The 955923-nt window shown below is 41.8% G+C and overlaps 2 protein-coding genes across 5 annotated transcripts; both read left to right on the plus strand.

Moving 5' to 3' along the window:
• Nucleotides 1–53792: 53792 nt before the first annotated feature.
• Nucleotides 53793–592350, plus strand: cntln (centlein, centrosomal protein). 4 transcript variants are annotated; one of them, XM_063048919.1, is made up of 28 exons: nt 53793–54003; nt 56455–56547; nt 77058–77146; nt 116053–116137; nt 143231–143365; nt 144130–144300; nt 161009–161142; nt 163362–163397; nt 175887–176049; nt 185864–186049; nt 223510–223671; nt 261637–261762; nt 263798–263919; nt 272100–272213; nt 284734–284834; nt 303013–303101; nt 327266–327807; nt 328525–328612; nt 359542–359632; nt 378074–378297; nt 427690–427893; nt 434703–434800; nt 486528–486654; nt 488144–488281; nt 492832–493017; nt 539493–539681; nt 545811–545888; nt 591463–592350. In XM_063048919.1, exons 2-28 carry the CDS (start codon nt 56467–56469, stop codon nt 591562–591564), a joined length of 3861 nt encoding a protein of 1286 aa, XP_062904989.1. In that variant the 5' UTR covers nt 53793–54003; nt 56455–56466; the 3' UTR covers nt 591565–592350. The 4 variants fall into 4 exon arrangements, with proteins under 4 accessions (XP_062904989.1, XP_062904991.1, XP_062904990.1 ...); XM_063048920.1 differs by having other exon boundaries at nt 53922–53965; XM_063048921.1 differs by lacking the exon at nt 163362–163397 and having other exon boundaries at nt 161009–161146; nt 175891–176049.
• An 89406-nt stretch (nt 592351–681756) lies between these two features.
• Nucleotides 681757–869674, plus strand: LOC134346289 (endophilin-A1-like). Its single transcript, XM_063047638.1, has 9 exons — nt 681757–682081; nt 818521–818589; nt 829030–829102; nt 834906–835049; nt 844422–844555; nt 853181–853339; nt 857252–857355; nt 868104–868225; nt 868918–869674. The coding sequence occupies exons 1-9, from the start codon at nt 682037–682039 to the stop codon at nt 869115–869117; spliced, it is 1050 nt and encodes a 349-aa protein (XP_062903708.1). The 5' UTR covers nt 681757–682036; the 3' UTR covers nt 869118–869674.
• The last annotated feature ends 86249 nt before the right edge of the window (nt 869675–955923 follow it).

Raw genomic sequence — 955923 nt, forward strand, 5'->3', positions numbered from 1 at the left:
TGGTTACTTTAACACAGATGGTATAACGATCCGGACAGGCCTTGCAAAACTTGGGTGTGGCATTTTCACTTAACACTAGTTTACCCTTAATATGTTTAAGTTTACCAATGCCATCCTTGAACACTCTTGTGGCATTATTCAATACATTTCTTAATTCTTTTTTAGTTGACTCTATTACAGGTGACATGGCAAACAAATGGTAGATGGATCTCCAATCAAGTTGTAGTTATCGGAGTCAGTCATGCCTCCACAATGTTGGCCCACCTTTTATTACCACATACAAGCCCAATATGGTTTGTTGGCTGTTGTATTTCAGGGTTATGAATGTCATACCCACAGGAGATAGCTTTTCTCCCATGTGAGTTCTTAATTGGATATCTGCAGGCTTCGGTTCAATATCTTTGAACTACCATTCAAACTCATTTTGTGGAATGACTGAAAGACCCAAGCCAGTGTCAAATTCCATTTTAATTAATTTGCCATTCACTTCTGGTGTAAGCCATATTGCCTGTCTGTTGATAGTTTTCACATTGTAATTCTCAAGGCTACCAAGTCCTGTGTCACTCGCATCATTTTCAGATTGTCCAGTGAAGCTTGCCTGCAATGGTTCGCCTTATGGTATAAGTGCAGTCATGTCACACGTTATGAGTGATGGAAGTGAATGTCCCTCTGCATCACAGTCCATTACACACAGATTGAGAGAGAGGCCTTGAGTCTGGTTTGGGTTGTAAAACAGTTCAACCGGTACATGTACAGGAGAGAGTTTACCCTTGTTACTGATCATCAACCCCTAGTATCCATTTCCAATGCACAGAAGGGTGTTCCACTAACAGCAGCAGCTCTGCTTCTTGGAGGACAAAATTACAAGATTGAATTCAAGATTACAGCTAACCTTGGAAATGCTGATGGAGCACCTTGGAGAAAGGAAAAGAAAGGTGTCCAGAGCTGGCAGAACCACTTCCTTGCAGTCGCAGCATCGACTTCTACAACCACCATGGAAGAGGCCCCAGAATGTGAGATTGCTTAATAACCATAAGTCTCATCTACCAAGCAGAATGATCCCCCTTGTCAGGAAAAATGTTATCTCACAAGAGTAAGAAAACCTCCAACCCTCCCCAGTGATTAAATCATTAGACTGAAATGGGACAATTTCAAATTTACTTTGCTTTAGATGTTTATAACATGGTTATATTATATAGTATAGTATAATATACAAGTTCAGATGCATTCGATATTGAACGGAGTTTATTGCTACACAGGGGCAGTGTTGTGTTTTTAATGTTTCAGTAATATTGGAGTAATATAAATATGGTTTGATTAAGCATTCTTTTTCATTTTGGGTTATAAGTAAAGGTATGTGAATGGCATACGTTATCATGTCACCATGTCATATGCGCATGCCTCAAAGGTAAAAACGAACTAAGTCACGTTTTCCTGGACTCCCATCTTCTTCTTACAATTAGTTTTATGTTTGGGAGTTACAAAACATAACAATAGGTCTTTGATTAGTAAGGGCATCAGAAGTCATTAGGGCGAAGGTAGGAGAATGGGAGTTGAGAGGGAAAATGAGCAATAAACCATGATCGAATGGTGCAGCAGACTCAATGGGCAAAATTGCCAAATGCAGTTCCAATGCCTTATGGTCTAATGGTCATATTACTCCTATGGAAGTGTTCTTAAATGTATTGCTTTTTGAAAACACCATATAAATGCAAGTTGTTATTTAAGCTATGCAGTAGGAATAGGGTGATTACCACAATACTTAATGTTTACAAGGATGACAGCTGTTTCATTGATATAAATGATTTTCTGAAGAAAGTGATTCCCCTAGCTGGAGACTGCGGACATGAAATTGCAGCCAAGGTTTGGCTATTGAGGGCCAATGCACATAATTAACATCGGCCACCAAAAGTTCAATAGCAAACATGGCTCTCTATCTTTTACCAAACTTCCCTTCTCTTACTCTCTACTCCTTTTGCAACACCTCTCAGATTTGACAGCATAGTCTACAGTTTAAGGACACTAATAGCAATTGCTTCAGAATCCAATCAGAAAGTACAGATACCACTACCCAGGTACAATATCTTTTATTGCTGCTCCGTATGTCCGAGCTTTACTCATTTATGTTACACCTCAAAAAATCCCCCTTCCTTCATGATATTTAACAGCACCAACATTTTCTACTCCTAACCATCACACAGCTCAAAGTCTGGTGAAACAAGCATCCACCAGATGTTCCATTCCTTCCTTGTTACAGGGTTTTACAAGGCTGCTGTTAGCCATTGCAAGTGCTTTATCTTTATAAGTGTGGCAAGGTGATGTACTGCTACTGTGTTGCATAGTACAGAAATGTGGTGGACCATTGAAGATAGTGCATTGATGCAGGATGATGTACTGTTGCAATCTGGTGAAATACAGTGTAATGCAGCAGTGTGGAGTTACTACATTGTGATGTACTACTGCAGTATGTTGTAAAATTGCAGTATTGTGTACTCTGGGTGCATTACTGCCATCAGTGTACTAACGCACTTTGGCTCAGTGTTGCAGGGTGATTTTTTTTGCAAATGGAGTGTACTATGTAATACAATGGGTTTTGCTACAATATGATAAGTTATTGCACTGTGGTAATTGGTACACTAGTGCAGTTGGTTGCATTAACACGTGGCAAGTACTATTGTAGGGTGGTGTCCTAATACAATGATGCTTGCAACTAGTGTGTTGAACTACTGCAGATTGGTTAGCTACTACAGTACAGTGTACTGCTGCACTGTCCTGTATACTGCAGAGTGCCACACAACTATAGTACCATTCACTCCTTCAATGCATCGTAATACGACAGTGTTGGTATATTCCTGCATCTGATTTTCTTAACAGAACAGAAAACAAAATTGAAAAATTAAACACAGCAACTCAACAGGCTTCTAAATTTGGGTAAAGTATGGCAGAAAAATACTTCATATGTGGTTGTTCAATAAGTAGAGTGTTCTGAGTACAGTATGTTTAAGAGAAGGTGAAGATGCACATGAACGTTAAAGAAGAGATGGATATTTCAGTCGTGTGAGATGAGAGGGTGGGAGAAGGTTTATATGGAGAATAAACATTAGCATGAACAAGCTGAGCTGAATGGCCTCTTTCAGTGCTGTAAAATTTCAAGTAATCCAAATAAATTTTGGTCCTGATGAAGGGTCTCGGCCTGAAACATCGAGTGTTTATTCATTTCCAGAGATACTGAGTTCCTCCAGCATTTTGTGCATGTTGCTCCCGATTTCCAGCCAGCTGCAGAATCACTTGAGTTTTTGGCATAAATCTGACATGGTAGAGCCAGCAGATGACTAGTTGATAGACACATTATTGCAATATTCACATAAAACAAGAATACCCAAGGGAGCCAACACAGGTACACAGTTAGCCACATTCTAACACAATGAAAATGCATTTTGAGTTGAATGTCTGTGCCTGTTTTCAGGTCAATTCCTGCATGACAGAAATTAGACTTCTGTTGAGTGCCCAGTTCTGTGGTTGGATTCAATGTGTGTTGACTTGCACGAATGGAACCATGCAAGACCATGGCTGAACTTTCCAGTTAAATGTTGTGCTTTGGCTGGGTTATCAGATGATAAATTGGTCAGGAAACCCCAATGATAGGAAGACACTATCAGCACACAATACTGTACCAAGATTGAAAAGGGATTATATGAATACACCCATTTCCCTTTCCAATCACGTTACAGCCAGCAAAGTACTTTTTGAAGTGCAGACATTGTGGAAATGTTGGAAATATGGCAGCCAATATGCACATAGCAAGCTTCCATAATTAGGAAGGTCTAATAATAGACAATACATTGGCACAGCTGGTAAAGCTGCTGCCTCACAGTCCCAGTCAGATTTTAATTTTGTGGGATCGGAAATGATCATGTGGGCTCCCTCTACGTGCTCTACTTTCCTTCCATGTTCTAAATATGTGCAGGTTAGCAGGCTAATTGGCCGTGTGCCTTGTCCATAGATGAGTGATCTGGCTGGTTGGTAGGGGGAGAGATGGATTGCGAATGTGAGAAGAATAAAATGGAATTAGCATTGGTCAGTGGCTGGTCCAAGGACCTGCTTCTCCTTGACTATATCTCTAATCTGCTTTGTAATGTTAATAGAGAGATACACACTTGTAACAAGATCCTGGGATAGCCCTCCTGCTCTAATTTGAAGCAGTGTTCCGTCCTCCTAGGAGAGGAAATCTGCACTCAGTGTCAATTTTATTAGGTACACCTGTACATCTGCTTGTTAATGCAAATAACTAATCAGCCAATCATGTGGCAACAACTTAAAGCATAAAAGCATCCAGATATGGTCAAGAGGTTCAGTTACTGTTCAGACCAAACATCAGAATGGGGAAGGAATGTTATCAAAGTGACTTCGACCATGGAATGATTAATGGTGTCAGATGCGGTGGATTGAGTTTATCAGAAACTGCCAATCTCCTGGGATTTTCATGCATAACAGACTTTACTGTTTACAGAGAATGATGCATAAAGCAATTTAAAAAAACATTCAGTGGGCGAAAGCACCTTGTTAATGAGAAAGTTCAGAGAAGAATGGCCAGACCAGTTCAAACCAACAGGAAGGTGGCAAATAACCATACATTACAACAGTGACATGTGGAAGCACATCTCTGAATGCACAGCACAATGAATCCTGAAGCAGATGGGCTATAGCAGCAGAAGACCACAAACATACACTCAGTGGCCACTAAGTGTATAATTTTTTGAGCTTTTAGTGTGCATGGCAGCATTTTTAGCAATAGAGCCCACCTTTAGTGTAGATTAGAATATAAACTAAGTAAGATCACATATTTTGGGTATATACCTCAAGAATGGTTGAAAAGAGATAAATATTTAATGAACGTACTGCTGGTGGCTGGTAAAAAGACCCTTACCAGGAAATGGTTATCACAGGAGAGCCCAACTTTTAAATGTATAGATGGAAATTACAATGGACATTTACAAAATGGAGAAGATAACAGCATCTGTTAATCATAAGTTGGAACAATTTTATTTACACTGGAAAAAAATGGTTTAACTACATAACACCGCATAGGCCTGATTTTATTCTCACAAGTCAAAGAATACATTGTAAAAAAAAGATCACTCCCTACTCTGTACATAGTTTTCTTCTTTCGATTGTTCTTTTTTTCCTCTCCTTTCTGTAAGTGTATATCTTAGATAAACATTATGTGATTTGTGACAAATATGATTATATGATATATATGTACAGTATCTGAAATACATCTTATGGAAATGTTTGTTTGATGATGAAATTCAATAAAAAAATAAATTTAAAAAAAGAATATAAGAGATTTGCATTCAAGTATCTCAAGTGATACTTAAACCTAAAACCCTTTGATTTAGTTACAAAGAATGCAAACTAGTAAGGCACATCTGATGCAAGGGGAGGGGGGAATTCTACTTCAAGAGCAGGGAGGTTTATTGCTCATCACAGTTTTTTAACAGGTTCAGTCTTCGATGGGGTAAAGCTTTTCTGATTGTGATAGTATGCCCCATTGAAATAATGGTGCAATGGCAGAAATTCATTGTTGCAAACACTCATATTTTGCCATGAGAATGAGGAGGGTAAAGCTGAATCCAGCAGTGGGACTCGAATTTGACAGCAATGTTGGAATGGACCTGTAGTTGATCTGAAATATTTGGAAAAGCCTAACATAAAAAATACAATCTTCACTTTTAAAACAAATGCCTAACACAACATAATTTATATTTCTCTTTAGTTCATACGATTTAAATAAAAGTTTTTAATTACAATAAATACAAGAGCACCATCACTGTATACATATGGGTATAACAAGCTGTTAATCACAGGGCAAAAACTTTCTCTAACAATCATTTTTTTTGAAAGGGCATTATTTTGGTGATGTTTCAAAAACGAAACCTGCCTATTGCTGGTGTGATTTACCAGTGACACAGTAACATAACTATACACCTTGATTTCTAGGCATGCCTACCAGTGACAACATACTGTAAATAAGTGAGCTGACAAAAAAAAATCCACTTGCTTCTGCCAATTCAACAAGCTGAAACTGTTGACATGGCCTAGTTTCTACTTGTAAAACTGGAAGAAAGGAAGAAATCTGTTGAATATATTATATCTTGTAGAGTGCACAGCAGCACTTGTGCTGGCAATTTTTCACTGTGTTTTAAAATGGTTCATTTATAGAAAATAAAGACATTAAAACTCAAGCAACAGCTGTGAAACAGGAAATGTATTACTTACAGAACTAAGAAATACAGCAGCTCTGCAGATTGACACATATTTCTGTCCACACGCTCTTAGTTGTGTAAGAGTGTGTGGATATAAATGGGCAATAAAACTACCCCAGCGCTAGGTATTTCTCTGTGTACTGTTTCAGGCATATGGCATTAAAAAAGTAATGGAATGAATTCCAGAAAAGTAATTCATTTGCTGAGGTACATATGCAGACTGCTGTTAGCTTCTTCCTGCACAATTTTGTGAACATCACTTATTTTATAAATACTTCACTGGTCCTCCCGTCAGAACAGCCCATGCAAGTTACCATCAATGAACACATTTCAACTGGAAAAGAAACTACTGCAAAACCAAGGGCTTCGATAACACTGCATCATCAGATTTCACTAGGAATGACGAAATATTCAGCTGCACCGACTGTATCGGCAAGGGGCACTAGTCTTCAGTGTTTGCAGAATAAATAAATGGACCGGCAAAGCAATTTGTTAACCCTAATCCGCAATCCTGGAGTAATACATAATGACAATGGAATTTTCCTCATTCAGTCACTCCATCCACTGGGCCAGTCTAATAATAACGATTCCACGTGTAGGGCACAAAATCACACTTTCATTAAGGCACTTCCCTTCAAGACTGTGTCAAAAGAAGGCAGTGAGTGCTGTTAGGCCAGAAAGGCAATCACCAAAATGTTCCAACCCCAATCTGGTCATGGTGAACACCTTGAAATATGTTTGGAGTTGGGGATACGGTATTACAAATAGAAGAGTAGAGCACAGGAACAAACCCTTTGGCCCATAACGTCTGTGCCGAACATGATGCCAAATTAAACCAAGTCTCCCCATTCCCTGCATAAACTTCTAGTCATAGCTGTTTTCAAACATCTATTGAATAAAATCAACATTATGGTCCAGTAGGTCGCGCAGTTTGTAAGTGTACTGAGCCCATGGGGCACACATTGTACCTCACTTTGTCCAACGCTAAAGCTCTTTCAGCAAAGGGATTTTTTTTTTAAACAGCTAATGTTTTTACCATATTACTTAGGTAAAGATAGCTCAAACGTTCAGGTGACAAACAAGATGTGGGAATCTGGAGCAACACAAAAAGGGATGGAGGAACACAATGAGTTGGGCAGCAGCTGTGGAGGGAAATTTAAAGTTGACATTTCAAGTCACAGGCCTTCATCTGGACCCGGATGTGTAGACAGATAAGAACCGAAATGTTGACCCTCTGAATCATTTGAATGTGCTGGTACGTACTGCATTTAACCCTTTACCATTGGTTGGTTCAGTTTCATGTAGGATTTGTTTCTCCATGTTGATCTTTGAAGTTTGCCTTCCATGATGCCGGGCCTTTTGTTGTTTGTCATCTATTTCAATGATCTGGGTGATAATGTAGTTAACTGGATCAACAAATTTGCAAATGGCACCAAGATAGGGGGTGTAGTGGACAGTGAGGAAGGCTACCATGACTTGCAGAGGGATTTGCATCAGCTGGGAAAATGGACTGAAAAACGGCAGATGGAATTTAATGCAGACAAGTACGAGGTTTTGCACTTCAGTAGTATCAACCAGAATAGGTCTTATAGAGTGAACAGTAGGGCACTGAGGAGTGTGGTAGAACAAAGGGAATACAGGTCCATAATTTATTGAAAGTGGCCTCACAGCTAGATAGGGTCGTGAAGTAAGCTTTTGGCGCATTGACCTTCATAAATCAATGTACTGAGTACAGGAGATGAGATGTTACGTTGAAATTGTATAAGATGTTGGTGAGGCCTAATTTGGAGTATTGTGTGCAGTTTTGGTCACTTACCTGCAGGAAAGATAAAAAACCAGGTTGAAAGAGTACAGAGAAAATTTACAAGGATATTGTTGGTTCTGGAGGACCTGAGTTATAAGGAAAGACTGAATAGATTAGGACTATATTCTTTAAAACTTAGAAGATTGAGCAGGGATTTGATAGGTGCATACAAATCTATTTATTTATTTATTGAGCCCTTCGAGTCACACATCTAGCAACTCACATATATAACCCTAGCCTAATCAGGGGACAATTTACAATGACCAACTAACCTGTCAACCAGCACATCTTTGCACTGTGGGAGGAAACCAGAACACCTGGAGGAAACCCATGCAGTCACAGGGAAAACGTACAACCTCCTTACAGGCAGTGGCAGGAATTGAACCTGGGCCACTGGTATTGTTAAGGGTGAAAGGTGAGAAGTTTAAGGGGAAACCTCTCCACTCAGATGGTCGTGAGAGTATGGAATGAGCAGCCAGCATAAGCAGGCATTGCAGGCTCGATTAGTTTGGATAGGTACATGGATAGTAGGGTTATGGAGGTTGATGGGATTAGGCAGTTTAAATAGTTTTGGCATGGACCAGATGGGCCAAAGGGCCTGTTTCTGTGCTGTACTTCTCTATGATTTCTCGTATTGAAAATTATTTAAAATGTCTTTTCTGCACTTGTACAGAACTCCAGTTTGCTTGAGTAGCATATACATTAAATCTTTCTGTCCTTCATATCAATGATCATCAAAAATTTGAGCAAGCAAATTAAACCATCCATAAGCAACATGAAATGATCCAAAGTAAATACTGTCTACAACTAAACAGAAAAATCTAACCAAATCAAAACTACGATCATAGAATACAAAAGGCTCAACACACTTTGCCTTTAAATGCATGAATACTTTCTTTCTAAATCATGAAACGTGGGTTCTGATGCCCAAAGTCATCATAATTTGTGTTTCAGTCACCTTTGATTTAAGGATGAGATTATTATAGAGCATTGACTTGCTTTATTTGTTCCTTAAGCTCAATGACAAAATGTATATTCTTCAGAATTGCAGACTGTAGACTTTTCCAAACAGGAAAAGTTTAATGATATGTAGTATTATGCAAAATTGTTCCTTACTTTTCTAATTTATTTGACATATGGCCTATCAGTTTTATGACACAGTATATCAATCCCGTTCCTTTTAAAATCACAGATATGATGCTGACAATCAACACTGGTGCACCTCTGGGATGTGTGCTCAGCTCACATTTCTGCTCTCTCCACACCCATGACTGTGTGGCTAGGTATAGCTGAAATGCCATCTATAAACTTGCTGATGATACAACCATTGTTGGCAGAATCTCAGGTGGAAATGAGAGAACGTACAGGAGCGAGACATGCCAGTTAGTTGAATGTTTTCGCAGCAACAACCTTACACTCAATGTCAGTAAGACCAAAGAGCTGATTGTGGACTTCAGAAAGGGTAAGCTGAGGGAACATGAACCTATCCTCATTGAGGGAAGGAAGTGGAGAGAGTGAGCAATTTCAAGATCCTGGGTGTTAGTACCTCTGAGGATCTAACCTGGTCCCAACATATTGATGCAACCAACGAGACAGAAAGTAAGATAGCGGCTATATTTCATTGGAGGCGGAGAAGATTTGGTGCGTTACCTAAAACACTCACAAATTTCTACAGATGAACCATGGAGAACATTCTAACTGGTTACTTCGCAGAACAGTATGGGGGAAGGAGCCACTACACAGGACAGGTGTAAGCTGCAGGGAGTTGTAAAATTAGTCATTTACATCATGGTACTAGCCTCCATAGTTTGGAATGGAAATAAGTGCTGAGAAAACCAAGCTCATGGCAAATGCCAACGGTGCCATCACAACAGACATCTCAGTCCATGGTCAGAAACTTGAGACAGTGTAGCAGTTCATATACCTGGGGGCAATCATCAGTGATTAAGGAACAAGACCAGAAGTCCTGGCAAGAACCATACAGACAATGACTGCACTATCCAAACTCAAGACAATATGGAGGGATAGCAACATCATCATGAAGTACAAGATCAGACTCCTGCCTGCATTGGTATTCTCCATCCTCCTGTATGCATGTGAGACATGGACCCTCACAGCAGAGATACAGAGGATGATACAGGCATTGGAAATGAGATGCTATCGCAACAGCTTGGGCATCTCATACTTGGACCACATCACAAACGAGCAGGTCTACAAGACCATCCAGCACCACAATGGCCCCCATGAAGACCTTCTCACAATGGTGAAGAAAAGAAAGCTGAGATGGTATGGCCACGTAACAAGATCCAGTGGCTTTGCAAGGACCGTTCTAAAAGGCACTAAAAGAAGGAGAGGTAGACAGAGGAAAAGATGGACAGACAACATTATCTCCCATCCACTACATAATGTACTGGGTGGGCACAGGAGTACATTCAGCCAGAGACTCATTCCACTGAGATGCAACACAGAGCGTCATAGGAAGTCATTTCTGCCTGTGGCCATCAAACTTTACAACTCCTCCCTTGGAGGGTCAGACACCCTGAGCCAATAGGCTGGTCCTGGACTTATTTCATAATTTACTGGCATAATTTACATATTACTACTTAACTATTTATAGTTCTATTACTATTTATTATTTATGGAGCAACTGTAACGAAAACCAATTTCCCCCGGAATTAATAAAGTATGACTATGACTACTATGACTACACCAATGGACAGGGAAAACATTGGTGGTGACCCAGGCTCTGGCACACATCCGCGACAGGTGGAACAGACTGGTGCAAAGCTTGTCATGACAGCGCCCCAACGACTCCACCAGGAGTTAAGGGCGCAAAGAAGGAAGGAAGGAAGGACACGCCTCCATAGTGTCCGAGACATGTTCAAGGAATGGTGCCTCAGAAAGGCGGCATCCATCATTAAGGACCCCCCATCACTCACAAGCCCCTTCTCATTGTTCCCACCAGGAAGGAGGTACAGAAGCCTGAAGGTGCACATTTAGCAATTCAGGAACAGCTTCTTTCCCTCTGCCATCCAATTTCTGAATGGACAATGAACCCATGAAAACTACCTCACTACTTTTTCGAAATTTCTGTTTTTGCACTAATTTAATTTAACTATTTATATGAAACTTATTGTAATTCACAGTTCTTTTCTATGTTTTCATGTATTGCATTGTACTGCTGCCACGAAGTTAACAAATTTCATGACATGTGCGGGTGATAGTAAACCTGATTCTGAATCTGGTTGATACATACCTTGCTATTGCAAGTGCTATAATAAAACTGTAAAGCAGTGGATTCTGGTTAACTGGGACACATCAGGACCAGTACATTTTGGCCCCATTAAGCGGCTGCCCCAATTTGCCAAAGTTTCATTGAAATTGTTAAAGAGACATAAAAGAGACAAACTGAGTTACAAATTATTAATTTAAATGAAATACAGAATAAATTAGAATACTACCAATACTACTACATTATATAACTGTGTATTAGTTCCTAATACTATCGACATGAGAATTCATCCGTGTCGCATTCTTTTGACTGGAAAAGAATAAAATCAGCGCACACACCTAGTGCAAATAATAAACTGCCGCCATAATACAATGCTGTCAATCATTGCACCTTCCAAATATTCAATTTGATTGCAACATTCACCATGATTATCGATACTTTGAAGTTCTTCTGAGTTCCTAACTTGCTGAAGTAGTGAACTTGTTTCATTTTTATTCCCGTCCGTTTCTGGCATCTCCAAGCCTGAATGTTTAAAATTACAGTGAGCAAAACAATTCTGAAATGTCTTACTGCTTATTTCTTGCCAACTATAAGTGACAAAAAAATCATTGCTTTTTTGAAGACAAACACACTCAACTGAGGCTATTAAAAACTGTTCACTCTAAGGACTGTGTAATGTCTAATGGCCACACAAGTGCATGCAACTGACGCTATTCAGAAACTGTTCAGCAACAGTGTCCTGTTCCAATTACACGATATAGTGTCCCAAATAAATGAAGAGAATCCTTGTCATTTTCTTATTCGTATTAATTCTATAACAATTGTCCAAAAATAAGTGGCTGCCCTGATTAACCGATGGCCCAATTAACTGGAATCCACGGTATTTACCAATCTAGTTGTTATAAATCAAATGTATCATGGAAACTACATGGGAGAAGTGATAGCCTCTTCAAATTTAGGATTAACATAAAAATGTAATTGATTTTAAAAACAGCTTTTTAAGGCTTTGAATTCTCTGCTCCTGCAGTACTGATTAACTTAATTGTTGCATGTGTATCGAAATATACAGTGGAATGTGCAACTTCCACATCAACAACCAAAACAGCCCAAGGATTGTGCTGGGCAGTCCCCAAGTTTCACCATGGTTCTGGCACCAACATAGCATGTCCACAACTCAGCAACCCTAAACATATGTCTTTGGAATGTAGGAGGAAACAGAAGCACCCAGGGGAAACCCAAACGGTCATGGAGAGAACACACAAATCCTTATAGGCATTAGCAAGTATAACCCGTGATCGGCGATTGCTGGTGCCGTGAAGCATTGTACTTTACTACTGCGCTGCTCTTAACACAACTGGTGTCTTCCGACAAGAAAAACAATTTCCACAGGGGTCTGCAAAACTGTGTCTGCATGCAGTATGATATACTGTATGAATTTCACTTAGTATTTTAAATTAGTTTACCATTGCATAGTAATACACATATCCGTATATGGTGCACATTTTAAAGAAGTATACAAATTGAACTAGGCCTATATACCCACAGGTTCAATATTTTCAGAAATGCAACCAATTTCACAGAACCATCTGCACTATGCTATTTTATAAAACTTACACAAGTTTGTTTTCATTGTCTTTGTTATATTCCTGGCACTAACAATAATTTCTATTATTGTTGCAGAATGAAGTGTCTACTGATCAGGAATCTCAGGCATCAAGATTTGAAATAAATAGTAACACATGTTTCCAATTCTGTAAATCCTTGCACATTAATAAAATGTTTTTAACTTTTATGCAACTACTTATATAAAATATATCTTCCTAATTTAAACCACAAATATATGGAAATACAGTACTTGAGCTAAAATGGTCTTTTAGCTAAAATACAAGTATTAATTTAAAGAAACATTCTGCCTGGGGTGTTACGAAATCTTGGAAATAAATTACTGATAGAAGTTCAACAGCACCATCATATTAATATTTCTCATGTTTACCACCCATAATTTTGGACATAGCAAAGACATTTCTATTTATATTTATTGAGATACAGCATGGAATTGGCCCTTCTAGCCCCTATGAGCCACAAATCCCATGATTTAATCCTTGTCTAATCACAGAGCAATTTACAATGGCCAATTAACCTACCAACCGGTATGTCTTTGGACTGAGGGAGGAAACTGAAGCATCCGGAGGAAACCCTTACAGTCACGGGGAGAACGTACAAACTCCTTACAGGCACCAGTGGGAATTGAACCCAGGTGACCTGTACTGTAAAGCATTGTGCTAAATCACTATGCTACTGCACTGCCCTGTGGCTTCAGGATCTGATTTATAGCAAATCTGGGATTCCTTTTTTCGCTGCACTAATGGAGATATGGAGTGAAATTATAAGTGCATGAATTATTTTGAGTGAGGATCAGTTTTACTTTCCTGGTGTGAATGTTGTTTTGTGTCAGGTTTTTTTAATAGCCCATAAAAATATCCTCATCACCAGTTACTTTTCCTCCCTCAGTCCTTTCTCAAGCATCAGTTTCATGTTGCTCACCTTCAGACAATTCTTCTAAAACCAGTCATTCTCCTTGACTCTAAATATCTTTGGGACATTGTAGATGGACTTTGTTTTAGTATTGACATGTCTGGTAATTTTGCTACAGTTAGAGCACAGAAAATATTACAAAGTAAGATTTGCAGCAGAATAAATAATTCCACATCTGTGTGTCCGTGGTCCGAAACCAGAGTTGAACTATTGTTCCTCTGTGGTCATGGACACTAATCCAGTATCTCTGAGCAAAGAAAAGCATAATACTCACTCCTAACAAAGGCAGGAGTGAAGCTTCAGCAATTATTCCTCTCTTTTACGTACCACTGGAAGAAAACAACAAATGAATTTGCTGTTAAGTCCGACTGAGAAAATAAATAATGCGAAAGAGTCCTATCAATGTGGTGAATTGCGCAAACCTGTTTTCTGTTAACTTAAACCCTCATGGGATGTTAGACATTACTATCCATGAATTTATTGAACGACTCAAGCCCTCCTCCCTCCCTCTGTCTCTCACTCTCCTTTCTGCTCGTCTGAACTTCTATGAATCATATCCTACTGCTCACAAATCAACAGAGACTGGCTGCAATGTGAAATTGAGTTTCTTTTGTATAAAGCAGCCCAAGTTCTTAAAGATGTCAACACAACGCACTCATGAAACTTCAAAACGAAAATGGACGGTTTGTATTGTTGTCAAAGCTGTACAGTTAAAATGTAGTCAAACTGTACAGGCGCAACGCAAACTGGAATTCTCAGCTACATCATTGAGATTGTTCTGGTGCATAAACCACACAATAAAAACAAAATGACACAAGACTCCAATGCATCATGAACTCAAAAGGCACCTGGAGCAAATGAACAGTGATTAATAAACACCTTACTGCTGTCCTGCTCTGGACTTCTGTCATTGGCAATGAAAAGTAATCTCTCCTTTCCAAGAAGAGGTTAGAATCACACTAAGTGCTCATTAAAGCTTATAAACCGTAAGGCAGGGAGAGAAAAAGGGACCTATGAATGCAAGTCACACTCCTCAGATGCTGGACTTGACAATCAGAGGTCTCCCACACTTCAATAGTGTCTTTGATCACTGACATGGACATGCCACATTAACAAAATAGGAGAAAAATCAGCCTGACCTTGCAAATCCAATCAATGTACCTCCTGTTTAATGCACATTATACACCTCATAACTCTCAGAGCAAAGGGAGTCAAGGAAAAACCAACAAACCAAGTCCAGGAAGTTTTGGGGGAGGGGTTGGGGGGGGGGGTTGATGTTGACTTCTCTCTCTCTCTCTCTCTGTCACTCGCACACGGAGAGAGACACACATACACACACTGCCACTCACAGAGTTACACCGTGCACACGCGTGGCAAGATATTCATGCACTCAGTCTGTTGCACACAAACATAAACAGAGATGCAAACACCGAAATGGGTAAAAACGCTCAGTCACAGACAGTTTCTCACACACCTGGACAAATATCACATCTTTTACAATCTTGTTTTCGAACCCAAATATATTACAGACTGAAGTTAGCGAAAGTAAAATTAGAGATGGTGTTGGGATCCCGGTCTCCACAATGCCCGGCACTGAATAAACTGCCTCGACTAAATGAGGGAAGGCGGTGGGGGAAGGAACGCAACTTTTAGCAAACTTTTCATGACACATGACTAACAACTCTCAGGTCAGTATCTTCAGCGGAATACATAAATCAATCGATAACTCAAAGTGAAATATTTACCATTTCTGCATGGTATCCGTTTCTTTGGTCTTAGTGGGCTTGTTTCGATCCGCAGAGAGGCGATTTCAGAAAAGGAATTTTAAAGTTTGTTTTCAATCTGGTTCGTGAGCACGGGTCTGGCTTTAAATCCTTGACTCCAGACTTTGGGTGTAAAGGGGGAGAATGGATTAGAGAGACGGATTTTCAGTCGGCCAGACTTGCTGCTCCAGGCTGGTGACCGAGCGCGGCTCCGAATCGTTACCGCGTCTGAGAGTTACCCCTACTCCGGTCTGTGTCTGGGCTCCGGATCGGTAGCAGCTCCGCCCGCGGACACTCGGGGTGCCGATCACTCGGTCTCCCGGGGCGACGTTGCTCCCTTCGCCAGGACCTTTTCAATGTTGCTGTTTGGAATTAAAGTGAAGTGGCTCAAAGTGGGGAGGGCGGTTACTTCTCATCTCCGTCTGTCTGTCTGTCTGGCTCGCCCCTGTCACCGCGTTCACTCACACCCTCTCACACACGTCCCCACACCGACACACACAAACAAATACATACAATTTTACTCAGACACTCACACGGTCGTGTGCTCATATGGAGTCTCGTTACAGCTCTGCACAGATATACCACTCGAACACGCACCCGAACTACATACAGTACACAGTTTATCATTCACATAATGTTCACACTCAGTTAACATCACTCTGACACCATCCATTCATATCAGCAACTCTACCCACATACACTCACACACTGCCCCCACTGATACATAAAGTCCTTCACCAAAATTCACTGATACAGAAAGTGGACAAGCATACATTGCCATCTGTGCACACGTTTGCAAACAACTTTTTGCACAGATTGACACCGTACTCAGCAACGTCAATCCGCAGTCAGAAATTTCACCACACGTCACAACCTACCCTCAAAGACTAATGCGAAAATATATGCCATCTCCAGCAGTTATTTATGCAATGTACACAACCATTTACATACTCGCACAAAGGCATTATTTGTAACAAAAACATAGATATACTCTCATATACACGGGATTTAACAAATCTCATTATCAAGAACCACACACGCGCAAAGTGCACACCGGAATGACTTTGCTCACAGGTACATGCACAAACTCTAACCCCATTTCTTCTATTGATTCACAGTCATAAGTAAATAACAATACATAAATACACAAACAGAATATTAAATTCATGCACACATAGCCCATGTTAACATATACCCATTCATGAAAGAGTCTTTCCTTAGGCTTACAAGATCCTGCCTTGGGATTCAGGATGAGGTAATAAATTAGATTCAACATTGGCTGCCAGGAGAAGACAGGGAGTGGTTGTAGATGGTTGTAGTGGTAGTAGACTAGTGGAGTGCTACAGGGATTGGTGCTGGGTCCATTGTTCTTTGTCATCTGTATCAATGATGGAGATGATAAGGTGGTTAACTGCATCAGCAAACTTGCAGATGGCACTGAGATTGGGGGTGTAGTGGACAGAGAGGATGGCTATCAAAGTTTGCAGTGGGATTAAGACCACCTGGAAAAATGGGCTGAAAAATGACAGAATGGAATTTAATGCAGACAAGTGTGAGGTGTTGCACTTTGAGAGGACAAACAAGGTAGGACTTACACTGTGAACAGTAGGGCATTGAGGAATGTGGGAGAACAGAGGGATCTGGGAACACGTCCGTAATTCATTGCAAGTGGTGTCACAGATAAATAGGGTCGTAAAGAGAGCTGTTACACATTGGCCCTCATAAATCAAAGTATTGAGTACTGGAGTTGGGACGTTGTGTTGAATTTGTAATAGACGTTGGTGAGGCCTAGTTTGGAGTATTATACTGCATACCGTTTTGGTCACTGACCTACAGGAAAGATGTCAATAAGACTGAAAGTGTGCAGAGAAGATTTACAAGGATGTTGCCAGGACTTGAGGACTTGAGTTACAGGGAAAGGTTGAATAGATTAGGACTTTACTCCCTGGAGCGTAGGAGAATGATGGGGATTTGAGAGAGGTATACAGAATTATGAAGGAGATAGATAGGGTAAATGCAAGCAGGCTTTCTCCACTGACGCTGGATGACAGTAGAACTAGAGGTCATAGGTTAAATATGAAAAGTGAAATATTTAAGAGAAATCAGAGGGGAATACCTTCACAAAGTGGTGAGATTGTGGAATGAGCTGCCAGTGGAAATGATGGCCGCGGATTTGATTGCAGCATGTAAGAGAAGTTTGGATAGGTACATGGATGGGAGGGGCATGGGGGGCTATAGTCCTGGTGCAGTTTAATGGATTAGGCAAAATAACAGTTCAGCACAGAGTGAATGGGCTGAAGGGTCTGTTTCTCTGATGTAATGCTCTACGACACTGATCAAGAACAACCTAAGAAATCAGTGGGTCAGGAGATGGACATCAACATAACAATTAGCATATTCTGAGTGAAATACCTTTGTGCATATCAATCTACTGATACTTTACTGATTTGAAGTTCTTCAAGGGGAGCCACAGGGCTGTGAGAGGTAGTCAACAGTAGAAGATCTGAAGGGTTGGGGAGGGTCTGATGTAGTTATGAATTCCTGAAATCTATGGCTGCAATTTTGATCCCCAAATTCAGCCTTATTTAATGCCAATTCTTTGTCTGCTGTGTCAAGAAGTCACTAAAGAATCAAAAAAACATATGTACAGTGGAAAGGAAGAGGGTGAAAAAAGTCAAGATTGTCCCCAAGTGGTCAGATACACAGAGACATAAGACATAGGAGCAGAATTAGGCCATCTGGCCCATAAGTGTATCAGGCCTTTTTTGAGAACATGAGAGTGAGATTCAAGCCATCAGGCTAGCTACTGCAAACAGGAGCAGGTAATTTACCCAAGAATAAAGAACACTGAGCATTTTCACAGAGGGCCAGACAATTGGCACCATCCACTCAGGGGAATTGAACTGATCACATTACATTTCTTCTGAATCATTGAAAATGCTCTTAATTAATTATCTTTTGTCATTTGGTAGAGATGTACTCAAGCTGAGACCCCATCCAAACACACCTGATAAGAATAGGAAATAGTCCTGATTTCCTAGCCAAAGTCCTTCTGTGTCAATATTGGAAAATTTCCCACTTGGGATCAGTAAAGTACTTATTATTATGATTGGAATCTTTTCCTCATTTAGCCTTTGTGTGACCTTATTATATATAAATGCTGTTTTCGCATCAGTGAGAATAAAGACCACTTCAAATGTGATTGCCTGGTTGGGAAACGCTCTGGGATATGTCTGTTTCTTTGCTATCATTCTTTTTGATCATTCAGTTTTGGTACGTGACCAACTCTGGCAGGGCCAAACTTTTACTACCTATCCATCGTTGCCTTGAAATAGCCATGGGGGGGACCTTTCCAATGAAGTCCACTCACTGGTGTACAGGACTGGAGCCACTGCAAGATACAGAACAGAAAAGATGATAACTCTCCTTTTTACATTACTAAACCATTTGGATTTTTACAACCATTGTCACCACCATCATTCAGAGTGTTTTTCTTTCATTTTTTAGATTTAAATTTTAATTTGCAACAAGACATGCTGCAACTTGGACTAACATTTTCTGAATTATTAATTTGGTCCTCAGGATTACAAGACCAATAAAATAATCAATAGCACGTTTGCAATACGCTTTAAATGTAACAAGCTCAGACAATCATACACCTCCACCAATATTTTAATGTATATTTACAACAGGCAGAGAGGAGAGAATACTAACACTACACCAGTAGTGTACCAGGGTAACAAATTACAGCACATGTTGTCCCTGTTAAGTCAGAGCAATAATCATCCCCTAGTATATTATGGAAATGAATTAGCAGTAACCTTTTTGGTCTTGTAAAGGCATAGTGAAAAAAAACAAAATGGCAAGAGTCAAGAAAATTGTGTAAATGGAAATGGAGAAAATAATTTGAAAGTAAGTGCATCACTGAGACGCTACCAAAACACACAAAGAAGATGTGATGTGTTAAGGAAGATAAGAGGCAATTAAATAAGAAGCAACTGCAGTGTAGAGTTTTTTGCTTTTCAAGATTCTAGTTTGCTTACTGTCATTCTCAGTACATGAGTGTGTAAAGGAGAACAAAGTGATTGTTATTCCAGATCGGATGCAGCATAAAAAAATTAAATAAGCATAAAAACACAATAAATATGACTATAAAAGCAATCTTATAAAGTACGAAGTACAAATGATTGTTGAATGCAGTCGTATATACATAGACTGATTGTATGTATATATAGTGATGCTACGTGCAGGAGTATCTGAACATAAGGTAGCTCTGACAGGAAATGATAAAGTGACAAAGTGACTCTTGGCACGAAGAACTTTTCTAGGTAGCAGCAGGCCATATGAGAACCTAGTAAAACAGTGACTGTGTCAGTGTAGGTATGAAGTGTGGAGTGTAAGTGTAAAATGACAGTGCATAATTCATCAGATTTGCATTCAGGAGAGACTAATTGTTAGAGATCCCAGAGTTTAGTGAAGAATCACAAATCTATAAAGAATCTGCTTCACATGTTCTCCATTTAAGATGGATATGCCCCCATATCTGAGAAGCCTCTGAGGCCACGGTCTTAATTGTCTGAATTTACTCTGTTATAAACTCCCAGTAAACTCAAGGTGAAGCACTTTAAGTGAAACATAAAGCAAACTCACTCAAAAACTGTTAAATATTTGGGAAGTAGAGAAAGAAGAACAGAGGTAGGAATAAACTGTACAAAAACATAGCAATGTAATTTCCTGAGGGTCCAGAACAGAATCATTGGAGTGAGGGAAAAATGGGAAAGGGAGCATGGGAAAGGGAATTGGAAATAATTTAGATTAAGAAATAGAAATTAATATCAAACATATTGAGTGGAAATGAAAGGAAACAAATAAGCCCAATAAATGAAGCTATAGAGTAACCACATTAATGATAAACCAGAACAGAACTTCCCAAAAGGCACAAAGTTTAACTCAAACAACAGGAATTCTGCAGATGCTGGAAATTCAAGCAACATACATCAAAGTTGCTGGTGAACACAGCAGGCCAGGCAGCATCTCTAGGAAGAGGTGCAGTCGACGTTTCAGGCCGAGACCCTTCGTCAGGACTCTAAAAAAGGAGACAATGGCCTGGTGCTCCTTAGTGGGGTCACGATTGAGGGGTAAATAAGAGGAGGTATCCGCGAGTTGTCGCTGTGCCTCGGCAAGGTAGAGGTCAGTACGCCAAACTACAACACCACCCCCCTTATTGGCGGGTTTAATAATAAGGTTAAGATTAGTGTGGAGGGAGTGGAGAGCAGAGCGTTCCGAAGGAGTGAGGTTGGAATGGGGACAAGGTGCGGTGAAGTCGAGACGGTTGATGTCCCGTCGGCAGTTAGTGATAAAGAGATCCAGAGCAGGCAGAAGACCAGAGCGGGGTGTCCACGAAGAAGAGGAGGGTTGAAGACGGGAGAAGGGGTCATCAGTGGGGGTGGAAGAGTCCTTGCCGAAGAAGTAGGCTCGGAGACGGAGACGGCGGAAGAAGAGTTCCGCATCATGGCGAATGCGGAACTCGCTGAGGTGTGGGCGAAGGGGGACAAAGGTGAGGCCCTTACTGAGGACAGAGCGTTCTGCCTCCAACAGTTGAAGGTCGGAGGGGATGGTCCTGACGAAGGGTCTCGGCCTGAAACGTCGCCTGCACCTCTTCCTAGAGATGCTGCCTGGCCTGCTGCGTTCACCAGCAACTTTGAAGTTTAACTCAAGTTCATTCCCATTTACTGTAACTATATACATGTATATCATCAAACAAGATAGCATTTCTCCACACAAGAGTGGAAAGCACTGTAGTACACATGATACACGTATAACATACAATAACACAGGAAAGTAAGAATTAAATCTACAAATGAATTACGCATATATATACAAATTAAATGCACAAATTAAATATTATAAGGTACAGAACAAATTAACTGGTAACACTTCGAATGCAATGCGGCAGGGAGCCTGAAGGAAGAGGCTGTTTTTCCATCCTGACTGTTCTTGTCTTTATGCATTGGAGTCTCTTGCCTGATGGTAGACGGATGGATGGGCGGGATCCTTGATAAAACTAGGGGCTCAGCATATGCAGTGTTCCTGATAAATGTGTCCGATGGATGGTTGGGAGACCCCTGTGATCCTCTCAGCGGTTCTCACAGTCCTTTGCAGGGACTTCCGGTCCAATGCTCTGCTGCTCCCACACCAGATGAAAATGCAGCTTGTCAGGGCGCTCTCAATGGTGCTCCTATAAAGTTCAGTTAGACGGTGGGGGTGGAGAGCCACATTTACTTCAATCTCCTCAGGAAGTGGAGGCTTCCTGAGGCACCATCTGAAACTGAAGAAACACTCTCCAGTTCCCCAGATGACTACATTTCCATTCACACTCAAAACATTAAGGACAAAAAGTTTGATTAATTGACATCTATTACACCACAAAAAGTATTCATTCCATTCACCACCGCCACACAGTAGCTATAGCATGTGCCACCTAAATTGGCAAATTGATTTATTATTGTCACATATACTGAGATACTATGATAAGCTTGACTTGCATACCATCCATACAGAGCAATTCATTATAACAGTGCATTGAGGAAGTACACGGTAAAACAATAACCGAGTGCAGAATAAAGTGTTACAGCGACGGAAAAAATGAAGGTAAGGGAGATAGTAAAGTGCAATGTCATAAGGTAAATTGTGAGGTCAAAAATCCATCTGAACTTACCAGGGAACTGTTCAATGGTCCCATAACAGTGATACGGAAGCTGGCTTATGCCCGGTTGAATGAGTTTTCAGGCTTTTGCATCTTCTGCTCGATGGGAGAGGGGTGAAGAGAGGATGTCTGGGGTGCCCGGGGGGGGGGGGTGCAGTGGGATGCAGCAAGAAGAGCAGGCACAGTCTGTGGAAAGTGGGTTGGTTTGCATGTTGTGCTGAGTTGTGTCCATAACGCTACCGTTTCTTACCACCATAGCAAGCTGCAATCCTTCCAGATTGGTTGCTTTGTGTATACTTCGATAAAAATTGCTGAGGGTCAAAGGGGTCATCCCAAATTTCTTTAGTCTTCTGAAGGAGTAGAGGTGCTGGTGACCTTTCTTGGCTGTGGCATCATTGTGGTTAGACCAGGACAGGATATTGGTGATGTTCAGTCCAAGGAACCAGAAACTCTCAACCCTCTCAACCTCAGCACTTCTGATATAAACTGGAGCATGTACACTGCCTCAGTTCCAGAAGTCAATGACCAAATCCTTCGTTTTGCTGGCACTGAGAGAGAAAGGTTGCCATCATGGCACCCTGTTACCAGGCTCTCTGTTTTTACTTCCTGCACTCTGACTCATCATTATTTGAGATACGGCCATACAGTGGTATCATCTGCAAACTTGTAGATGGAGTTAGGGTACAATCTGCCCATGCAGTCATGAGTGTACAGGGAACAGGTCAGAGAACTGAGGGCACAGCCTTGTGGGGCACTAGTGTAGTCATGGCAAAGGTGTCACTATGTATCCTTATTGATCGTCTTCTGCTGGTAAGGAAGTCAAGGAGCTAGTTACAAACAGAGGTGTTCAATTCCCGGTTAGGAGTTTGGAAATTAACTTGCTTAAACTATTGTATTAAAGGCGTAGCCATAGTCAATAAACAATAATCTAACATGGGTGTTTTTGCAGTCCAGATGCTCCGGAGGTGAGTATACAGCTGGGAAGATGAGGTCCACCATAGACTGGTTTCAGCTTTAGGTGACTTGCAGTAAGTTGAGGTTGTCTTGTAAGCTGCAGTTAATGCACGCCATGACCAGTCTCTCAAAACACTTCATGATTGTGGATGTTAGAGCCAACAGGCAATATTTACTGAGGCACGTTACCTTGTTTTCCTTAGCTAGCAGCAAGACAGTGGTCTTCTTTAAGCAGGTGGAAACCTTGGATTAAAGCAGGGAAAGTTAAAAATGTCTGCAAATACCCTTGCCAACTGATTTGTGCAGGATCTAAGGACATGGCAAGGGACGCCATCTGGGCCATTTGCTTTCTGTGGATTCACTTTCCAAAAGACTGATCCACAATGAATTCTGTCTGTGAGGATGGTGACATTACAACTCTCTGCTGTTCAAAATATGCCTACAATGCCTTAAGCTCTTTGGGAAAGGAGGTGCTGTTGTTGGTGATGCTGCTTCTTTTCATTGTGCAACCCATTATAGCATGTAAGTTCTGCCACAAGCAAAGCTGGTCTGTAATTCTATTACAGACTGGTATTGTCTCTTGGCGTCCCTGATAGCTTTATGGAGGTTGTGTCTCAATTTCTTGTATAGGTCAGGGTCACCTGAATAGAATGCTGCAGAATACAAGATGTGGTAAAGTTACTTGCCTAAATTACGCTGATGAGCTCCCCTAAATGTACAAGGACTGCAGATACAAAGAAACAACACCACCTGTAGGTTACCCTCCAACATGCAGTCTATCCTGACTGGGAAATATACATCACTATTACTTCATCATTGCTGGGCCCATATCCTGGAACTCTTTGCTGAACAAGATAGTGGGAATACCTTCTCCAGAAGGGCACAGCAAGAGCACAGGAACAGGCCAGCAGGCCCCACGAAACTACCCCACCATTCAATGCGAACATGATTGATCACTGCTGGCCTTAACTTCTCTGCTAGTCCCCCATTACCTTCAAATACTTAATCATTCAAATATTTATCAAACTCCTCTTAAATATATCTAACGAACTGGCCTCACCACCCTTGGGGGAGGGAAAAAAGTCTACATACTTACTGCAAGTTTTAAATGACTGTCCTTTTATTTTGTAGCTATACTCCCTAGTGGCATCAGCATCAGACTTTGGGACGAAAGGTCCCGAGTTTGAATCCAGCCGGCTCACCTGCACGCTTTCCATCTGTGCTGGGTTACGAGCTGGTGATCTCTTTGGAAACTCACCCGGCAGAAGGCAATGGCAAACCACCACTGTAACTTGCCTCGTACGCAGTTCCCCACTACGTCAGAGAGGCGTGGAGGGAAATCGTCCGCTAACCGGAGAAACTCCGGATGCAACATACCTTTCCTTTCCCTTTATTCACTCATTCATGAACTTTGAGCTTTGACCAATCGGGGAGATCAGAAGCTTGCGAGGACGCAATTCACTCAGCTTCGCTGATCACCTAATAAAGGCAGCAACTCACAGCAGTTTTTTGGAGCTTTGAGCAGCAACCATTCAGCATTTGGGATTAATTAGCAAGAACAAGTTAAAGTAAGGCAGGGGCAAGCAAGCGGTCATGGTTGGAGTGACAGAGTCAGAGTGGAGATTTTGAGGATTCAGCAAGCAGATTCAGTCAGAGAAAGCAAAGAAAAAGCTGCAGGGTTCCGCCCACCCCTTCCTTACATTTGCTCAATTAGGACAGTCGAGATGCCAGGCAGGATAGTGGAATGCTCCTCTTGCGGGATGTGGGAAGGCAGGAAGACCCCCAGTGTCCCTGACGTTTCCAGCTGCGAGAAGTGCATCCAGCTGCAGCTTCTAACAATCCGCGTTAAAGAGTTGGAGCTGGAAATGTATGAACTCCGGATCATTCGGGGGGCTGAAGGGGTGATAGGTAAGACATATAGATATAGGTAGTTACACCCAATGTGCAGGACACAGGAAACTGGGTGACAGTCAGGAAAGGGAGAGGGGTTAAGGAGCCAGTGCAGAGTACCCTGTGGCCATTCCCTCCACAACCGATATACCACTTTGGATACTGATGGCGGGGGGTGGGGGGAATGACTGAGCAGAGGAAAATCACAGTGGTCTGGTCTCTGGCACTGAGTCTGGTTCTGTGACTCACAAGGGAAGTAGGGAAGAAGAGGCAAATTGTGGTGATAGGGGATTCGTTAGTTATAGGAACAGAAGGGAGGTTTTGTTGGCGAGAACAAGATTCCCGGATGATCTATTGCCTCCCGGGTGCCAGGGTCTGGGACATCTTAGATCGAGTCCTCAGCATTCTTAAGTGGAAGGGTGAACAGCCAGAGGTCGTGATCTATGAAGGTACCAATAACAAAGGCAGGATGAGTGAAGGGGTTCTGCAACGGAAGCTCAGCGAGTCAGGTGCTAAGTTTTAAAGTTCAGGACCTCCAGGGTTGTGATCTCAAGATTGCTACCTGTGCCACAAGCTAGTGAGGCCAGAAATAGGAAGATTATGCAGTTTACCCTGTGGCTAAGGAGTTGCTGAGGGAGGGAAGGCATAAGATTTTTGGATTATTGAACTCTCTTCCAGGGAAGGTTGGACCTGAATAGAAGAGATGGTTTATGCCTGAACTGGAAAGGGAATAACAGCCTTGTGGAGAGGTTTCCTAATGCTGCATAGTGGGGTTTAAACTAGAGTTGCAGGAGGATGGGAACCAGAGTGCCAAAACAGATAGTGGAGAAGTTGTGGAGACAAATGCTGGCAAGACCTCAGCCAAAGTCAGGAATCAAAAGGTGCAAATAATGTCCTGAGCTGCATATCTTTCAATGCAAGAAGTATGGTGGGAAAGGCAGATGAGCTCCAGGCACAGATCTGGAATTATGATACTGTAACCATAAGTGAGTCTTGGCTGTTGGAGTGGCAGGACTGCCAGTTCAATATTCTGGGGTTCTATTGTTTTAGATGTAACAGAGAGGGAGGGATTAAAGGAGGAGGGGTGGCAGTGCTCCATCAGGACAAACTGAAGAACTTGTTTAGTGAGGTGTTATGGGTGGAACTGAGAAATAAGAAAGGTATGACCACATTAATTGGGTATATCAGGGGTCCCCAATCTATTTGCACTGTGGACTGGTTTATTATTGACAATATTCTTGCGGACCGGCCGACTCAGTGGGGGGGTGGGTAGGGTTGCCAACAGACAAGAGTAGCTGTCAAATATGTTGTGTTTACCCCGAGAAGACTACGATTACCATGAAGCCTTGTGCGGGCACCTGTGTGCGCATGCATGTACGTGCCGATTTTTTTTTCTACAAATTGTTTTTGGCGATTCTGTTTGGGGGCGGTGGTGTATAGAAGATCAGTCAACTATAAGTCACTTATTAGTGGCTAATACACTCAATTTCGTTTCTAAAAGGGTTTATCTAACGAATTTAACATTAAACACACAACGCATATTTTCCTCGCATGAATATAGTGATAAGTTAATTACTGTATAAGTCACTTATAAGTCAATAGCATCATAACATTTTAAGTAACATTTGGATATTAAACACACAGCACATATTTTCCCCGTATGGACATATAAAATCATTGCAACACACGAATATCGCTGAATCAATGGGCGCCCTGGGCTTGTTTTCCTGCAACAAGACGGTGCTATCGAGGGGTGATGGGAGACAGCGATACTCGAAGGGGGTTCCTTATATCCAGCCTATCCCGCAGTTTAGTTTTCATTGCATTCATTGCAGAGATAGGTTGGAAATGAAAGCAACGTTTTCAGTGCTTTCGTGGCTATCTCAGGATATTTAGCCTTGACTTTGATCCAGAATGCCGGCAGAGATGTTATGTCAAACATACTTTCCAGCCCACCATCATTTGCAAGCTCGAGGAGTTGATCTCCTTCCCGCGCTGACATGGATGACGCGTGGGTAATGACCTCGCTTGCGTTCAAGCTCAACAGTGGCCGTGACAGGGAATGAGGAAAGGTGCAGCTGACTCATATCGCCAAATCATATCGTTTCCTCACGGCCCGGTAGCACATGCTTTGCGGGCTGGGGGTTGGGGACCGCTGGGGTATAGTACAGACCCCCCCCAACAGTCCGAGGGATTTAGAGGAACGAATTTGTAGAGAGATCGCAGACCGTTGCCGGAAACATAAGGTTGTCATAGGACGTGATTTTAACTTTCCACATATTGACTGGGACATGTGTATAGTAAAAGGACTTGTTGGGATAGAGTTTGTCAAATGTTTTCAGCAAAATTTCCTTAATCAGTACATAGATGTCCCAGTGAAAGAGCGTGTGAATCTGGATCTGCTATGAGGGGAATGGGACAGTGCAGGTGACAGAAGTTTATGTAAGGGAACACTTTGCACCTAGTGACCACAATGCCACTAGGTTTAAAGTAAATATGCAAAAATAGGTCTGGTCTGCAGGTTGAGTTTATAAACTGGAGAAAGACCAATTTTGATGGTGTTAGGAATGATCTGGCAAGTGTGAATTTGGACAGGCTGCTTTCTGGCAAAGGTGTACTTGGTTACAAACCTTATGTGTGCCTTTCAGAATAAAAGGTAAAGATAATAAGTGTAGGGAACCTTGGTTTTCAAGAGATATTGAGGCTCTGGTTAAGAGAAAAAGGGAGGTTCATAGCAGGTATAGGCAGGTAGGAATGAAAGAGATGCTAATGGAGTATAAGAAATGCAAGAGAAATCTTAAGAAAGAAATCAGGAGAGCTAAGGTAAGGCATGAAGTTGCTCTAGCAGACAAAGTGAAGGAGAATCCTATGGGATCCTATGATATTTTAAGAACAGAAAGGTTGCAAGGGAAAAAATTGGTCCTCTGGAAGAACAGAATGGTAAAACCATGTGTGGAGCCAAAATAGATGAGGAAGATGAGGAAGTTGTATAAGATGTCGGTGAGGCCTAATTTGGAGTATTGTGTGCAATTTTGGTCACTTATCTACAGGAAAGGGTACAGAGAAAATTTACAAGGATTTTGTCACAACTGGTGGACCTGATAAGGAAAGATTGTATAGGTTAGGATTTTATTCCTTAGAGCGTAGAAGATTGAGAGGAGATTTGATAGAGGTATACAAAATTATGAGGGGTATAGATAGGGTAAATGCAAGAAGTCATTTTCCCCTGCGGTTGGGTGGGACTACAACCAGAGGTCATGGGTTAAGGGTGAAAGGTGAAAAGTTTTAGGGGAACATGAGGGTGAACTTCTTCACTCAAAGCGTTGTGAGGATGTGGAACGAGCTGCCAGCACAAATAGTGCATGTGAGCTCAATTTCAACATTAAAGTGAAGTTTGAATAGGTACATGGATAGTAGAGGTATGAAGGGCTATAATCCCAGTTGTGCTCAATTGGAGTGGGCAATTTAAATGTTTTCGGCATGAACTAGATGGGCTGAGGGGCTTGTTTCTGTGCTGTACTTCTCTATGACCCTACGAACCTCCTGGTAGTGAAAGTAATTCAAAACCTACATTGTCAAGCTCAAAGTAATAGTCAAAGTCAAAACTGAGTTTATTCTCATCTGCACAAGTGTATGTATGCACAGATGCAACAAAAAACTCAGTTGCAGAAGCATCACAGGCACATAACAATTGGTATTCTCCTTCACTTCTCATTCTCCTAAACTCCAATGAAACATGGCTCAAATTGTCAGGCTCTCTTGATGGAGCAACTGTCTCAACCCAGAAATCAGCTTGGAAAATTGTGTCTGGAATGCAACCAATGCAACTTTATCCTTTTAGAGGTAAGGGAACCAAATCTGTGTTCAAGTTCAAGTTTATTGTCAAGGGCATACATACCCAGGGTATGTTGCCATGAAAATTAGCTGTTTGCAATAGCAGCACAGCACATTACAAACATGAGAAACATAAATTAACATGAACTTAAATTAACATGAATTATACATAACTTGCGTGACAAAATTAACAAACTGAACATAAGGATATGAATGCAAGTTAAGGGAACAAGATCAGAAAAATAGTCCAAAGTAGTACTGGAGATTTTCAGGATAGTTCAAGTAACCTGACGGGAGTATCTATTGTTAAATCTTGACATGTGGGTTTTCATTCTTTTGTACCTCCTGCCTGATGGCAGCAATGAGGAGAAAGCATGGCCTTGATGGTGGGAGTCCTTAATGATGGATATTGCCTTCCTGAGACATCACCGCTTAGAGATGTCCTCAAGAAACTGACAGAGGCCACTACTCTGTGTAGCCTCTTGCATATATGTGCAGTGAAGTTTCCATACCAGGTCATAGTGCAACCAGTCAGAATGCTTTCCCTTACACAATGGTAGAAATTTGTCAGTCTTAGAGTATCCTTAAATTTCAAAGTAGAGATATTGGTTTGCCTTTTTCATGGTTGCATCTATGAACAAAGCCCAGGATAGATCCTCCAAGATGTTAACACCCAGGAACTTGAACTGCTCGCTTTTTCACCACAGTCCTTCAACGAGGATTTGTGTTTGCTTATCTTATTTCCTCTTCCTAAAGTCTGCAAGCAATTCCTCAGTTTTGTTCATATTGAGTAAAAAATTGTTTTGAGACAGCACTCAACCAGCTGACTGGTCTCACTCCAGGACATCTTCTCATCACCATTCAAGTTTCTGCCAACAATTGTGGTGTCAGCAGCAAACTTAAAGATGATGTTGGAGCTATACTTAGCCACATAGTCATAAAGAGAAGAAAGCATGGGACTAAGTACACAGCTCTGAGATGCACCTGCATTGATGGATCGTGAGGAGGAGATGAGGTTTCTGATCTGTATTGATAATGGTCTCTGAGCGAGGAGGTAGAGGATCCAACTGCAAAAGGAATGTACAGAGGTCCAGGTCTTGGAGCATGATGAAAAGTTCTGTGGTGATGATGATGTTGAACACCAAGTAGACCTTGAGCAGACTGATAGATAGATAGATAGATATACTTTATTGATCCTGAGGGATATTGGGTTTCGTTACAGCCGCACCAACCAAGAATAGAGCGTTGGGACTCCTTTATTGGAGTGTAGGTTGATGAAGGTGATCTTACAGAGGCAAATTGAAGCAAGTCCAGGTCCTGACAGGATGAGTTGATTTGAACCATAACCAACCTCTCAAAGCACTTCGATCCAATGGATGTATGTGCTACTGGATGGAAGTCTCTGGGGTAGGCCTCCTTACTCTTCTTGGGCACCAATACTAGTGATGCCGTTATTCCAGGTGTGGCCACACCAATACCCTGTATAAACTGCGACATAACCCTCCTTATTCTTAAATCATATCCCTTTTGCAATAAGGGCCAACATGCCATTCTCTTCTTAACAATTTGCAGGACCTGTCTGATTCATGCACTAAAGTGCCAAGATTCCTCTGATCTTCATTTACAATCACTCTCCATTTATATAATAACTTGCACTTTGGTTCCTCTTAATAAAGTGCATGGTTTTACATTTCTCCACATTAACTCTGCTTGCCAGGTTTTCATTCAATCATTCAATCTATGTATAACACATTGTGGAATCACAATCTTTTCATCACAGTATGCCACTCCACCTATCATCAGCAAACTTGGAAATCTTAAATTTCATTCCCTCCTCCAAGTCATCACATATGCAGTAAACAACTTGAAGCCTGGGTTCTCCATTGGCTACAAGCCTCCAAACTGAATAAGACTAGTTTACTCAAATCCTTTGCTGGAACAATTTTGCAGTTCAAAGGTCACCCCCACCTTTGTTGAGCACTTAAATATAGGTAGTAAATGCTGGTCTTTATTAGAGAAGACGAGACTAGAAAAAAATGAATATATAAAATGAAAAGGTAAAATATAATTAATTTAAGAAAAGCATTAAGGTGAATAAATCCCCAGGGTCTAATGGCACATTTCCCAGTAGCAAGGGAGGAGATTGCTGGGGCTTTGCCAAAGATCTTAGAGTCTTCACTAGCAACAGCTGAGGTGCCAGATGACTGTAAAGTAGCAAAGGTTATGTTTTTGTTCAAGAAGGGGAATAGGGATAATCTTGAAAATTATGAGTCAGTGAGCCCTGAATCAATGGAGAGTATACTGAGCTATAGGATTCACACACATTGGGAAAACATGGCCTGCTTAGGGACAGTCAACATGGTTTTATGTAGGATAAGTCATGCCTTACAAACCTGACTGAGTTTTTGAGGAGGATAAGGATGTTATCTACATGGACTTTAGTCAGGCACTTGGTAAGAACACTCTTAGTAAGTAAGTTGATTCAGAAAGTAAAGATGCATGGGCAAATTGCAAGATCCAGATTCAAGATTCAAATTTATTTATCAAGCTTACATCAAAATATACAGTGAAATACCTCGGTTGTGTTAACAATGCTTGGCAGAACAACACAGAATATAACAAAAACAGAGCAAAACAAATAACAAAGCAACAACAGTAAAAACAAACCCCATTGCTCTCTCCCACTCACGCACATACACAGCCCTCCAACCCCTGGGACAGACTGTCTTCTGCCTCCAGCCTCCAGCATACTACGACTCAGAGAGATCGGGTTGTGTCTTCTCTAGTGGATTCACAGACTTGGAATCTAGCCAACAGACCTCACCTTCTGGACTTCTGATTCGACACTCGGGCCTCAATCCTTGGCATCAACCCCAGGATCCACTGATCATGAAGCACTAGGCCTCAAACTCTCCATCTGCTGATGATGGGACTCTGTACACTGGGCTTTGAACTCTGGTCTCACTGATCCATGAACCCCGGAGATCATCAGACCTCATTCCTACTGCCTGCATGGAACTCCGACTCTGGAGCCTGCAGACAATTCGCTAACCCTGAGTGCTACTGACACTCGTACGTGCCAGTCTGCTGGCCCGACCCCAGGTGTCCTACATCTTTGTCACTGGCCTTCAAATGCGCAGCAGATTCCTTGTTTCTGGCCTGAACTCAAAATCTACATATCGTGTCCTTATAACCTAAGGTGACCCCTAACACTCCCCCCTCCCCAAAACCATCCTTATAAACCCTAAAACAACTATAAAACTGCTAAGTATGAGCCGCAGCCTCAAAGAAAGACTGCAGCTTGACACCATCTTGGAAAGAAAGTTTGGATTCAGAAAAGGCGTGCCATAGAAGATGGAAAGTAGGGGTGGAAGACTGCTATTCTGGCTGGAGGTCCTTGACCAGTGGTATTCTGTAAGGATCAGCGTTGGGGCCTCTTTTGTTTGCAATATATATTAATGATTTGAATGAAAATCTAGATGGCTGGATTGCCAAGTTAGTGGATGACACCACAGTTGGTGGAGTTGTAAAAAACTATCAAAATTCTTCACAACTGAGTAATGTGACAACCAATGAACAGAGAGGGAGCGCGTAAAAAAGAGCTACCTTCCCAACCAGGTCCGCGATCAAGGTTTGAAAGGCAGAACTTCGCGGCAGTTTCTCTGGGGTGAGCGGCAGCCAATCAACAGAGAGGGATTCATTAGAAAGGGAGAATAAACGTAGCACAATTGCAAGCAGAGCAGCCATTCTTTCAGCGGTCATTTTTTTTGAGTGTGGAGGGAAGGGTAAGCAGGGAGGAGTGTGGCTTTGGCGAGATCAGGCTTGAGTGAGATAAAGTATCTGACAGTTTACTCCTTTTGTTCTTATTTCTTCATTCCTCATCTATTAGTGCATAGTAGTGAAGTGAGAATGGCTCCAGGGCAGTGCATACCAAAAGGCAATGTTACAACAGTCACGGGAGATTTCAATGTGCAGGTAGTTTGGGAAAATCAGGTTGGCGATGGATCCCAAAAGGGGAAATTCCTAGAATGCCTATTAGGGACCAGCTATTCTGGATTGGGTGTTGTGCAATGCACTGGAAATGATTAGAGAGCTTAAGGTAAAAGAACCCCGAGAGAGGCAAGTGATCATAATGTGACCGAACAACAGGAATTCTGCAGATGCTGGAAATTCAAGCAACATACATTAAAGTTGCTGGTGAACGCAGCAGGCCAGGCAGCATCTGTAGGAAGAGGTGCAGTCAACGTTTCAGGCCGAGACCCTTCGTCAGGACATGAATTATAATGTGATCGAATTCACTTTGGAATTTGAGAAGGAGAAGCTGAAGTCAAATGTATCAGTACTACAGAGGAGTAAAGGGAATTACAGTGGCATGAGAAAGGAGGTGGCTGAGATTGATTGGTGAAGAACACTGGCAGGGATAACAGCAGAGCAGCAAAGGCTGAAATTTCTGGAAGCAATTTGGAAGGCACAGGATATATACATGCCAAAAAGGAAGAAGTATTTTAAAGGCAAGATGACACACAAGAGAAGTCAAAACCAACATAAAATCCAAAGAGAAGGCATATAATAGAGCAAAAACTAATGGGAAGTTAGGGGATTGGGAAGCTTTTAAATACCAACAGAAGGCACCTAAAGAAGTAATTAAGAAGGAAAAGATGGAATACGAAAGTAAGCATGGCAATAATATTAAAGAGGATACCAAAGGTTTCTCTGGGTATAGAAAATGTAAAAGAGAGGTGAGGGTGGATATTGGACCACTGCAAAATGATGCTGGAGAGGTAGTAGAGTCATGGAGAAGAACAGCACAGAAGCAGCCCATCTAATATATGCTGAAACCATTTAAACTGCTTATTTCCATTGATCTGTACTGCAATCATAGCCCTACCATCCATGTAGCCATCCAAACTTCTCTTATATGTTGAAATCGAGCTTGCATACCCCACTTGTGCTAAATAGCTCCTGCCACACTCTCATGACCCTCTAAGTGATGAAGTTTCCCCCCACGTTTTCCCTTGAACTTATCACCTTTCACCCTTCACCCATAACCTCTGGTTGTAGCCCCACTCAACATCAATTGAAGAAGCCACATTGAACAGCCGATGAGAGCAAAGTTAATTGTTAGAGAAGAAAGCTGGCAAAGCTGTCAAATCCACTTCCTGTAGTCCCAGATTCAACTCCTACAACCACCACAGAGGAGGCCCTAGATCCTGAGATTGTTTTTACAGTCACAAGTTTTACATGCCAAGCAGAGTAACCCCCCCTTGTCAGGAAAGACATTAATCCACAAGAGTAAGAAATCCTCCACAGTGATTAAATCTTCAGGCCTAAACGGGACAATTTAAAATTTACGATGTTGTGGATGTCTGTATATAGTAGTTGTATTACATAATATACTGTGTATATAGTTGATGCATTCTCCATTGAGTTGGTTTATAGCTAAGCAGGGAGGAGTGTTGTATATTTAATATTTCAATAATATTTGAGTAATCTTGTATATATATTGGTTGATTGAGTATTCTTGGTCGTTTAAGTAATTCATTACGAATTATATATATAAATACGTGAATTGCATACATCATCACACTATCACATGATATGCACGCACCTGACTTAAAGTAACCACTAAGTTAAACCTGCATTTCAGACTCTCATGTCTTCTTTTGAATTAGTTTAATGTTTTGACGTTACAAAACAACACCAGGTCCATAGTTCATTGAAAGTGGCTACAGAGTGGACAAGTTTGCAAAGAAGGCATATGGCATGCTCCCCTTTATGGGTAGTGGTGATGAGTATAAGAGTAAGGAAGCCATTCTCAGCTACAGTATATAAAACTTCAGTCAGAGCGCACTCCGGGTATTGTGTGCAGTTCTGGTTGCCCCATTGTAAGGAGGATGTGGAGACTGTAGACTGGATGTAAAATAAGTTTACCAGGATGCCATCCGCATCTGGATTAGAGAGTATGACGACAAGGAAAAGTTGGATAAACTGGAGTTGTTCTCTCTGGAGTGCTGAAGGCTAAGGGGCGACCTGATGGAGATTTTGAAATGATGAAAGGCAGAGATAGGCTAGACTGTCAGAATCCACTCCCCAGTGTAGAAATGTCAAACACTAGAGGACATGCTTTTAAGGTTAGAGGGGCGAAGTTTAAAGGCGGCGTGAGGGGCAAGATTCGAATGCGGAAGTGGTATGTGCCTAGAATACGTTATCAGGGGTAGTAGTGGAAGCAGGGAGTTTGGTGGAGTTTAAAAAGCTTTTAGATGGACACTTGAATATGAAGGAATAGACAGATATGGACAATACACAGGAGGAAGATACTTGGAAGTGTCACGGTCCGGTCCGTTGACTCCTCATTTCAGTTAATTTCCTTTTCCCCGTGTTCTACGGGTCTCCTTGATTAGGGCACCTGATTTTCATCCGAACCAGCAGCATAAAGACTCCGGCTTACGTCTATTCAGTGCAGGTCTGTCTCCTGAGCTGTGCGGCAATGCTCGTTCCGGGCTGCCGAGAATAGTGGACTCTAAGTTGCTTAGGTGCCTGGGGTTGCTTTGTGAATCCTGTCGTTTTCGTGTCCAGCTGAGTTTAGTCGGCCATTTGCCACTACTCAGAGTCAAAATGCAAATTCTGTCGTTTTCGTGGGCAGCTGAGAATTGCTGGCTGTTTGCTGCTACTTCGAGTCAAGATATGAATTGTCTGTCGTTGTTTGGTTTTGTCGTCTGGTGTCCAGCTGAGTGTTGCAGGCTGTTTGCCGCTACTCCGAGTCAAGATACGAATTGTCTGTCGTTGTTTGGTTTTGTTCTCTCGTGTCCAGCTGAGTGTTGCAGGCCGTTTGCCGCTACTCCAAACCAAGATATGAATTGTCTGTCGTCGTTCAGTTTTGTCGTCCTGAGTCCAAGTCCAAGTCCAAGTCCAGGTTCCGTGTCCAAGTCCAAATCCAGGCTCCTCTGGTTCGTTGTCCAACGTTCACATCCACGTAAGCACCTAATCCTTTCTCTCTGGCCTCCCGGCAACTATTAATAAACACACTTCTGTTAATGCTACCCCCGTGTCTGTGTCCTGCACTTGGGTCCGCTCCCTACGTGCATGTAATAGGAAGATATTTAGTGTAAATTGGCATCTATTTCAGAACAATATCATGGGCTGAATTGCCTGTCTAGTGTTGTTCTGTTCTACATTCTAATTCTAAAACAAAATAAATTACACCTAAATAAAAGAAACTGATAAAACACATCATTTTGTAAAATTTGAGGAAGTATATTAATTTGTTTGTGAAAGAGAAAGATCTCATCATTGAAATTAAGATAATGCATTCAATCAGAATATTAATGCAGGAGTACAAATAGATGGCTCCCTGAAAGTAGCTTCACAGGTAGACAGCTAATGAAGAAAGCTGTTGGCAACCTGGCATTCATCAGTCAGGTCACTGAGTACAGAAATAAGGATGTTATGTTGCACTTGATAAAGATGTTTGTAAGGCCTCATTTGGAATATTGTGTTCAGTTTTGGTCACCCTGCTTTTGCAAAGATGCAAATAGGCTGCAAAGAATGCAGCAAAGATTCACAAGGATGTTGCCAGGACTCTAGGATAGAATTACAGAGAGAGGCTGAGGAGGGGGGATTTTTTAAAATTGGAGCACAGAAGGTCAAGAGCTGATTAAAAGAGGTGAATAAGATCATCAGTTGCATAGATAGGGGGTTATTGCACTCAGTCTTTTTCACAAGGGAAACAAGAACTAGTGGGCACAGGTTTAAGGTGAGAGGGAAGAAATCTAATAGGAACCTGAAGGCCAATATTTTCATTCAGAGGGTTGTCATTTCTGTATTTGCAGTAAGTTGCCAGAGTCAAGTCATGTCAAGTTTATTGTCATTTGTATACCATCAAATGAGACATTTCTCTAGACTAGGGTGCGAAGCACTGTAGTACGCATAACACACAATAACTTAGGGAAAGTATGAATTACACATAGATAAACAAAGTAAAGTGCATAAATTAAATAAATGAAATAAAGTGCAGAGTATAGTACAAATTATCGAACGCAATATGGCAGAGAGTTCAGAAGTCTAATGGTCTGAGGGAAGAAGCTGTTTCCCATCCTGACCGTTCTTGTCTTTATGGATCGGAATCTCCTGCCTGATGGTAGAACGTAAAAAAGATGCTGGATGAATGGGTGAGTGTACACAGCACTCCAAATAAATGTCCTTTGTAGGGACCTCCGGTCTGATGCTCTGCTGCTCCCATACCAGATTTTACAGGATGCTCCTGTAAAATTCAGTTAATGGGGGTAGAGCATTGCTTGCCTTGATTTTCTCAGGAAGTAGAGGTGCTGCTTCTTATCCAGGGAGGTGATATTGAGGGACCAGGCGAGGACCTCCGTGATATGAACTCCCAGGAACGCGGTTCACTTAATCCTCTCTACGAAGGAGCCATGTCTACTTGGAGGCAGTGTGTTCATCTGCACCTTCCTAAAGTCTACAATCATTTCCTTGGTCTTCTCCATGTTAAGACTTAGGTCGCTGATCTCACACCAGTCCACCAGCCACTCCACTTCCTCTCTGTACACATTATTGTGTTTGATGAAGCAGTGTGAACAGCAGCAGGCTAAGCACACAGCCCTTGGGAGCACCAGTGCTCAGCGTAATGGGACCAGAGACAGTGCTGCCCGCACGGACAGACAACAGCCTTTCTGTTAAGAAGTCCAGGATCCAGTATCAGAGGAGGCATTGAGACCCAGCGAGGATAATTTCCCCACCGGTTTCTGGGGCATGATGATGTTAAATGCCTTAATGAAGCCGATGAATAGCAATCTGGCATTTCACCTATTTTCCAGGTGGGTTAGAACAGAGTGGTGGGCAGAGGCTATGGTATCGTCAGTGGATCCATTGAAGCAATAAGCGAACTAGAAAGGGTCCAATGTAGCCAGGAGATAGGCTTTAATGGCTCCAAGAACATTCAGTCAAAGCATTTCATAATGATTGATGCTAATGCCACAGGACGATAGTCACTTAAGCAAGTTACTGTCAGCTTCCTTGGCACTGCAATGGTGGTTGTTGCTTTGAAAACTAGAGGAAGTAGTTGAGGCAGGTACATTACAACATTCAAAAGTTACTTAGGCAGGTACGTGGATAGGAAAGGCTTAGAGAGCAAACAGGACTAGTTTAGATTGGAATTTGGTAGGCATGGAGCAATTGTACCAAACGGCCTGTTTCCAAGATGTATGATTCTATGACTCTGTAAGTGGTGGGACAAATCCAAAACAGACAGCCTGATCTGCACTCTGTTCAAACAGAAATTTATTGCTGGCCAGAAAAAAAAATTACTTCAAGGGCCCCTTGAAAAGGAGATGTTCTAATCACATTTTGTTAATGCTGGTAATTATGCAAGCCAAAGAAAGAGCATCCAGGAAGGCAAGGTCCACCTCATATCTCTCCAATGAAAATGCAAAGGACTGATCTAAGTGAAAGAAGGACTTCAGAACATCAAAACAATCTAACTGAGTCATCAATAAACATCCTGCCCTACCTGCAGCTGAGTCTGTGGATTGGCATAGAGTTCTACAGCCACAGAACCAGAGTGGAAGTAAGTCATCCTTGAACTTGACTGATTATCTGGGAAGAAAAAGATGAAGTGAGAATAACCAAGAAGGATTCATGCCAATTTATTAAACTATCACACCATCAATTAGAAAATTATACTTAAAAGGGAATAGTTAAAACCACCAAGTACAAAAAATCTGTGTGACAGATCAAGTAACAAACTTTGAAAAACTAATGGTAAGCTTCCCATTAGAAAGACAGTAATTAACATCATGTTGATAGGTTGCAATAATTTTTTCAAAAATTTAAAACTTTGCATCTTGAATTAGACAATTTCTCCAGTTCGTGTTTTTATAAAGGGGGGGGGGGTGGGGAGGGAGGGAGGGAGGGAGAGAGAGAGAGAGAGAGAGAGGGAGAATGAAAGTACAGGAAATTTTAAAGATTTGATGCAAGGCTCTCTGAGTCTGAAATTCATGACTGAATTTCAGAACTTATCTATTCAAAATCACAAAATAATTGAGTGACCGAAGAAATTACTTTGCAATAATTGTGAGTCTTATTGAGAATTTCATGCACCAACATAGACAGCAAAAGACTTGTTGCTTTGTTGGGAATAGTGAACTGAAATGCACATATAGAGTTCACCTTGGGAAAGTTGAAAGCTGTTCAACATCCAACTAAGTAAATGAACGTATCTGTATTTAGTCATCAGATTTTGCCCAGGTTAGTTTCTATTCAGCATGGTCATTCTGATTTAAGAAGTAAGCAATGTGCCTCAGACAAATGAACTGGTATTTGCAGGACTGAGATGTGAGTGGTATTTTCCATTCTGTTTGGAATTAATTATTCGTTGATTTTATCAGAAATGTTTTGATGGACTCTGGGGGTCCTGTTCTGGTATCAGCTACATGGGGAGTTGTCTGTGTATGCACTCCCATTCTCCCAGTTGGAGTACCTCCACAGGCAAAACCTAGGTGGTTGGATATCAAACAAAATTCCTGTTGCTGGAAGCATCTAAACTGAACCAGCAAAAGCACAAAGAGCCCCAACTCTCTAGTTCTTCTCTATAATCATTATTAGAGTGCTTTAAATTTCTTGAAACGTACTTTGGTGCATCTGTACCTTACACTCTCAACACAGTTGGAGATATTTATTATACCACAAGTTGCAGATGAATTATTGAGGGAAGTAATTTCAATATTACCTATTAACTGGTCTTTGCAAAGCCCCTGCAAAGTCAATTAAAAGAAACGTTGGTTAAAACATGAAAAAAATTCCTATATTGCAACGGGGATGACACTCCAAAACATATTCCATTGGGTGCTAAGAGCTTTGGTTATCATGAAACGGTAAAGCTGCAATATATGTGAAATTCTAAAGCTTTTCTCTTGCCCCCTCTCTTTCAAAATCCATTGAGGAATGATGATGATCATAATTACTATTTTAGTCTTTGAAGTTTGTGAATGCTCTTTAGTTGCCCACATACAGCTGCATTTCTGATCAAAGCTATACAAATAATCGAAGATCTGTTTAGAGAATTTAACTCAGTTGTTCAACAAAAAGATACGCTTTGGTAATTCGGAAATTAATTCCTATTTCAAAATATTTATCAAAAAATAAGAATTAGTTAAAATAGACATTTTCATTTTTGATAGACCCAAGGTGGGGGGAACCTTGGATAACTTGAGAGGCCCTAAATTTATCAGGAAGCAACAGGAAGAACACGTAAGTTTTAGGAAGCTAAAATTAGACTGGGCCCTTGTGGAATATAAAGATAGAAGGAAACCGATCAAGCAATCAACTAGGAAGACCGAAAGAGGCCATGTGATGTGCTGGGTGAGCCGGTCAAGGGTATTCTACATTAAGAATAAATCCTGTGGTGTTACAGGAAAGATACTGGCATGGATAGAGGAATGACTGACAGGCAAGAGGCAGTGAGTGGGAATAAAAGGGGCCTTTTCTAGTTGGCTGCCAGTAACTAGTGGTGTTCTTCAGGGAGCACTGCTTTTCACATGGTTGTCAATGATTTGGATAATGGAATTGATGGCTTTGTGGCAAAGTTTGCAAATGATACAAAGGTAGGTGGAGGGGCAGGTAGTGCTGAGGAAGCAATGCGATTGTAGTAGGACATAAACAAATTGGAAGAATGGACAAAAAAGTGACAGATGCAATACAGTGTTGGGAAATGTATGATAATGCATTCTGGTAAAAGGAACAATAGTGCGGACTATTATCTAAATGGGGAGAAGGTTCAAACATCAGAGGTGCAGAGGGACTTAGGAGTACTCATGTGGGACACCCAGAAGGTTAAATTACAGGTTGAATCTGTGGGAAAGAAGGCAAATGCAATGTTGGCATTTATTTCAAAGGAAATAGAATATAAAAGCAAGGAGATAATGCTGAGCCTTTATAAGACACTAGTCAGGCCATACTTGGAGTGTTGTCAACAGTTTTGGGCCCCATATCTCAGAAAGGATGTGTTGTCATTGGAGAGAGTCCAGAGGAGGTCCATGAGGATGGTTCTGGAAATGAAGGGGTTAACATATGAGGAGCGTTTGGCAGCTTTGGGCCTATACTCTCTGGAATTTAGAAGAACATGGGGGGGTTCTCATTAAAACCTACTGAATGTTGAAATGACTAGATAGGGTGGATGTGGAGAGGATGTTTCTTATGGCAGGGGTATCTAGAACTAGAGGGCACAGCCTCAAAACTGAGGGGTGACTTTTTAGAACAGAGGTAAGGAGGAATTTTTTTAGCCAGAGAATAGTAAATCTATGGAATGCTCTGCCACAGACTGTGGGTACATTTAAGGTGGAAGTTCATTGGTCAGGGCATCAAAGGGCATGGCAAGAAGGCAGGTGCATGGGATTGAGTGGGATCCGGGACCAGCCATCTTGGAATGGTGGAGCAGACTCGATGGGCTGAATGGCCTAATTCTGCTCCTATGTCTTATGGTCTTAAGAAAAAGAGGATAAAGAGGATCCACTCAAGGATAAAGGAGTCAGATCAAGTGGATGAGGTACTAAATAAGTTGCTATTTACTGAGGAGAAGAAATTGGAGGACAGTGAAAACAAAGTGTGATATGATAGTATGCTGGACATTTCGAGATTAAGGAAGAAGTAGTGCTGGGTCATCTGAAAAAAAACATTTAGGTGGATAAAACCGGAGGGCCTGATAGCATACATTCACAATATTGAACAAAATGAGCGAACAGATTGCTAGGACTTTGAAAAAATCTTTGATTCCTCACTTGCAACGTGCAAGGTTCTGGAGGACTACAGGACAGTAAATGTTATGTCTTTGTTCAAGAAGAAAAATAGGGAAAATCCAGGTGATTACAAGCCAGTGAGCCGCATGTCAGTGATAGGGAAGCTACTGGAGAAGATACCAAAGGATAGAATTTATGCACAGTTGAAGGAACACAGCCTGCTTAGGGACAGTTAGCATGGCTTTGTGTGGAGAACATGCCTTAGAAACTTGATTGAGTTTTTTGAGGAGGTGACATAGGTGCTTGATGAGGGTAAGGCAGCGGATGTTATCTACATGGACATCAGTAAGGCATTTGATAAAGTCCCTCATGATAGGTTGATTCAGAAGATAATGGGATCAATTAGTTGTAAGTTTGGATTCGGAACTACTCAGTGAAGTCAGGGAATGGAGTGGAAGGTTATTACTCTGAAACAACTGAAAAGCAAAAAGAAAAACTGGTAGAAATCTAACATGAAAACAGAAAATGGCAGAGATACTCAACAGATTGGGCAGTATCAATGTGAGAAAAATGTCTTTGGATTTTCAGAAAGGGGAGTGTTAATGGAAACAATGACTAAGCCATAGTTAGCAGATAATACAGTTGCTTTCAGTCACATCCTAAAGGGAAAAGACTACTAGTTAGCTAAAGCTAATCCAACTGTCAGACTGCAAAGCTGAGTAATGCCAGAGAGAGAAAGTTAATGGATCTGTGATCCAGAACACAATAATTACCGAAAATATGATCAGTAGTGAGGTAATCTGTTTTATGCATTTAATTATGGTTAAATATTTATGCTGGACACTAGGGAGTGCTCTTTTACCCATCTTCAAAACAGCTGCACAGGACACTTCTGTCATCCCCAGGTTTTCCACTCATATTCCACTAACTTTTCCACTAACAGAATGTTCGTTTGCTCCAACTGAATTACCCCTTCATGAGCAGGATATTCTTTTCATCGAATCAGTACAATTGGAATCTGTAGCTTCCTCCCAATAAAACAGAAACTTTCAAGTCACGAAGCATATGTTACCATGCCTTTCATTTGTTTCCAGTGCTATGAGACGACCTCATTGTACTTCTAAAGACCACTGTGGTCTACTACTACCTTATGGGATGGATATAAACCAGGTTCAAAATTTACCGTTCTTCTGTATCCCCCTTGTACATCTAATGGGATCTTGTGAGAACAAGATGGGCAAGGCCTTTGACTTACAGGCATAGCTTGAATGTACAACAGTGCTCATACTGTGTTAGAGTGTACAAGTAACTTACTTTTTATTGAAAGATTTGAAAATCATAACATTAAGATGACATTGGAAGTGGCTTGGTTAGCTATCGCGTGATGGTACTGGAGAGTGGTTTCAGCCAGCTCCCAAGGGAACAAGGAAACATTCCCGTTCTCACCTTTTAAAGTGAGAGCTGCAGCTGCAATTACTGCACGAACGAACAATGTTTTAAGTCCTTTGAATACATCAGTGAATTTATAGTCACCAGAGAGACCTGGCAAACTTGGTAAAACAGACCACCCAGGAGGCACACACAGCACCTGAATCTGATGGGGAGGCCTCCATTGTTCCAGAAGACGTGGCTTTCAGTGAGGATTTCAGGTGAGACTAAGACATTAGGCCTTGAGACCACCCTCCCTTCACCCCCCCCGCCCCCCCCGGCCAACATCCACACCCCATTCCCCTCCTGGGTGATGTCTATTCATTAGAAAACCAGAAGACCTGTGAATTTCTACATCAGACAGATATGAAGACTTCTGTGCACTCTGCTTTACAGAGACTTGCCACACCCCCCAGTTCTCTGGACATGACATAGGGCTTCACTATCCACCGCTTGGATTGGGCAGCACACAGGTAAAGGTAGAAGTGGGATTGTTTACTTTTGATTAACCCATTGTGTGCTTGGTGATGGTGTTTTTGTCTCAGTCCTGCTCCTCCAAACTGGAACATCTGGTGGTCAAGTGCCGTCTGTGCTATCTACCAAGTGAGTTCCCTGGTTGCAGTATACATCCCTCCCCAGGCAAACATCAAGCTGGCACTGGAGGAACTGACAGGCACGAAACAGCAAGCCTCAATGCCTGCCCCATCATTGTGGGAGACTCAAACAGGCTAGCTTAGAACATGGAACATGGAACAAAACAGGAACTGGCCCTTCAGCTCATGATGTTATGCTGAACTGGTTAAGGGAATGACATGTAATTGGACTAATCCCTTCACCCTACACATGGTCTATATTCCTCCACTGTTTGCACATGCATGTACCTATCTAAGAGCCTCTTAAACATTCATTTGTATCTGTCTCTAATATCCATAGTGACAGCGCATGCCGGGTATCCACAACTCCTTTGCACTTTCTTCCTCTCACTTAAATGTATGCCCTCTAGTATTAAGCATTTCAACCCTGAGAGAAAGATACCAGTGATCTATTCAATCTATGCCTCTCATAACTTTATAAAGTTATGTCAGGTCTCTTTTCAGCCTTCATTGCTTCAGAGAATACAACCCAAATTTGTTCAGCCTCTCATAGCACATACCCTCTAATCCAGATAGCATTCTAGTAAAGCTCTTCTGCACCCTCTCCAAAGCCTTGCTATGAAGAGGTGATAAGAAATGAATGCAGTACACCAGATGCAGCTTAACTGGAGTTTTATAAAACTGCAGCATAACTTCCCAACTCTTGAACTCACTGCCTCGACGAATTAAGACAAGCCTGCCATACATCTTCTGTACCACCCTATCAAACTGTGCCGCCATTACCACAGAGTAAGGGAATTGGACTTCAAAATCGCATTCAACATCAACACTCTTTTGGGTCCTGCTATTAACTGTATGCTTTCCATTTACATTTGATTTCACAAAGTGAAATACCTCACACTAAGCTGGATTAAACACCATCTACCATTTTTCAAGCTGATCAGAATCAGGTTTAATATCATTGGCATTTGATGTGAAATTTGTGTTTAGCAGCAGCAGTACATTGCAATACATAATAATAATTTTTTAAAAACTATAAATTACGATAAGAACTATATAAAATAAATTAAATAAGTAGTACAAAATGAAAGCAAATCATGGATTTATTTTCCATTCATAAATCTGATGGCGGAGGGAAAGCTGTTCCTGAAATATTGAGTGTGTGTCTTCAGGCTCCTCTACCTCCTCCTTGAGGGTAGCAATGAGAAGAGGGCACGTCCTGACTGATGGGGGTCCTTAATGATGGATGCCACCTTTTTGAGACGTTGCCTTTTGAAGGTGTCCTTGATGCTAGAGAATCTAGTGCTGATGATAGAGCTGGCGAAGTTTACAACTTTCTGCAGCTTTTTCTGATCCTGGGCAGTGGCCCTTCCACACCAGATGGTAATGCAATCAGATAAAATGCTCTCCATGGTAGATCTGTAGAAATTTGAAATTGGTGACATGCTAAGTTTTCTCAAACTCCGAATGAAATATAGCCACTTTTGTGCCTTCTTTGTAATTGCATCAATATGTTGGGCTTAGGAGAGAGCTTTAGAAATGTTGAGACCCAGGAACTTGAAACTGCTCATCCTTTCCACTGCTAATTCCTCGATGAGGAATTGTATGTGCTCCCTCAACTTCCCCTTCCTGAAGTCTACATTCAATTCCTTGTCTTATTGATGCTGAGTGCAAGGTTGTTGTCATTGCAACACCACTTAAGCAGCTAATCCGTCTTGTTCCTGTACGTCTCCTCATCACCATCTGAAATTCTGTCAACAATAGTTCTGTCATCGGCAAATTTATGGATGGCATTTGAGTCATGGGTGGCCAGCTGGTGGCATAGTGGCATCAGCGCCGGACTTTGGAGTGAAGGCTCCCGAGTTCGAATCCAGCCGGTTCCCTTGCACGCTTTCCATCTGTGCTGGGTTGAGCGTCGAGCTAGGAACTGTGCCTCGTAAAAATAAGAAAGCCTGCTAAAAAAACACTGTCGTGACGGCGTCCCGATGACTCCACTTGGAGTTAAGGGCTTTCTTCTTCTTCTTCTTGAATCATGGGTGCAGAGAGAGTAGAGCTGAGGGCTAAGCACACATCCCTGAGGTTTGCCAATGCTGATAGTCAGCAAGGAGATGTTATTTCCGATCTGCACTGACAGTGGTCTCCTGGTAAGGATGTCAAGGATCCAGCTTAGAGGGAGGTAGAGAGTCCCAGGATTTGGAGATTGTTGATTAGAACTGAGGGTAACATTGAGTTGAACGCTGAGCTGTCATCAATAAGCTGCAGCTAGATGTAGGTATTACTATTGTCCGGGTGATCCAGGGCTAAGTGGAGAGCCAGTGAGATCTCATCCACCGTAGATGTTTTGTGGTGATAGGCAAATTACAGTGGGTGCAGATCCTTACTAGAGAGGAGTTGATTCTGGACATCATCAACATCTCAAAGCACTTCATCACAATAGATGTGAGTGCCACCGGGCGAAGGACGTTACGGTAGCTTACCCTGCTCTTTTTGGGCTCTGGTATGATTGTCACCTTCTTGAAGCAGGTGGGAGCCTCTGACTGCAGCAGTGAGAGGTTGAAGATGTCCTTGAACAGTCCTGCCAGTTGGTTGGCACAGGTTTTTAGTGCTCCTATCAGCACCTGATGCCTTCTGAGGACTCACACTCTTGAATGATGTTCTGATGACGGCCTCCAAGACAGAGACCACAAGGTCACCAGATGCTGCAGGGATTCCCACAGGTGTAATTTTATTCTCCTTTTCAAAGTGTACATAAAAGGTGTTGAGCTCATCTGGGTGCGAAGCATCACAGTCATTCATGATGTTAAGTTTTGCTTTGTAGGAAGTAATGACCCGCAAACCCTGCAGAGCTGATGGGCATCCGATTCCGTCTCTCCTATCGGAATTGTTTTTTTGCTCTTAAAATAGCCTTCATTTGATCGTGCCCGGACTTCTTGTATAGTTCTGGATCACTGGTCTTGAATGCCACAGATTTAGCCCACGGAAGGCTACAAATCTTCTGGTTATCCACAGCTTTTGGTTTGTGTATGTCCAGTCTATTCTCAAAAGCACATACTCATCCACACAGGTCTTGAAGTCAGTGACAACTGTGGCATATTCATTCAGATTTTTGGCAGTTGGTCTGTGCAGTCAAGTCAATCAAGATTTGAATAGCTCAGACTCAGCAGAAATCAGCTGATTGGGCAATTGAGGTCAGGTGACCGAGCATTTTGAAAAGCTCAAACAGATAAATAGAGGGACAGCTCAAGCGAAGCAGCCTGGGAGTGAGTGGGCCAGTGAAGGAGTGGAGCTTTGAGGCTTTAACGAGAAGAGGCGGAGGACAAGCTTGCTCGCAGTTAGTCTTTACAATCTCTCCTGAGACGGTGATGTGCCTCTCATGTGAGATGTGGCAGTCTTGGGGGAACGCCCCTCTCCCGCAGAGTCACATCTGCCAGAAGTGCATACGGCTGGGCGATCTGGAAGACTGTGTAAGGAATCTGGAGCAGCACCTGGATGACCTTCGACTCATAAGGGAGAATGAGGCAGTCATAGATGAGAGCTACAGGGAGGTAGTCACACCTAGGCTGTTGGAAGCAGGTTGTTGGGTGACAGTCAGAGGGGGGAAAGCGAAGGTGAGCAGACAGGTAGTGCAGAGCACCCCTGTAGCCATTCCCCTGAATAATAAGTTTACCATCATGGATACTGTTGGCGGCGCTGACTGACCAGGTATGAGCCATGGTGTCAGGGCTTCCGGCACTGAATCTGACCCGGTGGTGCAGAAGCATGGGACGGAGAAGAGGAGAGCTGTTGTCATTGGAGACTCTATAGTCAGGGGAGCAGACAGGAGATTTTGTGGACGTGAGAAGCACACCCACAAGGTTTGTTGCTTCCCGAGTGCCAGAGTCCGGGATGTCTCTGACCCGGTGCACAACATTCTGGTACGAGAGGGAAAGCAACCAGAAGTCGTGATACATGTTGGGACCAACGACATAGGCAGGAAGAGGGATGAGGTCCTGAAGTGTGAGTTTTGGGAACGAGGCAGAAGGCTGAAGATCAGGACCTCAAGGGTGGTGTTCTCAGGATTGTTGCCAGTGCTACGTGACAGTGATGGTAAGAATTGGAGGAGATGGCAGTTGAATGCATGGCTGATGAGTTGGTGCAGGGAGCAGGGTTTTGGATTTTTGGATCATTGGGATCTCTTCTGGGGAAGGTGGGACCTGTACAGATTGGATGGGTTGCACCTGAACTCGAGGGGGAGCAATATCCTTGTAGGTAGGTTCACTGGCATGGTTCAGGAGGGTTTAAACTAATTTGAAAGGGGGATGGGACCCAGAGTGATAGAGCAGTAAAAGAAATGCATGGAGTAAAGCCAGATCTAACATATAGAGAGGCTTTGAGGAAAGAGAAGCAGAATAAACGGTGTAAAGACAGTAAGGTAGAAGGGCTGAAATGTGTGTACCTCAGTGCACGAAGCATCAGGAACAAAGGTGATGAACTGTGAGCTTGGATACATACATGGAATTATGATGTAGTGGCCATTACAGAGACTTGGCTGGCACCAGGGCAGGAATGGATTCTCAATATTCCTGGATTTTAGTGCTTTAAAAGGGATATAGAGGGCAGAAAAAGGGGAGGAGGGGTGGCATTACTGGTCAGGGATACTATTACAGCTACAGAAAGGGTGGGTAATGTAGCAGGATCCTCTTTTGAGTCAGTATGGGTGGAAGTCAGGAACAGGAAGGGAGCAGTTACTCTATTGGGGGTAATCTATAGGCCCCCTGGTAGCAGCAGAGATACAGAGGAGCTGATTGGGAGGCAGATTTTGGAAAGGTGCAAAAACAACAGGGTTGTTATCATGGGTGACTTGAACTTCCTTAATATTGATTGGCACCTGATTAGTTCCAAGGGTTTAGATGGGGCGGAGTTTGTTAAGTGTGTCCAGGACGGATTCCTGTTACAGTATGTGACAGGCCGACTAGGGGGAATGCCATACTAGATCTAGTACTAGGTAATGAACCGGGTCAGGTCACAGATCTCTCAGTGGGTGAGCATCTGGGGGACAGTGACCACCGCTCCCTGGCCTTTATAATTATCATGGAAAAGAATAGAATCAAAGAGGACAGGAAAATTTTTAATTGGGGAAAGGCAACTTATGAGGCTATAAGGCTAGAACTTGCGGGTGTGAATTGGGATGATGTTTTTGCAGGGAAATGTACTATGGACATGTGGTCAATGTTTAGAGATCTCTTGCGGGATGTAAGGGATAAATTTGTCCTGGCGAGGAAGATAAAGAATGGTAGGGTGAAGCAACCATGGGTGACAAGTGAGGTGGAAAATCTAGTCAGGTGGAAGAAGGCAGCATACATGAGGTTTAGGAAGCAGGGATCAGATGGGTCTATTGAGGAATATAGGGTAGCAAGAAAGAAGCTTAAGAAGCGGCTGAGAAAAGCAAGAAGGGGGCATGAGAAGGCCTTGGCGAGTAGGGTAAAGGAAAACCGCAAGGCATTCTTCAATTATGTGAAGAAAAAAAGGTGACAGGAATGAAGGTAGGACCGATTAGAGATAAAGGTGGGAAGATGTGGCTGGAGGCTGTGGAAGTGAGTGAGGTCCTCAATGAATACTTCTCTTCGGTATTCACCAATGAGAGGGAACTTGATGATGGTGAGGACAATATGAGTGAGGTTGATGTTCTGGAGCATGTTGATATCAAGGGAGAGGAGGTGTTGGAGTTGTTAAAATACATTAGGACGGATAAGTCCCCAGGGCCTGACGGAATATTCCCCAGGCTGCTCCATGAGGCGAGGGAAGAGATTGCTGAGCCTCTGGCTAGGATCTTTATGTCCTCGTTGTCCACAGGAATGGTACCGTTGGACTGGAGGGAGGCGAATGTTGTCCCCTTATTCAAAAAAGGTAGTAGGGATAGTCCGGGTAATTATAGACCAGTGAGCCTTACGTCTGTGGCGGGAAATCTGTTGGAAAAGATTCTTAGAGATAGGATCTCTGGGCATTTAGAGAATCATGGTCTGATTAGGGACAGTCAGCATGGCTTTGTGAAGGGCAGATCATGTCTAACAAGCCTGATGGAGTTATTTGAGGAGGTGACCAGGCATATAGACGAGGGTAGTACAGTGGATATGATCTATATGGATTTTAGTAAGGCATTTGACAAGGTTCCACACGGTAGGCTTATTCAGAAAGTCAGAAGGCATGGGATCCAGGGAAGTTTGGCCAGGTGGATTCAGAATTGGCTTGCCTGCAGAACGCAGAGGGTCTTGGTGGAGGGAGTACATTCAGATTGGAGGATTGTGACTAGTGGTGTCCCACAAGGAACTGTTCTGGGACCTTTACTTTTCGTGATTTTTATTAACGACCTGGATGTGGGGGTAGAAGGGTGGGTTGGCAAGTTTGCAGACGACACAAAGGTTGGTGGTGTTGTAGATAGTGTAGAGGATTGTCAAAGGTTGCAGAGAGACATTGATAGGATGCAGAAGTGGGCTGAGAAGTGGCAGATGGAGTTCAACCCAGAGAAGTGTGAGGTGGTACACTTTGGAAGGACAAACTCCAAGGCAGTGTACAAAGTAAATGGCAGGATACTTGGTAGTGTGGAGGAGCAGAGGGATCTGGGGGTACATGTCCACAGATCCCTGAAAGTTGCCTCACAGGTGGATAGGGTAGATAAGAAAGCTTATGGGGTGTTAGCTTTTATAAGTCGAGGGATAGAGTTTAAGAGTCGCGATGTAATGATGCAGCTCTATAAAACTCTGGTTAGGCCACACTTGGAGTACTGCGTCCAGTTCTGGTCACCTCACTATAGGAAGGCTGTGGAAGCATTGGAAAGGGTACAGAGGAGATTTACCAGGATGCTGCCTGGTTTAGAGAGTATGGATTATAATCAGAAATTAAGGGAGCTAGGGCTTTACTCTTTGGAGAGAAGGAAGATGAGAGGAGACATGATAGAGTTGTACAAGATAATAAGAGGAATAGATAGAGTGGATAGCCAGCACCTCTTCCCCAGTGTACCACTGCTCAATACAAGAGGACATGGCTTTACGGTAAGGGGATGGGAAGTTCAAGGGGGATATTAGAGGAAGGTTTTTTACTCAGAGAGTGGTTGGTGCGTGGAATACACTGCCTGAGTCAATGGTGGAGGCAGATACACTAGTGAAGTTTAAGAGACTACTAGACAGGTAAATGGAGGAATTTAAGGTGGGGGCTTATATGGGAGGCAGGGTTTGAGGGTCGGCACAACATTGTGGGCCGAAGGGCCTGTACTGTGCTGTACTATTCTATGTTCTATGATGGAACTGGCTGAATCTGCAACTTTCTGCAGCTTTTTCCGATCCCGTTCAGAGGTGCTGCATACTAGCAGGTGATGCAACCAGTCAGAATGCTTTCTACTGGTACATCTGTAGAAATTTGCCAGAGTCATCAATGACATGCCAAATTTTCTCTTTTTTTTTCCTTCTTCCAATATTTTTATTAAATTTATTAAATTTCATATACATAAATACAGAATTCAATAGGATACTTATTATAAATCAAAATAAGGTAGTACATAATGCATTATATATAAATCACAATGATACAATCACGGTATCCCATATTCATGATCAAATAAAATAAATTGAATTATGAAATACAATAATATGGTTAATTATATCATTAAAAAAATCTACACCCACTACCAAGACAAAGCTGATCAGTAAAAAATTAAAAAAAGAGTACTTTACCATATAGTGTTTTGAAATAATAGCCCAGATCTATATTTTAATAACAATAACAATTCAAAGTTTTCAAAATAGTTCAGAAAGGGTCCCCATAACGTTTGAAAATCTTGATTAGAATCAGAAATTGAACAACGAGTCTTCTCTAAATTTAAACATGACATAACATCGCATAACCATTGAGCATATGTGGAGGGGGGGCAACCTCCTTCCATTAAGCAAGATCGCCCTCCTAGCCATAAGAGAAATAAAAGCCAGTACCCGCAAATGAGAAGGCTCCAAAATTAAAGTTCTTTCCTCAACAATACCAAATAAGGCAGTCAAAGGATTGGGCTTAAAATTAACTTCAAAAAGTACAGAAAAAGTTTGGAATACATCTTTCCAATATTTTTCAAGGCTCGAACATGACCAAAACATATGAATTAATGAAGCCTCTCCATTATTACATCTGTCACAATAAGGAGATATATCTGCAAAAGAACGAGAGAGCTTGTCTTTAGACATATGAGCCCTATGTACCACTTTAAATTGTAGGAGGAAATGACGTGCACATAATGATGAAGAATTAACCATTTTGAAATTAGCCCTCCAGGTCTCATCAGATAATGAAGTCTGTAAATCCTTTTCCCAATCTTTTTTAATTTTGTCTAAAGGAGCCATTCTCAGTCCCAACAACAGACCATAAATGTAAGATATTGAGCCATTATCAAAAGGTTTCAAATTGAAAATTACATCTATTATATTCTTTTCCGGGCTGGTAGGAAATATATGTAGTTTAGATCTTAAAAAATCTCTAATCTGTAGATATCGAAAAAGTGGACATTTTATAAGTTATATTTCACTGAGAGCTGCTCAAAAGAAGAAAGGTCCCTCCAACAAACAGATCCTGAAATTGTTTAATGCCTAATCTATCCCATTCTCTAAAAAACTGATCAGTCGTAGATGGTTTAAAAATAATTAGAAAAAATAGGAATAGAAAGAGAAAATCTCAATAAACCCCGAAATGTTTTCCAAACTGTAGCCAGATCCTCAAAGTGTGTTTACTCACCAAACTGTCAGTTAATTTATTTAAAGATAAAGGAACAGAGGATCCAAGAAGAGAAATAATAGAAAATTTCGTAACAGAGTTGGCTTCCAAAAAGACCCATATTGGACAATCCTCCCGATTAATATAACCAGAACGTGAGATTTCGTACGTTAATTGCCCAATAATATAACCTAAAATTGGGTAGAGCAGGGTCTCCATTCTTTCTAATTTTTTGAAGGTGGGCTTTATTTAATCAGGGTTTTCTGTTCTTCCATTTACAGTATAGGAAGAAAGAATCGAACCTAAGGAATCAAAAAAAGACTTAGAAATAAAAACAGGTACCGCTTGAAAAAGGTATATAAATTTAGGTAAAATATTCATTTTAATAGAATTAATTTGACCAATCAATGATAAAGAGAGAGGTGACCAATTAGAAAGTGTCTTTTTCACATAATTCATTAAGGTTAGAAAATTTTCTTTGAATAGATCTTTATAATTCTTAGTGATTGTTACACCCAAATATGTAAATTGTTTTCTTACAATTTTAAAAGGAAGGTTAATATCGGATGGTATCAAATCACACCATACAGGCCAAGCCCTCTTGTTGCTGCCATTGGGCAGGAGGTACAGACCCACATCTCAAGACTTAACAGTAGCTTCTTCCCCACTGTCATTAGGTTCTTTTGAGCTGAACAGCCCTAATGCTGCCCCAGTCTTTATTCCCCTCTTCTTCAGCTTCACTGATGTTGAAATGTGTTTTTTTTGTTTACCTTGTTGTACGTTATGTATAATTTATGTTAATTTAAGTTTATGTTAATTTATACTTGTCATGTTTGTAATGTCCTGAGCAGCTGCTGGTGCAAAACCCCCCCACTAATTTTGATGGCATTTATACCATCAAAAAACCATCATAAGAAAATGAATGTCAGCGTTGTATATGGTGACATGTATGTACTTTGATAATAAATTTACTTTGAACTCTAGTTATGTATCCCCATGACAATAATCTTGAACCTGATATATTATGCATCTTATTAATTTTCAGAATGTATTCAGTTGAAATAAGTCTGCATAATAACACGACTGAAATTTGCAAGCATTTGATAAATAGTTTAAAAAGTTTATTGGTTTTTTGGTTAAAAACTAAATCAAATGTCACCTTCCAATTTACAAACTTATCATACAAAATAAATATATAACCTTCCCATCGTAGCTTTCTCGCAGAAGCTGAAAATGATTGTTGTATCTTCACTTCGGTTAACGATGATTCTTTCAGCAACGTTACACAGTCAGGCACGTTATTCCCGAATCTGGGTGAAGCATTGCTGCGAACGCCACGGGTCGGTCTATGGGCGGAGCCAATGTATCCAGCGGAGTGGGCGGGGCCAGGGAGTCCGCTGGAGTGGGCGGGGCACTCCGCTGTTGCAAAGTGTCGCGCAGGGCTGCATCTCCGGTTTACGGGTGATGGTGGCGGGCGGGCAGTTTGAACGGTGGGAATTGAGAGAGTGAAGGCGGGAGCGTTTGGCCGGTGAGCCTGTGTGGTCGTTAGGGACTCTTGTGTTTTGGTGTGGGTTTGTTCGTCGTCTCTTGCCACTGGCCGAAATACCCAAGCAAACGTTGGCCGACCCGCAGTAGGAGTGGTCCTCACGCTACCGGTTAAGTCCGGCCGTATGCCATTTGTCACCCCCCCTCAGTCTTTCCCGAGCATCGTTCTCTCATCGTTAACCCGTTTGGGCCCACTGTCCCCAACTCCCTCCCTGTTCGATTCCTTCCTTACCCGGATCTCTTCCCCCGCCCCCCAGCCATTCATCGGCTCTGCTGCCTTCCTCTTATCCCCATCCTTCGGGCCTCTGCACCCCAACCCCGAGGTCTTCTCCATCGTCAGAGCTGTCTTCCCTCATCTTTATTCCTCCCCCTCTTCTTGTTTTCCTCCTCCTCGGCCCTCGCCCTCCTTTCCTCGGGATCTGAAAGGTTCTTCTAGCAACACACATAAAAGTTGCTGGTGAACGCAGCAGGCCAGGCAACATCTGTAGGAAGAGGTGCAGTCGACGTTTCAGGCCGAGACCCTTCGTCAGGACTAACTGAAGGAAGAGTGAGTAAGGGATTTGAAAGTTGGAGGGGGAGGGGGAGATCCAAAATGATAGGAGAAGACAGGAGGGGGAGGGATGGAGCCCAGAGCTGGACAGGTGATATGAGAGGATCATGGGACAGGAAGTCCGGGAAGAAAGACAGGTGGGGGGGGACCCAGAGGATGGGCAAGGGGTATATTCAGAGGGACAGAGGGAGAAAAAGGAGAGTGAGAGAAAGAATGTGTGTATAAAAATAAGTAACAGATGGGGTACGAGGGCGAGGTGGGGCATTAGTGGAAGTCGATGTTCATGCCATCAGGTTGGAGGCTACCCAGATGGAATAAGGTGTTGTTCCTCCAACCTGAGTGTGGCTTCATCTTTACAGTAGAGGAGGCACCCCTTGCCCATCCTCTGGGTCCCCCCCCCTTGTCTTTCTTCCTGGACCTCCTGTCCCATGATCCTCATATCCCTTTTGCCTATCACCTGTCCAGCTCTTGGCTCCATCCCTCCCCCTCCTGTCTTCTATCATTTTGGATCTCCCCCTACCCCTCCAACTTTCAAATCCCTTACTCACTCTTCCTTCAGTTAGTCCTAACGAAGGGTCTCGGCCTGAAACGTTGACTGCACCTCTTCCTAGAGATGCTGCCTGGCCTGTGGCGTTCACCAGCAACTTTTATGTGTGTTGCTTGAATTTCCAGCATCTGCAGAATTCCTGTTGAAGGGTTCTTCTGTTGTGGCAGGAGTGTGGTTTGCATCGACATCACTGTAATTTGAATTTTTAATAGGGCAATTTTTTATTAAAAATCAACTGGGGGAGTGTTAAGTAGACACCCACTTTTTTTCTTCCTATTGTACAAACCTACCCACGCAATATTAGTTAGTAAGTATGTATTTAGCTAGTTATGAAAACTTGCAAATTGTGCCTTTCTAAATCTGAGATGAAGTGCTTTGGAATGAGAGTAATTACAAAGTGTGATATCTTTTCATAATAGACAATTTAATTCCTCATGCCTATCTTGATATCCAGTTAAATCATGACTGATCTGTAACATACATTTTCTGACTCTTGGTTACTGAAATCTTAACGTATTATTAAAACTATATCAGACTGGAAATTATCATTTGACTTCAAATTATTTTATTTCTTCAGGGATACAGTGTGGAATAGGTACTTTGAGCCCTGCCACCGACAAATAAACCCACTAATTTAGCTAAATCACAGGGCAATTTACAATGACCAGTTAACCTACAAACCAGTATGTCTTTGGACCCAGAGGAAACCCACACATTCACAGGGAGAACAGATAAACTCCTTACAGATGGCATTGAAATTGAACTCTGAATTCCACCCTGAGCAAAAAAAGCATGCTAATCGCCATGCTAATGTGGTGCCAAGTAGCTTTACTCTTATTGGAAAGGGTCTAGATTTTCAATTTCTCTTTGAAGGAGTTTATGCTTGCATTTATGGCATGTGGACAGTGGTAATTGTTGCCCATCCCTAAATGGTATTATGAAGGCTACAGTTAGGAAACCTGTTGAGCTGCTGTAATTTTCCAGTGAAGCTCTTCTTTCTCTCTCCCCCCCGCCCCCCAAACAGCAGGGGGCTGTTGGATGGGGAATTCCAGAGTTTGGATGGAGTGGAGGGATGTTAAGGGTCAGGGTCCATCCAAGAGCAAATGGTTGTGATTTGGAGAGGAACCTGGAAACATTGAAGGGTGTAACTAAATTTGTTTCCTTTTCTGGACTCTCAAATGTATTCCCCCACACCCCCATGGTTTTTAATCCTTTAAAAGCATAAGATATAGGAGCAGAATTAAGCTATTTGGCCCATTGAGTCTGTTTTGCCATTCAAAATCTTGAATGTCAAAATTTTAGTAAGGATTTTAACTTATTTTCTCTTTCTAAAACAGTGCTCCACTAAAATGGATTCAAAGCAGCATGACCCTGTTGCTCTGCTGGAGGAGCAAGTCCGGAAACTGTCAGAAGAACTTGCTCAGTGTCAGGTGGGTTCTGTTCACATGAGATTGAAGTTGTCACTCTTGTATTTGACTCCTATAGCTCATTGGCTATTAAGACCTTACAAGTCAGGTGGAGAATTATGGCAACAGAATGGACTAATTCTGGATTATAATTCAACAGAAAAAATGATGTGCAAATGATAAATGATACCTGTAATTAAAAAAAAATTCAATTTTTCTGTAGATATTAATTGAAAACGATGCTCACCATTTAACCCAAAGTGCATGAGATACAATCTAAAACATTAAAGTATATTTTAACATTTCTTTTAAATCTAAACATGATCAGAATTGTAAATTCTTCTTCTTGGGCCCTTTGCTCCCTGTGGAGCATAAGCCATTGATGACCTCCAGTCTCCATTGTTCAAAGTCGATGGCATGGTTGGAGTCCATCAATGTTTCTGTAATCCAGTGTACAGGGGATTGGTCTATACAGCTTCACCAGAGCCCTGTTGGCCAGCCTTGCCTGTTTCTGCCTCTCACTACCGGGCATAGGGTTGGACTATGAGAGGGAGGATTGTAACTTACTGGATATTTGCTATGAATTAAGTGTGCTTTGTTTAGAGTTAAATATGCAAGTTTAGCATGAGATCTGCTGATTTTGTGCTGTAGTCATGTTGGTAGTTGAACGGAAAATACTGGATACATATAGCAGGTTCAATTGCATCTATCATTGATCTGAAATGTTAAATCTGTCTCTGTTTCTACAGATGCTGCCTAACTTGCTGAATTTTCCAGTGTGTTATCTTTATATAGAAGATATAACACGTGTCCATGAAACATATTTTCAGCATCCATCAAATAATGGACCAGGGCCTGCAATCATGAGTTGGACACTTGGCAGTGTAGATGACTTAGTTTTCCATCTTCACAGGCAGCATGCCTTAAAGTGCAGTGAAGACATTGGGAATGGCTAGAATTATCTCCTTGCTGTTGTGACCCTTAACTATTTGATAGTGGCAGTGGAATCATTGTTTTACAAGTATTTTAAACAAGGAATTCTTCTGCACACTGTATTCTTCACCTTATTCATCCATTTGAGTCTTGATCTTTTGTAGTTATTTCTCCTCCAGATACTATGGCTGAAACAGTGTTGAAAAGAAATCCGAGTGCATGTAGGGGACAAATTTTTGAAGGAAATTTAGACTTTGCTTTGTAATCCCCAAGAAAGCCGCTGGAGCCTGGCTGCTGTTCTTTGATCTATAGATGGCACATGTGAAGCGTTGTCTCAGGTGTTGATATAGTTGCACTATTTCTTTGTATGTAGTAGCATAGCTTTACAGAGTTGTTGGTCAAATCTGACGCAGAACTGGAGGTGAAGATACAAGAGCAAATGCCTTTTGAGAACAAAATAGGGGTAGGTTTGAAGGCCCTGCAACTGAAGATGGTTGTGCATTTGAATTGGGTGATGTTAAAGAGGTTGTGTTGGAAGGGCAAAAGCTCTTGTCGGGTTGAAGGAATGGTAAGGCCATCCAGGAAACAAGAATGTGAATTTAAGAGTGATAGGTAACTTGTCATAGATCAAAGTATGTGACCAAGCATAAGGGTCTTGACAGGATTTGTGATATGAGCAACAGAGTTTTAGGTGACCATATTTATGGGGATTGGAAGAGGAAAGCCGGACAGAAGAGTTTTGGAGTAGTATGTGGGGTAACATTGACTTTGCCCTTTGTTAGCAGATATGCTGAAGTACATATGGTTGCGCAGTAGAGTAAAATAGAGTGGTCTTAATGATATGTCACTTCTAGCTTGCCTTAACCTTGCAAGCTGTCTGATTCAGTTTTGGTTGGTTTTTATTTTTGCTTTTTGCAATTGACCAGAAAAGTTCTGCACATCCTTGTGTCAGACTAACAACCTGATCTGAGGCCTCCGTTGGTCAGGGTCGACCATTTTGTATTCCAGATGTCTAGATATACAAGCCAGGGCAATAAAATACGCAGAGCAAGCTGTTGCCCATGTAGCAGACTTCCCCTCTCCACGCATCTGATGAACTAAAAGAAATGGCACAGACCGACACAGTCTAGCACCAGCAGTATCGCAGGAGTTGCCAGTCAGCATTGACTCAACGTAGGGCTGTCTTAGGGACTCCAGCTGCAGGGTTTACTCCCGAAGCCTTCCCCAGGAGCGGATATAGCCGCAAGGCAGCGGAGGTTTGATATTCTTTTTCTAGATGAGCTGTCAACCATGGCTTTCAAGCCCCATCCGCCTGAAGTGACTGGTTTTAAGGTGGTAGTAACCCAACTTTGCCCTTTCTCCTGTCTGTAGAAATGATTCTGCTGGGCTTAGTAGCTAGGCAACACGTGAAGACCAGGAGCTGAATTTGGTTGTCAGAGACTATTTGAGTCGCACACCATTGGGAAGATTTAATAGGTAGTGGGAGCTTGTCCCAACTACCACTCCCAGCTGCAGTAACCGAAGGGAACCTGATAAATGAGAGAAAAGTGAAGCAATTGAGTAAAGTGGTGTTCTTCACTGTATGTGCTTAGAAACTGATGGTATATCTATGTTGCTGAGGAAAGTTGAGAATAGAAGGGAGTGAGTGATATGACTATGGGAGAAAGCAGTGAGTCTTGGGAAGAGATGATTCTGATAAGTGAGACAAGTGTGGTGCAGGCCATTTGAGTTTGAGAGAATGAGATTCATACAGATTCATGGAAACATGCCCTTCAAATCAACTGGTCCATACCTACCAAGATTCCCATCTTAACTAGTCTCATTTGTCTATATTTAGAACATAAGATATAGGAGCAGAATTTGGCCATTTGGCACAGTGCGTCTGCTGAGCCATTTCATCATGGCTGATCCAATTTTTCCCTCAGCCCCAGCCTTCTGCCTTCTTCCCGTATCCCTTCGTGCACTGATCAATCAAAAATCTATCAACTTCACCCTAAAATATCAAAGGTTCAAAGATCAAGTTTAATGTCAGAGGAATGTATACAATATACATCCTGAAATGCTTTTATTCTCAAGACATCCATGAAAACAGAAGTGCCCCAAAGAATGTGCTCCCCCCACACATAATCAGCAGCGAGCAACGATCCTCCCTCCCCCCACCAACAAAAATAAACGTGCATCAGTACAGTCACTGAGCCCAAGTGTGTGCTAAGCGATAGCAAAGACACAGATCTTGCAGTTACCCCAAGAGCTTTGAATTCGACAACCCACAGGTTCTCTCTCTCCCTGGCAAGGGAGAGGGAGGTGTCCCCCATTTTCACAGCGGGCAGGAGACATAACAACAACCTGCTGGTTTACGATCTTAAAAGTCCGTTTCATTGCTTTTTTTGAGCTCTGTGTCCAAAGATCGCAAAGACCTCGGGTCTTTGGGCGCACAGCAAAAGATTTTCTGGCCTCCCCGACAACACACAAGTCTCCGGCCATGACGCCGACCCTCGATCTGCCTGTCTCCAGAGCCTCGAGATCTTAGTCTTCTGAACACGATTGAGATTCTCAGGCCAAACCCTTGGCATGTCAAATAGCGGCTAGTCATGGAACCCTGAGAATGGGTCCCACTCCCGCAAAGAACTGAAGCTTTCGTGTAACTCCAGGTCAAGGTCTTCAAAAGGACCCTGAAAGGGAAAAATATGGATATTAAAGGTAGAAATAGAGCTGTTTCCGAAGATGCAAGCGAAGGAGTCGCCGTTAAGTGTCATCATCCTCCTAAGCTCCATTGCAAAAGGATGCCCCTCTATTCTAAGGCTGTGTCCTCTGGTCTTAGACTCCCCCACCACAGGAAACATCCAGTCCATCAAGGCCTTTCACCATGCGATAGGTTTCAATGAGGTCACCACCCATTCTTCTGAATTCTAGTGAATATAGGCCCAGAACCATCAAACGCTCTTCATATGACAAGCAGTTCAATCCTGGAGTCATTTTCATGAACCTCCTTTGAATCCCCTCCAGTTTCAGTGCATCCTTTCCAAGATAAAGGGCCACAGTACTCCAGGTGAGGCCTCACCAATGCCTTATAAGGAATCAACATTACATCCTTGCTTTTATATTCTAGTCCTCTTGAAATAAATGCTAACATTGCATTTGCCTTCCTCACCACAGACTCAACATGCAAATTAACTTTTAGGGAATCCTGCACAAGGACTCCCAAGTCCCTTTACACCTCAGTTTTTTGCATTTTCTCTCCATTTAGAAAATAGTCAACCCTTTCATTTCTTCTACCAAAGTGCATGACCATACACTTCCGGACACTGTATTCTATCAGCCATTTCTTTGCTCATTCTGCTAATCTAAATCCTTCTGTAGCTTCTCTACTTCCTCAAAGCTACCTGCCCTTCTACCTATCTTCCTATCGTCCGTAAACTTTGCAAAAAAGCCATCAATTCTATCATTTAAATCAAATAATGTAAAAAGAAACAATCACAACACAGACCCCTGTGGAACACCACTCGTCACTGCCAGCCAATCAGCAAAGGCTCCCTTCATTTCCTCTCTTTGCCTCCTACCAATCAGTCACTGCTTTATCCATGCTAGAATCTTTCCTTTAATACCACGGGCTTGTAGCTTGTTAAGCAGCCTCATGTGTGGCACCTTGTCAAAGGCCTTCTGAAAATCCAAGTACACAACATCAAACGATTCTCCTTTGTCTATCCTGCTTGTTATTTCTTCAAAGAATTCAAACAGATTTGTCAGGCAAGATTTTCCCTTGAGGAAAACATGAGTGACAACGGCCTGTTTTATATGCCTGCAAGTACCCTGAGACTTCATTCTTAATAATCGACTCCAGTACCTTCCCAACCACTGAGGTCAGACTAACTGGCCTGTAGTTTTCTTTCTTCTGCCTCTCTCCCTTCTTAGTAGGGTGACATTTGCAATTTTCCAGTCGTCTGGAACCATTCTGGAGTCATGATTCTTAAAAGATGAGTTAATGCCTCCACAATCTCTTCAGCTACCTCTTTCAGAACTCTGGGGTGTACACCATCTGGTTCAGGTGACTTCAGACCTTTCAGTTTCCTAAGTACCTTCTCTGTAGTTGTGATAACTTCACACACTTCATGCTCCCTGCCACCTGGAACTTCCACCATGTGAAAACATGCAAAATACTTATTCAGTTTATCTGCTATTTCATTGTTCCTCATTACTACCTCTCCAGCCTCATTTACCAGATATCCACTCTCACCTCTCTTTTACACTTTATGCATCTGAAGAAAGTTTTGGTATCCTTTTTAATGTTACTACTTTCTTATTCCATCTTCACCTTAATGACTGATTTAGTTGTCTTCAGTTGGTTTTTAAAAGTTTCCCAATCCTCTAACTTCCCATTAATTTTTCCTCTATTATATGCTCTATCTTTAGTATTTATGTTGGCTTTGACTTCTCTTGGTAGCTACGGTTTTATCATCTTTCCTTTAGAATGCTTTTTCCTCTTTGGGATGTATATATCTTGCGTCTGACGGATTGCTTCCAGAAATTCTGGTGTTTGCTGCTCTGCCATATTACTTTTCCAACCAGTTCTGGTGAACTCCTCTCTCATGTCTCTGTAATTCCCTTTACTGTAATACTGATACACCTGACTTTAGCTTCTCAAATTTCAGGGTGAATTCAATCATATTATGATCACTTGCTCCTCAGGGTACTTTTACCTTAAGCTCTCTAATCAATTCTGCTTCATTGCAGGACACCCAATCCCTCTTGTGGGCTCAACAGTGAGCTGCTCTTAAAAAGTCATCTCATAGGCACTGTAGAAATTACCTCTCCTGGAATACAGCACCAACCTGATTTTCCCAATCTACCTGCATATTGAAGCCCCCTGTGTCTATTGTAATATTGCAGTTTTGGCATGCATTTTCTGTCTCTTGTTGTAATTTGTAGGCCACATCCTATTACTGTTTGGGGTTTGCATATAATTCCCATCTGGGTCTTTTTACCCTTGATGGGAATTAGCTCTATCCGCATTGATTCAACACCTAATGATTTGATTTCCTCTTTTTTTTTACCGACAGAGCAACGCCACCCCCCCTGCCTTCCTGCCTATCCTTTTGATACAATGTGTATCCTTGGACATTAAGCTCCCAGTTATAATCTTCAGCCATGATTCAGTGATGCCTACAAAATACCTGTCAATCTATAGCTGTTCTGCAAATTCATCTACCTTATTCCGTGTACTGCGCGCATTCAGATACAACACCTTCAGTCCTGTATTCACCCTTTTTGATTTTGTCGCACCATGCTCAACCTTTTGATTCCTGCCTTTGAGGTCTTACCAACATCTACCTCTGCAACCTCTCCACTGACTGTTCTGGCACTAGTTCCCAACCTCCTGCATCTCCAGTTTAAACCCCACTGTGCAGCATTAACAAGCCTTCCCATTAGGATATTTGTTCCCCTCCAGTTTAGGAGCAAACCATCCCTTCTGTATAAGCCCCACCTTGCCACATATTAAACTGTACTATCTTCCTAGTCCTAGCCTCACTAGCACACGGCATGGGTAGCAATCATGAGCTCACAACCCTGGAGGTCCTGCCCTTTAAATTAACACCCAACTCCCTGAACTCTCTATACAGAAACTTGTCACCTGTCCTACCCATGTCATTGGTACGAACATGGAACACAATCTCTGGCTGTTCACCCTCCCCCTTCAGAATGCTGGGGACTTGATCTGAGATATCCCAGACCCTAGCACCTGAGAGGCAACATACCATCCAGGAATCTTGATCTCGACCACAGAATCTCCTGTCTGTTCCCCTAACTAATGAATCCCCTATCACCACAGCATGTGTCTTCTTCCCCCCCTCGCTTCTGAGTCACAGAGGCACCCTCAGTGCCAGAGATCTGACAGTATCCAAAGTGATATACCTGTTGTTGGCCACAGGGGTACTCTGCACTGGCTCCTTAACCCCTCTCCCCTCACTGACTGTCACCCAGTTTCCTGTGTTCTGCTTGCACCTTGGGTGTAACTACCTCTATCTGTCTTAATTATCACCCCTCGAGCCTCCCAAATGATCTGGAGCTCATCTAGTTCCAGTTCCAAATTTTTAACGCGGTTTGTTAAAAGCTGCAACTGGATGCACTTCTCGCAGTTGTAGTGGTTAGGGATACTGGAGGTCTCCCTGCCTTTCCACATCCTGCAAGAGGAGCATTGCACTGTCTGCCTGTCATCCCTACTGTCCTAGTTGAGCAGATGTATAGAAGGGGGGAAAAAAACTTGAGCTTTTTTTCTTTTGCTTTCTCTGCGTGAAGCCTCTCTTCACTGAAGCTGTGAAGAGCTGAAGTTTTAACATCCGCACTCTGTGTCCACTCAGACGATGGCTGCTGTGTTTGACCCTGCCTTCCTTTAGTTTGTTCTTACTGATCCATCCCAAACGCCAATTGGCCACTAGTCAAAGCTCTAAAACACTACCGTGAACCGCTGCTGCCTTTTATCCTCAGGCAGTGGACCTATATGCATTTGGCCCATATCCTTTTAAATTTTTTCCTATCCATGTACATGTTGAAGTACATTTTAAATGTTGTTACTGTACCTGCCTCAACCACTTTCTCTGGCAGCTTGTTCCATGTACTGACCACCCTCTAGGTGAAAAAATTGCTCCTCAGATTCCCATTGAATCCTTCCTCTCTCACTTTAAGCCCATATCCTCTAATTCTTGATTTCCCAAACATGGGAAAATGACTGTGCATTAACCTTTTTTATGTATCTCATTCCCTACTACTCTAATCAAAAAAATGCTCATATGCTCATGTCCCAGTTCCCCAAGTCTTGGCTGCATCCTCATAAATCTTTTCTGCACTCTTTCTACCTTAACACCATCTTTCCTATTGAAGGGCGATGAAAGCTGAACACAATATTTCAGATGTGGCTTCACCAACATCTTGTACAGCTGCAACATATCATCCCAACTTCCGTGTTCGATGCCTTAAATTAGTGAGTGTGGTAATCAGTTATGCTCATAATGATTGCACAAATATTAATGCATGTACATTGAGTAGAAAGTTGTCAGATGATATTTACACATAATGTTGTCTTTGAACTTGATTTAACTAGAACCTGATTCAAACGTTTTTAATCTTGGGATGATGTCAACTTTTCAGTCTGTAGTTCAATTTTTGACTTGCTTTTTTCAGTTTTGAATTTGGGTCACTTGGACTTCATCTCTTGTTCAGGACCAAGTGGGTAGAAAAGTATCATCATAAAGTATAAAAGACTAGTCTAGAAAACTTGTAGATATTGGTCTTTTATTATTTCTTTTGAAGAACACATTTTTATAAGTAACTTGCAGTTTCCTACTTTTTGAATATTAAATTATTATTTAGTATTTTGGCTGCATATTTCATTTCAACCTAAGTGTTCCAATTGCTATTCATCGTTTCATCTTGTGGTAGTAAACAGTGGCTCAGTGTGTTCTGTGTAATTAAAGGGAAATTATTAGCTTTGTCAAGCTATCCCTTTCACAGTATATTTTCACTTCCCATTCATTAATTAATTGGCTTGCTTATGGAAATTATTTTGCTGTAGGTATAACTATAATATGTTTGGGGAAATTGTAAAAATTGTATGATGTAATGATATGAGGATGAAGATGCAGAGAATGGATCAGTGAATTAATTGAAAGTGGTTTTGATACTAGGCATATTGTAATACTGTGTATACTGCAGAAACAATTTATATGAAAGCAAATGATTTTGGTCACTGACTATGTAATTGCAGTTTTATTGCCAACACTATAATGTGACATTGTGTTGGTTTAGCTTCAAAGGTTTTCAGAAATGGTGCTTGAAGCGTGGTTGTGGTTTAATTTCATCTTCAGCTTTTCAATTGGGAGCATTGATGCTTGATTTTTAACTGCTTTATTAGTGTATTAACTTCTGAAGTTCTTTTGAGATGTATTCTCAAAATAGTAACAGCTGTATAAAATTGCTAAAACTAATTGCTCTGAAGGTAATGTAACATCTTAAACTTGAAAAGCATTTTTTGGGTAATGTTTGTAGTTGCAATCTTTAAATGAGTGCACAATCTAATTTAAGGTCTTTTAACAGCTTAGCAAATTAATTTGCCACTCTTGGTGACTCTTCCCGTCAGATATTTTGTCACAGGTGATGTAGCATGCTGGAGTATCGCTTTTGCAGCAGCACTAATTGGCTTCATATTTGGAATCTCTTACTTCTTCTGGCAGCAATGCCAAATTAAGTATTAATCTTTGGCATCGGTGTTGTGTAACTAATATTAAAATTTTATTATGGATTACCAACCTTACAATAGGGCCATTGATAGACTACCTTAATGGTGTTAATTGTTTAAAAGTTGAAATCACAATTGTTTGTAGTGTTTATAATGTACTCAACAAAGTTTGAAAGCAATGAACACTTTGCAAATATCATTTAACTGAGATAGATTATTTTACTTTGTGTGGAGATTTGACTCTTTCTCACTTGTCAGATCCCAGTGAGAATGTGTTGTGTAATGCAGAACCTGTACCCTCAATCAATGACATTCTTTTTTTAAATGGAGTATGCTTTAGGAAGATAGTGTGCAGAATTTAGGACTGAAATTAATTAAATGTTTGTGCCTTATTAAAGCCATTTTTCGCAAACTCACGTCTTTATTACTCCTGCTAAAAGGTGTGTATTTTGTTGCCTTGAGTAATGCACCTTTCTTTTTAATAGAAAATCAGATCAATTGAAGATTGGATTTTATATGAAATCTGTTTCTGGGGAATTTTTTTAACCAGCAAAGGATGAAATAAAAAGGTAGAGTAAGAATAAATTAGCAAGTATAAAAAGATAGTAAGTTTTACAAGTATGTAAAAAGGAAGAGAATAACCAAAGTAAACATTGGTTCCATTGGCACTAGACAATTAATAATGGGAAATAGTACAATCTAGATACGTAATTATTTTGCATGGGTCTTCATGGTAGATAGACACGTAAAGACATTCCATTAATAACAGGGCTTTAGAGTGGAAGGGACCTGAATTGTTTTATTATTGCATATAATGAAGTACACTGAAAACTTGTCTTGCATACTGTTCATACATATAAATTCACTGTGTTTTGAGGTAGGACAAGGTAAAACAATAACAGAATACAGGTAAACAGTAAGATGCAATGTGGTAGATTGTTTGAGACTATCCTATCATGCTAGGGAACAATTCAATTGTCTTATAACACCAAAGCAGAAGCTGTTCTTGAGCCGGAAGGTGCCTGCATTTAGGCTTTTGTAAGCCTAATAGGATGGGGAGAAGAGAGAATGGGGTGGGTGGATTCTTAGATTTTGCTGGCTGTTTTACCGAGGCAGCAACAAGAATAGACTGTTCATGGAGAGGAGTCTGGTTTCCCTGATGTGCTGATTAGTGTCACAGCTCTCTGCAGTGTTTGCTTTTGTAGCCACTGGCAGAACAATTGCCATGCCAAGTCATAATGCATCTGGGTAGGATACTTTTTGTGGTATTTTCATAAAAGTTGATGTGGCTCAAAAGTGGCACCTCAAATCTCTTTAGCCATCTGAGGAAATTGAGGTACTGGTGAGCTTTCTTGGCCATGGTATCTATGTCATTGGACAAAGACTGACTTTCGGTGATGTTCAGTCCCAGGAACCTGAAGCTCTCAACCTTACCACCATTGGTATAGGCAGGAGCATGTTTACTGCTCCCCTCCCTGAAATCAATGGCCAGCTCTTTGCTGACAGTCAGGGAAAGGTTATTGTCATGACACCATGTTGCAAAGTGCTATCGCATTCCTGTACTCGGACTCATCATTATTTGAGATATGGCCCACCAGGGTGGTATTACCTGCAAATATATAGATGGAGTTTGAGCAGAATTTGACCACACAGTATAAGTTTACAGGGAGCAGAATAAGGGGCTGAGGACGCAGCTTTGTGGAGCACCAGTGTTTAGGATAATCGTGACGGAGGTGTTGCTGCTTATTTTACTGATTGTGGCCGGTTGATCCAGTTGCAGAGGGAGGCGTTGACTCCCAGGTCTTGGAATTTGGTGAAGTGTTTGTTTGGAATTACAGTATTGAAGGCGGTGTTGTGGTTCATAAGCAATAGTCAAGTGTAGATGCATTTATTGTTGAGGTTCTTCAGAGATGTATAGAGCCAGGGAGATGGCGTTCTGTTGGAGAACTCATTATAGTGAGTTGGGGTTGTCTGGGAGACTGGAGTTGATGTGTGCTGTGGCCAGCCTATCAAAGCACTTCAAGATGGTAGATGTCAGCCAACGGGCAGTAGTCATTAAAGCATGTTATCTTGTTTCTCTTTGATAGCAGATGCTAGTGGACTTAAAGCAGGTGGAACCTCAAACTGAAGTGGCAAGAGGTATCCATAATTCTGATGTGGACTAACAGTTGGAAGGGGGCAGGGAGAGTGGAATCGTGGTTGGGAAAAGGGGAAAGGAGAGGGGAGGGAGGGGGAAGCACAAGAGAGACATCCTGTAATGACCAATAAACCAATTGTTTAGAATCAAGTGACCTTGGCTGGTGTCTCAGGGCTGGATGTGTCTGCACCCATGCCAACCCCTGTCCCTGGCATTCCTTCTCTGCCACATGTCTCATACTCCTCGCTGTTCCCAATATCCTATGTTCCCGCCAGATTTACAAACTCGCTAAACGTTTTATGTTGACAAATTCAGTACTGTGCAAGATTCCTAGGCAGCCTTGCTATCTATATGTGCCTTAGACTTTTGCACGTACTGTAGCCAAAGATATCATCTTGGCCAGATGCTTTCAGTGAGTTCACTCAAAAGATTGATCTTGACTAGGGCATGGTCTTCCAGTTTATTTATTGTTTCTGGTTTGGTAACACCCAGATTGTCCTCTTTAAATTAATTGCTCACTGGGGGGAGGGGGGAAGTAATCAGGCAAATTATTGGGGCCAAAAGAATAGATGATGGATCTCTTAGCCTCTTCAAGGAAACAACTGTAAAATTGGAAGTAATCTTCCAGTTTTTTTTTCCAGAGCAGCCCCAGAAATTGCAAAACTGCAAATGTAACTTTTTTGGCCATAATATCAATCATTGAAAAAAATGCTGATATCCAAACAAGAGAACATTGCAGAAAATTGTATGATAATTAGGTAGAGTCATCATTTTTGTGAAATGATATAATCTTGAGACATTTGTTTGTGTTCCGAGGATTTAACAGAGGGCGGATGAAGGAAAACTAGTAATCATGGTGTATTTGGATTCTAGAAGGCAATCAACAAAAGTGCCATAAATGATCACTGAACAAGGTGAAAAGATGCAGGTGATTGAGAGTGATATAGCATAACAAATTTGAGATAAATGTTGGATCTGGATCTTTTCTCCCCTACATGTTTGACCAGGGACTCTGCAACTTACTGGCTCCTGTTACTCAGGCCCATGGGCCTGCGTAGTTTATCCACTTTGTGCAGGCGGTTTATCCATCTTTAGCACCTACCACCAACCCCAGCCCCTCAACCCCTTCCCCTCAGAATCCCAGCAACACCTGGTGTTGCAGAGAAATTGCAGAGCAGGCAGACAATAGGCTGTATTGATGTGAATTGTGTGGTTGAGAGTCGATTTTGTATAATCCCAATTTTTGTTTTGGTTCTTGCACCTTATCTGCATTGCATTTTTTGCGACCAACACTGAAATCTGCATTTTGTTACTAATGTTACCTTGTAGTATGTCAATGTACGGATGTGATGAAATGATTTGTATGGACGACATGCAAAACAAAGATTTTCACTATACTTAATTGCATTTAGAATATTGTGCCCACTTCTGGTTGCCTTATTATTGGAATATGTGGATTATTTGGAGAGGATGCACAGGAAGTTTACCAAGGTGTTGCCTCGTTTGGAGGATGTGCTTTTACAAGCTGGGACATTTCTTTCTAGACTGGCAGAGGGAAGATTTGGTTGAAGTTTATAAAATTATGTGAGACATTTTTCCCAGGGCTGAAATGTTTACTACTAGAGGGTATGTATTTCAGGTGAGGGGTAAAAGTACAAAATAAATGTTTAAGGCAAGATTTTTACAGAATGCTGAGGGCTCTGCCAGCAAATCGCACAGGAGCATTTAAGAGATTCTGAGATTGGCACATTAATATGTAGAGAAGGGACGGATATGGTACATGTGTAGGGAAGAGGGATTAAATTAATTAGATATATTGCTTTAATTAGATTGGTACAACATTGTGGGTTGAAGGGCTAGTCCTGTGCTATAGAGTTTTATGTTCTAAATGGGTTATTTTCAAATCAACATTTAATAATTAGTGGGATTCAAGAGGAATTATTGCTGGAACCTCAATTATTAATGAAATATATTAATGATGGGAGGGGACTGGGTGTTTGTAGCCAGTAGGTTGTGAGGAGGACACAGCATGGATAGGGATATGGGTAAGCTAAGTGAGTGGGCCTGAAGTTGACAGCTGGAGAATAATGTAGGAAAGCGCAAGGTTGTCCTCTTTGGGGGTGGGGGGGGGGGAGAATGAAAAAGCAAATGATTATTTAAACTGTGACTAAATATTGTGGTGCAAATGGATTTGGGATCCTAGTACATAGAAAGGAGTCAGCATGCTGGTGAGGCTAATGGAATATTACCTGTGGTAAGAGTGGGTTCCTCACCTGTGCCCCTCTGACCCTCAACACAGGTGCCCCTCAGGGCTGTGTATTAAGCCCCCTCCTTTACTCTCTGTGTACCCATGACTGTCGCCACCAACAGCTCCAATCTGCTAAATAAATTTACTGACGACACAACACTGATTGGCCTCATCTCAAATAATAATGAGGTAGCCTATTAGAGAGGAAGTCATCACCCTGACACAGTGGTGTCAAGAAAACAACCTCTCCCTCAAGGTTGCAAAAACAAAAGAGCTGGTTGTGGGCCACAGGAGGAATAGAGACATCAATAGATCTGGGGTTGAGAGGGTGAACAGCTTTTAAGTTTCTTGGCATAGACATTACAGAGGATGTCACGTGGTCTGTACGTACCGACTTTGTGGTGAAAAAGGCACAACTGTGCCTCTCACCTCAAACAGTTGAAGTTTGGTATGCTCCCCCCCCCCCGACCGAATTCCAAGAACTTTCTATAGGGACACAATTGAGAGCATCCTGACTACATCACTGCCTGGTATGGGAACTGTACTTCCCTCAATCACAGGACTCTGCAGAGAGTGGTGCGGACAGCCCAACACATCTATAGATATGAACTTCCCACTATTCAGGACATTTACAAAGACAGGTGTATAAAACGGATCATTGGAGACCTGAATCAACCCAACCACAAACTGTTCTAGCTGATACCATCTGGGAAATGGTACCGCAGCATAAAAGCCAGGACGAGCAGGCTCCAGGACAGCTTCTTCCACCAGACCATCAGACTGTTTAACTCATGCTGATGCAACTGTATTTCTATTGTCACGAACCCCGTGACGGGAATAAAGAACCAGCAGAAATGGGAAATAGATTGGAGTCCAGTATTGCTATAAACTAATAATATTTATTAGTAACTACGCAATACAGTAATATAAATGTAGATAAATCAAACAGGTTAGCAATGATTACATAAAAGTAAATGTGGAATATATATGTATGAAAAGCCAAACTTCTTTAAGTCTAGGGGTAAAAAGATACAGTCCTACGATGAGTAAAGTTCAGTTCAGTTTGGTTAGTGGTATTGAGTTGAGTAGTGATGGAGAGAGAGAGGGAGAGATTTGAGTCTTCAGGTGAGCTGACGCTGTCGATCTACTCATTGTCCTTCGAAATCCTTTAAAAATCACCGAATGTGACTTTAACAAAGGGGACCAGTTTTCTGTGTTGGAGCTATCCCCCAGGCGAGGGTGCACACATGGACAACTCCCCACCAGTCCACCCCGTTTCCTCCTTCCACTGCAAGAGCGACGGATCGATCCTTCAAAACCCACTTTTCCTGCGGGCACAACGATGCTCATTCAGTGTCCAGAACATGTGTCTGAGGTCTCTCACCTGACCTCCTATTTTTTCTTCCTGTGCTGAGCATCAACTATCATTCAAATAATTCCTCCTTCCTCTCTCTGTGAAAGAAATGCAAGCAGGCAAAAGTCGTTGAAGAAGTATCAACAACCTGCCGAAACTCATAACATCAATTGTCCATTTAATAACCCCCTTAGTCACCATAGCAACTTACGAGCTGCTCGGTGCTATGTCCACTTCAGCAGACATCCAACAGTTAACCAGTTCTTTCTCTTTCCTTAAAGTGATAGTTCAACAGTTAGTCTCCGTCCGTCCGTCTCTCTCTTTCAAAACAATATGTCGGTGCTAAATCTCTCTCTATCTCTCTCTCTATCTCTCTCTCTATCTCTCTCTCTATCTCTCTCTCTATCTCTCTCTCTATCTCTCTCTCTATCTCTCTCTCTATCTCTCTCTCTATCTCTCTCTCTATCTCTCTCTCTATCTCTCTCTCTATCTCTCTCTCTCTCTCTATCTCTCTCTCTATCTCTCTCTCTCTCTATCTCTCTATCTATCTATCTATCTATCTCTCTCTCTATCTCTCTATCTATCTCTCTATCTATCTCTCTCTCTATCTCTCTATCTCTCTCTCTCTCTATCTCTCTCTCTATCTCTCTCTCTATCTCTCTCTCTCTCTATCTCTCTCTCTATCTCTCTCTCTATCTCTCTCTCTATCTCTCTCTCTATCTCTCTCTCTATCTCTCTCTATCTCTCTATCTCAATAGGGGTAATTCAGGACCCCGTCACACTATATTACATTGACTGTCCTGTTGTACATAATATTTATTATAAATTACGATAATTGCACATTGTACAATTGAACGGAGACGTAACATTAAGAGTTTTACTCATGTATATGAAGGATGTAAGTAATAAAGTCAATTCAATTCAATATTGACCTTCACTGCACATGGTAAAGTGTACAAAATTAAGGAAGTTTGATGTAACTTCGCATGCTAGTGAGACTGCATCTGAAGTACTCATTAACTCACTGCATTTAAGGAAGGATGTATTTGCATTAGAGAGTGCAAAAGGTTTCTACAGATGTTGGGGTGAAGAGATGGATGCATGACAAGGTTAAGAACAGACTCATTCAAGTACAGAAGAAAGAGGTATGCTTATTGAAACATTTTGGAAGGAATACCAAGCGATATTTCCTTTAGTGAGGGCATCTGAAGCTAGGGACCACAGTTTGAGAGAAAGGTCTTTATTTCACGTGAAGGTGAGGAGGAATTTCTTTTGAGTATTATAAATCTGTGGAATACACTAAAAGCTGTGGACTGATTAGGTCTCAATGCTCTAATGGTCTACATCCCAGAGCTTTGAAAGTGATAGAGATAATGGACCTCTGATTTCTCTTGTTACTATATTCCCAAACTCTGTAGGTTCAGGATTTGCTCCTGTTAAACTGAAATCTGCTACTTGCTATCTTGGCACTTGAATCAAAAGCTGCAGGTTTTCCTTGCTGCATCTTGTGGAATTTATGGTATTTTTAAAAAGATGCAGTTTGCATAATTTCTATGTCTTTTAATTGGGGTGCAGCAAATATGGCCATATTTCTTTTGATGGAGAGAGAAAATATATGCGGGACCTACAGATCTGTTGGTCTAATGCTAGTGATAGGGAAGATGCTAGTCCATAGTGAAAGAACACTTAAGAGAATCAGCATGAATTTCAAGTGTTTTTCATTAAACTGAATTTCTTTGAGGACATGATTAGGCAATTATGTACATAATGTGCAAATGACATTCTGCATGTGGACAAGAAAGTAAGTGGTTTACAATGTTCTTACAGGATTTGATTATACGACCAAGGATAACTTCTATATGCAAGGGTGCTAATCTGTGGGATTCTCATGAATCTGCATCTGGACTATTGTGGGTAGTTTTTGTTTCAATTCCTAAGAAAGGATATGTGTATTTGTCAAAGGGTCTGATCCAATATTGGCCTCAGAATAAGAGCATTATTGTGCTCTTTCCAAATATCCTGACCTTGCCTCCCCCTTGTGACTTGAATGACTGTCAGTCTCCACCTTGATCAGATCAAGTGGAGACTTCCTTGTTGTGTTCACTTGAAGGCTTTCTGGACATTACGGGGAATTGAGATATATGGTGACAGTGCAGGAAATTGGTGTTGAGTCAAGTTGAGTTTATTGTCATATGCACAAGTACACGTATGCACAGGTGCAATTAAAAACTTACTTGCGGCAACATCACAGGCACATTGTATTAAGTAAGCAGCATGAATTATATGCAGATCACTTGAAGACAATTCTTACAAGAGAGAATGTAATTACAACAAGAATAGACAGAAGTGCACTTCAGTGCAAAATTGTCACATTGTTGCGAAACTGTAGTCTTTAGTGTTGACTGGTTGCTTGTTCAAGTACTGAATGGTTTAAGGGAAGTAGCTGTTCTTGAACCTGGTAGTGTGGGACTTCAGTCTTCTGTACCCCTGACTTGATGGTAGCCATGAAAAGATGGCATAGCCCGGATGGTGAGGGTGTTGGATAATGTTGTGTTGAGGCAGCATCTCCTGTAGATACTACCAAAGGTGTGAAGAAATATGCCCATGATGTATTGAGAAGAGTCCACTAGTTTTTGCAGCTTCTTATATTCCAGTGTATTTGATTAGAAGACCAGTTGTGATAATTAGTCTTAAAGGGTCAGATAGCTGCCGCTGTTTCAGTTTCTTATATTCTGTTATTATGTGGAGATTGACAAATATTTAAGCTGCAAGCAGGGCAGAAGTTTCGGGGAGAGAACAAAAAAGTATGAATTAATTGAGATCTTATTTGAATTATAGAGCAAGCTTTGTTCTTCATGTCATTTCAAACTTTCGATCTGAAATATTTTGTCTCTTATTCAGTTACATGACATTCTTTCCTATACATTGTAGACATAGCTTTTATTGTGAGCAAGAATAAAGATTGTTTTTTTCTTTTTTATTGATTTAAAAAGAGCATATATTCAAACAAGGAGAATTATCTCAAATATATATATCAATAACAATACATAAAGAAGGTGAAATAAACATGATCAAAATCACGCATAGTGTTAACCTGATATAGAAAGTACAATAAGGAAAAAGATAATTAATTCTCCTCTTATCCATTCATGAAGGGAAAAAAAGACTTTTTGAAATTTTTATGTGAAAAAGCCCCTGCTGTTCTATGCAAACAAAAACAAAAAAGAGAAAAAAAAGGTCTGGGCAGTCCATCCTGAGAGTAAAACCAAGAAAAGAAAGACTTTCTGATCAAATCCAAAACTTCGAAAAAATAACTGGAAGAGAGTCAGTACAAAAACTAATAAATCAAATCATATGAAAATATTGAATAAAAGGTCGCCAGATTTCTTCAGACTTAAAGGATGTATCAAATGTCCGACTTCTTATTTTCTCTAAACTTAAACAGGACATAATGGAGGAAAGCCAATAAAAAACAGTAGGTGGATTAGAATCCTTCCATTTAAGTAAAATAGCTCTCCTAGCCAATAAAGTTGAAAAGGCTATCATCCGCTGAGCGGAAACAGCAATATCTCCTGCTTCTGATGGAATAATCCCAAAAATTGCTGTAAGTAAATTTGGTTTTAAGTCCAGATTCAAGACTTCTGATAAAGTTTTAAAGACGTCTTTCCAAAAATTATCCACCTTTATGCAAGACCAAAACATAGGAGTTAAAGTGGCCACCTCAATATTACATCCATCGCAAATAGAATTGATATTGGGAAAAATACGGGCTAATTTATCCTCTGATGTATGTGCCCGATGCACTACCTTGAACTGTATCAACGAATGACGGGCACAAATAGATGAAGTATTTACCAAATGAAAAATTTTTCTCCATTGATTATCTGAAAGTAACTCTTGAAATTTCAATTCCCAAGCACTTTTAATTTTATCGTTGGTTGTTTGTTGCTGGTGGTTCATAGTTGTACTTCACATTTGTACTCCTGTATATGTGCAGTCAAACGTGGAAGAGTCTGTTGTACTCATGATTGGTGCATCTTATCTCATTATCTCATGGATTCATTATAGAGTTCGGTGGCGGAGTACTCGTTTACTGACGAGAGAACTGCCAGCATAGATCTGCAAATCCATTGATTTGATTGGAACTGCCAGCTTGATGGGGAAAGTGTTTGTTTTGTTTTACTTCAAAATGAGAGCAAATGATTTAAAATATTGAAATGATGCTGATATAATCTTCATTTACTACTTTCTTTTGCAATTATTTATATTAATTTGACAATCAGTTTAAATGTCCCTAGTAATCTGAAACAGTTAAAATGGTTTTAAAGGCTTTTGACAAGGTGTTCTGCAGAGAGCATCAGGATCCAAGACATTTTACAGTTTAGAGTGCACTTTACCTTGTGGGCATCCATTGGAAATAAAGGGGCAATACCAGTGGCTGACTGTTTCTGGATCTGCTACCGTTGAAAATGAGAGTGTGAAAATAAAGTGTGAATAGCTCAAAACGCAATCTTTTAAAAAAAAAAATGACATACTCATTCTGGGTATGGTGAGAAATACATTATTCACCATGCTTGTACTCTACTACTTAGATGAATTTTATTAGTATCCTCCTGATGTGTACAAGGTATAATTTCTTTCAAAAGATACATTAAGTAGTGTCTGTGACATAACTGTAAATGGTCACTCTTAATCATTGTAATTGACAGCTTCCACTCATCATGACCATAGCTGAATTTGTCCATGTTCTTGCATGATTTCCATAATCCCTTGATCAATTTCATTTTCAAAATATTAATTGATCTGACCTTCAAATGTACCAGATCACCAGGTGTTCCAAAGATTAACAATGTAATTTTATGAGGTATGATGGCTTAATTCTTAACTCTGCATCTGGAGGAAAATGTTGACATCCACCTTTTCAGGCCACATCTTTTTACAACTAATAGATTTAGTGTTAGTTCTCATATTACCTTACAACATGGGAGATCATTCAGCCCACCAAGTCTGTGCTGATGCTCAGAGCAATCTCATCAATGCTGTTCTGCCCACAAATTTCCATTTTAAACTATTCTCTCATACATGTTCATTGACATCCTGCTGATTCTCCTACCACCAACCTACACCAGGAATAATTTACAGTAGCCAATTAATCTACTGATCACTTGGACTCTAAGGGGAAATTGGAGTATTCGATAGAATCCCACAAACAATGCACTATCATCAGAGGTCAGCATCAACTACCATTTACCACTTGCTGCACTAAGCCTCTTAACCTCTGTTCAGTCTTCCCTTGTAAGTTAGTTCCTTCAATTTAGTATCTATCCAGTGAACAGACCTTTAGAGTAAGCATCCATTTTCACTCCATCTTCAAAGTTGGTCAGGAAGTAGCAGGAGTTTGAAATGTCATACTCCCTCTGAGTATCTCCCACACACACTCTGGATGTTTGATTGTAGCTAATCTTATTTATTTTTTTCTGGCTTCCCAGTTCATTTTATCTGTTATTGACAAGGTCTCGAATCTTCTATGAGGTATACAATTTGAACCTTATGAGGCAGTTGTATATTTTGTAACTGAAGATGACATTTGTATCTGCTTCTGACTTTGCTAACTCTTATATTTTTTGTGCAGGCTGACAAAGAATTTGTGTGGTCTTTGTGGAAACGTCTGCAGGTGGCAAACCCTGACCTCTCGCAGGCTATCAGCTTGGTTCTGGAAAGGTGTGTGAAGTATAATTTTGGCTCTGAGATTTGTTATACAAGAAACTGCAAGGTCAATCAAAATATGTAATTTTGTCTTTCAAGTATAATTGCTCGTATAAGGTTTATGCATCTTTTAGTTTGTAAAGCAGATAGGTTTATTCAACAACTTTATTATGCATAATCACCTTCAAAAAAAAAGATAGTCCTTAAGGCAAATACCTTAACAGCATGAATTTGTAAGAAAACATCAGTTATATCCAATGCCTCTGGCCTTGGATCCTCATACTAATCCATGTTAAGACTTGTTCTTATGACATTGACGCATGCATGTTTTAGTTGTTGACACTGCATGTCAATGTAACAGTTACAACTTTCACTGATTTGACTGATTTACAAATGATGACACTCTTATGGGTTATTTGTGCTATCTGTCAATTCACTTTGGTGCAAATTGTATTGGGTATAAATATTGTAGGTTCAGATTCCCTTCCAAAGCTGTGTACAAGGGTGGCTGCATTGCCTGATGTTTTTTTTTATTAGATAAAGCTAAAATGAGGCCCATCAGTTTGGATACAAATAAGTTCCTTTGCACTATGCACAGCCTCCACTGTACAATCCTTTCACAAGTTAAATGCAGATAAAACTATTGTAAAACTGTTAAAACTTTTATTGAACTGGGATCATTGACAATTTGCTTTTAGGCTTCTGTTACTTTTAGTACTGGGATTGGGAGTTAGTTCTACGCTTTGATGTCCTGTCTGTAGTTCCAGATGCTTTGTCAGATTGGTGTAGCTGCCACTTGCAGTGTGGACCAAGCTGACCACCTATAACAAGCTACAGCTTTCTGTTCATGTCAGCAGAGGGTGACTACAGTTAGAGGTTTATGACGCATTGGAAGGCCATTTTTTTGGGTGCCCTGGTGTTCTGTTAGGCAGAGGTTTATTCTTACGGCTTGTTCCCTCAAGTCTTTGAGTTGGTGTGCTTGATTCGTTGTTGTCAAGGTCACCTTCTTACCCATCTTCTTTGACTCGGAGTCCTTGTGGCACCACTGAGAAAGTTTTGCCAACTTGCAAACCTTTCCTAAATTGTGATAACTAATATAGATACAGTAGTCTAAGTATTGGTATATTATTGTCACATGTACAATGAAAAGCTTATCTTGCATACTGTTTATATAGATCCAATCATTACACAGTTCATTGTGGTAGGATAAGGTAGAACAATAACCATACCCAATAAAGTGTAAAAGCTACTGAAAAAATGCAGTTTGGGTAAATGTTAACATGCAAGATCTTAACATGGTAAATCATGACACCAAGAGTCTCTTATTGTATATGAGGTGCGTTGAAGAGTCTGATATCGGTTGGATAGAAGCTACCCTTGAGCCTGGTAGTATGCTTTTGTATCTTCTGCCTGACGGGAGAGGGCAGAAGAGAAAATGTCCATGGTGAGTTGGGTCTTTGATAATGCTGCAGCTTTACTGAGACAGCGAAGTACATACACAGTCCATTTTGGAGAGACCATTTCTTGTAATGTGCTGTGCTGTGTCCACAACTCTGCAATTTTTTGTGGTCACATTGCCATACCAAGCTGTTGTGTAGACGGAATGCTACCTATAGTACATCAATAAAATCGGTAAGAATTGACGGGGACATGCTAAATTTATTTAGCCACCTGAAGAAGTAGACGTGTTGCTGAGCTTGTCTGTAATGGCAGCATGATTGGATCACGACAGGCTGTTAGTGATGTTTACACCCAGAAATATGAAGCTCTCAACCCTCAAAGATTTATACACCTGTAATATGGCTTCCTGACTTTTGTAGTCATACCCCAACGGATGAAGACAAGTATGTTTTACTACGCAATTAATTTGAGTTGCCACTTTGGTGAACTATGGACTTACATCCCTCTGTACGCCAATGCTCCTAAGGGTCCTGCCACCTGCCGTATGCTTTCCCCTTGCATTTCACCAGTCAAATGCGCCATCTCACACTTTTCTTGATTAAATTCTGTTTGCTGTTGTTCTGCCCAAATTTCTAATATCCTTTGACAACCATCCTTACTACCGATCTGGCATGTTTTGGATCCAGTATTTCAAATCTGTAATAATTGACTTATTATAACCAAGATCTAAAACTAAGATACATACTAATCTTTGCCTTATTAACCCACCAGTGTAACTTTGGCAATCTCAGTTTACAGGCAATCACAGACAAACTGAGTTAATTGTTTTCAGGAACAGAACATCACGTAACCTGTGGACAGTTTTGTATCAAACAAAAAAGTAGTTCTACTCAGGAGGATGATTGGGCAATTTCTGTAGTCCGAAATTTTCTGCTATCTGGTACTTGTCTGATCCCAAGGGTGTATGACTGGAGAGTTTCAACCTATATTCACAATTCCACCAGTTTTCGTGTCAGCTGGAATCTTATTAATCAGCACACCACTTCCATTTTCAGAAACAGCGATCCCATCACTGATTCTCACAAATATCATTGGTTAAAGACCTCTAGACATAAAAACACTACTCTACCCAATCCTCTGACTTCTATGATTATGTGGCTTTTGGAACTTCTGAACCAGCCTACTATAAGGGATTTTCAGATGTTTTACTAATGTCCAAGTAAACAACAACCATTCCCCTACTGTGCAGATGAATTCAGATGGACATCTGTTTGAGCAAGTTAATTAGCATATGGAAAATGTACTCTGCTGCCAGTCTGGATGTGCACAGATTCTTGGTATGCATAGACCAGGTTCTCAAAGGATTGCATGGTAAATTTTACATCTTACTGAGGTACCTACAGAAAGGGCCAGGTGCAGAAAATGCTACCTCAGAATGTGAGCAATAGAAGGTAAAATGTCATGTGATTACCTAAGGCTGCCAAATGACAATAGATCGAATTCCCCGATCCCATGAGTATTAAAACATGGAAGATGATTCAGAACCATGAAAGTTTCTCCTGGACCTTCTTGTAGGTCTGAAACACATCTGCAGTAAACTCTGAGGAGCATTAAGGCTTAACTCTGGAATCTTTGCTGATATCATGTGCATTAAAATGTCAAATTCTGTCCTGGAGTGTGGCTGAGCAGATTGTAGTTTTCATCCTGAGGAATATTAGATGTTGATAATCGGGTATAATTTAAGGTTTTGGATGGTACTTCCAGCTTGTTTTTCATTTGGCAACAAAGCTGAAGTATCAGTTGTTCCTTAACTGATTTCTATGTTGCAGTGTTATGACAATTAATTTGACTTGATTTTTGTTCTTCTATATGATATTCCTGAGAGGTATTAGAATATTATGGAGCAAAACTTACTATTCCTGGTATTTTCTTATAATTTTATTTGTGTTTGTGATGGGCAGTTTTCCTATTTCTTAAAGAAAATTTCACAAGCTAACATGCATCAGAATTACACTGTGTACATCACCAGTTGAGACTTGAAATAACTTAAATACACAACTCTGCAAAAATCTTAGGCACGTGTAAAACAAAAAAAATTTCTGTAAAGTGAAGCTTTCAAAAATAATGAAATAAGTTTCTAAATATCAAAAAAATTACTATAAAGAGCAGTAAACAGTTTAAAAAAACTAAGTCAAATTAATATTTGGTGTGATCACCTTTGCCTTTAAAGCTGCATCAATTCTCTTTGGTATGCTGTCATACAGTTTTATAAGAAAATCGGCTGGTAGTTCCAAACATCTTGGAGAACTTGTCACAGTTCTTCTGCAAGCATTGGCTGTCTTGCTTTCTTCTGTCTCTCCAGATAATCCCAGACAGCCTCGATGATGTTGAGATATGGGTTCAATGGAGGCTGTACCATCTGTTGCAGAACTCCTTGTTCTTCTTTTTGCTGAAGATAGTTCTTTATGACCTTGGCCATGTTTTTGGGGTCATTGTTCTGCTGCAGAATGAAGTTAATGTTGATCAGTTGCCTCTCTGATGGGATTGCGTGATGGATGAGAATATACTTGTACTTACCAGCATAGAGGATTTCATTAATTCTGATCAGATCACCAACTCCATTTTCAGAAATGCAGCCCAAAACCTGCAGGGCATCTCCACCATGATTCACTTTTGACTGCAGATACTCCTCCATGTTGTGCCCTCCAGCTCTTCTACTGACAGACTCTCTGCTGTTTGAGCCAAAAATTTGACTTGTCAGTCTGGAGCAATTGCTGCTATTGTTCAGCACCCAAGTCTTTGTGTTTTTGTGTGTGGGTGAGTCTCTTGACTTTGTTTACACTTTAGAGAAATGGCTTTATGGCAGTAACTTCATGAAGACCATTTATGACAATTCTTCTCCAGACTGTAAAGGGGTGTACTTCCAATGGTTTCTGTGAGTTCGAAGCTGATGACAGTGCTGGATGACTTCTGATTTAAGAAGGGACGTCATTTTGATGTATCTCTTGTCTCCTGCACTCAGTTTCCGTGGCCAACCACAGTATTTCTTGTCCTCAACCTTGCGTGTTTCTTTGTGATTCTTCAGAAGAGCTTGGACAGCACATCTTGAAATTCCTGTTTGCCACAAATTTTCTGCTTGGGAGAGACCTTGCTGATGCAGGATAGCTACCCTGTGTCTTGTTATACTTACTATTGCCATGATGTAATAGTTAATTTGAATGTTAAACTGTCACATCTACCACACCCTCAGCATTTAGTTTGGTTGTCCTTTGTTCAGTTTGATTCCTTCTACACCTGTTATCTGTTTAAGTTAGTCAGTTCAGTTCATTTAACTCATTATATCATTGGTCATTTGTATCCTGTTTGCTATCTTTATTTAATCAAGCATTGGGCTATGTACTAACAAAGTAATCAAGTTTTTATTTGAAAAGTGGTCTGTAACTTAATATGTTGCTTTCTTCAATAAAATACAAAAATTCTCTAACATTTAACTTTTTTGGAAAATGAGTGTTTGGAAATTTAAAATTTGCTCTTTTCTCATGATGTATTAATGCAGAAGACAAAAATAAACATCTAAAACAAAATTTATATGCCAAATTTCAGTGGCTAAGACTTTTGCACAGCACCGTATTTAATTTCTGTAATTTGAGATTCGGGTGTATATAAGCTTAATTTACTTTTACTATTCTCCTTGAGACTGAGTCAGCCTGGTCTTTATTTGCATAGCTGCAGTAGCCTTGCTTGCCTGATCATATGTGAATTCTTTCTACATGGACTCAAAAGTATCAACGTGTTGTTTTAACCATGTGGAGAGGATTTTCCATTATGTGGCAAACAAAAGAGAAAACTTTAGGATTCTAATTTACCTGAGGGATATAAACTGATTGTCTGAAGATATAGACTGAAGAAACTTAATTTAAAAAAAGAATGGGAGAAGGTATGTCTACCTAATGGGTACCACAACCATTCCCAAAAACTAAATGCACCCAACATACTAGAGGTTACTCATTTCCTTACCCCTACTTGATCATTGAAGGCTATAAGTCTATAATTTTTATTTTGGGCTAGGACATGATTGGCTGTGATTCCAACACAATTCATTCACCTCGGTGCATGTGCTCTGTGTCCTGGTACTTGTGATGTGGGTAGTGAGTTTATTAATAGTCACCATTAAAATGGGAGTAGCTCTGACCATAGCTGATGTTAGATCCACATTTTTGGTGATCCAAAGGTTCTTAGGAAGCCAAGAATGAGGCAGATAACGTAAGACTTTAATAATCTTTGGATGCACAATGGAGGATATCCTAACTGGTTGCTACATGGCCTGATATAGAAACACCAATGCCCAGGAGCGGTAAAGTTTACAAACTGTGCTGGACACAGCCCATTACATAACGAGTAAAGCCCTTCCCTCCACTGAGCACATTTGAAAGGAGGACTGTCACAAGAAAGCAGCATCCATTATCAAACACCCCCACCATCCAGGCCATGCTCTCTTCTCATTACTACCGTTGGGCAGGAGATGTAGAAGTATTAGGTTCAGGAACACCACAACGTCTAGGAGCATTTATTACCCGAGAACAATCAGGCTTCTGAACCAGCGTGGTGAATTTCACTCACCTCAACTCTGAACTGACTCCATAATCTATAGACTCACTTTCAAGGACCATACAATTCATGTCAATATTATTTACTTTTTTTTATTGTTAATTTCATGATTTGTCTTTTGCACATTAGTTGTTTGCCAGTCTTTATTTTCCTATAAATGCCTGTAAGGACTTAAATCTCAACATAGTATGCAGTATGGTGACATGCACGAACTTTGATAATTTTACTTTGATTAAAATCTATTGCTTAAGATAATTTTAGAAACCTAGAAAACCTGCAGCACAATACAGGCCCTTCGACCCACAAAGCTGTGCCGAGCATGTCCTTACCTTAGGAATTACCTAGGGTACCCATAGCCCTCTATTTTTCTAAGCTCCATCTACCTATCCAAGAGTCTCTTAAAAGACCCTATCGTATCTGCCTCCACCACCGTCGCTGGCAGCCCATTTCAGGCACTCATCGCTCTCTGTGTTTAAAAAAAACTTATCCCTGACATCTCCTCTGTACCTATGTGTTGCCCTTAAGGCATTTATTTGACTTTGTTGAGTCTATGCTTTAAATGATTTGTTTGTAACTATTTTCTAGTTAAAGTTAAAGGTTGATAATTATGTTACAGTTTAACAAAGGTAAGTTCATTGTCTGCAGTATATCGCGGCATGTGATGACGTCGCCTCCGGTTTTGCGGCGTCTTGTGTGTAACTCCGGTTCGGGAAGGGGTGAAGGTGGGTGCCATGCGTGCGGTATGATTGTGAAGAGCTCCGTTTCTACCCACAAAGAAACATTGTAGAAACAATGCCGTAAGTTCATAAGAATGTATTTGAAGTAAAAATATTAATGCGGTTTCTGTTAAGGAAGCGGCGGTTGGGGTGGCACGTGTGCCGGCTTTACAATTTCGAACATGGGGTGGGCTCGAGCCTGGCGGCGGTTTGATGCGACCCCCCCCCCCCGCCTGCTACTCGGGGCGGCTGGAGACACTCGCTAAAAGAAGAGAGCACACATGGTCTCCAGAATGAAACAGACACTGTATATGTTTGTATTTTTTTTATCAACAGTTTTCACCATACGATGCTAATGTGGAAGAGTGAACAGTAAATGGTTAACCTTACTACGACTCTGTCTTCATTGACTCCGGTTTAACTTGGTGTTTAGTCAGAGTTTCAACACGCTGCACGAGAACACTACAACCTACTTCCAAGCACCTTAAAACTGTCCCCTCTTGCGCTAGCCATTTCAGCCCTGGGAAAAAGCCTCTGACTATCCACATGATCAATGCCTCTCATCATCTTAGACAACTCAATCAGGTCACTTCTCATCCTCCATCGCTCCAAGGAGAAAAGGCCAAGTTCACTCAACCTATTTTCATAAGGCATGCTCCCCAATCCAGACAACAGCCTTGTAAATCTCCTCTGCACCCTTTCTATGGTTTCCACGTGCTTCCTGTAGTGAGGTGACCAGAACTGAGCACAGTGCTCCAAGTGGGCTCTGACCAGGGTTCTACATAGCTGCAATATTACCTCACGACTCCTAAACTCAATCCCATTGTAGAATGCCTTGGGGTTTTCCGTAATCCTATCCCCCAAGGCCGTGTTATGGCCCCTTCTGGCTCTCCTAATTTCATTCTTAAGCTCCTTCCTGCTAGCCTTATAATCTTCTAGATCTCTTATCATTACCTAGTTATTTGAACCTTGCGTAGGCTTTTCTTCTTGACTAGATTTACAACAGCCTTTGTACACCACGGTTCCTATACCTTACCATCCTTTCCCTGTCTCATTGGAACGTAGCTATACAGAATTAACAATCAATTTTAACAATCCACTGAACATTTGCCACATTTCTGCCATACATTTCCTTGAGAACATCTGTTCCCAATTTTATGCTTCCAAGTCCCTGCCTGATAGCCCATATTTCCCCTTACTCCAATTAAACGCTCTCCTAATTTGTCTCTTCCTATCCCTCTTCAATGCTATGGTAAAGGAGACAGAATTGTGATCACTATCTCCAAAATGCTCTCCCACTGAGAAGTCTGACACCTGACCAGGTTCATTTCCCAATACCAGACCAAACACAGCTTCTCCTCTTGTAGACTTATCTACATATTGTGTCAAGAAACCTTCCTGAACACACCTGACAAACTCCACCCCATTTAAATCCCTCGCTCAAGGGAGATGCCAATCCATATTTGGGAAATTAAAATCTCCCACCAAGACAACCATGTTATTTTTACACCTTTCCAGAATCTCTCTCCCTATCTGCTCCTCGATGTCCCTGTTAATATTGGGTGGTCTATAAAGAAACACCCAGTAGAGTTATTGACCCCATCCTGTTCCGAACTTCCACTCACAGAGACTCAGTAGACAATCCCTCCATGACTTCCTCCTTTTCTGCAGCCATGACACTATCTCTGATCAACAGTACCACGCCCCCACCTCTTGCCTCCCTCCCTGTCCTTTCTGAAACATCTAAAGCCTGGCACTCGAAGTAACCATTCCTGTCCCTGAGCCATCCAAGTCTCTGTAATGGCCAGAACATCATAGCTCGAAGTACTGATCCACACTCTGAGCTCATCTGCTTTGTTCATAATACTCCTTGCATTAAAATAGACACATCTCAACCCATCGGTCTGAGCGTGTCCCTTCTCTATCACCTGCCTATCCTCTCTCTTGCACTGTCTCCAAGCTTTATCTATTTGTGAACCAACCACCTCTTTTTTCCTCCATCTCTTCAGTTCAGTTCAGTTCCCACCCCCCAGCAATTCTAGTTTAGACTCTTTTCAATAGCCTTAGCAAACTTCCCCACCAGGATATTGGTTCTCCTGCTATGCAAGTGCAACCCGTCCTTTTTGTACAGGTCACACCTGCCCAAAAACAGGTCCCAATGATCCAGAAATCTGAATCCCTACCCCCTGCTCCAATCCCTCAGCCACGTATTTATCCTCCATCTCATTCTATTCCTATGCTCACTGTCACGTGGTACAGGCAGTAATCCTGAGATTACTACCTTTGAGGTCCTGCTTCTCAACTTCCTTCTTAACTCCTTGTAGTCTGCTTTCAGGACCTCCTCCCTTTTCTTACCTACGCTGTTGGTACCAATATGTACCACAACCTCTGGCTGTTCTCCTTCCCACTTCAGGATATCTTGGACACGATCAGAAACATCCCAGATCCTGGCACCTGGGAGGCAAACTACCATCCGTGTTTCTGTCCTGCGTCCACAGCATCACCTGTCTGACCCCCTAACTATAGACACCCCTATCACTGCTGCCATATTCTTCTTTTCCCTACCCTTCTGAGCCACAGGGCCATACTCTGTGCCAGAGGTGTGACCACAGTTGCTTCCCCCAGGTAGGCTGTTTCTCCCCCCCCCATCCCCCCAATGGTACTGAAACAGGAGTACTTATTGTTAAGGGGGACAGCTGCAAGGGTACTCTCTTGCATCTGACTCTTGCTCTTCCCTCTCCTGACTGTTACCCACTTATTTTTCTCCCGAAGTTCTGGTGTGATTACCTGCCTATAGCTCCTATCTATCACCTCCTCACTCCCCCCGATCAGACGAAGTCTTTGAGCTGCATCTCCGGTTCCCTAACGCGATCCCTAAGGAGCTGCAGCTCGACGCACCTGGCACAGATATGGCCGTTCGGGAGGCTGGGAGTCTCCAGGACTTCCCACATCTGACACTGAACACCGGCCTCACACACATACTTGCTTTCTGTATTCTACACAGGTAACCTACCACACCTCGAACCATTATCGCCTAAGCCCTGTTGAGCCAAAGCCCTCCTACTCTGTCTCCCTCTGTCCTTATTAAGTGTTACAAGGGCAGAAAATGAACAAGAAGAGCAGAGAACAAAACAAATACAAAGGAAAAAAACACACATGATTGTATCACACTCAGACTAGACATAACAAAAATTCTAGTGATAACAATTAGCATACTATATAAAATAACCAGATTCAAGTGGCATGATACCTGTTGCTGAAAATGAAATTTCTAGAATAATACAGAAGTAGCTGTATGTGTTGGCTGGATGTACATAGGTGATTACATAAAAATACAGCAAGTGTAGGAAAGTTAAACTACAAGAAAAATAGCTATTCTACACCCTAGTCCAACACTGGTGAAATATGCAAGATAGGCGAAAGAGACAAAATCCCTATAAGTGTCATTAATATCAGTGTGACATTGGACTCCTATAGTATCAGGGAGGCCAGTTAAATAAAATGGAGGAATTCAAAAGCAAATTTTCCCCTGGCAGTAGTATCAGCAACAAAGGAAGATTTTTTTTATGGAACATCAAAAATCTGCACATATTTGCTATCTGAAAATCAAAATTAGCATCTGTGGGGAGAGCAAATTATCTAAGACCATCTTAACGAGAGTGAACCTTAATCTTAAACAGAATAACCATAAGAAGTAGGAGCAGAAAGTAGGCACAGAGTCTTTTTAGCTTGTTTAACCATTCCACAAAATTATGGACACTTCCATCCTTTTAATTCAGTGTGCTGGAAATATGAAATAAACAAGAAAAAGATATAAATCTTCAGGTCACACAGCATCAGTGGAGAAAGAATATAGACATTTTAAGGTCGTGACATTTTATCAGAATTGGAGAAAAGCTTAAAAAATAAAATGACTTGAATCTCTTCTAATCAAAAGAACTATTTTGGCCATATCTCTTGCACAGTAGTGAACTGCAGGGATTCGCACATCTCTTGGAGAAAAAATTCCTTCCTGTTTCTGTCTTAAATAAGTATTCCTTTATACTGAATTTCTACCCTGGGTTCTAGATGCTATCACTAGGGAAAACTTTTACACACATTTTTCTCAACTGCGGGGAGCTTAGCCTGGATTAATCCAGTGGATCTATTCTGTACTCTTTCCAAGGTAAAAATATCTTTTAAATAAGAGGAGGTGTAGTTTTATTTATTTTAGAGGATTTTTAAAAAGAACTCGAGGCCTCTTGGGAATTTTCATGAGCACTCGCTGGTAGGAGAGAGAGTGCAAGGTTTGAAGAGTGCAGGGCTTTTCTGGACTTTTCAGCAGGCTGCAATCATCGTGAGCACTCACTGAGGGACAGACAGCATGAGGTTTAAAAAGAGCTCAGTGCCTTTTGAGACTTTTCGGTGGGCTGCAAGCATAATGATCTTGGCAAATTAGAAGTGAGGTGTAAGTGGAGCGACCATTGTGTTTTGAGGGCCAGTGTTAGTGGCCAGGCTTTGGCTCAAGAGGCAAAGGCTCTTAAGGAAATTTCGAGTAAGTTTTTTTGCTTACTTTGTCCAATAGTACATAGGTCAAAAATTCATTTTATGATCAAAGTATGTATGCAGAATACAACTCTGAGGCTTGTCTTCTCCAGACAGTGATAAAATACCGAAAACCATAGAAGTAGTTGAATGAATGAGATCAATCCTTTCCCCACACAAAAAAAACACAAAAACTTGCAACCCCCCCCCCCCAACTCCTTCCTCACAGATCACCCAAACCTTCAGCCTTCCAATCAGCAACAAGAAAGAATGGGCTGGAACACGAAAAAACCTTAGAACTGAAAGAGGCCAATATGAACTATAGTCCAATCCATAAATCTCAGAATGAGCTCAAGTGAGAATGGATTCAGGTTTAGTGGCATGTTCTTTATGTGAGATATGGGTGTTCTAGGAAACGTCCAGTCTCCCTGATAACAACATCTGCACCAAGTGCATCAAGCTTCAGCTCCATCGAGACCAGGTTAAGAAGTAGGTGCTGAGGCTTTATGATGCTCAGCTCACATGGGAGAATGAGGAGGTGATAGGAACTCCAGGGAGGTAGTCACCCTCAAGTTGCAGGAGGCAGGTAGCTGGGCAACTGTTAGGAGATGGAAAGGGAATAGGCACCCTTGTGGCCTTTCCCTCAGTAATAAGTATACATCTTTGGATTCTGTGAGGGGTGAGGGGCGCGGGGAAATGACCTACCAGGTGGAAACCACAGCGACCTCTTCGATACTGAGCAGATCTGTGGGAAGTGGGGTGAAGAGGAGTGCAGTTGTGGTGGGGGATTCCATAGTTAGAAGAACAGACAGGAAATTGTGTACTTGGAAGAGATACCCCGATGGTAATGTATTGTATGCTGCCTCCTAGGTACCAGGGTCAGGGATGCGTTAGATCAGGTCCACAGCATTCTAAAGGTTGGGGGGGGGGGGTGAAAGTTCAAAGTAATCATTATCAAAATGCATATACGTCACCATATATACCCCTGAGATTCGTTTTCTTATGGGCATACTCAATAAACCCATGATAGAATAACAACCATAATAGAATCAATGTAAGATAGCATGAACTTGGGCACTTAACCAGTGTGCAAAGAACAACAAACTGCAAATACAAAAATAAATAATAAATAAATAAATAAGCAATAAATATTGAGTACACGAGATGAGTGCTTGAAAGTAAGTCCATAGGTTGTGGGAACAATTCGATGATAGAACAAGAGAAATTATCTCCTTTGGTTCAAGAGCCTGATGGTTGAGGGGCAATAAATGTTGCTGGACCTGGCACCGAGAGTCCTGAAGCTCCTGTACCACCCACCATCCTGATGGCAGCAGCGAAAAGAGAGCATGTCCTGGGTTGTGTGGGTCACTGATGATGGATGCTGCTTTCCTGTGACAATGTTTTGTGTAGATATGCTCAATCATGAACTGGGCTGTCTCCACTACTTTTTGTAGGGTTTTCTGTTCAAGGGCATTGGTGTTTCCATAACAGGCTGCGATGCAACTACACGTCTGTGGAAGTTTGTCAAAGTTTTAGATTTCATGCTGAATCTTTGCATACTCCTAAGGAAGAAGAGGCTCTGCCGTGCTTTCTTTGTCATTAATTGCTAGGCTCAGGACAGGTCGTCTGAAATAATAACAGGAATTTAAAGTTGCTGACCCTCTTCACCTCTGATTTTCTGATGAAGACTGGCTCATGGACCTTTGGTTTCCTTCTCCTGAAGTCAATAATCAGCTCCTTGGTCTTGCTGACATTGAGTTGAACATAGAACAGTAGAGGACAGGAGTAGGCCATTCAGCCCATAATGTTGTGTCGAGCTGGCTAAAAAGCAAATCAAAAACACCCAAACACTAATCCCTTCTACTTACACAATGTCCCTATCCCTCCATCTTCCTTGCATCCATGTGCCTATCTAAACGTCTCTTAAAAGCCTCTTGTGTATTTGCCTCTACCAGCTTATCAGGTAGCACATTCCAGGCCTCCATTACTCTGTGAGTAAAAAAAACTTAACTCTCACATTTCTCTTGAACCTGCTCTCGCTCACCTTCACTCTCTCTGGTATTAGACATTTCAACCCTAGGAAACAGATACTTCCTGTCTACTCTATCTGTGCCTCTCATAATCTTATAAACCTTTATTAGATTTTTCCTCAACCTCTGATGCTCCAGAGAAAACAGCCCAAGTTATCCAGCTTCTCACGATAGCACATGCCCTCTAAACCAGGTAGCATCCTGCACCCTCTCCAACGCCTCAACATCCTTCCTATAGTGGGGTGACCAGAATTGTATGCAATGCTCCAGATATGGCCTAACCAGAGTTTTATAAAGTTGCAACATAATCTCTTGACTTTTGAATTCAGTGCCTTGACTAATAAAAGCAAGTATTCCATAAGCTTTCTTAACCTGTGTAGCCACTTTTAAGGAGCTATGAACTTGAATCCCAAGATCCCTCTGCTCAGCAACATTGTTAAGGATCTTGCCCTTAACAGTATACTGTCTCCTTGCATTTGCCCTACCAAGTTGCAACACCTCACATTTATCTCCCATCTACCATTCCTCTGCTCATATCTGCAACTGATCTGTATCACACTGTATTCTTTGCTAGTCTTCTACGCTATCCACAACTCCACCAATCTTGGTATCAGAATCAGGTTTAATATCACTGGTATGTGTTATGAAATTTGTTAACTTAGCAGCAGCAGTACAATGCCTATTACAGTACATAAAAGAAAAATAAATCAATTACAGTAAGTACATATGTATGTTAAATAGATTCAAATCATGCAAAAACAGAAGTAATATTTATTTAAAAAAAAGTGAGGTAGTGTCCATGGATTCAATGTCCATTTAGGGATCATGTGGCAGAAAGGAAGAAGCTGTTCCTGTGTCGCTGAGTGTGTACCTTCAGGCTTTTGTACCTCCTTCCTGATGGTAACAATGAGAAGAGGGCATACCGTGGTGATGGGGATCTTTAATAATAGACGTCACCTTTCTGAGGCACCGCTCCTTGAAAATGTCTTGGTAACTGTGGGGGCTAGTACCAGGATGGAGCGGATGAATTTTACAACTTTCTGTAGCTTCTTTCAGTCCTGTGCAGTACCCCCCACCCACTCTAACTCCCCATACCAGACAGTGATGCAACCTGTCAGAATGCTCACCATGGTACATCTGTAGAATTTTCAAGTAAATTTTCATCTGCAAACTTACTACGTTTTCAACCAGGTCATTTATATACATCACACACAACAGAGGTCCCAGCACAGATCCCTGTGGAACACCACTAATTACAGACCTCCAGCTTGAATAAGTCCCTTCAACCACTACCTTCTGTCTTTCTGTCTTCTATGCACAGCCAGTTCTGAATCCAAAAAGCCAATTCCCCTCAGATTCCATGCATCTTAATCTTCTGGATTAGCCTCCCATGAGGGACATAATCTAACGCCTTACAAAGATCCATGTAGACCACATCCACTGCCCCATCCTCATCAAAGTCTTTCACATCTTGTCAAAAAAATCAAGTTGGGAGGAACGACCTGCCACACACAAAGCCATGCCGGCTTTCCCTAATTAAGCTATGGGTTTCCAAGTGTTCATATATCCCATCCCTAAGAATTTTCTCCACCTACTTCCATACAATTGACATGAGACTCTCTGGAGATTGGTTATGACTCGACTGAGCTCCTTCCTCAGCAAGGACCTGGACCCATTGCAATTTGCCTATCGCCACAATAGGTCAATGGTAGATGCAATCTTAATGGCTCTCCACACGGCTTTAGACCAGCTAGACAACACAAACACCTACGTCAGGATGCTGTTTATCGACTATAGCTCTGCATTTAATATCATCATTCCCACAATCCTGATTGAGAAGTTGCAGAACCTGGGCCTCTGTACCTCCCTCTGCAATTGGATCCTTGACTTCCTCACCGGAAGACCACAGTCTGTGCGGATTGGTCATAACATATCCTCCTCGCAGATGATCAACACTGGCGCACCTCAGGTGTGTATGCTTAGCCTACTGCTGTACTCTCTGTATACACATGACCTTATGGCTAGGCATAGCTCAAATACCATCTATAAATTTGCTGATGATACAACCATTGCTGGTAGAATTTCAGGTGGTGATGAGAGGGCGTATTGGAGTGAGATATGCCAACTAGTGAAGTGGTGCCGCAGCAACAACCTGGCACTCAACGTCAGTAAGGTGAATGAGCTGATTGTGGACTTCAGGAAGGGTAAGACGAAGGAACACATACCAATCCTCTCAGAGGGATTTAAGTGGAGAGAGTGAGCAGCTTCAAGTTCCTGGGTGTCTTAAAGAAGGCAAGACAGCGACTATATGAGGAGTTTGAAGGGATTTGGCATGTCAACAAATACACTCAATAACTTCTATAGTTCTATACCGTGGTGAGCATTCTGACAGGCTGCATCACTGTCTGGTATGGAGGGGCTACTGCACGGGACCGAAACAAACTGCAGAAGGTTGTAAATCTAGTCAGCTCCATCTTGGGCAATAGCTTACAAAGTACCCAGGAGATCTTTAGGGAGCGGTGTCTCAGAAAGGCAGCATCCATTATTAAGGACCTCCAGCATCTTGGGCATGCCCTTTTCTCAGTGTTACCATCAGGTAGGAGATACAGAAGCCTGAAGGCACCCACTCAATGATTCAGAAACAGCTTTGTCCCCTCTGCCATCTGATTCCTAAATGGACATTGAAGCTTTGGACACTACCTCACTTTTTTAGTATATAGTATTTCTATTTTTGCACATTTTAAAAAATCTAGTCAATATGTGTAATTGATTTACTTGTTTATTTATAATGTTTTATGTTTTCTCTCTCTGCTAGATTATGTGTTGCATTGAACTGCTGCTGCTAGGTTAACAAATTTCATGTTATATGCTGGTGATAATAAACCTGATTCTGATTCTATAGTTCCCAGAATTTTCTTTTATTCCCTTAAATAGGGCTACAACAGGCCAGTCCTCCAGGACCTTGCCTGTGGCTAGAGGACATGCAGATAGTGGTCAAGGCTCCAACGGTCTTGCTCTTGCCTCCTTCAATAACCTGTGGTAAATCCGATCAGACCCTGGGGGCTTATCTACTTTAATACTCAATAGGAAGCCTAACACTTCCTCCTCTTTGACCTCTAAGTGCCCTAACGTAGTTATACACTCAACATTGAACTCCTGGTCCTCCATATCCTTTTTCTAGGTAAATACTGAAGCAGAGTGCTCATTACCTATCTCACTCACATTCCCTGCATCCAAGTAAATGTTTCCCCTTTAGGTCTTGAGCAGTCCCACCCTTTCCCTAGTTATTCTCATGTGTCCAGTTCTGATCGCCTCACTATAGGAAGGATGTGGAAGCATTGGAAAGGGTACAGAGGAGATTTACCAAGATGCTGCCTGGTTTAGAGAGTATGCATTATGATCAGAGATTAAGGGAGCTGGGGCTTTACTCTTTGGAGAGAAGGAAGATGAGAGGAGACATGATAGAGGTATACAAGATATTAAGAGGTATAGATAGAGTGGATAGCCAGCGCCTCTTCCTCAGGGCACCACTGCTCAATACAAGAAGGCATGGCTTTAAGGTAAAGGGTGGGAAGTTCAAGGGGGATATTAGAGGGTTTTTTTTTACTCAGAGTGGTTGGTGCACTGCCTGAGTCAGTGGTGGAGGCAGATACACTAGTGAAATTTAAGAGACTACTGGACACAGTGGAGGAATTTAAGGTGGGGGGGTTATATGGGAGGCAGGGTTTGAGGGTTGGCACAACATTGTGGGCCGAAGGGCCTGTACTGTGCTGTACTATTCTTTGTTCTATGTTTTAAGTTCTTTAGTTCTTTTCTGCTGCCTTTATACTCCTCGTGCTTCATTTGATCCTAACTTCCAAAGCTTTACATACTTTTCTGTTTTTCTTCTTGACTAAATTCATTATCTCTGAACATCCAAAGTTCTCTTATTTTTCCATCCCTGTTCTTCCTCCTATCAGGAAAGGTGACTGAAGAAAGATAATAGTTTGAAGCTTAACATCCAAGGAGACACTCATCCATGCAGCACTCTCCAGCTCTTTTTAAAAATTATTGAGATACAGTGCCGAATTGGCCCTTCCGGCCTTTTGATCTGTGCTGCTCAGCAACCCTTGATTTAGCCTAGCTTAATCATTGGACAATTTACAATGACCAGTTAACTTATCAACTGGTATGTCTTTGGACTGTGGGAGGAAACCAGAACACCTGGAGGAAACCTATACAGTCACAGGGAGAATGTTCCAGCTCATTACAGACAGTGGAATTGAACTGTATCTGGTATGGTAAAGCATTGTGCTAACCACTATACTACTGTACTTCTGTACTTCTTTGGACAAACTGCTTCCTGCTTGAGCCAAATTTTTCAGATCTTGACTCGTTAGTTCAGAGCACTTGCTGCCATTGTTCATTTCTCCAGTCCTTGTGATTTTGTGTGTAAGTGAATCTTTTGGTTTTGTTTCCACTTTGGAGGAATGGCTTTTGGCAGCAACTCTTCCATGAAGACCACTTCTGACAAGACTTTTCTGGACCGTAGAGGGGTGTTCTTGGTTCCAGTGAGTTCTATGAGTTCAGAGCTGATAGTAGTGATAGACTTGCAGTTTAGAAGGGATGCTCGTTTGATGTTTCTTTCCTCTGCTGCACTCAGTACCTGTGGTGTTCCACTGTGTTTCTGGTCTTCAACACCTTGAAACTCCTGCCTTTTGCAAAATATAAACAAAATTTATTTAAAAAATCTTGGGTGTCGAAGACTTCTGCACAGTACTGTAGATAAGTTACTTGGACCAGTTGGACTATACTGTATGGTTCTGAAAGGGGTTGCGGAAGAGATTGTGGAGGTATTAGTAATGATCTTTTATGAATCACTAGATTCCAGAATGGTTCTGGAGGACTGGACTATTACAGGTATCAGTCCACTCTTTAAGAAGAGAGAGATGCAGAAGAAAGGAAATTATAGGCAACTTAGCCTAACTTCACAGGTTGGATTGTCCTCTTTGAGATTGCTTACAGAGAAAGCTATGTTGCCGTGTGAGAGGCCTTTAATCGTTTGATGGCAAGAATTCAAAGCCAGCTATGGGTATAGATGTAACTATAGGTCAAGTCATTTGGTATATTTAAAGTGGAAGTCGATGGGTTCTTGCTTGGTAATGGTGTCGAAGATTATATAGAACCCTTGCTCTCTTAAGCTATCCTGATGAGACATCCTCTGTGATGGGGGGAGCACCTTGGTAAATCTCCTTTGCACTTTTCAACAATTCCACATTCTTTCTATAATGAGGCAACCAGAACTGAACACAATGCTCCAAGTGTGGTCTAATCAGAGTTTAATAGAGCTACAACAGTACTTTGTGGCTCTTGAACTTAATCCTTCAGCTAATGAAGTTTAACACACCATATGCTGCCTTTGAGATCTTATTAAATTGCACTGCAACCTTGAGGTATCTATGAACATGGATCCCAAGATCCCTCTGTTCCTCCACATTGGTAAGAAATTTGCCATTAACGTTCCAAAGTAAACCACTCCACACATTTCTGAATTGAACTCCATTTTCCACTTCTAAGCCAAGCTTTGCATCCTATCAATGTCCTGTTATAACGTGTGACAACCTTCTACACTATCCACAGCACCACCAACCTTTGCTATGGGGAGAAGGCAGAAGAATGGGTTTGAGAGGGAAAGTAAATCAGCCCTGATCCAATGGCAGAGCAGACTCAATAGGTCGAATGGCCTAATTCTGGTCCTGTGTGTTATGGTCTTGTACATAAACCTAACTCGGTTTGGGGCTGAATTTTCTGCATTTGACAGAACAAAAGGAAGATTGCAATCCAATCCTTGGCATTTCTTGTTTTTATTGAAATCATCAATTGCAAAGCTATACAGTTTGTACTATAAGAGACTAAATTTAATTTTGTTAATGTCTTTTTGCTGTATGCTCAGATTGTGATAGTATACTTCCGATTTCCCAAATATAGTTATAGTATGTGATGATCTTAAATTAAAAGAAGGCACAGTTGTGTGTTCTTATCAGATATAGTAAATAGTAGCTTACGTAAAGTAGCCAATACCCAAATTTCAAGTATGATTGCTACTTGTTGATTTTTTTTTGGAAGTAACTGTCAGACAAAGTTGTACACTACAGATCTAATAGTTTTGAGAATTTCTATGAATTTCCTGAAAATGTCAGTGCGATAACTACTTTATCCTATCTGTACGTGTGTATTCATAGCAGATGAATATATTTGTAATTTCATAAGTATTAACCCTGGCAAAATTGCACATTTGTCATGATTTATTAGATTCTTGTAAATATATTCTAGTTGAAATTTGACCTTACTGATGGCAGCTAATAAATCACCAAAAGTCGACATGAATTTTTAACCTTAAAGTGGAAACCATATTTGTGCAGCACTGAAGTTTTAGAATTAATCATACAAGTTAGAAATCTTACGTGACTGTTGGAAGCCTGTCTGCATTGCTTGGGGAAATGGTGTAATGGCTTTTTTTGGCCCTTTTGTCGGAACAATCACTGTTTTTTTTCATTGCAGGATTGTGAGTGGTGTAAAAAAAAGTAATGACTATAGTGAGGAAACATCTGCTCCTTAACAAACAGCATGTGCACTGTACCAGTACATTCCTGACACCACCTGTGTACCCTAAATGGTGAAATTGTTTATTCTGATCTGTTGAGGGCACTTCATTTCCACATTATTTTTCACAAGTGGTAACTATTTCATTGGGTAGAAATTACATGGTTGGCTGCATTGTGGATTTCTCCTCGCAGCCACTTATTTAAGTAAAAGGAAATTGCCCTTCATTTTCATACTGATGTCTGGTGCATTGCCAGTCTGAAGTTGGTCGTTTTGAATGGTCCAGAAAAAGTAAGAGAAAGCTACCATTGAATGAGCAAAAATTCTTTGAAGTTGTGAATTAAAACAAGCTGGTATTGTATACTTGACAGTAGATCAACCTTGAGCACTAGCATTTTTATTGGTCCAAAAATCTCTAAAGCTTATTAGTTTCCCAGAAGTTCAGACTCTATATATTTACATGTCTTTTGCTAGACAAGAGTCCATTTAACATCGTATCTATAGTGAAAACTTCTTCCTGAAGCAGTCTAACACTGACCAATTTCCACATTAGAAACTCTAAGTGGCATTTAAACTCTAAGCTGCCAGGACTCTGGCCCACCGTATTGTGACATTATTTGATCCCTGGTGTAATTAGTAGAGTCTGTGGGGCATTGACCCAATGTGAAAAGCTTAAAATAAAGTTAATGTAAATGGGTGCTGGCGGTCAGTATGTACTAGGTGGCATAAAGGTCCATTTTTGCATAATAACTGACTCTCTGGCGATCTTGATTCAAACCTTGATGAAAAAGCTGAATTTCATAAGTGATCTGAGAGGGAGTGCCCTTGAAATCATGGCAGCATTTGATCAAGGTAATTAAAGAATCTGTGGCAAAACAAGAGTCAAGGAGAATACACTTCTTGCTCAAAGGTGGTGGTCGTGGTTGGGGGTCAATCATTTGAGCCCCAGGACAATATTCAAGAGTTTCTGAGGGTACTGTCCTAGTTACATTATCAATGAATTTCTTTCTGTTATTGTTGGAAGTGGAGTCATCAATGAACAATGCTCAGTTTTATTCAACTGAAGCACACAGAGGAAAGCACATAGGATGGTGTTTGCACATCATGCAGATAGCATAGGAGATCAGGATCAAATGCACTTTACTGCTACTGTGAGGCAGCAGCTCTATTGTCTGTGCCACTATTTTTTGCAATGACTTGCTTTTTGACATTCCAAAGCAGTTTACTACCTATGAGATACAAGTAGTGTCATGGAATATTATCCATCTGCCTGAGTGATGCAACTCCAGATCTCAAGAAATTTGGCATCAAATAGCCCATCTACGTTTGTTGCACAGTGACTGCAATGTGTATCATTTACAAAGTGTATTGCATTTTTGTTTGCCTTGGACACATGACTACTCCCAAATTCTAATCCCATTCTCCCATGAGGGACAAAAGAGTGCATGCATGCGAACACCTGCCACTTTTGAGTTCAATCATTCTGACTTGGAAGAACATAGCTGTTATTTCATGGCTGGGTCTAAATCTTAGACTTACTTCCAACAGGACCAAGGAAGTATATTCACCAGGAGTACTGTTGTGATACATGGAGGTTGCTCACCACCACCATCTCAAAGGGAATTAAAATTAGTGAAAATAAGTGCTGAATTTGGTAGTGACACCTACAGACAGAAAACAGAATTTTAAATAAATGGCATGGCTCTAAATTTTGGAAGGTCCTTTCCAGTTCCACAACTACCTGACTGCCTAACCAGTTTCTTCTAATCTTACGGAGTAATTTCTTAGGCACTTCAATCAAATCAATATTTCCATCTGCCTTGGTGTCTAACAATATGTGGAAGTGGTGGAGTATGTTGAACTTGGGATAATACATGGCCAAGCTCCTCAAATTCTGTTTGGTCATGCTTACTCTTCGAAATTCAGAGGGCTGATGAAATTAATGCTCTATACACTACTGGTCGAGGGGGGATTGGGCCTCCATTATTGTTCTTTGAGGCCTGTCCCTGGAAAGCTCTAATAGTAGCCGACATCTCATCAAGGGCAACAAAAATGTTTTTTAATGTCATTAATAGATTTAAAAGCTATTCGAGAGGATTTATATAATTAGTAAGTAATTAAAAATGAAGTGAAGGTGCATGAGAAAATAACGTGTATTTAAAGCATTACCTGTTTTAGTCATTTTAAAATGTATACCTGAATCAGGGCCAATCGTTGAAGGAGCTAAAAGTGAATGATCTATATTCACCCTGTTGAAGTGGTCACTACTCCCAGTGACATAGCAGAGGGGTAAATGTATCAGCATTAGAGCTCCACGTTTAACATAGAAGTCTAAGACTTCCTGTGGTGTAAACAGTCAGCAGGTTTCAACATTCATTTGCTTAATTGCTCTAGATTTCTAACAAGCAGAGAATATTAGCTACTTAAGTTTATCATCATCCTATGATATACTTGGTGGCAAACTGTTGATATAAACCTCCAAAGAAATGCATTATATCCATTTACTTCAGCTTAGCAGGTTTTGAGTAAGATTGGTGTAGGTGTGATCTGGCAGGATTAGGTGGGAAGCAGCTAGGAGATAAATAACATCTGATAATTGGGAAACACGAGGAAATCTGCAGATGCTGGAATTTCAAGCATCACACATAAAAGTTGCTGGTGAACGCAGCAGACCGGGCAGCATCTCTAGGAAGAGGTACAGTCGACGTTTTGGGCTGAGACCCTTCGTCAGGACTAACTGAAAGAAGAGCTAGTAAGAGATTTGAAAGTGGGAGGGGGAGGGGGAGATCCAAAATGATAGGTGAAGATAGGAGGGGGAGGGATGGAGCCAAGAGCTGGACAGTTGATTGGCAAAAGGGATATGAGAGGATCATGGGTCAGGAGGCCTAGGGAGAAAGACGAGGGGGGGGGAACCCAGAGGATGGGCAAGGGGTATAGTCAGAGGGACAGAGGGAGAAAAAGGAGAGAGAAATAAATAACAGATGGGGTACGAGGGGGAGGTGGGGCATTAGCGGAAGTTAGAGAAGTCAATGTTCATGCCATCAGGTTGGAGGCTACCCAGACGGAATATAAGGTGTTGTTCCTCCAACCTGAGTGTGGCTTCATCTTGACAGCAGAGGAAGTTGTGGATAGGCAGATCAGAATGGGAATGGGACATGGAATTAAAATGTGTGGCCACTGGGAGATCCTGCTTTCTCTGGCGGACAGAGCCTGATAGCATGAAGATTGACTTCTCAAACTTCCGCTAATGCCCCACCTCCCCCTCGTATCCCATCCGTTATTTATTTGTATACACACATTCTTTTTCTCTCTCCTTTTTCTCCCTCTGTCCCTCTTACTATACCCCTCGCCCATCCTCTGGGCTCCCCCCCCCTTTTCTTTCTCCCTAGGCCTCCTGTCCCATGATCTTCTCATATCCCTTTTGCCAATCAACTGTCCAACTCTTGGCTCCATCCCTCCCCCTCCTGTCTTCACCTATCATTTCGGATCTCCCCCTCCCCCTCCCCCTCCCACTTCCAAATCCCTTACTAGCTCTTCTTTCAGTTAGTCCTGATGAAGGGTCTCGGCCTGAAACATCGACTGTATCTCTTCCTGGAGATGCTGCCTGGTCTGCTAATTGGGAACACAAAATAATCTGCAGATGCAGTTGTCAAAGGAACACTCACAATGCGCTGGAGGAACTCAGCAGGTCAATCAGCATCAGTTGAAAAGATTAGTTGACGTTTCGGGCCGAAACCCTTCGTCAGGACTGAAGGAAGAACTTTGGGGAGGGTTTGAAGAATGCTGGTAGTTGAAAAAAAACAGTAATTTTAAAGACAAAGGGGTGGGGGAGGGGAAGCATAGAGGTGATTGGCAGGAGAACAATGCAAAGTAGTAGAAGGAGGTGGAACTATGAGGGAGGTGACGTAAAATAGGGATAGAGGAAGGGAGGGGGAGGGAATTACCCGAAGTTGGAGAATTCTATGTTCATACCAAGGGGCTGGAGACTACCTCGATGGTATATGAGGTGTTGCTCCTCCAACCTGAGTTTAGCCTCATCATGGCAGTAGAGGAGGCCATGTATGGACATATCTGAATGGGAATGGGAAGCAGAGTTGAAGTGGGTGGCTACCGGGAGATCCTGTCTGTTGTGGCGGACAGAGTGGAGGTGCTCGACGAAGTGGTCCCCCAAGCTGCGTCGGGTTTCACCGATGTAGAGGAGGCCGCACTAGGAGCACCGGATGCAATCGATGACCCCAACAGATTCGCAAGTGAAGTGTTGCCTCACCTGGAAGGACTAATAATAATTGGGAGATGTTTGCAGTGAGAGACTAAGAATTAAGTGTTGACATGTCCCTGTAAGGGTAGGATGCAAAGATGGTGTAGTTTGGAATCCATGGTTAACAGAGCATATTCAAGGTTCATGATGTTTTGCCAACCTTTTTACCTACTCCAGATCATAACATTTTCCTCTCACGTAGCCTTCCCCCTCCCATTTTAAAAAAAATATGTGCCTATTCTAAGATATCTGAAATGTCTCTAATTTTCCTGCCTCTGCCACTGCCTCTGGTAGCACATTCCACACACCTACCTCTCTTTATGTAAAATAAAAAGAGACATCTTTCTTTCTATGACATCCCTTCGATGCTTTTCTCTAATCACCTTAAAATGATGCCATCTTGTATTAGCTATTTCTGCCCTGAGATAAAGTTGCTGCTGTCCACTTTATCTATGCCCCTTATCATCTTATACATTTCTATCAAGTCACCTCTCATCCTTCTTCACTCCAAAGAGATCAGTCCTAGCTCACTTAACCTATCCTCATAAGACATGCTTTCTAATCCAGGCAACATACTGGTAAACAACAGGAATTCTGCAGATGCTGGAAATTCAAGCAACACACATCAAAGTACTGACGAAGGGTCTCGGCCTGAAACGTCGACTGTACCTCTTCCTAGAGATGCTGCCTGGCCTGCTGTGTTCACCAGCAACTTTGATGTGTGTTGCTTGAACATACTGGTAAATCTCTTCTGCACCCTCTCTTAAGCTTTCACATCCTACTTATAATGAAGTGACTAGACCGAACTTTGGTCCTGCCAGAGTTTTATACAGCTGCAACATTACCCACAGTTCTTGAACTCTCTTCCCTGACTGTGTAAGGCCTAAACACTATGCACCTTCTTAATAAACTTATCAACTCGTGCAGCAATTTTGAGGAATCTATGGATGTGGACCCCAAGATCCCTCTGTTCCTCTACACTGCTAAGAATCCTGCATTGACCTTATATTCTGCCTTCAAATTCAGTCTTCCAAACTATCATTTCACATTTTTCCAGATTGAACTTCATCTGCCACTTCTCAGCCCAGCTCTGCATCCTATCAATGTCCTGTTGTAATCTACGACCATCCACACCACCACCAACCTTCGTGTTCTCTGTAAACTTACCAACCTAAACTTAATTTCCCTCATCCAAGTCATTTATATACTATAAATCACAAAAAGCAGGTGTCCCTGAACAGATCTCTACGGAACACCATTGATCACCGACCTCCAGGTGCTCCACCTACTACTACCCTCTAACTTCTGTGGGAAAGCCAATTTTGAATACACATAGCAAAGTTTCCTTGGATTTCATGCCTCCTGACTTTCTGAATGAGGACCTGATGAAAGATCTTGGCCCAAAGCATCAACTGCTTATTCCCCTCCATGGACGCTGCTTGAGCTGCTGAGTTCCTTTAACATTGTGTGAGTTGCTCTGGATTTCCAGTTTCTGCAGAGTCTTTTGGGTTATTGATTAGACCACACCTGGAAGTTCTGGTTGCCATACACAAGAAAGTTGTTACAGCAAGAGACAATGCTGAAGAGATTCACTCAGTTGGTGCCTGGAATGGAGGGATGTAGTAATGAGAGATTGTGCAGGCTGTATTTATTCTCACAGGAATGGGGGAGGCTAAGTGCTGACCTTAAAGAGTTTTATATAATTTAAGGGCGTAAATAGGATAAATAATCTGTCTTTTTCTCACAGTGGGAGAGTCCAGAATCAGGGAGCATAGGCTTAGGCAGGGAGGGAAGAAAATGGACTACAAAGTGAAATCTGGCAGAGTTGCTGCTGACGATCAACACTGGTGCACCTCAGGGGTGTGTGCTTAGCCCCCTACTCTGCTCTCTCTATACCCATGACTGTGTGGCTTGGCATAGCTCAAATGTCATCTATAAATTTGCTCATGATACAACCATTGTTGATAGAATCTCAGATGGAAATGAGTTGCTGTACAGGAGCGAGATATGCCAACTAGTGGAGTGGTGTCGCAGCAACAACCTTGCACTCAATATCAGTAAGACAAAAGAGCTTATTGTGGAGTTCAGGAAGGGTAAGACGAAGGAACACATACCAATCCTCATAGAGGGATCAGAAGTGGAGAGAGTGATCAGTTTCAAGTTCTTGGGTATTAAGATCTCTGAGGGCCTAACCTGGCCCCAACATACTGATGCAGCTACAGAGAAGTCAAGACAGTGTCTATACTTCATTAGGAGTTTGAAGAGATTTAGTATGTCAACAAAAAACTCAAAAACTTCTGTAGATGTACCGTGGAGAACATTCTGACAGGCTGCATCACTGGTATTGAGGGGCTACTGCACAGGACTGAAAGAAGCTGCAAAAGGTTGTAAATCTAGTCGGCTCCATCTTGGGTACTAGCCTACAAAGTACCCATGACATCTTCAAGGCGCGGCGTCTCAGAAAAGCAGCATCCATTATTAAGGACCCCCAGCACCCAGAGCATGCTCTTTTCTCACTGTTACCATCAGGTAGGAGGTACAGAAGCCTGAAGGCACACACTCAGTGATTCAGGAACAGCTTCTTCCCCTCTTCCATCCAACTCCTAAATAGACATTGATCCCGTGAGCACTTCCTCACTTTTTTAATATATATTATTTCTGTTTTTGCACAACTTTTAATCTATTTGTTATACGTATACTATAATTGATTTATTTATTTTAGTTATTTTTTTCATTGCATTGAACTTATGCTGCTAGTTAACAAATTTCATGACACATGCCGGTGATAATAAACCTGATTCTGATTCTAGAATAGTACATTCCTTCCTGATGAGCTTAAACACACTTTATGAGCTTAAACATATTCTGTGCACGTTTTGAACAGAAAGGGTTGGAATTTTACCCCCATGGCAGCCTCCAGTGCACTTGAAACCACAGTCACTGTTGCGGTCTTAAAAACAGTCTTATGAGGAGTGAACCAGAGGAAAGCATCCGGCTGGGTTATTTTTCCTGATTGTGTCCATTGTGATTCTGTGCAGTGGGGGTATTTGCAGACATTTTTAATCTCTCCCTGTTTCAATCTTTCTACCTGCTTTAAGAAGGCCACTATCATCCCAGTACTTAAGAAAAACGAGGTCTTTAATGACAACTGCTCGGTGACTCTGACATCCACTATCTTAAAGTGCTTCAAGAGGCTGGTCGTAGCATGCAATAATTCAGAAGGATGGAGTAACCTCAACCCACTGCAATTCATGTGTCACTGAAGCTGGTCTATGGCAAATACTAACTTCCTAGTCCACTTATCGCTGGAGCATCTGAACGGTAAAGAGACCTACATTACACTACTGCTAATTAACTACAGCTCAGCCTTGAATATCATAACAACAAGCAAACTCAGTCAGCTCCAAGCTCCCAGACCTGACAATCAATACTTCGCTTTGCAACTGTGTCCTCCTGAACAACAGACTGCAATTAGTAAGGATAGATGCCATATCTCTGCCATGATTATTCTCAATACTGGTGCCTCACAAAGCTGTGCCCTCAGCCCACTTCTCTACTCTCTGTACACTCACAACTGTGTGGCCAGATTCTGCCCGAGCTTCATCTGTAAGATTACAGATTATACCACTGTAATGGGTCGTATCTCAAATGATGAGGTCAGCAAAACAAACAAGCTGGCCATTGACTTCAGAAGGTGGGATGGCGCACTTGTTTCTGTTTACAGTGCATCAGTGATACTGAGGTCAAGAGGATTAAGAGTTTCAAGATTTTTGGAGTGAACATTACCAATAGCTTGATCTTGTCCAATTACGTGATGCCAAGGCCAAGAAAGCCTACCAGCGCCTTTAATTCCTTAAGAGGCTAAAGAAATTTGGTTCCCTTTGATTCTCACCAAATTTTATCAATGCACCCTAAAAAGCATCCTATCTGCTACACCTTGGAGTGGCTGCTGTGCTGCTCATGACCACAAAAAACTGCAGGGAGTTGTAGACTTAACTCATCACCTCACGGAAACCTTCATCTCCTCTGTGGACTCTGTCTACACTTCTTGCTGCCTCAGTCAGGCAGCCAACATAAGCAAAGCTCACAGCTACCCTGGACATTCTCTGTTCTCCTCTCTCCCATCAGGTAGAATATACAAAACCTTTAAAGCATGTGCCACCAGGCTCAAGGACAGCTTCAAATCCCACTGTTACAAAACAATTGAATGGTTCCCTAGTAAGATAAGATGGACCCTTTACCTCACAATCGACTTCATTATGATCTTGCATCTTGTCTACTGCACTGCACTTTCTCTGTAATACCCCAAATAATGCACCATACCTCAGCAAGCAGTAGCCAGACTAGCCCATGGGGAGCCAAGTGTAGACTTGGGAGCTGCAAGCCCAGTACGTGACATTCAATGTGGGAAATGAACCTGTCCCAAAACAGCATATTCCCATCATAGTAGTGCCACTCTTCTCTGTACCATTAAGCATATTCGTGTGACATTCTGGTATAAGTTGAGATCACTATTGCCACTGTGGTGAAGAGCAGCAGCAATGTTGTGGTCATTTCTACAATGTTGGGAAGCAGACTATCACGCCTTTTTAGTTAATTGTTGGGTGTTCAGACACACCATTCTCTGTTCTCCTGAAAGCAAAACTCATCACATATTGTGAGGCTCCCTGCGCCACAATCTTCACCCCCCCCCCCCCCCCCGGTGGCCTGGTTGGTTGTTGTACCCATTCCTTCCCCGACTCCTCTTCTAATTTCTCCTCCTCTACTTTTGAGGAATCAGGTATTGCCAGATGTCAGGATATTGGGGGCTATTCCTGACCTGCAGGTCTGGAGTTCCAAGTTTATTACGGAGCAGCTTCAGTCATTCCTGAAGATGAATAGAATAAGACATATTACATCTGCACCCAGCTGCAAATGGTTTGGCAGATAGTTTTGTCCTGAGTTTAAAGAACACACTGTGAGCAGTGTCAGCAGAACACACTGCACTTAACACTGAATCAGAAGCTCGCCAATTTCCTCCTTGTATATTACAATGCAGCACACTCCGCAATGAACAACACAGTGGCTGTGCTGTTCCTGGGTCGTTTCTTGCACTTGCGGTTTGATCTCAAACCCATTCTCAGAAGGAGTTGGCTGGAGAAACAGCTGAGACAAATTGGGGGCTCCTTAAACAAGGAATTTTGATGTTTTACTCCGTGACAAACATTCTTGGCGAGGGAGAACAGAAGTGATCAAAAGTGGGTACTTGGAAAGATTAAGGACAGAACTGGACCACTCTCCTACACAGTGGAGATTGCATCTGATGTTATTTGAAGATGACACATTGATCAATTGATGACAGTGGAGTTAACCGTTAGAAATGAAAGGTGGCAGAGCTTCAAAACCACTTCCTGCAGTCCTGGATTCAACTCCTACAACCACCATGGAGGAGGTCCCAGAACCTGAGATTGTTTCACAGCCATGTCTTACATGCCAAGCAGAGTAACTCCCCTTGTCAGGAAAGACGTTATTCCACAAGAGTAAGATATCTTCCACATCAATTAAATCTTTAGGCCTGAATGGGGCAATTTAAAATTTACCATGCTATGGATGTCTATACAGAAGTTGTATCATATAGTATACTGTGTTTGTGTATGTGTATGTATATATATATATATATATAAACTATATACAAATATGTGTATAAAGATTAAGAGAGCAATGTGATATGTATTTATGTTGAGATACATTGTATATTGAGTTGGAGTTTATAGCTAAGCAGGAAGGAGTGTAGTGATTTAATATTTCAGTAATAAATGAGTAACATTGTAAATATATTTGATTAAGCATTCTTTGTTTACATAGTTCATTATGGGGTTATATATAAGAATACGTGAATGGCGTATGTCATTACACTACCAAGTCATATGTGAATGCCTCATTAAAGTAAAATGCCAGGACTCTTGGCAGTGTGGAGGATCAGAGCGATCTTGGGGTCTGAGTCCATAGGACACTTAAAGCTGCTACGCAGGTTAACTCTGTGGTTAAGAAGACATATGGTGCATTGGCCTTCATCAATCGTGGGATTGAGTTTAAGAGCCGAGAGGTAATGTTGTAGCTATATAAGACCCTGGTCAGACCCCACTTGGAGTACTGTGCTCAATTCTGGTCACCTCATTATAGGAAGGACGTGGAAACCATTGAAAGGATGCAGAGCAGATTTACAAGGATGTTGTCTGGAGTAGGGAGCATGACTTATGAGAGTAGGTTGAGTGAAGTCGGCCTTTTCTTCTTGGAGCGACGGAAGATGAGAGGTGACCTGATAGGGGTGTACAAGGTAATGAGAGGCATTGATTGTGTGGATAGTCAGAGGCTTTTTCCCAGAGCTGAAATGGCTAGCACGAAAGGGCATAGTTTTAAGGTGCTTGGAAGTAGGTACAGAGGAGATTTCAGGGGTAAGATTTTTTTTATGCAGAGAGTAGTGAGTGTGTGGAATGGGCTGCCAGCAGTGGTGGTAGAAGTGGAAACGATAGGGTCGTTTAAGAGACGTCACATGCCAGTGATGATAAGCCTGATTCTGATTCTGGATACATGGAGCTTAGAAAAATAGAGGGCCATGGGTAAGCCTAGGTAGTTCTAAGGTAAGGACATGTTCGGCACAGCTTTGTGGGCCGAAGGGCCTGTATTGTACTGTAGGTTTTCTATGTTTCTATGAAGTAGACAGGTTTTTCCAGGCTCTCATGTTTTTTTCAATTAATTTTTGTAATTAAAAAACATATCACCTGGTACTGATTCTTGTGCCGTCACTGTAATTATGACTTACCATTTTGAAAATTACCCATTTATCCCAATTTTCTGTTTTCTGTAAAGTATCCCAGACTGGATTAAGTATCTGGGAGGGATATGGAAGACTATAGGTGTGAGTGGAAAGGTGCTAGGTAGAATAACCACAGCACAGAAACAAGCTCTACTTTGGCATGGACTAGATAAGCTGAAGGGCCTGTTTCTGTGCTGTAGTGCTCTATGAATCTCCATTGTTGTAGTACCCAAATTACTGTGACCTCATGCAATAACCTTTGTGTGGCATATTATGAAATGCGCTTTTGAAGATCCAAGTACCATGCAACACAAGAGGTTCTGCTGATGCTGCAAATCCAAAGTACAAACGTTTGTAAAACACGCACAAAATGCCGGAGGACTTCCACTGATTGAGAATCAGAACAACTGCAGATGCTGGAGTAAAAACAGAAAATATTGAAAATATTGAATAGGTCAGACATAATTATGGAAAAAGAATCAGTGAACACTTTAGGTCAAAGACTTTTAATCAGAACTGGAAAAAATAGAAAATTGATTAGAAGTAGGATTAAGAATTGAAATGATGTTTCTGTGATGTTTTTTACCCTGAAGCATGACTTCCCTCAACCATAGATGACAATGCATTTAAATGTGCCTATCCTATTTCTTGCACTTCTCCTTTCCACTCCTCTAACTTGAAGTAAGAACGAAGATTTGCGTTCTTCACTTTCCATCCACTAGCCTGTAAATTTAACAGATCATCCTCTTCAAATTCCATCACATTTAATAAGATTCCACCAGTACACATCTTCTCTCCTTTCCTTTCGGCATTCTGAAGGAACCATTCTCTCCACAGCTCCAACATGTAGCTCTTACTCTGATTTTATTTCCCTGCAGATGCCACTTAAATCAGTTGATATTTTCAGTATTCTCTTGTTTCAGATTTCCACCAGCTGCTATGTTCACTGTTCTGATGTTTTACTTGCCTTATTTGTCTCCCTTATGCTCCTCTTGACAGATCTGCTATGGTTAGAAATGATTCATGACTCTCTCTCAGATGCCTCCAGAAGGATTTATGTCACCTGGATCATCTTGATCACCATATCACAGATGTTCTTGTTTTTTTCTCCATTCTACCTCTCTCTGGAATTTTAAGCAAATTTGTTTTTTTTAAATTTTTCTAATTTTGATGAAGGGTCATTGACCTGATACATTAATTCGGTTGCTTCTCTACAGATGGTGCTTGATTTGCAGAGCATCTGCAGAATTTTCTGTTTCTGTTTACCCAATGACATTTGTGAAGATAGTTGGTCAATAGGTTCCTGCTTTATGTCTCCTTTCTTGCATATGCTGGGACTGCCAGAATCTGGGGAATTTTGGAAGATTATAACTTGTGTCTATTTTATGCTGAGACTTCAGAATATTGGCCGTTAGTGCAAAGTGTGATGTAGTACAGAAGCAAACACTTTGGTTTAAGGAGTCTGCCCTCATCATCAAGCACTCATTTTATATTAATCCTATGCTAATCATTTTATTCTCTGCACAATCCCATCCACTCCCCTCCAGGTTGTACTGCTCATTTACATACCATAGGCAATTTACAGTGGCTAATTAACCTACTAATCTGCACATTTGGGTATGTGGGAGGAAATCCACAATGTCAAAGAGAGAACACGTCAACACTATACAGTGAACACAGGCAGCAGGATTGAACCCAAGTTGCTGGAACTGTGAGGGAGCAGTTTTACCAGCTGCACTGCTGTTCCATTATTTTAGGGATCTGCCAGCTCCTTTATTTAGCCAAATTCATCTTCTTTAATCGTTTAAATTTCTTCCTCTTCACTTGGATTTTCTACTATTATTGGTGTTTAATGCCGTAGAGACATTAAAATATTGGTTTAAAGTTTCCTTCCATTCTTTCCCAATCTCATTCTCTGAGGGATTAATGTTTATATTATCAATCTGTTACTTTCTACACATCTGTATAAGATTTTCGGTATCTGAGTCATGAGATCACAGGATGATTACAGAATTAATGGCCATTGAAATCTGTACTGGCTGAATGCAAGAACAAAATGGATGGTCATTGCACTAGCCTCTTCACATACCCTGCACATATTTTCCTTTCAGATATTTATCCAGTTCCCTTGTGAATGACACAATTAAAAATTCGCTATCCCTAAACCTGGTGGTGCCTTCTGAGTGTGAACAACTTGCAGTATAATCAGTTTTTCTCGTTTTGGTACTTCTATGGATTCCCTTCATTCTACAGTCCCTAATTCTTTGTCAGTGGGAACAATTTCCCTCTTCCGTCTCTACCACTGGAAAATATGAAATACCTCTAAAAGATTCTATTTATATCATTCAAGCAGAATAACCCCAGATTTTCTATTTTGTCTACAAAACTAAAATCCTTCATTTCTGGAAACATTTTGGGAAACCTCTTCTGTACCCTGTCCATAAAGTTGAGAACTTTCCCATACTGTGGCACTTAGACAGGGATATCTTTGCAACCAAATCAGTGATTATTGTGGTTTACCTTTTGCTTCTATATAGCTCAGAATATTATATGTGTTATTTAAAATATTACTTCAATCTATTCTGCTACTTTCAACATAACTGAGCAGGTATACCTCCAAATATGTTTTCACTTTTTTCCCCCCAGAATTGTGCTTTTTACTTTAAATTGTTTGTTCTCATCTTCCTTATATATTCTCAAATGCAAAATATCAGATTAGTTAGCATTAAATTTTATCTGAGTTCTTCGCACACAATGCCTGAATCAGTTGTTGAACAACAACAAACAATGGCAGGCTTTCAGTCTCCACCTATGATGCCATGATTTCATTAAAAGGTTACAGTACACTGTATGTTACCTTTTTTAGGTTTTTTGTAAGGTATAAAAACAGCACTGTTTCTCCTCGGGGTTCACTATGATTCCAAAATTTTCATCATCCTTTAAATATAGAATTATGCCCTGTGCACCCAAGTCCAACTCACTAATATATAAATGAATACAAATACATATATACACACACACTCACATTCACACTCACTCTATCTTTCTCTTTTATTCAGTGGTTTGGAAGGTCAAATAGGGGTAGGTAAGCTTGATTTCATGGATTGAGGCATAGGATATAAGTGCTGGGATGCTATGTTACAGTTTTGCAAAGCATTGATAGCATTGGGTATTGTTGGCTGTTTTGGTTGAAATACTATAGAAGCATGTGATTGCATTGAAGATAAAAGTGAAGTGGAGATTCACCAAGATATGCCTGCACTGAAGGACTTCAGTTATGGGTGAGGATTAGATAGGTAGGATTGTTTTCCATGGAGTGGAAGCTGAATGGTGCCTGGTGGAAGAATGTAAGATTTTGAGAGACACAGGGTAGAGTGTCAATTTTTTTTTTGCGTGGAAGGGATATCAAAAATGAGACGGCATAGTTTTGAAGTAAGAAGTGGAAGCTTTAAAGGGCTGTAGTTTTTTATACACAGAGGACGGTTGAAATTTGCAGCACAATGTCATTGGAGGTGATGGAGTTATAGAGTTACAGCAGGGAAATTGGCCCTTCAAACTAGCCAGTCTGATTGGCCATCAGTCATTAACTTGTACTAATCATACGTTAATCTCAAGCAGAAAACAAGCTGCTGAAGGAACTCAGTGGAAGTGGAGGCATGGTGAATGTATTGGGTGGACATTCTGCATGACTGAGATTGTAAAGGGGAGATGGCCAGTGTAAAATTGTGAGGAGGATGGATGCGGCTGGAACTGGCAAGCAATAGCTAGATCTCGGTAATTAGGTGTTGATAGATAGATGGAGCCAAGTCAGGAAGGGAGGGGATAGCAATATAGGTTAGGAGGTGACAGTGAAGACAATAAACAGTTGGAAATTGTAATCTGATAAGCAGGGAATGTGATGAGGGGTATCAGATAAGGAAGAGATGTCAAGCAAATGGAAGAAGAACAGAGTGGAAGGATAGGGACCGAAAGGGTAGAGTAAGTAACAGGTAGATGGAACCAGGTTGGGAGGGAAAAGAAACTAGGAAACAAGGGAGCAGATGACTGTGTTGGGATTTAGAAGAAGGGAGTGTGCAGGAGGACTAGAGTGGATAAGAAAGAGAGAGAAAGAAGTAGAAGGTGCAGGTTAGCTGAAATTAGAGAACTCCCTACTTGCGCCATGGGGTTATAGGCTGTCCAGGTGGAATATGAAGTTCTGTTCCTCTGGTTTGTGTGTGGCCTCATGGCAATGGAGCAGATATGGCATTGTGGGAATGAGGAGGGGAGTTGAAATGGCTTGCAGCCAGGAATTTAAGATTGTGACAGAGCTCAGTTAATCAATCACGTAGTCTGCACTTGGCCTCATTCGTGCAGAGGAGGCCACATCGAAAGCACAAAATTCAATAAACAAGATTAGACAGGGTGCACGTAAACCTTTGCCTCACCTGCTAGTGCATTTATGACCCTGGAAGATGCCTGGGGAGAGGGTGGGATCTATGGTGAAAGATGAGTGAATGTGCGAGTTTTGGACAGTTGTCCCTGCAGAAAGTAAAGGATGGTGGGAGGGAAAAGATGTGATTGGTTAGACTTGATTTAACGAATTCAGGCATATTTTCTTTCCCTCTCTTTGTTCCGTTATTCAAAGGTTTCAAAGGTACATTTAATGTCATAGAAATGTATACAATACGCATCCTGAAATACACATTCTTTTTCTTTGCAACCATCCACAAAAACAGAGGAATGTCCCAAAGAATGAATGACAGTTAAATGTTAGAACCCTAAAGCCCCCACACCAGCAAAAAAGGTACTGGCATCCCCCACCAAGCACTCAAGTGTGCAGCAAAGCATCAATAAAGACACAGACTTGCAGTACCCTAAAGACTACTCATTCACCTGGTAATTCAACATTCTCTCTCCCTAGTAAGGGAAAAAGAAATGTCCCCATTTCACAGCAAGAGGGGAGACATAACAAACAATTCGCTGATTTACAATATTAAAAGTTTGTTGCATTGCTTTTTCCGAGCTCTGTGCCCAAAGAACCTGGGTCTCTGGGTACAACGCCAGCAGCCAGCTTGCTGCTTACAATTTTCCATTTCCCACGACACATCAGATGGTGGCACCGACCTTGAGTCTATCCACCTCCAGAGCCACGAAATCCCGAAACTCGGAAGGCGCACTAGTCTTCTAGGCTGTGTCCTTGGTATATCGAATAGCGGCCAGTCATGGGACCCTGAGAGCAGGTCCCATTCCCACAAAGAACCGAAGTCAGCATCTTCAAAAGAACCCTGAAAGGGAAAAATAGAGATATTAAAGATAGAAATATCTTTGTTCTTTTCTGGCTTTCAAAATTCTCCAGTTGTTTTGGCTTACTACAGGTTGAGCATCCCTTCTCCAAAAATCAAAAATCTGAAAACCTCTGAAATCTGAATTTTATTTATGAATGCTAACATGACGCTACAAATGGATAATTCCACAAGGCATTGGGAAGGTTCTCAGGTGATGCACATATCTCTGCTCACCACAGACAGTTCTAAGAAATGACCTCACATACCCGGAGTAAGATCCTGTTACTGCAAGTATGTTTTCCATAGTCATCATAGCCAGACCTTTGTGCGTTACTCACAGTGACTACCATGTGTTTTGTGCTTGTTCTCTGCTCTGTGCTGTGAAAGTCTTTTTGAAAATGTCAAATAAGCCTGCAGTTACTCCTATGAGTATTCGTGAAAAGAAAAAGAGGAAGCATTTATGTTTATCTATAACACAAAGTTAAGTTGTTGAAAAACTTGACAGCGGTGTAAGTGGAAGCATCTGACAGAGGAGTATGGGTTGGAGCAACAATCATCTACGACCTGAAGAAACACCAAGGACAAACTGTTGAAGTTCTATGCTGAACAGAAGTTAATGAAAAATAGAAAAACACTGCAAAAAGTGAAAAATGAAGATCTTGATGTGTATTAAAAGAGTGGATTTGTCATCGTTGCAATGAAGAAATGCTGCTTAATGGTATGCTGATCATGAAACAAGCAAAGATCTATTATGATAAACTGAAAATTGAAGGTAATTATGAATATTCAGCAGGCTGGTTGCAGAAATTTAAGAAAAGGCATGGCATTACATTTTTAAGATTTGTCGTGATAAAGTGTCTGCTGATCAGAGAAATTGAAGAGCTAGAGCAGTGTGCATTCATAACAGAATGAAAAATTATTTCAGTTCTTAAAATCAAAGATTGCTATGATAAGAAACATGTGTTAATGAGACAACATTAGAAGAAAGATTAAAAAAAAAGTCATCCAGCACAGTGCCTCCTCATCCCGAGAGTATCTACTTCCAGGTCCCTCAACCACTTCTGATGTTCTTCCTCACAGTGATGTCAATGTTGGTGTACCTTCTCCCTCAAGTTTCTCAGACTTGTTGTCGTTATAATGTTTGGTGCTGCTATTACCTATTATCTTTTGTAAGTGAAGATGATCACATTTTGGTAATTACAAAACATTTTTGCATGAAATCTGAATTTCATGTTCACCTAAAATCCAATGTTTGAGTGTAGCATGACCATCATAATTCCGTTAAAAATAAAATGTTAACCTTTATCAGTTTTCATTATATTTAACCTGTGATTAAATTCAGTCTTTTGTTTTTATACCTTTAAATAAAACTGAAGAAAATGGTAAAATACAAATACAGTGTACTGTAACCTTTCAATCAAAATTCAGCATCGTAGGTGGAGGCCGAAAGCCTGCTGTTGTTTGTTGTTGAACAGTTGATTCGGGTATTCTTCCGATGCTGCTGTGCTGCTGTGCTGCTTCTGTTACACTGCACACATATTTTCATTATATTAATGGTATGTAATAATATTTATTGTTAAGTACATATGTGTGATGAGCAAGTGTAAGACAAAGACTGCTTACCGGAACACACAAGTTCAGAGTCAGGCATGATGGCAATGCCAAACAGCCACTGACTGTCCACCTGGTCTGCTAAGGTAGTGACAGCTCAGTTCAATGCAGACATTATTGTTTCATGCACAAAATTTTTTAAATATATAAAACTTCAGTGTATATAAGCTGTATATGTAATGTAAGTGGAACTTGTGTTTAGACTTGTGTCCCATTCCCAAGCTATCTCATTATTTCGATGTAAGTATACCAAAGCCAAAAAAATCCAAAATCCAAAACACTTCTGGCCCCAAGCATTTCTGATAAAAGGTGGTTAACCTGTACTAATATTAACACTATTAACTAATATTAATTTATTTTCTTTTGATTTGATAACCTGCTATAATGCCACTCTTAGTAACAGTAACCATGTGACTGCTGGATTATTTAGTTAGGGAATAATATAAGAATATTTCTAAATGCATGTCCAGACCCATCAATATACTTGACATTTAACTTTCTCAGTACAAGAAGAAATAAAGCTGATGAAAACAATTTCCCATGAATGGAGAAATATAAAACAAAATGTTGTTAGCCATAGATGGTTCATTCTTAATTCCTTGATGAAATATACTTTTGTTGAGAGTACTGAAACATTTCCTTAAATATCTGCCACTGCTTAACTATAGCCTTAACTTTTGATCAGTTCACCAGTCAACTAAGTTAACTCTCTTTTCATAACTTTTGCAATTGCTTCTAAGTTTAGCATGTTAACTTTAGACCCAAGTTTCCCATTCTGAAACTAATGTGAGATTCTATGTATTATGCTCATTTTCTCTTGGTAGATTTTTATGATGAGATCATTAATTAATACTTCATAACATATGGCCATATTTAAAAGAGCATTTTCTGTAGTTCAATTGTTAATTTCTTGTTCTAAGAAGCTGTCCTGAATATACTCCATCATGAATCCCTTCCCCCCTTTTATCCTTGTCGGTTTGATTTGTACACTCTATGTGAAGATTCACTTCCAAATGTTGTTCTAGTCATTGCAAAGTTGACAGTTTAGTTGTAATAGATTAGACATTGCGTGATGCAGCTAATACGTACAGTAAGATATTCACTATTTGCTGACTTGTCTCTTGTCTTAAGGGAAAAACAGAAAACTGAAGCCAAGGACAGGAAGGTTTTAGACATTCTTCAAGTTAAGGATGACAAGATTTTAGAACTTGAGGAGGTAAGGACATTGAAATATTTGTTTCTCTTCTGAAATACTGAAATAACTGCTGGACATGGAAAGAATTACTTGTATTCTTTTCAAATGCTTTAAAAAGGGATAGGTAATAGTAATTGGACATTAAATGGTTGATTTTCCTGTGTATTTTGCAAAAGGAAACCTAAACATTGACGACTAGAGTATTGCTAGGGCTTCTGCAGGTCTCTTGTACTTTCAATGGCATTATTTATGTAAAATTTCTATAATTGGATTTCATGACATTGAATACAGAAGTAGATTAAACTAGACAACCGGGTGACCCGTTGGGGCACCCTTTGAGAGAAAGGTAGTGCAGTCTGATGTGATGTGCTTTGGAAATTAGAGAAACAGTTTATTAAAGAAGAAAGATGCATAGCAAGACAAATATAGCTCCTCCTCGTTTAACAAAGGACACTTTTGATAACAACATTTCCGGTTCATCTGACACCCTTCAAGAATACGCTAACGTTTTCATTTCTTTTTCCCCGGCTTAAAGCCACATACAGCTGACCATGCTGGAATACCGGTTTCTCCAAATAAACCAACACATTCTCCATGGTTTGGCCTTGCACCTTATGTATAGTCATAGCAAAGCATGACTGTATCGGGAACTGGCTCCGCTGAAGAGGGACATTTTCCCCTTCTGATAAATTGAGAGTAATTCTTGGGATCATGATAATGTCATTTTTGAACGCACCAATGCTTATCTTTGCTACGATGAGATTGTCGTGCAGTTCTTCCACCATCATTCACGTTCCATTGCAAAGCCTTGGTGGATCCAAGTTCCTCACTGAAATGATGGGAGATCCCCTCTTCAATTCCAGTTGATGTGGCAATCCAGAGAGTTCGACCGAATCAAAGAATTCTGTTGGAAAATGAGTGGCGTTAGCTCCTTCACTTACGGCATTGAACGAACAGTATTCTTTCGTGATTCCAGGGAAGCTTGTAATGCATGTGAAGTTTATTTTTTTGCAAGATTTCATTGAGAGGAACCAAGATAGAATTCCTTGAGAACAGTTCTGCAGGATTGTTGAATGTCAGATAGATGAAATTAGTGCAGTCTTCCATAGCTTTTGCTGGCAGAATCATATCTTCAGGTAATTTGATTTCATCGTTTTCATTTTTCTCAGTCTTGTCTTCTCCACCATCCAATAAGAACTCAGAATATCGTCCTTCTCCCTCACTCAATCGCATGTTTCTCTTCAATTGAAACTTGATGAAGCTTCTCCATAAGTAGGATTTTTTAATGCACGAATTCTCCACATCAGCATCATTTCCGTGTTTCAAAACTGCCAGAAGCTGACGGAAATTGCCACAGCAAATGGTTAAAATACCCCCGAAGGCCTCATTCTTGCCGAAAGCATCATGGAGAGTCCGGTTCACGTCTTCGAAGCTCTCCCTCCTAATCATGGGGCACTCATCCCAGACAATAAGCCTCGCATTTTGGAGTAACTTTGCAGTATTGGTGTTTTTATTGATGTTACAAAGGGCATCTTCATTGACTTTGAGGGGTATTTTGAATCTTGAATGCGCCGTCCTACCACCAAGCATCAATGTTGCTGCAGTACCTGACGATGCTACAGCAATAGCAACACCTCCATCTCCCCTAACTTTAGTGAGGATCAAGTTGATGATAAATGTCTTGCCCGTTCCTCCTGGTGCATCAATGAAAATCATTGAAGAGAGATTCCTTTCCAAGCAGTCGCGCACATATTCATATACTTCTCTTTACTCATTATTCAATAGAGTACTCTTTGCCGCATATTCTCCAGTTGATCTTTCCTTTTCTCCTCTGTTCCTCTCTCCTCCTCTTCCTCTGCCTGTTTTTGTCATTCTGGAGACACGCAGCCCTTTCATCCTTCGTCTCTTCATCTCTTCTACCATTTATTCTTTCTGTCTGATCCTGGAGTTGTGCAGCTCTGGCCTGATCCGATTCTTGTTCTCTCCTCCTCCTGTGCCTATTGTTGTCATTTTGGAGATGTGCATGCCTCTCCTCCTCTGTCTCTTCTTCTCTCATCTTTTTTTGTCCTAACTCTTTGATCTTGGAGTCGGCGGCACTGGCCTCATCCGATTGTTGTTCTCTCCCTCTCCTTGCCGCTTCCCGATGACGTTTGGCGTCACCTCTTGACCATAATGTTTCCCTTCTCTTTCCACAGGGCATAATTAGGCTGACCATTTTTTTTTAACCTTAATGCTAGATAGAAGATATGAAGCAGTAACACCAAAGCCTCCAGGATGCTGATTTTTTCTTGATGAGGTGGTTGGCGCTCTCCTAAATGGTCGTGATAGCCCTGCCCTATTGCTGCAGTTGGTGTCGCTGCTGTGAGCATCGTGAGGCGCTGCTGAGGCTGGCCTTGCACATGCGTTGTGGTGGGTCGCGTCGCAATTTCCATGGAAGGTGGAATTGGCTCTGTGAGCATCATGAGGTGCTGCTGAGGCTAGCCATGTGCATGCGTCGTGGTGTCATGTCGTGGTTTCCATCAGCTGGAGTCGACTCGGGTTGTGGAAAGCGGGGCCTGTTGATTGACGAGTGAGCAACTTTATACGAATATATAACCCTGAACTTTGCATGCATTCTGTAAGTTAGTGCATTTGAAGTCGATTTAGTCACAAAAAATGCCACTGTAATGCACCGTTTGGACTAATCAGAGGTCACAAACAGAGCATGAGAATTTTAGTAGTATATAGATAGATGGGGTGAATATCCCTGAAATATGGCATGCATTTTTAAATCCCAGATCACAGATGTCAGCAAATTAACTTTTTACAGTGAATTGCAATGTTTCTTAAATGCAATGCGCTGGTGCAAAGCATTACCGAAACTGTTATGTAAACTAAGGTTATCAAAATATTGACATTGCATGGCTGAATTGCTAAGTTGTTATTACTGATGTTGCACTGGACTTCCTGTTGCCCATGCTAATGCCTTTATAAAGCTCTGTGCCCAAGAATATAGGTTTATTGATCTTGAAGAAATTGTAACCATACTGAAGTTCCAAATTTAATCTCATGACTGGTGATTTGAATTAGTGTTTCTTGTGTAGTAATTTGTCTCTGATGCAGTCCTTGTGAATCTCAACTATTTTAATTCCCATGGTATTTTCACTTCCTAGTCTTCCTACAGTTTTGCTCAGTTGCCCTAATCCATCTCATCATCTTTATCCATATTTTATTTGAAACCTTTCAGCTCTTTTAATTTCTTTTGTCTTCAATATCTGAAAGTTCTCTATGGGTGAATCTGTTCTGCATGCCCTCTAGCATGACTTCCTTCCTGTAGTGTGGTGACCTAAACTGGGACCTTGGCCATCTCCACCTCCAGCGAGACCTTTCTCACTGCCACTATGTCCCATGGATCTCCTTCTCCCACAACTACTCCCCACCAACCTTGTGTGTCTCAGGTTCTCCTCCACCCCTTATCTGCTCTGCATCCCTGTGAACCCCATCTTCCTCCCACCCTACTTTTCCTGAATACCTCAAACCTCCTCTCTCCTCTAACTCCTCCATCTCTCTGCATTTACATGTATTAGGAAATTGCTCTGGTGTGTGGTATAACATGCAACAATAAAACAACATTGTTCAACAATTTTGAAGAATTATATAAAAAATGTAAGGGGTTTCTTCTTTTATGTTACTGCTAAGGCTAATAAAAATGGCTTCTTTGTTATGTTAACTGCTGAGAAAGTGCTTCTGTATAGCAGCTTGTTTGGGTTATAATTACTGATAGAGAGAATTGTATTCATTTGCTAACCAATTGGGATAGATGTTATTCTTGTGTGTCTGTAAGCTATTGTTTTCGTGGGCTTTGGGGCAGAAGGCGTGATGGGGACAGAGAGAGGAGATGCGATGCTGTAAGCTGGGAGATGGAACAGACCCCGAGCAGGAGTCTGAGGCCCAGGGTCTTCAGCGAGGAGAGGAGACAAGGACAGACTCGTGTGGAGCGTCTGGTTGACCACCGTGGTTGGTCCCAGGCAGCGGGTCGAGGAGGTTGGAGGGGATTGAATGGTGGAAAGAAGACTCTGTTAATTGAGCTCCAACTGTTGTGCATGAAGTGGTTGAACTTTGATAAGTTTGGTGCCTTTTACTTTCCCTTTTATATTGTATCTCTATTAATTACATAGTTCCCGTAAGATTTATAAAGTGTAATCATTTAATCACCTATGATGTACTGTCTGTTAATTGGCGGGGTGGGATACATCACACAGCATCTGCACAAACTTGATTACCCAGGGGGCTACAAAAATAAAGTGAGAGGTAAAAGTATGGATCTGGAATAAAATGTGCATAAATACATAAATATCAGCATATCCAGGTCGACCTTCACGACCTGTATTCCGGTTCCTTCGATAATCCGGCACTGATTATGTTTAATGTGATCCTTCTGTAATTCGGCATTTTCACTGATCTGGCCCTCCGCAGGTCCCAATGGTACCGGATTAGTGAAGGTCGACCTGTATTTACAGTGTGAACAGCATTATAAGAAGTGGTTTGAAGTATTCAGTCATACTTTATTGATCCCGGGGGAAATTGGTTTTCGTTACAGTTGCACCCTAAATAATTAAATAGTAATAAAACCATAAATAGTTAAATAGTAAATGTAAATTATGCCAGGAAATAAGTCCAGGACCAGCCTATTGGCTCAGGGTGTCTGACCCTCCAAGGGAGGAGTTGTAAAGTTTGATGGCCATAGGCAGGAATGACTTCCTAAGACGCTCTGTGTTGCATCTTGGTGGAATGAGTCTCTGGCTGAATGTACTCCTGTGCCCAACCAGAACATTATGTAGTGGATGGGAGACATTGTCCAAGATGGCCTGCAACTTGGACAGCATCCTCTTTTCAGACACCACTGTCAGAGAGTGCAGTGATTGAGGTGATGATGGGCATGTGTGGGGGGTTGTCTGATTAGAATGGTTATTCAGATTAACTCTGAGGAAGAAATTTAAAATTGTGTGAAAATATATTAAAATACAGAGTGTAGCAAATCTAAATTCAAAACAGGGAGGGTGACGGTATCCTGCAAAGTGAGTTCAAGGAGTTAGATGGTATGTTAAAAGACAGGACCTCCAGAATTGTGATCTCAGGATTGCTACCAGTGCCATGTGCTATTGAGGCCAGAAATAGGAAGATCATACAGTTTAACACTTGGCTAAGGAGATGGTGCAGGAGGGAGGGCTTCAGATTTTTGGATCACTGGGCTTCCTTCCAGGGAAGGTGGGGCCTGTACAGAAGGGATGGTTTGTACCTGAATTGGAGGGAACCTATATCCTTGTGGAAAGGTTTGCTAGTGGGGGCTTAAATTAGAGTTGCAGGGGGATGGGAAGCAGAGTAACAGAGCAGACAGTGGAGCAGTTCTGGGAAAAGACATGGTTAGACCTACATCCAAAGTCAGAAATCAAATGGTTAAGCTGGGGGGAGTAATGTCCTGAGTTGTGTATATTTCAATACAAGGTGTATTGTAGAAAAGGTAGGTGAGCTTAAGGATTGAATCAGCATTATGTAGAATTATGACTTTGTAGCCATCAGTGAGACTTGGTTGCAGGAGGGACAGGACTGTCAGCTCAATGTCCCAGGATTTCGTTGTCTTAGATGTGATAGAGCGGCAGGGATTAAAGGGAGTTGGATGGCATTATTTGTCAGGGAAAATGTCACAGCACTGCTCAGACCGGACAGACTGGAGAGCTTGTCCACTAAGACTATATGAATGGAATTGAGGAACAACAAAGGGATGACCACGTTAATGGGATTATGTTGTAGAGCACCCAATAGTCAGCATGATTTGGATGAGCAGATTTGTGGAGATTGCAGACTGTTGTAAGAAACATAGATTGTGATAGTAGTTTATTTTACCTTTCCACATATTGACTGGGTCTTCCAAAATGCAAAAGGGCTGATGAGATAGAGTTTGGAAAGTTTGTTTTGGAAAGTTTCCTTAAACAGTACACAGAAGTCTCAATTAGAGAGAATGTGATATTTGATCTCCTATTAGGGAATAAGGCAGCAGAGGTGACAGAAGTTTATTTGGGGGAACACTTTGCATCAAATGGTCATAATGCTATTAGTATCAAGATAATTATGGAGAAGGATAGGTCTGGTCCTCAGCTTGAGATTCTAAATTTTGATGGTATCTAAATGCATCTGGCAAGTGTGGATTAGGACAGGTTGTTTTCTGGCAAAGGTGTTCTTGGTAAGTGGGAGGCCTTCAAAAGTGCAATTTCGAGAGCCCAGAGGGAGGGAGGAGAAGATGGCGGTGTGACACAGCACGTGCAGCCGTTCCGAATGAATATCGACATGTGTAACTAGGGGACCGTGCATCAATCCGGATTTGATGGGGACAGCCGTGAAAGCACAGAGGAACATCTGGAGCAACTTCTGAAATGCCTGCTTCGCTGCCGCTGCTGCTGTGTGATCGAGAATCTTCGGAGACGCAGGCCCCAAATCCTCGGGTTTGCGTATCGCCTGTTGCCGGGGCCGGGGTCGAAACGCTCGGCGGAGATGGTGCTCGGTGTCGAATAGGTGGTCGGAGGCTTGGAGTTTTTCGGATGGACTCAGAGTCGGACTGTGATCGGATGCTTCCGGGATGCTACATTGGCAAGTTGGCGGCGCTGGGGGTTTACCGTCTGCATGAGATGATGGGACTTGAGACTCTGAGACTTTTACTGTGCCATGGTGTGTTCTTATCAAATTACAGTATTGCTTTGCACTGTTGTAACTATGTGTTATAATTATGTGGTTTTTGTTAGTTTTTAAGTCGGTTTGTCATGTGTTTTCGTGATATCATTCTGGAAAAACATTTTTATCATTTCTTAATGCATGCATTACTAAATGACAATGAAAGGGGACTGCGTGTCCTCATAATCATAATAAGCCCCTGTCAGAATAAAAGGCAAGGATAACAGGTTTAAAGAACCTTGGTTTTTGAGAGATATTGAGGGCCAAGTTAAGAAAAAGAAGGATGTGCATAGCATGTATAGGCAGGAAGGAGCAAATGAGGTACTGGGGTATAAGAACTGCAAGAGAACTCTTTAAGAAAGAAATCAGAAGGTCTAAAAGAAGATGAGGTTGCTCTAGCAGACAAGCTGTAGGAGAATCCTAAGGGCTTGTATAGATTTATTAAGAGTGAAAGGATAGCAAGGGATGTTGTTGTCCTCTGGAAGATCAGAGTGGCCATGTATTCATGGAAAGAGAAGTGGGAGATCTTAAATGACTTTTTTCAAACTGTATTTATTTGGGCGATAGACATAGTCTATAGAAGTGAGGCAAAGCAGCAGTGAGGTCACAGACCCAAGAAAGATTACAGAGGGGGAGGTTGTTTTGAGGCAAATTAGGGTAGATAAATCACCAGGGTCTGACAGATGTTCCCTCGGACCCTGTGGGAGGTAAGTGCAGAAATTGCAGGGGTCCTAAATATGTTAGAAATATTTAAAACGTCCTAAGCCTCAGGTGAGGTGCCAGAGGATAGGAGGATAGCCATTGTTATTCTGTTTTCTGAGAATAAGCCAGGAAATTATAAACCAGTGAGTCTGACGTCAGTAGTGGTTAAGTTGTTGGAAGGTATTGGAGTTGCGAGATGATGCTGGTGATCATCAGCAACGTTCAGTGGGCTACAGAAAATTGTTCCAAGATCTCTTTTAACTATACCTCTTTTGAATAACTTTCACTGCAGTCTGCAGCATGTAACTTCCCTGTAAGCAATGGACTTTTAAATTAACTCAATGATCTTCATGTCTCATGATTGACTGAAAGACTAAGCAGATGAGACAGGCATGATGCCTTTATGAAGTTGAAAGTTAATCGCTGTGGTTGAAAGTGAGGCAATTCAGATTGGCAACAACAACTCTTCCGTGATCTCCATCAGCATAGGAGGACCTGGGGGCAAGACTGCTGCATCTGCGACAATTGAGAGACTGCTCTATTGTATTCTTGATTGAAGTGTGGTTTTCTCCGGGCACGCCAGATATGGTGAACAAGCCTGAAGGCTTCTTGATTTACAGAATGGACTGAACTGCTGAAGGCAAAAGGAGGAGATGTCTTTTATGATAAACTCTCAATGGTTCTCCAACCTGGTGGTTTTGTCGAATTCATGTTCTCCCAACTTAGAACACCTAACAGTCAAATGCTGTCCATTCTATTTACCTAGGAAGTTCTGCTCTGTAATCCTGATTGCAATTTACATATCACCAGCGGCTGAGTGTAACCAAGTGCTCAAAATACTGCATGATCCTGTCTCCAAACAAGAAACAGTTCATCCAGAATTATTTCAAATCATGGTCAGAGATTTCAACTAGGCTTGTTTGAAGAAAACCTTGCTTAGTTACCATCAGCATAAACTTGCAGCCCCGGAGTTCCCAACATATTAGACTGCTACACTTAAATCCACAAAGATGAAGCGTTTTGAGAGGTTGGTGATGAAACATATCAACAACCTCTCATTCAATATCAGCAAGACCAAGGAACTGATTACAGACTTCAGGAGAAAGAAAGCAGAGGTCCATGAGCCAGTCCTGACTGGAGGATCAGAAGTGGAGAGGGTTAGCAACTTTAAATTCCTAGGTGTTGCTATTTCAGAGGACTTATCCTTGGCCCAGTAATTATGAAGAAAGCATGGCAGCATCACTATTTCCTGAGGAGTTTGTGGAGATTTGGCATGACATCTAAAACTTTGATAAATTTCTATAGATGTGTAATGGAGAGTATATTGCATCACAGCATGGTATGGAAACACCAATGCCCTTGAGTGGAAAATTCTACAAAAAGTAGTGGATTTGGCCCAGTTCATCACGGGTAAAGCTCTTCCAACCATTGAGCACATCTACATGAAACACTACTGTAGGAAAGCAGCATCCATCATCCGGGATCCCCATCACCCAGTGCTTGCTCTTTTCACTGCTGCCATCAGGAAGAAGGTACAAGAGCCTCAGCACTCGCACCACCAGTTTCTGGAACAGTTACTAACCCTCAGCCATCAGGCTCTTGAACCAAAGGGCATAACTTCACTCAACTTTACTTGCTCGATCATTGAAGTGTTCCCACAACTAATGAACTCACTTTCTTTCTTTCTTTTTAAATCTTTTTATTGAGTAAGTATACAAAAAAGGTAAGCCATATAAACATTAATACAATGTTAAAGTATAATAAAATTCCAAAAGATAACAATACCAAAAAGAAAATACTACAAACAATGTAATTTAAGCATAAGAAACCAAGATAACATAATAGTATACTAGATTTTATATATATCAATGGAAAAAAAAGAAAAAAAAACCCCAAAAAAAAAACCCACCGTGCAACTAACTAAAAGCAAAGCAAAGCAATGGGCTAACTTGAAACCAAACAGAGTTAAACTTAAAATCACGTCCTCAATCCCGACCTCCATTAAAACAGTGAAAAAAAAACAAGAAGGGTAAATATTACATTAAATGAAAATATCGAATGAAAGGTCCCCAAATCTGTTCAAATTTAAATGAAGAATCATAAAGGTTACTTCTAATTTTCTCCAGATTCAAACATAAAATCGTCTGAGAAAACCAAAAAAAGGTAGTTGGAGCATTAAGCTCTTTCCAATGTTGTAAAATACATCTTTTCGCCATTAAAGTAAGAAATGCAATCATTCTACGGGCTGAAGGGGAAAGATTACTAGAAATTTTAGGTAGTCCAAAGATAGCAGTAATAGGGTGAGGAGAGATATCTATATTTAATACCTTAGAAATAATATTGAAAATATCTCTCCAAAAAGTTTCCAAAGTAGGGCAAGACCAAAACATATGAGTTAAAGAGGCTATCTGCCCCGAACATCTATCACAGAAAGGATTAATATGTGAGTAAAAACGCGCTAACTTATCTTTGGACATATGTGCTCTATGCACCACTTTAAATTGAATTAGGGAATGTTTAGCACAAATAGAAGAAGTATTAACTAATTGTAAAATCTGCCCCCAATCATCCACAGAAATGGTAAGCCCTAATTCCTGTTCCCAATCTACCCTAATCTTATCAAATGGAGCTTTCCTAAGTTTCATAATAATATTATAAATCATAGCCGATGCACCTTTCTGACATGGATTAAGGTTAATTATCGAATCTAAAATATATATAGGAGGAAGCATTGGAAAGGAAGAAAGTATAGTACTTAGGAAATTTCTAACTTGTAAATATCTAAAAAAATGTATTCTTGATAAGTTATATTTATTAGATAATTGTTCAAAAGACATAAGGGAACCATCTAAAAATAAATCCAAAAACCGTAAAATACCCTTAGTCTTCCAAGTTTGAAAAGCGCGATCCGTAAAAGAGGGAGGAAAAAATATGTTACCTAAAATAGGAATCGCTAACCCGAATTGATTAAGATCAAAAAATTTTCTGAATTGAAACCAAATACGCAAAGCATATTTAACGATCGGGTTAGAGATCTGCTTAAGGCGTTTCGAATCAAAAGGAAGAGATGAACCTAAAATAGAACCAAGTGTATAACCCTGAACAGATTGTAATTCCAATGCTACCCATTTAGGAATAGATAGTATATCCCGGTCAAGTAACCAAAATTTCATATGTCGAATATTAATAGCCCAATAATAAAATCTAAAGTTAGGTAATGCTAAACCTCCATCTCTCTTAGCTTTCTGTAAATGTATTTTACCCAGTCTCGGATTCTTATTCTGCCAAATAAATGAAGAAATTTTAGAGTCGACTTTATCAAAAAAAGATTTAGGAACGAAAATTGGTAATGCCTGAAACACATATAAAAATTTTGGCAAAAAAAACATCTTAACTGCATTAATACGACCAATCAAAGTTAAATATAAGGGAAACCATTTAGATGAAAGTTGAGTAATATGGTCTATTAATGGTAAAAAGTTAGTCTTAAATAAATCTTTATGTTTACAAGTAATTTTAATCCCAAGATATGAAAGGTAATTATTAATCAATTTAAATGGAAATTTATAATATAAGGGAAGATGTTTATTAATCGGAAAAAGTTCACTCTTACTAAGATTTAATTTATAACCTGAGAAAAGACCAAATTGTGCTAATAACTCTAAAACAGCAGGAATAGATCTCTCAGGATTAGAAATATATAAAAGTAAATCATCAGCATAGAGTGATAATTTATGGGACTTTAATCCCCGAGTTATCCCAGTAATATTTGAAGATTCTCGAATAGCAATTGCAAGAGGTTCTAATGCAATATCAAATAATAGGGGACTAAGAGGACAGCCTTGTCGAGTACCACGAAAGAGAGGAAAAAAAGGTGAATTTAAAGAGTTAGTACGAACCGAGGCTAGAGGGGAGTGATATAACAGTTTAATCCAGGATATAAATTTCAAGCTAAAATTAAACATTTCAAGCACCTTAAATAAATAAGGCCATTCTACTCTATCAAAAGCTTTCTCGGCATCTAAAGAAATAACACACTCAGGAACATTTTGTGAGGGAGTATAAACGATATTTAACAATGTACGAATATTATAAAAAGAGTAACGACCTTTAATAAAACCCGTTTGGTCTTCCGAAATAATAGAAGGAAGTACTTTTTCTAGTCTATTTGCTAATAACTTAGAAAAAACTTTAGAATCAACATTTAATAAAGATATTGGTCTATAAGATGCACATTGAGCAGGGTCTTTATCCTTCTTTAGTATTAAAGAAATTGATGCTCTATTAAAAGATTCCGGAAGTTTACCAAGTTTCAAAGAAGCCTCAAAAACCTTATAGAGCCAAGGAATCAATAAAGAAGCAAAACATTTGTAAAATTCAACAGTAAACCCATCAGGGCCAGGAGCTTTCCCCAGATTCATAGAAAAAATAACATTCTTAATCTCATCCATTGTAATGGAAGTATCTAATAAAGAAGACATATCCTGTGAAATCTGAGGAAAGTCTAACTTATCTAAAAAATCATTCATATATTTAGAATCTCGAGGAGACTCTGATTGATATAAAGAAGAATAAAAATCACAAAAGGTTTGATTAATCCCCACATGATCCAATATCAATCGATCATTTTGGTTATAAATCTGATTGATTTGAGATTTAACATAATTAGATTTCAATTGATTAGCCAGCAGCTTGCCAATTTTATCACTGTGAACATAAAAATCACTTCTTGTTTTCTTTAATTGGTTTACAATCGAGGACGAGAGTAGTAAACTGTGTTCCATTTGAAGTTCAGTTCTTTGTTTGTATAGCTCCTCAGAAGGAGCCATAACATATTTCTTATCAATTTCTTTAATCTTGTCCACAATTGCCATCTCCTCCTGCTTCTGTTTCTTCCTCAAAGCAACGGAATACGAAATAATCTGACCCCGAATATAGGCTTTAAAAGTGTCCCAAAGAGTGTTAACCGAAATATCTTCTGTATGGTTAATTGTAAAAAAAAGCTCAATCTGTTCATTCATAAAATTAACAAAGTCCGAGTCCTGAAGCAACAGCGAATTAAAACGCCATTGTCTATTGTTCGGTATATTGGCCATAATTTTAATAGAAAGCTTAAGTGGAGCATGATCCGAAATGGTTATAGAATCATAATCACATTTAATCACTGAAGGAATGAGACGAGAATCAATAAAAAAATAATCAATTCTTGAATAGGAATGATGAACATGTGAAAAAAAGGAAAAATCTTTTTCCTGAGGATGCAGAAAACGCCAAATGTCCGTCGACCCAGAATCAGAAAGGAAAAAATTAATCAAATTTGCAGATTTATTAGGTAAAGTCCGTAAAGGAGCCGAACGGTCCAAAGCTGGAGATAAACAGGTATTAAGATCTCCGCCCCAAATCAATGAAAACTCGTTCAAATTCGGAAACTGATCAAACAATGATTTATAAAATTCCGGACAATCCATATTAGGAGCATAAACATTAACCAAAACTACTTTTTTATTAAATAGTAAACCACTAACCAATAAAAATCTACCATTCGGATCAGAGATAATATCCTGTTGTATAAAAGTAACTGAGGAATCTATAAAAATAGAGACGCCTCGAATCTTAGCATTGGAGTTCGAATGAAATTGTTGTCCCTTCCAGAATTTGAAAAAACGTAGTCTGTCCCCCCTCCGTACATGGGTCTCTTGTAAAAATAAAATTTGTGCTTTAAGTCTCCGGAACACTTTAAAAACTTTTTTTCTTTTAATAGGATGATTAAGACCATTAGTATTCCAGGAGACAAAATTAATAATAGACTCCATAAATCCTAAAGTCAACCCACAACAAGGAGGATTGACAATAGGCGCGACCCACAAACCCGGAGAGGAAACAGAACATACAAAAGATACCGGGGAAAAGGACGCAGCCAGTACTTCAATAATGTATATAGCCCAAAGAAAAACAAACTAAAACATGAAGCCCCTCCCGCCACCCCCCAGCCCAAGACCCCAAGGCAAAATCTAAAGCAGACCCGCCAGAAAGAAGCAAGCGCTAAAACTACCCCCATGACTTCCGGTATACGCTCCCTAAAAAAAAGGTATAAATATGAAAAGGATCAGCTAATTGTAAAACAGTAAAAAAATAAGTAAAAAAAAGTTAGCTCAATTAGAATACACACAGAACAGAACAAAAGCCGGAAAATATATATTAAAAAAAACCCACAATAAACCTCAAACTCATGAATAGACACAGCAACAAAAAAAAAATAGGATTATTAACATAAAGTGATTATAAAAAGCAAAACAGAATAAAATTAAAAAAAAACTACAAAATTTAAGGCCGCACAGGAAATACGTAAGATGACAAAAGGGAAGTAACCACCCAGAATCCCCTGGGAAAAGAAAGAAATGACGCAGTTAAAAAGAAAGTTTAGCAGCCATATTAAGAAATCGAAAGTAAACTTTTCTGCCCAAATAGGGCACAGAAAAGTTAAAACCAACCAATTCACAGCCTCCGATCAACGGAGAAAATTAAAAAGAAGGCAATTAAGATGTTGGAGATGAAAGTTGATCCAGATAACTCTGGGCATCCGATGGAGAATCAAAAAAACGAAGGGCTCCATCTAACATGCGAATCCTTAGACGTGCAGGGTACAGCAGCGCTGGTCTTAAATCCATCTCATAGAATTCCAACATCACGGATCTGTAACGGACCCGTTGGTCCCAGATTGGTTTACTGAAATCTTCCACGAATCGGAACTTAAGATCCGAAAAATCAATGAAACCTTTAGATCGAGCGAATCGAAACGGTCTCTCCTTGTCTTGAAAGTAATGAAAACGTAAGATAACATGCCTAGGTCTATCTGACCTAGACGAGTATGATGGGATTCTGTGAACACGATCCAGTAGCGGTGGTTGGTCAGGAAATACAGTAGGGAATGCATCTTTTAAAAGTTGGGAGAAATATTTCATGGGGTTGTTAGCTTCAACGGCTTCCCTGACGCCAATCATTCGTAAATTCTGCCGTCGCATTCTAGATTCCAAGTCAGAGTTTTTAAAAGTCAAAAAGTCAAGTTTCTTCTTCATTACATTAATTGTTTCTTCGATTTTCCCCATCTTAAGCTCACTTTGTTGCGCGGATTTTTGAAGATCAGATATAGCCGACTGATGTTCCGCAATACATGTTTGCATCTTATCAATTAAATCGGCAATTTTCTGGAAATTAGTTGAGATTTCCGTATGAATCAGGTCTTTAACAAAGCCCGCAATTTCCGTACGAATCATCTCCCTAACAGAGGTTGAAATTTCCCTCTGAATTAACTCCGATATCGCTTTCAAAGTCACCGGTGATTCAGTCGGAGGGAGATCCGTAGCTTTCGGTTTAACCGGAGGTTTACCATCCTTGCCGTCTTTCCCGTTCTTAGACATAGCAGATCTCAGTATCATCCAATTGTCAGAGAATTCAGTTTAATTCAAAGTATTGTAAAAATTGATGCCTTAATAGTTAATTAAAGTATAGCTGACCATAGAGAAAAAAACTCAGAGGTAATGGAGCGAGTCAAGAACGCGACTTCACTCCATGAGCGCTACCGGAAGTCTCCCATGAACTCACTTTCAAGAACTCTTCATGTCATGTGAAACATTGTATTATTTCTTAATGCATGCATTATTAAATGACAATAAAAGAGGACTGCGTGTCCTCATAATCTAATGTTCTCTATATTTATTGGTAATTTATTGATATTTGCATTTGCATATTTTCTTGTCTTCTGTACTCTGGTTGAATGCCCTTGTGGGCTGTCTTTCATTGATTATGTTATAGTTACTATTTATAGATTTGTTGAGTATACCCACCAGAAAATGAATCTCAGGATTGTATATGATGACATATACTGTATGCAATTTGATAATATAATTTGCTTAGAATTTTATTTGAAGTGTCCAGGTAAATAAGTATTTGGTAGACAGGGACTGATCAGGGATACTCAACATGGCTTTGTGAGTGGTAGGTCATGTCAAACCAATCTTAAAGAGTTTTTCAAGGAAGTTACCAGGAAAATTGATGAAGGCAAGGCAGTGGATGTTGTCTACATGGGCTTCAGCATAGCTTTTGACAATGTTCCTTATGGGAGGTTGGCAGGAAGGTGCAGTCACTTGGCTGAGGAAGGAAATTCAATTAGACATTGGCTTCACGGGAGAAGCCAGACAGAGTGTAGATGGTTGCCTCACTGACTGGAGGCCTGTGACTAGTGGTGTACCACAGGGATCAATGCTGGGTCAGTTTTTGTTTGTCGTCTTTATCGACGGTCTGGATGATAATGTGATAAACTGGATCAGCATATTTGCAGATGACACTAAGATTGGGGGTGTAGTGGACAGCAAGGATGACTATCAATGCTTGCAGTGGGATCTGAATCAGTTGGAACAATGAGCTGAAAAATGACAGATGAATCTTAATGCAGACAAGTATGAAGTGTGATTTGGGAAGGCAAACCAGGGTAGGACTTGCACAGTGAGTGGTAAGGCACTGAGTGCGGTAGTACAGGGATTTGGGAATACAGATCCAAAATTCCTTGAAATTGGTGTCATGGAAACATAGGGTTTGTAAAGAAAACTTTGGGTATATTGGCCTTCATAAATCAAAGTATTGATTGCAGGAATTGGGATATTATGTTGAAGTTGTATAATTTGGAGTATTGTGTGCAGTCTTGGCCATCTACCTACAGGAAAAATGTCAATAATATCGAAAGACTGCAGAGAAAATTGCCAGGATTTGAGTACCTGAGTTATAGGGAAAAGTTGAATAGGTTAGTACTTTATACTCTAGAGTGTAGAAGAATGAGGGGAGATTTGAAAGAGGTCAACAAAATTATGAAAGAGGTCAACAAAATTATGAGGGGTATAATAGGGTAAAGGCAAGCAGTCTTTTTCTACTGAAGTTGGATGAGACTAGAACTGGAGCTCATGGGTTAAGGGTGAAAGCTGAAATGTTGATAGTGAACATGAGAGGGGATGTCTTCACTCAGAGGGTGAGAGTGTGGAATGAGATCCAGTGGAAGTGGTAGATGTGGTTTGATTTCAACATTTATGAGAAACTTGGATAGGGACATGGATGGGAGGAGTATAGAGGACTACAATCTAGGTGCAGATCAATGGGACTTGGCAGATTAATAATTTGGCATGCACCAGACAGGCTGAAATGCCTGTTTCTGTATTACAGGTTCTATGACTTCATGGCAAGAATCTTCAAATTGATGCCATGTCTTCTTCACAGGCAATTCTTTGAGACGAGCTTCCACTCTAGTTCTGCGAGTTCTAGGGTGACTGATGAGGGCACAGTAGGACCTGTGGACACTGGGAGAGGTAAAAGTAGTTTGGGACATGAGGCATTCCTTCCATTGGTTGCACTGAACTTCTGTATATTCTTGATGAGAAAGATGACATTGGAGAGTGGCTCTGAAGGAAATCATCAAATATCCCTGTTCAGACTACTACATCTGAAACCTGCAGCTACAGACACTGCAGTAAGCAACATTTTTCAAGTCATTTGAGAAGAACTATGTTCAATATTGGCAGTCTCAGGACTGGAGACCACCCAATGAGCCAGTGCAGCAGCTGGACGCTTAGGGAATGTCTCCAATATCTTAGCTAATGTGACTGCCAGGTAGGGCTGCACGTTAAACTGAAATGTAAGGCCATAAGGCACCCCTCCACCATCCTCCTAGCTAATGTACAGTGTCTGGAATATAAAGTTGAAGACCCCAGGACAAGATTGCAGTACTGTGACTGCTGTGTTCTCTGATTTGGAGAGATATGGCTCAGCACCCCACCTCTTCCTTTACTCCACTCTGAGGGCTTCACCTTCCACTGCATGGATCGGACAGCAGTGCCTAGTATAGGCAGAGGTGGTGGCTTTTGAACATAAGAGATAGCTGCTGAATTAGTCTATTTGGCCATTAGTTTTGCTCTGTTATTGCTAATTTATGATTCCTCTCAACCCCATTCTCCTGCCTTCAAAGATTCAAGATTCAAAGTACATTATCAAAGTATGTGTGCAATATTGCATAATACTTTGATAATGTACTTTGATTCATCCTCCCAAAGAAAATCATAGAACCCATTTAAAGAAAAACATCAAACCCCACCCCAACATGCAAAAAAAACAAATTACGCGACTGCAAGAAAATGAGTGAAATACACGATATAAAAAACAAAATCGAAAGAGTCTAGGCCTATTCAATTCATCTCAGTTTTTGTTCAGTTCAGCATTTTGTCATTCGTTTTAGAACATAGAATAGTACAGCACATTACAGGCCTTTCGGCCCACAATATTTTGCCGACCCTCAAACCCTGCCTCCCATATAACCCCCACCTTAAATTCCTCCATATACCTGTCTAGTAGTCTCTTAAACTTCACGAGTGTATCTGCCTCCACCACTGACTCAGGCAGTGCATTTCACGCACCAATCACTCTCTGAGTAAAAAACCTTCCTCTAATATCCCCCTTGAACTTCCCACCCCTTACCTTAAAGCCATGTCCTCTTGTATTGAGCAGTGGTACCCTGGGGAAGAGGCGCTGGCTATCCACTCTATCTATTCCTCTTATTATCTTGTACACCTCTAACATGTCTCCTCTCATCCTCCTTCTCTCCAAAGAGTAAAGCCCTAGCTCCCTTAATCTCTGATCATAATGCATACTCTCTAAATCAGGCAGCATCCTGGTAAATCTCCTCTGTACCCTTTCCAATGCTTCCACATCCTTCCTATAGTGAGGCGACCAGAACTGGACACAGTACTCCAAGTGTGGCCTAACCTGAGTTTTATAGAGCTGCATCATTACATCCCAATTAAAATTCCCAAAATAGCAACAAGAAGAAAGAAGGAACAGCCAGGAACTAGAAACGTATTATTATGTAAACTGCAGAGCCCAATCCAAGTTGATTAAACGTTGCCCAGGACCTAGGACTGCAGCAGCCTCCTCTGATGGCATTGAGGGGGAGAGAAACCATTCAAATGCAGGGACCTTCCTCTGGGAGCAGCAAGTGAGAGGGATAGAGAGACCATCACATGCAGACACCTTCCTGCAGCATCAGTGAGTGGGAGACTGGTAAACAGTGATTTCAATCTTCCTCAATGCTTATATCAGCAGGAAATGGAGTTGATCATGGGCTCCAGACTTTTTGAGACTGCACACTGGGCTTAAAGCCTCACAGAACACCCTCTGAGACAGCAAAGCACCAGATTGCTCAATCGGCCCGAAAACACACCATCAAAATGTAGATCAGAGGCTCCGACAATAACAAAACCACATTTGAAAGATAAAGAAGATTTAAAAGAAGTGAAAGAAGTAGTTTTGTGAACCGTCTGGAGTCCTTGGCCACATTGTTCGCTGGTGCCGTCTTCTTTGCGTTCTATTTAATCTCTGACGCCTTCACTAATCAAGAACCTATCAAACTCTGCTTTGAATATGCCCAATGACTTGGCCTCCACAGCTTTCTGTGGCAATGGGTTCCACAGATTCACTACCCTCTGGCTAAAGAAATTTTTCCTCATCTCTGTTCCAAAGGGACGTCCTTGTATCGTGAGACTCTGCGCTCTGGTCCCACTATAGGAAACACCCTCTCCATATCCACTGTATCTATGCCTTTCAATATTTGATAGGTTTCAATGAGCAATACTCTTCCCCCCCCCCACCCCATTCTTCTAAACTCCAGTGAGTACAGGCCCAGAGCCATCAAATGCTCCTCATACAGTACATTAACGTTTTCATTCTGGGATCATTCTTGTGAACCCCCTCTAGACCCTCTCCAAAGCTAGTGTATCCTTTCTTAGATAAGTGCCTAAAACTACTTACAGTGCACCAAATGTGGTCTGAACAATGCATTATGAAGCCTCAGGATTACATCCTTGCTTTTACTTTCTAGTCATCTCAAAAGGAATGCAATTGGAATCAGGTTTATTCTCACTGGCATATGTTGTGAAATATGTTGTTTTGCAGCAACAGTATATTGCAATATATATATTTAAAAAACCTATAAATCGCAATAAACATAGTGGGCCCCTCAGCCCACAATGTTGCGCCAAACTGCCTGCTAAAAAGTAAATCAAAAAACTCCAAAAACTAATCCCTCCTACTGATACAATGTCCATATCCCTCCATCTGCCTTTCATCCATGTGCCTGTCCAAACGTCTCTTAAAAGCCTCTAATGTATTTGCCTTTACCACCATACCAGGCAGCGCATTCCAGGCATCCACCACTCTCTGAATAAAAAATTTACCCCTCTCCCCTTCAATGCAGCCCTGTGGTATTAAACATTTCTACCATAGGAAAAAGATGTTTGCTGTCTATTTTATCAATCCCTCTCATAATATTATATAGCTCCATCAGATCTCCCCTGAGCCTCCACTGCTGCAGAGAAAACAACCCATGTTATCCAGCTTCGTGTGATAATATGTGCCCTCTAAACTAGACAGCATCCTGGTAAACCTCATCTGCACTCGCCCCAAAGCCTGAACATCATTCCTATGGAGGGGTGACCAGAACTGTAGTGCAAAAAGAGAGCAAAAAGATTGGAAACAAAATAGTGAGGTAGTGTACATAGGTTCATTGTCCATTCAGAAATCTAATGGCAGTTGGGAAGAAGCTGTTCCTAAAACATTGTGTGTGTCTTCAGGCTCCCGTGCCGCCTTCTTGATGATAGCAATGAGACCTGGGTATGTCCTGAGTGATGGGGCCCCTTGATGAAGGATGCCAACTTTTTGAGGCATTGCCTTTTAAAGGGGTTCTCGATGTTGGGGAGGATGATGTGCATGATGGAGCTGGCTGAGTTTGCAACTTTCTGCAGCTTTTTCTTGAGTGGGAATTTCTAGAGTGCCTATGAAATAAATGGCTTTTTAAAGCGGCTCCTGGTTGAGCCCACTAGGGAATCAGCTATTCTGGATTGGGTATTGTGCAATGAACCAGAGTTGATTAGAGAGCTGAAGGTAAATGAACCCTTTGTGGAAAGTGATTATAATATGATCGAATTCACCCTGAAATTTGAGAAGGAGAAGCTAAAGTCAGATGTATGAGTATTACAGTAGAGTAAAGGCAATTACAGAGGTGTGAGAGAGGAGCTGGCCAAAACTGATTGGAAAGGTATCAAGGAAGATGGCAGAGCAGCAATGGCTGCAATTTCTGGAAACAATTCAGAAGGCACATGATGTATACATCCCAAAGAGGAAGAAGTATTCTAAAGGAAAGATGACAAAACTGTGGCTAACAAGAGAAGTCAAAGCCAAAGAGAGGGCTTATAATAGAGCAAAAATTAATGGGAAGTTAGAGAATTGGGAAGCTTTTAAAAAACAATGGAAGGCAACTAAAAAGGTTATTAAGAAGGCAAAGATGGAAATGAAAGTAAGCTAGCCAATAATAATATTTCTTCAGATATATAAAGTGTAAAAGTGTGAGAGTGGATATCGGACTGCTGAAAAATGATGCTGGAGAGGTTGTAATAGGGAACAAGAAAATGGCGAATGAACTTTGCATCAGTCTTCAGAGTGGAAGACACTAGCAGTATGATCAAAGTTCCAGGTGGCAGGGGGCATGAAGTGTGTGAAGTTACCATAACTATAGAGAAGGTACTTGGGAAACTGAAAGGTCTGAAGGTAGATAAGTCACCTGGAGCAGATGGTGTACACCCCAGGGATCTGCAAGAGGTGGCTGAAGAGATCATGGAGGCATTAGTAATGATCTTTCAAGAATCACTAGATTCTGGAATGGTTCCGGAAGACTGGAAAATTGTAAATGTCATTCCATTTTTAAAGAAGAGGAAAGGAAACTATAGGCCAGTTAGTCTGACCTCAGTGGTTGGGAAGATGTTGGAGTCAATTGTTAAGGTTAAGGTCTCAGGGTATTTGTAGGCACATGATAAAATAGGCTGTTGTCAGCATGGTTTCCTCAAGGGAAAATCTTGCCTGACAAATCTGTTGGAATTCTTTGAAGAAATAACAAGCAGGAGTGACAAAGGAGAATCAGTTGATGTTGTGTACCTGAATTTTCAGAAGGCCTTTGACAAGGTGCCACACATGAGGCTGCTTAACAAGCTACAAGCCCATGGTATTACAGGAAAGATTCTGGCATGGATAAAGCAGTGGCTGATTGGCAGGAGGCAAGGAGTGGGAATAAAGGGAGTCTTTTCTGGTTGACTAGTGGTGTTCCACTGAGGTCTGTATTGGGACCAATTCTTTTTACGTGATATATCAATGATATGGATAATGGCACTGATGGCTTTGTTGCAAAGTTTGCAGATGGTACGAAGATTGGTAGAGGGGCAGGTAGTTTTGAGGAAGTAGAGAGGCCACGGAAGGACTCGGACAGATTAGGAGAACGAACAAAGAAGTGGCAGATAGAATAGTGTTGGGAAGTGTATCGTCATGCACTTTGGGAGAAGAAATGAAAGGTTTGAATATTTTATAAATGGGGAGAAAAACTGAGGTGCAAAGGGACTTGGGAGTCCTTGTGCTTGATTCCCAAAGGTTAAATTGCAGGTTGAGTCTGTGGTGAGGAATGCAAATCCGATGTTAGCATAAATTTCAAGAGGACTGGAATATAAAAACAAGGATGTAATGTTGATACTTCTTAAAGCACCAGTGAGGTCTCATTGGAGTGTTGTGAGCAGTTTTGGACTCCTTATGTTAGAAAGGATCTGATAAAACTGGAGAGAGTTCAAAGGAGGTTCACAAAAATGATTCCAGGCTTGAATGGCTTGTCATATGAAGAATGTTTGATGGCTCTGGGCCTGTATTCACTAGAATTTAGAAGAATGAAGGGTGACCTCATAGAAAAGTCTTGATAGAGTGGATGTGGAGAGGATGTTTCTTATAACAGGAGAGTTTAAGACCAGAGAAGACAACCTCAAAATAGAGGGGTGCTCTTTTAGAATAGAGGTGAGGAGGAATTTCTTTAGCCAAAGCTTGTGGAGTTCTTTGTCATAGGCAGCTGTGGAGTCCAAGTCTTTACGTATATTTAAGGCAGAAGTTGATACATTCTTGATTGGTCAGTGTATGAAGCGTTACAGGGAGAAGGCAGGAGATTGGAGCTGAGAGAAAAATTGGATCAGCCATGATGAAATAGCGGAGCAGTCTCAATAGGCCACATGGCCCAAATCTGCTCCTGTATCTTGTGGTCTTATGGTCTTAAAGACCCTCACCAATGAGGACATGCTATCATCATTTCTACTATCAGGGAGGACAGACAGGAGCTTGAAGTTGCATACTCAACTTTTTGGGAACAGATTCTTCTCTGCCAGAAGATGAACTGATGAACACTACCTCACTATTCCTCTTTACACAATTTAGCATTGAACAGAATGTTTCATAAATCTGTTTCCAAGTATGCACATGACACACAGCATATTGAGGTGACTGAGACCAATTTGGGCCTAGGTGCTGAAGATGTTGGTCTTGGAGGGAATGCTGATGTTCATTTGCTGCTTCTGTCAGTAGATTTAGAGGATTTTGTGCAGGAAGCATTGATGGTCCCTCTCCAGTGGTGCCAGAGATGCTAGTCAGTTCAATTCTTGGATGAATATGATTCTGAGGAATTAAACGTGCATCAGATGCAGAGCAGAGGGTCAGAAGAAAGAGAAGGTGGTGGCTCATAAAGTGCAGTTAAGTAAGGAAGGTGAGGGTTCATGAATGGCAAATTGCAAGAGAGAGAAAGTGGCTGAAGTAGATGGAGGGTGAGAAGATGTATTGCCAGTTGTACTCATTTGATGGTCTTAAATAAGCAACTATAAGTAAGAATTATTAGGTGCAAAGGTTCTAACAGATATGCTTTCAAATTCTCCTTCGTCAGAAATACAATTAATGTTGAAATTGGGTTGCATGAATCAGTGGCATTTTAAATGGTTCAGCATATTTTTTTCAGAGACATCTTTAGCTATTTAAAATCACGCAATTCACTGGTAGTAGGCTTGACACATTAAAAATATTTTACTCTTTGTGGAAGAACCCATTTTCAGCTTTTAATACAACTGGACATTCACTTCTAAACCTTTCAAGAGATTTTTAAAAAATTACAAGTGAAAATGATAAGCAAATGTTTTAAAATAATGTATAATTCTGATGGTGCTTTGAATGCTTTATATTTGTATATCTACAATGAAGTTTGAGCTGAAACTTGAATTTTAACTTGAGAAACCTGTGCATTTTCATGCACCATTTTCTCTTAAATTTGGGTAAATATAACAATGTGGACAGATTGGAGAATGTGTTTAATTAGCAAGGACACCTAATTGGCCAAGCTGATTGCCTCTCCATGTTTCTTTTCCCTATTGTACCTTCCTGATGCTTACTGGCATCAAATAGAGCATGTGGGCTTGAAATCCTAACTTAACTCTGAGTAACTTGGTGTGTCAGTGCTTGCAAACTGTGACATACCCAGGGTTTTTATTTTCAGCATCTATGTATGGCTTGCGAAGTATTTTTGTTCTTTTTCTGAGCCTGGGTGCAGCTTCCAGATTGCTATCAATGGGGACAGCATGGTCATAAATTTTATGCTGCCTTTATGATTTAATTGCATCCAAGTTAGTTTTATTCATCACTTAGTGTATCATTTGTTGTTTTAAAACAATATTTTTGGGTTAGATTTTATGTGAAGCACTAAAGTTTATCCACATAAATTTCTGATTATGGAAATACATACTCACCAAAGGCAAATTATTTGTCATGCCTTAATTTTCTAATTGAATTTTTATTCAAAATTTGATTTATGTAAATAGCCTAATTTATAGATTTGTAGTGCAAGGTATCAGTTGTATTCTGACAATATTCTTCCCTTTTCACCCAAGAATCTTTAATTAGCAATGTGTTGATGTGCTCACTAACTTTGAAATACTAAGCTTTTTTCTCCCCTAAATCTCTTAACTTTTTAATCCTTATCATCCAAGAAAAGTCCTCTGGGTTTGTAAAATATCACTTGTCTACCTCATTATCTACATTTCAAAATCTTTGACTCACATTGTCAATCGGTATTCAACTCCCACTAGATTACCTTGCAAAATTTGATCCAAAGACGGATAAAACTAGCATTTTCAAAATCTTTTAAATAATTCTTCTCCATGGCAATTAATGATGTTCATAAATGGCAACTTTATATCCTTTACAGGTGTTCTAAAAATGTCAAAAATATTGTGTTTTCCAAGTTAACAGATCAAAATCAAATATAAATCATTATTTGAAATGCATAACCTTTAACCCTCTCTGGATTGAGTATACTGCACTTTGATATTTATTCAATTCTGAGTCCAAGAATGGAGTAAATTACATGAAATGTATAGAATTGATATACTGTAAGTTGAATAGTACAAAGTGGCACAGTCATCATATTTGTATTCAGTGCTTTTGGTTGATTCTAATCTTTAAATTTATACTGCTAGAATCTGTGTAAGCAAGTTATCATATGTAATATAGCCCACTGAGTTGCTTAATCTAATGGTGATTGTAGTTTTTGTGTGAAACAAAAAAGGAAAAATAATTTCATGACCAATCTGTTGTCAAGTAACAACATTTTGAATATATTGAAAAAATAATGAATTTGGTACTTGAAATCTGAATTTGGTAATTGAGTGCCATGTGAAATTAATGTGCATTATTGTATTCTTTCACTTCTGCTTTTTTTCTCTTTGGTCAGTATCAATCCAACAAACCTCACCTATTTCTGATCAGTCCAGATCAGTCCATATTCACTTGTTGTGGTAGAACATAATTTCTGTTTATGGTCACTTGGCCTGTGAGCTCGGAATGATGACTTGCATCCTTGATCGAGCTTCAAGTTGGAAATAGGAGGAAGAATCACCTAAGAGTGCTTTTAGGTAGCTTCTGGTATCTGGTAGATCTGGGCTGACGAGCAGGTTATCAGAAAATGGTTTTGGCTGAAGATTTTGGAGTTCAAGGAGAAAGGAGAATAAAGGAGAGGCATTGGAGAAGGGGAGGCTTGTTGTAGGCCACAAACTGAACATATGAAAAAACCTATTGTGTTAATAACCTTAGCCAATGTGTTGTGTTTGGTGGATTAGGAAGTAATCAGAATTGAACCGTGCTTGTCCTCTACACATATTTGGTTTTGTAAAGCAACAATTTGTATTTGATGCAAACAGTCGAAAGCCTAAAAGAATCCAGATACCTGGTTAGAATTTGTGTAAATTGTTAATGAGTTTTAATTTGATATGGATTAAAAGAAAGCTCTGGGATGTTATTTTTATTGTATCTTAATACATAAGTGATACTGTAATGAATTGGAATCTCCTTTATTGCATGACTTTGTTTTAAGGCTCCTCCTATGGTACACTATTCTATTAATGTCATAATGGCACACTCCCCTTTAAAGTGCCATTATGACATTAACAGAATAGTGTACCATAGGTTGCTGTATCATTATATTCTTTTAAATGTAATTGCAATGTGGGGTTAAATGCTTCTGTGGGTAAGAAAAATACACATAGTCATGGGATCATAACAGAGTCATATGGAAATAGTTTCCTAGGATCTTTTACATTCCTCTGGGAGGACAGAGAACGCTTCGGTTTAACGTCTCATCAGAAAAGCAGTGTTGTAATCCCTCAGTATTGTTCTATAAGTCCATATTTTTGGACTGGGAATTGAGCCTGAATTTTCAGACTCTGGCTTGAGCCATTGCTGATGTATTAAAATAAAATTGTAAAAGATATTTTAAAATGATTTGCAACTATTTTATGTTGTACTTTTTTCCATACTATACTGAAGGCATTAATTCTTTGCTGGAATCCAGTTTCATTGGGAACTGAAAACAGACATTGCGAGAGCGAGTAGACTCTGTGGAAAGCAAATAGAATTAAAATGTTTTGAGTTGGTAACTCTTCAACTACTGATGGTGCTTGTGCCAGTTCAAGTGACCAGTGTTTGCATTTGAGGATCACCATTGATAATTAAGCTGTAATGGTGTATAGCTAGCACCATTCTTCTCTCTGTGCACAGTAGGGATTTTGCTGGTGACAAAAATTTCAAATACTGGTTGTTTTTTGTGTTCTTTGACCCAATCTGCCAGCTATATTTAAATTGAGCAATTGCTAGTTTTAAAACAAACTCAGGAGTACCTAACCTAGGCTTATCCTGTACTAAAGTGATAAATGTTTATGCATTTCTTTAAGATCTGCATTTGGAGTCTTGGATAAGACAAATACATGAAAATTTTCAACTGGAAGAGCAAAATGGTCTTTTATGAATGTGAGATATTTTGATGTATCTTTTTGTAGAATGTAAGGGAAATATTGAAACATGTCAGATGCAGATGAAATTCATCTTTATTGAAATGGTTACATATATGATTACTTTTTTATGTCTTAGGCATACTTAATTGATAAACATGCTTTTTTCAATGATGTACTTACTCATTTTAGCTCTGCTGTTGACTAGTATTTATCATATCAGTTTGGTACAGATTTTGCTTGCAGGATAAAGTCATTTCCTTAAAAGTGCAATTTTAAGTTTCTATTTATGCAGGTCTTATAACTTCAGTTCTCTGCTTTGACAATTTGCATATAAATGTATCAACAAAGCATCGTGCCAATATACCCTGGGCAAACCTGATTTGAGAAGGCTTATTGGATTATTAATTTTTGAGTAATATCATGACTGTCATTGAAGTCTGATTTCATTTGGAAACACTAATATTTTCGTTTTAATGTCATCAAACAGCAGGTTAGATGCCAACAGAAGGAAATCAGCAACTTAATCCAGCGGAAAATTGCTGTAGATGACAATGTTGTAGCCATGCAGAAGGAAGTGACTGATTTAAAAGAAAAACTAAAGAATAAGAAACAGTATTATAAGGTACATTAGTTAATATATCAAACCACAATATTGCAGGTTTCAGAGTTTTATTAAACTCCTGCAATTAACATCGTCCAATGTTATTTACGTCAACAGCAATGAACAATGTCGCAGCATATCCCCAAAGTGTTTGTAATACAATTTATTCTTGATTAATTTGCATCTTAAAAAAAGACCTGAGAACAGTTTCTATTACAGATTTGTCTAGACTTCATTTGGGTATGTAGTGCCGCTTACTGAAGCTGTAGCTGCTTTGTGACATTCAAAATGACATGCTTACAGAGAAAGTGCCTAAGGTCTTGAGGCACTTTAAAGCGTTGTGGTTTTATATGGAGTGCAAAACTCTGAGAAAGCATTTAAAAGCTCAGAATCTTACCCTTAAAACTTTCCAGATGAATAGTTAATGATGGAAATGGAGCAATGAAGTAAGAGTGTGAAGATGTGGCTTCTCTTAATTAGATTCTGATGGGACTTACATTATTAATTGATAACACCAATGCCTGCAAAATTGTGTCTTTGTGGCTCTCAAAAATAGCTGGGGACAACATCAAAGGCAGTTTGATCAATTAATGGGCTTTTGTAAATGTGTTCTCATCAATGCTGTCTTTTTATTAAAATTATGACCTGTCTACCTGCAGGAAAAGAGAGCCAACAGGTGATTTGAAATGTCAATTACCTTGGGTTACTGGGTGTGCAAAACCAGAAAAAAAATTAACCTGTTAATTCTTGTGCTGTTAGTTGACCTGTTTTGTGCACTTGTACAGGATGCTAAGGAACGTGTTCAGAAGAATGAGGAGAAAAGTAGCCTGTTACTAAAAAATCTCGAGGAGGAAAAGCAGGAATTAAGCATACGCTGTTCTAACCTGCTTAATGACCTGCAGAAGCAAGCAGCCCAGTGGAAGGAAGAGAAGTCTGACATTGATTCCAAAGTAAAGGTAGGAGAAGGGGCTTTTGGCTAGGATTTCACAGAATGCTTTCATCTGCATTGATTTCATGGAATTTTCTTTAATAACAAGTCACATAGTGGAATGTACCCCATGGGCCTTGTGTTCATTTAAATTCATTCACTTAAAACCCATAGCTTTTAAAAAATTAATACTGTAAAGTGGAAAACCAACTGAAAATATTATATTAGAAATCTCACATGTCTCATTGTTAATATAACATGGTCCCATTATCATTTCATCTCTGTACAATATTATTACTATTAAGGCAATAGAGACCTTTTCAAGCTACTGGAATATGCAGCTCTGTAACTTTTCGTCTTTCCATATGATTGAACTCCACAATTCACATGCACAAAGCTTAATCTTAAAGGAGTAGTAGATCAAATGTTTAAAAGATGGTAATCTCTGTAGTTTTCCAACATTTATGAAGAGCACTAAATAATATACTCCGTTGTTATGAAGAAACAAAGCTGCTTTTGCATTATTTCCTCATCCTGAATAGCACTTCAGGAGAACTTGCACCACTCACACTGCTCTCGACATTGGTGGCACAGTAGGAAAACGGAGCTGTTTCAAACTCCTGGGGGTGCACATCTCTCGTGGTCCCAGAATACATCCTCCACTGTCTGGAAAGCTCACCAACACCTCTACTTTCTGAGGAGGTTGAAGCAATCTGAGCTATTCAATCAATACTCACAACGTTCTGCAGATGTACAGTGTACATCCTAACATGCTGCATTACTGTGTAGTACAAAACTGCACTGAGATGGATAGGAGTGTAATGGGTAGTAAAAACTATATAAAGCATCACTGACACCAGCCGACTCCTATCAGAGACATATATACTGTAATTTACTGGAAAAAGGCCAGCAATATCATGAAAGATCCCACCCACCCAGCTTATGGACTGTTTATCCCATTCCCATAAGGAAAGAGGCTATGCAGCATCCACACCAGAACAGCTGGACTCAAAAACAGTAACTTTCCCCTGGCCATCAGGCTGATGAACACCTCTGCCCATTAACCCACCACCTATTCCCCAACACCATTACATCCACAACCCCTAACGTCACTTTATGTGCAGTACATACAATCAGTCTGTATATTGTATTGAACATTGTATTTTACAGAATTGCTTTTATGTTTACTGTATATTTATTGGGTTGTTTTACTGTGTTCTTCATGCTACATCAGATTTGGAGTAACAATCATTTTGTTCTCCTTTACACACTCATGTACTGAAGAATGACAGTAAACAATCTTGAATTCTGGACAGGATGACCAAGATGGAAGGAATACAGGAGGGTCAGAGTTATTTCAAAGCTACATATAGTATTCTTTAGGTCCTATTTAGAATACTGTGTTTAATTGTGGGCACGACACAGGATTAACATAGGAAAGAATGATATGCAGATTTACCTGAATTAAAGGGTTCAACTGTGAGTTTAAATTGCATTGAATAGATTTATATTCCTTTGGCTATTGTAATTCAGGCATTAAATATCATTTAAGGATTTGGTAGAGTCTGATGAAACTTAATAATTTCCTCTGCGGTATGGAATCTTGAATAAAGAGACATAAAATTTGAACTATACAGTGCATGGATAAAGTCAGGAAGCATTTCACATAAAAGAGAACTGAAAGTATGAGTAATAGAACTAAGTTAGGTGAATGTAAATGACATGCAAGTCAAACAGAATTGAATAGATTAAAAATACCAAGCTTGAATTTTCTCTTTGTTTCTATATTTCTTTGACATGCATGTACCTTGCATGGTTACACACTGGGCCATGCAATTAAAGCAAAGTTGAATTTGTGGAGCAATAATGTGAATACACTAGGAATTTTTTTTTTTCTCTCTTGGAGTGAGTTACTCATTATAGCACTGAAGGTGGCCATTTCACCCACTGGGTCAACGCCAGCTTGCAGTAGAGAAATCCTATCAGTCCCATTCCATCCTTAATTCTCTGTAGCCCTGCAGCTTTATTTTATTTGTTTTGATCCCCCATATATACCCGTATAATTACTTTGCACTTAGCTATGCATACAATTAACACATGAGTATATCTCTGGGAGATGGCATATAGTTCTCCATTTTAGTGAAGAACGAGTGCTGGTCCAGCATCAGCAGAGAATTAGTTTTCCTGAATTAGATGTATTTCTTCATTTGTATTCTCTTATATGAGCAGATATTATTGCATGATTACTGACTGTCTTCCTAATCTTTGCAAGAAAGGCTATAGGAGTGAGAGGTTCTCCTTGAGATAATGAAATTAAGGTTCGAATGTCAAGTGCAACAGTAGCTTATGTCCTAAAATGAAATGTATAACCTTGGATTCATGATTGCCAATTTTTTTCCTGCTGCAATTTTAATTTAGCTTTATTTTTCCATAGCTACCCAGTTTTTGCTTTGTATGTTAGGGCAAGTCACATTCTTGTTCAAAATACATTTCTGATATTCACATGTGGTTTTAATTAACTTAGTTATCTTTATTTTGACTTTTGTTCCTTTTATTCTTAGTAACCCCAAAATACAGTTTTATAATTTTCAATACAGTTTCATTATTTTGTTCTTATAGTCAAAAGACAGCTGTTGTTCAAATGTAATAGAACAGAAAGAGAAATATTTAAAAAATACTACACGTATTATTTTTTCCCAAAATTGAAAGCCACAGTTTATTTTTTTTTCCCACTGGTGATTATTTTCCACCTTGGACTATCTTCCTTGTTGTCTTCGTTTAACATTCCCAGTGTTTTTGTTACTATCTTTTTTTTTAATTTGAAGATTAAATGGTGAATTTTCAACTTCACACTGGGATATAAAATAGCTGAATAAAAGAAGAAATGTGCAAATACTCAGAAGATAATGCAGCAGTTAAGATGAGAGGCAGTGTTAGATTTGTTCATGTGCTCTTTGTTTAGATGCTATCTGGTCGACTGGGTCGTTACAGAAATTCATGCCCTAATTTTCATTTAGCTCACGAGCTTTTATAAAGCTAGTCAAAGGATCGGCAGACAATTATAGTCTCTTCAAGAAGTAGTTTAGATGTCTGTTCTTCAATGTTGATGTATAGGAACTTAGGCTGAACTTTTTTTTGATTTATGGAAAGGGGATTTAAAATAGATCAGTGGACAGACCAATTAATGAATCTCAGATATATTTCTCACTGTTTTCAGAACCCTTTTGGCCTTTGGGTATGGATACTTTCTTGCTTTATTATATTATATTATGGTTCAAGAGAGGCATTAAGAGAGCCTCTGTTTACATCCTTCTGTGTATGCCAGGGGTTCCCAACCTGGGATCCATAGATCCCTTGGTTAATGGTGGGGGTCCATGGCATAGAAAAGGTTGATAACTCCTAGTGTATATCAACTCTCTTGCTGATGAGATTACTATATTGTAGTTTTATTTTATTGTTCATAATAGTTGCATTCTTGGCCTGTTGATATTTCACACGTGATGGAGGGTGTGCAAAATATAAATCATAAACAAATATAAATTGCCAGCAGTAGTTGGTTGCGTATCTTTTATTTTTGTTTGAATACTACTTCAAAGCAGGAAAATGTAACTTGATCATTGAAACAAATTGTGCTGAAGGAGGCTATTTAGCCATGTTGTCTTCACTGATCACATGAGAAGTTGTTCAATTTGATGAGTATCACACTAATTATTTTATTCATGTAATCATTTTGACAAAAAGTTGAGAAATACAATTCAGTAATTATTATTTTCCCTTTGTACTTTCCCCCCTCTGTTTTAATGTCATATTCCTAAAGGTATTTAGTAATTAACCAACATACATAAAATGCTGGAGGAACTCAGCAGGTTGGGCAGCATCTATGGAGGGAAATGAACATTTGATGTTTTGAGCAGAGACCCTTCTCCAGGACTCTGTATTGCTGAAGATTTCTATCATCTGCATAAAATGTTGTGTTTCCATATTTAATGTTTATAGCGCTTATAAAAACTATTCACCGCCTTTGAAGTTTTCAAATTTTATTGTTTTACAACATTGAATCACAGTGAGTTTAATTTGGCTTTTTTTGACGCTGATCAACAGAAAAAGACTCTTCCATGTCAAAGTGAAAACAGATCTCTACAAAATGACCTAAATTAATTACAAATATAAAACACTAAATAATTGATTACATAAGTATTTAACTCCTTTAATATGACACACCCAGTCATCACTGGTGCAGCCAATTGGTTTTAGAAGTCACAGACTTAGTTAATGGAGATCACCTGTGTGCAGTCAAGGTGTTTCAGTTGATTGTACATCTGTATCTGGAAGGTCCAACTGCTGGTGAGTCAGAATCCCGGCAAAAACTACACCGTGAAGACAAAAGAAACTCCAAGCATCTTCACGAAAAGGTTATTGAAAAAGCACAAGTCAGATAGATACAAGAAAATTTCCAAGTCACTGAATATCCCTTGGAGTACAGTTAAGTCAATCATCAACAAATGGAAAGAATACGGCATAGCTGTAAATCTGCCTCGAGCAGGACATTCTCAAAAACGGACTGACTGTGCAGGAAGGGGACTAGTGGGAGGAGGCCACCAGAAGACCTATGACAACTCTCGAGGAGTTACAAGCTTCAGTGGCTGAGATGGGAGAGACTGTGCATACAAAAACTTGCCTGGGTGCTTCACCAGTTGCAGCGTTATGTGAGGGTGGCAATGAGAAAGCTCAAACATGAGGAAATCTGCAGATGCTGGAAATTCAAGCAACGCACAAAATGCTGGTGGAACGCAGCAGGCTAGACCGCATCCATAGGAAGAAGCACAGTCAACGTTTTGGGCCGAGACCCTTCATCAGGACTAACTGAAAGAAGAGAGACTAAGAGATTTGAGAGGGGGAGAGGGAGATCCAAAATGATAGAAGACAGGAGGGGGAGGGATAGAGCCAAGAGCTGGAAAGTTGATTGGCAAAAGGGATACAAGGCTGGATAAGGGAGAGGATCATGGGACGGGAGGCCTAGGGAGAAAGAAGGGGGAGGAAGATGGAGAGCAGGCGAGGAGTTATTATGAGAGGGACAGAGAGAGAGAGAAAAAAAGGAAAAAATAATAAATAAATAAATAAGGGATGGGGTAAGAAGGGGAGGAGGGGCATTAACGGAAGTTAGAAGTCAATGTTCATGCCATCAGGTTAGAGGCTACCCAGTCGGAATATGTGTTATTCCTCTAACCTGAGTGTGGCTTCATCTTGACAGTAGAGGAGGTCAGAGATAGACATATCAGAATGGGAATGGGATGTGGAATTAAAATGTGTGGCCACTGGGAGATCCTGCTTTCTTTGGCGGACAGAGTGTAGGTGTTCAGTGAAACGGTCTCCCAGTCTGTGTCGGGTTTCACCAATATCTAGAAGGCCGCACTAGGTGCATCAGATGCAGTATATCACACCACTGAGAAAGCCACTGTTGGAAAAAAAACTCATGAAATCTCGGCTAGAGTTTGCCAGATGGTATGTGGGAGACTCTGAAGTCAGCTGAAAGAAGGTTCTATGGTCTGATGAAACCAAAATTGACCTTTTTGGCCATCAGACTAAACGCTATGTTTGGCACTGCATCAGGTCCTGCAAGGCTTGTGAAGGTAGAGGGTAAAATGAATGCCGCAAAATACAAGGAAATCCTGGAGGAAAACTTGATGCAGTCCGTAAGAAAACTGTGACTTGGGAGAAGATTTGTTTTCCAGCAAGACAATGAGCCCAAGCATAAACCAAAGCAACGCAGGAATGGCTTAAAAACAGTAAAGTTAATGTCCTGGAGTGGCCAAGTCAGAGTCCAGACGTCAGTCCAATTGAGAATTTGTGGCTGGATTTGAAAAGGGCTGTCCACTCACGATCCCCATGCAATCTAACAAATCTTCAGCAGTGTTGTAAAAAACAATGGGGAAAAATTGCAGTGTACAGATGTGCAAAGCTGACAGAGACCTATCACAACAGACTCAAGGCTGTAATTGCTGCCAAAGGTGTATCTAGTAAATACTGACTTAGGGGGTGAGTAATTGTGTAATCAATTATTTTGTGTTTAATAATTGTAATAAATTTAGACCAATTTGTAGAAATTTGTTTTCATCTTGCCACAAAAGAGTCTTTTCTGTTGAGCGGTGTCAAACTCCAAATTAAATCTATTGCGATTCAATGTTGTAAAACAATAAAACATGAAAACTTCCAGTGGGATGGGGCAGGTGAATTCTTTTTTATAGGCACTGTAATTTTTTTCTCTCTCTCCTCTCTCTATCCATTGCTCCTTCTTCATCACTCTCTGTGATGGTACATGGACCCTGTCACAACATATACTTAGGAATCTTTTTATCATATGTAATAATTCAAATACATTGTGCATTCATAGTAATTCCAATCCATTGTGCACTACTGCCCTGAGTGGATGAGACTAAGCACAATTTAAAGAAGAGTAGTCTGCAATTCAATAACATGGATATTGAATTCTGCTATTTCATATATCTGATAAGATAGCGATGCGCTTGGTCACAGCACCCTCTCTGGGTTCAAAGAAGAGTGTAATTGTTTGTCCTTTACATCTTTTTTATGATCATAAGACACCGTTGGATATCAAGAGCATTATGTACTGCAGGTCTACCCCATCAGCAAGTGTCATGATAGTGGTGGACTGGACTTATTGTGCACCATGTTGCTGACTGTTGCAGCCAACCAAGGAGGAAGTTGTCAGAGGTGGTGTGTGGTCCAACAAATGATGCAACTGATTGGCTTGAATGTTTTTCTTGTGATTGCAAGACCCTGTTGGACATTGGTAATGTAGAATACTGCATGTCTGATTCACTGGTTTATCGGTGAGACCGACAGGTAAGAAAGTGGCAAATGAAATAGTGTTGGAAAGTGCAGTAGATCTGAATGTACGGACTATTTTTTAAATGGGGAGAAAGTCCAAAATCTGAGATGCAAAGATACTTGGGAGTCCTTGTGCAGAACATCCTAAAAGTTAACTTGCAGGTTAAGTCGGTGGTGAGGAAAGCAAATATAATGTTAGCATTCATTTCAAGAGGTCTTGAATACAGGAGCAGGAATGTGATGCTGAGCTTTATAAGGCACTGGTGAGGCCTCACCTTGAGTATTGTGAACAGACCACAACCATCAAGTGTTTCTTGTATGATAACCCTTTCATTCCCAGAATCATCCTTGTGAACCGCCTCTGAACCCTCTCCAATGCCAGCACATCTTTTCTTAGATGAGGAGCCTAGACTGTCCACAGTACTCAAGGTGAGGCCTCACCAGTGCCTTATAAAGCCTCAGCATCATCTCAGACAGATGAGGGGGATCTCATTGAAACCTTTTGAATGTTGAAAGGCTTAGACTGAGTAGATGTGGAAAGATGTTTCCCATGGTGGAAGAGTCTTGGACAAGAGGGCACAGCCTCAGGTGTCCATTTAAAACAAATGCAGAAAATTTTCTTTGTTCAGAGGGTGATGAATTTCTGGAATTTGTTACCACAGGCAGCTGTGGAGGCCAGGTCGTTGGATGTATTTAAGGCAGAGATTTATAGGTTCTTGATTGGACACAAAATCAAAGGGTATAGGGGGAAGGCTGGGGAATGGGGTTGAGGAGGGGAAAAAAGGATCAGCCATAAAATAGCAGAGCAGACTCGATGGGCCAGAGGGCTTAATTCTGCTCCTGTGTCTTATGGTCTTGTATATGACAGATCACCATGCTGGTTTAGTGGCATTTATGAAAAAAGAAATTCCAAGTCTGTTAGAAATCCATTGTGTAACTCATAGTGAGCATATCGCAGCCAGAAACCTCAGCCAGTGCCTTTTTTCAAGCATGACTCTTCTAATATCTGCTATCAACCAAGTTAAAGTTGATCCATTAAATAGCAGAATATTTGCCAGTTATGTGAAGATAATGATGAAGAGTTTGAACGCTTGCTTCTTCACACTGAATTGTGTTGGCTGTCAAAAGGCTGCTGCTTAAAGTGTTTCTTTGATGTTTTTGACACTGGTTGAATTCTTGCTCAAAGCCAACAAGAGCTTGGGAAACAAAATTGAACTTCTATATGGAGATGTGGCATACCTTGCCAATTTTTATGACAAAATGAACATTCTAATCATGAAACTGCAGGGTGAGAATTTCATTTTAATCCAGGGAAAAGTACAGTGTTCACTTTTATCAGGAAATTAGAGGTATATAAGCAAAACATGGGAAGAAGAATGTTCTCACAGATTCCCTGCATGGAAAGTATGGCACTGTCTTTCACAGATGGTGATTTGTAAACGTACTGCTTACACCTGCAGTCAGTCAAGAAAGATTTTCAGAATTAATTCAAGGATCTGAATGATCTGAAAATTCTAGACTGGGTAATTAACCTATTTCTTTGCAAACTGGAAGAACAGGAAGAGAACTTGTAAGAAGAAATTATTGAGATTCAGAATGATGATAAAGCATTAATTCTAGCCATGACCAGAAGTATTCATCACAGTAGATGTGAGTGTTATTGGAAGATAGTCATTCAGACAGCTCATCTTGCTCTTAGAGTAGAGTCATTGAACACTACAGCACAGAAGCAGGCCCTTCAGTCCATCTAGTCAGTGCTGAACCATTAATCTGCCAACTCCCATTGATCTGCACCGGACTATAGCCTCCATACCCCTCCCATCCATATACCCTTCCAAATTTCTCAAGTGTTGAAATCAAACCTGCATCCACCACTTGAGCTGGCAGATTGTCTCACCACTCTCTGAGTGAAGAATTTCCCCTTCATGCTCCCCTTAAGCATTTCACTTTTCACCCTTAACCCATGTACTCCCATCCAACCTCAGTCGGGAAAAAAACCTGCTTGCGTTTATCTTATCGATAAACCTCATTATTTTGTATACCTCTATTAAATCTCCTCTCTATCTTCTATGTTTCAAGGAATGAAGTCCTAACCTATTCATTCTTTCCTTATAACTCAGTCCCTCCAGTCCTGGCAACATGCTTGTAAATTTTCTCTGTACTATTTCAACCTCATTTACATCTTTCCTGCAGGTAGGCGATCAAAACTGCACATGATTCTCCAAATTGGCTCTATCAGCGTTATATACACCTTCAATGAAACATCCCATCTCCTGTACTCAAGATATTAAGTTATGAAGGCCAATATGCCAAAAGCTTTCTTTATGACTCTATCTACCTGTGGCACCACTTTCAATGAATTATGGACCTGAATTCCCAGATCCCTTTGTTCTACTGCTCTCCTTATTGCCCTGCTGTTCACTGTGTGAGACCTATCCTGGAAGGTCCTACCAAAGTGTAACACATCGCACTCGTCTGCACTAAATTCTATCAGCCCTTTTCCCAGCTGGTCCAAATCCCACTGCAAGCTCTGATAGTCTTCCTCGCTGTCAACTGCACCCCCCATTATTAGTATCATCTGTAAATTTGCTGATCCAGTTTACCATTATCAAAGTTTGCCATTATCAAAGGACCCAGTGTTGATCCCTATGGCACACCACTAGTCACAGGCCTCCAGTCACAATGGGAGCCACCTAAAGCCATTCTCTGGCTTCATCCATGAAGTCAATGTTTAATCTAATTTACGACTCCAGCCTGAATGCCAAGCGGTTGAACTTTCTTGACCAACCTCCCATGCGAGACCTTGTCAAAGACTTTGCTGAAGTCCATGTAGATACCATCCACTGTCTGGCCTTCATCAACTTTCCTGGTAACTTCCTCAAATACTCTGTAAGATTGGTTAGACATGATCTGTCATGCACAAAGCCATGTTGACTATCCCTAATCAGTCCCTGTATATCCAAATACTTGTATATACAGTCCCTTAGAACACCTCCCAATAACTTTCCCACTGCTGATGTCAGGTTTACTGGCCTGTAATTTCCTGGTTTATTTTTAGAGCCTTTCTTAAACAGGGGAACAACATTAGCTGTTCACCAGTCCTCCAGCACCTCACCCTCTGCTAGAGACCCTACAATTTCTGCACTAGCTTTCGACAAGTTCCAAGGGGACATGTTGTCAGGCCCTGGGGATTCATCTACCCTAATTTACCTCAAGACAGCAAGCACCACCTGCTCCATAACCTGTTTAGGTTCCATGATCTCAATGCTGCATTGCCTTGTATCTATAGACTCCGTCCACCTCCCTGGTACATACAAAAATACTTTTAACATCTTCCCCAACTCTTTTGGCTCCGTGTGTTAAACTGCTAATCTAATCTTACAGAAAACCAATTTTCTCCTTGAGAACCAATTTTTTTCCTATCCTTTTGCTCTTAATATATCTGTAGAAGTCCTTAGGATTCTCTTTCAACTTGTATGATCGAGCAACCTCACATCTTCTCTCGGCTTCCTGATTTCCTCCTCAAGTGTTGTCTTATATTTTGTTATGCTCCTTAAGTATCTCATTTGCTCCTTCCTGCCTATATGTGCTATGCACATCTTGTCCAGAAAACAACTTGTCCCAATCCACACTTTCCATTTCCTTTCTGATGTTATCAGAATTGGCCTTTCTCCAAATTAGAATCTCAACCCAAGGACCAGACCTATCCTTTTTGATAATTACCTTGAAACTAATGGCATTATAATCCAAAGTGTTCCCCTACACAAACTTCTGTCACCTGCTCTGTCTCATTCTTAATAGGAGATCTAGTATTGCACTCTGTAGTTGGGACTTTTATGTACTGATTAAGGAAACTTTCCTGAACATGTTTGAGAAAGTCTATCCGATCTAGCCGTTTTACAGTGTGGGAGTCCTAGTCAATATGTGGAAAGTTAAAATCATCTATTATCATAACCTTATGTTTCTTGTAGCAGTCTGCAATCTCTCCACAGATTTGCTGCTGTAAATCCTGCATATTGTTGGGTAGTCTAGAATATCCCATTAATGTGGTCATTCCTTTCTTATTCCTCGGCTCTACATTAGTTGAGCTCTCCAGTCTGATCTGACTGAGCACTGTTGTGGCAGGTTCCCTGACTGGTAATCCATCCCGTTAATCCATTCCACATCTAAGACAATGGAATCCTGGAACACTGAGCTGCCAGTCCTGCCCTTCCTGTAACCAAGTCTCACTAATGGCTACAATGTCACAATTCCATGCGCTGATCTATTGTTTAAGGTCATCCACTTTTCTTACAGTACTTTCACTGAAATGTATGCAGCTCAGAATATCAGTTCCACTGTGCTCGGCCTTTTTATTCCTGACTTTGTATGCAGATTTGACAACATCTTTCTCTGCAACCACTCCACTATCTGTCCAGGCAGTCTGATTCCCATACCTTTCCTTGGGCACAGTTATGATTGAACTTTTGAAGCACCTGAGAATTCCTGACTGTTGTTGTGAGAGATTGAAGATGTCCTTGAACACTCCAGCCAGTTGGTAGCAAAGGTTTTCAGTCCCCTACCTGCTACACCATCTGGGTCTGACACCTTGCAAGGATTCACCTGTTGAAAGATGTTCTGTTGTTAGATAGTAGCACTGACAGGAAGGGGAGCTCCCAACCTACTGATTCCAGTAGATTTCAGTGGATCGGGAAGGCATCAGAGTGTGCTGTCTGGTGTCTGCTCATCATTGTGCCCATCTCCTCCAGTGCCAGCCTGATGTCTGCCAGGGGTAGAATATACTCTGCATCTCAGGTGATGGTGGAAAAATCCTTCGGCAGATAGAATAGCGGCCATTTGACTGCCAGATATTCCAGGTTGGGGGAGCAGGACTGATCAGGTTGCCTGTGAGTTAATCATGAAGCAAATGCCACCTCTTCTGTCTTTTATCTTATGTCGCTCTCTAGTCCATGTGGTGGAAGGTGAAAGCCTCAGGCTGAAGTGCTGTGCCTGCAGTGCTAGGGCTGTACAAGTCTCTGTGAAGCACCTTGCACAGCAATCCTTGATGTCTCTCTTGTACTGCAATCCTGCAATGAGGTCTTCAATTTTATTTTCCAGAAAGTGTACTTCAGACAGGGGGATGGTAGGGAGTGGGAGCCTTCGGGCCCTGTGTTTCAGTTTTAGCTGCAATCTGGAGTAAATCGATAGATTTTAAAACATTTTCATAGCCATTACAGCCTAATTCTGTTTTGGTCTATTTTATTTTGCAATAACACAGTAAGTGTTGTCATGACTTTAAGTGATAACATCAAATGGAAAACAAAGAACTCCACTAGCCACAAAAAGGTTTTCTGAAAAGTTGTTGTAACTTTACTTGCTGGGAAGTAATTCATGCTTTATTCTTCCCTCTTCACTAAGGCCCTCAAATTTGAGCTTTGTACTTACTTTGTGTAGAATGTGCAATATTGAGCAACAATGCTGTTGATCAGCATATGGATCTGGATGTTGCTTTGAGTTGTCTGCATTAGGAAAATTCAATGCCAATAAATAATGCATATCTTAATTAAGCTCTGTATTAGTTAGACATATTTAGTGTTGTGTATGCAAGGAAACACTTTAATTTTATTTGTGGTTATTTCACTAGCATTCCTGGAATTTGCATTTCATTTGTTCTCTTCACCAGCACAGTTCTCTTGTATGCATTAAATTTTATCTCTTGTTCTGTTCATTTACAAATATAATCCAATCCAATTCATTTCATTTCTGAGCTTCCTTTTCCAATTGATTGTTCCCTGCCAGTTGGTATGATCTGCAGTTTGAGTTGCTGTACTATGAACATTGATGTAAGCAAGAAACTGTTGTGATCCAGGCATCAAGCCCTGAGGCACCCCATCCCACTCTGGCATAACTTCTCTTATGTGTGCATGCTGTTCCTGTCCTTCAACTTTTTTTTTATCCATTCCGAGGTTTCACCCTGAATCCACGCAGTTTTGAGTTTAATTAATAGCCTTGTGCATGGAGCTTTGATAACAGCCTTTTGTAAGTTAACACTTTTTGTGCAGGCTTTTCAATTTGAGCATAATATTTATTTTATAAATGATCGCACAGATCTGCTTAAGTGATCTGATTAGCATACAACAGAATTCTATAATTATCAGAAGATGATGGCACAGGCTTGCATACATTAAGGATTGCATGTAATAGGAATTATTTTACTGATGCTAAACAAGCAATTGATATTAGAGCAATAGAATATAGAAAGATACAGCACAGGAACAAGCCCTTTGTCTCACAATGTTATGCTAAACCAAATAAATTAGTAATCAAATGGCCAACGAAATTAATCCCTTCTGCTTACACAATATCCATGTCCTTCTATTTTCTTTCCATTCATGTGCTTATCAAAATGTCTTTTCAAGGTCTCTAATGTATTTGCTTCTACTACCACCACCCCAGGCACCCCACCACTCAGTGTAAAAAAAAACTTACCCCTCACATCTCCTTTGAAATGACCCCCTCTCGCCTTCAATACCTGCCTTCTGGTTTTAGACATTTAAATCCTGGGAAAAAGATACTGTCTGTCTGCTCTATCTATGCCTCTCATAATTTGATAAACCATCATTAGATCTCCCCTCAGCCTCTGCCACTCCAGAGAAAACAACCCAAGTTTAATCAGCCTCATAATAGAACACGCCCTTTAGTCCAGGCAACATCCTGGTAAATCTCTTCTGCACCCATTCCACTGCCTAAGCCAGAACTGTATGCAATACTCCAGATGCAGCCTAACTAGAGTTTTATAAAGCTGCAACAGAGCTTGCTTCCTGAGTTTTGAACTCGATGTCTCGACAAATAAAGGCAGGCATACTAAATTCCTTTTTAACCACCTTATCAACCTGTAACCACTTTCAGGGAGCTATGAACTTGCACCCTAAGGACCCCCTCCTCCTCAGCATTGTCAAAGTTCTTGCCCTTAACGGTGTACTGTCTCTTTACATTTGACCTACCAAGGTGCAACACTTCACATTTGATTGCGTTAAATTTCATTTGCCCTTTCTCTGCCCACATCTGCAACTGATCTATATCCTGTTATGTCCTTTGCCAGTCTTCTACACTAACCATGACACCAACAACCTTTGGCAAACTTGCAAACTTACTAACCCACCCATGCACATTATCATCCAGATAATTTTTATATAATATAATATATATATATATATACACACACACACACACACACACACACACACACACACACACACACACACATATATATATATTAAAAAAAAACAAAGAGCAGAGGTCTCTGTACAGATCTTTGTGGAATACCACTAATCACATTTTTCCAGCTAGAATAAGTCACTTCGACCACTACTTTCTGTCTTCCACGGGCAAGCCAGTTCTGAATTCAAGCAGCCAAGTCACCATTGCTCCTGTGCATCTTAATCTTCTGGATGAGCCTCCCATGATGGACATTGTCAAACACCTTACTAAAATCTATGTAGACAATGCCCGACTGTTGTTACTTTACTAAGATATAACTTGCTCGCACAAAGCAATGCTGGCTTGTGTTAGTTTGGCCTTGGTTTTACAAATCCTTATAAATCCTATCCCTTAGAATTCTGTACAATAACTTCCCTAACACTGACGTGAGACTCACTGGTCTATAGTCTCCAGGATTATCTCTGGTTCCCTTCTTGAGTAATGGAGCAACGTTAGCTACTTGTCAGTCCTCTGGTCCCTCACCTGTGGCTAGAGAGGACACATGGATATTGGTCAAGGCTTCAGCAATGTCTTCACTTGCCTCTCTTAATAACCTGGGTTGTACCCCATCAGGCCCTGGAGACTTATCCACCTGAATGGTCTTTAAGAGACCTAGTGCTACCTCCTGTTTTATTTTGAAATTCCCTAGCATATCAATACACTGATCTCCTGATCCTCCTTGTCCTCCTTTTTAAATACTGAAATATAGTACTCATTAAAGACCTCACCCACAACCTCTGAATGTAAACAAATGTTCCCCCATTTATCCTTAAGTGGTCTTACATCTTCTTTTGTCCCCTTCTGGCTTTCCTAATTTCTTCTTGAGTTCTCTCTTGCTCCTGATGTATTCTCTTAATCCTACTTGCCAAGGTCTTTCCATGGCCCCCTCCTGGCTTTCCTAATTCCTTTCTTGAGTTCTTTTATGGCTTTTTTAATAATGCTCAAGACCTCCGATTGATTCTAGCTTCCTGAGATTTATATACTTCTTGCTTTTCTTCTTGACTAAATTTATCATCACTCTTGACATTCTAGGTTCTCTTACTTTGCCATCCTTGTCTTTCCTTCTGACAAGAACATACCTGTCCTGTACTTAGTGCATTTGGTTTTTAAATACCCTCCACATGTTGGATGTGGACTTGCCCAGAAACAGCTGTTCCGATTAACTCTCCCTAGTTCCTGCCTAATGCTCTTGTAATTTGCCCTGCTCCAATTTAATACTCTTGGAGAAGGTCCAAACCCATCCTTATCTATAGCTACCTCAAGACTTAAGGAGTTTTGGTCACTGTTCCCTAACTGGTCACTCACTGAAAGGTCGCTTACCTGGGCAGACTCATTACCCAACACTAGATCCAGTGCAGCCCTTCCTCTTGTTGGGCTATCTACATAATAATTTCAGATACCTTCCTGGATGTACCTAACAAATTCTGCCCCATCTCATCGTCTTGTATTAAGAAGGTCCCAGATTATATTAGGGAAGTTAAACATATTAATGTTGTAACTGCAGTCTTCAGGGTAGGAAACAATCCTGAATCTTGTATGTTGGAAGACCCAATGTAGATGGGGGGAGTTCTTCGTCGAACACCTTTGCTCCTCCCACCACAAAAGGTGGGATTTTCTAGTGGCCACCCATTTCCATCTTAATTCGCATTTCCATTTCAACATGCCACCTGTGCCCTCCTGTGCTGCCATGTTGAAGGGGCATTCGGATTGTCTCCAACTTGATAGTATGAAGACCGATTTCCCTAACTTGTAATCCGCCTCCCTACTTTCACCCTTCTCTCTTTTTCCCATTCCATTTTGGCTCCCCTCTTACCCCTTCTCCTCTTCTCACCTGCCCATCACCACCCCTGTTGCCATTCTTTCCCTTTCTCCCATGGTCAACTGTTCCTCTCCTATCAGGTTTCTCCTCCAGCCTTGCAGTTTTTTCACCTATCACCTCCCAGGTTCTCACTTCAATTACCCCCCCATCCATCTTCCCTTCCCCCCATCACCTATCACCTGCTAGTTTGAACTCCTTCCCCTTCCCCCACCACCTTATTATGGCTTCTTCCTCCTTTCTTTCTAGTTCTGATGAAGGGTCTCGGCCTGAAAGGTCAACTGTTTATTCCTCTCGGTAAATGCTGCCCAGCATGCTAAGTACCTACAGCATTTTGTGCTTGTTGTTCTTTGAAATAATAGCCAAAGCACACGTAATTCAAATAAGAATATGGTAATTGTCAGCATTTGTTAAAGTCTAACCTTTGATTGGACCTTAAAAAAATAGTACGCACTTAACTCTAGTTGACTGGATAATAAGTCACAGCTAGAAAGTCTGGCAGTATTGCTTTGAGCTAACTCCAAGAGTTGCAGGGGTGGAATTTTTGAAATACCTGATTTATTTTCCTCTTCTTTGTGAGGGGATGTCTGATCTCCTCTTAACACCTTTTCTGAAGAGTGCAGTTGCAACTAGAAGTTCGAGCTTGTGTTTGCCAATGTGCCAGTTTTACAGGTTGGGGCAGCAGTGTGTTACAACACATTTGATTAAATGTAACCGCTATCAAATATTGAGTAAATGAATGCAGTTATTGTATTCATCCACATGTCTTAAATTGTGCTTTCTTTTTTTAAACCAATTCTGCTTTCATTGTTCTGGCTATTGGTGATAATAGGTATTGGAGGATGACTTGCAAGAGGCCAGGAATCAAGTGGAAGAGATGCACAATAGATGTAATGACCTGTCATCTCACCTTGGGGATCAACAGACAGAACTAACACTGAAGGACTCTGAAGTCACTAAACTTAGGCAAGTGGTTTTGTTAAATATAATGAATTTTACAAGTCAGTTGAATGTACCAAATAGTGTAATAATGGGTAAACTTTCTGTTTTACATTAACAGAAAGGTATAAAATGTAAGAAGAATGTGCTTTAATTATAGATTGAGAGCACAGGCTTCCTAACAATAGAAATTATTTAGAAGTGCATATATTTCAGAGATCAAATATACAGTATACGATTCAAAATACTCAAAATATTAAGATTGTGTTACATTTTAATTAATGTTGAATTTGACAGAACAGCAGGAACACACAAAAGCCTAGGTTAAAGGTTCAACATGCCCAGACTTTAGTTTTATGCTTGTAAATCTTTCCTGCATTAAAGCTATAGGATTAGTACTGCATATTTGAAAAGCTGCTGAGAAATGGAAAACTCAAAAGGGAAAGCCATAATAAGTAGGCTCTTTCATTCATTAACGTTTTGTCAGATTGGGTGGGTGCATTAATTTGTATGAAAAAGCTAACATTTCCTGAGAAGTAGCATTATGTAAATGCTAAACCTGTATTCAGATGCAGTGAGATATTTGATCAATTTTATCTGTAGACTTCTATTGCAGTCAAACCATAACTAAAGAATCTTGCTAGGTTTCGTTGCATGTTTTCTATAAGAAGGTAATGACAGATTCAGAGAATACAACTTGAATAGTGGATTGCTAAACGAGGGCATACACCTGTTGATAGTTGGAGCATGCAGACAATTATAATTCTCATTGGACATGGAATATAGCTTTATATGGAACCAACTTTGCCATCCTTTAATGTTGGATCTATTCCAGACATTGAAACAGAAATGGAGTTTCACTGATGCTATTAACGTTCACTTGAAAAACGATATCCTTGACATTTTGCCCCACCTCCACAAGATTACTAGTATTGTTAACCTGGGGAAATAGGTGTGTCTACTACTTACTTGAATGATTTGTGTCAAATTATTGAGGCATGTTAACAGTGTAGTTCCAATAGTATTTTCAATTAGGCATCAAGTTCAGACCTTCAAGGTTCTTCACATTTCCAAATGCTTATTGAAATTGGATTCTGACAGCTTTTAATCTTATTAACATAGTTTTACAGGATAATGGCTTTACTGTTACAAAAATTTTGCCTTAAATTGTATTAAAACAATCATGCTGACAAATAGGTGGTTTTACATCATACTACAACATGAATCAGGTCACCAGGTTTTTCTATTAATTCTCATGTAAGCAAGGCGTGAGTCATGTCATACTGGTATAATTTTGTTTTGCAGCGGATTAGCATTGTGAAGTAGTGAAATTAAAAAATATGCTGAAATAGGCTAGCTATGAAATTACTGAAAACTGTTCTGAATGAACTTGGGCTGCTGGAGAAGTGCTCAGTTGTGGAGAAAAATTTCCATCAGTTTTAATGTCGCCTCTCTGTTTCTACATCTTAATGTGCTTAAGACAGATTGAATAAATTGGAGCAAGAAAGAGATTCCCTGGGATATGTTGCATCTCCAAATTATTTTAAATATTTAAATTAGATTAGAAAACTTGGTAATAAATATGGCAGTGTTATGCAATGAGTTTTTGCAACATAAAAATAATAAGTTCTTTATGGAAAGATAATCAACCAATATGTTGGCAGTCTACCTATACGACATCTGGTTTCACTTGACCATGATAATGTTTTACTGGACTTGATCCAGGGAATCCTGTTTTAATGGGAAAGAATTTTGGGAGTATGTTTCCTTCAAATAAAAACTGTGTCATAGTTGAAGACTGTAATTTCAGTGGTCTGGTTGAAGCATAATTGTATCATTTATCAAGTTCTTCCATGTAAACAAAAGCAATATACAAGGATTTAATTTATCCCTTTCTCCCCATAGAGGAATGCCCTCATTAATCACTTCTTCACCCACTGTCATCTGCACCCAGTTCAGAGAAGATTAGACATAATTTACTTTGGATTAAACATGTTAGTTTTGCCCTGGTGTTCTTTATCTTAACGAATATTCCTAAAATTGGTTGTGTAAATATTGTGGTTTTAGAAAGAATACTGTGTTCAAAATCGCTGCAACGTTGACTGAATATTACAACAATGACTGTACCTGAGGAAAAGAATACTTCATTTTATGTGAATCAATCTGACTTCCTTATGTCATATAAGGTACTAAGGTACTGCAATGCAAGTTCATTTTCCTTTTCTTCTCTAAATGAACTTTTGCAGGTTGATCAAACCAAATATTGGACAATCTTCTAACAGGTATATTTTATTAAGGCTATTTGAAATGTGTGTGTATATATGAAAATTTAAAAGATTGTTCAGTGTGAATGCAGAGAGGATTCATACAACTGCAGCAGAATGTAAAACTTTAATTGTACTGCCATCTACAGAAAGTAAGTTGGCTCCAAGCTGATGAATGATGTATATTAACTGTAAGTTGCTTACTTTCACATGACTCATAAACTATGCAGAATATAATTGAGTGTGTGAAATGTTGTGAATAAGGAGATAATTATTATTAATTAGACTGTTTAAATGTCAGATTTGTGTTGTATTCCTACTTGGTTATTACTTCAGTAAAATCTTAAATTTGCAGTATTTTGTTTTAATTTTTTTTCGGGCAATAAACTACAATGATCTTTTGCCTCAGACATGAAATCTTCTGAAGTTTATGCACTCAATATTGATAATAGCATTGCTGGACCATATGGAAGATTTATTTTTTTATCTTGTTTCAAAGTATTTTTCTAAATAGCATTTGTGTTTTCTTTTCTTCACACTAATTAGTGATGTCAGTTTAAATATTAGCACTTAAAATTTTATGTTTATTTGGTATTTCTGTGTTGTGTATTCATATTGGAGGACATGAAATCTGCATGTTCTTTTAAAAACTTGCTTTAGAGAGATGCATATATTTTATAGAAATTACTATTGATTTTGAGCTGTGTGGCACTACAGCAGTAATATTGACCAATATACAGTTCTTGAGTCTTTATTGAATTAAGACATTTTCTTATACTTTTGAATGTCCATATTCTATGAGCTTTTATTAAAATAAAATAAATTAAAAATTGGAGAATTTGTATTCTAACCTAATTATACACCTCTTGGTTTTGAACAAGGAGAGTAATTTCTGATGATTAATTGTCTCCTGTGGAAATTTAAAGATGGGAGTGGTGTGGTCATTTTTGAAATACTTAATATACCAAAGCAACAGGGCTCATGAGATACAATCTTTATCTTGGTTACTGGCAGATTCATTGCTTTATGTAAAGATTTTAAATACACTGTCCAACTTGCATTGTTCATTTTTTTTGGGTTAAACCTCACACCTGGAGCTTAAGACAGATGAATAGAGTACTTCAGGTGAGACTAACTGGTACCATGTACAAATCCCATTAAATTTAAATTCTAAACCACCACCTCCTACTCCTTGTTCCCAGTTGTGCATTTACCACATGAATTTGGCTAATTCTTTGCTATCTAGAGAATGGTATTTGTTATATCTGGAAACTACTTTTGTGGTATAGTTGTGTGTAAGTAAGTCTTGTAAATATTTAATGTTATGACATTATCACAAAAGCAAATGTTAACAGGTGGTTAGTCTGCAATAATGTAGTTATCCTTGTGAAGCTTCTGATGTCATCCAGACATTAATATAGTTTGGATGTACTGTATGAGGACTCCGAGACTGGTTCACACACCATGACGGTGTTCTGCATGTGCTCCACTGTGTTTATTGCTCTTAAGAGGTGGACTGGTAGCGTAGCGGTTAGTATAACACATTTACAGTGCCAGTGACACGGGTTCAATTCCTGCCACTCCCTGTAAGGAGTTTATATGTTCTTCCTATGACCATGTGAGTTTCCTCTTGGGTGTTCTGGTTTCTTCCTCATCCCAGTGATGTGGCCTGGTAGGTTAATTAGTCAAGTGGGTGTAATTGGGCAGTGTGGGTTTATTAGGCTGGAAGAGCTATATTTCCACAGAGATGTGAATTCACTTCTGTTACTGTCTCATTTGTAGGGAGACTGTAGATTTTCCTAATATGAAAAATTTAGTAAGTGTGCTACTGTTCCTATTGAGAGTTTCTTTCTCTGGCCTGTTACATATTTGCACACTTAATAAATTCTACATAATTGTTTTTAGCTTCTTCATAACTTATTTGCACCAGACAAAAGAGCTTGGTGGTATAAAGCCACGAACTGCTGTTGCTGATGGTAAATTTAATAATTTTAAGGACATTAATTGATACTGGAAGATGACTTTGATTTTTCAATCATCTGCAGTTTAACAGTAAGATGTAAATGCTCCTTAAATTTGATCCAGTGGTTTCAAATTTAAGATTACAAGAAGAAAGTCATGTTAAAGGGAAGCCTGCTTGCTGCTATCTTTGACTTTGCCCCATCATTTTTTAATTTGGAAAAGATGTGAGATTAAGATGAAAGAATGTCTGAATAAGATTTGGGCGGAAAGAGTGGCCAAGAGCCATGTTGGAATCTTTCCAGTCATGTTCATTGTGTTGACTAGCAATCGGTGTAGTCACAAGGAAAGAACGTGTGACAACTAGCTCGGAATACTTTTATCAGCTACTCATTTAATGTACTCAGCAGCAGTGGTGATAAACTGCTGTAATATAGCCACGTTTAATGTGTTCTGCTCAGCTTTTAAAACTTTCAGTTAGATTCCAGCATGCACTTTAAAGTTTCATGCCCTGGTCATATTTCCTTCCTTGTTTAAACAGTTTTGTTCTTGTTTTTTTCAGCTTTATGATGGTCAGAAGCAAGTTTGAACAGAAAAGTGTTCTTTGCTATCTGCAGACTTCAGCAGTTGTTTAGAATTGTTTTGATCATGAAGAATTGTTTATTTTTGTAATGATTTTAAATTTCTTGTTTCCATTCCTTATGCTTTAATACTGACATTAAATTTTGACATTTCCTCCTTAAGCCAAATAATTTTCTATGTGTGTTAGTGTTCGCTGCCTCACATGTCTCCATTTTGCTAATCCTCTGTGGTTGTGTTTGTGTATGTGCGAGAGAGAGAGAGAGTGAGTGCTTGGGAGGAAGAAAAGGGGCTTGTTTCGCTGTTGGTGTTTTGTTGTTGTGTTGCTCTGCTGAACAATGTAGCCATGCTATGTTGGCCTGGAATGTGTGGCAACATTTACAGGCTGCCCCCAAAACATCCTTGGTTGTATCGGTTGTTAACACAATCAACACATTACACTGTATGTTTCGATGTACATGTGATAAGTATGTGATCTGAATTTGCTTGGAGGGGTTGGCGATAGAACAAAGTGATTCTTGATGCAAAATGCTAACTGCATTCTCTAATGGTTGTTATTGTATGATGCCTATCACCAGCTTTTAGATTTTTTTCAGTTATGTTTGGCATTTGCTTTATCATCTGGATACTGTCTATGGTTGTTTTCCCATGCTGTTGCTCACAGACAAAGAAGAGTTGTGTGTCTTTGTATCTCAAGAGAGTGTAGAGGCTGTAGTTCATGCATGTGATCATGTTTATGTTTTCCACTGGAGATTTAAATGTTCTTACTTACTTCCTAAGTAAAATAGCCAGCATAATGGCGACACGATGCAGCTCGCAGCAGCCACTCCGGTGGTGATGTCTGTTATTTGTCAAATAGGGTGCCGTGCACAATCCTGATTTGATGGAGACGGACGTGAGAGCACGGTGGAACATCTGGTGAAACTTCTGAAATGCCTGCTTCGCTGCTGCTGTTACTGTGTGGTCCAGAATCTCCGGAGGAGAAGGCCTTGAGTCCTCGGCTTTGCATGTTGCTCGGTGGCCGGGGCGGGGTCGAAGTGCTCGGCAGAGGATGGTGCTCGGAGAGGCTGTGTCAGAGGGGCTGGTTGGAGGCTCGAAGTTTTCGGACAGACTCAGAGTCCGCTGCGTTCGGGTGCTTCTAGTGGTGCTGCATCGGTGAGTTGGCGGCACTTGGAGGTTCATGGCGGAGAGAGTTCCTCCCTTCTGCAGCCTGTGTGAGATGATGAGTCTATCAGAACTTTGAGACTTTTTTTTATTGTGCCCATGGTCTGCTGTTTATCAAATTATGGTTTTGCTTTGCATTGTTGTAACTATATGTTATAATTATGTGGTTTTGTCAGTTTTAGTCTTGGTTTGTCCTGTTTTTTTGTGAGATCATTCTGGAGGAACGTTGTATCATCTTTTAATGCATGCATTTCTAAATGACAATAAACGAAAACTGAACTGAACTGATAATCAAAGATCCCATCCACCACGGAAGTACTCTCTTCTCCCTTCCAATCGGGCAGAAGATTATGAAGTTTGAAAGCATATATCATTAGTCTTAAGGACAGCCTCTATCTTTGCCAGTGTTATCAGACCCTTGAATGGACTTCGTACAATAAGGTGGAATCTTGACCTCTCAATCTCCCTCGTTATGATCCTCCACTTTATAGTTAACCTGCGTTTGACCTTTTTGGTAGTTTTTACACTTTTTTGCATTGTTATTGTTTTACATTATTGTACATCATTGCACTGTGTAATGATTTGGTCTGTATGAACAGTATGCAAGGCAGACTTTTCACTGTATCTTGGGAGATGTGATAATAAAACAATACCAGTACTTGATGGGAGACCAGGCACTCTTAAGATCTATAGTCTGGCTTTGGATGGATTCTTAAAATACAAACACCCAGATCATCCAATCAATTGGATGGTGTTTGCCATTATTTATGGGTAAATGGTACAAGAAGCATATGTATTGTTAAATGCATAGTTGTGGCATCTTTCTATCTTTGCTCTGACTATTGAAGGACATAAAATTCACTTACTTTTTTTTGGTAGTTCTCAACTAAGCTTGATAAAATTTTAAATGTTGTTCACTTAAGTCTAAGAATCCTTCTGATGAGCATTGATTACTGTCAATCAAATTTTCTGGCATTGAGAATTTAATGTAGTGATTGAGGAATTTCATCCCTTCAGATTTTGAAGATTGTTGAAGATTTACATGGTTACATTAAAAGTCTCAAATTTAAATTAATAATACTTTATAGAAGCAAAAAATGCTAGACACGCTCAGCAGGTTGGTCTCAACTGTCTGGGTGACACAAATGATGCAGCTAGTTGAGTCATTAAAGTAGGGTGCCAGAGACCTGGGTCAATCCTGCGTTCAGGTACTGCTTGTGTGGAGTCTGCATGTTCTATTTGTGCCCTCAACAGATTTTCTCTGGATATTCTGGTTTCTTCCCTCCTTCCAAAAACACATAGATTAATAGGTTAACTGGCTATAGTAAATTGTCGTCTTATGTAGGTGAGTGGTAGAATTGGGGGAGAGAGGTGGGAGGAAGTTGAAGAGGATGTGGGAAGAATAAAGAGGGAATTAATGTAGGATTACTGTAAAATGGGTGATTTATAGCTGATGTGGGCCTTGTGGTCAGGTGGACCTGTCCAAAGAGAAGCAGTTGTAAGATGCAGGCAAAAGGAGGAGGAGAGTAAAGAACAAAGAAAAGGTCTTTAACAAATGGAGGCACTGGGAGAGAGTGGTTGACTCAAGTGGTGGTAATAACATTAATTCAAAGAGGGTGATAAAGAGAAGTAAATAACAGAAGGCATATATTTTTTGCAGATATGAACAGAAGAGATAGATATGAATCTATGAGGAGACAACTATAGTTTGAAAATATGAGAAACAAAGTAGCTGATCATCAGAAATTCAATTCTGACTCTGGAAGGATATAATGTGGCTAACTGCAAGGATTTTCCTTAAAAATTGCATTGAGCTTGGCTGGAATAACATAGGAAGCCAAAAATAGCAGGCCTAAGTGAGAGTGGAATGAAAAATTAAAATGACTGTACACTTGAATCTTTAGCTTCAGATTTAACTTTTCAGCATGCATATTGAAACATCAAAACATACCAAGAAATGTGTCGTTTGCATCAATGACTAACACAGTCTAAGGATCCCTCTGGGGGCATTCCACAAGTGATGCCATGCTTCCAGCACCAACACAGCCTGCTCACAATTTACTAATCTTAACAAGATGTCTTTGGAATGTGAGAGGAAGTCAGAGTGGCTGGAGGAAACCCACATGATCATGGGGCGATTGTATGAAATCCTACAGATAACAGCGAGAATTAAACCTCGCAATCACTGGTGCTCGAAAGCATTATGCTACCATGCCACTTTTATAAAATGTACAGGGTATTGTAGCAAATTGAAAGGAAAGGAAGGATGTAGTCACCCAGTGCATCAGTTTCTATAGTGCGTATATCACAGGGTACAAAGTGCTGAAGGTCTCTGCCCACCTAAGCCGCCCCAGTGCCGAAGAGGGGATCAAATGCATGCCTCCTCATGCACCTAAATTTGTTCATCAAGGAAAGAGAGGATCAGGTGGCCTAGATCATCAGTCAATGTATCTTGGAAGCAGTTCGTTGATGACCGGGATTGCATCTTGGAAGTTACATTGGCAGGACCCGTCTAGAGGAAAACTGACTCCCTCACAGCCTTTGTGTTCACCTTTGCAAAAGAGCAATTCAGTCCAATGGAGGGGATCTTAAACCATCATGGCAACCAAACAGGAGGGAAAGGGAGATTCGCCACCTGAGAAGCAAGATAAAGCCCCTGAACAATTCAAAAACAGTTCACCTGACAAAAAAGGTGTCAAAGATCTAACCAGCAAACTGCAGGTACAGCTGCACAAGCTCAGGAGGGTGGAGCAGCTGCGAAAGCAAAGAAGAGAGAAAGAGAAGGAGAGTGCAGTTTCTTTAAAAGCTCATTCACATTCACCAGGGGTCTTCTCAGCCAGTGAAAATTCTGCATTCCAACCAGTTCAAAGCAGGAGGTGGGAGAATTTCTGCGGGTATCACACAGCGATCCCCATAGAAATCGGACTAGACTTTAATCCAAAAGTCCCCCAAACAAGAATCCCAGCAATTGAGCTGAACATGGCAGAATGCAAGTGGCAGGAGGTCCAGGTTATCATCAAAAGAGCAAAGTCATCTGCTGCCCCAGGTCCAAGTGGTATACCCTCCAAGGGTATAAGATATGCCCCGAACTCCTACTAAGTTGTGGAAGATAATAAAGATTTGGACCAAAAGCTCTCTCCCATCAAGCTGGAAAAAGACTGAAGGGTGCTTCATTCCCAAGGAAGAAGATTCCTCTGCATCACCGAGTTTAGGACAATCTCCCTCCTTAGCATGGAGTGCAAGATATTCTTCTTGTTGCTTGCGAGAAGGCTGAACTCTTAATTAATGGAGAACCACTATATCAACACATCCATCCTGAAAAGTGGCATCCTGGGTTTTTCTGGGTGCCTTGAACACACCTCAATAATCAGCCAATTTATCAGCGAGGCCAGGCAAAAGAAAGGCGACCCATCAGTTGCTTGGTTAGACCTAGCCAATGTCTACTGATCAATTCCACACATCCTCATCCAAGTTGGCCTGGACCACTACCATATCCTACCAGTAATACGAGACACGATCACCAGCTACCTAGGAGGATTCAAGCTATGCTTCACTTCAGCCCACTTTACAACCAGGTGGGAAGACCTCCAAAAAGGGATGACCTCCAAAAACCATCTCCCCCATATTATTTGTCATGGGTATGAACCTCTTCATATCAGCAGCAGAAGTAACCCGAGGCCTGGTCTTGGAGTCCAGCATCCAACAACTTGCAATATTGGGTGGGGGTGTTCATGGACGACATCACAGTTACCATTGTAACCCATGTCTGAGCCAGATGGGTATCAGAAACCCTGGACAACTTAGCTATCTTAGCTATCAAGGCAAGGATGTCTAGATGCATGGTGATCAAAAAGGGCAAGATTACTAGTAAGTTCAGTCTTCAAGTCATTCCATCCATACAGGACAACCCAGTAAAGTGTCTTGGAAAGTGCTTTAAGGCAACAACAATGGACAGTGCCAGCATCACCGACACTGTAAAGCAGTCTGAAGAGTGGCTGAAGATCGACAAAACTTGACTCCCTGGTAAATTTAAGACACGGCTCTTCCGATATGGTCTTCTATCAAAACTTCTCTGGCTCTTTATGGTGTACGATTTCCCAATGACCACTGTAGAAGTCAACATGCACCTGTGGAGGTGGCTGGGGATCCCTCGAAGTTTTTTCTTCAGCGGGGCTCTACATAAGATCAGGCCAGCTACAGCTGCTATTGTCATCGGTAGTGGAGGAATTCAAGGTGGCAAAGTGCAGAGTCCTGTTGACGCTGAGGAGCTCTGATGACAAGCTAATAAACCAAGCAGGAGTCAAAACAAAATCAGGCTGAAAGTGGGCCACCAGCGTGGCCATAGACCATGCAGTGAGCTCCCTGCATTTGAGAGACATCATTGGCAACCCATGTCTGGGATGGCAATGCCTCAGCTCAGCACACTTCCGGTGACGGTGTGCAAGTGCAAGTGTGACATGGTCTAGGCAGAAGTACGTAACCGCGAGGCTGAAAGGCGGGCTTCGAAGCCAGTGGAGTTGGGGTTACAGGGCACCCGGATCTTCCCAAGCACAAGATTATTTGGGCAGGGCTTTGGAGATGCAAGCCCTTTTGCATTTCTTTCCTCCAGTGGTCCAAGTATGACACTTTCCGTACACCACCACAGCTGCAGACATGAGGGCTGAGAGAGGACCCTAACTGCAAGCTTTGTTGTCAGTGGGGTTCTCTGGCACACATACTGTCAGGATGCAAAACAGCTTTAACACAAAGACAGTATAGGCGTCACCACGTCAAGGTCCTGCTGTCCCTTGCTGACACACTGGAGCGGAAAGATGTAAAGAGACCAGCTGGCATAGAGGCAAATAAGCCAGTCATTTTCATCAAAGAGGGCCACACCAGTCATATCAAAGAAACTAAAATCCAATCTGCTGCAAACTGCCAAATCATGGGAGATGAGGGTTGATGTGGGGAGGAAGCTGCAGCTCCCAGAGGTAGTGCAAACCACACTTCGACCACACTTCCACCGAAGACAAGAAAATCAGTCTGGTGCAGCTGGCAGTATAATGGGAGGAAGAATGCGAGGAGGCTCATAAGAGAAAGCGCTGAAGTACCAGTCTTTCATCCAGGAGTTTAGGGACAAAGGATGGCAGACGTGGCTGTTCCCCGTGGAGACTGGCTGTGAAGGGTTCCTGACAAGGTCGGCATGGAGGTTGCTGTCTGCACTGGGCCTTGTTGAAAAGAGCAAGAACCAAGTGGCTCACAGGCTGGGGGAGGAAGCAGAAAGAGCTTCTTGCTGGAAATGGAGCTGGCGAGAGGAGTTGAGCTGGAAGTCAGGGGCAGATGGACAGTGACTAGGCCACCACTGTTGACTCCCCAACTGGAGAGTGTAGTGGTTAAGGGTTGAAACACTATGGAGGTTGGGCACCATCTGACGACAACTACACCTGGCCAAAGGCTACGTTACCTCATCAGGTATCTGTAGAGGGCACCCCAGTGTATGATGCAAGTGAGAAGTATAGATGAATTGCTGTTTCACCTGGAAGGAGTGTTTGGTTCCTTGAAGCATTGGGGAGGGAGGAGGAAGAAGAGCAAGAGTTCAGCTCCTGTGGGTACATTGAGAGGGAACATGGGTATTGGTGGAGATGAAATAGAATCAGTATTGGTTGGAATGTGTCCTCTGAAAAATTGGGAATATGAAATTGGTGATATAAATCCTATTGGAGGTGTAAGGTGTTACTGGGGATGATCCAAAGGATGTGGAGACAGGTGGGATGGAAAGTGATGGTAGGAGAACCCTAAACCTTCTCTGAATGGGGAGGAGAGGGATTGGGGGGAGCTGTGGAAAAAGGAACAGACATAGATTTGAAGTTTGAGCAACACACACAAAATACTGGAGAAACTTTCAAGTTAGACAGCATCTATGGGAAAAAAGTACAGTCGATGTTTCGGGCCGAAACCCTTTGGCAGGACTGGAGAAAAAAAAGCTGAGGAGTAGATTTGAAAGGCGGGGTGGGAGGGGAGAGTGCCCTCCCCCCACCTTTCAAGGATAAGTATCAGGAGAGAGATCAGTGGGGAGGGACGAATGGACAAGGGAGTCACATAGGGAGCGATCCCTGCGGAAAACAGAAAATGGGGTGCGGGGGGAGGGAAAGATGTATTTGGTGGTAGGATCCAGTTGGAGGTGGCGGGAAGTTTCGGAGAATTATGTGCCGGACGCGGAGGCTGGTGCGCTGGTAGGTGAGGACAATAGGAACGCTATCCCTGGTACCGTGGTGGAAGGATGGGGTAAGAGCAGACGTGTGTGAAATGGAAGAGATGCAGTTAGGGCAGCGTTAATGGTGGAGGAAGGGATGCCTCTTAATTTATAAAAGGAGGACATCTCCTCTTTTTTAGAATGAAAAGCCTCATCCTGAGAGCAGATGCGGCAGAAATGGAGGAATTGAGAGAAGGGGATGCATTTTTACATATAGCAGGGTTCTTTCCCTATGCCCCCCCCAACACTTTCTGCTTTCCACAGGGATCTGCGACTCCCTTGTCCATTCATCCCTCCCCACTGATCTCCCTCCTGGCACTTATCCTTGCAAGTGGAATGTGTGCTTCACTTGCCCCTGCACCACCTCCCTCACTATCATTCAGGGTCCCAAACATTCCTACCAGGTGAGGTGATACTTCACCTGTGAGTCTGTTGGGGTAATATACTGCGTTCGGTTCTCCTGTGTGGCCTCTTGTATATCGGTGAGACCTGACATACTCTCTCCCTAGTCATCCTTTTACTCTTAATGTAGCTATAGAATCCCTTGAGATTTTCCTTAACCTCCCCAGCCAGGTCCATCTCTCCTGATATCCCTATTAAGAGTATTCATTTTTTACAGTCATCCTCTCAACATCCTAAAATCAATAAATGCTTCCTTATTTTTCATGACTAGCTCATTAGTCAAGGTACCCAAACTCGCCAGGTTTACCCTTCACCCCAACAAAACTTGCTGCTCCTGGATTCTTGATATCACACTTTTAACAATCTTCCACTGTCACTTTCCCTTCAAACAGGTTCACCCAACTAACCTCTGCTAAATCTTTTTTAATTCTCCCTAAATTAGCCTTGCTCTGGTTGAGTACCCTAACCTGGGCACCTGTCCTACCCTTTTCCTTTGTTCTCTTAAAACTAATAAAATTATTGTTGCTGCCTCATTCTCCAAGAGTCGGTCCAGTATCCTCCCAAATATGGCCCTCTATATTATTGATTCAGAAAACTCTGCTGAGCAGATTTTACAAATTTTTACTGTACACACCCTTAACACTTATGTGGCCTAATGAATGCCACTTATTCTCACACTTATACAATCCTATTATTCCTACGACTATGTGCAATTTCTCTACATACCTCCAACTCAAGTTCTTACTGACTGTTGGAGTGTTTATAATATAGCTCCGCTATCGACTCCCTCCCCGTTTTTGAAGTTGTACAAATATGGCTTCACTGGACAATCCCCCAAGTATGTAATTTCCAAGTTTTGCTGTTGTATTCTCCCTTATCAAAAAGCACTACCACTCCTTGGTTATCCGTATTTCCATCAAACTTGTAGCATCCTGGAATATTGAGCAGCATGTCCTGCCCTTCTCTCAACCATGTTTCTGTTGTGGCAATAACATCATAGTCCTCAGAATGAATCCACGCTCAACCTTGTCTGCCTTGCCTGTTAAAACGTAAACTTTGAAATAAATGCAGTTTAACTGAATATTCCTTTCCCTGCTTTTACTATGTACCTTGACTTGCTCTTAATGAATGCTGCTTTGTCCCAGGACTTGCTCTTGCTCAGAGTCCCACTGTGTGTCAATCTAGTTTACAACCCCTCATGTAAAACCAATGAACTTCCCTGCAAGGATATTGGTCCCCCTCTGGTTCAAGTGCAATCCATCTCTCCTACTTTACTTTTTCTCCCCTCTTTCTTTCCAATCCCTTTTTACCCCCATTCTTTCAGAATCTGCATCTGATTGAAATCAACTCATTGGATTCTGGTTGGCTATAAAGAAATTGATTTGCATTCCCTGTTAACTCGGATCCATGATACCTATTTTTTTTCACTACAATGTTACCAGCTCTCTCTTTTAGCAAGATCCTGTACAAAGGAATTTAAAAGTCTAAAGTTTAATGTCAGACCGATCTAGACAAAATCTGGATCAGTATGACAAATTCTCAGCAAAAAGATTGGAACTCCAACTATAAAACAGAAATTACTGCAGTCAACCTTCACTAATCTGACCACCTGTAATCCGGTTCCTTCGATAATCCGGCACTGATTATGCTTAATGTGATCCTTCTGTAATTAGGCATTTTCACTAATCCGGCACTCCTCAGGTCCCAGTGCCGGATCAGTGAAGGTCGACCTGTAGTTTGTACCCTGAGTGTTAATTTCTGAAAAGGCAAGTTGTTGCTGAATTTTTGAAGATGGTATTTCAAAGGTAACAATTATATTTTAATTATTGTCAATTTTTGTCAACAACTATTGTCGTTTGTTAAAATTACCTACTAATGTTCAAAGTTTATTTTGATTAAAATTAGTAGGATCCTAAAAGGAACAATTCCAATCCTAGTAAAAGCTAAAGTTTCTGAGCATGTAATAATGAATTTCCTGTTCAGCCAATGAAATGAATTGTGAGCAATTGCTTTGAAGTTTATGGAAAAAAGAAGTTTTGCCCTCCCATCTGGGTGATGTGACATCAAAACATGTAATAGAGTTCTCAATTAGCCATCAGCAATTTTAGCAATTTTTCTTCTACAGATGCCAGTAAAATTATTTATATATAATTCATAAATTTATCACACAGGAAGGAATTACTGGACTTGCAGGGCTTGTACAAAGAAAGCATTGACCATGCAGCCCAACAAGCTGAACTCATCCAGCAGCTGCAGACATTCAACTTGGAAACGCAGAAGATGCTAAGGAATCAGGAGGATGCTCATGCTTTAGAGATTAAGACTTACCAAAAGGTCAGTGGTAAAGTTCCTGCAAGAAAAAGCAATTTGTATATAAAAAAAAAATTTTACTTTTGGAAACCAGGTGGCATTTTCATGTTTGCCTTTCGATGGTATCTTTGTAGATAGATCACTTGCTAACTTTTGATGGCATTGTTAACCTTCAGCAATATTATTTGCCTGTTGTACTATAGTTTGCCTGGAGAACATTGCCTGCTTGGTGTACAGCTTATTTAAATCTTCATAAGTTGATAAGTTTATAAGTTTATGAATTAATATAATAAAGATTGTTGAACTGATATCTTTTTCAGAAGTAGTTTAACAATAAAGTGTATAGCTAAATAGTAAATTACAAAATTTGGTTTTTAAATCATGAAGTCATAGAGTTAAACAACATAGTAAAAGGCCCTTTGACCCAATTCACCATGTCGTCAAAGTTGCCTACCAAAGCTAACTGCATTTGACCATATCATTCTAAAGTTTTCCTATCAATGCAAGTGTTAATAATGCCTTTTAAAACATTGTAATTGTACCTGTCTCCACCACTTCCACTGACAGCTCATTCCATGTACCCTGGACTCCAGCTTCAGACTTCTCTACCTTAATAAAATGACTGAGACTATCTACAGTTTCCATTTGATCTTCATTATTTTAAAAACCATATATCATCACCATCAGTTTTATTCACACGAGGGAAAATAGTTCCAGTCTATCCAGGCTCTCCTTCTAACTCAAGCCCTTCAGTCCCAGCAACAAACTTGAGTCTTTTCTGCACACTCTGGCTCAGTCACCTTGTTCTTGTACTATGATGAGCAGGACGTCCCATAATACTGCAACTGTCTCATCAATATTTACGGTTTTAATGTGACATCACAGTTAACTGATGCAAGATTGTGGTGCACTTGGTTGCAAAAGCCTCTGTGGGTCCAACAAATGGTGGAAATATTTGTCTTAATCATTCTTCTGGTGGACATTGGTAATACAAAATACTGCAAGTGTCAATAATTAAGGGATTTGACTTGTCATTTTCCAAAGTAAACTTGCGAAGTGGCCTTCTGCTACAAACAGGGCAATGCTCACAATACGCTGGAGGAACTCAGCAGGTCGGGCAGCATCCGTGGAAACGATCAGTCAACATTTTGGGCCGCAACGTTGACTGATCATTTCCACGGATGCTGCCCAACCTGCTGAGTTCCTCCAGCGTATTGTGAGTGTTGCTTTGACCCCAGCATCTGCAGAGTATTTTGTGTTTGCTCCGAACAGGGAACTGCTTTCTAAAAGACATCTGTTCTGTGTGAAGAGGTCACATGTAAGCATTTTTAAAGATAATTCATCTTTTGAGTTAATTCGCTGCAGCATCAATACCTAACTCCTGAAGATGTTTGCAGTTCTGTAACAAGCTTCACTTTCTTAAAGAATGTTTTAAAATTTATGGTAGAATTGAGCTAATGTCAGATTTCCATAAGTCTGGTCTCACTTAACCTGAAGAGCCACTGTAGTTCCCTTTAAGTGTATAATAGAAGTACAAGGGACAATGGCTGCTGGAATTTGGAGTAACAATCTATGAGTCCACACCACCAGGTTTAGGAACAGTTACTACCTCTCAACCATCAGGCTGTTGAACTATAGGGGATAACTTTACTTGCCCCATCATTGAAATGTTCTCACAACTAATGGACTCACTTTCAGGGACTCTCCATCTCATGTTCTCAATATTTATTGCTTGCTTATTTATTATCATTATTATTATTTCTTTCTTTTTGTATTTGCACAGTTTGTTGTCTTCTGCACTCTGGTTGAATGTCCTGGTTGGGCATTCTTTCATTAATTCTGTTATAGTTACAATTCTATAGATTTATTGAGTATACCCACGAGAAGCTGAATCTCAGGGTTGTATATGATGACATGTGTACTTTGATAATAACATTTGCTTTGAGTTCTTCCAGCAGATTGTTTGTTGCTTCTTCAACTGTATGGTTGGTTTACTTGATAGTGGGAGAGAGAGATTATTGTATGCTCCTCTCTAATTTTTAAAAATTGTGTTAACCAAAACTTTGAAATCATGCCTGTCAGATTGGAATATCATCTAGTTAGGGGTTCCTAGCCTTTTTTTATGCCACGGACCCCTACCATTAATCAAAGGGTCCATGGACCCCAGTTTGGATTCCCTTGAATTCAAGGAAAAGGGCTGTGTTCTGACACGTTTCTGGGAAATACCTCATTCTGAAATACTCTGAAATCATAATGTGAACCATGTGGTGCAAAGTAGAGATTTCTAGTGCATATCGCCAGTCTCCTAGTTCTTCCATTCCTTCGTAAGGATTTCTGTTCAAGGTTCAAGATTGTTTAATGTCATTTCCAGTACCCAAGTGTAAAGGTTCTGTAACCTTTCATTTGGGATTTGTGCTTCACAGAGGAAGGAAAGACATGAACTACAGTACCTGCATTACCATAATCACGTATCCAACGCAGACTCTGAAGCTCAGAGGGGATATTGGCAGAGAAGAGGAGTTGAGGCTAGAATATATCAATCATTATCATATTGAATGGCAGGGCAAGCTTGAGGAGTTCTTAGGAGAAAATATTCCTGCTATTTTCTCGTATTTGAACTTCAATGCAACAGGACTACAAGTAGCATTAAACATTGCATTCACTTTAACATAAACTATTCACAGGAGTGTAATCACATAGTGTTTCATATCAAGTTGGGCTGAAGTGTGTTTCTGTACTGTTTCGCTGTAACTCTATGACAAATAATGACAAGAGATATTTGAACAGGCCACAGCTTGGTCAAGGTTGGTAGGTTTTAAGGTAAGTTTTAAACATAGGGATAAAGATAGAATTTGGGAAATTTCAGATCTTTGGGCCTGTTTAGTTGTAGGTAAGGCTGATGAGGTTGTAAAGGACAAGTTGCAGAAGCATAATACAAGCTACACATAAAGTTTGTTTATAGGAACAAACTTTGATTTATTATCCAGGTCAGCCAGTGGTAGCATGATAATGTATTGCCAAATAACTCATGTTTGCCTGGTCTGAGGAGATGGATCGTACCAACGTGATCTTATGGATTCCACGCTGTCAGTCTTCCAACGGGTGTATATATGTTGAGAGGTTAGCATCATTTGGACCTACTAATGGTGTATCAAGGATGAAGAGTTTGATATATCAGTATTTTCTCTCTGGAACTACTATGAATTCTGGTTAATTGGGACACATCGGGACCAGTACATTTCGGTCCAATTACGTGACGTCTCAACTTGCTGGAGTTTCATGGAAATAGTTTAAAAAAAAAAGTACAGGTTTTCCCCGCCATCTGAAGGTAGAGCGTTCCTATGAAACGGTTCGTAAGCTGAAATGTCGTAAAACAAAGAAGCAATTACCATTTATTTATATGGGAAAATTTTGTGAGCCTTCGCAGACCCAAAAATAACCTACCAAGTCATGCCAAATAACACATAAAACCTAAAATAACAGTAACATATAGTAAAAGCAGGAATGATATGATAAATACACAGCCTATATAAAGTAGAAATACTTCTCTACAACGATTGCCTGCACAGATCTCCATAGTGAAAATCTCACGCAAGCGCTCTCGGCAGAAAATCTCACGCAAGCGCTGTTGGCATAAACGTGCTCTCCAGTAACCTTTAAACTATGAAGCTGCCAAATCTACCAAATAACACGTAAAAATACACAGCCTATATAAAGTAGAAATAATGTATGTACAGTGTAGTATCACTTACTGGAATTGGGAAAACAGCGCCGAGCACACTGATGATGGTGTGTTAGACTGAGTCGTCGCAGGCTGGGTGGTGCAGTGGCCCCCACCCTCCGGGCCGCCGACCTGATACATTGCCGTGAAGAACGCAGCGGTAGCCGGGAGGCACCCAGCACATCTTAAGAAAAAAGCTGAAATAAACATGCTAATTAATTAGGTGCTGCCCGACATGTAAATGTCGGCGCAGATCAGAGGCAATTGACGATTGCATCGCCTCTGATCTGTGCCGACAATTATGTGCTAGGCGGCACCTAATTAATTAGCATGTTTATTTCGGCTTTTTTCTTAAAGATATGCTGTGTGCCTCCCAGCTACCGCTGCGTTCTTCGCGAATCGGTATGGTATCTGTCCGGGGCCCGGGTGGTGGGACACGGGGGTGTCATCTCATCGTCGATCAGGGCAGGCAGCTCATCTTCTCCTATGACTGCCTGCCTCGATGTCGAAGGTCGAGGTTCGTCATCTGCTGTGGCTGATGTGGAAGGCTTGCTTGACTGCTGATCCTCGCGCATTTTTCTATCATACAGTTGTTTCTAAGCACTCAAACCATCCTGCATATATCCCCTAAACCTACGTACCTTTTCAAAATTAAAGTCGTACTTTATCATTGCAGCGAAAATCTCATGCAGTTGCTTCACTTTCTGCATTCGGTTTCGATTGTTATTCTTTCCTCTTCCAATTGCATCAGCTCTTCATCTATCAGTTCTTGGTCATGGGATGCCAAAACCTCTTCAACATCATCTTCGTCAACTTCTACAAGCCAAATTCACTTTGTCCTTGCTTCGTTCACCACGATCGAAATGCTTAATTATGTCTTGTTTTACGCTAAGTGCAACACCCTTACTCTTTCAGGCTTTTCCGACACCTTGGAACTCATCTTGCTAACGGCTGCTCAATGCAACGTGTTAAAGCAATACCGTTCCGAATCCGGGGGAGAGCGGCTGCTCGGGGCGCACTCTGCCTTTTATCGCGCGCTAATTATTTTGCGCGCTGATTTTTTAACCGTGCGCTGCCTTTCTTCGTAACAGTGAAAACACCTTCTGAAAGCAAAAACAGGGTACTAATGTAGGTCTTTTGTAACAGTGAGGTTTCATAAAGCGAACATTCGAAAAGCGGGGAACACTTGTATGAGAAAGGCAAACTGAGTAACAACTTGTGAATTTAAATGAAATGCCCAACAAATTAGGACACCAATGTCTTTCTGGCTCTCCAACCCATAAGATGATGATGGTTCCTTTCAGTCAGTTAGTGGGGGTTGATATGTGCGTCCTGGAGTGGCTGTCCAGGCCGATCCTTGACAGGCACTGCTTGCCACGTACTTGGCAGGTGAGGGGCAGCAGGGGCAGAAGCTCTGTTGTGGTCCTTCCTGTGCCTTTCCTCTGTTGCCTTGTTGAGCTTGTTCTCAGCAGCGTCCACACCTTTTCTGAAGGTGTCCCTCCACTGTGAGCGATCTTGAGCCAGATCCTCCCATGTTGATGGGACAATGTCAGCTTTCTTGAGGCTCCTGTGCAGAACATCCTTGTACCGTAGTCGCTGGCCTCCTCGTTTTCGGGTACCACTGGACAGTTGGCCGTACAAGATGTCCTTGGGCAGTCTTCTGTCAGGCATTCTAATATGTCCTGCCTAGCACAGTTGGGCTGACATCACCAAGGTTGAAACTGCTGGCATTCCGGCTCCAGAGGACCTTGGTATTAGAGACTTGGTCTCGCCAGGTGATCTTCATCAGAGAACGTAGGTGACGCTGCTGCAGTTGGTCAAGCTGGCGTAAGTGTCTCTGATATGGGCACCATGTCTCACATCCGTATAACAAGGTTGATATGACAATGGCCCTGTATACCTTGAAGTTGGTGGCCAACCTGATGTTCTGTGACCAAACTCGATCTTTCAGCTGACCAAAGGCAAAGCAGGCTTTTCTGGTTCTTGACTTAATCTCTACATCCAGAGAAGCTGAGGATGTTATTATGCTGCCCACGTAGTAAAACTTGTTGACAGCATTGCGATGAGTGTCATCAATGAGGACAGTTGGTTCTTCGTAGCTTGAGCCAGGAACCGGTTGGTACAAAACTTGCGTCTTTTTCAGGCTGATTGTCAGTCGGAAGCTTTTGGTTGCACTGGCAAAGCGACTGGTGATTTCCTGTAAGTCTTCGAGAGAGTGGGCAACCAGTGCACAGTCATCAACAAACTGTAGCTCATGCGCCACAATGTCCCTGACTTTTGTTTTTGCTCTCAATCTTGCGGGTTAAGGAGCCTGCCATCAGCCCTTGTTTGTAGGAAGACTCCTAACTTCAGGTCTGATGTGGCACCCTGAAGAACAGCAGCAAAGAATAACTCACCACACATGTTGATGCAGCCTTCCATGCCTTCGTGGAACTGCGATGGATGTTGTTGGTTAGGCGTGGGGGGCAGCCGAATTTTGGTAGGAGCTTCTACAGGCCATCTCTACCAATAGAGTCAAACACTTTGGTTAGATCAACAAATGTGACATAGAAACTTCTCTGCTGCTCAACACATTTCTCTTGGAGCTGCCTCAGTGAAAAGATCATGTCCACTGTATTACGGCCTGTTCGAAAACCACATTGGCTTTCTGGAAGGATGTTGTCACTGATGTTGGACACCAAGCATCTAAGGATGATCTTTGCGAGTCATTTTCCCGCAACTGACAGACGAGCGATGCCATGGTAATTGTTGCAGTCTCTCTTGTCTCCCTTGTTCTTGTAGATGGTCATTATTGATGCGTCTTCGAAGTCTTGAGGTAGTTCTGCAGCTCCCCACAACTTTTGAACAGCTAGTGCAGGCATGATGTCAGTGTGTGACCACTATACCAGTAGATCTCAGCTGCGATACCGTCAGGCCCTGGTGCTTTGTTTAGCTGTTTGATGGCTTTGATGACCTTGTGAAGGGGAGCATCTAGCTCAAACAGTATGGGTCGAGTGTGTACTGTGCCCAGTGCTTCATTGGTGATGGTTCCTGGTCTGTTCAGCAGCTCGTGGAAGTGTTCTTGCCATCTTTTCATGTGCTCTGACTTCTCAGTGAAGATGGATGTACTGTCCTTGCTCAGGAGTTGTGAGGTGCGTTGTTTTGATGGACCATACGCAACCTTGATTGCTTCATAGAAGCTTCTTGTGTCATTACAGTCAGCGAAGGCTTGTAGCTCCTTGGCCTTGTTTGCCCACCACTGGTCTTTCATAGCTCTGACCTGCCTCTGCAAAGTTGATTTTGCACTCAAAAAGGCATGTTTTTTGGAACTTGAGTCTGGGTGTCGAAGAAGAGCCTGGTGTGCAGCTGCCTGAGCTCCTAGAAGGTCTTGCACAGATTGGTTGCTCTCATCAAACCAGAGCTGATGCTTGCGCTTGACTTTCCCTGTGGTTGCCTGGGCAGTGCTGTAGACCGTTTCTTTGAAGGCTTTCCAGTACTCAGTAATATTGTCTGGTGGATTCTCAACCAGTCTGCTTAGAGCAGTTTCCATAGAGGATTTCAGGGCATCAGCACACTCACGATGTTTCAGTTTGGTGGTGTTCAGCTTTTTGAGTGGTTTGGCAGCATTCAGTCTGCGTGGAGGTTTGATTGATGGACATAGATCGAACACACCATTTGATGATCAGTTGAACACTCAGCTCCATGCTTAACTCTGGTGATACAAACGTCAGAGATGTCTCGTTGTCGAGTCAATGAGATGCCAACTTTTAGATCGTGGATGCGTCCATGTGCATTTGAGCTTGTCTGGCAATCTGAACAGTGTGTTAGTCCTGACGAAGGGTCTCGGCCTGAAACGTCGACTGCGCCTCTTCCTATAGATGCTGTCTGGCCTGCTGCGTTCACCAGCAACTTTGATGTGTGTTGCTTGAATTTCCAGCATCTGCAGAATTCCTGTTGAGTGTGTTAGTGATGCACAGTTTGAATTCTGTGCACATCGAGAGGAGCAGTAGATCATTAAAGTCTCCCAGCAACAGCAGGTTATTGGAAGTTGCCACGCTACTGACGGTGTTTTTCAGCTCACTGTAGAGTGCCTCCTTGACTTCACTGGGATTAGTCAGAGTTGGGGCGTATACGTTGATTATGATGAGGTGGCGTTTTCCTTGCAAAGGTGTACGCAAGGTCTGGATTTGGTCATTTACAGCAACAGGCAGGGTTGATAGCTTTGCTGCGAGACAGTTCTTGATAGCCAAGCACACACCAGATTCTCTTCGTTCTTTGGGCCTGCCAGGCCAGAAGAATGTGTACTCTCCTTTCTCTTCACAAAGCGCACCCTCTTCAGCGAGTCCACTCTGTAGTCCTTGAGTACACGAGCAACAAGTGCAGTATGTCTTTCTGGGCGATCTGAGTCAGCATTGTCCAACAGAGTTTGAATGTTCCATGAGGCGACGATCAGATTCTGCTTGTGATTCTTACAGCTAGAGTTGGACGACCCACCAGCTACGGCAGACTGGCCAGGTTGGTGTGAGCAGGCTTTGTTTGAGCCACCTTTTCTAGGCCCTTCCCTAATTATAGGGTGACCAGTGCCTCCCTAAACAGGGCTGCTCAAACGCAGAGGGTGCTGCCTCACCGGATCTCCGCTCTGTAATCCATGTGCGACCACTCTCCCCCTGCTGCCTGCAAGCAGACTTGTGACTATGGCTCCCAGCTGGTCAAGCCTACTGCTTCGCCACTTGTCTGTCACTAGAGGACTTGGGTGTGTTGAGGATATCTCACTCCTCAGAAAGGAACAACATGTGCGTGAATGAATTTTAGGTGAGTAGGAGGTTGCACAGGTCCTGACCCACCCTCTCGACATCCCCTCCCAATCCAGTGGCATGGTGAGTCCAAGATGGCTGGGGGAAGTTCTGTTGCGGTGAATGGCCAGACCAAGCTTTGATGCAAGGGATGCCCTTTCCGCGCTTCACGGCACGTGTTTGCTGTTGGCCGTTGACCCTACGAGAGGGTTCATCCGCCCTTTGACAGGTCTTGTTTTTCATCCTGCAGGGTGTCTTGCCACCCGACCATGTGACAGGTAGTACCGGGTTACATGGTACCAGTAGCACTCAGCCAAGTGACCTGACATCAATAATACTACTATGGTACAATAAAACTGTTCATTAGGTCCTAATAGTTGTTGACGTAGGAATACATTGGTATCGTATTCTTTTGACTGTAAACAAACAAAATCAGTGCAGACACCTCGTGCAGATAATGGACTGCCTTCATACAATGCTGTCAATGATTGCATCCTCCAAATCTTAATTTTAATTATAACATTTAAAATGACTGTTGATACCTTCAAATACTTCACATTTACTAGTTTGTTTAAGTAATGAAATTGTTTGACTTTTACTCCCAGCTGATTTGCTGCTTTTGAACACAAACACACACAACTGATGCTATTTAAAAACTCTTCACTTGAAGCAAGGTGCCATGTCTAAGTCATGCAAATGCGTGTGACTGATGTGAGTTAGAAACTATTCGGCAAGTCTCCTGTCCAAATTAAGTGGCATAGTGTCACAAGTAAATGTAGGGAATTCCAGCTATTTTCTTGAATAGTTTTTGTTCTTTAAGAGTTGTCCCAAATAAATGGCTGTCCTGGTTAACCGACAGCCTATTTAATCTTTTCCACTCTATTTTATGAAGTGTACAACAGTGTCTGTACTCTCTCGCGGTGGTGTCTGAAAAGAGGATGCTGTCTAAGTTGCATGCCATCTTGATCAACGTCTCCCATCCACTACATAATGTACTGGGTGGGCACAGGAGTACATTCAGCCAGAGACTCATTCCACTGAGATGCAGCACAGAGCGTCATAGGAAGTCATTCCTGCCTGTGGCCATCAAACTTTACAACTCCTCTCTTGGAGGGTCAGACACCCTGAACCAATAGGCTGGTCCTGGACTTATTTCATAATTTACTGGCATAATTTACATATTACTATTTAACTATTTATGGTTCTATTACTATTTATTATCTATGGTGCAACTGTAACGAAAACCAATTTCCCCCGGGATCAATAAAGTATGACTATGACAATGACTATGTATGTGTCCTACCTGTGTCATTTCTACACTGATGAAATATATCTTTTGTATTAGAATTACAGTGACTTGAACAATACATTGAAAACTAGGGAGGCCCAACATCAGCAAAAGCACTTTTCCGTAACAGCTCAATTACATCAAAAGGAGCAGCAAATAAGACAACTTCTGGAAAAACTCCAAGAGGCTTTAGATTCCAAACAGACTGCATTGTGTATGACTACTGCTCAAGGTGTGGAGCAGGTAAGGTACTACATTGTAGTCACTTCCCCATCTGCCAGAGCGTTCCTCATCTAATCTACCTATTGCTTGCCAGCTTTTCTCCCTTCCCTTCTCTCACACCTTTTTTTTTTGGCTACTTCTCCCTACTTTTTCAATCCAAATGAAGGGTCTTGACCCAAATCACTTAATGTCCATTTCCATTCACAAATGCTGCCTGATCTGCCGAGTTCCTCCAGCAGTTTTCTTTTTGTTCATTGGGTTGTAATACTGATTCATTGTAGTGTACAGAGATTACACAAAAACTTGATGGGGTGAAAAAATTTGTTTGGAAATGATGGAGGCTAAATGTGAGTAGGGGTAGGAATTAGGAAGTTAACCTACAATGTTGCAGTCATCTTTTAAAGAAAAGTGAGATAAGAAATATTACCAAGAATGAGCTGTTCGAATCCTTTGCTGTGATTCTAAACACCAGATTTAGAAATTCTTTCCTACAGTTATCGGTATAGAACCCTGGTCAGACCCCACTTGGTATACTGTACTCAGTTCTGGTCACCTCACTGCAGGAACGATGTAGAAACTATAGAAAGGGTGCAGAGGAGATTTACAAGGATGTTGCCTGGATTGGAGAGCATGCCTTATGAGAATAGGTTGAGTGAATTTGGCCTTTTCTCCTTGGAGTGATTTAGGGTGAGAGGTGATCTGATAGAGGTGTATAAGATGATGAGAGGCATTGATTGTGTGGATAGTCAGAGGCTTTTTCCTAGTGCTGAAATGGCTAACATGAAAGGGTACAGGTTTAACATGCTTGGAAGTAGGTACAGAGGAGATGTCGGGTAAATTTTTTTATTCAGAGAGTGGTGAGTGTGTGGAATGGCTGCTGGCGACAGTGGTGAAGGCGGAACGATAGGGTCTTTTAAGAGACTCCTGGATAGGTACATGGAGCTTAGAAAAGTAGAGGGCTATGGGTAACCCTAGGTAATTTCTAACGTAAGTACATGTTTGGCACAGCATTGTGGGCCAAAGGGCCTGCATTGTGCTGTAGGTTTTCGATGTTTCTATGTTTCAATTCGAAATAGAAATAGTGTTGCACAGTTGAAAATAGGCTTAACCAATTTTGTGCATATTTTGCATTGGACATCCTTTTGCTCAAATGTGAAATTCAACACTTGGGTTTTTATTCAGGTTTTTATTTGTGAAGGCACATTTCTTTTCTGGCATGTATCTCCCAAATAGTGCATTATCAGCCCCACTGATGTGAAAACTGATAATGAATGTGCCATTGACCCAGAGAAGATTCGACATTCGGGGGCACCATGGTAGCATAGCGGGTAGAGTGAGATTATTTCAGCTTGGGGAATTCGGGAGCTCAGAGTTCAATTCCAGCACCATACTGTAAGGAGTGTCTACTCTGTACTTCCCCATGGAATATGTGGTTTTTCCTCCAGGTTCTCCGGTTTCCTCCTACAGTCCAAAGATGTACCGGGGAGGTTAATTGGTCATCGTAAATTGACCCCTGGTTAGAATTAGAATTAGAATTTTATTTCTTACCTCCATTTTACAACATGAGGGAGTAAAAAATCTTTATGTTACGTCTCCACCACTGAGTATAAACACTAAGGAAGGGAAATATGGAAGGATATTGCCCAAACATTAAGATTGTACACGTAATTGTTTTGCATACATGTATGCAAAGATGGATATCCAATCAGATCAATGTGTATTGATCGATCTGATTGAAGATGTTCTGGAGCCTGTTGGTCCTAGCCTTAAGGCTGATTTATACTTCTGCGTCAAATTGGCGCTGTAGGTACAGTGTTGCTGCGAACCCTACACAGAGCCTACACGGATCCCTACGCTGTAGCCTGACACGCACCTCTCCCAAAATGTAACTACATGTCGCGCCAACGCAGACTGCAACAACTGTGATTGGTCCATTTGGTAGCATCACATTTCCTCCTACGCTGCAATAGCTTCCCATTGGGTGACTGAAGGGCAGGGAAGGAACGCTGGCTGCAATGCTTTCCATAAGGGTTTACAGACCTCCGAAATTTTGGAGGACACACTTCGCTTTTATGAAAAAAGACTCTCGCTTTAAACTTGTTTACCCCAAGAAAGGCTACCATGATCATGAATTCTTGCACAGGCAGGTGTGTGCACATGTGTGACGTGCCCGAATTGCAGAGCGACACAGGCACACCAACGCACAAATATAAATGCTCACAACGCACGTAGGCCACTTGCCTAGGTTACGGTGTTCATTTGACGCAGAAGTATAAATCAGCCTTCAGTGCCATGGTATTGTTTGCCAGATGGTAGCACCTGAAGCAGTTTGTGGTTGGGTGGCTGGAGTCTCTGATGATCCTCCAGACCCTCTTTATGCACCTGCTACTGTAATTGTCCTGAATAGAGGGCAGTTCACATCCACAGATGTGCTGGGCTGTCTACAGCACTCTACAGTGCCCTGTGATTGAGGGTAGAACAGTTTGCGTACCAGGCAGTGACACAGCCAGTCAGGATGCTCTCGATAGTGCCCCTGTAGAAAGTCCTGAGGATGTGGGGACTCATGCCAAACTTCTTCAGCTGTCTGAGGAGAAAGAGGCCTAGTTGTGCTTTTTTCACCACACAGCCAGTATGTACGGTCCAGGTGAGATCTTCGGTGATGTGTATACCAAGGAACTTGAAATTACTCACCCTCTCAATACAGTCCCATTGATGTCAATAGGGGTTACCCTGTCTCCGTTCCTCCTGTAATCCTGTACTCATTTGTTTTTTCGACATTGAGGGAAAGGTTGCTTTCTTGGCACCACTGTGTCAGGGCGTTGACTTCTCCTCTAGGCTGTCGCCTCATTGTTGGAAATAAGGCCTATCAACGTCGTGTCATCTGCAAACTTGATCAGATTGAAGCTGTGTGTAGCAACACAGTCGTTGGTGTATAGAGAGTAGAGGAAGGGTCTCAGGACACAGCTCTGGGGAGCTCTTGTGTTGAGGGTCAGAGGAGCAGAGATGAAGATGCCCATCCTTACCACCTGCAGGTGATCCACAATAAGTCCAGGATCCAGCTGCGCAAAACAAGGTGTAGGCCAAGATCTATGAGCTTCTTGTCAATCCTGGGGGGGATTTCTGGTGTTGAATGTTGAACTATAATCCATCTGTTGATCAGTTGTGTCAGTAGGTGAATTGTAGGGGGTTCAGTGTGGGTGGTAGCATGCTGCAGATGTAGTCCTTGATCAGCTTTTCAAAGCATTTTCTTATGATTGAGGTGAGTACAACAGGACACCAGTGGCTCAGACATGCTACCTTGGTTTTCTTTGGTACAGGGACAATGGTGGATGTTTTGAAGCAGGAGGGCACTACAGACTGGGAGAGGGAAAGATTAAAAATGTCTGTGAACACACTAGCCAGCTGTGCCATGCACGCTTTGAGTACTCGCCGTGAGATGCCGTCTGGGATGCCTTGCGGCTGTTGACTTATTGGAATGATTACATACCACAGGCTTGGAGATGACCAAGGTGCAGGTTGCGTCAGCGGCTCTCCTTGGGGTTCAGTGTTATCGATTTTGAAGCGAGCGTAAACAAGATTTGGCTGGTGCCAGGAAGAACTTTAATTAAACATGTTTCCCATGAAACATTTGCTGCTGCAAAGGTGTGATTCCAGGATTGGCTTGAAAGGGTCTTGTCTTAGTGTGGTAATTTTGACAAGAACAACAGATGAGAATCATGATGTAAAATGATTTTAGTTTTCTATCCTGATATATATTTTGATTTATTTATGGGGAGTGAATTGAACTGGATTATTTTTTAAGATTAAGTTTTGAAGAAAAATCTGTGGTTGAATGAATATCCCCAATCTTTTTCTGAAACACAGCCTTGGCTGAAACTTTTGGAAATACTTTTTCTCAGCTGTAGTGTAAGGAAAGGATACAGGAGCTGCTTTTTTGCTATTGTATGGTTATAAAATGTTCTTACTTTCAATTAGTATGCGTTCCTGATATTTGAGTTAGAGCAGTTGGAGCATTAATAGTACATGTGATAAGGGAAATTATGACATTAAAAGTTAGTATTTGATTATCATCCTGTTAGTCTGTACATTGTAGAGCCAAACTATGCCTTGTGTGGAACTCCTGTTCTGCATTCCAAATCGATTTTTACCTCTGGCACTAAGGTAATAAAAAAATATAGGAAAGAGATGATGAGGTGCTCAGTTGGCTACTAAACAACTTGCTGTGGGGTGCTGAATTTAGGATTTATTGGGGTAAAACATAATGCCTGTGGTCTCTGAAGTTTCTGTTGTTTGCTTGACCTGCCTGATATCAATGTTTCACAAGTTGCTTGATTCTATGAATACAACTATTTAAGGGTTCAATCTCATGTCTAACTCTCAGATGTTTTCCTTTTCCTTTAGCTCTCCTCTGCTTCATCTTATCCCTTCTCTGACAATCTGTTGCCACCTACTTGAGATATTTTTGTTCCTTTTTTATTATTGTTTATCTAAATCTTTGCATTTGTCTAGTTGCTGTAACCACCTTTATAATTACTGCCCAGTTTTTTTTTCCCAGTCTTTGGAGAATCTTGTGTCCTGGATGAACTACATGCCTATGTATGTGTGATTGACTATGCAATTTATGCCAACCTTCACTCTGTGATACTGATCTAACAATGGCATCAGTGCAATCCTGCAGAAAAGATGCTTGTTTCACTTTTTAGAAATAAAAAGTGGATTCTTCACATGGCTTTGGATTTGTGGGTTTCGATAACTAGACCTTCATCACACAGCTCCCAGAAGGTGGCAATACAAGTGGATAGTAGTAAAGAAGGTGTATGAAGTCTTGCCTTCCTCATCCGTGGCATGGAGTATGAACGCTGGGAAGTCATGTTACAGCTGTATAGAACTTTATGAGACCATATTTGAGAAATTGTGTGCAGTTCTAATCACCACATGACAGGAAGGATGTAGAGGCTTTTGAGAGTGTGCCGAGAAAGTTGCTGGGATGTTGCCTGGATTAGAGCATATTGGGTATAGTGACAGTTGGACAAGCTTAGGCTGTTTTCTCTGCAACATCTGAGGCTGAAGGACAAACCTAGTGGAAGTATATAAACTTAAAGAGAGGTATTAAAAAGATAGTCGTCTTCCCATGATGGGAATGTCAAATACTAGAGCACATAGATTTAAGGTGAGAGGGGAACGTTTAAAGGAGATGTGCAAGGTAAATTATTTTACACAGAGACTGGTATGTGCCAAGAGTGCTCTCCTAGTGGAGGTGATAGAACAGATATGACAGCATTTAAGAGACATGTAGACACACATGAGCATGTAGGGAATAAAAACTATGAGCAGGCACATAGGATTAGTTTAAATTGGCATGCTGTGGTGTACTATTATTTATTTACCCCCACTTAATGTTTGTTCTTTGTGATGTCATTGGGCATAATAGCCAATTCCGAAGGAGTCACAAGGAGGAGAAAAAACTGGGTGAACGTTCGTGATCCCATCTGAAGCACTGAAAGACATCTGAGACTTTGACGCAGAATTATTTCTCCCTTTATGTTAAGCAGGGCAAGATTAGGTCCTTGTAGCATGCATTTGCAATCATTTATTCCAAACCAAACTTTCTAGCTTACTGATCAAACCCCTTTTTGAACTGAGAGAACTAACATTCTTCTTAAGTACTTTTCAATTGCTAGTATGTTTAGAGTGCTCTGACTAAATTCTTGTGCAGATCGACAGATGAAAACCCTTATGGCACCTCAGCCTTGCCATGTAGATTTAATGTGGTAGCTATAATTTCCATACCGATACTTGTACATGATTCTACAGAATTTAAAAAGAAAAATACAATGGAGGATTTTGAATAAGGGGGACACAGTATCATGTTTGATAAATATTTAATTGTATTTACAGAAGTTATTCAATGACGGTTTGAATGGCACCTTATGCTCGCTGTTTTGTTTTCCTTTAACCTGCTTACATCAAAGGTGATATCAATATGTAGTGTTTTCTTTAGCTGCACTATTGTACAATACACATCTAATTACTAATTCATAGTGTCTGACAGTGAGTGTATTCTGATCTAATTTAAAATTCTATTTCAACTTGACAGTACACTAATAATTTTAAATATGTTGGTTGTTAGAACTGTTTCTTGTGGTTAAGTCTCAGTAGAGGTCAACATTTTCACCTGTCAGCTGTTCATGTGAGAGATATAAAAGTCTTAAGCTGGGAAGCAAGCTTGAATGAGAAGTGGTACTGATTGGAAATGCAGTTCCTGCCAGATGACGTGTGGAATAGCTAAACACTGACTCCATTTATGAAGGAGCATATTTGAAGTACTGGAGGGATATTACCGAGAATCAAACAAAACAATTGTTACAAATAGAAGCAACATGTGTGCAATACTGTAATTTTTTATCTTGTGTTTCCCTGGGTTTAATTTCTCCACCATTAGCAATTGTCTTCAACTGCTAATATCGTAAGGTTTGGAATTCTCCCCCCCCCCCACCCCATTACATCTTCTGCTCTTTTAAGGTGGAACCGAAAATATACTTGCATAACTGTACTAAAGGGATATGACCCAATATCTCCTTATGTGGTTCAGTGAAAGTGTTACTTTGCTGATACTCCTGTAAAGTATCATGAGATGTTTTGTTAAATGCTGAAAGGAGGATTGCTTTAGGTTTCTAGACAAAGTGGTATCAATGTAGGATGATTACATTGCCTTTCAGTAGCCTGAGACCAATATATGTGTAGGTAAATTTGCTGTTGTTGTTCAGGAGGACTTAAGTTGTTTTGCTAGAATGATGGGAATCTGACAGCACCATTGGGATGGAACATTTGGATGTGGAGAGTGGGAGTTTTGTTCGGAAGGTAGAGGAAACCAAGGAATCAAAATACCCCAGTTTTCAATTATATCAGCTTAATAAACATAATGTAAAATTGAAGTGAAGAGCACAAATGCATCTCCTATGATATCATGGCCATGGGTGAAGCATAGCCTAAAGATTGGCAAAAATATTTGCTCAGTAACCTTATACTCATTGTTTTCAGGGAGGGTAGATGGAAGGGATTAAAAAAGAGACTCCAGAAATATTGGTGAAAAAATTATAGCTATTGGAAGAGATGATTTGTAAGAAAAATCAATAAATGTGGCCTAAATTAATATACTGCAGATCTTGAAAATATGAAATAAAATTGAAAATCCTGTAAGTAGGTCTAACAGCATCTGATAATTAGAGACATTTAAACAGTTCATTTGATTTTGATAATTTTAAAAAACCCTTAAAAGTTACTGAAAGCCATTAAGTAAGTGCTGGAGATTCACTAAAACATAAAGGTAAAATTAAATGGAAATAAATATGCTAACTACCTACTCTTCTCTTGTCAGTCAAGATCAGCAATGCTGTCCTTAGTGTAAAGCTAATGGACTTTATATGAAGTGCATCTGGTCTCTGCTTAATTCATTTGTGCTTGTCACTGAGCTTGATGGTGAGCCTGGCCATGGAGCAGTAGATCACAAGCACCAGCACGTGACCATTTCTGATTTCTGTACTGTTATGTGCAGGAACAGAAGCCAGAGCTAAGCTGTTGACAAGGAGGATGTTGCCAAGCAATTATGCAGTAATTTCAAGCCAAATAATGTACTGTTAGATATTAAACCTTCCTCAAATCATTGTTCTCCCTGTTTCTTAAAATCCACATGTAAGGCTTTCACCTGATCTTTTCCTTCTGCAACATTGATTTACTCTTCAAAGTTCAATTGGTCCACAGTGTTATTGCATCCTTCACCTCAACCACTACTTTGTGCTTCTTTTGGGTATCACAGATTGGAAACTTCAAATTAAGCCATTTGTATTGAGTCTTCTCTCACTGGGAGACAGAAGAACAAATGTTCCATTTTCTATACTTAGAAGCAGTGGAAGGGAAAATGTTTTCTCGTATGAATATTCTACTGTAAGTATTCTAAGGAGTGCAAAAATAATGAGGTAATATAGGAGAGGATTTTAACTACCCTGACATTAACTTTGATGGCAGTGGTGTAAGAAATATTTATTTATTTAGTTTAGCAATATAGCCCTTCTGGCCCTTCGAGCCATGCCACCCCAGCAACCCCCAATAACCCCGATTAACCCTAACCTTATCACAGGACCTTTGTAGAAGGAAACTGGAGCACTCAGGGAAAACCCATGCATTCCACTGTGAGGATGTACAGAGACCCCTTACAGACGACATTGTGATTAAACTCTGAACTCTGATGCCCCGAACTGTAATAGCACTGTGGTGTAAAAGAAGTAAACTGAAAATGCATTCAAGTGAATGTTTTTTTTTAAATAAAAAGAATTAAATAATGAAACATGTCCCTTGTAAGGTTGGGCTTAGTTTTGGACAATGAACCTCTGAGCCTATGGTGGAAGAACATTTTGGAGGTAGTGATCATACTGCGGTTGTACTTAGCGTAGTTATGGAAAAAATCTAAAGATAGATCTTGAGTAATGATTCGGAATTGGCTTAAAGCTAACGGTTTTAAATTAAGCTGAGAAAGAATTTGCATTGGAAATAGCTACTTAAAGTACGAGTTCATGGAGAGGTTTTCAAGGTTCATTTAAAAAAAAAGGGTGGAACTTCCAAATTTACACATCACATGAATATCGAGGAGTAGGATAAGACAGTTACTGTGGGTTTAACGTTGTAGAAAACCTAGAGAAATATGGATGTGCAGGGTGAAATTAAAAAGGAAATTAGGAAGACAAAGATTAAATAAAGAAATAATAGTGGTAAAAATGGGGGATTGTCAGTTGGGTATGGTGGGTGATGATACCAATACTGATTAAAAAGTGGAAGAATGTGAAGTATTTGAAATAATAAACACAGGGAGGCCTTACTAAGCGATCAAACATCTTTAATGCAAGCTGTTAGATAAAATGTCAGAGAAATAAGAGAGTAAGTGGTATGTCTCTATTATTTACCAACTCTGTTTAGCCACTAAAGTTGTATTGGAGAACTGGCTGACTAGTAATGTGGTCCCATCCTTGAAACATGAGAACTAATAAACTTTTAAGACCAACTAGCCTAATATTGGCATTTGATGAATTATTGGAATAAATTTTCATGGCAATTCTTATCAGCATTTAGAGAGACATATTAATTTAGGATAATCAACATGTATTTATTAAGCCTTAGTTGTGGGTCCCATATGCCTTAAACATCTGGACCAGCTTATCATGTGGAACCTTGTTAAGTATCCATACCGACCATAAATCCTGCTGTACCTTATCAATCAATTTGGTTACCTCAAAAAAAAGTCAGAATCAGATTTACTGTCATTGACATGACATGAAATTTGTTGTTTATGGCAGCAGTGTGGTGCAAAGACACAAGAATCATGTAATTTATAATTATAAAATTAAGGTTCAAAGGTCCAATTTAATGTCGGAAAAATGTATACAGTATACATCCTGAAATGCCTTTTCATCGCAAACATCCACGAAAACAGAAGTGCCCCAAAGAATGAATGACAGTTAAACGTGAGAAACCCAAAGTCCCCCCTCTTGCATGTAAGCGGCAGCAAGCAATGATCCCCCCTCCCCCCACCAGCAAAAAAAGGCGCATCGGTACAGTCACCGAGCCCAAGCGTGTGCTAAGCAATAGCGAAGACACAGACCAAAGTTACCCCAAAGGCTTCGCATTTCATCCAACATTCAACAAACCACAGGTTCTCTCTCTCCCTGGCAAGGGAGAGGGCGGTGTCCCCCATTTTCACAGCAAGCGGGAGACAGAACAACAACCCGCTGGTTTATGATGTTAAAAGTCCGTTTTCATCGCTTTTCACGAGCTCTGTGCCCGAAGATCGCAAAGACCTCGAGTTTTTGGGTTCACAGCAAAAGATTTTCTGGCCTCCCCGACGACACACAAGTCTCCTGCCATGACACCGACCCTCGATCTGCCCATCTCCAGAGCCTCGAGATCTTAGGCTTCCAAACACGAGCGAGACTCTCAGGCCAAACTCTTGGCCTGTCGTGGAACCCCGACAACAGGTCCCATTCCCGCAAAGAACTGAAGCTTGCATGTAACTCCCGGTCAAGGTCTTCAAAAGAACCCTGAAAAGGAAAAATAAAGGTACTAACAGTGGAAATAGAGCTGTTTCCGAAGATGCAAGCAAAGGAGTTGCCGGTAGGTGCCATTAACCCTCCAAAGTACAAAAAAATAAATAAGCTAGACTTCATGGGTTTGTGAACCATTCAGAAATCTAATGGCAGAAAGGAAGAAGCTGCTTCTGAATAATTGAATGTGGGTTTTTAAACATCCTTCCTTCCTGATGGTAGTAACGGCAATAGGGCATGTCCCGGATAATGAGGATCCTTACTGATAGATACCTTCTTGAGATACCACTTCTTGCAGATGCTGTTGACAGTGGGGAGGGTTGGGTTAATGATGGAGCTGGCTGAGTCTATAATCCTGTGCAACCTCTTTCGATCCTAAGCATTGGAGCCTCCATACCAGGCTGTGATGTAACCAGTCAGAATGCTGTCCAGCACATATTTATGAAAATCTCTAAGGCTGTTTGATGACATGCTGATGCCCTCAAGCTTCTAATGAAGTAGAGCTATTGATGTGCCTTCTTCATAATTGCATTAAAGTGTTGGGCCCATCACAGACTCTCTGAGATGTTGATGCCCAGAGAAGCTGCTCACCTTTTCCACTGTAAATTCTCTATGAGGACCTTTGTGTGTTCTCTTGACTTTCCCTTCCTGACTTCCAGAATGAGTTCCTTAGTCCTGCTGACTTCTGCCTTGCTGAAGCCGGTCAGCAATTTCCACAGTGTTCTCTCAGATTCAAGATTGTTCGTCATTCATCAATTCACAAGTGTAAAGGAGAAGGAAATGATGTCACTCCAGATCCGATGCAGCTTTTAAAAAAAACACAATAAATATAAATACATAAGATTAGCTTACATAATAGAATGTCTGTACATAAAGTGACACTAGCTACAGGCGTACCTGTACTTAAGGTGACTGACAGGAAATGATCAAGTAATGGTGGTAGGATGGGTTAATGGCTGAAGGTGTTGATCAACCTGACGTTTGGGGGAAGAAACTGTTTTTGAGTCTGGTAGTCCTGGCTTGGATACTGTGTAGCTTCTTCCTTGATGGGAGTGGGACCAGCAGTCCTTCATATTCTACTTTTTCAATGAATGGGTTTCCCTTCCTCTACCATTGATGCTGCTGTCACCTGGATCACCTCCATTTCCTGGACATCCACACTCATCTCCCACTGTCATAACAGGCATAGAGTTGCTCTCGTCTTTACCTACCACCGCACGTGCCTCCACATTCAGCAAGCATTCTCCATGACTTCCGCCATCTTCAAAAGGATCCTGTGACTATACACACTTTTCCCTCCCTTCTACTCTCCTCTTTCCACAAGGATTGCTCTCTTAGCAACTCCCCTGTCCATTTGTTGCCCCCCCCCCATTGACCTCCCTCCTGGCACTTCAAAGTTCAAAGTAATTTTATTATCAAAGTACATGTGTGCCACCATACACACCCTGAGATTTATTTTCTTGCGGGTATACATAGTAAATCCAAGAAACGCAATAGAATCAATGAAAGTCCACATCCAACAGGATGGACAAACAACCAATGTGCAAAAGACAACAGAAAGTGCAAACACAACATAAATAAGTAAACAATAAATATTAAGAACATGAGATGAAGAATCAGAATTAGATTTAATGCCAGCTTATGTCATGAAATTTGTTAACTTTGTGGAAGCAGTACAATGCAATACGTGATAAATACTGAAAAAAACTTGTTAATTACATCAAGCATATACAGTATGTATATTAAATAGTTAAATAAGTAGTGCAAAAACAGAACTAAAAAAGTAGTGAGGCAGTGCTCATGGGATCAATGTCCATTTAGAAATTGGATAGCAAAAAGGAAGAAACTGTTTGTTCCGGAATTGCTGAGTGTGTGCCTTTAGGCTTCTGTACTTACTGGTGGTAACAATGAGAAGAGGGCATGTCCTGGGTGAAGGTGGGGAGGGCTGTCCTTGATGATGGAAGACGCTTTTCTGAGGCACCACTCCTTGAAGATATCTTGGATACTGCAGAGGCTTGTACCCATGATGGAGCTGACTAATTTTACAACTCTCAGCAGCTTATTTTGATTCTGTGCTGTAACATCCCCCCTCCCCCACCCAAACCAGACGGTGATGCAGCCAGTCAGAATGCTTTCCACGGTGCATCAGTAGAAATTGAGTGTCTTTGATGACATACCAAATCTCAAACTCCTAATAAAATATAGCCACTGTCTTGCCACTTTTATAGCTGCTAACATACGTTGTGACCAGGTTAGGTCCTCAGATATTAGCCCCCAGGATCTTGCAATTTCTCACTCTCTTCACCTCTGATCCCTCAATGAGGACTAGTGTGCGTTTCTTTGTCCTACCTTTCTGAAGTCCACAATCACCTCTTTGGTCTAACTGTAAAGTTGTTGCTGCTACAACATTCAACTAGCTTGGTATATCTTGCCTCTATACGCTCTGTCATCACCACCTGAGATTCTGACAACAATGGTATCATCAGCAAATTTATAGATGGCATTTCAGCTGTACCTAGCCTCACAGTCATTGGTGCAGAGAAAGTAGAGCGGTGGGCTAAGCACACAACCCTGAGGTGTGCCAGTGTTGATTGTCAGTGAGGTGGAGATGTTATTACCAATTCACACAGATTGTGGTCTTCTGGTTAGGAAATTGAGGATCTAATTGTAGAGGGAGGTACAGAGACCCAGGTTCTCTAGCTTTCTGACGGGAATGACAATGTTAAATGCTGAGCTATAGTCAATAAATGGCATCCTGACATGGGTACTTGTATTGTCCAGGTGATCCAAGACCACGTGGGGAGCAATTGAGATGGTGTCCACCGTGGACCTATTGTGGCGATAGGCAAATTGCATTGGGTCCAGGTTCTTGCTGAGACAGGAGTTGTTTCTACCCATGATCAACCTCTCAAAGCACATCACCACCGTAGGTGTGAGTGCTTCTGGACGATAGTCATAAAGGCAGCTCACATTGCTCTTCTTGGGCACTGGTATAATTGTTGCCCTTTTGAAACAGATGGGAACTTCTGACTGTAGCAGTGAGAGATTAAAAATGTCTTTGAATACCCCCCCCTTCAGTTTTTAGAGCCTTACCAGTTACTCCATCAGGGCCTGCTGCCTTGCGGGAGTTTACCCCCCTGAGACTGGCTGACATCGGCCTCCGAGACAGATCACAGGATACTTGGGTGCAGCAGGGATCCTCACTGCTGTGGTTTTATCCTTCCTTTTAAAGCGAGCATAAAAGGCATTGAGCGCATCAGGTCATGAAACATTGCTGCCATTCATGATGGGTTTTTCTTTATGAGAAGTAATGGCCTGCAAACCCTGCCGGAGTTGATGTGCATCCGATGTCACCTCCAAACTTGCTTGTAATTGTTTCTAAGCTTTTGAAGTAACGATGTGCAGTTTATAACTGGTTTTGCTGTATAGAACTGAGTTGCCAGACTTAAATGCAACAGATCAAGCCCTCAGAAGACTACGAACCTTCAGGTTCATCCACGGCTTTTGATGTGGGAAATGATGGTAAATCTCGTTGGCGCACACTCATCACCACAGGTTTTAAATGAAGTTGGTAATAACTGTGGCAGTCTCTTCCAAACTTGAAAATGAATCCCTGAATACAGTTGAGTCCACTGATTCCAAGCAGTCCTTGAAAGTGAGTCCGTATTTTCTGAGAAGAGTTCTGTGATGGGATGAGTGAAGTCATGCCCTCTAGTTCAAGAGCCAAATGATTGAGGGGTAATGACTGTTCCTGAACCCGGTGGTGTGGATTCTGAGGCTCCTGTTCCTTCCTGATGGTAGCAGGTAGAAGAGAACATGGCCTATGTGGTGGGGGTCCTTGATGATGGATGCTGTTTTCCTGTGACAGTGCTCTGTGTGCATGTTCTCAATGTTAGGGAGGGATTTACTTGTGATGAACTAGACTTTCTCCACGACTTTTTGGAAGATTTTCCATTCAAGAGCATTGGTGTTTTCATACCAAGCTGTGATGTAACCAGTCAATATACTCTACACCACATATCTATAGAAGTTTGTCAAAGTTTTAGATGTCATGCAGCATCTTCACAAACTTCTAAGGAAGTAGAGGTGCTGCCATGCTTTCTTTGTAATGGCATGAGTGTGTTTGACCCAGGACAGGTCTTCTGAAATAATAACACCAAGGAATTTAGAGTTGCTGACCATTTCCACCTCTGCTCTCTGATGAAGACTGGCTCATGGACCTCCAGTTTCCTTCTCCTGAATTCAATAATCATCTCCTTGGTATTGCAGACATTGACTGAGAGGTGGTTGTTGTGGCACCACTCAGCCAGATTTTCACTCTCCTTTCTATATGCTAATTCAACACTACCTTTGATATGGCCAACGGCAGGGATGTTGTCAGCAATTTAAATATGGCGTTGGAGCTGTGCTAAGTCTCGCAGTCATAGGTATAAAGTGAGTAGAGCGGGGGAAATTGTTGACTTACCCCTGTAAGTGGGTCAAGTGCTTAACCTGCCACTACACGTCTTCTCTCACTCACAATCAGGGTTCTAAACAGACCTTCCAAGTGAAGCGACACTTCCCCTGGGAGTCTGTCGAGGTCATGTTCTGTATCTGGTGCATGTGATGTGGCCTCCTCTGCACTGGTGGAAGCTAACATAGATTGGGGGACTGCTTTATTGAGCACCTTTGTTCCATCTGGCACAATAAGGGAGCTTTGTCAATGGCCATCCATTTTAATCCTACTTCCATTACGACATTTTGGTCCATGGCCTCCTCTCCTGATGCGATAAGGCCACTCTCACGTTGGGGGAGCAACTCCTCATATTGTGACTAAGTTCTACAACCAAACAGCATGAACACTGATTTCTTGAACTTCCAGTAAATTCTTCCCCTCCTCCCTTCCCTTTCTAATGCCCATTCTGGCATCTCTCTTGCCCTTTCTCTTCTTTTCACCTGCTCATCATCTCCTGGTGCCCCTCCTCCTCCTCTTTCTCCCATGGTCCACTCTCTTCTCTTCTTCAGCCTTTTACCTCCTCCATCTATCATCTCTCAGCTTCTCACTTTATCTCTGCTCCTCCACACACCTTCCTTTTCCCTAGCAGGTTTCACCTATCACTTGCGAGCTTGTTCTCCTTTCCTCCCCTCCCCTTTCCTTCCTATTCTAGCTTCTGACCCTTCCTTGCCAGTCCTGAAAGATCTGGGCCTGAACTGTTGACTGTTTATTGCTCTCCATAGATACTGCCTAACCTGCTGTGTTCTTCCTATGTCTGTGTGTGTTGCCATGGATTTCCAGCATCTGCAAGAATTGTGTTGCTGATATTGAGTGCAAGGTGGTTGTTGCAATCTCACTCAACCAGCTGACCTATCTCATTTAGTGGTAGATAAGTATTTGAGACAGAATTTCCCCTGCATAAAGCCATCCTGACTATTCATAACCAGTTCCTACCTTTATAAGGGTACATAAATGCTGTCTCTTGGAATTTTCTTTAATAATTTCCCTACTATTGGCAATATGTTCACTGGACTATAGTCAAATGGCTTATCCCTGCTGCCCTTCTTAAATAAAGGAATAATATTAGCATTTCTCCAGTTTTTGGTACTTCAGTTGCAGCTAATGAAGATGCAAAGATACAAGTGCTACACATGCCCTTACACTTCCTCCCTTACCACCATTCAGGACCCCAAACAGTCCTTCCAGGTGACGCAACACTTCTCCTGTGAGTCAGCTGGGGTGATATACTGCGTCCGGTGCTCCCGATGTGGCCTTTTATATATTGGCGAGACCCGACGCAGACTGGGAGACCGCTTTGCTGAACACCTACACTCTGTCCGCCAGAGAAAGCAGGATCTCCCAGTGGCCACACATTTTAATTCCACATCCCATTCCCATTCTGACATGTCTATCCACGGCCTCCTCTACTGTAAAGATGAAGCCACACTCAGGTTGGAGGAACAACATCTTATATGCCGTCTGGGTAGCCTCCAACCTGATGGCATGAACATCGACTTCTCTAACTTCCGCTAATGCCCCATCTCCCCCTCGTACCCCATCTGTTACTTATTTTTATACACACATTCTTTCTCTCACTCTCCTTTTTCTCCCTCTGTCCCTCTGAATATACCCCTTGCCCATCCTCTGGGTCCCCCCCCCACCCCCCTTGTCTTTCTTCCTGGACCTCCTGTCCCATGATCCTCTCGTATCCCTTTTGTCTATCACCTGTCCAGGTCTTGGCTCCATCCCTCCCCCTCCTGTCTTCTCCTATCATTTTGGATCTCCCCCTCCCCCTGCAACTTTCAAATCCCTTACTCACTCTTGCTTCAGTTAGTCCTGACGAAGGGTCTCGGCTTGAATCATCGACTGCACCTCTTCCTAGAGATGCTGCCTGACCTGCTGCGTTCACCAGCAACTTTGATGTGTGTTGCTTGAATTTCCAGCATCTGAACAATTCCTGTTGTATGCAAAGATCTCTGGTAGGACCCGAGCTATCTCTCCCCCTTGTGACATAATGCCAAATCACATTGCTCTTTATTGAGGCCTTGCCTTATGCAAACAAACAACTCATTTATTATATCAGAATCAGTGATTGTGTTTCAGAAGAATTTCATGTGCTGTCAAATACTGTGAAGCATTCTGGAGTTGAGAAAGGGGCTATAAGATTCATCGGTCTTCAAAAATGAAAGTGGAGATTGGGAAGAATGTATTTTAGACAAGCAGGTCTTGTATTTGCAAATATATCATCATCCATTTAAAAACACACTGAATACATATTGGAATATTGAATATAGTTTTGAGCAACACATTTTAAATTCTGAAAGTTTTTTTCGAGTAATTGTTGAATTGATAAAAAGAGGCATGAAGTTGATTTTCAGATTTGAAGGAAGTGTCATCAAAGGGATCATTAGAATGTGAACTGCATTATCAGAAGTGACTATTTAAAATTATTTAATAGTAGATTAGATAAGCACTTTCTTAGGGAGAAGGTGCAGTCCTATGGGAGGAAGGAAGAGAAGGGTTTCTCAAATGTAAGTGTTTACACAGACTGGTGCAGTGTCGGTGCTATATTTCCATTTTTATAGAAATGAAGCAGCTAAAATACCATTATTAAGTTGATGGAAGAAGAAAAAAATAAATATGACAGTTTCAATTCTTTCATTACTTATTATTGTGTATAATCTTAAAATATTCTTGTTTTTAAACTTTATAAATGACCTTCAAGCTCCTTGCATGTATGTTGCTCCTTAATCTTAATATTCAGTAACTAGCTGTGATAGATACTGGTTTCTGTTGACTGGAGAATTAGAATTTTATGATCTTTTATAAAAATATGTATGACATTGATGCAACATATACAGTATATTGCTGCACATCAGGCAAATAGGTGCTGAATTTTATATTGAAATGTAAAACTGAGCTATCAAGTTGTAAGCCATAACTGTTTGTTTTGTAGTATACACGTGAAATCAGTTTGAAAGCCAAATTCCCATTGCCTGCTGAGCTTCTAACTCTAACGTGCTGCTGGTTTCCCAGCTTTATTCTGCTGCTGTTTAGGTCTTGAATAGAAATTATTTTTTCCCCCTGGCCTGAACTATTTCTCAGTGCTTCTGGATCAAAGAGACCTCCAATACCACCACACTTTCATACTGAGTCTGTACTCTGTGCTGGTCTTCAGTCTAGGCTCTGGACTGCTGCTGCGTGATCAGTTTCTAGTCCTCCATTGAGATTTTTTTTGTAGTACACTGATATATCTCTGATCAATTCCTGGTAGTTGTTTCTACTGTGGATTCTGCCCCATTGTTGCCAACCTGTTTGTTATTTTCCTCATATTACTGATGGTGTACATTCACGTGGTGGGATATAAAATTAATTTTCATGCACAGTTAACCAACAAAGTTGGGATTGTAAATCAACCTCTGTTCATCTGTATTTGATTCTCCCACATTGCCTGGAAAGTACTGCTTTTTTTTTGTACATTGATTTGCTGCACTTCCTGTTCCAGATATGGAGACTAGTTCATTGATATACTGGCTGTCTCCACTCTATCATGTATTTTAACTTAGGACTCTGTTATTACCTCTGTTTTATTCTGTATTTTATCCTGGCAGAAACTGCTCTGTGCTAAATTACATATGTATTCTGACAATCACTTAAAATGCTCAGTCACATTACCTGCTTTCTTGCAACAGCGCTTCATGTAGATGTGCTCTTCCAGGAAAGTAGCATCCATCCACTACCAACCAGGCCAAGCTCTCTTCTCACTTCAGGTAGAAGATACAGGAGCCTCAGAACCCTCACCACCATGGGCTCATTTTCAAGGACTCTTCATCTCATGTTCTTGTGCACATTGGTTGTTTGTCCTTGTTGCTGGGTGCAGTCTTTCATTGATTATATCATGTTTCTTGGATTTACTGTGTATGCCTGCAAGAAAATGAATCTCGTGATTTAATATGGTCGTAATGATCATTCCAAGATGAAGACGATGGCGCCAGCAAACAATGCTACCACAGGCAACATTCTCCAGATGGTTCACAAAACTGTTTCTTTCACTTCTTTTAAGTCTTTTTCTTTTAAATATGGTTCTGATAGTGTTGGGAGCCTGTGATCTACAGTGTGGTGTGTTTTCGGGCCAATTGAGTAATTTCAAGCTTTGTTGTCTCTGAGAATGTTCCAGTAGGCGAGTGGCCTCGAGGTCAGAAAGCCTATGATTGACTCCATTTCTTGCTGATCTTGCTAATTAAAGCATTGAGAAAGATTGAAATTATTGAGGCAAGTGCAGAAGATGAGGGGTGGTTCAGTGGCATCTACCAGCCTCTTGCTGCTGCAGAGGAAAGTGTCTGTGTGTGACGGTTTCTCTCTCCCTCTTGCTTGTTGCTCCTAATGGAAGGCCCCTGTGTTTGAATGACCTCTCTCTCCTTGATGCTGTCGGAGGATGGTACCGGAGCAAGGTTTGATCGACGTGGTTGTGGATTGGACTTTGAATCAGAACCAGGTTTATTATCACCAGCATGTGACGTGAAATTTGTTCACTTAGCAGCAGCAGTTCAATGCAATACATAATCTAGCAGAGAAAAAAGATGATAATGATAATAAATAAAATTAAAAAAAATAAATGAACAAGTAAATCAATTGCGCATATTGAATAGATTTTTAAAAATGTACAAAAACAGAAATACTGTATATTTAAAAAAAAAAGTGAAGTAGTGTCCAAAGATTCAATGTCCATTTAGGAATCGGTTGGCAGGGGGGAAAAGTTGTTCCTGAATCACTGAGTGTGTGCCTTCAGGCTTCTGTACCTCCTACCTGATGGTAACAGTGAGAAAAGGGCATGCCCCGGGTGCTGGAGGTCTTTAATAATGGACGCTACCTTTCTGGACTTCGCCCCCTGAAGATGTCCTGGGTACTTTGTAGGCTAGTACTCAAGAGGGAGCTGACTAGATTTACAGTCTTCTGCAGCTTCTTTCGGTCCTGTGCAGTAGCCCCTCCATACCAGGCAGTGATGCAGCCTGTCAGAATACTCTCCACGGTACAACTAGAAGTTTTTGAGTGTATTTGTTGATATGCCAAATCTCTTCAAACTCCTAATAAAAAAGCCACTGTCTTGCCTTCTTTATAATTACATCGATATGTTGAGAACAGGTTAGATCCTCACATATCTTGACACCCAGGAACTTGAAGCTGCTCACTCTCTCCATTTCTGATCCCTGTATGAGGATTGGTATGTGTTCCTTCATCTTACCCTTCCTGAAGTCCACAATTAGCTCTTTCATCTTACTGATGTTAAGTGGCAGGTTGTTGCTGCGGCAGCACTCCACAAGCTGGCATATCTCACTCCTGTACGCCCTCTCGTCACCACAAGAGATTCTACCATCAATGGTTGTATCGTCAGCAAAGTTATAGATAGTATTTGAGCTATGCCTAACCACCCAGTCATGTGTATATAGAGAGTAGAGCAGTGGACTAAGGACACACCCCTTAGGTGCGCCAGTGTTGATCGTCAGGGAGGAGGATATGTTATCACCAATCCGCACAGACTGTGGTCTTCCGGTTAGGAAGTCGAGGATCCACTTGCAGAGTGAGGTACAGAGGACCAGGTTCTGCAATTTCTCAATCAGCATTGTGGGAATGATGGTATTAAATTCTGAGCTATAGTCGATGAACTTTGTAGTTTGCGTTACGATGTGTTTTTTGTGTTTTTTTTGTTTTATGGTTGATCTTTTTTTTTGTTGCTATTTTTGGGTGACTTTGAATCAGGGTGACCTGCAGGTAATGAACATTGAGCTGTACTGAATATGGATTCTTTAATTTTGTGTTTTATCTTCTGTTTTTTGCTCAATCATTCTTGTTATCATTTGCGCAATTTGTTTTATGAGCATGGGGGGGTGATGTTCTTGTTGCCATTTGCGCTATTTTTTTATGAGCATGGGGGGGTGACGTTCTTGTTGCCATTTGTGCAATTTGTTTTTTTTTGTGTAAGGAGGTTGGTGTTTTTTGGGTTCCATGGTTTTATTTGTTTCGTAGCTGTCTGTGGAGAAGGCAAACCTTGGTTGTATACTGCATACATACTTTGATAATAAATGAACTTTCAATCTTTTGAATATGGTGATATATACACACTTTGATAATACATTTACTTTAAGCTTTGACCTTTTTATTTTGTGCCCAACCACTCTTTGCCCTAGCCTAGCCCTTCCCCATTCACTGGAACTTCTACCTTGTTTGTGGCTGCTGGGGAAAAGAGCACTCACCAAAGGTATTTGCAAAAGGACTTCCAAATGTCCACATGTTAAATATTTGGGCCTCAATTTCCTAATATTTTTGCAATAAATTATTAATCTCTTCCATTCTTGCAACTGCAAGTAATTCCCACCAAACCTCCTCTTTAAATTAGAGGGCATAGTGTGGATATTTAACTGTTCATTGCCTTGTTCTAAAGCTCTGGGACTTGGTTCTCCTCTGCCCAAACTGTTCTCTCAAGATTCATCTTAGTTTGTAAGGATAAATTCTGGCTAATCTTTAAAGATTAAATGTAAGCCTTTTTAAATTCAGCTTTCTTTTTCTTTCTTGATGAAGATGTACACCAATTACAGGATGAATGTTTTTGCCTTGAATATTGGAAGCCTCCTTTTAGCTGCAGCTACAATTCTAACTGTCCCCTTGTTGTCCAAACCACAACCTCTTCTCTCCCCTCTCCAGCCTAGCCTTCGGAGCTATGCATTTACAGTAGGTGTTTAGAGTTTATGCTTGGTATTGGTTTTTTGGTGTCACACTTAGCAAGATACAGGGAAAAGCTTGTCTTGCATGCATTTACAGTAGGTGTTTAGAGTTTATGCTTGGTATTGGTTTTTTGGTGTCACACTTAGCAAGATACAGGGAAAAGCTTGTCTTGCATGCCATTTATGCAGATCAGTTATTACATAGTGCATTGAGCTGGAATAAGTTAAAAGATATCAATGTAAGCTAAAGTGTAAGATTACCAAAAGAGTGCAGTGAGTCAAAGTTGGCTGGAAAACTGAATATGTGTCATGACCGGCCTCTTGAAACACTTCATGCTGGTAGATGTTGGAGCTACTGGATGGTAGTAATTAAAGCACGATATCTTGTTTTTCTTGGATACCAGGATGAAAGTGGTCTTCTTAAAGCTGGAGAGAACCACAATTTGAAGCAGGGAAAAGTTAAATATGTCTGCAAGTACCCTTGCCAGCCAGCCCACACAAGATCTAAGGACACTGCCAGGGAGACCATTTGGGTCAGATCCTTTCTGCAGGCTCATACTCCTGAAGTCTGATTGATGTTTGAGATGTGACCAGAAGCAGAGGTTGAACCAGAAGATTCACTGTCTGCCAAGGGTGATCAAGACCGGTAATCCAGAACTCTGTAAGAAGTCCAGATACGAAAGGCTATTTTAAAAGTGAAAATAAAATTCCAGGTGTAGAGACAGAATCAGATGCGTGTTAGCTCTGTTGGGTTTGGATGCCATTAGTTTCTACAAGGTAAAACCTAACATAATGGCTATGATGCTTTTCTCCCACGTGAGCTCAATGCCTTTTATGTGTGCTTTGAAAGGGAGAATAAAACTACACCTGTGTAAATCCTTGCAGCAACTGGCAACCCTGTGATTTCTGTCTCTGAGGCCAACATCAGAACATCTTTCAAGAAGGTGAACCCTTGCAAGATGTCAGGCCCAGATAGTGTACCTGGTATGGCACTGAATACCTGTGCTAACCAACAGGCTGTAGTGTTCAAGGACATCTTAAATCTGTTATTGATGCAGTTGGAGGTTCCTTCTGCTTCAAAAGGGCGTCAATCATACTGGTGCCCAAGAAGAGCATAGTGAGCTGCCTTTGTGACTATTGCACAGTGCAGTCACATCTACTGTGATTAAGTGCTTTGAGAGGTTGGTCATGGCTAGGATTACTCCTAACAAAGCAAGTTCCTGGATCCACTATAGTTTGCCTACCGCCATAATAGGTCTACAGAGGATAAAATCTCACTGGCTATCCACTTGGCCTTGGACCACCTGGACAGCTGCGATACTTACATCAGACTGCTGTTTATTGATTACACTCTCTATTCTCTCTACAACTGTTGCTGTGTGGCTGGGCATAGCTCAAACGTCATCTATAAATTTGGCAGTGATACAACTGCTATTGGCAGAACTTCCAATGGTGATGAGGAGGTGTGCAGGAGTGAGATAGGTGAGCTGTTTGAGTGGTGTCGCAACAATCTTGCACTCAGTGGTAGTAAGGTCAAGGAATTGATTGTGGATATCAGAAAGGGGAGGTCGAAGGAACACATACCTATCCTCATCGAGTGGTCACCATTGGAAAGGATAAGCAGTTTCAAGTTCCTGGGTGTCAGCATCTCTGAGGATCTTTCCTGGGCCCAACATATTAATCTAATTACGAAGAAGGCATACCAGCAGCTATATTTCATTTGGAGTTTGAGGAGATTTGGTATGTCATCAAAGATGCTTGCAAATTTCTACAGATGTACAGTGGAGAGCGTTTTAACTGATTGCAACACCATCTGGTATGGAGGGGCCACTGCTCAGGATTGGAAAAAGCCACAGAGGGTTGCCAACCCAGCTAGCTTCATTGTTGGCACTAGCCTTTCCTGCATCGAGGACATCTTCAAAAGGTGATGCCTCAAAAAGGCGATATCCATCATTAAGGACCTCTGTCACTTAGGACACACTCTCTTATTACTATCATTAGAGAAGGAGGTACAGGGGACTGAAGGCACAGCTTCTTCCCCTCCACCATCAGATTTCTGAATGGACAATGAACCAACCCGTGAGCACTATCTCACTATGTTTGTTCTCTTTTTGCATGACTTACTTAACTGAAATTTTCTGAATATATGTATTATTGTAATTTATAGTATTTTTATGTATTACACACTGAGGTGAGGGCCTCCATCAGTCAGAGTTGACCATGGATATTTCGTCGTAGCTGTCCAGATACACAAGCCTGGGCAGTATGGTATATTGCCCTTGTAGCATGCTCCCCCCCTCCATGCATCTGGTGAATTCAAAAAAACGGCAGAGACTGATACAATTTGGTACCAGCAGCGTGGCAGGAGTTGCCAGTCAGCATTGCCTTAGGGACTCCACCTCCGGATTTTTCCCTTGGGGTTTACTCCCGAAGCTTTCCCTGTGAATAGGTATAGGTATAGCTGCAAGGCAGTGGAGGTTTGAGATCAGAGTTTTCCTTCTGCTAGATGAGCTGCCAACCATGGCTGATGAGCCTTATCTGCCCAAAGCAACTGGTTTTAAAGCATGAGTAACCCAACTTTGGCCCTTCTCCTGTCAGTAGAAACGGTTTTGTTGGGCTAGCAGCTAAGCTACATGTGAAGGCCAGGAGTTGGACTTGGTTGTCAGCACAATTTGAGGTGCACAGCCTTGGGAGCATTGAATAGGTAGTGGGAGCTTGTCCCCATTACCACCCCCAGCTATAACAACCTTAAGGAATTGCACTGTACTGCAGCAGTAAAGCAACAAATTTCATGACATATGTCAGAGATATTAAACCTGAATCTGATTCTGATTCTGATGTAGATTCAGCTTCACTGGACATTCAGGGTAGGTGACGTTCCTGTTCCTGCATGGAATGCATTAAGCTCATTGGAAAATAACATGCAGCTGTTGCAATGCTGCTTGACTTTGTTTTGTAACATATTATAATATTCAAGCTCTGCCACAGCTGTCGGCTGGACTAAGACTCAATTCTGGACTGGTATCATCTCTCATAGCTTTATGGAGGTCGTGTCTTGGTTTCTTAAAAACGTCAGTCCCATCCTAAATTTAACAGTCCCCACTTAAACACTCATTTTAGCTCATTGATGATACTCTTAGTTACCTGTCTTAATAATCTCTCTTGGCATGTTGTCAACTTTTGCATGATTCGTGTACCTATAAAACAACATGGGGTATTTTCATGTACTTGAAAAAGCTATTTGAATACAGACTATCGATCAGCATTCAACCTCATGTTATGCAATTTAACCACTACTGTGCAACATGAAGTTGGATGAAGCATTGAGGTTCATGGCGCAGCGATGATGCCAATGATCTGTTATATCTTGTGTAAAATATCTAAATCGGATATTCCAGCAATATTGCAGCTTAGATTATATCCCACCAGGTGGCAGAATACAGTCTCCTGGTGGGAACTACAAATATAAATTAATGCAACAAGTCTTTGGTCCTATCTGGTGATAATCTTTTGGATGTCAATTACACATTTTACTTTGCATTTAAAAAAAGTATTTTAAAAAAAAGCTCTGACACTTGTTCCTAATCCATGGAATCACGATAGCAGATTCTGGCACAAGCATTGTGAAAGTAACTGCTGGGTAAAATCTTAAGTGGGCCAACTATATCAGCATCACGGCTGGAAGAGCTGATAGAAGTCTGGATTCAGTCACCACTTCTTAGTTGACCACTATCTTGAAAGTTCAGTTCACGAATAGGATGCTGATATCTGTCCTGAAGATTCAAGTACTCTCCGAGATGGTTGGCTGCATGGTCAGAGAACCTATCATTGGACTCCTAGGCCTTTCTTTACCATGAGTGCACTATTTTCAATATGTCTTATCTATTAATATACTGCAGTTCTTAGCGCTAATTTCAGTAGAGCTGCTTAAATTATGATCTTTCCTATTAAGAAAGACAAGTGTATCACAGACATCATCTTTACATACTATCCTAATAAGGACTTTTATCATTGGTTTCAACATCTTGAAACTCTTTACTTGACAACATTATAATGGACACATTTGTACATGGTTTGAGTAGTTTATTCAAAGGCTATGACATTTTATAGGTGATAAGTGGCACCCTGCTTGCAGTCCCCATATCTTGAGAGCAATTGTTAAAAAAAATCCTAATATTTAGTAAACATCTGATGAAAATCACTTGAGATATTGATGTCTGTAATACACTTGGAGCAACCTGTAACAGAAACTGTAAGGATTTAAATTCTTCTCTGGTACAACTGAAGTACTTAATGAACGAATATGTCATACTGAACAACAAGACTATATGATTATTCCATGGTCCATGACAGAATCCATGAAATGTATGGCTGCCCATTTTTCAGACTGTATGTTCAAGCTCAATGATTTATTTTAGATCTTTTAAAAACATTGTTTTTAGCATAACAAAAAGATTTTATAAAAGAAAAACTATAATTTTCAGAAATTGTCTAATAGCATGTATGTCCTTGGTTAAAAGTGAAGCAAGGAGGAAATAGCCCCCAAAATTAGTTTTAAATACTGTAAATTAATTTTTATTTCTGACTTCCTATTTTGTTTGCTTTCTTATTGTTTTAATGTATATTATTTATAATTTATCTTGTAATTTTGAAGTAATCTCAAACTCTTATTCTTAATTTGCTTCCCCAAGCAGCACCCTCACCTGCAAATCTGCTTCCAGGTGAGGCAACACTTCATCTGTGAATCTGCTGCTGTTGTCTATTGTGGCCTTCTCTACATTGGTGAGACTGGCCGTGTTGGGGGACCATTTCATCGAGCATTTCCACCCGCCCGGAACAGAACTTCCTGATGGCCAAATATTTTAATTCCAATTCCAATTCCCATTCCCATTGTGTCACAATGAAGCCACCGTCAGTGTGGAGAAGCAACACCGTATATTCCATCCGGCTAGCCTCTAACCTGATGGCATGAATATTGGTTATTCCTTCTGGTTAAAAAAAAATTGCTTCCCCCACCCCTTTTTCTATTCATCTCCCCTTGGTGCCCCTCTTCCCTTTCTCCTGTGGTCTACTCTTTCCTCCCATCAGATTCCTTCCTCTTCAGCCCTTGACCTTTCCCACTCATCTGGCTTCTCCTATCACCTTCTAGCTATCTTTCATCTTCTCCCCCCACTTTTTTATTCTGCTGTCTTCCCCCTTCCTTTGCAGTCCTGAAGAAGGGTCTTGGTCTAAAATGTAGACTGTGTGTGCATTTCCATGGATGCTTCCTGACTGCTGAGTTCTTCCAGCACTTGGTGTGTTTTGCCTTGGATTTCCATCATCTGCAGAATTTCTTGTGTTTATTATTCTAAATGATTTTTTGATATAAATTTCCCTAAACAAACCTTAGTCAAACTGTTTTGTCATTCTGTATATGTTCTTAAAGACCCATTTTATCCATGTTAATGTGAGGCTACGCAAATAATTTATTTTTGTTTGTATTAACTTTAAATTAGTTTTGGTTTCTGAAGCAATAAAGGATGAAAATACTCGTATTATTTTAAACTTTTAAAACATATCAGTCACAGTTTAGAAATTTTATCTTAGCCTGTGAAGAATTTAAACTCAATTTCTGGAGTAAGTCACTGCAAGTGTACCAGAATTGTCAACAATTGTGATAAGCCCTTGTGCATAAGGAGTTTTCTTTGTTCCTGCAGTTAATGTGGATCTCAGATGTTTGCAGTTTACAGTTGGACATTAGAGCTGAAATGATCCCTCTCCATTCTTCAGCCGTATTCACAATTGATCAGACTTCCTGGTATTTGTACCTTGACTATTTGCCCATTGCAGGTTTTGCTGGTACTCTGTCTTTTTACTTTCCCAGTTACTGTCAATAATTAGTGCAAGACCTTTTGAATTCTTCCAGTATTATAAATTGCAGTAGGTTATGAGAAAATATCTTCCAAAGAAGAAACTGATTGTGTGTTCTACTATGCTGCTCACCAGCAGAGCCCAAGACAATATGTTGCAGTCCAGCATTTCAAATAGATGAATAAATTCAGAATTAAGTAAATCTGCTTTTTATGGCTCAAGTGGTTTCATTAGACTCAAGCACTCTGTGCTACAGTTATTTAATGAATGCCTGCCATATGCTTTAAATGTTCTGGTCAATAGCTGATAAAAGAAACAGTGTAATAAAGTCAGGGATAAAAAGATGTCCTTGTGATAGGCTTCTATCAAAGGAGTTACTTTAAATTCAGTAACTACTATCTAGACAATATGGCTTGCAATTTATGACCCAAAGGTAGTCATACATTATTGGAATATAGCCTACTGAGCTTCACATTACACAGATGTGAAGCCCTGATTATAGTTGCTTCATAATTAACAGTGATCAGATTTGTTCTGTGGCATAAACGGTGCATGTGTAGAACATTAACCATGGTGCACACTCATTCAAATTCAGCTCAAGGGCTCTGTGGCAGACGGGTCACGAGCTTCAGGGAGTAGAAGCACCAGCTCCTCCATATGTTCTTCCTGCATCTTACTACAACTACCAGTGCAAGATAAGTTCCCTAAAGAGCCAAATCGTGTTCTGTAATTACAGCACCACTTTCTGCAGGATAGAAATGAAGAAAAGCTAAAACACTCCCTCATCAGATAATTTGTAAATTATTTTACATGGTGGATGCCTAACTCAGTTGGTTTCAACTGCTGAAATTATAAATAATTGTAACAGATGTGGCAGTATGGCTGGCCTCCAATAAATGAGACCCTTGATAATAAAGCCGACCCTTTGACAGGCCAATTTAATAAAATGTGAACAAAATCTTCTTACTAATAATTTATCATCCTGTTTCCCTATTGGACAAACTTAATTACCCTAGCAGTTAACAAGGTCACACCCAGATGCCAACCTCTGCTACAGTTTTGATAATACAATCAGCAATTGAGGAGCATTGAAAGCTTTGTTGTTTTTTCATTACCTGGCTTCAGATAAGCACAGGTGGCTGAGCATTGCTTGTCAGTTCTTAATAATTATAGACTATTATGGAATGCATAGTTAGCACATTGAAGAATGTACATTTGCATTTTTTTTATACGGGAGAGGTGTTAAATTATCAGGTTGTATTTCTCAGTGATGGAAGAACTTGTGGAATGTTATATCCTAAATTAAGTGTGTTACAATTTCAAGGCAGTGTGACTTTACCTTTTGGTTAATTTCAATTGCCCTGACATTCAAAAAGAATAATGCTACCATGAAATATTTGAAGCAGACTGTGTCATTTGTCAAAGAATTTATTTTTGAATTTTGAAGAAGGCATTTAAAAACATATTGCTGAAAGCAGTTTGTTCTTGCAGGGTAGGGGAGTGTGTTGGTAGCAGTTTTGAAACATATACTGGTTAATTCCTTTTTCTTCACAAATTAGTTGTTTGTTCAATTTTTCTCTACATATTTGATATAGTTTTATAAATAATTGGATGGGTTGCCAGAGAGTCATGTAACCTGGAAATGCACCACCTGGCCTACTAATGGTCATCAACTACCTTCTTTACACTAATCCCATTTAGTTCTCACCCTATACCAGCCAACTCTCCCCTCCTTCCTCCCAACCCTACACCAGGCACTATCTCTCACCTACACACTAGAAGCAATTTACAAAAGCCAATTATCTTACCAACTTGTACATCTTTGGGAAGTGGTACCATGTGGTCACAGGAGGAATATGTAAACTCCACCCAGACTGCACCTGAGGTCAGGAATGAACCTAGTTAGCCAGAGCAGTGAGGCTGCGGCTCTACCAGCTGCACTATTGAAATGCCTTTTTTGTGGACCAGTTTCTAGGTGGTTCTATGACCATTTTAGGCTGAATTGTAGGCACTTGAGTGAACACATTGTGACTTGAACTGTGATGAAAGCAGACTTAAGTTTTAACATTTTGCTGTTTTAGTTTCAAGTCTGTGTTGATTAGCAATATGAGTATTGCTATTATTTTAAAATTAAAGAGTAATGAAATGCTGCAACTTAAAAAAAAAAATTGGATTTATTGTCACTGTGCTCATTTCATCAGGGACTACTTGCAGCCTTTGGAATTGAAGTAAGATCAGTGTCCAACATATGAGTAAGCCATTCCAAAGTAAAATAGATTTGAGATGTGAAACACAACCAGAACTGTGTGTGAGCTGATAAATCTGTACGTGGTGTTGAAAGTGACTCTTTCTGATTATTATTTTGTAACTTTTATCTCTGTAAAATGTGTACTTTTACATATTGAGTTTTGCCAAATAGCCTATGCATTGTAAATAATTGTGCCTTGAGATGATTAATTCTCCTATAACATAAGAAAAATTGATTGGCAAATAAAAGTGATTGTCAAGAATGAAAATCTGTAAATAAATGGCTGAATAGCAGATCTATGATCTTAAAGATCACTTTTACATTTTCTACGTACTTCCAAATCTAAACAAATGTGAAGAGAAAAATATTCTTGTCAGGTAATTGGTAAGAGGCTTTGCTTGGGCTCAGCAAATGCTTTACTACTTTAATAAACTGTCTTACTGAAGTGAGCGTGAAGCATTCAAATTGTCCATTAGTAATTTTGGGTGCATCACCTCTTTATTCAATCTTTAGGTATGCATGCCACGATTAAGAGCAGTGTCTATGACCCCCTTCCTGTTTGCCCTTTGAGAAGGTGATTCTAAGATGTCTTTTTGAACCACAGTAGTCCTTGTGGTGAAGGTCCTCCCAGAGTTCTGAAATGTAGGGAATTTCAGGATTTCTGAGTCACTAAGCATTTTTTATGTCTGCATTTGGAAGCCCATAAAAGTTAAAGGAAGCTACATTTTAAAATTTCTAAATCACAGTAGTTTGTCTTGTAGGAACACCAATTACCCTACAATCATCAGGCTCCTGAACTGATGTGGTTAACTACATTCACCACTGTGAACTAGTGTTATGACTCCAGACCAACTTTCAAGGACTCTTGATGACTAATAACCTTAGTATTATTTTTATTTGCATAATTTATCTTCCTTTGCATATTTGTCTGTCTTTGTTTATGTATAGTTTTTCATAAACTTCTATTGTATTTTTTTCTGTAAATACCTGCGAGAAAATCTCACAGCAATATGTGGTAGTATGCATACACTCAGTTGCCACTTTATTAGGTATAGAATGCGAACCCAGTATGGTTTTCTGCTGTTGTAGTCCATTCACTTCAAAGTTCAACATGTTGTGCATTCACACAGTTGTAATATGTGGATATTTGTGTTGTTCTCATCTTCCAAGCATTTTGAATTGGTCTGGCCATTCTCCTCTGACCTTTGTGATTAACAATGCGTTTTCACCATGAGTACTGCTGTTCACTGCGTGTTTTTTTTTGTACCTTTCTCTAAACTCCAGATTGTTGTGTATGAAAACCTCAAGAGATCAGCAGTTTCTGTGATACTCAAGCCACCTTGTCTGGTACCATCATTCCACGGTCAAAGTCATATTATGACATTTCTTCCCCATTCTGATGTTTGGTATGAACAATAACTGAACCTTTTGATTATGTCTGCATGCTTTTATGCTTTGCATTGCTGCCACATGATTGACTGATTAGATACAGTATTACATGGTGACCTAAACTTGGTGAAGCAGCTTTAAGTTACTATGCTCCTCATATCTGGAATAATCTTCCAGAGAATCTGAAGTCTGCCCGAACTTCAAGCTCTTTTGAATTCGGGCCTGAAACGGTTCTCTTTGTTGTAGCTTTTAATTAGAATCTCCTGCACTGTAACTTCTACTTATCATATCTGTTTTTGTCTGATTTTATTCTTACATGTTGTCTGAAATTTGATGTTTGATTTTTATATCTTGTTCTATGTAAAGCACTTTGAACTGCCTCGTGTTTGAAAAGTGCTACACAAATAAACTTGCCTGTATTAATGAGCAGGTATACAGGTGTACCTAATAAAATGGCCACTGAGTGTAGTTAGTTGTTGCCTGTTAAGTTAATGGCATTTCGGGCAGCAATGAAAGTTCTCCATCTCTGTCCGTCCTTGGCCATCTTTTCTATTGTATTCCAGTTGTAGTTCAGGGTCGTCATCTCAGCATCTGACAACATCTGTAATCATTTGGACAATGACTTTGGTGAGAATCTTGCTGAGCACTAACAAAAGCGTGATGCCACGCCAGTTGTTGCTATCACTTAACGCTTCTTTCTTGGGGATCATAACAATAACTCCCTTTGACCAGTTCTTGGGTACTTGTCCCCATTCCGGATTATAGTAAGCAGTGGTTACAGGATAGCTACTGCTATTTTTGGTTCACCTTGAACAGTGTAACATTCAAATTGTCCTGTTGCTGAGCTTTGCTGTTCTTTAATGATTTAATCGCAGCAACAATCTCTTCTTTCTTGGGTGGATCTGTTTATGTTGAGGTCCTCTGCTGCTTCCTGTAGGTCAGGTTCTTCATTTGGTGGTGGTCTTCTCTGAAATCCTCTAAAATACTCCATCCATTGTGCTTCTTGCTCTTTCTCAGTTGTTAAAAGCTTACCGTTCTTATCTCTTATGGGACCACTGGATCTGGCTTGAACTTTCCGCATAACAATTTTGAAATCTTGTATATGTTTCCTTGATCACCTTGATTGGCTGCTGTTTCAGCCTGCTCTGCAAGATCTTCCATGTAGAATCTCTTATCATTTCCTTCAGGCCTCTTCACTTTCTTGTTAGCTTCAGTATATAGGAGTTGAAGTTTCACCTTAATTTATGTTGACTTTGCATTTAGCACTTCCTTCTCAATTTTTCATCTTTCTTCTAAGGCACTCCATGTCTCCTGCTGTACCCATTTTTTGTACTTCTTTCCAGTTCTGTATCCTAGACAAGCATTGCTGTTTTCCTTGAAGATTGAGGCATTCCATTTCCAGATTCTGTCCGTTCTCTCTGCTGACACATCACTGTCAAGGTCTTACAAGGCCTGAAGCCTATTTTTAAGCTGAATGGTGAAAGCAGATCTCACACTGGTGTTCTTGAGCTTTTCAACATCAAAACATCTTTGTACATGTGTTCTCATCCCAGTGCTTCTCAGCTTGAGTTTCATCACTGCTACAACAGGGTGGTGATCACTTCTTGTATTTGCTCCTCTCTTAACCTTTATATCCTGCAATGATTGTCTCCCCGTATCATTGATCATTAAGTGGTCAACCTGGTTCTTGTCACGTCCATTTGGTGAGCAGCATGTCAGTTTGTGGATTTCATGGTGTGGAAAGAGGGTCCCTCCTATGACTAGTTCCACCAGTATTTCCACCATGATGCTGTTCACCTTCCCTTCCTAAGTATAAATCTGTTGCCTTTAGTCTGCCGGACCCTGTTCATCTCCTTTCATTGATGCCCAGTGTATGTAGGTTGTAACAACACATTTCTGTAGTTATTTGTGCTAGCTTGCTGGTGTTGTACATGGTTCGTATATTCCAAAAACCAATTTTGGTCTTGATCTTGGCGGTGTTCAGGTCTTCCTTCATCATGCCTCATCATGCCAATAGCTTTCTCTTGGTTTTCACTCCTGTCAGTCATGCAAATCCCGGGTGGAGACTCAGGAATGCCATCACACAGATCTAAAATTCTTCATTGCTATTCCTGTTTACAATTTTTTTGATCAGTCAGGGTTGTTGGCCCTGAGATGAATTCCCGAACCTCCAAACCTGGCCTTTACCTTTTGAACTGTTTTGCATGGATGACCCTACCAAACACAAGGCCCTGACTCCAGCTAACATAGCGCTCTGGGTCATTGAGGCACGTAAGCCTCAAACCCTACAACCATATTGTGGTCCCTTGGAGGCTCATTGAGTAAACTTCGATAATAAATTTACTTTGAACTTTGGAAAAACTAACCTTTTAGTCACGTTAAAGTTCAAAGTTCAAACTAAATTTTATAAAGTACATATATGTCACCGTATACAATCCTGTGATTCATTAACTCAGTAAATCTATAGGATAGTATCAATGAACATGAGATAACAAGATAAGGACAAATATTCTTGCAGGTAGATTTGCTAGAGAGGCTCTGGTGGATTTAAACTAGATGCGAAGGGGGAGGGGAACCAGAGTGTAGGAACAGATGTAGGGAAGAAGGAAGAAAAAGAAAATAGTAAAGTTGTTTGCACTGTTAGTGATAAACAGAGAGTAAGAGGTGGAAAATTTCTTAAATGCATTTATTTTAGTGCTAGGAGCAGTCTAAGAAAGGTGGAGGAGCTTAAGGCATGGATTGATACCTGGAAGTATGATGTGGTAGCTATTAGTGAAACATGGTTACAGGAGGGGTGTGATTGGCAACTAAATATTCCTGGATTTAATTGCTTCAGGTGTGATAGAATGGAAGGGACAAGAGGGGGAGGTGTTGCATTGCTTGTCAGAGAAAATATTGCAGTGGTGCTCTGGCAGGATAGATTAGAGGGCTCGTCTAGGGAAGCTATTTGGGTGGAATTGAGGAATGGGAAAGGTGCAGTAACTCTTATGGGGGTGTATTATAGACCACCAAATGGGGAGCGAGAATTGGTGGATCAAATTTGTAAGGAGATAGCAGATATCTGTAGTAAGCACAAAGTTGTGATTGTGGATTTTAATTTTCCACACATAGACTGGGAAGCCCATACTGTAAAAGGGCTGGATGGTTTGGAGTTTGTAAAATGTGTGCAGGATAGTTTTTTTGCAGCAATATATAGAAGTACCAACTAGAGAAGGGCCAGTGTTGGATCTCCTGTTAGGGAATGAGATAGGTCAGGTGACAGAGGTTTGTGTTGGGGAGCACTTCGGGTCCAGTGATCACAATGCTATTAGTTTCAATATAATTATGGAGAAGGATAGGTCTGGACCCAGGGTTGAGACTTTTGATTGGAGAAAGGCTAACTTTGAGGAGATGCGAAAGGATTTAGGAGGAGTGGATTGGGACAATTTGTTTTATGGGAGGAATTTAATAGGGAAATGGAGGTAATTTAAAGGTGAAATTTAGAGAGTACAGAATCTTTATGTTCCTGTTAGGATGAAAGGAAAGGTTAAAAGTTTGAGAGACCCATGGTTTTCAAGGGATATTGGAAACTTGGTTCAGAAAAAGAGAGATATCTACAATAAATATAGGCAGCATGGAGAATATGAGGTGCTCGAGGAATATAAAGAATGTAAAAAGAATCTTAAGAAAGAAATTAGAAAAACTAAAAGAAGATATGAGGTTGCTTTGGCAAGTAAGGTGAAAATAAATCCCAAGGGTTTCTACCGTTATATTAATAGCAAAAGGATAGTGAGGGATAAAATTGGTCCCTTAGAGAATCAGAGTGGACAGCTATGTGTGAAGTCAAAAGAGATGGGGGAGATTCTGAGCAATTTCATTTCTTCGATATTCACTAAGGAGAAGGATATTGAATTGGGTAAGATAAGAGAAACAGGTAGGGAAGTTATGGAAACGATGATGATTAAAGAAGAGGAAGTACTAGAGCTTTCTAGGAATAAAAAAGTGGATAAGTCTCCGGGTCCTGACAGGATATTCCCTAGGACCCTGAGGGAAGTTAGTGTGGAAATAGCAGGGGCTCTAACAGAAATATTTCAAATGTCATTAGAAACGGGGATGGTGCTGGACGATTGGTGTATTGCTCATGTTGTTCCATTGTTTAAAAAGGGTTCTAAGGGTAAACTTAGCAATTATTGGCCTGTGAGTTTGACGTCAATGGTGGGTAAATTGGTGGAAAGTATTCTTAGGGATGGTATATATAAATATCTGGATAGTCAGGGTCTGATTAGGAATGGCCAACATGGATTTGTGCTTGGAAGGTCATGTTTGACAAATCTTATTAAATTTTTTGATGAGGTTACTAGGAAAGTTGACAAGGGTAAAGTGGTGGATGTTGTCTATATGGACTTCAGTAAGGCCTTTGACAAGGTCCCACACGGAAGGTTGGTTAAGAAGGTTCAATCGTTAGGTATTAATATTGAAGTAGTAAAATGGATTCAACAGTGCCTGGATGGGAGACGCCAGAGAGTAGTGGTGGAGAACTGTTTGTTAGATTGGAGGTTGGTGACTAGTGGTGTGTCTGAGGGATCTGTACTGGGCCCAATGTTATTTGTCATATATATTAATGATCTGGACGATGGGGTGGTAAATTGGATGAATAAGTATACAGATGATACTAAGATAGGTGGAGCTGTGGATAATGAAGTAGATTTTCAAAGCTTGCAGAGAGATTTAGGCCGGTTAGAAGAGTGGGCTGAAAGATGGCAGATGGAGTTTAGTGCTGACAAATGTGAGGTATTAGATTTTGGTAGGACTAATCAAAATAGGACATACATGGTAAATGGTAGGCCATTGAAGAATGCAGTAGAACAGAGGGATCTAGGAATAATGGTGCATAGTTCCCTGAAGGTAGAATCTCATGTGGATAGGGTGGTGAAGAAAGCTTTTGGTATGCTGGCCTTTATAAATCAGAGCATTGAGTATAGGAGTTGGGATGTAATATTGAAATTGTGTAAGGCATTGGTGAGGCCAAATTTGGAGTATTGTGTACAGTTTTGGTCACCGAATTATAGGAAAGATGTCAACAAAATAGAGAGAGTATAGAGAAGATTTACTAGAATGTTACCTGGGTTTCATCACCTAAGTTACAGAGAAAGGTTGAACAAGTTGGGTCTTTATTCTTTGGAACTTAGAAGGTTGAGGGGGGACTTGATAGAGGTATTTATAATTATGAGGGGGATAGATAGAGTTGATGTGGATAGGCTTTTTCCATTGAGAATGGGGGAGATTCAAACAAGAGGACATGAGTTGAGAGTTAAAGGGCAAAAGTTTAAGGGTAACATGAAGAGGAACTTCTTTACTCAGAGAGTGGTAGCTGCGTGGAACGAGCTTCCAGCAGAAGTGTTTGAGGCAGGTTCGATGTTGTCTTTAATTTAATTTAAAGTTAAATTGGACAACTATATGGACAGGAAAGGAATGGAGGGTTATGGGCTGAGTGCAGGTCGGTGGGACTAGATGAGAGTAAGAGTTCGGCATGGACTAGAAGAGCTGAGATGGCCTGTTTCCGTGCTGTAATTGTTATGTGGTTATATGGTTAAAGTGAGACCATCAGTTGTGGGAACATCTCAGTGGATGGACAAGTGAGTGTAATTGTTACCTTTGTTCAAGAGCCTGATGGTTGTGCAATAATAACTGTTCTTGAACCTGCTGGTGTTCTTTACCTGAAAAGAGCATGGCTTGGGTGGTCGGGGCTCATGATGATCGACGCTGCCCTGCTGTGACAGTGCTTCATGTGGATTTGCTTAATGGTTGGAAGGGCTTTACCCATGATGTACCAGGCTGAATCCACTGCCTTTTATAGGATTTTCCTTTGAAAGACATTGGTGTTTCCATACCAGGCGATGATGCAGCCAGTCAATACACTCTCTGCTACACATGGTTAGAAGTTTGTCAAAGTTTTAGGTGTTATGCTGAATCTCCAGACTCTTAAGAAAGTAGAGGTGCTTTCTTCACAATTGCACTTGTGTGCTGGGTCCAGGTCAGATCCTCTTAAATAGCAAAACCCAGGAATTTAAAGTTGCTAACCCTCTCCACCTCTGATCTTCCAATGAATACTGGCTTATGGATCTTGGGTTTCCCTCTCCAGAAGTCTTCAATCAGTTTTTTGGTCTTGCTGACATTGAGCGACAGGTTGTTATTATGAAACCACTCAGCCAAATTTTCAATCTCCCTCCTGTATTCTGATTCAGCACCACCTTTGATTCGGCCCACAACAGTGGTCTTATCAGCAAACTTGAATATAGTATTGGAGCTATATGTACATAAGCTGTGTGCTTACCCCCCACTCTTCTTGCTTTACATCTATTACTGTGCGACTAAACACACAGGTATAAAGCAAGAAGAGTAGGGGGTAAGCACACGGCTTAGGTGCATTTGTGCTGATGGAGATCGTGTAGGAAATGTTGCCAATCTAAACTGACTGTGGTCTGCAAGTGAGGAAATCCAGGATCTAATTGCACAAGAAGGTATTAAGGCCAAGGTGGTGGAGCTTATTGATTAGTTTTGAGGGGATGGTGGTATTAAATGCTGAGCTGTAATTGAGAAAGAGGTTAATTTTATAATAAAATAATTCACTGTTCTTCTGATTTGTATACCCTGATGTTGCAGTAAATCTCTTCATGTTTTTGTATACAGATATATATTCAAACTAATTTGAGTGATCTTTTCATTAACAGCAAAACTACCATGATTCTACCAGTGATTTACAGTATCAAGTTGCTACTCAGCGGGCAGAGGTACAGTCATTGAAGGAGAAACTTAAAGTAACAAGTGGAAAATTCATGAATCATCAACTGTTGGAGCTAAACTTTGTTTCTGGAGACCAAAGAAAGTGTTGGGTAGGTTTTATATTCCTTTCTGTGATCTGCTGTCATGGTATATTCAGCTTTCTCAAGGATAATTTACAGATTTTTCCTTAGTGAAGTTACTGTTTGTTGATTCCTTTTATGTGTGTTTTATCACTGCAGATATTTTCATTGTCTTGGTTATATTTGCCATTACCTTCTAAAAGAAACATTTTCATTCAAGAATGATGACATAAGTTGTATTATTTTTGACATGAGCTATAGAAGATTAGACTATTTAATATATACTTACTGTAATTTATGTTTATTCTATTATGTATTGCACTGTACTGCTGCCACAAAGACAACAAATTTCATGACGTATGCAGGTGGTATTAAACCTGATTCTGAGTGTTTAATGAAAGTTGTATGGTGCAACATTATGCAAGAAGCAAGAAGTATACGTAGAGGTGTCAAGGCCAATTAAAATTTGACATATTTATTTATGCATTGAGGAACGATTTTGGTTTCCAGGAATGATCACTGATTATACTCAACTGATTTATTCATTGTTACTTTATCAACACTAAAGATATGTTTGCAGGGTAAGATGCATCTGAATCAGCATCCGAATTTATTAGTGACAATCATTTGTAGTTTTAAAATTTTTATTAATTTTATTAGCATTGGGTGAAAAATTGAACTAATTCTTCTCTTCTTAAGTAATCTCCTGGAATTTAGGTTGTCTTGCTTTCAGTCCAGTTTTGTTGCCTCTGAGGTAATTGGTGAAAGCATTGTGGGAACCACAGATTCTACTTCAGTTGAGGTAGGCATTGTTTAGCAGAGGTTGAGAGCAGGGCGTGGGTCAGTAGTTTGGAAAATGGTCTGCTCCTTCTGCATCTTAGCCAGGTTTTTTGTGTGTTCAGGATGCATGGACTTGAGGTTCGCACACCTAGCTGCCTCCTTCATTTTGGGCAATCATAGGTCAGAGATTCCCAGGAGAGCTGGCACATTGTTGAAACATTTTCTCTGTCTGGCTGGCAATTGTTTCTTAGACTGGAGCTTGGAATAGTGCTTGTTTTTTGTTGTCAGGCAAGCAAATGAGGTGGCCTTCCCAATATAAGACCTTAAGACCATAAGGGATAGGTTCAGAATTAGGCCATTTGGCCTCTACCATTTCATCATGGCTGATCCATTTTTCCTCTCAGCCCTCCATTCACCTCCGCCTCCCTACCACCGCCCCCCCCCCGTAATTCTTTCATGCTCTTCCTTCCTCATCTTCGTCTAAAAGGCTAAAACGACACCCCCCTATTTTGAGGCTATGTTCTCTTGTCTTAGACTGTCCCGCAATAGGAAATATCCTCTCCACATCCACTCTAACAAGGCTTTTCACCAGTCGATAGGTTTGAATGGTGTCACCTCTCTTTCTTCTGAATTCTAGTGAATACAGGCCCAGAGCCATCGAATACTCTTCATATGTCAAGCTGTTCAATTCTGGAATCATTTTCGTGAACCTCCTTTGAACGTTCTCCAGTTTTACCACATCCTTTCTAAGATAAGGGGCCCAAAACTGCTAACAATACTCAAAGTGAGGTCTCAGAAGTGCTTTATAAAGTCTCAGTATTAGCCAACTGAATGTAAGTAGGCTTTCAAAGGCATGTTGGCCTTTGAGATGAACTGAAATGCAGCCTATTTGCATGCAAATATAAGAGGGCGTCCACAAAAGAAGTAGTTCCATAGCGCCTTGCATGACCTTGCTGTATGAAAGTGCTTTGCATCCAATATATTACTTCTGAAGTGACAGTACTATTGTTATGTTGAAAGTACATAGACAAGTTTATGTACCACAATCTCCTACAGCATCATGAAGAACAGATTAAGTTATTTATATGACATCAGATAATGGATACACATCAACCACGAATGTGCTCTCTATTACATCTTTCTAATCCACTGGAAGGATAAACAAACCACTGTTGTTGCCCTCTTCTGCATCAGCATTTCCAGTATTGCAGCCCTAATTACACTAAATCGTCTCAGTTGGGTAGGACATTATCATTCCCATGCCTGACTTATAGACTCCTGAAATAAGCAATGTATTCTGCATTTTATCACAGGAAGAAATAACAGATGAATAGAAAAAATGCTTTAAACTGCTGTGAAAAAATACATCAACATTCCAACTGATTCATGAAAAGCTCTGACCTGTTATTGCTCATAAGTGGCCAGGGAGTATTTGAAATAGTTTGGAAAATCAGGAGTCTGTGCAGTGTAAATATAAGAAGAAGCAGGCCCTCTTATAAACTGCTTACAACCCAACTTCAACAACCTGGCCTTTTTTTGAGGAAGTATCTGCACTTGCTACATTGTCTTAATCTGTTACCTTTGAACCTTGCTCCTGAGAAATTGCCTCAGACAGACTTAGCAAGATACTGAGGAAAACTCTGTTTGAAACATTGCCACTGAAACATTTATGTTCATCAGAGTGGGCACATGACGATTTTAGTTTAACATCTCACCCAAAAGTGATTCTGACTATGCAACACTTGATATAGTGCCACAGAATCTTTTAGGCAAATAGAATAGGTCTTATTTTCATATACAATACTTCTTCAGTACTGCACTGAAGTATCAAGCTAGAATGTTAAGACCATGAAATATAGGAGCAGAAGGAGGACATTTGGCCCATCGAATCTGCTCCGCCATTCAATCATGGGCTGATCCAATTTGTCCAGTCACCCCCACTCCCCTGCCTTCACCCCATACCCTTTGATGCCCTGGCTAATGAAGAACCTATCTATCTCCTCTTCAAATACACCCAATGACTTGGTCTCCACAGCAGATCATGGCAACAAATTCCACAGATTTACCACCCTCGGATGAAAGTAATTTCTCCACATCTCAGTTCTAAATGGACGTCCTTCAATCCTGAAGTCGTGCCCTCTAGTCCTAGAATCCCCTACAATGGGAAATAACATTGCCATATCTAAACTGTTCAGGCCTTTTAACATTCGGAATGTCTTTATGAGAATATTGTATTTGAAACTAAAGGTTTTGAATATTTGTAACATGGAGGTGGCACTGCTGTTTGCTGAATGTGACTGTGAGCTATGAGTGAAGAGTTCTGATTATTCTTAAAGTACTCAAGATCCTTGGAGGAATTGCCAAATGTAACTTTGATATATTGCCATTAGCTTGAGGAGACAAGGCAAGGAGCTTATTTAAGGTGAATTTGAAGAACTATATACATTTGATTTCCTGAGACCTAGTTCATGTTTGAAATTGACTACAAAAGGAGGCTTTGGAGACAAAACTGGGCTTAGGCCCCTGTAAAAGTTTATAACCCAATTATCTAACCTTGTCTTTGGGTCAGAACCTTTTGAGGGTTGAAGTCTAACAAGTCACCAAGGTCAGGTAAAGCTCTTCTTGACTTTGAGAAGTACCACTTGGATTTTTTCCCAGGATCTTGTCCTCTGGATTTACATAGCAGATAATGCTGATGTGAATATTGCCAAAAAAGCAGGATTATGAAATTGAGAAACAGCTGGTGATCTTCTTGGTGAGCAACAGTAACATAACAAAAGTTCTTGACTAATGAGCTTTTAAAGTAAACTTGCTTTTTACTGATATTTCAGTCCATGTTGCACAAACTAGATGTCAAAATGAACTCATTCTCTTTTTAATTTTTTCCATTTTGACCTCCGTGTGAAGCATGTCTGTGACGAACAATTTATCTTTCTCAGGGACCACATCCATTTCCCCAGCAGGTTTAGCTTTGGTTCAGAATGCTTGTGTAGTAGTCATCTTCCCATCAGATAATAGTTCGTGCCTTGGTGACAGGTGGGATTGAGGATGCACAAAATTCAGTTTTTTCCCCCCCCCGGGTCATTTTGTGTGCTTCTCACATCTCAACTCTTCCTATTTTCACCGACACTAGTCCCGATCAACAATAGTGATGTCAGAGTTGTTTACTTTGATGCCTCTCATCTTCATTTCTCGCTTTCTGTCCTTATAATGCCAGTATGAAGGACATAATACTGTTGTCTGTTTAAATTACCAGAGTGTCCATGGGAATGTAGTCAATCTACTGCAATTCACAATCAATTCAATAATAAATGCATGTTTGCTCTTAGAACTATCCAGTATTTCAAAGTTGGTGACCTTGTCCCGTCAGGTAATTATAAAGTGCATGTCAAGGAGGAAGGAAAGGTAGAAACTACATATATTAAAAAATACAGAATATACTGGAAACATGTCCAGTGGACACATTGGGACCAGTACATTTTGGCCCAGTTAGCCAAAGTTTCATGGAAATAGTTAGAAAGGTAGATTAAAAAAAAGACAAATGACCATTTAACTGAAATACAGAACAAATTGGAACACTACAAATACTACTACAGTATTATAAAACTGTATTGTTTTCTAATAGATATGGACAGGACACTGCCATGTTCTTTTGACTGTAAATGAACAAAATCAGCACAGAAATCTAATGCAGATAGGGAAATGCCTTCATACAATAGATCATCTAAATCTTTATTTTCATTGCAACATTCAAGGTGATTATCGATACCTTCATACTCTTTGCAGTTCCAAAGTAGCAAATCATTTCATTTTCACTCTTGGGCATTTCTGGCATCTTTAAGCCTGAATGCTTGAAACTGCAGTGAGTAAAGCAGTTTTGAATTGTCTTATTGCTTATTCATCACCAACTTTCAGTGACAAAAATCACAGCTTTTTGAACATCAATACACACAACTGAAGCTATTTAAAAACTCAAACACAAGGAAATCTGCAGATGCTGGAATTTCAAGCAACACACATAAAAGTTGCTGGTGAACGCAGCAGGTCAGGCAGCATCTCTAGGAAGAGGGACAGTCGATGTCCTCCTTTTTTAAAGAAAGGAGCTTCCCTTCCTCCACCATCAACTCTGCTCTCAAACGCATCTCCCCCATTTAACACACACCTGCTCTCACTCCATCCTCCCGCCACCCCACGAGGAATAGGGTTCCCCTTGTCCTCACCTACCACCCCACTGGCCTCCGGGTCCAACATATAATTCTCTGTAACTTCTGCCACCTCCAACGGGATCCCACCACTAAGCACATCTTTCCCTCCCCCCTCCCCCCTGCTTTCTGCAGGGATTGCTCCCATCGCGACTCCCTGGTCCTTTCGTTCCACCCCCCCATCCCTCCCCACCGATCTCCCTCCTGGCACTTACCCTTGTAAGTGGAACAAGTGCTACACATGCCCTTATATTTCCTCCCTCACTACCATTCAAGGCACCAGACAGTCCTTCCAGGTGAGGCGACACTTCACCTGTGAGTCAGCTGGAGTGATATACTGCGTCCAGTGCTCCCGATGCGGCCTTCTACATATTGGCGAGACCTGACGCAGATTGTGAGATTGTTTCACTGAACACCTACGCTCTGTCCGCCAGAAAAAGCAGGATCTCCCAGTGACCACACATTTTAATTCCTCGTCCCATTCCCATTCTGATATGTCTATCCACGGCCTCCTCTACTGTGAAGATGAAGCCACACTCAGGTTGGAGGAACAACACCTTGTATTCCATCTGGATAGCCTCCGACCTGATGGCATGAACATTGACTTCTCTAACTTCCGCTAATGCCCCACCTCCCCCTCGTACCCCATCTGTTATTTATTTATTTGTTTGTTTGTTTGTTTGTTTGTTTATATATATATACACACACACACATTCTTTTTCTCTCTCTCCTTTTTCTCCCTCTATCCCTCTCACTGTACCCCTTGCCCATCCTCTGGGCTTCCCCCCTCCCCCTTCTCTTTCTCCCAAGGCCTCCTGTCCCATGATCCTCTCATTATTCCTTTTTCCAATCAACTGTCCAGCTCTTGGCTCCATCCCTCCCCCTCCTGTCTTCTCCTATCATTTTGGATCTCGTCCTCCCCCTCCCACTTTCAAATCTTACTAGCTCTTCCTTCAGTTAGTGCTGACGAAGGGTCTCAGCCGGAAACGTCGACTGTACCTCTTCCTAGAGATGCTGCCTGACCTGTGTGTTCACCAGCAACTTTTATGTGTGTTGCTATTTAAAAACTGTTCACTCTAAGCACGGGGTAGTTTCTAATGGGTACATAAGTGCACATGATTGGCGCTAGTTAGAAATTGGCAACAGGCTCCTGTCCCAATTCAGTGGCAGAGTGTCCCAAACAAATTAAGGGACTATTTTCTGAATTACTTTTTGTTCTTTAAGAGTTGTCCCAAATTACCACTACTCTGATTAACTGATGGTATAATTTACCAGAATTCCATTGAGTACTTTCTCAGCTACCTAGCTGACTGTGCCATCTGATTGTCCATATTTCCTTTTTTTATTATTCTCGTAACAGTTCATTATGCTTGCTGATTTTGTGTTATCAGTATATGTATAAACTGTGCCTGAAACCGCGATTAAATTATTTATTTATATGAAGAAAAAGACTAGTCTTTGTATTGACCCTTGGAGCATCTCCATCTCCAATAGAAAACCAACCTTTCTCTGTTACCCCCTCTTTCTTGTGTCTTAGCCATGTTTCTATCAACATTGCTACAGATGCTTTTACCCTTGTATTACATCCTAGTCAAACCACAGTTATCCAAGTCATTTCCAATTCTGCTCCTGACTGTTGTTTCTCAGACTTTACCCAGCATCAAGGTAAAACTGCCTGGTCTGCAATTGCAGGGTGTATCCTGACATGCTTTTCAAACAAGGTTGCACATTTTGTATTTCTTCATTGCTCATATGTCATCCTTGAATTTATAGCTATCTGTAAGACTATGCCGGGGAAATTGCATTTACCAACCATCCTTCCCTCAGGAGCCTAGGATACTTCCCATTTGGACTAAGAAATTTATTCCTTTAAGTTTAGCTTGCCTTTCAATACAATATTTACTAATTGTACCTTCTTTAAAGAGATTCTAGCAGCAACATCTTCGTTGGTGAAGATTTATGTAATGTACTCATTTAGTTCCTCAACCATGCATTCTGCCTGAGTGATTTATTTTTTGAAGTCTTAGCAGCCCCTATACTTCTCTTGCACCCTCTGTCACATTCACATTCACATATTTTTAGAATCTATGGGATTCAGTTTTGTTTGTTGCCAGTCTTTTCTCATGCTTTCTCCTTGTTCTCGTGCTTCCTGTTGTACTGCCTCTGTGAACTCCCTGTAATCAGACTAGTCTGCAAATGTGTTTACAAACTAATTTATCATATGGTCTTTTTACTGCTTTGAATTGGTGGATTTGACTGTATTCAAGGGTTCATCTTCGACTCTGTAAGAGTGTGCTGCAGTTGTTGCTGACTTTATTAAAACCTGTGTGGATGAGTGTGTGTTTATGAAAGCTTACTGCACATTCCCAAACCAAAAGCCGTGAATGAACCAGGAGGTTTGTAGTCTGCTGAGGACTCGGCCTGTGGTATTTAAGTCTGGCGACCCAGTCTGTACAGGAAACCCAGGTATAACCTGGAGAGGGCTATTTCAGGAGTTAAGAAACAGTTCCAAGCGAGGTTGGAGGCGACGTCGGATGCACGTCAACTCTGGCAGGGTTTGCAGGCCATTACTTCCTACAAAGTGAAACCCAACATCATGAATGGCAGTAATGCTTCACTACCATATTTTCGCTTTGAAACAAGAAAAAACCTACAGTTGTGAGAATCCCTGCTGCATCCGGTAACCCTGTGATCTTTGTCTTGGAGGCTGATGTTGGGCTGTCTTTCAGGAAGGTGAATCCTTGCAAGCTGGCAGGCCCCGATGGAGTACCTAGTAAGGCTCTGAAAACTTGTGCCAACCAATTAGTGGGTGTATTCAAAGACGTTTTCAACCTCTCACTGTACAGTCGGAAGTTCCCACCTGCTTCAGAAGGCCAACAATTCGAACAATTATACCAGCACCCATGAAGATCCTTTCGGATCTCCCCCTCCCCCTCCCACTTTCAAATCTCTTAGTAGCTCTTCTTTCAGTTAGTCCTGAAGAAGGGTCTCGGCCCGAAACGTCGACTGTACCTCTTCCTAGAGATGCTGCCTGGCCTGTTGTGTTCACCAGCAACTTTTATGTGTGTCCCATGAAGAGGAATGTGAGCTGCCTTAATGACTATCATACAGAAGCACTCACATCTATAGTGATGAAGTGCTTTGAGAGGTTGGCCATGGCTAGAATCAAGTCCTGCCTCAGCAAGGTCCTGAACCCATTACAATTTGCCTTTTGCCACAATAGGTCTATGGTGGATGTGATCTCAATGGCTTTCCACATTGTCTTGGATCACTTGGACCTATGTCAGAATTCTGTTCATTGGCTACAACTTAGCATTTAACACCATCATTCCTACAGTCCTGATTGAAAAGCTACAAAACCTGGGCCTCTGTATCTCCCTCTATGACTGGATTCTCAACTTCCTAACCGAAAGACCGCAATCTGTGTAGATTGGTAATAATATCTCCACCTTGCTGACAATCAACATTGGCATACCTCAGGAATATGTGCTTATTCCACTGATTTACTCTCTCTATACCCATAACTGCTTTTGTAGGCATAGTCAAAAGCTATCTATAAGTTTGCTGATGATATAAATGTTGTTGCCAGAAACTCAGATGGTGACGAGAGGGCATACTGGAGCGAGATATACCACTAATTAAGTGGTGTTGCAATAACAACCTTGCACTTAACATCAGTAAGACCAAAGAGCTGATTGTGGATTTCAGAAAGCTTAAGATGAGGGAACACAAACCAACCGTCCTAGAGGATCAGAATTAGAGAGAGTGAGCAATTTCAAGTTCCTGGGTGATTTAACCTCATCCCAATATATCGATGCAGCTATAAAGAAGGCAAAATAGTCATAGTCATACTTTATTGATCCTGAGGGAAATTGGTTTTCGTTACAGTTGCACCATAAATAATTAAATGGTAATAAAACAAATAATTAAATAGTAATATGTAAATTATGCCAAGAAATAAGTCCAGGACCAGCCTATTGGCTCAGAGTGTCTGACCCTCCAAGGGAGGAGTTGTAAAGTTTGATGGCCACAGGCAGGAATGACTTCCTATGACGCTCAGTGTCGCATCTCGGTGGAATGAGTCTCTGGCTGAATGTACTCCTGTGCCCAACCAGCCCATTATGTAGTGGATAGGAGACATTGTCCAAGATACCATGCAACTTGGACAGCATCCTCTTTTCAGACACCACCGTCAGAGAGTCCAGTTCCATCCCCACAACATCACTGGCCTTCCGAATGAGTTTGTTGATTCTGTTGGTGTCTGCTACCCTCTGCCTGCTGCCCCAGCACACAACAGAAAATATGATAGCACTGGCCACCGCAGACTCGTAGAACCTACTCAGCATTGTCTGGCAGATGTTAAAGGACCTCAGTCTCCTCAGGAAATAGAGACGGCTCTGACCCTTCTTGTAGACAACCTCAGTGTTCTTCGACCAGTCCAGTTTATTGTCAATTCGTATCCCCAGGTATTTGTAATCCTCCTCCGTGTCCACACTGACCTCCTGGATGGAAACAGGGGTCACCGGTGCCTTAGCCCTCCTCAGGTCTACCACCAGCTCCTTAGTCTTTTTCACATTAAACTGCAGATAATTCTGCTCACACCATGTGACAAAGTTTCCTACCGTAGCCCTGTACTCAGCCTCATCTCTCTTGCTGATGCATCCAACTATGGCAGAGTCATCCGAAAACTTCTGAAGATGACAAGCCTCTGTGCAGTAGCTGAAGTCCGAGGTGTGAATGGTGAAGAGAAAGGGAGACAAGGCAGTCCCCTGTGGAGCCTCAGTGCTGCTGATCACTCTGTCGGACACACAGTGTTGCAAGCACACGTACTGTGGTCTGTCAGTCAGGTAATCAAGAATTCATGACACCAGGAAAGCATCCACCTGCATCGCTGTCAACTTCTCCCCCAGCAGAGCAGGGTGGATGGTGTTGAACGCACTGGAGAAGCCAAAAAACATGACCCTCACAGTGCTGCTATTTTTGAACAGGAGCTTGAAGAGATTCGGTTTGTCACTTAAAATACTCGACTTCTACAGATGTATTGTAGAGAGCATTCTGACTGACTACATCACTGTCTCATATGGAGGGGCTACTGCACAGGGTTGTAGTAAGTTGAGGATTTGTAAAATTGGTTGGCTCCATCAAGGGTACTAGACTCTGTGGTATCCAAGACGTCTTCAAGGAGCTGTGCCTCAGAAAAGTGGCATCCATCATCAAGTATCGCCGCCACCACCACCTGGACAAGGCAATCACCTGTGTCAGGATGCTGTTCATCGATTATAGCTCAGCATTTAATACCATCATTTGCACAATCATGATTGAGAAGTTGCAGAACCTGGGCCTCTGTACCTCGCTCTGCAATTGGATCCTCAACTTCCTAACCGGAAGACCACAATCTGTGCGGATTGTTGATAACATATCCTCCTCGTTGATGATCAACACTGGCACACCTTGGGTGTGTGCTTAGCCCACACCTCTACTCTCTATATACACATGACTGTGGATAGGCATAGCTCAAATACCATTTATAAATTTCCTGACGATACAACCATTGTTGGTAGAATCTCAGGTGGTGACGAGAGGGTGTACAGGAATGAGATATGGCAACTAGTGGAGTGGTGCCACAGCAACAACCTGGTACGCAACGTCAGTAAGACGAAAGAGCTGATTGTGGACTTCAGGAAGGGTAAGATGAAGGAACACATACCAATCCTCATAGTGGGAACAGAGTTGAGAGAGTGAGCAGCTTCAAGTTCCTGGATGTCAGGATCTTTGAGGATCTAACCTGTTCCCAACATATCACTGTAATTCTAAAGAAGGCAAGACAGCGGCTATACTTTTTTAGGAGTTTGAAGAGATTTGGTATGTCAACAAATACACTCAAAAATTTCTGTAGTTGTACCATGGAGAGCTTTCTGACAGGCTGCATCACTGTCTGGTATGGGGGGGGGAGCATATGCTGGTGATATTAATTCTGATTCTGATTCTTTGCTCTCTTTCACTCTTAACTATAGCAGATACCAAGGTATTCCTGTGCTGGCAGTTGGTAAAGTATATGTCTTTGTTGAATTGGTTAGAGCACAGATGTTGGCTGAATATATTGACCCCAAATTTCACATAATTTTTAGAAACAGAAGATCCACAATCAATTTAAGAGAAGACCACCACTTATCTGCTACAACAATCGATCTTTTCCTTGCTGCACCAACATTAATGTGTTGGGCAGGGATTTGTCTTGTTCCAAGTGGCAAAAAGATGATGACTGTCTAATTGTGGATAAATTCTTTGAATCCTTATCCTTATTTCTTGCTTATATGCAGGGAAATTAAACAATTTTTTTGAATTTCTTTTCTTCTTTAATCTTATCATTTGCAAAGTTGTGTAAAATTTGAGTCAAAGAGAAACCAGCTTTTGATTAGATTGAAAGCAATGATTCAAAATCTTTTCAGATGTTGGAACAGCTTTGTATGTTCTTGAAGCAAAATCAATAGTTGGGGGAGCTCTGATGCATTAAGAGGTGTTAGCCAATCGTCAGAGGCAGTCTGTGTTTCAAATCCTATAGATGATTGACAGTCTTATTTCTTTATCAAAAATGTACTTCTGGATTTCCTTTTCAAATGTGGAGGTGGTAGAGTTGTATTTGGCCTGGAGTAATTTCTTGTAGGTGGATCTTTGGCTTTCTAGACATCTATTGGTTGAGTTTTGTAGCCAAAAACTGAATGATTTGTTATGTCATTTTTAAAATTTTTACCAGCCTGAGTCATGGAATATGGCCGAGGATGAAAACTATAGCACCAACTGAGTAGCAACATTGCCAATGGAAAGGAGCAGTAACATGGGTGACCTCTTCATGTATCTCCATTTCCAGATATTATAATGAAATCACACTGCAATTTCTTATTGAAATTGAGAGCTCATTCAGTGTTACTTGACACTTTTTGATGCCGACTGAAAGCTATTATGTTTACACTTCACCTTTTCTCACATCAGCATGCTGTGGCTTCATGTACATTTAATGGGATTGGTGATGAATTTTCGGCAGCTTTGTATTTGGGTCCGCGTGGAAGTTAGGGTGAATTCACATCAAGACTCTGCCACTAACAATTCTTCATGGCATCAAACTAAATTAGATTTCAACACAATTCCAAAGGGTTGAAGAACTAGGTGATGAAATTAATAATTGAGGTCTAAATGACACTGATCAACACTAGTTAAGCACCTGATGTTTTTTGCCTCATAGTCCGTGTTGTTGAGATGTGTTGCTAATGCTGCTGGAATGTTACTTTAATGTGAATATTTTTGGGGGAAGACATTGGCAGAATAATTAAGACCCAATAGGAATGGTGTAGGAAGTGCACACGCTCTGGCAGCATATACTTTTATTGGGTTAGTTTATATGAATGGGTACAATTAAAAGCAATAACACAGGGTGACATTTCCAAATGCCTTTAGGAAGTTTCTAAAGGTATTTCAGTGCAGTAGCTGCATTACAGAGGCTGAGAAGGTAGTGGATTAAGATGAGGTAGTCTAAATTGAAGTTAGGGTACTATACATCATGAGCCATGAATGTTTGAGTAATTTCTGACCTTCTGAGTGTGCCTCAATGTCTTCAAATATGTCGGCAGCAGAAGCAGGACAAGTGGGTGCAGTTAAATGCAATGCTAGTTCATGCTGGTCTTTGGCAGGCCCACGATCTTTCTGGTCTTGTCAAAACCTATTTCAGAAGTTGTAATGTATATATATATATACTTGTCTGTAGCCTAAGTAAGATAGACAGTGCCTATAAACAGTATTCACCACCCCTTGGAAGTTCTCATCTTTTATTGTTTTACAACATTGAATCACAATGGATTTAATTTGGCTGTTTTTGACACTGATGAACAGAAAAAGACTCTTTCATGTCAAAGTGAAAACAGGTTTCTACAGAGTGATCTAAATTAATTACAAATATGCAATCAATTATTTTGTGTTTTATAAGTATTCACCCTCCAAGTAGATGCGCCTTTTGCAGCAATTATAGCCTTGAGTCTGTGTGGATAGGTCTCTTATCAGCTTTGCACAGCTGGACACTGCAATTTTTCCCCATTCTTCTTCACAAAACTGCTCAAGCACTGTTAGATTGCATGGGGATCATGAGTGAACAGCCCTTTTCAAGTCCAGCCACAAATTCTCAATTGGATTGAGGTTTGGACTCTGACTTTGCCACTGGACCTTAACTTGTTTTTAAGCCAGCTCTGTGTAGCTTTGGTTTTATGCTTGGGGTCATTCTCTTGCTGTAAAACAAATTTTCTCCCAAGTCGCAGTTCTCTTGTAGACTGCATCAGGTTTTCCTCAAGGATTTTCCAGTATTTTGCTGCATTCATTTTAACTTCTACTGTACCTTCACAAGCCTTCCATGGCCTGCTGCAGTGAAGCACCCCCACAGCAGGATACAGCCACTATCATGCTTCACGGTGTTTTTTTTTTGACTATGTGCAGTGCTTGGCTTACACCAAATTTAGCGTTTAGTCTGATGGCCAAACTCAACTTTAGTTTCGTCAGACCATAGAGCCTTCTTCCAACTGACTTCAGAGTCTCTGACATGCCTTTTAGTAATCTCTAGCCCAGATTACATGTGAGTGTTTTTCAACAACGATTTTCCCTTTGCCACTCTCCTATTAAGTTGCAACTGGTGAAGCACCTGAGCTGCAGTTGTATGCGCAGTCTCTCCCATTTCAGTCACTGAAGCTTGTAACTCCTCCACAGTAACTCCTCTATAAGTCTCTTGTTGGCTTCCCTCACTAGTCCCCTTCTTGCACAGTCACTCAGTTTTTGAGGATGGCCTGCTCTGGGTAGATTTACATCTGTGCCATATTTTTTCCATTTGTTGATGATTGACTTAATTGTACTCCAAGGGATATTCAGTGACTTGGAAATTTTCATGTATTCTTCTCCTGACTTGTGTTTTTCAATAACCTTTCGCGGAGTTACTTAGTGTAGTTTTTGCCAGGATATTAACTCGCCAGCAGTTGGACCTTCCAGATACAGATGTAGTTTTACTACAATCAATTGGAATACCTTGACAGATGATCTCCATTTAACTGATCATGTGACTTCTAAAACCAGTTGGCTGCACCAGTGATGATTTGGTGGTCAGATGAAAGGGGGTGAATACTTATGCAATCAATTATTGTGTTTTATATTTGTAATTAATTTAGATCACTTTTTAGAGATCAGTTTTCACTTTTGATACAAGTATGTCTTTTTCTGCTGATGTCAAAAAAAAACAAACTAAACTCACTGTGATTCAATGTTGTGAAACAATAAAACGTAAATACTTCCAAGGGGAGTGAATACATTTTATAGGCATTGCAATTGTCTGTGTCTAGATGGATACAGAATGCCATTTATGCTGGATGAAATAATAATCTGAAATTGTGTAGACACTGCCTGACAACCTAAGGTGTCCAATTTATCGTCAAATTCGCAGGCGACACAACAGTGATCGGGTTGATCTCCAACAGAGACGAATCAGCGTACAGAGTGGAGGTACAGAACTTAGTGAGATGGTGCTCAGAGAACAACCTGTCTCTTAATACAGCAAAGACTAAAGTGCTAATTATCAACTTTGGAAAGTCACGGGATGACAAGTACACTCCATCTACATTAACAGAGATATAGCGGAGAGAGTATCCAGTTTCAGGTTTCTGGGAATACACATCTCAGAAGACCTTACATGGTCCACTAACACCACAACAATAGTTAAGAAAGCACAGCAACGCTTGTTTTTACTCAGGACGCTGAAGAAAGATGGTCTACCTGAACAGATGCTGGTGACCTTTTACTGCTGCACCATAGAGAGCAACTTAACATACTGCATCTCTGTGGTATCTCAGTTGTACAGCAGCTGATAGGAAACCACTTCAGCGGGTCGTCTCTAGCGCACAGAAGATCATTGGGACACAGCTCCTAGCCCTGGAGGACACCTACAACTCATGCTGCCTAAGGAAAGCTACAGGCATCTGTAAGGACAATGCACACCCATGCAATCATCTGTTTGAACTTCTTTCATCTGGCAGACGTTATAAGCTTTTCTATGCCTGCACTTCCAGACTGAAATACCTTTTCCCCCGGCACTATAATTGCTCTGAACCAATTGATCAAGCATCATCCATAAATTTGTTATATTGCTACTTTTAATACTGGTTTTTTGGCTGTCATGCATCTGAGTTGTGCTTTTGTACTGCTGGGTATTGCTTGTACTGGCTGGTTACTTGATTTTATTTATTGTTTATTTATTTTATTTGTTGTTTTATAGCATTGAGTACGAGAGTTGCAAACTCATTTTTGCTGTATTGGTGCATGACAAATTGTACTATGCAATGACAATAAAGATATTTCATTTCATTTCATTTCATTATGTAAACATCCTTAAGAGATAATGGGTCTGGTGGAGACAGGATGAAGACTGTCGAGGCATTGTCACTTCATTGTTCACCTTCTTTTAGGGAAAAAATTATTCTGGAATGTAAGGATAGAACTGTATGTTGCAAATTAATTTTGCTTAAGCAAAGGAAGAGAGAGGTTTAGGTGAACCAGCAAGGTAGTGAACCCTGAATTTTAATCTGGATATATGACTCACCTGAAATGTTATTAAAGGAAAGTGTGCTTTTAGCTGTGTGCTCCCGAGTGTTTTATTTCCTTCTCTAGTGCTTTTCTCTTTGGAGCAAAGCAGGATGATAGGTGATATGTCAGTGGCTTACAAGATGATAAGAGGCGAAGTTCAAGTGTACAGTCAGAGCCTTTTTCCTAGAGCAAAAGTGGCTTATACACAGGGGCATAATTTTAAGGTGATTGGAGGAAAGTACGTATAGGGGGAATGTAAGATTTGAGTTTTTTACATAAAGAGCGGCGGGTGTGTGGGGCACGCTACCTGGGGGTAATGGTAGAGGCAGATACATTAGGGACATTTGAGAGTCTCTTAGTCCACTGGTCCCCAACCACCGGACTGCAGACTGGTACTGGACCGCGAAGCATGTGCTACCGGGTTGCGAGGAAACGGTATGATTTGGCGATATGAAACGCTATGTGTCAGCTGCACCTTTCCTCATTCCCTGTCACGCACTATTGAACTTGAACATCCCCACCGTCGGCTGGTCCGAAAGAATATTGTCAATATTAAACCGGTCTGCGGTGAAAAAAAGGTTGGGGACCCGTCTTAGTCATAGGGTTGATATAAAGATGTGTGCTATATCGTAGGAAAGAGTTAGATTGATATTAGAGTAGGTTCAGAAGGTTGGCAGAACCTTGTGAATTGAAGGGCCTGTACTGTGTTGTAATGTTCTATATTCTAAAATAATCCAGGCTTCCAGATCTTGAAAATACCTCTTAACAACTAGCTGTAGGCCATCTGTCAGAATCTAACCAAGTTACATAGAGATAATTTGTAATGCTTCTGTGATGCACTTTGATGCACCTCAAAATGATTGTACCAAATGGGAGGAATGTGCAGAAGTTGACATAGAATGACTTCTCCAATCCTCAGTTTTCAAGATCATGTATCTTACACTGCATTAATATAACTTGCATTAATTACATTTCATTAGATTTCCAGGAATCATTAGGGATGGGGTATTTGTTGGTTTTCAGTGTATCTTTGATATGTAACTTACATTACAATCCTTAATGGTGTCAATACCACGAATAACTCCAGAATTGCAAGTAAGTCATGTCATCTAACCATCCTCAGTCCTGGTGATTTCCTCCCTCTCCATAAACGTTAGGCTTCTGGTTTGTGGAAGAAGCCACCCTATTGTCATCCTATCACTTTCAAGCAACCCGAACTTGTGGATTTACCATTAAGTAGCTGACATCGACTTGAGGTAGGCATCACGGTCACTTTGCTAGCAACCTTCTGGTTGTTAGACTCTAAATGCTAAATTGCTGGTCATATTTTGCTGCGTGATTTCTGTTTGAAGGTGTGCGTGGGAGTTGGTATTTGTTGCTTTGCTGTTGTTGCAGGTCTTGAAAAGCAGCCTTCCAGCACGGCCTGCAGCACTGAACAAGGTAGCATCCTACGCTTGCTCACTAGCTTTTTGCCTGCAGCAAAAGTTATACGTATCTCAAAGGATGCAGTAGCTAAGGTTTCAATAATACTTATGGCACTGAAACAGGCCATTCAGCCTAGCTAGTGTTTGCCACTGTTTTGTGTGAGCTTCCTCCGCCATTCATTATTGAGTGTTTCTCTCTCCAAAGTCAGTTGGTCTGTGTGCTAGTGAATTCACATTGTCACCACTAATTGGTAAATCAACTTCTGTTCAATTTTGAAGCCAGTGTACGTTGCACATTATATTGTATTAGTTTTAGTAATGATCATCTGTATTTAAGACCCTTAGTTTCAGTCACTCTACATATGCAAAGTGCATCGTTCATTCTTTGCCTTTTTCAAGAAAATTGCTGAAATGTTTCAATAGTTCCTTGTGACTAATTGCTCAGATATTGAACATGAGTGAAGAACAAGTTTCAGGTGATCATGTCAAGGAGGTAATGGGGATATAGTGAAGGAAAGCAGGAGATACATGACCTGGTGGCCTATGATTTTTTTCAATCCAAGGAAGTCCTTTGCTATTGAGAATCATCTACTTTTAATCTTTGAGGTAACTGAAGAGACCAGAGTGCAGAAACCACAGATTCCTTCACAGATGAAACGGGTGCTTGGCCAAGCAAGTGATGGTTGAGGAGTTTGTGAAGGGGCTGCTCCTTCTATCATTTACAAACCCCATTTCCAGAAAAGTTGGGATATTTTCCAAAATGCAGTAAAAACAAAAATCTGTGGTATGTTAATTCACGTGAATCTTTAATTAACTGACAAAAGTACAAAGAAAAGATTTTCAATAGTTTTACTGACCAACTTAATTGTATTGTGTAAGCATAGACAAATTTAGAATTTGACGGCTGCAACACACTCAACAAAAGTTGGGACAGAAGCATGTTTACCATTGTGTTACATCACCTTTCCTTTTAATAACATTTTTTAATCGTTTTGGAACTGAGGATACTAATTGTAGTAGATTTGCAATTGGAAATTTTGTTTATTCTTGCTTGATATAAGACTTCAGCTGCTCAACAGTCAATGGTCTCCGTTGTCTGATTCTCCTCTTCATGTTGCGCCATACATTTTCAATAGGAGATAGATCTGGACTGGCAGCAGGCCAGTCAAGCACATGCACTCTATCTACAAAGCCACGCTGTTGTAGCCCGTGCAAAATGTAGTCTGGCATTGTCCTGCTGAAATAAGCATGGACGTCCCGGGAAGAGACGTCGCCTTGATGGCAACATATGTCTCTCTAAAATCCTAATATACGCCTCAGAGTGAATGGTTCCTTCACAGACATGCAACTTGCCCATGCCGTGGGCACTGATGCACCCCTATACCATCACAGATGCTGGCTTTTGCATCTTTTGCTGATAACAGTCTGGATGGTCGTTTTCATCTTCGGCACGGAGAACTCGACACCCATTTTTTCTGAAAACTAGCTGAAATGTGGACTCATCTGACCACAGCACATGGTTCCACAGTCTTTCGGTCCATCTGAGATGAGCTCGGGCCCAGAGAACTCGCTGGCGTTTCTGCATAGAATTGATGTATGGCTTTCTCCTTGCGTAATACAGTTTCAAGTTGCATTTCTGGATGCAGCGACGGACTGTGTTGAGTGACAATGGTTTTCTGAAGTACTCCCGAGCCCAGGTGGCTATAATTGTCACAGTAGCATGATGGTTTCTTAGGCAGTGCCGCCTGAGGGCTCGAAGATCGCGTGCGTTCAACAGTGGTTTCCGACCTTGCCCTTTACGCACTGAGATATCTCTGAATTTTCTGAATCTTTTCCCAATATTATGTACTGTAGATGTTGAAAGACCTAAATTCTCTGCAATCTTGCGTTGGAAAATGTTCCTTTTGAACTGACTAACAATTCTCTCATGAATTTTGGTACAAAGGGGCGAGCCACGACCCATCCTTGCTTGCAAAGACTGAGCCTTTGATGGACGCTACTTTTATACCCAGTCATGATACCTCACCTGCTACCAATTAGCCTGCTTAATGTGGAGTCTTCCAAACCGGTGTTACTTCAATATTCTGTGCACTTTTCAATCTTATTTTAACTCTGTCCCAACTATTGTTGAGTGTGTTGCAGCCATCAAATTCTAAATTTGTGTATGTTTACAAAATACAATTAAGTTGGTCAGTAAAACTATTGAAAGTCTTTTCTTTGTACTTTTGTCAGTTAAATAAAGGTTCACGTGAATTAACATATCACAGATTTTTGTTTTTATTGCATTTTGGAAAAAATCCCAACTTTTCTGGAAATGGGATTTGTACATGGGCTTCTGTTTGAGGTTCTGAAGGCTATGCCATTTGTTGCTTTTCTACTTTGAGTGATCATCGATTACAGGTTCCCAGGAATCAGTGAGGGTGTTGCATTTCTTTAAAGAGATTTTTGGTGCATCCTTGACACTTCCTTTGTCTATCTGGTAATCTTACCCCCAACAGAATTCCGAATGCAATACATGTTTCCATACTGCAACTTAAAGACACTGAAATGAATTTGTTTGACCTTAAGCTGAAATTAGAGAATACTTATTTTTCCAGTATCTTGAAATGCTTTTTGGTGATCCAGGTCTCAAAAGCACATTGAAAGGCGAAAATGGGAGGCCCATAAAATGAACAATGCAATAATTATGGAGATTTAAATCCCCGTGTTGATCACATTGGGAAGGGTATCTATGAGAATGGATGCAAGGAGTACATTCAAGAGTGTCTGCAAACTATGTTACAGAGGGAATCAGTGAACTTCCTATCTTGAATCAGGTAATGAGGCATTTAACAAATACAGACAGTAAAAGATCTCTTGGAAGTAGTGAAAAAGTCTGATAATGTATTTTGAGAGGAAGAAACTCGGGTCAGAATCATTTGTGTTTTATTAGAAAGAAATGAAATGGAATGAGGATTACCTCTCAACCGTCAGGCTCTTAAACCAGAGGAGTAAACTTCACTCAACTTAACTCACCCCAACACTGGACTGTTCCCATAACCTACGGACTCACTTTCAAGGACTCTTCGTCGCATGCTCTGGATATTTGTTATTTATTTATTATCATTATTTTGTTTTCTTCTCTTTGTATTTGCAGTTTGTTGTCTTTTGAACATTGGTTGTTTTGTGTGCAGTTGTTCATTGATTCTATTGTTTCTTTGTATTTTTTGTGAATATTTGCAAGAAAATGAATCTCGTGGGAGTATATGGTGACGTATACCGTATGTACTCCAATAATAAATTGACTTTGAACTTTGACCTAGTGGGGGGAAAATGTAGGTTATCTGGCAGTTGTGATTTATTGGATCATAAGCAATAGGAATTGGCCATTCAGCCCCTCAAGCCTGCTCTGACATTTGATAGGATAACAGCTGATCTGATGTTCCTCAAACCTGTTCTACTGCATTTTCTTCAAAACTATTTGCCCCTTTCTTGATTAGATCCATCTACAAATGGCAGGTATAATGGTAAGAAGAAATTTTTCCTCATTTCAGGTCTTCAATAGTCACCACCATCTTCTGAGACCATGCCCTCTTCATCTGCACCCTCCTAAGAGGAAACATAATTTCAGCACTTACCTTGCCTGGCACTCTAAGAATCATGTATGTTTCAATGAGATAACCACTTAATCCTCTAAACTCTAATGTGTAGAATTAATTGCTTAATTTTTCCCCATTTGGACATTTTCTTTATGTCCAGGATCATTCACATAAACCTTCAATGAACAAAAATGGCTAACAACACTCTGAATGTGGTCTCATTAGCATCTTGTACGGGTTCAGTAAGTCTTCCTCACTTTAATACATAAATGCTTTAGAAGTAAGGGGCAATGTTCCATTAGCTAGCTTTCTGTGCTTCATGCACTTGGACCGAAATATTTCACTGAGCTGCGGGATTCTCCATTTTAAATAATACTGCTTTTGGTTCTTCCTTCCAAAATGAACAACCTCAGATTTCCACAAATAAACTCTTCCTGGGCTTTCAGCTGGGTACAGGTATCAATTTTAACTGACGTTTCAATGACAAACTGTGTAATCTTCATCAGGTATGATGCCTGGGATGTCTAGTCTGGTGGTATTTGTACCTCTGAATTGGTTAGTCCTCATCTAATCAGGTTTCCACTCTCCGACCTTGTTTACAATCAAATTCTAGTTCTTAGAGCGGGACCTTTGTCTTTGTTAAAAATAAGTTTTCCTCTATTTTTATTTCAATGGTTTCCTTTACCAGGCGGTCCCAAAAGCCATTGTCGTAGTTTTGTGCTGTCAAAGTCAATCCTATGGCCATTGTGAATCCATTGTTCTGCTACCGCCGATTTCTCTGGGTAACTGAAACGGATACACCTCCTATGCTCCTTGATGTGAGTTTCCACTGTATGTCCTGTCTGGCCAACATATGCTGCTCCATATTCACAGGAATATGCCAGCTGCGTTGAGCCCCAGGTCATCTTTGACCCGCATTGGGGAGCACAGGAAATGTATCCGTGTGGATTTCCTGGAGAAATCAGTGGTAGCAGAACACTGCATTCGCAATGGCCGTGGGATTAACTTTGAAGGCACAAAACTACCATGCTATGCCACTGGCCTTTGGGACTGCCTGCTGAAGGAAGCCATTGAAATAAAACTAGAGGAAAAGAATTTTAACAAAGCCAAAGGTCTCACTCTAAGTAAGAACTGGAATTTGATTGTAAACAAGGGAGAGCAGAAGCCTGATTGGATGAGGACAGGGTTATTAATTCCACTGGACTAGATATTCCCAGGCATCCCTGATGAAGATGGCAGAGTTTGTCATTGAAATGTCAGTTATAATCAATATTTGTACCTGGCTAGAAGTCCAAGAAGAGTTTATTTGTCATAAATGCTGGGAAACCACTAGATCCTTCAGATTTCCACATTACATTCCATTTCCTAACTTTTTGTCTATTTGTTTAACTTCTCAGTACAGGTCGACCTTCACTAATCCGGCACCATTGGGACCTGAGGTGTGCCAGATTAGTGAAAATACTGAATTACAGAAGGATCACATTAAGCAATAGCTAACCTTCACTAATCTGGCACCATTGGGATCTGAGGAGTGCTGGATTCGTGAAAATGCCGAATTACAGACTGATCGCATTAAGCATAATCAGTGCTGGATTATCGAAGGAACCGGTAGTCGGATTAGTTAAAGTCGACCTGTACTTCTTAGTGAGCTGTTTGTGTCTCCCTTGCACCTTACCTTGTCATCTATTTTTTGTGTCATCCACAAATTTAGAAATTGTATATTTGCTTCTATCCTCCAAGTCATTAATATACAATCAGCGGCCACTTTATTAGGTACACCTGTACACATGCTCATTAATGCAAATATCTAATCAACCAATCATCTGGCAACAATCAATATATGCAGAGATGGTCAAGGCGTTCAGTTGTTTTTCAGACCTAACATCAGAATGGGGAAAAGTGAAGTGACTTTGACCAGGGACTAATAGTCGGTGCCAGACGGGGTGGTTGGAGTGTCTCAGAAGCTGTTGATCTGGGACTTTTATGCACAACTGTTTTGAGATTCGACAGAGAATGCTGCGAGAAACAAGCATCCAGTAAGCAGCAGTTCTGTGGGTGAAAGTGCCTTGTTAATGTGAGAAGTCAGAGGAGAATGGCCAGTCTGGTTCAACATGACTCAAATAACCACACGTTACAAGACTGGTGTGCAAAAGGGCATCTCTGCATGCGCAAGATGTCAAAGCTTAAAGTGGATGAATGACAGTGGCAGAAGACCATGGACAGGAAGTACTTAATAAAGTGGCTGCTGAATGTATATTGTAAACAGATTTATTTCCAGGAATGATTCCCAGGGAACTATCTTAGTTACTTCAAGAAACTCATTGTCCTGTTTCAGATTCCTTGTCAGTTTTCTCTTAATTTACTTTATCTTTCTCTTTCTCATTAAATTTATTCTTCGTTTGCTCGATTCTGAATTTAACCCAGTTATCACATGTTATCTGCTAACTTTTGTTTGTTGTACTTTTTAGTCTTTCAACTTAATACCCTATAGCTTCCTTGCTTAGCTATGGTTAATTCACCCCTCCCTTGGAAACTAGCCTTCTTACAAGGATATCTTTTTGTTGAGTATCATGAATTACCTCAAAAGTATGCACTGATTGCCTACTGTCATAGATTGTTACAGCAAAGAAGCAGACATTTCAGCCTTAATGCCTATGCCACCCAGGTCTGTTTATACAAATCCCATTTTCCCAGGACAAGGTGCATAGCCCACTACATCATGGCTTTTCATGTGCTTATCTGCATACTACTTAAATGTTGTGAGTCCAGCTGTCTCCACCACCCACTTAGGCAGTGAATTTCAGATTTCAGTTACCCTCTGAATGAAAAATACCTTCCACTATATTCCTAAACCTTCTACCCCTACTGGTCCTGACCACTTCAATTGTTTCGCAAGCACGAGGAAATCTGCAGATGCTGGAATTTCAAACAACACACTTAAAAGTTGCTGGTGAACGCAGCAGGCCAGGCAGCATCTCTAGGAAGAGGTACAGTCGACGTTTCGGGCCGAGACCCTTTGTCAGGGCTAATTGAAAGAAGAGATAGTAAGAGATTTGAGAGGGGGAGGGGGAGATCCAAAATGATAGGAGAAGACAGGAGGGGGAGGGATGAAGCCAAGAACTGGACAGGTGATTGGCAAAAGGGATATGAAAGGATCATGGGACGGGAGGCCTAGGGAGAAAGAAAGAGGGAGGGGTGACTCCCAGAGGATGCGCAAAGAGTAGAGTGAGATGGACAGAGGGAGAAAAAGAGAAACAACAAACAAAAAAAAATAATAATGATAAATAAATAACAGATGGGGTACGAAGGGGAGGTGGGGCATTAGCGGAAGTTAGAGAAGTCAATGTTCATGCCCATCAGGTTGGAGGCTACCCAGACAGAATATATGGTGTTGTTCCTCCAACCTGAGTGTGGCTTCATCTTGACAGTAGAGGAGGCTGTAGATAGACATATCAGAATGGGAATGGGACGTGGAATTAAAATGTGTGGCCACTGGGAGATCCTGCTTTCTCTGGCGGACAGAACCTGATGGCATGAACATTGACTTCTCAAACTTCCTCTAATGCCCCACCTCCCTCTCGTACCCCATTATGTTCAGCGGAACCTACACATGCCCTTACACTTCCTCCCTCACCACCATTCACGGCCCCAGACAGTCCTTCCAGGTGAGGCGACACTTCACCTGTGAGTCGGCTGGGGTGATATACTTCGTCCGGTGCTCCTGATGCGGCCTTCTATATATTCTATATATACTGACGCAGGCTGGGAGAACGTTTCGCTGAACACCTACGCTCTGTCAGCCAGAGAAAGCAGGATCTCCCAGTGGCCACACATTTTAATTCCACGTCCCATTCCCATTCTGATATGTCTATCCACGGTCTCCTCTACTGTCAAGTTGAAGCCACACTCAGGTTGGAGGAACAACACCTTATATTCCGTCTGGGTAGCCTCCAATCTGATGGTATGAACATTGACTTCTCTAACTTCTGTTAATGCCCCACCTCCCCTTCGTACCCCATCCATTATTTATTTATTTTATATATATATATATTTTTTTTGTTTGTTCTCTCTCTTTTTCTCCCTCTATCCCTCTCACTATACTCCTTGCCCATCCTCTGGGATTCCCCCCTCCCTCTTTCTTTCTCCCTAAGCCTCCTGGCCCATGATCCTTTCATATCCCTTTTGCCAATCAACTTTCCAACTCTTGGCTTCATCCCTCTCCCTCCTGTCTTCTCCTATCACTTTGGATCTCCCCATCCCCCTCCCACTTTCAAATCTCTTACTATCTCTTCTTTCAGTTAGTCCTGACAAAGTGTCTTGGCCTGAAACGTCGACTGTACCTCTTCCTAGAGATGCTGCCTGGCCTGCTGCGTTCACCAGCAACTGTTAAGTGTGTTACTTCAATTGTTCGCTGTTTCTTGTGGTCAGGTGCAGAATAGTTGCTATACTGATTTGTTGATTCACTTCAACAGCTGAGATGTAGAGTGCAATGCCTCTGTTACATTTGACACTTGTAATAATGCACATGTAATGCTAATCTAAGTGCATTTCAATGTACGTAGTGTTCACTAAAATTTGTCATTTCAGTTCTTATTTTTCTCTGTAAATTTTCCAGATCCATTTTGGATCAAGAATACATTAATATGGGTATAGCAAAAGTGTTATTGCCTTTGTTATATTTTTACTGTTGAACTCAGTTTGCCAGGTTTTCTTAAGCTATGAAGCTAAGTTATGTCAAAAGGTTTCCCTTTATTGCACTATGATCTATTTTCTATGCTTGCTGGTATCCCAGATATTTATATGTTTCCTATTTATCCATTGGTTGTACTGTGTACAGTATTTTTGTTTAGTATTCTACTAGCTGGATGCAACTTAGAAAACACTTTGAGATTTTCCCTTTCTAGTCCCATTTTTCTTAATTTTTTTTAAGCCTTCTATGACTGATGTAGTTTTTAAACAATGGGATGGATTGGGCATTACATGTTTCCAGGATCTGTTTGCTGAAAGAAGTCTTTCTTCGTTCGAACAACTGTCAACTAAATATAGTTTACCAAAAACCCATTTTTTTTGGTAGTTAAAAATTAGAGACTTTCTGTGATCTCAATTATATACATTTTCTAATTGTCCTGATAAGAACTTATTAGATGAAATTCTTATTATGAAATCTTTTTATAATATTTCAATATCCAATATTTATGATATGTTGATGGGAATGAGAAATGATTCTTTAGACAAAATCAAAAATCTTTGGGAACAAGATTTATAGACTTCAATTTAAGAAGAAACTTGGAATTAAATTTTTAAATTGGTTAATACTTCATCGTTATTTGCTTGTCATTCCCTCCTACAATTTAAAATGGTCCATAGGGCTTTTATGACCAAGGATAAGTTATCTAGTTTTTATATGGCTATATCTCTCTACTGTGATAGGTGTAACAATGGAGAAGCTTCATTTATTCATATGTTTTGGACATGCACAAGTCTTGAAAAATATTGGATGGAAGTATTCCAAACTTTTTCTGTACTCTTTAAAATAAATTTTAAGCCTAATCCTTTGACTGCCCTATTTGGTATTGTTGGAGGGAAAGATATCATTTTGAAGACATCTGATTTGCACATTCTGGCTTTTATCTCTCTTATGGCTAGAAGGGCGCTTTTGTTTAAATGGAAGGATGCTATTCCGCCTAATCATGCTCAGTGGTTACAGGATATTATGGCATGCTTAAATTTAGAGAAGATTTGTTGTTCAATTTCTGAATCTAACCAAGATTTTCAAAATTTGTGGGGGCCGTTTTTAAGTTATTTTCATCATCTTTGATTTCCCGTTACAAGTACAGAAGCTGGTTAATAGCATATTTTATTATCTGATAAGGTTTTTTTTCTTTACCAAACAGCTTCAACTTTGGTAATGGGAATAGATTTTTTTATATAAAATTGTTCTTATTCTAACATATGAATTAATCTAATCTATATGAATATAGGGTAAGGAGTTCATTAATGTGATTCAGTATAATGTATCTGGTATTATTATATTTTTTCTTTTGTTTTATAATATGTATTTTCTTGGACTCTGTATTCTTTTATGTTGAAATTAATAAAATTATTGAAAAAGTAAGTATTCTACTAGCTGTATTGCAAATACAAAAAGAAAGAAATAATAATCTGATAAAGCATTGGTGTACTATAATTATCCTATCAATTAACAAATAAAAAAGAACAACTACCATTATTAAAATAAATCAAGGTGTTTCCAGGGCGACTTTCGAAGCCCTTCCATGGCTTTGGCGAGCTTTAAACCCGCTCTCTAATTTACTGAGTCGAACGAAATTATGGTATTAGATCAGAGACAACCAAATGAATTATATCTTGACACACACTTCTACACATAGATAATTTGAAATTATGAGTAAAGCTAAAGCAATTTATTCAAATAGTAGAGCCATTTTCAAAAGCTGTAAACATGAACTTTGGACCTAGTCAGATCTCACCTTTGCACACATCAGGATTGCTTCCCGTAACTATATATGATTTTCTATTCTCTTCTTTGCTTGTTTTTTGAATGACTTCTAAACCTCCCCACACAATTCCCATTTTGGAATTTGATAATTGTTGCTTACTTGTTCAATTTATTTTGGAATACCAAAGACTATTGCAGTCCTCAGAGGGACTGATGTTTGAATATATGCACATAGCACTCTTGTGTATTAACAGTGGATTACAACTAAGCTGCCAAGTGTATGCTTTTCTGTTGTGTTAACCTGCAAATGCTGCAGAGCTCTGTAATAATGGACTTTGAAGATAATTGATAGCAAGATGGTTTTAGTTGTCAGATACTCAAAAACAGTTCTGTCAGGTTGTAGCAAAAGTACTTTTTCTGGCATTGCGACGAAGAAACCTTAAGTTTTTAATGCTTCAATTATAAAATAAAACTTTGTTTTCCACTACTTTGCATGTGGCTAATAATTATCACCTTCTGAGTCAGTACCCTGTGATTGAATAGATCTTGCTTTCACTATAGATGTATGAGGTTTTAAGTCTCTGAGATAAGTGAGGAGTCTACTTCCTACTGAAGTCAAGGACTGCAGAATTCGAATCAGATGACTCTGACCTTTAAGGGAAATTGAGACGCAACCTCCCTAAAGTTATCAGAAATATCAAAAGACAATATCAGTCCACAATTGAGTCCCAAACCAGCCTTCAATGATGGCATGACTTACCTTGCTGTAACAGGCTACAAAATGAAGTCAACCTTGACCTGCTGCAATTTGCCTACCACTAACATGGGTTAATGGCAGACACCATCTCCCTGGTCCTACATACATTTCTGGAGCATTTGGATAATAAAGACAGCTACTGTCTCTTGATTACTGCCCACCTTCAATACTATAATTCCTATCAAACATATCACCAAACTCAACATGGGAGTTAACACCTCCATTCACAATTGGTTCCAGACTGCAATCAGTCAGAACAGACAGCAACACCTGTGCTATGATTATTCGAAACTTTGGTGCTCCAGAAGGTAGCGGCTCAGCCCTCTCATCCCTGCACACCAATGACTATGTGGTCATATTCTTCTCCACCTCCATATATAAATTTGTAAATGATACCACTGCAGTGTGCCGAATCTCTAATAGCGATAAATTAGAATAGAGGAAGGATTGACGCAGTGCGGTGGCATGGTGTCATGACAACAATGTTACCCTCAGTGTTAGCAAAAACAAAAGAGCTGATCATTGACCAAAGGTGGGGGTAGTGCAAATGCTACTGTCTACATAAATGGTGCTGAGGTTGATGGGTTGAGACCTTCCAAGTTCCTAGGAATGAGCATCACCAATACAGGTTTCCCCCGCCATCCGAAGGTAGGGCGTTCCTATGAAACGGTTCGTAAGCTGAAATGTTGTAAAGCGAAGAAGCAACTACCATTTATTTATATGGGAAAATTTTGTGAGTGTTCGCAAACCCAAAAACAATCTACCAAATCATGCCAAATAATACATAAAACCTAAAATACCAATAGCATATAGTAAAAACAGGAATGATATGATAAATACACAGCCTGTATAAAGTAGAAATACTTCTCTACAACGATTGCCTGCACAGATCTCCGTAGCAAAAATCTCACGCAAGCGCTCTTGGCAGAAAATCTCACGCAAGCGCTGTTGGCATAAACACGCTCTCCAGTAACCTTTAAACTATGAAGCTGCCAAATCTACCAAATAACATGTAAAAATACACAGCCTATATAAAGTAGGAATAATGTATGTACAGTGTAGTATCACTTACCGGAATTGGGAAAGCAGTGCCAAACACACTGATGATGGTGTGTTAGACGGAGTTGTCGCGGACTGGGTGGTGCAGTGGCCCCCATCCTCCGGGCCGCCGACCTGATACATTGCCGTGAAGAACACAGTGGTAACCAGGAAGTACACAACACATCTTTAAGAAAAAAGCCGAAATAAACATGCTAATTAATTAGGTGCTGCCCAGCACGTAAATGTCGGCGCAGATCAGAGGCGATTGCCGACTGCATCGCCTCTGATCTGGGCCAACAATTACGTGCTAGGCGGCACCTAATTAATTAGCATGTTTATTTCGGCTTTTTTCTTAAAGATGTGTTGTGTGCCTCCCGGCTACTGCTGTGTTCTTTGTGAATCGGTACAGTATCTGTCCGGGGCCCGGGTGTTGGGGTGGTGGGACACAGGGGTGTCATCTCATCGTCGATCAGGGCAGGCAGCTCATCTTCTCCTATGACTGCCCGCCTCGATGTCGAAGGTCGAGGTTCGTCGTCTGCTGTGGCTGATGTGGAAGGCTTGCTTGACTGCTGATCCTCGCGCACTTTTCTATCATACAGTTGTTTGTAAACACTCAAACCGTCCTGCAAATATCTCCTAAACCTACATACCCTTTCAAAATTAAAGTCGTACTTTATCATTGCAGCGAAAATCTCACGCAGTTGCTTCACTTTCTGCATTCGTTTTCGATTGTTATTCTTTCCTCTTCCAATTGCATCAGCTCTTCTTCTATCAGTTCTTGGTCATGGGATGCCAGAACCTCTTCAACATCATCTTCGTCAACTTCCACAAGCCAAACTCACTTTGTCCTTGCTTCGTTCACCATGATCGAAATGCTTAATTATGTCTAGTTTTATGCTAAGGGTAACACCCTTACTCTTTCAGGCTTTTCTGACACTTTAGAACTCATCTTGCTAACAGCTGCTCAGTGCAACGTGTTAAAGCAATACCGTTCCGAATCTGGGGGAGAGCGGCTGCTCGGGGCGCGCGCTGCCTTTTATTGTGCGCTGATTTCTTATCACGCGCTGCCTTTCTTCGTAACACCTTCTGAAGGCCAAAACAGGGTACTAATGTAGGTCTTTTGTAACAGTGAGGTTTCGTAAAGTGAACGTTCGAAAAGCGGGGGACACCTGTAGCCTGTTCTGATCTAGCTATGTTAATATCACAGCCAAGGAGGCTCACCATTGCCTCTACCTCCTCAAGAAACTAAAGAAATTTGGCATGTTCCCTTTGATCCTCATTAATTTTTATCAATGTACCATTGAAGTAATCCTTTTTGGATGCATAATGCCTGGTATGGCAACTACTCTGCACATGACCACAAGAAACTGCAGAGTTGTGGACGCAGCTCAGCACATCACAGAGACTGGCCGTCCCTCCATGAACTCTGATTCTACTTGCTGCCTCAGGAAACTATCCAGCATGAACAAAGACCCCACCCACTCTAGACAGTCTCTCTTCTCCCTCTTACTTTGAAGAGAAGATTTAAAAAAAAAGCCTTGAAAGTATGCTCCAACAGACAAAAGGAGAGCTTTTACCTAATTGTTATGAAACTATTGAATGTTTCCTAGTACGATTAGATGGAGCCTTGATCTGACAATCTACCTCATTCTGTTATTGTTCGCTGTACCTTGGTACATGTGACAATAATTAATCAAATCCTATTAGGTAGTTTGAGAAATGGTATCCTCCTTTTGCAATTTATGTCTGTTTTGTGTCTGGCTCAGGTGAGGAATTTGAGATTCTACATACCATTCTGATTGTTTCGTCTCTATTTTGAGTAGCCACAGGTCAATGATTTCATGAGCTAGTGGGGATGTCGCACCTTTTCAAGCAAGCTTTGAGAAAATCTTTGAACTGTTTCTTTGGGTATCTATGTTCATAAGGGAGTATAATTGTGAAACATTGTTCTAGCAGTCTGATGCCAGACTTGTGGGTGATGTGACTTGTCTGATTGGGCTAACTGAGTGCATTTAGATCACTAATGGTGGGGGTAATGGTCTGGAAAAGGATAGTGAAGTTGTTTTAGTTATTCTGCTGGTGAATTTTGGGATTTTTTTTTTGGAGAAAGCTAATGGTATGTCTCTCGTGCTTTAAGTTGCCTACTGTAAGAAACTCATGCCTCTGAAAAGTTTTAGAGGCACTGGTCATGGCAAGACATTGGACCATAAGCTTTAGAGGTACAGAGAGAAGCACCACAGAGACCTTTCAGTCCATTAAATCTATATTTACCAAGCATACATTTTTACCTTAATTCTGCCCAAATCCATTGTATTTTCTTCACATTCCCATCAACTCTCCCTCAGGTTTTAGCATTCACCTACATACAAGGAGCAGTTTACAATCGCCATTAGAATCTAGAATTTATTTGAATCTTACATCCATGCTACAAAATGAGGAAGTAAATATCTTTGCATTATAACTGTGTTGCAATGTACAGGCATGTGAATTTACAAGTCTCATGGCTTGTAGAAAGAAGTCGTCCTGGCTTTAATGCTGTGGTAATATTTGCCGGACAGAAGTAGCTGTAAAGTTCATGGTTGGGGTGACTGGTGTCCCTGATGATCTTCCAGGCCTTCTTTCTGCTCCTGCTATAAATGTCCTCAATGGAGTTCACAGCCACAGATGCACTGGGCTGTCTGTACCACTCTGCAGTGCCCAGCGATCAAGGTTGGTGCAGTTTCCGTAACAGGCAGTGATACAGCCAGTCAGTACGGTGCTCCTGTAGAAGGTCTTGAGGATTTGGGGGCCTATGCCGAACTTCTTCATTCACCTGAGGTGAAACAGATGCTGTAGTTTTTTTTTTGCCACAAAGCCGGTGTGTACAGTCCAGGTGTTGATGTACCATACTCAACTGTAGTTCCATTGTTGCTAATCGGGCCCAGCCTGTCTCCGTTCCTCCTGTAATCCACAATTAACTCTCTTGTTTTTTGGACCTTAAGGGAGAGGTTTGTTATTTTTGCACCACTGTGTCAGGATGTCGACATCTCCTTTGTAGGCTATCTCATTACCACTAGAAATAAGGCCGATCAAAGTCATGTCACCTACGAATTTGATCAACAGATTGGAGCTGTGTGTGGCAGTACAGTCGTAGGTGTAAAGGGAGTAGAGAATGGGACTCAGGACACAACCCTGTGTTGAGGGTCATAGTCATACTTTATTGATCCCGGGGGAAATTGGATTTTCATTACAGTTGGTCCATAAATAATAAATGGTAATTAAACCATAAATAATTAAATAGTAATATGTAAATTATGCCCGGAAATAAGTCCAGGACCAGCCTATCGGCTCAGGGTGTCTGACCCTCCAAGGGAGGATATGTTAAGTTTGATGGCCATGACGCTCTGTGTTGCATCTCGGTGGAATGAGTCTCTGGCTGAATTTACTCCTGTGCCCACCCAGTACATTATATAGTGGATGGGAGACATTGACCAAGATGGCATGCAACTTAGACAGCATCCTCTTTTCAGACACCACCGTGAGAGAGTCCAGTTCCATCCCCACAATATCACTGGCCTTACGAATGAGTTTGTTGATTCTGTTGGTGTCTGTTGCCGCAGCATACAACAGCAAACATGATCGCACTGGCCACCACAGACTCGTAGAACATCCTCAGCATAGTCCGTCAGATGTTAAAGGACCTCAGTCTCCTCAGGAAATAGAGACGGCTCTGACCCTTCTTGTAGACAGCCTCAGTGTTCTTTGACTAGTCCAGTTTACTGTCAATTCGTATCCCCAGGTATTTGTCATCCTCCACCATGTCCACCCTGACTCCCTGGATGGAAGCGGGTCACCGGTACCTTAGCTCTCCTCAGATCTACCAGCAGCTCCTTAGTCTTTTTCACATTAAGCTGCAGATAATTCTCCTCACACCATGTGACAAAGTTTCTTACCGTAGCCCTGTACTCAGCCTCATCTCTCTTGCTGATGCATCCAACTATGGCAGAGTCATCAGAAAACTTCTGAAGATGACAAGAGGCATGGGGCAGAGGTGAGGGAGCCCATCCTTACCACCTGTTGCCGATCTGATGGGAAATGTAGGATCTAGCTGCACAATCTACCAACTTCAATGTATTTGGAATATGGCAGGATATCAGAGCAGCTGGAGAGAATCCACGGAGTCACAGTGCAAACAGGCAACCTCTACACAGATAGTGCCAGAATTCAGAATTGAACCTGGGTTGCTGGGCTAGTGAGGCAACTGCTTGACTCTGTGCTGGATTTTAGGTATTCTCAGGTAATGAAAGACCGCATTGAAAATGTACTGAATGTCCATATTTGCTGAGAGATGGCTCCCAAGGTTCAGCTTTGCACTTCGTGGCCAGGAGAGGAAAGGAACTTGACCCGATCATGTGTGATTAATGGGCACTGGTAGAATTGTGTATCAGTTTCTGGAATAGTAATGAGTAGTCCTGGACTGATGGTGGGGATTAAAGGTCTGGAGGGCAGGTGAGACAGTTCGATGCATCTTATGTGCAAGTTGATATTCTCAGTGATGATGAGTGACTGACGAAGCTGAAATCCTGGTTACAATTGCTAGACTGAATGATTGGAGCTGCACTAAATATTGCATTAGACTGACTCATGCTGGAATTCCAGCCTTTAAAATAGGAATTGGATAGTGAGACTGTTCAGTAAATTTCATGCACTATACATTTGTCTAAAAACTTGTTCAGTGTTTGCCTGAAGCAGTTTTCATAAAGTCATCAATGGCTAATCAGTGATTTATGTTAGCTTGCAATAACTCAAAGTATTAATTTATTCATTCAGGTAAAACTTCTAATGTGAAAGATTAAGTATTTCCTTCATCAATAAACATTTAGTGCTTTTACTCTACCAGAAGAAGAAATATCTTGTTTGTTTAACAGGTCTCCTTTGTTTAGTGAACGTTCCCTGAATGAATATTTGTGATAATGAAGAGTTTTATTTAATTCAGTTCGTGAATTAATGGTTTTATTTGCTAAAGGGTGAGGGAGATCATTGCTCAATCACAGGTACATGAAACCAATAACTTTTACCAGTTTTTTGAAGGGAAATAAAGAAGTTATTTAAGTTGGTGGGGGGGGGTTCCTCTTGAGCATTTGTGCTCTTTCAAACAGTAATAGTCTGAAAATTGGTTTTGTAGATAGCAACAAAGGTTGGGAAGGCTACAATTGGATCTAGACCAGATGGACCTTAATTTTTGAAGCTAATTCCTCCACTCTATTGGATTGCTTTAATCAATTTAGATGTTGAAGACTTGCAACAATATTTAAAATTTTGTTAATTTAAGAAAGTATTTAGAGTAAAGATGAGAATTTGATTTTGTAGCAATTGTCTGCATGATCTCAAGCGGTGGTGGAAGCAAATTTAAGAGTGATTTTCAAAATATTATTCGAAGATGAAGTAAATGAGGAAAGAAGGGAGTGAGATTTATTCCAAAATGGAATTTAATCTTGACAAGTGTGAGTTAAAATTTGTTTGAGATGTCATATTGGGGTAGGACATGTACAGTAAATACCACACTATAGGACGAATGTGATTACACTGGAAAGAGTGCAAAGGGTCTCACCAAAATGTTTCCTAGATTAGAGTACTTCAGTTTGGTGGAAACATTGAACAGTCTGGGTCTGGAAGAAGCATTGATGGATAAAAGCAGCATGCACGAAATGCTGGAGGAACTCAGCAGGTCTAACAGTACCTATGGAAATGACTAAACAGTCGATGTTTCAGGTTGAAGCACTTTTTCAGGACTTGAAGGAAGGGAGGAAGAAGCCAGAATGTTGGGGGAGGGAAAGAGGATAGCTAGAAGGTGGTAGGGGAAACCAGGTGAGTGGAAAAGATGTAAAGGGCTGGAGAAGAAGTAATCTGATGGGAGAGGAGAGTGGACCATGGAAGAAAGGGAAGGAATGGTACCAGGGGATGTGATATTCTGGTGAGGAAAAGAGGTAAGACTCCAGAGTGGGGAATTGAAGAAAAGGGAAGGGAGAGGGAAAAAAATTACCGAAAGAAGAAATTGATGTTCATGCCATCAGTTTGGAGGCTACCCAGAAGGAATGTGAGGTGTTACTCTTCCACAATGAGAGTGGCCTCATCATGGCAAAAGGGAGGCCACAGAACAACATGTCAGAACAGGAATGTGGATAGGAATTAAAATTTTGGCCACCAGGAAATTCTGCTTTTGATGGTTGGAGCAGAGATGTTTGACATTGTGGTCCCCCAACTTGAGCACTGAATACAATAGATGACCTCAACAAATGCACAGGTGAAGTGTTGCCTCACTTGGAAAGATTGTGGAGGTCCCTGAATGGAGGTAATGGAGGAGGTGAATGGGCAGGTGTAGCATTTCTGTTTTGCAGGGATATATGTCAGGTGGGGGATTAGTGGGGAGGCATGAATTGTTAAGGGATTCACAGAGGGAGCTCTCTGCAAAAAGCGGAGAGTGGGGGGAGGGAAGGTAATGATGTGTTTGGTGGTAGGATCCCATTGAAGTTGTGGAGGATGATGTGTTGGATGAAGAGGCTTATGGGGTGGTAGGGGAGGATGAGGAATTCTATCCCTGTTAAGTTGCGGGAAGATGGGGTTTGCGTGGAGGTCAGGGAAATGGAGGAGATGTGGGTGAGGACAGCATTAGTGGTGGAGGAAGGGAAACCCTGTTCTTTGAAGGAGGAGGACATCTCTGATGTCCTGGAAGGAAAGCCTCATCCTAGGAACAGATGCGGCAGAGACGGAGGAACTGAGAAAAGGGAATAGCAATTTTACAGGAGACAGGGTGGGAAGAGTCATAGTCAAAATAGCCATGGGTATCAGTAGGTTTATAAAAGATATTGGTAGACAGTTCGTCTCCATAGATGGAGACAGATCATGAAAGGGGAGAGGGATGTCAGAAATGTACCAAGTGAATTTAAGGGCGGGTTGAACTTGGATGCAAAGTTGATGAAATTGATTAACTAAACATGGGTGCAAAAGGTTGTCGAAATCTTTTTCCCATGGTAGGGGCAACAAATGTGAAAGAGTAAGCTTAAGTTGAGAGGAAGGAATTTTAAAGGAGATTTGAGAGGTAAGTTTTTATGTCGATGGCCGTCGCTATCTGGAATATGCTGCTAGGGGGGCGGTAGAATCTGATATAATTACTATCTTTAGGAGGCATTTAAATAGACCATGACAAGTCACAGAAGGATATTGGCATTCTGCAGGCAAACAGGATGATTGCAGATGGGCAAAAAGGTTGGCAATGATAAGGTGGACTGAAAACCCCTTGTCTGTGTTAAAGGATTCTGACTGACTCCAATGTGTTTTGGATAAATTGTTTGTATGTTTCAGATTGTCAAAACAAGCGACTTTTCTTTTGCTTTACTGCATTCTTAATAGCTGGAGAATGACTAGCGTTTTGAGGAAAAGTTAAGGGTTTACTGTATCTCCCACTATATGAATTTTACGATAGCCAAGGGTTCTTTAGAACCTACCAGCTTCATTTATGTGGGATAAACCTATATATGGATGTATGATTTCTGATAGTCAGCATTGCTCGTGGATTTTTCTTTGCACACGTAGAATCGAAGGGAAAATATCATGTGCATATAAAATTAGCACACAAACTTTATGTAGTTGATTAATAGCTATATGTAGACAACCAAAAGCAAACTTGTATTGCCTTCATTTGTGTTGTACATTAATTGCCAGTTATTTTTGCCCCTCCTTTAACATTATCATATCTTTTTGTAATTACAAAGTCCTCCTCAGTCTTGACTTTCCATTTTACCAATTTGGTACCATTTTCAAATTTAGAAATTCTGTTGTTTTATTTCAAAACCCGCTGCTTTATTTAGTCCTTTTTGTTTGGAGCTCCTTCCTTCAGTTGAAAGCATTTCAAAATGCAGTGAAGTTGAGGGTTGTGGGGGTAGAAAATTCATTTTCCCACTTGTTTGCTATAATCCTATCATATCCAAATCTGCTCCCTCATAGAGCAATTAGACCAGCCTGTATCTCCTATTTGTAATGAGGCTCTGGATTTCTATGTCTTCAACCCATGAGCCTTCCCTGATGGGAGATCATTATTCTGGAAGAAACAATGTAAATGTAAATGAATACACTCATTAGTGATTTGCAGGAAGTCTTTAGTGGTAACATTGTTATAATTCAGTTTGTTATTCCTTTGGTATTCTATATCAAGTTTTTATAATTCATTATTAGTATTCTCCATTTCTTGTACTGGAACTAAAATGTTTTATGTCTCATTAAGTATGTCTGTTTAAAAGGAATGCAGGAATAAAGACCAGGGGAGGTGGGGGCAGGGTGTGTACATAAATCTTTGAGGGTGATAGGACAAGTTAAAAAGACTTGCTTTTAAAAATAAACATCTGGGAGTCTTAGCTTTACCAATAGAGAAATAGAATATAAAAGCAGGAAGTTTTGCTAAAGCTCCATAAAACACTTATTTAGCCTCAGCTAGAATAATGTATTCTGTTCCAGGCACTGCAGTTTCAAGAGAGTGAGTGCAGAGGTGATTTACTGGGAATGTGAGATGCTAGTTCTGTGGAGAGACTGGAGTTGCTGTGATTGTTTTCCTTAGAGCCAAAAGGTTGAGGGAAAATGTGATTGTAAAAAAAAAAATTAATATTTGCTCATTTGCAGCTACATTTGGTTTGTGTGTAAAGGGTTTCCTGTCTACACCTAAAACATTTCACTTCATGATAAACTCACTGGCAAAGCACCACCAACAGTTTAAAGTATTCTTTTGCTCCTTAATTTTTGAAGCTAATTCCTCCACTCTATTGGATTGCTTTAATCAATTTAAATGTTGAAGACTTGCAACAATACTTAAAATTTTGTTAATTTAAGGAAGTACTTGAGTAAAGATGAGAATTTGATTTTGTAGCAACTGTGTGCATGATCTCAAATGGTGGTGGAAGCAAATTTAAGAGTGATATTCAAAATATGATTCAAAGATGAAGTAAGTGAGGAATGAAGGGAGTGAGATTTATGGAAGTGAAATGAATTGGATGAAATCAATTCATTCAGTCTGTCATCTGTTACATTAAATACCTACTCTTACTGAACAACTCCTCTGCTCAATGCTTCATCTGATTGCGTTGATTTGGCTTTTGTCATGGCACTTTCTTTTTTTCTGTAGAATCAGTCTGTGAAGCGCTCCAGATCTCTTTCTCCAAAGAACTCTAGGCACGAACTTGAGGAAATGATGAAAACAAATAAAATACAACAGAAGATAGAAAACCTTGAAAAGCTATTGAAACTTAAGGTAATATCTGATGGTAGATTTGATTGCTGTCCTCTTATTTATTTAGTAAAGTTCCAATTATTACTCTTAAGTAATAGTTGATGCAATTTCTATGGAATTCCCAGGCCTTTGTACAGTGGCTTTTTTAGAACCTTGATTCTTTTAAAAGAAAACTTGACCAATCCATCCCCTTCCCATTTCTGATGAAGAACCTTCAACCTGTAATATTAACTCTATATCTCTTTCCATAAATACAACCTTGCTTCCTGAGTGTTTCCATCATTACCTGTTTTTATTCCAAAATGTTTTTCTTTTGCCTCATCTAACTTCCTTCACTGATCTTCCTCCAGTTTACCTGACACATCAGTTGTGATTAACTAGCATGTATTTCCCTCTTATTGATGGCACAGAAAACATTTGTGTCACCTGGCCATCCTTGGTCTCTACACTTTTCCCTTAAATAAATACTGACCTACTACAGAGAAGAGACATGTTCTGTTTTGATTCAGAGTTATGTGTTTTGTTACACATTTTTTGGTCTACCAAGTAATTAGAAAGTTATGCACCTTGAATGTAGTTGTTGTAAAAGTTTCAAAATCAAAGAACAGAATATCTGGAAACTTGCACATCTAATGCCCTAGTAAAGGTTTCACTGCTAATGTAATGGTCTGTGGAAGTTTCCTTTGAATAGTATTTAACTATATTCCTTATCTGATCAATGGAAGAAGAAACATCACTAGTATTTCAACAAGTACCATTGCTGCTGCTTAATTTAAAAATAATCATGCAATGCCATTCAAATTTATTGTATATTAGTGTGCTTTCACAATTCCATCTGTTGCAACCATTTACTGGCATCCTGTCTTTTTAAATATTTTTTGGAACTCATAACTTCAGGGTTCACATCACTTTCATCTTTATTATGTATACGAATGGATTTGGAACAGGAGGAGGCCACTTGGCCCTTCAAGTTCCTCAAGCCCCTTAAGCTAGCTCTGCCAATTAAAAGGATAAAAGCTGTTCTGGTATTATCTGATCTCTGTATTCTTGCTTACTTGTAGTATCTTTTCATCCTCTTGCCATTCAAATATCTATTACCTTTAACTTAAAAATATTCAATATACAAAGGCTCTCAACCCTCTCAGAAAAAGTATTCCAGCTCATCTTTGTCTTTATTTTTAAGCTGTGGCTCCTTTTTCTAAAGTCATCTATAAGAGGAAGTATCCAATCTACATCTGCCCTGTCTAACCCATGAGAATATTTATGTTTCATTTACTTTTCTCACTGTTCTAAACTACAGTAGATGCATTTCCTCATTTACAAACATATTTGTTCCAGGTAGCAGTCTACTGAAACTTCTCTGAACTGCTTCCAACATATTAATATCCTTTAAATAAGGAGACCAAACTGCACACATGATGACTCTCACCCTATGCCCTATGTAAATGAGCATAAGCCTCCCTACTGGTCTGCTTCACAGCCCCTCAATCTATATTACCTAGCAGGCCTATTGCAATATTACAGTTTGGTTAGGAACACTGAGAGCATGTGGAAATCTTGATAAACATATGAATTGCATTCAATCTCGTAACAACAGCAAATTGTCGATCTTCCTTGTAGAATATTCAGATTATATTGTTTCAAATTTGACAGTGATAGACTTTTTTTCTTGGCAAATTTAGTTAAAACTAGGTCATCAGAGGACAATGACAAGGCTTGATGATATTGGTGATTTCAGTCCAGGCTTAGAAAGTTGATAGATCATTTCTATTATTTTAACTTTTTCAGTCTCTGCAAACTTAACGTAACTACTGTCCCTCACTCAGATTGCATACTGAAGATTTTTATTTTCAAATTGTACAGAACCATTGATTACTAGACCTCCTTTATTTGCTTGAATGACAAAGCCAATCAACTTTTAGATCTTTGCATAGACGTGAAAAAGTTAGGATTAAAGGTTTTTATTTATGTAATGAAGATCAAAAGACTCCTTCAAATTTATACTGTATTGAGCCAGTAAGAACTCTAACCTTGTTGCTTTTAATCTCCTATTCAGGACCAAGAGAATGAGGAATTGAGTAGGGCCCATGACAAGCGTCTGGCGCGTCTACGAGTGTTGCAAAACAACTACAGGTTACTTAAAGGACAAATAAAGGAACTGGAAGGGGAACAAATTGTGTAAGAGCATATAAACTAACCCCAGTCCTGATAGAGGATCTCAGCCTGAAACGTTGATTGTTTATTCATTAGCAAAGATGCTGTCTGATCTGCTGAGTTCCGTCAGCTTCCATGTGTGTTGCATGTAAAACTTTATTGTTAATTGAAACTGGCAGTATAGTTTGTATCTAATTGTGGATTGATTATTGCAACAAAAGTAGATCCGACTTTAAGAGAGAGACGTTAGATCCATTTTAGAATAATGTAAAAAGAAAAAAGATATTTCTAATATTTGCACTTTGAATTTAATGAAGAAAATGCTAGGGATGAACAGGAAAGAATAAAATCAAGTTTTGGAGATAGCTCTTATAAGTGAATGTTTACTTCAGATTTTATTTGACCCTTTTGTTCACTTAGTATCTTGCTGTTACTTTGCTATATTATAGATGAGGGTAATAATGATTGCTTCCAGTGTTAGAATTAAAGTTCTTGCTATTCTTCAAGCTAAACTGTTTCAGTACAACTATTACAGTAGTATTTTCATTGTGAAATGAAAAGTTGCCTTGATATCCTGTTTACGCGGGGGGAGGGAGAGTCAGGGTGTGTACAGTCTGGTTACCACCCAATCTGCTTACTCTCAGTAAACAGCAGATCAAATGACTAAGGAGCATTTACTCGTGAATACTTGTTTACTGATATTCCGATTGTTAGGTCTATGTGACTCTAGACCTCATCATAGCCTAGGGCAAAATAAGGACCAAAGAGCTGAATTCCAGGGATGAAGTGAGATTCACTGCCTTTAACAAGACAGCATATGATCAATTATGCCACATGCTTTCTTCACCATCTTATCTACCTGTGTTTTCACTTGCAAGGAACTATGTACTTGTACTCTAGGGCTCTCTGCACTTCAACACTCTTGAACAAGACGCTGTGGTTAAACTGACTTGGGGGAAACTCTGTGTAATACTTTTAGTGGTTGGGGTCATACTCTGTACAAGAAAAGATGGTTGTCTTTAATTTGGATGTAAGAAACTTCTCAGTGCAGTAATGTAGGCTCAGCCTTTTCTAGCAGTTTAATTAATGGTAGAATTACACAAGATTAAAAAAGGCCTTTTGCCCCAACTCACCCATGCTGACAAAGGAACCCAAGAAGGTTCCATTTGCCTGTTCCTCTAAACCTTTGAAATACATGTCTCTATCCCTGTCCTAATGTATTTCAAATTTTGTAATTTTACCCATTTCTGCCAATTCCTTTGGAAGCTCATTCCGTACATGACCACACTCTGGAAAAAGCCCTGTAACAACAACATTTTGAATCCTATCTGCATCCTCTCTAACTTAATTGCATCATAAGTATGTTGACCATAACTGCATAATATTCTCGGTGCAGTTTCATCAGCATCTTATGAAACTGTAATATGTTATCCTAACACAAACAAGAGAAAATCTGCAGATGATTGAAATCCAATCAGCACACACAAAATGCTGGAGAAACTCAGCAGGCCAGGCAGCATCTATGGAAAAGAGCGTATTTGACATTTCGGGCTGAAACCCTTCATCAGGACTCTAACATTAATTGTCCGCTCTCTGCCATGCACCAATTTTGGTGTCATCTGCAAACTTAATATTGAAAGAGGACTCAGCACTAATCTTGTGGTCCACAACTGGTTCCAAGGCTCCAGTCTAGAAACCAGTCCTGCTCTACCACCCTCTGATTTCTTCCACCAAGCCAATTTTATGTTCATTTAGCTTGTTCACTCTGTCTTCCATGTAATCTATCCTTCCAGACTGGTCTACCACGCATGACTTTGCAAACAGTCTTATTGGACTTCCAGTAAGATGGCAGAATGCTCAGATGCAGAGACTTCTCTGGGTCCAAACAAAGGTGTAATTGTTCGTCCCTTGCGTGTTTTTCCATAGTTGCAAGACACTGCTGGTTATCAAGAACATCAAGTACTGCAGGTTTACCACACTAGTGAGTTGCATGATAACAATGGAGCTGGACTTATTGCGCACTATGTTGGAGCCTGTTGCAGCCACTCAGGGAAGATGGTGTCAGAGGTGGTGCAAGGTTCAACAAATAGTGGAAATGGTTGGCTTGGACATTTTTCTTGTGATCACAAGAACCTGCTGGAAATTGGCAATGTGGAATACTGTTGAGTCCAATTCATTAGTTCATGGGTGAGACTGACTTCGGGTAGCTGCGTGGTCCATGCCATCATGCCTCGCATTCAGCGGTCGTGGCCATCAGGGAACGAGACACTGGAACTAGCTGTGTACTGTGTACTGCTGGATTCTGTATTGGTTGGGGGGCTGGCCCCTCCTGTCAGTGCTGTCCTGCAAGAAAATGAATCTTAGGGTTGTATTTTGTGACAGATATGTACTTTGATAATAAATTTACTTCGAACTTTGATTCATGCACCCTCTATCTACAGGCCATGACACTCAGGGACTTGGGCTGTATTATTTTTTGCAACTGTATATCTTTCTGCTATCATAATTAAATTGAAGTTCAAAGTTCAATGATAATTCAACCATACATGAATATAGCCAATTGAAACAGTGTTCCTTTGAGGCCAAAGTGCAACACACATTACCTACAGCACATAACACATAGCACAAATTGTACATATGGTTATGATGCAGAAAAACATACAGTTACAAAAAAAAATAGCCCAAGTGTGTGAGTGGCATGACTGTAGTCCTGGTCTAGCTTGTTCTTCCAATGAGCGATGACGGGGGGGGGCAGCACTGATGCGCCAGGCTTCAACCCAGTATGGATTCCTATGCGCCCCATAGAGGACTCTGTTCTCCCACTTTGCTTCGGTGTCTCTTCTCTTGGGTGGCTGCAACTGGCAAGTGCATGGCTTCAAGCCTTGAGCTTGCCTGAATCAAGGCAATGCAGCTGCCCTCCCTCCACCTCCCCAACCGTTTCCCCAATGTACCTTTGAACCAGACTTGCGGTATTCTACATTACCAATGTCAAACAGGGTCTCACGCCCACATTAAATCAGAGGACTGAAGGCGTTATATTTGAATGCACGCAGTATGTGGAATAAAGTAGTTGATATTTTTGTGCAGTTAGAGATTGGCAGGGACGACATTGTGGGCATTATTGAGTTGTAGCAGAAAGAAGATTATTGGTTGGAGGTTAGCATCAAAAAATACACATTGTATCGAAAAGATGAGGCAGAGTGGGCGGCGTGTCTCTTTTGGTTTAAATAAAATGAAATCAAATCCTTAGTAAGAGGTGACATAGGATCGAAAGATGTAGAATCCTTGTGAGTAGAGTTAAGAAATTACAAGGGTAAAAGGACCCTGATGGGAGTTGTGTACAGACGTTCGAACAGTAACCAGGATGTGGGCTACAGATTACAATTAGCTAGAAAAGGCATGTCAAAGGGCCAATGTTACAACAGTCATGGGAGATTTCAATTTGCAGGTAGATTGGGAAAATTAAGTTGGCGCTGGATCCGAAGAGAGAATTTGTATAACATCGACAAGGTGGCTTTTTGGAGCAGTTTGTGGTTGAGCCTGCTATAGGATCAGCTATTCTGGATTGGGTGTTGTGTGATGAACCGGATTTTATTAGGGAGCAAAAGGTAAATGATCCCTTAAGAGTCAGTAATCATTTGAGAGGAAGAAGCTGAAGTCATATGTTTCTGAACTACAGTGAAATAAATGGAATTACAAGGGCATGGGAGAGGAGCTGGCCAAAGTTGATAATAAGGGGACTAACAAGGATGACAGTAGAGGAGCAATGGCTGGAGTTTCTGAGAGAAAGTCGGAGGGTGCAGTTTCAATACATCCCAAATAAGTAGTAGTATTCCAAAGGTAGGATGATACAACCGTGGCTGAGAAAGGAAGTCAAAGCCCATAAAAACAAAATTTTTAAAAAGAAAAGAAAAAAAAACAAAAGAGAGGGAATATAATAGAACAAAAATTGGTAGGAAGTTAGAGATTGGGGAATTTAAAAGGCAACTAAAAATTCCATGGGGGCGAATAGATGAATTATGAAGGTAATCTAGCCAGCAATATCAAAGAGGATACCAAAAGCTTTTTCAGGAATATTAAGAACAAAGGAGGTGAGAGTAGATCTTGGACTGCTGGAAAATGATACTGGAGAAGTAGTAATAGGAGACAAGGAAATAATAGATGAACTGAGAAGTATTTTGCATCAGTCCTCACTGTGGAAGGCACTAGCGGTATGCAGGAAATTTGAGAGTGCTAGGGAGCAGAAGTGAGTTTAGTTGCAATTACAGAGAGAAGATGCTTGGGAAACTGAAAAGTCTGAAGGTAGATAGAGCCATCTGGACCAGCTGGACTATACCACAGGGTTCTGAAAGAGGTAGCTTTGAAGAAATTATAGAGGCATTAGTAATAATATTTCAAGAATCAATAATAGATTTTAGCATGATTCCGGATGGCTGGAAAATGCAAATGTCACTCATCTCTTCAAGAAGGAGGGCAGCAGAAGAATGGAAGTTACAGGTGAGTTAGCCTGACCTCAGTGGTTGTGAAGATGTTGGAGTCGATTGCTAAGGATGTGGTTTCAGGGAACTTGGTGGCACATAATAAGTTAGGCCAAAGTCAGCTTGTTTTCCCTAAGGGGCATCTTGCCTCACAAATTGGTAGTAATTCTTTGAAGAAACAACAAGGAGGATAGACAAAAGAGAATTGGTGCATGTTGTGTACTTTTCAGAAGGCCTTTGACAAGATGTTGCACATGAGGCTGCTAAATAAGTTAAGAGCCCATGGTATTATAGGAAAGATACTAGCATGGATAGAGCATTGGCTGATTGGCAGGAGGCAAAGTGTGGAAATAAAGGGAACCTTTTCTGGTGGATTGCTGGTGACTAGTGGTGACGCAGGGGACAGTGTTAGGACCACTTCATTTTATGTTCTAGGTCATTGATTTGTGTGACGGAATTGTGGACAATACAATAATAGGTGGAGGGGCATGTAGTGTTGAGGATGCAGGGAGGCTACAGATGGAGAATGAGCAAAGAATTGGCAAATGGAATACAGACTAGGGAAGTGTATTTTCATTCACTTTGGTAGAAGGACTAAAAACATAGACTATTGTCTAAGTGGGGAGAAAATTCAACAATAAGTGGTGCATAGGGACTTGGGAGTCTTTGTGCAGGATTCCCTAAAAGTTAATTTACAGATTGAGTCGTTGGTGATGAACGCAAATACAATGTTAGCATTCATTTCGCAAGGACTAGAATATAAATGCAAGAATGTAATGCTAAGGTTTTATAAGGCTTTGATAAGTTTTCATTTGGAATATTATGAGCAGTTTTGGGGTCTCTTATTTAAGAAAGGAAGTGCTGACATTGGAGAGGGTTCTTGAGAATGATTCTGGGAATAAAAGGCTTCTCATATGAGGAGCAATTGATGGCTCTGGGCCTTTACTCACTGGAATTTAGAAGAATGAGTGGTGGGCGGGGGTGAATCTCATTGAAACCTATCGAATATTGAAAACCCTAGATAGAATGGATGTGGAAAGTACATTTTGTTATGGTGGGGGAGTCTAGGACCAGAAGGTATAGCCTCAGAATATATGGATGTTCATTTAGAACGGAGATGGCCAGGAATTTCTTTAGCCAGAGGGTGGTGAATCTGTGGAATTCATTGCCATAGGTGGCGGTTGAGACCATGTCATTGGGTGTATTTAAGGCGGAGGTTAATAGGGCCCTGTTTAATCAGAGCATGAAAGGTTATGAGGAGAAGGCAGGAGAATGGGGTTGAGAGGGAGTTGATCAGCCATGGTGAAATGGCGGAGCAGACTCGATGGGAAGAGTGGTGTAATTCTGCTCCCGTGTCTTCTGATTTTAAAAATGTCCAAGTCAATCATTCTGTCCGTTTGTGGATTATGCACCGTCTCAGCACAATGGGTCACAACTTTTCCAGGCGACAACAATGGTACACATTAATCCCAGCTCTATTGTTATCGAGCAACTTGCGATCATAAAAAAGACATATAGAACAAATACACCTCTCATTGGACCTGGAGGAGTCACTGTGCCTGAGTGCACCACCATCTTACCGGAATGTAATTATATATGCCAGATGTGCTGTGTGTGACTGTTGATACTATGTTTTGCCCCTTGGTCCCAGAGGAACGCTGTTTCATTTGGCTGTATTCATGTGTATGGTTAAATAACAATTAAACTTGAACTTGAAGTCTATGTAGATAATGTCCTGCCTTATCAATCCTGTTGATCATCTTTAAAAAAAAAACTCATTTGTGGAAGATGAATTTTATGCACAAAGCCATGATGATGATCCCTGAATAGTTCTAACTTTTCTAACTGCAAATACAGTAGATTCTCTCTCTTTCAGAATTCCACTCCAGTAGCTTTCCCAGCACTGATGTTAGGCTCATCACCCTGCAGTTCCCTGGCTTATCCTTGCAGCCCATGTTAAATAAAGGCACAACATTAGCTGTCCTCCATTCATCTAGTACCTCACCTGTGGCTAAGGAAGATGCAAAAGATCTCATGCCCCTTTTTTGCCCTCCTGATTTCCTCCTTAAATGTATTCATACATCCCTTATAATCTTTGAGGGGTTCACTTGATTCTACATGTCTCCTTTTTCCTCAATATCCCTCATCAACCAAGTACAATAGTATCATTTAAGGAGTATTTGGGTAAGTATGTGGAGGAGCAAGGCTTGGAGAGAGATGGGCTGAACACAGGAAATTGGGATTTGTGGGCACTGTTTGGGCAGAATGGCCTGTATCTATGCCATGTTGCTCAATGACTTCCTTCCTTCCATCATAAGGTCAAATATAGGGTAATTTACTGATATTTACACATTCCTCTTTGCCACAGTTTTTTAGTTAATGAGGCCTGCATACGGCAAGGAAAGGAAAGGTACGTCGCATCCGGAGTTTCTCCGGTTAGCGGATGATTTCCCTCTATGCCTCTCTGACGTAGTTGGGAACTGCGTATGAGGCAAGTTACAGCAGTGGTTTGCCATTGGCTTCTGCGGGGTGAGTTTCCAAAGAGATCACCAGCTCGTAACCCAGCACGGATGGAAAGCGTGCAGGGGAGCCGGTTGGATTCAAACTCAGGACCTTTTGTCCCGAAGTCCGGCACTGATGCCACTACGCCACCACAGCTCAACAATATTCACGCATGGGCTGATAAGTTGATTACCACAGACGCACATTGGCTGCCATTTATACCATTCATAAAATGTTGTTCAAATCTTAGACTTACTTCATCTAGGAATATTTTGCAATTCTTTCATAACCATGCTTTCAAGATTCTTCAGCTCCTTGCCGAACTACATTGTTAGATTTTCTCTGTAATATACATTGTAGAGTATCAGAGCAGTTCACCACCACATTTTCAGTAGTTATAACGGATGGGCAAGAAATGCCCAAATTCTGCGAGTCAATGGAAAAAATGGTGAAAGCTCCCAGCAGTGCTAATCACTGAATGCTGTGAAATAAGAATGTAGAATCTTTTTCATGTTTTTAATTAAGTTATTAAGGAGCCATTTTTTTTAAACATTAGTTTTACAAAATGAATGCCACACTGGGCTAGATCTCTTCAGAGACCTAAGACCCAAGTTAGACTGTAGCATAGACAGATGGCACAGATTTTTTTTACTGCAACTAAGATTTTTAAGTTCCCATTGGCAGCAAATTCACTGTGTAGTGCACAGAATGGGCACTAGAATCACTGACATATGAAGGCAGCAGCACATTTCTAAGATTGTGTTCGAGGTACTTTAGTGGAGCACCTTTCCTGAACCAGTCTTGGCCATGGCCCCAATCTTCAATCATTTCCCTTCATAAAATTTATGTCATAAATGCTTTCCTTTCCTCCTCCTTTGTTTTTCATTGTTGCTTCTGGAAAGTCAACATGGATTTTCAATTACATGTACACTTGGAACAACAGAATTGTATTTCAGTTACTCTACCAACAACTTTTTGCCTCGGAATTATAGATCAGACCTTGGACAATATGAATATGGCAGTTTAGTTTTGGAATTGTTTGTAGAGCAAAATTTTCTGTTTGATTAGTTTCTTCATTTTAACTGAATAGTGGATTTGGCTGCAGTTATAACACAAGTTTTTTTTAGGCTATGAAATGTTATGTTTAGAAAGGGGAAGAATTTAATGAAAGTTGTGAATAACTTCATGTTTCTTGTTTATATCATGACCCACAAATTTCTACAGCAAAGGCAAACAGCAGCGCGCAGATCCTTGGCAGCTGCGGCAGGAAGACAGTGATGGTGTATGGAACGAACTAGCGTACTTCAAACGAGAACACAAAAAGCTATTGACTGAAAAGTGAGTTTTCTTTTCTTAGCAAATTTACACATGCAGAGCCATATCACATCTGTCTGATCTTCTGGTGCCTAAAAGCCACACAGAGGAATTCCTCGCAAGGATAAAAACAGGCCAACTTCTTTTATCAAATAAACCAGTCTCTTCCTATCAGCTGCAGTGACAAGTTTAGTAGTGGTAACAATATCTGTATAATGTGATAGGGGGATTGTGTTAATTAATGTGGCTCTCATCTGTTGGAGGTGTCGCTCTTCATTAGCCTGTATTTTGCACACTGCCGTGCTTCATTTGTTGAATAAGGTGGTGAGGGGATAACCTAGCCAGCCGTGTTCGTTTGATCTACTTGCTACATACGTGATATAGAAGGTCTCATCTCTCTCTGTTCCCTGCACTGTCCTGCTAATCCCAGCTGAGCTCATTATGATGTAGCCTTGCTGCCTCTCTTGGAGCCAGAGCTGTCCAAGCTAATTACTGGTAGCAGCAGAGCTGGCTGTTAAGGATCTGGTGCGTATCTGCAAACACGGTCCTTGGAACTGACCTGGAGAGAGCACAGGGGAGTCACTTTCTTTCTTGCTGTGCATAGGCTGTCCTCGGGGGTTAGCATTGATCCCGTCACATAGCTTTCAAGTTGGAGTGAGTATTAAATAAAGCATTAAAGAAAACTTGTGTTTTCTGAAACAAATACAATGAGTATTGCTTTGATACTATGTTTGTGAGCTCTTAAAAGAAATTTCTTAAAAGCTAGCTTCATTGTCCAGCCACTATTTATACACATACTGTATGTATGTGTGTGTTATATATGTGAAATTACATTTTTGTGATTTTGGAAAAAAATCTCATTGCTTTCCCATCTGATATGTTGCCCCACTCATATCAATTAGCTAAAATATGATGGAATGCAGGCAATAAGTAATAATCTCAATTTAGTGACTCCAAAGAGATCCTGCACTCATTGTTTGTTACTGGTGCAAAAACTGCACTTTAAAAAGAGAGGATTAGGCTACTCAGCCCATCGAGTCTGTTCTGCCATTCTATCATGGTTGATTTATTATCCCTCTCAACTCCAAAGAAAAAAGATAATAGATTAAAGGGACATTGTTATCTGGCTGGTTTTAGTTAAATCTACATTCTTTTTTACTTGAATTGAAACTATCTTCTAGATTATTAAGCTTAGTGGCAGACAATAAATCAACATTGGTGGCAGACAACTGGAGATTTGATGTGACTTGATCCTGTTTGTTGTCCAATTGTAACAAATAACTGGACTTATAATTGCTCTTGCTGTACTTTTCTATGCAAAGTTGGTTAAATTTAACTGGAATATATTGTTATGTACCTAGCAACTGTAGTAATTAATTCTAACAAAGTAATATTTTAGTATGGCTTGTGACTAGAGGTTACAATTTGCTACTCCTAATTACACCAAAATTAAATATTTTTCTTTTTAAAATTACCATATTTCCAGATGTAGTCTACCTTAAGATACAAGAACACTTTCTCTTTCAACTCCCAAAACAAGCATAAAAGATGATGTGCTTGCATTATAAAATTTTAAAAATGGTGATCATTTCTTATGGTAGCAGTCTGATGCTAATATGCCATATATCAAATATTCACAAAAGCATAATGTCAGTTACTTTACAGTCCTCACATTACTGCTGAAAGCATTATGATAATCTTTTTATTCAGAATTATGTATTACTTCTGTATGAAAATTCCATTGGGAACACATAAGTGACAATGTCAGTCAACAAATAAAATATACTTTAGAAGGCAGTAGCAGACTCATATTATGGGTCTGGTGTCAGCTTGCACAATGTATGTTAAGCTATGTTAAGCTTTTGCATTTTTATACACAAGGGGCAGCCTAATGGATATCTCATGGTTTTGAAATTATGGTCAGATTCTACCATTGAAGAACAGATTGATCCACTGCTTCACTTATGTAGTGGAAGCACTTTATTCTAACTGGTTGGTTCATTAATAACCAGAAAACAGCTGATTTTATTTGGGCTCTTTTCTCAATCCTTTCCCTATGTCCTGGCTTTAGTTTTAGCTATGCTACCGTGCTCAGATCAGTTGTGAGTTGTAAGGATTAGCGAGTGCAAATTTCTCACTTTGGAGTCCCTGAGCTGTGCAGAGTGGCTACTTATGTAGTGATTCACATTCGAGTTGCAATGTAAGAATGAGAAATCTTTGTAAAATGTAAAATTATGTTGCCATTCTGATTAACTTTTATTAAGTTTTGAGATCTAAGATCAATTTCTGGAAATATTAACCAAAAGAAGTGACAGATGTCTCTTGCTACCAGAAAAAAGATGGTGTGTAAAACACAGTTCTTTAATGATGGGGAGAGAAGAGGATATCTGCAAGGAATTTGCTGTTTCTTTTAAAATTATTAGCCAAAGAGAATTTTTAAATTTTGCAGTGGTCCCCCTGCTGAGTTTTGCTTCAACCTAATGGTGTTAGACTTTGAGTTTAATGAAATTTAATATAGTTAAAGGAATTGCTTAGTTAATTTCTTTTCATCTGGAGTGCTTGTGGGTGTTGGGACTAATGAGTGTCCTTTGCCCTCAGTGAGCAAAAAAAAAAGTGGATGCAAGAGACTGTCTGAAAGGAATATGTAATTTGTGATGATACCTTGAATGCTTATGAATTATGAAACATAGATAATGTGGAACTTTGCCCATAATTATTTATTTACTTGCTGTAAGTGCAAATAAAACATATAAAATTGCCAGCAGATCCCCTGTAGCATTGTTTGCATGAGTTTGAGCTTATGCTGTTGCAAGGCAAAGTGGAAAGAAGGATGCCATTCTCTTCTGAAATAACCTGGAAAAAAAGTTGAAAGAAGTGGGTGGAGAGCATGTAAATGAGGTGCTTTTTGACATACTTCCCAGTGAACAAATATTTTGTGACAAATGTATCAACGTGAGTCTTTGCAGACAGGAAGAGTGGACCAGAAGTGCAGCTATGGTACATGCATATCTAAATATTCTAATCTTACAAGCTGATCATGGGAGTTTCTCTAAATCAGGAAGGCTAATTGTCATATTCAGTGAACTGTACTTCTAGTACACATAGCTCTGAGTTGGGAATATTTTTGCAAAATTCGTGAATTAATCTTTTTCATTCAATTAAACCACTAATTGATTTCAGAAACTCAAAAAAACTGCTGTGATTTGCAACAAAAACATTCAGGTTGTCTGTACTTCTTAAAATAAGGTGTTACTGTAAAGTTGACTTCTTGTAAATGCTGTTTTGTTCAGTTTCTCTTCAAACATGGATAAGGTCATAGTAAACAACAGCACAGAAATAAGCCGATTGGCCCATCTAGTCTGTGCCAAACTATTATTCTGCCTAGTCCTGTCAACCTGCATCAGGACCACAACCTTCCATGTACTTACCCAAACTTCTCTTAAGTGTTGAAATCAAACCCACATCCATAGCTTCTGCTGCCATCTTGTTCCAGACTCTCAACGCACTCTGGGTGAAGAAGTTTTCCTTCATGTTTCCCTTATTTCAGCTTTTGCGCTTAATACATGCTCTCTAGTTCTATTCCCAGTGCCTCCGTCTCCGCCGCATCTGCTCCGAGGATGAGGTTTTCCGTTCCAGGACATCTCAAATGTCCTCTTTCTTTAAGGATCTTGGTTTCCCTTCTGCTGTCATTAATGATGCCCTCACCCGCATCTCCTCCATTTCCTGCACTTTGGCTCTCACCCCATCCTCCTGCCACCACAACAGGGACAGAGTTCCCCTTGTCCTCACCTACCACCCCACCAGCCTCCGGATCCAGCACATTATCCTCCGAAACTTCTGCCACCTTCAACAGGACCCCACCACTAAGCACATCTTTCCCTCTCCACCCCTCTCTGCTTTCCGCAGGGATCGGTTCCTCTGTGACTCCCTGGTCCACACGTCCCTCCCCATGGATCTCCCACCTGGCACTTATCCCTGTAAGCGCAAGTGCTACACCTGTCCCTACACCTCCTCTCTTGCCACCATTCAAGGCCCCAAACAGTACTTCCAAGTGAGGCAACACTTCACTTGTAAGTCTGTTGGGGTCATCTATTGCATCTGGTGCTCCCGGTGCGGCCTCCTCTGCATCAGTGAAACCCGACGCAGATTGGGGGACCGCTTTGTCGAGCACCTGCGCGCCATCCGCCAAAACAGACAGGATCTCCCAGTAGCCACCCACTTCAACTCTGCTTCCCACTCCCATTCAGATATGTCCATACATGGCCTCCTCTACTGCCATGATGAGGCTAAACTCAGGTTGGAGGAGCAACACCTCATATACCGTCTGGGTAGTCTCCAGCCCCTTGGTATGAGTATAGAATTCTCCATCTTCCGGTAATTCCCTCCCCCCTCCCTTCCCCTATCCCTATGTCACTCTGCCCCCTCCCCCAGCTGCCTATCACCTCCCTCATGGTTCCGCCTCCTTCTACTACTCATTGTGTTTTCCCCTATTCATTCTTCACCTTTCTTGCCTATTACCTCCTTGCTTCCCCTCCCTCATCCCTTTATCTTTCCCCTTACTGGTTTTTCACCTGGATCCTAGCCTTTTCCCACCCTCCCCCCACCTTCTTTATAGGGCCTCTGCCCCTTTCCTCTACAGTCCTGATGAAGGGTTCCGGCTCGAAACGTCGACCGATCTTTTCCACGGATGCTGCCCAACCTGCTGAGTTCCTCCAGCGTGTTGTGAGTGTTGCTCTCCAGTTCTAGTCTCACCCTACCTCAGTGGAAAAAGCCTCCTTACACTCTTAATTTTATACAGATCTATCAAATCTCCTCTCATGCTGCTACACTCCTGGGAATGAAGTCCTAACCTATTCAACCTTTCCTATAACTCAGGTCCTGACAGCATCCTTGTAAATTTTCTCTGTACTCTTTCAATTTTATTGATAGCTTTCCTGTAGGATAATGACCAAAACTGCACACATTTCTCCTAATTAGGCCTCACCAACATCTTATACGTAACATCCCAACTCTTGTACTCGATACCTTGAATTATGAAAGCCAGTGTACCAAAAGCTTTCTTTACAACCCTCTTTACCTGTGACACCACTTTAAATGAATTATGGATCTGTATTCTCATATATCCTCTGTTCTACCACACTCCTCATTGCCTAATATTCACTGTGTAAGTCTCACCTTGGTTTGTTCTCCCAAAGTGCAACACCTCACACTTGTCTGCATTAAATTCCATCTGCTATTTTTCAGCTCATTTTACCAGCTGGTCCAGAAACTGCTGGAAATTTCCCAAGCAGTATTGTGATCAATACCTTCACCCAGTAACCCATCCCTCCACACTCCCAACCACCACTACTTTATCATTTACTGTCCGTCACCCTATGTACAGACTCTACTGTGCCTAGCATCACTTTATGTACATTCATTCAATCTGTCTATATAAGCTATCCTACATATTTATATTTATTGTGTTTTTTTATTATTACTGTGTTTTTATTTAATTGTGTTCTTTACTTGGTCTGGAGTAACAATTAGTTTGTTTTCTAGTACTTGTATACTAGAAATGACATTAAACAATCTTGAAGCTTTGGTAGCCTTCTTCATTATTCACTGTGCCCCCTATTTTAATGTCATCTGCAAATTTGCTGATGCATGTTAGCACATTATTATCCAGACTGTTGATACAGATGACAGCAGACCCCGGACCGACTCCTGTGGCAAACCACTAGTCACTTGCTTCCAGTCAGAGAGGCAACAATCTACTACCACTCTCTACCTTCTCCCACAAATCCATTGTCAAATCCAATATACTGCCTTATCCTGAATGCCAAATGACTAAACATTTTGTCCAAACTCCCATGCAGGACCTCATCAAAAGCCAGGACCATGCATCTACTGCATTTCCTTTCTCAACTTTCCCAGTAACCTCTTCAAAATGCTCTATATGATTGGTTAGACATGACCTACCATGCATCAAGCCATATTGACTATCCCTAATTATTTCCTGTCTATTCAAATATTTATATATCCAGTTCCTTGGAATATCTTCTAAAAACTTACCCACTACTGACATCAGGCTCACTGGCCTATAACCTCCTGGCTTATTCTTAGAGCCTCTCTTAAACAATGGAACAACATTAGCTATCCTCCAGTCTTCTGGCACTTCACCTGTTACCTAGACCATCTTAAATACCACATCCAGGGGCCCTGCAAATTCTGCACTAGCCTCCCACAAAGTCTGAGGGAATACCCTTACGGGCCCTGTAGATTTATCTACTCTAATTTGCCTTGAAACAGCAAGGACCTCCTGCTGCTCTGTAATCCCTATAGCATGCACGACCTTACTGCTGTGTTGCCTCACTTCTGTAGACTTTGTGTCTAACTGCTGAGTAAATACAGATGCAAAAAAGATCCATTTTAAATCTTCCCCCATCTCTTTTGGCTCCATGCATAGATAATGATTCTGAGCATTGATAGGACCAATTTTGTCTCTTGCTATTCTTTTGCTTTTAATAAAGCTGTAGAAACCTTCTGGATTCTCTTTCACCCTGGTCTGCTAGAGCAAAGCCATGTCTTTTAACCCTCTTGATTTCCCTCTTAAGTGTCCTCTTGCATTTCTTAGACTTCTCAAAATCCTCGTTTGTTCCTCACTGCCTATATCTGCTCTGAGAATGGATGGTCATTACATTTTTCAGAATTTTCCGTCGTTTATATAAATACATACGTCTCTAGTATTTGCTTAATATTTATTTTAGAACTTTTTTTTTGGTTTCAAGAAGCAATTCCAACATTAGCTGACTATTTTGCTGTTAGGAAGTTTTGGGGAGGGTGAGTATATGATCAGTATTTGGTGGCTCATTGGTGTCTTTTTCACTGTTTCTAACTGGACCTTCGGTTGCTTATGGGATAAAGAGTTTTTAGTGCTCGAGGCAGGAACAATCACAGCATTCAAAAAGAATTCTGACAGGTACAGGGTTAGGAAAGGAATAGAGGAATATGGGCCAAATGTAGAAAACTGGGACTAACGTAGGTGAATTTGGTTAGCATGGATGAAATAGGTTGAAGAATGGATGAATTAAGCCATCTTGACTGAGTAGTTTGATCTCAATTAGCAGGTAGTTTGATGCAAAACTCAAAAAAGCCTTTGTCAGTTTTGCAAACTTACCTTGCATCCAATATGGATGACTTCACATTTCCTCATAACATATGCCAACTTATTTATGATTCTCAGCAGGCTTGGGTGCATTGCATTCATTAATGTAGTTTATAATTGATTGTGGCCCCAGTAGTGATCTGTAAGGTACCACACTAGTTAAAACTTGGCAACATGAAAATTTATCTATTTTCCTACTGTCAATTTTCTACCTGTTAACTAATCCACCATGCATGTTAATATATTACTCTCTTCTGACACTTTCTTGTGTGGTTAAAGTCTTATTTAAAGTCTTATTTTGGAAATCTAATATATTGTCTGGTTCCACGTCATCCATCTTTCTAGTTCCATCGTCAATGAGCTTTAACACATTTGTTGAACACTATTTGCTTTTCTTCAGGACTGGGAGAATTGTCCTCTCAGTGTTCTTCTGTATGGTTGTTAATCTGAGAAAAATAGGATTACAGAATAATTAAATCTGAGTCATTAAGTACTAAAAGTTTAAAAGAAACATGATGCGGCCTTCTATATATTGGCGAGACCCGGCGCAGACTGGGAGACCATTTTGCTGAATACCTACACTCTGTCCGCCAGAGAAAGCAGGATCTCCCAGTGGCCACACATTTTAATCCCATCCTCTGGGCTTTACCCCTCCCCCTTTTATTTCTCCCTAGGCCTCCTGTCCCATGATCCTCTCATATCCCTTTTGCCAATCAACTGTCCAGCTCTTGGCTCCATCCCTCCCCCTCCTGTCTTCTCCTATCATTTTGGATTTCCCCCTCCCCGTCCCACTTTCAAATCTCTTACTAGCTCTTCTTTCACTTAGTCCTGACGAAGGGTCTCGGCCCGAAACGTCGACTGTAGCTCTTCCTAGAGATACTGCCTGGCCTGCTGTGTTCACCAGCAACTTTTATGTGTGTTGCTTGAAATTCCAGCATCTACAGATTTCCTCGTGTTTGCTTTTTTAAAAAACAAGAATTAAGGTTTGTTTCTAGAGAAAAGTAGCAGTGTTTTGCTAAACTTGATTGAATCATGGTTTCGATCACATTCCAAAGTAGTGTGCATAGTTCTAGTTGTTATAACAGACAAAGGGCATTGGAGAAGATGCAAATGTAGGAATACAAGTATAAGACCACAAGACATAGGAGCAGAATTAGGCCATTCAGCCCATCAAGTCCGCTCTGCCATTTCATCATGACTGATCCCAGATCCCATTCAATCCCATACACCTGCCCTCTCACGACATCCCGTGATGCCTCGACCAGTCAGGAATCTATCAACTTCTGCTTTAAATATACCAATGGACTTGGTCTCCACCGCAGTCTGTGACAGAGTATTCCACGGATTCACCGCTCCTTGGCTAAAAAAAATTCCCCTTACTTATGTTCTAAAAGGTTACCCCTCAGTTTTGAGGTTATGCCCTCTAGTTCTGGATACCTCCACCAGAGGACACATCCTTTCCACACCCACCATACCTCGTCCTTTCAATATTCGGTAGGTTTCAATGAGATCCTCAGGCATTCTTCTAAATTCCAGTGAGAACAGGCCCAAAGCTGCCAAATGCTCCTCATATGTTAACCCCTTCTTTCTCCAAATCATCCTCATGATCCTCCTCTGGACTCTCTTCAGTGACAATACATTCTTTCTAAGATAAGGGCCCTAAAACTTGACAATATTCCAAGTATGGTCTGACTAGTGTCTTAAAGAGCTTCAACGTTATTCCTTGTTTTTATATTCTATTCCCCTGGAAATAAATGCCAGCATTGCATTTGGCGCCTTTACCACACGAGGACTCCTAAGTCCTTTTGCACCTCTGATGTTTGAATTTTCTCCCCATTTAGATAATAGTCTGAGCTATTTTTATTTTTACCAAAATATATTTTCATACATTTCCCAGCACCGATTACCCATCTGCCACTTTTTTGCCCATTCTTCCAATTTGTCTAAGTGCTGCTGCAATTCCATTGCTTCCTCAGCACTAACTACCCCTCCATCTATCTTTGTATCATCTGCAAACTTTGCCACAAAGCTACCAATTTCACTATCTAAATCATTGATAAACAATGTGAAAAGTAGCAGTCCCAATACTGACCCCCGACAAACACCACTAGTCACTAGCAGCCAACCAGAGAAGTTTTCTTTTAATTTCACTTGCTACCTCCTGCCTGTCAGCCACGTCTTTATCCACGCCAGGCATTCTCAGACCAGTTATACCGTTTCTGTGTTTACACTTCATTAGAAAGGATGAACAGCCTGTGCTTCTTCCCTTGAAAAGTTTAGTCCAGTGTATGATGAAGATATTTATCACTATGAAAGGGTTTGGCATCACGGACAGAGGGTTTCCATTTGCTGGAAAGTTCAGGTATGGTGACCAGCAATGTAATGTTACATTACTTGACAACATAAAAGAAGGCCGTTTGTCACATAGTGTATGATGCTGGCTTTTAAAGCTATGCCATTTGATTCATAACCTCTCTTGCCTCCCTGCAACTTAAATTGTTTTTCATATACCTGTCAACTCCCTCAATTTTTTTTATTCTTTAGGGATACAGCACAGAATAGGCCCTTCTAGCCCTTTGAGCCATGCCGCCCAACAACCAATAACCCCCGATTTAACCCTAACCTAATCATGGGACAATTTGCAACGACTATTAACCTACTAACAGGTATGTCTTTGCACTGTGGGAGGAAACTGGAGCACCTCGAGAAAATCCATGCATTCCACAAGGAGGACGTCAGACTCCTTACAGATGATGTCAGAATTGAATTCTGATGTTCCAAGCTGTAATAGCATCTCACTAACCGCTATGCTACTATGGCGGTTTGTTTCATCCACTTGAATTGGGGGCAGAAAGAAGATTGTGTGGACCCAAGAATGGCTCCAGATTAGTGTGCTGTTTTCCTGGTGCAAGTGTCCATGGTGCTACCAGTGGCTACAGAACATCCTTGAGGGAGAGGATGAGCAGCCAGAGGTCATGCACGTTGACGCAGAGTGAATATAGGGAGCAAAGAAAGAAGCAGCAGGACCTTAAGAAGAGTCTTCTCTGAATAACTTCCAGTGCCATGTGCTTTGAGGTTACTATAAATGAATTTGTGGCTGAAAAGTTAATGTAGAGGACAGGGACTTTGACTTTTGGAACATTAGGTTGCTTTGTGGGACAGAAATGAGCTGTATTAGAGGAACAGCTTACTTCTGAACTAGAGGTGGTTTAATATCCAGGCAGGCAGTTTTGCTTGTGCTACTATGGTGGGTTTCAACTAGATTAGGGTGGGGTCCCAACCATCAGGGAGGTGATTGGAAGGGTGGAAAGTCATGCAAAAGCCTGTGACGGCAAGTTAAATGGGCATGATAGGTAGTAAAATGGCAGTGGGTGAGGAAAACCTGTTGGATCAATTTGCATTCATTTCAATGTAAGAGGTCTGACAGGTAAGGCAGATAAATTTAGGGCTTGGATAGTTACATGGGTTTGCAATTTTAGAGTCATTATGGAAACATGGCTAAGTAAGGGGCAGACCTGACAGCTTATCAGACTCAGAATCCGGTTTAATATAACCGGCATACGTTGTGAAATTTGTTGTCTTTGCCGCAGCAGTACAATGCAATACATAATAGTAGAAAAAACTGAATTATAGTAAGTGTGTGTGTATATATATTTGCATTACATGGAGTGTCACTGCAGTAGTCAGAGATGAAAATACTGATGGATCATCTGGTGAGACTTTATGAATGGAGCTGAGAAAGAAGAAAGGGGTAAAGGGGATGCTGACGTTGTGATTGTACTTTAACCCCCGGAGTTCAACAGGAATTAGAACAAATATACGGGGAGATTGTGGAGAGTTGAAATAATAATAGGATTGTCATAGTAAAGAATTTTAATTTTTCTGCTATAAACTGAGATTGTTTTACAGTTAAGGGCTTAGATGGAGTGGAATAGGAGTCTGCATTCAGGAAAGCATCCTTGGACAATGTACGTATAGAGGGGAGAGGACCATTTGGGCCAAAGGAACTGATTCTATACTGTTTGACTGTGACTTCATCAGTTAATTTACTGGCACATCTTTGGAATGCGAGAAGATCACCAAGGGAGAGAATGTGTAAATTCCAACCAGCAGCAACTGTGGCTGAGAGTCGAGCACTGGCTGTTGTGCTGTTGGGTCATTGTGTAGGGTGTTTCCAACCAGTCATGCTGTCAGTGAGAAACTTGCATGTTCTCTTTGTGTTAATAGATTGGCATAAGTTATCTGTAGCATATTAGGTTGGAGGAGTGTCAGGTGATGGAGGTTCTTAATAAGCATGTGTGAGATAATGGGTCACAGGGAAATAAATATTTTTAAAGAACCCCTCACTTCCTCTATCCCCATATAGCCTCACTCTCCCCCCCACTTTGCCTCCTTCCGCCTGCCCACTCTGCCTCCCCACCCACCCCTCCCTTCCTCAGCCCGTCCCGCCCTTCCTCCCGCCTGCCCCACCTCCCCCCGCTTGCTCCTCCTCCTTCCTGCCCTCGCATACAGTACAGTGGAAATATGGTACCATAATAAGTGATGTTTGTGTATTGTCTGACCTATGGAGTCAACTTATAGCCATCTGGAAAAATCTGTTCATTGCCCAGTGACAGGTAATATATAACAATATAATAGACATCAAAGAATCTTGAAAGTAGTATGTTTATAATTAAGCCAGTTTGATTGGCAAATATGTAAAAAAGGTTTGGTATCAATGGGAGATTTTAATAAATAGAACTAGATGGTCACCACCTGTGTGATACTGTATATAAGATTATATAGTACTGCAAAATCCAGTTGGTAATTAGAAAATTGTTTTTCAACCAAAGCAGTTATGAAAACTTGCTGCCACAGGAATGGAAATCCATGCTGGTTCAAGGGTCGGGAGAGAGAGTGAACAAAGCTGGATGGGACAAGGCACAAATGAACCATAAGTGTCAACTTTGGTTGGCAAATTGTACTGTGTATTTTATATGATAATTATAATATGCTATTAATAGAATGTTGTTGCTTTTAGATAAAACTGCCATTGAATATCATGTAATCAGTGTTTTTATAATGTTGTCATGACAATATAGCAGACATGTCAAAGTAAATTCAAAGGAGCATGTTTATAATCATGCATTCTGATTGGCAATTAAGTGAAAAATCAATCATTGATATTGAAAGGATTTTTAAAAAATAAATGCAGATAGTGTAAAAATTGCTAGTGTGGTTACTGGTAATAAACCAAATAAGCTTTTTTACTTTGGAGAATATCTCATCAACTCTGGCTCTTCCTAGTTCCTGAGTAACCAAGTTACTTAAAAATATTCTCTTTGTAGAAGTATTGTTGTACATAACAGCTGTACTTGAGATTACCAGTAATCGGACGTCTGGTTTCTTACCTTGCAGTATGAACCTTAGTGAGGAGCTAGACTACCTGAGAGTGCAGTCTGCTGTAGACAAAACTACCATTCAGGAATTGACCATGTGCCTGCAGCAAGAGCATGAAGGTGGGTCAGCAGGGCGAATTGAAAGCTATTCAGAACTGTATGAAGATATCGAATTGAATCATTGTCTACTATGTGAAATTTACAGCTTTTGCTTTCCTCTTTTCTCATAAGTATGTTTGATAATAAGATGCAACAGGGCTTTTGACTTGCCTGGAGCACCAATTATTTAGCAGTGTTAATGAGATATTTGCAGATTGACAGTTAATGTTTTGTTCTTCCTTCAGGATGAAAAGTATAAAACAACAGCAAATGTACTGAACATAAATCATTGTTTTAATGAGGCAAAAGGCCATATTTAGGTTTATAGGTCTTCAGTTATTTGAGACTTAAAAAGTAAAGTGCTTTATATGACTTGCTTTACATAACTCAAAATTAACACGTTAATATAATCTACAAAACAAGGCAAGAGTTTATGATGACATAAAACTCTCAAATCCATCCATCTTCCTCTTCCCCTTACAAAATGGTGCAAATCCATTGCCTTTATTGAAGCTAAGCAATTGAGGAAAACTCTCAATCCAGTGAAAGAAAAATTGCAAACTTAAATAATCTTCAAACTTGATGATTATCTTCAGTCTCTCAAAATGAAATCTGAATGTATTTGCTAACTATTTCTTTCCTCAGTAGATTAAGTATTAAGTGATCTGTAAGAATAAAAGCATGAGAAAAACATTTCAAAATGATGAGACTACCAATTATATTGTGGACCTTAATTATATCATAGACTTCCTGGCTCTAGCTTGTGTTGGATATTAGATGTTGAACGAAACATATCAAATGGTAAGCTGAATATTTAAGCTCTGGTGGTAAGAGTGACATTTGTGAGTGGGCAACATTTCTTTGAATTTGATTATATAGGAGTTTGGATTGGTTGGCTAGATACATTATGTTCAGTGTATCTTTGATGTCAAGAAAATGGTTTATCTAGAATAGGCAAAAGAAAAATACTGCAGATATTAGGAACCTGAAATGCTAAGAGGCAATGCAAAAAAAAAATCAGTTAAGCAGTATGTTTAGAGAAAGATAATGTGTGAATATTTCAGATCAGAGGCTTCCAACAGAACGGGGAGTAGATAAAACTAGAAGTCCTGAAGAAAGGTTGGCCATCTAAAACTTTCATTCTGTTTCCCTCTGCATACCTGCTGAATGTTTCTGGCATTTTCTGTTTTGAGCTCAGATTTAGATGAATCACTATGTTTTGATTTTGAATAAAATCTAAGCAAGCTAGTAGAGAGAAAAGCTAACCAGTGAGTTCTGTGCAAAATAAGAAAGAAAGATGCATTGCAGTTGACTTGTAGCTTACTCTGAATTATGAGGAAAATTGTTGATTTGGAAGAATGCCAATTGATGATTGTTATTTTTGGAGCGTAGATATAGAAGTTATTCTCTCCATTCTCTAATTTCATTCAACCTCAGCTTTGGTATAATGGTATTAGGTAGCACAAAAATGTATCCTTTTGACTCAGTTTTTCATTCTGACCATGATGGCTGTTTATGTTAATCCAATTTACCCACATAAGGCTTGTATCCTCTTGTGCCTTAGCTGTCCACGCAGCTGTCCAAACATCTATAAAACAATGTCATCGAATCTGTCTCCACCACATCCTCTAGCAGTTTCTCCCAAGAATTCTGTACCTTCTTCTCTGGAAAAATATACTCCTGAGGTCTACTATAAATTTCTCCCCTCTCACCTTAAACCTTAATTCTTAACTGCCTTAGGAAAAATACTTTGACTATCTATCTTGTCTATGGCCTTTTTATAAACCTTTTTTCTCTCAACCTTCACCATTCAGTGAAAGCAAATCCAGCCAACACAATCTCTCCTTTTTACTCCAACCCTCCATTCCAAGCAAAATTCTCTCTATTGCTACTACATTCTACCAGTAGTATGGTGACTAGATCTGTATACAATACTCAAAGTGCAGTCTAGTTGAAGTTTGACATCCCGAGTCTTATAATCACTGCCTCAGCTTATACCAAAGAATGTAATTCAATTTTAAATTTAAGAAATCCAACTAAGTGGAGTGTGTACCATATGTGCTTACTGAGAACTTCAGTTAACCAGTATGTTAAGTTGACCGATGCATATTTAGTGAGTGTGCCTAAATAGCGTAAAGCAAAGCAAATGCATCCATTAGTCTTGCGAGACCATGGATTGGCGCCTGGAAAGTCTTCACTCTCCAGGGCGCAGGCATGGGCAGGGTTGTATGGAAGACCAGCAGTTGCCCATGCTGCAAGTCTCCCCTCTCCACGCCACCGATGTTGTCCAAGGGAAGGGCATTAGGACCCATACAGCTTGGCACCAGTGTCGTCGCAGAGTGTGATTAAGTGCCTTGCTCAAGGACACAACATGTTGCCTCGGCTGGGGCTCGAACTCACGACCTTCAGGTTGCTAGTCCAATGCCTTAACCACTTGGTCATGTGCCTAAATGTGAGCGTAGATAGCGGCAACATCAAGAGTTATAGGCTTTTTTTTTGACCATGTGAAAGTCTTTGGGTCTTGTCAGTTAAGAGGGTTTGTGGAGCCCCCTTGATAAGGTTTACTGCCTGCCGACACCATCTTCACCTTGCTGCATGGTGACATATAGGCAGTAATAATAGATCCAATTTAAGTGCAAGTAGGTATAAAGAAAGGCAGTGTCATCTCCCCAGTACGTGGCACCCCACCTCCAACAAGTTTCCCACTGGAATGAAGCTGACTTGCAAGGTGAATAGTAAACTGTTTGAACTACATAACTTCCACACCATGAATCAGGTCTCCCATACATAAAGTTCAGTGCCCCAGCTCCTGGTCATCAGTGATTCATTCACTGAAGTGTGTGAGAGAATAGGTCAAAGTCAAAGTAAATTTATTATCAAAGTACATATATGTCACCATATACAATCCTGAGATTCATTTTCATTTTTTTGGGGGCATACTCAACAAATCCATAATAGAATAATATATGTAATAGAATCAATGAAAGACTTGGGCATTCAAATACAAATTATTCACGTATAGAGCGGAAGAAATAATAATAAGCATTAAGTATGGAGAACATGAATGTTATTTGTCATATACATTAATGATCTGGATGATGGGGTGGTAAATTGGATGAGTAAGTATGCAGATAATACTAAAGATAGGTGGAGTTGTGGATAATGAAGTAGGTTTTCAAAGCTTGCAGAGAGATTTAGGCCATTTAGAAGAGTGGGGTGAAAGATGACAGATGGAGTTTAATGCTGATAAATGTGAGGTGCTACATTTTGGTAGGGCTAATCAAAATAGGACATACATGGTAAGTGGTAGGGCATTGAAAAATGCAGTAGAACAGAGGGATCTCGGAATAATGGTGCATAGTTCCCTGAAGGTGGAATCTCATGTGGATAGGGTGGTGAAGAAAGCTTTTGGTATGCTGGCCTTTATAAATCAGAGCATTGAGTATAGGAGTTGGGATGTAATGTTGAAATTGGACAAGGCATTGGTGAGGACAAATTTGGGGTATTGTGTACAGTTTTGGTCACCGAATTATAGGAAAGATGTCAACAAATTAGAGAGAGTACAGAGAAGATTTACTAGAATGTTACCTGGGTTTCATCACCTAAGTTACAGAGAAAGGTTGAACAAGTTGGGTCTTTATTATTTGGAGCGTAGAAGGTTGAGTGGGGACTTGATAAAGGTATTTAAAATTATGGGGGGAGATAGATAGAGTTAAGGTGGATAGGCTTTTTCCATTGAGAGTGGGGGAGATTCAAACAAGAGGACATGAGTTGAGAGTTAAAGGACAGAAGTTTAAGGGTAACATGAGGGGGAACTTCTTTATTCAGAGAGTGGTAGCTGTGTGGAACGAGCTTCCAGCAGAAGTGGTTGAGGCAGGTTCGATGTTGTCGTTTAAAGTTAAATTGGACAGCTATATGGACAGGAAAGGAATGGAGGGTTATGGGCTGAGTGCAGGTCGGTGGGACTAGGTGAGAGTAAGAGTTCAGCACAGATTAGAAGGGCCGAGATGGCCTGTTTCCGTGTTGTAATTGTTATATGGTTACATGAAGTGACGAGTTCTTGAAAGTGGTATATTGATTCTGGGAGCATTTCAACAATGGGGCTAGTGAAGTTGAGACTCCTGTACCACCTCCTTGATAGCAGCAGAGAGAAGTGGGTGGATGTAGATATGCTCACTGGAAGGGATGGCTTTATGTTTGATGGACTGGGTTGTATCTACTAATTTTTTGCAGGATTTTCCATTCAAGGGCATTGGTGTTTCCATACCACATTGTTATGCTGCTAGTCAATATACTCTTTACTACACATCTGTAGAAGTTTGTCAAAGTTTTGGTTGTCATGCTGAATTTTCATTCACTTCTAAGGAAGTAGAGGGGCTGACATGCTTTCTTCGTGGTTGCACTGCATGCTGGGTCCTGGACTTAACATTGAATTAACTTGTAGACTTAACTCTACAAACTCCATACACTGTGCAACACCACTCTTTATCAATAAAGATCTACAAAAACATGCAGGTAAAAGTGCATCACTTCCCAATCTCAGGAGCTACATCTTGGAGAAGTCAGACATTGATAATTCACAATATCTATCAGGGTACTAGCTTTTGAACATCTGAGAAGGTCATGCCACCAAACCTGAGCAGCAGAGATCCTTGCCCTACTGTACACTTGCCCAAGACTGTATCCCAAAGCATTGTCCCAGAAAATTCTGGCAGAGGATGTGAAATTGCAAAACTCCTTGAAAGAAATTAATATCCCAACTGAACTTAATCAAGAGCCTATGATAGTTCAAAGTGGATTGCCAAATAGGTTGTCATCAAAAATCTTTGAGTCCCTAAACAAAAGAAGGAGCAGATTACTTCGTAAATTACCCACTATGCATCCCCTCAAGCATGTACAATTTTACCTGTAGTAGAATCTGGAGGTGCCACATTAGCCTCATCAGCCACCACAAAACCCTCAAAAATGGAAAGGCATCCTTGATCCTGAGGAACTCCATAAGAAAAGAATATTTGCTATAAAATTAAAAGTGTTTACACAGTGTGCCTGGTAGTATCTGGTACTGACCTTTCATCAAAACCAATTTTATACTCCAGAGAAATTACAAGCAATCTAGAAATGATTAGGCCAAATCCCACTATAGATTGTGGACTAAAATTAAGATCTAAATAAACTGGGGTGGAAAATGATAGATCATCCCTATGACAGTGACTACAGTGGTGTTAAAACCCCAGCTGGTTCACAAGTGCTGCCTTCTTTTCCTGGTCAGTGTTGTAGTGTGATTTCAGTCCAGTACTCTCATGTAAATGTCCCACCAAAAGCAACTATGGATAGGTAGTCAATGCTGGATCTGCTAGAGATTTCCATATCTTATATACAAATGAATTAAGCAAAAATATATCACACAGATGCATCCCGAAGTTCTCCCAGTGAAGAAATTATTTTTGAAATGAATTCTTTAATGACACGAATCCAAATATAGTGGTTAAACAAGCCAAACAGTAGTTTCCCACAAAGAGTAAGTGAGATGATAGGATGTCCTAAGATCATTGGGAAATAATTTTGCGCCAGGATGCAGCATGTAGTGTTCTTAAGAATAGGTATATGGGTTCTCTTGATCACTCATTTTCCTCAGAGTGATCAGGAGTGATCATAGAAGTGTTGGTTATCTGGCTCTCTGGCTGTCGAAATGCATAGTATTCCTCTTTGATTTTCTGTTCTTGGGTAAACCACCTTCTGCTGGCTTGAATTTTGCTGCTTTTATTTGAAGAAATGTTTGAAGGACTAAGTGGTACACTTGAGTCCGTTTATATCTGGCTGTTAGAGGAAGCCAGTGTTTTCTCCTATCACCACCTTCCTTTTTCCTGGAATTGCATTGTCTGATTCTGTGTTGAATTCTTCCCCCCACCCCATCCCATTCTCCCTCTCGATTACTATTGACCATTCTGCAGTATATGATGGCTGTTAGAGGGGTACAGGGTTCCCATTGTTAATTACCTCTTAAAGTCCCATGATTCCCATTGAAGAGTGTCAGACCAGTGAAGCACCAGCAGTTAGACAAGACAGGTCACATGTATGGTTCTTCTTTTTAACAAAGAAATTGAACTCAGCTGCAGACAAGGTAGAATTCCATGTCTTTTTCTCCTCAAATATTTAAACTTAAGGGTGCGTAAAATTTTAGTTGCTAGAGAACTGTCTCTTTGAAGCTGTTGTCAGATGTTCTGGGGCTGTAGCCAACAAATGAATGCAAGCCAAAGCTTGAATCAACAAATTGGAGGTCATAAATGCAATAATAAGCACTGTGTGCCAGACAACTGGCATTTTGGACGTTTAAAAAGACACGATCATCTCCTGTCACACTTGCTCCACGTAGAGGTTCTTAACTTCTAGATTTCTGTTGCTTTTGTGGTTTCTTCGCAAAAGCAAAAGTTTTGGCCAATCTTATTCATGGCAAAAATTGTGCTGATGCCACCATTCTGAACTTAATGCTTTAGGACAGTAATGGCTCCTTTGCCAAGTTAATCAGGTGCCAGCAACAATTGGATCTTCAGGGCCAATCTTCAAACTGATTTACAGTTAGATTTCTCTTAGACAGTGTGTGCAACTACAAAATGAAAGTTGTCACCACTTATTAAATTACTTTGTCATTGAATATTTTATGCAAAATTCTATTGAAAATGTGCCAGTCCACTGTATTATATTGATCTATTTAAAATAAGCAAAATAAACACATTTTGAAACAATGCAGAATAAGCAGTTCACTCATAATTGTAGTGATAAAATATTTGTTATTGTTTCGTGCCACTGATCATGAGCATGCAGCTGATGCAGTAAAATTGTTTCTTAAGCTATTACTTTGAGCCTGTTACAGCAAATAAGCCCACTTGAATGAAGAACTCAGACCTTAAGTTGATGATCTAATGATGGGCCTGCTATTACTTGTTTGTAATGCTATGTCAACCAGCTCAATTACACATTCATAAAAATTGTGCAATTAATGTGGTGTATATAATGACATTTTGGCAAACCTAAATAGCATTTTTGGGTTAATTTGAGACCACTGTGTAGTACTGACAGTGTACCAAAATCTTTAGAGTTTTATATGACATCAGATGGAAGTGAGGTGAACAAATGGGGGTAAACTCAACTCCAGGTTTTCATTTCTGCAAGCTGCTGGTTGGTTTGAAGTAAGGTCTCTGTGTTGGCAGTGCAGTATATCTGGCAGCCTATTGACTTCTCTGTAATGCAACTTGAATACTTTGGCAGCTTCATTTGCAATCCGATAAATATTTGCAAAAAGTAGCATTTTTGCATTAACTTTCTCTACACTCATCCTACTCTATAAATTGGATTAAGATTCCATCAGAGATTATTTTACAGTGAATGTTGATAATCCACTTCATTCCTAGCTGTGTTGGTCAGGGCCCTAGAAGAACTTTTTTTGTATTTAATTAGCACCATAAAATTCTTATTATCTACCTGAATCACTAGAAAAGACAGAGGCAGCCTAGATTTGAGGCTTCATCCCAGCAGTTTCCCTATCCTGCCTAGATATGTTATTTAGTTGCTGTCCTAAATAAAGTTATGGACTTGGGAATTTTTGTATTAACTTAGCTGCTATGAACCTGTAAGGAGACGAATTCCAAGGTTGAAAGAAGTATGTTATATTGTGAGCATTATTAAAAGTAAGTTAATACTAATTAGGATAATGGGTTTTTTTTACTTCCGGTGTGCTTTTTGAAAAGAGTGTTCCTGCCATGCCGTACGGGTTCTGAAAGCCTCTATATAAATATCGGGTTTTGCCGTTTAGGTAAAGTCATTCTTTTGGGCATGAAATTGTCGAGTGGTCCTTTTCAATGTAGAAGTTACCACATATTTTTGGCGATGAGGTAAACTGGTTTTGTGGACGTTTCGAGTGGGAGCAGCAGCGCTGATAAGGGGCCTCACGTTCAGATGGCTACGTTTGGGACTATCGTTGATTTTGTGGATGTGACGGAGGACTGGCCGGAGTATGAGGAAAGGATGGGACACTTTTTCTGTGCAAATGGAATTACTGAGGGGGTTAAGAAGTGCTCTATTCTCCTGAGTGCGTGTGGAGCAAAGACTTACAAGCTAATAAGGAATTTAGCCACACCGTGGAAACTGAGGGACATTCCATATGATGAACTGGTCAAGCTCCTGGGGAACCACTACAATTAAAAACCTTCTGTGATAGTCCAACAGTGTAAGTTTCACAGCCGTTTCAGGAAGCCAGGTCAGTCTGTGGCCGAGCTTCGACAGCTGTCGGAGCATTGTGATTTCGGAGCAGTGTTGAATGACATGCTCCGTGATCGATTGGTATGTGGCATTAATAATGATGGCAAACAACGCTGCCTGTTAAGGGAAACCCCACCATTGACTTTCAAGAAAGCCTTAGAGATTGCCCAAGGCATGGAGATGGCTGCTAATAATGTCAAGGATATCCAGAAAGGACATGGGGGTGGTCGCAGTCGGCAGTAGTGCACCAAGTCAGGAGGGAGACTGGTAAACAGGCAAAGCGGGTGGAATGTTTCCGGTGTGGAGGGACGCATTATGTAAATGATTGCCATTTCAAAGACACTGTCTACCATGCTTGTAGCAAAAAGGGACATTTAGCTAAAAAGTGCAGAAGTTGAAAGGGTAAGATGAAGCCTGGGCAGGGGAAAGCTCAACAGGCTCAGGCAGCCACATCTAGAAGAAGCAGATAAAGAGGCAGCGTGTGCCTACAACATGTTTAGAGTGGAAACAGATGAGGAACCACCTGAACCATATTATGCCACAGTCACTGTCAGGGGAAAGAACATGAAGTTTGAGATTGATTCAGGGCTACTGTATCGGTCATTAGTGAGAAGACCTACAGGAGGACATAGGGGTCCAACTGCCTCCCATCAGACCGTCAAAGCTCAAACTTAGGACCTATACAGGGCAGCCCATACCTCATTTAGGGGTGTTATATGTGGACCTTTCAGCCAGGGTTCAGAAGGCTGAAGCCAGGCTAGTGATAGCTAAGGGCAGGGGGCCCAGTCTTTTGGGTCGCAATTGGCTTCACAAAATACAGCTAAACTGGCATGAAATTAAGTATGCACACACGATGGAGGACATTCTGCAGCGGTACAGTGACGTTTTTCAGGACGAGCTGGGAACACTGAAGGGCGTGACAGTGAAACTCCATGTCGACCTTGAGGCAGCACCACTTTTTTTAAGCCCAGGTCGGTGCCTGATGTCATGAAAGGCAAAGTCGAGGAGGAGCTGGAACATTTACAGAAGCTGGGCATTATTGAGCCTGTCCAGTTTTCAAGGTGGGTGACTTCCATTGTTCCAGTTTTGAAGGCAGATGAAACGGTGAGGATATGTGGGGATTATAAGCTTACGGTGAATCAGGTCTCTAGGCTGGAGGAGTACCCATTGCCACGGGTGGATGACCTGTTTGCGACCCTGTCAGGGAGTAAGTAGTTCACAAAGCTGGACATGAATCATGCATACCAACAGCTGCTGCTTGATGAGGATTCAAAGGAGTACGTCACAATTAATATGCACAAGGGATTATTCAAGTACTATCGCCTGGTGTTTGGAGTGGAGTCCAGCCCTGCCATTTTCCAAAGGACAATGGACACTTTGCTGCAGGGGATTCCACACGTAGCAGTGTACCTTGATGATATTTTGATCACGGGGGCTATGGAGGTGGAGCATCTGGCTAATTTAGAACAGGTGCTGAAGAGGCTCTCAGACGCAGGGCTGCGGTTGAAACGTGGAAATTGTGTGTTCCTGGCATCGAGTGTGACTTACCTGGGACACAAGATCACAGCTGAGGGGCTTTGCCCTGTGGAGGACAAGGTGAGAGCTATTAAGGAGGCCCCAAGCCCCAAGATCCAAGACCATCACAGAACTCGAATCATTTTTGGGCACGGTGAATTATTATGGCAAGCTTCATCCTGACCTCTCAAGGGTTTAGACCCCACTGTATAAGCTGCTTCACAATGACACTAAGTGGCAGTGGGGTGAAGAGCAGGAGAAAGCTTTCAAGGAAGTGAAAGAACTCCTCCACTCAGCGAAGCTGCTTGTTCACTATGACCCAGACAAGAAGATCACCCTTTCATGCGATGCCTCGCCCTATGGAGTCGGGGCAGTGCTGTCACATGTAATGGAGGACCGTTGAGAGAAGCCTATTGGTTTTGCTTCATGTACCCTGACAGCTGCTGAGAAGGGATATTCACAGCTAGACAAAGAAGGTTTGGCCATTGTTTTTGCGGTCAAATGCTTTCATCAGTACCTTTTTGGACACGTATTTACAATTTATACGGACCATAAACCACTGATAAGCCTGTTCAGTGAGACTAGATGCATCCCACTGCTAGCCTCAGCCAGGAAACAGCGTTGGGCTCTTACATTGTCAGCCTACCAGTACACTATAGTGTATAGAGTGGGTGGGGATAACTCAAACGCTGATGTACTGAGTTGACTACCTTTACCTAAGACACCTGTTACTACATATGTGCCTCCAGAGACTGTGTTTTCATTGGAGAGGCTGTCAGAGACACCTGTGAAGGCGACCCAGATCAAGCAGTGGACGGAGAGGGACCCAGTCCTGTCCCAAGCCAAGACTTTTCTTTTACAACATTGGCCCAGGGTCATGGAAGGAGAGGAACTGAGGCCTTATGCCAAATGCAAGACAGAACTCAGTGTGCAGGATGGCTGCATTTTCTGGGGGGGGGGGCCGAGGGTCATTGTGCCTCCCCCGGCTGTTCACAGATTGTGGAGGAAATTCATGAGACTCATCCAGGGGTGTCGCGAATGAAAAGCTTTGCAAGATCCTACTCTTGGTGGCCAAGAATGGATCAGAATCTGGAGAACAAGATAAAATCCTGCCCAGATATGTTATTTCATTGCTGTCCTAAATAAAATTATGGACTCGGGGCTTTTTGTATTAACTTAGCTGCTATGAACCTGTAAGGCCGCCTGTAAGGAGATTAATCCCAAGGTTGTATGAAGTAGACATACTTTGGTAATAAAACAATGCACACAAAATATGCTGGAGGAACTTAGGCAGCATCTACGGGAAAAAAGTACAGGCGACATTTTGAGCTGATACCCTTTGGCAGGGTCGAAGTATGTAGAATTTTGAACTTTGATTTGTAAGACTGAAATAAAAGTATTTTGTACACGTCAGACTGAAAAATCTATCTCTTTACCTGCTAACTGCTTCTTTGCCTTAGCCTAGCATTATTTCTCTGCCATGCGTCACTTCCCATGTTTGCATTAATTAATCTTTGAGGATATGATCTTAGGTAAAAAATGTCATGGGGAGAATTGATCAGTTGCAGGAGCACAACATTCTAAAACAGCAGTGGCATCAACTTCATTTTCACTCTGAAAAGAAGAATACTGTTGCTGGGATTATAGAAGGGAAATAACATAATTCTCTGCACTTACGGCATTGAATGAAATGCTGCAACTTCAGGAAATCTAAATTAGAAACAAAAAATTAGTGGAGCTAGGTAGCTAACATCTTGTGGGGCCTTGGAAACCCTGAAAATGGAAAGATGCAAATCTAATGTGGGCATTTAGGATTAGTGTATATGAACAAAGATGTTGGCATGCCTGTGGTGAACCAGTGGTCTCATTTCTGTGCTGTATAACATTGTAACTTTATTACTACATAAATTATGACCATTTCATATAGTTAAATGAAAATTTAATATTGTTTCTGCCATCGTAGATGCTGCTGGCATGAGTGTGTGCTTTTAGTATTCGTCAGAAGTCTTCCTTATTGACCGTGATATATGCCAGGGACAAAAAAGAGGATTTTGAATAAATAGTAATTTTAAAGTTCACTCTGGTTGTAACAAAAGCATAATGTCCTTAACCATCTGTGAGAAGATTATTTTTAAAATCCTATTTCACAAAAAATATGATCGGCCAAGGGATAAGTCTTACAGTTTCACTGAATGCCTTCTGATTATTTAACAACCACTCCAACTCAAACTGCATTTTCAAAAAAATGCAGACTTTAATTTATACAATGTGTTTCTTGACATCAGCACATCCGATGTGATCATAGCAAGTAAAGTTCTTCTGAAGTTTGGTCAGTCATCTTTGTAATAGAAGAAACTCTGGATCCCTCGGCAGGAGGAGAGACAGCAGTGCGCTGCACGTGCGCAGCCCTCCGGTGAAAAATGATATCGTATCCGTTAAATAGGGGCCGTGGACAATTCTGATTTGATGGAGACGGACGTGAAAGCACAGAGGAACACCTGGAGAAATTTCTGAAACGCTCGTTCACTGCTGTCGTTACTGCATGGTGGGGAATCTTCCAGAGGGTAGGCCTCAAAATCCCCGGCTTTGCCTGCTGTTGGCGACCAAGATTGAGGTCGAATCGTTCGGGCAGAGATGGCGCTCAGTACTCAGTGTCGGAGAGCTGATCCGGAGGCTCGAAGTTTTCGGATGACTCAGTGACGATTGTGGTCGGGCATGGCAGGGAGAGTTTTTCATCCTTCTCCTGTCTGCGTGAGGTGTGGGACATTTGAGAGACTTTGAACTTTTACTGTGCTTATGGACTTCTTCATCAAGTTATGGTATTGTTGCACTGTTGTAACTATATGTTATAATTATGTGGTTTTGTCAGCTTTTTCAGTCTTGGTCTGTCCTGTGTTTTGTGATATCACACCAGAGGAAATATTGTCTCATTTCTTAATGCATGCATTACTAAATGACAATAAAAGAGGACTGTGTGTCTTCATAATCTAATCTAATATGGCAAGGTACATAAAGTGAATAGACAATCTATTTTATTGATTTTGGACATGGTATTAATATTTTCCTGGACAACAGGAATAAATGTTTCACCATTCTTCAAATGCTGCCACAACGGCTTTGCACAAAGGGTGTCCTCAGCTGAATGACACATTCAAAGTTAGCTCTTCTGAACATACCATTTTTTTCTCACAGCTGCATTGCTTACATATACTTTGATCTTTCTACTTCTTGTTGCTGGGTTGTGTAATTTAACCCATTTCCTTAAAATGCAAAAATGCTCAGCCACATCTGAAAGACAAAACAATCAACAATGGAACTTAACTCTGCATGGCATCATTAGAAAAATAAATTCTATGTCCTTCCCTGGTCAATAATTAAATGTTTGATCCAAATAATAGAGGACAATGCAGAGTTGCATTAAACGCTATATTGTAAAACCTGTTCGTTTATTAATGGGATGTACAAAAGACTTGTGGCTATTACACTACTCACTCGCAAGTTGGTTGGTGAGATATGTTTTATTAAATGGTTGAGGTTGGGGATTAGGTTTGGAAGGTGAAAGTATGAGATGGTGTCACTGATAATCATAAAGTTGGCTTGACATATCATATATCAAGTGCTAGCTACCCTCTGCCACTGCCTCAGTCATAATACAACTGAGTAGTGCAATAGAGTATTCACCATTTTCCAGGATGAGTGCAGCGGCAACTCTCAAGAAGCCCAACACTATCCAGAAAAATGTTGCCCATATCATTGCCATCCCATCCATCATCCTTATATTTTTACTTCACTAGCGTAAATAACTGTGGTCTGCATCATGAACAAAATGCCCTGCAACCTTTTCCTTCAGCAGCTCTCAGACTCTCAACCGTCTTCTACTTAGTGCAGGAGGTATACAATGCCATGTAGAAGTATTCAGCCGTCAACTCTTTGTTCACACAAATGAGTATTAAAACCAGGGAATGCATACAAAATGCTGGAGGAACTCAGCAGACCAGGCAGCCGGACTCAGCCTGAAAAGTCAACTGTTTACTCTTTTTATAGATGCTGCCTGGCCTGCTGTGTTCCTCCAGCATTTTGTGTGTGCTGCTTGGATTTCCAGCATCTGCAGCTTTTCTTGTGTTGTGATTACAACCAGACATCTTGATTAACTTAACTGCGAATTTTTACTTCTTAATCATGTGCTTTTTTTTTCCACAGTAGAGCCCAAAATAAAGGGAAAATTGTAATGCATGAAAAGCTAAAAATTCAAAAACTGAAATGTCAGCAGTTCAGAAGTATTCCTCTCCCTTGCTCAGTACTTCATTGAACCACCTCTAGCAGCTATTACAGCCAGTAGTCTTTTTGGATAAGTCTCTGTTAACTTTGCACAATATGATAGAGCAAAATTGTCAAGCTATGCCAGGTTAGTTGGGGAGCAGTGGTGGACAGTAACCTTGAGGTGTTGCCAGAGATGTTTGATTGGGTTAAAGTCATGACCCTGACTAGGTTCTCTTTTGAAACCACTCTGTAGTTCCTCTGGTAGTGTGCTTTGGGTTGTTGTCCTGCTGAAAGATGAACATCCTCCCCAGTTTAAGCTTTCTGGCTGAGGCCAGCAGGTTTTTATCCAGGATTTACCTGTATTTAGCAGCATTCATCTTCCCATTAATCCTGACTAGATTTCCAGTCACTGCTGCTGAAAAGCGTCCCCATAGCATGATGCTATCTCCCCCATGCTTTGCAGTAGGGATGGTGTTTACCTTGCTGATGTGCAGTATTAGATTTGCGCCACATATACCGCTTGGTGCTGAGGCCAAAAATTTCCACTTAAGTCTCATCGGACCATGAGACCTTCTTCCACATCTTTACAGTATCTTCTAAGTGATGCTTTGCAGAGTTACAAGCATGGATGTTTTCTTTTTAGCCAGGTCTTCTTCCTTGCCACTCTTCCATAAATATCCTTTTTTGTGCAAGGCCTTAGGGATTGTGGAGCCATGAACATCATCTCCAGTTGCAGCCACTGACTTCTGCAGCTCACTCAGAGTGACTGTTGATGTCACAGTAGTCTCTGTTACAACTGCCATTCTTATCCAGCAACTAAATTTAGAGGGGCAGCGTAACCTAGGCAGTGTGGTTGTGGTTTCATATCTTTCCACTTTTTCAGGATAGACTGCACCAAGCTCCGAGGTATGTTCAGTGCCTTTGAGATGATCTTGCACCCTTCCCCAGATTTGTGCTTCTCTATTATCATTTTCCTGACTTGCCTTGAATGCTCTTTTGTCTTCATTCTGGCCAGTCTGTCAAAAATCTACCATACTGTTGGAACTTACAGAGAACTTCCGCCACCTCCAACGGGATCCCACCACTAAGCACATCTTTCCCTCCCCCCCTCTCTCTGCATTCCGCAGGGATCGCTCCCTACACAACTCCCTTGTCCATTCGTCCCCCCCATCCCTCCCCACTGATCTCCCTCCTGGCACTTATCCGTGTAAGTGGAACAAGTGCTACACATGCCCTTACACTTCCTCCCTTACCACCATTCAGGGCCCCAAACAGTCCTTCCAGGTGAGGCATCACTTCAGCTGTGAGTCGACTGGGGTGATATACTGCGTCCGGTGCTCCCGATGTGGCCTTTTATATATTGGTGAGACCCGACGCAGACTGGCAGACCGCTTTGCTGAACATCTACGCTCTGTCCGCCAGAGAAAGCAGGATCTCCCAGTGGCCACACATTTTAATTCCACATCCCATTCCCATTCTGACATGTCTATCCACGGCCTCCTCTACTGTAAAGATGAAGCCACACTCAGGTTGGAGGAACAACACCTTATATTCCGTCTGGGTAGCCTCCAACCTGATGGCATGAACATTGACTTCTCTAACTTCCGCTAGGCCCCACCTCCCCCTCGTACCCCAGCTGTTACTCATTTTTATGCACACATTCTTTCTCTCACTCTCCTTTTTCTCCCTCTGTCCCTCTGAATATACGTCTTGCCCATCCTCTGGGTCACCCCCCCCCCGTCTTTCTTCCCGGACCTCCTGTCCCATGATCCTCTCGTATCCCCTTTTGCCTATCACCTGTCCAGCTCTCGGCTCTATCCCTCCCCCTCCTGTCTTCTCCTATCATTTTGCATCTCCCCCTCCCCCTCCAGCTTTCAAATCCCTTACTCACTCTTCCTTCAGTTAGTCCTGACGAAGGGTCTCGGCCTGAAACGTCGACTGCGCCTCTTCCTATAGATGCTGCCTGGCCTGCTGCGTTCACCAGCAACTTTGATGTGTGTTGTTTGTAGAGAGAAGGGGTATTTATTTAGGTGATCCTCCAATTTTGTACATCAACTAATTGTGTGAGTTGGTTAGATAATATACAGTATTACACCTGAGGGAAGTTAGTGTAGTAATTACAAAAGGGGTTGAATACTGTTACAGCTTCACAATTTCGGTTTTTAAATTTTAGTAAATTGTTGACAAGCTTTGGAATTTTTCTTTTGATTTGACGTGATACACAATGTTTTGGAAATTTGTTTAAAAAACCTACTTCAATATATTTAAAATTTAGAAAATAAGACAGTAAAATGTGAAAATAGTTGTAGGGGCTGAATACTTTTTCAAGGCACTATGTGGAAAGATAGCACCTTCAAGTTCTATTCTTGTTTCTGCACTCTTTTAACATTCATCACCATTTCTTCTTTGGAATTTAGTCTGAGTCTTGCAACTCACCAAAGAACCATCAATTGCAGACTATTGTGTTAAGAATACTGGTCAGCAGGGCAATTAGGCATGGAAATAAATGTCAGCCTTGGCAGAGACTCTCATACTTCATGAATGAATTTTATTAATAGTTGGTATTGGATTAATTAGATTAATTTCATTAAATTTAGAAATGTCCGTTACTTGTTTTCAGGGTTCTCATTTGTATTCATAATTTTAAAGCCTTTTAGCACTGATGTTGGCCTGTTGACTTTGACTGTCAGCTCTGTTCAGGTATAGCAGTCTTTGAAACATATATTAAAGTGAATAGTTTGAGAGTGTTAATGTAATTAAACGTTTTCATGTTTCTGTGCATATTTAATGACAGGAAGTTTTGGAGCAAAAAATTCAAAGTTTTATGAATCTTTGAAGTATTACTCATTTGTTCTTTTGATGTTCTAAGTGTGGTATTTTGATTGTCAAAATTAAAGTAAGTTGTGTGAATTGTGGGATCAGGTTTAGCTTGATGTTAATCATACTCTCACCATACCTTGGCTGAGTTCTGTCAGGACTGATGTACAGACATCTTGGCATTTTCTTAATACGTACTAGTTTGGTGCCACACAAGTCTCTGTATGATGCTTATCACCACATCACCTCTGCCTCTTTCTTCAAGTTGAGGTAACACTTTAATCACAGAGGTTTTACTTTCAGATTGTAAAAACATTAAAATAATTGCTTGGTGAACTTTTGCCACTGAACAGTGCAAAGGAGAGGCAGCTTTGCTGTTTTTGTTTTATGATAGTCATCTGAAGGATGATATTTCTGACATAATCAGACAGAATGTGCAGCCTCTGGCTTTTAGCTGTTCCTTACAGTCTGGTCATTTCTGTGAGGCAGTCTTCCCTTTTTCCAATGCATGCAGCTTTTAGGCATCACTTGTTAGAAATTTTTAGTGTCCTGCAGCAGTGATATCATCAAGCTGTCTGAACGGTCAATCACATTAAAAAGGACTTTTAAGTAACTTTTTAATTATTAAGCGGAGATTGAAATAAAGATTGGAGCAAATATCTAAGGATGGTAGAAGCTGAAAAATCATGAATGAGCATGTAAAACAAGTGAAAATTATTCTCAACTCTATTACATTGAGACAATTACAATGCATACAGATAAAATTAGTGTTTTAGCTTCAGCTAGTTTGCTGTAAATGTGGCATAATAAGCTATTAAAATCTCATTTAAACCTCATCCAACTAATTGTAGCATTTTCATTGTCTGTTTACAGCAGGGGGAGTTCATTAGTAGCTTAAATTCATGTCAGTTGTAGTGAAATCCCTAGAATTGAAATGAACAAGGTTGAGTCATTGAAACTTTGGAAGCACTAAATTAAATTGTGTATGTGTGGAAATCCTGATGTTGTGGGGGTATGACAGTGAGCTTTGATTGTTTCACTATTGTAATTTGTGCAAAATCAGGCTTCCCTGTGCCCTTTAATGACTACTTGAGTCATTTCATTATTTTATTGCATTCAGTTATGACCATTTTTTTACATATTTTCTTTTGCCTTGATAGTTGAAGTAGATATTATCATGGTACTTTTTCTCTTTGCCAATGGCATTATTGCAGCTACTTTCACTAATTAAAAGATATAATGGGAAAATGACACCAATTATTTAAAAGGGAGGTCATTCTTTATTATCTGAGAAAATTTTTGGATTCAAAGGGGATTCTTAATAGCATTTTGTTATTCATTTAAATTGCAGAGCTGCTTTTTGGACTTGAAAAGGCTGGAATGAAATGTAGCACACTCGAAACTGCGACAAAAGAAAAACTGGAACGCTCATTAAAGAAGGTGCAGGAAACAATTATAACATTCCACAGAGAGATGATTATTGCGCATATGTTGATACAGATCTATATTAGCTCCTTTAACATAGTAAGCTGTGTTTTCCGTAGCTCAGTGCTGCAGGTGGTGAATATATTAATCTATCCTTAACTGACAAGACATAACATTCTTAGATTTCTGATCTGTGAATAAGAATAGTTGGCTTTTGAAGCAATGCTTTCCTGTTACTTTAAATATTAATCTTTGTGTGTTGAAATCTGTTGACCTTTTGTGTTTTTTTTAATTAATAGTAGATATGTCTAACTTTGACATACAGTACTGTGCAAAACTCTTAGGCACCCCAGATTTTTTATATGGTTTCAGATGGCGTGGCCTCCACAGTGCCCTGATCTCTACATCATTGTGGCTGTCTGGGATTACCTGGAGAGACAGGAGCAAGCGAGGCAGCCAAAGTAAACAGAATGATGGCAAGTTCCTCAAGACGCCTGGAACCAGCTGATTTTCTTATAAAACTGCACAACTGTGTACCTAAGAAAATTGATGCAGTTTTAAAGCCAAAGGTGGTCACACCAAACATTGATTTTACTGTTTACTGCTTTTATTGTTTTTTTTTGATATTTAGAAACTTTTCACTTCATTATTTTTGAAAGCATCTTTGCTTGACAGAATTTGAGATATTGTGAGTTTGAGATATTGTGAACAGTGAGTATTTTGCAAGAGCCAATAAAAATAGGTTAATTTTAAGCAGAACAGCTGCTCTTTGAGTGTTTGAATCAGAAGCTGCGGTTTTGGCTCAAGTGGCTTCACTGAGTAAGCTTCTTTCCTTTCTTATTTTGCAATTAGAGTAGTGTGAATGCTAGAGCAGATAGTGGAGTGGGTGTGGGGAATGATGATGTTGAGCCTACATACAAAGTCAGGAATTGAAAGGTTGAGATTGGTGGGAATAATGTTTTGAGTTGTGTTTATTTCAATGCAAGGTGTATTGTGGGAAAGGTGGATGAGTTGAGAGCATGGATTAGCATGTTGAATTATGGCATTGTAGCAGTTAGTGACAATATGTTTGCAGGAGGGAAAGGGCAAGCAGCTGTTGTTTTAGACATGATAGAGCAGGAGGGATTAAAGGGGGAGGGATGGCATTACTAGTTAGGGAAAATGTCATGGCAGTGTTCAGACAGGGTGGACCGGAAGGCTTATCTACTGAAGCTATATGGATGGAACTGAAGAATAAGAAAGAGATGACCACATTAATGGTATTATATAATGTTAAGATATTAACCAAGCAGGATTTAGAAGATCAAATTTCTCGAGAGATGGCAGACAGTTGCAAGAAAAATAAGGTTGTGATAATAGGTGATTTTAACTTTCCAAATATCGACTGGTGCTCCCATAATGTAAAGGGACCTGATGGGATAGAGTTTGTCAAATACGTTAAGGAAAGTTTCCTTAATCAGTACACAGAGATCCCAGTTAGAGAGAGTGCAATACTGGATCTCCTTTTAGGGAATGAAACAGAGCAGGTGACAGAAGTTGGGTGTAGGGGAAACACTTTGGATCTGGTGATCATAATTCAATTAGTTTCAATGTAAATATGGAGGGGGATAGGACTGGTCTTCAGGTTGAGGTTCTAAATTGGAGAAAGGCCAATTTTAATGCCATCAGAAAGGATCTGTCAAGTGTAGATTAGAGCAGGTTGTTTCCTGGCAAAGATATGCTTGGTAGGTGGGAGTCTTTCAAAAGTGAAACTTTGAGATTACAAACTTTGTATGATCCCCTTAGAGTAAAAGAAAAGGGTAACAGTTTTTGGAAATATTAGTTTTTGATGGGTATTGAGGCCCTGTTTAAGATGAAGGAGGTGCATAGCAAGTATAGGCAGCAAGGAACAAGTAGGATGCTTGAGGACTATAAGAAATGCAAGAGAATACTGAAGAGGGAAATGAGAAGGCATGAGATTTCTTTAGCAGCAAAGTAAAGGAGAATCCCAAGGACATCTGCAGATATATTAAAAGCAAAAGGATAGCAAAAGACAAAATTGATCCATTTGAAAATCAATGTGGTCATCTATGCATGGAGATCTTAAATGGATATTTTGTATCTGCATTTACTTGGGAGATGAACAGTACCTATAGAACTGAGGCAAAACAGGAGTATGGTCATGGACCTTATGGGGACTACAGAAAAAGAGATGCTTACCTGTTGAGCCAATTTAGGGTGGATAAATATTCAGGTCTTGACAAGTTGTCCTCTGAGACCTTGTGAGGAGCTGGTGCAGAAATGGCATTGGCCCTGGCAGTGGTATTTAAAACTTTGTTAGTCACAGGTGAGGTCCCTCAACTGAAGGATAGCTAATTGTTCCATTGTTCAATAATGGCTCTAAGAATAAGCCAGAACATTTTTGGCTGGTGAGTCTGACATTAGTAGTGGATAAATTATAGGAAGGTACTCTGAGGGAGGTATAGACTGGTAAGCCTGACATTAGTTGTGGTTAAATTAATGGAAGGTATTTTAAGGGATAGGGTATATAAGTATTTGGATAGATAGGGCTTGGTTAAGGTTCGTCAACATGGTTTCCTGCATGGGAGGTCATGTCTAATTAATCTTATTGAGCTTTTAGAAGACGTTACCAAGAAAGTTAGTGAAGAAAAGGCAGTGGAAGTTGTCTGAATGGACTTCAGCAAGGCCTTTGACAAACACGTGCATGGGAGATAAGTTGAGAAGAATTCTATCTCTTGGCATTCAGATGTAGATACAAACTTAGGTTTGATATTGACATAGCAGGATAGTCAGAGAGTGGTAGGAGATGGTTGCTTTTTTGACTGGAGGCATGTAACTAGTGGTGTGTCACACAGAGGGAGTGCTGTGTCCATTGTTGTTTGTCATCTATGATGTATTAAACTGGATTATCAAATTTGCAGATGACACCGAGATTGGGGGTGTCCTGGACAGTGAGGAAGGCTATCACAGCTAACAACAGGATCTGGACCAATTGATAAAATGAGCTGAAAAATGGCAGATAGAATTTAATGCAGACAAATATGAGGTGTTTCAATTTGGGAGCACAAACCTGGGTGGGACATACAGAGTAAATGGTAGGACACTGTTGAGTGGTGTAGGACTGAGGGATCTGGAAATGCAGATCCATAATTCCTTGCAAGTGGCGTCACAGTTAGATAGGGTTGTAAAGGGACCTTTTGGCACATTGGTCTTCATAAATCAAAGTATTGAATACAGGAGTTGGGCTGAAGTTGTATAAGATGATGGTTGGGGCTAGTTTGGAGTATTGTGTGCAGTTCTGGTCATTTACCAACAGGAAAGATATGAAAAAAGATTGAGAGAATACAGAGAATATAATGTTGGCGTGATTTGAGGATCTGAGTTACCGGGAAAGGTTAAGTAAGTTAGGACTTTATTCCATGGAGTATAGGAGAATGAGGGAAGATTTGATGGAGTTGTGCAAAATTATGAGGGATATAGATAGGATAAATACAAGCAGGGTGTTTCCACTGAGGTTTGTGAGACTATCAGAATCAGGTTTAATATCACTGCATACGTCGTGATTTTTTTTTGGTTGTATGGCAGCAGTACAATGCAAGACAGTAATTAAAAACACTATACATTACCATAAGAAGTGTGTGTGTGTGTGCGCGCGCGCGCGCATGCGCGCGCTTAATGACAGATGCCCCAGGACGGAAGAGGCTGAGAAATCTTGCTGCAGTTTTTTCCACTCCTGTGCAGCATCTCTTCTATATCAGATGATGATGCAACTAGTTAAAATGCAGTCCACGGTACAAATTTTTAAAAGTGTCTTTGGTGATCTAACATATCTCCTCAAACTCTTAATGAAATATAGTTGCTGTCATATCTTCTTTGTAATTGCATTAATATTGGGCTCAGGATAGATCTTCAGAGAAGTTGACTACTCACTTTACACGCTAATCCCTCTATGAGGTCTGGTGTGTTTTCCCCCAACCTCTTCTTCCTGGTCCACAATTAATTCCTTGGTTTTATTGACCGTGAATGCAGTGTTGCTGTTGTGATACCACGCAACCAGCTGATCTATTTCATCACCATCTGAAATTCTGCCAACAATAACTGTGTCATCAGTAAATTTATAGACAGCGCTTGAGGTGTGCCTAGCCGCCACACAGTTGTGGGTGTGGAGAGAATAGAACAGTGAGGTCCTTGAGGTGTGCAAGTGTTGATTGTCAGTGAGGAGATGTTAATTGTGATCCACACAGATTGTGGTCTCCCATTGAAGAAGTCTAGAATCCAAGTTGTAGAAACAAGTATGGAGGCCCAGCTTTTGGAGATTGTTGATTAGGACTGGGGGTATGATTGTGTTGAACCCTGACCTGCAATCAATAAACAGCTGCCTGAAGTAGGTATTACTATTGTCGAGATGATCCAAGGCCAAGTGGAGAGCCAGTGAGCTCTCATCCACTGTAGACCCATTGTGGTGATAGGCAATTTGCAGCAGGTTCTTGTCCTTGCTTAGGCAGCAGTTGTTACTGGACATGGCTAGCTTTCAAAGCACTTCCTTACTTTGCTCTTCTTGGGCAGTGGATTGATTGTTTCCTTTTTGAAGTAAGTGGGAACCTCTGACTGCAGCAGTGAGAGTCCTTGAACACTCCCGCCAGTTGGTTGGCATCAGTTTTCAGAGCCTGACACATTGCGAGGGTTCACCCTCTTGAGAGACATTCAGATGTTGGCCGTTGAGATGGTGCTTACTGGGTCACCAGATAATGCAAGGATTTGTACAGATGTAGTTTTATTTTTCCTTTCAAAGCATGCATTAAAGCATTGAGCTCATCTGGGAGTGAAGCATCACAACCATTAATGATAGGTTTTACTTTGTAAGAAGTAATATCCAAGGCATCTAGCAATAGAACAGCAGTTATCGTGGAGGACTTGCACACAGATTGGGTGAAGCAAGTTGGTCGAGGCAGTCTTGAGGAGGACTTCATAGAATGCATACATGATAGCTTTCTTGAACAGCATGCTACTGAACCTACAATGAGATGAATAAAATTAGCAATCTTGTAGTTATGGATCCTCTTGGAAAGAGTGATCACAGTATGATTGAGTTTCTCATACAAATGGAGGGTGCAGTAGTTCAATCTACAGCCAGTGTATTATGCCTAAACAAGAGAGACTACAACGGGATGAGGGAGGAGTTGGACAGGGTAGACTGGGAGCACAGGTTATATGGTGGAACGGTTAGTGGAAGACTTTCAAAGAGATTTTTCATGGTGCTCAACAAAAGTGTATTCCAGTTAAAAGCAAAGGCAGTAAGGGTGGGAAAGCCAGCCATGGATAACTAAGGAAATAAAGGAAGGCATCAAACTAAAAGCTCATGTGTAGAAAGTTGCCAAGAGTAGTGGGAAACTGGAAGATTGGGAAAACTTTAAAAAGCCACAAAGAACCACTTAGCAAGCAGTGAAGGGAAGATAGATTATGCAAATAAACTAGCACAAAATATAAAAACAGGTAGTAAAAGATTTTATTATATAAAATTGAAGGTCAGATTATTATTTAAGTGGTCAAAGATTGCAGCATGCTGCTGTGTGGAAGGACTTGCTTGTGCATGAATCACAAAAGGTTGGTTTGCGGGTGCAGCATGCTATTAAGAAGGCAAATAGAATGTTGTTCTTCATTGCTAGAGGGATTAAATTTGGGAGCAGGGAGGTTGTGCTGCAACTATATTGGGTACTGGTGAGACCGCATCCTGGTCTCCTTACTTGAGGAGGGATATACTGGCTTTGGAGGTAGTGAAGAGGAGGTTTGTCAGGTTGATTCCAGAGAAGAAGGGGTTAGATCAAGGAGAGATTGAGTTGCCTGGGACTGTACTCCTGGAATTAAGAAGGATGAGAGGACATCTTATAGAAACATGTAAAATTATAAAAGAGATAGATAAGATAGTGGCAGGACAGTTGTTTCCACTGGTGGGTGAGACTAGAACTAGGGAGCATAGCCTCAAGATTTGGGAGAGTAAATTTAGGATGGAGATGAGGAGGAACTGCTTTTCCCAAAATGGTGAATCTGTGGAATTCTCTGCCCAATGAAGCAGTGGAGGCTACCTCAGTAAAAATATTTAAGACAAGGTTGGATAGTTTTTTGCATAGTAGGGGAACTAAGGGTTATGGGGGAAAGGCAGGTAGGTAGAGATGAGTCCATGGTCAGATAGGCCATGATCTTATTGAATGGCGGAATAGGCTCGACAGGTCAGATGGTCGACTCCTGCTCCTATTTCTTATGTTCTTAAGTAATGGCCTGCAAACCCTGCTGGAGCTGATGTGTGTCCGATTCCTTCTCTAACCTCAATCAGAATTGTTTCCTTGTTCTTAAAATAGCCCTTATGTGGTGCCTGGACTTTTTATACAGTCTTGATTGCCACGGTTCTATCCCTCAGCTGACTATGAATCTCCTGGTTCTTACATGGCTTTAGGTTGGGGTCTTTCTAGTATATTCTAGTATGTTCTCAAGGTATACACTCTTCCACACAGGTCACATGAAGTTGGTGATAACTGTAGCGCATTCATGCAGGTTTGAAGATAAATCCATGAATACAGTCCACGGATTCAAAGCAGTCCTGTAAATGCTCCTCTGCTTTTCTTGACTGTACCTTCTTAGTCCTCTCCACTAGTGCTGTGGTCTTCAGTCTCTGCCTATACATGGGGAATAGAAGTACAGCCAGGTGATTGGACTTCCCAAACTGTAGGCCTGAGACGGCTTGGTAAGCATTCTTGATGGTCAATTGTGTTGTCTCCTCTGGTTGCACAGGTGATATCTAAGTGGTAGTCCTTCAAGCTGGCCTGGTTGAAATCTCCTGCAATGACAGGGAAGGCAGCAGAGTGTGCTGTTTTGTGCCTATTGATTACTGTGCTGAGCTCCTCCAGTGCCTGCCTGATACTGGCCTGAGGTGGAATTCCACTGCTACTCAGATAGTGGTGGAAAAGTCCCTTGCCATATAAAAAGGGTGACATTTGACCTCTGGATGTTCCAGGTCAGGTGAGCACGACTGAGACAGGACAGCCAAGTCTGTGCACCATGGTGTGTTAATCATAAAGCATATTTCACCTCCTTGACCTTCAAAAGACTCAACTGACCTGTCTTTATGGTGGATAGTGCAACCAGTGCTGCATTGGAAGCGGTGCTGGTGAGCCATATTTATGTGAAGCAACGTATACAGCAGTCCCTGATGTCCCTGGTACAGTCTTCACCTGAGGTCTTCAATTTTACTTTTCAGAGACTGTACATTTGCCAGCAGGAGAGTCAGGAGCAGGGGTCTAAAGCCTCTGACTAGAATTAGAGGTCATCAGTTAAGGGTGAAAAGTGAAATATTTAAGGGGTATTTTAGGGCAAACCTATTCACTCAGAGAATGATGTGAGTGTGGAACAAGCTGCCAGAAAAGTAGTGGATGCAAGTTTGATTGCACCAATTAAGAGAATTTGGAAAAGTACATAGATGGTAGGGGTATGGAGGACTATGGTCCTTAGTGGGACTCAGCACAAAAAAACTATTTGGTACAGATTGGCTGGGCCAAGTGACCTCCTTCTGTGCTTTAGTGCTCTATGACTTTGTAAGTACAAGCATCCTTTGTGAATGAGTACCACATTTCCAAGTTTTTAGTTTTCTCAACTGATGAAGGAATCCTATGTGAAAGCCAAGAAACTGTAGTTTGAAGAGGCAAAATATTAAAAATAAAAGCATGTAAAAATACATCTAGTTCGCTAAATTTTGCCATCCTTGCCTGCCTGCAGAGCCTCCAGTATGGCTGATTTTTAAAAGACAGGAAGCAATCTGGGATGACTTTCCCATCAATGTACATCATCTCTGAACAAATAGATGAAAGAAAAAAGATGGTGCAATTCACTGGATTCCCAGTATCAGTTGATAGAAGCCCAGGATTTATCTGAAGTAAGAGTACTCTGGAGCCAGAAACTATTGATTGGTCTTTACTGACTTATTGGTATTTGCTGGAGTTTTGACAATTGAAAATCTTGTTTACTCCCTGTGTTTCTTTTTGTTTCTCTACTGTTTCTGCATAAAATAGAGAATGCATTGGACTGGATCAAGCTAAGCTACAGCGACCGTCTGCATTTACTGCATGCATGCATGCATTAAGCTGGGCTTGATCTAGAAAATGTCACTGATGATAAAGCTTTAGATAGCATCGTGTTAGGCCCCACTCCCAGTATACCTTATTAGGCTTTGACAAAAGGCAAAGTCGAGCTTGGAGCTTTGTCAATTATAAACATTTTCAAATATATTTTTATATTTTTTTAACCTGTCTCTCAATTAGATGCATTTAAAAGCTACCAATATTGCAGTGATTATTAAAAAATAAAATCCATTAAAAATTGGCATCTAAGAAAATACAAAATGGTAAGAAACAATAAAACAAATAGGCTTAAATGAAATGGGTAATTTAAAGTTGTTTTCCTTGCTCTTTATATCTTTTTCTCAAGCTTAGAATCCTCATTGAAATGTTGTTGTGCATTTTGCCACAAAGCCATCGATTCCATCCTCCAGGTCACTGACATATAACGTGAAAAGAAGAAGACCCAACACCACTAGTGGAACACCACTAGTTATCGGCAACCAATTGGAAAAAGCCTCCTTTATTCAAACTCTTTACTTTCTGCAAGTCAGGCAATCTTCCATCCATGCTAGTATCTCCTCTGTAATACCATGAGCTTCCATAGAGTCAGGTAGTACTAGCTCAGAAATAAATCCTTCAGCTCGTTAGCCCATGCTGATCTAATTTTCTGCCTCCTCTCATCTACCTGCATCAGGATCACATTGCTTCAACCCCCTCCTATCCATGCAGAGATCAAAAGTGCTCTTAGATTTGGGTAGTTGAACACACATCTACCACTTCTGCAGGAAGCTTATTCCACATCTGTACCCTCTGAAGGAAGTCTTCCCTCAGATTCACTTTAGATGCATCGTTGTAAATTTTCTCTACTCTTTCAAGCTTATAGGTATCTTTCATGTAGGTATGTAGGTAACTTTTAACATCATAAACCAGCGAGTTGTTTGTATGTCTCTCCTCTTGCTGTGAAATGGAGATACCTCTTTCTCCCTTATTAGGGAGAGAGAGAGAGAGCCTGTGGTATGTCGAATGCTGGGTGAACAATGTAGTCTTTGGAGTACTGTAAGTCTGTGTCTTTACTGTTGCCTTGCTCACGCTTGAATGCTCATTGGCGGGTTCTGATACTTTTTTTGCTGGTGGGGGGAGGGGGGATCATTACTAGCTGCCGCTTACACGCGGGAGGGAGGGGATCTGGGGGGACTTTGGGGTTCTAACATTTAACTGTTGTTCACTCTTTGGGGCACTCCTCTGTTTTCGTGAATGGTTGAAAAGAAAAAGCATTTCAGGATGTATATTGTATACATTTCTCTGACATTAAATGTAACTCTTGAAACCTTTGAAACCCGGCACTGCACACAATACTCCAAGTTGGGCCTCACCAACATCGTGCACAACTTCAACATAGCATCCCAACTCTTGTACTCAATGCCTTTATTTATGCATAGCCAGTGAACCAAAAACTTTCTTTATACACCTATATGTATTGCCAGATTCATTCGTACTACGGCATACTTCAAAGCCCTACCATTCACTGTTTAAGCCTGGTCCTGGTTTGTTGTCCTTTGATAGTTTTCCCCGCTGTCCACAGCACCTCTAATGTTGGTGTCCTGTACAAGGAATTTAGTGAGTTAGATAAGATGTTACAAAACAGGACCTCTTGGTTTGTAATTTTGAGAACACTCCTTGTGCTACGTACTCATTTGGCGTGAAGTAGGAAGAGTATACAGTACATGTCTAGAGAGCTGATGTAAGAGGGAGGGCTTCAGTTACCTGAAACACTGAGCTGTCTTCCAAGGCAGATAAAAGAGGTTGCACTTAAACTAGAGGGCACTGATGTCCTTGTGAGGAGGTATACTTGAGGGTTTAAATTAGTGTGGAAGGCCCGGTGAACTAGAGTAATTGGTTACCAAATGTAGCGATTGAGGATAGGGGAGGGAGGGAGAGAACGTCGACTCAGGCCATGAGAGGCCTGTATCGGGCATTTTCATGCTTTTGTCTAGTTATCTCAAGGTCGCTAGTTCGAGCCTCAGCTGTGGCAGCGTGTTTGTGCCCTTGAGCAAGGCACTTAATCACATGTTGCTCTAGTCTGTGCGAGGAGTGGCGCCCCACATAGACTTCCAATCTGTGCCTTGTAAGGCATGATTGAGGATAAAGTAAACATTAATTCCAGTAAATGTAAGGACAGGCCTGGGCAGGTTAATGAATATGGCAAGACTGGTGATCTAAAGCGAATTTATCTTATGGCAAGGAATATAATAGGCAAGACAGATGAGCTTAGAACATGGAAATACAATGTTGTAGCCGTAACAGAAACCTAGTTGAGAGAATGGCAGGAATAGCAGCTCAACATTTGAAGGTTTAGACATTTCAGATATCGTAATAGGGATGTAAAAGAGGTGAGGCAATTGCATTGCTGTTTATGGATAATGTCATAGCTGCACCTATAGTGGACATTTTAGAGGTCTTGTCTGATGACACCATATGGGTAGAACTTGGGAATAAGAAAGGTACAGACACTGTAAGGTAGTATATAGCGACATATGTTCTTTGATAATAAATTTACTTTGAACACTAATGGGATTGTACTATAGGCCTAATAGCTAGTAAGATATAATAGATGGAAAGACATATAACAGCACATTTATTGTGTATGATAATAAATTTACTTTGAACACTGGTGGGATTATACTATAAGCCTGATAGCTAGTGAGCTATAGTAGATGGAAAGACATATAACATCAGGTTTATTGTAATGGGTTATTTTCACTTTATCAATATTACTTCAGTGTCAGGAGCATTTTGGGAAAGACCATAATTGTATAAATTTTAAGAGCGTTATGGACAAGTATAAGACTGGTCATTGAGAGAAAGTGCTAAGTGGGAAAGGCAAATTGCAACAATATCTGGCATGAATTAGAGGAAGTAGATTTGGGTGTAAAAACACATTTTAAATGCTAGCTTGTTAGAGTTCAGAGAAACATGTTTCTCTGTGGATGAAAGATAGGAATGGTAAGGTCAGGAGCCTTGGATGACAAGAGAATTTGAAGTTGTGTCGAAGAGGAAAAGGAAGCATAGGAAAAGTTTTGAAAGCTGAAATCTATCAAGGTCCTTTAAGAATATAAAGAAAGCAAGAAAGAACTTAAACAGTGAAAAGGGGCCCTGAAATACCCTAGGCAAGTAAAATTAAGGAAAATCCCAAGGCATTTTATTTGTATATTAGGAGCAAGAAGTTTGCGGAAGAAGATAGATTTACTCAAGGACAAAGGAAGGAATCTATGAAGTCAAAGTGTGAGGTCCTGAATGAGTATATTGCATTGGTATGCATGAAGGAGGAAGTAGATGATGATGAGATTAGGGAGATGTATGTTGATGTTCTAAGTCATATCAATATTGAGGAAGTGATGTTGGCTGTCTTGAAAAGCATTCGGGTGATTTAGTGTTCAGGGCTGGTGGGATTCATCCCACATTCCTGAAGGAAGCAAGAGAGGAGTTTGCCAGGGGCTTGTCTGAAATCTTTGTGTGCTACTTAAATCCAGGCAAGATTTCAGGAGACTGGAAAACAGCCAGTTGTTGTTCTTTTGTTTACAAATGGCTAATGGGGATTATAATTTCTTCAATAAACTGCTGACAATTGCATTAGCAATGGTGTCATTACTGGAGAAGATTCTTGGTCACAGGATTTACTTGTATTTGGAATAGAATGGGTATTAAGGATAGTTGACAGGGAAGGTCCTTAAATTTATTTCAGATTTTTGTGGAGGTAGCAAAGATAGTTGATGAAGGTATGGTGTTGCCCACAAAGACATTACTAAAGAATTTCAGGAGGTCCCTTACGGTGGGCTAGTCCAAAAGACAAAATTTAAAAATTGGGGTTCCAGAATGAGTTGATAAATTGGAACTAAACTTGGTTTGGTCATAGAAGACAGAAGGTTGTGGTTGAGGGTTGTTTCTGTTACTGGAGGTCTGTGAACAACGGTGTTCTTTGAGAATCAGTGCTGGGAACACTGCTGTTCATAATATATAAATGAAGGTAGAGCATGAAAGCAAATGTGCTCTGATTAGTAATTTTGCAGATGACAAGAAAATTGGTGGGGTTTTGCATAGCGATGAAGGTTGTCAAAGAGTCCAACAGAATAAAAATCAGTTGGAAATTGGGAAGTGAAATGGCAGCTAGATTGGGACAAGTGTGATGTGATGCATTTTGGGAGGTCAAATGCAAGAGGGAAGTATACTATAAATGGAAGGACTCTTTGGAGCATGGATGTGCTGCCAGGGGAGGTAGTAGAAGCAGATATTATAGCAAAGTTTTAGAGGCAGTTAGAAGGATGTATGAATTAAATGAATCGAATGATATGGACCCTGTGCAGACCCTGTATGTCAGAAGGATCTTGCACCCCGAGTATATTCAGGATCAAAATTAAAAAGCAAAGCATAAAGGTAATAATCTCCCAATTTCTACCTGAGCCCTGTGCAAATTGGTACAATGTCAATACGATCAGAATTAAATGTGTGGGTCAGAGATTGGCATAGGAGAAGTGGGTTTGAATTTGTGGGATATTGGCTCCGGTATTGGGGAAGAAGGGAGCTGTTTCAATGTAACAGGCTTCATGTGAACTATAGTGGACCAGGGCTGAATCACATAACTGGACTGTGATTGGGTTTTAAATTAAATGGTGGGGGTGTGGGTTCAACTGATTGGAAAAGGATTGGTAAAGTGAAAAGGAAAGGAGAATACAGAAGAGGTTACTGAAGTCTCCAGAATTTTAAAAAAATCGACAAAGTTTAAAGACATCAGAATTTCAAGCAAGGTGGATGCAAATTTGAATAGGTGGTGGTGTGGGGGTGGGGTGGGTAGGGTGGAGTGGTTGAATACAGGCCTGAAGATATTATATTTGTATATATGACAACGTAGATGATCTTACAGCTTCGTTAGAAATTGTCAGGTAAAATGTTGTGGACATCACACGACAAGGGTAAAAAGGCCCTGATGGGAGTTACTGTATATCCAAGCTTCTGAATAGTAGTCAGGATATGGTGCTCAAATTACAATAGGAGATTGAAAAGACATGTAAGAAAGGCAGTGTTACAGTAGTCTTGGGGAACCTTTATGTTGCATGTAGATTGGAAAAATTAGGTTGGTTGGATCCCAAGATAAAGAACTTGCAGAATGCCCATGAGATAGCTTTTTAGAGCAGTTTATGGTTAGGTCTTTAAGGATTTGATTTGGAAGCTTCAGGTTAAAAAAAAACCCTGAGTAAGCAGTGACCATAATATGATAGAATTCACTTTGCAGTTTGAGAAGGAGAAGCTAAAATTGAATGTGTTGGTATAACACTTAGTAAAGGTAACCTACAGAGGTATGAGAAGAGAGCTAGCCAAGGTTGATTGAAATGGGATCTTAGCAGGGATGATGGTAGGGCAGCAATGGCAGGTGGCTCTGGAAATAATTTGGAAGCCTGAAGAACATTTCATCCCAAAGAAGTAGCATTCTAAAGGGAGGGTGAGGCAACGGTGGCTGACATGGAAGTCAGGAACAATATAAAAGCAATGAGATTTGTATTTATCAGGAACACGAAGTGTCTTTGTCTTATGGTCTACTGGATATTTTCTGCTCATACTGTATGTTTTCTAATCTTATGAACCCTCCTTGAATTTTCCCTTGTCGAGCAAACCTGCTATTTCAAGAATTAATCTGGTAGATCTGCATTGTCCCTTCCAGAAAGGAGATGGAATTTGCATGTTTATTCCAGGTGTGGTCTCACTAAGGTCTAGTAATTACAGTAAGATGCCCTTCCTTTAGTACACTTTCAATGAAGGCCAATGTATTATTTGTCTTCCTGTTTGCCCTCTGCTTATTCATATCCGCAGCTGGACTGCAACAATAAAATTCAGGGAATCTGCTGAACTCATTAATTTATTAGCTTACAAAATATTTATCCACCTAGAACCAGCAGATATAAATCAATATTGGTTTCATTTGGGTTATCAATGATGATTTCTGATAGAGGTAACCATTTTGATTAAAGATGAGGCACTGATGTAATTTGCATTTCTCTGTTTGAATTTCTCCTGCAGGAGAATAATGATAGATAGAAATAGTAGAGATAGAACTTTTCAGGAATATATGAATAACGAAATGACCTTACAATATCCTAAAATTGAATGTGATGCATAAAATACCGTATGTGAAATGCTAATTATGTTCATTGTTGATGTTCTGTTATAAAAGGATACGTATGTTGTTTTGCTACAGAGGGAACATGGGTATTCAAATAAACTTAAAATCTCTGAATCATCATTCTGAAAAGAAATGCTTTTAAGCATTAATGATGCATCAAAATTTTATTGTTGCATTTCTTATTTTGAATATGAATAAGGTTCTTCTGAACAGAAAAAAATTGTGTTACAAATGACACATTCTTATTGGCATATTCAAATTGTAATGCATGCACCATATACAAGATTAAAAGAATTTATTATGTTGTATTTTACTTCATCAAAATCATGAATCTGCATAACTAAAATTATATTAGTGAAAATAACACCAGATTATGTAATTGCACTGAATGAAAAAAAAATTTAAAAATATTCTTACTGGATAAATAAAGTCCCAAACTTAAAAGTTATGGTGAGGAAGGTTTAAAGGGCAGTTTTATTTCTAGTATAAAGCACAGCATATCTGAAAATTATCCCATAACCTATTTGTAAATGTTAGGAAGAAAAAGCTGAATTTCTCAGACAGCAGTGGGAATTTAGGGTATTTGAGGAAAAGAGATGGAAGTTCAGCATGTAGTGCAGCATTTTGGGAGAATTGGGAAAATGGACCAATTTGTATATCGATTCCCTCCAGTTGGCATGTTAGTCGATGAGGTAGTTCTGAATTGTAGTCACTAATTTCTAATCAACAGAAAGTAGAGTCCAGTTATTACACAGAAATGTCCCATATACATTGATGTGATCATGCTAAATAACCTATTCCTATAATATTGATTGGCAGATAAATATTAGTCAAGGTGCAGTTGAACCCCTCTTCCTGAAATCAAAAGCTCAGAGCAAAGACTTGTGAAAGACAATGTCTAATCAAAAGAATCTGTTCCCTTTTTTGTCTCAGGTTGTGTGACACATCTACATGAGAATATTTGAAGTAAGAGCATGATTAAGTCATTCCGCCCTTTGAGTTTGCTACATCATTCAATGCTTACCTTTAACTTAATTACAATTTTTCTTTGCTATCTAAAAGTGTGTCCATTTAACAAATCAGTTTCTCACTTAGACAACAGGGTGTTCCTGTCTTGGTTAACATCCCTGTATAAAGTATGATTAGATATCATTTCTGCAGATGATCCCAAAATCACTATAAAATAGATAATTAGTACTCAAAGGGTAATCTTAAATTTACTGTTAAATTTATTGATTCAAGTCACTCCTGTTTTGCTTTGAAGTAGTGTTCTCGTTCTGTGTATTTGAAACTGGCTTTGTCTTCTTTTCAGATTAGAGTCCTTCTTTTTCTTGCTCGTTATTTTTATACTTGGATATTTTTTCACTCTGCTCTGCACTTTATAGTAGATTACCCTTTGAGGCACGTTGCATGGAATTTCAGGAACTCCCAAGTCGAGCTGAGCCTTTCTGCTGGAAGAAGGTAGTTCACCAATCTCTGAAGAATTTTATTTTTAACTTTTGTCATTCCTGGCAAGTCTAGCAGTGAACTGCTTCCTTGAGCAGCTCTAAGTTCTTTTTGTCAAGGTGCTCTTAAAGTGCTGATGGGGAGAAAATTCCAGGATTTAGATCCAGCAGTTCTGAAGAATCAGTAAGATATTTCCAAGTCAGAATAGTGAGCAGCTTGGAGGGCAATTTGTGGGTAATGGTATTCCCATTATCTCTTGGGGGTAGAGAATGTAACTTTGTAAAGTAGCATCAGAGAGGTCAAAACAAGGAACTGTAATCTTTTTGGTAACTTGCACATATCGTAGCCATGGGTTCCCAAAGATGAAGGCAAGTACTGTCTAAGTTAGGGAGTTTACTTTTCAGATGCTGCTTGTTGGATTTGAAGATTAATATGGTTTTAATTCTGAAACCAGTTTTCTCTGTAATCTTTCAGAACTATTTTCTTACAGCATTTCAACTTTGAAGCCAAATCTTGGTTTGCTGAATCAATTTCTGTCACTCACTTAGTTTTTCAAAACCTATCATTGGTTTCAGAATTAGATTTAATTTTCAATGTGTGTTCATGGTTTTCTTGTAAATGAAAAGCAAAAAGCTGCAGATGCTTAAATCTGAAATGAAAGCAGATGTTCTAGAAGCAATTGGTAAGTAAGATAAAAAGATTGTGGAGTAAGAAACAGATAACAGGCTCATAACAGAGTACATTAACATTGTTTCTGTCTTCACAGTTGCTGCCTGATGTACTGAGTATTTCCATTACTTTCTGTTCTTATTTTAGTTTTTTTTCATTTCTTTTTAGGATTCAGTTAGAGGTCCAAATTGAATTTTAAAAAAAAATGTATTCGTTTACGGGATGTTGGCATTGCCAGCTAAGCCAGCGTTTATTGCCCATCCCTAGTTGCCCTTGAGAAGGTGGTGATGAGCTGCCTTCTTGATCTGCTGCAGTCCCTGAGGTATAGGTGCACCCACAGTGTTGTTAGGGAGGGAGTTCCATGATTTTGACCCAGCGAGAATGAAGGAATGATATGTTTCCAGGTCAGGATGGTGAGTGACTTGGAGGGGGGATTTCCAAGTGGTGGTGTTTCCAAGTATCTGCTGTTCTCGTCCTTCTAGGTGGTAGTGTTTGTAGGTCTGGAAGGTGCTGACTTAGGAACTTTGGCGTATTGTTGCAGTGCATCTTGTAGATAGTACACACTGCTGCAACTGTTCGTCGATGATGGAGAGATTGGATGCTTGTGGAAGGGGTACCAATTAAGTGGGCTGCCATGTACTGGATGGTGTCAAGCTTTTTGAGTGTTGATGGAGCTGCACTCATCCAGGCGAGTGGCGAATATTCCTTTACACTCCTGATCTGAGCCTTGTAGATGGTGGACAGATTTTGTGGAATTGGGAGTTGAGTTACATGCCGCAGGATTCCGAGCCTTGACTTGCTCTGGTAGCCACAGTGTTTATCTGGCTAGACCATTTCCGTTTCCTGTCAATAGTAACGCCTAAGATGTTGATAATAGGGGATTCAGTGATGGTGATGCTACTGATGATGGTTAGAGCCTCTCTTGTTTGAGATGATCATTACCTGGCACTTGTGTAGCTCAAATGTTACTTGCCGCTCGTCAGCGCAAGCCTGTAGATTGTCCAGGTTTTGCTGTATTTGGGTATGAACTGCTTCACTATCTTGAGGAGTCATGAATGGTGCAGAACATTGTGCAGTAGTCTGCGAAAATCCCCACTTTTGACCTTATGATGGAAGGAAGGTCATTGTTGAAGTAGATCAAGATGGTTGGTCCTAGGACACTGCAGGAACTCCTGCAGTGATATCCTGAGGATGAGATGATTGACCTCCAACCACCACAACCATCTTCCTTTGTGTCAGGTATGATTCTAACCAGTGGAGGATTTCCTCCCTAATTCCCATTGACTCCATTTTAGCTAGGTCACCTTGATGCCAAACTGGGTCAAATGCTGTCTTGATGTCGAGGTCTATCGCTCTCATCTCATCTCTTGTACTTAGCTCTTTGGTCCATGTTTGGACCAAGGAGGTGATGAGGTCAGGAGCTGAGTGGCCTTGACGGGACCCAAACTGGGCATCTGTAAGCAGGTTATTGCGGAGTAGGTGCTGCATTATAGCACTTTTGATAACCCCTTCCATTGCTTTGCTGATGATTGAGAGTCGGCTGATAGGGCAATACTTAGCTGGGTTGGACTTGTCCTGTTTCTTGTGTACAGGACATACCTGGGCAATTTTCCACATCGTCGGGTAGATGCCAGTTTTGTAGCTGTACTGGAACAGCTTGGCTCATGGTGTGGCAAATTCTGGAGCACAAGTCTTCAGGACTATTGCCAAGATTTTGCCTGGGGCCATACCCTTCACAGTATCCAGTGCTTTCAGCCGTTTCTTGATATCATTTGGAGTGAATCGGATTGGCTGCATACTGCCATCTGGGATGCTGGGGATTTTTGGAGGAGACTGAGCTGGATCACCTACTGGGCACTTCTGGCTGAAGATCGCTGCAAATACTTCAGCCTTATCTATTGCACAGGTGTGCTGGGCTCCTCTATCATTCAGGATGGGGATATTTGTGGAGCTGCCTCCGCCAGTGAGTTGTTTAATTGTCCACCACCATTCATGACTGGATGTGAATTAGACTCAGTAGCCACTTTATGAGGTGCACGTGTACACCTGCTTATTAATTATGATGCAGATATCTAATTAGTCAGTCATGTGTTAGCAACTCAATGTACAAAATGGTCTAACGGTTCAGTTGTTGCTCAGACCAAACATCAGAATGGGTAGAAATGTGATCTAAGTGACTTTGACTGTGGAATGATTGTTGGTGCCAGGCGAGGTGGTTTGAGTATCTCAGAAGCTGCTGATTGTCATGGTGTGTGGTGGCAATATCTGAACCCAGGTGTGGAGGAATAGCAGACTCCTATGTAGAGAAGGAAACGAGAGATTATACATCGGAATACCAACAGAGTATAGGTAGCACAACCAAGCAACACCCTGAGACAATTCATTCTCAACAGAAGGATTCCAACACTCAATGAGAATCTGCTCTAATAATCATAGAATGCCGAAAACCTGTCCCAATCGCAATTAACTTGACAATATTAGGCAAAGCACAAGGGCTTAATGACTTTTTGTTAAGATAACAGCTAGTAAATACAGGTGCTCAAGAAACCTAGAAGCCCAATGCTCTATAGCAAACCTTAAAGGCTCACAGGGCTCATGTTACTGATCTTCTGGGATTTTCAAGCAAAGCAGTTTTTAGAATTTACAGAGAATAGTGCAATAAACCAAAAGCATCTCATGAGTGACAGTTTTGTGGGTGAAACCGCCCTGTTAGTGAGAGGTCAGAGGAGAATAGGTGGACTGATTTAAGCTGACAGGAAGGTGACAGTAGCCCAAATAACCATGTGTTGCATCAGTGGTGTGCAGAAAAGAATCTCTAAGTGCACAACACGTCAAACCTTGAAGTGGATGGACTACAGCAGCAGAAGGCCAGAAACATATCCTTATTGGCCACTTTCTTGGTTACAGGAGGTACCTAATTAAGTGGCCACTGAGTGTACTAGAAACACAGAAGGATAGATTTCATAGATCGGGGTTACCATCCCCTTTAGAGATTGGAGTCTTGAATATTTGATTTATGAATGCCAATGTACATTATTGTTTTCCATAGCAGAATCCTGGTGGGGATATTGCCAGCCATGTGCCTCATGCACCAATCATGCAAGTTAATTTTGAACAAAATCCCTCTGTTGCCCCAGTGTTAGTGTGTAGGTAGAAATTATAGAGCAAACAAAATAAAGTTAGATCAATTTATAATTACAAAATGCATTTCTATTACCAATCTAAGTATCCCAAAACTTTAAAGAAATTTTACCAAATGGTGTTTGACACTGAAGCACACAATAAGATACTGGGGCAGCTGTGTAAAAGCTTGGCGAGAGTGTTGGTGTTTAAGAATGTTTTAAAGAAAGAGCGTAATAGAGAGGTTTACAGAGTTAATGCCATACTTCACAATCTAAGTAGCTGGAAGCATAGCTGCTGGTGATAGTGGCTGATATTTGGAAGTGACAAGAAGTCAGAATCAGAGGAGCACAGAGATCCTGGAGTTTGTTGGGCTGGAAGAGAATATGGAGATAGGAGTGAGCTCGTGGGAAAAAAATTGAAAAGGATACAAGCTTTAATTCAGGATGCTGTTACACTGGAAACCAGCACAAGTTTAAAGAGAATTAATTTTAGAATATAAAGAGCATACTTTTTTAGCTGAGTGTATAGGAGCTGAAGCAGTTTATTGAGGATTGGCCATTTATACTAGGAACTATGAGGCAAAGCAATTCAAAACCAATTGAAACATAGCCACAGGCGAGGTCCTGGAGGACTGGCATTGAATTATTTAAGAAAGAAATTAGCGAGGCTATTGGGGTGGGTGGGATTCATAGGTATAGGTCACTTTCAGGACAGCATGACTGTGTCTTACTAATTTGAGTGAGTTTTTTAAGAGGTGAACAATGATAGAGTAGTAGATACGGATTTAAAAAGAAGCATTCAACAAAATCCCTCATGGTAGGCTTATCTAGAAGACTAAAGTGCATGGGATGTACAGTGAATTGGCTGTTTGGATTCAGAATTGGCTTGCCATTGAAAGCAGAGCATAGTAGCATAGAGGTTGATGGGTTCTTATTCTGGTTGGAGGTCCATGATTCAGTGGATTGGTCACTTTGCAGATAAGCAAGGATTGGTGGTGTGGCAATAGTAAGGAAGATTGCCAAAGGATATATCAGAATATAGATCCACTGCGGATATATGTGGAGAAATGACAAATAGAATTTATTCTGGGTAAATGTGAGATGTTGCTGTTTGGAAGATCAAATGTAAAGGGAAGGGACAATGCTCTGAACAACTTTTATTCACAGTTCAAGGCAAACAACATAACACTAGCCAGAAAAGCTACCTCATTCCAGGTGAGCAGACATTTTGTAACAGCCGAAGACGTGAGAACGACTCTGCAGAGAATCCAGCTTGCTGTTCCCACATGCTTCAAATCTATCAATTGAACGGCTGGAAATGACACATCAGAGACTCCATTCCTGCCCTCTCCACCATTGAGCATATCTGTACAGAGAGTTGTCACAGGAAAGTAGCATCCATCCTCGGGAATCCCCACCACCTCTCTTCTTGCTGCTGCCATCAGGAACAAGGTACAAGAACCTCAGGACTCGCACCACCAGGTTCAGGAGCAGATATTACCCTCGAACCATCAGGTTCTTGAACTAGTGGGAATAATGTCACTCGTTCCATCACTGAATTGTTCTCGCAATTTATGGACTCACTTTCAAGGACTCTTCATCTCATGTTCCTGAGTTTATTGCTTATTTATTTATCATTATTATTATCAATTTTCTTTCTTTTCCCTCCTCTTTCTTTGTGTATTTGCACAGTTTGTTGTTTTTGTTTTGCACATTGGTTGTTCTCTGTCCTGTTGGTTGCAGCCTTTCATTGATTCTATTGCGCTCCTTATAATTGCCTTCAAGAAATAAATCTCAGGATTGTATATGGTGACATATATATACACTTTAATAACTACTTTGAACTTTTCATTATACTACTACTTAGACTGAAGGGAATAGAGTTTAGTTTCAGAAAGACTATCGGGAGTAGATGGAAAAAGCTAGGGATCTTCTTTGCAATCAAAGGTGGTATTGGACTAGTGAGGAATTTGCGCACACTAAATATTGAGTCACAAATGTGGCCACCTGTCTTATTTGTTACCTGTGTTCCATGTGTTGCAGGCTTCCACTTTTAATCTGTCACTCAACTCCATCCATGTCAATTTAGCTGCTACCAAGTTACTTATCCGTGTCTTTGTTACCTTAAGGCAGTTGTTTCATCACATTGTTTGCGAACTCTCTTGTTTTTCCTTCATAAGCTTGAGAACATCCAAAACTCTTCTGCTTTTGTCCTAACATTACACTAGGTCAAGTTCATTTTTCTTTCCTATACTCATTCACTGGCAATGACTTACAGTTAAGCAGTGCTTCAGTTTTAAAATACTCATCCTTATTTTCAAATATGATAACAGGCCTTGCATTTGTGAATGTCATAACCTCCAGAGTACAGACTACTGAGATTTGTCTCTTCCATTTCAGCCCTTGAGCTTCCTTGAATTTAATGGCTGTGCCTTTAGCTACCTGGTCCCTTAAGCTCTGCAAAACACTTACTTAACACTGGCTCTCTACCTCATATCCCTCCTTAAAGATACTCCTTAAATGGTACATCTTTGACCCAACTTCCTCCAGTAAGATCTCCTTTGTGGCCTATGTCTCACTCTGTTCAGTTTTTGGGACCATTTTACTTTGTTAAAGATGCTTTTAATGCATCTTATCTAATGAGCATTGGATCAAAGGGAATGAAAACAGGCTACTTCTAGAACTGGGTAACTGATGGTGTTTATAAGATTTGTACTCAGTAAGAGTCTGTAGTATACTCTATGTTAACATAGTTATTATTTTAAAACTGTTTTGGGCCTTACCTAATCCTGACACCATACATTTGTGATAATATCTTTCATTCTGTATCAACTTCTATGTTGCAAGCTTCTTGACATTTCCCTTTTGATAACAATGATGATATATGTCTTGAAGTATACAAGCAAAATCCAATTATAAATTATATATTTTAATCTGCAAACTATTTAATTTTAAAACTGTGGCTTTCTGCCACTGTGACAAAGTAGTTATAAAATTCCTCATGACAAGCTTCATGAGTGCTAAGGGTAATCCAAAGATCTTTTGTTTGCAGAAAATATATTTGATTTTGCACACTTCTTCCAGCATTTATTATGAATTCCAAATGTATCCTAAAGGTACCAGTGATATCTGTAAAGGGAAGCTGAGGGCTGTTGTTGTTGGTTTGTAAATTGTGTATTAACTTGTAGGGAATAATTTAGAGGAGATGATGCTGTTGTGTGTTGTAACAAGTGCCATATGGTCAGGTAATGAAAGCTGTCATCGCATTATTACAGAATGACAAACATCAAGTTAAATATAATAATGTACAGCACAGGAAATGCTCAGATTCATTTGACTTCAACAGAAACAAGTAATTGAAATAATTTGTGTACTATAGTCCAGGGATGTCAGAGGAATTATTTCATTTCATCATCTCCAGTGTGAGAAAATAACTGTAATTTTCAGAAGGGTTGCATGTTTTGCTTTCAGGAGGCAGGTTAAACTGAAAAAGACAAGGACAATTGCCTCGGGTAAGAACCCTGTAGGCATTTTTAATGTATTTTTAACTTGTCTTAAAAAGAGACAATAATATGATAAAATGTATAGTTGTCCAAATCTGACAGCACTGAATTGTGCGTCCAGATATTAATATTGGATGCATTATAGTGCTGAGGTTTTGTGTGGCATAAAAATGTCTAATAGACTTGGGCTTGAAATGTATGAGCACCTTTTCCTTTGTATTCTTTAGTGTAATAGGCTGTTAAAAGTTGACAGCAGCTGTGAGTAGTATTACAGGCTATAGCCCTTTTTGTACAAGTCATTTAAGATGAGGGATCAGTCAGAATATATTCTTCATCTTTAAAGTGTGTATATTTAATTCTATATGGAACTTGCAGAAAAGAGTGAACACATATGCCTGCAAAATGTTACTGAATTGTCCTTTAAAACACTCTTTGAAAATGAGATTACTACAGATTAACTGTTAAAAACATTATAGGATCCATATTTTAAAATATTATTTTCTTTCAAGAATAGTAAAAGCTCAAATTTGTTTAACATCAAACTAACTGTTCCAATCTATCTTATGTTGTTTATTGAATGGATAAACTCTGAATTTTTATTTTTTTGACTTTCATCACAGATAAAAATCTGTTTATATTAATTATGTAGTCAAATAAACTTCCACAAAACCAGATTGTCCGGCTGATGATTAATTGAAGATGTTGTTCTTATAACAGTGTGTTTTTTGCACCACAGCTTTGACTCTTGCCCCATCGTGCTATTTGCTGTTTGCAGGGCAACAATGGAATGGGATTAGTCGTTTACTGCAGTGTTACTGCAGCGTTGATGCAGTGCTGCTTCCTCAAATCCTTTCTTAAATGTGTTCTTCCCTTTTGGTGTTAACTATTTTCCACTACTATGGAGCAAATGTCGGACACTTATGAGAGGGAGGAGTTAAAATTGCATCGCTGCATATAACACCACTGTTCTGAGTTTTATTTTGCTTCAGGCTGTACCTAAATTGCCACAGGTGTTATCTCCCAATCTGCTCTGCCCATCTGGATTAGGTAGTTGTTATAACCTGAACCAATCAGGACTAAATCAATGGACACTACATTTCTGGTCAATGTTGGGCATCCTCTCAAAGCAAATCTTAAAGTAATTGATTTCCCATTTCAGATTAGCCATTTGGAAAGGAAACTTAAAAGTATTCAGAAAGAAGCCAAAGATTTGAGAGAAACAAATGAGGAGTTGATACAGGCCAAAGCTTCTTTGAAAACTGCCTACAACAAGCTTCAAAGTGAATCAGACAATCAAGCTATTGAAATAGGAGAACTAATGAAGGGAAATCAACAAATTAAGGAAGAAAAAAATGAACTTGATGCAATGATGGATGAATTTAAAACAGAAGTTTCCTACTTAAAAAGGCAAATTGCAGAAACGGTACTTTTGAGGAAAGAGAATGAGTTGTTGCTGCAGAAAATACAGGAGATGCAGGATGCTTTTGCATCTAAGTCTGCCACCATGAATACTGGATCAAAAGAGGGAGACACCACTGGAAGTTGTGCATGTAAAACAGTAACCTACAATCCAAGAGCAAAAAAAAAGAAAAATTATTCCATGAAACGGTACCAGAGACTTCTCAACCGATCCATCAAGAAAATGAGCAATGTCTTCGAGCACTTCAGTAAAGATGGGTGGGAGGATGCATCTGGAGCCAGGTACTGTTCTCATTAACTTGGCCCTGCAGATGGGTCAGTGTAGATATGCAAACTGTAAGCAAATGGAGATTGGATTTCATATACAGTCAATTTCATATTTAGGGGTGAAAAAAATCCTGTCAGATTTTTGAATAGTCATGGGATGTCTTGCTTCAAGCTCATTGACTGAAATTTGCATGTGAAATTAGCTCCAACTGCATGAATTTTTGAATTAATGCCAGGAAATCCAGACTAAGGCAATGCATGATTTCTTTCCATGATGCCATTTTCATGCAGTCATGAGACTTGAAATTGACAGTTTGGCAGGTTGATTTAATTTGCTGGCCCTTTGCATATTCACCATTGACAGCTAAGGATTCCCAGGCAACCCTGTTAAGTCAGTTTAGTATCTTGTGACATGTCGATCCAGGAGGAGAAACCAATTTTTTTCCTCTTAATTTAGATAGATAAATTTTGAATGACCTACTTTAGCTTGCTACCAGATGCTTACAAGCTGTTTAACATCCTTTAAATTAAGAACTATCCACACTAATTATTTCATGTATGTTTTATACGCCGTCATTGAACTAATGTTAATTGAATGATGGTTGAAAATGAGGTGTTCTGTTATTAATTTTCATTCAGGGGGTATTTACAGTTGAATTTTTCTGCAATAAGATTGAAACTCCTAACTGTTGTACAATAAAAATATATTTTCCTACTATATTTATTTGCTAGTGACTCTGAAGAGACTGCTGCTGAGAGTTTGGGAGAAATGATAGTGAAGACTGCTCAGCAAGTGACTCCAACACCAACACAAAATATGGTAAGGGAGAAATCTTGCAGTGAAAACTAAGAGCTGACTTCACAGTGATTTTCAAAATTTAACACAAGCCCCGAAGGGTCATACTCTTAAACTAGTATAGATTTACTGAGTAGAATTAGTTATGTAATAAGAACAGAAAATATTGGAAGAACTCAATAAGTCAGATTGTATCTGTGGAAAGAGAAACAGTTAATTTTCAGATCAAGGACCTTTTATCAGAACTGGAGAGTAAAGAAAAATAAGTCATAAGTTTTGAAGAGGGTAGGGTGGATAAAGATGGAATGGACAATAGGAACATCTGTGACAGGGTGAGGCTAGGGTCACTGTGGGGATATTTTGTAGAAGCACTTCAGTCAATAGGTTAATATAGGGAGAATTCGAGTAAGATAATACAGTATAAAAGCACAGGAAAATGTAAAGTGTAGGGCTGTGGGATGTGGCCAGAATGCAAGGCTGGGCTGATGGAGAAAGAAAAAGTGCTGTCTGTCATGCTAAGTATTTCCAGAGTTTTCTGTTTACATTTCAGATTTCTACCATCTGCAATTGTATTGACTTTAAAAATAAGTCAAGATTGGTTTTGTAACGGACCATTCCAAGTGAAGATAAAAAAATTTTGCTTTTCCTTTGCATATATTTGTCTAAAATGATTAAGCAGTATGGAAGATTAACATGTTTTATGTAGGCATATTTTCAAGCCAGAATACAAGTCAGATTTATGTACCTTGCAGGTTCAACAAAGGCTATAGTAGGTATTAAACATTCTAAATCTTACCATTAAATATTATTTGCTGCTTTCAAAATTCTTACATTCCTGTAACTTGGAGTATGTAACCTTTATCAAAATATTTGTTTTTATATGTACTGTATACATTGGTTGAAAAATGGGAGATCGGTCTCCATATCTTCCACTTGATTAGATAACTATTCTTTTTATATTTTTTAATTGATGGTACTGTTTTGGAATTTGGATCTCAAATATTTTGTTTCCTAATGTATTAATCGAGTAATAGGTATATTCAGACACCTTAGTAAGACAAACAAATATCTTTGAACAATATTAATAGAAATAATAAGGAATTCTTAAATCACAAACAACAAAAAAATGATATAGTGATGACCACTGAGAGACCTATATATAAAAAAACATGACAAAGGAAAAAGTATTTCAATTATTATTTTGCTTTGAGGAGAAGAATGGTGGGTGGGATGTTAGTTTGAGAAAACAAAAAGACGTAAAGGCATTTCAGATGGAAAAGAAGGAGGTCATTGAAAAATTAATCAGACCTATAGAGGGTAAGAAGTGTGGTCAACATGGATTACAGTGATACATATTTTAAAATAAACGCGAGAGATAGTGGAGGCTATGAAACGGACACATTAATATTCATTAATGTTAATGAAAAAGCCAAAGGACCACTGGACGGTCAATGATTTTTACTACGTTGGGAAGGGCAAAAGAATAGTTCCAGTGAATTGAGGGCAATCAGCTTAATGACGTCGATAGGAAAGAGAAAGGAATCTTTACTTAAGTATACTGTCTAACATAAAAAAAAATGTAAAAATGTACTTAATGAGGAACACTTACCACGTGTCACAGGAGAGGATCATATCTGAACAACTGAAAATTTCTGTCACTACGTAACAGAGTATATGTAACATATTTGGATCTCTGATGGCCTTTGGTAAGGTACTAAATATTGGAACTGCATGTTGGACATGATTAGAGTATAGGGGTCAGGAGGGAATGAACAGAATGGAAAACAACGTTGCTACAATTTTGAAAGCAGTAGGGATGGGGACAGTTAATTCAGATTGGCAAAAGACAGGTGTTGATCTGTGATAAGTCCGTCATTATTTAGTATCTACCTTAACAGTATGGATGGAAGATCTGAGCACTTTCCAAAAGTGTAGATGTAATTAAATTGAAAATTAGTTACGACAGAAGAAGGTTATAACCGAACAGTGGAAAACATGTATAAAAGTGTCTAATGGGTGTGAAATTTATAAAATAACTTCTCTAACATTACTTGAAAAGTTTCCATCTTTATCTTTGGCTTCTAACATTGGTGTAATGAAACCAGTACAGACATGAAAACCAGCAAATCATCATCAATCTAGGCATACTTCAGTATTCAATGTTTCTTTCAGGACTGGTCAGTTTTGGAGTAAGTACTTGGGAAGTTTGGTGCGGGGTTGCAATTGTTAACCTGACATGTCGGTTCTCTTTCTCTCTTCACAAATACTGCCTGGTCAATTAACTGTTTTCAACATTTTCTGTTCTTGTCTCAGATTTACAGTATCTATAGGTGTTCTTTTCACTTCGTTATTTCTTGCCAATGCTGATGCACAGTATATTTTTTTCCCTTTACACAGATGTTGCTAACCTGCAGCTTTGTCCAGCATTCTCCTTAGTTTCAGATTTTCGGTGTAAATTGGTGTTCCATATATCATGGTTGTTTATGGTTGTTTCTTGGTCTTGCTCTCTTCTTATGTTTACAACTCTTCAAGACAGATTAACTGTCACCTATCATTTATCTCAGTTAACACCAATCCATGCAATCCATACTTTCTTAATCTTTATCCTATCACAGGCACTGCCTTTGTTCTCCCAATCCTCACCCTTATCTGAATATAGAACAGAGAACAGTACAGCAAAATACAAGCTCTTTAGCCCATGATGGTGTACCAGCCCTTTAAGCTACTCCAAGATCAATCTAATCCTTTCCTCCCAGGTAGCCCTCCATTTTTCTTCCATCCATATGTCATTCTAGTTTTTTTAAAATATCACCGATGTATCTGCCTATACCACTGTGTCCTCTTTAAAGCTTCTATATCCTTCCTATAATCAGGTGACCAGAACTGAACTGGACATGAGCCCCAAGGGAGCTTTGTTCCTCAGCACTGTTAAAAATCCTGCCATTAGCCCTGTATTCTGTCTTAAACTTCGACCTGCCAAAGTGAATCACTTCACACTTTTCCAGATTCAACTCCATTTGCAACATCTCTGCTTCTCTCTCCATCATATTCACTATAACTTATGGCAGTCTTCTATACTATTCACAATTCCACAAACGTGTCATCTGCAAACTTACTAACCCAACCTCCAACTTTCTCTTCCAAGTCATTTATAAATATTGCAAAGAGTCCCAGAGATCCAGAATCCCAGAGCAGATCTCTGTTGAGCACCACTGGTTGTAAACCTTCAGGCAAAATATGTTCCATCTACAGTCTCCCTCTTATTTTTTTGGACAAACCAATTCTGAATTCATACAGCCAAATTTTTGCTGGATTTAATGCCATCTGGCTTTTTGAATAAGTCTACCTTGGAGAACTTTGTCAAGTGCCTTGCTAAAATCCATGTGCGTCACATCCACTGCTCTGTCTTCATCAACTTGTTTTGTCACTTCCTCAAAGAAACCAGCCTGGCTCGTGAGGCATAACCTACTCTTCACAAAGCCCTGTTGACAACTCCTAATCACACCATGCTTCCCCAAATAATCGTAGATCCTATCTCTAAGAATCCTCCCCAGTAGTTTATCCACCACTGATGTAAAACTCACTGGTCTATGATTCTCAGGGTTATCCCTATTTCCTGAATAAAGGAGAAATATTTGCTATTGTCCAATGTTGTAGCATGGATGAAACTACCGGAGAGACAGAGTCACTAGTAGATACAAAGCAGCTTCTTTATTGGACACAACAAGGTACAGCAGGCATCTTAACGGACGGAGACGCTTTCCGCAGAAAAGACCATTAGTTCAATGTGGGCTGGATATTTATATGCTAAACACAAAGGCAATCGCTACTTAAAAGTTATAGACAATGCATAGACAATGCTTCCTATTGAAGCTACATACAAAATCTCACACCATCCTTTCCTCCCGACGCCAACGTGTCTGGGTTGGTATCCACGGTCTTTAGGAATGTAAGTTAAGTCTACGATACATTTATTTGGCATTTCCCATGCTAACATAGAAGAGAATTAATATTTATAATGTATAGGTGATACTGCCTTCGAAACTACAGCATCAGGTCAAACTACCAGAAGTATCTGGTATTCACACCTTTTAGGAAGCCCATTGTGGTGGACTCAATCCACAGTCCTTTGTCAAACAGTTAAAATAGAAGTCTGGTGGCCAAAGTCATTTAAGTGTAAGCAAATCATCTACCCAAGGAAATCCACTCCAATAGTCCCTCCTCTTGGCCCTCCTGGACAAATTAAATTTGTATCAGGAAAGGCCAGCCTAGGAGGACCTACATAGAACATAGAATAGTACAGCACAGTACAGGCCCTTTGGCCCACAATGTTGTGCCGACCCTCAAACCCTGCCTCCCATATAAGCCCCCACCTTAAATTCCTCGATATACCTGTCCAGTAGTCTCTTAAACTTCACGAGTGTATCTGCCTCCACCACTGACTCAGGCAGTGCATTCCACGCCCCAAACACTCTCTGAGTAAAAAACCTTCCTCTAATATCCCCCTTGAACTTCCCACCCCTTACCTTAAAGCCATGTCCTCTTGTATTGAGCAGTGGTGCCCTGGTGAAGAGGCGCTGGCTATCCACTCTATCTATTCCTCTTATTATCTTGTATACCTCTATCATGTCTCCTCTCATCCTCCTTCTCTCCAAAGAGTAAAGCCCTAGCTCCCTTAATCTCTGAGCATAATGCATACTTTCTAAACTAGGCAGCATCCTGGTAAATGTGCTCTGTACCCTTTCCAATGCTTCCACATTCTTCCTATAGTGAGGTGACCAGAACTGGACACAGTACTCCAATAGGGCAGCAAAAATGCCCTGTCTTGAAGTCCCCCCCCCCAATTTTATGTACCACGATATCTATCCTAGCATTACCTACCAAATGTTAAGCAGAGAGGCTGTTCCAAGTCTTTAGGAATGCAGCTCCTTTCATGTGCCTGCAGGCTGACTGCATCTTAATCACATTCCTTTGTCTTCAGCCCTTTATCCTCTGGTCGCTGAAACTCTCCTTCCAGGAGCACCCACGGCTCTCTCATCGATGTACAGGAAGGGGTTGGGGTGCCCTCTACGTAAACGTCTGCAAGGACCTCTCTCCAGTCGCGCCCCCTTCCGAACTGTTCTGTTGATCACTGGCTCAACTGCTGAAAAGGGCCCAGCTCCTCAGACTCAGGGTGACTGTTTTCAGATGCCGTGTGCAGTCTGAAATGCCATCGAAGTGGTGGAACTTGCCACTCTGCTTTAACTCAAAAATCCCTCCCCATCTATTTCCCAAATATTTTCCCATACTATGCTATAAAATTAATTATCTCCCTTCAGCAACCAGCCTTCTTTACAGAGTACCATCATCACCACACTTTAGCAGGCTAGTCATGGTTTTCCAACACGTTCTCAGTGTCTTCTGCCACGCTCTCAGCGTTTTCTGCATTTGCGTTTTCTCTGGGTATGTTTTCATCAGCTGTGGTCAGGTCTGCCATGGCTGGCTTGTGTTTCTCTCTTAGGTTCTCTGTAATTACATGGTTACTGGGTACACTTGGTTCCCCACTCCGTCTGTGGGAACAACGAGAGGGTGAGTTGTATGCTTTAACCTGAGTCCAGTGTTTCCGCTGACTGCCGCACCGAGTCTGTACACAGACACACGTATCATTCGTTAAGAGTACCATCTGTGGTCCTATCCACCTGGGGGCAAACCCTGGCCTTTCTGGCAGCACCCTCACCATAACTTGGTCGCCAGGCTGTGGGAGAACTATCCCCTTTCCCTTTGGCTCTTTCTGATCAGCGATTCGCTGCTGTTGTTTCGCTTGATCCTTTAATACCTTAAGATGGTTACCAAGGTCTTTCACATATTGGGTCATTTGATCCCTGTAAGCCCCAGGCTCCCCACAACCCGTAATTACCCCATAAGGCAGTCGCATTGCTCGCTCCATCAATAATTCGTATGGGCTGAGACCCAAAGTGCGGTTCGGGGTTGCGTGCAATCTCATCAAGATTCCTGGTAATACAGCCACCCATGTCTTTCCTGTCTCAGCTATAGCTCTGGCTAATGCATTCTTGATTGTTTGGTTCATCCTTTCCACCATCCCTGAACTCTAGGGGTGGTAGGGTACGTAGAAAGCAGCTTCTTTATTTGACACAACAAGGTACAGCAGGTATCTACGTACCGAGACGCTTTCCGCAGAAAGGTCTGTTAGCTGAATGTGGGCTCGATATTTATATGCTAAACACAAAGGCAATCGCTACTTAAAAGTTATAGACAATGCATAGACAATGCTTCCTATTGAAGCTACATACAAAATCTCGCACCATCCTTTCCTTCCGACGCCAACATGTCTGGGTTGGTATCCACGGTCTTTAGGAATGTAAGTTAAGTCTACGATACATTTATTTGGCATTTCCCGTGCTAACATAGAAGAGAATTAATATTTATAATGTATAGGTGATACTGCCTTCGAAACTACAGCATCAGGTCAAGCTACCAGAAGTATCTGGTATTCACACCTTTTAGGAAGCCCATTGTGGTGGACTCAATCCACAGTCCTTTGTCAAACAGTTAAAATAGAAGTCTGGTGGCCAAAGTCATTTAAGTGTAAACAAATCATCTGCCCAAAAGAAATCCGCTCTAGCATCCAATCCTCGAGCAATACTCCTATGGCCAGTGAGGATGCCAAAGACACAAATCTCTTCCCTGGCTTCCTGTAGTAACCCAGCTATATCTTGTTTGGCCCCGACGTCTTTTCCATTCTTATGTTTTTCAGAAGTTCCAGCACATCCTGCTTAACGTCAACATTTTCCAGCATATCAGCCTGTTTTATGCTGACTTCACCTTTGTTAAGGTCTCTCTCCCCTAAGAGTGAAGTGGATCTGACCTGGAACATTCCTGACCCTGACACCTGGGAGGCAACTTACCATCTGGGAGTTTCTGTCACATCCACACAATCTTCTGTCCCCCCACTACTGAATCACCTCACACTAATACTCTACTGTTCTCCATTCCCCCCCCCACCCCCCCCCCCGCTTCCCTTCTGAGCTACAGAGAAACAGTCTGTGTCAGAGGCCTGGCTGCTGTGGCTTTCCTCAAACTTAGCTTAGTTATCCCCTTACCCGCTCATGATGGTCACCTGTTTATCTTTGTTCTGCACCTTAGGTGTATCTACTTCCTGGATTTCATGTCCATCAACCCCTCAGCCTCCTGAATGATCCAGAGTTCATCTAGCTCCAGTTCTCTAATGAAGTCGCTTAAAAACCTGCAGTTGAATGCACTTCTTATGAATGTAGTCATTATGGACACTGGAGAGCTCCCTGTATTCCCTCATTCTGCAAGAGGAACATTCCACTGACCTGACTGGCACTTCCACTGCTCTAACTGAAGAAGAAAAGGAAGAAATTTACTGGAAATTTACCTTAGCCTCTGTCTCTTCCTGCTGAAGCCTCTCGAGCCAAAGCCTCAAACTCCCAACTCTAATCCTGTACACTCCAACAATGGCTGCTCCTCCTAAGACTGACTTTTTTAAATTAGACCTTATCAAGTGCCTAACTGCCTGATGATCTCAAACCATCTGAAAAGTCCCAACAGGCCCCGTTCGATTTTCAAATTTCTTGGTCATTCATCACAAATAACACTTTGTGCAATCTTGAGCCTGTTGCAAATTAAATTAAGCCTATTTTTTCAGGTCATCAAGCTGAAAAATTATCTCCCATTTTTCTCCTCACTAATAGAATTTGTGCAGCATTTCTGGAAATCAACAGATTGTATGTAAGGTGATGCAACAGTTTTTTTGGTGGGATCCCATAGAGTTGTACAGCATGGAAATAGGCTCGTCAGCCCCACTGGTCTATGCCAACTAAAATGCCCCAACTTAGTTAGTCCCGTTTGTCGGTGTTTTGGCCTATAACCTTACAAAATATTCCAACCTATACACCTGTCCAACTGCCTTTCAAAAGAGTGTATCTGTCTCAGCTGTTTCCTCTGTCAGCTGATTCCACATCAATATCACCCTTTATGTTAAAAAAAAAATGCTCCTTAAATTCCCTTCTCACTTTAAACCTATGTCCTCTGGTTCTTGATTTCCCAAACTTGGAGAATTTATGTCTCTCGTGATTTTATGCAACACTCACAAAACGCTGGAGGAACTCAGCAGGTCGGGCAGCATCCGTGGAAACGATCAGTCAACGTTTCGGGCCGGAACCCTTTGTCAGGACTGTAGAGGGAAGGGGCAGAGGCCCTATAAAGAAGGTGGGGGGAGGTGGGAAAGAGAAGGCTGGTAGGTTCCAGGTGAAAAACCAGTAAGGGGAAAGATAAAGGGGTGAGGGAGGGGAAGCAGGGAGGTGATAAGCAGGAAAGGTGAAGAAGGAATAGGGGAAAACACAATGGGTAGTAGAAGGAGGCAGAACCATGAGGGAGGTGATAGGCAGCTGGGGGAAGGGGCAGAGTGACATAGGGATAGAGGAAGGGAGGGGGAGGGAATTACCGGAAGTTGGAGGGTTCTATGTTCATACCCAGGGGCTGGAGACTACCTAGACGGTATATGAGGTGTTGCTCCTCCAACCTGAGTTTAGCCTTATCATGGCAGTAGAGGAGGCCATGTATGGACATATCTGAATGGGAGTGGGAAGCAAAGTTGAAGTGGGTGGCTACTGGGAGATCCTGTCTGTTGTGGCGGATGGAGTGGAGGTGCTGGACGAAGCGGTCCTCCAATCTGCATCGGGTTTCACCGATGTAGAGGAGGCCGCACCGGGAGCAGCGGATGCAATGGATGACCCCAACAGACTCACAAGTGAAATGTTGCCTCACTTGGAAGGACTGTTTGTGGCCCTGAATGGTGGCAAGAGAGGAGGTGTAGGGACAGGTGTAGCACTTGCGCTTACAGGGATAAGTGCTGGATAAGTGGGAGATCCGTGGGGAGGGACGTGTGGATAAGGGAGTCGCGGAGGGACCGATTCCTGTGGAAAGCGGAGAGGGGTGGAGAGGGAAAGATGTGCTTAGTGGTGGGGTCCTGTTGAAGGTGGCGGAAGGTGATTTTATGCACCTGTGTAAAATCACCTCTCAACCTCCTACGCTCCAAGGTATAAAGTCTTAACCTGTCCAACTTTTCCCTCAAATTCTGGCAGCATCCTTGTAATTCTTTTCCCTAGTCTTGCCAGTTTAATAACATCCTTCCTAAGGCAGGATGACCAAGACTGAACATAATACTCCAAGTGCAGCCTCACCAGCATCCTGTACAACCACCCCATGATCTTTCAACTTTCATAATCAATGCTTTGTCTTGAGATGACCAAAAACCTTTGTCATCATTCCGTTTACCTTTGACTCCACTTTCGGTGAGTCCTGTACTTGTACTCCAAGAGTCCTCTGTTCTACAACACTCTTCAGTTTCCTACCCTTCACTGTGAAAGTCCTACCTTGAGTAGACTTTTGAAAATGCAACGCCTTGCACTTAGCCGAATTAAACTCTATTTGTCATTCTTCATCCCACTTACTCAAGCTGATCAAAATGCCACTGTAATTTTTGAAGACCTTCTTTACTGTCTACCACTTATTTTATCATCTGCAAACTTACTAACCATATCTTCTGCATTCTTATCTAAATTGTTGATGGAGTTGACAAATGACAATGGGCCTAGCACTAATCATGGGCCAGGCTGAGAAGCAATCTATCATTACCTTTTCTTTTCTACCATCAAACCATTTGTGTTTCTAATTAGCCATCTCTCTCTGGATTCTGTGCAATCTAACCTGCCAGAGTAGTCTACCATCTGGAGGCTTATCAAATGCCTTACAAAGATCTGCACAGACCACTTTTACCATCCTGCTCTCATAATTTTTGGTCACATGATTAAAAGCTCAATCAAGTTCATAAAACATAATCTCCCATGCACAAAATAATGCTGACTACCCCTAATCAAATCTTGTCTTTTTCAGATATACATACACTCTGGCCACTGAGTGTATCTTTGTAGTCTTCTGCTGCTATAGTCCATCCACATCAAGGTTCAATGTGTCGTGTGTTCAGAGATGCTCTTCTGTACACCACTGTTGTTTGAGTTATTTCAGTTACTGTCACCTCTCTGGCAGCGTGAACCAGTCAGGCCATTCTTTTCTGACCTCTCATTAACAAGGTGCTTTCACCCACAGAACTGCCATTCACTGTATGCTTTGTTGTTTTTCGCACCATTCTCTTTAAGCTCATGAGATGTTTTGCGTGAAAATCCTAGGAGATCAGCAGTTTGAGGTACTCAGACTACTCCGTATGGCAGCAATAATCATTCCACGGTCAGTCACTCAGATCACATTTCTTCCCCATTCTGATGTTTGGTTTGAACAACGAGTGAACCTCTTGACAATGTTTGTATGCCTTTATGCATTTATTTGTTGCTATATGACTGACTGTTTAGATATTTGCATTAAGGAGCAGGTGTACTTCAAAGTTTCATTTATTATCAAAGTTTACAACTCTGAAATTCTTCTTCTTCTTCTGTTGGCCATGTCCACCAAGAAAGAAAAGAAAGGCAGCACAATCGTCAACCCCCAAATCCTTTCCCCACAAAAAAAACCAAATGAAAACAGAACAGGAACATTAATCCCCAATCCCCTTCCCCCTTACACAAAAAAACAAGGAAGATCAGGTGAAAAACACAGAATACAAAAAAAAAGAGTATCTAAGAGTCTACAATCCAAGTCCACATCTAAAGCGCAGAAAACCTGAGCAACATTCTCCCTGTCTGTAGCAGAGTGATCTCACCAGCGATTTAAGGCAGTCTCCCCCCTCCATAGTGGAGCAATCTCACCAGCGATAAAAAGGCAGTCTCCCCCTCTCTGGCAGAGAGCGATTTCCCCTCAGCGATTTAAAAAAAAAGGTTTGGAGGAAAAAAAGCAGCCTCTTGAAATCCCCTCAGAGACTGCAGACACTGAAACACCCAAATGATGTCCAAACTGCAAATCAAAGGCTCCAACAGTTCCAGAATCACTTTCAAGATTGAAAACAAACATAAAAGACATCAAAAGTGAAATAAATGGTTTCATGATCTATCCAGATGTTGACTGAAGGAGTTATATGCAGGTGCCATCTTGACTGGAAGTTTTGTTTTTGCACTATTCTCGTTAAACTCTAGAGACTGTTTTGCATGAAAATTCTAGGAGATCAACGGTTTCTGAGATACTTAAACCACCCCATATGGCACCAACAGTCATTGCACCAATCATTACTTAATAAAGTCGGCACTGAATGTATATCTTACTCCTCTGAATCTTCCAGTAACTTGCCTTCCATAGATGTTAGACTTTTAGTCTATAACTCCCAGGTTTTTCTTTGTCAAACATCTTAAATAAAGATACAATCTTTGCTGCCTTCTGGTCAACTGACATCTCACTCATGGCTTACGATGAGGCAAGTAATTCAGCCGGGACTCCCACAATTTATTTTCTAGCCTCCCATAGTGTTTGTGGATATGCTTGGTCAGGCCCTGGATATTAATCTATCTTCATATCTTAAAGACATCCAGCCCTCTACTGTAATTTGAACAGTCCACAATACCTCTTTTCTTGGTTCCAAAGTTATCATGTCTTTCTCCACGGCAAAAGCAGAGGAGGAATAATCCATTAAGGAACATGTAGACCCTGAGCTCTCACTATCTCATGTTTAAAAGCCCTCCAAATGCCTGTCCAAGCTCCTGTCTAATAACAGCAAAGTTCACCTTGCCCTAATTTAGAACTTGAACTTATGAACCAGTTCTCTCCCTTTCTATGACTATCTTATAACTTATAGAACTCTGGCCACCAGTCTCTTAAGTGCTCCTCCACCGTAACCTCAGTCATTTGCTGCACCTTGTTCCTCAAGGTTCAGTGTTGCCCTTTCCCTATAGTCCAAGGAAAATTTTCCTGAATGCACTTAATAAATTCCACTCCGACTAAGCCGTTAACAGAATAGCAATCCCAGTCTTTTTTAGGAGAGTTAAAATCCTCCTACCATGAGGATTCTTACAACTTTGCACAATATCCTGATGTTTTTGTTTCCCTGTATATTTGTTCTTCTAATTCCCATTGACTATTCAGGGGCCTAAAACAATGTAATCATCCTCTTCTTATTTCTCAGTTTCACCTATAATTTTGACATTGAAGTTCTTGTGGCAGTGTTTCCGTCAACGCTCATATTTTGGGTCAAGTTGGTGGAGAGTAATAGAGGCAATTAGTCAATGTTCATAGCGCTGTCTATAACTATGCAGATCATGTAGGTAACTATGTGGTCTGTCACTCTGACAGTTGCCAGTGCATGGACTGGGTGTGTTGCCATGTACTTTGTTTGCTCCCCTATAACTACTGATGAGACCCGAAGCCAGCAGCTAGGACAACACTGCGACTCAAAATACTCCTTTATTTAATAAAACCATGCAACTACAAAATCTCAAGATTCAAAACCCCAACTATACATCCCAAAGCACATCTATTTAAATGGCTTACTCAAGAACATTCAAGACGTTCATAGGAACAATAATCAATTAGTGAAAATCAGCCTGGGATTGGGTGTCAGCTGACCAAGAGATGTTGGTTGTTTTTGCTCGCCGTAACACCTCCTTCTTGAAGATGATTACTTGTAGGATTTGAATTGAAGGTTGATTTGGATTGGAGCAACCAGCTTATGCTGTCAATCAGCCTTTCATAGTGGTTGCAGGTTGTCACTTGTTGTGATGCTGCTTGTGGTTGTGCTGGCGCTAGTAGTTGGTTTGTTTGGAGAAAATTGAACCCTTCTAGGAGGACATAGAAGTCCAGCTCTGTGACTCATGATCTATCTAATGAACTTAGTGCCTTTAAGATCACGTGGTTGTAACTAGTTATTGTGGCAAAGCCGGCAATGTCCAGGAAATTTAAAAAGAAGTATGGGTTCAATGTCCATGTTGAAATCAGATGGCAAAAGGGAAGAAGTTGTTTCTGAATTGCTGAGTGTGTTCCTTCGTGCTTCTGTTCCTCCTTTCTGATTTTAACAAAGAGAAGTGGGTATCAAAAGTTTCAGCACATCCTCTTTGTTATCGTCAACATTTTCCAGCATATTAGCCTGCTCTACACTGACCTCACATCATCAAGGTCCCTCTCACTGGTGAATACTGATACAAAGTATTCATTAAAGACCTCCCCTACCTCTTTGATCTCCAGGTATGTTTCCTCTTTTATCCCTGATCAGCCCTACACTCATATTATTCATTCTTCTGTTCATCATGTGTGTGTAGAATGCCTTGGGATTTTACTTACTTCTTCTCACTAAGGCCTTCTCGTATCTGCTTCTAACTCCCCTAAGTCTATTCTTTTGTCCCTTCCTGGCAACCCTATAACTCTTAAGAACCCTTTCTGATCTTGTTTCTGTAACCTTCAGGTTCGTCTGGCGGCATTAGTCTAGGGGAAAACGGTCTCCGGCTCTACCAAACTTGTGAAATCTCATTTGTGTGGATGCTGTGTGATGTTTTCCCATAACAAATCAGTACCATAAAATAACGAACAGTCATCGTCGTCGTGGCTATCCCTCGAGGTCGATGATGATGGTCTTTGTTCTGTTGATCTACTTATGGGCTCGCAAGTGGCTTATGAGTCCAACCTTGGCTTTGAAGGTTCTTCTGCATTCAGAACAGGTATATCCAGATGGCAGATCGGGCTTTGGTTGTTGCTGCCTCTCTTTCCATTTTCTTCTCTTTTCTTCTAACTATGCACTTCTGTTGGCTTTGAAAGTTGCTGTTCCTTCTCGGATGATGGCTTGCCAGAGTTTCCTGTCCTTGGCATTGGTTTCCCAATTGTTGATGTCGTTGTTACATTTCTTCATGTTGGCTTTTAAGATGTCTTTGAATCCCTTCTGTTGTCCGCCTCTTTTACGTTTGCCTTCTTTATGCTGGGAGTTGAAGATTTGTTTCCTTTGCCATCTGATTTCGACATGGACATTGTATCCACGAACACGACCTCAATACTATTTTTTCAATTTCCTGGACATTGCTGGCTTTGCCATATTAACTAGTTGCAACCACGTGCCCTTAAAGACACAAGTTTATCAGTCTTTCATGATTGTGACATCCGAACAGACACCAAAATGTTAGTGTACAAAGCAGTGGTAATCCCAACACTACTGTATGCATCAGAAACCTGGACAACATACCGACGACATCTGAAGGCACTTGTAAAGTTCCATCAACACTGTCTTCAAAACATCTTAAATATCAGCTGGGAAGATAGAAGAACCAATGTCAGTGTGCCAATTGAAGCAAAAACAACAAGCATGAAGCCTACGTCATCAAGAACTAACTAAGATGAAGTGGTCATGTTGTTCGGATGAAAGACGAACGTCTGCCGAAACGAACACTACACCATATGCAATTAAATGATTTTGCTTTATAATTCTTAATTTGACTAGAGGGTTAGTAAAGAAAACCAAAAGAAAAGGGCCCATTTTAATGAAACAGAGTAATGGGAACGTTGAAGCTCACAGTTTTCCTGTCTGCTAGTTCTCCATCAATTTCCTCTGGGCGTCGTCGACTCCCGGCCCCATTCCATGTCCACTCCGTCCTGCGGTCTACAACCTCTCCGTTCTGGCATCTTCTTTCTCCACCTTCCACCGAACAAAAAGACTGCGAATCCCTCACTCTCGGGCACACAAGAAAGAAAACACTCCCCTCATTGGTGAAAGGCAGCTTCCTACAGTGGTAGGGGCCACATTCTGTTCCTCCGGTGCTACATAGGCCAGCCTATCCAGTGGTCTCCTAATTCCCTGAGACCTCTATTCCCCCTCATCTACCTTTTCATGTTCGGACTCTACCCGGGATACTTCTGGTCTATCTGGCGAGGCCTCCCCCCGCTTGTGCCCACCTGCAACTCAGACCCCTCTGTCCCTTAGCTAAGCCTTGCAGGGTTCTGCTGCATCCCAGGCTGTCTACAGATAGCCCCCCTGATTTCACCTGACTCAACGTGAGAAGGGTTGGGAGACTCTTCCTCAAGCAGTGGGGAGCTAGCAAAAGGCAGCATATACCTCACCCCCATGTCGTCATCCTCCAAATCAGTATCCCACTCAGGGGCCGGGGCAGGCCTAATCTCTTCTGCTGTTGGTCCTGCAGTCGTGCCGCGTCGCTGCAGGGTCCTGTTACTCGATATAGGTTCCAGATTAGGCTCTTGTTCCAGAGGCAGAAAGTAGTTCCGAAAGAGAATCTTGACTGACCCATTCGCATCCTCTGGTTTCACCTGAAAAAATGGTAGGTTTGGCATCTGACTCTCCACCACATAGGGCGTAGCTGCTCAGTTGTCGGCCAACTTATGCTTCCCAGGTAGCCCCAGATTTCTTATGGGAACTCGGTCTCCTGGCTTGAGTTGGGAGAACCTAACCTTTTGATCATACCTCCTCTTATTTTCCTTGATTCTGCTTGACAACTGTGACCCCAGCTAATTCATAAGCCTTTTTCAGTTCCCTTTTCATATCAGACACATACTTCAGATATGTTTTTGGTGGTAGGTCACCCTTGTCAGTCCTAAAACAAAGGTCAATGGGCAACCTTACCTCGCACCCAAACATCAGATAATATGGCGAGTACCTGTTAGCTTCATTTCGGGTACAGTTTTAACAGTGGACCAGATGTCCAATATGTTGACTCCACCTGCTCTTCTTGCAAATCTGCAAGGTCCCGAGCATGTCTAGCAAGGTCTGATTAAACCTCTTGGACTGGGGATCACCCTGCGGATGAAAGGGAGTAGTCCTCGACTTCTCGACTCCAGGCATGCTCGTTAACTCATGAATGAGTCTGCTCTCGAAATCCCGTCCCTGATCACTATGTATGCACCTGGCAAGGCCATAATAAATGAAATACTTTGGCCACTGTGGACACCCTCTGGTCCTTGGTAGGGAAAGCCCGCGCATATCTGGTGTAGTGATCCATGATGACTAAGACATTTGCCATGTTGCTGGCTCTGTTGACAGGAAATCCAACACACCAGGTCTAGGTGTTCCCGCACTCTGCCAGTAGGAAAAGGGAGCTGCCCACATAGGCAGTGTCTTCCTTTGTATGCATCAAATGCACGACTTCAGTATTCTTCGACCTCCAACTTCATTCAGGACCAGTAGAACTGGTCTCTGAGCAATCCAAAGGTCTTTTCAACCCCAAATGTCCAGAATCATCATGAAATGACTTTAACACCGTCCTCGGATACTTCTCAGGCAGAACCAAATGGGAACACCGAGGTCGGTCCAGAGGTGATGTGACCCGGTATAGGATCTGGTTCCTCACCTCCAACCTGGGCCATTCTCTCAGTAATAGAGGCACTGCACTGTGTTTCATCTTTTCCGTCTGAGCCATATTTCCCATTTCGACTGCTGACCAAACGGTACCGATGCCTGGGTCATCTTGCCGAGCAGCTGTCACTTCCCCAGAACCTCAATTCCAATAACTGGTTTGTCTTCAGAGCTGTCAGGTTACAGTAAACATGTGGAACGGTGTCATCAGAAGCTCCCAATTGATCAACAGCTCGAACCTGCCCTTGCTTTCTGTCCGCCTGCACCATGATGGCAAACTGACACATGGCTTTCACCCCTGGGGCAGGATTGCTCTCCCACTCTTCGTCCCTGTCTAGCCCTTCATGCGCATGTCGGGACAAAGCATCAGCATCAATCTTCCTGCTTCCCGGCTGGTACTTCAGCCTGAAATTAATGCAGCCAACCACCGATGGCCTGTTGCATCCAATTCGCCGAGGTCAGGATATAAGTTAGGGGATTGTTGTCTGTCCTCACCTCAAACTTGGCACCATAGAGGTGGTCACTCAGCTTATCCACCACAGCCCATTTCAACGCCAGAAATTCCAACTTATGCGTGGGATAGTTTTTCTCAGAGGGTGACGGATTCCGGCTGACAAGTGCAACAGGTCTCAACACGGTGACCTGATCCTGATACAGGGCACCCCCTAAGTCCTCTCTGCTGGCATCCCTATGCAGTACATATGGCAATTAGCGTCTGCAAAAGCCAGCACAGGTGCCTGGGTTAGCATCTCCTTCAGCGACTGAAAGACCTCTTCATATTTCATATCCCACCTTGGTCCAAAAGGCTGCGAAGGGCTAAGATACTCTTTATCCTCCTCTCCTTTTGTCCTCTGCCCCTTCTTCCTCAAGGGAGGGTAACCACACGGAACCTGATTCAATGGCGACTCACCTTAGCATAGCCCTTCACAAACCTCCGATAGTAACCACAGAACCCGAGGAACGAGCGCAAAGTCTGGAGCCTTTGCCAGGTGATCACCACGTCTATCTTAGATGGATTTGTAGCTACGGGCCCAACATAGTTAACAGACGTTTGGCAGAACTGGCACTTGTCCAGGGAATGTTTTAACCCTTCAGCTTTCAGTCAGCCCAGCACCTTCAGCAGCCTCACTCATATTCTTCCAAGGTGGACCCAAACTCTATAAGGTCATCCGGATACACCAATATATCAAGCAAATTCATATCCCCCACCGTTTTCTCCATGACCTGCTAGAAGGTTGCAGGGGCTCCCGATATGCGCTGGGGCATCCTTTCAAACCGGAAGAATCCCAGTGGACATAAATGCTGTCTTCTCTTTGTCAACCTCGCTCATGGGGATGTGATAATATCCACTTCTCAAGTCCAGCACACTGAACCACTTTGCACCATTCAGACAGGCCAGCACATCTTCGATCCTTGGGACTGTATACTGGTCAGGGACAGTATGCTGGTTCTGAGTCCTATAGTCCACACACATCCGTACCTTCCCACTCTTCTTTCTGGCCACTAATACTGGGGATGCAAAAGGGCTTTGGGACTCAGTGATGATCTTGGCTTCCTTCAACTTACACAAATACTGCCGAACGTCCTCCATCTCTGCAGGGGCTGGTTGCCACGACCTCTCTCTGAACATCGTGTCCTTGGTCACCCGGATAGCGTGACATGTGTTCTTGGAACAACCCGCATCAAATTCGTCAGTGGAAAAGACACCTTCCAACTTCAACATCTTCTCTACCAACCTCCTCTTCTAACCTCTAGGAACCAGGGAGTCCCCGAAGCTGAATGACTGAATGGTCAACTTTCCCTCTTTTTCCAATAGTTTCTCTCCAGCGTGTCTCACAGGGACACTAGACATTACTGTCACTGGGAAAACATGCACCAGAGCATCCCCTGCTTGAAGTTGACCTCCCTCTTCACAGTGTTCCTGACAATCACAGCCATCCTGTTCGCCCGTACAACCGAGGGCTTCTGCAGTTTGGGCCTCACCAGTACCCCAGCAGACTCCTCTTCGTGGTCTTCTGAAGCATCCACCAAGAGGGCCTCGCCCTCGGGCATTCTGGGAAATTTGGGGTTTCCCATTACTCTCGCTACTTCCCCGGGCCGTAACACGATTGGCTTGGACTGGGTGAACCACACAGTCTCTCATCTAAACTCGTTATCTGGTCCAATGCAGCCACGCACTTTCTCAAAAGCAGCTTGAAACACTGGGCGAATGGACAATGTTCTCAGGAAGCTCTCTCCAGCTTTCTCTTTGGAGGCTCCCACGAGCCTCCTCAGAATAGGTGTGTTGGTCCCCACAAGAATTGAAACGCCGCCCTTCTCAACGGGGTCCAGACAAGTTAACACTAATGTATCAAGGGCCTCAGCCACTCCCACATCGGCCTACAAAAGCTCCAGCCTCACTGATAAATAACCACCATACAGATAATCACCTGCACTAAGACCCTAGATCTCTAGTGCACTGAATAGCATCAGTGTTAAATATGTCAAATACTGGTTGTAAAATGAACGATACCGGAAAGTGACCTGCGACCCTGTGTTAAGTATGGCTCTAGCATAAATACCCTCTATCTGTAGTGATACACTGGAGCTTGGCCCCACTAAGCCTTCAGGAATATGGTTCTTTACTTTAAGGTGTTTCTTGATATGTTGTTGGGAATGTGTTCCCCCGATATGCCAGGCCATCCTCTCACTGGGTCTCTTTTAAGTTTTCCCAGCGACTCTCTCTGCTTAAGAACCCAGGGCCTCACTCTCTGAACAGACAATAGTAACAGTAATAGGCAGTAGTAATAGTAACAGACAGTCCCAGCCGCTCCCCTTCTTGCGTGACTCCGGCTGCTAGCAGCCCTCTGCATAGTCTGCTCCCTTAGGGGATAAGCCTCCCTATCAGCTCTATCATGTGGTGGTGGGGGGTGGGGTGGGTCATACCCGCTGATAACAATTGGGACATCTCTGTTCTCAACTCTGCCACAATCTTCTCTACCACTCCCTGGGGTAGGCTGTCGCTGGTCACCACCGCAACGGACCACTACCGAGGACTATACCCTGCTGACGGTAGCGTCCTGCACCTCCGACGCATTCTCCTCTTCTTATACTTCTCTGATCAGCCCAACAAATGGGGGAAAGGGGTCACATCTTTCAGACAGTCAGAGACTCCAAGCGATCAGGTCCTGGGACTGGGCGTCCTTTGCTATCCGGTCCATTCTTAATTGATCCACCTCAGCGGCCCCTTTGCGCCACAAGCAATTTAGCTGCCTCTCTAGCCGAAAGATGTAGGCAGAAAGCTTCTCCCCCTTCTGATGCATGTTCTGAAACCCCGCCATGAGCTCCTTTGGGCTTCCTGTCATGCCAAATGCATTTTCCAGTGCTCCCATGTAATTGGCAGCCTTGGCTAGGGGGCAGCGGGACTTTACGGCTCTCACAACGTCAGCACTCAAACTTTTAACCAATCGCTGTTGTTTTACGTCATCAGAGCACTGCCACTCATCTAACAACTGCGAGGTTTGCTCTGCCCAAGCCTCGTACTCCTCTTCTCCTTTAGTAGTGGGCTTTGTTCCTGAGAATAGGCGGAGCGTACCATAGCTGGGACTTTGGACCCGGGCATTTTTTCCATTTATTTGCCAGAGAGGGAAGGGCGAATACTAACTCAGAATTCTTACTCTTCCCTGGGAGACGGGGACTAATTAGACATTTCAAATCCAACCACTCCTTCCCCTCACTCCTCAGAAATGATAGAACCCTGTCTTTGAAGTCTCCACCCCCAGGTACAGGAAACTCGACTTGTGATTTGGCCTGCTCACCTACACTCTCCTCCTCCCTGGAGGTATGGATAGTCCACGGCCCCCCCCCCCACCACCCCCATCTGGAGCACCAGGCAGCTCCACTGCTGTTATGTCAGCGCTAGTTTGCAGTAAAATGAGGTCTGTGCCTGCCATTTTATCAAACCTCTGCCCCACAATCGTAACTTTGCAGACAGCTTTAACAGTACTTAACAGGCGAATTAACAATTCATCTGGAGTATGAATATCTACCCCACTCAACATGCACGCATTAGTTACCAGTAACCCTGTGGATACACACCACCGCTCCACCCTGGCAGCATCCATATTAGCACAAACTTAAAACATACAACCCACTGGTTCAATGCTCAGGGCAATCACACAGTATCCAATGAAATCAATCCTGGACTGATACCCTCACAGTTGTAAACTCAGTTTTGGCCGGCGGCATTAGTCTAGGGGAAGAAGGTCTTCGGCCCTGCCAAACTTGTGAAATCTCATTTGTGTGGATGCTGCATGATATTTTCCCCTGTTATAAATCAGTACCACAAAATAACGAACAGTACACCATATGCAATTAAGCAATTTAGCTTTATGATTCTTAATTTGACTAGAGGGTTAGTAAAGAATACAAAAAGAAAAGGGCCCATTTTAATGCAACAGTCTAATGTGCACTTTGGAGCTCACGGTTTTCCCCTCTGCTAGTTCTTCATTGATTTTCCCCGGGTGGCATTGACTCCCGGCCCCATTCCACATCTACTCTGTCCTGCAGTCTACGGCCTCTCCATTCCAGTATCTTCTTTCTCCATCTTCCATTGAACAAAAAGACTGCGAATCCCTGACTCTCGGGCACACAAGAAAGAAAACATTCCTCTCGTTGGACAGCGCACATTTCAAAAGCGCCCGTTATCTCCAGTGATAACCCAAACATGGCTGCTACAGAGAAGCCATTACAGTAGCAGTGAAACCTTTCTCTGGGCATTACATTTCCTTCTTCCTTTTGACTAGATTTGCCACTTCTCTTGTCAACCAACATTCCTTCACTCTACCATCCTTTCCTCACCTCATTGGGTCAGTCCTATCTAGAAGTCCAGTAAATTCTTCCTCAACAACCTCCAGAATTACGTTGTCCATTTCTTTGAGTACATTTGTTCCCAATTTATGCTCCCAACTTCCTGCTTAATAGCATCATAATTTACTCTCCCTCAATTGAATGCTTTCCAATATCAGCTGCTCCTATCCCTGTCAAGGCTATAGTAAAGGTCATGGAATTGTGGTCACTGTCTCCAATAATATCTGCACATATATACTGCAGTAATATTTAGTACATGGTTTTTAAACCAAAATTCATCAAATAGATATTGCAAGTGAAATTGTATGATGCTGCACTAATATATAAGAATCTTGTTTGCTTCTTGACTTTGGATGGTCAACTGAACAATTATGATTGCACCTCAGCTTTTATTTTGATATATAAACATAAAGTAGGAGTAGGATTTGATCACTTCAGCCTGCCCTCTTTTAATTCAGATTATTGCTTGACTGATTATAACCTCTACTCTGCTTTCCAGTTTATTCCCACCAAGTGCTCTTTAGTGAGGCAGTTAGCATGTTCTCCTCCCACAATATAGGTCCCTAGCTTGAACTGAGGGGAGCATAATTTTAGGCGTGGTACAGTAGCATAGCGGTCAGCACAGTGCTCTTACAGCGACCTGGGTTTTATTCCCACCACCGTCTCCAAGGATTTTCTGTGTTCTCCCCGTGACCGCATGGGTTTTTCTCCGGGTGCTCCGGTTTCCTCCCACGTCCCAAAGTTGTACTGGTTATTAGGTTAATTGGTTATATGGGTGTAACTAGGTGTCACTGGCTTGTTGAGCTGGAGGGACCTGTTACTGTGATGCATCTCTAAATAAAATAAAAATCCCTTTACCCTGTTTCATTGAAGCAATGTGTATTCACTCAGTTTTAGAAAAGATAGCATTTTTAAATTGAAGCAGTGCAGTGAAGATGTGCAACTAGCATCGCGTAAAACATTCTTTGGTCTTTATAACATTAGTGTTTGTAGAATCTAACTGCTCAAATTATCTCTGCTTTTATGACTCTAAAATAGCAGCCAAGATATAATACCTCATTAGTTGTAAAATGTTAAATGCAAATATTTGTTCTTTGTTCAAGGTGTTGTCTACTCAATGCACAGAAAAGTTCTAATATTTGAGCCCAAGCTAGAAATTCTGTTTCATGGCACAAGGTTTAAATGGCGCTAATCATTAGTACGATCATGAAGAATTAGTAAAAGCTATCATCTTCGCTTATCGTGATACTGTGTGAAAGTTCTTGTTGGGAACATTCACTTTAAAATCTCTCCCCTTTGTGGAAGTCATAGTCATGCCGCACACTGTCTCCCATCACTTTCATGGTGACCATCAAGTACCGAAATAAATAAAGTGCTGGAAGTCACACAGCATTTCTGACTTGAAATGTTAGTTCTGTTTCTCTTCCCACAAATTTGGCCTGCTCTGCTAATTATTTTATCCAGCATCTGCAGTTTTTAAAATTTTTTATCCATGCATATTAAACTTGTTTACCATCACTTGTTCTGTACACTTCATAGCTCAGTGATTCAAATATTCATCTAGAGCAGGGGTTCCCAACCTGCGGTCCAAAAGGCCACACGGTTAATGAATAGACTCTATAGCATAAAAAAAGTTTGGGAAACCATGAACTAGATGGTTTTTAAATGTACTGAGAATTGCAGCTTCCACTTCCTCAGGCGGCCCTTGTCAGATTTGAGCCACCATCTAGGTGAAAAAAATCATCTTCGTACCCCTCTAAACCTCCTGTCCCTTATGTTAAGCCTGTGCTATCTGGTTTTAGGCTGGCCTTGCCTTATTTATCTTCACCAAGCTCTCAGGATTGATCCACCATTAGACCTGCTAATTCACCCGTGACTTCATCACTTTTAACAGTAAATTGTTCTAGAATTTCACCTTCTCCCCCTCACAAATTCTCTATTTACCGTATCTTACTTTTTAGTGAATACTGATGAGATTATTCAATAAGCTAAGACTTCACCTATATTCTCTGACTTTATGCATCGATTGTTGATTTGATGCCTAATCAGTCCTAACCTTCCTGATAACCCTCTAGAAATGGGCTTTCCCTTAATTTACATCCCATCCTTTCCAAAACTACTTTGAAACTTAGAGTCGCAAACAACAGGAATTCTGCAGATGCTGGAAATTCAAGCAACACACATAAAAGTTGCTGGTGAATGCAGCAGGCCAGGCAGCATCTCTAGGAAGAGGTGAAGTCGACGTTTCAGGCTGAGACCCTTCGTCAGGACTAACTGAAGGAAGAGTGAGTAAGGGATTTGAAAGTTGGAGGGGGAGGGGGAGATCTAAAATGATAGGAGAAGACAGGAGGGGGAGGGATGGAGCCAAGAGCTGGACAGGTGATAGGCAAAAGGGATACGAGAGGATCATGGGACAGGAGGTCCGGGAAGAAAGACAAGGTGGGGGGGGAACCCAGAGGATGGGCAAGGGGTATATTCAGAGGGACAGAGGGAGAAAAAGGAGAGTGAGAGAAAGAATGTGTGTATAAAAATAAGTAACAGATGGGGTACGAGGGGGAGGTGGGGCATTAGCGGAAGTTAGAGAAGTCGATGTTCATGCCATCAGGTTGGAGGCTACCCAGACGGAATATAAGGTGTTGTTCCTCCAACCTGAGTGTGGCTTCATCTTTACAGTAGAGGAGGCCGTGGAGAGACATGTCAGAATGGGAATGGGATGTGGAATTAAAATGTGTGGCCACTGGGAGGTCCTGCTTTCTCTGGCGGACAGAATGTAGGTGTTCAGCAAAGCGGTCTCCCAGTCTGCGTCGGGTCTCGCCAATATATTAAAGGCCACATCAGTAGCACCGGACGCAGTATATCACCCCAGCCGACTCACAGGTGAAGTGAGTCTCCCCTTCCCCCACCAATACTCTGCAATCCCATCTCCTTCAGATCCCATCGTCAGCTCCTGGGTCCTCAGAGGCTCCATCTTCCTCTCACCCCAACCCTCCCCTCTCCATTGACACCCCCAGCCTCCCCCCCCCCCGATCCCAGCTGTCATCCGTGCCGGGTCTTTACCATCCCCTCCGACCTTCAACTGTCAGAGGCAGAGCACTCTGTCCTCAGTAAGGGCCTCACCTTTGTCCCCCTTCACCCACACCTCAGCGAGTTCCGTGTTTGTCATGATGTGGAACTTTTCTTCCGCCGTCTCCGTCTCCGAGCCTACTTCTTCGGCAAAGACTCTTCCACCCCCACCGATGACCCCTTCTCCCGTCTTCAACCCTCCTCTTCTTCATGGACACCCCGCTCTGGTCTTCTGCCTGCTCTGGATCTCTTTATTGCTAACTGCCGACGGGACATCAACCGTCTCGACTTCACCGCACCTTGTCCCCATTCCAACCTCACTCCTTCGGAACGCTCTGCTCTCCACTCCCTCCGCACTAATCCTAACCTTATTATTAAACCCGCCGATAAGGGGGGTGCTGTTGTAGTCTGGCGTACTGACCTCTACCTTGCCGAGGCACAGCGACAACTCGCGGATACCTCCTCTTATTTACCCCTCGATCGTGACCCCACTAAGGAGCACCAGGCCATTGTCTCCCACACCATCACCGACCTTATCCGCTCAGGGGATCTCCCATCCACTGCTACCAACCTTATAGTTCCCACACCTCGCACTTCCCATTTCTACCTCCTACCCAAGATCCACAAACCTGCCTGTCCTGGCCGACCTATTGTCTCAGCTTGCTCCTGCCCCACCGAACTCGTTTCTGCATACCTTGACACGGTTTTATCCCCCCTTGTTCAATCCCTTCCTACGTATGTTCGTGACACTTCTCACGCTCTTGAACTTTTCGATGATTTTAAGTTCCCTGGCCCCCACCGCTTTATTTTCACCATGGATGTCCAGTCCCTATATACTTCCATCCCTCATCAGGAAGGTCTCAAAGCTCTACTCTTCTTTTTGGATTCCAGACCTAATCAGTTCCCCTCTACCACCACTCTGCTCCGTCTAGCGGAATTAGTCCTTACTCTTAATAATTTCTCCTTTGGCTCCTCCCACTTCCTCCAAACTAAAGGTGTAGCTATGGGCACCCGTATGGGTCCTAGCTATGCCTGCCTTTTTGTTGGCTTTGTGGAACAATCTATGTTCCGTGCCTATTCTGGCATCTGTCCCCCACTTTTCCTTCGCTACATCGATGACTGCATTGGTGCTGCTTCCTGCATGCATGCAGAGCTCGTTGACTCTATTAACTTTGCCTCCAACTTTCACCCTGCCCTCAAGTTTACCTGGTCCATTTCCGACACCTCCCTCCCCTTTCTAGATCTTTCTGTCTCTGTCTCTGGATACAGCTTATCTACTGATGTCTACTATAAACCTACTGACTCTCACAGCTATCTGGACTATTCCTCTTCTCACCCTGTCTCTTGCAAAAACACCATCCCCTTCTTGCAATTCCTCCGTCTCCGCCGCATCTGCTCTCAGGATGAGGCTTTTCATTCTAGGACGAGGGAGATGTCTTCCTTTTTTAAAGAAAGGGGCTTCCCTTCCTCCACTATCAACTCTGCTCTTAAACGCGTCTCCCCCATTTCACGTACATCTGCTCTCACTCCATCCTCCCGCCACCCCACTAGGAATAGGGTTCCCCTGGTCCTCACCTACCACCCCACCAGCCTCCGGGTCCAACATATTATTCTCCGTAACTTCCGCCACCTCCAACGGGATCCCACCACTAAGCACATCTTTCCCTCCCCCCCCCTTCATTCCGCAGGGATCGCTCCCTACACGACTCCCTTGTCCATTCGTCTCCCCCATCCCTCCCCACTGATCTCCTTCCTGGCACTTATCCGTGTAAGCGGAACAAGTGCTACACATGCCCTTACACTTCCTCCCTTACCACCGTTCAGGGCCCCAAACAGTCCTTCCAGGTGAGGCAACACTTCACCTGTGAGTCGGCTGGGGTGATATACTGCGTCCGGTGCTCCCGATGTGGCCTTTTATATATTGGTGAGACCCGACGCAGACTGGGAGACCGCTTTGCTGAACACCTACACTCTGTCCGCCAGAGAAAGCAGGATCTCCCAGTGGCCACACATTTTAATTCCACATCCCATTCCCATTCTGACATGTCTATCCACGGCCTCCTCTACTGTAAAGATGAAGCCACACTCAGGTTGGAGGAACAACACCTTATATTCCGTCTGGGTAGCCTCCAATCTGATGGCATGAACATCGACTTCTCTAACTTCCGCTAATGCCCCACCTCCCCCTCGTACCCCATCTGTTACTTATTTTTATACACACATTCTTTCTCTCACTCTCCTTTTTCTCCCTCTGTCCCTCTGAATATACCCCTTGCCCATCCTCTGGGTTCCCCCCCACCTTGTCTTTCTTCCCGGACCTCCTGTCCCATGATCCTCTCGTATCCCTTTTGCCTATCACCTGTCCAGCTCTTGGCTCCATCCCTCCCCCTCCTGTCTTCTCCTATCATTTTAGATCTCCCCCTCCCCCTCCCCCTCCAACTTTCAAATCCCTTACTCACTCTTCCTTCAGTTAGTCCTGACGAAGGGTCTCGGCCTGAAACGTCGACTTCACCTCTTCCTAGAGATGCTGCCTGGCCTGCTGCATTCACCAGCAACTTTTATGTGTGTTGCTTGAAACTTAGAGTTATGGTTACTAACTCCAAATTTCCTCTAACTAATTCTCAAATTACTTGCCCAGCTGTGTTCTTTAAAATTGGATCCAGTACTGCCTCTCCTCTTGTAACATTATCTTCAAAAAGCTCTTCCAGACATATTTTTAAAATTCCATTCTCTCCAAGGCAATCCCAGTTAACTCTGTGGAATCCCCTGCTACTGTATCCAGTTATTTCACCCCTCTAACCTTTGCCCGTACAAGACCATAGGACAAGAAGTTATAAAGACAGAGTTAGGCCATTTGGCCTATCAATTCTGCTTTGTCATTCAATCATGGATGATTTATTTTTCCTCTCAACCCAATTCTCTGGGCTTCTTCTTGTAACCTTTGACACCCTTACTATATACAACACTGAGATTCATCTCCTTGCAGGCAGCCACAAAACAAAGAAATCCAAAAGAAGCCTTTTTAGAAAAAAGATAAGCACACAATGTGCAGGGGGGGAAAAAACTCATGCAAACAAGAGAAGTTAGCAAATAACATTCAGAACTGAAGTTCACAAATGTAAAGACATGGCCACACAAAGCGTCATCACTACAGCCGATCTTGGAGCCTGTTAGTTACAGGCCACAGACTCTAAACCTTGCAGAGCAGTGAGCTGATCTGGCCTATACTTCACCTCCGGCCTTGACACCCTGACCTTTCTAATTTACCCTGGCACTTAAATTGACCAAACCTCATGTCTTTCCTTGTTCTCAGGCCAGGGCCCAGTTCCCACTGCCTTCCATTGCCCCCATTCACCTCGCCTCAGCTCTGCCACATCGAATTGCCTCCAAGTCTGTTCCAGCAATGGCCAAACATTGTTCCCTGCCCTCGGCCCGGGCCCTGCCGCTTCAGTTTGGCACATACCCACAGCACCACAGCACCACAGCCATCCTGCATCTTTGAGTCTTCAGTTCACACCGCAAAAGTGTCTGGTCATCCAAGCAGTTCAGTAGCTCTGCTCCAAAAGGGAAGTTGCAGATTATTGATGGCAGTGATTGTATCTGAGAAAAAGTGTGATAAATGCAGTAACTTCTTGTTCTGTTTGCTATCAATAATTCATCGTTGTGCTTCACCAGTGCCATTTCCTGCTAGAAAATCTGGGCACTCAGTGGACACCATGCTAGCAGAGCAGACGCATGATGCAATTAGTTAAGGCTTTGGTGTTTGCAGTTCAAGTTCGACATCATCTGTAAGGAGTTTGTACGTCCTCCTTGTGAGTGCCTAGGTTTCCTTCCATAGTCAAAGACGTACTGGCTGGTAGGTTAATTGATCATTATAAATTGTCCCGTGATTAGGCTAGGGTTATATCGGAGGATTGCTGGACAGCGCAGCTCAAAGGGTTGGAAGTCCCTGTTCTGCACTGTATCTCAATAAATAAATAATCTTGTGCCAGTCAGACCTGACAGAGTTTTGCCAATTTCATTTATTTAAATGGAGAGAAATAGTTCAAGGGAATTGGATAAATTTATACTGAATTGCTTAAATTATCTAAGATGAACTTAAACTTGAGTCCTCTTTTATCTAAATATTCTTAATTCTAAGTGATTATTTACTGTTTTATTTTTGATACTGTACTTTTTATAGTTGAATTGTTTGTCTTTTTTCAATTTTTGAATATATTTTGTCTATAATTCTTTCCAAAAGTCAGACATTCACAACCACATTTTTAAAATTGATTTTAATAGTCAGTTTACGTTGCTTAGTTGACAGTCGAACCCTTTGTGAATGAAATAAAAACAAAATCCTGGAAGCACTCAGCAGGTCAAGCAGCATGTGTGGAAAGAGAACCAGTTAACAATTGTCACCCCATATTGGTCACCCCATAGATGTTGGTGCAGCTGAATTTAGAGTAGCAAGTCCACCAACCCACAAGAAAGATATCAATAAGATTGAAGGAGTATAGAGAAAATTTACAAGGGTGTTTTTGGGGTTTGAGAGCTTGAGTTGTAAGGAAAGGTTGAATAGGTTAGGACTTTTTTGCTTGGAACATATGGGAATGAGGGGAATTTGATAGAAATGGACACAATTATAAGGAATTTAGAAAGGGTAAATGCAAGCAGGCTTTTTTTTTATTGAGGTTACGTGAGACTAGAACCAGAGGTCATAAATTAGGGATGAAGGCTGAAATGTTTAAGACGAGCAGGAGGGGTATCCTTTTCACTCAGAGGGTGGTGTGAGTTAGGAACGAGCAACCAGCGGAAGTGGTGGATTTAGATTCAATTTCAACATTTAAGAGGCTTGGTAAGTTCGTGGATGAGAGATATGTGGAGGGCTATGGTCCAGATGTAAGTCTATGGAACTAGGCAGAATAATTGTTCAGCACAGACCAGAAGGACCAAAGGGCCTGTTTCTGTGCTGTCGTACTCAATGACTCCACTTTCATGTGCCTGGAATATGCTATTATATGTGGTTCTATATTGGGCCTTATTGGGCCATCCTGAAATATAAGTCATTCAGGTCATTTACAGAAGGTAGAAACACTGTTATGCCTGAGAGGCAAACTAAGACAAGACCTGAATTTGTAATTTATAACCATGTCATATATGAAAGTCTGTAGATGAACATTGCCAATGATGCCTTAGTCATAGAGAGCTTTGACCAAGGGTTTATTCTAGATTTTGAGGAAATGTTCTTCAGGTTCAAGGGCAACATATCAGGTAACATTTGGGGGATAAGAAAAATGTCCCCCTGAGTGTGCATTGTTTAAACCAAATAGGTTTATTATTCTCTTTAGCTATCAAGGTGATGACACAACCAAAAGAAGCAGGTTATAATGCTGCTGTTTTAGCTCTCCAGGAGCACAGGGGAATTTTGATCCTTTCTTGACCTTGGAAACTTGAACACAATTCTAAAATGGAAAATGGATAAAAAAAAAATCTGAAGTTATTTTCTCTGCTGCTGTTATTCAGACAGAATCCTCCAGAGGTACATCTCTATCAAAGATACGTATTTTCAGATAGCCATGCGAAAATTACATGAAAAGCTGGTGTGTACTTGAGTGGCTGGTACATGCTGTTACTATACAGTATTGCTATAAACTTAAGCTTATCAATACTGAGCCTGCTTTGATACATACACCCTACTTTGAAAGCTGATTCATCAGGCACATTATTAGACAGGAATCAAGATACAGGTACCTTGACATTATTTGAAAACCAAATGATATTTGCCAGTACTTGCCTGATTATTACCTAATTGCAATAGGTCCTCAAAGAAAACTTATACTCACAAAATGTCTTAACAATTTAACATTATAGTGAGTTTGATCAGTCTGCAGTCCCCTGTACATTATCTGTGGAGCACAAGTTTTATACAGAGACTGTGACTGTTTACTTTTGAGATGAGATGGCTGAGGGGAGGTCTGGTAAAACAGTGATGGATCTGGACAGGGTTGGACACTCTTTGCTTTGGTGGAAAGATCAAGAACTAGAGGTTATAAAAATAAAATAGAATTAATGATGTTATCAAGAAAAACTTATCTGCGCCTGTTATTGAAATTTGGAAAGCACTGCCTGCCTGCAGATGGGCTGAATGAAGGCTCCATTGAGGACAAAAGTGCTGTGAGGAAAATTTGTAGGTCGATGCAGATTAGAGACATCAAGTTGCTTTTGTTGAGACATGGCACTGTCACGGTGAGCTAAATGGCATCCTCCGATGTTGTAAGCATTCTGTGATTAAAAGAATGTTGAACCCTCTCAAAAGTATCATTGGAAATCTTGCAATTGTTCAGAGTTTTTATTTTTTATAGGAATTTAACCAAATTGTGTATTAGAAATTCCAAAAGGATCAAACTGATCGTGGTAAATGGGTTGGTTCAATCATAAATTCATACCTCACCAAGGAAAGTTATAAAAATAAACTCAGCAGATTTGATCATTTATCTGCTACAAGGTCTAGTCTGCGAATAAATTTGATTTTCGACATGCTTCATTGTTAATACTTTATAATTAATCACAAATGTAGTTGTAAAGCAGTGAATGTAGCACAGTGGCTTTGTGATAAAATAAACATGGGCGTGCCAAATGGATCCAGACAAGTTTAAAACTCATTTGAGAGGAAGATAACTGGTATGCGGTGGGAAGGTATCTAAGAAAGATTGCCTATGATTAGCAAATCAGAAAGATCCTGGAATTTATTGTTCCTTTATGATGTGTGCATTTTCACTCCAAGTTCTCACGCTGTTTGTTGCTTCTTTAGGCACAGTCAGAAAATAAAAAAAATCAAGGATATCAATTGTTTGGAATAACGAAGTCAGAAGCAAAAGTTATGCCACAATTTCATTCTAAAGGTAAAATGTGTCCTTTACAGATTATTTGAAACCAGCAAGTTAATTGATTTTTAAAAATTAAAATGCCTAATTTTGTATAATATCTTCTTCTGAAGAATGCATGCTCCATGTCGTGTTGGGCTTGGCTGTATTGTAAAGGATTACATAAAAAAAGATTCCTTTATGTTACTTTGATGTTGGAATTGCATTCCCCTTTGACATGTAATGGTGAACACTCCACTGGAGTACCCTTTTACTTTTTATTGTCTGATAAGCGAGAGTATATTGCAGTCGTGGAGCACATTTCTCATTTTTAAAGTCAATATGTTAATACTTTCATCATTTTCATCTTGTTTGATAAAGGTGGACTCTCCTATAGGTTTCTGCTGTGATCTATTTCATTATTTTCTGAGCTTTTATTCACCATGAAATAAGTTCACTCCAAATTCTCTTGTCCACTTGCTCCTCACACTAGATTCTGCTTACCCATCATAACAGTTACCTCTTCCCAAGGCTACTCACCTACCATTGTCTCTCTTTCAAAGTTCTCATCCCCATGTTCAAATTAAATTATTGTCTCTCTCCATTCTGTAACCTTCTCCAACCTTTTGGAACCATTTCACTCCAAGATTAGCCTTCAACTCCAAAAGCTTTCTCTAGTACTCCTTTCCAGAACTTTTTGGTTTTAATTGTTTATTGTATCTTTTTGAGATCTTGTGTCAATTTGTGTTAGAATCGGGTTTATTATCACCGACATGTGACGTGAAATTTGTTAACATAGCAGCAGCAGTTCAATGCAATACATAATCAAGCAGAGAGGAAAAAATTAAATAAAAATAATAATAAATAAGTAAATCAATTACATATATTGAATAGATTAAAAAAGTGCAAAAACAGAAATTCTGTATACTTTTAAAAAAAGGTGAGGTAGTGTCCAAAGGTTCAATGTCCATTTAGGAAATGGATGGCAGAGGGGAAGAAGCTGTTCCTGAATTGCTGAGTGTGTGCCTTCAGGCTTCTGTACCTCCTACCTGATGACAACAGTGAGAAAAGGGCATGCCCTGGGTGCTGGAGGTCCTTAATATTGGATGCTGCCTTTCTGAGACACCTCTCCCTGAAGATGTCCTGGGTACTTTGTAGGCTAGTACCCAAGTTGGAGCTGACTAGATTTACAACCTTCTGCAGCTTCTTTCAGTCCTGCGTATAGCTCTCCAGACCAGACAGTGATGCAGCCTGTCAGAATGCTTTCTACGGTACAACTATGGAAGTTATTGAGTGTATTTGTTGACATGCCAAATCTCTTCAAACTCCTAATAAAGTGTAGCTGTTGTCTTGCCTTCTTTATAACTACATCAATATGTTGTGACCAGGTTAGATCCTCAGAGATCTTGACATCCAGGAACTTGAAGCTGCTCACTATCTCCTCTTCTGATCCCTCTATTAGGATTGGTATGTTTTCCTTCGTCTTACCCTTCCTGAAATCCACGATCTGCTCTTTTGTCTTACTGACGTTAAGTGCCGGGTTGTTGCTGCGGCACCACTCCACTAGTTGGCATATCTCACTCCTGTGCGCCCTCTTGTCACCACCTGAGATTCTACCAACAGTGGTTGTATTGTCAGCAAATTTATAGATGGTATTTGAGCTATGCCTAGCCACACAGTCATGTGTATATAGAGAGTAGAGCAGTGGGCTAAGCACACACCCCTGAGATGCACCAGTGTTCCTCGTCAGCGAGGACGATATGTTATCACCAATCCTCACAGATTGTGGTCTTCTGGTTAGGAAGTCAAGGATCCAATTGCAGAGGGAGGTACAGAGGCCCAGGTTCTACAACTTCTCAATCATGATTGTGGAAATGATGGTATTATATGCTGAGCTATAGTCGATGAACAGCATCCTGACATAGGTTTTTGTCTTGTCCAGGTGGTCTAAAGCCGTGCGGAGAGCCATTGAGATTGCATCTGCCATTGACCTATTGTGGCGATAGGCAAATTGCAATGGGTCCAGGTCCTTGCTGAGGCAGGAGTTCAGTCTAGTCATTATCAACCTGTCAAAACATTTCATCACTGTCAATGTGAGTTTTACTGGGTGATGGTCTTTAAGGCAGCCCACATTATTCTTCTTAGGCACTGGCATAATTGTTGCCTTTTTGAAGCAAGTGGGAACTTCCGCCTGTAGCAGTGAGAGATTGAAAATGTCCTTGAATCCTCTCGCTAGTTGGCTGGCACAGGTTTTCAGAGCCTTATCAGGTACTCTATTGGGACCTTCTGCCTTGCGAGGGTTCACTCTCTTTAAAGGCAGCCTAACATCGGCCTCTGAGACAGAGATCACAGGGTCATCAGGTGCAACTGGGATCAGTTGTAGTTGTGTTCTCCCTTTCAAAGCATGCATAGAAGGTGTTGAGTTCATCTGGTAGTGAAAGCAGCGCTGCCATTCGCTTTGTAAGAAGTAATGTCTTGCAGACCCTGCCAGAGTTGCCGTGCATCTGATGTCGCCTTCAACCTCATTTGAAATTGTCTCTTCACCATTGAGATAGCCCTCCACAAATCATATCCACCAGACTTGAATGCCACAGATCTAACCTTCAGCAGACGACATACCTCCTGGTTCTTCCATGGCCTTTGGTTTGGGAAGGTACAGTAAGCCTTTGTGGACACACACTCATCCACACAGGTTTTAATGAAGTCAGTAACAACTGCAAGTTAGGGAAGTTACAGTCGAAGTGCACAGCTATGAAAATGCCATAACATGCTTCACTGTTTGAAAAGTGCATTATTAATTCATTGTTAAACTGATCAAGCAAATGAGAAGAATGGTAACAACAAAAAGTAAGATGAGAATTTAATCATAATCTCCTGGGTGAATGACATTTAGAATAAAATAGCTCTTAATACCATAAAATGTATAGAATTTTCAAGAGGACCAGAGATCTGAAAAAACAGGTTTAAATAGGAGCTACAAATCAGATGAAAGGACACTAACAAAGATGTATTAGTGTGTGCAAACCTGTGCCATCATGTGAATCCAAATGGATACTTGTGTGGGATATGGCACAAACACAGGTAATCTTGCACTATATCTATACTGCTTCAGTTCTCTATGAGAAATTTCACTGACTGTGGATGTAATGGGCTTTCTCAGTAGTAGGTAGGAAGGTAGAAGTCAAAACAGATCTACTCCCAAGAAGGAACTATGAATGGAGAAATATGAACCATTTTAATATTTTCTTCGGGTTATAGATTCATAGAGATACAGCATTGTGCCCTTTGGTATGTGGGAGGAAGGTGGATTACTCATGAGAAACCCACACATCTCTATCTGTGGACAATCTTGTGATAAAGTTAAGGAAACAGTTTTGGTAAAACACCAGCAGTTTGCAAGCGTCTACAAAAGTGTATGGAAGATTATTTATGATCATCCCCAGAAAATGGTAGATGTGTCACTTTCATATTATGGTTGAAGGCAAAAGGAAAATGAAGTACCAATGTACATCTTGGTTAAAATTGTGTACAATAATGTCTGTTAATTTGTCACTGTAAACACAATCTCAAAATAGTGAATCATTTTTAAGCACACAAAGCACATGTTAATGGGAGTAAAATCACTGCATCAGTCTCAAAAAGTGTCCTGTTCATTGCATTCCCTGATTCTAATTTGGCTTATAGTATTTCATGGTCAGACTCCTGAATCCTGCCATCAGGCTTCCCATACCATCTCCTGTTCCCAAACTCTGACCTCTGCTGAAGTACCACCCCCTTCCCCACCACTGCAACACAGAATCAGGTTTACAATCACTCACATATATTGTACAATTTGTAGTTCTGCGGTAGTCATATAGTGCATTACTTAAAAATTACTATAAATTACAATAAAAATATACTTAAAAAGTGCAAAAAGAGAACAAAATAGTGTTGTAATTATTCATTATTCAGAAAACTGATGGTGGATCTGAGGAAACTGTTCCAAAAATTTTGAGTGTGCATCTTCAGGTTCCTGTACCCCTCCTTGATGGCAGTAATGAGAAGGAGGTATGTCTCAAAAGACCAGAAGGCATAGGAACAGAATTGGGCCATTCAGCCCATTGAATCTGCTCTGACATCCCATAATAGCTGATCCTGGATCCCACTCAACCCCATACACCTGCCTTCTTGCCATATCCTATGATGCCCTGACCGATCAGAAAACTATCAACTTCCGCCTTAAATATACCCATAAATTTGGCCTCCATTGCAGTCTGTGGCAGAGCATTCCACAGCTTCACTACACTCTAGCTAAAAAAAAATTCCTCCTTACCTCTGTTCTAAAAGATCGCTTTGATTTTGTGGCTGTGCCCTCTAGTTCTGGATACTCCCACCGTAGTAAACATCCTCTCCACATCCACCATATAGAGTCTTTCAACATTTGGTAGGTTTCAATGAGATCCCCATGCATTCTTCTAAATTCCAGTGAGTACAGGCCCAAAGCTGCCTAACACTCCTCATATGTTAACCCATTCATTCCTGGACATTCTCTCCAAAGTCAGCACGTCCTTTCTGAGATATGGGGCAATTGCAGTCTGACTAGTATCTTATAAAGGCTCAGCATTATCTCTTTGCTTTTATATTCTATTCCCCTTGAAATAAATGCCAACATTGCATTAGCCTTCTTTACCACAGACTCAACCTGTAAATTAATTTTCTGCGAGTCTTGCACGATGACTCTTAAGTCCCTCTGCATCTCTGATGTTTGAACGTTCTCTCCATCTAGATAATAATCATCATCATCATCAGGTGCCATGCCATGCCCAGATTGAGCTTTGACTGCCATGGCCCATGCACTCCTGTTTCGGGTCAAGTGGATTAATTCATTGGCATTCATTTCCAGTTCTCTGGCTGCTGTCTCCGTCATCATTTGTCTTTGCCTTCCTCTTGCTTTCTTCCCTTCAGTCTTTCCCATAATTACCGTGCATTCTAACTCCTCTTTGCTAATCACATGTCCAATGAAGTTAGTTGCCTTTTCATGATCTCATACATTATTTCTCTTTCTGTGCTTGCTCTGTTCATGACATCCTTGTTAGATATTTGTTTCGTCCATATTATTCTTTGCATTTATCTAGATAATAGTCCGCACTATTGTTCCTTTTACCAAAATGCAATATCGTACATTTCCTAACCCTGTATTCCATCTCGCAAACACGAGGAAATCTGCAGATGCTGGAATTTCAAGCAACACACAAAAAATGCTAGTGAACGCAGCAGGCCAGGCAGCATCTATAGGAAGAGATACAGTTGACGTTTCAGGCCGAGACCCTTTGTCAGCACTAACTGAAAGAAGAGCTAGTAAGAGATTTGAAAGTGGGGGGGTAGGGGGAGATTCGAAATGATAGGAGAAGACAGGAGGGGGAGGGATGGAACTAAGAGCTGGAAAGTTGATTGGCAAAAGGGATGTGAGGCTGGAGAAGGGAGAGGATCATGGGACGGTAGGCCTAGGGTGAAAGAAAGGCAGGGGGGAGCCCAGAGGATGGGCAAGGAGTATAGTGAGAGGGGCAGAGAGAGAAAGAGGAGAGGAAAAAAAATTAATAATAATAAATATATAAATAATGGATGGGGTACGAAGGGGAGGTAGGGCATTAACGGAAGTTAGAGAAGTCAATGTTCGTGCCATCAGGTTGGAGGCTACCCAGACGGAATATAAGGTATGGTTCCTCCAACCCGAGTGTGGCTTCATCTTGACAGTAGAGGAGGCCGTGGATAGACATATCAGAATGGGAATGGGACGTGGAATTCCTGAGAGATCGTGCTTTCTCTGGCGGACAGAGCGTAGCTGTTCAGCGAAATGGTCTCCTAACCTGCGTCAGGTCTCGCCAATATATAGAAGGCCGCATGGGACGCAGTATATCACCCCAGCTGACTCATAGGTGAAGTGTCGCCTCACCTGGAAGGACTGTCTGGGACAGTGAATGGTGGTGAGGGAGGAAGTGTAAGGGCATGTGTAGCACTTGTTCTGCTTACGAGGATAAGTGCCAGGAGGGAGATCGGTGGGAAGGGATGTGGGGGGAACGAATGGACAAGAGAGTCGGATAGGGAGCGATTCCTGAGGAAAGCAGAAGGGGCGGGGGGAGAAGGAAAGATGTGCTTAGTGGTGGGATCCCGTTGGAGGTGGCAGAAGTTACGGAGAATTATATGTTGGACCCGAAGGCTGGTGGGGTGGTAGGTGAGGACAAGGGGAGCCCTATTCCTAGTGGGGTGGCGGGAGGATGGGGTGAGAGCAGATGTACGTGAAATGGGGGAGATGCGTTTAAGAGCAGAGTTGATAGTGGAGGAAGGGAAGCCCCCTTCTTTAAAAAAGGAAGACATCTCCTTCATCTTGGAATGAAAAGCCTCATCCTGAGAGCAGTTGCGGCGGAGACGGCGGAATTGCGAGAAGGGGATGGAATAGTCCAGGTAGCTGTGAGAGTCCATAGGCTTATAGTAGACATCAGTAGATAAGCTGTCTCCAGAGACAGAGACAGAAAGATCAAGAAAGGGGAGGGAGGTGTCGGAAATGGACCAGGTAAACTTGAGGGCAGGGTGAAAGTTGGAGGCAAAGTTAATAAAGTCAACGAGCTCAGCATGCGTGCAGAAAGCAGCGCCAATGCAGTCGTCGAAGTAGCGAAGGAAAAGTGGGGGACAGATACCAGAATAGGTTTGGAACATAGATTGTTCCACAAAGCCAACAAAAAGGCAGGCATAGCTAGGACCCATACGGGTGCCCATAGCTACACCTTTAGTTTGGAGGAAGTGGGAGGAGCCAAAGGAGAAATTATTAAGAGTAAGGACTAACCTGATGGCATGAACATTGACTTCTCTAACTTCCGTTAATGCCCCACCTCCCCTTCGTACCCCATCTGTTATTTATATATTTTTTATTATTATTATTATTATTATTATTAATTAGTTTTTTTTCTCCTCTCCTTTTTCTTCCTCTATCCCTCTCACTATACTCCTTGCCCATCCTCTGGGCTTCCCCTTCCCCCTTTCTTTCTCCCTCGGCCTCCCATCCCATGATCCTCTCCCTTCTCCAGCCTCATATCCCTTTTGCCAATCAATTTTCCAGCTCTTGGCTCCATCCTCCCCCTCCTGTCTTCTCCTATCATTTCGGATCTCCCTTTCCCCCTCCCACTTTCAAATCTCTTACTATCTGTTCTTTCAGTTAGTGCTGACGAAGGGTCTCGGCCCGAAACGTCAACTGTACCGCTTCCTATAGATGCTGTCTGGCCTACTGCGTTCACCAGCATTCTTTGGGTGTATTGCCTGTATTCCATCTGTTTCTTTTTTGCCCATTCTTCCCATTTGTCCGAGTCCTGCTACATTCACATTGCTTCTTCAGCACTACCTACCCCTCCACCTATCTTCGCATCATCTGCAAACTTTGCCACAAAGCCATCAATTCCATTATCCAAATCACTGACAAGCAATGTGAAAAGTAGCGGTCCCAATACTGACCCCTGAGGTCCACCAGAACCTGGCAGCCAACCAGAAAAGGACCCTTTTATCCTCCCTCACTGCCTCCTGCCTGTTAGCCATTCCTCTATCCATGCCAGTATCTTTCCTGTAACACCATAGGATTTTACCTTGTTAAGTAGCCTCATATGTGGCACCTTATCAAATGTCTTCTGAAAATCTAAGTAAATGACACCCACTGACTCTCCTTTTTCCACTTTGCTTGTTACTTCCTTGAAGAAGTCTAAGAGATTTGTCATTGCAGAAACCATGCTGACTTTGACTTTTTTTATGATTAGTGTTCAAGTACCTCGAAACCTCATCCTTAATAATAGACTAACGCTTTCCCAACCACTGAGGTTAGGCTAACTGGCCTATAATTTCCTCTCTTTTGTTTCCCTCCCTTAAAGAGTGGAGTAATATTTGCAATTTTCCGGTCCTCCGTGATCATGCCAGAATTGAGTAATTCTTGAAAGATCATGACCAATGCATCTGTTATCCCTTCGGCAACCTCTCTCAGGACTCTGGGATGTAGTCCATCTGGTCCAGGTGACTTATCCACCTTAAGACCTTTTAGATTGCCTCGTACTTTTCCTTTGTAATTGCAATGGCGCTCACTCCTGCTCCCTGACACTCACAGTCCTCTGGCACGCTGCGAGTGTCTTCCACAGTGAAGACTGATGCAAAGTACCCATTACGTTCATCTACCATTTCTTTGTCCCCCATTATTACCACACCAGCATTATTTTCCAGTGGTCCAATATCAACTCTCAACTCTCTTTTACTCTTTATACAACTGAAAAAACTTTTGGTATCCTGCTTTATATTATTGGCTCCTTTGCCCTCATATTTCATCTTTTCCCTTTTTATAGCTTTTGTTTTTATTGCCTCTTGGATTTTATAAGTTTCCCAATCATCCAACTTTCCACTCACTTTTGCTACATTATATGCCCTTTTCTTGGCTTTTAAGCAGTCCTTGATCTCGCTTGTCAGCCGCAGTTGTCTGGCCCTGCCATTTGAGAACTTCTTCCTCTGTGGGACATACCTATCCTGCATCTTGTGAACTTTTCCCAGAAACTTCAGCCATCTCTGCTCTGCCAGTATCCTCCTCCAATCCACCCAAGCAAGGATGAGATACTGAGATACTGATATGTATGAGGTATGCGTCTCCCTCTCAAATTGCATTATGAATTCAATCATATTATGATCTCTGCCTCGTAAGGGTTCTTTTGTATTAAGTTCCCAAATAAGATCTGGCTTATTGCACAACATCCCATCTATGATAGGATTTCCCCTAGTAGGGTCAAGCACAAGCAGCTCTAAAAAGCCACTTCGTAGGCATTGAACAAATTCCCGCTCTTGCGATCCAACGCCAATCTGGTATTCCCAATCCCCTTGTATATTGAAGCCCCCATTACAATTGTGTCATTACCCTTATTACATGCATCTCAACCCCTCATCTTCATTACTATTTGAAGGCCCTATATATGATTCCTGTAATGGTTTTTTTTACCATTGCTGTTTCTTATCTCCACCCACAAAGATTCAACATTCTCCGACCCTATGTCCCCTATTTCTAAAGATGTAATTCCATCTCTTAACAATAGAGCCACACCACTGCCTATGCCTTCCTGCCTGTTCTTTTGATACAATTATATCCTTTGACGTTAAGCTCCCAACTATGGCCTTCTTTCAGCCATGACTCAGTGATGCCCACACATCATACCAACCACAAGTTTGTCCACCTTATCCCAAATGCCTTCACCCTTTTGAATTTTGCCTCTGTGGTACAATTTAACTGTTTACTATTTCTGCATTTGTATACAGTCATTGGCTTGTCCTTGCTTACATTGATGTTACATCCATCATCTACTTGTAAACCTGCTGGCTCATCCTCAGCTTTATCATACCCCTGTTCTCATTCCCTGCCGTATTAACTTAATCCGCTAAAACCATGGTGCTTTTGGATGATGAAGGACCTCCATGGTTGCTGCCATTTTGAGGCATTGCCTGTTTAAGATGTCCTTGATGAGGAGGCTAGTCCCCATGATGGAACCAGCTGAGTTTGCAATCCTCAGCAGCTTTTTCTGATCCTGCACATTGGCGCCTCCATACCAGGCAGTGATGAAACTCCACGGTACATCTATAGAAATTTACTAGAGTCTTTTGTGACATACCAAAATCTTCTCAAACTCCTAATAAGATATAGCTGCTGGCATATCTTGTTAGTAATTGCATCAATGTGTTGGACCCAGTTTAGACCTTTGGAGATGCTGAAACCCAGGAACTTGAAGTTGCTTGCCTTTTCCACGGCTGACTGCTTGATGAGAACTGAGTGTGATCTCCCAATTTTCCCTTCCTGAAATCCATAATCAATTGCTTGGTCTTTTATTGATATATTGGGTTCATGTGCAGAGGGAGATACAGAGGCCCATGTTTTAAAGCTTGTGGAATACAACTGAGAATATAATGCTATTGAATGCTGAGTTTTAAAAATAAACAACAGCCTGATGTAGATATTTCTGTTGTCCAGGTGGTTCAAGGCTAAACCAGTGAGAGCCAGTGAGATTGCATCCAACATCGAACTGTTGTGGTGATAGGCAAATTGCGGTGGATCCAGGTCCTTTGACTGGCAGGAGTTAATTCTAGCCATACCCAACCTCTCAAGCACTCTATATCACAGTAAACACAAGTACTACTTGGCGACAGTCATTGAGGCAGCTCACCCTGCTTTTCTTGGGCACCGGTATGATTGATGTCCCTTTGAAGCAAGTGGAAGTCTCCAAATGCAGCAGTAAGAGACTGAAAATGTCCTTGAACCCTTCAGCTAATTGGTTGGCACAGGTTTTCAGTGTCCTGCTGGGTACACCATCAGGCCTGACTGCTTTTGAGGCTTCATCCTCTTGTGTCGGTTTCTGTGACAGATATCACAGGGTCGCTAGATGCTGCAGGGATTCACACGGGTATAGTTTTATTTTCCCTTTCAAAGCATGAACAAAAGGTATTTAGCTCATCAGGGAGTAGAGCATCACAGCCATTTAAGATGTCAGGTTTTGCCTTGAAGGACGCAATTCCCTGCAAACCCTGGCCATAGCTGATGTGCATCTGATTCTGTCTTTAACTTCACTCGGACCTCAGTCAGTCCGGATCGGGAGCAGCATCTCCAGCACCATCACACTGAGCACGGGGACCCCCAGGGCTGTGTGCTCAGTCCACTGCTGTTCACTCTGCTGACCCACAACTGTGCAGCAATACACAGCTTGAATTACATCATCAAGTTTGCCGATGACACGACTGTGGTGGGTCTCATCAGCAAGAACGATGAGTCAGCATACAGAGAGGAGGTGCAGCGGCTAACGGACTGGTGCGGAGCCAACAACCTGTCTCCGAATGTGAACAAAACAAAAGAGATGATTGCTGACTTCAGGAGAGCACGGAGCGACCACTCTCCGCTGAACATTGATGGCTCCTCTGTTGAGATTGTTAAGAGCACCAAATTTCTTGGTGTTCACCTGGCAGAGAATCTCACCTGGTCCCTCAACACCAGCTCCATAGCCAAGAAAACCCAGCAATGTCTCTACTTTCTGCGAAGGCTGAGAAAAGTCTATCTCCCACCCCACCCCCCCATCCTCACCACATTCTACAAAGGATGTATCGAGAGCATCCTGAGCAGCTGCATCACTGCCTGGTTCGAGAATTGCACCGTTTCGGATCACAAGACCCTGCAGCGCATAATGAGGTCAGCTGAGAAGATCATCGGGGTCTCTCTTCCCACTATCACAGACATTTACACTACAGGCTGCATCCATAAAGCCAACAGCATTATGAAGGACCCCACGCACCCCTCATAGAAACTCTTTTCCCTCCTGCCATCTGGCAAATGGTACCGAAGCATTTGGGCTCTCACGACCAGACCGTGCAACAGTTTCTTCCCCCAAGCCATCAGACTCCTTAATACCCAGAGACTAGACTGACATCTACATCATTCATTATTATATTGTAATTTTTCCTCTACTGTGCCTATTGTCTTGTTTATTATTTATTGTACTGCCCTGTACTCTTTTGTGCACTTTATGTAGTCCTGTGCAGGTCTGTAGTCTAGTTTAGTTTTTGTGTTGTCTTACGTAGTCTAGTGTAGCTTTGTGTTGTCTCACTTAGTCTAGTGTAGTTTTGTGTTGTTTCATGTAGCACCATGGTCCTGGAAGAACGTAGTTTCTTTTTTACTGTGTACTGTACCAGCAGTTTATGGTCAAAATGACAATAAAAAGCGACTTGACTTGAACTCATCACCCAGAAATATGTTCCCCTTCCCTATCTCTTCCTCTTCCTCCCTCATCCCTTCTCCTTCCATCTCCTCTAAATAGTGTGTTGAGTTTGCTGCTTTATGTTATGTATTGTGGTCACCAAGTTGCCCAGGACTTCAAAGGATCAGTCTCTGAAGATTGATTCCTTGGCTTCTTACTGGATTTTCATGAATTAGATGTTTATTTTTCAATAACCTTTGCAAAATAGTTGCACAGAACAACTTTCACTAAGCATTGTTTTGACAGCAACCATAGAAGTTACTTCATCTGACACTTTGGAGCAAGCATAACAAACTCCCTCCTCCTCCCCATGATTACTATTTGATTGTCTCAGTGGTATGGAAGATCGATCTGTGGAATAAAAGATTGCCTATCTTCCTTTAAGCAGCATCCCCTATACACCAGGCTCCCACCTGGCCAATCCTTCTGGCCTTGTAGGCAATGTAAATAATTGATGCCACAGTAAATGGCTTAAGGCAAAAATAAAATGATGCACCAAGGCAGTGTTAGTGCTTCTGCACTGCATTGACCCAGTCTGGGTCACCCGGGGACATGTCTGACACATTGCCGCAAAACATCAAAAGAGATTTTGTACTTTTTCACCATTAAAAAAAATACCTGCCCTATTCAAGGTGGATAATCTTTCTGTGGCGTTTATTACATATACACACAGTAAACTAATAGCTTGTTGATGAAATATATGATATCGTTTCTTAGTACCTTTTTTAAAAGCATATTTTGAGTCAGTAATGAGTCAAATTGATGTATTGGAGAAAAATACGAATTCGAGCTAGAGAAGGAATGTCATTGATAGAAGCATGGCATCACCCAGACGATAGGTAGTTTCAATTGTACTCTGTGCAGTTGGTTCTACAAAATAAAATTTTGAATTGAAACTGCAAATTTTCATATCTGAGGATCAAACAGAGGTATTCCATCGGCATGGCCATAACAAGGAAACTTTAGTGAGATAGATTCCTTCGTCTCTGGATGAAATTCAGATATAACTGAAATTGAGGTAAGTGAAATATTGATATTAATGAACAGAAAAGTAAATCTCAAGAGGTCACATGCCTCTGCAAAGTTCCAACTGGTCCACAGTTGGGCTTGAGGATGTATTCACAATATAGATTTACATGTCTAAACCTTGGAAACTGAATAGAAGAAATGAAGGAACAAATGACAATTGCATGGAAAACATTGGAGAAACTCAATTTTTTGATTGATAAAAGTTGAAGGGGATTAAGGTCCAATCTTTTGTGTAAAACAAATGGTGACATAGATAGGTAAATTCAAAACACTAACTGGAAAAGGGTCAGGAAGTAGAAGCTTCAAGTCAATGAAAAAATTAATTGAATATTTTGACTTCATGTTGTTGAAGTGTTAACTGGTTTTTGATTTGGCTTCTTTGTGTAATCATTAGGCTTTAAGAGTGGGGGTATCTGATTTTTCTTTTCTTATTTGTATATCTTGGTCATTAATTTCCTGCAATAGAATCAAATGCAGGTGGCTGTTGCAAGTGGTCAATATTCATATGTGATTGACTACGATGTTCTTTCTACCTTTGGCGTGAATCTTGTTAAATAGTACAGAAAAGCTGTACATTTCTGCAGTACAGTCATTCTTGGATTGAATGCATACCACACACTGGAGCAAATAATGCAGGATTACTGTTAGTGAACTGTTGAAAATAGTGGAATATCACTGAGTTCAGGAGTCCTAAAGTAGTATAATGAAATGGTAATAGAATCATGGAACACTACGACACAAAAATACATTCTTCAGCCCATATAATCTATGCCAAACTATAGTCCCACTGACCGGCACCTGGACCATCGCCCTCCATCCCCCTCCCATCCATGCACTTATTCAAACTTCTCTTAAATGTTGCAGTTGAACCAATATCCACCACTTTCACTGGCAGTCTTTGCATACCACACCGCCCTCTGAGTGAAGAAGCCCCTCAGAGTACCTTAAATATTTCAGCTTTCACCCGAACTTATGACCTCTAGTTCTCGTCTCACACAGCCACATTGGGAAAAGAAACTGTTTGATCTACACTCCTCATAATTTTGTATTCCTCTCAAATCACCCCTCATTCTCCTTCACTCATGAAAATAAAGTCCTAACCCTATCAACTTTTCCTGATAACTCAGGTCCTCAATTCCTGGCAAAATCCCTTTAAATTTTTGATGTACTCTTTCAATGTTACTGATACCATTTTGGTTTTAGGTGACCAGAACTGCACATAATACTCCAAATTCTGCTTTACCAATATCTTATATATCCTCAACATTACATCCCAACTCCTGTACTTTAATACTTTGATTTAGAAAGGGCAAATGCTCTCTTTATGACCCTAACGACCTGTGATGCCACTTCCAAGGAATTATGGATCTGTATTCCTAGATTCCCCCAGTACTATTGCAGTCCTCAGTGCCCTGCCACTCACTATGTAGTCCTCCCTTGTTTCGTCCTCCCAAAGTGCAACACCTCACACTTGTCTGCATTAAACTGCATCTGCCATTTTTCAGCTTATTTTTCCAGCTGGTCTGGAACCTGCTGCAGGTTTTGATAGCTGCACTTGCTGTCCTCTCTGCCCCAATTTTGGTGTCTTCCACAATGCCTGTGATGATTTATTTGGTCCAGATTGATTCAATTAACTGCTAGATCTTTCAACCAGTCACTGACTTTGTTAACTAATATAGCTGAGACCCTGATTACTAAACCAACATGTCTGATCAATCCCAATTAAATCTGCCAGGTTTGAATTGGCTTTGAAAACATCATAATCCTTGGCCACAATTATTTCAGACTTGGACTGCTCCTTATATTTAAACATGTATCTTTTTGCCTTTCAACTTCATTATTGGGTATATATTCTGTAACTACGGTTAATGGCTCAGTAAGAGAGAACACAATGGATCTCTGTTTGGTGTTTGATTAGAACACAGAACTTTACAGCACAGTACAGGCCCTTCAGCTCACAAAGTTGTGCCGATCTTTTAACCCTTCCCTTCTACATACGCCTCTAGTTTTCGATAATCCATGTGCCGATCTAAGATTCTTAAATGTCCCCAATTTATCTGCCTGTACCACCTCCTCTGGCAGGATGCTCCTCTGTGTTGACATAGAACACAGAGCAGTAAAGCACAGGAACAGGCCCTTTGACCTACAGTGTTATGCCGAACCAACTAAATTAGTAATCAATTGGCTAACTGAACTAATTTTTTCTGTCCACACAATGTATGTTCCTCCACTTTCCTCATTCATATACCTATCTAAATGTCTCTTAAAAGTCCTGAATGCTTCTGCCTCTAATTCCGCCTCAGACAGCACATTCCATGCACCCACCAGTGTAAAAAGAACCTTATCCCTCACATTTCATTTGAAATTACCCGCTCACCTTAAATGTATGCCCTCTGACATCCCCTTAAACTTTCTTCCAGTCACCTTAAAATTATGCACTATTGTATTAGCTATTTCTGCTCTGGTATAAAGTCTCCGGCTATCCACTTGAACTATGCCTGTTATTATCTTATATGCCTCTGTCAAGACAGCTCTCATCTTCCTTTACTCCAAAGCAAAAATCTCTAGCTGGCTCTGGCAATTCTTCATAAGATTTGCCAGGCAGCACCCTTGTCAGTCTTCTCTGCATTCTATCTAATGCTTCCACCTCCTTCGTATAATGAGGTGACCAAAACTGAACATTGTATTGCAAGTGTGGTCTAACCAGGGTTTTATAAGGCTGCAACATTACATTTGCGGCTCTTGAACTCAACTCCCCTGACACACCATTAACCCTATCAACTTGCGTGGTAACTTTGAAGGATCTTTGTATGTGGGCCTCAAGATGCCTCTGTTATTTCACATTGCTAAGAATCCTATCATTAACCCTGTAGCCTCCCTTCCACAATGAATCACTTCGCATTTTTCTGCGTTCAACTCTATCTGCAACTTCTTAGCCCAGGTCTGCATATTAACAATGTCCCACTGAAACCTAGAACAACCCTCCACACTATCTACAACTCCACCGAACTTCATGCCATCTGCAAACTTACTAACCAAGCCTTCCACTTTCTCATCCAAGTCATTTATAAAATTTCCAAAGAACATGGGTCCCAGAACAGACCCTGCAAAAACCACTCATCACTGACCTCCAGGCAGAATACACCTTCTGCCTTCTATGGGCAAGCCATTTCTGTACCAACACAGCCAAGTTTCCCTGAATCAACCCTCCAGGCTTTTGAATGAGCCTCCCATGAGGAACCTTATCAAACACTTTACTAAAAATCCATATACATCACATCCTTCATCAATGTGGGTTGTCACATCTTTTGAGAATTCAGTCAAGCTCATGAGGGCATGACCTGTACATCACAAAGCTATGCTGACGATTCATAATCAGACTATGCTTCTCCAAATGTTCATAAGTCCCAAATCAAAGGTGGGGCTGGCATTGAAAAGAATTATAAATGCTTGGGTTAGATTTGAATTGGTTATTGTTGGGTCAGTTTAGGAAGGAACATCAGAAGGTGCTGATGTTGGAAACCTGAAATAAAAACAATTTGCTTGAAACATTCAGCATGTCAGACAGCATCTGTGGGGAGGGGCATCGAGTTAATGCTTTGGTACATTTTGATTTCTGAATTTTCTGTTTATATTGCAGTCTTGGATTTTAAAAATTAATTGGTGTGCAAGCAGCATATTTTAACCAGAAAAAGGACCTTCAGCAGGGTGGTGCCAACTCGGGTCCAATCCAGTGATCTGTTCAAGGATGTAGAGGACGATTTATACCAAGGATTGTGCACCTGTTCCAGATTGAATGCATTGTTGGTTGCTGAGGAATGTCAAGGAGGAATTTTCCATTATCCACAAATTCACTGGTTATGTCTGAGGACTGGAAAATGCCAAATGTTACAGCCTTATTCAAAAACAAAGAATATAAGATAACTTCAGTAATTTCAGACCAGTCAGTTTAAACTCAGTAACACGCATCAAAGTTGCTGGTGAACGCAGCAGGCCAGGCAGCATCTCTAGGAAGAGGTACAATCGACGTTTCAGGCCGAGACCCTTCGTCAGGTCCTGACGAAGGGTCTCGGCCTGAAACGTCGATTGTACCTCTTCCTAGAGATGCTGCCTGGCCTGCTGCATTCACCAACAACTTTGATGTGTGTTGCTTGAATTTCCAGCATCTGCAGAATTCCTGTTGTTTGAGTTTAAACTCAGTGGTGGGAAAAACCATAATTAGCTGTTATTTGCACCAGGGTGAAATGATTAGAGAAGGCCAGCATGCACTTATCAAAGATAAGGGGAAAGTATACAGTAAATGGCAGGATCCTTAGTAGCAGTTATATGCAGAAAGATCTTGGGGTGCAAGTCTATAGCTTCTTGGAAGTGGCAACACAAGTATGGTAAAGAAGATGAAGAGAATGCTTCCTTTCATCAGTCAGGCATTGGATTTATAAGTTAGGAAGTCATATTTAGTTGTATAAAACTTTAGCCAGACCACATTTGGAGTATTGTGTACAATTGTATTCACTACATAATAGGAAAGATGTAGAATCTTTGGAGAGTTCACCAGAATGTCACCTGGAATGGAGTGTATTAGGTATAAGCAGAGAATGGACCAACTTGGATTGTTTTCCCTGAAGTGTCAGAGGCTAAGATGCAACTAATAGAAGCATATAAAATTATGAGAGGCATCAATCAAGTAGATGGTCTTTTTCCCAGGGTAGAAATGTCTAATATTAGAGTGTATTTATTTAAAGTGACAGCTGGGTGGGGGATGGAATTTTTTTTTTGTTACAGCTAAACTGGTAGGTGTCTGGAACATCCTGTCCGGAAGGTTGTAAAAGCAGATACAATAATATTGTTTGAGAGTCAGTTGGACAATTCACGTCAACAGGCATGGAACAGAGTTATATGGACCATGTGCAGGCATATGGGATTAGTTCAAATAGGTATCATGGTTGGCGCAAAGTTGGTGGACTGAAGGGCCTGACGCTGTGTTGGAATTTTCTGTTTCTGATGCTTAAATTCCAGCATAATCACACCCTTGCTTGTCACTGAAGTCTTCCAAAACCCTACAGTTGTCCACATTTAGCCGTTCCCTTCTCTCTAATACCTGATCCTTTTGATGGAGGCTCTACGTTCAACCACCTGGATCCCAAATTGGAACTCTCTGCCTTTTTATTTATCCTACTCTTCATTAAAACCTACTTAGATCAATCTTTGCTTATACCTTGTAATATTTCCTCCTTTGCCATTTGTCTTTCCCATGGCTTTTCTGAATTAATTAAGGATAAAAAGAAAACACACAGGAAATAATCAGGCTAGGCAGCATCCATGAAACGAAAGATAGTTAACTTTAAAATCAAAGACCTTTCATCCAATTAGTTTTTCAGTAATGCTTCATTAAGTACTGTCAGGACAAAGCTCAAATTGAATTGTTTCGTTTTATTTAACTAGAATAATTCAGACATTTTTTCAACCTGACAACTGATGATAAGTTGATTTAATCTTCATGTTTTTCATGTATTTTTCATGTTTTTCAAGTAATAACATTTTTAACTGTGATTGCATTCTATGTTATGTAATAATTGATGGTCTATTGAGTGGTTTCAGTTAAAAAGTGATATAAAGCTAAAGTTTTATCATAACACCAACAGTGACTTTGTTTTTTTTTAAACTACAGTAAGGAAGCAGAAAGCCAGAACTTTGGTCCAACCAAGACAAAGTCCTTCCATCATTGCTTTACAACAACGTCTAATATCATTACAACAACAGATTGTTGTTGTGCAGAGTGGAAAAAAGGCAGCCTTAAATGCTGTCAATGAACTGAAACAGAACAATCAAAAATTAACATCCCAATTGACTTTTGTGAACCAGAAGCTTCAAGTCAAGAAACAGACTATTCAGGTATGTTTTAAGTACAGCAGCAACAATTTTGTATCATAAGGAAGGGAGGCAACTAATACAAATGCTGATAATTTTAGTTGTCAATTTTCCATGGATGTTATAAAATAAAAATATCAATATAGGGCATAGCACAGTGGGTACCAAATGATAGGACTATTCCAATCCAGTTAAGGATAACCTAGTAACTTGATTCTCAATCATCTACAAAGTGATGGAAAATGTATAACATCAACAGTGCTGTCCTGTCAAATGACACACCAGTACACTGCTCACAAATGGCGAGTTTGACTTTTTCCAGGGACCTTCACTCCAGTCCTCATGATAGCCTTGTTCCAAACAGGAATCAAAGAAACTTCCAGAAACGACATGAGGTGAGAGTGATTGCTCATCATTTCCTTAATCTTCACTGTCAGGATCCTGCTATAGCTCCTTGGCAGAACTGAGAGAGTACCTTCACCAGAGGTTTGCAGTAGTGTATGAATGTGGTTAGACACTGACTCCAAGGACCATTAGGGAACAGCAACAAATGCTGGGTTTGCCATCGTTAAAGAAGACTACAAGAGATGGGAGCAGAATTGGGTCATTTGGCCCATTATGGCTGATCCATTTTTCCTCTCAACCCCATTCTCTTGCCTTCTGCCCATAACCTTTCACGCCCTAATAAAGAACCTGTCAACCTCCACCTTAAAACACCCAATTATTTGGCCTCCACAGCTGCCTGTAGTAACAAATTCCATAGATTCACCACTCTGTGGCTAAAGAAATTCTTCTCATTTCTGTTCTAAAAGGAAACCCCTCCATTCTGAGGCTGCACCTGTTATCCTAGACTCCCCACTAAAGGAAACATCTTCTCCATATCGACTGCAACTGCGCCTTTCAAAATTTGATAGTTTTTAATGAGATCCCCATCAATCTTCTAGATTGCAATGGGTACAGGTCCAGAACCATCAAATGCTCCTCATACAATAAGCCTTTCATTCATGGAATCATTCTCGTGAACCTCCTCTGAACCCTCTCCAATGTTAACACATCCTGTCTTAGATAAGGGGCCCAAATCTGCTCACAATACTCCATGAGGCTTCACCAGTGCCTTATAAAGCCTCAACATTGCATCCTTGTTTTTATGTTCCAGTCCTCTCGAAATGAATGTTAATGTTATATTTGCCTTCCTCACCACTGACTCAACCTTTAAGTTAACCTTTGGGGAATCCTGGACGAGGACTCCCAAGTCCCTTTGCATCTCATATTTTTGAGTTTTCTGCCTGTTTAGAAAATAGTCTACGTTTTTGTTCCTTCTACCAAAGTACATGACCATACATTTCCTGACATTGTACTCCATCTGCCACTTCCTTGCCCATTCTCCTAATATGTCTAAGTCTTTCTGCAGCCTTCCTGCTTCCCCAACGCTACGTACCCCTCCATTTGTCTTTATATTGTCTGCAAAATTGGCTACAATCATCCAAATCATTGACATATAACGTCAACACTGACCCCTGCGGAACACCACTAGTCACTGGCAGCCAACCAGAAAAGACTTGTTTTATTGCCACCCTTTGCCTCCTGCCAATCAGCCAATCCTCTATCCGTGCTAGTATCTTTCCTGTTATACCATGGGCTGTTGTGTTGTGTGGATGAACTGAATCAAGTCAGCAGGGCCTGGGCCCGAGAGTGTGTTGAAGTGGCAAGGCCTGGGTCTGAGAGTGAGAAATGAGCCAATACTTTGTTGATTTAAGTGCCAAGGGGTTTGGGCTGGCGTTTAGCTTGCTGCATGGTGAGGTTTATTCATCTCTGAGCTGAACTGAAGCTTTGGCCTGCAACTAATGGCCTCCTGGACTGGTTGCAGCAATGAACTGGCTTTGTGGCTTTGGACTTACTTTCATGAACTTTAGTTCTGAATGTTATTTGCTTATTCTTTATTGTTGGCACAGTTTGTTCCTTTTTTTTTGCATATTGGGTGTTGGGTGGTCTTTTTTTAAATGGGTTCTGTTGGGTTTCTTTCTTTGGTGGCTACCTGTAAGAATACAAATGCCAATATAGTTTATATGCTTTGATCATAAATGTATCTTGAACTTTGAAAAGCCTTCTGAAACACTGAGTACACAACATCCACCGATCCTCCTTTGTCTATCCTCTTGTTATTTCCACAAACAGATTTGTCAGGCAAGGGTTTCCCCTTAAGGAAACCACAGTGACTCTGGCATATTTTATCATGTGCTGCCAAATACCCGGAGACCTCATCCTTAACAATCCACTTCAACATCTTCCCGACCACTGAGGTCAGGCTAAATGACATAATTTTCTTTCTTCTGCCTCCCTCCCTTCTTAAAAAGTGGAATGTTGTTTGTAATTTTCCAGTCTTCTGGAACCATGCCAGAACCTAGTGATTCTTGAAAGATCATTACTAATGCCTCCACAATCTCTTCAGCTACCTATTTCAAAACCCTGGGCTGTAGTCCATCTGGTCCAAGTGACTTATCTACCTTCAGACCTTTCAGCTTGGCAAGTACCTTCTCCATAGTAGTAGCAATTGCACGGAACATTGAAATCTCCAATTTCTGGTAATTCCCTCCCCCTCCCTTCCCCCATTCCAGTTTCACTCTGCCCTCTCCTCCAGCTGCTTATCACCTCCCTCATGGTTCCGCCTCCTTCTACTACCCATTGTGCTTCTCCCTATTCCTCTTTCACCTTTCCTGCCTATCACCTCCCTGCTTCCCCTCCCCCACCCCTTGATCTTTCCCCTTACTGGTTTTTGTACCAGCCTTCTCCTTCTCACCCCCTCCTTCTTTATAGGGCCTCTGCCCCCTCCCTCTTCAGTCCTGATGAAGGGTCTCGGCCTGAAGTGTTGACTGTTCGTTTCCATGGATGCTGCCTGACCTGCTGAGTTCCTCCAGCGTGTTGTGCGTGTTCCTCTCACTCTCCAACTTCCGGCATACTGCTAGTGTCTTCCACAGTAAAGACTGATGCAAAATACTTATTTAGTTTGTCTGCCATTTCTTTGTCCCCCATTACTACTTCTCCAGTATCATTTTCCAGCAGTCTGATATCTACTTTAGCCTCTTTTTTATCCTTTATATATCTGAAAATAACTTTTGATATTGGCTAGCTTACCTTCATATTTCATCTTTTCCCTTCTTATGGCTTTTTTAGTTGCCTTCTGTTAGTTTTTAAAAGCTTCCAAATCCTCTAACTTACCACTAATTTTTGCTATTTAATTATGCTTTCTGTTGTGCTTTTATGTTGATTTTGATCTTTATGTCAGTCACGATTATGTCACCCTGCCAGCGCTTTTTTGGGATGTATCTATCCTGTGTTTTCTGAATTGCTCCCAGAAACATTAGCTATTGCTGTTCTGCCATCATCCCTGCTAGTGTTCCCTTAAAATCAACTTTGGCCAGCTCCTCTTTCATGCCTCTGTAATTCCCTTTACTCCACTGTAATACTGATACATCTGACTTTACCCCCTCCTTCTCAAAATGTAGAGTAAAGACTATCTTTTTATCATCACTGCATCCTCAGGGTTCCTTTACTTTAAGTTCTCTGATCAATCTGGTTCATTACATTAAACCCAATCTAAAATAGCCTTTGCCCTAGTGGGCTCAACCACAAGCTGCTCTAAAAAGCCATTCTGTAGCCATTCTACAAATTTTCTGTCTTGGTATCCAGCACCAACTTGATTTTCCTAATCTATCTGCATATTGAAATCCCCTAATCTTATCATAGCGTTGCCCTTTTGAGACATGTGTTTTCTATCTTCTGTTGTAATTTTAGCCCAAACCTGGCTACTTTTTGGAGATATGCAGGTAATTCCCATCAGGGTTTTTTTTAACCCTTGTAGATTCTGAACTTTACCCACAAGAAGTCTATATCTTCTGATCCTATGTCATATCTTTCTAAGGATTTTATTTTATTTTTTACTATCGGAGCCACACCACCCCCTCTGCCTACCTGTCTGTCCTTTCCTTGCAATGTGTATCCTTGGATGTTAATTTCCCAACTGTGATCTTTCAGCAATGACTCAGTGATGCCTACAACATCATCCCTACCAATCTCTAACTGTACTAAAAGATCATCTGCCTTATTCTGTATACCGTGTGCATTCAAGTATAACACCTTCAGTCCTATATTCGTCATCTTTTTTGACTTTGTCCCCATGTTTCACAGCAACTCATCCCAGTGGCTGCATGTTTTGCCCTAACATCTGCCTGTACTTCCTGCCAGTCTCTCTGGGCACTGCATCTATTTGTACACTTACTGCCCCATCCTCACCCCAGTTGCTCCGGTCCCATCCCCCTGTAAAATTAGTTTGAGTAAATAAATATGAGTAAAAGTGAGATGAGAAAATTTATAGTTAATTAAAACCATCATTTCACAAACTACAGTGGATTCTGGTTTATTGGTCCATCGGTTAATCGGAGCAGCTGCTTATTAGGGACAACTCTTCAAATAAAAAAACTAATCCAGAAAATAACGGGGATTCCTATCACTTATTTGGGACACAATGCCTCTTAATTAGCTCAGGAGACTTGAGACTTGCCGAACAGTTTCTAATTTGGATCAGTCGTGTGCACTTGTGTGGCCGTTAGACTCAACACTGGCTTAGAGCGAACACTTTTTACATAGCATGAGTTGCGTGTGCTTCTGTTTTAACAAGCAGTGATTTTTGTGACTGATAGTTAGCGAGAAATAAGGATTAAGACAACTTAGAATTGTTTTGCTCACAGCAGTTTCATTCATTTAGGATTAGAGATGACAGAAGCAGCGTCTTCAGTAGGACCAATTTTGTCCCTTGCTATCCTTTTGCTCTTAATATATCTCACAATCTCTCTAGTTGGTACTTCCATATATTGATTAAGGAAGTTTTCCTGAACACATTTGACAAGCTTTGTCCCTTCCAAAGCAACACACACAAAATGCTGGAGGAACTTGGCAGGTCAGGCAGCATCTATAGAATTGAATAAACAATTGACATTTCGGGCCAAGGCCCTTCTTCAGGACTGGAAAGGAAGGGGGAAGATGCCAGAATGAAAAGGTTGGGTAGAGGGGTAGGAGGATAGCTAGAAGGTGATAGGTGAAGCCAGGTGGGAAGGAAAGGTAAAGAGATGGAGAGGAGAGTGGACCATAGGAGAAAAGGAAGGAAAGGGTCTGGTGATAGGCAGGTGAGAAGAGGTAAGAGTCCAGAATGGGGAATAGAAGAAGAATGGAGTGGAAGAGAAATTTACTGGAAGGAGAAAACAATATTAATGTCATCAGGTTGGAGGCCGCCCAGACAGAAAATTGGGTGTTGCTCCTCCACCCTGAGGGTGGCCTCATCGTGGCAGAAGAGGAGGTGATGGACCAGCATGTTGGAATGGGAATAGGATTTAAAATGTTTAGCCATCAGGAAGGTCTGCTTTTGGTGAATGGAATAGAGGTGCTGGACGATACATTTCCCCAATTTATGACGTGTCTCACCAGTGTAGAGGAGGCCATATCAGGAGCACTGGACACAATAGACGACCCAGCTGATTTACAGCTGTAATGTGTCCTCAGCTGGAAGGACTGTTTGGGGCCCTGGATGGAGGTGAGAGAGAAGGTGAATGGGCAGGTGTAGCACTTCGGCCGCTTGCAGGGATAAGGTTTGGGAGAAGGTGAGTGGGGAAGGATGAACGGACAAGGTAATCACAGAGGGAGAGATCCTTGCAGAAAGTGAAGAGAGGGTGGGGAAGTAAAGATATGTTTCATGGTCGGATCTCTTTGGCAGAAGTTGCTAAGATTGATGTGTTGGATGTGGAGGTTAATGGGGTGGTAGGTAAGGACAAGGAATTCTTTCGCTGTTGTGGTGGCAGGTGGGCGTGGACATTGGGAAATGGAGGAGCTGTGGGTGAGGGCAGCAGCAATGGTGGAGGAAGGGAAGCCCCATTTTTTAAAGGAGGACGATATCTCTGATGTTCTGGAAAAAAAAAAGCCTCATCCTTTTGAACAGATGGGTGGAGATGAAGGAGTTGAGAAAGGGAGCAGCATTCTTACAGGAGACAAGATGGGAAAAGGCTTGACACACAAATAACCCGTTATTTTTCTTTGCGAGTTTTCTATTTTCAGTTTATACTTTAACAAACTGTATTTTTAACTTTGAAGAAGGATTTATGCTTTCATGAGCTCAAAATATGTAAAAGTACAACTTTTTAAATATAATTTAAGTGTAGTTACAGATGTCTTACAGAAACAATAGATTTTCATGTAGCAAATTTTCAAACAGAAAAGTAGCAATGCGATCAGCTAAATCTGATGATGTTTGGAGTTAAATTGCAGCCAGAGCATAATAGATAATTTGGAGTTCTTTGAAATAATGATGCCTGGGATTTTTCATATCTGCCTAAGATGGCCTTCCACTTCACATCTCATCTGAAAGATAGAACCTACAACACTGAAGCAAACACTTAGTACTGCCACTGTAGCTCTCAATGCCACACCTTTAAATGTGCAACATTTCCTCCATAAAGACTCTTCAACATCGCGCTGTTCCATCTATTCTTCCAACAATGTGCCACAGTCTCCGTTTGTCAATCTGAGAGATCAAATCTTTCTTAGTACTGCCCTGTTAACCTTGCAGTAATCTTTCAGTACTGTCCTTCCAATAGTGTATTGCGTGTTTTGTACTCACTCAGCACTGCTGCACTGTCACAGTATTACCCTTCTGGAAGTAGTACGTTACTTTAGTACTTGATTTCTGAAGGTGCTTTGCGCTTTCTGTTCTGTACTTGAGTATTAGCTGAGGTGGAGCATTTTATGCATTGTCCACATGGCAGCAGTTAGTCATTCATAACCTGATACCATATAACTAGCAAATATTTTATCAAAATAGTGCAGTTACAATTAATAATATTGAACAAAAAGGATGAAATTATTTCCATCTCAAGACGTGAAATAATGCTGAAGATGAAGGTTCCATTAGATCTTAAGGTCAAAGTTCTAAGAAGTAAAAGGAGAAGCAGGCGGAAATAAAATGTGCAGGTTACATTAATGGTTCACTAATAGTGCAGTCTGCCAAAATGTACAACATTGTTTATGAGGAGTGACCCCAGGGCAGCCAACCTTTTACGTGAAAGTAGATGAGAAATATTTACTGTACATTGCCAGTGTTTAATGAAATCTCAAGGAATGCAGTGTGAGCCAGTGTTGTCCTTATCCAGAAACAAGTCTAAGCAACCCAGTTTAATGCTCATTTCATTCTTTAGTAAGAGCAATGTATAAGTTTTAAATAAAATGAATTTTGCTTGTCACAGTGATCTGTGAATGGAAATGTTTTCTAGCTTCTCTTTTTATGATGTCCATACAGATTATGCTGTACTTTCTTGTGGTGACACACAACTGCATTGCACTTTAAAAAAAAAGTTTATATGTGAAAAGTGAATTCCCCAAACAGTGTGTTTTTCTTGTGTATTTATAAAGCATTAGTATTGTTGAGCCGAGATTTTTTAGATTATGAGGACACGCCATTAGTAATGCATGCATTAAAAATTATACAATGTTCCTCCAGAATGATATCACAGAAACACAAGACAAACCAAGACTGAAAAACTGACAAAAACCACGTAACTATAACATATAGTTACAACATGCAAAGCAATACTGTAATTTGATAAAGAACAGACCATGGGCATGGTAAACAAAAAAGTCTCAAAGTCTCTCAAGTCCCATTACCTCATGCAGACGGTAGAAGGAAGAAAAACTCTCCCTGCCATGAGCTTCCAGCACCGCAAACTTGCTGATGCAGCACCCTGGAAGCACCCGACCACAGCCGATTTGTGAGTCCGTCTGAAAACTTTGAGGCTCCGACCAGCTCTCTGACACCGAGCACCGAGCACCATCTCTGCTGAGCGCTTCGGCCCCGGCAATAGGCAAAGCTGAGGATTTGGGGCCTTCCCCTCTGGAGATTCTCGATTGCACAGTAGCAGCGGCAGTGAAGTGGGCATTTCAGAAGTTTCTCCAGATGTTCCTCCATGCTTCTCATGTCTGTCTCCATCAAATCAGGATTGTTCACGGCTCCTACTTACAAATACGATATCATTTCGGCGCGACCACCCGTGCTGCGTCACGCCGCCATCTTCTCCCCCCTCCTGAGTTTATCTTTGAAGTAGCTGCTATAACCAGCTTACTTGGGTTATTGTGCTGGCATTCGAGATATTTCCATTTATTTCCTTGCTATTAGGTTGTATAACACGACTTGCAAATAGAGGAAATAAATCTAACTTGAATATATAATTATTCCTTGCATAATCTAATTAAGGGGTTAAAATTATATATTTAACTTAAGTTTCCAATACAAAATACACACTAAAAATAAATGAGTCCACAAGAGTTACGTTGAGTAGGTATGTACCAATGCACAATGTGTAAATTTACTTGATTTTGATGTTGAAGTGTTCAGAATAGATGTTCCTTTCTTTTGAATCTGATGTAAAAATATATAGGTTATGTTTATTTTCAGCTCTGGAGCAACCAACATATAGCTGATCTTGGGGAAAGCATTGAGACCAACAACTATTAGGGATTTTACTTTCTCTTTGTTATAGCTCACAGCAACTCTAAGCTTAACATTGAAATGACGATTGAATTGAGAAAGGTAGATCAGATGGAAACATTAGGATCTGAAGGATGAAGATAGTTCCTTAACCACCATTGTCAGTCATTATTGTCACCTCAATCACATGTAGTATTAATGTTTAAACTAATAATCTTGTGCCATTCCATGGTACTGGTGGATCCAAATTCCTGTGTAGCCTGATCGGAGCTCCTTAGTTCACGATTGCATGATGTCATACCAGGTGGTGACAGACAATTTAAAAATTGAGTAGCAAAATGCAAAGCTTTATCAAAGTTTATCACACTGTGAATAGATTTATATTGTACTGTTCTCTGCGAAGATTTAAAAGAAGTCGTTCACTGAAGGACATCAGTTTTTGGTGCTAAAGTTGCTTTCTCAGTCAACTATTGGTAATTTAGATGATGTTTCATGACATTTGGGAAAACAGTTTACATAAGATGAGTAATTACAATGCTTGAAGCTATTATTAAGAAAGTTGTTATTTGGAGTATTGTTTGCATGTTTGGTCACCTAACTACAGGAAAAATACAAATAAGGTTGTAAGAGTACAGAGAAAATTGCAAGGATGTTGTCGGGTCTGGAGGACCTGAGTTATAAGGAAAGATTGAGTAGGTTGGGACTTTATTCCTTGGAATAGATAGGGTAAATGCGAGCAGGTTTTTTTCCACTAGGCTTGGTTGGGACTATAACTAGAGGTCATGAGTTCAGGGTGAAAAGTGAAAAGTTTAAAGAAAACCTTAGGGGAAACTTCACTCATAAAGTGGTGAGAGTGTGATACAAGCTACCAGCGCAATGGTGCACGAGGGCTTGATTTCAACATTTAAGGTATGTTTGGATAGATACATGGATGGTAGGGATATGGAGGGCTTTGGTCCCATTGCAGGTTGATGGGAGCAGGCAGTTAAAAAGGTTCAGCATGGATTAGATGGGCCAAAGAGCCTATTTCTGAGCTGTACTTTTCTATGACACTAAGAAATAGTGAGATATCAGGGTAGAAATGCTTCTGTCAGACAGATGCAGCATGGATTCATAAAAGGTAGGTCCTGTCTGACAAACTTGAGTTCTTTGAGGATATAGTGAATGCTGTAGATAGAGGGGGACAGGTAGGTGTTGTACGCTTGGTATTTCGGAAGGTGTTCAATGAAATGCCACATAAAAGACTTCTCCATAAGATAAGAATGTATGAAGTTAGGCATAATGTACTAGCATGGATAGAGGATTGGTTAACCAGTAAAAGGCAGCCACTTCTTCAGTTTTTAGTTCTTCAAAAAATTCAATTTTGTGATATTTCATCTTGCACAAAACAATATCGACTCCTCCAAATCAATCTCTAACTCTCCATGAACTTAAATTTTGTCCCTTGGAATCTTCTCCAACGGCTTCCTTGCTACACTGGCTTTTTCCTACTTTTTTTTGAACAAGGAAAAACATTAGTTCTCTGAGTTTTCTGGTAGAAGACCTTTAACAAAGACAGAAAATCTCCACTAGAGCCCTCACAATCTTTTCCTTTTTTCCCTTTGCACTCTAGGATAGATACTGTTTGGCCCAGTAAAATAATCCACCCTAATGTGCCAATATCTCTAATAGTTTCTCCTTCCTGATGCAGACATAAAGTTATGAGGTGCAGAAATCACAGATGCTCATGTTTTGGCCTTGACTGACATAGTTGCATGCAATTTAATGAGGATTCTACTACGTCCATTCCCTATAACCTCACCTCGGGGGTGGTTTTGGAAGAGTCTGAGATGTTTTCTAATATCTCAGAGTACTATGCGAGGTGTCATTCCTGCCAATTAAAGAGTTAGATCATTTTTACTGTTCCAGTATACTATATATCCAGTACACTATATATAGTCAAGTCAGAATAATGCATTTCCTTCCTTCAGGATAACCGTTGTACTAGATATGCAATTAAATACTAAAGCTTCCAGATTAATTTGATCAATGGATTTCAAGTTTGCAAGCTGTCACAGTGGTGTGCAAGTTCTCTTCACACAGTCTCTCAGCCCCTATAACTGATACCTCACACTGCCAGGAAATTGGGTTTGATCCTTAGTCGGTGTTGTCTGTAAGGGGGTTGAGTTTGCTCCCCATGATAGTGAGGTGTTAGTCCAGTGTCCTCCCACAGTCTAAAGATGCGGGGACTAGCCAGTTAGTTGGCTACTCTACATTGCCTCAGTGTGAAAGAAATGATATCGATTGGAAACTGTAGAATCCTTGAGGGTAGAGCTAAGAATTGAATTGAATTGACTTTGTTACTTACATCCTTCATACACATGAGGAGTAAAAATCTTTATGTTACATCTCCATCTAAATGTGCAATTTATAGTAATTTGTAATAAATAGTATGTACAACAGGACTGTCGATATAACAGAAATATAATTCTATCAGCATGAATTAATCAGTCTGATGGCCTAGTGGAAGAAGCTGTCCTGGAGCCTGTTGGTCCTGGCTTTTATGCTGTGGTACCATTTCCTGTATGGTAGCAGCTAGAGCAGTTTGTGGTTGGGGTGATTTGGGTCCCCAATGATCCTTTGGGCCCTTTTTATACACCTGTCTTTGTAAATGTCCTGAATAGTGGGAAGTTCACATCTACAGATGCGCTGGCTTGTCCGCACCACTCTCTGCGAGTCCTGCGAATGAGGGAAGTACAGTTCCCATACCAGGCAATGATGCAGCCAGTCAGGATGCTCATAATTGTGCCCCTGTAGAAAATGCAAGAGTGAAAAGACCCTGATGGGAGTTATATCTTGGCCTCTGAACAGTAGCAAAGATGTGGGTTACAATTACAACAGGAAAAAGAAAAGGCATGTTAAAGGGCAATGATATGATAGTCATGGAAGATTTTAATATGCATAAGGTTGCTACTGGATCCCAAGAGGGGGGATTTGTAGAACGCCTGCAAGAAGGTTTTTTAGAACAAGTCATCCACTGGGAGCCAGCTAATCTGGATTGGGTGTTGTGCAATGAACAGGAATTGATTAGGGAGCTTATGGTAAAGGGAACCCTTAGGTGTCAGTGGTCATAATATGATAGAATTCACCCTGCAATTTGAGAGGGAGATGCTAAAGTCAGATGTATCAGTATTACAGTGGAGTAAAGGGAATTACAGAGGCATGAGACAGGAGCTGGCCAAAGTGGATTGGAAGGAGACACTAGCAGGGATGGCAGTAGAGCTGCAATTTGAAAGGTGCAGGATAGATACATCCCAAAGAAGAGGAAGTATTCTGAAGACAGGATGCTGCCATAATGGCTGAAAAGGGAAGTTAAAGCAAACATAAAAGGCAAAGGGATGACATATAATACAGCAAAAATTAGTGGGAAATTAGAGGATTGGGAACCTTCTTAAAAACTCACAGAAGGCAACTTTAAAAAAGTCATAAAGAGGGAAAATATGGAATACGAAGGTAAGCTGGTCGATAGTATTAAAGAGGATACCAAAAGTTTCTTTAGATATATCAAGAGTAAAAGAGAGGCAAGAGTAGACATCGGACTGCTGGAAAATAGTTCTGGAGAATAGCAATGGGGACAAGAAAATGGGGGACGAACTGAATAAGTACTTTGCATCAGTCTTCAATGTGGAAGATACCAGCAATATGCTGAAAATTTGTGAGTATCAAGGGGCAGAATTGAATGCAGTTGCTTTGTAATCTGAAAAGTCTGAAGGTAGATAAGTCAACTGGACCAGATTGTTTATACCTAGGGTTCTGAAAGAGATAGCTGAAGAGATTGTTGAGGCATTGGTAATAATCTTTCAAGAATCACTAGATTCTGGAATGGTTCCGGAAGAATGGAAAATTGCAAATGTCACTTCACTCTTCAAAAAGGGAGGGAGGCAGAAGAAAAGAACTTATAGGTCGGTTAGTCTGACCTCAGTGGTTGGGAAGATGTTGGAGTTGATAGTTAATGATGTGGTTTCAGGGTACTTGGAGAGATATGATGAAATAGGCCTGAGTTAGTATGGTTTCCTTAAGGGAAAATCTTGCCTGACATATCTGTTGGAATTCTTTGAATAAATAACAAGCAAGATAGAAAAAGGAGAAGTGGAAAATGTTGAGTACTTGGATTTTCAGAAGGCGTTTGACAAGGTGATGCACATGAGGCAGCTTGACAAAATAAGAGCTTATTGTATTACAAAAAAGATACTAGCATGGATAAAGCATTGGCTGATTGACAGGAGGCAAAGAGTGGGAATAAGAAGAGCCTTTTCTGGTTGGCTGCCAGTGACTCGTGTTTCACAGGGGTCTATGCTGGGACCATATCTTTTTACATTATAGGTCAATAATTTGGATGACAGAATTGGTGGGTTTGTGGTCAAGTTTGCTGATGATACAAAGGTAGGTGGAGGGCAGGTAGTTTTGAGGAAGAAAGGATGCTGCAGAAGGACTTAGATTAGGAGAACAGGCAAAGAAGTAGCAGATGGAATGTAGTGTTGGAAAGTGTATGGTCATGCAATTTGGTGGAAGAAATAAAAGTGTAGACTATTTTCTAAACGGACAGTAAACTCAAAGATCTGAGATACAAAGGGATTTGGGAGTCCATGTACAGGGCTCCTGAAGGTTAATTTGCAGGTTGAATCAGTGGTGAGGAACACAAATGCAATATTATCATTCATTTTGCAAGCACTAGAATATAAAAGCAAGGATGTAATGTTGAGGCTTTATAAGGCACTGGTAAGGCCTCACTTCGAGTATTGTGAGTAGTTTTGGGCCATTTATTGAAGAAAGGATATGCTGACATTGGGCAGGGTTCAGAGGAGGTTCATGAGAATTATTCCAGGAATGAAAAGGTTACCTTATGAAGACTGATTGATGGCTCTGGCCTGTACTCAGAATCAGAATAAGGGGGAAATCACATTGAAAGGTCTGGATAGAGCGGATGTGGAGAGCATGTTTCTTATGGTGGGGGAGTCTAGTACCAGAGGGTACAGCTTTCCATTTAGAACAGAGATGAGGAGCAATTTCTTTAGCCAGAGAGTGGTGAATCTGTGGAATTCATTACCACAGGTGACTGTGGAGGCCAAGTCATTGAGTGTATTTCAGACAAATTGATAAGTTCTGCATTAGGTTGTGAAGGGATACGGGAAGAAGGCAGGAGATTGGGGCTGAGAGGGTAATGGATCAACCAAGATATAATGGTGGAGCAGATTCGATGGGGAAAATGACCTAATTTTGTTCTTGTATCTTATAGTCTTATGGTAATGAATCTTTGAAATTCTCTGCCCAGGGAAACAATAGGGTTACTTCATTAGATAAATTTAAGCACGGTGAGATAGATTTGCACAGAGTAGATGTATTATGGCTTATGATGAAATGGCAGGTAGGTGGAGCAGAGACCTTATCAGCCATGATTGTGTTGAATGGTAGAGCAAGCTTGATGGGTTAGATGGCCAACTCCTGCTCCTATTTCTTATGTAACAATTTGGCTCAAGCTGTTCATTAAAAGTATTGCTGTTGAGGTCATCATGTTTAACTTCTCCAATTTCTCATTTAAAGTTATAGAATATTATTGCACAGGTACAGACATTTTGACCTAGCCAGTACATACCGACCACAGTCCCCATCCAGCTAGTCCCAATTTCCTGTGTTTGAGCAATATCTTTCAAAGCCTTGCCCCTCTATGTACCTATCCAAGTGCTTTTTAAATTATATTACTGTTCCTGCCTCAACCATTTCCTCTGGCAGTTCATTTCATATATTCGCCAATCTCTGTGAAAATGTTGACCCTTGGGTCCCCTTTAAACCTTTCCCCTCTCTCCCTAAACCAATGCTTACTAGTGTCCCCTACCCATCCACTTTATACTTTATCTATGTCTCACATAATTTTAAGCACTTCTAAATGTCACATCATTCTCCTATATTCTAAGGGAGATAAAACTAGCCTGGCCAACCTCTTCCTATAACTCAGGCCCTCTAGTCCTGACATCAGCCTCAGAAATCTTCTGTGCATTCTTTCCAGTTTAGCCATGTCCTTCCTTTCACAGGGTGATCAAAACTGTACACAATACTCCAAGTGCAGCCTATCTTCTTATAGTCATAGTCATACTTTATTGATCCCAAGGGAAATTGGGTTTTGTTACAGTTGCACCAACCAAGAATAGAGTATAGATATAGCAATATAAAACCATAAATAATTAAATACTAATATGTAAATTATGCCAAGAAATAAGTCCAGGACCAGCCTATTGGCTCAGAGTGTCTGACCCTCCAAGGGAGAAGTTGTAAAGTTTGATGGCCACAGGCAGGAATGACTTCCTATGACGCTAAGTGTTGCATCTCAGTGGAATGAGTCTCCACCAGTTACTTATGACTTGTACAACTACAGTATAATGTCCTAATTCCTGTACTCAGTGGCTAGCTTGCAAAGTACTTTTTTCACTGCCCTGTCTATCTGAGTTGCCACTTTCAATGAACCATTGCAATTGTACTTCTAGGACCCTTTGTTCTATTACACTCCTCAGTACCCTACCATTTAGACATATAGAAATCCATCTATCACTTCTTGGCCCACTTCCCAAACTGATCAAGATCCCCCTGTAATCGTAGTTAACCTTCTTCATTATCAACAACACCTCCTAATTTCGTGTCATCAGCAAACTTACTGATCAACCTTTGTGCTTTCACATTCAAATCATTATATAAGTAACAAGTAAGAATGGTCCCAATACTGACTCCAGCTAGTCACCAGCCTCAATTCTGATGGAAACCACCACCATCTGCTTCCTGCCACTGAGCTAATGTTGAATCCACCTATTTGGCTCTCCATGGGACCTAACCTTAGACAGCCTACCGTGTGGTACCTTGTTGAAGGCCTTGCTGAAGTCCATTTAGACCACATACACTGAATCTACGCTTATCTGTCCATATGTTTACCTCTTCAAAAACGTCTAAAAGGTTTGTCAAACTTAACTTTCCATTCACAAAGCCATGCTGACTCCTCCTAATCAGACTTCATTTATTCAGATGCCAATGTACTTTGCTACCCTTCTTAAGAAAGAGAATAGCATTAATTACCTTTCACATTAGCAAAATGAATGCCTTTTATTGGATGGTGTCATTTAGCTAATCAACCAGTCAATGATATCAGCCTCTTAAAATCCCCCACTGTCATTCCAAGTTCTGATTCCTGGAAAATGAAACTTATAACCACATTGACATCACAGCCAAAAATATGTGCTGGTGTCTCTACTACCTCGGGAGGAGAAGTTTGACATGTTCCATTTGACTCTCACCAATTTTTATTGATGCTGCATAGAAAGCATCCGATCCGGATACACCATGTTTACAGGGGTGACCAGTCCTAAGCAGTGTGGTTGTAATTTCATATTTTTTCCACTTTTTCATGAGGTATGTTTTGTGACTAAGATGGTCTTGTACCCTTCCCCAGATTTGTGCTTCTCTATTATCATTTCCCTGAATGCTCTTTTATCTTCATTTTGGTTTGGTCTGTTGAAAATCTACCATACTATCGGGCCTTACAGAGACAGGAAGTATTCATTCAGGTGATTATCCAATTTTGCGCATCAACAGATTGTGTGAGTTGGTAAGGTAACATACAGTATTGCACCTGAGGAAAGTTAGTATAGCAGTCACAAGGAGAATGAACACATTTTTAGCATCACAATTTTGGTTTTTAATTTTTACCAAATTGTTCACGGGCTTTAGAAATTTTCTTTTGATTTGACATGATGTACAATGTTTTTTCTTTTGATTTTACATTATGTACAATGTTTTGTTTTAGATCAACTCAAAAAATTCTACTTCAGTATATTTTAAATTTAGAAAATGAGACAGTAAAATGTGAAAATGGTTGTGGGAGCTGAATACTGTGTAACACTTTATTCTGCATTCTGTAATTGTTTTCCCTTGTGCTACCTGAAAGCACTGTTGTAATGAAATGATCTGTATGGACAGCATGCAAAGCAAAATTTTTCACTGTACCTTGGTAATGTAACAATAATAAACCAATTTATAAGCACTGAGTAAATTGGATAAATCAATTTGCATGAATTCAAAGCAAGCACTCTCTCAGATGGACTGCATGTCAAATGTGTTCATATAGTGGTTTTCAACAGTAGTTGTTTAGCATCTTCCCAAATAAATGATGTTTTAATTCAGATTTTCACTTACTAGTAGTGTTTGGAGAAATCCTCCAGCTAGGACTGAAGTAACAGCTCCCATTAAATTATTATTATGCCTAAGGTCTTGCAACATTCGATCTCGTGCTTCGACTGCTGCTTTGTGAGCCATTAAACATTCATCTCAGACAATAAGTCTACAACCTTTTAGAAGTTCTTTCATTACAGTTCCCCAACCAAAAAGATTTCTCTGTAACAGTATCTAAGGCATCTCATTAAACTGGGCTGTTTCTTTCAGTAAATTTATCAAAATGTTTTAAATTGTAACTGGTATCCCACAGGAACATGGTGCACAAATTTTAGCTTCTCTTTGTGGTTCAGATGGACCAAAGCTACTTTATTGAAGTTCACCCAAACATTTAATGCCTCGAAAATACTTCTGGAAATTATCTCATCAAGTGTCACTGGAGGAAATTAAAAACAGGCCCTGTTTGGGCTATGGAGGGCCTCCTCTGAGTGATTAGAAAAACTAGAAGTATTGTGCACATCCTTAAGCTTAAGCTAAAGAGACTATAGAAAGAACAGGCAGGAGATGAGGCTTAATCACAGCCAGTGGCATGAGTTACAGGGCAATAGAGGCGTGGTGCAGTTAAAACAAAAAGCAACAAATACTGGACTGAAAGTGTTATATTTGAATGCATGCAGCATGAAGAATAAAATGGGCGATCTTGAAATTCAGATATAGATTGGCAAATATAAAGTTGTGACCATCTCTGAAACTTGGCTAAAGAATGGCTGCCGTTGGGAGCGGAACGTTCAAGGATATACAGTGTATTGGAAAGATAGGTTAATAGGCAGAGGAGGTGGTGTGGCTGTATGTATAAGAAATAATATTAAATCATTAGAAAGAGATGACTTAAGATTGGAAGGTGTAGAGTCTCTATGGATTGAGTTGAGAAATGGCAAGGGTAAAAGGACCCAAATGGCAGTTGTATACAGGCCTCCAAACAGCAGCCGGGATGTGGATTACAAGTTACAGCAGGAGATAGAAACGATGTGTCAGAAAGGCAATGTCACGATAATTGTTGGGGATTTTAATATGAAAGTGAATTGGGAAAACCAGGTCAGTACTGGACCTCAAGAGAGAGAATTTGTAGAATGTCTAAGGGATGGCTTTTTAGAACAGCTTGTTGTTGAGCTCACTAGGGGATCAGCTGTGCTGGGTTGGGTGTTGTGCAAAGATCCAGACGTGATTAAGAGAGCTTAAGGTTAAGGAACCTTTTGGGAACAGTGATCACAATATGGTCGAGTTCACATTGAAATTTGAAAGGGAAAAAATAAAATCCAGTATGTCGGTATTTCAGTGGAATAAAGGAAATTAGAATGGCGTGAGAGAGGACTGACCGAAGTTGACTGGAAAGGGGCATTTGCAGGAAGGACAGCAGAGCAGCAATGGCTGGAGTTTCTGTGAAAAATAAGGGATGTGCAAGACAGATATAATCCAAATAAGAAATTCTCAAAGGGATGAAGCACAATACCGTGGTTGACAAGTGAAGTCAGCCAAAGTGAAAGCAAAAGAGAAGGGCATACAAGGAAGCTAGAGCTAGTGGGAAGATAGTGGATTGGGAAGCTTTTAAAAACTTTCAGAAGGAAACTAAGAAGGTCATTAGGAAGGAAAAGATGAAATATGAGAGGAAGCTGGCGATTATTATCAAAGAAGATAATAAAAGCCTTTTTAAGTATATAAAGGGTAAAAGAGAGTTGAGGGTAGATATAGGACCAATACTGAATGATGCTGGAGATATTGTATTGAGAGATGCAGAGATGGCAGAGGAACTGAATGTATATTTTGCATCAGTCTTCACAGTGGAAGACGTCTGCAGTATACCAGGCATTCAAGAGTGTCAGGGAAGTGAAGTTAGTGCAGTGAAACTTATGACTGAGAAGGTGCTCAGGAAGCTTAGTGGTCTGAGGGTGGATAAAGTTCCTGGACCTGATAGAATGCACCCTCGGGTTCTGAAGGAAATAGCTGGAGAGATTACAGAGGCATTAACGATGATCTTTCAAGAATCAATAGATTCTGGCATTGTATCGGATGACTGGAAAATTGCAAATGTTACACCGCTGTTTAAGAAGGCACCAGCAGAAAGGAAACTATAGCCTGACATCAATGGTTGGGAAGTTGTTGGAATGGATTGTTAGGGATAGGATTACGGAGTACCTGGAGGCACACGACAAGATAGGCCAAAGCCAGCATGGTTTCCTGAAAGGAAAATCTTGCCTGAAGAACCTACTGCAATTCTTTGAGGAAATTACAATTAGGGTGGACAAAGGAGATGCAGTAGACGTGGTGTACTTGCATTTTCAAAAGGCCTTTCACAAGGTGCTGCACATGAGGCTGCTTAGCAAAATAAGGGCCCCTGGAATTACAGGGACGTTGCTAGCATGGGTGGAGCATTGGTTGATCGGCAGAAAACAGAGAGAGGGAATAAAGGTATCCTATTTTGGCTGGCTGCCAATTACCTGTGGAGTTCCACAGGGGTCGGTGTTGGGACCGCTGCTTTTTATGACATACGTCAATGATTTGGACTATGGTATTAATGGATTTGTGGCTAAATTTGCCGATGATACAGAGATAGGTGGAGGAGCGGGTAGTGTTGAGGAAACAGAGAGCCTGCAGGGAGACTTAGATAGTTTAGAGGAATGGGTAAAGAAGTTGCAAATGAAATACAGTGTTGGAAAGTGTATGGTCATGCGCTTTGGTGGAAGAAATAAATAGGCAGACTATTATTTAGATGGGGAGAGAATTCAAAATGCAGAGATGCAAAGGGACTTGGGAGTCCTTCTGCAAGGTACCCCAAAGGTTAATTTCCAGGTTGAGTCAGTTGTGAAGAAGGCGAATGCAATGTTGGCACTCATTTCTAGAGGTATAGAATATAAGAGCAGGGATGTGATGTTGAGGCTCTATAAGGCACTCGTGAGACCACGCTTGGAGTATTGTGTGCAGTTTTGGGCTCCTTATTTTAGAAAGGATACACTGACATTGGAGAGGGTTCAGAGAAGATTCACAAGAATGATTCCAGGCATGAAAGGGTTACCGTATGAGGAAAGTCTGCTAGCTCTTGGGCTGTATTCCCTGGAGTTCAGGAAGAATGAGGGGAGATCTCATAGAAACATTCTGAATGTTAAAAGGCCTGAACAGATTAGATATGGCAAAGTTATTTCCCGTGGTAGGGGATCCTAGGACAAGAGGGCACGACTTCAGGCTTGAAAGACGTCCATTTAGAACAGAGATGTGGAGAAATTACTTTAGTCAGCAGGTAGTAAATCTGTGGAATTTGTTGCCATGAGTGGCTGTGAAGGCCAAGTCATTGGGTGTATTTAAGGCAGAGATAGATAGGTTCTTGATTAGCCAGGGCATCAAAGGGTATGGGGGTGAAGGCAGGAGAGTGGGGATGACTGGAAGAATGGATCAGCCCATGACTGAATGGCAGAGCAGACTCGATGGGCTGAATGACTTACTTATGCTCCTATATCTTATGGTCTAACTTGCATACAAACTTTTGAATTTTTAGGTTATTTTATTACTGAGCTATGTACAGGATGCATGAACGTTCTATATTATTGTTACTCTTTAGATTACATATGGTATTGACCTTCATTCTTGCTGTATACTTAGAAATAAGGAGCAAAGGTGAGAGCTGAAAATACTCACATCACGCATTAAACCATATCCTTTGTGGGAGTATGTGAAGAATATCTTCTTAAGCAGTGATTTTTATCCAGCTACCTATGAATTAAGGAATGCAAAATCATAGTTGCTTTAAAGAAAGTCATTACACCCTCCTTGTACCTTTTAAAACCTTACTGATGTATCCTTGCAGAAGATTGCCAGAAAATACACAAATCAACTTCGTTGTACTTAGGCATTTACTGTCAATTTAAAGCAAAAGTGTATGGCAAATAAGCTGACCTTTGCAGTTCGGCTGAAAATTCTCAGTGGAATCTGCCTGAGTCAAAATTGGCCTCTCTGTAAGGCTGAGACCCAAGTCCCTGTCTCCCCTTTACCATCATTTCTGTGAGATAGAGTAAATGCCACTATTCTTGGTGTGTGAACCAAGGTACAGATCTTATCACACTGCTTGTTCTATCTTGGGGCCACCTTATCTTGACAAGGAGATTAATTATCAAATAGACTTTAAGGATTGTGATCAGGCACTCATTTGAACACAGAGCCAGTTTAATAATATTACAGAGTAACGTTATGTCTACTGTAATGGACTGATAGTTTGTAAGGCCATTGTAGGAGGTATAAAACAGAAGAAATTCTCAGATAACTACATTCAAAAAGTAACTTAAAGCGAAAAGTTACTGTGCTATTTTGAATTGTGGCTCTTAGATTTATGGTACACTTTTGCTTGTATGTTTTTAACTGGAAATATAACTTGTCGCACCTCAGAGCTTCTTGCTCTTAACTGAATCTATGGCTTTATTTCCCTCCAGCTTCTGAAAATCTATAACCTACCCTTTTTGAAGGTGGTTCAGTAAAGCATTGTTTGTTGGACTGTGCTTGTTCACAGCTAAAAAAAAATGGGGAAAGCTTAAAGTAGCTAAATGACTTTTCCAAAATCCTGAGTGCAATGAAGTCCTTTATAGAGCCACAAATAAATTTGGTGACCAATACATGGAGCCTGGCTGTCACCTTGTGTGACTAAATAGATTTTAAAATGATTTCAACTTTATGGTTCGCCTTGAGGAGAGTAGTGTAAAAGTGGCATTTTGATGGTTTTGAAATCCATTCTTTTAAGGTTACTGCTTACTCACAGCTTAAGTAACTGTTGTATTGAGCTCCCATAAGCTCATTTAAAATCAGGGCCATGCAGCCTTTGTTCATTCTCCAACCACGGCCCACTTGTTTTAAAGCTCTCAGGATACCAATAATGTGGAAAAATAGAATCGAAGTGTGTCTGCACTGTTTTCTAGCAAAGTTGAACATACACTAATAAAATCTTACAAAACACTTTGGGAGACAACAAGTAACTTAAATGAGGTGTTACGCATACTTATTAATCTTGAATTACTGTGAATTCATAGGTAGTTGAATTACTGTGAAGGTTAAACTACAGGAGGATTTATTGTTCATTGTATTATTTCTTATGATCCTTCATATTGTTTTGATAATTCAGAGTGAACATTATCTGAGTAAAAGCATGTTTTAGATTTTAATATTACTTTATAAAATTTGTATATAAATATTTCTTTAACATTTTTGTGATCTTACTATATTTAATAACAATTTTCTTCCAAAGGTTTGTAATCTCTGATTTTATTAGATCCACTTTTTTAACATTGGGATTGTGGTGTACTATCAAGTTAAATTGTGGCCACCAGTTACAGCCTTATAAGTTGCTGTGGTTCATGGGAATGTTATACAATTCATGATGTTTCCCCCTCCTACAGCCCTGGTTTGGAAAGGCTGGATCAATGTTTGTACCAAAGGAGTTTCTCAAAATAATAGTAAATACAATGCAAAAATATTAATCTAATTCTTTGATTTCCTAATCAAACCTTGAAATACTTGCCAATGGAGGGAACTAGTGGTAGGCTACATTAGTTTGTTGTGGCTGGTGAAAACTGCTTGAATGTTTTTGAAGCTACACAACACTATTCAGGTGGTAAACAACAGGAATTCTGCAGATGCTGGCAATTCAAGCAAAACACATCAAAGTTGCTGGTGAACGCAGCAGGCCAGGCAGCATCTCTAGGAAGAGGTACAGTCGACGTTTCTGGCCAAGACCCTTCGTCAGAACTAACTGAAGGAAGAGTTAGTAAGAGATTTGAAAGTGGGAGGGGGAGATCCAAAATGATAGGAGAAGACAGGAGGGGGAGGGATGGAGCCAAGAGCTGGACAGGTGATTGGCAAAGGGGATATGAGAGGATCATGGGACAGGAGGTCCGGGGAGAAAGACAAGGGGGTGGGACACAGAGGATGGGCAAGGGGTATAGTCAGAGGGACAGAGGGAGAAAAAGGAGAGTGAGAGAAAGAATGTGTGTATAAAAATAAATAATGGATGGGGTACGAGGGGGAGGTGGGGCATTAGCGGAAGTTAGAGAAGTTGATGTTCATGCCATCAGGTTGGAGGCTACCCAGACGGAATATAAGGTGTTGTTCCTCCAACCTGAGTGTGGCTTCATCTTTACAGTAGAGGAGGCCGTGGATAGACATGTCAGAACGGGAATGGGATGTGGAATTAAAATGTGTGGCCACTGGGAGATCCTGCTTTCTCTGGCGGACAGAGCATAGGTGTTCAGCAAGGCAGTCTCCCAGTCTGCGTCGGGTCTCACCAATATATAGAAGGCCACATCGGGAGCACCGGACGCAGTATATCACCCCAGCCGACTCACAGGTGAAGTGTCGCCTCACCTGGAAGGACTGTTTGGGGCCCTGAATGGTGGTAAGGGAGGAAGTGTAAGGGCATGTGTAGTACTTGTTCTGCTTACAAGGATAAGTGCCAGGAAGGAGATCAGTGGGGAGGGATGGGGGGGACGAATGGACAAGGGAGTCGCGTAGGGAGCAATCCCTGCAGAAAGCAGAGGGGCGGGGGAGGGAAAGATGCGCTTAGTGGTGGGATCCCGTTGGAGGTGGCGGAAGTTACGGAGAATAATATGTTGGACCCGGAGGTTGGTGGGGTGGTAGGTGAGGACCAGGGGAACCCTATTCCTGCAGAATCTGCAGAATTCCTGTTGTAACCCTATTCCTAGTGGGGTGGCGGGAGGATGGAGTGAGAGCAGATGTGCGTGAAATGGGGGAGATGCGTTTGACAGCAGAGTTGATAGTGGAGGAAGGGAAGCCCCTTTCTTTAAAAAAGGAGGACATCTCCCTCATCCTGGAATGAAAAACCTCATCATGAGAACAGATGCGGCAGAGACGGAGGAATTACTATAAGCCTACTGACTCTCACAGCTATCTGGACTATTCCTCTTCTCACCCTGTCTCTTGCAAAAATGCCATCCCCTTCATCGCAATTCCTCCGTCTCCGCCGCATCTGCTCTCAGGATGAGGCTTTTCATTCCAGGACGAGGGAGATGTCCTCCTTTTTTAAAGAAAGGGGCTTCCCTTCCTCCACTATCAACTCTGCTGTCAAACGCATCTCCCCCATTTCACGCACATCGGCTCTCACTCCATCCTCCCGCCACCCACTAGGAATAGGGTTCCCCTGGTCCTCAACTACGACCCCACCAGCCTCCGGGTCCAACATATTATTCTCCGTAACTTCCGCCACTTCCAACGGGATCCCACCACTAAGCACATCTTTCCCTCCCCCCCCCCTCTGCTTTCCGCAGGGATTGCTCCCTACGCGACTCCCTTGTCCATTCGTCCCCCCCATCCCTCCCCACTGATCTCCCTCCTGGCATTTATCCTTGTAAGCGGAACAAGTGCTACACATGCCCTTACACTTCCTCCACTTCCTCCCTTACCACCATTCAGGGCCCCAAACAGTCCTTCCAGGTGAGGCAACACTTCAGCTGTGAGTCGACTGGAGTGATATACTGCGTCCGGTGCTCCCGATGTGGCCTTTTATATATTGGCGAGACCCGACGCAGACTGGGAGACCGCTTTGCTGAACACCTACGCTCTGTCTGCCAGAGAAAGCAGGATCTCCCAGTGGCCACACATTTTAATTCCACATCCCATTCCTATAATGACATGTCTATCCATGGCCTCCTCTACTGTAAAGATGAAGCCACACTCAGGTTGGAGGAACAACACCTTATATTCCGTCTGGGTAGCCTCCAACCTGATGGCATGAACATCGACTTCTCTAACTTCCGCTAATGCCCCACCTCCCCCTCGTACCCCATCCGTTATTTATTTTTGTACACACATTCTTTCTCTCACTCTCCTTTTTCTCCCTCTGTCCCTCTGAATATACCTCTTGCCCATCCTCTGGGTCCCCCCCCTTGTCTTTCTCCCCGGACCTCCTGTCCCATGATCCTCTCATATCCCCTTTGCCAATCACCTGTCCAGCTCTTGGCTCCATCCCTCCTCCTCCTGTCTTCTCCTATCATTTTGGATCTCCCCCTCCCCCTCCCACTTTCAAATCTCTTATTAACTCTTCCTTCAGTTAGTCCTGACGAAGGGTCTCGGCCTGAAACGTCAACTGTACCTGTTCCTAGAGATGCTGCCTGGCCTGCTGCGTTCACTAGCAACTTTGATGCATTTTACTATTCAGGTGGTGACTATTTCATTCCGTGGCTACATTGAATCCTGGTGAGATATTAAGGAATTATGGTTTGAGTCTACATTTGGAAAAATGGTTCAGTTAAGGATCAAGCTGATGGAATAATGATGATTTGAGTATGAGCAATATTACCATTAAAAAAAACACAGATCCTGGAATTTGAAATAAAATAATATGCTGGAAAAATACAGCAAGTCAAGCGGCATCTGTAAATTAAAGTGCCAAATCCAAGAAAACCTTGTCTTTGAATTTAGTCAACACACATCAAAGTTGCTGGTGAACGCAACAGGTCAGGCAGCATCTCTAGGAAGAGGTACAGTGGATGTTTTGGGCCGAGACCCTTTGTCAGGACTAACTGAAGGAAGAGTTAGTAAGAGATTTGAAAGTGGGAGGGGGAGATCCAAAATGATAGGAGAAGACAGGAGGGGGAGGGATGGAGCCAAGAGCTGGACAGTTGATTGGCAAAAGGGATATGAGAGGATCATGGGACAGGAGGCCCAGGGAGAAGGAAAAGGTGGAGGGGGGGAAAACCCAGAGGATGGGCAAGGGGCATAGTCAGAGAGACAGAGGGAGTAAAAGGAGAGGGAGAGAGAGAAAGAATGCATGTATATAAATAAATCACGGATGGGGTACGAGGGGGAGGTGGGGCATTAGCGGAAGATTGAGAAGTCAATGTTCATGCCATCGGATTGGAGGCTACCCAGACGGAATATAAGGTGTTGTACCTCCAAGCTGAGTGTGGCTTCATCTTTACAGTAGAGGAGGCCATGGATAGACATATCAGAATGGGAATAGGATGTGGAATTAAAATGTGGACATATCAGAATGGGAATATTTATTTATATACACACATTCTTTCTCTCTCTCTCCTTTTTCTCCCTCTGTCCCTCTGACTATACCCCTTGTCCATCCTCTGGGTTTCCCCCCCCCCCCCACCTCCAGCTTTTCCTTCTCCCTGGGCCTCCTGTCCCATGATCCTCTCATATCCCTTTTGCCAATCAACTGTCCAGCTCTTGGCTCCATCCCTCCCCCTCCTGTCTTCTCCTATCATTTTGGATCTCCCCTCCCCCTCCCACTTCTAAATTTCTTATTAGCTCTTCCTTCGCTTAGTCCTGATGAAGGGTCTCGGCCTGAAACGTCGACTGTACCTCTTCCTAGAGATTCTGCATGGCCTGCTGCGTTCACCAGCAACTTTGATGTGTGTTGCTTGAATTTCCAGCATCTGCAGAATTCCTCGTGTTTGCGCTTTGAATTTAGTAATTAGTTGTGGTTTACAAACCATTAGCATTACAGCCAGAATATTTTATTCTGATTGAAATGCTCTTAAAGTCATGTGACATGAAATTAATTCCTGGGTATTGATATTGATGCTGGGAAACTTAGCAGGAGGTGGGGTCAGATTGTGCACTTGGCATCTACTGGCTGAAAAGGCAACAAATCTCCTCAGGTTTTTTATCTCAAATCTATTGTCCAGTTTCTTAATAGGATGTTTGTTGGAGGCTTAGTGGGATATGTGTTTACTTCTATGTTTTGCCTGATTGTGCATCACAAATTTGTTCTGGATTTGGTAGGATATAGAGTGGTAAAGGTCAAGTGGTTTAGCTCTGTCAATAGTCTGAGGGTCTTTGATATTGCAGAGGATAAACTCTGACATTGAGCGAATGATTCTCATCAGATCAACTTTTTAACTCAGAAACTGTAGAACGGTCCCATCTCTTTGAATAATTGAGACTAACCTGAGGATGATAGACATTTATTTCATCAAGGCTCTTTAAAACAAAGCTGTCCACTCTTCCTGTTGATGATGCTGAGAGTTCTAGGATATCAGCAACTTACTGTACTTTTATAATATCCAGTCATCATGTGTGATCCAGATAAGTATGAGTGCCTGGTAAAAGGTGTGTCAGAGAGTTAACAAAGCAATTGCTGCCCCTCACTAAACATTTAGCCACATGAACTTCAAAGCAGAATTTTCTGATTCGTGGTGAAGAGATTCACCATGGTGAGGGAAATATTAGTTCTGAATAACGACTGGGATCTCAATATCATTGGATTATGGCGGCATATACTGTAGCCCAGGATAATGGCAGAATTTTGTTCAGAACCCAATCAAGCTAGTCATTGTAAGGAATCTACTTGGCATCCTTGGTTCCTTTTTAGTGTAGTTTGCAGTTTAAAAGTCATTTTCTTTAGCCTTTGGATTTAGCACATTTACATTGCAATTGCACATTAAATTAGAGAAGGTACTTTATAAATGATTTACAATTTACCTAATTTTAAAATTGCAATGTTCACAATGTAATATGCCATGATCAATTATTAGTTTTTCAATCTCTTCCTCCCAACCCAACACTTTCACCAAGTTATTCATATTGCCTGCGTTGTCACTTGTTTTTTATGTCAGGAAACTATCTTGGGATGATTGTTTTGATTTGTTTTTCATTTATTTATCATTTAGCATGTGTATATTGCTAGCAAGGGCAGCATTAATTGCCAAAACCTAATGCAGATTGTTTGCAAATACAAGTGTCATCTACAAACTGAGTAATGTTTTACTGATATTGCAACAGCTTGACTTGATTTGCTGCTTCTTCTGGAGTGCAGATCATCAATACAGCAGGTGGAATGTTGTCTGATCTCTTCGCCTTTGCTGTATCCAGTGCTGTCAGCTGTTTCTTGATAGCATGTAAAGCAAATTAAATTAGCTGAAAACTGGCTTCTGTGATAGTGGTGACCTCAGGAGGAAACCAAGATGGATTAACAATTCAGCACTTCCAGCTGAATGTGATTGCAGATGCTTCTGCTTTGTCTTTACTACTGTACCAGGCCCTGTTATAATTGAGGGGATATTATTGGGACCTCCCATTATCTATTTAATAGTCCACCATCATTCATGACTTGCAGTAGAACTGCAGAGCTTCAATCTGATCCACTGATTGTTAGGTACAGGTAGCTAATCCCATTACAAGTACTTTTTCTATTTTTTAAAACAAGGTAGTACAAGGATGAATGATCTTTTATGTCAAATATCATATTTGAGGGAGTGTAAGGTGCTCATCATGATTAAATAACATTTTCTGTAGAAGGTAACTTGGTCATTAGATGTTGAATGAATGTATCTTGCATGACAGATGATCAAAGTGTAATACAGAAATTTATTGGTCTCACTTTCTGTATCAATTCGACAGTTAAGCATCAAGGTCACTTTTAAAACTCCTACATAGAGTAAAAGGGAGTAGAAAGCAGTAACATAATTGATGGGTTTAGACAACATGAGCTCAACAGCAAAGCTAAAGTGGTTTATAAATATTTTGTGAACCATAAGCTTGTGCACTACACTTCACATTCTCCTACCCATTTTATTTTAACATTATTTAATTTTTTGATAGGTCATAAAACTTTGTGTTTTCAATTGTAATTTCTTCTAATCCCACAATGGCAGTGAACTTATTCTAAAGTTTTCTGATGGACATTGACAGTATGTGCTTGTAATAAGGAACTATGCTTCTTATTTTGGCATTTGGGATGTATTATTGGAGCTCTGAGAAGTGCATATATTCATAAATGCTGTTGTTATGAAGGGTGGGGAGGAGAGACCCCAAGGATTTATCCTCATTAATGACTACCTGCCTTAATGACTGCTGTCCAGTGATGCTGACCTCAACAATAATGAGGTGTTTTGAGCAGTTGGTTATGGACCACATTAAATCCCATCTTCCTGCTTATGAGCTTTTAGTTCAGGTTGGTCCACTGGCGATGCCATAGCCTCTGCCCTCCACAATGTCATGTTCCATCTGGAAAACAATGCCTCATATGCTAGGATGCTGTTTATCAACTTCAGCTTGGTGTCCTCCTAGGCTGCATGCTCAGACCTCTGCTGTTCATGCTGCTGATGCTAGATCTTGCTAAAACAGAAATCAAGTTGCTGATGACACAACAGTGGTTGGCCTCATCAACAATGATGAGACAGTGTATGGAGAAGTGATAGTACAGCTTGTAGAATAGTGCAAGCACAACAACTTTAATCTGGAGGTGCAGGCTGACTACTCCTCACTGCATGTTAACTACTCATCCAGGGAGAGAGTTAGCAGCACTAAGTTTCTGGGAATGCACATAATGGACTATCTCACCTGGTCCCTCAACATCTCCTCTTTATTCAAGAAGGCACAGCAGCATCTCCACTTCCTGAGGAGATTGAGGTGCGTGAGAGTCCTCCACCCACCTCGCATTCTAAACAGTTTTTAAAGGAACATCTTTGAGAGTGTCCTGACCCGCTGCATCATCATCTGGTACGGAAATTGCAAGGCATCTGACCACAAAACCCTACAAAGGATTGTGAGAACTGCTGAGACGATTATCAGGGTCTCTCTTCCACCCATCTGAGATATCACTGGACAACAAAGATTTTGCTTCCTGAATACCTTTAGGTGTATCTTATGAATTTTGGGTTACTGATCATGAAAATCACCATGAAATTTCTCTATCATGCACCATTTTTTAAAATAAACTTATTTTATTATTTCAATTAATAATTCAATCAATTAAAATGTTGCCTACAATGTAAGCTGGAAAGTTTCCTATCTTGTCCAGGCATGCTTGGGCATGTTTAGGCGGCGCAGCTGCTGCATGGCAGGACAGGTTTTAGTAATAATTATTGGGTTCAGGATTGTAAGGATGGAATTTGCTATCACCAGGCACAAAAATTTCTATCAAGGATTTTGATATTTGAGACAGATGCTTCCCAGAATAACTGATGCCAAGATTAAGGAAAGCATTTTTGTTGGTCCACAAATCAAACAGGTCATCAATAACAGGCAATTTGAAGAATTTCTAGTGGGACCGGAGAAAATCACATGGAAGTCATTCAAGGAAGTTGTTGAAACTTTTCTCGGCATCTACAGAGCACCAAACTACATGCAGCTGGTTGAAAGCATGCTTCAAGCATATAAAACCATGAAATGCAACATGTCACTAAAGGTTCATTTTCTGCATTCCCACTTAGACTTCTTCCCTGCAAATCTTGGTGCTGTTAGTGACGTGCATGGTGAAAGGTTTCACCAGGACATTGTGGTCATGGAGAAAAGATACCAGGGCAACTGGAATCCATCAATGCTGGCAAATTATTGTTGGACACTTAAGCGAGAAGCCTCAGACACTGAGTACAAATTAAAATCATTAACAAAATATTTTTAACTTAGTTGAACATCAGCACCATTATGCAATTAAACACATTATATTCAATAAAAGTTAACTTGTTGTTTCTCCAAATTCCTACGTGATGCAAATAGTCTGAAGTTATATTTGTGTTCATCTTCAAACAGTCTATTCTAAACAAAAAAAAATCTGAGGAAGCAACACTTTTGAAAAAATTTGTTGTCCAGTATATTTATCAGGAGTGCTATGTATGGAAGGCCCTTGACATTGTTAAGGACCCCTCCTATCGATCTCACAATCTCGTTGATTCGTACCATCAGGCGGAGGTATGGTAGCATTAAGACAAGGACTGTTAGGATAGGAAACAGTTTCTTCCCTCAGGTCATAAGACTACTAAACTCCCTGCCACCATCCAGATCTCATCAGTTATTAGGCGCCAGTAGTGTTATACTGTTTACTTTTTAACCTGTGTCTTAAATGCACCTTATGTCGATCTTCTGAAATAGATTTTGTTATTTGTGAATTTGTTTGCGGTAATATTACTTTATGTATTGTATGTGAGTTATATGTACTGTGTTGTAAACTTTGGTCCGGACAAATATTGTTTTGTTTGGCTATATACATGTGTATGGTTGAATGACAATAAATTTGAACTGAACTTGAAATAAAGCTCAAAGTAAATGTATTATCGAAGTATATATTTACAGTGGTGCTTGCAAGTTTGTGAGCCCTGTAGAATTTTCTCTGTTTCTACATAAATATGACCCAAAATGTAATCTGATCTTCACATAGGTCCTAGAACTAGATAAAGGGAACCCAATTAAATAAATAACACAAAGAAAAACATTCTACTTGTTCATTTATTTATTGAGAAAATGATCCAATACTACATGTATTTGTTGGTAAAAGTATGTGAACTTTTGTTTTCAGTAATTGGTATGACCCCCTTGTACAGCAATAACTTCAACCAGATATTTCCGGTAACTGTTGATCAGTCCTGCACATCGGTTTGGAGAGATTTTAGGCCATTCCTCCTGATAAAACTGCTTTAACTCTGGGATTTTGGTGGGTCTCTTTGCATGAACTGCTTGCTTCAGGTCCTTCTATAGCATTTCTATAGGATTAAAGACTTTGACTCAGCCAGTCCAAAACACAAATTTTCTTCTTTTTCAACCATTCTGTTGCTGATTTACTCTACCTTTTGGACTATTGTCTTGTTCCATTATCCAACTTCTGTTAAACTTAGGTGACGGACTGTTACCCTGACATTCTCCTGTAAAATGTCTAGATGCAATTTTGAATTTATTGTTCCCTCAACGGTTGCAAACTGTCCAGGAAGCAAAGCAGCCCCAGGCCTTGATGCTCCTTCTATCATGCTTCGCAGTTAGGATGAGGTTTTGGTGTTTGTGTGCAGTGCCCTTTTTCCTCCAAACATAGCAATGTGCATTTCAGCCAAAAAGCTCAAATTTTGTCTCATCTTTCCATAGAATATTATCCCAGAAGCATTGTAAAACATCCAGGTGGTCTTTTGCAAACTTGAGATGTGCAGCAATGTTTTTTTTTTGGAGAGCAGTCCTTCCATGATCACCATTCTTGTTCAGTGTTTTTCTTTTAGTTGACACATGAACAGAGACTTTAGCAAGTTCCTGAGATTTCTGCAGGTCTTTCGCTGTTACCCCTGCGTTCTTTTTCACCTCCTTCAGCATTGCATAGAAACCATAGAAACTACAGCACAGAAACAGGCCTTTTGGCCCTTCTTGGCTGTGCCAAACCATTTTCTGCCTAGTCCCACTGACCTGCACACGGACCATATCCCTCCATACACCTCCCATCCATGTATCTGTCCAATTTATTCTTAAATGTTAAAAAAGAACCCGCATTTACCACCTCGTCTGGCAGCTCATTCCATACTCCCACCACTCTCTGTGTGAAGAAGCCCCCCCTAATGTTCCCTTTAAACTTTTCCCCCCTCACCCTAAACCCATGTCCTCTGGTTTTTTTCTCCCCTTGCCTCAGTGGAAAAAGCCTGCTTGCATTCATTCTATCTATACCCATCATAATTTTATATACCTCTATCAAATCTCCCCTCATTCTTCTACGCTCCAGGGAATAAAGTCCCAACCTATTCAACCTTTCTCTGTAACTGAGTTTCTCAAGTCCCGGCAACATCCTTGTAAACCTTCTCTGCACTCTTTCAACCTTATTTATATCCTTCTTGTAATTTGGTGACCAAAACTGAACACAATACTCCAGATTCGGCCTCTCCAATGCCTTATACAATCTCATCATAACATTCCAGCTCTTATACTCAATACTTTGATTAATAAAGGCCAATGTACCAAAAGCTCTCTTTACGACCCTATCTACCTGTGACGCCACTTTTAGGGAATTTTGTATCTGTACTCCCAGATCCCTCTGTTCCACTGCACTCCTCAGTGCCTTACCAACGTTCTACGTTGGTTTGTCCTTCCAACGTGCAATACCTCACACTTGTCAGTATTAAACTCCATCTGCCATTTTTCAGCCCATTTTTCCAGCTGGTCCAAGTCCCTCTGCAGGCTCTGAAAACCTTCCTCACTGTCTACTACACCTCCAGTCTTTGTATCATCAGCAAACTTGCTGATCCAATTTACCACATTATCATCCAGATCATTGATATAGATGACAAATAACAATGGACCCAGCACTGATCCCTGTGGCACACTACTAGTCACAGGCCTCCACTCAGAGAAGCAATTCTCTACCACCGCTCTCTGGCTTCTTCCATCGAGCCAATGTCTAATCCAATTTACCACCTCTCCATGTATACCTAGCGACTGAATTTTCCTAACTAACCTCCCATGCGGGACCTTGTCAAAGGCCTTACTGAAGTCCATGTAGACAATATCCACTGCCTTCCCTTCATCCACTTTCCTGGTAACCTCCTCGAAAAACTCCAATAGATTGGTCAAACATGACCTACCACGCACAAAGCCATGTTGACTCTCCCTAATAAGTCCCAGTCTATCCAAATGCTTGTAGATTCTGTCTCTTAGTACTCCCTCCAATAACTTACCTACTACTGACGTTAAACTTACTGGCCTATAATTTCCCGGATTACTTTTCGATCCTTTTTTAAACAACGGAACAACATGAGCCACTCTCCAATCCTCCGGCACCTCACCTGTAGACAGCAACGTTTTAAATATTTCAGCCAGGGCCCCTGCAATTTCAACACTAGTCTCCTTCAAGGTCCGAGGGAAAACCCTGTCAGGTCCTGGGGATTTATCCACTTTAATTTTCCTCAAGACAGCAAGAACCTCCTCCTTTTTGATCTGTACAGTTTCCATGATCTCACTACTTGTTTCCCTTAATTCCATAGACTTCATGGCAGTTTCCTTAGTAAACACAGATGCAAAAAACCTATTTAAGATCTCCCCCATTTCCTTTGGTTCCACACATAGCCGACCACTCTGATCTTCAAGAGGACCAATTTTATCCCTTACAATCCTTTTGCTCTTAATATACCTGTAAAAGCTCTTTGGATTATCCTTCACTTTGACTGCCAAGGCAACCTCATGTCTTCTTTTAGCCCTCCTGATTTCTTCCTTAAATATTTTCTTGCACTTCTTATACTCCTCAAGCACCTTATTTACTCCCTGCTTCCTATACACGTCATACAACTCCCTCTTCTTCTTTATCAGAGTTGCAATATCCCTTGAGAACCAAGGTTCCTTATTCCTGTTCACCTTGCCTTTAATCCTGACAAGAACATACAAATTCTGCACTCTCAAAATTTCTGCTTTGAAGGCTTCCCACCTACTGATCACATCCATGCCAGAGAACAACCTGTCCCAATCCACGCTTTTTAGATCCTTTCTCATTTCTTCAAATTTGGCCTTCTTCCAGTTAAGAACCTTAGCCCTAGGACCAGATCTATCCTTGTCCATGATCAAGTTGAAACTAATGGTGTTATGATCACTGGAACCAAAGTGCTCCCCTACACAGACTTCTGTCACTTGTCCTAACTCGTTTCCTAACAGGTGATCCAATACTGCATCCCCTCTAGTTAGTCCCTCTACATATTGATTTAGAAAACTGCATGTTGTACTCTTGGTGTGATCTTTGCAAGATGCCCCCTCCTAGGGAAAGTAGCAGCAGTACCGAGTTCGTCCATTTGTAAACAATTTCTCTTACTGCAGACTGATGAATACTCAGGTCTTTAGGAATGCTTTTGTGGCCTTTTCCAGCTTCATGCAACTCTACAATTTTTATAAGGTCCTCTGAAAGTTATTTTGATCAAGGCATGGTGCACATCAAGAGTTCTTTCTTGAAGAGCAGTCTCTGTTAGTAACCTGACTTTGTGTGTCTTTTTTATAGGGCAGGGCACCTCTACAACCCACTCTTCTAATCTCATCTTGTTGAATGGAACAACTGATTCCAAATAGTTTTTGTAGAAGGCATTTCCCCAGAGGTTCACATACTTTTCCCAACAAATACATGTAATATTGGATCATTTTTCTCAATAAATAAATGAACAAGTATAATGTCTTTTGTGTTATTGCATTCTCTTTATCTAGTTTTAGGACTTGGGTGAAGATCTGTTCATATTTTAGGTCATATTTGTGCAGAAATAGAGAAAATTCTACAGGGTTCACAAACTTTCTAGGACCACTGTATGTCACCATATACAACCCTGAGCTTCATTTTCTTGCAGGCATGCTCAATTAAACCATAATAGAAATAAACCAGCCTTGCTGTAATAGAAAATTAAACCAAACCAGCTAGTTTTTGTGTTGCAGTCGATGTTGCTTCCATACAAATGCTAATTATTTGAGTGAAACAGCTCCCATCATATAAAATCAGCTAATGGTAGCATTATGAATTTTTTTCTTAAAATTCAGTTGTAGTTAAGCTCTAGTCTTGTCTGATACTTAACTCTTATGGTTGTTTGCAGCAGACAATCCCGTCAGCATTATCCAGCCTATGCATGCCAGATTCTCCAGGGCCATGGCTTTTGCCTGATTTTTAGGCTGATGAAACAGCACAGTGTTCATATTGATCTGTGCGTGACACAGCTTGTCTCTCTGCTGGGCCAAGTGTAGCAACATTTATCCAGGAATTTGTGAAATGTCACTTGGATCATGTTTTGTCGGTAAGCTGAGCGAAAACCAGTATTGGAGAGGGGAATCCTTGCGGAATTAGACGTGACCATCTGATCCCAAGGTCTTATCTACTGTCCATCCAAGTGATTTTGCAGCTGGAATGCTTTTTCTTTTTGATTAGACAGTAACAGTCAGTGCTTCATCAATCAAGACACTGTGCACTGTAGTGTTGGATAAGATCGGTGCAGTATAGTACATGATTGTACATGGACTTAATCCTTGTTTTCCCACACTTGTTTACATTATTAACTTACCACAGTCTTTAGTGAACATTGTATTGAAATATACTGAAGAATACTACAGCTATTGTTTTCTTAAACATGCCAATTATTTTTTGCAGTCTGTACCTGCTACATATAATTCCAGCAAAAAGTTTAATGTTGAGTATATACCCTATAAGACCTAATACAAAAACTTAGCTTTATGTTTACATTGACAAACTCTCAAAATTATTTAATTTATTAGAAAGACTTATTAAAATAGCATTTGCACAGTTCTGAGTTTTTTAAAGAAAATTTGCTCTCAAACTTGTTTTTCCTCACCAGAACAAACTGGGGGAAAAAAAAGATGTTTGGGACTGGGAGACATTGACCTTCAGAAACCATTGATGTTTGCAGATAAATGCGGGAAAGGACCTTTCAAGTGCAAATATTTACTTTTTGTATGTTTCCTTGTTTCAAAAAATCTTTAATCAAAGGAGTTGTGCAAAGTACAAGGGGTGGTTGCTTTCTTAATCCCTCTAGAATTTCACATAATATTTCTACAGTTTCAGATTATTTTCATGAAATTTACGGTTAGTCAAACATTGTGTCACTTGTACCCATTTTAAGTAATATTGATGTGAAATCAGCATTTGAACAAAAGTGTTAACTGATGCTAGTTGCAGGAGCTGTAAAAACAATACAATAGAGTCGATAATATTTCAGCTGGTTTATGGATTCCGTGTTCTCTTTAATTATTGAAATAACAATATGACTGACTTGGTTTGCCGTAAAAGGTGAAGAAATTCTTTTGTCACTATTTCTGCTTTCTAGATGGTTTAGATTGTGTAAACATTTATTGTGCAGTACAGCATAGACATTTTATGGTCAATAAAGCAGTGCTGTTTATATTTTGAGTGTTACACAGTTCAGAAGCTGCCATAATGCATTTAGTTCTCCCCTTTAACTGGCTTCCTAACCCTCTTCAATTCACTATCCTTTCAGTTTTGCTCATGGATTAATTTATTTCCAGTAGTCAGGCACTTTACTTGAGTATCTGCCATGCTGGTGATTGGGTTGATGTTGCTGAGGTGAGTTAGTCAGGCAGGGGCATTCAGAAAAACTTTGAAACATTTCTAGTGGTCTAACTGCTTTGACTTCACTTCAACAATCAATTACTCAGCAATTCCATCTCTTCGTGGTCGTAAAGGATATGCTTTGCTGAAATGCAGATGAAAATATGTCATTGTACAATTTATTTCCATAATTGCAGATTGTTTGTATCCTGGAAAGTGTATCATTCTAGTGCCTCAATTGCAGCAGAAACTAACTGCTGAAATAAAAGTGAGCTCTGGGGACAATGAGTCTAAGCTGCGCCCTAAGCACCTAGATTTACATTTGCAACCCGAGAACTACGGCAAAAACTTATGCATGCTTTTTGAATTTTATTCATTAGAGTTGAGCTTTATTAGGAATCCGTGGTATGGAGAGGGCATTCAGGTTATGGTTGCCTTTCCAGCCAAAAGAGACCTGTTTAGATTAATCGCATTTCTTATCTCCTGTCCATGAGGCGTGTAGATTCGGGCATGTTAAATGTTTCTGTAGTCACTTTTTTAAATGTGATCAGGATTCCATTTTAGGTAGTCTCTGGTAAAAAGTTTTTTCCTCATTTCTCTTTCACTCATTACCCATGTTCCCTTGTTCTTTAACGTTCTGCTGAAAGAAACAGAATCTTCAATTTCAGCCTTTTTAGTCCTCTCAAAACTTTTGTGCAAGTGAATCTTTCCTCAGCTTCTACATAACTACAACTGAAGTTTAAGAAAAAATTTCATGAGCCTCTCATAACTCTTTCACTGTCAGGTCAGGTGACATCTGTGGAAAGAAAAACGGTTGATGTCGTAGGCACTATGTGTTCAATTACTGAAGTTGCGCAGAAATTCTGCTTAAACATTTCACTGATATTGTGCTTCCATTTGCAAGGGCCTTTGAATGTTTTTATCTTTGAAAGAGAGGTAGAAGCAGATGTTCCGATTGGTAATAAATAACCATTATAATAAAGAGTTCATTTGGTTTAGTTACTCCTTCTGTTGACTACTAATGGATAGGAGTCTATCCCCAGCTGTTGAAATGAGCAAGGCAGTGTAGGATTTTAATTTTTTTTCATATACTGGTTCTGTTACAGTAACTAAAAATATTAGTTTGGCACTTCATTTTAAACCTGAAAAACGGTTCAAATTGCAATGAGAATGTGATTACTTATATTCTAAGATATACTTTACAAGTGTCAATAAATGTGCACATACTGTTCAGTAATGAATGCTTTGAGTTTTGATTTTACCTTATCTTGAATGTACAAGAATTGTTTTGAGGACATTTCCCTTTGCAGGAATGTACATTAATATACGCTAATCTTCAGTTTTGCTCTGAGTCTTTTTTGTATATCTAGCAATCATTTAAGTGTATAAAAAGGGACTTGCAACTCCAGAGACTAACCTAACACTTCCTGTGTCAAACAGAGTCAACTGAATGAGATGTTCCGCTACATATAGCATAAATAATGAACCTGTTGTACGCATTAATAGGATGCTGCTGTGAGATCCTGTAATAATTTTGACACTTTTGTTCCAGTGATGGTTAATCTTAGTCTTGCAACACTTTGATCCACTGAGAATATAATTAAAGCTAATTGGTAAATAACGCACAGATTAATCATGCAAAACCTATGTTTTGTTACCTGTTTTTATTTGATGCAGTTTAACAAATGCATGTTCATTTACAAAGATGTGAATCAAGTTTTAAATAAATTGTTAATCTCCAAATCTAATGATAGAAATTTCATATTTATGTGTAACTAGATTGCAAAGCAATACTTCTTTCTAAACATTGGCTTAAGGGATCTTTAACATCTTAATCGTGTACATTTCCCTCGCATTATGCTTAGTTTTTATTAGCAAATTCCCTGACTATGAAATTTAACAGTGTCTGTGGTATATCTTTGTTCTCTACCAAGCTGAGTTAACCTGGGTCAGTATTAATAATTAAGCCTCATCTGTTGTAGAGACATCAGTGGATAATCTAAATGGAAAGTAGAAGAATGAAAGATAAATTCCAAGAAAGGCAATGAAAAAGAGGGAGAGCTGTAACCTCAGACAACCTGTTTTAATGTTGGAATGCAAGTAGAGTTTGTAATATGTATGTATAAATGTATGCACAGGTTCATTGAAAAACTTACTTGATAAATAGTGTTCATGACACAACGTTAGATTGAGGATAATATTGCAATCCAAAGCAGGTTAGACAGTCAGTACCCTCGAAGTTACTCCAATGTAATTGTTGTTAAGCATTTATTGGAAGATAGATCTGATATGTGAATGCTAGCTATTGGCATTGGAAGTCAATTACATTTACATACATATAGATCAATCAGATGGTTGGTTTTACATTGAGAAAAATTATCTGGTTTTTGGGGGGAAAACTGTGTCATAGCTTACCATCGTGGGGATTCCATACATTGTGATAGAATGCAAAGAAAGAAAAACGGTATTGTTTTACTTTCAGTTTTTTTTTGCAAGATCAATATTTTGTAGGAGAGATTTTGCAGATTGGTCCTACACTTGCTGGAGTTTAGAAGAATGGCAGTGATCATAGTGGAATACACAAAATATTTATGGAGCTTGATGTGAATAAATGTACACCTACGCTCTGTCTGCCAGAGAAAGCAGGATCTCCCAGTGGCCATACATTTTAATTCCATATCCCATTCCCATTCTGATATGTCTATCCATGGCCTCCTCTACTGTCAAGATGAAGTCACATTCATGTTGGAGGAACAACACCTTATATTCCATGGGGGTAGCCTCCAACCTGATGGCATGAACATTGACTTCTCTAACTTCTGCTAATGCCCCACCTCCAGTTCCCACCCCATCCCTTATTTATTTCCCTTTTTTTTTCCTCTCTCTGTCCCTCTCACAATTACTCCTTGCCTGCTCTCCATCTTCCTCTGGTCCTCCCCTCCCCCTTTCTTTCTCCCTAGGCCTCCCATCCCATGATCCTCTCCATTCTCCAGCCTTGTAACTTTCCAGCTCTTAGCTCTATCCCATCCCCTCCTGTCTTCTCCTATCATTTTGGATCTCCCCCTCCCCCTCCCACTTTCAAATCTCTTACTATCTCTTCTTTCTCTTCTTTGGGGTACCACAAGGCTCAGTGCTGGGACCCCAGTTGTTTACAATATATATTAATGACTTGGATGAGGGAATTAAATGCAACATCTCCAAGTTTGCGGATGACATGAAGCTGGGCGGCAGTGTTAGCTGTGAGGAGGATGCTAAGAGGATGCAGGGTGACTTGGATAGGTTAGGTGAGTGGGCAAATTCATGGCAGATGCAATTTAATGTAGATAAATGTGAAGTTATCCACTTTGGTGGCAAAAACAGGAAAACAGATTATTATCTGAATGGTGGCCGATTAGGAAAAGGGGAGGTGCAACGAGACCTGGGTGTCATTATACACCAGTCATTGAAAGTGGGCATGCAGGTACAGCAGGCGGTGAAAAAGGCGAATGGTATGCTGGCATTTATAGCGAGAGGATTCGAGTACAGGAGCAGGGAGGTACTACTGCAGTTGTACAAGGCCTTGGTGAGACCACACCTGGAGTATTGTGTGCAGTTTTGGTCCCCTAATCTGAGGAAAGACATCCTTGCCATAGAGGGAGTACAAATAAGGTTCACCAGATTGATTCCTGGGATGGCAGGACTTTCATATGATGAAAGACTGGATGAACTAGGCTTATACTCGTTGGAATTTAGAAGATTGAGGGGGGATCTGATTGAAACGTATAAAATCCTAAAGGGATTGGACAGACTAGATGCAGGAAGTTGTTCCCGATGTTGGGGAAGTCCAGAACGAGGGGTCACAGTTTAAGGATAAAGGGGAAGCCTTTTAGGACTGAGATCAGGAAAAACTTCTTCACACAGAGAGTGGTGAATCTGTGGAATTCTCTGCCACAGGAAACAGTTGAGGCCAGTTCATTGGCTATATTTAAGAGGGAGTTAGATATGGCCCTTGTGGCTAAAGGGATCAGGGGGTATGGAGGGAAGGCTGGTACAGGGTTCTGAGTTGGATGATCAGCCATGATCATACTGAATGGCAGTGCAGGCTCGAAGGGCTGAATGGCCTACTCCTGCACCTATTTTCTATGTTTCTATGCTTCTATGTTTCAGTTAGTCCTGACGAAGGGTCTCGGCCTGAAACGTCAACTGTGCTTCTTCCCATGGATGCTGCCTGGCCTGCTGCATTCCACCAGCATTTTGTGTGTGTTGCTTGAGTTTCCAGCATCTGCAGATTTCCTTGTGTTTAGGTATGAAGTTTAACTGATTGGTGTGTCTACAACCAGGGGTCAATACAGGTTTCCCCTGCCATCCGAAGGTAGAGCATCCCTATGAAACGGTTCGTAAGCCGGAATGTCATAAAGCAAAGAAGCAATTACCATTTACTTATATGGGAAAATTTTGTGAGTGTTCGCAGACCCGAAAATAACCTACCAAATCATGCCAGATAACACATAAAATCTAAAATAACAGTAACATATAGTAAAAGCAGGAATGATATGATAAGTACACAGCTTACATAAAGTAGAAATACTTTTCCACAATCATTGCCTGAACTGTTCTCCATAGCAAAAATCCCACACAAGCGCCATTGGCAAAAACATGGCGCAAGCACTCTCCCGTAACCTTTAAGCTAGGAAGCTGCCAAATCATACCAAATAACATGTAAAAATACGCAGCCGATGTAAAGTAGAAATAATGTATGTACAGTGTAGTATCACTGACCGGAATCGGGAAAGTGCGGAGCACACTGATGGTGGTGTGTTAGACTGTTGTTGGAGTTTGGGTGGTGCAGTGGCCCCCACCCTCTGGGCAACGAACCGATACCGATCCGCGAAGCATGCAGCGGTAGCCAGGAGGCACACAGCACATCTTTAAGAAAAAAGCCGAAATAAACATGCTAATTAATTAGGTGTCACCCGGCACGTAATTGTCGGCCCAGATCAGTGCCAATTGCCGATTGCATCACCTCTGATCTGGGCTGACAATTATGTGTCGGCGGCACCTAATTAATTAGCATGTTTATTTCAGCTTTTTTCTTAAAGATGTGCTGTGTGTCTCCCGGCTACTGCTGCATTCTCTGTGAATTGGTAACTGTCCGTGGCCTGGGTGTTGGGGTGGTAGGACACTGGGGTGTCATCTCGTCGTCTGTTTCCATTAGAGCAGGCAGCTCATCTTCTCCTATGACTGCCCGCCTCGATGTTGAAGGTCGAGGTTCGTCGTCTGCTGTGGCTAATGTGGAAGGCTTGCTTAACTGCTGAGCCTCGCACATTTTTCTATCATACAGTTCTTTGTAAGCACTCAAACCATCCTGCAAATATCCGCTAAACTGACGTACCCTTTCAAAATTAAAGTTGTACTTTATCATTACTCATTCGGTTTCGATTGTTATCCTTTCCTCTTCCAATTGCATCAGCTCTTCATCTATCAGTTCTTGGTCATGGGATGCCAAAACCTCTTCAACATCATCTTCGTCAGCTTCCACAAGCCAAACTCATATTGTCCTTACTTCGTTCACCATGATCAAAACGCTTAATTATGTCTAGTTTTACGCTAAGTGTAACACCCTTACGAGCTCTTTCAGGCTTTTCCAATACCATAGAACTCACCTTGCAAATGGCTGCTCACAGGCATGTGTTTAAGCAATGCCGGCGAGAATACCGTTCCAAATCCAGGGGAGAGCGGCTGCCCGGGGCGCGCGCTGATTTTTTTCGCATGCTGTTTTTTTCGTAACAGTGACAACACCTTCTGTTAGCGAAAACAGGGTACTAATGTAGGTCTTTCGTAACAGTGAGGTTACGTAAAGTGAACATTTGAAAAGCGGGGGACGCCTGTATCTCAAAATAAGGGGTAAACTGACTATAACAGAGGTGAGAAGTTTTATCACCAAGGATTTGTTGAATCTTCAGAATTCTCGATTTAAAAGGACTGTGGAAACTTAGTCACCAAGGTTATTCAGGTTGGAGGTCCATCAGTTTTTGGATATTAAGAGTTAATTACCACATGAGTGTAATTGGGTAGTATGGGGTCATTGGACCAGAAAAGCTTGTACTGTGCTGCATCTTTAAATAAAATAAATAATACGTGAAAGTAGTTTTTATTCCTCTCCATGCCCTGGGGCGCATAAGACGGCAACTGCCATTTCTTTAGGAATTTGTTTTTGACGAGGCCAACTTGCCAGCTCAATGCTCAACCCAGCACAGGTGAAAAGTGTGCAGGGAGCCAGCCCGATTCAAACCTGGACCACTTGGCTCAAAGTCAGGTGCAGATGCCACTACACCACCAGCCAACTACATGAAGTAGCTTTGAGGTTCAAGATCAGCAATCATCTTTTCGAATGGCAATTGGTGCAACGGGCCAGATGGCATACTTTAGCTTTTGGTTCTTATGTTATCTTCATTTCCTCTTCAACTTGTTGTTTTGTAATATATTTTAATGCTATATAGTAGATTCTGGTTAATTGGGCCATTTTTTAATTGGGGCAGCCACTTATTTAGGATAGTTCTTAAAGAACAAAAGTGAATTGCCTGGAAAATTGCCAGTATTCCCTTTGTTTATTTGAGACACTATGCCGCTTAGTTAGGACAGGAGGCTTTGGCCGAACAGTTTCTAACTAGCGTCAGTTGTGTGCACTTGTGTGGCCCTTAGACACTACACTGTGCGTAGAGCAGTTCTTAAATATCATCAATTGTGTGTGCTTGTGTTCAAAAACCAGTGATTTTTGTCACTGGTTGCGACGAGAAATAAACAGTAAGATTGTTCTGAACTGTTTCTCTCATTGCGGTTTCAAGCATTCAGGCTTGGAGATACCAGAAACAGCCGGGATTAAAATTGAAATGAATTCAGTACTTCAGCAAATTAGGAACTATGAAGAGTTTGAAGGTATTAACAATCATCTTGAATGTTATGATGAAAATGAAGATTTTGAGGATGCAATAGTCGGCAGTGTTGTATGAAGACAGTCTATTATATACTCTTGGCAACTGCAATAATTTTGTTCACTTACAGTCAATCAGTAGAACACAGCAGCATTGAATTTCTATTTTTATACATTTTTAACTATTGGTATGAAACTTTGGCTAATTGGGACAGCCACTTAATTGGGCCAAATGTATTGGTCCCGAATTGTCTCACTTAACCAGAGTCCACTGTATTTTCCAAATATTATAGCCATGGATGAGTCTCTAGAGCCCTTCAGATGTGTTTAGCTCAGTGTTTCAGAAGTCCATTTGTGTGCTGCTCACTTTATACTTTGATCCTTGACAAGGAATTAAATCTGTTCACATTGAACACAAAAACTAATGTCTGAATATTTAGAAGTTGCTGATTTCATTGTATTGCAACTTCAGTTTGAATGATTGTACCTATTGTCTGCAGATGAAGACAGACAGCACATTATCTACACCATCCAAACTCATTATGCACAGCAGAAGTATTAACACTATAATATCCATTAATTAATAGCTGCAGTTTTCAAAAAACAACAAATTTAATGTACAAATGGAAGAAATAGACTTAAAAGTATTGTTGTAACATAAATTAATTGTGTTGCTATTAATTAATAAATCACATATGTATGTACACTTTTGAAACTTTATTTTGAGTTCAGTGATGTGGCAGTGGTGTTGCTGTTAAATGCTTTGTGAGGTCTCCAAAGTATGAGAATGTTGTTTTGTTTATGTCCTCTTTAAATATTAGTTCAAAGGTTCACAAAACCAATAATTGGTAAGATGTGATATTCTGACTAAATCTGTTTTGTAATATTGCTGCAGAACAAAACATTGTTTCTCTATTCACATTTTATTGGGAACACTTTGTCTCTTATGGTCTAGTGTAGAGAGCAGAGATTAACTTTTACAGTACAGCTATGGAGCATAAGATGCTGCAATAATTACATTTTGCAGAATACCGTGTGTGAGAGAAACAGTGACCCATCTCTCACCCCACTCCCAAGCTGTGACGTACAAAATTCAACACTGCAAGTCATATTTCTCAGCAATGTCAGTAAGTGGTTCATAGAGGTACTTCTTGAAAGCCCTGGCCTACAGGTCATGCCCTGTCTTTTTGCGTGAGCCCAGAAAATGCTTTCCATCAAAGTTTTTGATGAATTGCCACGTGGCTTGTTTGTGTCTATGATTCTCAATCACGTGCATATTTCTATCCTGAGTGCAACAACAGAAAATGCTGGAAACATTGGGCAGGTCTGACATCATTTGTGGGAAGAGAAACAGTTAACATTTCAGGTCAAAGACTCAGATGAAGTGTGTCAACTGCCCTTTCATCTCAGAAATGCTGCCTGACCTACTTAGTTCCTCTAGCAGAATATTTCCCCCAAATAAGATCAGCTAACTTTGCCAGGATTACATTAAACTTAGGAATCTATTCATTCAAATTGTATTTCTAACCATTTTAGAATGGTTGGAAGGAAAACAGGCATTGCCTGTTGGTAGAAGACTACCTTGTGTCTGCTGTGGTGGGTCAGATTTTGTGTGCCAGATCTTTCAAATAGTTGGAATAGAATAGGTTTGATGGGGGTCACATTGAGCTTCAAGGATATGGAGGTCAGATATCGATATTGAGATGGAGTTGAGCTTGGGACCAGTGGTGGGTTGTGATGTCAGAGAGGCAATTGAATTAAAGAGGAGAACCTGGATGACATTGGAGTAATCAGAAAGAAGCCTTAAAGAGGATTTGACAGGCCAATGCTTCAGTATTAATGGTCACTGATCACACAAAGCTGAAGGCCTTTAAATGATACAAAAGCTGATCTGCTTTGTAATCTTCAGACCTGCTTTGTGAGAGTGTTTGGTTATAACTTACAAATAAAATTTGGGCAAATAACATCAAGATATACCTTACACCTTTACGCAGAGATATTACACTCTGTGGATAAAGTACAAAGGGAACCTGTTTTGCATCGGGGTGAGCTATCAGCCAGAATATTAGGTTTACCTCCCTGGCTCATAGATGATTTTTTTTGGAAAAAAAAAGTAGGAAGGGCTTTGTTTAAATCTCCTTAATAGTGCATTTTTCCTCAATATTCACTGGTGTGGATTTATTATATTTTTCTTCATTTTATTTAGTGATACAGCATGGAATAGGCCCTTTCAACCCTCCGAGCCATGCCATCCCACCCCAGCAAGCCCCCAGTAAACCTGATGAATCCTAATATAATCACAGGACAATTTACAATGACCAATTAACCTAAGCTGGTAGATCTTTAGACAGTGGAAGGAAATTGGAGCACCTGGGGAAACACACACATTCCACATTGAGGATGTGCACTCCTTACTAACATTCCCTCTCATTCTTTTTGCACAGCTGCGCAGACCAACCATTGCTCTGAGTAAGAAATTTTTACATGGCCTGAAAACTGTGTCACTTTAGATTTTTTTTAAAAAATTGTAATATGCATGCTATGATATTTAGAACTATGTTGGCGTTCAGCGGGCTGGTGGTTTATTAACAATGAGCGACCAACTTCCATTCTGTGTTTATTGTTACAATTTGTAAGTGTTGTAACTTGGAACATTGACAATGTAAATATATAGAAGCTCTAAAATGTTTCAAAGTAAAGGTTGTACATTTATTATTTTGAAAAATTATGGATTATATTCGTTTACACAATTGCAGGGTGTTTAACAATTTTATTAATATAGATTTCAAAATGATATTAACATTATATAAAAGAAAGTTCCAACTGCGCGGCACCAAAGGCCTTGTGCACGGGAGCATTTCAGTTACTGAGTGGCTGTGCACCGGTGCAGCTTAGAGGAGAAAGAGCTCTTTATAGAATGTCGCTGGAATTCAATTCTGAACTCCAGAACATCCCGAGCTCTTACAGTGTCACACTGACCATTACAGATTTGGTACTCAGAACCAAAAGAGTTGTTATCTGGATTACCATGTATTACCATGTAATGTTCTCAATGTATCTTTTAGGTCATGAATGCATTAGACATAAATAAATTACTTGAGTTATGAGAAAGAAGATTTAACAATTTATACACAGATAATGACAATATGTTTTGCAATTACTTGAATGACACTGCAAATACTTAACCCTCTTGTGTAAATGTCATTACTCATCAGATGTACACCAACAATATCCAAACTGGTTCTTGGGCAAAAACCAAATCAAACTGCCATATGTAAATTAAAATACTATCCATCATGAATAATAATAAGTACCAGAAAGTTTTCTGGTGGCTCTACATAGTTAAGGATTCGAGATTTAATTGTACGCTTTTCAGTTTAAGTTCTTCCTTGCTCACTGTTCTTATTCTCATGCAGCACTGCCTCATTTTACATATTTTGCATTCATTCAGTTCTATTTGTTTAGTAAAACAAAGATTTCTATATGTCACAGTTATAAATGATGGTCAGTGTTAGATGAAACTGTGTAGACCCTTTTGTAGTTGGGATCATTGACGTGTGTAGCTTCACACGCTGAAGATAAACATGCCAACAGCATTCAATTAGCTGCAACATTGGTTTACTCAGAATTGGATCTGAAAGTAAACACTAGATATTTGCCACATTTTTATTATCTAACTGTAAATATTACACTTTTAAAAGTAAACAGCTCTGCCCTCTTAAACTCAGCATGCTTTTGTTTTAAATAAATGTAGCATAGAGTTAAAGAAGGAAACCAATCTTTTCTCTCAACGCTGCTCACTATTTCATCCCATTAATTGCTGAGCTTCACTGACCAGGAAAATCCTGGCAGACTTGCGTCATTTGACATTAGTCAGCAACGAGCAACATTGCACAGTTAGCCCCTGGTATAAGTGGAGCCTAATCTTGCCAATTTGAAGTTGCTGATTAATATCTGTCTATCTCCACTGGAGATGCTAATGAGTGGCCAGAGAGAGATGTCAACATTTCTGCGCAATGTCTTGCCATGACTTATTGTCCATTATTTATTGTGGATGCTTTCAGTTTGAAACACAGCAGGGTCTGTTCATAATTCCATTACTCTTAATTTATAAAGTTCAAATAGATGATATCAAATATGATTGTGTCCTTAACATGATTTTGCTGCAATATATATTTCAAGTTAATTTTGCTTAAAATGACTTGCAATTGCCATAAGTACCTCCTGATATTTGTTGCTTGCATTTGTTTACAATTCAAATGAGCAACATAGTGCAGAACCATTAATTACCAGAGTTTTCCTCTGGCCTACCGCAACTTCAGCAAGAACTCAGAATAAAATTCATAAATGCACCTTCTGCCAATAACTCATTTAGGTGGCTTTAGCTGTTTTGGAGTATCCATGAAGAAATTCATGACAAGTTTGTGTAATTTTGATTCAGCTGTCTCTCAGTATGATTTAAGGAGGGCACCTCTTGAAAATTAAGTTCTCCTTTGCTGTTACTATTTAAATGTTGTTTCTTCTAGAAGCACTGCTTTTAATTTACTAATATTAGTAAACAAAATTTCTATTACCGCCAGACTTTCTGTAAATCTTTGCTTCTAAGTCTGCAGGTGAAAATTAGCTTTGCACAGTACTTTCATGAGTATTCATTTAGCTTCAAATACATGGAATTTAACTTTGGAAATAAAATGGAGATAAATAATCTGATTCACCAGAAATTTGACATTGTATAAAAAGGACAATACATGCATTAAATCATTGTAAGTCTGTGGAGTAGGGGAAGGCTGTTGGGGGTACAATCAGAGTTGAAGCTCCCCCAATAATTATTCAACAAAAAATGTAACTTGAGGACAGAGACTTGTGCATATGTTTCTTCCATGATTTGGGTATATATACAAGTGCTGTTCCAAAGGTTGGCAGATTATGGTCTTGATGTGGGGAGTTTGAAGAGCATTACCTGAATTTCAGACATGCCCCTGTAATTGAAGATCAATATTAGCAACATTGATCCACAAAAGTGACACGTGCAGCTACAACCTTTTGAAATATTTGCTTGTTAAACGTTCCATGATGTTTGTGATCGCATTTCGTGCCTTAATTGACAACAATGAAAATTTGCAAATTAAAACACCTCTTGCAGTAATGTGGTAAAATGTCAGTGAGATCAGACAATCATATATTAAATAGTAGCCAAGTTTATACATACAAATGAATGCATTGTTTCATACATTATGCTGTTGTTAATGTATTACATAGAGCTTGGGCATTTGGCACAGTCATCCCATCCAAACTCATCATCAAGCTTCAAGAGTAGGACCTCTGTAACTCGTTCTGCAGATAGATACATGACTTGCCCATCTGCAGACCTCAATGAATGAGGGTTAGTAATAGTATCTTCTCCTTGATGACCCACTAGTGGGATGCACCTCGAGGCTGAGTGCTTAGCCCCTTGCTGTACTCTCTATGTTTAATGGATAATCATCCAGCACTAATAAACTGTACAAATGCACTATTGAAAATATCCTGACTGGTTGCATCATAGTCTGGTATGGCAGTTCGAATGCATAGCAAAGTAAGAAACTGTAGTTAGTGTACTCTGCCCAATACATTATGTTGCTCACAATTTCCAGTATCTGTAGAATCTCCGGTGCCTCCTTGTAGAGTTTTCTTCTGCAATTTTATTTCTAATTAGAGCTGTACAATATGCTGCTTAATATATGTACAAAGTTGTGAGATTTTTTAAAAAAGGTAATACCTGAGAGCATTTTCAGTTGGTCCTTTTCTATCTCCTCTCTGCTGTGTATGTTTCCTTTATTTGATGGTTCTTCTGTTGAACAACCAAGCAGAGACAAAATATTCATTCTAGAAAGTAGAGCAGATGTAAACTATGTTCTTCTCTAGGTACAGCTTGTTAACTGAAAAATAGTTTTAACCTTCCCTATATATATTTTTAATAAATGAAATTGTCTTCAATGACCAAACATTTTTCACCAATAACAGAAGCTGACATTGGACCTTGCAGAGCTGCAACAACAGAAAGAGGCACTGGACAAGAGATTGAATCAAATGGCAGAGCAGCAAGCCCTTAGCCTTAGATCAGCAGGAGACCACTCATCCTCGGCATCCAGCCGGAAACTCGACATCCCAAATACAATGCAGAAGTCGACCGATGCTGAACTGAAACAGCTGCAGAGTAAAATGAAGGTCGCTATTCATACTTTATGTATATATTTTATTTATTGTATTATCAACAGGTTTTCTATTTTGTCATCCAAACTAAAAAAAAAGAGCTTATTTAGCATAAATCAATGTTATCTCCTCAGATCTTTCTCTCAGTCATTTGCTGTCATGCAGGTTGTATGCTGCAAGGTGTATTTCCCCATCCCTCTCACCATTCATTGGCAATGATCCTTGACTCAGAAATTTCTCTCTAAATGACGAACCATCTTTTTTTCGAATTTTTCTATCTTAAACCGTCCTTTATATTAAGAATACCACTTTTAATCTTTTAGATGTCTCAGTATTAGTGCTAATAATCTTAGAGCCTTGGGTGTTTCCCTTCCCTGAAATTTTTCTAGTGACTTGGCATAGTGTGCTTGTATGACTTCAATATCTTCCTCTAATGGAGTACCAACGTCTACTCAGTGCTGAACAACTGTGCACAAAACAAAGAATGGATTATCTTTGCTATTATTTTGATTCTGTGTCTTTCTTATCAAACTCAAAATATTGTCCTTTTTATGTTTTTACATACCTGCATAAACAATTTCGGTGGTTTGATGCGTTCGCTGTCTCTTTATACACACCCTTCAGCATCTTTCTACTGAATACTTCCAGTTGATGCTTTTCCCGCAGAGTTCATCCACAAACTCCTTTTAGATTAAATTATATTTTCCAGATACTGCCTGCTTATCTCCTCAATGGTTTTGCAGTCCACTTTCTCTTGTAATTTTAACAGATTTTGAGGTGTACCTCTTTGTAAGAATGTAAGTCATGGGATGAGTAGACCACTCAGCACTTTCAGGGATATACAGCCTTTCAACAAGATTGTGGCAATCGTACCTCGTTGCCATTTCCTGTACTGTCCTCATATTCCATGAATCCTTTAACGTCCAGAGATCAATTGATCTCGGATTTGAATGCAATCAATGACTGAGTTCCCACAGCTTTTTTGGGAGGTGGGGAATTTGAAAGATTCACTACCCATGGACAAAGACTTTTCTTCGCATTTGAATCACAAATTACCTACTCCATAGTTTGAAACTGTGACTCCTAGTACGCTCGGCAAGGGAATAATCCTGGATTAGCTCCGTTGAGCCCTTGATGTATTTCTTATGTCTCAGTGATATCACATTTTGTTTTTCTGTACTTCAGAGAATGTCAGCCAAGCCAACACAATCCCTCCTTGTTTGGTGGACTTTCACCTCACCTCATCGACTATAGACCAAAGTTGTACACAATATTCAAAGTGTGATCTCATTAAGATCTTATATAATTTTAATAAGACGTGCTTCCTCTTGTACTCAAATGTTCTTGCAATAAAAGTCAATATGTTGTATTGCATTCTAAATCATCACACCTGAATGCTGGTTTTCAGGGATTTTATTTTTTGTGTTTTAATGTGTTTTCTTATAAAAATCATATAAATATCAGTATCTTCTAATCTATGAAAAATTAAAAAGTACTTATGATTTCTGTTTTCACTAAGTGGATTATTCCTTATCTTTCCAAGAATCTACTCCATCTGCCATGTTGTCACCCACTCACTTAAATTGTCTATATCTGCATGAAATCTGTGCAAGTATATCGTTATTTGCCACCTAGTTTCAAACCATCAGCCAACTTAGAAATGATACAGGCAATACACATAAAATGCTGGAGGAACTTGGCAGGCCAGGCAGCTGCAGCTATGGAAAAGCATTAACAGTCGTTGTTTCAGGCTGAGATCCTTCATCAGGACTGGAGAAAAAAGATGAGAAGTCAGAGTAAGAATGTGGGGAAGAGAGGAAGAAGTACAAGGTAGTTGGAGACAGATGAAACTGGGAGAGGGGAGGGGTGAATTAAAGAGTTGGGAAGTAGATTGGTGAAAGAAATAAAGGACTGGAGAAGGAGAAATCTGATAGGAGAGGACAGAAGGCCATGGAAGAAATGGAAGGAGGAGGAGCACTAGAGGGAGATGACGGGTAGGTAAGGAGATAAGATGAGAGAGGGGAATGGGATTGGTGAAAGGGAGGGGGCATTTATCAGAAGTTCGAGAAATTGATGTTCATGCCATCTGGTTGGAGACTACCCAGATGGAATATAAGGTGTTGCTCCTCCAACCTGAGTGTGGCTGCATCGTGGCCGTAGAAGAGACAATGGACTGATATATAGGAATGGGAAGTAGAATTAAAATGGGTGGCCACCAAGAGATCCCGCTTTTTCTGGTGGAGAGAGCACAGGTGCTCGGCGAAACAATCTCTCAATCTACATCGAGTCGTACCAATGTACAGGAGGCCACACCAGGAGCACTGGATATATAGTAGATGGCTCCAAGAGACTCACAGGTGAAGTGTAGGGGCAGGTGTGGCACTTGTTCCTCTTGCAAGGATAAGTACCAGGAGGGAGATTGGAGGGGAGGGACAATGGACAAAGGAGTCACGTAGGGAGGGAAAGATGTGCTTGGTGGTGGGATCCTGCTGGAGATGGTGGAAGTTAGAAATGATACATTTTGTCTCCTCAGTGAAGTTTTGAAACAGGATGTTGATAGTTGGGGCCTAAGAACTAATCCCGACAATATTTCATCATCTGTCAGCCTGTAGAGTCCTATTTCAATTTTCTCTTTTTATCCTTTACTAAATCTCAATTCATGCTAGTAGATTATCACTTTTGTGTGCTCTAACCTCATGCATGGAACCTCATCAAAAGCCTTCTGGAAATCCACATCCACAGGTTTCCCCCTCGCCAATCTACTCTGCTGGACGTATCCTCAAAAGAATCCTGGTAGATTAGTCAAACATGCTTTCTCTTCCAAAAGTACATGTTGACCCTATTCAAAAATAATATTATTTTCTAAATGTCTTGATATCACGTTCTTCTGGATTCCTGTATTTTCTCTACTTTTTATGTCAGGTGAACATTTCCTCCTTTTTTCTGACTCTTTTCTCAAGTGGTGGAGTTGCATTTACTCCCGTGAAATTTGAAGGAACTTTTTCAGGACCTATAGAATATTGAATGACAATAATCTAAGCAAAGAATCCATTATCTATGAAATTCTGGGATGGATAGCATTAGAATCTTTGGATTTATTCAGTTTTCATCTCAGTAAGCACTCCAGCTTAAAAGCTTTACTAATACCAGTTTCCTAGTTTCTTATTTATATAGAGGTGCTTCACTATTTCTGGGAGGTTTTATGCCTTCTCTCTGAAGAAGGGTACAAAGTATTTGTTTAATTCCTCTGCTTATTTTCCTTTATAATTTCTCCCATCTTTACCCATAAGGGACTGACACATACCCCCCATTATTCGTTTTAAAAATCCATTGAAGCTCAGTTTTGAAGTGCCTTACTGGTTTATTTTTGTATTTGATTTCTCCATGTTTCGTTAATTTTTTGGTAATCCTTTGCTGAATTCTAAAATGCTCTCAGCCCTCAGACCTGCTGCTTTTTCGAGGAAGTTCTTAAGTTCTGTTCCTTAGATTTAATTTCTTCTGTAGATCCATGTTTGATCACTTTTTCTGTTAAAGAAAGATATATTTGTCAAAAATCATGGATTATTTCTTTAAATGCTATCCATTGCCTATTCGTTGCCTTTCTTTGGAATGGAGTTTCCTAATATACCACATCCAATCCGCCTCTCATACCTTCATAATTTCCTTTGTTTGGATTGAGAATTTCATTTCTGATTGAGCTGCATCTCTTGCACGCAATGTAAAATTCTAAAAATGTGCTATAAATTTATCAAATGAATTTTTTTCCAACATTTTTGCAAAATATATTCTACAACATTATGGTTGTTCAAGGAGCCTCTTTCCAACAATATTGTTAATTAACACTTTCTCCTTGTACTGTACCAGATCTAAAATTGCCTGTTCCCTTATACTGATCTAGAAATCCATCTCTTATACTCTATACATCAGGAATTCATTCTGTACAGTGTTAGTGCTAATTTGATTTGCCCAGTATATATGTAGATTAAACACTCCCTTGATATCTGTATTATGCTTTATCTATAGCTCTGATATCTCCTTTACACCATACTCTGGGTCACCACTACTATTCAACGGCCCATAAACAAAATTACATCAATGTCTCTTGCTGCTTCTTAACTTCTCCCCGACTTATTTTAATAGTATACCATGATTTACTGTGCCAGGTTCCTGTTATGTCATAGTATAAACCCTTATTGTCAGTGCTACTTCAACTGCTTTTCCTTTTGCCTATCCTTTCTAAATGACCAATACCCAATGATACTTAGATACCCTCGAGCCCCCGTTCTGTAATGACAGTTAGATTGGACTTAGTTTTGACTTTGACTTCATCATTTTGTTGAGGATGTAGATCACTTAGTTATAGTGCCTTTAAGGTGGGCTTTTGTTCACTTTTTTAAATCTTATTTTATGTTTGTCCATGTTTCCATGACCTATTTATTTTGATTACTTCTACTCCCCCTTCTGACTCTACTCGTGAGCTCCCATCCCACTATCAATCTCATTTTAACCTTCCCAAAAACCTTGAGTCCAAATTATCTCAACTCAATAATATCAATACTCAGATACTTTGAATGAAACAATAGGCTTTTTACTCAAGCTTTGTCCTCTTTTGCTTAACCAGTTATGGATAGTCCCTCCTTATTCTTACAGTGGCCAAAGAAATTTACAACCTGTTCTTGACTGCTGTGAGCAAAGCTGCAAAAAATTGTGTCACAGTTCCCAACTTCTGCTCTTCCCCATTCATCTATTATTCTGACTTGACCTCTGGGCTTATAAAGTCACTGAATTGTAATCTCTGTCATGCTAGTTCTCACAAGCTCTTAATTGTTACATTCCCTGCCTGGTGAACATGTATTGGAGTCAAATTACTGGCAACCCCATCTACAACCTTTCCCTCCCCCAACATTTGCCAGCCAGCTTCAAGACCACCATACTCATCATCCCCTTTCTTTCCATATTAGACATGTTTAAGATCTATTGTGAACTTATAACATCGTTGAGCTGTACTTTGATTCCACTGCGCTTGGGTGGACTGGTTTCCTTTGGCTTCTTCCACTGTGCTGGTAAAATTGGTGGCCTAACCTATTTGTTATCTCTGTCTCACCATTTTCTCTTAGATGCTAAGGATTGCTGGTACTATTTGTTTTTATTAACTGAAAGTATTCACCAAATAGATTAAATTCTGTAAAAATGCAAAAACAAAATCTATATTTGTCTTTTTGGTTCCCCTTGCAGATTTGTGTACTCTTGGACTAGGCTTGCAATTCCATGTGGGCACATCTACAACTTTCATGATGCACCTGCATCGCACACAAACATCAGCTTTGATTCCCTAGTTCTTTTCTACCTCATTGATATGAAATGCAGGTTGCCAAAATGCTTGTGGGTGTTCACAGAATCTCAATCTCTCTCCTCTCTCACTCTCTCCTGTTGCTTTACCCTCTTTCTCTACAATTTATTCTCTCTTTATTCTTGCTCATTATATCTTTTCTCTGTTTTACTTATGACTTTCCATAAAGATACCAATCTTACTTTCAACTTATCAGACCTTCCAGTTCCAGGAGTACCTTTTTAAGAATTAAATAGAAACTGCAGTATGGAAACAGACAATTCTGCCCTAGACATGAGTGTTTATCCCCTGCTTTAGTAATTACCTAATATATTTAACGTATCCCTTTACCTTTTTCTTATTTTCTTCCATGTCTAATCTACATTGAAATGCTTGTTAGTCTTCACTTCAATCACTAACTCCTGATGGTGCATTCTTCATGTCATCTTAAAACCATTCTACTGCTAATTATTGTACATGCATAAAATTTAATTTTCTGCTTATATATAAGGGTTTTTGATCCTGGAGTATTGTTGGTCTTTATTCTTTTTCATCTCATCATAATTTTAGCAGCCTATCTTTAACCTTACATGCAAAACCAACGGTAAACATTTTAGCAAATGAAAAATTTATCACTTAAAAGTTAAGTTTTCCACAAAACATGATCTAAAATGTAACTTGTGCATAAAGTACTTGTTCCTTTTCGTGCCTTGTGGCACATCAGGCACCATTTTTGCCGTTTCCGTAGTATTTGACTTTTTTATGAGGCCAAGCTGTTAGCCTGATGCTCAACCTCACATTGATGGAAAGCATGCAAGGAGCCAGCCGGATTTGAACTCTGGACCATTCACCTCAAAGCCTGGTACTGATGCCACTACACCACCAGCCGGCTTTCATAAACTACTTGTAGAACTTTAAAAATAATGAAAATTTGAAATGCTGCCAAAAATAAACAAGAGGCCTCTTTTAAACAGTATACTTTATACTTTATTGTCGCCAAACAATTGATACTAGAACGTACAATCATCACAGCGATATTTGATTCTGCGCTTCCTGCTCCCCGGATTACAAATCGATAGTAAATAATAAAAATTTAAATTATAAATCATAAATAGAAAATAGAAAAATAGAAAGTAAGGTAGTGCAAAAAAAAGCAAGGGGCAGGTCTGGATATTTGGAGGGTACGGCCCAGATCCAGGTCAGGATCCGTTCAGCAGTCTTATCACAGTTGGAAAGAAGCTGTTCCCAAATCTGGCCGTACGAGTCTTCAATCTCCTGAGCCTTCTCCCGGAGGGAAGAGGGACGAAAAGTGTGTTGGCTAGGTGGGTTGTGTCCTTGATTATCCTGGCAGCGCTGCTCCAACAGCGTGTGGTGTAAAGTGAGTCCAAGGACAGAAGATTGGTTTGTGTGATGTGCTGCGCCGTGTTCACGATCTTCTGCAGCTTCTTTCTTCACACCCCAACTACTTTTGTGTTTTGTTTTGTTATTGTTGCAGAATTCAGCAAATGAAATTTCGAAGCATTTAACTACCATAAAAACTCTCAAAGCTGACCAGCAGGAAAAGGAAGATCAGATTTGGCAACTGCAAAAAAGGTTAGATTGGCTCAGTAATTTGTTGTGTTTGGCGCGGCCTACTGGCAGCCTTGCCTTCATAAGATATGTGTCTTTTTCTCAGATTTGATATAACATTTATTTCTGCATTTCAGTTAAATTGGTTTCCATTGGAGAATGCTTTGTATGACAATTAAAGTATGTGTTACATCAGTGACTGTTTTAACTATGTAGAATGCTCAACAATTATTTGTATTATTTGTGCTTGGATTTTTTTGGTCTTCATGGATATAAGTTGAAAAACACAATGATATTCTTGGAAAAATAATTTTTGGTGACTCAAAACTCCATTCTGACAATTAAGGTCACTGGACAGAATTTACATTTTGCTTTTAAAAAATGTTGTATGTGTCTTTCAAAATACAATTATGAACTATCCACCTATCCCATGTTACTGTGGGACGTGCTGAGTTGGCCTGAGGAAAGTAAAAATCCAGAAGAGTGAAAATGCAAGTGGAAAAGGGTGAATATCCAAAAGGAAATTATTGTAACCAAGTTGTTCAGTCAGATAGATTTTGCTCCAAAGGCCGTGTTGTCTGGCAGCAAATTTGAGAAAGGTATTCAGAAGTCAACTAAACGGGTAACAGCCTCCACACTAAAGAAAACACATTGAAATATTGTGGCTGAGAAGATTACCTTCAGTCCATGTTTGAATAAAGTATTAGCATGAATGATGAAATCCACTACCTCCTTAAAAGTCATGCATATGTGTTCCTCTAAAATCAGGGTCAGTAGATTTAAAATCACAGCATTTTCACTATCTACAGTACTGTGCAAAAGTTCTAGAGACATGTATATAAGTCTTAGGCACATATACAGTAGATAGCTGGGGTGCCTAAGACTTTTGCATGGTATTGTGATAATTTTATGTTTTGCACTGTACTACTGCTGCAAAAGGAAAAAGCAAATTTCATAATATATGTAAGTGATGATAAACCTGATTCTGATATGGGTCTCTATTGTAGAGAAGGGGGCAGGGAGAGAGAAATCGTTGGGAATAGGGAGAGGGAGGGAGCAGGAAGCACTGGAGACATTCTGTAATAATCAATAAACCAATTGTTTGGAATCAAATGACCTTACTTGCTGTCTTATGGCTGGGTGTGTCTACACTGGCGCCCCTCCCCGATTATGGCTCTCGTACTCCGCCACCTGTCCCACCCACCCCCGTCCACAGCACTCCACCCTTGTCATTCCCAACATCCTTTGCTCACGCCAGATTTACCAACTTGCTCTCTGCTCCACGTTGACAAATCCACGTTGTGCAAAAGTCTTAGGCACCCTAGCTATATATATGTGCCTAAGACTTTTGGACAGTACTGTAGCTTGCAGAATCATTTCACAAATACATCAGTGTGGCTATCACAATTGTTATATTGATTTGCTGGCAGTTCAGGCAAAAAATTGGTGAGGTCTACTAACCAAAAGTTTTTTAAAATAATTTTTGAAATTAGCCAATTTTGCTGAACACTAATAAATAGTGAAAGATACTCTGCAGCTCATTAAAGTATAGTATGTTTCAACCATTCTCTGTACTGAATTGTTATGAATTTGCAGGCATTTAAGATGTAAAATATGCTGTACATTTTTGAACAGCACAATTCTATGTAATAAATGGAACAGTTAAATATTTCAGAGCAAATCTTGAAGCAAAAAGTAATCTACTGGAGGAATTTAATGTGCCAAGCAACATCTATGGAGGCAAATAGATGTCAATGCTTTGGGTTGTAACCTTGCAACAGGACTGAGAGTGTGAAGACGAGGTGGCCAATATAAAGAAATGAGTGAAAGTGGTGAGACACAGGCTGGTATGTGTCAGGCATCTAGTTCCTAGCAGAACTGGTTCCTGTCTCGTGTCTTTCTCTGTCTGTCTCTGTCTCTCTATCTCTCTCTATTTCTCTCTCTCTATCTCTATCTCTCTCTATCTCTCCCTCTTTTTATACTTATTACCGCCTGCCTGTAGTCTCAGTCCCGATGCAGGGCTACTTCCTGAGACATTGACTTTCCTTTGCTTCTGCAGATGCTTTTTGATCTGCTGAGTTCTTCCAGCACTTTGTGTTTTCCTTTGAGGCAATTTTTTAATACTATCTCAACTTGAAAGATGTGGTTAATGCTTCTTTCGCTGGGCTTCAGCAAGTGAAAGCACACTGCAGTCCATATGCTTAGAATGTTCTTTATATTGCATCATGTAGGGAACTTTGGGAGCTTAGTCTCAGAATAAAGGAATGGTATGTATTTTCAAGTTGGTATGATATGTATTGGTGCTGGGAAGTTTAGGGGTGTTGATATCTTCATGAGTATGCTGCTATCCATCAATATAATGGAAGTTACTGTTTTGAGACATGCTTCTGAAGAAGCATTGGTGAACTACAGCGGTGCTTTTAGTGTATGGTGTACATTTAATAGTGGAGGGATATTTAGATGGTGTGCCAATTAACTTTTGAATGTGGATTTATCTAGAAAGGTGGGCATTTTCCCATCCATACATGACTTGTGCCCTGATGGTGAAGAGCTTGGATAGCCAGGAAGCAACTCAGTTGCTCATGGCACAACATCTTGTCTCTAACCTAACCTTTTAGATGCGAAATTTATGTGGCTAGTTATTTAAATATAATTTATATGACTAGGGTGTTACTGGTGAGAGATTTGCTGGTGGTGATGCTAACGATTTTCTGAACAGGTACTGTACTTTAGATATTTATCAAATTTTGTGGAAAGACTTCTGAAGATTAATCTTAAGTTTTTTTTTCACTTGTCCAATCAGGCTCCATTGATCTTATTGCCATATCCATTGATTTCACCATCAACTGCAGTACTGAAACCTTGGACTCGTAAATGGAAGCACACCTCTGTGCAAACTTTTTGAGTAGAGCTGTAATATGATGCAATATCATTTATAAGTACATTCATTTTTCATTATTATGGTCTTTGAAGTTTTTTTACAATACCACACTAAGACAAATGCTGCCTTGATATTACAAGCAGTCATTTTCAACTCTCTGCTGAATGTTTTTTTGGACCAAGAGTATAAGGAGATTCAGAGCCCAGTGGACTACATTTTGTATCAGTGAGCCAACAAGTGGCACCTGATCGCAGGGTTGATAATTCTTTATTGGGGGATAGGCTCAGAAGATGTCAATTGTCAAAATTAGATTTGCTTTTCTTTTAGTGACAATTGTTTCAATTGACCTTCAAAATTTCCTTAAACATCATGATAAACACCTGTGTATACTTTCAATTTGGGTAACAGCTGATTTGAGACAAGCAATTTAGAAGATGCACACTGGGATGTAAAATTGTACATTTTTCATAGAATGAATGGCTACCTTCATTATGAAATATGTTATACTGAACAGTAAGTAAATAATAAGCAACACACACAAAATGCTGGAGGAATTCAGCAGGTCAGGCAGCATTATGGAAATTAATAAACAGTCAACATTTCGGGCCAAGACCCTTCTTCAGGATTGGAAAAGAACGGGAAAGATGCCTGATTAAAATTGGAGGCGGGGGGGGGGAGGTGAGGAAGGAGATAGGTGAAGAAGATTAGCTGGAACTTATAGGTGAAGCCAGGTGGGTGACGAAGGGAAAGGGCTGGAGAAGAAGGAATCTGATAGGAGAGGATAGGGGACCATAGGAGAAAGGAAAGGAGGAGGGGACTCGGGGAGGTTATAAGTAGGTGGGAAGAGGCAACAGGCCAGGGTTGTCGTGGTGGGAGATTTTAATTACCCAAATATTGATTGGAATCTCCTGAGAACAAGGGGTTTAGATGGGGTGGAGTTTGTATGGTGTGTTCAGGAAGGTTTCCTGAAACAATATGTAGATCAGCCTACAAAAGGAGGGTCTGTACTTCATCTGGTATTGGGAAATGAATACCTGTTCAGATGTCAGATCTCTCAGTGGGAGAGCATTTTGGAGATAGTGATCACGATTCTATCTCCTTTATCATAGCATTGAAGAGGGATAGGGACAGACAAGTTAGGAAAGTGTTTAATTGGATTAAGGGGAAATATGAGGCTATCAGGCAGGAACTTGGAAGCATAAATTGGGAACATATGTTCTCAGGGAAATATACAGCAGACATGTGGCAAATGTTCAGGGGGTATTTGCGTGGTGTTCTGCATAGGTATGTTCTAATGAGACAGGAAAAGGATGGTAGGGTACAGGAACGTGGTGTACAAAGGCTGTTGAAAATTTAGTCAAGAAGAAAAGAAAAGCTTATGAAAGGTTCAAAAAGCTAGGTAATGATAGAGATCTAGAAGATTATAAGGCTTGTAGGGAGGAGCTTAAGAATGAAATTAGGAGAGCTGAAGGGGCCATGGGAAGGCCTTGGCGAGCAGGATTAAGGAAAACCCCAAGGCATTCTACAAGTATGTGAAGAGCAAGAGGATAAGACATGAGAGACTAGGGCCAATCAAGAGTGACAATGGAACAGTGTGTATGGAACCGGAGGAGATAACTAAGGTACTTAATGAATACTTTGCTTCGGTATTCAATACGGAAAAGGATCTGGCGATTGTAGGGATGACTTGCAGCAGATTGAAAACGTTGAGCATATAGACATTAAGAAAGAGGATGTGCTGGAGTTTTTGGAAAGCATCAAGTTGGATAAGTCTCCGGGACTGGTCAAGATGTACTACAGGCTGCTGTGGGAGGTGAGGGAGGAGATTGCTGAGCCTCTGGCAATGATCTTTGCATCATCAATGGGGATGGGGGAGGTTCCAGAGGATTGGAGGGTTGCAGATGTTGTTCCCTTATTCAAGAAACAGCATGGAGATAGCCCAGGAAATTATAGACTAGTGAGTCTTACTTCAGTGGTTGGTAAGTTGATGGAAAAGATCCTGAGAGATAGGATTTATGGAGAAGATTTATGGATAGGATTTTTTGGAGAGGCATGATATGATTAGGAATAGTCAGTATGGCTTTGTCAAAGATAGGTCATGCCATACAAGTCTGATTGAAGTTTTTGAGGATGTGACTAAATACGTTGATGAAGGTAGAGCAGTAGATGTAGTTTATATGGATTTCAGCAAGACATTTGTTAAGGTACCCCATGCAAGGCTTATTGAGAAAGTAAGGAGGCATGAGATCCAAGGAGACCTTGCTTTGTGGATCCAAAATTAGCTTGCCCACAGAAGGCAAAGAGTGGTTGTAGACGGATCATATTCTGCATGGAGTTTGGTGACCAGTGGTGTGCCTCAGGGATCTGTTCTGGGACCCCTTTGTGATTTTTTAAATGACCTGGATGAGGAAGTGGATAGATGGGTTAGTAAATTCTCTGATGACACAAAGGTTGGGGATGTTGTGGATAGTTTGGAGGGCTGTCAGAAGTCACAGCAGGACATCGATAGGATGCAGAACTGGGCTGAGAAGTGGCAGATGGGGTTCAACCCAGATAAGTGTGAGGTGGTTCATTTGGTAGGTCAAGTATGATGGCAGAATATAGTATTAATGGTAAGACTCTTGGCAGTGTGGAGGATCAGAGGGATCTTGGGGTCCGAGTCCATAAGATACTCAAAGCTGCTGCGCAGGTTGACTCTGGTTAAGAAGGCATACGAGCATTGGCCTTCATCAACCGCGGGATTGAGTTTAAGAGCTGAGAAGTAATGTTACAGCTATATAGGACCCTGGTCAGACCCCACTTGGAGTACTGTGCTCAGTTCTGGTCACCTCACTACAGGAAGGTTGTGGAAACCATGGAAAGGGTGCAGAGGAGATTTACAAGGATGTTGCCTGGATTGGGGAGTGTGCCTTATGTGAATAGGTTGACTGAACTTGGTCTTTTCTCCTTGGAGCGATGGAGGATGAGAGGTGACCTGATAGAGGTGTATAAGATGATGAGAGGCATTGATTGTGTGGATAGTTAGAGGCTTTTTCCCAGGGCTGAATTGGCTATCAGGAAAGGGCACAGTTTTAGGGTGCTTGGAAGTAGGTACAGAGATGTCAGGGGTAAGTTTGTTACGCAGAGAGTGGTGAGTGCGTGGAATGGGCTGCCAGCAATGGTGGTGGAGGCGGATACGATAGGATCTTTTAAGAGACTCCTGGATAGGTGCATGAAGCTTAGAAAAATGGAGGGCTATGGGTAACCCTAGGTAATCGCTAAAGTAAATACATGTTTGGCACAGAATTGTGAGCTGAAGGGCCTGTATTGTGCTGTAGTTTTACTATTATGTTTCGAATAGAGATAGAGAGGAGAGGAAGGGAAAAATTAATTTACCAGAAAGAACAATCGATGTTCATGCCAAAAGGTTGGAGGCTACTCAGACAGAATATGAGATGTTGCTCCTCCAGCCTGAGGGTGGCCTCAACATAGCACAAGATGAGGCCATTTCTGACATGTCAGAATGTGAATGGGAATTGGAATTAAAATGAAAAAGGACTTAGTGTTTTCCCAGAATACATGATGAATAAACTCTTCTTGGGCTTCCAGCCAGGTACAGGTATCAATTTTAACCAACATTTTGATAACAAACTCTGCCACCTTCATCAGGCATGATGCCTGGCATGTCTAGTCCAGTGGTATATATTCCCCGCTGTCCATCCCTTCTGATTGGTTAATCCTCATCAAATCAGGTTTCCTCTTTCCCACCTTGTTTACATTCGAATTCCAGTTCTTACTTTGAGCAAGACCTTTGTCTTTGTTAAAATTCTTTTTGTCTAGTTTTATTTCAATGGCTTCCTTCACCGGGGTCCCAAAACCCATTGGTGCGGCACAATAGTTCTGTGCTGTTGAAGTCAATCATCCTTGACCTGCATAAGCTGCAATTTGAGCTTCTTATGGGTATGTCGATGGTACTCATCCAGTATTTCTTCAGAATCCTGGGAATCCTTACAAAACCATGGAAATATTGGGAAGACAGGCGATAGGTATGGGTTCCTCCTCATTGTTCGGTTTTCTTGTTTTTCTGTCGGCCCTTTAAGGGCCCGATTGATTTCCTTCACCTTGTAGTCATTCTGTAGGAAAGTTGTGCCTATTCATCTTATTTCTTTGTGGAAACTCTCAGTGTCCACAACAGTTTTCACACAGTTAATCACACTAGAAAGAACCGCTCTACGTTGGGAGGCATGACGGTGGCTGTTATTGTTGGGGTAGGTCTAAGTCCGTGTGAGTAGGTTTTTGATAGATGACGTGCCACGGCGACCGTCCGTTTCCGTCGTATTGGAATGTCCAGGAATGGGAGACAATCATTCTTCTCCATCTCCATCATAAATTGAATATTTGGATGTATGCTGTTCAGATGGTCATGGAATTGTTGGAGTGCCTAGAGTCAATGAGGCCACACTATGAAGATGTCATCGACGTATGTGAGGAAGCATTTGGGGCGCAATGGCGATGAACTCAGCGCCCTCTCCTCAAAGTCCTCTATGTAGAAATTAGCAATAGTCAGTGACAAGGGCGACTAACCAATCAGGAGGGACGGACGATAGGGGTATATATACCACCAGACTAGACTTGCCTAGGCGTTGTCTTCGATGAAGATGGCAGAGTACGTATTCAAAACGTCAGTTAAAATCAAAACCTGTACCCGGCTGGAGGCCCAAGAAGGGTTTATTCAGAATTAAGATGTTTAGCCTCCGGGAAATACCACTTTTGGCTGAAGGAGCAGAGATGCTCAATGAAGCAGCCCCACAATTTATGACAGGCCTCACCAATGTAGAGGAGACCACACCTGGAACACCATTAGACAACCGCTGCAGATTTTCAAGTGAAGCGTTGCCTCAGCTGGATGGACTGTTTGGGGGCCTGTATAGATGTGGGGGAGGAGATCAATGGACGGGTGCTGCACATAGGCCACCTGCAGGGTTAAGTGCCGGGAGAGAGATTATTGGGGCTGGACATTGGATAAGGGAATCATGGAGGGAGTGATCCGTACAGAAAGTGGAGAGTGGTGGGGGGTGGGGGGGAGAAAGTGAAGGTACACTTTGTGATGGGATCCATTTGGAGATGGTGGAAGTTGCGGAGAGTGATATGTTGCATGCAGTGTCTCATGGGGTGATAGGTAAGGACAGGAGAAATACTATCACTGTTAAGGTGACAGGAAGATGGGGTGAGGTCAGATGTCTGGAAAATGGAGGAGATGCACGTGCTGGCAGCATTAATAATGAAGGAAGGGAAATCCCATTCTTTGATCTCTGATGTCCTGGAAAGGGTTTCAATGGAGATAAAGGAACTGAGAAAAAAAGATTAACATTTTTGCAGGAGACAGGGTAGAAGAAGTGTAGTCAAGATAACTGTGAAATTCAGTAGGCTCATAAAAGATGTCAGTCAAGAGAGGAAGACAGAGAGATCGAGAAAGAGGAGGGAGGTGTCAGAAATGGACCAAGTGAATTTAAGGGCTGGGTGGAAGTTAAAGGCAAAGTTAATGGAATTGCTGATCTCAGCATGGATGCATGAAGCAGCACTAATGCAACCATCAATGTAGCAGAGGAAGAGTTGGCGAACATTACTGGGGAAGGCTTGGAACGTGGATTGTTCTATCTAACCAATGAAAAGGCAGGCATAGCTGGGGCCCATGGATATCCCTCGAGTCTTACTTAAAAATTAAATACTTTTCTCTCACTGCCTGACCATATCTAATTTTCCCTCTCTTTTTTAGTTAACAAACTGTGGTCTCTCAACACTAACAACAGATTTCAGACTAAAGAACTTGGTTTTAAATTAAAACCAAGCATTGAAGATGAGGTAGTAAATTGGATTAGACATTGGCTTTGTGGGAGAAGCCAGAGAGTGGGACTGGTAGTCAAGGGTTGCCTCTCTGACTGGAGGCCTGTATTAGTGGAGTGGCCCCAGGTCCATTGTTGTTTATCATCGATATCAGTAACCTGTATGATAATATGTTTAACTGGATCAGCAAATTTGCGGATGACACCGAGATTGGGGGGTATAGTGGACAGTGAGGAAGGCTATCTTGACTTGCAAAGAGATTTGCATCAGCTGGAAAAATGGGCTGAAAAATGGAATTTAATGCAGACAAGTGTGAAATTTTGCACACTGGTAGGTCCAATTAGGGTAGGTCTTACACAGTTAATGGTGCGTTTTTGATGATGTGCAGTGTTTGGTTTACACCAAACATAGCATTTAGTCTGATGACCAAAAAGCTCAATTTTGGTTTAATCAGACGATACAACCTTCTTCCAGCTGACTACAGAGTCTTCCATCTAGCCAAGATTTCCTGTGTTTTTTTCAACAGCGGCTTTCCCTTTGCCACTCTCCCATAAAGCTGCAACAGTGTGCAGTCTCTCCCATCTCAGCCACTGAAGCTTGTAACTCCTCCAGAGTTGTCAAAGATCTTCTTGATGGCCTCCCTTCTTGCATGGTCACTCAGTTTTTGAGGACGGCCTGCTCGAGGCAGATTTGCAACTATGCCATTTTCTTTCCATTTCTTGATGATTGACTTAACTGTACTCCAGGGGATATTCAATGATTTGGAAATTTGCTTGTATCCATCTCCTGACTTGTGCTTTTCAATAACCTTTTTGCGGAGTTGCATGGAGTGTTTTTTTTTTGTCTTAATGGCGTAGTTTTCCCTGTATACAGACTCACCAGCAGTTGGACCTTCCAGAGACAGGTGTATTTTTACTACAATCAATTGAAACACTTTGTCTGCACATAGGGATTTCCATTTAACTAATTATGTGACTTCTAAAACCAATTGGTTGCACCAGTGATAATTTGGTGTGTTAGGTGAAAGGGGGTGAATACTTATGCAATCAATTATTTTGTGTTTTATATTTGTAATTAATTTAGATTACTTTGTGGAGATCTGTTTTCTATTTGACACAAAAAAAGTCTTTTTCTGTTGATCAGTGTCAAAAAAAAGCTAATTAGATCCACTGTGATTCAATGTTGTAAAAAAAAGACATGAAAACTTCCGGGGGGGGGGGGTTGTTGGTGAATACATTCTATGGGCATTGTAATTCCAACATTTTTTTCAGTTATGATTTTTAATAATTATAATTATGCTTTCTGTGTTTAGTTGAAATTGCTGACATGAGATTAGCAGAAGAATTAGTCTAATTCTCGGAATGAGGACTCATAAATAAAGAAACTGACAAAAGGACAGGAAACTGTGAGACTAAATATTGTTACTTAAGGGAAGCCACTCTGGAGATTTCTCCTAATGGTTCCAATTGTCACTTTCTTACCTGATTTTGGCATGTTAGCCTACGTGTCCCTACTTATCACTTTCCAGGAGCTGTTTCCACCTTCATCCTCTCCTCCCCCTACTTGGTACTATTTGTCTTTTTTGTGTGCTTTCATCTGTCATCCACCTGCCCCTGCCTCCACCTCCGCCTCCCAACCTCACTGCCTCCCCCCTTACCTACCAAGTTCCAACTGTCCATCCTCAGTCTAGCAAATCACCTACTGGCCCCTGTCTCACCACTCTACCTCTCTTATACTGGCTATCCTCCCTCTCCATGCTCAGTCCTGCTGCAGAGAATTAACCTCAACATCAGTATTGCTTGACCCTCTGAGTTCATAGAGACATAGAAATCTGCAGCATGTTACAGGCCTTTTGGCCTACCACGACATTGTGCAGACCATGTAACCTACTCGAGAAACTGCCGAGAATTTCTCTACTACATAGCCCTCTATTTTTCTAAGCTCATCAAGTTCCTCCAGAAGTTGTTTGTTACACGAGGATCAGTGCAGGGACCTGAACTATGCAGAAGTAATATTGAAGTGGGTAAGGCGTAAGGTCAGCCATTATTTCACTGAATGACAGAGCAAGCTTGAGGGGCCATTTCTTCTGTTTCTTGTGTTAATGATTTAACAGTTTAAATGTGATGATTTTGATGAAGGGATAGAGAATAATCTGTTTAAGATAGCTGACCATAGAAAATTAGGGGAAAAAGGAAGCAGGATGTAAAGTGTCTGTAAAAGCTGGACATGAATGGCCAGGAAGTAATATTTGAAACATAATGTAGAAAAATATGAAGTGATTCCCTTCTTGGAAAGAATAGGAAAGCAGGAGTTTTGTTTTTAAATAAGGAGAAACTGGTATGAAGAGCTTTTTTTCTTGTGTTGAACACAACTCAAAATGAAATTACAGGTAATACAAATAAGACACGTAGTATGCTGGCCTTTATTCCAAGGGTTCAAGTAAAAAACATAATGAAGCCTTACAGGAATTGTTAAGGTCTTTTAGAATCACATATGATGTATTGTAGGAAAACTACAATTGTATTGGAAGGGTGTAATATTGATTCATTAGATTTATAACTTTACTGAGGGAATTGTCCAATGAGAAGCAAGTAACCCTGCATATTCACACTGGTGTTTAAGAAGAATGAGTAATCGCCTGATTGAAATGTGCAAACCTCTAAGGTGCTCTCATAGAGTAGATTCCAAACAACAGTTCACACTGCCTTGAGTATTTAGAACAAAGGACATGTTTACCTCTTCCCATCATCAAGTGACCCAGTCAGTTTTTTTTTCCTACATGAAGCAGTGATTCACTGGCACTTTTCCCAATCTGGTATGCTGTATTCAATGTTTAAAGTCTGGTCTCCTCTACACTGGAGAAACCAGACAGATTTGTTGATCATTCTGCAGAGCACCAGCATTCACTCCACTTTCTCAGTTCGTATCAGAGTGTGAGCATTGACCAGTTCTGCATCATCCATTTCAGTGTTTGCGCTGACCTGCTGGCCGTTTATTACAGCTCCTACATTCCTTTGTTTGTCTGTTATCTTCCTTCTCCCCAGCCCTCTATCAGAGGTCATTTTTCCCCTACTTTTTCTGCAACTTAAAACCAATTACTCCCATATAGCCAATTAACCTATTACCCATACATCTTTAGCAAGTGGGAGGACACCGGAGTCCCCTGATGAAATCCATGAAGTTACAGTGAGAACGGACAAACTCCTGACAGATGGGAGCAAAATTGAACCTGTGTCGCTGGCACTGTAATAGCATTCAAAACAGACTACTATCATTTATCTGAACTGTTCACATGGCCTTAGAACTGTTACAATTTCACTTCATCCATATACAGTAGCAAGTTGTGATGAAAAATTAAGGATTTTGATGAAATTAAAATACATAAAAAATCTAAAATCACTTGTTTTAAAATGCAGACTCCATGTTGTTTTTCGAGGAGAACTGAATAAATCTGTTAATGGTAGAAAATTGCAGGATTTTGGGGAAAGAACAGGAAAATGAAACAAATAGTTACTCTTCTAAAGAGTCATCAAGCTCATAATAAGGCTAATGGCTTCCTGCAGCAACATCTATCTATGCAGTGACTTTCAAACTCTTATGGTATATACATAGAACGATTTAGGTAACTATGAGTCTTGATTAATTCAACATCGCCCATTTCAAAAAACTGGCCTTACTTTTCACAGTAAAAGAGTATTTTATACAGCATATTCCTATCTCTGCCCAATCATTATCTCTTTCCAACAGATTACCTTATGACTCGTCTTAATTCCTTCAATGCCCCTTTTCAAGATTGCAGCTTTCTGCAACTCACCTTACCTTCCTCCCTGGAGCCATCTTTCTGAGGCGCCTATTGGTTTCCTTTCTTTCCCATTCAGTTTTCAGATGATCAAAATGTTTACAAACAAAAAAGTATTGCAGTTTAATTGCTGAGTTCTTGAAACAATGTACTCTTGAATGATACCATGAGCTGAACTTGTGGTTCTCTTCTCAAGATATTCATTACCATTCTTAGGTCTCTTCTGTAAAGATTGATCCCAGTTACTGGATGATCCATTTGCAGAAATCATGTTAGCTATATTAGGGTATTTTCAGCGTTTATTATCTTGGCTCACATAAGGACGTTCCTTACTCCTTTAACGCACTTCCGCAGCTTTTCAGCATTTTATTCTCTTGGGACTAGATTTTGTGACTGCCACATCCTACAGACTTCTATTTCATCTGTATTTGAGCAATTCTGATTGGCAATGAGTGCAATTGTCTGAATTGATCGGACTGTGAAACAGACTCCAGTTATACATTAACTCAGTGATGATATACTATGCCAGATGGGTAAAAATAACACTGATTGTCAGACCTGACTTTGTTGCATTGCCTTACATGAGAGTCAGTTACATCAGCTTCTTTCTTCTGATTATGAAGTCTTCAGTTAAATTTGAGAGCTTGAAGAATTGAAATTGTGGATCTTTTTTGTAATTAAACATGTAAACAATCTGGAATAGGCTGCTCTCAAGCCCAGGAATTTTATTGAATAATTTGAGTTTACCAATAATTTCTTCACCATTATTGTGGTGCTAAAGCATGTTTTGTTATAAACATTAACATTTAGAGAGTAAGTGCAGTTATTTTTTTCCAAAGTATGTAAGTTGCGTGAATAGTTCACCAATAAAACTTCATTGTACCTGAACTGTCAACATTGAATGTTTAACAGTCATAAGTCGTCTGAGTCCTATACTGAAATGTGCTGGTTATCCTGCACATTATAACCTAATTTGTTAATTGCCTTAGAGATAGTAAATACTGAATTGTTCTTCCTCCATGCATTACATGTCTAACCTAATCCTCACTTCATTTACACCAAAATTATCTGACGTTAATTTAATGAGAAGTAAATTTGGTAAGTGTTTTGTCAGCATAACACAATATTTTTGATTGCATTTTTTAAAAATGTGTTTATTTGAAGATTTCCATCATGTAATTAAAGGCCTAGCAATCAGTTCTCTAGTTGACCCAGAGCTCAAGCTTTATTTTCATCCAAGGGGTGGCATCATTTGATGTGTGTCTGAAATGGAAATAGTGTTTTTTTTTTGCATGTGTTACTCCCGCTGAGAAGTGCCTTGTTAAATTTCCTGGAATGGCACCAAAATGGTCATTATCACATTTTGTTACACGAAGCTCAATTTTCAGTTGTATAGCTCTGAAATAAACATCAGCAAATTTCTTAGCCTTTGTACAATCCTCTCCATTGTGGCTGCTGTTTTTAGTCTTCTGTGTCACAAATTAATGTCAGTTATGGTCTTCATATGCTCCAGTGTGGATTGATAGTTGATCCATTACAGGGTGTTAGAATATAATAAACAGGAGCAGGATTGGGGTGCCACAGTAGTGTAGTGGTTAGCACAATGCTATTACAGCTCAGGATGTTGGAGTTTGGAGTTCAATCCCAACATCCTCTATAAGGCGTTTGCACATACTTTCTGTGAATCATGTGGATTTCCTTCAGGTGCCCTGGTTTTTTCCCACTGTCTTAAGAAGTACCATTTCGTAGGTTAATTGGTCATTGTAAATTGTCCTGGTTTAACTTATTAGTCCATTCACAGCTGCATTCCAAGGCTCTTGTTCATTGTAGATTATTTCCCCAAAGCTTCAGATACTATCCAGTTTTGCATTAAGAAATTGTTGCTATTCTCTGTATCACAGTTCCCAAGGAGACTTTGGATTGCATAGAGAGAGCATTTAAAAGAAGGGAGTGGGGGCATTTTGTGCACCACAGTTTCCAGGGAGACATTGGATTGTGCAAATGTAGACTATTGGCAAGATCCAATAAAATGAAGTTAGGTTTAAACAAAGCAGCCATTGTGTGAGTGGGCCAATGTTAGAGTGGGAAGTTGTGGCTTCTACAAGAAGAGGCGTAGCCCATAAGTGGATTTTCTTTTGTTATTTATTCTTTCTTCCTTTTTTGCGCATTTAGAGCAGTGGGGATGCCAGACAGGAAAGTTACTCTTGCAGGATGTGGTACGGCAGGAAGTCCTCCAATATCCCTGACAACTACACCTGCAAGAATTGCATCTAGCTGCAGCTTCTGATGGACCATGTTAAAGAGTTGGAGCTGGAACTGATGAGGCTGTGTTGATAGACAGGACATATAGAAGTAGTTACACCCAAGATGCAGAAATAAGGTAAATGGGTGACTGTCAAGAAGGGTAAAGGGGATAGGCAGCCAGTGCAGAGTTACCCCTGTATAACATCTACCACTTTGGATGGAGTACCTGGCTGAGTACTGAAGACCTGTGCTGACCAATGTGGTACCCACCTGCTTCAAGCAAGCTTCAATCATACTGGTTCCCAAGACGAGTGTGGTAACTTGCTGCCTCAATGACTATTGTGACAAAAAAAGGCCAGTTTTCAGAAGATTGATGCCGATAAGAGGACAATGGGGGAACCTTCAGAGATGTTAATGAGAGATGAGAGGGATTAACGGAAAGGAGACACAGTTCCGAGTATTGTCAGAGACCGGGGGCTTTGAACCCTGAACTGTTTGAAGTGTGATGGACAGACGATACCCCAGCAGGGGATAAAAAGGGACAGGTTCGCTAAGGCAACAGACACACGACTCCACGAGGTAACGAGACCCTGAAAGCGGTGTGCCCCCCCACTAGTTGGTGGGAGTTTTTGGAGGTTTGGTCGTGGGACCAGCCATAGACACACAGGGTAGAAAGGTACGGATCGGCGGGAACCTGGTGTGTGTGTCCACCCTTGCCTGGGTGCCGGCTTCACCGCAGAAGAACAATCGTATCTGGAACGGAGGGGTCACAGTTGGTGACCTCAGAAGACATTACAAAGGGCTCGCCCGAAAGCTGACTGCGAGGAATATCGAAGGTCTGTTTGGAATCCAATTTGAATATTCATTCGTTCTCTCTCTCCCCCCCACCTCGTCCCCAACGGCACAACAGCGATTACTGTGAACTGAACTGAACTCAATTGAACTGAACTTTGCGTCACTTGAAACTGGTCATTCACCCCTAGACGGCGATAGAGCTTGATTGATCCTATTATCCTAATTCTGTGTACATGTGTGTTTATCATTGCTGAACTGTTGCATTTATTATCCTTTTGATTAGAGTACTGTGTTGCTTATTTCTTTAATAAAACTTTCTTAGTTCCAGTAATCCAGACACCTACTAAGTGGTCCATTTCTGCTGGTTTGGCAACCCAGTTACGGGGTACGTAACACTATTGTCCACTGACACTTACGTCCACGGTGAAGAAGTGTTTGGAGAGGCTGGTATTGAAACATATCTGTTCCTGCCTGAGAGGAGATTGGGATCTGCTCCAATATGCCTACCGTAGCAACAGGTCTACAGCAGATGCCACCTCATTGGCTCTTCACACGACCCTGGAACATCTGCACAGAAAATATCAGGATGCTCTTTATTGGTTACGCCTCGGCATCATCCCCTCAAAACTAATCAGTAAACTCCCAAAATCTGGGCCTCAATACCCTGTAGTGCAATTGGACCCAGTCAGTTCAGAATGGCAAAAGCATCTCCACAATCTCCATCAGCACAGGTCCAACACAGGGCTGTGCGCTTAGCCCCCTGCTAAGACTCAGTGGCTAAGTACAACTCCAACACCATATTCAAGTTTGCTGGTGACACTACTGTGGTGGGCCATATCAAAGATGGTGATGAATCAGCTTACAGGAGGGAAACTGAAAATTTATCAGAGTGGTGTCATAACAACTCAATGTTAACAAGATTAAGGAACTGACTATAGACTTAAGAGATGGAAACCAGAGGCCCATGAGCAATCCTCATCAGAGAATCAGAAATGGAGAGGGTCAGTAACTTCAAATTCCTGCATGTCACTACCTCAGAGGACACGTTCTGGACCTATCATCTAAATGTAATTGCAAAGAAAGCACGATGGAGCCTTTACTTCCTGAGGAGTCTGTGGAGATTCAGTATGATATCAAAACCCTTGACAAACTTCTACAGATGTGTAGTAGAAAGTTGACTGGCTTCATTATGCCCTGATACAGGGACAGCAATGCCTTTCAATGGAAAATCCTCCGAAAGTAGTGGATTCGGCCCAGTACATCACGGGTAAAGTCCTCCCAACAACTGAGCACATTTAATGCTGTCAATAACGCTGTCATTGGAAAGCAGCATCAGTCATCAAAGATCCTCACCTCCACACTATGTTCTTTTCTCACTGCTGTCATCAGGTAGAAGGTGCAGGTCCTCAGAACTCGCACCACCAGGTTTAAGAACAGTTACAGCCTCTCAGCCATTAGGCTCTTGAACAAATGAGGATAAGTACACTGATTTGCCCATCCATTGAGGCGTTCCCACAACCAATTATCTCACTTTAAGGACTCTTTATCTTGTTATTTTATGTTCTTGTTATTGATTGCTATTTATTTATAATTACATTTGCACAGTTTGTTGTCTTCTATGTCTGCTCTTTCTTTGATCTTGTTTATGGTTCTTCTACAGACGTGCTGAGTATGCCTGCAGGGCAAAGAATCTCAGGGTTTATGTGCTGATATGTATGTTCACTGATAATAAATTTTACATTGAACTTTGAGGGGTAATTGTCCTGGAACCTGGTGGTGTGGGTCCTGAGGCTTCTGTATCTTTCTGATGACAGTAACAAGAAGAGTGTGTGGCCTGAGTGGTGGGGGTCCTTGATGATGGATGCTGCTTTCCTGCAACAGCGCTCTCTGCAGATCTGCTCAAAGGTGGGGATGTGGGGCTTTACACGTGCTGGACTGGGTCATATCCACTACTTTCTGTAGGATTTTACGTTCAAGTGAATTGGTGTTTCCATACCAGGCTGTCAATGTACTCTCCAAAACACAGCTACAGAAGTTTGTCAAAAATTTAGCTGCAATTCCAGATCTTTGCAAACTTCTAAGGAAGTAGATGTACTGCCGTGCTTTCTTCATAACCGCACTTACAAACTGAGCCCAGGATGGTGGGTGGCATTACTACTCAGGGAAAATATGGCAGTGTTCAGACAAAACAGAGCTAGTGAGGCCTTATGGTTAGAACTGAGAAAAAAGAAGGTATATTAATAATATTATGTTAATATATAATATAATATTATATTATATTATAGACCAGCCAACAGTCTGCAAGATTTAAAGGAGCAAATTTGTAGAGAGATTGCAAACTGTTGCAAGAAACATAAGGATGTGATAGTAGGTGATTTTAATTTTCCACATTTTGAATGAGAATCCCATACTGTTAAAGAGTTGGATGGGGAAGAGGTTGTCAAATATCTTCAGGAATGTTCCCTTCATCAGTACATAGAAGTTTGAACTAGAGAGAGTATGATATTAGATCTCCTATAAGGGAATGAAACAAGGCAGGTGACAGAAGTTTGTGTTGGGGAAAACTTTGCACCTAGTTATCATAGTCCCATTGGTTTCAAGTAATCGTGGAAAATGATAGGTCTGGTCCTCGAATTGAGATTACAAATTGGAGAAAGGCCAATTTTGATGGTATCAGAAAGGATCTGGCAAGTGTGGATTGGGACAGGTTGTTTACTGGTAAATATGTATTTGGAAGTGGGAGGCCTCAAAAGTGAAATTTTGAGGGTACAAGGGTTGTATGTTCCTGTCACAGTAAAAGGCAAGGATAAAAGGTTTAGGAGACTTCGGTTTTCAAGAGAGATTGAGGCCCTGGTTGAGGGAAAGGAGGTGCTTAGCAAGTATAGGCAGGTAGGAACAAATGAGGTATTTGTGTGTTAGAAAGGCAAGAGAACACTTAAGAAGGAAATCAGGAGGACTAAAAGAAGACAAGGTGAAGGAGAATCCTAAGGGATTCTACAGATATATTAAGAATGAAAGGATATTGAGGGACAGAATTGATCCTCTGGAAGATCAGAATGGTAATCTATTTGTGGAGCGAAAGAAATAGGGAAGATCTTAAATGGATATATTTACTCGGGAGATTGTCACAATATCTAGAGAAGTGAGGTGGAGCAGCAGCAAGATTATGGACCCTATACAGATTATGAAGGAGGAGGTGTTTGCCATCTTGAGGCAAATTAGGGTGGATAAATCCCCAGGGCCTGACAAGGTGCTCCCTCATACCCTACGGGAGATGAGTGCAGAAATTGCAAGGGCCCTAGCAGAGTTATTTTAAACATCGTGGGCCACTGGTGAGATGCCAAATGATTGAAAGATTACTAATGCTCCTTTGTTAAAGAAAGGCTGTAAGAATAAGCCAGGAAATTATAAACTGATGAGCTTGACATCAGTATTGGGAAAGTGATTGCAAGGTATTCCAAGGGACCAGAAATATAAGTATTTGGATAGACAGTGACTAATTAGGGTCAGTCACCATGGATTTCTAAATGGTAGGTTGTGTCTAACCAATCCTATAAAGTATTTCGAGGAAGCTACCATTGAAGTTGATGAAGGCAATGTATTGGATGTTGTCTGTATGGACCTTAGCAAGGTTGTTGACAAGGTCACGCATGGAATGTTTGTCAAGAAGGTTCAGTAGCTTGGCATTCAAGATGAGATAGTAAATTAGATTTGACAATTGGCTTTGCAGGTTGCCTCTGTGACTAGTGGTGTGCCACAGGGATTGGTGCTAGGTCCGTTGTTGTTTGTCATTTATATCAACAATCTGGATGACATTGTGGTAAACTGGATCAGCAATTTTGCACGTGACACCAAAAGTGGGGCTGTAGTGGACAGCAAGGAAGACTATCAAAGCTTGCAGCAGGATCTGGACCAGCTGGAAAATGGCAGATGGAACTTAGTTCAGACAAGTGTGAGGTTTTGCACTTCGGGAGGTCCAATTAGGGTAGCTTTTACACTGATAAATCTGGTAGAACAGTGGGATCTGGGAATACAGATCTATTATTCCTTGTTAGCCGTGTCACCAGTAGATAGGGTCAAAAGGAAAGGTTTTGGCACATTTGCTTTCATAAGGGAATGTATTCAGTATAGGAGTTGCGATGTTATGTTCATATTGTATAAGACATTGGTGATGTTTAATTTGGAGTATTGTGTGCAGTTTTGGTCACCTACTTACAGGAAAGATGTAAATAAGATTGAAAGAGTGCAGACAAAATTTACTAAAATGTTGCTGGGACTTGAATTGAGTTATAGGGAGAGGTTGAATCGGTGAGGACTTTATTCCCTAGAACATAGAAGAAAAAAGGGAGATTCGATACAGGTATACAAAATTATGAGATTTATAGTTAGGGTAAATTCAAACAGGCTTTTTCCACTGAGGTCGGATGAGACTACAACTAGAGGTCATGGGTTAAGAATAAAGGGTGAAGAGGTTAAGTGGAACATGAGGGGAAACATCTTCACTCAGAGGGTGGTGAGAGCGTGGAACAAGCTGCCAGTGCAACTGGTGGATGTAGTTTCGATTTCAACACTTCAGAGAAATTTGGAAAGGTACATGGATGTGAGTGTTATGGAGGGTTATGGTCCATGTGTAGGTCAATGGAACTAAGCAGATTAATGGTTCAGCATGTAACAGCACTGCTTAACCTTCTGAAAGTCTATTTTTACCATAGGTACCTTGGCCTATTCAGCCTAGCCACATGTAGAGCTGTGGAATAGTAAAAGTGAAGAAACTATAGCTAATGGTAACAGGGTGTCCGTTTATTATCAAGGAAATTTACATCATGACAGGCCTTCAACCAACCTTATTCAGGAATCCTACTTAACATTACAGCAAGATCTCACCACATAAAGTTATTGAATCATAGAACACTACAGCACAGAAACGCCCTTTGGTCCATCTAGTCCAGCAGTCCCCAACCACCAGGCCGTGGACTGTTACCGGGCCGCAAAGCATGTGCTACTGGGCCGTGAAGAAATGATATGAGGCAGCTGCACCTTTCCTCATTCCCTGTCACGCACTGTTGAACTTTAACATAGGGTTGCCAACTGTCCCGTATTTGCCGGAACGTCCCGTATATTGGGCTAAATTGATTTGTCCCGTATTTCCCCCGCTAAGGTAGAGCGTTCCTATGAAACTTTTCGTGCCGAAATGGTGTGAAGCGAAGAAGCAATTGCCATTAATTTATATGGGAAAAATTTTTGAGCGTTCCCAGACCCAAAAAATAACATAAATCATACCAAATAACACATAAAACCGAAAATAAATAACACTAATGTAAAGTAAAAGCAGGAATGATATGATAAATACACAGCCTATATAAAGTAGAAATAATGTATGTACAGTATAGTCGGGAAGATGAAGGCAAAACCGATTTGTAGGGAGAAAAATCAGCATGTATGCGCACGCGCACATCGCATGCGTACGTCACGTATGAGCACACAGGTGCCCGCGCCCTTCATGGTCACGGTAGTGTTTCCTGAGGTAAAGTGTCCTGGGATTTGACTGCTACTTTTGTCCCTTATTTGGAAGTGAGAAAGTTGGCAACCCCTAACTGTAAAAGACATGTTGAGGTGAGTTTAACCCTACTTGAACATACCCCCCCCCCCCCCCCCGGTTGGCTGGTCTGCAAGAATATTGTCAATATTAAACTGGTCCGCGGTGCAAAAAAGGTTGGGGGGGCCCCTGATCTAGTCCATGCTGTTTGAATGCCTGATACCAGATTCCCAAAATAGGTACTCTGCTCCAAAATTAATTTTAGGAAAGAAGAACAGAGGAAAGACTTACAGATGTTCTCCAAGCCATTTTGAGAATGTGTCTCATAGCCACCCAAGCTGGAAGTCTGAAAACCTTGACTCAGACAAGAGAAGGAACATTCAAGTTGGAAGTGCAAACACTGAGTCTATGCAATAGCAGGACAAGGAAACCACCTACCGCCCAAACTATCAGCCCACTTGTCCTGCTGAGCATCTCTTTCTCACCTGTGGTTGAGTAATTTCTCTGCATTGGCTTTAATAGTTACCTAAATACCCACAGTATAAAGGGGGAAGGAAATCCCACTTGGACTGCTTTTGCTGCAGTGCAGGAAGATGAGGACAGACCAGATAGAAGTATATAAATTTATGAGAGACACAAATAGGCAGTCAGATATTGTAGGGTGTAGGTGTAAGGTGGCGGGGGGGGAGAGTTTAAAGGAAAGTTATTTAGCGTGGGAGGTGCCTGGAACAGAGTGCTAGGGGGTGTGGTAGAAGGAGATATAATAGCAATGTTTAAGAAGCATTTAATTGGACACATCGCCAGCCAGGGAATAAGACCACAAGACATAGGGGCAGAATTAGGCCATTCATTCCAAGGAGCCTTCTTGCCGTTCATTCTGAGTTGATTTATTTTTCCATCTCAAACCCATTCACCTGTGTTCTCCCTGTGTATCAATCTTGGCTTTAAATTTACCAAATGACATGGTCTCCACAGACACCTGTGGCAATGAATTCCACTGATTTGCTATCCACTGGCTTAAGAAATTCTTCCTCATCTCTATTCTAAAGGGACATCCTTTTTTGAGGATGTGCTTTTTGATTCATGACTAGAAACAGCCACTGCATCCAGGCCTTTCAACATTTTGTAAGCTTCAATAATGATCCCATCATCCTTTTAAACACCAGCATATATAGGCCCAGAGCCACCAAATGTTCTTCATACGTTAACCCATTCATCCTTGGAATCATTCTTATAAACTGCCCCTGGACCATTTTTAATGGCAGCATATCCTTCCATAGATATGGGGTTGAAAGCAGACTACAGTACTCTAAATGTAGTCCAACTATACTTGCTTTAATAGTTCTCTCAAAATCATGGTTAACATTGCATTTGCCTTCTTTACACTGAATCAACTTGCAAGTTACAAGTCCCATTGCATTTCTGATTTCTGAATTCCTTCCCCATTTAAAACAAAGGTTATGTATTTTTCCTTTCTACCAAAGTATATGGCAATTAACCCAAAACATTGACTGTGTATTCGTTTCCATAGATGCTGCCTGGCCTGCTGAGTTCCTCCAGCATTCTTTGTGTGTTGCTTGGATTTCCAATATCTGCAGATTTTCACCTGTTTGAAAAAAAACTTAGTCCATTGTTTCCATTCGTACTTCGACAATATCATTTTTCAGTGGTCCAATGTCCACTTTTGCCTCTCTTTCACTCTATGTATCTGAAAAAAACTTTTGGTATTCTCTTCTATGTTATTAGCTAGCTAACCATACTCATTTTTTCTCCCCTTATTGCTTTCTTAACTGCCATCTGTTAGTTTTTAAAGCTTCCCAATCCTCTAGAGCAGGAGTTCCCACCTTTTTAATGCCATGGACTCCCACCATTAACCGAGGGGACCCCAAGGTTCAGAACCTCTACTCTGGAGAGATATGGACCTGGAGCTAGTTTGAGCAAATGGAATTAGTTTATATTTGCATTTTTTGGCATAAACACGATGGGCCAAAGAGCCTTTTCTGGTGTTGCACTGTTCTACATTGTATGTTGATTCTGATGTCTAAGGAGAAGAGGCAGACTGGCAAGATTAGGTTGGAATCTGGCACCGTATTGGATCATATCTACAATGACTGGAACTCAGATACATTTTCGGTCTTTGATGGTGACTTTATCTTCTCTTTTACAGACTGCAGCCAATTTTTATCTATTACCAGACCCAACCAAATCCACTCTTGCTGGATAATAGCACAATAGCTTTGTCCAATCTTGGGCACTTTGATGATAAAATCTTTTAAACACTTGCTTGATAACTTGAAAATCTTCACTTCTGCAGCCGTACGAATAAGAATATCATCCTGAATGCACATAGAGTGCTGGATATTGTTGGGAATGTTTAGTGTGAAATTAACTCTTTTCCCTTTGTGTATTGACTGACACTTGGTTACACACAGATTCTGTTGATACAAATATCCATAAGTCAGAAAATGCATATCCTTTGATATGGGGCCATACCTGCATGGTATCGTAATGAATGGAGATATAGAATCATAGTCCATGTAGTTCAAGTTCAGGTTTATTGTCATTTGGTGCTTCATATATACAAGCAAACAAAACAACATACTTCCAGATCACAGTGCACCCACAAGACATACTGTATATCACACACAACACACAAAACAAAATATTACTGGAAATAAGTTAGTAAAATATAATTGAAAATGAATGTAGTGTGCAGCACAAGTTAACAGCTTGCTGTCCTAGTGACGAGATCTCGGTGGTGGCAGGGTATTCATTAGTCTCACAGCCAGAGGGCAGAAGATATTACCCAGTCTGCCAGTCCTAGTCGTGGTGCGCCTGGACCTCCTTCCTGATGCAGTGGGTCAAAGAGATCGTGGGATGGTTGGTAGGGATCCTCAGCAATGCTTCGGACATTTTGTATACGACACTCCTGGCAAATGTCACAAATAGATGGAGGGAGACCCCAGTGATCCTCTCAGTAGTTTTTACTCTCCTCTGTAGGGTCTTGCTGTCTGATGCCTTGCAACCTCTGGACCACACAACGATGCAGCAAGACAGGACACTCTTGATGGTGCTCCTGTACAAAGTTGTTAGAATGGAGGTGGGGAGCCTTAAACACCTCAATCTCCTTGGAAAGTCTAGATGCTGCTGTGCCTTCTTGACTAGTGAGGAGGTGTTGCGGGTCTAGGTTAGATTGTCTGTTATGTGCACACCAAGGAACTTTGTGTTCTTCACTCTCTCCACAGTACAGCCATTGATGTGTAATGGAGCATGTTTGACCTGTGCCTTCCCAAAGTTCACAATCTCTTTTGTCTTGTCCATGTTGAAACTCAGGTGGTTATTCTCACAGTATTTGACAAGTCTCTCTACCTCCTGTCTGTATGCCGAGTCATCATTGTCGCTGATGAGGCCAACCACTGCTGTGTCATCAGCAACTTGATGATGCAGTTTGAGCTGGATCTGGCTGTGCAGTCGTGAGTCAGTAGCATGAACAGCAGTGGGCTGAGTATCCCCCCCCCCCCAATATTCTGAACAGTTATTCTGCCTAGTACCATTGACCCGCACCTGGACCATAGCCCACCATATTCCTCCCATCCATGTACTTAGTAAAACTGCTTTTGAAATATTGCAATCAAATCCATATCCACCACTTCCATTGGCCTCTATCAAATCTCCCCCATTCTCCTAACGCTCCAGGGGCAAAAAAACAGTCCTAACCTACTCAACCTTTCCCTCATCATGTTGATGAGGAATAATTAACAGGGACACTTATTGATCATCTTCCTCTACATAATTACTGTGATACAGAATCATGTTCAATGGCTGGTTTCAATGGGCTTGAAATATCAGTGGATGTTACATTGTTTATTAAAGTATTGTTACACAACTATCAATAGAAACAATTGCTTGTGAATTTCCAAAACAAATCTTTTAAGTGGGCTCCTGCAGTGAAATTAGCAACCTTAAGAGACAATGGTGTCTGATTTCTGTGAAGAGTTACATGTATACAGATTTTTAAAGACAGGTTCTTGTTTGAATTTAATTATAATCATGGGAGTTCCTTTGCATGTCAGTGTATCTGTAAATTGGGCGTTCATAACCTGAGGAAAGCCTGTACAAGTAGAACACAGGACAAAGGGAAATACAGCGCAGTATAGACACTAAAGCCCACAATGTTGTGCCAGCCTTTTAACCTGTGCACAATCAATCTAACCCTTCCCTCCCATTTATCCCGTAAATCTCCATTTTTCTTTCATTGATGTGCCTGTGAAGAGTTTCTTAAATATCCTTCATGTATCAGATTCAACCTCCACCCCCACGAGTGCATTCCAGGCACTAACTCTCTGACATTCCCCCTGTACTTTCCTCCTCTCACCTTGTAAGGATGTCCTCTGGTATTAGCCATTGCAGTCCTGGGAAAAATGTTCTGGCTGTCCATTCTATCTATGCCTCTTATATTCTTATACACCTCTATCAAATCACCTGTCATCCTCCTTCACTTCAAAAATAAAACCCTAACTTGTTCAATGTTTCCTCATTGCACATGTTCTCTGATTCAGGTAGTATCCTGGTAAATCTCCTTTGCAGCCTTTCTAAAGCTTCCACATTCTTGCAATCTTGAGGTGAACGGAACTGAATGCAATAAGCCAAGTGTGGTCTAACCAAAGTATTTTTGAGCTGTAACATTATCTTGTGGCTCTTGAACTCAACCCCACCCACCTCTGTCTGATGAAGGCCAACACACCATACACCTTCTTAACCATCCTATCAGCTTGGGTGGCAACTTTGATGGATCTATGGATGTGGACTCCAAGACCCCTCTGTTCCTCCACACTGCTAAGAACCTTGACTTTAACCTTATTTTCTGCCTTTAAGTTCAAATTCCTATGTGGGTATTGTCAAATAAGTCTCACCTTGACAAGAGAAAAAGTGGAGATGGAGAAACTGAGAAAAAGGGATTGGGTCCTTAACATGATTTGGATAGGAAGAGATGTAGTTGAGGTAGCTATGTTATCAGTGGATTTACAGTAAACATCAGTAAATAGTTTGTCTCCTGAGGTCCAGAGAGATCACAAAATGGGTGAGGGCATCAGAAATAGTTAAGTGTATTTGAGTAATGGCCCTTAAACAATAATTTATACTGCACTGTCTTTTAACCTAAGAATAGACCGAAGCTAAGAAAATAGGTTTAATCTATTCAAATTTTTTGATGGGAATGAATGCTAGGTTCATCTTTCCTCTGCTTTGTTGTATGTATTAAATGACTTTTGAGATGGGACTTATTTCATTTCACATCTGTTAAATTTGTACTGTGTTTAAAAAGTGAAGAGTTCTCTGGGATTGCGTAACTTGTTTCTCAGAATTCAATTCAGGGTTTTATTGAATGGAGCCACCATATTTGTGTTTTCATTGGAAAATTTTCCTACCTCCTGTTCTGCAGAGGCTCTTGTAGAAGAATGGTTGCTCTGCTTAAATAGTGGGGAAGGAAATACCGATATGCATATGAAGCTTCTCAGTGTAACTTTGCAAGGCTGAATTTCAGGCGCTTTCACTGCTGCTGCTAAGTTTGGGAAAGGGACATATCAATAAGGAGGTGAGATCACAACTAGCAGGCTCCAGTGACAAATTGCTTCAAAGTAAAGTTTGCCTTCAAATGATACACTGGCTTAAAAAGGGAATTTTCACATTTTCGGCAGCAAAGCAAAGGTAGTGGCATCATGGGACATTACACATCCATTGAGAAGGGTCTGTGTCAGGAAAGGGGTGGTGCTAAGCACAAAGGTACTAGTTGTTAATTTGATTGAGGCTCTGCAGGTAGTTCTTGGCCTTAGACCTAAATGATGTTCAATAAACTGATTACTCCACCCATTTCAGAGAGCTCACTGCTGGTGGATTGCCCATTTCCACTTCTGTTAACCTACTGGTATGGTTAATCTGTGCATTTATCATATCAGCTGAATGGAGTCAGAAATGACCGCTGCTGACATTAATATCATTTTTATACACACTCTCCCTCTATCACACCAATGTGTATCAGGGGAGGCCCTGTGACAGGATGATTGGGATCTGGTGAGAGTTGGTAACTGTGCAAATGACATTAATAACAAACTTCACCTTTGATCTTATGATAGAATAAAAGTCATAGATGAAGCAGCTCTGTGTTGTAGCTCTACTAGGCTGGCTGTTAATCAGTTTTAGGTATGTCTATGATGATCCTTGCGCGACCTGCATTCTTCGCTGAACCAGGGTTGATATCCTGCCTTGATAGCAATGGCACATTGAAGAATGTACCAGACTATGTGGTTATAGATCGAGGGTGGTGTACACTTCTACTGCTTCTGATGATCCACAACACTCCATGGACGTCCAGTTTTGATCTGCCAGATTTTGACTGTGTCTTTCCCATTTGTCACTTCAGTTGTGTCATACACAAGATGCAAGGTGTCCTGGGTGTGAAGATGGGATTTTGTCTCCACAAGGACTGTGTGGCAGGCAGTTAATGCTGTGAATCCTCTCATGGGCAGATGGATACATTCACTAGGAAATTTAATTCCATTTTACCTCCTAAGACTTAAATTTCAATAAATAAGCAGAATGTTGAATGTATCCAGAAGATATGATAGTAAAATAATTTATCTGAAACTTGTTGGACTTCCACATTTATTGTGAATCATTAGGCTTGTGATGACTGAAATGGGAGTGAATGAATGAAAGGCTGCGTATTTTTGGCACTGAGTGACAGTGTCAATCATGATGGTGCTCTAAGTTTGGCCATACCCTGCCAGACATCTTAAATGAGATTGACAGTTGGTGTGAGATTTTAAGCTGCATTGTCCTTTCACGCAACTGTTACTTTTTCACTCAGCTATTATATAAGAGAAGAAGGAACCATTGATCTTCTCAAGCCTGCACTGCATAGTGACGATTGCAAAGTTTAATTTTTAAAAGATTCACTAAACCTTATCAGCATTTGAACCTGAGTACTAAAAGCAACAATGTGCCAAACTCAAGATAATGCAAGTGTGAACAAAGGACATTTTTAAAAATAGACTATTTGTTTTGTAGTCCTAGGTATGACTCTAAACTGCAACCGGTGATAAGGCTCTGATTGGGGACTTTCAGAGCTTTGGGGAAAGTGGACTTACCCCTCATTCATTGCTCCCAGGGCCACACTGACCCGGAACGGTAGCATCTGCAAGGGTTCCTGCTCAGGATACGAGCAAAGGCCAGTGGCAGATCTGGCAGGTTCAGTAACTGAACTTATGACGGAGAAGGCGGATGAGCTACGACCTCAAATGACAATGGCTATCGTACAGGCGGATGAACATTTGGGAAGAGAAATGGGGATTTCTTCAGTTCGCCCAACAGAAGGCAATAGCAAACCACAGTTGCTAGATACTAGGTTTCCTAGAATCTGTTTGCTGAGAAAATCACGACCAAACTCTCAAAATGTATAGCACAACAACAGCATCAAGAGGATCTTCAAGTCAATTCTGAAGATGCTTCACTCAGTGGGGTTGGTTCTGGGCAGCAGGGAATCCCTGACCGTCATCAAGCTACTGCTCATAAAATTCAAGTAACGCAAAAGAAAATTATTGCCGCTCGGAATGTAAGAACCCTGTATCAAGCAGGAAGAATGGTTAAACCAGGAATGTGAACAACTAGAAAGAATCCCTATTATTGATCCAAAAAGGGTACATCAACAAATCAAGAATATCACTGGTAAAAAGCTCTTCTGTTCTTCAGGTGGATGTTTGAAAGCAAAGGACGGTATCATTATCATGGAAAAAGATGAGATTATGAACAGATGGACTGAGTATATTCAGAAATTGTTTGAAGATGATTGAGGCGAAATACCAGAAATTAAGAAGAACATTGAAGGTCCAAGTACTTTAAAATCTGAAGTTCGTAATGCAATAAATAAGATGAAGAAAGGAAAGGCAGCAGGTCCTGATGAATTAGTAATAGAACAAATTATCTCCCTTGAAGATTGTGGAATTGAAAAACTTACTGATTTAATCAATGACATTTATGAGACTGGAATAATACCGGAAGAGATAAAAAAATCAGTATTTATCACTGTTCATAAGAAACCTGGAGCAATAGAATGTGAATTACATAGGACCATAAGTTTAATGAGTCATATCACCAAGATACTTTTAAGAATTTTGATGACAAGAGCTAAAAGTAAGGTACAAGCTTGAAATTGGTAAAGAACAGTATGGTTTTGTGAAAGACAAAGGTACAAAAAATGCGATATCGACGTTAAGGATACTATCAGAACGAGCTACTTAAGTGCAAAAAGATTTGTTTGTTTGTTTTATCGACTACACAAAAGCATTTGATAAAGTGAAGATCAATAAGTTATTTGAAGTATTACAAGAAACTCTAGATCTAGATTCGAAAGACCTCTGCTTAATCAGAAATCTGTACTGGGAACAAACTGCTGCTCTAAGAATAGCTGGAGAAGTGAGTCAGTTTATGAAAATCAAGAGAGGCGTTAGAGAAGGGTGTGTTTTCTCCCCTGATTTATTTAATGTGTACAGTGAAACAATATTACAAAAAATAAGAGACATCTTGGGAATCAACGTTGGCGGTGAAAACACCAATAATTTCAAATATGCAGATGACACTGTGTTAATTGCAAGTACGGAGGAAGAACTACAAAACTTAATTGATATAGTTGTTGAAGAAAGTGCAAAAATGGGTCTATCTATCAACTGCAAAAAGACAGAATGTATGGTGATATCCAAAAAGATGGAGAATCCTATCTGCAGCCTGAGAATAAATGAGGAAGATGTAAAACAATTACAGAACTTATGCTACTTAGGAAGCTGGGTGACATCAGATGGCAGGTGCGACATGGACATCAAATGAAGAATAGGGATGGCAAAAGACACCTTTACGAGAATGAAGAGTATACTGACCAACACTAAACTAGGCATGACAACCCACCTCAGAGTACTAAAGTGTTACATTTATCCAGTCATGTCACATGGATCAGAATGTTGGACAATGTTTAGTAACATGAGGAAACGAATTGAAGCAGCAGAGATGTAGTTTTTGAGGAGGATGCAAAGAATATCATGGATGAAACGAATATCTAATGAGGATGTCATGCACAGAGCAAGCACAAAAAGAGAAATAATGTATGAGATTACGAAAAGGCAATATAACTTCATTGGACACGCGATTAGGAAAGAGGAATTAGAATGCACGGTAATTATGGGAAAGATTGAAGGGAAGAAAGCAAAAGGAAGGCAAAGACAAATGATGATGGAGACAGCAGCCAGAGAACTGGAAATGAATACCAATGAATTGATCCACTTGACCCAAAGCAGGAGTTTATGCCAGTCAAAGCTCAAACTGGGCATGGCACCTGATGATGATGATGATGATTTGTTTTGTAGCATTGACATTTGTAGTCTACATGATCAGAAGCAATATGTTAGTTACACAAACTTTGCATTAGCCAGTACTCTGTCAGTATTTCAGCCGAATAACAACTTTTAAGAGTTTTGTAGTACCTTCATCAAGACCTGTCTGTCTTAATTTGCATAATATTTCCACTGACTAGGATTGCTTTTTATCCCATGTATTACTATTCTGATTAGTGGCCTTTCAACAAAACATTTTATTGGGTTGTATATTTGAACACTAAAAAATGTAAAACTTAATCAAATATGTTTCTTTTCCATGAGGGGGAGGATCAATATGGAGAGCATTTCAGCTAGAAAATATTGATTGGTTAAACATTCCATGTGTTTCTACAGCATAAGCTCTTTCAACTAACAATGGCAAAAAATACTGTTTTAAAAACTTACGTTCATTTTATATATTGAAATAAAATAAGTTTCTCAGAAAAATCTGCTGCTGTTCCATGAAGGGCATATTTAAAATGTCACTACCTGTTTTAGTAAATGGCTATCCTGCTTTTCCATCAGAAAATTAGCTTTTCATTACTTCCTCTTAAATAAGTTAACCAACAGTTCAACACCATTTATTTTCAATGAGATATTTGATGATCGCTTTTGATTAATATGCACAGTATTTAAAGGTAAAGGCTAAATAGTTATGTCTCATTTACTTCGTTATTTCATAAAGCTAGTATTAGTAATTATTATTACTGAACATAATTTAGCATTTGAGTAATTCATTAAAGTTAGTCTCCAAATATAATCCCATTTACAGGTGTAAAATCAATTGATGACTCAATAACTTCCATTCAGTGGACAGTGTTCACTCACCTATTCCACACAAGCTGTACAGTACTTATAATCCCTTCCATCAGACCACTAGACCAATCTTCAATTGAGTTTATCAGTTGTCAGACATTGGAAACAAGTACAAGTCTCATTCTGGTTTCTGAAAAATGTTTCTATGCTTCTTGTGGGATCCTTCCCTTAAATGGATTTTACTGAACATCAACATATGGTAAACTTGCCCAAAAATACCGCAGGCCTTGCATGCAACAAAGATTCTACAGATTTCTATTTAAAGGCCTCATTAACAATGGAATTTGGAACTATTAATATATATGAACCACTCTTCTATAATTTCTTTCATAGACTGGAAAAGAATGCAGCACAATATCAATCAGTTGCAGATATGAGCTGAGAAATGGCAGATGGAGTTTAACCCGGATAAATGTGAGGTGTTGCACCTGGGTAGGGTAAAACAAGGAGACAATGCACTGTTAAGGCCAAGATCCTTAAGAGTGCTGCTGAGTAGAGAGATCTTGGGATACAAGTTCTTAAGTGGCTACACAGGTCAATACGGTGGTTAAGGTGGCTTTTGGGATGTTTGCTTTGATTATTTGAGTCATTGAGTTCAAAAGCAAGGAGGTTATGTTGCAACTTTATAAAGCTCTGGTTAGGCTACATCTGGAGTATGTGTACATTTCTGGTTGCCCCACTACAGAAAGGATGTTGAGAATTTGGAGAGGGTGCAGAAGAGGTTTACTGGGATGCTGCCTGGTTTTGAGGGCATGTGCTATCACGAGAGGCTGGATAAACTTGGGTTGGTTGCTTTCTCTAGAGCACTGGAGGCTAAGGGGAGATCTGACAGAGGTTTACAAGATTATGAGAGACATAGATAGAGTGGGCAAGAGAGCACCTGTTTCCCAGGGTTGAAATATCTAATACCAGAGGGCATGCATTTAAGGTGAGAGGGGGTAGGTTCAAGGGGGATGTGAGGGTAAGTTTTTTTTTAAAAACTCATAGTGGTGGATGCCTGGTGCTGCCTGGTGCGGTGGTGGAGGCAAATACATTAGAGGCTTTTAAGAGACGTTTGGATAAGCAGACGAATGTAAGGAAGGTGGAGGGATATGGACATGGTGTAGGTTAGAGGGTGTTTGTGGTTGGCTTTTTAGCTGGTTCAGCACAACATTGTGGGCTGAAGCACCTGTTCCTGTACTGTACTGTTCTGTGTCCTAATTAGACACATGCATTCCATTGCTGAGTTATTGCACGTTAGCTGTGTGCTTGTGTCTAAGTAAGCACCATACGGCGCAAGCAATCCTCAGATATCCTCTGATACAATTATATTTTGAATCCATAAAATTAAAATTTTATCTTGCTGGTTTTTGCTGCATTTCAAGTTATACTGTATAGTCGGCCCTCCTTATCCGTGAGGGATTGGTTCTGGGACCCCTCGCGGATACCAAAAAATGCGGATGCTCAAGTCCCTTATTCAACCTGTCACAATGCGGTGGACCTTAGGACCCAGCGGAACCCCAGACCTTACTTAACCTGTCTTAGTGCGATGGACATTAGGACCCGGCGGCGGAGTTCTGAATCCGCAGTGTTTCTGTTCACGAAAATAATCACGATCACGATTGATAATAAATTGGAAATAATAAAGCGATTGGAAAGAGGTGAAACACCATCGGTCATTGGAAAAGCGTTAGGCTACAGTCGGTCAACGATAGGAACAATTTAAAAGGATAAAGTGAGAAATGCCCTGCCCCAATGAAAGCTACAATTATTACTAAGCAACACTGTGGTTTAATTATTGGGTTTTGGGGTTTTAGGTATTTGATCCTCCATGTCAACCCGGCACAGATGGAGAGCGTGCTCGGGAGCGGTCTGTCACTGGATCGGAGCCTGGCACTGAAACATATGTTTCTTAAGTGTTTTATATGCATAGAAAGGTAAAATATATACTGTATTCTAAGACAAACATTTGACTAACTGACGCTAAATAATACCGGATGCACCTGTTCCAACTTACTTAGTAAGAGAACTTCCGTTTTTTTTCGATCCCGATCCAGGATAACCTACGCACATCCTCCCGTATACTTCAAATCATCTCTAGATTACTTATAATACCTAGTACAATGTAAATGCTATGTAAAATAGTTGTTATACTGCATTGTTTAGGGAATAATGAGAAGAAAAAAAGTCTGTACATGCTCGAACAACAAGTGCTGGAAGAGACTTCTGGGTTTTCTGGATTCGCGGTTGGTTGAATTCGCGCATGCGGAACTCGCGGATAAGGAGGGCCGACTGTATATATTGTTTTCTTATCCATTTAACTGCCGAAGTAGAATGTGTGCTTCCCTTTTAATTGTCTCCATTCAGTTAACTTCAGCCAGCCTCATTGGCAGTGAGCTCTACATTCTCCACACTGTGTGGGTACAGTGAATTCCCTACTCTTGGTTTCTTGGTAGCTATCATGTGTTGGTGACCTCTATCATACTCTCTTTCTGATTATCATGGAAAATGAGAACATTTTAGTTCTTGCATTGCCTTAAAAATCCATTGTATAACATGATATCTGGAAATGAAACTAGTACTTCTATCCGAAACAAGTTTCACTGCAATCTTAATGTGACATCTCTCCTTTTTCATTGTATTATTTATTATTATTATTATTATTATTGTTTTTACCCTTATTAACTTGTATGTATATTCATATTCCTAGATGGTTTCACTCTGAGAATCAGAATTAGTTTTATTATCACTGACATAAGTCATGAAATTTTTTTGTGGCAGCAGTGTGGTATAATACAAAAAATATTATGTTACAATAAGAAATATAAAAAAATAAATAAGCAGTGCAAGAAGAGAGCAAACTAGTGAGGTTGTGTTCATGGACTATTCAGAAATCTGATAGCACAGGGGAAGAAGCCGTTCTTAAAATGCGATTTTAAGGCAATTTTATCTCCTCCCTGATGGTTGTAAAAGTAGTTGCTGTTACTAAGAAGAAGGGGTTTGGGAAGCTGAAAGGTCCGAAGGTAGATGAGTCACCTGGACCATATGGACTACACCCCAGGGTTCTGAAAAAGGTAGCTGAAGAGATTAGATTAGATTAGACTATGAGGATACTCAGTCCTCGTTTATTGTCATTTAGAAATGCATGTATTAAGAAATGATACAATGTTCCTCCAGTATGATATTACAGAAACACAAGACAGACCAAGACTAAAACTGACAAAAACCACATAATTTATAACATATAGTTACAACAGTGCAAAGCAGTACTGTAATTTGATAAAGAGCACACCATGGGCACGGTAAAAAAAAGTCTCAAAGTCCCGGTAGCCCATCATCTCACGCAGACGGTAGAAGGGAGGAACTCTCCCTGCCGTAAACCTCCAGCGTTACAAGCTTGCCGATGCAGCACCCCGGAAGCACCCGACCACACCTGACTCTGAGTCCGTCCGAAAACTTCAAGCCTCCGACACCGAGCACCATCTCTGCCGAGTGCTTCAACCCTGTCCCGGACGCCGAGCAACAATCAAAGCTGAGGATTCGGGGCCTTCCCCTCCGGAGATTCTGGATCACACAGTAGCAGCGGCAGCGAAACAGGCATTTCAGAAGTTTCACCAGATGTTCCTCCGTGCTCTCACGTCTGCCTCCATCAAATCAGGATTGTGCACGGCACCCTACTTGACAGATAACAGATATTCATCACCGGAGTGGCAGCTGCGCCAATGGAGACATTAATAGTGATCTTTCACAAATTACTAAATTCTGGAATGGTTCCAGAGAACAGGAAAATTGCAAATGTCACCCCACTCTTTAAGAAGGAATGGAGGCAAAAGTTAGGAGATGATAGGCCAGTTAGCCTGACTTCACTGGTTGGTAACATAGATAGAAGGTTGGCTGACTAGCAGGAGGCAAAGAGTGGAAATAAAGGGGGCCTTTTCTGGTTGATTGCTGGTGACTAGTGGTATTCCATAGGAGTCGGTGTTGGGACTGCACCTTTTCACATTATATGTCAATAATTTCAAGGATGGAGTTGTGGCCAAGTTTGTGGATGATGCACACATGGATGGAGGGGCAGGTTAAGGAAGTAGGGTGTCTGCAGAAAATTAAGACCAATTAATGGGCAAAGAAGTGGCGGATGGAATATAGTATTGGGAAGTGTACGGTAATGCACTTTCGAAGAAGAAATGAAGGCATAAACTATTTTCTAAACATGGAGAATATTCAGAAATCAGAGGGAATCCCTATGCAGGGTTCCCTAAAGGTTAACTTGCAGGTTGAGTTAGTGGTAAGAAAGGCAAATGTAATGTTATCGTTCATTGTGAGAGGACAAGAACTTAAAAGCAAGGATGTAATGCTGAGGCTTTATAAGGCACTGGTCAGACCGCACAGAATATTCTGAGCAGTTTTGGGCCCCTAATCTAAGAAAGGAGTATACCATTGGAGAGGGTTCCGAGAACGTTCATAAGAATTATACTGTGAATGAAAGGTTTAATATGTGAGGAGTGTTTAGAAGAATTTATGGGGGATCTCATTGAAGCCTATCGAATATTGAAAGGCCTAGATAGAGTAGACATTGGAGAGAATTGAAATTCAAGTTATTTATTTATTGAGATACAGCACGAAGTAGGCCCTTCCAACCCTTCGAGCCGTCCTGCCCAGCAACCTCAGCTTTAACGCTGTCCTAGTCGCAGGACAATTTACAGTGACCAGTTAACCTATCAACCAGTACATCTTTGGATTATGGGAGGAAACCGGAGCATCACAGGGAGAACGTACAGACTCTTTACAGGCAGAGGCAGGAATTGAACACAGGTCACCTGAACATAGAATCTAGAAATCTACAGCACATTACAAGCCCTTCGGCCCACAATGTTGAGCCGACCAAGTAACCTACCCTAGAAACTGCCTAGAATTTTCCTACAGCATAGCCCTCTATTTTACTAAGCTCCACGTACCTTTCTAAGAGTCTCTTAAAAGACCCTATTATATCTGCCTCTACCACCACTGCTGACAGTGCATTCCACACACCCACTACTAAATCATTGTGCTAACCACTACACTACCATGCTGCCCCATTATCAAAGTATGTATACCATATTCAACTTTGAGATGGGATGTTTCATATAAGTTCAAAGGGAATTTTATTATCAAAGTACATATATGTCACCTGTCACGTACCCCTTGACAGGTTAAAGAACCAGCAGAAATGGAAAACACCTTGGAGTCTGGTATTGCTGTTAACTAATGCTCGTTTATTAGTAACTATGCAATATAGGAGTATGAATTCAGATATATCAAATAGGTTAGCAATGATTTATATATATATATATATATATATATATATATGTGTGTGTGTGTGTGTGTGTGTGTGTGGAAATATATTAAAACCAAGCTTCTCCAAGCCTAGGGGATAAATGGATACAGTCTTACGATGATGAGTAAAGGGAATCAGTTCAGTTAGTGGTATTGAGTTGAGTAGTGATGGGGAGAGAGAGAGAGAGAGAGGTGTTGTGGTTGTCCAAGTAAGCCGATGCTGTCGATTCTTCCTGTTGTCCTCTGAAACATCCAAGTTAGCCACACTTGACCAACTTAAGAGCTCTGTCTTCAAGTGCTAGTCTACCAACCCAGACAAAGGTTAGACACACCAGTAGACTCCACAGGGTTGCTCTTTCACGCACTAATAATCACAGATCGATCCCTCACAATCAATCCTCAGTCCCACACTTGTGGGCACCTGAACAGGATATTGGTAACTTCACCACACCTTAGTGCGTCTGCGTGTCCTCTGAAACAAGCAATTACGCTGGTTTAAATACCGTTGTGCTGGACACCAGCTGTCCATCAAGTACCTGCTCCCATCTCTCTCTGTAGGAACACAGAAGCTGGCAGTGTCCTTGCAGAAATCCCAAACAAACTGTGAGCAGTCTTTGCTTCTCTGTCTCTCTCTCAATAACAACTTGTTTGTGCTGTACAGCTCTCAGCAGTGCCTCCACCAGCTGCACACTCTCTCTCTCTCTTTAAAAGCACAGTCCATAATGAATAATCCTTCAGATCTCGTCACACACCACATACAAGTCTGACATTTATTTTCATGTGGGCATACTCAGCAGATCTCTAGCATAGTAACTATAACAGGATGATAAAGTTGAAAGATCAACTAGAGTGCTGAAGTCAACAAACTGCAAATGCAAATATAAATAAATAGCAATCAATAACAAGAGCATGAAATAAGAAGATAAAGAGTCCTTAGAGTGAGATCACTGGTTGTGGGAACACCTCAGTGAATGGGCAAGTCAGTATAGTTATCCTTTTTTGTTCAAGATCCTGATCTTTGTGGGGTAGTAACTGTTCTTGAACCTGGTGGTGTGAATTCTGAGGCTCTTGTACCTTCTACCTGATGGCAGCAGCAAAAAACGGAGCATAGCCAGGGTGGTCAGAATCGCTGATGATGGATACTGCTTTCCTATGAAAGCGTTTCATGTGAATGTGCTCAGTTGTTGGGAGGGCTTTACCTGTGATGTACTGGGCCGGATCCACTACCTTTTATAGCATTTCCCATTCAAAGGCTTTGGTGTTTCAATACCAGACAGTGATGCAGCCAGTCAAGATACTCTCCACTAGACATCTGTTGAAGTTTGTCAATGTTTTAGATGGCATGCCGAATCACCACAGACTCCTAAGGAAGTAGAGGCGCTTCCCTGCTTTCTTCACAATTGCACTTATGTGCTGCACCTCGGACAGGTCCTCTCAAATGGTAACACCCATGAACTTAAAGTTGCTACCCTCTCTATCTCCAGTGAGGACTGGTTCATGGACCTTTAGTTTCTCTCTCCTTAAGTCTAAAATTGGTTCCTTGTCTTGCTGACATTGAGTGAGGAGTTGTTTTTATGACACCACTGAGCCAAATTTTCAAATCTGCCTCCTTCATCATCCCCTTTGATTCAGCCCACAACAATGGTATCATCAGCAAATGTGTATATAGTATTTGAGCTGTGCTTAGCTACACAGTCATAGATGTAAAGCAACAAGAACAGGGGGCTAAGCACATACCCTTTGGTGCAGCTATGCTGATGGAAATTGTGGAAGAGATGTTGTTGCCATTCCAAACAGACTGGGTTCTACAAGTGAGGAACTCCAGGATCCAATTGCACAAGGAGGTATTGACCAATGTCATGAAGCTTATTAATTAGCTTTGAGGGATGATGATATAAAAATGTGAGCTATAATTGATAAAGAGCATCCTAACATATGCTTCTCCACTATTCAGATGTTCCAGGGTTGAGTGAAGAGCCAGTGAGAAGGCAACTGCTATAGACCTGTTGCTCTGGTAGGCAAATTGGAGCAGATCTAATTTGCCTCTCAGACAGGAGCTGATATATTTTCTCACCAGCCTCTCAAAACACTTCATCACTGAATGTAAGTGCAACTAGACGATGGCCATTGTCGCAGGTTACCACGCTCTTCTTGGGCACCAATATAATTGTAGCATTCTTGGTCTCCAAACTTGAATGCCTCTGATCTAGCCCTCAACAAATTTCAGATCTCATGTTTCATCCAGGGCTTCTGATTGGGGAAGACTCTGAATCATTTAGTGGAGACACGTTCATCTACAGCTGTTTTAATAAAGTCCGTAATTGGTGTATTCATTCAGGTCTTTAGATGAGTGCTTGAACACAGCCCAGTCCACTGACTCAAAGCAATCCTGTAATCAATTCTCTGCCAATTGCAGCCAGCTTTTGTTGTCCTAATCTGTGGAGCCTTGCGTTTTAGGCTCTGCCTATATCCAGGTAGGAGGAGGACAGCCAAATGATCTGACTTACCAAAATGCCATCTGGACAAGGAACGTAGGCATTCTTCATCTTAGTGTAGCGGTGGTCTAGTATGTTGAGACCTCTGGTCCTACAGGTTATATGCTGGTAATAATTGGGCAGGGTTTTCTTCATACAGGCCTGGGATAATAATTTGAATGCATCGGGATGGGCTGTTTCTTGGCTTCAGTTGGTTTTGTGCAGTGTTGTGAGTACTTGCTTATAGTTGACCACTGGTGGTATATAAGCTGCAGTCAGGATCACAGCTGAGAACTCCTGAGGCAAATTGAATGATCTACACTTGATCGTTAGGTGTTCCAAGTCAGGGGAACACGAGTTCGACATAACTGCCACGTCGGAGCACCAACGAAAATTGACCTTTGCTTACCCGAGTCTGCAGTTCAGTCCATTCTGAAAATTGTAAATCCTTCTGGTCTGACTGCTGCATCCGGTGTTTTCACAGATAACCGAGCGTCAATACAGCAACTAATTGAGATATTTCTCATCTGCCTCTGATACTGCAGTCTTGCCCTAAGTTAGTCAATTTTATTCTCCAGTGTCTGCACATTCACCAACAAGATGCTTTGTAAAGGAGGCCTCGTCTTTCTATGTTTCACCCTGTTTTGGATTTCCCCGCTCCTGCCACACTTTTGGCCATGGTGATGAGCCTTAAAGACACTGTGCCTGACAGGTTCAGGTTCCGCTGTTGATCATAAGATCTAAAAATCATTGATATGATTTAGAAGTCCTTTGTTAAGAGGAAATTTATATGCTGTAGATTGCAATGAAAGTAATTCAAAAGAATTAAACTTAAGAGGAAATTTGGAACAATTTTCTGCGGCCACAGAAAGTCACCAGTGATTGCCGGCGTCATCTTAAAATGCTCTCATGGGGGAATCTACTATTAGAGGGCATAGCCTCAGAATACAGGGATTCCCATTAGAACTGTGATGAGAAGGGATTTCTTTACTCAGAGGATGGTGAATCTGAGGAATTCTTTGGCACAGGTGGCCGTAGAGACCAAGTCACTAGGTATATTTAAAGTGTGGTTGGTAGGTTCATGATTAGTAAGGATTCAATGGTTGCAGGGAGAAGGTTGGGAGAATGGAGTTAAGATGAATAATAAATGAGCTGTGATGAAATGGTAGAGAGGACTTGATGGGTTGAAGAGCCTAATTCTGCTCCTCTGTCTTATAGTCTTGAAATGAAAAGAGGGCATGTCCTGGGTGGTGAGGGTCTTTAATCATGGATGCCGTCTTCTTGAGGCATTGCCTTTTGAAGATGTCTTTGATGGCATGGAGGCCCTAGGCCATGATGAAGATGGCTGAGTTTACGACCCTCTGCATCTTTTTCTACTTCTGTGCATCGGTGCCTTCATATCAGGTGGTGATGCAAGACTCAAATTTATTTATCGCGAGTACTGTATGTTGAAACATACAGTGTAGTTTGCGCTAACAACCAACACACTGAAGGTTTGCTGGGAGCAAAGCACAAGTGTCACCACACATTCTGGTGCCAACTCAGCATGCCCACCGTGCTCAGCAGAACAACACAGAACACAACAAGCAACAGAACAGCGACAGGTAAGCAAGCCACATTCCTCTCTCCCTCCCACCCATGCACCCACTGTCTTGCGACTCCACAACATGCCATCTTCGGCCTTCAGCAGAGCCGTACTTAGGCTTGCAGATATTGGACTTTTGCTCCACTAACAGACTAGCAAAGATTTGCAGACTTGGGACTCCAGCCATTGGGTCTTGACTGCTGTAATTTGGATTGACTCTTGGGCCTCGATCTTCGGTATTGGCCCCAGGACATGCCAATCTTTGAACATGAGGCTTCAAACTCCAGACTCATCGATTCATGTACCCAGTGGTGTCATTAAGCACCATCTCCCCTGCCCACGTGGAACTCTGACTCCAGATCCTGCTGACAACTTGCCGACCGGTGAGGGTGTGGCCACCCACCTTCGTTCTCGCTGGTCCATCCTGTCAGAATGCTCTCTACTGTACATCTATTGAACTTTGCTAGAGTTTTGATAACATACCAAATCCCCCCAAACCTCTAATGAAATATACCCGCTGGCATGACTTGTTCATAATTGTATCAATGTGTTGGTCACAGGGTGGAATTTCAGAAATATTGACAGCCAGTACCTTGAGGTTGCTCATCCTTTCCACTGCTGATCCCTTGATGAGAACTGCCATGTGTTTTCACTACTTCCCCTCCCTGAAGTCCACAATTAATTTCTTGGTCTTACTGATGCTGAGTGCAATGTTGTTGTGGTGATACCACTCAATCAATCTCTCATTCCCTTTATATTCTGGATCGGACTTAGTTTCTTCATACCTCACATGTACCTGGAATGCAATTCATTTTCCAATTATATGGCAATTCTACTAAAATCTACCTGTAATCTTTGGAGTACTCCTCAGTAGTAGCCATTTTCACCATCAGTACCATCTATTTTGATGACATATGCTTATTTAAGAATTGTAATCAAACCCTCAGCTGGCAGACTTGTAATTGAACAGTAGGAGGCTTTTAACTGAGAGATATTTCAACATCTGATGAAAGCAGACAAAGCCAGAGCTTCCTAAGTGACCAAAAAGATGACAACAGAATGAAAGAGTGTGTGACAGTTATGAGATGACACTGTTGATAATCAGGCAGATGACAAAATGTTCGGAGAGAAGTAAAAGAGAAAGCAATAGAGGCATAATACTGTAAATGAGTAATAAAGAAGAGAGGTTAATTTGAGACCAGAAATGAAAGCTACTCATGGAAGCAGAGGGTATAGCTAAGGCACTAAATGGGTACATTGATTTTCAGGTAAGGAAAGAAAATGCTGCAAGTCTCAATAAAGGAAAATGTAATCAACGTACTGGGTTGGAAAACATTGATATAAACAAAGGTGCTAGAATGGTTACCTGCATTTGAAATATTTAAGTCACTTGGTCCAAATGGGATGTATCTTGGATTGCGGAGGGAAGTAAAGGAGAAAATTGTAGTGGTTCCAGCCGTAATATCCAAATATCTATTGATTCTGCATTATGCATGAAGACTGGAAAATGGTAAATATTACACTATCGATCAAAGAAATGGCTAGTCCATTATAAGCTGAACAAATTAACCTCAGTGGTGGAGAAGTTCTAGAAGCAATAAACATGACAGAATTTGCAGTTACATTTACAGTCGCAAATGATGTAGCCTAAGTAGACTTCCAAAAGACAATAGATAACGTGCCATAAGCCTACAAAATAGGGAGCAACATGGATGCCGCTAAGTAATAGGAAAGAGTAAGAGATGCTTTTATGGACTGAAGGGAAGTGTACAGTGGTGTTTCCTTTGGGTCAGTATGAGGACCACCGCTTTTTCAATATATATAAATAACTTGGGCTAGTGTGTACAGAGCACAAACTCCAAATAATGCAAAAGATGCAAAACTTAGAGATGTAGTGATCTATGAAAACGAGCGCTACCGGCAGGCTTCTGGAATGGGTGGGCATGTAGCAAACAAAATATAGTGCTAGAAAATATAAAATAGTACATTTTGGTCAGAAGAGTGAGAAGAGAAGATATTTAGAAGGCATGATTCTAAAAGGGGTAGAAGAACACAGATCTGGGATATATGTGCTTATTTCTTGAAAGTTAGAGAGCAGGTTGAGGAACATCTTGAATGACAGGTGTATAAAATCATCATGAAGATGTCTTTGATGGTTTAGAGTCTCTTGCCCATGATGAAGCTGATAGAGTTTACAACCCTCAGTATCTTTTTACCATCCTGTGCATTGGTGCCTCCATAGCAGACAGTGATACAAAGATTCAAATTTATTTATCATCGGTACATCAAAACATGCAGTGAAATAGAACATTTGCATTAACAACCAACACACCTGAGGGTGTTCTGGGAACAACCCGTAAGTGTCACCACACTTTCCGGTGCCAACTCAGCAGAACAACACAGAACACAACAAGCAACAAAACAACGGCAGGTAAACAAGCCATGTTCCTCTCTCCCTCCCTCCACGACATATTGTTTTTGGCCTCCAGCATCCAGCAGACACAGACATAATGCATAAAATCATTATGCATTAGCCATTCAGGATCTTTCTCAACCTGTCCTGCTATCTTCAAGAAATAAGCTCATATACCCCAGATCTCTCTGTTCTTGTATTCTTTTTATAAAATCCTAGTTCAGTATTGTGTTTAGTTCTGACCACCACATTTAAGGAAAAGTATAAAGGCTCGAGAGAGTGAAGAAAATGTTGCCAAAAATGACGTCAGAAACGTGGGACTTCAGACCACGTGAATGGACTGCAGAGGCTGGAATTAATTTCCATGGTATAGAGGATGTTGTGTGGGGATCTAGTTGTGCTTTATAATAATTATGTAGAAAATAGAGGGAGGCTGCTCTTGTTGGAAGAAAGGTTTTAACTAAGGAACTTCAAATTAATGCGATTGATAAAAAAGTAAAAAGTAAGAGCAAAACACTTTATTGGGTAGCATATAATTAGGATGACCTGTATATTAATGGGAGTAGTGGCGGAGAAAAACAAGTGATAATAAATATCTGTTAATAAGGATTTGAAGGTCTTCAGGATTGTTTTCACATGGACTCGGTCAGGATTCAACAGGCTAAATGGCCTAGACGCATTTTTTATTCATATTGTGACATTATTGTGAAGGTCTCTGACTATCTCATAAATTACATGTACTACAGAACACCCATATACTTTTGCTATTATTTCGCCATTCAATTTGATTTGTTCAACCAAGACTTTGACGTTTGAAATTTCCTCTTGCTGGTTGCGTATTATTATGTTTTTGTTTTCCAGGTAATTAAAATTTTTCCCTGGGTTAAGATTCCAGTACTTGTTAGGTCCTGTTTAGATGACCAGTCTATGATTCCTGGTTATGTTGCATTTCACTTCCTAGGAACACTTGATGGCATTAAGCCTGTATATGCTAGAGTTTAGAAGAGTGAGGTGGGATCTTGTTGAAACCTATTGAATATTGAAAGGTTTGGATAGAGTGGATGTGCAGAGGAAGTTTTTAATAGTGAAAATTCTAGGACTAGAGAACACAGGCTCAGAATAGAGGGATGTCTCTTCAGAACAGAAATTAGGAATTTCTTTAGCCAGAGGTTAGTGAATCTGTGCAATTCAATCCCAATAGTAACTATAGAGGCCAAGTGATTGGGTATATTTAAAGCAAAGTTGATAGGTTCTTGATTGGTAAGGGCATCAAAGATTATGGGGAGGGGACAGGAGAGTAGTTTGAGAAAAAAAATTAATCAACCACGATCGAACGGTGAAGCAAACTTAATAGCCCAAATGGCCTAATTCTGCTTCTATGTCTTATGATCTTACAATGTATAATCTCTGCAAGCCTTCTGTTGCCACAGCATTTTCTAATAAATCATTAAACTGATGTAATAGTGCCTTTGATTTGTCTTCCCTGTACTCTTTCAAAATGTGGTTTGTCCAGAGGTTTATCAAATTTGATTAGTTCCTTTAATATTCCTCTTCATTTACTTTAACTGTGGTTATATGATTTCTATGGCTTCAGTGTTTCAGTTTTAATTTTTGATTCATTTAAGGATGCTTTCTCAAGTTCAAATATAGCTTTCATTCAACTATACATGAGTACCCATGTATCTAGCCAAACGAAACAGCATTCCTTCAGGGCCAAGGTCACACACAGCTCAAGGAACATATAGCACATCTAAGGTAACAGTAAACATTCAATCATTCAAAATATAATATAGCCCAAGTCTCTGAGTTTGTGACTGTTGTCAACAACAGCAAGCCCACAACAGTCTGCAGATGAATGCAATCCCCCTTGTCTTCCACGGAGCAAGCAATGGAGAACAGCCCTGACACCAGCATGGATGCTGTGTCACATTGTCCCCGGGCACCGACAACGCACTCGCCCCGAAGCGGCTGTAAATAGGCAATATCAGCTAGTTTTGTTCATGAAGAAAGTATTCACTTAGTCCTTTTTGTTTCCATAGACAGCGAAGCGTTGAGCTGATGTGAAATGCAGAATCAAAATCAGGTTTAATATTGCTGGTATATGTCATGAAATTTGTTGTTATGCTGCAGCAGTACATTGCAATGCAACATAAAAATGGTTTACTGTAAGGAGTATATATATATATATATATATTTAAAAAGTTAAATAAGAAATAGTGCAAAAAGAGGGAAAAAAAAGTAGTGAGGTAGTGTTCATGAGTTCAATGTTCATTCAGAAATATGATGGCAGAGGGGAAGAAGCTGTTCCTGAATCGTTGAGTATGTGCCTTCCTTCCTGATGGTAGCAATGGTAGCATGTCCTGGGTGATGGGATCCTTAACAATGGATGCTGCCTTTTGAGTCATTGCTCCTTGAAGATGTCCTGAATGCTGGGAAGGCCCATAATGGAACTGACAGAGTTTACAACTTTCTTCAGTTTATTTTCTGGCCGTACCCATTGCTGCCACAGAAAACTGGGACTGATGGTTAGTCTATGTAACACGTTGTAAGGTTTCACTGTTAATGTAATGACCTCTCTGTAATGTTTCACTGCTAATGTAATGGTTTCTCTGTAGCAGCAATGTTTGGGTTATGACTGGAGATAACAGGGCTTGAAATGTGGGGGGGTGCCTCCACTGAGAGAAATGTTATTGGTTCTTGTGGGTCTGGAAGAGAGATTTTCGCGGTCTTTTGGTCGGTGAGAGAAGAAAGACGACGCGTGTGGAGAAAGAGCGAGGAGACCACTGGACGGAGTGAATCAGGAGCGAGGGTCCGAAGGTCAGTGACGCTCAGAGGAGATCGATGGTTGATAAATGGCCATATTTGTGAGCTCCAACGTGCACTTTTGACTTATCTCTTAAAATGGGCCCTTTTTCTTTTTATTTTCTTTACTAACCCTATATTCAGATTAAGATTTATAAAGTTCAATCAGTTAATTGCATATGGTGTACTGTCTGATATTATGCGGCGTGGATTTGTAACCGGGCAACACATCACACAGCATCCACATGAATGAGATTTCTCAGTTTGGCGGGGCCAGAAGTTGTCTTCCCTGAGCCTGAGGGTTACAAATGTGGGGGCTCGTCCAGGATTGATTCTGTTGGATGCTGTGTGATTACCCTGAGCAATGAACCAGTGGGGTAGATATTTGTATTCTGAATGAATTATTAATTTGCCTGTTAAGAACTGTTAAAGTTGCGATTGTGGGCGGAAGGTTGATAAAATGGCTGGTGCAGCTCTTATTTTAATGCAGACCAGCGCTAAGATAGCGGTAGCTGGGGACAGAGATTTCAAAAAAAAGGGTTCTCTCATTTCTGAGGAGTGAGGGGAAAGAGTGGTTGGATTTGGAATGTTTAATTAATCCATATACCCCGATGAAGAGTGAGAATTCTGAGTTAGTATCTGCCCTTACTTCTCTGGCGAATAAATGGAAAAATCAGATTCAAAGTCCCAGTTATGGCAGGCTCCTTCTATTCTCTGGAATAACGCCCACCCCTAAAGGGGAAGAGGAGACAGAGTTTGGCTGAAAGTTTGAATGGGTGGGCTGCTGACATTGTGAGATCCGTCAGGTTGAAATATCTGGTAGTGACAGCTGTCATTTACATGCAAGCACTGGACAATGCTTTTGGCCCGACAGGGGCCCAATGGAGCTCATGGTGGGGTTTCTGAACATGTGTCAGGAGAAGGGGGAGAAGCTTCCTGCTTTTATTTTTTGGCTAGAGAGGCAGCTGAATTGCTTGCAGCACAGAGGGGTCATTCAGGCAGCTGAGGTGGATCAGTTAAGAACGGACCAGATAGCCAGGGGCGCCCAGTCCCATGACCTGATTCTTGGGGTCTCCGACAGTCTCATAAGGCGCACCCCCCTCCATCTTTTGTTGAGCTGATCAGAGAGGTACGGGAAGAGGAGAATGCGGCGGAGGTGTGGGAGGACTCAGTCAGCAGGGTACAGTCCTCGGTAGTAGTCCCCTGCGGTGAAGTGACCATAGATAGCCAACCCGGGGAGCGGTACAAGAGATTGTGGCAGAGTTGAGGCTGGAGATCTGTCGGCTGTTATCAGCGAGTGTGACCCCTCCCCCCCATATGATGGAGCTGATGGGCTGGGGCAGATTCCCCAAGGAGACGAACAATGCGGAGGGCTGCTGGCAGCAGGTTTCACGCCAGAAGGAGAGTGAGCCCCCGGGTACCTAAGCAGGGAGAGTCGTTGGGAAAACCTAGAGGAGACCCAGTGAAGGAATGGTCTGGTGTCTCTGGGGGAGCACGTTCCCAGTAATGTACCAAGAAACTGCCGAAAGCGAAAGGCCCTATTCTTGAAGGCTGATAACAGCCGACATATCTCCAGCCTCAACTCATTCAGAGCGTGGTGGTGGATAAGCTAAGTGACTACCCCTACGGGGCCAAGTTTGAGGTGAGGACGGACAACAACCCTCTAATTTATATCCTGACCTCGGCGAAACTGGATGCCACAGGGCATCAGTAGTTGGCAGCGTTATCTGCCTATGATTTCAGTCTGAAGTACCAGCCAGGAAGCCGAAACTTTGATGCAGACGCTTTGCCCCAAAGGGGGCAGGAGGGACTGGACAGGGACAAGGAGTGGGAGAGCATTCCTGCCCGGGGGGTGAAGGCCATGTGTCTGTCTGCCATCACCGTGAAGGCAGAGGAAGAGGAGAGGCATGATCGAGCAGTGGATCAACTGGGTGCTTCTGATGACGCCATCCCCCAAGTTTATTGTAACCTGACTGCTCTGAAGACAAATCAGCTGCTGGAATTGAGTTCTGGGGAAGCGGCAGCTGCTCACCGAGATGATCCAGGCATTGGTACCATTTGGGTGGCAGTCGAAAAGGGAGACATGACTCAGGCGGAGAAGACGAAACATGCATCGGTGCCTCCATTACTGCGAGAATGGCCTCGGTTGGAGTTGAAGAACCAGATCTTATACCAGGTCACGTCACCCCCGAACCGACCTCGGCGTTGCCAGCTGGTTCTGCCAGAGAAGTATTGGAGGATTGCATTAGAGTCACTTGATGATGATTCTGGATATTTGGGGGTAGAAAAGACGTATGGATTGCTCAGAGACATATGGATTGCTCAGGTTTTACTGGCCCTGAATGAAGTCGGAGGTCGAAGAATACTGCAAGTACTGCATTCGCGGCATATGGCATAAGACACTGCCTATGCGGGCAGCTCCCTTGTCCCACCTGCAGAGTGTGGGGCCTCTGGATCTAGTGTGTATAGATTTCCTGTCAATAGAACCCGATGCCAGCAACACGGCCAAGGTCTTAAGTCATCATGGACCACTACACCAGATATGCTCAAGCTTTTCCTACCAAGGACCAGAGGGCTTCTATGGTGGCAAAATGGGAGAAGTATTTCATTTATTATGGCCTCCTCAGGCGAATACATAGTGATTAGGGACGGTATTTTGAGAGTAGAGTCATTCATAGGTTACTGGGCACTCTTGGAGTCGAGAAGTCGAGGACCATGCCCTATCACCCACAGGGTGATCCCCAGCCAGAGAGGTTTAATTGGACCTTGCTAGACATGCTCGGGACCCTGGAAATCAGCAAAAAGAGCAGGTGGAGTCAACATATTGGGCATCTGTTCACAGTTATAATTGTATACTAAAAGAAGCTATTGGGTACTCACCAAATTATCTGATGTCTGGGCGTGAGGCAAGGTTGCCCGTTGACCTTTGTTTTGGGACTGAAGATGGTGACTTACACTGAAGACTTATCTGAAATATGTGTCTGACATGAGAAGAGAGTTGAAAAGGGCTTATGAATTAGCTGGGGTCGCAGCTGCCAAACAGAATCCAGGGAATAAGAGGAGGTATGATCTCCCAACATTCTCCCAACTCCTGCCAGGAGACAGAGTCCTCATAAGGAATTTGGGGCTACCTGGAAAGCACAAGTTGGCTGACCGCTGGGCGGCTATGCCCTATGTGATGGAGAGTCAGATGCCAAACCTACCAGTGTTCTGGGTGAAACCAGAGGATGGGAATGGGCCTGTCAAGATTCTCCATAGGAGCCACCTGTTGCCTCTGGGTCAAGTGGTGCAGGTAGACCAAGAGCCCGACTTGGAGCCTACACCTAGTAAGAGGACTCTGCGGAAACACGGGGTGATTGCCGGTCCCCCAACAGGCGAGGTTAGGCTGGCCCCCACCCCTGAGAGGGACACTGATTTGGAGGATGAGGACCTGGATGTGTGGTATATGCTGCCTTTTGCTAACTCCCCATTGATTGAGAAAGAGACTCCCGGTCCTTCTCCCATTGAGACAGGTAAAGTGGCATGGGGCGGGTTGCTATCTGTGGGCAGCCTGCGTTGCAGCGGGGCTCTACAGGGAAGGAAGCAGGGTTTGGCCACAGGACAGAGGGCACCAAGTTGCAGGTGGGCACAAGTGATAGATCGGGGGAGGACTCGCCAGGTAGACCGGAGGTATCCCCAGTATCTTCTGAACCTGAAGAGTTAGATGAGGGGGTGAGGAGGTCTTAGAGAATTAGGAGACCACTGGATAGGCTGGCTTACATAGCACCAGGGGAACAGAGCGTGACCCCTACCATTCTGGGGAGCTATGTCACTGCCTTTTACACCTGGGTTGGACTTTGTGTTTTGCAGGAAGGGTTGGCAGATTATCTCAACGTCATGAGGACATGACTAAATTTGGTGGGGGGAGAGTGTAATGCGCTGTAAGGTTTCACTGCTAATATAATGGCCTCTCTGTAATGTTTCACTGCTAATGTAATGTTTTCTCTGTAGCAGCAATATTTGGGTTATGACTGGAGATAACAGGGCTTGGAATCTGGGGGGTCCCATCCAATGAGAGAAATGTTATTGGTTCTTGTGAGTCTGGAAGAGAGATTTTCGCGGTCTTTTGGTCGTCGAGAGAGAAGGAAGATGCGTATGGAGAGAGAGCTGGGAGACCAGAGTGGACTGGGATCGAGGGTCCGAAGGTCAGCGACGCTTGGAGGAGGTCGATGGTTGATGAATGGCCATATTTATGAGCTCTAACATGCACTTCTGACTTTTCTCTTAAAATGGGCCTTTTTTCTCTTTTATTTTCTTTACTAACCCTGTATTCAGATTAAGATTCATAAAGTTCAATCAGTTAATTGCATATGGTGTACTGTCTGATATTTTGTGGCGCGGATTTGTAACCAGGCAATAATCACACAGCATCCACACGAACGTGATTTCCCAGTTTAGCTAGGCCAGATATTGTCTTCCCCTAGAAGAACACGTGCTGGCTAAGCCTGAGGGTTACAATGTTCATTCAGAAATCTGATGGCAGAGGGGAAGAAGCTGTTCCTGAATCGTTGAGTGTGTGCCTTCCTTTCTGATGGTAGCAATGAGAAGAGGGCACGTCCTGGATGATGGGATCCTTAACAATGGATGCTGCCTTTTGAAGATGTCCTGAATGCTAGTGAGGCCTATGATGGAGCTGACAGAGTTTGCAATTTTCTGCAGTTTATTTTCTGGCTGTATCCGTTGCTGCCACAGAAAACTGGAACTGGTGGGGAGCCTGTAAGTGCACTTTGAAGACATTTGCACTATTCTGAAAGCAGAATGTAAATTCTACATGGGTAGCATTCATTGTCCAGAATGAAAGAGAAGATTAGGAATGTAATCTCTTTTGCTATCTTCTGATAACAAATTATATAATATTTTTGCCTTCTCATTATTGCTGCCCCCAGTTTTCTTCTGGACACCTGTGGTGGCCCTGACAATGGTTTTTGACAACAGTGACATGGCACAACAGTGCCATTAAACACTTATCCTTAGCTCTTTTGTGTAATGTAAACCTGAAGTACCATCTTGAATATGTATGCAAAGAAGTTGTAACTCAGTGCAAGTCAGTTTAAACACTGCATTAAAAATCTCTATTCTTTTGCATATTTTCTGCCTCAATCATATATTTTGTTTGAAATTAGATCTTGTATATGAATACAGTTATAATCACTTTTGTAACAGTCATTTCAATTATAGGCAGATCCTCAGAAAATAACTCCTTTAAAACTTGCTTCCTCTGTTGTTTTCTCTGTTACTTTGCACTGTGTAAGAAAATAACAAATAAAGACGCTTGCAGCTGCCCTAACATTCAATGAGGCCATGGATCTGCCCCAGCTTCATTTACCTAACTGATTCCATATCACTCCATTTCCTTGCTTTCTAATAAACCATCTACCGGAGCCTTGTATATACTGAACAATGCTTTCCAGAAAGGAAAATTCTGAAGATTCACAATGCTTTAGCTCAGTCTGAATCAAGTGACTCCTTATCCTTTAGGCCTTCTAACATTCTTGGAGGAGACTTGAAAGCTGCATCTTTGGGTTACCACCTGCATGTGAGGGTAACTTCCTTTGCTTTGGCAAAAAGTATTTTTAAGAATTAAATGCTCCGTGAGGCTTTTGTTGTTGATCTTGTTTTCCGTACTCATAGTATATCGAAAATAAGTAATATAAAGTGGAAAATACCACCCTCAGAGATTACTATTTGTATCTTTTGCATATATTTTATGACATATTGTGTAATTCATATTTGTTGATATTTTTCTCTCTGAATTTTTTTCAGTTGACAATTATTAATTGCTGTATGAGCAATATTTGTGAATAAGCTAGTATTATTGGTTATTTTTCTCTAGGGTTGCTCATTTGGAAAGAGATATCAATATGAAGCGACAACTTGTGGAAGATCTGAAATCAAAACTGAAATCAAATGAGGAAAAAGCTAAAATAGATGAAGACTTATTAGAGGAAATGGAAATAAAGGTAATTATTTGTGGCTCATGTTCATTTAAATTCTTCCATGAAAAATACAGTTTTCTAATTCAAAAATGGTCTTGTAAGTCTTGAAAATCTTTGTCAACAATGACCTCAATAGGTGATGAGGTTTAGTTCTGTGTCTCCTCTGACTTGCTGATCTTTCTTTCGTCTCTGTGAACAAGTATGGAGTAATGGCTTCTATTCAGAGCTGAAGGAAAATTGAATGTGGTTTCTTCAGACTCTCTTCATCTCCCAATAGTTGGTTTAGGTATGGTAACTCCCAACTGCAGAAATGTTTTAAACATAGGCAAAAGAAGTGTGTAAAAAAAAATTAGTTAGAAAAGGTTCTACGGTACTTTTTAAACTGATCACCTATCATAGTATATAATGTATAATTGACATTTTATGAAGCAGATATTTTTTTCACAGAGAAGAGCAGCCTGCTGAAGTTGAGAATGTGAAGATTCAGCATCATAACTAAGTGGTGGTAGAAGTATTAACATTGTAAGAGAATTTCAACAGTTATTCAAACCTTGCAGCCAGGAAACAAGATAGCACTGTTATCCCTGAAGAATTTGGACATCTGTATTTGGATCAGGGAAGCCTATAAAAATCTCAAGTTCAATATTAATATATTGCATTACTAATGCATGTTGTCTCACAAGCTATAGATCTCTCTTTAAGCTCTCCTGAAAGACTATATTGCTCTTACCCTATTTAGGTACAGTGCCGGAGAGCTATACTGTATGTTCACATGATAGATATTCTATCTTGCCATGATCTGTCTGCATCCTGGATTTCTATCTAAAGTGGTATCAGAATTCTGTTTAGCTCAGTACTGTCTTTTAACCCTGCCCCATGCAAGTCTAACGTTTCATTGATATCAGACAGATACTTTCTGGCTGACTATTACTCCAGTCTGTGCCTACATTCACTAGATTCAAGCCACATAATGCAATGATAAACCAAGACACTATAATGATAAAACATAGGTAACCATCAGTTTGGAGCTATTTGAGGATACCTGTAGTGAACTGCGTGGGATTTTCCACATGCACGTGTTCATCACTTCGAAGTTGAAAAATCTGTGGAGGTCTTCAGACTATGTACTACTTTTAGTCCCACTATGAAGTTATGGTGATAGTGAAAATGATTTTACATACCAATATGACAGTTTTTGCCATGGTTGGCAATGAAAGCGCTTCGAATCAATACTAATTATAAATTCCCTGCTAATGATAAAGTTCAGAGAATATTTTCTCTTGCCTAGGACCGTGACTGTCATGTTGTTGACAAGGATAATTTTTCCTTGATTTCCTTTGAAGTTTCTTTGCCTTACCTTTCAGCCTTTGCTGTGCCATTTTCTCCTTTTATTATATACTTCATATTTGAATGCCTAGTGAAATTTTTGCACAGTGATACAGAGAAATGTAGATAAACCTGGTGGTCAAATATTTCAAAACATGTCAGAGCGGTTGTATTTGCTTTTATAAAGGTGAAAAAATTAACTGAAGAAAGTTCTACCAGGAAAGTATTTGCAGAGTCCCTCAAGCAAAGACTTAATGTTGCAACAAAAGAAAGGTCAGCATATGAGGAGATGTACCGTAAATCCACCAAAGAATTGGATAGAAAGGTAAGGCTTGATCAGGACACTATATCAAAGTTGTGACTGTAAGATGTGAGCGAAAAGGGTATTTTCTTGAAAGATGTGGTTTGAACGCTTGAATTTAGAGTTTGAAATAATTATATTCAAAATTTGATGTAAAGTTTTGTTTGAAAATATGTAATTAATAGAATCAGATCTACTTAAAATAATTTGTTTATATACATTAGATACATATTAAATTATGGACTTTAAGCTGAGGAAAAAGCTAACTGAAAAGTTATGTAAACAAAGTCACAAATAAAAACAGAAAGCTGGAAGCATATATTAGGTTAGTCAGCATCTGTACGGAAAGAAGTAGGGTAAATGTTTCAAGTCACTTACTTTTAGAACATTTAATAGTTAGAAATAAGGTTTTGAGATGTAGAAAATATAGAGGAAATGCAAATCGAAAATAATTATCTGAAATTACAAACGTAATGTGCAAGGGATGCTAAAACTTGAAATTGTTGAACAACTTCAAATCCGAGTTGGGACCCACTACCAACGGACAGCCACCAAATATTTTATACTCTCCACATAGTTACTAAAAGTATGATCACCAGATCATGCAAAAGAGTTTTATCAGGGCTGCTAACCAATCTTCCAATTGCCAGTTCATTATTCATAAGTGCCAGTTATTTGATTTCTGTTATCCCTGTCATCTTAGTGTACATATTCATGTTGGTTCCCATAAAAATGAGACTGAAGAAATTGGTAACTTTGAGAACAGATCTCAAATTCACAAGATCACACAAGATCACAAGACAAAGGAGCAGAATTAGGCCATTCAGCCCATCAAGTCTGCTCTGCCTCTCCACCAGGAGCTAAACTATTCTCCCATCTAGTTCCAGTTTCTGGCTTTTTCCCCCATATCCCTTGATACCCTGACTAATTATACACCTATCAATCTCCTCCTTAAACACCCTCAATTTCAGATTCAGATTTATTTATCACATGTATATCGAAATATACAATGAAATGTGCAGTTTGTGTTAACAGCCAGCACACCCAAGGATGTGTTGGCACCAGCACATAAGTGTCACCCCACATTCCAGTACCAATGTAGCATTCCCACAATGTTCCATAAGAACAACACAACGCAACATAACACAGCACATAATACATGCAACAACAACAATAACAGAACAAAACAAAACAGCAACAGGAAACTAAGCCCCTTTTCCACCCTCCCAACCCCTCACATACTCAGGCCTCCAACCCCAGGACAGTCCACTTCTGGACCTCCAGTGCTTAGACCCGGACTCTCAAAAAACACATGCGTTGAACCTTCCCTCCAGTCTCTGGCCTAGACTTGCCCTATACCTTCGGATTCACCGTGCTCTGAACTTTGACCTTCGGCTTTGCTCGTTGGACATCGCAGACCTCTAGGTAGCGACCAAGGACTTGCTAATTACAAGTTTTACCTTCAAGCTGAGACCCTAGGACTGACCAGTCACGGGTTTAACTTTCAGGCCTTGACCAACCAGACCTCCAGGACCATCAACCTTCAGCTAAAGAGCACCTCAGGGCTTGACTTCCAGTCTCCAAAGTCAGTGGCCTGCAGTTCACCAGCTCTCTTCCCTTGTGCCTGTAAACACCTCTGACTCAGGATTTAGCAAACTGTGGAATCACTGGTCTCCTCAGCACCTGTCAACCTAACTCGATCTGACCCCTGGATCACTGACCGACAACAGAGCATTTCAACCAAGACTCTGAAAATTATCTCCTCTATCCCTGCCCCTAAACCTCAAACTGAGCCCTAACTCCACACACTATCCCCAAAACCAAATTAGGAACCTAAAAAAAAAAATGAGTCTGAACCACAACATTGATAGACATGGCAGCTTGGCATCAAACACAGTGTCCTGCCCCTCACTTTTCATTTACTGCCCTGACTTCTCACACTCCCTCAACCCTGTGTGTAAACCCGTGTTTGTCCTCTAACTCAGCGGTGCCCAACCACCAGGCCGCAAGGCATGCGCTACCGGGCTGTGAGGAAACGATATGATTTGGAGATATGAGTCAGCTGCACCTTTCCTCATTCCCTGTCACGCACTGTTGAGCCATTACGCACGCGAGGTCATTACCCGCTCGTCATCCGTGTCAGCGCGGGAAGGAGATCAACTCCTCGAGCTTGCAAATGACGGCAGGCTGAGAAGTATGTTTGACATAACATCTCTGCCGGCGTTCTGGATCAAAGTCAAGGCTAAATATCCTGAGATAGCCGGGAAAGCACTGAAAACGTTGCTTCCATTTCCAACATATCTCTGCAATGAATGTAACAAAAACCAAATTGCGGAATAGACTGGACATAAGGAACCTCCTTCGAGTATCGCTGTCTCCCGTCACCCTTCGATAGGACCATCTTGTTTGCAGGGAACAAGTATTCAGCCCAGGGCTCCCACTGATTCAGCGATATTGGTGTGTTGCAATGATTTTATATGTTCATATGGGGAAAATATGTGCTGTGTGTTTAATATCCAAACGATACTTAAAATGTTACGATGCTATTGACTTATAATATAATTTAAAAATTACAGCACGGAAACAGGCCATCTCTGCCCTTCTAGTCCGTGCCGAACGCTACTCTCACCTAGTCCCACCAACCTGCACTCAGCCCATAACCCTCCATTCCTTTCCTGTCCATATACCTATTCAATTTTTCTTTAAATGATAATGTCGAACCTGCCTCTACCACTTCTACTGGAAGTTTGTTCAACACTTACTTCAAGCTTCCCTGATAATTGACTTATCGCTATATTCACGCGAAGAAAATATGCGCTGTGTGTTTAATATTAAATTCGTTAGATAAACCCTTTTAGAAATGAAATTGAGTATATTAGCCACTTATCACCGATATTCCTGTCGTGATTAACACCACCCCCCACCCTCCCCCGAACAGAATCGCCAAAAACGATTTATAGAAAAAAATCGATACGTACATGCATGCGCACTTGTGCCCGCGCAAGGCTTCATGGTCATTGTAGTCTCGTGGTAAACAACGTATTTGACTGCTACTTTTGTCTGTTGGCAACCCTACCTGCCCCCCCCCCGGGTCGGCTGGTCCACAAGAATATTGTCAATACGAAACCGGTCCGCAGTGCAAAAAAGGTTGGAGACCCCTGCTGTAACTCCTCATGCTGTCCATTGGATTCCCTGATCTTTAAGCGAAGTCAATGATAGAATTCAACCCTTTAATTGACTGGTACTGTAGTTCACCTCCAGCTGATTACGCCAAAGCATGACACAGTGTGTGTTTTGCCTCCAAAATATATTCCTTTGTGTGGATTACAATATGCAAGTAAAAAAAAATACAGTATATTTAACACTATCAACAAGGGATAACTTTTCAGCCAAACATATCTTTTACTTGAGTACTGCATCATCACATTGTGCATGATCAGTGCTTAGGAAATCATTGAAAAGTATAAAACCTATCATCAATATGGCACTCATCACTCATTCTGCTTCGTCATCCATAGTGCTACAACCTCTTATGTTCTTCTTATTTCCTAAGCAAGGCATCTCAAGTACATGAAATGAATTAATAAAAGAGCTGGATGCATACTTGAATCGGAGACCTTTGCAGGGTTGTTGATTTTGAGACACCTATTCATAGCTGCTTCAAATAGCCAGCTCAGATATAGTGCACCTGTTGGCCTCCTTTTATCCTGTAAAATTATATAAATATCAAGAATTCCTCATCTGTTACATATTGCATCCACTTGATGTGTCTCAAAGGTGAAATCATCAGTAGTTTTGTAGCCACAGAAGTTAGTCTATACACAGTACATTTATTAGATGTCCATAGGATCATAAGCACATCTTTTGTATTGCAACAAAAAACATTACCCCATTGAAATTTGATATGTGAATTGTTCCTGCCATCAATTCAATCATTGTTAGTTTTCATTTCAAGAAAGCTTATTTTATCCTTTTGCTTGTGTTTCTAAGGTAGTCCATTCATTTTCAGACATTTCTTTAACAGTGACATGTTTCCTTTTCTGTCATAGTTAGACCAATGCTTCTCGTTTATCCTTTCTGTGGTGTCTTGTAGCTACCTATCAGGAACGTTTGGGAGTCTGTCACTCCCAAGCAAAATATGATCAAGCCATCATATTACTATCCATAATAAATATTCACACTCTTCAATGCAGCTGTTATAAAATTTCCTCAAAAATTTACCTGTTTCATATCCAATATCAAAATATTGACATGAACGCCCAATGCCCATTTATGCAATTACAGTGAGATCCTTTACTGTCTTTTGTTTTTATTAACAAGATTATATTCACATAAATTATTATTCAAGAGCCCTTTTTTCATTTAATTAAAACTTAAAGTGCATAAAAAGCAAAATGAAGCTCTTCTATGTACATTTTCCTAATGTTTTTGTTTCCAGAAGTGCTTGCACAGTGGAATATTGCTTCCTTGTAAAGTGAAATATCTGTTAATTTCATTCTTGAGGAATATCACCTTAGGTAATTTTCATTGTTTCACTTGTCTACTTTTTATATAATTGTTTTAATAACATTCAGAATGAAAAACTACATGATCTCAAGACCAAGGTGATTGAGGCAGAATCTGCAATGGCAAAACTGGAGACAACAGCATCACAGCAGATGCATGGACTGGCAATGCAGAGTGAACAGGCTTTAGAAGCTGTTCAGAAGAAGTTGACTGTTGCCAATAGAAGAGTGGAAGAATTCGTATCTTTTGTTAAGGTGAGCTTTATTACATTTTCTGATTTTTTTTTCGGTCAGCATATGATACCATCTATATCCCTGAGCGGTCTTGCGGACAATCATAATAAATACAAGAAACACAATGGAATCAATGAAAGACTACACCCAACAGGACAGATAACAACCAATGTGCAAATAAAAACAACAAACTGCAAATACAAAGAGAAAGAGAGGAAAAGAAGAAATGGTAATAATAAATAAGCAACAAATATCGAGAACATGAGATGAAGAGTCCTTAAAAGTGAGTCCATTGGTTGTGGGAACAGTTCAGTGATGGGGCCAAGTGAAGTTATCTTCTCTGGTTCAAGAGCCTGATGATTAAGGTGTAATAAGTGTTCCTGAACCTGGTGGTGCGGATCCTGAGACTCTGTACCATCTTCCCCATGGCAGCAGCAAGAAGAGAGCATGGTCTGGATGGTAGGGGTATTTTTTAATTTCAAACATGAAGTAGATGCCATGCCGATTCTTGCCAGCCTTGTGCTTGTTTCAGAGCTAGGAACTGTGATTCTACTGTAATACAAAAGTAGTATTTGGTGATTTGCCTGAAACTAATCCCTACAGGTCTTGATACAGTAAAATTATAACTAAGTTTGAGACTTCTGATGATCCATATTTGGACTTTTGAACCTAAGTAAATGTAAGCAGCCCATGATTGTTCATTTAAGAGATGCTTTTATAGTTTTATCCCAACAGTATTGTTACCATTGTAATAGAGTGTATGTGGAAGGTAATTTGCAGTTACTTTGGAACAACCACAATTATTGTTACTGTTTATTTTAATAACTGAAATTCCTCTAACTTAACTCCAGTATTTAAACATTCTCAACAGAATTACTCAGGTGGATCATAAAATACTAAAGATATATAGCCAAAATTACACAATTTGTAATTTGAATTAAAGGAATGTTTTTGTTAGCTCACAATAAACATGTAATGGCTGAGGAATCAAGCTATTATTTCATTTTGTAATGTTTCATAACAACAGATGTTGATAGTTTGTTGTCATTAGAATAAAGTACCTATCCCCAAAGGGTTTTAATCACATTGATTGTTCCTCTGAATTAACTGAGGCAGAGAAATATCAGTGACCATAGAGAAGTTCACTTTAGCAGCACAATGAATGGCCTTCATATTTATTTTTATTTTAAAAACATTCTTCCAGGGATCTCAAAATCTTGCTTCCGTTAATATGCTGTACTTATCGATTGAAAATAAATCACAAGTCGATGTTTTTGTAGAATATGAAGTTAGAACAATTGTTTTAGTTTATCTTAGAAAAATGAATGCGAGTAATCTATTTAATGCATTAAATGTGTGATGGATAGACCGAATACTCAGGAGTGTTTAATCCTCTCAAATATTGATCATGACTGGGATTTCTTAGCTATGCTAAAAGCTTTCAATTCTCGTAGCTTGATTGCCACAGGTTCAGTTTTAATGTGTTCTTTTTATCTAGTGGCATTAGCAGTCATTAAAGGTCTCTTCATGCAACTGTGGTCAGAAGTAGGGAAAAGTTTGCTGAGAGGAAACTAGAAAGAACTAAGTATTAGTCTGAGTATGTCTATATTTCTGCTGTTCTTATCACCAACATGAGTTGATAAACATCAAGAAATTACTTCACTGTGATGCTTTTCAGAAGAAGTCTGAGATAAATTCACTTAATCTCCATCAGGATTACTTAGCACCTGGGATTTGGGCAAATTGAATCTCTGTGCATACAAAGCTGAATTGTGGCAGAGAATATCTATTAAGCAGTAAACAGAATAATAAGCTTGGGTGGCTGTTAATGAACTGGATGGCTTAGATCTTGCTGTTTGGGGACATTCTGTTTTGTTAATATGTAAACTAGGGATTATTCTGAACATAGCTACATTTTATATCTTATTTGTACATGAAGAAGTAGGTTCATAAAACTGGGTCAAAATGCAAATGATTAGGAATAGAGAATAAGTTTTTTTTAACTTGACAATACAACTGTTTTAATGATATGGATTTGTATAAAGTTATCTTAAGAGTGACTGTGCATAGTACTACATCAGGGAAATATGAGGAATCTGTTTTTATTATTTTATTAAAACTTACAGAAGGCATGGAAGAAGGCCATTCAGCCTATGAAGTCTGATTTAACTACATGCAGGAAATAACCAACTGATCCTATTTGTCTGTAATATACCCACAGCCCTGAAATGTTTTTTCCTTTAAATATCTTGCCCAGCTACCTTTTATTTATTTAGAGATACAACACAGAAACAGGCCCTTCTGGCCCAACCAGTCCATGCTGTTGAATTAAACCTTTGTGACAATTTAAGCTACTAACCCACACTGCGGGAGGAAACCAGAGCATCCAGAAGAAACCCACATGGTCATATGGGGAAGTTGCAGAGGTATTCCGAACATGGAGAGATGTGGAGATGGGGTGGGACATACCTGAACATTACAGTGACTGTTACAGGCTCATTCAAAAATTCATTGGTTCCTTTTTGCCCTCTTAATTGTTTAAAGCAGGGGTCCCCAACCTTTTTTGCAACGTGGACCGATTTATTATTGACAATATTCTTGCGGACCGGCCGACCCGAGTGGGGGGGGGGTTATAGTTGCCAACGGACAAGAGCAGCAGTCAAATACGTTGTGTTTACCCCGAGAAAGACTACAATGACCATGAAGCCTTGCACGAGCACCAGTGTGCATGCGTGACTTGCACATGCATGTAAGTGCCGATTTTTTTCCTACAAATCGATTTTGGCGATTCTGTTCGGGGGGAGGGGGGGTGTTAATCACGACCGGAATATAGGTGATAAGTGGCTAATACACTCAGTTTCGTTTCTAAAAGGGTTTATCTAACGAATTTAATATTAAATACAGAGCGCATATTTTCCTCGCATGAGTATAGTGATAAGTCAATTATCAGGGAGGACAGGGGAGCTTGAAGTAGGTGTTGAACGAACTTCCAGTAGAAGTGGTAGAGGCAGGTTCGATATTATTTAAAGAAAATTTGGATAGGTATATGGACAGGAAAGGAATGGAGGGTTATGGGCTGAGTGCAAGTCGGTGGGACTAGGTGAGAGTGGGGTTCAGCACGGACTAGCAGGGCACAGGTCGCCTGTTTCCATGCTGTAATTGTTATATGGTGATATAAGTCACTTACAAGTCAATAGCATCATAACATTTTAAGTAACGTTTGGATATTAAACACACAGCACATATTTTCCCCGTCTGAACACATAAAATCAGCAGCACTGGAGCTCCACAGGGGACTGTCTTGTCTCCCTTTCTCTTCACCATTTACACCTCGGACTTCAACTACTGCACAGAGTCTTGTCATCTTTAGAAGTTTTCTGATGACTCTGCAATAGTTGGATGCATCAGCAAGGGAGATGAGGTTGAGTACAGGGTTACTGTAGGAAACTTTGTCACATGGTGTGAGCAGAATTATCTGCAGCTTAATGTGAAAAAGACTAAGGAGCTGGTGGTAGACCTGAGGAGAGCTAAGGTACCAGTGACCCCTGTTTTCATCCGGGGGTCAGTGTGGACATGGTGGAGGATTACAAATACCTGGGGATACGAATTGACAATAAACTGGACTGGTCAAAGAACACTGAGGCTGTCTTCAAGAGGGGTCAGAGCCGTCTCTATTTCCTGAGGAGACTGAGGTCCTTTAACATCTGCTGGATGATGCTGAGGATGTTCTACGAGTCTGTGGTGGCCAGTGCTATCATGTCTGCTGTTGTGTGCTGGGGCAGCAGGCTGAGGGTAGCAGACACCAACAGAATCAACAAACTTATTCGTAAGGCCAGTGATGTTGTGGGGATGGAACTGGACTCTGTCACGGTGGTGTCTGAAAAGAGGATGCTGTGTAAGTTGCATGCCATCTTGGACACTGTCTCCCATCCACTACATAATGTACTGGATGGGCACAGGAGTACATTCAGCCAGAGACTCATTCCTCCAAGATGTAGCACAGAGCGTCATAGGAAGTCATTCCTGCCTGTGGCCATCAACTCCTCCCTTGGAGGGTCAGACACTCTGCGCCAATAGGCTGGTCCTGGACTTATTTCATAATTTACTGGCATAATTTACATATTACTATTTAACTATTTATGATTCTATTACTATTTATTATTTATGGTGCAACTGTAATGAAAACCATTTTCCCCCTAGGATCAATAAAGTATGACTATGACTAAAATCATTGGAACACACCAATATCGCTGAATCAGTGGGAGCCCTGGGCTTGTTTCCCTGCAACGAGACGGTCCCATCGAGGGGTGATGGGAGACAGCGATACTCAAAGGGAGTTCCTTATATCCAGTCTATTCCGCAATTTAGTTTTCGTTGCATTCATTGCAGAAAAGCACACTTCACAGAGATATGTTGGAAATGGAAGCAACGTTTTCAGTGCTTTCGTGGCTATCTCAGGATATTTAGCCTTGACTTTGATCCGGAATGCCGGCAGAGATGTTATGTCAAACATACTTTTCAACCCACCGTCATTTGCAAGCTCGAGGAGTTGATCTTCTTCCCGCGCTGACATGGATGACTTGTGCATAATGACCTCGTGTGTGTTCAAGCTCAACAGTGGGCGTGACAGGGAATGAGGAAAGGTGCAGCTGACTCATATCACCAAATCATATCGTTTCCTGGCGGTCCTGTAGCACATGCTTTGCGGCCTGGTACCGGTCCACGGCCTGGTGGTAGGGGACCACTGGTTTAAAGTTCTTTCCTACACACTCTATAAATTTTTCAAGAGAGTCCCTCAATTCCCGTAGTCTATGCCTGCCACATGGTCCCATTTATTTTCTAATCAACTGTTTAATACATTTTGTCATCCAAGGTTCCTTAATCTTGATATTTGTACTTTTCAGCCTTACTACAGTATGCTAGCCCTGTACTCTCTTTTTAAAAAATCTCACTTGTCATCTGTTGATAAAAGGCTCCTAACTTACTTCCACCAGGTCTTCTGGCTATTACAATCATTCTTATCTGAATTTTAGACCTTAGCTTGTTGAATAACCTAAACACAAAATACTCTGCAGATACTGGGGTCAAAGCAACACACACAACACGCTGGAAGAACTCAGCAGGGCGGGCAGCATCCGTGGAAATGAACAGTCAATGTTTTGGGCCAAGACCCTTCGTCAGGACTGAAGAGGGAGGGAGCAGGGGCCCTATAAAGAAGTTGGGGGGAGGGCGTGAAGGAGAAGGCTGGTAGGCGCCAGGTGAAAAATCAGTAAGAGGAAAGATCAAGGGGTGGGGGAGGAGATAGGGGAAAGCACAATGGGTAGCAGAAGGAGGCGGAACCATGAGGGAGGTGATAGGCAGCTGGAGGAGGGGGCAGAGTGAAACTGGGATAGGGGGAGGGAATTACTGAAAGTTGGAGAATTCAATATTCATGCCAAGGGGCAGGGTGGGAAGAGGGATAGTTGAGGTAGTTATGAGAGTCAGTGGACAGTCTGTCTCCAGAGATGGAGACCGAGAGATTGAGAAAGGGGAGGGAAGTGTCCAAGATGGACAAAGTGAATTTGAGGGCTGGTTGGAAGTTAGAAGCAAAATAATGTTGAATAACCTCATGCCTTTGCACAACTACTTGAAGCTACAGAATTACCGTATGTTCACTGTTCCCAGAGTATTTCCTCACTGACGATTCCACCATCCTGCCCAGTATTATTCCTAATTTAAGGTTGAGTACTGCCCCCTCTCTAGTTGGACTGTCTACATATTGTCTCTCAAAAACTTCCTTGAATGTTCTTTCCAAATTCCACTCCAGTTTCGCTCTTTGGTCGAGCAATCTGGGTTAATATTAGGAAATTTCAAATTATCCACAGCTATGATGCAATTGCTCTGATGCTTATTTATGATTTGTTTACATTATCTGTTCCTCTGTTCTTGTTGATTGTTGGAGGTCTACAATATAATATTACCAGTGTTCACCTCTTCTCTTATTGATCCATGCCCAAAAGCCACTTGATTTATCTGTGAGATTCCTTGCATTAAAGCCAATGCATTGAGCCTGCCAGCCTTTCCATGCTCTTGAACCTGTTCCTACCTGCTCTGCCCAGTAGACTTGCTTGACTTATCCTCTGTATTTTTCCCCCTACCTGGTGAATTGCCACTATGTTTCCCACACCCCAATCAAATTAGTTTAAATGTTTTAATATAGTGTGAGCAAACTTTGCTGCAATAATATTGGTCCTCCTCAGTTTAGTTGCAACCTGTCCACTTTGTATAGTAACAACAGAAATTCTGCAGATGCTGGAAATTCAAACAACACACATCAAAGTTGCTGGTAAACGCAGCAGGCCAGGCAGCATCTATTGGAAGGATTTCAGTCGACGTTTCAGGCTGAGACCCTTGGTCAGGACTAACTGAAGGAAGAGTTAGTAAGAGATTTGAAAGTGAGAGGGGGAGGGGGAGATCCAAAATGATAGGAGAAGACAGGAGGGGGAGGGATGGAGCCAAGAGTTGGACAGGTGATTGGCAAAGGGGATATGAGAGGATCATGGAACAGGAGATCCGGGGAGAAAGACAGGCGGGGGGGGGGGGGACAGAGGATGGGCAAGGGGTATAGTCAGAGGGACAGAGGGAGAAAAAGGAGAGTGAGAGAAAGAATGTATGTATAAAAATAAATAACGGATGGGGTACTAGGGGGAGGTGGGGCACTAGTGGAAGTTACAGAATTTGATGTTCATGCCATCAGGTTGGAGGAACAACATCTTATATTCCGTCTGGGTAGCCTCCAACCTGATGGCATGAACATCGACTTCTCTAACTTCCGCTAGTGCCCCACCTCCCCCTAGTACCCCATCCGTTATTTATTTTTATACATACATTCTTTCTCTCACTCTCCTTTTTCTCCCTCTGTTCCTCTGACTATACCCCTTGCCCATCCTCTGTCCCCCCCCCCGCCTGTCTTTCTCCCCGGATCTCCTGTCCCATGATCCTCTCATATCCCCTTTGCCAATCACCTGTCCAGCTCTTGGCTCCATCCCTCCCCCTCCTGTCTTCTCCTATCATTTTGGATCTCCCCCTCCCCCTCTCACTTTCAAATCTCTTACTAACTCTTCCTTCAGTTAGTCCTGACCAAGGGTCTCGGCCTGAAATGTCGACTGAAACTCTTACAATAGATGCTGCCTGGCCTGCTGCGTTTACCAGCAACTTTGATGTGTGTCACTTTGTATAGTTCTCACTTGTCCCAGAAGTGATCCTAATGATCACTGGAAATTTGGGTGGAAAAATGAAAGATGGAATTTAATCTGAAAAAGTGTGAGGTGTGCGTTTGGAGCGGTCAAATGCACAAGGAAAGTATGTAGTTGTTTCCAAAACTCTGTTTTGTTGGTGCTGTTTCCAGGTTGGTAGTGTTGTTTCTGGGTAGTAGACCAGGCAAAAGAGAGGTTGATACAAAATTAAAAGAGGAATATACAGAGTCTGTAGTCTCCAAGTAGACAGTATATGTTTAGAGTAATGAGGAAGAAGTTTAGAGAGAGGATCTGCGGGAGAACTTTTTCAACTGGAGGCTAGTGGTGTGCTGCCTCAAGGATGATGAAGGCAGGTATTTTTGCTATTTAAGAGGTATCTGGACCAGCACTTGCATCAAGGAACAGAAGGATAGCAACCTAGTGCTGATTATCATAGGCTTTGATGGTTGGCTTAGACATGTTTGACTCCAATCATGTTACCCAGTGCCTCCTTTACAGTGGATTGCTGCATTTTATCAACAACAATGCCAGGTTAACTCATCTCCCATTCCGTTTTCTCTCATTCCTTAATATATGGTGTTAGATTTGCCACTTTTCAATCTGCCATGGCCATTCCAAACTTTTGGGAATATTGGTCACTAATGATCACTACTATTTTTTTTCTACGGCAGAAGATGTACAGCGTTTGTTCCGTGCCTGAAATATTTAATCCTCTTTATATTTTCAGTTTTTTTTCTCAACTTGCATTGATTTTTGCCAATTTCTTTATCTCAGGGTTGTATACTGCATGCATACTTTGATAATAAAGGTACTTTGAACTTTGAAATGTCTTCTCCCCTTTTTATTGGTCTTTGGTCAATTATTATTCCTAAAACTCATCAGACTTGTACTTTATATGTTGTTATACACTATTTTATGTACAACCATGATAGTTTGTTGCAGTTGGATCTCTTTTCTTGTGGATTTAGAACTGCTATGGTCATGCACCATTTTGAGACTAGTAATGTAAGAAGTAGAAATATTTCTGAAAATGAAGTTTATATTGAACAATAGGGCTGAAGGGATTTTATCATTCATTGATTTCACCTCAGTGGATTCTTCCCTCTCCTATTCACCCTTTGTATCTTCACGGGCTCTGTATTATTGAAAGTGAACTGATTCATGAACACTCAGACTTGGCAGAGGTCAGGCAAGCATAAGGCACAAAACACTCAGACGTGACTATGGGCAAACAAGCTGACCAGGAGTGAGGACCTCAAAGTCAGTTACAATTACAATTCACTCCTTTATTGTGTTTACCATTTACGGCAGTGGGGGAAAAAACCTGGATTTCTCCTTTTATTCTCATGGTCTGATCAGGAAAAGGCACCATTACAACTCTTTTAATCACATGGTAGTTTATTCCAATGGTTTCCATTTATAAAACTGCATTGTTTTCATGTATTTGTGTGGATTTTATGAACCTTGTACTGTATGCTGCTTGATTATGGAAGTGCAAACCCAGAAACATTTTTTTAAGAATACATCCATTATATCGAACTCCTCAATTTAAGTTTTGCAGCCCATTTATTTCTTCCTCAATCCTTCAATAGTGCAAATATTCTTCTGAATATTTATGCTTGCAGTTTGTAATTATGGTGATCACTTTGATGTGTGCTTTCAGAACTGATAAAGACTCTTCAACCTGAAATGTTAGCAATATTTCTCTTTCCACAGATGCTGTCTAGCCTTCTAGTTTCTTCTGTTTTATTTCAGATTGTCTACATCTGCAGCTTTTTGATTTTCATTAAGATGAGGGAATCCCAATAAGAACAGGCTCCATGTGTAGCCCAGTGGGGTAAACTAACTGATTCAGCCTTACAAATCTGTTGTTAGTTCCAGACTTTCCATATTTTAACAACTGAATACTGTTATCAGTTCAGAAATGTCATCAACAGCCAGGACGATGTGTTCTAACATCTTTCTGTAACTAGATCCATCAGAATACAACACAATTTGCTGATATTAAAAGAAAGTGTTTGTTTTATCCATAGGTTGAGTTCATCTGTGTGAACATTACATCTTGTACTGCATTTCGAAATATTTTAAAGTTTATCACAGAAATTGCTTATCATTTAGTCATTTCATGCAATTAAGCATTCTCTGGAAAGGATACCTTGGTAATTGGGTGCTATTTATTAATGATAGAACATTACTGTTGTCTCTTTATAATGTGCAAACAGTGTTTTTATGCAATTGATAAGATTTCAGTAAGTTACTTTGTAAAGTACCCTTGGAGTAGTATTAGTGAATCCACAATTAAACTGGTTGATGCAAAGGCAGGACATGTTCATCACCATTCTATGTTACAAACTTACTGTTTAAAGCTGGAAATGTCAGAAAGATGGTCAATGGAGACTGGACACTCTTACAAATGCATGGGTGGAAAATAGCTGATTCTCTGAGTTTTCTTATTTGCCATCAATCCAATACTAGCCAAACATCTGTCAGTGTATCAGGTACCTGCTTTATAGTCTGAAAAAATGTGATGTGACATCTGTAATGAGATCTTCAAGCAAATGAACTCAGGTGCAGAGTAAACTTGAGACTCGAAGGTAGAAAGTAACAATGAGGATTTATTTGAAGAACATAACAGAAGAATAACCAATTACACAGAGCATAATTACTCGAGAGAGCTAGAGTACACAGAATGTCAGTTCACTCGGATCCCAACTTCAGGACTCAGCGATGAATGCTTGTTGTGACAAATTTAAATAGTACATATAGCATGGGATCCCTGTGCGTATCAAAATCAAAACAACCAGTAAACTAAAACAGGATGAGTGAGGAACCCACATTCAAAGAACAAGTGGCACAAAAACAGAAGGAAAACTTAACAACTAAATCAGTCACTTAACAAATTCTGGTTGAAACAAATCTGTGACGTTCAGTTGCGTCGGAGCATCGGGGCTTGATGCTCTCCAGGGCCTGCGCTGGTCCAAAGAGTTCATGACACAGCCACCCTACTCCCTCCTATGGCTGGCAGCTGACTGCCCAGAGCAATCTAGATATCTGCTATAATAGTCCATAATTAAGTGAGGATCCAATATATGGAAGGGAACCTCGCATCTTTCATATGGGAGGGCCCATAACCCTCCCCGTCCATGAGGTGCTGTATTTTACCAATTAATACATGCATATGGAAAAGTAACCATTGATAACCAAGGATTAGGGGAATATCTAGAGAGCGAATCAGGTGGAATTGCATCATCTCCTTGTGCATCCCAATCATTAACTTGAGAGGAACGGAATGATAAAAAAATTGTCCAGGTCCTAATGGTCTCCCATCCAGGGTCATAGCAGTGAGTTGCTGGTTGAGATGTAATTTAGGATCTTGGATCCTCTCGACCAGTCCAAGATCTAAAAAACTCCCTACCACATCAGGGTCTGCCAGTGCCCAAGGGAATGTTGGTGTTCTGATCAGGACAATAGGGAAGGTAGCATGACTCCAGAATTCGTTGCACTAGGAGAAAGACTTGAGACCATCACAATTCTCCCCTCACTGGACAGTCCTGGGAATTTCCTGACAACTCGGGACAAGAGACTAGAAAAAGACCTTACTGCAGTATGAGCAGCTCCTTTGCTTTACATGTCTTTCTTGCTCTGCTGGGATGAGCGGGTTTTTCCCAGTTACATGGGCTACTCTGGAGATGACTGCGTGGATCTGGGTTGAGACTTGGATTGTGGAACTGGAGAAGCCATTGGGCGGTTTTGAGAGTCGGCTGCCTGGGTGAACTCACCATGCTTCTCCTTCCTTCTCTCAGACATGCTATTATCAATTATAATAGTCATATCTGCTAACTCCTCCAAATCCTCTATTGGATCCCTGGTTGTTAGAACATCTTTGAGTTAGTCATTTAATTCCTGTTGAAACAGGGGATTTGCCTGCATGTTCCACCCACTCTTTGATGCTGAGGTCCAGAACTCAATTGAATTGTAGGCAGCAGATCAAGCCCCTTGACACAAGTGGAGCAGTTTGCTGGCTACCTTTGGATCGCCAGCGGGATGAAATAATATCCTCCTCATAGTTCTTAAAAATAAATTGATATCAAAACACATGGGAGAGTCCTTATCTCATAAGGCTGTAGCCCATGAAAGGGCCCTGCCCAAAAGGAAAGAAATTATGTAAGCTGCTTTACTCCTGTCTGAGAGGAAGTAACTTGAACATTAGCGAACACTGATTTAAGAATCCGTGGTAAGACTTGGGATCTCCATTGTTCTTCTGTGGGGCGAGCAGGTTAATTGACCCCTCATGGCAGTTCTGGGCTGAAAAAGCAGGAGGCACAGGCAAATCCTCTGAACCAGTTTCAGAGCCTTTCTGCAATGATGCTTGTATCTCTTGGAGTAAATGTTCATGTCGTCCAGCTGCCTCTCCTTGGCAGGTCAATGCTGTACATAATTGATGAAACTCTACTTGGTCCATGATGGCTGAGTCCTGCTGTCATGACATCTTCAGGCAAATGAACCAAGGAGCAGAGTAAACGCAAGACTTGAAAGTAGGAAGTAACGAGAAGAGGATGTATTCGAAGAACAAATGATTCAGAACGTACTTACTTTTGGTGGCTAGAGCACAGAGAACGTTAGTTCACTTGGAACCCAAATTCAGGACTCAACGATGAATGCTTGTCGTGACAAATTTAAATAGTGCATATAGCACAGGATCCCCTCATGTATCAAAATCAAAATCCAGTAAACTAATACAGGATGCGTGAGGAACCCACATTTAAAAAACAAGCAGCATGAAAATGAGAAGGAAAACTTAAGGAATAAATCATCCACTTAACAAATTCTAGTTAAAGCAAATCAATGATGTTTAAGTGTGTCAGGGCGCTGAGGCCTAACACTCTACAGTGCTCCTCGCTGGTCCAAAGAGGTTATGACAAGTTCAGGTGGAATTTGTGGAGGAAAGAAAATTAAGTAAATATTTTGCAGTGATGCAGAGTTTTTTAAATGAGGTTGGGTGGGGGTGGGGGGGTGGAACACCTAAACATGTAAACAGACTAATTTGTTAATATATGATCTTCTTTCCAAATAATCATTCTGCCAGTGAAGTATCATTGATCTTGGCCATTCAGGTTTTGCATTAGTTGTTGACTTGAAATCTTCTATAATTATCAGTTAAACAAATTGAAGTCACAGTATGGGAGATACATCAAGACGCATGAGGTCGAGTAAATATATGGAGCAGGAGGCATTGACACATATTAGGATATTCAGTTGTATATTTTTAATAACTTGCAACTTTACTTGATTGATCTTGTTTATTTTAATTACTTAAATGTTTTAAACCAAATTTCATCATCCAATATCTTTCAGAATTAAATTCAAATTCAAGTTCAACTTTATTGCCATCTGACTGTACATACTGTATATACAACTAAACAAAACACATATCACACACAGCACATAAAACTAAATATGACCGCAAATAAGTTAATAATGTATCATTCAAAATGCATGTGAAGTGTGCAACACAGGTAAACAGCTCACTGTCTTGGTGACGAGATCTTGGTGGTGGCAGTGTCTTCATTAGTCCCACTGCCTGGGGGTAGAAGCTTTTACCCAGTCTGGCAGTCCTAGTCCTGATGCTATGATTATTTCATAAAGAGATGGAGTATGGAAACGGTGTCCTTTGGCTCACCAATCCACACTGATTATTGAGCACCTACTTAATCTTATATTAAACCCAATTTTTTAAATTCTCCTGTTCTCATCAGCTACTCCTGCCCCCCCCCCCCAGATTCATCCTGAACATTAGGGGCAATTTATAGCAACCAATTAAACTTACCAACCTGCACATCTTTGGGATGTGGGTGAAAACTGGAGTGTCTCACAAAAACACATGCAGTTTCAAGGAAAACATGGAAGCTCTACTACCTGTGCCACTGTAGTTTCTGTGGTTATTAAAATTCTTGGCCAGACTTTTGTGATTAAACTTAGCCGGGGCCTATTTTTAATAGTGTTATTTCTAGTCCATGGTCCAGAAACTTCCAGGTGAGGGGCGCACTTTCTTTCTGAAGACATCATTGGACTTTTGAAATGTCTGCTTAAACTGACCAGTATATATAAAGGTCCTGTTAAAGTACAGGAAATGTAAACTTATCTCTGAACACAACTGTGAAATATATTTGCTTTCCCAGTGCCATGTAGGAAATGGGGGGAGGGAAGACATGCAGAAATGCCTTGTTCCTACCCAGCAGAAGATGCCCACACCCTTGCTGGAACCAAAAAAAATCCATCAACATCCATCCCACTAGTTCTCTAAATGTTTGTCGTGTATACAGGGTGTCCACAAGTCAGGTGTTTGTAATTCAGAGAGGGTTTGTATTTAGAAAAATTGCCTCCACTGTGGGAGCAGTGGATATCAGGGTACCTCAAAGGCTGAACAACAGCTGCCTTCATTGAAAATAGTGCCCACATTACAAAAAATAATTTTACAAAACATAGCAATGATAACAATGTGCGAATACATTAGCTCTGGAGGATTTTAACAGTAAATTAATATAGCTTGTACTGTACCTAACTAAATATTACTTCTGTAATTTAATTAACTCCCAGCATATTTTGTACATTAATTAGTCTAATTTTTCTTTAATATCCTATTAACCAATCTCTATAATGAATTCCCAAATATCTATGTTCTGAGTAATGCATTCGTGCATCATATGTAACCTCCATTTAGTCCCTGATATGTATAATTCATTACCTTATAAAATATATTTCAACTTTAGATAATCCAGGAACAGGACTATCAAAGATACAGCAGAATTACAGATCAGTTACAGATATGGGCAGAGAAGTGGCAGATGGAGTTTCATCCAGGCAAGTGTAAGATAAGACCATAAGACATAGGAGCAGAATTAGGTCACTCAGCCCATTGAATCTGCTCGGACATTCCATGGTGGCTGATTTATTATCCCTTCCAACCCCATTCTCCTGCCTTCTCCCGTTATCTTTGATGCACTGACTAAGAACCTATCAGCCCTTGCTTTAAATATACTCAATAACTTGGCCTACGCTACTGCCATCCGTGGCAAAGAGTTCCAGAGATTTACCACCCTCTGGCTAAGGAAATTCCTCCTCATCTCTGTTCTAAATGGATGTCCCTCTATTTTGAGGCTGTGCCCTCTGGTACTAGACTCATCCACTATAGGAAACAGCCTCTCCAATTCCACTCTCTGCCTTTCAATATTTTATAGGGTTCAGTGAGAATTGCCCCCCTCATTTTTCTAAACTCCAGTGAGTGCAGGCCCAGAGCCATCAAACACTCCTAATACATTAACCCTTTCATTCCCGGAATCATTCTCATGAACCTCTGCAAGACCGTCTCAGATACCAGCACAAGTTTTCATAGATAAGTGTACTCTAAGTGCAGTCTCACCAGTGCTTTATAAAGCCTCAGCATCACATCCTACTCTTATATTCTAGTCCTCTCAAAATGAATGCTAATATTGTATTTGCCTTCCTTACCACTGACTCAACCTGCAAGTTAACCTTTAGGGACTCCTGCACAAAGACTATCAAGTCTCTTGAATTTTGAATATTCTCCCTGTTTAGAAAATAGTCTATGGCTTTATTCCTTCCATCAAAATGCATTAACTAATCAATTTCAGTTCATTACACAACACCCAATCCAGAATCCAGAAATCTAGATGGATGCAAAATTTAATTCATTCTCCATGTCCTTTCCCTTCACTATCACCTCTCCAGCGTCATTTTCCAGTGGTCCGATATTTACTCCCCCTTCTCTTTTACTCTATATATCAGGAAAAAAAACCTTTGGTATTCTCTTTGATATTATTGGCTTAATATTTCACCTTTTCTCTACTTATGGTGGTTTAGTTGCCTTCTGTAGGTTTGTAAAAGCTTCCCAGTCCTCAATCTTCCACTAACTATTATATGTCCTCTCTTTTCCTTTTATGCTGTCTTTGATTTTCATTGTCAGCAAGTTGTGTCATCTTGCCTTTAGAATACTACTTCATCTTGGTGGGATGTATCTATCCTGCACCTTCTGAATTGCTCCCAGAAGCTGCAGCCATTGATGTTCTGCTGTCATCCCTGCAAGTGACCCTTCCAATTAACTTTGGCCTCGCTGATACCTCTGTAATTCCCTTTACTCCATGTGACTTTATCTTCTCTCTCTCAAAATGTAGGGTGACTTCCGTCATATTATGATTACTGTCTTCTGAGGGTTTCTTTACCTTAAGTTTCCTAATCAATTCCAGTTCATTGCACAACCCCTAATCCAGAATTGCCTTTCCCCTAGTGGGCACTTTCCACAAGGTACTGTAGAAAGCTATCTCCTAGGCCTTCTACAAGTTCCCTCTCATGGGATACAGCAGCAAACTAATTTACCTAATCTATCTGCATATGCTATGCTCTTGGGAGGACTTATTAAGGAGAAAGTATCATGGTAGTACCCTTAGTAACATTGAGGCAAAGGGGGATTTTGAGGTTCGGGGCTATAGTTCACTGACAGTACCTATACAAGTGGACAGGGGGTATTGACCAAAAGAGTGAGGAAGTCATGCTGCACATATATGAAATATTAGTCAGACTGCATGTAGAGTATAACATGTAGTTTTAGTCACCCCATTATAGGAAAGATGTGAAGTGAGTGCAGAAGAGTTTTACTAGGATGTTGCCTGGATTAGTGGGTATGAGCTAATGGTTGGACAAATTAGATTGTTCCCCCAGAGCACTGGAGGTTGAATGGTGACCTGATTGCACTTGCTTTAAAAATTGTGAGTGGCATAAATGAGGTAAAATGTCAAATACTAGAGGACATGCTTTTAAGTTTGGAGGGAGGGAGTGAACAAATATTTAAAGGTGATGTGAGGGACACATAGAAACATAGAAAACCTACAGCACAATACAGGCCCTTTGGCCCACAGAGTTGTGCCGAACATGTCTCTACTTTAGAAATTACTAGGCTTACCTATAGCCGTCTATTTTACTAAGCTCCATATACCTATCTAAAAGTCTTTTAAAAGACCCAATTGTATCCGCCTCCACCACCGTTGCCGGCAGCCCATTCCACACACTCATCACTCTGAGTAAAAAACTTACCCCTGACATCTCCTCTGTACCTACTCCCCAGCACCTTAAACATGTGTCCTCTTGTGGCAACCATTTTAGCCCTGGGAAAAAACCTCTGACTATCCACATGATCAATGCCTCACATCATCTTATACACCTCTATCCACGTTATTCACGTTATTTTTTTACACAGAAGTGGTGCCTGTAAGAGATTTGCAGGTGTACGAGTGTATGCAGGCAGTTTGGTAGAATTTAAGAGGCTTTTAGATATACACGTGAATATGGAGGGAGATGGATGATACACAGGAGGAGGAAATTAGTTTCAAGATTGGCACAACATCATTAGCCAAGTAGCCTGTCTAGTGCTGTACTGTCCAAATGCTTATTTCTGTTTCTTTGTAATTCATTCTGAATCCAAATCTATAGCATATGAACTCTATAGATGGTGAAATTGATTATAAATTATGAACAGTATAATCTATATACTAAAACTCTCATGCTCTGTTTGTCTGTTTGTGACCTCCAATTAGCCCAAAGTGTGCATTACAGCGGCACTTTTTTTTGACTAAATCGATTTAAAATGCGCTAACTTACAGAAAGCATGCAAGGTTCCAGGTTATATATTCGTATAAAATTGCTCACTCATCAATCAATAGGCCCCGCTTTCCACAACCGGAGCTGATTCCAGCTTTAATGGAAATCGCAACATGACACCACAATGCATGTGCAAGGCCACCCTCAGCAGCGCTTCAAGATGCTCACAGCAGCGACACCAACCAGAGCAAAAGGGCAGGGCTATCACGTCCATTTAGGAGAGTGTCAACCACATCATCAAGAAAAATCAGCATCCTGGAGGCTTTGGTGTTACTGCTTCGTATCTTCTATCCAGCATTAAGGTAAAAAAAATATGGTCAGTCTAAATATGCCATGTGGAAAGAGAAGGGGGACATTATGGTCAAGAGATGATGCCAAATGTCGGGAAGTGGCAAGGAGAGGGAGAGAACAAGAATCGGATGAGGCCATGGCTGCACGACTCCAGGATCAAAAAGTCAGGACAAAAAAGATGAGAGAAGAAGAGACAGAGGAGGAGAGGCATGCACCTCTCCAAAATGACGACAATAGGCACAGAAGGAGGAGAGAACAAGAATCGGATCAGGCCAGGTCCACACGACTCCAGGATCAGAGAGAAAGAACAAATGGTAGAAGAGATGAAGGATGAAGGGGCTGCACGTCTCCAAAATGACAACAACTAGCATAGAAGGAGGAGAGAGGAAGGGACAAAGGAGCTGAGAAATGTATGTCTCCAGGATCAGAGACAAAGAACAAATGGCAGAAGAGATGAAGAGATGGGGGATGAAAGGGCTGCGTGTCTCCAGAATGACAAAAACAGGCACAGAAGGAGGAGAGAGGAAGAGACAGAGGAGAAAAGGAAAGATCGACTCGAGAATATGCGGCAAAGAGTAATTATTGCAAGAGTTGTTGAAGACGACAATGCCCGCTTTCAATGACAATACCTCGACAGAGAAAGAGCAAGGAAAAATGCACGACTTGCACGCCGTAACATCTCTGCAGATGTTGGTTCGATGACCAGAGTATGCCCTCACTGTCATGCCTCCCTATTCACTGGAGCAACCGCAAATTTCTGCTGTATGAAGGGAAAGGTCAGGATAGGCAATTTGCACCCTCTACTCAATGAACTCCTCAATTTATACAGCAATGATGAACCTATTGCAAATGAGTTCAGGAAGAACATCAGACAATACAACTGTGGAAGAATGTATTGATTTCATCTACCTGATATTTGACAATCTTGCAGAACTGTTCTCAAGGAATTCTATCTTGGTTCCTCTCAATGAAATGATGGGAAAAATAAACTTCACATGCATTACACGCTTTCCTGGAATTATAAAAGAATACTGTTCCTTCAATGCAGTAAGTGAAGGAGCTAACGCCACTCATTTTACAACAGAAGTCCTTGATTCGGTTGAACTCTCTGGAATGCCACCACATCAACTGGAATTGAAGAGGGGATCTCCCATCATTTCAATGAGGAACTTGGATCCACCAAGGCTTTGCAATGGAACGTGAATGATGGTGGAAGAACTGCACGACAGTCTCATCGTAGCAAAGATAAACATTGGTGTGTTCAAAAATGACATTGTCATGATCCCAAGAATTACTCTCATTTTATCAGAAGGGGAAGATGTCCCTCTTCAGCACAGCCAGCTCCCGATACAGTCATGCTTTGCTATGACTATGCATAAGGCGCAAGGCCAAAGCATGGAGAATCTGTTGATTTATTTGGAGAAATCGGTATTCCAGCATGGTCAGCTGTATGTGGCTTTAAGCAGGGGAAAAAGAAATGAAAATGTTAGAGTACTCTTGAAGGGTGGCAGATCAACCAGAAATGTTGTCATCAAAAGTGTCCTTCGTTAAACGAGGAGGAGCTCTATTTGTCTTGTTACACTGCTTTCTTCTTTAATAAACTGAGTTGTTCTTCTTTAATTTCCAAAGCATAGCGATAGCATTCAGGGAAACTTAATGTTCATTCTGGTCACATCAGACTGCACTACCTTTCTCTCAAAGGGTGCCCCAACGGGTCACCCGGTTGTCTAGTAAATACTGGCACTGATCACTGGAGATCATTCTAAAACTGTTCAACTTTATTTAAACGTTTAAGCTCTATTACTTATTTGGATTCATTATGGAATTCTGTATGACTTTACTTTTCTGATTTACCATGTTGTTTTTAATATTTTGCTATTCATAATTAATTATACACCAGTTCGTCAGAGACTTGTGCATAATTTTAAGTTTAGCAGATGTGTTAAAATTCTTTGAAAATATAATATTTAGACTGACTTATTGGGAGCTAGTTGATGTAGAGTATTTGGATTCTACAAAATATTCAGTAAGGTGCAATTCAAAAGAAATCCTGCACAAGATAAGAGTACATAGCATAGGGGGTAACTTGCATGGAAGGACATGTGGCTTAGGAACAGAAAACAAGGTGTTGGAATAACTCTGTTATTTTCAAATTAATAATTGGTATCTAGAGGGATGCCCTAGTATCAACTATGTCGACATGGATGAAGAACTGAGCGTACTGTAGCAAAATTTGCTAATGATACAAAGGTGAAGGTGAACAAGAAGATCTAGCAAAAGAATATGCACTCAGTGGCTACTTGATTAGGTTTACATGGACACCTGCTGAGTAATGCAAATATCTAATCAGCTAATCATGTGAAAGCAACTCAATGAGTAAAAGCACGCAGACAGTACCAAGGGGTTCAGCTGTTGTTCAGACCAAATATCAGAATGGGGAATGAATATGATTTAAGTGATTTTGACTGTGAAATAATTGTTGGTACCAGACAGGGTGATCTGTGTATCTCAGAAACTGCTGATCTCCTGGGATTTTCATGCACAACAGGCTCTAGAGATCTAGAGAATGGTGTGAAAAACAAATACATCCAGTGAGCGGCAGTTAACGCCTTGTTAATGAGAGAGGGCAGAGGAGAATAGCCAGACTAGTTCAGGCTGATAGGAAGGAGACAGTAGCTCAAATAACCACACGTTATGATGTGCAGAAGAGCATCCCTGAATGCACAACATGTCGAACCTTGAAGTGGATGGGTTACAGCAATGTAAGTCCACACCGGGTCCCAGTCCTGTACCTAATAAAGTGGCCACCGAGTATAGATAGAATAAGTGAGTAGGCAAGAAGATGGAGTACCATGTGGGAAAGTGTGTGGTTATCCACCTTGGAAGGAAGAATGAAAATGCAACTTATTTTTCTAATATTTAGAATACAAAATATTATGGTACAACTGAATCTGGAGGACCAACTACATGAGACACAAAAAGTAAGCATGATGATACAGTTGATAACTTGGGAGGCTAATAGAATGTTCCCGTTCATTACAAGAAGTCTGAAGTATAAAAGTAGGGAGCTTCAATGCAACTTTGCAAGGCGGTGGTGACACCTAATTTGGAACGTAACGTACTGTTTGGAATATAGTACCTCAAGAACCATCTTGAGGTACCTCAAGGCCTGACCAGAAGTTCTGGCTGAATGCAGAGGAGTACTCCCTACTAAAAACCCAGTGACAGAACAAGTCTTAGGGCAACTAGAAGAAACGTCATCTTCGACATCGAGAGTGCAAAGACCACCTACGTACAAAAAATTAAGGAACACCTATCTGATAACGATCCGCTACGTATGTGGCTGATCATCAAGTGTATTTCTGACTACACAAGGAAAAGTAGCATCAAATGTACCAGTCACACCTTCCTCTCTGATGCTCTAAATGACTTTTATGCACACTTTGAGGCATGGAACACAAAGCTGGCTACAAAAGCTATCCCCTTCTCATGTCACTGTCTACAACAGCAGCAGACATGAGAAGGACTCTGCAGAGTCACCCCCCAAAAGGCGGCTGGGCCAGACGATGTTGCAGGCCGAGTACTTGAGGAGTGCGAGCACCATCTTACTGAAGACTTCACGGACAGCTTCAACACTATACTCATCCAGACTGCTGTTCCCACATGCTTAATCAGCCACCATCATCCCTGTGCCAAAGAACTTTACATCTTCTGAACTAAATGACTCCTGCCTGGTAGCACTGACGCCAATCATCATGAAGTGCTTTGAAACATAGAAAAACTACAGCACAACATAGGCCCTTCAGCCCACAATGCTGTGCCGAACATGTATTTACTTCAGAAATTACCTAGGGTTACCCATAGCCCTCTATTTTTCTAAGCTCCATGTACCTATCCAGAAGACTCTTAAAAGACCCCATCATATCTGCCTCCACCACCATTGCTGGCAGCCCATTCCACACACTCACCACTTTCTGCATAAAAAACTTACCCCTGTGTAACGTTGCCCATTAATGCAGTCACCCCTTGTGTCCCTCAAGTCTGAACCCTGCTGCTGTTAACGGCCTCCAGCGAGATTGTGAACAGCTGGTTTTGGCATATAAACTCTAAGCCTGCCACACTGCACACTCACGAGTATTCTTACCGACAGAACTGCTCTACAACAGATGCCATAGCATCTGGTAAACACATGGCCCTGGCACACCTGAAAAACAATGACACTTGTGTCAGAAAGCTGTTTTTGGATTTTAGTTTGGCATTTAACATTATTGTTCCACAGAGCTTGGTGAACAAACTCCTTCTCCTCAGTCTAAATACACCACTGTGCACCTGGGTGTTGGAGTTCCTAACAAACAGAACTTGGATAATCAGAATGCACAATCCCTCCTCTCTCCCTATCATCCTGAAAACAGATGCCCCCAGGGCTTTGTGCTGTGCCCCTTGCTATACACTCTACTCACATATGACTGCACGGCCAAATTCCTGAGTAATCATGTTGTCAAGTTTGCCGATCACATGACAGTGGTGGGGCTCATTGCCAACAACGATGAGATGGCCTTTTGAAAGGAGGTGGAAAAGTTAGAAAGCATACTAACAAGCTGCATCACTACTTGCTACAGAAACTACACTGCAATGGACTGGAAGGGTCTATAAATTGTCCAGTGCATCACTGGCACCAGCCATACAGAAAGGTTCAAGGTTCAAAGTAATTTTCTTATTTAAGTACATATATGTCACCAGATACAACTCTGAAAAAAAGTAATAATAATAAATAAATAAGCAGTAAACATCACGAGCATGAGATGAAGAATCCATAGATTGTGGGAACAGTTTAGTGATGGGGTAACTGAAGTTATCTCCACTGGTTCAAGAATCTGATAGTTGAGCATTAACCTGGAAAAGAGCCAGAAACATCATGAAGGATCCCACCCACTCTGCTCATGGATTGTTTGTCCCACTCCCTTCGGGGAGGAGTCTATATAGCATCCACACCAGGATGACAGGATTCAGAAACAGTTACCTTCACCAAGTAGTAAAGCTGATCAACACTGCCACCCACTAACCCACCCTTCCACGCCCCCAATCACCACTACTTCATTATTTCCTGTCAATCACCTTTTGTACAGATACTCCTGTACCTTGCGTCACTTTATAGCCTTGCAATCAATCTATGTATTGTCTTGCGTATTTATATTTATTGTGTTTTATAATTATTATTATTATTGTTTTCTTTATCTTTCGTGTTTCTTTTGTGCTTTGGATCTGGAGAAACAATAATTTTGTTTTTACTTGCACTTGTGTACAGGAAATGACATTAAACAATCTTGAATCTTGAAACAGTGTTGATCTTCATGTTTAATGAAGAATGTGCTTGCATTGGAGGCATTGTAGATGTGGTTTATGTGGTTGACTCCTGTGATGAAGGGGTTGTTGTATGAAGAAATGTGACAAGGTTGAAATCTGTTCAATTTAGTTATAAGTAATTGTTCAAATAATTTTTAAAAAAGAGTTAAAATAATTTAATGTGAATATCATTTCATGTTGAGAAAATAAAAGGATATTAAAGTATGCAAACGTGTTTAGTTGAAAATTCTGAGAATCTGTGTGTAAGGTATTCTTTGATAATATTGAACACTGAATCTGCCTTTGACTTGTGAAGTCTTGCATTCAATCTTCAGCACGTGATTGATTGCTGATGCCTGCCTGAATGCCTGTTTGGAGGTGGGAGGGTGCAGTACACACTGTACTCTTCATTCACTATAGAGTTATTGAGGGATGAACAGTACAGCATATATGTTTCATTCACCATTCTCCCTTTTTCAAGGATAGTACAAAATTTTGGAGGCACCGCTGGGATAGAAGTGCAGGTGGATCATCCCCTTGCCAGATTGAGTTCATTCAAGCCATACCCAGCCTTTTCTTAATTGCCTAGAGCAGCAACAGAGGCAGTTGATTGAGATGAATGTTAGTTAGGCTGAGAGGTGATGGAGAAGTGCATGCATTTGAAGCACAGTGAATGTCAACAGCAGGTACTCTCACAGTCACCACAATAACTTGCATCGCTGCCAAAGGGAAAACAAAATGGATGTGTTTAGGAATCTTCAAGTAGAAAGAAGTGAGAAAGTGTGTGAATTACCTAAGGCCAAGCTGGGAGAACTCAGTAGTTACCTTCAGCCCCCAGGTGAGGACTTAGCGAAGAAAACATGCTTGTCTCTCATATCCCTAATAAGTCATCATCTAGGAAGAGAGGAGCTGGGAAATCTGGAGGACATTGGCATGTCTGAACTTCTGCAGGTTAGAGACAAGTTAAATGTGTTAGTAGTTGCTGCAACTGTTGTGGATGACAAGTTGTTGTTTTCTAGCCTTGCTCGCCAAATAGAAAGCACTCTAAATAAAGGCTATCCAGAGGAAGAGATAATCGATGCTGTGATCAGAGTGATTATGCCTGGGTTCCAGTTGCACAGTTCTCTTGAGGGTAAATCAGACTTGAACTTACCTACCCTTAGACAGATCCTTCACTCATATTATCAGGAAAAAGGGGCAACCGAACTCTACAGGCAGCTGAACAGAAGGCTAATGCAGTACAGAGATGCCAAAAAGTTCCTTAACGTGTGTTTTTGATCTGAAGCAGAAAGTACTGTTTGCTTCAGGAAGCGGAGCCTGGTCTGAAATATGATCCAGCCTTAGTGCAGAGTATGTTTTTACATACTGTACTCACCAGTTGACAAAGTGATTGTATTCAAAATGCCCTCCAGTCCTACCTTGTAGATCCCAAAACCTCAGATCAGGTACTTTTAGAGAAGCTAAACATTGCATTTGCAAATGAAGCAGAGAAAAAACGGAAGCCAGCTGGGTCAGCCCGCACTGTAACTGTTATCTCTGCACATTTAGAGGAACGTCCTGTTTGAGTATAAATGTCAGATGGAAAGGACTCTTTCTACCTTGTGTCTATCTAGTGTCACAGTTGAAAACACTTAGTGAAGGCATTGCACAGGTCAAAGAGCAATTTCAACAGCTCATACCTGTGTGTCAGCAATGCTTTCAGTTTCAAATAAAAAACAGATGATAGCAATTCCTTCTCAGCTGCAGAACCTAGCACAGAGTTAAGAGCAACCACCACAGCAGGCTACAAAGAGACCTGAGCAGTCTGTGGGGCAAAACATTGTCAGGTCTGGACTCCAGAAAGGGCCAATCATTGAATAAAAGCAGTGGTGGAAAAAGCAAAACCCGTTATTTGAACCTGCTCTGTCTCAATCATACCCAGCCCCAGAATAACCAAATTTTCCCCCATTTCGGCAATATGTAACAGTATCTGAAGCCCAGCAGCCATGCCAAGTAGCCCCACAAAATTATTCATTTTTACCACAGCTGCATAGAGTTACATAACAGTATCCAGTCCCAGTATGTCCATATCCAGGCCTGCTTCAGCAGCTTCGTTCACCACAAACAAGAAAGTGTTTACACTGCCAGCAGACAGGGTGTCAGGAACTTTGCACCCACTGTTACAACTGTGGTAGTAGCAAGCACTACTTTGCAGAACACAAAGCACAAGGAATAAGACAACCCAGAAAAGATTCTTTAAACCAAGACATGTTGCTTCCCTGGGGCGGGAAGTAACCGGTATTACAGAAGTGTCCCACCAGTTTGCCAGCTGTGGTAGAGAGGGTGTAAATACAAAGTATTCCAGGTGAAAGTATTGTATTACTGCTCTAAAAAAATGTTAGACAGACCATTGGAATCGGTGTAGGATGAAGACAAATAATGAGGAACAGCCATCCACCAATGTTTTAGTTACTTAGTGCCAAATCAAACAATATTCATCTGCAACTTCACTGGTGGGCAGACAGTGCCTACAATGCTACTTACAGGGACGTTGAAGTGAAGTGATATGGGGCACAGGTTCACAGGTGTGCATCTTAGACGAGCAGTAGAAAACTAGGCACTACCAGGAGTTAAACTGAGGGATGTTTCAGAGGCAGTAGAAGCACCCGAGGCATTACAGTTGGAGGCCGTTAATGGTGCAAGTATACCATATGTAGGATGGGTTGAGATCACTTTAAAATTAGCTTCACCTGGTGCAAAAGAAGTGATCATACTGGTTCTGGGTCCATCCCATCGTTGGTTTCAACATAATTGAACAGATTATGAAGGAGAGTGACAAAAGAAGACTTAAAGACAGGAAGGGGGGACCTATGTATGACCAGTGAGAGCTGCATTCCCTAGCCTTAAGAGAAGCAAACCTAATCTGATTAGCATTGAGAATCCCTGTGAGTATCGTGTAAAGACTACAAAGGAAAGAGTTAATATGCCAGAACATACAACGCAAGTTCAATGCTATTTACAGTCTCCATTTTTTGAGAGAAGACAAAATAATGCTCGTTGAACCAGAAGTGAACCCACAGTGAGCAGAAGGCCTTAAACTGCGTGAAACACTTGTAACACTTCAGAGGGTTGCATGCCCATACATTGTTACTGATGTGCACAACAGAACAGACCATGACATCGTACTTGCTGAGAAGATGGTACTCAGAACATTGCAACCAGTTAAGTGTGTGTTCCCTGTCACTGAACAAGAAGGTGCCGTATTCGACCCAGCCACTTGACACCAAATAGAGGGTGATAAGGGTGAACTCAACACTGATTTATGGGATCCCTCAGTCCATGTGAACCACCTAAATACACAGCAGTAGCTGATCGTGAAGCAGGTGCTACGAGAAGAATGTCACTCCTTTTCAAAATCAGACAATAATATTGGATGTATTAGACGTTTGCAGATAAGCATTTCTCTCAAAGGTGATGAAACAGTTGCTCGCTCTTATATTTCAGTTCCAAAGCCAGTCTACAAAGAAATGAAGGATCACTTGCCTGATTTAATCGTCCATGAGTGGATCGAGAAATCAAACTCGCCTCGTCAATCATGTGTGTTAGGCTATAGCAGCGGTCCCCAACCACCGGGCCGCAAGGCATGCGCTACTAGGCCGCAAGGCATGCGCTACCGGGCCGCGAGGAAACGTTATGATTTGGCGATATGAGTCAGCTGCACCTTTCCTCATTCCCTGTCACCCACTGTTGAGCCATTACGCATGCGAGGTCATTACCCGCTCGTCATCCGTGTCAGCGCGGGAAGGAGATCAACTCCTCGAGCTTGCAAATGACGGCGGGCTGAGAAGTATGTTTGACATAACATCTCTGCCGGCATTCTGGATCAAAGTCAAGGCTAAATATCCTGAGATAGCCGGGAAAGCACTGAAAACGTTGCTTCCATTTCCAACATATCTCTGCAATGAATGCAACGAAAACCAAATTGCGGAATGGACTGGACATAAGGAACCTCCTTCGAGTATCGCTATCTCCTGCCACCCTTCGATAGGACCGTCTTGTTGCAGGGAACAAGTATTCAGCCCAGGGCTCCCACTGATTCAGCGATATTGGTGTGTTGCAATGATTTTATATGTTCATACAGGGAAAATATGTGCTGTGTGTTTAATATCCAAACGATACTTAAAATGTTACGATGCTATTGACTTACTTATAATGTGATATCATAATTACAGCACGGAAACAGGCCATCTCTGCCCTTCTCGTCCGTGCCGAACGCTACTCTCACCTAGTCCCACTGACCTGCACTCAGTCCATAACCCTCCATTCCTTTCCTGTCCATATACCTATCCAATTTTTATTTAAATGATAATGTCAAACCTGCCCCTACCACTTCTACTGGAAGTTTGTTGAACACTTACTTCAAGCTCCCCTGATAATTGACTTATCGCTATATTCATGCGAGGAAAATATGCGCTGTGTGTTTAATATTAAATTCATTAGATAAACTCTTTTAGAAACGAAATTGAGTATATTAGCCACTTATCACCGATATTCCAGCCGTGATTTACATCACCCCCCGCCCTCCCCCGAACAGAATCACCAAAAACGATTAATTGAAAAAATCGGTACGTACATGCATGCGCAAATCACGCATGCGCACTTGTGCCAGCGCAAGGCTTCATGGTCATTGTAGTCTCGTGGTAAACAATGTATTTGACTGCTACACTCATCAAAGTTGCTGGTGAACGCAGCAGGCCAGGCAGCATCTGTAGGAAAAGGTGCAGTCGACGTTTCAGGCCGAGACCGTTCTTCAGGACTAACTGAAGGAAGAGTGAATAAGGGATTTGAAAGTTGGAGGGGGAGGGGGAGATCCAAAATGATAGGAGAAGACAGGAGGGGGAGGGATAGAGCCAAGAGCTGGACAGGTGATAGGCAAAAGGGGATACGAGAGGATCATGGGACAGGAGGTCCGGGAAGAAAGACAAGGAGGGGGGGACCCAGAAGATGGGCAAGAGGTATATTCAGAGGGACAGAGGGAGAAAAAGGAGAGTGAGAGAAAGAATGTGTTCATAAAAATAAGTAACAGATGGGGTACGAGGGGGAGGTGGGGCCTTAGCGGAAGTTAGAGAAGTCGATGTTCATGCCATCAGGTTGGAGGCTACCCAGACGGAATATAAGGTGTTGTTCCTCCAACCTGAGTGTGGCTTCATCTTTACAGTAGAGGAGGCCGTGGATAGACATGTCAGAATGGGAATGGGATGTGGAATTAAAATGTGTGGCCACTGGGAGATCCTGCTTTCTCTGGCGGACAGAGCATAGATGTTCAGCAAAGCGGTCTCCCAGTCTGCGTCAGGTCTCGCCAATATATAAAAGGCCACATCGGGAGCACCGGACGCAGTATATCACTCCAGTCGACTCACAGCTGAAGTGTTGCCTCACCTGGAAGGACTGTTTGGGGCACTGAATGGTGGTAAGGGAGGAAGTGTAAGGGCATGTGTAGCACTTGTTCCGCTTACACGGATAAATGCCAGGAGGGAGATCAGTGGGGAGGGATGGGGGAGACGAATGGACAAGGGAGTTGCATAGGGAGCGATCCCTGCGGAATGCAGAGAGAGTGGGGGAGGGAAAGATGTGCTTAGTGGTGGGATCCTGTTGGAGGTGACGGAAGTTACGGAGAATAATATGTTGGACCCGGAGGCTTGTGGGGTGGTAGGTGAGGACCAGGGGAACTTTATTCCTAGTGGGGTGGTGGGAGGATGGAGTGAGAGCAGATGTACGTGAAATGGGGGAGATGCGTTTAAGAGCAGAGTTGATAGTGGAGGAAGGGAAGCCCCTTTCTTTAAAAAAGGAAGACATCTCCCTCGTCCTGGAATGAAAAGCCTCATCCTGAGAGCAGATGCAGCGGAGACGAAGGAATTGCGAGAAGGGGATGGCGTTTTTGCAAGAGACAGGGTGAGAAGAGGAATAGTCCAGATAGCTGTGAGAGTCAGTAGGCTTATAGTAGACATCAGTGGATAAGCTGTCTCCAGAGACAGAGACAGAAAGATCTAGAAAGGGGAGGGAGGTGTTGGAAATGGACCGGGTAAACTTGAGGGCAGGGTGAAATTTGGAGGCAAAGTTAATAAAGTCAACGAGTTCTGCATGCGTGCAGGAAGCAGCGCCAATGCAGTCGTCGATGTAGCGAAGGAAAAGTCGGGGACAGATACCAGAATAGGCACGGAACATAGATTGTTCCACAAAGCCAACAAAAAGGCAGGCATAGCTAGGACCCATACGGATGCCCATAGCTACACCTTTAGTTTGGAGGAAGTGGGAGGAGCCAAAGGAGAAATTATTAAGAGTAAGGACTAATTCTGCTAGACGGAGCAGAGTGGTGGTAGAGGGGATCTGATTAGGTCTGGAATCCAAAAAGAAGCGTAGAGCTTTGAGACCTTCCTGATGGAGGATGGAAGTATATAAGGACTGGACATCCATGTTGAAAATAAAGCAGTGGGGGCCAGGGAACTTAAAATCATCGAAAAGTTTAAGAGCGTGAGAAGTGTCACGAACATAGGTCGGAAGGGATTGAACAAGGGGTGATAGAACCGTGTCGAGGTATGCAGAAACGAGTTCGGTGGGGCAGGAGCAAGCTGAGACAATCGGTTGGCCAGGACAGGCAGGTTTGTGGATCTTGGTTAGGAGGTAGAAATGGGAAGTGCAGGGTGTGGGAACTATAAGGTTGGTAGCAGTGGATGGGAGATCCCCTGAGCGGATAACGTCGGTGATGGTGTGGGAGACAATGGCCTGGTGCTCCTTAGTGAGGTCACGATCGAGGGGTATATAAGAGGAGGTATCCGCGAGTTGTCGCTGTGCCTTGGCAAGGTAGAGGTCAGTACGCCAGACTACAACAGCACCCCCCTTATTGGCGGGTTTACAAATAAGGTTAGGATTAGTGCGGAGGGAGTGGAGAGCAGAGCGTTCCGAAGGAGTGAGGTTGGAATGGGGACAAGGTGCGGTGAAGTCGAGACGGTTGATGTCCCGTCGGCAATTAGTGATAAAGAGATCCAGAGCAGGCAGAAGACCAGAGCGGGGTGTCCATGAAGAAGAGGAGGGTTGAAGACGGGAGAAGGGGTCATCGGTGGGGCTGGAAGAGTCCTTGCCGAAGAAGTAGGCTCGGAGACGGAGACGGCGGAAGTAAAGTTCCGCATCATGGCGAACACGGAACTCGCTGAGGTGTGGGCGAAGGGGGACAAAGGTGAGGCCCTTACTGAGAACAGAGCGTTCTGCCTCCAACAGTTGAAGGTCGGAGGGGATGGTAAAGACCCGGCACGGATGAGAGCTGGGATCAGAGGGAGGAGGGGGGAGGCTGGGTGTGTCAATGGAGAGGGGAGGGTTGGGGTGAGAGGAAGATGGAGCCTCTGAGGGCCCAGGAGTTGACGGTGGGATCTGAGGAAGACGGGGCTGCGGAGTGGTGGTGGGGAAAGGGGAGACGGGAGTCACAACAGCAGCACATAAAGACCCGGCCTAGAGTTCAAGGTTGGAGTTGCAGTTGGTGGTTGCGTAATCGCTGTGAAGGTGTCACACTTGACTGCTATTTGACTGCTACTTTTGTTCGTTGGCAACCCTACCCGCCGCCCCCCCCCCCCGCCCCGGGTGGGCCGGTCCGCAAGAATATTGTCAATATGAAACCGGTCGACAGTGCAAAAAAGGTTGGAGACCCCTGGGCTATAGGGACCTGAATAAAAAAACTATTCCGGACTGCCAGCACATTTCACAAGTGCAAGACATTATGGACAACTTAGGGGGTAATGCTTGGTTCTCGTACTTGACCAGGGGAAAGCATACTACCAAGGATTCATGATGAAGGAAAGCAGGCCACTAACAGCTTTCATAATCCCCTGGGGCTTGTATGAGTGGGTTTGAATTCCCTTTAGACTCATGAATGCTTCCGCAGCCTACCAACATTTCATGGAGGAGTGCTTTGGAGGATTAAGGGATAAAGTCTGTGTACCATACCTGGATGACACACTGATGCGTTGTCACACTAAGACCTTCGATGAGCAAGTTGATGCAGTGAGAAGAGTGATACAGTGAATGTAGGCATATGGAGTGAAACCTAAACCCAGCAAGTGTGAGTTCTTCAAGGCTGAGGTTCACTACCTTGGGAGGATTATATCAGCAGAGGAAAATCAGATGGATCCTGCAGACACAGTGATAGTGACAGCGCTGAAAGAGAAGAGGCCAGTCACAGTGGGAGAACTGAGAAAGACTCTTGGTCTATTTAGCTGATATCGACAGTACATTAAAGATTTCTCTTGAATCGTGCCCCCCCCCCATGACCTGTCAAAAAGCATAGATGACAGTGACCAAAATCATCTCAGTAGAGGTGGCATTAGAAAGACAAATAGGAAGAGGAACTGTGTGCCCTCTTGCAAATCGATCACTTGGACAGAGATACTTCAATAAACTTCCGAGAAGCTGATTGACTGCCTGGTACAGCCACCGTGAGATTCCCAAACTTTGCACAATCATTCATTCTCCTCATTGATGCCTCCAATTAGGGGTTGGGAGCAGTCCTATATCAAAATCAAAGATGGCAAATTGAGAGAAATAACCTCTGGTTCACAAACATTGACTAATGCAGAAAAAATTACCATCTACACAGCAGGGAATTAGAACTCCTTGCCTTGAATTGGGCAATTACTGAAAAATTTAGGGATTACCTGTACCATGCCCCAACATTCACAGTTTACAGTGACATCAATCCCCTCTCGTATGTTCTGTCTTCAGCAAAGTGGAATGCACCAGATATAGATGGGTTGCTGAACTAGCCAATTTCTACTTCAGTATCCATTATCGCCCAGGAAAATAAGATGTTGATGTTGAATTTTTGTCCCAAATGTCAGTAGTCATGGAAATAACTAGGAGTGAGCGCATGGAAGGAATCTCGTCCAGTTCAGTGGGAGCCACAGACTAGGCCATTGAAGGACATACCCTGGTCCATGGCAGTATCTGTACAGTTGGACTCCATAAATATTGAGTTAGTGAACATGTCAGTTTGACCACTGTCTGGGAGAGAGATAGGACAAGCACAGGAAGAGAATGGTGACATCAAAACTGTAATTGACTTTGTACACTCAGGTTCGAAGCCTACTTTTCAACAAACACAGACATTAAGCAAGCGAGCGTGGTATAAATTAGCATTGGATGAGGAAGGCATTCTTAATCAGAAAACTACCCAATGAACACAACTGGTGCTACCTGAGAAGTTCAAGTGTACAGTCCTGAAAGAGCTACATGATAAAATGAGGCACCAAAGCAACGATCACCCAACAGCTCTGGTAAGAGAGAGATTTTTCTGGCCTCACATGCAGAGAGACATTGAGCACCATGTGCTAAGAGTCTGTACCTGTCTCAAGCAAACGACATCGTGTCAGGAAACAAGGGCACCACTCAAGAGCATTGTGACAATGCAGCCATCTGAACTTGCATCATTCAACTTTCCTCACCTAGGCAAGTTCAAGGGTGGATATTAGTACATTCTGGTGACTATTGACCATTTTACACAATTTGCACAAGCATATGTCACAACCTCAAAGTCAGAAAAAACTAACTGACCATTTCGCCAATAACTTTGTGCTGAAGTTTGGGTTCCCATCACAAATCGCCGTGACAAAGGGACCAAATTTGAGAACCAACACTAAACGCAGCTGAGGAAACATAGCGGCATGGCAGGATCAAGAACTACACTGTACCACTGTCAGGGAAATGGACAAGTTGAGAGGTTCAGCTGGGCCCTTCTGCAAATGTTGAAAACTCCAACAGAAAGACAAAACGAAAATTGGAAAGAGTCATTGAATAAAACGGTCTGTGCTTACAACTGCACAAGATTGGAAGTAGCAGGATTCTCTCCGTTCTACCTTTTCCTAGGTAGATCATCAAGGTTGCCCATAGATATATTCATTGGCCTGGACACTGACAAAAGTCCTGCAACCCACAGTGAATACTTGGAAAGATGGAAAAGAGGCATGCAAGTAGCTCATTAGATTGCCAAGGAGTATATGCAAAAGATCTCGGGGAGAAATAAGAGAAATTATGACATCAGAGTGAGATTTAGCGTTACAATCTGGGAATCGTGTCCTAGTAAACAATCTGACACCCCACGGGGGCCCAGGGATGCTTCAAAACTGTTGGCAGAATGGCATCCATGTTGTACGAAAAGTTGGGAAGGATGTGCCAATCTATGAAGTAAACCTGAACAAGAAAAAGAAAGATCCAGAGTGCTACATCGCAGTCTTCTCAGGCCATGTGTGACACCTACCTTTGGATGTTGAACCACAAATGGATACTGCAACAAAGCATTAGTGCTTGTCCACCTAAGGAAAGGGAAGAGAATGAATCAGCTAGTGACAGTGTGGATGAATATAACTACCAAGTCAAATGTCCCCAACCTCACAATAGTTTTGAAGAAGAGCCTATACAACCTGCTGAGCAGCAAATAAGGGTTGAGGATTGACAATACTTCCAGGGACAAATACCTGAGAAGGAACAGTTGTTGAGTTTACCTGTATGTGAACCAATACCAGTCCCTTTATCTTCATCTGTACCAAGTAACCTAGATGACTTGCCCAATTGCGAATCAGTACCAGTCCTTGTACTTTCAACCGAACCCAGTGACCCAAGTGATGTTCCTGCATATGATTTGATACTAGTTCCTGTATTTACTCCTGCGAATGATAAGTCAGACAACCAGATGGAGCAAAGACAAGAGAGCTCAAAGTTTCATCAGTGAGAACGACGACCACCAAAACACTTTACTTGCGATAGGCTTGGGACTCCCGCATGTTGCAGCATATAGACTGTAGAACACATCAGTATCAGGCCTTGCCTTCTAATTGTGTAATGTCAATTACTTCGTGGCTACCTGTGCCTCAGTTCCTACATCAACTACCATGTGCCTACTAGGAACCAAAGGAATGTTTTGTACAAGGGAAATAGTATAGGAACTGTTGATTGAGAGGGCTGTTGATGCCCTAAACAAGTGATTGTTGCACTGTAAAGCAACCAACTAATTGGCATAAGGAAGTGTTCATGAACTGCTGTTATACCCTATGCTAATTGACAGGTATGCTCCAGGTGCCCAAAGACTATTGCTATGGTAGAGCACTTTAGAGAGAAAATCATATAAACCTTTCCTCATTGAAGCCCAGAAATGCCCTGGTAATCAGAAATTAGAAACCAGTACGTGGCAGCCATGGTCCGTTTAAGTGCACTTGTGATTGTGATCTGCTCTCATTGTCAAACAATTTTTAGCATTGAATGACTGCGATTCATAGCTAAGTATAAGGAAAGAAGTGTGTGTAAACAACTTCTCTGTCCAAATTACTGCAGTGAGACAGCCTTGAGATTGAAATAAAAAAAGTAGTGACTGCGGGTCTACTTTTGAGGGGGAGTGTGTGACAAGGTTGAGATGTGTTCAATTTAGTTATAAGGAATTGTTCAAAATTGTTTTTAAAAAGTTAAAACAATTTAATGTGAATATCATTTCATGTTGAGGAAAAAAGGGATATTACTTTAAAAACATGCAAATATGTTTGGTTGAAAATTCTGAGAAGCTGTACAAGGCACTTTTTTGTACTATTGAGCACTGAATCTGCCATTGACTTGTAAAGGCTTGAATTCAATCTTCAGCACACAATTGATTGCTCATGCCTGCCAAAATGCCTAAAGGGGAGAAATACACACTGTATTCTTCATTCACCATAAAGTTATTGAGGAATGAACAGTACAGTATATATGTTTCATTCACCATCTCCCTTTTTCATGAGTAGTACAGAAACATTGAGATGTTTGGCCTTATTGTACTAGAAGAGAGAGAAATTCAGGGTGACTCCTGTGATGAAGGGGTTGCTGTCTGAAGAAAGATTGAAATGTTTGGGCTTGTACCCATTACACTAGAAGAGGAAGAGATTTTTATTCTTGAATCATGCAAGATCCTGATTGAAGGTGGCAACATGGATACTGAGAGAGTGTTCCCTTCGTGGGGAAATCTATGATTAGAGGGCATGGTTGCACAATAAAGGGTTATCTATTTAAGATAAAGAGGAGGTATTTCTTGCAGAGGGTCATAAATCTTTGAAATTTTCTACGCCAAAGGCATGGAAGCAGAGCAGTTGAATATATTCAAAGTGGAGAACAGCAGCTATCAAATAAGAATGGAGATGAACGCATAGTGATAGAGCTGATAGTGGCATTGAGGCCAAGAATGGGCAAATGGTCATCTTATTGAATAGTGGATCAGTCTCAAGGGACTAGCCCATTCCTGCTCCCGTTTCCTATATTCTGAATTTCAAAGTCAGACTTTCAAAGAAGAAGTGACCTTCGTTGTAACTGATTGCTGCAGTTTTTCAGTAGTACCTCAGTGAGGATCAGCACATCTGAATGAATGATAGATTCTTAACCAGCACTGGTGAAATCTCTACAACTCTTTTAAATTGTGAGATAATCTTTACAAAAAAGGATTCATTGTCACAAATATGAGTGCAGTTGGATTTGCCTATTCTGGCATCAGTATGAAACTGATAAAAGAGATGCCCAAGGCCTCTCTGTGGAAACATTGACAGGTATAAAAGTGCTTTCTATTGTGTTAAAGAGTCTCTCCAATTTCAATGTTGCTACTTTCTCATTCTAATAATGTGACAAAATATGCTTATAAATCATTAATAATAAATGGTGATTGAGATCAATCATTGAGATTTCTGTGCATTTTGGGAAGGTAGGGCAGCATTTAGATGCCATTGTCATCCTTAGCACATTACAAAACTTCAGTTGTCTATAACATGCCCTCTGGTTAAAACTTTATTAGAGTTATTAGACAAGGTTGTCAAGATTAGAGGTTGCTGTCAAGTGCCAGGTTTAAGATGCTTTGGGGCAACTGTCATTAATCCAAGTGAGCAACTCAAGAATAAGAAAGCTGTTTGCTCTGGGACTATTCTCCTATTCTGAACTCTCCACAGAGCAATGTATGAATACAATATGGTCAGATTTTAATTATAGTTATTGCTGTACTATCTCTTGGAAAAAATATTACACCAATCAATAAACTAAAACAAAGAAAATGCACAGTAGGCTTTTAAAACTACTGTAATTCTGTGCATTTCATGCATGGTTTCAGATGATGAAAGCATATTGCTAGCAGTCCTAGTACATTTCAGAATCAGAATCATAGCACACATCATAACACATATGTCATCCATGTAAATTATAAGAGTTAGTATATGCATTTGTATTTGACTATCTTGATGAAGGGTTTCAACCCGAAACGTCAACTGTGTATTCATTTCCATAGATGCTCTCTGACCTGCTGAGCTCCCCCAGCACTTTTTATGTGTTACGTTGTAATTAAACTTTAGATTATTCCCTCTACTCTTTCATCCCACCAGAAGAGCTTCTCTTAAAATCTATCCTTTAAATTCTTTAAAGGTCATTTCTTTAACCTTAATTAATGCCTTCCAATTCCTCCTTTATTTGGTCTATACATATGTATATTTGTGTGTGTGTGTTGAAGTTTAAGAAGCTGAACTTGATCTCCACGCACAGCAAATGCTTACTTCCCAAACTTTGCCATGCAAGCAAAACCGTAGAGGTAGCAAGGCAGTTAAAGTTACCAAGCTGTTTATCCAGTGTCCTGGACTAACAATCCAGAGACCATGCTTAAATCTCACTATCGCTGCTGCAGTATTTAAATTCTGTTAATAGGCTGAACAAGTATCTTCCGTAATAATTACCACAAAAATTACCGAATTATTGTAAAATATCCATCAAAATTCACGGTTGTCTTTTATGGAAGGAAATTTGTCATCCATCCCCATTATAGCAAGTAGACTGGCTCTGGGCACAGTGAGGTATCAGATGATGGAGGCCCCTCTTTTCAGCAAAGGCAACAGGGAAAAGCCTGGTTAAGGTGAGCCTGTGAACCCAACATCAGTGACAGGGTATTAGTATATTACTGTCATATGTACCAACATGCAGTGAAAAGCTTCTGTTCCATACTGTTCATACAGATCAAATCATTATGCAGTGCGTCAAGCTAGAACAAGGTGAAACAATAACAATGGAGAACAAAGTGTAAAAGCTGTCAAAAAAAGTGCTGTGCAGGTAAATGATAAACTGCAAGGTCATAACAAGGTAAACTGTGTGGCCAAGAAGTCCATCTTATTGTACACAAAATCTATTCAAGTATCTGATAACAGTGCGACAGAAGCTGTCCTTGAGCCTGGTGGTACATGCTTTTAGGCTTTTGTATTTTCTGCCCAATGGGAGAGGGGAAAAAGAGTGAATGTCTGGTTTGGGTGGGTCTTTGGCTACTGAAGCAGCAAGAATTACAGGCAGAGTCCATAGAAGGGAGGCTGGTTCCCACAATATGCTGAATTATGCATCTGGACAGTCAAGTAAATTTATTATCAAAGTACATATACAGTGGCATGCAAAACTTTGGGCACTCCTGGTCAAATTTTCTGTTACTGTGAATAGTTAAGTGAATAGAAGATGAACTGATCTCCAAAAGTCATAAAGTTAAAGATGAAACATTCTTTTCAACATTTTAAACAAGATTAGTGTATTATTTTTGATTTGTACCATTTTAGAGTGGAAAAAAAAGGAAAGGAGCACCATGCAAAAGTTTGGGCACCCCAAGAGATTTGAGCTCTCAGATAATTTTTACCAAGGTCTCAGACCTTAATTAGCTTGTTAGGGCTATGGCTTGTTCACAGTCATCGTTAGGAAAGGCCAGGTGATGCAAATTTCAAAGCTTTCTAAATACCCTGACTCTTCAAACCTTGTCCCAACAATTAGCAGCCAGGGCTCCTCTAAGCAGCTGCCTAGCACTCTGAAAATTAAAATAAATGATGCCCACAAAGCAGGAGAAGGCTATAAGAGGATAGCAAAGCATTTTCAGGTAGCCATTTCCTCAGTTCGTAATGTAATTAAGAAATGGCAGTTAACAGGAACGGTGGAGGTCAAGTTGAGGTCTGGAAGACCAAGAAAATTTTCTGAGAGAACTGCTCGTAGGATTGCTAGAAAGGCAAATCAAAACCCCCGTTTGACTGCAAAAGACCTTCAGGAAGATTTAGCAGACTCTGGAGTGGTGGTGGACTGTTCTACTGTGCAGTGACACCTGCACAAATATGACCTTCATGGAAGAGTCACCAGAAGAAAACCTTTCCTGCATCCTCACCACAAAATTCAGCATCAGAAGTTTGCAAAGGAGTATCTAAACAAGCCTGATGCATTTTGGAAAGAAGTCCTGTGGACTGATGAAGTTAAAATAGAACTTTTTGGCCGCAATGAGCCTTTGCTTGGAGAAAAAAGGGTGCAGGATTTCATGAAAAGAACACCTCTCCAACTGTTAAGCACAGGGGTGGATCAATCATGCTTTGGGCTTGTGTTGCAGCCAGTGGCATGGGGAACATTTCACTGATAGAGGGAAGAATAAATTCAATTATATACCAGCAAATTCTGGAAGCAAACATCACACCGTATGTAAAAAAGCTGAAGATGAAAAGAGGATGGCTTCTACAACAGGATAATGATCCTAAACACACCTCAAAATCCACAATGGACTACCTCGAGGCGCAAGCTGAAGGTTTTGCCATGGCCCTCACAGTCCTACGACCTAAACATCATCGAAAATCACAGACCTCAAAAGAGCAATGCATGCAAGACAGCCCAAGAATCTCACAGAACTAGAAGCCTTTTGCAAGGAAGAATGGGCTAAAATCCCCCAAACAAGAATTGAAAGGACGTAGCTGGCTACAGAAAGCGTTTACAAGCTGTGATACTTGCCAAAGGGGGTGTTACTAATTACTGACCACGCAGGGTGGCCAAACTTTTGCTTCGGGCCCTTTTCCTTTTTTGTTATTTTGAAACTGTAAAAGATGGAAATAAAAAAGTAATCTTGCTTAAAATATTAAAGAGATGTGTTATCTTTAACTTTATGCCTTTTGGAAATCAGGTCATATTTACTCGTTTAGCTATTCACAGTGACAGAAATTTTGAGCAGGGGTGCCTAAACTTTTGCTTACCACTGTATGTTACCATATATTACCTTGAAATTTGTTTTCTTAGAGGCATTTACAGGAAAAATTAAATAGAGTAGAATTTTATGAAAAGCTATGTAAGCAGAGAAAAATTGACAAGTAACTAATGTACAAAAGAAGATGAAGTGTACAAGAAATATAATACTGAGAACATGAATTGTAAAGAGTCCTTAAGTGAGTTTGTAGGCCATAGAATCAGTTTAGAGTAGTGGTGAATGAAGTTATCCATGCCATTTTAAGAGCCTGATGGTAGTAGGGTTAAGAACTGTTCTTGAACCTGGTGTTGTGAGACCGAAGGCTTCTGTACCTTCTGTAGATGGTACCAATGGGAAGAGGGCATTGCCTGGATAGTGGGAGTCTTTGATGATGGATGCTGCTTTCTTGCCAGTGCTCCATGTAAATGTACACAATGGTGTGCTGGGCTTCTCTTGTAATGCAATGGGCTGTATCACCACTTTCTGTAGCCTTCTCCATTCCTGTGCATTGATGTTTCCATACCAAGTCATGATGGAACCAGTTATGATACTGTCCACTGTGTGTCTGTAGTAACGTGGGAAAATTTTTTGTGACATACCTTCAGTGTGATGACATTTATGTGCTGATCCCTGGACTGATCCCCTGAAGTGATAACGCCAAGGAATTTAAAGCTGCTAACCCCCTCCAGCTCCATTCCCCCAATGAGGACTGAACCTGGACCTCTGGATTCTTCCTCTTAGCTCTTTGGTTATGCTGATACTGAGTGAGAGGTTGTTATTGTGGCACTGCTCAACCTGATTTTCACCCATCCTCCTATATGCCAATTCAGCACCACCTTTGTTTCAGCCACCAAAGGTGGTGTTACTAGCAAACTTAAGTATGGCATTAGAGCTGCACGTAGCAACTCAATTATTAGTATGAAGTGAGTAGAGCAAGGGGCCTAGCATGCAGCCCTGTGAAGCACTTGTGCCGATGATGAGTGTACTGATCAACATGCTTCAAAATCTGGGACTTTTTACCTCTCTCAACTGGATCCTTAACACTGTGGATCAGTAATGTCTCCTTATTGCTGTTAATCAATACAAGAACACCTTAATGATGCATACTTAGTCTACTGCTCTACTCTCTCTAGCTCATAACTGTGTGGCTAGGCTCAAACACTGTCTATAAATTCACCAATGACGCTGCTGCTGGCAGGATCTCAGGTGTCAGAAAGGAAGTATTCAGGAGTGAGATAGATCAGCTGGTTGAGTGGTGTCAGAACAACAACCTTAACGTCAAGTCAGCAAGACCAAGAAAGGCGAAGTCGAAAGAACATGAACCCATCTTCGTTGAGGGATCAGCAGTGGTAAGGGTGAGTAGATTCAAGTTTCTGGGATACATACTGGGCCCAACATACTGATTGGCACACCGGTGGATAAACTTCATCAGGAGTTTGAGGAGTTTTGATATGTTGCTAAATACTTGCAAATTTCTACAGATGTGTGGTGAAGTGCATTTTGATTGGTTGCATTATCACCTGGTATGGCAGCTCCAATGCAAAGGATGGAGAGGCTACAGAGGGTTGTAGACTCCATCACAGGCAGCAACCCTCCTCACCACTGAGGACATCTTTAAAAAGCAGTGCCTTACTAAGGACCTCACCATCTGGAACATGCCCTGTTCTCATTACTACCTTGGAGGAGACAAAGGAGCCTGAAGACACACACTCAAGGTTTTAAGAATAGCTTCTTCTCTTGTGTCATGAGATTTCTGAATGGTCTATGGACCCAAGAACACTGTCTTGCTATTCCTCTTTTGTACTATTTATTTGTGTTACTTGTCATAGCTTTCATGTCTTGCACTGTTCTGCGGCATCAAATAACACATTTCTTAGCATAAGTCAGTGATAATAAACCTAATTCTAATTCTGATTCTTATCTCGAGAGCTGATGAGCTGAAGTCCAAAATTCAACTACTTTGCTACATCAGAGAGAGGGAAAGGTATTTGGATATTTGTTTCAGGAACTAGCCTTGCAATTAAGATTTTGAGATTGACCAGTCAAGGAGAGCATGCTTATAAGTGAGACAATAATGGTGATCCAGAATTCAGCATTAGGGATGTCTGAGCTCTTTTATATGCCCAACTGGTCTGCATATCTTGCTAGCTGTGTGGCTGAGCGTGGAGACTAGAGAGATTAAGAGCAAACCAGGCACAGCACCATAATATGGAGCATTATTCAAGTTGTGGGAGTGAAAAGGAATGTAGCAGTATAATAATGTTACAGCAATAAACACTGTTCTTTGCAGCTGCAAGTGAGAGTCCAAGAAGGGAACTACAGTAGTGCCGTGGTTAGCACAATGCTATTACAGCTTAGTGCGTCGGAGTTCGGAGCTCAATTCCGATGCCATCTCTAAGAAGTTCATACATCCTTCCCATAAGCACGTGGGTTTTATCTGGATGCTCCAGTTTCCTCACACATTCCAAAACCGTCCAGGTTAGTAGGTTAATTTGTCAAAGTAAATTGTCTAGTAATTAGGCTAGGGTTAAATAGGTGGGTTTCTGGGCGGTGCAGTGTGTTGGGCTGTATCTCCAAAATAAAACAAATGAAAGTGGTGTACCAGGGCTAAAGATATCTCTTGGCTGGAGAGGAGCTTAGAATGGAGGGGAATGACTTTGGATTCAGATTCTGATTATTTATCAGATGTACATCGAAACATATTATAAAATATGTGATAGTCACATACGGTGAAATGCATTGTTTATGTTAACAACCAACTCGGGGTGTGCTAGGGGCAGCTCGTAAGTGTCGCCACATATTCCAGCGCCAACATTGCATGCCCACAATGCTCAGCAGAATAATACGTAACACAACAATTGTTTCTTTGCAGGAGGTGATGATAGCGTTCTTCAATTGATTCCAGTGTTCTTCTACAGATGGTGGGATTTGTTGAAACAGTTGTTCTTGAAGATTTTGTTGGATCTTCTGTACATGGCTGATGTCTTAAAGGATGTCAACATTAAATTTCTTAATAGTGTTCTGATTTTACAGCTCTCTCAGAAAACCACCTACAACAGATTCTGAGTGCCTTCAACCGTGCACACATGAAACTCAGATCATCTATCAACCGTCACCAACTGAGACAAATCGGATAGAACCATCAATTCAACTTGGCGAAATAACCCCAGAAAACATGGACCACTTTTTGTACCTTGGAAGTCACCTCTCCTCCAATGTCGACCTTAGTGACGAGATCCAACATTGTCTTAAATGCGCTGGACCAGCTTTTGGATGTCTCTGAACAAGAGTCTTCCATGCTCGTGACATCTGAACAGACACCAAAATGTTCGTGTACAAAGCAGTGGTAATCCCAACACTCCTGTATGCATCAGAAACCTGGACAACATACCGACGACATCTGAAGGCACTTGAAAAGTTCCATCAACGCTGTCTTCGAAACATCTTAAATATCAGCTGGGAATATAGAAGAACCAATATCAGTGTGCTAAATGAAGCAAAAACAACAAGCACTGAAGCCTACGTCATCAAGAACCAACTAAGATGGAGTGGTCATGTTGTTCGGATGAAAGACGAACATCTGCTAAAATAAATCTTCTACTCCCAGCTTAAAGAAGGCAAATGTACAAGAGGCGGACAACAGAAGAGATTCAAAGACATCTTAAAAGCCAACATGAAGAAATTTAACATCAACATCAACAATTGGGAAACCAATGCCAAGGACAGGAAACTCTGGCAAGCCATCATCCGAAAAGGAACAGCAACTTTCGAAGCCAACAGATGTGCAGAATTAGAAGAAAAGAGAAGAAAATGGAAAGAGAGGCAACAACAACCAAAGCCCGATCTGCCATCTGGAACTACCTGTCCTGAATGCGGAAGAACTTTCAAAGCCAAGATTGGACTCATAAGCCACTTGAGAGCCCATAAGTAGCCCATCATCCTGGACCTCGAGGGATAGCCATTACGAACACAACAGAACAAAACAAAACAACACAGCAGAACAAACCCCTTTCCTCCCTCCCACCCACATGCATGGACAGGCCTCCGGGTCTCCAATCTCCAGGCTTCGATTTCTGGACTTCCAATTGAACTTTGGGCTTCAAATTTAAGAATCAACCTGCCAGACTGCCTGATAATAGGACCCCGAACTCCTGGCTCAAAGTCCAGGCATGTTGACTGACCAGCCCTCATAGCTCCCCATAACTCCTCATGCCTCCTGCTCACATGGACATATCTGATTCCTGGAACCATTGATCTGGAACAGCCCAATGTTCACTGATGTCTTTTGTCACATATCCACATCTCTGGCATTCGAGCAAACTTCTATTGATGCACAGTGGAGAGTGTTTGCCTCATAGCTTAATATGAAAACAACAATGCACGGGAATGGAACGTCTACAGTAAGTGGTTGATACAGCCCAGTCCATCACAGTAATAACCTTCCCCATCTTTGAGCACTGTCACAAGAAAGCATCATCCATCATCAAAGACCTCCGCCATCTAGACCATGCTCTCTTCTCACTACTGTCATCAGATAGGTATGGGAGCCTTAGGTCCCACCGCACCAGGTTCAGGAACAGTTATTACCCTTCAATTATCAGGATCCTGAACCAGCATGGATAACTTCACTCACCACAACTCTGAACTGATCCCACAACCTACAAATTCACTTTCAAGAGCTCTACATCTCATGAGACCACAACTGATGTTCTCAGTATTATTATTTTTTTATTTGCAAATTTGTCTTCCCTTTTGCACATTGGTTGTTTACCAATCTTTGTTTATGTATAGTTTTTCATAAATTCTATTGCATTTCTTTATTTTCATGTAAATGCCTGCAAGAAAATGTATCTGAAGTAGTATATGGTAACATGTACGTACCTAGACAATATATTTACTTAGACGTGTTTTTGTTTTTGAAATATGGGAATTTGAAAGGTCTTGCTATTCAGAGAAACCTGGATTTCCTTGTACTTGAATGAATGGAAATTTACTTGCATAGTTAGGAAGAGAAACTGTAAATTGGCCTTTAATGCATTAGAAAATAAGTGGAAGAGTAGAATCCCCTTGCTCCAATTACAAGGGACCCTTACAAGACTGTATCTGAAAATGTGCATGTATCACATCTCCCTATCCGAAGACTGATGTACTTGAGGGAGTTCAGTAAAGGTTCACCAGATCGATTCCTGAGAGTTTGTCATATGAGGAGAGGTTAAGAAGATTAAACCTCTGCTCTCATGAGTTTAGAAGAATGAGAGGTGGCCTTATTAAAACGCACAAAATTCTTCTGTCAGGTTAGGTGAAGGGACAATGTTTTCCCCTGGCAGGGCAGTCAAGAACCAGAGGTCATTGTCTCAAAATAAAGCACTGACCATCCATAACAGGAGCATTTGCACCAAAGCAATAAAGAATCTTTGGACTTACTTCTCCAAAACAGCTACAGAGGGAAACAGAGCATTGATTATTTTAAATAAGGAGGCTGATAGATTTTTAGATATTAGGAAACTCAAGGAGTGTAGATTAATCTAGGAAAGTGGCACTGAAGTAAAATATCAAAATATCAAACGTAATCTTTTTGAATAGTGGATCAGATTCAAGGATCAGATTCACTGACTTACTATTGTTCCTATTTCTTCTGTTCCTGAATTAAAGACCAGGAAATTAGAATTTTTTTTAAAAAATCAGCCATGATCTTATTGAATGACAGAGTGGCTACAAGGTGAGAAAATGGACTACTCCTCTATTCCTCATGCTTTGACTCTGCACTGCTGTTGAATATCATGGCTAATCCTCATGGCAAAAGTTTAACATGTCTGCTGTGAATAGCATAAAGGTATTCTTTGACTCAAAGTAGTTTACACACTTTACAAATATGACACAGATTCCCAGAAGATACCCCAACCCTGAAAAAAGATAATGAAGAAATTATGCAGAGATGGAGGAAGACATCAGTGCTCATCAGACCATCCTCAGTCAACCAATTGCCAATGACCCAAGGCCCAAATTCCCACTACAGCTGATCTCTTCAGACCTTCAATAGCTGGAGGTCAAAAAGCCACTTAACAACGGAATTCTGCTAAGGATGTAGTCCCCGCAGAAATATACAAAACAGCAAATCCGAGTGCTGTCAAGGTGACTTACGGTTTATTGAGTAATATCTGGCTGAAAGAAGAAATGCAGTAAAACTTCAGAAATGTCATTATTGTATCAGTGTTTAAATCTAAAGCATCAAAGCCGACTGCAAACTGCAAGGGAATTTTCTCTGTGTCACAGAGAAAATATTAGCTTGCATTCAAGAATTTATTGCATGCAAGTAAACAGACTTATTGCAAATACATCTGAAGAGAATCTGTCAGTGTTATGTGGTTATAAGTCAGTTCAGAGCACTACAACAATTTTTTTTGTACGTGCAGGAAAAATGTTTAATGTGGAGTACAGAACTGCATGCAGTCTTTGTTGATATCAACAACAGAGAAAGTGTTTATTCCGAATGAATTTTGCTGTGCAAGAAGGTTGATACAAATCATTCATGTGTTCTATGATCGCATGACTGGACGAATGCTCTCCAAAGGTAACTCATGGCATGCTTGAAATTTTAAATGAAGTGAAGCAAGTTTCCCTACTTACTCGAGTGCTGTACAACCAGTTCTTTGTCTGCATTCTTGGTGATGTCTCAAGGGACTTGCCTGAGGAGATATACAACTGTTACTGACTCAACGGCTTGCTCTTTGATCTTCAAACACTGAAAGCTAAACCACAATGCTGGAGAAATTTCTCATCCAGCTACTCTCCATAGACGACTGCACCCTGATGGCAACAGATATACAGTATGACCTTCAGGTCATTGTTTACTGATTTTCTAAAGCAGTCTCACCATCAATCTCAGGAAGTCAGAAATCTTAATTCAACTTATACCATATTCATTGCCTCTGTGAAAACTACCTCCATTCATGGCACACAGTTGGAAAATATGGACCAGCTGAAATATTTTGCCAGCACATCTCCAATGGTAGTTCCTTGGACAAGAAATTGTCTACAGAGCTGCAAAGTCAAAAAGGTCTCTGGCCAGCTCAAAACGAAAGCCCTGAATTTAACATATTTCTCCATCAAACTAAAGATGGAGAATTAGATGTCGAATCCCAGCTATTGTTCTTAAACATGGACTCCTAATAGACAGCATGTTAACTAGATCAAACAATTCCTTGTTCACTTCATCCACTGAATTTAATGACAAGATGTCAATCACTGACATTCTTGAGCCAGCAAACATCACCATCATCAGAAAATGCTACTATAAATACAACATAGATGTATTGAAAGTAATCTTCTAAATCAATCATATATGGGGAGCTGAGGGAGCAGAGAAAGTGAATTGTTAAACTGTGCAATTCAAAGACAACCAAGAGTGCAAGTCCTATTGCCGTCAACGCCCTCAAAAATTCATGTTGAAAGTGGTGCAGCTCTTGACTCATTGACAGATCTTGACAAGATCAAGAGGAATCAGTTACAAATAAGATTAATAAATACCTCTCAAGCCTGAGCAAGAAAAAAACTCGAGAGCTACAGTGTTAATCATCATTGTTGCAAGACTTCCTTTGTCCATGAGAGATAGATTTTGAGCACCAGGATTTAAATTATAAAGTCATATGAGTAGCATAGATGAGGAATTCTGCAGATGCTGGAAATTCAAGCAACACACATCAAAGTTGCTGGTGAACGCAGCAGGCCAGGCAGCATCTCTAGGAAGAGGTACAGTCAACGTTTCAGGCCAAGACCCTTTGTCAGGACTAACTGAAGGAAGAACTCCAAACTCCTTGAAGTAAAGGCCTATAATTAATTTGGTTTAATTTACTGAATGAAGTGTATAAATGCAAGTTATTGCTGATCTGCAAGTTACTCAGATTTGGATTTTTTCACCATGACAGGCACTGGCCAGTAAGCTATGCAAAGAAGTTCAAAGCAGAAGAACCCATTTGAAACAAGTAAAGATGAAACAATTATGCCATGAAGGTCTTTCAAAGGAGTCCTTCAGCAAAGCCCAGTCTGTGGCGGCATCTATCCTTAATATTTCCCGAAGTGACCTGGAAGACTTATTGGATCTTGAAGATGAGGAGGTAAGAAACGTTGGGGCATAATTTTTTTTCATTCATGTTGCAGATCCTGTTGGGATTTTCTGTTCAGTTTCAAATTGATTGAGTAATTAAGTAGTTTTGGGTGGCAGAGCAGAGATGTGTCTCTACCAAAAGATGTGTAAGGCATTCCTTCCCTCTGCTAGCCTGCAGTTCAACCCAAGGCAAGGTGTAGCACCTACTTAGCCCCCCCAATCAGGGTCACGGGAGCCATGCGAGCAGGTGGTGTATGGTCTTATGAGCAGCACAAGTCCCGGCAATGCAACCACTAATGCCAGGCAGACGGTCTGTGGAGAGTATTGATAATGGCTGGGATCACCTTTCTTGTAAAGACATTGCCCAGAAGGCGGCAAATGCAAACCACTCCTGTAGAAAACTTTTTAAAGAATAATCATAGTCGTGAAAGCATGATTGCCTACATCATATGACACAGCACATGACGATGACGAGATCAGTAATGGGCAAGAGCCAATAAAAAGCCGAATAAAGAACTAAGTAATGGGGAGGGGGTAAATTGTAATCTAAAAGGTACCCTTTCATTATTGAATTACTTGTTGTGAGAAGCAGGAGATTTAGCAAAATCAGCTTGGCTGGATTTTCTGTTCAGTTACGGGTAGTAGAAGCGATTACCTGTCGCGAGAAGTGGGAGATTTATGAAGTGGAGCCTGTCGGGATTTTCTGTTCATTTTTTGTTAACAGAGGCCATTACTGGTCATAAGGAGCGGGACGTATAAAAAAAAGTGGAGCCTATTGGGACTTTCCGTTCAGTTTCAAATTGATAAGGTAATTGGCAAGAACCAATAAAAAGAATTTAGGTTTAAGCAAAGTGGCCATTGTAGGAACATCATAGTGTGAGGGGGACAAGGATAGAGTAGCGAGCTGAGGCTTTGGCTCAAGTGGTTTCAACAAGAAGAGATGGAAGCTAGGTTGAGATTACTTTCAAGTTTTTCTTTCTTTCTTTATTATGGCATAGGTAGAACATTGAGAGTGGATACCAGGGCAGTGGTGTATTCCGCTTGCATGATGTGGAAAGTCTGAGAGATCTCTAGTGAGAAGTGCCTCTGGCTGCAGTTCCTTGTTAGAGAACTGAATCTGGATCTGGAACTGCATGACCTTCAGTTCATTTGGGAGAATGAGGAGTTGATAGCTAGGAGCTACAGAGAGGCAGTCACACCTCAGTTCCCTCTAAGGTATGCGCGTGCACACACGTTTTTCAACCAGCACACAAAGGAAATTAATGTGCGCACAAAAGGTTAGTTACCTAAAGTAATCTTTTAGCTAAATGTTTCTGTTAACTAGTTAGTCGGTTTCTCAAATACCACAATGCACGTCACTAATTTACGTCACCTCACCTTTCCTGTTCTGATTTGTACAGCTGCATCACGGCGGCAGCCATCTTTGGCGGACAGTGTTCATATCGTAAAGTTTACAAAGATCTGTTTCAAATCCTGTAGATAGCTTACGAAGTTTTTATTGAAAAAGATCAGTCAAATGACCCTCTGGCTAAATACTGTCACAAGAAATTGATAAACATCAGATACAAAGTAGTTTTACAGGTTTTAAGTGATGTCTTTGATGAACTGGCTGCACTGTGCAAGATTCTGCAAAAGAGTGGCCTGACACCGATTGATTCACTTCATTTTGTGCAAGGCAAAATTAACAGGATAAGAAAGCAGTATCTGGGACACAATGTTTCGTGGAGTGACAAAGTTAAAGTTTTGCTAAGCCAACAACGTGAAGAAAACATCACAGTAGATACAAGTTTGCTGTTGACTTTTAGAAATAGTCTTTGTGTTCATTTAGAAGAAAGGTTTCCTGAAGATGAGGTACAAGAATGGTCAGCTTTTGATTTCTCCGCAATTGCAGATTGTGACTTCACATTTGGCGATGAACAAGTTATCATGATTTTCTAGCTGAAAATACTGTAATAGTTAGACAGTCTAATGATTTCAAATTTTCCGTGCAAGAAAAAAATTAAATCCAAACTGATTTCAAACTTTGCTCAAATGGTGGCATTTGTACTTCAAAATGAAGTTTTGTGACCTTGCACAGTTGATGGACATTGGGGGAACCTTTCTTGCGTCTACTGCGGACTGTGAGTGAGGTTTTAGCCAAGCTGAGAAACTGTTTAGGTGAATGTCATTTGGATATGTTAATGAGAATCAAAAGCTATCAATTGGATGGAAGTTCTATTAGTCTAGATAGAGTTTACAAAGAATGGGTAAATGCCAAAGACAGGAGAGAGAAAAAATAACTGAGATACTCAAATATGTATGTTATTTTGTTGTTGTTCTGTGCAGTTTTATGTCAAATATTTTGTAAACCTACATAAACTGTACCATGTGTGCATTCAGTGCGCACATACTTTTGTTACAGGAAAAAAATTTGCACATCATAAGATTTTTGTGCACACTGACTACTAAAAATTAGAGGGAACATTGCTCAGTTGTAAGAGGCTGGTAGCTAGGTGACTATCAGGAGAGGGAGACATCTCCACTGCTGGCTGTCCTGTTTAAAATGGGATATCACTCACAAAACCTCTGTGTGAAATCTGCAGCTGAACAGAATCCAGCCCCGTTCAATATGAAAAAAAGGCAAAGTAATCATGAATTACAATATGTCTGTAAACTAATGGTTTGTCTCATAAGGCAATGGCACTGGAGCTGGGTCAGGTAAAATAATCCCACTCTGCTTGCCTACACAATGCATAGAAAGTTCACGTTGTCATATAAAAATATTAGCTTCTAGAACATCTCATGAATTTACGAAACTAGATGACATTAGTGGGGGGTGATACAATCCATGCCACAATTTACAGAGCAATTTTTAAAAATGTAACCATTTTATGACATATCAACAAAGCTTCCATGTCCATTTAGGAATCAGATGGCAGAGGGGAAGAAGCTGTTCCTGAATCGCTGAGTGTGTTCCTTCAGGCTTCTGTACCTCCTACCTGATGGTAACAGTGAGAAAAGGACATGCCATGGGTGCTGGAGGTCCTTAATAATGGACGCTGCCTTTCTGAGACACCACTCCCTAAAGATGTCCTGGGTATTTTGTAGGCTAGTGCCCGAGATGGAGCTGACTAGATTTACAACCTTCTGCAGCTTCTTTCAGTCCTGTGCAGTAGTCCATCCACACCAGACAGTGATGCAGCCTGTCCGAATGCTCTCCACAGTACAACTATAGAAGTTTTTGAGTATATTTGTTGACCTGCTGAATCTCTTCAATTTCCTAATAAAGTATAGCACACAAACACTTGCCTGTTCACCTGGATTTATTCTCCTCTTATTTATCTTTCCTGTGCCCTGCCCCTTCCCCACTTGCTTTCTTTTCTCCTCATTCTGCTACATACTGGTAATCTTCCATATTCCCTCTCAGTTATTATGTGGAATCTCAGCCTGAAATGTCAACATACAGTTTCTGCCTCCACCGATGAGTTCTGTTTTTTGTTCCAGGTTCCAGCATCCTCATCTTTCAGGGATCACAAAATCACAGGATTCTTGCTTACTGCTATGTGCTGTCCACCCACCAAAGTTGGGTGCTGCTACATTGAGAACCACGGTAGCCCAAAGAGCTTAGCTGAAATTCTGTTGCCCTCCTCAAAATTACAATATACTGTCCACTGTATTCTGGCAGCTCCAGTCCCTAACAAATAAGGTCTCACACTGCATTGTTACCTGCTTCATACTGTGTACCTTGGCAAACAAGTCGATAGAACTCTTGTCTGAGAGTCTCTAACTAGATGAAAAGCAGCAAGAAGTACAGATGAAAGAGAAAGGGGACATCCACAGTGAGAGATGAGAATGGGAGGTGGAGTAGGAGGCAGACCCAATCCAGATGTGCTTTGACCACCTAAGGGAGCACTACTACTTGTGTTGTACACAGTAAAATGATTTGCAACCAACTCATTGTCAGCTGCCATATTGGATTAATTTCCCACAGGCTATACAGCTGATCTTTTTCATTTACATCCCACTGAATCTGTAGTATTCTTCAATTCTGCACCAGATATATCAAAAGAATGACATGCTACTGAAAGATATTCTTAAAATTGCAGAAATTGTCAATGCTTGAACACAAAATCATTGCTAACACTATAGTGATAAATCCAGACAATATTGGAACCCAGGGAATCAATATTATGTTAATACACAATGGTTCACTCTACAAAGACTGCTCAAAGTGGCAGACTACATTCCTGTCAGCCTGAGTACATCACCCTGCAGTTTTCAATATCACTGTCCAGACAGGGTCATTCTCATCATGGTGAGAAACTCCTTCCTTTATGCTGGCAAAAGTCAATCAACTGCAAACCTTGCAGGTATTTAGTCAACTGACTCAATAGGTATGTTTTCCAGCAGCGAAAAAGATACGATATACTGTAATGTTACTATCAACTCTCTAATAGATTAGATGCAATGCTAAGGCTTCATAGACAAAAGCTGATTGATTTAATTTTAGACTTCTTAATCTTGATGCATGGAGTAAGTTCATATGAGAGGCAAAGTTTTCTAGTATTGAAGTATTACACTTGCCCGCTTCCACCCCCACTATCAGAATTGTGATTTGCACTTGCAATCCAGCCACTGAAGTTTTTGGCCTCAGGAAAGACTGTGGAGAGGCTGAATATCAATGATTGCAGTAACATGGGGGCAGTACTGTCACTGACACTTGTGTACCATGTTATTCTCTAAGAAGAAAGCCCATCTGATGGGACTGTTTTGAGAGTGAATCCATTAATTCTTAGGGTTTGATCTCTCTGGACACATTGTTCCATTCTTAAGATGTTGTGCAAAATGTCTGAGAAACGTTTAACATGATTATACTGAGTTATTAATGTGCAAGCTAAGCACAACCAATTCTGATGAAAACTTCTGTGTTCATCAAAAACAACGAGAGATGCTAAGGCTAGGATCAGTGATATGAAAGCTTACATTTCCTTTGAGTATTGTTAACCTTCTGCACCCCTCATGCACTGGTACACAATAGAGCAACTGCACCCCCCACCCCTATCTCACTAATCAATAAGCACCGTGAAGACACTGGCCACACAGCTACTTTCAAGGATAAGAGAGGGCCTTCCCTTTTGTTACATTGAAAGTAAATGCCTTAGTGTCTGTTTCTTTTTGAATGATTGGCGATCAGGTTGCATGGGATCTGTCTAGTTGCTGTTTAACAGTTCATCACCAGCCACATTCTCTAGACCTTCATCACTAATCTCATCCTGTTTCTCCTCGCAACCTTTCGGGGCTTTCTTCATGCTGGTGTGTTTATCCAAGAAAGCCTGATTGGAATGCTGATTATGTTTGTGCTGAGGTAAGTAATGTTCATCAGGTTACCTTGTAGAGCATTAGTTCCCCTTGCTGTCTAAAGACCAGATGGAATTTATGAATGCATAAGCACTATTTGACCATCTGTGCCACAATGAGACCCGGAACATAAAAGATGATTTTTTTATTACTATTCTCTTAGAGTGGCACAAATGTCTTGGTAAAGTTTTACACTTTTAGTTTATTTTATAATATCCTTAACTCTGCAGAAATAGTGGGTAAAGATGTCATTTTCTCCTGGAACAATGGACCAATTTTTATCTTTACATTCCTTATCATGATTTTCCTTTTTAATTGAAAGGCGATTTCAACTTTTGAGTGTTAAATCATATTTGATTTTCCATTTGAAATGCATTACAACAAAATTATGGCTCTCTAAAAGGATAAAAAGGTGGGACTTTCCTTCAGAAAATTTTCATTTGTTCTGCATGTGAATGGGAGAATTTATAACCAGAGGTCGACACATACAATATAACCACAGCCAAACTCTATGGGGAAATCTGGAGAAATAACCCTGGAGTAATTTTCACACTGTGGTACTGCTACAAGAAACTGTTGAGGCAAATAAATAATAAACTTTTAATATAAAATCAGGTGAGTATATGAGAGAAAATGGGTGCTGAAAGGCTGAAATTATAACTAAATGGAGGGAGCCAGCATATTCTGGTTCAGTCATCAGCTTGTTTCTGCATGCTAGACAACGTGCATCCATGAATTGCACAATTAAGCAGAGCTAATTTTATAAAAATATAACCTTGCTCTTTCCTTTATTCATCTGCAGGAATCAGAAGAAACTAAGAAAGCTTTACAGAGAGATCAGAAGTGGCTGACTCAAATACAGAAGATACTTGCAGGGCAGGTATTGAAACATCCTGTATGTTAATGGTATTTTGCAACGTAGCTTAGAAACAGAAAACCTACAGCTTCAGCCCACAATGCTGTGCCAAACATGTACTTACTTTAGAAATTACCTAGGGTTACCCATAGCCCTCCATTTTTCTAAGCTCCATGTCCAGGAGTCTCTTAAAATACCCTATCATATCCGCCTCCACCACTGTCACTGGCAGCCCATTCCACGCACTCACCACTCTCTGCGTAAAAAAACTTACCCCTGACATCTCCTCTGTACCTACTTCCAAACACCTTCCTAGCCCTCTCGTTTTAGCCACTTCAGCCCTGGGAAAAAGCCTCTGACTATCCACGTGATCAATGCTGCTCATCATCTTATACACCTCTATCAGGTCACCTCTCATTCTCCGTCGCTCGAAGGAGAAAAGACCAAGGCCAAACTTGCTCCCTTTACATTAGGATTCAAGTAACCTTCATCTACAACTTCATTGTCAACAAAACAATTTAATTAAAGCAGTAAATGAAGACATTCTTAATCAGCAAACATAATTTATACTGAGAGCAAACCCCAAAAATTGTTTTTATGCTTTAAATTTTTTTGCATTTTACATAAATCATTTGAAAACCCAGCTTTCAAAATTAATTTGAATTCACCTGTTCTGCTGTGATAGTATTTCTCTCTAATGTGACAAAAGTTCTTTGCCATCTATATACTACTAAAACTCTCATGCTCTGTCTGTCTGTTTGTGACCTCCGATTAGCGCAAACGGTGCATTAGAGCGGCACTTTTTTTGGCTAAATCGAATTAAAATGTGCTAACTTACAGAATGCAGGCAAGGTTCAGGGTTATATATTCGTATTAAATTGCTCATTCGCCAAAAATCAACAGGCTGCCTTTCACCCGAGACCCAATCGGCCATCATGGCAACCGGGACTCCACAGCCTGACACATGCACACGGCCAGCTTCAGCACGATGCTCACAGAGCCGCTTCCACCTTCCGTGGAGACCGCGACGCCACACCACGATGCATGCACACAGCCAGCCTTAGCAGCTTAGAGGCTTTGGTGTTACTGCTTTCTATCTTCTATCAGGCATTTAGGGTAAAAATATACGCATAGCCTAATTATGCCGCGTGGAAAGAGAAGGGGGGCATTATGATCAAGAGATGACGCCAAACAGAGAGAGAACAATCGGATGAGGCCAGGGCCGCACGACTCCAGGATCAAAGAGTCAGGACAAAAAAGATGAGAGAAGACGAGACAGAGGAGGAGAGGCATGCACGTCTCCAAAACGACAACAATAGGCACAGACGGAGGAGAGAACAAGAATCGAATCAGGCCAGGGCCGCATGACTCCAGGATCAGAGAGAAAGAACAAATGGTAGAAGAGATGAAGAGACCAAGGATGAAAGGGCTGCGCATCTCCAGAATGACAAAAATAGGCAGAGAAGGAGGAGAGAGGAAGAGACAGAGGAGAAAAGGAAAGATCAACTCGAGAATATGCGGCACAGTAATTATTGCGAGAGTTGCTGAAGACGACAATGGCCGCTTTTGACAACAATACCTCGACAGAGAAAGAGCAAGGCAAAATGCGCAACTCGCATGCTGTCATATTTCTGCTGTATGAAGGGACAGGTCAGGATAGGCAATTTGCAGCCTCTACCTATTGAACTCCTCAATTTGTACAGTAATGATGAACCTATTGCAAGCGTATTCAGGAAGAAATCAGACAATACAATTGCCTCTTCCAAATGACATCCTTTGGTGCCAAAGAAGTCATTTCAACTAGGAATCGATGGAAGCCTTCTGTGATTATTCAAGGCCAAATCCATCATTACATTGGACATTTATTTCCAGACCTGACCCACCAAGCCCAATTCCTTCAAATTTACTTCATGGATGCTTAATGTTCATTCTGGTCACATATTTGTCTTGCTATGCATCTTTCTTCTTTAATAAGCTGAGTTTTTCTTCTTTAATTTCCAAATCAAAGAGATAGCAATAGCATTCAGGAAAATTTAATGTTCATTCTGGTCACATCAGACTGCACTACTCTTCTCTCAAAGGCTGCCCCAATGGGTCACCCCATTGTCTAGTAATTATTGAAAATGTGTTATCTGAACATGCAAATAATTGCACTAATGCATCCAGACGGAAGATGTCTGAATTACTTATTGAAATTGAGATGACTATAAGCAATTAAGTACTTCCAAAATGCCATATCTTTAGAAAAGGATGTCATAGTATAAGTGTGTGATGGCAAGAACCAGCAAGCTGGTTTCCAAGATGGCTGATGTCTCCAAAGGATTGATTGCATCAAAACAGATGGACTTCACAGACAGCTCCAGAAACATGTCCAACCACAATGACAAGAAAAGAATTGAATGGCAAAGTCACACTCATATGTAAGGGCACCTGAAGTTACAAGTGGTTTTAACCTCATTTATTAGCACATTATCTTTTACTATTGTCAAATAACATAAAGCAGTCAGAAGCATGTTAATTACAGTTCTTATAAAAAGTATGCAACCCTCCGCACCCCCCCCCGCCCCAGAATATGCTGGCTTCCTCCATTTAGTTATAATTTCAGCCTTTCATGTTTTTTGGTTTTGCAACATTAAATCACAGTAGATTTAATCTGGCCTTTTTGACACTGATCAACAGAAAAACACTCCTTTGTGTCAAAGTCAAAACATCTCTACAAAGTGATCTAAGTTAATTACAAATATAAAACACAAAAATAATTGATTGTATAAGTATTCATCCCCTTTAATATTATACACCAAATCATCACTGGTGCACTGGTTTTAGAAGTTACATAATTAGTTAATGGAGATTTGTTCTTGGAGACCAGTGTGCAGTCAAGGTATTTTGATCGATTGTAATCGAAATCAACAGGTATCTGGAATGTCCAACTGTTGGTGAGTCAGTATCCTGGCCAAAGCTACACCATGAAGACAAAAGAACACTCCAAACAACTCCGTGAAAAGGTTATTGAAAAGCACAAGTCATGAGATGGATACAAGAAAATTTCCAAGTCACTGAATATCCCTTGGAGTATAGTTATGTCAATCATCAACAAATGGAAAGAATATGGCACAGCTGTAAATCTGCCTCGAGCAGACCATCCTCAAAAACTGAGTGACTATGCAAGAAGGAGACTAGTGAGGGAAGCCACCAAGAGACCTATGAATTCTGGAGGAGTTACAAGCTTCAGTGGCTGTGATGGAAGAGACTATGCATACAACAACTATTGCTTGGATGCTTCACCAGTTGCAGCTTTATGGTAGAGTGGCAAAGAGAAAGCCTCTGTCAAATAAAACTCACATGAAATCTCAGCTAGAGTTTGCCAGAAGGCATGTGGGAGACTCTGAAGTCAGCTGGAAGAAGGTTCTATGGTCTGATGAAACTAAACGCTGTGTTTGGCATAAGCCAAACACCACTCATCATCAAAACGCACCATCCTTACTGTGAAGCTGCATGGTGGAAGCTGCATCGTGCTATGGGATGCTTCACTGCAGCAGGCCCTGGAAGGCTTGTGAAGATAGAGGGTAAAATGAATGTAATAAAATACAGGGAAATCCTGGAGGAAAATCTGATGTAGTCTGCAAAAGAACTGTGACTTGGGAGAAGATTTGTTTTCCAGCAAGACAATGACCCCAAGCATAAAGCCAAAGCTACACAGGAATGGCTTAAAAATATCAAAGTTAATGTTCTGGAGTGGCCAAGTCAGAGTTCAGACCTCAATTGAATTGAGAATTTGTGGCCAGACTTGAAAAGGACTGTTCACCCATGATCCCCATGCAACCTGACAGAGCTTGAGCAGTCTTGTAATGAAGACTGGGAAAAATTGCAGTGTCCAGATGAGCAAAGCTGATGGAGACCTATCCACACAGACTCAAGGCTGTAATTTATTTTTTTTAGATTATGAGAACACTCAGTCCTCTTTTATTGTCATTTAGAAATGTATACATGCATTAAGAAATGAAACAATGTTTCTCCGGAGTGATATTACAGGAAATAGGACAGACCAAAGACTAACACTGACTGAACCACATAATTATAACATACAGTTACAGCAGTGCAAAACAATACCATAATTTGATGAAGAACAAACCATGGGCACAGTAAAAAAAAAAGTCTTGAAGTCCTGAGTCCCGGATAGCAGGCGGCAAAAGGGAGAAACTCCCTGCCATAAACCTCCAGGCACCATCAACTTGCTGATACCTTGGAAGCAGCTGACCACAGCCGACACTGAGTCCATCCGTCTGAAAACTTAGAGCTTCCGACCAGCCGCTCCGATACAGTAATTGCTGCCAAAGGTGCATTTACTAAATACTCACTTGAAAGGGTGAACACTTATGCAATCAATTATTTTGTGTTTAATAAATGTGATGAATTTAGACCAATTTGTAGAAATTTGTTTTCACTTTGACACGAAAGAGTGTTTTCTGTTGAACAGTGTCAAAAAAGCCAATTTAAATCCACTGTGATTAGATGTTGTGAAACAGTAAAACATGAATACTTCTAAGAGGGGTGAATACCTTTTAATAGGCACTGTATATTCAATAAGCAGCCTACTGGAGGAATTCAGCATCTTGAACAGCACCTGTGGATGGGCAGGGGGTAAATTTTGAGTTTTGGGACAAAATTTAAATTATGTGTTTGTGAATCTTTGAACATGTACAATTACTTTTTACAGTACCATAGACTTAATTTCTATTCAGTAGTCCAGCATTATCAGTGAGCAATGATAGATTTCATTTTTTATTGGACAGTGTTTCTATAACTGTATAAAATTAGAGAGGTTTAACTCAACATAGGACCAAATAATTAATTGCCACTAAAATGATGTGATTAGTTTTATAAGTACACTAAATCCATGTGGTAAAGGAAAATTAAGTAACAAAATTTACAACAGAAGAGTTGTGTTGAACAAATCCTGTAGCAGCTTTATGTAGCCCCCATCCTTCCTCAGAATATACCCTTCTTCCCCAAGTCATGTTATCAGACAGTCCCCAGGGAAGGTGGGAGAAAGTGGAGAGAGAGGAATACATGAAGAATGTAAGGAAGCTATAGCAATGTCTCTGTCCTTTTCTTAACTCAACTTCATTAATTTACTTATTAAACTTTAATTAGAAGCATAGACTCAATCAGTCCCTCAGCCACTGACTCAGAGTTGATACGGATTTTCCTCAACTCCATTCCCCTTTTAACTTCTAACTTGTCTCATCACTACCATTTCTATCTCTCTGCCTTGCCAGCTGTCTTTCTTCTGTGTGTTCTCTCCACCCCACATAGCATGTTCTCTCATTCTACATCTTTCTCTCTCCACCTTGCCCCTCCTTTTTTCTTGTCCTGTCCTGTGTCTGTCACTGACTTCCGCCACCTCTCTTTTCCCTCTCTGTTTTTCCATCCCTTCTCTTCATCCGGTCCCTATTTCCAACCAAGTCATTTAATACAGCCCAACTTGTCCACCCACTTCCTCTCTCCATTACAACCCCATCAATTTGCTCCCTCTTGTCTCTATCCTGCTCTTCTCTTCCCAGACTTCTATCTTTCCTTACTATCCTGATTTCTCATTCCCTATGTCTATCCATGTTCTTTCTCTCCATCCTAGCCCATACTCTCTACCAGACTTCCCTTTCCTTTCCATTTCAATCTCTTCCCTGGCAGTGAAAGAACTGTAATGTAATGGAGAGACAAGGCTAGAATGATAAGAAGGACTGGATGAAATGATTGGGAGGTTATTTTCTCCCCTTGAGCTTACTCCCTAGTTCTTCGAAGTTGTGGCCGCTCAGCCTCCATCACTAAATTTGCCACTTGATTCTTACAGTTGTCATTGTCCTCAAAAAATTTAACAATGTCAGCCTTGGATGTATTCAAAGTTTAAAAGTTCAAAGTACATTTATTATCAAAGTATGTATATATTATGTATCCTTGAGATTTGTCCCCTCACAGGCAGCCATGAAACAAAGAAACACAAAAAAAACATTTAAAAAAGACTGTCGAACACCCAAAGTGCAGAGAGAGAAAAAAATTATGCAACCATAATGCGCCTAAATCATCATCCAAACATTCGGTTCAGTCACTTCGATGTGCCCTGGGACATGGACCCTGCAGCCTTGATTTGGCCTGTACCTGACCTTTCCAATTCAGCATGGTGCTTAAATCGATTGAACTTCGGGTCTTCCTCACTTTTGGCGACAGGATCACTGCCTTGCCTCACCTCACCTCAGTTCTGCCACATCGAATTGTTTCCAAGTCGAAAGGGAAGTCATAGAATATTGCTTTCGATGATCATTTGCCAGAAAAGGAGTGATTAACAAAGTATTTTGTTGTTTTCCTGGTTTCGTTAGCCACCAGCCAGAAGTATTGGCATCCAGAATCCTCCGGAATAGTGAATTCCAAATATCCACAACCCCCTGTATAAACAAGGGTTTGTTTATCTGTATTATTTTTCTTGAGAGTAAACCATCTTCAAGTTCTTGATGTGCCAACCAGTGAACACAGCCTAATAATATCTACATTGTTGTGACCCTTGAAGATGTTATACATTTCCTTAGGATTACCTGATAGTATTTAAATCTTCAGAGAATATATACCCATTCCACTAGATCTCAGTGAGTCATTTTAGCTGCGCTTCCTCTGTGGCAAGACTAATCTTCCTTAGGTGAGGAAACAATGCCACGTAAACTACTCCTATTTAACTGTACCAAGGCTTCCTTATTTTTATACTGTAATTCCCTTGAAATAGTGCTATCTGCCTTGGTAGTGGCTTGTTGTACATGCGTTTAAACCTTGTGTGATTTGTATACAATGATTCCCAAATCCTCCTGAACTATGTGCATTTTTCAGTCTCTCACTTTAAAAATTATTCTGCCTACAGCAGTGAATAATTTCACACTACCTCATGTATGCTGTGTTTTGCCCCTTTTACTTAACCTGCCTGATTCCTTTTACAAATACCTTGCTGCTATGTTACAGCTTGCTTTTCCAGCTAACTTTGTACCATCAACAGACATACTGTTGATACCTACTACTCTGACCCTTACTGCAAGTCATTACCTACGATGCCTTCTTTAATTCTTTGTCACGTCGACCCTTCTAAATTTGGGTTATTGTGCATTCCCTGGCGTTGTTGGTTATTGTCATTACTGTGCTTCACCTTCTCACTTTGCTTCTTACAAAAGCTTCATCAAATCCAAGTTTTGCCACTGTGCTGGTGTTCAGTAATTTTATCGTTCTGTGTTTTTTTTCTATTTCAGTTGAAAGGTTCGCAACAACCCCAAGGTCCTAGATAAATTTGCTGCAGTGTTTCTAGGTTATCTGATGTGTGCAAGTATGATATTTTAAGACTTCGCATTCTAAACATAAATCTTAAAAGAGAAAAATATAGATAGTAATCCTTGATGCATTATTGAAGCTAAAGATGGCTGCCACTCTAGCAAACCAATATAAAATAACTGCAGAACGAGATAGCTGCAGCACTATAATATTATTAGTTGTTTATATTCAGCAATAAATGAGAACACCTGAAGAGTGGTTCATAGCTTTGTGACCTTTTCCAAGGGATTCACTTGCAGTCAATTCATGTTTTCCTCGCAGCTGGACAGCTGTTTATTACCATGTCTTCCTGTATTCTGTACAATATTTTCTACAGAGACTGTGCACAGCTTGTTAGTGGGAGCTGAATATTGATTCGGAATCCTGTCGATGCAGAAAGAATGAAAAAATGTCCACTAGAGACCTCACAAACATATTCCTATTGATATTTTCGTGCTGAGTGGAAAGCTGCACACTTGATGACAAGGCTGAGACTATCTCGAATCACAGACAAATCCTCAGAGATTCCTGCTGTGACCTATGTGTTTCTTTTCTCTTATCAGTTTTCAAGTTTTTTTTTATTAACATACTGTCTTCAGGAATACTGTGTCTGTCACAAGTGATTAAGAACAATCAATTGATATTCGCTAGTTCCAGTTTGTCCAACGTATGAGTCACTTGGTGTCGGTGTGCACTGAAATTGGATTTAACTAATGCTGTGCAAGATCTCATTTACCTAATGTGGCCTTTTTGAAGGTTTGGGGTTTATCACAGTGTCTTTCACCGTACTGTGACTTTCATAACTAGAGGCTATCTTCACATTCACCAGAGAACTATTGCCGTGTGTGTGTGTGTGTATGTGTGTGCGCGCGCACTTGTACACTGCTTGTCTGTGGAAACAGTTGCCAAGAATATGATCAGTGATTTAAGGTGTATTTTATTTGAGCTGGCTTCAGTGATTTTGAGGATCAATTCATGTTCTGTTGCCAATGATAAACACGTATGAAGGAGTATCAGCTGCTAGTTGTATTGCTCTCTGTCCCATTTACTTGACGTAGAACTAAATGTGTGGTGGTGACTTCAGCCAGCAACTGATTTCCTCACATGCAATTATTGGGAATAACCAAAGACTAATATCGACCCGTTTTTGAATTTTATTCTACTGCAGCTTCTAGCTGCCTGGAATAATGGACTGAACTCTTACCTTGACTCAGGGTGTGAAACTGCAAAGTAAAATAATTGCAAATGTGCTGGTACAGTGCTTTTGAAGTACAGTTCCTTTTCCAAACATCAGATTGCAATTACTTTACCTCACTTCTCAAGTAGTATTGTTTGCTTACCTCCATGATCTATGAATCTAGAAGAAATGGGTAAAGTTGCCTCTTTGAAAAATGATTTTAGTTTTGATTTCTCAAAAAATATAAACCATTTTAAGAGATTACAGATCAAAATTTACCATCTAAAATCTGTTTCTTTGTGTAGTAATATATGTTAATTTTGGTTGGGATGCATAGCCCTGTACAGCATGAACCCAGCAAGCACTTACTTACATAAATCCTATTCCATTCTCCTCACATGCCCACCAAAACAGAACTTGGATGGTAAATTTCAATCTGTAATCTTTTACCCCCATATCTTAGCACTTAGCTGGGACAAATTTATTTGCATGTCTTGGGGGCGTAGGAGGAACTGAGCCCCCTCAGAAAATCCAGATGGTGTCAGGGAGAATGTGCAGACTCATGTCTTCCAGTATTTATTCACATTCTGTACAATATTTAAAATGTTAGTTTAGTATAAAAGGACTTTATGGCTTTGGTACATGGTTGTACCAGACACTGCTGTTCAATTTGAATATGGTCACCTTCATTCAGACATACTTTATTTCATTATTTGATCGTACTTGAAGTGACACCAATGAAACGTATACGTAGTAGTATAGTGGACAGGGCCAACGAACTTAACCTGTTCTTTAACAGATTTGACATTGTGACCTCTGCCCATCCCCCATATGAGCCATTTGTTGTCGCCCCCAACCAACACATATTCCACTCTCCCTTTCTACCCCTCCTCACAGTCCCCCACCCTGCTCTCATGACTATACCCCTCCCCATACGAAACCACCACGGTGGGCTTCACGGCTGAACAGGTGAGAAGACAGCTGAAACGTCTCAACCCAAGCAAGGCTGCAGGACTGGATGGTGTCAGTACCAGGGTGCTCAAAGCCTGTACCCCTCAGCTATGTGGAGTACTTCGCCATGTATTCAACCTGAGCCTGAGGCTCCGGAGGGTTCCTGTACTGTGGAAGACGTCCTGCCTCGTCCCTGTGCCGAAGACGCAGCGCCCCAGTGGCCTCAATGACTACAGACCGGTGGCATTGACCTCCCACATCATGAAGACCCTGGAGAGACTTGTTCTGGAGCTGCTCCGGCCTATGGTCAGGCCACACTTAGATCCCCTCCAGTTCGCCTACCAGCCCCCACTAGGAGTTGAGGATGCCATCGTCTACCTGCTGAACCGTGTCTACGCCCACCTGGACAAGCCAACGAGCACTGTGAGGGTCATGTTTTTTGACTTCTCCAGTGCGTTCAACACCATCCGCCCTGCTCTGCTGGGGGAGAAGCTGACAGCGATGCAGGTGGATGCTTCCCTGGTATCATGGATTCTGGATTACCTGACTGGCAGACCACAGTACGTGTGCTTGCAACACTGTGTGTCCGACAGAGTGATCAGCAGCACTGGGGCTCCACAGGGGACTGTCTTGTCTCCGTTTCTCTTTGCCATTTACACCTCGGACTTCAACTACTGCACAGAGTCTTGTCATCTTCAGAAGTTTTCGGATGACTCTGCCATAGTTGGATGCATCAGCAAGGGAGATGAGCTTGAGTACAGGGCTATGTTAGGAAACTTTATCACATGGTGTGAGCAGAATTATCTGCAGTTTAATGTGAAAAAGACTAAGGAGCTGGTGGTAGACCTGAGGAGAGCTAAGGTACTGGTGACCCCTGTTTTCATCTGGGGGTCAATGTGGACATGGTGGAGGATTACAAATACCTGGGGATACGAATTGACAATAAACTGGACTGGTCAAAGAACACTGAGGCTGTCTACAAGAAGGGTCAGAGCCATCTCTATCTCCTAAGGAGGCTGAGATCCTTTAACATCTGCCGGACGATGCTGAGGATGTTCTACGAGTCTGTGTTGGCCAGTGCTATCATGTTTGCTGTTGTGTGCTGGGGCAGCAGGCTGAGGGTAGCAGACACCAACAGAATCAACAAACTCATCCGTAAGGCCAGTGATGTTGTGGGGATGGAACTGGACTCTCTCACGGTGGTGTCTGAAAAGTGGATGCTGTCTAAGTTGCATGCCATCTTGGTCAATGTCTCCCATCCACTACATAATGTACTGGGTGGGTACAGGAGTACATTCAGCCAGAGACTCATTCCACTGAGATGCAGCACAGAGCGTCATAGGAAGTCATTCCTGCCTGTGGCCATCAAACTTTACAACTCCTCCCTTGGAGGGTCAGACACCCTGAGCCAATAGGCTGGTCCTGGGACTTATTTCATAATTTACTGGCATAAGTTACATATTACTATTTAACTATTTATGGTTCTATTACTATTTATTATTTATGGTGCAACTGTAATGAAAACCAATTTCCCCCGGGATCAATAAAGTATGACTATGACTATAGTAAGTTGAGTGTGAGTTAATGTTAGCACCTGTAGTAGGAGTCTGAAATCAAGCATGATGGACGGAGAGAACTTTAGGGAATAATTAGTAAATAATAATATCAAAAGCCAGGTGGTTATGTATTCTTTCTTTTCCATAAGAACACAGTTGTGAAAAAGAAAATGGTGAAAAGAGAATGGAATCCATAATCTGCAATAGCCCAGCCAGAAATAAATGTATCAAATCTGATAAATGGTATATTTTCATCCATTTACTCATTGGCTCCGTTGCAAGAACAGTACCCGAACAAGTCTGTTTCCAGATAAGCCTCACCGTTTCCTGTTTATTAACAATTGACTTCCATCTTTTCTCTGGTGGCAAAGTACCTCCCCAGCACCATGTCAAGCTCTCCCACTGTTCCCCTATGTGGCCCATGGTAGCTTTCTGTCATCTCTGCCTGCGGCATCCTTGTGACAAAAGATTGCTGAAGAAAATTGCAGCAGATTATTTTGTGATGGAACAATTTTATTCCCACTATCTTCCACTGAGTTAAACCAAAAACAAATGTTATGCATGTACCTCTGGCTCATCAATGCAATGATGAACGGGTCAGGGTCTAGTTACCTTTTAGTAGTTGTGGATTGTTGACATACAATAGTGCTTTGGAGCAACATTTTGTATTACTTGGATTAAGGGTCTATATTTTTCATAGGATTGTAACCTTGAACAGTGAGGGACGGGCTCCTGCACCTTACTCTCTGCTATGCACGTGAGTTTTGAAGGCACCAAGGTCTCTACAGTCAGCTGCTGACTTTGACAAATCACTAGGTTGCAGCTTGAATGAGCTAACCTTATCTGATCTGAGTGATCTATTTGTAATTGGCCATTTGACTAATTCGATGACATTCCTTTATTGAATGCCAGGCAATTCATTAAAAAAACAGTTGGCATCAGAAATTCATGCCACAGAGCTTGCAAAATCTTTATCAAGAGTTTATTAGGGACTTCACCACTGACTAAAGATTCCAGGTGTATTGGTTCTTTGCTTTACAAAATACAACAGATATACACATAAAAATGAAACAAGGACAGGATTTAATTCCAATACCCCTGTGAATCCCAGTTCCTCGTACACATTGAATACGTTTGCCAATTGTCCACCTGTATTGCCTTTCAATCCAATTTCAATCTGCTCTTCAGAGTAAGTGACAAATGTCAAGCAAAAGGTTGAAACTTTGATTGTTTCTCTCTCCACATACACTGCCTGACCTGCCAAGTATCTCCGACCTTTTCTGTTTATATTCCTACTTCTGTAGGTCTTATTAAAGTTCTTTAATTAGCCGAGTTTGATTTACACAAGTTCAAGGACAACCCAGTTTAAGTTTTTTAACAGTTATCTCAATCTTTGTGTTATTCAATGTAACAAAATCAAGAAACTTGTTTCATCAATGTATTTTTTTAAGTTTCAGAACTGTTATAATGATGCCCACTTTGATCTGCAATGAAATCAGTGAAGTGATATCAAATCTTAATTAAATTGATATTATACTGGAGTATCTTAACCATCATGAAGGCAAGCTGTGTTGATTAAATTGAGAAAAATTAATTGTTTGGTCATGAATTGTTAAACAATGATTCACAAAATAGAGCACAATTTCTGTGCAATTCACCCAAAATGGGATTTACTTTCAAACATTTTGTTGTACCATGATAAACTAATATGTTGGCTAAGAGAGAAATGTAGTGATAAAATAGAGATTCTAATTTCAGGTGTTAAAAATAAACATTTTTTTTCTACAAAAAAATCAGTATGTTTATTCATAAAGTTTGTGAAAAATTGTTTTATACTTTTTCAGTTGCAATCTTTGAGCAGTTTTGGGCAACTGGTTGGGATTCACATTGTGACTCTAACTGGACTGCTTTCACGCAGTGAAGATTCAAGCTTATTGCTATGGTCATCTGCAACATATTGATAAAGGTTCTTTCAATTCAAGTGATCTATTGAGATTTTTTTTCAAATAACGAACTGCAAAAGGGGCTAAAGAAATTTTAGGACACATATTACAAAATTATTAATATTCCTAAAGATAAAAGTCAAAGAACATAATCTGTTGCCGTGCTTATGCTCTCTTGTGAGGAAAAACAATTCCCTTTTATTTCTCCAATTATTTTAACTAAATCAAGATCCTGATAGAAATTACATTGGTATGTTTGATTATGCAGTCCAAGATGTAGTGTCTTTCTGTGCCACAGAGTGCAGAATCTCTGAGGTAATTGCCCAACAGTATTGATTTAATTGCTTAGGTTTATTTGTGGAATCCTAATTATTGACTGGAGGAAATTTAATGGAGCAGTCTTTATGAAGGTTGGGAACTGCCGCTCCTGCTGTTGGACATAATGTACTGCATGGTGTCCCTTTGGATCATTTTGCACCATTATTTTATACCTTATTCCACTATGACAACACAATAACATTTAAAAAGTCATCCTCCTTATTTTCTAATGGCTGATCTATCTTTCTTTACTGGCAGGTTGAACGGTAGCACAGCACCAGTTGCTCTGTTAAATGTTTATCCACTATTGCACTCAGGGAAAATTCAGCAATCATAGTGAATAAGATGTCCACCCTAGGTACATTACAGAAAGGAATTAGACTGCTGAGACAGCAGTAGCATCTTTCACATCTTTGAAAAACTATGTAAACTTAGCTGTGCATATCTCCTGTAAACTCTGAGTTAAAACTTTATAAACACTCAAGAAAAATGGTTTGTGGCATTTAATAAATATTTATATTGGTGGAGAACTAATTTGCACTCTGGAAACCAGATACTTGTCAGGAATTGGAATTGATGGTTTATAGACTTGAGCCTTTCCAGCATTCTACATCCCTACCATGATATAAAAAAAGAGGCTGAAGCCATCATGGCCCAGGTTTTGTGATCTGTAACAAAAGGTATAGCGGTCGCCCTTCAATAGGCACACTGATGCCCGCGATTTTTGCACAGCTTAAATTGTTGGTAATCTAAAAGAGTGGCATTCTAATGTGGATTTGTATGCAGTATGAGTCTAGGAAGCAATAATAGTGAAGAACTTTTATTGAAATATGTGGGGCAGAAATTGGGCCCACTGCTAAGTTGCTGCAAGAAACAAAATACTGTCCAATGCAGTGTCACAACTTGAAGTGTGAATCATGCAGTGACCACATAACTCAAAAGGAGAATACTATAAACAATGCTGTCAGTCAGCATCAGTGCTGAGCAGATCCCAGGTCTGTACTGTAGAACTTAATTCTTTAATCATCACTGAATCTTGATCTGACACAGCTGAAGGCATGTTAACAGCAGGAAGGACACTCCAAATACCTAGTTGTTGATTGATTTCCACTGGCTGTTGTGCAAATACTTGATCCTTTCAATTTTTTTTTAAAGTCTCGGACGTGCATTAGAAGTTAATGGACAGCTGCTGAAGATTACCTTCTCTGACCTCTACAAGTTCCACAAAAAATTGTTGCTCCCACACATGGTTGCAGTCGAAGGCATGGCCAAGGGATATGCTACAATTGAGAAGAGGCCCACAGAGCAGGACAAGTGCAAGTGTGCCCAGGGTGATCAGGGTTGAACAGTTAGCAGTGCGTCCATGGTCTGAGACGTTGCAGCTACTCATATACATGGCGTGCAGAATGAAGGATAGACTGTTAAGTGTAAATGCTGATTGGCAGTGAGCAGTGGGTGTAAGATGCATTGTGGTGCCAGTAATCTGTTTAGTTGTATTATGGCATTTGCTGAGTTTGACCACAGTGTGAAATCATTGTAGCATTGCACCCAAATCCTCAGGACTAGTCCTCTAGTAATGACTTTTCATCTTCCATTGCCCTTTCAATGTGTGTCTGAAGAATATTTAGCATTACTTCCTGCAGACCTGCTAACCATAACACATCCTTTAAGAAATGAACACCAGGTTTGACTGCTACCAGAAAGTGATAAGCTGGATATCTAATTACAAGTTGCAACAGTGAGCAGCACATTGGCAATGACAACAACAATCAGTTTACTGAGCAGGGGAGCATCACCCCCTGCAGCTTTCCTGCTGAATTCTAATGATAATAGTGACATCCTTTGACACCAAAGCTGCATTTGATCAACTGCGATTTAAAGAGCACTGGTAGAACTGGTCACTGGCATTGGGAAAAAAACACTCCATTGGTTAGAATAGAGCCACAAGACTGCAGATACTGGAATATGGGGCAACAAACAGAATGCTGGAGGAACTCAGCAGATCAGGAAACATCTGTGAAGGGAAATTGACAAATGATATTTTGGGTCCAGACCCTTCATCTGGACTGAAAGAAAGGGGAGATAGCAAATACAAAGAGAAGAGGGTGAGTAAACTGCTCCCCCACTGAAGCTTTTCTCTCTTCCCCTGATATACCCATCTCAGTACCCCATCACCCTGTTTCTTTTCCTTTTTCCCCCCTCTATCTACTCCATATGTCCATCAACACACTCTCCCCACTGGTTTCCTCTCTCTCCTGTTCCCATCTGCCCATCCCACCTCCTTAAATTGCTTCATAACATCATAAGAAATAGGAGCAAGAGCATCTGGCCCATCAAGCCTGTTCCACCGTTCAATAAGATCATGGTATCATGGTTCATATGGCTATTAACTCAGCTCCATCTACCTGTCTTTTCTCCTTAACTCTTAATTTCCCTACATAGCAAACGTGTATCTAACTGTCTTAAATATGCTTAATGAGGTAATCTGTACTGCTTCCTTTGGCTGAGAATGCTACAAATTCAATACTCTTGGAAATAATAGTTCTCCTCATCCTTCTGCTACATCTGTTCCCCTGAATCTTGAGCCTAAGTCCCCTATTTCTGTTGTCACCTACCAGTGGAAGCAACTTTCCTGCCTCTATCTTATCAATCCTTTTCATAATTTCATATGTTTCCTTAAGATCCCCTCTCATTCTGTATTTCAGTAAGAATATTCCTCCCAGGCAACTCAATCTCTCCTCATAAGCTAACCCCTTCATCTCTGGAATCAACCGGATGAACATCCTCTATACCACCACCAAAGCCATTATATTTCTTCTCATGTAAAGAGGCCAGAACTGCACACAGTACTCCAAGTTCGGCCTTACAGAATCCTGCTGCATAATTTATCTGCTCTTAAATTCAATTCCTCTCGCAATGAAGGCCAACATTCTATGTGCTTTTTTGATAGCCTGTTACACCTGTAAGCCATCCTTCTGTGATTTATGCACCAAGTACCTCTGCGTAACAGCATGCTTACAATATCATCATCTAAAGAATAATCTGATCTTCTATTTTTCCTTCCAAATTGGATGAACTCACATTTCCCAACATTGTATTCCATCTGCCAGACTTTTACTCACTCACTTAACCTATCTATATCTTTCTGCAGACCGTCCACATTTTCTACACAATTTTTTCCACTCAACTTCATGTCAACAATAAAATTTAATATTATACTTGATCCCTTCGTCCAAATCACTAATGTATATTGTAAAAGTTGTGACCCAGCACTGAACCATGCAGCACCTCACTCACCACTTCGCCAACCAGAGAAACACCCATTTATTTCAACTTTCTGCCTTCTATTAGTTAACCAATTCTCTATCCGTGCTAATATGTTACCTCCAGCTCTATGCACACATATCTTATGGCTAAGTCTTGTATGCTGCATCTTATTGAATGTCTTACTGCAGCGGTCCCCAACCACCGGGCCACGGACTGGTACCAGGCCGCAAAGCATGTGCTACCGGGCTGTGAGGAAATGATATGATTTGATATGAGTCAGCTGCACCTTTCCTCATTCCCTATCACGCACTGTTGAGCTTGAACGCATGCGAGGTCATTACCCTCGCGTCATCCATGTCAGCGCAGTAAGGAGGTCAACTCCTAGAGCTTACAAATGACGGTGGGCTGAAAAGTATGTTTGACATAACATCTCTGCCGGCATTCTGGAACAAATCAAGGCTGAATATCCTGAGGAAGCCACGAAAGCACTGAAAACGTTGCCTCCATTTCCAACATATCTCTGCAATGAATGCAACAAAAACTAAAATGAGGAATAGACTGGACATAAGGAACCCCCTTCGAGTATCGCTGTCTCTCATCATCCGTCGATGGCACCGTCTTGTTGCAGGGAAACAAGCCTAGGGCTCCCACTGATTCAGCGATATTGGTGTGTTGCAATGATTTTAAATGTTCATACGGGGAAAATATGTGTTATGTGTTTAATATCCAAACGTTACTTAAAATGTTATGATGCTATTGACTTATAGATGACTTATATAACCATTACAGCACGGAAACAGGTGATCTTGGCCCTTCTAGTCCGTGCCGAACACTACTCTCACCTAGTCCCACCGACCTGCATTCAGCCCATAACCCTCCCTTCCTTTCCTGTCCATATACCTATCCAATTTTTCTTTAAATGATAATACTGAACCTGCCTCTACCACTTCTACTGGAAGTTCGTTGAAGCTCCCCTGTCCTCCCCTGATAATTGACTTATCACTATATTCATGTGAGGAAAATATGTGCAGTGTGTTTAATATTAAATTTGTTAGATAAACCCTTTTAGAAACAAAACTGAGTGTATTAGCCACTTACCACCTGTATTCCGGTCGTGATTAACACCCCCCCCGAACAGAATCGCCAAAAATGATTTGCAGAGAAGAAAATCGGCAGTTTCACGCATGCGCACTGGTGCCCGCGCAAGGCTTCATGGTCATTGTAGTCTTTCTCGGGGTAAACACAACGTATTTGACTGCTACTCTTCTCCTTTGGCAACCCTATCCCCCACCCCCCGGGTTGGCCGGTCCGCAAGAATATTGTCAATATTAAACTGGTCCGCAGTGCAAAAAAAGGTTGGTGACCCCTGTCTTTCTGAATGCCATCTGGAAATCAAGTTTACAACATCCGCCTATTCCTCTCTATCTAGGATACTCATTATATCCTCAAAAAACTCCCATAATATTGTCAAATAGGACCTGCCGTTCCTGAATCCATACTACGTCTGCCTGTTAGAACCATTTCTTTCCAGATGTCTCGCTATTTTTTCCTTAATGATCACCTCAAGCATTGATCATGTGGATAGCCAAAGGCTTTTTCCCAGGGCTGAAATGGCTAACATGAGGGGGCATAGTTTTAAGATGCTTGGAAGTAGGTACAAGGGGGATGTTAGAGGAAAATTTTTCACACAGAGTGGTGGGTGCATGGAATGCACTACAAGCGATGGTAGTAGAGGCAGATACAATAGGGTCTTTTAAGAGACTCTTAGATAGGTACACGGAGCTTAGAAAAATAGAGGACTATGCGGTTGGGAAATTCTAGGCAGTTTCTAGAGTGGGTTATATGGTCAGCACAACATTTTGGGCCAAAGGGCCTGTAATGTGATGTAGATTTCCATGGTTCTATGTTTCATTTCCTTGATTACAGACATTAAGCTGTCTGGCCTTTAGTTATCTGCTTGTTGCCTGCATCCTTTTCTAAACAGTAACATGGCATTTGCTGCCTTCCAATCTGCTGGGGCCTGCCCTGAATCCATAGCATTCCATCAGGACAATGGGACTTAGCTACTTTTAGGATCATTAATTTGTTCAGCACCTCCTTTTTAGTGATAGAAATTGTATCAAGGTCCTCATCTCCCATCACATCTATAAACTTCACTCTTTGACAAATTAGACAGGTCCTCCACCATGAAGACATAAAGTATTTGTTCATAGTCTCACCCTTTTCTGTTTTACATCATTAGAGAAGCTTCTACTATCTGTTTTTATATTTTGTGGACATTGTAGGTTTAGGACATCTTGGGAATCAAAGTTGGCGGTGAAAACATCAATAATTTCAGATATGCAGATGACACTGTTAATTGCAAGTATGGAGGAAGAACTACAAAACTTAATTGATATAGTTGTTGAAGAAAGTGCAAAAATGGGTCTATCTATCAATTGCAAAAAGACAAAATGTATGGTGATATCCAAAAAGATGGAGAATCCTATCTGCAGGCTGAGAATAAACGGGAAAGACATAAAACAAGTACAGAACTTTTGCTACTTAGGAAGCTGGGTGACATCAGATGGCAGGTGCGATATGAACATAAAAAGAAGAATAGGGATGGCAAAAGACACCTTTACAAGAATGAAGAGTATGCTGACCAGTACTAAACTAGGCATGACAACCCGCCTCAGAGTACTGAAATGTTACGTTTATCCAGTTATGTTATATGGTTCAGAATGTTGGACAATATCTAGTAACGTGAGGAAACGAATTGAAGCAGCAGATGCATTTTTTGAGGAGGATGCAAAGAATATCATGGACGAAACGAATATCTAACAAGGATGTCATGAACAGAGCAAACACAAAAAGAGAAATAATGTATGAGATCATGAAAAGGCAAAGTAACTTCATTGGGCATATGATTAGGAAAGAGGAGTTAGAATGCACGGTAATTATGGGAAAGATTGAAGGGAAGAAAGCAAGAGGAAGACAAAAACAAATGATGATGGAGACAGCAGCCAGAGAACTGGAAATTAATACCAATGAATTGATCCACTTGACCCAAAACAGGAGTATGTGGGCCATGGCAGTCAAAGCTCAAACTGGGCATGGCACCTGATGATGATGATAGGTTTAGGAGATGCTGTTGAAAAGGCCAATGGTGGAGGAAGTAACTGTTAGGGTGTTAAGTGTTGCTTATTCTAAATAGTGTTGAATATGTTAAGGGATTTTGTCAAATATAGAGCACTTTTTAGTGTGTTGGACTCTATGACATACAGAAAGGGCACGAAAAATAGTTTTAAAATAATTAAATATCTTATTTTTTGGATCTGAAAGGCTGATATTTAGTCATAGTCATACTTTATTGATCCCGGGGGACATTGGTTTTCGTTACAGTTGCACCATAAATAATAAATAGTAATAGTAATATTACTTAGTAAATAGTAAAAAGTAATAGTCATAGAAATAATAAATAGTAATAGTAATATTACTTAGTAAATAGTAAAAAGTAATAGTCATAGAAATAATAAATAGTAATAGTAATATTACTTAGTAAATAGTAAAAAGTAATAGTCATAGAAATAATAAATAGTAATAGAATAGTAATAGAATAGTTAAATGGTAATATGTAAATTATGCCAGTAAATTATGAAATAAATCCAGGACCAGCCTATCGGCTCAGGGTGTCTGACCCTCCAAGGGAGGAGTTGTAAAGTTTGATGGCCACAGGCAGGAATGACTTCCTATGACACTCTGTGCTGCATCTCGGAGGAATGAGTCTCTGGCTGAATGTACTCCTGTGCCCACCCAGTACATTATGTAGTGGTTGGGAGACATTGACCAAGATGGCATGCAACTTAGACAGCATCCTCTTTTCAGACACCACCGTGAGAGAGTCCAGTTCCATCCCCACAACATCACTGGCTTTACGGATGAGTTTGTTGATTTCTGTTGGTGTCTGCTACCCTCAGCCTGCTGCCCCAGCACACAACAGCAAACATGATAGCACTGGCCACCACAGACTCGTAGAACATCCTCAGCATCATCCAACAGATGTTAAAGGACCTCAGTCTCTTCAGGAAATAGAGATGGCTCTGACCCTTCTTGTAGACAGCCTCAGTGTTCTTTGACCAGTCCAGTTTATTGTCAATTCGTATCCCCAGGTATTTGTAATCCTCCACCATGTCCACACTGACCCCCTGGATGGAAACAGGGGTCACCGGTACCTTAGCTCTCCTCAGGTCTACCACTAGCTCCTTAGTCTTTTTCACATTAAGCTGCAGATAATTCTGCTCACACCATATGACAAAGTTTCCTACCGTAGCCCTGACCATTGTAAAAGTAACTTCTTAGGCCTAGTGTATCTCTTCTTCAATAACCTCAAACCATTAAAGATTCTCCCATACCACAGTGCAAAACCTTGACTTTTTGTGAATGTTGGACAATTTGAAAGCCGTATCAGAAGCCAATTCAGAGATAAGCTTTTTAATTTCCAAATGTGATTGTGCAAGTTCAGACTTCAGACTTGCTTCTTCCATTATTCCTTCATGTTGGTGAACACTGGCTGCTTTGCCATTATTCCTACCCAAAATTCTGGCCCCAAATTAAAGCCCATGATTATTAACTTGTCATCAGTACCCGGACTATACCTCTTCCCACCCTGTCACTTGTAAAAATGCTATCCCCTTCTGTCAGTTCCTCCGTCTTCGCCGCATCTGCTCTCAGGATGTGGCTTTTCATTCTAGAACTAATGAGATGGTCTCCTCCTTCAAAGAAAGGGGCTTTCCTTCCTCCACCATCAACGCTGCCCTCACCAGTATCTCTTCCATTTCATGCACATCTGCTGTCACCCCATCCTTTCGCCATCCCACCAGGGGAAGGGTTACTCACCAGGGGAAGGGTTGACCTCACCTACCATCTCAGCAAGTAATTCTCTGTAACTTCCACCGTCTCCAACGGGATCCCACCACCAAGCACATCTTTCTCTCCTCCTACTTCCTGTTTTCCACAGAGATCACTCTGTATGTGACTCCCTTGTCCATTCATCCCTCCCCACTGATCTCCCTCCTGGTATTTATCCTTGCTGCAAGCAGAACAAGTGTCATACCTGCCCCTACACCACCTCCCTCACTACCATACAAATCCCCAAACAGTCCTTCCAGTTGAGGCGACACTTCATCTGCGAGTCATTTGGGGTCACCTACTGTTTCTGGTGCTCACAGTGTGGCCTTCTGTAGATTAGTGAGACCCAATGTAGCTTGGGAAACCGCTTCACCAAGCTCCTACCTTTGGGAGTCTGCCAGGAAAAGCTGGATCTCACAGTGGCCAACCACTTCAATTCTACTTCCCATTCTAACATGTCAGTTCATGGCCTCCTCTACCACCACGATGAGGCCTCACTCAGGTTAGAGGAGGAACACCCTCGAACTTCTGGTAATTGCCCCCCTGCTCCTTCACCATTCCCCCCATTCCCGTATTCCTTCTCTCACTTATCTTCTTACCTGCCAATCACCTCCCTTGTGCTCTTCCCCTTCCCTTTCTCCCATTGTTTCTACCCTCTCATATCAGATTCCCCCTTCTCCAGCCCTTTATCTCTTTCACCTATCAGTTTCCCAGCTCTTTAATTCACCCCTCCCCCTCTCCCGGTTTTACCTATCACCTGCCACCTTGTACTTCTTACCACCCACCCCCCCCCCGCCTTCTTGCTCTAACTTCTCATTTTCTTTCCCAGTCCTGAAGAAGGGTCCTGGCCTGAAACTCTTTTCCATAGGTGCTGCCTGACCTGTTGAGTACTCCAGCATGTGTGTTTTGCTTGGGTTTTCAGCATCTTCTCATCTTATCACTAGCAGTTGATCAGACGTGCTCATATCCCACATCAAAACTTATTTGAAGTTCAAAGTAAATTTATTATCAAAGTACATATACATAACATAACCCTGAGAGTCATTTTCTTGTGGGCTATCACAGTAAATACAAGAAACATAATTGAGTCAATGAAGACCATACCCAACAGGACAGACAAGCAACCAATGTCCAAAAGACAACAAACTGTTCGAATACAATAAGAAAGAAACAAGATAAATATTAATGATAGATAGATAGATAAATAAATAGATAAATAGATAGATAGATAGATAGATAAATAAATAAATAAGCAAGCAAGCAAGCAAGCAAGCAAGCAATAAATATTGAGAACATGAGATGAAGAGTCCTTGTAAGTGGGTCCATAGGTTGGGGGAACATTTCAACAATGCAGCAAGTGAAGTTGAGTGATGTTACCCCCTTTTATTCAAGAGCCTGATGGCTGAGAGGTAATAACTGTTCTTGTATCTGGTGGCTTGGGTCCTGAGACTCATGTACCTTCTACCTGATTGCAGTGGTGAGAAGAGAGCATGGCCTGGATTGGGTGGTGCGAGTCCTTGATGATGGATGCCGCTTTCCTGTGACAATGCTCCATGTAGATGTGCAACTTTTTACAGCTTATTAGCTTTTTGCCTGGAATATTGTTGATAGACTAGAAATCTTGTTGGATAATTTATGTCAAGGGTAGTAGCCTGTTGATTTATCGTGCAGAATCTGACTTTTTAAGGAATTGCTGACAAATCTTAGTTTGTTTTATCTGCACATTTGCTTCATTAAATGGTAAGTGCCAACACACTGTTAAATACAGAAAAGGAGAAATTATAGCCCAAGTGCTTCAAGTTGTGATTCTCTTGTTTTGAAGATCAGAAGCCACTGAATTCCTTCACTGAAAATTGATCACAATCCTGAGATCAATAGACATAAGGCCATTTTGTACAACAGTGATTTCGAAACACTATCCAGTTGAAAGAATATGGTGAAAACAACAGCATAGCATGTAGATAGGGTGAGTTAAAAGGATAGGAATTGAATGTAGGTATTTCAGCCAAAAAAGACAAACTTCAATATTAATTACAATGAAGAGTTTAGTGAGTGGTCACTACATGGAAGATCTGAGATCAAAGCCATGAGTATAAAACAATAGATATTTCCAGTGGTGTAACTAGGGCTACAAACTACATTATTTTGTGCTCATTGGATATCCAGGATCAATGTTACTAGGACTGTCATCGAGTGTTATAAGCTATATATTCTATAACACTTGTGTTTATAAGCTTATGAATTCAAACCAGGACCTGTGTACAAAATCTGGACTAATACTGCAGAGCAGCTTTGAATTGTCAGAGGAGCCATGATGTGAAAGAGACACCAAGGTGGTAATTTCTCAGGTTGAAGTAATGTTACATTCTTTCAAGATGAGAGAAGAAACTTTTTTTGACCAATATTATGGACCATCTTTTTTGTATATTATTTTCTCATATTTAGTGAGACCTTACTTATGCAATGTAGTGTCAGTTATCACCTAGAGTACAATAATGACAGCACTTCAAAAGAACTAAGATGGCTGCGAGGTTGGATTGAGACGGCCTGCTTTAGTGATCCTTTTTTAAATATAATTAGTTCAAAAGTGTTAAGAAATGTAAGTGGAAAAAGATTATTTCTATTCCTACTACTGCACACAACCTTTAGTTGAATGTCCTATAACAATTTATCAACATTACAATCACTTGTGGTTTGAGCTGTTAGTTCTGGCAGAGGTTGTTTATCCCTTTTCCTTAGCGTGTTTCATGAATTATGAGCTGATATCCCATTGTAGACCTTGAACTACAAATGGCAGTTTCAAACTATATGAAATCCTTATGTTGTATCTGTGGGTAAAAAGAAGTCACTCCTAACTCCTGCTTTACTAAATATTAAAATTACTGTCAGATCGTGCAGCTTTGAAATTTGTACTCAGGACTATAGCAGAAGCAAAAGAGAAGAGCAACCATTTCTCTTAATTTCTGCTACTTCATATTCTTGTTGCTGATGTAGGGCAATGGCAGTGATAGTGAGCAATATGTTTCCACTGCTGATTTTTTTCAGGATTAATTTTACTGACTTATCAAGAAATTTTGTAAGGCTTTGAATCAGATGGACACAGAGACTAATGGAAAAATAGAAAAAGCCCATAGCACCAGTGCTTTTAAAATCATAACGTACTGTTTTCTCCTAGAGGTTTAAAAATACTGAGGCTGTATCAAGAATAAAAACAACTTTTTCCTTTAGTTTCTAATTATTTAATTGTGTTTCTTTCAACAGCATGATGTACCGTTCATAGTATTTACCAAATCAGCAAAAGCATTCCAATATTGTCACTATTACTTAGATCAATAACACAATATTTTGGTCCTGCAATGTTTGAAGATAATACTGCTTTGGTATTTGAAGCTGTGCCCTAGTCAAATTAACATACGCAGTGCATTTTAAAAGACTGTTAATTTTGTTTATACATTGCCTTTTACTGCAGTTGCAGGAGTAACTGTATTAAATTATTCAGTGTGAAAGAATTTCATCAAAGCTGGTTCTTTTTTCTAAATAAAGTGTAAAGTTCAATGAATAGAAAAGGTCAATCAACAAATGTACTGTGGTGGTTTAATATAATTGATTGAAGGAGCTTGCCTCAGCTTAGAATCATGAAATAGGAAATTTCATATGTCACTGTTACATCAAAGATGATACCTTACTTGTAAAAACCAGCAATGATTCTGTATTTTTAAATGTTTCTTTTGAGAAAGAGGCTGTGAAAGCATATTTTGTAGCCAGCTTTATTACATTTTTCTGTAATTGTGGTTAACTCCCAATATTTAACTGAAATTTATAGATTAATTAATCAGAAATATTAAAGTACTAAATTCTTTCAGACATTTTTACAGCAACATTTTGTTCAGAATAGGAATCCTTGGAAATCTTTTTGTTGCAGTTTAAAATTAAACACAATTTATCTATTAACAAAATTTCACTTGGGATTTTAGAATGCATTTGGAAAACTAATACATTCTTTTGAAAGCAGTATGAAACCCCTTGTGACAGTGCAAGGGTTTAGAAAAGGACAGGTTTTTCTATGTGTCATGTGCATATCCCAATTATGATTAATTAGGTTGATTCTTTTTTAAGCTGGCACTATTTTAAAAACACATTAAGTAAACCCTGGGAATCCTATCTGCCATTATGGCGCAGTGCACAAATAATTAGGAGCTTTTAATGTACTTGTGACTTTTTGCTGAACTATATATTGAAGATAGTGTTAATTTATCTTTTGTTCAAAATGTATTCCTATGATTAAATTATTTCACTGGAATTTAGATAAAGCTGTACTAATCAAGCTATGAAAGATTTCAGTGCTGCGGTATTTCAAAATATAGGCTATAGTGACTATGAAAATCTCACCAGACATTGGCATTCAGCCAAAAATAGTTATTCATTTTTGTACAGATTTGGGGGACTATCTTCCCTGGTTAAATATAGCATTTTTGGGTTAATCTTCTGCCAGTCATCTGTATTTCTAATCATGTGACTTGGAAAGTCCAAAGACTACTGTTCAAATGTGACTTATTATTACTATTATAAATAGAATAATTGGTATCGTAGAGTTGAGTTACTCCCATTCCCTTCCCATGGGTATTTCCCTTTCATTCTATCATCTTAGTAGTAGGTAAATTTTATTGTGCACACTGGTAATTTTTAAGTGGACTTCAGGGGCCAGGTTACAGCGTGGAAGGGAGAATGACATACGATTAGACACTTAGAATTATTTTAATGCTCTTTTTCCAATGTTCTCTCATCAATGAAGCAGTTTTTAGGCATTTTAGGTAGCTTCAATATAGTTATATGTGTCTTGAAAAAGAAAGACTACTTACTTTGCACAAACTACCTAATCAGAACTAGAGGGATATAAAATAAAGTAAGTCTAAAATTAAAATTAAAATTTCATTTTTATTAATTACATGTTTTAGCAATGTATATTGTTGAGCCCAGAGTATGACTTTGTAAAATTTTAGATATTCACCAATCTAGCTGTCCCTTACAGTCTGCTTATAACCTGATCAGTATTTATATTATTACCTTTAATGTAGTGCAATAAACAAGCTATCATGTAATAACATTTTTCTTAAAGTAACCAGTGGTTATCATCAGTGTTGTCTGAATTATTTTGATAGGAACTTATTTACTTAATTCATGGGCTTATGGAAGTAAAAGGAAGGAGAATTTCTGTAGTTGCAGCAGTGTTTTCCTGAAGATGGAACTAATAGGTATCCAGAACTCAGACTTGATGTTACGTACTTACGTTTTTGTAGTTAAATAATCCCACTGGATAATAGTACCATTCAGCAATAATCTCAGCAGTTCTTCAGTATTGGCAAAGCTATAAAGAGAATTTTACAAAGCAACTTAAGTTTGCATTAAATTGTTCATATTTTGTTTAAACTGTTGCAGTAGCACTGAGCCATTGGACTAGCATGTTAAAACACATTGTCATTTCCTAGCTGCAGGATGGTAAAGTTAGCTCTTCATCAAATTTCTTTGACACCTTCTGTTTAACATTGTTAATAATTTGACATTTCGGCTTTAGTTTTCTGGCTAAATGCAACGTTAGGTTAATCTATTAGTCACTTGTATGTGAGTAAATAATTTTGCAGCCACTGTTGAGCAAGCACGTTTGAGAACTGATACAGAATGAAAAGGAAATAGAAGTCAGGGTAAATATTCTTGAAATGGACAGTGAAATTAGCGTTGGTATCGAAGAGCTTAATAAACTGCGGAAGTAGGCCTTTTGGCCCCTTACTAACCCTATATTTTAACTCCACAACCACCCCCCCCGCATTAATTCCACAAGTCCAATAATCTCTGTCCAGAAAAGGTTCAGCCATAAGTCCCTATAGCCCACTTTCACAGACTAAGACTAATTGCCCTGGTATAAATAAATGTCTTGTCTCAGTTCTGAATGATTGACCTCTTATTTTAAGACTATGGCCTCTAGTTGTGAATAACCTAGCTGAAGAAAACATCAACCTGTTATCTCCTGTGAAGCCCAATTGCCAATACTGGATATCTGAAATAAACTGAAAGTGCTAGAGAGATGCAGAAGGTCAAATAGCATCAATGGATAGAGAACACATTGACCTTACAAATAAATTGTTATGTATGGTCATTGGCCTGAACTATTAATTCTGTATCACTTTGAAAAGGTGCTCCATGAGCTGATGATTGTTTTCCTAGAATCAGAGAAAATTACAATACAGAAACAAATCCTTTGGCCCACTGCATTCACACTGAACATCAGCCACCATTTATATTAATCCTACTATAAATCTATTTGAATTTTGTACACTTCAATGAAAACACTTTTTGTTATTTTAAACTCAGTGGAGCATAGGTCCAGTTTGCTTAGTATATCCTCAAAACAAACCTTCCTTGGAAGTCAGTCTGGTTTATCTTTGCTGCAGTCCCTCAGTCACAAGTATGTCTTTGATATGAATTGGACTAAATTACTTGGATAATTCCCTTTTACCTTTTAGAAAATAATATTAACAGCAACATTAAACCATCTCATTGAAAAGTTGAATTCAAGTAAGATTACAAAACTGCTGACCAATACAGTGTGAATAATAAATTTATCAAACATTGCTGCAAGATCATGCTCTTCTGTGTAACCCAAGACAGCAGGTGTGGAAGTAAATTCTTTCACTTTAATCCTATACTGAACTCTTCAAAAAAAAAGCATGAATTTTTACAACTTTCACAGACTCAGCATGTCCCAAAGCACTTTAAAAACAATGACATTGTTTTGGAAGTACAGGCAATGATGTGACATTGAAATCTTGTACATAGGATTTGCACACAGCAAATTCTAGCAAATAAAGAGAAAATGAACAGATACTATAATGAACAGTAACTTTGTTAAATTTAATTGGGGCACAATATTGAAACTCTATCACAGAAATGGCATCAATCAATGGATATTTGCTTGTGCTACTTGGGAGGGTTTAAACTAGAAAGGCAAGGGGAATGGGAACTCATCCACAGTGGCGATATGAGTGGAGCTCAAAAATAGGGTAGGTGCAATAAAATTATACTAAAAGCCCCCCAATAACCACCAAGAGATGAAGTACCTGATATGCAGACAAATCAAGGAAAGGTGCTCAAACAAAAAGATTGTCAGAGAGAGAGAGATTTTTAGCTTCCTCAGTATTGATTAGAACTTACTTAATATAAAAGGCTTACATAGGGCAGGCTTTCTTCAGTGCATCCAGGAGTGGTTCTTGAAACAGTATGTGGAGAGACCAACCAGAGGAGAAAACATACAGAACTTGATCTTGGAAAATGAGCCAGGCCAGGTGACGGACCTGAACATTTTGGGAATAGTGAGCACAACTCAATATCTTTTGAGATATTTAAGAGTAAGAGTAAAATAGGATCTTACAGGTAGATACTAAATTGTGGTAGGGCAAATTATGACAGGATAATGACAAGTCCTTTGGATATTGGGGTCCAAGTCCAAAGCTCCTTGTAAATGGCTACACAGGTTGATAGGGTGGTAAAGAAGGCATATTGGCAGGCTTGCTTTATTAGTCGAGGAATTGAGTTCAAGAGTGAGGAAGTTACATTGCAGTTGTATACAACTTCAATTAGGCCACGTAGGGAGTATTGTATTCACGCAAACACGAGGAAATCTGCAGATGCTGGAAATTCAAGCAACACACACAAAAAATACTGGTGAACGCAGCAGGCCAGGCAGCATCTATAGGAAGAAGTACAGTCGACATTACTTCTTCCTATAGATGCTGCCTGGCCTGCTGTGTTCACCCGCATTTTCTGTGTGTGTTGAGTATTGTATTCAGTTCTGATCGCCCCATTATAAGAAGGTTGTTGGGACTATGGAGAGGGTGCAGAAGAAGTTCATCAAGATGTTGCCTGGATTGGATGGTATGTGCTATTGGGGGAGGTTGGACAAATTTGAAAGCTACAGAGGCTAAGGAGAGATATGATTAATGTTTATCAGTTTATGAAGCACAGATGGAGTAGACAGTTACTGTCTAATGCCTGAGGCATGTATTTAAGGTGAGAGAGATAAATTCAAGCAAGATGTACAGTGCAAGTTTTTTTATACAGAGTGGTGGATGCCTGAAATGCCCTGCCACAAATGATGGTGGATGCAGATATAGAGTCGTTCAAGAATGTGCAGGAAATAGAAAGGTATGGTTATTCTGTAGGCAGAAAGGAATAAAGTTCAAAGTTTGAAGTGAAATTTATTATCAGAGTACAGACATGTCACCACATACAACCCTGAGGTACTCTTTCTCTGGGCATAGTTAGCAAATCTATGGAACAGTGACTTAGTCTGATACACCCCCTTTGTAAACTGCAGTCAGGATCACGGACAAGAACTCTCGAAGCAACGAGAATGGTCTACATTTAATAGTTAGGTTTTCTAAATCAGGGAACAAGACATTGACATAAACCCCAACATCTGTGCACCAACGAAAATTGACTAAAAAGCACTCTCCGCCACCTCTTTCCTTATCAAAATTTGAGGTTTGATCCATTCTGAAAATCATAAAACCTTTTGGACAGATAGCTGCATCTGGTGTGTTCGCTGTTAACCAAGTCTCAATTCAACAAGCAATTAAGATCTGCCTCGTCTACCTCTGATACAGCGGCCTTGCCCTGAGATCGTCAGTCTTATTTTATAGTGACTGCATATTCACCAACAAGATATTAGGTAGGGGCGGCCTCCTACCCCTATGCTTCAGCCTGGTTTCAATTCTGCCTCTCCTGCCATGTTTTTCGGCCATGGCCATGGCATTGATCTTTAAAGGCACCGCGTTTAACTGCTCCATATTTAACTGTCAAACATGAGATCTGAAGATCATTGATATAATTTGGTAGTCCGTTGTAAAGAGGAAATTTACATGCTGCAGATTGCAGTGGAAGTAGTTCAAAAGGAGTATATTTAGGAGGAAAACTGGAACAAATTATTGTAGCCTGCAGAGTCGCCGAAATGTTGGATTAGAAAGTTTGCAATTGACACCACGATTGGTGGAGTTGTGGACAGTGTAAAAGTCTGTCAAAAATACAGCAGGATATAGATTAGTTACAGGCATGGACAGAGAATCTATAAATGGAGTTTAATTTGGGCAAGTGTGAGGTGTTGCACTTGGGAGGTCAGATGAAAGAAGAAAATATGCAGTTAATGGTAGACCCCTTAATAGCATTGAGCCATAGAGGGACCTTGAGATCCAGGTCCATAGTTCACTGAAAGTGGCTATGCAGGTGGATAAGATGCTAAAGTAGGCATAGTGGTAGGGGTGTCGAGTGTAAGAGTAAGGAGGTCATGCTGCACCTATAGCAACTTTAGTAAGACTGCACTTGGAGTACTGTGTGCAGTTCTGATTGCTCTGTTTTAAGGAGGATGCAGAGAGGGTGTAGAAAAGATTTACCAGGATGCTGCCTGGTTTAAAGGGTATGAGATGTAAGGAAAGGTTAGACAAACATGGGTTGTTCTCTCTAGAACATTAGAGGCTGAGGGGTGACCTAATTTAAGTTTTTAAAATTATGAGAGGCATGGCCAAGGTAGACAGTCAGAATCTTTTCCCCAGGGTTGAAATGTCAAACACCAATAAGATGTGCTTTTAAATTAGAGGGTGGAAGGTGACATGAGCAGCGTGTTTTTGTTTCCACAGTGAATTATGGGTGTCTGGCACAGGATACCAGGGTTAGCACTGGAAGCAGGCAACTTGGTGGAGTTTGAAGCTTTTGGATGAATATATAAATATGAAGAGAATGGAGAGATATAAACAGTACCCAGAAAGAAGACATTTTGTACATATCGGCATCAAGAACAGCACAATATTGTGGACCGAATGGGCTCTCCAGTGCTGTACTGTTCTATGTTCAACAATCAAAAGCATATCAAATGATAAGGAGTTAATGATTCGAGTTGATGGTCTTTCATGTTTACCTGCTGCTATCACATGAGAAATAATTCTTCTCAAATAAATATATTTTATGATTATAAGTATTTTCTCAAGTTTAAACAAATTCAATCTCAACTGCAACTCTCTTGCTTGGAAGCACACTCACTGGAATCCTGTAGGATCACCAAGGCAACTTTTTATTGGATTAAAAGGTATTTTCCTCAAGACCTTTGAAATAAAATATTCTGTAATTTCTGGAATCATTTGGAACAGGATATAATTTTGTATATTTTCTCATCGATTTATTCTTAAAACAATAATTGCAATAAGCATCAAGTATGTGCATGTGTGCATATATAGGTGTATATAGTACAACTTGTGTGGGAAAAAAATCTTGTTAACATATTATTTTCAGGAACAAAGAACAGAATTCCTGTAATGTGGATGCTCCCTAGAGACAGCAGTAACATACTTTATTGATCTGGTAGCTGAGGATGAATAGCTGTTGAAAGATGAAGTGTTATTGCAAATCACGTCATTAAGAAGATCATTAAACCATGAATAGTTCAATAAGATATGGACAGCATACTCAACAGAAAGTGGACTGACTTTCATTCACTATCTTCCTTTGTTATGTTTTGAACTGTCACAGACAATGTTAAACTGATATTATCACTTACATTTGTAATGATGTCTTTTACCAGGGTGGTGTTCGTGGAGTGTTTTTGGAAGTGTGAGCAGGAACATAGCAGCTCTGGTCCTGTTAATAATGAACATAAGACTGATAAAATTCATTGCCAGCAATGACTGCAGTGAAGGATCTTTAGATAAGAATGTATCCCTCAGACAGAGGGTCACATGGAATAAATAGAAGTCTGAACTTTGAGTTGCTGCTTTCTGGTGTTATTTACTTAAGATTATTGCCCTCTAGAGGTGATTCAAGAAATGGTATTTTATATTTTCGTGCATTCAATTACAAAAATGGGCATTGCTAGTACAACTAACATTTATTCAGCATTCGTATTGATGCTTGCTAGAATAGTAGTGAGGTTCTGTTTAAATTGCTGCCGTGAAGACACTTCCATAGTGCTGTTGGAATGGTATTGCAGGATTTAGACCCAATATTGTGAAGGTCTAATTAAGGATAGATGGGAAACTTGCAGCTGGTGGAATTCCCCTCTGCCTGAAGTTCCTGCCTATCTTTGTTTTGAGATTGTAGTTTTGAGAGCTGGTATCAGAGTCGTCAGTAATTTTTGTTCATTTTGATGATGGTACCTACCGTGTGCTGCTGCGGGAGGAAATGAATGTTTAGAAATTAAAGATTAAAAGATTTAAATTTCACTTTATTTGTCACATGTACATGGAAACATATAGTGAAATGTGCCGTTGGTGTCAAGTCAAACCAATGAGGATTCTACTGGATAGCCTGTAATTGTCTCCAAGCTTCCGGCACCAACATAGCATGCCCACAACTCACTAACCCTAGCTGTGCCCATCTTTGGAATGGAGCGCCAGGTTCGAGGAGAACGTACAAACTCCTTATGGACAGCAGCGGTAATTGAATCCCATTCAGTGACCACTGGCTAGAACTGTAAAGCGATGTACGTACTAACCGCCATGTTACCATGTAATGGATTTTTTTTTGTAGTGTCAAGCTACTTTAAAGTTGTTGGAGCTGTGTTCATCCAGGCAACTGGATAGTGTACTATTGTGCTCCTGACTTGTGCCTTGTATACAGTAGAAAGTCTTTAGTGTATCAGGAGTTGAGTCACTTCTGTAGAGCACCACACTTCTGCCCTACTCTTTTGTCATGTTACATAGTGCTTTTGAATTTCTAATGAATTAAGATCCATTGGCTATTAATGGTGCAATAGTAACATCATTGAATGTCAAAGGTCAATCTCTTGTTGAAGATGGTCATTGCTGGCATGTGTATCAAGGTAAATTTATCGTCATAGGGCTAAATACCTAAGGTAGAAATGCGTTGAAGGTAGCTTTTTGTAGCAGCAGCATGCTACATCATAAACAAGCATGAGTTAAATCAAGATAAATTATGCCCAACTTACTTAACAAAATAAACGAAAATATAACATTAGTGCAAGTTGAGAGAAAAAAAATATAGTTGGAGGTAATGTGAAGGTTTTCGAGATCAATTGAAGAATCTGATGGTAGCTGAACCATGAGGTGTGGGTCTTCAGGCTCCTCTACTGTATCTCCTGCCTAGATAGTAACATCAAGAAGGGTTTATGGCCCAGGTGGTGGGGTTCTTAATGATGGGTGTCGCTTTCCTAAGACAATGCCTCAATGGTGGGAAGAGCTGTACCGATCATGAAACTGAGTCCACTACTCTCTGTAGCCTTTTGCATTCCTGTGCATTGTAGTTTCCATACTACTCCATGATCCACCAGTCAAAATGCTTTCCAGCATACATCTGTACAAATTACAGTGCTTTGAAAAAGTATTCATCCCCCACAACTATTTTCAAATTATACTATCTCATTTTATAAATTTAAAACATATCAAAGTAGGATTTTTGAGCTAATCTTCAAATCAAACCTATCAACAAATTACAAAAAATTAAAAACCAAAATTATGAGGCTGAAAAAGTATTCATCCCGTTGTAATTACTACGCTAACTTTCCTCAGGTGTAGTAATGTATATTACCAATTCACCCTACTTGTTGATGTAGGAAATTGGAAGAAATTGTTCATAAGAATAAGTATCCTCTCCTTTTGTGAGGTCCAACAGTATGGTAGATTTTCAACAGACAAAAGAGAATTCAGGACAAGTCAGGGGAATGATAATAGAGAAGCATAAATCTGGGGAAGGGTCCAAGACCATCTCAAAGGCATTGTAAAATAGTGGAAAAAATAAGAAACCACAGCCACACAGCCTAGGTCAGCTGCTCCTCTAAACTTAGTCACCAGAGAAGAATAGCACTTGTAAGGAAGACTATTGTGATGCCAACAGTCACTCTGAGTGAGCTGCTGAAGTTAGTGGCTGCAACTGGAGATGAAGTTCATGGCTCCACAATCTCTAAGGCTTTCAACAAAAAGCATATTTATGCTAGAGTGCTAAGGAAGAAGTCCTGGCTCAAAAAAAAACATATCCATGCTATGAGGATGCTTTTCAGCAGTAGGAATGGAAATCTGGTCAGGATTAATGGTTGAATTGACTTTATTACTTACATCCTTCATATACATGAGGAGAAAATCTTTATGTCACATCTGTCTAAATGTGCAATTTATAGTAATTTATAATAAATAGTATGTACAACAGGTTAGTCAATATAACATAGAAATATAATTCTATCATCATGAATTAATCAGTCTGACGTCCTGGTGGAAGAAGCTGTCCCAGAGCCTATTGGTCCTGGCTTTTACAGTACTGTTTCCTGGATGGTAGCAGCTGGAACAGTTTGTGGTTGGGGTGACTCTGGACCCCATTGATTCTTTGGGCCTTTTTTTACACACCTTTCTCTGTAAATGTCTTGAATAGTGGGAAGTTCACATCTACAGATGCACTGGGCTGTCTGCACCACTCTCTGCAGAGTCCTGTGATTGAGGGAAGTACAGTTCTCATGCTAGGCAGTGATATACTCAGTCAGGATGTTCTCAATTGTGCCCCTGTAGAAAATTCCTTGGGGGCCCATACCAAACATCTGAGGTGAAAGAGGTGCTGATGTGCCTTTTTCACCACACAGCCGGTATGTACAGACCACGTGAGATCCTCGGTGATGTGTATATTGAGAAACTTAAAAGCTATTCGCCCTCTCAACCCCAGATCCATTGATGTCTATAGGAGTTAGCCTGTCACCATTCTTCCTTTGGTTTGTTTTTGTGACCTTGAGGGAGAAGTTGTTTTCGTGATACCACTGTGTCAGGGTGTTGACTTCTTCTCTGTAGACTGCCTCATTATTATTTGGGATTAAACCAATCAGTATAGTATCGTCAGCAAATTTAATTAGCAGATTGGATCTGTGGGTGGCGGCACAGTCATGGATATACAGAGAGCAAAAGAGGGGGGCTTAGGACACAGCCCTGTGGGGCTCCTGTGGTGAAGGGCAGAGAGGCAGAGGTGAGGGATCCCACTCTTACCACCTGCCGGTGATCTGACAGCAAGTCCAGGATCTAGCTACACAAGGCAGAGTGAAGGCCGAGGTCTTTGAGCTTCTTGTCAAGCTTGGAGGGAATTATGGTGTTGAATGCTGAACTGTAGTCCAAGAACAGAATTCTCATGTAAGCATCCTTTATGTGAAGACAAAGGATGGAAAGAAGAATGCCTCTAAATACAGAGAGATCCTGGATTAAAAACTTGCTACCCTCTGCCAAAAAACTTAAACTGGGGAGGAAGTTCATCTTTCAGCAGGACAACAACCCAAAGCACACTGCTAGAGCAGCCATGGAGTGGCTTCAAATGAAGAAAATTTATGTCCTTTAGTGGCCCAGTCAGAGTCCTGTCTTTAACTCGATTGAACATGTCTGGTCATACCTCAAGATTGCTACCACTGCCACTCCCCTACTAGACTGTCACGGTTTGAGCAATTTTGCAAACAGGAATGGGCAAACCGTGCTCTATCACATTGTGCAAATCTAATCCATTAAGACTGCTGGCTGTAATAGCTGTGAGAGGTGTTTCAACTAAGGAAAGGGGGATGAATACTATGGAAGGGCTGACCTTTCAGCATTTGAATTTTTAGCTTTCATGCTTTATAATTTTCCGTGTTTTGAATGCTCTACTGTGAAAAAAGGATCAAGTGATTCACAAATAAAAATTTTTAGTTCAATAATGAAAATCCCTCGTTGTAACATTCATTTATGTGAACAAAGGTAACTACTCTTACAAGGCACTGTAGTTAAAGCCTTCATGACAACTTTCCATAAACTTGTAAGAAACAGGAGATGCTGATATACCTTCCTCATGGTTCCATTTATGTACTGGGCCAGATCCTCCAAGATGACACCCAGGAATTTGAAGGATCTCACCCTGTCCACTACTGACCCTTTTATAGAAACTGGTGCTTGTTCGCCAGACTTCCTTTTCCTAAGATCCACAATCATTTCCTTGGTTTTGCTAATGTTGAAGCAGATGGGAATCTCAGAACACAGACCGAGAGATTGAAGATATTCTTGAACTCTCCAGCAGACTTTTAGCACTTGACCAGGTACACCATCCGGGCCTGACACTTTGCAAGGGTTCATCCTCTGACAACAGCATCACAGACTGAGAGTCATCAGGTGCTGTGGGGACTAATGCAGGTGTATCATCACACATTATTTACCATTTATCAGACCCTAACTAAATGTTATCAAGCTGTTACTGCACTTGGGCATTGACTATTTCTCTTATCAATGAGCTTCAAATAGAATTGAATGCTGTACACTGCATCAGAAACCAGTTTATTATCACTGACATATGTTGTGAAATTTGTTGATGGGGCAGCAGGACAGTGCAATACGTAAAATATACTATAAGTTATAATAAGAAATGTTTAAGACCATAAGACATTGCAGCAGAATTAGGCTATTCAGCCCATCGATTCTGCTCTGCCATTTGATCATGGCTGATCCATTTCCCTCTTAACCCCATTCTTTTGTCTTGTCCCTATAACCTTTCATTCCCTGACTTACCAAGAATCTGTCAACCTCCACCTTAAACATACTCAATGACCTGACCTCCACAGCCATCCGTGGCAATGACTTCCACAAAGATTCCTCCACGTCTCCATTCTAAATGGACATCCCTGTATTCTGAGGTTGTGCCCTCTAGTCCTAGACTCCCCCACTATAGGAAATATTCTTTCCACATCCCCTCTATCTAGGCCTTTCAACATATGATAGGTTTCGATGAGATCCCCTCCTCCTCCTAAATTTCAGTGAGTACAGGCCCAGAACCATCAAATGTTCCTTATGTGAAGAGCTTTTCAATCCTGGAATAATTTTCGTGAACCTCCTGTGAACCCTCTCCAATGTCAGCACATTCTCTCTTTGATAAGTGGCCCAAAACTGCTCACAATACTGCAAGTGATGCCACACCAGTACCTTATAAAGCCTCAGCATTCCATCCTTCTTTTTATACTCTAGTCCTCTGAAAATAAATGCTAACATTTCATTTGCCTTCCTCACCACTGACTCAACCTGTAAGTTAACATAGAAACATAGAAAATAGGTGCAGGAGTAAGCCATTCGGCCCTTCGAGCCTGCACCGCCATTCAGTATGATCATGGCTGATCATCCAACTCAGAACCCTGTACCTGCCTTCTCTACATACCCCCTGATCCCTTTAGCCACAAGGGCCTTATCTAACTCCCTCTTAAATGTAGCCAATGAACTGGCCTCAACTGTTTCCTGTGGCAGAGAATTCCACAGATTCACCACTCTCTGTGTGAAGAAGTTTTTCCTAATCTCGGTCCTAAAAGGCTTCTCCTTTATCCTCAAACTGTGACCCCTCGTTCTGGACTTCCCCAACATCGGGAACAATCTTCCTGCATCTAGCCTGTCCAATCCCTTTAGGATTTTATACGTTTCAATAAGATCTCCCCTCAATCTTCTAAATTCCAACGAGTATAAGCCTAGTCGATTCAGTCTTTCATCATATGAAAGTCCTGCCATCCCAGGAATCAATCTGGTGAACCTTCTTTGTACTCCCTCTATGGCAAGAATGTCTTTCCTCAGATTAGGGGACCAAAACTGCACACAGTACTCCAGGTGTGGTCTCACCAAGGCCTTGTACAACTGCAGTAGTACCTCCCTGCTCCTGTACCCGAATCCTCTTGCTATGAATGCCAGCATACCATTCGCCTTTTTCACCACCTGCTGTACCTGCATGCCCACTTTCAATGACTGGTGTATAATGACACCCAGGTCTCGTTGCACCTTCCCTTTTCCTAATCGGCCACCATTCAGATAATAATCTGTTTTCCTGTTTTTGCCACCAAAGTGGATAACCTCACATTTATCCACATTAAATTGCATCTGCCATGAATTTGCCCACTCACCTAACCTATCCAAGTCACCCTGCATCCTCTTAGCATCCTCCTCACAGCTAACACTGCCGCCCAGCTTCGTGTCACCCGCAAACTTGGAGATGCTGCATTTAATTCCCTCATCTAAGTCATTAATATACATTGTAAACAACTGGGGTCCCAGCACTGAGCCTTGCGGTACCCCATTAGTCACTGCCTGCCATTCTGAAAAGGTCCCATTTATTCCCACTCTTAGCTTCCTGTCTGCCAACCAATTCTCTATCCACATCAATACCATACCCCAATACCGTGTGCTTTAAGTTTGCACACTAATCTTCTGTGTGGGACCTTGTCAAAAGCCTTTTGAAAATCCAAATATACCACATCCAGTGGTTCTCCTCTATCCACTCTACTAGTTACATCCTCAAAAAATTCTGTGAGATTCGTCAGACATGATTTTCCTTTCACAAATCCATGCTGACTTTGTCCGATGATTTCACCACTTTCCAAATGTGCTGTTATCACATATTTGATAACTGACTCTAGCAGTTTCCCCACCACCGATGTTAGGCTAACCAGTCTATAATTCCCCGATTTCTTTCTCTCTCCTTTTTTAAAAAGCGGGGTTACATTAGCCACTCTCCAATCGTCAGGACCTAGTCCAGAACTTTGAGGGAATTCTGCATGAGGACTCCCATGTCCCTTTGCACCTCAGATTTTTGAATTTTCTCCCCTTTTAGAAAATAGTCTACGCTTTTATTCCTTCTACTAATGTGCAAGACCATACATTTCCTGACACTGTATTCCATTTTCTCAATGCTTTGCCCATTCTCCTAATCTGTCTTAAATCCTTCTGCAGCCTCGCTGCTTCCTCAATACTACCTGCCCCTCAACGTATCTTCATATTGGCCACAAACTTGGCCACAAAACCATCAATTCTGTCATCCAAGTCGATGGAAAACTACGTAAAAAGAAGTGGTCCCATCCCCATCACCAACTCCTGCAGAACACCACTAGTGACTAGCAGCCAATCAGAAAAGGCTCCCCTTATTCTCACTTTGCCTCCTGCCAGTCAGCCACCGTTCTATCTATACTTGTATCTTTTCTGTAATACCAAGGGCTCTTATTCTGCTAGCAGCTTCATGTGTGGCACCTTGTCAAAGGCCTTCTGAAAATTCAAGTACACAGCACCACCTGATTCTCGTTTGTCTATCCTGTTTGTTATTTGCTCAAAGAATTCCAACAAATTTTTCAGGCAAGATTTTCCCTAAGGAAGCCATACTGACTTTACCCTATTTTACCTTGTGCTTCCAAATAACCCGAAACTTTATCCTTAACATCTTCCCAACCACTGAGTTCAGGCTTACTGGCCTATAATTTCCTACCTTCTGCCTCTCTCCTTTCTTGAAGTGTGGAGCGATATTTGCAATTTCCCAGTCCTCTGGAACCATGCCAGAAACTAATGATTCTTGAAAAATCATTACTAACGTCACCACAATCTTTTCAGTCACCTATTTCAGACCTTGGGGTGTAGACCACCTGCACCTTCTCACTGGTAATAGCAACTACACTCAGTTCTTGTCCCCCGATACTCTTGAACTTCCTGCATACTGCTAATGTCTTCCATTGTGAAAACTGATGCAAAATACTTATTCAGTTCGCCTTCCATTTCCTTGTCTATAATACATATAAATATAAATTAATTACTGCAAAAAGTGAGCAAAATTGTGAAGTAGTGTTCTTGGATTTATGGACTAATGGTGGAAGGGAGGAAGCTGTCCTAAAACATTGAGAGAGTATCTTCAGGCTCCTGCACTTCCTCTTTGGTGATAGTAACGAGAAGAGATCAACAAACCTCACTATGTCTGAACTTGTGATGAAAGGAAAGGCATTGATTAAGTGACTATCTAAGGTGGGTCTTGAGAAATTATTCTAAGCAATTCCTACAGTAGTGTACCAGGACTGGGAGAGCTGACCTCCAACAATGACAGCAATCTTTCTTTGTGCATGGCACAAAAATGGCTGGATAGTATGGTAATATACCAGTATGTCTAATCGTCTTGCAGTGATCTGATCTCAGGTGCTGTATCGGTGAAGTTTGCATGTTCTTTCTGTGACCCCCATTGCTTCCCTCTCGTGCTCCAATTTCCCCTACATCCCAAAGACATGCAGATTGATAAATTAGGTGGCCATCGTAAATTACCCTCGTGTATATGAAAGGTTGAATCAGGGAGACAGTGATGCTAATACATGGAGAATTAGTTCCGGTCAAAATTACTGATGGAATGGGATTGCTCCAGTAGTCAGTATAGACTCAATTCTCTGAAATGGCCTCCTGCTGTGTTATGAGAAAATACAGTGACATTATGTTAACTTCTCATTTAAGTCAAAAGTAGTGTTATACAGCGCAAAAAGCAGGTCGTGCAGGCCAATTTCTGTGTCATCTTCAAACTTACTAAGCATGCCATCTACAATCTCATACAAATCATTAGAATACAGTATATGCAAACAGCAGTAGCCCCAGCATTGATCCCTGCAGCACTGCAGCGCACCACTCCAGTTTGAAAAAATAACTGCCTGTGTCCTTCCACCAAGCCAATTTTGTATCCATTTGGCTAACTCATCCTAAATGCAATTTGATCTCACCTTCTGGACCAATCTACCATGTGGGACATAGCCAAAGTCTCTCAGCCCTCTTGATTATCTCTTCAAAAAACTCAGTAAAATTTGTGATGCACTATTTTCCATGCACAAAGCCATGCTCGTTGTATTTAATTGACCCATGTCTTTGCAAATATAGATACATCCTGTTTCTCAAAATCCCCTCCAGTAACTCTCCCCACCACTGATGTTCAGCTCACTGCCTGTCGTTCCCTGGATTGTCCTTGCACACTTTCTTATATAAAGGCACACACTTTACCCATGCCTAAGAAAGACAGGAAAATATTTGCCAGGTCCCTGCGTTCCGGGATATACTTGGTTAGGCAATGGGGATTCATCCACCTTTTTATGCCTCAACACTATCAACTTTCACATTGCTGATGTTTCAGAGCATCATTGTTCTCTTTTCCAAACTTCTAGCTTTCATGAATCGCCATGGCTCCCCACAGCTATCTATGACTCATCTGCAAACTTTCTCTTCATAGTATCGATATCATCAAAGTTGATTTTTCAGCTTGGATTCTGGTTAATGGGACACATTGGGACCAATATTTTTTGACCCATTTAAGCAGTTGCCCAATTAGCCGAAGTTACATGAAAATGGTTAAAAAGGTATAAAAACTGAGTAACAAATTATGGATTTAAATGAAATGAAATTCAGAACAACTTAGAACACTACCTATAATACTACAGTGTAATAAGACTGTGTATTAGTTCCTAATATTTACCTATGGAGGAATTTATTCAATGTAGCATAGACACCTAGTGCAGATAATGGACTGCCTTCATACAATGTTGTTGATGACTGCAAACTCCAAACCTTCTTTTTCATTGTAACATTCCAGATGACTGTCAATAGCTTCAAATTCTTCAAAGTTTCTAACTTGAAGTAGTGAAATTGTTGCATTTTCATTTCTGACCGTTTTTGACAGAATTCTTGAAACTGCGGTGAGCAAAACAGTTCAGAATTGTCTTACTGTTTATTTCTTGCCAACTATTAGAGACAAAAATTGCTGCTTTTTGAACACAAACACATGCAACCGATACTGTTTAAAAACTGTTTGCTTGAAGCGCAGTATAGTGTCTAATGGCCATGCAACTGACACAAGTTAGAAAGTGTTTGGCAACAGTCTCCTGCCCAATTTAGGGTCCCAAATAAACAAAGGGAGTCCCAGCTATTTTCTCGATTAGTTTTTATTTTTTAAGCGTTGTCCTAAATAAGTAGCTGCCCCAATTAACCGATGGCCCAATTAACTGGAAGCCACTGTATTACAGACAACAGAAGACCCAATAACAAACCCAGTATATACCACTTCTTTTGTATTTCCTGAGGGCCTTTTTCTGGGTGACATGCTACAGGAATTAGTGTTTGAGCCCCAAGCACTTACAACGATTTGACCGAGAGAATTGTGTGGAACATTTCCAAGTTTATTGACTGAAAATAAAGAAATAGTAATAATAAATAAATAAGCAATAAATATTTGAGAACATGAGATGAAGAGTCCTTGAAAGTGAGTCTATAGGTTGTGGGAGCAATTCATTGATGAGGTGAGTGAAGCTATCCCCTCTAGTTCAAGAGCCTGATGGTTGAGGGGTAATAACTGTTCCTGAACCTGGTGGTGTGGGTCCTAAGCCTCCTGTACCTTCTTCCTCTTGGCAGCAGTAAAAAGAGAGCATGGCCTGGATGTGGGGTTCCCTGATGGTAGATGCACTTTCCTGCAACAGTGCTCCTTGAAGATGTGCTCAGTGGTGAGGAGAGCTTTACCCATGATAGCCTGGGCCATATCCATGGCATTTTGTAGGCTTTTCTGTTCAAAGATGTTGGTGTTTCCATACCGGATGTGATGCAGCCAGTTAGTATACTGCCCACCACACATCTATAGAAGTTTGTCAAAGTTTTTCGCATCATGCTGAATCTTCGCAAACATCTAAGGAAGTAGAGGCTCTGCCATGCTTTTTCGTAATTGCAATTATGTGCTGGGCCCAGGACAGGTGTGCTGAAATAATAACACCAAGGAATTTAAAGTTGCTGACCCTCTCCACCTCTGATCCCCCGATGAGGACTGGCTCATGGATCTCTGGTATCCTGCTCCTGAAGTAAATTTTCAGCTTCTTTGTCTTACTAACATTGTGTGAGAGGCTGCTGTTGTGGCACAATTCAGCCAGTTTTTCAATCTCTCTCCTATATGCTGATTCATCACCTCCTTTGATTCAGTCCACTCAGACTTAAAACGGCATTCGAGCTCTGCTCAGCCACAGAGTCATAAGTGTAGAGCAAGTAGAGCAGGAGACTAATCACACAGCCTTGTGGTACACCTGTGCTACTGGAGATTGTGGAGGAGATGTTGTTGCCAATCAGAACTGACTGATGTCTGCAAGTAAAGAACTCGAGGATCCAATTGCAAAATGAGGTATTGAGACCAAGGTCTTGAAGCTTATTGATTGGTTTTGAGGGGATTATAGTATTGAATGCCAACCTGTAGTCGATACGGAACATCCTGATGAATGCATCTTTGTTGTCCAGAAGTTTCAGGTTTGAATGAAAAGCCAATAAAATGACATCTGCTGTAGACCTGTTGTGCTGGTAGGCAAATTAGAGCAGATCCAAATTGCTTCTGAGGCAGGAGTTGGTATGTTTCATCACCAACCTCTCAAAACACTTCAGCACAGTGGGTGTCGTCATGGCTATCTCTCGAGGTTGAGGATGATGGTCTTCGTTCCGTACAGAGCGAAGACACCTGTGCATGTATTTGTTTAATGTGTACTTGATGTTGCACTCCAAGAAGCACACGATACTTCACAAATCAGCCAACTGATTCCAATGGCATGCAAACCACGACGATTGGAGCTGATGGATTTGTTGCAGCCTTCATCTGCCTTCATAGCCGTCGAGTTCAAAGTAACTTCGTCCACCTGTTCCACCGTTGAGGTCTTGGTTGGATAGTTCTTTGTCAGGGACCTGACCCTCGACCTTACCGCCATGAGTGACCCTACCAGGAGCATAGCTCCAGATGGCATCGCTCTCAGGATCTCAGGACCACACAAGCTTCTCCACCGTGACAAGGTGACGATCCACGGAGAAGACAGTGGATGTAAGTGCCACTGGATGATAGTTATTGAGGCAGGTTACTACATTCTTTGTATGCACCAGTATAATTGAAGCCTGCTTGAAGCAGGTGGGTACCTCAGATTGCTGAAGCGAGATGTTAAAGATATTGATGAACACTACAGCCAGTTAATCAGTACAGGTCTTTAACTGGTTTAGAGCAAGTGTTCACAGCATTTATGAGTGCAAGTGGTTTATTGCAAGAGGATTGAGTGCATGAGTCTGTTGAGGTGCCAAGGTGATCTGGAAATTTGTGACCACAGAGCAATTTCCAAGAAACTTCATTAGACTGATTCTTGGGATGGCAGTTCTGACAATTCAGAAGAGATTGGGTTGATTAGGCATGTGTTTACTGAAGTACAAAAAACAGGAAGGGAATCTCTCAGAAAACTTGAAACTAGACACAGACTAAACGTAGGCAGGAATGTTCCAGTTGGCTGGGGAGCACAGAACTGGGGGGGTTGGGGTTTGTAAGTCTCACTGGATAGTGCATGCTATTTAGAATTGGGTTAAGGAGAAATTTCATTCCGCAGACAGCAGTGAACCTGTGCAACTCACCACAGATGGCAAGGAGGATGCAGTGCCACAGCTAGAAGAGCCAATGCTACACTCTACCATCTGATGTAATTCCGGCATCCTGAGGCATTTCCACCAAGATAGACTGAACACAGAAAAGTACAGGGTGATCTTATGCTTCACTTCTGATGAAAGATTACCAGGCTGTTTTATATCTTTCCACAGGAGCTACATTGTTTGTTTTTTGTTGTTTCAGATTTTTAACAACTGCTTTCTTATGTATCATGTTCTAGAACTTTTCTTCCTCTCTCATCTCTTCTCAGTCACTTCCTTTTATTCATACCTTCTCTGGGCAGATCAGCTGTAATTAAAGAGTCTTCACCACCTTCTCTCAGTGGGCATACCACTACCCTATCAAAGATGTTCCCAAAGATACTCTACAGCTTAAGAGATGTTTGATTTCCAGTTCTGTTGAAAAATCATCAAACAAACATTAATTCTGTTTATCTCCTCACACTAGCTGCCTGACCTGCTCACTGTCTCCAGCATTCTCTGTTTGATTTCAGATTCCAACATGATATAGTTTTTTTTTGCTTCATGAATATAAAACACTTGGAAAGAAGGAACAGCTCATTTTTAAATCGGATATGAATTTTAAAGCGTTCCCTTTAGTTGATGACATGAGGAATGTGATCCAGAAGAGTGCAACAACTGGCGTGCTCATTATCAGAGGAATATGTAACTCGCCTTTTCATGTTTGAGATTGTAGAGACACAGTAGGGGGGATATTGGGAAAACTATACTGATTTAGGATATATAATGCAATTCTTTTAGCTTCTATTTTTGTTTCTTTCTGAATTTTACAATGAATATTAGCAGTTTTAATGTCCATTTTCCCTCAGTCATCATCCGGTTATAATCCTGAGACAAGGATGAAGTAAGTGATTTTCAATGTGTACTGCTTCACATTAATCCTTTCTTTTATTGCAGTTTCCGTGTGTCCCAGGTTTATTGGAAGCGTTGCTGGAAAAGATAGCAGAGAAAGAGAAACTAAATGAAGAATATGCTTTGCTCCCAAAGGAAGACTGTTAATGGGTTTTGCCTTTTCATCACCAAGTGGCAATGTACTGTAGCAGATGGGTTACAACAGAATACAATGGTGGTGTATTAATAAAATGAGACTGACTTTGTTATTGTCTACAGTGTCCAATCCTGTGATTATAGAAAATAAAAAGTGAAAATATTTCTCATTAGAATATGTATTTTTCTTCCCCTGAAGTCCAGGGATATAATTTAATAAATTAATTACTCCACAGCACATAAAAACATTTATTACATTTGATAGTAATATTAATATTTAGAGTATTTTTGATGAAACTTAAGCATTGATTGTTTCATATATTTAAGTTCTGAGTTGAGGAATTCTTTCTGAACTGCTCATTGAATGTCTTTTTTAAAATTTACTATTTGTAAATATTATTTATTTTGAAATGTAATCAAACTAACAGTGCAGCTGTCAATATTCTATCACAGATTTTATTACAAAATAATTGTGTCATGGTGTCTTTTTTAAGAAAGTATCATTCAGTATGGTGTGTAATAGTAGTTGATACATTTAATTAGTTTCTTGCCTTGTCCTCTAAATGTTTTAATTGGTTAATACTGAAAAATTATTTGAACGTTCTAAATTTTTTAATGTAATTATGAATTTGTACACTTGTGAAATTGTTTTTATGTCCCATCCTTCCAGTGGTGAATAATCCAGAAATAGAATTTCCATGCTTCAAAAATTTTCATGCGTATGTATTTCCCTGTGATGGGATCGTATCAATATAAAAACTATCTGATAAAGTAACACAAGTTATTTTTTTCCTGCAAATAGAACCGACTAATAAATTATCATTATAGAACCCTACCTATTTGGATAGTTAAGGCTGCATTTTTGGAGGCATCCCAAGCACGTCAACTCCAGCAATTTTACCCAGGTCAGAAATTAATGAATTTAGGTCCCATTTCACAGATGAGCATAAAATCTAAGCTGATGCACGCAGTGCCCCACTATTAAATGGGCAATACTGGGAGACCTTTGCAATGCCTGAGAAGAAGTATTGGGGTAATGTCAATGAGATTTACAGGAAGATGTTGTTTGGGTCAACTGCAGGTCATAACCAGGGACCACTGATCATGGATATTCTGCTTCATTAGCCCTAATACTGTACACCTCCTGGCAAAGATGTCTCCCTGCCACCCCCTGCAGCTTCCAATAGGGTTGGTTGGACCCCAATTTCTGTCCTTCCTCAGCCAAAAACTGCCCTTTTCTTCCAACTGTAGCTGTCTGCCAAGATCTGCCCTTATATTCCACTCTTTATCTATGGAGAGGAGTCCTGCAGGAGCTCTTTGGCAGGTGCATTCAGCGCTCTTACCAGCCTTTACTAATAGGATGAGTTGGAGGTTGACATTGCTGGTATCACACAGGTGGCAGCTATCCTCCCTGCTGAACCACTGGTGAAGATTTTGGATGCAGGGCAAGGTGCCATAGGTTGCTCTGATGAGGAAGCTGCGTCTGGCTTGTGGAATCTTCCATATGTTAGACCAGCTGAATGAGCTGTTGATGGTGTCTTCCCATGTTGTCAATCTTCCCTGGCTGCCGCACCACTGCCTTCACGCTGTAGCACTCCTGCTCTGCCCTCCTCTAATACTGTGGCTTTCTTTCTCTTTCTTCAAGGCCCTTCCCCAGCCAAGTCTTTCACATCCAGCCTGAACTCTGCTGACAACCTCTTGGTGCTGCAGCCTGCTGATAGTCTGGTCTACTTACAGCCAATATGGGTTGGGGCATTGGTGCTACTCACCAGCTCCTCATCTACGACCAGTCAAGTTTTCTGCTGCATCTACCCCAGGCTGGTGGATCTCCGTGGCAGCTGCAACATGTTCTTCCATGTCTGAGAAACACTGAGGCAGCCCCAGCCATTTCCAGACGTACAAGTTGGTTATCCCATCCATCCTACTGGCTGTTGATGAGGGAATTTTACACATTTTCAGGGGCCACATCACCTTTTGGTCCAGTGTGAACTGGTAGCACCACACTTTATACTTTCCAGGTAGTTGGCTCTGGTCGATTCTGGTCTGGCCCGCTGCAAGCTGTTTCTGTGCTACTTTTCTCATTTTACTTTCAGAGAGCTCTGCAGTGTATTGCCTCCCAAGGCTTGGATGGGCTGCCTGGTCACCAATAGGATTTACTCACCCCCTACAATAAAGGTGATGTCACTTCTGACTCCTTTTTGGAGGAGTAGGCTCTGCGACTTGGAGGGCTTGATCTTCATCCTTGCCCATGTCACTAGTTCGTAAAGCCTGTTCAGCAACCTTCTTGTGCATGCAGCCATCTGAAGGATGCTTGTGGCAGCATCCATGTAGCTTCTCAGTGAAGTAAGTCTCTGTCCTGACTGTAGTTTTATCCCACAAACCACCTGCCTTGCTCCAATAAGGATGATTTCGAAGACTGCCACAAACATCCCTTTGCAATGCCTACTTCAAGCTGCTGCCATCCAGTTGTAAAGTCTCGAAAAGAGAAGCCCATCTTGGAGGTCACTGAAGTTTGCATTCCAGGAACACATTGGAGTCAACAATGCTGTCTACCTGCTGAACAGAGCCTACTCCCGTTTGGATAAGCAGGGCTGCACTGTAAGGATCATGTGTTTTTGATTTCTCAAGTGCCTTCAATACCATACAGTCCTCATTGCTGGGTGGAAGGCTCCGTTCAATGCAGGTTGCCCTTCCATTATGTCCTGAATAATGAGCTACCTGACTGGCAGACCACAGTTTGTGCTGCTCCAGAGCTGTATGTCAGACATGGCCATGAGCAGCACTGGGGCCCCATAGGGTACAGTATTGGCTCCCTTCTGGTTTACTCTTGTGTACCTCAGACTTTAGATACAGCAGTGAGTCATGTCATCTGCAGAAATTCTCCGATGATGTAGCAATAGTTAGGTGTATAAAAAGAGGATAAGATGAAAGAGCTGATTGTGGACTTCAGGAAGGGTAAGACGAAGGAACACATACCAATCTGCATAGAAGGATTAGAAGCGGAGAGAGTGAGCAGTTTCAAATTCCTGGGTGTCAAGATCTCTGAGGATCTAACCTGGTCTCAACATATTGATGTAGCTATAAAGAAGGCAAGACAGCGGCTATACTTGATTAGGAGTTTGAAGAGATTTGGCATGTCAACAAATACACTCAAAAACTTCTGCGTTGTACTGTGGAGAACATTCTGACAGGCTGCATCACTGCTATGGGGAGGTACTGCACAGGACCGAAAGAAACTGTAGAGGGGTGTAAATCTAGTCAGCTCCGTCTTGGGCACTAGCCTACAAAGTACCCAGGACATCTTTAGGGAGCAGTGTCTCAGAAAGGCAGCGTCCATTATTAAGGACTTCCAGCACCCAAGTGATGCCCTTTTCTCACTGTACCTCAGGTAGGAGGTACAGAAGCCTGAAGGCACACACTCAGCGATTCAGGAACAGCTTCTTCCCCTCTGCCATCCGATTTCTAAATGGATATTGAATCTTTGGACACTACCTCACTTTTTTAAAAAAATATACAGTATTTCTGTTTTTACGCTTTTTTAATCTATTCCATATATGTAATTGATTTACTTCATTATTATTATTTTTATTTTTTTCTCTCTCTGCTAGACTATGTATTGCATTGAAATGCTGCTGCTAAGTTAACAAATTTCACATCACATGCCAGTGATAATAAACTTGGTTCTGAATGCAGGGCCCTGGTAAAGACTTTGTCAAGTGGTGGAAGTTGAATCATCCATAGCTCAACGTCAGTAAAGAAAAAGGAGATGGTGATGGACTTTACGAAGACCAAACCTGCACTGCCTCCTGATGCTATTGACAGTGAGGACGTGGATGTGGTGAGGACCTACAAGTACCTGGGGTTGCACCTGTATGACAGACTTGAGTGGAGCATTACAAGCACAGAGGCTGTGTACAAGAAGGGCTAGAGTCGCATTTTCTACCAGTCTGTTGTCGCCAGTACAATCGTCTTTGTGATGGTGTGCTGGGGCGATGGCATCAACACAGGTGATGCCAACAGGCTCAGTGAACTAACTAGAAAGGCTGGTTCTGTCAGAGAAGTCAACCTGGACATACTGGAGGCTGTGGTAGCACAAAGGATCCAAGGAAAATCCTAGCAATGCTGGACAGTGTTTCTCACACTCTGCATGCCACCTTGACTGAACAGAGGAGCACTTTCAGTCGTAGATTAGAACAACTGCACTGCTCCAAAGAGCACTATATGAGGTCATTTTTATCCTTGGCCATTAGGCTCTATAATGATTTAACCTATAGCCGGAGAAGTGATGATACCCTCTTGTTAGGCTATTATTAACCTCTGTTTACCAGAGCTCTGTTAAACTCTGTTTACCACACCCTGCTATCACAGACAATACTACCATCTGGATGATGTGAATGTGCATCCATTACTGCATAAAATTACGGTAAATCTTGTAATCTTTGACTTGTAAATCCTGTGTATCTTATTTTTAAGGTAACTTTTTTCTTATAATATTTGTATATCTGTGCCCTTGTAATGCTATTGTGACACCATAATTTCCTTTGGGATCAATAAAGTATCTATCTATCTAATCGGAAACCAGGCCTCTAATGCAGTCAGGAATGTAAAAGAACTCCATTGTAAATTTGATGAGCTGGTGAGGCACAGATCCACAGGCATTCACAGGATCCAGCCACATGACATGTACAGTTGAAGTCAGAAGTTTACATACACCTTAGCCAAATATATTTAAACTCAGTTTTTCACAATTCCTGACATTTAATCCTAGGAAACGTTCCCTGTCTTAGGTCAATTAGGATCACTACTATATTTTAAGAATGTGAAATGTCAGAATAATAGTAGAGAGAATGATTTATTTCAGCTTTTATTTCTTTCATCACTTTCCCAGTGGCTCAGAAGTTTAAATACACTTTGTTAGTATTTGGTAGCATTGCCTTTAAATTGTTTAACTTGGGTCAAACTTTTTGGTTAGCTTTCCACAAGCTTCTCACGGTAAGTTGCTGGAATTTTGTTCCATTCCTCCAGACAGAACTGGTGTAACTGAGTCAGGTTTGTAGGCCTCCTTGCTTGAACATGCTTTTTCAGTTCTGCCCACAAATTTTCTATTGGATTGAGGTTAGAAAATGATGTCAAGTCTGGTTCATCCTTGGGAGCAATTTCCAAATGCCTGAAGGTACCACGTTCATCTGTACAAACAGTAGTAAGCAAGTATAAACACCATGGGATCACGCAGCCATTATACCGCTCAGGAAGGAGGTGCATTCTGTCTCCTATAGATGAACGTACTTTGGCGCAAAAAGTGCAAATCAATCCCAGAACAACAGCAAAAGACCTTGTGAAGATGCTGGAGGAAACAGGTAGACAAGTATCTATATCCACAGTAAAACGAGTCCTATATCGACATAACCTGAAAGGCTGCTCAGCAAGGAAGAAGCCACTGCTCCAAAACCACCATAAAAAAGCCAGACTTCAGTTTGCAAGTGCACATGGGGATAAAGATCTTACTTTTTGGAGAAAGGTCCTCTGGTCTGATGAAACAAAAATTGCACTGTTTGGCCATAATGACAATTATTATGTTTGGAGGAAAAAGGGTGAGGCTTGCAAGCCAAAGAACACCATCCCAACCGTGAAGTGTGGGGGTGCTTTGCTGCAGGAGGGACTGGTGCACTTCACAGAATAGATGGCATCATCAGGAAGGAAAATTATGTGGATATATTGAAGCAACATCTCAAGACATCAGCCAGGAAGTTAAAGCTCCTTCGCAAATGGGTCTTCCAAATGGACAATGACCCCAAGCATACCTCCAAAGTTGTGGCAAAATTGCTTAAGGACAATAAAGTCAAGGTATTGGAGTGGTCATCACGAAGTCCTGACCTCATCCAATAGAAAATTTGTGGGCAGAACTGAAAAAGTGTGTGCGAGCAAGGAGACCTACAAACCTGAGTCAGTTACACCAGTTCTGTCTGGAGGAATGAAAGAAAGTTCCAGCAACTTACTGTGAGAAGCTTGTGGAAGGCTGACCAAAATGTTTGACCAAAGTTAAGCAATTTAAAGGCAATGCTACCAAATACTAACAAAGTGTATGTAAACTTCTGAGCCACTGGGAAAGTGATGAAAAAAATAAAAGCTGAAATAAATCATTCTCTCTACTATTATTCTGACATTTCACATTCTTAAAATAAAATAGTGATCTTAACTGACTTAAGACAGGAAATGTCTTCTAGGATTAAATGTCAGGAATTGTGAAAAACTGAGTTTAAATGTATTTGTCTAAGGTGTATGTAAATTTCTGACTTCAACTGTAGGTCACCTTTCTCACCCTTGGCTCATTGGATCTGGATCCTTGTCAATGATGCATGCTCCACACATCCCAGGAAGCTTGGAACTCTGTCTTCTGACAGCTGGTGTCAATGTATCCATTGCCCATGAGGTAGATGGTCATCCTTTTAACTGTGACAGAGAAGAAGATTTTCCCCTGGATCTTCAGCAGTGCAATGCTCCTGAACTGGAGTTCTGCTGTTTGGGGATGAACACCGCCTCAGCTCTTTCCCACTCTGATGCAATGCACTGTATTTACTAGACAGTTCTCATAAGGTTCTACAGGATCTTTAGCACACGAAGTCAGTTCTTGTAGAGCTTGTAAGGAATTCATTTTGGACCTGATGCTGACCTTGCCTTTTTGATTACTTCTCTGACTAATTTAGCCTGGGGAGGGGAGGTGTCTAACTGGATGGTAGGAGGAGCAGGAAGTGGAACATACCCTGGTGATCCAAGGGAAGTGTCCTGGCTGAATCACTCTACTGGTCCATGATGTACTGCTCCAGCTCCTCTTTCATGGCTTCCAGCTTCATTGTCTTTTTATCTTCCAAAAGCTGTCAGGTGTATTGAAGGGATTGTTGAAGAAGCTGGTTCTCTTTCCTCCTCCTTTCTCTTGTGCTTACAAATGCGCTCTGCCCTATCTAGTAATATGCTGAGACCGCTGTCCAGCCTCTTCCATTGGGCCATTTTGTTCACCTTTGGCCACTTGATCTTGCGCCTTCTTCCTGGTTTCCTCTTCTTAGCTTTGCAGCGTGGCTCCACAGATAGGGAGATGTCAGAGGACCAATGATGAGGTAATACTACACTGTCAAAGAAGCTGAATACAAGGATTCCTTCTGTCTGATGATTGGTAACAAATATAAAGCTCTTATGGTTTTAGCTCTTCCACAGAGTAGGCAGTCAATAAATGTGAGATATCAAAATTAAGTTCCTCGTCTTGCTTCAAATTTAGTTTGGAAGTTTCTTGCCTCCTTCAGTGGAAGTGAAACAGCTATTTCTTACTTTACAGCTTTGTTTCCACAATTGAACTTTGCTGCATCTCTGACACTTGATGAAGAGTCTGTGGTGCACCTTTCAGTAGTTAATTTTATTTAATATCAGTAATTTTTGAGACCTTGGTTAGTTTTGGTAAATGGAAATATTAAAGTTCAGGTAGGAAGATTCAAAATTAAAATTTCAAATTGCATGTTCTATCGTGTTTTCTTTGAAGCTGAGCTCCATTACCATTTTTTTATAAAGCCACATATAAAGGAGTTAGATAATTTACAAAAATCTACACATTTTTGAGTATGGGATCAGTTCCACTAAAGCAAGCTGACCTGCAGCTAAAGAAAATGACACAACCTTTCTCTTAACCACTTCTATGAAAATGATGTCAATTTTTTTCTTTCTTTTGTCTAATAAAGAATTAGCTGAGATTTCAAGCTCTTGAAGCATAGGGACTAATTTACCCAGGATCTAGCAAGTTTCCCCAGTGGTTAATTAGCATTAATTAACATGGTTTCCATCTTTTCCCCAAATCAATATTCTATTATAAATATGCAAGTGCACAAACTCAGTAATATTTCAAATCTAAGATAAGTTTAAAGTAGGTCAAGGTGCATATGCAATCTTGGAACCCTGTATTCATCAGTGACATTTGTTACAGGACTCGCTCCATTACTAGGTATTACTTTTTGTCACAAAATTGATCTCCTTAATATGCCTTGCAGGTTTCAGCAAGATGCAATACTATTTATGTGACAAGCAATGCTCAAATCTGTTTCTTGATCCCTGAGGTTTAATTAAACAGTTCCCTACATGCTGAAGTAGAGTGAACAGGTTAAACAGATTTCAAACAAGTATCTGGTGGAGGCAAGCTATGAGGCCATGGTGAAAGGACATCTAATTCAACATTCTGTGCAAGAATGAAAGGTAAATCCATCTAAAGACTAAAACGATTACAATATCACTTGTAATATACAAGGTGTCCACAAGTGCAAATTTCTTGACTAAGCAAGCAATGGTTAACTTAAAATGAAAGCTTTCTTAAAAATTGTGTTGAGGCATGTTTTCTTGACATGGTGGAGCTATTTTAACCCTCATAGTGAAAGAAGCAATCTCTTCTATAAAAGCTTAGTTTTTAAATGGATAAATATCGGGGGTAATATGTGGTATGGCATAATTGGTATTAAAATGTATATGTTAAATCAAACATTGAGCTATCAAATGTAAATTAGTAGTTCAGGTTAGGCTAGGTTTAGGTTATATTTAAATTCATATTTGTTGCTTTTGGTTGAGATAGTTGCTAGTTTTATTGGATATACCTAATCATTGGTGAACAATGGACCATATACTGTGCACAGATAATATGTTAATGCTTGTGGTATAAAGCATTCCCTCTTCCTGGTTAAGCACAGAATTAGAATTTTTGCAGTAAAGGGGAGGGAAGTATATTCTCTGGTGGTTGTAAAAGACTTTACTTGGAGTGGCTTTGATATAATGAAGTCTTGTGTGACTGGTGAACCAAAATGCCTATCAGTGTTATGTGAATAATTTTCAGGTGTTAAAGAAAAAATGCCCAGGGTCATTATTTTAATGTACTCAAGGTTTCTTTGGCCTAATTGATTTTAAATCTTTTGATTACAGTAAGTAAACAGATATGCCACAGTTTTGGTTAAACAAAATATGCTAAAATCTAACAAATATTTTTCCTGTTCCTTTTGCTCCTTTTTTATTTGCAAGTTTCTGATGGAAACATTGAGTTATGGATGGCATTGTAGTGGTTTGCTATTGTGGTTGTTTTTGTATGGTTGATGGCTTGTCACATAGCTGTGATAGGCACCTTTGTACTTTCACAGAGCAAGGGGAGCTGAGGGAAGGGATCAGAGTGTGGAGGTGCATTTGAGGAGCTTGAGGAAAACAATGTAGAAAAGGTTGTTTTATATGTATCCATGTGTGTTGTCAGAGTGTGTGTGTACTGCAGATGTGCTTAGTTAGTGCAGAAAAGCTTCATCTTCAGATGTCTTGGTCCTCCTTGCTAGTGATCCAAGATCTTTCTTTACCAAGACAATGTTGTAACTAGTGTACAATAGCAACTTGCATTAAAAGAATTCATGCAAGGGCATCCCACATTCCTTAGAAATTGATTTTAGGCAAGCCTTCCTCAATTCTTCAGTATTGCCAAAGAAGAGGAGATCCTTTTTTCATATCAGCAGAACCATCTCTCCCAGTGAAGATTGCAAAGATTCACTAACACTCTGAAGCTTTCTAATTGGCCTCTCACTGTGTAGGAATGATCTGATGGAGGTTATCAGATAAACACTATATCCTAGGAGTTTAGAGAGGGAGAGGTGATCTCATTCAAGCATACAAAACTTTGACAGATCTTGATACAGTGAGAATGTTTCTCAGGCTAGGGTGTCAAGAATTATGGTTCAGAGTCTCAATCAGGACAACTGAATTACAAGATGCCGCCAGTCTTCGTCAGCGACGTTCTGTGGGCTGTAGGAAATTGTCCCAAAATTTCTCTTAAATATATATCTTTTGAATTACTTTCACTGTAGTCTGCAACATGTCACAGCCCTCCAAGCAATGAACTTTTAAATCAACTCAAAGATCTTCATATCTCAAGATCAACTGAAGAACCCAGACCAGTCAGGCACGGCACTTTTAAGGTTCATCGCCATGGCTGAAAACAAGGTGGGGGAAGGGGTGCAGGTACTCTAAGCTAGGCTGAAACTTGGAGGCATGAGGCCTTCACTACCCAGCATCTTGTTGGCAAATTTATTGATGCTGGAGAGCAAAATGAGGACCTGAGGGCAAGAGTGCTGTATCGGAGAGAGCTGAGAGTCTGTTCCATTGTATGCTTTATTGGAACTTGGCTTTCTCTGGGCTCACCAGACTCAGCAGTCAAACCAGAAGGATTCTTAAATCACAAAATGTACCGAACTGATTTGGGAAAGACAGAAGGAGGAGGTGTGTGTTTTATGATAAACTCTCGTTGATGCTCCACTGTGGCAGTTTTGTCAAATTCATGTGTCCCTGTCCTTGAACACCTAATGATCAAATGCTGACTGTTCTATTTACCAAGGGAGTTCTCATCCATAATCCAGATCGCAGTTCAGATCCTACTAACGGCCAACTATAATCAAGTGTTCGCGAGACTGCATGATGTAGTCTTGACATAAAAAACAGCCCATCCTGACGCACTTCAACTCATTGTCAGAGACTTCAACTAGGCTTGTTTGAAGAAAACCCCACCCAAATGCCATCAGCATATAATCTGTAGCTCCAGAGCTCCCAACACACTAGACTACTGTTCTACTAAGATAAGGAATGCCTGCCATTCAATGCCAAGACCTCATTTCGGTAAATCTGGTCACTTGGCTGGCCTTCTCCTACCTACATATAGCAGAGGCTAAAGTGCAAAGCTCTAGAGATTAGGACAACAAAGAGGTAGTCGTGGGAGCGGCTGCAGGATTGCTTCGAGTCAATGATCTGGGAAGTTTTCAAGCACTTATCTAGAGATCTGAATGAATACACCATGGTTGTAACAGGCTTTATTAAGACAGCTATAGATGAGTGTGTTCCCACTAAGTCATTCAGAGTCTCCCTCTATCAAACGCCCTGGGTGAACCATGAGATCTAAAATCTGCTGAGGGCCAGATCAGAGGCATTCAAGTCTGGAGACCAAGAAAATTATAAGACGATCAGGTACCATCTCCAGAAAACCATCTCACAGGTGAAGTGGCAATTCTGGACCAAACCTGAATCAATGAGGGATGAGCGACTGCTGTGGCAGCGCTTGAATGTTACACCTCTTATAAAGTTAAATCAGGCAACATGGGTGACAGAAGGGCTTTGCTTCTAGATGAGCTCAATGCCTTCTATGCTTGCTTTGAACGTCATCTCCCACACCCCACAATGATCCTATGATCCCAGTCTCTGAAGCCGAAGAAAAGGATCCAGACCGGACGGGGTACCTGGCCACATCTAAAGTCCTGTGCTGATCAATTGGCTGGTGTGTTCACTGAGATCTTTAACCTCTTGCTTCAGTGTGTGGTATCCTCCTGCAGGCTTCAGTTATACCAATGTCCAAGAAGAGCATAGTGACCTGTCTCAATGACTATCACGCAGTTGCAATTATAGCCACAGTGACAGAGTGTTTTGAGAGGTTGGTGATGAAACTTCCCAGCTCCTGCCTGAGAGGAGACTTGGATCCACTCTAATTTGCCTACCAGAGCAATAGGTCTACAGCAGATGCCATCTCATTGGCTCTTCACTTAATCCTGGAAAAGGTGTATACATCAGCTGCTCCTCATCGACTACAGCTAGGCATTCAACACTCAGAGTTAATCAATAAATTCAAGACCTTGGTATCACTACCTCCTTGTGCAATTGGAATCTGGATTTCCTCACTTGTAGACTCCAGTCAGTTTGGATTGGCAACAACATCTCCTTCATGATCCCTATCAGCACAGGTGCACCACAAGGCTGTGTGCTTAACCCCGTGCTCTACTTGCATTACACTTGTAACTGTGTAGCTAAGCATAGCTCAAATGCCATATTCAAGTTTGCTGATGACACCACTGTCATGGGCTGAATCAAAGGTGGTGATGAATCAGCATACAGCAGAGAGATTGAAAATCTGACTGAGTGGTGTCATAACAACAACAACTTCTCACTCAATGTCAGCAAAATCAAGAAACTGATTATAGACTTCAGAACAGGGAAACCAGAAGTCTGTGAGCCAGTCCTCAAAGGACCTGTCCTGGGCCCAGCACATATGTGCAATTGTGAAGAAAGCACTCAACACTTCTACTTCCTTAGGAGTTTGTGGAGGTTCAGCAAGACATCTAAAATGTTTACAAACCTCTTTAGATGTGTAGTGAAGCGTATATTGACTGGCTGCATCTCAACCTGGTATGGAAACACCCGTGCCCTTGAATGAAAAATCCTTCAAAAAACTGTGGATTCAGCCCAATACATTCACAGGTGAAGCCCTCTCAACCATTGAGCACGCCTACAAGAAGCACTGCCATAGGAGGGCAGCGTGCAACATCAGGGATACACACCAGCCAGCTCATGCTCTCTTATCGCTGCTGCCAATCAGGTAGAAAGTACAAGAGCCTCAGGACTCGCACTATCGGGTTCGAGAACAGTTAGTACCCTTCAGTCTATCAAGCTCTTGAACAGAAGGGGAAAACTTCACTTGCCAATCCATTGAAATGTTCCCACAGCCAGTGGACTCACTTTCAAGGACACTTCATCCCATGTTCTTTGTACCATTTTGTTGTCTTCTGCACTCTGGCTGAATGCCCTAGACAGATGGTCTTTCATTGATCCTATTATAGCTACTATTGTATAGATTTGTAATGTGTGCCCACAAGAAAATGAATCTCAGGGTTGTATATGTACATATGTGACATATATTTACTTTGATAATAACATTTTCTTTGAACTTTGAGAGAAAAAAATCATCTCTCTGAAGGGAATGAACCTAAGAATGTTTTGCCCAAAAGGACCATGGAACCTCAGTCACTGAATATATTCAAGCCAAAGAGCAACAGATTTTTTTTTTGCTATCAAGTGATGTGAAGTTTGTACGAAATAACAGAACTGAGCAGAAAGAGACACAAGAGATTCTGCAGATGTTGGAAATCTTGTGTAACACACACAAAATGCTGGAGGAACTTAGCAGATCAGGGAATATCTATGGAGGGGAATAAATAGTCATCGTTTTGGGCCAAGACCCTTCCTTAGACCAGCTGAGTTCCCCAAGCACTGAGCTTAAAGGTCAGCCACAATTTTATTAACTGGTGGAGGACATTCAAAGAGCCAAGTAGCCTACTTTTACTACTATTTCTTACCTTCAGTCTGGTTTGGCAATCCCCTTCTGCTAAAGGCTGGTACCACAGCTAACTCACAGCCAGAGTGACCTCCGGGATACATTTGGACTTCTGTGATTATTTCCAAGTTAGTTTTAACTTTGATTTTTTGGTTCCCTGGAGATCACATTGTTTTGTATGAGTTGGGATTCTCCTCATTGTGATATACATTATTGAAACTGACTGGACCAGTTGTTCTAATTTCCTGCAACATTCAACATCAGCAAAACAAAAGAGCTGATTGTGGACTTCAGGAAGGGTAAAACAAAGGAACACATACTAATCCTCATAGAGGGATCAGAAGTGGAGAGAGTGAGCAGCGTCAAGTTCATGGGTGTCAAGATCTCTGAGGATCCAATCTGGTCCCAACATCGATATAGTTATAAAGGAGGCAAGACAGTGGCTATACTTTATTAGGAGTTTGAAAAGATTTGGCATTTCAACAAATACACTCAAAAACTTCTATAGTTGTACCGTGGAAAGCATTCTGACAGGCTGCATCATTGTCTGGTATGGAGGGTCTACAGCACAGGACCAAAAGAAGCTACAGACGGTTGTAAATCTAGTCAGCTCCCTTTTGAGTACCAGCCTACAAAGTACCCAGGACATCTTTAGGGAGCGGTGTCTCAGAAAGGCAGCGTCCATTATTAAGGACCTCCAGCACCCAGGGCATGCCCTTTTCTCACTGTTACCATCAGGTGGGAGGTACAGAAGCCTGAAGGCACACACTCAGCGATTCAGGAACAGCTTCTTCCCCTCTGCTATCCGAATGGTAAATGGATATTGAATCTTTGGACACTACCCCACTTTTTTAAAAATATAGAGTATTTCTGTTTTTGCACATTTTTAAAAAATGTATGTAATTGATTTACTTATTTTTTTTCTCTACTAGATTATGTATTGCATTGAACTGCTGCTGCTAAGTTAACAAGTTTCACATCACATGCTGGTGATAATAAACCTGATTCTGATTCTGATTTCCGTCCTTCAGTGTATGCATATTTTGTGCACCATTTCAATGTGACCATGTCCTCATTATTTGAAAATGTAGAAGCTTTTCCAGGGCAATTCCATACAAGTTGGGACTCTATATTATAATCTATTTTTCTTTGATCAACCTTACATATTTCCAAAAGATGGTGCTGCAAAAAAGTAGGATCATGTCTTGAAGCCTAGGCGGCTTCATGTGAGGTTATCCCTCAGGTGAGTGATTTTCCATTTTACTAAGTACATTCTAAACACCACTGTGATTGGGCTATATTAATCCAATTCACGGATAAAGCACTGACGTGGGAGTGAAAGGAAGGAAAAGGGTAACACAGGATTACTCCATGTGTAAACATACAAACCTCAGGTGAGTATTTTCTGCCGTAGATATTGCTCTGATCCCACAAGCAAAAACAAAACTATCCTCATTTTTACTGAGTATTTTAACAAAAATTTTACTCTTCATAGTTAGTCTAATGTTGCTGACTAGTTGGGGACATTAGTTGACAAAATGGCCTTGGATCAGGGAAGGGAATGGTGGAGGGTGGTTTATTCTGACTGGAGGTCTGTGATCAGTGCTGGGACCTTTGTTGTTGTGATATTTGTAAATGATTTGAATGAAAATCATTTGTATAAGCTGGGACTGATTAGGAAAGTTGTAGATAACACGAAGATTGAGGGGGCTGTGAACAGTGAGAAGGATTTAATGGGATATACACCAATTGGAAAGGTGGGCAGAGGAATGGCAGGTAGAATTTAATCCTGCCAAGTGGGAGGTATTGTACCTTAGAGATAAAATTAAAGAGTAAATGGCAGGCCTCTTAGGAATATTTCTGCAGAGATATCTTGAGGTGCTGGTCCATTGTTCACAGACAGTGGCAGCATGCAATATGTAGATAAGGTGGTAAAAAGACATATGCCATACTTGCCTTCTTCAATTGAATCATTTTGTTAAAAACTGAGAAGTCATGTTGCAGCTGCATAGAACTTTGGTCAGGCCACACTTGGAATTCTGTGTGAAATTATCATTCCACTTTAGGAAGGATGTGGAGTCCTTGGAGAAGGTGCGTAAAGGTTCACCGGGATGTTGCCTGAATTAGAGAAAATATAAAGAGAGATTCGACACACTCCATTTGTTTTCTCTAGAGTGTTAGAAGCTGACGACCCAATAACCAAAGTTAGACAGGGCAGATAGTCTTTCTTCCAGGATGGAGATATCAAATAAGCATAGCTTTAAGGGAAGAGCAGGAAAGTTTAAGGAGATTTATGTGGCAAGTTTTCTATACACATAGTAGTAAGTGCTTGGGTTGCTCTGTGCTGCCAAGGGGAGGTGATGGATAGCAACACTTTGAGGCATTTAGACAGGCACATGAACGGACAGAATGGATTGACATGGACCATGTGCAGGCAGGTGGGATTGCTTTGGATTGACGTAGTGGTCAGTACCGAAGTGCCTGTTCCTGTGCTGTACTGTTCTCTGTTCTATCAACCACAGTACCTGGAGCTGAGCAAGTTAAGATTGTTTGGCTCAGAACTGCTGCCTCTCAGGAATGCAGCTTGATTCTTGTTTCTGCACAGCTGGTTTCCCACTCAGCAGAACTGGGCTCAACTACTGGGGCTCCTGATTCCAGCAATTACCCTATTTTTTTTAATATTGATTTAATTCAATCTGATCAGAATCAGGTTTATTATTGAAAATCCCAGTCTGACTCATTGACTTGGAGTGTAGGCTGGGGGTGTATCCGGAGCCAGAGTCAGAAACACTGGAGGTCAGCAATGTGGGAGCTTTGAGGCTAGAGCTGGGGTTTAGAGTTTAACTTGCTCATTTAGCTTGTTTTGACAAACTGAAACTCGCTGCATTCTACTTACTGAACTTCCTTTAAAGTCAACAAATTTGGTATAAAATTGATTGTACCGTTATATTACATGTAAAATTAATGTTTACGATTGTCAGAGATATTTAATTGCTTGACATCTGGTTGGCATGGGACAGGGCATAACTGCCTCCCAGAGCAGTTCTGAGGCAGGGGCTGTCGACTGATCAAAAGACCCAGTTTTGCACTGGGCCTCATCAGTTAACAGAGAACAAAGTTCATTAAACTCCATTCAATCTCCATAAGGGATCCAGCAGCAGAGTGTGAAGATCACCGGGGAGCAGTTCTTCACAAGTCCAGAGATGTTGACCTGCTGGCACCGCAGGGCAAGTACAGACTATTTCACTTTCTGCTATGGGAGCACCCCCAACAGCACCTCCCATGTCCAGACCCCTTTCAGCAAGAAGGGTAAAGACAGCATGAGGTCATCACCACCTGTGAGTCCTCCTAACTCAGAACTATTACAAAAATACTGCCAGGACTCAACAGCCTGGGTTATAGACGAGGTTGGGCAGGCTAGGACTTTATTTTTTGACTGTAGGAGACTGAGGGGTGATCTCATAGAATTATAAAATCGGAAGAGGTATACTGGAGTAGGCATGTAGTGACACACATCAAAGTTGCTGGTGAATGCAGCAGGCCAGGCAGCATCTGTAGGAAGATGCCCTTACACTTCCTCCCTTACCGCCATTCAGGGCCCCAAACAGTCCTTCCAGGTGAGGCATCACTTCACCTGTGAGTCGACTGGGGTGATATACTGCGTCCGGTGCTCCCGATGTGGCCTTTTATATATTGGTGAGACCCAACGCAGACTGGGAGACCGCTTTGCTGAACATCTACGCTCTGTCCGCCAGAGAAAGCAGGATCTCCCAGTGGCCACACATTTTAATTCCACATCCCATTCCCATTCTGACATGTCTATCCACGGCCTCCTCTACTGTAAAGATGAAGCCACACTCAGGTTGGAGGAACAACACCTTATATTCCGTCTGGGTAGCCTCCAACCTGATGGCATGAACATTGACTTCTCTAACTTCCGCTAGGCCCCACCTCCCCCTCGTACCCCAGCTGTTACTCATTTTTATGCACACATTCTTTCTCTCACTCTCCTTTTTCTCCCTCTGTCCCTCTGAATATACCTCTTGCCCATCCTCTGGGTCACCCCCCCCCGTCTTTCTTCCCGGACTTCCTGTCCCATGATCCTCTCGTATCCCCTTTTGCCTATCACCTGTCCAGCTCTCGGCTCTATCCCTCCCCCTCCTGTCTTCTCCTATCATTTTGCATCTCCCCCTCCCCCTCCAGCTTTCAAATCCCTTACTCACTCTTCCTTCAGTTAGTCCTGACGAAGGGTCTCGGCCTGAAACGTCGACTGCGCCTCTTCCTATAGATGCTGCCTGGCCTGCTGCATTCACCAGCAACTTTGATGTGTGTTGCTTGAATTTCCAGCATCTGCAGAATTCCTGTTGTTTATCTGTAGGAAGAGGTGCAGTCGACGTTTCAGGCTGAGACCCTTCGTCAGGACTAACTGAAGGAAGAGTGAGTAAGGGATTTGAAAGTTGGAGGGGGAGGGGGAGACCCAAAATGATAGGAGAAGACAGGAGGGGGAGGGATAGAGCCAAGAGCTGGACAGGTGATAGGCAAAAGGGGATACGAGAGGATCATGGGACAGGAGGTCCGGGAAGAAAGACAAGGGGGGTGGGACCCAGAGGATGGGCAAGAGGTATATTCAGAGGGACAGAGGGAGAAAAAGGAGAGTGAGAGAAAGAATGTGTGCATAAAAATGAGTAACAGATGGGGTACGAGGGGGAGGTGGGGCCTTAGCGGAAGTTAGAGAAGTTGATGTTCATTCCATCAGGTTGGAGGCTACCCAGACGGAATATAAGGTGTTGTTCCTCCAACCTGAGTGTGGCTTCATCTTTACAGTAGAGGAGGCCGTGGATAGACATGTAAGAATGGGAATGGGATGTGGAATTAAAATGTGTGGCCACTGGGAGATCCTGCTTTCTCTGGCGGACAGAGCATAGATGTTCAGCAAAGCGGTCTCCCAGTCTGCGTCGGGTCTCGCCAATATATAAAAGGCCACATCGGGAGCACCGGACGCAGTATATCACCCCAGTCGACTCACAGGTGAAGTGTTGCCTCACCTGGAAGGACTATTTGGGTCCCTGAATGGTGGTAAGGGAGGAAGTGTAAGGGCATGTGTAGCACTTGTATACAGTAGAGGAGGCATGTAGTGCTTTTCCCAGGGAAAGAGCATCAAAAACTTTAGGTTATTGTGAGAGAAAAAGGATTTAGAAGAGACCTAAGGGGCAACTTCTTAGATGGTGCGTATATGGAATGAGCAGCCAGAGAAATTAGTTGAGGTGGGTACAATGACCACACCTAAAAAATATTTGTATAAGTATATGAATAGGAAACGTTTAGTGGGATCTGGGCCAACTATGGCAAATGGGACCAACTTAGATAACATTGATAAGTCGGGCTGAAGAGTTTTCTTTTCATGCTGTAACTAAAGAAGCCACCATTCTTTCAAGGCTACCTTTTGAACTCCCTCCTGAACACCACTGTGGGAATACCTTCACCAGAAGGACCAAGGTGGTTCACAAAGGCAGTACCTTCTCCACTACCTTCTCAGGGGGAAACTGGGAAAGGCCCCCAATCCTGTGAATGAATTAAATCACAGGCAAGAATAAGCAAAAGTAAATTGCAATTGGAGGAACCATTCACCCTGCATTATAGCCATATATCCAGCTGGTGGCAGTGTGCAGCTAGCAACTGCTTGATCAAAGCTGATCATTGTACTGTGGAGCAACACACACAAAGTGCTGGTGGAACGCAGCAGGCCAGGCAGCATCTATAGGAAGAAGCACAGTCGACGTTTCGGGTCAAAACCCTTCGTCAGGACTAACTGAAAGAAGAGATAGTAAGAGATTTGAAAGTGGGAGGGGGAGGGGGAGATCCGAAATGATAGGAGACGGCAGGAGGGGGAGGACTGGAGCTAAGAGCTGGAAAGTTGATTGGCATACAAGGCTGGAGAAGGGAGAGGATCATGGGATGGGAGGTGCAGGGGGAAAGAAAGTGGGAGGGGAGCACCAGAGGAAGATATAGTGAGAGGGACACAGAGAGAAAGAAAGGGTAAAAAAAATAAAAATAAATAAATAAGGAATGGGGTAAGAAGGGGAGGAGGGGCATTAACAGAAGTTAGAGAAGTCAATGTCCATGCCATCAGGTTGGAGGCTACCCAGACGGAATATAAGGTGGTGTTCCTCCAACCTGAGTGTGGCTTCATCTTGACAGTAGAGGAGGCCATGGATGGACATATCAGAATGGGAATGGGACGTGGAATTAGAATGTGTGGCCATCACAAGGACTGGTTATGCAACCACTGACACCAGGCAGACTGTCTCTGAAGAGTATTAATAATAGCTGAGGTCACCCGTCTTGTAAAGGCACTGCCCAGAAGAAGACAATGTCAAACCACTTCTGCAGAAAGATTTGCTAAGACAATAATGGTCATGGATAGAGAAAGGAAGAAGCAGAGTAAAGACAGATGGAAGAGCATGAATTGCCCATGTCATACAGCATAGCACATTATGATGATGATATGATAGTTACTGGATTTATTGAGTATACCCACAAGACAATGAATTTTAGGGTTGTACATGGTGATATATATATACTTCGATAATACATTTACTTTTTAACTTTGAACATTGAAGACAATTTGGAATTGTTTTGCTCACTGCAGTTTCATGCATTCAGGCATGGAGAAGGCTCTACTTTCTTAGATATCAGAAACGACCGGGAGTGAAAATGAAATGATTTCACTACTTTAACAATTGATGAACTACGAAGAATTTGAAGGTGTCAACAATCATCTTGAATGTTACAATGAAAATAGAGGTTTGAAGGATGCAATTGGTGGAAGTATTGTATGAAGGCAGTCCATTGTCTGCACTAATTTTGTTCATTTACAGGTAATCAGAAGAATGTGACAGCGTGTTGGGTCTCGTCATCTCTGACAATGACAGTGTAACCTGTGCGGGAGAGTTTTAAAGTGAAAAGCCATTGTGCTAGGACATTTCCTCTCTCAACCTTGGAGATCTGGGTCGAGTGGTACGAGTAGCTATCACAAATTGGGGTCTTTCTGGTTGCAATGGATAACCATGTCTTCTTCTATGCCTTGTGCCTTTCACTCTCCATAGATATTGCAGAACCACCTTGGCCATCGGCTCTCACTGTTGATCTCTGCACAGTCTGCCAGAGCTAACGACACGTGCTAGGATAAGCATGTACCTATTTCACTGGGGTATGATACCCACCAGCTGCCCTTATCTGGTTTAGCCTGTCTGTCGAACTGGTGTATCAGGGTGTGGCTGTTGTCATATGCAAACAGTAACTTGGAGCCACAGGTGAGAGCTGAATGTCCAGTGGGGATCAAAGATGAGTGAGCTGCCCCAGAATGGACATGACAAGCCCCTTCACTAGAGGTGCTACCCCTCCCTGGTAGCGTACAGTGGATGAAATCCTCCGTCGAAAGCTATTAGGAACTAATACGCATGTTATAGTACTGTAGTAGCATTGATAGTATGCTAATTTGTTCTATATTGTCAGAAAATACATAATTTGTTCCTCAGTTAAACTGTATTTTATCTTTTTTATACATTTTAACTATTTCCATGAAACTTTAGCTAACTGGGTCAGCAGCTTAATTGGGCCAAAATGTACAGGTCCCGAAGAGTCCAAGTTAACTGGAATCCACAGTAATCTCTTCGTGTCCATGAATATATATGTATTTTGTGAAATACTGTGCTGGTACAGGATTTTTTTGTGATAGTTCATTGACATTTAAAGATATTTAAGTAACTTTTTGTTAGTAATGTAGTTCACCAGGAATTCCAAAGAAGACATGAGAACACCTCTACTTTCTTAGAATTTTACTTTGATTCAGTATGTCTCCTAAAACTTTGACATAGTTCTATATTTGCACAGAAGAGAGTATCCTTAGTTAGTTAACAGCATGGAAATACCAATACCCAGATTCAGAAAAGACTACAGAAAGTGGTGAACACAGCCCAGTCCTTCCCAGGAAAAGTACTCCACACCATTGAGCACATTTACATGGAGCATTGTTGCAAGAAAGTAGAATCCATCATCAAGGATACCCGCCATCCAAGCCATGGTCTCTTCTTGCTGCTACCATCGGGCAGAAGGTACGAAAGCCTTAGGTCCCACACCACCAGGTTCAGGAACAGTTAGTACTCTACAACATCAGGCTCCTGAACCAGTGTGAATAACTTCACTCACCACAACCTGAGGAGTCAATTTTGGTTCAAAATGCTGTTGTTTGTTTCAACTGTTTGCATGATTTGTATTTCTTTCTCTTATGCATCAAATGTCAGTCTTTTATTTTTATTCTCTTCTTTTTCTTTAATCAGGTTCTTTCTGGTTTCTTGCTTTGTGGCTACCTGTGAGCAAGCAAATCTCAAGGTTGTATAATTGATTTATTCTTTGATAATAAATGAATCTTGAATCTTGAAACATTTTCAAGGGCTCCACAACTCATGTACTCAGTATTATTTTTGATTGTGTTTTTGATTTGCACAATTTTGTCTTCTTTAGCATATTGGTCATTTGTCAGTCTTTCATTATGTTCATAAACTCTATTGTGTTTCTTTGTTTTCCTGCAAGAAAATTAATCTTATGGTAGTTCATAGTGACATATACGTACTTTGACTTTGACAGGCTGACTATTTTCTTGCCATGTTGGGACATTTAGCCGATTTGGGCATTTCTAACTGGAACTTCTGCGGGCTGAATAAAAAATGCTGTTGAGCCCTTTGAACAAGTATTTGGACAATGCAATGTAACAATATTTTTTCAATAACTGGATTGTTATTCCTAGTCTGAAGACAAACGTTTTATCCCTTTTCCTCAGAATAGATTCAGTTATAGTAGATAGACTGGAGATATCTGTAATGGAAAGACTAGAGACAGCAGGTCCAGGAAGATTAGACTCCACAAAGTGGAGGAATGGAGACTCCAACAGAGGGGTGACAGAAACTCCAGCTGTAGAGGGATTGGAGTCACCAGCAGTGAAAGGATTAGGTCATAGATGTCATGGTCCATATTGGTACAAGTGACAAAATAAGGAAGAGGGAAGATGTCCTGGTGAAAGAGTAGCAGAAAGTATGCTCCAAATTTAAAACGATGAACTCAATGGGTAATAATCTTTTGATTATCGCTTGAACTGAACCATATGTCCTCTGTCACAGAAGCAGATAAGTTAGAAGAAATAACAAGTGGTTAACAAGCTGGTATGAGAGAGAAGGCTGCCTTTTTGTGGGACCCTGGTACCAGTTACATAACAGATAAACATGAAATGAGAGGAGATTGTAGTTCATGAGTTCAAGTAAATGAAAGGGCTTCGTGCACTGTCCAGAATAAAACAGGAGAGCTGAAGATAATTATACTTTGGAAGTTGTCATGGTCCGGTCCGTGAAGTCCGTATTCCGGTTCACGGTCCAGTCCATCGACCCATGCTCCAGGTTTTCCTGTTTCTGTTCTTGTTCAGCTCTAATTGAGGCAGCTGATGCTCGTTGGGGCTGGCTGCATAAATACCTTCAGAGACCAGGGTGTGGCTGCTGGGAGGGTGAAGTGTAGGGGTGTGCGTGTGTGCGTGTGCGTGTGCAATTGGGTGAAGGGATTTAGAATGTATGTCTAGTGCACATTCTGGAGCAGAGGGTGGCGGTAATGCACCATTAAGCTGGATGCCAACCGCCGTAAAACAAGATACAGACAGACAGGTGTGGCTGCTGGATTGTTCTTCTCCTTACTCCTTGTATCCCTTCCTCTGCCTTCTGTTTCCTCGCCTGAAGCCTTGCCTTGTCTTGCTGGTAACTCTCGCCTTGTCTCGCCTGCAGTCTTGTCCTGGAGCCACCCCGTACCTAGCTCCCTTCCTGTCCCTTGCCTCCGCCAGGTAAGTCAGGCCGTACAGCCATTACCCTGCGGTTGGTTCTGTCCCTTCCTGTCCCTTGCTTCCGTCGGGTAAGCCAGGCTGTCTTGCCGTTACCAGTGGCTGGTTCTGTCCCTTCCTGTCCCATGCCTCTGTTGGGTGGTGATCCACGACCTGCCCAGGAGTACCGCGCCCTGCCCAGGTGAACCGCGCCCTGCCCAGGAGGAGCCTGCCTAGCCTCAAGCCTGAAGACTCCAGCCTCGTCCTGCCTGCCAGCCTAGCCTCGTCCTTTCCTAGCTCTGGGGTCCGAGCCAGAGGCAAGACCCAGGTACTGGGTCCTTGTCCAGTCTCTGGCTCGGAGTCCAAGCCTGGGCTCCTTGCTCTCTTGTCCATTTCCTGGTTTTCGTGTCCATGTCCTTGCCATCGCCCTGTATCCTAGTCCTGTCCCTAGTCCTTCAGTGTCTGTGTCTTGCACTTGGGTCCGTTCCTAGCCACCTCCTTATGACAGAAGTACCCAACAATAGCAGGAATTATTGATGAAATATCAGCACTGGGAATTAAACGTTGAGAGAGCTAACAATTTTGGAAAAATATCAGAGAGACAAGAAAAGAAGGGGGAATGTTCAGATGGAAAAGATAGATGCTGAACGGACACATTAAGAAGCTAAAAGTTAGAATGGAATAGGGCTGTTAAGGAATAAAAACATGAAATACAGCACTGCGCAACAGTCTTAGGCAGATACCCATATATAGCAAGGGCGCCACAATACTGCACAATACTTGCACAATACTGTAGTAATTTTATGTATTGCACTGTACTGCAGCAAAAAAAATACAAAATTTCATGACATATTTGAGTAGTAATAAATCTGATTCTAATATGGGTCTCAATTGTGGATTGAGAGTGGAAGGAGGCAGGGAGATATATATGTCCCTAACACTTTTCCACAGCACTGCAAGTGGATTTTAAACAGAAAAAGTTATTTAAAATAAAAAGAAAATATTTAACTCGGGGAATTATACTGCTACTCCAGACAGACTGTATCCATGTACATCAAAAGATTCTAGGAAAGAAACAAGAAGCAGTACTGGAGATATTCAATTATTTAGTTAATTAATAGAAAAAAAAGCATTGTGCCAGAGGCTAATAGCTAATGTGATGTGTATATTTAAGAAAGGGGATACAATGTGTATGCAGGAATTATTGACCTGTGCGTTTAACATTGGTAGTAAGAATAAAAATAGACATCCTCCCAAAGGAGATTAGAAGAACATTCAGAGTCAGTGAAGTAAAATAATGAATATATAACATAGATTTCGAAAGACAAAATCTACATGACAAACCTTAGTCATTTTTATAGAAGTAATAATGAGAGTAGGTGATAATTATACAGTTAATATTATTTAAATGTTCAAAAGTCTTTGGAAAAGGCATCCATAATGGAATACTGAATAAGGTCAGAGAATGGGGAGCAGGGAGACAAGGATGGCCGCAGAATGTTAGAGAGTAAAGGCTGGCTATCCCCAGTGGAAGGAGGAGAGTGGGTCCACAGTTGTCACAGTTTATGTTAATAATTTAATGTTAGAATCAGAAGCACAACATCCAAATTGGATGCAAGGGTAGCAAAAATGAAGTTAGGAACGTGGTCAATGCTAAGAAAACTAACAAATTCCAAACAAGAATAAATTTAAAGAGTAGGCAAAATGACAAAAGATGTTCAAGACTGATAAATACAAGAAAGTACGTTACGGTACCAAACTCCTCCTAATGTAGAAAGCCATTTCTTGGATTATTCTCATCCTTATTGCTCAATGACCCATGGTAATTGTGCAACTGTTATCCTTCCAGCAGCTTCAACTTACATTGTCCTCCTTCTGTTTGTGTTCCTATCACCGTCAGACTGCTTTGGAAGGTCTTGCCAGTGATTTCGGTGTCTTTGTTACACTATTATACTCTGACATAACTGGATTAATGTAAGGTAAGAATTTGGAAAATATACTGCTTAATCCCCAGAGTTTTGATAAACAGTATTTTCACTGGCAATTTAAACATCATTTTGGTAATCAAACTTCTGTCCTCACCAAAGCTGACTAATTGTGAGAAGGTGCTAAAATCATGTCACTTTCAAATGATCTCCTCAAATACAAGGCTAAATTTGCAAAGCAAAGCAGCATGGGAAGGTCTGCATGATGGAGCAGAGAGTGCAGGCTCTGCTCACTTCATTGAGGGGAGTTACAATAAGCTTTTATCCAGGTGAGCCAGCTTTTGTCATTTCTTCATAAAGTTACAGTATATTAGTCTGGCTTCTGTCCAAACAAATTCACAAGCAATTCTTAACAGCTAACCAATTATTGCTGGCTGGAAGTGGTAAACATATAAAGAAAGATAAGATTAAAATCTTCACATCTTGATGTAAATTCTTTGCTCCGAATCTTGAGTATCAGAAACATACTGGACTAAAACAGTTCACATTTAAGGACTGTATACTATTACTCAATGTTTCAATATAATTGTATCCCTTAGGCAGAAAGTCAGTTAAAATTCCCCTGATATTCAGCACTGCTGCTTGGATAGAAGTAAAATTAAGGAGTGGAAACTCCCATATGTGCTAGTCTCTGGTGTTCTTCTGAGGAGAGCTCAGATCTGCAATGTTGATTCATTTACCTGTCTTGTGCTAACCCTGACATATGGTTGTCCAAGGCTAATCCTTATGTTATTAGGCAATGCTGCCACCCTTGCTGTGAGAAGCAAGCATACTATACTCAGCAAAATCCTGAAGCACATATAGACAGCTAAGGTGCCAAGCCTTTTGTACAGTACTGTATTTGTCAACGTGGAGCAGAGAGCGAGTTTGTAAACCTGTCTGGTGCAAAGAATGTTGGGAATGGTGAGGGTGGAGCACCAAGGGCGGGGTGAGGGACAGCTGGCAAAGAAAGAATGCTGGGGCGGTGGGGTGGGGTGGCACAGGTGCAGACACACCCAGCCCTGAAACATCAGGCAAGGTCATTTGATTCCAAACAATTGGTTATCAATCAAGACAGAATGTCCCTCTGGTGCTTCCTGTTCCCTCTCCTCTCCCTCTCCTTCCATTCTCAGTCCACAATAGAGACCCACATCAGAATCAGGTTTATCTTCACTCACGTATGTCATTTTTTTTTGCAGTAGCAGTACAGTACATAAAACTACTACAGTACTGTGCGAAAATCTAAGGCACCCTTGCTCTATGTGTATATGTGCCTGTGACTTTTGAACAGTACTGTACTCTTCAGAAAAGTTCTCAAATTAATTGTGACTCATTAAAATGTTACCCAAGTCTTCTGATGGTAGAAGTTAGCAGAGGTTCCATACCCATATTTTCATCCTCAATCAGTAATGCTAAACTGCTGTTCACTCACATTTGCAGTTCATACGCTGCCTTCAGTATTCATTTCGCTGAAGTCAATGGAATGAATTTAATGGCAGAACACAAAATGCTGAGGCAGCCCCGCAGCAAGTTAGTGGAATTTTGAAACTATGATGTCTCCGTTTATAAAATTAACCATTTCTCAGAAAGATTAAGTTACAGAAGGCGCTGAGTGAAAACAAATCCATCTATTATGTAAACATTGGAAGAGGTTCTGGAGTCCCAATCCTTTGGGCATGGTGAGCCAGTAAAAGGCTACAGCCCAGGAACAATATCAATAGGTGGAGTATTAATCTTGTAATTGACAGATTGTTATTCATTCATGATAAAATCTTAGAACCCAAGGCTGAAAATATTATTTCCCCACTTCTTTTCCCATATCAGCGACCAAGTCTGTAAATACCCTAACGATGTGAAACTCTCAACAATTCCAGTGACAACCGTCTTCAAAACAGATCTGAATCACTTCCACAATCCAAGTGTGACATTCTCACACTTCATGTCTTCCTTTCTTCATACATGTGTTTGCCACCTTACTGAGTCACATGATCCATGAAATCAGGCAATGGCTATATCCTGATAGACAGGACGACAGTACATCAGGTCTGTAAGTTAGAAAACTGACAGATGAGGAAAGTCTGAAACAGAAAGGAAATTGTTAGGACTTTGATTTTCCATCTCACTCCCACTCTGTGATATCTGTCCAGGGTCTCCTGCAGTGTTCCAACAAGGTTAAACACCTGTTTTCCAAATGGACATCTTGCATCATTCTGGACTCCATATCAAACTCAACAATGGTAACTCATTTCTCTTGTTTATAGTGGAACTGGCAGTTCAATACAAGGTTTTTATTGATACACCATGGACAGCATGCTATCTGAATGCATGAAGGCTTGGTATGGCAACTGTTCTGGACATAACCACAAGGAACTGCAAAGAGTTGTGGATGCAGCTCATCACATCATGGGAATCAGCCTCCCCTCCATGGACTCTCTCTATACTTCTTTCTGCCTCAGTAAAGCAGCCCAAATGATCAAAGGCTACACCCATTCTTGCTTCTTCCCGCTTCTGTTGGGCAGAAGATACAAAAGCCTGACAGCACATACCATCAAGCTCTAGGACACTGCACTGCTATAAAGCTACTGAACGGTTCCCTACCACAATAAGATGGACTGTTGACCTCACAATGCACCTCATCATGTTCTTGGAGGAGCTCAGCAATTCAGGTACCATTATCTCTTGTTCCAAAAATCAACAGTTCATTGTCCTCCATAGATGGTGCCTAACTTGCTGAGTTCCTCCAGCATTTAATGTGTGTGCTCAAGACTTCCAGCAGCTGCAGAATCTTTTGTGTTTATGTGTCGCTCTGTTGTCGCACCTGATTTTCTACCTGCACTGCACTTTCTCTGTAGCAGTTGCACTTTATTCTGTCCCACTTATTGTATCACCTCAATGCACTATGTAATGATTTGATCCAAATGAACAGTATGTAAGAGAAGCCTTTCATTTTACCTCTGTACTTGTGACAATAATGTAACATTCCGTTATATTGGCTCGTATATGTCCAGGGGAAATGCCACCCAGCACCCGCCTCAATGCTCCCCACAGGGTCAGTTGCAGCCCGAATCAAGCCCAAACCTCAATCATCAGCCAGCACACCCAGTAAATTTTAACAAGTACACTTTATAGATATTACTAATTCTATGACATTAATATAAATTCAATACAGAAAGGGAAGTAACGGGAAAAAAAAGTGCCAACACTTATCAAAGTCCAAGTTCTTCGCACGCAACCGTTGGAGCTCAATCGATTCCTGCCGACCACCCGAATTTCGTCGACTCACGGCTCGGGACCACCCGGAGTGATCGACCGGAGCCTTTCCGCATGTCCGCTGTCCTTCTCATCTCTTCTCCGACTCCCCGTCTCTCCTCCGACTCCCCGTCAAAAACCCCGTCCGCCGTCCTCCCCGTCTCTCCTCCGACTCCCCGCCAAAAACCCGTCCACAGTCATATGATAAAGCATTATCATCCGAAAACAAAACGATACATGACCACCCATTGGCTAATAGCACCCGGCTATCTCTAATAACCCAAGCAACTGTCTAGTTAAAGACTTTCTCAGCATTCCCCAGTATAACATAACAAAAGGAGCCATTTTAAATTTAACAAAAAAGAAAGACCCCGCACAATGATAATGCAATTCCAATTTCAAGGTTAAACATCTGTAATAAGCTCGCCTCATTGTAGAAAGCATGAGGAAGTGTTAAGAGAGGGTGCAGGGCTGCAGAGGAGATTTACCAAGATGTTGCCTGGATCAGAGAGCATATCTTATCAGGATAGGATTGGGTGAGCTAGGGTTTTTCTCTTTGCAGTGAAGGAGGATGAGAGATGACTTGATAGAAGTGTACAAGATGATAAGAGGCATAGATTGAGTGGATAGCCAGAAACTTTTGCCCAGGGTGGAAATGGGGTAATTTTAAGGTGATTGGAGCAAAGTCGGAGGCAGGTTTTTACACAGAGAGTGGTGAGCGCATGGAACGCCCTTCTGGGGTGGCGGGAGAGGCAGATACATTAGGAGTATTTAAGAAACTCTTAAGATAAGCACATGGATGATAGAAAAATGGAAGGCTACGTAGGAGGGAAGGGTTAGATTGATCTCGAAGTAGGTTCAAAGGGTTTCACAACAATGTGGGCCGAAGGGCCTGTGCTGTGCTGTAGTGTTCTATACTCATGCCCTATGCTCAATATGAACTCAGTTTTCCCTCTCTCCACAGCCACAACCTGATCTACTGGGTACTAAAGGCATTCTCTAGCTTTCAAGTTTCATGATTGCCCTGGCCTGCATTTTCAGCTCTGACATCTCCCTTTGTTTTGTCTCAAGAACTGTGCTGAATAATGTATCAACCAAAGAGCACTCTAAATATTGGAATCAATTGGTAAAACTAGCCCCACAGCATTGGAGATATTCCCTTTGTCCTATCCATTCCATTCCATCCTATCTGAAATTGAAGACGAACTTGTTTTCCCACTTGGGGCAGAAAATAATCTGCGTTTGCTGGAAATCTGAAATAAAAGCTGACAATGCTGGAAACACAGCAGTTCATCAGAAATGGAACAACATTTCAGCTTGGGCACCCATCACTAGGTCTGAGAAAGAGAGAAACAAGTAAATGTTAAGTTGCTGCTATGGTTGGGATGGATGGGACAAAGGAAATATCTGTAACAGGATTGTTCTCGCACTTCCCAATTCTACTAGTTTTCAGACTGGAACATTCAGCGCGCTTCACTTTCACCAAATGAGGCTCATTTTCTGAGTATTTAACTGTTCAGCATTTTGTCTGATCTGCAAACCCCCAAGGATTTTTTCAGAATGTGATTGTTGTCAAGTACCTAAATACAGACCAGAAATTAAACTGGTCTACTTGCCTCAGTTTAACATTGATCCCACAGTGGTTATTTTCACTCAGCACTGAATATGTTAATAATCACATGTGGGAATCGTTTAGAATCTCAATGTTAAAACTAGTTTACCTGAATTCTTATCAGAATCAAGTGTAATGCCTTGCATTAGGGAACTTTGAGCTCATGAAATTACTGATAAAGCACCTTGATATATGATAACGCGTATTCTCTTTATCATATTCTGGTTCCAGTTTTCTGTGCTTTTGCTGGTGGCAGGAATGTAATGCGCTGTCACAATCCATTGTCCCATCTGCTTAGGTCATGACATTTTCTGAGCATGAGACGTTAAACACATCCCAATGGCAGTCAATCGATTTTCTGAAGTCAAGATCTGGGTCTTTCTCACACAGGAAGAGAAACAATAGCAAGTATGGAATATCTGACAGGATTGGGACAGGAGTGTTGAAGTATTACAGGAGTCTGACATTCAGAATAATCAAACATGACTGGGAATATTCTTCATAATGTTAAAGCATTACTGAGACAAGGCTGTGCTAGAAGGAAAATGGGACTGCCAAAGTACAGTATGAGTGGAAAGTGTTGTTGCTGCCAGATGTAATTTAATCTGTACCCAGGGCTGACAATTATTTCATTGGTTATTTATCATGATATAGAGTGTTATTTCCTCAAAGTACTTGATACTTCCATTTGTGTTTCAAACATCACCTTAGTCAAATGCAGCTAGCATCAGAAGTAAAAATGGCACCTAACTTTATAAGGTGCTATAAATCTCAGGGTGACAAGAATTTTACTTTTAATAGATTAGTGTGCCTTAAAATATCAACGACTCTGACGGTTCATATTTATTTCTACAGTTCTACTAAGTGTTTTACAACATAATTTTTTTTTAGTGCGCATGCGCCGGTCGTGCATGCAGCCTGGTACAGCCGTTCTGATCTATTCTTACTTTCTCCTTCTTACTTTTTAATTTACGCTATTTTTGTATTTTTTTCTCACGGTAACACGTCGAAGCTGCACCCTCTCTAACATGCTGGTAGAGAGAGTTTTATTTGTTTTTTTTAGCGCTGGAAATGGTTACATCCCGACATGTGGGACAGAAGCAAGGTCGCATTGTGTATTCCAGGGACAAGCTAATCCCGGTCGGTTTAGCGAGCAGAGCGGCAGACACCCCTGCTGAAATCCGGAGGAAAACACACAGAGGGGGATCACAAAGCCGAGGAAAGAGGACTGGGTCGAGACAACAGAGACTTTTGGAGAAGAGGAGTTCAGTGGGTAATACCTTCCGGCTGACCGGAAGTGCGCTGAGAGCAGTAAGCGTAAAGGAGTTGGGTGCTTACTGATCTGGTTAACAACGGATGGTGCAATCCGGGACATATTACGATCGAGGAACGTGTTTGCAGACTGGATATTGAACTTTTTACTGTTGGACTTCGGCCACATTCCACCGTGATACACTTGGCGGCACGGGAGGTCGTTCCTGCCTGTGGCCATCGAACGTGCAGCTCCTCCCATGGAGGGTCAGACACCCTGAACCAATAGACTGGTCCTGGACTTAGTTTCCATCTGGCTTAGTTTGCATTTTGTTGTTTGATTGTTGGGGGGTTTTGTATTGCTATATTTACACTCTATTCTTGGTTGGTGCGGCTGTAACGAAACCAAATTTCCCTCGGTATTAATAAAGTATATCTATCTATCTATCTATAATGAAAAGAAAAACTGAGCCAAAATGACTACAGGCAAAGATGCCCAGTTCTGATGCAGAAAGAAAAAAGTGAGAATTCAAAGTTGGAGAATTCAATCTTGAGTCCTAAAGGCTGCAATGTGCCCAGTGAAAGATGAGGTATTTTTCCTCACTGTTCCATTGGGCTCTTTTGTAAAAGTGAAGGAAGCTGCAGACAGGAGATTGGAGTGAGACTGGGATAATAACCTCAAGAGGGAGAATTTGTAGAATGTCTAAGGGATGGTTTTTTTCGAATAGCTTGTTGTTGAGCCCAGCAGAGGACCGGCTGTGCTGGATTGGGTGTTGTGCAATGATCCGGAGGTGATAAGAGTGCTTAAGGTTAAGGAACCCTTAGGGAACAATGATTACAATATGATTGAGTTCACTTTGAAATCTGAGAAGGAGAAACTATATTCTAATGTGTCGGTATTTCAGTGGAATAAAGGAAATTACAATAGTATGAGAGGGGAACTGGCCAAAGTTGACTGGAAAGGAACACTCGCAGGAACTGCTGGAGTTTCTGTGAAAAATGAGGGAAGTGCAAGACAGATATATTCCAAATAAGAAGACATTTTCGAATGGAAGAAGGACACTATCGTGGCTGACAAGTGAAGTCTGTAAATGCAAAAGAGAGGGCATTTGAAGCCAAAACCCCTGCAAGATAGAGCAGGGGTCCCCAACCTTTTCTGCACTGCGGACTGGTTTATTATTGACAATATTCTTGCGGACCGGCCGACCCGGGGTGGGGGGAGGGGTAGGGTTGCCAACGGACAATAGCAGCAGTCAAATACGTTGTGTTTACCCCGAGGAAGACTACAATGACCACGAAGCCTTGCGTGGGCACCAGTGCGCATGCGTGACTTGCGCATGCGTGTACGTGCCGATTTTTTTCTGTAGCCGCCCTCAGGATTGCTCGGCTCGCTGTCGTCTAGGGAAACAGCCTCGGCCCCGCCAAACTGGGTAATTAGTTTGTGTGGATGCTGTGTGATGTACCCCACCCCGCCCAAATAACAGACAATACACCAGATACGATTAAATGATTTACAGTTTATAGATATTACCGGAACTATATAATTAAGAGAGAATAAAATATGAAAGGAGAATAAAAGGCGCCACACTTATCAAAGTTCAATCTCTTCGTGCACAAAACAGTTGGAGTTCAAGGACCTTCTTCTTCACCCTGCGACCCCTCGGACCACCTCGACCGGCTGCCTGGGACCAACAACGGTGGTCGACCAGACGCTCCACATGAGTCCGTCTCCGGCTCCGCCTCCTCGCCGAACGCCCTCCTCGAGGTCCGACCCCGTTAGCGGACATCACAGCACCTCGTCCATCCTCTGTCTCGCTCTCCCGCCTTCTGCCCCAAAACCCCACGCATACAGTATCTTCAAATACACCAAAACCATAACAACTATCCCAGTTGGTTAATAGCACCTTCTTATCACCCTCTAAACCAAAACAAGCTGCTAGCGCAAACTTTCTCAGCGTTTAACACAACGAAGCCGCATTCCCCAGATTAACATAACAAAGACGCCATTTTAATTAGCCTCCACAGTAACATAAAAGTCGAAACCCCCTTACATTTCTACAAATCATTTTTGGCGATTCTGTTTTGGGGGGGGGTGTTAATCATGACCGGAATATAGGTGATAAGTGGCTAATACACTCAATTTCGTTTCTAAAAGGCTTTATCTAACGAATTTAATATTAAACACACAGTTCATATTTTCCTCGCATGAATATAGAGATAAGTCAATTATCAGGGGAGGACAGGGGAGCTTGAAGTAAGTATTGAACGAACTTCCAGTAGAAGTGGTAGAGGCAGGTTCGATATTATCATTTAAAGAGGGATAGGTATATGGACAGGAAAGGAATGGAGGGTTATGGGCTAAGTGCAGGTCGGTGGGACTAGGTGAGAGTGGGGTTCGGCATGGACTAGAAGGCAGACATGGCCTGTTTCCATGCTGTAATTGTTATATGGTTATATGTCACTTATAAGTCAATAGCATCTCAAACTCCTAAAGGAATTTAGTGATTGCATCAATATATTGGGTGCAGGATAAACTTTCAGAGATGTTAACACCTGGGATCTTGAAACTGGTCACCCTTTCCACTGCAGACTCTCGATGAGAACTGATGTGTGTTCTTCTTATTTCCACTGCCTGTGACCCACAATCAATTGCTTGCTCTCACTGATGTTGAATGCCAAGTTGCTTTTGTGACTCCACTCAACCAGCTGATCTATCTCACTCCTGTATGCCTCCTCGTCACCATCGGAAACTCCACCAACAGTAGTTGCGCCATTAGCCACACAATCATGAGTGTAACAAGAGTAGAGCAGTGGGATAAGCACACACCCTTGAGGTGTACCAGTGTTGATTAATAGCAAGGAGGAGATATTATTTCCAATCCGCACTGATTGTGGTCTCCTGATGAGGAAGTCAAGGATCTCTTTGCAGAGGGAGGCTGTTGATCAGTACCAATGGTATAATGATATTGGACACTCAATAAACAGCAGTCTGATGTAGGTATTGCTGTTGTCCAAGTAATCCAAGGCCAAGTGGATAGCCAATGGGATTGCATCCACTGTAGACTTGTGTGAGTGGACAAAATGAAGCAGGCCCAGGTTCTTGTTCAGGCAGGGGTCATTCTATCCACCATCAGCCTCTCAAATCAGCTTATTGCAACAGAGCTGGGAGCAACTGGAGCTGCAGCTTGATGACCTTTGGCACATAAGGGAAAATAAGGAAGTGATAGATAGGAACTACAGGGAGGTAGTCACCCTAAGTTGCAGGAGACAGGTACATGGGTGATTCTCAGGGGTGGGAAGGGAAATGGGCAGCCAGTACAGAGTACCCCTATGGCCATTCTCCTCAATAATAAGTATAATGCTTTAGACACTGTTGACGGGGACAACCTACCATCCTACCATGGGGAGGGGGTGGGGGAGCCACAGCAACCGGGTCTCTGACACAGAGTCTGGTGCTTTGGCTCAGAAGATAAGGGTGAAGAAGAGGACTGCAGTGGGGGTTTCCATGGTTCGAGGAGTAGACAGGAGATTCTGTGGATGTGAAGTGGACATCTGGATGGTATGTTGCCTCCCCGGTGCCAGGGTCAAGAATATCTCAGATCGGTCCACAGCATTCTAAAGGGGGTGGGTGAACAGCCATCATTCTTGGTGCATGTTGGCACCAATGACATACAGCAGGTATGAAAAGTGAAGAGCTGCTGAAGAGAGCTTTTAGGAAGCTAGGTAGAAAGCTGATGAACAGGACGTCCAGGGTAGTAATCTTTGGATTGGAGCTTGTGCCACACACCTCTGAAAGTAAGAATAGGATAACTTGACAGATGAATGTGTGGCTGAGGAACTGGCGCAGGTGGCCAGAGCCTCAGATTTATGAATCATTGGGATCTCTTCTGGGGAAGGTATGACCTGCACAAAAGGCATGGGTTACACCTGAACCTGAGGAGGACCAATATCCTTGCAGGAAGGTTTGCTAGAGCTGCCGGGAGGGTTTAATATAATTTGACTGGAGGTTGGGAACCAGAGTGAAAGGGCTGAGGATGGGGAAGTTGGTATCCAAACAGATGCAGTGTGTATTGAGACTGTTGGGAAGGACAGACAGGTGATAAGGCAAAATTGCCGTCAGTGGGATGAGTTGCAGTGTAACATGGACAAAATTGAAAAGGGTGAAGAATACAGGACTGAAGCTGTTATAGTTCAATGCACGCAATGTGCAGAATAAGGCAGGTGATCTTGCAGTGCAGTTAGAGATTGGTAGGTATGACTGAGACACGTGTGAAAAGAATAGCCCTCCTCACTTTTCACTATGCCCCCAACCTTGATGTCGTCTGCAAATTTGCCAATCCCATTTACTACGTGATCATCCATGTCACTGATATAGATTTCAAACAACAACGGACCCAGCACTGATCCCTGCAGCACATCATTTGTCACAGGCCCCGATTGAGAGGCCATCCTCTTCTACCACTCTCTGGTTTCCCCCGCGAAGCCAAAATGGAATCCAGTTTACTCCTTCATCCTGAATCCCAGGTTGAATGAACCTTCTCACCAGCCTCCTATGAGGAAGGCGTAGCGAGGAAGAACTTATAAAAGAAGCGAGTGGGGACAGTTAGGACATTCTGGCGACACACATCACTAGGAGACATTGGAGTGTGTGTAACTAGGAAAATGGCAAGGTCGAATAAAAAGAAATTAGCTTTAAATGGAGGTGGCCGTTGTGTGAGTGGGACAGTCTTAGAGTGAGGAGTTCAGGTTTTGGTTCATAGAAGCCTCAGCTGAGGAGAGGCAAAAGCTGTAGGTAGATTTTTTTTGTTTAACTTTTCTTCGTTTCCTCATTGCACAGCCAGAGCAGTAGTGATACCAGGCAGGAGGGTGGAATGTTCCTCTTGTGGGATGTGGGAAGGCAGAGAGACCTCCAATAGCCCCGATGACTACACCAGCAAAAAACGCATGCGGCTGTGTCTTCTTGCAGACAGTGTTAAGGAACTGGAGCTTGAACTAGATGAAATCTGGATTACTCGTAAGGCTGAGGAGTTGATCAACAAGCGGTGCAGGGAGGTAGTTATACCTAAGGTGCACTGGATGACCATCAAGAGAGGAAAGGAGATAGGCAGTCAGTGCAGAGGACCCCATTGCCATTCCCCTCAATGGCAGGTATACTGCTGTTGAGGGTGGTGGTGGTGGATGGCCTAGCAGAGGAAAGCCACAGTGGTCGAGTCTCTGGCACTGACCCTTGCCCTGTGGCACAGAATGGAAGAGGGGAGAAGAGGTGAGCTGCAGTGACAGGGGAGTCAATTGTTTGGGGAACAGATAGGAGGATCTGTGGACAAGAATGAGATTCCCAGATGGTATAGTACCTCCCAGGTTCATTGGTCAGAGACATCTCAGATCGAGTCCACAGCATTTTAAGTGGGAAGGTGAGCAGCTAGCGGTCATGGTCCACGTCGGTAGCAATGACATAGGTAGGAAGGATGACCAGGTCCTGCAAAGTGAGTTCAAAGAGTTTGGTGCTCAGTTAAAGGACAGGACCTCCAGGGTAGAGACCTCAGGATTGCTACCCGTGTCATGTGTTAATAAGGCCAGAAACAGGATGTCACGATCTGGTCCGTTGACTCCTCATTTTCTTTTTATTCCCTTTTCCCCGTGTTCTACCAGGCTCCTTGAATAAGGTACCTGATTCTCATCCGAACCAGCAGCATAAAAAATCCGGCTTACATCTACTCAGTGCAGGACCGTTACCTCAGCCAGTGCGGCAATGCACGTTCTGGGCCACTGGGAATAGTGGATTCTAAGTTGCTTCGGTGCCTGGGGTTGCTTCAGGAATTCTGTCTCTTCATGTCCAGTTAAGTGATTGCCGGCTGTTTGCCGCGACTCCAAGTCAAGATACGAATTGCCTGTCGTTGTTTGGTTTTATCGTCTTCGTGTCCAGCTAAGTGATTGCTGGCCGTTGCTGCTTCATGTGCTACTCTGTGTCAAGATACAAATTGTCTGTCGTTGTTTGGTTTCATTGTTTCGTGTACAGCTGAGTATTGCTGGCTGTTGGCCGCGACTCCGAGTCAAGATATGAATTGTGTTCTATATTCTAAGTTCCGTTCCCGCGCCAGTTGCCTGTGTTAATCTCCCCCCGTGTTAATAGGAGTAGGGCATTCCGCCCTCTGTTCTTACCCGGCCACACTCATCTCCTGGTCCACATCCTTGCTCTGCCTAAATACGCCAGAGTCTTGCTGTAGTGACCAGGGTTCAATCCCCGGTCCAGCTTCGCTCACTCCTTGGCTCCCCTCGGCCTAATCCTTGCTCCCCGGCCTTCTTTGCAACTATTAATAAACACGCTTCTGTTAATACTGCCTACGTGTTGGTGTCCTGCACTTGGGTTCACTCCCAACGCCCAAGTAACAGAATGGTCCCGCCCAAACACGGACCCAGCGGACACAAACACTCTATCTTACAAACTCTCGCTAACCAGCGTCCCGTCCTGGAATCCCGTCCAGAGAGCAACTTGTAGGTTCAAAGAGAGTGACTCAGAGCTCCCAGGTATCGAATGAGAAAATTGTGCCATTACAACAACAATTAGAGGAAGCCAATGTGTCGTTACGAACTGAATTATACTTCTGAGCTAGGATTAAGGGACTGTCGCCATTGACAAGGTAGGGGGTGGTATGACATGGTGTATTACAACATGCAATTTTGATATTGATGTTCAATTTTTTTTCAAGAAAATCTACAACTGGTCAGAAAATAGTCTTGACTAAGAAAATCGTGTCTGTATGATTTACACCGGTTGGAACCACATCAAATTCAGGGTCTGGACTTCTTACACATACTCCCTATTGTACAATGATTGGAAAGATGTGCTATTGAAACCAGAGAATTGACAAACCTTCTTAAGGATGGTGAAGATTTGAAGGATGAAAGTGATTTAAAATTTAATGCCCAGCAAGTGGAAAGATTACCGGTTTTCTAGTGAAAGTATTGAACGGAATCTGCACCTATCTCAATCGACCTTGGGGCCGCCGGGACTGTGATGAAAGTACTCAGGATGAGCTGGATCATAAATATGAACAAGTACTTATGGAGTAACATATAGAGATTTTTCATATGAAATTCCAGAACTTATTAGATGCTGATAGAAATGAGGACTTGGATAAATGTATAACTTAGTGTCTTGAATCTAAGGTGGCCGTGAGGAGCTGAAGAAACTTCTAGAAACACATAACTATAACCAGGGCTTGGCTACCATTGAGAAGTGTGGAGAAGCTGCTCTGAATGATCCCAAAATATATGTACAGACAATTCTGAATGTCATAAAAAGTATAATGCATTAGCGATGTAAGCTTTCAACAATTATGCTGATTTTTGTGGCTGCTTTCGATAAGGCTTGTGGCCGTTTCCTAAATAGTAATGCAATCACAAAAATGGCTCAGTCGTCAAGTAAATCTCTGGAGTGATTGGCACGATACGGTGACTCTCTATGGAAGATAAAGCAAGAAACCTGACCAGTGATGTAAGTAGCCAGAACAAACCAACCAATTGTGCAGCTAAGGAAAGTAAGCATTCCTGAACATTTGTCTGTAATTGAGCAAGAAAAGCATTCGCTGACTTCCACAAAAGAGGGACTTGTGTCTGTCAGCCCATTGTGCCCCCCTGCCAAACCCCCTCCACCTGCCCAGGTCGTCGACAATCCGGGCAAGCCTGTTGGATCACCTGGAGGCTCCCATTGAGCAGGGGGGAGGGGTACTGTCACGATCTGGTCCGTTGACTCCTCATTTTCTTTTAATTCCCTTTTCCCCGTGTTCTACCAGGGTCCTTGAATAAGGCACCTGATTCTCATCCGAACCGGCAGCATAAAAAGTCCGGCTTACGTCTACTCAGCGCAGGACCGTTACCTCAGCCAGTGCGCCAGTGCACGTTCCGGGCCACCGAGAATGGTGGATTCTAAGTTGCTTCGGTGCCTGGGGTTGCTTCAGGAATTCCGTCTCTTCATGTCCAGTTAAGTGATTGCCGGCCGTTTGCTGCGACTCCACATCAAGATACGAATTGTCTGTCATTGATTGGTTCTGTCGTCTCTTGTTCAGCTGAGTATTACTGGCCCTTTGCCACTACTCCAAATCGAGATAGGAATTGTGTTCTATATCCTAAGTTCCGTTCCCGCGCCGGTTGCCTGTGTTAATTTCCCCCCGTGTTAATAGGTAGGGCATTCCGCCCTCTGTTCTTTCCCGGCCATACTCATCCCCTGGTCCACATCTTTGCTCTGCCTAAACACGTCAGAGTCTTGCTGTAGTGACCCGGGTTTGATCCCCGGTCCAGCTTCGCTCACTCCTTGGCTCCCCTCGGCCTAATCCTTGCTCCCCGGCCTTCCTTGCAACTACTAATAAACACATTTCTGTTAATGCTACCTACGTGTCCGCGTCCTGCACTTGGGTTCGCTCCCAACGCCCTTGTAACACAGGAAGGTCATACAGCTTTCAAAGAGATGGCACAGGAGAGTGCGCTTCAGATTTTTGGTTCATTGGGCACTCTTCCCTGGGGGTGGGGGAGCGATTTGCACCCGGACTAGATGTGCACTAATCTCCTTGTGGGAAGGTTTGCTGATGCTGCACGGGGGTGTGTGGTGGGGGGGGGGTGCAGTTTCAACTAGAGTTACGGGGGAATAGGAACCAGATCGACAGAGCAGATGGTGATGTGGTTCTGAGGAAAGATGTTGTTAAACCTACATGTAAATTCGGGAAGCAAAAGGTTGTGCATGTGGGACTAATGTTAAGAGATGTGTATATTCCAATGCAAGAGGTATTGTAGAAAAGGCAGAGTGAGCTTCAGGCATCGATCAGTGCGTGGAATTCTGACGTTGTAACCATTGGTGGTGAGACTTGGTTCAAGGAGGGGCAGGACTGGAAGCTCACTGTTCCGAGGTCCCATTATTTTAGATGTGATAGGGGAAGGGTAGCATTACTAGTTAGAGAAAATGTCATGGCAGTTCTCAGCCAGTACATATTGGAGAGATCATCTACTGAGGCCATGTGGGTGGAACTGATGAATAAGAAAGGGATGACCATGTTAATGAGATTACGTTATAGACCACCAAATGGTCAGTGGGATTTAGAGGAGCAAATTTGTAGAGAGCTTGCAGAGTTTTGCAAGGAACATAAGATTGTCATAATAAGTAGTTTTAACTTTCCATATATTGATTAGGACTCCCACACTATAAAAGGACTGGATGCAATAGAGTTTGACAAATGTGCTCAGCAAAGCTTCCTTAACCAATACATGAGGTCCCAACTAGGGGGAGTGCAATACTAGATCTCCTGTAATGGACTGAGACATGGCAGGTGACAGAAGTTTGCGTAGAGTATACTTTGCATCTAGTGATCATAATGCCATTAGTTTCAATATAATTATGGAGGAGGATAGGTCTGGTCCTCGGGTTGAGATCCTAAATTGGAGAAAGACCAACTTTAATGGTATTAGAAAGATCTGGCAAGTCTGGATTAGGACAGGTTGTTTTCTGGGAGAGGTGTGTTTCGTGAGTGGGAGGCCTTCAAAAGTGAAGTTTTGAGAGTGCAGTGTTCGTGCGTTTCTGTCAGAATACAAGGCAGGGTTAACAGGTTTAGGGAACCTTGGTTTTCAAGAGATTTTGAGGCCCTGGTTAAGAAGAAGAAGGAGATCCATAGCAGGTATAGGCAGGAAGGAGCAAAAGAGGTACTTGAGGAGTATATGAAATGCCAAGAGAACACTGAAGAAGGAATCAGGAGGACTAAAAGAAGGCACGAGGTTGCTCTAACAGACAAGGTGAAGCAGACTCTCAAAGGCTTCTGCAGATATATTAAGAGCAAAAGGATGGCTAGGGACAAAATTTGTCCTCTTGAAGATCAGAATGGCCATCTATGCATGGAGCTGAAAGAGATGAGGGAGATCTTAAATGGATTTTTTTCATTTGTTTAAGAAAAGCTCTAAAAATAAGCCGTGAAATTATCAACTGGTGAGCCTGACATCAGTAATGAGTAAGTTATTGGAAGGAATTCTAAAGGACCAGTTATGGATAGACAGGGACTGATTAGACATAGTCAACATGGTTTGTGCATGATACTGTAAACCAATTCTATAGAGTTTTTCTGGGAAGTTACCAGGAAAATTTATTAAAAGCAAGGCAGTGGATATTGTCTACATGGACTATAGCAAAGCTTTTGACAAGATCCCACATGGGAGGTTGGTCAAGAAGGTTCAGTGAATTGACATTCAACATGAAATAGTAATTTGGATGAGACATTGGCTTTGCCGGAGAAGCCTTCTGACTGGAGGCCTGTAACAAGTGGCGTGTTGCAGGGGTCAGTGTTGGGTCTGTTGTTTGTCATCTATATCAACAACCTGGATAATAATGTGGTAAACTGGATCACGAATTTACAGATGACTCCAAGTTTGGGGGCATTGTGGACTGGGGGAAGGCTATCAAAGCTTGCTGCGGGATTTGGACCAACTGGAAAAATGGGATGTAAAATGCAGATGGAATTTAATGCAGGCGAGTGTGAGGGGCCCCTTCACTAGGACCAACCAGGGTAGGTCTAACACAGTGAGCAGTAGGGCACTGAGGAATGCAGTAGAACAAAGGGATCTGGGAATACTGGACTTCATAACTCAGAGCACAGGACGTGATATTATGTTGAAGTTGTATAAGACATTGCCGAGGCCTAATTTGGAGTATTGTGTGCAGTTCTGGCCACATCAATAGGAAAGATTGACAATAAGGTTGAAAGAGTGCAGAGAAAATTTACAAGGGTGTTGCCAGGACTTGAGGACCTGAGTTATAGAGAAAGGTTGAGTAGGTGAGGACTTCATTCCCTGAAATGTCAGAGAATGAGAGAAGATTTGATTGAAGTATACAAAATTTTGAATAGTATAGATAGGGTAAACGCAAGCAGCCTTTTCCCACTGAGGTTGGGTGAGGCTACAACTAGAGGTTATGGGTTAAGGTGAAACATGAAATGTTTAAGGGAAACATGAGGGGAAACTCCTTCATGCAGGTGGTGGTGAGAGTGTGGAACGAGAACGAGCTGCCAGCGGTGGGGTTTGGTTTCAACGTTTAATAGAAGTTTGGATAGATACATGGATAGGAGGAGTTTGTAAGATTTTGGTCCAGGTGCAGGCCAATGGGATTAGGCAGATTAATAATTTCAGCTCAGACTAGGTAGGCTGAAGGGCATGCTTCTGTGCTGTAACCTCCTATGACTCTATGTAAAGTTATTTGTCTTCATTGACTTAACTTGGTAGCAGCGCTCCAAAGTCAGTGTAAACACTGCATTGGTGACACTCTTACCTCACATATAGAATTTAGCTCTTTGGCCATGTTTGAATCAGTGGTGAGATTAGATTAGAAACTGTGAGGTCCAAGTAAAGGCCAAACCAAAGCACCCACTTGATATGACTCTCAATCCCATCATCATTTTGCTGATGTCTGAGAGCAGTTTGATGGGAAACGCTTTGTGGATTGAAGCTGTCCATTTCCTTCATGTGCTGGCAATTGTCCACGTTCCTGGGTGGGACCCACCGCTGACAATTGGCCCAGGAATGTGGCTGTTCATGCACCAAGAGAAACTGCGTCCTGGTTAAAGCAGTATTTGACAGGAACATTGTGGACAATGTTTGCAATCCAACGAACAAACCTTTTAGACCATAAGATATAGAAGCAGAATTAGGCCATTTGGCCCATCGCGACTGCTCTGCCATTTCATCATGGCTGATCCAATTTTCCTCTCAGCCGCAATCTCCTGCCTTCTCCCCATATCCCTTGGTGCCCTGACCAATTAAGAATCTATCAATCTCTGCCTTAAATATAAATACAGACTTGGCCTTCACAGCTACCCGTGGCAAAGAATTCCACAGATTCACCACTTTCTGGCTAAAGAAGTTTCTCCTCATCTCTGTTCTTAAGGGACGCCTCTCTATTCAGAGGTTGTGTCCTCTGGTCTTAGACTCACCCACCATAGCAAACATCCTCTCCATATCCACTCTATCAAGGCCTTTCACCATTTGATAGGTTTCAATGAGGTCACCCCTCGTTCTTCTGAATTCTAGTGAATACAGGCTGAGAGTCATCAAACCCTCTTCATATGACAAACCATAAAATGCTGCAATCATTTTCATGAACCTCCTTTGCACCCTCTCCAGTTTCAGCACATCTTTTCTAAGATAAGGGGCCCAAAATTGTCCACAATACTTCAAGTGAGGCCTCACCAGTGCTTTATAAAGTCTCAATGTTACATCTTTGCTTGTATATTCTCATCCTCTTGAAATGAGTGCTAACATTGCTTTTGCCTTCCTCACCACAGACTCAACCTGCAAATTAACCTTTAGGGAATCCTGCACAAGGACTCCCAAGTCCCTTTGCACCTCAGATTCTTGTATTTTCTCCCCATTTAGAAAATAGTGAACCCTTTCATTTCTTTTACCGAAGTGCGTTGACCATACACTTCCCAACACTGTATTCCATCTGCCATTCCTTTCCCTATTCTCCTAATGTGTCTAAGTTCCTCTGCAGTCTCTCTACTTCCTCACACCTACCTGCCCCTTCACTGTTTTCATATCGCCTGCAAACTTTGCAATAAAGCCATCAATTCCATCATCCAAATCAATGATATATAACGTAAAGAAGAATCAGTCAGAGCACAGATCCCTGTGGAACATCAATAGTCTTTTGGCTGGAACATCCTTCTTGCAGAGTGAAGAGTACTCAGTGGGAGCAGAGTCACTGATCCAGCTGTAGCTTTCCACATAATTATCTTTCTGAATGGGTTATAAAAAAGGGTGTTTGAAGTTGTTGTTAAAGAAATTTTTATTGCATGATTACTGATAATTCCATATTCAGTAGCCCTGAAATGACTGTGCTCTTTCTGTCCCGTATGAATTGTTAGGTGATGATTTATGATCTCCTTTCATTGTCCAGGGGTCTAAGCAAATAATGATAAATGAACAGTTATAATGTAGAGTGCTTCATTTGATCGCATTCCCACTTCAGCATAGTTCAACCAGTACAGAGACACTGTCCAGACAGCAAGATCTTTATGAGCAGTTTGAATTCACTCAGCACTCATCATTCTGTGTTCAATGACTTGATTAAAGATTTTTGAGGGCTTGGATTCAACTGAAAGTAAGTAAATGGTTAGTGAATAAAATGAGAGTTTTTTTTTCTGAAGTTGATATTAAATTTGCCTCTCTGCCATTTTCAAACTCTCTGCCTACTTCTCCCTTGAAGCAATGTAATGCACTGCTTAAACTGAATCCCTTGATGCCGATGTAAAGAGAAAGCGATAGGAGCAAGGAATAAAGAAAGCAAATAAATGGAAAAGAACAGGGAAGATCAAGTCAAAACATGTTCCTGCCTCATTTTGTAATAGGTTAGAGGTATTGTGGATAATAAGCAAAGCTGCTTCAGGCAGTAGGAGGATATAGATCAGATTGAAAGTTGGGTGGAACTCAAATAAGGATAGACATGCAGTATTCAGTAAATGTTAAGTCACTAAGGAATGTTGATTACCAGAAGGATGTTGGGCTTCAAGTCTAGAGTTTCCTGAAAGTGACAACAGAGGTAGGTAGGTTGGTGAAGAACGCATACGACATGCATAGATCACAGCACACAATATAAAAGTTGAAATGATATGTTGCAACTTTAAAAAAATCATATGACATTGGAACAGAATTAGGCTATTCAACCAATCGAGTCTGCTCTGCCATTCCATCATGGCAGATTTATTATCCCTCTCTGTTCCATTCTCCTGCCTTCTCCCCATAACCTTTGATGTCCTTACAGATCGAGAACCCATCAACCTCTGCTTTAAATATACCCAATGACTTGACCTCCACAGCCATGTGTGGCAATGAATTTCCTCCGCATCTCTGTTCTAAAGGGATGTCCATCATTCTGATGCTCCTCCCTCTAATCCAAGACCCCTCCACTTGGATACATCCTCTCCACGTCCACTCTATTAAGGCTTTTCAAATTCCGACGGGTTTCAATGAAAGTCCCATCCCCCACCTATTCTACTAAACTCCAGCGTGTACAGGCCCAGAGCCGTCAAACGCTCCTCGTATGTTAACCCTTTCACTCCTGGGATCATTCTCGTGAACCTGCTCTGGACCTTTACCAACATATCCTTTCTTAGATATTGGGTCAAAAACTGATCACAACACTCCAAGTGTTTCCTGACCAATGCAGCAGGAATCTAACTAATTTGCATTTTTGGTTGCTGCATGATAGGAAGCATGTGATTGCCCTGGAGAGAGTGCAGAGGAGAGTCACCAGGATGTTACCTGGATTAGAGGACTTAGAGAGAGACTGAAGAGATTGTTCAGATTTGTTTTCCCTGAAGCAAAGGAATTTGATAGAGGTATATAAAATTATTGGCAACGTGTAGAGAATAGAAGGACAAATATATTTTCCCCATAGAGGGGATACCAAAACTGAAGGGGCATAGGTTTAAGGCAAGAGAAAGGGGATCTGAGGGAACTTTTGTTAGACACAGAAAATAGTTAATATTAGCAGTTCACCACCAGAGGAGGTGATGCAATCAGAATCTATTGAATAGACAAAGCACAGGATGCACGATTAATACAGGCAAATAGGATTCGTGTCGATGAACAAAAGGTTGGTACCGATGTGATGGGTTGTAGGGTCTGTTTCTTTGCTGGAAGGCTATGACTTAATAAAATGTAAGTGTTTAAATACTTTAATAAATCCTAAAATTCACCTGGCCATTGCAAGTTCACAGCCTCATTCCATGGAATTGAAAATGCGGTTGCTGGTTCTTCTAGGCCCATGAAGTTAGGTTTCTCCATAGTTCCTTTTGTTAACCAAAGCCACTGAGTAACTCTAAATAGTAATCAAGGAACTAGAGGAGAAAGTCAGTTATGCCCATGACAATAATACACTGGTGACACTGATCAAACAACATCTGTGTAAGGAGAAAGGTGGGAATGTCATAGTCCGCATTGGGGTCCCATTAAATTTACCTTGTTTATGTTACGATCCGGACCGTTGATTCCCTGTTTTCCCGTGTCCCTTGACTTTGGTGATTAGAGGCAATTAACGCTCGGCTGAACTGGTAGTTTATAGTCTCTGGCTTTCAGCCGTTTGGGGCAGGAGCGTCTGCAAAGTCATCCAAGGTACGGTGTGCCGATGTCATCTGGCCAGAGCAAGCCTAGTCACTGCCGAAGCGAGTGCCGGTAATTCGCCTTTCCTCACTGGAGCACACCTGTCAAGTTACCTCGCCAAAGCGAACCTGCAAAGTTTCCTCACCGAGGTGGGTCCGTCAGGTAACCCACCGGAGGGAATCAAGAACCACTGTCTACTGTTCCCGGGTCGAGTCGAGAGCTCGCCAGTACCCGGAGGCTCCAAGTCAAGTCCTGGCTCCAGTGGCATTCTAGCACCAAGTCAAGTCCTGTCCCTGGCAGCATTCAAGTACCAAATCAAGTTCTGGCCCTGACGGCATTCAAGTACCAAGTCAAGTCCTGGTCCTGGTGGCTTCCCAGTTCTGAGTCAAGTTCTGGCCCTGGCGGTCTGTGATTCCTGTCCTACCCCCTTGTCTGAATCCCTTCTCTGCCCCTCTCGCCTCTAGCCCTCGTCTGCAGCCCCTGCCTGCACTTCAGTCTAGTTCCATCACCGGAGCTAGATAGGTACTGTCTGGTGTTCATTCATGTTGGTCTTGTCTTGTCTTGTCCTTGCCTCCATAGGGTAAGTCAGGCCGTCTTGCCGTTGGTCCACGGGGGGTCATGTCTTGTCTTGTCCTCGCCTCCATGGGGGTAAGTCTAGCCGTCTTGCTGTTGCCCCGCGGGGAGTCATGTCTTGTCTTGTCCTGTCCTCGCCTCCGTGGGGTAAGTCAGGCCGTCTCGCCGTTGCCCCGCGGGGAGTCATGTCTTGCCTTGTCTTGTCCTCGCCTCCGTGGGGTTAGTCAGGCCGTCTTGCCATTGGCCCGCAGGGGGGTCATGTTCTGTCTTGTCTTGTCCTCGCCTCCGTGGAGTAAGTCAGGCCGGCCTGCCGTTGCCCCTCAGAGGGTCATGAGTCCTGGCCCTATGTCCTGTACCCAAGGAGGGGTCCCGACTCTGTGTTCTGTGTATGTGTCCATGGTTTCATGTACCTGCTCTCCCGAGACCGAGGCTCTGTGTTCCATGTTCCTCCTCTCCCTAGCCCATATCATGTCCTTGCCTGGTTCTGGGGTCCGAGCCCACGGCAAGACCCAGGTACCGGGTCCTTGCCCAGTCTCTGGCTTGGAGTCCATACCCTAGCCTCTTCATGTCCCCTCTAGTTCTGGGAGCCAATTCCGAGTCCAAGCCCAGACCCTTGGTCCCAGCCTAGTCATAGTCCTGAGTCCTTGTCCAGTTCGCTATTTCCTGCTTCTGCCTTGCTCTCCTGGTATCGAACAATAAACTAAATCTAAGTAACCTCACAAGATGTGTCTTGCATTTGGGTCCACCCTTGCTCCCAATGCCCTCGGCAGTGTGACAGGGAAAGGAATGTGCCAGTGAAGTATTGAATCAAATACACTACTGTCTGCAGCTTCTTACATACTTGCATATTCTAACTGCCTTATCAGACCATAATGCAACCGGTCAGGGTTGCTTCAACCATATATATGTAGAAGTTTGTCAGTGCCTAGTGACATGCCAACCCTCCTAAACCTTCTAAGGAAATAAAGATGGTGGCAACTGGCAAGCCTTTCTTGTGATCACATCCTCAGGACAGGCTATCTAATATGTTAGCACCCAGGAATTTAAAGCTGCTGAAGCTCTCACCACCAATCCCACAATGTAGACTGGTATATGTTCACCCTCCTTCCCCTTCCTGAAGTCAACAATTAGTTGATGAGTTTTACTGACACTGAGCGTGAGGTTGTTGTTGTGGCATCATAGAGTCAGGAAGTCCATCTCGCTCACTCATCGCCACCTGTGATTCGCCAACCACAGTAGTGTCATTGATAAATTGACACTGAAGCTGTACATAGCCATACAGTCATGGAATAGAGCAGGGAGCTAAGCACACAGCCTTGAGATGTACCTGTGTTGATGATCAGCGAGGGGGAGATGTTGTTACCAAGCCTCAGAATCTGCTGGTGAGAAAGTCAAGGATTCAGTTGCAGAGGCCTAGGTCTTACAGCTTGATGCTAAATTTTGATAGGAAGATGGTGCTGAATGCTAAGCTGTGGTCGATGAACAGCAGCTTGACAAATGAGTTCCTGTTGTCCAGATAATCCAGAACAGTGAAGATCTAGAGAAATCACATCAATGATTGACCTTTCATCAATAGCTATTTTACTTCGGCAGATTACAGCAGATCCAGGTAATTTTTAAGGCAGGACTTGATTCACACTGTAACCAATCTCTCAAAGCACTTTATTATGGTTGATATAAGCGCTACTGGATGGTAGTCATTGGGACAGGTCATCTCACTCTTTTTGTGGACCGGTACAATTGATGCTTTTTCGAAGCAGATGGAATCTCAGACTGAAGAAGTGAGAGGTTGAATATGTCTGTAAATAGTCATAGTCATAGTCATACTTTATTGATCCCGGGGGAAATTGGTTTTCGTTACAGTTGCACCATAAATAGTAAATACTAACAGAGCCATAAATAGTTAAATAGTAATATGTAAATTATGCCAGTGAATTATGAAGTAAGTCCAGGACCAGCCTATTGGCTCAGGATGTCTGATCCTCCAAGGGAGGAGTTGTAAAGTTTGATGGCCACAGGCAGGAATGACTTCCTATGACGTTCTGTGTTGCATCTCGGTGGAATGAGTCTCTGGCTGAATGTACTCCTGTGCCCACCCAGTACATTATGTAGTGGATGGGAGACATTGTCAAAGATGGCATGCAACTTGGACAGCATCCTCTTTTCAGACACCACCGTCAGAGAGTCCAGTTCCATCCCCACAACATCACTGGCCTTACGAATGAGTTTGTTGATTCTGTTGGTGTCTGCTACCCTCAGCCTGCTGCCCCAGCACACAACAGCAAACATGATCGCACTGGCCACCATAGGCTCGTAGAACATCCTCAGAATCGTCCGGCAGATGTTAAAGGACCTCAGTCTCCTCAGGAAATATAGACAGCTCTGACCCTTCTTGTAGACAGCCTCACTGTTCTTTGAACAGTCCAGTTTATTCTCCAGCCGGTTAGTTCACACAGATCTTTAGTACTTAGTCAGGTACAATGCCTGGACCATTGAGATGCAAGTGGAACACAGGATAGTTCCAGTTTACATTTAGTCTCTCTGAAGCAATGCAGATGACCAAGGGCAACCAGGTCAATGTGGGAGTGTTTATGGGAGGTGAAATGATAAGTAACCAGAATCTTCAGGAGGTCATTGCAGACCGAGTACAGATGCCTTACAATTTGGTCACCAGGTCTTCACTTGGTTTCATTCATGTAGAGGAGGCCATATGGTGAGTGCTGAATGGAATAAACCAGGTTAGAAGAGATGCAGGTGAATCTCTTTGGTGGTGGCAGATGTGACGTCGCAAGATGGTGGAACGCACAGTTACAGCAACCACTCCAGTTCCACATCAATGGTGAAATTTCCCACCCTGTTAATCTTTTCTATGATCAAAAACACGGCTGATGATAAAGAAAACTAGAATCTGCAAGTCTATCTTGCTTGTGAGTGGGATAATGAAGGCGCTGAGCAGTTACGATCCAACGCGTGAAACAAACTGTCATTCCACGTTGTGGCCTTCTATAACTACTCAGGGAAGTGACTATCAAAAGTGGTGGATGAGAACACAGAAATGCGGTAAGCACGCTGGTATTTGTGTGAGACTTAAAGCAGATACCTGCAGGCCCACGCTCCCGACAATTCTACTCACTAGCGTCCGATCACCGGAAGTGAAGCGGGATTACCTGCACTGTGTCTGAACCAGCAGGAGATGAGGGACTGTTGCACACTTGTCCTGACAGAAACATGGCTTCAGGACACCACTGCAGACTCAGCCAACCAGTTAGAAGGCCTAATCATCTTTCGGCCAGACAAGAATTCTGCAACCCCCAGCAAGACCCTCCAGCAGGAGGAGATCTGTGTCTGTTTGGTCAATAAAAACTGGTGTGTGAACACCTCTATAGTAATAGCACACTGCACACCATGGATAGAATTTTTAATGGTGAAGTGCAGGCCCTTCAATTTACTGAGGGAGTTTGCTGCCATTGTGATTATTGCTGTTTATATTCCCCTGTGATAGTGCTGGGGAGGTGCTGCAGGAACTCTGTGGTGCTATGTATAACCTCGAAGCCACTCACATCAATACTGTTTTCACCATTGCTGCTGACTTCTATCATGCTAACTTAAAACAGTCCTGTCAAGGTTCTACCAGAATATCAACTTCACAACCAGAGGAGGGAATATATTAGAATTGGCTCATACCAACGTTCGTGGAGACTAAAAGGCTACCTACTCCCCATGCTCATTTTGGATATTCAGACCACATATCCATTTTGTTATTCTCTGCATACAGACCACTGGTTAAATGAGTCAAACCAGTTTACAGGGAGATCAGGACCTGGCTAGAAGCTGCCACCACAGGCACTGCAGGATTGTTTTGAAAGTATGGACAAGAGCATATTCAGGGAGGTGGCTACCTACTATCATCAGTTCAATATTGAAGAATATGCGGGATCGGTAACTGGTTATGTAGGAAAGTGCATTGAGGAAGTTACCATGACTAAACATGGCACTGCCAGGGCAAACCAGAAACTATGGCTGACTGCAGAGGTTCATTCTCCGCGTTGGGTTTCGGATCGCTGCCTTCAGATGGGGGGCAGTGTGACTCAAAGATCAGCAAAAGCCACGTCTGCTGTGCCAGCAGGCAGGCAATCTTGATAAATCACAGAAAATTCAGACACCATTGTGACACATAGCACAAGAATACAGATTACAAGTCCACCCTGCGCATCAATGACAGTGATGCCTTCCTTCTATGCACAATTTGTCACAGTGAACGATGTGACATCGAGGAAAGCCCCCTCTCACCCTGAGGAACAGGCAAGTTGAGAAGGATCATGGTAAACCCACGTAAAACGACAGGGCTGGATAACACACCTGGTCAGGTGTTGAGAGATTATACCAACAGAGGTTTTTTATGGGCATCCTTAATACCCCTTTGAAATAATCCACTGTCCTTGCAAGCTTCAAGGTAGCCACCATCGTTCCGATACCCAAGAGAAGAGAACAATGGTAAGTGGCTTAAGTGATTATCGCCCAGTGGCAATGACTTCAACAATCATGAAGTGCTTTGAGCGGCTGGTAATGGATTACATAAAATTCCACCTTCCAGCTACATTGAATCCTTTCCAGTTCACTTGCTGCTCAAACCGGTCCACTGATGATGCCATAGCCTCAGCCCTCCACTCTATCCTGACCCAACTAGAAATATGTTAGAAGGTTCTTCATTGACTTCAGCTCAGCGTTTAACATGATCATCCATCAGCGGCTGGTGGGTAAACTGTCCTCATTGGTACTCAACACTCCTTGCTGCAACTGGATTTCGACCTTCTTGATGGAAAGATCCCAGTCAGTTTGAGTGGCAGCAACACCTCGCGCTCTATCGTGCTGAGCACTGGTGCCCACTAGGGCTGTGTGCTCAGCCTGCTGTTCCTGTCACTGGCTCATGACTGCACTGTCTGATCCAGCTCAACCCACATCATCATGTTCGTTTGTCCAATGGTGTGAGAACGACAACCTGAGTCTTTATGTGGACAAGACAAAAGAGATGATTGTGGACTTCAGGAAGACACAGGTCAAACACTCTCCATTGCATATCAACAGCTTTGCTGTGGAGAGGGTGGAGAGTGCAAAGTTCTTTGGTGTGCACATAATGGACGATCTAAGACACACCACACCTCCTCAATAGTCAAGAAGGCACAGCAGCATCTACCCTTTGAGAAGAATGAGGTGTGCAAAGCTCCCTGCCCTCATTCTAACAATTTCCTACAGGAGCACCATCAAAAGGGTCCTGTCTGGCTGCATCATTGTGTGGTACCAAAACTACAAAACATTCAAAAGGGAGCACAACACAACTGGTGCTGACAAGGCAAAGTTAAAAACAGCAGGAAAGGAAAAGAAAGAGCATATAATAGAGCAAAACTTTGTGAGAAGTTAGTGGATTGCAAAGCTTTTAAAAACCAGTAGAAGACAGCTAAAAAAGTCAATGGTGGAGAAAAGATTAAATGTGAAGGTAAGCTAGCTAATAATATAAAAGGGGATACCAAAAGTTCTTTCAGATATAAAAAGAGAGACAAGAGTGGATATCAGACTGCTGGAAAATGACACTGGAGAGGTCGCACAGGGGGACAAAGAAATGGCAGACGAACTTAATAAGTATTTTGCATCAGTCTTCACTATGGAAGACACTAGCAGTATGCCAGAAATTTGAGAGTTTCAGAGAACAGAAGGGAGTGTAGTTGCTATAATTAAGGAGAAGGTGCTTAGGAAGCTGAAAGGTCTGAAGAAAGATAAGTCACCTGGATCAGATGGACTACACCCCAGGGTTCTGAAAAAGATAGCTGAAGAAATTGTGGAGGTAATAGTAATGATCTTTCAAGACTCATTAGATTCTGGAATGGTTCTGGAGCACTGGAAGATTGTAAAAGTCACTCCACTCTTCAAGAAGGGATAGAGGCAGAACAAAGAAATTTTAGGCCAGTTAGCCCGACTTCAGTGTTTTGCAAGATGTTGGCATCTATTATTAAGGTTGAGGTATCAGGGTACTTAGAAGCACATAATAAAACAGGCCAAAGAAAGCATGGTTTACTTATGGGGAAATCTTGCCTGACAAATCTGTTGGAGTTCTTTTGAGGAAATAATAGGCAGGATAGACAACTGAGAGTCAGTGAATGTCGCTTACTTGGATTTTCAGAGGGTCTTTGACAAGGTGCTGCATATGAGGTTACTAACAAGATAAGAGTCCATGGTATTACAGAAAAGATATTAGCATAGATAGAAAATTGGTAACAAGTGGAAATAAGGGAAATCTTTTCTGGTTGGCTGCCAGTGACTCGTGGTGTTCTGCATGGGTCAGTGTGGGGACTGTTTCTTTTCACATTTTATGTCAATGATTTGGGTGATGGAACTCTCATCTTGTTTTTTTTTAAAGTTGCTTTCCGTTGGTTTTTAAAAACTTCCCACTAATGTTTGCTATATTGTATGCCCTCTCTTTTGATAATGAGGAGAATGGGGATAATGCACATTATCATACCACCTGTGCAGAATTGAATGAATCAATTTGATTAGCTTAAAGGTGGTTTGGACAAAGATTGTTATTGGAGTGGTTTCATGCTGTTGAATTTCTGGCAATCTTTGAACTTTTTTATTAAAAATAAATATTTTATATTTTCTTAAAACCCTTATCTTTTTTGTTTCTAACAGAATCCATGTGTGCTTTATTATGTTCATGCCTGTGCTTTATTATTGACAAGTGACCTGTTTTGCTCAACTGTTAGTCCCATATCAGTCAGAAGAGGTCAGTAAAGACCAACTTTTGGATCAGTTTAAACAAGGCATTCCTCCCAGCAAACACCTTAGGCTTTCATCTATTATATTCATCAAAATTCCTGCTCCATTGACTTAAAGCTGCCACAAATATTTAAAGGCTGAATTTTACTTTTGTTTTTGTTTAGGTATGTTTAGTAGAGAACTCTAGTATGAAGGTCATTGCTCTGAAGCAAGGGTTCCAACCTCCTTCATGCATGGACCCAGGTTGGGAACCCCTGTTCCAACAGTTGTGCAGAAATTATGAGATCTGAGTGCTTGCATTGAAGTTGATAGTACAGTATATGTTGGAGAATGAATAAAGTATTGGGGATCTTGGTCACAAGGTCAATCATCTTGCATTGAACCTGCCTGTAACACTCGCCAGGACACAGACTGAATTTTGCACCCAATTCTGGTCAGCACATTTTAGGAAGAATCCAAACATTTCAGGTTAGGAACAGAAAAGAATTAACAGGAACAGAAATGGTTGATTTGTTGGATGTGCATTTGATCACAAAAGATCCAGAGAAAGTGAATGAAGAGAAAATATGGAAGATTTAAGATTGCAGGATGCAGATTAAAAGTGAATGGTGATACAACTTGTGGCAGCATGAGGAAAATCGTCAACTGTACTCTTTTCCATAGATGCTGCCTGGCCTGCTCAGTTCCTCCAGCATTTTGTGTGTGTTGCTCAGATTCCCAGTATCTGCAGATTTTCTCTCGTTTGTGTTTAGAAGTTCGTTTTCATTATGAGAGAAAAAATGGGGAGGTGTATGTAGCGCAAAGAGAATACTTCTAGTAGGGTGAGACCAGAAAGTTCAATGGGGCAGTTAACAGTTGATTGTTTCTCCTCTCACAGATGCTGCCTGACCCATTCAATGATTGTAGCATTTTCTGTTTTTCTTTCAGATTTGCAGTTTTCCCTTCTTGTCCCATTCTTCACTGGCTTCACGATCCCTCTTTGAAATCCAAATTGTGATTTGAATGATCTTCAGAGAGCTTGTGTGACAGCAGGAGCACACCTTTACAATCACCACCCATCACCTCTCTCTGACTCCCCGCCTACTTCCCTTTCTTCCATAGTCCATTGCCCTCTCCTATCAAATTCCTTCTTCTTTGGCACTTTATCTCTTCCACTTATCCCCTCCCAGCATCTTACTTCATGATCTCCCGCCCCCCCCCCCAAACACCCAACCTCACCTATTATCTGCCAGTCTGTACTCCTTTCCCACCCCCACCCCCACATTCCTATTTTGGTACCTGTTCCCTTTCTTTCCAATTCTGATGAAGGGACTTGGCCCGAGACATTGGCAGATTATTCCCCTCCATAGATGCACTAGACTTGCTGAGTTCCTCCAGCATTTTATGTGCATTGCTCACCTTTACAATACCTTGTTTCTTTCCTCTGCCTCAGGTGACTGGCATATAAAAGGACTTCATATATCTATTCTGGCTTTTGGCAGTCTTACCTATCAATTCCTCTTTGTTCTCTTTGCATTTTCCTGCACCAGGGGTAATTTCCAGCAGCCAATGAACCTTTCTGGTCTTTAGGATGCGAGAGGAAGCCAGAGCACCAGCGAGAACATAGAAGCTCCACGCAGACAGCTATGGAGTCAGGATTGAATCCAGGTCACAGCACCAACTACTATACTAACCAAGCTTCTAAAATAGAAGGAGGCAAAGTTGCTGGATATGTAAGCAAGATCTTCCAACATTCCTCAGATCCCCAGCAGGAAGTATAACGTCGCTGTTCAAGAAAGAAGGACAAGGAAAAGTGGCTGTACGGTGCCAAACCAGGCACAGATGGGAAAGTTGCTATTTGAAGATACACACAAGATCAAATGGATTTTCCGCTTTATCTGGCAAGGAAAGAAACCTAGAATCCAATTTAACACTTCACAGTTAGGAAAGGAAGGAGGAGGTATAGCACTTCCTTGTTCAAGAAATTATTTTTATGCTTCACAGATAACCCCTCTGTTATATTGGTGCAATAGGGAATATAAGGCTAGATGGAAGGAAATAGAATTTGGATTAGTTGACAGTTTTCCTCTACAGGCCTCAATAGCTGATAAAGGATTGATGGCCCAATTGGAAAAGATTAGAAACAGCTGGATAAATCTCACATTAAAAGTACGGCAGAAAGTGGCTAATTCATGTGGAATCAATAACAGGTTAAAACTTTTCAGGTGGTGTGCGTATGATACCGAATTTCTTCTCAGCAGAGGAGATAAGATTTGAACTGTGGATAAGGAAAGGTCTTACAACCTACCTCTCATTCACACATAAAAGTGTATTACAAAGTTTTCAATCCCTGCAGGACAAACATGGCCTAGAACACAATGACTTTTTTTTAGGTACCTTCAAGTACAACATCATGTTAACCAGAGTTGTAGATATACAGACCTATCAACAGTAGAATTAGAATTTTTCAAGATTCTGAATTCGGCTTACAGTTCAATACAAAGTAAATCAATTTCTCGATTATATAATGCCCTCTCTCTTGCCAAAAATGAAAACTCATTGTACATTAAAGAGAAGTGGGAGAAAGAAGCGGGGTTGTTACTTTCAGAGGAGGCTTGGGGGAAAATATACAGCTTCCAGTAGTCTTCGACTAACTCTTTGATTTGGAGAGAACATTGTTGGAAAAATATTATAAGATAATTCAAGACCCCATACCAGGAAAAATATAAAGACACAAACATGGCGTGTTGGAGAAGGTGTGGCTCCAAGGAGGCAAATCAGTTCCATATTTTTTGGGATTGCCCTAAGTTAAGTTTATATTGGGAAGGTATTCACAGAACATTAGTTAAGGTATTTAAGATTCAGATACCTCTGAACTTTGAGACTCTCTACTTGGGGCATGTGTTGTTTTTGGAACAGAAGAAAGATGCTGCAGGCCCTTTTAGCGGCAAGTAAGAAATTAATCACCAGAAAGTGGTTAAATCCAACATCACCTATATTAGAAGATTGGCATGAAATCATTTTGGAAATATTTAAAATGGAAAAGATGACCTACTCTGAGAATTCAAAAGGAAAAAAATTTATCAAATTTAGAATAAGTGGATTGAATTTATAACCCCAGAGCGAGCAGACTTTAAGTGACTCTCCTAATGGTTTATACTGTTTGTCTCACCAACATAGTTATAGTGTTAACGTAAGCACCCTTGGCTCGAATGCCTACTGTTCTTTTTTTTGGAAAATGTAGAATTAACACAAGTAAAGAAAAGATCTGGGGAAACTTTGGACCAGAAAGAAATGGACAAGAAGAGATACATGGAAATTAGTATTCAACCACTATTATTAATATTTTTATAACAACTATTATCATTATTAGCTTAATAGAGTGGAATTACAATTGCACATAAACATCTATTTGAGTGCCTAATTATTTTCTATATTATCTCAATGTGCACTTCTGAATGTACAAATTAATATAGATTTACTCACATTAAAAATGGAACTGTGTACATACATCTACTGATGCTTCTGGACACATCTTCAGTGATATTCCTGGAATCATCGGGTGTTTCGGGTCTTTCAACATCATACAACCTCCTCCAGGTGACCCAGCCAGGGCTGATCAGACCCAGCTTGTGTCCAGATGGCTAGCTACTTATGACTCCATGGCTCCCCTCTTTTGAGCCACAGCCATCTTGAGGCCCTCTCTGCCACATCAGTGGTACTGCGGATGGCTCTCCTCTTCCTCTCTCCCTCAATGTCCAAAATGCTGAAGGCTCTAACTAAAGAACGGGCTACGAATCCCCTACAACCAACCTCCACTGGGAAACACCTCACTCTCCATCCAGCCTGCTGACAGTTGCTGACCTGTCCTGCGTACTTGGAGAGCTTCCTTTCAAAGGCCTCTTCCAAGCTATCTTCCCATGGGACTGTCAGCTCCAGCAGCACCACTTGCTTAGTAGCCTCAGACACTAGGACAATGTCTGGTCACAGGGTGGTGGCTGCGATATGGTTGGGGAACTTCAGCTGCCGTTTGATGTCCACCAACAGCTGCCAGTCCCTTGCAGAGGTCAGAATGCCTGCAAATGTTCTTTTGGCGGGTATTGGCTGCTCCCCAGCTCTGACAAAGGCAATGGTCTGCTTGGAGGGTCGGGACCGCTTCGCCCACTCAACTCCTGCACTGACGGCTTCAGCGATGGTCTTCAGGACCTGATCATGCGTCCATCGGTACTATCCCTCACTAAGTGCCCTTGCACAGCCGCTGAGAATGTGCTCCAGGGTTCCTCACTTGGAGCACAGTGGGCACACAGATGACTCTGCCTTGCCCCATGTGTGCAGGTTTGAAGGGCTTGGAAGCACATCGTACACTGCCTGGATGAGAAATTGGATGCAGTGTGGTTCAGCTTTCCAAAGGTCAGCCCGGGTCACTTCCCTCTCAACCGCATTCTCCCATCTTGGCCAAGCTCCCTGTTGCTTCATTCCCACCGCCTTGCAGGCTCTCGTCTCCTCCACTACTGTTCTCACCTCCTCCTGAACTAGACGACGCCTTTCCTTCCCTCTGGTGTCCATTTGGGGAGTTGGAAAGGATCCTAGCCCAGCTCGGCCTCGTGTGACCACTCCCACCAGCCTCCTGTGACGCAGCCACGCCTCTGCCTCCTGAACAGCTTTCTCTGCCCTCCACTTCCTGCCAGTACTTACTTGGATCCCTGCTCTAGCCACCATCGGGTCACTTGAGTCCCTATACTGTAGCACTTCTCTGGCTCGTTACCTTGAATTCTTCCTCCAAGGATTTGAAGGGCAGTTGCAGTTTGTTGTGGTGTCCATAGAGTGCGATGCTGCTCAGGCTCTTTGGCAGCCCCAGCCATCTCCTGAGGTGGTTGCTAACCCTCCTCTCTAAGGTTTCGACTGTCGAGATCGGAACTGCATAGACGAGGAGGGGCCACAGGATTCTGGGAAGGATGCCATGCTGATACACCCAGGCTTTAAACTTCCCAGGTAGGCCAGACTTGTCCACAGATTTCAGCCAGCCATCCAGCTCGGTGCAGGTCACCTGAATGGATGTCATGTCCCTTAAAGAGCTGTCAAAAACTTTGCCTAAGCCCTTGACTGGCTTTTCTGTGATGGTTGGGATGGCTGTGCCTGCGATGCTGAACCGGAACTTGTTCTCCACCTTCCCTTTCCTCAGCACCATCAATCTTGATTTGGCAGGTTTGAAATGCGTCCGGGCCCACTCCACCAGCTTTTCAAGCCCAGGCAGAATCCCCCGGCAGCCTGGGACTGATTCTGTGGTGACTGTGAGGTCATCCATGAATGCCCTGATAGGTGGTTGCCGTTGAGCGGATTTCATTCTGGGCCCTCTGGACTCTGGATCAGCAGACTTAGTGAGCATGTTCATGGCTAGGGAGAACAGTGTCACTGAGATAGTGCACCCTGTGATGATGCCAACCTCTACCTTGTGCCAGGTTGATGTAATTGCTCCTGAAGAGACTCTCATCCTGAAGTTGCTGTAATAATCAGCGATAAGGTCTCTGATTCTGCTGGGGATGTGATACTTGGTCAGTGTGAGCTGCACTAGCTTGTGCGGAATGGAGCCATATGCATTTGCCAGGTCGAGCCACAACACTGACAGGTTGCTCTTGTTCTCTCTTGTCTCCCTGATGAGCTGTGTCACCACACCGATGTGCTCCAGACAGCCCGACATCCCTGAAATGCCACCCTTCTGGACTGATGTATCAATATAGGTGTTCTTTGCTAGGTAAGTGCACAGCCGGTTAGAAACAGCACTGAAGAAGACCTTCGCCTCGACACACAGCAGGGAGATGATGTGAAACTGCTCTATCTGGGTGGCATTTTCCTCCTTCAGGATCCATATCCCTTCAGCCACTCTCCACTGTTCTGGGATCTTCCCCCTTCTCCAGAAGATTCTCAGGATCTTCCACAGACGCAGCAGGAGTTTGGGGCAGTTCTTGTACACTTTGTACGAGGTGTTACTTGGTCCTGGAGCCGAGCTTGCCCTTGCTTTGCGGACGACCTCTCTGACTTCCTTTAGTTGCAGCTCTGACATGTCGAACTGCACATCCGGTTCAGGTGGGTCTATTAGGATGTCGCACTCTCCCAACTCCTGCTCTCTTTCAGGATCATTATATATCTTCTTCAGATGTTGGTCTATGTCTTCCTGCGAACAGGCCAATTTCCTACTGCGCTTCTCCCCCAGCAACTCCTTGGTGAACTTGAAGGGGTTAGCGATAAAGGCAGCACGTTTTTGGGCCCTTTCACGATGCCGCCTCCGATACCACTCTGCCCGGCGGAGGACCCTGATCTTCTTTCGTAGTATGCACATCAGCTGGGCCAAGCCCATGTACTCCTCTTCTCCTGCCTCCTTGTATTGGGACTTCAGTGCTTTCATCTCCTGCTGATGTTGTGGATCCCCAATGCTCTTTGGTTCTTCGAGTAAGATGTTTTGGAGCCTTCCTTCTCCTCTTCTCCGAACCGTTCAGCTGCGATACTGACAATAATTGTTGTCATGGCTTGCAACTTCCTATCAACCCCTCCCCTCGCCGTTGCCTCCAGAATTTGGTCAACACCTTCATCAAACCGCTTCCACAGTTAAGTCATGTTAGCTGCTGGCCATTCGATTCACCTCTTGTTAGACTCCATGTTAGAGGGATTAGTTTGCAACACTTGGAGGTTCCGGGCACTATGGGGTGACTCCGGGCCTGGTTTCTCCTTCGTCTCACCAGGTTGGACACCTGCGCGTTGTGCTGCTCCTGCTCCCGCCAAACACTTCACCCTCGCTTGGTGGATCTTCAAGCCGCGATCGTTCTTGCAGATTTTGCCACATGCACACTGCTTCATCATCGTCGTTTGTTCATTGCCTGGGTCTGATGTCGTTGTGTCCATCCGACTGGGGAGCTCATCCTCCCCCACTCTCAGGCACCCCTGGGGGTATCTTTTCCTTAGATCCTTTGTGGCTTTTGGGGGGGTCCTCCTCTCAGAGGACACAGATTGGGTTGCCAGCCCGTTCTGCCCCGGTTGCCTTCTCTCCGGGCTGTCACTGACTCTCCAGTCGTAACCACTCTTTTTGTGGTTGTCACCCAGTCTTTCCTGGTTGTCACTGATGAACTCAGGGTGTAAGCTGTGTACACACATCTACTGATGCTTCTGGACACATCTTCAGTGATGTTCCTGGAATCATCGGGTGTTTCGGGTCTTTCAACATCATACAACCTCCTCCAGGTGACCCAGCCGGGGCTGATCAGACCCCAGCTTGTGTCCAGATAGCTAGCTACTTATGACTCCATGGCTCCCCTCTTTTGAGCCACAGCCATCTTGAGGCCCTCTCTGCCGCATCGGTGGTACTGTGGATGGCTCTCCTCTTCCTCTCTCCCTCGATGCCCAAAATGCTGAAGGCTCTAACCAAGGGACGGGCTGCAAATCCCCTACAACCAACCTCCACTGGGAGACACCTCACTCTCCATCCAGCCTGTTATATATGTAAAAAAAAAAGGTTACATATGTAAAAAAAAAGTTTGTGTGTTACTTGTGAATACCTTATCCAAATAAAAATAAAATTTAACAAAAAAGAAGATACACACAAGATCACATTGTAGGGGTATGATAATGGATGAATATTCTGGACTCTTCACAGAATTTGGTGTTAGTCTGGGGTAGAACATACCACTAGGAGTTAAATTAATGGATTTAACCACAAAGCAGATTGAACCTATTTCTCCCTTCATAACATTGTCCATCTCCACCCCAACCTTGACTTTACTGCTGCTGAAAGCTCACCCCTCCCTTTAATAACTCCAGGTTCGGCTGTTCCATTGCCCTCAAGGCTGAATTCCATTATTATACCCACCACAGAACTGACGTTTTCCAAAACTGCTCCCCATTTCATAACTTGCACACTAATTCCCTTTTCATCATGTCTGTGTCTTCTGACCAACACTCGGCCCCAACATTAAGATTTTCTGTCTTGTGTTCATAGTCCCCTATGGTCTCCCAGCTCTGTTTTTGGAGTCTTCCCAAGTCTACAATCTTCTGAGTGCTCTTCCAGTTCCCATTTCTTATGTGTTATGGATTTTCACTGGTCCACCAACATCAGCTGTCAATGATCTTATGCCTGAAACTCTTGCCTTAAAACTCTGTCTTTATCCTCAACTCAACACCCTGGCCCTCCTCCCTAATGACACTCCTGAAAACCTCTTTGACTGAACAACATTATATTAAGTGGCTCTGTATCAGAGTTCATTAACATTCCCACGAAGCAATTTGAACAATAGTACAAGGTGCAGCTTGTTGTTGTATGGGTCCTGTGGAGATTCAGCACGTCAAATCATTCATATCATTCTAGATTAGATCTTTACTTCTAGGTACACTATTAAAGATGTGCACATTATATTTTTTTATTTTTAAATAAATCTCTTGGTTTATTTGACAAACGATTTAATTCCTTAGGGAATTTTGGTTGGTTTTGACATTATTTTTCTTGAAGATAAGGTACCTTGTGCATGTCTCTGTCATCTTACTCTGCCATATCTAAATATGGTCCATGCTTCCTGAGTCTCTGCCTAAGGTAGATAACAGCCTCTCTCCAATAGTTTCCAAACCTTTCAGACTAGTGTCACTTGGGTCAGGAGATTTTTTCTTATATCTAATACATATTCCTTTAGCCTTTTGTGAGACTTGCACAGCCCTTGGCATGGTAGGACCAAGTGCAGTGGTTTCCTTAGCAATGATCATCATTTGAAATACACAATATTTTAATTTGCAGATTGTGGTTAAAGACACTACAGTTAAGGACAGAGTTTGCTAGCTCCTTACTGGACTGTATAAACAATTTAGTTACCTATATTATGATGGTGATGTCACCATTTTCACTAAAGGCAGAAAATTGTCAGTTTTTCATGGTGTGCCTTGGGAGTGCCTGGATTTCACATTGGCTCTTTTGAAGCATGCTTAATCTGTGGGATATATACACAAAGCTTCACGACAGATTGAAGATCAGCATTAGTATGCTTACAGAATACTTACTGATGCTCAGAGGGAACACACAGCTGTCGTTTTTTTAGTCCAAAGTTGGTTCATCTCCAGGAAGATCTGGCCTTTACAGTACAGGAGGTCTCTACAATGGGTAGTTAAAAGTGCCCAGTGCATCACTGGCACCAACCTACCCATCATCAAGGTTTTATATCCAGAAAGGTTCCAGAAAAAGGCCAGCAATACCATGGAGGATCCCACCCACCCTGCTCCTGGACTGTTAGTCACACTCCCATCAGAGAAGAGGCTATGTAACTTCTGCACCAGGATAACCAGACTCAAAAACAGTAAATTCCCCTAAACCATCAGGTTAACCAACATCTCCGCCCATTAACCTATCCAAGCACACATCCCCATTGCCACTATTTTATCATTTCCTGTCAGAGTCACCTTACTACAGATACTCCTGTACCTCGCTTCACTTTATGTGCATACAGTAAGTCTACACTATGTACTGTATATAAACTGATCTCATGTGTTTATACTTATTGTGTTTGGTTTAGTTCTTTATGCTCATTGTATATTTTTCTAATGCTGCATTGGATCCGGAGTAACAACTATTTAATTCTCCTTTCATTTGTGTACTGAAAATGACAATAAACTATCTTGAATCTAGTTAAAATAGTAGGGTTTTAAAAATTGCTTTTAAATTCTCAAGCACTTTTATTTATTAGCTACAAAAATATTGGCATTGGAGAAGAATAAATGCATGACTGACAATTGAAAAATACTCATGCAGTATGAAGGATCTAGAAATTGTACTGGGAAGGCAGAGCATCACGAGGATGGGCAATCAGGTATCTGATAGTGAGAATGGCCATAGAAGGTTCTGCAAAGGTGGAAATAACAAGTGACTGCTGTCTGCATGAGTGGGGCTCTGAGAGGAATTCATTTGGCTGGCAACCAATATGGGAGTGTCCTCCACAAAAGTTGATATGATATGCAACACTCACAACACGCTGGAGGAACTCAGCAGGTCGGACAGCATCCGTGGAAACGATCAGTCAACATTTCAGGTCGGAACCCTTCGTCAGGACTGAAGGGGGAAGGGGCATCCATGGATGCTGCCCGAGCTGCTGAGTTCCTCCAGCGTGTTGTGAGTGTTGCATATCATATCGACTTTTGTGGAGGACACTCCCATATTGGTTGCCAGCGTGTTGTGAGTGTTGCTTTGACCCCAGCATCTGCAGAGTGTTTGTGTTCTTGATATGATATGCGAATGTTAACAAGACAATGCGGTTTTGAAATGAAACAGAATTTCAGTAAATGTTCAGCCAGTTTTGTTTGTGTGGGGAGATACAGAGCTCCAATATACACCTGACATTAATTCTGCCACCCAACTCCTTGTGCACTCTCACCCTCACCCCAACCCTTCTGAAATCTCCGCAGCCATACAAAATAGTTTGCGGTCCTACAAGTCTAATAAATCTGGAAGCTTGGCTAAATAGTGTCACATCTCAACACCATCATCAGCTTAGCCAGGTTCAGCCATCCATTTCCACAAACGCATGTTAATAGAATCCACATTTGTAAATTGTTGTTGTTCCTCTTCGTGCCTTATGGTGCATCAGGCAGCAACGATGCTGTTTCTTTAGCATCTGTCTGTTTTCTACGAGACCAAGTTGCTAACTCAGTGCTCAACCCAGCACAAGTATGAAGCATGCAAGGAGCCGGCTGCATTCGAACCCAAGGCCACTTGCCTTGAAGTCCGTTACAGGCGCTACTACATCACTGGCCAGCTTACATCTAAATAATCAAAGCTTAAATTGATTTTTCAAGTTCATTCATGTTTTATTAAGTTGAGTAAACTTTATTTTTTGTGATAAATGAATATCAATGCTTTAAAAATCTATTCAAGAGATTTCTTTATTAATCATTCAGACATTTCATATTTGGCCAAAATTCATCAATACTGGGTAGCCCCAAATGGTCAAACCATTTTATTTGCCCCATGACATTAGCCAACTCTCAAGTTTTATCTCATTGTCACAACGTTGGTACCACATTTCCAGTATCCAACTTGATATTGCCAGCTTGTGTGCACAAAAACAGACAGGACCAATAGTTATCCTAGGTGTAACCACAAATGAACTTTCTGAAGACTAAACTGTGATGTAACAACATCTTTGGTGTCTCAACAATAAATCACCGTACAGCTGACCAACGAGGAAAATAGCTACCAACAACATTGGCAAAAATTAACAAAGTACAGTTTTCAAATGCATTTATTTTCCAAGATGTGGGTATCACTGGTAAGGCCACCTCATTCATGACGAATGGAGATACAAAATCTCTGCCAGATCACCAATAATCACCAAGTTCCCTTGTTTCCAAAGGATACAGTTCATCGGGCCCTGGGGATATGCACCTCATGACTGACAACACCTCCTCTATCAATTTATCATGACGTAACTACGTCATTTGGAAAATCAGGAGGCAAGGGATCCAGGAAAACCTGGCTGTGTGCATTTAGAAGGCAGCAGATGGAGCTTATTCTGCCTGGATGTTGATGACCAGTGGTCTTCTGCAGGGATCTGTTCTGGGACCCCTGCTCTTAGTGGTAATTATAAATTACCTGGATGAGGAAGTGCAAGGGTGTGTCAGTAAGTCTGCAGATGACATGAAGATTGGTGGTGTTAGGATAGTGTAGAAGGTTGTCATAAGTTACAATAGAACACTGATAGCATGCAGAGCTGGATTGAGAAGTGGCGGATGAATTTCGATCCAGAAAAGTGTGAAGTAATTCACTTTGGAAGGTCAAACTTGAAGGCAGAATACAGGGTTATTGGCAGGATTCTTAACAGGGATGCTTGTGAGGCTTTAAGGGTAGAGCTGAGGAATTTGAATGATATAACCACTTTCATGGGATTATATTACAGACCACCCTTCAGTCCACGGGATTCAGAGGAGCAAGTTTGCAGTGACATCGCAGACTGGTGCAAGAAATATAAGGTTGTGATAGTCAGTGCTTTCAACTTTCTACATATTGACTGGGACTCCTGTACTCTAAAAGGACTGGATACTGCAAAAGGGTTTGTCAACTGTGTTCAGGAAAGTTTACTTAATCAGTACATAGAAATCCCAACAAGAGAGTGTAATACTAGATCTTTTAGGGAATGAGACAGGGCAGGTGACACAAGTTTTTGTAAAGGAACACTTCGCATCCAGTGACCACAATGCCATTAGTTTCAAGGTAAATATGGAAGAAGTAATTTTGATATGTCAATCCATGGCCTCCTCTACCGTCGCGCTGAGGCCACACTCAGATTGGAGGAACAACACCTTGTATTCCGTCTGGGTAAGCTCCAACCAGATAGCATGAACATTGATTTCTCGAACTTCTGGTACTGGCCCACCCCCTCACCAATCCCCATTCCCTCTTCCCTCTTTCACCTTATCTCCTTGCCTGCCCATCGCCTCCCTCTGGTGCTCCTCCCCCCTTTTCTTTCATCCATGGCCTTCTGTCATCTCCTATCAGACTCCCCCTTCTCCAGCCTTGTATCTCTTTCACCAATCAACTTCCCAGCTCCTTATTTCATCCCTCCTCCTCCCAGTTTCTCCTATCACCTTGTGTTTGTCTCTCCCCTCCCCCACCTTTTAAATTTACTCCTCATCCTTTTTTATCTCCAGTCCTGCTGAAGGGTCTCGGCCCAAAACTTCGACTGTACTTTTTTCCATAGATGCTGCCTAGCCTGCTGAGCTCCTCCAGCATTTTGTGTGTGTTGCTTGGATTTCCAGCATCTGCAGATTTTTTCTTTTTTGTGATTGCATCCTTTCTTAGATAAGGGGCACAAAACTACTCACAATACTCTAACTGAGCCCACACCAGTGCCTTATAAAGCCTCAACGTTACATGCTTACTTTTGTATTCTAGTCCCCTTGAAATGAATGCTAACATTGCATTTGTCTTCCTCACCACTAACTCAACCTGCAAATTAACCTTTAGGGAATTGTGCATGAGGACTCCCAAGTTCCTTTGCACCTCAGATTTTTGATTTTTCTCTTCATTTAGAAAACAGTCTATGCGTTTATTTTTTCTACCAAAGTGCATGACCGTACACTTTCTGACGCTGTATTCGACCTGTCTTTTTTTGTCCATTCTCCTAATCTGTCTAAGTCCTTATGTAGCCTGTCTGCTTCCTCAACACTAACGTCCCCTCCATCTTTCTTCATATTATCCACAAACCTGACCAGAAAGTCATCAATTCTGTCATCCAAATCCTTTGCATATAACATATAAAGAAGTGGTTCCCACTGAACCCTGTGAAACACCACTAGTCACTGGCAGCCGACCAGTAAAGGTCCCTTTTATTCCAACTCTTTGCTTCCTGTCAACCAGCCAATGATCTATCCATGCTAGTATCTTTCATGTAATACCATGGACTTTCAACTTGGGTGGCAACTTGTCAAAGGCCTTCTGAAAATCCAAGGACACAACATCCACCAATTCTCCTTTGTCTATCCTGCTTGTTATTTCTTCAAAGAACTTGAACGGACAAGATTTTCTCTTAAGGAAACCACACTTTGGCTTATTTTATCCCATACCTCCAAGTACCCTGAAACCACATCCTTAGCAATCAAATTCAATATCTTCTCAACCACTGAGGTCAGGCTAACTGGGCTATAATTTTCTTTCTTCTGCCTCTCTGCCTTCTTGATGAGTAGAGTGGCATTTGCAATTTTCCAGTTTTCCGGAACCATGCCAGAATCTATTGATTCCTGAAAAATCATTACTAATGCCTCCACAATTTCTTCAGCCAGCTCTTTCAGAGCCCTGGGGTATAGACCGTCTGATCCAGGTGACTTACAGTAGTACCTTCAGACATTTTAATTTCCCAAGCACCCTAGTAATGGCAACTTTACTTGTTTCTGCCACCTGGCTCTCAAACTTCCGGCATACTGCTAGTGTCTTCCACAGTAAAAGGTAATGCAAAATACTTACTTCGTTTATCTGCCATTTCCTTGTCGCTCATTACTACCTCTCCAGCATTATCTTCCAGCAGTCTGATATCTACTCTCAACTCTCTTTTACACTCTATATATCTGAAGAAACTTTTGATATCCTCCTTAGTACTATTGGCTAGTTTATCTTTGTACTCCATCTTTTCCTTCATTATGACTTTTTAATTGCCTGCTGTTGATCTTTAAAAGCTTCCCAATCCTTTTACGTCCCACTAATTTTTTTCTCTATTATATGCCCTCTCTTTGAATTTTATGCTGGCTTTGACTTCCCTTGTTAGCCATGGTTGCATCTTCCTGCCTTTAGAATATTTCTTCATCTTTGGGATGTATCTCTCCTGTGTCTTCCAAATTCTTCCCAGAAACTCCAGCCATTACTGCTCTCCAGTCATCCCTGCTAGTGTTCACTACCAATCAATTTTGGCCAGCTCCTTTCTGATGACTCTGTAATTCCCTTTACTCCACTGTAATACTGATACATCTAACTTTAGCTGCTCCCTCTCAAGTTGCAGGGTGAGTTCTATCACATTATGATCACTTCTTCTTTAGGGTTCCTTTACCTTAAGCTCTCTAATCAATTCTGGTTGATTGCACAACAACTAATCCAGAATAACTGATCCCCTAGAGGTCTCGTCCACAAGCTGCTCTAAAAAGCCACCTTGTAGGTATTCTACAAACCTCTGCCCTTGGGATACGGCACCAACCTGATTTGCTCAATCTACCTGCATTTTGAAATCCACCGTGACTATCGTAACATTACCCTTTTTACATGCATTTTTTTTATCTCCCATTGTAATTTGTAGACCACATCTTTGCTACTGTTCAGAGGTCTTTATGTAACGCCTATCAGCATCTTTTTACCTCTGCAGTTTCTTAGCTCTACCTACAATGTCATATTCTGATCCTATGTCATCTCTTTCTAATGATTTGGTTTCATTTTTCACAAACCGAGCCACCCCACCCCTTCTGCCTACCTGCCTGTCCTTTTGATACAATGTGTATCCTTGGATGTTTTTAAGAAAGTTTCTAAGAATAAGACAGGGAAGTATTAGCCGGTAAGCCTGACATTAGTAGTGGGTAAGTTATTGGAAGGTATCATAAGGGACTGGATACAAAATATTTTGATAGAGAGGGACTAATTAGGAATAGTCAGCATGGCTTTGTGCATGGTTGGTCATGCCTAACTAGTCTTAAAGAGGTTTTCCATGAGGTTAATGGGAAAGCAGTGAATGTTGTCTACATAGACTTTAGCAAGGCCTTTAACAAGGTACCTCATGGGAGGTTGGTCAGGAAGTTTCAGTCACTTGCCATTCAAGATGAGGTAGTAAATTGGATTAGATATTGGTTTTGTGGAAGAAACCAAAGAGTGGTAGTAGGTGGTTGCGTCTCTGATTGGAGGCATGTGACTAGTGGTGTGCTGCAGGGTTTGGTGTTGTGTCTGTTGTTGCTTGTCGTCCATATCAATGATAATGTGGCAAACTAATCACAAATTTGCTGTTGACACCAAGATTGTGTGTGTAGTGGACAGTGAGAAAGACTGTGAAAGTATGCAGCAGGATCTGGGCCACCTGGGGAAAAAAGGGCTGAAAAATGGCAAATGGAATTTATGCAGACAACTATGAGGTGCTGCACTTTAGGAGGACTAACCAGGTATGTCTTGCATGGTGAGTAGTAAGGTACTGAGGTCTGTGGTGGAACAGATTTGGGAATACAGGTCCATAATTCCTTGAAAGTGGTGTTTGGGGTAGATAGAGCCATAAAGAAAGCTTTTGACATATTGACCTTCTTAAATCAATGTATTGAATACCGGAGTTGGGATGTTATGGTGAAATTGTTTATAAGGCCTAATTTGGAGTATTGTGTGCAGTTTTAGTCACCTACCTACAGGAAAGATGTAAATAAGATTGAAAGAGTACAAAGAAAATTTACAAGGATGTTGCCTGACTGGAGGATCTGAATTATATGGAAAAGTTGAATAGGTTAGGACTTTATTCCTTATAACGTAGAAGATCTAGGGGAGATTTGATACAGATATATAAAATTAGGAGGGGTACATATAGGGCAAATGCAAGCAGGCTTTTCCACTGAGGTTGGGTGAGACTGTGACTAGAGGGCATGGGTTAGGAGTGAGAGATGAAATGTTCAAAGGGAATATGGGGAGGAACTTCACTTAGAAGGTGGTGAGAGTGTGGAACTAGCTGCCAGCGCAAATGGTGGATGTTGGTTTGATTTCACCATTTAAGAGAAATTGGGGTATGTACATGGATGGGAGGGGTATGAATGTCGAAGGTCTTGGTGCAGGTCAATGGGACTAGGCAGATTAATGGTTCAGTATAGACCAGATGGTTTCTGTGTTGTAGTGTTCTATGACTCTATGACTCTATGACTCAGTACGGAGGAACATATGGACCTAGGGTACACATCCATCAATCCCTCAAAGTTGCCGCATCTTGATAGAGTGATTAAGAATGTGTATGGTGCTTTGGTCTTTTTAATCAGGGGATTAAGTTCAAGAGTTGTGAGGTAATATTGCAGGTCTGTAAAGCTCCAGTTAGACCACACTTGGAAAATAATGTTCAGTTTTGGTCACCTCTTTATCACGTGGAAGCTTCAGAGTAGGTGCATAAAGATTTACCAGGATGAGGCCTGGATTAGAGAGCAGATCTTATGAGGATAGGTTGAGCAAGCTGGGTCTTTTCTCTTTGGAATAAAGGAAGATGAGTGGTGACTTGATAGAGATGAGAGACATAGATCAAGTGGACAGCCAGAGACTATTTTTCCCAGGGTGGAAATGGCTAAAACAAATGTTCATAACTTTAAAGCGTTGGAAGGCAAGTATGGGGGGAATATCGGAGTCAGGTTCTTTTTACACAGAGTATGTACATATTTTCCACAGTATGTACATGGAATGAGCTGCCTGGTGTGATGGTAGAGGCAGATGCATTAGAAGACTTGTTGACTGTATGGCCCAGTGAGCTAGTCCCACCTACCAACATCTGGTCCATAGTCCTCTAAACCTCTCCTATCATGTACTTATCTAGATGGCTTTTAAATGTTGCTGATGTGCACACCTTGACCCTTGACTACTATTTCTGGCAGGTCTTTCCAGGTACACACCACCCTTTGTGTGAAGAAGCTGCCCCTAATGTTTCTATTTAATCTAGGCCCTACTACTTTAGCAACTACTTTCTAGGAAAAAGACTATGTGATTTCAACTTATGAAACAGCTATCATAAACATATATATCTCTAACAGGTCACTCATTAACCTTGTACATTCTAGTCTACACAACCCCTATTTGTAACTCAGTTCCCCCTCCACTGGGCAATATCTTGGTAAATCCTTCGGCACTCTTTCCCATTTAATAACAGCTTTCCTATGCCATGATGGTCAACACTGCACACAATACCCTAAGTAGGTTGTTAAGTTGTTTTATGCTTGGCACTGTATCTATATACAGCACAGAAACTTGTCTTGCATTCTGTCCACAGAGATCAGTTCATCACAACAGTGCATTGAGATGATGCAAATTAAAACAATAATAATAAAGTGATACAGTACAGAAAGAGTATAGTACAGGTAGACTGCAAGGTCATAACAAGCTAGACTCTGAGATCAAGTCCAACTTATCATACTAGGGAGCCATTCAACAGCCTTATAACAGAAGGATAGAAACTGTTCTTCAGCCCGGTGGTATGTGCTTTCAGACTTTTGTATTGTCTACCTGATGGGAGGGAGGGAGAAGAGGATGGGGTCTTAGATTATACTGGCTGCTTTACCGAGACAGTGAGAAGTGTAGATAGAGTCCATAGAGAGGAGGTTGGTTTCTGTGATGTTCTGAGCAGTGTCCACATCCCTCTGCAGTTTTTTTGTGGTTGGAGGCAGAGTAGTTGCCATACCAAGCCATTGGATCCGAATAGGATGCAGTATTAAGTATCTGGATGCTTGCTATGGTGCTAAGGTTCAAAAGGATGTGCCAAGTTTCTTTAGCCTCCTGAAGTAAAGGGCACTGGTGAACTTTCTTGGCCTTGGCGTCTATGTGATTGGACCAGGAAAGGCTATTGGTGATGTTCCTTCCGAGGAACCTGAAACTTTCAACCCTTGACCTCAGTACCATTAAGGTATACAGGAGCATGTGCAATGCACACCTCCTGCCTCCAGCCGCCAAAGAAAATAGCCAGCTCTCTTCTTCAACTGACATTCAGGGAAAGAGTAGTGTCATGATGCTAACAACAGGAATTCTGCAGATGCTGGAAATTCAAGCAACACACATAAAAGTTGCTGGTGAACGCAGCAGGCCAGGCAGCAACTCTAGGAAGAGGTGCAGTCGACGTTTCAGGCAGAGACCCTTCGTCAGGACTAACTGAAGGAAGAGTGAGTAAGGGATTTGAAAGTTGGAGGGAGAGGGGGAGGTCCAAAATGATAGGAGAAGACAGGAGGGGGAGGGATGGAGCCAAGAGCTGGACAGGTGATTGGCAAAAGGGATACGAGAAGATCATAGGACAGGAGGCCCGGGAAGAAAGACAAGGAGGGGTGGGGGGGGGGGAACCCAGAGGATTGGCGAGGGGTATATTCAGAGGGACAGAGGGAGAAAAAGGAGAGTGAGAGAAAGAATGTGTGTATAAAAATAAGTAACAGATGGGGTACGAGGGGGAGGTGGGGCATTAGCGGAAGTTAGAGAAGTCGATGTTCATGCCATCAGGTTGGAGGTTACCCAGACGGAATATAAGGTGTTGTTCCTCCAACCTGAGTGTGGCTTCATCTTTACAGTAGAGGAGGCCGTGGATAGACATGTCAGAATGGGAATGGGATGTGGAATTAAAATGTGTGGCCACTGGGAGATCCTGCTTTCTCCGGCGTCAGAGCGTAGACGTTCAGCAAAGCGGTTTCCCAGTCTGCGTCGGGTCTCGCCAATATATAAAAGGCCACATCGGGAGCGCCGGATGCAGTATATCACCCCAGCTGACTCACAGGTGAAGTGTCGCCTCACCTGGAAGGACTGTTTGGGGCCCTGAATGGTGGTAAGGGAGGAAGTGTAAGGGCATGTGTAGCACTTGTTCCGCTTACACGGATAAGTGCCAGGAGGGAGATCAGTGGGGAGGGATGGGGGGGACGAATGGACAAGGGAATCGCGTAGGGAGCGATCCCCGCGGAATGCAGAGAGAGGGGAGAAGGGAAAGATGTGCTTAGTGGTGGGATCCCGTTGGAGGTGGCGGAAGTTATGGAGAATAATATGTTGGACCCGGAGGCTGGTGGGGTGGTAGGTGAGGACCAGGGGAGCCCTATTCCTAGTGGGGTGGCGGGAGGATGGAGTGAGAGCAGATGTACGTGAAATGGGGGAGATGCATTGAAGAGCAGAGTTGATAGTGGAGGAAGGGAAGCCCCTTTCTTTAAAAAAGGAAGACATCTCCCTTGTCGTAGAATGAAAAGCCTCATCCTGAGAGCAGATGCGGCGGAGACGGAGGAATTGCGAGAAGGGGTTGGCGTTTTTGCAAGAGACAGGGTGAGAAGAGGAATAGTCCAGATAGCTGTGAGAGTCAGTAGGCTTATAGTAGACATCAGTGGATAAGCTGTCTCCAGAGACAGAGACAGAAAGATCTAGAAAGGGGAGGGAGGTGTTGGAAATGGACCAGGTAAACTTGAGGGCAGGGTGAAAGTTGGAGGCAAAGTTAATAAAGTCAACGAGCTCTGCATGCGTGCAGGAAGCAGCGCCAATGCAGTCGTCGATGTAGCGAAGGAAAAGTGGGGGACAGATGATGTAGCGAAGGAAAAGTGGGGGACAGATGATGTAGTGAAGAAAAAGTGAGGGACATTCCGTGCCTATTCTGGTAACCAGTTCCCCTCTACCACCACTCTGCTCCGTCTAGCGGAATTAGTCCTTACACTTAATAATTTCTCCTTTGGCTCCTCCCACTTCCTCCAAACTAAAGGTGTAGCTATGGGCACCCGTATGGGTCCTAGCTATGCCTGCCTTTTTGTTGGCTTTGTGGAACAATCTATGTTCCGTGCCTATTCTGGTATCTGTCCCCCACTTTTCCTTCGCTACATCGACGACTGCATTGGCGCTGCTTCCTGCACGCATGCAGAGCTCATTGACTTCATTAACTTTGCCTCCAACTTTCACCCTGCCCTCAAGTTTACCTGGTCCATTTCCGACACCTCCCTCCCCTTTCTAGATCTTTCTGTCTCTGTCTCTGGAGACAGCTTATCCACTGATGTCTACTATAAGCCTACTGACTCTCACAGCTATCTGGACTATTCCTCTTCTCACTCTGTCTCTTGCAAAAACGCCATCCCCTTCTCGCAATTCCTCCGTCTCCGCCGCATCTGCTCTCAGGATGAGGCTTTTCATTCTTGGACGAGGGAGATGTCTTCCTTTTTTAAAGAAAGGGGCTTCCCTTCCTCCACTATCAACTCTGCTCTTAAACGCATCTCCCCCATTTCACGTACATCTGCTCTCATTCCATCCTCCCGCCACCCCACTAGGAATAGGGTTCCCCTGGTCCTCACCTACCACCCCACCAGCCTCTGGGTCCAACATATTATTCTCCATAACTTCCGCCACCTCCAACGGGATCCCACCACTAAGCACTTCTTTCCCTCCCCCCCCCCACATTCCACAGGGATCGCTCCCTACGCGACTCCCTTGTCCATTCGTCCCCCCCATCCCTCCCCACTGAGCTCCCTCCTGGCACTTATCCGTGTAAGCGGAACAAGTGCTACACATGCCCTTACACTTCCTCCCTTACCACCATTCAGGGCCCCAAACAGTCCTTCCAGGTGAGGCAACACTTCACCTGTGAGTCAGCTGGGGTGATATAATGCGTCCGGTGCTCCCAATGTGTCCTTTTGTATATTGGCGAGACCCGACGCAGAGTGGGAGACCGCTTTGCCGAACATCTACGCTCTGTCCGCCAGAGAAAGCAGGATCTCCCAGTGGCCACACATTTTAATTCCACATCCCATTCCCATTCTGACATGTCTATCCACGGCCTCCTCTACTGTAAAGTTGAAGCCACACTCAGGTTGGAGGAACAACACCTTATATTCCATCTGGGTAGCCTCCAACCTGATGGCATGAACATCGACTTCTCTAACTTCCGCTAATGCCCCACCTCCCCCTCGTACCCCATCTGTTACTTATTTTTATACACACATTCTTTCTCTCACTCTCCTTTTTCTCCCTCTGTCCCCCTGAATACACCCCTTGCCCATCCTCTGGGTCCCCCCCCCGTCTTTCTTCCCGGACCTCCTGTCCCATGATCCTCTCGTATCCCTTTTGCCTATCACCTGTCCAGCTCTTGGCTCCATCCCTCCCCCTCCTGTCTTCTCCTATCATTTTGGATCTCCTCCTCCCCCTCCAACTTTCAAATCCCTTACTTACTCTTCCTTCAGTTAGTCCTGACGAAGGGTCTAGGCCTGAAACGTCGACTGCACCTCTTCCTAGAGATGCTGCCTGGCCTGCTGCGTTCACCATCAACTTTTATGTGTGTCATGATGCTATGTCACTTGGCTCTCAATCTCTCAATCTTCTTTTGCACTGCTACTCATCTTGTTTTACATACAGCCCATCACAGTGGTATCATCTGCAAACTTGTAGATGGAGTTAGAATATGGCCATGCAGTTATGACTGTGTCGGGAGTAGAGTAGGGCAGCGGTCCCCAACCACCGGGCCGCGGACCGGTATCGGGCGGCAAGGAAAGCGCTACTGGGCCGCGAGAAAACAATATGATTTGGCGAAATGAGTCGGCTGCACCTTTCCTCATTCCGTCACTGTTGAGCTTGAACACATGCGAGGTCATTACCCGCGCGTCATCCATGTCAGCGCGGGAAGGAGATCAACTCCTCGAGTTTGCAAATGACGGCGGGCTGAAAATTTTGTTTGACATAACATCTCTGCCGGCATTCTGGATCAAAGTCAAGGGCGAATATCCTGAGATAGCCACGGAAGCACTGAAAACGTTGCTTCCATTTCCAACTTATCTCTGCGATGAATGTAACAAAAGCTAAATTACGGAATAGACTGGACATAAGGAACCCATTCAAGTATCGCTGTCTCCCATCACCCCTCGATAGGACCGTCTTGTTGCCGGAAAACAAGCCCAGGGCTCCCACTGATTCAGCCATATTGACGCGTTGCAATGATTTTTTTCTGTTCTTACGGGGAAAATATGCGCTGTGTGTTTAATATCCAAACGTTCCTTAAAATGTTATGATGCTATTGACTTACTTATATAACCATATAACAATCACAGCATGGAAACAGGCCATCTCTCCCCTTCTAGTCCGTGCCGAACGCTACTCTTACCAAGTCCCACCGACCTGCACTCACCCCATAACCTCCCATTCCTTTCCTGTCTATATTCCTATCCAATTTAACTTTAAAATGATAATATCGAACCTGCTCCTGCCACTTCTACTGGGAGTTCGTTCAACACGTATATCAAGCCCCCCTGTCCTCCCCTGATAATTGACATCGCTATATTCATGCGAGGAAAATATGCGCTGTGTGTTTAATATTAAATTCGTTAGATAAACCCTTTTAGAAACGAAATTGAGTGTATTAACCACTTATCACCGATATTCCGGTTGTGATTAACAGCGCCCCCCTCCCGAACAGAATCGCCAAAAACGATTTATAGCAAAAAACGGCACGTGCACGCATACGCAGTCACGCATGCGCACTGGTGCCCGCGTAAGGTTTCATGGTCATTGTAGTCTTTTTGGGAGACTGCTACTGTAAACAACAGGTATTCTGCAGATGCTGGAAATTCAAGCAACACACATAAAAGTTGCAGGTGAACGCAGCAGGCCAGGCAGCATCTCTAGGAAGAGGTACAGTCGATGTTTCAGGCCAAGACCCTGACGAAGGGTCTCGGCCTGAAGCGTTGACTGCACCTCTTCCTAGGTATGCTGCCTGGCCTGCTGCGTTCATCAGCAACTTTTATGTGTGTCGACTGCTACTGTACTCTTGTCCGTTGGCAACCATCCCCCCCCCCCAACCCCTCGGTTGGCCGGTCCGCAAGAATATTGTCAATATGAAACCGGTCCGCACTGCAAAAAAGGTTGGGGACCCCTGGAGTAGGGGATTGAGGATGCACCCTTCTGGGCCACCAGTGTTGAGAATAATTGTAACAAAGGGAATGCTGCCTATTCTTACTGATTGTGGTCTGTTTGTCAAGAAGATGAGGGTCCATTTGCAAAGGGAGGTGTTGAGTCCCAGGTTTAGGAGTTTAGAGACCACCAGTTTGCTTGAAATTATTGTATTGAAGGCCAACCTGTAGTCAATAAATAATAGTCTAACGTAAGTGTCTATTCTGTGCAGATGCTCCAGAGATAGGTTTAGGAGCAGGGAGATGGTATCCACCATAGACCTGTTTTGGCAGTAAGTGAATTGCGGTGGGTCAAGGTTATCTGGAAGGCTGGAGTTAATGCAAGCCATGACTAGCTTGTCAAACCACTTCATGGTGGATTTTAGGGTCACTGGGCAACTCTCATTAAGGCACATTACTTCGTTTTTCTTACCTACCAAAATGATAATTGTCTTCTTACAGCAAGTGCAGCCTCACCAGTGTCTTATATAATTGCAACATAACTTTCCAACTTATAGTGTCATAGATTCATAGAGACATTCAGCACAGAAGCAGACCCTTCAGCTCATCTAGTCCTTGCAGAAACCATTAAAAACTGCCTACTTCCATTGACCTGTACCAGGACCATAGCCCTCCATATCCCGACTATCCATGTACCTATCCAAGCTTCCCTTAAATGTTAAAATTGAGCTTGCATGCATCACTTGTGCTGGCAGCTCGTTCCATACTCTCACAACCCTCTGAGTGAGGAAGTTTCCCCTTAAACTTCTCACCTTTCACCCTTAACCCATGAACTCTGGTTGTAGTTCCACTCAAACTCAGTGAAAAAGGCTTGCTTGCATTTACCCTAACTATACCCCTCATGTTTTTCTATATTTCAATCAAATCTCCTCTCAATCTTCTACATTCTAAAGAATACAGACCTAACCTATTTAATACTTCCTTCTAATTCAGGTCCTCCAGACTCAGCAACATCCTTTTAAATTTTCTCTGCACTCTTTCAACCTTATTTACATCTTTCCTGTAGGTAGGTGACCAAACCTGCACAGGATACTCCAAATAAAGGCTTACCAACGCCTTATACAAATTCAACATACTAACCCATCTTCTGTACTCAATACGTTGATTTATGAAGGCCAATATACCTAAGCTGCCTTTACGATCTTATCTACCTGTAATGTCACTTTCAAAGAATTATGTACCTGTATTCTGTGATCCCTTTGTTCTCCCACACTCCTCAGTGCCCTTCCATTCACTGTGTAAGACATACCCCGGTTGGTCCTACCAAAGTGCCAAAACCTCACATTTGTCAGCATTCAATTCCATCTGCCATTTTTCAGCCTTTTTTTTCCGGCTGGTCCAAATTCTGCTGCACACTTTCACGGTATTTCTCGCTCTCCACTACACGCTCAATCTTGTGTCACCTGCAAATTTGCTGATCCAATTTCCAAATTATCACTGATATCGATATAGATAGCAAAAACAACGGACCCAGGACTGATCTCTGCGGCACTCCACTGGTCACACAGCTCGTGTCAGAGAAGCAATTATTTACTACCACTCTCTGGTTTCTTTCACAAAGCCAATGTCTAATCCAGTTTAGTACCTCACCTTGAATGCCAAGCAAATGAACCTTCTCGACCAACCTCCCATAGGGGATCTTGTCAAAGGGCTTGCTAAAGTCTATGTAGACAACATTGACTGTCTTGCTTTCATCAACTTTCCCAATAACCTCATGGAAAAACTCCTTTAGACTAGTTAGACATGGCCAACCATGCACTCTCTGGGTTCTCCCACAAAGCGAAGGTCTAATCCAGTTTACTACCTCATCCCGATAGCCGAGCGACTGAACCTTCTTGACCAGCCTCCCATGCAGGACCTTCTCAAATGCCTTACTAAAATCCATGTAGACAACATCTATTGCCTTGCCTTCATCCACTTTCCTGGTAACTTCCTCAAAAAACTCTGTAAGATTGGTTAGACATGACCTACCATGCATGAAACCATGCAGAATATCCTTATTCAGTCCATGTCTATCCAAATACTTATATATCCAGTCCCTTACAATACCTTCCAATAACTGATATCAGACTCACCAGCCTATAACTTCCTGGTTTATGCTGAGAGCCTTTTTTAAACAGCAGAACAACATTGGCTATCCTCCAATTGTCTGGTACTGTTTCTGTCACTAAGAATGTTTTATATATCTCTGCTAGGCCCTGGCAATTTCTGCACTTGCCTCCCGTAGGGTCTGAGGGAACATGTTGTCAGGCCCTGGGGATTTATCCACCCTGATTTGCCTCAGGGTAGCAAATACCTCCTTCTCCGTAATTTGTACAGAGTCCTTGAAGTTGATGCTACTTTGCCTCACTTCTATTGACTCTGTATCCATCTCCCGAGTAAATAAAGATGCAAAGAATTCATTTAAGGTCTCTCCCATCTGTTTTGGCTCCACACATGGATTACCATTCTGGTCTTCCAGAGGATCAGTTTTGTCCCTTTCAATCCTTTTACAATTACATATCTATAGTATCCCTTAGCATTCTCCTTCACCTTGTCTGTTAGAACAACTTCATGACTTCTTTTCACCTTCCTGATTTATTTCTTAAGTGTTCTCTCACAATTCTTGTACTCCATAAGCACCTCATTCTTCCTTCTTGCATTAACCTGCTATGCACCTCCTTTTTTTCTCTTAACCAAGGCCTCAATATCTCTTGACTCTGTATCCGTCTCCTGAGTAAATACAGATGCAAAGAATTCAATTAAGGTCTCTCCCATCTGTTTTGATGGCCACGTGGCCAAGTGGTTAAGGCGTTCGTCTAATGGTCACTAGTTCGAGCCTCAGCTGTGGCAGTGTGTTTGTGCCCTTGAGCAAGGCACTTAACCACGCATTGCTCTACACTGTGCGAGGAGTGGCGCCCCACACAGATTTCCAATCTGCGCCTTGTAAGGCATGAAAATGCCCAACGCAGGCCTCTCATGGTCTGAGTCAACGTTCCCCCCATCTGTTTCGGCTCCACACATGGATTACCGTTCTGGTCTTCCAGAGGATCAGAGGACCCTACACCTGTTATCCTTACCTTTTATTCTGACAGGGACATACAAGCTTTGTACTCTCAAAATTTCACTTTTGAAGGCCTCCCACTTCTCAAGTACACCTTTGCCAGAAAACAGCCTGTTCCAGTCTACACTTGCCAGATCATTTTTGATTCTTTCAAAATTGGCCTTTCTCCAATTTAGAATCTCAACCCACGGACCAGACCTATCCTTTTGCATATTTACTTTGAATATAATGGGATTGTGGTCACTGGATGCAAAGTGTTTCCCTATCCAAAATTCTGTCACCTGCCCTGTCTCATTCCCTAATAGCAGATCCAGTATCGCACACTCTCTCACTGGGACTTCTATGTACTGATGATGGAAACTTTCCAGAACACATTTGACAAACTGTATCCCATTTCATCCTTTTTCAGTATGGGATTCCCAGTCAATATGTAAACTTAAAATCTCCGACTATAACAACCTTTTGTTTCTTGCAACAGTCTGTGATCTCTTTATAAATTTGTTCCTCTAAATCCCTGGCACTGTTGGGTGGTCTGTAATATATCCAATTAATGTGATCCTATCTTTCTTATTTCTCAGTTCCACCCATAATGCCTCACTAGTCATGTTCTCCAGTCTGTCCTGACAGAGCAGTGCCGTGACATTTTTCCCTGACTAGTAACACCACTCCTCCTCCTTTAAACCCTCCGCTCTGTCACATTTAAAACAATGGAACCGCAGAATATTAAGCCGCCAGTCCTGTCCCTCCTGCAACCAAATCTCAGTAATGGCTATAATGTCATAATTCCAGATGTTGATCCATTGAAATATACACAGCTCAGGACACTAATCATACGATGCTCAACCTTTTGATTCCTGACTTTGTCTAAGGCCTTGCCAACATCCGCCTCCATACCCTCTCCACTAACTGTTCAGGCACTCTGGTTCCCATCCTCCTGCAACTCTAGTTTAAACCCCACCGTGCAGCATTAACAAATCTTTCCACTAGGATAATAGTCCCCCTCCGGTGAAAACTGTCCTTTCTATACAGGTCCGCCCTTCCCTGGAAGAGAGCCCAATAATCCAAAAATCTTATACCCTCCCTGTTGCATAACTCTTTAGCCATGTGTTAAATTGTATAATCTTCCTAGTGCTAGCCTTACTAACACGTAGCAATCCTGTTGTTCAGCAACATCCCAAGGACATATCTTTTACTGTATAATTCCTAACCCTGCTTTGATCTTCCAAGATGCAATGCTTCACATTTATCTGGAGAAAGCAATTTGCCAATCTGCTATCTTCCCTGGATCCAATGCGATCTAACCTTCCAGACTAGCCTGCCATGAAAGGCCTTGTCAAAGTTCTTGCTAACGTCCATATAGACAACATGCACGGCCTACGTCATCCATCTTACCTCTTGGTTACCTCCTCGAAGAACTCCAAGAGATTTGTCCACATCACTTCCCATGCACAAAGCCACGCACACTGTCCTGAATTAGCCACTCACCAGTCCTCCAGGACCTTGCCTGTTTCCAGAGAGGACGCAAAGATACTGCTCAAGGGCCAAGCAATCTCGTCTCGTGCCTCCTTCAATAACCCGTGGTAAATCCCATCAGGCCCTGGGGACTTGTCCACTTTAATACTCATTAGGAGGCTCAACATCTCCTCCTCCTTGACCTCTAAATGCCTAAAATGTTTATACACTCAACACTGATCTCCTGGTCCTTCATATCCTTTTCCTTGGTAAATACTGAAGCAGAGTACACATAACAACCTCACCCACATTTTCTACATCAAGCAAATCTTTTTCCTTCTTGACTAAATTCATCACCCCTCTGGACATCCAAAGTTCTCCTATCTTTCCATTCCCAGCTTTCTGTCTAACAAGAACACACATCAAAGTTGCTGGTGAACGCAGCAGGCCAGGCAGCATCACTAGGAAGAGGCACAGTCGATGTTTTGGGCCGAGACCCTTCGTCCTGACGAAGGGTCTCAGCCTGAAACGTCGACTGTACCTCTTCCTAAAGATGCTGCCTGGCCTGCTGCATTCACCAGCAACTTTGATGTGTGTTCTTTAAAAGTTTTATCTGACTGTTGTGCGTATCTTTAATGTCTGTTATTCCCCTTCTTCCTTCTGTCCTTGGTAGTGTCAATCTAAGTGTGTTTGAGTGTACACAGTGTTTTCCAAATATTGTCATTTCAGTTCTTATTTTTTGCTTAGAAAAAATTCCAGATTATGCCAAAAGAATATGTTAATATGGGTATAGCAGAAGTGTTTATTGCCTTTGCTTATTTTTACTACTGTGCTCTAATAGGCAGATTTTCTTAAGCCTTGAAGAAATTCTGTCAGAAGTTTGCCCTTTTTCACAGTATGATCTACTTTCTTTGCTTGCTGATATCCCAAATACTCATCTGTTTCATATTCAACCATTGGTTGTACTGTATCCTGCTGCTCTGTTCCGTATTCTATTAGCTCTACTGCACCTTGACTTATCTTTAATGTTCTGTACTTATCCAGATCAAAGTTCATGTTTCTATCTTTCAAAAATAGTTCTACCATTTAAATTAATTGCTTTAGTTTTACTGATGAGGGAGCATATAATTTCAAATCATCCACGAATAGAAGGTGGGTCAAGGTATAACTCTCTTGGTTATTTCTGATTTGATACCCTATTTTCATCTGATTCAGTAAATTAGAGAGCAGCAGTAAATTAAAGCTAGATAAACCCATAGTGGGCTTAGACAGTAGTCCTGAAAAATGCCTCAGATTGTTTTGTTAACGATGGTTTTTTTTTGTTGTTAATAGAAAGGGTGATTTTAGTGTACCTGTGCTTCATCAGCTGTTGTTGGAATATTTCAAGTATTGGGTGTAGCTTATATATATTAAGATCTTCCATTAACCATAAGTGTTGGACAGAATCAAATGCTTTTTGGTTGCCAATGTAACAACATGTAAGATTTCTGCTTTTCCATCAGGCTTGATTTGGAATTTCAGAATCTATTATCAGTTGCTCTTTACATCCTTTCATACCCTTACGGCATCCTTTCTGCTCTTCTGTAAGTATATCGTGGCTATTTAAGTTAGTGGTGATTAGTTATAAGATACATATAAATTATATAACAATTATGGCACGGAAACAGGCCATCTCGGCCCTTCTAGTCCGTGCTGAACTCTTACTCTCACCTAGTCCCACCAACCTGCACTCAGCCCATAACCCTCCATTCCTTCCTGTCCATATAGCTATCCAATTCAACTTTAAACGACAACATTGAACCTGCCTCAACCACAGAGCTACCACTCTTTGAGTAAAGAAGTTCCCCCTCATGTTACCCCTAAACTTTTGCCCTTTAACTCTCAACTCATGTCCTCTTGTTTGAATTTCCCCCACTCTCAATGGAAAAAGCCTATCCACGTCAACTCTATCTATCCTCCTCATTATTTTAAATACCTCTATCAAGTCCCCCCTCAACCTTCTACGTTCCAAAGGATAAAGACCTAACTTGTTCAACATAATGTTACAGTTTTATATACAGCTTGTAAACAAGTAACAGGATGATATTTTAATGGGTCATTTGTGATCTCTCCTTTAGGAGTGTTTACCTGTTGTCAAAAATCAGGCACTTTTTCAGGATTTCTAAGAAAATTTTTGACACGTATTAATAGGTACAGATGAAGGCAAGTAAATTTTTATACCAATAGTTTTGAATATTATCACCCACCCCTAGTACTTTTCCAGTTGTGGATATTTTTTATAACCACTTTCAGCATATCTATAAATTTACAATGCTTCTGTCAGTTTGATGGATCTTGCCTACAAAAACTATTGTAGTCAGAGCACTGTTATCAACACTTTCTTGCTTCCTCTGAGCAGAATGATCCTGCCTCGGTCCAAAAGGCTTTCCAACCAGAGGCACAGAGGTTGGCACCAACTCCTGTTCGTCTTCTGTTGGGCAATGGTTCATGGCGTTCGGCGAGGAGACAGTTTAGGCATCATCCTGTAACCTTCTTAATTTGCTTTCAGTTGGCTTCACTGCAGGGGATGTGGCATGCAAAGAGTGGATGGATCTCCAATCAAATTGTAGTTGCCTCAGCCACTCATGCCCCACAATGCTGGTCCTTCTGTGTTTACCACATACAAGCTCAAGGTGGCTTAGTCATAGTCATAGTCATAGTCATACTTTATTGATCCCGGGGGGAATTGGTTTTCGTTACAGTTGCACCATAAATAATAAATAGTAATAGTCATGGAAATAATAAATAGTAATAGAAAAATAGTAATAAATAGTTAAATAGTAATATGTAAATTATGCCAGTAACTTATGAAATAAGTCCAGGACCAGCCTATCGGCTCAGGGTGTCTGACCCTCCAAGGGAGGAGTTGTAAAGTTTGATGGCCACAGGCAGGAATGACTTCCTATGACGCTCAGGGTTGTATCTTGGTGGAATGAGTCTCTGGCTGAATGTACTTCTGTGCCCACCCAGTACATTATGTAGTGGATGGGAGACATTGACCAAGATGGCATGCAACTTAGACAGCATCCTCTTTTCAGACACGACCGTGAGAGAGTCCAGTTCCATCCCCATAACATCACTGGCCTTACGAATGAGTTTGTTGATTCTGTTGGTATCTGCTACCCTCAGCCTGCTGCCCCAGCACACAACAGCAAACATGATAGCACTGGCCACCACAGACTCGTAGAACATCCTCAGCATTGTCCAGCAGATGCTAAAGGACCTCAGTCTCCTCAGGAAATAGAGATGGCTCTGACCCTTCTTGTAGACAGCCTCAGTGTTCTTAGACCAGTCCAGTTTATTGTCAATTTGTATCCCCAGGTATCTGTAATCCTCCACCATGTCCACACTGACCCCCTGGATGGAAACAGGGGTCACCGGTACCTTAGCTCTCCTCAGGTCTACCACCAGCTCCTTAGTCTTTTTCACATGAAGCTGCAGATAATTCTGCTCACACCATGTGACAAAGTTTCCTACCGTAGCCCTGTACTCAGCCTCATCTCCCTTGCTGATGCATCCAACTATGGCAGAGTCATCAGAAAACTTCTGAAGATGACAAGACTCTGTGCAGTAGTTGAAGTCCGAGGTGTAACTGGCGAAGAGAAAGGGAGACAACACAGTCCCCTGTGGAGCTCCAGTGCTGCTGATCACTCTGTCGGACACACAGTGTTGCAAGCACACGTACTGTGGTCTGCCAGTCAGGTAATCAAGAATCCATGACACCAGGGAAGCATCCACCTGCATCGCTGTCAGCTTCTCCCCCAGCAAAGCAGGGCGGATGGTGTTGAACGCACTGGAGAAGTCAAAAAACATGACCCTCACAGTGCTCGCTGGCTTGTCCAGGTGGGCGTAGACACAGTTCAGCAGGTAGACGATGGCATCCTCAACTCCTAGGCTGGTCGGCGAACTGGAGAGGATCTAAGTGTGGCCTGACCATAGGCCGGAGCAGCTCCAGAACAAGTCTCTCCAGGGTCTTCATGATGTGGGAGGTCAATGCCACCGGTCTGTAGTCATTGAGGCCGCTGGGGCGCGGCGTCTTTGGCACAGGGATGAGGCAGGACGTCTTCCACAGCACAGGAACCCTCCGGAGCCTCAGGCTCAGGTTGAATACATGGCAAAGTACTCCACATAGCTGAGGGGCACAGGCTTTGAGCACCCTGGTACTGACACCATCTGGTCCTGCAGCCTTGCTTGGGTTGAGACGTTTCAGCTGTCTTCTCACCTGTTCAGCTGTGAAGCCCACCGTGGTGGTTTCGTGTGGGGGAGGGGTATAGTCATGAGAGCAGGGTGGGGGACTGCGAGGAGGAGTAGGAGGGGAGAGTGGAATATGTGTTGGTTGGGGGCCGACAATAGATGGCTCGTGTGGGGGATGGGCAGGGGTCACAGTGTCAAATCTGTTAAAGAACAGGTTAAGTTCGTTGGCCCTGTCCACACTGCCCTCAGCTCCTTTGTTGCTAGTTTGCCGAAACTCAGTGATGGTCCTCATCCCCCTCCAGACCTCTCTCATGTTGTTCTGCCGGAGTTTCCACTCAAGTTTCCTCCTGTACCTGTCTTTAGCCTCCCTGATCCTGGCTTTCAGGTCCCTCTGTATTGCCCTCAGCTCCTCCCTATTTCCATCTCTAAACGCCCTCTTTGATTGTTGTTGTATTTCACTGTCACGAATGACATACCCACAAGCGTTAACTTTTCTCCAGCATAAGTTCTTAGTTGAATATCTGTAGGATTCAGTTCAGTATCTTCGAAATGCCAGTCAAGCTCATTTTGTGGAATGACTGAAACAGCCGAAAAATTGTCGAATTCCACTTTAACTAGTTTGCTGTGCACTTCTGGTGCAAGTCATATTGCTTGTCTATTATTAATTTTCACACAGTAAATTTCAAGGCTACACAGTCCTGTGTCAATCAAGATTCAAGATTCATTTATTATCCCAGGAAGTATAAATTATACAACCTTGAGATTTGCTTGCTCACAGGTAGCCATGAGCAAGAAACCTGAAAGAGCCCAATTAAAGAAAAAAAAGAATAAAAATAAAAATAAAATCCAACACTCAATGTGCAAGAGGAAGAAAAAAATTACAAGTCACGCGAACAGATGAAGCAAACAAGATTCCCAAACAAAATTGACTCCCTAGGTCCGAACCCCGGTGTAGTCTGGAGCAGGCCCAAAGCCTCGCTTATCCAGTCATCATATTAGCAGGCACAGAGCACAGCAGTCTTCAAAGCCTCAGCACCAAGAAGATGACCATCACAGAAAGCGGGGGAAATCGGCTCTCGTCCCAACCAACACACTGTCTTTCCTGTCTGTCTGTTTGGCGTTTAAAGTGATCTAACAATGCAACGGCGAAAGGCTCCATGCTCTGCAGACAGGAGTGAACATCACGGTGGGTGAGTGAAATCAGCTCTCGCCTCTGATCAGGGATGGCATTTAAATTGTCTGAACAGCGTATTCACCTCACACTAGGGCCTGGCTACTGCGAAGGACTCGGGGCCTAAACCAAGCTGTCCACTGACTTTCTCCAGGCCGATTCTGTCGCTCAGCTTGAAGCCACTCTCAAGCTCTTCAGATCAGCTTGGTACCCAGAGCAATCCAACCTCACACCTGGGCCAGTTGTATAGGCACCAAATCTCCTCTGCCTGGGCCCGGACATCTCCTCTTGGCAGCCACAGTGATCCAACCTTTCACCAGAGGAACTTCTCTGCCCAGGTGCGAGATCGGATCTTTTCCTTTCGGTGCTCAGACTCTCATCATTATCAGATTTTTTATAAACAGCATGCAGAGTGAGCACTCTTTTTGAAACTGCAACTTGACATTTTATTTTTTCACTTCTTTGTGCAGTCTATTTACTTTTGTCTGCCGGACATGCTCTTTGTATGTGACCTACTTTGTTATATCTCCTGCAAGTTTTGCCTTTAAATCTTCACTTGTTTGGTGTATATGAGCCCCTGCCACAACGGTAACACAATTTGTTTGGCCCAGATGGTTTCTGTTTAGCCCCTGCAATTTTATTCACACCCACTATCATTTCTGACTGCAACTCAATTGCATCTCTGTCTAAGAGTTCCATTCAAACCATGATCTCAACTGCTCTTTTGAATGTAAGTTCTGCTTCCATTAGGAGTCACCTTTGATTGCTTTCTTGCAAGAGTCCACAAACTAAATGAACTCTTAGTGTATCATTAAGAACATTACTGAATGGAGAATACTCAGATAATCTCTTCAATTCAGCCATGTATGCTGAAATGGACTCCCTTTCTTTTTGATTCCATTTATGAAACCCAAAGCATCCTGCAATCAACAATGGCTTTGATTCTAAATGTTCTTGCATCACTTTTACGATAGCAGCGAAGCTCATTTCAGATGATTTAGATGGAACATTCAAACTTCGAAGCAAACTATATGCTTTGAATCCAATGAACTCAGCAAAATTGGTACTCATTTTTCATTGGCTATTTCATTTGCTTCGAAACGTTGTTCAAATAGCTCAGTATACATGTGCCAATTACCCATTGTGTAATCAAATGTGTCAATCTTTCCGACGTAGCCAGCCATTTCTGCTTTTTTTAATGATTATTATCACACAGTACTCACTCTTTATGAACCTGTAAATTCTTTCTGTTTTCTGATTTAAATACTTGATTGTGTCTTCTCTCCTGAAGAAGGTGTGCTGCGCTGTTTTTTTTAAAACTCGACAGTCTACACGTGTTGGGCTGTGTATTTTACTATTTTATTCGACGTTCCTCACTGCGTTTTTTTCAGTTCGAATGTCTTGCTATGCTTCAGCAGGTCGATAGCTGTCTCGGTTTCGTTTCTAAAAAGACCTCGCTGCCAATGTTATTCTTTGAACCTTCAAAATATTAAACTAATTCAAAGAAAGACACAGGAGTCTGAAATGCGGATCTAACTTTGAGTTTACTTGAAGTCAGGTGCACACGTATCACATGGTAGCGTGATGATGTATGCAATCCAAGTATTTATACATATAACCTGTAATGAATTATTTAAATGAACAAAAATGCTTAACAAACAAAAATAAATATATATACTGTACACACACACACACACAAAATTACTTAAACATTACGTAAGTATTAAATGCACAACACTTTGTTTTCAAGTACTTACAGAGAATATTAACAATTTTTGCAAATTTTGGTTTCCTGTTTTATTTTGTTGGGTCTTTTTGTTGGATAAGTGTCCATGTATTCTGTTCGTGTGGCGTTAAATGTTGGGGTAATTTTGTCTGTAAGCTCAGTTTCGTCATCAATGCTCTTTGGAGGCTTTAAATCTGTGTTGTTGCTATTACTGTCAGGTTGTGGAGCAGTTGTTGAGGTAATTCTAGTTTCATCAGTGTTGCATCTCCATTATTTTCTTGTGTAGTATTGCAGTGGTCTTTAGGTTGGTTTCTTTCTAGTTCTTGTGCAACTTCATGGTTTATTTAGTTTAACATGCCTATAGGGATGAAGTTATTTTTTACTATCACTCTACGTCGATCTGCTATCTGTTGTCCATTTACTTGCATGGAGGGAAATTATGTTGTTGATAAAGTTTGTCCCTGTATGTTGTCATGTCAGTCTCAAGTCCCGTTACTCGATAATATATATGCATTATGAATGTGTTTACTTCTAATAACGATCTCACGCGTGTCTTTCTTCTCGTAACTGCTTGAGTGCTCTCAGTTTTAAACGGACTTCTCCCCCAAGAAACACTTGCAGCAGTCACAGCCTGTGGTATTTCTGGGCAGTTTGCTTACTATCACGCTCAGCGCTAGCTACAGACATGCCCTGGCAATCCCTAAGCAGTGGCCGTATCACTCTATTCCGTAGACATCTCTCCATTTCTAAAGTGCAATGGCACTGCTCTTTATACCTACAGCTTGGTTTTGGTTTCAGCCGTACCTAACTTGAGGAACAGATGCTGACCGGAGCACCACCCAATCCGGGTACAGACGTGCCCGAATTTGTTTCTGTTTTGGTCTGCGGGTGGTACTTTTATTTCCCACCTGCCCACATATCTGCAGAACTTTCCTCAATCTGTCTCCTGGGGACGTGCTAATAGGGGACGGAAAATCCCTCACAGGTTATTATTATAATGGTTATTTATTTTTTCTCACCTCAAGTTGGTAAAACTTGAGGTACTGGCATAGCCAAGCACACTCATTTGTCAATTGCTAGGAACTTTTGGACCATTCTAGTGGTGTTTAGTATTGTGGCTTTCTGAAGATTTACTGGTAGGCCCAATTGTTTAATGCCATTGAGTCTTGCCTTTGGGATGATACCAGTTGTAAATACTACTATTGGGGCAATATATTATTATTATTATGATTATCAGTACCAGAACACTCTTGTCGAAAATTCTACAACCACCTGAAGGCAGCGGTCCAGGAGAAAACCCGAGACCTGAAGAGATATTGGGCGGTATGAGCTCAGGATGGAATACACTAGATAGATTCTTCAGCACTCTGGCCAACTCTGTCCTCAATACCCAAAGCTGCAATTCCAAGGTCAACCAAAACCATCTTCACTCCACCTCATTCTTAATGACTTGTTTACATAAGAAACATCCACAAGATCAAGTACCTAAACAAACCTGCCCTCCAACGCAGATGCTCACCTTAGGTCGGTGCTAACACAGGCCATTTGTAACTCTGTCAAGAAGCCGTTCATTGAAGCCGGGCATTGACGAGGCGATTCACCATCACCCACTTTAGCACCAATGGCGCCTTGTCTAACTAAAGAAAAGAGAGACTGAGACCTCAAATTCGGCAGTAAACTCGTGGTCCGCAAGGCAGCAATGATCACTGCGCTCCGTTTCACCTCTGAGACCCAGAAAGAGTTAAACACGTGGATCTATTTAGATATTAAATGAGCGTGTATATAAATATAAATGTTTGTGGTATGTGCCTATGGCTGTGTCTCTGAGTAAAAATCGTGCATATATTCATAAGTCCATGTGAAGGATCTCCGCCTCAAACATCGACTGTCCATTTCCTCCACAGATGCTGTCCGACTTACTGAGTTCCTCCAGCGTTTTGTGTGGCGCTCCAGACTCCAGCATCTGCCGTCTCTTGCGTCCCCATGTTCCTGCGTCAGTTTTATATGTAGGTAAAAATGTGTAAAACAACAAAATGTAACTGCAAAGCAGTAACTGCGCAGTGACTGAAAGTGCCGACCGGCCGCGTCTTTATGGGCTGACGTCAGGTGGAGTCCGGATATCCTGGTTTTGCGGAGAACCATTCAGCGGAGGGGGATGAGAAGGAGCTGCGTGTTGGAGAAGATCGCAGGTTGAGGTCGGGTGCCGCTGCGGGACCATGTCTGTGGCAGGGCTAAGGAAGCAGTTTCATAAAGCCACACAGGTAAAGGGGGAGGATTTGACCTGATACTGCCGGGCGTTCTGGTCTGGTCCGCACCGCGCTCCACTTACCCTGCCGTGCTCTGACTGAGCTCAGGTGCACTGCTCTTCCCTGGAGATGAGCCTGGGTTTGAAAACTCGGTGTCCCGGATCAGTGCGGGATTTCACTGTTTGAACCGATCGAGCATCGTGGCACAGGCTCCCCTTTATGTATTGGATGTTGTCGGAGATATTATACGCGGTGCGGTTAACGTGCAGCCCCGGGTGCACGATGCAATGTTACGGTGCAACCTCGAGTTCTTGGTGCATGGTGCATTGTTAACTGCAGTTCCTTGCATACGGCGATGCATTGTCGATGTGCAGCCATGAATACTCGATGCATTGTCGATATTTGGTTCTTGGCTGCACGATGCATTATTGATGTGCAGGTCCGGGAGAAGTGGCTTGTGTAATGTTACTGTGAAAAGCCCTGGAATCTTGTTCAGCTAAGGAACACATTGTTGATGGAATAGTCAAAATCATTCCAAGCGGGGCTAAATCGGGATTAATAATACTGCCTGATTAAGCACGCATATAATTGATGCATCTAGTTGATTATTTACCAGTTGGGGTCTCTGAGTTTTGATTTTGTGGCATTGCCCTCTGTGTGGTCTGGTCTGGGCTAAGACTCTTCAGATCAGGGATCCTCATTGGTTACCAGATATTTTTGTCTTAATCCTGCAACTGTTGTTGAAAAGATCTTTGTTGACAGAGGAAATGGATTATCCACCACTGGATTTGCTGTTTGTTTCGTGTGATTATTAATAAGAATTATTTAGTTTGCTTATCTGGGAGAGGAAAATAATTGAAGATTTGGGGAAAGAAGTCATCATCATCATTATGTGCTATGTCATATGATCTAGGTCTTTGTGGCCTTTCCCTGTCCTGCCAAATATTTCTACAAAAGTGCTTTGCCATTACCGCCTTCTGGTTGGTGTCTTTACAAGACGGGTGACCCCAGCCATTATAAGTACTCTTTAGAGGTTGTCTGCCTGGGGTGTGGGGGTCAGTGGTCACATAACCAGGACTTATGATATGCACTAGATGCTCATAGGACCATCAGTCACCTACTCCCATGGCCTCACGTGACCCTGATTGGGGAGGGGGGTGCTAAGCAGGTACTGCACCTTACCCAAGGCTGACCTGCAGGCTGGCGGAGGGAAGGACCTCTTTTGGTAGAGACGTATCTCCCGGGGGAAGGAGTTCCATTGGCTCAAGAGGGAGACGGAGTTACACTACGTAAGCTGGGGGTAGTGGGGATGGACCAGGAGTAACAAATGTCAGAAAAAGCACAAGCTTCCAAATGGGAGATTGGGTGAGAAGTGAGTCAACAGATAATTGTTGATCACTGACAATGATACAGCAGACACATCACGAGATCAGCAGAACAGCTGGATGAGAATATTTATGGATGACAATAAGGGTCTTGTTACTGACTAGTGACACAGGGCACTGATAAAGTGAGGACTTGAGCTGCATTCCTGCCAGCCAATAACACATTCAAATGTTCCTCTTCAGCAGTCAAGCAAGTGTGAAAGGGATGTATATGATGTTTTGTTTATATTATTTATAATAAATAAATCTAATTTTAAAACTAGCTAGTAGCTGTTAAATTTTTTTCAGCAGCTATCAGAGATCCCAATATGATGATTTCCTGGGTTTCCTGAGGGGCGATGTGTTAAGCAAGGTGGGAATGGGTGGACAGGGACAGATCTCATAGACACAGGTAGGAGTTTGTAGTTAGAGGAGTTGCGGTCCTAGGAAAATTGTCGTCAGGTTAGACCCATCTTTGTTCTGTTGACACTGTCTTATGTTGGGTGACATTGCCATTCTGCTGAATATGGTAGAATCTGAACAGATCTGGAAGGGGAAACTTCAGCATCTGTGTAGTTGTCTTGTCTTGCATTTATTCAAAGGATGAGGTGACTATTTATTGCTTATTTCCAATTGCCTTGGAAGGTGTTGCAACACCCAAATTGCCCCAACCTGTCTGTAACATTAGACCCTAAGATATAGGAGCAGAAGTAGGCCATTCGCCATTCGCCATTCGCCATTCGATCATGGGCTAATCCAATTCTTCCAGTCATCCCCACTCCCCTGCCTTCACGCCATACCTTTGATACCCTGACTAATCAAGAACCTATCCATCTCTGTCTTAAATACACCCAATGACTTGGTTTCCACGACCGCTCGTGGCAACAAATTCCACAGATTTACCACCCTCTGACTAAAGTAATTTCTCCGCATTTGGGTTCTAAATGGATGTCCTTCAATCCTGAAGTTGTGCCCTCTTGTCCTAGACTCCCCTACCATGGGAAATAACTTAGCTGTATGTAATCTGTTCAGACCTTTTAACATTCGGAATGTTTCTATGAGATCCCCCTTCATTCTTCTGAACTCCAGGGAATACAGCCCAAGAGCTGCCAGACATTCCTCATACGGTAAACCTTTCATTTCTGGAATCATTCTTGTGAATCTTCTCTGAACCCTCTCCATTGTCAGTAAATCTTTTTTAAAATACGGAGCCCAAAACTGCACACAGTAAGTGTGGTCTCACAAGTGCCTTATAAATCCTCAACATCACATCCCTGCTCTTATATTCTATACCTCTAGAAATGAATGCCATCATTGCATTCGCCTTCTTCACCAGTGACTCAACCTGGAGGTTAACCTTTAGGGTGTCCTGCACAAGGACTCCCAAGTCCCTTTGCATCTCTGCATCTTGAATTCTCTCCCCATCTAAATAATAGTCTGCCCGTTTATTTCTTCCACCAAAGTATATGACCATACACTTTCCAACATTGTATTTCATTTGCCACTTCTTTGCCCAATCCCCTAAACTATCTAAGTCTCTGCAGGCTCTCTGTTTCTTCAACAGTACCTGCTCCTCCACCTATCTTTGTATCATCAGCAAATTTAGCCACAAATCCATTAATCCCATAGTCCAAATCATTGACATACATATACACTTTTATAACCGGCACCTTAAGATAACTTTGAGATCTGCTGCAATGCTTTGCCCGCTGTGACTTGCGAAGCTTGAGACAGAGGTAGTCAAAGTACTCACTACTAAAACAGTGCATTATGTTCACATCATTGGTCACTTTTTGATAGGCTGTAACCTGTGAAGTTATATGTACTCCGATAGTGCTGTTTGGGGAGCGGATCAAGTAATGATAAAATAACAGTGATATTTTTTTGTTACTTATTCATTTGCAAGATGTAGACATCACGTGCATTTATTGTCCATCTCTAATTGTTGGCGGTATGAGAAGGCAGTTAAAAATCAACCACGTTGGTGAGTTTGAAGCTTCAGAGGGCAGACTGGGTAAAGACAGCTGATTTCCTTTCCTGAAGGACAGCAGTGAATCCGATGGAGTTATAAAATAATGAATAATTTCATGTCTCAATTTTTGTTTTGCTTTTTCAATTCTAATTCATTTAATTACTTGAATCATGTGCCTTGTTGGGGAATTTGCAGGTGATGGTATTCCCTTGTGCCTGTTGTCCTTGTGTTAGAGGAGGTTGCAGGTTTGGAGGTGTGTGCGGAACTGCAGTGTAATTTGTAGCAGATACACACTGCAGCTACTGTCCGCTCCTGGTGGAGGGAATGCATGTTCAACTACGTAAAAAATCATCAGCTTCAGGATCTTCTCAGCATTAAAAATTTCCTAAAGTATTCTGATTTTAAAAATTGCAAAACAGAAAAGAAACTTTTTTTGACATTTCAAGCGATGGTATATGTGCTTTAGCAGTAAATGGTTTTTACGCTTCTCTCTCAGGCTTTGCAAGTGAGCAAGATGTTGCAAAAGATCGCCTGCAAAGTCATCTCAAAGATGCCTGGTATGCAGGTGTTCTTGTTACAGACAGGTTAGGGCAATTTTTTTGTGTGTTGCAGGATCACGTTACACTCAGGCATTTTGGAAGGAGCAGATGAGAGAGGCGTTCAAAAACTCTGTTGATTGTGAGGCAGATACGTACTGTATGCAGTGGCATCATCAGAGAGCCCTATCTCTTCCTTCTGCATTTAGTCCTCTGTGCAATCTGACTGGATTTAAGGGGAATGGAATTTCATTATGCGATATTTGAGCCATTACACAATATGAAAATACTGCCAGAGTAGATGTAAGCTGTAACGGTGAAGTACTGACTGTAGCTTACTGGAGAATACTCAAGGCAGACAGAGGAAAATATCTTGAGGACTGTTTTGTACTTTAATATTAACCAGGACAACGTGGTAAGCAAGAGCATGAAATGATGTGTGCTGTGGCTGGTGCAGACATCCCACCCTGCAAAAACTCATTTCAGGGAGGTAGCACCATCAATTTGCTGGAGACTCCCGGGAGAGGTGGGATGTCTGCAATAGAGTAGCTCCTTAGCAGCTAGCCAGCTAGTTTAAATAATGTTAGCTATGCTAATGAATGAATGACACCTGTTAAACTCACCTCAACATGTCTTTTACAGTCATTTAACCCACCATGGGCAATAGAAAAGTCACTGTTGCAAACAGTGCAGCGAGCAACACTGTCGTTATTTTTGACCCCTATTATGCTGGGGTACACTTTAGTGTAGTCTGGAGTGACGTACGTTTTATATTTTCTTTTTTTGGAACACTCTGCCATGTTGCTGTCTCTTTCTCTCGCGCTCTCTCTCACGCTCTGTCTCCTCTCTCTCTCTCTCTCTCTCTCTCCCTCTCCCTCCCTCTCTCCCTCTCCCTCCCTCTCTCCCTCTCCCTCCCTCTCTCCCTCTCCCTCCCTCTCTCCCTCTCCCTCCCTCTCTCCCTCTCCCCCTCTCTCCCCCTCTCTCCCCCCTCTCTCCCCCCTCTCTCCCCCTCTCCCCCCCTCTCCCCCCCTCTCTCCCCCCTCTCTCCCCCCTCTCTCCCCCCTCTCTCCCCCCTCTCTCCCCCCCTCTCTCCCCCCTCTCTCCCCCCCTCTCCCCCCCTCTCTCCCCCCTCTCTCCCCCCTCTCTCCCCCCCTCTCTCCCCCCTCTCTCCCCCCTCTCTCCCCCCTCTCTCCCCCCCTCTCTCCCCCCCTCTCCCCCCTCTCTCCCCCCCCTCTCTCCCCCCCTCTCTCCCCCCCTCTCTCCCCCCCTCTCTCCCCCCCTCTCTCCCCCCCTCTCTCCCTCTCTCCCCCCCCCTCTCTCCCCCCCCTCTCTCCTCCCTCTCTCTCTCTCCTTCTCTCTAAAATCGATTTCCGGGATATTGTATATAATTTGCGGGCATCAGGAAGCCACTATGAATATGCAGGAGACTCCCGGAACTTCCGGGAGAGGTGCGATGTCTTCTGGTGTGATGTGTATTTTAATGTAAGCTCCTTTGATTTGGTTTGACTGAATCTGTCCTGATATCAGAGACTGTGACCCTTGTATCAAGCAATGAAAAACACTTCAGCAGCTCCAGGAATGGGGATTGGAAGTCTGTCTTTTCTCAGAGCTAAAAGGGCTGTTTAACTTTTCTCAGTTTTGCTGAAAGTTCTTCATTTTTATCTTGTTTATCAGATTTGAAGAAAATGCTGCATTAGCACCATCCTTTTTTTAGCACCATCTTTAGCATCTCAGAGTTATCCATGTGTGCTGTTCTCAGCCCAGCTGAAACCAGATTGTCTTTGTAGAGCAACCCAAACACAAAATGCTGGAGGAACTCAGCAGTTCAGGTAGCATCTATGAAAATGAATAGATAGTCAGTTGACGTCTTGGGCTGAGACTCTTCTGCAGCACTGTCCTGAAGAAGGTCTTGGCCTGAAACGTCGACTATCTATTCATTTCCAAGGATGCTGCCTGACCTGCTGAGTTCCTCCCGCATTTTGTGTGTGTTGCTTTAGATTTCCAGCATCTGCTGACTTACTCATGTTCTTGTCTTTATAGAAACTGGTAAGAAGGAGTTAAACTGGTTTACAGAACAATTATTTCAGGAATGTTGTTCAAAAGTTGTGAAATTCTTGGAGGACACTAAATTTAGCACCCTCTGCTAAATAGTCAAACATTAACGCCTCAGCATCAGCTCTCAAAGCTAAATTTGTCTCCTCTTTGTCTGATTTAGATTTTTGCCAAATATTGATTTCAAATACATAACTATTGGTGTCAATGAGCTACGCTTCTTTGATTAATTAACAATTTACAGTTTTATTGGCTCCATGATTAAATATTAAATTATTTTAAGAAGGCAATTTATTCATTCAGTGTAAATTGTAATTACACCAGGCTGTTAAATCAATAAACTCTGTGAATAGTCACAGAATAATAGAACACTACAGCACAGAAACAGGCCCTTTGGCCCATCTAGTCCATGCCAAACTATTATTCTGCCTAGTCCCATCGATTTACACTCAGACCACACCCTTCCCTGCCCCTCCCATCAATGTGCCTAACCATATTTCTCTTAAATGTTGAAATCAAACTCACATCCACCACTTTCATTGGCAACTGTTCCACACTCTCACCGCCCTATGAGTGAAGAAGTTCCCCTTCACATTCCCCTTAATCATTTCACCTTTCACCCTTAACCCATGATCTCTAGTTTTAGTATCACCCATCTTCAGTGGAAAAAGCCTGCTTGTATTGACCCGATCTATACCCCTCACAATAAATCTTCCCACAATGGAAGGACAAAATACATTCCTGTAGTTCATTATTGCATCAAATAGTTGGAGAATTATAATGTATTTCTGAGCTTTGTAAGATTCCTAAAATTTAACTCGATTTTGAATTAGCACTTAACTGTTGAAAAATCATCAAATATGGAGCCAAATACAGACATAATTAATCCAAATATTTTTACATACTTACATTCATAATTCTGGCTTCAAATATTTAATTGTTTCATTAATGTTGACTGTGCCTTCACTTGCTTGGCCCTAAATGCTTATTTAAACCCCTTTACTTCTCTCCTCTCCATTACGAAGCTCCTCAAAACCGACCTCTTTGGTTTTATTTGGTCACTTAGTGGAATCTCCTTATGTTGCTCTGATGCTTGACACCACTCCCGTGAAGCACATTTTATTAATTTTGTATGCCAAAAGTTCAAGGAGATGAAAGTTGTTGTTTATTTATACATTTGTAGTACAGAACACAAGAATGATGGTTTCCTGGTAACAGTTAATGTACACTCACTGAGCACTTCATTAGCTGCAGGAATGGAAGCCTGTGTGGTCTTCTGCTCCAGCCCATCCACTTCAAGTTTCACCGTACTGTGCGTTCAGAGATGCTTTTCTGTACACTGTTGTTGTAACATCTGGTTACTTGAGTTGCTGTCACCTTCCTTTCAGCTTGTAACCGTCTGGCCATTCTTGACTGACCTTTCACATTAACAAGGCATTTTCACCAACAGATCTACTGCTCACTGGATGTTTTTTTTTGTTTTTATGCATCATTCTCTGTAAACTCTGCAGACTGTTGTGCGTGAAAATTTCAGGAGATCAGCAGATTCTGAGATTCTCAAAACACCCCAACTAGCATCAACAGTTTTTCCACGGTCAAAGTCACTTAGATCACATTCCTTCCCCATTCTGATGCTTCGTCTGAACAGCAACTGAACTTCATTACCATGTCTGCGTGCTTTTAGGTATTGAGTTACTACTGTTTAGATTGTTTGCATTAACGAGCAGGTGTACAGGTGAACGTAATAAAGTGACCCTGTGTGTGTGTATATATATATTTAGGACCTGTGTCAGTGCTGTGGTATTCTGTAACTCTGTAGGATGAATGACACTGTAATATGCATCTCTCTTAGTCTGTCCACCCATTGTTCTCTGCATATGTGGATTCAATGAATTAAATGCCTTGCTACCTGGAAATTTGGCTAAATACTTTTGTCTTTCTATGATCATATTTGTATCTTTTTTAGGTCAGTTTAGCCCATCTTGCATTGGTGCTTTATTTATAAAATTGTCTAAAATCGTTACCATGACTCATTTTCAGCTAAGTGTAAGGTTGTAATGTGCACGTTATAGTTTAGTATAATCTTGGTAGAATAAACAATAAACTGGAATCAGAATCAGGGTTATTACCACTGACATACTGTATGTCACAAAGTTAGCTGACATAAAGCAACCAGCTCTGTACTGGACTCCGAGCATTTCTTTATGTGAGAACCACCAGGTTTAGAACTTCACCAAGAACGCAGATACTACGACTTGCTCTTTAAAGGCAGTTTCCCAATTGCTCCCTGTCGTTGGGCTCCTTATTTTCCACCTAATTCTGGTGCTGCTGCAACTTATTTTCTGCTACTTATCTATTTAATACTGTTTTTCTGTTACTGTCTTGTTTTTAATCTACCGCTTTATTTAATTGTCTGAGAGGAAGCCAAACAGAGTTTCATTGTACCGATGTATAATGACAATAAAGGTCATTCAATTCAATTATGTAGACTATTGGTCGAGTGAAAACTTACTTTTTTCATTGGCTTTGAGTGTCTTTGGATTTTTCTGAATATCGGGGAGATGCAGAAGCATTTTCAGTCTTTCACAGCTGGTTAAGACAAAAAAGCCACCTGTTATTTGTTTTGTAGGCAGGGTCCTTTCTACCTCCCCTTAAAGCATTGCTTTCATGTGGACTCTTGTCATTGAGGATATTAGCGGTAAAGGTGATGGTTTACCATTGAGAGCAAGATATAACTCACTGGGATAGAGGGAATAGTAAGGGTTTTTGAATAGTTTTTAAAGTGTAAATGAAGGAGGAAATTGTTGAAGCTCTGACTGTTATCTTTTGAAGAAAGATCATTGACCTGAAGCTTTAACCCAGTTTCTCTCTCCACAGTTGCTGCCCGAACTGCTGAGTATTTCTAACACTTTCTGTTTTTGTTTAAGCTTTCCATCAACTGTATTGTTTCCTTTTCAATTGTTTTCTAATCCTCCTTGTGTGGATTATGTGTGGACTGAAAGATGTTGTAGTATTGTTTGTAAAGGAAGTAAAAAGAGGCTAGGTGAAAAAGGTAGATGTTGAAAATCTGAAACAAAAACAGAAAAGGCTGGAAAAACACAGCAGGCCAATCAGACAAATTAATATCTGTTGTAGATAAACTACTGGAAAAATTTATCAGATGCTGTATTTATCTTCACATAGTCAGATATGGATTAGGCAAGGACAGTCAGTGTGGATTTGTTCAGAGAAGGTTATGTCTAAATGGCTTTGTTGTATAGGGTGTAAAAGGCAGCGTGAATGAGAGTTGAGTATTTATTGTTGTTGATATGGAAATAGAAGCCTCAGAAGAGTCAAGGGAGTTTTCCAAGTTGGATTCAAAACGGGATCAATAAAAAGAAGCAACAAATAACAATGATCACCAGGTGTTTTGTGCCAATTTTCAGAGTTTGTAGGAAAGAGAAATTAGCAATGTGATTGAATATCAGAAAGGTTTCGATGGATTTTTCAGTCCACCTAATGCATGGTGGTAGTTCTGGGGTTAGAGCTGAAGAAGCCTCTTGGATGAGTGGCAAGTAATCTTCTAGACAACACAGCAAGTCCAGTTGCCTTGATTTACTACCACTTGATATACAATGACCTGGATGACTGAGAACCTTGATAGACATAGTGTAGTATTCTTGATATGTTTCTAAATTCTATAATTTCTGGCAATTTCATTTTTGTCTGTATCAGTTGTCCATCTGTGATATTGGCTCAACTTGTTTGTTTCCTCTCCATTTTAATTTATATTTTTCCTCAGGGAATAGCTGAGTCTAATGTGTCAGCTATGTCTTCTTGCTCTGCATTCTTTTGTACATTTTCTTTTGTCTGTCTTGTCACTTCAACTACTGCCGTTCTATCATTGACCAGATTAGCCAGTTTACAGCTGAATGCTTTGGCAGTCTGTTTTTACTCTATTAGAGACATCGTCCTTCCTTCCCTGCTCACCTTGCAGCCTAACAAACCTCTTCACTTTCCTTACCTGTTTCGATGAAGGATCTTTAACCTGAAGGTTGGCTCTGTAAATCTTTCCACTGATGCAGCCTGACCCATTGAGTATTTCCAACATTTTAAGTTTTTATTTTAGATTGCCTGCATCTGCATTTTTGTTTTTGATTTTCATGTGGGATTTTCCGACACTTATTTGGAAGCACTTCAATTTCAATCCCATCAACGAGCTGTTTGATTTTTTTTTGCAATCATGTACCTTTGTCAAATGTCCTAGACCGAGAGAGTATGTATAGTTAAGCTCAATAGAATCATGGCATCCATATTTCTTTATGTCTTAGAAGAAGAGTATTAGCCCATTTGGATCACTGCCAACCCATAGGGCAATCTCTTTCCTCCACCCCAGACATTATCACTCAGTTAGACGGTAGGGAAATCTACAGTGGGGAATTATCCTGGCATTTCATGTCTTTAGATTATGCATTAGTCAGGCTAGGGCAGTGGATGTTGTTTACATGGACTTCAGCATTTGACAAGGTCTCTCATGGTAGGCTAATCGAGAAGATGATGTCATGGGATCCATGGTGACTTGGTTGTGTGACGGGGTCCTAAATTACCCCTATGAACTGTGCTTTTGAAAAGAGAGAGAGAGCGGTATTTAACACTGACATGTTGGTTTAAAAAGAGAGAGAGAGAGAGAGACGAAGACCAACTTTTGGATTTCTGCTGAGTTGGAGAGAGAGAGCACCGAGCAGCTTGTAAGTCGCTATGGTGACTGAGGGCGGCGTTATTTGTTGGACAATTGATGTTATAGTTTCTCTGGAGCGTGTTTATACTTCAAGGACATTGCCTGCTTGTACATTTCTTACACAGACAAAGGAAGGAGGAATTATTTGAGAGGCATTTGGTACTCAGTACGGTGAGATAAATAGGAGGTCAGATGATAGACCTGCGGCACTTGTTTTTGGACACTGAATGAGCTTTGTTGTGCCCACAGAAAAAGTGGGTTTTTGGAGGATCGATCAGTGGCTCTTGCAGTGAGAAAAGGGATTGACCGGTGGGAAGTTGTCCATGTGTCCAACCCTTGCCTGAGTTGATAGCTCCACCAGAGAAAAACGACCCCCTTTGTTGAAGTCACAGTCGGTGACTTTGAAAGGATTTCGGAGGACAACGGGAAGATCGACGGCGTCAGCTCATCTGACGACTCAAATCAATCTCTCTCTCTCTCTCTCTCTCTCTCTCTCTCTCTCTCTCTCTCTCCCTCTCCCCCTCTCCCTCTCTCTCTCTCTCTCTCTCCCTCCCTCCCTCCCTCCATCATTACTCAACTCAATACCACGAACTGAACTGAACTTTACACATCATCATAAGACTATCTATTTACCCCTAGACTTGAAGAAGCTTGGTTTTCCTATATATTCCACACTTACTTGTATATAATCATTGCTAACCTGTTTGATTTATCTGCACTTAAATTACCGTATTGCGTAGTTACTAATAAATATTATTAGTTAATAGCAATACTGGACTCCAAAGTGTTTTCCATTTCTGCTGGTTCTTTAACCTGTCACGGGGTATGTGACAGTTAATTGAATCCAGAATTGCCTTGGCACTAGAAGCTGGATGGTATTGGTGGAGGAGTGTTATTCTGACTGGAGATATGTAGGATCACCTCTGGCACCCCTCTTCATGAAAAAGTCACGGGGACAGAATCTAGATGGGCCACTTAGTAAGTTTTTAGACGACAGAAAAATTCTTGCAGTTTTGAATAGTGAGTAAGATTGTCAAAGAGCAAAGTGGAATGTAGTGAGTTGCAGAAAAGGGCATAGAAATGACAGGTGGAATTTAATTTAGGTAAGTGTGAGGTGTTTGTTGTGCTTCGGGAGGTCAAATGTAAGGGGGAAAAATACTGTAAATGGTACGACCCTGAGGAACATCAGTGACAACACAAGTAGATAGGATGGTACAGAAAGAGCTTGTATTCATTCATTGGGGTGTTGAGTATAGCGAGAACACAGAGAGTTTTTCCATTAGTAGGAAGTCAATGAACCAAGGACACAGCTTCAGAATAAAGAGATGTCTCTTAAGAGGTGAGCAATTTCTTCAGTTTAAAGGTGGTGAATCTCTGGAATTCATGCCAGAGATGGTGGTGGAAGTTAAGTCATCAGGTGTATTGGTAAAGGGGTTAAGGTTACTGGGAGAAGGAAGGAGAACGGGGTTGAAAATAAATCAGCCATGATTGAATGGCAGAGCAGACTCAATGGGCTGAATGGCTTAATTATTCTCCTATATCTCATCACCATATGAGAGTAAGCATTTGTATAAAACATTGGATAGGCCACATTTGGTGTATCATGTGCAGTTCTGCTTCACTGCCCCCGCCCTCCCATTACAGGAAAACTGTAGAGAGTATGCAGCAAGGGTTCACTAGGATCCTGCCTGGATTATGATAAGGAAAGGTTGAACAATGTTGGATTGATTTCTGTGCTGCATGGGAGACTGAGGAGAGACATGATCAATGTTCATAAAATTATGAGAGACATAGAAAGGGTAGATAGAGTCTTTTTCCTCAAATAGAAGTGTCAAATCCATGTGATAATAAAGAGGAACTGCAAACTCTACATAGGGAGTACTAGAGATTAGAATTGAACCTGGGTCAGATGTAGCTCTGAAGTTGCACAACTGTGTCACTCTATACAGCACACAGTGCATTGTTTGGTCCACCATATTAATTCCGACCATCAAGTATATGAGTATACTAACCCCTATTCAAGTGCCTACTTAGATATTTCTAAATGCTGTGAGAGTTGTTGCAACCACTTCTCCGTCAGAGTGTGTGTTCCAGGTTTCAAACACTCACTGTGTGAACAAATTCTTCATCAGGCTTTCCCTGAACCTCTCAATCCTTGCCCTAACCCTAAAATAATGTATATATCTCCATGTTTCATCCTGCATCTTTGTAGGGATATTTCTGCTGTTGCCACGGTTCCAATCACCTTCTTTGGGTACTGTCTGGATCAATGGAATTGCCTGATGAAGCATCCATTGAAATTTGGACATATTCTCAGCCAACATTGGAACTTGTTTTGTAAGATAGAAAGAATATAGCTTTCCTATTTCGTACTTCATTCGACCTTTTCAACAGAGAACCTGTTGAAATGACTGCCATTATTTACCCTGCAGGTTTAGTGACTTCCTTAATGCTATCAGCTTGTTGCAGTTAGTATGGTAGCTTAGTCATTAAGTTTTTGGGCTGACATCCAGAAGCCAGGACCTCCTAGAATCAGCAGTTTAAATCCTACTGTGGCATTTACTGTCTGTTAAATAAATAGGTTTGTCGCTTTGAAAGATTGTGTCAATGATGCTGAATATGAAACCAATGAGGTTGCCTCTTTTGAAAATATATTATTTTTCACATGCATTTTGTGGAAGGAGATCTGTCATTCCTACACTCTGGTTTATGTACGACTCTAGACTTCTCAATGCTTCAAAGACTGTTAACAGCCTTGTGAAATGGTTAAAAAAATCAAAGCCCAAGGATCAATTAGGGAAGGACAATAATTATGGCTTGTCAGTGATGTTCTCATCCAATGAAATAATGAGTTTAAAAAAGACATTACTGTTCAGTGTTATCAGCTTCACCGTATAAAGAGCAAAGTCTGAGGCATTTTTTTTCAAGGAACTATAGCTACATTTCTAAAATGTAATAAATCATGAGAAGTGAGCATCACTGATAAGGCCATGATTTATTTGTTCAAAATTGCTATTAAACAGATAGTGGTAGTAGTTTTTTCATTGAACTGGAGTACTTGTGGCGAATGCACTTCAAAAAATGTTCATGGGATCTTTGAAATCCATGACATAGAATGAGGCAATTCAGTCTATTGTGATCATTCTGGTCAAGAGGTTAATCCCACTTCCAAGCATGGGCCCACTAACTTTCAGTACATTTTATACTCTTCCCATTCATTGAGTGAAATAATTCCTTCCTCATCCCTCTAATCTTCCTACTAGTTAACTTAATTCTGTACCTCCTGATTACTAAATTCCCTGCTTCAGGGAAGCAGATCCTTTCTGCTTGCCCTGTCTGAGCCTCTCAGTTTTATGTGCTTTCATGAAAATCGCCCTTATTCAACCCCAGCCTGAACAGTCTTTTCTGATAACTATAGTTCATAAGTCCTCGTCAATCTCCTGTAGAATGTTTCTAGTATTGTCATATGTATTGTGCAGTGTGATGGCCAGAACAGGACCACACTAATATTTTAAGCGGTTCCATCATGACCTCCCTGCCCTTGCATTATCTGCCTTAGCTAGTAAAGACCAGTATTGATGTGCATTCTTAACCATCGAATTGACCAGTCCTGCTGTTTCAAAGTTTCAAAGGTTTCAAAGGTACATTTAATGTCAGAGAAATGTATACAATATATATCCTGAAATGCTTTTGCTTCACAACCATCCATGAAAACAGAGGAGTGCCCCCAAAGAATGAACAACAGTTAAATGTTAGAACTCCAAAGTCCCCCCCCAGCTTTCCTCCCTCCCATGCATGAACAGCAGCAAGCAACAATCCCCCCTCCCCCCACTGGCAAATCAAAAAGCATTGGCACCCGCCACAAGGCACTCAAGCGTGAACAAGGCAACGGCAAAGACACAAACTCGCAGTACTCCAAAGACTACTTATTCACTCGGTATTCGACATACCACAGGCTCTCTCTCTCCTTAGTCTAATAAGGGAGAATGAGGTGTCTTTGTTTCACAGCGAGAGGGGAGACATAACAAACAACTCGCTGGTTTACAATATTAAAAGTCCGTTGCATCACTTTTTCTGAGCTATGTGCTCAAGGATCTTAGGTCTCTGGGCACACAGCCTTAGATCTTTCACCTCATCTGACACACTGGTCTTCTTCTCAGACACCGACTTCTGATCCCCCCCCCCCCGCCCATCTCCGGGGCCACGAAAACTCGGTCCTCTGAAGACGAGCTGAGCTCTTAGGCCGAGCCCTTGGCATGCCGAACAACAGCCAGTTGTGAAACCCCGAGAGCGGGTCCCTTTCCCGCAAAGAACCGTAGTCAGCATGTAACTCCAGGTCAGGGTCTTCAAAAGAACCCTGAAAGGGAAAGAAAAGATGGAAATAGAGCTGTTTCTGAAGATGCAAACAAAGGAGTCGTCGTTAGGTGCCATTAACCCTCCTAAGCTCCGCCTCCTTGAAAAGAGAGAACTTGGAATACGTGGTCACAGATTTTAAGGGAATCTGTGACCACGTATTCCAAGTTCCCTCTTTTCTTTTATGTTTCATGTTTATTGTATATTCCTTTGGCTAGTTTACCCTCCGACATGCAAGAAAACTATTATTAGTTAAACTCCATTTGTCCATCTAAACTGGTCCTCTGATCTAGAACTTCCTTTCTCATATTACTCAGGTTGCTGAATTTTGACTTCTTATGTACACCATGGAAAAGAAGGGAATGAAAACAGAATGAGTCTAGAACAGGGGTCCCCAACCTTTTTTGCACCGCGGACCGTTTTAATATTGACAGTATTCTTGCGGACCGACCGACCAGTGAGGGGGGTGTTAATCACAACCAGAATATAGGTGATAAGTCAACTAAGTCACTTATAAGTGGCTAATACACTCAATTTTGTTTCTAAAAGGGTTTATCTAATGAATTTAATATTAAACACAGCGCATATTTTTCCCGTATGAAGGTATAAAATCATAGCAACACACCAATATCGCTGAATCAGTGGGAGCCCTGGGCTTGTTTCCCTGCAACAAGACGGTCCTATCGAGGGGTGACGGGAGACAGCAATACTCGAAGGGGGTTCCTTGTGTCCAGTCTATTCTGCAATTTAGTTTTCGTTACATTCATTGCAGAAAAGCCCACTTCGCAGAGATATGATGTTGGAAATGGAGGCAACGTTTTCAGTGCTTTCGTAGCTATCTCAGGATATTCAGCCTTGACTTTGATCCAGAATGCCGGCAGAGATGTTATGTCCAATATACTTTTCAGCCCACCGTCATTTGCAAGCTCAGGAGTTGATCTTCTTTCTGCGCTGACACGGATGACGCGTGGGTAATGACCTCGCGTGCGTTCAAGTTCCAACAGTGGGCATGACAGGGAATGAGGAAAGGTGCAGCTGACTCATATCGTTTCATATCGCCAAATCATATCGTTTCCTCGCGGCCCGGTAGCACATGCTTTGCGGCCCGGTGGTTGGAGACCGCTGGTCTAGAACCCCAATACAAGGAGCTCGTCAGTCACGAAGACATGCACCATCCTTTGCTCTTTAGTTTTAGCAACTGAACCAACTTTTCACCCCATGGCCTCTTACTTCCTTTATTAAAACAGCTATAGATGAGTGTGTCCACACAAAATCATTCAGCATCTTCCCCAATCAGAAGCCCTGGATGAGCCATGAGATCCAACGTGCCAATAGCCAGATCAAAGTCAGGTGACGAAGAAAGCTGCAAGAGGTCCAGGTAGGATCTCCGGAAAGCCATTGCACAAGTGAAGTGGCAATTCCGGACCGAACTTAAATCAATGAAGGATGCTCGCCAGTTGTGGCAGGGCTTGAATACTGTGACCTCTTAAAAAAAAAAGTTAATTCCAGTGACATAGGAGACAGCAGGGCTTTGCTTCCAGATGAGCTCAATGCCTTCTGTGCTTCGTTTAAGTGCCAAAACATGGAGGAACCATCATGAACTCCCACAACCCCCAGTGATCTTATGATTTCAGTATCTGAAGTTGACATGCAAGCAGCCTTCAGGAGGGGAAACCCACGTAAGGCATTGAATTGGCTTTATTTCTTACATCCTTCACATACATGAGGAGTAAAAATCTTTATGTTATGTCTCCATCTAAATGTACAATGTGCAATCATAGTAATTTATAATAATTTATAATAAATAGAACAGTTAATGTAATATAGAGTACACTCAAGTCAGCGTGAGTTCATCAATCTGATGGCCTGGTGGAAGAAACTGTCCCGAAGCCTGTTGGTCCTGGCTTTTATGCTGCGGTACTGCTTTACGGATGGTAGCAGCTGGAATAGATTGTGGTTGGGATGGCTTGGGTCCCCAATGATCCTACAGGCTCTTTTTACACACCTGTCCTTGTAAATGTCCTGAATCATGGGAAGTTCACTGCTGGGCTGTCGGCACCACTCTCTGCAGAGTCCTGCGATTAACCGAGGTACAGTTCCCATACCTGGCAGGGTGCTCTCAATTGTGACCCTGTCGAAAGTTCTTAGGATCTGGGGACCCATACCAAACTTCCTCAAACTGTCTGAGGTGAAAGAGGCGCTGTTGTGCCTTTTTCACCCCACAGCTGGTATGTACAGACCACGTGAGGTCTGGTAGATGGGGTACCTGGCCAAGTATTAAAGACCTGTGCTGATTAATTAGCTACTGTGTTCACAGTGATGCTTTACCTCTTGCGTCAGCACTGTGTGGTACCCACCTGCTACAAGCAGGCTTCAGTAATACCGGTGCCCAAGAAGAGCATGGTGACTTGCCTCAATGACTATAGCCCAGTTGCACTTACACCCACAGAGATGACGTGTTTTGAGAGGTTGGTGATTAAACATACCAACTCCTGCCTGAGAAACAACATAGATCCACTCCAAATTGCTTACTGGAGCAACAGGTCCACAGCAGATGCCATTGCATTGCTGCTTCACTTGACACTGTGCTAATTGTGTGTTTGTATAGGTGACATTCAACTAGCTTTTTGTCCCGGTTGGTGTTGGTTTATTGAGAATTGTTGGTGTTACACTCAACCACACAAGTGGACAGTATTCCATGGTGCTCTTGCTTTGGACTTTGTAGATGATGATAAGGCTCTAGGATAGCAGGAGTTGAGTCAGTTGATACAGGTCAGTCAAAATGCTGGAGGAATTCAGTAGGTCAGGCAGCATCCTTAAGACCATATGACATAGGAGCAGAATTAGGCCATTCATCCCATCGAGTCTGCTCCGCCATTCCATCGTGGCTGATCCCGGATCCTACTCAACCCTATAAACCTGCCTTCTCGCCATATCCATTGATACCCTGACCAATCAGGAAATGATCAATTTCCACCATAAATGTACCCATAGGCTCCACTACAGTCTGTGGCAGAGCATTCCACAGATTCACTACTCTCTGGCTAAACAATTCCTCCTTACCTCTGTTCTAAAAGATCGCCCGTCAGTTTTAAGGCTGTGCCCTCTAGTTCTGGATACCCCCACCATAGGAAACATCCTCTCCACATCCACCCTATCTAGTCCATTCAACATTCGGTAGGTTTCAATGAGATCCTCCCCCCACTCCCCGCATTCTTCTAAATTCCAGTGAGTACAGGCCCAAAGCTGCTGAAAGCTCCTCAAATATTGATTCCCAAAATCATCCTCGTGAACCTCCTTTGGACTCTCTCCGGTGACAGCACATCCTTTCTGAGATATGGGGCCTAAAATGGTTGACAATAATGTGAACGCCCTGAAAAGTCAGCTGTTTATTTCGCTCCACAGATGCTTGACTTGCTGACTTCCTTCAGCATTTTGTACTTGTTGCTGAACATTTCTAGTGTCTGTGGAATTTCTTGTGTCTCTCATTTAAAGCAGGTTTTGGCTATTTGCTTCTTGCATATTCCCACCAAATGCATTGTATTAAAGGAAGCAAATACAGGTGTAAAAATGATGCAACAAATGAATTTTAGAAAGCATAGTGAATAACAGATTCTTGCCAGCTGGAATATTATATTGCATGAAAAGGCAAAAGAAAAGCTACAGATGCTAGAAATCAGTAACATAGTCAAGAGAACATTGGAGCAAGTCCATCAGCATTGGTGGATTGAGGAGCAGAGAGTTAGCATTTAGGTCAAAGGTCCTCGAAGAGAATGGGCTATTTATTTATTTTGCAGTATATAGTAATTTTATGTCTTTGCTGTACTGTTACTACAAAAATATAAATACCATGTCATATAAGACAGTGGTAACGAGCCAGATTTTGATTCCGATTCTGACATCAATCTGAAACGTTGACTCTGTTACTTGCTGCTCAGGTGCTGCCTGATCGAGTAATTTGTGTTTCCCTGAGCAACTGGACTTAGGGCTGCAACTTATGCCAGTGTTTGCAGCATAAACCTTGGGCAGGGACAGCTTTTCATTTGCTCGGTTCTCCCTTCAGCCAGCACTGAAACTCGAAGTTTGTCTTTTTTGCCCTTGACATATTGAGATTAATTGGATGTGTCTCCATGCTGTAGAGTAGTGTGCTGTGTTTGAGCCTAAAACCATCGGCATGAATCAAACTGCACCCCAGGCATCTGCAATGCAGTCGCACTGATCTGAATTCAGCATTGTTTTATGCAAACAAGCTGTGTGAAGTTTCTTTTCCAAGCTGGCTGAAAATGACCACTCCAGTAGTGCAGCCGTACATTTTATTCCTGTCCCTTTTGTTACATGGCCACTGCCAGCTGTTTAATGTAAGACTCTCTCTGCAGTTTTTTGTTTAAGGCTTTTAAATGCCTCACTTGTTTGAGATAATCTTAACCCAATGTGTCCTGCTGGAATCCATTACAGATTAGGCCACAACTTTACTTCCTCCAGACTTTATTCTCTGAGCTGCCAGTTGATCAGATAGTGTTCAGCAGGTTGGATTAAAATGACCCCATCATTTTTTTCTCCCTTCAATCTTCATGAGAAGTTGGTTGACTTGGCAGGTGGTAAAATGTTGATCGTTTGATGGAAATTATCTTAAATTTCTGGAGGCTGTTTAGCCCACTGAGTGTGTCTTGCTTCCTCAGAAGGAAACTTGCCTGAAAAATGTTTACTTTCAGTTGTCTCTCTCCCTCCCTTTAATGTGAACCCCAGGAAATGATGAGAAGGGCCTGTGCAATGGTTGTGGTGGATGATATGATGGATAAAGAGAAGCTAGATTAACACAGGGGCAGAGGGAATGCAGGGCTTTACTGCAATTTAAATGATGAGATTGAGAGAAGGCTTGAATGAATCATTGACCCAGCTTGGGCTGAATGTGTTTTTTGTGATGTACCCTCTGAAATGACATTTAAAGTGAAGATCAACTTACTTCAGATGCTCTGGTGGATGATGAATGGAGATTAGTTGGTGGAGTGAAGAAAAATGGGAGGAATGGAGAACCTTTGACCAATTTGTTTTAGCTATTGATGGACATTTAGGTTAGTACTTCATGTTTGGAATTCTGGGTTTGGATGTATTGTTTTGGAGCATTGCTTCTTGCCTTGGAGATCCAGTCATCTCTCGTTGTGTAGGAGATGGATGTTCTTGGGTTGAGTTATAAAGATATGTCATGTCTGCTTGGTCTGTGGTTATGCCAGTCTATGGAATGAGGAAACAGAGGCTTTGTTTGCACAGGTGCATGTTCCAAGAATAAAGTGAAATTCAAACTCCAACCTAACCCTATCAGTTTTTGCAAAGTGAAGGAGAAATTAATTATATTTAAAGATTGGCTTCTTCACATAAAATGCACAAATTTAATTTATTTGAAAATGTGTAATTTGTTCTTGGTGGCTGCAGGTTTTCTGTAAAGGAGCTTTCTACATGATTGTCAAAGTTCTTAAATACATTTGTTACTTTAGGATGGTATCCTCTGATTTATGAGCCAAAGTCATGTTCAACATGAAGCAACGGTGCTTTAATACATGCTAGAATTACCAACAAGGTCAGAATCAGAATCAGGTTTATTATCACTGGCGTGTGTCATGAAATTTGTTAGCAGCAGCAGTTCAATGCAATACATGATAATAGATAATATAGAAAAGTTGAAATCCAAGGGCATGTGGCTTTTGAATAATAGATTAGTAGATTTTGTCATTCATTTATTTCATTCGACAGTGGCATTTTTCTATTAACTTTGGCTTCTTAACAATTCTTATCAGTGCAGGTAGAATCTGTAATCAACCTGTTTTCTTCCATAAACCTGTTGTCTTCATAGTTTTGTTCAAATGTGGCTTTAAGGAAATTAATTTGAAAGAACGATTTTTAGTTACTATAAAACATGTTGGAGTGAATTTTCCCCCATGGGATGGCCAAAGAAAATAGTCATGGGAACATTATTAACATTAAGGGTAAGATGGTAGAAATACAAACCAATCGTCATAGAGGGATCAGAAGTGGAGAGAGTGAGCAATTTCAAATTCCTGGATGTCAATATCTCTGAGGACCTAACCTAGATACAACATATTGATTCAGCTATAAAGAAAGCAAGACAGTGGCTATATTTAATTGACAAGAGAAAATCTGCAGATGCTGAAAATACGAGCAACACTTGCACAATGCTGGAGGAACTCAACTGATTCTTTGTCTATCTTGCTTGTTATTTCCTCAAAGAATTCCAACAGATTTGTCAGGCAAGATTTTCCCTTGAGGAAGCCATGTTGACCTCGGCCTATTATGTGCCTCCATGTATCCTGGGGCCTCATCCTTAATAATGGACTTCCCAACCACTAAGGTCAGACTAACTGGCCTATAGCTTCCTTTCTTCTGCCTCTCTCCTTTCTTGCAGAGTGGAGTGACATTTGAAATTTTCCAGTCTTCCAGAACCTTTCTAGAATCTAGTGCTTCCTGAAAGATCAAGTCAAGTCAAGTCACTTTTTATTGTCATTTTGACCAAAACTGCTGGTACAGTACACAGTAAAAACGAGACAACGTTTTTCAGGACCATGGTGCTACATGAAACAATACAAAAACTACACTGAACTACGTAAAACAATACAAAAACTACACTAGACTACAGACCTACACTGGACTGCATAATGTGTACAAAACAGTGCAGGCATTACAATAAATAATAAACAAGACAATAGGCACAGTAGAGGGCAGTAGGTTGGTGTCAATCCAGGCTCTGGGTATGGAGGAGTCTGATGGCTTGGGGGAAGAAACTATTACATAGTCTGGTCGTGAGAGCCCGAATGCTTTGGTGCCTTTTGCCAGATGGCAGGAGGGAGAAGAGTTTGTATGAGGGGTGCGTGGGGTCCTTCATAATGCTGTTTGCTTTACGGATGCAGCGTGTGGTGTAAATGTCTGTAATGGCAGGAGGAGAGACCTCAATGATCTTCTCAGCTGACCTCACTATCCACTGCAGGGTCTTGTGAACCGAGATGGTGCAATTTCTGAACCAGGCAGTGATGCAGCTGCTCAGGATGCTCTCAATACAACCTCTGTAGAATGTGGTGAGGATGGGGGGTGGGAGAGCCATTACTATTGGCTCCGCAATCTTTTCAACCACCTCTTTCAGAACCCTGGGGTGTACACAAACTGGTCCAGGTGACTTATCTACCTTCAGGTCTTTCAGTTTCCTGAGAACCTTCTCTCTAGTAATGGTAACTTCACACACTTCATGCCACCTGACACCTGGAACTCCCACTATTCTGCTAGTGTCTTCCACAGTGAAGACTGATGCAAAATACTTATTCAGTTCGTCCACCATTACTTTTTACCCCATAATTACCTCTCCAGCATCGTTTTCCAGCAGTCCGATATCCACTCTTGCCTCTCTTTTAGACTTTGTATCTGAAGAAACTTTTGGTATCATCTTTAATACTAGCTTACTTTCATATCCCATCTTTACCTTCTTCATGACTTTTTTAGTTGCCTTCTGTTGGTTTTTTAAAGTTTCCGAATCCTCTAATTTCCCACTAATTTTTGCACTATTATCTGCTCTCTCTTTGGCTTTTATGTTAGCCACAGTTGTGTCATCTTCCCTTTAGAATATGTCTTCCTCTTTGGGATGTATATATCCTGTGCCTTCTGAATTGCTTCCATAAATTCCAGCCACTGCTCTGTTGTCATTCCTTATCTTACTTATTTTAACCGAACTATGTAATAGACATATTTAATGAAATATATGATAATTAAATTAAAAACTGAATATATATATTCTCTGTATTCATTTATCATATATTTCGTTGTACTGCTGCCGTAAAGTTCACAAATTTCACGATATATGCTGGTGATATTAAACCTGATCCTGATTCCGATTATTATTAGCAAAGGTCTAGAGGAGATTTATGGAAACAGTTTCTGAGATGAGAGACTACAATTATAAGGATAGATTAGAGAGCTTGGATGCAGATGGCTGAGGAGAGATTTACAGAGAGTTACATAAAAAGATGAGAGGGCTGAACAGAGTCAATCGTGCAAGGTCAAGGAATAGGAGTTCACAGGTTTAAAATAAAAAGGAAGAGAATTACAAATGTGTGAGGAATATTTTGACTATAAAGCAGCAAGTGTTTTGAATCTGAAATGCACCAACTGCAGATTTTGTTGTACTGTGGCCTTCAGGATGGAATGGGATGACTATGTGGTGAGGACAAATTTGCATTGCTAAGGCACAGTTGGGAAGGAAGTAGTGAGTTGCTCTTGTAGGGAGCTAGTGCGGAGGGAATGAGCTGAATAGTCTCCTTCTGTGTTGTAACCATTCTGTCCTTCTGTTAAGTAAAGACGGGACAATATAATCTGTAGGTTGCTGGAGTGTGGTGAGGAAGCACAGTCAGGATACTCTGCATCGCAGCAAACTCTGACACACTCTGCTCTGTATAACTGCTCTGTTTCACGGACCTGTGGTCACATTCCTGGATGGGTAGTTTAATTGCTGCCATGTGGAGACTGATAGGGATGCTTCAGCTCAGTCCAGATGAGTGGCTTCCAGGGCTGGCCCATGTTGCCTCACTTTTTATTCACTGTGATTTTACCACCCTCATTATGTCTGCAAAAATCAATGTAAATACCAACTCCCCGCCACAGACATGTGGCAAAACCAATACAAAAATACAGAACATCATGTAGAACTCCGCAGAAAAATAGCAGTCAATATCTGTACCTACTTTCCAGATCATGTCAATCGCTGACATATAAATATATCAGTAATATATAAAGTGTTCTGTATGGTGCATGCTTCTATGTAAAATGAAAAAGTGAAGTTAGCTTTTCATGCAGTATTTCTGAGTGGTTGCAGAAAGGCTGATGGATGAGGGAGGAAGTTACTGAGAGATTGAGCAAGTCCCAACAAATATTAATAATTGCCACATCTGCTGATGTTGGCCTACTCAAAACTGTTTTAACTGTGGCTGGGTCCATGTTTGGAGCAATATGTCCAATGAAAGCAACTTCTTGACTCCAAATTTTCCACTGTATTTTTAGTTTCATTTACCACAACTCCATGTCCACAACAGTTTTTCGTAAAAAAAAACATTTAAATATTTGTCAGGTCTTGACTTGGCTTTACCAGCTTTTATCCAAGCTCCAGCCAGGAATGACTCCAATTTCCTGAAATTCAGTCACTCTTTGGAAAACTCCTCATACAGAACTGATCCTAACCAGGATTTGCTTCTAGTACTACTTGCCAAAAAGTGTGTGGACAAATGATGGCTGTTAACCTACTGGCCTCACTGTTCAATGTGGATACAGATATATAGTGAGCTAAACTACTTCTCAAAATTCATCTAAGATGGAACCTTTCTTCAGGGTTATTAATAAAATCTCTTTTGTGTGAAACTGCAGAGAGTTAAATTAAATATGTATTAAATTCAATATAGAATCATCACGTGCCTAAATATATTAATACTGTCAATTAACAGCTATTTGTTTGCTTCGAGTTGGTGGACTGGGCTGTGTTCAAGGACTCATCAGTGGATCTGAATGAATACACCATGGTCGTCACAGACTTCATAAAAACAGTTGTGGATGAATGTGTCCCCACAGAATCATTCACAGTCTTGGATGAACCATGAGATCGCAGATCTGCTAAGGGCCAGATCAGAGGCATTGAAGTCTGGCAACCAAGAAAGTTACAAGAAGTCTGGAAAATTGTGGACTAAACTTGAATCAACGAAGGATGCTAGACAGTTGTGGCAGGGCTTGAATACCATCACCTCTTATAAAGTGAAATTAAGTGACGTAGGTGACAACAGGGCTTCACTTCCAGATGAGCTCAATGCCTTCTATGCTCGCTTTAACTGCCAGGTATGGAGGAACCATCACAAACACCTACAACCTCCGATGATTCTGTGATTTCAGTATCTGAGTGTGATGTGCATTGCAGCCTTCAGGAGGGTGAACCAACGGAAAGCATTCAGCCCAGATGGGGTAGCTGGCCGAGGACTAAAGACCCATGCTGATCAACTTTGATCTTTGACCACTCGGTTCAGCAGTCTGAAGGTACTCACTTGCTTTATCCAAGCTTCACTTGTACTGATGCCCAAGAAGAGTGTGGTGACCTGCCTCAGTGACTATCTTCCAGTAGCACTTACTTCCAGAGCGATGAAGCGTTTTGAGAGGTTGGTGACAAAACACATCAACTCCTGCCTGAGAAGTGACTTGGATCTGCTCCAACTTACCTGCCAATGCAACAGACCCACAGCAGATGCCATCTCGTTGACTCTTCACTCAACCCTGGAACATGTGGACAGCAAAGTGCATATATCAGGATGCTCTTTATCAACTACAGCTCAGCATTCAATGCCATCATCCCTTAAAAACTAATCATAAGCTTCAAGACCTTGGTCTCAATACATCCTTGTGCAATTGGATCCTCACTTTCATCATGTGCAGACTCCAGTCAGTTCAGGTTGGCAATAACATCTCCACAGTCGCTATTAGCAGAGGTGCACCACAAGGCTGTGTGCTTAGCCCCCTGCTCAAACTATTCAAGTCTGCTGATGACACCGCTGTCATAGGCTGAATCAAAGGTAGTGATGAAGCAGGATATAGGAGGGAGATTGAAAATCTGGCTGGGTGGTGCCATAACAACAATCTCCTACTCGATGTCAGCAAGAACAAGGAGCTGATTATTGATTTCAGGAGGAGGAAACCGGAGGTCTATGAGTCAGGCCTCATCGGGGGCTCAGAGGTGGAGAGGGGCAGCAGCTTTAAATTCCTCAGTGTTATCATTTCAGAGGACTTGTCCAGGACCCATCATATAAATGTAATTACGAAGAAAGCACAGAAGCTCCTCTACCTCATGAGATGTTTGTGAAGATTTGGCATGACAAACTTCTGTAGATGGGTGGAGAGTATTTGTCTGCCTGCATCAAAGCCTGGTGTGGAATCATCAATGTCCTAGAGTGTAATGTACTACAAGAAGTAGTGGATAAGGCCCAGTCTGTCACCGGTAAGGCCCTCCCCACCATTGAGAACATCTACCCTGATCGCTGCCACAAGAAAACAGCATCCATCATCAAGGACTCCCAACACCCAGGACATGCTCTCTTCTCGCTCCCACCAGCAGAAAGAAGGTACAGGAGCCTCAGGATGTATACCACCAGGTTCTGGAACAATTGCTTCTCCTGAACCATCTGGCTCTTGAACCAATGGGGGATAAGTTCTCTCAACTTCACTTGCCCCATCATTGAAATGTTCCCACAACCTATGGACTCACTTTCAAGGATTGCCCACCTCATGTTCTCAATATTTATTGTTTATTTATTTATTTATTGTTGTCTTTTGCACACTGGTTGATTCTATTATGGTTATTATTCTATGATGGATTTATTGAGTATACCACAGGAAAATAAATCTCAGGCTTGTATATAGTGATATATATATACACTTTGATAATAAACTTACTTTGAACTCTATTCTCACAACAGGTATTAACCAAGGTAGTACTCATACGCGACACTCCATAGTTATGCATTGTAAACAAAAATAAACTTGTGAAGCAAAGATAAACTTCAACGAAATACTTCCTTTCAAAATATGTCTACTAAATGTTTACCACTATTACTATAAACCTATGACTCTCGGATATTGCAGTTTCAAGGGCAAATGAAGAACGGATGACGATGTATATCTTTCCAACGTGTGCTTCAAATTGGAATAAAAAACGAACCCGTGCAGAAAATGGTATAAAAACAGTTCACGTACAGGAGGTGATGTTCATACAAAATGAACTGTGTCTCCAGAGGTCAGAACACACCTCGCCTGGCATCCATACAATGTCAAACTTTACAACTGAAACTTACGGTCAAGTGATCGCTTCGCTAAGTTGTTCATAAAAGATGGATAGTCTCAGGGACTGGTCTTGAAAGCAGTCTTACTACACTGTCTTCCATTGTTCTCACTTCGAAAATACCAGCTCTGATGACTTATTTGCTTCTGGTAATGTTTCATGAGCAGAGGGACAGAGTTTACTGAAGGGACATTGTTTTGGGAGAGATTTCTACTTTGCAATGCACGTCACTTTCTCTGCATAAACATGTCTTTTAACAACAAGAAGAATTTTAACTTTTGCCTGATTCGGTTGCTCCACACTGAGAAGTTGCTTACAAATGTGCCAACCATTGCAAAGGCCGTCTTTGGCATAAAGGAATGAGCAATATGTGAGAGCCGGGCAATTGTTCTAGTGAGCGACTGCCAGCTTGAAAAATGCTCAAAGTCTGCATTGCCAAGTGGGAGTAGTGATAAATGAGTGATGTTGATGGACATATTTCTATGTCTGCCTCAGGGCTGGCTAAGTCTAAATTTTCCTCTGACTATGTTACTGATGACTATCAGCAAGAATTGCTGGGCCAGTTAACCATGAGGAGAAGGTGAGCTGATCAGCTTGAAGACCTCTTGTGGAATGATCAGCTGGATTGAACATAGCTCCACTGGTTCTTCTGGATTGCACAGACGGTGTTTCTGCCAAGCAACAGGAGAATCTCAGCAGAAGAGTCAAGTGGGGGATTCTTGTCAGCTATGGCCTTAAGATGTGAATGACTGTGTGCAGCTTCAGGAGTTGGGATTTTATCCCTGTTGTTGGGAATATCGTCATACTCTATGAGGGTTGGCAAGGGTAAGACCTCCTCTCCTATTGACTCTACAAGATAAGGCAAGATAAAACTTTATTTATACCAAAGGAAATTATTGTTGCGAGGTTGCTCATTCAGAAATATATACTTTAAAATACAAAATGTAAGCATTGAGGAGAAAAAAAACAAAATGTGCATTAAAAAGTAATAGTGCAAAATGCAGAAGTGCAATGAACCATATACTTATATACTTAAGGAGAAGGTGTTGTAGAGTATTATAGTTGCAGGGAGAAATGATCTCCTCTGGTGTTCAGTAGTGCACTGTGGAATTAGTCTGTTACTAAAGGCACTCCTCTGTTTGTCTAGTATGTCATGGAGGGGGTGAGAGGGATTGTCCATAATGCTCCATAGCTTCTGCAGCATCCTCCTCTCAGACACAACCACCAGCGAATCAAGCTCCACCCCCAGGACAAACCAGCCTTCCTGAAGAGCTTATTGATCTTTGTCAGCTGCTCTCACCCTGCTGCCCCAGCAGACTACAGAGTAGTCTGGCCACCGCTGAGTCGTAGAACATCTGCAGCATCGTACTGCAGACGTTGAACGACCGGAGCCTCCTCAGGAAGGACAGCTGGCTCTGTCCCTTCTTGTACAGAGTCCCTATATTTTTAGTCCAGTCCAGTTTATTGTTCAGGTGAGTTCCCAGGTATTTGTAGTCCTGGGCAACTTCCATATTTGTTCCTTTGATGGAGGAGGGGAATGCAGAGTGTTTTCACCTTCCTGAAGTTCACCATCAACTCCTTTGTGTTAGTGATGTTGAGCTGCAGGTGATTCAGCCCACACCACTCAACACAGTTGTCCACCACTCTTCTGTACTCAGCCTGTTCTCCACGGCTGATACAGCCCATAACTGCCGCATCGTCTGAAAACTTCTGCAGGTGGCAGGGCTCCAAGTTGTAGCTAAAGTCTGAGGTGTAGATGGCGAATGGGAAGGGGGACGGGACAGTCCCCTGAGGTGCCCCTGTGCTGCTAACCACAGTATCTGATACACAGCTCTGCCATCTCACATACTGTGGCCGTCTGGACAGGTAGTCTGTAATCCAGGACACTAGTTGGAGCATCCACCTGCATCTCTGTGAGCTTACTCCCTAGTAAAGCAGGTCGTATGGTGTTAAAAGCACAGGAGAAATCAAAGAATATGATTCTCACAGTGCTGCCTGGCACATCCAGATGGGTGTAAGCCTGATGAAGCAGGAAAATAACAGTGTCCTTGACTCCAATATGTGGTTGGTAAACAAACTGCAGGGTGTCCAATGATGGATTTACGGTGGTCTGGATGTGTGTCAGGACCAGTCTTTCGAACGACTTCATAACATGTGAGGTTAGTCTGTAGTCACTGGGCATGGTGGGACTTGTCTTCTTGGGTACTGGAACTAGGCAGGATGTTTTCCACAGCAGAGGACAGAGTAACAAATCCACTGGCTCTTCTGGCAACATCTGGTGCTCCAGAACATGTCTTTAGAGTGTATGGGGAAACGGAAGTTTGGATACTGAATATGTCAAAGAATGTTGATATTGTCACTAACACACTGCTCAGATCATCTCATATCACAATTAATTTTATTTAGTTAGTTTTACAGTCTTTTGCTGTTGAAGTATAATACTTGAAACATATTGAGTTCTATTTTAGAAAGTGTCTCCAGTCTGCAAATGGTTTTTCTCTGAATGCTCTGCATTACCTTATGGGGTGAGGTTTGATATGGACAGGGCATTGCCTATCGGGGCTCATGATAGAATTTTCTACTTCAGTTTTGCTGACCTAGATAGGGGTTTTGTTTTCGGCTTCACGGTCTTCCATGAGCACAGTTAATGTCGCCTTTATACGTACCCTCTCCATGTCTATTTGCGTTTTGTCCATTTGCATCTCAATTTCATACACTGTTCTCATTCTTGCTGCTTCAGCTTTGGTGCAGGCTTGTGCTGCAGCTATGCAAATTGTGGTTTTGCTTGAGTATTATGAAGATGTGGATCTTGGAGATCGATGATGCTTGGGTCAGAAGCTGATATTATCTCTCCAGTACAGGACAGTGCCTTGGAAGACAAGTTACAGTGCCTTTAAAAGGTATTCAAACGCCTTTGAAGTTTTCATGTTTTATTGTTTTACAACGTTGAATCACAGAGGATTTAATATGGCCTTTTTTGACACTGATCAACGGAAAAACACTTTCGTGTCAAAGTGAAAACAGATCTCTACAAAGTGATTTAAATTAATTACAAATATAAAACACAAAATAATTGATTGCATAAGTATTCACCCCCTTCAAGTCAGTATGTAGTAGATGCACCTTTGGCAGCAATTATAGCCTTGAGTCTGTGTGGATAGGTCTCTATCAGCTTTGTACATCTGAACAGTGCAATTTTTCCCCATTCTTTTGTTCAGAACTGCTCAAACTCTGTCAGATTGCATGTGGATCATGAGTGAACAGCCCTTTTCAAGTCCAGCCAGAAGTTCACGATTGGATTGAGGTCTGGACTCTGACTTGGCCACTCCTGGATGTTAACTTTGTTGTTTTTAAGCCATTCCTGTATAGCTTCAGTGTTATACTTGGAGTCATTGTCTTGCTGGAAAACAAATCTTCCCCCAAGTCATAGTTCTCTTGCAGACTGCATCAGATTTTCCACCAGGATTTCCCTGTATTTGGCTGAATTCATTTTACTCTCTACCTTGACAAGCCTTCCAGGGCCTGCTGCAGTGAAGCATCCTCACAGCATGATGCAGCCACCACCATGCTTCACGGTAGGGATGGTGTGTTTTTGATGATTTGTGGTGTTTGGCATACGCCAAACTTAGCATTTAGTCTGATGGCCAAAAAACTCAATTTTGGTTTCATCAGACCATAGAACTGTCTTCCAGCTGACTTTGAGGTCTTCCACATGCTTTCTGGCAAACTCTAGCCAAGATTTCATGTGAGTTTTTTTCAACAGCGGTTTTCTCTTTGCCACTCTCCCATAAAGCTGCGACTGGTGAAGCACCCGGACAACAGTTGCTGTATGTGCAGTCTGTCCCATCTTAGCCACTGAACTCCCTCCAGAGTTGTCATAGGTCTCTTGGTGGCCGCCCTCACTAGTTCCCTTCTGCCATGGTCACTCAGTTTTTGAGGACAGCCAGCTCCAGGCAGATGTACAGCTGTGCCATATATATTCCTTTTCTTGATTGACTTAACTGTACTCTAAGGAATATTCAGTGACTTGGAAGTTTTCTTGTATCCATCCCCGACTTGTGTTTTTCAATAACCTTTTGCGGATTTGCTTCTTTTGTCTTCACGGTGTAGTTTTTGCCAGGATACTGACTCACCAGCAGTTGAATCTATTTTTACAACAATCATTTGAAACACCTTGACTGCACAAAGGTCTCCAAAAATAGATCTCCATTTAACTAATTATGTGACTTCTGAAACCAGTTGGCTGCACCAGTGATAATTTGGTGTGTCCTGTTAAAGAGCGGTGAATACTTATGCAATCAGTTATTTTTTGTTTTATATTTGTAATTAATTGAGATCACTTTGTAGAATTCTGCTTTCACTTTGAACCAAGAGTCTTTTACTATTGATCAGTGTCAAGAAAGCCAAATTAAATCCACTGTGATTCAATGTTGTAAAACAATAAAACATGAAAGCTTCCAAGGGGGTGAATACTGTTTTTAGGCACTGAATACTTTCACTCTACTGCCCTTGCTGTGCGTGTGGACACAGCTATGCAGTGAGCTAAACAACTTAAAATTCACCTGAGATGGAAACTTTCTTCAAGGTTTTGAATTAGATCCTTTTCTGTGAAATTACAGAGAGTTACGTAAAATATGCATTAAATTCGATATAGAATCGTTGCATACCTAAATACATCAATACTGTCAATTATTCTCGCAGTCAGTGTAAACCAAGGTAGTTTATTATCCTATACAGTGTTAACAAGAGTAAACTCATGGCGCAGATAAATTTGAACATAATACTTCCTTCAAAATATGCCTACTAAATGTTTACCAATATTACCATAAACCTATGATTCACAGATATTTCTGTTTCGAGGGCAAATAAAGAGTGGATAGAGATGTACATCTTTCCATGTGTGCTTCAAATGGAAATGAAAATCTGATAGTTTACGTACAGAAAGTGATATTCATACAAAATGAACGGTGCCTCTAGAGGCCAGAACAGTTATCTAAATTTATGTGCCAACTCCAATTAAAAAGATGTTGACGAGAAAACTTTAGCATCCTGTCAATTATTCGTAGTCCTGATATATAGCTGCATTCAACATACACATGCACATCCCTCCTTAACTATTTCAGTCAGTGTTGACAGTGGAGCCAGAATACCTTGTCTGACAGATGTTACGATATTCCTTAGTAACACACACGAAATGCAGGAGGAACTCAGCAAGTCAGGCAGCATCTATGAAAATGAATTAACAGTTGACCTTTTTATGTATCTTGTATTTATGTATCCCATATTCTTTTCAACATTTCTTTGAAAGGAACTATCCTCTCCCCTCTCATCACCCCACAAGGGTCAAGTTGCACAGAGATTACCATTTCATCAAGCCTGATCAGTACTGTTCATTTCCATCATTAAACACATGGGTATTTCTGCATTAAACAACCTGGGGTTATAATGTTTTCTGTGTAACATTGTTATGAGTACACTTGTTTACAATCATATGCAAATGTGCCTTTCTGACCTGCAACTTTTACAGTCGTGTTATCCATAAGCTTACCATCCAACTAACACTAAGTTACCAAACTGAACCAACAGTGTGGTCTTCTTGAACAGGAAATGAACTTTGCTATGGGCTGTAATCACAGACTTCTGCAGTTCTGCGTTTATGAATTAAAATCTTTGCCTTTTCATATGTAAATGAAGTGGAAGTTCATGATTTTATTTGAAATCTTAAGTTAGCTGATCCGTATTTTAGTGTAACATACTCTGTCCCACCCAAACCAAAAGAACAGACCTCAATGACAGAAAACCTGTTATTCGTTTAGATGCCTGTTTATCTGCAGGTGATTTTTTTCTTTATCATTTTGATGCAAGATGATTTTTCTTTCTGAACTTGACCTGTTTTCCAAATGACCACTTGTGTGACTCATGTTTCTACCCACAGCTGAAGGCATTCCTGTCCTTGTGCTTTCCTTAAACTTGGTGTGTAGCCATTTCTCGTCATCCTTAGAGATTCCCTTGATTTAACATTTGTGTGTGCAATTGCCCAAGTAAATCACCAATCACTTCACATTAGCCTCTCTGTTTCCTGCCACATGACAAATCCTACCTGGTTTTTCTATGGCCAGGTTAGTTTCTGACGTCAAATGGGGCCATATATTTAGAGATCAGGTACAAGCAGGATGTTAATTTTGGAGCATTTTATTCCAGAGTAATAGAAACCTAGAAAACCTACAGCACAATACAGGCCCTTTGGCCCACAAAGCTGTGCTGAACATGTCCTTACCATAGAACTACCTAGGCTTACCCCTAGCCCTCTATTTTTCTAAGCTCAATGTACCTATCCAGGAGTCTCTTAAAAGACCCTATCGTTTCCTCCTCCACCACCGCCGCCGGCAGCCCATTCCATGCATTCACCACTCTCTCCATAAAAAAACTTCCCCCTGACATCTCCTCTGTACCTACTTCCAAGCACCCTAAAACTGTGCCCTCTCGTGCTAGCCATTTCAGCCCTGGGAAAAAGCCTCTGATTATCCACACGATCAATGCCTCTCATTTCACACACCTCTATCAGGTCATCATCACCTCTCATCACCTGTCGCTCCAAGGAGAAAAGGCTGAGTTCACTCAACCTATTCTCATAAGGCATACTCCCCAATCCAGGCAACATCCTTGTAAATCTCTTCTGCACCCTTTCTATGGTTTCTACGTCCTTCCTGTAGTGAGGTGACCAGAATTGAGCACAGTAGTCCAAGTACTGACCAGGGTCCTATATAGCTGCAACATTACCTTTCGGCTCCTAAACTCAATCCCACGATTGATGAAGGCCAATGCACCATATGCCGTCTTAACCACAGAGTTAACTTGTGCAGCTGCTTTGATTGTCCTATGGACTCGACTCCGTTCCCTCTGATCCTCCACACTGCCAAGAGTCTTACCATTAATACTATATTCTGCCATCACATTTAACCTACCAAAATGAACAACTTCATACTTATCTGGGTTGAACTCTGTCTGCCACTTCTCAGCCCAGTTTTGCAACCTTTCAATGTCCTGCTGTAACCTCTGACAGCCCTTCACACTATCCACAACACCCCCAACCTTTGTGTCATCAGCAAATTTACTAACCCATCCCTCATCCAGGTCATTTATAAAAATCATAAAGAGTAGGGGTCCCAGAACAGATCCCTGAGGCACACCAGTGGTCACTGACCTCCATGCAGAATATGACTCGTCTACGACCACTCTTTGCCTTCTGTGGGGAAGCCAGTTCTGGATCCACAAAGCAATGTCCCCTTGGATCCTATGCTTCCTTACTTTCTCAGTAAGCCTTGCATGGGGTACCTTATCAAATGCCTTGCTGAAATCCATATATAGGTATGCATCTCTTAACGTCCACAATATGTTCTGTGAAATTGGACATTATGTGATTTGGACGTTGTGCAAACACTGTATTAAATACTTAGCAAACCTATATGGAGTACTGTGTATACCTGTATTGACTAAATCCATGTCATTAGCAATTTCTCCATATCTGATATAGGTCCCTCTTGCATTTTTGTGAGCCTTGTATTTTTTAGTGAAGCCGATCCTTTAACAGCTTTGTGAATTTTTTCTTTGTTTTTCAGGCTCGTTGTGATTGTCAAGTGTGACGTGCCTAAATCCCGAGCAATAGCATTTACTGGTTTTCCACATTCATATTATTTAATAACCTTTTGTTTCACTTCCAAATCAATACTTTTCCTTTGCCTTTTGCTGCTGCTATCAGTAGAAGTGGTTTTGCTGTGTTTTGAAGCCATGATGCTCTTTACGGTAATATTTTCGAAAGAAAATTAAACAAAGAGATAATGCTTCTACACTCAAGAGACGCGCTATACACAAGATTGGTAACGTCCACTATGTCACGTTCTCTGATCGGGACTACGGACGTATATGCGATCAGATGTTGTCTGAATGGACGTTAAGTGGCACACACCTGTACACTACATCTACGGCTCTACCTTCATCAATGTGTTTAGTCACATCCTCAAAAAATTCAATCAGGCTGGTAAGGCACGACCTGCCTTTGACAAAGCCATACTGACTATTCCTGATCATATTATGCCTCTCTAAATGTTCATAAATCCTGCCTCTCAGGATCTTCTCCATCAATTTACCAATCACTGAAGTAAGATTCACCGGCCTATAATTTCCTGGGCTATCTCTACTCCCTTTCTTGACTAATGGAACAACATCTACAACTCTCCAATCCTCCGGAACCTCTCCCGTCCTCACTGATGATGCAAAGACCATCACCAGAGGCTCAGCAATCTCCTCCCTGGCCTCCCACAGTAGCCTGGGGTACATCTTATCTGGTCTTGGTGACTTATCCAACTTGATGCTTTTCAAAAGCTCCAGCACATCCTCTTTCTTAATATGTACATACTCAAGCTTTTCAGTCCACTGCAAGTCATCCCTACAATCACCAAGATCCTTTTCTGTAGTGAATACTAAAGCAATCTCTTCCGGTTCCAACACACTTTTCCACTGTCACACTTGATTGGTCCTATTCTCTCACATCTTATCCTTTTGCTCTTCACATACTTGTAGAATGCTTTGGGGTTTTCCTTAATCCTGACGGCTAAGGCCTTCTCATGACCCCTGCTGGCTCTCCAAATTTCGTTCTTAAGCTCCTTCCTGCTGGCCTTATAATCTTCTAGATCTCTATCATTACCTAGATTTTAACCTTTCGTAAGTTCTTCTTTTCTTTTTGACTAGATTTACCACAGTCTTTGTACACCACGGTTCCTATACCCTATCAGCCTTTCCCTGTCTCATTGGAACGTACTTATGCAGAACACCATGCAAATATCCCCTGAACATTTGTCACACTTCTTCCATACGTTTCCCTGGGAACATCTGTTTCCAATTTATGCTTCCAAGTTCCTGCCTGATAGCCTCATATTACCTCTTACTCCAATTAAACGTTTCCCTAACTTGTCTGTTGCTATCCCTCTCCAGTGCTATGGTAAAGGAGATAGAATTGTGATCACTGTCTCCAAACTGCTCTCCCACTGAGAGATCTGACACCTGACCAGGTTAATTTCCCAATACCAGATCAGGTACAGCCTCTCCTCTTGTAGGCTTATCTACATATTGTATCAGGAAACCTTCCTGAACACACCTACCAAACTCCACCCCATCTAAACCCCTGGCTCTAGGGAAATTAATGAGTGGTGAGTACTTGGAAACACTGCTAGAGAGACTGGTGGTAGTGAAGCATCTAACATTAGCACTTGAATTGCCGAGGTATTGAAGAACATGGGTCAAATGCAGGAGAGTGGGATTCATATTGATCAGCATGGACGTGGTTGGCCCAATAGCCCATTTCCACGTTGTATCATTCAGTGAGTAGTTACCTGAAACTATCTTTTCACACTGCAGTTCCATATAAATTGTACAGTTTGCAACGCCTTGCTTTCTCCAGTTAAATTTGGACTTCTCAAGGGAATATTTTTATGCTATATTCAGAGAATTTACTGAGCAGGGTTAACATCTTGGCTTTCATCCCTACTGGACCCAGTCTGTCCAAGCAGAATAAACCCCCCCACCATGGTAAGAAGTGTTGCCACGTAAGCTCAATCTATATTCTACCTGACCAGTAAAGTGCTATTGAGCTGCATCAGATGTTCATAGGGTCACAGTGTTGTTCAGGCTTTTTGGGCCATCATGTCACTGCTAACCCCTTTGCCCTTTACACTAATCCTGTTTTCCTCTATTAGGACCATATATTTCTGGGTTTTGCATATCTGTCCAAATGTCTCTTAAATATGGTGATTATATCTGATACAATCTTCTCTGAGTGCTGTGAGGTGTCGATGCCAAACACTTTGTGTATGCAAAAAATGCTTGCATCCCGTGTTATTACACTGAAGAACACTTGTTTTGGTACCCGTACCATGGAATGAAGATTCTGACTATCTTGCCTATGTTTGCTGTTTTGGTATACAGTACCTCTATCTGTTCACCCCTCAGCCTCCTTCTCTTCAGGGAAAGCATACCCAGCCTTTCACGCACTCTCCATAACTAAGGCTTTCCACCTCCTGCTGAATGTCCTCTGCACACTTTCCAGTGTAAACACATCATGTGTAACCTGTGCTTCATAAAGGTGCAACATAACGTCCCCAAGTTTATATTCAGCTCCCTGACCTATGAAGGCAAACATCCTATTTGCCTTCTTCACTACCCTGTCTACCAGTGTTGACACTTCCACCAGTCCATGGAATTCAACCCCATGGATTCACCATTCTTAGTGCTCTCATTTACTGTACATGCCTTACCCTATTTGACTTACCAAAATGCATTGTATGAATTAAGTTCCATTTACCAATGCTCTACCCCTTTTTTCTGATCTATTTTCTGCCATAGCCTTTGGTTTTCATGCTTGCAGTCTATAACACCACTAACTTCTTTGCCATCTGCATCTCTGCCTTTCACTCTTACCAGAAAATGCTGGCCCTAAGCTCTTCCAAATACCCCCACTTGGCAGCTCTTGTTTTACTGTATTTCTCTCAATCGAGTTTTACCAGCTCCTCTCTTGCACTGTTGAAATCAATCTTCTGCAAATTCAACACCGGAACTTGAGCACCAACCTTATCTCTTTCAATAACAATGTTCTCAAAGTGTTCTCCCACTAACACATCCACCACGTGCCTTGTTTCACTTCTTAGGATAAGATAGAAAAGATTGATTACTGCCCCATCTGTAGCAGGATTCTCCATATATTATCTCAAAAAAACTTTCTTCAATGCTCTTAAATATATTCCACCTCAGCTAAGGCCCTTGCACGAAGGGAATCCCAGTCAATATTGTAGAAGTTAAAATCCCCCATTACTATAACCAGTTGCTTCTGTCTATCCACTTGATCTGTATATCTTACTTTACACACTTCTAGCAAGTCAAATCTCATCCTCCTTCACTTCAAAGAGGAAAGCCTTAACTCACTCAACCTAACCTCATAAAATATGCTCTCTGAGCCAGGCACCCTCTCCAATGCAGTCACATTCTTCCTATAATGAAGTGACTAGAACTGAACACAAGACTCCAAGTGTGATCTGACCAGAGTTTTATGGAGCTGTAACATTAACTCGTGACTCTTGAACTCAGTCTCCTGACTAATGAAGGCCAATACACCATACACCTTCTTAAACATTTTGTCAACCTACGCGGCAACTTTGAGGGAACTATTGACTTGGACCCCCAAGATCCCTCTGTTCCTCCACATTGTTAAGAATCTTGCCATTAACCTTGTACTCCGCCTTTAAGTTCGACCTTCCAACGTGTATCATTTCACACTTTTTCCATTTGGCACTTCTCAGCCCAGCTCTGGAAACCAACTCTGAATCCACTCAGCAAAATTTCTCTGGATCAAATGCCTTTCTAAATCAAATTAAATCAAGTTTAATTATCATTCAAACCATACATGAATATAGCCAATCGAGACAGTGTTCTTCTGGGGCCAAGGTGCAAAAACATACACCTGCATCAACGTGCTTACCACGGGGAAACTCATTGAATTCTGAATAACTGCATCAGGGACAATATCACTGCTGCATTCAGAGGAGACATAATGGAGGGGTCAGACACTGCGTCCATTTGGGTAGAACTCAGGGATAGTAAGGGTGCAATCACACTGATGGGATAGTACTACAGACCCCTCCCCCAATAGCCACTGTGACACTGAGGAACAGATATGTAAACAGATTAAGGAAATGTGTAGAAATAATGGGATTATCATGGGGGATTTCAACTTCCCTAATATCAGCTGAGACCTTCGAGTGCAAGAGGTTTAGATGGGGAAGAATTTGTTAAAGTGTGTCCAAGAGGCATTAACGTAAATTAAGTTGAACCTGCCAACCCTCCCATGCTCCCAAACTTGTCTTTGGCTGCTCTGCCCTCTGGACTTGCTCTACAGTTTTCTCCCTACCTGTTTTGCATCCTAACCCCTGCCAATTTAGCTTAAACTCTGAGTACAGTGAACAAATCTTCCCGTAAGGATGGTGGAGCCCATGCAAATTCGGTACAAACTGTTCTTGTACAATTCCCACCTACCCAGGCGTGACACTACTGATCCAAATACAGAGAGCCCTCCCTTACACAAAAGCTCTTTAGCCACACATTCATCTGCCCTCTTCTGCTATTTCTGGCCTTGCTTGCACGTGGAGTAATCCTGGGATTACTATCTGAGAAATCCCCTGTCTTATTCTTCTGCCTAACTCTCTGAAGTCATTTTGCAGGACCTCAACCCTCTTTTTAGTGGTATCATTAGTCCCAAACTGTGCTATAATCTTCCTCCCTTCAGAAAGTTCTGTGTCCAGTCCTTCATTTAACATTTCCATCATGCAACTTAGATCCTGTTGTGGTGGTGGCATGCTTCCCTTTGCAAACAGCATCTGAGTAACTTTTAAACAGTACAGATATTCAGCAAAATTAAGTGAGAGTTGTTTTACCAGCCATCAGTTCACCTTTAACCATGGAGCAAACCTGAGGCTTTTTTCAAAACGAAATCAACTTCAATTTTGTATTAATATTAAAATAAATACATTAAACTTAGAAAGAACACCATTTTTAATGATTTTGCTGCCTAAGAACTCCAGAACAACATAAATAGTAAAATATACCCACTTGACTCAGTGACCACTGTGACACATTTGCTTTCCTGAATCTTCACCTATAGACCCTCCTGACAATGGAAAGGTGTAATTTTTGTTATAATCTTCCATGGTGTTAAGTCCTTCTATTGAATCTTCCTCTTACTGCTCACTGTCTAAGGCATAGATGTCCTTCCTGAATATGCTGTCCAGAACAGTACTTTTATTGGTAAAGAACGTTGACCTCTTGGGAAATGCCTGACACGTGTACATAAATACAAATACATTTGGAACACCGGCAGCAGAGACTCGCTGGCTGCTGGCATCTTCTGCCATGTTGGAACTGGGTTTGCAGCTGCATTTCCTATCTGTGAGCTGTCCAGATTCTGAACAGTTCATAGGAATGGAACTCTGCCATAATCTGTGGAGAAGCTGTATTCTGCTTATGCTCCTCGTTCAGAGGCAGTCTTTTGACCAAAAAAGATTTCCACGCCCATCTCTGCTGTAGATTTAGCATGTTCTGACTGTTACACGCCAGCTTCCTAATGATCTTGTTGTGCTTCTGGGCCACATGCGCGTGCGTATATGCGCGCGCGCATGCGCGCGCGCACACACACACACACACACACTCACTCTCTCTCATACACACATACACACTCTGTCTCTCATACACACTCTCTCACACACACACACACACACACTCACTCTCTCATACACACATACACACTCTGTCTCTCATACACACTCTCACACAGACACACACACACACACTGTCACACACACACACACACACACACTCACACACACACACACACACTCACTCTCTCTCATACACACATACACACTCTGTCTCTCATACACACTCTCTCACACACACACACACACACACACACTCACTCTCTCATACACACATACACACTCTGTCTCTCATACACACTCTCACACAGACACACACACACACACACACTGTCACACACACACACACTCACACACTCACACACACACACTCTCTCTCACACACATTCACATAGACACACACACTCTTTCTCACACACACACACACACACACACACACACACTCAAATCCCTTAATCCTATGTCCTGTTTAAAGTTTATTAACTTGTTATTGTGGTAGAAATGTTTCATCAGATCTATCTGCCTCTCACATCTGTTGAGGTGCCAGTCATATTAAAACTTCCTTTTACAGAGCACCAATTCCAACCAGCTCTGGGGCAAAACTCTGCAGATGCTGAAATAAAACTAAAAACATAATGGAAGTGCTCAAGGGGGTCAAATGACATCAGTGAGGGAGAAACGATTGAAGTTTTGGATCGATGATCTTTTATCAATTTTACTTCATATTCTGGCAGAGTTATTAAGAGTAGCTAAACTTCAAAGTTCAAAATTAATTTATTATCAAAGTGCGTGCATGTATGTCATATACAACCCTGAGATTCATTTTCTTGCAGGCATACACATAGAATAATAGTTATAACAGAACCAGTCAAAAGACTGGACCAACCTGAGTGTTCAACCAAAGTGCGAAAGACAACAAGCTGTGCAAACACAAAAAGAAAGAAATAATAAGTAAAAATAAGTAAACAATAAATATCAAGAACATGAGGTGAAGAGTCCTTGAAAGTGTGTCCATTGGTTGTGGGAACATTTCAGTGAGGGGGCAAGTGAAGTTGAGTGAAGTTATTTGCTTCAAGTGCCTCATGGTTAAGGGGTAGTAACTGTTCCTGAACCTGGTGGTGTGAATCTGAGGCTCTTGTACCTTCTTCCGCTTGGCAGCAGTGCGAACAGAGCATGTGCTGCATTGAGGAGGTTCCCTGTTCAAAGGTTCAAAGGTTCGTTTATTATCAAGTATACAACTCTGAAATTCTTCCTCTCCAGATATTGATGAAACCAAGAGAGAAAAGGCAGCACAATCATCAACCCCCAAACCCCTCCTCCCCGCACAAAGAAACAAACAAAAATGGAACAGTCACATTGACCCCTAAATCCCCCTCCCCAGCATACAAAAAAAAGAGAAAGAGCGGATGAAAAACACAGAATACAAAAAAAAGTAAGACTGAAAAAAAAGTCCATAGTCCAAGTCTACACCCAAACTGCAGAAAACCTGGGAAACATTCTCCCTCTCCATAGCAGAGTAATCTCACCAGTGATAAAAAGATAGGCTCCCCTCTCCGTGCAGAGTAATCCCCCAGTGATAAAAAGGCACGAATCCCTTTCCGTAGCCGAGCGATCTCACCAGCAATAAAAAGGCAGGCAGCCGGCATTTCAATCATCCTTGTTGCTTTAACTGGTGAACAATGGAAGCTTTCATCCGCAAAATGAGGTTCCCGCATGCTGCCTCTGCCTCCTGGAATCCCCTCGGAGACTGCAGAGCACTGGAACGCCCAAACAATCTCCAAACTGCAAATCACAGGCTCCAACACTTCCAGAATTACATTCAAGATGAAGAACAAATGTAAGACATTAAAGAAGTGAAATATATAGTTTCATTACGTATGGGTTGAGATTTTCGATTGGAGAAAGGCTAACTTTGAGGAGATGCGAAAGGATTTAGGAGTGGGTTGGGACAATTTGTTTTATGGGAAGGTGTCATAGTCCGGTCCGTGAAGTCCGTATTCCAGTTCACGGTCCGGTCCATCGACCCTTGCTCCAGGTTTTCCTGTCTACCCTGTTTCTGTTCTTGTTGAGCTCTTATTGAGGCAGCTGATGCTCGTTGGCTGCATAAATACCTTCAGAGACCACGGCGTGGCTGCTGGATTGTTCTTGTCCTTACTCCTCATATCCCTTCCTCTGCCTTCTGTTTCCTCGCCTGAAGCCTTGCCTTGTCTTGCCAGTAACTCTCGCCTCACCTGAAGTTCTTGTTTCGCCTTGCATTGCCTGAAGCCTTGCCTGGTTTTGCTGGTAACTCTCACCTTGTCTCGCCTTCAGTCTTGTCCTGGAGCCACCCCATACCTAGCTCCCTTCCTGTCCCTTGCCTCTGCCGGGTAAGCCAGGCCGTCTTGCCGTTACCTGTGGTTGGTTCTGTCCCTTCCTGTCCCTAGCCTCTGTCGGGTAAGCCGGGCCGTCTTGCCGTTACCTGTAGTTGGTTCTGTCCCTTCCTGTCCCTTGCCTCCGTCGGGTGGAGTACCACGCCCTGCCCAGGAGTACCGCGCCCTGCCCAGGAGGAGCCTCCAGCCTCCTGCCAAGCCTCGCCTCAAGTCTCTAGTCTCTAGCCTCAAGCCTGAAGACTCCAGCCTCGCCCTGCCTGCCCGCCAAACCTCGTCCTTGCCTAGTTCTGGGGTCCGAGCCAGAGGCAAGACCCGGGTACTGGGTCCTTGTCTGTTCTTTGGCTCGGAGTCCAAGCCTGGGCTCCTAGCTCTCTTGTCCAGTCCTGTTCTGGGTTCCCGGTTTTTCGTGTCCATGTCCTTGCCCCCACCCTGTATCCTAGTCTTGCCCCTAGTACTTCAGTGTCTGTGTCTTGCACTTGGTTCCATTCCCAGCCACCTCTCTTATGACAGAAGGATGTAATCGAGAAATGGAGGTCATTTAAAGGTGTAATTTTGAGGGTACAGAATCTTTATGTTCCTGTTAGGTTGAAAGGAAAGTTTAAAAGTTTGAGAGAGCCATGGTTTTCAAGGCATATTGGAAACTTGGTTTGGAAAAAGAGAGAGATCTACAATAGATCTACAGCGATCTACAATCTCGAGGAATATAAAGAATGTAAAAAGAATCTTAAGAAAGAGATTAGAAAAGCTAAAAGAAGATGTGAGGTTGCTTTGGCAAGTAAGGTGAAAATAAATCCAAAGGGTTTCTACAGTTATATTTATAGCAAAAAGATGGTGAGGGATAAAATTGGTCCCTTAGAGAATCAGAGTGGACAGCTATGTGCGGAGCCAAAAGAGATGGGGGAGATTTTGAACAATTTCTTTTCTTCGGTATTCGCTAAGAAGAAGGATATTGAATTGTGTAAGGTAAGGGAAACAAGTAGGTTAGTTCTGGAAACTATGATGATTAAAGAAGAGGAAGTACTGGTGCTGTTAAAGAATATAAAAGTGGTAAGTCTCCAGGTCCTGACAGGATATTCCCTAAGACCTTGACGGAAGTTAGTGTAGAAATAGCAGGGGCTCTGACAGAAATATTTAAAAATGTTATTAGAAACGGGGATGGTGCCGGAGGATTGCTCATGTAGTTCCATTGTTTAAAAAGGGTTCTAAGAGTAAGCCTAGCAATTATTGACCTGTAAATTTGATGTCAGTGGTGGGTAAATTAATGGAAAGTATTCTTAGAGATGGTATAAATAATTATCTGGAAAGACAGGGTCTAATTAGGAACAGTCAATATGGATTTGTGCGTGGAAGGTCATGTTTGACAAATCTTATTGAATTTTTTGCAGAGGTTACTAGGACAATTGACGAGGGTAAAGTGGTGGATGTTGTCTCTATGGACTTCAGTAAGGCCTTTGACAAGGTTCCACACGGAAGGTTAGTTAGGAAGGCTCATTCGTTAAGTATTAATATTGAAGTAGTAAAATGGATTCAACAGTGGCTGGATGGGAGATGCCAGAGAGTAGTGGTGGATAACTGTTTGTCAGGTTGGAGGCCGGTGACTTGTGGTGCGCCTCAGGGATCTGTACTGGGTCCAGTGCTGTTTGTCATATACATTGATGATCTGGATGGTGGGGTGGTAAATTGGATGAGTAAGTATGCAGATGATACTAAGATAGGTGGCGTTGTGGATAATGAAGTAGGTTTTCAAAGCTTGCAGAGAGATTTGGGCCAGTTAGAAGAGTGGGCTGAAAGATGGCAGATGGAATTCAATGCCGATAAGTGTGAGGTGCTGCATTTTGGTAGGATGAATCAAAATAGGACATACATGGTAAATGGTAGGGCATTGAAGAATGCAGTAGAACAGAGGGATCTAGGAATAATGGTGCATAGTTCCCTGAAGGTGGAATTTCATGTGGATAGGGTGGTGAAGAAAGCTTTTAGTATGCTGGCCTTTACAAATCAGAGCATTGAGTATAGGAGTTGGGATGTAATGTTAAAATTGTACAAGGCATTGGTGAGGCAAATTTGGAGTATTGTGTACAGTTCTGGTCACCGAATTATAGGAAAGATGTCAACAAAATAGAGAGAGTACAGAGGAGATTTGCTAGAATGTTACCTGGGTTTCAGCACCTAAGTTACAGAGAAAGGTTGAACAAGTTAGGTCTTTATTCTTTGGAGCGTAGAAGGTTGAGGGGGGACTTGGTAGAGGTATTTAAAATTATGAGGGGGATAGATAGAGTTGATGTGGATAGGCTTTTTCCATTGAGAGTAGGGGAGGTTCAAACAAGAGGGCATGAGTTGAGAGTTAAGGGGCAAAAGTTTAAGGGTAACATGAGGGGGAACTTCTTTACTCAGAGAGTGGTAGCTGTGTGGAACGAGCTTCCAACAGAAGTGGAGGCAGGTTCGATTTTGTCATTTGAAAAAAAAAATTGGATAGTTATATGGACAGGAAAGGAATGGAGGGTTATAGGATGAGTGCAGGTAGATGGGACTAGGTAAGAATAAGCATTCGGCACGGACTAGAAGGGCCGAGATGGCCTGTTTCCATGCTGTAATTGTTATATGGTTATATTGTTGTTATCTATCTACAAGATATCGACTGAAGGAGTGTTGCATGCATGCGCTGTCTTGACAGGAAGTCAGTAAATAAGATCTGATGATGGATCTGCTTTCCCGCGATGGTGTTTCACGTATATTTAAATGGGGAAAGAATTCAAAGTTCTGAGATGCAACGGGACTTGGGAGTCCTCGTACAGGATACCCTTAAAGTTAACCTCCAGGTTGAGTCAGTAGTGAAGAAGGCTAATGCAATGTTGGCATTCATTTCTAGAGTAATAGAGTATAGGAGCAGGAATGTGATGTTGAAGCTCTATAAGGCGCTGGTGAGACCTCACTTTGGAGTACTGTGGGCAGTTTTGGTCTCCTTATTTAAGAAAGGATGTGCTGACGTTGGAGAGGGTACAGAGAAGATTCACTAGAATGATTCTGGGAATGAGAGGGTTAACATATGAGGAACGTTTGTCCGCTCTTGGACTGTATTCCTTGGAGTTTAGAAGAATGAGGGGAGACCTCATAGAATGTTAAAAAGCATGGACAGAGTGGATGTGGCAAAGTTGTTTCCCATGATGGGGGAGTCTAGTACGAGAGGGCATGACTTAAGGATTGAAGGGCGCCCTTTCAGAACAGAAATGCGAAGAAATTTTTTTAGTCAGAGGGTGGTGAATCTATGGAATTTGTTGCCATGGGCAGCAGTGGAGGCCAAGTCATTGGGTGTATTTAAGGCAGAGATTGATAGGTATCTGAGTAGCCAGGGCATCAAAGGTTATGGTGAGAAGGCAGGGGAGTGGGACTAAATAGGAGAAAATGGATCAGCTCATGATAAAATGGCGGAGCAGACTCGATGGGCCGAATAGCCTACTTCTGCTCCTTTGTCTTATGGTCTTATATGTGCTCAGTGTTGGGGAGGGTGTTACCTGTGATGGACTGTGCCTTATCCACAACTGGGTAAATAGTACTAGTGCTTTGTAAAGTTTGATGCAAGGTTTATAGTTTGAATAGAGTACAGGACTGTAAGATCCTATTTTAATTAAGAGCTCATAACCATGTTTGCTGCAGTTTGGTTCCCTGATGATAACATTCTTATCCCTCATCTTGCATTTTCATACACTTCTGTTTCTATCAATAACAAATTTAATTCAGAGGACACTGGAGACTACAGATGGATTACCACTGCTGTAGGCTGAGTGGTGTTGAATCAGCATATAGGAAGGAGCTCTGGCTCAGTGGTGCCATAACCATGACCTCTTACTCAATGTCAGCAAGACCAAGGAGCTGATTATTGACTTCAGGAGAAGGAAACCAGAGGCCCATGAGCCAGTCCTCGTTGGAGGATCAGAGGTACTATTATTTCACAGGACCTGTCCTGGGCCTAGTACTTAAGTGCAATTATGAAGAAAGCACAATCACTCTCTACTTCCTTAGGAGTTTGCGAAGATTAGACATGACATCTAAAACTTTGACAAACTTCTATAGATCTGTCGTAGAGAGTATATTGACTGGCTGCATCACAGGCTGGTATGGAAACACTAATGCCCTTGAACAGAAACTCTTACAAAAAGTAGTGGATATGGCCCAGTCTGTCACGGGTAAAGGCCTCCCTACCATTGAGCACATCTCCATGAAATGCTCCCACAGGAAAGTAGCATCTGTCATCAGAGACTGCCAGGAGATGCTTTTTTTCTTGCTGCTGCCAAAAAGAAGATGGTACAGGAACCAGGTGCAGAAGCAGTTATTACCCCTCGATCATCAGGCTCTTGAACCAAAGTGGACAACTTCACTCAACTTCACTTGCCCGATCACTGAACTGTTCCCAGAACCTATGGACTCACTTCCAAGGACTCTCATCTCATGTTCTTGATATTTATTTTTTATTATTATTATTATTTCTTTTCTTTTTTATTTGCATATTCTGTTGTCTTTTGCACACTGGTTGAACACCCAAGTCCGTGCGGGTCGTTCATTAATTCTATCATGGTTATTATTCTATGGATTTATTGCGTATGCCCACAAGAAAATGAATATCAGGGTTGTACATTTCTGATGTCATATATGTAATTTGATAATAAGTTTACTTTGAACTTTGAACAAGCAATCTGTTAGAAGACTCAGCAGGCCGAACAGCCTCGGTGGGGCAAATGGAATTAGTGATGTTGCAGTTCAAACCTTGATTCAGGACTGGGAATTTATTCTCCCTTAAGTTCTTTTACCTGGTTCACTTCAATAATTTTCTGTCATTGTTTATTTTATAAATGTTAGTCATGAAATTATTCAGTTCTTCTTCCCAAGACTTATATCCCTAACTTGGAGTAGAAATGACCTAATGTTCACTTATGAAAGTGAATAGGGTGCTTTTTTGAGATGTAGCACCGTGGGTCAGCAAGGATCAAAGGTGCGGGAGTAGAAGCCAACCTTCTGTGTATACTGTGGCAGCAGTGTGATCCACGCTGATCCATTATGGAAGGATATGCACCATTGAGTGTTGTATGCTATGCTGAATTCAGTTGTGGCAGAGTTTGGGTCAGTTAGTTCTACTGTTTTTCCTGTTGGTGCACATTATTATTTAACCTTTCCTTGAGAAACTTCAGTCAATACCTTCTAGATCGGCCTCAGGAAGGTAGATTTTAAATGATGAGCACAGGCCAATGCATGGATTGAAATGTCTTTGGAGACTATGGAAATTAAACTGGAGATATTATAGGATTGCTGTTTCCTGGTGATGTGCAGTTCTATTGCAATCAGTCTATGTACAATATAGAAACTATCTTAGTACTTATATTTATTGTCTTCATCTCATTGTGGTTATTTTTTGACCTGCATTGGATCTGGAGTAACAATTATTCTACTTTACACTGGTGTACAGGAAATGATATTAAATAGTCTTGAATCTGGTTTGCAATTTCATCAGATCAGAATCAGGTTTAATACCTCCAGCCTATGTTGTGCAGTTTCTTGTCTTTGTGGCAGCAGTACAATGAAATACATAATAAAGGTGAATTACGGTATGAATATATAGTAAATAGTTAAATTAAGTAAGTAATGCAAAAACGGAAATAAAAAAGTAGTGAGATAGCATTCATGGGTTCAATGTCCATTCAGAAATCAGATGGCAGAGGGGAAGAAGCTGTTCCTGAATCGCTGAGTATGTGCCTTCAGGCCTCTGTACTTCCTCCCTGATTATAGCAATGAGAATAAGGCATGTCCTGGGTGATGGGGGTCCTTAATGATGGATGTCGCCTTTTTGTGGCATCGCTCCTTCAGGATGACTAAGGTTACAACTCTGCAACGTTCAATCCTGTGCAGTAGCTTCCGCCACCCTGACCCCTATACCAGACAGCGATGCAGCCTGTTGGAATGCTCTCCATGGTACATTGGTAGTAATTTGTGAGTGTCTTTGGTGACATACCAAATCTCCTCGAAGTCCTAATGAAATATAGCCACTGTCATGCCTTCTTTGTAGCTACATCGATATGTTGGGCCCAGGATAGATCCTCAGAGATATTGACACCCAGCAACTTGAATTTGTTCACCTCTTCCACTTCTAATCCCTTTATGAGGATTGGTATGTGTTTACTCGTCTTTCCCTTTTTGAAGTCCACAATGAGCACCTTGGTCTTACTAGTATAAGTTTGTTGCTGCGACACCACTCAGCCAGCTGATCTGTCTCGCTCCTGCATGCCCTCTCATCACCACCTGAAATTCTGCCAACAATGGCTGTGTCATCGGCAAATTTATAAATGCCATTTGATCTGTGCCTACCCACACAGTCATGGTTGTAGAGAGAGTAGAGCAGTTGACTAAGCACACATCCCTGAGGTGGGCCAGTTTTGATTGTCAGTGAGGTGGAGATGTAATTTCCGATCCGCACAGATTGTAGTCTTCCTGTGAGGAAGTCGAGGGTCCAGTTGCAGGTTCTGGAGCTTTTTGATCAGAACTGTAGGAATGATTGTGTTAATCGCTGAGCTCTAGTCAATAAGCAGCATCTTAACATAGATACTTGTATTGTCCAGGTGATCCAAGATTGCGTGAAGAGCCAGTGAGATTGCGTCCGCAGTAGACCTATTGTGGTGCTGTGGGTCCAGGTCATTGCTGACACAGGAGTAAACTCTAGCCATGACCAACATCTCAAAGCACTCCATCACAATAGATGTGAGTGCTATTGGAAGATGGTCGTTATGGCAATGCACCCTGTTCTTTTTGGACACAGGTATGATTGTTGCCCATTTGAAGCAGGTGGGAACTTCCAAATGTAGCAATGTCTTTGAACACCACCGCCAGTTGGTTGGCACGTTTTGAGAGCCCTACCAGGTACTCCATTGGGACCTGTTCACCTGCTTGAAGGACAGCCTGATGTCGGCCTCCGAGACAGAGATCACAGGGTCACCGTGTGCTGCAGGGATCCTCATAGCTGTAGTTTTTTCCTCCCTTTCAAAGCAAACATTTGTGTCAATTTTCTTGCCCTTCTGTTGTATTTTGATCATCCTATCTGAGCAGAAGTATACTGTGAGAAGCGCAAGTAGCTCTGACCTTCTGATATCTGACACAACACAGTCTTCCCTTCACATGGAGCTGCATTTTCCTTTCCTTTGCATTGTGTATATACAATACACTCAGACCCGCATAACACTACCTCACATAGCGCTGATTCATTACAATATGGTTATTCAGTTCTTCAATGAAATTTTTAAAAATGACAACATTTCATTCTAAACAACACTTAAAACTTCTCAAGAGTGGCCACCATTGCAGTAAACATTCAATCAGCCAATGAGAGCACTTTACATACACTCTGAGCCCCTCGCAGTCAATCACATATTAGTTCACAAAGGGAACTATGGTGCTATGAGGGAGGAGCTGGCCAAAGTTCAATGGAACAATATCCTAGCAGGGATGACAGTGGAACAGCAATGGCAAGTGTTTCTGGGAATAATGTGGAAGGTGCAGGATCAGTTCATTCCAAAGAGGAAGAAAGATCCTAAGGGGAGTAAGGGGAGGCCGTGGCTGACAAGGGAAGTAATAGACAGTATAAAAATAAAAGAGAAGAAGTATAACATAGCAAAGATGAGTGGGAAGCCGGAGGACTGGGAAACTTTTAAAGAGCAACAGAAGGTAACTAAAAAGGCAATATGTGGAGGAAAAAAATGAGGTACGAAGGTAATGTAGCCAAGAATATAAAGGAGGATAGTAAAAGCTTTTTTAGATATATGAAAAGGAAAAAAATAGTTACGACCAAAATTGGGCCCTTGAAGACAGAAGCGGGTGAATTTATTATGGGGAACCAGGAAATGGCAGACAAGTTGAACAGGTACTTTGGATCTGTCTTCACTAGGGAAGACACAAACAATCTCCCAGATAGTGGCCAAAGCACCTAGGGTAATGGATGAATTGAAGGAAATTTATATTAGGCAGGATATGGTGTTGGATAGGCTATTGGGTCTGAAGGCTGATAAGTCCCCGGGACCTGATGGCCTGCATCCCAGGGTACTTAAAGAGGTGGCTTTAGAAATCGTGGACCCCTTGGTAATCATTTTCCAATGTTCTATAGATCAGTTCCTGTGGATTGGAGGGTGGCTAATGTTGTCCCTCTCTTCAAGAAGGGAGGAAGAGAGAAAACAGGGAATTATAGACCGGTTAGCCTGACGTCAGTGGTGGGAAAGATACTGGAGTCAATTATAAAAGATGAAATTATGACACATCTGGATAGTAGTAACAGGATTGGTCCGAGTCAGCATGGATTTACAAAGGGGAAATCGTGCTTGACTAATCTTCTGGAATTTTTTGAGGATGTAACTATGAAAATGGACAAGGGAGAGCCAGTGGATGTAGTGTACCTGGACTTTCAGAAAGCCTTTGATAAAGTCCCACATAGGAGATTAGTGGGCAAAATTAGGGCACAGGGTATTGGGAGCAGAGTACTGACATGGATTGAAAATTGGTTGGCTGACAGAAAACAAAGAGTAGAGATTAACGGGTCCCTTTCGGAATGGCAGGCGGTGACCAGTGGGGTACCGCAGGGTTCAGTGCTGGGACCACAGCTGTTTACAATATATATTAGTGATTTAGATGAGGGAATTAAAAGTAACATTAGCAAATTTGCCGATGACACAAAGCTGGGTGGCAGTGTGAAATGTGAGGAGGATGTTATGAGAATGCAGGGTGACTTGGACAGGCTGGGTGAGTGGGCAGATGCATGCCAGATGCAGTTTAATGTGGATAAATGTGAGGTTATCCACTTTGGTGGTAAGAACGGGAAGGCAGATTATTAGCTAAATGGGGTCAAGTTAGGAAAAGGGGAAGTACAACGAGATCTAGGTGTCCTGTTCATCAGTCACTGAAAGCAAGCATGCAAGTACAGCAGGCAGTGAAGAAAGCTAATGGCATGCTGGCCTTCATAACAAGGGGAATTGAGTATAAGAGCAAAGAGGTCCTTCTGCAGTTGTACAGGGCCCCGGTGAGACCACACCTGGAGTACTGTGTGCAGTTTTGCTCTCCAAATTTGAGGAAGGACATTCTTGCTATTGAGTGAGTGCAGCGTAAGTTCACAAGGTTAATTCCCGGGATGGCGGGACTGTTATACGTCGAAAGATTGGCGCGACTGGGCTTGTATACCCTGGAATTTAGAAGGCTGAGAGGGGATCTCATTGAAACATATAAGATTATTAAGGGATTGGACACGCTGGAGGCAGGAAGCATGTTCCCGCTGATGAGTGAGTCCAGAGCCAGAGGTCACAGTTTAAGAATTAGGGGTAGGCCATTTAGAACGGAGTTGAAGAAAAACTTTTTCACCCAGAGAGTGGTGGATATTTGGAATGCTCTGCCTCAGAAGGCTGTGGAGGCCAAGTCTCTGGATGCTTTCAAAAAAGAGATGGATAGAGCTCTTAAAGATAGCGGAATCAAAGGTTATGGGGATAAGGCAGGAACTGGATACTGATTGTGGATGATCAGCCATGATCACAGTGAATGGTGGTGCTGGCTTGAAGGGCCGAATGGCCTACTCCTGCACCTATTCTCTATTCACGCTTTGCCTCTCCCACGTGTGTAAATGTTCTTGCTCCCTCGCCAATTTATTCCATTTTTTTCACCCATAATGTCTGGAAACGGCCTGGAACTTCCAGTGAGGGTAGTACAACTAAAATGTCTAGCATGGATGTGAAACTCCTCGGATTTCAGGCGGAACCAGTCATCCAAAACATTGTTGAATTGACCAGTGAAGCGGGATTAGAGGATGTTAATGATGGCGATGTTGAAGAGTTACTGCAGTCTCATGGAGAGATCCTTAATAACGAAGAGCTTTGAGAATTGGCAGAGCAACGCATCCTGGGTGAATCTGAGGACACTGATGGAGAAGAGGAATCACCAGCAAGAAACCTCAGCACAAAGTTCCTCAGCACCAGCATCATCACAATCACACAAATCGTGGATAATGACCTTGACTGGGAGTGATGCAAAAAGACAAAGAGTGGTGTTCTCGACATGGTTTCCTGCTACCGAGAACTGCTTCGTGAGAGGAAACCTCAAAGTCTACTTGAAGAAGAAGCCAAAGTTGGAGGAGGACCCACAGCCTGGTCCCTTCTCTAAAATGTAACCACCACCCATTTCCGTCCACTGTTGCTGCTTCACTCATGTACAGGTTAGGCCTATTTGTGTGTTTGTCACTCCTCAAATTACACTGTATGAGGATGAGAGGTGACCTGATAGAGGTGTCTAAGATGATGAGATGCATTGATCGTGTGGATAGTCAGAGGCTTTTTCCCAGCATGAGAGGGCATAGTTTTAAGGTGCTTGGAAGTAGGTACAGACGAGATGCTGGGGTAAGTTTTTTATGCAGAGAGTGGTGAGTGCGTGGCATGGGCTGCCGGCGACGGTGGTGGAGGCGGAAACAATAGGGTCTTTTAAGAGACTCTTGGACAGGCACATGGAGCTCAGAAAAATAGAGGGCTATGGGTAACCCTAGGTAATTTCTAAGGTAAGGACATGTTCGGCACAGCTTTGTGGGCTGAAGGGCCTGTATTGTGCTGTAGGTTTTCTGTGTTTCTATGATATCTCGGATTTAAATCAGGCACACATGTTCATTTACGTAATGTTATAATGACCCCGCATAGCACTGATTTACATAGCGCCCCAAGTCCGAGGAACGCACTCAGCATAAGTGGGGTCTGAATGTACCAGAGGAGTTGGTTTTTTTGACTCACTGATGCTATTTGCTTCCCAGCCCAATGTGGTTACATTGGCTAGGGTGGGGCAAGCTTTCCTCTCAGTCAGAACGACTGCAACGTGCCAAAATGACTGCAGGCTGTAAACAGAGCATGAATGACTCTTGCTGACACTGCCCAAGGGCATCTATTGTGGGTCCTTTATTTGTATCAAAGTGCTGGAGTAATGTCCCAAACTTACACCATTCCCTGTGTTGACATGTAAATAGCAGGGACTGCTAGAGGAAGTTCAAACTAATTTCATCATTTCCTTAATGTACCAGCTGGTTGTGCAGAGTGAAAGTTTATCCTTACCTTTGCCTTCAGAACCTTAGAGTAAAGGAAAGGGCCTTTTGAGCTTTGGGACTTTAATGCCCCTCTTGCTGTTTTGCCTACTTCTTGTCGTACTGGAGAATATCTCAGTATTTTGTCAACTGTGTGTCTATGGTGAAACTTGTGTTATCTGTAAAATTGGTTTCCTGCTTCCTCCATTTCTCAACCCTCTTCAATTTTCTCAGCAACACACACACACACTTTCCACTTGCTTGTTTGTACTTCTTAACTAAATTATAGCTTTTCCCATTGCCGATTGCCAAGCAGATGCTTCCTGGATTCCTGTTTTATGTTTCTTTTCTCATCTGCAATGAAAGTGTGCTGCTGTCTCATGGTGCCACGGATCTGAGTCGATCCTTACCCCAGCTGCTGGCCAGGTGGAGTTTGCTCATTTCCCCTGTGACTGCATGGGTTTCCCCCACATGCTTCAGACCCCTCCCACATCCCAAAAAGGGATGGTAGGTCAAATGGCCATTGCAGGCTGTGTCTGTTGTGGGCGTGAGTGGCAGAACTAGGAGGGAGCTGTGAGAATGGGGGGAGAGTTTTTATAAGTGGGTTTAATGGAGGATTAGTGTTTTTGGGAGGCTGATGGTCAGTGCAGTCTTGCTGGACGGTAAGGCATGTTATTAATTCAAAGTCTCAACAGGTGTGAGGTACTCTTCCACACAGATTAATTGTTAATGTGCAATTTGTTCACCAGGTTAAAAACACTCTGGTACAATTGCTTAATAAAGGGGGAAAAAAGAAAAATGCTTATGCACTCAGATTATTCCATTGAGGCAAATGCACAAAAAATTGGTGTCTTCTTAGTCGTCAAGTGTTGCATCTCTGTCTTAATGGCCTGGTTGATGAGGGCAGGGGTTAAACAACAACCTGCAGTTAATGGTTAAATCCTGACTGTGGGCACTGTACTATCATGTGATGCTTGCAATTTCTCACCGTAACAATATACTTACTCCCTCCCAAATCCCAAAGATGAATGGCTCCTGTAAACTGTGCCGAGTGTAAAGTGGCCAAAGAATTAATAAGGAGTTAATAAGCATGTAAGATATTAAAAGCTGCTGGGTTACAACAAACTGAGAGGGGGAGTGGGGATGCTGGGTTTGCTTTGATGTGAGCTGGCATTGACCTGGTGGGCCGAATAGTCTCCCTGTGTTGTAATAACTAAGAATGTTTAAAGGGTACGGGAGCAGATGATCTGCTGTTTATTATGTGGGTGTCTTCCAAGCTGCAGTAGGAAGTGCACTTACATTTAAGCTCAAAGGAAATGGGTTCAATTCTCATGCCAGGGCATGGAGGGGTATTTCTCTGTACTTAAAGGCAGTAATAGAACGTTGCAGCTTTGGAAGAAATATTTTTCAAATGAGATGTTAAGCCAAATGCCCTTGTCATCTCTCTGAGATGGGTGAGAGATTCCATGACTGTATTTCTAAGGAATAATAACTTGCTGCTCATACTTATTCTTCCATGAAACCGGTTTTCTGATTACTACACTCTTAATGATGTTACATTGTCTTCTGCATTTTCTATATTGCAGAAGTGATGACAGGTTAAATGTTTTTAAAAAATCTTATTTAATGATAACTTTCTTTAATGATTTTTCCCAAATATTTTTGCATTACCAAAGTGTATCATTGTAGAGACTTACTGAATTGGATCCCTGTGGTTTTGAATCACTCAGTTTTCTAAAGGAGGGCTCAGACCTTTCTCTGCAGCAGTTGGTTTTGGGTGAGTAGCTGGAAGGGAAGGGTGAGGTGGTCCAGTCCTTCTGTTTGTCCTTGTTGTGTGCTCTAACTCTTTGTGGAACGCTTGGTTCATGGAAGTTGCATTTGAGTTGCGTTTGCCAACTGGAAAATAAATGGAATCTAAGTTGTACCTTAGAAGACGCGATATGTGAATCCGCAGATACAAAAACAATTATCCCTTCCTTTGGTGTGAACCATGACGTTGTGTCATTGAAGGAGCATTTAACTGTTTTTTTGTATTTTCAACCTTCTCAATAATTTGCAAATGGTTGGTGTGAATAATTCACAAAGAAAGAGTTGTTGCAGAGCTGGTATCTCATTCAGTTATCTTTCTGCTTAAAGGAAACTCTTCCACAACTGTTTTGTTCCAAATATCTATAAAATACCCTCACTGAACAAGAGAAAAGAGGCTGTAGAAGTCATGAAATTAGGAAAGGTCATTTTGAGTGGGGAGGTGGTGGCTTGTGGACACTTAAGAGTGAGAGTGGGAATGTGAAGGGTTTGCAAAATTCCTGGCCATTGGAAATTATACAGTGAAGATGAGGGACTGAAGATTCATGTGGTTGAGTTGACACCTGTGCGGGATGCCTGCGGACATGGTAATGGGGAACATGAAATCAAGAGTGAGCTTGATGGTGGATCTGCAACTTTATTTCTGTTATCCATGAGTGTATCCATCAGGGCAGAAGCATGTGTCTGCTTAGTGAGATGTCAGGGGTTATGAGAACCAGTAGCTGGACAGAACTTGTAGCTTATAACTGTTGATTATGTGTAAATGTTATCATAGCATATAGTATATCTTGAGGTTTGTGTGATTTAATAAGGGGAATCATTGCAGTATATGAACTTAAGTGTACCTTTGGGAAATGTGTACATTTGGCAGTATGGATTGTGACGTTGTTGTACCAGCTACAGCCTTTATTATGTGTTGCTCCTAGTGCTAACCTTGTTTAGTTTAGTGAGTTGTAGTGGAAAGGAGCTTACAAACACCACACACAAGAATGGTTCTGATCTAAAGTTATCATTATGAAATTTTAACAGTTTCTCTCTCCTCAGATTTTGTTTGCCATTCTGTTTCCAGCCTTCCTGTTTTTATTTCAGATTTGCACCTTCCTTCTGAATGCTGGGAAGACTGAACTCTTTGGGTTTGGTCCAGGTCACAAATGCCTTTCCCCATCTAGCTGGGCAATGCCTGAACATGAACCAGGTTGACACAGCGTTGATGTTCTTGGTGTTATTTTGTGTCACCTGCACTGAGTGTGATGTTAGGGTGTATTCTGGAATTAGGGTATGTAGCAAATATTAACTTCAGCAACCAATCTTCAGACCTGAACGTGGATTGTAGGTTAAATTTAAGATGCAGCCCTGAACAGTAGTTTCCTGGAGCCATGGACACCAGCTGACTGAAAACCAGACAATACTGATTAACATTCATTTTGTGTGTCTGGAGTGTGGGTGTGAAGAAGGAGGTGTGACTGTTATATGCAATTCAAAAGAAGCATTATATTTACATTGTAACTATAGAATTATCCTGCTGTTGCCTTTGAACCTTAGCATATTAAATGTCATATAATATTGGGTCAAACACTTATGTATCCACGCAGTATCTCTCCGGTGACTTTGTTCACATTACAACAATGGGGCTACATATTTGTGCATTTTCACTGGCTGTTTCCCATACAGCGCCATCTTCACCCTGACCCTTTTCTCGCTGATCTTTGCTGGCTCCTGGTCAAGCAATACATTTATTACCTTTAAAACTTCCAACCTGTCTTCATTGATTCTATATCATCTTCGCTCTGATACCATTCAGACATCTGCAATCTGCATTTCCTCTGGTGTTGGGGTTGTTTGAGAGCTGGTATGGACCAAGGGCCCAAATGGCCACCTATGCAATTGGGCCACATGCTTTTCATTAAAACCTTCTGTTTCTCAACGGCACCTACTCACCAAGTTTGACCCTCTGATCAACCAGTGTGCAATTATGGGGCTCGGTGTCCACTAACCTTAATAACATTCCTGAGATTTCAGTTGTGCACGCAATTGGGGTTGGGTGTTATGAGGGATGGATATGAGGAGGATATACCCAACATGGCTTACTTCAGCCCTCAGTGAATTAAATATGATTGTATCCTGATTTTGTACAAATAAAGCTGGAGTCCATGGTTTCACCTCCAGGTTAATGTCCAGTAATGACCTGATTGATCCCACTTTCATTGAGGTGCTCCTAACAGTGGGACTGGCTCTTGCTGTGAGACCACAATAACTTAACCAAGATTGGTGAGGAGGAGGTGCCAGTGATGGCAAGAGGAACAGAAGAGCTATTGTAACTTTCGAATTTCCATGAATGCAGATTGATGACCAAATCTAACCACAGATATTTGCCTTTTTTTGTGTGTTTTTGCCTCACTGGAGCAAGGGAGGGAACTGACCTTCTGACTCAGCACCTCTGAAAGATTTACATGTGTATTGGAGGAAGCTGAGTTTCTTTATTTTAAAGTGTACAAAATGCAGTCACACAACCTTTTATCTCGTTAAAAGCTTCCATGTTGGAGCCCCAAGAACAACCCATCTTGTGAGACGTTTCCCAGTCCTGTCTCAGGAGACCATTAGTACCTTTCAAAATTTCTGTGACTTGATTGTCATTAATTACGATTATTTGACATTCTTAGATGTTTTCAGCATTTTATCTATTGGCAATAATTCCATTTTAAGATTGAATTCATTGTGTCAAAACTCCTTACGAATGAAGTTTGCAGATATTCAGGTTGGCAGGAATAGGTCTAGGGAACCCTGGCCTATGAAGAAATAATTGTCAGAAGAACAGATTTTGAACCAATTGTCAGGGGCTTTCTCTTGGCTTCCTCCTCATATCCATCCCTCATAACACCCAACCCCAACCACATCCCCTGTCCCTTCAGGCCTCCTCTGTATCTCTATAACACCCAACCCCCTCCCCCTCCCCCATCCTTTCAGGCCTCCTTTGTATCTCTATAACGCCCAACCCCAATCCCATCCCCCTATCTTTTCAGGCCTCCTCTAGTAACTCCATAACACTCAGCCTCAACTCCACCCCTCTTTCCTTTCAGGCCTCCTCTGTAACTCCTTCCTAGACTTTCGCTCGAACCCTCTCCCAGAATACTCTTGCTTGTGCCTTTTCTTTTCCCTTATCCCTCACCAATACCCTCTCTCATCTCAGTCTCACCCTGCTCTTCTACTCTAACCTCTTCTTTCCTTGCTCTCTAAATGGTCTATTGCTGACTGTCCTTCCCACTGCTCAGGGAGTATCTGTTTCCTGGGGTTGAAATGTGTAATACCAGAGGGTATACAGGCAGGCAATGAATCAGCATGCATTGAAGGTGAGAGGGGGTAGGTTCAAGGGGATATGAGGGGTAAGTTTTGTACACAGGGAGTCATGGACTGCCTGGTATGGTGGTAGAGGCAAAAAGATTAGATGCTTTTAAGAGACATTTGGATAGGTACATGGATGTTAGGAGGACGGAGGGATATAGACATGGAGTAGGGAGGTGGGATTAGTGTTTGGATGGTTCCGATTTGGTTTTTAGCTGGTTTGGGACAACGTTGTGGGCCAGATGGCCTATTCCTGTGCTTTACTGTTCTATGTTCTGTAAACGTCCTACTGTCCATCTCACCCCACCTCTCTCCCTCCCACCCCTGTTTTCAGACTTTCTACTCCCCAATCCACTTCCTCATGTTCACTCTACTCGTTCTCTCTCACTCCAGCTGCAATCCGTTCACTTCTTCTTGGCTACCAGTCCGACAGAGATTTTAATGCAGGAGAATACCCTGTTTGGGCCCTGCAGAAAAACAGTATAGATTCCTGGGCTCTTCACTTTAGAAAGGGTGTGGAGGAGATTTTTCGAACTGTAATGAGGCAAGGGACTTCAGCTATGTGGAGTGACTGAGAAGGCAGTTCTCCTTCCGGAAAAGGTTAAGAGAAGATTTAATCAATGTGATTAAAATCTAATTTTGATTTTGTAATAAATACAGAGAAACCATTTTTATTGTCAGAATCATCAGTAGCTAGAGACCACAGTTATATCTGATAAATGCCAAGAAGAACCAGTGCTTTTTAAAATAAACTTTATTTTTAGCAGGTCAAGTGATACCAATTTTGCACCCCAGTGTTTTGGTGAAAACAGATTGATAAAGGAAAGAAAATATTCTGGAAGGGGAAATATTTGCGGGACTGACAGGAGAGCCAAGTGGATCCCTCCCTCCCAGGCACCATGACTGGCTCTGAAGTTGCATCTCTCCATGACAATGGCACACTTGTCAAAGGGTTTGAGGGACTGACTTGTCCTGCGCCTGTTCCCACGTGGGCACAAAGTGCAGATCAAAATTGTGTATACCTTTGTCGCAGAAGGCAGTTGCCAGCTTGATGTGGTTTGGTCTCCTCTAGCTTGGTGTTACGTTGCAAAGATTGATGGGCCCATGTGGAATAATGCATTTCTAACAGTAACCTTGCAAACCACAGGACAGATTGTGCGTGCAGGCGTGATCCTATGTGGCTCACACAGGCAATGCTGCAGCCTTTATTCTGGTGCTTATGTGTGTCTCAATTGTTGATTCTTTATTCTCCTCTGTATTTTGTGTTGACAGGTTAGCAGTCTATTAAGCCCAAGTCCGATAGTTGGATAGTATCTTTAGTTTTTGTCTCCAAGGAGAACTGGATAAAGGCTTGAACACAAGAGTATTACTCCATCAATTTCTCACAGCAGTTCTTTTCATCGAGGGTCTTAATTAACTGAGGGACAAGGAAGTATTTATGAGATGCTTGTTAGCATTTTCCTTCAGCATATACACCAGTATATTTCAGATTAATCTGTCACCTTCAGAAATTATGTTGGTGAAATGTCCTCTCCAGCTCAGCTTCTGCCAGAGATATGCTTCCTGCCAGATCTCTGGGGTTGTGTGTGGCCATCACTTTGGCAGAACAAGCCCCCTCTGCATAGAGTAAGTCAGCATCTTTATCATGCTCTGAACTCAGAGCCCATGCTGATTACTTATCCCATGCTGTATTAAGCAGGACAATATTCTAATATAAACTAAACTAAATTGTTACTCAGTCGGGGAGAAGCAGTTCTGTGGAGGGAGGAGCTGTTCACATTTCCGGGTCAGGTACACTGACAAGGGTCTCTTTGGGTCACGTGGTCTGTACATACCGGCTGTGTGGTGAAAAAAGCACAACAGTGCCTCTTTCACCTCAGACAATTGAAGAAGTTTGGTATGAGTCCCCAAACTCTGAGGACTTTCTACAGGAGCACAATTGAGAGCATCCTGGCTGGCTGCATCACTGCCTGGTATTTCCTGTACTTCCCTCAATCGCAGGACTCTGCAGAGAGTGGTGTGGACAGCCCAGCACCTCTGTGGTTGTGAACTTCCCACTATTCAGGACATTTACAAAGACAGGTGTGTAAAAAGGGCCCGAAGGATGATTGGGGATCTGAATTACCCCAACTGCAAACTGTTCCAGCTGCTACCATCCGGGAAACGGTACCTCAGCATTAAAGCCAGGGCCAATGGGCTCCAGGCCAGCTGCTTCCACCAGGCTATCAGACTGATTAATTCACGCTGACACAATTGTATTTCTAAGCTATATTGACTGTTCTGTTGTATATCTTACTCTATAGACTAATTATTACAAGCTGCTATAATTTGCACATTGCACATTCAGACGCAGATGTGACGTGAAGATTTTTACTCCTCTTGTATGTGAAGGATGTAAGAAATAAAATAAAATCAATTCAATTAATTTCAATACCTGGACCCCTCTGAGGTATCAGACTGAATGAAAGCTCTTTCTCTTTGCTCTTCCTTATGGCCAGTTCTCAGTGTTCTGTTCATTTAGATCAGTGGTTCCCAAAGTGAACGATATCATTCCCCTTGGGGCGATGGGAGTTCATAAGGGGGCAATAAAGATAAAGGGTGTGGTGGGCACTCGGTAGTTAGGGGGTAGCTGAGGGAGCACAGGTTTAATTTAAGAAATTAATTACTTATAATCATTTGATCCTCAGTGACTCATAATTGATTACAATTACCTCATCTCTTGCTAACCCACTGTTCTGTGAGACTTTGCTTGAAGAGCATTATAGATGTTGAAAAGCAATGTGACAGTTCTGTATTTGGCATACCATGAGAAATCTGGACTGAAGGGATCGTGTTATTTCCAGACCTGGTGCGTGCTTTATTGCCGTTCACTACAGTAGTACCGTGTTAGCTAGTATGATTCCCACACCCTAATCGCGCAGTGACACAATTCCTGTGAATTAGGGTATGGTGTTCAATGGGATAAAGTTCAGAATGTGCCCTTTTGAATAGTCTGGACCACATTTCTCTAGCTCACAGCCCAACTGGGTTAAGCGCTGACCCACTTTATGTGACTTCAGGCAGAGAGTCAGGTTTTGACCAAGCTATTATGATGTCATAATTTTCCCTCTATTGATCACAGTGCTTGAAGTTGCACTTAAACAATAAGTGGTAGACTGTGGTCATTAATCCATGACAAAAATGGCAGAAGCAGACCAAACGAAAAAGAAGTGTAGACAGTATAGTGTGGAATATCCGATTTATCCCAGCACCAAGCAACCAACAACAGCTGATGTGTCTGTTGTGTGAAAAAGATTTTTCAAATGAGGCAATGAAACTATCCAGGCTCCTTGAACATTTGAAGAGAATACACTCTGATAAAGCAAATAAGCACTTGGCTTATTTTCAATCAGTTCGTGAAAACCTTCTGAAACATAAAGCACTTAAATACATGTTTGCCAGCAGTTCACCACAAAACAGTGGTGGTTTGCGTGCATCATGCAACATTTCATTGCTCATTACTAAATGTGGAAAGCTCCTTATAATTGGAGAAGAACTGATTCTGCAGCAGTAGGGAGGTTCTGAGTATGGTTTTGCATAAATCAGCAGACCAGCTCATTAAAGCGATTCTGCTCAGTGACAACTCTGTTCAAAGACAAATAGATGAAATGTCTGAGAGTGCAGAGGACACATTGTGCCACATATTTAGGACAACAGAAATTGCTCTGTAGCTGGATGAGTCAACTTTGCTAGGCAATGAATCTTGGTTATGTTCGCTTCATAAAGCATAGTTCAAGAATTGTTACTTGCAAGGGGACTAGAAACATACGAAGAGTGAGTCAATATTTCAAGTTATTGAGCAATTTTTCAAAAGGAAGGACATTCCTCTCACCAGCATTCTTGATTGTGCAACGGATGGGGCACCATCAATGACAGGATGCCTCTGTAGGGTTATTTCTTTCCTGAAAAAAAGCTGTACCGAACATATTTACAATTCACTGTGTAATTCATACGCATCATCTTGTTGCAAAAGATCTAAGTGATCAGCTCCACAAATCATTAAATACTGTTATCACAGCGGTAAATAAAATCAAGTCCCATGCTCTCAATTCTAACTGTTTTTGGAGCTTCATATTGAGAATGATGAACAGTTTGAACACTTGCTGTTGAGAGTCAAATGGCTCTCAAAAGGAAACTGCCTGAGACACTTCCATGCACTTTTTGAAACTGTAATCAACTCAAGAATATTAGGCATGACATTGCTTATTTGTCAGAATTATTCACAAACCCTAATGAAATCAATCCTCAATTTCAAGGAAATGATGTGAATCTAAACAAAGTCAAATCCGTCGTCTCCATATTTCTGTCCAAGTTAAACCTATTTTAATGCAGCATTGGCTGTCGTGACCTTTTCCAATTTCCGAGCCTCGCTGAGTTGGAAGAGAAAGAAAGAATACCAGATGATGATCTTCAAGTGTACTGCGTTCATCTGGGTGAGCTACATAAAGACATGTCAAAGATATTTCAGGATTTTCTCTTGATACAAATTCCAGATTGGGTAATAAACCCATTCCTGAACACTTGTAATGAGGAATTAACAGGGAGGATGGAGGAAGGACTGATCTGGCTGCAAAATGACTTCTAAGTTGAAGCCGAGGTTCAAAAAAATCATATCAAGACTTTTGGTTGCAGAAAGAGATTTCTGAACACTATCCTGCACTGTGGATAAAGGTCAAGATGATCTTTATTTCCTTTCCAACATTATATTTAGTGAAGCAACACACATAAAAAATGCTGGTGAATGCAGCAGGCCAGGCAGCGTCTATAGGAAGAGGTACAATCGACGTTTCGGGCTGAGACCTTTCGTTAGGACTAACTGAAAGAAGAGATAGAAAGAGATTTGAAAGTAGGAGGGGGATTTGGTTTTAGGCATCCATTTGGTTTTAGCTCCCTCCCTTCCCCTCCTGCCTTCTCCTATCATTTCGGATCTCCCCCTCCCCCTCCCACTTCCAAATCTCTTATTATCTCTTCTTTCAGTTAGTCCTGACGAAGGGTCTCGGCCCGAAATGTCGACAGTACCTCCTCCTGGAGATGCTGCCTGGCCTGCTGCATTCACCAGCATTTTTTATGTGCGTTGCTTGAATTTCCAGCATCTGCAGATTTCCTCGTGTTTATATTTAGTGAAGCGCAGTTTCAGTTCTGTCACCAAACTTCATTCAAAGCGGCGAAACAGACTGCATCTTACTGAACCTGGGGATCTCAGACTCCTGAGTAACATTCAGATTGATGTTGAGAAGCTGAAATCACTGCACCAAGCTGGTCCGTCTCATTGAAAGGTGAAAAAGCAACCTCAATGCTTAGTGATGGGCAGGTAAGGAGATACCACCCTAATGAAGGGTCTCAGCCCGAAACGCTGGCTGTTTGCTCTTTTCCATAGATGCTGCCTGGCCCGCTGTGTTCCTCCAACATTTTGTGTGGATTGGTTTGGATTTCCAGCATCTGCAGACTTTCTCCTGATTGTGAATATACACACTAAAATTGTTGATGAAAATTGTTTTTACGGTAACTAAATGAAGAAATAATTTTAATTGTTGCTTTAAATAGATTTGAATAATTTTTGCCCTTATTTGTCACTGATCCGAATTTGCAGTCCTTTTTTCTTTCACTGTGCATTGTGAATCAAAATTCTTTATAGTTCTTATGTAGTGGCTGGAAAGGGAGAGGGGGACGCTGGGGATGTGGTCTGGGAGCCAAGGGGGCAGAACCCAACAACATTTGGGAACCATTTTGGGATCATCTTAGTTTTACTGCAACTCCATTATCTGCTCATCGATAATGGGCCTTTGGTTTTAGGCATAATTACAGTCTATAGTTTGGATCGATTTTTGCAAGTTATTTCGACCTTATTTCCCTGGAAATCAGTAGCAGATGTCCAGAGAAGCTTTGCAGCAAAAGAATTTTCCTCTAATTTTGTAAGCTCCTTAAGCTCCAGAGTTCACTTTGGATCACTGCGATTAGTGTTCACATAATCAGACCTCCCCTGTTAGTTATTATTGTCAGAGGACTACTAGATGTCAGTGGAGCCCAGTGTGAGTACAGGATGAAGATAGGGGAGCAAAATAGTGGTTAGAACATTGGATTTAAACATTGAACTCACCAGCCGCCTCATTATGACAAAGTGAGGAGACAGTGAAATAAGAGCTTTTAATGCGACCCACACAGGCCCCAATGCCATCTGCTCTATGATGTGTAATTCAGGAAACAATTGCTGCCTTTTTATTTCACTTGCCATGATACTTTTGGTATTGTTGATTCTGCAAAAGTATGTGATACATTGCCTAGCAAAGACCACACAGGTTCTCAAAGCGTGGTGTGTAGTTTCACACTTACACCCGTCTCTAGATTGGTGTTAATAAATGTTTGCTGTAACTTGCAGACTATTAAAGTATCAGGGAGTTCAGCTGATGCTTAGCATTGGCGGGTGCAGGGAGTTTAGTACCCGCTCCATCCCCAAAAGAGCGGCTTGCTGGGGCATCTTAGTGGTGGTGGGAGTCAGGTCATTGCTGTGAATCTGGCTCACCCCTCAGGCCAGTTGGCTATCATTTCCCTTCCCATACAAGCAAGTAGATAAATAACCAGCAATTCTATGGTCAGTATTGCCGATACCAACATTTTATTCCAAATTAATTTTAACAGTTCAGTTTCTCCATTTCTGCAGTGGAATCCTTGCTTATTAGTTTGGGCACGTATTATCCTCAATATGTAGGCATCGCTGGCAAGTTTGGGGTTTAAACAACAACGCAGTATTTTTATGCTTTGTGTTGCAGAAGCCAGCTGTAATTCCAGATTTACTTGAGTGAAAATAAGTTGCTCAGATGCCGTGTTGAGATTTGAGCATGCCTTGGATCAGTGACCTGGAATTCAGCCCAGGTTTAACCAGCCCATTCCAGTATTTCATGAGGGCATAAATTGAAAAGGCCAGGTGGGGTGTGTTGCCTCATGAACAATGTTCCCTCTAATTTGTAAAGACCAGCATGTGCAAAAATCTTGTGCTGTGCAATTTTTTTGCCGAGTGACAACATTTATTTTGTGTACTGAATTTTTACATGGAAGTAAATCTGAAGCTATACTAAAGATAATAAGCTACCAAGTTCAGTTTGTTGTTCACATATGTCACAAAACATACGTAGCAGGCCTGTAGCGGGTAATGAAGGATTTTCTTGCTGGAGCATTTACACACCGTCCATACGTGATTTGCTTGCTAAATGATGCTTTAAAGAGTCAAGTTTCCAAATATCACTGCACTTCTTCCCACTTGCAAATTCTCCAGCAACTTTTGCATCACAATAATACACGCAGATAACACCAGTTTTTGTATTGTACATAAATATTTCTCGTAGCTGCATGGTCCTGACCTCATGAGCTTTTGTTGTAGCAATTTCTACTATTTCATTAAGCTATTCCGCTTTAAGTGAGCTAGCAGTTCTTTTATGCTTCATGCCCTTTAGAATTTGACATGGTGAATCAATAATTTTTTTCAATAAAAACAGTATAAATAAGCCAGTTTTAAAATCTGCAGACAAATCATTGCGGACTCCACGTTGTCAACATTGTCCGCATCAGAAACCAGAAAAGGAAATGTGATTGCATACTATCATGAAATTTAGTTAACATACCAATGAGATACATGGTGACAACCTTTAGTGCGCAGTTTAAATTCCTTTGTGCACTAGCAGCAAAAGATGTTTACGCGTGCGCACACGCGCACACCTCAGGGGGGACTTTGCTAATGAACAGCTGCGATCGGTATGGTGCTTGTGCTGCTACGATGTTAAGAAGTGATACTCATGAGTTATTTGAAAGAATGTCCTGGAGTAAGTTAAGAGATGCACACAGACCAGGCAGAGAAAGAAACCGGATGGGGTTTTCCTGAGGATAACAGAAAAGCATCTTGATCATTTTTGGTGATAAAGGTTCCTTTGGCCATTGTTAGCATTTGATACATGTTTTATCTAATATATTGGGCCAATGCTCTCTAAACTGTGGAAGGATGAGGGGAGACCTCATTAAGCTATGTAAAACCCATACAAAGCTAGGCAGGGTGGGTTCACGGGAATCTAGAACCAAGTTTACAATCTCAGAATCAGTTAGTCATTTAGGCAGAGATGAGAAAAACATAGTGATGAATGATTGCAATTCTCTACCAAGAGTTCTGAGAAGGCTCAGTTGTTAAGTACATTTTCAAGCAGAAATCATTTTTTTTATATATTAAGGAAGTTAAGGATTATGGGGTCATTGCAAGAAAGTAAGACTGAGTTGAAAGATCGGCTGTGTATTTGTGGATTAGCAGAGCATGTATGAGGGGCATAATGACCTGCTGCTGCTGTTTCTGTTCCTTATTTTATTGGATACACTCTGCTCGATAATTGAGCTACTGTATTTACCAAATTCTTTCCAATGCCATTGTAGTTAATCAACGCACAAAGGATGCAGCAGACCAGGCAGCATCTATGGAAAAGAGAACAGTCAACGTTTCAGGCCAAGACCCTTCAGCAGGACTGGAGAAAAAAAGATGAGGAGTAGATTTAGAAGGTGGGGGAAGGGGAGGGAGGTTATAGGTGAAACTGGGAGGGGAAGGGGTGAAGTAAAGAGCTGGGAAGTCGATTGGTGAAAGAGATACAGGGCTGGAGAAGGGAGAGTCTGATGGGAGAAGACAGAAGGCCATGGAAAAAAGAAAAGGGGGAAGGAGCAACAGAGGGAGGCAATGGGCAGGCAGGGGGATAAGGTGAGAGAGAGAAAAGGGGATTGGGAATGTGGGGGCGTGCATTACTGGAAGTTCAAGAAATCAATGTTCATGCCATCAGATTGGAGGCTGTCCAGACGGAATACAAGGTGTGACAAAACTGTTTATTAGTTCCTAATAGATAACATTGGGGGAAATTCATCCAGCGTACGCTGTCATTTTCCCTTGATTGACTATAAGTGAACAAAATCAGCACAGACACTTAGTGTAGATAATTGGCTATCTTCATACAATGCTTTTGACAATTGCGTCCTCCAAATCTTCATTTTCATTGCAACATTCAAGATGATTGCTGATAGCTTCAAATTCTTCATACTTCCTAACTGGTTGAAGTAGCAAAATAATTTCATTTTCACTCCTAGACGTTTCTGGCATCTCTAAACCTGAATGTTTGAAACAACAGTGAGTAAAACGGTTCCAAATTGTCTTACTGCTTATTTCTCGCCAATTAACTGTGACCAAAATCACTTTTTGAACATAAAGACACGCAACAGATGCTGTTAAAAAAATTGTTCTCTGTAAGTATGGTGTAGTGTAGTGGTAACCAAAACTCTTTAAAACCAAGATCCCCTACCTCGGCCTTAGTGAAAGGCAAGATCGACCTACTAAATCGTTTAGAGAAAAAAACAGCTCAGATTGTACTTCCAACTTGAGGCCCTTTATTTGGGCTAATTGTATTTTAATTACATAAAATGCTTTTGTCAAACTTTCAAATTAACTCAACCAAGAAAACACTGTAACTAGCATATCAAACAGGCCATAGCAGCATCGAGCTCATCCGATAACGCCTTGAATAAGCGGTGCTAACGCGCTTTTGCTCGAATTGAGTTTGTCAGTTTGACCACCAGTGTCATTGCATTTGGGGGGGGGGGGGGTGGTCCACAACCTTCCCAGCCAAGGCCTGCTGATGAATCACACAGTGATAATTCAGGAAGTCGGGAAAATCAGGGTCATTACAGCACAGTGCTATAAAACCAATGCGCACTACTGTAATCAGTAGTAATTGCCACCAGTTTATGAATGGGGATGTCATTTTCACGGACATTTTTTTTAAAACTCATTGTAACTATCCTCACCTCTCGTTCTCTCCTTTAAGTGCAAAAGAGTGAGAAAGTCCTCCTTTGTTGTGAAATCCTGGAAAGCCATTCTGACAAGTACAACAAACTGAGCTGTTTGCATTATATCCAAGGATTCATCGAACTGTCGTAAAAAATATTCACAGAGTGACAGGTCCTTTAACACTTGTCGATCCATGTCCTCTGAGCAGCATGTTTGCTGTGTCTTCAACCCCGATTTCAGCTCCTCAACTTTCCTGGTATTGGTAAACTGTTACTGAGACACTAGTATAAGTTTCAGGGGTACACAAGCTAATGACACCACTGTTTTTGTTTCCCATTTATTTTGCATTTGGGGAACGTTGGAATTTAAAGGGGGAGAAGTGTTGTAATGTGAGCATTATAAAGATAAGTTAATATCAATTAGGATCATGGTGGTATAGCAATACTCTCGCTACGGAAAGCAGTTTGTAAAGAGAGATTGTGTAAACTTAAATTTTGCCAAACCAAATAATCACACCACACACAAGTCTTTACTTTAACCTTTTCACTAGTTTATTGCTCGAGCTCAGCCGGCGAGAAAACTCAAAGCCGAACATCAAAGAGACAGAGTTTCTGCCTGTCTCTCTGGTGGCTCAAACGAACTTCTGATTTAACAAGCTGGAATGCTACAATTTATAGGACTAACAGACAAAGAACACTTAGTTACCATGATATTCCCGCCAAGTCAGTTAGAACAAAATTAATTAGATAATAGAGTACACTAAATGACGGGTTTTAATTACAGACAAAGTTTTGCTTTATCAGTAAAACTTGAACAGACAAAGGTGGGAACATAGATCAATATGTGAACTCATAAGACATGATGTATGCAGCATGTGTGAATACAGCCCACAGACCGTTCTCAAAGGGACAGCTGTGAGTTGTTAAAAAAAACACTGAAGGCAGTATTTTGCAGTCAAGGACAGTCTCTCCAACTTTTCATAGAAAAGAGCATACACAAGCTGGCACCTAATTTTAACCCGCTATTTACCAGAATCAGAGAATCATTTCTTACCTCCCCAACACCCTTAAACTTCATCAATTGTTTCCGGAGTTGCCGGGTTTTCATTCCAATCTTTTCTGCCCGGTGCGAGTTGATGAAACCTCTGTATGCAAATATCATTTTACTGTCCTAGATAAAGTTGTTCCTTTTGGGCACGAGGTTGTCGAGTAATCTTTTTTCAAAGTAGAAGTTGCTACATATTTGCATCAAAAAGTTTATCAGGCATAATGTATTTGTGTATTTATTTTTTCTTTTTTTTCGGGATCTACTGGGAAAGTCTCAAAGTTCGACCGGTCGATAGTGGTCGCCAACCAGTCGATCGCAAGTGTAGTGTGTAATGGTCATACAAATACACACATCTGACGCTAGTTAGAAATCGTTCAGCAACAGTCACCTGCTCCAATAGTGTGGCATAGAGTTCTAAATAAAAGAAGGGAATCCCAGCAAATTTTCTCGATTAGTTTTTGTTCTTTAAGAGTTGTCCCAGTTAAGTGGCTGCCCTGATTAACCAATGGACCAATGAACACGAATCCACTGTATTTAAGAAGGTTGGTGCTGATGCGTTGAGAATGGTCCTCCATTCAAAGGGTTCAGAGGTTCTTTCATTATCAAAGTATACAACTCTGAAATTCTTCTTCAGATAGCCATGAAGCCAAGAAAGAAAAGAACTGCAGCACAATTATCAACCCCCAAATCCCTCCTTCCCACACAAAAAAAAACAGATAAAAATGGAATAGGCACATCAACCCCCAAATCCTGCTCCCCTGCATTCAAAAAGATGAGAGAATGATCGGGCAAAATACAAAACACAGAAAATAGAAAACTGTAAGACTGAAAAAAGTCCTTGTCCAAAATGCAGAAAACTTGGGTAACATTCTCCAGGCACAGCGGCAGGTCTTTCCTGGAGAAAGTTACTTAGGTTTTCTGCTGCAGTATGCTAACATTGCAGTGGCGTTTTTAGGTCAAAGTATTCCTGTAATAGAAATTCTATAGGCTGGCAGCACTGTTCTGCTGTTATTCCAGTGTGGGTCTTATTGGCCTGGATTTTGCAGCAGGAATGATACAAGGCTGTCACTGCTCATGTCACACTGAGGAAGTCTGACAGCTGCTGCTAACAGTCACATATGCGCAGTGAAAGGTACAAACCTCGAACTCAGCGGGTCAGGCAGCATCCGTCACAGCTTCTCGTTCCAGTGTATGCATTCTTTTGTGTAGTCATCGAAAGAGTTGAGGGTGAGGTGGTGAACCTCACCCTCTTGATAATAAATACATCAGTGAAAAGTCAGCTGCTATAATGAAATGAAAGTGAATTTTTAACACCAAACTCTCTTATTACTGCCCAACAGCATTTTGAACTCAATAGTTACTTTTCCTATGTAGAACTTCTGAGCTTTAGGTTTTAATTATTGTTGGAGATTTGAAAAATTTATTATAAAATGACCCTTGTGTCATTTTTGCGCTCTGTTCAAATCTGATCTTCTATAATTTACTTCCAGTATGTTTTAAGTAAAATTACTTTGTAGTTAATATCTTAGGGTTCGACTGTTCATCTTTACGTAGATCCTTCAGTTTGTTGAAGGACCTCACATACACCGTCAATCCCCTGACAAGGTTCCAGTGCTGTTTAACATTGCTGATGCCAGCAGATTGTCACAGAAGACTCTGGGTAGCCGTCAATCTGTCCTGAAGAGTAGCAAAGTTAATTGCTGCTAATGTTAGTTGGGAACAGGAAAGAACTGATGCCACATAAAGACTCTTACTTCAGTTCTGTATTCAAGGGCAGAAATTGTGCAAAAGTAAAAACATTACCCCTAATGAGATGTTTCTGGCCAGTGGTGATCCTGAGGAAGTTGCTAATGAAGGATGGTTATGGTTGAGTGTTGTCAATAATGATCTGAATGAATGTCAAGGATATCAGTTGGACACTTTCTTAGAGATGGTCATTACTAGGCACTTTTGTATCATTAGTGTTACTTGATACTTACCAGCTAATGGCTAAATGTTATCTAGGTCTCGGTGCATGCAGATATTGGTAGTGGTTAATTACTGCAACATGTACCAAGACAGTGAAAAGCTTTTGATGGCATGTCATCCAGCATTTGTATGCATACTTAAGTTCACTGAGGTAGTAAAGAGAAAACAAGATGCAGAATACAGTGTTGAATCTACAGAGAAAACGCAGCACAGGTAAACAATATGAAGTTCAAGGCTCACGACAAAACAAACTGAGAGATCAATGGTCCACTCAACAATTTGATAACAGTGACTTGAGTATGGTGATATGTGTTTCAAACTTTCCATTTTCAGCCTAATGACAGAGGGGAGAAGGGAAAAAGGCTGGAGTGAGCGGTGTCCTTGATAAGATTGGCTACTTTCCCAGGCAGTGGGAAGTATAGAGTCAGTGATTGGGAAGTTGGTTGCCTGATGGTGTGGGCTATGTTCAAAACTCTGCATTTATTTTGTGGTCTTAGGCAGAGCAGTTATCATTACCAGGCTGTGATGGTGCATCAATTAAAATTGTTGAAGGTCATTGGGAGCATACTGAATTTCCTTGACCTCCTGAGGAAGTAGATGGAATTGTGTGCCTTTTTGACCGTAATGTTAACGTGACTGGACCAGGACAAATTGTTATTGGTATCTTGTGAAGGATTCTTGCGAATTTCTATAGGTGTATGGTGCAGAGCATTTTGATTGGTTGTGTCAGAGACTGGTATGGAGCTTCCAGTACCTAGGATTGCAAGAGGCTGCAGAGGGTTGTAGGCTTGGCTAGTTGCGTACAACCTCCCCACCACCAAAGGGTCGGCGCCTCAAGATGGTGGCATCCATCATTAAAGGCTCATCACCATCTAGGACATTCTGTCTTCATGTTGCTATCATTGGAGATGGGGTACAGGAGCCTGAAGACCCACACTCAATGTTTTAGGAACAGCTTCTTCCCCATTCATTAAACTGCCATATTTGCTGACTTTAACTCCCATGTGGAAGGCACAGTGTAAAGTTATCAAAAGTGCTGCCTCTCTCAAAATAAATCCACAGTGTCAATTTTCAATAAAATCTTAAGTGAACACTGTCATAAATAGATGCAGGGAAACAAACTTATTCATCCTAGTCCAAAAATTATGGCTGCAACCTCTAATTTACTTCTTCCACAACAGTGACACCTTATCAAACATGGATTATTGTACATTGATTGAAATATAGATTGTCTTATAAAATTTGATAATGCAAATCGCAATTCTCCCAACACAATTGTTCTGGTAGCTGAAGTTGATAGGCTTGCTTTCTCCAACCCTTTTGCAATGAAGACCAATATGCTGTTTTCCATCTTGTTGGTCCTGCCTGCAAGCTTTTTGTGTTTCATGCATTAAAGCACCTAGATTTCTCTGTGATTAACTCACTCTTTCCATTTAGACAGTAATGTGCCTTTTGCTTTCTCACATTCTTTTATGCTGTCTCACATTAAGTGCCATTTGCCAGGTGTTTCCCAATCAGTCAGTCTATCAATATCCCTTTGCAGAATTACAGTGGCCATACCACAGCATGCCCTTCCAGCTGACCCTTACTAGGCATCTTCTGTCACTCCAAAATGGAGCTGGCACGGAAAGTGCTTGACTGACATTGAGCACTCAGGCTTCGTTTTCTCTGCTTGAAGACAGTCAGTGTGGCTTTGTGTGGGGCAGGCCATGTCTTATGAACGACTGAGTTTTTGAGGAAATGATGAAGATGATTGATGAGGGTAAGGCAGTGGATGTTGTCTACTTGGATTTTAGTGAGGTATTTGAAAAGGTCCCTTATGGTAGCCTGATCCACAAGATTAAGAAATGTAAGATCCACAGTGACTTAGTTGATAAGATTCAAAATTGGCTTGGCCGTAAGAGACAGAGAATAGTGGTGGAGTTATTCTGATTGTAGATCTGCAGGGATCAGTGCTAGAACCTTTGTTGTTTGTGATATATATAAAGATTTGGATGAAAATGTAGATGGGCTGATTAGTAAATTTGCATGCAACACAAATGAGTGGAGTTGTGGGTTGTGAAGAAGGTTGTCAAAGGAGACAGTGGGATACAAATCAGTTGGAGACATAGGCAGAGATATGGCAGATGAAGTTTAGTCTAGACAGGTGTGAGGTGTTGCACATTGGGAGGTCAAATGCAAGAGAAAAGTATGCAGTCAATGGTACGACCCTCAGGAACACTGATGTACAGAGAGATCTTGGGATGCAAGTCTATGTCTGTCTGACAGTGTCATTGGAAGTACAGTAGACAGGGTGGTGAGGAGGGTGTGTAGCGTGCCTGACTTCATCAGCTGCGGCATTGGTTATGAACATCAGGAAGTTATGTTTCAGCAGTATAAAACTTTGGCAAGGTTAATTTTGAAGTATCGTGTGCAGTGGTCACTGTATCAAAGAAAGGAGGTGAAGGAAGTTCACTGGGCGATTGGCTGGATTACAGTGTATTAGCTTTGGACTCCAGAGAACTGTTCTCTCTGGAGTGTCGGAGACTGAGCAATTCCTGATAGAATTATACAAAATTCTGCGAGGGACACAGATAGAGTGGAAATATCACTAGAGAACACAGGCTTGCGGTGAGAGGGTGCAATTTTAAAGTGTAAGGCAATTTTTTTTCTGCAGATAGCAATAGGTGCCTGGAACATGCTGCCAGACAAGGCGGTGGAAGCAACTATGATGGTGACATTGAAGGAGCTTTTTCACTGGCAGGAATGGAGGAGTACGGCAGGCAGATGCCATTAGCTTAAGACAAAAAAAAATCTGCAGATGCTGGAAATCCTGAGCTACACTCACAAAATGTAGGAGGATCTCAGCAAGTCAGGCAGCATCAATGCAGGGTAATAATCAGAGAACGTTTTTTGTCTGAGACCCTTGATTAGGTTGGTTCCTGCACTTTACTGTTCTATGTCCAAAGGACAAAACAGAGAAAGGATTATCCTCTGCACCCTTTACACCCCTACTGCTGGTTTTCTCAAAAGTTGACTGCAGAGATAGACATGCACAGATGTTAAACAAGTGAGACAATTGCTTTCTCCCAGTAATTTAAAATCCATTCTTTGAGACTCCGCATCAGTTTTGAGGATTGCCTCCTGGATGAATCCCTATAAAGGAGAAAACTAATACTTTGTTTTGATCTGCAGAATTCCTGTTGTTTACTTTGTTTCCATTACTCTGGTCAACAAAGATTTTTCTTGTTGAATACCTTTAAGTGTATCTTATGGATTTTGGGCTGTGGATCATGAAAATCACCATGTATAAGGTTAACTTTAACCCCAACACTATTGTGCACCATGGTTTTGAAATCACTTATATTTGTTATTTCAATTCATAATTCAAGTCAGAATAACTGATGCTGAGACTAAGGAAGGCATTTTAGTCGGCCCACCAATCAAGCAGGTCATCAATGAAAGGCAATTTGAAGAACTTCTAGTGGGACCGGAGAAAATCGCATGGAATGCGTTCAAGGATGTCGTTGAAAATTTTCTTGGTAATTACAGAGCACCAAACTATGTTCAGCTGGTTGACAAATGCTTCAAGCATATAAAGCCATGAAGTGAAATTTGCAACTAAAGATTTATTTTCTGCATTCCCATTGAGACGTCTTACCTGCAAGTCTTGGCACTGTCAGTGACGAACGTGGTGAAAGTTTTCTCCAGGATATCACGGTCGTGGAGAAATGGTATCGGCAACTGGAATCCATCAATGCTGGCTGATTGTCGTTAGACACTTAAGTGAGAAGCCTCATACACTGAGTACAAATGAAAGTAATCAGCAAAACATTTTTGGCTTAGTTGAACTATTGCAAAGAGACAGCACTGTTATACAATTAAATGCATTATATTCAATAAACGTATATTCAATACAAGTTGTCTGAAATTATATTTGTGTTCAGCTTCAAGCAGTCTATAATAAACAAAACAAAATTCTGAGAAAGCAACACTTTTGAAAAGAATTGCTGTCCAGCGTGATCAGTGCCAATCCCACTCCAGTGGGAGCTAGATATTGCAGATGTACTGCAAAAGCAACTTGACAGATTTCAAAGCTCTGTAGGAGACCATTCAATTACCAAAGTTCAAAGTTCATTTCTTACAAAAGTATGTATACCATATACAACCTTAAGATTCATCTCCTTGCAGGCAGCTACAAAACAAAGAAACACAATGGAATCCATGCAAAACCACACACATCAAAGACGATCAAACATCCAATATGCGAAAAAAAGAACAAACCATACAAACAATATAAAAAAGTAAATAAATACTACACAGAACATGAACCACAGAAAGTGAGTCCATAGCAACTAATAATAGTATTGAGAACTTGAGTTGTAGAATCCTTAAAAGTGAGTCCATACGTTGTGAAATCAGTTTAGCAATGGGGTGAGTGAAGTTATCCCCTCTGGTTCAAGAGCCTGATGTTTGAGGGATAATAACATTTGCTGAACCTGGCGATGTGGGACCTGAGGCTCCTGTACCTTCCTCCTGATGGCAGCAGTGAGAAGAGAGCGTGACCTGGATGGTGGGAGTTTTTGATGATGGATGCTGCTTTCCTGCAACTGTGTTCCTTGTAGATGTTCTTAATGATTGGGAGGGCTTTATCTGTGATGGTCTGGGCCATATCCACTACTGTTTGTACGATTTTCCATTCAAGGGCAATGGTGTTTCCATACCAGGCTGTATTTTAACCAGTCAGTATACTTTCCACTGCATTTCTATAGAAATTTGTCAAAGTTTTAGATGTCATGCCAAATCTTTGCAAAGTAGAGACACTGCTGTGCATTTTTGTATGAGCTTGACCTCGGATAAATCATTTAAACTGTAATGCCACGGAAATTAAAGTTGCTGATCCTCTCTGTCTCTGATCCCTGCTAAGTATTGGCTTATGGACCGCTGGTTTCCTCCTCCTGAAGTCAATAATCAGCTCCTTGGTTTTGACGACATTGAGTGAGAGGTTGTTGTTGTGGCACCACTCAGCCGGAGTTTCAAACTCCTGTATGCTGATTCGTCACCGCCTTTGATTTGGCCAACGACAGCTAGCTTAAAATATGGTATTGGCCTCACCCATGGTCACAAATATAAAGTGAAAAGAACAGGGTGCCAAGCACACAGCCTTGTAGTGTACCTACCTAGTGCCGATTCTTCCAATCTGTCTAAGTCCTTCTGCAGCCTCCCTGCTTTCTCAATACTACCTGCCCACCCCCTATCTTTGTATTGTCCACAAACTTGACCACAATGCCATCAATTTCATCATCCAAAATGTTGACATACAACATAAAAAGAAGCAGTCCCAACTGACACCTGCAGAACACCACTATTCACCGCAGCCTATCTGAAAAGGATACCTTTATTCCCACTCTTTGCCTCCTGCCATGAGCCAATGCTCTATCCATGCTCATATCTTTCCTGTAATACCTTGGGCTCTTATCTTGTTTAGCAGTCTCATGTATGGCACCTTGTCAAAGGCCTTCTAAGAATCCAAGTACACAACATTCACCAATTCTCCTTTGTCTATCCCGCTTGTTATTTCTTCAAAGAATTCCAACAGATGTGTTAGGCAAGGCTATCTCTTAAGTAAACCATGATGACTTAGGCCTATCTTGTCACGTGCCTCCAAGTACTGCAAAATCACATCCTTAACAATCAGCTCCAACATCTTCCCAACCACTGAGGTCAGGCTAACTGGCTTATAAATTCCTTTCTTGCCCTTCCCTCCTTTTCTTGACATTTGCAATTTTCCATGCCAGAATCTTTTGATTCTTGAAAGATCATTACTAATGCCTCCACAATCTCTTCAGCTACCCCTTTCCAAACCCTGGGGTGTACACCATCAGGTACGAGTGACTTACCTAGCTTCAGACCTTTCAGTTTCCTAAGCACCATCTCCCTAGTAATAGCAACTAGAGTCACTTCTCACCCATGACACTCTTGAACTTCCAGCATACTGCTAATGTCTTCCATAGTGAAGACTGATACAAAATACTTATTCAGTTCATCTGCCGTTTCCTTGTCCTCATTATTATCTCACCATTGTCATTTTCCAGCAGTTCAATACCTTTCACCTTTCTTTTACTCTTTATATATCTGCAAAAATCTTTTGGTATTATTTTTGATATTATTGGCTAATTTATCTTCATTTTCCTCTTTTTTCCCCCATTTTGGTATTTTTTTATTTGCCTTCTGTTGGTTTTAAAGTTTCATAATCCTCTAACTTCTCACTAATTTTTGCTGTATCATATGCCCTCTCTTTAGCTTTTATGTTGGTTTTGCCGTCCATTGTCAGAAGTGGTTACATCATCCTGCTTTTAGAATACTTCCTCTTCTTTGGGATGTATCTATCCTGTGCCTTCTGAATTGCTCCCAAAGCTCCAGCCATTGCTGTTCCGCCATCATCCCTTCCAATCAACTTTGACCAGCTCCTCTCTCATGCCTCTGTAATTCCCTTTACTCCACTGTAATACCGGTTTATCAGACTTCAGTTTCTTCCTCTCAAGTTGCAGAGTGTATCAGGTCCACAAGCTGCTCTAAAAAGGCACTTCAGTGGCATTCCAAAAATTCTCTCTCCAGACCCAGCATCAATTTGATTTTCCCAATCAATCTGTATATTGAAATCCCCATGACAAATGTAACATTGCCTTTTAGACTTGCTTTTAATATCTCCTGCTATAACTTGCAGACGCATCCTGGCTACTGTCCATAAATAACTCCCATCAGGGTCTTCTTGTGCTTGCAGTTTCTTAACCCTACCCACAAAGATTCTGCATCTTTCAATCCTATTTTATCTCTTTTTATAGATATGATTTCATTTCTTACCAGCAGAGCCACTCCTCCCCCTCTGCCTACCTGCCTGTCCTTTCAATATGTAATGCCGTGGGAACCGAGCCATAGCACTCTGTTCCCCCAGTGCTACAAATAGATTGTGTATCCTTGGATATTAAGCTCCCAACTACAATCATCTTTCAGCTATGACTCAGTGATACCCACAGCGTCATAGCTGCCAGTCTCTAACTGTTTTACAGAGTAATCTACCTTATTTCATATACTGTGTGCATTCAAATGTAACACCTTCAGTCTTGTATTTGACACCCTTTTCAGTTTTGTCCCCCTTTTACACTGCAACCCATCCTACTGATGGCAAATTTGCCCTATTGTTTGCTTGTCCTTCCTGACAGTCTCACTATATACTACTGTACCTGTAAACGAACATCCTTAACCTCAGCCTTATCACTTCAGTTCCCATCCCTCTGCCAAATTTGTTTAAGCCGTCCCCAACAGCTCAAGCAAACCTGCCCACAAGGACATTGGGCCCCCTAGGGTTCAGGTGTAACCTGTCCCTTTTGTACAGGTCATACCTTCCCCCGAAGAGATCTCATGATCCATAAATCTGAAACCCTGCACCAGTTCCTCAGCCATGCATTCATCAGCCAAATCATCCTATTCTTGCCCTCACTGGTGCGTTGCACAATTAGAGATCGTAACCTTGGAGGTCCTGCTTTTGATCTTTCTACCAAGCTCTCTAAATTTCCTCTTTAGGATCCCCTTTCATTTCCTTCCTATGTCATTGGTACCAATATGTACCAAAATGTCTGGCTGTTTTCCCACCCCCTTTGGAATGTCATGGACATGATCCAAGACATCCCTGATCCTAGCACCTGGGAGCCAACATACCATCTTGGACTCTATCACGTCCATAGACTCTCCTATCTACTCCTCTAATGATGCATTCTTCAATCACCACTGCATTCCTCCTGTACTTCGTTCCCTTCTGAGCCACAGCACCAGACTCAATGCCAGAGACCCGATCGCTGTATCTCCCCCTACCCCTGTTAGATCATTCACCCCCCCCCTCAACAGTATCCAAAACGGTATCCTTGTTACTGAGAGGAATGGCCACAGGGGTACTCCTTCCCTTCCCTCTCCTGGTAGTCACCCATTCACTTGCCTCCTGCAACCTAGGGGCAACTATCTCCCTGTAGCTCCTATCTGTCATCTCTTCAGTTTCCCTTATGAGCCAAAAGTCATTGAGTTGCAGCTCCAGTTCTTTAACCTGTTCTTGGAGAAGATGCAGCATGGTGCAGATGAGGTTATCTGGGAGAATGGAGATCTCCCAGAATTCCCACATTTCACACAAAGAACAGAAACAGCCCGTGGAGCCATTCTTACTGCCCTAACTATACACCTACAGATGAAGAATGAGCACCAGAAAGCTTACCAGATACTTACATCACCCACTTCTGTTATCACCCAAGCCTGTTGAGTCAAAGTAAAAAGTCTCCCCACTCTAACACTACCCTGCTCCAACAATGGCCGCTCCGCTTGCCCTTGCCTTATTTTTATTTGACCTTGCTAATGAATCCTGAACTGCAATTGGCTGCTGTTCAAGATCTGAGAAAACAACTACAGAGTGCTGATGTTTAAAGCTCTTTCCTTGACCTTGCCGAAGACTCCTTTATTTTTCTTTTCTCCTCCAAAAATTAAACCCCAATCTCTGATTGCTGGTGCTGTAAAGCGTTACGCGAATTTGGTTGACCTCAAAGTTTCTGAAGACAGAAAATCCAGACACTCAAAATCATGTCGTAGCCTTCTGCTGTGAGCCAGTAGCCAGCTCTCTTCAGGCAAAGCCGTTAACCATACAGGTGTGCTTTTAATTGAAATCTCTTTACTGTTTTGCCCTAACAATATACTTACAAAATGCTTTGTGGTTTTCATTAGTTTTGTCAGCCAGTGGATAGTTCATGTGCCTTCTATGCCCTCCTAATTTCCTTTTTTAAGGACCACCCACTTCCTAAATCCCAGCTGAGCTTCTCACGTTTTCAGTTCTCTATCACTGCCCTATAATCCCAGTTTATATTCTGGATCAGGCCTGCTATATTCATTGGCACCCAGGGTTGCTTGGACTCCTTCTCTTTGCAAATCATCCTTCCAGAACACATTGGCTCTACCTTCTCAGTATTTTACTTTTGAATGACACCCACTTGTCCCAAATATCTGCTCCCAACTTATATTAGCCAATTCCTGTCGCATAATATTTCTCACTCACAACCACTTGTCTGGTTGCATTCTCGAACATCAGGTCCAGTGCAATCACTTCTCTGCTTGGACTTTACATGAACTACTGTAAAAAGCTCTCCTGGATGGACTTTAAAAATTCTGCCTCTGTTAAGCTGTCATGGTCTCTATTAGATGATGTGTATGCCTGTCAGATCGTTTTATACCTGTCTGTGCTTTACTTATATACTGTACCTTGTTTTCTATCTCTCACTGATTTTTCTTTTCTTTTTAAATTTTTTTATTAATTTTCAAAATTATAAACTCAACAACAAAGTTGATACAAAGAGATTGGAATAATCTTAATAAACATATACAAAAAGGATTTTAAGTAACATAGGTATAATAGACTTCCAAACACATAATGAAATTAGTCATAAAAAAAAAGAAAAAATATATATAAACAAAGAAAAACCCCCAAAAGAAAAAGAAAAAAAAACCGAAAAAGAAACAGAACAAAACAGGGCTAGACTAATATCTTGAATCAGACACGTTCAGTAATGTCGTCAACTCCGCTCCTCTATTCATATAATTTAAGTTAAAAAAAAGGTTCAGAAAGGTCAACTCACTGATGGTTCGGAGGCCTGAAGAACACACCCAGGAAAGGTTTCATCCCTACTTGTTTTTACCCTTTATCAACATGGCGACATACCTCCCCCACTATTAAAGTACCACCTCCTTTTTCTGAATACTGTTTGACCTGCATTGCATTTTCTCTGTGGAGCAGGGGTTGCCAACCTGTCGATTGCGATTGACTGGTCGATCTTTCAGACTTTCCCAGTAGATCCCGAAGAAAAATCTAAAATAAATACACAAATACTGTTGTAATGTGAGCATTATAAAAGTAAGTAATACTAATTAGGATAATGGTAATATAGCAATATTTTCACTAAAAAGCTGTTTCCGGGTTGCGGGGGTTTAGTTCCGTTCTTTCTGCCCAGTGCGCATGTGTGTAGCGGCCCCGCCATGCACCGCGTTTTCAGCGTAGGCTGTGCTGCATCAAAGTGACCAATCAGATTAGGGATAAGAATACTGACTGTCGCAAACATCAATGTACGGCAGTGGTCCCCAACCTTCGGGCCGCGAAGCAGGCAGTGGTGCAGCGGTAGTCGGGACACACACAGCACATTTTTAAGAAAAAAAGTCGAAATAAACAAGCTAATTAATTGGGTGCTGCCCAGCACGTAAATGTTGGCTCAGATCAGAGTCGACGCAATTGCTCGTGATATCCTGATTGCATAGCGGAGGCTCCATGAAAGAAGGCGAAAACGTACAAATTCCATCCAGAATGGGAAGAGGAATTTCTATTTAGCTTGGTGAAAGACAAGTGTGTATGTATGTTGTGCCACCAAACACAAGCACTGACTAAAAGAGGGAATCTGGAGCGGCACCACAACACCAACCACCAGGAATTTAAAGACACCTACCCCCCCAAAGAGTGCAATTCGTGCCTGGAAAGTTGAGCTGAAATCGGGGTTGAAGGCCCAGTAATCGTTTTTCGCAAAACACACTGCTCAAAATAAGGCTGCTATTGAAGCATCATTTTGTGTAAGTCACCTTTTGGCTGAACACAAGAAGCCTTTTACAGATGACGATTTATTCAAGGAAGCAATGGTCATTACCGCAGAGACTGTTTTTAATGACTTTAAAAACAAAAACGGCATCACAACCGCAATACATAATATACCGCTTGGCCCTGCAACAGTGACAAGGAGGGTAGAGTCACTGTCAGAGGACATGAATATTTTTCACTACAGTTCCATGAACTCCTGGATGTAATGCAAACAGCTCAGCATGTTGTATTTGTCAGAATGGCTTTCCAGGATTTTACAACAAAGGAGGACTTCCTCACTCTTTTGCAATTAAAGGAAAGAACGAGAGCTGAGGATATTTACAATGAGTTTAAAAAAATATGTCCGTGAAAATGACATCCCCATTCATAAACTGGTGGCAATTACTACTGATGGGGCCGAACATTTTCACAGATGAAAATTATTAAATCTAAGTACAGGAGTTGACTTACTGACAGACACCTCACTAGGGTTGCCAACTTTCTCACTCCCAGATAACAGACAAAAGCAGCAGTCAAATCCCGGGACATTCGTGTTTACCCCAAGAAAGACTACCATGACCATGAAGTCTTGCACGGGCATCTGTGTGCGCATGCGCGTATGTGCCGATTTCTTTTCTTTACCCTACCAGTCGGTTTTGGCTTAATTTTCATTATTTCTACTTTATATAGGCCGTGTATTTATCATATCATTACTGCTTTTAATATATATTAGTGTTATTTTAGGTTTTATGTGTTATTTGGTATGATTTGGTAGGTTTTTTTTGGGTCTGGGAACGCTCAAAATTTTTTTCCATATAAATTAATGGTAATTGCTTCTTCGGCGTAAAGCATTCGGCACGAAAGGTTTCATAGGAACGCTTTACCTTAACGGGGAATACGGAACAGTTGGCAACCCTACACCTCACAGATTGTCTCAGACTGGCTGTCTGTAGTTATGAGCCAAATTGCTGGGAACTAGCAGAAAGTATTCAGCCCCAGTCATTACACTGAGTGCAACAGTCAATTTTTATTCATTTATTTTTCGTGTTGAAATAAAATTAAATAATGAAACTTAGAATTAAAGGTGTGAAGTATTGTAATATTCTTAAAGAAAGACAGCTATGGCCTGTTTGATATGCTAGTTACGGTGTTTTCTTGTTTGAATTAATTTGAAAGTTTGACAAAAGTATTTTGTGTAATTCAAATACAATTCGCCCAAATAAAAGGCATCAAATCGGAAGTACAATCTGAGCTGTTTTTTGTCTAAACGATTTAGTAGGTCGATCTTGCCCTCCACTGAGGTCGAGGTAGGGGATCTTGGGCTTAAAAAGGTTGGTGACCACTACTGTAGAGGTTACACTTCATAATGCATAGTTATTGTTACACGTTGTTCTCCCTTGATGCTGTGTAATGGTATGAACAGCATGCAAGACAAACTTTTCACTGAATCTCAGTACATGTGGCAATAATAAACTAGTTCTAATTCCATTTCCAATCTTCCCTACCCTTCTCTCCCTGCTTAATGCTTCTGTATCCAGTTGCGAGTGTTGCCCTTCTTGCAGCTAAGTCTCTGAGTTAAAGTAATAGTTAAAAGATGCCAAGGAGATGCAAGGAGAACTTTTAAATGGAGAGTGGTTAAGCCCTGGACTTTGCTTCCCTCATAGTGAAAACAAGGTCTTCGAAAGGGAGTTGGATGTGAGCTGTTTTCTCACTGGACTGTGGAAAAAGAGTTGGGGATGGAATGATCAGATTGTTCGAGGAAGAGCCAAGACAGACTGCACTGATAACACAATAACACCTTTCTATGATGTACTTGAGCTACTCATGTCAGCTGAGACACGAAAGATTGTAGATGAGTGAGTCTGGAATAAGAAGAAGCTGCTGGAGTAAACCAGTGGGTTGAGTATTATCTGTGGGTGGAAAGGAATTGTAGATGTTTAGATTGAAAACCCTGCATCAGGACATATGACTCAGAAATGTGTCAAAACTGCTTCAGGGAAGTCTGAGTTTATTCTCCCTGTACAGCAATGAGGGAGTGCTTCACTCTCAGAGGGGCCAACTTTCAGGCCAGACATCGGGTGAGGTCTTATCTTGGTCTCTCAGGTAACTGCAGAAGACTAAAATTGCAGTACTTAAGAAAAGCAGAGGTGCCTATCTCTTAATCATTGTAACCTACATTGTCAGGTCATTATAACACTGCTGTTTGCTCAAGCTTGATGAACACAAATTAGAAATTGGTTTTCCTGCTTTAGACACTAAAATGCTTCTTGACTCAGAAAGAACCTTGGGATGGCTATGACTTTGACTTAGAGAAATGCCAGTGTACTTTATTTATTATTTTGCTTCTGCTTGCCTTGTAGCTTCTCTGTGGTTTAAACTCTTCACTGAATACTTAATAAGTTGTTTAGAATTACATGCAGATCAGCGCAGAAACAGATTAGAGAGATATGTTTTTCACTACATCCATCATTGAAAGATAGCTGGATTGTGTGCGGTATAATATTTAAAGGGTTCAATATGTGCTTCTTCATAATTCTGCCTATCAGCCATTGGTGTACTTAATGAAACAAAGATTAGGGATTAAAGATGATCACAAAGTCACTGAGGACATCTTTTTCCTGCTTCACTGAGTTCTCACGTGAATGGCAATGTGCTTTTCCTTGGGCATGCGCTGTCAGAAGTCGTCACATTTATCAAGAATTCCATAATCTCCATTCATTTGTACTGTAAGTGGTATCACCTTCATCTTAGATTGCATCAGCTTTACTGCATCATAGGGTTGGCTGGCGAGGACAACTGAGTATCAGCTGTTATAAGTCAGATGGCAGAGTATTGATCTGGGGAACAGTTATAGAAACTGTGTTGATACAGTTAACTCAAAATCTGGTTTTGGCACATTGCCCTTCCAAATCATATGGATGTTGACAGTAATTGAATTATCAAAGAACTGCTGATGCTAGAAATTGAAATAAAAAAAAATAAAAGGTCTTGGAAACACAGACTATCAGGTAGCACCTGTAGAAAATGAAACAGAGTTCTGATGAAATACCATGAACTTAAAAAGCTAACTGTTTCACTCTTCACATGAGCTACATGACCTACTGAGTATCCGTGTTTTCACACAGATGCATGTTTTCTTCATTGCATCGACAAAGGAGAGTCTGTAAACTGTGGATGTATAACGTTTGTATAGGAGCCATGGTAGCCATATCATTAATACATGCAGTACGTGTGCGGTTATTGTACCTACCCCAACACTGATCTTTTTGACACAAAATGATTTATTCACTTCAGAACTTGCTGCCTTTTAAATTGATTCACAAATTAAAGATTTTTGAATGCTCTTTTATTGCACACCTAGCCAGTATCTTTAAAACAATGGTATTGAATCTTATCAAACTTAATTCAAGTTCCGACGTCATGGGGTTACTATGGCTGGAATTTTCTATTCCTTCTCAGAACCAAATAGATATACAGCTGACTAACTGAAGCATGCAACTTTCAGTGAAAAATCCAGCCTGATTGCCTCAAGGTAAGATACCCAGATAATAAATCTCCCAGCATGGAAACAGGAGAGCATAAGAGAAAGGGATATTCTGCCTCTTTAGCTTGCTCCACTGATCAATACGATCATGGCCTCAGGGCCTCTTTCATCACCAAGCTTCAACTCCCTTTTCTCCTTTCAGAAATAAAAATTCACCCTCTTTGCCTTGTTAGTGATTGAGCTTCCACAGTAAGCTGGAATAGAAATTTCCAAAGCTTCGCCACCCTCTGAGTAAAGAGATTCCTTGCCATCTCTAACTTCAATAGCTAAGTTCTTATTTTGAAACTGTCTTCTAGTTCTAGAGACACTGCACAAGACAAACAGCATCGAGTAAGGCTTTTTAAAAATTTTGTATGTTTCAATCAGATTTTTTAAGCTCCATAGAGTACAGCCCCAACTACTTAATCACTTCTCATACAGCACTGGGGTAGCACGATGGTGCCACCGTTAGCAACACCACCTCGTGGCTCAACGAACTTGGGTTTGATCCTGAGCTTGATTGCTGGCTGTGTGGAATTGCATGTTCTCACTGTGTTCTCACATTCAGTGGAAACATTTACTTATGCAGGCATTCCGGCCCAGTAAGCCTGTGCCGCCCAATTACACCCATGTGACCAATTGACCTAATTGGGATATGGAAGGGCACCGAAGCACATTGTCATGGGGAGAATGCACAACTACTTACTGACAGCAATTGAACCCAGGTCGCTGGCACTATAATAGCACTGTTCTAGCCACTGCACGACTCTGCCCCCCTATGGGTCTTCCTTTGGGATTTAGATCATGACCATAAGGTATAGCAATAGAATTGAGCCACTCGGCCCATTCAGTCTGCTCCACTGTTCCATCATGGCTGACTTATTATCCCTTTCAACCTCATTCTCCTGCCCCTACTCCCCATAACCTTTGACACCCTGACTACCAAGAAACAATCAACCTCTGCTTTAAATATACTCGATGATTTGGCCTCCACTTGGCAGTGAGTTCAACAGATTCACCACCCTCCGGCTAAAGAATTTCCTTCTCATCACGAAATGGACGTTCCTCTATTCTGAGGCTGTGCCTCTGGTGCTAGACTCACCCACTAGAGGAAACATTCTCTCCACATCCAATCTGTCTAGGCCTTTCAAGATTTGATAGGTTTCAAAGAGACTCCCCCATCATTCTTCTAAACTCCAGCAAATACAGACCCAGAGCCATCAAACGCTTCTCATATGTTAACTCCTTCATTCCCAGAATCATTCTCATGAACCTCTTCTGGACCCTTTTCAATGCCAGCACATCTTTTCTTAGATAAGGGGCCAAAAACTGCTGGCATACTCCTGTGTGGTCTGACTAATGCCTTATAAAGCTTCATCATCACATCCTATGTTCTAGTACTCTCAAAATGAACGCTAACATTACATTTGCCTTCCTTAACACTGACTCAACCTGTAAGTTAACCTTTAGGGAATCCTGCCCAAGAGCTCCCAAGTCCCTTTGCACCTCTGGTTTTTGAATTTTCTCCCCGTTTAGCAAATGAGCTGCACCTTTATTCCTTCTACCAAAATGCATGACCATGCATTTCCCTGCACTACATTCCATCTGTCACTTCTTTGCCCGTTCTTCCAACTGACCCAATTCATTCTGCAGATTCCCTGTCTCCTCAACTTAACTGCCCCTCCACCTATCTTTGTATCATCTGAAAACTTGGCCACAAAGACATCAATTCCATCATCCAAATCATTAACATATATCGTAAAGGGAAGCAGTCCCGATACTGACCCCTGAAGAATATCACTTCTTTTCCTTTCTTTGGCCTCTTTCCTTTCTTAATGAGTGGAGTGACATTTTCAATTTCCCAGTCCTCTAGAACTATTCCAGAATCTAGTGATTATTGAAAGGTTGTTACTAATGCCTCCACAATCTCTTCAGCTACCTCTTTCAGAACCCTGGGGTGTAGTCCATCTGGTTGAGGTCATTTATCTACCATCAGATCTTTCGGCTTCCCAAGCACCTTCTCCTTAGTTATAGCAACTACACTCAATTCTGCCCCTGACACACTCAAATTTATGGTATACTGCTATTTTCTTCCACTGTGAAGACCGATGTAAAATACTTATTCAGTTCATCCACCATTTTTTTGTCCCCTAATATTACCTCTCTAGTGTAATTTTCCAGCAGTCCAGTCTTCAGTCTCACCTTTTTAAATCTTTATGTATTTTTAAAAAACTTTTGGCAACCTCTTTCATATGTTTGGCTAGCTTACTTTCACATTTCATCTTTTCTCTCCTTATGGTTTTTTAGTTGCCTTCCATTGGCTTTTAAAAGCTTCCCAATCCTGTAACTTTCCACTAATTTTTGACTTATTTTATGTGTCCCCTCTTTTGCTTTGATGTTGTCTTTGACTTCCCTTGTCACCTGCAGTTGCCTCATTCTCTCTTTAGAATACTTCTTCATCTTTGGGGTGTATCTATCCTGCGACTTCTGAATTTCTCCCAGAATCTCCAGCCATTGCTGTTTTGCCATCATCCTTACTAGTGTCTTCTTCCAATCAACTTTGCCAGCTGTTCTCTCGTGCCTCTATAATTCCCTTTACACCAGGTAATACTGATATGTACAACTGAATTTAGTTTCTCCCTCTTGAATTGCAGGGTGAGTTCTATCATGATCACTAACAAGAGAAAATCTGCAGATGCTGGAGGAACATGCACAAAATGCTGGAGGAACTCAGCTACCCAGGCAGCAATAATGGAAAAGTGTACAGTCGATGTTTTGGGTCGAGACCCTTCATCAGGAATAATGCAGGGTCTTGGCCCAAAACATTAACTGTTTACTCTTCTCCATAGATGTTGCCTGGCCTGCTGAGTTCCTCGATGAAGGGTGTCAATCTGAAACATCGACTGTTTACTCTTTTCTATAGATGCTGCCTTGCTTGCTGAGTTCCTCTAGCATTTTGTGTTATATTATGATCACTGTCTATTAAGGGTTCCTTTACCTTATGCTTCTTAATCAAATCTGGTTCATGACATAACACCCAATTCAGAATCGCCTTTTTCCCTTGGGGGCTCAACCACAGGCCTCTCTAAAAAGCCATCTTGTAGGCATTCTGCAAACTCCCTGTCTTGGGATCCAGCACCAACTTGATTTTGACAATCTATCTGAATATTGAAATCCTCCAGGATTTTCGTAACATTGTCCTTATTACATGCCTTTTCTATTTCCTCCTGAATTTTATGTCCCATATCTAGCTGCTGTTCGGGGGCCTGTATATAAATCCCATCAGTGTCACTTTGCCCTTGCAGTATTTTAACTCTACCCTCAAGGATTCTACATCTATCGATCCTATGTCACCTTTGTCTAATAATTTGATATCATTTTTACCAACAGAGTCATCCCACCTCCTCTGTCTACCTGCCTGTCCTTTCAGTAGAAAGCATATCCTTTGAGGTTAAAAAAAAAGATCTTCTTTCAGCCACATCTCAGTGATGTCCATGCCAAACCTACCAATCTCTAACTGCACCACAAGATCATTTTATCCTTTTCCATACACTGTATGCATTCAGATGTAACACCTTCAGTCCTGTGTTCATCACCCTTTTTGATTTTGCCCCCATGTTACAGTTTACCTCCTTCCACTGATTACTATTTTGCTCTATCGTCTGCCTCGCATCTGCACAGTCTCACTACACACTCCATCAAGTTGTATACCAACTGCCCCGTTCTTCAGCCCTATCACTCTGGTTCCCATCCCCCTTGCAACTTAGTTTAAACTCTCTCTAACAGCTCTAACAAACCTGCCCGTGAAGATGTTTGTCCACCACTGATTTCTCCAGCACATTTCCCAAGGTTTCCATTCAACTTCGACCTGCACTGAAGACTAAGACCTCTGGAACTGAACAGTGGAAAGGCCTTTTTATCCACTTTCTCTACTATATGTGAAGAGCCTCATTGGAATTTGAATGTTATTGAGGGAGTACTGATTACAAAGCCTGCACTGGCCCACTGCACAACACTAATATGGCATACATTTTAAGATATGAGGAGACCATATCTTCATCATAAGAAACAATTCTTAGAATTTTTTTGTAGGCAAGAGGAGGTATTGGAAGGCAAAATATCCAGTGCAGGGTGACTTGTCAAAGTGGCCATTAAGTAGTTTATAAGTATGTGGTGTGTGGTGTACTGAAGGACTGGAATAAAGCTACTTGTAAAGATTGGAAGCTGAAGGTTTCATCTTTAAGGCAACTGAGGTTTTGCCCAGTGGAGAGCTGGAATCTGGTGTTACCAACGTTTTCTTTGTAGAACTGCAGCCTACTTCCTTAATGCCGTTTTGATCAAATTTCTGATTAGACTGATATAACAGTTTTTTTTTGTATGACATGTCAAGTGTTTAGCTGTTTGAAGAGACATAGAGAATGAATAGGAGATGTTGCCCCATCAGGGTCTTTCCCTGTTTTCCTTCCTTCCATATAAGGTTTCATGTATACAATGTATATGTAGATAAGAGAGAGAGCCTTTCTGTACTTTTAAGAACATAGAAGATTTCCTGCACATTGATGTGCCTATCTGATGGTGCGACCAAAGGCAACGTCCTTCAGACAGTTCATGAAACTATTTCTTTTACATTCTTTACCACATCTTCTTTCAAATATGATTCTGCTACTATTGGAGCCTGTGATCTACGTATTGATGGTGTGTCTTCAGGCTAATTGAGAGATCTGGCACTTTGTTGTCTCTAGGGGAGTCCGGTGAGGTTTCACCAGAATCCCTCTCACTGTTGCTTGATGGTGCCAGAATCATGTGTCTTGGGCAAGGTTTACTGGACGCGGTTTGTGGATTGGACTCCATAGTTCATGTTACGATATGTTTCTGGTTTCCGGTTGCTCCTTTTTTGTTGCTATTTTGATCAGGGCAGACTGCCACTGCAGCTCGCAGTCAACGAGCGACACAGGACTGGATTGAACTGAACTGAGCTGAAACTGAACTGTTTCGGCGACTTTGTGTTTCTGTGTTTTTGCTCGTTTTTTTGCTGTTTGTGCAATTTGTTCTTTTTTTGGTGGTGGAGGTTTGATCTTGTCCTTTGAATGGGTTCCATGGTTTTCTTTGTTTTGTGGCTGTCTGTGAAAGGTGAATCTCAGGGTTGTATACTGCATATGTACTTTGTTAATAAATGCACTTTGAATCTTTAATCTTAGAGTCTTGTGAATGCCTCTATCATATTTGTCACCACAACCACCACCCCAGGCACCCATCATACTCTGTGTTAAATAAAACCATATCAACATATTTTGCATTTGCTTCTTTGAAATCTGTATATGCACTGTCAGTGTGTTTGGAAGGGCCTCTTGTATTCCCATGACACTCCCCATAGCCTCAAGTTATCCCAAGAGCTGTGGAGACAATGAACATTTTCCTTGACATTTAGTCATTGTTGTAATAGCCAGTTGATGCACACAGCAAGCTTCCATAAATAGCAATGCAATAATCTGCTTTGATGGTGTTAGGATTAGGAGAGAAGCGGGGGAAGTTATGTCTGGTTTACTATGTCTCCTGTGCTATTGACCATGGATGCTGAGGCTGTAAGTGGCTCTGCAACAAAGCAAATTTTTGCATTTTATATTTTATAACATTTAGTGATTGAGCTAAAAATTTTGTCAGCGGCCATTCCTTTCAAAAGTTTCAATCGTGAGACCCTTGCGACATTTGATGAGTTGATTGAAGTTGGTAACCCAGGTGCCTGGACAAGCACTGGTGCTGAGATTCTACCACAACAGGTTGAGAGTATGAATGAGATTAAAAATCTGAAAATAAAAGCAGGTTTCAGAATTAGAAAGATGATCATGATGGCATGGATGGTGTAAAACCCCAAATGGTTCCTTGATGTCCTTTTCAGTTAGGAATCCTTGCTCCTCTGGCCAATATGACTCCAATTCGACTTCATTGCCTCACCCAACAACCATGCGGTTGGCAATAGTGTCAGCAACCCTCATTTCTCGGAGTGAAACAAGACAAAAATAGTAAAGCAAGTTCCTAGTCAAATTGTCCTGTCCCTTTAAACTGGGCGAACCGATCAGATCAGCCTTGTGGGTGTGTGGTGCGGTTAGCCTGTGGTCTGCTAACCCCTGCACTGCACCAGATATGTAAAGGGCTTTGTTATCTTGGGAAGTCCTGTGCGATGTGCACTGACCTTGGAGGAAAGCGGAATATACCAGACTGATTCCTTGCAACACTTGTGACAATCTGTCCAGCTCTGTTTGAACACTGCTGACTTGACATTTTGCTCCTCCTCTTTGCTGCAATACGGGATATTCCTTGAGAATAGGTGCTTCCTCTAAGCATCCTTGCCTGCATTCTGAACATCCCAGCTTGCTATGCAATTGCAAAGAGAGCATATCTTCATTTTCTATTCTACTTTTAGTACTGTTCCTGCACTGAACCTTTCTCACTGTTTGTGTTTAAACGTATGGAGTTGCTTTTATTGATTTGGAAATAGCAACTCTAATTCGAGGCCGATTATTCTGCTTACATTCTCATTCTGTGGCTGAAGGGTGACCTTGCAATGTGTTCCTAGGAATGCAAGGCCCCTTGTATTATCTGCTTTTGCTCACCCTGTCCCACACTGATGGAATTGCTTTTGCAGAACCTGAATTTTGGATGTAGGCTTACAAATCAGGGTGTCAATATTTTGCATAGCGTTGAGGGAGCAGGGAATCTGCAAGAAGACTTAGAGAGAATCAGCAAATAAGTGGTAGACGGAATACAGTATAGGGTAGTGTATGGTCATGCACTTTGGTAGAAGGAGTAAAAGTGTAGACTATTTTCTAAACGGGGGAAAGATTCAGAAATCAGGGGTGCAAAGGGACTTGGTAGACCTCATGCAGGATTCCCTAAATGTTAACCTGCATGTTGAGTCAGTGGTGAAGAAGGCCAATGCAATGTTAGCACTTATTTCGAGAGGACTAGAATATAAAAGCAAGGATGTAATGCTGAGGCTTATAAGGCACTGGACAGATGATATAGAGTGTTGTGCGCAGTTTTGGGCCCCTTAACTAAGAAAAAATGTGCTGACATTGGAGAGAGTCCAGAGGGGGTTCACGAGAATGATTCTGGAAATGAAAGAGCTAATGGATGAGGAACGTTTAATGGCTCTGGACCTGTACTTGCTGGAGTTTAGAAGAAGGAGGGGGCATCTCACCAAAACTGATTGAATATTGAAAGACCAAGATAGAATATAGATAGACCAAGATAGAGGGAATGTTTCCTATAGTACGGGAGTCTAGGACCTGAGGGCACATCCTCAGAATAAAGGGATGTCCCTGTGGAACAAAAATGAGGATAGATTTCTTTACCCAGAGGATGGTGAGTCCGTGGAGTTCATTGCCACTGACAGCTATGACAGTCAAGTCATTGAGTATATTTAAAGAGGTGGCTGAGAGGTTTTTATTAGTAAGGGCATCAAAGGTTATGAGGAGAAGGCAGGATAATGAGGTTGAGTGGGCCACACTTGGTGGAATGCTGCCTTGATGTTGATGCCACTGAACCATCATTGTTGGAATTCTAGTCTGGGTGTAGCTTTAAACAAAGGCTTCAATGAAGTCTGACAAAACCCAAACTGGCATCAATGAATAGGATATTGGAGAGTAAGTGTCATTTGATAGCTTATCTTCCGTCATTTTATTGCTTATTGGGAGTAGAGGTTGGGAGGTAATTGGCCAGATTGGATTTGTATTGCTTTTTGTGAACAGGACATAGCTGGGTAATTTTACACTACCAGTGTTCTGACTACATGGAACTACTTGGCTAGAGGTGCAGCCATTTCTGGAGTGCAGGTCTTTCATATCAAAACTGCGGTACGTCTAGCCTAGGGGCTTCACTGCATCCAGTTCTCTTGAGATTGTCTTAGATATCACATGGTTTGTGTGATGCTGGCAGTGTTCGGACTCAAGGATTGTTGACATTCAATTTTCTGCGAAATTCAACGGACATCAGTGAAAAACAATCTAGTGCTTTCCCAGCCTATATAATGAATAAACTCGTCTCGGGCTTCCAGCTGGGTACAGGTATCGATTATTAATCAATGTTCTGATCTCTGCCCTCTTCATCAGGGATGATTCCTGGGCATGTCTAATCTGGTGGTATTTATGCCCCTGTCATCCGTCCCTCCTGATTGGTTAGTCCTCACCCAGTCAGGTTTCTGCTCTCCCACCTTGTTTACAATCGAATTCCAGTTCTTACTTAGAGTGAGACCTTCGTCTTTGTAAAAATTCTTTTCCTCTGGTTTTATTTCAATGGCTTCCTTCACCACGTGGTCCCAAAAACCATTGGCGTGGCACATGTAGTTTTGTGCCATCAAAGTCAATCCTATGGCCATTGCAAGTGCAATGTTCTGCTCCTGCTGATTTCTCCAGGTAACCTAAAAGGATACACCTCCTGTGCTCCTTGATGCGGGTTTCCACCGTGTATCCCATCTGATCCAATCTGACAGCAGAGAGTTTCATTGCAGGGGTGACATCAGATATGAGAGTGAATATAGATAATAAATATGAGAGTAGCAAGCCTTGGAGATTTTAATTTAAATATTGTGTGAAGAAGGAAAGGATTCAGTCTGTTTTGTAATGATAGCCATTTACAAATTTGTGGGATTAGTACTTGCTTAAGAATGATGTTGGGGTGTAAGCTATCATTTCTGAATATTTCAGGTTTTCTGATTGCTGAACCAGTCCAGAATAACTGACCTAGTGGAGCTGTTCATTCAAGCCCAACATTGGGTAGATGGGTACAAGATCACTTGCAAACTCCCTGCAGATAAGGCCATAAGATATCGGAGCAGAATTAGGCCATTTGGCCCATTGTATCTGCTCTGCCATTTCATCATGGCTGATCCTATTTTCTTCTCAGCCCCAATCTCCTGTCTTCTACCCATATCCCTTCATGCCCTGACCAATCAAAGATCTCCTTAAATATACATAAATACTCCATCTCCACAGCTGCCTGTGGCACACATTCAAAAGAATTGCACACATTCAAAACTCTCAGATTAAAGAACTTCCTCCTCATCTCCATTCTAGAAGGATGTCCCTCCATTCTGAGGCTGTGTTCTCTGGTTTTAGACACACCCACCATAAGAAACATCCTGTCCACATCCACTCTATCAGGACCTTTCACCATTTGACTACTCAATAGGCTTCAATGAGGTCACCCGTCATTATTCTGAATTCCAGCAATGATAACACTCTTCATATGACAAACCATTCAATCCTGCATTCATTTTCATGAACCTCCTTTGAACCCTCTCCAGTTTCAGCACATCCTTTCTAAGATAAAGGGCCTTAAACTGCTCAAAATAATGAGGCCTCACTAGTGTTTTATAAAGTATCAACATTACATCCTTGCTTTTATATTCTTGTCCTCTTGAAATGAATGCTAACGTTGTGTTGCCTTCCTCACCACAGACTCAACCTCAAATTAACCTTTACAGAATTCTGCACAAGCAATCCCAAGACCCTTTGTACCTTAGTTTTCTCCATTTAGAAAATAGTCCACCCTTTCATTTCTTCTACCATTGTGCCTGTGTTTGGCCCATATCCTATATGTGATTTTTATATTTGCTTTCCAGGTGAAGAAATACTTCCTGGAGTTGCTTCTGAAATCCAAAGCCCATATCTTGAGTGTGACCCCATTTCTGGATTTTCCAGCCATTAAGAGCATCCTTGCAATATTTTGTCAGTGTAGTCTGTTTAGAATCTTAGCGATTTCTATGACATCCTCTCTCGTTTTTCAGGAAACTAGCACAGGTTCCATGGGTTAAGTAGCTGCCTTCAGTGCTACACCATTTTTTGATACTCTGATCACAACAGGGCATGTCAGCACCTTCAGCACTTCTGAAGTGACGCTGATTTGGAATGCAGAACAGAGTAAATGCTATCAATGTTGATATGCTGGGTTCCAGAAACAACTTTTCACTGGCTTTAAACAAGTGCAAAGTCAATGCTTAAGCACTTGCACATTGTGTTCTAGTAAACTTCAAGACCATTTCTACTCCTGAATCAAAGCTGTGCTAGTTTACAGTAATATGTTCTGTTACACTTAGAAAGTCTAGTCCATTTCCCATCTCAGCCACCATTCCCTCCTTTCCCCTTATTTTCCAGATTCCACAAAGTAAATGCAGTGGATTTCTGTTAATAAGGCAGATGTTTATTTGAGACAAGTCTTAAAGAATAAAAACTAATCAAGAAAGTAACTGGGATTCCTTTCATTTATTTGGGACACTATGCTACTTAACTGGTACTGGAGGCTGTTGCCAAGTAGTTTCTAACTAGCATCAGTCGTGTGCACTTGTGTGGCTGTTAGATGCTACACCATGCTTAGATCAGACAGTTTTTATATAGTGTCAGTTGCATGTGTTTGTGTTGGAAAAAGCAGTGATTTTTGTCACTGACAATTGGTGAGAAACATGCAGTGAGACAATTCAGAACTGTTTTGCTCATGTGGTTTCAAGCATTCAGTCTTGGAGATGTCAGAACTGGCTGAGAGAGAAAATGAACACAATTTCACTACTTCAATAAATTCTGAAGTACAAATAATTTAAAAGTATTGACAATTATCTCAATGGTTAAAATGAAAATGAAGATTTGGAGGATGCAATTGCTGAAAGCATTGTATGAAGGCAGTCCATTATCTGTGCTATGTGTCTCTGCTGATTTTATTTATCTACAATCAAAAGAACATGGCAGCATACACTGGATAAACTCAGTGGTTCAATGGTTCTACTTAAGGTTCTATTTAATATCAGAGAATGTATACAATATACAACCTGAAATTCTTACTCTTCACAGACATCCACAAAAACAGAAGAGAACCTCAAATAATGAATGACCATAAGACCATAGACAAAGGAGCAGAAGTAGGCCATTCGGCCCATCGAGTCTGCTCCGCCATTTTATCATGAGCTGATCCATTTTATCCTATTTAGTCCCACTGCCCCGCCTTCTCACCATAACCTTTGATGCCCTGGCTACTCAGATACCTATCAATCTCTGCCTTAAATACGCCCAATGACTTGGCCTCCACTGCTGCCCGTGGCAACAAATTCCATAGATTCACCACCCTCTGACTAAAAAAATTACTTTGCATTTCTGTTCTGAAAGGGCGCCCTTCAATCCTGAAGTCATGCCCTCTTGTACTAGACTCCCCCATCATGGGAAACAACTTTGCCACATCCACTCTGTCCATGCCTTTTAACATTCTATGAGGTCTCCCCTCATTCTTCTAAACTCCAAGGAATACAGTCCAAGAGCGGACAAAGGTTCCTCATATGTTAACCCTCTCATTCCCGGAATCATTCTCGTGAATCTTCTCTGTACCCTCTCCAACGTCAGCACATCCTTTCTTAAATAAGGAGACCAAAACTGCCCACAGTACTCCAAGTGAGGTCTCACCAGCGCCTTATAGAGCCTCAACATCACATCCCTGCTCCTATACTCTATTCCTCTAGAAATGAATGTCAACATTGCATTAGCCTTCTTCACTACTGACTCAACCTGGAGGTTAACTTTAAGGGAATCCTGTACGAGGACTCCCAAGTCCCGTTGCATCCCAGAACTTTGAATTCTTTCCCCATTTAAATAATAGTCTGCCCGTTTATTTTTTCTGCCAAAGTGCATAACCATACACTTTCCAACATTGTACTTCATTTGCCACTTCTCTGCCCATTCTTCCAATCTATCCAAGTCTCTCTGCAGACTCTCCGTTTCCTCAGCACTACCGGCCCCTCCACCTATCTTCGTATCGTCAGCAAACTTAGCCACAAAGCCATCTATTCCATAATCCAGATCGTTGATGTACAACCTAAAAAGAAGCGGCCCCAACACTGATCCCTGTGGAACACCACTGGTAACCGGCAGCCAACCAGAATAGGATCCCTTTATTCCCACTCTCTGTTTCCTGGCAATCAGCCAACGCTCTATCCACGTATGTAACTTTCCCGTAATTCCATGGGCTCTTATCTTGTTAAGTAGCCTCGTGTGGCACCTTGTCAAACGCCTTCTGAAAATCCAAATATACAACATCCACTGCATCTCCCTTGTCTAGCCTACTGGTAATTTCCTCAAAAAATTGTAATGGGTTTGTCAGGCAGGATTTTCCTTTAAGAAATCCATGCTGAGTTCTGCCAATCTTATCATATGCCTCCAGGTACTCTGTAACCTCATCCTTGACAATCGACTCCAACAACTTCCCAACCACCGACGTCAAGCTAACAGGTCTATAATTTCCTTTTTGCTTCCTTGCCCCCTTCTTAAATAGTGGAGTGACATTTGCAATCTTCCAGTCTTCCGGAACCATGCCAGAATCTATCGACTTTTGAAAGATCATCGCTAATGCCTCCGCAATCTCCACAGCTACTTCCTTCAGAACACGAGGGTGCATTCCATCTGGTCCAGGAGATTTATCGACCTTTAGCCTATTCAGCTTCCTGAGTACTTTCTCTGTGGTAATTGTGACTGCGCGCACTTCTCTTCCCTGCCACCCTTGAGTGTCCAGTATCCTGCTGTCTTCCTCAGTGAAGACTGATGCAAAATACTTGTTCAGTTCCTCTGCCATCTCCTCATCTCCCATTACAATTTCTCCAGTATCATTTTCTATCGGTCCTATATCTACTCTCACCTGTCTTTTACTCTTTATATACTTGAAAAAGCCTTTAGTATCCTCTTTGATATTATTTGCTAGTTTCCTTTCATAGTTAATCTTTTCTCTCTTAATGACCTTCTTGGTTTCCTTTTGTAAGGTTTTAAAAACTTCCCAATCCTCTGTCTTCCCACTAATTTTTGCTTCCTTGTATGCCCTCTCCTTAGCTTTAACTTTGGCTTTGACTTCTCTTGTCAACCACGGTTGCATCCTTTTTCCACTCGAAAATTTCTTCTTTTTTGGAATATACCTGTCTTGCACATTCCTCATTTTTCGCATAAACTCCAGCCACTGCTGCTCTGCCATCTTTCCCGCCAGTGTCTCTTTCCAGTCAACTTTGGCCAGTTCCTCTCTCATGCCACTGTAAATTCCTTTACTCCAGTGAAACACCAACACATCAGATTTCAGCTTCTCTTTTTCTAATTTCACAGTGAACTCAATCATGTTATGATCACTGTCTCCTAAGGGTTCCTTCACCTCAATCTCTCCAATCACCTCCGGTTCATTACACAATACCCAGTCCAGTACAGCCGATCCCCTAGTGGGCTCAACAGCAAGCTGTTCTAAAAAGCCATCTCGCAGACATTCTACAAATTCTCTCTCTTGAGATCCAGTGCTGACCTGATTTTTCCAATCTACTGGCATGTTAAAATCCCCCACAATTATCATAACACTGCCCTTCTGACAAGCCTTTTCTATTTCCAGTTGTAATTTGTAGTCCACATCCCTGCAGCTGTTTGGAGGCCTATAAATAACTGCCATCAGGGTCTTTTTACCCCTGCTATTCCTTAGCTCAACCCATAAAGATTCTGCACCTTCTGATCCTATATCACCTCTTTCTAACGATTTAATATCATTTCTTACCAATAAAGCCACGCCTCCCCCTCTGCCTACCTTCCTATCCTTCCGATACACCGTGTATCCTTGGACGTTCAGCTCCCAGAGACATGCATCCTTTAGCCAGGTCTCAGTGATGGCCACAACATCATACCTGCCAATCTGTAGCTGTACAACAAGATCATCCACTTTATTCCTTATGCTGCGTGCATTTAAGTACAACACCTTAAGACCAGTATTTGATACTTTTTGCTTTGATTTCACTGCAACTTTATTGCACTTCAACTCATCCCAATGGCTACACATTTGCCCCATCACCTGCCTGTCTTTCCTGACATCTTTACTGCTCACTATCTTAGATTTATTTCTGTTTTCCCCTTCCTCCGCTCTATCATTCCGGTTCCCATCCCCCTGCCAAATTAGATTAAACCCTCCCTAACAGCTCTATTAAACTTTCCCGCCAGGATGTTGGTCCCCTTCGGGTTCAGGTGTAACCTGTCCTTTTTGAACAGGTCATACTTTCCCCAGAAGAGATCCCAATTATCCAGTAGAACATTAGAATCCCAAAGCACCCATCTGCCCCCCCCCACTTATTTCAGCCCTCACCCCCACCAAGCAAGCAAAGGCAGAGTTCCCAAAGAGAGACCATGATTTACAGTCCAACAAAAACTATTGTTCACCCAACAATTTGACATGCCACAGGCTCTCTCTCTCTCACTAACAAGGGACAGAGAGGCGTCACCCTTTCATAGTGAGAGGGGAGACAGTCTGCCATGTAGCTTTTTATTCCAAGTTGCCCCGACTCGAGAATTGGCAGCAAACTCCCCCGTGCCATTGAGAGAGAGAAGGGGGGGGGGAGTGGGAGAGCGTGATCACCCGACTACAGGGTCCTCTGACAACCTCATCTGTTGTTGCAATGCGATATTCCATTCTCCCCCATCACCTCAATCGGCGACACCAGTGTGGAATCGGTTCGTCCACAAGGCCGTAGGGCCTCACCCCGAAGACATCTTCCAGGCTGTATCCTGGAGATATCAAAAACAGCCAGTCGGTGAGCTCCGAAAGTGGGAACCATCGCCGTAAAGAACCATAGTTTGAATGCAACTGTAGATCACGGACTCCGGCAGAACTCCATCCACCTTGAAAAGGAAAAAATAGACACTAAAGAGGAGAAATTAAGCTGTTTCACAGATGAGCTTAAAGGAGCCGCCCTCTAGTGACATTTTAGCTCTTCCCTGATTTCCTCCGTCGTCAACAATTGAGAACTAGTACATAATTTTATAGTACTGTAGTACTATTGTAGTGTTCTAATTTGATCTGTATTTCCTTTAAATACATAAATTTCTACTCCATTAAACTGTAGGGGTTTTTTGTGCTTTTTGAGCTATTTCCATGAAATTTCAGCTATCTGGGGCAGCCCCTGAATTGATCCCAAATGTGTTGGTCCCGATATGTCCCGATTAACTGCAGTACAGTATACATAAGTTAAACTTCAACACCAACAGAGTTCCTGTCATCTTTTATTTCTTAACACATAATCTAAGACCTGAAAAAATACTTTCAAATTTAATGTAAAGCAATTTCAAAAGGAGGTTGTATATGTAACATTTTAAGCTAAAGTATTTTAAATATTATAAATTCTATGTAATTGACCTTTATTTATTTAAAATTGGATTTTACTTTAAAGTAGTTGTCACTGGTAGACAATTTGGCAATATTGCAGCTTAAAAGTACAGATGACCAGATTGCAGAATCACAGACTGACTTGCTGACATACGTACAAAGTAAGTTTATATTAATCCAACCAACACACATCAAAGTTGCTGGTGAACGCAGCAGGCCAGGCAGCATCTCTAGGAAGAGGTACAGTCAACGTTTCAGGCCGAGACCCTTCGTCAGGACTAACTGAAGGAAGAGTTAGTAAGAGATTTGAAAGTGGGAGGGGGAGGGGGAGATCCAAAATGATAGGAGAAGACAGGAGGGGGAGGGAAGGAGCCAAGAGCTGGACAGGTGATTGGCAAAGGGGATATGAGAGGATCATGGGACAGGAGGTCTGGGGAGAAAGACAAGTGGGGGGGGGGAACCAGAGGATGGGCAAGGGATATAGTCAGAGGGACAGAGGGAGAAAAAGGAGAGTGAGAGAAAGAATGTGTATATAAATAAATAACGGATGGGGTATGAGGGGGAGGTGGGGCATTAGCGGAAGTTAGAAAAGTCGATGTTCATGCCATCAGGTTGGAGGCTACCCAGACAGAATATGTTATTGTTCCTCAAACCTGAGTGTGGCTTCATCTTTACAGTAGAGGAGGCCGTGGATAGACATGTCAGAATGGGAATGGGATGTGGAATTAAAATGTGTGGCCACTGGGAGATCCTGCTTTCTCTGGCGGACAGAGCGTAGGTGTTCAGCAAAGCGGTCTCCCAGTCTGCGTCGGGTCTCACTCCTCTCATATCCCCTTTGCCAATCACCTGTCCAGCTCTTGGCTCCATCCCTCCCCCTCCTGTCTTCTCCTATCATTTTGGATCTCCCCCTCCCCCTCCCATTTTCAAACTCTTACTAACTCTTCCTTCAGTTAGTCCTGGCAAAGGGTCTCGGCCTGAAACGTCGACTGTACCTCTTCCTAGAGATGCTGCCTGGCCTGCTGCGTTCACCCCCAGCAACTTTGATGTGTGTTGCTTGAATTTCCAGTGTCTGCAGAATTCCTGTTGTTTGCGTTTATATTAATCCACTCAGTTGTACTTAGAAGGTCCAGCCAAAGGTAGGCTCCCACTTACTGTTAGGCAGGAACTCTTTAAAAGATAGCATTCTTGTAAAGGTGAAACCACTGTGGAGATGAGTCACCAACTTTAGAATATCTTCCTCCTTATATCACCACCTTTAATGATGTTTTTTCATGTTGTTTTATATTTAAACAGTGTTGACCTTCAATGAATTGCTTTGAAAACAGTGCAGCAGCTGTGAAAAGATACTGAATGGATGTACTGACGTAATGGCATGGTTGTTGTATGTCAGTTTTTAAAATGGAAAATCCTGATGGTTCATGATTCAGTCACTCCTCCAAGACCACTATGCTCGAATAATGATAAGATCTTTAGTTGCTACTATTTTGGAACAAAGCAGTGATGCCTGTGAAGATATTGCTTACTGAGAAATTCAACTGATAAGACTACTTCTTTAGCTTTGGGCAGTTCAATATCACTTTGTTTTCCAGAAGGAAATGCTCTAAAAATCACTTTCACATTTTTTGAGTAACTGTTGAAACTTGACGACCCATCAGTCACAGTTGCACCCCGATGGAAATTCCGCTTTGGGTGCTGAAGGGAAGATGCCTTTTCTTCATTCAATGTTCATCTGGAACATTGGAGGTGAGCTTGGAACTTACTGCCACAGAAGACACTATTGTTGGACACTCACAGGCAAGTCCAGCTGTGTTAGATAATTATTTGCAGCCTTGCAAAGCCACAATGTGCCAGCTTCTTCCATGTCCTATTTCCAGTCTCCTACTCTACTGCCCCAAATCCCAGGCCTGGAACCCCAGTCTGCTGATACGCCATCAATCTGTGCGAGTATTTCTATTTGCTTCATCCCTGACATACTCACCCTCAACCGCTGCCCCACCTATCCAATATTCTTAATCTGCATGGGATGGACCACCAAGGGAGACCCATCAAAATGTTTGCCCTTGCTGCTGTATTCAACCACTAACTCCTCTGGTGCGGCCTAGAACTTCTAGGAAATTTATTCTGACTAAATCATATTGTACTAGATGATCATGTGGAAACACTTTAAGGATGGGTTCAAATGTACAAACATCATGCAAGTCAACAAGTACACCCCTTTGGATACTGTTTGGGGGTGGGATGACTCACCAGGGTCCAGCAGCAGCCACCAGGCCTTTGGCAGGGAAAGGTGAAGCCAGGTAGAGCAATAGTGATAGGAGACTTGATAGTTTGTGGGATAAACAGGAAATCGTGTGGCCACGAAAGAGATGTCAGGATGGTGTGTTGTCCCCCAGGTGCAAGGGTCCAGGGTCTCTGGGGTGGTTGCAGAATACTCTCAAAGGGGAGTGTGAGCAGCCAGAGGTTGTGGTGCACATTGGCACTAATGACATAGGAAGAAAGCAGGAAGAGGTCCTGCACCGTGAGTACAGGGAGTTAGGAAAGAGGTTGAAGAGAAGAACCTCCGAGGTATTAATCTCTGGATTACTCCCAGAGCCACATGCTAGTCAGGACAGGAATAGGATGGTAATGCAGATGAATGAGTGGCTGAGGAACTGGTGCAGGGGGCAGAGTTTCAGATTCATGGAAAATTGGAGCCTGTTCTGTTCTGTGCAAGAAGGACGAGTTGCACCTAAACTGGAGTGGAGCCAATATCCTGGCTGGGAAGTTCGCTTATGCTATTCGGGATGGTTTAAACTAGTTTGGCAAGAGTGTGGGAACCAGCATACCAGGTCAGGAAGTGGAGGGATGTGGAGGAAGTTAGATGTCAGGGCCAATAAGAACAGCAGGAGCAAAGTAATGGATATGATAGGATGGATAGTTTGAAGTGTGTGTATTTTAAAGCTGTGAGTATCGTGGTGATGAACTTAGAGCATGGGTCAGTACATGGAACTACGATGTCCTGGTTGAGCGAGGGACAGGAATGAGTGATGAACGTCCCAAGATGTTGATGCTTTAGAAAAGATAGGGAGGTGAAAGAGGGTAGGGGGAGTTGCACTACTAGTCAGGAACAATATTAATACGCACTGAGCAGGGACACAATGGAAGGCTCTTTCACTGAGTCTATACAGGGGGAACTCAGAAACAGGAAGAGGGCAATCACTCTGATGGGATTGTATTACAGACCCCTCAAAAGCCACCAAGACATTAATGAACAGGTATACGGGCAGATTAATAAAGGTGTGGTCCACTTGGTGGATAATAAATCAGCCATGATGGGATGGCAGGGCAGACTCGATATGCCGAATGGTCTAATTCTGCTCCTGTCTCTCTGGGGAAGTGCAGTGGATGCAGATTCAGTGGGAACATAAAAGGAATCGAATCTAACGTCAAGCAGAAGCATTTGGTGACTAAGAGAAAAGAAGGGAGGTGTGTGACTCACTGCTGTGTCATCACAGACACAATGGGCTGAATAGCCTCCAACCATATCATTCTGTGATTCTATGTAGGGAAGTATTAAGGATTCTTCCAATAAACTCAACTTATATTTCTTGTGGATGTTAAGGCTGTTTAGAGAAAGCAATCCAGTATTGTGACGGTAGAAGAGAGAACTATGAGCAGTGCGGAGCTCTGATATGGAAGGACCCTATGCAGGAAGTCCTTTTGTTCATCACCTGCAGCACAGTATTCTTCCCAGCACTATACAGGACTGGATGTTTATCGATATAAAACGGTTTCTGATCCAGCTTCCCTTAGATTGTACACGGCACACTTTCCAACACTCCCGTCCATTCCTTGATGTCAAGGTGGTCTCCCAGTTTTGTGACTGCTCAGTTCTCGCTCTGGACCCCACATTCAACGGTTTATCATCAACCTGTGCCTGTGCTGCTTCATCCCCCCGCTGCCATCCATCCTTCAGTGCAAAAATAAACCTGTTTTTCCCCGTGTTCGCAGCGGGGTGACCACAGGTCCGCTCACCGCGCACAGTTCGGAACAGACTCTGCTGCTTGGCTCAGCTTTGACCTCCACGGCTCTGCGGAAGTGGACCTCCGCAGAATCGGGTCCAGAAACGCTCGAAGCCACAGTTCATGTCGAAATGATCATGCAAAATTGAAGGCATTTTCAACGTAAGATCAACGTGGGAGAAGTATGAGCACTTAATGTGACAGACATAATTTCTGCTCACGGAAAACATAAATCTTCACCCGCAATGTACAGGTGGACGTAGATGTAGCACTAGAAAATTACATCTGTGGCAACAGATGGAAGAGCCATGCAGGGCCGTTTCTTTCTCTGTTCCCCACTAGGCAGCTTCTGTTGTTATGCTACTTATCCTAGTGCAGTCACCACACAGGATTTGCTGAACACATTGTTTGTTTCACAGAATTTATAAAATGCTGGACATGCTACCTTTTGGTACTTTCAGTCCATTATTCGTTTGGGTCTTAACACTGATTTGGGAGAAACAGACGGGAGGACTATTTCATTCACCTGTCGTACATGTGCACCCTCTTCATAATGCTACTGTGTTTTTCCCTCCAAAAACAAATTTCTTTACCCGTCAATCAGAACCATAATGAACATTTGGCAACACACACAAAACGCTGGAGGAACTCAGCAGGCCAGGCAGCCATCTATGGAAATGAATAAACAGTTGACATTTCGGGCCGAGACCCTTCATCAGGACTGGAGAAGAAAGATGAGAAGTCTGTGTAAGAAGGTGGGGGGAGGGGAGGGAGAAGTGCAAGGCATCATCCATTACCTTGTACGTCTTCCTCCCCTCCCCCCACCTTCTTACACTGACTTCTCATCTTTCTTCTCCAGCCCTGATGAAGGGTCTTGGCCTGAAATGTTGACTGTTTGTTCGTTTCCAAAGATGCTATCTGGCCTGCTGAGTTCCTCCAGTGTTTTGTGTGTGTGTAACTTGGATTTGCCGCATCTACAGATTTTCTCATGTTCATAATGAATGTTTATTGGAATTAATCTTTATTTGCCCCTTCCTGTAATTACAGCAATCAGTTTGTGATCTCTATAAAGACCTGCACCAGGTCTGATGTTGATATATAAAACTGCTTTCAAGTGCTACCTGTGACACATTGAGAATACCTCAGTAATTGCTCTGCAGGCAAGCAGAGGCTGGGAGATTCAAACACTTATTCTTCATTAGTTTGGGATTAACGGGCTTGTTTTTAAATGTTTCAAGCTCGGTACTTTGTTGCAGCCTCCATTGGCCTGTTGATCTCAGCAAATGGGGAAAAAAACCAGTAAATTGTACAAGAAAAAGAAAAGTCATTGTGCTTCTGCTTTTCGGAAGAACTGCAAAGTGAATGAGTAATAGCAAAATTGGCTTGTAACTATAAAACACTTTTATTGTCTTGAAGCATTCAAGGTTCGAGGTTGTTCTAAATGGACATTGAAGTCATGAACACTGCTTCTCTTTTTAAAAATTATTTCTCTGTCCACACTATTTTTAATTTAACTATTTAATATACATATCTTTTTATTGTAATTGATCTATTTTATTCTTTATCATCTATTGTATTGTACTGCTGCTGCTAAGTTAACAAATTTCACAATAGATGCTGATGAAATTAAACCTGATTTGGATTCTGAGCACATCTTTGGTTAATATAAAGAGGTATTAAGCCACGTGGCCAAAGCCTTGAATGCTGCAGATGCTCAGCAGAACTTGCAGCATTGTTGGAGAGGGAAGTCATAGTCATAGTCATACTGTATTGATCCCGGGGGAAATTGGTTTTCGTTACAGTTGCACCATAAATAATAAATAGTAATAGAACCATAAATCGTTAAATAGTAATATGTAAATTATGCCGGTAAATTATGAAATAAGTCCAGGACCAACCTATTGGCTCAGGGTGTCTGACCCTCCAAGGGAGGAGTTGTGAAGTTTGATGGCCACAGGCAGGAATGACTTCCTATGATGCTCTGTGTTGCATCTCGGTGGAATGAGTCTCTGGCTGAATGAGCTGCTGTGCCCAACCAGTACATTATGTAGTGGATGAGAGAAAAACAGCGTTAATATTTCACATCGACCTTTCGACAGGTGACCTTGTTAATTCTGACTGGAAAATGATAGAAACCAGGCACAGTCCAAAGATGTAACAGTTAATCGGTTAATTGATCATTGTAAGTTCTCCTGTGATTAGGCTCGGGGTAGATAGATGGACTGCTGGGTGATATGGCTTGTTGAACTGAAAGGGCCTTTTCTACACTGTATCTCTAAATCAATAAATATATTTACTTCACAGAGAAGGTGGGGATGCAATAGGGGTGAGGGTGAAGGGATAAAGAATTTCTTCAAAGAAACGTCTTGAGGAGAGATGTAGGGAGAGAACTCCAGAGTTTATAGTCTAGGTTTATTAGAGATGGGTGCAATGATAATTGGAAATCGTACAATACCCATCTCTTTTCAGGTGCTACTTTCTGCTAATAGTTAATGTTAAGCACAGTTAATGTGTCAAGCATAGTTAATGTGTGGCAGTGTAATCTGTGATCATATCTCTTCCCCTTTGCTCAGATATTCCCCTTTACATCAAATTATCAAGTGATTTGATGGTTAGATGTGAATCTTTGGCAGGCTCAGGTCAGAAAGTGCTCACCTGACTATGAAAGGACTACTTCTTACCGGAGGTGTGACCCAAGTGCTGAATATTCATTTACCGTATGGTTCTGTGTTGTGTTGATGACCTCCCTTTAGCCTCAGTCTCAGGCGATTTATTCATAATGACTTTTTCACTAGGGAGTAGGTTGTATCAGAAATGGCTTAAACAGCTGTATGAGAAGTTCTAGCAACACACATAAAAGTTGCTGGTGAACGCAGCAGGCCAGGTAGCATCTCTAGGAAGAGGTGCAGTCGACGTTTCAGGCCGAGATCCTTCGTCAGGACTAACTGAAGGAAGAGTGAGTAAGGGATTTGAAAGTGGGAGGGGGAGGGGGAGATCCAAAATGATAGGAGAAGGCAGGAGGGGGAGGGATGGAGCCAAGAGCTGGACAGGTGATTGGCAAAGGGGATACGAGAGGATCATGGGGCAGGAGGTCCGGGAAGAAAGGCAAGGGGGGGGGGACCCAGAGGATGGGCAAGGGGTATATTCAGAGGGACAGAGGGAGAAAAAGGAGAGTGAGAGAAAGAATGTGTGTATAAAAATAAGTAACAGATGGGGTACGAGGGGGAGGTGGGGCATTAGCAGAAGTTAGAGAAGTCGATGTTCATGCCATCAGGTTGGAGGCTACCCAGACGGAATATAAGGTGTTGTTCCTCCAATCTGAGTGTGGCTTCATCTTTACAGTAGAGGAGGCCATGGATAGACATGTCAGAATGGGAATGGGATGTGGAATTAAAATGTGTGGCCACTGCGAGATCCTGCTTTCTCTGGCGGACAGAGCGTAGATGTTTAGCAAAGTGGTCTCCCAGTCTGCGTTGGGTCTCGCCAATATATAAAAGGCCACATCGGGAGCACCGGACGCAGTATATCACCCCAGCCGACTCACAGGTGAAGTGTTGCCTCACCTGGAAGGACTGTTTGGGGCCCTGAATGGTGGTAAGGGAGGAAGTGTAAGGGCATGTGTAGCACTTGTTCCGCTTACACGGATAAGTGCCAGGAGGGAGATCAGTGGGGAGGGACGGGTGGGACGAATGGACAAGGGAGTTGCGTAGGGAGCGATCCCTGCGGAATTTAGGGGGTGGGGAGGGAAAGATGTGCTTAGTGGTGGGATCCCGTTGGAGGTGGCGGAAGTTACGGAGAATAATATGTTGGACCCGGAGGCTGGTGGGGTGGTGGGTGAGGACCAGGGGAACCCTATTCGTAGTGGGGTGGCGGGAGGATGGAGTGAGAGCAGATGTACGTGAAATGGAGGAGATGCGTTTAAGAGCAGAGTTGATAGTGGAGGAAGGGAAGCCCCTTTCTTTAAAAAAGGAAGACATCTTCCTCGTCCTAGAATGAAAAGCCTCATCGTGAGAGCAGATGCGGCGGAGACGGTGGAATTGCGAGAAGGGGATGGCATCTTTGCAAGAATTAGGGTGAGAAGAGGAATAGTCGAGATAGCTGTGAGAGTCAGTAGGCTTATAGTAGACATCAGTGGATAAGCTGTCTCCAGAGACAGAGACAGAAAGATCTAGAAAGGGGAGGGAGGTGTCGGAAATGGACCAGGTATCCGTGTAAGCGGAACAAGTGCTACACATGCCCTTACACTTCCTCCCTTACCACCATTCAGGGCCCCAAACAGTCCTTCCAGGTGAGGCAACACTTCACCTGTGAGTCGGCTGGGGTGCTATACTGCGTCCAGTGCTCCCGATGTGGCCTTTTATATATTGGCGAGACCCGACGCAGACTGGGAGACTGCTTTGCTGAACACCTACGCTCTGTCCGCCAGAGAAAGTAGGATCTCCCAGTGGCCACACATTTTAATTCCACATCCCATTCCCATTCTGACATGTCTATCCATGGCCTCCTCTACTGTAAAGATGAAGCCACACTCAGGTTGAAGGAACAACACCTTATATTCCACCTGGGTAGCCTCCAACCTGATGGCATGAACATCGACTTCTCTAACTTCTGCTAATGCCCCACCTCCCCCTTGTACCCCATCCGTTATTTATTTTTATACACACATTCTTTCTCTCACTCTCCTTTTTCTCCCTCTGTCCCTCTGAATAAACCCCTTGCCCATCCTCTGGGTCCCCCCCCCTTGTCTTTCTTCCCGGACCTCCTGTCCCATGATCCTCTCGTATCCCCTTTTGCCTATCACCTGTCCAGCTCTTGGCTCCATCCCGCCCCTCCTGTCTTCTCCTATCATTTTGGATCTCCCCCTCCCCCTCCAACTTCCAAATCCCTTACTCACTCTTCCTTCAGTTAGTCCTGACGAAGGGTCTCGGCCTGAAACGTCAACTGCACCTCTTCCTAGAGATGCTGCCTGGCCTGCTGCGTTCACCAGCAACTTTTATGTGTGTTGCTTGAATTTCCAGCATCTGCAGAATTCCTGTTGTATGAGAAGTTCTTCTGTCTTCTGACTGCATGTTCTGACTTTGTTACATTCAGTGAAACGTTCAATCTGCATTTTGAGCGATTAAAGTGGAGCGTGTTCTACGCTCGTCCGGCCTTAGATGGTGTGGCCGCACTTCTATTGATTTGTTCCATATAAGAAAATGGGAGAATCTGTAACAGAGACACCATCAAAGGATTCTTTTTCAAGGTTCTAAATAAATTTATTATCAAAGTACAGTGTACAGTGTGTCACCTGAGTGGTGAACCTGTGGAGTCCATTTGGAGGCCAAGATTTTTTATGTATTTTTAAGTCAGAAGATTCTTGATTGGTCAGGGCATGAAAGGATATTAGGGGAAGTCAGGAGATTGGGGCTGAGAGAAGAAATGGATCAGCCATGATGAAATGCTGGAGCAGATTCGATGGGCCAAATAGCCTAATTCTCATCCTATATCTTACGGTCTTATGGAGCTTCATTTTCTTGCGGGCATACTTAGGAAATCCAGGAAACACAACAGAAGCAGCAAAAGGCCATACCCAACAGGACAGGCAAACAACCAATGAGCAAAAGACAACAAGCTGCAAATACAAAAGAAAAAAATGGAATGATAATAATAAATAAAGTAACAATAAATATTGAGAACATGAGATGTATTTGTTTGGTTGCTTGTTCATCTTTGTGTGTAGTTTTTTAAATTGATTCTATTGCATTTCTTTGTATCTACTTTGAACGCCCACAAGAAAATGAATCTCAGGGGAGTATGTGGTGACCTATACATACTTCGATAATAAATTTACTTTGAACTTTGAACATCCAAATGCCCACTCTACTGAGAGCCTAAAACAGAGGTAAACGTATCAAAGGCAGAGAAGCAGTTGGTGCCTGCTAGAAGGAAGACTTTGAAGATCTTCTCAGCCAAGATTGTTTTTTAGCATGAGAATCCATGACTCCACCCCATAGCAAACTATTAGTTGTAATTTTAAACATGAGAGAGTCTACGGGTGCTGGAAATTCAAAGCAATGCACACAAAATGCTGGAGGAACTCAGCAGGTCAGGAAGCATCTATGGAAATGAATGAACAGTTGACATTTTGGGCCAAGACCACCACGGCCTGAAATGTAGACTGTTTATTCATTTCCACAGAAGCTATAATTTTAGCCTGACAAGAAGTGGAAACAGAACATGGCTTAAAAATAAAGGCTCCTGGAACAAACAAACATCTCTGCTGATGCAGTGTATTTTCTGGATTACTGATTGTATTTGTACTTTTGAGGGATAAATATTTTCTATTAATTGTCGAGATATTTACCACTGCATTTTACTGCCAGTTACTACCTTTAATATACTTTCCCCGTCCTCTGCAGCCAATTCATGCCACATATCCTAATAGCTCGCTTTGTTTAAATTTAAAACCTTGGATGCAACTAAGTCATTTTCAATGTTTATATATAATAAAAATCATATTTTTATTATTTTTCCCCAACGACTCCTTAACCGTGAAGTTAATTAACTCATTTTCTCTGAACAATACTAAAATCTAAAACTGGATGCTCCCTTGTTGTTCTAGAAAGCCACATCTTAAAAATTCCATATTAGTGTTGCTAATTTACAGTAATTCCCCAGTCTATATAGATAAAAGTACTGATAACTTTTCGGCCTTGTTACAGTCAACTTTAATTTCCTAATTTATTCGGTAACCTAATTCCGGTATATCCTTGCCCTGTGGTGCAGCTGCCTTACTGCACTGGTCTGCTGGGTTCATTCCTGAACTCTGCTGTCTGTGGGGACTTCCTGCACTTTTCTCCTGTGACCGTTTGGGCTTTAGATTTATTTATTTAGAGATAACAACATGGTAACAGGCCATTCTGGCCCAATGGACCCTTTGCCACCCAGTTATACCAGTGAATCTACTAGTCTGTGCATCTTTGGAGTGTGGGAGGAAACTAGAGCACCCGGAGGAAACCCAGGTTGCTGGCACTGTAATCATTAGATTAGATTCAACTTTATTGTCATTGTGCCGAGTACAGATACAAAGTCAATGAAATGCAGTCAGCATCTGACCAGAAATGCAAAGAATAGTGTTATTTACAAAATAACTGCAAATAATAAGTAATTTCTACAGCACACAAATATAGAAGTACTGAGACAGTACAATATGAGTGCAATACTGCTTAGCGCTGTGATGTGAGGTTCAGCAGGGTCACAGCCTCAGGGTGGAAGCTCTTCCTGTGCCTGCTGGTGCGGGAGCGGAGGCTCCTGTAGCGCCAACCGGATGGGAGGAGAGTAAAAAGTCCATGGTTAGGGTGAGATGCATCCTTGATAATGCTTTTCGCCCTGCCCTGACAGCGCTTATGGTAGATGTTCTCAATGGTGGGCAATTGGGTGCCGATAATTCACTGGGCAGTTTTCACCACACGCTGGAGTGCTTTGCAGTCTGATACAGGACAATTGCCATACCACACTGAGATGCAGTTGGTGAGTATGCTCTCAATGGTACAGCAGTAAAAGTCCATCAGTATCCTGGGACAGAGGTGAGCTTTCTTGATGCTCCGCAGGAAATAAAGGCGCTGTTACGCCTTTTTGATCAGGATGGAGGAGTTCAGGGACCAGGTGAGATCCTCGGAAATGTGGACACCAAGGAATTTTGAAGCTTGATACACACTCCGCTACAGCTCCTTTGATGTAGATGGGGATGTGAGTGTGGCTCCTAGCATGCCTGAAGTCCACAATGATCTCCTTGGTCTTCTGGGTGTTAAGGGGCAGGTTGTTGTCAGCACACCATGCAGCCAGGTGCTGAGCCTCGTCACTGTAGGCCGTCTCGTCATCCCCTCTAATCATGTTATGCTAACTGCTACACTACTGTGCCGCCCTGTTTTCCTCCCCTATTCAAAAAAAACGTGTCAATGGTCACACTAAATTGCCTTTGGTGACTAGGTAAAAGGTCAGATTTGAGGGGAGCGGAGGGAGCATGTTTGTGGTAGAATACAATTACTTGGTGAGCTCGGAGCTGAACTGACCTCCTATGCTGTAAGGAAATTTGAACATTCCTTCAGCTTAGCTGTTTGTTAGTCCAGCAAAATTCAAAGAAGACTCATCACCATCTGGTTCGGGGGTCACTACTGCACAGGATTGTAGCAAACTGCCCAGAGTTGTAGAATTAGTCAGCTCCATCATGGGTACTAGCCTCCGTAGTATCCAAGGCATCTTCAAGGAACAGTGCCTCAGTAAAGCAGCTTCCATCATCAAGGACCCCCACCACCCAGGACACGCCTTCTTCTCATTGTTACCTCAAGAAGGAGGGACAGAAGCCTGAAGGCACACACTCAGTGATTCAGGAACAGCTTCTTCCCCTCTGCCATTGGATTTTTGAATGGACATTGAACCCATGAACACTGCCTCACTACTTTTTCCTTAATTTCTGTTTTTGCACTATATACCTTAATTTGACTATTTAATATATATATACACTTACTGTAATTTGTTTTTTAAAATTTATTTATCATGTATTGCATTGTACTGCTGGCACAAGGTTAACAAATTCCACGACATATGCCGGTGATATTAAACCTGATTCTGATTCTAACAGAACAACTTCCTCCTTCTGCTCCCACATGAATTGAAAGCAATTTCTCTCAAGCCAGTTTTTAACTACACATTCAACAGTCTGATCTTATCTACCCCACGCCAAGTTACTCATAGCAAACTAGAGCACAACAACTGTGTCATTCTCCTCTTTTCCAAGTTCCTGTCTTGGGATGTCCTTAACCTTAGCCCCAGACAATCAACACTGCCTCTGTGCCTCACACTTGGAACCACAGAGAAACTTTTTTTTCCCTACAGTACCACACAACTTGCATTCCCTGTATGATCCCCCATACCACAGTGCTAGGCCTGGTTTGCTCAACATCTCTCCTGTCTCTACCCTCATCCGTATAATCAGCAAGAACTGTATGCACATGAAAGAACTGAGACACCACTAGAACTACTTTCTACATAATCATAATTGGCTTATTTCATAATAGCACCCTCCTAAGTTCTGTGACTGCACTTGCCTGGGCTAAACTCCATCTGCCACTTCTCTGCCCATATCTGCAACTGATCTATATCCTGCTGAATTTTCTGTGATAGTCCTTTACGCTGTCCACAATGCCAGTCTTGCTGTCTTCTACATATTTGCTAATCCATCCATCTAGATTTTCATCCACGCCATTGATAAATATCACAAATAACAAATTCCCAACACTGATCATTGTGGAACACCACTGATCATAGACCTCCAGCCAGAATAACAGTCTTCCACCCTGACTCTGTCTTCAATGGGCAAGCCAGCTCCAAATCTAAAGTTGCAATTCACCCTGGATCCCAAATATCTTTATCTTCTGAATCAATTTACCATGAAGACCATATCAGAGGCCTTACGTAAGCCCATGTAGGTAACACCCACTAACATACCCTCATCAAGCACCTTTGGCATGTCACCTTCTCTAAAAAATCTCTATCAAGTTTTTAAGGCGTGACCTGCCCCCCATAAAGTCATGCTGATGACAGTTAAGTTGACCCTGCTTTTCCAAATATGCATGTCTTATTTCTCAGTATTTTCTCAATACCTCCCTACCATTGACTTGAGACTCACTGCCTTATCCCTATTTTCCTTCTTGAACAAAGGCACAACATTTGGTAATCTCCAGTTCTCCAAGACCTCACCTGTTGCTGGTGAGAACACAAAGATCCTTGTCAAAGCCCCAACCATCTCCTCATTTGCTTCTATCAGTATTCTTCAGTGCCTGGGGAGTTAACGACTTTACAGATCTTCAGAAGACCCAAAAGTACCTTCTCCTTCTTCTCAAAATGTTCCACTCTGGTTTCACTACCCTCCAATTCCTCCTCCATAGTAAATATCAATGCTAAGTACTCATTCAGTACATCAGCCACTTCCCTGACTCCACAAGTACCTTCTAGCAAGATCTAATTTTATCTCTACTCGTAATTATCTTAAAATATAATGAGTTGTCAATGTTCCAAAATTATTCACCCACTATCATGTCTGACATCTGGCTTGGCTGATTTCCCAAAATTATGTCAAGTATGTTCTCTCCTCTTGTTGAACTCTCCACATACTTTATTAAAAACCACTCTTGTGTACACTGAAGACATCCTGCCCCATGTAAGCTTTGTCTATTAAGAACGTTCCAGTCAATACTAGGGGAGCTGAATTTGAAAACCCTGTTGTTTTGTTTTATTATTTAGAGATACAGTAGGGTACCAGGCCTTTCTGACACAATGAGCCCTCGCCATGCAATTACACCCGTGTGACCGATTAACCTACTAACCCTATGTCTTTAGAGGAAAGCAGAGTACCCAGAGGAAACCCATGTGGCCACGGAAAGAACATACAAGCTCTGTACAGACAGTGGTGGAATTGAAACCTGGTCACTGGCCCTGTAATAGCATTATGCGAACTGATACACCACTGTGCCACCTTTTTCCATGATCTGTCTACATATCTGTTCCTCCATCTCTTGGTGTCTATTGGGAGGCCTGTTGTATAATCCAATCGGTATAATTGCACCTGTCCTATTTCTGAGCTTGACTCAAATTGACTCTGTGGATGAGTCTTTCAGTTTTCCCTCTGAGTATGGCTGTGACATTCTCCCTTATCATTTACCCCACTTCCTGCCACATCCAGAGCAATGTAACACAGGAACACTGAGCTGTCAAACCTATCCCTCATGCTAGGATGGCAACATCGTAATTCCATCTACTGGTCAAGGCTCTAAGTTCATGCCACTTACCCGTAACCAGAAGACCATAAGATATTGGAGAATTAGGCCATTTGGCCCCATAGAGTCTGCTCCGCCATTTCATCATGGCTCATCTACTTCCCCCTTAGCCACAGATCTCTGTCTTCTCCCCATATCCCTTCGTGCCCTGACCAATCAAGAATCTGTCAATCTCTGCCTTAAATATACCCAACTACTTGGCCTCCACATCCGCCTGTGGCAACAAATATCACAGATCACCACTCTCTGGCTAAAGAAATCTTCTCAGCTCCAATCTAAATGGATAGCCCTCTATTCTGAAGCTGTGTCCTCTAGCATTAGACTCCCTCACCAGAGGAAGTACCCACTTCACATCCACTCTATCAAGGCCTTTTAAAATTCAATAGGTTTCACTGAGGTCCCCCCTTCATTCTTCTGAATTTCTGTGAGTACAAATCCAGAGCCACCAGACGCACCTCACATGATAAGACTTTCTGTCCCGGAATAATTTTCGTGAGCCTCCTTTGAACCCCCTCCAATGTCATCACATTCTTTCTTAGACAAGGGGCCCAAAACTGCTCACAATACTCCAAGTAAGGCCTCGCCAGTGCCTTATAAAAGCCTCAACATTACATTCTTGCTTTTAGATTGTAGTCTTCTCGAAATGAATACAAACATTACATTTGCCTTCCTCACCACTAATTCAACTTGCAAATTAACCTTTAGGGAATTCTGTACAGTGATCTCCAAGCACCTTTGCATCTCAGATTTTTGAATTTTCTCTCCATTTAGAAATTAGTCTATGCTTTTATTTCTTCTACCAAAGCTTGTGACCATACACTTCCCGACACTGCATTCTGTCTGCCACTTTGCTCATTTTCCTAATCTGTCCTTTTCCTAATCCTTCAGTAGCCTGTCTGCTTCCTCAACACTACCTGCCCCTCCGCCTATCTTCGTATCATCTGCAAACTTGGCCACAAAGTCATCAATCCCTTTGTCCAAATCATTGAGAGAATGTAAAAAGAGGCGGTCCAGTGCAGACCCCTGTGAAACACCACTAATCACGGGCAGAAAACCAGTAAAGCTCCTTTTATTCCCATTCTTTGCCTCCAGCCAATCAGGCAGTGCCCAATCCATGCTAGCAGCTTTCCTGGAATCTTAATTTGTTAAGCAGACTCATGTGTGGCACCTTGTCAAAGATCTTCTGAAAATCCAAGTACACAACATTCACTGATTCTCATTTGTCTATCCTGTGTGTTATTTCTTCAAAGAATTTCAACAGATTTGTCAGGCAAGATTTTCCCTTAAGGGAACGATGCTGATTACAGCCTATTTTGTCATGTGCATCTAAGTACCCCAAAACCACGTTCTTAACAATCGACTCCAACATCTTCCCAACCACTGAGGTCAGACTAAATAGTCTATCATTTCCTTTCTTCTGCCTCTCTCCTTTCTTGTAGAGTGGAGTGACATTTGCACTTTTCTAGTCCTACAGAACCATGCCAGAATCCACTGATTCTTGAAAGATACCTGCACAATCTCTTCAGCCACCTTTTTCAGAACCCTGGGTGTAGGCCAACTGGTCCAGGTGACTTATCTACTTTCAGATCTTTCTGTTTCCCAAGTACATTCTCTCTAGTTATGGTAACTCCATGCACTTCTGCCACCTGACACTCTCGAACTGCTGGCATATTGCTAGTGTCTTCAACAGCAAAGACTGATGTAAAATACATACTCAGTTTGTTCACTATTTCCTTGCCCCCATTACTACCTTTCCAGCATCATTTTCCAATGGTCTGATATCTATTCTCACCTCTGCTTTACACTTTAGATATGTGAAGAAACTTTTGGTATCCTCTTTAATATTAATGGCTAGCTTACCTTCGTATTCCATCTTTTCCTTCTTTATGAGTTTTTTAGTTGCCTTCTGTTGGTTTTTAAAAGCTTCCCAATTCTCTAACTTCCCACTAATTTTTGCTATATAATCTGCCCCCTCTCTGGTTTCTATGTTGACTTTGACTTCTGTTGTCAAATGTAGTTGCATCATCCTGCCTTTAGTATCCTTCTTTTTCTTTACAATGTGTCTATCCTGTGCCTTCTGAATTGCTCCCAGAAATTCCAGCATCTACTGCTCTGAAGTCATCCCTGCTAATGTTTTCTTCCAATTAATTTTGGCCAGCTTCTCTCTCATGCCTCTGTACTGTAATTCCATTTACTCCGCTGTAATACTGATACATGTGACTTTAGCTTCTCTTTCTGAAATTGCAGGGTGAATTCACTCATATTATGATGACTGTCCCCTAAGTGTTTGTTTAAAAGCTCTCTAACCAATTCTGGTTCATTGTGCAACACCCAATCCAGAATAGCTGATCCCCACGAGCTACTCTGAAAAGCCATCATATAGGCAGTCTGTAAATTCCCTGCCTTGGGATCCAGCACTAACCTGATAACACTCCTAACATTAAAATAAACAAATAGATCATAGATTTTACAGCAAAGTCCAGGTGTTTCAGCCCACGATGCAGCTTCTACCTTTTAACCTACTCTAATATCAATCTAACCCTTTTCTCCATTTTTCCATCATCTATCTTCCTACCTAAGAGTTTCTTGAATGTTCCTAATGTACCTGACTCTACCATTACCTCTGGCAACGCATTCTATACATCCAACTCCCTTTGTGTAAAAAAAATTAACCTTTGACATCCATACTATACTTTCCTCCAATCACCTTGAAATTATGCCCTGTCATATAATGCCCTCTCGATTGGGGCACAACTGCGCAAGTGTGTGGCCGTCAGCCAGTGAACAGCGAAAAGAGTTTAGAAGGAGACAGCCTTATAACGTGGGCACTGGAGCAGAGGCAGTCAGAGTAGGAAGGCTTTGGCTAAAAGGGGTTTAGGTGATAACGGGTCGAGGCCAAATAGGTTGGCTGAGTAGAATACAGACAGGAAGTATGTATGTGAGGCCGGATTTCTGTGCTCGGTGTCAGATGTGGGAAGTCCGGGAGACTCCCAACCTCTCGGACGGCCACATCTGCGCCCGATGCGTCGAGCTGCAGCTCCTTAGGGACCTTGTTAGGGAACTGGAGATGCAGCTCGATGACTTTTGTCTGGTTAGGGAGAGTGAGGAGGTGATAGAGAGAAGCTATAGGCAAGTAGTCACACCGGGGCCTGGGGAGACGGATAAGTGGGTAACAGTCAGGAGAGGGAAGGGCAGGAGTCAGAGGCTAGACAGCACCCCTGTGGCTGTACCCCTTGACAATAAGTACTCCTGCTTGAGTACTGTTGGGGGGTACGGCCTACCTGGGGGAAGCGACAGTGGCAGTGCCTCTGGCACAGTATCTGGCCCTGTGGCTCAGAAGGGTAGGGAAAGGAAGAGGATGGCAGCAATGATAGGGGACTCTATAGTTAGGGGGTCAGACAGGCGATTCTGTGGATGCAGGAAAGAAATGTGGATGGTAGTTTGCCTCCCAGGTGCCGGGCTCCAGGATGTTTCTGATTACATCCAAGATATCCTGAAGTGGGAAGTAGAACAGCCAGAGGTCGTGGTACTTATTGGTACCAACGACGTAGGCAGGTAAAGGGAGGAGGTCATAAAGGCAGACTACAGGGAGTTAGGAAGGAAGTTGAGACACAGGACCACAAAGTTAGTAATCTTGGGATTACTGCTTATGCCACGCGACAGTGAATATAGGAATAGAGTGAGGTGGAGGATAATTGAGTGGCTGAGGGATTGGAGCAGGGGGCAGGATCAGATTTCTGGATCACAGGGACCTCTTTTGGGGCAGGTATGACCTGTATAAAAGGGACAGGTTGCACTTGAATCCCAGGGGGACCAGTAGCCTGGTGGGGAGGTTTGCTAAGGCTACTGGGGAGAGTTTAAACTAGGATTGCTGGGGGGGTGGGAACCAAACTGAAGAGACTGGGGAAGAGGAGGTTGGCTCACAAATAGAGAAAGCTTGGAGACAGTGCGAGAGGGAGGATAGGCAGGTGATAGAGAAGGGACACGCTCAGACCGAAGGTTTGAGATGTATCTATTTTAATGCAAGGAGTATCATGAACAAAGAGGTTGAGCTTAGAGCGTGGATGAGTACTTGGAGCTATGATGTTGTGGCCATTTACAGAGACTTGGATGGCTCAGGAGCAGGAATAGTTACTTCGAGTGCCAGGCTTCAGATGTTTCAGAAAGGACAGGGAGGGAGGCAAAAGAGGTGGGGGCATGGCACTGTTGATCAGAGATTGTGTCATGACTGTAAAAAAGGAGGAAGACATGGAGGGATTGTCTACGGAGTCTCTGTGGGTGGAAGCTAGGAACAGGAAGGGGTCAATAACTCTACTGGGTGTTTTTTATAGACCACCCAATATTAACAGGGACAGCGAGGAGCAGGTAGGGAGACAGATTCTGGAAAGATGTAATAATAACAGGATGGTCGTGGTGGGAGATTTTAATTTCCCAAATATTGATTGGCATGTCCCTAGAGAGAGGGGTTTTGATGGGATGGAGTTTGTTAGGTGCGTTCAAGAAGGTTTCCTGACACAAAATGTAGATAAGTCTACAAGAGGAGAGGCTGTACTTGATCTGGTATTCAGAAATGAACCTGGTCAGGTGTCAGATCTCTCAGTGGGAGAGCATTTTGTGATCACAAGTCTGTCACCTTTACCATAGCATTGGACAGGGATAGGAACAGACAAGTTAAGAAAGCGTTTAATTGGAATAAGGGGAAATATGAGGCTATCAAGCAGGAACTTGGAAGCATAAATTGGAAACAGATGTTCTCAGGGAAATGTATGGAAGAAATTTGGCAAATGTTCAGGGGATATTTGTGTGGAGTTCTGCACAGGTACGTTCCAATGAGACAGGGAAAAGATGGTAGGGTACATGAACTGTGGTGTACAAAGGCTGTTGTAAATCTACTCAAGAAGAAAAGAAGAGCTTAGGAAAGGTTCAAAAAGCTAGATAATGGTAGAGAGCTAGAAGATTATAAGGCTAGCAGGAAGGAGCTCAAGAAAGCAATTAGGAGAGCCAGAAGGGGCCATGATAATGCCTTGGCAGACAGGATTAAGGAAAACCCCAAAGCATTCCACAAGTATGTTAAGAGCAAGAGGATAAGGCGTGAGAGAATAGGACCCATCAAGTGTGACGGTGGAAAAGTGTGTATGGTATCGGAGGAGATAGCAGAGATACTTAATGAGTACTTTGCTTCAGTATTCACTATGGAAAAGCATCTTGGCGATTGTAGGGATGACTTACAGTGGATTAAAAAGCTTGAGTATGTAGATATTAAGAAAGAGGATGTACAGGAACTTTTGGAAAGCATCAAGTTGGATAAGTCACCGGGATCGGACGAGATGTACCCCAGGCTACTGTGGGAGGCGAGGGAGGAGATTGCTGAGCCTCTGGTGATGGTCTTTGCATCATCAATGGGGACAGGAGAGGTTGCGGAGGATTGGAAGATTGTGGATGTTGTTCCTTTATTCAAGAAAGGGAGTAGAGATAGCCCTAGAAGTTATGGACCAGTGATCTTACTTCAGTGGTTGGTAAGTTGACGGAGAAGATCCTGAGAGGCAGGATTTATGAGCATTTGGAGAGGCACGATATGATTAGGAATAGTCAGCATAGCTTTGTGAAAGGCAGGTCATGCCTTACGAGCTTGATTGAATTTTTTGAGGATGTGACTAAACACATTGATGAAGGTAGAGCAGTAGACGTCGTGTATATGGATTTCAGCAAGACATTTGATAAGGTACCCCATGCAAGGCTTATTGAGAAAGTAAGGAGGTATGGGATCCAAGGGGACATTGCTTTGTGGATCCAGAACTGGCTTGCCATTAAGGACATGTTTGCTACAGCTTTGTAAGCCGAAGGGCCTGTATTGTGCTGTAGGTTTTCTATGTTTCTGTTAGCTGTTTTCACCTTAGGAAAAAGTCTCTGGCTGTCCATTTGATCTATGCTTCTTATCATCTTGTACACCTCTGTCAAGTCACCTCTCATTCTCCATCACTCCAAAGAGAAAAACCATAGCTTGCTCAACCTATCCTCATAAAATATGCTCTCCAATCCCGGGAGCAGCCGCTCTTCATCCTCTCTAAATCTTCCACATCCTTCTTATGTGAGGTGACCAGAAATGAAGAGAATGGCCAGAACTTCACCACACAAGTGTGGTCTAACCATGATTTTATAAAGCTGAAAAATTATCTTGCAGCTCTTGAACTCATTCCCTTGACAAAAACACACCTTTGTAACAACCCTATCAACCCCAGGATTCCTCTGTTCCTCCACACTGCTCAAAATCCTGCCATTAACCCTGTATTCTGCCATCAAATTTGCCCTTCCAAAGTGAATCACTTCACACCTTTCTCAGTTGAACTCCATCTCCCATTTCCCAGCCCAGTTTTGCCTACTATCAGTGTCCCATTGTAACTCTCAACAACCATCCACACTATGCACCCAACAACACTAACCTTTCTGTCATCTGCAGACTTAGTAATCCACCCTTTTACTTCATCATTCTGTTATAAGGGGGTGTTGGGAGCGAACCCAAATGCAAGACACAGACACTGAAGTGCTAGGAACAGGACGAGGTTTATCAAGAAAGCAAGGGGAGTCAGGAAGAAACGACACTGGACATTGACACAGACCCTGGACGAGACTAGGGTTCAGGGCCTGAGCTAGGACTTGGACTAGAAACACGGGACCCGAACGGGAACTAGGAACGAGAGCCTGGACAAGGACCTGGGTCTTGACTCAGAACCAGAACTTGGGTCTAGGCTAGGACTCGGGACTTGGATCTTGGCAAGGACAGGACGTGGCTACAGGACTGGATGTGGAACTCCTGCACAGGACAGAAATACAAAGCCTTGACTTGGGCAGGAAGAGGTTCTCGGACGTGGCTTGGACTGGATGAGGTTCTCGGACGTGGCTTGCACTGGATGAGGTTCTCGGACGTGGCTTGGACTGGACGACGTTCTTGGATGTGGCTTGGACAGGACGAGAGACTCCTGGACAGGACGAGGGAACCCCAGCACAGGACGAGGGAACTCCAGCACCGGGCTGGGCGAGGAATCTCCAGCACAGGACCAGAATCTCTAGCACCGGGCTGGGCGAGGAATCTCCAGCACAGGACGTGGCTCTTGAACTAGATTTGGCTCGGCTTGGTTAGTCTCTTGGGTACGGAGCCGGGACTCCTCCTTGGAGAGCAGGGCCAAGACCCTTCCTAGGATGCAGGGCTGGGACCCTTTCTAGGACACAAGGCCAGGATGACTGCCGAGGACAGTTGCCGAGGGAACTGCCAAAGTAAACTGCTGAGGGACTCCTGGACTGGACGAGAACAAGAAGCCTTGACTTGGACAGGACTGGAACATGGCGCCTGGAACTTGGAACACAGGAACACAGAGCACAGAGCCAGGACCCCTCCTTGGGAACAGGACTGGGGCCGGGACTCTTACATGGAACACGAAACACGAGGACACAAAGAGATAGTTCCAAAGTCAACGATAGGTTGTTCCCTATCTTGACACGACAAGGCTCCAGTCTCTCTCCGGCGGGTTAACTTGACGGGGAATTCTGATGAAGTGGCAGACGAAGGTAGCAGGCGAAGATTCAGAAAGAAGGGGAAGGGAACAGCCCAGCACACAATGAGAATCAGGTGCCTCAATTAAGACACCCAACAGAACAAGGGAGAAAACAGGAAAACCCGGAACAAGGATCGATGGACTGGACTGTGAACCGGAATGCGGATTTCACGGACCGGACCATGACACATCCAGATTATTTATATAAATGACAAGGAGCAATGGTCCTAGAATAGATCCCAAGGAACACCACTGATCACCGACCTCCAGGCAGAATATGCTCCATCTACAGCCACCCTCCGCTTTCTATAGGCAAGCCAATTCTGAATCCACACAGCTGTGCTTCCCTGGATCCTATGCCTCCTGATTTTCCGTATGAGCCTACCATGGATAACCTTAGTAAAGTCCATATACACCACATCATCAGTGTGTTTTGTGACATCCTCAAAAAATTTATTCTTGCTTGTGGGCATGACTTGTCCATCACAAAACCATGTTGACTATTCCTAATCAGACTATACTTCTCTAAATGCTTGTAAGTCCTGTCTCTAAGAAACTTCTCTAATAATTTATCCCCCACTGAAGAAAAACTCACTGGTCTATAAATCCTAGTGTTATCCCTGCTCCCTTTCTTGAACAAGGAGAGTGGATTTGTCATGCTCTAGTTATTTGGTGGTACGACTGTTGCCACTGAGGATGCAATGATTATTGCCAAGGCACAGAAATCTCTTCCCTTGCTTCCTGTAGTAACCTGGGATATATACCGTCTGGCCACAGGGAGCTTATCTATCCTAATATAGTTCAAAATTATGTCCTTTTTCTTAATGTTAACACATTCCAGCATATCAACCTTTTCTACGCTGACTTCACATTCATCAATCTCCTTCTCAGTGGTGGATACCAAAGCAAAGTATTCATTAAGGACCTCCTCTACCTCCTCCAACTCCAAGAACATTTCCTGTTCGATCGCATATTAATCCTACACTCCTTCTAATAATCTCCCTATTCTTCACATTTGTGTAGAATGCCTCAGGCTTTTCCTTATTTCTACTTGCCAAGATCTTTTCATGCCCCCTTCTAGCACTCCTAAGTCAATTCTTCAGCTCTTTCCTGGCCAACTTGTAACTCTCCAGAGTCTTTTCTAATCCTTGCTTCCTAAATCTTAAGTAAGCTTCTTTCATATCTCTTGGCAACTGTTGCTCCTTCACCCTACCATCCTTTCCCTGCCTCAGTGGGACAAACCTATCCAGAATCCCATGCAAGTGCTTCTTAAATCACCTCCACATTTCTGTTGTGCATTTCACTGAATACATCTTTTCCCAATTTATGCTCCAAGTCCCTGACTAGTAGCATCATAATTCCCCTTCCCCCAATTAAATTCTTCCCCATACCATCTGCTCCTGGATATGGCAAAGGATAGGGAGTTGTGGTCACCTTCTCTGAAACTCTCTCCCACTGAGACATCAGACATCTAACATTTGACTTGGTTCATTGCCTACCTCCAGATCCAGTATGGCCTCTCCCCTGGTTAGCCTGACTACATATTGTGTCGGGAATCCTTCCTGGATGCACCTAACAAAATTTCACCCCATCTAAACCTTTTGCATTAAGATGGTGCCATTCAGTATTAGATAAGATAAAGTCACTCATGATGACAACAACTCCATTATTTTTGCATCTTTCCGAAATCTGCCTTCCGATCTGTTGGTCAGTGTGTCCACTGCTGTTGGAGGGTCTATAGAATACTTCCAATAGAGAGATTGCTCGATTGCTCCCTTCCTGTTTCTGACTTCCACCGTCACTGACTCAGTACACGGTCCTTCCATAACGTCTTCCATTTCTGCAATTAGCAACGCAACTCCTCCACTGCTTTGCCTCCCTCCCCGCCCCTTTTGAAACATCTAATACCAAGAGTATCCAGCAGCCATTCCTGCCTTGTGTCAGCCAAGTTCCCCTAATGGCCACAACACTGTTTTCCATTTACTGACCTGTGACCTAAGTTCATCACCCTTGTCCCTGATACCTCTTTCATTCAAATAGACTCATTTTGACCCATCCAACTGACTGCAATTTTGTCCTATCAAGCTGCCTGTTCTTCTTCACAGTCTCTCTACCTACTGCATCTGCCTGTGCACCAACTGCTCCATCCACTGACCTATCACTGGGGTTCCACGCCCCCCCTGTCAAACTAGTTTAAACCCTCCTCAACAGCTCCAGTCAATTCTGCAGCTCCTTTCTGGCCAACTTGTAACTCTCCAGAGTCTTTTCTAATCCTTACAGATCGTGTCTGAGAACTGGACAACTCCGGCAAAGGATACTGATCCCCTCAAGTTTAGCTGTAACTCATCCTTTTTGTACAAGTCATATCAGCCCCAAAAGAGATCGCAATGTTCCGGAAATCTAAATTCCTGCCACCTGCTCCACTACATGTGCCACACATTGATCTACCAGATCAGCCTATTGTTGTCCTCACTGGTGCATGGCACAGGCAGCAATCACAGGCATGCCATGCTGCTTTTCTATCTCATTCCCTAGATATTTTTTCTAGGACCTGATTCTTTTCCTATTTACGTATGTCATTGGTTCCAATATGTACCATGACTTCCAAAGCTGTATATCTGTTATTGAGGGGAACAGCCACAGTGATATTCTCCACTGTCTGCCTGTTCCTTTGCCCTCTTCTGACAGTCACCCAGCTACCTGCCTCCTCCAACCTAAGGGTAACTCTTATCTAGCACCTCCTCACTCTCCCATATGAGCTATAAGTCATCCGGCTCCAGCTCCAGTTCTCAGACACGATCTGTAAGGAGCTACAGCTGTATGCACTTCATGCAGACATCATTATCAGAGAGGCTGGAGGTCTACCAGGTCTCTCACGTCTGGCATGAAAAGCACACCACTCAGCCTGGATCCATTCTCAAATCTCCAGCAAGGCACTAATAGACAAAGAAAGAAACTTGCTTTAGTCTCTGTCTCTCCTTGTCAGAGCCTATTGAGCCAAAGCCTCGAGCTCTGCACTGTAATTCTCTCTACCCGAACAAGGCTGTTCCTACAAAGGCCTTTCCACCTAAACCTCACTTCTGTGTAGAGACTTCCAGCACATCTGTCCCACTATGTTTATTAGCTTGTCCCTTGGTATCCTTTAAAGTTTTACTTGCCATACCACCTTTCTTGTCTTCATCCCTACTCCCTGTTGCCCTACAGCTAAAGTCCCCCTTCCCACTCTAGTTTAAACCCCCACCCCTATTCCCGAATAGTACTAGTAAATCTTCCAGTGTGAATATTGGTTCCCTTCCAGTTCAGTTGCAAAACATTTTGTTTGTACAGGTTCTGCCAACACATGTCGACCATAACTCATCTTCCTGCACCAGCTCCTCAACCATGTATTGAGCTGCACCTTCTATTTCTCACAACTAGCATATGGCCTGAGTAGTAATCCTGACATTGTTCTGCTAACTTAACTTTCTGCCTAAGCCCCTAAAATCCCTTTGCAGGACTTCATCCCTGCTCCTGCCTATGTCTTTGGTATTTATGTGGACAACGACCACTGGCTGCTCATCCTCCTTTCTCAGAATAATAAAATATAAGAGGTCCAGGTACGATCTCAGGAAAGCCATCTCACAAGCGAAGTGGCAATTCCGGATTAAACGTGAATTAATGAAGGATGCTTGACAGCTAATACCTCTTATGAAGTGAAATTAAGCAACACAGTTGACACAAGGTTTCGCTCCCAGATGAGCTCAATGGTTTTTGTGCTCACTTTGAACATCAAAGCTTGGAGGAACCTTCATGAACTCCCACAGCCCCCGATGACCCTGTGATTTCAGACTTTGATTCGAACGTGAGAGCGTCCTTCCAGAGGGTGAACCCATGGAAAGCATTTGGCCCGGATGGGATACCTGGCTGAATCCTAAGGACCTGTGCTGATCAACTAGCGAAGTGTTCACTGAGATCTTTAACCTTTTGCTTCAGCAGTCTGGGGTACACACCTCCTTCAAGCAGGCTTCAGTTATACCGGTGCCTAAGAAGAGTATAGTAACCTGCCTGAATGACCATCATCGAGTAATGCTTACATCCATTCTGATGAAGAGTTTTGACAGGTTTGTAATGAAGTACATCAATCCTGAATGAGATGCTATTTGGAGCTGCTCCAGTTTGATTACCAACAAAGCAGACCCACAGCTGATGCCATTTCATTGGCTCTTTGCTCAACCCTGATTGCCATTCCGGACTGACCCCAGTCAGTTCAGAAATGCAACAACATCTCCTCCACAATCTCCATCAGCACAGGTGCACCATAAGGTGCGTAGCCCCCTGCTCTACTCGCTCTAAACTTATGACTGTGAGGCTAAGCACGGCTCCAGTGCTATACTTAAGTTTGCTGACAACACCACTGTTGTAGGCCAAATCAAAGGTAGTGATGAATCAGCATATTGGAGAAAGATTGAAAATCTGGCTGAGTGGTGCCACACAACAACCTCTCACTCAATATCAACAAGACCAGGGAACTGATTATAGACTTACAGGAGGAGAAAACCAGAGGTCCATTAGCCAATCCTCATTAGGGGATCAAAGTTGGAGAGGGTCAACACCTTAAAATTCCTCGGTGTTGTCATTTACGAGGACCTGTCCTAGTCCCATCAAGAAAGTGCAGTTACCAAGAAATCATGGCAGTGCCTCTACTTCCTTAGAAGTTTGTGAAGATTTGGCATGACATCTAATGCTTTGACAAACTTCTGTAGATGAATGGTGGAGAGTATATTGAATAGTTGCATCGCAACTTGCTTACCATATAACCATATAGCAATTACAGCACGGAAACAGGCCATCTTGGCTCTTCTAGTCCGTGCTGAACACTTACTCTCACCTAGTCCCACTGACCTGCACTCAGCCCATAACCCTCCATTCCTTTCCTGTCCATATAGCTATCCAATTTTACTTTAAGTGACAACATCGAACCTGCCTCAACCACTTCTGCTGGAAGCTCGTTCCACACAGCCGCCACTCTCTGAGTAAAGAAGTTCCCCCTCATGTTACCCCTAAACTTTTGCCCCCTAACTCTCAACTCATGTCCTCTTGTTTGAATCGCCCCTACTCTCAATGGAAAAAGCCTATCCATGTCAACTCTCTCTATCCCCCTCATAATTTTAAATACCTCTATTAAGTTCCCCCTCAGCCTTCTATGCTCCAAAGAATAAAGACCCAACTTGTTCAAACTTTCTCTGTAACTTAGATGCTGAAATCCAGGCAACATTCCAGTAAATCTTCTCTGTACTCTCTCTATTTTGTTGACATCTTTACTATAATTCGGTGACCAGAACAATACTCTTTCCCTTTAGAATGCCATGGGCCCGAATGAGCAATGCTTTTGAATGGAAAATCCTACATTAAGTCGTGGATATGGCACTGTCCATCATGGTAAAGCCCTCCCCACCATCGAACACATCTACCCAGAGCACTGTAGCAGGAAAGCAGCATCCGTCATCAGGGATCCCCACCACCCAGGTCATGCTCTCTTCTTCTTGCTGCGATCAGGAAGAAGTTACAGGAGCCTCAGGACTCACACTAGCAGGTTCAGGAACAGTTATTACCCCTCAACCATCAGGCTCTTTAACCAGAGGAGGTAACTTCACTTGTCTCATCACTGAACTGTTCCCACAGCCGATGGCCTCATTTTCAAGGGCTCTTCATCTCATGTTCTCGATATTTATTGCTTATGTATTTATCATTTTTTAAATTTCTCTTCTGGATTTGCACAGTTTGTTGTCTCTTGCACATTGGTTGTTTGTCTACCCTGTTGGGTGCGGTCTTTCATTGATTCTATTATGGTACTTGGATTTACTGAGTATACCCACAAGAAAATGAATCTCAGGGCTGCATTTGTTGACATATAATAATAGGTTTACATTGAACTTCGAAATTTGAGAATGTCCTGTACCTACTGCAAGACATCCTTGACCCTGGCATTAGGGAGGCAACACTCCCATCTTGGAGTCTCGATTGTGGCCACAGAAATGCCTGTCTGCGCCATATATCTTCGCGTCCCCTTTCACTTTTGCTCTGCCTGACTTCATAATTCCCTTCCTTGCCTGGAGCCACTGATCCTGCTCCTGTCACTGGTCTCTGAAAGGTCATTTCCCCCAACAGTTTCCAAAGGGATATGCCTGTTTTATTGGCGGGAATGGCCACAGAGGCATCCTGCGCTGTCTGCTTGCTTCTCCTGGCGGTCACTCATTCATTTGGACCCTGCCTGCTGAGTTCCTCCAGCATTTCGTGTGTGTTGCTTTGGATTTCCAGCATCTTCAGAATTTCTCATGTTTGTGACAGATTTGTAAAAGCGCTTGACTAACCATATGAAGCTAAAGATCAAGCTGATGACAGAAATTCTGTGCATGCTGCCTATAGAATTTAAGAAACCATTTAACAGAGTCAGTGTCAACTTGGATATGAAGGGACAGAATTCACCTGCTCATGGTAAATAGTTGTTATTCTGACCAGTTGATGGTGTTGTTCTGGACAATTGTTTCTTTTTCTGATATATATTAAAGAGCCTGATAGTGGGATGGACAAAAGTTTTGACACGAATGAGGTGGGACGAATGACCTGTTTCTGTGCTGAATAACTGACTCGTTATTGGAATACAGGGAAACATTTTTAAAGTATGGCAATGCTACAAAACTCGAGGATGTGGTAAACTGCAGGGATGATAAAATTAATTGCAGCAGGCGGTAGATGGGCTAGTAAAATGGGCAGACAAGTGGCAGATGGAATTTAATCAGTAAATGTGGTGTGATACAATTTAGCTGAGAGACAAATTGGTATGACTTTTTTCAATTTATTCTCCGTCATCTCTGGCAACATTCAAACATATTGCTTTTCTCTAATCTTGCCAGATCAAAGGAGGCAATTTAGAGTCAGTCATGTTGTTGGGTCTGGAGATACAGTATGTATTGGCATCTGGATAAGGAGAGCAGATTTCATTCCCTGAAGGACATTAATAAATCAGGTGCAACACACACATAGCAATGGAGGAATGTAGCAGTTCAGGAAGCATCTATGTCAGGAAAGGGGCCAAGAATTAGAATCAGGGATCTACTTTATTCACCATATACATTTACATGTATTATTAATTTGTTGTGGTGTGCTGTTCAGGGCACGACGTACAACAAAAAAAAATCAACAATGATAAAGAATAAAGAATTATATAAAAATAAAGTGTGGATATGAATAAATTGTGTATAAATAGATAAATACCAACATGCATTTACAATGCAAATAGTTTGATAAGTGTTTGAAAGTGTTTACAGTGCAATGCAGTGATGGGGTAATAGATAGAGGGTTTTTTTGGGGAGGGGCGGCTAACTAGAATGATTGAGCAGATTAAGTGCCTGGGGAAGAAACTTTGAAGAAATTATGATGTTCTTCATTCAATAGCCCTATAGTGTTGTTCAGAGGGGAACTTTTGGAAAAGGCAGTTTGCAAGGTGAATAGTGTCCACAATGATTTTCCTTGCTTGCCTGCAGCCAATGACCTTTTCTGCTGATCTGACAGTTCCCTGTAGTTATCGTTAGTGTGAGAGAATGCTACACCAAGCCAGCAGTAATGGCTGATGTGACAATGCTCTCTATGATGGCAGCATAGATTTGCACAGTATACTGTGGGATGCAAAAGTTTGGGCACCCCGGTCAAAATTTCTGTTACTGTGAATAGCTAAGCGAGTAAAAGATGACCTGATTTCCAAAAGGCATGAAGTTAAAGATGACACATTTATTTAATATTTTAAGCAAGATTACTTTTTTATTTCCATCTTTTACAGTTTCAAAATAACGAAAAAGGAAAAGGACCCGAAGCAAAAGTTTGGGCACTCTGCATGGTCAGTACTTAGTAACACCCCCTTTGACAAGTATCACAGCTTGTAAACACTTTCTGTAGCCAGCTAAGAGTCTTTCAATTCTTGTTTGGGGGATTTTCGCCCATTCTTCCTTGCAAAAGGCTTCTAGTTCTGTGAGATTCTTGGGCCGTCTTGCATGCACTGCTCTTCTGAGGTCTATCCACAGATTTTCGCTGATGTTTGGGTCAGGGGACTGTGAGGGCCATGGCAAAACCTTCAGCTTGCGCCTCTTGAGGTAGTCCATTGTGGATCTTGAAGGTCATCCTCTTCATCTTCAGCTTTTTTACAGGCGGTGTGATGTTTGCTTCCAGAATTTGCTGGTATTTAATTGAATTCATTCTTCCCTCTCCCAGTGAAATGTTCCCCGTGCCACTGGCTGCAACACAAGCCCAAAGCATGATCGAGCCACCCCTGTACTTAACAGTTGGAAAGGTATTCTTTTCATGAAATCCTGCACCCTTTTTTCTCCAAACATACCTTTGCTCATTGCGGCCAAGAAGTTCTATTTTAACTTCATCAGTACACAGGACTTGTTTCCAAAATGCATCAGGCTTGTTTAGACGTTCCTTTGCAAACTTCTGATGCAGAATTTTGTGGTGAGGACGCAGTAAAGGTTTTCTTCTGATGACTCTTCCGTGAAGGTCACATTTGTGCAGGTATCGCTGCATAGTAGAGCAGTGCTCCACCACTCCAGAGTCTGCTAAATCTTCCTGAAGGTCTTTTGCAGTCAAACGGGGGTTTTGATTTGCCTTTCTAGCAATCCTACGAGCAGTTCTCTCAGAAAGTTTTCTTGGTCTTTTAGAACTCATCTTGACCCCCACCGTTCCTGTTAACTGCTATTTCTTAATTACATTACGAACTGAGGAAACGGCTACCTGAAAACATTTTGCTATCTTCTTATAGCCTTCTCCTGCTTTGTGGGCATCATTTATTTTAATTTTCAGAGTGCTAGGCAGCTGCTTAGAGGAGCCCATGGCTGCTGATTGTTGGGACAAGGTTTGGCGAGTCAGAGTATTTATAAAGCTTTGAAATTTGCAACACTTGGCCTTTCCTAACGATGATTGTGAACAAGCTGTAGCCCTAACAAGCTAATTAAGGTCTGGTGCTCCTTTCCTTTTTTTCCACTCTAAAATTGTACAAAAGAAAAATAATACACTAATCTTGCTTAAAATGTTGAAAAGAATGTTTCATCTTTAACTTCATGACTTTTGGAGATCAGTTCATCTTCTACTCACTTAACTATTCACAGTAACAGAAATTCTGACCGGAGGTGCCCAAACTTTTGCATGCCACTGTATTCTGGGGAAGATGGAATTTTCCTAACTGCCACATGGGGTCCTGTGAAATAATGATGCCCAGGAACCTCAACGTTGAAACGGTGCTAACTATAGATTTGTTGATGATGAGTGGGTGGGGAAGGGACACATTGCTCCTGAAGGCGATACTCTGTGCACCTCCATGGTTTTGGAATAGGCATGGTTAAGTGCTATTTAATGTATTAAACTCAATTTTTTCCTAATAAGTGCTTTTTATTGAGGAGTGTTCCTCATACACTTCTGATGATAGAATTTTAGATTATTGGTTCCCACTTAGCTAGAAGGGAAGATATTGTGTTTCACGAATCTCTGGGATCAGTTACTTGGGATACAGGCCATTGATACTCTGCTCCTCTCTGCATTAACAAGACTCTTTACTGAGAGTCAGTGTGCTGGGGTACCCTTGTGGTTTGTGTATACTGTGTAGAATCCCACTGAGATCACAGCAAGAGAACCCGTCTGAGATTGAATGATATATTCTCAGGGAAAACCTGATGAATGCTGTTGTTCCGCTAAACAGCTGAGGGTTACAAGTTCTGCTTGATGATTGTGAATCACTTATCCTAAGTTAGCACGTCTCAGAGAATAATCAGAAGTCCTCACTTCCAATCGTGCTGTCAGCTAGTGGGGGATACAAAAAGAACACACTGTTCGTCCCCTACAGCATCAGAAGTCAAAGTCCATGTTTCAGATTGAGGATGCATCCGGTGATGTTCCTCTTCACAGTGTGGTCATGTGTGCCACAAGCTGATCTCTGCAACTTCATTGTTTATGTGCTTCCTGCAGTGAATGTTGCTTTGCTGCTGGGTGATTGCTGAATGAGAATGTAAGGAATGGAAAGGTGAGACCATCTAGCCCTCCTGATCCACCATTCGATAAGATCATGGCTGGTCTTTTACCTCAAAATGATTTCCCAGTAGTAACTCATATTTCTGAATTCATCAAAAAATCTTACCAGTTTCTCTCTCGAATATGTTCTGTGACATTCCCCCTCATGCGGAGAATGCCAAGCAGTTGTCCTCTGAGTGATGAAATTCATTCTCATCTCCCTTCAAAGTGAGAATTTTGAGACTGTGATGCCTCGTTGTATGCACCCCAGACAGAGGTAACGGAACCTTGTTTTACCCTGTCAAGCACGTAAGATTTTTAAAATATCAATGAAATTACTTCTCATTCTTTTGTACTCATGAAATCACAGGACAAATCTGCTTAATCTCTTCTCTTAGGATAATCCATGCTTCACCCAATCCCCGGATTGGATCTGCTGCACGAGGCAATCTTTCCCCTAACAATATTGTTGCCATCTGTGGGCACTGAACTATATTAGCTCTTTGTCCAGAAACTTCATAAGTGTAAAGTTCAACTGCAGGTTCAAATTCCTCCATAGGTTTGTCTTTCCCAATCAATGGAACCTCCCCAAGCTTTAGAACACATCAAAATCTCTTCTTGCTGCAATTCTGTCCCCTTGTACATCTCAATTTCTTTGGCAAAAAGCAAACTATGGAAGAATGCAAAGAGTCACGCAGTATTAAGAAGGCAAGAGGATGGCTGACATCTTGAGTTGAGGGTTGAGAATGAGAGGGAGGTTAAGACGGAGGCTGGTAGATGACAAGGCAAAAATCAGGCAGACAGGTCCAAGAGGGGGAGTGTAAGGACAGTGGCTGATAGATGATAGATGGACCAGGATGACAGAGGCATAATGGGAAGAAGGAACTGTGAGCGGAAGTGCTGAACAAAGGGAGAGGAAATCTGGATGAATTGGTGGGGGGAGGGAAAAGAATATAGGGGATGTGGGTTGGCTGGGATTGGAAAATTCAATGTTCAGGCCATTGAATTATAGACTACCCAAGTGTAATTGAAGGTGTTGTTCTAGTTTGTGTTTGGCCTCACCACGGCAATGGAGAAAGCCAAGGATGGACAGGTTGGTGTGGAAAGTGGAGTTGAAATGATATGCTCAAGACAGCAGTTGTAGACAGAGTGCAAGTGATTTGTAAATGGTGCCTAGCATACATTTGGTTTATTAATGTAGATGAGGCCAAGTCACAAGCACTGGATGCTTGCAACGTGAAGGAGGTGCATGTAAATTTCTGCCTGACCTAGAAGGTCTTTTTAGGTCCCTAGATGCTGGAGGAAGTGGAGTGGGGGGGGGGGGGGGGAAACAAGTGATACGCCTCCTACAGTTGCAGAGAAAGTGCCTGGAGATAGGGAGGGGTGGGTGGGAAAGGATGAGTCGATCAGGGAGACACAGAGTGAGTGGTCACAGTGGTAAACCCAAAAGGGGGGAATGAGGGAAATGTGACTAGTGGCAGGATGTTGTTGGAACTGGTGGAAAGGGCGAAGGTTAAAGTGCTGAATGCAGAGGCTTCTAGAGTGCAAGACAAAGAAGATCAAGGGAACTCAATTTCTTTTATCCCTAGGGAAGGACTGGGTGGAGGCAATAAGAGCAGATGCCTGTGGTTGATTTAAGCCTTCAAGAAAAGATCAAGATGAAGATTGATTGTATATAGTTCGCACAGGAAGTTCAGCATTATATGCAAGGCAGATATCATGGATTCTTACATGTGCACAGATGGCTCAAAGGATCTAGTGACAAGTGTTTCAAGTGTTTCCGTTTCTGTTTCCAAGTTCCAGGTGAAGGTTTTCAAGTTTAAGGAAAACTTATCAGACAAAGTATCAGTATTCACATCTGAGACGGTTGCTATCGTTTGAGCTTTGGAATGGGTCCAATAAATACACCCTGATTATGTACTTCTCTGCTCTGATTCGTTGTTGGTGTTGACACCTATTAAAACAGGCATTTCAAATTGTAGGCCAGACATTCGTCCTGAGATTGCGCAGCCTCTGTTGAGGCCTCGCGGTCTAGGCTTGTGTATTGAGGGGATGGTGGGAACTCATCTAGGAGAGGGTTATAAAAGGAGGGAAGAGGTTATACTTACATGTTTACGTGTTGGACATATTAGGCTGAATAATTCCTTGTTTGGAATTAATATGCATGATACTGGCATTTGCAGGAAACTCACTTATCAAGAAATGTGCATCTTATACTATTTGAATGCAGTTCCCATGAGGTGCAAAAGCAGCGTATAATTGCTAAAATGAGATCTTTGGGCCATACACAGTTCAGCATGGAAGGTTTATAAGGATATCACGGCCATTGTAATGTATATAGGTTCATGTCTGACTTTCTGAAAGGCATTTTACTTTTTGATATTATTTGTTATTTTTGTCGGGGGAGAAAAATATTTTTATTTTTAGTGGGTGTTCTGCCTTTTTACTCCACACTTTACTTCAATAGGTGGCAGTAATGTCCCTTATGTTGGTCCGTCAACTGCCAGTGAACTTACAAAAATAGTTCAGTTGTTGTTCAGACCAAACATCAGAACGAGGAAGAAATGTGATTTGAATGACTTTGGAACGCTGTGGAATAATTGCTGGTGTCAGACAGGGCAGTTTGGGTATCTCAGAAACTGCTGACCTCCTGGAATTTTCACACACAAAAGTCTAGAGTGTACAGAGAATTGTGCAAAGAGCAAAAAAAAAAATCCAGTGAACAGCAGTTCTTTGGGCAGGAAAAAAGCCTCGTTTATGAGAGAAGTCAGAGGAGAATGGCCAAATTGGTTCAAGCTGACGGGAAGGTGACAGTAATTCAAATGACATGTTACAACGATGGTGTGCAAAAGAGCATCTCTGAATGCACAGAACGTCAAACCTTGAAGTGGATGGGCTACAGGAGAAGAAGACCATGAGTATACGCTCAGTAGCCACTTTATCAGATACAGGAGGCACCTAATAAAGTGGTCACTGAGTGCATATCCTGTCCCTTAGAGTACCTTCTAGTAATTTACCCATGACTCTCCAGCCCATAATTTCCAGGCTTAAGCAATGGAACAACATCTCTGTGGAACTTACTTATTAATGAAGAGGAAGCAGAACTATATTAATATTGCTGTTATGTAGCTTGCTCTTTGTGTCCCCCTTGTGTTTGCTACTAGAACTTATTTCTGCACGTGTTTTTGTTTCCACAGCGTGTCAGTGAAAAAGTTGGTGGTGCAGAGGGAACCAAGCTTGATGATGACTTCAAAGAAATGGAAAAGGTAAATGCTGCACCTTTCCTTCTGAAAAATTTACCTCATTACAGAATTCCAATCAGAAGAAAAGTAGAACTTCAAAAGCAATTTGGAGAAGGTTGTGGACAGTAGTTACTTACATGAAAATAATTAGGGTGAGTTAGAAAAGAGCAGAACGATTAAGGAAATAAGCTGTATTAAGGACTGAGGCAATATTTATGAGAATTGAAAGAAGTTAAAACTAAAAGTGTTTTGTCAAAGTACAGAGCTGGGGGAAAAATGATGAAAAAAACAGGTAGACTATCTCGAAGAGCATGTGAGGTTATGGTGGTCCGTTGCCTTGATAAGGCAAATGCAAGAGCAGCATCCTGTTGACTCAAACACTTGCTCCCACACAGCTGAAGCCCGTACTGGTTTGCCTCAATACATTTGGAAAAAAGGGCTACCATAGCTGGAAGATTCGGTGAACCATTGTTACTGATAGTACTGAGTTGTGTACTCAGTTATGGAATGTTGTGGAGTGGAGGAAAGCTGGTCAGTGTCCTTGCCAACATGTTCACTGCTCCTTCCATATCATTCCTTTGTCACTTCTGCACAAGCTGCAGCTGGCATGGTCACGGTCTGATTTTCACTACCATCTGCCCATGGCAGCCGAGTATAAGCCTTGTCACTCCGCTACATGAATCACTTCCTAGTATCAGGGCTCCTTGTTATGGATTCTCAAAACACCAAGCTAAAAGTGAAAACATAAACGGAAAGAAATTTGAGCTGTTACTGAGACTAAAGAATTGGGGAGAAAATGCGATTTACATTTGCACATTGGAGGGAATGAAGAGCAAATGTGATTTAACTGAGGTACTTGAGAAATGGAGATGGTTCCAAATAGAAGAGTGTGATCTGAAAGAATAAATTTGTCAGCAGTGGGAACAGATGGCCTGGGATAAAGTCAGCGAGCCAAATTGTAAGCCTCAGGGAGCGAGGTTAATGAGGAAATATTAATCAGAGGGGAGTGCCCATTTCAGCTCAAATAAAGGGTTGTCACCAATGTAGGTGGTTTGATTACACACATTATTTTGAATATAATTACTCTTAAACTTTCTATTTAGCCTCTTCATTTGCTGCTTTGTATGGCTTAAAAAGAAGAGCCAATACTGGGAGAAGTTCCTTTATTTGCCAACTTGTTATGTCTTCTTGTCACTTGTACTCGTTTCTTGTTGGTGGATTGTGTGTTTGTGCTCTGGAAATAATGTCCCTGTTTCTTTCTTCCATGTTCCTGAATTAGAAAAAAAATATAAATAATGTTCCTTCCAACATTGTCCAAAATCCTTCAATGGTGTTGGCATTGGCTGCTGCTTTATAGATTCTCTCTCCCTCCCTTCCTCCCGCCTCTCTCTCTCTCTCACACACTCACTCTGTCTGTCTCTCTCTTGCTCGCTCTCTCTTTCTCCCCCTCCCCCTTCCTCTCTCTCTCTTTCTTCCCCCCCTCTAACTCACTCTCTCTTTCACTCTTTCTCCCCCTCTCTCTCCCTCCCCCCATCTCTCTGTCACACTCTCACATTCTCTCTCTCACACTCTCACATTCTCTCTCTCTCTGTCTCACTTTCTTCCCTCTCTCTCTCTCTCTCTCTGTCTCACTTTCTCCCACCGCTCTCTCTCTTTCTCCCTCTCTCTCCCTCCCCCTCTCTCTCTCACACACACTCTCTCTCTGTCTCACTTTCTCCCTCTCTCTCCCTCCCCCTCTCTTTCTCACACACACTCTCTCTCTCTGTCTCACTTTCTCCCTCTCTCTCCCTCCCCCTCTCTTTCTCACACACACTCTCTCTCTCTGTCTCACTCTCTCCCCCTCACTCACTCTCTCTCTCACTTTCTCCCCTTCCCCCTCTCTCTCCCTCCCTCTCTCTCCCTCACTCTCTCTCTCTCTCTCTCTTTCTCTTTCTCTCTCACACATACACATACTGATTTTTTATTCTCCTCAGTCACACATTGTAAGTTTGAAATTCTATCACATAACAGCGTTTACTGTATAGTTGAATTTCATTGGAAAGCATGCACACCACCATGTAATCTTTATTTTGCTTCACGGTCAGTATGGAAATTGGGCATGGAAGCAGACCAATTGGCCCACAAAATCTATGCTGACCATCAGGCACCCATGGATACCAATCTGACACTGATACTACTTATTCACCTCAAATTTTCATTCACTGAATGTTAGGGGCAATTTACAGTGTCCATTTAACCTATCAAACTGCACCTCTTTGTGATGTGAGATGGAAGTGGAGCACCCAGGGGAAACGCTTGCAGTCAGAAGGAGAATGTGCAAACCGCACACAGACAGCACTGGAGGTTTGGTTCACACCTGGGCTGCTGGGTCTCTGAAGCAGCCGGTCGACTCATTGCATGTCTGTGCTGCCTTGTGTCTGTGAAGCTAAAATAAGTGAAGTTGCTGGCCAATTGCAGTGAAATTCTGCATTATCCTCACACCTGGTCTGCACCCTTCACCCTCCCTTCCTTTGCCAGTGGCTGTAGCCGTTTGCTAAGTTTCAAAGTGGATTTTCCTGTGCGGGGCAAGGACCATAGAGACCCAGTTAAGTTGGTGTCCCATAAGTTAAAAACTTTTTGCTTTGTTGCTTTTCCTTAGGACCCCCTGCCCAACCCATCTGATCACCATCAAGACCCTAATCTCAGCAGACGTCGGGACCCACATCCTCGGATGCGCCAACATAGTAGTCATAGTCATAGTCATACTTTATTGATCCCGGGGGAAATTGGTTTTTGTTACAGTTGCACCATAAATAATAAATAGTAATAGAACCATAAATAGTTAAATAGTAATATGTAAATTATGCCAGTAAATTATCAAATAAGTCCAGGACCAGCCTATTGGCTCAGGGTGTCTGACACTCTGTGCTGCATCTCGGTGGAATGAGTCTCTGGCTGAATGTACTCCTGTGCCCACCCAGTACATTATGTAGTGGATGGGAGACTTTGACCAAGATGCCATGCAACTTAGACAGCATCCTCTTTTCAGACACCACCGTGAGATAGTCCAGTTCCATCCCCACAACATCACTGGCCTTACGAATGAGTTTGTTGATTCTGTTGGTGTCTGCTACCCTCAGCCTGCTGCCCCAGCACACAACAGCAAACATGATAGCACTGGCCACCACAGACTCGTAGAACATCCTCAGCATCGTCCGGCAGATGTTAAAGGACCTCAGTCTCCTCAGGAAATAGAGACGGCTCTGACCCTTCTTGTAGACAGCCTCAGTGTTCTTCGACCAGTCCAGTTTATTGTCAATTCATATCCCCAGGTATTTGTAATCCTCCACCATGTCCACACTGACCCCCTGGATGGAAACAGGGGTCACCAGTACCTTAGCTCTCCTCAGGTCTACCACCAGCTCCTTAGTCTTTTTCACATGAAGCTGCAGATAATTCTGCTCACACCATGTGACAGAGTTTCCTACCGTAGCCCTGTACTCAGCCTCATCTCCCTTGCTGATGCATCCAACTATGGCAGAGTCATCAGAAAACTTCTGAAGATGACAAGACTCTGTACAGTAGTTGGAAGTCCGAGGTGTAAATGGTGAAGAGAAAGGGAGACAAGACAGTCCCCTGTGGAGCCCCAGTGCTGCTGATCACTCTATCGGACACACAGTGTTGCAAGCACACGTACTGTGGTCTGCCAGTCAGGTAATCAAGAATCCATGATACCAGGGAAGCATCCACCTGCATCGCTGTCAGCTTCTCCCCCAGCAGAGCAGGGCGGATGGTGTTGAACACACTGGAGAAGTCAAAAAACATGACCCTCACAGTGCTCGCTGGCTTGTCCAGGTGGGTGTAGATATGGTTCAGCAGGTAGACGATGGCATCCTCACCTCCTAGTCGGGGCTGGTAGGTGAACTGGAGGGGATCTAAGTGTGGCCTGACCATAGGCCGGAGCAGCTCCAGTACGTCTCTCCAGGGTCTTCATGATGTGGGAGGTCAATGCCACTGGTCTGTAGTCATTGAGGCCGCTGGGGCGCGGCGCCTTTGGCACAGGGACGAGGCAGGACATCTTCCACAGTACAGGAACCCTCCGGAGCCTCAGGCTCAGGTTGAATACATGGCGAAGTACTCCACATAGCTGAGGGACACAGGCTTTGAGCACCCTGGTACTGACACCATCCGGTCCTGCAGCCTTGCTTGGGTTGAGACATTTCAGCTGTCTTCTCGCCTGTTCAGCTGTGAAGCCCACTGTGGTGGTTTCGTGTGGGGAAGGGGTATAGTCATGAGAGCAGGGTGGGGGACTGTGAGAAGGGGTAGGAGGGGAGAGTGGAATATTTGTTGGTTGGGGGCCGACGACAGATGGCTCATGTGGGGGATGGGCAGGGGCCACAGTGTCAAATCTGTTAAAGAACAGGTTAAGTTCATTGGCCCTGTCCACACTGCCTTCAGCTCCTCTGTTGCTAGTTTGCCGGTACCCAGTGATGGTCCTCATCCCCCTCCAGACCTTTCTCATGTTGTTCTGCTGGAGTTTCCACTCAAGCTTCCTCCTGTACCTTTCTTTAGCCTCCCTGATCCTGGCTTTCAGGTCCCTCTGTATTGCCCTCAGCTCCTCCCTGTTTCCATCTCTAAACGCCCTCTTTTTAGTGTTCAGGATGTCCTTAATGTCCTTGGTCACCCATGGCTTGTTATTTGAATAACAAAGGACATTTCTTGTCGTGTTACCGTGAGAAAAAAAATACAACAAATAACTAAGTTAAAAAGTTTAAAAGTAAGAAATTATGGAGCAACTGTAACCGGCTGCATGCACGACCGGCGCATGCGCACAAGCATGACTCCTGACCTACTTGCTGTCCTTTCAGTCCCCCAGTTGTGCAGCGAACAGGGTGTTGAGTTCTGAGTGTGTTTGACAAGTACACTGTGTCAGAAACTGTTCAGGGGAGATGGACTCGCAGGAGAGAACAACAATGACAATCCAATTTATGGTGCCATTGTGTGCGCTGCTGGGGGTGGGGGGGCGGTAGGCAATATTGTGAGAGCAATGGTGAGAATGGCCTTTTGTGTGTGGTTCCAGCTGCCAGCAACTGTAGTCTCTAGTGTCATTATTTTATTCTTTTCCTTTTCACGAGACTGTTGGTTTTCTTGCATTTCTGGAAAACAAATTATTTCCTATTTAAAATTCTACATTCCCCTTTCCTGCTGTCGAAGAACCTCTAGCTCTTTCCCTCACTTTCTTTCTTTTTCTCTCTCTCTCACATGCACATCATGCATGTGCATAATTTGCACTCCATACTGGCACTTTGGCACAAACACAGATCTATGCATATATTCAGAGAACAACGTTGTGACTCCACAATCAGTCAAGCATAATCTATCTGTGATAATTAAAATAATAAATCTGAACAATAATCCTGCCAGGAGAATTTCTATTGTTCAATATATCATCCAAAGATTTCAGCCAGTGTTAGTGTTTTTCTTTGAGCTAATTCCTGTAAGATTAATATGGGTTTCTCAATGAGGAATGAATTTACAATGGAATTATTTGTGGTACTGATCCCAGAACAATGCTGCGATCCTGGCTAATCATTGAGAATGGGCTCTATTAGGTTTCGTAAATCCAAAACATATAAACTAATTGAAAAGAAAACACGGAGCTGGGAATAATGTATCTAACTTAGTTTTTACTTTAAGCGAGGTACGTACGTATCACATGGTAGCGTCATGACATATGCAATTCACGTGTTTTACTTATAACCCATAATGAATTATTTAGATGAACAAGAATGCTTAATCAAACTATATATTTACAATATTACTCAAATCTTACTAAAATACTAAATACACAATTCTCCTCCCTGCTGGCTATAAACTAAAACTCAATATAAAATGCTTCTCACTTTATATATAGTGTATTCTACGCAGTACAACTGTTATATAGACATCGTCAGCATAGTAAGTTTTGAATTGTCACATTCTGGCCTAAAGATTTAATTGCTGTGGAGGATTTCTTGCTCTTGTGGGATAACATTTCTTCCTGACAAGGGGAGGACGTTGCTCTGCTTGGCCAGTGCCCTACGGCTGTGTGACAATCTCAGGTTATTGGGCCTCCTCCCTGGTGGTTGTGGGAGTTAACTCTGAAACAACAGGAAGTGGTTTTTCGAGGTCTGGTTTTCTTTGATCTTGATGTGATGGCATCTCAATCATTGCATGGTAAGCTTCACTGGACAATGTGGATCATAATGCCTGAGTACAACGTCTGACTCTGCCGTTTCTTTAACTTTTGGAATACCACCTCACATGCTTTATCCATTGCCATTTTTCCCGACTTGTAGTAATGAGTTTAAGGAGTGGAACCAGGAACACAGTAACCAGGTTTGACAGGCTGTAGAAAGGTTTGCCTTCTATCCTGGGCAGAGGGTATTGATCTACTTTCAATACTGGGTTGATGGTGATCTTAAGATCACTGCGGACCCCATTCTTCTTGGCTACTGAGACCACTGGTGTTGCCCATGGACTCCACTCAACCTTGGAAAGAATTTCTTCAGCCTCCATGCAACCTAGCTCACTGACTACTTTGTCACGGATGGTATAAGGAGCCAGATGAGCTTTGTAAAACTTGGATGTGGCATTTTCATTTAACAATATGTCTGAGTTTTCCAATGCTGTGGCATCTGCCAGTTGACTCTATTGCAGGACATATGGCGTGAAAATGGTGATATGGATCTCCAATCACGTTGTACTTGTCTCAGCCAATCACAACCCCACAATGCTGGTCCTCCTATTTTACCACATACAGGCTCAATATGGTTGGTTAGTTGTTGTATTTCACTGTTATGGATGTCATTCACACAGGAAGTTAACTTTTCTCCAGTATACATTTTTAGCTGAATGTCTGCATGCTTCATTTCAGTTCAGTATCTCCGAAATGTTGTTTAAACTTATTTTGTGGAATGACTGAAGCAGCCAAGCTCGTGCCCAATTCCATTTTAAATTAATTGGCAATTCACTTCTGGTGTAAGCCATATTGATTGTCTTTTGTTAGTTTTCACATTTTAAATCTCAAGGCTATCCTGTCCTGTGTCACTCTCGTTATTATTGGATTTTTTTTATCAACAGCATGCAGATTAGTGCTCTTTTTGAAACTGCAATTTGACTTTTTATCTTTTTCGCTTTCCTATGCAATCCATTTACATTTGTCTGCTTGACATGCTCTTTGTATGCGTCCCACTTTGTTGTATTTCCTGCAAGTTTCATATTTAACCCTTTCTGAGCTCCTGCCACAACGGTAACACAATTTGTTCAGCCTGGCCAGTGTTTGTTTAGGCATTGCAATTTTGTTCACACTTGCTTTAATTCCTGACTGCAACTCAATTATGTCTCTATCTGCTGTTTCAATTGATACAGCTATTTCAATTGCTCTTTTAATTGTTAGCTGTGCTTCTGTTAGGAGCCACTTTAGAGTGCTTTCTTTTTGAATTCCACAAACTAAGGAATCCATCAGTGCATTACTAAGCCTATTACTGAACTAACAATACTCAGACAATCTCTTCAATTCAGCCACGTATGCTGAAATAGACACCCCTTCCTTTTGATTCTGTTTATGGAACATTTTGGCTAGTTTGGTTGGAACAGTCAAACTTCAAAGCAAACAGTATGCTTTTCCACCCAATGCACTTAGCAAAACTGGTACTCGCTTTTTATTGGCTATTTCCTTTGATTCTAATTACTGCTTGATTCTCTCAGTATACATGTGCCTATTATCTATTGTGCAATCAAACACATCTATCCTTCAGATGTAGCCAGCCATTTCTACTTTTTGAAAATTATCAGTTACATGGTACTCATTATTTATGAACCCATGAATTTGTCCATTTTCTGTCTTTTTTTTAACTCTAACATCTTCTCCTCTCGCATGATGCACTTTTATTTAACTGAAACATCTCACTGTGTTTCAACAGGCAGGTAGTCATCTCAGATTCATTTCAAAAATACCTCATCACCACTGTTATGTTTTGTAACTCCAAAATACAAAAACTAATTGAAAGGAAAGCATGGATCCAGGAATAACATATCTAACTTTGACTTTACTTTAAGCTAGGTGCAAAAGTATTATGTGGTTAGATCATGGCATATGCAATTCACGTATTTTATGTATAATCCGTAATGAATTATTTAAATGAACAAGAAGGCTTAATCAAACAACATGTTTAAAATATTAATCAAATATTACAGAAATATTAAATACACAACAGGACTGCATTGAAATTAACTCTGACATTTAGCTTGTATAATTAAAACACAGCTGGTGCGAATTTGAGTCTGACTAATTTGTGTGTGGGGAGAATACTGTAAACCAGTAGTCTGGTTTCTGGACAGTTTATCTGTTCCTGCTTACATTTATTCACAAATCAGCTTAGCGGATACTGAGTGATTGGAAGCATACCTAATATGAATAAATGTGTTTTATCGAAATGCAGTGTCGTCTTCATGAGAGTTTGAGCTCCGGACTGTAAAGTTTACTTGAAACTGAATCCAAAGTGATTTCAGTCCCAACTATGATATTAAAGTCCTGTGGGCAGATAGAGAAAGCTTATACAGCTGAAGAAAGCCATGCTGGAGAACACAGATTCAGATTGATCCACCAAGTAAAGTTACTCTTTCCCACACTTAATAGAGGCCAAGTTTTGCAACCTTTCTTCGGCCATGTCTCATCAACCTGCTTGGGACACTTCAGCAGCTGGACCACATTATGTAAATGTAAATATAAAATAAAATGAAGATAAAATAAAGGAAGAGTATTCCAAAGTCAGCGCCATACTGCAAAAAGCACCTCCTGAGATGAAAAAAACAGTATTTCATGGCAGCTTTTGGAGTTTGAACTGCAGCGGCCAATGAGTGAACGGGAGCATGACAAAAAGAGGAGACTTCACACAATGAATGGGATTAATTAGCAAGGGCCAATAAAAATAAGGCAGGTGCAGGCAGAGTAGCCATTGTATGAGTGGGCCAGTGTTAGAGTGGGGAGGCTCTGGCTCTGGCTCATCAGTTTTAGGTGATATAGGATTGGGCACGTGGCCAAGTGGTTAAGGCGTTCGACTAGCGATCTGAAGGTCGTGAGTTCGAGTCCCAGCCAAGGCTGCGTGTTGTGTTCTTGAGCAAGGCACTTAATCACACAGTACTCTGCAACGACACTGGTGCCAAGCTGTATGGGTCCTAATGCCCTTCCCTTGGACAACAGTGGTGTCGTGGAGAGGGGAGACTTGCAGCATGGGCAACTGCCAGTCTTCCATACAACCTTGCCCAGACCTGCGCCCTGGAGAGTGAAGACTTTCCATGCACAGATCCATGATCTCGCAAGACTAACGGATGCCTTTTAAATTTTAGGCTTGGGCAAGGTAAGTATCTGGTAAGTTTTTGTTCTTCGTTGTTCATTCTTCGCCTTAGTACATTGAGAATGGCTCTAGTTGGACTTCTGGGAGACCTCCATGTGTTCTTTTGATGTTTCTTTGCTTCGTGGCTGGAGATGAATCTCAAGGTTGTATAATTCATACATACTTTGATAATAAATATACTTTGAACTTTGATAGATTCTTGATTAGTCAGGGCATGAAGGGTTATGGGGATAAGGCAGGAGATTGGGGCTGAGTGGGAAATGGATCAGGCATGATGAAATGGAGGAGCAAACTTGATGGGCCAAATGGCCAAATTCTGCTCCTATATCTTATGGTCCTGTGGCCTTAAACACCTGTGCTATTGTGAAGCATAGAAGTTATCTGTGCCAAGAGTAAGAATTTCAAGTTGTATGCTGTATGCATTCTCTGATGTTAAATTGATCTATTGAAATTGAACCATTGAAACAAAACCCCAGAGATTCACATCATTTTATTGAGTTTTCATGTTTCCAATCTGACACAGTTCAGGCTATCTGTACCTTCAGTTATGCCAGTTTATATGATGTTCCGGTAAATTTGTCATTTTGTAAACTATACAAGATCAGGTTTGTTCCAAAGTCTGATAATAAGCTCTGAATCTCTAATAGACTCTAAGACTGAGTCAGGCTTGGCTGCAGTGCACTCCAAGGTGTCAGCATAGAGAGACCAGTGAGAAATACTCAGAGTATTGGATTAATTCCATCCCAACTGAACCTTTTCCACAGAAGCAGAGACACGAAAATAGAAGGACCTGCAACATTACCTGGATTGCAATGACCTGGGAAACAGTGCAAGAAATACTAAACCTCATCTTAATCAGAGGTTTGTTGGGTTAGATTACCAGTACATGCAGAGCCATGCGTTATGACTGCTTGGCATTGCCACTTCAGTGTTATTTAATAACACTGTAGAATGTTGGGATAAGACTAATGGGATAACAAAGAAGTTCCATTTTATCCCATTAGTGGAGTAAGCCCTACATTCCTGATAAAGCAGCAGATAATAAAACTGTGTCTACTTTAACCTCCTTTTGATTTCTTATTTTCAGAAGGTGGATATCACCAGTCGAGCAGTGATGGAAATAATGACAAAGACAACCGAATACCTGCAGCCCAATCCAGGTACGTAAGGAATAGGAGCTGGAGCTGGTTGTACCTGCTTTGCTATTCACTAAGGTCTTGGCTGATCTGAACATTGATATTGTTCTCTGATGCACATAACCCTTGGTTTCCCTGAAGTCCAAAGACTTGTCTACCTCTTTCTGCCCTGAATATTCTTAATATATTAGCCACTCATGCTCATTGAGATCGAGACGTATAGGAGTCACAACTCTCAAAGAAGTGGACTCCCTCCTCAGCTTAGCTTTAAGGGGATGTTCCTTTATCCTGATACTGTGCCTCCTGGTTCCAGACTTGCCTACCAGGGAAACATCAAAACAGTATCTGCTCTGTCAGCCTCCCTCAGAATGGTTAATGTTTCAATAAGGTCAGCAAGAAGATCACGTAAAATCTATCTTGTGCACTTCCATAGGGTAATAGTGTCACAGCGTAACTGGTGTGCTGTTTTCACACAGTATGCAATCTTTCTTGGAAACTATCAGCAGGGATAAACCTGCAGAATCCATAGTATGCTTTTGTTCTCCTGGGATAACAAACCATTGACTGTAGCCATGCAATATTTAGTAGGTTATTTGCATTGCTTACCCCAGCAAAGGCGTTGTGACTAATCTAATGTGTGTTTAGGTTTAGCTGCTCGAGTCATTGCTCCAGAAATAAACCGGTTTAATAATTCATCGCAACACACACAAAATGCTGGAGGATCTCAGCAGATCAGGCAGCATCTATGGAAATGAACAGATAGTTGCTGTTTTGGGCCGAGACCCTTCTTCAGAACTGGAAAGGAAGGGGGAAGACACCGGAATAAAAAGGTGGGGGTAGGGAAGGAGGACTAGCTGGAAGGTGATAGATGAAACCAGGTAGGTGGGAAAGGTTAAGGGCGGAATCTGATAGGAGAGGAGAGTGGAGCATGACAGAAAGAGGAGAATGAAGGGCACCGGGGGAAGGTGATAGGCAGGGGAGGAGAAGAGGTAGGAGGACAGAGCGGAGAACAGAAGAAGAGGAAAGGATGATGGAAAAAAATTACTGGAAGGAAAAATCACTGTTCATGCCATCAGGTTGGAGGCTACCTAGAGGGAGTATGAGGTGTTGCTACTCCACCCTGAGTGTCCATGGATTGATGTCGGAACAGGAATAGGGATAGGCATTAAAATGGTTGGACATCGGGAGATTCCTCTTTTGCCAGATGGAGCGGAGGTGCTCGACAAAGCAGTTCCCCATTTTATGTCGGATCTCACCAATGTAGAGGAGGCCATATCGGGTGACCCCAACAGATTCACAGCTGAAGTGTTGCCTCACCTGGAGGGCTGTTTGGGGTCCTGTGCGGAGGTGAGGGAGGAGGTGAATGGGCAGGGATAGCTTTTCTGTCACTTGCAGGGATAAGTGCCAAGAGGGAGATTATTGGGGAGAGATGAATGGACAAGGGAATCATAGAGGGAGCGATCCTTGTGGAAAATGGATTGTTCGGGGGAGGTAAGGATGTGTTGGATGGTAGAATTCCGTTGAAGATGGCAGAAATTACAGGGAATGGTGTTTTGATCGTGGAAGCTTATGGGGTGGTAGCTGAGGACTAGAGAAACTATCATTATTAAGGCGGCAAGAAGATGGAATGAGTGTGGATGTCTGGGAAATACAGGACATGTGGTGAGAGCAGCATCAATGGTGGAGGAAGGGAAACCCCATTCTTTAGAGGAGGAGGACACCTCAGATGTCCTGGAAAGAAAAGCCTCATCCTGGGAACAGCTGTGGCAGAAATGGAGGAACTGAGTAAAGGGAGTAATATTTTTATGGGATACAGGCTGGGAAGAGATATAATCAAGATAGTCAAGATGTGGTAGACACTTTGTCTCCAGAGATGGAACCAGAGAGATCAAGAAAGGGGAGAGAGGACTCAGAAATGAACTAGGTGAATTTAAGGGCAAAGTTGATGAAATGGATGAACTCAGCATCGGGTGCATGAAGCAGCACCAATGCAGGCATCAGTGTAGTGCAGGAAGAGTTGGGGAGCATTATCAGGGAAGCCTTGGAACATAGTCTGTTCTACATAGTCATTGAAAAGACAGGCATAGCTGGGGCCCAATTGGGTGCCCATGGCTATGACCTTGAGTTTGGAGAAAGTGGGAGGAGCCAAAGGAAAATTGTTGAGCACGAGGACCTCTTCTGCCAGACGGAGGAGGGTGTGCTATCGAGGATCTGGTCAGGTCTATTATTGAGAAAAAAGTGGAGAGCTTTAAGGCCTTCTGGATGGGGGAGAGACATGTATAGGAACTGGACATCCATGATGAAAATGAGGTGGTCAGGGCCAGGAAATTGAAAGTTATTGAGGACATTGAGAGCACGTGAATTGTTGTGGATGTAGTTGAGAAGGGTCTGAGCTAAGGGGGAGAGAATGGAGTCGAGGTATGCAGACACGAGTTCACTGAGGTAGGAGCAGGCATAGGCAATGGGCCTACCCAGACAGTCATGTTTGTGGATCTTAGGTAGGAGTTCGAAATGAGCAGTGTGGGGTAAAGGAACTATTAGTTTGGTGGTAGTGGATGGGAATTGTCCAGAGTTGATTAGGTTAGTGGTGGTGTCGGAGTCAAGTTTTTGATGGCCCGGAGTGGGGTCCATTTCAAGAGGTAAGTAAGAGAGTTGTTGCCCGGCGTCAGCAAGGTAGAGGTCGGTCTGGCATACAGCAGCACTCCCTTCCTTGTGTATTATGTGTACTGCTGTGCATTATACCCTGGTCCGGAGAAATGTCTCGTTTAGTGCTATACATGTATATAATTAAATGACGATAAACATGAGTTGACTTTAAGGTTGGGATTGGTGTGGAGAGAGTAGAGAGATGTGTTGAAGTTAAGCTAGTTGATGTCTTGTTGGCAGTTAGAGGTAAAAAGATCCAGAGCAGGCAGAGAACCAGAGTGGGGTGTCCAAGAAGAGGAAGGTGTTGGAGACAGGAGAAGGGCTGGGGAATTCTTGCCAAAGAAATAGGCTCGGAGATTGAGGAGATGGAAGAGGAGCTCAGCATTGTGGCAGTGCTGAACTCACTGAGGTGCGGACGAATAGGGACAAAGGTAAGACCCTTACTGAGGACAGAATGTCCTGCCTCAGAGAGGGGAAGGTCAGAGAGAATAGTGAAGACACAGCAGGGATTAAAAGTGGGATCACAGGGAGGGAGGAGAATTAGTAGTATCGGGGGGGGGGTGATTGTTGGAGTGTTCAGGTAGGTAGTTTGGGAGGAAGCTGGAGGCTCTGAGGATCCAAGAGCCTGAGAGACTTGGGGGTTTGAATGTGGTGGTGGGTGAAGGGGAGCCCAGGGGCCCAACGACAGCGAGGAAGGTCTTGACCTGGAAGTAATGGGGCCAAGGTCTGGGCTGGAGCTGGAACTAGAGGCCGCATAATTTGCGGTCTGAAGGCATCTAGGGTCATTGGAATAGGAGTTAGAGACTGGTTGTAGTTTCTATTGCCATGCCTTCCTGTCATTTCAGTTTAAAGACTTTATTTTCTGGAGGAGGTGACAAGCAAAGGACTTCATATGACTATCATCTATACAGCTACATTCTTATTTATATCATGTCCCACCAATTAACAACTTATTTTTCTGTAATACCTTACTAAATTGCTTCCAAAAAACTGCATGCCCCACTAGTAATGAGATTTTAGCAAGGATTCTCTTTCCCTACAAGAAGCAGTAAGGTTTTTCGGTGATATACGTTAAGGGTTATAAGTTTGACGTGAGCGGATGGCAAAGTTTACAGATTGTTAATGGACATATAGGTGATTGAAAAGGGCCTATAAAAATAAGTTAAGTTTAAACAGAGCAGCCATTGTGGGTGCAGCCATAGTCTGAATGAATAATTAAGAGTGCGGAGCTGAGGGACAAAATAGGTCATCTTGAAGATCAGTGTGGTCACCTGTACATGGAATCAAAAGAGATGGAGGAGATCGTAAAAGCAGTTTGTGCATCTCTCTTTACTAGGGAAACTTAACAGGGTGTATAGAAGTGAAGCAAAAGAATAGTAAGATCAAGGACAGTTTCCAGATTACAGTAGAGGAGGTTCTAACTGTCCTCAGGTGAATTAGGTAGTTAAATTCCTGGACCTGACAAGATGTCCTCTCGGGCCTTGTGGGAGTCTAGTGCAGAAATTTCAGGGGCCAGGAAAAAAGATTACTTGTAATTTCCTTTGGCATCTTACTCTTGGCTGAGACTTGGAGGACAGCAAATGTTGTTCCATTGGTCAAGAATGACTAAGAATAAGCCAGGAAATTACAGGCCAGTGAGCCTGATGTCAGTCATGGGTAAATTATTGGAAGATATTCTAAGGGACAGGATATATATAATTATTTGGATAGAAAGGGTCTAATCAGGTATAGTTAACACACCTTTGTGTATGGTAGGTCGTGTCTAACCAATCTCGTAGAGATTTTGAAGAGATTACAAGGAAGGTTGATGAAGGAAAGGCAGTGGGCGATGTCTCCGTGGACTTCATCAAGGCCTTTGATAAAGTTCTGCATGAGAAGATTGTCCAGCAGGTTAAGCATACAGGATGAAGTGGATTCAGCATTGGTTTTAGTGGGAGAAATTAAAGTAGTAATAATTGGTTGTCTCTGACTGGAGGCCTGTGACAAGTGACGTGCAGCAGGGATTTGTGCCGAGTCCATTGTTATCATGCATATTAATGACTTCGATGATAATCTGATAAACTGAGCAAATTTGCAGTTTACGCCAAAATTGGGGGTGTAGTGGACAACGAGGACGGCTATCAAAGCTTGCATTTGGATCGTGATCAACTGGAAAAATGGGCTGAAAATGGCAAATGGGATTTAATGCAGAGAAGTGTGAGATGTTGTACTTGAGAAGGATTTGCACAGTGAATGGTAGAGTACTGAGGTGCGCAGTAGAACAAAAGGATCTGGGAATACAGGTCCATAATTCCTTGAAAGTAGCATCACAGATAGTTTGGTTGTAAAGACGGCTGTTGGCACATTGGCCTTCATAAATCAGTATTGAGTCTGAGTTGAGATGTTATGTTGAGGTTGTATAAGATGTTGGTGAGGCCAAATTTAGAGTATGTGTCACCTACCTACAGGAAAGATATCATTAAGCTTAAAAGCTGATGAAATTCTAAGGGAATATCACAGGGAGGTAGCTATATTGTGCAGAATACCTTTGAATTAGGAGACAAGCCTGGGAATTTTACCCACTGCAAATGGGTCTTTTTAAAAATGCTACCACTGGCACACTGGACTAACATAATACCAGCTACACTGCAGCCCACATTTTGAAGAGAAAAGAGGAGCATTTTTTTGTAGATTGCTCCCACTCTCACCGAAGTATACTTCATTTTTTGAAAATTTTTGAAGAATGTAACTGTGGTTGTGCAACCTCCTCTTTTACACTAACCCATCATACTATTGTGCTAAATACATATGGCCAACGTACCCTTTACACAAAGTCTTTCAGCTTTGGCAGAAGTTGTCAAAACTCCAAGTTAAATATGACAGGGTTTCGGAGGAGAGCTGTCTCAGGCCAATATCTTCACCACAAGGCTGTCCTGAAACAGTGTCTGCTTGCAGTACTGTCCACTGTGCTTCTTGTACAAATCAGACAAATGCCAGCGCCCACTGGAACAAGCATTGAGCATCAGCCCTCCCAGAAGCACATGGCAGCTTATGATTTGAGAACTCTGAGCTGGAGAGATGTTCTCTCATTAAACAATGCACGTATATGTGGAGCAGCATTTATAATTTCACTTGAATGGTGAGCCAAATGTCAGCTAATAGCAAAGTGGGCTGCCTATGATATGTGCTCTTCTGTGTTCAGCCTCCAGAGCAAAACTGACGATGATCAACACAATGTCAAAGATCCGGGGACAGGAGAAGGGACCGGGCTATCCCCAGGCAGAGGGGCTTCTGGGTGAAAGCATGATCAAATTTGGCAAGGAGCTCGGAGAAGAATCTAATTTTGGTGAGTTTTTAGCATCCATTCTCACACATCCAACACAGATACCCAAATGCAAACACACACACACACACACACACACAACTCTAACTCTTGCACATATTCATGTTCCTGTACACATAGTTGAACAGATTCACATATTCAAATATATGTGCATATATTATTCTGGTTACTAAATATGAAACCATTTTTTTTCAAATGTGAAGTAAAATGGGAGAATGGCAGTGATGGGTAGATTTAGAAAAACAATAAATGACCGTACTGGGAAATCCTATTATATGTCATTAATATGAAAGGTGATCCGTGCATTATACTCTGAATTTCTCCTGCATTCCCACTGAGCACAGTTTTGAGTTGGAGTGTTCTATCAATCTTCCTCATTCACATAATGCAAATATTCTTCAGGAAACTGTGCTGCAGTATGATAAGAAGACCCTGAAAAATGCACAGTGATAATGTGTTAGATTGCTTTCCTGTTTTATTTTTAATATATAGTTCATGAAAGGTCTTTCAGATGGATAAATGTTTTTCTGGTTTTGAAGTAAGTTATGAGGACTGGCAAGTCTAGTGTTCTGGTAGTGTGCTTCTCTGTCTGAACTTATGGACTGAGCCTTAGTTCTTGACTGATACCCACTGTCTGATACTGCCTAATGCATTTAGGTTGAGATCAGGATTGGATTTCTAGTAAGTTCATAGACACATGGAAGCAGAACTTTGGTCCATGCCGACCAAGTTGCTTAACTGAGTTAGTCCCATTTGCCCATATCCTTCTCGACCTTCTGTATCCACCTAACTATCAAGATAACTTTGAAGTGTTGTAATTGTACCCGTCTCTACCACTTTCTCCAGCAGCTCACCCCATAAGGTGGCTGTGCTGTATATTCTGTCCTTGCTCACCCAGGAAGAACATTGGTATCAGTGTGATCATATCGTCAGTGAACAATGCAGCAAAGATAGAAGTAGAGCAATGTCTACTGTGGCTACCTGGAAATGGAAAGCACTAAAAGCAGGGTTCAGAGTATGATTCAGTCTACCAAGAAATTTGTCAGAAGGCATTGGGCTTTTGAAGACAGTACAACTGAAAATCAGGGCAGACTGTGTTTGTGACCCACAGCTTGCATTGCAACATATTTCATCTCCCTGTCCGATTCCCTTTTCCAGTTTTCTTTGATGTTATGGAATGAAAATATAGAGTCTTGGAAAAGTGGGAGTAGCTGAGTGATTAAAGTTTAGAAATTATGCTGTAAAACTGAGTATAAAGAATTTAACTCTAGAGCAGATGTTTAATGAGAGGTCCTTTGGTGTCTATGGACATTACTGGCAAGCAAACATTTATTGTTCATCCCTCGATTGCCTTCTGGAGGAGGTGCTGAGCGGCATTCCTGAACCACTGCAGTCTTTCTGGTGAAGATGAGATCTCAAGTTTGGGAAGTTGTGTCGAAGTGGGCAATTGACAAAGGGACACACACAAAATGCTGGAGGAACTCAGCAGGCCAGGCAGCATCTCTGGAAAAGAGTACAGTTGACATTTCAAGCCGTGACCCTTTATCAGGACTGGAAAAGAAGGGGAGAACTCAGCGTAAGAAGGTGAGGTGAGGGGAGAAAGAAGTACAAGGTGGCAGGCGATAGGTGAATCTGGGAGAGGGAGAGGGGGTGGCGGTGAAGTAAAGAGCTGGGAAGTTGCTTTGGATTTCCAGCATCTGCAGATTTCCTCATGACAGTCTATTACACTGTGGGGTCTAGTTGTTACTATTCCTCCATCACAATACAAACTGCCATTTTAGAGAGTATTTGTGTGACTTTGGGACAAGAAAAGCATGATGACAATAAACCTTTCTATTTTACATGTGAGATTTCTCTTTGTCTGCAGTCATAGAGTCATATAGCATGCAAACACGCTATTTGGTCTATCACATCAATGCTGATCAGTGGGTACCTATCTATATTAATCTCATAAATCTTACAGAAACATACAAAATTATGAAAGGGATAGATAAAATAGAGGCAGGAAAGTTGTTTCCACTGGTAGGTGAGACTAGAACTAGGGGACAGAGCCTCAAGATTCAGGGGAGTAGATTTAGGACGGAGATGAGGAGGAACTGCTTTTCTCAGAGAGATTAGATTAGATTAGGTTAGATTATGAGGACACTCAGTCCTCGTTTATTGTCATTTAGAAATGCATGCATTAAGAAATGATACAATGTTCCTCCAGCATGATATCACAAAAAAAAGGACAAACCAAAGACTAACACTGACAAGACCACATAATTAGAACATGTAGTTACAGCAGTGCAAACCAATACCATAAAAGAGTAGACCATGGGCATGGTAAAAAAAAAAGTCTCAAAGTTCCGATCGACTCCCGAGTCCCCGATACCAGGCAGCAAAAGGGAGAAACTCTCCCTGCCATAAAGCTCCAGGCGCCGACAACTGCCGATGCATTGGAAGCACCCGACCACAGCCGACTCTGAGTCCGTCCAAAAACTGCGGCCTCCGACCAGCCCCTCTGATACAGCCTCCTGAGCACCACCCTCTGCCGAGCGCTTCGACCCTGCCCCGGCCGCCAAGTAACAAGCAAAGCCGAGGACTCGGGGGCCTTCTCCAGAGATTCTGGATCACACAGTAGTAGCGGCAGTGAAGAAGGCATTTCAGAAGTTTCTCCAGATGTTCCTCTGTGCTCTCACGTCTGTCTCCATCAAATCAGGATTGTGCACGGCACCCTACTTGACAGATTACAGATATCATTCACCGGAGTGACTGCTGCGAGCTGCGTCACACCACCATCTTCTCCTCCTGGTGAATCTGTGGAATTCTCTGTCCAATGAAGCAGTGGAGGCTACCTCAGTAAATATATTTAAGACAAGGTTGGATAGATTTTTGCATAATAGGGGAATTAAGGGTTATGGGGAAAAGGGAGGTAGGTGGAGGTGAGTCCATGGCCAGGTCAGCCATGATCTTATTGAATAGCGGGGCAGGCTCTACAGACCAGATGGCCGACTCCTGCTCCTACTTCTTATGTTCTTATGTTCATCTAACATGTAAAACAGTAAGAATTAATGCATCACTGGATCTCCCAACCCTGTTTCCATCAATCTGTTGACCCACCAACTTATGGCTGTCCAGAAACACAACCACCTCCCCCTCGTACCCCATCCGTTATTTATTTATATACACACATTCTTTCTCTCTCTCTCCTTTTTCTCCCTCTGTCCCTCTGACTATACCCCTTGCCCATCCTCTGGGTTCCCCTCCCCCCATCTTTCTCCCCGGACCTCCTGTCCCATGATCCTCTCATATCCCCTTTGCCAGTCACCTGTCCAGCTCTTGGCTCCATCCCTCCCCCTCCTGTCTTCTCCTATCATTTTGGATCTCCACCTCCCCCTCCCACTTTCAAATCTCTTACTCACTCTTCCTTCAGTTAGACGAAGGGTCTCGGCCTGAAACGTCGACTGTACCTCTTCCTAGAGATGCTGCCTGGCCTGCTGCGTTCACCAGCAACTTTGTTGTGTGTAACTTAAGATGCTAGAAACCTTGAATAACAGCAGAAAATGCTAGACGTGCTCAGCAGATAGAAAGCATCTGTAGAGGGAGGAGCAGAGCTAGCCTTTACATTGATGACATGGGACTGATTTTCTCTCCACAGATGCTGCCCAACCTGCTGAGTGTCTACAACAATTATTTATTTTTTTTATTTCAACCTCTAATTGTGGTTGTGGGAAGCCCAGCCCTACATCATTGCAGGAGCTCCTCAGGCCAGTTCATCAGCGACCTTCTTTCCATCCCAAGGTCAAAAGTGGAGATGGTCTTTGATAATTGCACAGTGTTCAATTCCACTGGCTGTTCCTCAGAAGATAAAACAGCCCGTGCTTGCAAGTAGCAACACATTGGCTACTTTCTACTATGGGCTGGTAAGTGGAAAGTAACATGCCTGTCCTGAAAGTGTCAGGGAATGATGACCAACAAGGGAGAGATGAACCACTTACCCCAGACATTATCTGCATTACCAGTCTCTTCAAAATCTGACTACTTTGTGCCCAATATCCCTTCTGTTTGACCATTCTGCTGCCATTATCCTGATCTTATCTGAGTCCCTCAGCTTTGCGCTTCCTCCCTCGTGGCCTTATTTTCTTTATGACATGCGTAGGAATGTTTCATCTCATTGAAGGGGCAAAATAAATGCAAGGCAGAAAAGTAAATTAATACTTTTAGGGAGCTGAGACAAGACAAGGGAAAACATAGTAGGGAAGTAACAGTATGTAGAGGAACAATTAAATGTTATGTGGGAGTCCACAAATCCCAAGCATTAGCAGGACTGGTAGATTAGGGAGTAAAGACAGTAGATGGAGTGGTTGTCAGTGTAGCTGAGACCACAGAATGTGAGCTTCAAATAGAAGTGTTCAGATCATTAATGGGTCCACAGCTAGAGCACTATGCACGGGGGTGGGGGGGAGGGACTTTGGGGTTCTAACATTTGAATGTCGTTCATTCTTTGGGGCACTTCTGTTTTCTTGGGTGGTTGTGAAGAAAAAGCATTTCAGGATGTATATTGTATGCATTTCTCTGACACTAAATGTACCTTTGAAACCTTTGTTCTGGTCCACACAGTATAGAAAAGATCTAATAGGACTGGAGAGGGTGTAGAGCTTCACAAGGATGTGAATCCTTCATCAGGTTTCAGCTCAAAACACCAACTGTTTATTTCCCTTCATAGATGCTACCTGACTTGCTGAGTGTCTCCAGCATTCTTGTGTGATTTCCAGCACCTGCAGAATTTCTAGTATGTACAATAATGTTGCCAGGGTGGAGAGTAATGGAGGTCTGACATGGTCAATGTTAGAAACCTCGAAGCAGGTAGGACTGACAGTGCATTGGGAAGGCTGAATTGAGGAGGCGTTTGAGCGTGAGAAAGCCAAGTACCAGGAGGTGGTAGAGCAATGCCAGAGACAGTGGTGAAGGGTACAATGCGAGCCTATAAAGGTGGGGTGTAAAGGTTTTGCTGGCTGATAACCGTGTAGAACGTACTCTCTCCTTGGCACTATGGGGGCTGCAAAGCAAAGGGCCATCAGGACCGTCACAGAGGCTGTTGAGTGAGCCTCCGAGTGGCTATAGATCAAGAGGTGTGAGCCTTGGACCAGTGGTACTGGGACACAGGCCAAGGCCTAATCATCCCTGGCTGGGTCTCCTGGATGAGGGTGTCCGATGTCGGAAGACCTGAAACATCTGACATTCCCGGTTACTTCACTGATGATGTGTCCCAGCGCATCCTACGATGTATCTCAACATCACGGTTAAGAGGGTAGAATGTCCATACTGTTTTCTGCAGAATTATGGAGTTCTGCATTGGAAGATTTAATGAAGGAGTGTGAAATTTGAGAGGGTGAGACAGAGTTATCAGAAACAACCTGTTTCTTCACCAGTAGCTGGATAACTGTGGAATATGGATATTAAGTTAATTCATCTAGGGATTAGACGGCAGTTGTGAAAAATTTTTACTCAACGAAGTGGTGAGGGTCTAGACTTGATGCCTGAAAGAGTGGTGGAGGTAAAAACCTTGACCACACTTTGGGGAGTGGAATTAAATGAAATTAATCAGTTCCCCTCTACCACCACTCTGCTCCGTCTAGCGGAATTAGTCCTTACTCTTAATAATTTCTCCTTTTGCTCCTCCCATTTCCTCCAAACTAAAGGTGTAGCTATGGGCACCCGTATGGGTCCTAGCTATGCCTGCCTTTTTGTTGGGTTTGTGGAACAATCTATGTTCCGTGCCTATTCTGGTATCTGTCCCCCACTTTTCCTTCGCTATATCGACGACTGCATTGGCGCTGCTTCCTGCATGCATGCAGAACTCGTTGACTTTATTAACTTTGCCTCCAACTTTCACCCTGCCCTCAAGTTTACCTGGTCTATTTCCGACACCTCCCTCCCCTTTCTAGATCTTTCTATCTCTGTCTCTGGAGACAGCTTATCCACTGATATCTACTATAAGCCTACTGACTCTCACAGCTATCTGGACTATTCCTCTTCTCACCCTTTCTCTTGCAAAAACGCCATCCCCTTCTCGCAATTCCTCCGTCTCCGCCGCATCTGCTCTCAGGATGAGGCTTTTCATTCTAGGACGAGGGAGATGTCTTCATTTTTTAAAGAAAGGGGCTTCCCTTCCTCCACTATCAACTCTGCTCTTAAACGCATCTCCTCCATTTCACGTACATCTGCTCTCACTCCATCCTCCCACCACCCCACTAGGAATAGGGTTCCCCTGGTCCTCACCTACCACCCCACCAGCCTCCGGGTCCAACATATTATTCTCCGTAACTTCCGCCACCTCCAACGGGATCCCACCACTAAGCACATCTTTCCCTCCCCCCCTCTCTCTGCATTCCGCAGGGATCGCTCCCTACACAACTCCCTTGTCCATTCGTCCCCCCCATCCCTCCCCACTGATCTCCCTCCCGGCACTTATCCGTGTAAGCGGAACAAGTGCTACACATGCCCTTACACTTCCTCCCTTACCACCATTCAGGGCCCCAAACAGTCCTTCCAGGTGAGGCATCACTTCACCTGTGAGTCGACTGGGGTGATATACTGCGTCTGGTGCTCCCGATGTGGCCTTTTATATATTGGTGAGACCCGACACAGACTGGGAGACCGCTTTGCTGAACATCTACGCTCTGTCCGCCAGAGAAAGCAGGATCTCCCAGTGGCCACACATTTTAATTCCACATCCCATTCCCATTCTGACATGTCTATCCACGGCCTCCTCTACTGTAAAGATGAAGCCACACTCAGGTTGGAGGAACAACACCTTATATTCCGTCTGGGTAGCCTCCAACCTGATGGCATGAACATTGACTTCTCTAACTTCCGCTAGGCCCCACCTCCCCCTCGTACCCCAGCTGTTACTCATTTTTATGCACACATTCTTTCTCTCACTCTCCTTTTTCTCCCTCTGTCCCTCTGAATATACCTCTTGCCCATCCTCTGGGTCACCCCCCCCCGTCTTTCTCCCTAGGCCTCCTGTCCCATGATCCTCTCGTATCCCCTTTTGCCTATCACCTGTCCAGCTCTCGGCTCTATCCCTCCCCCTCCTGTCTTCTCCTATCATTTTGCATCTCCCCCTCCCCCTCCAGTTTTCAAATCCCTTACTCACTCTTCCTTCAGTTAGTCCTGACGAAGGGTCTCGACCTGAAACGTCGACTGCGCCTCTTCCTATAGATGCTGCTTGGCCTGCTGCGTTCACCAGCAACTTTGATGTATGTTGCTTAAATGAAATTAATCCATTTTTGATGGTCATAACTCTTGCCATCTGTAAATGTCTATGATTCAAATTGTTATTGCTAATACTTCTATTCTTTAATTGTATGTAATATGGCTTCTAAGATATTTGATTTTTCAAATGTTGGAATTATGAATGTATTTTATGATTTTAATGATAATGAAGTTACAGGAAACAGACAGCATCTTCAGTATTTTTGTGTATTTTCACTTTATCTCAAGTCCCGACATTGCTCCTAGTGATTCAGGCAATGCAGAGGCAATACATAAATAAGGGAAACCAGCAGGTCAGGCATGAACTTATGTCCCATATGACCAACTTCTGCTGTAAAATATTGAAAACTTTAAATTATTAAATGAACCTTCACTCTGTTTTAATGGCATAGTGAACCATAATTACTGCTTCGCAGATTATTCAAAAAAAATTCAAGCACAGAGATTGTAATTCATATTGATAAATATTTGAATGTGTGAGGTACTTAATTTGATCTACTTTCTTACACTTATTTGATGTTTCTATTTCCTCCTTCAGTCATTTGTGTGGTTTAGACTTTGTGGTCTTATAAAACCTTTGAAGTATTATTTTAAAAAATATAAGTTTTACATACTTTTTTTATGGTCTGTGAAGATTCTTTGACCGAGTAGTCTGCTCAGCTAGCTCGGTGATGTCACCTGCTGGACTCCATTATTCTTCATGAATTGGAGCCAGACTGCAACTGATGCCGAGGAAGAGGATGCTCGTAGCACACACCCGGTTTATTCAGGAGAACTGGTACCAATTTTGGTATGAGAATACTGTATCAGTCAATGATGTGCGCCAATTGGATTGAAAGCCCTGAACCGTTAAGACATAAAAAGCAGTAGCAGATGGAGGCAATTCAGTCCCTTGCACCTAGTCTGCTCTTCCATGAGCTCAAAGCAGACATTTTAGCTTGATGCTGCTTTCCGTGACTCACTTCATATCTCTTGACTCCCTCGAAACCTAAACTTCTCTTGAACCCTGTGTATTTAATTTTGGGAGATTGCTGAGGGACTGGGGAAGGATCGTGGGGGAAAGTCACCAAATCTGCTGAACCTCTCGCGATGAGGGCTTGGCTTTGCTGCCAAGCTGATGTAGAAGTGTGAATGATCTTTCAGTTCTCATTCACAGGACATGAAAGCTGTGATGTCATCTGGGCAATCATGTTACCTGTTCCCAAACTCAGTTAATGGGAGGAGAAGGAAAAAAGGGGGGAATTTGAGAACGTCAGTGCATATTGTTTTTGCTCTTCATCATCTCATTCTTTCATAACTCTTGTTATTTTTTTACTTCCGTGACCTTGAGCGATATTAAGTGGATGTTGTATTGTATGGGAAAGTTGTTCCTGGCATGCAGCACCTGGGATAAGTGCTAGTGATGGTAGAATGTGGACTTTGCACAGCCCATTGTAGGCCATGTAGTGAACAAGAATGTATTCAGCATTCCTCCAAGATTGGCCAACTCCACTCTCTATATTTGTTTTGCAAGTCATCATATGTGTTTGTATGTTTGCCTAGTAGAGCTTTGGCCAAATTTACTGATGTCATTTGCTATGCTCCATACATTTTCATTACTCTTTTACAGTGATGTGTTCTGTAATTGCAGCAACTGTACCAACATTGATAATTCATGGGTGCCAGGAGAGCGTAGAGGTTCGCCTGACGCTATTACAGCTCGGGGCATTCGGAGTTCAGAATTCAATTCCGGTGCTGTTCTGTAAGGAGTCTCTGTCTGCCCTCCCTGTGGAATGTGTGGGTTTTCTCCAGGGTCCTCCGGTTTCTGGATAGGTTAGTTGGTTATTGTAAATTGTCCCATGATTGGGTTAGGGTTACTCGGGCGTGTTGGGGCTTGCTGGGATAGAGCTGGAAGGGCCTCCTCTGTGCTATATCACTAAATAAATTAATGATGTTGCTACCAAAAAGCAAGAATTAGTTTATTTTTGGTACTGTTGGGGACCTTGGAGAGTGAGCTGATATTCCATTGTGAAATAAATCTTTTGAAGTTTGCAATTTATTTATGAAGACTGCTAGGGGCCAAGTAAAATTTTCACCGAAGTTCACCTTTGATGTTTTGGAACTGTTTTCCAGGGCAGGCTCTGCTGGATGCTGGGGAAACGATGAAACAGCTGGCTGAGGTCAAAGATGCCTTGGATATGGAAGTAAAGCAAAACTTCATTGATCCACTACAGAACCTTCATGACAAAGACTTGAAAGAAATACAGGTATTGATGGAATTACATTTATGAGGGCTGCCTTTTTAAGGGTTATTCTAGAATATATATTCATCAAGAAGAAGCAATTATAAATCGGCTCCACAATGCAGGCATACCCACCTGCCAATCCCCACACTTCCCCTTGTTACTCCTCTACTCTCTGCAACTCCCATGCCACATCCCCCCTCCACTCTCGATCACATTAGTTTCTTCCCCACCCTCTCTCCTCCCAGCCACTCCTCCTCAAGTCCCTCTTCCCCCTATTTCATCTTCCCAGAGCTCCTCACACCTCCAACCTTCCTCCCTTTCCACTCTTAAATCCTTCCTCACACCCATGGGCCCCACTGTGTGGATTTTGTCCATAGGTTTTCCCTGGGTTCTCTGGTTTCTCCCACATCCCAAAGATACTCTGGTTAGCAGGTTACTTGGCTGTTTAAATTATCCCTAGTATGGGTGGCCAGTAGGAGATTCAGGGAGGAGTTAATGGGCATGTCAGTGAACAGATAAGAAAGATAATTGGGGAACAGGGATGATGGAACTGCACTGATCAGTCGAATGGCCTGCTTGTAAGTCATAAAGAAATAAAAGATAACTTTTTTGCACGCTCAAAATGCTGGAGGAATTCAGTAACTAGACAGTATCTATGAAAACGTGTAACCAGCTGACATTTGGCACTGGGACCCTTCATCAGCACTGGAAGGTAAGGGTCTCGGCCCAGCCCGAAACGTCGACTGTTTACTCTTTTCCATAGCTTCTGCCTGGCTTGCTGTTCCTCTAGAATTTTGTGTGTGTTGCTTGGATTCCCAGAATCTGCAGATTTTCTCATCTGAGGATAACTTTTGGGGTTCCTCCTTTTCCGAAGCCGTTAGTGAACGAACCCAGTGATAGAAGAACATTATGAGGAAAGTCATGAGCAGAATACCTGGATAAAACTCAACTCTGACCTTTAATTTGCTGCAGTCCAGGCTGCCTAGGCTACAGTAATGCTTTGTGGGAAAGTCAGAATGACTCACTGAAGTAAAGCTTGAGCTTCACTTTGATATCACAGAGGTCAAGAACATCCAACAGCACTTCAAATAACAAAAGCACAGTACTTTAAATCGTCCTCACAATCTCAACCATGACAGCATTCAGCAGTGCTATAAAAATACATTTATTTACAGTTAATGTCATTTAATTGGAACTCCTTTGTTATATCTGCATTTCATTTGGATGAAACTTGAAAATTTATAATGAAATTCTTCCAAACCACTTCATTATAGATGATGAGGGGAGATTGTAATTATTTTACAATTAAAAGGAGTTATTAATTAGCATTGCTATAGGGCATATTTTGCAGTTATGTTTAATGTAGAAATTCTGATGATGCATGAATGCCCACTGAAATCCTTTGAGTAATGTTTCAATGCAACCATTTTACCTCAGGTAATACAGAGAAACATTGTAACCAATGCCCAGTCACAGAGAAACAATGTCACCAATGCCCCGTCACAGAGGAACAATGCAACCAATACCCAGTCACAGAGAAACAATGTCACCAATGCCCCGTCAGAGAGGAACAATGTAACCAATGCCCTATCACAGAGGAACAATGCAACCAATACCCAGTCACAGAGAAACAATGTAACCAATGCCCTATCACAGAGGAACAATGCAACCAATACCCAGTGACAGAAGAACAATGTAACCAATGCCCCGTCAGAGAGGAACAATGTAACCAATACCCAGTGACAGAGAAACAATGTCACCAATGCCCCGTCAGAGAGGAACAATGTAACCAATGCCCAGTCACAGAGAAACAATGTCACTAATGCCCCGTCACAGAGGAACAATGTAACCAATGCCCGGTCACAGAGGAACAATGCAACCGATGCCCAGTTACAGAAGAACAATGTCACCAATGCCCGGTCACAGAGGAACAATGCAACCAATACCCAGTGACAGAAGAACAATGTAACCAATGCCCCGTCAGAGAGGAACAATGTAACCAATGCCCAGTTACAGAGAAACAATGTCACCAATGCCCCGTCACAGAGGAACAATGTAACCAATGCCCTATCACAGAGGAACAATGTAACCAATGCCCAGTTACAGAAAAACAATGTCACTAATGCCCCGTCACAGAGGAACAATGTAACCAATGCCCAGTTACAGAAAAACAATGTCACCAATGCCCCGTCACAGAGGAACAATGTAACCAATGCCCGGTCACAGAGGAACAACGCAACCAATACCCAGTGACAGAAGAACAATGTAACCAATGCCCCGTCAGAGAGGAACAATGTAACCAATGCCCAGTTACAGAGAAACAATGTCACCAATGCCCCGTCACAGAGGAACAATGTAACCAATGCCCAGTTACAGAGAAACAATGTCACCAATGCCCCGTCAGAGAGGAACAATGTAACCAATGCCCAGTTACAGAGAAACAATGTCACCAATGCCCTATCACAGAGGAACAATGTAACCAATGCCCAGTTACAGAAAAACAATGTCACCAATGCCCCGTCACAGAGGAACAATGTAACCAATGCCCGGTCACAGAGGAACAACGCAACCAATACCCAGTGACAGAAGAACAATGTAACCAATGCCCTGTCAGAGAGGAACAATGTAACCAATGCCCTATCACAGAGGAACAATGCAACCAATACCCAGTGACAGAAGAACAATGTAACCAATGCCCTGTCAGAGAGGAACAATGTAACCAATACCCAGTGACAGAAGAACAATGTAATCAATGCCCAGTCATGGCGGAACAAAGATAAAATTGAAAAAGATGATGAAAACCAGGACTGAATGTGTTATATTTGAATGTACATAGTATTTGTTTTAAAGAAGATGATCTAGTAGTGGAGTTAGAGATTGGCAGTTATGATGCTGTGGGTATCACTGAGTCGTGGTATCAGAATATTATAGTTGGGAGCTAAACATCCAAGGATACATGTTGTATCAATAGGAGAGGGAGATGGCATGGATTTTTTTTAGTAAAAAAATGAAATCAAGCTGCAAGGGTAAAAAAAGCCCTGATGAAAGTTTATACAGGTCTCTGAAGAGCAGCCAGGATGTGGGGCACAAATTATAGCAGGAGATACAAAATGCATGTCAAAGGGGCAATATTATGATAGTTATGGGGGATTTCAATATGCAGGTAGATTGGGAAAATCAGGTTGGTGCTGATTTTGAATCTCAAGAGAGAGAGAATTTGTAGAATGCCTATGAAGTGGCTTTTTAGAGCAGCTTGTTGTTGAGTCCACTAGGGGATCAACTATTCTGGATTGGATGTTGCGTAATGAACCAGATTTGATTAGGGAGCTTAGAAGCACCATTAGGAGCCAGTGATCATAATATGATAGAATTTACCCTGCAATTTTAAGGGAGAAGCTAAAGTTAGATGTATCAGTAATAGAATGGAGAAAAGGGAATTATAGAGGCATGAGAGAGGAGCTGCCCAAAGTTAATTGGAATAGGACACGAGCAGGGATGACAGCCGACCAACGAAGGCTGGAGTTTCTGGGAGCAATTAGGAAGGCACAAGACAGATACATCCCAAAGAAGAAGTATTCTGAAGGCAGGATGATACAACTGTGGCTGACAAGGGAAGTCAAAGCCAACATAAAAGCAAGAGAGAGTGCATATAATGTAGCAATAATTAATGGAAAGTGAGAGGACTGGGAAGCTTTTAAAAACCAACAAATGCAATTAATAAAGCTATAGGAGGGAAAAGATTAAGCATGAAAGTAAGCTAGCCAATAATATCAAAGAGGGTACCAGAAGTTTTTTTTCAGATGCAGTCCTGTGCAAAAGTATATAACACATATATATAACTAGGGTACCTAAGATTTTTGCACAGTACTGTGTTTGTTAATGTGGAGTGGAGAGCGAGATTGTAAATCTGGCGGAGCAAAGAAGGCTGGGAACGATGAGGGTAGAGTACCATGGGAGGTGTGTAGGACAGGTGGCAGAGAAGGGGTGCTGGGGTGGGGTATGGCGCATGTGCAGCACTGAGAGACCAGGCAAGGTAATTTGATTTCCAAACAATTGATTTATTGATCATTTCAGAATGTCCCTTTACTCTCGCCTCTCTGCAAAAGACAGGTGAGAGGAGATACTGGACCACTGGAAAATAACGCTGGACATGGCAGTAATGGGGGACATAGAACAGGCGGATGAACTGAATGAGTAATTTGCATGAACCTCCATTGTGGAAGATATTAGCAGTATGTGGGATGTTTAATAGTACCAGCAGGCAGAAGTGAGTGCAGTTCTATTACTATAGAGAAGTACTTGGGAGCTGAAAGGTCTGAAGGTAGATGAGTCACCTGGACAAGATGGACTACACCCAAGGGTTCTGAAAAAGGTAGCTGAAGAGATTGTGAAGGCATTAGTAATGACCTTTCAAGAATCACTAGATTCTGCCATTGTTCCAAAGAACAGGAAAATTGCAAATGTCACTCCAGTCTTCAAGAAGGGAGGGAGGCAGAAGAAAGGATATTATCGGCCAGTTAGCCTGACCTCAGTGGTTGGGAAGGTGATGGATGGGTTGTTAAGGATGAGGCTTTGGAATACTTGGAGGCATATAGTAAAATAGGCAGTAGTCAGCACTGTTTCCTTAAGGGAAAATCTTGCCTTACGCATCTGTTGGAATTCTTTGAGCAAATAACAAGCAGGATAGACTGAGGAGAATCGGTGGATTTTGTGTGCTTGGGTTTTCAGAAAGCTTCTGACAAGGTGCCCCTTGAGGCTGCTGAGCAAGGTAAGGGCCCACGCTATTACAGGAAAGTTATTACCATAGATAGAGCATTGGCTGATTGGAAAAAGGCAAAGAGTGGGAATAATGGGAGACTTCTCTGCTTGGCTGCCGGTGACTAGTGGTATTCCAAAGGGGTTGGTATTGGGACCAACTTCTTTTTATATTGTATGCCAATGATTTGGATGGTAGAATTGATGGCTTTGTGGCCAAGTTTGTGGACCATACAAAGACAGGTGGAGGGGCAAACAGTTTTATAGAAGCAGAGAGGCTGCAGAAGAGCTTAGACTGATTTGGAGAATGGGCAAAGAAGTGGCAGATGGAATACAGTTTTGTGAAGTGCATGACCATGCACTTCAGTGGAAGGAGTAAAAGTACAGACTATTTTCTAAAAGGGGAGAAACTTCAAAAGTCCAAGCTGAAAGGGACTTGGGAGTCCTTGTGCAGGATTTCCTGAAAGTTAACTTATACCTTGGGTCGGTGGTGAGGAAGGCAAATGCAATGTTAGCATTCATTTTGAGAGAAATAGAATGTAAAAACAAGGATGTAATGCTGAGGTTTTATAAGGCACTTGTGAGGCCTCATTTGGACTATTGTGAGCAGATTTTATCTGAGAGAGGATGTGTTGACATTGGAGAGGGTTTAAAGGAGGTTCACTAAAATGATTCTAGGAATGAAAGGGTAAATGTACGAGGAGCATTTGATGGCTCTGACTTTGTAATCGTTGGAACTTAGAGGAAAGTGGGGGAATCTCATTGAAACCTATTGAGTGTTGATAGGCTTAGATAGGGTGGATGTGGAGAGGATGTTTCCTATAGTGGGGAAGTCTTGGACCATAGTGCACAACCTTAGGAGAGAGGGACGTCCATGTAGAACCGAGATGAGGAGGAATTTCTTTATCCAGAGGGTAGTAAATCTATGGAATTCATTGCCAAGATGGCTCAGGAGGCAAGGTCGTTGCATGTATTTAAGGTGGAGGTTGATAGATAAATCAGGCCTTGAGAGATTACTGGGAGAAAGCTGGAGAACAGGGTTGAGGGGGAAAAGTGATCAATCATGATAAAATGGCAAAGCAAACTCAATAGGCTGAATGGCCTCATTCTGCACTTTTGCCTTATGATCTACAACTGCTTTTATAAATTCCTTGACAACAGCGTTGTATTCATTCAGATCCTCTAATGAGTCCTCGAACATGGCCCAGTCCACCATCTCGAAACAATACCGTAGCCGGTCCCCTGCATCCTGCGACCACCTCTTTGTTGCCCTTATATCTGGAGCCCTATTCTTGAGGCTCTACCTGCACTGCATGCACGTAAAAAGAGGGCAGCCAAACGAGCAGATTTCCTGAAATGCAGTCTAGGCTTAGAACAGTAGGTATACCTAATCATAGAGGGCGAAGGTTGAGTATGTTGGGACCCCGAGTGCTGCGGTTGATATGTTGATAATTGGGCAGAGATTTCTGCAAACAAGCTGGTTTGAAGTCCCTGACAATGATTTGAAAGGCATCAAGGTAGACTGTTTTTTGTTCGATGATGGCTGCATTCAGTACATTGCCGGCTTAACGTGTACCTTTGGTGGTATGAAAACTGTGGTCAGGATCACTGAGGAGAACTCTCTTGGTAAGTAGGACTGTTGGCATATAATCATTAGATGTTCCAGGTCGGGGGAGCAAGAGTGAGACAAGACTGCTGTGTCCGAGTACCACAAAGAGTTTATTGTGAAACACAGACCTCGACCTTTTGCCTTCTCCAAAACAGCAGTCCAGTCTATTTGGTGTATCATTAAGCCCTTGGGTCTTACCAATGTAGGCAGCATGTCTGGAGTGAGCCCTGTCTCTGTAAAACACAGAACATGGCAATTTCTCATTTGCTAACAAGATACTGAGTAGAGGAAGTGTCATTCCCTGGCAGTTTAGTATGGTTGGGAGTCCTCCCCTCCTCCTTCTCTTTCAGCTGTGGTGACATACCTTCATCTGCTTGAAGGTACCGTATCTGCAGCTTGATAATTAATCCCACAGTCCTGCAGAAGAGTGAAATCCCTAGCTCATTAAGACAGTTCAAAAGTACGTTACTTAAAGTGAAATTCAGAAGAAGTACAGTATATTTAGAAGTTTTGTAAACTGCCTGCAAAATGCCACTGTATTTCGGCAGCGCCATCTTGCCTCAAGATGTCTAAGACTTAATAATAGATGTTTAAAGTTAGTGTAAAAGCAGATATTTTGTGAGTTGAGGAATATTTTAGGATTAAAGAACCTGTACTGTTCTACAATAACGTTTGTTTTCCTTCCTGATTTCACAACTTGCACTTAACGTACCAGCAGCTGGAGAAAAGACGGTGTGATGGTGATGGTGTGGAAATGCCATTATGCCAGTTCCCAGTGTCCGAGGGCTGGGGCATGGAGAGGGGTTGGTACCCTCAGGAAGGAAGGATAGGAGTGTATGGGATTCCAGTACGGTGCTGCTTAGGGATTACATGTTTGTCTCAAGAGAATCAGAATCAGGTTTAATATCACTGGCATATGTCGCAAAATGGCAGCTTGCAGGATCAGGCAGATGAATTTTGCCTGGAGTGTTACATGTGGAATACGTGAGTGATGAATATACAGTATTATGTTTGATGCCCAGGTACTTCTTGTGCCAAAAACTACCCTGTCAAGTTTCCATAGCAACACAGAGCAGTCTGGAAATGGTCAGTGTTATCATGAACTCCATGCTGAGTTGCTTGCCATCGATTAGAGCTGTACGTGAGCTAATTTAATCCTGAAATTTGTTGAAAGATAGGAAATTTTCAGCAGATCAGGTAGCATATGTAGAGAGGAAAGCAGTGAACATTTTGACAGAGAATGTTTTGTCAGCCTTGTTCTATCAGTACCTCATCTTTACATGTTATTCTTTGGCATGTGAAGTGAGTGAAGTCATTATTTTACACAGTACAGGAACAGATCTAATCCATAGGGCAAAAGGAAAAGGCAAGTGACATTGTTTCAATAGAAGAAAAGTCATTCAGTTGAAATGTTTGCTCTTGACTTGCTTTGCAGATGCTGCTTAGCCACTGAGAGTTGATTTCAGATTTCTACCATCTGCACTTTTATTGAGTTCTGTAATTGGAGTGAGTGTGAAGGGTTGTTGGTGGGGTGCCAGTCAAGTGGGCTGTTTGATCTGAATGGTGGCAAAAGTTCTTGAGCAATGTTGGAGTTATGCTCAGTTAGGTAGGTGGTCGGTGTCCATAATGCTGCTGGACTGCCTTGTAGCTAGTGAGAAGGCCCCTGGTATGTAAATGAAAGAAAAGCAAAATTCTTTATTCAAATTTATTTGAAAGTACTACCCATTTATGTTATCTCACAGCAGATTTTGTATTTTTGCAAAATGTAAATGACTGAGTGGAAGTTAAATGTCATTAAAATAGATACAATGTGGCTGGAATTGGAATAACCAATTGTTCTAGGAATTCTAGTTAATGTCTCTGATTTGATCTGTTAACTGTTTATTTCTCTGCTGCTGCTCTGCTGATGTTTAGAGTGAGTTCTATGTAAATGATATTGGTGTACAAACTACCAGTGCTGTGAGCAGCTCCACCACTCTGAACTGGCAACAGTTCTATCTGCAAAAATATATCTGTACAACGAGATATGAAAGAATTGGAGACAAGTCAGGAAAGGTCATCTACATTGGCTTCTTTTACTCACTGGTCGTCAGTTTATTTCATACGTCAAATGCTAACTTATGGAGACTGGAAAGACAATGGTAATCTTTTATTGACCAGTGAGTAACACATAACCTGTTGGAGATAGATGGATCAATTCTGGTTGAGATACGTATTTGATTTTCAGTGTACCTTCCCTCATTGTCAGTCTCACAGGAATATATTTATTTACTCACTTACAGCATCATCTGAAAAAATTGGAGGGACGCCGACTGGATTTTGACTACAAGAAGAAAAGACAAGGGAAGATCCCAGATGATGAGATTCGACAAGCACTGGAGAAATTTGATGAATCAAAAGAAATTGCGGAATCGAGCATGTTTAACCTACTGGAAAGTGATGTAAGGACTTGTTTTTCTTCAGCCTTGGGAACCAGTGCTCCAATGATTAAAGGAGTGTTTGTGCACTGACTCTGTACACTCCTACTCCTGTACTAAATCTAAAAGCTTAGTGTATCTGGTTTTGTTCATAGCTGATTTATCATTCCCGGCTGGTGATAATTGGCCCCAGCTTCTATTTTAATTCACTATTTCTTCTCCACCCAGCAAAGGGATCAGGGAAAATGCTCTTTACTATATTCAGCTCCCAATAGAACAAAACAAATCCCGACCTGATCTTGCTGTGAAAGGCAACGAAGTGCAATTGAATATTTCTATTCCCTGTACGGTATCTCACCAGGTTGGGTTTCCTGACCCTCTTGCAGAGGGGTATTGGTTTCTGATGAATGCAGAGACAGTGAATGGGTTTTAGCGATTCCTTCTGTGATATACCTTCCTGTTCCCAGCAGTGCGTGCAAGGAGTTTGTATGTTCTCCCTGTAACCACTTGGATTTCTTCCAGGTGCTCTGGTTTTCTCCCACAGTCCAAATCCGTATGGGTTTGCAGGTTAATTGATCATTGTAAATTGTCCCGTGTTTAAGCTAGGATTAAACTGGAGGGATTGTTGGGCGGCGTGGCTCAAAGGGCCGGAGGGACCTATTCTGCACTGTATCTCAATAAGTAAATCAGTAAGCTGTGCCCAGCTATGGAGTGTGATAGCTGTGCACTATCCTCTGATTAACATGTCGCCACACCACATCAGTTGCTGAGCCAGTGGCTCCAACAAAGTGGCAGCACTGGACCCACATCTGGCCCAATTGTAATGTAAGTGGAATGGATGAGGCATGGAAAAAAATTAGTGGCTGATTAATTCCAAACTATTTTCCCCGAACACAACTGATGCCCCTGTCTTCTTTTCCAATTATGTCTTGGTGTCAGCTGATAACGTTCCACCAGCAGAGAATCCCGCCCCCCCCCACACCCAAATTCAGGCTGGGGAGGACGCTGGAGGAGTTCCTCACTTTACTGGAATTTCTACCGTTCCTGCTGGATCCTGCCAGAAAAACTTGGCAACCTTATTGTCCCATTTAATCCTGAGCTAAATATTAAACCCCTTAACAACATATCCAGTGCTCTGGTCACCAAGTGTCTTTTTACCCCTGCCCTGCAACACCATTACAGACTTCCTGGATTCCTGTCCATGTTGGTGTACTGATCTGACTTCAGTACCAGCATCCAGATGCCTCCAACACAATCTACCAAGTATATGGAACCACCAAAAACACCCCAGTCTGTTCATTGGGCTTCCTGCTAAACACAAGATAAGGGGTCATCTAAAAGAGCATAATATTGGGACGTCCTTGCTTTAACAAATGGCTGTCATCGTTTGCTTCCTGCAGGAAGCATTAAAGCCTGATCTGCACAATTAAGCAGGCAGCTGGAGCATCACAGCTGATTAAAAGGAGGATGTTGTGGAGGGATTATCTACTGAGTCATGGGAAGTGAGCATCTTCATTCAGAGCTCTCTTCATGGCAGGCACAGGAAACGTGGTGCAAGGGACGTGGTGTGAAGTGCAGTGCCTGGATTTCCAGGTGGGACATTTACGTCATAACATGCCTCACTGCAAAGTGGGGTCCCAGCCCCCACAAATGGCAACAGTGAAGTATCGGCCACAGGGTGGCAGGCAGTGGCAATATTAAAGCATTAACAGTGAGGTCTGTGAAAACAATGTTTCAGTTAGGGCACTTTAAGTAAGAAACACCACTTTCAATGTGATGCTCTCCGAGTTTTATTAAAACTGAGTATTTTGAGTTGAGCCCTTTTGACGTCAGTTCTGTTGATAAAGATTATTAAGCACTTGGGGAGGTCACAAAGTACAATGGAGAAGTGATACGCAGAATTGATCGAATTTTGACAGGGAAGTGCCGTGGGACTGCTCTCAGAAATATCCCAAAGAGGTGAAATTCATTTATTGTGCCCAAATTGGACGTAGAAATGACTGCAGGAGCTTCTTTTTCTCATCAGACAAGGCTATCTCCATCACCTTTGCCCTCCTGCATTGGTCCCTGAAATAGATGACACATTTTTTTTGACATTTGCCCAACTCTCCTTTCCTTTGTCTATATGCATTCCGTGTCTGCTCCCATTGTCCCCTGTCCGCTCACCTTCTTTCTGCTTTCTCCGCATTGCCTTGATGGCCATGTGCATTCCACTCTGCTCTGATTCCACCCTTGCTATTCCCCTCCTGTGTCCTCCCCACCCTTGCTGTTCCTCTCCTGTGTCCTCCCCACCCTTGCTGTTCCCCTCCTGTGTCCTCCCCACCCTTGCTCCTCCCCTTCTGTGTCCTCCCCACCCTTGCTGTTCCTCTCCTGTGTCCGCCCCACCCTTGCTGTTCCCCTCCTGTGTCCTCCCCACCCTTGCTCCTCCCCTTCTGTGTCCTCCCCACCCTTGCTGTTCCCCTCCTGTGTCCTCCCCACCCTTGCTCCTCCCCTCCTGTGTTCTCCCCACCTTTGCTGTTCCTCTCCTGTGTCCGCCCCACCCTTGCTGTTCCCCTCCTGTGTCCTCCCCACCCTTGCTCCTCCCCTTCTGTGTCCTCCCCACCCTTGCTGCTCCCCTCCTGTGTCCTCCCCACCCTTTCTGTTCCCTTCCTGTGTCCTTACCACCCTTGCCGCTCCTCTCCTGTGTCCTCCCCACCCTTGCTGCTCCCCTCCTGTGCCCTCCCCAGCCTTGCTGCACTCTCCTTGGCAATCTCCACCAATCCCCAGTTTGAGATCTTCATCTGAGTATAGGCTGTGTGTGCATTGAATATCCAGTAATGTGAACAGCTCTTGGGTTAAATTATTTGCAAAACAGAAAGCATAAATGGAAAGTGTGTGTATTTCCTCATTGTCTGTAAACTGATGATGTGTCATGACCTGAAATGTTGACGATTCATTTGAGTTCCTCCAGCATATTTGTGTGTTTTGTTTGAGATTTCCAGCATCTGCAGAATCTCCTGTGTCCATAAATGGAATCCTGCTATTGACCTGGTAATTGTGGGATATTTTGGGATTGGTTGAGAGATAAAGTCTTGCTCAGAACATTAAAGAGAATTTTGCTCTTCTTTCAAGTCATGATTGTGGCACCTTTCCCAGAAGTATACCCTCCGTTGCTGTGGCTAGGATTGTTTAGGGATTATAGAGAATATGGGTTAGATTGGAGAGGTTTATTCATGGAGAGAATGTTGAGAAGTATCAGCACATTAAAATACTTCAGAGAAACAAAAATGGAAATGGGCATAGGTTTGAAGAGTTGGTTTTGAGATCCGATATCAAAGGTTGTGAAAGAGAGAACCGTGCACGACATCAGGTAAACCATTTCTAATTCAGCTCACTCTGGGTTATAAAAGGATGGTTGGTGGCCTGCATTCTAGTGAGCTTGTGTCAAAAAACTCAGAGGCTTACCTGGTGTACATCTTTAATCTTTTTTTTGTCGTGTTAGGGGAAGTCCTTAACTGCTCAGAATTTCAACCTCCAGCTCATTGTGCTACATTCTGTTGTCTTCTCCAGGGGCTTCTGTTCATTCCCATTTCCCAAAGGTGTGTGGATAGATAGGTTAATTTGCAATTGTAAATCATCCTAGAGTAGATTATTGACAGAACTACCAAAGTCGATGGGCATGTATGAGAAAAGAATAAGTTGCAGGTGTGTAGGGCAATAAGGAGATGGGGAATGGACCATTGTTCTCTTGGCCTGATGGGCTGAATAGCCACTTCTTCTGTTATTACAAGGAAAGAACAAAGTTTTTGACCCGATAGAGCTTATTTTCACTCCATAAAGAATATTTGCATCTTTTTTCTGATTTTTAGTTTAATCTTCAGCAACTGTGGTTTGTTTGAGTTTCATTTACCAGACATTTAATAAAGCAAAATCTTTTTTCATTGTGAATATTTTTAGATTGAGCAAGTGAACCAGCTTACAGCGTTGGTACAAGCACAGCTTGAATATCACAGACAGGCGGCACAGATTTACCAGGACCTCTCCGTGCAGCTGGAACAGCGGTAAGCATAGTGTTATTGCAAACATTGTCTGCGTCAGAGAGTAAGGAGAATGAATCAGTCCTCCTGCCTCCTGCCATTAACAAACGGACACATTCAGAAATTAATTTGTTTCATGTAGGTTCTTGATAATGTATTGTCACCACAGTGAAGCTGGTGTAGCAATTTCTGTTAAATTGTATTTATTGTTTTTCTGTAAATTCTGCTGTTCACTCTAGTAAATGACTTCTAATCAGGACAATCTTGCTAAATACCAAAGGATTTCAAATGTATTTCAAGCTTACTTTCAAGTGCATGCAAACACGGGGTATAAGTGTCATGAAAATTGGATTTTTGCAGTACCAACGTAGTACAGTACAACCATCATAAACATAAACTTAAATGAACATAAGTTGTACATAATTTACATGACGAAATAAACAAAATAACAACAGTGCAAATAGTGAGAAGGAGGGAGGGAGAGGGGGAGAGAGAGACTGAGGTAGTAGTAGTATTAGGGTTTTCAAGTCATCTGATGGTCATATGGTCATAGAGTCACACCGCATAGAAACAGGCCTTTTCACCCACATGTCCAAGCTGACTATCAAGTACCCAACTATAATTATGCCATTTCCCAGCACTTGGCTAATGGCCTCCTCTGTCCTGTCCTAATCCTTCAGATCATGATGCAGCTCAGTGGAGAAAGTCACACTCATTGCCAGCTGGGCTGCCAAAAACGATGCGCAGAAGCAGAATATTTTACATCAGAGTGAGGGAGAATCAAAAGAGCAATTCTTATTTCCTCTGTCAGTCTCTCCCTGCAGCAAACCTGGCATTAACTGATCAGAGTGCTAGCTCGTGGAGGGTTTCAGCAATAAAACCAGAGAGTGATTCCAGTAAAAAGAGAAGTGACTTTTAGAGTGGGTTGGTGAAACCTAATGAACAGCTTCCTATTCATGTTATAAAATGCATCTAACTCTAAATAATTCACGTTAGTTAAATCTTTACAATGCACTCTTCAGCTTGGTGAACTGGTTTATGATTATCACTGTATGAGATACAGTGAAAAGCTTTATCTTGCTTGCCATCTATACAGATCCTTTGGTTCATACGGGAGAATGAAGTGGTGATAGGAGCTACAGGGACCTAGTCACCCCTAAGTTTCAATAGATACATATAAGGTCAGAGAGATGTATACAATATACATCCTGAGATTATTTTTCTTCGCAAATATTCATGAAAACAGAGGAGTGCCCCAAAGAATGAACGACAGTTAAATGTTAGGACCTCAAAGCCCCCCCCCCCCGATCTCCCTCCCACAAAGCAACAATCCCACCTCCCCCACTTGCAAAAAAGCATCAGCACCCCCCATCGAGCACTCAAGTATGCAGCAAAGCATCAATAAAGACATGGACTTGCAGTACCCCAAAGGCTACTCGTTCACCTGGTATTCGACATACCACAGGCTCTCTCTCTCTCTCTCCCTAATAAGGGAAAAAGTGGTGTGCGTGGTTCACAGCGAGCGGGGAGACATAACAAAGCAACTCGCTGATTTATGGTGTTAAATTGGCGAGTTGCGGGAGGCAGATCGCTAGGTGCCTGTCAGGAGCAGGGAAGGGAATAGGCTGACTGTGCAGAGTACCCTGTGGCCGTTCCTCTCAATAATAAATATCTAGCTTTGGATACTGTTGGTGGGGCCAACCTACCAAGGGAAAGAGGGGAAAACTGCAGTGACCAGGTCTCTGGCATTGAGTTAAGCTCTATGGCTCAGAAGAGAAGTGGGAGGGAGAGGAGAAGAGGAGTGCACTGACAGGGGAATCAATAGGTAGAAGAGTAGATAGGAGATTCTGTAGACATGAAAGACGCACCTGGATGATATGTTGCCTTCCAGTTGCCAGGGTCATGGGCGTCTCAGATTGGATCCACAGTATTCAAAAGCTGGAGAGTGAACAACAAGAAATTATGACACGTTGGTAATAAAAACACAGGTAGAGAAGGGGATGAGGTCCTGAAGAGAGAATATTGGGAGCTAGGGAGGAAGCTGAAAAGCAGGACCTCCAGGCTATCAATCTCTGGACTGCTGCCTGTGCCACGCACCCAATAAGAGTAAGAATAGAATAATTTGGCAGATGAATGTATGGCTGAGGAATTGATGCAGGGGACAGGGTTTCAGATTTGTGTATCATTGAGATCTCTTCTGGGGAAGGTATGACCTTTACAAAATGGACGGATTGTGTCTGAACTCAAGGGGGACAATATCCTTGCAGGCAGGTTTGATGGCGCTGTTGAAGAGGATTTAAACTAGTTTGGCAGGGGAGTAGAACCCGAGTGTCTGGTCAGAGGATGGAGCAGTTGGCGTACAGGTAGAAAGAGTACTTAGAGAGACAATGAGGAAGGACTGGCGATTGATAGGACAAAATTGCAGTCAGTGGGATGGGTTGAAGTATGTCTATTTTAATGCAAAAAGTATCAGGGACAAGGGTGGTGACCTTAGAGCATGGGTCAGAACCTGGAACTATGATGTTGTTACTGTTACTCTCACAATGGCAGGAATGGCTGCTGAATATTCCGCGGTTTAGATGTTTCAAAGCGGACAGAGAGGAAGGTAAAAGAGGTGGGGGAGTGGCATTGCTCTTTAGGGAGAGAATCAGAGTTGCATAAAGGGAGGACAACACACATCAAAGTTGCTGGTGAACGCAGCAGGCCAGGCAGCATCTCTAGGAAGAGGTACAGTCGACGTTTCAGGCAGAGACCCTTCGTCAGGACTAACTGAAGGAAGAGTTAGTAAGAGATTTGAAAGTGGGAGGGGGAGGGGGAGATCCAAAATGATAGGAGAAGACAGGAGGGGGAGGGATGGAGCCAAGAGCTGGACAGGTGATTGCCAAAGGGAATACAAGAGGATCATGGGACAGGAGGTCTGGGGAGAAAGAAAGGGTGGGGGGGGAACCAGAGGATGGGCAAGGGGTATATTCAGAGGGTCAGAGGGACAGAGGGAGAAAAAGGAGAGTGAGGGAAAGAATGTGTGTATAAAAATAAATAACAGATGGGGTACGAGGGGAGGTGGGGCATTAGCGGAAGTTAGAGAAGTCGATATTCATGCCATCAGGTTGGAGGCTACCCAGACGGAATATAAGGTGTTGATCCTCCAACCGGAGTGTGGCTTCATCTTTACAGTAGAGGAGGCCGTGGATAGACATGTCAAAATGGGAATGGGATGTGGAATTAAAATGTGTGGCCACTGGGAGATCCTGCTTTCTCTGGCGGACAGAGCATAGGTGTTCAGCAAAGCGGTCTCCCAGTCTGCGTCAGGTCTCGCCAATATATAGAAGACCACATTGGGAGCACCGGACGCAGTATATCACACCAGCCGACTCACAGGTGAAGTGTCACCTCACCTGGAAGGACTGTTTGGGGCCCTGAATGGTAGTGAGGGAGGAAGTGTAAGGGTATGTGTAGCACTTGTTCCGCTTACAAGGATAAGTGGCAGGAGAGAGATCAGTGGGGAGGGATGGGGGGGATGAATGGACAAGGGAGTCGCGTAGGGAGCGATCCCTGCGGAAAGCGGGGGGGGGGAGGGAAAGATGAGCTTAGTGGTGGGATCCCGTTGGAGGTGGCGGAAGTTACGGAGAATAATGTGTTGGACCCGGAGGCTGGTGGGGTGGTAGGTGAGGACCAGGGGAACCCTATTCCTTGTGGGGTGGCGGGAGGATGGAGTGAGAGCAGATGTACGTGAAATGGGGGAGATGCGTTTAAGAGCAGAGTTGATAGTGGAGGAAGGGAAGCCCCTTTCTTTAAAAAAGGAGGACATCTCTCTCGTCCAGGAATGAAAAGCCTCATCCTGAGAGCAGATGCGGCGGAGACGGAGGAATTGCGAGAAAGAGTTGGCGTTTTTGCAAGAGACAGGGTGAGAAGGGGAATAGTCCAGTTAGCTGTGAGAGTCAATAGGCTTATAGTAGACATCAGTGGATAAGCTGTCTCCAGAGACAGAGACAGAAAGATCTAGAAAGGGGAGGGAGGTGTCAGAAATGGACCAGGTAAACTTGAGGGCAGGGTGAAAGTTGGAGGCAAAGTTAATAAAGTCAATGAGCTCTACATGCGTGCAGGAAGCAGCGCCAATGCAGTCGTCGATGTAGCGAAGGAAAAGTGGGGGACAGATACCAGAACAGGCACGGAACATAGATTGTTCCACAAAGCCAACAAAAAGGCAGGCATAGCTAGGACCCATACGGGTGCCCATAGCTACACCTTTAGTTTGGAGGAAGTGGGAGGAGCCAAAGGAGAAATTATTAAGAGTAAGGACTAATTCCGCTAGACGGAGCAGAGTGGGTAGAGGGGAACTGATTAGGTCTGGAATCCAAAAAGAAGCGTAGAGCTTTGAGACCTTCCTGATGGGGGATGGAAGTATATAGGGACTGGACATCCGTGGTGAAAATAAAGCGGTGGGGGCCAGGGAACTTAAAATCATCGAAAAGTTTGAGAGCGTGAGAAGTGTCACGAACATAGGTAGGAAGGGATTGAACAAGGGGGGATAAAACCGTGTCGAGGTATGCAGAAACGAGTTCGGTGGGGCAGGAGCAAGCTGAGACAATAGGTCTGCCAGGACAGGCAGGTTTGTGGATCTTGGGTAGGAGGTAGAAATGGGAAGTGCGAGGTGTGGGAACTATAAGGTTGGTAGCAGTGGATGGGAGATCCCCTGAGCAGATAAAGTCGGTGATGGTGTGGGAGACAATGGCCTGGTGCTCCTTAGTGGGGTCACGATCGAGGGGTAAATAAGAGGAGGTATCCGCGAGTTGTCGCTGTGCCTCGGCAAGGTAGAGGGAGGACGTTTGGAGGGATTATCTACTGAGTCAGGGTGGGTGACAGAAACAGAAAGGGAGCAATCAGTCGAATGCAGCTACTCTATGGACCCTGCCCCGAATAGCAGCAGAGGCACCAGAGAACAGATCAGGAGGTAGATTTTGAAAATGTGGAAAAATAACAGGCTTGCTGTCATGGGTGACTTCAGCTTCACAACACCTGAGTGCAAAAGGTCTTGATGGGATGAAATCTGTTTGCAGTGTTCTTTATCATAGGCATAGACAGAGATAGGAGCAGATAGTATAAGAAAATATTTAATTGGGGAGGGAAATTATTGGGAGCATAAGTTGAGAATGATGTACGCAGGAAAATGCACGAAGGAAATGTGACTTTGTTTAGGGAGCACTGGCATGGGATTCTGGATAGGTTTATCTGTTTGAGGCAGGGAAAAGATGGAACGGTGAAGGAACAGTGGTTGACAAGAGGTGTGGAATATCTTGTCAAACAGAAGAAAGAAGATTACTTAAGGTTTAGGAAGCAAAGATCAGACAGGAATCTAGAGTGTTACAAGGTAGTCAAGAAAGAGCTGAAGAATGGACTTAGGACAGCTAGAAGGGAGCATGAGAAGGCCTTGGCATGTAGGATTAAGAAAAACCCACAAGCATTTGATATGCATGTAAAGAACAGGAGGATGACTAGAGTGAGGGTAGGACTGATCTTGGGTGGAAAAGGAAACACGTACCTGGAGTCAGAGGAGGTAAAGGAGGTCCTTACTTTGCTGTATTCATCAGTGATAGGAACCTTGACAATGGTGAGGACTGTGTAAAACAGGGGGATAGTGGAACTTTTGAAAAAGATTAAGATAGGTAAGTCCCCAGGGCTGGACAGAACATACCCCATATTACTACAGGAAGCTAGGGAAGAGATTGTTTTGCCTTTGGTGATAATCTTTGCATCCTCACTAGCCACAGAAGCAGGAGGAGATGATTGGAGGCTGCCAAAAGTTATTCCTTTGCTCAAGAAGGAAGTAGGGATAATCCTAGCAATTGTAGAGCACTGACTCTTACTTCAGTGGTGGGCAAATTACTGGAGAAGATTCTTAGAGAGAGGATTCATGAGCTTTTGGGGTACCATACTCTGAGTAGGGATACTCAACATGGCCTTTTGAGGGGCAGGTCATGCTTCATGAGCCTGATTGAGTTCTTTGAAGATGTTACGGGTATATTGAGGGCAATAGAACAGGAGATGTGGTGTATGTGAGTTTTTGTAAGGCACTTGATAGGTTCCCATGGTAGGTTCATTGAGAAATTCAGGAGGCGCGGGATCCAGGGTAACAAGACTGTGATACAGAATTGTCTTGCCCATAGAAGGCAGAGGATGGTTGTAGATGGAGTGTATTCTGCCTGGAGGGTGGTGACCCAGTGGTGTTCCACAGGGATCTATTCTAGGACTCCTGTTCTTTGTGATTTTTATAAATGACTAGGATGAGGAAATGTAAGCTTGCAAGTGGCACAGTGGTTGGTGGAGTATAGCCTAGTGTAGAAGGCTGTAGTAGGTTACAATGAGACATTGAAATGATGCAGGGCTGGGCTGAGATGTGGTAGATGGAGTCCAATCTGGGAAAGGTGCTAAGTGATGCACTTTGGAAGGTTGAACTTGAAAGCCTAATGCAGGGTTAATGGCATGATTCTTCAGTGTGGAGGAACAGCGGGGTCTTAGGGTCCGTAGATCCCTCGAAGTTGCCATGTGTTGATGGGCCTTAAGAAAGTGTCTGGTGCATGGGCCTTCATTAGTCGGGGGAGTGAGTTCAATAGCTGTGAGGTGATGTTGCAGCTCTATAAAACCCTTATAGATAGACCACACTTGGAACATTGTCCTCAGTTCTGGTAGCCTCATTATAGGAAAAATGTGGAAACTTTTGAGAGGTTGCAGAGGAGATTTACCAGGATGCTGCCTGGATTGGAGAGCATGTGAGCTAGGGATTTTCTCTTTGGACCGACGGAGGATGAGAGGTGACTTGATAGCGACGTATAAGATGATAAGAGGCATAGATCGAGTAGATAGGCAGAGAGACTTCCCCCCCCCCCCCCCAGGACAAAAATGACTAATACCAAGGTGGCATAACTTTAAGGTGATTAGAAGAAAGTATAGGGAAGATGTCATAGGTAGGTCCTTTACACAGAATGGTGAGTGCCCTACCAGGGGTGGTAGTGGAGACAGGTACATTAAAGGCATTTAAGAAACTCTTAAGATAGGCCATTGGATGATAGAAATTGGAGCACAATATAGGAGGGAAGGGTTAGATTGATCTAACGGTTGGTTAAAAGGTCGGCACAATATTGTGGGCCGAAGGGCCTGTACTGTGCTGCGGTGTGCCATGCATTACCTGAAGATCAATCCTCAATATAGTCCAGCCCACCAATTCAAAGCAGTCCTGTAAGCGCTCCGCTACCTCCCTTGACCATACGTTCATGGTCCTCACAGTGGTGCTGAGGTCTCCAGTCTCGGCCTGTATGCCAGAAGTAGTGCAGCTAGGTGATCGGACTCGCCAAAGTGTGGGCTTGGGATGGGTCAGTTAATGTTCCTGATGGTGGGGTGCGGTGCTCAAATGTGTTGGCACCTCTGGCTCCACAGATGACATGCTGGTGCTAGTTGGGCAAAGACTTCTTCAAGTTGGTTGTATATTAGACAGGTGGATAGTAGGCAGTGGGTGCCTCGGGGCCCTGTGTTTCAGTTTCACCTGCAACCTAGCCCAACGGCCTCGCTTTCTTAAAGGGAAACTGCACTCGCTACCTGGCTGGTCTACAGTCCGGACACTGACAATTTTGAAGATCAATAGATTTTTAAAATGCAGTGAAACAACGTTGCTTGCTAAGTTACCCACGACAGTGATTGTAGATTTCAGCTGCACACAAATAGTCGTCACTCTCCAGCGCCATCTTGAAAACATCCAGATAAGATGCTTTCTATTGGGCTGGCCAATATGCTTTCAAAGGGGACTGGCAAAATTCCTTTACCTCTTGTGGAGGCATTGGTAAACTTTCTTGGCTACGCCGTGTACATGGTTGGACTAGGCTAGGCTATTGGTGATGGTCATTCTTAGGAATTTGAAGCTCCCAACCCTGTCATTCTCAGAAACATTAATGTAAGCAGAAGAGTACGCACCAAACCCCTTACTGAAGTCAGACCAGCTCTTTTCTTAGGTTAACATTGAGGGAAAGGTTGTCGTCATGATGTCATAATATTAGGCTGTCTCCTTCTTGCACTCTGACTAATCATTACTTGAGATTCAGCCCACTTAATTCTGGCAAATCTGTAGGTTGAGTTGAGCAGGCCACACAGTTCATGATTGTATATAGAATAAAGTAGGGGACTAGGGGCACAGCCTGGTGGGGCACCAATGTTGAGAATAATCATGGAGCAGATGTTGCACCTGTCCCTGCTGATTGCTATCTGTTGGTCAGAAAGTTAAGGATCCAATTGCAGTGAGTGTTGTTGACTCCCAGGTCTCGGTTTGGAGTTAACTTTTCTTGGAGTTATAATATGCAAAGCAGAGCCTTAATCAATAAACAACAATAATGTCAGTGTCTGTACTGGTCATGTGCTCTAGAGGTAAGTGTAGAGCCAAGGTTTTGGCTGTGTTATGTATAAAATACTGGATGAATATCAGAACAGTTCAAAAATGACAATTTAACTCTTTCCGAGCTGTCAGCATGTAGAGTGTCTGTACAAGGAGAACACTGCAGATCTGTTAATGTCTTAAGTTTGGTGATAGCAGATGGATTCTTTCATAGCCTCAGGCACCATTAACATGAGGATGTCTGTTATTAACTAAATGTCTGGTGATCACTTTTGAGAATTATGTTGACGAATTTTTTATTCATGTTTGTCAAATTGGCTTGATGGATTCTTTTTTGGATTTGGGGATACTACTTATATGAAATATTAATGTTCTTTTGTAACTAAAGGAATATTAAGTCCAGAACATTAGTGGGCTGATAGATAAGGAGTGTAATTGATTTAAGAGGGTTTGCTGAACACTCTGTTGATGAACATTGTATTGCTTGAATGAAAGAAACCAGGCTGAGTTAATGGCATGAGAACAAATGATCTAAGTTTGTCTGTCTCTGTGCGCTTCTCTATGCTTATGGAACTGGTATTCATTGGGGAACCATTCCCTGGGTTCATTGTCTATGCCTAGACCAGAAATTGCTAAGACCCAGGGATGGTTTCATGAATGAGTCAGAATTCAGAGTTCCCCCAACAACAGCAAGAATCAAGTGGTGACTAAGAATCATGAGCCCTGAATTCTTTGTGACTTGCTACGTAGTATTTTGTGTAGTTTATTTATGCTTTCTATTTTATAATAGTAAATTAGGCTTTAGTTACCTTGTTGTGCTTGTACGTTTATTACCCCGTCTCCAGGACGCTCGAATAGTGTGGATCTGATCAGCCCAGCCCATGACAGGCAGTAGGTGACTTGCAGCTGTCTGGGAGGCTGGAGTTAATATACGCCATGACCAGCTTCCTGAAGCACTGCATGAAGTTGGATTTTAGAGCCACAGTGCAGTTTAAGGCACATACCTTGTTTACTTTGATAGTTGGAAATAGCAGCCTTCTTAAAGCAGGTTGGAAGCACAGACTGAAGTACAGAGAAGTTAAATATGTCTGTGTGTGCTCCTGTCAGTTCTTCAGCTCAGGATCTAAGGATACAACCAGGCACACCATCCAGTCCAAGTGCTTTCCACAAGTTCACTTTCCGGAAGACTGGATCTTACGTCCACAATTGTGAATGTGGGTTGAGGTGCACAGAGGGCTGTTGGGGTGGATGGTGATATTCTGATCCCTGCCTGGTCAAATGTGCACAGAATGTGTTAAGCTCATCAGGAAGGGCTGCACTGTTGTTGTTGCTGTTATTTGACTTTGTTTGTTCTGTAGCCTTTTATTTCTCTCCACTGTGGATGGTCTGCAATTGAGTCTGGGTGGGCTTAGCAATGTACTCTATTATTTTTAAAAGACTACAGTTTAGTTTTTTTATGGGTGATCTTATCTCCCACAGGGAGTGTCTTCCTGATTTCAGCAGCAAAAGCCGAAGGGATTTCCAGCAAAAGGGATTCAATTCAAAGATGAACAGGAAGTAGTGGGTTAGTGAAGTAAGAGAATCATAGTTAATGAGCAATTTGCATGAAGTGTTTTGATTTTATCCAGAGGTCTATTGCACAGCAGACCAGCCATTGAAACAGGGTCTCCTCACGAACTCTCATGATGGACAACCTCATGCTCCCTGTTGCAGGATGCTGGTGGTTACAATTACCTTCTACTGCCTCATGGCTGGCAGCTCACAGCTCCAGCTATTGAGGAGCAGGTGACAGATCCATTTGTACCTCCTCCTTTCCCTTTCTTGGCCTTCTAACAGTTCACATCACCAAAAGCATTTGCCTTGTGTCTAAGTGTCTCCCATTGAGAGATGGTTGAGAAAATTAGCTGTACGTAATCAAGTTCAAATAATGATTAATTCAAAGCACATCAATGTATATAAACCAATTAAAAATGTGGCTACTAATTAAAAAGGACAAGCCGGAAAACAAGTAGGCAAAAAAGAACAAGTCCTGCACCCTACTTTAGCATTTTAATGTAGGTTTTGAACTATTTTAATGAAAGGAAATGTTGACTGTGGTTGACATAAAACTGAAACATTGGATAGGTCAGCTGAGGATGTAGTTGAAGTGACCTGCACTCATTGCTGATTCTCGGGGGGTGGGGGTGGTGGAGCAAAAGTCTGGTGCACGGTCATCCAAAGCCTAGGGATTCTGTTCTTCCACATCACAGCGCAAGGTGCAGGCGTACAGAACTCGTTCATATTGTACGGGATAGCCAACTGCTCTTGTCAGCTTGGTTTAACCTGATGCCTTTGCACAATGGACTGAAGAATCATCAGTTAGGGTTACTTTTGACATTATCTCATCTTTTTGTAGAATGAGGGAGGCAACGTCGCGCCCTCGAAGGGAATACAAACCGAAACCTCGCTTGACGTATGATTTTGCAGATGACGCCCAGCCAAATGGTGGAGTGACTCACAGTGGTCAAAAAATGACAGGTAACTTCAACCAGTGGGTGCACTGAATACTTGCATGTCTGTTCCCTATAAACAGTCACTCTTAAACAGACAATTTTTGGAAAATAGACCCATCACTCTCATTTTTACTCAAAACATATAACACTGATTCCAGTCAAAGTTCACCCAAAGCATAATGAGAAGAGTAGACAAATGATGGGAAGATCAGTTTGCTTTGCTCCTGATCTGAGCCCTGCTGAGTGAAGTCCGTCGTATTTCCCAGCTAAACGAAACATGCTGACATTTCCTGCCACAAGACAGTGTGGTGGGCTGTCTGGGGATCTCTGTTGCTCTCAGGCCAGGAGTGGACCGTATGAAACAAGAATTCTGAGATAAGTAGAGAGTCACAACACAAGTCAGTAATCTTTTTGTATTTGGTATTTCTCAGATCTGGTTGACTGCTGTTTATTTTTTCATGATTAGAGGTTTGAAGGCCTGAGTTTAAGAAAGATGTTTTAACTCACTATCAAAGAGCTGTGAGAGATGGGAATACATGTGGTTCATTATGCCTTCACCTATCTTTATCCTAAGGCGCTGCACGGCTTCACATTTTCTGATGATGCTTGTGACCTCAGCAAATAATTTGCAATTAACTTTTCTCAGAGTTCCAGCGTATCTTTGTATTACTGATCAGTAAATAATTATTATAACAGTTCCGGCTTTCTAAACCGCAGGTACGCCATTAGACCAGCCGTGTTGCAGGGCTGCGTATGACTTTGAACCTGAGAATGAAGGGGAACTGGGCTTCAAAGAAGGCGATGTCATCACTCTCACCAATCAAATCGATGACAACTGGTATGAAGGGATGCTCCACGGACAGTCGGGATTTTTTCCTATCAACTATGTTCAAGTATTAGTCCCTTTACCTCATTAGGATGATTATTGTAACCCAATCTGCCATTATGTTTGTGCCACTTATTAAACTGATAGAGGTGCTGCAGTTTGTGGGATTGTCTGATGCAGTGACACTGGTTTTCAATGAGCTCCCTTGGTGTAAAGTCTTTGGTTTACATGTATCATAATCCTAATCGTTGCACTCAGTTGCATCTGTAGTGAGTATAGGCACAAGCGTTGTTGCCCCGTACCGTTTTGGATCTGTTTAGTCTATTGTGCCCTCAGTGAGGACTACAGCACAACCATCATGCTTAATAAAACACAATCACGTTGTGGATGTAACCAGAGAGCGCTTCACCGTTCCTGTCCTTCGTGTCCACATGTGAATCCTGCCGCATCTTGCTTATCTTATTTTTGTAACAGTAGTAAAGCTGTACAGTTTGGTTCCTGAGAATATATTTATCTAAACTAGAACAAGAAAGTATATATGTGCGAAATGAATTGTTTTATTCTATTTGTGCTAAATCTGAAAATACAGTGATTTAAAACTCGGTTGCTTATTGTGTGAAATCCCAGCTATTAAAATGGTCAGTAAACTCTGAATTATCTCTGGATTATTTTTTCAAAGGACCGTTGTCTCGTATTTCATAATTGACATTCTAGTTCTCTATGTAATGGGTATATGATATAAGCATTACAATGCTCTGCCTCAGCAGATTACTTGTTTCCTCTTCACTGTGCGTGCCACTCCTTGCCATTCCATAACCCCGCAACCATCTAAATCCCAGTAGCTTTATTTCGTTGAGCAGGTTCCTGACTTTGTCAAGTGCTAAGTATCTCAGGACCAGCAGAGGGACTGTACTGTTGTAGATGCAGTGTTGAGGAGCACTGCATCTGTCAGAGGGACCGTGTTGAGGATTGCTGCACTCGTGGAGGGGTAGGATTGAGGGATGACTGAACAGTGCAAGAGGGAGACAATGCTGCATAGTAAGACAGAAAAAAACTGAGAGCTCACCACTGTCAGAGGAGTGTTACTGGGGAAATGTTGCATTGTAGCAGGAGTGGCACTATGGTAGAGGCAGCACTGAGGGATTGTTGCTCCCTTAAAGAACCGGTATGTGGCTGCATGGTAGGGAGGGCATTAATGAGGGAGCGGGGAGGACTGGGAGAGCACCACACAAAGAGGCAGCACCTCTGGCAGAGAAAGACAGAGAGAATTGCATTCATAGAATCATTTAAACATACTGTACAGTAATGGCAGATGGAATTTAATGCTGGCAAGTGTGAGGTGTTGCACTTTGGGAGGACACACAAGGGTAGGAGTTACACGGTGAATGGTAGGGCACTGATGAGTATGGTACAACAGAGGGACCTTAGAATAATTCCTTTAAAGTGGTGTCAGAGGTAGTAGGGTTGTAAGGGAGCTTTTGGTATATTGGCTTTCATAAGTATGTATTGAGTACAGCACAGGAACAGGCCCTTCTGTTCACAATGTCGTGCTGAACCAATTAAATTAGTAATCAAATGGCAAACTGAAATAATTTCTTCTGCCTACAATGTCCATATCCTTCCATTTTCCTCACACGAATGTGCTTCCCTAAATTTCTCTTAGAAGTCTCTAATGCTTCTATCTCTACCACCCTTCCAGGAAGCGCATTCCAGCAACCACCGTTCTCTATGTAAAAACCTTTCCCCTATCATTATCCTCTCTCACCTTAAATGGATGCCGTCTGGTATTGGACACTTTAACCCATGGGAAAAGATACAGACTGTGTACTCTTACCTATGCCTCTCATAATCTTGGAAACCTCTATTAGATCTCCGAGCAGCCTCATCTGCTCCAGAGAAAACACCCCAAGTCTGTCCACCCTGTTATGCACATGCCCTCTGGAAAACCTTTTCTGCACCCTATCCAACACCTCAACATCCTTCCTATAAAGGGGTGACCAGGTATATACAATACTCCAGATACGGCCTAAGTAGAGTTTTATAAAGCTGCAGCATAACTTCCTGACATTTGGACACAATGCCCCAATTAATGAAGGCAAGCCTGCTGTATGACATCTTAACCACTGTATCAATCTGTGTAGCTACTTTAAAGGGGGTATGAACTTGGACCCCAAAATTTCTCTGCTCGTCAACGCCGTTAAGGGTCTAAGTGTACTGCCTCTTCACATTTGACCTACCAAAGTGCAACCCTTCACATTTGACAGTGCTCAACTCCATCTGCCGTTTCTCTACTCTCATAGCTGCATCTGATCTATATCCCATTGTATTCTTTGCCAGTCTTCCACACTATCCATAACAGCACCAATCTTGATATCATCCGCAAACTTACTAACACACCCATCTATGTTTTCATCCAAGTCATTTATATACATCACAAACAGCAGAGGTCCCAGCACAGATCCCTGCAGAACACCACTGATCACGGCCTCCAGCTGGAATAAGTATCTTACCTTCTATCTTCTATGGGCAAGCCAGTTCTGAATCCAAATGGCTAATTCACCATAGATCACATGCATCATGATCTTCTGGATGAGCCTCCCATGAGGGACCTTGTCTAAAATTCATACAGACAACACCCGCAGTTCGACCTTCATCTATCACCCGCAACACCCTGTCAAAAACGAGGCTACGGTAGCATAGCGGTTAGCGTGACGCTTTACGGCTCAGGGCATTCCAGAGTTTGGAGTTCAATTCCGGCACCGTTCCGTAGGAAGTCTGTACATCCTCCCAGTTGAGTGTGTGTCTTTTCTCCAGGTCCTCTGATTTCCTCCCACAGTCCAAAAAAAGTACTGTATTGGGTAGGTTAATTGGTCATTATAAATTGTTCCATGATTAGGCTAAGGTTAATTGGGTCTGTTGGCCATTGCTGGGGTACCTAGCTCGTACTCCATACTGCTTCACGATCCAAGAGCTTACTCCATGCTGTGTCACTAAATAAAACAAATAAATAAATAAGTAAACTCACTCAAGTTAGTAGGACACGACTCGCCCCACAGAAAGACATGCTGACTCTCCTTAAGTAGGCCATGGTTTTACAAATGCTCATAACTCCTATCCCTAAGAATTCTCTCCAGAAACTTACCTACCACTGACGTGAGACTCACTGGTCTATAGTTTCCAGGATTATCTCTGGTTCCTTCTTGAGTCATGGAACAACATTAGCTATTGGCCCGTCCTCTGGGACCTCAACTGTGGCGAGAGGGAACACAAAAATATTGCTCAAGGCCTCAGCAATATCCTCACTTGCCTCTCTTAATAACCTGGGTTATATCCCATCAGGCCCTGGGGACTTACCACCTGTAGCTCGTTAAGAGACCTAACTCTACCTCCTCTTACCTCAAAGTGCCCAATTGTGTCAATGCACTCAGTACTGATTTCCCTATCCTCTATGTCTTTCTTGGTAAAAGCTGATATATAGTAATCATTCAGGCTATCACCCACTTTCCCTGCATCCAAGTAAATGATACCCCTTCACCCTTAAGTGGTCCTTCCCTCTTCCTGGTTATCTTCTTGCTCTTGATATACGTATAGAATGCCTTGAGATTTCCTTTAATCCCACTTACCAAAGACTTTCCATGGCTCCTCCTGGCTTTTGTAATTCCCTTTTGGAGTTCTTTGCTGGCTTCTTTATAATCTTCAGGAGCTCTGTTTGATTCTAGCTTTCTAAGCTTTACATACTTTTCCTTTTTCTTCTTGATCAAATGCATCACCTCCCTCGACATCCAAGGTTCTCTCACCTTGCCATCCTTGTCCTTCCTTCTTACCGGAACATACCTGCCCTGTACTCTGTTTATTTGGTGTTTGAACACCCTCCAGATGCTGGATGTGGACTTACCCAGAAACAGCTATTTCCAATTAACTCTCCCTCGTTCCTGCCTAACGTTCTCATAATTTACCATGCTCCAGTTTAATACTCTCCTACAAATAGTGCGCACCTATACTGCAGAGGCCATTCAGCCCATCATGTCTGTTCCTGTTCTCATCAGACTAATTCCCACTCTGTCTACTTCCCTGTATACTGGAACTTCTCACAAGTTCATCCATTCCCCTTTCATCGTTCCACCACTTGTCTATACTAACTGATCATTGACAGTAGCCAATCAACCTGCAGGCACCTGTCGGGATGCAGGAGGAAACGAACACCTAGGGGAAAGGCGTGGGATATATACATCCCAAAGAGGAAGAAGTATTCTAAAGAAAGATGACACAACCATAGCTAACAAGAGGAGTTCTAACCAACATAAATGCCAAAGAGAAGGCATATAATGGAGCAAAAATTAGTGGGAGGTTAGAGGAATGGGAAGCTTTTAAAAACCAACATAAGGCAAATAAAGAAGTAATCAAAAAGGCAAAGATGAGGCTGCTTAACAAGCTATGAGCCCATGGTATAACGGGAAAGATTTTAGCGCGGATAAATCAGTGGCTGATTGGCAAAGAGTGGGAATAAAGGGAGCCTTTTCTGGCTGGCAGCTGGTGACTAGTGGTGTTCCACAGGGGTCTGTGTTGGGACTGATTCTTTATATGTCAATATAAAGATAGTGGAATTGATGTCTTTGTTGCAAAGTTTGCAGACGATATGAAGGTAGGTGCAGGGCCAGAGTGTTTTGAGGAAGTAGAGAGGCTACAGAAGGACTTGGACAGATTAGGAGAATGACAAAGAAATGGCGAATCGGGTATGGTGTCAGTAAGTGTATGATCATGCACATTGGTAAAAGAAATGAAATCAATTTTCTAAATGGAGAGAAATATAAAAAACTGGGGTGCAAATGGACTTGGGAGTCCTTGTGCAGGATTCCCTAAATGTTAATTTGCAGGTGTCATTTCAAGAGGGCTAGAATACAAAACCAAGGATTTAGTGTTGAGACTATAATGTAAAGCACTGATGAGGCCTCACATGAGATAGTGTGAGCTGGTTTGGGCCCCATACCTCAGAAAAGACATGCTGAAACTGGAGAAGGTTCAAAGGAGGTTTACGAAAATGATTCCAGGATTGAATGGCTTGTTATATGAAGAGCGTTTGATGGCTCTGGGCCTGTATTCACTAGAATTCAGAAGAAATGGGTACTTTTAGAGCTCTAGAAGATGACAAAGGTGACAGGAAGGAGCTCAAGAATGAAATTGGGAGAGCTAGGAAGGGCCATGAGAAGGTCTTGGTGAGCAGGATTGAGGAAAACCCCAAGGCATTCTACAAGCATGAGGATGAGCCGCAAGAGAATAGGACCAATCAGGAGTGTGTGTGGAGCTGGAGGGGGTAGTGGAGGTACTTAATGAATACTTTGCTTCAGTATTCACCAGTGAAAAGGACCTTGGCAATTATGGGGATGACTTAAAGTAGACTGAAATGCTTGAGTATATAGACATCAAGAAAGAAGATGTGCTGGAGCTTTAGAAAGGTATTAAGTTAAGTCGCTGGAGGAGATATATCCCAGTTTACTGTGGAAAGTGAGGGAGGAGTTTGCTGAGCTTCTGACAATGTTCTTTGCATCATCAATAGAGATGGGAGAAGTACCAGAGGATTGGAAGGTGCCAACATTGTTCCCTTGTTCTAGAAGTAACCCAGAAAATTATAGACCAGTGAGTCTTACTTCAGTGGTAGGCAAGTTGTTGGAGAAGATCCTGAAAGGCAGGATTTATGAGCACTTGGAGAGACATCATCTGATCAGGGTAGTCAGCGTGGCTTTGTTAAGGGCAGGTTATGCCTTACGAACCTGAATGAATTCTTTGAGGATGTAACAAAACACATTGATGAAGGTTGAGCAGTAGATATAGTGTATATGGATTTCCGATTGATAAGGTTCCACATGTGTGTCTCATTCAGAAAGTAAGGATGCATGGGATCCAAGGAGAGCTTGCTTTGTGGATCCAGAATTGGCTTGACCACAGAAGGCAAAGAGTGGCTGTGGATGATTTGTATTCTGCATGAAGGATGGTGACCAGCAGTGTTCTGTAGGTTCTGTTCTGGGGTCCCTCCTCTTTGTGATTTTCATAAATGATCTGGATGAAGGGCAAGTTAGTAAGTTTGCTGACAATACAAAAGTTGAGGGTGTTGTGGATAGTCTCAGGGGTTGTCAAAGGTTACATGGGACATCGATAGGATGCAGAACTGGGCTGAGAAGTGGCAGATGGAGTTCAACCCAGATAAGTGTGAAGTGGTTCATTTCAGTAGGTCAAATTTGAAGACAGAGTATAATATTACTGGTAAGACTCTTGGCAGTGTGGAGATCTCGGGGTCTATAAGACACTCAAAGCCGCTGCACAGGCTGACTGTGGTGTGTTGGCCTTTATCAGCCGTGGGATTGAGATCAAGAGCTGTGAGGTAATGTTACAGATATATAAGACCTTATTTAAACTCCAGTTGGAGTACTGTGTTCAGTTCTGGTCACCTCACTACAGGAAGGATGTGGATACTATAGAGAGAGTGCAGAGGAGATTTACAAGGATGCTGCCTGGATTGGAGAGCGTGCATTATGAGAATAGGTTCAGTGAACTTGGCCTTTTCTCCTTGGAGCGACAGAGGATGAGAGGTGACCTGATAGAGGTGTATAAGATGATGAGAGGCATTGACTGTGTGGATAGCTTTTTCCCAGGACTGAGATGGCTAACATGAGGGGACATAGTTTTAATGTGCTTGGAGATAGGTACAAGGGGGATGTCAGAGGTAAGGTTTTCACACAGAGAGTGGTGGGTGTGTGGAATGCACTGCCAGCGATGGTAGTAGAGCCGGATACAGTAGGGTCTTTTAAGAGACTCTTAGATAGGTACACGGAGCTTAGGAAAATAGAGGGCTATGCCATAGGGAAATTCTAGGCAGTTTCTAGTTACATGGGCGGCACAACATTGTGGGCTGAAGGGCCTGTAAATTTTCTGTGTTCTATGTTCTAAAGCCCATACTTATCCTTATCTATAGCTCTTATAAAACTTAAGATGTTGTGGTTACTGTTCCCTGACCGTTCACCCACTGAAAGGTCGGTCACTCGGCCAGGGTCATTACCTAACACCAGGTCCAGTACCCAGTACTGCCCCGTCTCTTGTTGGTCCATCTACATATTTATTTGAGAAACCCTCCTGGATGCACCTAACAAATTCTGCCCCATCTAAGCCTCTTGCACTCAGAAGGTCCCAGTTTATATTAAGGAATTTGAAGCCCCCCATGACAGCAACCCTATTATTTTTACACATTTCCTTAATCTGATTCCATATCTGCTCCTCATTGCTCCAGTGGCTTTTGGGCAGTCTGTAGTACAATCCCATCAAAGTGATTGCACCCTTCTGATTTTTGAGTTTACCCACATGTAGACTCTGCGTACGAGCCCTTCATATTGTCCCCTCTGAGTACAGCTGTGATATTGTCCCTGAATAATAGTGCATCTTTCCCCCTCCCCAGCCCTTCCTTTAACTCCCTCTCTATCTTTTCTAAAACATCAAAACCTTGAGACATTAAGCACCCATTTCTATCACTTTCTCAACCAAAGGTATGTAATGGTCGTAACATCATAGTTCCATGCTCTAAAAACATCACATTTACCCATAATTTTCATAGAGTCATAGAAAACTACAACACAGAACCAGGCCCTTCGCCCCATCTACCCAGCGCCGAACAATTTAAACTGCCTAGTCACATCAGCCAGCGTCCAGACCATTGCTTTCCATATTCCTCCCATCCATTTACCGAGCCAAACTTCTGGTAAACGTTGAAATTGGAATCGCATTCACCACTTGCGCCGGCAGCTTGTTCCACATTTTCACTAACCTTTGAGTGAAGAAGTTTCCCCTCATGCTCCCCTTAACCATTTCATAATTCACCCTCAACCCATGACCTCTAGTTGTCGTCTCACTCAACCTCTGTGGAAAAAGCCTGCTTGAACTTATCCTATCTATTCCCATCATAATTTTGTTTACCTCCATCAAATCTCCTCTCAGTCTTATGTTCCATGGAGTAAAGTTCTAACCTTTTCAATCATTCCTTATCGATCCTCTAGTCCTGACAATGTCCTCCCTTCATTCTTTCAATCTTATTTACATCTTTTCTGTGAGTAGTTGACCAAAACTGCACACAATACTCCAATTTAGGCCTCACCAATATCTTAAACACTTCAATAAAACATCCTAACACCTGCACTGAATACTTTGTTCTATGAAGGCCAACGTACCATAAGTGTTCTTTACGGCCCTATCTACCTGTGACACTACTCACTGATTCTTGAGACTTCGGCGAAAACATGTCCCACTAAGAAAAATGCTAATTCCGTTGAAAATGAATGAATAACATTTTCTTATTTAAAATAATCAGGGTTGATCATCTGAGGGTCTTTTGCACAAATGAAACATTTTTTCATATGTTTATTTTTAATTTTATAAATTAATGCTGCCTGGTTTAGAGAGTATGGAGTATGATCAGAGATTAAGGGAGCTAGGGCTTTACTCTTTGGAGAGAAGGAGGATGAAAGGAGACATGATAGAGGTATACAAGATATTAAGAAGAATAGAGAGAGTGGATAGCCAGCGCCTCTTCCCCAGGGCACCACTGCTCAATACAAGGGGACATGGCCTTAAGGTAAGGGGTGGGAAGCTCAAGGGAGATATTAGAGGAAGGTTTTTTACTCAGAGAGTGGTTGGTGCGTGGAATGCACTGCCTGAGTCAGTGGTGGAGGCAGATACACTAGTGAAATTTAAGAGACTACTAGACAGGTATATGGAGGAATTTAAGGTGGGGGGGGTTATATGGGAGGCAGGTTTTGAGGGTCGGCACAACAATGTGGGCAGAAGGGCCTGAACTGTGCTGTATATTCTATGTTCTATGTTCTATGATAGCCCAGTACCCACAAAATCATTTGTCCTCAGACAAGAGATTATCATTTCAATTTGATAAAAAAGTGTGAAAAAATCATTTAAAATGTATAATATATATGCCAGTTGAAAGGGTAGAGTGAAAAACCTCTTTAAAACTAAAAGCATTGAATTTTCAACAATATTTACTCTTATTTTGTGGTTGCTCAAAATTTGTCCCAAGTTTTTGTCAACACCATCAGATATTTATAAAAAAAGCAATAAAATCAGGCAACCACTTGTTCAACTATATTCCTGAGAACCCCCTTTCCACCCTCCACATCTGCTAAATGCAACAAGGTCAAACAAGCTCCTGTAAGTTTGCTATTTTTTCAATAATTTTTACATATTTATTGATGTTGCTGCTGTCACAACCATGATGTGTCAACACTGTCTCTTCCGTATAGAAAGTATTATTTTAAATTATGACATAAATTTATGCATTTTTAGAGGCTAGAGGCAGCTAGCAACAGAGGGAAAACACGATGGCTCCTGTATACAACTCATGCATGTCATGTAAAAAAGTGTGTTTTCGTCACCACCGTCAGACATCAACACCGTCAGGTTTTCTGTCTGATGGTGTTGACAAAAACATCCAAATCATCCTCAGTGGAGGCTTTAATATAATTTATGATCACAATAAATAGTAATATGGCTTGTAATGTTTCATTAACCTCTATTTATAATATACATAATTTCCCCTTTATTTCTTCCACACACAGGCCTACAATATTTCCTTACTATATGTATCCCCAATGACTAAAATCAAAAATGAATTTAGCTGCACTATTTCATAATCATTTTATAAAATTTCACCAAATTAAACATAATTAAATTCATAGTAATTTTGCACAATTTCATAGTAATTACATTAAATTCTGACCTTCCTTTTATGTATTTAAGGAAGTTATGGCTCGGCAGCAGCTATCAGTGGAGGAGCGAAGGAGAAGAAATAGGGAATACCAAAAAAAGCAGAGAGAGAAAATATATAGTGAGCCAGAGTTAAAGGAGGAATACCTGAGAAAGGAAAAGCAAAGATGGAAGAAGAGAGTAGAGGATGGGAAGATAAAAACTATCAGTGATTTGAATGAAAGGGAAAAGAGGAGTAAGAGAAAGGCGTGGAAACGTAGACAGCAAGAGTCAAGAGAGCGTAAGAGAAAGGGCCCAGAACACCCAGAAACTCCCTCAGATAATCCATTGGATCAGACTATACAGGAGCCAGCTCGCAGTAGGCAGTCTATAGCAGGGGAACGGGAAAGAAGGAAACCAAGAGCAAGTTACTTGAGAGAGATGAAAGCTTTGAAAAATAAACTTCACGAGATAATAAAAGATAGGAACAAATTGAAAAAGCTTTGGTGAGGAGAGCAAACTAGAAATAAAAAAACAGAAGAATCACCAAAAAAACAGAGCAGATGCTACAGGGAAGCAAAATCTTCCATGAGATGGTTGGGAGAAGCCTTTACAGTACTCAGCTCTATCATATTGCTGAAGGTGACATGCAGACATATGATGCACTCCTTTTTCAACCACTAAAACCTGTACCAGCAACGAGGAAAATCCATCACGTCATACCTTATGGAAACAGCATCCATTGCAGATCATTGTCTTGTTTCTGCAGTGAGCCACAGATGTGCCAGTGTTTCAGCCCAACAACATTTCAGTTGACTGAAAATACACATGCCAGGGTACAGGCTGAGGAGAATGATGGCCCTACCACAATGGGAAAGAACAGAGGGCCTTTGGCAATGCTGATGGAGGAAATGGAGCAGGCACCCCAGAGTGGACCTGACAGGACTATGACAGATATATCTTCTGGAGTCATTAACTGTGGAGATTAGCTTGCAGTCATTTATGACCAAAATTGGTGGTTAGCAAAGGCTGTCGCTGTGGATGCTCATCATCAAGATGTTCAAGTGGAGTTTTTCCACCCTCATGGGCCCAACATGTGCTTCCATTCCAAAGCCAGGTGGAAAGGATATGTGCTTCGTACCAGTTGAAGATATTCTGGTCAGACTGATAGAGCCATCATCACTGAGTGGTGCAAGCAGGATGAGGGAGATCCACTACCTGCCTGCTGAAAACTTGGACTTTATAGAAGAGGAGCATATTAATCGTCTACTTCCTGATAAAGCTGACTTTTCGAAGTTTTCGAAGATTTTCAAGCCCAGAAATGGAGGGAATTTTTTTTTTAGTTCCTGGTGTGTTTTCTGATGTTTATGCTTAAACATCGCAGTTGTACTGTAGTTTTTTATTTTGCTGTTTACCTTTGTTGTTAATATTTACAGAAGGATAAAATGTACATGACAAATTGTTATTTGTTGTACCAGATTGTTAAATAAAGTTGTTAAGCATGGAAGCATTGAGTTGAGTGGTGAAAAGGTTGGAATTGTTCGTTGTAATTAGGCCACTGCCATCACCGTCCGGACTCAGTCACCACTGTCAGATGGAACTTTCTTTGTTTTAAATTAATATGCTTACAATCTGTTCCTCCAAAACAGTTGATTTATTAAGGTAATTGTCTCTTTAAAACTAAAAATGTGCTTTTAGGTCCAAAATTGTTATTTTGTGTATTTAATGTTAATGATAAAAGTTACACGATGTAAGAGTTTTTAAAGGAGTACACATGAAATCGTATAAAAAATGAACAAAAGTGAATATTCAACATTTAACAACATATATGTGTATCTATGGTGTAGACACAATGATTTAAAAGCTCTAAATTTATATAAGACTAAATAAATAAGAATAATTAGCTTTTTTATTGTGTCTGACTGTGTTGACAAAAACTAAGTAATGACAGGAAAAACACAAATTTTATGAAAAAAATTACAAAATCAGGAGGTTGCACGGAAATATTGCTTGATTGCTGAGACCTTGTTCTATAAACATATACGTTTAGATTTCTTAACACTTAAAAGTTTTTTCTTTTCAAAATTAGAACCTGTTTCATCCAAGTTCTCAAGAATCAGTGTACTTTGAATGTATTATGGACCTGTATACCCAGATTCCTTAGTTCTACAGCACTCCTCAGTGCCCTACCATTCACTGTGTGAGTTGGGATGTTACGTTGAAGTTGTGTAAGACATTGGTGAAGCCTAATTTGGAGTATTGTGTACAGTTTTGGTCACCTACTTACAGGAAATGTATCAACAAGATTGAAAAAGTACAGACAAATTTTACAAGGATGTTACTGGGACTCAACAATCTGAGTTACAGGGCAAGGCTAAATGGGGTATGACTTTATTCCCTGGAGCGTAGGAGAATGAGAGGAGATTTGATAGAGGTGTACAAAATTAAGAGGAGTATAGATAGAGTAAATATAAGCAGCCTTTGTCCACTGAGGTTGGGTGAGACTAGAACTGGAGGTCATAGGTTAGGAGTGAAATTTGAAATGTTTAAGGGGAACATGAGGGGGAACTTCTTCACTCAGAGGATGGTGAGAGTGTGGAAGAAGCTGCCGCTGGAAGTGGTGGATGCAAATTCAATTTTAACAATTAAGTTAAGCTTGGATGGGTACATGGATAGGAGAATGTGGAGACCTATAGTCTGGGGGCAGGTCAATGTGACTAGGAAGAATACTAGTTCTGCATAAACTAGATGGAGCAACGGGCCTGTTTCTCCACTGTAGTGCTCCATGACTCTGAGTAATGGGCCCTTTTGACCCACCGTTTCCATTCAGACAGTGATGTCTACTTCTCTAACTTCCGCTAATGCCCCACCTCCCCCTCGTACCCCAACTGTTACTTATTTTTATACACACATTCTTTCTCTCACTCTCCTTTTTCTCCCTCTGTCCCTCTGAATATACCTCTTGCCCATCCTCTGGTTCCCCCCCGCCCCCGTCTTTCTTCCCGGACCTCCTGTCCCATGATCCTCTCATATCCCCTTTGCCAATCACCTGTCCAGCTCTTGGCTCCATCCCTCCCCCTCCTGTCTTCTCCTATCATTTTGGAGCTCCCCCTCCCCCTCCAACTTTCAAACCTCTTACTAACTCTTCCTTCAGTTAGTCCTGACGAAGGGTCTCGGCCTGAAACGTCGACTGCACCTCTTCCTAGAGATGCTGCCTGGCCTGCTGTGTTCACCAGCAACTTTTATGTGTGTTGCTTGAATTTCCAGCATCTGCAGAATTCCTGTTGTCTATCCATGCTAATCCAATTTGCTCATATTGGACTCAAATCCCTCCATATAAGTACTTACTTTTTCAATCTAAATACCTATCCAAACACCTCTTAAATATTGCAAATAGATCTGCCTCCATGACATCCTCTTGAGCCGCAGTCCAGATATTTTTCAGCCTAAAGCTCCCCCATCAGATGCTACTGAGATCTCTAATCATAAACCTGTATTCTAGTTCTAGGCTCTCCTGCCTTGGAGAAAAAAAGATCCCATCTTTACTGTATAAGATAGATCGTGAGATCGATTGTGAGAATGTGGTGAGTATGCACTGTGGCCAACTGATCATGGAGTGAAATGATTGGGCCTCCAACATGCCTGTTTTGGGTGCAGTTTTGTCTTGCTGGGTCTGGTTCAGAGCTCCCACACTGTAAGTTGCCCAGTGTGCCTATTACTAATATGACTCAGTAGAAATGTTTAATGGAACTACTCCATTGTAGTTCTTGGTCTGTGCATACATAACACCATCTATGCTCCTTATACCTTTATAAACTTCTATGTGCTCACCCCTCAGCCTTCTATATTCTGTGACAATAAACCCAAGTTATCCCGTCTCTCTTCATAATTATTGTCCTCCATTCCAGGCAATATCTAGGTGAATCTCTTCTTCACTCTATTGCAACTGTACATCCTTCCTATCTTCTTCTTCTCTTTGGTTGTCCATCGAAATCCGATGACGATGTCCACTCCTTTAACGGTGAGATCTTTGATGACTGTACAGTCCTATCCTGGACCCACAAGCTCTGTTGCAGGTGGAAAATGTATATGTGGTAGTGGTGGCAACCATGGCTGCATTTCTCCTGACTCTCTTCTGCTGTCTTCTGGTTGTTCTTTCCATCTCCAGAATACGAACCCTGTCCCTTCACAGCTGTCGTCAAGTGTTACAGTCAGCAGCAACATCCTCCAGGTCCTCGGGTCTGATCTTGCACTTCCTTAAAGCATTCTTCATCTGATCCTTATAGCGTTTCTTCGGCCCTCCAGCTGAGCGTCAACCATGATGTAGCTGGCCGTATAAAACTGCGGGGTAGCCGACATGGGGGCATCCTTATCACATGGCCCAGTCACTGCAGCTGACGCTGGGAGATCATGGCCTCAACATTCCTGCAGTTGGTCTTTACAAGTATTTCAGTGTGAGGCACCCACTCATGCCAGGTAATTCCCAGGATGCACTGGAGGCAGCTTATGTGGAAGCACTTCAAGGACTTGATGTGACGGCTGTAGGTTACCCAAGATTCACAGCTATAAAGGAGGGTGGTGACACAGACCGCTTGGTATACGGCAACCTTTGTGGCGGGACGGAGGCTCCTGTTCTGAAAGACTCTACGCCGAAATCTCCCAAAGGCAGCTGATGTCTGTTTAATGCGGCTCTGGATGTCATTGTCAATGCCGCTATCCTCAGAGAGAATGGCCTTTGTCGACCTCTCCAAAGCATTCGACACTCTGCAAAGAGAGCATGTCCTCCTCAGGTTTGGCTGTCCCAATAAATTTGTTAACATCCTCCGCCAGTTCCACGATGGGATGACTGCTCGGGTGACCATAGGAGGACAAGAGTCCGAGCCCTTCCTTGTACACACAGGTGTGAGGCAGGGGTGTGTGCTACCGCCAATGCTCTTTAACATCTTCCTCTTGTGTGTTACCAAGCATCTTCACAATGAGATTGAAGACAGCAGTGGTGTGGCAGTGGACATCAGATTAGATGGCAACCTCTTTGACATCAGGAGGCTCCATGCAACCCCCAAACTTCGTAGAGAGCGGGTCCTGGAGCTGCAGTATGCAGACGACTGTGCTGTTGTGGCCCATACTTTGGAGGATCTTCATGTCCTCGCTGTGGCGGTGAGAGCATACAGCAGGATGGGGCTGACTGTCAATACCACCAAGACAGAAGTGGTTTGCCATTGGAGTACCAGTGTCCCACCCACTCTACCTGCCTTCACTGTTGGTGATGAAAAGCTGTCAGCAGCGCCATCTTTCATATACCTGGGGAGCATTCTCTCACAGCACAGCAGCTCTCCCCTCTCTGGCAGCAGAGTAATGCCACCAGTGTTAAAAGGCAGTCTCCCCTCTCCAGCAACAGAACGATTCCACCAGTGATCAAGAAACAAGCAGCCAGCATCCACCCTCCACATTTACCTCAATGTTTCAATCTCCCTTGTTGCTTTAATCAATGAACAATGGAAGCGTTGAAAAAGGAACCAGTGTTTTCCTGGCGTAAATGACAAATAAACACTGCTCGGGCTTCCAGCCGAGTACAGGAATTGATTTTAGTTGACATTTCAAAGACAAGCTTTGCCACTTCCATCACGGATGATGCCTGGGCATGTCTCGTCTTGTGGTATTTATACCCCCATAGTCTGTCCCTCCAGATTGGGTAGTTCTCATCCAATTAGGTTTCCGCTGTCCCACATTGTTTACAGTTGAATTCCAGTTCTTACTCAGAGACCTTTGTCTTGTTAAAATTCTTTTCTTCTGGTGTTATTTCAATGGTTTCCTTCACCACGTGGCCCCAAAAGCTATTGGTGCGGGACAGTAGTTTTGTGCCATTGAAGTCAAACCTATCGCCATTGTGAATGCAATGTTACACTGATTTCCCTGGGTAACCCAAACAGATACTCCTCCTGTGCTCCTTGATGTGGGTTTCCACCATGCATCCTGTCTGGACAATATATGCTGCTTCACATTCACATTCACATGTAGTCCTGTAAATCCAGTCACCCTGAGACCCAGGTCATCTCTGACCTGCGTAAGCTGTGATTTGAGCTTGTTTACAGGTTTGTGGTTGGTATTAATCCAATATCTCTTCAGGATCCTGGCGATCCTTCCAAAAACCATGGAAGTATGGGGAGACAGGCAGTAGCGATGGGTTCCTCCTCGTTGTTCAGTTTCTTGGTTTTTCCACCGGGCCTTTTAAGAGCCTGATTAATTTCCTTCACCTTGTAGCCATTCTGTAGCAGCGTCGTGTGTAATCGTCTTTTATGGTTAGAAGCTTTAATCGGTGAAATGGAGCCAAACATCAGCTTGAGCCCCGTCCTGCTGCCTTCTCTCCATGAGGTTCGTGCATGCTACCTCTGCCTCCTGGAATCCTCTCGGAGACCACAGGGCACTGGAACACCCAAACCCATCTCCAAACTGCAAATCTCAGGCTCCAACAGTTCCAGAATCACAATCAAGATGAAAAACAAACATAAAAGACATAAAAGAAGTGAAATATATGGTTTCATGGTCTATCCAAAAGATGGCGACCATGGGAGTGTTTTATGCAGGCGCCATCTTGATTGGAAATCCCTGCCATTTACCCGATATGTCAGGGTTATTGTTTTTTTTTGAAATGGTATGCTAGGTCCCATTCACAGGGGATCATTTTTTTAATGTTGAAGCTCTTGCCTTACTGGCAAGTATTTATCTTTTTTTAAAAATCTGATATTTATTATATTACTTCTTGTGGGAGCTTGCTGTACAGAAATCGGCTATGTATTTTATACAGTTATAGCAGTTACTGTGTTATGCTGTACAAGGGTTTAGTTACTATCATTACAAAACCTGAACCAAAGGGCATAGAGTGAAACACCGCAGCCTTCCCTTATATGGAAATACGGCTGGCGGCTCGCATTACTAGTTCAAAAACAAATAAAAGATTTATCAAATGATTCTGGTGGAAGGATCTAAACAAATGCCCTCATTCTATCTGTTCTCGGGATTGAAAAGTGAACAAAAGCAAATTCCTCTTCCTTTCTGGAAATCCCATAAAGTGGAAAAGGAGCTGATTAGAGACATGCTTGGGATTGCCTTGAGATCGTCAATTATAAACAAAAAATGTTAAATAATTGATGCTGTGGGACTGGGGGAGCAGATGTTCTTTCTTCAGCTCCATGTAACCTGCCCTTACCCCTTCCCCTCCACCCACGTCCACCTCCAGTTCCCTCGATCTACTTTGGAGTTGCCACTGATGAGAAAATCGTCTGGGGAGGATGTGCCAGTGGAGACACAACTGTGAACAGCACCCATTCAGTCTTGGGCCTTTCATTCCGTGCACTGGGTTTTTCTCAGACGTACCACCACAAATATCAGGCAGCAAAGTCTAATGCTTTATTATCTGGGACCAATACATTTTATTATCTCTAAGGCTTATATTTTCTGCTTTAACGATGTTTTAGATCATGCATAATCAGACAGCTGGCACTCACTAAGTAGATGCTTAGGGCAGGGTTTTTTTCTGCCTCTGGGGCTGAACTTGTATGCTGTCATTCTGTACCATATAAGCATTAAGAATAAAGCTTTGGAGCCTACACAGTACTGATAAGACTTCTCCCAGCACTAAACTAATCCTTTAACATTGTCTATAGTTATGTAATCATGATGACTTGCCCGAAGGCCATTTCAGCAATATTTTTTACATTCTTCATCTCTGTATCCCTTCCCGATATTGGACTACAGTATTGTCTTTTAAGAGCCTTGTTCTAAGCAGTTCAGGCCTCTAGGTGGCAGAGCACTCCATGATAACCAAGCAAGCTAAAATTCAGATGCAAATGTCACTAGTCCTGTGTTTTGAATGAAGAACAACACTAAATGTTGATGCCTTCCTAATCCACTGGCTTTGAGCAGTTTGATACTTGGTAAATTGGGCAGGATTTGACCAGTGGAGTCCCATACAGATATTTGTTGGACCTTCAACTCCTCACTGCATTTATAGGTCACTTAAGTGTTGGAATAGAAAACCATCTATCTTCAGTTTGCCCACACAACAAGAACAGTTGCACTACCATTAATTTACCAAGGTGTAGACTGTAAATAGACAAAAAAAACTTAATGCAGACAAAAAGAAAACCTCTAAACACAAGAGCTTCTGCGGATGCTGGAAATCCAGAGCAACTCACACAAAGTGCTGGAGTTACTCAGAAGTTCAGGCAGCATTTATGGAGAGGAATAAACAATCGATATCTCAGGCTGAGAACCTTCTTCAGAACTAGGAAGAAAGGGGGGGAAAGGCCAGAATAAGAAGGTGGTGGGAGTGGAAGGAGTATAAGGTAGCAGGTGATCGGTAAAAGCAGTTGAGGAGGAAGGTGGGTGGGTTGGGGAGGGACATGAAGTAAGCTGGGATATGATAGGTTGCAGAGGTAATGGGTTGAAGAAGGAGTCTGATAGGAGAGGGCAGTGGACCATGGGAGGAAGGGAAGGAGGAGGGGCACCAGAGGAAGGTGATGGACAGGTGAAGAGAAGAGAAAGTGTAAAAGGGAAGTCAGAATGGGGAATGGAAAAAGAGGGTGGGGGGGGAAGAAATGACCAGAGGTAGTGAAATCGATGTTCATGTCAATAGGTTGGAGGCTACCCAGAAAGAGTATGAAGTGCTGTTCTTCCAACTTGAGTGGGTCTTCATCATAGCAGTAGAGGAAACTATGGACCGATGTACTAGAATAGGAATGGAAAATAGAAATGGCCACCACAAAATCCCGACTTTTGCAGCAGACAGAGTGAAGCTGCCCAACAAAATGGTCCACTAATCTACGTCGGATTACACCAGATAGAGTGGATGACCGCGACAGACTCACAGATGAAGCGTTGCCCCACCTGGAAGGACTGTTTGGGACACTGAATGGTGGTGAAGGAGGAGTGGGGAGCCACTTGTCCCACTTGCAGACATCAGTGCCAGGAGGGAGATCATTGGGGATGGATGAGTGGATAAGGGGGTCACATAAGAGAGAGCAATCCTTGCAGAAAATGAAGAGTGGGTGGGAGGGAAGGATGTGCTTAGTGGTAGGATCCTGTTGTAGATGGCAGGCATTATGGGGAACAACATGCTGGTACAGGCGTTACAAAGAATAGAACAGAATAATTTCTAAATGGTGACAGAGGAGACCCAGAGGAATAGCAGAGTAGTAAATGGTAGAACTGGGGCAGCACAGCTTCAGTGACCCAGATTCAATCCTGAGCTCTGGTGTTGCCTGTGTGGATTTTGTGCACTGTCCCAATCCATAGGTGTCCTCTCGATGCTCCTGTCTCCTCCCACACCCCAAAGCCATATATGCACACAGGTTAATCATTCAATTTAATTGCAACTTATTTGTAGGTGAGAGATAGAATCTGGGGTGGGGGAGGACTGGGTTGGGGAGTTGAGGAGCGTGATAATTGATGGAATGTAGAGAGAATAAAATAGGATTAGTTAGGATTAGTGCAGGTGGATTTTCAATGTCTGACCTGGATTCAGTTAGCTGACAGACCATTTTCCTTGCTGTATGGCCCTTATGAGTAAATCATGGAGATGTCATAGCAAATATTGGTCAAAAATCAAGTTGTACTAATAAAAAAGTAGTCAAAGTAGCAAATGGAATGCTGGTCTGTGGAAGAATGGAGTACAAGGGAGCAGATGCTAAGCTACAACTGCAGTCATTGGCCACTCTATTAGGTACACCTTTACACCTGCTCATTAATGCAAATATATAATCAGCCAATCATGTGGCAGCAACTCAATGCATAAAAGCATGCAGACATGGTCAAGAGGTTCAGTTGTTGTTCGGACCAAAAATCAGAACTGGGAAGACAAGTTAACTAAGGGACTTTGACCATGGAATGACTGTTGGTGCCAGACGGGACGGCTTGTGCATCTCAGAAACTGCTGATCTCCTTGGATTTTCATGCACACCAGTCCCTAGAGTTTACAGAAAATGGTTCAAAAAACAACAAAAAAAAATCTAGTTAGTGGCAGTTCTGTGGGCTAATGAGAGACATCAGAGGAGAATGGCCAGACTGGTTCGAACTGACAGGAAGGTGATGGTAACTCAAGCAACTGCACATTACCACAGTGATGTGTAAAAAAAAATCTCTGACTGCACAACACATACTCAATAAATGATATGAGGAAATGTCGCGTGTCTGGAACTCAGTCACAGGTCAGCCATTGTTTACTGAATGGAATGGAAAAGGAGAAATGTGTGATTTTAGTGGGTAATTGGCAACACCAAAATCTTTCTACTGGGGGAAGGGCTATTTGACCCATTGAGTTCATATTGACTCTGCCCTGCAACCACCCAGATACTCCCCTATAGCCCTGTAAATTATTTTGGAAACTTATCCACTTGCCCCCAGTGCAGTACAGACCCTAACCACTGTGTAAAAATGTTTTTGATATCAATTTTGGGTCTTCTGCCACCAGTCAGAATTGTTTTGTGTCCCTTGGTTCTTGATCTCACCAGTGGCAACAATTCCTTTCATACCCTTCCTGATTTTATATACCTCCAAAAGAGGTCTTCTGGTTAAGATGGCACTACCGAATGCGTGTGGCAGCTCTCTGGTAGTCAAAAAGTTTAGAAATCCGACTAAAAACATCACAAAAAATAGCTTTTCTGAGGTAAATTGTGCTGAATTAACACCACAAACAGTGAAGGGGTGAGTGATGGCAAGGCAATTTCAGGGAATGAGCTGAGATAATGAGTTGAAGAATTGTTGCAGATGGGGAGTTCTGATGCCCCGGAACTGAGGTTGGATCACTCTGGGTGCCAAGCTGATTTGAAGAGCTTGATAACAGCTTTGGGCTGGGAAATGGAATCTGGGCCGAAGTCAGTCACTGGGCGGCGTGGTCGAGGCCCGAAGCCTTTCACAGTAGCTGGGTCCTAGTACAAGGTACCTTATGCCATTTAGACAATTTAAATGCCAGCTGAGATTGGAGGCCAGGGCCAATTTTGCCGGATCTCCATGATCTTCACTCCTTTCTCCATGGCACAGAACCTTTCGCTGTTCTGTTGCTGGGTCAATTTAAACTCCAGCCCAGACAGACTGAAAAAATAGGGTGTCATTCAGGATGAGATCTGATTTCGCTCGCTCTCTGCAATAGTCATCTTTATGGCACTGAGGCTATGAAGACCGCCCCGGCTGCTGTGCTCCATGCTTACTAATATGATGAGCTGATAAGCGAGGCTTTGGGCCTACTCCCGACTGCTCCGCAATTCGGACCTGAGGACTCATTTTTGGTTCGGAATGCTGTTGCTCGCTTCAATTGTTTGCATGATTGGTATTTTTTTATCATTCTCTTCCCCATTGAAAGTTGGTCTTTTATTTTTATTTTTATTCTTTTCTTTCTTTAATTTGGGTTCTTTCAGGTTTCTTGCTTTTTGGCTGCCTGTCAGCAAGCAAATCTCAAGGTTATATAATCTATACATCCTTTGATAACAAATTAATCTTGAATCTTGAATCTGGATCTCCTCATCCTCCCCTATCCTGAAATCAACCACCTGTGCTCTGTCCACATGAATTAAGCCTAATTATAGGTGAGCTTCCAGAGATAAAACATTATGTGGCAAATTAAAATAGTAACTCTTCATTGCTTATATGCACTCCTTTTAAATTAGGTGCAAGTTAAATATTTTAGAAAAGGATACACCGTTACTCACAGAGAAATTGGCCAGCTGGTGGCGCAGTGAGATCAGCGCCGGACTCCGGAGCGAAGGTTCCCAAGTTCGAATCCAGGTCGGGCCGCCCCCGAGCACGCTTTCCATCCATGCCAGGTTGAGTGTCGAACTAGCCACTCGGCTTCGTAAAACATACAAGGATCGCGTCAGGACCCGGTTAATCCTGACACCACGTGCCAGCCAAGAATGCTTAAAAAAACAGAGAAATTCATTAAATTGAGTATGGTAATAGTATGCATCTTTGAAGAGGTAAATTAAGTTATCTGCCTGTTACCTTTCTACAACATCCTCCAAAGGCTTCACCAGTCTCTTCAATATTAAAAAAAACAATTAGAACTTTGGAGAAATACTTCTGAGAAAATGCAAAGTAAATCAGGTGTACCATTATTAATACAATATGCTATCATTCTGTTTCATTTTGAAATGTGTAGGCTGAAGTGTGAAGTATGCAATATAACTTGCAACTTTTCCATTAGTATAGTCCAGCGCAGTACAACAATTAAGCTGTTTTTTCCCAATAGGTTCTGGCAAAACTTCCGCAAGGAGCTGAATGAAAACTAACAAGCAAGCTGACAGTAGGTTTAATGGACTGAGCAGGACTGTTCACTATGGCTATTCAGGTTTCCAGATGCATGTAATTTTAGCTCTCCGTCCCACTCCCACACCAGCCTCACTATCATCAGCCTCTTCCAATGCCACTGATAAACATACATTGGAAAAGCCTCTCATATTCTCATAGGTTGAGTATCTTACAATCCAGTGCTATGAACACTGAGTTTTAAACAGAAGAGCTCCTGCAGTTGCTGGAAATCCAGAGCAACACACACAAAATGATGGAGGAACTCAGCAGTCAGGCAGCATCTATGGAAATGAATGAACTGCTGAAGTTTCAGGATGAGACCCTTCATCAGGACTAGAAAGGAAGAGGGAAGAAGTCAGAATAAGAAGGGGGGGGTTGGGAAAGAGGACAAGCTAGAAAGTGATAGGTGAACCCAGGTGGGTGGGGTGGGAGAATGAAGTAAGAAGCTGGGAGGTGATAAGTGGAAAAGGCAAAGAAAAAGAGGAAGGAATCTGATTGCAGAGGAGAATTGATCATGGGAGGAAGGGAAGGAGGAGGGGCTCTGGAGGAGGCGATAGGCAGGTGAGGAGAAGAGGTAAAAGTCCAGAGTGGGAAAAGAAAGAAGTCGGAACAGGGAGGGGAAAATTTACTGGAAGTTGAAGTAGCTGATGTTCATGCCTTCAGGTTGGAGGTTAACTAGATGGAATATGAGGTACTGCTCCTCCTACATAGGAGTGGCTTCATTGTGGCAGAAGATCAGGCCATGGACCGACATATGGGAATGGGAAGAGGAATTGAAATGGCTGACAACGAGGAAATTCTGCTTTCTGCAGATGGAACTAAGTTGCTCAACAAAGCGACCCCCAATCTAAGCCGGGTCTCACCAATGTAGAGGAGGCCATATCGGGAGCTGTAAGATGATCCCAACAGTTGCACAGGTGAAGTGTTGCTTCATCTGGAAGGACTGTTTGAGGCCCTGAAAGGAGGTGAGTGGGCAGGTGCAGAACTTCTGCCACCTGCAAGGATAAGTGCCAAGGGAGGAGATCAGTTGGGAGGGACAAATGAACAAAGGAATCACAAAGGGAGTGACCCCTGTGGAATGTGGAGAGTTGGGGCAGGTAAAGATGTACTCAATGTCTGTTCCAACTTCAGGAGAAATACGCCTCTGGTGTACTGCAGACACACACATCCTTACCTGTCTACACAGTTTTCTTCTCCCTTTGTTCACTTACCACCAATTTTCCCTTTTTGTTACTTGGTTCCATCTGCCCATTAAACTCTCCCCATTCTGTTCCACCTAACATCTAGCAGGGCTAATCCCACCTCTCTCACCTTGCTGCAGACTCATTGGTAATCTTTCCTTTCTCCTTTCAGTCTTGACGCAGCATTGTAACCCAGAAAGTCAACATATAGCTTTTGCCTCCAAAGATGTTGCTTTACCTGCTAATGTACTGGCATCCTGCCTTTTGTTCCAGATTCTTTTTCATCTTTGGGACTGAGTAGATGGTGGCCTGCGCATGCTTATATTGTCAATACGATTGTAGTTCACCTTCTCTCTTCATCCATCTATCCCATGATTTTCTGAGTTTTAAAAGTTTAAATGAACATAGTTTTGCATACACACAGTGGTCACTTTATTAGGTACACCTGAATACCTGCTCATTAATGCAAATATCTACTCAGCCAATCATGAAGCAGCAACTCAATACATAAAAGCACGCAGACATGGTCAAGAGGTTCAGTTGTTGTTCCGACCAAACATCAGAATGGGGAAGAAATATGACTTGATCGTGAAATGATTATTGATGCCAGGCAGGATGGCTTGATTATCTCAGAAACTGCTGATCTTGTAGAGTTTTCATGTACAACAGTCTCTAGAGTTTAAAAGCAAAAAGACATCCAGCGAGTGGCAGTTCTGTGGATGAAAATGTCTTGTTAATGAGAGAAATCAGAGGAGAATAGCCAAACTGGTTCAAACTGACAGGAAGGTGACAGTAACTCAAATAACTACACTTTACAACAGTGGTGCGCAGAAGAGCATCTTTGAATGCACAACTCATTGAACCATGAAGTGGATGGGCTACAGCAGAAGAATACCATGAACACGCACTCAGTGGCCACTTTATTAGATACAGGAGATTCACAATCCTCCATACAAAAAAGATTCCTTTTAACTGCAGCATTAAATGATAGTCTTCCTTTCTAGAGACAATGTTCTGTGGTTTAGAGTGCTCAGATGAGGAAAATAGCAATTGATCTACCAAACCCCTTCAGAATTCTGTATGTTTCATTGAGGTATATCAGAAGGACGATGTTTCTGCCTAATCTATTCCAAAGATCTGATTTTGAGTGCTTATTTGATCCTGAATACAAACTGGGGGCAGTGGGGGGGGGTGTTGGGAAATGTTAATGGTTCTAACATTTATGTACCTCAAAGCAGTAGAAATTTTTCTAATAACAACAAAGCAAATTACAAAAAATCAGATCAGAAAATGAATCTGAGGAGTTCCATAAATATTCCTTGCCATTGATTGAGACATAGACTGAGTCACCTCAAAGTATCAGCGTTGGATCAATGGAGAATAATGGGGAACCTGTGTGCAATGGGTGTGGCAGGAGAGGATATTCACCTGATATGACTGTTGAATGTCTTGTGTGCAGTACTCACTCCATAGAAACAGGTATCAGCAATTGTTACAATGAGACGTTAATGTCCCAGGGAGCCAAACCACTTCTATAGGTAACATGATCAATGAGAAAAGCAAAAGGAATCTGGTTGACAACTCCTTCAACAGCTGTGGGCAACAAGGACTTTTAAATGACTCTTATATTGCCTGTGTGTGCTAATGGTTCATCTGATGTCGACTGTACTAAATTCAGAGAGGTGTTAATAGCAGAGTGACAATAGTTTATTAAAATATTCAGTGTTCAGGTGCACTGCTTGAATTACTCTGCACAATAGTAAAGTATAATTGAGACCAGGCAGCTCCTGTGCAAGTAAATACTTCAACACCTCCCAGTCATATCAATTCAAGCATCCAAATTAAAGAAATCCCATATAATTGGAGTCATTATTTTTTCTATTCAGTCAAGGTTCAGGTCATGTTCCAATTAGATATTTCCTCTTACAGTGGTATGCAAAAGTTTGGGCACCCCGGTCAAAATTTCTGTTACTGTGAATAGTGAAGTGAGTAGAAGATGAACTGATCTCCAAAAGTCATAAAGTTAATGATGAAACATTCTTTTCAACATTTTAAGCAAGATTAGTGTATTATTTTTGTTTCGTACAATTTTAAAGTAAAAAAAAGGAAAGGAGCACCATGCAAAAGTTTGGGCACCCCAAGAGATTTGAGCTCTCAGATAATTTTTACCAAGGTCTCAGACCTTAATTAGCTTGTTAGGGCTATGGCTTGTTTACAGTCATCGTTAGGAAAGGCCAGGTGATGCAAATTTCAAAGCTTTATAAATACCCTGACTCCTCAAACCTTGTCCCAACGATCAGCAGCCATGGGCTCCTCTAAGCTGCTGCCTAGCACTCTGAAATTAAAATAAATGATGCCCACAAAGCAGGAGAAGGCTATAAGAGGATAGCAAAGCATTTTCAGGTAGCCGTTTCCTCAGTTCGTAATGTAATTAAAAAATGGCAGTTAACAGGAACGATGGGGGTCAAGTTGAGGTCTGGAAGACCAAGAAAACTTTCCAAGAGAACTGCTTGTAGGATTGCTAGAAAGGCAAATCAAAACCCCATTTGACTGTAAAAGACCTTCAGGAAGATTTAGCAGACTCTGGAGTGATGGTGCACTGTTCTACTGTGCAACAACACCTGCACAAATATGACCTCATGAAAGAGTCATCAGAAGAAAACCTTTCCTGCATCCTCACCACAAAATTCAGCATCAGAAGTTTGCAAAGGAACATCTAAACAAGCCTGATGCATTTTGGAAACAAGTCCTGTGGACTGATGAAGTTAAAATAGAGCTTTTTGGCCACAATGAGCAAAAGTATATTTGGAGAAAAAAGGGCGCAGGGTTTCATGAAAAGGACTCCTCTCCAACTGTTAAGCACGGGGGTGGATCGATCATGCTTTGGGCTTGTGTTGCAGCCAGTGGCACGGGGAACATTTCACTGTAGAGGGAAGAATGAATTCAATTAAATACCAGCAAATTCTGGAAGCAAACACCACACCATCAGTAAAAAAGCTGAAGATGAAATGAGGATGGTTTCTACAACAGGATAATGATCCTAAACATACCGTAAAATCCACAACAGACTACCTCAAGAGGTGCAAGCTGAAGGTTTTGCCATGGCCCTCACAGTCCCCCGACCTAAATATCATCGAAAATCTGCGGATAGACCTCAAAAGAGCAGTGCATGCAAGACGGCCCAAGAATCTCACAGAACTAGAAGCCTTTTGCAAGGAAGATTGGGCAAAAATCCCCCAAACAAGAATTGAAAGACTCTTAGCTGGCTGCAGAGAGCGTTTACAGGCTGTGATACTTGCCAAAGGGGGTGTTACTAAGTACTGACCATGCAGGGTGCCCAAACTTTTGCTTCAGAGCCTTTTCCTTTTTTGTTATTTTGAAACTGGAAAAGTAATAAAATAAAAAAGTAATCTTGCTTAAAATATTAAAGAAATGTGTCATCTTTAACTTTATGCCTTTTGGAAATCATGTCATCTTATACTCACTTAGCTATTCACAGTAACAGAAATTTTGACTGGGGTGCCAAAACTTTTGCATGCCACTGTACGTTAATTTTCTCAGAGATCATAATTTGAACCTCCTGTACAATTCAAATTCCATTCAGAAGGCTGTAGATTAATATGAATATTTATTTCCTACCTTATTACTTTGTCATCAGCTAACTTTCACCTCTGTCAAGCATTAAATGGTAGAAGCTGTCTTTTATCGTGAAAATTTTGATCAGTTTTAAATGTATACTAAGTTTATTCTTATCTGTTGTTAGTCTGCACAGGATATATTGTCTCTGTGAGGCTGAATAATTTTCTAAAGAATTGTTAAGTAAATACTTGGGAGCAATCAAAAGCAGGAAGCATCTCAAGAATCGGAGGGCATGAAGAGCAAAAAGTGAAATATATTAATAAAAACAATAATAACATATTTATAGAACACTTTTCTTACAGATGATGTAGTACAAAGTGTTATATAGTGGGATTAAGTGCAACCTAAAAATAAAAGACAAAATAATGTTAAGTAAATACAAGGTTAAATAAATAGGCTTTGAGCTGGCATTTAAAATGCATAAACTGAGTCTGCACCCCTTATAATTTTAGTTATTGAATTCCACAGTTTAGAGAATGGAGGTAAAAAAAGAAGCTGACAAATTTTCTTTGGAGGGAGATCGTTCAAATTTAAGAGACCACAGAAGACAACCTGAGAGCTTGAGCAAGAATATAGAATGAAAGCGATTTTGAAATGTACCCCAGTCCCAGACTATTGAGAGAGTTAAAAACACATGAGAGAGCTTTAAAATTCAATGGAAGCTGGGGGAGGGTAGGTTCAAAGGGGGATGAGACGGTTAAGTTTTCCACTCAGAGAGGGGTGGATGCCTGGAATGTGCAGCCTGGTATGGTGGTAGAGGCAAATACATTAGAGGCTTTTAAGAAGTACTTGGATAGTCCCATGTAGATAAGGAGGATGGAGGGATATGGACATGGTTTAGGTAGGAGGGCTCAGTGTTTGGATGTTTCTGATTTGCTTTGTAGCTGTTTCGGCACAACATTGTGGGTCAAGTGCCCTGTTCCTGTGCTGTACTTTTCTATGTTCTATGTTCTATAAAATCAGTGCTGATAATGGACTGCCTTCATAGAATGCTTTCGACGATCGCATCCTTAACATCTTTATTTTCATTGTAATATTCAAGGTGATAGTTGATACCTTCAAATGCTTTGTAGTTGCTTATTTGTTGAAGACATGAAATTGTTTTATTTTCACTCCTGGCCATTTCTGGTCTCTCCATGCTTGAAACTGTGGAGAGCAACACACTTCTGAATTGTCTTACTGCTTTCTTCTGAAAAACAGTAATGAAAATTACCACTTTTTGGAAAGAAACACATGCATTTGCCACTGTGTAAAAACTATTTGTTCCCGGCACGGTGCAGTATCTAATGGCCACACAACCAAATGCTACTGACGCTAGTTAGAAACGCTCAGCAGCCGTCTCCTGTCCCATAGTGCCCCAAATAATGAAGGGAATCCCAGCGACTTTCTCAATTAGTTTTTGTTCTTTAAGAGTTGTTCCAAGTCAGGTTGCCCCTATTAACTGATGGCCCAATTAACCAAAATCCTCTGCATTTTGTGCCAGTCTTCTCTGTGGAAGACACCAGCAATATGCCAGAAATTTGAGAGTGTCAGGGGGGGCAGAAGTGAGTGTAGTGGCTATTACTAAGGAGAAGGTACCTGGAGAAAAATCACCTCGACCAGATGGACTACACTCCAGTGTTCTGAGAGAGGTAGCTGATGAGACTGTTGAGGCTTTAGTAATCTTTTAAAAATCATTAAATTGGAACAGTTCTGGAGAACTGGAGAAGTGTAAATATCACACCACACTTTAAGAAGGAAGGGAGGTAAAAGAAAAGAAATTATAGGCCAGTCAACCTGACTTCAGTGGTTAGGAAGATGTTGGAGTCCATTATTAAGGATGAGGTTTCGGGGTAATTGGAAGCACATGATAAAATAGGCCACAAAGTCAACATGGTTTCCTTAAGGGGCATCTTGCCTGACAAATCTGTTGGAATTCTTTGAGGAAATAACAGGACAGACAAAGGAGAGTCAATGGATGTTGTTTACGTGGATTTTCAAAAGACCCTTGACAAGGTGCCACGCATGAGGCTGCTAAACAAGATAAGAGTCCATGTTAATATAGGGAAGATACGTGCATGGATCAAATATTAGTTGATTGGCAAGAGGCAAAGAGTGGGAATAAAGGGGGCATTTTTTGGTTGGCTGCCAGTGACGAGTGGTTTTCCACAGTGGTTAGTGTGGCGACCACTTTTTTTCACTTTGTATGTCAATGATTTGGATGACGAAATTAATGGCTTTGTGGCCAAGTTTGCAGACAATACAGGGAGACTTAGACAGATTAGGAGAATGGGCAAAAAAGTGGCCGATGGAATATAGTGTTGGGAAGTGTATGGTCATGTACTTTGCAGAAGTAATAAAGGCATTGACCTTTCTCTAAATGTGGAAAAAATTCAAAAATCAGATGTGCAAATGGACCTGGGAGTCCTCGTGCAGGATTCCCTGAAAGGTTGAATCAGTGGCAAGGGAGGTAAATGTGATGTTAGCCTTCATTTCAGGAGGATTAGAGTACAAAAGCAAGAATATGATGTTAAAGCTTTAAAAGGCATTGGCCACACCACACTTGGAGTATTGTAAACAACAGGAATTCTGCAGATGCTGGAAATTCAAGCAACACACATCAAAGCTTCTGGTGAACGCAGCAGGCCAGGCAGCATCTCTAGGAAGAGGTACAGTCGACGTTTCAGGCCGAGACCCTTCGTCAGGACTAACTGAAGGAAGAGCTAGTAAGAGATTTGAAAGTGGGAGGGGGAGGGGGAGATCCAAAATGATAGGAGAAGACAGGAGGGGGAGGGATGGAATCAAGAGCTGGACAGGTGATAGGCAAAAAGGATACGAGAGGATCATGGAACAGGAGGTCCGGGAAGAAAGACAAGGCGGGGGGGAACCCAGAGGATGGGCAAGGGGTATATTCAGAGGGACAGAGGGAGAAAAAGGAGAGTGAGAAAAAGAATGTGTGTATAAAAATAAATAACAGATGGGGTACGAGGGGGAGGTGGGGCATTAGCGGAAGTTAGAGAAGTCGATGTTCATGCCATCAGGTTGGAGGCTACCCAGACGGAATATAAGGTGTTGTTCCTCCAACCTAAGTGTGGATGTTCAGTCCCTATATACTTCCATCCCCCATCAGGAAGGTCTCAAAGCTCTACGCTTCTTTTTGGATTCCAGACCTAATCAGTTCCCCTCTACCACCACTCTGCTCCGTCTAGCGGAATTAGTCCTTACTCTTAATAATTTCTCCTTTGGCTCCTCCCACTTCCTCCAAACTAAAGGTGTAGCTATGGGCACCCGTATGGGTCCTAGCTATGCCTGCCTTTTTGTTGGGTTTGTGGAACAATCTATGTTCCGTGCCTGTTCTGGTATCTGTCCCCCACTTTTCCTTCGCTACATCGACGACTGCATTGGCGCTGCTTCCTGCATGCATGCAGAGCTCGTTGACTTTATTAACTTTGCCTCCAACTTTCACCCTGCCCTCAAGTTTACCTGGTCCATTTCTGACACCTCCCTCCCCTTTCTAGATCTTTCTGTCTCTGTCTCTGGAGACAGCTTATCCACTGATGTCTACTATAAGCCTATTGACTCTCACAGCTAACTGGACTATTCCTCTTCTCACCCTGTCTCTTGCAAAAACGCCATCCCCTTCTCGCAATTCCTCCGTCTCCACCGCATCTGCTCTCAGGATGAGGCTTTTCATTCTAGGACGAGGGAGATGTCCTCCTTTTTTAAAGAAAGGGGCTTCCCTTCCTCCACTATCAACTCTGCTCTTAAACGCATCTCCTCCATTTCACGCACATCTGCTCTCACTCCATCTCCCCGCCACCCCACCAGGAATAGGGTTCCCCTGGTCCTCACCTACCACCCCACCAGCCTCCGGGTCCAACATATTATTCTCCGTAACTTCCGCCACCTCCAACGGGATCCCACCACTAAGCACATCTTTCCCTCCCCCCCTCTCTCTGCTTTCTGCAGGGATCGCTCCCTACGTGACTCCCTTGTCCATTCGTCCCCCCCATCCCTCCCCACTGATCTCCCTCCTGGCACTTATCCGTGTAAGTGGAACAAGTGCTACACATGCCCTTACGCTTCCTCCCTTACCACCATTCAGGGCCCCAGACAGTCCTTCCAGGTGAGGCAACACTTCACCTGTGAGTCGGCTGGGGTGATATACTGTGTCCTGTGCTCTCGATGTGGCCTTTTATATATTGGCGAGACCCAACGCAGACTGGGAGACCGCTTTGCTGAACACCTACGCTCTGTCCGCCAGAGAAAGCAGGATCTCCCAGTGGCCACACATTTTAATTCCACATCCCATTCCCATTCTGACATGTCTATCCACGGCCTCCTCTACTGTAAAGATGAAGCCACACTCAGGTTGGAGGAACAACACCTTATATTCCGTCTGGGTAGCCTTCAACCTGATGGCATGAACATCGACTTCTCTAACTTCCGCTAATGCCCCACCTCCCCCTCGTACCCCATCTGTTATTTATTTTTATACACACATTCTTTCTCTCACTCTCCTTTTTCTCCCTCTGTCCCTCTGAATATACCCCTTGCCCATCCTCTGGGTTCCCCCCCCCCCCGTCTTTCTTCCCGGACCTCCTGTCCCATGATCCTCTCGTATCCCTTTTGCCAATCACCTGTCCAGGTCTTGGCTCCATCCCTCCCCCTCCTGTCTTCTCCTATCATTTTGGATCTCCCCCTCCCCCTCCAACTTTCAAATCTCTTACTAACTCTTCCTTCAGTTAGTCCTGACGAAGGGTCATGGCCTGAAACGTCGACTGTACCTCTTCCTAGAGATGCTGCCTGGCCTGTTGCGTTCACCAGCAACTTTGATGTGTGTTACTTGGAGTATTGTGTGCATTTTGGACCCCTTATCTGAGAAAAGCAGAGGGTGCTAGTAATGGAGACAGTCCAGAGGAAGTTTACGAGAATGATTCTGGGATGAAAGGTTTAACACATGAGGAGCACTTGATAATTTTGGTTCTGTACATGCTAGATTTTAGAAAAATGAGGAGGGATCTCATTGAAACCTATCAAATATTGAAAGGCCTGGTTAGAGTAGCTGTGGAGAAGAGATTTCCTATGTTAAGAGAGCCTAGGGCCAAAGGGCACAGACTCAGAATCAAGGGACGCTGTCTTAGAACGGAGATGAGGGGGATTTTCTTCAGCCAGAGGGTGGTGAATCTGTGGAATTCATTGCCACAGACAACTTTGGAGGCCAGGTCATTTGGTATATTTAAAGCAGAGGTTAATAGGTTCTTGATTAGTCAGTGCATCAAAGATATTGGGGAGAAAGTAGGAGAATGGAGTTGAGAGGGATAATCAATCAGCCATGATAGAATGATGGACCAGACTTGATGGGCAAGTTAGCCTAATTCTGTTCCTACAGTGCCTTTACAAAGCATTCACCCTCCTTGAAAGCTTTCCTCTTTTATTGGTTTACAACATTGAATGACAGTGGATTTAATTTGGCTTTTTTGACTCTAATCAACAGAAAAAGACTCTTTTGTGTGAACATATCTCTACAACGTGATCTAAATTAATTACAAATATAAAACACAAAATAATTGATTGTGTAAGTATTCAGACCCTTCAAGTCAGTATTCAGTAGATGCACCTTTGGCAGTAATTACAGTCTTAGTCTGTGTGGATAGGTCCTTGCAGATCTGGACTCTGCAATTTCTCCCTGTTCTTCTTTATAAAACTTCTCAAGTTCTGTCAGATTACATGGGAATCATGAGTGAACAACCCTTTTCAAGTCCAGCCACAAATTCTCAATTGGATTGAGGCCTTGACTCTGACTTGGCCACTCTTTGTTGTATTTAAGCCATTCCTGTATAGCTTTGGCTTTATGCCTGGGGTCATTCTCTTGCTGGAAAACAAACCTTCTCCCAAGTTGCAGTTCTCTTGCAGACTGCATCAGGTTTTTCTCCAGGATTTTCCCGTATTTTACTGCACTCATTTTATTCTTTACCTTCACAAGTCTTCCAGGGCCTGCTGCAGTGAAGCATGCCCACAGCATGATGCAGCCACCACCATGCTTCACGGTAAGGATGGTGTATTTTTGATGATATGTGGGATTCAGCTTACACCAAACTTAGCATTTAGTCTGATGGCTAAAAAGCTCGACTTTGGTTTCATCAGACCATAGAACCTTCTTCCAGCTGACTTCAGAGTCTCCCATACGTCTTCTGGCAAACTCTAATCAAGATTTCATGTGAGTATCTTTCAACAATGACTTTCTCTTTGCCATTCTCCCACAAAGCTACAACTGGTGAAGCACCTGGGTAACAGTTCAAGTCAAGTCGAGTCAAGTCACTTTTTATTGTCATTTCGACCATAACTGCTGGTACAGTACACAGTAAAAATGAGACAACATTTTTCAGGACAATGGTGCTACATGAAACAATACAAAAACTACACTGTACTACATAAAACAACACAAAAACTACAGTAGACTACAGACACAAAATAATCTGCAGATGCTGGGGTCAAAGAAACACTCACAACACGCTGGAGGAACTCAGCAGGTCGAAATAAAACTCCGAGCTTCCGACCAGCCTCTCCGATACCGCCTCCCGAGTGCCATACTCTGCCGAGTGCCTTCGACCTCTCCCCAGCCTCTGAAGCACGCAAAGCCAAGGATTTCGGGGCCTTCAGCTCCGGAGATTCCAGTTACCACACAGTAGCAGTGGCAGCGAAACGGGCATTTCAGATGTTTTCCAGATGTTCCGCTGTGCTCTCATGCCTGTCTCCATCAAATTAGAATTGTGCAGGGTCCCCTACTTGACAAATAACAGACATCACCACCGAAGTGGCCGCGCGCGCTGTTGTCGTGCTGCCATCTTCTCCGCCCTCCCGGGAAGAGGAAACACGTGTTGGATCTGGAGGCTGGTGGGGTGGTAGGTGAAGACAAGGGGAACTCTGTCCCTGTTGTGGTTGCGGGAGGATGGATTGAGGGCCGAAGTGCGGGAAATGGAGGAGATGCAGGTGAGGGCATCATTGACGACAGCAGAAGGGAAACCACGATCCTTAAAGAAAGAGGACATTTGAGATGTCCTGGAACGGAAAACCTCATCCTCGAAGCAGCTGCGGCGGAGACGGAGGAACTGGGAATAGGGAATGGCATTTTTGCATGTGGCGGGGTGGGAAGAGGTATAGTTGAGGTAGTTATGAGAGTCAGTGGGCTTATAGAAGATGTCAGTGGACAGTCTGTCTCCAGAGATGGAGACCGAGAGATCGAGAAAGGGGAGAGAAGCGTCCAAGATAGACCAAGTGAATTTGAGGGCTGGGTGGAAGTTAGAAGTAAAGTTGATGAAACTGACGAGCTCAGCATGGATGCAGGAAGCAGCACCAATGTAGTCGTCAATGTACCGAAGGAAAAGTTGGGGAGCAGTACCAGAATAGGTTTGGAGCACAGTCTTTTCCACAGATGATGCCCGACCTGCTGAGTTCCTCCAGCGTGTTGTGAGTATCACTAGACCACAGACCTACCCAGGACTGCATAAAGTGCACAAAACAGTGCAGGCATTACAATAAATAATAAACAAGACAACAGGCACAGTAGAGGGCAGTAGGTTAGTGTCAGTCCAGGCTCTGGGTATTGAGGAGTCTGATGGCCTGGAGGAAGAAACTGTTACATAGTCTGATCGTGAGAGCCCGAATGCTTCGGTGCCTTTTGCCAGATGGCAGGCGGGGGAAGAGTTTGTATGAGGGGTGTGTGGGGTCCTTCATAATTCACTTTGCTTTGCAGATGCAGTTGTACGTCCAGTCCCTCCCATTTCAACCACTGAAGCTTGTAACTCCTCCAGAATTGTCATAGGTCTCTTGGTGGCCTCCCTCACTGGTCCCTTTCTTGAACAGTCTCTCAGTTTTTGAGGGCAGCCTGCTCTAGGCAGATTCTTTCCATTTTTTGATGATTGATTTAACTGTGCTCCAAGGGATATTCAGTGGTTTGGAAATGTTCTTGTATCCATCTCCTGACTTGTTTTCAATTACCTTTTTGCGGAGTTATCGGAGCATTCTGTTGTTCTTCATGGTGTAGTTTTTGCCAGAATACTGATTCACCAGCAGTTGGACCTTTCAGATACAGGTGTATTTTTACTACAATCAGTTGAAACACCTTGACAGCACACGGTGATCCCTATTTAACTAATTATGTGACTGAGAAAACCAATTGGCTGTACCAGTGATGATTTGGTGTGTCGTATTGAAGAGTGGTGGTGAATACTAATGCAATCAATTATTTTGTGTTTTATATTTGTAATTAATTTAAATCACTTTGTAGAGATCTGTTTGACATGAAAGAGTCTTTTACTGTTGAACAGTGTCAAAAAAGCCAAATTAAATCCTCTGTGATTCAATGTTGTAAGACAATAAAGCATGGAAACTTCCAAGTGGGGATGAGTACTTTTTATTGGCACTGTTTATCTTAAGGTCTTATATATGTGTTCAATTGAACAGAATCACAATAGTAAAGTTTGTTAACAGATAATATCTCAAGCTTTTGAACATGCAATAATATGTTAACATATAGTACTTTCAAATTCAAAGCTACAAGAATACAAAGAAATAAGGAGTGTCCATTGGACAAAGCCAGGTAACAGGTGCTTTTCAAGTAATTAAGCCTCCATTAAGTAGATAGAACTACCCTTCCGTGTGCAGCTAATCCACCTTGAAAGAGAGAAGCTTGCTACGTTAAATTCTTAATACAGAGAAGGAACAGAATGCTGGAATCTAGTCAATCATGTACTCTATTTCAAATACTGCCTCGAAGTTTGTATCTTAGTATCTTTTGTTTTAAAATTGTAAAATATTTGAATATATTTGAATTATATTTGCAAAAATATCAAAATATCTTCCATGAGTTAAAAGTATATCTACCCAAATATGAACCAAAATGACTAATCTTCTGAAGAAGAATTGTTGTACTGTGTCAGAATGCAGTAGGTTAGAGTTCATTGGGACACATTGGGACCAGTACATTTCATCTCAATTGAACAGCTGTCCCAATTAGCCGAAATTTCATGGTAATAATTAAAAGGGTATGAAAAAGATAAACTACCATTTAACTGAGTAACAAACTCTGTACTTAAATGAAATGCAGAACAAGTTAGAACACATCTAATACTACTACAGTGCTATAAAACTGTGTATTTATTCCTAATAGTTTTAAATGTGTACGCTGTCATGTATGGGGCGTTGAGGGAGGGGTAGTGCCTCTGGTGAAGGGGTTTGTGTGTGCATTCTGGGGCAGCTCACTAAGCTTTGGTTTCCACCCCCCCCCCCCCCCGCCGCCCGGACACTCAGCTCTCACCTGTGGCTCCAAGTAGTTTTGTGCTTGCAACAGCGGCCACATCTTCGTACATCATGAAACCAGGTAAGGGTAGCCAGCAGGCTTAAACCCAGGAGAAATAGGGAGGTGCCTGTCCTAGCTTGCAAAGTAAGCTCCAGTGGACTGGGTGGATGAGATCAACAGTGATATTGAATGGCCAGGAAGGTATTTCTGCTATGCTTTGTGGAGAGTGACGGGCATGATAAGGCACAGATAGACGTATGCCATTCACATACTTTTACATGTAACCCATAACGAATTAAGAAAACAACAAAGAATGCTCAATCAAACAATATATTTACAATATTACTCAAATATTACTGAAATATTAAATATACAAAAATTTGAATCCAGGAGCTGATTATTTATTGATTGATTGATTGATTGATCGATCCAGCCATGCTACACAGCAATCCACTGATTTAATCCTAGCCTATTCACAGGACAATTACAATGATAAATTAACTAACCAACCAGTACGTCTTTAGACTGTAGGAGGAAACCGGAACACCCGGAGGAAACCTGCACAGTCATGGGAAGAACATACAAACTCCTTACGGGCAGCAGCGGGACATACTGTCCTCAGGAGGAGGAAATCAGAGACCCATGTGCTGGTGTGCTAGAGGCGGAGAGGGTCAGCAACTTTAAATTCCTTGTTATCATTTCAGAGGATCTGCCCTAGAACCTGCACATAAGTGCCATTATGAAGAAAGCACGGGAGCGCCTCTACTTCCTTAGGTGTTTGTGTAGATTCAGCATGACATCTGAAATTTTAATAAACTTCTATAGGCGTATGGTGGAGAGTATATTGACTGGTTGCTTCATGGTCTGGTACAGAAACTCAAATTCCCTTGAATGGAAAACCTACATGAAGTAGTGGATACAGCCCAGTGCATCACAGGCAAAGCCCTCCCCACCATTGAGCACATCTACATGGAGCGCTTTTGCAGTAAAGCAGCATCCATCATCAGTGATTCCCACCACCCAAGCCATGCCCTCTTCTCGTTGCTGCCATCAGGAAGAAGGTACAAGAGACTCAAGACTCACACTACCAGGTTAAGGAATAATTATTACCCTTCAACCATCAGAATCAGAATCAGAATCAGGTTTATTATCACCAGCAAATGACGTGAAATTTCTTAACATAGCAGCAGTAGTTCAATGCAATACATAATCTAACAGACAGGAAGAATAAATAAATTAAATAAAAATAATAATAATAAACAAGTAAATCAATTACATATATTGAATAGATTTTAAAAAAACATGCAAAAACAGAAATACTGTATATTAAAAAAAAGTGAGGTAATGTCCAAAGGTTCAATGTCATTTAGGAATTGGATGTCAGAGGGGAAGAAGCTGTTCCTGAATCACTGAGTGTGTGCCTTCAGGCTTCTGTATCTCCTACCTGATGGTAACAGTGAGAAAAGGGCATGCCCTGGGGGTCCTTAATAATGGACGCTACCTTTCTGAGACTCCGCTCCCTAAAGATCTCCTGGGTACTTTGTAGACCAGTATCCAAGATGGAGCTGACTAGATTTACAACCTTCTGCAGCTTCTTTCGGTCCTGTGCAGTAGCCCCTCCATACCAAACAGTGATGCAGCCTGTCAGAATGCTCTCCATGGTACAACCCTTGAACCAAATGGGGGATAAATGATCCAATCACTAATCTGTTTCCACAACCTATGGACTCACTTGCAAAGACTTTTCATCTCATGCTGTTGATACTTATTGCTTATTTATTTATTTTTATTTAGTAATACCTGAGGCACGCGCATAGCCAAGTATGCTCAGTTCTCAAATGCTAAGAACTTTCAGACTGTTATAGTGGTATTTAAATTTGTGGTTTTCTGTAAATTTACCTGAATATTACAGTTTAGGCCTAATTATTTAATGCTGTTGTGTAGTGACTTTGTGATGATGTCATTTAAAGATATTACTATTGGGACAATGTATATCATGTTCATATTCCATAGCCTTTCAAATTCCTCTTTTAATTCAGCATATTTCTGGTGTTTTTTTTTACTTATTGATTTCTGTATGTTATGTGTGTTTGGAATGGATTTACCTTTTAAGTGGGTTCTTCTTGCTTGGTTATCCTGTAATATTATATCCAGACAGTCATTATGGATTGTCCTAGCTGTAATAATGGGCCAGTTGTAATATAATTTCCAGGACCCTGACTCTAAATCAGAATCAGGCTTGCATTTACAGTAAGGTATGTTGCCTGTTATGAGTTTATATTTTAAAGCAAGATTTTGGTGAATGATGTGTTGACAACTGATTGGGCCCGAGTAAGGAAACAGATTGAGTTAAACTGCGACAGGATCCTGCAAAGTGTTGGATTATTTCTGGTTTCTCTTGGTATTTCCTGCAATTGTCACCTTAAATTTCTTGGTCTTTATTGTATATTTTTGATCGGTTTTTGTGTTAACCACCTGATCTTTCATCGCTACAAGGAACCGTTTGTGTTTCTGGGAGGCGGTCTCCAACTCTGAGCCCAACGTTCTCTTGTCGACATTTAGTCTACCCAGATTGAGGGGGTGCCTTCCGTGGAAGGTCGTGCTCTTCCATTGAGTAACTTTTTCTTCTGCAGTGATAATTTTTTTGATTTCTCTGGGTGTTCTTTTATTTAAGTTTGGTGGTGTATACTTCTCAAGATTTCATATGCTTGCATGGAGTGCTAAATTCTGTTTTAGTTGATGAAAATATATCCATGAAAGTTTTATATGATTGCTGAGCAAAGTATTTATGTCTGTTATTCCACTTCCTCCTTCTGTCCCTGATAGTGTTAATCTAAGTGCATTCAAGTGTACGTAGTGTTTTCTAAAATTTGTCATTTCATTTCTTATTTTTCTTTGTAAAGTTTCATGACTGGTTTTGAACCAAGATACCATGCCAATGAATATGTTAATATGGGTATAGTGAAACTGTTTATTGCTTTTGTTATATTTTTATCATTGAGCTCTGTTTGCCAGATTTTCTTAAGACTTAAAATTAAGTCTGTCAAAAGTTTGTCCTTTTTCACACTATAATCTATTTTGCTTGTTATTATCTCAGACACATCTATGTTTCATATTTATCCACCCTGCTGTTCTGGTTTATAATCTACTAGCTCTGTAGCACCTTTCTTTATGTTTACTGTCCTGCACTTATTTAGCCCGAAGTTCATGTTTATATCTTTCGAAAAATGTTGTACTACTTGAATTAATTACTTTAGCTTTACTGATGAAAGGGAGTACAATTTCAAATCATCCATGTATAGAAGGTGCGAAAAGGTGGGTCAAGGTATAGCTCATTTGGTTGTCTCTGATCTGATGCCCTATTTTCATCTGATTCAGTAGATTAGAGAGTGGGTTTAAAGCTAGACAAAACCATAGTGGGTTTAGAAAATCACCCTGGAAAATGGCTTGCTTTATTTTGAGAACAATGGCTGTTCTTTTTTGATCATTACTAGATAGAATGATTATATTATGCCAATGAACTGAGTGAAATTCCACATCCATGAGTGTAGGACAGAATCAAAAGCCTTTTGGTAGTCAATATGAAAACATGAAAGATTTCTACTTTTCCACAGGTTTTGATTTAGAATTACATGATCTATTATTAATTGTTCTTTACATCCTTTCATACCCTTATCATAAGACCATAAAACATAAGAGCAGAATTAGGCCATTCAGTACATCGAGTCTGCTCTGCCATTCCACCAAGGCTGATCCCAGTTCCCACTCAACCCTCTCCACCTGCCTTCTCGCCATATCCTTTGATGCTCTGACCGATCAAGAAACGATCAATTTCTGCCTTAAATATACCCCCAGACTTAGCCTCCACCACAGTCTTTGGTCGAGTTTTCCACAAATTCACTGCTTACTGGCTAAAAAAGAATTCCTCTGTTCTAAAAGCTTGCCCCTCAATTTTGAGGCTGTGCCCTCTAGTTCTGGACATCCCCACCAGAGGAAACATCCTCTCCACATCCACCCTATTTAGTCCTTTCAATGAGATCCCCCCACATTCTTCTAAGTTCCAGTGAGTATAGGCCCAAAGCTGAAAAACGCTCCTTCTATGTTAACCCCTTAATTCCTGGAATCATCCTCATGAACCACCTCTGGTTCCTCTCTCCAATGATAACACGTCCTTTCTGAGATATGGGGCCCAAAACTGTTGACAATACACCAAGTGTGGCCTGACTAGTGTCTTATAAAGGCTCAGCATTATCTCCTTGCTTTTATATTCTATTCCCCTTGAAAGAAATGCCAACATTACATTTGCCTTCTTTACCACAAACTCAACCTGTAAATTAACCTTCTGGGAATCTTGCACAAGGATTCCTAAGTCCCTCTGTGCCTCTGATGTTTGAATCTTCTCCCCATTTAGATAATAGTCCACACTGTTGTTCAATGTACCAAAATGCCTTATCAAACATTTCCCAACCCTGTATTCCATCTGCCGCTTGTTTTTGCCCATTTTTCCAATTTGTCTAAGTCCTGCTTCCTCAGCACTACGTACCCCTCCACCTATCTTTGTATCATCTGCAAACTTTGCCACAATGCCATCAGATCCATTATCCAAATCATTGAGAAACAATGTGAAAAGTAGCGGTCCCGATACTGACCCCCGAGGAACACCACTAGTCACGGGCAGCCAACCAGAGAAGGCTCCCTTTATTCCCACTCACTGCCTCTTGCCTGTCACCCATTCCTCTATCGATGCCAGTGTCTTTCCTATAACGCCATAGGATATTATCTTGTTAAACAGCTTCATGTGTGGCACCTTATCAAATGCTTCTGAAAATCCAAGTAAATGACATCCACTGCCTTTCCTTTGTCCACCCAGCTTGTTACTTCCTTGAGGAACTCAAACAGATTTATCAGGCAAGATTTTCCTTTACAGAAACTGTGCCAGCAATATTTATGCTCTTCCGTAAGGATATTGTGGCTGTCTAAATGAGTGGTGATTTGCTGTGAGATGCATGATGTTAGATCGTTTGTAAACAAGTAATAGGATGATATTTTGGTGGGTCACGTGATTTCTCCTTTAGGTAAGAGATATGTTTTACCTTCTGTCAAAACGTCAGATACTTTTTCAGGATTTCTCAGAAAATTATTGATATGCATTAATAGGGACAGATAATGGCAAATTGATTTTTATACCAAAAATTATGAATATTATCGCTGCCAATACTTTTCCAGTTATGGGTATTTTTGGTAAGCACTTTTAGCATATCCATTATATCTTCACGTGTTTGCTAGTCTTCAACTGTGTGTGTGTGTGCGTGTGTGTGTGTGTGTGTGTGTGTGTGTGTGTGTGTGTGTGTGTGTGTCCTTTCTCCTCCCTAACCCAGCTTGCTTCTTGATTATTCATCACCCTATTTGACCAGATATTGGACCAAAAGTTCTCTGTGTTTGTTGGTCATTCTTTGCTAGGTTTGGTGACATTTTGGTGCATTGAATTCAGTTTCTATGTCCTGCGTAAACCTTTTTTCAGTGATCTTGAACTGACAATTCTGTTTTCTTCAACTGGCACATTTCGTATATACTTAGTTTGGCTTTCTGTACTTTTGTTTTAGTGTATCCGTACATTCTATAGTGCTCTTGTTGGGCTGATCATATCTTGTAGGGGCCTTATACTTCCTTAGCTTTTCACTTTCTTGCTCAGGTTATCCATTTTATACACAATTAAGTGGGCTATTTTTGCTCTTAAGGTTTCAATTTTGTTTTTTCTCTTCTGCCATTTTGGTGTTCTCATTTTGTTACTCAGTTTTGAGTTTCTCTTAATGAATGCCTCTATTTTGGAGCTATTGCACTGCACTGCTGTTAATGCTACACAGTAAATTATTGTGTGCAGTTCTTCAAATGTTTCAAGTTTTCCTAAATATTGTGGAAACTGAGACATATCTTTTTCCCATATTAGGGAGAGAAAGAGCCTGTGGTATGTTGAATACCAGGTGAATAAGTAGTCTTTGGGGTATGCAAGTCTGTATCTTTGTTGTTGCTTTGCTGCATGCTTGAGTGCTCGGTAGTGGGTGCTGATGATTTTTTTTGCTGATGTGGGAGAGGAAATCGTTGCTTGCTGCTGCTTGCATGCGGGAGGGATGGGAGCCAGGCGGGGGGGACTTTGGGGTTCTAATATTTAACTGTCATTCATTCTTTGGGGGCACTCCTCTGTTTTCGTGGATGGTTGTGAAGAAAAAACATTTCAGGATGTATATTGTATACACTTCTCTGACATTAAATGTACCTTTGAAACTTTTTGAATATAATATTGTTGAGATCATTAACAACTTGTGCAAATGTTGATGTAATTTGTTTTGGTATGTAGGGTCTTTTTTGTTGGGTCAGTGCCCATGTATTCTGTTAGTGTGGTGTTAAATGTTAGGATAATTTTGGCTGTGAGCTCAGCTTTGTCATCAGCATTTTGCAGAGGCTCTACATCTGTTGTTGTTATTATTATTTTTATATATTTTTATTTTTCTCAGCTCAGGCTAGTAAAACCCGAGATGCATATATAGCCAAGCACACTCAGTTTTCAATTGCTAGAAAGTCTTGGACTAATCTAATGGTGTTTATACTGTGCTTTCTGGAGGTTTACATAGATACTGCTGTGTAGCCTTTTGTGTAATGGCTGTGGGATAATGCCAGTTGTAGATAGTACTATTGGGACAACGCATACCTTGTACATGTTCCAAAGTCTTCCAATTTCCTCTTTTAATTGAACATATTTCTGGTGTTTTCACATTGATTTATGTATGTTATGTGTGTTTGGAATGACTATATCTATAAAGTTGTTCTTGCTTGTTTATCCTGTAATATTATATCCAGATGGTTATTATGGATTGTCCTATCCATAATAATGGATGGGACTTAATAATGGACGAACTCTAAAACTGGTATTTATAATAAGATATGGTTTCTTCTATGTTTTTGTATTTTAAAACAAGATTTTGCTGAATGAAGTTTGCCACTTGATTATGCCTATGTATGTAAACAGACTGAGTTAAACTATGGCAGGATCCTATACTCTGATGGATTGTTTCTGGTTTCTCTTGGCATTTTCTGCATTTATTGTCTTGAAGTTGTTGATCTTTTCATATGTATTTTTGATAACTTTTTGTGCTAACCACCTGGTCCTGCATTGCCAGAAGGAATCCTTCTGTTTTTGAGAAGAGGGCTCCAATTCTGCACCAGAGGTGCAACGCTTCCTCATCAACATCTAGTCTGCTCAGATCGTGGGGATGTTCCATGGAGGGTCATGATCTTCCAGTGGTTAACATTTTCTTCTGTAGTTATAGTTTCTTCCTTTTTCTGGGCTGTGCTTTCATTTACATTTAGTGGTGTGTACTTCTTATCAGAATTGCATATGCTCACATGGAGTACTGTTTACATTAATGAAAATATATCTTTAGAAGTTTCATCTGACTGTTGTGTAAATTTTTTATGTCTGTTATTCCTCTTCCTCTTTCTGTCCTAGGTAGTGTTAATCTAAACGCATTCAAGTGTACGAAGTGTTTTCTAAGATTTGTCATTTCAGTTCTTATTTTTCTGTGTAAATTTTACAGATTGGTTGTGGACCAAGATTTTATGGCAAAATATTATTATTATTATTTCTTGTGTGTTTTCAGCTTGTAGTCTTTTTTACATTGGTTGTTTGACTGATATGTTGGGTGTGTTCTTTCATTGATTCTATTGTCTTTCTTGGATTCACTGTGCATGCGCCTAAGAAAACAAATCTCAGTGTTGTAAATGGTGGCATATATGTACTTTGAGAATTAATTTACCTTGATCTTTGAACTGACACAAATCTAACATTAAAAGAAGTCCAGATGCCTTCTTCCCCTGTCTTAGAGCATGATATCTAGTGTCTGATAGGTGACTCCTCCACCACAAGGCTAAATAGTGGAGAAACATTGAGTTAAACCCAGGAAGGCAAATTGCTATCTTTCACCCATTTTAGAAGATTATAATTTAACAATTAACTGGGTTTCACTTGTACTTAAAGCAGGCAGCACCATCTCTGAATGCAGGAATAGAGTATAGTGGATTCCTGTTAATTAGGACACACTGGGACCACTACACTTTGGCCCAATTAAACAGCTGCCCCCTTTCCCAAAGTTTCATGGAAATTGTTGAAAAGTATACAAAAGACGAACTATCATTTAATTGAATAACAAATTGCACATTTAAGTGAAATATAGCACAAGTTAAAATACTTCCAATATTACTACAGTATTATAAAACTGCATTACTTATTTATTGAAATACAATATGGAACGGGTGTAATTTCTAGTAGTTATTGATGGAATAATGCATCGCTGCTGTGTTCTTTTGATTTCGTAAATGAACAAAATCAATGCAGACACTGAGTGTTACATTCCTGCATGAAGTCAAAATAAAAATACAACATTTTCAAAAATCACTTTTTTGAATTGGCATCCATTGGCCCAAATGAATAACATAGCACAAGCACATGCAACTGACGTTATTTAAAACTGTTTGTTCTCAGCCGTTTCTGGCATCGCCACACCAAAATGCTTGAAACCACCGTGACCAAAACGGTTCTGAACTGTCTTATTGCTTATCTCTTGACAACTATCAATGATATGAATCACTGCTTCTTGAACACAAACTCACACAACTGATGCTAATTTCAAAACTGTTTTCTCTAAGCATGATGTGGAGTCAAATGGGTACACAAGTGCACATGACTGACATTGATTAGAATCTGTTTGGCAACAATCTTCTGTTCCAATTAAGTTGCATAGTGTCCCAAATAAAAGAAGGGAATTCCAGATATTTTCTCGATCCTCAACAATTTTTATTGATGCACCACAGAAAGTTCCTCTGTCCATGACTACAAGAAAACTGCAGAGAATTGTGGACAGAGCTCAGCACCTCCTGTAAACTATCCTTCCCTCCATGGGCAACACACACATAATGCTGGTCAGGTCAGATTGCATCAGGATCATCATCAAGAATCTTGGCCCATTACATTGATTACATCCCTTCATAGATGCTGTCTGTTCTCTTGAGTTACTCCTGCAACTTGTGTGCGTTGTTCAAGATTTCCAGCATCTGTAGAATCTCTTGACTTCCCTCCATGGACTGTATCGACACTTGTCACTGTTCGGGTAACCCAGCATAATCAACAATCCCACCCATCTCAGACATTCTCTCTCCTTTCTCCTTCCTTTGGGCAAAAGATACTAAAGCCTGAAAACAAATGCCACCAGGCTCAAGGCCCTCTTCCATCCTGCACTTATAAAACCATTGAATGGTTCCTTGGTGCAATAAGCAACACACTTGATGTCACAATCTACCTCGTTGTGACCTTACACCTTCCTGTTTACCTGCACTGCACATCTCTCTAACTGCAACTGTCACATGTGCACTCCTCGATAAAGGTAAAAACAACATACCCGATTTATCTCCAGGCTCCCTTGTTTTCCTTTCAAATAATTTTTATGTTTTAGAGTAACCAAACAGAACAAGCTGTAGATGAGTTTATCTACACAAAATCATTCAGTGTCACCCTGGAAGAATCATGAGGTCTGCAATCTGTTGACTGCCAGATCAGTGGGATTCAGGTCTGGCAATGAAGTAAGAAACAAGAGGTCCGGGTACGAACTTCAGAAAGCCATCTCATGGGCAAAGTGGCAATTCCAGACCAAATCTGAATCACTGAAAGATGCTTGACAGCTGTGGCAGGGCTTGAATGTTATCACCTCTTTCTCAAAGTGAAACTAAGCGAAATAGGTGACAACAAGGCTTCAATCCTAGATGAACTCAGTATCTTCTATACTCATTTTAACCATCAAAACATGGAGGAATCTTCACAAAATCACACAGCCCCTGATGACCCTGTAATTTCAGTCTGAGGCTAACAGAAGGGCGAACCCACAGAAAGCATCTGGTTCAGACGGGGTACCTGGCCAAGTACTAAAGACCAGTGATGATTAACTGGCTGGAATGTTCACTGAGATCTTCAACCTCTCACTTTGGCAGTCTGAGGTACCCAGCGGCTTTTAGCAGGCTTCAATTATAATAGTGCCTAAGAAGATTGTGGCAACCTACCTCAATAACTATTGTCCAGTAGCACTTATATCCCCTGTGATGAAGTGCTTTGAGAGGTTGGTGATGAAACATATCAAGTCCTGCCTGAGAAGTGACTTAGATCCACTCCAATTTGCCCACTGGCACAACAGGTCTACAGCGGATGCCATCTCACTGGCTCTTCACTCAACCCTGGAACATCTGGATAGTACAGATACATACATCAGGGTGCTCTTTATTGACTACAGCTTGGCATTCAATACTATCATCCTATCAAAACTAAACTCAATACCTCTTTGTGCAATAGGACCCTTTATTTCCTCACTTGCAGACTCCAGTCAGTTCAGACTGGCAACAACATCTCCTCCACAATCTCCATCAGTACAGGTGCACCACAAGGCTGTGTGCTTAGCTCCCTAATCTACTTGCTTTATACTTATGGCTGACTGTGAGGCTCCAATGCCATATGTAAATTTGCTGATGACACTACGGTGGCTGAAGCAAATGTGGTGACAAATCAGCATACGGGAGGGAATCTGACTGAATATTGCCACAACGACAAACTCTTACTTAATGTCAATCAGACCAGATGGCTGGTTATTGACTTCAAACTGAGGAAGCCAGTCCTCATTCGGAAACAGAGTTGAAGCAGGTCAGTAACTTTAAATTCCTCAAAGTTATAATTTCAGAGGGTCTGTCCTGAGCCCAGCACATAAGAAACTATGAAGAAAGCACAGCAGTGCCTCTACTTCCTTAGAAGTTTGCGAAGATTCGGGATGACATCTAAAACTTTGACAAACCTCTATAGGTGTGTGGTGAAGAGTATTTTGACTGGTTGCATCACAGCCTGGTTTATAAACATAATACCCTTGAGCAGAAAATCCTACAAAAAGTAGTTGGTAAGGCCCAGTCCATCATGGGTAAAACCCTCCACTCTTCTGAGCACATCTGCATAGAGTAATGCTGCAGAAAACCAGCATCCATCATCAAGGCCACACTCTCTTCTCATTGAACCACCAGGTTCAGGATCACTTATTACCGCTCAACCATCAGGCTCTTGAACCCGAGGGCATAACTTCACTCGCCCCATCACTGAACTGTTCCCACAACCTATGGGCTCACTTTGAAGGACTCTTCATCTGATGTTCTCATAGGCATTTCTTGTTTATTTATTTCTTTTGTTTTTGCACAGTGTGTTGTCTTTTGCATATTGGTCATTCTTCTGTCCTGTTGGGTGTGGCCTTTCAGTGATTCTATTATGTCCTTTGATTTACTGTGTATTCCCAGAAGAAAACGAATCACAGGGTTATCTATGGAGACATATACGTACTTTGATAATAAATTTACTTTGAACTTTAAAGAGTTTCCAATTCATAACGCTTGAAAGGGGGTCAAATACCTGGTCCTGGTATAAGTGGGATTTTGTGGAATGTTCTGGAGTCATACAGCATGGCAACGGGACATTTGCAGCCATGAAGTACCCATCTGTACTAATCCCTTTTCCTAACACCTAGCCTTCTATGTCTTGGCATTTCAACTGCTGATTTAAATATTGTGAGAGTACCTACCTCCATTACCCTGTCAGGCCCTACATTCCTTGGTTTAGCTGATTTTGAAAACAATGAAATATCAGACTAAAATATATTATAAAATGAACAGTGCACTAATGATGTTTCTTTGTTTGGTAACAAAATGTTTGCAAATGGATTGCCAGGATTGGAGAACAACCATGTTATAACTTACTAAGGTGCCTGTGACAGTAATCCTAAATACTTACTTCACAGTTTAAAACAGCTGTTGTCAGGAAAGTCCACTGCATTTGAGACATTTAATCATCCCTGGAAGCCACTCACTGTCCAACTTTGGAAACATGGGTGGGTCATTGCACTCTTGCCCATATAATAAGCAAGGGAGACCAGGTAAGAGCGAGAGAGAGAGAGAGTTTACCCTTCGCCATTGAGCCCACACTGACTAGAAATCACCAACTAATACTAATCCTATGTTAGTCACATTTTTCACTCAACCCATAGTCTCATCACTCAGTCAGATTCTACACTGATGGTAATTTACAGGGGACAAATAGCTTCCTTAGCTGTATGTCTTTATGGGGGGGGGGGGGGCGGTGAGAAGCATTTGAGAAAAGCCAGCTGCAGTTCACAGTGATCACTTTGTATGTTGACAGAATAATAAATAGGCTCGGTTATGTTTCATTGAGTGCCACTAGGACATTGGGGATTTCCTAGCCCAATACAGAGCAGCCATTCTCTGGTCATTCAGACCTCACTCTCACTTCTCATTCCATGCTCATCTCAAGTCCAACTACAGCATTCTCCCTGATCAATGATGTGTGCAATTCTGAGCTTCTCAGCAAAACAGTGACCTGGAATTCCAGGTATTGCTGAATTTGGAGAATCAAGATTTAGACTATAACCACATTCTCAGATATTGAAAAGGCACCAGCGGTATTGCCATTACAAAGGAGGATTTCACACCCAGCTCACATTCTAATCGCAGCTGTGAACTCCCAAAACAAATATTCCTCATAGCTTTTTTTCCTGAATTAATTGAATTGTTCTATTCAGACTAGAATTTCTCTAAATTTGATAAACATTGTGGCTGTGTTGGTATTTCACGCTGCTTGAGATTCGGTTGGTATGGTACAGTAGCTAAAAGAAGCCTTTCAGCCTCAGGTGCTTGGTTCAATTCTGATCTCTGCTGCTGTCATGTGGAATTTGTACATTTCACTTTGTGGGTTTCTGCCAAATCGTCGAGTTTTTTTCTCCTTCATTCCAAAAAGACTTTCATAATTAACTACTGTAAAAAGAAAATAAAGGGAGCTTGTAGTCTAGTGGAACATAATCTGCAGTTTAAGGTGGAAATAAGAGGAGAAATGGAACTGGTGAGATTGTTCTGTTGAGGGCTAACATGAACCCAATGAGCTGAGTGGCCTCCTGTATTGCAGTAAGAATATGAGTGTGGTGTGAATTTATTGCTTACCAACACTTTACAAACCAATTAATGATGCTAGTAGTGAAGTGACGGCATTTTTTAACATCCTGATGAAAGCTGCCCACTAACTTGCAGCTATCTCTGGTTTCTCGCATTTCCCTCTGCTCAGATTATTTCCAGTCAGTGACGGTGTCTCTTTCCAGAAGCTCTGACATATTAGGTAAGATGCTGACATTACACAGAAGTAAAAGTTACAGTTTGAAGATAGGATTCAAATAGAAACTGAACATCATAAATTAAGATTTTTACTATTTTAAAACCATGGAAATTTAAATTTATATTTTGAGTGAAAGAAATGCTAAATTATTTTTAAGGGAGGCTGTTCATCAATAATCATATCTGTTATTGAAAAACAGGTATCTCATAATCAGATAGGGATAACATCCAAGGAACTGGACTGCCCTGTTTGTTGATACATTAAAGACCTAAAAGATAGGAGTAGGAGTAGCCCATTTGGCCCACCGAGTCTGTTTCGCCATTCTGTCATGGCTGATTTATTTTCCCTCTCAACCTCATTCTCTAGCCTTCTCCCCAATACCTTTACTAATCAAGAACCTATCAACCTCTGCTTAAATACCCAACAACTTGGCTTCTATAGTTGTCTGTGGTGATGATTTCATAGATTCACGACCCTCTGGCTGCAGAAAGTTCTTCCTCATCTCTGTTCTAAAGAGACGTCCCTCGTTAACTCCCTCACTATTGGAAACATCCTCTCCAAGACCACTCTATCTAGGCCTTTCAATTTGCAGTAGGTTTCAATGAGATCCCTGTTATTCTTCTAAACTACAGAGAGTGCAGGCCCAGAGTCATCAAGTGCTTCTCATATGTTAACCCTTTTATTCCTGGGATCACTCATGGGAACCTCCTCTAGACTCTGTCCAATGCCAGCACATCCTTTTTTAGATATAGTGCCAAAACTGCTTGCAATACTCCAAATCTGGTCTGACCAATGTCTTATAAAGCCTTGATTTTCATCCTTGCTTTTATATTCTAGTTCTCTTGAAATGAATACTAACATTGCATTTGTCTTCCTTACCACCAACTCAACCTGCAAGTGAATCTTTAGGAAGTCCTGCACTAGGACTTGCAAGTCCCTTTGCATCTCCAATTTCTGAATTTTCTCCTTGTTTAGAAAGTAGTCTATGCCTTTATTCCATCTACTAGAGTGTGTGACCCTGCATGGTATTGCATCTGCCATTTCTTGGCCCGTTCTCCAAATCTGTCCAAAGTCAAGTCCTTCTGCAGACAACCTGGTTCCTCAACAGTACCTGCCTCTCCATGTATCTTGGCCTCAAATCCATCAAAGCATTGTTGTATTTAATATTTGAGGTGCAATTTTGAGGGATTCCTCTCAAAATCATGAATTTGTATTGAAAAACACAAGTGAGCAAAACTATCAAGGTATGGTTTTGAATTGTTAACCAGAACCTACAATGTGAAAAAAGAGTAAATGCTGGAAACAATCCAGTCAGGCAACATCTCTGGACAAAGAACTAGCAGTCCACAATGTTCAATCTCCAAACATCTGGAGAGGAGAGACTGCCTTTTGATCGCTGGTGGGATTGCTCTGCTGCTGGAGAGGGGAGAGCCTGAAGATTGTTACGCAGGTTTTCTGCATTTTGGATATGGACTTGGACTATGGACTTTTTTTCAGTCATAGTTTTTTATATTCTGTGTATTTTGCATGATCTTTCTTTGTGTTTTTGTATGGGGGGGGGGAACTTGGGGTTGATGTGCCTGTTCCAGCTTTGTTTGTTGTTTTGTATGGGGAAGAGGGAATTGGGGTTTGATGATCATGCTGTCATTCTTTTCTTTCTTGGTTTTGTGGCTATCTGGAGAAGAAGCATTTTAGAGTTCCATTCTTTGATAATAAATGAACCTTTGAACATTTTGTGCAGAAATCAGAGTTCTTGATGGGAAGTGTAATTTATGAGGAAATAGTTATCACTTCACTAATTGGTAAAAGGGAGGCAGCAAAACAGAACGTGGAACAGTGGTATGGTCATTATCTGTGAAAGTTACATTCTCTGTATTTGCTTCAGATACTATGATTACCAGAAGACCATAAGACATTGATACAGAATTAGGCCATTCAGACCATTGAGACTGCTCCATCATTCCATCATGGCTGATCTATTATCCCTTCCTACTCATTCTCCTGTCTTCTCCCCCTAACTTTTGATGCTTTTCCTAACCAAGAACCTATAAACCTCCATCTTAAATATACTGAATGACTTGGCCTCGACGGCTGTCTAGAACAATTATTCACCAGCCTCTAGATAAATAAGTTTCTCCTCATCTCCATTCTAAAGGGACAGCATTCTATTCAGTGACTGTGTCCTCTGGACTTAGATTCAACGGGAGCTCATCCCTTCTCTTACCGGTCAAGTTTAATTTTCATTCAACCATACATGAATACCCGTGAATACAGCCAAACAAAGCAGTGTTTCTTTGGGAGCACTGTGCAAAACACAGTACCTGCAGTCACACACAACACAAGGCACATATAGCATATATAAGACAGCAAGTAAATACATAGTCACACAAGAAAATATAAGTATATAGCTCAAGTCCCTGAGTGACAAGTCCTGTAAATTGATGGTTCATGGGTGTTATTGGCAAGAATAAGCAGATCTCAGTAGTCCACAAATAGATGTATGCATGTACGCATATAATCCAACTTGTCATTCCACCAATTGAGCACTGAAGGGCAGCACTGATGGGAAAGGCCAGTCCCCAACCCAGCATTGATGCCAAGCTACACCATCTCTGGTGTCTCTAGGACTGCTGCAACAGGCAAGCCTGCGGCTTGAGGCCTAGTCCTTGCTATAAATGAGCCCACATGATTCCCCTGCCGTCTGTCTCATCAATAAACAAGAGAAACGGACTTGCTGTATTCTACATTTCCATTGTCCAACAGGGTCTTGCGATCGCAAGAAAAATGTCCAAAACAAACACTTGCTGTTAGACTGCATATCGCCTCCTTACACCGATTCTGATGTCTTCCTGCAGCAGGCAGTAGCACAAAGTCCAGCTCCTCCACCAACCTATGTCATTGGTACCCCAATATGTACTACAACTTCTGGCTAATCCTCCCCTTTTAGAATGCTGTGGACCCGATTTGCGAATTCCCTGACCCCAGCACCTGGGAGGCAACATGCCATACAGGAGTCTCTTTTATGTCCACAGAATCTCCTCTCTGCTCTTCTAACAATGGAACCCCCTATCATTGCTGTACTCCTCTTCTTTATCACTTCCTTTCTGAGCGACTGAGCCAGACTCAGTGCCAGAGACCTGTTCACTATGGCTTTCCACTGTTAGCTTGCCCACCCCCACCCCCCAACAGTTTCCAAAGTGGCGTACTTATCATTGAGGGGAATGGCTACAGGGTTACTCTGCATTGGCTGCCTATCCCCTTCCCCTCCCCTGACAGTCACACAGCTACCTGCCTTCTGTAATTTAGGGGTGACTACCCCATTGTCGCTCCTATCTGTCACCTCCTCAATCTCTCGTATAAGCTGAATATCATCCGACTGTGGGGCCAGTTCCCTGACACAGTTTTTAAGGAGCTGCAGCTTGACGCGCCTCGTGCAGATGTAGTTATCAAGGAGACTGGAGGTCTCCTAGAATTGTTGAATCTGAGGAATATTATGTCACAACTAGATGGGTTGGCATAGTAGCACAGCATAGTATAAATGCCTTGATCTCCTGGATTTTAGGGTCTGGTCTCTGGGCCACCTGACCTGTCTCTCCTGGCTGCTCTTCGTTTGGCACTGACTGTTGCCTCCTGGTTTTCAGATTCTGCGGCATGCAGTACAACTCCAATCTCCATACTCCACACTGTTGGGCACCTTGGACTTAATGCAGGCAGTGAATCTCATCTTCAGGGGCCCAAGTGCCTGCTGCCCTATTATCCCAGTACATGTGTAGCTCTCATGGGATCGCCACACAGCTGGAGGTAGTTGGGCGGTAAACAGGGGATCGAAGAATAGCCTTTATCCTTGAAGATTCATTTCCCAGGGATGTACCAGCCTCTGGCCATGTCTGTCAGTTTGGTGTCGCCAGGGTAAAAGGAGGTGGGGAGCTGCAAGGAAACAGTGTGTTGATTATCACTATGTGCTTACCATGATCCGAGCTGACCTAACCACTGAGGACATGGGAGCCCCTTTCTTCAATGAACGTGTGTGCTTTGTTTGAGGATCCTTTTTGAAGGTACTCAAGGGCTGCTGCACTGAAGGGTGGCCAGCAAACTTGGTGTCCGCGATTCCGGCTCCCATCAGTGAAGTAATGAAGTGTCTCCTCTGTGTCCAGTGAGCCTGAGTGACCCCCTGATGCTGAGAAATGGGGACAAAATCAATGGCAGTGCTTGGAATGCTCCAGTGGCCAGAAAATTACAAAGAAGTTTCCTTCCAAAGACAGATAACTACTGGCATGAGAGTAAAGTCAAAGTACTCAAAATTGCTGCTATTACTAAATTAGTAAATAGGAACCCTTGAAGATGTTGCTCATCAGAGAGATCTGGGTAGACTGCAGTCTCCCTGGGTGTGGGAACTTCGAGGTGGATATGTCTGTGCCTCTTGCCCTTGGATCCTAGATTTGTTTGAATGGCCAGTCACTGCTATCCCACAGCCCACAGTCATGGAGTGCTGTCAGTAATGTTCCTCCTGAGGCAGCCACTGATTAAACACCTGAACAGCTGAACGCTGCATCAGTCCCTCCACACTCCCACTCTGATGTGAGCTCACATTCTGAATCCAGGGGAGCTGAATGAGTGACTCTGCTCTCAGCTCTGGGACTCCCAATTCACCCATTAAATGGGAGTAATACAAAACGGCAGTGCACCATAACTCTTCATGCTCTTGACACTTCTTCTATGGGTGTCATCTGTTCCAATTTAGGTCACCGGGGACTGGAATGTGCAACACGTGGACTGGTATTATTTAGATGGACTGCAACCTGAAGTGCCCAATCCAGTTTTGTAATTGGCTGAATTTCAGCTGGAAATCATCAGCGCAATTTATTCCAAGAATTTTATTAATGTCACAAAGCATTCCAGGCAACGTTTTCACTGTTTTTTTTGCATTGAGTATAGTTGAATTAATGATTTTTTGTTTGTTAATCATAGACTTTCTGTTGATAGGATGTGCAAAGATTCATCCTGTGCAGGAGATTCCTTCATGTGGCTTCCAGAACTTCAGATATTATTAAACCTCCAAATCTGGGCCACTGCCGTTTGGGACGAGAGCAGTACTGAACCAGAGGACATATGAATCTCTCTTTGCAAGAGGAACACCTGTAAAATTGTTCACCCATAGTCCTGCCTCGGAATAATAAGAGCAATATAAATATCTGACTAATAAAAGTTGATTCTCATTGTTTCTGACACCTGCTCTGCACAGTGGCCTGGGAAGTATTGTATTTAAGAGGTTTACGAATACCAGCAATGACAGTGGATCTTCAAACATCGGCAAATTTCAAAAACACTTCTAAAAGCATTTAATGGTTTTATTCACAACATAAAATATTTACATCAAAGAAAATGTGGTCAAGTCAAATACTGGAAAGATTCTAATGTGCTTAGCATCTTTCTTATTTGTCCGATAAGATTCTTTTGTAGAGCAGTGTACCTGAATTCCAGGCATACTTTCCTATTATAAGCCTTTATATCCTTTGTGTTACTACTGCTGTTGGATGTACTTTCCCATGTAGCAGTGATACAGCCCTTGCATGTTTTCCATTAAATATCACTGCAGACAACATGAGCTACAAGATCCCTGCACAATGAACAAAGAATGCAGAGCAGAAAAGAGTGCAGTCTGGGCGAGGAATTAGCAGAAAACAAAGCTCTCCCACGCAAGGCACCCATTGTCTCCAGATCTCAGCATGCAGTTTCCATAGGCACTGTGCCAGGGAGTTGTGACAATGAAATGGATACCTGTACATGCTGTGGTTGGTTGCATCAGGAGTAACTCAGGCTCACATCAATATTTCAACCTGTTCATTAAGCTGGCGAGAAACAAAAAAATCCTTTCAACTGAACCTGATTATTTTCTTTCTTCGAAAAATTTTAAAATCCTTGTCCATCTTTTCAAATCCTTACAGGATCTTGCCCCTTGTAATTCCTCCACCCCTGTAACTCTCTGATATCCATGCATCTCCCATACTGTTCTTTTGAAATATCACATTAATTTGGTCATTCCATTTAGCACTTTGAACTTGATCAGAAATCCCTTTTGTGTATTTATCCCCCTTTCAAGCAATCTTAAAACTCAGCTCTTTGACCAAGTTTTTAATTATTCACTACAATATTTTAGCAATTGATAAAGATTTTGTGCAGCTTGGAAGATTTTGAGAAGAGCATGTTCCAGGAGGTCATCACCCTGTAGACTGTGTTTGAAAGTTGAGAGGAAATAGCTGAACACCTGAAGGACAGGACAAGGAATATGGGAGACTACTGGGTGTATTCCCCCTCTAATACATATTTGATTATGAATGTAGACGAGGACCATGGTTCAGCTCAAGAATAGAACAAGGGACAAGCCCGTCAGTTAGCGAATGACTCTTTTGTATGAGGTGGAGGCAGCAGGGAACGGAAAACTACAGCAATAGAGGATTCAACAGATGGGCAGAGAGAGACCTTTGTTGTAAACAGAAGGAAATGTGGTGCTTCTAGCACAGAGGACTTCATCAGTTCTGCCCTAATGTTAATTGATGGAATGGCTTAAAAAAATTGGAACTTCAGCTGAGATGAGGGAGCTCTTATTGCTGAGCGAACATAGTCTTCATTGGATTAAAATGTTTGCCCTTCAATGCATTTCTCTTTCCACTGCCTAATCAATATAGTGTGACATTGCCCTTTGATGTATGTGCTTACATTAGTGATAAGCGGCCATTGAAGATTACCAACAAATCAAATTGTCCAACTATTTCAGGATCATACTTCTTCAAGTACAACCTCATTTACTAGGAAATAAGAAGATATTGTTCAAAGATATTGAATCAATTGGTTCAGTAACTCACTCATTGTGGTGTTATAATTAGTGCAGGTGGATCTGCAAGACAACATGTGAAGGAATATCCTGTGGCATCTGTGCCTTCCGAATTGATTATTTGTGTAGTGTCCTGGTAATCATAGGATTGTAGAGAGGCTAACTTTGTCTGCAAAGGAGCCAATGAATGTACAACTTTCGGTCAAGATGGCATAAACCACAATATCCGTTGAGGCTGTGGCTCAGACTTAATCACGTTTTAGGCTTGTCAGGTTTTGCGGGAAGCAAAGGAGTTAGGGGCAGGTTAGAGTTTAGGGCAGGAACAGATAGTCAGAGTTCTCTGCGATCAAAGGCCAGCAATCCCCATGGACTGATGTTAGGTCATCAGGCACTGAGGACGAAGACAAGCAATTCCCGTGGTTATTGACTGAGCTGGAGGGTCCATGGATGAGGGCTGGTGACCTCCCAGGTCAGTGAGTCACAGGGTCAGGTCCCATCTGAGTCCAAAGGTCAAGGCCAGGAGGTTGAAGTGGTGAGTCCAAATGTATATAAGATCATATGACACAGGAGCAGCATTAGGCTGTTCAGCCCATTCAGTCTGCTCTGCCATTCCATCACGGATGCTTTATTATCTCTCTCAACCCCATTCACCTGCCTTCTCCCTGTAACCTTTGACATCCTGACTAATCAAGAACCTATCAGTATCTGCTTTAAATATCGCAAAAGTCATGGCCTCCATAACATCCTGTGACAATGAATTCCACAGAATCACCAACCTTTTGGTGAAGAAATTCCTCCTTATCTCTGTTGTAAAGGGACCTCCTTCTATTCTGAGGCTGTGCCCTGGTGGTCCTAGACTCCCCCACTAGCGGAATCAACTTCTCCGCATCCACTTTATCTAGGCCTTTCATCATCCGACAGATTTCCACCTCATTATAAACTCCAGTGAGTATAGGCCCAGAGCTATCAAACTCTCCTGATATGTGAACCCTTTCATTCCTAGCTTCATGCTTGTGACTATAGCAGCACATCTTTTCTTAGGTAAGGGGCTCAAAACAGCTCACAATTTTCCAAATTCATTCTGACCAATCCCACATAAGACATCAGCATTGCATCCTTGCTTTTATATTCTAGTCCTCTTGAAATGAATACTAACATTGCATTTGGATTTCTTACCACTGACTCAACCTGAAAGTTAACTTTCAGGAAATCCTGCACAAGGACTCCCAAGTCCCCTTGGCTCTTTAGAAAATGGTCTGTGTGTTTATTCCTTCTACCAAAGTGCATGACCATACACTTCCCAACACGATATTTCTTCTGCCACTTCTTTGCTCTTTCTCCCAATCTGCCTAGGTCTTTCTACATGTTCCCTGTTTCCTCAATACCACATGTACCTCCACCTATCTTCATATCATCCACAAACTTGACCAAAACCATCAATTCCATCATCCAAATCATTCACATAAGCTGGAAAAGAAGGGGTCCCAACACTGACCATTGCAGAACACCATTAGTCACCGGCAGCCAAACAGGAAAGGCTCCCTTTATTCCCACTCTTCGCCTCTTGACAGTCAGCAAATTATCTATCCATGCTAGTATCTTTCCTGTAATACCATGGGCTCTTATCTTGTTTAGCAGCCTCATGTGTGCCATCTTGTCAAAGGACTTCTGAAAATCCAAATATAAAACATCCACTGACTGTCCTTTTTTCATTTTGCCTGTTATGTCCTCAAAGAGTTTCAACAGACTTGTCAGGCAAGATTTCCCCTTAAGGAAACCATACGGACTTCGGCCTGTTTTATCATGTGCCTCCAAGTACCTCAAAGCCTCGTCATTAATAATGGACTCCAACATCTTGTCAACCACTGAAATCAGGCCTTCTCTTTAATAATAGCAGCTCCAGTCACTTCTGCCTTCTGACACTCTTGAATTTCTGTCATACTGCTAGTGTCTTCCACAGTGAAGACTGATGGAAAATACTTCAATTTTGCCAGTGCACCAGAAGAGCATGGTGATCTGCCTCAATGACTATCACGCAGTTGCCCTTACATCCACAGTGATGAGGTGTTTTGAGAGGTTTGTGATGAAACACATCAGCTCTTGCCTGAGAGATGACTTGGATCCACTCCAAGGGTGTGAGGGAAGAGATGCAAGTTCAGTTACTATTACAAGGGAGAAGGTGCTCAAAAACCCAAAAGACGCAAAGGTACGTAGGTCATCTGGACCAGATGAACTGCACCCTAGGGGTCTGAAAGAGGTAGTGGTAGAGATTGTGGCATTAGTAATGATCTTTCAAAAATCTTTGGATTCCGGCAAGGTTCTGGAGGACTGGAAAATTGCAAATATCATTCTACTCTCTAAGAAAGGAGGGAGGCAGCAGAAAAGCAATTATAGACCAGTTAGTGTGACCTCCATGGTTGGGAAGGTGTTGGAGTCAATTGTTAAGGATGAGGTTAATTTGACTGAGTGGTATCATAACATAACCTCTTACTCAATGTCAGCAAGACCAAGGAACTGATTATAGACTTTAGGAGAGGAGAAATAGGTCCATGAGCCAGTCCTCATCAGTGGATCCGAAGCGGAGAGGGTTAGCAACTTTAAATTCCTAGGTGTTACTACTTCAGACCACCTGTCCTGGGCCTAGCAAATGAGTGCAATTGCAAAGAAAGCACGACAGTGCCTCTACTTCCTTAGGAATTTGCGGAGATTTGGCATGATATCTAAAACTTTGATAAACTTCTATAGATGTACAGTGGAGAGTATATTGACTGGATATATCACAACCTGGTATGGAAACACCAGTGCCCTTGAATGGAAAATCTTACAAAAAGTAGTGAATTTGGCTCAGTCTATCATGGGTAAAACCCTCCCACTATTGAGCACATCTACATGAAACATTGTCGTGGGAAAGCAACATCTATCATCAGGGATCCCCATCACCCAGGGGATGCTCTCTTCTTGCTGCTGCTATCAAGTAGAAGGTACAAGAGTTCACGGCTCACATCACCAGGTTCAGGAACAATTACTATCCTTCAACCATCAGGCTCTTGAACAAAAGGGGACAACTTCACTTGCCCCATCATTGAAAGGTTCCCACAACCAATGAACTTACTCCCAAGGACTCTTCGTTTCATGTTCTCAATATTTGTTGCTGTTTATTTATATTTGCATTTACACAGTTCGTTGCTTTCTGCACTTTGCTTGAACACTCTAGTTGGGCAGTATTTCATTGATTCTATTGTAGTTACTATTCTATAGATTTAATGAGTATACCCACAAGAAAATGGATCTCAGGGTTGTATCTGGTGACATATACGTACTTTGATAATAAATTTACTTCGAACATTAACACCTCTCCAGCATTACTTACCGGTGATCTGATATCCACTCTTGCCTCTCTTTTACTCTTTATATATCTGAAAAAACTTCTGGTTTTTGCTTTGATATTATTGACTAGCTTGCCTCCATCACACCACTCCCACAGAACAATGACTGAAACTGAGCACACACACACACACACACAAGGATTCTAATACTTGCACTAACGGCACTTTGTGCATTACTGTGATATTCTGGTGCTGCTGCAACTTATTTTCTGCTACTTATCTATTTAATACTGTTTTTCTATTACTGTCTTGTTTTTATCTACCGCTTTATTTAATTGCCTGAGAGGAAGCCGAACAGAGTTTCATTGTACCTATGTATAATGACAATAAAGATCATTCAATTCAATTCAATTTTTTCTGTCCTTATGGTTTTTTGTTTAGTTATCTTCTGTTGGTTTTTAAATGCTACACAATCCTTTAACGTCTCACTATTTTTATGATATTTAATGCACTTCCTTTTGTTTTTATGCTGTCTTTGATTTTTCTTGTCACCCACGGATGCCTCATTCTCCCTTGAGAATACTTCTTCTTTGGGAAGTATCTATCCTATGGCTTCAGAGTTGCTGCTGGAAGCTCCAGCCATTACTGTTCTTCTATTATCCTTGCAAAACTCCCCTCACACTCAGCTTTGGCCTGCTCCTCTCTTATGCCTCGGCAGTTCCCTTTACTCTTTTGTAATACTGATACATCTGACTTTAGCTTCTCCCTCTCAAACTGCAGGCTGATTTCTATCATATTATCGTCACCGTCTCCTAAGGATTGCTTTACCTTAAGCTCCCTAATCAAATCTGGTTCATTACTCAAAACCCAGTTCAGATTTGCCTTTTTCCCTCATGGGATTGATCACAATCTCGAAAAAGCCTTCTACAATTTCCATCTCTTGGATTCAAGAACCAGCCTGATTTTCCAAATCCACCTGCATGTTGAAATCCCCTATGACTATCACAACATTGCCATTTTGGCATGCTTTTTTCTAGCTCCCATTGTAATTTGCAGCCCACATCTTGGCTTTTGTTCAGAGGCCTCTATAAGTCCCATCAGGGTCCTTTTACCCTTGCAGTTTCTTAACTCTACCAACAGGGATCCATGTCACCTCTTTCTAAGGAATTGATGTCATTTTCTTTTACCAACAAAACCACCCCACCCCTCCGTGATGCATCTTTAAGCTCCCAGTTACGATCTTCTTTCAGTCATAACTCAGTGATGCCCACAATATCATACCTGCCAATATCTAACAGCATTATGAAATCATCTACCTTATTCCAAAAATATAACACCTTTAGTCCTGTATTCTTGACAGTTTTTGATTTTGCTCCCTTGTTACACTTCAGCTCATCCCACTGACTGCAATTTTGCCCTATTATCTTTCTCACACTCCCATTACACACTGCATCTACTCGTATACCAACTGTCCCAACCTCAGCCCCATCACTCTGGTTCCCTTCCCTCTGCCAAATTAGTTGAAACCTCCCCAACAGCTCTAGCAAACCCACTCTCAAGGATATTGGTCCCCCTTGGGTTCAGCCCTTCCTTTTTGTACAGGTCCTGTGCCACATGTCAGTGAGGGTAAGAATAGGATGATCTGGCAGGTGAATTTGTGGCTGAGGAACTGGTGCAGTGGGCAGGGCTTCAGATTTATGGATCACTGGCATCTCTTCAGGGGACAGTACGACTTGCACAAAAGGCATGAGTTACATATGAACCCAAGGGGAGTCCAATATCCTTACTGTCAGGTTGGCTAGAGATGTTTGGGAGGGTCTAAACTAATTTAGCAGAGGGGTGGGAACCGGAGTGATAGAGCTGAAGATGAGGTAGTTGGTTTACAAACAGAGGCAGTGTGTAGTGAGACTCCGAGCAAGGAGATGCTGATAGTAGGGCAAAATTGCAGTCATCAGGATGAGTTGCAATGTAAAAGGTGGAGAAAATCAAAAAGGGTGAATACAGGACTGAAGGTGTTATATTTGAACGTGCGCAATATACGGAATAAGGTAGATGAACTGGTAACACAGTTACAGATTGGGATTACAGCGTTGTAGGTATCATTGAATAATGGCTGAAAGAAGATTATAGCTGGGAGCTTAATGGCTAAGGATACACATTGTATTGAAAGGACAGGCAGGAGGCAAATGGAGTGGTGTTGCTCTGTTGGTATAAGATGAAATCAGATTATTAGAAAGAAGTGTTGAACAGGGTCGGAAAGTGTTGAATCGTTGTGGATAGAGCTAACGAAGTGCAAGGGTAAAAAGACCCTGATGGGAGTTATATACAGACACCCCCCCCAAACAGTAGTAAGGATGTGGTCTGTAAATTACAAAGGGAGATAGAAAATGCATGCCAAAAGGGCAATGTTACAGTAGTCATGGGGGTTTTCAATATGCAGGTAGATTAGAAAAATCAGGTTGGTGCTGGTATCCAAGAGGGAGAATTTCCAGAATGCCTATGAGATGGCTTTTTAGAGCAACTCGTGTTTGAGCCCACAAGGGGATCAGCTAATCTAAATTGGGTGTTATGCAATGAACCAGAATTGATTAGAGAGCTTAATATAAAAGAACTCACTGTGGAAAGTGATCATAATATGATTGAATTCACCCTGAAATTTGAGAAGGAGAAGCTAAAGTCAGATCTACCAGCTTTACAGTAGAATAAAAGGAATTACAGAAACATGAGAGAGGAGATGGTCAGAATTAATTGGAAAAGAACACTGGCAGGGAGGATGGTAGAACAGCAATGGCTGGAATTTTTTGAAGCAATTCAGAAGGCAGAGGATACATACATCCCAGAGAGAAAGAAATATTCTCAAGGCAAGATGACACAACTGTGGTTAACAAGAGAAGTCAAAGCCAACAAAAAAGTCAAAGAGAGGACATAAAATAGAGAAAAATTAGTGGGAAGTTAGAGGATTGAGAAGCTTTTAAAAGCCAACAGAAGGCAACTAAAAAGGTCATTAAGAAGGTAAAGATGGAATACGAAAGTAAGCTAGCCTATAGTATTAAAGAGGATATCAAAAGTTTCTTCAGGTACATGAAGTGTAGAAGAGAGGCAAGAGTGGATATTGGACCTCTGGAAAATGATACTGGAGAGGTAGTAATGGGGAACAAGGTAATGGTGGACGAACTGAGTAAGTATTTTGCATCAGCCTTCACTGTGGACGATACTGGTGGAAGTTCCAGGTGTCAGGTTTCATGAAGTGTGTGATGTTACTATTACTGGAGACAAGATACTCAAAAAGCTGAAAGACCTAAAGGTGCATAAGTCACCTAGACCAGATGAATTGCACCCTAGGGTTCTGAAAGTAGTAGTGGTAGAGATTGTGGAGGCATTAGTAACGGTCTTTCAAGAATCTTTGGACTCTGGCATGGTTCCAGAGGACTGGAAAATTGCAAATGACACCACTCATTAAGAAAGGAGGGAGGCAACAGAAAGGAAATTATAGCCAGTTAGCCTGACCTCAGTGGTTGTGAAGATGCTGGAGTCAGTTGTTAAGGATGCAGTTATGGAGTACTTGGTGATGCAGGACAAGATAGGGCAAAGTCAGCATGGGTTACTCAAGGGAAAATCTTGCCTGACTAATCTGTAGGAATTCTTTGAAGAAATAATAAGTAGGATAGACAAAGGAGAATTGATTGCTGTTGCGTACTTGGATTTTCAGAAGGCCTTTGACAAGGTGCCTCACATGGGGCTACTTCACAAGCTATGAGCCCATGGCATTATGGGAAAGATTCTAGCATGGTTAAAGCAGGGCTGATTGACAGGAGGCATTGATGTGGGAATAAAGGGAGCCTTTTCTTTTTGGCACCAGGAGACTATTGATGTTCCACAGGGGTCTGTGTTGGGACCAATTTTTTAAATTTTATATGTCAGTGATTTGGATGATGGAATTGATGGGTTTGTTGCAAAGTTTGTAGGTGATATGAAAATAGGTGGAGGGACAGATAGTTTTGAGGAAGGACTTAGATTAAGAGAATGAACGAAGTAGAGGCAGATGGAGCGCAGTGTTGGGAAGTGTATGGTCATGCACTTTGGTAGAAGAAATGAAAGAGTAGACTTTTTTCTAAGTGGAGAGAAAATACAAAAATCTGAGGTGCAAAGGGACTTTGGAGGTCTTGTGCATGATTCCCTAAAGGTTAATTTGCAGGTTGAGTCTGTGGTGAGGAAGGTAAATGCAGTGTAAGCATTCATTTCAAGAGGGCTAGAATATAAAAGCAAGACTGTAATGTTGAGAATTTGTTAAGCACTGCAGAGACAACACGAAGTACTGTGAGCAGATTTGGGCCTTTTATCTTAGAAAAAATATGCTGAAACTGGAGAGGGTTCAAAGAGGTTCACCAAAATTATTCCTGAATTTAACAGCTTATCATATGAAGAGTACTTGATGGCTCTGGGCCTGTATTCACCAGAATTCAGAAGAATGAGGGGTGACCTAATTGAAACGTATCGAATAGTGAAAGGCCTTGGTAGAGTGGATGTGTAGAGGATGTTTCCTATAGTGGGAGAGTCTAAGGCTGTAGGACACAGCCTCAGAATAGAGGGGTGTCCTTTTAGAATGGAGATGAGAAGGAAGTTTTTTAGCCAGAGAGTGGTGAATCTGTGGAATTCTTTGCCACAGGCAGCTGTGGAGGCCAAATCTTTATGTATATTTAAGGCAGAGGTTGATAGATTCTTGATTGGTCAGGGCATGAAAGGATATGGGCAAGAGGAAAAATGGATCAGCCATGGTGAAATGGCAGAGCCTACTCGATGGGCCAAATGGCCTAATTCTGCTCCTATATCTTATAGTCTTATGGTCTTACTAGCCTGAATATTCTGCTTTTCAGCTTTCTACCCAACTCCCTAGATTATCTCTTCAGGACCTCCTCCCATTTCTTTTCTATGTTATTGATACCAATATGTACCATGACTTCCTGCTGCTCACTCTCCCCCTTTAGAATGCTGTGGACCCAATCTGAGACATCACCGACCCTGGCACCTGCGTGATAACATGCCATCCGAGTGTCTCTTTCACATCCACAGAATCTTCTGCCTTTTCCTCTAACTATGGGACTCCCTATCACTACTGCACTGCTATCCTACCCTTCTCCCAGTGCCAGAGACCTGACTGCTCTGGCTTTCCTCTGCTAGCTCATCCCTACAAACGGCATTCAAAGTGGTATACTTGCGATTGACTTGTTATTGAGGGAATTGGCCACAGGGATACTCTTCACTGGCTGCCTATCCCCTTTACCTCCCCCCCCCCCCCGACGGTCACCTAGTTATCTGTGGCCTATTCCTTGGCTGTAACTACCTCCTTGAATGTCCTATCAATCAACCCCTCAGCCTCCCGAATGATCCAGTTTTCAACCAGTTCCAGCTCTAACTCATTAACAAGGTCTATAAGAAGCTGTAGCTGGAAGCACTTGTTGCACTCCCTGACTTTCCACATCTCGCAAGAGGAGAATTCCACTGACCTTCTTGGCATCTTCACTGTTCTAACTGTGCATTCTCACTTTGACCTCATCTCTAGATGCTCCAGATGCACAGCCCGGGGTAACTGATTAACTGCTGTAGATTGCTCTTTGTGTGTAGGTGAGGTGCAAGGGGTATTAATGGCAATGTATGGAGAGTAAAGTGGCATTGGTGTAAAATTAGTGCATATGTCCTCCATGACCTGATCAACACATCATGTGGAGGCTTGCGTGCTTCAAGGGCTCCATCAGGCGATGCCAGCTCAGGGACACTCATGTTGGAATGGCCGTGGATGAGTTGCCAGACAAAGATTGATTCAACCCCTGCTCCTGATCAGACAGATTTGTGTCTGCCCTTCCTGGGCCACACCTCAATTAGAAGTGTGAATGCGATACGAAACGACAACAAAGTGTATATGTGTGCTTGATGATCAGTACAGAATTGCTGGGGTTTTTCACTCCATGACACTCCAGCCCCTTAATGTAAAGGTGAATATGTCCTTTACCCTGTTAAAATTTTGTGACTTGTGCTCCAGAATGCCTGTAGTTCATTCACTTGCAGTCTCTATTCCAATAACCTGCTGAAGAGCGTGACTTCACCCCTTCCTGTATTGACCATGATTACACACTCACTCCAGTATTGCAGTTGCTTCATTTTCACCTGGATATGTTCAATAATGTGAAATACACTGGTAAAATCAACCTCGGATCAATCAATCAAGATTTAATAGGGGTATATAAAAATTATGATGGGTATAAATGCAAGCAGGCTTTTTCCACTGATGGGTGAGACTAGAATCATAAGTCACAGGTTAAGGGTGAAAGTCTAAGAGGAACCTGAGGGGGAAGCTTCTTCACACAGAGAGTGGTGCAAGTGTGGAACGGGCTGTCTGCAGAAGTGGCGGATACGGGTTCAATTACAACACTTAAGAGACATTTGACCTGTACATGGATGGGAGGGCTATGGTCCAGATGAGGGTTATTAGGAATAGGCACAATAACAGCTCGGCATGTATTGGATGGGCGGAATGGCTTGCTCAGAACTGTAGTTCTCTCTGACTCAATGATTCTATCTTGGGAAATTTGGGACCCAGAAAAGCTTAAAAGCTTTTGTGGTTCTTGTATAAAACATCAGCTTGAGTGACCTCATCAATTTCTTTTTAAATTGAAGCTATTGTCCATTCTCAGGAATTCAGCAGACTTGGGTTGGTTAGTCTTTGGATTGGAAGTCACCTGGATACAATAGAATTTACTTGTGAAGTAGATGCCTCTCCTCGCTGTCTGATAATTGCCTGCGTTGCCAAGGATGTTGCTTCACCTACAATGCTTCAAGAATTTGTAGAGACTTTTGTCTCTGATGAATGCTCTTCAGCACACAGAGCAGACGGATTGTTTACTGAGAAAGAAAATATCCATTGATCACTCCATGTAATTCAGGACACATGATGCTTGATCCTGACACACCCAGTATCCTAGCAGTCTGTTTGACTTCAGCTACCTAAGCACAATTCAATCTACCATTTCATATCATTACCAATTTTCGTTTGTTTTCTTAATATACTGTATGCTTGGACAATTGGACAAACCAAGTTCAAAGTAAATTGATTATCAAAGTACTGTGTCACCATATACAACTCTGAGATTCATTTCTTGTGGGCATACACAGTAAGAAACACAATAGAATCAAAGAAATGTTACACCCAACAGGATGGACAAACAACTAATGTGCAAAAGATAATTTGCAAATACAAAATAAATAAATAATAATGATAAATAAATAAGCAATATATATCGAGAACATGATATGAAGATTCCAAAAGCAAAGCTGTTAAGTCAAAGAACTGCTCCTTCACCACTGAAACCACGCTTAGCCTGCAGAATTGTATCTCACCAGGACACCTTGCTGCAATGGTGCATCAAACCCACCCACTACCCTCAAATTCATTACTGGTGTCTTGTTAGATAGAGAATAAATGCACAGAACTTCAAATCCTCTGACATAGAAATTGTGTTAACCTGTCTGGAGATAATAACGTCTGTTAGTTTCAAGTATGGACTCACATTTATGGTCACATTTTTTGAGCATGAGTTAAACTGTTCAGTAAAACACAAGAAGGTAAAAGAACTGAAGGAATGCAGATTTTGTTCCTGAACTGAATTATTCCTTCCCACCTGTGTGTAAGTGATCTCTGTGTGCTCAGGGAAATGTGTGCCCAGGTTCAGTTGCAATCTAAAAAAGAATATCTCTTCTCAGCTGGATAAGCCTCCGGCATGATCTTGTACAAAGTATTCTTTTACACCCCATCATCCTCCCATCCTGACTAAAGTCTGTTCAGGGAACAATGGTAAAAAAAAATGACCCAACTATCACTGCTGTTGAATTGTGCACCAATAACATGAAAAAATGAGTAGTAACAATAAGTTCTCTGTCATGAATGAAATTTGTAATGTGGGCACAGGTGGAGGATTTGGGTTTTTGCTTGTGGCCCCTTACCACATGCAAAATGAATGTATGCATGCTACAATGAGGAGGGGCAATCAGAAATGTTCTGGGAGTTCAAAGATGTGGTCTGCACAGATTGTCTACAGGCTTTATAGGAAAAATCACCTAAAGCCTGAAGGATATTTTTGGATAGATAGCCAAGCATTTGATTAGATAGAAAGTTTTCAAGGAATGCCTTTAATGAACATGTGGTGGGGTGGGGGTGTAAGTGGAAAGGCATACAGAGGGAATTCTGGAACCCTATGCATGACCAAGAAGATCAGAAGTACTGCATTCATTTCTGGAATGTTGTTGGACTGGAGGAGGTTTCGAAAATAGGGAGAGGTAAAACTTTGGTGGACCTCAACACACGAATGAAAATTCTTAAACACAAAAGATTCTGCAGATGCTGGAAATCCAAAGCAGCAGGCACAAAATGCTGGAAGAACTCAGCAGATCAGCCAGCATCCATGTAAATCAATAAACAGTTTATATTTCAGGCTGACACCCTTTACAGGACCATAAGACCATAAGATATAGGAGCAGAAATAGGCCATTTGGCCCATTGTGTCTGCTCCACCATTACATCATAGCTGACCCAGCTTTCCTCTCAGCTTCAATCTCCTGCCTTCTCCCTGTATCCTTTCATGCCCTGACCAATCAAGAATCAATCAAACTCTGCCTTCAATATACATAAAGACTTGGCCTCCACAGCTGCCTGAAGCAACAAATTCCACAGATTCATCACTCTCTGGCTAAATAATTCTTTCTCATCTCAGTTCTAAAAGGATGCTCCTCTATTCTGAGGCTGAGTCCTCTGGTCTTAGACTCTCACCATAGGAAACATCCTCTCCACATCCCCTTTATCAAGGCCTTTCATCATTTGATATGTTTCAATGAGGTGAAGCCTTCTGAATTCTAGTGAATACAGCCCAGAACCATCAAACGCTCTTCATATGACAAGCCATTCAATCCTGAAGTCAATTTCATGAACCTCATTTGAACCCTCTCCAGTTTCAGCACATCCTTTCTAAGATAAGGGGCCAAAAACTGCTCACAATACTCCAAATGATGCATCACCAGTGTTTTATAAAGTTTTGACATTACATCCTTCCTTTTGTATTCTAGATCTGTTGAAATAAATACTAACATTGCATTTGCCTTCCTCACCACAGACTCAACCTGCCAATTAATCTTTAGGGAATCCTGCACAAAGGCTCCCAAGACCCTTTGCACCTCAGATATTTGTATTTTCTCTACATTTAGAAAACAGTCAACCCTTTAATTTCTTCTACCAAAGTGCACAACCATATACTTCCTGACATTAGTCCATCTGCCATTTCTTTGCCCATTCTCATAATCTGTCCAAGTCCTGTAGCCACTCTACTTCCTCAAATCTACCTGCACCTCCACTTACCTTCATACTGTCTGCAAACTTTGCAACCAAGCCTTCCAAATCATTGACATATAAGTAATAAGAATCCAAAACAGTCCCTATGGAATTCCTCTACTCACCAGCAGCCAACCAGTTAAAGTTCCCTTTATTCCCACGTTTTGCCTCCTGCCAATCACGCACTGCTTTATCCATGCAGAATCTTTCCTGTAATACCATGGGCTCATAGCTTGTTAAGCAGCCTCATGTTTGGCATCTTGCCAAAGGCCTTCTGAGATTCCAAGTACACAACATCAACTAATTCTCCTCTGTCTATCTTGCTTGTTATTTCTTCAAAGAATTACAACAGATTTGTCAGGCAAGATTTTCCCTTGTGGAAACCATGCGGAATACAGCCTATTTCATCATGTGCCTCCAAGTACCCTGAAACCTCATCCTTAATAATTGACTCCAACATCTTCCCAACCACTGAGGTCAGACTAACTGGCTACAATTTCCTTTCATCTGTCTCTCTCCATTCTTGAAGAGTGGAGTGACATTTGCAATTTACCAGTCTACCAACACCATTCCAAAATCTAGTGATTCTTGAAAGATCATTGAAAAGGATGTACTGACACTAGAGAGGGTTCAAAGGAGATTCACGAAAATCATTCCAAGATTGAATGGATTGTCATATTAATTGTGTTTGATAGCTCTGGGCCTGTATTCACCAGAATTCAGAAGAATGAAGGTTGATCTAAGTGATATCTATCAAATGATAAAAGGCCTTGCAAGAATGGATGTGGAGAGTATGTTTCCCATGGTGGGAGAGTCTAAGACCAGAGGACACAGCCACAGAATAGAGGGGTGTACTTTTAGAATGGAGATGAGGAGTTATTTAGCCAGAGAGTGATGAACCTGTGGAATTTGTTGCCTCAGGCAGCTGTGGAGGCCACATCTTTATGTATAATTAAGGCAGAGATTGATAGATTCTTGATTGGTTAGGACGAAGGGATACGGGGAGAAGGCAGGAGATTGAGGCTGAGAGGAAAGTTGGATCAGCTATGATGAAACGGAGGAGCAGACTCAATGAGCCAAATTGCCCAATTCTGCTCCAATATCTTATGATCTTAATGTCTTATCACAATTTCCATCCTTGAACAAAGAAACAATATTGGCTACTTGCCAATCCTCCAGGTCCTCACCTGTAGCCAGAGAGGATACATGGAACTTAGTCAATGTCCCAGTACTCTCACCTGTTGCATATCTCATTAACCCAAGGTATATCTCATCAGGTCCACTGTAATGTTCTTCAAGAGACCCAAAACTATCTTTTTCTTTATCTTAAAATGCTGTAGGAAGTTAGCATGCCCCACATTTATTTAAATATCCTACATTCACTTCTTGCTGAATATTAAGGCAAACTGCTCATTTATGACTTTGGCCTCATCTTCTGCCTTGAAGCATGTTACTTCCTTCATCTTTTAGTGATTCTCCTACTTGTTGTGTTGCTTTTTCTGTGATGCTGCCTGACCTCCTTAATATTTCTGCATTCCTGTTTCAGTATCTACAACTTCTGATTTGATTTGTACCACTTTTAATTATTTTAATATTTGTTACCATGGCACATGAGATAATGCATTGTGTGCGAAGAAGATGAGCTTGAAGAGACCCGTATAATCCGAGTAAGTTTGAGACCAATTAGCCATCAGTGGCAAAGGCAATGTTTGCCACAGATGCAGCCAGCTGGTGTGTCAGAGGTGCTGGCCGGGATGTTGGAGGAGCTGATCTGGGTGTCAGAGGAGCTGGACTGGGTTCAGAAAAGCTGGTCTGGGTGCAGACCGTGTTGCTGCCCGCTGCTCGAAGGCATCAGAGTCAGTGTGTGAAGGCGCCATGCATTATAATGGTGGGTGATTGTCTTGGACATTTCTCTTGCGATCGCAAGACCCGTTGGACATTAATAATGTAAGATGCTGTAAGCCTGTTTCCTTTCTTTGGTGGTGAGACAGGTGGCATGGGAGCTGCGTAGCCTTTTTTGTGGTGAGGCCCTCAAGCCGCGGTCGTGCCTGCTGCTGCAGTCCAGGTGAGGAAACACCGGAGGCGGTGTAGCGTGGCACCTGTGCTCACTCGGATCTGGCCTCTCCTGTCGGGGCCTGCCCTCCAGTGTTCAATTGGAGGAACGACAGGTTGGATTGCTGGGAACTGCACCATCAAATTGCTGGACATGTCGCTCAGTGTCTTGGACTATATACAGCATGTTTTTTTTTGCGTGACAATGTTTTGCACCTTAAACCCAGAGGAATGCTGTTTCATTTGGCTGTGTCCGTGTATGATTGAATGATAATTAAACTTGATTTGATTTGATATTTTGTTGTTATCTAGAGAAGACAGTGGTGAGCCTGATGGAAATGAAGGAATCCGATCAGGAAGATGCGTGTTTTGGAGGGTTGCTTCACAGCACTGTTCCCTCTCCAGTTGAATTTGAGTAATCATAATACATTATGCAAACCCCTCTTTGGGTCCGTATGCAAACTTGTCCCATTAACCGGCTCTGCTAACAGCCGTGGGACTTAGTGGCACTCAGCTCCTGCCAAAAAAATACCCGCAAACCACACTGTCCCTCACAAATCTCTCTGGCCCATTCTCAAACTTTCTCCTGATTCCGCCATTCTGATTGGCTGACACAACGTTCCTAAGTTGAACATCATAGCCCGTTATTTGTTAGCCAAAACCATACATTCTATTAGCAGATCACACTGCTTCCACAGAAAGCTACCAAGTGAAATACCGTACAGTATTAGCAGTAAAAATCTTAGGCAGGGCATTACAAATATATAACCACATCTGCTGTTTCAGTAATTGTTAGCAATGATACCACATATATTTATGCTTAGAATATCATCACCATATGTCGTGAAATTTGTTGTTATGTGTCAGTAGTACATTGCAATACAAAATATTAAAAACTGTGAATTACAGTAAGAAGTGTATACATTTTTTCTCACCCCTTATTGGTGGTGTGTATATGTATTTTTCCTCAGTCTCAGGTCTTTTTCAAGCCTAGTATTTCTCCAGATTTTCAAATTCTTTCTTCTTAATGTTACTGTCATTTGGGATTGCCACATCTATCACTATAGCTTTCTTCTGTTCCTTGTCCAGTATTACCATGTCTGGTTGGTTGGCCAGTACCCGCTCATCAGTCTGGATTTGGAAGTCCCACAGGATCTTAGCTGTGTCATTCTCCATTACCTTCTCCGGTGTTTCCCATTTGGACCTGGGAGTGTCCAATCCATACTCAGCACAGGTATTCCTGCACACAATTCCTGCAACTTGGTTGTGCCATTTAGTGTATGCTATTCCTGCCTGCACCTTGCACCCTGCTATCATATGCTGGATTGTTTCAGCAGATTCCTTGCGCAGTTTACATCTTGGGTCTTGTCTGGTGTGGTAGACCCCTGTTTCTTCTGCTGTTGTGCTCAGAGCTTGTTCTTGTGCAGCCATAAGCAGCGCCTCTGTGTTGTCCCTTAGCCCTGCCATTTCCAACCATTGGTAGGACTTTCTTATGTCAGCCACATCTGGCAACAGTACATCCCGTGCAGTGGCTTGTCCTGCCATGGCCTCTGGTCCTCTGGCTCTGCTTCACCCACTTCCATTTCCATGTCCCCTGCTTGCTGTCTGAGGAATTCTCCTAGCAGGTTGTCCTTGGGGACCATCTTCCTGACATACTCATGGATGTTTTGCATTTCTTCCAGGACTGTGGCCTTGACTCTTTCAAGTCCCCATCCTCCTTTATTCCAAGGTGTGCACAGTCACTCGATGTTGGACTTTGAGTGGAATCCTTCACATATTGTTGGTAGTTTCCGGGTCTTGATGTCAGCGGCTTCCGGTTTGTTCCTTGGCCAGCACAGTATTGTGGCTGGGTATCTGATGACTGGTAAGGCAAATGTGTTGATGGCTCTGATTTTGTTCCTCCCATTCAGCTGTTTTTTTAGGACCTGTCGCACTCTTTGGTGGTACTTGGATGTTGCAGCCTTCCTTGGGTCCTCATCGTAGATTGAATGTGCCTTCAGGATCCCCAGGTATATGTAGCTGTCCAGTATATCTGTTATGTGGCCTTCAGGTAACTTGACTCCTTCAGTCTTGATGAGTTTGCTTCTTTTCAGTACCATATGGCTGCACATTTCCAGTCCAAATGACATCCCCATATTTCTGCTGTACACCCTTGTCAGGTCCATCAGATCTGGAAACCGTTCCAGATCATTAAGCGTGTGCCTTCAGGCTCCTGTACATCCTCTCTGATGGTAGCAATGAGAAGAGGGAATGTCCTGGTTGATGGAGGTCCTTAATGATGGATGCCGTATCTTCGCTCCTTGAAGATATCCTGGATGCTGCAGAAGCTAGTGGCCATGATAGAACTCACTGAATTCACATCTTTCTGCAGCTTCTTTTGATCCCGTAGTGTGCACCCCCGCTTCGCACTCCTCGCACCCTTCCACGGCCACACCAGATGCAGCCAGTTAGAATGCACTCCACAGTACATCTGTAGAAATGTGTGAGTGTCTTTAGTGACATACTAAATATCCTCAAGCTCTAAATCTCCTCAGATGGGGTTGTAGGGTAGTGTGATTGGTGGAAATGAACATAATTCACACCCACCAACATTGAATTGGGGTTCACTTTAAGACGCTGGTATGACGTGATGATGTAATTATATAAAGTACTTTTACCACCCTTTGTATTCAGTGGTTGGAATACAATAAATAAGTTGATACTGTTCTTCTTAAACATAAAGTACCCCCGCCATTTTTATTTGTGAAGACCTACATGGTGACTGGCTTTGAAATGTACCTGTTAGGGATCTCTGGATTTGATACCTAGGAGTCAGGATTCCCTGGGTTTGATAGTGGAAGTCACAGGACTTGATATCTGTGTGTAAAGTGTCCATAGATTTTGTCTCTGGCTGTGAAAGGATCCCTTGATTTAGTTTGTAATTGTGATGGACCCTGTATTTGATATTTGCCCACCCTGGAACCAGATCCCGTTGGGTCCCTGGATATAGTGTCTGAGGGTGCACTTTCATTGGATTTAATACTTAGATTCCCTAGATTTCATATTTTGGCGTTAGGGGTCCCTGGATATTGTGATAGGTATGATCACAGAAAGAAGCAGCACTGCACTGGCCTTATAGCCCACTGAGCTATTGTTGACCATCAATGACCACAAATGCTACATTAATTAATTCCATATTCTCATCGACTTGCCTCAGATTCCAGAACTCACCAACACACTACAGTCAATTTACAGTGCCCAGTTGTGGTCACAGGGCAAGTGCATGAATTCTGCACTCAGTGCCCAAGGTCAGGTTTGAACCCATGTCTTTGATGCTGAAAGGCAATGGCTCTGCCAGCCTCACTACTCCACCATCGTGAAGATTTTAGGGGCCTCTAGAATGGCTGTCAGGATGCTAGAGTTCCCCAGTGATCACCTCCATGCTGATGTGTTTGCAAATTTGGACTTCTGGGTTGATGGGGCCCTTAATTTGGTGTTAGGGTGTGAAGCATCCCTGTGTCATAGTCCTGTCTGGCAATTCCCCACTTTGCTATTACCTCCTTAATTGGGCCTTAATCCCTTCATCGGATTTCCAATCATTCCCAGTTCCACTAATTACAGCACACCTGGTTCCCATTAGTGAACATAGGATAAAACTCGAGCGGCACAGCCATGCTTTGCCAGTTTGTTGGTCAACTCTAGTGTGAGTAAGCATTGTTTCTCTGATTCCTTGGGACTGTCATTTCTAAGCTCCACATCATTTCCTGGATACTCTACATAAACCTTGTCTCCGTGTAAAGACTCTCCTGGATACCGGTTCCCTGTCCGTGGTGGTGCTAACGCCTCACAACTCTACCTCTGCACCTGTGTCCTGCACTTGGGTTTGTCCTCAGCCTTGTCCTTGCAACAGAATGAACTGGCCAAGAATGAACCCAGCAGACATGGACCCTGTGCAACAGGCCCTTGCCAGCCAGGGTTACCTACTGGGCGCCCACGACCAATTGCTCAGAGAGGTCATGGAAAACCTTTGTGTGCTGTCCATGAATGTGAGGAAGGTCAGTAAGCAGGTTGACCGGGTATCTGCTTCCCTTACTCTGTCCCTTCCAAGAACCTCGTCTGACCATACTGCACTGGCTGGGATGGCTATGCCCCTTGAATTGGCAACACAATCCCCTCAAGAACCGTACGTACCCGAACTGGAACTCTACACTGGGGACCTAGGGAAGTGCCAGCCTTCTTATTACAATGCTCTTTGGTCTTTGAGCACGTATGTACACCTCAGACAGATCAAAGATTGCATACATCATGGGGCTGTTACGGGGGGGTGCCTTGGCATAGGCCACCGCGATCTGGGTCAACCAACCAGAGGTCTGTTCCTCCTTCCCCTCCTTCGTCTCCTAAATGAGGAAGGTCTTTGAACAGCCCATTCGCAGTAAGGACGCCGCTAAGCGCTTGCAAACTCTCTGTCGGGGTTTGCGAAGCGTAGCAAAATACTCCATTGAGTTCTGAACATTAGCGGCTGACTCTGGGTGGAATGATGAGGCACTACGGGAAGTGTTCTGACAGGGCCTCTCAGATAAGATAAAAGATGAACTGGCAGCAAGGGATGACCTGGACAGCCTGGACACTCTGATCTCTCTAGTTACCGGGCTCGATAATCGACTTCAAGAGCGCCTGAGAGAAAAGACCAGTCGCCCCACTCCTCGGGTCAGCCCCAGTCTCACCTTAACATCTTCAGCCAGCCTCCCCTCCCCAGCCGCTCCAGATATAGCTCCTGCTCCGACCGTCCCCACTACCCTGGGGGAGGAACCGATGCAGCTGGGACGGAACCATCTCTCCCCTGCCGAACGACTTCGGAGGCAGAGAGCTGGAGATTGTTACTATTGCAGCCAGCTGGGACATTTCCGGGACACCTGTTCTCTGCGGCCAAAAGGGAGGGCTCACCAGTAGAAAGGGAGACCTATCCCTATCCGCCTTGGTGGATTCCAGTGCCAAGGGAAATCTGCTGGACGAGGACATAGCCTCCCAGGCCGGAATACCTCAGGAGCTGCTAAGTACACCTCTGGAGGCCCGGGCGCTGGACAGAAATCTGCTGGCTCGGGTTACCCACTGTACGCCATCCCTGACCTTCATTCTGTCTGGAAACCATCGAGAGGAGGTACGATTTAATCTCATCCATTCTCCTCAAGCCCCTGTAGTTCTAGGATATCCCTGGCTGAACCACCACAACCCCTACATCGACCGGTCTACCGGGAGGATAGCCAGCTGGAGCCCGTTTTGCCACGCTACCTGTCTGTGGTCGGCTCCATCCCCTAGGGAGGCTACCGTGACCCTGCCTGTCTTGGAATCTCTCGACTTGTCCGGAGTCCCCGCAGAATACCATGACCTGGGACAGGTATTCAGCAAACAATGGGCTCTTTCCCTGCCTCTGCACCACCCATATGATTGTGCTATCGACCTTCTCTCCGGGGCCTTGTTACCCACCAGTCGTCTTTATAACTTATCCCAGCCGGAGAGAGAGGCCATGGAGAAATACATTAATGAGTCCCTCGCGGCGGACATTATTCGACCTTCATCCTCCCTGATGGGCGCCGGTTTCTTCTTTGTAGAGAAGAAGGATGGGTCGCTTCGTCCCTGGATTGATTACCGAGACCTAAACAATATAACAGTTAAAAATAAGTACCCCTACCCCTCATTAACTTGGCATTTGAACCACTTCACGGAGCCACCATCTTCTCGAAGTTGGATCTTCGTAGCGCCTACCATCTAGTCAGGATGAGGGAGGGAGACGAGTGGAAGACAGCCTTTAATACACCTTTGGGCCACTTCGAATACTTGGTCATGCCGTTTGGCCTCACCAATGCCCCCACCGTTTTTCAAACCCTAATCAATGATGTACTGAGGGACTTTATTAATTGCTTCATGTTTGTCTACCCAGATAATGTCTTAATATTTTCTAGCAGCCCCCAGAAACACATTCACCATGTCCATCTAGTCCTCCAAAGACTGTGGGAGAACAAGTTATTTGTGAAGGCGGAGAAGTGTGAGTTCCACGTCCCTTCGGTCAGCTTCCTGGGCTAAATCATCGAGAGCGGGCAGGTGAGGGCATATCCTGAGAAGATCTGGGTGGTGGAAGAATGGCCCAGACCCACGACCCGCAAGCAACTTCAGCGGTTTTTGGGGTTTGCAAACTTTTATCGTTGATTTATCAGGAATCACAGTCGGGTGGCGGCACCCTTTACCCGACTTACCTCGCCTACCACACATTTTGTTGGGACTCTGAGGCTGATTCGGCATTCACTGACCTGAGGAGGTAGTTCACAACTGCTCCCATCCTGGTCCATCCGGATCCCTCCTGTCAATTCATTGTTGAGGTTGATGCCTCCAGCTCCGGGGTAGGAGCAGTCCTGTCCCAACGATCAAGGCCAGACGAAAAGCTTCATCCCTGTGCCTTCTTTTCTCGCTGACTGTCCCCCGCCGAGCGGAATTGCAACGTGGGGAATCGGGAATCAAGTTAGCATTGGAGGAGTGGAGGCACTGGCTGGAGGGGGCGGAACACCCGTTTATTGTTTGGACTGATCATAAGAACCTGGGATATATTCAGACCGCCAAACGTTTGAACTCCTGCGAGGCCCGTTGGGCATTACTTTTTGGATGGTTCAAGTTTTCCCTCATCTGCCATCCCGGGTCCAAGAATGGGAAGCTGGACGCGCTCTCCCGCCAACACAAATCCAAGGAGGACACTTCCTCCCACCATCCTGTGTGGTGGCAATCCTCACTTGGGAGATTGAGCCCACAGTAAATGAAGCCCAACGGGATGACCTTGACCCCGGCAATGGACCCACCGATCGCATTTTTGTGCCTGATTCCGTCAGGTCTCAGGTTCTCTGGTAGGGGCACACATCTTGGTTCGCCTGCCACCCCGGGAGTGATCGGACCCTGGATCTCCTGAAAAGACACTTTTGGTTGTCTTCCATGGAGGCGGATACCCCTTCCTATGTCTCTGCACGTTCCGTCTGTGCCCGTGGAAAAGCCTCCCATCAGCCACCTGCAGGATTACTTCATCCCCCACCTGTCCCTGGTCGTTCTTGGTCACACATCACCCTAGATTTCGTCACCAGTCTACCCCCTTCACACGGAAGCACCACCGTACTCACTGGGGTAGACCAGTCCTCCAACACAATACATTTTGTAGCCCTCCCTAAACTCCCTTCTGCTCAGGAAACCACAGACAAACTGGCGAACGGGTCAATCAGGACTTTGAGGCGATGCTACATTGTATTACAACCAACAAACCATCTACCTGGGGTGACCACCTCGCGTGGGTTAAGTACGCCCACAACTCTCTGGTTAGTACTGCCATCAGAAGGTCTCCCTTTGAGTGCTCCCTTGAGTACCCCCGCTGTTCCCAGTGCAAGAAGAGGAAACTGCGGTGCCGTCTGTTCAGGCCCATATCGATCAGTGCCGCAAGGTTTGGGAGGACACAAGTACGGCCCTGCTCAGATCAGCCAATCGCAATTAGAGTATTGCCGATCGACACCGGACTCTTGCGCCTGAGTATCAACCTAGGCAGATGGTGTGACTTTCATCCAAAGACATCCTTCTGAAAAACGAGCCTAAGGAACTCATGCCCCTCCTCCACCCCCGCTTCCTGGGACCTTTCAAGGTCGAAAGTATCATCAGCCCCAAAGCAGTCCGACTTAAACTACCAAAATCTATGCACATCCACCCTACTCTTCATGTTTCCCAATTAAAACCGCTTTCGTCAGCCCCTTGTGTCCTCCCACCGAAACCCCGAAACCCGCCCGGATCATTGACAACCATCCCGCATACACTGTCCGATGGCTACTAGATGTGCGCTGTTGGGGCAGGGGCCTCCAATACCTGGTCGACTGGGAAGGGTATGACCCAGAGGAGTGTTCCTGGGTTCCCAGCTCCTTCATCCTGGACCCCTCCATCATCCAAGACTTCCATCGGGACCATCTGGACAAGCCTGGAGGTTCGCCTGGAGGCTCCCGTTGAGAGGGGTTACAGTCATAGTCCTGTATGGCAATTCCCCATCTTGCTATTACCTGCTTAATTGGGCCTTAATCCCCTCATCTGATTTCCAATCATTCCCAGTTCCACTAATTACAGCACACCTGGTTCCCATCAGCAAACATAGGATAAAACTCGGGCGGCACAGCCATGATTTGCCAGTTCGTTGGTTGACTCTAGTGTGAGTAAACCTCATTTCCTGATTCCTTGGGACTGTCATTTCTAAGCTCTGCATCATTTCCTGGATACTCTACGTAAACCTCTCCGTGTAAAGACTCTCCTGGATACCGGTTCCCCATTCGCAGTGGTGCTAACACCTCACGACTCTGCCTCCGCACCTGTGTCCTGCACTTGTGTTTGTCCTCAGCCTCATCCTTTCAACATCCCGGTGCTGAGATCTGGGTGTGCATTATCACTGGATTTGGTCTCTAGATGTGCTATGTAGCTAGATTTTCTATCTGGTTCTCAGCATCCCTAGCTTTGACCTCTGGAAGCGTGATGTCTTGGGATTTTTGGTGTCTGGGTGCTTGGGGTGCCTGGATTTGGTCTCTGCATTTGATATCTGCGTATAGATAGTCACTGTTTTTTCTCCAGGCTCTGGGATGTCTGAGTACGAAGTGTCTCTGGATATTTGGTATCTGGGTGTGTGATGTCATCAGCTCTTGTCCCTGGTTGTGAACAACCAGAATTTGGCTCTGATAGGCTGAGACATTGAATTTGGACTCTTGTTCAGAAGGATCTCCAGATTTTAGGTGTCCTTGGATATGTTTGCTGTGTATTGGGATCACTGAGTTTTGTACTTTTCTTGTTAGAGGTACTGACTGCCTTTATTTTGTTTGGGTGTGCAGTGACCCTGAATTTGTCCTCAGGGTGTGGGGTGACTGCTTGGTGTGAGAGTGACTGGATTTAGTTTCTGAATGAGAGGGAGTAGTCACTGAATCTTATCTTTAGATGAGAGGTGTCACTGGATTTGTGCACTGTGTTTGAAATATCCCTGGATTTGTTTGCTGGGTGTCCAGGTCACTGGATTTAGTCTCTGGATGTGAATTATCACTGAATCTTATTCTTCAAAGTGATTAGATATGAAAAGTGTTTATTGGATTTAATATGTGAAGGTGTGGGTTCCCGGATTCAATTTCTGGGTCTAAGCAATCATTGAATGTTCTCTCTGGCTATGAGGGTCTCTGGATATTGTAATTGGTTTGGATTTGGTGTTTGGGCAAAGGCTTCCCAGGATTTGGTACCTGGGTATGTAATATCATTGGATATGGTCCCTGGGCACGAAATGTCCCTGGATTTTGTGTCTGATTATCTGCATCCCTGGATTTGTCTGCTGGATGTCAGGATCACTGGATTTAGTCTATAGATATGCTTTGTCACTGGAACTGATCTCTGGATGAAATTTTTTGCTGAATTTTATCCCTGGATGTGATATCTGGTTGTTGGAATTGATAAATAACCATATGGATTCACTGGATTTGATATCTGGGTGTGAGGGATCTCATGAAATGTGAGACCAGTGAGAAGTCCTTGCATTTCATCTGAGTGTTTGTGCTGACGCTGAGGTCAATCTAACCCCATCTACCTCCACATGTTCTGTATTCCTCCACTCCTTGCCTCTGTTGTAATGCCCCTCAATGTCTGCTGCTACCTCCTCTCTGGACAGTACATTACTGACACCTATCACCCTCTGTACAAATCCCATTTAAACTTTCATCCTCTGAACTTCAAGCTATACCTTCCAGCATTTGATATTAAAATCTCAGAAAGGAGACTTTGATATTACTGGCGCTGGATTCTAGGAGGGGGAATTTCTAGCATGCCCATGAGATGGCTTTTTAGATCAACTCGTGGTTGAGCCCACGAGAGGATCAACTATTCTTGATTGGGTGTTGTGCAATGAATGAGAATTGATTAGAGAGCTTGAGGTAAAGGACCCCTCAGGTACAGGTGATCATAATGTGGTCAAAATCACCCTGAAACCTGAGAAGGAGAAGCTAAAGTCAGATGTAACAATATTACAGTGGAGTAAAGGGAATTAACAAGGTATGAGAGGGGAGGTAGCCAGAATAGACTGGAAAAAAAACACTAGCAGGGATGATAGCAGAGCAGCTATGACTGGAGTTTCTCGAAGCAATTCAGAAGGCAGAGGATATATACATCCCAAAGCAGAAGAGCTTTTCTAAAGGAAAGATGACACAACCATGGCTAACCAGTTACCATTAAAGCCAAAGAAAGGGCATAAAACAGAGCAAAAACTTAGTGGGAAGTTAGAGGATTGGGAATCTTTTAAAATCCCACAGAAAGCACATAAGAAAGTCATTAAGAAGGTAAAGATGGAATATGAAATTAAGCTAGCCAATACTATTAAAGATGACACCAAAAATTTCTTCAGATATATAAAGTGTAAAAGAGAGGAGAGAGTGGATATAGGACCACTGGATAATGATGCTGGAGACGTAGTAATGGGGGACAAGAAAATGGTGAATGAACTGATTAAGTATTTTGCATCACTCTTCACTGTAGAAGACACTAGTGGTATGGTGGAAGTACCAGGTGTCAGGGATCATGAAGTGTGTGAAGTTACCATAGATCGAGAAGGTTCTTGGGAAACTGAAAGGTCTGAAGGTAGATAAGTCACCTGGACCAGATGGTGTACAACCCAAGGATCTGAAAGGTGGCTAACAATGACATAGAGGCAGCAGTAATGATCTTTCAAGAATAACTAGATTCTGGAATGGTTCTGAGAGACTAGAAAATTGCAAATGTCACTCCACCCTTCAAGAATGGGAACAATAGGCCACTTAATCTGACAGTGTTTGGGAAGATGTTGGAAACAATTACTAAGGATGAGATGTCTGGGTACTTGGAGGCACATAATAAAATCTGCTGTAGTCAGCATGATGTCCTCAAGGGAAAATCTTGCCTGACAAATCTGTTAGAATTCTTTGAAGAAATAACGAACAGGATAGACAAAGGAACATTAGTTGATGGTGTGGTGGATTTTCAGAAGGCTTTTAACAAAGGTGCCATAGATAAGGCTGCTTAAGAAACTGAGCCCATGGTATTACAGAAAAAATCCTAGCATGGATAAAGCACTGGCTGATTGGCAGGAGGCAAAGAGTGGGAATAAAATGAGTCTTTTCTGGTTGGCTGCTTGCGACTAGTGGTGTTCCAAAGGGGTCTGTGTTGGGACCGAATCTTTTTACATTATAAGTCAATGATTTGGATGTTGGAATTGATGTGTTTGTTGCAAAATTCTGTGTCCATTTTTTCAACTCACTGTTGATCCTATGTGACTTAATCTTCACCAATAGCCAACCATGAGGGATCTTGTCAAATGCTTTGCTGAAGTCCATGTAGACAACATCCATTGCCCTACACTCATCAATCATCTTTGTATTTTCCTCAAAAAATCTCAATGAAATTCATGAGACAGGACATCCCGCGTACAAAACCATGCCTTTGCATATTAAAGTAAATTCAGTCCTGAAGATCATCTTTCCTACTACTGTAAGTCTCACTGTCCTGTAATTCCTATTCTTTCCCTGTAGTCCTCCAAAGGAACATAAATGCTTTTGTCACTTTGTCTAGCTAAAGTGGATACAAAGATTTCTGTGTAATCTCCAGCAATCTGCCCCCTTGCTTCTCTCAATATCCTTGAATGGACCTACACTTTATCTAGCTCTCCTCTAGCAATCAATATGCACATAAAATACTCTGAATTCTTAACCCTATTTTCCAAGGACTTTACAGGACCCTTCATTCCTTGTTTAAGTTGTTCCCTGCTTCCTTTATATTCCTCGAGACCTTTGTTGGATTTTAGCTTCCTGAACCATATATTTTCTACATTTTTACTTCTTGATTTAACTTAATATTTCTTGTCATCCAAAGTGCCCAAACCTTGCCTTTATTATCTTTCAACTTCATGAGAATATGCTGGTCCTGAATGCTAAAGGACTACCCCATACACACGTGCCCAATCTACTCTTACCAGATCCTAGTTCCCTTGTAATATCCTTCCCCCAGTTTAGCTCTTTCACCCAAGGATCATTCTTATCATTATCCATAACAGTCTTAAAACTTACAGAATTATGATCAGTTTCCAAAACTCCCCCATACTGAGCCAGGCTCATTTCCCTGATCAAGGCCCAGTATTGCTGTTGCCCTCTTTGGGCAATCTACATACTGTACCTAATGAATTCTCCCTCATGAAAGCATCTGGCACTAAATCTCAGGGCGTATTGGGGAAGTTGAACTCACTCACTACAATTATACTGTTGTTTTTGTAACGTTCCATGACTTGTCTGTTCCTTTTGCTACCACAGCTCATTGGGAGACCTATAGTATGATCTCATCAAGGTGATTGCACTTCTCTTATTTTTGAATTCTACCCATTTGGACTCACTAGGTGAACCCTCCAAGATGTCCTCTATAAGTACCGCCATGACACTCTCCCTAATTAGTAATGCACCTCTCGCATCTCTTAAACAGCCCTCTCTAAAACGTCTGAAACATCTAAACCCTGGAAAGTTGAAGTGTGAGACAAGCCCCTCTTACAACTGAGTTTCTGTAATGGGTTCAATGTCATGTACTAATCCACGCTGTAAACTCATCTGCCTTATCCAATATACTCCCAATGTTAAAATACTTACACTTCAGGCTATCAACCTCACTGTGTTCATTAGCTTGTACTTCCTTTTAGACCTACTCTACCTAATTACTACCTTTCTCTCAATCTCTCTACTTGCTTACCCTCTCATCTCGTTCCCACATCCCTGTCTCATGATTTTAAACACTCTCAGATAGATTAGCAAACTGCTCTGCAAACATATTGGTGCCCCTCTTTTTGAGATGTAATCTGTTCTTCATGTCTTTGTCCCACCTGTCCTGAAAAAGAGACCAAAGATCCTGGGATGTGAGGCCTTCCCTCCCATACTAGTTCTTTAGTGATTCATTCACCTGTACTATTTTCCTATTCTTGTCTTGTTAGCACATGACTTGGGGAGTAATTCTGAGATTACAACCCTAGAGGTCCTGCTTTGCAATGTTCTGCCTAACACCCTAAATTCCCTTTGTCGGGCCTCATCACCTTTCTGGGCTATATGATTAGTGCCAATATGGATCATGACCTGTGGCTGCTTACCCTCCCCTTTTCGAAATGATTTAAATTCATGTTGTGAGACATACTTAAATCTGATGTCTTGCTGTCAATGTCCCTCAATTTGATATCCAGGTGTGCGACGTCACTGAATTTAGCTTCTAGCTCTGCAGTGCACCTGGAGTTGGTCTCTGTTTGACTGGTGTTACTTTATGTGGTGTCACGGAGTGTGCCCTCCCTGTCACTTGCAAATGGCAGTACTGCACTTGTCCTCTGTGTTTGCCCCTGGATTTGGTATCTAAGTGTCCAGTAGCACTGGATTTTGTCTCTGGGTGTGTAGTGTTTTTGGATTTGTTCTCTAAATGTCAGGACCTCTGGAATTAGTTTGTGGATGTGAGGAGACTTCCGATTTGTTGCCCCAAGTGTGCGTGTTCCTTTGCTTTGGTGTTTGGATATGAAGGGTCCCTAGATATGTATTGTCACCCTGATCTGATCTGAGTTTAGGGTATCACTGGAATTTGTCTTTGCTTGCTTCTTAACTCTGTTTATGATATAAATAGATTTGGTGTCTGTAATGAGTCCTTGGGTAGTTTCTGGATCTGTGAGGTGTCCTGGATTTGATCACTGCATTTAATCCCTGGAAGCAAGGTGTCATTGGATTTATTTTTTGGATTAAATAGTTATTGGAGTTAACTCCAGGAGTGAGATGTGACAGGATGCGAGGGAGATGTCCTCCTTTTTTAAAGAAAGGGGCTTCCCTTCCTCCACTATCAACTCTGCTCTCAAACGCATCTCCCCCATTTCACGTACATCTGCTCTCACTCCATCATCCCACCACCCCACTAGGAATAGGGTTCCCCTGGTACTCACCTACCACTCCACCAGCCTCCGGGTCCAACATATTCTCCGTAACTTCCGCCACCTCCAACGGGATCCCACCACTAAGCACTTCTTTCCCTCCGCGCCCCCTCCCCCACTTTCCGCAGGGATCGCTCCCTACGCGACTCCTTTGTCAATTCGTCTCCCCCATCCCTCCCCACTGATCTCCCTCCTGGCACTTATCCTTGTAAGCGGAACAAGTGCTACACATGCCCTTGCACTTCCTCCCTTACCACCATTCAGGGCCCCAGACAGTCCTTCCAGGTGAGGCGACACTTCACCTGTGAGTCGGCTGGGGTGATATACTGCATCCGGTGCTCCCGATGTGGCCTTTTATATATTGGCGAGACCCGACGCAGACTGGGAGACTGCTTTGCTGAACACCTACGCTCTGTCCGCCAGAGAAAGCAGGATCTCCCAGTGGCCACACATTTTAATTCCACATCCCATTCCCATTCTGACATGTCTATCCGTGGCCTCCTCTACTGTAAAGATGAAGCCACACTCAGGTTGGAGGAACAACACCTTATATTCCGTCTGGGTAGCCTCCAACCTGATGCCATGAACATCGACTTTTCTAACTTCCCCTAATGCCCCACCTCCCCCTCGTACCCCATCCATTATTTATTTATATACACACACATTCTTTCTCTCTCTCCTTTTTCTCCCTCTGTCCCTCTGACTATACCCCTTGCCCATCCTCTGGTTCCCCCCACCACTGTCTTTCTCCCTGGACCTCCTGTCCCATGATCCTCTCATATCCCCTTTGCCAATTACCTGTCCAACTCTTGGCTCCATCCCTCCCCCTCCTGTCTTCTCCTACCATTTTGGATCTCCCCCTCCCCCTCCCACTTTCAAATTTCTTACTAACTCTTCCTTCAGTTCGTCCTGATGAAGGATCTCAGCCTGAAACTTCGACTGTACCTCTTCCTAGAGATGCTGCCTGGCCTGCTGCGTTCACCAGCAACTTTGATGTGCGTTGTTGTGACAGGATTTGTTGTCTGTGTGTTAACGTTCCCTGGACTGCATACCTGGGTGTGCATTGTCACTGGAATTGATCTCTAGGTGTGAATCATTGTTGGATTTTATCTCTGAATCAATCTGATTGGATTTGGTGTGATTAGATATGTTACTTGTTTGTTATGGAAACCTTGATATGATTTCTTGATGTATGTTGGTCCCTAGATTTGGTGACTTGGTGTGAGGTGATCCCAGAGGCATTGTGAATTTGATATATGCATGTGGGTGATCACTGAATTTGAGTTCTGGCTTGAGCTGTCAGTAGAATTATTTCCAAGTGTGAGCTGTCACTGGTTTTAATCTTTAGATGCTTTAGGTAATTGGATTTGTTCTCTAGACATTTGATATCTAGGTGTAAGAGGGCATTTGGTGTGTCTGAGTTTGAATTTAGTGGCTGGTTTTGTGGGGCACTGTATTTGGTCTGTAGGTGTGAGGAGATAATTTGATTTGTCCTCTGGATGTGAGGTGTCACTGTATTTGCAGCCTGGATGTTCAGAGTCATTGGAAAATAAATCTCTGTGTGATATAACTTTGAAGTCTCTCTGGATTTAGTATCTGCGTTTCAAGGAACTGTGGGTTTTATATATAGATGTGAGGTATTCTTGAAATAGATATTTGAAAGTGAGACATTGCTGGATTTAATAATTAAATATGATTTGATATCTGGACATGAGGCTCCCTTAGATTTGATAACCAGGTCTGAATTGTCTCTGGATTTGATATTTGGACATGATGTGCCTCTGGATATGATAACTGGGCTTGAGGGGATTGAATATCTGAGTGAGGGTGCCTCTAAATTTGAGATCTGGGCATTATAAGTCTCAGAATTTGATATTCGGGTTTGATACATCTCAGGATTTAAAATATGTGTGCAAAATGTCTTGGGATGTGACATTTGGGCTTGAAATGTCCTT

The sequence above is a fragment of the Mobula hypostoma genome, chromosome 5 (genome assembly GCF_963921235.1).
Source record: "Mobula hypostoma chromosome 5, sMobHyp1.1, whole genome shotgun sequence".
In the NCBI taxonomy this organism is placed as follows: domain Eukaryota; kingdom Metazoa; phylum Chordata; class Chondrichthyes; order Myliobatiformes; family Myliobatidae; genus Mobula; species Mobula hypostoma.

Excerpts from the sequence above, each read along its gene's own strand:
- cntln (XM_063048919.1), top strand. The coding sequence starts at position 56,467 with ATGGATTCAAAGCAGCATGACCCTGTTGCTCTGCTGGAGGAGCAAGTC. Across the intron at positions 163,398-175,886 it reads ATTGGACAATCTTCTAACAG|GAAGGAATTACTGGACTTGC; the intron begins GTATATTTTATT and ends TTTATCACACAG. Across the intron at positions 434,801-486,527 it reads ATTTGGCAACTGCAAAAAAG|GGTTGCTCATTTGGAAAGAG; the intron begins GTTAGATTGGCT and ends ATTTTTCTCTAG.
- LOC134346289 (XM_063047638.1), top strand. The coding sequence starts at position 682,037 with ATGTCTGTGGCAGGGCTAAGGAAGCAGTTTCATAAAGCCACACAG. Across the intron at positions 682,082-818,520 it reads AGTTTCATAAAGCCACACAG|CGTGTCAGTGAAAAAGTTGG; the intron begins GTAAAGGGGGAG and ends TTGTTTCCACAG. Across the intron at positions 829,103-834,905 it reads ATACCTGCAGCCCAATCCAG|CCTCCAGAGCAAAACTGACG; the intron begins GTACGTAAGGAA and ends TTCTGTGTTCAG.